Here is a 937,143-nt window from a genome sequence, read left to right as displayed (position 1 = left end):
GACAGTTCAGGGTTCAAAGGGGGAGCCGCTCTAGACAGCTCTCTCTCCCGTCCCTTCATTATCTCCAAATCACCTGTCCATCACTTCAAACAGTTCAGGGTTCAAAGGGGAGCCGATCTTGGCAATACCCAGACTGATGGCTCCTTCATTAGCATCTCCAAATGCTGCTTCATTGTTCCTTTCTCTCCCTCCCCTGAGGACAGGTGGCAGACCAACTGCTGATCCCACAGGACAGCTAACATCTATGTGTATTCTTGTCACAAACCTTTCTGAACTAATCATTCAATTATATTTCCATGACCTTTGTTTATGAAGGAATCTAACCATGTCCATGAATGATGTTGTAATTATGGATATTCACCAGCTTCTCCAGTTGTACTGCAAAGAACCTTCAGAATTGCAGTCTACTCTAATGCTTTGTTACCAAATTTGCTTGTAGTTGCTGCCGATTATAAACAGTAAGGTAAAACCAAAGTCTTACATGGATAGAATGTGAGATTGAATCTGAGTCCTGTCTTCAATTGCTGGTCCAATTACTTCCTGCTTTCTAGCACTCCTCATTTAAAGACTTCACTTGGTTACCCCTGGAGGACTGCTGTAGGAAATTAAAAGTTCATCATAATCAATAGTTCAACAGTTCCCTTTAATATCAGAGAATGTACAGAATATACATATAATGTCCTGGTTACGATTTTTACTGGTAGGCTGCAGGTATTCCATTTTAGTAGTTCTCTAAGAGCAGTCTGTTCTGCTTTCAGCCTGTTTGGGTTTGAGCTGAGATAAGATGCTTTGTTGTTCAACTTTGGTGTTTAGTGTAGATGAATGGCTTCAAGGAGGAAGGACAAACACTCCGGTGGGAGAGCTCGTTTGTTTGAGATGGATTTCGAGCGACATTCAGAAGGTGGTGTGTGCTTTCACGCAGACCAGAAGTCCAGTGCATGAGTTATAGACATCTTTAAGGTGAGCTCCAACTTTGTGCACCTTTAACTGTGTAATTACAATGGGCCCTTGTTTGTTTTCTTTCTTTCTTTTCTTTAATAACTCTTTGGCTAAGTTAACATTCGTAAATATACTTTCTTTATAATTATATGCAGTGTACGATTGGTTATTTCTTGCCAACTGGTGAGCGCAGGGGGACAGTAATTCGCAAAAACCAGGGTTTGGGTGGGCGAGACATCCCACCTCAGGGTTTTTGACAGGACCAAAGTCGTATACACCCTAGCCATACGGAGCCTGAGAAATGTGGGCTCCTCACCGCAGAGTCCAGTGGCTGTTAGCAAGCGGCTAACAAACCGCATTTCCAGAGATGCCCAGTAGAAATCGGTTTCATAAAACCTGAAATTCTTACTCTCGGCAGGCATCCTCGAAACAGAAGAAAAACCCCCAAAGAATGAATGACAGAAAAAAGACATAAGAACCCCAAAGCCCCCGCCCCCTCCATGCACAAACAGCAGCAAACAGCATCAACCTCCAACCCCACCCCATGTTATTCTAGAATAAAGCATTAGCCTTCCCGCCACCTACCATGTAAGCAACAGCGAAGTCTCCAAAGGGAGAACATGGTCTACAGTCCCTCAAAAACTAACTATTCACTCCAACGTTTTGACATCCCACAGGCTCTCCCTCTCTCTCACTGACAGGGAGAGACAGATATCGCTCCTTCCTCAGTGCCAAGGGAGACAACAGTCACTATTTCAACATTACAGTCAGTCTGAAGGGTAAATCAATTACTGAGTGCAGAGCCCTCCAATGGACACTCTCGCTGTCTTCGATGTTTCGGTTCCCGCTACGCTTCAGTATGCGACACCGGTGAGAACTTGTGTCCACAGGGCTCTGCAGGCCCCAAAGTCACCCGAGCTCAGGCCGAAGCTAGACATACCAAAACGTGGCCAATCGGCGAGCTCCAATAGCTACAAAAACAATGAAAACGTTTCATGATGTACTATAGAGCCAGGAATATGCTACTCCATTTATACGTAGAAATCAATCCACCTTAAAAAGCATTTCGAGTCGTTGGAGGAAGAACGGCAAAGGCAATTAGACTGATGCTGGTAGATTTCAAGATGGTACCAAGATGTCACCTCGGTTGAGTCACAGCTCAGATTTAATTGTTTTTTAATTGTTTAAATTATTAAATTGTTCAATGTTTTTTAGGTTTGTAAGGATGGTTTTCGGGACAGACAGAGGAGTTAGGGATCAGGTTAGTGTTTTCAGAAAAAAGGGATGTGGGGGAATTAGAGGTCAGGCTAATTCTCCAGTCCACCTTCAAAGTCCAGCAACGAAGACAAGGGACCAGCAGAGAGTGGATAAAGGAAACCCTAGGTCAGTGAGTTGTCAGTGGGTTCCGGAGTCAGAGCTCGTTTCAGGTAGAAGGAGTACATATCTATAACTCCCCCCCACCCCCCAGGGTTTGCAAATCAGTGAGACCAGAGGTCGAGCCCTAGTGTTTGGATTCCCGCCATTGGAGGTTCTGGATTTCGAGGTCTGGCATTCAGTGATCGCCATGTCTGGGATCAATGCTGAGAATCGAAGCCCAGAGGTTGAATCAGAAGTCCAGAACTCAAGGTCTGTTGGCCAGAGCCAAGTCGATGAATCTCTGTGAGTCCATTAGGGAGGTAGAAGCTTGGTGTCTGCAGGCCTGAGTCCATGTTTGCTAGAGGCTAGAGGCCTGGCCTGTGGTTAGAGGATTGTGTATGTATGTGGGTGGGAGGGAGGAACAGGGCTTGTTTTGCTATTGTTGTTTGATGCTTATTCTGTTTTGCTGTTGTTATTTGATGCTTATTGTGTTTTGCTGTTGTTGTTTGATGCTTATTGTGTTTTGTTGTTGTTTGATGTTTATGGTGTTTTGCTGAGCATTGTGGGAATGCCATGTTGGTGTTAGAATGTGGTCAACACTTGCAGGCTGACCTCAGCACACCCTTGGGTGAGTTGATTGATCAATAGTTCCATTTAATATCAGAGAAATGTATACAATATACATCCTGTAGTTTTTGTCCTTCATAGATATTCATGAAAACAGAAGAATGCCCCAAAGAATGAGTAACAGTAAAATCGTTAGAACCTTGAAACCCCCACTCCCCCCTCCCACACACAAGCAGAAGCAAAGCAATGACCCCCCCCACTCCACAATTACGACTGCAAAAAGCATCAGCACCCTCCACCCACAAAGCAAGCTCCTAAGAAAGACTGTAATCTGCAGTACAACAAAAGCTAATCGTTCACTGGACAACTGTCACCCTTTCACAGCAAAAGAGGTGATATAACAAAACAACTTGCTGATTTGTGAAGATAATGTCTACCGCGTTGCTTTTCTCCCCCGAGTTCTCTGACTCGAGAATCGGCAACAAACGCTCCCCCACCAGCGAGAGAGAGTGCGATTCACCGGGTGTAGAGCCACAACAGCTGATCCGCTGTTCCCAACGTTCCATTTTCTCCCGCGATATTTCAGGCAGCATCACCGACACAGGTTTGGCTCGTCCACAGGGCCACGAGGCCTCGGGACCCTGAAGCCGGACTTATCTTCGAGGCAGTATCCTTAGGATATCGGAAAGCGGCCAGTCGTGAGCCACCGGAAGCAGGTCCCACCACTGCAAAGAACCGAAGTCTGAGCGTAACTCCAGGTCAGTGGTCTCAGATAGAAGCTTATTCACCTTGAAAAGGAAAAAGAGAGACATTAAATGTAGAAATCGAGCTGTTTCCACAAATGTGCTTGAAGAAGCCGCTGTTAAGTGCCATCGTAACTCCACCCCTCACCAGCACAGAAGTACTTTAAGAGAATGTAAGCACAGAGCACTGTTTCCCTGAAAAACACTAATGCAAAGGCAACACACATCAAAGTTTCTGGTGAATGCAGCAGGCCAAGCAGCATCTCTAGGAAGAGATTTACCAGCTCTTCCTTCAGTTAGTCCTGACGAAGGGTCTCGGCCTGAAACGTCAACTGTACCTCTTCAGATGCTGCCTGGCCTGCTGCATTCACCAGCAACTTTGATGTGTGTTGCTTGAATTTCCAGCATCTGCAGAATTCCTCGTGATTGCAAAGGCAATTAGGCTGATTAATGTAATAGATACTTACTGGCAAAGAGGGGCAAATGACACATTTCACTCTATGTTTTGATGTACACCTAACAAATAAACATGAATCTTGAATCTAGAATCTTGTGGTTTTTGTAAAAAATGATTCCTGATTATTAATCTCAGAACCTGTGATTAAGGAAACGACCCATTGTGGGTGACTGAGTGAAATTAGTTCATATTAATTGAAATTGATCAATGCATTCATAATGATTATTACAGTTAAAACAATTAACTTAATTAATCAATTAATTTAAACTTCATGTATGAAAGCTCGGAATTCAGTTAAAAAAGAAATCACTGAAGTACTTCCAGGCAGTGAGAACACAGACACTGTTTCCCAGAAAAACACTGATGCAGAGACGATGAGGGTGCTTAATGTAATAGATACTTAGCAGCAAATTGAGGCTATTAACAGATATGGAGAAAGGCTAGGGAATTAATAATAAAGAGATAGAACTGTCAGAATTAATAAAATGATGGCCAACTTCTGTTGCTATAGGTGCAGTATTAACATGCTTAATGTCCTCAGCATTTCTTAACAGCTTGAACTAGATAGTAGCCAATATCTGCTCTAAACAATACCATTAGGTTGTTGCATGACACATTTTTTCTGGCAATTAAATTTCTAAGTGTACAATGATTCAAATTTACTCAATTAGACATTTTAATTATATCCACAGAGAGATAGAGAGACATTGTGAAGTGATTGTGGAGGCATTGGTAACGATCTTACACTAGATTCTGAGATGGAAAATTGCAAATGTCACCCCACTCTTTAAGAAGGGAGGGAAGCATAAGAAAGGAAATCATAGGCCAGCTAGCCTGACCTCAGTGGTTGGCAAGGTGTAGGAGCCGAGGCACGCGATAAAAGAAGCTGAAGTCAGCATGGTTTCCTCAAAGAAAAACCTTGCCTGACAAATCTGTTGGAAGTTTTTGAGGAAAAAACATGCAAGATAGACAAAGGAGTCAGTGGATATTTTTACTTGGATTTGCAGAAGATTTTTGACAAGGTGCCACACGTGAGGCTGCTAAACAAGTTAAGAGCTGATGGTGTTACAGGAAAGACACAAACATAGATAAAATATTGGCTGACTGGCAGGATGCAATAGCCAGGATTAAAGGGGACATTTTCTGATTGCCTCCTGGTGGCTAGGAGTGTGCTGCAGCTGCTGGTGAGGGGACCACTTCTTTTCACGTCATATGTCAATGATCTGGCTGATGGAATTGCTGGCTTTTTGGCCAGGTTTCTTGATACAAAGATAGGGGGAGGGGCAGGTAGTGCTGAAGAAGCAGGGAGTCTGCAGAAGGACTTGCACTGATTGAGAGAATGGGCAAAGAAGTGTCAGTGTAGAGAAGTGTACAGTCATGCACTTTGGTAGAAGGAATAAAGGTGTAGACTATTTTCTAAACATGTAGAAAATTCAAAAATCAGAGGTGCAAAGGGACTTGGGAGTCCTCATACAGGATTCCATAAAGGTTAAATGGCAGGTTGAGCTGGATAGTAAGGAAGGCAAATGCAATGTTAGCATTCATTTCAACAGGATTAGAATATAAAAACAAGGATGTAATGCTGAGGGTTTATTTGACATTGGTCAGGCTGCACTTGGAGTATTGTGAGAATTTGGGCACCTTACCAAAGAAAAGAAGTGCTGGGATTCAAGAGGGTCCAGAGGAGGTTCACAAGAATGATTCTGCGATTGGAAGGGTTAACGTCCAAGGAGTATTTGATGTCTCTGTACACGTTAGAGTTTAGAAGAATTGGGGGGGTCGGGGTGATCTCATTGAAACTTATCAATATTGAAAGGTGTAGATAGAGTGAACATGGAGAGGATGTTTCCGACATCGGCTTCCAAGACAGGGATCACAACATTACCAGACACTGTGGGGATTCACACAGGTGGATTTTTATTTTCCCTTTCAAACCTTTGAAGATGTCACTACTGCTTCTCAACCAGCCTTGGAGAGTTTGAGTTGGGAAGCATCTGTTTGTGCTGCTTAGAGAATTATCATCGCCCTCCATAGGAGTAAAGTAGTCTATGTGACTATTCAGAAGTTATGCAATAATAACGTGTTTAAAAACACAGGGATACCTTCTGGGTATCAATTTATTCCCTTGTTGTTGTTTTTTTTAAATGACAGCTACTTTTCTGCTGAGACTCTTGAACAAGGATGAGCCCAATGGTAATCCAGAATTTCCTGTACAGTAGTGTCAATTCATGAGTACATATTGTGTACATTTGAATGTTCTCTTTTTGCAATTCTAACTGATCATTCACAGACTGCTCATTTTTATTCCTGATCAAATGATGCAGCTCTGTCTGAGGCTCAACATGTTAAAAACACTTTTAAAATATTCAAATGGATTTAATTTTTATTTTCAATTTTAAATGCCTTTGTCTATTAGGGATATTTGAAAGAGTTGGCAAGCCTTTGATGGTGGTGAGGTGTTCAGGGACAGCACAGTAGTGGAGAGAACCTCAGCAGCAGACCACATGAACCATAGAGCACCTCGACCAGGGATCAGCTTGCCTACTCCTGTTCTTGCTGGGTCTAGAACAATTTGGTCCAATTTTTTTTTTTAAAGACAAGATGTGGATTCACAATCCATTCTAAATCACCTTTGAGAAAATTTCACGCTACCATTGACCTGAAACGGTGACTCTGTTTCTCTTCCTGATCTACTCAGGATTTCCAGCATTATCCACTTTTACTTTACAACTGATATCAACTGCAGGATGTCTGCTGAAGTTAAACTATTGGCTTTATCCTGCTCTGGTTCAGCCATGTTAACACCACAGTTAGTCCTCATTGGGGGATTGGAGGTGGAGAGTATCAGTAGCTCTAAACTCTTTGGCATCAATATATCAGATAAAGAGTTCTGGGACCAACATGTAAGTGCCATCACAAAAAAGACACAATAATGCCTCTACTTTCTTAGAAGTTTGTGTAGTTTCAGCATGTCGACACAAACTTTGACCAATTTCTATTGGAGCATAGTGGAGAGTATCCTAAATGATTGTATCATGGCCTGGTATGGAAAAGCCAATGCCCAAGAACAGAAAAGGCAACAGAAAGTGGTGCATACAGCCCAGTACATTACACAGTACACTGAGTACATTTACAAGGATTGCTGGCACAAGAAAGCAGCACCCATCATCAATGACACCCACTATATAGGGCATGATGTCTTCTCAGTACTCCCATCAGGCACACCACCAGGCTCAGGAACAGCTATGAGCCTACAACCATTGTGCTTCTGAGCTGATGTGGATAACTTCACTTACCACAACTCTGAACTGATTCTACAACCTAAAGACTCACAGTCAAGAACTCTCTACAGCTCATTATGTTCAGTTTTTTTTAATCTACGGTCTCCTTTTGCACATTGGTTGTTTGTCAATTTTTGTTTGTCTATGGTTTTTTGTAGATCCTTCTGGTATTTCTTTTTTTAATACCTGAAAGTAAATGAGCTTCAATGCGGTATATGTTAACATATATGTACTTTGATATTAAATTCACTTTGAATTTTGAACCTCCTTCCCTATATTCCATACCTCTACGTCCTCAGGAGGCTACAGAAATTTGGCACGTCTCCTTTGATACTCACTAATTTTTATCGATGTATCATAGAAAGCATCTTATTCAGGATGCTTCATGGCTTGGTATGACAACTGTCTGCCCATGACTGCAAGAAACTGCAGAGTGTTGTGGATACAACTCAGCTCATCATGGAAACTAGCCTCCCTTCCATGGACCCTGTCTACATTTCTCTCTGCCTCAGTAAAGACCACACCCACCCAAGGCATTCTCTCATCTTCCACCTCCCATCAAGCACAAGATACAAAAGCCTGAAAATGCAAACCAGCAGGCTCAAGGACAGCTTCTATCCCACTGCTATAAGACTATTGAAAGGTTCCTGAGTACAATGAGATGGATTCTTGACCTCAGTTACTACCTTATTATGACCTTATTGTCTACTTGGACTTACCTCCCACTGTAACACTGGTATATTGTTTTAACTTGTACAACTTCAATACACTGTTGTAATGATCTGATCTCTACTGACAGTATGCAAGACAATTTTCACTGTACATGTGAAAATAAAAAACCATTTGTCATGTAAGTACATCGTCTGTGTAAGACCAGCAGCTTACTTTCCTTAAGGGACCATCAATAAATTCGAATTCATTGCCTGCTTCAATCTTACCTTTCAAAAAGTGGTAGTTAGAATCAAAGGGCTCATTACACAGATACACTGGGAGATAGGGAGTATTTTATTCAACGACTTTTAAAGTTATACATTTCTTTTGGCACTGATTACTGAGTTTCCCACCCAACTAGCATCAATTGCTGCACTATTGACACATATGGGGTGATCTCGCAGGAGAGTTTTTATTTGCCTTTTAATAGTTTTAAATGGTTTGTCAATTTCAGTATTCAGAATAGATGCACATATGAATTAGGAGAGCATAAATGATCTGATGATAACTTTAACAGTACAATCCACCCACACACAATATTATATCACATACCTTCTTGACAGGGGTCTACTTATCTCTGCCATCAAAATATAGAAAGAGTCTGCTTCCACTACTCTTTTAAGAAGAGACTTCCAAAGACCGACAACTCTCTGAGAACAAAGATTAACTCATAAAGGAATTCATTTAGAGTGTTGCTTACTTTTAAATATGTCGCAGAAGAGCAGCATCCATCATCAAGGACCCCCACCATCAGGACCCATAGCTCCGGGTTCAGGAACAGTCATTGTCCCTCAACCACCAGGCTATTGAAGCAGAGGGGATAGCTTTACTCACCCCATCACTGAACAGTTCCCACAACCTATGGACTCACTTTCAATGACTCTTCATCTCATCTCATCAATATTTATTGCTTATGTATTTACTATTATTATTTTCCCTTTTTATCCTTTCTTTTTGTATTTGCAGTTTGTTGTCTTGTGCTCACTTGTTGTTTGTCCATCCCGTTGAGTGCGGTCTATGATTGATTCTATTGTGTTTCTTGGATTTACTGTGTATGCCAGCAAGAAAATAATTTTCAGGTTTATATATGGTGACACATATATAACTTGATAATAAAGTTACCTTGAATATTTGAACTTTCGGGCTTTGACACCTAGTTCTAGATCTTCCCACAAAAAGTAACATCCTCTCTACATACATCCTGTCCAATCTCATCAGGATCAAATCCACGAATGTGATTTTGCCATCCATTCAAGGTTTCCATAGGATATTCATGTGTAGGCTTGATCCAGTCCATCCGTGAAACCTAATTACATCAGACAAGGACCATGTCACAAATGATCTCACCCAATGGGCTCAAACATGATCTCAGCCAACAGGGTGGTAAGGAACTGCACAGGTAATTCTTGGCCAATATGGAGTATGAGCACCATGAACTGGCAGTGCAACACACTCAGCAAAATCCAGGTCTTTGAATATTAAACTTAGTCTAGATTTGGAGCTGTTAATTCATGAAATTCATTATCAAAAAACTTCCTACTATATTTCATGCATTCACTTATATAAACACTCAAAACTTATTTAATGCAGATCAACATTGTTGGTGAAAATTACAGGAAATCTAGGGAAGATCTCCTTTTTGTAATTTATTGAACCCAACAATGTCATAAATCACAAATCACAGGAACAAGTATAAGTTTGAAATCTATTTCAAGGTGAATGTTTATAGTCTAATATAAAATATGCTTTGTGACGCACCTGGGCCTCATCGAGGCTAAATGGCAGGTACTGCAAAGAGAGATCTTCCAACAATTATTTGTTTCTCTACAAACCAAAATCTTGAAGGACCAAAGTGAAAATTTCAATGGTGAGGGAGGAATAACAGAATGGGAAATGATAAAGGAATGACCCCAACCCCCCTCCTTCACCATTTCCCATCCTGTTATCCCTCCCCCACCTTATCTCCTTGTCCGCTCATCGCCTCCCTCTGGTGGTCCTTCCCCCTTTTTCTTTCTTCCATGGCCTTCTGTCTCTTTCACCAATCAACTTCCCAGCTCTTTACTTCATCCCCTCTCCCTCCAGGTTTCACCTATCACCTGGTGTTTCTCTCTCCCCTCCCCTTACCTTTTAAATCTACTCCTCAGTTTTTATCTCTAGTCCTGCTGAAGGGTTTCGGCCCAAAACGTCGGCTGTACTTTTTCCCCATAGATGCTGTCCGGCCTGCTGAGTTCCTCCAGCATTTTGTGTGTATTGCTCGGATTTCCAGCATCTGTAGATTTTCTCTTGTTTGTAATCATGAGGTTGATAGGTTAATGAAACTAACAAGTTGTTTTAAAAATTACTTGTTTTATGAATGTGTCCCATGGCCCCATGCATGACAGCAGACAAACTAATGTGACTGACTCCTAACTGCTCCTGAATTACAGTGGAGAATTAAACAATTATAACTGGCAAGGGCGCGCATCTCGTGAATGAGCAAATGTTAGAAATAAGTTGTTGCTGAAGGTTCAAATTAGAACAGTGGGCACAAAATGCTTAGAAATGTTGTGAAAGGCGCAATAAAAAGTGAAGTTATTTCTCCTCACTGAAGAAAATTTGACATGCAAGTTGAAAGTCAAATCAAGCACACCAAGCAGTGAGTGTTCATCCTCGATTGCTCTCTCAAAATAGGCAATAAAGCAGCATCTGCGTGCTACACTCCACTTGCCAAATTATCTCCCACTGAAGTGAATGCAACCAATCAAGGGCACACATCTATCCCCATAATCATAATAAACTTAAAGTGAATTTGACAAATTCATGGTAATAATCAAACACAGCCAGAGTATATTTCTCTACCTCTGTGGTTTATCTGCTGTAACTGTCTTTCAAGGAGGCAAGAATGTTTCATCAAGTCAAAAAATATGACAGCCAATTAAAATCACAATTACCTACTGTGTTGGATTACTGATGGATGATGCAGACTTGCCAAAAATCAAGAAACCCAAATTTTTTATTCACAGATCTTTCACGTTAATCCATGGTGTTTTTACTGGAAGGTTACAATATTTAATTTAATAAATTCTGTAAAAACTCTCATCTTTTAATTGGAAGCTCATCTCCTATTAGGACATACAGATTTTGATTGTAAAAATGCCCTTGAAAACATCAGCCAAAACATCAAGGTTGCCCATTCTCCTGATCTCAGTCCTTCTGCAGCTTTCCTGTTTCCTCATCACTACCTGCCCCTCCACCATAGCATCTGTAAAATTGGCAACAAAGCCATCTATTCCATCATCTAAATCAATGACATAGGGCATAAAAAGAAGCTGTCCCAACACCGGCTCCTGCGGAACACCACAAGTCACTGGCAGCCAACTAGAAAAGTATCCTTTCATTCCCACTCGCTGCCTCCTACCAATCAGCCAATGCTTTAACCATGCTAGTAACTTTCCTGTAATACCATGGGTTCTTAACTTGGTAAGCAGCCTCACGTGTGGCTTGATAGGGAGGAAGGAAGGACTTGGAGTCTAAAGTCCCGGTAAGATGGCACGCTCAGTCACAGCAGCTTCCATGGGGTCAACAGAAGGTGTATTTGTTCTTTTTAAATGTAGGTCTTAGGATCAAGATCCTGCTAGATCTTTGGAACTTAAGGTACCAGGTCTACCCCATCAGCCAGTTGCTTGTTGGCGGAGAAACTGAAGACGCTGGACTTGGTGCAGGTTGTGCTGCTGTCCGCATCAGAGAGGTGTTGGTGTATGAAGAACGTGTGCAGTCCAACAGCAAGTGATCGTCTTAGTTGTTTCTCTTGTGGTCACCAGACCCTGTTGGACACGAATTGCAGCACTATGTATTGGCGGACAGTGGGGGAGCTGCCTGGCCTCAGTCATAGTGAGGACTGGGCCTCAAGCTGCAGTGTCACCTCTTACCAGCTGCCCAGGAGAAAAACGTCAGGGTCGGTGTACTCTGCCAGGGGCAGTGTGGCACAGCGTCCATGCTGGAGTTGGTGCTGCCCCACAGTGTTCACTTGGCAGAAGACAGGTCAGAGTCGGTGTACTCTACCAGGGGCAGTGTGGCACAGCATCCAAGCTGGAGTTGGTGCTGCCCCACAGTGTTCACTTGGCAGAAGACAGGCTGTATTGTGTTCGACTGTAGACTGCTGCAACATTCATGGACTCAGGGTCTTGGACTATATTTTGTTTTGTGTGATTATATTTTATTGCTGTCTTCTATGTGCTATACGTGCCCTGTGCTGTGTATGACTGTTGGTGCTAAGTATTTCACCTTGGCCCCAGAAGAACACGGTTTTGTTTGGCTGTGTTCATGGTATTCATGTATGATAGAATAACAATTGAACTGGAACAATAAGTGCTGTACATTGGCAGAGTGGCTTTCACAATAGCACATACACGAGAGACTATTTGCTGAATCATTTTACTGAATCACGTTTTCAGACAGCAATGATTTAACCCTTTGTGTCGGTGCTATTCCTACTGATATAGTATTCCATTCTTACTTGTGTAACCCCTAAAATCCTTTTCTTCTAAACCTCCCATGATTAATTCAGCTTCAATAACTTCTTATAACATATTTAATATTTCTATATTTGCTTGCACAGAAATTTTATTTCTTCTTTTCTGCTTTCAGAAACTGTTTAATCCTCCTTGTTATTGAGCCTGAATGAAAATTGTGAGAATGGAAATCTATTGCTAGAGGTGCTGTATTGATGATACATTTAAAACATTAATCAAAATCATTATTACTTTAGCTCTCATATGATTAAAATATTAATCATGATTAATATTAAAGTTTAATTTTGATATTAATCAGGCACACGCTGTGGACACATAAGGAATTTTTATCATCATATTCCTTGAAAATGGCACCACGGGCAGATAGGGTCTTAAAGAGAGTTTTTGGCACATTGGTCTTGATAAATGAGTACAGGAATTGGGATGTTATGTTGAAGTTGCGTAAGACACTGAGGTAAAATTTGGAGTATTCATGCAGTTCTGGTCACCTACCCACAGGAAAGATATCAGTAAGATTGAAAGAGCAGAGAGAACGTCGACTGTTTACTTTTTTCCACAGATGCTGCCTGGCCTGCTGAGTTCTTCCAGCACTTTGTGTGTGTGTTGCTTGGATTTCCAGCATCTGCAGATCTTCTCTTGTTTGTGACAGAGAAAATTTACAAGGATTTACCAAGACTTGTGAAACTGAGTTATAAGGAAAGAGTATCCTTATTCCCTGGAGTTAGAAGAATGAGGGGAGATTTGATAGATGTATACAAAATTATGACGTGTATAGACAGGGTAAATGCAAGCAGGCTTTTACCACTGGTTGGGTGAGACTAGAACTAGAGGTGACAGGCTAAGCGTGTAAGGTGAAATATTTAAGGGGAACCTGAGAGGGAACGTCTTCAATCAGAGGGTGGTGCAAGTATGAAATGAAATGCCAGTGGAATTAGTGGATGCTGGTGTCATCTGTGTCGTGACTGTGAATGAGTCATGTGGAAACTGGAGCCATAGATGGAAAACAGTGGTTCCCAAAGTGAGCAACATCGCACCCCCTGGGGGCGGTGGCAGTTTCTAAGGGGGCAATAAAGATAAAGGAAGTGGTGTGGAGTGTGCTCAGTAGTGGGGGGGGGGCAGATGAGGGATTACAGGCTTAATTCAAGAATTGAATTACTTATTATAAGCACTTGATCCTCAATGTCTCATAATTGATTACAATGATCACTTTTTGATCTGCTGCCGGAGTAGCAGCCTGTGGCCTATCGCTGTGCCCCTGGGTAGGCCTCTGTGTCTCGATCTTTTGATGATACCGTATTAACGAGGTCTACATTTATGGATTTGGACTATGGACTATGGAATTCTTCAGTGTTAAGGTTTTTATAGGCGTTTAGATGTTTTTGCCCATTCTTTCTCATTGTTGTTTTGTGTGGAAGGAGGAGGGTTTGGAGCTGATGTTCTTGTACTTTGTGCAGGAGGAGGAGAGTTTGAGGTCAATGTTCTTGTTGCATTTCTGTTAGCTTTTTTGTGTAGGGGAGGAGGTTTGGCGGCTGATGTTCTTGATGACTTTTATGCAAGGGGAGGAGGGTTTGGGGTCGATGTTCGTGTTGCATTTTGTTAGTTTTTTGTGGTGGGAGGAGGGGTGTTTGGGGGCTTGACAATCATCATGCCTTTCTTGTTTTTGTGCTGGAGGGAGTAAGTTACCTGTTTCTCTTCATACTGATTTATGTGGTTTTCCTTGTTTCGTGGCAATCTGGAGAAGACAAATATCAGAGTTGTATATTGCACAAGTACTTTGATAATAAATAAATGGACCTTCGATCTCTTGTTGACCCACCATTCTCTTAGACATTGCTTGAAGCATGTTATAGTTGTTGAAAAGCAATGTGACATGTCTATATTTGGCATATCATGAGAAATTTGGACTGCAGAAATTGTGTTATTTCTGGGCCCGGCCCGCACATTATTGCCATTCTCTACTGTAGTACAGTGTTAGCTAGTACGATTCCCGTACTCTAATCACGCAGTGACACAATTGCTGTGAGTCAGGGAATGGCATTCAATGGGGTAAAGTTCAGAATCTGCCCTTTCAAATGCCCTTGACTACATTTCCCTAGCCCACTACCCAACCAAGATATCGCTGCCCCTCTTATGAAATTTCAGGACGAAAGTCGGGTTTTGCCTGAGCTATGACAATGTCATAGATATTCCCTTTATTGATTCTAGAGCTTGAGGTTGGACTTAAACAATAGGTGGTTGATGGTGGTTGTTAATCTATAATGAAAATGACAGAAGCAGACCAAATGAAAGAGAAGTGTAGACAGTATAGTGTGGAGTATCTGAAACAAGGATTTATACAAGCATCAAGCAACCAATAGCAGTCATTGTGAGTGTTGTGTGAAAAAGCTTTTTTTTCAAATGACCCAATGAAACCATCCAGACTCCTTGAACATTTGAAGAGAATACACTCTGATGGAGCAAACCAGAACATGGCTTATTTTCAGTCACTTCTTGAAAACTTTCAGAAATGGATAACACTTCAAAACACATTTGCCAGCACTTCATCAAGAAGGCCTGAAAGCTCTCCGCTTCCTTCTCAATAAAACAACCAACCAGTTCCCCTCCATCACCATTCTGCTCCATCTGGCAGAACTGGTCCTCATCCTCAAGTTTTTTCATCAGCTCCTCCCACTTTGGACCCTAAGACCATAAGTCATTGGAGCAGAATTAGGCCATCTAGTCCATTGAGTCTGCTGCACCATTCAATCATTGCTGATCCTTTTTCTTCTCCTCTACAACCCCAGTTCCTGACCTTCTCCCTGTAACATATGATGCCATGTCCAATCAAAAACCTGTCAATCTCTGTCTTAAATATACCCAACAACCTGCCCTCTACAGCTGCATGTGGCAACAAATTCCACAAATTCACCAGCCTTTGGCTAAAGAAATTTCTCCGCATCTCAGTTTCAAATGGATGCTCCTCTATCCTGAGGCTGTGCCCTCTTGTCCTAGACTCCCTCACCATGGGAAACATCCTTTCCACATCTAGTCTGTCTAGGCCTTTCAACATTCAAAAGGTTTCAATGAGATCCCCCTCATCCTTCTGAATTCCAGTGAGTACAGACCCAGAGCCATCAAACGTTCCTCGTATGATAACATTTTCATTCCTGGAATCATCTTCTGGACCCTCTCCAAAGCCAGCACATCTTTTCTAAGATGAGGGGCCCAAAATTGTTCACAATACTCAAGGTGAGACCTCAGCAATGACTTATAAAACCTCAGCATCACATCCTTGCTCTTGTATTCCAGACCTCTTGAAATGAACGCTAACATTGCATTTGCCTTCCTCACTATTGACTCGACCTGCAAGTTAACCTTCAGGAAGTTCTGCACAAGGACTCCCAAGTCCCTCTGCATCTCCAATTTTTGGACTTTCTCCCTATTTAGAAAATAGGTCCGCACATTTATTTCTACTACCAAAGTGCATGACTATGCATTTTCCAACTTTGTATTTCATTTTCCACTTTCTAGCCCATTCTCCTAATCTGTCTAAGTCCTTCTGTATCCTACCTGTTTCTTGAATACTACATGCCCCTCCACCAATCTCCTCCAATCAACTTGGCAACAAAGCCATCTATTTCACCACTTAAGTCATTTATATTCAGCATAAAAAGAAGCGATCCCAAAACCGAACCCTGCAGAACACCAGAAGTCACTGGCAGGCAAGCAGACAAGGATCCTTTTATTCCCACACACTGCCTCCTAACAATCAGCCAATGCTCTAACCATGTTAGTAACTTTCCTGTAATACAATAGGCTCTTAACTTGGTAAGCAGCCTCATGTCTGGGCACCTTGTCAGAGGCCTTCTGAAAGTCCAAAGATACAACATCCACTGCATCCCTTTATCTATCCTACTTGTAATCCCCTCAAAGAGTTCCAACAGGTTTGTCAGGCAGGATTTTCCCTGACAAACCATGCTGACTTTGTATTATCTTGTCCTGTGTCACCAAGTACTCCATCGCCTCATCCTTAACAATTGAATCTAACATCTTCCCAACCACTGAGGTCAGGCTAACTGGTGTATAATTGCCTTTCTCCATACTCAGGGGGTAGCCATGGCATCCACATTGGTCCTAGTTATGCCCATCTCTTTGTTAGTGTGACTCTTGGTTCAGCTAGCAGCTTAATATAGGGGATGATAGCCCAGGGGATGATACGCCCCAGGCCCAGCCAAACTTAAGAAATCTCATTTGTGTGGATGCTGCGTGATGTGTCCCCTGTTACAAATCAGTACCATGAAATAACATACAGAACACAATATGTGATTAATGACTGAGCTTTACAATTCTTAATTTGACTATATGGTTAGTAAAGAAAACAAAAAGAAAAAGGGCCCATTCTCATGAAACAGTCTAATGTGTAACGTTGGAGCTCACTGATAAGGCCGTTCGTCCACCATCGACCTCCTCCAATCGTCGCTGACCTTCAGACCCTCGGTCCAAGTCCACTCCGTCCAGAGTTCTACCAACTCTCTCCATTCGTGTCTTCTCTCCTCATCTCTCCCCAGCAAGTGACCCCAGATCCCTGGCTCCCAGACACACAAGAAAGAACAACATCCCACTCATTGGCCAGCATGCCCCGTTATCTCTGGTCATATTTGCAAGGGGTAGAAACAGATATAAGGGGGTGTCAATATTTCTCAAAGGGGACATTCTGCTCACCAACTTTCTTGCTTGTGGAACAGATTGGGCACTATCAATGACAGAACGCTACCATAGGGGTTATTAAATTATTTAAAAAAGCTGTAACTAACATTTTCGTGAGGAAATCTGCAGATGCTGGAATTTCAAGCAACACACATAAGAAATGCTGGTGAACGCAGCAGGCCAGGCAGCATCTCTAGGAAGCGGTACAATCGACGTTTCGGGCCGAGACCCTTCGTCAGGACTAACTGACAGAAGAGACAGTAAGAAATTTGAAAGTGGGAGGAGGGAGAGATCCGAAATGATAGAAGACAGGAGGGGGAGGGATGGAGCCAAGAGCTGGAAAGTTGATTGGCAAAAGGGATATGAGAGGATCATGGGATGGGAGGCCCAGGGAGAAAGAAAGGGGGAGGGGGGAAGCCCAGAGGATGGGCAAGGAGTATAGTGAGAGGGACAGAGGACGCCTCACCTGGAAGGACTGTCTGGGGCCCTGAATGGTGGTGAGGGAGGAAGTGTAAGGGCATGTGTAGCACTTGTTCCGCTTACAAGGATAAGTGCCGGGAGGGAGGTCGGTGGGAAGGGATGGGAGGGACAAATGGACAAGGAAGTCGCGTAGGAAGCGATCCCTGTGGAAAGCAGTGAGAGTGGGGGAGGGAAAGATGTGCTTAGTGGTGGGATCCCGTTGGAGGTATAATTTCTTCGGCCCTTCAACTTTTCGACCACACTTTGACTCAGACTCGCTATTACAGCCATATATCCTCTCTTGGAACGTGTCTCCACCACCAACTTACTCCAGTAGGCTTTAGGATTTGTTTTCGAGCCTCTCAATTTGGACCTTCTGAGGATCCCTGGTACTCACATTTTATTGACTCTGTCTCTCGTCGCTTCTCCCGTCAAGCTCTGAATGTGACCCTCTTCGCCATGAGGAGGTACTTGGTGTCCCTATCCCAGACCCTTCCATGTCTTCGGGACACTTCCTTCACCGTCTGTAATGGACCTGCTCGTTATTTCATCCTCCGTCGGATCCGTGCCTGCAATCGCCATTTTTTGACTTCGTCATGTTAGGCAAGGATCGCAAGATCTTACATCTGCAGACCCCAGAGCCTGCTGGCCCCGATGCGAGCAGGCATGAACTTCAGATTGCGGCCCCTGCCACTGATCTCGCCGGCTCCAGCACCCCAGGGCATATTCAAAACCCGGACTCCAGCAACGACCATGGACACCTTCAAAGCGGTTGCGTGACCGCCAACTGGTACTCCAGCCTTGAACTCCAGGCCGGGTCTTCATGTGCTGCTATTGTGACTCCCGTCTCCCCTTCCCCCACCACCACTCTGCAACCCCGTCTCCCTCATATCCCACCGTCAGTTCCTGGGCCTTCAGGGGCTCCTTCTTCCTCTCACCCCAACCTTCCCCTCTCCACTGACACACCCAGCCTCCCTCCCCTTTCCCCCTCTGATCCCATTTCTCATCCAGGTCTTTACCATCCTTTCCGACCTTCAACTCTCTGAGGCAGAGTACTCTGTCCTCAGTAAGGGCCTCACCTTTGTCCCCCTTCATCCACACCTCAGCGAGTTCCACGTTCGCCATGACGCTGAACTCTTCTTCCTCCAGCTCCATCTTCGAGCCTACTTCTTCGGCAAGGACTCCCCCACCCCCACTGATGACCCCTTCTCCCGTCTTCAACCCTCCTCCTCTTCATGGACACCCCCTTCTGGTCTTCTGCCTGCTCTGGATCTCTTTATTGCTAACTGCTGATGGGATATCAACTGTCTCAACTTTACCACACCTTGTTCCCATTCCAACCTCACTCCTTCCGAACACTCTGCTCTCCACTCCCTCCGCGCTAATCCTAACCTTACTATAAAACCCGCCGATAAGGGGGGTGCTGTTGTAGTCTGGCATACTGACCTCTACCTTGCCGAGGCACAGCGACAACTTGCGGATACCTCCTCTTATTTACCCCTCGATCATGACCCCACTAAGGAGCACCAGGCCTTTGTCTCCCACACCATCACTGACTTTATCCGCTCAGGGGATCTCCCATCCACTGCTACCAACCTTATAGTTCCCACACCTCGCACTTCCCGTTTCTACCTCCTGCCCAAGATCCACAAACCTGCCTGTCCAGGTATACCCATTGTCTCAGCTTGCTCCTGCCCCACCGAACTCATTTTGCATACCTCGACACTGTTTTATCCCCCGTTTGTTCAATCCCTTCCTACCTATGTTCGTGACACTTCTCACGTTCTGAATTTTTTCGATGGTTTTAAATTCCCTGGCCCCCACCGCTTTATTTTCACCATGGATGTCCAGTCCCTATATACTTCCATCCCCCACCAAGAAGGAAGGTCTCAAATCTCTCCGCTTCTTTTTGGATTCCAGACTTGAATAGTTCCCCTTTACCACCACTCTGCTCCGTCTAGCGGAATTAGTCCTTAATAATTTCTCCTTTGGCTCCTCCCACTTCCTCCAAACTAAAGGTGTAGCTATGGGCACCCGTATGGGTCCTAGCTATGCCTGCCTTTTTGTTGGCTTTGTGGAACAATCTATGTTCCGTGCCTATTCTGGTATCTGTCCCCCACTTTTCCTTCGCTACATCGACGACTGCATTGGCGCTGCTTCCTGCACGCATGCAGAACTCGTTGACTTTATTAACTTTGCCTCCAACTTTCACCCTGCCCTCAAGTTTACCTGGTCCATTTCCGACACCTCCCTCCCCTTTCTAGATCTTTCTGTCTCTATCTCTGGAGACAGCTTATCCACTGATGTCTACTATAAGCCTACGGACTCTCACAGCTACCTGGACTATTCCTCTTCTCATCCTGTCTCTTGCAAAAACGCCATCCCCTTCTCGCAATTCCTCCGTCTCTGCCGCATCTGCTCTCAGGATGAGGCTTTTCATTCCAGGACGAAGGAGATGTCCTCCTTTTTTAAAGAAAGGGGCTTCCCTTCTTCCACTGTCAACTCCGCTTTCAAACGCATCTCTCCCATTTCAAGCACATCTGCTCTCACTCCAGCCTCCCGCCACCCCACTAGGAATAGGGTTCCCCTTGTCCTCACCTACCACCCCACCAGCCTCCGGGTCCAACATATTATTCTCAGTAACTTCTGCCACCACCACTAAGCATATCTTTCCCTCCCCCCCCCCCACTGCTTTCCGCAGGGATCGCTCCCATGCGACTCCCTTTCCATTCGTTCCCCCCCATCCCTTCCCACCGATCTCCCTCCCGGCACTTATCCGTGTAAGCTGAACAAGTGCTCTACATGCCCTTACACTTCCTCCCTCACCACCATTCAGGGCCCCAGACAGTCCTTCCAGGTGAGGCGACACTTCACCTGTGAGTCGGCTGGGGTGATATACTGTGTCCGGTGCTCCCGATGTGGCCTTCTATATATTGGCGAGACCCGACGCAGGCTGGCAGACCATTTTGCTGAACACTTATACTCTGTTCACCACAGAAAGCAGGATCTCCTAGTGGCCACGCATTTTAATTCCACGTCCCATTCCCATTCTGATATGTCTATCCACGGCCTCTTCTACTGTCAAGATGAAGCCATACTCAGGTTGGAGGAACAACACCTTATATTCTGTCTGGGTAGCCTCCAACCTGATGGCATGAACATTGACTTCTCAAACTTCCATTAATGCCCCGCCTCCCCTTCGTACCCCATCCATTATTAATTTATTTATTTATCATTATTAATTTTTTTTCCTCCTTTTTCTCCCTCTACCCCTCTCACTATACCCCTTGCCCATCCTCTGGGTTTTCCCCCCCTCCCCCTTTCTTTCTGCCTAGGCCTCCCATCCCATGATCCTCTCGTATCCCCTTTTGCCAATCACCTGTCCAGCTCTTGGCTCCATCCCTCCCCCTCCTGTCTTCTCCTATCATTTTGGATCTCCCCCTCCCCCTCCCACTTTCAAATCTCTTACTATCTCTTCTTTCAGTTCGTCCTGATGAAGGGTCTCGGCCCGAAACATCGACTGTACCACTTCCTATAGATGCTGCCTGGCCTGCTGCGTTCACCAGCATTTTTTATGTGTGCTGGTTGTAAATAACATACTTACTGTTTACTATGCAATTCACAGACATCTTGTCACAGTAAACCTAAATGATCGGTTGCACAAATCATTAAAAACAGTTGTCGCAGTGTTAAATAAAATTAAGACCTATCCTCTCAATTCTCGACTATTTTGAAAGCTTTGTATTGAAAATAATGAGGTTTGAATGCTTGTTGTTGCTCACAGAAATTCAATGGCTATCAAAATGAAACTGCCTAAGATGCTTTTATGCACTTTTTGAAGCTATGAAAAAATTCTTTGAAGAATGCTTCATTCAGCAATCAACCCTAGAATATTAGGCATGATATTGCTCATTTGACAGAATTATTTGCAAAGTTTAATGAAATCAGTCTTCAGCTGCAAGGAAATGATGTGAATCTTATCAAAGTTAAATCAGTCGTCTCCTCATTTCTGTCCAAGTTAACCCTATTTAAGAGCAACATTGGCTATCGCGACCTTTTGCGTTTTTCGAGCCTCTCTCAGTTGGAAGAGAAAGGAAGAATACCAGATGATGATCTTCAAGTATACTGTGCCCATCTGGGCCATCTGCATAAAGACATGTCAGAGGTATTTTAGGATCTTCTCTCAATCCAAATTTCAGACCAGGTAATAATCCATTCCTGAATTCTTGTAATGAGGAATTAACAGGAAGGGTGGAGGAATAACTGATCTCATTACCAAGTGACTTTGAGCTGAATGCGAGGTTCAGAAAATCATATCAGGACTTTTGTTTGCAGAAGGAAATCTCTAAACACTACCATGCACTGTGGAAAAAGGTTAAGGTGTTTTTTATTGACTTTCCACTTAGTGGAGCACAACTTTGGTGCAGTCTCTCAACTTTTTTCAAAACAACAAAGCAGACTGCAAATTACTGAATGTGGGGATCTGATACTCCTTCTGAGGGACATTGAGTCTGATGTTGAGAAGCTGATATCACTGCACCAAGCCCATCCATCTCATTGAACGGTTGAAAAAGCAATGAAGTAGTGAATAGTTGGACTACTAATGCACGCTCCTAAATTGTTGATGAAGTGTTTTTACTGTAATTAAGAAATATTTTTATTTGTAGCTTTAAATAAATTTCAATAATTTTTGCAATTATTTGTCACTGTTTTGAAATTGCTGTTCCTATTTTCTTTCACAGTGCATTGTAAATCAAAATCCTTTATAGTTTTAATGTAATGGCTGGAAAGGGGGAGGGGGCACTGGGGATGTGACCTGGAAGCCAGGAGGGCAGTACCCCAAAAAAGTGTGAAAACCACTGATGTAAAAGGACTTTGTTCAGCAAAACGAGCAGAGATACTTTCTCATAGTGAGAAGCCCAGGAGAATCTTCCTCAACTGACTGTACATTCATTTTTTTATACTCATAGGAACAAAGATAAGCACAGATTCAATAGCTGAAATGGCTTCTCTACTAACACCTGTTCTTTCAAGTCTGCATATAAGAACCAAGCAGTTGCTCAGAGGCTAGGTTTTGTAAAGAGGGACTTCAGGTATTTAGTGGCCCATTCTATACTGGTACATAATCCACATGACAATATTTCTTACCAGCAAAATAAAGAGGCATATTTATCAAAATGGTTGTTGTGATGTGTCTAGTGTGATAGTGCTTGTTGCTCTAACTCACAGCTTCCACAGCTGGCTAGCAGTCTTGCGAAAAGGAGAGCTGAATGCGTAAGTCTCTCCCTGCCAGTACCTAGCCTCTCCAACAAACCTCATGTAGTGCCTCCTCACTGGTGACACATGGAAACTGAACTCCTTTCGGACTCAGGCTGAACTACAGAGGACGGAGAGGAGGTCTGGCCCGTGCACACGTAGCACGCACACCCTCCAGTGTGTGGACACGCTCTGGTGCTCGTGAACCAGATCCCCAGCTATGGGTAATTAGCCCCACTGCCTCGTGGGCAGCCTCAGGAGAGTCGAAGGCTACGGGAGTAAACCCAGGCAGCAAATAAGGAGTGGAGACTCTGCGGTGGCTGGACGTCATTGAACATCCCTCTGGCAGCTCCTGCAGTCAGCTAGTGCCAAAAGTAATGCTTCACAAGCTTTCCTTTGGACTACACTGGTGAGGCTGAGAGGGGGATCTTGACAACTGGGCAACTCAGGATCTCCATACCTTCTGTCCAGGCTTTTGATGATGGATCGTCATCACCCATTGTACTTCGAAACAGACGGATGCCAACCGCCACCATTTATCAGAACATTCAGTTCATAGCTTCATTTAGTTTTCCACCTAATAATTAAAATTCCTTGTTTGTTGCAAATTTTGCTTTGGCTCAGCTTCTCTCCCTGGCTCATTCTAGAGAATGAGTTAGGCAGAGGAGGGCTACTGAAGAGTATTACCTGGTAGATTAATTAAGAAATTGTCATGTTCAGATTAGCCTATTGTCATACACACCAGAGTACAATGGAATTCCTTGCTCCCATGAAACTCGGAGTAAACAATACACACGGTAATAATAAATACAAAAACAAATTCAGTGATCCGCATTAAACAATATTGTAGTGCAATCTGATGCTGTGCAAAATATTGTTGAGGTGACAATGACTAACAGAGGCAGAATCAAGGTTTGAGAATATGGCAGTACCTCGGGTAGAGGGGTGTCAAAGCAGTGATTGGTTCAGAAGTCTCATAACAGCGGGAAGAAACAGCTCGTAAGTCTGTAGTTTGGGCTTTCAAGCTCTGTATCTTCTCTCGAGAGAAAAGGGAATGGCCCGGGTGGCAGGCACCCTTAACAATACTATAAGGCTCCTTGAAGGACGACACCATGACGATGAACTGGATGGAAGTGATGAGCCTGTGATGGAAATAGTGTTTACTATTCTCTGCACCTTTCTTTGGTCCAGAGCAGATCAGTTGTGTCCGAGGCTGAGACTAAGATTGCAGCCCATCAGGAATCGGTGAAGTTTGAGAAAATATCATAGGCAAGCTTAATCTTCTCAGACGCCTAAGAAAATACACGAATGGATGTGCTTTCTTGACGTTGAGGACAGAGACCCTAGACACCAAAAATTATGGTTCTGGGGGTTAGCACTCTAGATACACAAATGACCCGTTTGTAGATAAATGGAACAAATATGCCAATTGCCATATTTCATGAGCTAAATGATAAAATAAATCTGGTTGAAAACTTCCTTAATCACAGTCACAAAGATGAAAAATAACTAAGTTGAAATTGTCGGATTCCTGGTTTGACATAGACAGATTAACAAAACTCCTATGACTTCCATTGGGCTAATGCATATGAGAATGTCAGCATTTCAGCTGGGGAATGTAACAAACAGGTCCTCCCACAGGTTATGTTTTGCAAAGGCAGATCTCACTTACTTAATGGTCTAGTCTATATTGGTATACGATCCACATGATAATTTTACTAACTCATCATAATTATCAAAATAATTTGCATCCAGTTTATAGCTTCGTTATTTTTCCATCAAAAATCCCTGGCTGGGGCAATTTTTCATTGGTCTCAACTGCTCAAGAGTATTACCTGGTAGATTAATTACAAAATTGTCAGATTTAGATTTAGATTAATTTATTATCATATACACCAGGGCACAAAGAAATTCCTTGCTCACGTGAAGCTGACAGAGTAAACAGCATGCGTTTATAATAAATACAATGATGTGCATGAAAGACCAGAATGGTCCAAAGATGGTGCAGCAATCTGAAGTTGTGCAAAAAGAAGTGATGAACTGACGGTAAAAGAATTAACAATGGAGGTTGAATTAAGAGCCTGAGAACATGGTATGACCAGAGAAAATGGGATGTTTAAGAAGAGAAGACTGAAGAGATCACAGATGCTGAAATCTAGAACATAAACAAGACAATGACTGAACTCAATGGTGTCAGGCAGCATATGTGGAGGGAAATGGACAGTCAACATTTTGGGCCAAGACCCTTCATCTGGAATGATAGAGGAGAGATAGAGGGGAGTTAGTGAAAGAGGTGATTTTTCAGAAGTCTGGTAGCAGTGGGAAAGAATTTGTTCTTAAGTCCGGCTGTCCAGGCTTTCAAACCCCTGTTTCTTGTGCTAAAAGATAGAAGAGTGAAAAAGGGAAAAGGAAAAGGCAACATCCTTGTAAATCTTTTCTGCACCCTTTAGCTCTAGCTTAATCAAACCTTTCCTTGAGTGTGACAACAGAATCAGGTTTTGTACAGCTATAACATGACAACCTAAACCTTATATTCAATGCATCAACTGATGAAGGTAGGCATGTCAATGGAATCTCGTTATTCTGTCCACTTGTGTTCCATTTTTCAGGGAACTCTGCACTTGTTTACCTACACCCCCCTTCCCAGGGCTCGAACATTCTCCGTGTTTGTCCTGACCTGCTTTAACCTCGCTTCACACCTTGATCTATATCCTGCTGTAACCATAGACAACCTTCTTACTTTCACTATATCTGAACTTCTATTGTCATTAATTTTGTGACTGTGAATGAGCCACATGGACACTGAAGCTGTAGAAGTAAAAGGTCCTTATTCAGCATCACAAGCAGGTGTTCCCATGGAGACATTCAAGATAGTGCTGGCGATACACAGCGACATTTTGCAGGCAGTTCATAAAACTTCTGAATATACTCTTCCTAAACTACTATCACTACAATCTGTAGTCTGTAATTTCTCTTTAAGTAACGTACTTTTAAATGATCTAAACAAACTTGTGATTTTACGAACTTCTAACGGACTTGATAGACTCAACTAGCAGGAATGCAGATACGGCACCCTTAATCGTTGAAGGGTGTGAGGGAAGAGAAGTAACCAAATGAACTGCACCCTCGGGTTCTGAAAGAGGTAGTGGTAGAGATTGTGGAGGCATTTGTAATGATCTTTCAAAAATCAGTAGACTCTGGCATGGTACCAGAGGGCTGGAAAATTGCAAATGTCACTTCACTCTTTAAGAAAGGAGGAAGGCAGCAGAAGGAAAATTATAGATCAGTTAGCCTGACCTCAGTGGTTGGGAAAATTGTTAAGGATGAGGTTATGGAGTACTTGGTGATACAGGACAAGATAGTACAAAGTCAGCATGGTTTCCTTCAGGGAAAATCTTGTCTGACAAACCTGTTGGAATTCTTTGAGGAGATTACACATAGGATAGATAAATGATGTAGTGGATGTTGTATATTTGGACTTTCAGAAGGCCTTTGACAAGGTGCCACATGTGAGGCTGCTTACCAAGTTAAGAGTCCATGGTATTACAGCAAAGGTACTGTCATAGGTAGAGCATTGGCTGATTGACAGGAGGCAATGAGTGGGAATAAAAGGATTCTTTTCTGGTTGGCTGTCAGTGACTAGTGTTGTTCCACAGGGTTCAGTGTTGGGACCGCTTCTTTTTATGCTGTATATCAATGATTTAGATGATGGAATAGATGGCTTTGTTGCCAAGTTTGCAGATGATACAAAGATTGGTGGAGGAGCGGGAAGTATTGAGGAAACAGGTAGGCAGATTAAGAGAGTGGGTAAGGGAGTGGCAAATGGAATACAATGTTGGAAAATGCAGAGTTGCAGAAAATATTACATATGGGAATGTCCAATGATCATATCAGCTTAAGAATCACAGCTTGATCAGCTTTCAGCTGTGGGCCAGTAAATAGCCTTGGCTCTGTAAATAATTGTTTACAAACTGTTCTTTTAATTTCAAAATTGACAACTATCTCTCCCAGTCTGTGACGTACTGTCCTTGTGTCTTGAATACTTTCACCTGTTCTTTCAAAGACACATCCAGGAATCAATCAATATCCCAACTGGGGAATATTAGAACTAAGTTATTCCCAGATATTATCCTTTCAAAGACAGATCATAGTTATTTAGTTGCCCATTCTATATTGGCCCATGATTCACATGACGATATTTCTAACTAACAAAATATGTAGTCGTAACGATGAGAATAAGTTTCATCCAATTTATAGCTTCAGTTAGTTTTCCATCTCATGATTAAAACTCCCTGAGTGGGGCAAATTTTCATTGGTCTCAGCTGCATTTTCTGTGGTACAAAGAGAAAGGGAGAATGAGCCAGGGAGCAAAGGACTGCTCAGGAGTATTACCTTGCAGATTAATTAAAAAATTGTCAGATTTAGATTCAAATTAGTGTCTTGTCATATACACCAGGGCACAATGAAATTCTTGGCTTGCGTGAGGCTCACAAAGTAAACAGCATACATGATAATAATAAGTACAACAGTAAATGCAGAGAAGAGCACAAAACAACAGATTAGGGACTTGTGTGGGGCAGGTCATGTCTTGCAACTTGATGGTGTTTTTTGAGCAGGTGACCAATGTGATTGATGAGCGTAGAGCAGATATTGTCCATGCAGACTTTAGTAAGGTGATCGACAAGGTCCCCTACGGTAGCTTAATCAGGAAGATTAAGGTGATGAATTGTAGATTTGGTGCAGAATTGCTTTGCACACAGAAAACAGAGGGTAGTGATGGAAGGGTGTTATTATTTCTCAAGATCTGTTATCGGGGTGTTCCACAGGGATCAGTGCCAGGACCTCAGCAGTTTGAAACACTTGGAGGTAAATATAGATAGGTGGGTTAGCAAGTTTGAAGTGACACAGAAATTGGTGGATTTGAGAACAGAGAAGGTGGACATCAAAGGATGCAGCAGGTTGTAGATCAGTTACAGTTCTGGACAAATAGAGGCAGATGGTGTTTAACCCAGGCAAGTGTGAGGTGCTGCACTTTGGGAGGTCAAATATAAGGGAAATTATCCAGTTAACCACAGGAGTCTTAACTGCATTCATGTACGGCGAACTCTTGGGCTCCATATTTGTAACTCCCTGTAAGTATGTGTGCAAGTAGATAGAGCAGTAAAGAAGGTACATGGCATGCTTGCCTTCATCGCTAGGGGTATTGAGTATAAGAGTCAGGAAGCTATGCTGCAGGTGCATACATCTTTGGATAGGCTGCATTTGAGGTATTGTCTGCAGCTCTGGTCACCTTGTTACAGGAAAGATGTGGAGTCTTTGGAAAGGGATCGGAAGAGGATTACACAGAACGAAAGACCGGACAAACTTGGATTGATTTCTGCGGAGCACTGGAAAATGAAGGAAGACCTGACAGAAGTTGATAAAATTCTGAGAGACACAGATAGGGTAGGCAATCAGAATATTTTCCCCAGGGGGTAGAAATACCAGAAGACGTGTAACAGAGAGCACTCGGTAAATGAACTCTTTACACACGCACAAACACTGCCTTGTTATTCTGCTGTCATTGCACTGGGTGTGTGTACTTCATTGTCTTTCCTGGTATATTCTCATATTTGGTCCTAAACCGAGCTGGTGCCCTCACATTGGCTTTCTGGTGTCCTCCCCCCCTCCCCCACACACAGCAGAATATTCCATTTCTTTAGTAATGGGGGTATGTAAATGTGTCCATGTGTATGTAAATGAGTTTGTATACTGTATTTTAATGTAGATACATCCATTTATTTTGTAAAGTGATTTATGATCAAGCTTAAGTTAACTTTGTTGGTAATTAAAGATGGTGTGCCCCAGCGTAAGAAAGTAGGAGCTGATCATGCTCATTAAGAGAGATTGGGGCTGCCAGAAATTCACACTGGACAAGGACAGTATGGAGCTATTAACGTGTTTCCTGGTAGATATCTTTTTGTAAATATCAGCAGTTTTCTTTTCACTAAATTCACTAATTTTTGTAAGTTTGATTTTTGATGCATCTAATAAACACCTTTGCACTAAAGTGTAAGCGACTCCAGCCATTTATCTTTTGCTCATGTATTTAAACCCATGTATTTAACAGACATAGCCTTAAAGGTGAGAGGGGGAAATTTAAAGGGGATGTCTGTGCAAATATTTTTTCAGAGAGATTAGTGAGTACCTGGAAAGCACTGTCAAGGTTGCTGGTGGACAGAGACATGATAGTGGCATTCAGAAGGCTTTTAGATGGGCACACGAATATGCAGAGATTGGGGAGATTGATTTAATTCGGCATCATGCTTAGCACAGACATTATGAACCAAAGCACCTGCTCCTGTGTTGCATTGCCCTATGGTCCAAAAGGGCAAGGATTCTAGCAGAGATGCTGGATGAATCCAGTGGGTTATGAAGCATCCGTAGATGGAAATAGACATTCAATGTTTTGGGTTGAGACCTTTCATCCAGATGAAGACTGATAGTGAAAGAGCTGTTTGGTTCAGCCGTTTGGCATGGACAGAGTGGATGTGGCAAAGTTGTTTCCCATGATGGGGGAGTCTAGTACGAGAGGGCATGACTTAAGGATAGAAGGGCGCCCATTCAGAACAGAGATGCGAAGAAATTTTTTTAGCCAGAGGGTGGTGAATCTATGGAATTTGTTGCTACAGGCAGCAGTGGAGGCCAAGTCATTGGGTGTATTTAAGGCAGAGATTGATAGGTATCTGAATAGCCAGGGCATCAAAGGTTATGGTAAGAAGGCGGGGGAGTGGGACTAAATGGGAGAATGGATCAGCTCATGATAAAATAGGGAAGCAGAATCGATGGCTGACTTCTGCTCCTTTGTCTCATGGTCTTATGGTCTTAGAAGTCTGATAGCAGTGGGGAAGAATTTGTTTTTAAGAATGGTGGGCTAGGCTTTCAAACTCCTGTATCTTCTCCCAGCAGCTCGAAGAAAGGCGAATAACCAGAGTGGCACCACCTTCGATGATACTAATAGCCTTCCTGAAGCAACACCCCAGGATGATAGACAGGATGGAAGGATGTGATGGACTGGGTTGTGTTTACCATTTTCTGCAGGTTCTGTCAGCCTAGAGCAGAAGAGTTGCCACTGCAGCATGAGATACAACGCATCAGGATATTTTCTGTGCTGCACGTGTCGACGTTTGAGAGGATCCTTGCGGCAAGCCACACTTTTTCAGGAGCCCAAGAACATAACCTGATGAACTTTGGTGATCACTGCATCACCGTGGAGAGATACGTGAGGTTGCTGGTGATATGGGTGCCAATGAACTTGAAGCTGCCAATCATCCCTACCACAACTGCCCTAGTCTTTTCTGCACCCTATCTTTCTGTTCTCTTCTAACAGAATGAAATTGGAATCTCACCACCCATTCTGCCAGTCTCCAAGGTTCCTGAAACCACAGTCACTACTGCAGATGTAAGATCATTCTTCTGGAGAAAGAACCCATGGAAATGAATTGGCCCGGACAATATTCCTGGCTGTCTTTTTCGATCCTATGTGGATAAGCAGGCAAGGGGAATTGCAGACATTTTTAACCTCCCTCTACTTCAATCTGTTTTAAAAAGACCAATATCATTTAGGTGCCGAAGAAAAAGAAAGGTATCGTGCCTTAGAGACTACAACCTGGAGATTCTGACATCTACCATCATTAACTGCTATGAGAAGCTGGTCATAGCACGCATTAATTCCAGTCTCTCGGACAACCTCAACCCACCGCAATTCACCAGCCACTGAAACAAATCCACAGCAAACACAAACACCCGGACAGATGTTAGGCTATTGCTTATTGATTACAGCTCCACCTTCAGTGGTACACTTCCAAGCAAACTCATCTCCAAACTCCTAAACTTGGAACTCAACACCTCCCTTTGCAACTGGACTCTTGACTTCCTGACTAACAGACTCCAATCAGTAAGGGCTTGCAGCAAAACCTCTGCCACGACAATTCTCAACACTGGTGCCCCACAAAGCTGCATCATCAGTCCCCTACTCTCATGCTGCATAGACAGATTCAGCTCCACAGGTTTTGTAGCTGCTGGAAATCCAGAGGAGCACACACAAGATGCTGGGGGAACTCAACAGGTTAGGCAGCATCTATAAAGAGGAATAAAGAATCAAAACCTTCATCAAGACACTGTAGTGGTCTGTATCTCAAATAATGAGTTGGAGTATAGGAAGGAGGTAGAGAGCCTAGTGACACGCTGTCATGATGATAACTTTGCCCTCCATGTCAGCAAAACAAATGGGTTGGTTTTGACTTCAGGAAATGGGCATTCTCCTGCTTTATCAATGGTGCTGAGGTCAAGAGGATTGAGAGCTTCAAGTTCCCGGATCCAGCCATGCTGATGTCGCAGCAAAGAAAGGGCACCAACACCCGTGCTTGCTCAGGGGGCTGAAGAAATTTTGCATGTCCTCTTTGACTCTCACTAATTTTATCATCGAAACCATCCAATCCAGATGCATCATTGCTTGTATGGCATCAGCTCTGCCCGTCACTGCAAGAAACTGCAGAGAGTTATGTACTCAGTTCAGCACATCATGGAAACCACTCTCCCCTCATAGACTCTGTCTGCACTTCTCGCTGCCTCAGTAAAACAACCAACAGAAACAAAGACCCTAACCATTCCAGACATTCCCTCTTCTCCCTTCTCCTATTCGGCAGAAGGTACAAAAGCCTAAAAGCACATACCACCAGGCTCACTAGTTCACAAGGCTATTGAAATGTTCCCTTGTATGATTAATTGGACTCTGGGCCTCAAGATCTACCTCGTTGTGACCTTTTCTCCTTGGTTACCTGCACTGCACTTTCTCTGTAACTGTAACACTTCATTCTGCATCCCGTTATTGTTTTACCATGCACTGTTGTAACGAATTAATCTGTTTGCAAGACAAGTTTTTCACTGTACCTCAGTGTGTGTAACAATAATAAATCAACCTAATTCAAATTCCTATAGTGTGAAGACAGAACTGCACCCATCACTCCAACATTTGTACAGCTGGAACACAGAGTCCAATTCATATGTTTAGTGCCTAAGGCGATGAAGGGAAGCATGTTGTAATCCAAGAAATTAACAATGCTGACGCTGAACACAGTATCTTTCCTCTTCCCTCTTTAACTCTGACCAGATTTCACTGGAAGGATATGAACACAATCCTTGCTGAGCTCTGACAAGTCAGTGACTGTGATTGTAATGAATCTGAATACCTGCACAGATGCTCAGGCATGATAGGTATGAATCCTAAATTAATTTGCACGGGCTTTGCTGCCCAGTGAATACAATCACTTCTCAGCTCTGCTAAATTCAACAGTTGCTCTCCTGAACAAATCCCAAGGACTGACCAGATGGAATAGCTGGAACTGAGGAGTTTAAAATGGTTGGTGAGCAGAAGTTTCAAGTGATGCTCATTGACTGAGGAGGTGTTCTGCAAAGTCATTACTCAGTCAGTATGTGATGGGAGCACCAAACACAGTACACCGAAGAATGAGAGAAATGCAAGCAAATCACTAAGAAAGGTGTTACCCATGAAGGATGTGATTGAATGAAGAGGTGCCACGGTGATGATTGGGAGTGAACCTGGGTGTAGAAGATGGAGTTCTGCGATTGGAAAGGAGGGGAAGATTAATGACTAAGGTTGATGTAAATGCTAGAATATCATCTACAATGGGAAGCTGAAGTGGAAGACAGAGATCCCTTCTAGATGAAGAGGTTGGCAGCTGGACGAACGTTAAAGGATGGAAGTTCTTTGAAACATTAACAAATCCTTTCCCTTGCAAAGCTACTGCTCAAGCTGAGTTCCTCCTGCACATCAACTGTGGCATCAGATTCCAGAACCTGCAGTCTTTTGTATCTTCTTTGTAAATATTAATTGTTAGTTTAAATGTTTTAATTGCCTTTAACTTTGTGTGTGAGTGTGTGTGTGTGTGTGTGTGTGTGTGAGAGTGAGAGAGAGTGTGTGAGTGTGTGTGTGAGTGAGTGAGTGAGTGAGTGAATGAATGTGTGTGAATGTGTGTGTGTGTGTGAGAGTGAGAGAGAGAGTGTGTGTGTGTGTGAGAGTGAGAGAGAGTGTGTGAGTGTGTGTGTGTGTGTGAGTGAGTGAGTGAATGAGTGTGTGTGTGTGTGTGTGTGTGTGTGTGTGTGTGCGCGCGCGCCAAGAGCAACATCGGGACCTGTTTATGGCCTTTGTCGACCTCTCCAAAGCATTCGACACTGTGCAAAGAGAGCTCTTATGGGATGTCCTCCTCAGGTTTGGCTGTCCCAATACATTTGTTAACATCCTCCGCCAGTTCCACGATGGGATGACTGCTCGGGTGACCATAGGAGGACAAGAGTCCGAGCCCTTCCTTGTACACACAGGGGTGAGGCAGGGGTGTGTGCCAGCATCAGTGCTCTTTAACATCTTCCTCGTGTGTTACCAAGCTTCTCCACAAAGAGATTGAAGACAGCAGCAGTGTGGCAGTGGATGTCAGATTAGATGGCAACCTCTTTGACATCAGGAGGCTCCACACAACCAGCAAACTCCATAGAGAGCGGGTCCTGGAGCTGCAGTAAAACAGAGAATAGTAGAAACAAATACGTCTAAGTGAATGCCGACAAAAGATTTTCTCACACTAAAGGAAATCATTGAAATTGATTCACTTTTACATTCTTTTATCCATTTCATGTCCTTCTGTATCAGCTATAACTCAAATGAGAGCAAGCCTGTTTGGGAGTCAGATGGTTGAGAATTCAGGGACTTAAACACAGAAGTCTTACCTGATTCTCCTGTGTAATACTGAGAAAGTATGGCACTGCAGAGACTCTGTCTTGTGGCTCAGACCAGTCTAAAGCGCCAGCATCTTTTTTTAGTGGAAGAAAATATTCCTTGTGTAACTACTTTGAAATCAGGAGAATGAACCTCTGTGTCCTGGTTAATATTATCTAGTTTTCAACACCACTAAAGTAAATGTAAAAGGCAGTACGGAAACATAGTGGTTAGCATAAAGGTTTACTGCAGCTGCAATCAGTGATCAGGATTCAATTCCCACCACTGTTTGTACGTTCTCCTCAAGACTGTGTGGGCTTCCTCTGAGTGCTCTAGATTTATCCCACGTTCCAAAGACATAGAGTATGGGTTGGGGCTAGCAAGCTTGGGCAAACTCTGCTGATGCCAGAAGCACCGCAACACTTGTGGGCTGCCCCCAGCGCACCCTCAGTCTGTGTTAGTCATTGACACAAATGATACATTTCACTGTACGTTTCGATGTACATACGACAAATAAAGCAAATCTTTAAATCTGTTTTAAAAATGATCTTGTTATCGTTGTACTACCATTAGCAAAAGCAAGCTGTGTCTAAATTATTTCCATGTTTCACACAATAATTTCACATCTCACAGTAATACCACTGAAGACTTTGAATATTGATTGGGCTATAATGTGATCGGAACATTGAAAAAAGGTTATAAATGAAGTTACTATATGAACATAAGGGTTTCATTTTGTTTTCATTCAAATGCAGATCATTTATTGGCTGTTCTAAAGTTTGGCAGTGTCAAATGGCTCAAAGGATGCACAGTTTCTGTGTTAAAAGAAATAGTTGCTTGTTGCAGTAATTAATATCAGTTCCTTCCAAATAGAAAAAATAAATGTTTATTAAATTTCCAATACTGGTGTTGACTTCTGTTTATATTTAAATTTCTTACAACCCCCTCTTACCCAAATGCAAGTAACTCCAAAAACAGTGTCAAACCATTCTCTCAGTGTACAGAATGAGCTTTAATCCACATGCTGCCACACAGTAAACCTGCCACATTGGAAATCAAAAACATGTTATTCACCAACAGCTTGACTAACTTAATGAAATCTGAACTAGTGCAGTCTAAAAAATAACATGGTGGAACATATCTGTAAAAGCTGTCAATCATCCCCACTAGGATCATAGTAATAAGAAAGAATACTGTATGTGACGGCTATATAATTTAAAAGATGGATGCTTGCTGTGAACCCGTGATGCATAGGGAAAGAATATTCTGATTGTCAGTTGAAGCAGGATAATTAAAGGGAACTCCATTTACTTTGCAGAACTATGGAATGTTCCCATGTAATGAATGTAAATGGAAATGAAAAACTTCCACTCATCATTTCATTCATTAGTTAGGCCAGTTATAAGAACACATTCATTAACAGCAGATATTTCTATTCTTCTCCCAAGTACATTTCTTACCAATTCCTCTTCTGGGCTCTTAAATAAAACTCATGACTTGCATTTCCAAGATTCACTTTCAGGCATACATTAAATAAACATTAATTTTATACTTTTTATAGTTCTGAAATTATGTGGAGTATGTAAATTAATGTATTTTTTCTGTGGTAGAAGGTTATGGAGTAATTTCTCCCTGTGATATGATTTCATTGGGATGGTCCACATAAAAAACTACTTTGACTTTAAATACTGATGTTTTTCAGCATTTGCTGCATGTGGAAGGTTACAAGTAGAACTAATGGCTTTGATCTGGGCTTATCACCTATAGTCAGAAAGTCCTCTTTGTGTATGTAGTTCCATGACATAAGATCATAACACGATGGAGTATCTGACTGATTAATTATTTGTTGTGCTATTTGACTCATTCCATCTTTGCTGGGTCTTACATAGAAACATAGATATCTACAGCACATTACAGGCTCTTCGGCCCACAATGTTGTGCTGACCACGTAACCTACTCTAAAAGCTGCCTAGAATTTCCCTACCGCATAGCCCTCTATTTTTATAAGCTCCATGCACTTATCTAAGAATCTCTTAAAAGACCTTATTGTATCTGCCTCTACCACCTTTGCTGGCAGTGCATTCCACGCACCCACCACTCTCTGTGTGAAAAACTTGCCTCTGACATTCTCCATCTTCCAAGCACCACAAAACTATGCCCCTTGTGTTAGTCATTTCAGCCCTGGGAAAAAGGCTCTGACTATCCAAATGATCAATGTCTCTCATCATCTTATACACCTCTATCAGATCACCTCTCATCCTCTTTCACTCCATGGAGAAAAGACCAATTTCACTCAACCTATTCTCAAAAGGCATGCTCTCCAATCCAGGCAACATCTTTTTAAATCTCCTCTGCACTCACTCTATAGTATCCACATCCTTCCTGTAACGAAGTGACCAGAACTGAGCACAGTTCTCCAAGTGAGGTATAACTAAGGTCTTATATAGCTGTAACATTACTTCACGGCTCTTGAACTCAATCCCACGGTTGACGAAGGCCAACACCCCATATGCCTTTTTAACAACACTGTCAACCTGTGCAGCAGCTTTGAGTGTCCTATGGACACGGACCCCAAGTTCTCGATGATCCTCCACACTGCCAAGTCTTACCATTAATATTATATCTGTCAATGTGATATATTTTATAATATATTACATTAATATTAATATTATAATGAAGTTATTCAATTAATCCCACTTAACTGATTATTGGGAAAGAAATCAAGAAGTCTTATATCATGGAAACAGGGTGCACAGTCTGATTATCACACATGTATTTCTACTAATCCTCCAGTAACTCTCATTTCTACCAACTAGAGGCAATTCAGTGGCCAATTACCTTACCAACCCACATTCTTAGAGAAACCCACATAGTCATAAGGAGGATGTATGAAGTCCACATAGACAGCACCCAATGTTAGGATCAAATCCAGGTTGCTTGACCTGTTAGCTGGCTCAACTATTTGTGTAACTTTCATTGATGTAAGATAAAATGTAGCTTAAATGCTCACAAGAAAAAAAATAAAATTGTTTAGAAACAAAAACAGCTACATTTGAGTGGCACAGCCTCAGAGCTCCAGTGACTGGAGCTCAACCCTGACTTATGGTCCGTGCCGTCTATGTAGAGTTGCCCCGGTGGCAGAATCTGGAGTGAGTTGTTGGAAAGGTGGGAAGAATAAAATGGAATCTGTGTAGGATTGGTGTGGATGGATGCTTGGTGGTGTGACTTCATAACACATCTCTTTAATTTATACTCACTGAAAACACAAAGATGTGATGCCGAGGTGGGTAGATAGGGGACTGTGGCATTAATATTAAATAATCACTTCAGCACACATTTGCACATCCTAGACTTGCACTGAGTTATGTGAAGACTGGCCGTGGGCACCTTCAACCAACCTTGAGAGTTTTACTGTCCTCAGATTCCTGTGGAGGTGCAGCAGCCGAGTGAACAGGCACGTCCATCTTGAGGGAAGTTGGTGAAACATGTAATATCCCTTATGTTCCTTAATCATGATGTAGGAATTCAGAACAAATTAGGGACATGAGATACACTTGCTAGATAAGGTAAAGTACTGGAGAACTGAAGAAGCAAGTATCAAGCAGAAGTACAGAAGATTGTAGACTTTAGTGTTACCTCTGAGGGTGTGATATCATGAATAATCAAATATCAGCTTTTGGAATTGGAGATCACATTAGAATTGGTTTATTATTGTCACACGCACTGAAGTACAAAGCTGAAAAGCTTATCTTGCATATGGTATCATCCGTAAACTTGTAGGTGGAGTGACAGCAGACCCTGGCCAGTCAGAAGTGTATAGTGAATAGGAGGCTGAGGACATGGCCTTGTGGAGGACCAGTGTTGAGAATGGTTATGGGGCAGGTGTTGCTACCTATCTTTACTGACTGCGGTCTGTTGGTCAGGACATCAAACATTCGGTTGGAGAGGGGCCTTGGAGTCTGGTGATGTGTTTGCTTGGAAGTACAGAACAGAAGTTCTTCACTATAATCAAAAATGATAAACAATAGTCTAAAGTAAGTGTCTTTACTATTCAGACACTCCATAGATGAGTGTGTGGCTAAGGAGATGGTCTTCAGCACATGTGATGGAGTACATTATTTTTCAGGTCAGCATAGATCATATAGGCTGTCATTCTCCATCAAAAGTTCCTGGTTTCCCTGGTAGGAAGCAGCTCTACAAATGGGCCTGACTGAGAAGTTAATGTTTCCTATCAACGTAATGTTAAAAATAACGAGGAAGAATTTGCTGGGCAACACAATCTTGTGTTTAGAATTTGCTGGGAACTGGAAGGTGCACCAGATCAGCACACTGACCTTTTGCTTCATGGATCAGATTTCAGTTCCACCTGGGAGTGATGGGCTGAAAAAGATGCGAGAATGGATATCTTAATCCAGTTTTAGTGGAAGAGATAAAGATGTTGGGGAGGGGGAGGGTGGCTATGACTCAAGATCTTAATTAGCCAATCGTTAACACTGACCAGATGCTTTTAGGAATTATGCAATGAGAATTCCTAAATCTTTTCCTTTTCAACCTGTCGCAACATATACCGCATATTTACTACCAACAGTTCACGTTTTTGCACTAGCTTATATTAATCCACATTAAAATCCATCATCTGATACTTGGTCTGTCTCTCTAAAGATAATTAATATTTTCTGCTCATTATCTGACTACATAATTATGGCTTATCAGCAAACTTTATGCTATTTCCGAAAGCTTTACTTGAATCAAGAATTCAGCTGAATGGATATCAGGCAGTGAATTGTTGCCATTACCCGTCACTGAAAAATTCCACATCCCCAAGACATGCTGTAAATTAATTGACTGCTGCAGATTACCTGTTAGCATAGATTACAGTCAAAAGAATCAAGGGAAGTTGATGGATGTAAGTGGATGAGAGTGAATTGCAGGGGTACAGGGAAATTAGATACAATGGGACTTATGAGATGGTTCTTTAATGGAACTGACGGACCGAATAACTTTCCTCTGTGTGCTATAGGTGTAAGGAATAGGGTACATCAAATTTCCTTTTCCTGAAGAAGTAGGTAAGTAGATTTGAAAAGTTCAAGGACTGACAGAGAAATCTGATGGCAATTTGGGCTTCCTATGTGAAGCCAAACCTCTACATGAAAAACAAAGGGCTATCAGTCCTTAAATACCCAGTATTTGGGCAAAAATTAGAACAATTTTCTCATGGTCAATTTGATATTTCTGGTGAACTTGCATGATTTCTCAGCTCTGTAATGGCTGCCATATTTTACCTATCACATCATATGAAGGGCTAGTTTTTGTTGGAAAGATAGGAAAATCAACCATATCTGCTTCTTCCTTGGCTCCTCAACCCTCTTCATATAGTGATGGGCCTTCTGCCGAAAACATCTATCTCAACCATTCTTGGCCAATTCTAGTTAAACAAATATACAGCTGTTAAAAAGATCGCAAATTAATGGATTTCCTCAGAAACTAGTACGGTTGCTTTTCTTTTAAAGCATATATGAATGGCCTGCCTCTAAATGACATACAAAAGCTTATGAAACTCAGTAAAGGACCATTGTCATTCGAACTCATGACAATTCAAATATGGAATGCACACTTGATGAAGGGAAATAAGACTTATGTCAGACCACTGCTTAAAATGCTGTCTCCAACTAGTTAAGTCAGACTGCCAAAAGTGTCGTCTGTTTCAATGTAGGCTCTACTATTCAACTTGCAATTTAAACAATTAGCCCAGTTTACCATGTAACCACCAAACTTCACTTTAATTGGGTGGGAGGAGAAGATGGCGATGCGACGCAGCTCGCAGTGGCCACTCCGGTGGTGATGTCTGTTTTCTGTCAAGTAGGGTGCCGTGCACAATCCTGATTTGATGGAGACAGACGTGAGAGCATGGAGGAACATCTGGTGAAAAATCTGAAATGCCTGCTTCGTTGCCGCTGCTACTGTGTGATCCAGAATCTCCGGAGGGGAAGGCCCCAAGTCCTCGGCTTTGCTTGTTGCTCGGCAGCTGGGGTGGGTTCGAAGCGCTCGGCAGAAAATGGCGCTCGGTGCTTGATGTCGGAGGCTTGAAGTTTTCGGACGGACTCAGAGTCTGCTGCGGTTGGGTGCTTCCAATGTTGTGGCATTGGCAAGTTTGCAGCGCTTGGAGGTTCATGGTAGGGAGAGTTTCTCCCTTCTACTATCTGCGTGAGATGATGAGGCTATCAGAATTTTGAGACTTTTCTTTACCGTGACCATGGTCTGCTCTTTATCAAATTACAGTATTGCTTTGCACTGTTGTAACTATATGTTATAATGATGCGGTTTGTCAGTTTTAGTCTTGGTTTGTCTTGTGTTTCTGTGATATCGCTCTGGAGGAACATTGTACCATTTTTTTGTCATTTCTAAATGACAATAAATGAGGACTGAGTGTCCTCATAATCTAATCTAATCTAATTTTCATCATGAAAAAACTGATTTAACCATTAAAACAAACACAAGCTACCTGAAATATACACAGTTTCACTTGGGAAGCGAAAGCCTCTATCCTACATTTACCCGTTCTTGAGCTGTGCTATTCAGTTACAGAATGCTGAAATCCCTGATTGGACCTGTTCTTGGCACAGCCAACCAGTGGACACTAAAGGTCTGCATACTATGTCTTGTGTTAGAGATTCTACACATTACTTCCTTCCTGTGGGTGTTGGCCCTCAGTAGCGTTTTCCCCCTTGACCTGTGCTGCGCAAATGTGGATGTAACAATAATCTACAAAAAGTCCTCACTAGTAAAGAAGCACATTCCATCCACCAACATCTTGGCTTTCAAGATGTACAATCTTCCATTATTCACCCCTTTGAAATAACATCCATGCTTCATTGTGCACAGACTACAGCTTCACCTTAGCTACTATAATTTCAAGCAAATTCATCTTCAGACTCCTAGCATGAACCAGTATTTGGATGATTTAAGCACAGGGCCAGGTTGAAAAGATCAGGCTGGTTGGACCTGAGGTGAGGCTTGGGCCAGTTCAGCTCGCAGCTCAGCGTGGTTTACTCAGTTCTGTGCTGAACTAAGGGTCCACGGACAAACTCTCCTTGTGGACTTCAGTTCAGAATGTTATTTGCTTGTGTCTATTGTTTAAATGATTTGTTGATTTTTTCCTCTGAACTTTGGGTGTTTGATGTTGTTTAATTTTTGGGGTTTCTTCATTTTATGGCTGTCTGTTAGGAGACTAATCTAAAGGTTGCATAAAATATACATACTTTGATAATAAATGTACTTTGAACTTTGGACCTGGGACTTAATCCTTCCCTTTGTACTGGATCCTTGACTTTCTGACCAACAGACAGCAATCAGTAAGGATAGGTAGGAACACCTCTGCCACAATTATTCTCAATATTCATGCCCCACAAGGCTGTGTCATCAGCTCTCTATCCTACTTCCTATTCCATTGTGATGGCATGACTAGATGCTGGTCTAATTCCATCGGCAAGTTTACGGATGATATCACAGTAATATGCTCTATCTTAAATAACGGTGAAGTACAGGAAGGAGATTGAGAGCCAAGTGATGTCGTGTCATGACTACAACCTTTCATTCAATGTCAGCAAAAGAGCAGGTCATTGACTTCAGAAAGGGGTGCAGTGCACATGGTCCTCTTTAAGTCAATGTTGCTGAAGTTGAGAAGCTTTAGAGTTTCAAGTTCTGAGCAGCTGGCCAAAATTGATTGCAAAAGAACTCTGGTAGGGATGACAGCAGAGGAGCAATGGCTGGGATTTCAGGAAGCAACTCAGAAGCGCAGGATATATACATCCCAAAGAGTAAGAAGTATTCTAAAGGCAAGATGACACAACCTTGGCTAACAAGAGAAGTCAATTCTAACACAAAAACCAAAGAGAAAGCATACAATAGAGCAAATATTAGCGGAAAGCTTTGAAAAACCAACAGAAGGCATTTAAAAAAGTCATTAAGGAAAAGACGGAATACAAAGGTAAGCTAGCCAATAATATTAAAAAGGATACCAAAAGTTTCTTCAATTACATAAGTGTAAAAGAGAGGCAACAGTGGATATTGGGCCACTGGAAAATGATGCTGGAGAGGTAGTAATGGAGGACAAGGAAATGGCGGACAAACTGGATAAGTAGAGAGGCTACAAAAGGATAGCCAGATTAGGAGAATGGGCAAAGAAGTGGCAGATGAAATACAGTGTTGGGAAGAGTATGGTCATGCACTTTGGTAGAAGATATGAAAAGGTAGATTATTTTCTAAATGGAGAGAAAGTTCAAAAATCTGAGGTATAAGGGGACTTGGATCCTTGTGCAGGATTCCCTAAAGGTTGATTTGCAGGTTCAGGTGGCGGTGAGGAAGGCAAATGCAAAGTTAACATTCATTTCAAGAAAACTAGAATAGAATAGTGAGGCTTCATAAAGCACTTGCAAGGCTTAAATTCAAGTATTGTGAGCAGTTTTGGTCTCTTTATCTAAGAAAGGATGTGCTGACATTGGAGATGGCTCAAAGGAGGTTCATGAAAATGATTGCAACACACACAAAATGCAGGAGGAACTCAGCAGGCCAGGCTGCATCTATGGAAAAGAGTACAGTCGATGTTTCAAGCCAAGAGGAGGACTAGAATTAAAAGGTGGGGGGAGGGCAGGGAGAAACACAAGGTGACAGGTGAAACCAGTAAGGGGAGAGTGAGGTAAAGAGCTGTGAGTCTGTTGGGGTCATATACTGTGTCTGGTGCTCCCAGTGTGGCCTCCTGTATATTGATGAGACCCAACGTAGATTGGGAGACCAGTTTGCCAAGCACCTACGCTCTATCCGTCAGAAATAGCGGGATCTCCAAGTGGCCACCCATTTTAATTCCACTTCCCATTCCCATATGTCTATCCATGGCCTTCTCTACTGTTGTGATGAGGCTATTCTCAGGTTGGAGGAACAACACCTTATATTCTGTCTGGCTAGGCTCCAACCTGATGGCATGAACATCGATTTAGAAACACAGAAAACCTACAGCACAATACAAGCCCTTCGGCCCACAATGTTGTGCCAAACATGTACTTACTTTAGAAATTACTTAGGGTTACCTATAGCCCTCTATTTTTCTAAACTCCATGTACCTATCCAGGAGTCTCTTAAAAGACCCTATTGTATCCACCTCCACCACAGTCGCTGGCAGCCCATTCTCTTTCACCAATCAACTACCCAGCTCTTTACTTCACCCCTCTTCTCCCAGTTTCACCTATCACCTTGTATTTCTCCCTACCCTACCCTCATCTTTTAACTCTATTCCTCATCTTTTTTTCTCCAGTTCTGTGCCTTGCTGAAATCCATATACACTACATCTACTGCTCTACCTTCATCAATGTATTTAGTCACATCCTCAAAAAATTCAATCAGGCTCATAAGGCATGACCCGCCTTTCAAAAGCCATGGTGACTATTCTTAATCATATTATACCTCTCCAAATGTTCATAAATCCTGCCTCTCAGGATCTTCACTATCAACTTACCAACCACTGAAGTAAGACTCACTGGTCTATAATTTCCTCAGCTATCTCTAACTCCCTTTCTTGAATAAGGGAACAATAACCCTCCAATCCTTCTTAACCTCTCCTGTCCCCATTGAACTTCTGGTAATGGTTCGCTCCCTCTCCTTCACCATTCTCCATCCCCTTTTCCCTCACTCACCTTATCTCCTTGCCTGCCCACCTCTGGTGTTTCTGCCCCTTTTTCTTTCTTCCAGGGCCTTCTGTCCTCTATTAGATCCCCTCTTCTCCATCCCCGTATCTCTTCACCAATCAACTACCCAGCTCTTTACTTCACCCATCTTCTCCCAGTTTCACCTATCACCTTGTATTTCTCCCTACCCTACCCCATCTTTTAACTCTATTCCTCATCTTTTTTTCTCCAGTTCTGCTGGAGGGTCTCGGCCCAAAACATCAACTGCACTCTTTTCCAGATTTTCTCTTCTTTGTCACGAAAGTGATTCCAGGATTGAAGGGCTGGTCATATTAAAAATATTTGACAGCTCTGGGGCTGTACTCACTGGAATTCAGAAGAATGAGGGGTGACCTAATTGAAACTTATTGAATGTTGAAAGGTCTCAATAGAGTGGATGTGGAGAGGATGTTTCCTATGGTGGGGGAAACCTAAGACCAGAGGACACAGCATCAGAATAGAGGGGCATCCTTTTAGAACAGAGATGAGGAGGAATTTCTTTAGCCAGAGAGAGATGAATCTGTTGAATTTGTTGCCACAGGTAGCTATGGAGGCCAAATCTTCAGGTATATTTAAGGTAGAGATTGATTGATTCTTGATTAGTCAGGGCATGAAGAGATAAGGGGAGAAGGCAGGAGATTGGGGCTGAGAGGAAAAATGGATCAGCCATGATGAATTGGTGGAGTAGACTCAATGGCCCAATGGCCTAATTCTGCTCCTATATCTTATGGTCTTATGGACTGAACATCACAAATAGATGGTCCTAATCAACCATATTGACACTGCAGCCAAAGGAATCACCAGCGTCTCTACTTCCACAGGAAGCTAAAGAAATTTGCCATGACCTCTTTGACCCTCACCAATCTATTGATTAACCATAGAAAGTATCCTATCTAGATGTATCATGGCTTGGTATGGTAACTACTCTGCCCATGATCACAAGAAACTGAGAGATGTGGACACAGCTCAGCAACTACAGAAACCAGCCTCCCTTGCATAGATGCTCTCTACACTTCTTGCTTTCTCAGTAGAGAAACCAGCATAATCAAAAATCCCACCCATCCTGGACATTTTCTCTTCATCCCCCTCCCACTGGGGAGAAGATACATAAGACTGAACGTATGTACCACCTGGCTCAAGGACAGCTCAATTCCACTGTTGTAAGGCTATTAGATGGTATGATAAGGTGGATGCTTGACCTCACAATCTACCTTGTTATGACCTTGCACCTTATTGTCTATCTGCATTGCACTCTCCCTATACCTGTAATACTTGATCGTCACTGTTATTGTTTTACCTCGCACTACCTGAATGGACTGATGCAATGAATTGATCTGTATGAACAGTATACAAAGTAAGTTTTTTGCTGTTCCCCAGTACATGTGACAAAAACAATAATAATATGGTGATGACAAAAGAGACAAGTTTGCATTTTTAATTTCAAGCCCCCACATTCTGAGATAAAGGCAAGGTTCCCCCAGTCCCAACTCCACCAGCCTCCACATTCATCTTCCATAATTTCTGTCAAACTCAACAGGATTTCATTACCAGACACATCTTCCCCCTCCATACTGTGCTTTACACTCTGGCTTGGACAAATGTCTTGTTTCTATATACTTTATATGGTTATATGCATTATATACATGTATATAGTTAAATGACAATAAACTTGATCTGACTTCCAGCATTCAAAAGAAACCACTCTTGCCACAATTCCTTGGTCTGCTCTTTCATTTCTTTTGCTCTGACCAACTAGTGGCTCAAACTGTCCTTACAGGTAAAGCACTAATTCACTAGCTTTTGTTCCAATTTATAGTGTTGCTTTTGGTGCCCTCAATGTGAAATCCTCATATGAAAATCCTAAACGCAGACTGGGAACTGCTTTGCAGAACACTTGCTTTTAGTCTTCAAGTTTCCAGTTGCTTTTCTCTTTAATTCTCCATCCCACTGCCACTCTGGCCTCTCCGCTTTTGATCTCCTATCCTGAGGAACAGCATCCTATGATGTAGGATGTAGGATTATTATAAATCCTATTATTAATCCAGAGTACAATGTAGGATTCAATAATGAAGTCAACGATTTCAGCTGACCATCTGTAGTTGTATCTTAGTGTTTCGATGTTTCTTTCCTTCCCATCTGTCTTCAATTGCCACTCCCTATTTTCTGAACCATCATGTAGGAGGTACAGAAGCCTGAAAGTACACACTCAGCTATTCAGGAACAGCTTCTTCCCCGTCATCCGATTTTATAAACACTACCTCACTTCCTAAAAAATATTATTTCTGTTTTGTACTACACACACACACTCACTCTCTTATGGTAATTAATAATTTATTTTTCTTTCTATATTATCATGTATAGCATTGAACTGCTGCTGCTAAGTCAACAAATTTCATGACACATGCTGGTGATAATAAACCTGATTCTGATTCAGAATTGCCTGTTTACAATGTGAGGTAACCTGACAACCTTGGCCAACAAGTGATCATACATATTCCCATTGTTCTTTCTGCTCTGTCCTCTCTGGAACTTAAAACATATGTATTTTTTTATTCTTCTTCAGCCTGGTCTTTTCTCCCTATAGATCCTGCCTAACCCAATGAGTGCTTCTAGCATTCTCTGTAACCATTTTGATTTTCAAGCATCCACAGTATTTTGCTCCAACAGACTTCATGGTTACTTCTGTATTGAGCCACTCTGATATCCTATGCATTGGTTTTAATTTCAAATTCAGTTACTTCTGATATTTGAAAGGAACAAAATCGCAGCAAATCACAAAAGACACTTACCTGGTTAATTGACGCTGGTCTTTTGTTGTGCGGAGCAATGGAGCATACACCAAGATCTTGCTTCTTTATCAAAATGTTAACATAAAATAGCTTCTTTTTAAGTAATTACTTTGAAGTTCTGTCCTCATTAATAGCTACTCTAGCTTTATTGTTCCAGCACTATTCCCTTTCATTTTTTATATAGTTATATTACCCAGGAAGTAGTGGCATATGGCAGAGATGATTTTTAAGCTCTATAGTGCCCATAATCACCTGGGAGTGGGCAAAGCAAGGATAGCAGCTCACCACAGTAACAAGTCACCACATCACCATTGGTCTACCTATTTCGATCTCTGGATATGTTAGCTATTTTCTGGAAACCGTGTGGCAAATTCCTAGATTCTTTCAGGGAACCTTCAGCTCTAGGTGGATGGCAGTAACTTGATTTGAAAGTTGAAGACTTTTGGTAAAACATCATCCAGTATCCAAGGTAGTCTTTCCTTTTGCAAGTTATATTGCTGGCCATTTCTGAACTAACCACTTTGATCTAGTGCAATCTTTTCATTACTTCACATCCACCACAACCCCAAATGACGTAAAACAAATCCACTGTTCTCAGCTCATACAACAGCCTTGAAATACGGTGCTGAGATGGGCTATTCCCTTAATTTCTACATCAATTAATTTACTCCATAAATGTTAGGCCTAAGCTATACATGATAATCTAGGTTTTTACATTTTAAATACTTCGTGTTTTTCAGAACTGGGGAGAAGCATTGCTAAATGCTCAAGCTATAGATTCTGATTACAAAGTTTTGATACTTTGTCACATGAGGTAGACACAACTTCTTTGGTGCATTAAATAAGAACTCATTTATCTTGCTTCAAAAGTTACTTCTTGTGTGGAGATATTTTCACCTTTCTCTCCCAATAATCATGAACTTTTATGCATGAAGTCAAACAGCAGCATAAGAATTTCACGCTGGACAAAAATATTGAAGGGTCTAATAGCAGCAAATTTCAAATTTAATTAATTCGTGTAGTCAAAGCTCCGCAAAAAGACAAGTATTTGCTAAACAAAGACTTTATTGTTTCACTATTAATCTTTCTTAAAGGATTTTATAATTAGCCTGAAAACTGAATGATAATGAATGTTCAAGTTCCATGTTGCTCACTAACAAAAGACCTGCAGGACACTGTGGATTTGAACCATGTACATGGAAGCAAGTGAACATTATACTTAAAGGGAATAATTGGGTTCTCAAAGGACCAAATCATGATTTTAAACTAACTTAAAAAATGAAAATGCTTGAAAACAGTTTCTGCAGTTGAGTTATGGGTGATAAAATACAGTAAGGCATTATATCAATTTATTCACCTAGCTAGGCAGAAATTAATCTAGTTGATTCTACAATATGAATGTGTGGATTAAATACAGATTGTTTCCAAATTGTAACACGTTTAGCTGTGAAACTGGTGAACATAATTTATGAAATCAACCTATTTTGCAGCTGTAACTAACATACTGAAGCAGCAAAAATATTTTCTCACCAAATGTTCAATTTTTACTCAGTTATTACATACTAGCTATCATGTCAACTGCTTCTGAAAGTCATACTCTGTAATTTTTCAAATCATACAAAATGAAAAAAGCTACTTTCTCTGGTCTTCAAATATAACGAGCAACACTGAAGCTATGAAGAGCTCTTTACCTCAGGCACAGTTGCCCTAATTTTCACTGTTTCTTTTTAAACACAGTTCAAAATAATGTTTTGCTTGATTTTTCCATCAGGATATTAATTCAGATTATGCATGATGGGTGTTCACACAATATAATGATGGAAGCTTTGGTGATGGTTGCTGTAAGAATATATTTTTGCATGTTTTCCATTTCTTCTTTGATAAGAGGCAACAGTTTTCACAACTTTTGTAAAAATCCTTGCAACTGTCTGATAATGTCAGTGTCCACAGATTCCATCAGACTCTGGAAGCCTTGTTCTCCAAGTAATTCTTGCTGTGCCTTCAGCTTCTCGTAGACAAACTGCTGTAGTGACACGCTGTGCACCGGGTCTTTCAATGCAAGCTGTAGGAGTTGGATAAAAACAATTAATGAATAGCAACACATTTTCCTTTGTAGCACATTACATAGTTTGTTGGTCTATCTGGCCCTTGTCAAATTCCTTAATAATGATGTTTTCTGGCTTCCTCCAACATACAAACTAACTTTTACTGGATTGTTATCTCCCCTTGCTGAATAAGTCACAAGATTTAAACTCTGATAATATGGTACTATTGCCATAAGTAATATTAAAAACTCTTACTTTTTAAATAAGTAATATCTGCACATTATTGAAAGGTCAAAAGATTGTTAGGTTTGCTTGTGCCCCTAACCTTAAAAGATGTAATCAGAGATCTTTAATTTAGAGTTATAGTCGTAGAAAAATACAGCATATAATCAGACCCTTTGGCCCATCTAGTCTGTGCCGAAACCATTTAAACTGCCGACTCCCATCAACTTGCACCTGGACCACAACCCTCCACAATCCTTCCATCTACTTATCAATCCAACTTCTCTTAAAGTTTAACTCGAGCTTGCTGGCACCACTTGCACTGGCAGTTTATTCCACACTCACCTGTTTCTCTTCATGATCTCCATAAACTTTTCACCTTTCATCCATAACCCATGACCTTCAGTTGTAACCCCACCCAAACTGAGTGGAAAAGGCCAGAAGGCAATTACCCTAACTATACACCTTATAATTTTGTATACCTCTATGCAATCTCCCCTCAGTCTTCTATATTCCAAGGAACAAAGTCCTAGTCTATTCAATCTTTCCTTATAACTCAGGTCCTCCAGTCCCAGCACATCCTTGTAAATTTTCTCTGTACTTTTTCAACCTTGTTTATATCTTTCCTGTAGGTAGTGACCAAAACTGCACATAATACTCCAAATTAGGCCTCAATAAATGACATACAGTATAGAACTTCAACAAAACATCCCATCTCTTGCACACAACACTTTGATTTATGAAGGCCAATGTGTGAAAAGCTTTCTTTACGATCTTATCCATCAGTGTCACCACTTTCAATGAATTATAGACCTGTATTCCTATATCCCTTTGTTCTACCACACTGCTCAGTGCCCTACCATTTACTGTGTAAGACCTAACCTGGTTGGCGCTACCAAAGTGCAACACCTCTCACATGTCTGCATTTTTCCAGCTGATACAGATCCAACTGCAAGCTGATAGCCTTCCTCGCTATTCATTATACCTGCAATCTTGGTGTTATCTGCATATTAGCTGATCCAGTTAACCGCATTATCATCCAGATCATGGACATAGACAAGCCACAAAAGAGCCAGCACTGATCCCTGTGCGCTCCACTAGTCATAGGCTTCCACTCAGAGAGGCAACCATCTACTACCACTCTCTGGCTTCTCCCACAAAGCCAATGTCTAATCCAATTTACTACCTCATTTAAAATGTCAAGCAATTGAATCTTCTTGATCAAGCTTCCAGGCGGGACCTTGTCAAATTCCTTGCTCAAGTCCATGTAGACAACATCCACTGCCTGTCTTCACCAGCTTACCTAGTAACTGCCTCAAAAATATCTGTAAGACTGGTTGGACATGACTTACCATGCACAAATCCATGCTGACTATCCTTAATCAGTGTCTGCCTATCCAAATACTCATATATCTGGTCCCTTAGAATACTTTCCAATAACTTTCCCACTACTGATGTCAAGCTCACTGGCCTATAATTTCTTTTGGTTTATTTTTACGGACTTTCTTAAACAGCAGAACAACATCAACTATTCTCCAATCTTCCGGCACTTCACCCGTCACTAAGGGTGATTTAAATATCTCTGCTAGGAACCCTGCAATTTCTGCACCTGCCTCCCAGGGTCCGAGGGAAGACACTGTCAAGCCCTGGGAATTTATCCACTCTAATTTGCCTCAAGGCAGCAAACACCTCCGCCTCTATAATCTGTATTGGGTCAATGACCTAGCAGCTGCTTTGTCTCACCTCTGTAGAATCTGTGTCTGTCTCCCAAGTAAATACCAATGCAAACAGTCCACTTAAGATCTCCCCCTTATTGGTTCCTTGCATAGAATACCATTCTATCTTCCCGAAGACCAATTTTGTCCCTTGCAATCCTTTTGTTCCTTAACATATCTGTAGAATCTCCTATGGTTCTCTTTCACCTTGTCTGCTAGGGCAACCTCATGCCTTCTTTTAGCCCTCCTGATTTCTTTCTTAAGTGTTCTCTTGCATTTCTTGTACTCCATAAATACTTAATTTGTTCCTACCTGCTATGCACCTCCTTTTTTTAAAATCTTAACCAGGGCCTTGATATCCCTTGAAAATTAAAGTTCCTTAAACCTGTTTTCTTTACCATTTATAGTGCTAGGCACATATAATTTGTATTCTCAAAATTTCACTTTTGAAGGCCTCCCACTTACCAAGAACACTTCTGCCAGAAAACAGGCTGTCCTGATCCACATTTGCCAGATCTTTTCTGATACCATCAAAACTGGCCTCTCTCCAATTAAGAATCTCAACCTGCAGTCCAGACCCATCTTTTTTGTATATTTACTTTGAAACTAATGGCATTGTGATCACTTGATGCAAAGTGTTCCCCTACACAAACTTCTGTCACATGAAAGATAACTACCCAAATTTGGAAATCTTTTTGAAACACATACAGAACAGCAACTACAACTGAAACATCTATGATGATCTCAAAGTTGTAGCACAGCTGCTAGGAATGCATCTCGGATACATCACATACTGTTGTTTCATTTGCGAATGGGACAGCCGTGCTAAAGAATGTCATTACATTGAAAAGGATTGGCCACTCTGTAAGTGGCTTGTTCCAGGGCAGGAAAGTGTGGCACATTAGCCACTTGTAGACCCAGCAAAGATATTTTTGCATCCTCTTCATATAAAACAGGGGCTAATGAAAAATTTTGTGAAAGCAACAAACAAAGAAGGTGAATGATTTCAATATTTGAGACAGGTGTTTGCCAGAATAACTGATGCCAAGATTAAAGAAGGCATTTTCGTTGGTCCACAAATCAAACAGGTAATCAACAATAGGCAATTCAAGGAACTTCTAGTGAGACCAGAGAAAATTGCATTGAAGGCATTCAAAAATGTTGTTGAAAAGTTTCTTGGCAACCACAGAGTACCAAACTATCTGCAGCTGGTTGACAACATGTTTCAAGCATACAAAACCAGCAAGCGCAACATGTCACTAAAGCTAAATTTTCTACATTCCCATTTAGACTTCCTCCCAGCAAATCTTGGTGCTGTCAATGACCAGCATTGTGAAAGATTTCACCAGGACACTGTAGTCATGGAGAAACAGTATCAGGACAACTGGAATCCATCAATGCTGGCTGATTATTGTTGGGACACTTAAGCGAGAATCCTCAGACACTGAGTACAAATGAAAATCATCAACATTCTTAGCTTAGTTGAACTATTGAAAAGAGTCAGCACCATTGTGCAATTAAATGCATTATATTCAATAAAAATTGAATATAATTCTCCAAATTCCTACATGATACAAGTAGTCTGAAATTATATTTGTGCGCAGCTTCAAGCAGTCTATTACAACCACAAAAAAATTCTGAGGAAGCAACACATTTGAAACACTGTCCAGTATTATCAGTACTTTTCGAACTGACTTTTCTATTATCTGCAAGTAAATGTTTGACATATTAATTATAAAAATTGTAAGGACTTGTTGAGTCTGAACAATCACTATTTATGACACATAACCAAGCAGCTTTGCTAAACACACAGAAATTTAAAGACAATACATTCTTAAAAATGGCAAAAGGTATTCTACTTACTATTAACTCTGAATGACCTTTAGTTCCAATTAGAAAGTAGAATTAAGATTAAGGAAAGGAAACAAAATAGTATAATTGGCAGTCACTATCTTTAATTATAATACAATGTTGCTTATGCAGTGTGAAATTAAGGTTCTAGTCAATCTTCTGCTACAAGTAACCTTGAAGCTTATAGTGGTAGCAAAGAGGAACTCTAGGACAATGACACTAATAGGAACTTGGCAAAGAAACTCTTTTCCTATGACTCAGGGTGCCTCAACTTAGAGCCTAATGCACCTAGCTATAAACAACTACACTTATTTGAAACTATAAGTATTAAGAAGAAATAATGTAAAGAAAACTACACAAAAATTTGGAGGTACAGCAGGCGGTGAAAAAGGCGAATGGTATGCTGGCATTTATAGCGAGAGGATTCGAGTACAGGAGCAGGGAGGTACTACTGCAGTTGTACAAGGCCTTGGTGAGACCACACCTGGAGTATTGTGTGCAGTTTTGGTCCCCTAATCTGAGGAAAGACATCCTTGCCATAGAGGGAGTACAAAGAAGGTTCACCAGATTGATTCCTGGGATGGCAGGACTTTCATATGAAGAAAGACTGGATGAACTGGGCTTGTACTCGTTGGAATTTAGAAGATTGAGGGGGGGATCTGATTGAAACGTATAAGATCCTAAAGGGATTGGACAGGCTAGATGCAGGAAGATTGTTCCCGATGTTGGGGAAGTCCAGAACGAGGGGCCACAGTTTGAGGATAGAGGGGAAGCCTTTTAGGACCGAGATTAGGAAAGACTTCTTCACACAGAGAGTGGTGAATCTGTGGAATTCTCTGCCACAGGAAACAGTTGAGGCCAGTTCATTGGCTATATTTAAGAGGGAGTTACATATGGCCCTTGTGGCTACGGGGGTCAGGGGGTATGGAGGGAAGGCTGGGGCGGGGTTCTGAGTTGGATGATCAGCCATGATCATAATAAATGGTGGTGCAGGCTCGAAGGGCCGAATGGCCTACTCCTGCACCTATTTTCTATGTTTCTATGAAATGATTCCTTCCAGGACAAGATCTCGTCCACAATCAGTGCAAGTGCACCAAAAGGCTGTGTGCTTAGTTCCCTGCTCTACTCACTTTATACTTATGACTGTGAGGCTAGGCACAGCTCCAATGGCAAATTTAAGTTTGCTAATGACACCACTGTGCGGTCACGAATCAGAATAAAGGAGGGAGCTTGAAGGTCTGGCTGAGTGGTGCCACAACAACTACCTTTCACTTGAAGTCAGCATGAACAAGGAGCTGATTATTGACTTTAGGAGGAGGACATCGGAGGTCCATGATTCAGTCCTCATTGGGAGATCAAAGGTGGGGAGGGTTAGCGATTTTCATTTCTTCAGTATTATAACTTCAGAGGATCTGTCATGGGTCCAGCATGTTTAAATGCCACTATGAAGAAAGCATGGCAGCATCTCTACTTTCTTCGAAGTTTGCCAAGATTCAGCATGTCATCTAAAACTCTGACAAACTTCTATAGATGTGCAGTGGAGAGTATATTGACTGGTTGCATCATGGCTTGGTATGAAAACACCAATGCCCTTGAACAGAAAAGCCTACAAAAGGTTGTGGTTATAGCCCAGTACATCACAGGTAAAGCCCTCCTTACCTTTGAGTACATCTACGTGGAGTGCTATCGCAAGAAGGCAACATACACCATCATGGACCCCCACCATCCAGGTCAGGCTCTCTTTCCATGCTGCCATCAGGAACCACAGGAGACTCAGGACCAAACCACCAGGTTCAGGACCAGTTATTACTCACAACCATCAGGCTCTTGAACCAGTGGGGATAACTTCACTTGCCCCATCACTGAACTGTTCCCACATTCAAAGAGTCTTCATCTCATGTTCTCAATATTTATTGCTTATTTATGTATCATTATTTTCCTTTCTTTTTTGTTTGCATAGTTTTTTGACTTTTGGACACTGGTTGTTGTCCATTCTATTGGAGTGTTCTTTCATTGATTCTATTGTGTTTCTGTTATTTAATGTGAATGCCAGCAAAAAAAGGTGAATCTCAGATTTGTATATGGTGATGTATATGTACCTTGCTAATAACTTTACTCTGAACTTTGAACCTTTCTTAGCATTCAAACTTCAATGTGTCCCAGTAATACGGACTGATTAGCCCTTATCCAAAATACATGGGCTGGAAGTGTTTTGGATTTCAGAATATATAATGAGATAGCTCGAGATCATCAACATTTCCGATTCTGAATTTATGTGCTACCTGGTAAGCAGTCTTTGTCTTACACTTGTTCACCACACATATATACCTAACAGTAAGGAATTATTACATACCGCTAATAAAATGACAATATAATGTGTGTTGGGTAACAAAAGCAGCTCAGCAGCATAGTGAAAATATCTGAATCAGCTGTGAACAGCAACAGCAGGCTTTCAGTCTTCACCTACAATACTGTATTTTGATTAAAAGGTGACAGTACACAGCATTTGTATTTTATGTAAGGTATAAAAATAATCAGAATTGTAGACTTATTCTGGTGTTAGATTTTCATCAGCAATGATCTTGGCAAACTCATCAATCAATTTCTCTGCTGCTTTGTGATCAGCAGTTGCTTTATCTTTAAAATCTTTTAAAAAAATTAATGTTGTGCCTTTTCTTAAATTTCTGCAACCAGCCTGCTGAATATTATCTTCAATTTTCAGTTTGTCCTGATAGAACTTTACTTGTTTCACTATCAGCATACCATTAAGCAGCATATATTCACTCTGATGTAGACAAATCCACTCTTTCAATACACAATTGAGATTTTCATTTATCGCTTTATGCAGTTTTTCTATTTTTCATTAACTTCTGTTCATTACTTATGTGAGGTCATATGTCAGAACTGTCTGTGGTCTGGGAACCTCCCCAGTGCCTTGGGGAATTTTCCCATTTATGACATCATATTAGGGCTCCAAAAAAAAGTTGGATTTTGAAGGTTTTAAGATTTTGTATTTTTCGATAAGGAATACTCAACCTGCACTTCATCTGGAAAATACTAAGCAAGGTGATGCAGCTGACATCCTGGCTATCTCACGACAGGAATGATACATAAAATGAGTAGTCCCGAATGTGCCTTCTTGGCCCATAGAACATAGATACTTGTTTGACCCTTGGGCTGAACTGAAGTAACTGACCTATGGAAGACACCAAATATGTTAATGTTGATGGAGGATGGGGGGGGTTAAAATTCTAAGAGTTAAAGTTATCTGAACTCCCTTTATTGTATGAGAGTATAAATAAGGGGGTAATATAAACTACTGTTCAGTTCTAAAAATGGCACAGGAACAGAGAGAACTGGGGTCACATTTGCATAAATCATTGAACAGGGCAGGTTGAAAAGGTGGCTGAAAATGCACAGAGGCAGATAATGTAACAGTAAAGAAACTATGACAGACATTGATAATTATTGTTTTGGTCACAAATAATGGAGCATGGAGATTTAGTTGAATGATTTCATGAATGGGGGAAAACCGTCAGTTAAATAAATATACAGAGTGGGGTTGTACATTATGGAACAAAGGAGGCTAGCAGGAGATCAGAAGGTACTTCAGATCATAAAAATGCTAGAGGAACTCAGCAGGTTGGGCAGCAAAAATCGAAGAAAGTAAACAGTCAACTTTTGGCGTGAAGCACTGACAAAATGTTTTGTGTCTTTATTTTAAATCATAAAGAATGTAGAGAGTAGATAGAAAAAAACACCTCCATTCAGAAGGGTCAAAAGAGAAGAAAAAAGAACCAAAACAGACACAAGGAAAATTGTTTTACACACGAATCATCATGGTTTAGAATCAGCTGTCAGGATGTTGGAAGAAAGTCAACAAGTTTAATTGTAAAGTGCTCCACTGACAAAGAGAGGTGGGTCTTGCAATGAATGATAAGCTGTCTGTCTATTATTAGGCTGCTAGAAGTTTTATGCTGTTGGAAGTGTACAGCGTTCCCCAGGATTCTCTGGTGAACGATTTGACAGGTAGGGTTTTCCAATCAAATAGTTCATCTGGGCCTGAAGTGCACTGTAACTTAATTGTTGTTGTTCCTTAATTTGCCATTTCTTTAGCATTTTTACGATGCTGAGTTGCTCACTTGATGCTCAATCCAGTACAGAAGCAGTGTAACTTATTGAAACATGTGAAATTGAGCCTTGCTTGGTGTCACACAGTTTTTAAAATTAATCAAAATGTTATCAAAAATTCAATGCAAGTTCAATGGGGAAAGAGGTTGGACTTGATTCTGAATGAGGATGGGCATACGGTGGAAATATTGGTGGAGGGAAATCCCTTAGAAACAATGGCCTTAATTTGCTAAGGTTTAATATAGTCATGAAAAGAATGCAGATTTACAGATAGAATTCCAGTCTTAAACTGGAACAGGGTTGATTTCAATAGTATAAAACAGAACCAGGTGAAAGTAGGATTGATGTGATGTTTTCAGGCTAAATCTTGATGAAGGGTCTCGGCCTGAATCACGATGAAGGGTCTCGGCCTGAATCACGATGAAGGGTCTCGGCCTGAATCACGATGAAGGGTCTCGGCCTGAATCACGATGAAGGGTCTCGGCCTGAATCACGACTGTTTATTTCCCTCAATATATGCTATCTGACTTGCTGAGTTCCTCCAGCATTTTTATGAGTGTTAAAGATTGCTGCCACATATTAAAGTGGATTATCTCTAGGGCTCAATGGGATCTTTCCCAAGATGCAATACAAAGCAAGGGAGGAGATTACCTCTGATGGAAATTTTTCCATTTTATAGGTTTGGGTGATGTATCAGAAGACTGAAGAAAAGCAAAAGTTGTTCTGCTATTCAAAAAAGACAGCAGGGATAATGTAGGAAACTGCACGCTGACGAGCCTTACATTTATAGATGGGGAAATGTGAAAATTATTGTAAGGGTTAAGATTTGCGTTCTCTTGGAAAGGTAGGGACTGCTTAGGAAGAAGCTTTGATATGCTTAGGAAGAATATCAAAAAGGATACTAAAAGCTTTTTCAAGTATATAAAGAGTAAAAGACAGGTGAGAGTAGATATAGGACTGATAGAAAATGATACTGGAGAAATTGTAATGGGAGATAAGGAGATGGCAGAGGAACTGAACAAGTATTTTGCATCAGTCTTCACTGAGGAAGGCAGCAGGATACCGGACACTCAAGGGTGGCAGGGAAGAGAAGTGTGCACGGTCACAATTACGACAGATAAAATACTCAGGAAGCTGAATAGGCTAAAGGTCGATAAATCTCCTGGACCAGATGGAATGCACCCTCGTGTTCTGAAGGAAGTAGCTGTGGAGATTGCGGAGGCATTAGCGATGATCTTTCAAAAGTCGATAGATTCTGGCATGGTTCCGGAAGACTGGAAGATTGCAAATGTCACTCCGCTATTTAAGAAGGGGGTAAGGATGCAAAAAGGAAATTATAGACCTGTTAGCTTGACGTCGGTGGTTGGGAAGTTGTTGGAGTCGATTGTCAAGGATGAGGTTACAGAGTACCTGGAGGCATATGACAAGATAGGCAGAACTCAGCATGGATTCCTTAAAGGAAAATCCTGCCTGACAAACCTATTACAATTTTTTGAGGAAATTACCAGTAGGCTAGACAAGGGAGATGCAGTGGATATTGTATATTTGGATTTTCAGAAGGCCTTTGACAAGGTGCCACACATGAGGCTACTTAACAAGATTAAGAGCCCATGGAATTACAGGAAAGTTACATACGTGGATAGAGCGTTGGCTGATTGGCAGGAAACAGAGAGTGGGAATAAAGGGATCCTATTCTGGTTCGCTGCCGGTTACCAGTGGTGTTCCACAGGGATCAATGTTGGGGCCGCTTCTTTTTACATTGTACATCAACGATTTGGATTATGGAATAGATGGCTTTGTGGCTAAGTTTGCTAACGATACGAAGATAGGTGGAGGGGCCGGTAGTGCTGAGGAAACGGAGAGTCTGCAGAGAGACTTGGATAGATTGGAAGAATGGGCAGAGAAGTGGCAAATGAAGTACAATGTTGGAAAGTGTATGGTTATGCACTTTGGCAGAAAAAATAAACGGGCAGACTATTATTTAAATGAGGAAAGAATTCAAAGTTCTGAGATGCAACTGGACTTGGAAGTCCTCGTACAGGATTCCCTTAAAGTTAACCTCCAGGTTGAGTCAGTAGTGAAGAAGGCGAATGCAATGTTGGCATTCATTTCTAGAGGGATAGAGTATAGGAGCAGGGATGTGATGTTGAGGCTCTATAAGGCGCTGGTGAGACCTCACTTGGAGTACTGTGGGCAGTTTTGGTCTCCTTATTTAAGAAAGGATGTGCTGATGTTGGAGAGGGTACAGAGAAGATTCACTAGAATGATTCCGGGAATGAGAGGGTTAACATATGAGGAACGTTTGTCCGCTCTTGGACTGTATTCCTTGGAGTTTAGAAGAATGAGGGGAGACCTCATAGAAACATTTCGAATGTTAAAAGGCATGGACAGAGTGGATGTGGCAAAGTTGTTTCCCATGATGGGGGAGTCTAGTACGAGAGGGCATGACTTCAGGATTGAAGGGCGCCCTTTCAGAACAGAAATGCAAAGAAATTTTTTTGGTCAAAGGGTGGTGAATCTATGGAATTTGTTGCCACAGGCAGCAGTGGAGGCCAAGTCATTGGGTGTATTTAAGGCAGAGATTGATAGGTATCTGAGTAGCCAGGGCATCAAAGGTTATGGTGAGAAGGCAGGGCAGTGGGACTAAATAGGATAAAATGGATCAGCTCATGATAAAATGGCGGAGCAGACTCGATGGGCCGAATAGCCTACTTCTGCTCCTTTGTCTTATGGTCTTAAGTCACCATGGTTTCATGCAAGGGCAATACTGTCTCACAAATCTAATTTAACATTTTGAGGAGATAACTAAGAAAAATGATGAAAGCTGAGTGGTATTTGTGGAACATATGGGCTTTAGAGAGGCCTTTGATGAGGTCCTGCACAGCAAGCTGGTCCATAAGATTAAAACACAGCGAGATCTGAGATGTACTGGAAATCTGGATATGAATTATCTTGGTGAAAGTATCACTGTATGGTGAGGTGGTGTGGGGGGTGGAGGGTGATTCTTTTCTGACAGGAAGCCTGTGAACAGTGGTGTGCTGTGGGGATCATTGCTAAGATCGCTATTATTTGTTATACATATTTATGATGGATAAGAATGTAGAAGGTTTGATATTAGTATGCTGACAAAATGAAAAATGGTGGAGCTATAGTTAGCAAAGAATCTTGTTTAAGGACATAGCAGGACATAGGTCAGCTGGAAATTTGGGCAGAGTGATGGCAGATAGAATTTAACTGAGACAAGTCTATGATACTGCATTTTGGGATGTCAAATGTTGGGATGTCAAATGTTGGCAGGTCATGTACAACAAATACAGGGTCCTTAGCCATGTAGATATACATAGGCATCTTGGGGTGCAGGTTCTGAAATTGACAACAATGGTAGATGAGACAGTGAAGAAGGTTTTTGGCATGCTGAGACATTGAGTATAAAAGAGACATCATGTTGCAGCTGTACAATACGTTGATAAAGCTGCACTAAAGAGTACTGTGGATGGTTCAGGTTGCCATACTACAGGAAGAATATGATCGCATTACGAAGAGTGCAGAACAGATTCACCAGGTTAGTGCCTGGAATGAAAGACTTTAGTTACAAGGAGAGACTAGATAGGCTGAGTTTGTCCTCTCTGGAACATAGGTGAGCTAATAGGTTAAAATGGAATTTCATCATAGTCATTTTTCCAAGGATAGGTAAGTCTAAAACCAGAGGGTACAGACTCAATCTATGGGGAGCAATTTAAAGGAGATCTAAAAGGTAAAATTCCCTACATACAGAGAGGATGGTAGTTATATGGACTAAGGTGCTAAAGAAAGTGGTAGAGGCAGAAACAATTAAAGGCATTCGGACACTTGGAAAGGAGAGGGGAGCAGACCTAATGCAAGTAGATGGGATTAGCCTGGACAGACACTATGGCCATCTCACAGATGAGAAGGCTGAGAGTCCTGTTTCAATGCTGTGCAGTTCTATGACTCTACCATCCTAATATAAACTAAAAATCTGTGAATCAGAAACAACACCCAATCTCCATGAGCAAATAGCTATTAATCACTTTTCCGACATGTGCATTTGTGACATAACTAACCAAGCTGTTGGAGGTTTGATGGTGTGATGGCTAAGCAATGCTTGGGAATTCAGAGGGTTGGGGAGGCTGGAATAGTCCTTTACACAAGAGCCTGCATAAAGTAACTAGTGAAACTTAAGCCCAGTTTGTAACAGTGAAGTTTGTATCATCTGTTCAACTGGCTGGTGTTCTGTATTGGAGCTGTAACCACGGACACAGAAATCAGACACATACTTAAGAGAGTGATGGAGAACTCAGGTGATATTTGCTGGAAAACATTACACGAAGAGCAGACACAAGAACAAACACATCCAAGAGTAAAGATGAAGTGAGTATTTATATTAAATTGAAGCAAATAATTACAAATAAAAAGTAAACAAAAGATATAATTGATAATATTAAAACAAAATAATTAAGTAACCTGCCTTCCCTTTGAATCCTAAATGTTTGCCCCTAAACCTCTGCTGAAATCAGTGAGGGCCCTGGTCCTGCACCAGCTCAGTTCTAGCACAGTATCCAGGTCTAAACTGCTGTGCAATTTGAAAAGCAATCTCCAAGTATAACCCCAAGAACCTCTGAGAGATCAGGTTCCGCCACTGGACTTTATGGGGTGTTCAATAGTGGAACCAATGTGTGACATTTGGCTGTCGCAATCCATTAGTAGGTCTGCTTGTTCCATATTTCAAAGATGGAATGAAGTCTTGAACTAATTTCACTTTGAATGACTGAACCCTGGCCGTTCCAACCAGAACAATGAAAAAGGGTTAAGAATATTAAAGCCTAACGGTTTGAGGAGAAATTATGGGTAAGGACCCATTTATAACAACCATTTTGATGTATTATGTTGGAACTACTGAGTCTTAATACATTTTTAGTACCCTATTCCACATAATAACATTTTTGGTTTGGCTTCACAGTTATTCAAAGGTAAAATCAACTGCCACACTGATTTCTTTACACTCACATGACAAGAGAAATAGAAAATGCATAGTGTGTTTCAGACCAATCTAAACTTCAGTAATTCATTATTAATTCATTTCATGTCTTATATAAGTTTATGAACACTGTCAAGTCCAAAATTACTTCACAAATTAGTGGATCATCAAAACAATCATTTGCCACATCTGTTGATCAACATCAATTAAAGATCAAATGAGAACATACTCATAAAAATTACAAAGACACAATCTACCTTACAAATTATTTGTAAATGACATTAATAAATACATTCCAAATAACTGTAATAAATTACTCTAACCTATCAACATGCAAAGAAGTGGATATAAAGAATTTAAATTTAGATGTGGCTTTCGCAGCCTTGGATCATTTCGAACAGCATGGCATGCTGGTCGGAAAGGTTAGGTCCCATGGAATCTAGTTAAATAATAATACAAAATTGGCTCGGACATAGGAAGCAGAGAGCTGGAGGTTGTTTATTCAAATACAATTCAATGACTAGATGTCTGGCATCCCAGCCATCTTCAGTGAGGGGTCTGAGTATAGGAGTACTGGGACATTATGCTGCAGTTGTATAGGTCATTGGTGAGATGGCATTTGGAGAACTGCATAGTTTTAGTCACCCTGTTATTGAAAAGATGTGGTTAAACTGGAAAGAGGGTAGAATAAATTTATGAGCATGCTCCATAGACAAGAGGCCCCAAACCTGATTCCAACTTCTGCTTTGAGAGACTGTTCAAGGACTACATCTGCAGCATGCTACTACCCACACGAGACTCCTATAACTCGCCTACCGATACAACCGATCGACAGATGACACAATAGCCACAGCTCTACACGCCGTCCTTACACATCTGGAGAAGAAGGACGCTTATGTGAGAATGTTGTTCTTGGACTACAGTTCAGCATTCAACACCATAATTTCCTCCAGGCTTGACAAGAAGCTCAGAGACTTCAGCCTTCACCCTGCCTTGTGCTGGACTTCCTGTCAGATTGCTGGCAAGTGATAAGAGTGGGCTCCCTCACTTCTGCCCCACTGAGCCTCAAAACAGGTGCCCCTCAGGGCTATGTCCTAAGCCCCCTCTTTTACTCTCTATATACCTATGACTGTGTCGCCACCCAAGGCAAGGAAGATTAATCAGTAAATAAAAAGTCTTATATAAGAATAAGTACTTAGTAGGTACCTTTAAGATGAACACAGAGTGACTCCTGTTTCTGTTAAAATTATGATTCTAATAGCACTCACTAATATTTATGGAAAGATGAGGGCAGATAAATACAGAAATTGGAAAGTTGTTACTGGCAGAGAAAAGGCAATCAGCAGTCAGCTCTGCTAAATACAACATCTTGCGGCTGGTACTTAAATGATATGGAGTTATTGTAAAATATATGTCACAGAAAACTGCTAATTTATTTCAAGACTACATATCTTTGAAGGTAGCTATATCAAATGCAGATAGTGAATTTCTCCAGCATCTGAAAAGTAATATTTAAGGTTTGTGTTTAACTAACACTGAATTTTTTTTTGAAAAAAACAAGTAAAATTATTTTTTAAAAAGTAACATAGCACCAGTGTCCTCTGCATTTAACAAATACAGTATAAACCAAGCCCCACGGAGGCACTATTTGCACATCACAGTCAAAAAAAAGAAATTCTTGTATTCATTTGGAATTAGTATGGAGCTGCAGAAATCAAACACACAATTCAAACCTTCTCAGTTATCAGAACAGACATGGGAACTCAGCAATGCTGCTTCCAGGACTGAAATCCTTTGTCTGCAAGAACAAGATACAACATTTCAAACTATCCTCATATCCACTTCCAACAATGTCAAAATAATTATAAGTACTAATATTTATCTGTTTTTTTTCTCTTAACCCATTATCTTTCTATATCTGTATTCTCTAAACTCTGTCCTCTCTTGGATCTGAAGAAGAGTCTTAGTTTTGAAATGTTAACCCGATTTCTTTTTCCACTAATGGTGCCCAACCCACTGACTGTTTCCAACAGTTTCTGCTTTTATTTCTTTTCTAAAGTTCTCTTCAGTCTCCTTTATTGAGATGTTAATTTCAAAATCCTTCAAATTGACTGGCCAAGTGGACATGCAGATGTTTGCCCTGTTTCACAGATCACAGGTCCTGACAAAGGGTCTTGGCCTGAAACGTTGACTGCACCTCTTCCTAGAGATGCTGCCTGGCCTGCTGCGTTCACCAGCAACTTTTATGTGCGTGGCTTGAATTTCCAGCATCTGCAGAATTCCTGTTGTTCACAGATCCCAGATGTTCTGAGTAGTTAAGTACACTATTTCTGCCTCAATTCTCTTATTGATTTGGAAGATATGAACTCAACCATTTGTGAAGTACACTGCATGTTCTGGTAAACATTTAGTTTCAGTTGGTACTGGACTAGCCCGGCTCAGTGATTAGAAGACTATTGCCATGTTGTGAATAGCATGTTTGATACTGTTATTTTTACAATCTCTGGACCTGTACTTGCTAGAGTTTAGAAAAATTAGGTAAGATCTCATTGAAACCAATCGAATTTTGAAAGGACTAGATAGAGTGGATGTGGAGAGGGTGTTTCCTCTGGTGGCTGTGTAGGACCAGAGGGCACTGCCTCAATAGAGGGATGCTTACTTTAGAACAGAGGTGAGGAGTTATTTCTTTAGCCAAAGAGTGGTGAATTTGTGGAATTCACTGTCTCTGTCTGTGGAGACCAAGTCATTGGGTATATTTAAAACAGAGGTTAATAGGCTTTTGATTAGGAAGGTTACGGGGAAAAGGCTGGAAAATGGGGTTGAGAGGGATAATAAATCAACCATGATAGAATAGTGGAGCAAGCTTAAGTGGCTGAATGGCCTAATTCTGCTCCTATGTCTTATGGTCTTAATACCATGGTCAGGAAAGATCAAGCCAGGTCTGGAAAAAAGTGTTTGAGATAGGATGTAAAATTAAAACCTAACAGAATACTAAACAGAAACAAAACTTATAATCCAATTAGTTGCCATTGCAATATTTTTAGAGATACGCCACAGTAACAAGCCCTTCCGGTCCAACAGACCCACACTGCCCTGTTCTTGATTGTCGAAACCAATTAATTTTAATACTTTAACTTAAGTACAAAACAGATAGGTTTTAATAATTAGAGATATAATTTAAGTAGAAAATTACACATCCCATTTGCAACATCCAAGTGAAGCAAGTTGAATGAGTCGCAGAAGACAAAAGAAATTGCTCAGCAGCTCAGGCTGGTGAACATCAACAAAGTGTAAAGCTCAAATGTGGAATTAACATTCTGAATGGGAGAATACTTAATTAGTATAAGAACTTAATTTGGGGAATAATTGAGTGTAAGCAGTAGGAGAAAATAAAACATAGAAACATAGAAAATAGGTGCAGGAGTAGACCATTCGGCCCTTCGAGCCTGCACCGCCATTTATTATGATCATGGCTGATCATCCAACTCAGAACCCTGCCCCAGCCTTCCCTCCATACCCCCTGATCCCCGTAGCCACAAGGGCCATATCTAACTCCCTCTTAAATATAGCCAATGAACTGGCCTCAACTGTTTCCTGTGGCAGAGAATTCCACAGATTCACCACTGTCTGTGTGAAGAAGTTTTTCCTAATCTCGGTCCTAAAAGGCTTCCCCTTTATCCTCAGACTGTGACCCCTCGTTCTGAACTTCCCCAACATCGGGAACAATCTTCCTGCATCTAGCCTGTCCAATCCCTTTAGGATTTTATATGTTTCAATCAGATCCCCTCTCAATCTTCTAAATTCCAAAGAGTACAAGCCCAGTTCATCCAGCCTTTCTTCATATGAAAGTCCTGCCATCCCAGGAATCAATCTGGTGAACCTTCTTTGTACTCCCTCTATGGCAAGGATGTCTTTCCTCAGATTAGGGGACCAAAACTGCACACAATACTCCAGGTGTGGTCTCACCACGGCCTTGTACAACTGCAGTAGTATCTCCCTGCTCCTGTACTCGAATCCTCTCGCTATAAATGCCAGCATACCATTCGTCTTTTTCACCGCCTGCTGTACCTGCATGCCCACTTTCAATGACTGGTGTATAATGACACCCAGGTCTCATTGCACCTCCCCTTTTCCTAATCAGCCACCATTCAGATAATCTGTTTTCCTATTTTTGCCACCAAAGTGGATAACTTCACATTTATCCACATGAAATTGCATCTGCCATGAATTTGCCCACTCACCCAACCTATCCAAGTCACTCTGCATCCCCTTGGCATCCTCCTCACAGCTAACAATACCACCCAGCTTCGTGTCATCCGCAAACTTGGAGCTGCTGCATTTAATTCCCTCATCCAAGTCATTAATATATATTGTAAACAACTGGGGTCCCAGCACTGAGACTTGCGGTACCCCACTAGTCACTGCCTGCCATTCTGAAAAGGTCCCGTTTATTCCCACTCTTTGCTTCCTGTCTGCTAACCAATTCTCCATCCACATCAATACTTTACCCCCAATACCGTGTGCTTTAAGTTTGCACACTAATCTCCTGTGTGGGACCTTGTCAAAAGCCTTTTGAAAATCCAAATATACCACATCCACTGGTTCTCCCCTATCCACTCTACTAGTTACATCCTCAAAAAATTCTATGAGATTCGTCAGACATGATTTTCCTTTCACAAATCCATGCTGACTTTGTCCGATGATTTCACCGCTTTCCAAATGTGCTGTTATCACATCTTTGATAACTGACTCCAGCAGTTTCCCCACCACTGACGTTAGGCTAACCGGTCTATAATTCCCCGGTTTCTGTCTCCCTCCTTTTTTAAAAAGTGGGGTTACATTAGCTACCCTCCAATCCTCAGGAACTAGTCCAGAATCTAACGAGTTTTGAAAAATTATCACTAATGCATCCACTATTTCTTGGGCTACTTCCTTAAGCACTCTGGGAGGCAGACCATCTGGCCCTGGGGATTTATCTGCCTTTAATCCCTTCAATTTACCTAACACCACTTCTCTACTAACATGTATTTCGCTCAGTTCCTCCATCTCACTGGACCTTCTGTCCCCTACTATTCTGGAAGATTATTTATGTCCTCCTTAGTGAAGACAGAACCAAAGTAATTATTCAATTGGTCTGCCATGTCCTTGCTCCCCATAATCAATTCACCTGTTTCTGTCTGTAGGGGACCTACATTTGTCTTTATCAGTCTTTTCCTTTTTACATACCTATAAAAGCTTTTACAGTCAGTTTTTATGTTCCCTGCCAGTTTTCTCTCATAATCTTTTTTCCCCTTCCTAATTAAGCCCTTTGTCCTCCTCTGCTGAACTCTGAATTTCTCCCAGTCCTCAAGTGAGCCACTTTTTCTGGCTAATCTGTATGCTTCTTCTTTGGAATTGATATTATCCCTAATTTCTCTTGTCAGCCACGGGTGCACTACCTTCCTTGATTTATTCTTTTGCCAAACTGGGATGAACAATTGTTGTAGCTCATCCATGCAACCTTTAAATGCTTGCCATTGCATATCCACCGTCAATCCTTTAAGTGTCATTTGCCAGTCTATCTTAGCTAATTCACGTCTCATACCTTCAAAGTTACCCCTCTTTAAGGTCAGAACCTTTATTTCTGAAATAACTATGTCACTCTCCATCTTAATGAAGAATTCCACCATATTATGGTCACTCTTATGCCAAGGGGCCTCTCACAACAAGATTGCTAATTAACCCTTCCTCATTGCTCAAAACCCAGTCCAGAATAGCCTGCTCTCTAGTTGGTTCCTCCACATGTTGGTTCAAAAAACCATCCCGCATACATTCCAAGAAATCCTCTTCCTCAGCACCTTTACCAATTTGGTTCACCCAATCTACATGTAGATTGAAGTCACCCATTATAACTGCTGTTCCTTTATTGCACACATTTCTAATTTCCTGTTTAATACCATCTCCAACCTCACTACTACTGTTAGGTGGCCTGTACACAAATCCCACCAGCGTCTTCTGCCCCTTAGTGTTACGCAGCTCTACCCATATCGATTCCACATCTTCCCGGCTTATGTCCTTCCTTTCTATTGCATTAATCTCCTCTTTAACCAGCAACGCCACCCCACCTCCTTTCCTTTCATGTCTATCCCTCCTGAATATTGAATATCCCTGAACGTTGAGCTCCCATCCTTGGTCACCCTGGAGCCATGTCTCTGTGATCCCAACTATATCATATTCATTAATAACAATCTGCACTTTTAATTCATCCACCTTGTTACGAATGCTCCTTGCATTGACACACAAAGCCTTCAGGCGCTCTTTTACAACTCTCTTAGTCCTTATACAATTATGTTGAAAAGTGGCCCTTTTTAATGCTTGCCCTGGATTTGTCGGCCTGCCACTTTTACTTTTCTCCTTACCACTTTTTGCTTCTACCCTCACTTTACACCCCTCTGTCTCTCTGCACTCGTTCCCATCCCCCTGTTGTGAACTAACCTCCTCTCGCCTAGCCTCTTTAATTTGATTCCCACCCCCCAACCATTCTAGTTTAAAGTCACCTCAGTAGCCCTCGCTAATCTCCCTGCCAGGATATTGGTCCCCCTAGGATTCAAGTGTAACCCGTCCTTTTTGTACAGGTCACGCCTGCGCCAAAAGAGGTCCCACTGATCCAAAAGCTTGAATCCCTGCCCCCTGCTCCAATCCCTCAGCCACGCATTTATCCTCCACCTCATCGCATTCCTACTCTCACTATCGCGTGGCACAGGCAGTAATCCCGAGATTACTACCTTTGCGGTCCTTTTTCTCAACTCCCTTCCTAGCTCCCTATATTCTCTTTTCAGGACCTCATCCCTTTTCCTACCTATGTCATTGGTACCTATATGTACCACGACCTCTGGCTCCTCACCCTCCCACTTCAGGATATCTTTAACCTGATCAGAAATATCCCGGACCCTGGCACCAGGAAGGCAAACTACCATCCGGGTCTCTGGACTGCGTCCACAGAATCGCCTATCTGACCCCCTTACTATCGAGTCCCCTATCACAACTGCCCTCCTCTTCCTTGCCCTACCCTTCTGAGCTACAGGGCCAGACTCTGTGCCGAAGGCACGGCCACTGTCGCTTCCCCCCGGGTAAGCTGTCCCCCCCAACAGTACTCAAACAGGAGTACCTATTGTTAAGGGGCACAGCCACCGGGGTACTTTCTATTACCTAACATGATATGATGAATCTTTTATTCAAGAGGAATGTGGAGCAAATTACATGGCTTGTTACTAGATTCTATCTTGACACACAGCTCTTATTTTACCACTCTGAAGTGCAGACTGACTTTGGGAAAACATCTCTTCTACAGCCACGGCCACACAAATATGTTCAGCAGGTGCAAATGCTACATCTGAGAATGTAATGTAGGAGCAATCTAGAACAATCAATGGAATAGCTAACCTATATGAATTTTTTTGACTAGAACAAACATGCAAATATGAAGTTAATACCCAATATCATTTTTTAGAAAGATGCATAACTTTACAGAAACTTTAGAACTGGAGTTGTGGAGTTCCGGTCTGCTTGTTTAAGGACGGCTATAATTGTACTGATGACAACTCAAAGACGACTTACTAGGTCAATTCCCAGAATGGAAGTGTTACCTTGGGGGAAAAAGATTAAGGAGGCTGAATCTTGATACATCAGAGAATTGAAAAATGTAAGATTATCTCATTGAAACATAAAAGATTCAGGTGAGTGTGGGCATGGAGCTTGACTACTTAAATGCTGAAAGGATAGTTCCTCTTGTAATGAATCGAGATCTAGGAGGCCTGATTTCAAAGTAAGGAATCATTCATTTTAAGATAAGGATGAGCAGGAATTCCTTATTTCAGAGTTCCAGAGTCTTTGGAGATCTTTATCCAGAGAGACGTAGAGGCTAAGTCATTGAAATTAGTCAAGGGTGAAGTGGACAGAATTTTGAACTACAGTGGAGTCAAGCCAGGCAAGAAGGGTTGAGGCCAAGATTGGATCAGTAATGACTTCATATTTTGCATAGCCACATTTTAATGGGCAGAGGAAGGGGCATTTCTAAGTAGCATTGCCAATGCTCTATTTATCTAAAGGTACACCAAGTTGACATCTGCTGGTTGTGGCTGGTATTCCTGAAGGAAACTTTAGCGCTCAACTTTCCTCATAGAAGTTAGCCCTGTATTGACACTGACCACTGTTCATCATGATAAGCTTTGAGTGAAGGCATGACTGGGTGAAGCTTTGATTTCTGTGGAAGTTGTAAAGCAGTGTTAATTATATTTAAATATTTCTGGCACTCAAAGATATTAAATTTATATTCACATTAACTGAAAAGACAAAAAATTAAATGAAATATAGAAATAAAATAGTTTAAGGTGAATATGTATTTCCCCATTTTGCAAGATGACATTCGCATTGAAATGAATACAGTATTCACTCCTATTCCAGGGTATTTCATTTCTATTTGTTGGGTATCCCAGCAAGACAGCACTCTGTTGCTGGACTATGTGGTAGCATTTGTCTCTCCATTAGTTTTGGACATATAGGCTTACATTGTTCCCCACTGCCATCAGGTTCTTAAGCTGAAAAACCCCAATTCTACCTCAGACTACATTTCCCTCAACTTACACTAATGTTATATTTAGTTGTGTTTATTTAGTCGCATGTATTTTAAAAATACATGATTATGTAATTTATGATTGTCATTCGGTACTGATGCTACAAAAAGCTAATTTTCATGGCATTTATATCCATGGTATGCTTATGTATGACAATAAACTTGAACGACATTATTCCAAGACTTAATTCAGTCGAATGGCTGAACATCGGCTGTTCCCTTATCAAATCTGCTTTGATATTAAAAATGCTAAATTCAGACCGTAAGACATAGGAGGAGAATTAGGCCATTTGGCCCATCAAGTCTGCTCTGCCATTCAATCATGGGTGATTTATTATCCCCCTCAAACTTTTCTCCCGTTTTCTTCCTGTAATTGTTAATACCCTTACTAATCAAAAACCTATCAATATCCGCTCTACATATGAAATTAACCAACTCATTTCTTTTTGGTGCAACTGCCCAATATGAAAAAGCATTAATCACAATCCAAGTGGGAAGCTGTTTTCTTAATGAATAACTCAAGTAAATAATAACATCAATTGTAGTAGTATGAAATGATTAAAAAACTACCAACAATGAACAAATTACACACTTAAGTGCCAAACTGAAGTCCAACAGGAACTCCATTATAATGCAAAATGAATGGCACAAGCAAAAACATGCTAAAAGGTACATGACTAATGGCAACTGTTCCCTAATAGTGACAGTGAAAAAAGCCAATGAGAAATCTGTAGATTTATAATTGTAATTACAATTCATGTACATAATAACTCAATTTAAAATATGATTTTATATCTTGCTTGTATATGTTGTGTAAGGAAATATTACAGATTTAAATTATTTCACTTTAATCAACATGCTCCTTAGCAATGCACTTTTGAGTAGCAATTACTGTCTAGAAAACACAATATTAAAATGAAATAGGTAAGATCATTAAAGGGAGTCACAATGGAATTTCACAAAAGACGCTGCACAGTATCTTCAAGTATTTACAGAAAACATTTATGGAATCTCATGAAATAAAATAGCACAGTAATGTGTACTGAATAAATTTTATTTTAAGTGATCTATCAATGATGTTTATCTCTTGGTTCTATCTTTCTACCAACACTTATTATGTGTACAGCAATCATATAAAACCAGCCAGCCAGCACTTTTATTATTGTTTTATAAAGATAGCCTATTTCAATAAGAATTCAAGGATTTCATTATTTAAATCAAGATGATAATACAAAAAAGTGTAGTGAGAAGTGCCACACTGCCACATATTGCATCCTTCAAAACACATGTGGAATAGTGTTCTCACACCTCACACACCAGTTCAATGAACCAGGTATTTAAAAAGGAACCCACAACAAATATAAATATAAACAACAGGAATTCAGCAGATGCTGGAAATTCAAGCAACACACATCAAAGTTGCTGGTGAATGCAGCAGGCCAAGCAGCATCTCTAGGAAGAGGTGTAGTCGACGTTTCAGGTCGAGACAGGGCAAGACAATCTTTTATATTGCCACATATTGCATCCTTCAAAACAGATGTGAAATAGTGGTCTCACACACCAATTCAATGAACCAGGTATTTTGAAAAGAACTCACGATGAATATATTCTTCAGAGGACAGGACAACCTTCTTCCAGTAAGTGATTTCACCCAAATCAGAATGGCATGTCATACTACTTTTTGCACAAAGGTTGCAACCAGATCTACTTAGATAAGTCATTGCACTTTGAACTAATCAAGTGCAACTTTAGTACTAAATGACCTTTTCCTTATTTTCTCCAAGCATTAAGCCATGCATTTCACTTTTCCATTGTGCTCATACATAATTGCTCCTGATGTTGCAGATCTCACAAAAAAACACTTGGAAAGATTTTCCAATAGACCCAGAAGGAAAGGACATGGAAATAAAGGCAGTGATTCCTATCGGATTGCAGTAGTAAAGAACTAGCAAATCACAAACAAGAGAAAACCTGAGGATGCTGGAAATCCAAGCAACACACACAAAATGCTAGAGGAACTCAGCAGGTCAGGCAGCATCTATGGAAAAAAGTCCTGCCCAAGGGTTTCGGCCCAAAACGTCGACTGTACTTTTCTCCATAGATACTGCCTGGCCTGCTGACTTCCTCCAGCATTTTGTGTGAAGAACTAACAAATACAAAGTTTGCAAAATTACTTATATATTGAAACCATTTATGTTTCTGTTACAGAATCAATTGTAAAAGGAAAATGAAGTTTTTTCATTTCATCATTAATTTTGATTTTCTTGCTCATATAAGTTAGGATTGGTATGATTGACTTTTTAAAGACTTTTAATTTTGGAAGATATTTCTTACATTTTAATCTATTAAATAATACAGGTTTAAAAATATCTTTTGTTACTCATTTCAAAATAAAGCCCTGATTCCTGACTGTAAGATTAACGAGGAATCTTTTAGCTAAATATCATAAATGTAGTTACTTCAATAAAGTCATTTGTAACTTTATACTTGCTCATGCATGGCAATAGGTTACAAATGTGAATCTCTGTACCTAATTGAAACAGCAAAAGCCGACATTTCTCATGAGTTTCCAATTGCTAACTGTAACATTGCAATATCAATTTTATATTTTTGTATGTAATTGAAAAGCATCCATGTTTTGTATTTTAAATTAAATTTGTAACAATAATTTCGCAAGGCAAAAACAAAAGTATTTTCCCAGGATTACTGCAGATATTAGATATCTATTAATGTCTCAGTTTAAATTGTATTACACCAATTTAGCTGCAATCTCAGAAGTATCACAACTGCAGTACTACAGATTGAATCACAAAAATTTTCTCCCAATATAATATATACATCAAGAAGTGCTCAACATTTATAGTTAACTGTTTAACTATTCCTGTAGCATCAAGGGTGGGTGGATAAAAAGAGGTATTGATATGTAGTCAGAGAGCGAGGGTGAGAAAGCGCAAGAAAGAGTGGTAAATATGTACTGTATGCATGAATGCTGTTCATTCTCATATTTAATTCTGTTAGTTGGTTCCACCTTGTTTGACATTTGAAAGAAATATGCTATATCACTAATAAATGCACTTCAAGCCTGCATTAACATATCTACTGGAGGTACTTAATAAAGTGGCTACTGAGAGTGTTTATCTGTATGTTTGTGTTTTTCTGCTGCTGTAGCCCGTCCACTTCAAGGTTCTGTGTGTGTGTGTGTTCAGAAATTCTCTTCTGCACAGTACTGTTGTATCTCATGGTTACTTGAGTTTATCTTGCTCCCTGTCAGCTTGAACTAGTCTGGCCAGTCTCCTCTGACCTCTCATTAACAAGCCTTCGCACACAGAACTATTGCTCACTGGATGTTTTTTTTTTGGTTTTCCCCCACCATTCTTTGTAAACTCCAGAGATTGTTGTGTGTGAAAATCCCAGGAGGTCAGCAGTTTCTGAGATATTTAAACTGCCCTTTCTGGCATCAAAAAGTCCTTGGATCACATTTATTCCCTGTTCTGATGTTTGGTTTGAAGAACAACTGAACTTTTTGACCATGTTTGCATGCTTTTATGCGTTGAGTTGCTACCACATGATTGGGTGATTAGATATTTGCATTAATGAACTGGTGTATCTAATAAAGTGGCTACTGGGTATATAAACAGGCTAGCAGTCAAGATATAAGATTGTTTAATATCATTTCCAGTATTTTCTGAAATACTTCCAGAATACAATAGCTTTGAAGTTGTAACGCAGAAATCACATGCTTGCGAACAATGAATGTGGTATCCCATACTCAGACCTATGCAATCACACACCGAACAGATCAATGCTCTGTAGTCCTGCTATATTCAGTAATGAATGGGGGGAGAGAGAGGGCAAATAAATAACATGCAGAACTGTTGAGTGGCTCACCCATATTTGCTACTTCTTGAATAAGACCCCCACCATCATCACCCCAAATGAAAGCTGTCAGGTACAGTAAGTCCTACAGTACGTGTTAATCTCCAGCCAAGTGTTCCAACACAAAAGAAACACACACCTGACGAATGTGGAAAATTACTCTGGCCTGTCCTATCTTCAAAAAACAGAACAAATCCAAGTCGTTAATTAACTGTGCAGACTAATCTCAAATATTAGCAGTGACTGTGGTGCTATTGGCATTGGCATCAACCAGTACTCACTAGTAACATGGTCTATGGCGCACAGTTTTGTGTTCCACTGGAGCCATTCGCTCTAGACTTAATCACAGTTTTGAAGAAATGAAACATGAGTAAAGAACTGAATTCCAAATGTGAGGTGGTGCAGGCAACAATGGGCTTAATGTGACACAAAGTAAAGCTAAAGTCAATACAAATTAGAACTAAACTTCTCTACTGTCTAGAATTATACCCAGCACAAACTAAAATGACTACTATTGCTAGAAGTCTATCATCTCAGGCTGAAGACATTGCAGCTGAAATTCCTCAGGACAGGAACAATGGCTGAAGTTCAATTCATAATGTTCAATTCTATCTGCACAGTTTAATTCAAGAAACAATTCAAACCTATATCCAGTAAGGCTTGAGTAATATCCAAACAGAGATGAACAAACGGCAAGTAGTCTTTGAAGCACACAAAGCCAGGTAAGGACCCTTAACCACTGTCTCTTGATTTTCAAAGGTACTTTCATTGCAATTGCTATCATCTTTAACCTGAAACTTATCTAGATCAGCCAAAATAAAGCCCAGAGCTGTGGTGAGCAGCTCAACTCTTGATATATCAGCGCCTTATCATCACATAGAAGGTATAACTCCGCAAATAATTTCCTTGTACTTGCCTGGAGGAATGCAACTCAACCAAGCAGTATCTAGGTCTCTGGTTCTGAGTAGACGATTTCGTCTCCCTTCAGGGGCGGTGGAAGCATCTAAGTTAAAGATAAAGAGGGCAATGGGGAGGGCTGCTCACCAGCAAGAGGGGTAGTAGAGGGTTTACAGGCTTAATTTAACAAATAAATTAATTATTATAAGTATTTTGATCCTCGATGCCTCATAATTGTTTACAATGATCACGTAATCAACCCACCTCTTGCTCACCACTGCTCTCTGAGACTTTGCTCAAAGTGCATTATAGTTGTTGAAAAGTAATGTGACACTTCTGCATTTGACATATCATGAGAAATTTGGACTGAAGAAATATATTTTTCCAGATCCGGCCTGCACATTATTGCCATCACTACTGCAGTACAGTGTCAGCTAGTAATGATTCCCATACTTGAATCATGCAGTGATACAGTTCCTGTGAATCAGGGTATGGTGTTCAATAGTGTAAAGTTCACAATCTGCCCTTTCGAATAGTCTTGACTGCACTTCCCTAGCATACAACCCAACTGAGATATCACTGCCTCACTTTATGTACCTTCAGGCAGAGTCAAGTTTTGGCTATGCTAGAATGACATCATAGCTTTCGCCTTTATTGATCGCAGTGCTTGAAATTAGACTGAAACAATAAGCGACTGATTGTCGTCGTTAGTCCATAACGGACATGGCAGAAGCAGACCAAGCAAAGAAGTGTAGACGGCATAGTGTGGAATATCTGAAATACGGATTTATACCAACACCAAGCAACAATAACAGCCAATGTGCTTGTTGTGTGGATTTTTTTTCCCCCAAATGAGGCAATGAACCCATTTTCAGGCTCCTTGAACATTTGAAGAGAATATATTCTGATAAAGCAAACAAGAACTTGGCTTATTTTCAGTCACTTCATGAGAACTTTCAAAAATGGAAAACACTTCAAAACATGCTTGCCAGCTCTTCACAACAAAACAGTAATGGTTGCGTACTTTAGACAACATTTCATTGCTCATTGATAAATCTGGAAAGTCCAATACGATTAGAGAAGATCTAATTCTGTCAGCAATAAGGGAGGTTTTACATGTCAACAGACCAAATAATTAAAGCGAGTCCATTCAGCGACAACTCTGTTCAAAGATGAATAGATGAAATGTTCAAGAATGTGGAAGACACATTGTGCAACATACCCAGGACAACAGAAGTTGCTCTGCATTTAGATGAGTCAACTTTTCCAGGCAGCAAATCTTTGCTTCATAGATATGTTGGTTACATGAAAGATGAAAGCATGGTTCAAGAGTTGTTATTTGCAAGGGGTCTAGAAACAGATGAAGGGGTAGTCAATATTTCAAGTTGTTGAGAGCAATTTTTCTTTAAAGAGAAGGACATTCGGCTCATCAACATTCTTGCTTGTGCAACAGAAGGGGCAGATCAATGACAAAATGCCAAAATGGGGTTATTACTTTCTTGAAAAAGCTGTACCTAACACATTTACCATTCACTGTGCAATTCATAGACAACATTTTATCATAAAAAAACTTAAGTGATTGGCTGCACAAACCATTAAATGCTGTTATCATAGCTTCTTTCAAAACAACAATAGACTGAAAATTACTGAAAGTGGGTTTCTGAGACCACTGTACCAAGCCCATCATCTGATTAAAAGGTGAAAAAGCAACAAAGCAGTGAATAGTTGGAATACTAACGTACACTCTAAAATTATGGATAAAAATTGTTTTTACTATAATTAAATGATTTTATTTCTAGCTTTAAATAAATTTGAATAAGTTTTGCAATTATTTGTCATGATTTTGAATTTGCAGCTTATTTTCTGTCACCAGGTGCTGTTTCCTGCTTCCTTTAAACTTACTGGGTTCACTGGAAAAGATTATGCTAATTTGTAACTTGTTTAAAAATAAAGTGAAATAAAAGCTTAAGACCATAAGATATAGGAGCAGATTTAGGCCATCTGTTCATCAAGTCTGCCTTGCTATTCAATCATAGCTCTTTTTTTCTCTCAACCACATTCTCATTCCTTCTTTCCATAACCCTTAACCCCTTTACCAATCAAGAACATATTACTCTCTCCCTTAAATACACTAAATGACTTGGCCTCCACAGCCCTCTGTGGTGACAAATTCCTCTTCATCTCACCTCTAAAAGACTGTCCTTTTATTCTGAGGCTGTGCCTTCAGATGCTAGATTTTCCTAATGAAGGAAAACCCTCTCCATGTCCAATCCATCTATGTATTTTTTTAATTTGTATTTTCAATGAAATCCCACCCTCTCATCCTTCTAAACACCATTGAGTATGGGTCCAGGGCTATCAAATGCATTTCATTCCTGGGATCATTATTGTGAATGTCCCGTGGATCTTCTCCAGGGCCAACATATTGTGGTAACAGAAGTAATGTCCAATTGTCCAAGATCCGAATTGCATTGGATGGAGTTTTGCTGTACTCTGCACTACAGGGCTTTGCAATCAGTCACCACTTAGGTAATATGTTTCTGAAATTTACCTGCCCAAATGAACAATTTCATATATTATACAACCATGTCCTAGATCCCTAGTCATATAACCCTGGTATATTGCTTTGTAACTTATATTCTTATCACAAATTACATTACATACGTTCCTAGCTATGTTTATGTGATCAGAATATTTTGCAACCAAGACTTTGGTCCCTTCATCCACTTATAGAAATTGCACTAAGTTGAAGCTACAGTACTGTTCTCTATGCACACAACTTGCTACATTTTTCCAACCAAAAAAAGACCTGATCTATGTCAACTTTCTATTTCCTGTCAGTCAGCCTATATTCTATCCACCTAAATATGTTACTTCCTACATGATGAGCTTTTACTTTCTGCAATAACATTTGGTGTGGAACCTGTTGAAAAGGCTTCGGGAAAATGATATCTACTGTTTTCTCCAAAGCACAACACGTTACATTAATAAACTGTTCAAACATAATTTCCCCCTCACAAAACTCTGCTGACTTTACCAGATAACCTTGTTTTTTTTTAAATTACCCTGCCATAGCTTTTCTATTGCAACTCTTTCTCTCTCTCCCGCCACTTCTCTTCCTCACTCCTTTCGCTTTCTCTCTTTTACAACAAAAGGAGTCACATTTGAGATTTTCCAACTCATAAGCCTCTGAGTGGGAAAATACATCAAATAAATCTACATCTATGTTTAAAACCTTTGCAGAGAGAACATAGTGATTAGATATGTTATAGTGAATCATAGATAATCACCAATTATTCCTTGCAGAAATGTATGATGATTCATCTTTTAATAATACGAACAGATCGGATGACATTGATTCCTTCATGAATTTCAGTTGTATATTTAATAAATATTCTTATTTCTAACATAAAGCCACTAGCCACCTGTTTTAATGTGAGATTATTCAAAACATTACTCTGCCTTAATGCTTATGCCTGGAATGAATGTCGCTTCGAAGTTATTAGTTTATTTCTTTTGAATTTAACTCTAATTAGGCGTTCAAGCTGGTCAATCTTTTAATCACAAGTAATAACTTTCGATGACTTTGAAAGTTCACTCAGTGAATAGTTAAACTACACAGACTACAAAAGGCCTAAATTCAACTCCTGCTTTGAGCTGGATAGTGATTTTCAGAAACAACAGTGGCATATTAAAATTACAGTGCACCTGGAAAAATCACAGGGCTTAATTAGGACCATCAATTAATTGCGATTAAGATTCACATAGTTCCTGCAGGTAACTTGTCTTCAGGCTACAAAAACCATTCTTCAATGAACCTGCTATCAGGTATTAACATCTCCCCACAGGAAATCCATGGGGCAAATTTTTGTGAATAATGAAGAATTTATATAATGTCCCTACAGTCAAATACTTAATGTTGGGGCTCAAAGCATTACAAACTATTGGCCGCAATTAACAGAGGAACAACAAAACAATCAAATCCAAAGCTCTATTTGAAATTGCAAACAGTATTTTTCAGTAGTTCTGAGAAATTGTGAATTTTGCTTTGGAATTATTGACTGAAAGATATCATCTCGACAGCTTGCTGTCTGGTTCTGTCGCGGGCATTTCACTAATAGTCTCACAGTTAGCTTGCAGCTTTGTATAACAATGCCTCAAATAATTAAGCATGGCTACAATTGGCAATTATCAACATGGGGACATTTACAACTTACCCCTCAACTATTTTCTGTTCTGCAGAATGCTCCTGCTCCAAACTCACTTTATCCAATTGAGAGCTGAGCTTCATTTATCTGCATCCAAAAACTCTGCCAAATTGCCAGATCCAGCTGCTTTGTAGTTTAGCTGCTCACTAACATTCCAATAGAGCTTTAGTTTCTAGTGCAAATATTCTTTCTGGACAGTTTGTACACCCACAACGAAGTTTCATCTTTATTTTGGACACAGCTCCTCGGGGAGAAGAAGCCAAGATATTCTGACACATTAATTTCTTAAAGAGGGAGAAGAAACTGAAGGAAGCAGCAACAGTTGGAGTGAAATATATAGAGTCCCATAAAGAATACTATAAAACTACAGGGTTAAGAACAGTTATTTTGATATGTCTATTAAACAATTAAGAAAGTACAATATCCAGGACTCCCATACATCAAGAGTTAATTCTTGCTTCTTTCTTTGATTACCCTTTTTTTGTTTCCTTGCTCATTGCCCTCCTTAAACCTCCCAATTTCAAATCTAACTTCCTTTTCCTTACAACACACATAAAAGTTGCTGGCACCAGCATCAGCAGCATCTGCAGATTTCCTCGTGTTTCCTTTTCCTTAACCAAAATAGTACCATTTCAAACAGGACCAGGAAGAGTAGGTCCCTCAAGCTTGTTCCATCATTCAAAATGATCTTCATATTCCTCAAAAGAATCTAATTGAGCCTGGAGTATGATTTACACTGTCAATCTCCTTTAGATCCTAAAGTGTACAATAAGATCACCTCACCTATCAGAGCGCACACAGGCGGCACCAACTCCTCACAAAACATTTCCCCATTAAACCCATTCCAGAAATCCATTTTGTGAATCTTTTCTGACAGGCCTCTAAGACAAGCAGAGCATTCCTTAAATAAGGACAGCAAAAATGTTAGCACCTTCTGCCTGTGTTTAATAGCTCAACAAGTTGCTTTGTTTCCTGGTCCTGTCTATATTTCTATTGTTATCTAACCAGCACATTAATGCTCTGGTTCCCCTTGGAACACAGAGGCTTCTTTTGTCAATTGTATCCTGAAAAAAAATTTAAAATGAAGCATTTTATTATAGAGCTGTACCAAATGAAAAATGGACCGAACAGAGTTTGAAGTGGCATTGGTTGACAATAATTTATCTCGGGACAGAAAAAAAAGAATTGGATATTCTCAGTAACTGAATTAAAATCAGAATTTACCAGTAAAAGCATAAATGAATGTAACACACTGAGAAGCAAAACAGTTGAAGATTCAGGTATGATGGTGATTTGTAAAGATGATTTATAGATTTGGATTTAATAAAATTTAGCTTCATGTTGAATCACAGAACATTAGTACTTAATTCATGTATTGTTGAGTTAAACGGATAGAGGAATATTGATTTTTCGTATTTTGTAAATTAAAATGTAAGTCATAGATCTTCAACAAAGGAGAATAAATCCAAGCCAGAAATTGCAGGTTGGAAGATTAGTATTTCCGAAAAACTAAAATGATAACCTGTATTGCAATATATTTGTAAAGTTGATTATTTTAATTTTCTGGCAGCATTACAATTCTGCCTGAGATTACTTGTAGATCACCAAATTCCATTTTCAAAAGCTCAAATATTTCACAACGGAAGAATGAATATTTATGCCTCATTGGTAATGAAAGTGCAAAATTATTATCCTTGACTATTGAATAAAATATAGATAAACTAGAAAATGACTGTAACGCAAACAACAGGAATTCTGCAGATGCTGGAAATTCAAGCAACACACATCAAAGTTGCTGGTGAACGCAGCAGGCCAGGCAGCATCTCTAGGAAGAGGTGCAGTCGACGTTTCAGGCCGAGACCCTTCGTCAGGACAAACTGAAGGAAGAGTGAGTAAGGGATTTGAAAGTTGGAGGGGAAGGGGGAGATCCAAAATGATAGGAGAAGACAGGAGGGGGAGGGATAGAGCCAAGAGCTGGACAGGTGATTGGCAAAAGGGATACGAGAGGATCATGGGACAGGAGGTCCGGGAAGAAAGACGGGGGGGGGGGGGGACCCAGAGGTTGGGCAAGAGGTATATTCAGAGGGACAGAGGGAGAAAAAGGAGAGTGAGAGAAAGAATGTGTGCATAAAAATAAGTAACAGATGGGATACGAGGGGGAGGTGGGGCATCAGCGGAAGTTAGAGAAGTGTTATTCCTCTAACCTGAGTGTGGCTTCATCTTTACAGTAGAGGAGGCCGTGGATAGACATGTCAGAATGGGAATGGGATGTAGAATTAAAATGTGTGGCCACTGGGAGATCCTGCTTTCTCTGGCGGACAGAGCGTAGATGTTCAGCAAAGTGGTCTCCCAGTCTGCGTCGGGTCCCATCAATATATAAAAGGCCCCATCGGGAGCACCGGACGCAGTATATCACCCCAGTCGACTCACAGGTGAAGTGTTGCCTCACCTGGAAGGACCGTTTGGGGCCCTGAATGGTGGTAAGGGAGGAGGTGTAAGGGCATGTGTAGCACTTGTTCCGCTTACACGGAGAAGTGCCAGGAGGGAGATCAGTGGGGAGGAATGGGGGGGACGAATGGACAAGGGAGTTGTGTAGGGAGCGATCCCTGCGGAATGCAGGGGGGGGGGAGGGAAAGATGTGCTTAGTGGTGGGATCCTGTTGGAGGTGGCGGAAGTTACGGAGGCTGGTGGGGTGGTAGGTGAGGACCAGGGGAACCCTATTCCTGGTGGGGTGGCGGGAGGATGGAGTGAGAGCAGATGTACGTGAAATGGGGGAGATGCGTATAAGAGCAGAGTTGATAGTGGAGGAAGGGAAGCCCCTTTCTTTAAAAAAGGAAGACATCTCCCTCGTCCTAAAATGAAAAGCCTCATCCTGAGAGCAGATGCGGCGGAGACGGAGGAATTGCGAGAAGGGGATGGCGTTTTTGCAAGAGACAGGGTGAGAAGAGGAATAGTCCAGATAGCTGTGAGAGTCAGTAGGCTTATAGAAACATAGAAAATAGGTGCAGGAGTAGACCATTCGGCCCTTCGAGCCTGCACCGCCATTTATTATGATCATGGCTGATCATCCAACTCAGAACCCCGCCCCAGCCTTCCCTCCATACCCCCTGATCCCCGTAGCCACAAGGGCCATATCTAACTCCCTCTTCAATATAGCCAATGTACTGGCCTCAACTGCTTCCTGTGGCAGAGAATTCCACAGATTCACCACTCTCTGAGTGAAGAAGTTTTTCCTAATCTCGGTCCTAAAAGGCTTCCCCTTTATCCTCAAACTGTGACCCCTTGTTCTGGACTTCCCCAACATTGGGATCAATCTTCCTGCATCTAGCCTGTCCAATTCCTTTAGGATTTTATACGTTTCAATCAGATCCCCCCTCAATCTTCTAAATTCCAACGAGTACAAGCCCAGTTCATCCAGTCTTTCTTCATATGAAAGTCCTGCCATCCCAGGAATCAATCTGGTGAACCTTCTTTGTACTCCCTCTATGGCAAGGATGTCTTTCCTCAGATTAGGGGACCAAAACTGCACACACAACTCCAGGTGTGGTCTCACCAAGGCCTTGTACAACTGCAGTAGTACCTCCCTGCTCCTGTACTCAAATCCTCTCGCTATAAATTCCAGCATACCATTCGCCTTTTTCACCGCCTGCTGTACCTGCATGCCCACTTTCAATGACTGGTGTATAATGACACCCAGGTCTTGTTGCACTTCCCCTTTTCCTAATCGGCCACCATTCAGATAATAATCTGTTTTCTTATTTTTGCTACTAAAGTGGATAACTTCACATTTATCCACATTAAATTGCATCTGCCATGAATTTGCCCACTCACCCAACCTATCCAAGTCACTCTGCATCCTCTTAGCATCCTCCTCACAACTAACACTGCCACCCAGCTTCGTGTCATCCGCAAACTTGGAGATGCTGCATTTAATTCCCTCATCCAAGTCATTAATATATATTGTAAACAACTGGGGTCCCAGCACTGAGACTTGCGATACCCCACTAGTCACCGCCTGCCATTCTGAAAAGGTCCCGTTTATTCCCACTCTTTGCTTCCTGTCTGCTAACCAATTCTCCATCCACATCAATACTTTACCCCCAATACCGTGTGCTTTAAGTTTGCACACTAATCTCCTGTGTGGGACCTTGTCAAAAGCCTTTTGAAAATCCAAATATACCACATCCACTGGTTCCCCCCTATCCACTCTACTAGTTACATCCTCAAAAAATTCTATGAGATTCGTCAGACATGATTTTCCTTTCACAAATCCATGTTGACTTTGTCCGATGATTTCACCGCTTTCCAAATGTGCTGTTATCATATCTTTGATAACTGACTCCAGCAGTTTCCCCACCACCGACGTTAGGCTAACCGGTCTATAATTCCCCGGTTTCTCTCTCCCTCCTTTTTTAAAAAGTGGGGTTACATTAGCCACCCTCCAATCCTCAGGAACTAGTCCAGAATCTAACGAGTTTTGAAAAATTATCACTAATGCATCCACTATTTCTTGGGCTACTTCCTTAAGCACTTTGGGATGCAGACCATCTGGCCCTGGGGATTTATCTGCCTTTAATCCCTTCAATTTACCTAACACCACTTCCCTACTAACATGTATTTCGCTCAGTTCCTCCATCTCACTGGACCCTCTGTCCCCTACTATTTCTGGAAGATTATTTATGTCCTCCTTAGTGAAGACAGAACCAAAGTAATTATTCAATTGGTCTGCCATGTCCTTGCTCCCCATAATCAATTCACCTGTTTCTGTCTGTAGGGGACCTACATTTGCCTTTACCAGTCTTTTCCTTTTTACATACCTATAAAAGCTTTTACAGTCAGTTTTTATGTTCCCTGCCAGTTTTCTCTCATAATCTTTTTTCCCCTTCCTAATTAAGCCCTTTGTCCTCCTCTGCTGAACTCTGAATTTCTCCCAGTCCTCAGGTGAGCCACTTTCTCTGGCTAATTTGTATGCTGCTTCTTTGGAATTGATACTATCCCTAATTTCTCTTGTCAGCCACGGGTGCACTACCTTCCTTGATTTATTCTTTTGCCAAACTGGGATGAACAATTGTTGTAGTTCATCCATGCAACCTTTAAATGCTTGCCATTGCATATCCACCGTCAATCCTTTAAGTGTCATTTGCCAGTCTGTCTTAGCTAATTCACGTCTCATACCTTCAAAGTTACTCCTCTTTAAGTTCAGAACCTTTGTTTCTGAATTAACTATGTCACTCTCCATCTTAATGAAGAATTCCACCATATTATGGTCACTCTTACCCAAAGGGCCTCTCACGACAAGATTGCTAATTAACCCTTCCTCATTGCTCAAAACCCAGTCCAGAATAGCCTGCTCTCTAGTTGGTTCCTCGACATGTTGGTTCAAAAAAACCATCCCGCATACATTCCAAGAAATCCTCTTCCTCAGCACCTCTACCAATTTGGTTCACCCAATCTACATGTAGATTGAAGTCACCCATTATAACTGCCGTTCCTTTATTGCACACATTTCTAATTTCCTGTTTAATACCATCTCCGACCTCACTACTACTGTTAGGTGGCTTGTACACAACTTCCACCAGCGTCTTCTGCCACTTAGTGTTACGCAGCTCTACCCATATCGATTCCACATCTTCCCGGCTTATGTCCTTCCTTTCTATTGCGTTAGTCTCTTCTTTAACCAGCAACGCCACCCCACCTCCCCTCCCTTCATGTCTATCCCTCCTGAATATTGAATATCCCTGAACGTTGAGCTCCCATCCTTGGTCACCCTGGAGCCATGTCTCTGTGATCCCAACTATATCATAATCATTAATAACAATCTGCACCTTCAATTCATCCACCTTATTACGAATGCTCCTTGCATTGATACACAAAGCCTTCAGGCGCTCTTTTACAACTCTCTTAGCCCTTATACAATTATGTTGAAAAGTGGCCCTTTTTAATGCTTGCTCTGGATTTGTCGGCCTGCCACTTTTACTCTTCTCTTTAGTACTTTTTGCTTCTACCCTCACTTTACACCCCGCTGTCTCTCTGCATTGGTTCCCATCCCCCTGTTGTGAACTAACCTCACCTAGTAGACATCAGTGGATAAGCTGTCTCCAGAGGCAGAGACAGAAAGATCTCGAAAGGGGAGGGAGGTGTCGGAAATGGACCAGGTAAACTTGAGGGCAGGGTGAAAGTTGGAGGCAAAGTTAATAAAGTCAACGAGTTCTGCATGCGTGCAGGAAGCAGCGCCAATGCAGTCGTCCATGTAGCGAAGGAAAATTGGGGGACAGATACCAGAATAGGCACGGAACATAGATTGTTCCACAAACCTAACAAAAAGGCAGGCATAGCTAGGACCCATATGGGTGCCCATAGCTACACCTTTAGTTTGGAGGAAGTGGGAGGAGCCAAAGGAGAAATTATTAAGAGTAAGGACTAATTCCGCTAGACGGAGCAGAGTGGTGGTAGAGGGGAACTGATTAGGTCTGGAATCCAAAAAGAAGCGTAGAGCTTTGAGACCTTCCTGATGGGGGATGGAAGTATATAAGGACTGGACATCCATGGTGAAAATAAAGCAGTGGGGGCCAGGGAACTTAAAATCATCCAAAAGTTTAAGAGCGTGAGAAGTGTCACGAACATAGGTCGGAAGGGATTGAACAAGGGGTGATAAAACAGTGTCGAGGTATGCAGAAATGAGTTCGGTGGGGCAGGAGCAAGCTGAGACAATAGGTCGGCCAGGACAGGCAGCAGTAGGAGCACCAGAGACAATTTAGCAGTAAACAATACTTTAGTAATAAACTGCAATAAAACATGCCATTAGGAGCCACAAATCAAGAGAGCACAGATACTTAACACAACAGGCAACAAGGTAACTGAAAGCTAGAAGCAACTGGTTAAAGCTGGCTGGTTTGATGGGTGAACAAGGACTGTGGATGAGAGCTGTGGTGATAGGCTGCTGGTGATAAGTTGGAGACTGGGAGGTGCCTGCACAGGACCCCGTACCACCACCACTCCTATGATCAGTACCTGATGGTCCACAAAATCCTCGATGAGTAATGGATCCAAGAATTGAATTGAATTGACTTTATTACCTACATCCTTCATATACATGAGGAGTAAAAATCTTTACATTATGTCTCTGTCTAAATGTGCAATGTGCAATTTATAATAAATAGTATGTACAACAATATAACATAGAAATACAGTTGTGGCAGCATGAGTTAATCAGTCTGATGGCCTGGTGGAAGAAGTTGTCCCGGAGCCTGTTGGTCCTGGTTTTTATGCTGCGGTACTGTTTCCTGGATTGCAGCAGCTAGAACAGTTTGCAGTTGGGGTGACTCAGGTCTCCAATGATCCTTCGGGTCCTTTTTACACATCTGTCTTTGTAAATGTCCTGAAAAGTGGAAGTTCACATCTACAGATGTGTTGGGCTGTCCGCACCACTCTCTGCAGAGTCCTGCAATTGAAAAAAGTACAGTTCCCATACCAGGCAGTGATGCAGCCAGTCAGGATGCTCTCAATTGTGCCCTTGTAGGAAGTCCTTAGGATCTGGGGACCTATACCAAACTCCCTCAACCGTCTGAGGTGAAAGAGGCGCTGTTGTGCCAAGGAACATAAAGCTGTTCACCCTCTCAATCCCAGATCCATTGATGTCAATAGGGGTTAGCCTGTCTCCATTCCTCCTGTAGTCCACAACCAGCTCTTTTTTTTTTTTTTTTTAACAACATTGAGGGAGAGGTTGTTTTCTTGACACCACAATGTCAGGGTGATGACTTCTCTGTAGGCTGCCTTATTATTATTTGAGATTAGGCCAACCAGTGTAGCATCATCAGGAAATTTAATTAGCAGATTGGAGCTGTGGATGGTGACACAGTGATGGGTATACAGAGAGTAAAGGAGGGGGCTTAGGACACAGCCCTGAGGGGCTCCTGTGTTGAAGGGCAGAGGTGAGAGAGCCTTCTCTTACTACCTGTCGGCGATGTGACAGGAAGTCCAGGATCCAGCTACACAAGGCAGGGTGAAGGCTGAGGTCTCTGAGCTTCTTGTTGAGCCTGAAGGGAATTATGGTGTTGAATGCTGAACTGTAGTCCAAGAACAGCATTCTCACATAAGCATCCTTCTTCTCCAGATCTGTAAGGATGGTACATAGAGCTGTGGCTATTGCGTCATCTGTCGATCAGATGTTTCAGTAGGTGAATTGTAGGGGGTCCAGTTTGGGTGGCAACAAGCTGCAGATGTAGACCTTGACCAGCCTCTCAAAGGATTTGCTTATTATTGAAGTGAGTGCGACGGGACACCAGTCATTCTAACATGTTACCTTGGTCTTTTTAGGTACAGGAACAATGGTGGATGTTTTGAAGCAGGAGGGCACTCTACACTTGGAGAGGGAGAGGTTAAAAATGCACACACACTCTGAGTACCCGCCCTGGGATGCCGTCCTGTCCTGCAGCCTTGTGACTGTCCACTCGTTGGAAACAACTGCATACTTCAGCCTCAGAGATGACCAAGCTGCACAGCACCTAAGCCCTCTCCTCCAGGCTGTACACTTACCAGTCAAACCAGGCACTGCACACACCACCCACGACGATGCGAATTATCAGCCGCATACTGTGTATGCTGGTTGAGTGGTCCATCAACAACAAGTTTGAGGCAGGACACGTGGAAGGTAGGTGGCAGCTGGGAATGTTATGTGACTGGATTGATGCGATGGGTATTTGAAAGGGCCAGTGAACTGGGGTGAGAGAATGAATGGGAGGATTTGTGATAGGCTGGAAGACAGCTGTTAACTCATTGTACAGACAAACTGCACTGTTGAAGGTGAGAGACATGCCTATCAATGAAAAGATTTGTTGTTCATATTTCCAACTTTACCCAAGTTTTGCCAGAAATACCAAGGGAGAAAGGTAAATCTAGCTTTGTCTCGATCTTAAACTATTCAATGTAGTTTGACTTACTCCTTCCTAAGCAATGTGAGAAAACTAGAGAATCCTGCTTTCACCTCACTTGCTGTTGATATAATATCGCCATCTACAGTTTTATGCTTATCTGGTTATATGAAGCAATTTATCATCCAGAAAGCATTTTGAGTTCACCAGAATTTGAGGAGATGCTTGTTAATTTTTTTTCCAGATTGAACCCACAGAGCTAAAGGCAGCAATAGCAGAGAAGCAATAGGATCTTTTGATGGAGAATCACAAGTTAGATTAATGTCCTAACATGGTTTAAAACCAATTATGATTTCTATCTTTGTGGTGTACCGACATCAGGTCTCTAGATATGAAAATTTAAACTCATTACAAAGTAAACCAGTGGACTGAACTTAGGACTGCCAGTGTCAGGCACTTGAATGTAAGTACTTTCCAAGTCTCACAATCCCACCATTAACCAGTGACAGATATCCAATCATACAGAGATAGAATCAAAATCCCTATGATTTTGATTTGATTAGTTTAGTTTATTGTATATACACCAGGGTACAATGAAATTCCTCGTGCACATGAAGTCAGCAGAGTAAACAGTATATGTGGTACTGGTAAATACAATTATGAATACAAAGCAGCAGATTGGTGCAAAGAGCCGGTTAAGTGGTACTGTAACAACAACATCTTACTTAACATCTGTAAAACGGATCACTGATTTCAGAAATGGGAATGTAGATAAACACATGACAGTCTACATTCATGGTTTGGCAATAGAGAAGACGAGCAGCTTTACATTTCTGGGTGTTAACCTATGGAATAATTTGTCCAGGGCTCAGCACATAGATTCAGTCACAAAAAAAGGCATATCAACCTCTTTCCTGTCGTAGATGATTAGGAGGTTTGGCATGTCACCAAACACACTAACAAATTTCTGCAGTTGTACAGTTGAAAGTATCCTAGCTGTATGTTACAGTAATTCAAATGCACAGGGACTGCTGTGAGAAGTGGACCCAGCCCAATACGTCATAAGTGGACCCACTATCAAAAGTACCTATACGAAACACTGCCACTAGAAGATAACGTCTGTCTTCATCCCCACTGTCTGCGCTAAACCACGATAGGGAAGGAGGTACAGAGTCTGAATCCCATGCCAGAAGAACCAACCTGCACAATGCTATTCAAAGACCTCAGTATAGCAACACAATGACCACTTTACACTATAATGGACTTGCTTTTTTGTTCTATTTGTATTCTTTCATGTAAAAAATGTATAATTTAGGTCTAATTTATGGTTTTCTTGTGAATATTGTGTCTTTAAAGCAATGTATCAGTGATGCTGTTGTAAGTAGGTTTTTCATTGCGCTTGTGCAGATGACAATAAACTCAACTTTGACTTCTGAAGTTTTGCTGAGAAAATACTAAACTACAATAGCAGAATAACTGAGAAAGGTAGAGTTCAGAGTGTGAAAATGTGACAGCACTATAAGGAAGCGGGTGCGAAAGAATTGATTATTTCAGGAGTCTGTGAACAGTGGATTAGGATTTCCAACCTGGTGCCAGGCCTACACAGGCAGCCACCTCCGAGTCTCTACCCAGCTAAGAGGAGTCACATGCCATTTGTTTCCAATTTATCACCTGCAGCCTATTAAAACCCAGCTTGCATCCCCGAGCCTTGTTCACCCATCGAACCAGCCAGCCTCAAGCAGTTACCTAGCCTTCAGTTACCTTATTGTATTTAGTATCAGTTCTCTTTTGTTTTGTAGCCCCTTGTGGCATGTTATATTACAGTTTATTAGTAAAGTATTGTTTACTGCTAAATCGTCTCTGCTGCTCTGTTTTTCTGTCAAGCCTCCTCTACAATTCCTGACAGGATGAGTGAACCAGCAATTGATCCAAAAGAGTTTGCTTGCCTAAAGGAAGTCATCTTTTGACATGAGCACACAATCCAGAAGGAGCAGAAAACTATTCACCATCTGCCATTCTCCATCTCGATACAGCAACCCAACATCAATCAACCTTCCTCAGAGCCCTAGATTCTGGTGCCCAGTCGCTTCGTCAGATCCCCAACCCAATGTTGCAAGATTCTGTCCCAGTGCATCTTGCACCTCGAGCTCCAGCCACCTCTGTATCTTGTGGAATGAGGCGCTATTGCTTTCATCATCTCTTTCTTGATTGGGCGAGCTCTGACCTGGGCCACTGCTAAATGGGACACTAAAACACCCTATCTGCAACAAATAGGAGCATTTCACCGCTGAGATGCACCAGGCTTTTGATCATCTTGGAAGTGGAAGGGAAACAGCAGATCAGATACTTCACCTATGTCAAGGCTCACATTTGATGCTGGACAGCATCATGGAACTTGGGACCCTTGTGGCAGTGGTGGCTAGAATGCAAAGCGCTGCTGGCCTATTACCATCATGGCCTCTCGGAGCTCTTGAAAGACAAGCTGTCTACCTGTAGATACCCACTGGCCCTCTGTATTGACATGCATCTCGTGGAATGACCCTCTAGATCATCAACCATCAGCCTGAACCCCAGTTCTGTTCTCTGAACCTTTTCAGGCTGCAGGACTCTCATCACCAATGCCTCTAGAACCCATGCAATTAAGGAGAACTCCTTTTAAACAATTGCCTCCCCCTAAAGAGCATGAGTGTTGGTGGAAGAACAACTTGTGCACATACTGCAGAGCAGCCAATCACTCACACATCAAATGCCCACTGCATGTGGGAAACAGCACCGCCAGGTGGAGGCAAGGGGCCTCCGATTTGGTGAGCTCCCCCGGCCCCTTGTTCCAGCGCCATTCCCAGCTCACCCTCTCCATCCACTTCCACACTCCAGCAGCTCTATGCGCACAGGAAGCTCTGGTGGTTTCTGGCGCTGCAAGCATCTTTTTTAGACTGAACCCTGTGTGTGCACCTTGGACTCCGTACCAAATGTATCTCTTACCCCTTCTGCATCACAGCCATTGACAGACGTCCCTTGGGGTCTGGGATAGTTAGACTGTACACATGGCTTATGCACATGAGCATCAGAGAGTATCGTAAGTCCATCTAATTCCTCTTGATTGACTCACCCGATACTCCTCTTGTTATGCCAGGGTCACCACTCACGACCCTCACTTTATCTGGTCAACTGGATCACTGCTGAGTTCGCGACCCAAATGCTGGACCACATACCTGCATCCCCGGTTGACCTCACCCCATAAATCCATGGAGAAAACCCTTAGCTTCACTAAACAACTGCGCAATTGACCTCCTGCCGGACACCACTACCACCCAAGGCTGTCTGTTCTCCCTTTCCCCTCCTGAGACCCAAGATATGAATAACTACATCGCCAAAGCGCTGCAGTGTGGCTTGATTCGACCATCCCAAACCCTATCCAGTGCAGGATTCTTCTTTGTCAAGAAGAAAGATTGGGGAGGGGGGGTCTTCATCCCTGCAGTAACTATAATAGACTCAACAAAATCCCAATTAAGAATCGCTACCTTCCCCCCCTCCCCCGATGGATAGCGCATTTGAAACACTCCGTGTGGCCCAGATCTTTAAACTAGATCTGCAGAAATGTGTACAATGTGATCTGCATCCACTAAGGGGAGTGAGCGGAAGATGCCATTCATAGCGCCCACTGGTCACTGCGACTACTTGGTAGTGCCTTTTGGATTTCCAATAGTCCAGTTATTTTCCAAGCCTTCATCAATGAGATCCTCCGAGACACGCTACACAGGTACATGTTCGTCTGCCTTAGTTGACAGGCTCATCCCCAATAAGGGAGGGTGTGGTGGAGGAGCACCAGAGGGAGGCAATGGGTAGGCAAGGAGATAACAAGAGAGGGAAAAGGGGGATGGGAAATGGTGAAGGGAAGTGGGGAAGCATTACTGGAAGTTTGAGAAATTGATGTTTATGCCAGCAGGTTGGAGGCTCCCCAAATGGAATATAAGGTGTGGTTCCTCCAGCCTAAGTGTGGCCTCATCACGACAGCGGAGGAGGCCATGGATAGACATATCGGAATGGGAATGGGAAGTGGAATTAAAATGGGTGGCCACTGGGAGATCCCCCTTGTTCTGGCAGTCTCCCAATCTACACCGGGTCTCACCGATATACAAGTGGCCATACCAGCAGCACCGATCACAGTATGTGACCCCAACAGACTCACAGGTGAAGTGCTGCCTCACCTGGAAGGACTGTTTGGGGCCCTGAATGGTAGTGAGCAAGGAGATGTAGGGGAAAGTGTAGTACTTGTTCCACTTGCAAGGATAAGTGCCAGGAGGGAGATCAGTGGGAAGGGACGAATGGAAAATTCCCGGACCGATCCTTGCGGAAAGCAGAAAATGGGGGGGGCGGGGGGGGGGGGAGGTGTGTTTGGCGGTGGGATCCAGTTGGAGGTGGCGGAAGTTTTGGAGAATTATGTGTTGGACGCGGAAGCTAGTGGGTGGTATGTGAGGACAAGAGGAGCCCTATCCCTGGTAGGGTGGTGGGAGGATGGGGTAAGAGCAGGCATGCGTGAAATGGAAGAGATGCAGTTGAGGGCAGCGTTGATTGAGGAAGGGAAGCCCTTTTCTTTGAAAGAGGACATCTCCTTTGTTCTAGAATGAAAAGCCTCATCCTGAGAGCAGATGCAGTGGAGACAGAGGAATTGAGAGAAGGGGATGGCATTTTAAGAAGTAGCAGGGTGGGACGAGGTATAGTCCAGGTAGCTGTGAGAGTCCTTTGGTTTATATTTGACATCGGTGGATAAGCTGTGTCTGGAGATAGCATCTACGCTCTATCTGACAGAACAAGAGGGATCTCCCAGTGGCCACCCACATTAATTCCACTTCCCATTCCCATTCCCATTCCAATATGTCCATCCATGGCCTCCTCCACTGTCATGATAAGGCCACAATTAGGTCGGAGGAACAACACCTTATATTCCATTTGGGTGACCTCCAACCTGATGGCATGAACATCGATTTCTCAAGTTTCCAGTAATGCCTCCACTCCAACCCCTTCTCCATTTCCCATCCCCTTTTCCCTCTCATGTTATCCCCTTGCCCGCCCATTGCCTCCGTCTCCTACCCCCGCCCACTCCTTTTAACTTACTTCCATGGGCTTCTATCTCTTTCACCAATCAACTTCCTAGCTCTTTGCTTCATCCTCTCTCCAAGTTCCAACTATCACCTGGTGTTTCTCTTTCCCATTCCCCAACTTCAAATCTACTCAACGTTTATTCTCCAGTCCTGCCAAAGGGTTTCGGCCCAATACGTCAACTGTGCTTTTTTCCATATTTGCTACTTCGCCTGCTGAGTTCCTCCAGCATTTTGTGTGGATTTCCAGCATCTGCAGATTTTCACTTGTTTGTTAAACATTAACTCTGTGGCTTCTCTCCATTGAGCTGCTGTCTTACTTAGTGAGTATTTCTAGTATATTCTACTTTTCTTTCAGATTACCGGAGTCCATAATTTGTTGTTTTTGTTAATGTCTACAATGCTTTGATGGCATTTATGGAATAAATCCAGGTTACTTTGATTATGCATGGAAGACCGTGTAAGGAATCTGGAGCAGCAGCTAGATGACCTTCGACTCATAAGGGAGAATGAGGCAGTCATAGCTGAGAGCTACAGGGCTGTCAAAAGCAGGTCATTGGGTGACAGTCAGAGGGGGGAAAGCGAAGGTGAGCAGACAGGTAGTTTACCGTCCTGGATACTGTTGGCGGGGACAACCGACCAGGTGTGAGCCACGGTGGCAGGGCCTCCGGCACTGGGTCTGACCTTGTGGTGCAGAAGGGTGGGACGGAGAAGAGGAGAGCTGTCGTCATTGGAGACTCTATAGTCAGGGGAGCAGACAGGAGATTTTGTGGACGTGAGAAGGACACCCGCATGGTTTGTTGCCTCCTGGGTGCCAGGGTCCCGGATGTCTCTGACTGGGTGCACGACATCCTGATACGAGAGGGAAAGCAACCAGAAGTCGTGATACATGTTGGGACCAACGACATAGGCAGGAAGAGGGATGAGGTCCTGAAGTCTGAGTTTCGGGAACTAGGCAGAAGGCTGAAGAACAGGACCTCAAAGGTGGCGTTCTCAGGATTGCTGCCAGTGCTACCTGACAGTGATGGTAAGAATTGGAGGAGATGGCAATTGAATGCGTGGCTGAGGAGTGGGTGCAGGGAGCAGGGTTTTAGATTTTTAGATCATTGGGATCTCTTCTGGGGAAGGTGGGACCTGTACAGATTGGATGGGTTGCACCTGAACTCGAGGGGGAGCAATATCCTTGCAGGTAGGTTTGCTAGCATGGTTCGGGAGGGTATAAACTAATTTCCGAGGGGGATGGGACCCAGAGCGATAGAGCAGTGAAAGAAGTGCATGGAGTAAAGCCAGATCTAACATACAGAGAGGCTTTGAGGAAACAGAAGCAGAATGAACAGAGTAAAGACAGTAAGGTAGAAGAGCTGAAATGTGCGTACCTCAATGCAAGAAGCATCAGGAACAAAGGTGATGAACTGAGAGCTTGGATACATACATGGAATTATGCTGTAGTGGCCATTACAGAGACTTGGCTGGCACCAGGGCAGGAATGGATTCTCAATATTCCTGGATTTCAGTGCTTTAAGAGGGATAGGGAGGGCGGAAAAAGGGGAGGAGGGGTGGCATACTGGTCAGGGATACTATTACAGATACAGAAAGGGTGGGTAATGCAGCAGGATCCTCTTTTGAGTCAATATGGGTGGAAGTTAGGAACAGGAAGGGAGCTATCGGGGGTATTCTATAGGCCCCCTGGTAGCAGCAGAGATACAGAGGAGCAGATTGAGAGGCAGATTTTGGAAAGGTGCAAAAATAACAGGGTTGTTATCATGGGTGACTTTAACTTCCCTAATATTGATTGGCACCTGATTAGTTCCAAGGGTTTAGATGGGGCAGAGTTTGTTAAGTGTGTCCAGGACTGATTCCTGTCACAGTATGTGGACAGGCCGACCAGGGGGAATGCCATACTAGATCTAGTACTAGGTAATGAACCAGGTCAGGTCACAGATCTCTCAGTGGGTGAGCATCTGGGGGATGTGACCACTGCTCCCTGGCCTTTAGCATTATCATGGAAAAGGATAGAATCAGAGAGGACAGGAAAATTTTTAATTGGGGGAAGGCAAATTATGAGGCTATAAGGCTAGAACTTGCGGGTGTGAATTGGGATGATGTTTTTGCAGGGAAATTTACTATGGACATGTGGTCGATGTTTAGAGATCTCTTGCGGGATGTTAGGGCTAAATTTGTCCCGGTGAGGAAGATAAAGAATGGTAGGGTGAAGGAACCATGGGTGACAAGTGAGGTGGAAAATCTAGTCAGGTGGAAAAAGGCAGCATACATGAGGTTTAGGAAGCAAGGACCAGATGGGTCTATTGAGGAATATAGGGAAGCAAGAGAGGAACTTAAGAAGGGGCTGAGAAGAGCAAGAAGGGGGCATGAGAAGGCCTTGGCGAGTAGGGTAAAGGAAAACCCCAAGGCATTCTTCAATTATGTGAAGAAAAAAAGGATGACAGGAGTGAAGGTAGGACCGATTAGAGATAAAGGTGGGAAGATGTGCCTGGAGGCTGTGGAAGTGAGCGAGGTCCTCAGTGAATACTCCTCTTCGGTATTCACCAATGAGAGGGAACTTGATGATGGTGAGGACAATATGAGTGAGGTTGATGCTCTGGAGCATGTTGATATTAAGGGAGAGGAGGTGTTGGAGTTGTTAAAATTCATTAGGACAGGTAAGTCCCCGGAGCCTGATGGAATATTCCCCAGGCTGCTCCACGAGGCGAGAGAAGAGATTGCTGAGCCTCTGGCTAGGATCTTTATGTCCTCGTTGTCCACAGGAATAGTACCGGAGGATTGGAGGGAGGCGAATGTTGTCCCCCTGTTAGAAAAAGGTAGTAGGGATAGTCTGGGTAATTATAGACCAGTGAGCCTTACGTCTGCGGTGGGAAAGCTGTTGGAAAAGATTCTTAGAGATAGGATCTATAGGCATTTAGAGAATCATGGTCTGATCAGGGACAGTCAGCATGGCTTTGTGAAGGGCAGATCGTGTCTAACAAGCCTGATAGAGTTCTTTGAGGAGGTGACCAGACATATAGATGAGGGTAGTGCAGTGGATGTGATCTATATGGATTTTAGTAAGGCATTTGACAAGGTTCTACACGGTAGGCTTATTCAGAAAGTTAGAAGGCATGGGATCCAGGGAAGTTTGGCCAGGTGGATTCAGAATTGGCTTGCCTGCAGAAGGCAGAGGGTGGTGGTGGAAGGAGTACATTCAGATTGGAGGATTGTGACTAGTGGTGTCCCACAAGGATCTGTTCTGGGACCTCTACTTTACCTGATTTTTATTAACGACATGGATGTGGGGGTAGAAGGGTGGGTTGACAAGTTTGCAGATGACACAAAGGTTGGTGATGTTGCAAATAGTGTAGAGGATTGTCAAGGATTGCAGAGAGACATTGATAGGATGCAGAAGTGGGCTGAGAAGTGGCAGATGGAGTTCAACCCGGAGAAGTGTGAGATGGTACACTTTGGAAGGACAAACTCCAAGGCAGAGTACAAAGTAAATGGCAGGATACTTGGTAGTGTGGAGGAGCAGAGGGATCTCGGGGTACATGTCCACAGATCCCTGAAAGTTGCCTCACAGGTGGATAGGGTAGTTAAGAAAGCTTATGGGGTGTTAGCTTTCATAAGTCAAGGGATAGAGTTTAAGAGTCGTGATGTAATGGCGCAGCTCTATAAAACTCTGATTAGGCCACACTTGGAGTACTCTGTCCAGTTCTGGTCACCTCACTATAGGAAGGATGTGGAAGCACTGGAAAGGGTACAGAGGAGACTTACCAGGATGCTGCCTGGTTTAGGAAGTATGCATTATGATCAGAGATTAAGGGAGCTAGGGCTTTACTCTTTGGAGAGAAGGAGGATGAGAAGAGACATGATAGAGGTGTACAAGATAATAAAAGGAATAGATAGAGTGGATAGCCAGCGCCTCTTCCCCAGGGCACCACTGCTCAATACAAGAGGACATGGCTTTAAGGTAAGGGGTGGGAAGTTCAAGGGGGATATTAGAGGAAGGTTTTTTTTACTCAGAGAGTGGTTGGTGCGTGGAATGCACTGCCTGAGTCAGTGGTGGAGGCAGATACACTAGTGAAGTTTAAGAGACTACTAGACAGGTATATGGAGGAACTTAAGGTGGGGGCTTATATGGGAGGCAGGGTTCGAGGGTCGGCACAACATTGTGAGCTGAAGGGCCTGTACTGTGCTGTACTATTCTATGTTCTATGTAAAATAACATCATTAGGCATAAAGAGCACGACAATTAAGTTATAACTTATTAGAGCAAAGATTTGCAATAACTTGCAATATTATTTTAAATTCAGTAAATGGTTGTTATATATGGATTTAATTAGATATAGTTACAATGAGATTATAGGATAACTTGATAATCAGAAGTTTTGTAGTGCTCAGGATTTTTTGTATAAAGTTACTCTTGTAAGTTGTATCTGGATGGACATAAAAGAACCTGCGGAAAACGAGGGTAATGGGAACCAAGTAAGAAAATGCAGCTGAGGAAGATGATCAAACATCATCTTGCCAAGTGGTGGATAAGGACCTAATCCTTGTTTTCTTATGTTTCTGGAATAAATTAATTCTGTTCAGAATCAATTACCACATCATAGCATATCAGTGGTTTAAATAATCAGTTAAACATGTCACAGATTTAAAATTAAGTCATGATTCTTTCAACTAATTTTGCCAGGGTCAGTGAACACAACCCGTCAGATATTTCACTTCAAAATCAAAGAGAAAGAATTACCCACATTCAATCTAACGAATAATCTGTTGTAAAAACACTTCACCGTCAAAATGACAGATATGTGCTGAACAAAAATTACCCTCCCCCCTTGAGATGCATTTATTCCTGGTATTCTCAATTCTCATCCTGCTTTTTATATTGCTGCCATGTGACCTGTCTTCACCCATCTTTCCTCTGCTGTGTTATGCACTTGTGGGTTCAGCTGGCGCCTATTGTGTGAGTCTTGAGTATTCCTTTCATTGCTATAATTATTCTTTAGATGAATTTGTTCTGTACCTCATCACACAGCTATTTGTTCAAATATACAGATGCCAGTTCTTGAAAGACTTGTCCAGTTATTCTCCCTCTCACTCTTTATTCCAGTCCTACAATATTTCCCTTTCAACTACGTGGCTAATTCTATTCTGTTCTTTCACCACTTCAAACAGTGGATTTCAGATAACAATTTTCTGCATAGAAAGAATTCCCCTTTATCTCCCTTCTGATTTTTCTCTCAGTTATCTTAATATTTGTCCCTGGGTTACTAATCATTTTGCCCATGGAAATAATTCCTCAGTAATTATTCAATTGAAGCCTTATATAATTTTGAACATTTCTGATAAACTGGCCTTCATTTTCTTTGTCTGAGTAGTTAACTATCTGCAGTTGTATAGGCCACCATGGACTCTGATCAGCTTATGATAGTTCTTAATTCATTCTGTTTCTCCTCTACTCTTTTTTGCACTGGACAAATCTGATGCACAATATGTCCATTGATACTCTGTCCCTCAAAAACTCTGTGTTTACTCTCTCCATTACAGTTTCCAAACATGAAACTGCTTCGTTGATGCAATAAGTTAGTAGTGGCCTACAAGTCTGCTACATCCCATGGACTAACTTTGTCACGTCGACTGTACTCTTTTCCTGGATACTACCTGGCCTGCTGAGTTCCTATAGCATTTTGTGTGTGTGCTCAGATTTCCAGCATCTGCATTCCCTTGTTTGGCATCTCTCTTTTGGTCTTCTGCCTATGCTTTGTTTAGATTTAGGACCACACATTTTCAAATACTGTTCTGCCTACGTGTATTAATTTCACTGTTGACTACATTAAAAACTGTGGGTGCTACCGCGTTCTTTTCATTTTTCTTGGGCTTTCTTTTCCTATTTACTCTCGCTCCTACCACTCAGTCATGTTAGCTTTTATTTCTCCCATATTAGACACCACTTCACCAATCCATCTCTTCTCTTTACTCTAACTTATCAACCATCAATCAAAACTCTCAGAAATAAACAAACTTAAAGTCTAATTGCCAATCCATTCCCTCAAACTTCAAAGCTTTTTTTTTCAAACTGCCTTATCATTTTCTCACACTGACCCTTTGCAATAATTAGACAAGCAATAATTATCCTTCTTCTCCTACTCACCCCATCTACTGTAGTTCCATCTGCTATGTTGGACTATGAAGCAGAAGACACCATAGACTCTGTCAGTTTCCCAATATGGACCTATATCAGCAGTCTTTCTGTCACTATTCAATACAGGGTCTCCCTGCCTTACAGATAACCTGACATCAAAAAATTCAACTTTACTCAAACTCTCCCGTACACTTTAAAAGCACTTTTCTAGAATGTAACACTGATAATGATGTGTTTCATGGTGTTCATCAATAACTGGATACCAATTAACTTCCTCTCAGAGGACCATAACCTTCTTGTGGTTTGGAGGCTTGCATGCCTCAATGACCCAGAGATATATGTTGGCCAGAGTCAGGGCTTTATGCTTTGGCTCGTGGTAGGGTCACCCATGCCAAACAGGTGAAAGGGTAGAGGCCAGCTAAGACTTGTCCAATGGTCTTCCAGGTTTGGGAGTTCACTTCAGGACTAACAAACCTGACTGTTAAAACAAAATTGTTACGGAAACAGCAAAGAAGGATCCTTCTACATCTGAGTGTGATGGTGTTTCTGAGTCTCCACCCAGGACTTGCATAACTGACAGTAGTGAAAACCAAGACGAAGCTACTGACAGGCTGAAAGAAGCCCAAAGATGGAGGACCGACATTGTTGCCCTAAACACCAGCAGTGTAATGGGCAGTAAGAAAGTAAGTACCAAATAACTTAATTACAGGCAGTGTTAGGGTAAATATTTGACGAGACTATTACAGTAAATGCAGTACAATATTGGTAGCTATAGAAAATGTATATTTCTGACCCAAGCAGAAATTGGCTTGTGAACAGTTCCCAGGAATGGAACCCTCAAATAACCTAGGGATTGCCTGTATTCTGGAATAGTCAACTTGCCAACATAGTGGGAGTGGATGAGTGTACAGCAGTGGTATACAAAAAAGACTCACTATTGCCTCCTCAAAGATGGGGAGTAAATGCCCACCAAGGCTACTGATGCTCCCACCTTGTAAGTGAATTGAAGATAAACACAGTAGTGAATCATTTTCAGATTTTTTAGAATTGCAGTATGTATCTGGACTGACCTAATTAATACCTTTATAGAATGCACTTTGAAGTAGAACACACATTATTTGTGCAGTAGCTTTTCTAAAGGTGGCAATTAATTCAGTCAATTAAACAGAGAATACAAAGCAAGCATTGATTTATTCCAGCCAGTTATTACATATAGTTATTGAAAGAGCATAATGTAATCACTGGAGAATCCTGTACATCACTCAAAATCACATTTTGGTTCAAGGTCCTTCTTTAACCAGCTGTTAGCCTTAGTTTTGAAATATTCAACTGACTTAACATGAACAGATTTTTAAGAATAACGAAAATTGCTGGAGGAACTCAGCAGGTTAGGCAGCATCTATGGAGGAGAATAAACAGTTGATGTTTTGGTCTAAGACCTTTCATTAAGACAGGAAAGTTAGGGGGAGAAGCCAGAATAAGGTGGTGGGGTGAAGGGAAGAGGCACAAGTTGGCAGCTGATGGCTGAAACCAGGTGAGGGGGAAGGTGGGCGGGGGATGAAGTGAGAAGCTGGGAGGTTATAGGTGGAAGAGGTAAAGGGCTGAAGAAGACTCCAGAAAGACGGCAGCACGTTCATCGCAGCAGCCTTTATGGAGTCAACAAAAGGTGCAATTGTCCTTTTGAAATGTATTTTTTATGATCACAAGATCCTGCTAGACATTAAGAACTTCAAATACGGGTTTTATTAAAGGTTGTTACTCTTTTATAATATTCGCACACTGTTAAATATTGTTTATACTCCCTCACAAAATGTTCCTGAGTGTGTTATCTCTTTAGATGCTGAGAAAACTTTTGATAGAGTAGAATGGTCTTATTTATTTAAGGTGCTTGAAATGTTTAATTTCAGCTCGAAATTTATATCCTGGATTAAACTGTTATATCATTCTCCTGTGGCTTCGGTTCGTACTAACTCTTTAAGCTCACCTTTTTCCCCTCTTTTTCGAGGTACTCGACAAGGTTGTCCTCTTAGTCCTTTATTATTTGATATTGCATTAGAACCTCTTGCAATTGCCATTCGAGAATCTCCAAATATTACTGGGATAACTCAGGGCTTAAAGTCCCATAAAATATCACTCTATGCTGATGACTTACTTTTATATATTTCTAATCCCCAAAAATCCATCCCTGCTGCTTTAGAGCTATTAGCACAATTTGGTCTTTTTTCAGGTTATAAATTAAATCTTAGTAAGAGTGAACTTTTCCCGATTAATAAACAACTTCCCTTGTATTATAACTTTCCATTTAAATTGATTAATAATTATTTTTCATATCTTGGGATTAAAATTACTTGTAAATACAAAGATTTATTTAAGATTAACTTTTTACCATCAATTGACCATATTATTCAACTTTCATCTAAATGGTTTCCTTTATATTTAACTTTGATTGGTCGTATTAATGCAGTTAAGATGTTTTTTCTGCCAAAATTTTTATATATATTTCAGGCATTACCAATCTTTGTTCCAAAATCTTTTTTTGATAAAGTTGACTCCAAAATTTCTTCATTTATTTGGCAAAATAAAAACCCGAGACTGGGTAAAATACATTTACAGAAAGCTAAGAGAGATGGAGGCTTAGCATTACCTAACTTTAGATTTTATTATTGGGCAATTAATATTCGACATATGAAATTTTGGTTACTTGACCAGGATATACTATCCATTCCTAAATGGGTAGCATTGGAATTACAATCTGTTCAGGGGTATACACTTGGCTCTATTTTAGGTTCCTCTCTTCCTTTTGATTTGAAACGCCTTAAACAGGTGTCTAACCCGATAGTTAAATATACCTCACGTATTTGGTTTCAATTTAGAAAATTTTTTGATCTTAATCAATTTGGGCTAGCGATTCCTATTTTAGGTAACATATTTTTTCCTCCCTCTTTCACAGATCGTGCTTTTCAAATTTGGAAGACTAAAGGTATTTCACAGTTTTTGGATTTACTTTTAGATGGTTCCCTTATGTCTTTTGAACAATTATCTAATAAATATAATTTATCAAGAATACATTTTTTTAGATATCTACAAGTTACAGATTTCCTAAGTACTATACTTTCTTCCTTTCCAATGCTTCCTCCGACATACATTTTAGATACTATAACTAACTTTAATCCATGTCAGAAAGGTGCATCGGCTATGATTTATAATATTATTATGAAACTTAGGAAAGCTCCATTTGATAAGATTAGGGTAGATTGGGAACAGGAATTGGGGTTTATCATTCCCGTGGATGACTGGGGGCAGATTTTACAATTAGTCAATACTTCCTCTATCTGTGCTAAACATTCCCTAATTCAATTTAAAGTTGTTCATAGAGCACATATGTCCAAAGATAAATTAGCTCGCTTTTATTCTCATATTAATCCTTTTTGTGATAGATGTCCGGGGCAGATAGCCTCTTTAACTGATATGTTTTGGTCTTGCCCTACTCTGGAAACTTTTTGGAGAGACATTTTTAATATTATCTCAAAGGTATTGAATATAGATATCTCTCCTCACCCTATTACTGCTATCTTTGGATTACCTAAAATTTCCAGTAATCTTTCTCCTTCAGCCCGTAGAATGATTGCATTTCTTACTTTAATGGCAAAAAGATGTATCTTACAACATTGGAAAGAGCTTAATGCTCCAACTACCTTTTTTTGGTTTTCTCAGACGATATTATGCTTGAATTTGGAGAAAATTAGAAGCAATCTTTATGACTCCTCATTTAAATTTGAACAGACCTGGAGATCTTTTATTCAATATTTTCATTTAATATAATATATACCCTTCTTGTTTTTTTTTTACTGTTTTTAATGGAGGTCGAGATTGAGGACGTGATTTTAAGTTTTTTAACTCTGTTTGGTTTCAAGTTAGCCCATTGCTTTGCTTTGCTTTTAGTTAGTTGCATGGTGGTTTTTTTCGGTTTTTTTTTTCCTTTTCTCTATTGAGATATATATAAAAATTAGTATACTATTATGTTACCTTGGTACGTTATGTTTAAATTACATTGTTTGTATCTTTTTTTTGTATTAATATCTCCTGTAATTTTATTATATTCTAACAGTGTATTAGTGCCTATATGACTTACCTTTTTGTATACTTATTCAATAAAAAGATTTAAAAAGAAAGAAAGAAAGAACTTCAAATACTGCAGGTCTACCCCTTCAGTGAGTTGTTCGTTGGTGGAAAAAATGAAGGTGCTGTGCATTGTGCTGCTGCCTGTGTCGAAGGAGGTGTACAGTCTAGTAGTGGGTGACCATCCTGGTTGCTTTCCTTGTGATTCCAAGACCCTTCTGGACTTTGCTAATGTGGAACGCCACAAGCTCGATTCACTGATTTATTGGTGGACAGCAGTGGTGGATGGCAGGGGAGCTGTATAGCTTCATTTGTAGCAAGGACCAAGCCTCAAGCCGCAGTGTCGTCTGTTTACAGCTCCCAGGAGAGAGGGATTGGAATCAGTGCACTCCATCGGGGTAGTGTGGTGTGGCGTCCAGGCTGGAGTCGGTGCTGGCCCGTCCCCGTGTTCGGTTGGCAGCAGACAAGCTATATTGTGGTTGACTACAGACTTTTGTGGCATTCACAGCTTGGGTCTGGATTATTTTGTTGCATTGATGCTTCTTACTGATATCTTTATGTACTTGCTACCTGATTGTGCTGTGTGGTGTTGGTACTGTGTTTTGCACCTTGGCCCTGGACTGCCTCGTTTGGCTGAATTCATGGTTGAATGACAATTAAACTTGAACTGAATTGAGTCTGATAGGAGGGGAGGGTGGAAGAAAGGCAGCAGATGCAGGTGATAGACAGATGAGGAGAAGGAGTAAGAGAGGAGTCAGAATGGGGAATGGAAAAAGAGAGAAGGGTGAAGAGAGAGAATTTACTGTAAGTTAATTTCTCCCCCTTTCTCCTTTTCTTTTGTTCCTTTATCATTCAAAAAAGCCAGACACAAAGGACCTTATTGAAAGCTTACTGAAGTCCATGATACAATATCAATTGCCCTGCTTTCTTCAATCTCTGTCACCTCCTCAAAAAAATCCTTAAGACATGTAAGTTTTAAGACATGACCTCCCTGCACAAAGCCATGCTGACTACCCCTAATAAGTTAACAACAGGAATTCTGCAGATGCTGGAAATTCAAGCAACACACATCAAAGTTGCTGGTGAACGCAGCAGGCCAGGCAGCATCTGTAGGAAGAGGTGCAGTCGACGTTTCAGGCCGAGACCCTTTGGAAGGGTCTCGGCCTGAAACGTCGACTGCACCTCTTCCTACAGATGCTGCCTGGCCTGCTGTGTTCACCAGCAACTTTGATGTGTGTTGCCCCTAATAAGTTTATGCTTTTCCAATCTCAGTAGATCTTATCTCTATGAAAATTGTCCAATTATTTCCTTACCACTTTAATTTACTTGTTTGTTCCTAATGCCCTTCTTAAAATAGAGAAAAAATATTGCTGTTCCCCTGTCCTCTAGGACATCACTTGTGAATAAAGAGGATACACAGATCTCTATCAAGGCCCCAGAACCCATTATTCTCCTCTCTTACCTCTCTTAATAGCCTGAGATCCTATCAGAACCTGGGGACCTATCACCTCAGTGCTCTTCAAGAGCTTCATCACCTCCTCCTTCTTGATATCAAAATGCCCTAGAATATAGGCATACACCACCCCCCCACCACCACACTTGCCCTTACTAATCTCACTTTCCCTCCTGTACTTCTCCTTAGTGAATACCAACTTAAGTACTTCAACCATTTTCTCTGCTCCAAGCATATGTTCCTACAGTAGTCCTACCCTCTCGTTATAACTTAATGAACTGTTAAAAAATTTCCTTTACACATTTAATGCTAACATCTTGCACCAAGTATTTCAAAACCAAGTATGATTGCAAGCAACTGAAATCATTGTGAAATCTTTATACTGAACTATAACGGTGTTAGAAAATAAGTACAAGAATTTTAAATACTTCCAAAAAGGCATGTAATTTATGTGTTCCTATTTATAAAATGATTGCAGTATTTGTCCAGCTACATTTAACAAAATTATTGCTAGTAACAGTAGTTTAGATCCAGCATCACACTCCAGAGAAACTGAGTGTTCCACTACTCTGTATTAATTTCTAGTTTACCATATCCATGGTGATTTGTAAAGAAGGTCTTGCTTTGGTGCTTAAGAATGTTAAGTTACAAAATTGTAGTTAAGTAACAACATATTGAAATAGATTGATTAGAAATTAGCCATGGTTTAATTCTATTATTCTGTAAGATATGAGCAAAGCAAAACCAATTTCATGAAGCAATTCAGTGTATTCTCAAGGACAATAAATGGCCTGGTGTAACTATCTGTTCATTTTATCTGGCTATATTTAATTGCTGGCAGATTATTTAAGAGAAATAAAGAAAAGAAAGCATGCTAGGGGATATAATTCTTTCTGATTTATTCTTTTATCATCTTCTTTTGAATTGAACTATCGTTTCTCTTGTCATTTAATCATAGAAACAACATAGACCTCATTCTTTCCTCCTATCCTCCATATCCTGGCAGGGAGATTAGCGAGGGCTACTGAGGTAACTTTAAACTAGAATGGTTGGGGGGTGGGAATCAAATTAAAGAGTCTAGGCGAGAGGAGGTTAGTTCACAACAGGGGGATGGGAACGAGTGCAGAGAGACAGAGGGGTGTAAAGTGAGGGTAGAAGCAAAAAGTAGTAAGGAGAAAAGTAAAAGTGGCAGGCCGACAAATCCAGAGCAAGCATCAAAAAGGGCCACTTTCAACATAATTGTATAAGGGCTAAGAGAGTTGTAAAAGAGCGCCTGAAGGCTTTGTGTGTCAATGCAAGGAGCATTCGTAACAAGGTGGATGAATTGAAAGTGCAGATTGTTATTAATGATTATGATGGAGTTAGGATCACAGAGACATGGCTCCAGGGTGACCAAGGATGGGAGCTCAACATTCAGGGATGTTCAATATTCAGGAGGGATAGACATGAAAGAAAAGGAGGTGGGGTGGCGTTGTGGTTAAAGAGGAGATTAACACAATAGAAAGGAAGGACATAAGCCAGGAAGATGTGGAATCGATATGGGTAGAGCTGCATAACACTAAGGGGCAGAAGACGCTGGTGGGAGTTGTGTACAGGCCACCTAACAGTAGTAGTGAGGTCGGAGATGGTATTAAACAGGAAATTAGAAATGTGTGCAATAAAGGAACAGCAGTTATAATGGGTGACTTCAATCTACATGTAGATTGGGTGAACCAAATTGGTAAAGGTGCTGAGGAAGAGGATTTCTTGGAATGTACGTGGGATGGTTTTTTGAACCAACATGTCGAGGAACCAACTAGAGAGCAGGCTATTCTGGACTGGGTTTTGAGCAATGAGGAAGGGTTAATTAGCAATCTTGTCGTGAGAGGCCCCTTGGGTAAGAGTGACCATAATATGGTGGAATTCTTCACTAAAATGGAGAGTGACATAGTTAATTCAGAAACAAAGGTTCTGAACTTAAAGAGGGGTAACTTTGAAGGTATGAGACGTGAATTAGCTAAGATAGACTGGCAAATCACACTTAAAGGATTGATGGTGGATATGCAATGGCAAGCATTTAAAGATTGCATGGATGAACTACAACAATTGTTCATCCCAGTTTGGCAAAAGAATAAATCAAGGAAGGTAGTGCACCCGTGGCTGACAAGAGAAATTAGGGATAATATCAATTCCAAAGAAGAAGCATACAAATTAGCCAGAAAAAATGGCTCACCTGAGGACTGGGAGAAATTCAGAGTTCAGCAGAGGAGGACAAAGGGCTTAATTAGGAAGGGGAAAAAAGATTATGAGAGAAAACTGGCAGGGAACATAAAAACTGACTGTAAAAGCTTTTATAGATATGTAAAAAGGAAAAGACTGGTAAAGACAAATATAGGTCCCCTACAGACAGAAACAGGTGAATTGATTATGGGGAGCAAGGACATGGCAGACCAATTGAATAATTACTTTGGTTCTGTCTTCACTAAGGAGGACATAAATAATCTTCCAGAAATAGTAGGGGACAGAGGGTCCAGTGAGATGGAGGAACTGAGCGAAATACATGTTAGTAGGGAAGTGGTGTTAGGTAAATTGAAGGGATTAAAGGCAGATAAATCCCCAGGGCCAGATGGTCTGCATCCCAAAGTGCTTAAGGAAGTAGCCCAAGAAATAGTGGATGCATTAGTGATAATTTTTCAAAACTCGTTAGATTCTGGACTAGTTCCTGAGGATTGGAGGGTGGCTAATGTAACCCCACTTTTTAAAAAAGGAGGGAGAGAGAAACCGGGGAATTATAGACTGGTTAGCCTAACGTCGGTGGTGGGGAAACTGCTGGAGTCAGTTATCAAAGATGTGATAACAGCACATTTGGAAAGCGGTGAAATCATCGGACAAAGTCAGCATGGATTTGTGAAAGGAAAATCATGTCTGACGAATCTCATAGAATTTTTTGAGGATGTAACTAGTAGAGTGGATAGGGGAGAACCAGTGGATGTGGTATATTTGGATTTTCAAAAGGCTTTTGACAAGGTCCCACACAGGAGATTAGTGTGCAAACTTAAAGCACACGGTATTGGGGGTAAGGTATTGATGTGGATAGAGAATTGGTTAGCAGACAGGAAGCAAAGAGTGGGAATAAATGGGACCTTTTCAGAATGGCAGGCAGTGACTAGTGGGGTACCGCAAGTCTCAGTGCTGGGACCCCAGTTGTTTACAATATATATTAATGACTTGGATGAGGGAATTAAATGCAGCAGCTCCAAGTTTGCGGATGACACGAAGCTGGGTGGCAGTGTTAGCTGTGAGGAGGATGCTAAGAGGATGCAGAGTGACTTGGATAGGTTGGGTGAGTGGGCAAATTCATGGCAGATGCAATTTCATGTGGATAAATGTGAAGTTATCCACTTTGGTGGCAAAAACAGGAAAACAGATTATTATCTGAATGGTGGCCGATTAGGAAAAGGGGAGGTGCAACGAGACCTGGGTGTCATTATACACCAGTCATTGAAAGTAGGCATGCAGGTACAGCAGGCGGTGAAAAAGGCGAATGGTATGCTGGCATTTATAGCGAGAGGATTCGAGTACAGGAGCAGGGAGGTACTACTGCAGTTGTACAAGGCCTTGGTGAGACCACACCTGGAGTATTGCGTGCAGTTTTGGTCCCCTAATCTGAGGAAAGACATCCTTGCCATAGAGGGAATACAAAGAAGGTTCACCAGATTGATTCCTGGGATGGCAGGACTTTCATATGAAGAAAGACTGGATGAACTGGGCTTGTACTCGTTGGAATTTAGAAGATTGAGGGGGGATCTGATTGAAACGTATAAAATCCTAAAGGGATTGGACAGGCTAGATGCAGGAAGATTGTTTCCGATGTTGGGGAAGTCCAGAATGAGGTGTCACAGTTTGAGGATAAAGGGGAAGCCTTTTAGGACCGAGATTAGGAAAAACTTCTTCACACAGAGAGTGGTGAATCTGTGGAATTCTCTGCAACAGGAAACAGTTGAGGCCAGTTCATTGGCTATATTTAAGAGGGAGTTAGATATGGCCCTTGTGGCTACGGGGATCAGGGGGTATGGAGGGAAGGCTGGTGCGGGGTTCTGAGTTGGATGATCAGCCATGATCATAATAAATGGCAGTGCAGGCTCGAAGGGCCGAATGGCCTACTCCTGCACCTATTTTCTATGTTTCTATAATACTGAGATTGATGGATCAGACATCTGATGGAAGACTATCGATCTGAAAAATAACCAATTTTCCTTGTCCATATATGATAACTGGCTTTAAAAACACAAACACGAGGAATTCTGTAGATGCTGGAAATTCAAGCAATACACATCAAAGTTGCTGGTGAACGCAGCAGGCCAGGCAGTATCTCTAGGAAGAGGTACAGTCGACGTTTCAGGCCGAGACCCTTCGTCAGGACTAACTGAAGGAAGAGCTGGTAAGAGATCCTTCAGTTAGTCCTGACGAAGGGTCTCAGCCTGAAACGTCGACTGTACCTCTTCTTAGAGATGCTGCCTGGCCTGCTGCGTTCACCAGCAACTTTGATGTGTGTTGATAACTGGCTTGTTTAGTATGTCCAACACTTTCTATTTTTATCCATGTTGTACTGATGTAGTTTTGGTTTACATGGGATATAAATTTCCCCCATAGAATTAGGCATATGAATGAAATCCATTAATAAACACCAGAAATTCTGCAGTTGTTGGAAATCCAAAGCAACATACATAAAATGCTCAGGTCCTCCAACATTTTGTATATGTTCCTTTAAAGAAAATAACCAGATTTTTTCATGTTTTTCTTCCAATGTATTTCAATATACCCGTTACATCTGCATATTCATTGTAGTGTTAAGATATTGGCAACAATTTTTCCCCATCTGTTGGTTTATATTAAGGTAACATTCACAACACAGCCCAGGTATCCACATCCACAACTTGTATCCACAAGACCTGTGCAATGTTACGAGAGCAAAGGATAAATATCACTCCATAATAAGAGGAAGAATGAGAGAAAGGCAGCCAAGTTAGTGATGCTATGCCAGTAACATCACACAATGTGTAAAGGACTCTTAGAATCAGGAGATTTATAGCTTTGATGGAATTATGCCTTGTTATTTGACAAGGATAAAATGGATAAAAGACCACCAGCACCAGAATTAGAAAAATCTTCCAGACCAGATGAGATGCAGACGATGTTGCTGAGAGAGGCAAGGGTGGAATTCTACGTGGTTCTGATCAAAATCTTTCAATTCCTCCTTAGAAAGGCTGGCTGTGTTATAGAAGTCAAACTGGACACACTGGAGGCTGTGGTAGAACAAAGGACCCTACGGAAAATACTGGCGATTCTGGACAATGTTTTTTGCCCTCTGCCTGCCACCTTAGCTGAACAGAGGAGCACTTTTAGTAAAAGATTAAGACAACTGTGCTGCTCCAAAGAGTGCTATATGAGGCCACTCTTACCCTCGGCCATTAGGCTCTATAATGAGACAACCGATAGGCGGGAAAGTGAAGACCTCCTCCTGTTAGACTGCTTGAGGTAACTTTTTATTCTTTCTTACTTCTTTTCTAATATTTGTATTTTGTACACTGTAATTTCCCTTGGAATCAATAAAGAATCGATCTCTATCTTAATAAAGTGAGGAGTGGCAGAGGGTAGGAAAATAGAAAAAAAATCATGAAAAATTTATCACAACACTGTTGCAGATGGAGAAAGTCTAGAGATAAAACGGCACCAACACTTGAATAAATAAATGAAAGCAAAAGCCAGCAAAGATATTTGAAGGTAATTTTCATTACAATATTAAGTTAACTCATCGAGTGACACAGAAATTGTTGAATGAAGCACAGTAGCTATTATTAAATGGTGTGTAATAAATACCACATGAAAAAATGAACTTGAGTAAACTTGAAGACAATGAGATTAAAATGTAGTTGGCTGTTGGCATACAAAATGAACTGAATTTAAAAAACAGCAGTGTTAGAGACTAGGAAACTGCACCCCCCCGCCCCCCCAAATTCTGGTTGATAGGACAACTGCTCTTTTTGATTTGCTGCATTTCATTTAAAAACCTGTAAACAAAGAAGAGGTGCAACATATTTCAGAACCAGAAAGACCAATGAAGTAAGAAGACATGGCAAATAAAATTTAAAGCAAAGAAGTACAATAAGATCCTACTTAATGTTAAGTACATGGGCAATTAATTCAAAAATCAAAAAATGAAGGAATAGGAATTCCTGGAGTTGTGTAGTCAAATTTTTTGAAGGCTGCTTTGTGGAAACCTTGCTTCATGAATAGTCCAATAAGTATGGCCCATGGTTTCCAGAGCAAACTGGTATTTGAGGAAATGAAGGGCCTTGGTGTAGATGTCCAAAAATCCCAAAAGGCAGCAGACATACCTGCTTTGATTAGCCAGGGCATAGGATATAAGATTATAGTGCAGAGTAATGTAATGGGTGACAGACGACACATGTTGCTTTTCATAGAAATTGTTCTACATAATTCACAAATACAATCATTGAGTTTTTGGTGTCTGACATAATGTCGTCAGCGTGAAGCGACTGCTTTTGGGTTATTTGTAATGGAAGTGAAGGGCTGCAGATTTTGTTAAGCACATTAAATGACTCTCGCATGTTTCATTCATGAAATCCTACACTCTTGGATGACTCCAGTTACTTAATGACAAGTCGACCAAAGCAGTCACTTTGAAGCTGATGGGAGTTTCAACAGCAGCATGCTACCACGTGGTTTACACAAACAGAAGCCCAGTTCGCCCAGCAAGAAATCAGCGCAGACAATACCAAATTTTACTACGTTGTAGCATCGCTAAGTAGTTGTACTACAGCCAGAGTGGTGAGTTTACCAGAAGACTTGCCTACAAGTGATAAATATATTACTCTGAAAATTCACTTTTGGACTGTCGGAGTCTGAGTCTGAGCGTGCCAAACCGTTGCTCTCCTTGCCCAGCCTGGGTGATGCTAGGCCTTCAGAACTAATGGACCACGTGCTGTCTCTCCTGGGCAATCACCATCCTAACTGTTTAGCAACAAATGGATGATCAAGTTCACACAGACCCCACTAATACACCTGTGAAGTACTATAGGGAGCTTACAAAAATGGCCAATAGTCTACACTTAGAGATGCATCATTCCTCCTCCTTTCCCTGTCTCAATAAGCCCTGTCAGCAAAGCCTCCAGCAGACTCACACCCACAGCTCTAAATCAGACAACCCCAGTTCTATGTTTTTACCATGCATGCTTCAACACCAACACCAAGAAGCGCTGATCATGCAACTTCAATAGTGCCAGTGCATTGGCACATCGAGCTGCCAGAATAGTCTTTTGTTCGTTACAGAAACCCTTTTAGGGCCATGCTTCCTGTGTAACAAGGGCACTCCAGTGAGTGTACTGCCAGCAATGCTCATTGATTATAAGGCAGAGAATAATGGAACCTCACTGAAGATGGCTGATATCAGCAGGATGCAGACTGACAGAACACGATGTATGACACTCTGTTTCAGTGGACAATGCTATACATGGGACTTTGTCTTGGCTAAAGTTGCAAATTTCCTCTGCGCTAAAATACTGTTGGTAAATCTTAAGTATTGCCAGCTTGTAGATGCAAAGGACTTTGGGTCATTACCCTGCACACCCGGTAAGTTCCCCATGACAACTCTGTCTAGCGCATGCACCACATGCGAATTTGCTCACCTGTTGGGTGAATTCCCAAACCTCACCAAGCTCACATTTACCACTACAGTCACAAAGCACCATATTTTCACGTCTGGCTCATCAGTCCATGCCTGTGCGCGTAGACTGGGAGTCAGAAAAGCTGATTAGCATGAAGATTGAGCTTGCTAACATGAAAATGCTTAGCATTGTATGCAGGTCAAATATTCCTTGGGCTTCACCCCTCCCACATGGTGCCTAAGATCGATGGTGGTTGCCATCCATGTGGCAATTACGGCCGCCTTATCAAGGCCACCATCCCCCTAATTGTTACCCAGTCCCACATTTTCAAGATTTTTCAGCTCGCTTAGCCGGAAAGATTATTTTTTCTAAAGTGGACTTAATCAGGACATGAGCAGAGCATTTGATGACACCAAATGAGCTCTTTCAAACGCGACCCTATTGGAGCAGCTTCTCCCCAACGCACTGATAGCCATCACTACTGATGCCTCAGACTATGCTGTGGGAGCTGTCCCGAACAGTTGGTTGGGGCATGTGGCAGCCGCTCACCTTCTTCAGTCGGCAGCCCACCACCGAGAAGAAGTACTGTACATTTGACCGCGAGCTTCTCGGTCTCTATCTGAGGAACGATATTTTCATTTTCTACTGCAGGGTCAGCATGTCACAGCGTTAGTTGACTGCAAACCCCTCATGCCATGATGGCCAAAGCATCAGACCCTTGGTCTGCATGACAGCAACACCACCTGGCCTACATTTTGGAATTCACGACTGACATACAGGGAAAAATAATTCTGGGGTTGATTGCTCCTCATGGCCCACTGTTGATGCCATACACATCGTGGCTGACTATGTTGGTATGACAGCCACCCAAGCTGCCAACCCAGAGGTTCAGGCTTACAGGACAACAGTCATGAGCCTGTGGCTAGCTGATGTCAAGCTTGGGGACACAAGAGTTTCTCTCCTGTGCGACGTCTCAACCAGTAGCCCTTGCACCATAGCGCCTGCAAACTGGAGGCATACTGTTTTTAACTCCATTCATGGCCTCTTGCATCTGGGTGGGAAGAACTCAAAGAAACTGGTTGCTTTAAAGTTTGTGTAGCATGGCCTCAGGAAGGACGTGTGAGAATGGAGTGCAGCCTGTGTTGTGTATCCACAGGCGAAATTTAACTGTCACGTTCAGTCACCATTGGCACCCATCACATTGGCAAGGTCCCAGAGCAACGGTATGATTACATCAATGAGGACCTGGTTAGTCCTGTGCCCCCCAGCCCCACCTAATACAGTTTCATGCATCTCATTACTATGATGGACCATACCACCAGGTGGCCAGAGTTTGTCCCTCTAGTGTTGATGACAGCTGTGGATGTGGCTTGGGTCAGCACCCATTCTGATATTTCTTCCTTCCATGGTCCCCAAATCACGTCGAACCTCAGTGCCACAATGGCCTAGAACCTTGGGGTTAAATTGCATCACACCACGGCACATCACCCGTAGTCCAAAGGCCTGTGTGAAAAGTTTCACTGTTCCTTAAAAAGCTGTTCTGAGGACCTCCCTGACGGATGAGAGTTGGCACAATCATCTCTCATGAGTCCTGCAGTGTTCCCACCCTCCTACGTAAAGTCAATTCTTTTACACCTATTCCTACATGGTGTACAGCACTCTTGGGTTCCAGTTGACCTACGTTCTACCATGTTTGCTTTTCTCCACCATGATACACATCAACACCCCTTAAGCCCCATCACAATAGCCTGTTTCACATTTTGAAACAGGGCGAAAAGACTCATGGGAGTAGTTCTGGGCACCATAATTTAGGAAGAATTTCAAGGACAAGAGAGGTGCATCAGGTTTAGATTACTCGGTTAAACATAAAAGAAACCCGAATTTATTTTTATTTCATTTAGAGATTACAGCAAGTAACAGGCCCTTCCAGCCCAACAGACTCATGCCGCCTAATTGTGACAATGTGACCAATTAACTGACCAACTCAGAAGTCCTTGGCATATAGGAGGAAACCAGATCACCTGACATATATCTGAAGTGGTCACAGGGAGAATGTACAAATTCCTGAGAAAGGAGCAGATTGGAACACGGATTGCTGGTGCTACAATAGTGTTATGCTACTCAGTACACTACCGTGCTATCTCTTTAAAGCAGAGCAGGCTCTGAGGAAACCTGATAATCATTGTAGAGTTGTAACAAACGTTTGCTGAGATAAATGAGAAGGGTATTAGAATTAAGGCAACTGACCAGAGAGCAAGAAGCTCTGTGACTGAACAAAATATAATGCACCAAGTTGCTGTGATAAGCAATGCACTGCCTAAGATGGCTGATGTAATGTTGGAGGAGGAACACCTTAAGGGAAAAAGGATGGTGCAAGGAATAGAGCAGGTTGAACAGTTCTTTCAAAGAGCCAGCAGGGCAATGATCCAAATGGTTGAATCTGTGGCTCAGATTTGGGTACTTGTATTGGACTTCACTCAGCAATTGCTCATGTTAACATATATAAAATTTAATGTCTACCATGAAGAGAATTACAGGTTTAGAGTCAAATTCTATCATAATATTTGATGAGACTCTGCGACATCTGAAAACATGTTTAAGAATTTTAATGAGATTTTACTGAAATTAAGAGATTTAAAGCACCATAGACCAGCTCTATGTGTCATTCAAAAAATAATGACAGCTGGAATGCAATAGATAGGTTATGTTATCTGACTGTTGAAATTGATGTGCACTGCCTCGGCTTTTGCAGTTTAAAGCCACTAATGTTGCAAAAGCAGCAGCAAGTTTGCAGGCAATATGACTTTTCATTAAGTTTGTGATGATCTGAGCAACAGAATGAAAAAAGATTAATTGTTGGCACACTATTTTCCTATCTAGGATTCAGTACTATATGTAGCTGTAAGCATTGGATATCTATTCCAAAAATAGTATAAACACAATTGTGAAAAAAATACTGGAATTGATGGCAACCATGATAAGAATATGTTGGCATTAATAAGACTGTTCTTCAAATTTATTTACCTGAATAACCTATTGATTTACTGGACCTTTTTATTGGTCTTAATGGTTTCTGATTCAAATGTTAAAATACTTCAATATGCCTTCATTTAGCAGCATCACTTGGAGCTTTACAACTTGAGAACTTAGCTCATTGAGAAAATAAGCAGTATTGTTATGATCTTTTTAAATCCATTTGCATATGTGATCGTGCTATAACAAATAGATAAGTGGCATTCAGCACAGGCAGGAGAGAGTTAATGAATTTATTATTACAAAAATGCTGGAAACATGCATTAAAAAGTGGTAATAGGACACTTAGAAAATCCTAATCTTAGTAGACAAGGTCAACATTGCTTAATGAAATGGAAATATTATTTAATATAGCTTACAGCTGTATTAAATAATATCTAACGGGGAAACCAATCTATGTAGTACATCTGGATTTGCAAGAAAGTTTGTTGCCTAAAGACTTACAGGCTTGGAATTTAATAGATTAATTAGTAATGGTGATAAGAGCTATGTAGCACAGAAACAGGCCCCTCGGTGCACTAAGTTTATGCTGATCATCCATACTAATCCAATTTACCAGCACTTGGCCAGTACCCTTCCGAGACTTGGCAATTCAAATGCGTGACCAGATGATTTTAAATGTTATGACAGTACTGCCTCCACTGTTTCTTCAGGCAGTGCATCCCAGATTACAGTAATTTCTTTTTCCTCAGATTTCCTCCTACCACTTGAAACCTATGCCTTCGAGATATAGACATTTCTATTATGGGCAGTAGTTTCTTTCTATCTGCTCTATCTATACCCTTCAAAAATTGTGCATACCTCAATCTGGTCCCCATACCCCACCCTCCCACCAGCCTCCTCCACACCAAGGAAAGCAAATCCATCCAATCCAGTCTCTCCTCTTACCTCAAATGTTCCATCCCAGACAACACCTTGGTTAATCTTCTCAGTACAATCACACCCTTCCTGTTGTGTGGCAATCAGAAATGCATACAATATCCTAGATGTGGCCTGATCCATGGTTCTTGAACCTGTGTCATAACCTTCCTGTGCATGTATTTTATGCTCTTGCTAATAAAGATGAGAATCCTATATGCCTTCTTTACCATCTCATCTACTTATGCTGCCACCTTTAGGAATATTAAAACTGCTTAAAATGATAGATATGTTACTTCTCTTGAGATTGGAACTGCAAGGCAAATTAATTCCTTGGCTACTAAGAACTGACACGAAAGAGAAAGCTGATTTAATGTTGAAATTCAGTCATAAGCATGACTTAGATTATATTGGATTAGATTCAACTTTATTGTCATTGTGCCGAGTACAGGTACAAAGCCAATGAAACGCAGTTAGCATCTAACCAGAAATGCAAAGAATAGTGTTATTTACAAAATAACTGTGAATAAAAAGTAAGTGCTACAGCACACAAATATAAAAGTACTGAGACAGTACAATATGGGTGCAATACTGCTTAGTGCTGTGATGTGAGATTCAGCAGGGTCACAGCCTCAGGGAAGCAGCTCTTCCTGTGCCTGCTGGTGTGGGTGTGGAGGCTCCTACCGGCTGGGCGGAGAATAAAAAGTCCATGGTTAGGATGAAATGCATCCTTGATAATGCTTTTCGCCCTGCCCAGGCAGCATTTATGTTAGGTGTTCTCAATGGTGGGCAACTGGGTGCCGATAATCTGCTGGGCAGTTTTCACCACATGCTGGAATGTTTTGCAGTCTGATATGGGACAATTGCCATACCACACCGAGATGCAGTTGATGAGCATGCTCTCAATGGTACAGCGGTAAAAGTCTGTCAGTATCCTGGGACAGAGGTGAGCTTCCTTGATGCTCCGCAGGAAATAAAGGCACCGTTGCGCCTTTTTGACCAGGATGGAGGAGTTCAGGGACCAGCTGAGATCCTCGGAAATGTGGACACCAAAAAATTTGAAGCTTGGTACATGCTCCACTACAGCTCCGTTGATGTAAATGGTGGCGCCCAGCATACTTGATGGACAAATGGACAACGACTGCTTTTATTTAGAAGTATTTACAAGTACTTATTTTTAATGTAAAAAAAGTGTGTGCCATTAACAGGTACTAATAACTTCAGATTTTGTAGAACAGGGTTTTACAAAATATTGATAATCCTACTATATTTCCTTTATCACCACCATTAATTCTAGTAATCCTTTTTTTCTTGACCCTTTGCATCTTCAGAGTTTAATTAAACCTGATAAAGGGCCATTCCTCTGAGACATTAAATCTACTGCTCTTTCAACAGACATTGCCTGGGCTGCTGAGTATTTGCATCTATTCTTGGTTAAATCATTGGTTTAATCTCCTACAGCTTTCATTGTAATCCATGACAATTCCTGGAAACAGTGCCTGAAAACTTAAATGTGAAAGAGACAAAAGGGTAATAGCACAGCCAGCACATCGATTTGTGCTCGGCAACGGAATTGCATTTTTTTCTCTCCCAAGACCCAGTTTCATTATCTAGCTTTATCATCCCGTTTAGTGTATATTACACAGATTGGAAGTCCCACTAAACTTGGTAATTCCTCAAATATAAAGACACATACTTTATTTCAGAATGGTTAATAATATCCAAGCCAGCCAAAGTGGGCAGAGGAAACAACTGGGTTGGGCTCCAAGCAAACAAAATAAAGTAATATTCATGCCTTTATCCATAAATACTGAATTTTAAGTTAGAAGAATTTATTAATTAGGTCCAAACTCTGGCCCCTGAATCATTACTTCATTATTCTAAATTTAACAATCTGCAAGTAAAACAGCAATGATTAAAAATGACTACTGCAACAAATAGATTACAGATGTATAAATGCATTCTTAAGTTTTGTTAAAATGGTCATGTACAAAATTTCCTCAACTTTAGTAAGTTGCAAAATGTGGGAAGCATTTTGATTTTGATTTGATTTTTAGAATCTAACAACTGTTTAAGCAATGGAGGGATATGTATTCAAACATCATGCCAACTTATGACAATGAATTTTATACAGTAAGTCTGATAAATTGTTAGCTAGTGTCAAAAATGGATGTCAGATGTAAATAAAATATGTCTGATTCACTAATAACATTTGTTTCCCATGCACGCCTCAAATTTCCAAGAATTTAGCATGAACTGGTGATTTACTAACACCTTAGCAGTCAAATTTACTAAGTATTAATGGGTAATGATTCTATTGCTTTCTTCCTTTTTAAAAAAAATGGTGAGAGTTCCAAATGTGTTGGTTCCCGTGTGACCTGTGTGTTCTAATAAATGAATTACAGAGGTTCACATACAAATAGAGTGGATATCAAACCGCTGGAAAATGTAGTTGGAGAGCTCGTAATGGTAGAAATAGCGGACGAACTGAATAAGTATTTTGCATCATGCTGGAAGTTCGAGAGTGTCAGGGATCAGAAGTGAGTGAAGTTGCCATTACTAGGGAGAAGGGTCTTGGGAAACAGAGAGGTCTAAAAGTAAATAAATCACCTGGACCAGATTGGTGTACACCTCAGGGTTCTGAAGATGGCTGAAGAGATTTTGGAACCATTAGTAATGATCTTTCAAGAATCACTAAATTCTGGAATGCTTCCAAAAGGCTGGAAAATTGCAAATGTCACTCCACTCTTAAAGAAGGAAGAGAGGCAGAAGAAAGGAAATTACAGGCAAGTTTTACTGACCACAGTGGTTGGGAAGATGTTGACGTTGATTGTTAAGGAGGTGGTTTCAGGGTACTTGGAGGAACATGATAAAATAGGACATAGTCAGCATTGTTTCCTCATAGGACAATCTTGCCTGACAAATCTGTTGGAATTCTTTGAAGAGATAACAATCAGGACAGACAAAGGAGAATCAGTGGATGTTACGTACTTGGATTTTCAGAAGGCCGCACATGAAGCCTCTAAAGAAGTTAAGAGCCCATGGTATTACAGGAAAGATACTAGCACGGATAAAGCAGTGGTTGACTGGCAGAGGCGAGGAGTGGGAATCAAAGGATCTTTTTCTGGTTGGCTGCTGGTGACTACTGGTGTTTCACAGGGGTCTGTGTTGGGACAACATATTTTTATATTATATGCCAATGACCTGGACAATGCAATTGATGGCTTTGTTGTAAAGGTCGTGGATGATACGATTCCGGAGGAATGGAAAATTGTAAATGTCACTCCACTCTTCAAGAGGGGAAATAAGCAGAAGAAAGAAAATATTAGGCCAGTTAGTCTGACCACAGTTTTTGGGTAGAGTTGATTGTTCAGGATGAAGTTTCAGGGTACTTGAAGGCATATGATAGAATCGGCCGAGCTCAGCATCGCTTCCCTAAGGGAAAATATTGTCTGACAAATCTGTTGGAATTCTTTGAGGAGCTAACAAGCAGGATCGACAAAGGAGAGTCGTTGGATGCTGTGTACTTGTATTTGCAGAAGGCTCTTCACAAGTTAAGAGCCCATAGTATTATAGGAAAGATACTAGCATGGATAAGGCAGTGGCTGATTGGCAAGAAACAAAGAGTGAGAATAAAGTAAGCCTTTTCTGCTTAGCTGCCAGTGACTAGTTGCATTCCATAAGGGTCTGTGTTGGGGCTGCTTATTTTTATGTTATAGGGCAATGACTGGGATGACGAAATTGATGGCTTTGTAGCAAAGTTTGCAGATGATACGAAGATAGGTAGAGAGGCAGGTAGTTTTAAGGAAGTAGAGAGACTACAGAAGGACTTAGACAGATTAGGAGAATGGGCAAAGAAGTGGCAGTTGGAATACTGTGTCAGGAAGTGTATGGTCATGAACCTTGGTAGAAGAAATAAAAGTGTTGACCATTTTTCAAATGGAGAGAAAATTCAAAAATTTGAGGCGCAAAGAGACTTGGGAGTCCTCGTGCAGGATCCCTAAAGGTTAATTTGCAGGCTGAGTTGATGGTGAGGAAGGCAAATGCAATGCTAGCATTCATTTCAAGAGGACTAGAATATAAAAGCAAGGATATAATACTGAGGCTTTGTAAAGCATTGGTAAGTATTTTGAGCAATTTTGGACCACTTACCTTAGAAAGGATGTGCTGATACTCAAGAGGGTAAAAAGGAGGTTCACAAAAATGATTCCAGGACTGAACGGTTTGGCAAATGAAGAGCATTGATGGCTCTGGGCCTGTATCCACTGGAACTCATAAGACTGAGGGATGACCTAATTGAAAACTATCGAATGTTGAAAGGCCTTGATAGAGTGGATGTGGACAGGATGTTTCCTATGGTAGGAGAGTCTAGGACCAGTGAACAATGCCTCAGAATAGAAGAATATCCTTCAAGAACAGAGATGAGGAGGAACTTCTTTAGCCAGAGAATGGTGAACCTGTGGAATTCGTTGCCACAGGCAGCTGAGGAGGCCAAGTCTTTACGTATATTTAAGGCAGAGTTTGATTGATTCTTGATTGGTTAGGGCATGAAGGGAAATGGAGAGAAGGCAGGAAATTGCGACTGAGAGAGAAAACGGATCAGCCATAATGAAATCATAGAGCAAACTTGATGGACCAAATGCTCTTATTCTGCTCCTATATCTTATTGGTCTTGTGGTCTAAGTAGGAAGGCAAAAAGCCTTTGTAGGCAGAACACTGAGGACAAGACTCAAGTCGTCCTGTTCAAATTGCACCAGGCTGGTGAGACCATAACTGAAATATTATGCAAGGGTTTTACATCCCAACCTAAAGAAGGTTAGATTCATGATTGAGGAAGTGCAGATTGACTGATGGAATGGCAATTTTGTCTTATGAGAATAGACAAGGCAAAGAGACCTATAGTCTTTAGCAGTTAGAAACTCTCCTGAGGTTAGAGCATAGGAGATTGAGGGGTGTGGTAAGGTAAAAGTAAGCAGGCTTTTTCCACTGAGATTGGGTGTGACCTGAACCAGAGGATATGCTTAAGATGAAACGCTTAAGGGGAACATGAGAGGGAATCCTTCACTCAGAAGGTGGTGAGAGTGTGGAATGAGCTACCAGTGGAAGTGGTGGATGTGGGTTTGATTTCAACATTTAATAGAAATTTGGATAGGTACATGGATGTGAGGGTTTTGGAGGGTTATAGTCCAAGTGCAAATCGATGGGACTAGGCAGATTAATAGTTTAGCACCTACTGGATGGGCCAAAGGGATGGATTCTGTGCTGTAGTGCTCTATGACTGTGACTAAATGAAATCAACACCTCTTAAATGAAGTTATGGCCTTTTTAATGACAATAGAAAACATCAAAACCAATGAGGGCAGACTGCTTCAATATAAATATTAGCAGAATAAAAAACATTTAAACCAAACAAAAACATTTTGTTAATGTTGGCACAAAAAAAAAGAAAATACTAGAAGTTCTCAATAGATCATTCTGCCACTGTGGAAAAGGAAACATGTTTTAATGTTTTAAGCAGCAGACCCTTTATTGAACTGAAAAGGAGACAAAAGAAACTTGTAAGGCTTGTAAGGATAGAGCGGTGGGGGAATGGGAAGTCTCTGATGGTAAGAAGGTAAGAGGTGAAAAAAACAAGTGTTGCCTTGCTTGTAATTGCCTGTGTTGAAAAAAGAGGGGTGGTTAATCTAAATAGAAGTGTGGAACAGGGATTCATGAAGGGAATGTTTTTTGTGAAATGCTGAATGGGGCGGGGGGGGGGGGGAGGTGTGTCTCGTTGTCTCGTAGTGGAACCTCTGAACATTTCCAGTATGTTTTTTTGGTTGATTTTCACTTAATCAAAGCTCACTAATTTTGAAAAATGGAAATTACTTATCATCTTAGAACCTAGAACAGCATAGTGCAGGAATGGGCCCATCAAACTACGATGCTTTATGATGCTGTAGGAGGAAGGAGGTAATTAAAATTGTTCTGGCCTGTCTGCATATTGGTGGTAAATTATACCCAATGTTGATTGTTAGAATGTTATTTAGAATTATTACAATCTAGAATTATGAGAATGCCGATTATTAGAACAGTTATTCGAATGGAAGCCTTGGAAATTTAGGGCACTAACCTTTGACGTTTACACACTAAAACTGACAGTGTGAAGCAGTAATCAATTTCAATGTTATCTGGATCAAGAGTACTGAGGCAATAGTGCCTAAATGAAATAAATCAGATTTTTCACCCACTCACCTTCTTAAGCTTGTTTCTATACATGGGAAGAATTAATTAATGAATATTGGATTTTTAAATATGGATTTCTCATTTTAGTCATTCCTTATTTGTAATAGCGCTTTACAATGCAGAAACCATTATCAAACTGTCTAGTAGTCTTTCGCAAGTCCCAAAGTAAGCTTTAGAACATAGCACTATATTCAGATAATGGACAAAATAAATGCACAATGACGCATTCTTTTAACCTTTCCACTTTAAACAGTCCATAGTCTTATCACAAATGAACAGACCAGTAATTCATGACTAGGATTGTGCCTTCCAAAAATTCAAGGTTAATTAAAACAACTGATAATCTAGCATGTTGTCCAAAGTTTCTTTAAAGCTTATTTTTCATTAACTATTTTAATTGATTTTCTGGTTCTAAAAATAAGTCGTTTCTGACAAATACAAATTCATTCATCTAAATCCTAAGATGAGTTTTGTATTCTGAAATGCTTCTGAAGCACCAGCATTGACTAGCAAGGTGTGCAGTCAACGCATTCCAGTGGTCTCTTCACACATCTGTATCACTGGAACTTCAGAGGTGGCACCTCTGCAGATGAATATGCCTCATTTTCCCTTGAGGGAAGCTCTGAAGTATGATCAGAACAAATCCCTAGACAACTTGGCTGAAATACCGCATTAAAATTGCGTACATTGTTTTAAAAAAACAAGAAAAATAATGTCAATATAAATTCACACAAAATGTTGGAGAAACTCTGCAAGGCAGGCAGCATCTATGGAGAGAAATAAATGATTGATGTTTCAGACATAGATCCTTCAGCAGAACTGTAAGGAAGAGGGCAGAAGCCAGAATAAAAGAGAAGGGAGAGTGGGAGGAGCATAAGCTGACAAGTGATAGATAAATGCGTAGGTCAAGGGGAAAGGCAGGAGAGTTGGGGAGGGGGATAAAAGGGAATGATGTGAGAAGGTGGGAGGTGATAAACAGAAGCAAAATGGCTGAAGGAGAATAAATCTGATAGGAAAGGTCAGAAGACTATAGATGCTGCCTGACCTGCTGAGTTCCTCCAGAATCTTGTGTGTTGCTCCATGTAATTTCACTTCACTTTTCAAGTGACAAAACATAATGGCATCTTTACATTTATCTCCTATTAAAAGCTTTCCAGATGAGAGGAAATGAATTAATGATTAGTGGCTTTTGTTAAAATAGTAAGAAAGCTATTGAAACACAAGAACTACAACAAAAAACAAAGTCTGGATAAAATTTTTGCCTTCTGGTGAATTGTACTTATTTCAGTTCCATTATAAGTACGTCAGACAAGGTCAATTCAATTCCTGACAAAAATATCCACCAGACACATAGGTATGCAGTACTTTCTCTGATTATTGTATCCCTCTGAAGTGTGTACCTTTCTCTGATGTAGCTTTCAGCACATCTTCTTTGACCCTTTGATGTAGCTTTCAGTTGAGAACTGATTTCTTTTCTACGTGACATTGCATTTAACTAATCCTTCTGCCCTTTTATTTGGCTTCTATTTCTGTCAGTCAGGAGGTTGCTGTTTTACTTTCTTATCTGCATTATCTAGATAACCTGACCATGCTATATACGCTCTTTATTTCTACCTTCCTGTTACCTTACTGCTCTCTTCCACTGATCTCTTTCGAATTCTTCTCTTCCTGTTTAGGTGGTGAATGAAGTGGTATCATAAAGGAAGAACCTGACAAATGCTACAAAAGGACATAGAACATAGGAATATAGAGCATGTTACAGGCCCTTTGGCCACAATGTTGTGCCGACCATGTAACCTACACTAGAAACAGCCTACAATTTCCCTAGCACATAGCCCTCTATGTCAATATACTCTCCACTGCACATCAACAGAAATTAGTCAAGGTTTTAGATGACATGCCGAATCTACGCAAGAAAGTAGAGGCACTGCTGTGCTTTCTTTGTAATGGCACTTACATGCTAGACCCAGGATAGATACTCTGATTTGATAAGACCAAGGAATTTAAAGTTGCTGACCATCTCCACCTCTCCCTTTCTTTTCACCATTTACACCTCGGACTTCAACTACTGCACAGAGTCTTGCCATCTTCAGAAGTTTTCTGATGACTCTGCCATAGTTGGATGCATCAGCAGGGGAAATGAGGTTGAGTACAGGGCTACGGTAGGAAACTTTGTCACATGGTGTGAGCAGAATTATCTGCAGCTTAATGTGAAAAAGACTAAGGAGCTGGTGGTAGACCTGAGGAGAGCTAAGGTACCGGTGACCCCTGTTTCCATCCAGGGGGTCAGTGTGGACATGGTGGAGGATTACAAATACCTGGGGATACGAATTGACAATAAACTGGACTGGTCAAAGAACACTGAGGCTGTCTACAAGAAGGGTCAGAGCCGTCTCTATTTCCTGAGGAGATTGAGGTCTTTTAACATCTGCCAGACGATGCTGAGGATGTTCTACGAGTCTGTGGTGACCAGCGCGATCATGTTTGCTGTTGTGTGCTGGGGCAGCAGGCTGAGGGTAGCAGACACCAACTGAACCAACACACTCATTCGTAAGGCCAGTGATGTTGAGGGGATGGAACTGGACTCTCTGACAGTGGTGTCTGAAAAGAGGATGCTGTCCAAGTTGCCTGCCATCTTGGACAATGTCTCCCATCCACTACATAATGTACTGGGTGGGCACAGGAGTACATTCAGCCAGAGACTCATTCCACCGAGATGCAACACAGAGTGTCATAGGAAATCATTCCTGCGTGTGGCCATCAAACTTTACAACTCCTCCCTTGGAGGGTCAGACACCCTGTGCCAATAGGCTGGTCCTGGACTTGTTTCCTGGCATAATTTACATATTACTATTTAATTATTTGTGGGTTTTATTACTATTTAATTATTTATGGTGCAACTGTAACGAAAACCAATTTCCCCCAGGATCAATAAAGTATGAGTATGACTATGAGGACTGGCTCATGGACCTACGGTTTTCTCTTCCTGTAGTCAATAATCTGCTCCTTGGTGTGCTGACATTGAGGGAAAGGTTGTTGTTATGGCACCACTCAGCCAGATTTTCAGTCTCCCTCCTATAAGCTGATTTGTCACCACCTTTGATTTGGCCAATGACAGTGCTGTCATCACCAAACCTAAATAAGGCATTGGGGCTGTATTTAGCCTCACAGTCATAAGTATAAAGCAAGTAGAGCAGGGAGCTAAGCACACAACCTTGTGGTGCATGTGTACTGATGGTGATTGTGGAGGAGGTGTTGTTGCCAGTCTGAAATGATTGAGGTCTGCATGTAAGGAAATTGAGGATCCAGTTGCATCTGGATGCCAAGACTTATTGATTAGATTTGAGCGGGTGTTAGTATTGGGTAACGAGTTGTAGTCAATGAGAGCCTCGTGATGTATACATCAGAATCAGAATCAGGATCAGGTTTATTATCACTGGCATGTGACCTGAAATTTGTTAACTTAGCAGCAGCCATTCAATGCAATACATAATCTAGCAGAGAGAGAAAAAAAACATAATAATAAACAAGTAAATCAATTATGTATATTGAATAGATTTTTTAAAAATGTGCGAAAACAGAAATACTGTATATTTAAAAAAGTGAGATAGAGTCCGATGGTTCAATGTCCATTTAGGAATCGGACGGCAGAGGGGAAGAAACTGTTCCTGAATCGCTGAGTGTGTGCCTTCAGGCTTCTGCATCTCCTACCTGATGGTAACAGTGAGAAAAGGGCACGCCCTGGGTGCTGGGGGTCCCTAATAATGGACGTTGCCTTTCTGAGACACTGCTCCCTAAAGATGTCCTGGGGACTTTGTAGGCTAGTGCCCAAGATGGAACTGACAGATTTATAACTTTCTGCAGCTTCTTTCAGTCCTGTGCAGCAGCCCCTCCATACCAGATAGTGATGCAGCCTGTCAGAATGCTCTCCACGATACAACCATAGAAGTTTTTGAGTATATTTGTTGACATGCCAAATGGCTTCAAACTCCTAATAACGTATAGCCGCTGCCTTGCCTTCTTTATAACTGCATTGATGTGTTGGGACCAGGTTAGATCCTCAGAGATCTTGACACCCAGGAACCTGAAGCTGCTCACTCTCTCCACTTCTGATCCCTCTATGAGGATTGGTATGTGTTCCTTCGTCTTACCCTCCCTGAAGTCCACAATCAGCTCTTTAGTCTTAGTGACATTGAGTGTCAGGGATGCTGCTGCAGCTCCACTCCACTAGTTGGCATATCTCACTCCTGTACACCTTCTCATCACCACCTGAGATTCTACCAACAATGGCTGTATCGTCAGCAAATTTGTAGATGGTATTTGAGCTATGCCTAGCCACACAATCATGAGGTGTGCCAGTGCTGATTGTCAGCAAAGAGGATATGTTATCACCAACCCACGTAGACTGTGGTCTTCCGGTTAGGAAGTCGAGGATCCAATTACAGAGGGATGTACAGAGGCTCAGGTTCTGCAACTTCTCAGTCAGGATTGTGGGAATGATGGTATTAAATGCTAAACTATAGTTGTTGAACAGCATCCTGATGTAGGTGTTTGTGTTGTCCAGGTGGTCTAAAGCCACATGAAGAGCCATGGAGATTGCACTGCTGTTAACCTATTGTGGCGTTAGGGAAATTGCAATGGGTCTAAGTTCTTGCTGAAGCAGGAGTTCAGTCTAGTCATAATCAACCTCTCAAAGCATTTCAGCACAGTCGATATGAGTGCCACCAGATGATAGTCGTTAAGGCAGCCCACACTATTCTTCTTTGGCACTGGTATAATTGTTGCACCTTAATTGTCCAGATGATAAAGGGCTGAGTGAAGAGCCAATGAAGTGGCACCTGCTATGACGGTAGGCAAATTGGAGCAGACCCAAATCGCATTTTAGGCAGGAGTTAGTATGGCTCATCACCAACCTCTCAAAGCACTTCTTTATAGTGGATGCAAGTAAGACTGGATAATAGTCATTGAGACCATGTTCTTCTGAGGCACTGGTATAACCGAAATGTGCTTGAAGCAGGTGGGTACCTCAGACTGCCAAAGGGAGAAGTCTGTCACTGCCATCTTCAGCCCAATACCACTTTGGAACCTGTAAGCTAAATTTAGCCAACAGTAATATTGTAATACTGCAGTTTCAAAGAAGTATCTTTTGTGTTTTATAATTTCCGAACCCTTGGAATGGACATTTACATTCCAATATCTCCTAAGCTACATCCTAAAGCTGAGATAATACATTTCACCTAACAACCTAATTCAGGAGTTCCTGCTGTGATATCTTGCAACTGCACTGATTGATCTACAAGAACCATAATCGCTTCAGATTGTGACTGAAGTGTGACTTAGCTTTTAGGTATTTTTCCTTTGATATCTGTTGTCCACATCACCAAGGCTCCTTGATGCCACGCTTGGTCAAATGCTGTCTTGATGTCAAGGGCTGTCACTATAACTTTTCCTCTGAAATTTACATCTTTAATCTATGCATGGACGATGGAAGTGATGAGGTCTGAAGCTGAGAAGTTCCAAAAGAAAACTGAAGTGGATAATTGTAAGCAGCTTATTTGTGGGTGAGTACTGCACTATCAATGACACTTTCCATTACTTTGCTGATGATTGAGATTGGACTGACTGGATGATAATTACCTATATTAGATTGTTCAGAGTTGCAATAGCACCAGAACAGCTTCATAAGAAACATACAACAGGAATTCTGCAGATGCTGGAAATTCAAGCAACACACATAAAAGTTGCTGGTGAACGCAGCAGGCCAGGCAGCATCTCTAGGAAGAGGTGCAGTCGACGTTTCAGTCCTCCCCACTGATCTCCCTCCTGGCACTTATCCGTGTAAGCAGAACAAGTGCTACACATGCCCTTACACTTCCTCCCTTACCACCGTTCAGGGCCCCAAACAGTCCTTCCAGGTGAGGCAACACTTCACCTGTGAGGCGACTGGGGTGATATACTGCGTCCGGTGCTCCCGATGTGGCCTTTTATATATTGGCGAGACCCGACGCAGACTGGGAGACCGCTTTGCTGAACATCTACGCTCTGTCCGCCAGAGAAAGCAGGATCTCCCAGTGGCCACACATTTTAATTCCATATCCCATTCCCATTCTGACATGTCTATCCACGGCCTCCTCTACTGTAAAGATGAAGCCACACTCAGGTTGGAGGAACAACACCTTATATTCCGTCTGGGTAGCCTCCAACCTGATGGCATGAACATCGACTTCTCTAACTTCCGCTGATGCCCCACCTCCCCCTCGTACCCCATCTGTTACTTACTTTTATACACACATTCTTTCTCTCACTCTCCTTTTTCTCCCTCTGTCCCTCTGAATATACCCCTTGCCCATTCTCTGGGTGCCCCCCCCCCACCGCCCCGTCCTTGTCTTTCTTCCCGGACCTCCTGTCCCATGATCCTCTCGTATCCCTTTTGCCTATCACCTGTCCAGCTCTTGGCTCCATCCCTCCCCCTCCTGTCTTCTCCTATCATTTTGGATCTCCCCCTCCCCCTCCAACTTTCAAATCCCTTACTCACTCTTCCTTCAGTTAGTCTTGAAACGTCGACTGCACCTCTTCCTAGAGATGCTGCCTGGCCTGCTGCATTCACCAGCAACTTTTATGTGTGTTTCATAAGAAGCATGGCTATTTCTGGAGTGCTGATCTTCACTACTACCTACACAAGAGATCCTGCAGATGTGGAAATCCAAAGTAACTCACAAAATGCTGGAGGAACAGCCGGTCAGACAACATCTATGGAGAAGAATAAACAGTCAATGTTTCGGGCTGAGACACTTTATGCTGATTTAAGGATGAGGCTTGAAACGTTGACTGTTTATTCCTCTCCACAGATACTGCCTGGATGCTGGTTGGGCCCACAGCCTTTGCTGTATCCAATGCTTTCAATGCTATTCAAAGGTGGTGTTAAATCAGCATATAGGAGGGAAACTGAAAATCTGGCTGAGTGGTGCCACAATAGCAAAACCAAGGAGCTGATTATTGACTTCAGCAGGAGGAAACTAGATATCCATGAACAAATCCTCAGCAGAGAGGGAGAGGTGGAGAGTGCCAGCAACTTTAAATATCTTGGTGTTATCATTTCAGAGGACCTGTCCTGGACCCAGAATGTAAATGTAATTACGAAGAAAGCATGGCAGCATCTCTACTTCCTTAGGAGTATGCAAATATTTGGCATGACATCTAAAACTTTGACAAACTTCTATAGATGTATGGTGGAGAGAATACTGAGTGGCTGCTTCACAGTCTGGTATGGAAACACCAATGCCCCTGAATGGAAAATCCTACAAAAGGTAGTGGATCCGCCCCAGTCCATCATGGGTAAAGCCCTCTCCACATTTCAGCACATCTACACGGAGTGTTGTCAGAGGAAGCAGCATCCATCATGAAGGACCCCAATCACCCAGGTCATGCTTTTTCCTCGTTGCTGCCATCAGGAAGGTGGTACAGGAGCCTCAGGACGGACACCACCAGGTTCAGGAACAGTTATTACCCCTCAACCATCAGGCTCTTGAATCAAAGGGGATAACTTCATTCAAATTTCACTTGTCCCATTACTGAGATGTTACTACAACCACTTTTTCATGTTCTCAATACTTATTGCTTATATATTTATTTGTTTGTTTGTTTATTGTTTCTTTCTTTTTGTATTTGCAGTCTTTTGCACGCTGGTTGAACACCCAAGTTGTTGCAGTCTTCCACTGATTATATTATAGTCATTTTTCTATTATGGATTTATTGAGCATGCTGCAAGAAAATGAATCTCAGTGTTGTAGCTGATGACATATATGTACTTTGATGATAAATTTACTTTGAACTTTTCAGCCATTACATACTATCAAATGACTGCATCAAATTGCTGAAGGCTGGGTCTGTGAGGATCTCAAAAGGAAGACCCATGCAGCATTTCCAGCTGAACATAGTGGTGAGTCTTCTAGCCTTATCTTTAGTACTTACATGCTGTGGCTTGCAAACACTGAGAATGGGGATGTTGCTGAGGCTTCCCTCTCCTACTAGCTATGTATTTGCTCTCTGCCAATACTAACTAGGATGCAGACCTATTATCTAACCCATTGGTTGTGACATTGCTTTGCTCTGTCTATTGCATACTACGCTTGAGTTATATCAGCTAAAATTATTTTTTATTTATTGTTCCATAAAAAAGCTATTTCTCAATAATTTTAATAAATTAGGTTGATGTATATAAAACTGAATACAGGATGTCACCATTGCTGCTCATCAACTTTGTAGATCAGCAATCTGATTCAAGTGAGTGGGATAACTGGAATGTGAGAAGGAAACAGAATGTTGGCATCACGGAAAGTATTAGAAGCAGGAATGGAGTGAGAATAGCTGGGCAAGCTTTGTTTTACGTAGAGAGTGCTGGGAGCCTAGGTTATGGTGCCAGGGATGATGGTGGAGGCAGATGACACTTAGCTCATATGGGAGAATGAGGAGGTGGTCACCCTTAAGTTGCAGGAGGCAGGTAGCTGGGTGAGTGGCAGGATAGGGAAAGTAAACAGACAGCCACTTCAGAGTAACCCAATGATTGTTCCCCTCACTGGAGTTTAAAAGTATGAGGGCTTATCTCATTAAAACTGATTAAATATTGAAAGGTCTGGATAGAGTGGATGTAGGGAAGATGTTTCCTATAGTGGGTGAGTCTAGGACCAGAGGGCACAGACTAGAGGGACATCCATTCAAAAAAGATACAAGGAGGAATTTCTTTAGCTAGAGGGTGGCGAATCTGTGGAATTCATTTGCCTTGTGCAGCTGTGGAGGCCAAACCATTGAATATATTTAAAGCAGAGGATGATGGGCTCTTAAGTAGTCAGGGTGTCGAACGTTATAGGGAGAAGGCAGGAGAATGGGGTTGAGAAGGATAATAACTCAGCCATGATGGAATGGTGGAGCAGACTCAAAAGACCGAATGGCCTAACTATGCTCCTCTGTCTTATGGTATAATAATAAATATACCACTTTAGATACTGTTGGTGGAGTGGGCTGAGGGAAGCCACAGCTACTATGTTTCTGACACTAAATAAATACATATTGTATTGAAAGGACAGGCAGGAAGGCAGAGCGGATGGGGTGGCTTGGTTGGTAAAAGAACAAAACCAAATCCTGATAAAGCGGTGACATAGAGTTAGAAGATGTAGAATCATTGTGGGTAGAGTTAAGAAGCAATGCTATAAGGACCCCGATGAGAGAAATATATAGGCCTCCAAACAGTGGCCAGGACGTGGGGTACAAATTACAATGGAGATAGAAAAGGCATGTAGAAAGGGCAAAGTTAGCCTGACTTCAGGTTAGGAAGATATTCTAATCTATTTTTAAGGATGAGATTTCAGGATACTTGGAGGCACATGATAAATAGGGCAAAGTCAGCATGTTTTCCTTAAGGAGAAATCTTGCCTGACAAATCCTTTGAGAAAATAATAGGCAGGATAGGCAAAGGACAAGTCAGTGGATGTTGTTGACTTGGATATTTAGAAGGTTTTTGACAAGTTGCCACATGTGAGTCTGCTTAACAAGATAAAAGGTCATGGTATTTCAGTACTACTAGCATGGAAAGAAGATTAGCTGACTGGCATGAGGTAAAGAGTAGGAATAAAGGGGTCCTTTTCAGGTAGGCTGCCAGTAATTAGTAGTGTCCCACAGGGGTGGGTATTACATTATATGTCAATGATTTGTGTTACATACCTTGTGGGTATCTTGTGACTGTCTTATGACCATGATGTAATTGAGTAACTTGTGAGCATGACGTAATGGTCTTGTGATGGTGGGGTGATGTAATTTTCCTGCCAGTGTGAGGTCACGTGATGACATGTTCCCTACAGGTATATAAAAGGGAAACCTCTGTTGTTACGCAGTTGATTCATTGTTTAATTCGTCAGTTACTCTGTTATGTGACACAGTTTCGTTTTAAAGTGGAGTTTTACTTTCTATCATAAAGTAAAATCGTTGTGCCAGCAGTTTCTCTAATCGCTGCAAGTTTTTGTGTGTTGCACCTTTGATTTACCTTTACAGTCTAGTATTGGGGAGTGAAGACCTTACTAAAGTACAGGAACCCGAAGAATTGAGTAAAGTTGGTGTCATTCGGCAGTTTTATAAAGGATCGACATTATTGAATTTTCATTCAGGAATAGTGGCCTGCATCTGAGATAACTCCTGCAAGATCAGGAAGGTTTGTGCAGTGTTCACCAGCCAGGAAAAAGGTCAGTTCCTTTAAGCCGTTTTTTCCTTTGTCGTGAATCCTTTGGACAGGATCAGCAGTAACGTCACATCTTCGAAACAAATCCATTTCCAGTAAAGTCTCTCCTTACTGACTGTATAAATCATTTGGACTTTTGAATTTACCACTTTAAGAACTGTTCCAGAGTTGCCGTATAGCAGTTAACTTCCGGTTAAGTTAGTCGTTTGAATACTTTTCGCTATTGTTGAGCAGAGTTTAATAAATGCTTATGTTTGTTTATAAAACCTGACTCAATTCTATATTCATTGTTGCTGGACACTTGACATTTGGATGACAGAATGGAGGGGTCTGTGGCCAGGTTTATGCATGAAACCAAGATTGGTGGAAGCACAGGTGGAGATGAGGAAGCAGGGAGTCTGCAGAAGCACTTAGACAGATTAGGAGAATGGACAAAGAAGTGGCAGATGGAATACAGAATAGGGAAATATATGGGCATGCACTTGGATAGAAGGAATAAAGGCATATACTATTTTCTAAACTGAGAAAATTTTTAAAAACCAAAGGTGCAAAGGGACTTGCCAGTGCTGACATTGGAAAGTGTCCAAAGGAGGTTTCGAAAATGATTCTGGGAATGAAAGGGTTAATGTATGAGGAACATTTGATGGCTCTGGACCTGTACTCACTGGAATTTAGAACAATGGCCTAGAGGGAATGGGCGTGGAGAGGATGTTTCCTAGAGTGGGGGGAGCCGAGGACTGGAGGTCACAGCCTCAGAATGGAAAGATGTCTATTTAGTACACAGATGAGGAGGTATTTCCTTATTCAGAGAGTGGTGCATCTGTGAAATTCATTTTCACAGGTAGCTGCGGAGGTCAAGTAATTGGTATACTTAAAGCCGAAATTGATTATTAAGATAATGGGGAGAAGGCAGGGAAAAGGAGTTGAGAGGGATAATAAATCAACCATGAGGGAATGGCGGACAAGACTCAATGGAGTGAATTGCCCCATCCTGGCCCTATGTCTTATGGTCTTATATGATAGACAGATGTAAGAGTTTCTTATATAAACACGTGAATATGCAGAGAATGGAGGGATATGAAGCATCTGCAAGCAGAAGGGATTAGTTTATTAGAAGTTATTAGTTTAATTAGATCAGTGCAACATTATGGGGCAAAGGGCTGTTTCCATGTGGCACAGTTCTATATTCTATCTTTTCTGATAAATGTAGGATAGAGTGTTTAGACACAGGAGACTGCAAATGCTAGAATCTGGAGAAACAAACAAACCACTGGAGGAACTCAGAAGATCAGGCAGCATCAGTGAATGCAAAGGTTTAACTGACATCTTGGATCAAGACCCTTCATCTGGATAGATTACCTGACTGAGTTGCATAGAAAGTGCTTCAGATAGCTTCTCTGATTTTAACACCGAATGATCTAAATATCTGAACTGGATGAGCAGAGATGTCAAACAGAGTCAACAATAGCATTTTAATCATAAAACCCCAAATATGACTTCATAAAAAATCCTTCAAAACTCAGTCTCCACCACAGGAAAATTTGTAACCTATCCTGATTTTTATTAAATTAAGCTATGGGGTACTTTGTGAAGTAAAGTTAGATATGTTACTACAATAAGAATCCAACCTGCTTTTGATCAACAATACACAGTTTGGCTGTTGTGTTCAAATGATATTTTTAAGAAGGGAATGTGTTTTCTCTGAGTTCTGGCATTGATTTGATGGGCCAAATGGCCTCCTTCTATATCTGAACAGTATAGTGAATATTCTAAATGCAGCTTTTATTCAATATTCATTTAGAATCTTTTGAAATATTAAAATTATCAATTCTTTTTAACAAAACTTCATGGATTTTGCTGAGTTCAGACTACTAATTTCCCAGTTACTCAGGAAGCTAATATTTCAAACTTATGCTAAATTCATAAGAGAAATTAGCTGCACGGCAGATTTCCAGTCCTGATTAGTGAGGCCGACCTGCTGGCAGGAAATTACACAATGTAATTGGGTCATGTGGGCAGAACAGAACAAACCAGATGAAACTGCTGAGTATACCACTGAGAGGCAGCAAAGACACTCACTCAATGACCCTAGTGTTTGGAATCAATCAAAATCTATTAATGTGTAAAGCTAACAAATGAAGGTTAAAATAAAGCTACCTATTAATACCAATACTTATCAAAAAGTAATAGGAATTGGTTTATTACGATCACATGTCCTGAGGTACAGTAAAAAGTCTGTCTTGCATAATATTTATACAGATCAATTCATGACACAATGCACTGAGGTAGTACAAAGTAAAATAACAGACTGCAGAATAAAATGTTACAGTTTAGAGAAAGTGCAGTGCAGGTAAACAATAAGGTGCAAGGTCATAATGAGTGTGTGAAGTCAAGAGTCCACCTCATCGTACTGCAGAACCATTTAATAGTCTTATAACAGCTGTGTAGAAGATATCCATGAGTCTGGTGGTAGGCTTTCAGGCTTTTGTATTATTTGCTGATGGGAGAGAGGAGAAGAAAGCATGCCCAGGGTGAGTGGGGTCTTTCGTTATGCTAGCTGCTCTACTGAGATAGTGAAAGTCCACGGAAAGGAGGCTGGTTTAGGTGATGTGCTGAGCTGTGTTCACAACTCTGCAGTGCTTGTGGTCATGGGCAGATTAATTGCCATATCAAGTAGTAATGCAGCTAGATAAGATGCTTTCTATGCTGCATCAAAGGGGACGTATCAATTTAAAAAATTCTCCTGAGGAAGTAGAGGTATTGGTGAAATTACCCAGCCGTGGTATCTATATTGCTCGATCAAGACAGACATTTGGTGAAGTTCATCCCCAGGACCTTGAAGCTCAACCTTAGAATTATTGATGTAGATAGGAGCACATGCACCATCCTTCATAAAGTCAATAACTGACTCTTTTGTTTTGCTGACATTGAGGGAATGGTTAAAAAGTATCAAATGAATTTACAACTGGTTCTTGACCAGGCTTGCCGACCACTGTTTCCTCTCCCTATACTTCCTGAGCTGGATATGGAGGGTCCACAAGCTGCTTTCTGCACCCTGGAGTCAAATGACATAGGATAATGAAGTCTCATTGTTAACAATAAAAAATCAAAACACCATAGTGAACAAAATGCTTAAAATACTAGAACAGCAGGCTTCTAACCTCCTAATCACAAAGTCAGGAATTAGGATTCCAATGAATGGAGATTTGCATCTGGTCTGGATACAAAGAATCACTAAAGGATTATACAACATGATGAACAATGACATGACCAGGTTCCACTGTACCAGTCAGCAACAAATAGTGAAGGAACAGACCAACAGATCTTGTTCTGCTTGCCCTGTTAGATCCTCATATACAGCTCATGCATCCTTTGGAGCTGCTGAAACGCCAGTATTTCCAAAGCCACATAGCATGATTCAGCCCAATGTAACTGATCTTACTGTTAACTTTCTTCCTTGCAACAGTGAAATCACAGCTGGGCTCACAGTTTCTACACAAGTTCTAATCTGTACAGATTTGTAAATAGATTCTCAATTTCAATACTAGGGAATTTCAACAACCCTGTGCTGTGCCCTGGACTCTCACTGGCAAGAATCTGTTAATAATTTTGGAACATACACATTTACAACATTTCCGGACAAAGTTCTGGGACAAGCTAGTATTTCTCTATGAGAATTTCCAGCTATCTGCTTGTAATGCTCAAACATATAAAATCTAAGCATACGCACACATTTACTGAAATAATAAAATTTGTCAACCAACCACTTAGATTGTTAAAGACGTCAGATCACATAACCATCTTGAAAAGACAGACTGCTCAGTTGATGTGCAATTTTATAGCATAACTTGACATGAAAAACAGTGATGTGAAGGGAATTGACAGGTCACACAAAGTGCATTCAACTTGCAAAGAAGTGCAATGAAAAACAGAAAATATAGACCAATAAAATATTATTGTTTATAATACCAAGTATCAGGCATTCTACTTTCTTCACAGTTAATTGTACTTTTCTTTTCTCACCCTATAATTTCATAACACATTTTGAAAACAATACTCATGACAAACTCATGTAAAGTGGTGAAATTAACTGTGATATTCCCCGTAAAATGCTTATCTCAAGACAACTGCAGAAGTCTAAATTTTTAAGTGTTTGCAGTGCTGGAACTTCATTAGAATCTCAACTCTTTTCTTTCCAAAAGATATTACTGTCACCAGCTGTCTTTTACTACCTTGCTTAAGTGCTAATGTACAAGTGTAAACAGTTAACATAATATGCACCCTTGAGAAGCAATAAATATGAATATTGTGTTTGTTCCCATTTGTGGTTGTCCATTTACCTGGTGACTTGATTATGTCACAGTCAATCGCTTGATTAGATGACAGTGATCCCCTCGTTGCCCCTTTTGTTAAATATCCTTTCCTACTGAGGATATAGTCAGCAAGAGTTATGCCCTCAGAAGTTGAAATGTGAGTACTGGGCATTGGTGATAATATCATTTAATGTACTGGCTTACTTTGAATATTTATAAACTTTATAATACTGTGCATTAATTTCCATGTTCTTCTTTATAAGCCAGGAAATACATTTCCCTTCACTTGTTTGGATTCATCTGGGAACAGGAATAGTAATACCATGCAGAATCTTACATGTCCACACTGTTGAGTATTAAATTGGTATTTCATGATTGCAATTGGGAGTTGGTTGTAAAATATACCACTGCGGCTCAAAGGTTTGGGAACCTGGAACTTAAAGGGAGTGGAAGCTGTTAGTTCCACAAGGTTGCAGTTTGTTTTTCAACTTTTGCGACTGAAATTTGCAAGAGTACATAGCCCAATGTAAAACAAGGTAGAAAATCTTTTCTTTACACCTTTTTTATTGTCTAACATTAAACACATAAAAAAATCTTAATCCTTCTCTATTTCTTAACTATGCCTCAAATACAGTGAGCTCTCTTTCTTCTCCAACGCTCTTCTGTTATATTTATCAAGTTCTTCATTCAGATTCAGATAACCAACCTTTGTTCCCCTTTTGTCTGATGTTAAATTTGACAAGACCTCAAAGTCCTTGGCCTTTTCATGTTCATTCATTCACAGTCTCCTCTGCATCATCTCCAGTTCCTTGTGAAAATTTGACTGCTTAAAGATAACTTGGAAAAATGTTCACCGGTGAGCAATGGCTGAACTTCTGAAGTGGGTTAATTCTGTTTACTGGGTGATAAGCATAAAACTGCACTTATCAAGTGTAATGTCTGCTTGCTGATATCAAGCCCTACAGCAAAAATGTGTTCAGCCATTTATTGCTAATAAAAGCTGTAATCTGCATTATGAAGACCAGAATGGGACAGCTGACAGGGAAGCTTGGAAATAAAGAAAAATAATGCACTTGGGGTGCAACTTCATAATTAATAAATTTTGCAGTGTTACATGGTTGCGCCAAATGAACTTGACAATCTTCTGCATACTGAATCCAAAAATGATTGATGTTGAAGTCACAGTCCAAGATTAATAAGAGTTCCATAAGGTGGAATATCATGTTTTTATATGTTTAATCTTAAACAGTAAAAAATGTAGAGAAGATTTTCTATCTTGTTTTACATTGGGCAAGATATATCCTAATACTTTGTTTTCTATAATTAAGGCTTTTCATTTAGATTTTTCCATTTTATAACATTCACTGCTGATGATGACATTTAGTTATGGTCCTGCTGGAATTAAGTAAAAATGACAGCTAAAGTTCTGGCTATGGAAAGTTGGTGCACAATTGTTTTGGAAAATAAAGCGGTGTGTAAATATCACCATAATCTTGATGCTTAAGCAAGTATTTTAATGTCAACAGGCTTCAATATAATGAAACTTCATGGGCAACATTGACCCAAAGATTTAAAATACATAAGCTAAATGATTTTCACATAATAAATGAAATATAAAACAGAAATTAAAGAGCAGCCAGCAATATTATCCTCATCAACCAGACATTTGTGGCTCAAGCGATGAAAGAAATTTAGGAATGATTATAAAGGATTCCATGGGCACAGGGAACATACAGTGGCACGCAAAAGTTTGGGCACCCCGATCAAAATTTCTGTCAACTGTGAATAGCTAAGCGAGTAAAAGATGATCTGATTTCCAAAACATATTAAGTTAAAGATGATACATTTCTTTAATATTTTTAGCAAAATTACTTTTTTATTTCCATCTTTTACAGTTTTGAAATAACAAAAAAGGAAATGGGCCTGAAGCAAAAGTTTGGGCACCCTGCACGGTCAGTACTTAGTAACACCCCCGTTTGGTAAGTATCACAGCTTGTAAACGCTTTCTGTAGCCAGCTAAGAGTCTTTCAATTCTTGTTTGGGGATTTTTGCCCATTCTTCCTTGCAAAAGGCTTCTAGTTCTGTGAGATTCTTGGGCCGTCTTGCATGCACTGCTCTTTTGAGGTCTATCCACAGATTTTCGATGATGTTTAGGTCGGGGGACTGTGAGGGCCATGGCAAAACCTTCAGCTTGCGCCTCTTGAGGTAGTCCATTGTGTATTTTGAGGCGCGTTTAGGATCAATATCCTGTTGTAGAAGCCATCCTCTTTTCACCTTTAGCGTTTTTATAGATGGTGTGATGTTTGCTTCCAGAATTTGCTGGTATTTAATTGAATTCATTCTTCCCTCTACCAGTGAAATGTTCCCCATGCCACCGGCTGCAATACAAGCCCAAATCATGATCGATCCACCCCCATGCTTAACAGTTCAAGAGGTGTTCTTTTCATGAAATTCTGCACCCTTTTTTCTCCAAGCATACCTTTGCTCATTGTGGCCAAAAAGTTCTATTTTAACTTCATCAGTCCACAATACTTGCTTCCAAAATGCATCAGGCTTGTTTAGATGTTCCTTTGCAAATTTCTGGCGCTGAATTTTGTGGTGAGGATGCAGGAAAGGTTTTCTTCTGATAACTCTTCCATGAAGGTCATATTTGTGCAGGTGTCGCTGCACTGTAGAACAGTGCACCACCACTCCAGAGTCTGCTAAATCTTCCTGAGGTCTTTTGCAGTCAAACGGGGGTTTTGATTTGCCTTTCTTGCAATCCTATGAGCAGTTCTCTGGGAAAGTTTACTTGTTCTTCCAGACCTCAACTTGACCTCCACTGTTCCTGTTAACTGCCATTTCTTAATTACATTACGAACTGAGGAAACGGCTAGCTGAAAACGCTTTGCTATCTTCTTATAGCCTTCTCCTGCTTTGTGGGCATCATTTAATTTAATTTTCAGAGTGCTAGGCAGCTGCTTGGAGGAGCCCATGCCTGCTAATTGTTAGGACAAGGTTTGAGGAGTCAGGGTATTTATAAAGCTTTGAAATTTGCATCACCTGGCCTTTCGTAATGATGACTGTGAACAAGCCATAGCCCTAACAAGCTAATTAAGGTCTGAGACCTTGGTAAAAGTTAACTGAGGGCTCAAATTTCTTGAGGTGCCCAAACTTTTGCATGGTGCTCTTTTCTTTTTTTACACTCTAAAATTGTACAAAACAAAAATAATACACTAATCTTGATTAAGATGTTGAAAAGAATGTTTCATCTTTAACTTTATGACTTTTGGAGATCAGTTCATCTTCTACTCACTTAACTATTCACAGTAACAGAAATTTTGACCGGAGGCCCAAACTTTTGCATGCCACTTTACCAGTAGATTGGAAATCATCTAGAGTAGTGATGGTATTAAAAAAGATGCCAGAAAGTACTTTTAAAAATTGTTATGTTTAATAACCTCATTGATTATCAAGAATTGTCATGACACTCAAACATCACAACAATCAATCTATAGAATTCCTAATCTCCTGTACTCTGCCCTCTGGCCTCCTAATCTCTAAAAATGTTGCAAGGCATTGCCATGATATTTTTCCACACTCAGTCCCACTGACATCTTTTGAACTTGCAGGGCTCCTCTCACCGAGATCCAATCTTCAACGTCAAATCCAATGGTAAGAATTATTGTGGATTGGCAAACTGACCTCTTTCTGAGGCAGGAACGTCAGCTTTCAGACACTGAGCCAAAAATCCCTCCAGATCAGTATCTGCCATCAAACAACAGGCCAATGTCTCACTCAGTCACAGACTTCATTTCCTTCAGCATCTAACTTTACAGTGCCCTGGCCCCACACAGTGCACTTCTACCTTCTCCCTCAGGCTACATCCACACTAGACCGGATAACTTTGAGAACGCTGGTTTCGAGTAAAAACGACAGGCGAACACACTACGCGTTTTTCAAAATATCTCTGTCCACACCAAAACGGATATTTGGGCAAATCTACTCCTACGGGGCATGCACAGACACATGTACAGAAAACGAGTGAAGAGGAAACGGTGTAATATTTACTTTTCTGCGGCGACGTTGTGCTACTTCCATTGGTCAAAAACGAGAGTACCAACAACAGCGAAAGAAAGTTTTCAACAATGTCTTCGAGGAATACAAAGAAAACCTCCGTTGGAAAAATCACTCAGACCGGACTTCTTCGCTTAAGACAGACAATGAAGTTGAGCTGCTTCTGCAAGTTACAAACGACTACAAAGTCAGCAAAGCAGTAGAGATGTTTAATTCCAAACAAACTATAAATGTAGACAATAAAGTAAATAACACACTCATGAAGCCGTCCTCCACCCAAGATCAACAAGAGATTGGAACTTCTGCCGCCAGACCTGCGCAGTATTTCTGACATTAATATTTTTAAAGATAGACTCAATCAAATCAACTTAGGGGATCTAGTCAAAAAAGCTCACTTTAAAATTTAACTCTCACGCCATTCACACCGACTGGGCGTTATAACAGCCCGTCCGGCAGTGTTTGCGCAGTACCAAGCAGAAGCAGAAAAAGCATTGTTGTTGCGGTATTGTCATGACAATGTTTTTAAATCTCTCCGTTTACCCCGCCCACACTGCAACGAGAAACAATCGTTTTCAAATTTACACACTCTGGAGGGTGTTTTCAAAAATCTCCGTTTTCTGGGGATGAAAATACAGTTTCAGTATGGACAGGAATCTACATAGCTGAACAAAATATATTACCATTGTGGCAGGGGCTCACACCACCAGATCAATGCAGGTTTAGGGTGAAACCTGCAGAAAATGCCACAAAGTAGGACACACACAAAGAGCATGCTGGGCAGACAAAAATAAATGGACCACACGGGAAAGAGAAAAAGATAAAAAGTCAAGTTAGTTTCAAAAAAATCTGATAATGATGAGAGTGACACAGGACTTAGTAACCTTGAGGTTTACAATGTGAAAATTAGCAAGAGAGAAGCAATATGGCTTACACCAAAAGTGAACGGCAAATTAATTAAAATGGAGCTCAAGACTGGTTCGACTGTTTCAGTAATTCCACAAAATGAGTTTGAATGCCATTTCAAAGATATGGAACTGAAGTCTACAGACACCCAACTAAGAACTTATACTAGAGAAAAGATAAGTCCTCTGGGAAAGATGCTCATAACAGTGAAATACACAACGAACAAGCCACATTGGACTTGTATGTGGTAAAAAAAACCAGAGGGCCAGCATTGTGCGGCTGTGATTAGCTGAGACCATTACAACCCGATTGGAGATCCGTCCATATAGGAACAGAACAGACTGTTTGGCCCAATTCATCCATGCTGACCAAGATGCCGATACGTACATGCTAAGGTGTCTATCTTTCCTGAGAAATCAATCGCTCCAATTCAAACAACTTCCTTGCAAATACTTTCTGCATCCTGTCAAGCTCATCACAACTTTCCTTAGTGTGGTGACTCAGTATTCCAAGTGTGGCTTAACTAACCATTTGCACAACCGTAACATGATGATCCAATCCTATTCTCAGAGCCTTGGCTGATAAAGGCAAGCATCCCATATGCTTTATTTATCTCACTGTCAGGAAACTATACATTTGTATTCCAAGGACTCACTATTCAACAGGACTCCCAAGCTCCCCGCTATTCACCGTGCATGTCCTATCCAGGTTCAGCTTCCCAAAATCTATCGCTAAGCACATATGCCAGTTAAATTCCATCTGCTATCCTGTTGCCCATTTCCCAGTTGATCAACATCATTTTGTAACCCTAGACAACCTTCTTCACTGTCCATTATATCACTATTTTTTTAATGTTGTCTGCAAACTAAACATTCCACTTACATTCTTTTCCAAATCACTGACATGATAATGAAGAACCCAGCATGAATCCTTGTGACACACCACTGGTTACAGGTCTCCAATCTGAAAAGCAACCTTCCATTACAACCCTTCAACTACCAATCCAATTTTGCATCCAATTTGCAACATATTCCGCCTGGGTAGCCTCCAACCTGATGGCATGAACATTAGATTTTTCTAACTTCCGGGAATTTTTCCCCTTCCCCTTGCTCTCTTGTTCCATTCCCCACTCTGGCACCACTCTCACTGCTTCCTTTCTCCTCAACTGCCCACTACCTCTGTCTGCTCCTCCTCCTTCTATTTTTCCCCATTGTCCTCTCCTATCAGATTCCTTTTTCTTCACCTCTTTATGTTCTTCACCTATCGCCTCCCAGCTTCTCACTTCATCTCACTTCCCCCACCCTGCCTTTCTAATACAAACTTGTGTATTTAGGACCTGCTGCAAGTCAGAGTAGACCCCAAGGCCAGGTGAGCTGTCAACCCATCTAGGCAAAAGCACTGCTACATTTAAAGAAAAACAAACTCCAACAATTATCAATAACAATACCAGATGAACACCTTCAGATTCAATCAAAATTCAAAATAGATTGCAGAGCACTCAGCCTTTAAGAATGTAATTAACAAGAGTAGCACATATAGGTTATCCCCAAGTTACAGATAAGTTTCATCCATGAGATGTTTTTGTCTTTATGTTTGAAAATACAGTGCATCTCACCAGTAATGTACTGACAGGCATTAAAAATCACGTAAGATGGTTATTTACTAAAACTGGAGAAAGAGCAGAAGCTAGTTCTGTCGTTCATAGGAATGAATGCATGTACATATTGGTCTTTTTAATTTACCAATATTATGAGAACTCATTTATATAAAGTGGTGTCCATATATTGGGTATTCAGAATCAGAATCAGGTTTATTATCACCAGCATGTGACGTGATATTTGTTAAGTTAGCAGCAGCAGTTCAATGCAATACATAACATAGAAGAAAAAAACAAAATAATAATTATCAATAAATAACTCAATTACAGTATACTGAATAATTAAAAATTGTGCAAAAAACATAAACACTATATATTAAAAAAGTGGGTTGTGTCCAAGGGTTCAACGTCCATTTAGGAATCGGATGGCAGAAGGGAAGAAACTGTTCCTGAATCACTGAGTGTGTGCCTTCAGGCTTCTGTTCTTCTACCCGATGGCAACAGTGAGAAAAGGGCATGCACTGGGTACTGGAGGTCCTTAATAATGGACGCTTCCTTTCTGAGACACCACTCCCTAAAGATGTCCTGGGGACTTTGTAGGCTAGTATCCAAGATGGAGCCAACTAAGTTTACAATCCTCTGCAGCTTCATTCGGTCCTGTGCTGTAGCCCACCCCCATACCAGACAGTGATGCAGCTTGTCAGAATGCTCTCCACGGTACATCTATAGAAGTTTTTTGAGTGTATTTGCTGACATACCAAATCTCTTCAAACTCCTAATATAGTCGCTGTCTTGCCTTCTTTATAACTGCATTGATGTGTTGGGACCAGGTTAGATCCTCAGAGATCTTGACACCCAGGAACTTGAAACTATCACTCTCTCCACTTCTGATCCCTCTGAGGATTGGTATGTGTTCCTTCGCCTTACCCTTCCTGAAGTCCACAATCAGCTCTTTTGTCTTACTGATGTTGAGTGACAGGTTGTTGCTGCAACACCACTCCACTAGTTGGCATATCTCACATAAGCCCTCTCGTCATCACCTGAGATTCTACCAACAATGGTTGTATCATCAGCAAATTTATAGATGGTATTTGAGCTATGGCTAGCCACACAGTCATGGGTATATAGAGACTAGAGCAGCGGGCTAAGCACACACCCCTGAGGATCACCAGTGTTGATCGTCAGCGAGATGTTATCATCAATCCACAGAGATTGTGGTCTTCCAGTTAGGAAGTCGAGGATCCAATTGCAGAGGGATGTACGAAGGCCCAGGTTCTACAACTTCTCAATCGGGATTGTAAGAATGATGCTATTAAATGTTGAGCTACAGTCAATGAACAGCATCCTAACATAGGTGTTTGTGTTGTCCAGGTGATCTTAAGCCATGGGAAGAGCCGTTGAAATTGCATCTGCTGTTGACCTATTGTGGAGATGGGCAAATTTGGCCCAGGTCCTTGCTGAGGCAGGAGTTCAGTCTAGTCATGACCAACCTCTCAAAGCATTTCATCACTGTAGATGTGAGTGCTACCGGGTGATATTCATTAAGGCTGCTCACATTATTCTTCTTAAGCACTGGTGTAATTGCTGGCTCTTTGTGCAAGTGGTAACTTTTGCTAATAGCAGTGAGAGGTTGAAAAGTCCTTGAATACTCCCACCAATTGGTTGGCACAGGTTTTCAGAGCCTTACCAGGTACTCCATCAGGACCTTCCACCTTGTGAGGGTTCACTCTCTTTAAAGACAGCCTCACATCCGCCTCTGAGGCAGAGACACAGGATGCAGCAGGAATCTTCACAGCTGTAGTTGCATTCTCCCTTTCAAAGGGGGCATAGAAGGCATTGAGTTCATCTGGTAGTGAAGCATTGCTATCATTCATGCTATTGTGTTTTGCTTTGTAGGAAATAATGTATTGCAAGCCCTGCCAGAGTTGTTGTGCATATGATGTCGCCTCCAACCTCATTCAAAATTGTCTCTTTGCCCTTGAAATAGCCTCTGCAAATCATACTTGGTTTTCTTGAACAGGTCTGGGTTGCCAGACTTGAATACCACAGATCTAGCCTTCAACAGACAACATCCCTCCTGGTTCATCCACGGCTTTTGGTTTGGGAATGTGTAGTAAGTCTTTGTAGGCATGCACTCATCCACACAGGTTTTAATGGTCAGTAACAACTGCAGCATTCTCATCCAGATTCAAAGATGAATCCCTGAATCCAGTCCAGTCCACCGATTCAAAGCAGTCCTGTAGGTGCTCCTGTGCTTCTCTTGTCCATCCCTTCTTGGTCCTCACTACTGGTGCTGCAGCCTTCAGTCTCTGCCTATACTCGGGGAGTAGAAGTACAGCCAGATGATCAGACTTCCCGAAGTGAGGGGGTGGAATAGCATGGTAGGCATTCTTGATAACCAGGGATTGCCTGTAACTGTAACTGGACTGCTATCTACTGCTACTGTGCATCTAAACATACTACATTTGCTGAGCCACTGCACAACAAGTAACTGATTAACACAGTTTTAATGTATTAGAATAAATAGTATGTCAGAGGCTACCACCTAGTTACATATGCCAGATGTATGGGCAACCAAGCATACAAAAAAGCATTTGAAAGACTGATGTAGCGGATTTTTTAGCTACTGCTGGACTGCAGATAATTCTTCTGCTGGGTGGGAATGGGACAATTCCACATGCCTTCTCTCCCCACCCTACCCCAACAATCAGGGGTAGGGTCAAACCTGAAAAAAGATGGGAGCACTGAGCGCCAGTGGTCAGTCACTCGTGGTCAGTCACTCAAAGTCAGTGACACCAACTAGCAGCTCCCTCTAGTCACAGTTGTTACTGTGATCCTCTCCCACACTATTTTTGTTCAGTTCTGATGTGAGAAAAATTGGGCTATAAAAACTTTTCAAGATCAGAACCCAGGGTTTACTTGTATCTATAAGTAATTCTAAGCTTGCTGTAAATTATTAAATCTATTGCCCTGTTCACCTTACGTCCTTTCTCTGTGATTAGCCAAACTCCATCTCCATCTTATCTGCATTTACAGTTGTACTGAACTTCTTTCCCTGAATCCATCTCCCCGGTTCAGCCCTTCAGGATTAGTATTTCATTCTACTGCAACACTTCAGGCATCCTGAAGTTATAACTGTGATACAGTACTTCACCAAAAAATGTCAATCCACTCTTTCTTTTCAGTGAACCTAAAGCCAGTCAGCAGTCAGAATTCTTTCCATAGTGCCACTTCTGAATGCTTCAAAAGCAAATTCATTCCATCAAGAATTAAATCCTGTCAACTGCAAAAATAAACAAAAATTCCTCACTGAAGAAATCACGTACCCAAGAAAAACTCAAAATATATATTTTTTAATTTTAATAAATTATTACCAAAGTCTCAGTGTTTCCCCATGGATAAGAAATCAAACTTTATGTGCAGTGCACAGCAAAACAGGAAGTGATATAGATGAAAGTTAATCTCCCTTGACAAGTGAACAGCATGACTTACGGCCAGGAAATATATTATACAACCATACAGCAGTTAGAATAAGGATAAACTGGTTAAAATCATAGAGCTGGCAATCATTGTTGAAGGTACTGCACAGAACAACACTTTTCGATTCAATAAAACAAAATTGGCACACAATTTATTTCAGCTGAATCAATTATAAATGTAGTCTGAAAAGCAGGAAAGTATCATATATCAAGCCATTATCTTAAAAGATTATAATTTCTGAAAGAGAAAGGTGCAGTTAAATATTCTTTGAATAGTGTCTGAAGAAAGAAACTACGTAAAGGATTACTTTTCTACATTTAATGTATAACTTGCATTATGAGATTTTGGAGTCTGCAAAGATATAGTGTGTGGAGAACAGAACAGGAGGGTGGTGTAGTGTTGGAGTGATGATTGCAAAGCCACTTGAAGAACACCACTTTCTACTGTGTGCATTCTGTACTCACAAATGCATCCAACAGGTAGAAAAAGTGAAACTCCTTCACCCAAAGACTTGTACGATGTGGATGCACAAACCGGGCAAATGCCGCATCTGTATTTGAGGAGAATTTAGATAAATTCAGAAGACAGAAGGGAATAAAGGGATGGGTCAAATAGGACACAGAGATTTTGTATGCTCTGGTGCAGCCCAAGTCTGGGGTTGCTGAGTGGAATGCTAAGCATTTCTGAAAATTCAAAATAAGTGTACTTTCCAATGGCATTGCACTATGAATGATAAAAAGATTCTTTTAATATCAATTCAAATGAAAATTTACAGACCCTAATTTATAGAAGACTATAAAGGATATGAGATGAAAATTTGTCTATGCATCATTACTTCTGCTGACTGTCTTAAATGTCATGTTTGGTGAATCTGAGTATGTGCAGCACATGTTGATTTTCATAACACTGTTAGTGAATGTGAACAGCTAGAATAAAGGAGAACAGACACATCCTGACATTGACGTGCACTAGACAGCAAACTTATTAAAAGGGAGCTCAACAACAAAACTATTGCATGTATTCAACGTGACTGTAGGGTCAAAGTCTCCTATGTTTATGTTGGCATAAACTTTGTGCATAACCATTCTAACCTGAAGCTTTTTAGCACAACTGAGGAATTATATATAGAATTTAAAGGGCTAAAACCTGGCTGACATGTTTCGACTGACTTGTGAGAATAACACTGCATGATAACTAAGGAGCAAAGTAGTGCTTGTTGCATGATAAAGCTGCTTTGTGTAAACACTAATCAACGATGTCTGGCAACATCAGAGTACTATGTGATAACACATGTTTAACAAGCAGCCCCAGATAGTGCTCGGGGCTCACTTGGTTACAGATTTCCAGGCTATATGAGCAGGGCTCTGTAATATCAACTGAGACGCAAACTTGATAATAAACAGTATGTAATTTTAAGTAACTGTGATTAACAATTATTCCCTGGGTCTGAACCTAAAGTCCTCTAGTAGAGAGGCAGGTCGACACAACTGAGAACAAATTTCCATCCCTTCACTTTTACTGGATTTCCATCAGAAGCACATTTGGTTGTAAGCACAAGTATGCCAATTAGGTTGGTGTGCTCAACCACTATTCTTACTAGGTAGTGGATGATGGGCAAGCTCAGGGTCCAACTACATGGTGGTGCAGCTCAACCCCTATCAAATTCTAAATTCTAAATTCGTGTATGTTTACAAAATACAATTAAGTTGGTTGGTAAAACTATTGAAAATCTTTTCTTTGTACTTTTGTCAGTTAAATAAAGGTTCACGTGAATTAACATATCACAGATTTTTGTTTTTATTGAATTTTGGAAAATATCCCAACTTTTCTGGAAATGGGGTTTATACAAAGATTTTCCTTCTTTAAGGTTAGAAGGCAGAATACATGTTACTGATTGCACAATGAAGTTCCATTTGTAATCTTTCAGCAAATACAATTGTCTATGCCTGTGTACACCAGGCAACATTCATCAGCCAAGCTAGATCTATGAGTTAAGAAAACCTTTGCTATTCATATTTTGTGGGCATCACTGGCATGCTCAGTGTTTGCTGCCCATGTCAAACTCTGCATAAGAAGGTTGTGTGAACAGCTTTCTTAAACCAATTCAGTTATTCAGGTGAAGGTATTCTTCCAGTGTTATACAGCTGGGAGTTTCAGGATTTAGAGGTGAACCTGCAGATGGTGGTGTTTCCATGTGTTTCAACCCTTTGTTTTCCTCAGATCACTGTAGGATGGTGCCAGTGAACAATGCGACCAACAGAAACATCCTACAGACAGTTTGCGAAACTACTTCTTCATTAAATATGATTCTACTACTAAATCATGTGCGATTGGAACCTAGGATTTAAATTTTGATGGTGTATTTTTGGGCTGTTTGACTAATTTCACTTTGCTGTCTCCAAAGCAGTTCAGTGAGGTTTAGAGCAAAGTGTCCAGCCTAGAGGCCTGGAAACGGGGCACAAGCCCATGATCTATTCCATTGAGGCAGGGAGCAAAGTTAAATCAACAAGGATAAGAGCAGAAGATGGGCAGGTGTTTGCCTGTGGCTGGCTGGTCTTCCTCTCCCTTTTGCTAGCTGCTGTCACAGCAAAGTATAGGAGTCTTGGAATCTATGTTGCAAGGATTGATCAACGAGGTTGTGTACTCATTTTGGGGAACTTTGAGGTACATGTTGCATGTGTTCCTGGATTCTGGCTTGTCTTTTGTTTAGTATTTTTGAGCGGCTTGATTGGGGTGATTGATGTGGACTACAGTGTCTTGGGAAAGAATGGCCCTACAGCCTGCACTGGGCCAGTGAGGCAGCGCTGCACTCAACTGAATACTACTGGACTCCTGGTTTGATGTCTGATATTCTGTACTGTTCGTTCGCTTTTTACCGCTTGCGCAATTTGTTCTTTTCTTGCACGTTGGGTGATTGATGTTTTCTTGAATAGATCCATGGTGTTTCTTTTGTTTTGTAGCTACCTGCGGCAGGACAAATCCCAGACTTGTATTCTGTATACATACTTTGATAATAAATCTTTAATGGCAAGTGACAAATAGAAATCATGCCATGAATGTTCCTTGATTGTTTCCAATAAGGAAGAGCATAACTGTCACCCTTTCAAACGATTATCAATGAAACACTCTCACTCCTGGCCCTGAACCCTTGTCCACTATCAACTATCAACACCCTGTGAGTCAACTTCAACTGGAAAACCAAACATATAAAAACTGGACCTATAAGAAAATGTCAGAGGATTGGAATCCTGAGGCAAGTGACCAACTATGAACACCCCAAAACTCTAATCAGGTGGATGATTAAAATAATTCTAACAACTCTCAATAAGCTCAATATGTTGGTTGACTAACTGGTCACAATAAATTGCCCCTAGTGTGATGGTGAGCAGTAGAATTGGAGAGAGCTGAGGGAAATATGAGGATAATAAAAGAGAATTAGTGTAGGATTAGGGTTTCAGATGCTTAATGGTCAACATGGACTTCGTGGACTGAATATCTGTTTCTATACTGTATGACTGGAAGATTATCTGACCATTTACAACAAAGCAGCCTGCTTTACTGGCACTCCATCCAAGAGGCTATATTGTATGTTCATTCCCCCCATTACTACTACACAAAGTTTACAATATTCAATGCACTGTCTTGCTTAGGTTACTTCAACAATTCCCAAGCCTTTGAGCCCTACAAGCAAGAAGGATAAGTATTTAAAACTCATGAGTACACCATCATAAACACAAGAGGTTCTGTGGATGCTGGACAGCCCTGTTCCGCATTGTATCTCTAAAATAAAATAAAATTTAAAAATTGTGAGCAGCACCTACAAAAAGCTGGAGAAACTTAGCAAGTCAGGCAGCATCAATGAAGTTGATGTTTTGGGCCAAGAACCCTCATCACTGTCCTACTTACTGTGTTTTCATATATCCTACTGCTATCTAGAAGAGTTCATGTTGCCAAGTGTCACTTTGTCACTAACATTTTCTATCATTCACTTTATGTACCTGTACATACACAGTTGATGTATATAAGCTAATCTTATGTATATACAGTCACACTCAAACAGTTACTTGCACATCGTGTTTTCTAGCATTGCTTTTATATTTATATTTATTGTGTTTTATGTTTATTGGGTTAATTTATGCTACATTGGATCCGGATTAACAATCATTTCATTCTCCTTTACATTTGTGTACTGAAGAATAACAATAAAACATCTGGAATCTTGAATTAAGACTGGAAAAGAAGGGGACCGAAGCCAGAACTGTTTATTTACCTCCATAGATGCTGCCTGACTTGCTGAGTGTTTCTATATTTTGTGCATGTTCCCTGAGTACACAACCAACTGCGTGTACCTTTCCAAAGCTACATACTGACTTAGAAATATAATTCTGATCCTTCACTGCCAGTGTGTCAGAATCCTGGAACTCCCAGCTGTACAACATCATGGATTATCCTCATCTGAAGGACTGCATCAGTTTAAGAAGATGGCTCAGACCATCTTCTCATGAGCAATAAATTATGACCATGTCAGCAAGCCCCACATCCAAAGAAACGAATGAAATCTTTTTTTTTAGCTCATAGCTCAACTTGCCTGAAGAATACCTTTAAAATATTTTCTGCATGAGTAAGAAAAAATGTCAAGCAGCACAATTTAATTGGTTTTTGACAGGTTACCATGTATGATGCTGCCATTAATTGGAGCTTGAATTTGAAAGTGCAGAAAAAATACTGGAAAGCCGTTTAGAAATGCAATCAGTACTGTGTCAATTCATCACCATTTGAAACTGGGCTATTTGTGATAAAATGTTGTGGCTGGTGTATTCAAATGCAAATGTGATCTTTGAACTTATACACACATAACCAACGTCCTGGTATAAATCAAAGATGAAATAATACATTTTAGAAATGACTTATGATATTTGCACCTTAAGATACTTTTGTCAATTTTTTTCTGTAATAACAGCTTTCTAGTGAAAAGTACAATTTAGTGCAAACAGTGAATGCAAAGTTGTGAATACTTGTTTTTTTCCTATTCTGTATTTTCCAGGATCAGAGTCTCTGGTCACTTAGTTAAATAGCTCACGTTACAAACGCAGCATTAAAGATGCATGCTTACTCCTGATCTTGGATGCTAATCAGTGCAAAATTTACACTTTCTTCCTGTGATTGCTTGAGTTTCCTCCTGGTGGTATTCCTGTATTCTCCCATATCAAAAACACAGATTGGTTGTTAAATTAACTAGCTATTGCAAATTGCTCCTAGTATACAAGTGAGTGACAGAATCTGGAGAGAGGTGATGTGAATGTGGGGAGAATTTTTCAAAAAGTGTAAATGGGTTGTTAACAGCTCGTTAGACTTGGTGGGCTGGAAGGGATGTTTCTGTACGATACAAAATAATCTGCAGATGCTGGGGTCAAAGCAACACTCACAACACGCTGGAGGAACTCAGCAGATCAGGCAGCATCCGTGGAAACGATGAGTCGACGTTTCGGTCCTGACGAAGGGTTCCCGCCCGAAACGTCGACTCGTTTCCACGGATGCTGCCCGACCTGCTGAGTTCCTCCAGTGTGTTGTCTCTGTACTACATCTTTTTATGACTCCATTGCAATATTTGTTTTCAGCCCAATACGTAGCTAAACAGTAGCAGCACACTAGATCTGTCAAGAATTTTCCACACTATCTAAAATATAATAGATGCTGTTTCTTTTTGGCAAGCGGAAGGAACAGATAAGGAACCAACAAGCTTTTTACCTGTTGTAAAATATTGATCATTGTTAATGGTGTCACTGTTTACTTCTACACTTTCCTTGACAATAAAATAATAATAGACACCCTTCACTTGCTTTTTAAATGCCACCTAATAAAGCCAAATAAAAACACTCAGCAGGTTAGCAACATCAGTGGAAAGATAAACATAGTTAACTTTCCAGGCGGAAGACCAATCTTAGCAACACCTGGTCTGTGGTTTTCAGCACTTTCTGTGTTTATTTCAGATTTGCAGTTTTTCCTATTTTTATTTACAATTTACAAACTTACTTGCACTTCCTGGAACAAGTTTCCTTTACATATTATTTTACTTGTTCTGCCGGTTGGCCCTGAAGTTTAAAACACAGGAAAGCTGGACACACTCAAGCTTTTCACTTCTTCACAAGATTGAAGGAGGCCATTAGGCCCATTAAGTCTATGTTAGCACTCAGAGAAATTCAATCAATCCTACTCATTTCCCTGCATCTCACAGTTCTACATATGCACACTAACTCCCACCTCCAACTGATTCTTTTGCTACGCATCTCCATTAGGGGTAACTTTACAATTAAACTAATCGCTAACATGTGCTAGGATCTGGGAGGAAACTGGAACCACTGGATGAAACCCACAGTTACAAGAAGAATGTGCAAACTCCACAATGACACCAGCAAAGGTCAAAAACAAAGCCAGGTGACAGAAGCTGTGAGACATCTGCACTATCTGCAACATGACTATTCCAGTAAAAAATTCTGAGGCTATTTGCATTACTTATGTAGGATAGGAGCTTGTTTAAAAAAAAAACCTTCAACTACTGATCTCTGTCCCTATCCAACGCCATAATCTTAACCACTGTCAAACCAAAATCCATGGAGTTGATGAAAAAACAATTTTTGTAGTATTTGTGCTGTCATAAGTGAATCAGCATTGAGTAAAATACATCTAATAGATTGTTTTAAAGAATTTCAAATGATGATAAAAATAGATATTTTTATGCATTACTCAAGCGTCTTATTCCTGTATAATCAAACTGGAAGTCCAGTTAATGATATTATTGGGAATTGCTAGCTGGTCAAAAAACAACAGTAATGTATCATTACTAAAGTAGTATTTTTCTCATGAGTACGAATGAGATATCATTCCCTTACTGAGATCTTAAGATTTTATGCTGACTTTGCATGAATATTCTTAAAAATTTCTGTGACAGAAGCTAGGATTCCATGAGTTTTTGTTATAGCTTTATTAACATGAAATGGTGTCCTTAATATGCTGTTGACATGCAATTTAAAATCCCTTCCTCAACACTATTCTATTTCCATATGAATAAAAGTATTTTCTATTAAAAAACTAAATAGAAAACTTCTCATATTTAATTCCGAATCTCACATCCAATCAAAATCCTTTTACAACTCGTACATAAGACATAGGAGCAGAACTACAGATAGAAACAGGTGAATTGATTATGGGGAGCAAGGACATGGCAGACCAATTGAGTAATTACTTTGGTTCTGTCTTCACTAAGGAGGACATAAATAATCTTCCAGAAATAGTAGGGGACAGAGGGTCCAGTGAGATGGAGGAACTGAGCGAAATACATGTTAGTAGGGAAGTGGTGTTAGGTAAATTGAAGGGATTGAAGGCAGATAAATCCCCAGGGCCAGATGGTCTGCATCCTAGAGTGCTTAAGGAAGTAGCCCAAGAAATAGTGGATGCATTAGTGATAATTTTTCAAAACTCGTTAGATTCTGGACTAGTTCCTGAGGATTGGAGGGTGGCTAATGTAACCCCACTTTTTAAAAAAGGAGGGAGAGAGAAACCGGGGAATTATAGACCGGTTAGCCTAACGTCGGTGGTGGGGAAACTGCTGGAGTCAGTTATCAAAGACGTGATAACAGCACATTTGGAAAGTGGTGAAATCATCGGACAAAGTCAGCATGGATTTGTGAAAGGAAAATCATGTCTGACGAATCTCATAGAACTTTTTGAGGATGTAACTAGTAGAGTGGATAGGGGAGAACCAGTGGATGTGGTATATTTGGATTTTCAAAAGGGTTTTGACAAGGTCCCACACAGGAGATTAGTGTGCAAACTTAAAGCACACGGTATTGGGGGTAAGGTATTGATGTGGATGGAGAATTGGTTAGCAGACAGGAAGCAAAGAGTGGGAATAAACGGGACCTTTTCAGAATGGCAGGCGGTGACCAGTGGGGTACTGCAAGGCTCAGTGCTGGGACCCCAGTTGTTTACAATATATATTAATGACTTGGATGAGGGAATTAAATGCAGCATCTCCAAGTCTGCGGATGACATGAAGCTGGGTGGCAGTGTTAGCTGTGAGGAGGATGCTAAGAGGATGCAGAGTGACTTGGATAGGTTGGATGAGTGGGCAAATTCATGGCAGATGCAATTTCATGTGGATAAATGTGAAGTTATCCACTTTGGTGGCAAAAATAGGAAAACAGATTATTACCTGAATGGTGGCCGATTAGGAAAAGGGGAGGTGCAACGAGACCTGGGTGTCATTATACACCAGTCATTGAAAGTGGGCATGCAGGTACAGCAGGCGGTGAAAAAGGCAAATGGTATGCTGGCGCTTATAGCCAGAGGATTCGAGTACAGGAGCAGGGAGGTACTACTGCAGTTGTACAAGGCCTTGGTGAGACCACACCTGGAGTATTGTGTGCAGTTTTGGTCCCCTAATCTGAGGAAAGACATCCTTGCCATAGAGGGAGTACAAAGAAGGTTCACCAGATTGACTCCTGGGATGGCAGGACTTTCATATGAAGAAAGACTGGATGAACTGGGCTTGTACTCGTTGGGATTTAGAAGATTGAGGGGGGATCTGATTGAAACGTATAAAATCCTAAAGGGATTGGACAGGCTAGATGCAGGAAGATTGTTCCCGATGTTGGGGAAGTCCAGAACGAGGGGTCACAGTTTGAGGATAAAGGGGAAGCCTTTTAGGACAGAGATTAGGAAAAACTTCTTCACACAGAGAGTGGTGAATCTGTGGAATTCTCTGCCACAGGAAACAGTTGAGGCCAGTTCACTGGCTATATTTAAGAGGGAGTTAGATATGGCCCTTGTGGCTACGGGAATCAGGGGTATGGAGGGAAGGCTGGGGCGGGGTTCTGAGTTGGATGATCAGCCATGATCATAATAAATGGCGGTGCAGGCTCGAAGGGCCTACTCCTGCACCTATTTTCTATGTTCCTATGTCTATGTTTCTATGTAATAAGGCCATTTAGCCCATTCGGATTATCGCTGATCTATTTTCCCTCTCAACCCCAATCTCTTGCTTTCTCCCCATAACCTTTGACAGCCTATCAACCTCCATTTTAAATATACTTAAAGACTTAGCCTTCACAGCTGTCTGTGGCAATGAATTCCAAAGATTCATCACTGTCAAAAGAAATTCCCCCTCATCTCTGTTCTAAAGGGACTTCCTCCTATCCTGAGGCTGTGCCCCCTGGTCCGAGACACTCGCACACTTGGAAACATCCTCTACACATACTAAGTTAAAAAATTCAACGTTCAAAATTAATTTATTATCAAAGTACATATTTGTCACCATATACAAACCTGAGATTCATTTTCTTGTAGATATACTCAGTAAATCCATAATAGAATAATAACCATAATAGAATCAACGAAAGACTACACCAACTAGGTCTTCAACAAGTGTGCAAATACAAAAAGAAAGATATAATAATAATAATAATAACCATCAAGAATATGGGATGAAGAGTCCTCTACTTTTTGTAGGTTTTTCTATTCAAGAACATTGGTGTTTCTATTTCACTCCATCAGGGGTCTAGGCATTTCAATATTCAATAGATTACAATGAAATTTCTCCCCTCATTCTTCTGAACCCTATTTGGCACCCAAATATGCACACATGCAGATATTGCCTTCATGTCATAGATTAACTGGTGAGCATAGGATGACAGGTTAGTTTAGTCAAGTTCAAGTTTAATTGTCATTTGGCCATTCACGTGTATTTAACTAAATGAAGCAGCTTTCTTCCAGGTCTAGGTGCAAATCACAGTCACACGCAGCACACATAACTACAATCACAAAATAATATTAGCAAAAATCCTGAGTGACATGGCCTGAAGATCAATGGTGCACAAGGTGTTGTCCTAGAGCTATGCTTCTGCAAAAACAAACGTGCAGCAGTTCATCTCACACCAAGTCAGCTCCAGTTGAAGGCAATCCAGTTTGTCTTCCATGGAGCGAACACTGGAGAACAGCACCAATGGGACAACCAGCCTGCAGGGGCCAGTCCCCAGCCCAGAAGACTCTGGCATGCCCGCCGCACTTCTGTTCTCTCCCACACTGCCTTATGCACATCCTCCCCTGGGTGGTTGTAATAAGTGACTCCATGCATGAGGGCTTGATCCGTGCAACAGTGAAGGCCATGCAGCTCCCATGCCATCGCTCTTGCCAATTAACCAACCTTGCAGTATTATGTACTACCAATGTCCAACAGGGGTCTTCCAATCAAAAGAAAAATGTGTAAGACAGTCCTTGCACCATCTGTTGAACCTGGAGAGGCCGCTATGACCAAGAGGGTCACCATCTTACTGAAAGTCATCCCAGGGATGATCAATTACCCCTAACTTCTGAACACTTCTCTATGACATAAAACGAGGCAGTATAACGTATCAAGTCAATGCTAGTTTTTAGAGCATGCCCATCAAATCCTTCTTCCACTTATTTCCCTATAATTTATTCTCCCACATATGCCCATAATCAATGTCTGATCCTCCTTCCAACCACCTTTACTGAGAGCAAGTAACAATGTAAAGTCAATCTGACAACTAGCATATCTTCAGAACATGGAAGAAATCAGGAGATCCCACAGGAAATCCATACTCAACATGTCATGACTGTCAGTGAGTTACTGGGGCTCCTGCCTGTTCACCAATTGTCTTCACAGATCTTCTGCTGCACCTTGCCAGCAGATATCTTCAGAGCTCCCAAAGTATTTTTTTAACATTTGCACAGGCAACTTCTATTTTGGATAGGATTGGATACATTTTAAAATCATTGGCAAGTGAATATAATACTACTTGGGCATTCATTATCTCATTTCAGAAAGTCGGACTGGCTACGAGCCAAGTCACAAATAAATAGTATTTTCATTAGCCACTGGCCATTTAACTTTGTTAATGAAAGTAAAGTCAACACAAAAGTGAAACATTGTTCAATAATTCAACTGCTGAAATCGATCCATAAATCTAGCCTATTATTAGAAACATGATTTCTCTAATTAGTTGTATTATTTGAAATAGACAACCAAACAAGTTTGCTGTCATGCTTCTACCTTTGGCTTGCCTTAATCTGAGCAGCAAAAAGTACAAAAGTATGATCAAGCATAAATAAATCACTTGAGTAAAATCACACTGATGCTGTGAAAAGGCTTAATTACAAAAAAAAACGTTGATGGATTAAAATGTTATCCTGCAAATGGTTGAATGACAGAATCCAGAAATGCCTCACCTGCAATCTGTGGAGAGTTAAGTGTGTTAGGCCTTTTAGCATAACAGAGATTTAAGTTACATGCAAGTCTTCATTTTCTTCAAGGCATTTATTGTGATAACTAAAACCCAAAAGGACAAGGTGGTTCCGTAATGACAGGCCCACGGAGCACAACGGTCACAAATTCATATCAGACATCGGATTGGGGTGGGGAAAATTAGAAAGAAAACAGTATAAAGAAATAGAGCATCTTGTTGGCTTGATGGTGTATGTTACCCTTTGCATCCCTCAGTCACTACTGCTGCAAACAACGCAAATTCCATGACAGAGTGTATGGTATCTTACCAGCTTTTTCCTCTTGTCTTGTTCAGTTGGGGGTTCTTCATCTTCGCTTACTTTTTGCTCCTCAAAATGTGAGATCACCATACAGCTATTTGAAGGAATTAACATAAGTCTTTAACAATGCTGTTGAAGTTCCAGTGCTCAGAAAAATAATTATATTTAATAACAGGTATATAATAACACAAGTAAAATCCAACAAACCAGGTATGAATAAATGATACATATCTTAATGCATCTGAGTACAATTCTGAGTACTTTCTCAGAACAGCTTAATTAAAATGGGCACCTCATGACAAAATAAAACAGCAATGTTTTTGAACAGTTTCATAGTTTATAGCCGTGATGTATAAATGAAAGTGATTTTTGAGTGTACTTTGCAACATTCTGGGCCACTGTAGCCTTGTTTATCCCGAACTTGTCCAATTTATATCAATGGAAGACAGGACTGGGCAAAATATGGAGAAACCAGATTAAATTGGATTCCTGCTCACAATTATGTATGCTGAGGTGTTCAATACAGTGATGATGCTACAATGGTCTAACGAACACTGACCATTGGTAGACAAGCAGCATTACAAGGATATGCACAATCACACAAGGAAATATTGTCATTATTTTGCTCTATATTATAAAGCATTACAACACACATTCAGAAATTTGGGGACTGGATTAAATATATTGCTGATTATGTAAAAGAATTTGTAAAATTGGAAAAAAAATTGAATTGAATAACTAAACACAGCTTAGTTCTAGTAGTTGTGCTGTCAGAATGAATCTAGAGAGAAAAAATAACAATGAATCAATGGGAAGCTTTGTAGGAGATTAAATAATTACTTTTTTGAGTGGATAAACATTAATTACCTACATCTCTTAACACTACCATAAAGGAGGCAGTACAGGAGCCTGAAGGAGCAGATTTAATAATTCATTAGTAGCTTTTTCCCTTCTGCCATCAGATGTGTGTATGGTCCATGAAAACTACCTTGTTTTTCCTTCTTTTTGCAGTGTTTTATTCTGTAAATTATAGTAATTTTATGTCTTTGCACTGCACTGCTGCTGCAAAATAACATATTTCATGTCATATGAGACAGTTATAATAAACGTGATTTTGATTCAAGTGCACAAGGCATTATCAATTATTTTCTTCAGCTGCAAAGTGAGATCCAAACACAAGCAAATAATGAATTTTTCACTGGCAATCTATTATTCACCAACTTCATTTAAACATTGCGGTAACCTGTAGACTCATAAAAATGTCATTTCATGAACAAAGATAAATGAAGGATACATAGTACTGGGAAGAAAGAGGTGTTTAACAGCTGTAAAGGGAATTCATCACAACTAACTGTTTTGGTTTATTTCTCTGTGGCCGAAAGAACCTGAGACAACTTGCAACAACAAAATGTAGCACAGAGTTACAGACTAGAATGCACAATAACCTTTGTAGATTGAAAGAAAGATTAAAAAAAATAGAAAAACAGAAAACATAGAAAACCTATGGCACAATACAGGCCCTTCAGCCCACAAAGTTGTGCTGAACATGTCCCTACCTTAGAAATTACAAGGCTTACACATAGCCCTCTATTTTTCTAAGCTCCATGTACCCATCCAAAAGTCTCTTGAAAGACCCTATCATATCCCCCTCCAGCATCATTGCCAGCAGCCCATTCCATGCATTCACCACTCTCTGTGTAAAAAACCTACCCCTGACATCTCCTCAGTACCTACTCCCCAGCACCTTAAATCTGTGTCCTCATGTGGCAACCATTTCAGCCCTGGGAAAAATCCTCTGACTATCCACACGATCAATGCCTTTCATCATCTTATACACCTCTATCAGGTCACCTCTCATCCTCTGTCGCTCCAAGGAGAACAGCCCGAGTTCACTCAACCTGTTTTCATAAGGCATGCTCCCCCAATCCAGGCAACATCCTTGTAAATCTCCTCTGCACCCTTTCTATAGTTTCCACATACTTCCTGTAGTGAGGCAACCAGAACTGAGCACAGTACTCTAAGTGGGGTCTGACCAGGGTCCTATATATCTGCAGCATTACCTCTCGGCTCCTAAATTCAATACCACGTCTAATGAAGGCCAATACACCATATGCTTTCTTAACCAGAGTCAACCTGTGCAGCTGCTTTGAGCGTCCTATGGACTCGGACCCTAAGATCCCTCTGATCCTCCACACTGCCAAGAGTCTTACCATTAATACTATATTCTGCCATCATATTTGACCTACCAAAATGAACCATTTCACACTTATCTGGGTTGAACTCCATCTGCCACTGCTCAGCCTAGTTTTGCATCCTATCAATGTCCCGCTCTAACCTCTGACAGCCCTCCACACTATCGACAACACCTCCAAACTTTGTGTCATCAGCAAACTTACTAACCCATCCCTCCACTTCCTCATCCAGGTCATTTATAAAAATCATGAAGAGAAAGGGTCCCAGAACAGGTCCCTGAAGCACACCACTGGTCACCGACCTCCATGCAGAATATAACCCATCTACAACCTTTCTTTGCCTTCTGTGGGCAAGCCAGTTCTGGATCTACAAAGCAATGTCCCCTTGGATCCCATGCCTCCTTACTTTCTCAATAAGCCTTGCATGGGGTACCTTATCAAATGCCTTGCTGAAATCCATATACACTACATCTACTGTTCTTCCTTCATCAATGTGTTTAGTCACATTCTCAAAAAATTCAGTTTGGCTCGTAAGGCATGACCTGCCTTTGACAAAACCATACTAACTATTCCTAATCATACTACACCTCTCCAAATGTTCATAAATCCTGCCTCTCAAGATCTTCTCCATCAACTTACCAACCACTGAAGTAAGACTCACTGGTCTATATTTCCTGGGCTATCTCTACTCCCTTTCTTAAATAAAGGAACAACATCCGCAACCCTCCAATCCTCCGGAAACTCTCCTGTCCCCATTGATAATTCACAAATCGCCAGAGGCTCAGCAATCTCCTCTCTCGCCTCCCACAGTAGCCTGGGGTACATCTCATCCGGTCCCGGCGACTTATCCAACTTGATGCTTTCCAAAAGCTCCAGCATATCCTCTTTCTTAATATCTATATGCTCAAGCTTTTCAGTCCGCTGCAAGTCATCACTACAATCACCAAGATCCTTTTCCATAGTGAATACTGAAGTACTCATTAAGTATCTCTGCTGTTTCCTCTGGTTCCATACACACTTTCCTACTGAAACACTTGATAGATTATATCCTTTCAAGTCTTATCCTCTTGTTCTTCACATACTTGTAGAATGCCTTGGAGTTTTCCTTAATCCTGCCCGCCAAGGCCTTCTCATGACCCCTTCTGGCTCTCCTAATTTCCTTCTTAAACTCCTTCCTGTTAAGCCTTATAATCTTCATGATCTCTAACATTACCTAGCTCTTTGAACCTTTTGTAAGCTTTTCTTTTCTTCTTGACTAGATTTATTACAGCCTTTGTACACCACAGTTCCTGTACCCTACCATAACTTCCCTGTCTCATTGGAACGTACCTATGCAGAACTCCGCACAAATATCCCCTGAACATTTGCCACATTTATTCTGTACTTTTCCCTGAGAACATTTGTTCCCATTTTAAGCTTCCAATTTCCTGCCTGATAGCCTCATAATTCCCCTTATTCCAATTAAACACTTTTCTAACTTATCTGTTCCTATCTCTCTCCAATACTATTGTAAAGGAAATAGAATTATGATCACTATCTCCAAAATGCTCTCCCACTGACACATGCCCAGGTTCATTTCCCAATACCAAATCAAGTACAGTCTCTCCTCTTGTAGGCTTATCTACATATTGTGTCAAGGAACCTTCCTGAACACACCTAAATAAATAACGGATGGGGTAGGAGGGGGAGGTGGGGCATTAGCGGAAGTTTGAGAAGTCAATATTCATGCCATCAGGTTGGAGGCTACCCAGACGGAACATAAGGTGTTGTTCCTCCAACCTGAGTGTGGCTTCATCTTTACAGTAGAGGAGGCCGTGGATAGACATGTCAGAATGGGAATGGGACGTGGAATTAAAATGTGTGGCCACTTTCTCTGGCGGACAGAGCATAGGTGTTCAGCGAATCTTTACAGTAGAGGAATCCGTGGCCTCCAACCCGATGGCATGAACATTGAAGCCACTCTCAGGTTGGAGGAACAACACCTTATATTCCATCTGGGTAGCCTCCAACCTGACGGCATGAACATTGACTTCTCAAACTTCCGTTAATGCCCCACCTCCCCCTCGTACCCTATCCGTTACTTATTTATATACACACATTCTTTTTCTCTCTCTGCTTTTTCTCCCTCTGTCACCCTCACTATACCCCTTGCCCATCCTCTGGGCTTTCTCCCCCTCCCCCTTTTCTTTCTCCCTAGGCCTCCTGTCCCATGATCCTCTCATATCCCTTTTGCCAATCAACTGTCCAGGTCTTGGCTCCATCTTTCCCTCTCCTGTCTTCTACCATTTTGCATCTCCCCCTCCCACTTTCAAATCTCTTACTAGCTCTTCTTTCAGTTAGTCCTGACGAAGGGTCTCGGCCTGAAACGTCGAATGTACCTCTTCCTAAAGATGCTGCCTGGCCTGCTGCGTTCACCAGCAACTTTTATGTGTGTTGCTTGAAATTCCAGCATCTGCAGGTTTCCTCGTGTTTGAGATATAGGTAGGTTAAGTGAGTGGGCAAGGGTCTGGCAGATGGAATACAATGTTGATAAATACAAGGTCATTCACTTGGGAAGGAAAAATGGAAGAGCAGATTATTATTTAAGTGGTAAAAAAATTGCAGCATGCTGCTGGGCAGAGCGGCTTGGGAGTGCTTGGGCATGAACCACAAAAGGTTGGTTTGCAGCTACAGCAGGCTATCAAGAAGGCAAATGGGACGTTGGTCTTCATTGCTAGAGGCACTGAACTTAAGAGCAAGGAGGTTATGCTGCAACTGTACAGTGTATTGGTGAGGCACCTGGAGTACTGTGAGCAGTTCTGGTCTCTCTACTTGAGGAAGGATATACTGGCTTTGGAGGCAGTGCAGAGGAGGTTCACCAAGTTGATTCCAGAGATGAGGCTTTTAGACAATGAGGAGAGATTGAGTTGTCTGGGACTGTACTCACTGGAGTTCAGAAGAATGAGAGGAGATCTTATAAAAACATATAAAATTATGAAAGGGATAGATAAGATAGGGGCAGGAAAGTTGGTTCCACAGGTTGGTGAGACAAACTAGGGGACATAGTCTCAAGGGTAGGTTTAGGACAGAAATGAGGAGCAACTACTTTTCCCAGAGGTTGATGAATCTATGGAATTCTCTGCCCAATGAAGCAGTGGAGGCTACCTCAGTAAATATGGTTAAGACAAGGTTGGATAGGTAGGGGAATTAAGGGTTAAGGGGAAAAGACAGGTAGGTGGTGATGAGTCCATGGCCAGATCAGCCATGATCGTATTGAATGGCGGAGCAGGCTGCATGGGCCAGATGGCCTACTCCTGCTCTTACTCCTTATGTTCTTATGTTATGTTCAAAAATGAATCTAGTGCCCTTCTCTGCAGAAAGGAGTATGTGGAGCAGCAATCTGATTCAAGTCATTTAGAAGAGAGTTCAATGGGAGCAGAAATAAAGAAATTATTCCAATGTGTTAGGTAGTGACAAAGAAAAAGAATGACATTAAAAATCTAATGTCATAATAATTAATAATGATAATCATCAATTAATAATCATTAATAATCTAGTAAGGAACATTCAAGCAAGGAGTAGGAATAAGTAAACTGCTCATCACTTTGAACAAGGCAAACTGATATTCTGCATTACTCTCAATAATCTTTCAGTTTTTCCTTAACAAGAAGCCACCCAACGTTTCAAAAGATGTCTTAAGACTATTTCTACTACTCTTTTAGGAAGTGTTCTAAAGGCTCACAACCCCTATATGTAAAACCTCATTTTGCCTCATTTCTATTTTAAATTTCTGAACAGTGACCCACAAAGGTAAGCATTTGCCTTCCATCCACCTGGTAAAGACCCTACAGGACTTTATATATTATACCTCTTCTCACTCTTGTAAACACCAATGGATACAAATCTAGCTTATCCAACTGATCGTCATAAAACCCACTTATTCCTGGCATTAGCTTAGTAACTGTCTCTCAATTATTCCCATCCTTAAATTAGGAAACCAGCGCTGTTTTCACTGCCCTATGCAAAAACAAGTATAGTCTTCCTATTTCTAGATTCAATTCCACTTGCAATAAAATGTATTATGTTACTTTTCCTTATTTACTAGATTTTGAAAAGAATGAACCAGATTACCCAGATACCTCTTTATCTGAGCTTAAGAATCTCTCACCATTTAGCTAATATGCTTCTATTTTAATTTTCTTGCAATACAAACAAGTTCACATTTTCTAAACATTATGCACATCAAACCCTTACTTAATTGCATTATAAGTATTTAATCAAGTTGGTGAATTTCCATCATTATAAATTCCTCATTTAAAGTGTGGTAAGTGGAAAATAGTAGCACAAGTAGCTGAAAGAGATAACATGGATGCAGTTAAAAAGAACATAGGTAAAAATAAATAGGAATAAAGATTATTAGGGTAACTTTACAGGGTTAGGTGAAAAAGTATGCATGGAAACTTGTGTGGAAACGAAACCATTAAAACCATTTGTTAATGAATGGCAAGCTTCAAACAACATAAATAAAAGTATCTAGCCTACTTCATCAATCAAAAACCCCTTGACAATTCCCAAACACAATTTACTTTTATCTAATTTGTCCCTTGAAGCATAATCTTCATCAACTATATACAGGATCCTACACATTCTTAATCCCTTGAATGGAATTTCCCTTTGCTTGATTCCTAATTGGCCAACCCCTAGTTCCAGAACTATAAATAATTAACAAATGCTCCTTTAAATCACATTTTAATCTCTGTACCCTAAGGTGAATGCCACCAGTTCTCTGCATAGTACTTCAACCATGAGAGCTGGCTGGTAAATTACTTCTAGACCAGCGGTCCCCAACCACCGGGCCGCAAAGCATGTGCTACTGGGCCGCGAAGAAACAATATGATTTGGCGATAGGAGTCAGCTGCACCTTTCCTCATTCCTTGTCATGCCCACTGTTGAGCCATTACGCACGCGAAGTCATTACCCGTGCGTCATCCACGTCAGCACGGGAAGAAGATCAACTCCTCAATCTTGCAAATGACAGCGGGCTGAAAAGTATGTTTGACATAACTTCTCTGCCGGTATTCTGGATCAAAGTCAAGGCTAAATATCCTGAGATAGCCAGGAAAGCAATGAAAACGTTGCTTCCATTTCCAACATATCTCTGCAACAAATGCAACAAAAATCAAATTGTGGAACAGACCAGACATAAGGAACCCCCTTCGAGTATCGCTGTCTCCCGTCACCCTTCGATGGCACCGTCTTGTTGCAGGGAAACAAGCCCAGGGCTCCCACTGATTCAGCAATATTGGTGTATTGCAATGATTTTATATGTTCATATGGGGAAAATATGTGCCGTGTATTTAATATCCAAACATTACTTAAAATGCTATGATGCTATTGACTTACTTATATAACCATATAACAATTACAGCACGGAAACAGGCCATCTCTGCCCTTCGAGTCCGTGCCAAACGCTACTCTCACCTAGTCCCACCGACCTGCACTCAGCCCATAACCCTCCATTCCTTTCCTGTCCATATACCTATCCGATTTTTCTTTAAATGATAATATCGAACCTGCCTCTACTTCTTCTACTGGAAGTTCGTTCAACACTTACTTCAAGCTCTCCTGTCCTGCCCTGATAATCGACTTATCGCTATATTCATGTGAGGAAAATATGCGCTGTGTGTTTAATATTAAATTCGTTAGATCAACCCTTTTAGAAACGAAATTGAGTGTATTAGTCACATATCACTTATATCCCGGTTGTGATTAACAATCCCCCCCCCCCACAGAATCGCCAAAAACGATTTGTAGAAAAAAATCGGCATGTTCACGCATGCGCACTGGTGCTCACGCAAGGCTTCATGGTCATTGTAGTCTTGGGGTAAACAATGTATTTGACTGCTACTCTTGCCTGTTGGCAACCCTACCCACCCCCCCCCCACCCCACCCCCACCCTGGGTCGGCCGGTCCGCAAGAATATTGTCAATATGAAACCGGTCCGCAGTGCAAAAGGTTGGGGACCCCTGTTCTAGACCTTCTTCAAGACTTTGACATTTTTTCTGAAAATGCAAGGAAGTAATCTAAATAGAATATTCCAATAAAGCACAAAAGACCTTTGAAAAGATTCAGTATAATTTCTTTGTTCTTGCATTAATGTTCTCTATCAATAAACCTAAGAAATACACTTGCCATTTTAACTATTTCCAAGGTGCTCACCAACCTTTAATAATTTTTGAATACACACACGCTATGCTTCTTTTCCTACTAATCCATTAAAATATTAACTTTTATTTTACATAGTCTCTTCTTATTTTATCAAAATGCACACCTTCAAATTACAAGCATTAAATTTCACCAATCCCTCAAAATTGTTCCTATCCTCATAGTTTAGCATACAGTACCTTGAAAATATATTCAGCCCCCAACCCTTTGTTCACATACAGAAGTATTATAACCAGAGATTTTGATCAATTTAACTGGGAATTTTTAATTGTGAGTTGCATGTTCCTTTTCCTCCCTGCAGTAGATTCCGCAAAACAAGGTAAACTGTAAAACATGAAAAAATAAAAATTCAAAAAAAAACATGAATCTTTGCTCAGTACTTCGTTGAACCAACTCTCATGGTTATTAAAGCCAGTGGACCTTTTCGATAAGCCTCCATTAGTTTTGCACAATGTGATGGAGCAAGATTTGCCCATTCTCCCTGCAAAATTGCTTCCGGGGTGCGAAGGGGCAACTCGAGTAGCAGCAGTCTGCTCTCAATGGATATGACTAAATATTCTCATTTCAGCCTGCTACAGCTAAAAGGTGCAACTGCTTCCAAGGTCAGTACAGTCAACAAAGATGTCTTAATGCGTTTAAATGAACTATCGCTGCTTAAAACTGATGGAAACATAGAAACATAGAAAATAGGTGCAGGAGTAGGCCATTCGGCCCTTCAAGCCTGCACCGCCATTTATTATGATCATGGCTGATCATCCAACTCAGAACCCCGCCCCAGCCTTCCCTCCATACCCCCTGACCCCCGTAGCCACAAGGGCCATATCTAACTCTAAACAACTCTAAACACAAAATATCTGCAGATGCTGTTGTCAAAGGAACACTCACAATGCGCTGGAGGAACTCAGCAGGTCAGTCAGCATCAGTTGAAAAGGTTAGTTGACGTTTCGGGCTGAAACCCTTCGTCAGGACTGAAGGAAGAACTTTGGGGAGGGTTTGAAGAATGCTGGTAGTTGAAAAAACAGTAATTTGGAAGACAAAGGGGTGGGGGAGGGGAAGCAGGGAGGTGACTGGCAGGAGAACAATGCGCAGTAGTAGAAGGAGGCGGAACTATGAGGCAGGTGATGTGAAATAGGGATAAAGGGAGGGAGGGGGAGGGAATTACCAGAAGTTCGAGAATTCTATGCTCATACCAAGGGGCTGGAGACTACCTAGACGATATATGAGGTGTTGCTCCTCCAACCTGAGTTTAGTCTCATCATGGCAGTAGAGGAGGCCATGTATGGACATATCTGAATGGGAATGGGAAGCAGAGTTGAAGTGGGTGGCTACCGGGAGATCCACCTCCCTCATAGTTCCGCCTCCTTCTACTACTGTGCATTGTTCTCCTGCCAATCATCTCCCTGCTTCCCCTCCCCCACCCCTTTGTCTTTCAAATTACTGTTTTTTTCAACTACCAGCATTCTTCAAACCCTCCCCAAAGTTCTTTCTTCAGTCCTGACGAAGGGTTTCGGCCCGAAATGTCGACTAATCTTTTCAACTGATGCTGACTGACCTGCTGAGTTCCTCCAGTGCATTGTGAGTGTTCCTCTGGAAACAACTCTAATTGTGGATGGAAGCGCCCACAGAGGACGAGTGGCTGAAGATCAGGCTAACAAGTGCGTTTAAGAAAATGGGGTTTTAAATGCCTAATACCGACTATTTTGCTGGCAAACGCGCAGTCTCTGATGAATAAAATCAGTGATCTCAGAGCTAGGGTGCTGAATCAGAGGGACATTAGGACCGCATGTGCCCTTTGTTTCACAAAATCCTGGTTAATCCCTCCCGTACCGGTTGCAGCGATTCAGATCGATGAGTTTACTATATACCGTCACGATAGAGCTATAGCGTCTCTCAAAAGCAGAGGTGGAGGAGTATGCCTCATGATCAACTCTTCTTGGTGCACAAATATATCAGTGCTGTCCCAATTCTGCTCACCAGACTTGGAATATCTAGCAGTTAAGTGCCGTCCTTTTTACCTACCATGGGAGATCTCCGGGGTCATTTTGGTAGCACTATAAGGCCAATGTCAATCAACCTTTAGATGATCTGAGCAATGGGCTCAACATGCACGAAACCACGCATCCTAACGTCTTCACCAGTGTTTTGGGAGACATTAACTAGGCCAATCTGAAAAAATCACTAAGCAATTACCACCAACAGATCACTTGTAGTACTAGAGGAAACAACACACTGGACCATTGCTACACCACCATCAAGAATACCTACCATTCTATTTCACGCCCTCACTTCCGGAAGTCTGATCACCTGGCTGTACTTCTACTCCCTGAGTATAGACAGAGACTGAAGACTGCAGCACCAGTAGTGAGGACCAAGAAGGTATGGATAAGGAAAGTACAAGAGTGCCTACAAGACTGCTTTGAATCAATGGACTGCACTGTATTCAGGGATTCAGCCTCGAAATATGCTGCAGTTGTTACTGACCATTAAAACCTGTGTGGATGAGTGTGTGCCTACAAAGACTTACTGTACATTCCCAAACCAAAAGCCATGGGTGAACCAGGAGGGATGTTGTCTGCTGAAGGCTAGATCTGTGGTATTCAAGTCTGGCGACCCAGGCCTGTACAAGAAAACCAGGTATGATTTGCAGAGGGCTATTTCAAGGGCGAAGAGACAATTTCAAATGAGGTTGGAGGCGACATCGTATGCACGATAACTCTGGCAGGGCTTGCAAGAAATTATTTCCTACAAAGCAAAACCCAATAGCATGAATGGTAGCAATGCTTCACTACCAGATGAACTCAATGCCTTCTATGCCCACTTTGAAAGGGAGAATACAATTACAGCTGTGAAGATCCCTGCTGCACCTAATGACCCTTTGATCTCTGTCTCAGAGGCCAATTTTAGGTTGTCTTTAAATAGAGTGAACCCTCGCAAGACAGAAGGTCCCAATGGAGTATCTGGTAAGGCTCTGAAAACCTGTGCCAACCAACTGGCGGAAGTATTCAAGGACAATTTCAACCTCTCACTGCTATGGGCGGAAGTTCCCACTTGCTTCAAAAAGGCAACAATCATACCAGAGCCTAAGAATAATAATGTGAGCTGCCTTAATGACCTGGTAGCACTCATATCTACAGTGATGAAATGCTTTGAGAGGTTGGTCATGACTAGACTGAACTCCTGCCTCAGCAAGGACCTAGATCTGTTGCAGTTTGCCTATCACCACAATAGGTCAATGACAGATGTAATCTCAATGGTTCTCCACACGGCTTTAGAGACCTGGGCAACACAAACACCTATGTCAGGATGCTGTTCGTCAACTATAGCTCAGCATTTCACACCATTGTTCCCACAATCCTGATTAAGAAGTTGTAGAAACTGGGCCTGAAGACCACAATCTGTGCGGATTGGTGATAAAATCTCTTCCTCACTGATGATCAACACTGGTGTACCTCAGGGGTGTGTGCTTGGCCCATTGCTCTACTCTCTATATACCCATTACTGTGAGGCTAGGCATAGCTCAAATATTATCTATAAATTTGCTGATGATACAACCATTGTTGGTAGAATCTCAGGTGGTGACAAGAGGGCGTATAGGAGTGAGATATGCCAACTAGTGGAGTGGTGCCACAGCAACAACCTGGCACTCAATGTCAGTAAGACGAAAGAGCTGATTATGGCCTTCAGGAAGGGTAACACAAAGGAACACATGCCAATCCTCATAGAGGGATCAGAAGTGAAGAGAGTGAGCAGTTTCAAGTTCCTGAGTGTCAAGATCATGTGTCCCAAAATATCAATGCAGTTATAAAGAAGGCAAGACAGTTACTATACTTCATTAGGAGTTTGAAGAGATTTGGGGTATGTCAACAAATACACTCAAAAACTTCTATAGATGTACCATGGAGGGTATTCTGACAGGCTGCATCACTGTCTGGTATGGGGGTGGGCTACTGCACAGGACCGAAAGAAGCTGCAGAGGGTTGTAAGTATAGTCAGCTCTAACTTGGGTACTAGCCTACAAAATAGCCAGGACATCTTCAAGAACCGGTGCCTCAGAAAGGCAACATCCATTATTAAGGACTTCCAGCACCCAGGGCATGCCCCTTTCTCACTGTTACCATCAGGTAGGAGGTACTGGAGCCTGAAGGCACACACTCAGCGATTCAGGAACAGCTTCTTCCCCTCTGCCATCCGATTCCTAAATGGACATTGAACCATTGGACACTACCTCACTTTTTTGTAATATATAGCATTTCTGTTTTTTTGCATGTTTTTTTAATTTATTCAATATACGTATACTATATGAGATTTACTTATTTATTTATTATTCTTTTCCCTCTTCTATATTATGAATTGCATTGAACTGCTGCTGTTAAGTTAACAAATTTCACGTCACATGCTGGTGATAATAAACCTGATTCTGATTCTGAGGTTATTTGGAGTTGTGGAGAGGGGACAGCTTCTTCCCCTCTGCTATCTGATTCTTAAATGGACATTGAATCTTTGGACACTACCTCACTCTTTTTTTATTATGCAGTATTTTGCACATTTTTAAAAATCTATTCAATATACATAATTGATTTGCTTGTTTATTTATTATTATTATTATTATTTTTATTTTATTTTTTTTCTCTCTGCTACATTATGTATTGCATTGAAGTGCTGCTGCTAAGTTAACAAATTTCACGTCACATGCCGGTGATAATAAACCTGATTCTGATGCTGATCTGAGGTCTTGCCAGAGATGTCCGAATGGGAAGGTCAGGACTCTGACTGGACCACTCAAGGACACAAGACTATAAGATATAAGAGCAGAATTAAGCTATTTGGCCCATCAAGTCTGCTCCGCCATTTCATCATGGCTGATCCAATCTATTTTCTTCATTTGAAGCCACTCCATGGTTGCTCTGGCACTGTGCTTTAGGTCATTGTCCTGCTGAAAGGTAAACTTTCTTCCCAATTTAAGCTTTCTGGAAGAGGCTGGAATGTTTTTATCCATGATCTCTCTGTATTTAGTATCATTTATCCCCCCCACCCCACCCCGCCATCAATCCTAACCAGATTTCCAGTCTCTGCTGCTGAAAAGCATCCTCTTAGCATGATGCTTCACCATACTTTACAGTCCGGATGTTGTTACCTGGGTGATGCGCAATATTAGATTGACGCCACTCATTTCACTCAAAAAAAAAGTATATGCTTGCCTGCAGAGACATTACAAAGCATCACTTAGAAGATTCTATAAAGATGTGGAAGAAGGTGTGATCAGATGAGACTAAAGTGGAACATTCTGGCCTCAACACTAAGCAGTTAATGTATGTTACCTAATCGAACATCTCTGACAAGACCTCATGATTGCTGTCCACTGCCGCGCCCCAACTAACCTGGCAGAGCTTGAGTAATTTTGCAATGAGGAATGGGAAAACCTTACTCCATTGTGCGAAGCTAATACAGACTCATTCAAAAAGGTGACTGACAGTAGTAGCTATGAGAGATGGTTAAAACTAAGTATTGAACAAAGGGGGGGGGGTATAAAATGTGCTGACATTACAGTTTTCAAATTTTTATTTTTTCATATTTTATAATTTTCCCTATTTTTGGGCTCTACTGTGAAAAAACTGAGAATGAGATTCACAAATAAAAATTCTCAGATTGTAACGTTCATTTATGTGAACAAAGGGTTGGGGCTGAATACTTTCTCACCTTTCTGACTTAATTTCAGTACAATAAGGGCAGGATTAAGTATGAAATTAGGAGAGGACACTACCGCTGCTGTCTCACAATTCCTGAGACCTAGACATGATCTTGCATGCAGTCTCTGTGTGGAGTCTCAACATTCTCTGTATGGCTTTTCTAAACTCCAGTTTCCTCCCACGTCCCAAAGTCATGCTGGTAGATAATGGCAACTGCAGTTTACCCTTCAGCATTGGTTAATAGCAAAAGGAGTCAGGAAAAAAAGTGATGAGTATGGGGGAATGACAGAATAAGTTGCTGTGTTCAAGGAAATAAGAAATAAGAAGAGGAGTAATGAGACTAATGGAATTACTCCCATGTGACCATAACACCATAAGATATAGAAGCAGAATTAAGCCTGCTCAACCATTTCATCATGGTTGATCCATTTCCCCATTAGCCTCAATCTCTTGCCCTCTAGCCCTGTAACCCTTCATGCTCTGACTAATCAGAACCTATCAACCTCTGCCTTAAATATACCCAGTGACTTGGCCTGCACAGCCACCTGTGGCAATAACTTTCACAGATTCACCACCGCCCAACTAAAAAAATTCCTCCTCATCTCCGTTCTAAATGGCTGGCTCTCTATTCTGAGGCGGTACCCTCACTCCATCACTATTCTCCCCACTTGTACTCTATCAAGGTCTTTCGACATTCAATAGGTTTCAATGAGAACCCTTATCATTGTTCTGAATTCTACTGAGTACAGGTCCAGAGCCAATCTTCATATAACCCTTTTATTCCTTAAATCATTCTCATGAACCTCCTCTGAACTTCCTCCAATGTCAGCACATCCTTTCTTAGATAAGTGGCTCAAAACCACACACAATACTCTAGGCGCCTTATGAAGCCTCAATATTACATTCTTACTTTTACATTCTAGCCCTCTCGAAATGAATGTTAACAATGCATTTGTCTTCCTCACTACCGACTCAACCTATAAATTAACCTTTAGGTTAGGAAATCCTGCAGGAGGACACACAAATCTAGTCTGTTAGCTCCTCAGATTTTTGAATTTTCTCTCCATTTAGAAAATAGTTTACCTTTTTACTTCTTCTATCAAAGTTCAGGACCATACACTTCCCAACACTATACTCCATCTGCCACTTCTTAGCCCATTCTTCTAATCTGTCCAAGTCTTTCTGCACCCTCAATACTACCTTCCCCTCCACCTATCTTCATATCATCTGCAAACATGGCTATTTCGTCACCCAAGTCATTGACATACAATGTAAAATAAAAAGTGGTTCCAATCAGAAAAGACTCCCTTTATTCCCACTCTACCTCCTGCCAATCAGCCAATGCGCTATCCATGCTAGTATCTTTCCTATAATACTATGGGCTCTTATCTTGTTTAGTAGCCTCAGGTGCGGCACCTTGTCAAACGCATTCTGAAAATCCAAGTGCACAATATCTACCAATTCTTCTTTGTCTATCCTGCTTGGTATTTCAGAATCAGAAATAAGTTTGATATCACCACCAATATACGTTGTGAAATGTGTTAACTTTGCGGCAGCAGTACAATGCAATACGTAATAATAGCAAAAACAATGGCTGTAAGCTACAAATAGTTAAATTAAATAAGTAGTGTGCAAAAAAAAATAGAAATAATAAAGTAGTGAGGTAGTGTTCATGGGTTCAATGTCCATTCAGAAATCGGATGATAATGGGAAGAAGCTGTTGGTGAATCACTAAGTGTGAGTTGTGTGCCCTCAGGTTTCTGTACTTCCTTCTTGATGGTAGCAATCAGAACAGGGTATGTCCTGAATGATGGAGACCGCCCATGATGGAGCTGACTAATTTTCAACTCTCTGCAGCTTACTTCAATCCTGTGCGGTAGCCTCCCCTCACCCCTCCATATCAGACAGTGATGCAGCCAGATAGAATGCTGTCCACAGTACAACAGTAGAAATTACTGAGTGTTTTTAGAGACATACCAAAACTCCTCAAACTCCTAATGAAATATAGCCACGGTTGAGTCTTCTTTATAGCTGCATCAATATGTTATGTCCAGGTACTGAAACCAGGAACTTGAAATTGCTTATTCTTTCCACTTCTGGTCCCTCTGAGGACTGACGTGTGTTTCTCTAACTTAACCTTTCTGAAGTCCACAATCAGTTCTTTGCTCTTACTGATGTCAAGTGCAAGGTTGTTGAAGTGAACACCACTTGACTATCAAGCTCCTGCACACCCTCTCATCTGCCAACAATGGTTGCATTGCCAGCAATCTTATAGATAGAATTTGAGCTGTACCTAGCCACACAGTCATGGGTGTGGAGAGAGTACTGAAGTGGGCGAAGCACACATCCCTGAGGTGTGTTGTCAGCAAGGTGGAGACGTTATTTCCAATCCGTACAGATTGTGGTCTTCTGAGGATCCAGTTGCAGAAGGAGGAACACAGGCCTAAGTTCTGGAGTTTTTCTATCAAAACTGTAGGGATGATCATGTTAAATGTTGAGCTGCAGTCAATAAAAGGCATCTTGACGTTGGTATTTGTACTCTCCGGATGATTCAAGGCTGCATAGAGAGCCAATGAGATCGCATTGACCTTAGACCTATTGTGGTGATAGGCAAATTGCAGAGAGTCCATGTCTGTGCTGAGGAAGGAATTGATTCTAACCATAACCAGCTTCATCACCGCAGATGTGAGTGCTACTGGATGACAGTCGTTACGGCAGCTCACCCTGCTCTTCTTGGGCATTGGTATAATTGTTGCCCTTTTGAAGCAAGTGAAAACATCTGACTGTAGCAATGAGAGATCGAAAATGGCTTTGAACACCCCCACTAGTTGGCTGACACAGCCTTTCATAGCCTTACCAGGTACACCATTGGGGCTGGCTTCGGACTATTTTATTACGTGCCTTCAAGTACCCTAAAACCACATCCTTAACAATCAACTCCAACATCTTCCCAAGCACTGAGGTCAGACTAAATGGCCTATAATTTCCTTTCTTCTGCCTCTCTTCTTTCTTGAACAGTGGAGTGAGATTTGCATTTCCCTGTCCTCCGGAACCATGCCAGAAATAGATAAGTGGGTGATTGTCAGAGAAGAGATGGGAAGAGCTCAGAGAGTAGAAAGCACCCCCATGGCCATCCCCCTCAGTAATCACTATCTCGTTTGGATGCTGTTGAGGGGAGTGACCTGAAAGAGGACGACCACGGTGATCAGGTCTCTGGCACTGAGCCTGGTTGGTTCCGTGATGTGGATGGGAAAGAGGAAGATGAGAAATGCAGTAGTCACAGGGGATTTCACAGAGAGGGGTACAGACAGGAGGTGCTGTCAGCCTGATAGAGATACTCGCATGGTGTGTTGCCTCCCAGGTGCCAGGGTGTGAGATGTCTCGGATCAGGTGCAGAGTATTCTGAAGAGACAAGGTGAAAAGCCAGAAGTCTTGGTACATGTTGGTACTGTTACCTGTCCCGTGAGTATCTCGTGAATATGATATAATTGTCTTATGCTATTGGAATGATGTAATGGTCTCGTGCCATTGGAATGACGTAATTGTCTTGTGATAGTGGGGTGATGTGATGTCACATGATGGCATGTTCCAACTGGTATATAAGGGGAAACTGCAGTAGTTGCGTAGTTCGTTTTATTGGGAGTCCACCGTTGGTAGTTACGCCATCAGAGAAGAAGAAAGAGTGAGAGTGAAGAATCCCCAGCTCCGAATGAACCCCAAAAGGATTGGGGTTAACCAGCGGCATTGGGCGCATTACGGGTGTGACTGACATTTGGAACCATCTGTACATGGCACGCACGTTTTGTTAACCCTGACACGGTTTGGGTATTGTGTGATGATCACTTTGATGAAAGGTCAGTTACTTTGAGAAGTCGTATTCTGCGTCATAACTTTGGACAAGGCATTTCCGCTGGGAGCTGCGTCAGCAGAGATGTCTTTACTTCGGGGATTGTTCCAAAGCTGGTTTGGGAAGTCTCTCCTCTCGAATAATTCAGGAATCATTTGGACTTATTAAATTACCACCTTAAGACTTTGCCTAAATAAGATCTGTTAAGAATTGTCTTTAAGTTCGACAGTTTGATAACTATAGACGCATAACACTGTTAACATCCGTTTAATTTAATCGTTTGTTTACTGTTCCATTTTTTTTGAGTAGAGGTTAATAAAAGTCGTTGTTTATTTTATAAAAACCCAACTCAAATTCAGCTCTATTGCTGCTGGTTCATAACAGTACCAATGACATAGGTTGAAAGAGGGAGGAGGTCCTGAAGAGAGAATTCAATTCAGGGAATTGGGTAGGAGGCTGAAAAGTAGGACCTCCAGGGTAGTAATCTCAGAATTGATGCTGGTGTCATGTGCTAACGAGCGCAAGAATAGCATGATCAGGCATATTAATGTGTGGCTGAGAGACAGGTGTAGGGGGCTGGGCTTCGGGTTCCTGGATCATTAGGGCCTCTTCTGGGGGAGGTACGACCTGCAGAAAAAGGACGGATTACACCTGAACCCAAAGGGGTAAAGTATCCTAGAAGGCAGGTTTAATAGAGCTGTTCAGGAGGGTTTAAGCTAATTTGGCAGGGGGCTGGGAAGCAGAGTGATAGGGCTGAGGAAGGGGAAAACAGAAATAAATCAAAGATAGTGCGCTACAGAGATGACAGAAAGGACAGGCAGGAGATGAGGTAAAATCACAGCCAGTGGGATGAGTTACAGGGCAATAGAGGCGTGGTGTAGTTAAAACAGAAAGTAATAAATACTGGACTGAAAATGTTATATTTGAATGCACGCACGATAAGAAATAAAATGGACGATCTTGAAATTCAGCTACAGATAGGCAAGTATGACTTTGTGGCCAACTCTGAAACTTGGCTAAAGGATGGCTGCCATTGGGAGCTGAATGTCCAAGAATACACAGTGTATCAGAAAGATTGATTAGTAGGCAGAAAGGATCGGAAGGTGTAGAGTAGTGGTCGCCAACCTTTTTAAGTTCAAGATCGCCTAACTTGGCCTTAGTGAAAGGCAAGATCTACACACTAAATCGTTTGGAGATAAATCAACTCAGATTGTACTTCCAACTTGAGGCCTTTTATTTGGGGTAATTGTATTTGAATTACATAAAATGCTTTTGTCAAACTTTCAGATTAATTCAACCAAGAAAACACTGTAACTAGCATATCAAACAGGCCATAGCTGTCCTTCTTTAAGAATATTACAATACTTCATACCTTTTGTAGTAACTTCTACTTTGAAAAAGGACCACTCGACAACTTCATGTCCAAAGGAACAATTTTATCTGGGACGGCAAAACCAATACAGTGGAGGGGGCTTATACACACATGCAGAGAAAAGACCGGAAGTAAAATCCCGCAACCCTGGAAGCAACCTCTGTTTACAAACAGCTTTCCATAGCGGGAGTATTGCTATATTACCATTATCCTAATTGGTATTAACCTATCTTTATAATGCTCACATTACAACACTTCTCCCCCTTTAAATTCCAACATTCCCCAAATGTAAAAGAACTGGGAAACAAAAAACAGTGGTGTCATTATCTTGCGTACCTCTGAAATTTATACTCGTGTCTCAGTAACAGTTTACCAATACAAAACACCTAAAAAACGTGGCAGATTCAACATTCAGTCTAACAAAGGAAACTGTCCATTCAAATATTCAGTCTGTCAGGAGGTTTGCGAGGGCGCTGTGCTGCAACAGATGAAAATTATGAAATCTAAGTACAGGAGCTGTCTTACTGATAGGGTTGCCAACTTTCTCACACCCAAATAAGGGACAAAGGTAGCAGTCAAATACAGGACACTTGTGTTTACTCCGAGAAAGACTACCGTGACCATGAAGCCTTGCGCGGGCACCTGTGTGCGCATGCATGTACGTGCCGATTTTTTTCTACAGATCAGTTTTGGCTTAATCTTCCCGATTCTGTTAAGTGAAACTACACTGTACATACATTATTTCTACTTTATATAGGCTGTGTATTTATCATATCATTCCTGGTTTTACTATACGTTAGTGTTATTTTAGGTTTTATGTGTTATTTGATATGATTTGGTAGGTTATTTTTTGGGTCTGGGAATGCTAAAAAATTTTTCCCATATAAATTAATAGCAGTTGCTTCTTTGCTTTACGCCATTTCAGCTTATGAACGGTTTCATCGGAACGCTCTACCTTAGTGGAGGAAATACAGGACAAGGGCGATCCCGTATGGGACAAACCAATTTAGCCCAATATACGGGATGTCCCAGCTAATACAGGGCAGTTGGCAACCCTACTTACTGACAGACACCTCACAGACCGTCTCAAACTGGCTGTCTGTAGTTATGAGCCAAATTTCAGGGAACTAGCAGAAAGTATTCAGCCCCAATAATCACACTGAGTGCAACAGTCAATTTTTATTCATTTATTTTTCGTGTTGAGATAAAATTAAATAATGAAACACAGAATTAAAGGTGTTGTAATGTGAGCATTATAAAAATAAGTAATACTAATTATGATAGTATTTCTGGGTTGCGGTGTTTTACTTCTGGTCTTTTCTACCACGGTTCATGGTGGGGGAGCTATTCAAAAGGTTCAAAGGAACATCTAAACAAGCCTAATGCATTTTGGAAACACGTCCTGTGGACTGATGAAATTAAAACAGAACTTTTTGGCAGCAATGAGCAAAGGTACGTTTGGAGAAAAAAGGGTACAGAATTTCATGAAAAGAACACCTCTCCAACTGTTAAGCATGGGGTGGATTGATCATGCTTTGGGCTTGTGTTGCAGCCAGTGGCACGGGGAACATTTACTGGTAGAGGGAAGAATGAATTCAATTAAATACCAGCAAATTCTGGAAGCAAACATCACACTGTCTGTAAAAAATCCGAAGATGAAAAGAGGATGGCTTCTACAACAGGATAATGAACCTAAACACACATCAAAATCCACAATCGACTACCTCAAGAGGCGCAAGCTGAAGGTTTTGCCATGGGCCTGACAGTCGCCTGACTTAAACATCATCTAGAATCTGTGGATAGACTTCAAAAGAGCAATACATGCAAGACGGCCCAAGAATCTCACAGAACTAGAAGCCTTTTGCAAGGAAGAATGGGCAAAAATCCCCCAAACAAGAATTGAAAGACTCTTAGCTGGCTAGAAAAAGTGTTCACAAGCTGTGATACTTGCCAAAGGGTGAGATGCAGGGTGCCCAAACTTTTGCTTCGGGCCCTTTTCCTTTTTTGTTATTCTGAAACTGTAAAAGATGTAAATAAAGAAGTTTTCTTGCTTAAAATATTAAAGAAACGTGTCATCTTTAGCTTCATGCCTTTTGAAAATCAGTTCATCGTTTACTCGCTTAGCTATTCACAGTAACAGAAATTTTGACCAGGGGTGCCCAAACTTTTGCATACCACTGTATGTCGTTGGTACCAATACGTACCATGACCTCTGGCTGTTCACCTTCCCATTTCAGGATATCGTGGACGTGATCAGAAACATCCTGGACCCTGGCACCTGGGAGGCAAACTACCATCCACATTTCTTTCCTGCATCCACAGAATTGCCTGTCTGACCCCCTAACTATAGAGTCCCCTATTACTGCTGCTTTCTTCCTTTCCCTACCCTTCTGAGCCACAGGGCCAGACTCTATGCCAGAGGTGCAGCCACTGTTGCTTCCCCCAGGTAGGCCGTCCTCCCCAACAGTACTCAAACAGGAGTACTTATTGTTAAGGGGTACAGCCACAGGGGTACTCTCTCGTATCTGACTCTTGCCCTTCCCTCTCCTGACTGTTACCCACTTATCTGTCTCCCAAGGCCCCGGTGTGACTACTTGCCTATAGCTCCTTTCTATCACCTCCTCACTTTCCCTGACCACACAAAGGTCATCGAGCTGCATCTCAGTTCCCTAACCCAGTCGCTAAGGAGTGGCAGTTCGGTGTACCTGGCCCAGATGTGGCCATCCGGGAGTCTGGGAATCTCCCAGACATCCCACATATGACACCCAGTACAGAAAACCAGCCTCACGGACATACTTCCCATTTCTATTCCTCACAGGTAACTTACCTCGCCTCGACCTGTTATTGCCGAAGCCCGAATGAGCCAAAGTCCTACCACTCTGCCTCAGATCACTCCGTCAATGACCACACCAGTAGGTAGTGTCTCCCTTTTATGCCTGAACCTTCCCTGCTAACTCACGATTGGTGCTCCAGTTATAGCCACTGATAGGCCACGTACAAAGGACAAGCGCTCTTGAAACTCCCTTTTTAAATAACCACCACCGACCTGCGAGAAATCCCTCTTGGTAAAGCTCTGTTGACGCCGCTGATAGGCCACGTACAGACAGCAGAGCTCACCCATTAAGGTTGGAATCTTCGCAAAAATCCTATGAATAACTGTCAGCAAAATATTGGAAAATCCTGGCCAAGAATTGAATGAAAGATAAGCTATTGGGTTTATATGCAAAGACTTACTACACCAACAACAGCAGTAATCAAAATGTTGCAAATGATGACAATTTGCAAGAACTGAAAACAGTGGGAATACTCAGGAGGTCAGGAAGCATCTGTAGAAAAAGATACCTAATTAATGTTTCAGATCCAAACTCTATAACTAGGAGAGAAAACCATTTAGTTTTGAATTGTGGAGAAGGTGAGAAATAGTTACATAAAAAAAAGGGAGTATCTCTGATAGGATGAGGTGAAATACCCTGGGGACAAGCTATAGAGTCACAGAGGACCACAGCATAGGAACAAGCCCTTCGGCCCATTTAGTCCACACCAACTTGCTTTTCTGCTAAGTCACATCTACTTGCACTAGTATAGCCCTCTATAACTCCCTCATCCATGTACTGTACCTATCTAAACTTCACTTCAATGTTACAATCGAACCTGCATCTACCCTTCCACTGGTCGCTCATTCAACACTCACACCACTCTTAGAGCAAAATAGTTCCCGCTCAGATTCCCTTAAATATTTCACTTTTCACCCTAACCTGGCACCTCTGGTCCTAGACTCATGTAACATGAGGGGAAAAAGCCTGCATACATTCACCCTATTTATAGCTCTCAAACTTGATATACCCCTTCTTTCATTCTCCTGTGCTGTAGTGAATAAAGTCCAAAACTCTAACTTATTCTTGTAACTCAGGTCCACAAGTCCCAGCAACATATGTGTAAAATTTCTCTACACGCTTTCAAACCTACGAATATCTTCACTGTAGGTAGGTGACCAAATTATATACAATAATCTAAGTTTGAGTTCATCATTATCTTATAGAACTTTATTGTAACATCACAGCTCCTTTACTCAATGTCCGCATTATGAAGACCAATGTACCAAATGTGCCACTTTCATGGAATTACAGATCTGTATTCTCAGATTCCTTTGTTCTATCACACATCTCAGTGGCTTACCATTTACTGTGCAACTCTTAGACTGGTAAGTCCATAAGACATGGGGGCAGAATTAGACCATTCAGCCTATCAAGTTCAGCACAGCTTTGTGGGCCAAAGGGCCTGTATTGTGCTGTAGGTTTTCTATGTTTCTATTGAGTCTACTCCGCCATTCCATCATGACTGATCTTGGATGCCACTCAACCCCATACACCTGCCTTCTTGCCCTGACCGATCAGAAAACCATCAACTTCCGCCTTAAATATACCCATGGACTCGGCCTCCACCGCAGTCAGTGGCAGAGCATTCCACAGATTCACTGATCTCTGGCTAAAAAAATTCTTCCTTACCACTTTTCTAAAAGGTCGCTCCTCAATTTTGAGACTGTGCCCTCTAGTTCGGGATACCTCCACCAGGGGAAGCACCCTCTCCACATCCACCCTATCGATTCCTTTCAACATTCAGTAGGTTTCAATGAAATCCCCACACATTCGGGGGGAGGAAAAGATGGCGGTGTGACGCAGCTTGCAGCGGCCACTCTGGTGGCAATGTCTGTTATTTGTCAAGTAGGGTGCTGTGCACAATCCTGATTTGATGGAGACAGACGTGAGACCATGGAGGAACATCTGGTGAAACTTCTGAAATGCCTGCTTCGCTGCTGTTGCTACTGTATGATCCAGAATCTCCGGAGGGGAAGGCCCCGAGTCCTCAGCTTTGCTTGTTGCTCGGCGGCCAGGGTGGGGTCGAAGTGCTTGGCAGAGGATGGTGCTCAGTGCACGGTTTTGGAGGGCTGGTCGGAGGCTCGAAGTTTTTGGACGGACTCAGAGTCCGCTGCAGTCAGGTGCTTCCAATGGTGCTGCATGGGCAAGTTTGCGGCACTTGGAGGTTCATGGCAGGGAGAGTTTCTCCCTTCTACCATCTGCGTGAGATGATAAGGCTATTGGAATTTTGAGACTTTTTTTTTACCGTGACCATGGTCTGCTCTTTATCAAATTACGGTATTGCTTTGCACAATTGTAACTAAATGTTATAATTATGTGGTTTTGTTAGTTTTAGTCTTGGTTTGTCTTGTGTTTCTTGTAATATCATTCTGGAGGAATATTGTATCATTTTTTAATGCATTCATTTCTAAATGACAGTAAACGAGGACTGAGTGTCCTCATAATCTAAAATAATCTAATTCTTCTAAATTCCAGTGAGTACAGGCCCAAACCTGACAAATGCTCCTCATATGTTAATCCTTCAATCCCCGAATCATCCTCATGAACCTCCTCTGGATTCTCTCCAATGACAACACATCCTTTCTGAGATATGGGGCCCAAAACTGTTGACAACACTCCAAGTGCAGCCTGACTAGTAACTTATAAAGGCTCAACATTATCTCCTTACTTTTATATTCTATTCCCTTTGAAATAAATGCAAACATTGCTGTTGCCTTCTTTACCACACACTTAACCTGTAAGTTAACCTTCTGCCCATTTAGATAATAGTCACACTATTGTTCCTTTTACCAAAACGCATTACAGGTTTCCCCCGCTGTCCAAAAGTAGAGCATTCTTATGAAACCTTTTGGTACGCTGAAATGGTGTAAAGCGAAGAAGCAATTACCATTAATTTATATGGGAAAAATTTTTGAGCGTTCCCAGACCCAAAAAATAACCTACCAAATCATACCAAATAACACATAAAACCTAAAATAACACTAACATATAGTAAAAGCAGGAATGATATGATAAATACACAGCCTATAATAATACATATACAATGTAGCTTCACTTACCAGAATCGGGAAGACAGTGAGCACACTGGAAGGTTCATGCATTTTTCTATCATACAGTTCTTTGTAAGCACTCAAAACATCCTGCAAACCTGCCCTAAACCTACGAGCCCTTTCAAAATTAAATTCATACTTTTCTGCAATCATTGCAGCACTGTCAATTGTAGCGAAAATCTCACGCAGTTCAAGGCTATGGCGGCTTGCTGCAAAACAAACGCTGAACGCTATTTTTGCTTTTCACTACTCCCACTGCTCGGGGTGTGAGCGCTGCCTCTATAACGGCTCACTGCAAAACAAGCGCTGAAAGCTATTTTTGCTTTTCGCCACTCTCGCTGCTCGGAGTGCGCACTGCCTCTATAACGGCTCACTGCAAAACAAACGCTGAACGCTATTTTTGCTTTTCGCCTTTTTTGTAAAAGCGAGAATCCTCTTCGGATTTTTTTCGGTTAGCGAAAACAGGTACTAATGTAGGTCTTTCGTAAAAGCGAAGTGGCGTAAAGCAAACTTTCGAAAAGCGGGGGATACCTGTATCATGTATTTCCCAGCAGTGTATTCCCTCTGCCACTTGTTTTGCCCACTGTTCAAACTTGTCTAAGTCATGCTGCGATTGCATTGCCTCCTCAGCACTACCTACCCCTCCACCTATCTTTGTATCATCCGCAAACTTTGCCACAAAGCCATCACCCCCATTATCTATATCAATCCTTCATTATTCTGGGGCCATGCCAGACTCAAGTGATTCTTGAAAGATTATGACCGATGCATCTGTTATCTCTTCAGCAATCTCTCTCAGGACCCTGGGATGTATCCACCTGGTTCAGGTGACTTATCCTCCTTAAGATCTTTGAGTTTGCGTCACACATTTTCTTTGTAATAGCAATGGCACATACTCCTGCTCGCTGGCACTCACGGACCTCTGGCACACTTCTAGTGTCTTTCACAGTGAAGACAGATGCAAAGTACCCATTAAGTTCATCTGTTACTTCTTTGCCCCCCATTACTACCTCACCAGCATCTTTTTCCAGTGGTCCAATATCAACTCTCACATCCCTTTTACTCCTTATGTAACTGAAAAAACTTTTAGTATCCTGCTTTATATTATTGACTAGTTTGCCCTCATATTTCATCGTTTCCCTTCTTTTGGCATTTTTTGTTGCCTTTTGTTAAGATTTTAAAAGCTTCCCAATCATCCAACTTCCCACTCACTTTTGCTACCTTATATGCCCTTTCCTTGGCTTTTATGAAGTCCTTAACTTCCCATGTTTGCCACGGTGCCCTATCTCTGCCATTTGAGAATTACTTCTTCTGTGGGACATATCTATCCTGCGCTATGTGAACCATTCCCAGAAAGTTCAGCCATCTTTGCTCTGCTGCCATCCTTACCAGTACCCACCTCCGATCCACCTGGGTAAGTTCCTCTCTCATGCCTCTGTAATTCCCTTTATTCCACATATACAGTATGTGAAGATACTCATCACACTTGAGTTCAGGTGTAGCCTATCACTTTTATACAAGTCATACCTTCCCCAGAAGGCGTCGACTGGAATGTCTTTCATGATAAGGATGTCTCCAAGTTCACTGGTGGAGTCACTTGCTTCATCCAGAAGTGCATCCTTATGTTGTCCCCCAGAAGTCGGTCAGGGTTTTCCCGAATCAGAAACCCTGGATCAATAGTTCCGCGCAAGCAGCACTTACAGCGCAACATCAAGCTTACATCGCTGGCCATCAACTAGAGCTCAAGAAAAGCAGCTACGATCTGCGCAAAGCTATCAAGGCTGTGAAACAACAACATAGGGAGAAGATTGAGTCAAGATTCACAACGCGTAGCACACGTGACTTGTGGCGAGGGCTGCATACCATCACAGACTTCAAAGCCAAATGTACTGGTGCCGCCAACACTGTGGCCTCTCTCCCAGATGATCTCAATCACTTTTACACTCGGTTCGATGTCACTAGCTCTGAGCCTCCAAGGAAAGCCACCGCTACAACCTGCAATCTGGTCATCTCTGAGGCTCAGGTATGAAAAGGTTTCCAACGAGTGGACCGTTGCAAGGCTGCGGGACCAGACGGCATCCCAGGGTGAGTACTCAGGATGTGCGCAGCACAACTGGCAGGTATGTTTACAGACATTTTTAATCTCTGCCTCTCCTAGTGTAGAGTGCCCTCCTGCTTCAAATTACCCACCATTATCCCTGTACCAAAAAAAACCAAGGTAACATGCCTGAACGACCGGGGTCCTGTTGCACTCACCTCAATATTAAGCAAATGCTTTGAGAGGCTGGTCGAGGATTATATCTGCAGTTTGCTACCACCCAAACTGGACCCCCTATAATTCACCTACCGTCACAACTGATTGACAGATGATGCAATAGCCACTGCTCAACATGACATCCTTACATATCTGGAGAAGAAGGATGTTTATGTAAGAATGTTGTTCTTGGACTACAGTTCAGCTTTCAACGCTATAGTTCCATCCAGGCTCCACAAGAAGCTCAGAGATCTCGGCCTTGACCCTGCCTTGTGCAGCTGGATCCCGGACTTACTGTCAGATCACCAGCAGGTTGCAAGAGTGGGCTCCCTCACCTCCAACCCTCTGACTCTCAATACAGGAGCTCCTCCTTTGCTCCCTGTATACCCATGACTGTATCGCCATCCACAGCTACAATCTGCTAATTAAATTTGCTGATGACACTACATTGATTGGCCGTATCTCAAACAATAACGAGGTGGCCTACAGGGAAGAAGTCATCTCTCTGACACAGTGATGTCAAGAAAACAACCTCTCCCTCAATGTCGCAAAAACAAAGGAGCTGGTTGTGGACTACAGGAGGAATGGAGATGGGCTAACCCTTATTGACATCAATGGATCTGGGGTTGAGAGGGTAAACAGCTTTAAGTTCCTTGGCATCCACATCACTGAGGACCTCACGTGGTCTGTACACACCAGCTATGTGGTAAAAAAGGCACAACAGCGCCTCTTTCACCTCAGGTGGTTGAAGAAGTATGGTATGGGCCGCCAAATCCTAAGAACTTTCTACAGGGGCACAACTGAGAGCATCCTTACTGGCTGCATCACTGTCTGGTATGGGAGCTGTACCTCCCTCAATCATAGGACTCTGCAGAGAGTGGTGCGGACAGCCCAGCGTATCTGTAGATATGAACTTCCCATTATCCAGGACATTAACAAAGACAGGTGTGTAAAAAGGGCCTGAAGGATTGCTGGGGACCCGAGTCACTCCAACTACAAACTGTTGCAGCTGCTACCATCCAGGAAGCAGTACTGCAGCATGAAACCCAGGACCAACAGGCTCCAGGACAGCTATTTCCACCAGGCCATCAGACTGATGAACTCACGCTGATTTGAATGTACTCTATATTACACTGGCTGTCCTATTTATTATAAGTCACTATGATTGCACATGGCACATTTAGATGGAGACGTAACATAAAGATTTTTACTCCTCATGTATGTGAAGGATGTAAGAAATAAAGTCAATTCAATTCACAATGACCAATGAATCTGAAATCCTAGCCCCTGCCGCAATTCTGCAGCCACACATTGATCTGCCATACCAACTTATTCTTCACCCCACTGGTGTGTGACACAGGCAGCAGTCTAGAGATTACCACCTTTGTGGGCTTGCTTTTTAACTTCTTGCCTAGCTCCCTATATTTGCTCTTCAGGACCTCATTCGTTTTCCTACCTATCTCATTGGTACCAATATGTATCATGACCACTGGCTGCTGACCTTCCTGTTCAAGAACATTTTAGACTCAATCCAAGACATGCTGGCACCTAGGAGGCAAAATACTATTCTGGTCTCCTTCATGTCCACAGAATCTCCTGTCTGCTCACCTAACTACTGAATCTCCTATCACCACCATTCTCTTTCCTTTCCTTCTGAGACACAGCGTCAGACTCCGTGCCAAAGATCCAGCTGTCATGCATTCCACTGGTAGGTCATCTCCCTTGTCTATATTATCTAAGATAATATACCTGTTATTGAGGGGAAAGGCCACAAGGGTACCCTGCACGGTCTGCCTGTTCCCTTTTCCTTTCCTGACAGCCACTCAACTACTTGCTCATTGCAACTTAGGTGTCACTACCTCCCTGTATCTTTTATCTATCACCTCCTCATTCTCCCGAATGATCCGAAAGTTAGCCTACTCCAAATCCTAGTCTGTAAAGAGCTGCAGCCAAATGCTCTTCTCACAGCTGTAGCCATCAAGGGCACAGGACATGCCCCCGATCTCCCACATCAGTGGAGAACACCATTGCCCTGGGATCCATCCTAGCTGGTCTTCACAGTTATGCTGATGTGAGAATTTGAATATTTTTTCCAAATCTAAAAGATGACATCAGTGAAAGCCACAAGAAAATTGCCAGACTGCCAAAAAAAAAAACAAAATAGTTTACTAACATCCTTTAGTAAAGGAAAGCAACACACATCAAAGTTGCTGGTGAACGCAGCAGGCCAGGCAGCATCTGTAGGAAGAGGTGCAGTCGACGTTTCAGGCCGAGACCCGGCCTGAAACGTCGACTGCACCTCTTCCTACAGATGCTGCCTGGCCTGCTGCGTTCACCAGCAACTTTGATGTGTGTTGCTTGAATTTCCAGCATCTGCAGAATTCCTGTTGTTTTAAGTAAAGGAAAACTGTTTTCTCCACCCAGTCCAACCCAGTAAACCAGCTCTGATACAGACTGGCCTGCCAACCTACTTCGTTGTATAACACCATTGGAAATCATTTCCTAACAGAACAATGGAAGTACTTTTAGAGCATAGATTGTAACGATTAAGGAAGGCAACTCACGTATACATTTTCACAACAAAGAATGAACAATAAATACCAGCCTGGCCAGGAAAGGCCAGATCCTGAATCAGATTTATAAAAAACAAAATTTTTATAAATGAAAGTTAGTGATAGAAATACTTCACACACAGTTCATATTTCCAATCAGGGATTATTTTCGTGCTGTCAGATAACATCTCAGTGTTTTCAGCAACCAAGGATTTGTATGCTAGCTCTTGCCAAATACCGTCTGCTTTTGTCAAGTGAGCCATTCACCATGGATGTATTTATGGCTTCCTTGATACAGGACATTTCAACCATTAAATCATGATTTGGAGGTCAACTTCAGAATATTATTTGAGTTTGAACTATTTCTGTTTCTGAAGGTCAAATGCAACCCTATATTCAGGAGAATTCTGCTATCCGGTAAACACATCCAGAGCTAGGAATAAGATGTGGACAAAAATATTCATGAAATCATGCTTCTGATAATGTCACCAAATAAATTGTTTTCTTGGTGCTTAGTGACAGAGAGTAATTATTGATGCAATTACTGGAGGGTTGGTGAAAGCAAAAATATGTGACTACCAAGCAAAGCCAAAGGTTAAGCAAGTGTAATTATAGAGAACTTTTGCCAGAATTCAAACAATTTTCCACAATATGCCTTGTTAAGCAGGTCTTTAAATGATTTATCTAGATGTTTGAAAAATATTTTGTGGTCAAGAATGTGATTTAAAATTCAAATTTATCAAACAAGAGGTGGTATTACATTTAATGAGGCCAGCCAAAAAGAAGTTGATGGGCCATTAGATTGGCCAATTAGCTCTTCCAGGTTTATTAATTAATGATCCCACAAGGTGTTATTCTTCTATTATAAATTGTACACTGCGAAATGAAAACTTCTAACATATATTCTTCAGTGTTGGTTATAGCAGTAACAGTTACTAAACCATGTACTGCTGATTCAAACCTCATTTTCTTTTACATGTACATGTTCATTAGAAACAATAGAACTGAAGAAAACAGATTACACAGATAGTGTTTTAAAGGGAATAATGTTTCTTGGTATATTCAATAGAAGTATTATCAAAATTAACCCACTTATATCTCCAAATATGTTCCCTAAAATATAGTTAGAGTTAATTTTCTTTTGCTCTACTTCAATGTAGAATGTTAGGTGCTTAGTCGATGCAAGAATCATACAATTGACTTGTAGTTAGGTAGGATTAGTTGCAATTGAGCTATAGTTATTTAGAGATGTGCTGTTTCAACTGATATTAAATAAAACTTGATGTGCAATGGTTCTATTGGACAAATGGGATCAAAATGAATTGACAGACGAATTTGTTCCGGAGTACCTGCCTTTTATAGAACACAGACTTACTCAGTTCTGAGCCTATCAATTAATGTTCAATGCTAATAAGACAGTGACAAATTGTTCGATGTACAGAAACTTATGCAACACTACTGATAACATGTTGCTTGGATATTTTGTTGCCTGATATTTTAGATCAACTGCCTGCTATAAAAATCTGCCTTGTTTTGTTCAAATACTATTGCCAACTTTTCCAATAGTATAAGTAATTTAACATGTTACAAGTTCATTTATGGTGATAGACAGAACTGCTTACTTACTCTTTATAAGTTCCCGTGTCTGGATCCTCTGACAAGACATCATGCAATGCTTCCACACAAATGTTTATAATGCCGCAAAATTTATCCTGAATGACACTGTAAAACAGCAAGGAAGCAAACTAAATTGAGCAATCTTGCAAAATTTGCAATAGTAAGTCCATTATGGAAGCAGTCTTAGAATAATTTAAAATACTTCAATGTAAAACAATGAACATGCTTTAAATTTATTTCCAATTTCCAACAAAAATAAGCGAGTCACAGCAAAACTCAAGTCAATTTCAAGTGCATTATGTGTTAATTAATAAACTGCTTGACAAAACCTAGCAGTGTACTTGCCATATATTCATTGGAGGGACCCTCTTTTCTGAAACTCTTGTACACAAACAGTAACAACATAGTTTGCGATGATTTTCTCTACTAAATTTCATATTGATGTATATAATCAAATTTGATGAGTATTTTTTCAGCCTTTAACAAAAATATGCTTATGCTTAGCAATAGCTGATTACATAATTACATCATTTGCACTTTCAGTGATGGTAAAAACATTGGATAACATTCCTATCTTTTTAATTTCTGTCCAATGTGGAAATCTATGGCATGAAGATACCAGCATAATGATGGTTATTAAATTGATTTGAATTATGTTGTAATCAGAGATCAATAGTTATATCGAAATGTACATTTTTAAAATTCTTTTTCAGGATCTGAACACTGCAGACGAAGCCGCATTTATTACTCATTCATAAGATGTCCTGATGAAAAAAGGCAATGAGCCACGTTCTTATATCTCTGCTGCCTTCTGGTGAGGAGTTCCCAATAGTGCTGCTGGGCAGGCGATTAGAGCTCAATCTGATGAAGGGGAAACATCAGTATACTTCCAAGTCAGATGTTGGGTGACTTGGTGGTGGTGTTTCCATACACCTGAGTGCTCTTCCTTCTTGGTGGAGAGATCATGGGTCTGGGATGTTGTCACTGGGTAATAACTGCAGTCAGTGCATTTTGTGCATGTGATGGTAGTGGAGATTACAAATGTGCAGAGTCATATATGGGGCAGTAATCAAACAGAGTGCTTCGAAATGGATGATGTCAAACCTTTTGGGTGTTAAGACTTTTTGTGAATCAAACAAAAAGACATGAAGTAAATTTAATAGGAATATCATGTCATTTAGCAAACACAAAATAATCTGCAGATGCTAGGGTCAAAGCAACACTCACAACACGCTGGAGGAACTCAGCAGGTCGGGCAGCATCCGTGGAAAAGATCGGTTGACGTTTCGGATCGGAACCCTGACGAAGGGTTCCGGCCCGAAACGTCGACCGATCTTTTCCACGGATGCTGCCCGACCTGCTGAGTTCCTCCAGCGTGTTGTGAGTGTTGCTCATGTCATTTAGCCCCTTGAGCTTGCATCCTCATACTAATATATGACCCAACTTTACATAACTGTCTTTCTTCCTTATCAGTTAAAGTTTTGGTTCACAAAGAGCTATCAGACTAACGATTGACACAGCATCAGTTACTGTTTTTTTTAAGTTCTATAATTCAATTAACCTGAACAGGTATAAGTGTTTCTGAACACCAATCATAAAATCAACTGAAATCATTCCAGGCTTTAAACTTAGGACAAAAGCTCCAAAAGCTGGGCTCCACAATCAGTAGTAATATTTAACAGTTTGAAAACTGTAATTTTCTTATACCTTGGAAATCCAACACTAAATTCTGTAATCTATTCTTTCTACTTATACCTTTTTACATTGGGAATTACTCTTGTAAAACTATGTACATTCTCTCAGAGGATTTTGTGGTCAAAGACAAAAACGCACTGCTTAATGTTAATCTCGTTGAAGGCTACCCACAAAAGTGTAGTGTCCTGGGGGCAGTGCACTATATTCACAGTTTAAAACTACAATTACTCATGGAGATTCCTTGCTTGGCTGAGCATCAACAAAAGTGAACAACTTTCACTACAATCAAAATTAGGAAGTAAAAATGCAATACAGGTGTCCCCCGCTTTTCAAACGTTCGCTTTACGAAACCTCACTGTTACGAAAGATCTACATTAGTACCGTTTTCGCTTTCAGAAGGTGCTTTCACTGTTACGAAGAAAGGCAGCGCGCGATAAAAAATCAGCGCACACCCCGAGCAGCCGCTCTCCCCAAGATTCGGAACGGCATTGCTTAAACACGAGCCTGTGAGCAGCTGTTTGCAAGATAAGTTCTAAGGTGTCGGGAGAGCCTGAAAGAGCTCGTAAGGGTGTTTTACTTAGCGTAAAACTAGACGTAATTAAGCGTTTCGATCGTGGTGAACGAAGCAAGGACAAAGTGAGTTGGGCTTGTGGAAGCTGACGAAAACGATGTTGAAGAGGTTTTGGCATCCCATGACCAAGAACTGATAGATGAACAGCTGATGCAATTAGAAGAGGAAAGGATAACAATCGAAACCGAATTCAACCGAATGCAGAAAGTGAAGCAACTGCGTGAGATTTTCGCTGCAATGATAAAGTACGACTTTAATTTTGAAAGGGTACGTAGGTTTAGGGGATATTTGCAGGATGTTTTGAGTCCTTACAAAGAACTGTGTGATATAAAAATGCGCGAGGCTCAGCAGTCAAGCAAGCCTTCCACATCAGCCACAGCAGATGATGAACCTTGACCTTCGACATCGAAGCAGGCAGTCATAGGAGAAGATGAGCTGCCTGCCCTGAACGACGATGAGATGACACCTCCGTGTCCCACCACCCCAACCTCCGGGCCCCGGACAGATACTGTACCGATTCGCGGAGAATGCAGGGGTAGCCGGGAGACACGCAGCACATCTTTAAGAAAAAAGCCGAAATAAACAGGCTAATTAATTAGGTGCCGCCTAGCATATAATTGTTGGTCCAGATCAGTGCCGATGCAATCGGCAATCGCCTCTGATCTGTGCTGACATTTACGTGCCGGGCAGCACCTAATTAATTAGCATGTTTATTTCAGCTTTTTTCTTAAAGATGTGCTGGGTGCCTCCCGGCTACCGCTGCGTGCTTCGCGGCAATGTATCAGTCGGCGGCCTGGAGGGTGGGGGCCACTGCACCACCCCAACCTGCGACGACTCAGTCTAACACACCATCATCAGTGTGCTCAATGTCTTCCCAATTCCCGTGATACTACACTGTACATTCATTATTTCTACTTTATATAGGCTGTGTATTTTTACGTGTTATTTGGTAGATTTGGCATCTTCATAGTTTAAAGGTTACTGGAGAGCGCGTTTATGCCAAGAGCGCTTGCGTGAGATTTTCGCTACGGAGATCTGTGCAGGCAATCGTTGTAGAGAAGTATTTCTACTTTATATAGGCTGTGTATTTATCATATCATTCCTGCTTTTACTATATATTACTGTTATTTTAGGTTTTATGTGTTATTTGGCATGATTTGGTAGGTTATTTTTGGGTCTGTGAACGCTCAGAAAATTTTCCCATATAAATAAATGGTAATTGCTTCTTCGCTTTACGACATTTCAGCTTACGAACCATTTCATAGGAATGCTCTACCTTCGGATGGCGGGGGAAACCTGTATATAACTTACATTAAAAAGGTTTAAGGAACAAAATAATGTAATAAGTGATCAAAACTGTAAAATACTTTTCCCAGAAAATTCACTATATTTTTAAATATCCGACGTAATTAGTCCGTTATGTTTAAATAGCTAATATGACATGAAAAATCATTAATAATTCACACAATATAAAATAAAATTTGCAGAACTGACCTTGAAAATAGTTAATAAATACTTAAAATTTTCATCAATCTGCAGAGAAAATGGTGTGGGTGAGCTGGTTATCACCAATAGTAACTTTGGGATGCTGGTACTAATTTCCACATCTACTAACTCCAGAAGTTGTTGTCAGTTTTACGGTGTCATGAACTGAATGCTGCAATTTTACCAACAGCAAAATCAATACCAATATATCCTTCCTATGATTTGGGTTTCATAACTATTCACAATGCTCCTACACTGATAAAGTCAGAACTGTGTATGACTCTTGGATAACTTCAAATGCACTTATAATCCAGGCTTCAAAGGACAGAATTCAATTAGTATGCTTGATTATCTGCTGCTTCATGACATCCAAGTGACCCGAGTACAGAGACCTATATTGTCTGACTCAGGTTCTAACATTTCATCTTAAAGTACTCTCTTCTAGCTCTAAATTTCATGATCTCTTTTGCTTGCATTCAAATTCATTGCCAGCTCTGGTTGGTCACATAATCTATGAATATTTATTCATAATCTAATGTGCACATTTTACAACAATGTTGCTTGCCCTGATTCTCAGTGACCTTGGATTTGTCAAACACATTCAAAGTTCAAGGTATATTTATTATCAAAGTATGTACGTATACATTAGAAAACCTTGAGATCTGTCTCCTTACAGGCAGCCACAATACAAAGAAACCCTGAAGAACCTATTTAAAAAGTCCATCAAATACCCAACGCACACAGAAGAAAAATACAAATTGTGCAAACAACACCCACAATGAAAGTGAGTGTACAGACTAGAAGCTGAAGCAGGCCAGAGCCTCAGTTCAGTGCAGAGCTGAGTAGAACCAGCCCGACCCTCGGCCCTGGTCCCAACACCCTGCTGTTTCAACCTGCATTGGCTTTTAAACTGTCCGAACATCGGGTCGTTCCTCACCCTGGGCCCTGTTGATTTGATATGCTCTAGGCCTGGACTTCGCAGCCACATTTCCCCCCATACCTGACTTTTCCAGATTGGCCTGGCATTTAGATTGATCTTTCTTTGTTCTCAGTTTTGGTGGATGGGTCTCGATTCTTCCTCGCACTCTGACTCCATTATTTGCAGTGATTGTTTACCAGAAATTTTACCCAAAAAACTCCTATTAAGTATTTATTTGTATTCTTTATTTTGTTTGCCACCAATAAGTAGTCTCTGAGCTTCACCAGCGCCATCTTAAACCAGAAGCAGTTCACTCAGTTAAGTTGCTTTTCCACATGGCTAATAGCTGGGATGCCAACTAACATCTTTGTGGAACACCACTTGCCCTGCCAATTTGACTAAATGCGCATTCTCCAGGTTCTCAGTCTTCCATCAATCAACCAATTTTCCAATCAAGTTAACAATTGGCCTTCAATCTGCTGAGCTCAATTTTAGCCAGTGGTCTATATGTAAGACTCCATTCAATGCTTTCTTTAAAAACACATACAAATAATGTTGTTAGATATTCCCCTACTCATTACTCTATTCCATGCCTCTTCTAGGGCATGGAGTAGGGTAGTGGTTAGCATACCGCATTACAGCGCCAGCTGTGAGATCAAGGTTCAATACTTGCCACTACCTGTAGGGAGGTTGTATGTTTTCCTTGTGATCGCATAGGTGCTTTGGTGCCTCCCACATTCTACATACGAACTAGGATTAGTAAATTAGAGGCTCGTTTAGTTGGTGCAGGAATCACTGCGTGCTGTGCTGGCCCCAGCACATACCGGACTGTGCCGATTGTTGACACAAAGAATGCATTTCACTGTATATTTCAAGGTTTCAAATAAAGCTGATCTTACATCTTTAGTTAAGAAATTCAACCAAGTTTGTCAGACATGATTCTGTTTTTCCAGCCTTGCGGCATTGCCCAAGGAGAAGGATCTTTTGCACGTCCTTTAATAGGCTGAGAACGTAAAAGATGGTCTCTATGATTAAATGCAGACAGTTTCATGTTTCTCCCCTCTTGCCCTATGTAGTAAGTTTGCCAGTCAGAACACAGAATGGTACTGGAATCGGTCCACCAAGCCCACACTGTCTGTACCAACCAAAATTCCAAATGAAACTAACCCATGTGCCCGTAAAATCCATATCCCTCACGTTAATGTGTCAGTCTAATAGCCTCTTAAAAGCCACTATTTTGTCTGATTCAAACACCACCCCTTGCAGCACATTCCAGGCACATAACACCCTCTGAGTAAAATAAACTTGCCCTGCATATCTCCCTTGAACTCAGCAGCCCCCTACTCCCACCTTCACCTTGTAGCCATGCTCTCTAGTATTTGACACTCCTACTCAGAGAAAGATTCTGACCATCAACACGATCCATGCTTCTGATAATTATATCAACTTCGACCAAATCTCCCCTCAGCCCTGACACTCCAGAAAAAAAAAATCCAATTCTGTCCAATCTCTTCTTGTAGCTAACATTCCTGAATCCAGACGGCACTCAGGGGAACCTCTTTCCGCCCTCTTCAAATCCTTCATACCCCTCGAGTAATGGGATGATCAGAAGTACACACAGTACCCCAAATGCAGCCTAACCAAAGTTTTATACAGTTGCAACATAATTTCCTGACCGGTGAAGGCAAGCATACTTCGCCATCGATGTTCGCCTCTCTTCTTCATGAATAGTTTATGTATGATTTGCAATTCTTATACTTGAGAATTTATATTAATAAATGTTATTTTTTTTTAACTTAACTACTTCGCAAAAATAACTTATAACATCACTGAAAGTTGGTTTTAAAATGAACCCACAATGCTCCTGACTACCTATTTTTTCCTAAGTTGCAGAAAAGGAGCTGGGGAGAACAAAGGGAATGCCTATGATGTGGTGGAAACGAGAAGAGAGCAAGTACCACATGGTGCTGGTACTGAGAGAAGATGAAGGCTTGTTAACTGCAGGCAATGACTGGAGCTAAAGGTAAGAACGTAATAGAAACAGAATAACAGACATCCCACCTCTCCCGGAAGTTCCGGGAGTCTCCCGCAAATTAATAGTGGTTCCCTGATGCCCGCAAATTATATACAGTGTCCCGGAAATTGATTTTTTTGAGAGCGAGCATGAGAGAATGCGCGACAGTGAGAGAGCGAGAGTAAGAAAGCAAGTGCGAGAGAGCAAGCACAAAAGACAGAGCGCGAGAGTGAGAAAGCAAGCAGGAGAGAGGGAGTAAGAGCAAGAAAGCAAGTGCGAGAGAGCGCGACAGAGAGCAACAGCAAAAGCGAGAGTGAGCGCGAGTGAGGCTGATCATGAGAGCGTGAGAGCGAGCGTGAGAGAAAGAGAGCGAGAAAGCAAGCGCGAGAGAGAGAGAGCGAGAAAGCAAACGCGAGTGAGAGTGACCACGAGTGAGAGAGTTCCAAAAAAAGTCAGAGTGGCAGAGTGTTCCAAAAGAAAATATAAAACGTACGTCACCCCAGACTACACTAAAGTGTACCCCTGCTTAATAGGGGTCAAAAATAATGACAGTGTTGCTCGCTGCACTGTTTGCAACAGTGACTTTTCTATTGCCCATGGTGGGTTAAGACTGTACAAGACATGTTGAGGTGAGTTTAACAGGTGTCATTTGTTCATTAGCATAGCTAACATTATTTAAACGAGCTGGCCAGCTGCTAAGGAGCTACTCTATTGCAGACATCCCACCTCTCCCGGAAGTCTCCGCAAATTGATGGTGCTACCTCCCTGAAATGAATTTTTGCAGGGTGGGATGTCTGGAATAAGGGGCAGTGGTGGGGGGCGGGGGGGGGGGGGGTTGGTGGAGAGATGCTGCACAGATGTAAAAAAAATTGACAGAAGAATGAAAAATGATAAAAATACACAATATCACCTACAATTAATAAGGATTCACTTGGTGAGGCCCTGTTCTCATGCGAGTTACAATGCGCTGTTTGGACAATCTAAATGCCGGCCCAAATAGACTGGAAAAGCAGAGTGTCGAGAGTCGGGTGCTAAACGCCAGGCCGATTTGGAGAGGTTGAGAATGGCTTCTCCAGCAGCAAAATGTAGGCCCGGAGCGATTCGTCACTGTGGGGCCCGGTTCCTGGTGCAAGGTTTGGACAATTTAAACATCCCTTCGCAATCCCAAGGCTGTAAGACTGCCTCTTGGCTGCTGTTCTTTGTGAGTGTGAACTATGTAACAACTTGCCCTGCTAATATGATGAACTGAATGCTGAGGCTTCGGGCCTACTCCAAACTGCTTTGGGGATTTGCATCTAAGGACTCAAGTTGCTTCGGAATGCTGCTGTTGTTGTTGCTGGTTTCTACTGTTTGCATGATTTGTTTTGTTTAATTTCCCTCTGACTCTGTGGGCACTGGAGGTTGGTTTTATTTTTTTTAATTGGGTTCTTTTCTTTGTAACTGCCTGTTAAGCAAACAAATCTCAAGGTTGTATGATTTATACAGTCATTGATAATAAATGCACTTTGAATCTCTCTCTCACCCATTGCATCTTTCCAAGTCTTGACACTATCACAGATATTCTCTTCGGCTTCCTTAAAACCTCCCTAATGTCTGCTATTCTGGAGATTATTGACAATGGTGAAAGATTTTTCCCCTGAAAAACAGACAAAAAAAATGCTGGAGGAACTCAGGAAGAATGCTGTTCCTCCAGCATTTTGTATGTGTGTTGCTCTGGATTTCTAGTACCAACAGACTCTTTATATTTTTCTGAAAAGTTGTTTCTGAACTCTATCCACAAAAGATGCTCGTTCTGATGACTTCCAATATTCTCCATGTTTAATTATCATTTAATTACTATTTTAATTGTATCTATAAAGTCTCCATTGCCTGCTGTTCACATGTTATATACTCCCTTTTCTATGAAGTGATTTTATGTTTGAACTCTAGAATTCTTCTTCTTTTCCTGTTTTCCTACAGACTTTAGGAAATAGGAAAATAGTAGAGGCCAGAAATGTTCACCATATTTATTCTTCGAGGTGAATTTACTCCTGTAATTCATATCAATTGTTTCTTTGTACTCAGGGTGATCATGCAAGCAATTTGGGCTGTGTATCCAAATCTGCGTTTCTACTTGAATGTTACCTTCACCATCTCTTATCTTTAACTAGTAGTTTAAAACTATCTTTTTATTTTTTCCTAACTGTTGTACTTTAAGCACAATTTTAAATAATTATTCTCTTCCCATTCGATTCGTTTACAATAAATATCAATAAATATGCTCATTAAATCCTTTCCTATACATAGACTCCCAAAGCCCCAGAGTGAATATAACAAAAAGATGAAGATTTGATAAGCTCAGTCTGATAAGATCAAATCCCTCTTGCAACACAAATTCACAGAAAAAACGAAGCCCTTGCACCTTTTTGCCCCCTCAGGCTGTTGACATCAGCAGCTTTGACACATTTTCCAAAAAGTCATGCTGATTGTGTGATAAGTGAAATGCTGGTATTTTGGAATGCAAATCAGATTTTAAAAATGGCAATATTTCCAATTCAAACAATTCTGATATAAATATATCACCGATCAATTTAAAATTTATTGAAGGCTACTACCTATTCATTTTGGAATAATATTCCCATCACATAAAAAATTATATCAGGTGGTTTCTGCAGTAGATGAGTACATATAAAACACATTACCTAAAATAAGATTGCAACTGAATTCAATAATAAAAAACAAGTAAAAATTAAACAGTAAAATGTTACATGCTACATAAAATGCACACATTGAAATTGTAATTTTAAAAGCGAAGAATACTTTTTAATGAGACCTGTTAATGTAAAAACTGCATCCTTGCAAAGATAAAGGCAACCAGTAGATGTGATTTGGATTTTTGAAGGCTTTCAAGATATAACACAGCAAGAAAATCAACGAGATTGGAACACATGGAATTGCAGATAACATACTAGCATTTTCTGTCTGCTTACCAACCAAGAGTAGAAATAAACAGATTCCTCTAAGGCTATCATAGTAGGATATCATAGGGTTTGGTACTTGGGCACCAACTATTCACAATTTATATTAACAATTTGGCCATGGGGTTGAAATATAATATACCCCATATTCATGATATAAAACCAGGTGAAAATATGTGGATGCAGGACACGTCAAAGGAATATAGATAAGCTAAATAAGTGGGCTAAAACATGACATACGAAAACCTTGAATGCAAATCCAAAACATTTTTTTTTAAATTGTGAGAGGTTAGGAAATGTTGATGAGGCCAAGTAACCTGGGTGACCTAGTATACAAGTTACTGAAAGCCTATATGTTACAGACAATTCAGCAGGCAAATTATATCTAGTGATCACACTTAGCATATGTAAATTTTGCTCTTCTTATCACAAAAATGCATAGACTTGCATATTGAAGGTTTGAAGCTAAGATTCACCAGTCTGATTTCTGGAATGGTGGGTCTGTCACACAAGAAGCAATTGGGTAGGTAAGGCCTTAGGGTTGACATTTTTTAAATGTATAAGATTCAGAGAGTGCTCAATAAAGTAGACGCTGAGAGATAATTCCCTAAGCCAAGGAGTCAAGAATTAGAGGTCGTAGTCACAAAATAATGAGACCACCATTTCAAACTGAAATGGAATAATATTTCTTTTACTCTAAGGTTGGTGAATCTTTTAATTTTCTACCATAAAAGGCTGTGGAAATTTTGTCATTTAATGCATTCAACACAGAAATTGATAGATTACTAGATGCTAAGGGAATCAAAGGAGCAACCAGGAAAATTGTACCAAAGTCAGTAGATCGGCCATGATCGGTGGAACCTACTGGGAAAAGGAAAGAGGTGCTAGTGGCCAATCCTTGTTCTTTTTTCCTTATGTGTCCCAGTTTGGAACACTGAATCTGTTTATCTTTGCTGCACATGGTGTCTAGTAGGGAAGCTCCATCTTACTTAGATTTCTTAGTATGAGGAAATGCTAAATGGTATCCTGTGTCAAAGTACATCTTCCACAAATTCAGAGATCCCAGTAATTTCACTTGGGATTGTACAGCTGTTGTATTTAGCTGTTTTTATTTCCTCTTTGTGAAACATCACTTTTATTGAATTGAATTGACTTTACATCCTTCACATACATGAGTAAAAATCTTTATGTTATGTCTCCATCTAAATGTGCAATGTGCAATCATAGTAATTTATAATAAATCCAACGGTCAATGTAACATAGAAATACACTCAGATCAGCGTGAGTTAATCAGTCTGATGTCCCAGTGGAAGAAGCTGTTCCAGAGTCTGTTGGTCCTGGCATTTATGCTGTGGTACCATTTCCCAGATGGTAGCAGCTAGAATAGATTGTGGTTGGAGTGACTCGGGTCCCCGGTGATCCTTCGGGCCCTTGTTTTACACCTGTCTTTGTAAATATCCTGAATCATAGGAAGTTCACAACCACAGATGCGCTGGGCTGCCTGCACCACTCTCTGCAGAGTCCTCGATTAAGGGAGGTACAGTTCCCATAACAGGCAGTGATGCAGCCAGTCAGGATGCTCTCAATTGTGCCCCTGTAGAAAGTTCTTAGGATTTGGCAGCCCATACCAAACTTCCTCAACCATCTGAGGTGAAAGAGGCGCTGTTGTGCCTTTTTCACCTCACAGCTGGTGTGTACAGATCACGTGAGGCCCTCGGTGATGTGGATGCCGAGGAACTTAAAGCAGTTGACTCTCTCAACCCCAGATCCATTGATATCAATAGGGGTTAGCCTGTCTCCATTCCCCCTGTAGTCCACAAACAGCTCCATTGTTTTTGCATCATTGAGGTTTTCTTGACATCACTGTCTCAGAGAGATGACTTCTTCCCTGCAGGCCACCTCGTTATTGTCTGAGATTAGGCCACTCAATGTAGTACCGTCTGCAAATTTAATTAGCAGGTTAGAGTTGTGGGTGGCGACACAGTCATGGATATACGAGGAGTAAAGGAGGGGACTTAGTACACAGCCCTGAAGGGCTCCTGTGTTGAGAAGTGAGGGAGCCTACTCTTACCACCTGCCGGCAATCTCACAGGAAATCCAGGATCCAGCAGCACAAGGCTGCACTCTCTGAACTTCTTGTCGAGCCTGGATGGAATTATGGTGTTGAATGTTGAACTGCAGTCCAAAAACAGCATTCTCATATAAGCATTCTTCCTCTCCAGATGTGTAAGGACGGTATGTAGAGCAGTGCAGCAGTGTTGATTGGTTGTGTCATTAGGCGAATTGTAGGGGGTCCAGTTTGGGTGGTAACAAGCTGCAGATGTAATCCTCGAACAGCCTCTCAGAGCATTTGCTTATTATTGAGGTGAGTGCAACAGGACACCAGTCGTTCAGGCATGTTACCTTTGTCTTTTTGGTACAGGGACAATGGTGGATAATTTGAAACAGGAGGGCACTCTACACTGGGAGAGGGAGAGATTAAAAATGTCTGTAAACACACCTGCCAGTTGTGCTGCGCACATCCTGAGTACTCACCCTGGGATGTCGTCTGTGCACACGTTGGAAGCACCTGCGTACTTCAGCCTCAGAGATGACCAGGTTGCAGGTTGTAGCAGTGCTTTCCTTGGAGGCTCAGAGTTAGTGACATCGAACCGAGCATAAAAGCAATTGAGCTCATCTGGGAGAGAGGCCACAGTGTTGGCGGCCAATACGTTTGGCTTTGAAGTCTGCGATAGTATGCAGCCTTCACCACAAGTCACGTGTGCTATTCGTTGTGAACCTTGACTCAGTCTTGTCCCTGTATTGTTGCTTCTCAGCCTTGATAGCTTTTCGCAGATTGTAGCTGCTTTTCTTGAGCTCCAGCTGGTTGCTGGCAACGTAAGCTCTATGCCGCGCGCTAAGTGCTGCTCGCACAAAAGACCTGGGGGATGAAGCACACGAAGCACTTCCAGATGAAGCACGTGACTCAGAGATATCCTCATCATGTCAAAGTCATCAAAGCAGTCCTGCAGCATGGAGGCCATTTGGTCGGACCAACAGTGGACGGTTTTAACTATAGCTGCTTCTTGTTTCAGCTGCCGCCTGTACATCGGGAGAAGCAGGATCAAGGAGTGGTCTGATTTTAAGCATTATGAAAGGGAGTGTAACAGTGATTGAGTGTGTTATCTCCACGAGTGCTCACCTGGATGTGCTGACAAAACTTCAGAGAGACTTTCGTCAGCGACGCTCGATTAAAGTCACCGGTGACGATAAAGGGAGCCTCTGGGTGTGCAGTCTCCAGCGTGTTGATGGTCTCGTACAGATCCTTGAGAGCCAGGTCAGTATCAGCCTGTGGTGAAATGTACACCGCTGTGATAGTAACAGCAGTGAACTCCCTAGGCAGCCAGTAGGCTCTGCACAGCAGCACCAGGTATTCTAGGTCTGGGGAACAAAAGGATTTCAATGAATGCACATTCTGGGGGTTGCACCAAGCATTGTTGACAATGAAGCATACCTCTCCTCCTTTACTCTTCCCAGAGAGGTTTTTTGACAGGAAGATGAAGAGCACCCAGAGGGCTCCATAGTGTGGTCCGGTATCTCCTCCATCAGCCAGGTCTCCACAAAACACAAAACGTTACATTCCTCTGTTTCTTGCTGGTAGGAGATTCAGCTCTCAGTTTGCACAGCTTGTTGTCCAGGGACTGAATGTTAGTCAGGAGTATGCTGGGGAGCGGTGGCTGATTAGCACGCTGGCTCAGCCTCACCAGGACGCTGGCCCTTCTCCCTTGTTTCCGGCGATTCTTCCCAGGTAGTGGCGGTGTAAGAGATGAGTCTCCCATGGATCGCACAAGCAGGAGATCCCAGTGTAGGAAAGGCGGCACACAGTGGGTAAATGCCGTCTTTCTGATGTTCAGAAGGGTCAGTCTATCATATCTGATGTGACTATCAGCTATTGAACAGAACATGCTAAGAAAATTGGAGAAATTAGTAATATACTGTAGATTTGGAATGGAGCTTGCAACACGGCCACCGTATGCAGCGCCATCTTTATATGATTTTTTAGAAATAGAAAGCTTTGGATATTTTCAAATTTTATCAAAAAAGTAAAATTTCTTTTAATTATTTACTGCATTTGAGCATATAATTTTTAAATGTCTTTCAATGCCCCATTGCTAATTTAGCAGCTCACAAAGCTGAAAGTTTTGGGAGGCTGTCAAAGTTTTAGGGTGGAGCTTCCTCAGTGGACTATTGAAGAACCATCAATGCTCAGGCTTGTCACAGAAGACTTAGATTCTTTTGGGCTAGCGAGTTATGCTCCCTGCATTTGGAATAGGTAGGTGTTGCCATGAGGAGAATATAAGTAGAAAGATTTGGTGCTATTTTTCTCCACTTAATTCAGATTTTTATTAAAAATTCCTGGCATCAGGTGGCCAGAAAGTAAAATCAGAACACAGCACAGACTAGAAGAGCACCTACTTGCTTGCAACATAAAAGTGATCATCACTGTGAGCTCAGTGATGCACTTCAATTGAATACTGCTTTCTTTATGTTTTTTTTACTTTGATGTATTTGTTAAGCACTGACGGAGGACCTATCAGGGCATGCTCACTTTAACACACTTTATACTGCAGTATTATAAATAAAATATAATCAGTGCATCATTGGATGTACAGCTCAGCTGCAGTAGGTTGCATCACTATATAGTAGAGAGAACAGCAGCACAGGATTGAAAAAAGTTGCACAGAGGGTTGTAAACTCACCCAGCTACTTCATGGGCACTAGCTTTCCTACCATTGAGACAAGTTCAAAATGCAATGCCACAAGAAAGGCAGCATTCACCATTAAGGTCCCTCACCACCCAGGACATACACGCCCTCTTCTCATTACTACCAGAGAGGAGATACAGCAGCCTGAAGACACACACTCAACATTTTAGGAAGAGCTTCATTCCTCCTGTGATCAGATTTCTTAATGGGCAATTAAACTCATGAACACTACCTCACTATTTTTGCTCTTGTTTTACACTAATTTCATGGCACATGTCACTGATAATAAACTCAATTCTGATAGGTTGCAGGACTCAGCTGGTGAATTAACAGTTTTAAACATTTGCTTAAATTAAATGTTAAATCTGGGTGCATGAAACCTTATTAGCATATACTTACAGCAAAACTTAAAATATATGGTATTAATAAGGTACAAATCTCTCTAGCATCTTAATTTTTGAACTTTAAACACAGTTGTACGTTTGTAATATAGGTGCTTAACTGCAGTCTCATCTTGAACAGAAACAAGGACAATATGAATACCGAGTTGATTTTCAATATGTATTTATTATTGAGCATGAGAACAGGCATTACATGACATTATAGGGGCCTACTTTACTAAATCAATCGCAGGCCACTATTTCCACTCATTAATCTATATACATAATATCATTTGAATTATCATTGCTCAAAGTTAAGCATATGTCTGGAATTCGTTTTTCTTAAATTGTTGGCACTGTCAAGGCTACGAATAAAGAAGTTTCCATGCTCTGAAACAACTGATGACAAACTTCAGTAAAATTTTGCTATATGCAGGGATTTTTAGCAACCTGAAAGGAAAATTGATGATGTATTCACAACATAAAATGTAGATGTTATTCAAAATCAGCTGCTGCCTTTATAAGTGTTAAACTTCAGTTCATTGTACATGACTGAAAAGGCCACAATCATAAGACAGAATGCTCAAATAAAATAACCTGTGCTTGGTTAACAGGACATGCTATCTTCATTGTAGGTGCCTGACCCACTTCTGGGCTTGTCATGGGTTCTGGACGTATTGTTTGCACCGGATTTGTCACATGATATCGTGCAAATGGATATACACTGTAGTACTCTACAACATTGTTCCCTTCAGCCTCCAAATCCTTAACCTTCTGCCGTAAAAGAAGAACTTTAAACATCAGAAGTAAAACTGCTGTACATGCCAAGATGAAAAAGACCAACAGTATATCAAAGGTTTGGTTCAAATTTGATAAACTTTGTTTGCAGATTGATAAAGGTTTGATTGAAATAGTCGGCATATCTGAACCTGTTAACGTGGTGAAATTTACAGGTGTGTATTCAACTGGCAACTGCACTGGAAGCATGCTTATAAACTGTTCATTGTGCTTTGCTGCAAGTGCCAACCCTCTTAAGCTTTTCTTAGTTACAGAACTGTGCTCCAGCTTGAAATAAAGATTGGGGCTCTCTGTTTTTACTGAAGTCAAGACTGCACGAGTGGCTGCAGATCTCATTGCAGTATTTAACCCCAAAGGATACAAGGTGATATTACATTCACTAATCTCATTAATTCTAGCAGCATACAAGGATTTACCACGTAATTGGGATGGACTCTGACAGCGAATATTTAACCGAAGTGAAGATGACAATAGCCAATTCCGCAAATTGAGAATGTTGCAGGTGCACTCCCAAGGATTACCATTTACCATTAAATGAACTAGAGAAACCAGTGGCATCAAGACCTCAGGAAATAAATTTTTAAGATGGTTGTTCGCCAAGTGTAGGACCTTTAATGTTTTGGCCATTCCTTCAAAAGCATCTGACTCAATAAAAGAAATTTTGTTATTATCTAGCTGCAAATACCCTAAATGCAGTATTTTAAATGCATTGGAATTGACATGAGTTATACAATTGTTATTTAGAGCTAAATGCCTTAAATTGCTCAGTGAAACAAAGCCATCTTTTGGAATAGCCTTTATTTTGGCATTATTGAGATAAAGATATTTGAGATTTTCTAATCCACTGAATGATAGAGGATGAATCAGCTCAATTGGGTTATTGGATAAAATTAGCCTCTTAAGGACCTTAAGCTGAACAAATGCATTTGATGGGATCCATGCCAAGCAGTTATTCTGTAGATTGAGAAACTCCAGTCTTGTAAGTTGTCTGAATGAAGAATTAGATATCCATAAAATTCTGTTGTTAGCAAGATCAAGAGCACGAAGATTCATCAAACCTGTGAACATTCCACTACTGAGCAAGCTAAGAAAATTTCCTTCGAGTTGCAAATATTGAAGGGCAGTCAAATCAGAAAGCAATCCTCCTGGAATAGAAATAATCTGATTGTGCTGCAGGTGCAAATATCGAAGTTTTGAAAGGCCTTCAAAGATTCCCAGACTAAATGTTTTTATCTGATTATTATTCAATCGCAGGTAATACAGGTTGATGAGGCTTGCAAAAGCTTGAGGATGTAATGAAATCAGACTATTATTGTCGAGAAAAAGTACTGACAATCTATTAAATCCTTCTAAATCCTTAGAAACTATACTGGAAATATTATTTCTGCTAAGATAAACTGAAGAAGTAGTTTTTGCAAGATTCTGAGGAATGGAAGTTAAAGCTACATTGCAGCACTCCACCAGAGTCTTTGTACAATGCTGGCAAACAGAAGGGCAAATCAGTGAAATGCCTTGGGGCATCAGAAGAAGAAGGCCAACAATTAGTTTTATAACTGTTAAGCAGCACTCCTTGGTAATGTAAAGTCCATCCATTTTCTTGTATTCTTGATTCCTTTATAGATTATTGTTTCATCAATCTAAAAAGACAGGATACATTAATAGAAGACCTGATTCTACTTTACTTTTTCTACAATACAAAGCAGTATTATTTATTTGTAATTTTTAAAAGTGTTTCTCCTTAAATGTCCTACTTTACCTTCTTACCTTTCCTTAGACACATCAAATTACATGAAACAATTTACAGCTAAAAAGGAGTTTGTTGGAACAAACAGAAATGAAGATTTTTTTTTAAATGGCAAGAGATGGAAAGTTTTTGCTCAGAGACCTTGCTGTCTTTGCATCCAAAACTTAACATACATATAGAGCAAGGAATATTGAAGGCAAATGATATTTCAGATTTCATTATAAGAGCACTTGAGTACATGATAGAGGTGTCTTGTTCCAACTATATATGATTCCAGAAGATTAAGTAGTGATTTTGAATATCAACCCAAGGAAGATTCACTAGATTGATTCTTGGAATGCTCTTTTTTTGTCCAATAAGCCAATATTAAGTAGACAGGCCTTATACTATATTAAGCTGAGAAAAACAACAGGAAATATTATTGAACAAAATTCTTTTGAGGCTTGATAGGCAGTTAGGAAGGGCAGGGGTGAATGGGAGCAAAATGATCTTTCCTATGCCTTGTTTATCTAGAACCAGGGTGACAGCAAGCATCTTGCATACAAGAGAGAGATGAGAATAATGCAGAAAATCTTTTGAAGATTCATTGAATGTAGAGCAAATAAAATAAGCCAAAATGTCTGCCCCTCCTATTTATTACATTCAAATCACTTTTCTTCCAGCCACAGAAACACGATGAAGCGATTCTCATTTGGCTTTTGACCAGGGCAACGCAGTGGCATAGTTGGCAGAGCTACCGCCCGACAAATTCAGCAGCCTAGGTTCAATCCTTCCTGTCAGTGCGGTCTGTGCAACTCCCTATGATCTCATGGGTTTCCTCAGTTACTCCAGTGTCCACCCACAGGAAGTACAGCTTTTATATTGCTACTTGGCGTAAAAATTCTAAAAATATGAAAATTAACCTAACTGTAGATAACATAAGAAATTAAAGGTATTATTAGATCCAAAGATGAGTCATACAAAATTAGAGAGTAACAAATGTGAAGACTGAGAGTTTAAATAATGGGAGAGGATAACAAGGAAATAAAGAGAGCAAAAATAAATTTGCACTGATACAAGTGTACGGTAAAACCCCTACAAATGTATTAGAAGAAAAATAAATGAAGCCTACTTCAGGTCCCTTACAGTTAGAAACAGAAAAATCTATATTAGAGAACAGGGAAATGCCAGAGAAATAAAACAAATACTTTGGCTCTGACTTCAAAGGAAAGGATACAAGTAACTTCCCAGAAATTTCAGGGATTATAGAATCTAATAAAAGTGAGGATCCTACTTAAAGTAATGAATGCACTTCAAAAATTTTTCTGTGGTGTAATATTTCTTAGCAATATTTCTTAGTTGCAAGATATCGAGTTTAGGTAAGATACAATATAAATAAGCTTTACTTTCAAATTCACCATACTGTCACATAATATGCTTTACTCCTCTACTGTGCAATTTTTCCTTTACTGATCCACATCCTTTCTGAAATTTACAATCATTCTTTCAAACAGCATGTTCCAAATTATAACAATTCAATCACAGAAACATTTTCCATCTTCTCTTGACTTTTTTAATCCAATTGTCTTAAAACTGTTTCCTTTCACTATTGGCTTTCCTGCTACTGAAAAGTGTTTCTGCTTCATGGTTAGTCTGATAACCTCAAATGCAAAACTCTAGCAGTACTTGGGGAATATAGGGGAATGATCATGGTCAATTTTTCTTCACCTTAATTTGATATAGAGGCCAGTTATCCTACATCGAATAAGCAAGGAACAGACAGAGCACAGAATCAAACTTCAAGCTCCTCTCAGTTTATGTGCCTCAGCTACTAATGATGAATTATGGAGGAGCTTTAATTGTTTTCTATAGTTTGAGGCACTTTTACTGCTGGGCAAAACTATGCAGTGAAGCATATTAACAAATAGACTATTAATCTAAACCATTTCTAATTTTCAATATAAAGAGTTAGAAAATCTCACAAATATCTTCAATTTTATGACTGTGCAAATGGCAGCCAGCAGATACTCAGAAACAAAATTTCCATGTGGAATGATCCATTTTCTAGCACTTATAAGCTTCAGTGAAAATATAGTCAAATTTTAAATAGTGTTTGCTTTTTATGCTAAAGTCTTCTTTCTAAAGATGATCTCTTATTTTCTTTTGCAGATAATGTTTTCTTATTATTTTCTTTTTCTCAACCCTGAACATATTACTTCATTGCAGGTTAATTGTTTCACAGACACTCCTCGTATCAGTGTCAATAACTATCATAACATGGGTAAGCACTGGCAGTGACTATTGACAATGCATTCTAAAACAAGAAAATGGAGGATAGATGTAGAGTTCCTACTGTTGCTATGGCTATTGCAGTCCTTAAAGTTGTGCATCTGGCTTGCACTATTAATGCCAAAACTGCTACTGGTATGATTGCTCAGAGGAACCTTTTCTTAGAATTTAAATCATGGAACAGTCATTTGCCACGACATGTTGATGTGAACTCCTCCTTGAAACAAAACACAGTCCTGTGTTACCCTTTCTTGAAAACTCTGGACTACCTTAGCTTCCAATACAACCCTATTTTCCCTCAATTCTCAATCAACTGAATTCAAAGATCTTTTCATTTTCCCATGGTCACATGTAATGATATCCAATCTATATTTATCTGGCAACTTAACAAACTGAATAAAAATTTGATAGCTAACAACAGATAATATGGAAAATGAACAAGAGCTCAGTTGAAAAGATAGATTCTATGGAGCATCTTCAAGAAAGAAAGAAAGGCAGAGAGGCAGAGAGATTTAGGGAGAGAACTGCAAAGCTTATTATCATTGTACTACCAAACAGTCACTTTGCACACAGAATGCTTCATTGCTAAACCAAACTGCACATCATCCTAATTCAGCTAACACTGTGAAATTACATACTTTAACTAAGAAAGAGCAAAACTAGAAACTTTAAACATATTACCTCACCTGAACGAATCAATTAATGTTGCTTTAGGATAAAGCTGTTTGTCTATCAAAAGACGTAAAATAAAAACCAAAGCACAAATTAAAACAAATATACAAATTAAACAAAAGATTTAACTTGCTGTAGGGTAGTGGAAAATTCAATTTCAGGAACTGTTCACATCCCTTGGTGTGTTTCCGGAAACAGACAGGAATTGACTATGCCCTGATTCCTTAGCTGTGATTGGACAATACATATTTCCATGGAAAAAGGAAACTGCAACAGGACAATATTCAATTGTTAGTCATGAACTACTTCTGTCAAGGCTATTTCAGCAATATCTGGTCTTCTGAAAGTTTAAGCTGTTAAAGACCTGGTTTTACTTAATTGCCTAAATACAGTCTGAAAATTAGCAACAGCGCAAAAAAATTAAGAAATTATAAAAAAGGAAGCATTTTCTGGCTATTCACTTGTTGATTTTATCTCCCCCCCCCCACTACATTGTCTAAGTCAAAATAAGCTTCAAAAGATATTGAGACAAACACTATTTCAATCCAAAAGATTTTCAGTACTAGTGACATGAAAGTTTGAGGATGTAATAAAGCTGTAATTTTCAGTAAATTTATTTGAAAGTAATAGATAACTTGCTTAAAATAGTATTGTATAATTAATACACAGAAAGTTATATTAATTAAAAAATAATCTACTTCATGGATATACCTATTTAAAAAAAACTACGAAAATGCATCCTTGCACATGTAAAATTTGCCACCAAATAAAAAAAATCTTTAGCTGTAATATATCTAGTTTCATAAATATAGTTCAGAAGTCTATCAGCCTTTCAAATACTTCTTAAGAATTCCTTTACTTACCTAAGCTTATTTTAAAATATCCCATAGGTGAAGACAAAAGAGACTGCAGATACTAGAATGTGGAGCAATGAACAATTTGCTGAAGCAGCTCAGCGGGTCGAGCAGCAGCTGAAGAAGGAAGAGAACTGTCGAAACCCTGCACGAGGACAAGATTCCCAGGATCCAGTGTATAGCATTTACCTGAGTAGCATTTTTTCAAGGTGGCTTTGTGAACTTCTCCAAATGTTTTTCTCTATTCAACTGTCAATCTCTTCCTTTGATAGAACTTGGAACAAAGTCTCCATTTCAAAAGTCAATTTCAAGCATTTCAATGACGTGTCTCACCCAACATTGTTGATTGGGTACAAGAGCCTTAGGATTGGGGGAAAAGGCTGAAGTTGGTTCACTTATCCTTCCAGTCAATTTGGAGGTTTTTACAGAGACAATGCTGGTGAGATTTTCCCAGCACCTTAAGATATATGCCTGGTATTTCAGATGCTATAAATATTTAAAAGGGGTGGATCACTGCTGTCGAGAAAAAGTAGGCATTATGCTGGGTCTGAAGTCCTCAACTTCCAACAAATTTTTTCCTCAGGCACCTTCAGCCCGTGGCTAGGGTCAAGAGGGTGTGACTACGAGTAGGGCAAGTAAGGGGATCCAAGAGTTTGTGCTGGAGGAGCCTCAGCCTTTGAGTTTGCCAACAAGTCTGAGATAGTTGCATTCTGTGAGGCTAAGAGTGGAGGCTGTAAGAAGGGTGAGCAACCAACTCATGGCATTGTGGTTCAGGGAGCCATTCACTAGGGGAGAGAGAACTTCGGGATATTAAAGACAGGGGAATGTGATAAATGTGAGGACAGCATAGTTTTACATGTGTAGAAGAGCCCAAGGCCTGGGGTTATGTTACATTTCTTTTGCTGTACTGCCTATGAAATTGTACATTCAGTACACTTGCCAGATAAAAAATATATATAGTTCTACCTTCAAGCAACATCATAAATGTGAAAACTGCTAGAGTACTGTACTCTTCTTTAAGCTGTGCATCTTCAGCATTATAGTTCAAAGCAAACTTATCACCAAACTCACCAGGAACTCAACAGCTCCCTTTGCAGCTGGATTATTGACATCCTAACCAAAAGACCGCAGTCAATACGGATAGGCAGGAACACTTCAGCCATGATTACATTGAACACTGGTGTTCCACAAGGCTGTGCCCTCAGCCCCCTACTTTAATCCCTATAAAAAACTCATGACTGCATGGCCAGATACTGCTCTAACTCCATTTACAAGATGGCAGATGATAACACTATAATGGGCTATACTTCAAATAACAGTGATTCAGGGTAGAAGGAGGAGATAGAGAGGCTAGCGGCACACTGCTGTGACAATCTTTCACTCAATGGCAACAAAACAAAAAGAGTTGGTGATGGACTTCAGGAAGGGAGGTGGTCAATAGGTTCCTGGTTTTTCACTTCAGCAGTGTTGAGGTCAAGAAGGTCGAGAACTTCTCATTCCTAGGAGCAAACATCACCAATAACTTGTCCTTGTCAAACTACATATATGCCACAGCCAAGAACGCTCACCTGTGCCTCTACTTCCTCTGGTTAAAGAAATTTGATATGCCCCTTTGACCCTCACTATCCTGATGCAACATGACTTGATATGGCAACTGCTCTGCCCATGACTGCAAGAAATTGGAGAGTGTTGTGAACATTATTGAAACCAGCCATGGACGCAGGTCAACACTTCTTTACTTCTATCTTGGTAAAGCAGCAATCATAATAAAAGACCCCACACACCTCAGACATTTGATCTTCTTCTGTTTCCCCATAGGTAAGCAGACACAAAAGTCTGAAAGCATGTACCACTGAGCTCTATCATGGTGTTATCATAGTATTGAACAGTCAAGATGGACTCTTGACCTCACAATCTTCCTTAATATGACTTCACTCCTTATTGTTTATCTGCATTTACCCCATAAGTATAAAAGATTATTCTGCACTCTGTTACTGTTTTACCTTCTACTTCCTCAATGCACTGTTGTAACGAATTGATCTGTAGAAACAGTACGCAAGACAAGCTTTCACAAGCTCAGTACAAGCGACAATAATAAACCAACTTGCCAATTTACCCTGCTGACCTTTAGGTGTCTGCAGGAATTGTGTATTTCATCTTAATTTATGCTGTTCAAGGTTTTTCTTTAGTGATTATTATAAATAACTTCAGTTATTAAAAACAACAGTGAAAAAATGGGTCTACTTTTCCTCGTGTTCAGATTCATTGAATATGCTGTGAACTTTACCAAGTAATGGTACAAAAGAGAAGAAATGCACCTGTGCACAATTTCCATGGTGTCCAGTGTTCCTCTCAATACCATTCTTGTCATAATCACATGAAAATAGTTGCATCACAATATATTTCAGGACTTTTTTCATAGAAAATTACTATTTTCTATTGCTTATTATCGTGCTTGTAATGAGTCACAAACCACTTTCAAAACTGTATTTCTAATATTCTTCTGTAAAATTGTTGTTGTTCCTGAAGGATGAACAGCTCCCCAAAAACTGCACTCGCATGATAAAACATTGTCTTTAACTGCACCACTAAGTTGAATAAATTCATGACCTGCATTATTTTGTTCCTCATGCTTGCAATTTATTTCGATATTATTCTGCAAACTAAAAACACATCTGTCAATTTTATACATGATGCATTCCTTAGATGCCCTAAAACATGACTGGCAGTTTCAAAATGAAAGTTAAGTTTAATGTCGTATGTACAAATAATTGTATGAAATGGAAGAAAGTGCTGCAGTATCACAGGTACAAAACTTGATATAATCAGCATTCACATGAAAGAAAACATAAAAGTACATAATTTACAAGAAGGAACACAATTAGAATTTTAAAAATTAGGTTGTGCAGCCAGTTCAAGAGAAGTAGCAGTTCTTGAACCTAGTGGTATATGACTTCAGGCTTCTGTACTTCCTGCCTGATGGCAGCTGTGAGGCTATTTGACCCATTGAGTTTCCTCCACCATTTGATCATGGCCGATTCATTTTTGCTCACAGCCCCAATCTCCTGCCTCTCCCCATATCCCTTTATGCCATGACCAATCAAGAATCTATCAAACTCTGCCTTAAATATACATAAAGACTTGGCCTCCAAAGCCACCTTTGGCAACGAATTCCAGAGAGTCACCAGTTTCTGCCTAAAGAAATTCCTCCTCATCTCCCTTCTAAAAAGACATCCCTGGATTCTGAGGCTGTGTCCTCCGGTGTTAGACTCCTCCACCACAGGAAACATCCTCTCAAAATGTCTCTGACCGGGTGCATGACATCCTGGTACGAGAGGGAAAGCAACCAGAAGTCGTGATACATGTAGACTCCAACGACATAGGCAGGAAGAGGGATGAGGTCCTGAAGTGTGAGTTTCGGGAACTAGGCAGAAGGCTGAAGAACAGGACCTCAAGGGTGGCATTCTCAGGATTGCTGCCAGTGCTACGTGACAGTGATAGTAAGAATTGGAGAAGATGGCAGTTGAATGCGTGGCTGAGGAGCTGGTGCAGGGAGCAGGGTTTTAGATCTTTGGATCATTGGGATCTCTTCTGGGGAAGGTGGGACCTGTACAGATTGGATGGGTTGCACCTGAACTCGAGGGGAAGCAATATCCTTGCAGGTAGGTTTGCTAGCATGGTTCGGGAGGGTTTAAACTAATTTGCAAGGGGGATGGGACCCAGAGCGATAGAGCAGTGGAAGAAGTGCATGGAGTAAAGCCAGATCTAACATATAGAGAGGCTTTGAGGAAACAGAAGCAGAATAAATGGTGTAAAGACAGTAAGGTAGAAGGGCTGAAGTGTGTGTAACTCAATGCAAGAACCATCGGGAATAAAGGTGAACTGAGAGCTTGGATACATACATGGAATTATGATGTAGTGGCCATTACAGACTTGGCTGGCACCAGGGCAGGAATGGAGTCTCAATATTCCTGGATTTCAGCGCTTTAAAAGGGATAGAGAGGCTGGAAAAAGGGGAGGAAGGGTGGCATTACTGATCAAGGATACTATTACAGCTACAGAAAGGGTGGGTAATGTAGCAGGATCCTCTTTTGAGTTAGTATGGGTGGAAGTCAGGAACAGGAAGGAAGCAGTCACTCTGTTGGGGGTATTCTATAGGCCCCCTGGTAGCAGCAGAGATACAGAGGAGCAGATTGGGAGGCAAATTTTGGAAAGGTGCAAAAATAACAGGGTTGTTATCATGGTTGACTTTAACTTCCCTAATATTGATTGGCACCTGATTAGTTCCAAGGGTTTACATGGGGCAGAGTTTTTTGTTAAGTGTGTCCAGGATGGAATCCTGTCACAGTATGTGGACAGGCCGACTAGGGGGAATGCCATACTAGATCTAGTACTAGGTAATTAACCGGGTCAGGTCACAGATCTCTCAGTGGCTGAGCATCTGGGGGGACAGTGACCACTGTTCCCTGGCCTTTAGCATTATCATGGAAAAGGGTAGAATCAGAGAGGACAGGAAAATTTTTAATTGGGGAAGGGCAAATTATGAGGCTATAAGGCCTGAACTTGTGGGTGTGAATTGGGATGATGTTTTTGCAGGGAAATGCACTATGGACATGTGGTCGATGTTTAGAGATCTCTTACAGGATGTTAGGGATAAATTTGTCTGGGGAGGAAGATAAAGAATGGTAGGGTGAAGGAACCATGGGTGACAAGTGAGGTGGAGAATCTAGTCAGGTGGAAGAAGGCATCATACATGAGGTTTAGGAAGCAAGGATCAGATAGGTCTATTGAGGAATCTAGGGTAGCAAGAAAGAAGCTTATGAAGGGGCTGAGGAGAGCAAGAAGAGGGCATGAGAAGGCCTTGGCGACTAGGGTAAAGGAAAATCCCAAGGCATTCTTCAGTTATGTGAAGAACAAAAGGATGACAGGAGTGAAGATAGAACCGATTAGAGATAAAGATGGGAATATGTGCCTGAAGCTGTGGAAGTGAGCGAGGTCCTCAATGAATACTTCTCTTCAGTATTCACTAATGAGAGGGAACTTGATGATGGTGAGGACAATAAGAGTGAGGTTGATGTTCTGGAGCATGTTGATATTAAGGGAGACGAGGCGTTGGGAGTTGTTAAAATACATTAGGACGGATAAGTCCCCGGGGCCTGACGGAATATTCCCCAAGCTGCTCCACGAGGCGAGGGAAGAGATTGCTGAGCCTCTGGCTAGGATCCTTATGTCCTTGTTGTCCACGGGAATGGTACCGGAGAATTGGAGGGAGGCGAACGTCGTCCCCTTGTTCAAAAAAGGTAATAGGGATAGTCTGTGTAATTATAGACCAGTAAGCCTTACGTCTGTGGTGGGAAAGCTGTTGGAAAAGATTCTTAGCGATAGGATCTCTGGGCATTTAAAGAATCATGGTCTGATCAAGGACAGTCAGCATGGCTTTGTGAAGGGCAGATCATGTCTAACAAGCCTGATAGAGTTCTTTGAGGGGTGACCAGGCATATAGATGAGGGTAGTGCAATGGATGTGATCTATATGGATTTTAGTAAGGCATTTGACAAGGTTCCACACGGTAGACTTATTCAGAAAGTCAGAAGGCATGGGATCCAGGGAAGTTTGGCCAGGTGGATTCAGAATTGGTTTGCCTGCAGAAGGCAGAGGGTCGTGGTGGAGGGAGTATATTCAGATTGGAGGATTGTGACTAGTGGTGTCCCACAAGGACCTGTTCTGGGACCTCTACTTTTCATGATTTTTATTAACGAACTGGATGTAGGGGTAGAAGTGTGGGTTGGCAAGTATGCAGATGACACAAAGATTGGAGGTGTTGTAGGTAGTGTACAGGATTGTCAAAGATTGCAGAGAGACACTGATAGGATGCAGAAGTGGGCTGAGAAGTGGCAGATGGAGTTCAAGCCGGAGAAGTGTGAGGTGGTACACTTTGGAAGGACAAACTCCAAGGCAGAGTATAAAGTAAATGGCAGGATACTTGGTAGTGTGGAGGAGCAGAGGGATCTCGGGGTACATGTCTACAGATCCGTGAAGGTTGCCTCACAGGTGGATAGGGTAGTTAAGGAAGCTTATGAGGTGTCAGCTTTCATAAGTCGAGGGATAGAGTTTAAGAGTTGCGATGTAATGATGCAGCTCTATAAAACTCTGGTTAGGCCACACTTGGAGTACTGTGTCCAGTTCTGGTCGCCTCACTATAGGAATGATGTGGAAGCTTTACTCTTTGGAGAGAAGGAGGATGAGAGGAGACATGATAGAGGTGTACAAGATAATAAGAGGAATAGATAAGAGTGGATAGCCAGCACCTCTTCCCCAGGGCACCACTGCTCAATACAAGAGGACATGGCTTTAAGGTAAGGGGTGGGAAGTTCAAGGGGGATAACAGAGGAAGGTTTTTTACTCAGAGAGTGGTCGGTGCGTGGAATGCACTGCCTGAGTCAGTGGTGGAGGCAGATACACTAGTGAAGTTTAAGAGACTACTAGACAGGTATATGGAGGAATTTAAGGTGGGGGCTTATATGGGAGGCAGGGTTTGAGGGTCGGCACAACGTTGTGGGCCGAAGGGCCTGTACTGTGCTGTACTATTCTATGTTCTATGTAAAATCCACTCTATCAAGGCTTTTCAAAATTCAATAAGTTTCAATTAGGTTACTCCACATTATTCTGAATTCTAGTGAATACAGGCTCAGAGCCGTCAAACGCTCTTCATGTGATAAGCCATTCAATCCTGCCGAAGGGTTTCAGTCCAAAACAGCGACTGTACTTTTTTTCCATAGACGTTGCCAAGCCTGCTGAGTTCCTCCAGCATTTTGTGTGGGTTGCCCTTTCAATCCTCGAATAATTTTCGTGAATCTTCTTTCAACCCTCTTCAGTGTTAGTACACCAGTGCTTTATAAAGTTTCAGCATTACATCCTTGCTTTTATATTCTAGTTCTCTTGAAATGAATGCTAACATCGTATTTGCTTTCCTCACCACACTCAACCTGCAAGTTAACCTTTAGAGAATCCTGCATTAGCACTCCCAAGTTCCTTTGCACCTGAGATTTTTAAAATTTTCTCTCCATTTAGAAAGGTGTCTAGCCTTTTATTTCTTCTATCAAACTGCATGACAATACACTTCCCAGCACTGTACTCCATCTGCTATTTCTTTGCCAATTCTCCTAATCTGTCCAAGTTCTTCAGTAGCCTCTACTTCCTCAAAACTATCTGCCCCTCCATCTATCCTTGTATCATCTGCAAACTTTGCAACAGAGCCATCAAATCCACCATCCAAATCATTGACATATAAAAAGCAGTCCCAAAACAGATCCCTGTGGCACACTAGTCACCAGAAACCAGCCAGAAAAGTCTCCCTTTATTCCAACTGTTTGCTTCCTGCCAATCAGCTACTGCTTTATCCATGATAGTATCTTTCCTGTAAACCCACAGGCTGTCAACTTGTTGAGCAGCCTCATGTGTGGCACCTTGTCAAAGGCCTTCTGAAAATCCAAGCACAGTTTACTTCATCATGTGCCTCCAAGTACCCAGAAACCACATTCTTAACAAATGACTCCAACACCTTCCCAACCACTGAGGTCAGGCAATCTGGCCTAAAATTTCCTTTCTTCTGCCTCCCTTGTTGAAGTGGGGAGAGACTTTTGCAATTTTCTGGTCTCCAGAACCATTCCAGAATCTAGTGATTGTTAAAATATCATTAATAATGCCTCCACAACCTCTTCAGCCACTTTTTCAGAACCATGGGGTGTGCACTAACTGGTCCAGGTGACTTATCTACCTTGACCTTTCCATTTCCCAAGAACCTTCTCTCTAGCAATGACCACTTTACACACTTCTGACCCCTGACACTCTGGAACTTCCACCATACTGCTAGTGTCTTCCACAGTGAAGACTGATGCAAAATATATATTCAGTTCATCTGCAATTTCCTTGTCTCCCATTACTACCTCTCCAGCAGTCTGATATTCACTCTCGCCTCTTTTATGTATCACATTATGTATCTGCATCTGCAGAGTTTCTCTTGTTTATGTATCTGAAGAAACTTTTGGTATCCTCTTTAATATTATAGGCTAGCTTACTTTCACATCCTTACAACTGTTAGGGGGTTTGCCTTGCAGTTCCTTAGCTCTATCCGCAATAATTCAATACCTTCCGACCCTATGTCACTTCTTTCTAATGATTTAATTTTGTTTTAAACCAACAGAGCCAAGCTACCCATTCTGCCCATCTGCCTGTCCTTTCAATACAATATGTATCGTTCAATGTTAAGCTCCCAAGTATAATTCTTTCAGCCGTGATGCAGTGATGCCTACCACAACACACATGCCAATTTCCATCTGTGCTACAAGTTCATCTACCTTGTTCCGTATACTGCATGCAATGAAATGTAACACCTTCAATCCTGTATTCATCCTTTCCAATTATGCCTGCCTTTTACATTGCAACTTAGCTTGTTGACTTCAATTTCGACTTCATCAGCCTTTCCTTGCCTGGAATCTCACTACACCTTGCCTTCATTTGTAAACCAACTAACTTATCCTCAACACTGTCCCTCCAGTTCCCATTACCCTGGCAAATTAGTTTAAATCCTCCCAAACAAGTCTAGCAAACATGCCCCCAAGAATATTGGAACCCCTGTGCTATAGGGGTAACCTATCCCTTTTGTACAGGTCATACTTTCTCCAGAAGAAATCCCAATGAGACATAATTCTGAACTCCTGCCCTCTGCACCAGTTCCTCAGCCACACATACACCTGCCAAATCAGTTTATTCTTATCCTCACTGGCATGTAGTGCAGGCAGCAATCCAGATTACTACCCAGGAGGTCCTGTTTTTCAGTTTTCTACCTACCTCCCTAAAATTTCTCTTCAGGACCTTCTCACCTTGACTACTTATGTCATTGGTGCTAGTTTGCACAAAGACTTCTGGCTGCTCACCCTTAGTTACGCTTGAGAATGCTACAAAAGGCAATTCCAAGAAACATGCAATGTTTTCACCTCAGTAAGAAGCTTCTTTCAACACCTTTTATTTTTGTTGTTATTTACTTAAACTCAATTCCTTCCACATAAAAGGTTGTCTTTATTAGCATTTAATAGGATGCTATTTATTATTTCCCAACCACAAAAGAATTCAGCTTCCCTCAGTATATCATTGTTCCTTACAAAAAAAAAGTAATGGTCTGCTTCACATAGAGACTGGTCACTGCAAACAAAGAATGATCAATTATCATGAATTTTCATTCTACAAAGCCACCTGTGGCTTTCTCATATCCTCCAGGTTACAATGAACAATCCATTATGAATATTCACTAGAACCCAGTTAGGAGCTCATGCAATTCATACGCTGACAGAAACATGCCTGACAAGAAGGTAGCAGGGAAACTTAATTGTACCTACTTCCATATGACATCAACTATGAAAAATTATTTAAAAAAGCCTCCACAGCATCAAAGTGTTCAGCAAAGCTTGCAATTGGTAACAAAAACACAGCAATTATGGCAAATTAGAATTTAAAAAATACAAACGCATCCTGTTGTGAACAGCAGCAATTATCTGCTCTTTTGAACTTCTAATTAGCATTTAGAGCTTGGAAAGATGTAGTGCATCCTAGCATTTTCAAGTTTCAGTTTAATGGGTATGTTGATCCCATTCAAAGTATTATATTTTAAAGTATAAAGAATGTTTAAAACAGGTTGGCAAAATTTGCAAAATCCCTCAAAATGAGATATCCGAACAATACGTAGAAACCAATTAATAAATTAGTCAGGTGAAATAGAGTGTTCATGTCCTACCTCAATTAACACACGATTGTGCTATCAGAGACTCAAAAGTGCAGTAGTGGATGACAGTTTCTTGATAAGATTTTAAAAAATAATCAAAACCGCATTCATGATCAATGTCAGACAGGCTCATCATTTGCTGCAGTAATGTATCAACACATCATGCCATCATCATAATCAGAAAACCCAGGTGGTGTTGTGTTAATGATTAGAAGTGGTAATGATTAAAAGCAAAAAGAGCTGAACACAGGTATTTGAAGCTGATTTTTTAATCAAACTATGCTCCATACTCAGAATAAAATCAACTAATCATAATACTTACGCTTAGATGATAAAATAGTCCATTTGATTTGATACAATCAACGCATTACCACAATGTGAAAAGCAATTTTATAAACATAATTTTAAAATTAGAGGCCGTAAAAACTGAATAAACTGACCACATCTAAAAACAAACTCTATGGACACAGGAGTTACCTTTCCTCCAACTGGAACACAAGACACACTTCTCCAGAAATGTTCGTAACAGAAGAGCTGACGAAATCAGAGCAGGAGAACAGATCCAAGCCTACCTTGCTAACAAATTAAATCATGGCTGATCTTCTACTAAATGTCCATATCCCGGATTCCTTTAATATCCTAAAGTCTATCAACCTCTGCTTGAACACAATCAATGAGTGAACCTCACATGCTTTGATATAGTGAATTTTGAAGATTCCTCGCTTTTTGAATGAGTAAATTTCACCCATTTCGACTTTGAGTGGTCTACTCTCATTCTGAGGCTGTAGCTTCTGCTCCAGGCTCCTAGGAAGAGGTACATCCTCCCCATACCTACCCCCATCAACACCCAAGAAATAAATGTTTCAGTGAGGACACCTCTTATTTTCCTAAACTCTGGAGAATCGAGGCCAATCTTCCTTGATCTTTTCTTGTATGAATGACCCATCACCCTACAAATCACTGGCGAATTTCTGCTGCACACTCTGTAGTAAGTATTTGTTTTTTAAATACAAGGAGGCCATAATCATACACCATACACCAGGTATTCAGTAATGTTAATACCAAAAACTCACATGGAAATGCGCATTTCTCACACAACTGGCTAAGCTTATTACTTATTCCTATTAAATGGATTATGACATTTTCTTGAAAGTACTGTCCCTCATTTAACCCATTGAAATAAAAATTGATTTGAGGGGTACGTGTGATTAAATTACTTAGTCAGACTGAATATAGAGCGACAATTATAAAAGACTTTGGGGTTTAAGAGGGTGGAAAGCAGTAATTTGCAATGGTTATTCTGCTAGAACAGGGGTTTCCAACCTGGGATCTATGGATCCCTTGATTAACGGTATTTGTCTCTGGCATTAAAAAGGTTGGGAACCCCTGGTGTAGAACATGGACATTTGAACATCTGTATTTTATATTTCTAATTTGTAAAAGTAAAAGGAAACCATAGAATAAATAAAACAACTCCATTGCCAGCCTGAAGGAATGTCATGATAAATTTATAATTGAGCAGACATACATGGCTCACAAGAAAAATTGGAAAAGCAAATATAATCACAAAAGACCCAACGCTGGAATTCTGACATAAATTAAGCTGAGAGGTAGAGCAATAGAAGCTTGCCATTATCTCTGGGGGGAAAAGACATATTTAGATTTCAAGAAGCAAACAGCCTAACTTAAAATTTTCTCTGTCAAATTGAGAATCAGGATAACGTAACAATCACTCAGCTCCATTTGCCTGCTCTTCCATTCCCTCTGTTGGACGTCCTTAGGAAGGGAAACAAGACTGTACACTAGTACTATAAACACAAGAGATTATTCAGATGCTTGGGAATCCTGGACCCACCATAAGACCATACGACATCGGAGCACAAAAAGGCCATTCAGCCCATCGAGTCTGCTTTGCCATTCCATCATGGCTGAAACCAGATCCCACTCAACCTCATACACTTGCCTTCTCGCCATACCTTTTGATGGCCTGACCAATCAGGAAACAATCAACTTCCGTCTGAAATATACCCACAGACTTGGCCTCCACTGCAGTTTGTGGCAGAGCATTCCACAGATTCACTACTCTCTGGCTTAAAAAAAAATTCTTCTTACCTCTGTTCTAAAAGGTCGCCCCTCAATTTGATGCTGTGCCCTCTAGTTCTGGATATAGGAAACATTCTCTCCACATCCGCCTTATCTAGTCCTTTCAACATTCGGTGGGTTTCAATGGGATATTCCCGCATTCGTCTAACTTCCTGTGAGTACAAGCCCAAAGCTGCTAAACGCTCCTCATATGTTAACCGTTCAATCTCGGAATCATCCTCGTGTACCTCCGCTGGATTCTCTCCAATAACAACACATCCCTTCTGAGATATGGGGCTCAAAACTGTTGACAATACTCCAAGTGCAGCCTGACGAGTGTTCTATAAAGCCTCAGCATTATCTCCTTGTTTTTATATTCTATTCTCCTTGAAATAAATGCCAACATTGCACTTGCCTTCTTTACCACAGACTCAACCTGTAAATTAACTTTCTGGAAGTTTTACACGAGGACTCCTAAGCCCCTCTGCACCTCTGATGTTTGAATTTTCTCCCCATTCAGACAATAGTTTGTACTATTGTTCCTTTTACCAAAATGCATTATCATACGTTTCCCAACATGGTATTCCATCTGCCACTTTTTTGCCCATTCTTCCAATCTAAGTCCTGCTGCAATCACATGGCTTTCTCAGCACTACCTATCCACCCCCCCCACCTATCTTTGTATCATCTGCAAACTTTGCAAAAAAGCCATCAATTCCATTATCTAAATCACTGACAAACAATGTGAAAAGCAGCACTCCCAATACTGACCACTGAGGAACACCACTAGTCACTGGCAGCCAACCAGAAAAGGCCCCTTTTATTCCCAGTCGCTGTCTCCTGCTTGTCAGCCACTGCTCTGTCCATGCCAGGATCTATCCTGAAACACCATAGGATTTTATCTTGTTAAGCAGCCTCATGTGTGACACCTTATCAAATGCCTTTTGAAAACCCAAGTAAATGACATCCAAGGAACAGCTTATCCACTGATGTTTATCATAAACCCATGGACTCTCACAGCTACCTGGACTATACCACTTCCCACCGTGTTACTTGTAAAACCGGCATCCCCTTCTCTCAATTCCTCTGCCTCTGCTGCATCTGCTCTCAGGATGAGGCTTTTCACTCTAGAACGAAAGAGATATCCTTTTTCAAAGAAAGGGTCTTCCCTTCCTCCACCATCAACGCTACTCTCAATCACATCTCTTCCATTTCACGCACATCTGCTCTTACCCCATCCTCCCTCCACTCTACCACAGATAAGGCTCCTCTTGTCCTCACCTACCACCTGAGTAGCCACTGCATCCAGCACATAATTCTCTGAAACTTCCGTCATCTCCAACAGGATCCCACACTAAGCACATCTTTCCCACCCCAACTCTCTGATTTCCACAGGGATCACTCCCTACGCGATTCCCTTGTCCATTCATCCCTCCCCACTGATCTCCCTCCTGACACTTTCCCTTGCAAGCGGAACAAGTGCTACACCTGCCCCTACATCTCCTCCCTCACTACAATTCAGGGCCCTAAACAGTCCTTCCAGGTGAGGAAACACTTCACCTGTGAATCTGTTGGGGTCATATATGGTGTTCGGTGCTCCCGGTGTGGCCTCCTGTATATCGGCGAGACCCGACATAGATTGGGAGACCACTTCGCCAAGCACCCATGCTCCGTCCACGTGCAAAAGTGGAATCTCAAATTGGCCATCCATTTTAATTCCACTCCCCATTCCCATTTCGATCAAACAGCATCCTCTTTTCAGACACCACCGGCAGAGAGTCCAGTTCCATCCCCTCAACATCACTGGCCTTACGAATGAGTTTGTTGATTCTGTTGGTGTCTGCTACCCTCAGCCTGCTGCCCCAGCACACAACAGCAAACATGATAGCACTGGCCACCACAGACTCGTAGAACATCCTCAGCATCGTCCGGCAGATGTTAAAGGACCTCAGTCTCCTCAGGAAATAGAGACGGCTCTGACCCTTGTAGACAGCCTCAGTGTTCTTTGACTAGTCCAGTTTATTGTCAATTCGTATTCCCACGTATTTGTAATCCTCCACCATGTCCACACTGACCCCCTGGATGGAAACAGGGGTCACCGGTACCTTAGCTCTCCTCAGGTCTACCACCAGCTCCTTAGTCTTTTTCACACTAAGCTGCAGATAATTCTGCTCACACCATGTGACAAAGTTTCCTACCGTAGCCCTGTACTCAGCCTCATCTCCATTGCTGATGCATCCAACTATGGCAGAGTCATCAGAAAACTTCCGGCATGAGAAAGGAAATTATAGACCAGTTAGCCTGACCTCAGTGGTTGGGAAGATGTTGGAGCCAATTGTTAAGGATGAGGACAGCATGGTTTCCTTCAGGGAAAATTCTGCTTGGCGAACCTGAAGAGATTGCAAGTAGGATAGTGGATGTTGTATATTTGGACTTTCAGAAGGCCTTTGACAAGATGCCACAGATGAGGCTGCTTACCAAGTTAAGACCCCATGACAGGGAAGTTACTAACATGGTTACAGCATTGGTAAGAGGCAGCGAATGAGAATAGAAGGATCCTTTTCTGGTTGGCTGCCAGTGACTAGTAGTGTTCCACAGGGATCTGTGTTAGGACTACTTTTTTTTATGCTGTACGTAAATGATTTAGATGGAGTAGATGGGCTTTGTTGCCAAGTTTGCAGATACTATGAAGATTGGTGGAGGGGCGGGTAGTGTTGAGGAAATAGGTAGGATGCAGAAGGACTTAGACAGATTAAGAGAATAGGCAAGAAACCGGCAAATGAAATACAGTGTTAGAAAATGCAGGGTCATGCATTTTGGTAGTAGAAATAAATATGCAGACTATTTTCTAAATGGGAAGAAAATCCGAAAACCTGAGATGCAGAGGGGCTTGAGAGTCCTCGTGCAGAATACCCTAAAGGTAAACGTGCAGGTTGAGTCGATGGTGAGGAAGGCAAATGCCATGTTAGCATTCATTTCAAGAGGTCTAGAATACAAGAGCAAGGATGTGATGCTGAGGTTTTATAAGGCAATGTGAGGCCTCATCTTGAGTATTGTGAACAATTTTGGGCTCCTCATCTTAGAAAAGATGTACTGGCATTGGAGAGGGTCCAGAGGAGATTCACTAGGATAGTTCCAGGAATATGAGGAACATTTGATGGCTCTGGGTCTGTACTTTCTGGAATTCAGAAGGATGGGGGGGGATCTCATTGAAACCTTTTGACTGTTGAAAGGCCTAGACAGAGTAGATGTGGAAAGGATGTTTCCCATGGTGGGAAAGTCTAGGACAAGAGGGCACAGCCTCAGGATATAAGGCTGAGGATATAACAGCCTCAGGATATAACGCATCTTTCAAAACAGAGATGCGGAGAAATTTCTTTAGCCAAAGGGTGGTGAATTTGTTGCCACGTGCAGCTGTGGAGGCCAGGTTGTTGGGTGTATTTAAGGCAGAGATTGATAGGTTCTTGATTGGACATGGCATCAAAGGTTATGGGGAGAAGGCCGGAACTGGGGTTGAGGAAGAAAAAAGGATCAGCCATGACTGAATGGCAGAGCAGACTCGACGTGCCAGATGGCCTGATTCTGCTCCTATGTCTTATAGTCTCCCCTTCCCCCACCTTTTAAATCTACTCATCAACTTATTTTCTCCAGTCCTGCCGAAGAGTTTTGGCCCGAAACGTCGACTGTACTTGTTTCCTAGATGCTGCCTGGCCTACTGAATTCCTCCAGCATTTTGTGTGTGTTTCTCGGATTTCCAGCATCTACAGATTTTCTCTTGTTTGCGACATCAACTGCCTCTGCTTTGTCCACCCTGCTGGTTACTTCCTTGAAGAACTCTTAACAGATTTGTCAGGCAGGATTTCCCTTTATAGGGACCATGCTAATTTTGACTTAGACTTACTTTATCATTATTCTCCAAGTACCCCGAAACCTCATCCTTACTAATTTTCTCCAATACTTTCCTAATCATTGAGGTTAGGCTAACTGGCCTATAATTTCCTTTCTCTTGCCTTCCTCCCTTCTTAAAGAGTGGAATGACATTTACAAATTTCCAGTCCTCCACAACTCTGCCTTAATTAAGTGATTCTTGAAAGATCATGACCAATGCATCTGTTATCTCTTCACCAACCTCGCTCAGAACTGTGGAATGTGGTCCAGGTGACTTATCCGCCTTCAGACCTTTGAGTTGGTCAAGCACTTTTTCCTTTGCAATAGCAGAGACAGTCCTTCTGCTCCCTGAAACTCACGGACCTCTGACAGACTGCTAGTATCTTCCACAGTGAAGACTGATGCAAAGTACTCATTACTACTTCACCAGCATCATTTTCCAGTGGTCCAATATCAACTCTTACCTCCCTTTTACTCTTTATGTAACTGAAAAAAACTTTTAGTATCCTGCTTTCTATTATTGGCTAGTTTGCCCTCATATATCATCTTCACCCTTCTTACAGTTTTTATAGTTGCCTTTTGTTGGAGTTAAAAAGCTTTCCAATCATCCAACTTCTCACTTGCTTTTGCTACCTTGTATGCCCTTTCCTTGGCTTTTATTCAGCCCCACTTCCCTTGTCAACCACAGTTGCCTGCCCCTGCCATTTGGGAACAACTTCTTCTGTGAGATATATCTATCCTGCCTCTTGTGAACTGTCCCCAGAAACTTCAGCCACCTCTGCTCTGCCGTTCATCCCCGCCAGTAGCCTTCTCCAATCCACCTGGGCAAGCTCCTCTCTCATGCCTCTGTAATTCCCTTTATTCCTTTGCGATACTAATACATGTAACTTATGCTTCTCCCTCTCAAACTGCAGTATGAATTCAATCATATTATGATCACTGCCTCCTAAAGGCTCCTTTCCATTAAGCTCCCCAGTAAGATCTGGGTTATTATACAACACCCAGTCAAAGATAGCCTTTCCCCTAGTAGGCTCAAGCATAAGCTGCTCTAAAAAGCCATCTTGTAGGCATTCTACAAATTCCCTCTTGCAATCCCAAACCAACCTGATTTTCCCAATCTCCTTGTATATTGAAGTCCCTCATTACAACTGTAGGTTAGTTGCTGAAGTTTCCAACATTTTGACTTTTTATTTCGGATTTCCATCATCTACTGTTTTTTTTTAAATTTTCAATTGATGAAGGGAGATCCTTTATCGATAAGTTGTCAAGGCACACTTTCACTTCTGTAGTTCAGTTCAGTGTACAACTTACCTAATTTGGAGTTCACAAAAAGAAGCAATCTGTTCCCAAATATATCATGGTGTACTACCACATGTACTTGAAATGTTAAGTTTTAAATAATTATCATGCTTTTCCAGCATGAGTGCAGTGCATGCTCTCTAATGCAGAAATCGCATTACTTATCCTCCACGGTCATTAATTCCCACCAACAACATTCCTGTTATATGCAGTGACCAGAAAATGACCTTGACAAGCGACAATTACAGTGGATGCAATTTCGATGTTGTCTATTTTCCAATGCCATTCCATCTTATAGCAGTACAGAGCAGGTTTGTTACACAAGTCTCTATATATCAGGACTCTGAACGCTTGCCTCAATCATTGCAACCAGAAAGACAATACAGAAGTTGCACTCGCCTAGTAAATTTACTTCTAAAGATAATGCAGTATCTTTGCCCAAATCAAGTAACCATCTGCACTTCAATCATTTTAACCTCTCTAATTGCTCTTCAGTCTATGGCTACTGTCTGCACCAGGTATTAATACATAGTGGCAAACCATCAGTTTTCTTCTGTGTTCATTTGCTCACTACAATGGAGTTACCCTTAACAGAGTCATTAAAATAGAGCAGTAAGGTGGTCTTCATTAACTTTAATCACAATAAGAGATAACCAATAAAAATTGCCCTTCTGTGGATACTGGTCACCAAAGAATGATAATAAATAAAAGATCTATAATCTATTAACAGGTTCCAAGTTATCATTCCTCTCAAATGACAGCTAGAGTAAAGAAAATCAATAAGCTGATTTTAATATATAGTATTAGACAACAAAACCATGAGACCAATGACAAATTATTTTCATGCAATCTCCCAGTACCAACTTCCACATGATTTACTAGCCTTTCTCATCCTATACAGCTCGTTCCTAATGAATCCAGTTAAGCTAGTAGTTGCTCCAATAGAGTGGAAAATGGATTTATCGAAGAAAAGATGTTAATGCATTAGAAGCAGTTCAGAAGGGTTTGTACATAAGAGGCAGGTTGTCTTGTGAAGAAAGATTGGATAAGTGGGTTTGTTTCCACTGGAGTTTAGAAGAGAGAAATGATTGAAACATGAAAGATCCTGAGAAGTCTTGACAGGGTGAATGTGAATTGCTCCCTCTTGTGAAAAATCTAAAACTACAGAGCACATTTTGAAAATAAGGGGTTGTCTAATCAGTCAGAGAAAAGACAATAGGTTTTGAGGATCTTTGGAACTCTTCCTCTAAGAGTAGTTGTACCAGATTCTTAGAATATTTTTGTGCCAGAATTAGATAGATGCTTGATAAGTAAGAAGAGTCCAAAAAAAAGTCAAAAGCCACAATTATTTTACAAGAAAACACAATTAGAACAAAACACAAACAAAGTACATTTTAGTGTTGCCAAACTGGCATGATTAGAGTTTTGCTGGTTGTTTCAGGAACTAAATGGCTGAAAGGAAGCAGCTTTTACTGATGTGGGGACTTCAGGCTTTTGTTCATCCTACCCAATGGTAGCTGCATAAGGATGCAATGGTCCTGGATAGTAGGGATCTTTGATGCTAGATGTTGCATCCTGAGGCAGTGTCTACTATATATACCACCGAGGATGGGGAGAGATGTGCCTTTGATGTAATGGACAGAGTATACTAAGCAGCTTATGTTCCTGTGTACTCAAATTGCAACTATCCAGGATAACAGTACACTTGTAGAAGTTTGTTAGTGTTCGGTGACAAACTGAACTCCTCATCCTCCTAAGAAAGTACAAGATACTGGTGCACTTTCCTTATGATTGCTGGGCCAAGAACAGGTCATCTGACATATTAACACCCAGGAATTTAAAGCTCTTGACTCATGCTACAGCCAATTACCTCATGTAGACTGCCACATGTTCGTCATTTTTTTTCCTGCCTGAAGTCAACAATAGCTCCTTAGTCTTGCTGACATTGAGCAAGTGTTTGTTTTTGCAGTACCACAGGTGAACTATCTGGCACTAGCATGTTGTTTTATCACCACCTATGATTTGTCCAACAACAGCAGTATTGTCAGCAAACTGGAAGATGGCACTGGAGCTATGCTTAACCAGTGGTCATGTGGGTATACAGTAGAGCAGGGGGCTAAGTAAATGTGAAACTGAGGCTACGACCAAATCAAACATGATCTTATTAGATAGTTGAGTAAGTTTGAAAGACCTTCTAGTGACCTACTCCTAATTTGTATGTTCCTATTGCAACTGGCATGAGGATGATTGCAAGAAGCAGTAGGTAGAAAGTTGATTGTGTTGAATTTGTTGGCTAAGGGAAACTTTGAGGGAAGTATTAATGCTTTCAGTTGGAAATTAATAAAGCCATAAAGTCAAAAGGCAAAGAAATAGCCTCTTCATATGGAAAAGAGTAGATAGTCAACAGTTCAGTGCAAGGCCTTTCATCAGGACAGGATGAAGCCAGTAGTCTGGATGAAGCAAGCCGGGAAGTCCTGATAAAGGGTTCCAGCACAAAACATTGACTGACTACTCTTTTCCAAAGATCCTGCCAGGTCTGCTGAGTTCTTCCAGCATTTTGTGTGTGTTGCTTGTATTTCCAGCATCTGCAGAGTTTCACATCTATGGGCCATGGTAGCCTAGCAGTTAGCGAGACGCTGTAACAGCTTAGGGCATTCTGGAGTTTGGAGTTCAATTCTGGTGCTCTTCTGTATGTTCTCTGCATGTCCTCCCTGTGGAATGCATGGGTTTTCTACATGTGCTCCGGTTTCCTTCCGCAATCCAAAGATGTAACAGGTAGGTTTATTGGTCTCTTGATTAGGTTAGGGTCAATTGAGGTTGTGTGGTTACTGAGGCAGTGTGGTTCCAAGGGCCTACTCTGCATGGCACCAGTAAATTATAAATAACCCCCCCACCAAGAAACCTCTTGCTCTTTTTTCCTCAGTGCACATCCTTTAGTGTTAGATCTCATTGACCCCCCTATCTGAGAGAAGGACAGATTGCTGTAATGCCAAGATAGCTCATAGCTCCAAATGATGGGAGAATTGCTCCCTGATCTTTCACTATCGGAATTACATCTTGGATATTTTCTATTTGTGCTGCATAGGGGCCAATTCTGACACTACAACATGGTTTGGTCTACAAGTTCTGTCTATCAGTTCAGTAACATTTCCTTGAATCACTATGCAAAACTGTATCTGAATTAGGTGCAGGAATCTCCCAAGTTCCTAAATAGCAGGCTTTTAGAAAGAACAGACAATGCCATAGTCATCATTATTTCATGTAAATAAGATTCTGCCAGGAGGCCATCCAGCATAGTCTTCTTCCACACATCTCCAGAGTGGAACTGCTACATGAACTTCACGTCCAGTGAAAGAATGCATGAACTACCCTTTCTCCTTTAATGACTATACTTGCACAATCATACTCATCGTATGCAGAAGCTCACTAATACCTCACTGGGTGCAAAGGCTTTCTTTTAAACTCCTTTCAGATATCTCTCAGAGACATTTAATTACTGTTGAAAATAATTTCAAATGATTAAAATAAAATTATTGAAACATTTAAGGTAATAATTAAAACATAATATTTGAAGTGCATACCCTACACATAACAATTTTCATGGAGAAACAGTTTCTCCATCTGTACCCTATGGTATACAGATTGAAGACCCAGACCCTTTCATTATTCAGCACTGGTCCGCTGCTGAAATCAATGAAGAATCGAATGACAGAACAGAGTAACATGCACAAGCATCTGACCTCCATCTTGGTCTTAAGTTTTTCATGCACCACAAACATCAACTATCAGTCTGCATTATTCTGCTTCCTGAGATTTGATATGAAGATCAGACTCATGAAATGAACAGGGTATGTACAGAAAGATGCATACTGATGGGGGTTCAGGTGCCTTTTGGCAAGGGAATAGGATTTCAAGTTCGGGATTATTTTTAATCTGTTATGAGTTTGTGCATGTTAATAGTTGGTGCTATTAACAAAACTTTAACTTTACTTTGAAATTTTGAAACTGTTAAATTCAATTAGCTTACTTTGCTCATAACAGATGCCCAAGGAATGTACAAAGTTTGTTGATGCCTTATGGACATTTAATGCCCATTTTTCCCTCTCTGGCTGCTTCTGAGCTACTTATTCAGTACTATTGAAAACAAATTTCTTTGTACTACCTCTTTGTTAAAGTTGCAAAACAAAAAATATGCAGCTGTTTGCTTCACTGAATCTTAAACAAGATACCACTTGACATTTGCATTGTTTATTTAATTACACCTCATATTCAATGACCTGCAACATTAACCTTTTTTGATGACATGAGCTGCACAGAATACTAAATACCACTAAATTTGGCTCTTCATGCTACCATACTAAGAAGTACTTGTGCAATCATCATTGTGTCAACCTAGCAAATCCCACTTCATTATAAGCTTTTCCATGGCACAAAATTGTGTAGCGCTGTAATTTCACGCCTTTATTAAGATGCTGCATCTGAATGGTTTGAGGATTTTGGTCCATTTTGACAAGGAACTGCAGAACTCTTAAGCAGGTTAATCACATGCATCTCTTTTTTCCCTCTGTTCATCAGGATCAGAACATCACTGGCATGGCAAGTATTCATTGCCCATCTCAAACATTTAAGAAGCTGGCAGTGAAATACTGCAGTCTTTCTAAAAACATGTACTACATTAGTGCTTTTATTATAAGAGTTAAACCCAGTAATAAAGTAATAATGATACACTTCCAAATCATGATGATAGGCTACTCGGAGGGATACTTGCAGATGGTGCCCCATGTGTCTTATATGTTTGTTGACTCAAGAGTCTACAGATGCTGAAATCTGAAGCAATACACGAGATGCTGGAAAAATTCAGTGGGTGGACAAGCACCTGTGGAGGAAAATGGACAGTGGACATTCTGAACGAAGAACTTTCATCTGGAATCCATTTCCATCTCAACCATATTGAATTCCTTGTAGCAAAGTCATAGAGAAATATAGCATGAAAACTGAGACTGCAGTGACCATCAACCATTATTTATATTAATGCTACATTAATCCCTTTTATTTTCCCTGCAATCTCATCAACTGCTACCCCCTGCATAGATTCTACCACTTAACTACACATAAGGGGTCATTTACAGAGAACAATTAGCTTACCAACCTATAAGACTTTGGGATGTGGGAGGAAACCAAAACTGTTATGGGGAGATCAAGTAAACTCCACATAGGCAGCAGAGGAAGTTAGGATTGAACCCAGGTCTCTGGTGCAGTGATGTAGCAGCTGTACTACCTGCACCACCCTAAGCAAGCTTTTCACCCTTACCACTGAAATGCAGAGTGTCCTTCATAAGCCATGGTTAAGCGGTGGGATGTCATCCAATATCTTTGCAACAAGCAGAGAAAGGCAAGAAAAACATCAAGAATATGCCTTAAAAATTTTGGCAGATAATAAGTAATAATGTCTCATCTTCCCAACTTAGCTGTTTATAAACTAAAAGTAATCAGGTAATCAACATAATTTTGTTATTATTTTGGTTGTTTTTTTTTTGTATTTTGCACATATTGGTTGGTTGCCCATCTTGTTGTGTGTGGGTTTTCCATCGGTTATATTGTGTTCCTTTGTATTTACTGTGAGAAAATGAATCTCAGGGCAGTATATGATTACATACATGTACTTTGATAATAAATTTAATTTGAACCTTCAACATGATTGGCTGATTAGATATTTGTATTAATGGTCAAGTGTACAGGTATACCTAATAAAGAGGTCACTGAGTGTGTATGTATGGGTTGGGAAAGCTTAATTGTTAGAATAAGGAGTGTAAGAACTCCTTGGAAAATGTCTAATTCTATTGAGGTGCAAAGCTACTTCATAGTGCAAACAGAAGAATCTAATATTGGACACGAGATTCGCTGGAAATCCAGAGTAACACACACAATATGCTGAAGGAACTAAAGAGGTAATGCAGCATCCATGGAGGAGAATAAGCAGTCAACGTTTTGGGCTGAGACCAAGTGTTAATCTAATACTGAAACAGATTATTACAAATAAAAAAAATCACTGATTATTCTCTTTGATGAAGACAAAAATTAAAAAAAAACTACAATAATATTGTACAAAATGTCTTACAGTCAAACATGGAATATTTTGAACAATTTCTTATCTTTTAAAACATGGAAAAAATGTATTGCTTAGCTGCAGCTTTTCTGCGACTCTTTCAATTCTCCTGTTCTATTCTTGATTTTGATCCTCAGTTTTGGGTGATAGATTGGTGCTGCGAAGTCATGGATTAGGTACTGGAGGATTGGAGGAGAGAGAATGTTATTCCACTGTTTAAGAAAGCCTCTAAAAATAAACCAGGAAATTATAGGCCAGTGAGCCTGACATCAGTAATGGAAAAATTATTGGAAGGTATGGTAAGGGACTGGATATGTGAGCATTTGGATAGGCATGGACTGGTTAAGAATAGGCAAGAGTGGTTTCATACATGGCAGATCATGTCTAACCAATCTTAGAGAGTTTTTCGAGGAAGTTACCAGGAAATGGATAAAGGCAAGACAGTGGATGCTGTCTATGTGGACTTTATTTGACAGGTTCTGAATGGGAGGTTGGTCAAGAAGGTTCAGTCGCTCGACATTCAAGATGAGGTTGAAAATTGGATTATACATTGGCCTCGAAGGAGAAACCAGAGATGGGTGGCTCTCTGACTGGAGGTCTGTGACCAGTTGAGAGCTGCAGGGAATGGTGCTGGGGCCGTTGTTGTTCGTTATTTATAGCAACGTTCTTGATGATAATGTGGTCAACTGGATCAGCAAATTTGTGGATGACACCAGCAAATTTGCGGATGACACCAAATTTGGGGGTGTAGTGGACAGTGAGGGAGGCTATCATGGCTTGCTGCGGGATCTGGACCAGCTGGGCAAAATAGGCTGAAAAATGATAGATGGAATTTAATGTAGACAAGTGTGAGGTGCTGCACTTCGGTAGGACCAACCAGGGAAGGTCCTACACAACCAACAGTAGGGCACCAAGGAATGCAGTAGAACAAAGGGATCTGGAAATACAAATCCATAATTCTTTGCAAGTGATGTTACAGGTAGATAGGGTCAAAATGAAAGCTTTTGGCACATTGGCCTTCATAAGTCAAAGCATTGAATACAGGAGATGGGACGTTACGTTGAAGTTGAGTAAGACATTGATGAGACCTAATTTGGAGTATGGTGTGCAGCTTTGGTCACCTACCTACAGGAAAGATGTAAATAGGTTGAAATAGTACAGGAAAAATTTACAAGAATGTTGCCGGGTCTGGAGGACCTGAGTTATAAGGAAGGACTGAATAGGTTGAGACTTTATTCCTTTGAACATAGACAATTGAGAGATTTGATAGAGGTATACAAAATTATGATAGTTATAGATAGGGTAAATGCAAACAGGCTTTTTCCACTGAGTTTGGGTGGGACTACATCTAGAGGTCATGGGTGAAGGGTGAAAGGTGAGAAGTTTAAGGGGGACTTGAATGGAAACTTCTTTAGACAGGTGGTCATGAGAGTACGAAATGAGCTGCCTGCACAGGTGGTGCATGCAAGCTCGATTTTAACACCCCAGGATTTTCGATAGGTACATGGATGGTAGTGGTATGGGGATCTATAGTCCTGGGAGTAGGCAGTTTAAGTGACTTGACATGGACTAGATGGGCCAAAGGGCCTGTTTCTTTGCTGTATTTTTCTATGACTCTATGATGTCAGATCTTGGCTGATTTTGTTGATATGTCCAAAAATGCAGATGTGTAAATTCTGTTGTCAATTCTTTTGAGAATTGGAAGGAGTGGGTCATGACAAGTTGTAATATTTCAGATTACGTCTATACCCAAAGATGAGAAAATCTGCGGATGCTAGAAATCCAAGCAACACACACACAAAATGCTGGAGGAACTCAGTAGGGCAGGTAGCATCTACGGAAAACAGTAAAGTTGACGTTTCAGGCCGAGACCCTTCAGCAGACATTATACCAAATGTCTGATTTTTGAGCCAGGCACATCATTCTTTCTTGCTGGAAAAATAAAGTTATAAAAACCTTGCCAGCACGAGGGGCCAAACATAGCGGCCAACAGAACCATGTATACTGTGTGAAGTCTTAGATGAGGACCAAAGATACCATACAAGATCATAACAGAACTAGGCTTATTATCACTGACATATAACATGAAATTGATTGTTTTGCAGAAGCAGTACAGTGCAAAATATAAAAACAGCTACAAGTTACAAAACCAAATGTTGGAATCAAATAAATACATAAAAAGTAAACCCCCAATAATAACAAAACTGTCCCTCCTTCTCCTCCTCCCCCTCTGTCCCCAACTTAAAAAAAATTCTGTGCTCCTTGGTTCAATCCTAAAGACTTCTTTGTTACTAATACTAAAGTGACTGACTTGTAACTTCATAAGAAATACTTAAAGATCACAACCAGCACCCTCGCAGTATTAAATTGTCTAATCAATTTAGGACACATCACATTCAGATTCTGGGACTTGAAGTGGATAGTGCATTCAAAACCTGAGAACCACCACCTTAGTTATGCAGCCTTGACAAGATGCCCTTGCAAACCCAGATAGAATGCAATCATAGAGTACCCCAACCAAGTGTTCTGTCTGCACCAATAAATCTCCCCCCAATCAGCTAGACTTGACTACTTATGCTTGTTGCCAATTTATTCACAATGTCTCTGTTCTCTATTTTTTTCTTTCTCTTCTCCTCTGATCATTTCCACTTTTAATGCCAGAAAGTTTAAAAAAAAACTTGACTCCATCGATGCAACCTTGCATCCCCTGGACAATGCAAATACCTACTCAGGATGCTGTTTATTGACTAGAGCTCAGCATTTAACACCAACGTTCCTACAGTTCTGATTGAAAAACTACAGAACCTGGGCCTCTGTGCCTCCCTCTGCAACTGGATCCTCGACTTCCTGTCCAGAAGACGACAATATGTGTTGATTGGAAATATCATCTGCACCTTGTTGACAATCCACACTGGTGCACCACAGGGATGTGTGCTTAGCCCATTGCTCTACTCTCTCTACACCCATAACTATGTCTAGGCATAGCTCAAAGGCGATCTGTAAGTTTGCTGATGATACAACCATTGCTGGCAGAATTTCATATGGTGATGAAAGGTTGTACAGGACCAAGATATGCCAGTTAGTTGGGTGGTGTCACAGCAACAACCTTGTACTCAACGTCAGCAAGATCAAAGAGCTGATTGTGGACTTCAGGAAGGGTAAGATGAGAGAACACAAATCAATCCTCACGGAGGGATCAGAAATGGAGAGAGTGAGCAATTTCAAGTTCCTGGGTGTCAACATCTCTGAGGACCCAATCTGGACACAACATATTGACGCAGCTATGAAGACAGCAAAACAGCAACTATATTTCATTAGAAGCTTGAGGAGATTTGGTTTGTCAACTAAAACACTCAAAAACTTCTACAAATTTACCATGGAGAGAATTCTGACTGGCTGCATCACACTCCGGTGTGGGTGGGTGGGGGGGGGGGGGGGAGAGCTACTGCGCAAGATCAAAAGAAGTTGCAGAAACGTGTACAACAGGAATTCTGCAGATGCTGGAAATTCAAGCAACACAAATCAAAGTTGCTGGCGAACGCAGCAGGCCAGGCAGCATCTGTAGGAAGAGGTGCAGTCGACGTTTCAGGCCGAGACCCTTCGTCAGGACTAACTGAAGGAAGAGTGAGTAAGAGATTTGAAAGTTGGAGGGGGAGGGGAGATCCAAAATGATAGGAGAAGACAGGAGGGGGAGGGATAGAGCCAAGAGCTGGACAGGTGATAGGCAAAAGGGGATACGAGAGGATCATGGGACAGGAGGTTCGGGAAGAAAGACAAGGGGGGGGGGGGGGACCCAGAGGATGGGCAAGAGGTATATTCAGAGGGACAGAGGGAGAAAAAGGAGAGTGAGAGAAAGAATGTGTGCATAATGTGTGCTAAGGCCCCACCTCCCCCTTGTACCCCATCTGTTACTCATTTTTATGCACACATTCTTTCTCTCACTCTCCTTTTTCTCCCTCTGTCCCTCTGAATATACCCCTTGCCCATCCTGTGTGTCCCCCCCCCCCTTGTCTTTCTTCCCGGACCTCCTGTCCCATGATCCTCTCGTATCCCCTTTTGCCTATCACCTGTCCAGCTCTTGGCTCCATTCCTCCCCCTCCTGTCTTCTCCTATCATTTTGGATCTCCCCCTCCCCCTCCAACTTTCAAATCCCTTACTCACTCTTCCTTCAGTTAGTCCTGACGAAGGGTCTCGGCCTGAAACATCGACTGCACCTCTTCCTACAGATGCTGCCTGGCCTGCTGCGTTCACCAGCAACTTTGATGTGTGTTTCTTCTTTTTAAATTAGGTTATATGGTAGTTATTGAGTTAACTGGCATCAATTTATTTTTAATTTTGACCCGCATTAATTTGGTGCTTCTTTTAGAGGAGCAGTACAATTATGCAGCATTTTCACTGAATGAATAAATGTCTACTCATTCTGTCTTTTTACAAAAATGACATTTGACAATCAGATTCTATCTATGATGAACACTTATTCAATCACAGGTTCATCACAGATTGCTCAATTAGCTAGAATCAAAAGTACCACTTGATTTAATATAGAAGATAATAGGGATAAGAAAATTATAGGACAGAGTTAGGTTGATTATACAAGTAGATTTGTTAGTTATTCTCTACAAAACTCAACATTTATCAATTACCGCATCCCGCCCTTAAATTGTAAACATCGATTCTTCTGATTACAAGTCTTGCTTCAGTATTAGCTGATTTTTTATATATATATGAAATATATTCATGACTATTGCTTCACTGATTAAAATTTACTGCAATAGAATGATCATGATAGTTCCTGTAGTGGGGAAAATTTCAATTAACCCTTTTAAGATTTAACAACAGTAAGATATTTTATAATAATTGTATCAGGGTAAATAATAGATGGCATATCCTATCAAATGTTAATATTTCAAATCATTGAGTTTAAAAAAAAGTTACATGTCAATCAGTGTTGAGTAGTTGTAATTTGAATTTGAAGAACCTGTTCAATGGATGGCTACAGTTATACAACTGCATTCCAAAATTAACTTAAGACTTATCTCAAATACTGAATACTTGACAATTAACTGCAAATTTGATACATTTTCATGTTAATATATGCTTATCACAATAGTAATCATAATTCCAGTTAACTGCAGATGTGCCCTACAGTTGTAAAACTAAGCACATTTCAGAAATTTTGCTCTCAGATCTTAAGTGGTTGAGCTGTAGCTACAACTGTCAGTTCCAAATTTGGCCTCAATCTTCAAGTCAGTAGGGAAGTATAGCATGTTGAGTCATAAAGTGCATAGCCTCAGTACAACAGTATAAGGTATATATACGTACCAAATGAGAAAGTTAATTAAACCAAAGTTTAAGTTAGCCAAAAAAGCATAATGGAATTTAATCGGAAATAGATATTTTATGCAGCAATCAGTTTAAATAAATGAAAATGTAAAATATCCTCAGTGACCACTTTATCAGGTACCTCCTGTACCTGCTGAAGTGGACAATAAATATACACTCATGGCTTTCTGCTATTTTAGGCCACCCACTTCAGGGTTCAATATGTTATGCATTCAAAGTTGCTCTTCTGTGTACCACTGTTACTGAGTTGTCGGTACCACTTATCAGCTTGAACTAGTCTGGCTATTCTCCTCTGACCTCTCTCATTAGCAGGGTGTTTTTACCAATAGAACTCCCACTCACCAGATGATTTTTGTTTCTCGCACCATTCTCTGTAAACTCTAGAGACTGTTGCATGTGAAAATTTCTGAAACATGCTTAGTATAACTTTGTTGTTGTTCAGTTGTTAAGTCAAGTCCAACACTTTGTGACCTCGTGGACCCCTGCACACCAAGCCTCCTTGTTGGAAATTACATCTCTAAGATCCCCCAAGGTCATACGCATTGTCTGAATAATGTTATCTATCTATCGTAGCCTCTGTCATCCTCTTCTTTTACCTTCTGTTTTACCTAACATGAGAGTTTTCCCCAAGGAATCCTGTTTTCTCATGATGTGGCCAAAATAAATGAGCTTTTGTCTCATAATCAAGCCTCCTAGTGAGCAGTCTGACGGTTTTTTTTTCCAAGTATTGACTTGTTGGATCTTCTTGCTGTCTAACGAACTGTAGTATAACTACAAGTAGAGTATATCTGCAGTTGATACCACTAGAATTATGATTACTATTAGCTGATAAGCATGTATTAACATGAAAATGTATCAAATTTACAATTAATTATTAAGTATTCAGTATTTGAGGTAACAAGTAGTCTTGGAGATGCACAAACCACCCCATCTGCCACCAACAATCATTCCACAGTCAAAGATCACATTTCTTATCCATTCTGATGTTTGGTGTGAACAACAAATGACTTTCTAGACCTGTCTATATGTACTTATGCATTGAGTTGCTGCCACATGATTGACTGATTATATATTTGCATTAACGAGCAGGTGTACAGGTGTACCTAATAAAGTGGCCACTGAGTGAATAAATGTGCTTTCTGAGTCTACAAATCATTATAGATTGAAATATAGACTAGAAAAGCACATTTATATCTGCATCACAGTCAAAGAAGGGGACTGTGGCACTACTTAATAGAAGTTTCAACCACACACATTCTAGTTATATAAAATGCAAAGCAGTTTAAGTTAATTTAACACAGACTGACGTTATCTGCTGCTAACTTTATTGTTTGACACTGAAAATTCTTACCAACTGATTCGCTACCCGGTATATATCACAGAAAAGCAAACAATAGATGATGAAACATATGAATATCAATACAATCAAGAGGTTCCAGCTTTATATTGGTTTATGCTTAATTCTGGAATTGAGCTTTCAAAAAAAATGAATGAACTCATCTTCAAAACGTCCTAAAATGCTTCAAAGGCAATGAGCTTATATTGTTTGAAATAAAAATCATTACGTTTCTAAACATGTTAGCTAAACTACATAGGGCAGGAGCCCACAATAACTAAAATGATGATATGCTGATAAATCTATTGTGGTATTATGGATTCAGGTATAAGGATTTGCCCAGGCACTGAAAAGTACTCCAATATTGAACACTGCACTAAATTTATAGAGTTTAAATTCTTACCCTTCTAAATAATTTGAGAGAGATGCAAATAAGAGAAATCCATACACCCATCCTTCTGGGTTTCATTAAGACCTCCAGTATCCCTGGGCTAACAAGGAGTAAGATTGTCCAAAAAATACATCAGCCAGTTACTCAACAACTAGCTGAGGCACAGTGTACTTGGTGATGATAAATGAGTTTGCCATCTTCCAAGGAAGTTCAAGAGACTGAGCCCACTGGAAACAATGTCACTTACTGGACTTTTGTGCATGGCACTGCCTGAATAGCCCTCAGAGGCTACATCTCAAAAGCCCGTTTTTCACCTTCATAGGCTTGACCCGACACTCAAATTTACTTTATAAAAATGTGAAAATTAAGTTTTGTTAGGGTTAATCAAGACAAAAGTTAATTTCAAGAATTGATTAGAGCCTTAAATTAACCAAAATAGGAAATAATATGAGCCTTCTAGGAAGTCATTGCAGATTATATCTTTCAGTAGACAAACCTTTAATCCTTATTTTGCCCATTGTTTACGTTCTTCAGATGCACTTAATTATTGTGAAATGTTCTCATGGATTTTGGCATAAATAGGAGCTGCTACAGAATGAAATGAAAATATGGAGAAATAAGACTAAACTTAAAATTTCATGCTATTTCATGCTTTTGAACCAGTGACAGAAAATCACTTCACTGATTTTCAATGTTAAACTCCTGTGATTCATAGCAAGACTGATGTGAATGCTGAAGGAAGATGGGTTCATTTCTCTGAACCTACGGGAGAAAAAAATCAAATTAAATAATTATTTGATACCTTTACACGAGGAATTCTGCAGATGCTGGAAATTCAAGCAACACACATCAAAGTTGCTGGTGAACACAGCAGGCCAGGCAGCATCTCTAGGAGGAGGTACAGTCGACGTTTCAGGCCGAGACCCTAGAGATGCTGCCTGGCCTGCCGTGTTCACCAGCAACTTTGATTTGATACCTTTTCTGATATTGTTAACGTTGATTTCATATAATTTATAATCAAAGATAATGGGACATCCATAAAATGGGGAATACTGCAAATCATAAAGTATCGGACAAGATGTAATTTTGTTGAAATAATCTGTACAAAAGTTTCCCCCGTGACATTAAGAAGAGATTACAAGGTGTAGAACACAAAATATTACCTCAGCTAATGACATTGTGGTTTAAATGTGCCATTCTAGTAATCAATGAATACCTGTCAACTTATGAATATTTAGCCTTTTACAATTCTTCATAAGCTAACAGGCCTAAGATGCAAGCTTTCCTGACAAAGAGGTTGAAGTAAAAATAAAATGCTACTGCTGTGCTCTTTCACTACAATTTTACTTAGTTTGACTTCATTTTAGTAATTATCAACCCATGATGTCCGGAGAAATTTAACCTTATTGTGCTCAGTGGTTAGCACAATCACTTTACAGCATTAGGGAGGGATCACCGATCAGGGTTCAATTCCTGCCATTGCCTTTAAGGAAGATGAATTATCTCCCCATATTTGCTCTGGGTATACTGGTTTCCTTCCACATTTCCAAAACGATGATAAAGGTTGGTGAATCGTAGGCATGCTCTATTAGCTCTGGAAGCATGGCAGAGCTAATCCTCGAACTATGTTGGTGGTTGATGCAAAACGATGTTTCAATGTTTTGATATACATGTGACAAATGAAGCTATTCTTCTCTTACAAGTCTATGTTAATAAACAATGGGTCGGCATTACAGTTACGCATTATAGCTCCTCTATCCCACCACTCTCAACACTCAGCAACCCAGGCATGGTGAAAATTCTTTGCCAAGACGAGAAGGTTGCCTGACAATGGAAGGATCTAGCATGAGACTAATTCACCAATAGGTGGGCAATCAAAGTGTCAATGGTCCAATGATCAGAAAGGAACTCCACCCACCTAATAACCAGAAATAAGGATGTCCACAAGAGGCAATGGCAGGAACAGGTCATACACTTAAGGGACCATCCAACCTTGGTGACTAAGGATTCATCAAATTCAAGTTTACTGCCATTCAACCGTATACATGCATACTAAAAAAAGGAAACAACATTCCTCCATGTGAAAATTATATACAATATCCTGGAAATCGACTTATTCGAGAGGGACAGGGAGAGTGAGAGCAAACGTCCTGATTGGTCTCTCTTCGGGCTAAGTAGACCTATCAGTTTTCTCTGTGGGCGGGCTTTACAGTCAACCTCAAAAATAATGACAGTGTTGCTCGCTGCACAGTTTGCAACAATGACTTTTCTATTACCCATAGTGACTTAAAACATAAAAGACATGGTGAGGTGAGTTTAACAGGTGTCATTTGTTCATTAGCATAGCTAACATTATTTAAACTAGCTGGCTGGCTGCTAAGGAGCTACTATACTGATGTCCTACGTGATGAGGCCAAAATTCCTGTAGACTTGCTTAAAGTTGTAAGAACAAACATGATAATATAAGTACATACTTTAATGTCACATTTTCTGCATATAACCAACTTAGTTTACAGATTAGACAAAATCATTAAACAAAGTATTACATACACCCTTGGAGGTCGACCCGGGGGGGAGGAGATATGGGGTTGCGGGAGCGGGGATGCTACCTCCCTGAAATGAGTTTTTGCAGGGTGGGATGCCTGAAACACAGAATCATCAATTCAAAAACAATGATAAAGTTTTATACAGGACTTTAAAAATAATTTGACACACCAAAATGTCACCAACCTTGGCACAGAATTACCAACAGAGATAATGAACTTTTGGTCTAATATCTGGTCAAACAGGGTGATGCATAATCAAGAAGCAAGCTAGATTAGGGAAGAACACCTGAAGTTACAATAGATATGCTAAAAACTTTTCAAAAATGCCAACACTGGGAAAAATACCGGCAGTGATAATGTTCATAATTATTGGTATTAAAAAATTTACTAGCCTTCATCTGTACCTATTAATACATACCAGCAATTTTCTTTAAAATTCTGAAAAGTACCTGAATTTTTGACAAGGTAAAACATGTCTCTTACCAAAAGAATAAATCACAAATGACCCATCAAAATATTGTCCTAAAATTGTCATATAATACATCTCGCAACTAATCATCACTCACTTAGATAACTGCAATATGCTTACAAAAGGAAGGGCAGAGAGTATGCCGTTAAGGGTATGAAAGGATGTAAAAAACAACTGATAATAGATTCTACAATTCTAAATCAAGCCTGGCAGAGAAACAGAAATCTTTCATGTTGCTCTACTGACTTCCAAGAAGCATCTGATTCTGTTCCACACACATAGTTAGTAGAAATTCTTAATAGATATAAATTACACCCAATACTTCTGAGATCCTTATAACATCTGATGAAACACTGGTGTACTATATTCACCCTATTAACAACCAAAAACTAACAACCACCATTATCAAAATAAACAGAGGCATATTCCAGGGCGATCCCTTAAGCCCACTATGGTTTTGTCCAGCTTTAAACATGCTCTCTAATGTACTGAATCGGATGAAAATAGGGTATAAAATCAGAAACAAACAAATGAATTAGACCTTGACATACCTTCTATACATGGACAATCTGAAATTATATGCTCCTTCATCAGTGAAGCTAAAACAATTAATTCAAATGTCAGAATTATTTTTGGAAGATACACATGAGCCTTGGACAAGATATGTGCAGAATATTAAACATAAAGAAAGGTGCAATAGAACTAGAAGAATATAAAACAGAACCAGTATACAATAGGTGAATATGAAACATATCAGTATCTGGGATATCAACAAGCAAAGATCATAGTGCGATAAAGGGAAAACTTTCGACAGAATTTACTTCAAAGCTTAAGGAAATCTGCCAGAGTTCAACAGAAAAAATATAATGAAGGAAAAAACACCTGCATTATATACTCATATTAACACATTCATTTGGCATAATATCTTCATCCGAAACCAATCAAGAAAATTTACAAAAACAAAAAAGGGACTGAAATGACAAATTTTAGAAAACACTATGTACACTCAAACACACTTCGATTAACACTACACAGGACAGGAGGACGAAGATGAATAAACAACAGAATTTACACAACGGTCAGATAAAGCCTTCAAGAATATACTTTCATCAATTAAAACGAGATTCTGCAATCTGCTGAGCATATGGAATTCTGATAAGAAATGCATACCACAAAATTTAAATGAAAGCCCAACCTAGAAAAATGAAGTTATCACTATAGAAGAAAAAGTTAACCAACGGAAGAACATGACTCTTCGTGGAAGACATGCCTAGATGTCAACAAGTTCGAAGTAAAATTTATTATCAGAGTACATTCATGTCGCCATGTACAACCCTGAGATTCTTCTTCTGCGGGCATACTTAGCAAATCTATAGAACAGCAACATCAGGAACTGTTAACTGTAAACAAGCTGTGCAATGTAGATTTAAATAAATAGCAATAAATAATGAGGATGAAATAACAATATAACAGAGTCTTTAAATGAGTGTAGTTATCCCCCTTTGTTCAAGAGCTTGATGGTTGAGGGGCAGTAACTGGTCTTGAAGCTAGCGGTGCGGGTCCTAAGGCACTTGTACCTTTAAGCTGATGGCAGCAGCAAGAAAAGAGCATGGCCTGGGTGGTGAGGTTCCTTGAAGGATGATGTTTTTCTATGATAACGTTTCATATAGATGTGCTCAATGGCTGGGAGGGTTTTTACTCGTGACATACTAGGCCAAATCCACTACATTTTGTAGGATTTTCTGCTTCAAGACATTGGTGTTGCCATACCTGGCTGTAATACAGCCAGTCAGCACACTTTCCATCACACAAACAAGACAAAATCTGCAGATGCTGTAAAGCCAAGCGACACACACAAACTGCTGGAGGAACTCAGCAGGCCAGACAGCATCTATGGCAAAAAAAAATACTGTCGACGTTTCGGGCTGAAACCCTTTGGCAGGACCACCACACATCAACAGAAGTTTACCAAGGTTTTCGATGACATACCATGCTGAACCTTTGCAGACTCCTTTGGAAGTCGAGGCGTTGTCGTATTTTCTTTGCAATAATATTTCTATGATGGGTCCAGGACAGGTCGTCTGAGATAGTGACACCCAGGAATTTAAAGTTACTGACCCTCTCCACCTCTGATCCTCCGATGATTACTGGCTTTGGACCTTTGGTTTCCTTCTCCTTGAGTCCACAATTAATTCCTTGATATTATTGGCACTGAGTAAGAGGTTGTTGTTATTACACTACTCAGCCAAGATTTCAATCTTTATCCTGTATGCTGATCCATTCTGCCCTTGATACAGCCCATAACAGTGGTGTCATCAGCAAGCTGTAATGTGCCACATAGTCATAGGTGTAAAGCGAGGAGACCAGGGAGCGAAGTACACATCCTTGCACTGCTCCTGTGCTGATGGAGATGTTTTTGCCATCTAAACTGACTCCTGTCTACAAGTAAGGAAATCCAGAATCGAATTGCACAAGATAGGTATTGAGAGCCAGGTCTTGGAGTTTACCAATTAGTTCTGAGGGGATGATGGTGTTAAATGCCAAGCTGTAATCAATAAAGAGCAACCTGGAGTATGCATCTTTGTCATCCAGATGTTCCAGAGTTGTGTGAAGAGCCAAGGAGATAGCATCTGCTATAGACCTGTTGCACTGGTAGGCGAATTGAAGCAGATCTAATCCACTATTCAGACAGGAGTTGATATACTTCAACATCAGCCCTTCAAAACACTTCATCACTGTGGATGTAAGTGCCACTGGGTGATAGTCATTTAGACGGGTTACCACGCTCTTCTTGGGCACTGGTACAACTGAAATCTGCTTGAAGCAGGTGGGTACTACACACTGCTGGAGTGAGAGGTTGAAGATATCCATGATTACACCAGCCAGTTGGTTGGCACCGGTCTTCAGTACTCGCCAGGTACTCCGCCCGAACCAGATACTTTCCTTGGATTCACTCTCTTGAAGGCAACCCACATGTCATCTTCAGGTATTGAGATCAAACGATCCTTGGGAGACATGGGGGTGAGTTCATCTAGTAGCAAAGCTTTGCTGTCCCCTACGTTGCAAGATTTAGCTTTATAGGAGGTTATGGTATTCAAACCCTGCCTTAGCTGTCGAACATCTCTCATTGATTCCAGTCTAGTCCGGAATCCACTTCACCTGTGAGATGGCTTTCTGGAGATCATACCTGAACCTCTTGTAGCGTTCTTGATCGCCAGGCTTGAATGCCTCGGATCTGGCTCTCAGCATGGTTCTGGATTTCATTGATCATCCAGGGTTTCTATTAGTGAAAACTCTGAACGATTTCATGGGGGCACACTCATCAATGGCTGTTTCAATAAAGTCTGTAACGACTCTGCTGTAGCCATTCAGGTCCTCAGATGAGTTCTTGAACACGGCCCAGTCCACTGACTCAAGGTAATCCTGTAACTGTTTCTTGACCTCCCGTGACCACTTCTTGATTGTCTTGATCTTTGGAGTCTTGCTGTTTATGATCTGTCTGAATGCAGGTAGTAGGAGTACAGGCAAATAATCTGACTTGCCAAGATACAGTCTCGGAAACAAACAACAGGTGTTCCTTACTGTAGTGAAGCATTGAACGCCTGGCTCAGAGTTGGAGAGCTCTTCCCAGAAACAGAGGGGTTCCTTGTGGCAATAAAGGACCAGGTGATTAACACACAAAAAAAATACAATAATAATGAAATGCCAACAAATTCAAAATGATAAATGCAGAAAATGCCAAGAGAAAACAGAAACAGGATCCTGCAGCAGTTTAACCCAATCTGATAACTTACACAGGCACAATCAAGAGGCAAACATCATCCATCAAAATCCTGCTTTAAAATACAAACTCATAAAAGACACCATATCACTATAAATACAAGCCTGATCCAGTTTTAGAGTCAGAATCCTACAAATTACATTACAACCATTATTACAGATAGGACAATCCATAATAACCATCTAGATATAACAAGAACAACTTAATTATTCCAAACACTCACAACATACAGAAATCAGCACACGAAAAACACAAGAAATATGCTGAATTAAAAGAGGAAATTTTAAGACTATGGAACATGAACAGGGTATACATTATCCCAATAGTAATATCCACAACTGGTATCATCCCAAAGTCACTACACATTAGCATGAAACAATTAGGCCTACATAGCAACATTTATGTAACTCTTCAGAAAGCCACAATACTATACACTAGAATAGTCCAAAAGTTCCAAGCAATTCAGAAATGTGTGTGCTTAACTATGCCTGTACCTCAGGTTTTCCCAGCTTATGCTGAGAAAAAAATAGATATAATAATAGTAAATAAATAAACAATAAATATCAAGAACATGAGACGGAGAGTCCTTGAAAGTGAGTCGATAGGTTGTGGGATCATTTCAGTGATGGGGCAAGTGAAGTTGAGTAAAATTATCCCCACTGGATCAGCAGCCTGATGGCTGAGGGGTAATAACTGTTCCTTTGGTTGTGTAAGAGTCCTGAAGCTCCTGTACCTTCTTCTTAGAGGCAGCAGTGAGAAGTGAGCATCACCTGGGTGGTTGCGGGCCCCTAAGGTTGCTACTTTTCTGTGACAATGCTCCATGTAGATGTGCTCGATAGTGCAGAAGGCTTGACCTGTGATTGACTAGGCCGTATCCACTATTTTGTGCAGGATTTTTTGTTCAAAGGCATTGGTGTATCCTTATCAGGCTACGATGCAACTAGCTGGGATACTCTCCACTGTATATCTGTATAAGTTTGTCAGGTTTTTGGTGATATCCCAAACCGACTAAAATTACTAAGAAAATTGAGGGACTGTCATGCTTCTTTGTGAAGACACTTGTGTGCTGGTTCTGGGATACTCCTTTAATATTTTGATGCCAAAGGTACTGACCCTCTCCAGCTCTGTTCCCCTAATCAAGACTGGCTCATGGAACTCTGGCAGAATTCCTTGCCCTCACAGAAAATGCTTGACTCACTGAGTGCCTCCAGCAATTTGTTTCTTTCACTAAAAGAATCCTTTTTATTGACTGACTAATTTTCCAGGAAACAATCAAAGACTGGAGTCACAGATTTACTGCGCATGGTAGCGTAACAGATAGTGCAATGCTTTACAGCACCAACCCTAACAACGGGATTCAATTTCTGTCACTGTTTGCATGTTCTCTTCATGACCATGCAGGTTTCATCTGAGTGCTCCAGTTTTCTCCCACATTCCTGAAGACATGTAGGTTAGGGGTGGTAAGTCATGGGCGTGCTACTTTGGCGCCAGAAGCCAACAACATGTGGGCTGTCCCCAGCACGTATTCAGACAATGTTGGTTGTTGACTAAGAATAACAGACTTCACTGTATGTTCAATGTTTCAACGTACATGTGACAAATCAAGCTAATCTTTTCTTTAACTCTTTAAATCAAGGTCATATTTGGTAAACACGTGTTGACTTATACAAAGTATATTGCTATACAGGCTAATCCTGCTTCCTAGCAGTTATCCAGTGGGTCGAAGTGCCTCATTTGTTTTGTTCATTTTTTTTGTGTGGGACAAGGGATTTGGGGGTTAATATGCCTGTTCCGTTATTTTGTTCTTTTTTGCGGGGAGGTGGGATGGGGGGTGGAGGTTGATGATTGTGCTGCCTTTTTTTTCTTTCTTGGTTTCATGGCTACCTGAGAATTGAAGAATTTCAGAGTTATATACTTCAATAAATGAAGCTTTGAACAATGTCAATTTCCACAATCAGTTGTCATCCGTATACTTTCCTAATGGGATGAAATTTTCTCTCTCCATCACCCTGAGAGCAGAACTCTGGATCCCTTCTCATACTCTAAAAGAATTCTTCCCAACTTCTCCTGATAGATTTAACAAATCACATACCTTAAGTCTACACACTGTTGTCTTCCACATCTTTTATTTAAAATAGAGAGACACACAAGGACATTTCATTCTTTAAGCCTGCTTTATCATCATCAATTTCCTTAGCTAATGAAAATATCAATTTCAGTTTTGAAATTTTCAAATTGTTAAGCTTCTTAGCTTTTTTAAGGAAAAAAAAGTGATCTAGGTTCAACTGCTTATGAACAGGTAGGTGAAGAATCATCTGAACAAGAGTTCAAGGAAATATATTGCAATATAATTTGAATTTGGTAAATTGAAATGAGTGTTAAAAGTAACATATTATTATCCAAATTAAGGCTCTTAATGGAATTTAATAGGAATACTTGGCTAAACTTTGTTAAACAGCTTCATAATCATCACTCCAGCTCTGAAATTCAAAGAATTTAGCCTGTTGCTTTAATCTGATTATGTCTGGTCTCTCTTCAGTCTAAAATCAATACCCTAAATCAAGTCTAAAATGAATTGCCAAAATTAATTGCTCTTCAGCTATACTTTTCTTGGAGGGAACGTTGGGGAAAAGTCACACTTCAATGCTCTGCATACAAGAAACGAAAATCAAAAAAATGCTAATAACCTAAAATAAGTGAAAATGCTGGGAAAGCTCATTACCTTATAATCACCACATACGCAATGGATATGTATTTATTTGTGTAAGTGTATCATTTAATTACCTCAGTCAAGTACCAGGAAGAGTTTTCGGTGTCAGATTTTTTACATCTTAGTATAAAGAAATGTTTTTTTGACAACACCCCTGTATGCTGCAACTCTTTTCTTGAGGTTACTGTTGGATTCTGGTGTTTAAATCCAAGGTTCTTTTAGAAGTCACGAACAAGGCATAAAACTTGTTGCTTCTTGATTGTTTTATTAAGAGCTGATAGAACAAAGAGAACAGTGACAGAACAGAATAAAGGGTCTTACTACTTGAAGAGAGGGGATCTAAATTAGAGATGATAGATTGCACCTAGTGCAAAACAGCTACTTTTATACCATAAGCATAAGAAAAAAATCATAAATAAGAGAAACAATTATAAAATACTTATTCAAAACTGCAGTAAAAAGGTAACCAATTAAGAAAATAGTAGCCACTTAATGCAGTTCAAGCTTCCAGAATTACACTTCATATAGCCATTAGAAACATATTAATCTGTGTGTATATAAAGGCTATTTAAAATACAGATAATAAATTGTTAAACTGTGAAGAAAATGACAATTAAGCAGTCGGATCCAACAGTTAGGTCATTTTGTTTTGAACTCAGTCTCCAGAAAAAGTAATTCTGCATCTGATCCAAGAACACCTTTATTATTGTCAGATGCAAAATCCTATTTATCTTCTATATTCCCCAAAATATCAAAAAAAACATATGAAAGATATCCTAATTACTGTACACATTATACTGCCAATATTCAAGGGAAACTACAGTGCAAAAGTAATGACCCATAAATTCAACTATGTGACTCTCTTTCTTTGGAAGTTAAACAAATTATTAAGTTTTAGTTGTGTTGTCACTTTTGGCTGGAAATGCACCTTCACCATTTTGGTAAAGACATCACATAGGGCAAAGTACATTTATAATTCTAGATTTTGAATGCCTTGATTTCATCTCAAATTTGCGACTGGTTGATGGATGAAGTTTGAATTCTGGTTAAGAAGGTGATGTGCTGGAAAAGTTTGCGGTCAGATTAGGATTTAGGGACGAGTTGGGAAGTTAAACATCAGGAAGTGTTGGCCAGAAAGAAATACAGTCTACAAATCAGTGAATTCAAATGAACCAAGGACAGTGGAAGCAGGCAGGCCAATTGTCTTCGTTCTTGCAATGTGCTTGGGAATGGAGGCTGCCAATTTCTGGAAGTTTTATGTCCTCCATTTTGTGAATTAAAGTCGCTTGGTTTGATCAGTGTTTTAAAGTAGACACAATGATGTTCCATGTAATCTGCTGGATTAGAGATCATTTCCAAATAAGTTATAAGACCATAAGATATAGGAGCAAAATTAGGCCATTTGGCCTATTGCATCTACTCCATCATTTCATTATTGCTGATTCAATTTTCCTCTCGGCCCCAATCTCCTGCCTTCTCCCCACATCCCATCATGCCCTGACCAATCAAGAAACTATCAACCTCTGCCTTATACATAAAGACATGGCAAAGAATTCCATGGATTCACCACTCTCTGGCTAAGGAAATTCCTCATCTCTGTTCTAAAAGGACGCCCTCTATTCTGAGGCTCCGTCCTCTGGTCTTAGACTCTCCCACCATAGGAAATATCCTCTCCACATCCACTCTATGAAAGCCTTTCAGCATTCAATCAGTTTCAATTAGGTCACTCCTCATTCTTCTGAATTCCAGTGTATATAGGACCAGAGCCACCAGACACTCTTCGTATGACAAGCCATTCAATACAGAAATAGTTTTCTTGAAACTCTTCTGAACCCTCTCTAGTTTCAGCACATCCTTTCTAAGATAAGGGGCACAAACCTGCTTACAATACTCCAAGTGAGTTCTCACCAGTACTTTATAAAGTTTCAACATTACATCCTTACTTTTATATTAGAGTCCTCTTGAAATGAATGCTAACATTGCACTTGTCTTCCTCATCACTGACTCAACCTTGAAATTAACCTTTAGAGAATCCTGCACAAGGACGTTCAAGTCCCACTTGCACTTCAGTTTTTTTGTATTTTCTCTCCATTTAGAAAATAGTCAACACTTTCATTTCTTCTATCAAAGTTCATGACCATACACTTCCAGATATTATGTTTGATCTGCCACTTCTTCGCCCATTCTCCCAATCTAAGTCCTTCTATAGCCTCTTTACTTCCTCAAAGCTATCTGCCTCTCTACCTATCTTCATATCGTCTGCAAACTTTCCAATAAGGGCATCAATTCCATCATCCAAATCATTGTCATATAAACTAAAAAGAATCAGTCCCAACATAGACCCCTGTAACATTGCTAGTCACCACCAGCCAGTCAGTAAAGGCTCCCTTTATTCCCATTCTTTGTCTCCTTTCAATCAGCCACTGCTTTATCCATGCTAGTATCTTTCCTGTAATACCATGGACTTGTAGCATGTGAAGCAGCCTCTTGTGCAGCACCTTGTGAAAAGTCTTCTGAAAATTCAAGTACACAACATTAACTGATTCTCATTTGTCTATCCTGCTCATTATTCCTTCAAAGAATTCTAACAGATTTGTCAGGCAAGATTTTCCCTTGAGGAAACCATGCTGACTACGGCCTATTTTATCATGTGTCTCCAGGAGACCCATCCTTAATAATCAACTCCAACATCTTCGTAACCACTGAGGTCAGACTAACTGACCTATAGATTCCTTTATTCTTCTTCTCTCCCTTCTTGAAGAGTGGAGTGATATTTGCAATTTTCCAGTCTTCTGGAACCATTGTGAAATCCAGTGATTCTTGAAAGATTATTACTAATGCCTCCACGATCTCTTAAGCCACCTCATTCAAAATTCTGGCGTGTACAGGATCTGGTTCAGGTGACTGATCTATCTTCAGACCTCACAGTTTTCCAAGAACTTTTTATCTAGTTATGGTAACTTCACACACTTCATGACCCCTGACACTCTGGAACATCCACCATACTGCTAGTGTTTTCCACAGTGAAAACAGATGCAAAATATTTATTCAGTTTGTCTGCTATTTAGTTGTCCCCCATTACTATCTTTCCAGCATAATTTTCCAGTGGTCCAATATACACTCTCACGTCACTTTTACACTTTATGTATTTGAAGAATCTTTTAGTATCCTCTTTAATATTTTAGCTAGGTTATTTTCATATTCCATCTTTACCTTCTTCAGTACCTTTTTTAGTCATCTATTGTTGGTTTTTAAAAGCTTCCCAATCCTCTAACTAATATCTGCTTTACTCTTTGGCTTTGATTTCTCTTGTTAGTCATGGTTGTATCATATTTCCTTTAGAATACTTTGTCCCCTTTGAGATATATCCTATGCCTTCTGAATTGCTTCCAGAAATTCCAGCCATTGCTGCTTTGCCATCATCCCTGCCAGTGTTATTTTCAAATCATATTTGTGAGATGTTCTTTGATTGTATATGACATGTAGGTTTGTGAATATCGAGGTCTGTGTCTGCCCCAAGAGATTTGAGCAGGTTGCTGACTGAAATAAAGAGCCATAAATTACCAGTTGTCACTTGCTGGAAATCAGGCAATAAGTGGATGCTGGCTTGAAGCAGAGCCAATAAAAAGGTGTTAAAGGTCAGTCATACGACCTGTAGCCAATGACACTGAAAAGTAACATTTGAACTGGTAAAGAATGAGTATAAAAGCAGAGGTTTTCAGATACAAGACAGTGATAACTAGGAGATTCACTTTGTGGATGTGAGGTGCCTCACGGACATCGAGGTTCAAAACAGACTATGAACAACATATGGTCAGCAGAGACTTCTTTTTAATTGGTATTATCTTTTCTATTCTCTGACTGTTTGCGGAAGGTCAGGAAAACTTAGTAGGTGTAGACATAGGTATTCGGGTTGGGCAAGTTAATATGTTCTTCTGTTGAGACAATAAAGTACTTGTTGGTAATTACAATTTCCTTTCCTCTCCTTCCTGTGCCTCTCTGATTGTTATTACAAGGGCTGAATAGTCTAGGTCTCCATTCCACATTCAAAGGTCAGCTATATGGACATGTGATAAAGGACTTCCATGGACAAATATTGAGCCATTAATCACTGTGGACGAAAACCTGTGAGGACAAAGAAACCGCGGTTGCCAGCTCTGGAATCTCAGAGGCTGTGTGGGTGTGGAAGTTGTGGTCAGGCAAGGGTTAAAAAGACAATGCTCAAGCAAGCACGCAAACACGAAGAATTTTGCAGATGCTGGAAATTCAAGCAACACACATCAAAGTTGCTGGTGAACACAGCAGGCCACGCAGCATCTCTAGGAAGAGGTACAGTCGATGTTTCGGGCCGAGACCCTTCGTCAGGACTAACTGAAAGAAGAGCTAGTAAGAGATTTGAAAGTGGGAGGGGGAGGGGAAGATCCAAAATGATAGGAGAAGACAGGAGGGGGAAGGATGAAGCCAAGAGCTGGACAGGTGATTGGCAAAAGGGATATGAGAGGATCATGGGACAGGAGGCCCAGGGAGAAAGAAAAGGGGGAGGGGGACCCCCCCCCTCAAGTAAGCAAGGCTAGAGTAACTGTGACTCTCTTAAGGGGGCGGGCCCTCTGTCCAGCGGGCCAACAAGGACTCTGTGATAAATACTGGCTGGGACATTTTGACAGTGGGGCATGAACCAATTGTTATTGGGGGTAAAGGAAGCGTGGGTGATTGTTATCGGGGGTAAAGGAAGTGCGGCTGATTGTTATCGGGGGTAAAGGAAGCGGGGGTGATTGTTATCGGGGTAAAGGAAGCGGGGGTGATTGTTATCGGGGGTAAAGGAAGCGGGGGTGATTGTTATCGGGGTAAAGGAAGCGGGGGTGATTGTTATCGGGGGTAAAGGAAGCGGGTGATTGTTATCGGGGTAAAGGAAGCGGGTGATTGTTATCAGGGGTAAAGGAAGTGGGGGTAATTGTTATCGGGGTAAAGGAAGCGGGTAATTGTTATCGGGGGTAAAGGAAGCGCGGGTAATTGTTATCGGGGGTAAAGGAAGCGCGGGTAATTGTTATCGGGGTAAAGGAAGCGCGGGTAATTGTTATCGGGGGTAAAGGAAGCGGGTAATTGTTATCGGGGTAAAGGAAGCGCGGGTAATTGTTATCGGGGTAAAGGAAGCGGGTAATTGTTATCGGGGGTAAAGGAAGCACGGGTAATTGTTATCGGGGGTAAAGGAAGCGGGTAATTGTTATCGGGGGTAAAGGAAGCGGGTAATTGTTATTGGGGGGTAAAGGAAGCGGGTAATTGTTATCGGGGGTAAAGGAAGCGGGTAATTGTTATTGGGGGTAAAGGAAGCGGGGGTAATTGTTATTGGAGGTAAAGGAAGCGGGGGTAATTGTTATTGGGGGTAAAGGAATGCTCAAGCAAGGATAGCTTGAGGCAGTTGTAGTCAAGTGAGACCTTTGAAGTGACACTACCAGATTTCTACAGATAGGTGAGAATGACTGTGGTAGTGTGTAATCAACCGGGAACAAAACAGCAGGTGCCAGTGTTATACAACATAGGAATAATGAACAGATGTAAAATACAGCTAACAACTAAGGGACAATTGCTTTATTAACTTCAAAATGTCATTGGTTGTTAGTTTGTAGCTTCTATTGATTTTCAGCATCTCTATTGTGAATGGCAATTGATCTTGCAAGTAAGGAATTCAAACATATACAATTGGTCAATACTGATATGCCAATTCTGTATACAAACAGCAGTTTTCTGTCCTGGCTTCATAACAATGTAGTGACATGGCCATGCTGTTCTCGTTGTGCATAAGTAAAATAAAATATATTTGAGTCATAAGAGTGCGTGTGTTCTAGAAACATAGAAAACCTACAGCACAATACAGGCCCTTCGGCCCAAAAAGTTGTGCAGAACATGTCCCTACATTAGAAATTACTAGGCTTACCCATAGCCCTCTATTTTTTCTAAGCTCCGTGTACCTATCCAAAAGTCTCTTAGAAGACCCTATCGTATCCGCCTTCACCACTGTTGTCGGCAGCCCATTCCATGCACTCACCGCTCTCTGAGTAAAAAACATACCCCTGACATCTCCTCTGTATCTACTCCCAAGCACCTTAAACCTGTGTCCTCTTGTGGCAACCATTTCAGCCCTGGGAAAAAGCCTCCGACCATCCACATGATCAATGCCTCTCATCATCTTATACACCTCTATGAGGTCACCTCTCATCCTCCGTCACTCCAAGAAGAAAAGGCCGAGTTCACTCAACCTATTCACAGAAGTCATGCTCCCCGATCCAGGCAACATCCTTGTAAATCTGCTCTGCACCCTTTCTATAGCTTCCACCTGCTTCCTGTAGTGAGGTGACCAGAACTGAGCACAGTACTCCAAATGGGGTCTGATCAGGGTCCTATATAGCTGCAACATTACCTCTCAGCTCCTAAATTCAATTCCATGATTGATGAAGGCCAATACACCGTACACCTTCTTAACCACAGAGTCAACCTGCGCAGCTGCTTTGAGCGTCCTATGGACTCGGACCCCAAGATCCCTCTGATCCTCCACACTGCCAAGTCTTACCATTAATACTATATTCTGCCATCATTTTTGACCTACCAAAATGAACCACTTCACACTTATCTGGGTTGAACTCCATCTGTCACTTCTCAGCCCAGTTTTGCATCCTATCGATGTCCCACTGTAACCTCTGGCAGCCCTCCACACTATCCACAACACCTCCAACCTTTGTGTCATCAGCAAACTTACTAACCCATCCCTCCACTTCCTCATCCAGGTCATTTATAAAAATCACAAAGAGTAAGGATCCCAGAACAGATCCCTGAGGTTTTCCTCTAGGTTTAGATTTTTTTTGTCTCCAGCAATACCTCAACATCAGATGTGCAATTTGAGAACACGAATGTGAATGATAGTGACACTGGAAATAAAGTTGTATTTCAACAACAAATTGAAGTTGCCTGTACCCCCAAAGTTAATGTCACAGACCTGAAGGTTATGAGTAAGTGCGCATCCCCTATTTTACCTTTCAAAAATTGAAAACAAATTCTGGATTGAAGAAGAAATGAGAACCAAAAGTTAACATTAGAAATTTACACAGGTGACTTTCCCCTAGATGGTGAGCTAATCAATTTCTTTGAAAGATAGGATCTTGGACCACATTACATCAGTAAAGATACAAATTAATCGGATAGTAAAAGCACAAGATGTTATTTGTCTCTGAACCAATCTGGCTCTGCAAATGGAATGTAGCCAGGCACGTTCCTTTTCTTTCTCTGCAGAGTCAACTACCTATTTCAGCTGATTTGAGTAAATATTACATTGTCATTTTGCAATTAGCACATTGTAACTGCTGATAACTAACTAGAGCATTATTGATAACAACCTCACAAAATGGGTTATGGAATACTACAAAGTCCAATTAAAACTGGATAATTTCTCTATGTTCCTGTTCAGTAGCATTGTAGAAATACCTTGAGCAGGACCGTGGTAGTTTAAGAAAGTAGCTCACTGTCACCATCTTGAGGGCTATTTGAGACCGTAAACAGATGCAAGCTTTGTCAACAAGGCACTGAATATATAAATGAATTTTTAAAAGAAATATTATTCTTCTCAAGCTCATCACACATGTAATGAAATATGAAGTCAGCTATAGTGACAAGACAATAAAATCAGACTATTTACAGTATGTTTTCAAAAAATTTCTTACAGGAAAAATAAACATCAATTTTCAATCAGGAACATTTAAGTCTATAATTTGACATCAATTACATTATTTGGTATTAACTGTGTTCTGCAAAACAGCTGGAAGAAATAGCTCAGGTGATTTTAATGATAGCATAATGCAAAGACAAAGAATGTTCTTTCAAGTCCCACTCTCTGATTAAGTAGAATATGATGACTCCAAAGGACAAGCTGCTTGGATGAACTCATGTTATAAGTAGTTTGCTTTGAATTAGCCAGAAATTATGTGACCAACGATATCGATTGCTCTGTACATACTCCCTTTGAAAAACTAGCATTATTATTTACAGCCACTTAAATTGCAACAGCAGCAAAATTTACAGTTTTTAATGTCATTGCTATATTACTGAGTTCAACTTCTGGTGCAAAATTGCATGCAGATATTCATATACTGCTGTCAGTAATACCCTGCTCCTTGCAATGCTCAAAGTTCAAAGTATTTTTATTATCAAACTGCCTACTATGTCACTATATACTACCCTGAGATTCAATTTCTTGTGGGCATTCATAGTAAATACAAAGAAACACAATAGAATCAATGAAAAACTGCACACAACAAAGACAAACAACAAATTGTGCAAGTATTCAAAGGATGGTTGGATGGGATGGATGGCAAGCATTGAGAACCTAAGCTGTAGAGTCCTTGAAAGTGAGTCTAATTGGTTGTGGAATCAGTTCAGGGATGGGGTGAATGAAGTTATTCCTTCTGGTACAAGAGCCTGATGGGGTTAAGGGGTGATAATTGTTCTAGAACCTGTTGCTGTGCAACCAGAGGCTCCTGTACCTCCTTCCTGATGGCAGCAGCAAGAAGTGGGCGTGGTGGAAGACCTTGATAATGGATGCTGCTTTTCTACGACAGTGCTCCTTGCACATGCTCAATGGTGAGGACAGCTTTTCCGTTGATGCACTGGGCTGTATCCACTATTTTTTTTAGGCGTTTCTGTTGAAAGGCTTTGGTGTTTCCATACCAGGCCACGATGCAACCAGTCAATATACTCTCCACTGCGCATCCACAGAAGTTTGACAAAGTTTTAGACGACATGCCGAACTTTCACTAACCTCAAGTAAAGTAGAGGTAATAATTTTAAGTTGCTGACCCTCTCCAACTACGATCATATGAGGAGGATTTGGTAATGGAGCTCTGGTTTCCTCCTCCTGTAGTCAGTAGTCATTCATTTGTTTTGCTGATACTGAATGAGAGGTGGTTGTTGTGGCACATTAGCCAGATTTTCAATCTTCCTCCTATATGCTGATTCATTACCACATTCGATTCGGCCAACAAATGCAATGCTACAATTAACTCCAAAATTACAATCTGACGACATCAAAATTTACTGAATGAGGTAAATTTGATGTACACAGGACTAAATATGTATAACAATGTTCATTAGCTTAGTAGAGGTTATATCCTTGAATCAATTTGCTGAGTGTTTAGATGAAATTTATTTTCAAAAAAAGAAATTTTTTTGTCAAGAATACCACATGAGTTTGTAGACTGATGTTAGCTTTTTTAAAAACAGAACAATTTTTTTTAAAAACTCATTAATTTCAGGACATTTGAAGCAACTGCAAAGTTCATCAAGTACACAGACAGTATAACATTAGACAAACTGGATTTGGAAATGTTGCAGTGGATTGATCTAGATAATTTTGAAATGCAATTGATTGATTTACAAAGCAACTCAATTTGGAGGCAAAATTTGTTGACTTAAGAGCTGAACTAGAAAATATCAAAAGATATTGGTTTGGTACTGGACTTAACTGAAAAATTTTACAATGGAAATATTAACAGTATGCGCGAGTAATTATTTTCAGTGATGAACCTGGTCAATTCTAATTATTTAAGTAGACGTACTAATGCTCTCAAAACCAACGAAATACAAACTAGATGCAAAATATTTGTTATTGTTAGTGCAGCAACAAAAGTCTCACTGAGTATAGAGTGTGATTATTATCCTTTCCTTGATCTTTTATGAGTGTCACACCTTGCTATCAGGTGTGGGTGAGCATGCTCGATGAGGGTCACCAGTTGAGAAAACAGATGGTAAGCCGCAACAGCACATTAGTACAGAGGATTTTATTTAGAGCCAGGTGGGGGGGAAAGAAAAAGAGCAAAAGCTCTCCAAAGGCTGTGGAAAAGGAAGTATTTACAAGTAGACCAGTGTAAACAATCATGTACAAAAACTTATAAATATACAGAGGCTTTCTCCATGACACACTTTGTCATTAACTGTCCAATATAACTGTTCACCAACTGTCAAATCCAACCCTCGCACCTTTCAGCAAAGCCAAACTGAGGGTTTAAATCCGCCTGCATAGGGTATAGTGCGTCTACTCCAACCAACCCAGGCATTATTTTAGGACATCCCAAACTGACCCTTGCGTCTTTTGGGGCCATTCTGCTGTCTACAAACCCATGTAACAGTGTTGGTGAAAATAAATGAAACTGTTTGGAATGCCTGTGTCTTGAATCCTAATTTTTGAGTTATAAACCAGTACAGCACATTAACTGAAGGGATTGTTTTGACCAGCAGAGATAGTGATTGCTTTACTGTAAATGGTGAACTGCCAAGAAGTGCAGAATGGGAGGGCAAAGTGTGTGAACTACTGAGGAAACTAGACCAGGGACAGAACGAAGAGGTGTGACTAACCAGGCAAAGGGGCAAGGTTAGCGGGAGAATTAGCATTGTCAATCTGTTATTTCACAATGAATGTGCACCACAGTTTATAATCTCATGTTCACATTTCTTGTGTTACATATGAGGTACAACACAATAACTATACCACTTAGAAAGAATGTTATTTTTCCATCATCTTTTTAAAAGGTTTTCAAAAATGATTTATTTCAATCTGTCTGCTATACTTTTATTAATAGTAAAACAATGAATACACATAAATAAGCAACAGGATTCATCCTTTTTCCTTTAAAAATGTATATAATGATAGCTACTAATCAATGATAATCTCGCTCAAGATTACTATGGCACCCCAGAGGATGTCTTCTTTAGAAGACTATCACCAATTTGGACACAGTTTCAAAGAGGTTCACCACTCCTACATCACATCAATCCTGGTCAAGAGCTCTGCAAGAAAATCTTAAAAAGTTTGCCATACGCAATTTCCCCAGCACAGAGCTGTGCTGCACTGCTTAATTAGATTATGAATTTCTAAAAGTACTGTTGTAACTTCCTTAATTGACAGTTTTTTCCAGTAAGAAATAACAGGCCCATAGCTGCCCACCTTTTGCCTTCCTCCTTATTTGAATATTGGCAGCTTTCCAATTACATTTCCTTAGCCTCATATTCTCGGGGTCAACATGCACTTCACCATCTCTCGTCCATACAGAAACTCTTCATGAACAACCCATTTACCTTCAAATGACTAAACATGTAATTCCATTTTATCATTAGAGGATTACAAATTGAACTAAAGCCATTCATGCACCTCATCTAAAATGTGAGCCGTTCTCACCTTTTCTATAAATTGTGGTTAAGTACCCTCAAAAGTCAAGATACACAATTTGAAGCCAGTAGTATTATTTTCTGCATATTTTCCAAAAGTAGAGCATGCAAATTGAAAACAATCACAGAGGCACAAAAACAGTACAATAACATTAACAACACACTTAAAATCACTAACAGAGCCTAAACTAACGTCCAGTGTGAAAGTCAGTAATCATCATATCAGGCACCTTCAATGGATATCTCAAATAAAAACCAACATTAATCAGATCACTGAAGAATATATACAGACAGCTTTGTGCTGTATCAAAAGTAGAACTGACTTGCCTGTTTTCTGACGGCAATAGTGAAAGTAATGCCAAAGCAGAAAGTTTGCGCCTCTCTGGTTGTGTGATGTTATCCATTCGCTCAACCCACATCTCAATTAAACTGCCAAGAAGCTGATCCATCTATATAGAAGGTAAATTCAATGGATTAAAAGTTCAAATTAAGTTAAATAGTTTGACAATGGAGAGATTCATTTTAAAATTTAGATCTTAATAGTGCAGTCACATTAATAAACATATTAAGATGTGATGTTCAATCATAATTATAATCTGAATAAACATTGAAATGAAAATGAGACTAAAAAGCTAAAAAGTTGTGTTTATGACAAACCAATTGCAAAAAATGCAGATAACTAATCTTAAACTGACAAAAAGTTACCAGAATTGACCCAAAAATTCAATTAGGACAGTACAATGTTCCTGTGAAAATCATTATTCAAATTTTCCAAAGTCTAATGTTTGTAAACAAATGAAATTACAGTGAAATGTGCTCATTAAAGAAAATAACAGATTAATTTTAATACATTTGAAATTCCAGTTCCTTGACAAATCTCTCCCACAATGCACCAGTTCTGCTGTACTTTACATGATTACCTAACTGAATGCAGTATTTACTTACTTTTGGAATGCATTGTTTAATTACATAAATTCTTTTTAAATAAGAAATCGTTTCCAAACAATTTCTTGGATTTTATTTCTGACGGTCCTACATTTCACCATTCCCAATACCTTGCAGTTTCAAGAATACCTCCGTGCTTCAAGAATAAATTGGTATCCCCTAATTTAAACATCATTTCAACAGCATTTGATTTTATATCATTTTTGGTCCAATTTTCCCACATGCTTTTGTACAAAATATACTGGATTGTGGGAATGATTGTTACATGGCAAACTTGCCAGCACACTTTTCAGAAAAGCTACATGAGTACCTTAAACTGTTTATTCAGTAGTTAAGAACATACATAATCAGGGATAATGATGGTGTTTAAAGAAACACAGAATTGTAGCCACCCAATTGAAATTCCAAAGACAAGATATAAAATCTGTAATTTAATAGTGACAATGGAAAATTAAACTACTTCAACATAAAATGAGAAACAATAGCTTGAAATTCTATTCTGTTCAAATGTGAACAGTGAAGTATGCCAGAATTTTTACTGTCAAATAAAGTATATCGTATTGCTTCAAATATCAAAGTCAAATAATAGAGTATTTCTGAAACTTTTTATATACAAAGCTTCAGCGAAAAATTCACAGAAGACAAAAAATGCATAAAAAGATTAAACCTATAAAAATAGATTTATAAAGTACATCAATATATTCAGTAAAACAATATCTTCTTTAATCTATCTGAGATTGTATTACCTATTATAGCTAAAATAGGTAGAGTTACATTGCTTATCTTTGCTATACTACTTTGCAACTATCAATTTCTAAACCTGTGGTTGTGACTTCCATCATACAGTTGTGTCAGAAATGGACTTGTCAGCACTTACCTCACGATTAAGCTCTAATGCAATCTGGTTGAGGAGGGAAGAGAAGAAGACGGTATTTTGCAATAGCACTCGTCCTGTGATGCCCAGGTATGTAGACATTATCACTGGATATCTCTGAAGTACATGAAAATACAAATTCTGTTCAATGTGGTTCGTTTATGTGCCTATTTATTCCAACAAAAATAAATGTTCTGAAGGTTTCCTTTGTTAATCCTTTAGTTCTCCTTTCTTATGTTGAAGAAATTTTAAAAAATAGTAACCATCCATCTGAATAGACAAGGGAAATAATTTTATTTTTAGCATCATAACCTGTTCAATTACAAGACAGCCCAAATGCCTTCATACAAAATGCTAGTTTACTTGCTCAAATACGATGCAACCACTTTATAAATAATTTAATGATCTGAAATATCAGGATTGGTCATTTAGTTTCTGAATGATGTCAATAGCTAGGCTAATTAAGGGCAATAAATACCCTATTAGGCAAGCTCACTCAAAAATTTGATATTGGAAACTCAAAATAGAAAACGCTGGAAATCCTTAGCATCACTGGAGAAAGAAAAAGAGTTAGTGTTAGCTTAGAGAATGACAGAAACCTTGCTTCTTTTCCCTCTCTTCATTATTTTCATTCATCTTTTTCTATTTCTCTTCCAGACAGATCTGAAAAAATAGCAGATAGAATTTAATGAAGACAGGTGCAAGGTGTTGAACTTTGGGAGGACGAACCAGGTAGAACTTACACAGTGAACGGTAGGGTAATAAGCAGTGAGGTAGAACGAAGGAACCCGAAAACACAGAGCCATAATTCCTTGAAAGTCACAGGTAGATAGGGTGATAGAGAACTTCTGGCACACTGACCTTCATAAATAAACGTATTAACTACAGGAGTTGGCATGCTATGCTCAAGTTGTACAAGACATTGGTGGGACCTAATTTAGAGTATCGGGTTCAGTTCTGGTCATCCACCTACAGGAAGTATATCTGCAAGATAGAATTGGTGCAGAGGAAATTTACAAGAGTGTTGCCAAGACTGGAGGACCTAAGTTACAGGGAAAGATTGAATAGGTTAGGACCTCATTCCCTAGAGTGTAGGAGAGTGAGTGATTTGATAGTATACAAAATTATGAAGGGTATAAATAGGGTAAATGTAAACAGACTTTTTCCCACTGAGGTTGGGTGAAACTAATACTAGAGGTCATAGGTTAAGGGTGAAAGGTGAAATATTTATGGGGAACTTGAGGATGAACTTATTCACTCAGAGGGTGGTAAGAGTGTGGCATGAGCTGCCAGCAGAAGTGGTGGATATGGGATTGATTACAACATTTGGATAGGTACATGGTTGGGAGGTGTATCGAGGGCTATGGTCTGGGTGTAGGGCAAGCGAACTGGGAAGATTAATGGACTTCATGGGCCAAAGGGTCTGGTTTTTGTGTTACACTGTTCTATGACTTTTAGACTGCTCTCTCTCAGTTGGTACGACTTGTGTCAACCAGCCTTATTACCCTTCAACCAGCAGACTTCTGAAACAGTGTGGGTGATTTCACTCATCTCAACACTGAACTCAACCTATGAACTCACTTTCAAGGACACAATCATGTTCATAGTATTTTTATTTACTTATTGATTATCTGTTTTCTTTGGTATTTGCGGTCTGTCTTCTTTTCCACTAGTTGCTTGTTAGTTTGTGTTTGCATGCAGTTTTTTATAGGTTCAATTATACTTCTTTGTTCTATTGTGAATTCCTGCAAGAAAATGAACCCTGGGTAGTACAATATATGGTGGCATTTCATTATTTCTCTTCACCTCTCTCCCTTTCCTGGAACTCAAAAATTCCATCTTTCCCTTGTATTGATTGAAGTAATTGGCCTGAAACAATACCTCTGCCTCCCTCCCCAGAAATGCCAGCCACTTGATCAATTTAACATTTTCAATATTTTCTATGGTAGTTTAAGAACCTCAATGTAGCTTGCTGTGCAGCAGAATAAGATAAATATGAAAACTTTACTGAAATCAATAGTGAACCCATTAAGAGAAAATCTTAGTTGTAGAGAATAAATTAATGTTGCCAGTATATCCAATTGGCAGTTCGAGATGTATTTGAAGAGGTAGTTAAACTGCCCACTTGTGTTAAACACCAAAACCCCAGAGAAACCTCCTAACAGTATATCCTCCCAGGTCTTGAATATTAATGCCAATTTTTAATTGGGAGTTAAACACATTCATGGCTATATATTTTACAAAATTCATATACAAATGCTCTAAAATTGAGACTAGTTAGAACAAGGAAATATTGCTTGTTCCTAGAGCTTTTGTTGTTGTTGTTTAGATGTTTAAGTCAGCTACCACAAAAATAATCTTGAAGTATTGTGAAGTGCCAGACAGGAAGGATAGGTGGGTGAATTTCATTATCAATGGCTGCCTTCACTAAGTGATGGCTGAGATTTTTCCAGCTGTGCACTGTGAACCTTTATCATCAGAGAACAGTTGGAAAATGGGGAATGAGGAATGGGCTAATAGAAGACTTGAGTCTTGCAAACGTTGAACCTAAGATCCACTCACTTGCATGCTTCAGTGTACGAATTAATGTTAACTTGGACAGTAACCTCAAGACATGTCTGCATACACAGACATTATCAGTGTACTGCAACTAGATGACTACGGTCAAGGTGACCTTGGTTCTTGAAAATGCTTGACAAATGTCAAGTCATCACTGTCCACAAGGTCAGACATTTTGTATGGTGAGATTTAATAAATACAGTGCATTCCTCCAAAGCCATCAGCTATGGTATGTGGTGAACCACATCACCCACAGGATTAATTCCATTTGATTTCTTGTGTTGGCAGGCAGTGAAATATCAGCAATTAATCTGAGGCTGGAACTGGGTTTGGAAACATTAGAAGTAAAAGAACGTGGGTAATTGTAGATACAGCTGGGGTTTGGAACACTGGGGATGGAAGGGGTTGTCAGGGAAGGACTGACCGACTGAAACATACAAGTGTACAAGCTAAAGGTTAAAAAGAGATTGACATATCCATGAAGGGATTACCACAGGATGCCATTGCTGCTTAAGACTATAACACCACAAGACCTAGAACCAGAATGAGGTCATCTGGCCCATCAAGTCTGCTCTGCCATTCAATCATGGCTGATACTTTTTACTCCTCCTCAGCCCCACTCCATAACCTTCAACTCCAAGTCCATTCAAGAACCTATCAAGCTCAGCCTTAAATACACCCAACAGCTACCTGTGGTAGCAAAACAAGCAAATTCAACATCCTCTGGCTGAAGAAATTTCTCCACATTTCTGTTTTAAATGGATGCCCCTCTACCCTCAGGCCCAGCCCTCTTGTCATAGACTTTACCCCACCATGGGAAGCATCCTTTCCACATCTACTCTGTCTACACCTATCAACATTTGAAAGGTTTCAATGAAATTCCACCTCATCCTTCTAAATTCCAGCAACTACAGACGCAGAGCCATCAAATATTCCTTACATGATAACCCTTTCTTTCCCAGAATCATCCTTGTAAACCTCCTCTGAACCCTCTCCAATGCCAGCACATCCTTTCTTAGAAAAGGAGCCCAAAACTGTTCACAATACTCAAGGTGAGGCTTTACCAGTGCCTTATAAAGCCTCAGCATCTCAGCCCTGCTCTTGCATTCTAGATCTCTTGAAATGAATGTTAACATTGCGTTTGCCTTCCTTACCACCGACTTTACCTACAAGTTTACCTTTAAAGTGTTCTGTACAAGAACTCCCCAGACCTTCTGCATCTCAGAATTTTGGATTTTCTCCCCATTTAGAAAATAGTCTGCACATTTACTTCTACCAAAGTGCATGACCATGCATTTTGCAATACTGTATTTCATCTGTCACTCTTACTCATTCTCCCGATCTGTCTGAATCCTTCCACAGCCTACCCAATTCCTCAACACTACCTGTCCCTTCACCAACCTTCGTATCATCTGCAAACTTGGCACCAAAGCCGTCTATTCCATCATCTAAATCATTGATGTACAGCATAAAAAGAAGCGGTCCCAACACAGACCCCTGCAGAACACCACTAGTCACTGGGAGCCAACCAGAAAAAGATCTTTATTCCCTCTCACTGCCTCCTACCAATCAGCCAGTGCTCTAATCATGCCAGTAACTTTCATGTAATACCATGGGCTCTTAACTTGGTAAGCAGCCTCGTGTGGCACCTTGTCAAAGGCCTTCTGAAAATCCAAATACACAACATCCACTGAATCCCCTTTATCTATCCTACTTGTACTCTCCTCAGAAAATTCCAACAGATAAGATTTTCCCTTGAGGAAACCATACTGACTTTGTCCTATCTTGTCCTGTGTTACTAAGTACTCCATAACCCCATCCTTGACAAATGACTCCAACATCTTCCCAACCACTGAGGTCAGACTAACTGGTCTATAATTCCCTTTCTGCTGCCTTCCTCCTTTCCTAAAGAGTGAAGTGACATTACCAGTTTTCTAGTCCTCTGTCACCATGCAAGAGTCCAATGATCTTGAAAGATCATTACTAATGCCTCTATCTTCCCACTAATTTTAATTTGTTTTATGCCCTCTCTTTTGCTTTTACATTAGCTTTGACTCCCTTGTCAGCCACAGTTGCACTATTTTGCCATTTGTGTATTTGTTTTTGGAATACATCTATCCTGCACCTTCCTCATTGTTCCCAGAAACTCTCACCATTGCTTCTCTGCTGTCATCCTTACCAGCACCTCCTTCCAATTTAATTTGGCCAACTCCTCTCTCATAACACTTTAATTTCCCTTACTCCACTGAAATACTGTTATGTCAGACTTTACTTTCTCCCAGTCAAATTTTAATTTGAACTCAGTCATATCGTGATCACTGCCTCCTAAGGGTTCTTCTACCTTAAGCTCCCTAATCACTTCTGGTTCATTACATAACACCTAATCCAGACTAGCTGATCCTCTAGTAGGCTCAACAACAAACTGCTCTAAAAAGCCATCTTGTAGGCATTCAACAAACTCACTCTGTTGAGTTCCATTACCAAAATGATTTTCCCAATCAACATGCATGTTGAATTCTCCAATGACTATCGTAACACAGCTTTTTTGACACGCCTTTTCTATTTCCCATTGTAATCTGTGGTCCACATCCCAGATACTGTTGGGAGGCCTGAATATAAGTGCCTTCAGGGACCTTTGACCCTTGCAGTTTTTTAACTCAACCTACAAAGATTTAACACCTTCCAATCTTAAGTCACATCTTGCTATAGATTTGATACCACCCTTTACCAGCAGAGCCATGCCACCCCCTCTGTCTATCTTCCTGTCCCTCAAATACAACGAGTAACCTTGGATATTCAGCTCCCAACTACAATCATCCTTCAGCCATAGTTCAGTGATTGCCACAACATCATACCTGGCAATCTGTAATAGTGCAACAAGATCATTCACCTTATTTCTTCTACTCCATGTATTGAGATAAAAATGTTGAGTGCATCCCTAATGCACAGATATTCACCTGGCTGGCTGCATTTTTTTCCTATCATCTGCCTATCATCCCTGACAGTCTGACTGAGTCATTGTCTTAATGGTATCCGCTTTTTTGTTCATTCTGAATCATTAAACCTTAATTGGTTCCAACAATTTGTTTTAATGGCTCACTCCACTTCCACAGGAAGTTAGTTGGAAGTGAGATGAGCAGTATGGTGAAAATGCTCTTTGACTGATGTAATCCATAATGTTGGTTGGGAAACAGCATTTTAGCCACTTGGAATGATGCCTCTTGACTGATGTAATCCATAATGTTGGTTGGGAAACAGCATTTTAGCCACTTGGAATGGATTGGGGAGGACAGAAGCAATGTCCCTCACTGAGAGAGACAGTGGCGGGGGTGGGGGGAGACTCATCTGTAGTTATAACGGTTAGTTTTACCTGATTTATTGGAGAGGGTTACAATTACAGCATCTTTCAGTTCCCCCAGTACATTCCCCATTTCCCAGAATGAACAATGATATTGCAGACTTGTGGCTAATGCTCGAAGTCACTGAGTTTTAGAACTACAGCAGGCTAACACCTGTTCCCAATGTTGTCTTTTATTTAACTAGGATATGATCTTACAGTTTATTTGTTATTCTGTAGTGGCAGAAAGGCTGTTGCAAATAGGCTACTATGTTAACATGTTAAAATTCAAGACGGTTTAATGCCATTTCTTGTATACAAGTGTAAAGGAGAACGAAATAATTGCTATTTCAGATCTGACACAGCACAAAAAAACACACAGCACAATAATAATAATAACTATCATTATTATTATAAAAACACAACAAATATAAATACTTAAGATAGCTTATATACATTGATTGTATGTCCATAAAGTGACACTAGGCAGAGGAGTGTCTACAGAAAATAGTAAAGAACCGATGGTTGGAGGTGTGAAGGTGTTGATCAGCCTTACTGCTTGGGGAAAGTAACTGTTTTTGATTCTGGTGGTCCTGACATCCTACGTAGCCTCCTCCTGATGGGAGTGGGAAAAACAGTCTGGGAGCAGGATGTCCATGTCAAGGTCAGAGTTGTGAGTGAGGTCTTTGAAGTGTTCCTTTCAGCAGTTGTTGAATAGCAGCTGCCTCTCTGTGCTTCATAAGTTCACAACTATTCTTGGCTCACAGTATGGTTGGACCTTGAATGTCTGGGCCTAACCAGTCTTGAATGTGTACATTTATGGCTATCAGTAAGTTGTTGGGCCTCCAATGTTGCTTCCACCCAACATATGTTCTTAAGTTAGGTCAAGGGTTTTCTGCTGGACATCTACTTACAGAATCTACTGCAATTATTTCTTTACCCATGGAAAACTGTAGAGATTCAATCCGGCTAAACCTTGTTTTTCTGATTAATTAGCTCATGGACATTCTCATTAAAACTACCCTGGTTCTTCTTGGTGCAAAAGCCAAGAGTCTATTCACCAGTGCCAATTACGGTGGAGTCCACAGAAGACAGCATACTGTGAAAATCCTGTGGTTCATGTGGCTAGGGAGTCTACAGGCTGCCTGACAAGAGCTCCCTATGGGGGATCCTGGGGAGATTGAACACTTATCTTCCTTGCCAGAATGTTTCTGGTGATTCTGTTTTGGGGTCAGTTTATTTTATTTGGATATATAGGATAGTAACAGGCCCTTCTAGGTCAACAAGCCCACACTGCTGATCACATGCATGAGACCAATTAATTTACTATCCCATATGTCTTTGAGATGAAACCAGAGCACCAAGAAACTCACACAATCATGGGGACTATGTGCAAACTCTTTACAGATAGTGGCGGAATTGAACCCAGGTCACTGGTGCTGAAATGGCATTACACTAACTACTATTCTATTGTGTTGTTTGATGGAGATAACAGAACAGATTAGACAGTGATCACTCCAGCAGCTTATGGTACATATTACAGCACCAGGTAGCACAAAAATTAGTACTGCTGTTTCACAGCTCCGGTGACATAGATTTAATCCTGACATTAGGTGCAGTTCAGATTGTACATATGATTGCTTTCCTCCCGGGTGATCTTATTTCCTCCCACTTCACGAAGATGTGCATGCAGCTTCAGTGGCTACTACAAGTTACCGCAGACGGTGAAATGAAAATTGCCTGTGTATGCTCTCACTCGGAAAGAACTGCCAGCTGATTCTGTTCATTGCTATAATCTCCTTCTTGGGTGTCACTTTTAAACTTGAGATATACGTGCTAGTCTTACAAATGGTTTGCTTAACACTATGTTAATATGAAACTGCACAGCACCTAATGCACATGTCATCCACGCATTAGATTTCTAAATTCCTACCTCTCCATCCAAGATTCCTTTAACCACCGTTGGAAGAAGTGGCTGAAACATCTGAGGCCCTAGTATAGGGTTCACTTTTAGAACATTTTCTACAACCTGTAAAATAATAATATTAACTGCATTAGAGGTCATGAAGAATTCTGAAACAGCTATAAAATTCTAGAAAATTGGTACAATTTTCAAAATACTTCAACAATGGAGAACCAAGGAAGATGTGATTTTCCATAATCTTGAACATAACTACAATGAATTAAGATGGCATGCAACACGTATGGAAAACAAATATTATAATTATTGGAGTTCCTAAATGATCATCTGATAAATTTCCGTCTTATAGTAAATTGTCCAATACATGAAAGACAACTGAAAATAGGTTAGGTAAATTACTTACATCTTAATTACATTTATGTAGTAGCATATATGTAATATAAACTAAACAAAAGAAAACTGATTTTGAGTTACTTTGTAACTGCTTGGAATGAATTTAAAATCCATTTGTTCCAGTTTCTTAGAACTCAGAGCAAGGGCTCACTTCTTCTACCTGAAATTTACAGTTTCAATTAAGAGCTTAATGCTCAAATCCAGCACACCAAACCCACAATGAAGACTATTAAGATCCGGCTGGAGGGTGCTGACTCTGTTCTTCAGCACCAATTCCAGCATGCAGACTGGAGTGCGTTTGCTGCCCATGCCACCAGACTCTCAGGTTAACATTGATTTATATACCAACTCTGTCCTTGAGCACATCAACAAGTGTGTAGATAGAGTGACATCACAAAGACAAATAAAAGTGTTCCTCAATCAGAAACCATGGATGAACAGAGAAGTTCGCCTCCTGATCAAAGCCAGAGATTCAGCCTTCAGGTCTGGAGACTGGGAGGCTTACAGCTCAGCCAGGGCCAACCTGAGGAGGGGAATCTCTCAGGCTAAATGCATATACAAACAGAGAATCGAGGAGCATTTCAACTCCTGGGACCCCCAGCGCATGTGGCATGGCATACAGGTCATTACAGACTTCAAACCACCTAGTACTGTGCCCACTTCCAGCTCTGCTTCCCTCCCTGATGAGCTCAATTACTTCTACACTCGCTTTGACCAAGAACAAGGAGGTCATCCTCAAAGCGGATCTCCCACCTGGTGAACTGCCTCTCTCACTTTCCACCTCCGATGTTTGTGCCACCCTGAGCAGGGTGAATGTATGGAAGGCAGCTGGTCCGGATGGAATACCTGGCCGTGTGCTCAGAGTCTCTGCAGGGCAGTTGGCCGGGGTCTTCACGGACATTTTTAATCTGTCTCTGGCCCAGGCAGTTGTCCCCACAAGCTTCAAGATCGCCACCATCGTGCCAGTGCCGAAGCATTCCACTGCCACGGGCCTGAATGACTTCCATCCAGTTGCACTCATCCCCATCATTGCAAAGTGCTTTGAGAGACTGGTTCTATCACATCTGAAATCCTGTCTGCCCTTTACCCTGGACCCCCATCAATTTGCCTATCGCACCAACAGGTCAACAGAGGATACCATCTCCACGGCACTTCACTCTGCCCTGACCCACCTGGACAGCCCCAACTCTTACATCAGAATGCTGTTCATTGACTTTAGTTCGGCATTCAATACTGTGATCCCCTCCAAGCTGATCGCCAAACTTCGCCAGCCTGGTATCAGCATATCCCTCTGCAATTGGACCTTGGACTTTCTGACTAACAGACCCCAATCAGTTAAGTCAGACAACCTCCCCACTCTCATCCTGAACACCGGCGTGCCTCAAGGCTGTGTGCTGAGCCCTCTTCTGTACTCCCTTTTCACCTACGACTGCGTTCCTGTACATGGTTCTAACTCCATAATCAAATTCGCAGATGACACCACAGTGGTTGGTCTGCTCAGAGGGGATGACGAGACGGCCTACAGGGACGAGCACCAGCACCTGGACGCGTGGTATGCCAACAACAATCTGGCCCTTAACACCCAGAAGACCAAGGAGATCATTGTGGACTTCAGGCATGCCAGGAGTCACACTCACGTCCCCATCTACATCAACGGAACTGTTGTGGAGCATGTATCAAGCTTCAAATTCCTTGGTGTCCACATTTCCAAGGATCTCACCTGGTCCCTGAACTCCTCCATCCTGATCAGAAAGGCACAAAAGTGCCTTTATTTCCTGCGAAGCATCAAGAAAGCTCACCTCTGTCCCAGGATACTGACGGACTTTTACCACTGTACCATTGAGAGCATACTCACCAACTGCATCTCAGTGTGGTATGGCAATTGTCCCGAATCAGACCGCAAAGCACTCCAGCGTGTGGTGCAAACTGCCCAGCAGATTATCGGCACCCAATTGCCCACCATTGAGAACATCTACCATAAATGCTACCTGGGCAGGGCGAAAAGTATTATCAGGGATGCATCTCACCCTAACCATGGACATTTTACTCTCCTCCCATCCCGTAGGTGCTACAGGAGCCTCCGCTCCCGCACCAGCAGGCACAGGAAGAGCTCCTTCCTTGAGGCTGTGACACTGCTGAACTTCTCATCACAGCACTAATCAGTATTGCATCCATATTTAACTGTCTCAGTACTTTTATATTTGTGGGCTGTAGCACTTTTTTTATTCGCAGTTATTTTGTAAATAACACTATTCTTTGCCTTTCTGATCAAATGCTAAATGCATTTCATTGGCTTTGTATGTGTACTCGGCACAATGACAATAAAGTTGAATGTAATCTAATCTAATTATAGTCACTTTTTAAAAATAAATCTTGATGATTATATTTGCACAAGGAAATTTCAAATTAGATTCGTCCTCCAAATCTAATTTGTTTTTCAAAATTACAAATGCACCTGACAATATGTTGTTCATCAGTCCTAGATTGCTGCTTCTCCATGTCTTAATACCATGGGATACCAAACAAACCACTATTTACCAGGGTAACACTAAATTCAAATGTTTACATTTTATTTACTCTGAGAAACAATGACTTGCCACAGCAAACACAAGCAGTTTTTCCTAAGTTGGTATTCTTTGCACTCGATTATTTCACAGGGTGTGCTGCAACAATCTGAGTTCAGGCAATTGAGTTATTGAATCAAGATCAATAACTCAATCATTGGCTTTAAGTTCAACTCATCATACTGAAAAGCACAGTCAACATGAATTATGCCATTTTGAGCAGAGTTAGAAAGAGAGAATTCTTCCATCAGGAATTTAGAGTAACACACAAAATGCTGGAAGAATTCAGCAAGTCAGGCAGTATCTATGGAAAGGAATAAAGAGGCAACGTTTCAGGCCGAGATCCTTCATCAGGACTGGAAAGAAAGGGGGAAGAAGCCCAAATACAGTGGTCAGGGAAAGGGAGGGAGAACAAGCTAGGTGATAGGTGAAGCTAGGTATGAGGGAAGGTAAGTGGGTGCTGGTGAAGTGAGCAGCTTGAAGGTGACAGGTGGAAAAGGTAAAGGGCTAAAGAAGGAATCTGATTAAATAGAAGAGTGGGCCATGAGAGAAAGTATTTAGAAATCCTTTGTCAGAATTCATGAAGTACGGAAAGATGGCATTCCTGAATTGTCCACTTGAATTTCTTATGAGAAGGAACTGTATCTGGGCTATACAGAATGCAAAGTTGACTACCTTGCTCAAAAACACTCTTTTGAGATCTTGATCTTGAAACAACTTTTGCTCCAACTTACCAAAGGCTGTGTCAGCATACTGAACACAAGAGTAAATTTCATCCTGAATGCCTGCCTTCACTGATGGTGTTGAGCTTCTTGACAGTTGTTGAAGTTGCATTCCTTCCATCAAGTGAAGTGCATTCGTTCATGTTTCTGATTTGTGCATAAGAGATGGGGAAAAGGCATGGGGCAGTAGGAACCAAGACACCTGCCTTGACCTGATCTTGTAGTCACAGTATTCGTGGCAGGAAAATTGGCAATGGTAACATCATTGTATGTCAAGGGTAACTGCTCATATTTTCTTTTATTGAAAATAGTTACACAAAGATATTTTTGTAATGTGAGGTTACTTCCCCATACCATTTGTTGATAAGCAAACATAGGTAAATTTTAGTATATCCTTGGATTTTTTTTTTCCTCTGACTACTTAGTAATCTTTTCACATAACATAGCTCAATGTTGTTTCTGTTCAGGAGTCTAATGCTGGGCATGCAACCAATGTGGCCTACCCAACAAAACTGAATGAGTATAACTAGGCCTTCAGTACCAGAGATGTTGGCATGCTAGTGGACACACTTCAAGAACTTTGCTTGTTTGTCCTTCCAGGGAACCTGAAGAGGAACTATCTTTCCAGTGTCTTGAGATGCCTGCTCTGAGTACTGAACATTTGTAAGTGACGAAGTATGACTGTGCTAATTATTGAGTGTCAGAGTGTCTCTTAAATTGTCCTGTACAGTGAAAGTAATCATCAGGGTCCTCCCTCAACTCTCATCCCAAAGGACAAAGAGAGAATTTGATGTGCAAATTCTCTCCACTCAGATACACATTGTACATAATCTTCACCATGCAAACCTCCAGAAATATTGCAGGGAAAAGCACCAGCTCCTATACAAATTTCTTCTTAAACTAACCAAACCCTTTGATTCTATTAATCAACAGGTTTATGAAATATTCTCCTCAAGTTAAGCCACACAAAGAAACTTGTCTACATTATACAATTACTTCATGAAAGCATGCAAGATGTGATATTAGCCTGTGTCTTCTACATTACTAACCTCAATGAGACGAGTGTTAAACATGGCTATCTCATTGCTCCAACACTGCACCCCCTACCACTTGACACTACTTCCAACAATAAAGCTTCACGGTGAGATACTAGAAGATTTGGATGAGAATCTACATCTGAACATCCACCCCTGGGTGAAGGCAGACAATAATGAGGAAATTCATCTCTGCCTTCAATGAACCACTACAGCCATTAGTTAACTGAGGAAAAGGGTGCTTGAAGATTTGAAGATTGAGACCGGAGACCTAGCATGAAACTCTTGATCGTCAAGGCGGTAATGATCCCTGTCCTCCCATTTACCTCTGATTCCTGGACTATCTATGACAAGTTAAATAAAACAATGCATAATCATAAAATTGTAACTATAAGGTAGCTTCCTTTTCCACCATCTCATGATTTTTACTAATGCTACAAATTAAACTGTAACATTACTGGTACAACCTAATCAAAAAGGCCAGGATGGATTAACTGGTTAAAAAAAACATGAGAGCATTAGTTAAAATTCAATTTAGAACACATACCATTACAGCACCATACAGTCCACGATGTTTTGCCAATCTTTTAACCTATTTCGGGATCAATCCCTCCTTCTCACATAGCCCACCATTTTTCTACTATCCGATGTGTCTCTTAAATGCCCCCAATGTATCTGCCTCGAACACCACCTCTAGCAGTGAGTTCCACACACAAACAAAATATTTTTAAAAACTGACATCTCCCCATACCTTCCTCTAATCACCTTAAAATTACACCCCCTCATATTAGCATCTCTCATCAATTCCAAAATCTGTCATGAACAGCCAAGAAACTGTGGGAACCAAAGCTACAGCTTTGATTCTCCATTATTCAAGAAAGCTATATAAGAGCTGCTATTTTCCATATTTTGTTGCTAAGATATAAAAGCTTTGCAGTGAATTACATAGAATGTCCATTTCAAATTTCAGGCAATGAATGTCATCATATACAACAGTAATGAAAATTTATTGTAGTAAAGAAACCATGGGAAAAACCTTTGCTTCTTAAAGTCAATTTGTTTCTAAAAGCAAAGTCACTTAGCTATCTGGAATAACTACAGTGACGAAGCATATTTTTAAAAACAATTTTTCAGAAGTACACACGAGGAAATCTGCAGATCCTAGAATTTCAAGCAACACACGTTAAGGGAGAGGAGGTGTTGGTGTTGTTAAAATACATTAGGATGGATAAATCCCCGGGGCCTGACAGAATATTCCCCAGGCTGCTCCACGAGGCAAGGGAAGAGATTGCTGAGCCTCTGGCTAGGATCTTTATGTCCTCGTTGTCCACGGGAATGGTACCGGAGGATTGGAGGGAGGCGAATGTTGTCCCCTTGTTAGAAAAAGGTAGTAGGGATAGTCCGGGTAATTATAGACCAGTGAGCCTTACATCTGTGGTGGGAAAGCTGTTGGAAAAGATTCTTAGAGATAGGATCTATAGGCATTTAGAGAATCATGGTCTGATCAGGGACAGTCAGCATGGCTTTGTGAAGGGCAGATTGTGTCTAACAAGCCTGATAGAGTTCTTTGAGGAGGTGACCAGGCATATAGATGAGGGTAGTGCAGTGGTTGTGATCTATATGGATTTTAGTAAGGCATTTGACAAGGTTCCACACGGTAGACTTATTCAGAAAGTCAGAAGGCATGGGATCCAGGGAAGTTTGGCCAGGTGGATTCAGAATTGGCTTACCTGCAGAAGGCAGAGGGTTGTGGTGGAAGGAGTACATTCAGATTGGAGGGTTGTGGCTGGTGTTGTCCCACAAGGATCTGTTCTGGGACCTCTAATTTTCGTGATTTTTATTAATGACCTGGATGTGGGGGTAGAAGGGTGGGTTGGCAAGTTTGCCGACGACACAAAGGTTGGTGGTGTTGTAGATAGTGTAGAGGATTGTCAAAGATTGCAGATAGACATTGATAGGATGCAGAAGTGGGCTGAGAAGTGGCAGATGGAGTTCAACCCAGAGAAGTGTGAGGTGGTACACTTTGGAAGGACAAACTCCGAGGCAGAGTACAAAGTAAATGGCAGGATACTTGGTAGTGTGGAGGAGCAGAGGGATTTGGGGGTACATGTCCACAGATACCTGAAAGTTGGCTCACAGGTGGATAGGGTAGTTAAGAAAGCTTATGGGGTGTTAGCCTTCATAAGTCGAGGGATAGAGTTTAAGAGTCACAATGTAATAATGCAGCTCTATTGAACTCTGGTTAGGCCACACTTGGAGTATTGTGTCCAGTTCTGGTCACCTCACTATAGGAAGGATGTAGGAGCATTGGAAAGGGTACAGAGGAGATTTACCAGGATGCTGCCTGGTTTAGAGAGTATGCATTATGATCAGCAATTAAGGGAGCTAGGGCTTTACTCTTCGGAGAGGAGGAGGATGAGAGGAAACATGACAGAGGTATACAAGATAATAAGAGGAATAGATAGATTGGATAGCCAGCACCTCTTCCCCAAGGCTCAATACAAGAGGACATGGCTTTAAGGTAAGGGGTGGGAAGTTCAAGGGGGATATTAGAGGAAGGTTTTTTACTCAGAGAGTGGTTGGTGCGTGGAATGCACTGCCTGAGTCAGTGGTGGAGGCAGATACACTAGTGAAGTTTAAGAGACTACTAGACAGGTATATGGAGGAATTTAAGGTGGGGGCTTATATGGGAGGCAGGGTTTGAGGGTCGGCACAACATTGTGGGCCAAAGGGCCTGTACTATGCTGTACTATTCTATGTTCTATGTTTTTAAAATAGAAGTTGTGTGTGTTTGTGTTCAAAAAGCAGTGATGTTTGTTGTAAATAGTTGATGAGAAATAAGCACCGAGAAAATTTGGAACCGTTTTGCTCACCATGGTTTCAAGCATTCAGGTTTGAAGATGCAAGAAGTGGCTGGGAGTGAAAATAATTTCACTTCTTCAACAAGTTAGGAATTACAAAGAATTTGAAGGTATTGATAATCATATTGAATGTTACAATGAAAATTTAGAAGATACAATTGTATTCTATGAAGCCAGTCCATTATCCAGGTATGTGCGCTGATTTTGTTTATTTGGTCAATCAAAAGAACACAGCAGATGAATTCCTCCATCAATAAGTATGAACCCAATAGTATGAATAGCAGCGATGCTTCACTACTAGATGAATTCAACGCCTTCTATATTTGCTTTGAAAGGTAGAACACAACTACAGCTGTGAAGGTCCCTGTTACACCTAATGACCCTGTGATCTCTGTCTCAGAGGCCAATGTTAAGACTGTCTTTAAAGAGAGTGAACCCTCGCAAGGCAGAAGGTCCCAATGGAGTACCTGATAAGGGTCTGAAAACCTGTGCCAACCAACCAGTGGGAGTATTCAAGGACATTTTCAACCTCTCACTGCTATGGGCAGAAGTTCCTACTTGTTTCAAAAAGGCAACAATTATACCAGTGCCAAAGAATAATGAGGGCTGCCTTAATGACTATCACCCTGTAGCACTCACATTGTCAGGATGTTGTTCATCGACTATCGCTCAGCATTTAACACCATCATTCCCGCAATCTTGATTGAGAAGTAGCAGAACCTAGGCTTCTGTACCTCCCTCTGCAGTTGGATCCTCGACTTCCTAACCGGAAGACCACAGTCTGTGCAGATTGGTGATAACATATCCTCCTCGCTGATGATCAACACTGGCGCACCTCAGGGGTGTGTGCTTAGCCCACTACTCTACTCTCTGTATACACGTGACCGTGTGGCTCAAATACTATCAACAGATTTGCTGACAATACAACCATTGTTGGTAGAATCTCAGGTGGTGATGAGAGGGCGTACAGGAGTGAGATATGTTAACTAGTGGAATGGTGCCGCAGCAACAACCTGGCACTCAACGTCAGTAAGATGAAAGAGCTGAATGTGGACCTCAGGAAGGGTAAGATGAAGGAACAAATACCAACCCTCACAGAGGGATCAGAAGTGGAGAGAGTGAGCAGCTTCAAGTTCCTCGGTGTCAAGATCTCTGAGGATCTAACCTGGTCCCAACTCATCGATGTAGTCATAAAGAAGGCAAGACAGAGGCCATACTTTAATTAGGAGTTTGAAGAGATTTGTCATGTCAACAAACACACTCGAAAACTTCTATAGTTGTGCCCTGGAGAGCATTCTGACAGGCTGCATCACTGTCTGGTATGGAGGGGCTACTCCACAGGACTGAAAGAAGCTGCAGAAGGTTGTAAATCTAGTCAGCTCCATCTTGGGCACCAGCCAACAAAGTACCCAAGATATCTTTAGGGAGTGGTGTCTCAGAAAGGCAGCGTCCATTATTAAGGACCTCCAGCACCCAGGGCATGCCCTTTTCTCACTGTTACCATCAGGTAGGAGATACAGAAGCCCGAAGGCACACACTCAGAAATGTAGCAACAGCTTCTTCCCCTCTGCCCTCCAATTCCTATATGGACGTTGAAGCTTTGGACACTACCTCACTTTTTTAATATACAGTATTTCTATTTTTGCACATTTTTAAAAATCTATTCAATATACATAATTGATGCACTTGTTTTTTTCTCTCTCTCTGCTAGAATATGTATTGCATTGAACAGCTGCTGCTAAGTTAACAAATTTCACATCACGTGCTGGTGATAATAAACCTGATTCTGATAATTTGGACTTCAGTTAAATGATAATTTGTCTTTTTTTTAAAAAAAAAACCTTTTATGTATTTCCATGAAAATTCAGCTAACTGGGGTAGCCGTTTAATTAAGCCAAAGTGTCCCAATTAACCAGAATCCACTGCATTAATGTTTTTATATACAAAGCCTTCCCAGTTTACAAACACCTTACAGGAATAAAAACCTGTTGTTACCTTGGAAGCAACCACATTTTAAATTTTAGATTTAATTTTGAACTCAGTTCAGCAGTATTAGAATAATGTGTTTTAATCAGCAATTTTTAAATGAAAACCACATGTTTAAATTCACCCACGTGCAACTTAAAATTGTAGACCTCCTAGAAGTGCTAATGGTTATATATTGCAAATATAGCACAGACCTGCCTAGAAAATCAGTTACAAAACTTCTTTTTTAGCATTGTGCAATTAAAAATCCTTTTCTTGCTATAGAATACTATTATGACCAATTCCATTCCTGAAAATTCAAATATGAACTTGGTGACACAATTTCCTCTTTTGAGGTCCATGCACTGATATAATTTCCAATTCAATGGAATGACTGGAGCATTTCAAAGGTATATTGATTATATTGTCCTGAGGAACCTGTGAAGAAGATTAATTGCTAATCTTCATCTCTGGCTACATCGTAATTCCTAAACATTACTCAGTAATAACCCCACCGTGCCCCCCACCCCATTTTAACCTCATGATGCTCTCTTTAACCTCACTTGACTTCCACCTCCAATCCCAACCCCATACAAATGACCACATTCCAGTACCAACAGCCAATAAAACTATGTCAGTCCTGAATTTCTATTCCTTTTCCACAGGATTATCTGGTCCCCACTCTCAAGCAAAGATAAATCAGACACTGATGTCCAACTCATCAATACCTGTCTGATATCTTCCTCCCCTACAACCTCTTCCTTCCTATAACACCGACCAAATTCCACAACCCCAATACTGCCCGTCCAATTTTCCTCACAACACAAATCCCAGCTTTGAAGATAATGTATTTAAGGTTCTTGGTCCTTCCAGCAAGCTAGGTTATAGCAGATGGCCAATGATTTAATAGTTGTGAATGTCCTTCTTCTACATAATAGCACTGAATAAGATCAGTTTGATTAGTTCCAACCACATTGTGTGGAATATGCCAAAATACTGCACCGGTCAGTCACTAGTCTTGGTCAAAAATGTAATCATAAGAGCTGGTATGCAAAACGTACAACTATATCAGGGTAACCTGCTTGCCGGGGGAAGGGCTCAGAGAACTTCATTCTTCTTCACCAACGTATGAAAATGCTAACAAGGTAGAAGACTGTGACCCCAAAATGGAAGGCAGCTGAAAGGACAGATGGGAGCATTGTCTAAGACTGAAAACTCTAAGATATTTCAATTAAGGACTACAAGAATGAAAGTGCTTTTATCTACCAATAAATTATTGCTTCAACAAAAATGCAAAACCAAACAACGCACTTCGATTGAGAAAATGATTAGCTATATAACATGAAGACACTGTCAGTTTTATTAGGGCAATCCATAGTAGAAAATAGGTTTTCTAATCAAGAACTAAGTAAACCAAGCTCCTTGGAAGGATACCATACAAGCTGGAAACTTAGCTGACAGGAAAAAAGTGAGTGCTGGCTATGGTTGGTTGGAATAGCTTTGCATGTTTTGATGACAACCATCTGCTCATGTTTGACACAGATAAAATCTGCTTTGGCATTGTAAGCTAATGATTTCAGATCCAATACTTTCAGATTAGAATACTACAAAAGAGATACAGGCCCTTCAGCCTTACCAAGTCCATCCCAACCTGATCTTCTCCCTATGCCCATTTACCTGCACTCAGACCAATTCCCTGTAAACCTATCCTATCCAAACTTCTCTTAAATATCACAACTGAACCCTCATCCACTAGTTCCACTGTCAGCTCATTCCACACTCTCATCACCCTCTAGATCACCTCTCAGGGATTCCCCTTAATTATTTCACTCTTCTCCCTTAATCTAAAACTTCTAGTTCTCACCCCACCCAATGAGGGGAAAAGGCCTGAATGCATTCACCCTATTTATATAGCTCATAATTTTATATGCCTCTGCAAGATCTCCCCTCATTCTTCTGCACTCTCCTGGGAATAAAATCCTAACACATTCAACCTTTCCCTAACTCAGGTCAAGTTCCGACAGCATCCTTATAAATATTCTCTGCACTCTTTCAAGCTTATTGATAACTTTCCTGTAGGTAAGTGACCAGAATAATACACTAAACTCAGCCTAAGCAATGCCTTATACAAATTCAACAATAACACCCGAACTCCTAAGTTCAATGTCAATGTGCTAAAAGCTCTCTTTACAATGCAATCCACCTGTAATGCCACTTTTAATGAATTATCGATTTGTATTCCCAGATCCTTTGTTCAGTGACATGTGTCAGAGCCCTACCATTCACTTATCCTGATTTGTCCTCCCAAAGTGCAACATATCACACTAATCGGTACTGAAGTCCATCTACCATTATTCAGTCCATTTTCCCAGCTGGTCAAGATCACGCTGCAAGCTGTGATAGCCTTTCTTGCTGCCCACTATGCCCCCAATCTTGGTGTCATCCACAAATTTGCTGATCTAATTTACCACATTATCACCTAATTATTAATATAGATGATAAACAGCAAGCCTAGCACTGAACCCAGCAACACAACACTAGTCACAGACCTCCAATCAGAGACAAGCATCTACTACCAACAATCTTGGCTTCTCCCACTTAATCTTGAATATGAAGCGTCTGAACCTTCTGGACCAGCCCGCCAAGCAGGACTTTGACTATCCTTCTGTCTGCAGACCTTCTCTATCCAAATACTTATATAACCTGTCCCTTAAAATACCTTCCAATAATTTACCCATGACTGAAGTCGGGCCTGTAATTTGTTATTTTATTCTGTCTTTCTTAAACAATGGAATACCATTAACTATCCTCCCGTCCTCCAAGGCCCCTGTAATTTTTGCACTAGCCTCCCACTACATCCAAGGTGACAATGTCAGGTCCTAGGGTTATCCACCCTAGTTTGCATCAAGACAGCAAGCACCTCCTCTTCTGCAATCCTGATAGATTCCATGACCTCTCTATTCTTTTGCCTCAGTTTTATAGTCTCTGTGTCCATCTCGCAAGTAAATACAGAATCAAAACATTCATTTGTATGCATCACTGAACCATGACTGAAAGAAGATAATAGCTGGGCGCTCAATGTCAAAAGATACACATTGTATTGAAGGGACAGGCAGGAAGGCAGAGGGAGTGGCATTGCTCGGTTGGTAAAAAAAATATAATTAAAACCGTAGAAAGAGGTCACATAGGGTCCGAAGATATTGAATGATTATGGATAGAGCTAAGGAACTGCAAGAGTAAAAAGACCCTGATGGGAGTTGTTTACAGACCCCCCAAAAAGTAGTAAGGATGCAGCCTACAAATTACAACAGGTGATAGAAAATGCATGCCAGAAGGGCAATATTACCGTAGTTACAGGGGACAGCTATATGCAGGTACTGTAGATAGGAAAAATCAGGCTAGTGCTGGATTCCAAGAGGGGGCAAGATCTGGTGTGCCTACAAGACGGCTTTTTAAAGCAACTCGTGGTTCAGCCCACTATGGGATTAGCTGTTCTGGATTGAGTGCTGTGTAATGAACAGAATTGATTAGAAACCTTAAGGTAAAAGAACCCTTAGGGGCAAGTGATCATAATATGATCAAATTAACCCTGAAACTTGAGAAGAAGCTAAAGTCAGATGTATCAGAATTACAGTGCAGTAAAGGGAATTACAGGGACACGAGAGGAGATTTGGCCAGAACTGATTGGACAAGAACACTGGCAGGGATGACAGTAGAGCAGCAATGGCTGGAATTTCTGGAAGCAATTTGGAAAGCACAGGATATATACATCCCAAAGAGGAAGAAGTATTCTGAAGGAAAGATGACACAACCACGGCTAACAAGAGAAGTCAAAGCCAACATAAAAGCCAAAGAGAGGGCATATACTAGCGCAAAAATTAGTAGGACGTTAGAAGATTGGGAAGAGTTTAAAAACCAACAGAAGGCAACTAAAAAATAATTAAGGTAAAGATATGAAAGTAAGATACATAAAGTGTAAAAGAGAGGCGAGAGGGGATATTAGACTGCTGGAAAATGATGGTGGAGAGGTAGTAATGAAGCACAACAAAATGGTGAACGGACTGAATAAGTATTTTGCATAAGTCTTCACTGTTGAAGACACTGGCAGCATGGTGGAAGTTCCAGGTGTCAGGAGTCATGAAATGTGTGAAGTTACCATAATTAGAGAGAAAATTCTTGGGAAACTGAAAGGTCTGAAGGTTGATTGGTCACCTGGACCAGATGGTGTACACCCCATGGTTCTGAATGAGGTGGCTGAAGAGATTGTGGGGGAATTAGTAATGATCTTCCAAGAATGACTAGATTCTGCAATGTTTCTGGAAATGTCACTCCACTCTACAAGAATGGAGAGAGGCAGAAGAAAGGAACTATAGGCCAGTCAGTGGTTGGGAAGATGTTGGGGTCGAATATTAAGGTTAGGTCTCAGGGTACTTGGAGGCGCATGATAAAATAGGCCGTAGTCAACACGGTTCTCTCAAGGGAAAATCTTGCCTGTTGGAATTCTTTAAAGTAACAACCAGAATAGACAAAGGAGAATCAGAAGATGTTGTGTACTTGGATTTTCAGAAGGCCTTTGACAAGATGCCACACATGAGGCTGCTTAGCAAGCTAAGACACCATGGTATTATAGGATAGATACTAGCATGGATAAAGCTATGGCTGAATGGCAGGAGGCGAAGAGTGGGAATATAGGGAGCCTTTTCTGGTTGGCTGCCAGTGACTAGTGGTGATCCACAGGGGTCTGTGTTGGGACTAATTCTTTTTACGTTATATGTCAATGATTTGGATGATGGAATTGATTACTTCGTTGCAAGGTTTGCAGATGATTATGAAGATAGGTGGAGAGGCAGATAGTTTTGAGGAAGGACTTAGGTTGGGAGAATGGGCAAAGAAGTGGCAGATGGATCAGTGTTGACTATTCTCTAAATGGAGAGAAAATACAAAAAACTCAGGTGCAAAGGGACTTGTGCAGTATTTGCTAGACGTTATTTGCAGGTCAAGTCTGGTGAGGAAGACAAATGCTATGTCAGCATTCATTTTCAGAGGGCTAGACTATAAAAGCAAGGATGTAATGTTGAAACTTTATAAACTACTGATGAGCCATACTGAGAGCAGTTTTGGGCCCCTTATCTTAAAAAGGATGTGCTGAAATGGGAGAGGGTTCGCAAAAGTGAATCTAGGATTGAATGGCTTGTCATATGATGGCTCTGGACCTATATTCACTAGAATTCAAGAGTGAGAGGTAACCTCATTGAAACCTATCAAATGTTGAAAAGCCTTGATAAAGTGGACGTGAAGAGTATGTTTCCTATGGTGGGAAAGTTTAAGACCAGAGGGGCTTTTTTTTTTTAAAGAACAGAGATGAGGTGGAATTTCTTTAGCCAGAGTGGTGTGGTACATCTGTGGAATTCTTTGCCACAGGCAGCTGTAGAGGCCAAGTCTTTATGTATATTTAAGGCAGAGGTATGGACAGAGCATGAAAGGAAATGGGGAGAAAGCAGGAGAATAAGGCCGAGTGAAAATTTGATCAGCCATGATGGAATGGTGGAGCAGACTAAATGGGCCAAAATGGCCTAAATCTACTCCTATATCATATGATCCTACTTAAGATCTCGCACATCTCTTTCAGCTCCATGCATAAATGGCCACGCTGATTTCCAAAGGACCAATTTCGTTCCTTATTATCCTTTTACTCTTAATATAGCTAAAGAAGCCCTTAGGATTCACTTTCACCTTGTTTGCCAGAGCAACCTCATATCCTCTTTTCGCCCTCTTCATTACTCTCTTGCATTTTAGTCTCTAGTATCTCTTACATTTCTTGCACTTCAAGCACCTCACATGAGCCTAACTGGCTATACCTGATATGCACCTCCTTTCTTATCTTTACCAAGGCCTGTACATCTCTCGATAACCAAGGTTTCTTAAACCTGTTAGCCTTGTCTTTTGGTCAACAGAAACATACAGATTCTGTATTCTCAGTATTTCACTTTGGAAAGCCTCCCTGTACCAAGCATCTCTTTGCTAAAAAAAATAGCCTATCCCAATCCACATCTGCTGATGCCATCAAATTGGCCTTACTTCAATTTAGAATCACAACCTGAGAACCAATTCCATTCTTGCCATTATTCTCTCAAAACTACTGGAATAATGATCAGATTGCCGCAGTAGATCATCATGTCCTCTCTAAGCATCGCCGGAATAACTTCCCTGACAAGTGATATCATTACTCCTCTTCTAATACCTCCCTCTCTATCATGTCTAAAACATCACAACCTTGGTACAATGAGCCTGCCCCTCTTGCAACCAATATATACAGAGGAACACCTGGAGAAACTTCTGAAATGCCTGCTTCGTTGCCACTGCTACTGTGCGATCGAGAATCTCCGGAGGGGAAGGCCCCAAATCCTTGGCTTTGCCTATTGCTTGTTGCCGGGGCCGTGGTCAAAGCGCTCGGCAGAGATAGTGCTCAGTGCTCGGTGTCAGAGGGCTGGTCGGAGGCTCAAAGTTTTCGGACAGACTAAAGAGTTGGCTGTGGTTGGGTGCTTCCAGGATGCTGCATCGGCAAGTTTGCGGCACTGGAAGCTCATGGCAGGAGGAGTTATTTTTTCTTCCTTCTACTGTCTGTGTGAGATGATGGGACTTTCGAGAGACTTTGAGACTTTTTTTTTTACCATGCCCATGGTCTGTTCTTCATCAAATTACGATATTGCTTTGCACTGTTGTAACTATATGTTATAATTATGTCGTTTTTGTCAGTTTTTTAGTCGGTTTGTCTTGTGTTTCTGTGATATCATTCTGGAGGAACATTGCATCATTTCTTAATGCATGCATTACTAAATGACAATAAAAGAGGACTGCGTGTCCTCATAATATAACCACATAACAATTACAACATGAGTTTGGCTTGTGGAAGTTGACGAAGATGATGTTGAAGAGGTTTTGGCATCCCATGCCCAAGAACTGATAGATGAAGAGCTGATGCAATTGGAAGAGGAAAGGATAACAATCGAAACCGAATGCAGTAGCGAACGGATCAAAAGTGAAGTCGTCCAGGAACTGAACATGAAGCAACTGCATGAGATTTTCGCTGCAATGATAAAGTACAACTTTAATTTTGAAAGGATACATCAGTTTAGGGCATATGTGCAAGATGGTTTGAGTGCTTACAAAGAACTGTATGATAGAAAAATGTGCGAGGCTAAGCAGTCAAGCAAGCCTTCCACATCAGCCACAGCAGACGACGAACCTCGACCTTCGACATCGAGGCAGGCAGACATGGAAGATGACCTGCTTCCCCTAATGGAAAGAGACGACGATGAGATGACACTCAGTGACCCACCACCCCAACCCCCAGGCTGCGGACTGATACATTGCAGCGGTAGCCGGGACACACCCAGCACATCTTTAAGAAAAAAACCGAAATAAACAAGCTAATTAATTAGGTGCTGCCCAGCACGTAAATGTCAGCCCAGATCAGAAGCGATTGCCGATTGTGTCACCTCTGATCCGGGCCGATATTTACATGCTGGGCAGCACCCAATTAATTAGCTTGCTTATTTTGTCTTTTTTCTTAAAGATATGCTGGGTGCGTCCCGGCCACCGCTGCTCGCTTTGCGGATCTGTATCGGTCGGCAGCCTTGGAGGGTGGGGGCCACTGCACCACCCCAACCTCCGACAACTCAGTCTAACACACCATCATCAGTATGCTCGGCGCTGTCTTCCAGATTCCCATAAGTGATCTGACACTGTACATACATTATTTCTACTTTATATAGGCTGTGTACTTCTATGCGTTATTTGGTATGATTTGGCAGCTTCATAGCTTAAAAGTTACTGGAGAGAATGTTTCTGCTGAGAGTGCTTGTGAGAGATTTTCACTACCGAGAACAGTGCGGCAATGATTGTAGAGAAGTATTTCTACTTTATATAGGCTATGTATTTATCATATCATTCCTGTTTTTACTATACGTTACTGTTATTTTAGGTTTTATGTGTTATTTGGCATGATTTGGTAGGTTATTTTTGGGTCTGCGAATGCGCACAAATTTTTCCCATATAAATAAATGGTAATTGCTTCTTCGCTTTATGACATTCCGGCTTATGAACCGTTTCATAGGAACGCTCTACCTTCGGATGGCGGGGGAAACCTGTACCAGAAAGCATTCAGTAGGGTGCCATATTAAGAAGTCAATACAGAAGATAAGAGCAGAGGGCAGGGGTAATATATTGGCATAGAGAGGGAAACAGCAAACTATCATAAAACAAAACAGCAATAATTGACCATTTCCAGACTGGCAATCAGTAACTAAAGGGGTGGCACAAGCAGGGGTCTGAAGTATTTACAATCTGTTTCAACAATTTAGATGAAGAGACCAGGTGGACCGCTGCCAAATTTGATGATGACAGAAAGAAGACCAGGATCCAACTGCACAAGGCAGGGTCAAGGCTGAGGTCTCTGAGCTTCCTGTCAAGCCAGGGTGGAATTATGGTGTTGAATGCTGAACTGTAGTCCAAGAACAGCATTCTCACATAAGCATCCTTCTTCTCCAGATGTGTAAGGGCTGTTAGTAGAACAGTGGCTATTGTGTCATCTGTCCATCAGTTGCGTCAGTAGGCAAATTGTAGGGGGTCCCGTCTGGGTGATATCATGCTGCAGATGTAGTCCTTGACCAGCCTCTCAAACCATTTGCTTGTGATATTAATCATAAGACAACAAATAAAGCTTCTTCAACATTACCAATTTATAAATTAAAGTCACTACCTTAAGTACTTGAACTTGTCCTTCAGTGGTGATATCCTGCATCAGTTCACAGAAGGATTGGCACAGAGCAGCTGCAAAATTCTGCAAGAAATAATTTTCACATTTGTATCAAGTAATTTCATATAAACCTACATAAATATTAATATTCAATTGAAAATACTGTAGCTAATAGCAACGGTGGCTTATCATACTGAAATAGTACAAAACTTATATTTCATAAGGCACATTTTCAGAAACAAATTCCAAATGAACACAAAATTCATTTTCTTCATAAAATTACCAACCAAACATTTTTATTTCTGAGTTGTTAATAAGAAAAAAAGACTACTGTGAAAACAGCTCATGAGTTTTAACTCTGCATTAACTGCTGAAACAATTGAACCCTTCCTTTTTAACAGATTCAGCTTTTTGAATCAGCTTTTTGTTTTGATGCTTGGAATGAGAAGTCAAAAGATAACACATTTCATTCAAGTTACACACATAAAAGTTGCTGGTGAACGCAGCAGGTCAGGCAGCATCTCTAGGAAGAGGTGCAGTTGACGTTTCAGGCTGAGACCCTTTGTCAGGACTAACTGAAGGAAGAGTGAGTAAGGGATTTAAGGGAGCCAAGAGCTGGCCTTTTATATACTGGCGAGACCCGACGCAGACTGGGAGACCGCTTTGCTGAACCCTACGCTCTGTCCGCCAGAGAAAGCAGGATCTCCCAGTGGCCACACATTTTTATTCCATATCCCATTCCCATTCTGACATGTCTATCCACGGCCTCCTCTACTGTAAAGATGAAGCCACACTCAGGTTGGAGGAACAACACCTTATATTCCGTCTGGGTAGCCTCCAACCTGATGGCATGAACATCGCCTTCTCTAACTTCTGCTAATGCCCCACCTCCCCCTCGTACCCCATCTGTTACTTATGTTTATACACACATTCTTTCTCTCACTCTCCTTTTTCTTCCTCTGTCCCTCTGAATATACCCCTTGCCCATCCTCTGGGTTCCCCCCAGCCCCCTTGTCTTTCTTCGTGGACCTCCTGTCCCATGATTCTCTCGTATCCCTTTTGCCTATCACCTGTCCAGCTCTTGGCTCCATCCCTCCCCCTCCTGTCTTCTCCTATCATTTTGGATCTCCCCCTCCCTCTCCAACTTTCAAATCCCTTACTCACTCTTCCTTCAGTTAGTCCTGACGAAGGGTCTCGGCCTGAAATGTCGACTGCACCTCTTCCTAGAGATGCTGCCTGGCCTGCTGCATTCACCAGCAACTTTTATGTGTGTTGCTTGAATTTCCAGCATCTGCAGAATTTCTGTTGTTTGCGTCATTCAAGTTATTGTTATGCTTTGAAATAAGTGAATTAACAAAAATTAACACTATTTCTATTACAGTAGTAAATCCTCATCACTATTAAATGTCAAAACCAACTGGGATAGCTCAACATAAAAGGCTAGACAGAGAAAAACAACCATCAAAATCAGATTAAGAGCCTCAAAGCCAGTGCAACAATGTTAGTCTGAGTTTGTAGATTAAAAATAATGAGTGTGACAGTGTGATGTAGAGTCATTACATGGGCTCTATGTCTCCTGACAAAATAAAACTGGCTCCGCTGCAAAAACAGGTGCAGGTGTTTTATATACAGTGTCAATAAAAAGTATTCACCCCCCCCCCCAAGAAGTTTTCATGTTTTATTGTATTACAACAATGAATCACAATGGATTTGATTTGGCTTTTTTGACACTGATCAAAAGACTCTTTTGTGTCAAAGTGAAGACAAATTTCTACAAATTGGTCTAAATTTAGTCCAATTATTAAACACAAAATAATTGATTGCATAAATATTCACCCCCTTCAAGTCAGTATTTAGTAGATGCACCTTTGACAGCAATTACAGCCTTGAGCTGTGTGGATAGGTCTCTATCAGTTTTGCAAATCTGGACTCAGCAATTTTTCCCCACTCTTCTTTACAAAACCGCTCAAGCTCTGTCAGATTGCACAGAGATCATGAGTGAACAGCCCTTTTCAAGTAAGTCACAAATTCTCAATTGGATTGAGGCCTGGCCTCTGACTTGGCCACTCCAGGACATAAACTTGGTTGTTTTTAAGCCATTCCTGTGTAGCTTTGGCTTTATGCTTGGGGTCATTGTCTTGCTAGAAAACAAGTTTTCTTTCAAGTTGCAGTTCTCTTGCAGACTGTATCAGGATTTCCCTGTATTTTGCTGCATTCCATTTACCCTCTTCCAGGGCCTGCTGCCATGATGCATCCCCACAGCATGATGCAGCTACCACCATGCTTCGTGGTAGGGATGGTGTGTTTTTGATGATGTGCAGTGTTTGGGTTACACCAAACATAGCGTTTAGTCTGATGGCCAAAAGCTCAATTTTGGTTTCAACAGACCACAGAATCTCCTTCCAACTGACTTCAGAGTCTCCCACATGCCCTCTGGCAAACTCTATCCGAGATTTCATAAACAAGAGAAAATCTGCAGATGCTGGGAATCCGAGCAACACACATAAAGGGTTGGAGGAAACTTAGCAGGCCCGACATCTATTTCCATAGATGCTGCCTGGGCTGCTGAGTTCCTCCAGCATTTTGTGTGCGTTGTCTGAGATTTCAAGCGTGTTTTTTTCAACAGTGGCTTTTTCTTTACTGCTTTCCAATGAAGATGAGACTGGTAAAGCAACCAGGCAACAGTTGTTGTATGCACAGTGTCTCGCATCTCAGCAACTGAAGCTTGTAACTCCTCCTTAGTTGACAGGGGTCTCTTGGAGGCCTCCCTCACTACTTCCCTTCTTGCACAGTCACTCAGATTTTGACGACAGCCTGTTCTAGGCCGTTTTACAGCTGTGCCATATTCTTTCTATTTCTTGATGAATATCCAAGGGATATTCAGTGACTTGGGAGTTTTCTTACATCCACTTTTCAATAACCTTTCTGTGGAGATGCATGGAGTGTTCTTTTGTCTTCATGGTGTAGTTTTTGCTAGGACACTTGTTCAGCAGCAGTTGGACCTTCCAGATACAGGTGTGTTCTTACCACAATCAATTGAAACACTTTGACTACAACACAGGTTATGTGACTTCTAAAACCAATTGGCTGCACTCGTGATGATTTGGTGTCATATTAAAGTGGGGGGGGGTGAATGCTTATACAATCAATTGTTTTGTGTTTTATATTGGTAATTCATTTAGACCACTTTGTATAAATTTGTTTTCACTTTGACATGAAAGACTTTTTCCTGTTGGTATATAAAAACAACAAATTAAATCCACTGTAATTCAATGTTGTAAAATAATAAAACATGAAAACTTCCATGGAGGGGGTGCAGAGAATACTTTTTATAGGCATGTATATTTATATAGACACACACACACACACACAGTGCAAAAGTCTAAAGCACCCTAGATTTTTAATAAAGATTTTGATTTAGCTGTTTATTTTTTGTCTTCTGCATTAGTGTCAATAGAAAAGAGCAAATTTTAGATTTCCAAACATTCATTTTCCAAATAGTTAAATACTGCAGATAATTTTTTGACTTCATTAAAGAAAGTAACATACTAGGTAATAAACTACTTTTCAAATAAAAACTTGATTACTTTGTATATACATGCCCAGTGATTAATTAAGTACTGACAACAAACAGGATTCTAATGATCAATGACATAATGAGTTGACTGAACTAAACCAATTAACTGAAACAGGAATGGTTATAGAAGGAATCAAACCAGGTGAAGAACAACCAAACTAAAAAGTGAATATGTGGCAAATTTAACAGTTTAACCTTAAAAAAAATCAATTCTTACACCATGGCAATAGTGAGCATAGCACCAACACACAAGGTGGCCATAGTGCATCAGCAAGATCTCTCCCAAGCAGAAATTTCATGGCAGATAGGAGTTTCAAGATGTGCTGTCCAAGTTCTTCTGAAGAAGCACAGAGAAACAAGCAAGATTGAGGACCAGAAATGGAAACTGAATTCAGCAGATGAAGCAATATATCAAACTTATGCCTCTTATAAATTGGAAGAAGTTGAGCACTGATATCTTCTCTGAACTCACAGAAACCACTGGAACTCAAGTTCACATCTCCATAGTCCAGAGAAGTCTTGTCAGAAGTAGTATTCTTGGAAGAGTTGCTGCCAAAAAGCCATTCTTCCAAAGTGGAAACAGCATCAAGAGACTCACCTACACACAAAACACAAGGACTGGGATGCTGAACAACAGCAGCAATTACTCTGGGCTGACAAGTCAAAGCAGTTTATCTGCAGAAAAGCTGGAGAACGCTACATGGATGAGTGCCTGCAACCAAGAGTGAAGCATAGTGGAGGTTCCCTGCAGGTTTGGGCTGCATTTCTACAAATAGTTTTGGTGATCTGGTCAGAATTAATGGAATCGTCAATGCTGAGAAGTAAATGCAGAATTCATCCATCAAGCAATACCATCAGGGAGGCATCCGATCGGTCCCAAATTCATTCTGCAGCAGGATAATGACCCCAACATGGCCGAGGTCATGATGAACTATCTTCAGCAAAAAGGAGCTCTACAACAGATGGTATAGCCTTCACAGCGCCCTAATCTCCTGCTCATTATCGAGGCTGCTGGGGGAGACAGAAGTAAACAAGACAGCCAAAGTCTACAGAAGAACTGTGGCAAGTTCTCCAAGATGCTTGGAATAACCTACCAGCCAATTTTCTTATAAAACTGCACAATAGTGTACTTAAGAGAAATGATGCAGGTTTAAAGGCAAAGGGTGGTTACACCAAACTTGATTTGATTTACTGCTCTTTATATTCATTTTTTTGATGGTTAGAAATGTTTCACTTCATATTTTTGAAAGCATCTTCACTTTACAGTTTTATTTTAATATGTGCCTCAGAGGTTTGCATAGTACTGTGTATATATTTGCACAGATCAACCGATACTCAACTCTCTCCTCAGCTTATATCATAAGCACCTACAATTAGGGTTTATTTCCAATCACCCCTGGGGGATACTTTTGAGGCCCATTTTTTGTTTCTTTAGCCCCATTCACTTGCATATATCACAATAGCAAAAAATCAATTAATTAATACACGAGAATTATCCAGTACAAAATATATCTATAAATCGTAATTTCTAAACATGTTCTAAATCATTGCAGTGTCCTTTGTATTTATCATCTTACATACATGTTAACCATTTTTCCATACCATCCCCCAATTGTCCATGTATGTCCCTCCTGCACATTGTTACTGTGCATGTGCTGTTTCTTTCTCACACGAATAATACCGGCCCAGAAGCAGCACCTCGGTTTTTACAAGACGTACCCAGAACCACCAAACAAGTCAACAGACAAACAGGCCAATTGGAGTGCTTGACAAACAACAAATGTAAAACAAATAAACATTTGTGTATTAAATTTAATAAACTTAACTGTTGCTCACTGTATGCGAGTGTATTGGTTATGGCAAATATGACTTGAATGTGTGTGTTTATGTGCATACGATGTCTGGAAACTGTTTGCTGTACCAAGGGTGTGCTTCAGATGAATTCCAACTCAAAATGAGAAAAATCCCAGATTCATGTACCAAGTTTACAAAGATAGTATCAAGAAAATTGTTGTCACTGGCTGCTATCATCCCTCCCAAAATCTACATCAATGAGGTTCTAAATTATGCAATTGACTTTGCATAAACTCAGCTAACTCGAAATGAAATGAGAGATAGGCCCCCAGCACTTTATCAGCTATAAGCAAAACTAGTTTATTTTTCTTTTAACTCAGCATGTTGTCGTGTGTAAACGCATATCAATTGCTACCCTTAATATCCAAATCCTATCAATCTCTATTTCAAATATACTCAGTTAACTACACTTCCACATCACTCAAATGCATAATTCTAAAGATCTCCTACTTCTTCTAGTGACAATTTTTCTTTTCATTCCTCTATGGCCAAACCCTCAGTTTATTTCAAGTATAACAAGGGTAGAAAGACAGAACATGCATACAATATTTCAGCTGTGTTGTCACCATGGTATAATTTCGTAAGATAACTTTACTCTTGCATTCAAATTCATTTGTCCAGCCAATTACTTCATGTATGTGCACGTGAGCCTTCAGTAACCTGCATACAAGGAAACCCAGGTGCCTCTGAAATGAACTATTTTCAATATTCTACCAATCAAAAAACAAAATACTTTTCTTCCACCAATGATTTAGTAGTTTTTCAGATTATGTTCCACCTCCACATTCTTGTCCATTCAATTAATACAACCATGTCAGCAAAATCCTATGCATAATTTTCACAAGTCAAACTACTAGCCATCTTCGTATTATTAACAAATTAACACACATTATACTCGGTCTCTTCAACCAAATCAGTAAACATAAAACTACAGCGAACCTTGCAGCAAATTATATTCACTTCCTCAGCAACTCATAAAACCTGCACAGACAGTCTGTGCTAAAAATCAAGAAAAGCCAATTTATCACCTTCAGTAAAAAAAAATTTGCACTGTTGGTAAAAACAAGCTGCCGTCCCAAAAACTAAACTAAATTGCTGCATCAGTAAAAGCTGGTTGGATACATCAAGTAAAAGTGGGAATAGTTTCCTCAGAAAAATCTTCTCAGGATCATGGGAGCACAACCAAAAAGGAATAGGCCTGAAGTTACTGCAGACCAATGGATCCTTGCAGACTTTGTTGACTAGAAGACAGAGCTCAAGGTCATCTGTTGAATGTTATGCTCTGTGGTTCAAAAGGCAGAGGAAAGTCAGACAAGGTCTCACTGACAGTTGGGTGAATAATGCTTACAAACCCTCAAACAAATGAAGAAAAAGCTGTTGCATTCATTGCTTCTTGAAAGCTCAGGATGAAGCCTCCAGGCAAATCATGAAGTGGTTGTGCTTCCATTTTCATCTCACAATGAATCTAAGTTCTCCTCCCACACTTCCACCAGACATCAATGGCCAACTGATCTTCAGGGTGAAACACAAAATGGCAGAAATTCTCTGCAAGTCAGACACTTTATACTTTATACCATCAGCAATCAGGGATTCTGCCTACCTCATGACTATTTGCAGCATTTCTTGCTTTAAGCTTAGATTTCCAGAACCTATAATATTTTGCTTAAGTACATCTGCAAGCTATTCTGGTTTAAAAACTCTACATGTTGTTGGTCCAAATACTTGGTCTATCAAGAACACACATCAATATTCATAAAAAATAAGGTTAGTTTAATAAAGTTTAAAAGCTTGCTTATTAATAGGATATTTGAAATAATAATAAATTAGGAAATCTAAACCATGCTGACCCATTACATATTGCATTAAGGATTAGAAGTAGTCAGGACATTTTCCAGGAAATAATTGCCGCCTTTACTGTGGAAGGCAGATCAGGCAAGATCACTGAAAACTGAGCACAATCATGCTGGACTGACTGCAGAATCATTCAAGTTTACTGCATTATCCAGTCATGCAGGGCTACTTCTATAGGTACAAGTCTGCAGAAGCAGCTGCAAACCTGCATCATTTCCCCAGTTATTCACACTAACATATTCCTCACAGCTTCTATGATTACATGTTTCTATCCTGGCAATATGTCTATCCAAGTGAAAAGAAAACATCCTCACAGTAAACTTAAATGTGATTACTTTATCATTAAAGAATCCAATTCGCAATGTAACAACACACAGCAGCACCATCTTACCAGGTATATGCTTACTTTCCCATATTATAGAAAAATGCAGATGGGATGAACTCAGCCTGTATTATCCTAGTCCTGATATGTAGCCTAAAGATGCTTCCCAAACCTTTGATGATATGGGACAGATGCAGAGGATTTATCTTGCAGACCCTCTGCACAAGAATTCCAAGGAAAGATCCAAATAACAGATAGACTGATGGTGAATAATATAAAGGTCCTAGATCTTTAAAAAAAATTCATGACAGACTTAAGCCAATGTAGAGATCTGTCTTGTCAAAGCTATTACTGAATTTAAAAGTTTTTAAAATGTATGACACGGATAGATTCAAAATCAATTAAAACTGAAATATAAAAAAACTAAATATTTTAAAAAATGTAAAAAAAACAAATAGATTAAACTAAAGCAGATTATTTGTTTCAAGTAAAATATATTTTTTCAAGGCTACAATAACCACCAAAATTAATAGGATTTGGACTTCTTGCAGAATCAACATGATGTGCCATTCAAGTGGCAATTTCTCAGTGAATCATAGGAGAATCCCAGCAAAACACAGTGGTGAACACTGGCAGCTCAGTACTGCTACCACAGAAAGCCAAAGTTAACTATATTTAGACCAAGCATGTATGCGTTCCAAGGATTTTCCTTTAATCGCAGCCCAATGGTGAGGGAAAGTTCCAATTTCAGTCATTATTTAAAACAGTTTCACTTTGCTAATATTTGAGTTTCATTTGCTCCTTAGTTATTTATTTACTGAGATGCAGTGCAGAATAAGCCCTTCTGGCTCTTCAAGACATGCTGTCCAGCAACCTGATTTAACCCTAGCCTAATCGTAGTACAATTTACAGTAACCAATCAACCTACCAACTGTGAGAAGAAACTGGAGCACCTGGAGGAAACCCACGTGGTCACGGGGAAAATGTACAAACTTCTGACAGGCAGGGCCGGGGACTGAACAGAGGTCGTTGGTAATGTAAAGCATTATACAAACTACTTCGCTGTCGTGTAGGCAAAGAGTTGCTTGCTCAATTTGTAAAAGTCTGTAAGTACTTAAGATATTAGTAATGCTTTAATCTCATAAAATCTAGTAAGCAAACACAGTAACGATCTACTAAAATACAAAATATTTGATTAAGCTATACAGCACCTTTCGACTCTCAGGTGGGACATAGGATATGATAAAATGGGTCGCTATTTCCAGTCCTTTAATGCTGTTCAACAGCCCAAGAACTTAACAATAAGCTGTACCTGTAAACTATTTGGTTAAAGTAAGTCAAATGAAACAAAACAGGACCAGGGGACTATCCAAAATCTGCAGACAAATGTTTAAAACTAGCAAAGAAGCTTTAGTAAAAGAGAAAGAATGGTGCAATGTGATATACACTGGAACATCTTAAATTCCAAGAACAGAAAATTGGACCTGAAACTATACATTGGCAACAGGATGACAAAATTTGAGTGTTAACTCAGTACAGAGCTTATTCACTACACATCAACCCAAACAATGTTCAGATTTTCGACATAGATAAAAGTAAAATCTTTTACTTTAAAATCAATTACAAATAAGCATCTATTTAATATTTATTTGGAATGCAAAATTAGTTTTTGTCTTCCTGGTATTAGGAAACCATGAAAGAAACAAATATGCTTGACAATATGAAGGAACAGTAACACCAGTAAATTAGTAAAAGAAAACTTAAAAATTATATGACACTACGCAACTCTGGTTATCAAAACAGTATTGATAGTGGTGAAAATAAGATTTTTATAGTTACCTGTAAAAATTCTGAAGATGTCAAGAAAATGTAAGCATTTATTATCTGGAAACAAGTCCTTACATTTTCAGAACTAAGCTCTGCAATTAAATAAAACACAAAATACAAATTAGAGGCAAAGGGGAATTAAATTGATTACTTTATTTCTCTCAAATGACACTATTAAATGGGTATCCAATAATCCAGCTGCAGAGAACGGATAATTCAAACTTCTGACATTGCCTCAACCATATGGGAGCTACTGTATTTACAGAAAATTGTATCTAGTCCACTTTGGGAAGAAAATGAATGAACCCAAATATATAAAATTTACACAATTTTAAACTCCTTTAACTCTTCTGATTACACTTACAAATGTCCTCATTATATGATTATAATACAACGGGGTTCCTAAATTTATCACAATAAAATCCAGTGAAGCATGCAGAAGAGCTCTAACACAAGAATAAAAATTGGAGCAAACTACACTCCAAAACATCATCCTTTGTTTAGTGAAAAAATGATATTTAGCAGCTTAATTGCTGATAGTTCTCCACATAACAATGATGACTGCATAAGATTTTTACACTAAGCTGAAGAGGGTGGTATGCTGCTGTTATTTTACCACTGTTCTCTTATTGCCTCCTTGAGTCTAATAAAGAAGCACAAATTGAAGCAATGCCTACACCAATGCAATGATTAGGCTTGCTTTAATTTAATTACAACAGGTATATTTTCTTAAGATGGGTATTTTATTTTAATTCATGTGATTTTTTTCCATATAATTATAGATTTCATGTTTTTGAATGTTTCTAAAGCAGGAGTGAGATTTGTATCTGCTAAGTTTTTTTCTTTCCTTTGAGATCATAACTCTTCTAATCCCTTCCTTAGATGATGGCACTATGTTCTGAAACACACTCAATTGGATTTTTTCTACAGATTGAATCAACAACCTCCTTGAGACTACATCACACAGCAATAAATTGACTTCTTAGATCAGTTATGAGCATAACTATTAACCACTAAAATTATGCTTCATGAACATTCTAAATGCAAGTTCTTCTCAAGCAGTAAACTCATACCGATAAACCAATTCATTAGTCTATACATTGCTTCCAACAGTAAGCACAATTTTCCCCTATTATAGTTATTCTAGCTCAATGACTTTCTATGGGCTTCAGCACTGGAGTTAAGAATCCACTTCAGCAAAGCACTTGCCAAAAAGGATTCACATTCTGCAGAAGCAGGTCATTCAGTAGGGTACCTCCTTAAAAAAAACAAGAAAACTGAATATTTAAAGACGACGAGAAAGTAAAAGAACAAGTTAAGATGTATTTTGAACCTTTAACAATAATTAAAGCCTTAAGTATAGTATAGTATATCTTATACTGTTTTATAAGATGATTAGTAGTGCCAGAGAATGTAAGACACTAATTAAAACTATTTGTACATTAAAAAGTTATGCATACCAGAAGAATCAAGCTTCCTAATGTTCCAGTCTGTTTTGTAGGTATATGCCATGAAGTTGCCAAAGCTCAACTTTTCATTCACTTAAATGTCATGTATCATTACAATAAAACTTCCAGGACAACAGACAAGTGAGACAGTAACAACCTGAATTCTATTCCTTGAACTTGCGGAAACCAATGCTTGGCGAATAATAATAATCGACAATGAAACCTCATTGGTACAAGGAAGCATTTCATGGACGTAAAAGTGAATACAGGATTTTTGGTGCATTGGGATGCAAATCTATGAGCTAGTAATGTATAGTTCTCTTGATCAATACAACTTGGAACAGTATCTATCAAGACATTAAAAAGTCTGGAAAATAAACCAAAATAAAATGCCCCATTAGACTCAAGAACCAAAGGAGATATACAAGCACAGATCTAAACAATTGCTTTAAAACACATGAAAATATGGCACCATCTAAAATCAGTGTCAACAATAATTTATTGCACATGGTTAGGTTACTGTACAGGACTTTGCTCTCATAGAAAAGATTAATGAACCACACAATATTTTCAAAGCATTATGAATCAAACTGGAAATGTTAATACACTGTACTAATTAATCCTCATGTCATTTTGAATGAGTATGTAAAAAGACGAAAAAAATGTTCTAGTCAGTCATACCGAAGAATTGGACAAATATTTTGTGAATTCCCTGCCCCTCCCAAAAGCACAAAAAATAAGGCCAGAAAGTGTGGAAAACAAAGGTCCCGGAGTGAATGAGGTAATGAAATAATTTAGCATCTTTAAAACAAAATTTATCGGTGCAAGTTAGTGGATCTGGAATTTATTACAAAAGGCATGTCACCACACATTTAGAAAATAAAAATGATTGGCCAGAGTCAACATGAAATTTTAACACCTTTAGGTGTTGTAAATAGAACAGAAAGGAGGAAACAGTTCACGTACTACATCTAGAATTTCAGATGGTGGCCCCCAAAATAAAGCTAATAAGGGCAAAAGGATTTAGAAGTAACATACCAAGATAAATCTCGGATTGATCAACAGTTGACTTATAATTATTATATTCAGAGAGATTGGAATGTCCTTGACATGCAGCTTTTGCAAGCAATTAGAAAGGCAAACAAGAGATTTACCTCAGGAGTATTTCAGTGCACAAGGAAAGACACTACGCTGTATGATACCAGTGAGTCTGCACCTGGAATACTTAAGGAAAGAAGTACATGCACTAGAGTACAGTGAATCTTAATTAGGAAATGACCAGTGAAAACATTTCAAACAGACTCTGAATACTGTATCCAGAACCAAGAGTTAGAGAAGCAAATAAGGGGTTTATTATTTAGCACAGGGATAAGAGAAATCTCTTCATGCTGTTGGATCCGATTGTTTATCATTTTTCTAGCAGTTCAACAATTAACTATCTGCTTGTATTTTATATAATTACTTATATACAAATATCTACGTACTATGATTCTTTAGTAGCTATAGCATACATAACAGTTTAACATATGGTGGCTATACAAAGTATAATTTTGGAAGCTTCTGGCTGCATTAAGTGAATAAGTGTCTTCTTATTGGTTAGTTTTTAATTGCCGTATTGACAAAGTGCTTTCTAACTGGTTAATTTTTATCTATAGATTAGAATGGAATTTTTCTTATCTCCTTAAGTATAAAACAGTTAAACACTAAGCAGCACCATCTTAATCTCCTTTGTCTCTTGTCTGTAAGCCTTCTGCTACCAGCTTCTGCTGCTGTTTCCACTGTTCTATCAACTCTTAATAAAATGATCATGAAGCAACAAGTTTTATGCTTCATTCGTGACTTCTAAAAGAACCGTAGATTTAAAGACCTGAATTGCAAGTGGCGCAGTCAGCAGTAAGATACTCTGATATTTAGCATTTGTTACACTTGAAGAAAGGGGAACTTTTATATGCTTAAAAAACGGGGTAAGAACTTCCCTCTGATGTCTGAGAGAGAAGGAAACAGGATGGAAATCAGGATTTTGGACCACAATGTTGCTATTTAAAAAAAGTAAATGGCTGTGAAAATATTGGTTGCAATCTATTTGGTTCTAAACTAACAATTTTTGGGTTTAGTGCATTTAGCAGATATCTTCAGCCACCAGTCTTTACAGCTGAATATAGATTGTGAATTTAACTTTAATGCAGCTCAGAACAATAGGTTCACAGACCAGGAAGCAGGCACTTAGTCCAATCAACATTCCATTGCCTGGATGAGACAGTGACAAAACACTTGTTTTGGATGTGACGGTGGGAAGACTGTAAATATGGATTTGTTTGAATTGTGTTGAATTTTCTTTGATCTTTAGCACATAAAATATGTGTAGTGCTGCACATTGGCAAGACTTTCAACCGAAAGCATCTCCATATAATTTGTATTTGTATTTATTTTATTTTATTTCTTACGTCCAAGGGAGTAAAAATCTTTATGTTGCATCTCTGTTACAATGTCCAAGCAATTAAGGGAGGAAATGTGGGAAAATATTGCCCAAACACTAAAATTGTATACATAATTGTTTTGTATACATGCATGTACAATCATACCCAATCAGATCAATGTACAGTCAGATATACAATCAGATCAATATGTACTGATAACTCTGATGGCCCAGTGAAATAAGCTGTCCCGGCGGTGCCTGTTCGTCCTGGCCTTAATGCGGTGGTGCCATTTGCCAGACAAAAGCAGCTGAAATAGTTTGTTGTTGGGGTGGCTGGAGTACCCGATGAATCTCTGGGACCTTTTTACGCACCTGCTGCTGTAAACATCCTGAAAAGAGGAAAGTTCACTTCCACAAGTGCGAAGGGCTGTCTGCACCACTCTCCCGGTGCCTTGATGGTCGTACAGTTCCCGTACCAGGCGATGACACAGCCAGTCAGGATGCTTTTGATGGTGCCCCTGAGGATTTGAGAACTCAGTCTGAACTTCTTCAGCCCTCTGAGGTGAAACAGGCACAATTATGATGCCTGCTTAGATTGTTTTGTCAAATAAAGAAGCTGCTTCTTATCTACCAATACTTTTCTCCAGTGACTTAATTCAAGCAACAACATGAGCTATTTTGGTTGCAAAGTGATCTATTCTGGTACCTCGTGGAAAATAGTGGTTGCAAAATCTATTTGATTGTAATATGTTTGGTTGCTGAATTAGTCTATGGTTGTTGGATCAACCTATATGCTTGCAATCTATTTGGTCGCTGCAACAACCTATTTGCTATTTGGTTACAAACTATTAATATTTCGGGATCACTGTCAAAGTGATAAAACTAAAATTAAGACTGAATTGAAACAATGACCAAAGTTGTGAAATATACTAAGAACTCTTACCCGAATAAAACATCTCAGTTTGATAAAAATGGAAAGGTCAGGACGAAATATACCAACAATGTTAAATTTATTAAAAATAAGGTGGCATGTGTTAAGATCCAGGGAACAGCCACCACTTATTTAGAGCTAAGACCACATTTTGGCTTGATCGAATATGCCAGCGAGTGAAAGTTAAAAAAACAAGTAAGGTCTTTGACTAATCGAAAGAAACATGAAATTTGTGATAATCTACAAAAGCAGCATGACAGAGACGACAAACAGTCTAAGGAGCAAATGTTTGCATTGAGCAAAAAAAATGGTAAAATCAATGTACAATGTACAGAGTTTCAAAGTGAACTGACACAAAATAGAAAAGTGCAGCCACGACTTCAAGTGGGCGGTTCTGCTAGTGACGCTAATAGTGATGCTACAGCTCATGCTCTGCCTCGGGAAACACCTACGCCAAGCAATTACAGCTCACATCAAACAGTCTCTCTGCACACCACCATCATGCTAACTTCGGAGAATTACAGCCTATATCGGGCAGTCTCCTGATACAGCGACACCATCCAAAGAATTACAGGATGGACATGACACGTCCTTTAAAGTGACTCGTGACAATGACAGATATGAAATAACAAGATTGACAGCTATATCACAGCTCACTCAAATAAAACCAGGAAGTGAAGACACACAGGATTGAAGATGAAACTATTGCTAATCAATGTATTAACAAGCTACAGGCAGATTCATCAACTATTGCTCATCCATTCATCAATCTGCTGAGGTGCTCAGATGACCCTGTGACTCTCAGTGAAAAAAAACTGAAAGTTTTTCAAACTTTAAAGGTGACATAGTATACTACACCTGCATTAAGAATCCCTGATACAGGAAAATGATTTACATGGGAGCAGACTTAAATTAAGAACATGGAGACCAATGGTGTCCTATTATTACTCTGACAAAGGTCTGTACACTGACGATTTCAACGACTGAGTGAGGAATTAGAATGGACGCGTAGTTGTTTCTGAAACTGAAATGCTGGCATAAGGAAGCACGGCTCCTGGTACCTAGCACAACAAGATTTAATTGAAGCCAGTAAGTTGGCAGAAGGAAGATCAGCTAATACCTGCACTGATTCTCGATACAATCTTGGAAACTTATGGAGACAAAGAGGATTTCTTACGGCTGTAGGAACATCAATCAAAAATGACCAACTAGTACAAGAACTATTGGATGTTATATACAACTGCCACTAGAAGTTGCTGTATTAAAATGTTTAATTTCCCAAATACCGATTGGCATCTCTCTAGCGCAAGGGGTTTAGATGGGGTGGAGTTTGTTAGGTGTGTTCAGGAAGGTTTCTTGACACAATATGTAGATAAGCCTACAAGAGGAGAGGCTGTACTTGATTTGGTATTGGGAAATGAACTAGTCAGGTGTCAGATCTCTCAGTGGAAGAGCATTTTGGAGATAGTCTTCATAATTCTATCTCCTTTACAATAGCATTGGAGAGAGATAGGAACAGACAAGTTAAGAAAGCGTTGAATTGGAGTAAGGGGAATTATGAGGTTATCAGGCAGGAAATTGGAAGCTTAAATTGGAAATAGATGTTCTCAGGGAAAAGAACGGAAGAAATGTGGCAAACACTCAGGGGATATTTGTGTGGAGTTCTGCATAGGTACATTCCAATGAGACAGGGAAGTTATGGTAGGGTACAGGAACTGTGCTGAACAAAGGCTGTAATAAATCTAGTGAAGAAGAAAAGCTTACAAAAGGTTCAGAGAGCTAGGTAATGTTAGAGATCTAGAAGATTATAAGGCTAATAGGAAGGAACAAGAAGGAAATTAGGAGAGCCAGAGGGGCCATGAGAAGGCCTTGGTAGGCAGGATTAAGATAAACCCCAAGGCATTCTACAAGTATGTGAAGAGCAAGAGGATAAGACATGAAAGAAAAGCATCTATCAAGTGTGACAGTGGAAAAGTATGTATGGAACCAGAGGAAATAGCAGAGGCACTTAATGAATACTTTACTTCAGTATTCACTATGGAAAAGGATCTTGGAGATTGTACTGATGACTTGCAGCAGACTGAAAAGCTTGAGCATGTAGATATTCAGAAAGAGGATGTGCTGGAGCTTTTGTAAAGCATCAAGTTGGTTAAGTCATCGGGACCGAATGATATGTACCCCAGGCTACTGTGGGAGGTGAGGGAGGAGATTGCTGAGCTACTGGTGATGATCTTTGCATCATCAATGGGAACAGGAGAGGTTCCGGAGGATTGGAGCGTTGCGGATGTTGTTCCATTATTCAAGAAAGGGATTAGAAATAGCCCAGGAAATTACAGACCAGTGAGTCTTACCTCAGTGGTTGGTAAGTTGTTGGAGGAGATCCTGAGAGGCAGGAATTATGAACATTTGCAGAGGTATAATATGATTAGGGGTAGTCAGCATGTCTTTGTCAAGGGCAGGTCATGCCTTATGAGCCTGACTGAATTTTTTGAGGATGTGACTAAACACATTGATGACAGAAGAGTAGTAGATGTAGTGTAAATGGATTTCAGCAAGGCATTTGATAAGGTACCCCATGCAAAGCTTATTGAGAAAGTAAGGAGGCATGGGATCTAAGGGAACATTGCTTTGTGGATCCAGAACTGGCTTGCCCACAGAAGGCAAACAGTGGTTGTAGATGGGTCATATTCTGCGTGGAGGTTGATCACCAGTGGAGTGCCTCAGGGATCTGTTCTGGGACCCTTTCTCTTTATGATTTTTATAAATGACCTGGATGAGGAAGTGGAGGGATGGGTTAGTAAGTTTGCTGATGACACAAAGGTTGGAGGTGTTGTGGATAGTGTGGAGGGTTGTCAGAGGTTACAGCGGGACACTGATAGGATGCAAAACTGGGCTGAGAAGAGGCAGATGGAGTTCAACCCAGATAAGTGTGAAGTGTTTCATTTTGGTAGGTCAAATATGATGGCAGAATATAGTATTAATGGTAAGACTCTTGGCAGTGTGGAGGATCAGAGGGATCTTGGGGTCTGTGTCCATAGGACGCTCAAAGCAGCTGTGCAAGTTGACTCTGTGGTTAAGGCGGCGTACGGTGTATTGGCCTCCATCAATCGTGGAATTGAATTTAGGAGCCAAGAGGTAATGTTGCAGCTATATAGGACCCTGGTCAAACAACACTTGGGAGTACTGTGCTCAGTTCTGGTCGCCTCACTACAGGAAGGATGTGGAAGCCATAGAAAGGGTGCAGAGGAGATTTACAAGGATGTTGCCTGGATTGGGGAGCATGCCTTATGAGAATAAGTTGAGTGAACTCAGCCTTTCTCCTTGGAGCGACAGAGGATGAGAGGTGACCTGATAGAGGTGTATAAGATGATGAGAGGCATTGATCATATGGATAGTCAGAGGCTTTTTCGCAGGGCTGAAATGATTGCCACAAGAGGACACAGATTTAAGGTACTGGGGAGTAGGTACAGGGGAGATGTCGGGGTAAGTTTTTTACTCAGAGAAAGGTGAGTGCGTGGAATGGGCTGCCGGCAACTCTGGTGGAGGCAGATATGATAGGGTCTTTTAAGAGACTTTTAGATAGGTACATGGAGCTTAACAAAATAGAGGGCTATAGGTAAGCCTAGTAATTTCTAAGGTAGGGACATGTTCGGCACAACTCTGTGGGCCGAAGGGCCTGTATGACTACAATGGAAAGCCATGGAAAAGCACTCGCACATGCAATTTCAAAAAAAAAAGGCAGCATGGGGAAAAAATAAAAGAAATAAATGTAGGACATACACGGTGAACCTAACAACTGGAATTATGGAAATAAAGTTGAACTCTGTCACATACGAACATACAGGATATTGAAGAGATTCAACTTCGATGCTCTCCACAGAAAAAGTGGATGGAGAATGATGGGAAGTTAAACAATGATGGAGTTATGTCAAGTCACGTCACTTTTTATTGTCATTTCGACCATAACTGCTGGTACAGTACACAGTAAAAACGAGACAACATTTTTCAAGACCACGGTGCCACATGAACAATACAAAAATTAAACTGAACTACGTAGAACAACACAAAACTACACTGGAATACAGACCTACCCAGGACTGCATGAAGTGCACAAAACAGTGCAGGCATTACAATAAATAATAAACAAGACAATAGGCACAGTAGATGGCAGTAGGATGCTGTCAGTCCAGGCTCCGGGTATTGAGGAGTCTCATGACTTGGTGAAACTGTTCCATAGTCTGGTCGTGAGAGCCCGAATACTTCGGTGCCTTTTGCCAGGTGGCAGGAGGGAGAAGAGTTTGTATGAGGGGTGCGTGGGGTCCTTCATAATGCTGTTTGCTTTACGGATGCAGCGTGTGGTGTAAATGTCTGTAACTGCAGGAGCAGAGACCCCGATGATCTTCTCAGCTGATCTCACTATCCACTGCAATAGTCATAAATGTAAGCTCCAACCACATTGCTTCTTTATCTAGCACAACAAATACACTCTCGAGGAAGCACTGGGAGTGCAAAAGATGATTGACAGATTCACCTGACTTGTACACAGAATACAAATTCAGGGCACAAACTTGAGAAATGTTTGAAAAATGCAGAAAAGCTACCACAAACAATTGCTCCTGTCCCACTTTTACACTTACAAGTGGAATACATTTCTTTGCCAAAGTGTCAAGGATACTCAGGCATAATGGTAATAATGGACATATTTTCAAATGGATAGAAGCTCCTCCAGCAAAGAAAGTTACTTACTACAGATATAGCAAAAACTCTGATCAGGACTATGTTCCTAGATGGGGATTGCCATGTTCCATTGACTCTGACCAAGGAACACATTTCATTGAGAGTGTTTGCCAAGAATTATGTTGACTGATGAACATTAAGTATCATGAGGAAGGCTTACCATGCCCTATGGTTCTTCCAGCAGCAGAGCAATCCCAAACAGGACTACAAAAGTAAGTCCATTCAGGATAGTAACAGGGCACTATGTCACTGCCAGGAGATATCATTCTCAAAGAGGCTGATATCCATATTATAGTAGACAGTCTAGTTAGCTGTTGTGTGAAATTAACCCAAGCTGTCTAATCTGCTCTGAACAGGTTTCTGCTGCTTGGGAAGATCCAACGGCAGAAGGATACACACCCTGATTTTTGGTGAGTGGGCCCTGATTAAGAAACCGCACAAGGATCCACTAGGACATTGAGGGAAAGGTCCTTAACAAGAACTGTTATTTACCAACTCAGTGGTGAAAGTAGAAGATAAAAGTAAGTGGATATTCACCAGCGACTGTATACAAGCTGAAGTGTTATCCAACAACGACAAGAAACATTGTGGTCAATGTGCTAGTAACCTGTTGCCCATAGTGCCTATGCTGTTGAGTTACAGTGAGCAAATCACTCACCAGCCAGAAGACTTCAAGCAAGTTGAAACTACTGGACATTATTAAGTTTATTCTATTATTATTTATTCCTATGCCACATAACAGTGAGGATAGGAATAGAATGAGGTGGCAGATACAAGTGTGGCTGAAGAATTGGAGCAGGGGCAGGGATTCAGATTTCTAGATAATTTGGACCTTTTTCTGGGGCAGTTGGGACCTGTACCAAAGGGATGGATTGCACTTGACTCCAAGGGGGACCAATATTCTTGCAGGCAGATTTAGTAGAGCTGTTGGGAGTGACTTAAACTAATATGGCAGGGGTATGGGATTCAGGATGATAGAACTGAGGATGAGCCAGCAGATTTACAAGTAGATGATGGACGTAACATGAATGTAAGGAAGGATAAGCCAATGATTCGATACAAATGCAGATAGAGCAAAGAGTTAAATTGTACTGCAGAGGCAAAATTCAGAAGGACAAAGAATGCAGCATTGAAGGTGCTGTATTTAAATCGCGGATCATTCGGAATAAGCTAGATGAACTCGTGGCGCAGCTAGAGATTGGTCAGTATGCCATTATGGACATCACTGAGTCCTGGCTGAAAGAAGGCCATAGTTGGGAGCTTAACATTAAAGGATATACTTTGCATTGAAAGGACAAGAAGGAAGGCATAGACAGTGGTGTGACCCTGTTGGAAAGAGATGGAATTACATCTTTAGAAAGAGGTGACATAGGGCCAGAGAATGTTGAATCTTTGTGGATGGAGTTAAAAAATTGCAAGGGTAAAAAAAAACCATTATGGGGAATATATCTAGGCCTCCAATTAGTAGCCAACATGTGGAGTTGAGATTGCAAAGGGAGCTGGAAAAAGCATGTAATAAGGGTAATGACACAATTGCAATGGGGGACTTCAATATGCAAGGGGATTGGGAAAATCAGGTTGCTGTCAGATCGCAAACAAGAGAATTTGTTGAATGCTTGTGCCTACTCAAGGAAAGGCCAGCTTAGATTGGGTGTTGTGTAATAATCCGGATCTTATTAGGGAGCTTAACGTAAAGGAACCCTAAAGGAAGTTAAGGACTACATAAAAGCCAACAAAAGGGCATATAAGGTAGCAAAAGTTATATGGAAGTTGGATGATTGGGAAGCTTTTAAAATCCAACAAAAGACAACTAAAAAAGCTATAAGAAGGGAAAAGATGAAATATAAGGGCAAACTAGCCAATAATATAAAGAATACAAAAAGTTTTTTTTAGTTATATGAAGAGTAAAAGGTAGGTGAGAGTTGACGTTGGACCAGTGGAAAATAATGCTGGTGAGATAATAAAGGGGGACAAAGTAAGAGCAGATGAATTTAATGGGTACTTTGCATCTGTCTTCACCGTGGAAGACAGTAGAAGTGTGCCAGAGGTCTGTGAGTGTCAAGGAGCAGGGGGTGAGTACCATTGCTGTTACAAAGGAAAAAGTGCTAGTCAAATTGAAAGGTCTTAAGGTGGACAAGTCACCTGGGCCAGATGGATTACCTCCCAGAGTCCTGAGAGAGGTTGCTGAAGAGATAATGGATGTATTTGTCATGATCTTTCAAGAATCACTTCATTCTGGCATGGTCCCGGAGGACTGGAACATTGCAATTGTTACTCCAGTCTTTATAAAGGGAGGAAGGCAAAAGAAAAGAAATCATAGGCCAGTTAGCCTAATATCAATGGTTGGCAAAGTGTTAAAGCCTATTATTAAGGATGAGGTTTTGAGGCTCTTGGCGATACTCGTGGCAATAATATGCATAACAACATAATCTGCCTCCAGTGGCTATACAAAGTATAATTCTGGATGCTTCTTTTTGCATTAAGTGAATAAGCGTTTTCTCAATGGTTAATATTTACTTCAGTATTTGATTTACTCCTTTCTAACTGGTTAACTTCTAGCTACAAATTACAATGAAAATTTTCTTATATTTCTGGGTATAAAGTAGCTAACCACTAAGTAGTGCCATCTTAATCATCTTCATCTCTTGGCTGTAAGCCTTCTGCTCCTGTTCCCTCTGTTCTAACAACTCTTAATAAAAAGATCAGAAACCAACAAATTTTATGCCCACCCCTGGCTTTTAAAATAACCTTAAACACCAGAATCCATCTACATAAAGGATGGTGAATCTTTGGAATTGTCCACAGAAGATGGCTATGGAGGACCAGACATTCAGTCAATTCAAGGCAGAGATCAATAGGTCATTGGATATTAACAGAGTCAAGGGATAAAGTACAGGAAAACTGTGCTAAGATAAAAGATCACCTATTTTTTTTAAAAATACAAAGCAAAGAAGTTGTCTGCACTGAATCCAATTAAGAAATTTTGACATGCTCAAGAGATATAGAACTTTTGACTGTGGGATAAAATCAAAAATCTGGCAAGCATATCTAAAATGTCAATCAAAATTGGATTTATGACCACTGATATACACTCAATGGCCACTTGATTAGGTACATCTGCTTGTTAGTGCAAATATCTAATCAATCAGCCAGTCATGTGGCAGCAACTCAATATATAAAAACATGCAGATGTGGTCAAGAGGTTATCTTGTTGACATCAGAAAAGAGAAGAAATGTCATCTATTTAACTTTGACCGTGGAATAATTGATAGTGCCAGACAGGGTAGTTTGAGCATCTCAGATAATGCTTATATCCTGGGATTTTCACCCACAAGCCTCTTGAATTTACAAAGAATGGTGAGGAAAAACAAAAAAGAACATCTTCTGAGCAGCAGCTCTTTGGTGGAAACAGCTTGTTAATGAGAGAGGTCAGAGGAAGATGGGCAGACTGGTTCAAGTTGACAGGAAAGCAAGAGTTACATAAATAACCACATGTTGCAACAGTGATGTGCAGAAGAGCATCTTTGAATGCACAACACATGGAACCTTGAAGTAGATGGGCTACAGAACCAAAGATCACAAACACACACGCAGTAATCACTTAACTACCACAGGCACCTAATAAATTGGCCACTGAGTATATGTCATGAAATTTGTTATTTTGTGGCAGCAAAACTATAAGAAATAGTATAAATCACAATACTACATATCTTAAGGTAAGAAAAATTGCAGAAAGAGCATAATAATTAATTTCTATCTCAATGTCAAAGTAAGAATTTGTAATGCTTTAGCTGTACAGAGGCTTCATCACACACTATCTGGTAGACAACTATACACAAAACTTAAAAATGAATATAGAAGAGTGAGGGCTGATATAATTGAAGTAAGAATAATTACAGCAAAGTTAACAGAATCCAGGTGTCAAAATGCTTGTTGTGATGTGTAGTGGATAGTGCTTGTCGCTCTTCCACTGCTGGCTAGCAGTCTTGCTAAAAGGAGAGCTGAATATGTAAGTTCTCCCTGCCAGTACGTAGCCTCTTCAACAGCAAGCCTCATATACTGCCTCCTTGCTGGCGACACACAGAAACTAAACTCCTTTCAGACTCAGGCTGAACTCTAGAGGACGGATAGGAGGTCTGGCCCCTGCACACGTAACATGCCGGCCCACCAATGTGTGGATGTGCCCTGGTGCTCGTGAACCAGATCCCCAGCTATGGGTAAATAGCCCCACTGTCTTGTGAGCAGCTTCGGGAGAGACGAAGGCTGCAGGAGTAAACCCAGATAGCAAATCCGGAGGGGAGCCTCTAAGGCGGCTGGACACCCAGTAGCTCCTGTGGCCGGGGGGTGGGGCGTCTTGATGACTGGGCACCTCAGGATCTCCATACCTTTCACCTAGGCTTGTGATGAGGATCATCATCACTCATTGTTCTTCAAGACAGATGGACGCCACCCAAGCAACAGAATCAGAATATGATAGATAACAGTACAATCAAGAAAGCGTATTTTCCAAAAAGGAAAATTGAAAACTTGTGTTTCTTAAAGGAAGAATTTAAATGCATTATTTCTTTCTATTCATTTAATATTAATTACAGGAGGAAAAGGACCACTTGCATTTCAGTGATATGGAACAACATGTTTCAAAAGTTTATACAGTCATATCTAATTAAATCAAGAATGTTGGGGAACATTGTCTCAGCCCCTTCTGTTAGTATATTTGGCTAGTTCTTCAACAAAAGTCAGATCCTGAAAGTTAAGCTATCTCGGACAAAGTGCTGAAAGCTACATAAATTCTAAATGGATTCAAAGCAATTCAATGATACAACTATATGTCGTACTTCATAATTTTAGAAATATACCCTGTCCTCATCATATGCATCTTCAGACTATGCGGATTCAGCTATGCCAGGAACCTATTTCTACCAACGTCTCATTATATGCGTCCAAAATTCACAGTTATGCGAGGAGTACTGCCTTCCCGCCAATACAAGTCACGTGCGCACACCTCACAGTCTCACTGTTGGGACAAAGAGCACCGCTTTCCCGCCAATACAAGTCAGGTGCACGCGCCTCACAATCTCTCTCCCGCCACTCTCGCATTGGTTTTGGCAAGGTGTGGATGTGCGATCTTAAACTTCTGCTGGTTTTACCTATGGTGCAGTGATTTTGTGCTTGAAATATTTAATTATGCCTCCTAAGTGTCCGATGTCATGTCTTGGGCCATCAGCCGAGCAGCAGAGAACTGCTTTAACACTTGAAAAAAAGTTGGAAATTATAAACAGGGCGGCATCAGCTGAAGGTAACACAGCTCTGGGATGCTACTGTCGGGAACAGAATCTTGCCTTTAAAGTTCTTTTGTTGCTTGACAATGCGCCAGCCCATCCTAAACATTTGGACAGCATTCATCCTAACATAACAGTGCGTTTTCTGCTGCTTAACACAACATCACTGATTCAACCACTCGTTCAAAGTGTAGTCCACATTCAAGGCTAAGTATTTTTATTTTACGGCGAACTATCCCTCAGATGCTGCAAGCAACAGACGATTTTGAAAATCCCGGGAGTTTACCAACGGTGAGGGAATGGTGGAAGTCGGAACACTTGGTACAAATGGCGATGGACATGGACCCACGTTTAGAACAGAGTCAGCATTTCAGTCGTTCCCTGCCGTCAACCCTTCTTCCCTACAAGCAAATTTATGCTGAGAAGCAAAATGCTGCCAAGCAAACAACCCTCACCACTTCATGCAAATCGCTGTAATCTTTCTGCTGCCGGCAGTTCTAAGGGTTCTGTGAGTCTTCCTTCACCCCTTGCTGTGCTTGATATTATCCTGACGACCACAACCATCCACCTTATCCGTGTAAAGCTGTCCGACACCACAACCACCACTCATCTCCCGGAGTGAACACACCTGCTACTGTTGGTGAGTACTGTACACCAGAGGATGTTAACTTTCTATGATTTATTACATTGAATATTACCTTAAATTGATTAAATATAATACAAATGTTGTCTTGTAGTACTGCTTTTGTGTCATATTGGTATAAAAATGTGAATAAGTTACAGATGAAACATATTTAGGAAGCCCTCTGGAACCCATCCCTATTTTCTCCATTTAATTAATTGTTCACATTATGCGATTTCACATTATGCATCAACTTCGAGGAACGTATCCCTCGCATATAACGAGGATAGGGTGTAGTTAATTTGTACGATGAATGGAAACTCAAATCAGAAATCTAATCTTATTTTCAAATAAAGGAAGGAAACAGTGAAATTCCACTCTGCCCTAGCTTTGTACACAATAGCTAATATGTTTGCATCTATTCTTCAACTGTTTATTTCCTCCACTACTCCCCAAAAGCCAAGAACTCTACATGAAATGTGCAAGTGTTGAGAGCATTCTCAGAATGATACAAATTCTACAGTGAATAAGCCAATTAAAACCAAAAAAGCAAGCACATACTTCCTTAAAATGAGTCAAACTTCAATAAACCAAATGGGAGATCAATATTAAATTGCTTTTCCATAAACATGACATGCTACTAATGCCCATGATAGCTGCAAATGTTGTTCAAAGCAGATTTCATGAATGAAGCTTTCATACAGAATAGAATCAAAGAATCATTATTGCTGAGACAAAGTCATACTTTTTACAATGCTAAGCTATAAGTTTCAAAAGGAATGTCCTTGTTACTTCATATTAAGATGGCTCTTGGAATAACAGTAAAAAGAAACAGAAAAATATCTTTTTGGTTATATTGGCCCGTTATAAGATACACCATTTCAAATTCCCTTTTATCAAGCATGATGTTTAAAGGAAAAACTCTAACTGTTGGATAAAGAAAGCATTTCATAAAAATGGAAAATGAAATATCTAAGATATCCATAAGTAAAACATTAAAAATCTTTGCCTTCTCTTAGGTTTACACAAGTTTTCTTAAGAAAATTGCCAGGCTGGAAATTGCTTTCAAAAATAAAAACATTTTCCAGTTATGCATACTGGAAATACTGCTACAGGTGAGGTCGATGAAGTCATTGTATAATAGTATATTTCTTCAGTAATTCATTAACAGATTAGCTCATTGCTCAAGTCCCTAGTGTGGAACTTGAAATCATAACCATTTTATTCAAGAACTAGAAACCTGTTACTGAGCTGGATTAATAACCAACAGCATCCCAGTCAGCCTTTTAACAACACTGTTTTTCTACTCTTCATGCAGCAAACTTCTGTTGAACAATCAAGATTGACACCCAGTAGAAACATTGATTCCTATTCCATCACACCAAACAGCAGTTAAGGTAGGTTCAAAATTCAAAGTAAATAGAATCCAAGAAAAACTGTACACAATGATGGACAATCAACCACTTTGTCTTAGGACCAAACCATATTAGAGAAAAAGACACATTTTCACTGAAAATTCTTTTTTTTCTTTCTGTTTTACTTAAACCAACTACGAATGAGTAAACAATGAGACAATCTGGTAGTATTGTACTACCCCTTTCCCCTTACTGGTTTTTCACCTGGAACCTACCAGCCTTCTCCTTCCCAACCTCCCCCCACCTTCTTTATAGGGCCTCTGCCGCTTCCCTCTTCAGTCCTGACCAAGGGTTCCGGCCCGAAACATTGATTGATCGTTTCCACGGATGCTGCCCGACCTGCCGAGTTCCTCCAGCGTGTTGTGAGTATTATACCTATGATTTGCCTAAGTACAGCTCCAATGCCATATTTGCTGATGACAGTGCTGTTGCTTTCATGCTAAATTAAGCGTGGTGACAAATCAGCAAATGGGGGGGGGGGGGGGGGGTGAAAATTTGGTTGAGTGGTGCCACAACATCTACCTCTCACTCAACATCAGCAAAACCAGAGCTCATTATTGACTACGGAAAGAGGTCCATGCAGTCTATGAGCCAGCCTTCATCAGCAATTAAAACAAAACTAATCCCCATTCACCAATACTTTGCAATGCTATTGTCTGTTCTATCAAATGCATCATAGGAACTATTCATGACCGCATTTTCCTTCAGTCAGTAATTGTGTGCCTTTGCTTTTCCAAGCTACCCTAAGCAGTGCAACTCCAGCACTGTAACATCACTGGTGGAAAGCAAGTTAATCTGAATAGCAGATTTCTCAGATGGCCATCCAAGCATCCGAAGCATTGTAAGCAGGCCGGGCTCAAGATCATCTGGACTTTGGACATCTTCATAGCATGAGTAGTAACAGATAGGGCTGCTGTTCAATTCAGTGGCTGTAACAAGCTAGCCAGTACTATCATCCTTAAAGAAATTAACTCATTTGAGTTCCATGGTAATATTATCATTGGCCTTGGGCAGTGGCTCAGCAATCCCAGCAATATGTTGGACAATAGATTGTCGGATTGTTTTAAAACCCTGCAAGACCTTTTGAAGGTATGATTATAGCAGTCAGATTACATTACAGCATGAAGGATTTGCATTTCAGACTGAGTTACCACTGCAACACTGAGACATTGGCTTTTACTTGATATAAAATCTAAGGCATCTGCCAACACACTACGAACATTGTGGGTTGCTGGAAGGTGCAGGTGCAAACAATTACCATTATAACGGACCCAGATGGGGATCATGAGACTAACTGTACTACTGAATGTGACCACAATGTCTGTGATGAAATGGATGATCTCCAAGCTTTCAGGCTGATGTTCAAGTCAGTTTTCCTCTATATTTCAAGGACTGACCCCCTCTCACTTTCAAATGTCTTACTAGCTCTTCTTTCAGTTAGTCCTGACGAAGGATCTTGGCCCGAAACGTCGACTGTACCTCTTCCTGGAGATGCTGCCTGGCCTGCTGCGTTCACCAGCAACTTTTATGTGTGCTGCTTGAAATTCCAACATCTGCAGATTTCCTCATTTTTACGTTAATTAACTTGCCATTCATTTCTACTGTATGCCATGTTGTTTATTGTTCACTTTCACATGTAAATCTCAAGGTTACCCAGTCCTACGTCAATCATTACTATCAGTATTGTCATCAACAATTTGCAGATTAGTGATCTTTTTGAAACTGCAACCTGTTTAATTTTAAATCTTTTTCTCTTCCCTGTGCAGTCTGGTTATATTTGTCTGCCTGACATGCTTTCTGTATGCATCTTACTTAGTTGCATTTTCATCAAGTTTCACCTTTAAATCTGCATTGGTCTGGTGCATGTAAGCCCCTGCCACAATGGTAACACAATTTGTTCAGCCAAGCAGGTCTTTGTTTAGATGTTGCAATTTTATTCACGCTCACTTTCATTCCTGACCGCAACTCAATTGCATCTCTGTATGCTAATTCTATTGACTCAGAGATTTCAACTGCTCTTTTAAATATGAACTGTGTTTCAGGTGGGACCTTTTTATGAATGCTTTCTTTTGAGATACCACAAGCTAAATGATCTCTCGGTGCATCATTAAGCCATCACTGAACTGACAACGCTGAGACAATTTCTGCAATTCAGCCAGGTATGCTGAAATGGACTCCCCTTCCTTTTGATTCAGCTTATAAAACCTAAGTGTTCTGCAATTCCACCAAGATGCAACACAGAGCGTCATAGGAAGTCATTCCTGCCTGTGGCCATCAAACTTTACAACTCCTCCCTTAGAGGGTCAGACACCCTGCGCCAATAGGCTGTTCCTGGACTTATTTCCTGGCATAATTTACATATTACTATTTAACTATTTATGGTTTTATTACTATTTAATTATTTATGGTGCAACTGTAACGAAAACCAATTTCCCCCAGGATTAGTAAAGTATGACTATGACTATCAACAATGGTTTCAGTTCTAAATGCTCCTGTGTTATTTTTACAATAGTTGCAAAGCTCATTTCAGCTGGTTTGGTTAGAACAGTTAAACGTCTAACCAAACTCTATGCCTTTAAGCCCAATGCACTCAGCACTCAATTCTCATTGGCTATTTCATTTGCTTCCAAATACTGCTCAATTCTCTCTGTATACTATATCCAGTTATCTTTTGTGCAATTGAACACATCTAACTTTCCAATGTGGCCAAGTATTTCTGCTTTATTTTAAAAAAAAATTATGATCACCCAATAATCACTACTGATGAACCCACAAATTTGTCCTTTTGTGATTTTTTTAAAACTCCAACGTCTCTGTTCCTTCCTCAAGAAGCACATACTGCACTTTTTTTTATAAACTCTGTCGTCTCGCTGCGCTTCAAAAGGTACATAGTCGTCTGGGGTTTGTTTAAAACTTCCCCATCATCTTTGTTATGTTTTGTAACTCCAAAACATAAAACTAACTTAATGGAAATCTGGAGCCAGAAATGTATGTCTTAGTTATCGTTTTTACTTTAAGTGAAGCGCACATGTATGATGTGGTGGCGTAACGATGTATGCCATTCAGGTGCTTTTATATATAACCCGTAATTATTTAAACAAAGAGTGTTTAATCAAACAATATATTTTAAATAGTACTGAAATATTAAATATACAACACATGGAAATCCTGTCTCTCAAAATTCTTTGCAATAACTTACTCACTTTTGACATTATACTCGCTGATTTATAGTTCCCATGCTATTTCCTTTAGTGTTTCTTAAGGGCAAAACATTAGTCATCCTCCAGTCTTCTGGTACCACATCTATGGCTGCTGATTATATAAATATATCTGCTAGGGCCCTGCAATTTTTCACCCTAGTTCCCACAATGTCCTCGAATACACTTGATCAGGTCCCAGGGATTAATCTACCTTCATGCATAAGATCTTCTGTACCTCCCTCTTATGTAATGTGGAATCGCTTAAAGATATCACTGAGCTTTCCTAAGTTTCCTGGTTTTCAAGTATTTCTACACAGTAAATAAAGGAAGATGTCTTTGTTGGCCCATCCATCTCCTACAGTTCCACACAAAGATGACCTTGTTGACTTTTAAGCAGCTTTATGCTCTCTCCAGTTATTCGTTTGCTCTTAATATAATTTAGAGTTTATTTGGATTCTCCTTTAACCAACTAGATAGAGATCTTCTGTCCTCGTTATTCCCTTAAGTGTACTCCAGCACCTTCTATGTTCTTCAAGAAATACACTTAACTCCAGTTGCCTATACTAATCAATGTGCCTCCTCCTTTTTTCTTGTATCTCTCGTCATCCAGGTTCACTCCTCCTAACAGCCTTGCCCTTCACTCTAACACGAACATGCTGGCCCTGAACTCGTGCCATCACACTTGTAAAAGCCTCCAACTTGACAGGCTTCACTGTACTTGAAAATGACTTTTCCCTAGTCAAGTTGTGAAAGATCCTGCCTAAAACTATCAAAATTTAGGAATTTTATCTTGCAACACACAGTCTGAACTAAACTTTAAATATAACCAGCTTAAAATTTTCCTGTAAACTTATTAAGCAAATCAACTGTGACTTATGATAGCAACTGATTTATTATCAACCAAAAAGGGCACTTATACTATATTCTTCAGATTCAAGAGGTCTCAAAACTTTTACCAGCTAAGATTTACGAAATGTAATCATCAAAACACAAATTGTGCACAGCAATATCACTAAGAGAAAAGCCAATATGAATCAGTCATCCAATTTCAGGATTAGTTTAGTGATAAGAATTGGATCAAAATGAGGACGAGAGAGATTCATCTCCAATTACTTGCAGAGGCTGATTTGTGAGGTTCACAAGGACGATTCAGGGAATGAAAGAGTTATCAAATGAGGAACATTTAATAGCTCTGGGTCTGTGCTCACTGGAATTTAGAAGGATGAGGGGGGATCTCATTGAAACCTTTTGAACGTTGAAGGGCCTAGACAGTGTAAACATGGAGAGGATGTTTCCCATGGTGGGGGAATCGAGGACAAGAGGGCACAGCCTCAGGATAGAGGGGTGTCCATTTAAAGTAGAAATGAGGAGAAATTACTTTCGGCAGAGGGTGATGAATTTGTGGAATTTGTTACCACAGACAGCTGTGGAGGCCAGGTCATTGGGTGTATTTAAGGCAGAGCTTGACAGGTTCTTGATTGGACACGGGATGAAAGGTTACTGTGAGAAGGCTGGGAAGTGGGGCTGAGGAGGGAGAAAGAAAGGATCAGCCATGATTGAATGATAGAACAAACTCAATGGGCCAAACAGCCTAATTCTACTCCTATGTCATGGTCTAATATAAGAGAACATAAACGGTAAAACATATTAAGCACACAAAAATACCATTTGTCAAAGAACAGCGAACTTTGAATATGAAGGATGGCACAGATAACTTGAAACTATTAGATTTGCCATCAGCTCATTCCATTAACGTCATTAAAAATATTGCATATTAATGATTTAGATGATGGAATAGGTGGCTTTGTTGCTAAGTTTGCAGATGATATGACGATTGGTGGAGGGGCAGGTAGTGTTGAGGAAACAAGTCGGATGCAGGACTTAGACAGATTAGGAGAATAGACAAGAAATTAGCAAATTAAATACAATGTTGGAAATTACATGGGCATCCACTTTGGTAGAAGAAATAAATGTGGAGACTATTTTCTAAATGGGGTGAGAATCCAAAAATCTGAGATTCAAAGGGACTTGGGAGACCTTGTGCAGAACACCCTAAAGGTAAACTTGCATGTAGAGTCAGTGGTGAGGATAGCAAATGCAATGTTAACATTCATTTCAAGAGGTCTAGAATACAAAAGCAAGGATGTGATGCTGAAGCTTTATAAGACAGTGGTGAGGCCTCACCTTGAGTATTGTGAACAGTTTTGAGCTCCTCATCTAAGAAAAGATGCGCTGGCATTGGAGAGAGTTCAGAGGAACAACCAATGCTTATTTTTAATGGCTTAATTTCATTAATTCGATGGTTACTTTTAGTGTGGGCATTCAGTACAAAAATTTCATACAGTCACTTAAGGGTTGCTTTCATCATGTATACCAAGTATATTCCCAGAACTGAACAACACAAGAAAGTATTTAGACATAGGCCAGATTGTGTTCAAAGGCCGCAATTAGAAAATGTCAGAAAATATTTACTTAAAAATACGTCATGTCATTAGAAATGAATAATAAAATGAAGATAACGTGAAATATTCAGATTTGTGTGGTTAAGTTACTTACACCAGCCACGGCTGATGTAAAGTTGAGGGGCTGAATCAGGAAAACCTAATGACAAACCCAGAGGCAGATTTGTCTCCAGTTCAATGGCAAAATGAGGTGATCTGAGGGGAGGATGCTGTCAGCAGTGCCGCATGAAACTGCCAGCCAAAATTATGTTCCACCCCAATAAGGCAAGCTGTTTTAACAATTTTATTTTTATTATCTTCCTGCCAGCTGCATTGGATACAAAGAAAAGCTGCACAATATATTAAATTTTCATCTCAAATGACATTTTCAATCTTATCAAAATTACACATTATTAAGTTACCAGGTTGTGGTATGGAGTATCATTCATGCCATAAATTCCTCAATAAAAAACTTCAAAGCTTGCCGACATGAAAAATGAAGATTACGATAAAAAAGTTGTCCTCACTATCATTTTGCATGATGTTTTTGGGCATTACCAGCAGTACATGCTCATTCATTTAAGATTTTTAAAGTAAAGGCCATACATGTTCAATAGTTCAGGTTACTACATAAGATTGAGACCCACAGACACATCAAAGCTGGAAAGAAATTAAACACCTGAGTTCTATATTACAGCTTTTTTAAAACAATGCTCCATTTATTATTCATTATTAAGTTCCTTTTCCTTTCAAATCTTGCTGTGCATAAGAAAACAGCAGTGATAGACACATATCTCAGTAGGTGACGAGTGATGCACTACTATTACTCAGAGATAGCTTGAATAAAGTTTTTGTTGAATGGTATTTGCAAATATAGAAGAACACATGAAACAGCCATTGAAAACAACTTTGAGTAAATTTATAACTTAAAATATAAACCTATTAATAAACAATTTATACTTACCAAGTAGAGCAGACATATTCTGAAAAACTCCAAGGAGCTCAGGAGTGATTGATGGGCTATTTTCCAGTGTCACTAACCTATAAAGGTGGTAATAAAAAATGCAACTGTAAAGATTTCAGTGAGTTTTCATAGCCTCAAAATAAAGTGAACAGTGTAAACTGATAATGGGTGAAAATACTGGAGCATCTCAACATCACACCTGAGCAAAAGCGCTGATTAAGATACTCAAGGCTGTAATTAGCAATTCAGAACAACGGTGTAATTAGACAGCTCACTTGCAAAGGGAATTAAAATCTAAAGATATAATCCAGAGAAAATCAAAATTACAGGCTAATGCCACAAATAAAATTAGTTATTAGTTCATTTTAACTTCATTAAGCAACAAAGAACTCTCTTTCCCAACTTAAAATTTCTTAAGTTGCTCATGCACTCTCTAAAGAATGAATTATTTTGCTGCTATAATGCACATCAGGGATATTTTTCTTGTACAATGCAGGAACTTCCCTCTTGCAATTTCAAAAAAAATACAAAAACCTAACAAGATGAACAAAAATATCTAAAGGCACATAACAAGAATCAACATTTGAGAAAACTGTTGCACTTGATTGCTATTTTTTGCAAAAGGTGCAAGGAAGTTAATGGTGAAAAGTAATTTGTGTACATATTGAAGATTATATAGTTGAAAACTATACTCCAAATTAGAAATTCCAACTTGGTTCATTGTCTCCTACAGATTTAGTCAAATGATATGTGGTCCTATGACCATTTTCAAGACCAAGCAGTTCCACGTAAAATACATATTCACAAAAACATCCCTTAATCATAATCCTTCACTTCATGCTACTTAGGCAAATCTTAGGATTTAGGTTCCTGGTGCCATGTAACTTTATATTTTTGACTAGCCTACTATGCACATCCTTTTCAGAAACCTCAAAGTCCAATTTTGTCAATATCTTTTCTCCATCATCCCCTAAAATTGCATATCAATCACAATTCCATGAACATACGATCAACTAGTTATGCACTTCCAGTGGCCTGATGCTTTTCAATATAAATTCCTGCTCTGAAAACCAGCAAACTGACTTTTCCTTACTGGTAGAGGTCCCAAGATAGAATACAAATTCACTACATAGAAACATGGAAAACCTACAGCACAATACAGGCCCTTCGGCCCACAAAGTTGTGCCGAACATGTCCTTACCCTAGAAATTACCGAGGGTTACCTATAGCCCTCAGTTTTTCTGAGTTCCATATCCCTGTCCAGGAGTCTATTAAAAGATCCTATCATATCCACCTCCACCACTGTCACCGGGAGCCCATTTCATGCACCCACCACTCTCTGCATAAAAACTTACCCCTGATATCTCCTCTGTACCTACTTCCAAGCACCTTAAAACTGTGCCCTCTCGTGCTAGCCATTTCAGCCCTGGGAAAAAGCCTCTGACTATCCACACGATCAATGCCTCTCATCATCTTATACACCTCCATCAGGTCACCTCTCATCCTCCGTTGCTCCAAGGAGAAAAGGCCAAGTTCACTCAACCTATTCTCATAAGGTATGCTCCCCAATCCAGGCAACATCCTTATAAATCTCCTCTGCACCACCCTTTCTATGGTTTCCATGTCCTTCCTATAGTGAGGCGACTTGAACTGAGCACAGTACTCCAAGTGGAGTCTGACCAGGGTCCTATATAGCTGCAACATTACCCCTTGGCTCCTAAGCTCAATCCCACGATTGATGAAGGCCAATGCACCGTATGCCTTCTTAACCACAGAGTCAACCTGCACAGTAGTCTTAAGTGTCCTTTGGACTCAGACCCCAAGATCCCTCTGATCCTCCACAATGCCAAGAGTCTTACCATTAATACGATATTCTGTTATCATATTTGATCTACCAAAATGAACCACCTCACACATATCTGGGCTGAACTGCATCTGCCACTTCTCAGCCCATTTTTGCATCCCCCAAGTTACTGATTGCATTGTAATCAATAAGCACACCTTTTTCTTGGTAACAACATACATTAAGTTGGTTGGCTCCTAACAATGAATGCATTATTTACCATCTTATCCATTATGGACCAACAGAAGAAACAGTGAAACCTGACTGAGAATAAATCAGAGTAGACCACAAAAAACAGTACAATATTTCTCACTGTCCACTGTAAAGGTAAAATTTCTCTCTCTTTTCTGTAAGTAAAGCATCTTGTTCATCAAAGCAACGAACACAAAATGCTGGAGGAACTCAGCAAGCCAGGCAGAACCTATGGGAAAAAAGTCGACGTTTCCGGTCGAGATCCTTCGGCAGGACTGGCGAAAAAAGGCTGAGGAGTAGATTTAAAAGGTGGGATAAGGGGGAGGAGAGAGAGAGAGAAAAACACAAGATGATAGGTGAAACTGGGAGGGGATGGATGAAATAAAGAGCTGGGAAGTTGATTGGGAAAAAAGATACAGGGCTGGAGAAAGGAGAGTCTGATAGGAGAGGAGAGAAGGTCATGGAAGAAAGAAATGAGGAGGGGAGCACCATAGGGAGGTGATGTTCAGGCAAGGAGATATGGTGAGAGAGAGGAAAGGGGATGGGGAATGGTGAAGCAGAGGAGCTGGGAGGCATTACCAGAAGTTTGAGAAATTGATGATCCTGCCATCAGGTTGGAGGCCACCCAGATGGAATACAAGGTGTTGTTCCATCAATCTGAGTGGGGCCTCATCTCGACAGTTGAGGAGACCATGGATTGACATATTGGAATGGGAGTGGGAAGTGCAATTGAAATGGGTAGCCACAGCTTCTTTTGGTGGACGGAGTGTAGGTGCTTGGCGAAGTGGTCACCCAACCTATGCAGAGTCTCACCGATATACAGGTAAACAGGTGGCCACACCGGGAGCACCAGACACAGTAAATGATCCCAATAGACTCACAGGTGAAGTGTCTTCTCACCTGGAAGGACTGTTTGGGGGCCCTGAATGGTAGTGAGGGAGGTGGTGTAGGGGCAGGTGTAGCATTTGTTCTGCATGCAGGGAAGGAGATCAGTGGTGAGGGGTGAATGGACAATGGAGTCGTGCAAGGAGCAATCCCTTTGGGGGGTGGAGTGGAGAGGTGTGCTTGATGGTGGGATCCCGTTGGAGATGACAGAAGTTCCAGAAAATTATGTGCTGGGCGCGGAGGCTGGTAGAGAGGTAGGCGAGGACAAGAGGAAACCTATCCATGGTAGGGTGGTAGGAGTAAGAGCAGACGTACGTGAAATGGAAGGGATGCAGTTGAGGGCGGCAACCACCTAACTCAGATAGGAAGTCAGTCTGATTAAGAGGAATGCCTAAAGTTTAACTGAAGAGAGAAAACATTTCTTGATATTAACAACCAACTAACTCATAAAATGTTCTCTTCAAAAAGTTTATCTCATTAGACGTGCTGTTTAACTATTACAACAGGTGATCACAGAAAATGGAATAAATCATTCATAAGCGACATCATGACAGGACACCAGCATCCTTACGTCACTCAGTCAGAATAATAATTCAGACGTTGTGAAACAAAGTTTCTATGAAACGTAAAAGTTTTTAAAAATAATTAAAAATTGCATACCAAGAAGTTTTTCATTGACATGACTTTGGTTATATACTTGCCTGTAAGTTACTGTGCCAATATATGACTTATTTGCCAACTTAAATTTAAGGAAAAAGTGTAATTATTCTTACTGAGTCAGATAGGTGATACAGCTTCAGAAGTAAAGAATCTGAGCCAATACATTAATACAATGTTTTGGCCCAATAAGTTATCCTTATATTTGGTCACGCGCATGCTTCAAACTTGCATGGGGCTAAGCGTAGTGGTACAAATGCACTGCACGTACACTGCGACTAGCCAATGCTCCCACTGGCTAGCCATGAGTACAATCCAGCTAATGAGGTACAGTAATATTTAGACAAAAAACTGCTACAGGTACCCACTGGAATATTTATAGTTTAAAGCATTTATTTTCCAAATATACAGGGACATGCATATTGTTACCTATGATTTCAAGGTCAAGGTCAGTAGTAAATATATATAAAAAAATTTTAAAATCTAATTCATGCCCCACCCTTTGAAAAAAGCTTTTCAAAGAAATTGTTATTCCTTATTTCTCATGGCCATAAGAAGCAAGCTGTTCAATAATAAAAGAATATTGCATTAACAAATCAATATCATAGTTCACCACTGAACAAGTTTCATTGGCATTGTGAAATTAAACTGTTAAAAGAGCAAATACAAACTTGCTTACTCCTCTAAAAATACAGCTTTGTCTCTGACACCCAAACATGCATCTAATGTCCTTAATATACTGTCTCACCTGTCCTGCAAGGCACTGCTACTAATGAAAAATTATTTCACAACATGTTTTCAAACACAAAATTAAATTGTAAAAGGCACTCAACTATAGGAGAGCTAAAGGCCAAAATATGTAAATCTGATGTCTTCAACTTGATATCTTTTCTAGCAACAATACCGAATAGGGCCATCAGAGGATTAGGCTTAAAATTGACTTTGAAAAGTAAGGAAAAAGTTTGAAAAGCTTCTTTCCAATATTTTTCAAGACATGGACAAGTCCAAAACATATGAATTAATGAAGCTTCTCCATTATTGCATCTGTCACAGTAGGGAGATGTATCCAAATAAAAACGAGATAGCTTATCTTTAGTCATATGGACCCTATGTACCACCTTAAATTGTATGAGGGTGCTTTTGTTTAAATGGAAAGATGTTTCTCCTCTTACTCATGCTCAATGGTTATGCGATGTTAAGTCATGCTTAGATTTAAAGAAGATTCGTTGTTCAATTTCTGAATCTCATCAAGACTTTCAAACATTGTGGGGACCCTTTCTGAATTATTTTCAAAACCCTCAATTCGTTGTTTAAATTTAGATGTTGATTTAGGGGTTAGAATTTTTTTGTAATAAATTAGTATATTTCAATATAACTTTGACTAACTTACATGAATACAGGGTAATGAGATTGGTATTATGAATAGATATAATGTAATTGGTAGTTGGTTTTTTCAACCCTTATATATACTTTCTTGTGCTCTGTATTCTTTTATGTAGAAACTAATAAAAATATTGAAAGAGAAAAAAGCACTTAAACTAAAATACTTGCAAATTAATTTTCCAGTTTCATCTTTCACCCACTTTTATTTTGCTGCATACTTTATTTGTTGCTTAATGATGTCCCTTTTCATCAAATCCTGTCAAAATTACTTCCATTGCAAAAGAACTACTGTTTAATACAAATATGTTATAATTATAAATGCAATTTTGATTCATTTCTCCCAAGCATTTTATTCTGAAAAAGCCTGCATTTCTTCAGTTTAATTATGGACAATAAACTTTTACTGAGGCAATATGGAGTTTTGCAGGGCTCTAAACTCTCCTCTGGCTCATCTATATATCGTACCAAGCTGGTATTGAATCTAACAAGAAGAATCTGGGGACAAGAGAAGTGACCTCACTCTGCAAAGGCATTCAGTTCTAAGCTCCATGTTCGTGGATAACAAGATCTGCTCAGCTCCACCATCATTCTGCAAATTGGTCACCACCAGGAAGGTGGTACAGAAGCCTCAGGACCCACATCACCAGATTCAGGGAAAGTTATTACCCTTCAACCAGTAGGCTCTTGAAACAGAGTGGATAACTTAACTAACCTCATCACTGTACTATTCCACAACCTATGGATTCACTTTCATCTTGTTCTCAATATTTATTGCTTATTTATTATTATTATACTTGCGCAGCTTATCATCTTTGCATATTGGTTGGGGTGGTCTTTCATTGATTCTGTTGTGTTTCTTGTAGTTACTGCAAATTCTCTCAAGAAAATGAATCTCATGGTTGTACATGGGATGTACACATACTTTGATGATAAATTTACTTTGAACTTTCAACTTTGATTGGCAACCATTCAATTCAAATTGGTTTCAGGTGTAAGAGTGAGTTGCAGCACAAGCAAAGTTGCAATCTTTGATTATCAGTCTTACCAATTCAGAATCAAGTTTATTATCAATGACATATGTCGTGAAGTTTGTTGTTTTACAGCAACAGTATTGTGCAATACAGAAAATAAAGTACAAGTTACAATAAATCAATCAATAAATAGATCGATAGATTATACGAAGAGAGCAAAAATAAAAGTGTTCATGGCTCAGAAACCTGGTGACAGAGAAGAAGTTATTTCTAAAATATTGAGTGTGTGTCTTCAGGCTTCTGTACCTCCTCCCTGATAGTAGCAATGAAAAGGATGCATATGTCCTGGGTGGTGGGTCCTTACTGATGGATGCCATCTTTTTGAGGTATTGCCTATTGAAGATATCTTTGATACAGGAAGGCTAGAGCCCATGATGAGTTGGCTGAGTTTACAACGCTTCACAGCTTTTAGCCATTCTGTCCATTGGTCCCACCATACCAGACAATGAATTAATGAGTTAGAATGCGCTGCCCAGTACCTGCTGAATATTTGCTAGACTCTTTGACGACATTCTAAATCTCCTCAAACACCTAATGAAACAGAGACACTGGTGTACATTCGTCAATATGTTGGGGTCAGGACAGATTTTGAAACTGTTCATTCTTTCACTTGCTGACCATTCAGTGAGGATTGGTGAGTGTCTCCTTCCTGAAGTTCATATATTTTTTGAATTCCTTGTTCAGTGCAAGGTTGTTGTTGCAACACCACTCAACTAGCCAATATATCACTCTTGTACACCTCCTCGTCACCATCTGAGATTCTACCGACAACAGCTAAGTCATCAACGAATTTGTAGCTGCCACTTGCAATGTGCCTAACCACTCAGTCATGGGTGTAGAGAAGCAAGCGAAGCCCACATCCTTGAGATGCGCCTGTGTTAATTGTCAGTGAGGTCTAGGTGTCATTTCTGATCTGCAATAACTGTGGTCTCCCTATGAGTGAGTCAAAAATCCAGCTGAGAGGGAGGTACAGAAGCCCAAGTTTTGAAACTTATTGATTGGTATCGAGGGGACGACGGCATTGAATGCTGAGCTGTAATCACTGATGTACACATTGCTGTTGCTCAAGTGGTCCAATGCTAAGTGCAAAGCCAATGAGATCACATCCGCTATAGTCCAATTGTGGCCATAGTGTATCGGCCATACTGGATATTGAACTTTTTACTGTTGGACTTCGGCCACATTCCACCATGATACAACACCTGGCGGCACAGGAGGTCGTTCCTGCCTGTGGCCATCGAATGTGTAGCTCCTCCCATGGAGGGTCAGACACCCTGAACCAATAGACTGGTCCTGGACTTATTTTCCATCTGGCATAGTTTGCATTTTGGTGTTTGATTATTGTTTTTTTTTTGTATTGCTATATTTACGCTCTATTCTTGGTTGGTGCGGCTGTAACGAAACCAAATTTCCCCCGGGATTAATAAAGTATATCTATCTATCTATAGGCAAACTGCAGCAAGTCCAAGTCCCATTTGGGCAGGAGTTCATTCTAGCCATGAGCAACCTCTCAAAATGTTTCATCACAGTCAATGTGAATGCTACTGGGCGATCCGAAACACCCTGTTCTTCTTGGGCAGGTGGGAACCTCCAAATGCAGCAGTGAGATTGAATATGTCTTTGAACACTCTTGCCAGCTGGTTGGCACAGGTTTTCAGTGCCCTACCAAGTACATGATCATGGCCTGACAAGTGTTCACCCTCTAGAAAGATATTCTGGTGTCAGCCTCTGAAACAGATATCACAGGGTTACCATATTCTGCAAGATTTGCACAGGTGTAGTCATACTTTCCCTTTCAAAGCTTACATAAATAGTGTTTAGCTCATCTGCCAGAGAAGCATCACAGCTCTTTATGATGTTTGGCTTGCCTTGTAGAAAGTAATTTGTTTCTTTATTTCCATCATTCGGTATGATTACCAAAGATACTGGAAATACAGTTCTGAGAAGTAGACTCAGTTACTAGTAAGTGCACCTTAGGGTGAAGCAAAATCTGGATTGCAAGCCTGGCACCCTCTCTCAGTAAAAGGAATGAACCTGGTTATCAGATGTAAATGTTGAGCATGGTGCACATGTGAGATATTCCCGACAATCTGGGATTGGATAACAGATTGCATCTGGTGAGAAAATGTAACCTCATCCTTTTAGCTATCAAAATACGTGGCTCCATCAAATTGCTGGCAAACAAAAATTTCCACTCTGCGGTCTGGTCATGCTGCCCCATTATGGCAGGCATCTATTGATCTCACATACAGGATTCATTCATACAATGCCTTTTACGGCCACAGGACATTCCAAAGCACTCCATAGCCAATGCAGAATCCATTGAAATAGAATGACAGAAAATTGGTTTCCATGTAACAGAATTATTTAATTGTTTGCTGAGATAATTACTGCAATTTTTATACAGTTCTGTCCATGATTAAACACGTCAGGTTTTTTATTACATGACTGACAGTTCAATCAATGTCTAAAAGCAAAATTATTAAACTTAAGTATAAAATTTACACTTGCAGCCAGACATAGAATAATGCTTAAAAGATCACAGATAGATTTTAGTTCAGTGAATATTAACAGATTTTGGCAAATAAATGAGATATTCCCCACCATTCACTTTTCTGCACATTATATACAAATTTGAGATGTGGCAGGATTATTCAAATCAGCCATTCAATTTTGTTGGCACTGAGTGGATGGGCCTGGTGAAGAGCACTGGAGTCGCAGTAATGTTTTGTCAAGTTCCACTCACATTATTTTGAAAATTCACTTCTCACTATAAAATGCTTAAAATGCTTTAAAATGTTTTGACTTCTTGATTTTTCATGGAAGTCCTTTAATGTATTTGATCATTCAATCATCTTAAGGAAAATACAAATGTCAAATTCCAGGAATCCATCTAAACCGCTATCTGATGGGAAATAGTGGTATCATAAATAGGAAAGTACATGTGCAACAGAAGATAAGAATCATTCACCAGTTAAGATGAATTCTGGCTTTTTTTTCATGCAAAGCTCTAAGTATGGTATACATTGCCAAGTCCTGAGGTTACAGAATTAAAATTTCATATATCCATTATAACATAAAAGGCCATTTAGTTCAGAGCAATCTCATTCCCCGACTCACTTCTTATAACATACTCTCTCTCTCACACTTGCCCATCAGCTCTTTCTTGATTCCTCCACCAGTCATCTACCTTAGGGCTAATTTAGTGGCCAGTTATTCAACCAGCCAGTAATTTGTCAGAATGTGAATGAAACCAAAACATCTGGAGGTAACCCACGTGGTCACAGAAAAAAAATGCAAACTCCATATACAGTAGATAGTATCCAAGATCAGAATCAAACCCAGAATAATGGAACTGAGAGACAATTGCACTCCTGCTGCCCGAATTAACTGCAAGGTTTGTGCTTCAGTTGCATAAGTTAATCAAATTTGAAACAACAAAAATATAAACAAAGCACATTAAAGGTGAAAATAAATGCCTAGTAGAATAGCAAAGACGCAATTGGAAAAATATCTACCAGCAAGAGCAAAACTAGATTATGTAGTAGACTGAGCAGCATACAAGGAGAGGGAAGAAATTATAAACATTTCAAATTGAAGCCCTACATCAGGATGAAGGGAAGATAGTTAGTGTAAAGAGAAAGGAAGTGGGTGGATCCAATTGTTTAATTTTAATTGACATTTTTCTTTGTCGTTTAATTATCTGCTTGTATTTTAAGTAGCCTTCATAAACATAACAGTTTAATATGCGTCTAGTGCAAGGATTCCCAACCTCTTTTATGCCACAGACCCCTACCATTAGCCGAGGGTTCCATGAACCCCAGGTTGGGAACATCTGCAGTGGCTGTCCAAAGTATAACTCTGGAAGCTCCTTAGCTTCTTTGTTCTGAAGGAGTATTTTCCCATTGGTCAGTTTTATACAGTATTTTCCAATTGGATTATCCTTATCTATGCTATTTTCTCATTTTGGCATATAAAAGTAGCTGTTTTATGTTAGCACCATCCTTCTCTTTAGCTTTTCTTTTAAATTGTAAGACTCCTATCACTGTCCTGTTTCTGTTTTCTTTGTTCCATTAATCTTAATAAACTACTGTTAAGCAATAAATTTTATGCCTTGTCCCTGACTGCTAAAAGATCCTGGGATTTGAAATCTTGCTATTTACACCAGAATCTTGCAATTTCATATAACAGGCAGAATATTTGCAGAATGCAGTTACACAGAATGCTTCAAGACAAAGAGAGAATTTTGGGCGCCTAAACAAAAGTGGTAAGAACTTCCTCTTTATGTTACTCTCTATTGTCTGAAAGAAAAACAGGTTCGGACTATTGAGAATAAGAAGAAATGTGTTAAAGTACAGAAAATGATTGCTACCGATTTAGAAATAATACCGCATGGTCGGTTTGATCAAATGTGAGCGATTGAAAAAGTTAACGAAGCAAACTCTTTTAGTAATAGAAATAAGTGCGAAGCTTGTGACAAACTACAAATACAGCTCGATAGAGACAATGAAAGTCTAGAGCGAATCTTTGCATTAACCAAACGAGCAAAAGAGCATGGTAATTGAATCAATGTGGATTGTCTGAAGTTTCAAACTGACGTAAAACAAAACCAAAAAGCACACCTACAACTTCAAGGCAGTGGTCCTGCTAGTGGCCAACTGCTGGTGCTCTGCCTGGGGAATTACAGCTCACATCGAAGAGCCTCCCCGTACAGAGCCTCCATCTGAACTCCAGGTAATTACAGGATGAATGTGGCATGGACTCTAGCAACTTGAGGGAGGATAAGACCATATGACCATAAGATATAGGAGCAGAATTAGGCCATTTGGCCCTTTGAGCCTGCGCTGCCATTTTATTATGACTGCTCCATTTCCCCTTCAACCCCAAACTCCTGTCCAAGCTCTTGTAACCCTTCATGCCCTAACCAAGAACCTATCAAGCTCTGTTTGAAATAAACTCAATGACTTAACCCCACAGCCAACCACAACAATGAATTCCATAGATTCACCACGCTCTGGCTACAGAAATTCCTTCTCACCTCTCTTCTAAAAGGATGTCCCTCCAACCTAAGGCTGTGCCCTCCGGCCCTAGACTTACACATTATAGAAACATCCTTTCCACATTCACTGACTAGGTCTTTCAATATTTCATCTGTTTCAATGAGATCACCCCTTCTAAACTCCAGCAAGTATAGGCTCAGAGTATTCAAATGCTCCTCATATATTAAATCTTTCATTCCCCTAATCACTCTCATGAAACTCCTCTGGAACCTCTCCAATGCCAGCATGTCTTTCTAAGTTAAGAGGCCAAAAACTGGCTCACAATACATCAAGTGTGGTCTGACTATTGCCTTATAAAGCCTCAGCATCACAACTTTACTCTTATATTCTAGTCCTCTCGAAATGAGAACAGTGCATTTGCCTTCCTTACCACAAACTCAACTTGCAAGTAACTTTCAGGGAATTCTACACAAGGACTCTCAATTCCCTTTGCATCTCTTGACTTTTTAAAATTTTCTCCCAGTTTAGAAAATAGTCGATGGCTTTATTCCTTTTACTAAAGTGCATGACCATACACTTACCTGCACTATATTCCATCTACCACTTCTTTTCCCATTCTTCCAATCTGTCCAAGTCCTTCCCTTTTGCTCATCACTACTTACCCCTCCACCTACCTTCATATCGTCTGCCAATCTGGCCACAAAACCATTAATTCCATCATACAAATCATTGGCATATGACATGAAAAGAAGCGGTCCCAATACTGATTCCTGCGGAACACCACTTGTCACTGGTAGCCAACCTTAGTAGGCCTCTTTATTCCATTCTTTGCCTCCTGCTAGTCAGCCAATATCCTATCCATGCCAGTATCTTTCATGTACTACCATGGGCTCTTATCTTGTTAAACTGCCTCACATGTGGCACCTTTTCAAAGCTTTCTAAAAATCCAAGTAAACAACATCCACAGAACTCACTGTCTATACAGCCTGTTATTTCCTCAAAGCATTCCGGCACATTTCCCCTTAAGGAAACCATGCTGACTTTGCCCTACGTCATCATGTATGTCAAAGTACCCTAAAATGATAATGGACTCCAAGATCTTCCCAACCACTGAAATCAGGCTAATTGGCCTATAACTGCCTTTCTTCTGCCTCCCTAGAGTGGAATGACATTTACAACTTTTCAGTCCTCCAGATCCATTCCAGAATCTAGTGATTCTTTATACTTTATTGTCGCCAAACAATAGATACTAGAACGTACAATCATCACAGCGATATTTGATTCTGCGCTTCCCGCTCCCTGGATTACAAATCGATAGTAAATATTAAAAAGTTAAATTATAAGTCATAAATAGAAAATAGAAAAATGGAAAGTAAGGTAGTGCAAAAAAACCGAGAGGTAGGTCCAGATATTTGGAGTGTACAGCCCAGATCCGGTTCTTGAAAGATCATTACTAATGCCTCCACAATCTCTTCAGCTATCTCTTCAGAACTCTGGGGTGCCGTCTATCAGTTCCAAGTGATTTATCTACCGTGAGACCTTTCAAGTTTCCCAAGCACCTTCTCCTTATTAACAGCAACTACACTTACTTCTACCCCGACACTCTTGAATTTCTGGCATCCTGCTGGTGTGTTCTACAGGGAAGACTGAAACGAAATAGTTATTAAGTTCGCTTGTCATTTCTTTGTCCCCAATTACATCTCCAGCATCACACACAAAACGCTGGAGGAACTCAGCCGGTCAGGCAGCATCTATAGAAAGGAGTAAACAGTCAATGTTTCAGGCCAAGACCCTTCGATGGGTCCAAGCCTCCAACAACAATTTTCATTACACTCCAGCAAAGCCAACCTAAATTGCTGAACTGATAACCTTTGAACTTATGGAATTTTGACAACCTGCCAACAGGTTCAAGGCATTTGCATACTTAGGCATAAAATCTTGAATGTTCAAAAACTGAAACAGAACAAATATTCCTATTTGCCACAGAACATTGAATGTTTTCCAACAAGATCCTGTCCAATGAGTGAATGCTGCTGCCACAATATAACAATTATTAGCATATACATCAGTGCTTTGTTTATTGTTTTGTTCACAAGAAGGTTTACTCACCATAATTCTAAACCATCTTCCAAGAGATAAACATGGGGAGGCTGCGCAACGTCTGTACTCAACTGAATGACTGGCAACAAGAATGGATAGAGATTTTTGCTGTCTGCTCCCAACCCCTAGAGATAAACAGTAGGAAAAGTGAGCAAATAATTCCACTACATATGAAGTAAAATAGTAATATACGTAACAACAGTATACATAATCAGAATGGCTTCAAATGCATATTACATCCAAATGTATCTGAGGAAAATAACTTACATGCAGATAAAGAAAAATTATAAAAAAGAATGGATTTGACAAAGTCAAGAAGAACAACAAAGGAAGGAGAAAAGGTCCAGGAACTATGGCAACTAAGCAGAAGCATGAAAGATTGTTGATATGAAGGAAGAATTATCAAGAGAACTGGGCAGTCTCCCCGCTCCACGCCACCGACGTTGTCCAAGGCAAGGGCACTTGGGCCGATACAGCTTGGCACCAGTGTCGTCGCAGAGCAATGTGCGGTGAAGTGTCTTGCTCAAGGACACAACACGCTGCCTCAGCTGAGGCTCGAACTAGCAACCTTCAGATCACTAGACTGACGCCATAACCACTTGGCCACGCACCACCACTGATCTAAATTTATTACAATAATAAACACAAAATAACTAACTGCATAATTAATCACCCTCTTCAAATCTGGAATTAGTAGATGCACCTTTGGCAGCAATTATAGCCTTGAATCTATGTGGATATGTCTCTATCAACTTTGCACATCTGGACACTGCAATTTTTCCCCTTTCTTCTTTACAAAACTGCTCAAGTTCTGTCAGATTGCATGGGGATCATAAGTGAACAGCCCTTTTCAAGTCCAGCCACAAGTTCTCAATTGGATTGAGGTCTGGACTCTGACTTGCCCACTCCAGGACATTAACTTTCCTGTTGTTTTTAAGCCATTCCTGTGTAGGCTTAATGCTTGGGGTCTTGCTAGAAAAGAGGAATCTGCTATAATTGTGCCGAGATAACTTGGCACAGGTGTCGAGGAGAGGCAGGTTTCCTGGCCACAAAATGTCAAACAGCATAGAACTCCAACATCCGCTGACACTTAGCTCAGTTGTTGAGCATTTTTATTGAGGATCCATTTGGATCTTAGTAGAAAACTGACACTCCGGGCACAGAGCTTGAGGTCAGCCTGAAGTGGCCAGTACTCATGGCAAAAGCTAAGCCATGGTAAAAGTTCATCAATACCTTATCCAGATCTCTGATCATCAAGCTTGTCCTTCCATGTCACTCAGTTAATGGTGAAACCTACACAAAAACCTTGTGCACATTTTTATGATTATACAAGATGGGTAGGGTCTGGTGGCAGAAGTGAACAACAAGCCCTTCTCAGAAATCTGAAAGCTGGCTAACCTAAACATGACTTAGATTGTCAAATGTTTCAAAGTCATTAAAATCTTTCACTGCTTGTAAAATGTTGATATTCAGAAATATTCAAATTAAGTTCAAAACTAAACATGGAAATTCAAATCATAAAATTAAAATACTTTTAAACATAATGCAACTCAAACTATAATGATTAATGAGGAACCTATTTGGAAAACAGCAATACAAGTCCAAATAACTGAAGTAGCAGTTGGGAAGCACTTTGGGTCCAGTGATCACAATGGAAAAACTACAGAACAATTCCACAGGTTAAAGTCTTGAACTCAAGCAGGGCCACATTTGAGGGCATTAGATAGGATCTGTCTGGGATTGACACTAGCAAACATAGTCCAATGAACTTGGCTTCAGTTGTAGGAAGTCATAAGAGAGAAATCTGAAACACAAGATCTACCATCATTTGGATAGTCATGTCTGATGACTGTTTTGGAGTTTTTCCAAAGAGGAGACTAAGGGACTGATAAAGGTAGCCAGTGGATGATGTCCAAATGGTGTTTAGTAAAGCCTTTGACATGGTCTTGCATGGCAGGTTCACCTGGAAAGTTAGGTTTCATCAAATTCAGGGGCAGCTCACCAGGTGGATCACCAGTTAGATCAATGATAGGAGGCAGAAGGTGGTGACTGCAGGTCAATTCTCTGACTAGAGCCCTAATCAAGGACACGACCCACCCAGCCAACACACTTTTCATCCCTCTTCCCCCCGGGAGAAGGCTCAGGAGCTTGAAGACTCATACGGCCAGATTTGGGAACACTGCTGAACGGATCCTGACCCGGATCTGGGCCGTACCCTCCAAATATCTGGACCTGCCTCTCAGTTTTTTTGCACTACCTTACTTTCCATTTTTCTATTTTCTATTTATGATTTATAATTTAAATTTAAAAATTTTTTAATATTTACTATCGATTTGTAATCCAGGGAGTGGGAAGTGCAGAATTAAGTATCGCTGTGATGATTGTATGTAAAAGTAGCAATTGTTTGGTGACAATAAAGTATAAATTAAAGTATTGACAAGTGGGGTGCCCCAAAGTCAGTGTTGGGATCTCTGTTATCATTAATTATGTAAATGACTTGGACATAAATGTCTATGGCATGATTAGACAGATGCTAATGTTACCAAATTCGAGAGTCTTGTTGATAGTGAAGAAGGATGCTGTGTATCAAAGAGATTTTGTTCAGTTAAGGAGATGGGTTGAAGAATGGTAAATGGATTTCAAGTTTGGTAAGTATGACATAATGCATTTTGGACATTCAAACCAGGATAAGACTTATACAGTTAACGGCAGAGCAATGATGAATGTTGTGGACAAAGGAAATTGGAAGTGCAAATGCATAGTTCGCTGAAAGCAGCTACGCAAGGAGGGTGTGGTGACGTAGTTGTTTATCATGATAGCCTTTATCAGTCAGGGCATAAGGTTTTGGAAAGGGGACATTATGCTGCAATTATATTAAATCACTAGTGAGGCCACACTTGTATTGTGCATGGTTTTTAATAACCCTTTACAACAATGACATTGTCAAGCTAGAGAGGGTGCAAAAGAGATTTACAAGGATACTGTCTTGACTAGAAGGCCTAAGTATATAGGGAGAGGTTGGCCATACTGGATCTTTATTCCCTAGAGTGCAACAGAATTAGGGGAGATTTTAAAAAGAGCTTATCCGTCTCACTTAAAAATACTATCTCAGATGAATCTATGAAAGATATGTTAATTGGAGATCCAATACATTTTCCTTTAGGCAGGTTCTCTCATCACCTATCTGGTCAAGTTTAATACAGGTGTCCCCCGCTTTTCGAACATTCGCTTTACGAAACCTCATTGTTACGAAAGACCTACATAGTTACCTGTTTTCGCTAACAGAAGATGTTTTCACTGTTACAAAGAAAGGCAGCGCGCGATAAAAAGCAGTGTGTGAAAAAAAAGTGTGCGATAAAAAAGCAGCGCCCGATAAAAGGCAGTGCGCGCCCTGAGCAGCCGCTCTTCCCTGGATTCGGAACTGCATTCTAGCCGGCATTCCTTAAACACGTGCCTGTGAGCATCTGTTAGCAAGATGAGTTCTAAGGTATCGGAAAAGCCTAAAAGAGCTCATAAAGGTGTTACACTTAGCATAAAACTAGACATAATTAAGCGTTTCGATCGTGGTGAACGAAGTAAGGACAAAGTGAGTTTGGGTTGTGGAAGCTGACGAAGATGATGTTGAAGAGGTTTTGGCATCCCATGACCAAGAACTGATAGATGAAGAGCTGATGCAATTGGAAGAGGGAAGGATAACAATCGAAACCGAATTCAGCAGCGAAAGTGAAGTCGTCCAGGAACTGAACGATTAGCAACTGCGTGAGATTTTCGCTGCAATGATAAAGTTTGACTTTAATTTTGAAAGGGTATGTTGGCTAAGGGCATATTTGCAAGTGGCTTGAGTGCTTACAAGATGATCTAAAAATGCGCAAGGCTCAGCAGTCAAGCAAGCCTTCCACATCAGCCACGGCAGATGACGAACCTCGACCTTCGACATTGAGGCAGGCAGTCATAGGAGAAGATGAGCTGCCTCCCCTAATGGAAACAGATGACAATGAGATGACACCTCAGTGTCCCACCACCCCAACCCGCGGACAGATACCGATTTGCTGAGAATGCAGCGGTAGCCGGGAGGCACACAGGACACCTTTAAGAAAAAAGCCGAAATAAACATGCTAATTAATTAGGTGCTGCCCGGCACTTAATTGTCGGCCCAGATCAGAGGCGATTGCCATTGCGTCGCCTCTGATCCGGGCCGACATTTACATGCTGGGCGGCACCTAATTAATTAGCTTGTTTATTTCGGCTTTTTTCTTAAAGATGTGCTGGGTTCCTCCCGGCTACCACTGTACCCGTGCATGCTTCGCGAATCGGTATCGGTCGGCGGCCCGGAAGGTGGGGGCTACTGCACCACCCACACTCCAACGACTCAGTCTAACACACCATCATCAGTGTGCTCGGCAAGCTGTCTTCCCGATTCCCATAAGTGATACTACACTGTACATACATTATTTCCACTTTATATAGGCTGTGTATTTTTACGTGTTATTTGGTATGATTTGGCAGCTTCATAGCTTAAAGATTACTGGAGAGAGTGTTTTTGCCGAGAGCGCTTGCGTGAGATCTTCGCTACGGAGAACAGTGCCGGCAATGATTGTGGAAAAGTATTTCTACTTTATATAGGCTGTGTATTTATCATATCATTCCTGCTCTTACTATATGTTACTGTTATTTTAGGTCCTGTTGTGTTATTTGGCATGATTTGGTAGGTTATTTTTGGGTCTGCGAACGCTCACAAAATTTCCCCATATAAATAAAAGGTAATTGCTTCTTCGCTTTACGACATTCCGGCTTACGAACCGTTTCCTAGGAACGCTCTACGTTTGGATGGTGGGGGAAACCTGTACTACTAAATCATGAAGTTGAACATTGAGGTCCCACAATCAGTGATTCCCTTCTGTTCTTACCATCCTCTTCCAAGTTGTGTTCTACTAATTCATTAGCTGAAGGCAATTAGATGGTCATCAGCAAATTTCCTTGTCAGTTTTAGGCCTTAAGCCATTTCCTCCCAATTATGTGCCATTATGCGGTCATCCCTCATTCTCCAAAATCTGGGATGTTGACGATGAGTATGACGCCATGAAAGTGACCACAACAGATACTTGGTTACTCTGTGAGACAGCTCTCCTATTAAAGGTACATTCACAACATTAACAAGTTCAGATGAATTTATGTCTGAATTTGATGCCACTTAAATCTAAGCAAACCACACAAAATTCTGGAGGAACTCAGCAGGCCAGGCAGCATCTATGGAAAAGAGTACAGTTGATGTTTCCGGCTGAGACCTTTCAAGCAGGACTAAATCTTCCCAAAAATCTGCAGATTTTCTCTTGCCACTTAAATCCAGTCCAAGGAAAAAAATCAAACCACTGCAAAATTGGGACAAAATTGTTTCATTTCTCCAAAATTAACGATTTGTTCACATAAAACATTGAGCAACAGAAGCCCATCATCGTTTCAATCACAAGCCAGTCTTGGCGATAAGAACCCTTGCAAAAGGAATACAAACAAACCTCATGCCATAGAATTGGACTCTCGGAAAAGAACAATTTCAGTACAAGTTCACACTCAATGACAAGGTAATATATTCATTCAAACTGTACCTGAACTAGGTGAATCAGCGTGGTGAGAATTGCACACCGCAACATATTGTGATCTTCAGACTGCTTCCAAAGCAATGGTAAATACTGTACCAAACATCCAACATAAGGCCGAATCTATAATTTTTTATAAATATCTTGAATCAAAATTTGAAGCAGCAAACAAAGTCAACTATACCAAGTTACAATAATTGTTCGAAACACACATAAAACAATAAGTACAAAACTAGTCATTGAACAAGGGTGCAATCAAATGTAATTTTCCCAATTATCTACCATTTGCTTTCTACATTCAAATATGAATAAATCTCACCAAATGGCAGTCCTATCATTGTTAGAATGAAAATCAAATTTGTACATGATCAAGTTTTCAGTTTGAATAATTAGAACATTTCTGCAAAAAGTGTTATAAGACATGCATATTTCTAAAACATTACCTGCATTCCAACTCGTTCAATGACACAAGAAATGACATGCAAAACATGCATCTTTGTATCACATTCTGTGACTTGCTGCAGCAATTGGAAGAGTAGACTGAAAACGGTTTCCAAGTACTACAAAAGAAGAAAATAAATTTACAATGACTGCAATTTTCAAAGTTACTTTAAGCAATAAAAGAAAGTTATTTCAGAATCAGATATATTATCACCAGCATGTGTCGTGAAATTTGTTAACTTAGCAGCAGCAGTTCTATGCAATACATAATATAGAAGAAGAAAGCCTTTAACTCCGAGTGGAGTCATCAGGACGCCGTCATGACGGCGCTTTTTTTTAGCAGGCTTTCTTATTTTTACACGGACGAGTTGCTAGCTCAACGCTCAACCCAGCACGGATGGAAAGTGTGCAAGGGAGCCGGATGGATTCGAACTCGGGAGCCTTTGCTCCGAAGTCCGGTGCCGACGCCACTATGCCACCAGCCGGCTACGTAATATAGAAGAAAGGAAAAAAAAGATAAAATAATAATAATAAATAAGTAAATCAATTACAGTATACATATATTGAACAGATTAAAAATCGTACAAAACCGAAATAAGGACAAAATCCACTGACAAGACAATACATATGTGCTAGGAAGAAATTGTTATCTGAATTGTTCGAAATCTTTTCTTTTATTTCTATATCATATCAAATTGCCAACTAGAAGGTAAATAGCTGCCTCTACTTCCCCCACAATCCCATCCCACTCTTTTTCCCTGAACTAGTTGTTGGAAAATATAATTTTTTTTGGGCTGAATTACTCCTTCCATGCATAACGATGCTAAAACCACAAATACCAACATTCCAGCTTCATGCTTGCTATATTTTTACCACTTAGATCCACAACTGTCAAATCTTCAAAATTATGACAGATTATCATATTAGAAGTTATCAGAAAGCCAAAAGAGAATAACTGCAGAGGAAACTTCAGTTCAGTTCAGTTACACTTGTTCTGACAATAAAATCTCCATCTTGAAACTCCTTTATTATTAAAACTGGGGAAGAAGCAACTCTTTTGAATCAAAAACTCAAAAGAACTACAGATGCTGGAAAGCTGAAATAAAATCAGAGAACACTGGAAAAACTCAGCAGGTCACGCAACCTCTTTTGGGAAGAGAAACAGAGTTAATGTTTCAGGTCCAGAATTCTTCATTGGAACTGAAAAAGAAATAATTTATTTTTGATAGTAAGGAAAGTAGATGGGTGGATCAAAGGGAATATTTTTGATAAGGTGTAATAACAAGGTAGTTAAGATGAAACATTTCTGTCTATTTAATGTATTGCCAACATTGCACAATCTGATTATATAAAAAGACAAAAGGAAAAAGAAAGGCAAGCAAACATGGCCAGTTCTAATTCAAAAAGAAAAATCCATATTAAGTCCTACAGGTGCTCAGATGGAATGTGATGTGTTTGTGTTGAGCTTTATTATAAAAGTGCCAGAAGCCACAGATAGATCAGTGAGAGTGGAATGGTGAATTAAAATGGCAGGAAACTAGGACTTAAGGGTCACTCCCATGAACTCTGCAAAATGATTACCTAATTTGTCCTTGGTTTTGCCAATGAAAAAGACCACACTGAAATACATTATATCGCAAGAACAACAAGTGCATGACAGCTTCACCTGGAAAGACAATTTGGGTCCCTGGATGATGGTATGTAAATAGGAAAAAGGACAAGGGAAAGAACAGGTTGCACGAGGAAGTGTGGTATGGCAGGGAACAAAAGACCAGACAAAAGTGAAGAGCAAACAATGGCCCTGTGTTAATGGTGGGCTCATGGTCCAGAAGGCATCATGAGGATGTCCATTAGGTGATATTTGATCTCTACAAGACAAGGTTTGCTCATCATACTTGAACAACGGTAGCATTGTCAGCAGGTTTGATGATGATTCCGGGGTTGGCTCTGAGTGAGGGAAGTGCTAGAAATTTAGACAGTGGTAGGTTGGTGCAAGTCAGGGGAGTGGAAAAACCAAGGTAGTCAATGTCCCATCAGAAGTCTTTTGTATGAAACACCATACCTTCATTTGAGTGTTCTCCCCCAACATGAGATTCAAAGCTGCAAATCCTAAAGGACAAAAGTGGATTATTTATTTCCAAAAAAATTGGACTGCAAACAAGTAGTCTACATGATCACTCCATGACATGTGATAATTAGGAAAAGCTAACAAACAGAATGTTCAGAGAAAGCATTGCACACAATTCCACAAAGAGGAAAGGAAAGGATCTTTAGCTCAGCCATTGCACAAACTTATGTTTTTGCCTGACAAAATGAAATAACATGTAGCCAGGCTTCAACTTTTCAATAAATGCAACACAATCAGAACAGTCTTTTAAATGGGAGGAATTATTGCCTGTGTCAGTTGTATTCTAAGTATATGGCAGCGCACATAGAACTGTCACTTCATTTCTTCCATTTTGTACACAGCATGAAGTAACAATCAGCAATATGTTCAAACAAGCAAACAAATACAAGATGATTTTCTAGGATCTGAATTCAAAACGCCAACATCTGACTGGCTGTGTCACTGTGATATGAGGTGATATGAAGTGAAGTGATGTTTTGATAGTTATTGGTTTCTGGGCTGACCGTCACTTAAGTGGTAATGCAATCCATACCAAAGCTGAGCATCCAAGGCTACGCTGCCTGCCAAAATGGCTTAACAAGGCTCAACAAGTGCTACAAGTTTGACTCATTCAAGTTTTCCACAAAAACCAAGAGCAAACCTCAAATGAAATTGAAGAATTGATTTGTTAGTGGAATCTTACATATCAATGTGAAGCTGATTCCCATGCAAACTGCAGTTTAAAGTCCAGAGACTGACTTGACAGGCAATTTACTGCCAGCCAAAACATTCTAGATCAAATGCATGCAACTTTATCAATCCCATAATAGCATAGTAATTAGTGTAACACTTTACAAAGCCAGGATTCAGATGATTAGGGTTCAATTTCCGCAAGTTTGTATGTTCCATACATGACCACAGGGACTTCCTCTGGATGCTCTGGTTGCCTCCCACATTCCAAAAGATGTATACGTTAGGGTTAGTAAGTTGTGGGCATGCTACGTTGGTGCCAGAAGTGTGGGTATAACTTGCGATCTGGCTCCAGCACATCCTCGAACTGTGTTGTCCACTGACACAGAAACGAAGCATTTCATTGTTTGTTTCAATAAAGCTAACCTTCAAAAATAATTTTAAGATTAACAGCAGGTTCAAACAAACCTCCAGAAGCTTCCCATAAAAAGCAACAACAAATGGCTGGCAAATAAAGAACCTAAGCTACAAGAGTTATAGGTAGTAATGAAAGCCAGTTATCACTTCTCGTTGCCTAGATGATAGAAGTTGGATTCTAAAATTAGCCTGGAAAGGTGGGCTGTCCATTTTATATTAGTGCTCATTCAAGTCATTTCCGATGCCTGCCTTACTGAGATATGGAATTAGGACACAGCAGTACATCTTGCTTATCCAACTCTGGATGACCGGTTATATGCAATCAAGCAGATATTCTTGGACTCAGCATTGCAAAGTTTTATTTATTTTCATTTTTTGGAATGCAAGTTTGTGGTGCCATCACAGGACTTCAAGATACACTCAAGACTGTTCGTCCCCAGAAGCAAAAAAGCTTACAGTCAAAGGGAATACCTTTGCTCTCAACCTTCAGAAAGTTCAAAACATTCACTCTTCGGCAGATAATGGCTACATTTTTAAAAATATACCATTCTGGTCAATCAATGCAGGTTTCAAGGACAACAGATCAGAATTCCACAGCTCAAAAGAATCAGGAGGAGCATGATGATCTTTACGTTATTTGTGTACGCTTCACAAAAGTATACCCTCTTGCCAAGTGGAAGAGTTTGTGAAGGGCATTCAAGATAAACTATCAAGATAACTTGTATGCATCTTGTGCTCAAATTACGTGAACATCAAATATCATGGATGTTGTAAAAAAACACTTGGCTTAAGTAATGGAATCAAATAAGGACAGCAGAATTATCAATGCTGTTAGTCATCTTCCAAAATTGTAGCCTTCCAAAAATTTGCACAAATGGCAGTGCTTGATTTTCTATGTTTCAATGCCAAAATTAAGATGCTGACTAGAACTTTCTAAGACATCTTCATTGACAACTGTGACTGGACAACACAGATGAGCAATCCTTGGATCTTCTTGCTGAAGCAGAATGGTGGTTTAGATGGATCAACAGCTTGTAAGCCAAAATGCTCCACTTGATATTTACAAATTACTTAAAACCAGATCTTTGCAAACAGTTAACATACTTAGTAATGTGTGAAGAATTCTGCATCACGCTGATGGCACTTAGTCTTTACAAAGTCAATGCTTTTTGGATACACCAGCAAACATCCATGTTTTAAGTACAGTATACTTCTGAAGTCAAAGATGGATGTAAATCAGGAAATCATTGTCACTGTTGTGTGGCTGAAAGACTTAAAACAATTATTTCTACTTTTCAAAACTATATTTTCCATTGGTACTGCCTTCAAAAAAAATCTACTTATACAAAATCTGCATCCAAAATGCAGCACATATTGAGGCAAGTTAATTTAGCCTGCTCACAATGGGCAGGCAACTACAAATATAAAATGTTCCTATTTCAAAGATTGTAACAGGCAATAAATCAAAGCTTTCTAGAAGTGGTCTCAAAGCTTGCCATTAATGGTGGAAAGTGAGAAAGAACCACACAGGACATATCTATGGCACAGAAATGCAAAATTACAAAGTCAAAGCAGTAAGTGAAAAGCAACCAGCCATTCTTGCTGATCATGACTAACCCTTGCCTCAGACAAAGAAACTTACAGAAGAATGACTAAGGCAATGGCTGAATCCATGTAGATGATGCACACACCAACACATCGATTATCATGAAAAACAGCCAAAGGTCTACACTGGATGTGTGGGAGGGAAGGAGGATTTTGGACTAATGAAGGCAACAATTGGAAAATATTTTTTAAATGGTAAAATTAGAAATCAGTCATTTAAACAGACTGACTGTTAACAAAAAATGCAGTTGACCAACAATCGGAGATACTGACATATGGCATGAATATGGTACAAGAGCATCCTAATGAGAAATCAAAGTGTGGGTTATGTGAATACATAGTAAGTTGAGAGGAAACATGAGCATATATTTTAAATTATATAAAGGAGGATAAAAATAAGCATAAAATATATTAAAAAGGCTAAAGGGAATATAAAAAGTGTAGTTTCACACAAAAAAGCTATCTAAAACTATGATCAACACATGAAAACTAAAACAAGAAAGATCACTAAAGACACCGTTCACAAGTGGGTAAATGTATTTAAATTCTAATTAGGGAACTTCAGTCTGAAACATTAATTTGTTTCCCTTTTTGTTGATGTGCCTGACTTGATGAACATTTCCAACATTCCCTGTTTTTATTTCAGATACTCACAGTCTTAAATTTATAAGGACTATTTAAAACCAAATGCTCAATTTGTTTGCAAATATGGACATGATAAAGAGATTAGTTCTGCCGGTATCAGTAAATTTAGTGAGTAAAGAGTATGATTAAAAGTACATAAAATGAAATAAAGCAAGATGGAACGATGTGCACTGAAAGGATGAACAAAGTTAGGAAAGAGATTACAATAACTTTAAGCACATTTTTCAAAGATGTTTTATTATTTATGCAAAACGAAGTGGCAAATATCAGGGCATTTATTTATAAGTATAGAATAGGGATCTATGGAAAATGACTTCTAATCAACCACAGCAATTTGAGAACATTGAGATCCATTTCTTAAATTAGTTTCAGAAAAAATGCCGGAAGCAATTGGATTGTTGTAAAACATAACTGGTTTGCATTTTATTGAAGGAAATCATCTACTTCTGGCCAATGTGTGACTCCAGGCATAGAAGTGGCAAAGGTAAAAACGCTCATTTGCATCACACCACTCCAAACAAGACAACACAAACTGCACAAACTCAGGAAAATTGCACATTGACAAATCCGGACAACGGATGAACAGTCAACATCATACTTAATAATTTATATTAAAATAAAATCAGAAGAATTTTTATCAAAGCTCAAGTGTGGACAAACTTTTCAAACCTATATTAGAACATGAAATTCAAGAGCACATCGTAAGGTACCACACAATTTAGGAGAATGTTCAGATTCATAAATATGTCATGCCAGATTAAACTGATACTTTCAGAAAACATAAAAGCAAATGGAATGAATATATTTAACATTGAATATATAAATTTTCCAGTGTGTCAAAAGATGCAGAGGGAAACTAATTTGAACATTCATGTATCTTTACCAGCACATTTTTATTAAATCTTGGCTACAGTTATTTTAATTTCCTTTTTCAGAGTTTTGAATTTCCTTGCTCATTTGTGAAATTTCCTGTTCATTCAGGGTTATTAAAGCTTGAAGATAAAAAATAAAATCTGAACTAAGAGTTGTGAGCATTTTTTTATTAGTTTATATTTGACAAAATATTTAAGAAATCACTAACTGTTAGTTTAAATCCCACAGCTGGATCATTGAATAATACAAAAATTATGCCTCTTAAATCTAAGCTGTAAAACCTGCTTTCAGATTATAGCAAATATCAGAGAATGGATTAAGTGCATTGGGAGCAAAGTCAATCAAAAGGATGAAAACTTGAAAAGATTTTTTTTTACATTGCAGATAATACAACCAACAGTTACACAGCTAGTCACAGCATAAGCAACTACTGTACATAAGACATTAAGTAAACAGTAGTAGTCTTAAATAGTAAAAACAATTCCTTTCATATTAGATCATGGAGAACAAAATCAATTAAATATAATATTTGTAATGACACAAAATTGATTGTTTGTAACTCATTAAAAACAAAGAAACTCTTATTAGAGTTCTCAATACTTAAATCTCGAGTTGCATATTATTGTGATTAAATCAATTATTTTCAGAAATCAGACAACTGGCAACTATGGAAACTCAAAAACACTAAATACAAACAAAAAATGTATTGACAGTTAACAAAAATACAATTGAAAATAATGCATTCAGTTCAGAGATAAATATCTATCATAATTCATGTTCTTATTTATAATAATGGTCAAATGAGTCATTTAATTTTTTGAAGTTTGCTAATCTCCAATCAAAAATAAACTGTTTTGGATTTTTTTTTAATCTGCGAAGCTAATAATATAAAATGCAAAGAATACTTACTGGTAAAAACTGCTCTGTTCTAAATTCGAAATCATCCACAGGTAATAATCAAGTTAAAGATTAACACATTTGTAAAACTGATATCAAGCAAATCCATCAATATACTCCAAGGATAGAGAGCCTACATATACAAAATTGAAAACGTGAACATTAAAAAAACTCTGCATCATAAACCTGCAAAGTCAAGGAATGAATCTATGCAAGAAAAATCATGTTTGAATTAGAGTTAATTTCTACCAGTCCATCTCTCTTCAGTTATTTAAAAATGCACAGGGATATACTAATGGCTTTATTAGACCTACAGTACTATATTTAAAACCACTTTATTAACTCATTAGAGCAAGTAAGGCTGTATGATAAAATGAAAACATTTACCAAGAAACAGCAAATGAATATAAAGGTAGAAAAATGGAACAACTGGCCAAAATTTTGAGACAAGATAAACCTATCTGGTAAATCCCCATTTTTAACCTCCATTTACTATTGGTTCAAAATCTTCAAACTACTTATTCTTTTCCATCAGTGCGCATTACTCAAATTCCTCTACTTCCTCACTTATTATAACATTTCACTGTATTCTAACAGCCAGTTCAAAGTTACAAATTACATTCCTTTGGCAGTAAGATAACCTGATGAAGTTTCTGAATTAGTCTACCTTAACCACTGATCACCACATTCTTCACATACACAGTTTACAGTTTATAAATAATATCAGAATTTCTGTGGTCATCCTACCAGTCACTTATACAACAGGGTCTTAAATACTACAATAAAGATAAAATTAGCATAAAATCTCCAAGAGGAAAAAAAGGAACTATGAAGTCAGAATAGTACATCTATAAATACACTGAAAAGGATATCAAGTTTTAGGGTTGTAGCTGTCTCAATACGCACCTGAGGAAATAAATGAATTAAAATTACATGTGTTTATGCTCCAAATTGCCAACAGCTAAATTAAAATACAACATTTACTTAAATCGTATTTCAATTCAAGCTTAACATATTTAGATATTGTGCAACCTTGATATAATGTGCCATGTTATAGCAAGGATGTGGATACACTGCAGGCATTATCATGTCCCCAGGTCAAGATTTTTAAAAATGTTAGTTTCATATACAACCTGAATATTCAGAAGGATGAGGGGAGATCTCACTGAAGCCTTTTGAATGTTGAAAGGCCTAGACAGAGTAGATGTGGAAAGGATGTTTCACATGGTGGGAGAGTCTAGGACAAGATGGCACAGCCTCAGGATGGAGGGGCCCTCTTTCAAAACAGAGATGCGTAGAAATTTCCTTAGCCAAAGGAGTGGTGAATTTGTGGAATTTGTTGCCACATGCAGCTGTGGAGGCCAGGTTGTTGGGGGTATTTAAGGCAGAGATTGATAGGTTCTTGATTGGACATGGCATCAAAGGTTATGGGGAGAAGGCTGGGAACTGGGGTTGAGGAGGAGGAAAAAAAAGGATCAGCCATGATTGAATGGCAGAGCAGACTCGATGGGCCAGATGATCTAATTATGCTCCTATGTCTTTTATGGTTTTATGGAGTATCTCCCAACATCCATGTTTTACTGAGGTTGCAAAATTTATTAAAAACATAAAATGCCTAATATCTGCATAATGTGTTGGTACAATGTTCATTATGTCCAAACATAATGCAATATTCATTAGAACATTAAGGTCTTCTCAAGTTAAAAACGCTTTAAAACAAGCTTCCTCTTAAAATAACACACACAGAATACATAATCTTATATTAAAATAGTCCCTTATTTAGCTCAAAGCAAATAATTAGTTTTAAAATTCATTTTTATTTGTTGAATGACAATTTACACTCTAAAAAGCTTCACATCACATCAAAGAAATATTTTCAATATCAAGCTACATATGCTGTCGCTCAAATTAAACTTGAAAATATGCAATTTAATAATAGCAGTATTCCTGTCACAGAGTAAGACTTGGTAAAATACACAAGAACATAGCAATAACTTTAAGACATGACTTATATCCTGGACAACCATTGATTAACACAGTTGGAAACAGGACTGCAGAAGAATATCTGCTCTCCCAAGGACTAGCATGAATACTGGCACAGTGATGATTCTCCTACAAGTGTACTCAGCGTCAAGCCCTTGATATTACACTCACAGAAGCTGTAAGAAAGCTTATCATCACAGTCATACAACATAGAAACATATCATTCATCTGTCTGTGCCAACCATAAAGCATGAAGTTACACTAATTCTGCTCTACCTTTACTTTTGAATATATTTTTAATTTAGTTCTCCCGATATTCTACCAGTATCTACATACCATCTCCTAACACATGGGTGACTAGAACAATTGACTGTTGCTTGTAACCTTCCAAATAACACATATTTTCGATGTGGAAGACCAGGGCACGCAGATGAAATCCATATGGGTTTAGAGAGAGTATAACTACTGTTGTTTTCTTTTGCACTCAGGAACTGAACACTGGCCACAAACTGAGAGGAAACAGCGCTACCAATGGCACCACTATGCAATAGCTATGAGAGGAAGCTCAAGAAGTAAAAATAATGCAGAATTCAAAGGGATAGACAGTGCTCCTATGGCTACAAATATGATTCAGCATGGTATGCTGCACTTATTGAGTTAGAGGAAAGACTGCAGATCATTTTGTGAGATGGCAGTTGTGTAACATTGAATCTGACATGTAAGAACCATCTACACTGTGTTGTACTAACCATCAACACACCCAATACTCAAAAGCTCCATGTCAGTGATCGCCTTAACTTGATGTTTGATATGAGCAGCCTTGAATCCAACCCATACCATCCTACCATGGCTAGAATGAACTCTTGCCTAAGCTAGGACTTGAAACCACTGCAAGTTGGCACACAAGGTCTCCTCAAACTCCGAATGAAATATAGATGCTGTTGTACCATCTTTGTAATTGCATCAATATGTGGGACCCAGGTTAGGCCTTTAGAGCTGATGACACCCAGGAACTTAAACCTGCTCAGCCCTTCCACTGATGACAAAGCAAGGATGTAACGTTTTATCTTTAGAAAGCACTAGTGAGTCCTCACTTGGAGTATTGTGAATGGTTCTGGGCCCTTTATCTTAGAAAGGATGTGCTGAAACTGGAGAGGGTTCTAAGGAGGTTTACAAATATTATTCCAGGATTGAATAGCTTTTCAAATGCAGAGTTTGATGGCTCTGGGCCTGATTTTATCAGAATTCAGAAGAATGAGAAGTGACCTCATTGAAACATATTGAATGGTTAAAGACCTTGATAGAGCGGATGTGGAGAGGATGTTTTCTATGGTGGGAGAGTCTAAGACTAGAGGACACAGCCTCAGAACAGAGGGACATCCTTTTGGAACAGAGATGAGGAGGAATTTCTTTAGCCAGAGAGTGGTGAATCTCTGAAATTCTTTGCCACAGGCAGCTGTGGATGCCAAGTCTTTATGTGTATTTAAGAGAGAGGTTGACAGATTCTTGATTGGTCAGAGCATAAAGGGATACAGGGAGATGGCAGTAGATTGGGGCTGAGAGGAAAATTGCATCACCCATGATAAACTGTCGAAGCAGACTCAATGGTCCAAATGACCTAATTCTACTCCTATGTCTTATGATCCCTTGATGAGGATTGGTGCATGTTCCTTGTCTTCCCCTTCCTGAAGTCCACAGGTCTTAGTGTCTTTGTTGCAACACCACTCAACCAGCTAATCTATCTCACTCCTATATGCATCCTCATCACCACCTGAAAGCCAGCCAATAATAGTTATGTTGTCAGCAAATTTATAGATAAAATTTGAGCTGTGCTTAGCCACACAGTCGTAGGTGTAGAGCAGAGGACCAAGCATGCATCTTTGAGGTGCACTAGTGTTAATTGGCAACATGAAACATAACATAAAAACATAAGAAATAGGAGCAGGAGTAGGTATATAGCCCATTGAGCCTGCTCCAGCATTTAATATAGATCATGGCTGACCTGGCCATGGACTCATCGCAGCCTACTTACCTTTTCCCCATAACCCTTAATTCCCCTACTATGCCAAAATTTATTCAACGGTGTCTTAAATATATTTACTGAAGTAGCCTCCACTGCTTCATTGGACAGAGAATTCCATAGATTCACCACCCTCTAGGAAAAGCAGTTCCTCATTTCCATCCTAAATCTACCCTTCCGAACCTTGAGGCTATGTCCCCTAGTTCTAGTCTCACCTATCAGTGGAAATAACTTTACCACCTCTATCTTATTTATCCCTTTCATAATTTTATATGTTTCTATAGGATCTCCCTCATACTTTTGTATCCCAGCCAGTACAGTCCCAGGCAACTCAATCTCTCCTCATAGCCTAACCCCCTCATCTCTGGAATCAACCTGGTGAGCCTCCTCTGCACTGTCTCCAAAGCCAGTATATCCTTCCACACGTAAGGAGAACAGAACTGCACAGAATACTCCAGGTGCGGCCTTACCAGTACAGTTGCAGCATAAACTCACTGCTCTTAAATTCAATCCCTCTAGCAATGAAAACCAACATCCCATTTGCCTTCTTGATAGCTTGTTGTACCTGCAAACCAACCCTTTGTGATTCATGCACAAGCACTCCCAAGTCCCTCTGCACAGCAGCATGCTGCAAGTTTATAGCACTTAAATAAAAATCAGCTCTTCCATTTTTCCTTCCAAAGTGGATAATCTCACATTTACCAACATTGTACGTCATTTGCCAGACCCTTGCGTACTCACTTAACCTATCTATATCTCTCTGTAGACTCTCTGTATCTTCTGCAATTTGCTTTTCCACTCAATTTAGTATAATCAGCAAACTTACACCTCAGCAATCACCAAGATACATTACATTTGGTCCCCTCTTCCAGATCATTAATGTACATCATGAAAAGTTGCGGGTTCAGCACCACCCCCTGCGGCACACCACTCACCATGATTGCCAACCAGTGTAACACCCATGCATCCCAACTCTCTGCTTTCTATCAGTTAACCAAGCCTCTATTCATGCTAATACATCACCTCCAACTCTATGCATCCTTATCTTATGGATAAGTTTTTTTATGCGGCACCTTACCGAACTCCTTCTGGAAATCCAAGTAAATAATGACCATCTGTTACCCTCTATCCACTGTGCTCGTTATATCCTCAAAGAACTCCAGTAAGTTTGTCAAGCAGGACCTGCCTTTGCTGAATCCATGCTGCATCTGCTTTTACAGATGCCTCAATAGTTCTTCTTTAATGATAGCTTCAAGTTACCATCCTTTTGGATGTAAGAGATATTATTTCCAATCCACACAGACTGTGGTCTCCCGGTGAGGAATTCATGGCTGCAATTGCAGAGCGGGGTACAGAGGTCCAGAATTTGGAACTTGTTGATTTGAATTGAGGATATGATTGTAATCAATAAACAGCAGCCTGACAAAGGTAGTGCTTTTGTCCATGTGATCCAATGCCAGATGGATAGCCGGTGAGATTGCATCTGCTGTGCACCTATTGTGGTAGTAGACAAACTGCAGTATGTCCAGGTCCAGGTCCAGGTCCTTGCCTAGGCAGGAGTTGATTCTAGCCATGACCAACCTCAAAATATTTCATCACAGTAGATGTGAGTGCCACTAGGTGACAGACATTGAGGTAGCTCGCCCTGCTCTTCTTGGGCAATGGTATGATTGTCATCCTTTTAAAGCAGGACGGACCCTCAAACTATAGCAAGAAATTGTAGATGTCCCTGAATACTCCTGCTAGCTGTTCAGCACAGGTTTTCAAAGTCCTACCAAGCACACCATCAGGATTTACCCTTTTTAAAGATACTTTGCTGTCAGCATCCAAGACAGATCACAAGGCCACTAGATGCTGCAGGGATTCACACAAGTGTAGTTTAATAAGGTTATTGATTTAGTCTCCTGGCAAGTACAGAAGCAAACTAATTTTTTAAAGCCTGTCAATTTGCCATCATATTCAGCATCATTATGTGTGTGCCTTTAACCACATGTAGATTTCTTTTTTATGATTTGTGTGCCTTCAGGAAGCTTTCATTGTACTTTTTGATTTCATTGTTATCTTCTCCATTTTTCCCCGCTCTTCCTATTTAATGTTATCTTTTGTCATTCTGCATTATGAATATACTTAGTTCATGTCTCTTTTTTTCAGTTCTGCCCTCATCTCTTTATTCGTTCATGATGCAACATTTGTGACTCATAATGCTATTTTGTTTTTTTTTTTATCAATTTGTTCATATCTCCTGGATTCTCTTCATCACTTCACTGGTTTTTTGTAGCTACTGAATTGTTTTGCTTGCCAATCTTATTAGAATCAAGTCTAATATCACTGGCACATGTCGTGAAATTTGCTGTCTTTGCAGCAGCAGTACAATACAATACATAACAGAGGAAAAGAAATGTGAATTAATATAATGAGGTAGTGTTCATGGGTTCAATAGTCATTCAGAAACCTGATGGAAGAGGGGAAGAAGCTGTTCCTGAATTGTTTAGTGTGTGCCTTCAGGCTCCTGTACCTCCTTCCTGATGGTAGCAATGAGAACAAGTCTGGTTGATTGAGGTCCTCATTGACAGATGCCACCTTTTTGAAGATGTCCTGGATACCGTGGAGGCTGGTGCCCATCATGGAGCTGACTGAGTTTACAACTTTCTGCAGCTTATTTCAATATCGTGCTCCCCTATACCAAGTGGTGATGCAGCCAGTTAGAATGCTCTCCATGGTACTTTTATAGATATTTGAGAGTATTTTTGGTGACATTGCCGAATCTCCTTAAACTCCTACTGAGATATAGCCAATGTTGTGCCTTCTTTGTAGCTGCATCGATATGCTGGGCCCAGGATAGTCTCCCCACCTCTGATCTCCTGATGAGGACTGGCTCATGAACCTCCAGTTTCTCCTCCATAGTCGAGAATCAGCTCCTAGGTTTTATTGACATTGAGTGAGAGGTTGTTGTTATGGCATCACTGAGCCAGATTTTCCAACTTCCCTCTTATGTGCTGATTCGTCACCACCTTCGTTTTAGCCAACAACAGTGGTGTTGTCAGCCAACTAAAATATGGCATTACAGCTGTATTTAGCCACACAGTGTAAAGAGAGTAGAGCTGGGGGCTAAGCACACAGCCAGCCTTGTGGAGCACTTGTGCTGATGATGATTGTGGAGAAGATATTGTTGCCAATCTGAACTGAATGGGGTTTGCAAGTGAGGAAATTGAGAATCCAGTTGCACAAGGAGGTACTGAGGCCCAGGTCATGGAGCTTGTTGATTAATTCTGTGTGGATGAAGTGTTGAATGCAGAGCTGTAGTCAGTAAAGAGCACCCTGATGAAGACCACTGACTGTTCAGATATTCCAGAGTAGAGCGAAGAGCCAATAAAATAGTATCTGCTGTTGATCTCTTATGAGGGTAAGCAAATGGGTACAAGTGCAAGTTGCTTCTCAGGCAGGAATTGATATGCTTCATCACAAACCTATCAAAGCACTTCACCATAGTGAATGAAAGTGCAACTGAATGACAGTCATTGAGGCAGGTTAACTCGTTCTTCCTGGGCAACAGGAAAACTGAAGAATGCTTGAAGCAAGTGGGTATGTCAGACTGCAAAGTGAGAGGTTAAAGATATCAGTGAACACTCCAGCCAGTTTTCAAATTAAATCAAATTTAATTATCATTCCAGCCATACATAGATACAGCTGAAAGAGACAGTGTTCCTCTGGGATCAAGGTACAAAACATTCAAAGTAACAACAAATATTCAAAAATAGCAAGTAACAAAATTCAAGACATTGAGCAAAGCAGATTCACTCAAAAAAAAAGCATGTACAGTCCAAGACCCTGAACAACAATGTTCAGCAATCTATGGTACAGTCTCCCGGCAGCGTATAGGAACATGCAATCCAGCCTGTCATTCCACTGCTCAAAAATGGGAGGGCAGCACGAACAGGTATGGCCAGGTCCCAGCCAAGCTCAACCACACTGCAGAGCTTCAGCATCTCCCACCTGGTCTGCAACAGCAGGTAGTCCCAAGGCGTGAGCCCAGTTCTTGCTACAACTGAGGCTCCTATGTTGACTGTCCCTACACCAGACAAGGGTAACAGGCCTGTGGTAGCTTACATTATCACTGTCCAACGAAGTCTCACAATCACAGGTGACTAAGACAATCTCCCATGGTTATCCTGTACCAACTTCGACGTTTCTGAGTAGCGGGCAGCAACACAATCTGCAGCCAAGTCAGCTCCTTCAAACTCAAACCAGCACCTCCGACACCCCAGCCGGCCCCTCAAACACCCCGGCTGGTACCTCCGATGCATCAGCTGGCTCCCAAGCCAACACTAATCCAGCTTCTCCGATCAACGAGCAGCTCACCGATCTTACAAAGAATAAAGCACCTTTGGTTGACCCCAAGAGGCCATTACATTCGCACACATCAGTTTACTAGAAGATTAGCACAGGTCTGCAGTACTCAGCCAGGTACGCTATCTGGGCCACATGCTTTCTGTCAGTTCAGCCCCCTGAAAGATTCTCTCACGTCAGCCTAAGAGGTTGAAATCCCAGGGTCGACGGGGACTGTGGGAGTTTGTGAAGGTGCCCACACACTTTGTTGGTCAAAGTTCATCTGGGAGCGAAACCTTGTTGCCATATATATCATTTGGTTTTACTTTGTAAGATTTGACAGCATTCATGCCCTGCCACAGTTGTCACGCATCCTTCTGTAATGCAAGTTTGGTCCAGAATTGCCACTTCATATGCGAGATGGTTTTCCAAAGGTCGTACCTGGACCTCTTGTATTTTACTTGATTGCCAGGCCTGAACACGACTGCTCTAGCCCTAAGCAGATTGCAGATGTCTTGGTTCATCCAGAGTTTCTGACTGGGGAGGACTCTGAATGAGTTTGTGAGGACACACTTGTCCATGACTGACTTGCTACGATCTGTGACAACAGTAGCATATTCATTCAGATCTTCTGATGAGTCCTTGAACAGGACCCAGTCCAATGGCTAGAAGCAATTCCTTAGCCTCTCTTCTGTCTCCCTGATTACCTCTTTGTTGTCCTTCTCTGGAGCTCTGCTTTTTAGCCTTTACCTGTGTGCAGGTAGGAGGACTGTCAGATGATCTGATTTCCTGTTCAATCTAGGGATGGAACACTAGGTATTCCTAATCCTAGTGTAACACTGGTTGAGTGTGTTGGGACCCATGGTGCTACAGGTAATAAGTTGACGATAACTGAGCAGATATTTCTCCAAGCAAAACTGATTGAGGTCCCCAACAATGATATGAAAGGCGTCAGGATAGGCTGTTTCTTGTTTGTTAATATGGCACTCAATACATTGGGTGTTTGCTTAACATCAGCCTTTGGCAGTATGTAAACCAGTCAGGATCATGGAGGATAACTCCCTCCAAAAGTAGAATGGACAGCACTCAATTATTAGATGTTCCAGGTTATTAGGACAAGAGTTCTGTGGATGAAAACACCTTGTTAATGAGAGAGATCAGAGGAGAATGGCCAGGTGATTCAAGCTGACAGGAAGGTAACAGTAACTCAAATAAATACACATTCTAACAGAGGTGCGCAAAACAGCATCTCTGTACAGAACACATCGAACCTTAAAGTGGGTGATCTCCAGCAGCAGAAGAGCCCAAGGACACACCCAGTGGCCACTTTATTAGGTACAGGAGGTTTGATTAATGTATGATTACTGTTGTCCAATGTTCCACTCTGGCAACTTCTGTCATCTTTTCTGGCTCGGTTCTGTCTCTTGTGGGGCAAGATATACCAAGTGAGAAAGGAGTTCAACACACATTGCTTAAAAAACGAGATTAATTGATTATTTTGTTATCTTTATATGATTAAAAGTACTGGTGTATTACATACTCAAATGTAAATATATTAGGTAGAAATCAGAGAGTAGTGATGCAGCATACATATTCTATTAAACAGAATGCAGCCTGTGATAGTTTTCCAGGGATTCACAGTGTTTACTTTTTAATTATTTTTTATCAATGACTTTGAACAAAAGGAATCATCTGATATCTAGGTTTCCCAACAATGCAAACTTAGAACTTGAAAACCTTGGTGTTGTGCTATTGATACACATACACATTGATCCAAATGCTTTATTTCCAATTCTAGCAGGTATTTTTTCACCACCAAACTAAGACTGTACTTGATGGGCTTATCTTGACATCTTTTTCAAATTGGTATGATATTTTCAATACTCGGGGGTTCTGACACCAATTAGTAAGCAAAGATGATAATATAGGCAAGTCTCTACACAATTCTGAACCTCGCTTCTCACAATGGCCTTCAAAGCATCCCAACACAGTCTGAAAATTACTGATTTACATATAGTAAGCTTTTCTAATATCTCAGAGGCACAAGAGACTGCAGATTCATCATGTAGGGCTTCGACCTGAAAAATCAACAGTTCCTTCCCTTCATTGGATGCTGCTTGATCTGCTGAGTTCTTCCAGCAGGCTGTTTCTCTAGTACTTTCTCTAGCAGTTTTAAGCATATCTAATATCTCATAACTAATTAAAAATTATGCCATGCTCTCAATTTGGACAAATCTCCTTTATAATCCCAAATTATGTATGTTCATCTACTTACCTGAAATTTATATTGCCATAGAGAAAATATTTTTGATTGCATTAATGTTAACTCTCAATCTAGCTTCATAGGCCTAATTTAGTTTCCACATCTTTATCATCTTGTACTTGATCTGATTCTTACTCACATAATAAATACACACACACACATATATATAAAATCTCAACTGCCCCCATTAAGACTACATCCTTTTATGCCTTCCATTTAAATGTCTGGCTGGTGTTAGACTGTCTTTAAAGAGAGTGAGCCCTCGCAAGGCAGAAGGTCCTGATGAAGTACCTGGTAAGGCTCTGAAAACCTGTACCAACCAACTCACGGGAGTATTCAAGGACATTTTCAACCTCTCACTGCTACGGGCAGAAGTTCTCACTTGCTTCAAAAAGGCAACAATTGTGCCAGTGGCTAAGAAGAATAATGTGAGCTGCCTTAATGACTATCACCCAGTAGTACTCACATCGACAGTGATAAAATGCTTTGAGGGGTTGGTTATGACTAGACTGAACTCCTGTATTAGCAAGGACCTGGACACACTGCAATTTGTCTATCGCAAATTGCCTAACCTTTGCCTATCGCAAGGTTGTAAATCTAGTCAGCTCCATCTTGGGCACTAGCCTACAAAGTACCCAGGACATCTTTAGAGAGCAGTGTCTCAGAAAGGCAGTGTCCATTATTAAGGACCCCCAGCATCCAGGGCATGCCCTTTTCTCACTGTTACCATCAGGTAGGAGGCACAGAATCCTGAAGGCACACACTCAGTGATTCAGGAACAGCTCCTTCCCCTCTGCCATCCGATTCCTAAATGGACATTGAAGCTTTGGACACTACCTCACTTTTTTTTAAAATACAGTATTTCTGTTTTTGCACATTTTTAAAAATCTATTCAATATACATAATTGATTTACTTGTTTATTTATTATTTTGTTTTATTTATTATTTTTTTCTCTCTCTGCTAGATTATGTATTGCATTGAACTGCTGCTGCTAAGTTAACAAATTTCACATCACATGCCGGTGATAATAAACCTGATTCTGATTCTCAGTGGTAGTCATTGTATTTGATGCCACCATCCTCTCTGACAGTATGTCCCAGGTAAGTTTAAGTATACGTTTGATCATCATTTAACCATACATGAATATAGCCAAACAAAACAGCATTCCCCTGGGGCCAAGGTGCAAAACATAACCAACAGCACATCGCACATAGCACAAATAGCTCACATGGTTATCATTTCAGAAAAACATACAGTCACAAAGAAAAACTTGTACAGCACAAGTCCCTGAGTGGCATAACCATAGATTGTCCTGGTCCAGCTTGCTCTTTTATTGTGCCAACACTGGAGGGCAGCACTGATGAGAGGGCCAGCCCCCAACCCAAGTATGGATTCCAGCATGCCAACTAGAGGTCTCTACTCTCTCCTCCCCGAGCGACTGTGACAAGCCGCTACGTCCGAAGCGACCCACAGCCTAGGCCCAGGCCTTGCCACAACCAGGGCAGTTACAACTCCCCTGTCTTCTGTCTCACCAATGAACTAGTGTATTGGACTTGCAGTATATTACATTATCAATGTCCAATAGGGTCCTGCTATCACAATAAAAACTTCCAAGACATTCATTTGTTCCATTTGTTGGATCACACAGTGTGTCAGCACAACAACGGTATACAACAGGTCCAGGCGACAACACAACAGTATGCAGTAAGTCCAGCTTTATCACTATTGAGCAACTCGCCGATGGGATAGTCCTGCAGTACTTGATGTTAGCATCCAGCATCATAAAAGAGATGAATAAAGATGAATCATGAGGACAGCAAGTGCGAGGTATTCAGGGTGTAGCATTCATTGAAAGCTGAACAAAGGAAAAATTGCACTTCAGAATCAAGAGGAAGATAGCTGCGGTATCAGGGGTCGATCACCACAGCCTCAGAATGTCAACTTGTGGAATTCTATGAGCCAGTGCCCTAGACCCAAGCATCTTCAGCTGCTTCATCATTATTTCTGTTCCATAAGGACAGAAGTGGAGATGTCTACTGATGATTGCACGATGCTCAATTCCACTCAACAGCATCTCAGACCATGAAGTAATCCATGCTCGTATGCAGTAAGACCTTCAGGCATAGGCTGACTAGTACAGGGTAACATTTGCACCAGCGATCAAGGACAACTCAAACAAGAGTCTCCTTCTCTTGCCATTAATTTGTATTAACATAACCGAAACCCCCACTATCAATATCCTAAGGGTCACTACTGACCAGAAATTCAACTGGACAAAAATAGATCAGAGGCAGAGTATCCTCCAATGAATGACTCACCTCCTGATATCACAACTACAAGCCAAGCATATAGAGGTACTGTTAACTCACCTAGATGACATCAATAAATCTGAATCTACCTCCTAGTTAAACTAAGTGATAAAAAGAATCAAAGGGGAATTGATGACCATGTAAAAGAAAATTGAAAGGCAGTGGAGAAATAAGGAGAGGAAAATGGCAGCTTAGCAGTGAGCATAATGCTTTATAGCACCAGCAATCAGGGTTCAATTCCCACTGCTGTATATAAGGAACTTGTTGGTTCTCCCTGTGACCACATGGGTTTCCTCCAAGAGCTCTGGTTACCTCCCACATTCCAAAAACATACAAGTTAGTAAGTTGGTGCTGGAACCAGGGCAACAGATGCGGGCTGCCCTCAGCACATCCTTGTGCTTTGTTGGTGGCTGACACAAACTATGGATCTCGCAGTACATTTCAATGCTTCAATGTACATGTGATAAGTAAAGCAATTCTAAAAAAACACTGATGAGGTTGCCTTGCAGAGTGAGATTGTTCAAATAGACTCATTCCGTATCATAAGTAAAACAGGCTCAGTAAGGAGTGTAGAAGAGCTTGCCAGCAGCAACATCAGGCTTGCCTAGAAGTGAGTTGCCAACCTGGTGAAATTCAGCAGAAGAGTAAACACATGACAAGCTGTGGAATCATCACACATGATTCAGTGACTCCACAATCAACACTGCAGACCTATCACATCCAATCATGAATTCTCAGAAGTCTCTCTAAAAGGGCTTTGCAAGCTCAGTTACTGGGTATGTTGAAGAAACAGACTAACAGCTTTTTTAGATGTTATCAGAATCAAGGCATAAGGGGTTATAGTGGAAAATAGCACTTTGATGAGAGTGCTCTATTCTTGCTTTTATTTCTTATGTTATGTTCCCCTCTTCAACAAATGCCACTACAGTACAGCTAAAGCAAACTGTACTTAACAGCAAAAAAATCATAATTCATTAAAATATAAAATACATTTTAAAACTTACCACACGATCTTGGTCCTGCATGAGATTAAGGATGGCCTCATACAACAATGGCCTTAATTCTGATTTAAATTTTACAGAAATCCATTGACCAATCAACCAAATGACTCTACGCCGAATAAGTTTGTATCTATACATCAAAAACAAACAAGATGATTATACACAAGCAACCATTTTACAGGGAGTATTGTAACAAAGCAAAATTTAAAATATTAGCTCAATCAACAATAACTAACAAAACCTGTAACATTCAAAGGCTGTTATAGAGGCATCACAGTTCCCAAAACAACAAAATTAATTCCTGTTCAATTTATTAATATCATCAATGCGATTTTGCTTACTGTAGAACAAAAAAAGATATTTTTCATTGCAATGTAAGCTTATAATCAATAAGTCCTTGAAATCACTGGAAAGGTGGCGCCTACCAATATAAGTTACTAATGTACATATTATCAAGGAGAGTATTTGCGAGATTGTCAAATACACTGCTGGATAAATAGTTCGAATTAATGTTTCCAAAATTCCAAAGTTCAAGAGTACATTTGATCTTTTGTTAAGAACCCAGCAAAGTCAAATGATCTTGTAGCAATAAAAAAACTAACAAAATTAGCAATATAACAGAATAAGCAGTCTAATAATGATATAATATGATATATCAAGCTCTTCCTACCGTAGCCCTGTACAAGGGAGATGAGGCTGAGTACAGGGCTACGGTAGGAAACTTTGTCACATGGTGTGAGCAGAATTATCTGCAGCTTAATGTGAAAAAGACTAAGGAGCTGGTGGTAGACCTGAGGAGAGCTAAGGTACCGGTGACCCCTGTTTCCATCCAGGGGGTCAGTGTGGACATGGTGGAGGATTACAAATACCTGGGGATACGAATTGACAATAAACTGGACTGGTCAAAGAACACTGAGGCTGTCTACAAGAAGGGTCAGAGCTGTCTCTATTTCCTGAGGAGACTGAAGTCCTTTAACATCTGCCAGACGATGCTGAGGATGTTCTACGAGTCTGTGGCGGCCAGTGCTATCATGTTTGCTGTTGTGTGCTGGGGCAGCAGGCTGAGGGTAGCAGACACCAACAGAATCCACAAACTCATTCGTAAGGCCAATGATGTTGTGGGGATGGAACTGGACTCTCTCACGGTGGTGTCTGAAAAGAGGATGCTGTCCAAGTTGCATGCCATCTTGGACAATGTCTCCCATCCACTACATAATGTACTGGTTGGGCACAGGAGTACAGTCAGCCAGAGACTCATTCCACCGAGATGCAGCACTGAGCATCATAGGAAGTCATTCCTGTGGCCATCAAACTTTACAACTCCTCCCTTGGAGGGTCAGACACCCTGAGCCAAGAGGCTGGTCCCAGACTTATTTCATAATTTACATATTACTATTTATGGTTCTATTACTATTTATTATTTATGGTGCAACTGTAATGAAAACCAGTTTCCCCCGGGATCAATAAAGTATGACTATGACTATAATAGCAATCTGGCGAGAAATTAACAATCTTAGCAGTCCACAAAAAAAAAATCACCCTGTGGCTCAACTCCAGCTCTAACTCTCAACAAGCCCAAACTGACCTGAAGACAAAGCGTGAATAGGTAACTAAACATTCGCTTCTACCGTGCCCCAATCTACCCTGTAATAATGGTGCAACACACAATGAAATACAGACAGACAGAAAATAGATACATGGGTCCGACAATCTCAATGTAAGCAACCTTGCAGAATACACATTACATTAATCAAAAGACAATTAAGTTGATTTTCTCAATATAATGTAAAAGTAACTTGAAGTTTATGCGAGCGCAATAGAATTACTATATTATGCATCACTTTCATTCTAGGACAGAATAATTGGCTAATTCTTACGTTAATAAGGAATTTGATTGCAGCACCTTCCCAATGGTGTTAAAATGATTCCACAACACAAAAAAATTATTTTACCGGAATCAGAAATGTACACTGATTTTAAGTGCAACACAACATACTGTTGAAGAAATAAAGGAAATCTGATGATAGTCATATAACCTAACATCCTAAACCATATAGATACCAATGATGTCAGCGGTAGTTCATAGGCTAGATCACTATCTTTATCAATGTGGACACAGAATGTTTACATGGATAGCAATCAAAATATTCATCAGCTGAATGCAAAGGAAGAAAGTAAAACGAAAGACAATTTAATATACTTCTAAAAAATTGATAATTAAATACTCAAATAGCACAGTTTTTAGATTACTTAAATATTTGGGGCTTACCTTATGTGAGTAACTTGCAATTCAGCCAGAAGCTGGTTTTTAAACCACTGGTCAAAATCCACATTATCAAAAAGTTCATAAGCTGCCAATCCAATGGCATTGTACACTACCAAGAACCAAAATAAAACAGGTCAACAATCCAACCCATTTTTATAATTGACAGAAATTTATACTGTAAAATAACAAAGGCATCGAAGATATATCCCAGGTCACTAAGGTGTATTCAAAGCCTGGCTGTAAGTAGTAAGATGGTACTCTTTTGACACTTAATAACAATGCTGTTCCACCACTAAAAATAATTACAGGTATTGGTTGAATGTCAGAATCAGTAACAATGGTATCAATCAGTAACAATATTGCTTTATTGAACCAAATAGCATTGTAAAGATAACATACCGGCATCTTTGATAACTAGTCCAACAGTATCCTCCACATTAGTTGGCCCTAATAAAGCCAAAAGTTATGTTAAAGAGCAAATGAAAACATAGAAGAAAAATAAGCCAAGTTGCAAAATCATTCAAACTATTCGATATTAACTATAAATAATTTGTGCAATAAAACCTGGCACAGATTTCCTGCATACAAGAATCAACAACAAAAACATTTGATAATTGCTACATTTGTAGAGCTTCAAAGAGTATTAAGACAAATGGAAAGAACATCTGTAATGTGTGGAGAACTTTTTCTTTCCAAACAACATCCTGACTACGTGTAGAGGATAAAAAGAACAAAGGTGACAAGGTAATAACAGCCACAATAATAAAAAGAACCTGAGAGGAACATTACAACCAATGCACAAAGTTGCGCACAATTAGTACTGGAGGTTATAATGATGACTATACTTGAAAATCAATCACTGGTTCTAATGTACTTTTAGAATTCCCACGTCAATGAAGATTATAGATGGACACAATCATTTTCAGAATCAGAATTAGAATCAGATTTATTATTACCGGCATGTGAAGTGAAATTTGTTAACTTAGCAGCAGCAGCTCAATGTAATACAGAATCTAGCAGAGAAAAAAATAATAAAAATAAAAATAATAATAAATAAACAAGTAAATCAATTACGCATCTTGAATAGATTTTAAAAAGTGCAAAAACAGAAATACTGTATATTAAAAAAAAGTGAGGTAGTGTCCAAAGATTCAATGTCCATTTAGGAATCGGATGACAGAAGGGAAGAAGCTGTTCCCGAACTGCTAAGTGTGTGCCTTCAGGCTTCCGTACCTCCTACCTGATGGTAACAGTGAGAAAAGGGCATGGTTTGGGTGCTGGAGGTCCTTAATGATGGACGCTGCCTTTCTGAGACACCACTCCCTAAAGATGCACTGGGTACTTTGTAAGCTAGTACCCAAGATGGAGTTGACTAGATTTACAACTTTCTGCAGTTTCTTTCGGTCCTGTGCAGTAGCCCCTCCATACCAGACAGTGACGCAGCCTGTCAGAATGCTCTCCACGGTACAACTATAAAAGTTTTTGAGTGTATTTCTTGACATGCCAAATCTTTTCAAACTCCTAATGAAGTCTAGTTGCTGTCTTGCCTTCTTTTATAACTACATCGATATGTTGGGACCAGGTTAGATCCTCAGAGATCTTGACACCCAGGAACTTGAAGCTGCTCACTCTCTCCACTTCTGATCCCTCTATAAGGATTGGTATGTGTTCCTTCGTCTTACCCTTGCTGAAGTCCACAATCAGTTCTTTCATCATACTGCCATTAAGTGCCAGGTTGTTGCTGCGGCACCATTCCACTAGTTGGCATATCTCACTCCTGTACGCCCTCTCGTCACCATCTGAGATTCTACCAACCACGGCTGTATCGTCAGCCAAATTTATAGATAGTATTTGAGTTATGCCTAGCCACACAGTTATGTGTACACAAGGAGTAGAGCAGTAGGCTCAGCACACACCCCTGAGGTGCGCCAGCACTGATTGCCAGCAAGGAGGATATGGCATCACCAATCTGCACAGATTGTGATCTTCTGGTTAGGAAGACAAGGATCCAATTTCAGAGGGAGGTACAGAGGCCCAGGTTCTGCAGCTTCTTAATCAGCATTGTGAGAATGATGGTATTAAATGCTGAACTATAGTCGATGAACAGCATCCTGACACAAGTGTTTACTGAACCCACTGCAAAAACAGATAACATATTGTGTTCCGTTTATCAGGCAAAATTTTTTAAAAATCCAAAGCATCTTCATCTAATGCTAGTTAAATTTCCATTTTACTTATTTACTTATTGAGATACAGAGTGGAATAGGCCCTTCAAGCCACACCACCCAGCAATTCCATGATTTAATCCAAGTCTCATCATGGAACAATTTTACAATGACCAATTAACCTACCAACCAGTAGGTCTTTGCAGTGTGAGGGGAATCTCACACGGTCACAGGGAGAACATACAAACTCCTCATAGGAGGCGGCAGGAAATGAACCCTGCTTAACTATACTGTAAGATGTCGTGCTACCACGATGCTACTGTGTCGCCCAGGGTTTCAGAGCTTCAAAAATATTTCAGAATTAATCTATTCAGAAATAAATCAGAATTTAAACAGTTAAATAGTAAAAAAAACACATTACAGCTTTTTTGTCATTATTTAAAGAATTTTTGTCAAAATCTAGGTGAAAATGTGTAGAATTAAACATTTTTTCGCAATTTCATCCCCAAAGTAAACAGCTTACTTAAATGTTAGATACATTCAGTGATCTCAGTGCCTTAGTCTGAGAAACTGATGGCTTACTACTCACTCCAGGATTTAGATATGTAAATATATAATCCAGAGAGAAACTTCAATCAGTACATAAAGATTACTGATGACTCAAACTTTCAAAACAGATGGGCAAAAACATGCCAAAATAAGACTGATTTAAATTGATACCACGGAACAACCATTATGATTCTCTGATAACACAATTTCCTTCTTTCAAATCTCAAGGACTATTCCTCAAAACGGGTACACTTTTTTCCACATATTATTTGTTATGAATCTGCTGTGTTCACATTGATTTTAATTTCAGACAGAGCAAATGACATAGTAAATATTCAATATTATTCATTGGAGTGACTTTCCATTCTATTGCATCCGTATGATCTGCCTAAGGATAAATAAAAGTTTAATCAAACCAATCTAAATACCAGACTATATGTGGTCAAGAACGTAGGGCTTAAATACTTATCCATCTAATCAGAAGAGAGGATGGTACTGCTAAGACAAAGCCTGATATCTTGAGTTTCTTAATTATTAACTCTAGATAACTACTTCTGCATTGCTCTCGTCATCAAAATCAGCAGCACTATATTAACTACTAGCTCATAAAAACTTTCCTCATTTATGATGCCTCTCCAAAAAGAAATCTTTCTTACGTTATCTCGATCCATAAGTGACTTATCCCTTGATAAAAATGATTTAATTCCTAATACCCTCTGAAATAGTACAGCTGGCCATTTAAACTGTTCTTATCCTCTACAAAAGAAACAGAAATACTTGGCACAGAAGTAATAATCTAATCTTGCTCATACCATCCAAAGGTGGAATTTACTCGCATTTCATTGCTCTTGATCAGTTGCATTGTAGATAAGTGCTCCTCTAAATAAGCTGAGAATTTTTGCCTGCACTACTCTTTAAGATACTGAGTTTCAACGCTACATTACTTTTCAGGCAAACTATTTTGTCTTTAAGTACCCTCTAATCTCTGTACTAAGGTTTACCACATCTTTCAGCAATACAAAACACTTTTAGACTACACCAAACTTTGGAGTAAGCTCACCATAAAGAGTTAATGGGTTAAATTACAATTAATGATTGCACAAAAGAGAAGAAGTCGCTGAAATTCACTCATTTATGGGACTATTTGAGTGAAATTTCGAACGAGGTTGGAGGCAGCATCAGACGTACGACAACTCTGGCAGGGTTTGCAAGACATTACTTCCTACAAAGCGAAACCCAGTAGCATGAATGACAGCAATGCTTCACCATCAGATGAACTTAACACCTTCTATGCCAGCTTTGAAAGGGAGAATATAACTACAGCTGTGAAGATCCCGGTTGCACCTGATGACACTGTGATCTGTCTCAGAGGCCGATGTTAGGCTGTCTTTAAAGAGAATGAACCCTCGAAAGTCCAGAGCTCCCTATGGAGTACCTGGTAAGGTTCTGAAAACTGGCAGGAGTATTCAAGGACAGTTACAACCTCTCACTGCTATGCGCAGAAGTTCCCATTTGCTTCAAAAAGGCAATAATTATACTATTGCCTAACAAATGACTATCGCCCGGTAGCACTCACATCTATAGTGATGAAATGCTTTTGAGAGGCTACTCATGACTAGACTGAACTCCTGCCTCAGCAAGGTCCTGGACCCATTGCAATTTGCCTATCACCATAATAGGTCAACAGCAGATGCAATCTTAATGGCTCTTCACACTGCTTTAGACCGCCTGGACAACACAAACACCAATGTCAGGATGCTGTTCATCAACTATAGCTCAGGATTTAATACCATCATTCCTGCAATCCTGATTGAGACGTTGAAGAACCCGGGCCTCTGTAACTCCTTCTGCAATTGGATCATCGACTTCCTAACTGAATGACAACAATCTGTACGGACTGGTGATAACATCTCCTCGCTGACAATGCTCTACTCTCTCTATACCCATGACTGCGTGGCTAGGCATAGCTCAAATACCACCTATAAATTTGCTGACGATACAGCCATTGCTGGTAGAATCACAAATGGTGATGAGTGGGCGTACAGGAGTGAGATATGCCAACTAGTGGAGTGGTGTCGCAGCAACAACCTGGCACTCAGCGTCAGTAAGACAAAAGAGCTGATTGTGGACCTCAGGAAAGGTAAGATGAAGTAACACATACTAATCCTCATACAGGGATCAGAAGTGGAGAGCGTGAGCAGTTTCAAGTTCCTGGGTGCCAAGATCACTGAGAACCTAACCTGGTCCCAACACATCAATGCAGTTATAAAGAAGGCAAGACAGCGACTAGACTTCATTAGGAGTTTGAAGAGATTTGGTATGTCAACAAATACACTCAAGAACCTCTATAGATGTACTATGGACAGCATTCTGACAGGCTGCATCACTGCCTGGTATGGGAAGGCTACTGCATAGGGCTGAAAAAAGCTACAGTGGGTAGTAAATTTAGTCGGCTCCATCTTGGGTACTAGCCTACAAAGTATCCAGGACATATTCAAGGCAGCAGTGTCTCAGAAAGGCAGCGGCCATTACTAAGGACCTCCAGCTGCATTTTTGACTGGCATGCCCTTTTCTCACTGTTACCATCAGGTAGGAGGTACAGAAGCCTGAAGGCACACACTCAGCAATTCTAGAACAGCTTCTTCCCCTCTGCCATCCAATTCCTAAATGGACATTGAACCAATGAATGCTACCTCACATTTTTAATATATATTATTTCTGTTTTTGCACGATTTTTAAGCTTTTCAATATATGTATACTGTAATTGAATTATTTATTTATTTATTTTCTTCTTCTTCTATATTATGTGTAACACACTGTAAGGTTTCACTGCTAAGGTAATGGTTTCTGTGTAGCAGCAATGTTTGGGTTATGACACTATAATGGGACATGTTAGCCAATGAGGTGATGTTGTTCTTTCTTGTGTGTCTGGGAGCTGGGATTTCACAGTCTTTCATCGGGGAGTAATAGACAGAGAGGACGCGAATGGAGAGAATTGGAAGACCACCGACGGAGTCAACTGAGGAGCGAGGGTACAAGGGCTGGCTACACTCGGAGGTTGATGGGGAACAAATGAATGAACAGTGAGCTCCAACGTTGCGCGATAGACATTTTCATGAGAATGGGCCTTTTTTTTTTGTTTCTTTACTAACCATATAGTCAAATTAAGAATCATATAGCTCAAATGTTTAATCGCATATTGGGTTACTGTCTGATATTTTGCAGTACGGATTTGTAACTGGGAAAGACATCACACAGCATCCACTCAAACGTGATTTCTCAGCTTGGTGGGGCCAGAGGCTGTTTTCCCGAGGCGACCATGGGCTGGCCGGACCTGAGGGTTACAACTGTGGGGGCTACTTTCGGGATTGATTCCGTTGGATGTTGTGTGATTGCCCTGAGCATTGAACCAGTGGGCTGTGTGTTTAAGTTTGTGCTGGTGTAGATGCTGGCAGGGTAGAGTGGTGGAGCGCTGGTGTGCCTCCATGGAGTTACCGGTAACTAATGCATGCGTGTTGAGTGGGGTGGATAGTCATACCCCGGATGAATTGTTAATTCACTTTCTGAGTATGGTTAAAGCTGTTGGCAAAGTTGAAGTTGTAGCATAGAGTTACGATAAAATAGCGGGCTCAGGCCTTGTTTTAGTTCAGGCTAGCGCTGACGTAATGGCTGTGGGACTGCCGGCGTCTATCGGTGCCCCAGGTGAGGCAGGGCCTTGGCCTGTCCATACTGTCAGGGAGGAGGAGGAGGTAGCAGTTGAGTCGCCCATAGTTGGGTCAGAGGTTTCAGAGACAGGGTTCTGTCGTTTCTGAGGAGTGAGGGGAAGGAGTGGTTGGATTTGGAATGGCTAATTAGTCCATGTCCCCCAGCGAAGAATGAGAATTCTGAGTTAGTATCCCTCCTTTCCTCTCTGGCGAATAAATGGAAAAATACCCAGGTTCAAAGTCCGCCTATTCTCTGGAATAATGCCCACCCCTAAAGGGGAAGAGGAGTATAAGACTTGGACGGAGCAGACCTCTCAGTTGTTAGATGAGAGATGAGTGGCAGTGCTCCGAAGACGTAAAGCGACAGATTGGTTGAAAGTTTGAATGGGCAGGCCACTGATGTTGTGAGAGCTGTCAGGTTGCGGTCTCCTGTAGCAACAGCTGTCAATTATCTGCAAGCACTGAACAATGCTTTTAGCCCAACAGGAAGCCTCATGGAGCTTATGGTGGGGTTTCAGAATATGCATCGGGAGAAGGGGGAGGCCTCACCAGGTAGACCAGAAGTGTCCCCAGTAGTGTCTGAACCTGAAGAGCGAGGTGAGGGGGTGCGGAGGTCTCAGATAATTAGGCTAGCCTACGTAGCTCCAGGGGAACAGAGTGTGACCCCTACCATTTTGAGGGAGCTATGTCACTGCTTTGTACACCTGGATTGGACTTTGTGTTTTGCAGGAAGGGTTGGTGAATTATCTCAACGTCATGAGGACATGACTAAATTCGGTGAGGGGAGAGTGTAACACACTGTAAGGTTTCACTGCTAAGGTAATAGTTTCTCTGCAGCAGCAATGTTTGGGTTATGACTAGAGATAATGGGGCATGTTAGCCAAAGAGAGGATGTTGTTCTTTCTTGTGTGTCTGGGAGCCAGGATTTTGTGGTCTTTTGCCGGGGAGCGATGGAGAGAGAGGACGCGAATGGAGAGAGTTGGAAGACCAGCGGACAGAGTGGACTGAGGAACCAGGCTTCGAGGGCCGGCTACACTCGGAGGTCAATGGGAACAAATGAATGACCAGTGAGCTTTAACATTGCACGATAGACTGTTTCATGAGAATGGGCCCTTTTCTTTTTTTTTTGTTTCTTTACTAACCACATAGTCAAATTAAGAATTATAAAGCTCAATCGTTTAATTGCGTTTTGTGTACTGCTTGATATTTTGCGGTGTGGGTTTGTAACTGGGCAACACATCACACAGCATCCACAAAGTGATTTCTCAGTTTGGCAGTGCCAGAGTTGCTTTCCCCCAGACGACCACGGGATGACCGAACCTGAGGACCCGGGGTTTACAATGTGTTGCATTGAACTGCTGCTGCTAAGTTAACAAATTTCACAACACACGCCGGTGATAATAAACCTGATTCTGATTCTGAAGTTTCCAAGATAAGGAAACTAGTTCTACCTATATGGTGTCTAAGACTACCAGAGATTTTAAAGTTAGATCTTTAGCAAATTAAGTTAGGAAATACTTTCAGACGCAATTCAATTATGATGATTGGAATTTGCTTCCACAAAATGCAGCTGAGTCAAAAATTAATTTTAATTCAAAACCTAGATCAATAGAAAGCATCACAGTATTGTGGAATGAGCAAAAACCTTCTGATATGGTGTCAAGTTACATATCATATATTATCTCAGAAGCAAACCTGACTGACTGAAAGATCAATTCTCGATACCAGAATTAGGTGTATTTCATTCATGATAACAGATCTCAATATATAGGACACACAGTAAGCATTAAATAAAGAAACTACTGGAAATACTCAGGAGATCAGGCAGCATCTGTAGCGAGAGAAGCAGAGGTAACATTTCAGGTTGATAACCTAACAACAGCTTCTGATTTTGTTTCTATTTTCCAACATACTGTTTGCAATTTTTTTGCTTTTACATAATGGAAATAAATGGTGAATTGGTACAACTATTTGAAAAGTTAATTATTTAATAATCCTGCCAATGAATAAAGGAATTTTGACTCCTTTAAATACTGCTATAAAGTACATCTGGAGTCACTCAAGTACATGTGAAAATATTTAAAAACAAAAGCGTCTTGTTTCTATATTTCTGCAAATACACTTTTTTTTATATTATGTACTGATGTTGATAAAAACATAATTTACATTAGTCCTTTATAGGATAGAGTCAAGCTTCCAACAGCAATAGCATTTTGTTATTTTACAAACAGTACCAAAAGATCCGCAAATATTGCACCTATGCCAAAATAAATCAATCTTATGTAATGAATAATAGGTTGAACTTAAAAATCAAGTAAAAGAATTAAACATACCATGTAGATTTTGAACCATTTCTAATAAAACAGGTGTAAGTGTTTGGCTGTACTCATGAAAAATATCCAAAAACAGCACTTCTGTGCATGGCTGCAAAAAAAAAAGACAAAATAAATTCTATCAATGCACTCATGCAACTTTATACAAGACAATATAGCATTTAGGATATGTTTCAATTCAAAAGCATTGATAACAACTTCAGCAATGCAGGACACAAACCCATAACTTGTTTTCACCAATTTGCAGCTTCCAGGTTATTAAATCATGAGGCAGAAAAGGCACAGTCACTGAGTCTTCAATATTTCTTTCAATTTGTTCCATTCCCACAATTTCTCCCCTTTCTAACAAACTCTTCACCTTCAGATACTGATTTCATAAAATTTCAAAAGCTAATGCTGAAAAAATTCCATCAATATAACAGTCAGTAAATTCAAATTCCTAACTACCTGTTTTCCTTGCATTTTTCTGATAATCATCCAAAATTATTCTGTCCACACAACTTATCATGATCTTAAGCATCTCAGTCACACTAATTCTGACCACTTTTGTCCCTAGGGGAACATCCCTATCTTGTAATCCCATACACATAAAACATGTATGTAAATTAGGTCTGTACCCTCTCTACAAAGTCTTCATTTCATTTCAAAAATGAAGCATCTGTAAATGGATACAATTTTAACATGATCTATAGCGAGATCATCTACTTCAGACTTAAAAGAGTTAGGACAGAGTACTTCTAAAACAGTAATACACTGGAAGCAACAGAGGTCCAAAGAGTCTTTGGACCCATGTAATATATCACTAAAATGTCATGAAACCAGAGCAGATTAAAATGTAGATAGCTGTAAATGCAGAATATATAACAATGTAGAGCTGCTGTCATCTCAGGAACAGGTTCAAGGTATTGAAAGGCCAAGTAAAGATAATGCAATTTCTTCCAGAGAAGCTTTGTTGAAACAGATGGGAATTCATAGTTATAAAACATCATGATCACCATTGTCAATGCATATTTATTATCCAGATTATTTAATTACCTAAATTAAAATTTCTCAGCTGCTGTATAAGCATCTGTTAGTCTCGTGAGACCATGGATTTGCGCCTTGGAAGACTTTCAGGGCACAGGCCTGGGCAAGGTTGTATGGAAGACCGGCAGTTGCCCATGCTGCAAGTCTCCCCTCTCCATGCCACCGATGTTGTCCAAGGGAAGGGCACTAGGGCCGATACAGCTTGGCACCAGTGTCGTCGCAGAGCAATGTGTGGTTAAGTATCTTGCTCAAGGACACAACACGCTGCCTCAGCTAAGGCTTGAACTAGCGACCTTCAGTTCACTAGACCAACGCCTTAACCACTTGACCACGCGCCAACACGCCAACAGTACAGCTGATGTACTGGCATTCAAAACTTAGGACAAATAATAAATCTTTGAATCCTAACCCAATAACTTGTCCTCAAACGTTCCTTTGTCCTAAGAATGATGCATTTGACCTGAAATGTTCACTGTTTCTTACCCCACAGATGCTGCCTGATCCTCTTAACTGCTTCTAGCATTTTCAGTTTTTATTTCAGACCCACCAATAATGGAATAATCAAGAACACAATGTATATAACAAGTTCAGTATTTCATTCCGCTCCTTCAAGTAAAATTAATCATTTTGATTGCATGAGATTTTTTCTGATATTGGCATCTTTGTTACCCTCTTGTAGGCTTTCTTTCAACCTTACTCCCTTGTGTTATTTTTCCCCACCTCCCTCCTACATACCACAATCTGCCCCCACTAGGACAATTATCATTTATTTCTAGATGAATGATTTACAATAGGAATTTCACAGTCTGAAGCAGAGCTTCCTTTGAAATAAAACCATCATATTCCATAGAAACATAGAAAATAGGTGCAGGGGTAGGCCATTCGACCCTTTGAGCCTGCACCGCCATTCAGTATGATCATGGCTGATCATCCAACTCAGAATCCTGTACCAGCCTTCCCCCCATACCCCCGATCCCTTTAGCCACAAGGGCCATATCTAACTCCCTCTTAAATATTTGCCAATGAACTGGCCTCAACTGTTTCCTGTGGCAGAGAATTCCACAGATTCACCACTCTCTGTGTGAAGTAGTTTTTCCTAATCTCCGTCCTAAAAGACTTCCCCTTTATCCTCAAACTGTGACCCCTCATTCTGGACTTCCCCAACATCGGGAACAATCTTCCTGCATCTAGCCTGTCCAATCCCTTTAGGATTTTATATGTTTCAATAAGATCCCCCCTCAATCTTCTAAATTCCAACGAGTATAAGCCTAGTCGATCCAGTCTTTCATCATATGAAAGTCTTGCCATCCCAGGAATCAATCTGGTGAACCTTCTTTGTACTCCCTCTATGGCAAGGATGTATTTCCTCAGATTAGGGGACCAAAACTGCACACAATACTCCAGATGTGGTCTCACCAAGGCCTTGTACAACTGCAGTAGTACCTCCCTACTCCTGTACTCGAATCCTCTTGTTATGAACGCCAGCATACCATTCGCCTTTTTCACCGCCTGCTATACCTGCATGCCCACGTTCAATGACTGGTGTATAATGACACCCAGGTCTCGTTGCACCTCCCCTTTTCCTAATCGGCCACCATTCAGATAATAATCTGTTTTCCTGTTTTTGCCACCAAAGTGGATAACTTCACATTTATCCACATTAAATTGCATCTGCCATGAATTTTCCCACTCACCTAACCTATCCAAGTCACCCTGTATCCTCTTAGCATCCTCCTCACAGCTAACACTGCCACCCAGCTTCGTGTCATTCGCAAACTTGGAGATGCTGCATTTAATTCCCTCATCTAAGTCATTAATATATATTGTAAACAAATGGGGTCCCAGCACTGAACCTTGCGGTACCCCACTAGTCACTGCCTGCCATTCTGAAAAGGTCCCGTTTATTCCTACTCTTTGCTTCCTGTCTGCCAACCAATTCTCTATCCACATCAATGCCTTACCCCCAATACTGTGTGCTTTAAGTTTGCACACTAATCTCCTGTGTGGGACCTTGTCAAAAGCCTTTTGAAAATCCAAATATACCACATCCACTGGTTCTCCCCTATCTATTCTACTAGTTACATCCTCAAAAAATTCTATGAGTTTCGTCAGACATGTTTTTCCTTTCACAAATCCATGCTGACTTTGTCCGATGATTTCACCGCTTTCCAAATGTGCTGTTATCACATCTTTGATAACTGACTCTAGCATTTTCCCCACCACCGATGTCAGGCTAACCGGTCTATCATTCCCCGGTTTCTGTCTCCCTCCTTTTTTAATCAGTGGGGTTACATTAGTCCAGAATCTAAAGAGTTTTGAAAAATTATCACTAATGCACCCACTATTTCTTGGGCTACTTCCTTAAGCACTCTGGGATGCAGACCATCTGGCCCTGGGGATTTATCTGCCTTTCATCCCTTCAATTTACCTAACACCACTTCCCTACTAACATGTATCTCCCTCAGTTCCTCCATCTCACTGGACCCTCTGTCCCCTACTATTTCCGGAAAATTATTTATGTCCTCCTTAGTGAAGACAGAACCAAAGCAGTTATTCAACTGGTCTGCCATGTCCTTGCTCCCCATAATCAATTCACCTGTTTCTGTCTGTACGGGACCTACATTTGTCTTAACCAATCTTTTTCTTTTCACATATCAATAAAAGCTTTTACGGTCAGTTTTTATGTTCCCTGCCAGCTTTCTCTCATTATCTTTTTTCCCCTTCCTAATTAAGCCCTTTGTCCTCCTCTGCTGGACTCTGAATTTCTCCCAGTCCTCAAGTGAGCCACTTTTTCTGGCTAATTTGTATGCTTCTTCTTTGGAATTGATACTATCCCTAATTTCCCTTGTCAGCCATGAGTGCACTACCTTCCTTGATTTATTCTTTTGCCAAACTGGGCTGAACAATTGTTGTAGTTCATCCATGCCATTTTTAAATGCTTGCCATTGCATATCCACCATCAACCCTTTAAGTGTCATTTGCCAGTCTATCTTAGCTAATTCGCGCCTCATACCTTCAAAGTTACCCTTCTTTAAATTCAGAACCTTTGTTTCTGAATTAACTATGTCACTCTCCATCTTAATAAAGAACTCCACCATATTATGGTCACTCTGACCCAAGGGGGCCCTCACGACAAGATTGCTAACTAACCCTTCCTCATTGCTCAATACCCAGTCTAGAATAGCCTGGTAAGTTGACTGCAGTTCCTTGTATTACACATTGGTAATTTCTACACTAGTCTGTCAGTACTTGGCTTTTCAAGGTGGTGTATCTGCTTAAGTACCGTAAATTCCGGTGTATAAGCCGAGAATTTGGCCCTATATTTTGGTCCTAAAGTTAGGAGGTTGGCTTATACAAGGGTGCCAACTTTGGGAAAACGAATACACGGAAGACAGGTCGTATTTATTGGCTGTTTTTGAGTCAAATACAAAAGAAAATACAAACACTTACACAAAAGTAAAGATCTACCGAACACATTCTGTTTCTCAATTTACTTGTACACACTGTTGTCATCAAACGTTCGTTCCACTGTCAATGCATGAATTCTTTGAATGCTTTATTTAAACTCACATCTAGCGGCTGGAGCACAGACGTCAAACCACCGGGGATGACTACAATGTCTGTATCTTTCGATGCTGCTTTTGTCTCACCTGACAAGTGTGCTTTGAACATGTCCCAGACAAGTAGCGACTTTTCCTTCCTGAAACCTTCGGGACGTCGACACCACACCTCTTTAACCCACTTCAAGCAACCCGCTTTGTCCATCCAGCCGCGTTCTTGAACGTAAACAACAACACCCTGTGGCAATTTTTCTTTCTTTGGGAATGTTTTCCTCTTAAAAATTACCATCGGTGGTAGTTTGGTCCCATCAGCCAAACACGTTAACACAACAGTAAGATGATGCTTCTCGTGTCCAGTTGTTTTGACAAGGACTGTCTTCTCTTCCTTCTGATTGACAATGCTGCTGCCAGCAAAATCAAAGAACATTGGTGTCTCGTCTATGTTACCAATCAGTGAGAGCGGGTAAGAATGTGCCTTTCGATGCTTGATTACGAATGATTGGAAGGCCATAATCTTATTCTCAAGGTTGCTCGGTAACTTCTGAGCAATCTTTGTTTTTAGTCTCAACGCAAGATCACGTCTATTCATAAATCGGATGCACCAACTTCACGTAGCTTTGAAATTTTCGCTGACCTCACGGTGTTTTTCAGCCCATTTCAACGCTTAAACTTGAGTCATTTCTCTGGTAACAACGTATCCAGACGATCACTGGTGATTCACCCACTCTAAACCTTTTTCTTCCAGTTCTGGCCACTGGCATATTTTCCCGCGGTTTGCACATTTCATCTTTGGCATTTCCCTCAGCGTGTCCTCTGCCTTTCTCCACTCTCTCACTTGTTTCTCGTTTACACTAAACTTCTTAGCAGCTACAGAATCATTCGTTCCTTTAGCAAAATCAACAATCTTCAGCTTGAAGCCAGCATCATATCGCATTCATTTTAATCTTTTGTACATGGTGGTCGCAAACTCAATACTGAGTACACGTACTGATCCTGCCACCCCGTGTTATATTTTAATGAGATTACAATGGGCGCTAAATGGTTTCACAGGGGTTACATTTCAGAGGATTCTTTACCATTGAGAACCTAATCCAAAACTTCCCTCCCTGATTTATTTATTAAGAATTCGCTTATAACGCTCTACAATGTATAGGCCTGTTTTCTTAGCAGGTAGTGGTTCACAAAATTTCCAGGTTCCGGATCTGGCAAAGCTGAGTACCAGCATGTGAAATCTTGTGATCTTTTCCGTTAAATCAAAAACCTCTACAAAAAGGGTCGGCTTATACAAAGGTAACATGAAAAAGTCACTTTTTTAACCTTGAAAATGGGGGGGGGAGTCAGCTTATACACCGGAATTTACAGTATGTCTCTTCCTACCCTCCAAAGCCTGTTTATCTTTATTCAGGATAGCTGGGCAAGACATGAAAATGAAACTTTGGGGATATGGGTTGATCAATAGGAAGTCAAATTAATTTAGAATGATTGCTTTCGGTGTAACAATGCAACATTTTAGTTACAATTACTAATAATTATCTATCAAAAACACAACTAGATGTATTCTTGAAATCACATTTTTCCAACAGCAGTCTGCAAATCAAACAATAAATTAACTTTAGAAAAATCATCCTTTAACAATACAACTACATCAATAGGAATAAATTTGATATAAGCTCAACTTACCCTTAAACTGTATTTGTAAGAATCCCCTCCAGCCTCTTCCACTGCTGTTGAAATACAGAATTTAAAAATAATTTTCAGCATGAATGTCACGAAAGTCATTCGTTTCCAAATGAGTTAATGATAAAAGAATAAGCAACACATTACTCCAAAGCCACTTAGAACAAAACACTTATTACATTCCTAGCATCTTTAAGGAATAAAAGGAGCAGACAGCACCATAATAGGAAAAAAGGGAAGAAGGAAAATCAAAGAGACAATGAAAAGGCACTGGACTACCCCAAGAGAGAGGCAAGACTGAAGGTCAAAGAGGTAATGTAGCACTGTGGTTAAGTTGCTGGACAGCCATTCAAGTTCTGATCTAGGGCAAGAGTGTCAATCCAGCTGTGAAAGTAAAGCAATATTATGTAAATACAAAATTAAAATATTCCTTCCATGAAACCACTAGGATGGTTCACTGATGGAACTGATAGATTCTTAACTACTTCCACAGTCGGAAGTCAATTAGAGACAGGCAATATATGCTGGTATTGCCATAAACATAGGCAAGCAAGGGAACAAAATGGGAGAAATGGAGATGGATCGTAAAGAAGAGGGGAGTCTCTGGCACCCCACTCACCCTGCAGTTTAACATGTTTCTATTGCTTCTTTCTTTGTTCTCATGAAGGTCTCTGACCCAAATGATTACACGAGGAATTCTGCAGATGCTGGGAATTCGAGCAACACACATCAAAGTTGCTGGTGCGTTCACCAGCAACTTTGATGTGTGACCCAAATGATTACTTCTGTTTCTCTTCCCACAGATGTGGCCTGATTTCCTCAAGCACAGCCAACTGCTTTTCCCATTTCCCCACCGCCCCCAACAGATGCTGCTTACGCTATTGATAGTCTAGGAGTTTGTTTTGCCTCCAGTCTCTTTTGACTTCATTCCACTAATTTTTAATGTTACTTTCTTATCTTTCCTTTTTTTTTTTTTTACAAGAGATGGTGGAAATCCAAAGCAACACATACAAAATTCTAAAGGACCTCTGCAGGTCAGGTAGCATCAATGGAAACGAATAAAGAGTCAACTTTTCGGGCTAAGCCCCTAATGAAATAAAACAATCACAGCCATCAAAGAATAATTCATTTATGAGTTTTTACAATGCATGTATATTTTCATTACAAAACTATATAACGTGTTAAAAGTATGACGTCAGGTTTTCTGCATGCCAACTCATTTATGGCCTTCTTTATGCAAATACAGAAGACCACTTCTCAGAACAGAATGGGGATTAGAATTTAGCATGTGCTGAAATATTGTTGCTCAATTTGAGATTGTAATGGAATATAATCTGCAATTCACTATAATTAGATTTCCTACATTTATTTTAAGTTTGTAAAAGCAACATACTATTATACAAAATGGGAATGAAAGCATCCCACAATCAAAGATCATCTACGGCTTGATTCAAAATATAATATTATTCAAAATATAATGCAAGACGTAGAGACAAAACATGATTCCATTCTTAAGCAGTTCCTTCTCCTATATCAGCAAGCTCCTTACATCTCTCCACTTTAAACAGCTATAATACTGACAATTATTCCTTACATACAAATAACATACACGTTAACATAAAAGTACCCAGCAGCTAAAGAGGAAGAAGAGTGGGGAAGACAGAAGGCTTTATCTCCGTGAGGAAAGGACTCCTTACCAAAGACATAAGCAATAGAGGTGGAGGGGACAGGAAAAGATATTATGGTAGGCCTGGAACTCATTAAGGTACAGCAGCAGGAATAGAAAGGCGGGGCCTCTGCTGAAGTACACCACTCAGGAGGAAGTCAAAGGGGATGATAACGGCATGGTAAGGGTAAAAGGTGGGCAGGAGCTGGGGAGAAGTGATGAGGGAGAAATGAACATCAGAGTTCCCATCCCCTAGATCAGGAGAACAGGGTCTGGATTAGTTGAACCAGAGAGGGGAATATGGGTAAAAAACCAAATGATAAGATGGGGAGATAGGAAGAGATAGATATCATGTCGGTATTTGATCTTAATGCTAAACACAATAATCAATGACACAGGTAATTAAAATTAGGGGATTAAACTTTCTATTCCACAATATTGAGGGGTAGTGTCACAATGCTCATCTAAATCACATCTACATTTTTAGTTCATCTTTGGACATGAGAAAAGAAACAGGTGTTTCAAATGTGTCTTCTTTGCCATTCATCAAATCATGACTTATGTTCTACAGAGTTTCCCTATCCATCCAACTAACTGTTGATTCCACCAGAATCCAAAAAATCTATCCGTCTGTTTTGAAGAGAATTATTAAGCTGTCAAAGCCCTCCAAGTGAAGAAGTTCCTCATTTCAGTTCTAAATTTCTTATCCTTTGTCTTGAGACATCCTCTCTTCATTAAGCCAATCAAGCAAGGAATTCTGAATGTTTCAATGAGGTCGCCACTTTTCTAAACTCTAAAAACAGAGTCCAACCTAAGTGAGATCTTTTAACAGAAAAAAATACAACCAGGCACCAACATGGTGCATTGTCACTCCAATCCCTCCAGGACAAGAAATTTCTTTATTTAAAAGCAAGAATAAAACTACACATTACAATCCCTGAGTGGTCATGTCAAAGCTGCATAATAATCATGAAATATCTATATTCCACCCCCCGCAAGCAACAAAGAGCAAAGTAGCTATTTTTTCCCTAATAGTTTGATGAACATTCACATTAGCTTTGATGTCAAACACAGGAAACCAAATTCCCTCTGAATATCAACAGCTTCAATCTCACCAGTTTAAAACTCAGTACTGCTATTGCAGTAGATAACCTCAGGTTATTTTTACACTGTACTCTATCTGCCATATAGTTAGTCGCTCTTAGTTTTTCTAAACCTACTCAAAGCCTCCTTACAACCTAATCACTGTTCTCGCTTCCACATAGGTATGTTGTCAGCTATTTCCCAGCAATACCATAAAAGATATGAAGTTGAAATCTAAGACCAAGACATGTTTCACTTGTATACTACCCACAGAAAGTAAAGCAAATATTATTGTCATATTGGTATAAAAATATGCTCAGCTCAATTTGCAAAAATTCCAGCTCCTTTCTCTGAATGCCAATAACTTGTTGTACTGAAAAAAAAGTGACATTAACAATAAGAAAAAGTAGCAAACTGTAATTTATACTGAGATTATACATACAAACCTTTATTATTTAGAGAATTTACTAATCAACAAACCTGTCTTCTAGTCACATCACTGTGTAAGGCAACTGATTGTTTGATAAAAGCGTTGCTTTAAATTAGCACGTGGCATCTTGCCTAGTTACTGACTCAATAGAAAATGTCTCAGTGTAAACATACAGGCAACCATAATTTATATTTAGTGTTAGCATCTTTAAAACTTAAATCTTGCCATGTAGGTTTTCTACTCTTAAAATCTGGTTGCATGTTATATTTCAGTTGTTGCATTGTATGTGTTCACTAACATATTTAAGAAATGAACATTTCACAGTAAGTGCATGTAACCCATGGTAAATTTAATGCTTCAAGGTTTATTAGCAGTGAATATCTTAGGCATGACAAAACCTGTGACTTGAAAACAAATAGCTTTATCATCCAGTATTTATATAATACAAAAACTTCCTACGTCTTAACCAGGTTATAGATAACTGAAACACCTATCTTGAAGTAATTTTCTATGCAATTAGAAACTCACCAAACCCCTCAGGGTCTTCCTCCCACATGGATAGCTCCTCAGGTGTCAGAAGAAAATAATGAGATACTAATCTTCTACAGATTTCAGTTAAAGTTGAATAGTTGAAGAAATATATTTTTATCTTATGTGCTTCCAAGGTTTCAGGCTTGCTTTCTAAAATGAAAAAAAATATATTTCAGCTGCACTATCTTGTAACCACTGCTTTTCTATCTGATTTGCACTCATGTCAACAATGTGCTTTGCACACATTTATTCACAATTTTTTATTTACCGATCTCAGAGAAACAAACCTAGGCATCTATGGGTTTAATGGAAGAAAGTCTCAAGGGACTGATTCTGCAACATTTTCATACATATTATAAAACATCTAAAAGGATTCAAGCAAATTGTCTGAGCAGTTGGTTACAGAATGCTGCTCAAAGAATGATGAAGGTAGAGCAGTGGATGTAGTGTATATAGATTTCAGAAAGGCATTTGATACAGTTCCCCATTCAAGACTCCTTCAGAAAGTAAGGCATGAGATCCAAGGAAACCTTGCTTTGTGGATCCAGAATTGGCTTGCCCACAGAAGGCAAAGGGTGGTTGTAGATGGTTTTATTCTGCATGGAGGTCAGTGACCAATGGTGTCCCACAGGGATCTGTTCTGGGACCCCTCCTCTTTGTGATTTTTATAAAAGACCTGGATGATGAAGTAGAAGGGTGAGTTAGTAAGTTTGCTCGTGACACAAAGGCTGGGGGAGTTGTGGACAGTCTGAAGGGTTGTCAGAGGTTCAGCAGGACATCGACAGGATGCAGAACTGGACTGAGAAGTGGCAGATGGACTTCAACCCAGATAAGTGTGAAGTGGTTCATTTTGGTAGGTCATAGTGCCAAGAGTCTTATAAATAGTAAGACCCTTGGCACTATGGAGGATCTGAGAGATCTCGGGCTCTGTGTCCATAGGACACTCAAAGCTGCTGCACAGGTTGACAGTGTTGATAAGAAGGCATATAGTGTGTTAGCATTCATCAACCAAGAGATTGAGTTCAAGAGCCATGAGGTAATGTTACAGCTATATATGACCTTGATCGGATCCCAGTTGGAGTACTGTGTCCAGTTCTGCTCACCTCACTACAGGAAGGATGTGGATACTATAGAGAGTGCAGAGGAGATTTACAAGGATGCTGCTTGGATTGGAGTGAGTACCTTATGAGAATAGGTACTCCTTGGAGCAACGGAGGATGAGAGATGACCTGATAGAGGTGTATAAGATGATGAGGGGCAGTGATCATGTGGATAGCCAGAGGTTTTTCCCCAGGGCTGAAATGGCTAACACAAGGGGGCACAGTTGGAAATGGGTACCAAAGGGATGTCAGGGGTAAGTTTTTCAGAGAGTGGTGGGTGGGTGGAATGCACTGCCAGTGGCGATGGTGGAAGCGGATACAATAATGTCTTTTAAGAGCCTCTTAAATAGGTACGTGGAGCTTAGAAATTGTAGGCAGTTTCTAAAGTAGGTTACATGGTCGGCATAACATTGTGGGCTGAAGGGCCTGTAATGTGTTGTAAATTTCTATGTTCTAAAGTAAAGATTAAAACCTGGGGGCTTCAAGAAACAAGACAATTAGACATGGAAGTCTAACTAGAATTTGTATGCTGAAGTTTCAATTGTTAAACCCATTTTCAATTTTAGATTAGATAATACTATTTGTTTTAATAATTCTCAAACATGTTCAGTTACTGGTGGCAAGGCAAGTATGCAATGAACATTTGTAGTTGCTCCAAAAATAGTGGTGCATCTTGTTTTCAATTTGTCAACTTACTGTCTAATCACTATATTATTGAACACATCAAAATAAACATTTAACATATTCATATAGTGGAGATTATACCCTCATGGCTCAAATTCTCATTAAGCTAATATTTGGTTACCCGGTAGAGATGAGCCTTGTGACCAAATATCTGGCCCATAGATGCAGATGACTCTGCCAAGGACCATGTATTACAAGTTTTGAGAAAGGTGTCACAAATAGAATTCTAGAGGGTCCAGAGAACAGGTTGAAGACCAAGGCACTAATGTAAACATACAGAATGAAATCTGACAGTTACCAGTGCAGCTAAGAAAGGTTAATTCCGCTGGAAGCACCCTGAGATTGTCAGATTTGTATTGGAATTGGTTTATTATTGTTACAAGTACTAAGGTATAGTGAAAAGCTTATTGGCATAATGCTGACACAGATCAATTAATTCATTACAATGCATTGAAGTAGTACAAGGTACAGCATGTAGACAATAAGATACAAGATCATAAAGACAGACAATGAGGTGAAGAGTCCATCTTATCGTACTTCAAAACCATTCAATAGTTTAATAACAGTGGGATAGAAGCTCTACTGGTCCCTGGTAATAAGTTTACAGGCTCAAACAAGAGAAAATCTGCAGCTATCAGAAATCCAAGCAACACACACACAAGGAGGGAGGAGAGGGAGGAGCTCACAGCGGCCACTCTGGTGGTGATGTCTGTTATTTGTCAAGTAGGGTGCCATACACAATCCTGATTTGATGGAGACGGATGTGAGAACACAGAGGAACATCTGGTGAAACTTCTGAAATGCCTGCTTCGCTGCTGCTGCTACTGTGTGGTCCAGAATCTCTGGAGGAGAAGGCCCCAAGTCCTCGGCATTGCTTGTTGCTCGGCAGCCGGGGCAGGGTCGAAGCACTCGGCAGAGGATGGTGCTCGGAGATGCTGTATCGGAGGGGCTGGTTGGAGGCTCAAAGTTTTCGGACAGGCTCAGAGTCCGCTGCGATCGGGTGCTTCCAATGGTGCTGCATCGGCAAGTTGGCGGCTCTTGGAGGTTCATGGCAGGGAGAGTTTCTCCCTTCTGCCACCTGCGTGAAATGATGAGGCTATCGAGACTTTGAGACTTTTTTTTACCGTGCCCATGGTCTGCTCTTTATCAAATTATGGTATTGCTTTGCACTGTTGTAACTGTATGTTATAATCGTGGTTTTATAAGTTTCAGTCTTGGTTTTTCCTGTGTTTTTCTTGTGATATCATTCTGGAGGTACGTTGTATCATTTTTTAATGCATGCATTTCTATAAACGAGGACTAAGTGTCCTCATAATCTAAAAAAAATGCCACAGGAACTCAGCAGGCCAGGCAACACCTAGGAAAAGAAGTACAGTCGATGTTTCAGGCTGAAACCCTTTGGCAGGACTGAAGAAAAAAGGCTGAGGAGTGGATCCACCTTTTAAATCTACTCCTCGGTTTTTTTTCTTCAATTCTGCGGAAGGGTTTTGGCCAGAAACAGAGTGAGTGAGTGTGTGAGAGTGAGAGTGTGAGTGTGAGTGCGCGCGTATGCGCGCGCAAGTGAGCGAGCGACTGAGCAAGAGACTGAGCGAGAGTGTGAGAATGTGAGAGCGTGAGTGTCATGCTTACAGGCTTCTGATTCTTTAGCCCAATGGAGGGGGAAGAAGAGAGAATATCCTGGGTGAGTGGAGTCTTTGTTTATGCTGGCTGCTTTACTGAGGCACCAGGAAGTACAGACCAAGAATCCATAGAGGGAAGGCTGGTTTCTGCAACGTGCTCAGCTGTATCCACACCACTCTGCTGCTCTTTGCTGCCACAGGCAAGGAAGTTGCCATACAAAGCCATGACACATTTGGATAGGATGCTTTTTATGATGCATCAATAATAGTTGGAAAGAGTTGATGGGGTCATGCCAAATCTCTTCAGGCTTCTGAAGAATTAGATAGGACACGAAGTAAAATGGAAATCAAAACATTAGAATAAGAGAAGTGACAGTATGCCAACAAGTGACATGTGACTGAAAGGAGACTGAAGGCCCATCCTAGAGTTGGGCAGGTGGGTGGTTGAAAGAAAGAGTACAAGAGAGGAAGGGGGCTTGCTTTGCTATTATTATTTTGTTGCTTGTTGTGTTCTGTTCTGCCAAGCACTGTGGGCATGCTACGTTGGTGCCAGAATGAGTGGCGACATATGCGGTGCTTCCCCCTACCCCCTCCACCGCATGAATGCCCTTAAGTGTGTTGCTTGTGAACCCAACCAACACACTTCACTGTACATTTTCATGTACATGTGGTAAATAAATCTGAATCTGATGTTCTTGGAACCGGTTGGAACCACAACTCATGTAAATAATTTGGGTTTGGAAATGCAACCTTCAAGTTTTTAATAATGGCATCAAATTGGAAGTCAACATGAAGTAAGAATGCAATTAAGTATTTAAAAATGCATTAATGAATGCAGGTCAAACCTTTAGTAAATACATTTTCACACAGTTGCAAAGTGGTGCATTTTAAAAAATAATGAGCTCACAAGCTACCTTGATAATAAGGCGTGAATGGGAAAAGGCAGCCGCAGGATCAGAGGACAGAGATACACAAATCATGAAAACTACTGGTGCAGTATGATGCCATAAAAAGTATGCTAGGCATGGGGGTTCACTTCTGAAAGGATAGAACTAAAGAGCAGCAGTCATATAAAAACGTACCTCATCATGGTAAGGTTACACAACCACTGAAAAAGATTTACATGATTCAGAGATCAGAGAAGACTGCGCAGACTAGCTCTTTTCCCCTAAGAGTTAACTTAATGCAGCTAAGATAATCATAGAATTTAATGTAGAATACTGTATTAAGAATTATACAGTATAATTTAATAAAATAAATAAATTTGTTAACATTACACTTAATTAATTTATGCAGCAGGGTAAATTCACGAAATACTAATACAATAACCCTAATACCTACAATATGTTTGATTCCTAATAAAACTCAATCACTATTTTAAAAATCATCCTGCAAATCTTTCAAAGCAAAACTTCAGGAATAGAATGAGTTCCCCTTCACTATGCTTCTACTTTCCTAACAGCAACAGAAGGCACTGATTAAATTCTAGAATGCATAATGGAATATATATATATATATATATATATAAATGTGCATTCAATTGCAACTTATTTAACTATAACTCACACAACACCATTAACCAGTGATGGAATCTGATGCAATCACATTGAGAAGAAAGTTAAAAATGTTTTTTTATAGAGTAGAAATAGGAGAATACGCAGGGAAATAAATGTACCTTCAATGTTCTTTGATGGTTTGTAAGCATCATTTTTGACAATCATTTTAATGAGGTTCATACACTGAACAATGAACCGCTCAAACACTACACCTTCACCAGCGCTTGTAAACGTGTAACTAACAGCAAATTCCAATGACCTCCGAATCAACGAGATGAAAGAAAATGGATGATAGTCCAAAAAGTCCAAAAGCTGCAATCAGTAAAGACGGACAAGTTATATATTTGTTAGCATATAAAGCAGAAAGCAAAATTATGGACCAGCAATGAAATCAAATTGGTAATTATATATATTTCAAGGAAAAAAAAGTCAGCCTCATAAATGTTTCCAATCCGAAGGACTTATATTTTGTCATTTAATAACTGCAATTAAAAATACTGCTTGCTCTAAACTGTCCTAGCTGTTTGCACTGTTACATAATTCAAAAAATATTTCATACATAATCTTGGGGGGAGAAACCATGGAACGTGGAAAGTTCATTCAGCTTATTTTGTATGGTTCATTTTTATATCCTGTTTACAGTACCTCCCATCAGGTAGTTGGCAGCAATAGAATGGAACATTATCCCTGATTCCAGTGCCTCAAGGACTGGTAAGACAGCTTTAGGCTCTTGAATCATCATACGCCCTCTACTTTGGGCAGTAGATGGAATAAGTCACTTTAGGATTTAAATGATTAAATAAAATAATGCAGTAAAGAACTTAAGGCCACCTCAAACATTCCACTGCAGATATCTGTGTATGTTTCAAGATTAGGCGTTTAAGTGAAGGATGAAGTTGGGTTTAGCTAGCTTCAAACACAGTAAAAGGAAAATGATAATTAAGATAATACAATTCGGTGTCAAAACATTATTCTTTAACACTGACACTCAGATTTTCTTTAATTTAACTCGTATTGTATTTGCTTAAAATAAGAATGTGGCCATTTTACACAACAAGTCCACGCCCACTCTCAGAATTCCTTGTAACTTATTTTCTTTTGCGTGCCAATCAACTCCCTCATGATTTATCTGTCAAGTGTCTACTGTAATTTACAAAGGGTGGTGAACCTGCTAGAATGCCTTTGGGATGAGAAGAAATCTAAGCAGCCAGGGGAAACACACACAGCCACAGGGAGAATGTACAAGCTACAGACAGATGGCATGTGTGCTTGTTTACATGGGGAAATGCTAACAGTTTTGATCAGAAGTCTTGCAGATTCAGGCCAATATGTTTACAACCTGTGATTCAATATAGCCATGTGGCTTACTAGATCACTTCACAAGGTTATTAATTAACAATCATGATTCCATGTACAGTATCTGAAATTGTATAGATAACTACAACATATCTTCTTCCCTAACGGGTATTTATTCATAATCTCAGACTCATGATGATATACTCATATTGAGGCAATCTGTATTTCTTGAACTTCATGGATTTGGACTACCAAAATAAAATCCACAATGGAATTTGCACAAATTTCCAGATATTAGTTCAGGTTATTGCATTAAAAACCTAAAACTGATGGGCAATTGCCTCACTGAAATTCATATTTCAATATATGTCAGTTAATAGAGCAAACCAAAAATGTGATAACATCTTTTTTATGTAACAGATTCATCTAATATGCCATTTTTTCAATATACCACATTCACTATATTTAAGTCTTTAACTCAGTGCAGAACTACTTCTCCCTGGGGTTTGTAACAATGTTGCACAAATGAATATTTAATTATATTTGTGTACAAATAACACTTACGCTGTAGAAGTTGCATTTCCAGAAAAAAAATCATCTCACAATTTTCAGTAACACAAAGCTGCAACACTTTTGCATATATACATCAAGAAACATGAGTTGAAACTTTTTTATGTTGATTTATTTTTTCACATAAATTTCATGTGAGAATATTTTATTCCATATCTTAAATTTTCAAATAGTGATTTGCGAATTTTGTAAGGTCAAATTTTTGTTAAGGCTACTTGGGTTACAAGGTGGTTGCCTATATGGGATCAAATATGAGATTACTGTAATAATCGACCATCATGTTTATAATCTTATATCCAATCAAAATATTCCACTTTTAGAGTTTGATTTTGTACAGTTGCTGTAGATAATCCATTTATAATATTGATTTCATATTTTTCTTTCTCCACTCAAATTATCTGACTTGCTGAGCATATCCTGCAAATCTGCATTTGACAGCTTTTACATGTTCCTTAAAACTAACCTGGTTTCTCTTTTCGAGTTCTATTAATAGGTCTTCAATTGAAAATGTTAACTGTTTCTCCTTCCACAGATTCTGCCTGGTCTGCTAAATGTTTCTAGCATTTCGTTATTTTATTTACAATTAGCCGTGCCCATTAATCAATTACCTGCTTTTCCAATTACACTAGCAGAAACATCTGATTAATTTACTTTACAGAACAAAATTAAGTCCTCACCACTTTAGTGAATAGGATAATAGTCTTCTCCAGTTTTTCACCACAAGTACTCTCTGCATTGATTTGTCGACCTATGGAAAAAAAGTAAAATAATATGGGGTAACTCAAAATTCACCAAGGCAGAATTAGCACAATTACAGGAAATCCACACAATAGACCTGGCATAAGATGACATCAATCTTTTTCAAAGAGACTAAGATTCACGAGGGGCTTGAAGACTTCTTCACTGTACCACTAAGACTCAAGGCAAACTAATAAGCCCTATATGTCATTTCCCTCCTTTCCCCTAATCTATCAGGACAAACCTATGTAAGCTTTTCACTTCTCATAAGGTAATGAGCTAAAATTCCCTCTGAAACCGAGTACTTTAATTCCTCTCCTTCAGCTTCTTATACCTTCTCTTCCATTTTGAAAACATGAATACCCTCTTCTTACTCCCATTAACCAGCTGTCTTGTTATAGCATCCACTCCTTGGTCCCACGTCACCTGATATTGTTAACTGCTCATGCATCTCAAACATTAATTACTCCCTTTCAAATTCGCTGTCAACATTGGAAAAAAATTAAATTGTGAGCCCTCTGCCCTTACAGATGCCAATCCTTTTTAACATTTATTTCCTTTTCAAAACTTGGCATCAATTTTCCGTCGTTTCCATCTCCACAACACCATAATCTTTCCACATCTCCTGATTTCTAAAATATCTTGCCCAGCATACAGTATTAGATGAATGAAAATGGCCTCCAATTGTACATCAGTAAATTCAGATAATGTTATTGATTTCCAGTGAGCTAATGCCAGGTAACAAGTTGCAACTCATCAGCAGTAATTTTGTGAGTGAGCAGTACTTCAAACACAATAGCAAACCAGAGGGTTTGTTGCATTATGAGACTTGTTTCAAGATCATAGGGTTTACAAACCAATTGACACCCCACAGGCGAGTAGCAGGAATATAGAAGTTCAAGTTCAATTCATTGTCATTCAACCATACACAAGTACACCACCATACGAAACAATGTTCCTCCTGATTAAGGTGCACAACACAGTACATATACCGCACACCACATATAATTAGCAAATAATAAGGTGCATTTATTACACAAGTTTAAAAAAAAAGTATAATGCTCCTGACACTTCATACGTGATGAGACCTGGGTGATGGCAGGGAGTTCAGTAGTCTTATGACTTGGGGGAAGAAGCTGTACCCCATCCTAACAGTTCTTTTCTCAATGCAGTGGTACCCCCTGCCAGATAGTAGGGGGTCAAAGAGATAGTTAAACAGATGAGAGGAAGCATTTACAATGCTAAGAGCCCTGTGTACACAGAACTCCCAATAAACATCTCTGATTGGTGGAAGAGAGACGCTGATGATCCTCAGCAGTTCTCACCAGCCTTTGTAGTGACTTGTCACCAGATACCTTGCAATTCCCTTACCAGATGATGCAGCTATTCAGGACAGTCATGATGATGCTCCTGTAAAAGTTGGTTAGAATGGAGGTGGGGGGGGGGGGCCTGGTAGGAGCCTCACTTACTTCAATCTCCTCTGGAATTGCTGTTGTGCTTTCTCGACCAAAGAGGTAGTATTGAAGAAGCAGGTGAGATCAGCCTTAAATGCACTCCCAGAAGCTTGGTGCTCCTAGCTCTCTCATGGAGAAACCACTTATGTGCAGTGAGTAGTAGTCGGCCTGCACCTTCCTAAACTCCACAACCATCTCGGTGGTCTTTTCCACATTGACACTCAATTTGCTGTGCTTGCACCATTCTACCAGCCACCCTATCTTCTTTCTGTATACCGTCTCATCGCCGTTGAAGAAGCCAACCATAGTTGCGTCATCAGCAAACGTGATGATTTGGTTTGAACTGGATCTAGCAATACAGTCATGTGTCAACAGTGTGCACAGCAGCAGGTTGAGCACGCAGCCCTGGGGAACACCAATGCTCAGCATGATGGAGCTAACACAGATTGACTGTGGCCTTTCTGCCAACACGGATTGATTGTAGCCTTTGTCAAGAAATCCAGGATCCAGTAACAGAGGTAAGTATTGAGACCCAACGAGGACAGTTCACCAACCAGCTTCTGACAGATGACTATATTAAGCACTGAACTGAAGTTGATAAACAGTATCCTGGCATATGAGGCACCATTGTCCAAGTGGGATAGAGCAGAGTCCAGAGGCTATTGTATCATCAGTGGACCAAGTTGAACAATAAGCAAACTGGAAAAGGTCCAGAAGGTAGGTTGTCATGAGGAACCCAATGCCAATCTGAAAGCATGGTCTGTAATTTCCTGTGTATTCTCTCCCTCCTTTTATAAGTAGTGGGGTTACACTTACTGCAGTTCAACTGATAGGAACTACTGCAGGTTCTGAAGAAATATGTGAAACATGATCAGCAATGCAACTACTATTTCCAGGGCCACTTCCTTTAGCGCTCTGGAGGATATACTTTATCTTTTTTTAGATTGAAGGAATCTTTATCACTGTCCTTTAAACTCTCAGTTCCCTACCATCTCCAAAAGGTTATTTGTGTCCTCCTTTGTGAATACTGATCACAACTTTGCATTTAATTGCCAACTAGAGATTTGGGTGATCATGGTTCTATAGATCCTGTGGACTGTTATTTTCTGACTGGTTCTGTGAAAGGCAGGCTAAACCATGCACTAACAAACACTGAGAAAAATGGTGTAGCAATGACGCAGCCTTGTTAAGACACTGGACCGCTGCAGATGGGCTCTGCTGTTTAGAATCACACCTTGCACGGTGTATGAGGAAAATATAAAATAGAGACATAGTTCACTAGACAATCAATTTTGAGGGGAGTGGTCCATTGTTTCTCCCAACAGAATTTAAGCAAGGTCAAAAAAGTGTTTGAATAGTGGCTGATGCAGCACTTTTCTTCAAGTTTCCATATAGTAAACATCATGTCCACGAATGCTCCGGATGGCTCGATCTGAGTTGGCAACAGCACATGACGAACGTCGAGCTCTTTAATGACTTACCGATGCTCACCACTAAAATCAAGGCGAGAAGACTGCAACTAGCGGGGCACTGCCTACGCCACCCCAAGCTACCTGCCAGCCTTGACATCATATGGGAGCCCAAGCACAGGAGGATGAACCCTGGGCGCCCTCCCAAGACTATGGTCAACAGCTCCTAGAAGACAGCGGTGCTGCTAATGTAGATGAACTGAACACACTGATGAGAGAGAGGGAGAAGTGGAGAGTCCGTCATCGTGCCCAACGCCGGCCCCCAGGCCTGAGTCGACATAGTAGTAGTAGTAGAAAAGATCATGTTCAACATGTATCTAAATGTATAAAATCTACACTAATTCAGAAAGCAGCTTATTTTCAGCTACTGGGAGGAATGGTGAAGCTTTCAAACTAGCAAACCTCTCATATTTGCGGATAATTAGCTCTTCCATTCTAAGCAAACCAGTCCCATATCTTTGTGGTGTTCTTTTTTTTGCCAATTTCGGTCAACTTTGAGCAGCCCACAGTTGATGGTCTCTGTAATTCCTGCAGGCTAGGAATCAAATGGTTGTCTGTGATGTGCTTTATGGCAAGAGCTTCCTTTGCATGAATCCTGGGAAATTCAGCACTTATCTTTTTGCAACGCGTTGCTGATTTTTTTTTTGGATGATAGTGAAGGTCACTTTGTGAAGATTCATTCCTTTTCTGGACTACCCCTCCAGAAAAAGTACTCACCACTTAGTGATAAGTAAATTTTTTACTTTGAATACATATATACATGTTACCTTGAGATTCATTTGCATGCAGGCATTTATAGGAAAATAAAGGAATACAACAGAATTTATGAAAAACTATACATAAACGGACAAAGACTGGCAAACAATGTGCACAAGACGACAAACCATGCAAATCAAAAGTAATACTGAGATCATGAGTTATAAAGATTTGTTCAAACTCAGTCTGTAGGTCATAGAATAAATTCACAGAAGTGGTGATTGAAATTATTCATGCTGGGGGCCTGGATCTGGTGGCGTGGGACCTAAACCTCCTGTACCTCCTGCCAGATGGCAGTAGTAAGAAGAGAGCAAGGTCTGAATGGTGGGATGTTGTTTTCTTGTGGCAGTGCTCCAGTTAAATGTATTCCGTGCTGGGGTAGGGTTTACCTGTGATGGACTGGGCTGAGTCCATCACTTTTTGAAGGCTTTGTCATTCCTGGACATTGGTGTTTCCATACCAGACCATGGTGTAACCAGTTAGGGTACTATTCACTGTGCAGCTATATAAATGTGTCAAAGTTTTAGGTAACATGCCAAATCTATGCACACTTCTAAGAAAGTACAAGCACTGCCATGCTGCCATTGAGAGGACATTTTCATGCTGGTTCCAGGACTGAAACGATAATGCAAAGGAACTTAAAGAAAGGAACTCTCCATCTCTGACCCTCCCCACTGAAGACTATAATCATGTCCAAATTGACAAGAACATACACAAAGGGAAATAGCCGATTTTTCTTCCCTCACTATATGACAATAAGAACATAAATTGAAATTATGGTTAAATTAAAAAGATGCAATCAGCCATGTAGCTTATGTGCTGTTAAGAGCGTGAATTAAATGTTCACAAATTATGATTAAATCCATTTGTCCCTTTCCTCCTTACACATTTGATGCTTCTAGCATATACAGTAAAATTCTGAGTCGTACAGCACAGCAAGTCCCTTTGGCCCAACTCATCCATACTGCCCAAGGTGCCTTCTTGAGCTAGCCCCATTTGTTTCCATGTGGCCCACATTACTCTAACCATTTCTGATTCAGGTACGTATGCAAATGGATTTTAAATGTTGTAATTGTACCCTCTACCACTTCCTCTGGCAGCTCCATATACCCACCATCCTGTGCAGAAAACTTGCCTCTCAGATATTTTTCTTTCTCCTCCCACCTTAATCCTATGTCCAATTCTTCATAATATATCTCAAGTTCACTATTGTTTATCATAACTATACTTACGACATTCCAGGAACTGTTTTAACCTCTCAAAAACTGTATTCAGGAATTCCTATAAATATTGAAAGGGGCAGAGAAAACAGAAGTTAATATTGTCAAGTAATGAGTCTAATATACCTGTGATAGGAAAACATTCAATTCATATTTGTGAAATTTTAAAATTACAGGTTGACCTTCACTAATGCTGTAATCCAGTTCCTTCGATAATCCGGCACTGATTATGCTTAATGTGATCCTTCTGTAATTCGGCATTTTCACTAATCCAGCACTCCTCAGGTCCCAGTGGTGCCGGATTAGTGAAGGTTAGCTATTGCTTAATGTGATCCTTCTGTAATTCTGCATTTTCACTAATCCGGCATGCCTCAGGTCCCAATGGTGCCGGATTAGTGAAGGTTGCCCTGTAACATTGGAATACGTCACAGGTTATTTTTAAAAACTGCTCTCCCACAACAAAATACAGGAAAACAAAACCAGTGGTATGTTTTTAATTCATAGAATTTAATACAAGAAAAACCTTCTTCCTTTGAAAAATAACCATTAAAGTCATGGATTACCATTGCTGAATATCACTGATAGACTTTGAAATAAATTAACAAGGTATTTTAAGGTAAGGGAAAACAATAGTGCTTTTATCTGGGATCTTATGCTTCTCAGATTTAGCCACATTTCTTTCATGACCGACATCTCCAAAGCTGTCACTGAGTGAAATGAGCTGTGGCATCCCTGCTTTGTCACTTATCTTGCTAGATACTCTATGCTACATCAGTCAACTCCCCACAAGGATAAAAACAACACAAGATTCCACAGGCTCCCCAGTGCCTGCCCAAATTTACCCAAGTTAAACACAAAATAAGCAAATAAGCTCCATTGAAATAAATGGTGAGAACTGGGTATCAGAAGAAATGTGAATAAATTTTTAAGTTTGATGTAATAAATAAAAATCTTCTACAGCTAGCTTCCCAGATCATTATACCCAACACCTTATTTGGAAGGACAGCATAGTCCAGGGCACTAGACAGCGTCATCTCAGGATCAGCAGAACATCTGCCCGACTCATCTCAGTTTAATTGTGGATGTATTCATTTTGCTAATAAGCCCTTTTGCTATTCTTAGTAAGAAACACTAATTAATGTAGTTTGACTTAATTAATCTTATAAATCAATCAATTTGGTTGATTCTTTTCCAATGTGCTTACAGATATTCCATGGATAAAAGGTATAAATTCAGGGAAGTAAAGTCACGTTACATACCATTACTTCTAAGTTTTTATGGGGTTCCGTAAACCCATGCACTGTGAGCTTGCGAAGAACTATCAGCAAAAACAAAACACATAATGAGACACTGTCAGGTTTCCAGCTTATTATACTAGAGCACAAGAAAATACAAGCACAGCTAGGTCACTTGATCCCTCAAGCCTGCCTTGTTGTTCAATCTGATCATCACCGATCTGCCTGAGCCACCTGTTTCTGCATCAGTTCCACATCATCTTCAATTCCCCATTCTTTCAAAAATGTATGCATCTCTTCTTTGAAGTGATCTAGTTTCTATAATCCTCTGGGGTAGGAGTTCCAATGATCAACCACCCTTCATATGAAGAAATCTCGACACCTCAGTTTTAAGTAACTGCCCCCTCACCTCGTTACCACAACCCCTACTTTTTCTCCAATTGTTGTCACTAAATTTTATTCAGGCTTACAGTTGTTCTGACCATGAAACAACTGATTACTTACAAGCAGATGAAAACCTCGGGAGGTGAAACTCCCATTCAAGAAAATGTAGATAATTCAACTCAGGTTCTTCAGCCATAAAACATAGGAGCGGGATTAGGCCATTTGGCCTATCAAGTCTGCTCCGCCATTCAGCCATGGCTGATCCTTCTTTCCCCTCCTCAGCCCCACTCCCTAGCCTTCTCCCTGTACTTTGATGCTGTGTCCAATCAAGAACCTATCAAGCTCTGCCTTAATTAAATATACTCAACAACCTGGCCTCCACAGCTGCTTGTGGTAATAAATTCCACAAATTCACCACCATCCAGTTCAATTCAAATCACTTCACATATCAATAAACAACTAACAACACTGAACATAGCAAAGTTTACACAAAGTAAAAATTTCTATCTTGTGATAGCATCTCTACTGTTACAGAAATTAAAGTTCATATAATCTATCAATAGTTCTCTGGTTCATCACAATATAGATAGTTCAAAGAAAGTCACTAAATAATATGAGAATAAAAAATATTGTTATCATTAAAACAAGTCTTACATTTACATATGTAAAAGTTTCCTTCAAACTTATAAATATCAAATACCTTTCAATGAAAGCAAAGTTCTTTCTAAGGAATTGATGGCAGCTGTTTCTCCAATGCAGATCTGCTGCAAAAAGCTGTCAGTATGATGGTTCCATAGGGAACAAACAAAGCTGTAGATTCCAGATGCCAACTGCAATAATGATAATAAATCTGTTTAGTTTATGATTTCTTACCATATAAATGGAGGGAAGAAAAAATATTACTTTTTAAAAATTACGAAGATTTACATGTCAAAAGTTAATTGCTGGAGTTCATATCACATTTGCATTTAGCACATCAAGTCCTACTTCATGAATCAGCAGTTGTTTTCAAATTCATCTTTCTTTTCTCACTAGCAATTTTTATGGACTGTCATTATACAAGATTACCAGCTTGAACTAATGTGTATAATCAGAAATTACAGTAGACAACTGAAGAAAACCAGCAAAATCAAAAACAAATGATTAAAACTGTATAGTTAACAAATCATCATCATCAGGTGCCATGCCCAGTTTGAGCTCTGACTGCCATAGCCCACACACTCCTGTTTCCGGTCAAGTGGATCAATTCATTGGTATTCACTTCCAGTTCTCTGGCTGCTGTCTCCATTATCATTTATCTTTGTCTTCCTCTTGCTTTCTTCCCTTCAATCTTTCCCATAATTACCCTGCATTCTAACTCCTCTTTCCTAATCACATGTCCAATGAAGTTACGTTGCCTTTTCATGATCTCATACATTATTTCTCTTTTTGTGTTTGCTCTGTTCATGATATACTCGATAAATATTCGTTTCGTCCATGATACTCTTTGCATCCTCCTCAAAAACCACATCTCTGCTGCTTCAATTCGTTTCCTCATGTTACTAGATATTGTCCAACATTGAGCCATATAACATAACTGGATAAATGTAACATTTCAGTACTCTGAGGCGGGTTGTCATGCCTAGTTTAGTATTGGTCAGTATACAGCTGACAAATAACAAAAATTAAACAAACTCCAACATGCCTTATATTACTGTCTCACATTTGATTTTTTGTGCCTCTCCCCACAAAGCCATGCTGACTTTCCATAGTAAGATCACGATCTTCCAAAATCAAGTAAATCTTCTTCTTCAACATGAGGAATTCTGCAGATGCTGGAAATTCAAGCAACACCCATCAAAGTTGCTGGTGAACGCAGCAGGCCAGGCAGCATCTCCAGGAAGAGGTACAGTCAACGTTTCGGGCCGAGATCCTTCTTCTTCTTCTCTTCTTCTTCAATAATTTCCCTTTCTCAATGCAAAGATCACCAGCCTAAAATTTCCTGGAGTCTCTGATGTCCTTCCTGAACAAAAGGCCAATACTGACTATTGTCCTATCTTCTGGGAACTCACCTGTGGCAAAAAAAAATCTCAAAAGATTTCCAAGCAACACTCACAAAATGCTGGTGAACGCAGGCCAGGCAGCATCTATAGGAAGAAGTACAGTCAACATTTCGGATCAAGACCCTTCATCAGGACTAACTTAAAGAAGAGATAGTAAGAGATTTGAAAGTGGGAGGGGGAGGGGAGATCTGAAATGATAGGAGAAGACAGGAGGAGGAGAGATGAAGCTAACAGCTGGAAAGTTGATTGGCAAAAGGGATACAGAACTGGAGATAGGGGAGGATCATGGGACAGGAGGCCTAGGGAGAAAGAAAGGGGGAGGGGAGCCCAGAGGAAGATTGACAGCAGGCAAGAAATGATTGTGAGAGGGACAGAGAGAGAAAAAAAAGAGGGGAAATAAAACAAACAAAAAGGGGGGGGGACAATAAATAAAGGGATGGGGTAAGAAGGAGAGGAGGGGCATTAACAGAAGTTAGAGAAATCAATGTTCATGCCATCAGGTTGGAGGCTACCCAGACAGAATATAAGGTGTTGTTCCTCCAACCTGAGTGTGGCTTCATCTTGACAGTAGAGGAGGCCATGGAGGAACAACACCTTGTATTCCTTCTGGGTAGCCTCCAACCTGATGGCATGAACATTGATTTCTCTGACTTCCGTTAATGCCCCTCTTCCCCCATCCCTTATTTATTATTCACCCCCACCTTTTTGTTTGTTTTTTTTTCTCTCTCTGTCCCTCTCACAATCACTCCTTACCTGCTCTCAATCTTCCTCTGGGCTCCCCTCCCCCTTTCTTTCTCCCTAGGCCTCCCATCCCATGATCCTGCCCCTTCCCCAGCTCTGTATCCCTTTTGCCAATTGACTTTCCAGCTCTTAGCTTCATCCCTCCCCCTCCTGTCTTCTCCTATCATTTCGGATCTCCCCCTCCCCCTCCCACTTTCAAATCTCTTTTACTACCTCTTCTTTCAGTTAGTCCTGATGAAGGGTCTCGGCCCGAAATGTCAACTGTACTTCTTCCTATAGATGCTGCCTGGCCCACTGCGTTCCACCAGCATTTTATGTGTGTTGCTTGAATTTCCAGCAACTGCAGATTTTCTCGTGTTTGCGTTTTCAAAGATTTCCACTTGGGTCTCAGTAATCTCCTCCCTAGCTTTCCTCCACAACTTGGGATGGATCCCCTCACGCCCTGGGGCCCTAGCGACATTAGTGTTTCTCGGTACAAGCATAACCTCCTCCTTATTATCAACAAGCCATAGAATTTGAACACACAACTCCCTGATATCATTATCCACATCCTTTTCCTTGGTGAATACTGATGTGGAGTACTCAAACAACCTCAGCCCCTTCCCCTACTTTCACACACTGCACTTGGATGAACCTACTTTTTGTCTATCCTTATCAAAAACCACAAAGGATTCTGCAGATGCTGGAAATCCAGACTAACTTGCGCAAAATGCTTGAGGACCTCAGCAGATCATAAAGCATCTATGAAGAGGAATAGAGTTGACAATTCAGGCTAAGACCCGATGAAACATCTCAGCACAAAACATCAACTCTTTATATTTTTATTCTTGTCCTGTTTCTTCTTATTCCTAATATACATCAAAAAATTTCTTGGCATTCCCATTAATCCTCGGAAAAATAAAACTTATCCTTCCATTTCTGCTTACCCTTGATAACCAAGTCAATGTTTTCTACGGCATGCACAGAAGTTAATCCTAGCATGGAAATTTTGTGACCCATTTCAGTCCTCCTAATTCCTCAAGCTCTTGCCTGCTTCCTTTTTAATTCCAGGAGGGCTGTGTCTAATTTCAGCTTCCTAAACCTTAAATATGCCTCCTTTCGCTCTTTGACAACATGTACAACATCGCTTGTCATCCAAGGATCTTTGTTATCCTTACGTTTCACCCTCGCAGCAACATGCTAGTCCTGAACTCTAAGCAGCTAGCCTTTAAAAGACTCCCACATGGATTTACCCAGAAAGAGCAGTCTTCAGTTCTTTTCTAAAATTGTTGTAATTAATCTTCCCTCACGGTTAAAGCTCCTCCTTATCCACAACTATCTTAAGACTTGCAGTACTATTCCCAAAATGCTCCACTACTGAAAGTTCTGTCACCTGGCTCAGCTCATTCCCCAATACAAGGTATTGTACAGCTCCATCCTTATTGGGACCATTTATACGTAGTTTCAAAAACTCTCCTGGAGGCACCAAACAAATTTAGTCCACTCTAAGCCCATAGCACTAAGGGAGTCCCAGTCAATATTGGGCAAGTTAAAATTGCCCACTACAGCAAACCTGTTTTTAGATCTTTCCATGATCTGCCTGATATGTCTTCTCGAAATACATCTGCAACATACTCCCTAATCAGCAAAGCAACTGGTATATGGTGGTTTCAACTGGAAATATCAGCACTTGTTTGCTTTATTTACTCTATAAATTCATCCAATTACTAGACTGTAAGAGTCGATGTGCAGTGTAAACAGGTCCTTTGGCCAAACTCACCCATGCTAACCACTATGTAAATTAGCCCCATATTCCAACAGCATATATGGTCCAGAACCTTCTAAACCAAGGTTTCTCAACTGGAGTTCCACGAGAGATCGTGATTAAAAGAAAATAAACATTGTTTATTGAACTCCACACAACATCTGATGCTACTGCCTGCAATGGTGGGCAGTGACCGAGCAGACCCGTTAACAATCTCTCAGCCCAGTATGGCAGTGTGCGTAGGAGTGCTCTATTGCACGGTGGGGAGGACTGTAAGCTGATGGTCAGTGCTCTACTGCATGGAGGGGAGGGCAGTAGGCTGATCACTGGTGAGCACATTATTGCTTAGAGTGGAGAATAGCAGGCTGCTAATTGGCAAGTGCTGTATTGCATGTAGGGGAGGTCAGCAGACTGATAATTGGTGAGCACTGAATTGCAAGGAGGGGAAGATGGTAGGCTGATGATAAGCACTATATTGCATGGAGGGAAATCAGTTGGCTGATAATTGGTGAGTGCTGTATTGCATGGAGGGGAGGATAATAGACTGGTAATTGGTGAGCGCTTTATCGCACTGAGAGGAGGACAGCAGGTTTATATTTGGTGTGCGCTGTATTGCATGAAGAGGAGGATGGCAGGCTGATGAGGAGCATGAAGTGCATTTTCCCAGCATTGAGTGGGCTTGTCCAACTTGGGCTGTGACATCAACCTCTCCCTCCCAAAATACCTCCAACTTCCCATAACACACCACCGACTAACTTATGGGAGTGAACAAACTCTACAAGTGTACTAGAAAATTAGCGGGAAATTTTCATTCTAAAGACGTTCCAGTGTGGTGATTTTTGATGAGAAGGTGTGAGATAGAAGAGGAGGATTCTAGGCCTAGGCCTACAGACAATTCTGGTAAGGTTAATGTTGAAGAATTACAATCTTCTGAGTCATTTCACTGCACTAGTGCAACAAAGGATACAAAAAAGTCCTTTTTTTTTTAACAAAACTATAAAAGTTTACTTACACAATAAATACACAAAGTACAAACATTAAGTATTTACAAGACAGTGAATAAATTCAAATTAAAATATGATTATTACTATCTATAAGACAGTTTCCTGGGGGCCTCACCGTTCCCGGAAATCCCTTATTGTACCTATTGTGATGACATGCATCCTCTCCAAAGACAGCCGCGCACAAACATATCCTCGGAAGAAGGGCAAGCAGTCAGCTGTGGCAGAGACTTTGACTTTCCGCCGCTTGGACCCGTGAATGGCCATCTTGGCCAGACCCAGAAGAAAGCCCACCAGTAGATCCTCCTCACTACCTACCCACTTCTGTACTGGGTGCCAGTATATAAGGAGCGCGGTACTGAAGTGCAACCAGAACCTGAGCAGTAGCCCCTTCAGATACTCAAACAGGGGCTGCAACCTCTGTAAGCGTGGTACACTGACTCTTTCTGGCCAGAGAATGGACAGGTGGACAGAGTATCAGTGAACCTGCTGCATGGTACTGCTCTGTGCAACGTCTTCCACCCCAGGTCCCCAATGTACAGGGCAAGAATCCCTGCATAATGAGATTTCCACTGGGGACATCCTCCATTGCCAGATGGTAAAACTGACCACTACAGCAAGTCTGGGTGGCAGATGAAGGCGAGGATGTGAAAGGTGTGCAAGAGCAACCTGTACAAGAAAAGCTTTGGAGCATCACTGAAGGGCACAGTGGGCATCCCCGTGAGATGGCTCACGTTATACAGGACCCTCTCCCACATGGTATCCCAAGACCTGGGTCCGACAAGCACTTCCAGTCCATCAGGTGGTGGTGCAGCTGGAATCCTTCCACTATGCCGAATCCCCAAAATACCCACTGTTACGTACCCTGTAACTGGGTTGCCAAACCAGCAGAAATGGACCACTTAGTTGGAGTCTGGATTACTGGAACTAAGAAAGTTTTATTAAAGAAATAAGCAACACAGTACTCTAATCAAAAGGATATAAATGCAACAATTTAGCAATGATAAAACACACATGTACACAGAACTAGGGTAATAGGATCAATCAAGCTCTATCGCAGTCTAGAGGTAAATGATCAGTTTCAAGTGACGCAAAGTTCAGTTCAATTGAGTTCAGTTCAGTTCACAGTAATCGCCGTTGTGCCGTTGGGGCAGGGAGAAGAGAGAGAGCGAAAGTGAATGAATATTCAAAACGGGTTCCACACAGACCTCCGATATTCCTCGCAGTTAGCTTTCGGGCGAGCCCTTTGTAATGTCTTCTGAGGTCACCGACTGTGACCCCTCCGTTCCAGATACGATCGTTCTTCTGCGGTGAACCCGGCACCGAGGCAAGGGCGGACACACACACCAGGTTCCCGCCGACCTGTACCTTTCTACCCTGTGCGTCTGTGGCTGATCCCGCAACCAGACCTCAAAAACCCACCAACTTGTGGGGGGGCACACCGCTTTCAGGGTCTCGTTACCTCATGGAGTCGTGTGGCTGTTGCCTTAGCGAACCTATCCCTTTTTATCCCCCTGCTGGGGTATCGCCTGTCCATCAAACTTCAAACAGTTCAGGGTTCAAAGCCACCGGTCTCTGACAATACTCGGAACCGTGCTCCTTTCGGTAATCTCTCTCGTCTCTCTTATTAGCACCTTGCATGTTCCCCCATTGTCCTCTTATCGGCATCAATCTTCTGATAACTGGTTCTTTTGTCACACCACCATGACAGGATGGGGACCAGTCCCCCTTGCAGCTAGAGCACCGCGTCCCCACTGGCACAGGAGCACCATGTATGGATGAGACTGGACCCCATACTTTCTAAAGCTCTCAGTAAAAGTGACATAGTTCCCTCAAAGCAGCTCAGCTGGTATGTCCGCTGGAAGCTGTATGCCCTCCTGCAGACAGTGTCCCTGGAAGAGAAAGTATGATGCCAATGTATGCCATCTTGGAGCTTGTCGCTATACAGGTATCTCTGCAGGGTCCTAAGGCGGAGAGCCACCAGCTGGGTCCGCACACACACCAATGACTGAACGTCCTCCACAATCGAAAGACTCTGGATCGCAGCAGAGACCCAATGCCTCCTGTTGTCCCACAATAAGTCCACCAGTCTCTTCAGGGTCCTGGAGACAAAAGCAGTGGGCAGAACTAAAGTCATCAGCTGGTACCATACGTCTACAATGGCAGCTACTTATCAGCAGGTTTTACATGGACTGGTGATCCAAGTTGTCCTATTCCATCGCACCTAGTGGCAAACAACTTACAAATGTAGCAATGGCTCCAACAAAATTGAAAAGACACTTAACTACAAACCCAGCACGGATGACAGCTGGGATCAGAAGGGGGAAGGGGGTTGGTATTGTCTGAGGGGAGGGAGGTTTGAGATGTTCAGGGATGGTGGAATGAGAGGAAAGTGGAGTCTCTGAGGGCCCAAGAGCTGGCAGTGGGACCTGAAAGAGAGGGGACTGTTGGGGTGATGGTGGGCGAAGGGGAGACGGGGATTCCAGCGGCAGCGCATGAAGACCCAGCCTGGAGGTCAAGGCCGGAGTTGGAGGTTGCACAGTCGGCACTTTGGAGGTGTCTGAGGTGATTGGAACCTGCATTGGTAGCGGTGGAGTCCAGGTTTGGAGTCTACTCTGGAGTGTTACAGCCATCGAGGTCAGCAACAGGAATCACAATCTGGAGACATCCAGACCTGTCGGCGTTGGAGTCGGCAGGTTCTGTGGTCTGTAGATGGGCGATCTGGGGATCCTTGTAGGACATGAGAAAGTCAAAGAACCGGCAATTGAAAGCATAGAGGTGCAGCATAGAGGGTCCATTACAGGCGGCGGAGAGAAAATCCCAGAGTTGTGGTAGTGACTGGGATAGGGACACCAGGTATCTCCTTCATGGTGGAAAATGTGGTGGGAGAAGCAGTCAACTGAATGTGAGTACCTGGGGTCCTCGGAGGGTCCAAATCAAGAAGCTTGAAAGCAAGTCTGGAAACCGCGTGATTCAAGCTGGCGACAAAGACATGTTCCCAGAAAGCTGCAGTAGCGGGTCTGGGTCATTACATAGTCAAAGAGTTAAGGCTGATTTATACTTGTGCAGTCGAGCTTGCACCGTAGCCTTCTCAAGTGGCTAATGCCATTGTGAGCATTTATACTTCTGTGTTGGTGTGTCTGCGTCGCTGTGCAATTCACTCATGTCACGCATGCGCACACACCTGCCCATGCGAGGCTTCATGGTCATGGTAGTCTTTCTTGGGGTAAACAAGTTTAAAGCGAGCATCTTTTTTTGTAAAAGTGAAATGTGTCCTCCATAATTTCGGAGGTCTGTAAAGCTTTATGGAAAGCATTGCAGCCAGAGTTCCTTCCCTGCCCTTCAGTTGCCCGATGGGAAGCTATTGCAGCGAAGGAGGAAGTGCGATGCTACCAAGCGGAGCAATCACAGATGTTGCAGTCTGCATTGCCACGACACGTAGTTACATTTTGGGAGAGGTGCGCATCAGGCTACGGCGTAGGGATCCGCGTAGACACAGTGTAGCGTTCACGGCTACGCCGTACCTATGGCGTCTATTTGACACAGAAGTATAAATCAGCCTTTAGAGAGCAGCAGGGATCACAGCGGGGGAGCAGTAAGAGAGAGTTTCACTGAACTCCCGAAGGGTAGATTTAAACTTCTTCAGGGGAGGCATCCCTGGAAGAGACTTTGTAGAGTAGTAGTCAAATCACAAACAAGAGAAAATTTGCAAATGCTGGAAATCTGAGCAACACATTGCAAGATCATCCACTTTATTCCATACAAGCTTCACCTCAGTTGTTAACCTAATTTGAAGACAGAGAATAAACCAATTATATAAATATGAAAGTATTTATTGTGAGATGTTTACAGATTCAGTGATGGTAAAATTCTCTGCTCAGATTGTGACATTGTCAAGTGCTTAATGACAGCATTGCTGATAACATGATAGCTTGGCAAATGACGACTGAATTCATCCTATTTGCTATAGATAGGTCACATCTCAAAATAACACCTTTTTTCTCAAGATATAATTGGGAAAACTTTTTTGCATTGCTTCTACAATATTATGACATAAAAGTGGCAGGCAACAGTTAAATAGAATGTACTGCATTTTGCACTGATGCATTTTGATGGACCATTCACAGTTACACTTAAATTTGATGTGAACTATCATGTATCATTTATATTCATTATTTGAATCTGGTTCCTTTTCAAAGGGAAACTGCTACTTGAGAGTCCTTGTACTGCAGAAACAGCTCAAGAAATTATTGCTGTCTCAGGCATTATATTCAATGAGTGAACGAACACAGACATAATTACCACAAAAGGAGAGTGATAAGGAGATTTGATTTAAAAAACCACACTGAAAATACTGCACTTGTAATTCCTCCTGATGTTTACCAAGTAGGTGCAAAACGATGATTAGAAACTGGGTAGAAAAAAAACAGTACAATTATTCATGAACATGAACTAGTAATACAGAAGTCAGAATAAAAAGAATCACTCTTAAAACTCAAGGTAAACAAATGAACTCCAACAACCAATGTGGTAGAAAATTACATTCTTTCAAGCATAAATCTTTCTATGCCATTATATTCAACAAAATTCAGGAGGGTACTATGGTATACTTTGAAGCACAATCTGATTTTACCAGAACAGATGTTAAAACTTAGCAGTTACTTTCCACATTATAATGCAAATAGGAGCATTGTTACTGGCAGTATTTCATTTCACAGATCTCAAGAACGCATTGAACCATGTCACAAAATTTTCACCAAAGATTTTTTAAGGAAGTCATTAGCAATATCATGGATCTGTGCTTAAAAGCACAAAACTATGATCTCCTGTCACAACCACAACCAGACCAAAATGTTTAGTGTCCACTACCCTTCTATGCATCATTAGCCAGAGGAGGTAGACAAGACAGGTACAATTGTAACATACATAGATACATACATAGAGGGAAGGGACTTGGAGGGTTATACACAGAATAGGGACAACTGGAACTAATAGGGAATATGCTGCTGTCAGCATGGACATATTTATTTTTTTCTATTTATTGAGATACAGTGCAAGGCAGGCCTTTCCAGCCCTTCTAGCCACACTGTCCAGCAATCCCCAACTTAACCCTGTCCTAATCTCTGGACAATTTACAGGGACTTATTAACCAACCAGTCTCTGTGCCTTTGGACTGCAGGAGGAAACTAAAGCACTCAGACATAACACATGTGGTCATGGGAAGAAAATACAAACTTGTTACAAACAGCAGCGGGAATTGAACTCGTGTCCTAGTAATGTAAAGCATTGTGCTAACTATTAAGCTAAAGGGTCTGATAACGTAGTGTATCCATTTAACATCAAATGAGGTATTTTGTGGATCCATAAATAAAATAGAGACACAGGTGCAGAAATATGTCAGTTACTTCCACTGAATGTGCATACGTAACATTCTGCACTGCCAATTTATTTCCACTGACTTCAACAGATGCATTTTTTTTTCTGAACTGGAGCACAACACAGTCATCATTGCATACACATATTTAATGCCAGCAAGTGAAGATAAATTCCAAAAGTAAAATCAGAAAATACTAGGAACACTCAATAAGGCAGCAGTATCTATGGGAAAAGAAACATTTAACTTCCAAGTTCTGAAATCCCTCATCAGACCTGGGAAAAAGGAATTTTATCCTCAGTACTTTCCAGAAAACATCCGCTAATTGATAACAAGATAATATGCAAATAGTTAACATGGATGAGTAAAAGAAGTATTTTGCATGATTCAATTGGAGTTGTGGGTGAGTGCACAAATTTACAAAAGGGTATCGATAGATTGTGAAAAAGCAAAACAGTAAGAGTGAAGTTACTTACTGTGGATCAAGAAGAAATAAGAGTACTGTTTACATGGCGATAGGCCACCAAAAGATAGAGGGAAAAATTAGCTGTAGGGTAGGTCATGCAGTCCCTTGAGCTTGATCTGCAAGATCAAAGATATAAAACATCTCCCCAACCCCTTCTGTGATGCATCTAATCAACTGTTCTTTGTACTTGATCTAGTTAGAGATGCTCTTTACCAGGAGAGAATATCAACACAGCTTTTACTAACGATAGATGAAGAATACTTACTTCTTGAAAAAGCTTCTTATCAGCTACCAGTTTTTTGGATGCCAATGTCTTGGTGACATGATAAAAAGCAAGTAATGCTCTATGCTGACGGAGATCATCATGTACTCTAACAGACTCCAGCAGTGTGGGAATCAGCTCTGGCCAGTTCCGGGGACAATCTAATCTGGCAACTTTAGCAATTAGTACTCCAATCTGGGTTGCAATCTGTAAAGAGACAAAATAAACAGGTTAAATAATTATTAAAGGGGAAGGACATTTAAATATTGAGGCAAAATAGGTCAGCTAACATTGGGATAGAGTCACCAAATCTCAGGGTTTCAGCAGCAGATGAGCTGAAGCTGATGGAGTCCTGATCATGTGATGGTGGTGGAAATAAGTAATTTTACATTTTACTGAAAATATTTTGCACTACAATGTGAATCAAATTACTAAGTTACAGGTATGTATGCATTCTCACAAATCTGAACTTGTATAAACTAAAGCATGTACCTGTGTCACTACGGCTAAAGAATCTCATAATTTACATTTTTTCTCTTCCCCTGCTCCCCACGTATCCTAATATACTCATCTACAAGATATTAAGATTGAACCACTTCTATGAACACATATTTCATAAATTAATCCACATTTTTTAAAAGTTCACTATACATTAATTTTTCTTGGAAATTATTACTGATAAATTAGTATTAGTAAACTAAATTATTTATCTAATTTTACTTCTTTTGCAAAACTAAATCTTTCATGGAAGAGTAAAAAAAAGTCTTATTTTTCAAACAAAAATCCATGAGAATTTATTTCACTACCAACCTGATTCACTGGTTCATTAAAATTTGCAATGAGCCCTGCTCGCAAGGAGGATTTTTCTTCTTCTGACAAAGCACTACAAAGTATAAGAGAAAATATATTCCCAATGTAATAAAGAATTATCCACATAAAAATTCATATAAGATTTAAGAGGAGAGATAAGATTGATGGTATTTACAAACAACATACGCTTGCACAAAATGTAATTGCGGAGACATTTGACAGGACGGTTAGGAAACTAATCAAACGCAGTAAAATACCGATGATCTGGTGCCGTCTGAATGGCAGACTTTCCAGACTAGTATGAGTACACAAATTCACTTTTAATCTTTATGTTACAGAATTATGTAATAAACTTTTCATTGAACTAGGTGAGTTCAGCATAAAATGAGGCCCTAGTGAATTTAGAAGTCCAGGAAAAAGGGCCTGAGGATACTTAAAAGTGCAGAAAACAGTGTTCAAGTCAGTCTAAAAGGAGTGTGGGAACCAGGACCACAGTCATTTTAAATGGAACATGGGAAACAAGAACCCAGGGTCTAAAAAGAGTGCAGGAAATTAAAACAAGTAAGCCAGGTGCTGAAACAGCCAGACTTAAAAATTGGATATCAATTTTCATGTTTTTACTGCATTGACAAGGCAATGCAATCTGACAGAAATAACTAAGAATCACTTCATCCTTCTGTTTTCTGACAATGTGATTTTGAAACAACTTCTGATAACTTAAAACATTTCATGCCACACCATTCTCTTTATTTTCAAGTGAAACGACCACAAAATATGAGTGCAATTTTTTAAAAATCAACACATGTAATAAGCGAATACAGTAAAACTCCAAAACAAACAAGAAAAAAATCTGCAGATGCTGGAAATCCTAGCAACACACACAAAATGCTGGAGGAACTTAGCAGGCCAGGCAGTATCTATGAAAAAAGAGTAGACAGTTGACATTTTGGGCCAACCCCTTTTATCAATCCAGACTTCAGGTGCTGCCAGTGATCATATGAGCTTTCTAAGGGTGCTTAAGTGTTGGTATACATCACAAAAATGTGCCAGTAAGTTACTGTAAATTACCATTTTGCATAGATTAATGGCAAAAAGAACAGGATTAATGGGCATGTGACAGTCAGAAGTTGTTGCAGGAGTACAGAGAAATGAGAAAAAGAATGGGACTGAAGGATTTGCTCCCCTGGAAGTCGGCATGAATCAAGATGGCCAAAACAGGCTCCTTTTACGTCATTATTTAGTACAAAAACCCACAAAAAACTCAGATGACCTTCTTTTGATTATAATAATAAGTCAGAGCTTAGAAACGGGGATATACTATTACAATTGCACAGGGTACTGGTGACCCGCATCTGGGGAACCATGTAGAGTTTTAGTCCCTTATTTCAGAAAGAAAATATTAGCATTGGAGGCAGTCCAGAAGAAACTCACTGGCTCATTCCTGTGATAAGGACTGTCCTATAATAAGTAGGTACAGAAATTAGATCTATACTTTTCACAGCCTGGAAGGAATGATCGTAATGAAACGCAAGATCCTAAAGGGGCACAACAGAGTACACGTCGAGATGTTTGCCATTATTGGGAGAAACACAATGAGGGTAATGTAGTTACATATTGGGGACACTCATTTAAAGCTAAGATGCCTAGGAATTTCCATCCCAGGAGGTTGGTGGTACTTTGCAATGTTCTGCCGCAAAAAAATGTGGGGGCTAAATCAGTACAGGTACTTGAAGAGGAATTTGATAAATTTTTGAAAGATCTGGAAATTGTTGGCTATGGGGAAATGACACAGAGGATATGAGACCTACAACATATTAGCTGTACACATATTGAATGGCAGGGCAGGCCAGAGCAGTGAAAATGACATGACAGGCTTATCTGATCAAGCTGCATTTGAGGTTTGTGAAAAAGATCAATGTTGGCCTAGACAATCTGTTGCGACACACATAAAAGTTGCTGGTGAACGCAGCAGGCCAGGCAGCATCTCTAGGAAGAGGTACAGTCGACATTTTGGGACGAACCCTTCGTCAGGACTAACTGAAGGAAAAGCTAGTAAGAGATTTGAAAGTGGGAGGGGGAGATCCGAAATGATAGGAGAAGACAGGAGGGGGAGGGATGGAACCAAGAGCTGGACAGTTGATTGGCAAAAGAGATATGAGAGGATCATGGACAGGAGGCCCAGGGAGAAGGAAAAAGGGGAGGGGGGGGGGAAACCCAGAGGATGGGCAAGGGGTATAGTGAGAGGGACAGAGGGAGAAAAAGGAGAGAGAGAAAAAGAATGTGTGTATATAAATAACGGATGGAGTATGAGGGGGAGGTGGGGCCTTAGCGGAAGTTTGAGAAGTCAATGTTCATGCCATCAAGTTGGAGGCTACCCAGACGGAACATAAGGTGTTGTTCCTCCAACGTGAGTGTGGCTTCATCTTTACAGTAGAGGAGGCCGTGGATAGACATATCAGAATGGGAATGGGATGTGGAATTAAAATGTGTGGCCACTGGGAGATCCTGCTTTCTCTGGCGGACAGAGCGTCGGTGTTCAGCGAAACGATTTCCCAGTCTGCGTCGGGTCTTGCACTACAGGAACTGCAATTGCTTTTTGCTCTCTTAACAAAAGGTTTGCCATGTTATTTATCTCAAAATGTAATTATTCTACTGTTGGCAGCCATGTCTTCAGATGATTAGGCTGATGAACTTGCAGATAAAACAAACTTAACAAGATACATACAACTCAAACTACTTACTGTGGAGCAATGCGCCGCCAATAACGATCAATTCCATTTTTGAAGTACAGCACCGCAAGCCACCGTACATTTACGTCTAGAGTATGATTAGTAAAGATATTCTGTAAAAGCAAATATATTAACTTAGCTGAATACTTGTGAGTAGACTTTTTGGAATTATGTAAATTAGCCTGGCTAGATAATGCATATAACATCAGAAATGCATTCTTCCTCAAGTCTAACTACTTACACAGTTTTTAAATTTTCCATTTATTCAGTGGCCATCGAATTGGATTCAGAAACCAAACCATAATGCTTGCTGATTGTTTCAATGGTTTGTGAATCTGATGAATTAATTCCAAAAGTGAAATTGAGCCTTCCTGGAACTGACAATCAACATCCAATTTTACAAATGTTACACTGAAAAACTAAGCAAACCCTGCAGATACAAAACAAATAAAAACAGAAAATAATGGTAAAGCAAATCAGACATCTTTTGCAGTAAAAGTTACCATACTTAAACAGAAGTAAAAGATATTAGAGCATTTTTCCCAACCTGGGGTCCTACGACCCCTCGGTTAATGTGGAGGTCCATAGCAAAAAAAAAAGGTTTGGAACCCCTTCATTAGAGATTAATAGCTTTTCAGAACAGAATGCTGCTCTTCCAATTCAAGTGTTCATGGGTCAGATATTCCCAGAAGTGAGGATGCTACATTTTCATAAAGACATTTCAAGAACATCCTTCAAACATTATCCTAGCAACATCATGCCACAGTAGTCCAACAAGAATCCATACTTCCTGAGTGTGGGGTTGCATACAAATAATGTGGTCAGGCCACAGAAATGGACAAGGGTAATTAGAACACCATTACTAGTGAAATTGGCATGCAAGAGGATTTGTCTCTCCTTCGAGAAGAATTGAATAATTTAGCAAAGGGAGAGCAGATAGCATCTCCTCTGTGCTTTGAGGTGCCTCCTGCCGATAGTTCTCATCTTCAAGACATAGGAAAGCAAGTATTTACTTTCCAGGAGACCATGAGTTTACAGTTTCAAACTACAATTTACCCATTGGTAAATTGGGAGATGGAAGTTCGTGGTTAATACCATCAGTGATTATCTGCCTGAAGTGACAGGTGACATGTAAAACATGGAACATGATCCACATTTCTGAGAATCTCATTGTTCAGCTTTATCATCAGGGTGTGGTCTTGTATCAACAAGCAGCAATAAATTAGGATTTGACTCCAACTCCTAATTTATCCTCATCCATTGCCTCAATATAAAGCATTTTTCAATCCCATTCACTAGTTATGAAGTGGGAATCCTGCCTGACTTCTCCCCTTCTTAACCAAAACCATATTTGGATTGACTCACTCAGCTCAAAAAATTATTGGTAGGTGTCTTAAGGCCAATTTATACTTCTGCATCAAATCTACGGGTAGGTACGGCGTAGCCATGTACCCTACGCCGTAGCCTGACGCGCATCTCCCCAAAAATGTAACTATGCATCACGGTGACACAGACCGCAACAACTGTGATTGGTCCACGTGGGGCATCGCATTTCCTCCTACACTGCAATAGCTTCCCATTGGGCGACTGAAGGGCAGGGAAGGAAGTCTGGTTGCAATGCTTTCCATAAAGCTTTACAGACCTCTGAAATTATGGAGGACCCTGTGCTTGACGCCAGTTTGTAGCTAGCTGCTACAGCCCGTTGACTTCCACCTGAAGCTAAAACTCGAATGGTGATTGCCAATCTCTGTGATGATTGCCAAAGTATACTGTGCATACACTGATGCGAAATAAATGGTTGGAGACAGTGAACCAAATCGTCAAACCTACCTGCCGACATCCGAAAATATTTGTAATGCATTTCCTTGTCCATGTTTCTCAGTGACCGGACAAGCACAGAAAATTCACCCTCCTTCAGTTTCAGTCGCCATTGTTTGAAGTTTGAGTTTCTTCGTGTTGAGTTTCAACACGAAGAAACTCAACACAGTGGCATAGAAACCCCACCGCCAACTAGCGTTTTGGCGGTGAATTACAGAGCGACGCAGACACACCAACGCACAAGTATAAATGCTAATGACGGCATAGGCCACTTGCGTAGGCTACGGTGTAGGCTACTACACAGAAGTATAAATTAGCCTCTAGGGTGGCTCTATTTCACTGAAGGCACACAGTTAGCACTTTTTAAAGAAAACTAGAACAAACATCTGATGCGTTACACTAATCACAGAATGAATGAATCTGCCATGGTTTCCAAAGCTTGTGGGGGGGGGGGGGGGTCAGGTGGGTGAGAATCAAATTACTAATATATCCATTTCTTATTCCAAAACCTCAAATATTCAAAAGGATAGTATTAGCAAATTGTAAACCAATGGCAGATTTGGTGAGCTGGATTTCATTGGAATAGAAAAAAACTATGAACGGAGATCTTCAAGAGTATGTCAATTAAAACAATATTAAAATATTTTAAAAACGCAAACAACAGGAATTCTGCAGATGCTGGAAATTCAAGCAACATACACCAAAGTTACTGGTGAACGCAGCAGGCCAGGCAGCATCTGTAGGAAGAGGTACAGTCGACGTTTCAGGCCGAGACCCTTCGTCAGGACTAACTGAAGGAAGAGTTAGTAAGAGATTTGAAAGTGGGAGGGGGAGGGGGAGATCCAAAATGATAGAAGAAGACATTTTGGATCTCCCCCCTCCCCTTCCCACTTTCAAATCTCTTACTAACTCTTCCTTCAGTTAGTCCTGACGAAGGGTCTCGGCCTGAAACGTCGACTGTACCTCTTCCTAGAGATGCTGCCTGGCCTGCTGCGTGCACCAGCAACTTTAATTTAAAATATTTTCATTGGTCAGCAAAACTGTAATGGAAACACAGCTTTAGGACAATGAATCAGAAGATTATTAGTCTGAAAGCTTGAGTTGCAAACTAGCTCCAGTCTACATTTCAAAAGAAAATTTTTTATAAACTTTATAAAATGAAAAGAGCTGAAAAACAGAACAGACCAGGGTTTTGCGGAACCCTAGGGTTCTGCAAGAGGTCGCTAGGGGTTCCATGAGAGATCGTGATTTAAAAAAAACATCATTTTTGAGCTTCACGCAACATATGATGCTAGCATTCGTGCCGGTGGGCAGTGACCGAGCAACCCCCATGAGCAATCTTGTTAGAGGTCTTTCACCCCACTATGGCAGTGCACAGTAGGACTGTGCTTATTTGGCTGAGTCCATTCTCAGTTCTTGACTCGAGATAGTGGAGGCCGTTGATAAATGATGGGCGCTGTATTGCACAGAGGGGAGGACGGTAAGCTGATGAGGAGCTTGAAGAGCATTTTCTGAGTATTGAATGGACTCACCCAACTTGGGCTGTAATGTTAGCCTCTTCCTCCTGAATTACCTCCCTCCAACTTCCCCTTATGCGCTGCTGACTGACGCATGGGAGCAAACAAACTCTACCCCTGTAGTAGAAAATTGGAGGAATTTTTATGTGCTGCAACTCAGCTGTTAGCCTGCCGCTTTGCCTTTCTTGTAAACATTGCAAAACTTGGATTGTGTAGGTTAGAAGTGAATTGTATTGTGAAGTTATCGTATTTTTGGCGTTCTTTTTTATATTTTATTAACTTGTGTGCTTTACTGACATTTCTGACAGTCCTATGTGGCAATTTTTGAAGAGGAGGTGTGAGATGGAAGAGGAGGATTCTAGGCCTAGGCCTACGGACAATGATGAAGAATTACAATCTTCTGAGTCATTGCACTGCACTAGTCCATCTTTACAATGAAAGCTACTTATCAAAGAGTTTTACATGGACTGGTGATCCAAGGTGTCTTACTCCATTGTGCGTAGTCTGTGGCAAACAACTTACAAATGCAGCAATGGCTCCAAATCACAGCCATATGACACATACAGTGCTGATTATTTTAAACAGCTATTGGAATCTCAAATCAAACAAACTTTTGTTAATAAAATCACTGTCAGTAAAAAGCTTCAGGAAGCAAGTTATTTAGTAGAAGAACTTATTACCCAGAAAAGGAAAAGTTATAGTCGGTGAGAACCTATTAATGCCAGGATGTAAAATTATAGTGGGCAAAATGCTAGGACAAAATGCCGTATGGGAAACTTAAAAGGTTTCATTCTCAAACAGTATGATAGGGCCATAAGACATAGCAGCAGAATCAGGCCATTTGGCCCATTGAGTCTGCTCCACCATTTAGTCATGGCTGATCCTTTACTCCCCTCCTCAGCCGCACTCCCCGGCATTCTCCCCATAACCTTTGATGCCACATCCAACTGAAAACCGATAAAGCTCTACCTTAAATACACTCAACGACCTGGCCTCCACAGCTGCCTGTGGTAATGAATTCCACAAATTCATCACCCTCTGGCTAAAGAAATTTCTCTGCATCTCTATTTTAAATGGATGCCACTCTAAGCTGAGGCTGTCATCTTATCTTAGACCCCCCCCCCCCCACCATGGGAAACATCCTTTCCACATCTACTCTGTCTAGGCCTTTCAAAATTCGAAAGGTTTCAATGAGATAACCCCCCCCCCCCCCGATCCTTCTAAAATCCAGCGAGTACAGAGCCAGGGGTATCAAACATTCCTCGTATGATAATCGAAATCATCCTTGTGAACCTCCTCTGAACCTTCTCCAATGCCAGCACATCTCTTCTTAGACGATGAGCCCAAAACGGTGCACAATACTCAAGGTGGGGCCTCACCAGTGCCTTATAAAGCATCAGCATCACATCCTTGCTCTTGTATTCTAGACCTCCTGAAATGAATGCTAACACTGCATTTGCCTTCCTCACCACTGACTCACGCTGCAAGTTATCCTTTAGGGTATTCTACACAAGGACTCCCAAGCCCCTTTGCATCTCAGATTTTTGAATTTTCTCCGTTTAGAATATAGTCTGCATGTTTATCTCTTCTACCAAAGTGCATGACATTGCATTTTCCAACATTGTATTTCATCTGCCACTCTCTTGCCCATTCTCCTAACCTGTCTAAATCCTTCTGCAGCCTACCTGTTTCCTCAACATTGCCTACCCCTCCACCAATCTTTGTATCACTGCAAAACTGGCAATAAAGCCATCTATCTCATCTTAAATCACTGATATACAGCATAAAAAGAAGCAGCCCAAACTCTGACACCTGCAGAACACCATTAATCACTGGCAGCCAGTTTAGAAAAGGATCCTTTTATTCCCACTCTTTGTCTCCTACCAATCAAGCAATGCTCTAACCACATCAGTAACATTCCTGTAATAGCATGGGCTCTTAATTGGAAAACAGCCTCACGTGTGGCACCTTGTCAAAGGCCTTCTGCAAGTCCAAATATACGACATCCACTGCATCCCTTTTGTCTATCCTAATTGCAATCTCCTCAAAGAATTCCAGTATGTTCGTCAGACAACATCTTCACTGTAGGAAACAATACTGATTTTGTCCTATCTTGTCCTGTGTCACCAAGTCCTCCATAATCTCATCCTTAACAACTGACTCCAACATCTTCCCAACCACCAAGGTCAGGCTAACTGGTCTATAAAGAGTGGACTGACATTTGCAATTTTCCAGTCCTGTGGCATCATGCCAAACTCCAATGATTTTTGAAAGATCATTACTAATGCCTCAAAATCTCTATCACTACCTCTTTCAGATCCCAAGGGTGCAGTTCATCTGGCCTGGGTGACCTTTAGGCCTTTCAGCTTTTTGGGCACCCTCTCCTTTGTAATACTAATTGCAGCTATTGGGCTCCCTCTCCAAAATGTGGATGTAATCGAGACATCCCTGACCCTAGCACCTAGGAGGCAACATACCATTCCTGAGTCCCAATCACGTCACAGATTTCCTGTCTGTTCTCCCGACTATTGACTCCCTTATGAGTACCACTCCCCTCTTTCCCTTTTGCACCACAGAACTATGCCTGGTCTCTGTGGCATTCCCCCATAACAGTATCCAAAACAGTATACTTATTATTGAGGGGAATGGCCACAGGGGTGCTCTGCGCTAACTGCCTATTTACATTTACATTTCTTCCGACAGTCACCCAGCTACTCGCCTCCCGCAACTTCGGAGTGACTACTTCCCTGTAACTCTGATCGATTACCTCCTCATTCTCTCGTACAAGCCAAAAGTCATCCAGCTGCTGCTCCAGATCCCTAACACAGTCTTCAAGGAGCTGCTGCCGGATGCACTTCATGCAGATATGTTCACATATTGATAACATATCACATGATGTTGAAGAAGTTTTGTGTGAAAAACTGAAAAACAACTCCTCTATCCAAGCTGATGAGTCAACAGAATTCACCAATAAATGTCATGTTGTAGCATTTGTTAGATTTGTAAATGATGGTGGAATTCAAGAAAACTTATTTCCGTTGCAAAGAGCTGCCCAAAACAAGTAAAGGCCAAGATATATTTAATGTTTTGCCTTCATATCTGGAAACAAAAAATCTTTCTTGGAGGACCAGTGTTGGCATCGGTACTGAAGATGGCCCATCAATGGTTGGCTCCTTGAGAGGTTTCGTTTCTCTTGCTCTCTTGCTGACTGCTTTGAAGATGAAGAAAGGTTACAGAAACTAGCCTACTTAGCAGACATTTTTCATCCTACGAATCAGTTGAACAAGTCTTTGCAAGGCCCTGGAGAAAATGTTTTGATTTAAAGTGACAAGATTCTTGAATTTAAAAGGAAACTGGATCTTTGGAAAAATCACATTACAAAAGGAAATCTTGAAATAGTTTCATTGCTGCTTGGGCTTGAGAGTGAGGAAGGATATCAGAAAGTCTCAAGTCTTATTGAAAACTACCTGGAGGAACTGCAGAACAAAACTGAACAGTAGTTTTCCTCCCATTCAACACAAGTGCATGACTGGATGAGGGACCTTTTCTCTAAATCTTCTGCTCAGCCTGAGAACTTGACTTTGAGAGAAGAGGAAGAACTTTGTACGCTGCAGTTTGATCGCGCACTCAAGATGAGATTTACTGACCTGCCCCTGGACAAGTTCTGGATCTCTGTGAAAGAAGAGTATCCTGTCATTCATGGGAAAACAACAAACATTTTGCTGAAGTTTTCAACATCTTACGTGTGTGAGCAAGCTTTTTCTTGTTTAACAAGCATCAAGGGTAAGGACAGAAATCGTCTCATTTTAGCTGAAGGTAGAATCTGTGTGTGCTTATCTCAAGTTTGACCCAGAATTGAGTATTTTTGCAGCAAAAAAACAAGCACAGATTTCATATGCAAGGCCTATATTTGAACTTGATCATGTCACAATAAGAAAATGCTTTTTCAAAATGTTGTATAAAATTGTACCTTAGGCTATATTCTTATTAATATTGCTTTGGCTTATGGTTTTTAATAACTTTACTATTCAACATTGCCAATACATTTTCATGTTGTAAAGTGTTAAAATCAAATCACAACCATTATTTAAATTAAATCTACCAAGCCCCACCTTTAGAAAAATTAAATCCCAATCTGTCTTAAGCCAGTATTTAATGGAAATTTATATTTACTTTGAGTTTTTAGAATTTATGAAAGAAAAAGAAAGAGATAATTGCAAGAAAGGCAAGCTAACTTTAACTACCCGTGTTTTCAAGAAAGGTTGCCTAAAAATTCATTTTCTACTCAAAAGAGCATTGACAATTATTTTTGATTATATCTACAACTTACTGATCACACTAACGTACTATGAGCTGCAGATATAATAAATTTTATGCAGGGTTCTCTGAGACCTGAAAATTACTTCAAGAGCAAAAAGTTTGAGAAAGGCTGGATTAGACTATGTGACCAAGGGAAAAAAAGGCCCTGCAATTTAACAGCAAGATGGTGCTAGTGAGACCCAACGACATTTTACAGAACATAGAATAGTACAGCACATTCCAGGCCCTTGGGCCCACAATGTTGTGCCAACCCTCAAACCCTGCCTCCCATATAACACCCCCTCCCACCTTAAATTCCTCCATATAGCTGTCTAGTAGTCTCTTAAACTTCACTCGTGTATCTGCCTCCACCACTGACTCAGGCAGTGCATTCCACACACCAACCACTCTGAGTAAAAAACCTTCCTCTAATATCCCCCTTGAACTTCCCACCCCTTACCTTAAAGCCATGTCCTCTTGTATTGAGCAATGGTGCCCTGGGGAAGAGGCGCTGGCTATCCACTCTATCTATTCCTATTATCTTGTACACCTCTATCATGTCTCCTCTCATCCTCCTTCTCTCCAAAGAGTAAAGCCCTAGCTCCCTTAATCTTTGATCATAGTGCATACTCTCTAAACCAGGCAGCATCCTGGTAAATCTCCTCTGTACCCTTTCCAATGCTTCCACATCCTTCCTATAGTGAGGCGACCAGAACTGGACACAGTACTTCCAAGTGTGGCCTAACCAGAGTTTTATAGAGCTGCATCATTACACTGCGACTCTTAAACTCTATCCCTCGACTTATGAAAGCTAACACCCCATAAGCTTTCTTAACTACCCTATCCACCTGTGAGGCAACTTTCAGGAATCTGTGGACATGTACCCTGAGATCCCTCTGCTCCTCCACACTACCAAGTATCCTGCCATTTACTTTGTATTCTGCCTTGGAGTTTGTCCTTCCAAAGTATACCACCTCACACTTCTCCAGGCTGAACTCCATCTGCCACTTCTCAGCCCACTTCTGCATCCTTTCAATGTCTCTCTGCAATCTTTGACAATCCTCTACACTATCTACAACACCACCAACCTTTGTGTCGTCTGCAAACTTGCCAACCCACCCCTCTACCCCCACATCCAGGTCGTTAATAAAAATCACGAAAAGTAGAGGTCCCAGAACCAAACCTTGTGGGACACCACTAGTCACAACTCTCCAATCTGAATGTATTCCCTCCACCACAACCCTCTACCCTCTGCAAGCAAGCCAATTCTGAATCCACCTGGCCAATCTTCCATGGATCCCATGCCTTCTGACTTTCTGAATAAGCCTACCGTGTGGAACTATTCTATTAACTATACTTTCTCTGAACTATGATCACTGCAATATGCAGCCTGTAATTTCTCTTTTGGAGTTGAGGTTTTGAACTCTGTACAGCTGGACATATTTGCAAGTATCCTGATAAATTCAGCGAAGTAGAATCTCAAGCATGCAGTTACAACCACAGCTGCATTGTTGGAGTGGACCTGGGGCTGGACTGAAACTCTGGGCTGCATTGAAGCAGCAGTGCCTGAGCCAGAGAGTGGAAACTGAACTGTTGTAAGGCCAATTTAAGCGCTGAGCCAGATTAAAAGATCAAGATGTCGAGGCCAAATGCGAAAGATGAATCAGTTCACTACTCCAAGAGGCTTTGCTTGTCTCAGTGTTGAACTGGCTCCGTGGCTGTGGCCTGTAGCTATTGGGCTCCTGGATTGGCTGCAGCACTGAACTAACTCCAAGGCTGTGGACTCACTTTCAGGTACTCTACAGTCTTTGTTGTGGGTTTTTTTAAAAGTGGGTTCGATGGTCTTTCTTGGTTTTGTGGCTGCCTACAAGAAGCCAAATCTCAAGGTAGACCTACTTGATAATAAATGTACTTTGAACTTAGTAGGAACAATAACCTATTTAGCCCACAAAGATTCATTATACGTCTGAAAGATTCATTTTTAGCTTTTCCTCCCGGGTCTACAGCATGAGATCTCTCTCATTATTTAAAGCTACCTTGTCTGAAAACAAGCAACACTAATTCAAAATTTTAAATTATTCAAAACTATCTTGTCATTTTTTATAACATCCCAAGTCACACTTGCACAACACATTAGTCCCCAGTGAATACTGTAGCTTCAAATCCTAAAATGACAACAATTTTAAATTCATAGTTTTGTTTTTGAATGGTTTTACCCCTCAAGCCAGTTTGGATCCTCCAAAATGGGAACCATTATGCCTCTCATCAGCATAACTTACATCCCCCAAACCTTTGGTTCCTCGGATCTTTAACTCTTTTGTATACAATTAGTTACACACCTATAACAGAAACCATGCCCACAGTCTCTTAATAACCATACTTCGGAATTTCCCCTAATTCCACTTCAGAATTCTGCCTTATAACCATTTCTACAGTCAAACTCTTGTTGTTCTTCCTAATATACCATCCATCAGCTCTGAATCCCTCCACTTAAACTTTTAATTGTGTTTCTACTTTCAAAACACTGCTTAAATTCTGGTTATCAGAACTCGTCTATAAATCCCTTCATAATTCCTGTAAGCAAATAATTATACATTGCAGTTAAAATTATACATTTTTTTTGTAGGAGTTCATAAAAGTGATATGTTTCATTACCACAATTAAACTGAATTGAAATGACAACTTTATTTCTTACACCCTTCACAAACATGACAAGTAAAAATCTTTACGTTACATAGAACATAGAAATTTACAGCACATTACTGGCCCTTCAGCCCACAATGTTGCGTTGACCATGTAACCTACCCTAGAGACTGCCTATAATTTCCCTAGCGCTTAGCCCTCTATTTTTCTAAGCTCCATGTACCTATTTAAGAGGCTCATAAATTCCAGGAATGAGAGGGTTAACATATGAGGAACGTTTGTCTGTTCTTGGACTGTATTCCTTGGAGTTTAGAAGAATGAGGGGAGATCTCATAGAAACATTTCGAATGTTAAAAGGCATGGACAGAGTGGATGTGGCAAAGTTGTTTCCCATGATGGAGGAGTCTAGTACGAGAGGGCATGACTTAAGGATTGAAGGGCGCCCACTCAGAACAGAAATGCGAAGAAATTTTTTTAGTCAGAGGGTGGTGAATCTATGGAATTTGTTGCCACGGGCAGCAGTGGAGGCCAAGTCATTGGGTGTACTTAAGGCAGAGATTGATAGGTATCTGAGTAGCCAGGGCATCAAAGGTTATGGTGAGAAGGTGGGGGAGTGGGACTAAATAGGAGAAAATGGATCAGCTCATGATAAAATGGCGGAGCAGACTCGATGGGCCGAATGGCCTACTTCTGCTCCTTTGTCTTATGGTCTTAAATGACCCTATTGTATCCGCTTCCACCACCACTGCTGGCAGTGCATTCCACGCACCCACCACTCTGTGTCTGAAAAACTTACCCCGACATCCCCTTGGTACCCTTTTCCAACTATGCCCCCTCATGTTAGCCATTTCAACCCTGGGAAAAAGCCTCTGGCTAGCCACACGATCTTATACACCTCTATTAGGTCACCTCTCATCCTTCGTTGCTCCAAGGAGAAAACGCCAAGTACACTCAACTTAATCTCATAAGGTACTCCCTCCAATCCAGGCAACATCCTCGTAAATCTCCTCTGCACTCTCTCTATAGTATCCACATCCTTCCTGCAGTGAGTGACCAGAACTGAACACAGTGCTCCAAATGGGATCTTATATATCTTATATAGCTGTAACATTACCTCACGGCTCGTGAACTCAATCCCACGGTTGATGAACGCCAACATACCATAAGCCTTCTTAACCACATAATCAACCTGCGCAGCAGCTTTGAGTGTCCTATCAACATGGACCGCCCAAGAGCTCTCAGATCCTCCACACTGCCAAGGGTCTTACCATTAATATTATATTCTGTCTTCAAATTGAACCTACCAAAATAAACCACTTCACACTTATCTGGGTTGAAGTCCATCTGCCACTTCTCAGTCCAGTTCTGCATCCTGTCGATGTCCCGCTGAACCTCTGACAACCCTCTAGTCTAGCCACAACTCCCCCAACCTTTGTGTCATCAGCAAACTTACTAATCCGTCTCTCCACTTCCTCATCCAGGTCATTTATTAAAATCACAAAGAGGAAGGGTTCCAGAACAGATCCTTGAGGCACACCACTGGTCACTGAACTCCATTCAGAATATGATCCATCTACAACCACCCTTTGCCTTCTGTGGGCAAGCCAATTCTGGATCCACAAAGCAAGGTCTCCTTGGATCCCACGCCTCCATACTTTCTGAAGGAGCCTTGCATGGGGAACCTTATCAAATGCCTTACTGAAATCCATATACACTGCATCCACTGCTTACCTTCATCAATGTGTTTTGTTACATCCTCGAAGAATTCAATCAGGCTCATAAGGCACGACCTGCTCTTGATAAAGCTGTACTGACTATCCCTAAACAGATTATGTCGCTCCAAATGGTCATAAATCCTGCTTCTCAGGATCTTCTTCAACAACTTGCCCACCACTGAAGTCAGACTCACTGGTCTATAATTTCCTGGGTTACACCTGATTGGTCCTATTCTCTCACGGCTCATCCTCTTGCTCTTCATATACTTGTAGAATGCTTTGGGGTTTTCTTTAATTCTGCTCGCCAAGGCCTTCTCATGGCCCCTTCTGGCTCTCCTAATTCCATTCTTAAGCTTCTTCCAAGCAACCTTGTAATTTTCTAGAGCTCTAAGAGTACATAGTTTCTTGAACCTTCATAAGCTTTTCTTTTCTTCTTAACTAGATTTTCTACATACTTTGTACTCTGTGGTCATTTAACTCTACCATTCTTTCCCTGCTTCACTAGAACATGCCTATACAGAACTCCATCCAAATGTTCCCTGAACATTTGCCATATTTCTGCTGCGCATTTCCTGAGAACATTTGCTCCCAAGATCCTGCCTGATAACATTTCCCCCTACCCCAATTAAATGTTTTCCCAAATTGTCTACTCCTATCCTTCTCCAGCACTATGGTGAGGAGATAGAGTTGTGGTCACTACCTCCAAAATGCTCTCCCACCAAGAGATCCAACACCCGACCATGTTCATTTCCCAATACCAGATCAAGTACAGCCTCTCCTCTAGTTAGCTTGTCCACACATTGCATCAGGAAACCTTCGTGATGACACCTAACAAACTCCACTCCATCTGAACCCTTTCCGCTAAGGAGATGCCAATCAATATTAGGAAAGTTAAAATTTCCCATCACAACAACCCTATTATTATTGCACTGTTCCAGAATCTGCCTCCCTACCTGATCCTAGATATCCCTGCTACTATTGGGGGGGGGGGGGGGGGGGGCCTACAAAAAACACTCAGTATTTGGCCCATTCCTGTTTCTGACTTCCACCCACACTGACTCAGTAGACCATTCCTCCACAACTTCTTCCTTTTTTGCAGCCATGACTCTATCCCTAATTAGCAATGCCACGCCCCCACCTCTTTTTCCACCCTCTCTGTTCTTTTTGAAACATATAAGGCCTGGCACCCCCAGCAGCCATTCCTGTGCATGAGACATCCAAGTCTCTGTAATGGCCACAAATTCACAGCTCCAAGTTTTGGTCCACAATGTAAGTTCATCTGCCTTGATTATGATACTCCTTGCATTAAAATAGACACATTTCAAACCATCAGGCTGAATGCATCTTTGCTCTAACATTTGCTGATCCTTCCTCACAAACTCCCTACAAGCTGTCTCTACATGTGCTCCAACTTCCCCAATCCTCTGCTTCTTCACTTTGGTTCCCACCACCCGCCCCCCATAAATTTAGTTTAAACCCTCCCCAACAGAATTAGCAAACCTCCCCGCCAGGATATTGGTCCCTCATATTCAAGTGCAAACCATCCATTTTGTACAGGTCACACCTGCCCCAGAAGAGGTCCCAATGATAAAAAAATCTGAATCCCTTCCCCTTGCTCCAATCCTTCAGCCACGTATTTATCCTGCACTTCATTCTATTCCTATATTCACTAGTGTGTGGCACAGGCAGCAATCCCGAGATTACTACCTTTGAGGTCCTGCTTCTCAGTTTCCTTCCTAACTCCCTGTATTCTGCTTTCAAGACCTCCACCCTTTTTCTACCAATGTCATTGGTACCAATACGTACCATGACCTCTGGCTGCGCACCCTCCCATTTCAGGATATTGTGGGCAGCTCAGAAACTTCACAAACCCTGGCACCTGGGAGGAAAACTATCATTCTTGTTTCCTTTTTTGTCCACAGAATTGCCAGAGTCACGACCACTGTTGCTTCCCCAGGCAGGTCGTCCCCACAACAGCACTCAAAATGGAGTACTTGTTGTTAAGGGGGCCAGCCACAGGGGTGCTCTCCACTATCTGGCACCCTCCTGACGGTCACCCACTTATCTGTCTCCTGCGACCCCAGGTTGACTAACTTGGTCTCTAAGGAGCTGCAGCTCAATGCACCAGGCGCAGATGTGGTCATCAGGGAGGCTGGAAGTCTCCTGTACATCCCACATCTGACACAGAACAGAAAACTGGTCTTGCAGTTGTATCCACTATTCTAATGCACCGAGCCCTGCAAAATGCTCCTTTTTTAAACTTTTCTCCCCAACCTGTGCAAAGCTCCCTCTCTCTTTGAATTGATTCATTAAGTCTCCGTCTGAATATGCAATGTGCAAATTATAGTAATTTTAATAAATAGTATGTACAGTAAGATATACATCAGAACAGTAAATATAGCTTAGAAACACTATTGCGTCAGTATGATTTAATCAGTCTGATGGCCTGGTGGAAGATGACGTCCGGAAGCTTGTTGGTCCTGGCTTTATTGCTGCAGTACTGTTTCCTGGATGGTAGCAGCCGGAACAGTTTGTGGTTGGGGTGACTCGGGTCCTCAACAATCCTTCTGCCTCTTTTTATGCAACTGTCACTGCAAATGTCCTGAATACTGGGAAGTTCACATGCATAGATGCACTGGACTGTCCACACCACTCTCTGGAGGGCCCTATGATTGAGGGAGGTACAGTTCCCATACCAGGCAGTGATACTCTCAATTGTGCCCCGTCGAAAGTTCTTGGGAGCTGGGGACCCATGCCGAACTTCTTCAACCGTCTGAAGTGAAAGAGGCGCTGTTGTGCTTTTCCACCACAGCCAGTATCTATAGACTAAGTGAAATCCTTGGTGATGTGTATACCGAGGAACTTGAACTTGTCAATAGGGGCGAGCCTATCTCCATTCTTTCTGTAGTCCACAACCAGCTCCTTTGTTTTTTGTGACATTGGGGAGAGATTGGTTTCTTGGCACCACTGTGTCAGGGTGATGACTTCTTCTCTGTAGGTTGCCTCATTATTATTTGAGACAAGGCCAATCAAGGTAGTATCGTCTGCAAATTTAATTAGCAGATCGGAGCTGCGGGTGGCAACACAATCATGGGTATACAGAGAGTTAAGGAGGCGGCTTAGGATACAGCCCTTGGGGGGCCTCCTGTGATGAGTGTCAGAGCGACAGAGATGCGGGAGCCCACTGTTACCACCTGCCAAAGATCTGACAGGAAATCCAGGATCCAGCTGCACATGCTGTACCCTGAGGTCTCTGAGCTTCCTGTCAAGCCTGGATAGAATTATGGTGTTGAATGCTGAACTCTAGTCCAAGAACAACATTCTCACATAAGCATTCCTCCTCTCCAGGTGTCGATCAGTTGTGTTGGTAGGCGAATTGTAGGGGGTCTAGTATGGGTGGTAGCATGCTGCAGACATAATCCTTGACCAGCATCCCAAAGTATTTGCTTATTATTGAGGTGAATGCGACAGGACGCCATTCGTTCAGTCATGTTATCTTGGTCTTTTTAGGTATAGGGTGATGGTGGATGTTTTGAAGCAGGAGGGCACTCTGCACTGGGACAGTGAGAGATTAAAAATGACTGAAAACACACCAGCCAGTTGTGCTGTGCACTACCAACATCAAACAATGTATAATGTTTTTGTTCAACTAGTTGAGGAATGAATATTTGTTGAGACACCAGAAGCTTCCTCCTGATAACTTTTATTACAAGTGTTTCTGTAATATTTAAATAACATTGTAAATATGTTTGATTAAGCATTTTTTGTTTAAATGATGGATTATATGTAAAAATGTGTGAATTGCAAATATGTTGCTACCACATCATATTCGTGTGCCTCACTTAAAGTAGAAACAAAGTTAGACTCGCATTCCTGGCTCCCTCCTTTTCCTTTCAAATGTAATATTTTGGAGTTACAAATGATAAGTTTGAAACTCACTGTTATATTATTCTATTTAAAACAATTCAGTTGTCTATAAAACACATTATTCACTTAACCAAATTTGTGTAAGAAGCAACTGCTGTCAAACCATATTTCTGTCCACAAACCTGTTCCTAGTTATTTAATTGTTAGGAATCAAATACAGTTTATACAGATTCCTGTGCCATTGTAAACACTAACTTAAAGAAGTGCTTAAAATAATTCTGGACAAAATTTTTTTTCCTTTTTTGATCACAGAGCATACTTTTCTGTGCATTCTCAAAAACTAGAAAGCACTGACAAGAAACACTTTCTTTCAAACAAATGGCAGTAACACTCATGAAATGCAATCCAATTCAAAATTTCACAGTTGCATTCAAATTTTGTTAGTAAGGAATATAAAAAATTACAGAACCAAGTGACTGGGATTAAAATAAGGGTGGACCAAGGTCTCACTGAGTGGTAAAGCATACTTAAGGGATAAAGAGTCTAACTTTTATCCTTAACTGCTGCACGCCAAAATAAATGAATTTCTGCACTACTGTTGAGAATAACTGTAATGGCAATGCCCATCAAGAAAGAAGTATCACATTACAAGTCAATCAAATCAATCATCAACTTCTGAAAAATAGAATAAAGCTGGCAATCACACGGCCAATGAAGAGATAAACATAGGTCTAATAAGTACCCTTCAAAAATAAAATATAGATGCCTTTGGCATACAGAACTGTTTCAATTGATTTTGCTAACATTTCTAAATCACAGTACACAAAGCATATTTTAAAATAAAAATTAGAAAGCAACATATAACACCAATAATGACCCACAAAAAGGGCAAAAATAAATGAAAATTAAAAGATAATAAACATTTGTCATGACAAACTATTTTCTTTCAGATATCTAGCGAATAGGATATAGTAGTCAGCGACGTGAATTACACATAACATTATAATCATTTGTTTTTCCACTTCAGCGCCTTTTCTGATTACAAGAAATGTCATTGAGTAATATCCGCTTGTACAGAAAAGATATATTTTCAAAGTACTGTATTTCAATATTCAGGCAAAATCACCTAATACAAAACAAGAGCAACTAATATGTCAATAAAGTCAATAATTGTTACTAATAGAATGTACCTTTTTATATATTATACACATAATGACAGTAATCTTCATTTTACAATTGTAGAAACTTATTCAAAATAGTGATTGCCATTCAGCTTTGGATGACATATTTGAGTAATTACCATGAACTCTGATTTCCAGCTTTGCAACATTAACAGATACTGCCATCCCTGAATTTAACTGAGATTCAAATAAAATTTTTGTTACCGCTGAACATTCTTGTTACCATTACCTTCATGGACAACCTTCCTTACTCTATTGTGCAATGCTTAAAACACATGCAGTGCAATTCACATGTACATCACTGTATTTGCTGAAATACATTAGCTCTAGTTGAGGAATACCATTGACTTTCTAGTTCTGAATCTTGTTTTCACATTCGTCCATGATCTTGACATCCTCTCACAATTTCCTCTCACCCAATAATCATCCTTGATTCCAGTATTCTTCCTATTACAACACCCAGCTCATCTCCAAAATTAAATTATTACACCACTAACAGCTCTGGTGCCATGTAGCTCTTGCTTTTCTTTTTTTGGTATAGGCATCCTTCTGTCTCAAAAGAGGGTGAGTAGCACATGGGAAAAGTCAGCTCATGGTGGTGCACTTCCTCGAGTGGCTGAAGAGTCCCACTCTGGAGTGACGGTCTCTTCCACACTGACTGCAGGAGAAGGAAGATACAGGCATCTGATTGTAGCAGCCCTCTCCTTTCGTTGAGCTCCATTGGCAGCCAGCTCGTTGATGCGGATATTTACTGCTCTTTGCACACCTTTTTGAACTGCCAGACAGGCAGCCCGGCTGTCTGCTTTGTCTTCCCAAATTGTTCACATTGATGTTGGCAAGCTTCAGATGCCTTTTGCAGACATCCTCTTTTCTAAAAGCCTTTGCAAGTCTGTAATTTTTTTCCTCCGAAGACTCACCCTAGGCTTTGGTCAATTAACTGACCATCTCAACGTCAATTTTCATTTAATAAGGCTTCTGTGATGTACCTTAAGATGCTTTACACAATATTATTTGCAGTATATAAATGGAAGTTGATATCCTGTTGAAAAGACATTGATTGGATATGTTCACCTGTTTTCTTACAGAGATCACACAGATTTGACATCTTCACACAATAACCTTACAATACCTTTAAAAGAGTAAAATTGCCAAATACATTGTTCTTTCAATGTTATTAACTGCAAACATTTACGTATCAAGTATGTTTCAATAATATTTTATACATGAACTTAAGAAATATATCTGCCAGACATGGATAATAAGAATTACGGAGCTACTTGCAGGTGGGGAAAGGAGGAAGGAGGAAGACCTGCTCTGTCAAAATGTCATTATCTCTTCAGACACTATTATAATTACTTAAGGGAAGATGAAGATGGCGATGCGACGCAGCTCGCAGAGGCCACTCCGGTGGTGATGTCTGTTATTCTGTTATTTGTCAAGTAGGGTGCTGTGCACAATCCTGATTTGATGGAGACGGACGTGAGAGCACAGAGGAACATCTGGTGAAACTTCTGAAATGCCTGCTTCGCTTCTGCTGCTACTGTGTGGTCCAGAATCTCTGGAGGGGAAGGCCCCGAGTCCTCGTTTTTGCTTGTTGCTCGGCGGCTGGGGTGGGGTCAAAGCGCTTGGCAGGGGATGGAGCGCAGAGAGGCTGGTCGGAGGCTCGAAGTTTTCGGACGTACTCAGAGTCTGGTGCGGTCGGGTGTTTCCAATGGTGCTGCATCGGCAAGTTGGCGGCGACTTGGAGGTTCATGGCGGGGAGAGTTCCTCCTTTCTGCTGCCTGCGTGAGATATGAGTCTATCGGGACTCTGAGACTTTATTTTACCATGCACATGGTCTGTTCTTTATCAAATTATGGTATTGCTTTCCACTGTTGTAACTATATGTTATAATTATGTGGTTTTCTCAGTTTTAGTCTTGGTTTGTCCTGTGTTTTCCTGTGATATCATTCTGGAGGAACGTTGTATCATTTTTTAATGCATGCATTTCTAAATGACAATAAATGAGGATTGAATGTCTCATAATCTAATCTAATCTAATGTATTGCATGTCATTGGACCTTATAATTCTGTGTGATGTCCCAGACCAGGGAAAAGGTGATGGGGGGAGTATGATAAGAATGAAGTAGTGGTTAGCTTCAGCTATTTTTAAATTAACAGATTAGAACCCACCAGCAATGCTGAATAGAAACCAGGCTGGGTCTCCCACTGTTTTAACCGCTCCTCGGCTGGCTTCAAAATAGCTGTGTCTTGGCTGGTAGCCTGGGTCAAAGCCTGCAGGACAACTGTGCTAGCACAATTGATATCCATAGAGAACCTGGCAAAAAAAATGAACACTTTCAAAATATGCAGATTTGGGTTAACCACTAGTTTATGAAAATAAACAAGACCCTGTTCTATTTGAATTTTACAGTTAAAAGTAATTTAATAAAGTCATCTAACCATTTATCCAGATCTTCCTTTTAATGTCATAAGTTCAAAATATTCTCATGCCTGACACTACTACTACTTCCAATATGCCAAAAATTAGACTCTGTCACCCTTGTGAGCCAAAGTGCCAATCTGCTCCACATTAGTATTTTGATCCACAGCAGTTCCATCCATCATACCAGAAGGACAAGTAAAATCATCTCAACTTCAGGGCAAACAGCCCTTTTAAAACAATGGGCAACTATGGGCCACTAAGATGAAAAGCAATCAAGCATCAGTACCAAGTCCAGTGTCAGCAAAGTTCAGTTCTATACATATGTATCTCCACTACTATTTCACAGTTAGAAGGTTGATTCTCAAACTGCATAGCTACTAGCCCACATAGCTTCAAATTCAACATTATTGGATGACATGGTAGTGTAGTGGTTTTTGTAATACTAGCTATTACAGTGCCAGTGACCCAGGTTCAATTCCACCACTGTAATAAGTTTGTACATTTTCCCCATCACAGTGTAGGTTTCCTCCCAAATTCCAAGGACATGAGAGTTGGTAGGTAAATTAGTCACATAGGCTCACTGGGCCTGTTACCATGCTCTCTCTCCAAATAAAAATAAACAAACTAAATTATTGAACAGCAGCTTAAATGAACTCACTCCTCAATTAACTTACCTCACTCAAAGCCTGTTTCACAATTATTCACAAATACCTAGATGAAGCAATTTTCTCTAATTGATCGAGCAGACCTGCATGAGAAAGCATAAGGAAATAAAACAAAACTTACAGACCATATTGGCAAAATAAACAGTAAGTAATCATCTCAAGAATACTTTATTAAGCAGATGCAAATATCCGTGACAAAAGGGAGTGTGAATTATTTGCTCATTATTTGCTTGGACTGTCTGCATATTAACACTTGAACGCACAGCCTTTGAAGAAGTCAACATTGCTGCATTGTAATTAATTTAATTTTTCCACATAGATACTCTTGCTTATAAAGTGCACAGGAACCACTATTTGATAGCTTGCATTTTTCTATTACTGACAAAGCACTGGCATCTATCCCAAAGAAATTTGTGCACAATTTCTAGTGTGGACTTTACCTCTCCCAATGTAGGTTACTGTTATCCGCCAGGCCCTGGAACCGCAGTATTATCAAATAGAACAGAACAGAAACAGGCCTTTCAGCCCACAATGTTGTGCCTAACCAAACACCCACCTGAACTTATCCCTTCTACTTACACATGGTCCATACCCACCATTCTCTGCATATTCATGTGCCTATCTGAGGGCCTCTTAACTATCTTGCTCCTCTTTATCTCCACTACCACACTTGGAATTGCCTTTGACATCAACCAGTCTCTGTGCCAGGTAAAAGACACCAGATGTCTACTCTATGTCTCTCATAAACTTAGGAATTTCTATCAGGTTTTGCCTCAGCATCCACTGCCCCAAAGAAATCCTAATTTTGCATAGCACATGCCATTTAATCCAGACAGCATCCTGGTAAGCTCTTCTGCGCCCTCTCCAAAGCCTCCACATCCTTCGTATAAAGGAGCAACCAGAAATGAATGCAACACTGATTTTTCTAAACCATACTTTTAAATATTTCAACATAACTTCCTGCCTCTTGAACTCTGTCTTAGCTAATAAAAGCAAAAAGTGCCATATGCCTTAACTACCCTATCAGTCTGCACACACACTCTCTCGGACTACTATGGATTTAAATCTATAAATCTTTCATTCAAGCAACCAATCAGATTGAGGACTGTTTACAGACAGCAAGCCAAGAACTAAATTCGTAATATATTTTGTACAGAAAAAATAAAAATTGGAACACATTAAATTAAAAATTCAATTAATTAACTTTAAGAATAAAAGTTACTTTTTATTTTTAAATTGGTATGGATATTGATTGACTATTGCAAGTCAGATATAGTCATCAGATTTTAAGAACCAGAGAAATTGTAGGCAATAAATACAGCACAACTTAATAGTTCTATGAAATCGCCAGAAAGACAACATGGTCACTTGGACCAAAGCAAGGGAAGCTGGGTTTGATAAAACAGACCGGAATTATATGGAAGCCCATGGCAAAATGCTCATAAATGACAATCTGATGGATTTTTAACCAGAGGCTCAAAAGTCAATGACACCTCACCACCACAAAAACAGCCTAACAAACACAGTGAGATTTTCCAAGTCATTCTGCCATATTGTAGATGTTACTTTCTCAAAAGCAGCAATCCCAAAATGGAGTGCAGCATTAGATGAAGTTGTATTAAAGTCACATTACAGCATTTGCCCTTAAAGCACTGATATAGAATGCAGTCCTCATAAAGCAAATATTGCTCCCTAATAACACCATATTACAAACAATTCAAATTATAAAAAATGCATGCTATAGCTGAACTACTGCATTTTGTTCTGAGCAGCTGTCTTAAAATGGATAATTAGCTAGCTATTCAAATATCCATCAACCTTTTTAAGCCTTGTTCTAACACCCAGAAATTCAAAGGAAGAATCATCACATTCAACATCTCAGACTTCACTTCCCTCAGATTCACTTGCACCATCAACCAAAACGGCAGTGATAACCCTACCTCCCAGCCCCCCTGCCACTGGTTTCACATACAAAGTGAAGACCACTCTGCTCCAGGCCCTTCTACCATTCAATAACATTATGACTGACATGGTTGCAAACTCAAGCTCTGCATTCCCACAAACCCACCCCCCCCCAAATACAGACACCTCCTCCACCCAACCTCTCACCACCTCGCTTCTTAAGAACCCGCCACAAAGGTTCAGCTTCAAGGTGCCTTTTGAGTATGAGAACGTCAAAACTACACAGATATAAATGGAAATTTTCATCTCAGAATCATGTTTATTATTACTGATATACATTGCAAAATCTGTTATTTTGTAGCAACAGTACAGTGCAATGCAAGATATAAAGATTACTTTAAGTTACAAATAAATGAATCTATGAATAATGCAAAAGAGGAATAGTGTTTTAGTGTCAAGGACCATTCAGAAACCTACAAAATCCAGCATGGACCTGGGGTGGGGGGAAGGAGGGGGAACCGCCACATGGTCCACATTGAGAACCACCAGCTTAGACTACTATCATCAGGAGCCCAAAAACCCACAAGCAATGTCTTAGTTACAGCTTCACCACCTCTTATCAGATTTCTGAATTGTCCATGAACACCACCTCATATTCCTCCTCTGCACGATTTATTTTTTGTTGTAACTTACAGTAATTTGTTAAGCATGCACTGAACTGCTGCCACAAAACAACAAATTTCATGACAAACGTCAGTGATAATAAACGCGTTTCTGATTATTTTTTAAACACCAGGACTCTCCTATATTACTAATCTCAACTCAGAAGGGTTTTCTAATGAACACACAAAAGAAATATCTAGGTTAGTTCGTAATTGGTTTACTATCACATGTATGTGGATAGAGTGGAAAACTTTGTTTTGCACATCATTCATACCAATCATTTCAAAATACAAGTACATTGAGACAGTACAAAGCGAAGAACAGTAACAGAATTGAGAACATGTTACAATTACAGAGAAAATGCAGTGCCAATAGAAAATAAAGGTGAAAGGGCCAGGATAAGGTAAATGAGAAAACAAAGGTTCATGTTTATCATAGCCAGCAGACTGAGTCTCCAAACACTTAGGGAAGCCTGCTCTTTTAAACTAGTGCAGGAAAAATGAACCCATTCATTTAAATGAAGAGCATTTGTGAAGAGAAGTACATCTACAAGACAATTACAGTACATTCTTGGAATTAAATGTGCTTTTCTATTTTTGATTGAAAGATGAAATATAAAAAAAGTTCTAAAATTGTAATTTTTAAGTGCACCTGAATGCTCCTATATATAAAGGGCATTCAAAAACATACATAGAACCCAGCAGTTCTTAATCAAAAAATCTGGAATATAGTGTCGCGAACTAACAGTTTTTAGCTACTTCTGAGGTGGGGCTTTTTTCTAGACCACATAAGTGACAAGGCTTTCACAACTTGCATTGAAACAGCAAAATGTTTCATATGAAATATCTATTAGTGGCAATTGTGAACTTGGCTCTGACAGCAAATCTGGCCTGATGACTTTTAATTCAGTAGAATACAAACATTTTGTTATAACACAGTGGCTGTTTAGTCTCTGCTGCCCCCTGCTGAAAAGCAGCAGAGTAACCATAACAGTGGCAAAACTACAAAATAACACTTGTAATTAACAAAGTGATTACTTACTGACAAACAAATTGAATTACATTATTACTGAATCTTCAAGGAAGTTAGTTGCAAATTAAGATTTCACAACTGAGCAAATGTACACAAAAGTAGTTTTATTAAACTCCTAATATACAAAATGGCAATGATAAGAAATTATCAATTCATGGAGTCAGGAAACTTACACAAAGATGGATTTGATCTGAAGAAATTTTATTCCTGATTCATATATCCCATCTGAGGCTATAAATGACAGTTGTGACATTGGAGATAACATGCAATCTAGAACTCAGATTCTAATTGCAGAATGGGCAATCAATTCATCGGAGGGATTCTGAGTGCTTCCAATCCATGGATGTGGGGATTTCAAAAGCATTCCCAAATGCACCCTAACCTTCTCCACTTCAACAGCCATGGACCAGAGGATCCCAGGCATCAAGCGGATGTTGCAATTCTTCAGTTCAAAAACAAAATCACATCCTTGCATTGTTTCTATGATCACCAGGTAATTACTTCCATTGATAGAGCTTTGAACAGAATTATATCTGTTTTGAGAATCTATTGCTGGTGATTCAATGTGACCTGCAAAAAATAGGTCACCAGCTGTAACAAGGGTTTCAATGGTGGAGATATTCACTGGTGAGACAGCCCTGGTTTTGACTCATTTATATTTCCAGTGAATTTGCAGACACACCATAAGCAGCATTTTTCCAATGTGTCAAGATGCCGGAGTCCAGGTCTCATCGGCATATAGAAGGGCAGGGATAACCGGAGTCTGGGAGTTTTGTATCAGACCTTGATTTTCAAATAACCTTTTCCTGAATTCAACCAAAGGACATACTGACACATTGAAGGGACTGGGAAATATCATCACTGCCTTCACAAGGTGGCTCCCAATACGGATACTTTCAAGGTCTCGCCAGGAACCTTAATTTTCAAAGGGCAATGTGGTGTAAAAAGGAGACTTTGCTAAAGGGCTTATGAACTGCAGATTTTGAGTACAAGGCCCATTCTCTTGTATGCTTCAGAGAACTAGATGATCACATTTTGGAGTTCAGCTTCTAAAGCATGCACACAATGCAGCTCAACTAATGAAGATTCGGTGATTTTGGCACTGGTGCATAGCCCCTGTGGGTAGATCAGTTTTTCATTTCATTTTTAAGGTTCATCATTCCCCTCGTGTAGAGTTCATTGGAGACAAGGTTTAACATTGAAGGAAGTGTTGGGTAACAAGAGTCTTCACTGAGATTGCTTCCGCTGTAGGCTACTTCGCATGGTTGTATGGTCTTATGGAACAACAAAGATGGGAACTAGAATAGAATAGAAAGCCCTTAACTCCGAGTGGAGTCATCGGGACGCCGTCGTGACAGCATTTTTTTTTAAAGCAGGCTTTCTTATTTTAACTTTGCTAGCTCGACGCTCAACCCAGCACGGATGGAAAGCGTGCAAGGGAGCCAGCTGGATTCGAACTCGGGAGCCTTCGCTCCAAAGTCCGGCACTGATGCCACTATACCACCAGCCAGCTAAAGATGGGAACTATTTTCTGAAAATAGCCAAATTTAAGAAAGGTATCCCACAGTCCCAGTCCCAACCCCCTCCCCAATTGATAAAGAGAAAGTTTTCTCACGGCTTGTGATGTTCCCTACAGTTTCACATAGTAAACACCATATCCACTGTAGCTCTAGATGAATGGAATCCAAACTGAAGAATCCACCCATCCCTCTTCCTCCACAGGACTGTTACCCTGCAACCCTAGGAGGAGTAGGGATGCAATTCCCAGAATAAATGATAAGAATGGTGCATTAGGCATCAAAATGGCAATGTGTGTGTGGAGCCAGAGAACACAGATGAGGTCATGTTTACCTAGTCCCACATCTCCCCTCTCAACACTATCCAAGGCCCCAAACAGGCAAACATTGACATCCATCTCCTGATCTTGTTAATTGCATCCAGTGCACTCAATATGGACTCTGTCACAGTGATGAGACTAAACATGGATTTGGTAATGAGCACCTGCATGCACTCACCCTGACTGCTGGCTAGTACCCTCCCTATTCCCACATTGTCATATATGTTCCCAGGTTCCCAGGGTGAGGCTAAATACAAACTAGAAAAGCAGCACCTCATATTCCACATGAGTAGTCCACAACAAATGAATAAACATTAAATTCTTCAATTTCATGTAAACTGTTCTCCCTCTGCCTTTCTTATCCAGTTCCTCCCACAAGCAAAAGAAAGAGCATAAACAAAGCAAAACTTAGTGGGAAGACAGAAGATTGGGAAGTTTTTAAAACCCTGCAGACAGCAACTAAAAGAATCATTGCGGAGAAAAGATGAAATATGAAGGCAAACTAGCAAACAATATCAAAGTGGATAGTAAAAGTTTTTTCCAAGTATGTAAAAAAATAAAAGAGACGAGAGTGGTTATAGCACAGCTAGAAAATGAAGCTGGAGAAATAATAATGGGGGCCAAGGAGATGCCAGATGAACAAAATGAGTATTTTGCATCAGTTTTCACTGTGAAAGACACTAACAGTGTGCCAGATGTTGAAGGGTACGAGGGAAGAGAAGTGAGTGCAGTTACTGTTACAAGGGAGAAGGTGCTCAAAAAGCCGAAAGACCTACACTACACTACACTACACCTACACTAGATGAACTGCACCCTAGAGTTCTGATAGAGGTAGTGGTAGAGTTTGTGGAAGCATTAGTAATGATCTTTCAAAAATCATTGGACTCTGGCATGGTGCCAGAAGACTGGAAAATTGCAAATGTCACTCCACTCTTTAAGAAAGGAGGGAGACAGCAAAAATTATAGACCAGGTAGCCTGACCTCATTGGTTGAGATGATGTTGGAGTCAATTGATACACAGGACAAGATAGGACAAAGTCAGTATGGTATCCTTAGGGAAAATCTTGCTTGACGATCCTGTTGGAATTCTTTGAGATTACAAGTAGAATAGATAAAGGGGACGCAGATGGATATCGTATATTCGGATTTTCAGAAGGCCCATTTGACAAGGTGCCACCCATGAAGCTGCTTACCACCCAGATATTATAGGAAAGTTACTGGCATGGTTAGAACATTGGCTTACTGGTAGGAGGCAGCGAGTGGAAATAAAAGGATTCTTTTCTGGTTGGCTGCCAGTGATTAGTGGTGTTCCCCAGGGGTCAGTGTTGGAACCACTTCTTTTTATACTTCATATAAATCATTTAGATGTTGGAATAGATGAGTTTTTTGCAAAGTTTGCAGATGATACCAAGATTGGTGGAGTGGCAGGTAGTGTTGAGGAAACAGGAAGGCTGCAGAAGGACAGACAGATTAGGAGAATAGGCAAGAAAGAGGCAAATGAAATACAAACACGAGGAAATCTGCAGATGCTGGAATTTCAAGCAACACACATAAAAATTGCTGATGAACGCAGCAGGCCAGGCAGCATCTATAGGAAGAGGTACAGTCGACGTTTCAGGCCAAGACCCTTCGTCAGGACTAACTGACAGAAGAGATAGTAAGAGATTTGAAAGTGGGAGGGGGAGGGGAACAGCCGAAATGATAGGAGAAGACAGAAGGGGGAAGGGATGGAGCTAAGAGCTGGAAAGTTGATCGGCAAAAGGGATATGAGAGGATCATGGGACGGACAGGAGGCCAAGGGAGAAAGAAGGGGGGGGGAGCTCAGAGGATAGGCAAGGAGTATAGTGAGAGGAAAAGAGGAAGAAAAAGGAGAGAGAAAAAATATAATAAATAAATAAATGGATGGGGTACGAAGGGGTGGTGGGGCATTAACGGAAGTTAGAGAAGTCAATGTTCATGCCATCAGGTTGGAGGCTACCCAGACAGAATATAAGGTGTTGTTCCTGTAACTTCCCACTAGCAGGTGTATCATTGGCCAGTTGTCCATTCTTCTCATATAACCCAAAATAAACATAAGAATGTTAGGGGCTAGCACAACACCTTTCAGCACCATCTGCAAGATCAGGGTTTAATTTCCATCGCTGTCTATAAGGAGTTTGTATGTTCTCCCCGTCACTGTGTGGGTTTCCTCCCACATTCTAAAAATGTATGTAATGCCTTAGTAAAGGTTTTACTGCTAATGTCACAGGATATTTCATGTAATGGTCTTTCTGAAGAAGCAATATTTGGGTTACTGTCGGAGATAAGGGATGCTTAGGAATGTGGGTCCTTCAATCAAGATAGTGGAACGGGAGAAGGTTCCAGAGAAGGCTGGGGGAACAGTTTTGTGACTGACACCAGTGGTGGATCTTTGTTTGACAGAGATGAAGAGAGAAGACGCTGAAGAGAAATGGTCATAGGATTCCATCCGGTGGGGAAGTGCGATTCAATGGAACCCAGGCGGGATCAGTGAATATGGCTTTTGGAAGATTTAAGCTCTAACCTGGGCAAATTTGACTCTTTAATAAAACTGGGCCCTTGTGTTTTTTTCCTTTTCTTTCCAAACTCCTTGGTTAATTTAGCATTCACAAATATACTTCTTTATAATCATATGCAGTGTGCAATCTGTTATTTCATATTGATTGGCTATTGCAGGGCATTGCATTGCACAGCATTCACACAAACCAGGTTCTGGGTGGGTGAGACATCCCAACCCCATGGATTTAGCAAGATCAAAGTCATATATTCTCTAGATGTACAAAGCCAGAGAAAGGTGGGTTCTTACTGCAGAATCCAGTGGCTGTCAGCGAGGGGCGAACAAGTCACATTTCCAGAGACACCCAGTAACAGGGGGTTTCATCGTGAGGATATTGTCTGGGATTGAATTCGTTGAACGCTGTGTGATTTCCCATATTTTCAGAGAAGTGTGGAGTGTAGGCAAGTGTGCCAAATTGGAACCCGAGTTTCCCGTACCTGACGGTGGAGACTTTAAAGTCAAGTTGTTCTCGATTCTGCAGAGCGAGTGAAAGGAGTAGTCTGATGTGGAAAGGCTTATTGAGTTCTCCAGAGAAGGGCGAAGATTCTGAGTTGGTATCAGCCCTTACATCCCTGGCGGATAAATAGCAAAGTGCACCAGCAGAGAGTCAATGTTATCGTAGGCTGAAGATGTTCTCAGCAGTGAAGCCCACTCCAGAGGAGGAGGAGGAGGAATATGAGACTAGGGTGGAGCAGACCTTTCAGATACTGGATGAGTGACAATGCTCTGGTAATGTGAAAAGGCAGCAACTGGTACAGTCTAAAAGGTCCAGCTGCAGAAGTTGTGAGGTCCTTAAAGGTAGGGAACACCTTAGCTACTTCTGCGGACTACATGCAAGCGCCAGAAAATGTTTTTGGCACGACAGGAAGCCCAATGGAGCTCATGACGGGGTTTAAGAACATGCTTCAAAAGAAGGGTGAGAAACTTTCTGCCTACATTTTTCAGTGAGAGGGACAGCTGCATTGCTTGCGGCATAGAGGGGCCATCCAGATGGCTGAGGTGAATCAGTTAAGGATGGGCCAGGTGGCGAAGGGCTCACAGTCACAGGACATGATCACTTTCAGCATCCAAATGTCTCGTAAGATACGAACCCCTCCCTCATATGTTGAGCTGATCAGAGAAGTAAGAGAGGAGGAAATGCAATGGAAGAGCAGGAAGTCTCCATCAGCAGGGTACAGTCCTCGGTAGCAGCTAAAGTGACTCCTGATGTCCCACAAACAGGTGTGTTACAGGAGTTTGTGGCAGATTTTAGAGCGGTGGTATCTCGTATGTTATCAGCGGGTGCTCCCACCAAGCATGACAAAGCCAATAGGGAGCCGGACCCACTAAGCAGAGGGCTGCTATTGAATGGGGTCCCTTGAAAAAGGGAGCAGCTGGTATCGTCTGTTACAACTGTGGGGAGGATGGGCTCTTCAGGTGGGATTGTGAAGGATGGGAAAACCTTTGGAAAGTGAGCCCACAGTCAGTGAAACAGAAGGGGAAGTTGGGAAACTTCAGAGAGACCCAGTGAGGAAAAGGCCTGTTGGTTCAGGGTAACATGTTCCAATCAATCTATCAAGGAAAACACTGAAGTGAAAACTCCTATTCCTGAAGGCTTAGTGGGGTCAAGCTCCAGTGTGTCCCTCCAGATTGAGGGTATTTATGCTAGAGCCATGCTTGACACAGATTCTCAGGTTACTCTGCCGTACAAATCTTTCTTCAACTGGTATTTGATGCATTTACCATTGACACCACTCAGAGCCCTAGAAGTCTGGGGCCTTAGTACTGATGACAACCCGCATGATGATTACTTGTCATTGAAGCTAGAGTTTTCGGAGGCAGATATGGGAGTAGCTGAGGTCCTTGATACGTTAGTGTTGTTTGTCCAGACCCAGTCGATAAGGGTGAAGCTTCTAGTGTTTCGATGAGACAAGCAGGAGAGAAACCATCACCTGGAAAGGGAAAGTTGACAGCCAAGTCATTCAACTTTGGTGACTCCCCGGTACCTGGAGGGTGGAAGAGGAAATAGACAGAGAAGATGTTGAAGTTCAAAGGTGTCTTTTCCGCTGACGAGTTTGATGTGGGTTGTTCCAAGAGTACTTGCCACACCATCCAAGTAACAAAGGACACCCCTTTCAGAGAAAAACCTCAGCAACTGGTACCCACTGAGGTAGAAAATGTTCAACAGCGTCTGCAGAAGCTGAAGGAAGATGGGACTATCACTGCCCAGAGTCCCTATGGATCCCCCATAGTGGTGGTGAGGAAGAAGAATGGGAAGGTACGAATGTGTGTTGACTATCGGACTCTGAACTGATGCACAGTTCCCGACCAGTACACTCTTCTGAGGATCGAGAACACTCTGGCCTGCCTGACTGGACCTAAGCGGTTCAGTTTACTGGCCCTAAGGAGTGGGTATTATCAGATACCCATGAGTGAGGCTGACAAAGTGAAGACAGCATTCATACTTCCACTTGGATTGTTTCAGTTTGAAATGTTGCCCCAGGGCACATCAGGAGTTCCGGCTACTTTCCAGTGTGGCATGAAGAAAACTGTTGGGGATATGAGCTTGCTTGAGGTGTACATGAACCTGGATGATTTCATAGTGGAAGAGCACAAGGCAAGGCTACTGAAGGTGTTAGGCCGCCTGAAAGCTGAAGGGTTAAAACTGTTGCTGGTTAAGTGCAAGTTCTGCAAGATGTCTGTCAACTACGTTGGGCACATTGTCACAGAGGATGGAATAGCTATGGATACATCAAAGATAGAGGTAGTGACCACATGGCCAAGAGTCAAGAATGTGAGCACTGTATCCTCATTCCTTGGGTTCCGTGGGTACTATCGGAGGTTCGTGAAGGACTACTCTAAAGCAAGTCACCCTTTGAATCAGCTTCTGTGCAGTTCCCTCCTTGGGGAAGCACGGGAGAAGGACAAAAGGAGAGATGGTAAAGATTATCTTAGTCCTTTGGAGCAAGATGAGATGCAAAATGTGAACAGGCCTTTCAGTTGCTGAAGGAGCTGCTGACGAAAGCGCCTGTGTTGGCTTCTGCAAATCCCCAACTGCATACATACGCCAGCCGAGAGGGCTTAGGGGGCGTTGTATATCAGGTTCAGGGCACAGGGTTGAAACCTGTCGCCTTCGGCAGCCGGAGTCTGTCACCTTCCAAGCGGAACTACCCCACGCACAAATTAAGAGTTTCTGCCATTGAAATGAGCTGTGGTAGATAAGTAAATATCCATATGGTGCCACGTTCAAGGTGAGGACGGACAACAATCCATTAACTTATATCTTGACTTCGGCAATATTGGATCCCACAGACCATCGTTGGTTGGTGGTGTTTTCTGCCTATGATTTCAGCCTGAAGTACTGGCTGGGGAGCCAGAACATTGATGCCGATACTTTGTCCAGGCGGGCACATGAAGGGCTGGTAATGGAGTAGGAAAGCGTTCTTGCCCCTGGAGTTAAAGCAATGTGATAGTTTTCCCTCACGGGGAAGTCAGAGGCAAGGAAAAGGCAGGATCGGGCAGTGGATCATTTGGGAACTTCTGGTTGTGCCATTCCACAAGCCTACAGCAACCTGACTGCTCGGAATACAAAGCAGTTGCCTGAGTTGTGTCCAGGGGAAGTAGTCACTGCTCAGTGAGATGACACTTGCATAGGTACCATTTGGTCAGCTGTTGTGGAGGGGTATATGGCCCAAGCTGAAAAAATGAAACACCCTGCTGTATCTCTACTGCTGAGAGAATGGAACAAACTGCAGTTGAGGAACCAGGTTCTATACCAGGTCACATCTCCTCCAGACAGGCCTGGGCACTCCCAATTGGTTCTGCCTGAGAAGGTATCTGAGGATTGTGTTGAAATCACTTCATGATGATTGAGGCCCTTTGGGGGTTACTGATCATTACACCAAATATGCCTTCCCTACAATGGATCAGAGGACGGCCACCATCGCCAAAGGGATATGGGAGAAGTATTTCTTTCATTAAGGCCTTCCCAGATAGATACATAACAATCAGGGAAGGGATTTTTGACAGTAGGCTCATACACGAGTTAGTGAGCATGCTTGGAGTCAAGAAGTCGAGGACTACGTCTTATCACCCTCAGGGTGATCTCAAGCCCGCGAGGTTCAATCAGACATTACTAGTGTAAGGGGTTTCTTTTTTTTTTAATGTCACTGCGTAGTCTAATTAAAATGGCTTCTTTATGTTATAATTGAAAGGGCTTCTTTGTTATGTTAACTGCTGAGAAAGTCCTCCTGCTAGCAGTTTGTTTGGATCATGTTACTGATAAGGTGTTACAAACCGATTGGGATAGTTGTTATGCTTTTGGTGTCTGTAAGATATTGTATGCGCGGGGTTTTGAGGCAGAAGGCGGGACAGAGAGAAACGGAGGATGGACCAGGTGCTGTGAGTCCGCTAATGGAGTCAGACCCCGAGCAGGAGTCCGAGGTCAAGGGTCAGAGAAGGAGATGGAGACGGACTCGTGTGCAGCGTCTGGTCGACCACCGTTGTTGGTCCCAGGCGGCCGGTCGAGGTGGTCCGAGGGGTCGCAGGGTGAAGAAGAAGGGTCCTGAGCTCCAACTGTTTGTGCACAAAGAGACTGAACTTTGATAAGTGCGGCGCCTTTTATTTTCCTTTTATATTTTATTCTCTATTAATTATATAGTTCCAGCAATATCTATAAACTGTAAATCATTTAATCATATCGTGTGTATTGTCTGTTAATTGGGCAGGGTGAGGTACATCACACAGCATCCACACAAACTAATTACCCAGTATGGCGGGGCCGAGGGCTGCTCCCTAGACGACAGCGAGCCGTGCAACCCTGAGGTTGGCCAGGGGGGCTACATTGTGTGGGCTTTTGTCCGGGATTGGATCTACTGGTATGCTGTGTGGGTGCCCGGTTTAAATCAGTAATGTGTGCCTCTGTAGGTTATTTGCTGGTTATTGCTGCATGCGTGTTGAGTGAGGTCTTTGTTCGAGTTCCGACTAGCGTTGATGAGTTGGGGGTGGAACTCGGGCTGTTCATGCTGTTGGGAGAGAGAGGAAAGAGTGGTCTGATTTGGAGGTAGTGTCTGCGAATAAATGTTCTAGCTCTGGCAGGCTCCGCCTGGCATTTGGGATAGTGTCCACCCCAAGAGGGGTGGAGGCGTGCGTGACGTGGGCGAAGCGGATCTCTCAGTTGTTAGATGAGTGGCAGTGCTCGGTTGAGGGAGAGCGACAGGATTTGGTTGAAAGTTTAAGTAGGCGGGCTGGAGACAGTGTTAGAGCTGTCAGATAACTGTAGTGACAGCTGTCAGTTATCTGAAAGAGGGGGGAAAGTTTTCAGTGTGTCTTCTCTGGCTAGCAGGGCAGCTAAATTGCTTGCAGTGCCAGAGGGATCATTTCAGGGGATCAGCCCCTGCCCCAGTTGTTCAGCTGATCAGAGAGGTGTCGGGAAACTTAGTGGAGGCCCAGTGGGGGAACGGCTCGGGGTCTCTGGGGAAGCACGTTCCCAGCAATGTACCAATGAACTTCCGAAAGGAAAAGGCCCTATTCCTGAAGCTTAGAGGGACCACACCCCAGGGTGTCGTTACAGATAGAGGTGAGCGATGCTAAAGCTATCCTCGACCCCGGGGCGCAGGTCAAGTTGTTGTACAGTTCATTTCACAACCGGTGTCTGAAGCATTTACCCTTGACAACCGCAAGGGCACCAGAGGTTTTGGGTACCAGTGCCAGTAATTATCCAGAAGACGATGATTGGTTAATGACCCTGGAGTTCATGGGGCATTGTCTGGGCACCCAGCGTGTCGAGTTGCTTCTGAGGACGTGTGTAGCAGCCTTGAGCTGGTACCGAATTTAAACGAGACCCAGCTGTGGTACGGCCTGGGGGAAGTAGCTGAGGGTGAGACTCTCCTAGTAGGCACTCTGAACTACCACGAGGGAGGGGAGTTGACCGCTGAAGACACCTCAGTGAGAGAGAGGTCGCGGCAACTTGACCCTGGCGCCATGGAAGATGAAGGCAGCCTGTGTGTGGATTATGCGACGTGGTTTAATGTGCTGGATCTGAGGAGTGGATGTTGCCAGATCCCAAGGAGTGTGGCTGTTGAGCCGAAGACAGCTGTTATTAGTTCCCTAGGATTCTTCCAATCCGTAAAGATGCCCAAGGGCATATCCGGAGCTCCTGCATCTTTCCTGCGGGACGTGAGGAAGACCATGGGGGAAGTGAAGGTGTATGGAGTTTTGGCGTATGTGGATGACCGCCTAGAGCTTGGATTCGCCTGGGGGGGCTATGAGGCGAGGTGAGTGGCTGAGCCCAGGCGACAGAAGCGAAGTATCAAATGTGGAGGAGTTTTTGGCCGGAGGAGTTTGGTGCAATGTGAGAAAAATGACCCGACATACCAGTTGAACTTCCTGGTATTGGAACAGACGGTGGTGGACCTGGGGATGGAAACCCAGGTTGTCAATCTGAATGAGACACAGGGGAGAGAAGGGATTTGCACCGCTGAACTGAGTGCTCAGAAATGCCGGCTGGAGACCGAGTGCCGCGCTTGTGGGACGACCATTGCAGACTTGGAATTCACGCTCGTCAACATGGAGAAGGAGCAACAGAATTCCGAGCCGACACTGCGGTCATGTACTGATGAATTAATCCAGCGAGAAGAAACAATGACCCACCTTCGAAGGGATCAGCAGAAACTCAAGACGTCGATCCAGAAAAGATTGGAAGACTTACAAGTTGGGGAAGGTCAAGGAAGTGTTCTGACTAAGGCCAACAGAAAACCGAAAGCCCAGGGAGGGGACTTTGACTACACTCCCGAGGAGGTGAAGAACTGGAGGACAGATCTCGGAAAAGGGAGGCGGACGCTTGAAAGGAACCTGAAGATGACTATCGACAGTTTAAATGAAGTGGAAAAACTGAAAGCTAACCTGGAAGACGTCATCAAGAAGAAAAAACTGGAGGCTGAACATCCTTTAACTGCTGCTTTTCAGGTCAGGGTGGAAGAAGCTGGTGGGGTAACTGCGTCCCAGATTGAGATGGCCAAGAACCGTGAGTCAGAACTGCGGAGGCTGTGGCGAGAGTTGAAGGAGTCCCCAAAGCTGGCGTCTCGACTGCAGGAGGCTGAAGGGGTAGCCCCGGCTAAATGTTTCAGTTTGGAGAAACTCAAACAGCAGCTACCGATCGAGAATACGGATTTGAAGGATGATGTGCTGGACATGTGGTACATGCTGCCTTTCACTAACTACCCCGTGATTGAGGAAGAGACCTTTGGCCCTTCTCCCACTGAGTCAGGTGTAGTGGGGAGGGCTAGCTGTGGGCAGTCTGAGTTGCGGCAGGACCAGGAAGGAAAAGAAGCGGGGCCCCAGACACGGGACAAGGGGCTCCGAGTTGTAATGGTGGCCTGAGTGAGAGAGGAGTTGGCAAGCAGGCCGAGGTGTCCCTAGTAGTGTCTGAGCCTTTAGGGTTTAGGTGAGGGGGTACGGAGGTCTCAGAGGATTAGGAAGCTCTCAGATAGGTTGGCCTATGTAGCGCCCGTGGACGAGCAGAAGGTCCAATGTTTGGGGAGCAATGTCACTGTGTGTATCTGGATGGGTTTCTGTGTCTTTAGGACGGGTCGGCGAGTTATTTAGAAGTCATGAGGACATGACTTTATTTGGTGGGGGGAAAGTGTAAGGGGTTTCTTTTTTTTAATGTCACTGCGTAGTCTAATTAAAATGGCTTCTTTGTTACGTTATAATTGAAAGGGCTTCTTTGTTATGTTAACTGCTGAGAAAGTCCTCCTGCTAGCAGTTTGTTTGGATCATGTTACTGATAAGAAGGTGTTACGAACCAATTGGGATAGTCGTTATGCTTTTGGTATGTCTGTAAGATATTGTATGCACGGGGTTTTGGGGTAGAAGGCGGGAGAGAGAGACAGAGGATGGACCAGGTGCTGTGAGTCCGCAACGGGGTCAGACCTCGAGCAGGAGTCCGAGGTCCAGGGTGAGGAGAGGAGACGGAAACAGACTCGTGTGGAGCGTCTGGTCGACCACCGTTGTTGGTCCCAGGCGGCCGGTCGAGGTGGTCCAAGGGGTCGCAGGGTGAAGAAGAAGGGTTCTGAGCTCCAACTGTTTGTGCACGAAGAGATTGAACTTTGATAAGTGCGGCACCTTTTATTTTCCTTTTATATTTTATTCTCTATTAATTATATAGTTCCAGCAATATCTATAAACTGTAAACCATTTAATCGTATCGGGTGTATTGTCTGTTATTTGGGCAGGGTGGGGTACATCACACAGCATCCACACAAACTAATTACCCAGTTTGGCGGGGCCAGGGGCTGTTTCCCTGGACAACAGCGAGCCGAGCGACCGAGGTTGGCCGGGGGGGGGGGCTACACTAGACATGCTTGGAACCCTGGAGATCAGCAAGAACAAATGGAGTCAGCATATTGGGCATCTGGTCCACTGCTACAACTGTACACAGAATGAAGCTACAGGACACTTGCCATATTATTTGATATTTGGGCGTGAAGGAAGATTGCCTGTTGACCTTTGTTTTGGGACTGGTGGGGAAGATTTGCCACAGAAGAGCTATCTGAAGTATGTGCCTGACATGAGAAGGGAAGTGCAAAAGCCTAATGAAGCAGCAGAGGTCTCTGCTACCAAGCAGAATCAAGGAAATAAAAGGAGATATGATAAAAAGATTAGGTCCTCCCAACTGATGACTGGAGCCAGAGTTCTCTTAAAGAATTTGGGGCTACAATGGAAGCATAAATTGGCTGACCACTGGATGGTTATGCCTTACATAGTGGAGAGTCAGATGCCAAACCTACCAGTTTTCCAGGAGAAACCAGAGGATGGGAATGGACCTTCCAAGATTCTCCATCACCACCAACTTCTACCTCCAGGATGAGAGGCGCATGTTGACCCAGAGCGTCACGTGGACCCTACACCTAGTAAGAGGACTCTGCGGCGACACAGGAGAACAGAAGGACAAGCAGTGGAAAGGAATGGAAGGGACTTAACACTGAATATAGTACGGAGTCAGAGGATGAAGAAATGGAGGTATGGTATAAGCTACCCTATGCAAACTCCCCAATAATTGATGGAGATTCCCAAACCTTCTCACCCTGATGCGGATGAAACAGGAGGGACTAGCAGTGGACAAACAGGCTTGCGGCTGGACAATGAAGGGAGACTAGGCTCTAGGGTAACTGGGAGTGAAGCTGAGCTCAGCCAAGTGACAGGAGGACCCAAGTTGCCAGAAGGCACGAGTAATAGGCAGGGAGAGGCCTCTCCATGCAGAAAGGAACGATCCCAGAGAATGTTCAAAACCGAAGTAGTAAATGATGGGATAAGGAGGCTTCAAAGAGTCAGAAAACCCCTAGATAGGCTGGCCTATGTCGCACAGGGAGTAGAGAGTGTTGCACCTATTCCACTAGTGAGATATGTCACTACCATCTACAAATGGATTGGAGGTTCTTATGTCACGAAGTTCCTTTGAAAACTTAGTAATGAGGGGATGATGAATTATTTCAAGTCATGAGGACAAGATTATTTTGGTCGGTGGGGGGGAGGGGGAGGGGAGAGGGGAAAGAGTGTTTCGTCCTGGTAGAGGTTTTACTGCTTTTGAAGCTTAGAAAAATAGATGGCTATGCAGTAGGGAAATTCTAGGCAGTTTCTAAAGTAGGTTATATGGCCAGCACAACATTGTGGGCTGAAGGGCTGTAATGTGCTGTAGATACCTAGGCTTTATGATAATGTTGCAGGGTATTTCATGTAATGGTCTTTCTGTAGCAGTGTTTGGGTTACTGTTGGAGGTAAGGGATGCTAAGGAATATGAGCCCTCTAGTCAGGAGAGTGAAACAGGGAAAAGGTTCTAGGAAAGGCTGGGGGAGCAGTTTTGTGACTGACAATGGTGGTGGGTCTTTTCGGTGGCAGATGAAGAGGGATGAAGAAGCTGGAGAGAACCAGCCGTAGGATTCAATCCGGTGGGGAAACATGATTCAATGGAACCCAGGCACAGAGGTCTGCCGACGATCAGTGAATATGGCTTTTGGAAGATTTGAGCTCCAAACTGTGCACATCTGACTGTTCAATTAAAATAGACCCTGGTGTTTTTTCTCTCTTTTGTTTCCAAATTCTTTGGTTATGCTAACGCTCACAAATATAACTGCATGCAGTGTGCAATCTGTTACCTCATGCTGACTGGCTATTGCAGGGCAGTCAATCACACAGCATTCACACAAACTGGGGTCTGGCTGGGCGAGACACCCCAACCCCACGGATATAGTGGGACCAAAGTCATTTACTCCCTAGACGTACAAAGCCAAAGAAAGGAGTGTTCTCACCGTGGAATCCAATGGCTGTTAGCAAAGGGCTAACGAGCTGCATTTCCAGAGACACCCAGTAAAAGGCGGTTTCATGTACAGTTAGGGTTAGTGAGCTGTGAGCATGCTATGTTGGCACCTAAAGCATGGTGATACTTGTGGGATGCCCTGCACAAACTCTGCCGATTTGATTTGTCACATGTATGTTTCAATGTGACTAATAAAGCTAATCTTCATAATCTGTTAATCGAATATTTACTCATCTCCATAGCTCTGACCATATTCAGTAGGTTTCACTCAGCAAAATAATTTTAAATATTAGCATAAACATCAGCTCAGGTAGCAACAGAGCAGATTTCTGGCAACATCTCCATTTTTACCAATACTCATTCAATGACATCTTTCCAAAATAAATCACTTGCCATAAATATGAAAGATCAATCAATTCCTATTTTTTAATGGGTAATCTTAGTTGCAATGCATTCTTGTCCTGCAAATGTTTAAATTGATTAGATTAAACAGTGTGCCTGGATGAACTGAAAAGCTACCAAACATTTGAGATTGGATCCTATTACATGTACGTTAACTGTCACACAACAGGGCTGAAAAAGGATACTGTTCATTCAACAGTTCATTGTGCCATGAAAACCCATTACCACAAATTCCTGTAGCCATTTGTACAAGCACCTTAATTTGCCACGAGATTATTCAACAGTTTCAACCCGGTATTTTTACATGTACTTGAGTCAATTACAGGATGCAGGGATTATATGTCCTTAAAGTCATGATTCAGCATCTTAAAACACAAAAAACAGCAAGGGAAACACATGCCTAATATATACAAATAAGCATTTATTTCAAACAGAGAAACTACAAGATCAGTAGAATATACTGTATGTGCTTTGTCAAATGATAATCACCTATCACCTTTTCCAATCCTGTCCTTACTTTCTCCACGGCATTCAGCTTCTTGTTTTGTATATTTCCAGAATCCAAAATACTTTCTTTTATGTTCATGCAATTCTAGACTATTATATATTTATTTACTTAGCAACACAGCAGAGTAGGCCCTTCTGACCCTTTGAATCACACTGCCCCAGCAACCCCTGATAAACTCAATTTAACTCTAACCTAATCAAGGGACAACTTTCAAAGACCAATTAACCTACTTGGTATGTCTTTGGACTGTGGGAGGAAACTGGAGCATCCGGGAAAAACCCAAGCATTCCACGGGAGGACGTATGGAGACTCCCTACATAGGACGGCAGAATTAAACTCTGAAGTCCTGAGCTGTAATAGCTTCATGCTAACAACTATGCTACTGTGGCACCCTTAAAGGCATCCGTTAGTCTTGTGAGACCATGGATCTGCGCCTGGAAAGTCTTCACTCTCCAGGGTGCAGGCCTGGGCAAGGTTGTATGGAAAACCGGCAATTGCCCATGCTGCAAGTCTCCCCCCTCCACGACACCGATGTTGTCCAAGGGAACAGCAAGGGCCGATCCAGCTAGGGTCACCAGTGCCGTTGCAGAGCACTGTGTGGTTAAGTGCCTTGCTCAAGGACACAATATGCTGCCTCGGCTGGGGCTCGAACTCACAACCTTCAGGTCGCTAGTCGAATGCCTTAACCACTTGGCCACACGCCCTCACATCTCTGATTTTAACTGATCCAGCAAAAACAGTGCTTTTAACTGTCCAGGCTATTTCTTCAGAATTTCTTCCAGACGACCTGATCTGTTACAAACTACAAGGTATGGAATTAGAGCTAAAGCACAAGACTGGATGATTCTTTTAGTTAACATCAACACAAGTCAGGTGAACTGTCTCATAGAACATATAATAGTACAGCACAGTACAGGTCCTTCAGCCCACATTGTTGTGCCGGTCCTCAAACCCTGCCTCCCATATAACCCCCCATCTTAAATTCCTCCATATACCTGTCTAGTAGTCTCTTAAACTTCACTAGTGTATCTGCCTCCATCATTGACTCAGGCAGTGCATTCCACGCACCAACCACTCTCTGAGTAAAAAACCTTCCTCTAATATCCCCCTTGAACTTCCCACCCCTTACCTTAAAGCCATGTCTTCTTGTATTGAGCAGTGGTGCCCTGGGGAAGAGGTGCTGGCTATCCACTCTATCTATTCCTCTTAATATCTTGTATACCTCTATCATGTCTCCTCTCATCTTCCTTCTCTCCAAAGAGTAAAGCCCTAGCTCCTTTAATCTCTGATCATAATGCATAGTCTCTAAACCAGGCAGCATCCTGGTAAATCTCCTCTGTCCCTTTTCCAATGTTTCCACATCCTTCCTATAGTGAGGCAACCAGAACTGGACACAGTACTCCAAGTGCGGCCTAACCAGAGTTCAATAGAACTGCATTATTACCCCGCGACTCTATCCCTCAACTTATGAAAGCTAACACCCCATAAGCTTTCTTAACTACCCTATCCACTTGTGAGGCAACTTTCAGGAATCTGTGAACATGTACCCCAGATCCCTCTGCTCCTCCACACTACCAAGTATCCTGCCATTTACTTTGTACTCTGCCTTGGAGTTTGTCCTTCCAAAATGTGCCACCTCACACTTCTCTGGGTTGAACTCCATCTGCCACTTCTCAGCCCACTTCTGCATCCTATCAAGGTCTCTCTGCAATCTTTGACAATCCTCTACACTATCTAAAACATCACCAAGCTTTGTGTCATCTGCAAACTTGCCAACCCACCCTTCTACCCCCACATCCAGGTCGTTAATAAAAATCACAAAAAGTAGAGGTCCCAGAACCAATCCTTGTGGGACACCACTAGTCACAACCCTCCAATCCGAATGTACTCCCTCCACCACGACCCTCTGCCTTCTGCAGGCAAGCCAATTCTGAATCCACCTGGCCAAACTTTCCTGGATCCCATGCCTTCTGATTTTTTGAATAAGCCTACCATGTGGAACCTTATCAAATGCCTTACTAAAATCCATATAGATCACATCCACGGTACTACCCTCATCTATATGCCTGGTCACCTCCTCAAAGAACTCTATCAGGCTTGTTAGACACGATCTGCCCTTCACAAAGCCATGCTGACTGTCCCTGATCAGACCATGATTTTCTAAATGCCCACAGATCCTATCTCGAGGAATCTTTTCCAACACCTTTCCCACCACAGACGTAAGGCTCACTGGTCTGTAATTACCCAGACTATCCCTACTACCTTTCTTGAACAAGGGGACAACATTCGCCTCCCTCCAATCCTCCGGTACCATTCCCGTGGACAACGAGGACATAAAGATCCTAGCCAGAGGATCAGCAATCTCTTCCCTCACCTCGTGGAGCAGCCTGGGGAATATTCCGTCAGGCCCCGGGGACTTATCCGTCCTAATGTATTTTAATAACTCCAACATCTCCTCTCCCTTAATATCAACATGCTCCAGAACATCAACCTCACTCATATTGTCCTCACCGTCATCAAGTTCCCTCTCATTGGTGAACACCAAAGAAAAGTATTCATTGATGACCTCAATCACTTCCACAGCCTCCAGGCACATCTTCCCACCTTTATCTCTAATCGGTCCTACCTTCATCCCATTCAGATATGTCCATACATGGCCTCCTCTACTGCCATGATGAGGCCAAACTCAGGTTGGAGAAGCAACACCTCATATACCATCTAGGTAGTCTCCAGCTCCTTGGTATGAACATAGAATTCTCCAACTTCCAGTAATCTCCCCCTCCCTTCCCCTATCTCTATTTCACACTGCCCCTCCCCCAGCTGCCTATCACCTTCCTCATGGTTCCGCCTCCTTCTACTACCCATTGTGTTTTCCCCATTCGTTCTTCACCTTTCCTGCTTATCACCTCCCTGCTTCCCCTCCCCCACCCTTTTATCTTTCCCTTACTCGTTTTTCACCTCGAACCTTCCAGCCTTCTCCTTCCCACCCTCCCCCCACCTTCTTTATAGGGCCTCTGCCCCTTCCCTCTACAGTCCTGACGAAGGGTTCCGGCCCGAAACGTTGACTCATCGTTTCCACGGATGCTGCCCGATCTGCTGAGTTCCTCCAGCGTGTTGTGAGTGTTGCTTTGACCCCAGCATCTGCAAGGTATTTTGTGTTCACTCCTGTCATCCTTTTGTTCTTCACATAATTGAAGAATGCCTTGGGGTTTTCCTTTACCCTACTTGCCAAGGCCTTCTCATGCTCCCTTCTTGCTCTTCTCAGCCCCTTCTTAAGCTTTCTTGCTACCCTATATCCCTCAATAGACCTATCTGATCCTTGCTTCGTAAACCTCATGTATGCTGCCTTCTTCCACCTGACTAGATTTTCCACCTCACTTGTCACCCATGGTTCCTTCACCCTACCATTCTTTATCTTCCTCACCGGGACAAATTTATCCCTAACATCCTGCAAGAGATCCCTAAACATCGACCACATGTCCATAGTACATTTCCCTGCAAAAACATCATCCCAATTCACATCCGCAAGTTCTAGCCTTATAGCCTCATAATTTGCCCTTCCCCAATTAAAAATGTTCCTGTCCTGTCTGATTCTATCCTTTTCCATGATAATGCTAAAGGCCAGGGAGCGGTGGTCACTGTCCCCCAGATGCTCACCCACTGAGAGATCTGTGACCTGACCTGGTTCGTTACCAAAAGACCAAAATTGGGCCCTTGAAGACAGAAGCGGGTGAATTTATTATGGGGAACAAGGAAATGGCAGACGAGTTGAACAGGTACTTTGGATCTGTCTTCACTAGGGAAGACACAAACAATCTCCCAGATGTAATAGTGGCCAAAAGACCTAGGGTAATGGATGAATTAAAGGGAATTTATATTAGGCAGGAATTGGTGTTGGCTAGGCTGTTGGGTCTGAGGCTGATAAGTCCCCAGGACCTGATGGTCTGCATCCCAAGGTACTTAAGGAGGTGGCTTTAGAAATCGTGGACACATTGGTAGTCATTTTTCAATGTTCTATAGATTCAGGATCAGTTCCTGTGGATTGGAGGGTGGCTAATGTTGTCCCTTTCTTCACGAAGGGAGGAAGAGAGAAAATAGGGAATTATAGACCAGTTAGCCTGATGTCAGTGGTGGGAAAGACGCTGGAGTCAATTATAAAAGATGAAATTACGACACTTCTGGATAGTAGTAACAGGATTGGTCTGAGTCAGCATGGATTTACGAAGGGGAAATCGTGCTTGACTAATCTTCTGGAATTTCTTGAGGATGTAACTATGAAAATGGACAAGGGAGAGCCAGTGTACCTGGACTTTCAGAAAGCCTTTGATAAAGTCCCACATAGGAGATTAGTGGGCAAAATTAGGGCACATGGTATTGGGGGCAGAGTACTGACATGGATTGAAAATTGGCTGGCTGACAGAAAACAAAGAGTAGCGATTAACGGGTCCCTTTCGGAATGGCAGGCGGTGACCAGTGGGGTACCGCAGGGATCAGTGCTGGGACCACAGCTGCTTACAATATATATTAATGATTTAGATGAGGGAATTAAAAGTAACATTAGCAAATTTGCTGATGACACAAAGCTGGGAGGCAGTGTGAAATGTGAGGAGGATGTTATGAGAACGCAGGGTGACATGGACAGGTTGGGTGAGTGGGCAGATGCAGTTTAATGTGGATAAATGTGATGTTATCCACTTTGGTGGTAAGAACGGAAGTTAGAGAAGTCGATGTTCACGCCATCAGGTTGGAGGCTACCCAGATGGAATATAAGGTGTTGTTCCTCCAACCTGAGTGTGGCTTCATCTTTACAGTAGAGGAGGCCGTGGAGAGACATAACTTCTGCTAATGCTCCACCTCCCCCTCATACCCCATCTGTTACTTATTTTTATACACACATTCTTTCTCTCACTCTCCTTTTTCTCCCTCTGTCCCTCTGAATTTACCCCTTGCCCATCCTCTGGGTCCCCCCCCCTTGTCTTTCTTCCCGGACCTCCTGTCCCATGATCCTCTCGTATCCCTTTTGCCTATCACCTGTCCAGCTCTTGGCTCCCTCCCTCCCCTTCCTGTCTTCTCCTATCATTTTGGATCTCCCCCTCCCCCTCTCAAATCCCTTACTCACTCTTCCTTCAGTTAGTCCTGACGAAGGGTCTCAGCCTGAAACGTCGACTGCGCCTCTTCCTAGAGATGCCGCCTGGCCTGCTGCGTTCACCAGCAACTTTGATGTGTGTTGCTTGAATTTCCAGCATCTGCAGAATTCCTGTTGTTTGCATTATCTAAATGGAGTCAAGTTAGGAAAACGGGAAGCACAACCAGATCTAGGTGTTCTTGTACATCAGTCACTGAAAGCAAGCATGCAAGTACTGCAGGCAGTGAAGAAAGCTAATGGCATGTTGGCCTTCATAACAAGGGGAATTGAGTATAAGAGCAAAGAGGTCCTTCTGCAGCTGTACAGGGCCCTGGTGAGACCACACCTGGAGTACTGTGTGCAGTTTTGGTCTCCAAATTTGAGGAAGGACATTCTTGCTATTGAGGGAGTGCAGCGTAGGTTCACAAGGTTAATTCCCGGGATGGCGGGACTGTCATACGTCGAAAGATTGGAGCGACTGGGCTTGTATACTCTGGAACTTAGAAGGCTGAGAGGGGATCTTATTGAAACATATAAGATTATTAAGGGATTGGACACGCTGCAGGCAAGAAGCATGTTCCCGCTGATGGGTGAGTCCAGAACCAGAGGCCACAGTTTAAGAATTAGGGGTAGGCCATTTAGAACCGAGTTGAGGAAAAACTTTTTCACCCAGAGAGTAGTGGATATATGGAATGCTCTGCCCCAGAAGGCTGTGGAGGCCAAGTCTCTGGATGCTTTCAAGAAAGAGATGGATAGAGCTCTTAAAGATAATGGAATCGAAGGTTATGGGGATAAGGCAGGAACTGGATACTGATAGTGGATGATCAGCCATGATCACAGTGAATGGCGGTGCTGGCTTGAAGGGCCGAATGGCCTACTCCTGCACCTATTGTCTGTTGTTACCTAATACTAGATCTAGTATGGCATTCCCCCTAGTCGGCCTGTCAACATACTGTGACAGGAATCCGTCCTGGATACACTTAAACTCTGCTCCATCTAAACCATTGGAACTAATCAGGTGCCAATCAATATTAGGGAAGTTAAAGTCAACCATGATAACAACCCTGTTATTTTTGCACCTTTCCAAAATCTGCCTCCCAATCTGCTCCTCGGTATCTCTGCTGCTACCAGGGGGCCTATAGAATACTCCCAATAGAGTAACTGCTCCCTTCCTGTTCCTGACTTCCACCCATACTGACTCAAAAGAGGATCCTGCTACATTATCCACCCTTTCTGTAGCTGTAATAGTATCCCTGACCAGTAATGCCACCCCTCCTCCCCTCCCCCCCTTTATCCTTTTAAAGTCTTCCATAAATATAAATGCTAAAAATGTTTATAATTCCTTATTTTAAAGAAATAAGGTGCTTTATGGGAATAGAAATGGGTTAACAAATTGAAAAAGTAAGTCTACTCAGACTATTGTAAATTTATATAGCTCAATTCTCAGTTTCAAATGGAAACATGAAATATTAAATATTGTACATAAATTTTACTAGATTTGTACTCTTAAGGTATGGTGTATTTGTGTATTTCCAATCATTCACACTCAAAAATTAACAACTGAAATTGATTAAGTAAAGAATGATTGATGGCATTGACACATTAATGCGCTGTAGGAAAATCTCCCAATGCGTCAAAAAAAGCAATGAATTAGCTGAACTTATGAACTATTGGATGCATAAAACCCTCTTATCTCCTCTCCACAGAATTCTGCAGTCTGCAGACTTCAGTCAAGTGTCAGTCATCCATGAATATTCAGATATATTTTATATTCACTATTATTTAAATATTATTTCTGGTTATGACAGTCCCAAAAATGTCAAATTCTTAAACTGTCCGCCATACAAGTACCATGAGAGGAGGCAGACTATATTGACAATATTTCAAATAAAATTTAATTTTATGTTAAGTACAAACCTAAGAGCCGATCACATTGATATAACACTGTCACGTACCTAACAATGTGGAATATTGCCCAGTTACATCCTGTTCATAAAATCCAATTATAACCCAGTCTACTTTTAATCACCAGGAAAATTACTAAAGCTGTTGCAGACATTGCAAGTGTTCACCAATCATGTTCTTTTCCAACACCCAAGTGCCAGACTTCTTCACCATATCCAGCAAACTTTTTGGTCTATTCTTTATGCCAACCCTGACTGACAAGTCGACAAAAGAGCCCGATGACAAACGAGAAACAAGGTTATCTTGGAAGCAACCTGGATCCCTGAAGTCACTTACATAAATTTATAAAGTATAGGAACAAGTCCTTCAGCTCAAATCATCCATGCCAACCAAGTTATCTACCTGAACTTATCCCATTTGCCTGTATTTGGCCCATATCTAGCTAAACCTTTCCGATCCACATAACTGTCCAAAATGAAACCATCTCTACTGCTTCCTCTGACAGCTCATTCCACAAAGAAACAATCCAAACCAGTGACCTCTAGAACCAAGGACCAGCAATATCACCACTACAGAATCTCCAAATAACACACCATCCTAATTTGGAAATGTATCATTTGTCACTGGGTCAAAATCCTGGAACTTCCTAACCAACAGCCTTGCGAAGTACTTTTACAGAAGAAATGTAGCAGTTCAAGATGGTGGCTCATCAAGACCTTCTCAAGGGCAATTAAGCACAAGCAATAAATGCTCACTTTTGCCAGTGACACCTAGATCCCAAAAACATAAAAATTACAGTCTGCTATCACTTATCAATTTAACTTTTTATAGGCAGCACCAGAAAATTTTGAATGATTCAACAATTTACATTTAGAATTTTGCATTTCCAATAAAGTATGCTTTTCCTATTTCTTAAATTTTTTTGAGAACTTTTCTAAGGATCAGTATAATAGAGAAGACATCTCATAGTTCATAGAGCCATGTTTTAATATTGTGCTAATCGTTTAGAGAGTCTACCCATCTCTACCACCTGAAGTATTTCACACATATTCCTTCCAAGTTTACTCACAAGTATATACTTTGCAAGGAGCTCTTAAATGATGTTCAGAATAGCACTTTTGTATACACGGTAAGTTACATTTGAAAGGCATTTGAAGTGCAAAGGTTGCTTTAAAAATTTGGAGATCATAAATTTTATACATTGAAATGCACTACAGCATGCAGACTTCCATAAATTCATCATGAAGATTAAGAACATGCATTTATCTACCTTTTAAGTACATGAAATGATAGATAAGTTGTGCAAAGGGAGACCAAAACAGTGACATAGTGCTCACGGGCTCATGAACCATTCAGAAATCTGATGGCAGAGGACAAGAGGTTGCACCTAAAACATTCCTAGCTGTTCTGACAGATGCCGTAAATATAAAATAAAGAAGATGCTGGAAACACTCGGTGGGATAGGCAGCTTCTGTGGAAAGACAAAAATTGTCAAAGGGCCTTCAGGAAACTGGGAAAGAGTGAAAACATGCTTGCCTTAAGTTGCAGAGTGAGGAGGAGAGGAATGGATAGGGGAAGATAAATATCCCTAAGACCAGCACTCCTATAAGGATAGGATATATACAAGATAATCTGATCAGTAACATTTTAGAGAGGAAAAGAAAGTGCATTGAACAAAAGAAACATTAAAGCCATGAAGTAACAGCAACTTAAAAGTCAGAAAAAAATAAAACAATGTAAAAGCTTCAAATTACAGGATTGTGGGATATGCCCAGCATTACAGGCTGTGCTAATGGAGAGAGAAAAACTCTGCCAATATTGAAAATGGTTAGTCCAGTTAATAGATAAATAAAGCAAGTTACCTAAAGCAGAAGAATTCTATATCCAGCCTGGAAGACTGTAATATGTTCAAAGTACAAAGTACGTTTATTATCCAATAATGCTTATGTTGCCATATACAACCTTGAGGTTCATTTCTTGCAGACCTTTACAGGTAAAATAAAGAAATACTATAGAATTTATGAAAAACTATACATAAACAAAGACTGATAAACAAGCAAAGTGCAAAAAAGACGAATGATGCAAATAAAAAATATTAAGAACATGAATTTTAAAGATCATTGGAAGTGAGTTTGTCGGTTACAGAATCAGTTCAGAGCTGTCGGCAGTGAAGTTATCCACAGAGGTTCAGGAGCCTAATGGATGTAGGGTAATAACTGGTCCTGAATCAGTTGGTGTGTGACCCAAGGCTTCTGTACTTTCTGCATAATAGTAGTAGTGAGACAAGAGCATGGCCTAGATGGTGGTGGTCTTCGATAATGGATACTGCTTTCTTGTGGCAGCAGTCCATGTAAATGTGCTTGATAGTGGAGAGGACTTTTCTTATGATGGACTGTGCTATATACATCTCTTTCTGTAGTCTTTTCCATTCCTGGGCATTGATGCTTCCATACCAAGCCATTATGCAACAATGCAACTAATACCGTGCATCTCTAGAAGTTCATTAACGTATTTAGTGACATGCTGAACCCATGCAGACTTCAACAAAATTAGAGGTGTCTTTGTGCCTTTTTGTAATGCCACTTACATGCTGATCCCAAGACAGGTCCTCTAATATGATAAAGCCAAGGAATTTAAAGCTCAAACAAGAGAAAATCTGCAGATTCTGGAAATCCGAGCAACAGACACAAAATGCTGGAGGAACTCAGCAAGCCAGGCAGCATCAATGGAAAAGAGTACAGTCAAGGTTTTGGGCCGAGACCCTTCACCCTCGCTACCTCCAATCTAATATGGACCGGCTCATGGACCTCTGGCTTCTTCCTCCTGTAATTGATAATCAGCTCTTTGTTTTACCAGGTGGAAGATAGATATTATTGCTCAAGCTTACATAATGCCTTGTTATTCTCCATCATACTCCCATTGAATGACTATACCATGGTTGTCACGGACTTTATCAAACAGTTGTAGACAAGTGTGTCCTCACTAGATCATTCAGTCTTCCCTAACCAGAAGCCCTGGATGAACAATGAGATCCGCAATCTGCTGAGGGCCAGGTTACAGGTATTCAAGTCTAGTGACCAAGGAAGTTACTAGAAGTCCAGGTACAATTTCTAGAAAGCCACCTCACAGGCAAAAGTGGCAATTCCGGACTAAACGTGAATCAACAAAGGACGATTGACGGTTGTTGGTGGGGCTTGAATACAATCTTAGAAAGTAAAATCAAACAAAATAGGTGACAACATGGCTTTGCTTCCAGATAAGTTCAATGCCTTCTGTGCTCGCTTCGACAGTCCCAAAGTCCCAAACATGGACTCCCAAAGCTCCCGATAATCCAGTGATTACAGTCTCTGAGGCCAATGTGTGAGTAGCCTTTAGGAGGGCAAACCCACCAAATGAATCTGGCCCAGAATGGGTACCTGGCCGAGTATTAAAGACCTGTGTTTTGAGAGTTTGGTGATTAAGCGTATTAACTCCTGCCTGAGATATGGATCTGCTCCAATCTGCCTAGCAGAGCAACAGGTCTATAGCAGATGCCATCTCATTAGCTCTTCATTCAACCTATAAACATCTGAACAGCAAAAATGCATACATCAGGATGCTCTTTATGTGCTACAGCTCAGCATTCAATAACATCATCCCCTCAAAACTAATCAATAAGCTTCAAGACCTTGGCCTCATTACCTCCTTGTGCAATTGGATCCTCAATTTCTTCTCGTGGTCCCCAGTCAGCTTGGATTTGCAACACCATCTCTTCCACAATCTCCATCAACACAGGTGTTCCAAAAGGCTATGGGCTCAGCTGCCTGCTCGGCTGGCTTTACATTTATGACTGTGTGGCTAAACACAGCTCCAATGCCATATTCAAGTTTGCTGACACCACCACTTCTGTAGGCCGAATCAAAGGTGGTGGCGAATCAGCACATAGGAGGAAGGTTGAAAGTCTGGCTGAGTGGTGCCACAACAACCTTTCGCTCGATGTCAGCAAGACCAAGGAGCTGATTACTGAATTCAGGAGGAGGAAACCACAGGTTCATGAGCCAGTCCTCATCGGAGGACTAGAAGTGGAGAATGTAAGTAACTTTAAATTCCTCTGTGTTATCATTTCAGAGAACCTGTCCTGTGCCCAACACGCGTGCAATTACAAAGAGAGCATGGCTCTACTTCTTCAGAAGTTTGTGAAGATTCAGCATGACATCTAAATCTTGGACAAACTTCTGCAGATATGTGGTGGAGAGTATACTTACTGGCTGTATCACAGCCTGATAGGGAAACATCAGTGCCATTGAACAGAAAATCCTACAAAAAGTAGTAGATACCATCCAGTCCATCATGGGTAAAGCCCTCCCCACCATTGAGCACATCTACATAAAGCACTGTCACAGGAAAGCAGCATCCATCAAGGACCCCACCACCCTAGTCATGCTCTCTTCTCACTGCTGTCATCTAGAAAGTGATTCAAGAGCCTCAGAACTCAATACCACCAGGTTAAGGAACAGCTATTAGCTTCTCAGAGACCATGTTAGGGATCTGGAGCTGCAGCTTGATGACCTACTGCTTATTAGGGAGAGTGAAGAGGTGATAGACAGGAGCTACAGGGAGGTAGTCATCCCTAGGCTACAGGGGTTAGAAAATTGGGTGACTGTCAGGAGAGGGAAGGAAAATGCCTGGATAGTGGAGAGAACCCCTGTGGCTGCCCCCCTCAGCAACAAGCATCTCATTTTGGATGCTGTTGAGGGGGACGACCTGACAGGGACGACCACGGTGACTGGGTCTCTGGCACTGAGTCTGGCGCTGTTGTGCAGGAGGGAAGGAGGGAGAAGAGGAATGCAGTAGTCATAAGGGATTCAATAGTCAGGGGAACAGACAGGAGATTCTGTGAGCCTGATAGAGATACCCGCATGGTGTGTTGCCTCCCAGGTGCCAGGGTATGGGATGTCTCGGATTGGGTCCAGATATTCTGAAGGGGGAGGGCGAGAAGCCAGTTGTCTTGGTACATGTTGGTACCAATGACATAGATAGGAAAAGGGAGGAGGTCCTGAAGGGAGATTTCCGGGAGTTAGGAAGGAAGCTGAGAAGCAGGACCTCCAGGGTAGTAATCTCAGGATTGCTACCTGTGCCACGTGCTAGCGAAGGCAAGAATAGTAGGATCAGGCAGATGAATGTGTGGCTGAGAACTGGTGCAGAGGGCAGGGCTTCAGATTCTTGGATCACTGGGATCTCTTTTGGGGAAAGTATGACCTGTTCAAAAAGGTCCATAGATGGAATACACCTGAACCCGAAGGGGACCAATATCCTGGCAGGAAGGTTTAATAGAGCTGTTAGGGAGGGTTTAAACTAATTTGGCAGGGGGATGGGAACCGGAATGACAGAGCGGAGGAGGGGGAAAACAAAAATAAATCTAAGATAGTGAGCAGTAAAGATGTCAGGAAGGACAGGCAGGGGATGAGGCAAATTTGCAGCCATTGGGATGAGTTGCATGCAATAAAGTTGCAGTGCAATCAAAGCAAAAGTTACCAAATACTGGTCTTAAGGTGTTATACTTAAATGCACGCAGTGTAAGGAATAAGATGGATGATCTTGTCGTACAGCTACAGATTGGCAGATATGATATTGTGGCCATCACTGAGACGTGGCTAAAGGATGCATGTCTCTGGGAGCTGAACGTCCAAGGATACAAGGTGTATCGGAAGGATAGGCAGGTAGGCAGAGGGGGTGGTGTGGCTTTATTGGTAAGAAATGATATTAAATTATCAGAAAGAGGTGACATAGGATCGGAAAGTGCACAATATTTAAGGGTTGAGCTAAGAAATCGCAGGGGTAAAAGGATCCTGATGGCAGTTATATACAGGCCTCCAAACAGCTGCAGGGATGTGGACTACAAATTACAACAGGAAATAGAAAAGGCTTGTCAGAGGGGCAGTGTTATGATAATTGTGGGGGATTTTAACATGTGAGTGGATTGGGAAAATCAGGTCGGCACTGGATCTCAAGAGAGAAAATTTGTAGAATGTCTACGAGATGACTTTTTAGAATAGCTTGTTGTTGAGCCCACTAGGGGATCGGCTGTACTGGATTGGGTATTGTGTAATGAACCGGAGATTAGAGAGATTGAGGTGAAGGAACCTTTAGAAGGAAGTGATCATAACATGATCGAGTTCACTGTAAAATTTGAGAATGAGAAGCTGAAATCCAATGTGTCGGTATTTCAGTGGAGTAAAGGAAATTACAGTGGCATGAGAGAGGAACTGGCCAAAGTCGACTGGAAAGGGACACTAGCGGGAAGGACGGCAGAGCAGCAGTGGCTGGAGTTTATAAGAAAAGTGAGGAAGGTGCAAGACAGATATATCCCAAAAAAGAAGAAATTTTTGAATGGAAAAAGGATGCAACCGTGGCTGACAAGAGAAGTCAAAGCCAAAGTTAAAGCAAAGGAGAGGATATACAAGGAATCAAAAATTAGTGCGAAGACAGAGGATTGGGAAGTTTTTAAAAGCTTGCAAAAGGAAACTAAGAAGGTCATTAAGAGGGAAAAGATGAACTATGAAAAGAAGCTAGCAAATAATATCAAAGAGGATACTAAAAGCTTTTTCAAGTATATAAAGAGTAAAAGACAGGTGAGAGTAGATATAGGACCAATAGAAAATGATGCTGGAGAAATCGTAATGGGAGATAAGGAGATGGCGGAGGAACTGAACGAGTATTTTACGTCAGTCTTCACTGAGGAAGACATCAGCAGTATACCGGACACTCAAGGGTGTCAGGGAAGAGAAGTGTACGCAGTCACAATTACAACAGAGAAAGTACTCAGGAAGCTGAATAGTCTAAGGGTAGATAAATCTCCCGGATCAGATGGAATGCACCCTTGTGTTCTGAAGGAAGTAGCTGTGGAGATTGCAGAGGCATTAGCAATGGTTTTTCAAAAGTCATAGATTCTGGCATGGTTCTGGAGGACTGGAAGATTGCAAATGTCACTCCACTATTTAAAAAGGGGGCAAGGAGGCAAGAAGGGGGACCTCATAGAAACATTTCGAATGTTGAAAGGCATGGACAGAGTGGATGTGGCGAAGTTGTTTCCCATGGTGGGGGAGTCTAGTACGAGAAGGCATGACTTAAGGATTGAAGGGCGCCCATTCAGGACAGAGATGCGAAGAAATTTTCTCAGCCAGAGGGTGGCGAATCCATGGAATTTGTTGCCACAGGCGGCAGTGGAGGTCAAGTCATTGGGTGTATTTAAGGCAGAGATTGATAGGTATCTGAGTAGCCAGGGCATCAAAGGTTATGGTGAGAAGTCGGTGCAGTGGGACTAAATGGGAGATTGGATGAGCTCATGATAGAATGGTGGAGCAGAATCGATGGGCCGAATGGCCGGCTTCTGCTCCTTTGTCTTATGGTAATCTCGGGATTGCTGCCTGTGCCACGCAACAGTGAGGAAAGGAATAGAATGAAGTGATAGATAAATACATGGTTGAAGAATTAGAGCGGGGGGTAGGAATTCAGATTTCTGGATAATTGGAATCTCTTCTGGGGCAGGTGGGGCCTGTATAAAAGGGACTGGTTGCACTTGAATCCAAGGGAGACCAATATTCTTGCAGGGATATTTACTAGAGCTGTTGGGAGTGTTTTAAGCTAATAAGGCAAGGCAATGGGAACCAGGATGATAGAGCTGAGGATAAGCCAAGAGGTTTATAAGTAGATGATGGGTGTAACATGAACATAAGGAAGAACAAGCCAATGAATGGGTATACATGCAGACAGAGCAAAGAATTAAATCATACTACAGGGACAAAATTCAAAGGGGAGAGGAATGCAAGACTAACGGCGCTGTGTTTTAATGCATGCAGTATTCAGAACAAGGTGGACGAACTCATGGCGCAATGTCGGTATGACATTGTGGGCATCACTGAGTTGTGACTGAAAGGAGGCCATAGTTGGGAGCCTAACATCAAAAGATATATCTTGTATTGAAGGGTTCAGCCTGAGAGTCCGTCTCGAATTCGGAAGTCCAAGATCTCGGGGCTCTGGAGATGGGCGGATCGAGGATCGGTGTCACAGCAGGAGACCCATGTGTCGTCGGGGGAGTCGGGATATCTGCTGTGGGCCCAAAGACCCGGGATCTTTGCAAACTTCGGGCACAGCGCTCAAAAAAAAAGGCGACAAAACAGACTTCTAATATCGTAAGCCAGCGAGTTGTTAGTTATGTCTCCCCGCTCGCTGCGGGAGAAAACGGAGAACACCTCCTTCTCCCTTATTAGGGAGAGAGAATCTGTGGTACTTCGAATGCCGGATGAAACACAAAGTCTTTGGGGTAACTGCAAGTCTGTGTCTTTGTTATCGCTTTACTCACGCTCAGTGCTCAGTGGTGGTACCAGTGTTTGCTTTTTTTTGCTGGTGGTGAGGGGGGGGATTGTTGCTCGCTGCCGCTTACGCACAGGAGGGAGGGGAACTGGGGGGGACTTTGGGGTTCTTATATTTATCTGTCATTCATTCTTTAGGGCACTTGTTTGTTTTTGTGGATGTTTGCGAAGAAAGCGCGTTTCAGGATGTATATTGTATACATTTCTCTGACATTAAATTGGACCTTCGGGACCTTCGAAGCAGGAAAGCATTGGTGGTGGTGTGGCTCTGTTGGTAAGAGATGAAACTACATCTTTAGAAAGAGGTGACATAGAGTAAGAGAACATTGAATCTTTGTGAGTGGAGTTAAGAAATTGCAAGGATAAAAAAAAACATTATGGGAATCATATCTAGGCCTCCAAGTAGTAGCCAAGATGTGGGGGTTAAGATTGCAAAGGGAACTGGAAAGGACATGCAATAAGAGTAATGTCACAATTGTAATGGGTGACCTCAATATGCAAGGGGATTGGCAAGATCAGATCGGTGTCGGATCACAAGAGAGGGAATTTGTAGAATGCCTACAAGATGGTTTTTCAGAGCAGCTTGTGCTTGAGCCTACTCAGGGAAAGGCTATCCTAGATTGGGTGTTATGTAATAACCCAGATCTTATCAGGGAGCTTAACGTAAAGGAACCCTTAGGAGACAGTGATCATAATATGATTGAATTCATACAGCAATTTGAGAGGGAGAAGCGCAACTCACATGTATCAGTATCACAAAGGAATAAAGAGAATTGCAGAGGCATGAGAGAGGAGCTTGCCCAGGTGGATTAAAGGAGTATACTGGCCGGACTGACAGCAGAACAGAGATGGCTGACGTTTCTGGAAATAACTCACAAGGCGCAGGATAAATATGTCCCATGGTGTCCTAACCCTAACCCCAATGGCAAGAATGGGCAACCATGACTGACAAAGTTAAAGACTGCATAAAAGCCAAGGAAAGGCCATATAAGGCAGCAAAAATAAATGGGAAGTTGAATGATTGGAAAGCTTTTAAAATCCAATAAAAGGCATCTAAAAAAAAGACAGAAGGGAAAAGATGAAAAGGGAGGGCAGACTAGACAATAATATAAAGCAAGATAACAAAAGGATTTCAGTTATCTAAAGAGTAAAGGGGAGGCCATATCGGACCACTGGAAAATGGAACTGGTGAGATCGTAATGGGGGACAAAGAAATGGCAGATGAACTTAATGGGTACTTTGCATCTGTCTTCACTATGGAAGACACTAGAAGTGTGCCAGAGGTCCATGAGTGTCAGGGAAGAGGAGTGAGTGCCATTGTTATTAAAATGGAAAAAGTGCAAGGCATACTCAAAGGACTTAAGGTAGATAAGTCACCTGGACCAGATGGACTACATCCAGAGTCCTGAGAGAGGTTGCTGAAGAGATAACAGATGCATTGGTCATGATCTTTCAACAATCACTTCATTCTGGCATGGTCCCGGAGGACTGGAAAATTGCAAATGTAATTCCACTCTTCAAGAAGGGAGGAAGGCAAAAGAGAGGAAATTATAGGCCAGTTAGCCTAACCTCAGTGGTTGGGAAAGTGTTGGAATCTGCTATTAAGGATGAGGTTTCGAGGTACTTGGAGACTAATGATAAAATAAGTCAAAGTCAGCATGGTGTCTGTATAGGGAAATCTCGCCTGATAATTCTGTTAAGAGTTCTTCCAGGAAGTAACAAGCAGGGTGGGCAAAGGAGAGACAGTGGATGTCATTTACTTGGGTTTTCAGAAGGCATTTGATAAGGTGCCACTCATGAGGCTGCTTAACAAGATAAAATCCTATGGCGTTACAGGAAAGATACTAGCATGGATAGAGGAATGGCTGACAGGCAGGAGGCAGCAAGTGTGAATAAAAGGTGCCTTTTCTGGTTGGCTGCCAGTGACTAGTGGTGTTCCTCAGGGACCACTGCTTTTCAAATTGTATGTCAATGATTAAGATAATGGAATCGATGGTTTTGTGGCAACATTTGCGGATAATACAAAGATAGGTGGAGGGGTAGGTAGTGCTGAGGAAGCAATGCAATTGCGGAGGACTCAGACAAATTGAAAGAATGGGCAGATGGAATACAGTGTTGGGAAATGTATGATAACGCATTTTGGTAAAAGGAACAATAGTGTGAACTATTACCTAAATGGAGAGAAGGTTCAAACATCACAGGCGCAGAGGGACTTATGAGTCTTCATGCAAGACTCCCAGAAGGTTAATTTACAAGTTGAGTCTATGGTAAGGAAGGCAAATGCAATGTTGGCATTTATTTCAAGGGGAATAGAATATAACAGCAAGGAGATAATGCTGAGCCTTTTTAAGACACTAGTCAGGCCATACTTGGAATACTGTCAACAGTTTTGGACCCCATTATGTCAGAAAGGATGTGTTGTCAGTGGAGAGAGTCCAGAGGTGGTTCACGAGGATGATTCCAGGAATGAAGAGGTTAACATATGAGGAGAGTTTGGCAGCTTTGGTCCCGTACTCACCGGAATTTAGATGAATGCAGGGGAATCTCATTGAAACCTACTGAACGTTAAAAGGACTAGATAGGGTGGATGTAGAGAGGATGGTTCTTATGGTGAGGCTATCCAGAACTAGAAGGCACAGCCTCAAAATCGAGGGGCAACCCTTTAGAACAGAGGTAAGGAGGAGTTTTTATTTTAGCCAGAGTGTAGTAAATCTGTGGAATGCTGCACCACAGACTACGGTGGGAGAGCGAAGTCCGTGCATATATTTAAGATGGAAGTAGATCATTTCCTGACCGGTCAGGGCATCGAAGGATATGGCAGGAAGGCAGGTGTCTGGGTTTGAGCGAGATCTGGGATCAGCCATGATGGAATGACCCAATTCTGCTCCTCTGTCTTATGGTCTTATTCACTAAGGAAAATGACATGCAGGATTAGTGAGATCGGTGTCAGATATTCCAATATGCCAGGCATTTTGAGATCAGGGAGGAAAAAGGGTTGGGTCTCTTGAAGAGCATTAAGGTGCATAAATCCCTAGAGCCTGATAGGATCTATCTCAGTAACTGAGAGGCAAAACAAAAGATTGCAGAGGCTTTGAAAATCATTATGTTCTTTCTAGCCACAGGTGAGGATCTGGAAAAATGGGGAGTAACCAATGTTGTTCCTTTACTTAAGAGTATTCACTGGTACGGAAACCATTGCAAAGAATTCTTAGGGATAGGATTTACCCACTAATCAGCATGGTTTTGTGCAGGGCAAGTTGTATCTTCCAAACATGAGTCTTTTTAAGGTGTCCAAAGTGACTGATGAGGGTAGGGTAGACTTCAATGTAACTAGAGCCCAAAAAGCAACTCTGGGCTGCAATTTGTTATTTAAAAAGGATTAAGATCTTATTAAAGATTAGCTTTATTTGTCAGATGAATATCAAAACATACAGTGAAATGTGTCATTTGCATCAATCAGCGAGTCCTGTTTTGCGATATTTCCCTCATGATCAGATTGGGATGGTCGGGGGTGAGTTATCATGGTCACTGTGAAAGATTAAAGATTAGCTTCATCACATGTACATCAAAAGATACAATGAAATGTTGTTTGCGTCAATGACCAACACAGTCCGCATCTGTCACAAGGCTTCTGGCGCCAACGTAGCTTGCCCGCAACTTACTAACCCTAACCCGTACGCCTTTGGAACGTGGGAGGAAACCAGAGCACCCAGAGAACGTACAAACACCCTACCAACAAGTAATATTTGGGTCTGCAGTTAGGACTCTGATGAAACACTGAGAGTGCTACTGATCAGACGTTAAACAAAAGTATTTCAACTTTCTCATATGTTCAAAATGATTCGGTGGTATTATGTTCTGACCAAATGTATCTTATGTCAGCAACATTAAAACAACTTATTAAGTTAGTCTGTAAATTTGTACGTCCTTACCGTGAGCACATGGATTTCCTCCAGGTGCTCTAGTTTCCCCCCACAGTCCAAAGACATACCAGCTAGTAGGTTAATTGGTCATTGTAAATTGTCCCCTGATTAGGCTAGGGTTAAATAAGTGGGTTGTTGGGCAGCACAGCTGGTTGGAACAGAAGGATGGTACGCATTGCATCTCCAAATAAACAAATAAATTAATAATCAGACTTCTACTTGCGGATGTCTGCTATTTCTAGGTAGACACTACACATTACCAAACCACCACTGCAGGAAAGAACCTTAATGGTTGCACAGGTCCTGAAAAGTATTATATAAAATGTAGATGTTGTCACAAGAAGGATTGATTTATGTAGAGTCCAAATATTTGGTAAGTAGAATCTAAGCCACAGGGAGTACTTCGGGTGGGAAGTACTGCAACTTCAGCAGACAAGCAATGTGAAAAGACATTTTGAATTGGTTTTATAAACAGTCACTTGGACAAAAAGGGTTCCTATGCTCCCATCAGTCCAGAGCTCATAAATCTACAACTAAAAACAATCACATCAAATGTTATATCAAACTTTAAAATTTGGATGTGGTAAGTGGAATATCTCGTACAGAAATTACATGCAAACTGCAACTATTTATCAAGACCTATTTTGATGAATTTCACTAGCATTTCCAGAACATAACACTACAAGTCTGCAAATAAAAATCAGTAAACATCAAAAGGCCGGGGGAAATATATTACTCTCCTGTACTAAAACTAAAAGTTTCCAAGATGTCTACTACTTATGGACATTAGGCACAATATGTTTACAAGCATACACCTAAAGTAGTTGTAAAGTTGTGATTTATGCAATGATACAAGAATGTGGAAATGAAACACATTCGATTCAAGGCGTGATCAAATACAGGACCTGACAAATAGGCATAAACAAAAAGACAACACTACTTTAGTATACGAGGTACTTAAATTTCCCTTTCATGTAGGAGTATAATCTAATTTGGCATCCCACTACAGAATTGGCTGTGCTTATCAGCTGGGTTTACAATGAGACTCACCTTCTTTTATTTGCACAGAAAGGTTATCATTACATTATTTTGCACAAGAGTAGGAGAGTTATTCTGGTATTCTGGTCTAATATTTATCCTTTTTGCAAATTGCTGCAAGATTATCTGGCATTGCCATATGGGGGAAGCAGACTGACTGCCACATTTTCTCCAATCATTAACAGCGACAGCACGTACAAAATGCTGGAGGAACTCAGTAGGCCAGGCTACATCAATAGAAAAAAAGCATAGTGGACATTTTGAGCCAAAACCCATCGGCAGGACACCTGAAACGTTGGCTGTGCTCATTTCCATAGATGCTGCCTGAACTGCTGAGTTCCTCCAACATTTTGTGTGTTGCTCGGATTTTCTCTTGTTTGTGATTAACAATGACTACCTTTCTAATATATTCCAGTCAGTGGAGTAAAGTACTCTGGGAACTCTCCTCAACCAGTAGGCTCTTGAACCAAAGTGGATAACTTCACTCACCCTTTACTGAAACGTTCCCACATCTTATGGACTTACTGTCAAGGACTCTTCATCTTATGATCTTGATATTCATTATTATTTCTTTCTTTTTGTATTTGCAGTTTGTAGTCTTCTGCACAATGTTTGAACACCCAAATTGGTGTGGTCTTTCATTGATTCTATTATGGTTATTACTATATTATGAACTTACTGGGCATGCTCACAAGAAAATGAATCTCAGGATTTTATAAGCTGACATACATGTACTTCGATAATAAATTTGACGAAAAAGGCACTACCATAAGTATCTGTCCTTCCAATTGTTTTACACACTAATTAGACAACTCTGGAAACAGATATAGAGGAAGCTGTTGCCGACCATTACTACTAGTTCTAAAATGAATTAAACTATTGCTAAAATGAGTCAGACCACACAAATTAGGATAGAACATGGACGTTCTCCTAGGGGGGATGGAGGTAAACGGCTGACGTGGTTATGAATAGGGTTAGAAAGGATGATGAGACCATCAAGTATTTGGGATCTCTTGGCTAATTGGAGCAGGACGGTCAATGGCCGGAGACCGTGGGCCCATCGCCCAGCACCGCCGCAGATTCACCGCCCCACTCCTGCTCTCATCTTCAGGATTAAACCCTGCCGCGCAAGTCGCCGGCAGCCGAACAGGGCTCTAAAACAGCCACACCTGCATTTCCGAACGAAGGGCAACCGGACCCGGGCTGTGCTGGCGTCACCGTACCTGCTCTCCCGCTGCCCCCTCACACGAACTCAGACCCAGTGAGTGCACGCTGCAGGCAGGACCGCGCCATCAACCAGCGGCGCGCACCGATGTCTGGCGCGTGCAAACACGTCACGGCAAAGAGCGGCTGAAGCGAGAGCGGCACCACAGAGAACAGCGCTCACGTCCGCGACAGCGCCGCCACCCGCAGCACAGAGAACAGCGCCATCCAGTCACAGGGGCTCAGAAGGGAAACGCTGGGAGCCCTGGGCGAGTTGGCGGCGGGGGAGAGACCGAGTGAATGTTTCAGGTCGAACAGCCTCAGCCCGAACCTGAAAAGTGAGAAAACAAGTATGCTCAGTTACAAAGAGACATTATCTGCTAGATAACTTTGTTAAGGTAACGATGACTCTAACATCTGACCGTTGGAGTTCCAAAGAAGGAACAATAAATGAAGAATAATGTCACGAAGACAACAAATTTCACGATCTATGCCGGTGATATATTATACTTGATTGTGATTCACATTCTGGTGGAGGGTTGCTGCTCTGGTTGGAAGATGGGTCAATGTGCTATCACAGCAATTGGTATAGAGTATGTTATGTGTGGTAACAATTTGGGTATCAATATTGCAGCTATACTTTGTAAATTTGGAGTGTCGTGAAAATTGGTGCATTTAATTGAATAATGGTATTAGACTACAGGATAATATTGATCAGGGAGTAAAATGGACAGAAGCAATGGGAAATGGAATTTAATTTTGGAGTATGTGGTGATACACTTTAGGAAGACTAATAAAGATAGGATATGCGCAAGGGAGAACTGAGGAACAGAGGAACCAAAGATCTCCGAAGGTGGCAGCACTGCTAGATAAAGTTGTGCAGAGGTAGTACCAATTATTATCTGGGGTAATAATGTTATGGTGCAAATTTATAAAACTTTAACGAGCATTAAGGATGCGTTAGGTCTAAAGACGGAGCAGAGGAAAGACTGTTTAGGCTAGATTTGCTTGGAGCAGAGTGGGGCGTGGCATTGATAGAAATGCAGGAAATAATGAAGTTCATAGACAATAGGAACATTTTCCCTGCTGCTCTGAGGTATCGAAAGCAAGAGAGCATAAGTTTATGGTAAGGAGGTAGGGGAGAATCTGAATAATGTTTTCACCCAGAAGCTTAATGGAATCTGAAATGTGCTGCCTTAGTGGGTGGTGGAGACACACGCAAATTAATGCAGATGGGTGCTTGATAGTCATTGAGGGCTGAAGGGGCCTGTTTCTGAGCTGTATGATACTGAGATTTGATATATTTGAAAGCATTTTTATGAATCCAAAAGTGTAGATATTTGCATTGGGATAATTATTGGCTTCTAATGAGTGATCGCAATTAAAAAATTGTTTCAGGAATAGTATCTGTAGAAGCTATTGAAACCCATAACAATCAAAGCTGATGCTACAGAATAGCACAATGAAATCATTTGATATACAGATCAGACTTAAGTGCATTTATGGCTTTTATACCAAGAATTCTAACTAAGCCAGAGAGTAGTGAATCTGTGAATTTTATCTATCCACAAGGATTGCGGTAGAGACTCAAATTGTGTCTAGTGAAGTAGAGTATCAATTGATATTGGGATATTAAGGGAGTCAAGGAATTTGGAATTAATGGAAGATGGTGATACCGAAGATGAAATTTTGTGATCTTATTGGATGAATGCGCACTTCCTCCTATTCCTTCTGTTCTCAGGTAAGCAAACAAAATAACTAACCAGACCCGCTTAAATATCCACACGAGTTCAAAATGGGTTTGAAAGTTTTGTTAATCTGTAACAAAAAAAAAGTACCACCTCAAGTGAAATGGAAGGAACCTCAATTTTGATGAAAAATATAGAGACTGTGAGCAAATGACACAATAAGTAAGCTTAATGTGATGGGTGACAGGGGGCTGGTGCCGTATGGAAGATGTTATCCTTTGTCTTGAGAAGGGCAGGGCACATTATGTGGCAGAAAATAGCAAGCAGGCTAAACATTACTGTGGCATCATCAATGCAGTTCCTCTGCATTGAGACCTAGATTTCATTCCATAACCTATTGAACCGTTTCTCTTTGGTGGAAAGGTACATCCTCCCTAAAATCAGATGTCTTTGTTGTTCCCTCGGTTCTTTTTAATAAGAAAATTGGTTTCCCACTTAGAGTCTAAATCATTAACAAGTACCCAGGTCTGTCACTTTTGTAGTTTCCAGCATGAGAACTCCTATGGAGAAACCTCTGAAAGCAATTATGTGATAGAGTTACCGATGTTGGTTCTAAACTACTTATATTTGGTCCAGTTTAGTTAACTAGTTTCAAACATGTAAAAAATGCAGAGAGAGAAATGTACTGGTCTTCATGAGCGAGAGAGAGAGGAATGATGTGTGTGTTGACATTAAAGAAAAAGAATATGAATTATTAGGAATAATAGACATAAACTAGGGGATACACAAGCAAGGGATTGGTAGAAGATGGGCAGATTAAATGGTTAAATTGTTGTAAAGTTGGATTAGGTTGGCTAGTTCTTTTTCAGCAGGACTGACAACAATGTGGTCACTGGTCCTCCTTCTGCAAAGTAAATTTCTTCAGAATCAGCATGCATGTGAGTTCTGTCTGTCTTTTCCCAATTTAATAATGTGTGTAATTTGTATTTTACTTATGTTTTTCTTGTGACTGCTCCTTAGATGATGCTATGTGTCTGTGATGCTACCACAAGTAAATTTTTCATTGCACCAATGCAGACATGTACTTGTATACACACAATAAACTCAACTATTTGGTTTAAGTGTTTTATAATTGCCAACTCAGTGTCTGCATCATTTTCACCAAACTCCATTCCCTTATAGCCCAGTTTCTCAGATCTGCTTGTATAACTGCAACATATCCATAAACATAACCGATCTCAGCAGAACTCAGCGGCTCAGGTAGCACTCTACGGAGATACATAAACAGTCAACATTTCAGGCCAAGACCCTTCTTCATCAGGACTGGAAAGGAAGGTGGAAGAAGTCAGAATAAATGGAGGGGGGGAGGGAGAGGACAAGCTGGAAGGTGATAGGTGAAGCTGGGTGGGTGGGGCAGGGGGACGAAGTAGGAAGCTGAGATGTGATCAGTGGAAAAAGCAAAGGGCTGGAGAAGGAAGAATCTGATAGGAGAGTGGAGTGGATCATGTGAGAAAGGGAAGGAGGAGGGGTACTGAGAGGGAGGTGGTAGGCAGGTGAGAGGAAGAACTAAAAGGACAGAGTGGGGAAATGAAGAAATGGAAGGGAGAGGGAAAACATTAATAGGGAGGACAGCATCAATGGTGGAGGAAGGGAAACCCTTTCTTTGAAAGGGAGAATCCCTTTCCCTTGTCCTGGAAGGGAAAGCCTCATTCTGGGAATTGATATAGTGGACGTAAAAGAACTGAGAAAAGACAGTGGCATTTTTACTTCAGCAAAGTGGACCTACACAAGGCATATCTACAGATGGAGATGGAAGAAGAGTCCGGTGTTTCTCATTATAAACGCTCATAAAGGGTTTCATCACTATAACAGAATTATTTTTGCAGTTGCATCTACACCTGCACTCTAGCAGAAAGCTAGGGACCAGGTGCTGCAAGGCTGCCCAGGCACTCAGGGTCACCTGATGACATCACTGTTACAGGCAAGAAACACCCAAAATCTCAAGACTGTGTTCAAAAGATTAGAGGTTATGGGCTCAGAGTACAATGCCACAAATGTGAATTCTTTAAAACAGGTATCACTTGCTGTGGTCACACCACTGATGCACAAAAATTACACAAAAGTGCCAAGAAAATTCAAGTAATGGTGAATGCCCCAAGGCCAAAGGATGTGTTACATATGCAGGCCTTTTCAGGATATTACTATAACAGTGGCCAGGTTTGGCAGGAGACTGTGTGTCACTCCTTGAACTTATTATGACAAATCAGGAAGAAATGGCAATGGACAATACAGTGTGAGGTGTGTGATGGGGTCCTATGAACTGTGCTTTTGAAAGGAGAGAGAGAGGTATTTAAAACCGACATCTTGTTTTTAAGAGAGAGAGAGAGATGCTTTGAGATGGTGTTATGAAACCCTAAGGTTCATATTTCCTGTGGACTGTCACTTTAAGGCATGAGGAACTTCTGGATTTCTGCTGAGTTGGAGAGAGAGCAGCTCGTAAGTCGCTATGGTGACCAAGGGCAGCATTATTTGATGAACTGTCGATGTTATAGTTTCTGTGGAGTGTGCCTATACTTCCCAAGGACATTGCCTGATAGTGCTTACACAGACAAAGATGGGAGGAGTTATTTGAATGACAGTTGGTACTCAGTACGGTGAGATAAATAGGAGGTCAGATGATAGACCTGCAGCACATGGTTTTGGACACTGAATGAGCTTTGTTGTGCCCACAGAAAAAGTGGGATTTTGGAGGAGCAATCAGGCAGATCGATCAGTGGCTCTTGCAGTGAGAAAAGGGAGTGACCGGAGGGGAGTTGTTCATGTGTCCAACCTTTGCCTGGGTTGATGATTCCACCACAGAAGAACAATCCCCTTTGTTGAAGTCACAGTCGGTGACTTTTAAAGGGTTTTGGAGGACAACGGGAAGATCGACGGCGTCAGCTCACCTGAAGACTCAAATCTCAATCTCTCTCTCTCTCTCTCCCCCCCCCCTCTCTCTCTCCCTCCCCCCCCCCCATCACTACTCAACTCAATACCACAAACTGAACTGGACTTTACTCATTATCGTAAGACTGTATCTATTTACCCCTGGACTTGAAGAAGCTTGGTTTTCTTAAATATTCCACACTTACTTATGTATAATCATTGCTAACCTGTTTTATATATCTGATTTTATATTACTGTATTGCGTAGTTACTAAGAAATATTATTAGTTAATAGCAATACCAGACTCCAAAGTGTTTTCCATTTCTGCTGGTTCTTTAACCCGTCACGGGGTACGTGACAGGTGGTTTTCAAAAAGGCAGGGAAAATGGTGACGTGGGACACTGTACTGACACACTATGCTCCCCATCGTCCAGTGAAGCTTACCTGTGACAATCCAGCTTCTGGTACAGGTGCAGTCATGTCACATGTTATGAGAGATGGAAATGAATGCCACATAGCCTTCGCAGCTCGTTTCCTTAATGCTGCAGAGAAAAAATTGTGCACTGGTTGACTGAGAGGCCTTGAATTGGATTGGGGGTGTAAAACATTTCAACCAGTACCTGTATGGGAGAGAGTTTACCCTTATACTGATCATCAACCACTACTGTCCATTTTCAATCCACAGAGAGGTGTTTCACTAACAACAGCAGCAGGAATGTAGAGGTGGGCTCTGTTTCTTAGAGGACACAGTTACAAAATCAAATTCAAGAGGACAACTAATCATGAAAATGCTGATAGAAAAGGAGAAGGAGAATACCCAAAAAATTTAGAAAAGAGGACACCATTCTTGATGTATTCTGCCTAACGCAAATCAGAAGTGTCTCTAGTTCAGCAGAGATTATCTAAAGGGAAACCAGAAATGACCCCACACTGTCTCAGGTCTACATGGCCACCCAATTGGCTGGAATGTGCAGCAGAAATTTCAGTTCCCCCATTTTTACCAGCACAGGGATGGACTTGCATTTGATTCGAGTTGCCTTATGTGGGAGTTGAGAGTTGTTGAACCATCCAAGCTTTGAGCTAAAATTGGATGAGCTACATACGGTCATCTAGGCATGGTCAAAACGAATGCATTGGCTCGAAGCTTTGCCTGGTGACCCGGGACAAATCATCAAATCGAGCAGCTTTCCATGCACTGTTCGGGACGCAACACGTCCAAAAGAAAGGTGTTCAGAGATGTCAGAACCACTTTCTTCAGTCCCAGAGTCAACTCCTACAACCATCATGGAGGAGGCCCCATAACATGAGATTGTTTCACAGCCACAAGTTTCACCTGCCAAGCAAGGTGACACCCTCCCCCTTGTCAGGAAAAACATTATCCCACAGGAGTAAGAAATCCGACACAGCGATGAAATCTTCAGGCCTGAATGAGACAATTTAAAATTCACTATGCTCTGGATGTCCATATAAGTGGAGTTGGAGTTTATAGCTAAGCAGAGAGGAATGTTGTGCATTTAACATTTCAGTAATATTGTAAATATATTGTTTGATTAAGCATTCTTTGCTGAAATCATTCATTTTGGGTTACATATGTCATTATACCACCACGGCATATGTGCACATTTCACCAAAGTAAAACTAAGCGTGCACATGTTATCCCCTGTACCCATGTTTTTCTTTTGATCAGTTTCTGGAATTACAAAACATACAGACAAGACTGCAGAAATATAATGGGGATGGGAAATATAATAATATACAGACACGATAATGCATTTTCCTTCCATTACTGGTCAGAGATGAAGTTAGTCAGGTCAGAACAGGATCAAGTAGCTCAATGGCTCAGTTCAGGTTCGCAATGTATAGTTTTGATTGTCCAAGCTGTTGGGAATTTCCCCCTCTATGATAATTTTACCACACTAGGAATCTCTTGAATCTTTGTTGCACTCCCTCTGGTAAATATATCCTTTTTTAAGGGAATGAGAACTGCATACGATGGTGCAGGTTTGGTTTTAACAAGGCTCTGCATAAGCCTAGAGACATTGTTCATTCAGTATTCATAGCAGGAGTATTCAAGGACATTTTCAACCTCTCACTGTTATGGGCGGAAGTTCCCACTTGCTTCAAAAAGGCAACAATTATACCAGTGGCTAAGAAGAATAATGTGAGCTGCCTTAATGACTATCACCCAGTAGCACTCACGTCGACAGTGATGAAATGCTTTGAGGGGTTGGTCATGACTAGACTGAACTCCGGCCTCAGCAAGGTCATGGACCCATTGCAATTCGCCTATCGCCACAATAGGTCAATGGCAGATGCAATCTCAATGGCTCTTTGCACGGCTTTAGACCACCTGGACAACACAAACACCTATGTCAGGATGCTGTTCATCGACTATAGTTCAGTATTTAATACCATCATTCCCACAATCCTGACTGAGAAGTTGCAGAACCTGGGCCCCTGTCCCTCCCTCTGCAATTGGATCCTTGACTTCCAAACTGGAAGATCAGTCTGTGTGGATTGGTGATAACATCCCCTCCTTGCTGACGATCAACACTGGGGCATCTCAGGGGTGTGTGCTTAGCCCACTGCTCTACTCTATCTATACCCATGACTGTGTGACTTCGCATAGCTCAAATACCAATAATAAATTTGCTGATGATACGACCATTGTTGGTAGAATCTCAGATGGAGACGAGGGCGTACAGGAGCGTGATATGATAACTAGTGGAGTGGTGTCGTAGCAACAACCTGGCACTCAACGTCAGTAACACGAAAGAGCTGATTGTTGACTTCAGGAAGGGTAAGATGAAGGAACACATACCAATCCTCATAGAGAGATCAGAAGTTGAGAGAGTGAGCAGCTTCAAGTTCCTGGGTGTCAAGATCTCTGAGGGCTTAACCTGGTCCCAACATATCGATGCAGTTATAAAGAAGGTAAGGCAGCGACTATACTTCATTAGTTTGAAGAGATTTGGTATGTCAACAAATACACTCAAAAACTTCTATAGGCATACAGTGGAGGGCATTCTGACAGACTGCATCACTGTCTAGAATGGGGGGAGGTGGGGTGGGGGCTACTGCACAGGACTGTAAGAAGCTGCAGAGGGTTGTAAATCTAGTCAGCTCCATCTTGGGTACTAGCCTACAAAGTACTCAGGAAATCTTCAAGGAGTGGTGTCTCAGAAAGGCAGCATCCATTATTAAGGACCTCCAGCACCCAGGGCATGCCCTTTTCTCACTGTTACCATCAAGTACGAGGTACAGAAACCTGAAGGCACACACTCAGCGATTCAGGAACAGCTTTTTGCCCTCTGCCATCTGATTCCTAAATGGACATTGAATCTTTGGACACTACCCACCTCACTTTTTTTAATCGCGCAAACACGAGGAATTCTGCAGATGCTGGAAATTCAAGCAACACACGTCAAAGTTGCTGGTGGACACAGCAGGCCAGGCAGCATCTATAGGAAGAGGTACAGTCGACGTTTCAGGCCGAGACCCTCCGTCAGGACTAACTGAAAGAAGAGCTAGTAAGAGATTTGAAAGTGGGAGGGGGAGGGGGAGATCTAAAATGATAGGAGAAGACAGGAGGGGGAGAGATGGAGCCAGGAGCTGGACAGTTGATTGGCAAAAGGGATATGAGAGGATCATGGGACAGCAGGCCCAGTGGGAAAGAAAAGGGGGGGGGAACCCAGAGGATGGGCAAGAGGTATAGTGAGAGGGGGAGAGAGAGACAAAGAATGTGAATATATGAATAAATATGAATAAATAATGGATGGGGTACGAGGGGGAGGTGAGGCATTAGCGGAAGCTTGAGAAGTCAATGTTCATGCCATCAGGCTGGAGGCTACCCAGACGGAATATAAGATGTTGTTCCTCCAACCTGAGTGTGGCTTCATCTTTACAGTAGAGGAGGCCGTGGATAGACATATCAGAATGGGAATGGGACGTGGAATTAAAATGTGTGGCCACTGGGGGATCCTGCTTCCTCTGGCAGACAGAGCGTAGGTGTTCGGCGAAACAGTCTCCCAGCCTGCGTCGGGTCTTGCCAATATATAGAAGGCCATATCGGGAGCACCGGACGCAGTATATCACCCCAGCCGACTCACAGGTGAAGTGTCGCCTCACCTGGAAGGACTGTCTGGAGCCCTGAATGGTGGTGAGGGAGGAAGTGTAAGGGCATGTGTAGCACTTGTTCTGCTTACAAGGATATGTGCCAGGAGGGAGATCAGTGGGGAGGGATGGGGGGGGGAACGAATGGACAGGGAAGTCGCGTGTGGAGCGATTCCTGCGGAAAGCGGAGGGGGGGGAGGAAAAGGTGTGCTTAGTGGTGGGATACTTTTTTAAATATATTATTTACTATTTCTGATTTTTGGATGATTTTTAATCTATTCAATATATGTATACTGTAATTAATTTATTATTATTTTATTTTGTTTTTTTCTTCTATATTATGTATTGCATTGAACTGCTGCTGCTAGGTTAACCAATTTCAAGACACATGCCGGTGATAATAAACCTGATTCTGATTTAAACTTTATTAGCATCTTTCTCACAATTCCACCCATCAAACTATTTCTCTTCTCTAAAGTCTAAATCAGGATGAAATTCCAAAAAGCTTTCTGGAGCTATATTCAGAGAGCTGAGCTGAGCTGTAGTAGAGAATTTCCCCAGGAACATAAAAATAGTAAGAAGTTGGCAGACTTTGGGGGTAATATTGCAGGCTGCAGTGTGCTCAGGAAAAGATTAGACAAGATGCTGGAGGAACCCGGGGGGGGGGGGGGGGGTGTCAGGTAGCATAGATAGAGGGAAATATTCAGTCGAGATGAATGGGCCCACTATCCCTCCGTAGATGTTTCCTGAGACATTTGAGTTCCTCCGGCATTTTGTGTGTTACCCCAGACGTGCAGCATCTGGACTCTCCTGTGTCTCAAACATCCACCCCGGTCGCTGCAGCGCGCCTGCTTTACCTGCGAGCGGCGCCCGAGAGCGCGGCATCCGGGGGGAGGGGGGGACTTCTCTTGATTTTGCTCCTTTTTGTCGTGACGTCATCCGGAGCGACGGCGTGCTGCGAGGGGCCGGCGTTAGTTGATGGTTTACCGGGGTCCCGTCGTAACGTCGGAGGTCAGGGCTCTTTCGCGGAGGGGCTGCCGGCTCGGCTGGTGAAGGAGGAGACGCGCGGGTTGTGATCGGTGCTGGAGCGGTGCTTGGCGAGATGCCCAAAGTCAAGAGGGAGAAGCGATCGCGTGGCCACCAGGAGACCGCGGCTCCAGGTGAAATAGGGGTTGTCCCGGGGAGAGTGGGATGGCCTGGGGCCTGTGGCTGACTCCGCGGGGAGGTTGGATCGTGTGGTGCTTGAATACGGGGCTGTTACAGAAGAAGCAAGCGTAAAACTTATGCCCCTCTCCAGCCAGCGTGTCGGGAGCAACAGACTCTTTGCCGCCTCTGTCAATCCAGCGGACATCGTTTCCTAGCCCCGGAATATCTCTGCCTGTGTCAAACTGGTTTCGTAAATGTGTATTTGGGGACAACTTATGTCTGGGTCTGTTATGCACAGATTAATTATTGATGGTTAGGACCTACAAGTACTTGGGGGTGCACCTGGATGACAAACTTGAGTGGAGCACCAACGCAGGGGCTGTGTACAACAAGGGCAGAGTCGCCTCTACTTTCCGAGGAGACTGAGGTCCTTTGGAGTATGCAGGCCTCTTCTTCACATGTTCTACCAATCTCCTGTCGGCAGTACCATCTTTTATGCGGTGTAGTGCTGGGGGAATGACATCAACGCGGGTGATGTTAGCTGGCTCAATAAAATGATTCTGCTCTGCTCACTTAATTTTATTCTTCCTACTTCTCTTCTAATATTTATATATGTGTACGTAATGCTTCCTGTGGGATCCATAAATTATCTATCTATCGCTTACTCATTTCCATCCAACATTTATAATGGATTGTTCCTGTAAACACTTTAATTGTACTGGTAGTTTTACTAATGCAGCAAGTTTATGTAGAATATTTGCATGCCAAATGTAGCAATAGAAAGTTAACAGTAACAGGGAAAGGTGTTTATGTTAAATATACTTGTTTGAGTCCAAGATATTTGTTGAGTGAGTACTTTTCCTTTTTCCAAATCTAAAAGCCAAGACTTAAGATCTTAATTGGTTCTGCAAGAAACCATAGAAACTACAGCACAGAAACAGGCCCTTTGGCCCTTCTTGGCTGTGCCGATCCATTTTCTGCCTAGTCCCACTGACCTGCACACGGACCATATCCTTCCATACACCTCCCATCCATGTATCTGTCCAATTTATTCTTAAATGTTAAAAAAGAACCTGCATTTACCACCTCGTCTGGCAGCTCATTCCATACTCCCACCACTCTCTGTGTGAAGAAGCCCCCCCAATGTTCCCTTTAAACTTTTCCCCCCTCACCCTTAACCCATGTCCTCTGGTTTTTTTCCCCCCTTTCCTCAGTGGAAAAAGCCTGCTTGCATTCACTCTATCTATATCCATCATAATTTTATATACCTCTATCAAATCTCTCCTCATTCTTCTACGCTGCAGGGAATAAAGTCCTAACCTATTCAACCTTTCTCTGTAACTGAGTTTCTCAAGTCCCGGCAACATCCTTGTAAACCTTCTCTGCACTCTTTCAACCTTATTTATATCCTTCCTGTAATTTGGTGACCAAAACTGAACACAGTGCTCCAGATTCAGCCTCACCAATGCCTTATACAACCTCATCATAACATTCCAGCTCTTATACTCAATACTTCGATTAATAAAGGCCAATGTACCAAAAGCTCTCTTTACGACCCTATCTACCTGTGACGACACTTTTAGGGAATTTTGTATCTGTATTCCCAGATCCCTCAGTTCCACTGCACTCCTCAGTGCCTTACCATTAACCCTGTATGTTCTACGTTGGTTTGTCCTTCCAACGTGCAATACCTCATACTTGTCAGTATTAAACTCCATCTGCCATTTTACAGCCCATTTTTCCAGCTGGTCGAAGTCCCTCTGCAGGCTCTGAAAACCTTCCTCACTGTCTACTACACCTCCAATCTTTGTATCATCAGCAAACTTGCTGATCCAATTTACCACGTTATCATCCAGATCATTGATATAGATGACAAATAACAATGGACCCAGCACTGATCCCTATGGCACACCACTAGTCACAGGCCTCCACTCAGAGAAGCAATTCTCTACCACCCCTCTCTGGCTTCTTCCATCGAGCCAATGTCTAATCCAATTTACCACTTCTCCATGTATACCTAGCGACTGAATTTTCCTAACTAACCTCCCATGCGGGACCTTGTCAAAGGCCTTACTGAAGTCCATGTAGACAATATCCACTGCCTTCCCTTCATCCACTTTCCTGGTAACCTCCTCAAAAAACTCCCAACAGATTGGTAAAACATGACCTACCACGCACAAAGCCATGTTGACTCTCCCTAATAAGTCCCTGTCTATCCAAATGCTTGTAGATTCTGTCTCTTAGTACTCCCTCCAATAACTTACCTACTACTGACATTAAACTCACCGGCCTATAATTTCCCGGATTACTTTCCGATCCTTTTTTAAACAACGGAACAACATGAGCCACTCTCCAATCCTCCGGCACTTCACCCGTAGACAGCGACATTTTAAATATTTCTGCCAGGGCCCCCGCAATTTCAACACTAGTCTCCTTCAAGGTCCGAGGGAACACTCTGTCAGGTCCCGGGGATTTATCCACTTTAATTTTCCTCAAGACAGCAAGCACCTCCTCCTTTTCAAGCTTTAGGTAATGTAATTTTAAAAAAACCACACATCCCTTTCAAGCTTTCTTTATCTCTCCCATGAGTGCATTTCCTCTAATATTTGATGTTACTATTTGAGGAAAAAGATTCAATCTATGCTTTTCATAAATTCAGAAGCTTCTATTAAGTTCCCCACAGCATGAACTGCTGAGTAAATAGCCCAGTTTTGTCTAACCAGTCTTTTTTTCCGCTCATCCCCTCTAATCCAGGCAGTACACTGAATATATGAGCCAATGAAGAAAAATATACAATATGCTTTCTCTGCTGTCCTATCTACTTTTGTGGCCTCCTTCAGAGTGCAACGGACCACAAGGTCCCTCTGTACGTGGTGTTAAAGGACTGCCATTACCTGTATATTTTCTCTGTGCATTTGACCTCCCAAGGCTCACCAGCCTATAATTTCTTGTATTATCCCTATTTCCCTTCTTGAGTAAACACACAATATGGCTTCTTCTCAGTCTTGGTGGTGCTAGTAATGATTGTCAAGGCCCCATCAATCTCCCCTCTGAATGTGCTGCCAAAATGACTTTCCAAATTGCATTATCTCACACGTCTGAAGTAATTTTTATCTGCCACTTCCCTGCCCAACTGTCTAATGTATCCTTAGGCAGTCATCTTTGCTATTTGTGTCAATGTTCATGTTTTCTGCGGGTTTATTAATCAGTCCATCTACTTTCTCATCCATGGCAATTTATACATTACAGTCTGCTTCCGGTCTACTGAAATTCATTTTTTTATTACCTTCACTCCATTGTTACATTCTTATGCCGATTCCACTACTTCCGTGATAGTTTCCCAGTTCTCTAGTCCTAACCAGTTCACCTTCAACCCAAATGTACATTCCCTCCACACTTATGTTCCTTCCTTAAATTAAGACCTTATCAGTTCACTTTTGCCTACACATCATTCACTTGGCTGAATTTATTCTCACATTAAAACTTAATCAACACACACAAAATGTTGGAGGAACTCAGTGGGTGAGGCAGTATCCATGGAGGATCTCGGTTTAAAATATTGACTGTTCATTTTGCTCCATCGACGCTGCCTGACTCTCTCCAGCATTTATTATGTGTTGATCCAGAGAATGAAACAGTCTTTCCATGTGAGGCAGCCGCGGTTCATTTTCACTTCGTCCAATCTAGTGCACTGCCTGTGGTGCTCAGGGTGGCCCATCCACACTGACAAACAAAAATACAGCTTTGGTGATCATCTTGCACAACACCTGTACCTGCGGTCTGCAGGAGTAGCCCTGATTTTCTAATCACCTGACGCTTCAACTTATGATACTACTCCCATTCTGAACTTTGTCTGTGGCCTCCTGCAATGTTAGAACAAGGAAAACCAGCACACCTTTTGGCTGGACATAGTGGATTCTGCAACTTTAGAAAACTTACTCTGTCTGTTTCCGTCAGGACTAGCTATTTTTGCCTGCCAGTTCTCTTCCTTTTTCTATCATGTGTCAGGTTAATTTGTCTGTAGTTTCGGCTTTCTAAATGTTTGTTGTACTGCAAGCTCTACATGCGTGCTAGCTTTGGCAAAATTGGGATTTTTGAAAACTTTTTTGTGTTTATAACTTCAGTTTGGTAATGCTTTCCTTAGGTATTGTGTTCAACACTGGAATTGGACAGCATATTCTGAAGAATCCTTTAATTGTGAATAGCATCATTGACAAGGTACAGTAGTAGGCAATATGCCATATTGTTTAGTCCAATCCATATATAATTTAACATTTCCATTTCTAGGTTTTTGAATGTCTTTACATGCATTAAATGATTATTGATACACAGAACAGTAGAGCACAGGAACAGGCTTTTTGCTTCACAATGTTGTGCCAAACTAATCAAGCTAATAATGCCTAATTAGATAAATCCCTTTTCCCTGCACATCTTCCATTTCCTTCCATTCTCTGCATAATTATGTCCTATCTGGTAGACTTCTACACACCTCTTTTCTATTTGTCTTTACCGCCAACCCTGGCAGCGCATTCTAGGCATTCACCATTTCTGTGTGTATAAACAAACATTGCCCTACATATCTTCTTAAAATTTTGCCCTTTACCTCAACACAGGAAGAAAATAAACAGCTGCCTATGGTTTTTATAACTTAATAAACCTCTGTCCATTCTCTGCTCTTATCTCATACTTTCTACTCAGAAAAACATCCTGGTAAACTTCTTCGGCACCCTTCCCTAAAATACTTTACAATGATGAATGCAACACTCCAAGCACAGCTTAACCGTGGTTTATAAGCTTCAAACATAAGAAAATCCACAGATGCTAGAAATCCAAAGCAACACACACAAATTGCTGGAGGAATTCAGCAGGCCGTGCAGCATCTATTGAAAAGAATAAACAGTCAACGCTTTGGGCTGAGACCCTTCATCAGGACTGGAACGTGACTTCCTGACTCTTGAACTTAATGCTTCAATTAATAGAGACAAGCATGCCATACGCTTTCTTTACCACTCTGTCAACTTGTTTAACCACTTTCAGGGAGCTGGGCCATGGGCCCTAAGATTCCTGTGTACATAATATTGTTGAGGGTCATAGCATTTGTGTACCAAATTATACATTTCCCTTAACACTTGATCCCCAAAGTGCAATACTTTTTATTAAAATCCTTCGAATCCTCAAGAAACTCACTTGTTAGTAAGACCTGATCCACCCTGCACAGGGCCATGCTGACTCTTCCTAATTTGGTCATGCTTTTACCAATGCTCAGAATCCTCTCCAATAGCTTTCCTACCACTACCTAACTCATCAATGTTAATTTCCAGGATTATCCATATTTCCCTTCTTGAACTAAGAAACAGTATTAGCTATTCCCAATCCTCCAGGAGTTCAGTTATGGCTGGAGAGGCCACAAACATTTTGATCAAGGCAATCTCGTCTCTTGCTTCTCTCAATAACCTGTGGTATATGCCATTAGACCCTCAGGACTTATCCACCTTAACATTATTCAAGAGACCCGACACTGCCTCTTATCTCAAAATATCCTAGCTTATGAATATGCATAACACTATTTTCACTATCGTCTATGCATTCTCCATGGTGAATATCAACACAAAGTACCCATCTAGGATTTTGCCCAAATCCTTGGCCTCCAAACACGTGTTCTTTGTCCTTGAGAGGTCCTACTCTAGTTATCCTCTTGCTCTTCATTTATGTATAGACTATCTTGGGAGTTAATGTCTTAGCTGCAATGGGAAATAAAAAAAGAGAGGAAATAGAATTTATTTAAATTTTTAAAATGAATTTATTTGTCATTTGGTGCTCTGCAGATCCATATTTTTCTGTACTCTTGGTTGAATAACACATTTATTATAGATCACTGCCATGAAGCTAACAATCCAGTTTGTGGTTTACATGACTAGTTGTCCCTCAAGGGATTTGGCAGGGCACACCTTTGAGACAGCAACCCTGCCTCTTGTCGAAGCTATGGAGTCTTCTACGAGTATTTTTATGTACACAATTTTTTTTAAAGAAAACTAATTAAAGGAAGCAGAACTTATCTTTGTCTCATGATCCTTCCCTGCTTCACACTTCAGGTAGAATTCAAGAGGTCCTTTCTTTTTTATTTCACTCATACTGGGGAGTTCCGGTAAGGTAAATCTCTGTACTAAATTGCAGTGACACAGAATTGTGGCAGATGCCCAGCCGGCTGTCACTGATGCCTTGGGTTTTCTGTTTCAACACGTACACGTGCATATCTCTGAATTTAATTTTAATGGGTGATTGGAATTTCCAACACCAACCTAGGCTTTGAACCTGCTGTCAAATTTGGAAAAATTAGAACAGACCTTCATTATCTATTCACAGATCTGGGGATTTAGGGATCATTTATTCCATTTGATATGATATAGCAAATAATTGCCAAACCTCTTGAGGTGTACCTTTTAATGTTATGGTATGAATGATTTCACTTCTGAAATAAACATATGAAAAAATTGTGACCTAAAGACTTGGAAGCCGTTTCTCATTTGAACTGAGAAACTGTGTATTTTGCTCATGTCCAGAAGAAGAACTTAGCAATCTTTATTTGTTTCCACGAAATTTTAACTCTGTGTGTCAAGGTGATTTTGTCATCCTGCTGTTTTGTCCATAAAAGAAAATTGAAATTATAATGTACGTGCTTCCTGTGCCCATTTCTTTCTTCAGTCACCAACATGTTAGCAAGTCAAGCTAAGTAATTAAAGGACCAGCAAAACTGTAAGCAACTATAACACTTGGCTTATAACAAAACATTGGATTCTCTTAGAAATCATTTCCTTAAAGAGGGAGTACTTGAAGATATATCTAAAGAAAATAGATTTGGTTAGTATCTGAGCACTGCTGGTCTGGTCCATAAAATAATTATCTAGGATGAAAAGAAGAAATTGATCAGATTGCATTTAATAATATGTAGTTGGTTATTTGTAACATTTGAGTAGCTTTGTATTTGCAAGCGCTTGTACTTCATCTTCGAACAAATTAGTTCGGCAATCCGGAATATTTCAACAATATATTTAATGTTATGTAAAATAATAGCATGGTTTCAACAGTTTATAGAGTACATGATATTATGGAATAACTTCTTTAATTTTCATTTTTGTTTCATTAAGACTGCTATTAGACCCACAGATGTCATACTGGAAGTTGGCCCTGGTACAGGTAACATGACTGTGAAAATTCTGGAAAAGGCTAAGAAGGTATGGCGAGGCAAAGCAAAACAATATGCAAGCAAGCACTCTTTATATGGAGATCAACATTTAATCACTATAGTAGATTACTGCTTTTTTATTGCACAATATTTATTCTAGGACATTTTACTGCAGCCTTCTATATCTCTATTTTGGTTTCAAACATAGGATTTGTTTGTGATTGATTACGCTCACTTAAATCACTTTATTTCATTGCTCTGTTGCATTCCATTGCTTGCAGATTTAAGGTTTTATGAATTACTTATAGTTTTTCTTCCTTACCTATTTTAAGTTTTGCCCTTTGGCTATTTTTTGATTAGACTCCAATATTATTACTTTTTCTGTTTATTTTTGTGTGTGTTAGTTTATGATTAAGTGTGCTTCAATGTCCTGATCCTTTTTAAGCTTTTAAAGTTCTTGGTATCTGACCATCAAGGACATATTCTTGTTTGTTTTTCACAAATTAAACTAATTTCATATTTCTAGGCCAGCCTGATCTCTAATAAACATGTTCAGATTTGTTGATGTTCAATGGATTTTAGCATATTACGACAGTAATCATGGTTTTGATTTTTTTGTTCACTATAGGTAATTGCTTGTGAACTTGATAGCAGACTTGTTGCTGAGCTACAGAAAAGAGTTCAAGGAACGTAAGTTATAGAAGTATTTTATATTACTAAGTGCCATCATGAATCATGTGGGAGACAATCATACTGAAGAATTTAGATTGCAACTAATGTCAAGTTTTGTCTGCTTTTATAGTTCAAATAATATTTTTATTTCTTGTGTAAATTTGTTTCAGACCTGTTGCAAATAAACTTCAAATAATGGTTGGAGATGTGCTGAAGACAGACTTGCCATTCTTTGATGCATGTGTAGCAAATTTACCATATCAGGTAGTTTATTACCTTTTTATCAGAAGAGCTCTGTTCCATTACTGTTGAGGATGTACTATGGTTAAGTACTAGTTTTGAACCCTACCTTACCACTATGATCAAAAGCTGTAGTGCCAACTTAGATTAGTGAAGATCAGACATGGTGTAGGCAGTAAGTTTCACTTATAAATTAAGTTTATTGGCAGGGAAGAAATATTTTGGTAAGGGAAGTGGGGGGGGGGGAGTTTTCTTTGCATCTGATGGGTGACTGTAATCCATGAGGTTGTATTCTGGAACCGCTTCTGTTTGCTTTATATCAATGATGCATACATTTCTGGTTGCACCATTATAAAAAGGATGTCAAGGCTTTGGAGAATGTGCAAAAGAGGCTGTCTGGATGCTGCTTGGATTAGACTGCATGTGCTATAGTGAAAGGTTATACAAATGTGGGTTGTTCTCTCTGGAGCAGTGTAAGCTGATGGGAAGTGGGACAGAGGTTTTCAAGATTATGAGAGGCATAGACAGAGTAACAGAAAATATCTCTTTACCAGGGCTGAAATTTCTAATATCCAAGGGCATGCATTTAAGGACAATTTTAAAGGAAGTGTTAGGGTAAGTGTTTTTTTTTTACAGAGAAAGTGGTGGGTACCTGGAATATCCAGTTTACGGTGGTGGTAGAGACAGAATATATGAGGAATTTTTAAGAGACGTTTAGATAGGCACATGAATGTGAGGAAAATGAAGGGATATGGACATGTTGCAGGTAGAAGGGATTAGTTTAGCTGGCTATCTGACAATTAGTTTGACACAACATTGTGGGTTGAAAGGTGCTATACGCTGTTTTACATAGGACTGAATGAGACAAAGTCCAGATTTGTAGATCATCTCAAGATAGGTCATAGAGCAGTAGAGAATGGACACAGGCCCTTCAGGCCAACCAGTCTATGCTGACTTTGGTGCCAACCCAGCTAGACCCAATTTCTTGTTCAGCTCTTATATCTCTATACACCACTCCTCCAAGCCCCTTTCCAAGTTCTACTTAAATGATACTATTGTATCTGCCTTAACCATTTCCTCTGTCTGCTCCTCAGATCCATTTTAAATCTCTGCCATCTGTCCTTGAATCTATGCCCCCTGGTTTTAGACTCCCCAACTCTGGGGAAAAGACTTAAAATTCACCTTGGCTATGCCTCCCACAACTTTAAGCATTTTTATCAGGTCTTCCCTAATTCTCCTACATATCTCAGTGATAATAAACCTGAATCTATGCACATGCACTCTCAGGTCCCTCAGTTCCATTACCTTGCCATTCATAGTACATCCTACTCTGTAAAATTTACTGTTTTTCCAAAGTTATCTTTCCAAAATGCATCACCTATATAGTTACCTACATTGAAATCCATTTCTCACCCTTCGGTCCATTTCCCAACTGATCAAGCTCCCCTATCATCTGTGATGACCACCTTCACTACCAACAATGTCTCATAATTTTGTGTCATCTTCAAACTTACTGATCAAGCCAGATGCATTCACATCCAATAACAAGAGTCCTAACACTAATCCTTGTGGCATAACACTAATCACCAGCTTCCATTCCAAAAAAACAACCTTCAACTACCACTCAAGCCAATTTTGAATACACCTAACTAGATCCCCATGGATTCCATTGGACCTAACCTTCCATTCCAGCCTATATGCAAGACTTTGTCAAAGGCATTGCTAAAGTCTAAGTATACAACATCCACTGCCTTATCCTCATCTACCTTTTGATTACCTCTTTGGGAAATAAAAACAAAAATGGTCACCAGGCATGGCTTTCCATGCACAAAGCCATTCTGACTCCAAATGAAACTCTTATCTCTCCAAATGCTGGTGGATCCTGTCCCTCAGAATTTCTTCCAGTAACTTCCCCACTTCTGCAGTCAGGTTGACTGGTCTTAGTTCCCTGGTTTGTTTTTGCTACCCTTAAACAATGGAACACCTTCCAGTTTTTGGGAACATTGCCAGTGACTTATGAGCAACTATCTTAGGTGCGTGGCCAAGTGGTTAAGGCGTCGGTCTAGTGATCTGAAGGTTACTAGTTCGAGCCTGTGCTGAGGCAGCGTGTTGTGTCCTTGAGCAAGGCACTTAACCACGCATTGCTCTGTGACGACACCGGTGCCAAGCTGTATCGGCCCTAGTGCCCTTCTCTTGGACAACTTCAGTGGTTTGGAGAGGGGAGACTTGCAGCATGGGCAACTGCGGGTCTTCCATACAACCTTGCCAGGCCTGCGCCCTGGAAACCTCCCAAGGTGCAAATCCATGGTCTCACGAGACTAACGGATGCCTATATAGAATTATAGTCACTAGAGCCAAAGGCTCCCTAACTACTCCACCTCAATTACCTGCTCTGCCTCGTTTCCTGAGTAGGTAATGCCAAGTACAGCCCTCTGTATATTGACTTGGGAAACCTTCCTAGCCACATTTCACAAATTCCACCCCTTCTTGTCTTGTATCTAGGTTGCACCCTTCTTGTCTTGTATCTATAGTTTCCCTGAGTGATCTCCCAAGAATGTCATCTGTAAGCACTACTCTTACATCCGCTTTATCAAAAGGGCATCATCCCCGATCATATATCCGTACCTCTGTCTCACCTTTCAACTGTAGTATCTGTATCCTGCCCATTTCTTGAGCACATTTCTGTCATGGCTATAACATCTCAGTTCTCAGAGCCAATCCATGCTCTGAGGTTTTAAGCCTTGTGCATTGAGATAAATGTAGTTTAACTGGGTATTGCTTTCCTTAACGGTAACAGGATTGGTACTGAATTGGAAGGTTGAGCTTATTTTTAGCTCACCAGGGAATATTGTGACATGATTTGACAGAGATGTTTAAAAGTATCAAGTCACAGAGATGTTTCAGACCATTCCTGTGTTTTGAGGGGATTGGGAATACAAGCACAAATATTATAATTGATAGAAGAGTTTTAAAACAAAGAATCAGAGATTGTTGCTTAAAATGAATCATTTTTTTAATTGTGATTATAGGACAAAATGTTTTCAGCATTTTTATTGGTGTAGTTAAGTTGCTTTGAGCAAGGTAATCTTACTTGGCTTAAGTAACATCCTCATTAGGAAAACATACAGCAGAAGCTGCTTTGCAAGTGTTCCTAATGAAGTAGATGCATTGACTTGATGCTATGCTATGAAAAGTTAATCAGAGTAATGTTTTCATTGGACTAGTTTGTATATTTTTGAAAGGAAATAATGCATTTAGTTTTTGCAAAAAATGAGTTGTAACTTGATTTATTATGACGTTTACAGATCTCCTCACCATTTGTTTTTAAACTACTGCTGCACAGACCATTCTTCAGGTGTGCCCTTTTCAGCATTATTTTATAAAATGAAAATACTGGATTATTAAGATACTTGAGGTGTGAAGGAAAATAGTACAAACTGCAAAGTGAAAATGGGGGGTGTGGGGGGAATACTGGTATTGCTGGAAATCTAATATGACTGATGCAGACACGATGACTGATACAGATAGAGAAATCAAGTTACCCAAAGTTGTAGAATTCAATATTGACTCTAGAAGGCTGCAACATGCCCAGATGGATAACAAGATAGCATTCCTCAAGCTTGCATTGGGCTTGATTGTAGCGTTGAGGAGACCACAGGCTAATCTATCAGAATGGGATGCTGAGGTAAAGTGGCAGACAGGCAAAAGAAAAATCTGGGTTTCTCTTGTGGTCTGAACAAAGATACAGAGATTGTCCACAAAGCAGTCATCAATCTGCATTTGGTTTCTTTAATGCTGACCCCAACTTCCACAAGCAGTTTCTTTCTATCTATCTATCTATCTATCTATCTGGTACCTAAAATGCACAAGCAGGACTACCTTGGCAGACCTATTGTCTCAATCTGTTCTTGTTACTCCATTCAATAGATGTTCTGCAGTTTCCACCACCTGCAAAGAGATTCCGCCACCAGTTACCTCTTCCCGTATTTCAGCATTTTGCTGTTCCATTGGGCATTCCCCAGTCCATTATTCCATTTCCACCAACCACTCCTGTTACGGCATTTTTCTTGCAACTGCAGGTGATGCCTACACATCCCTTCACCTCATCCCCTCCCACCAAGTATGACCAGGTAGTCTTCCAAATGAAGTTAGTTACTGCCTGTTAAGTTGCTGGCGTCTCTGTCTTTGGCTATCTTCTCTATTATACCCCAGGTGTGATTCAAGGTCCCCATTTCTGCCTCCGGTACAACTCCCAAGTTGTTTTTGGTCTCCCACGTTTCCTCCACCCTTCAGAAGTCCAGTGAAGTGCTGTCTTGACGATGGAGTTGGCCTCTCTTCTCATCACATGCCCAATCCACCTTCAGTATTTCCTCATGATGATTGTAGCCATGTCCTCTCGATGACACTGAAGGTGTAAGGAATGGTTGGAGATCTTTCTTGGCCAGAAAATACGGAGAACCTTCCAGAGGCTTGGCAAGGTTGCTCTCTGTCACTTGTGCGCCAGCATTCTGACCTGTACAAGAGTGTGGACAGAACACAGCTATGGATGCTGTATCTGGTTGATCCCCATATGCTGTTCATTGATCTGAAGACGCTTCCAGCTTTGCTGAGTCTGTACTGCATGTCATCATTGGTCCCACCATCTTGCCGAATGATGCTGCCCAGATAGGTGAATCTGCCAGAGCTGGGTAAGTCGATGTCATCTGCCTTGCCAGGAGGAGGAGACTCTACATTGAGGGTCATGGTCTCAGTCTCTCTCTGGCTGACCCTTGAGTCCACCCTGTCCACCAAAGGTACACAGGTGCTGATTTTTCTCTTGCATGTGCTGGTGTGTTTGTGATAGTAATGCGAGGTCCTTTGCAAAGTCACTGTCTTCTAAAGTAGGACAGAGTCTACCTAGTGCCTCTCTGTTTATCTTTTGTTGTTTGCCTCGTAACCCTATCACCAGGTTAAATAATAGTGTCCACATCACACAGCCTTGCCTGAATCCTGTCTTGACTTCAAAGCTCAAATTGCATCCCCCAATTGTGCAGGTAAAATTAGCATAGAAACTCTGAATAAGATGGACAGTTTCGTAAGGGATCCCGTATGATCTGAGAATTCCCCGGAGGCCCTCCCTGTGGATGCTAACAAAGGCCTTTTCAAGGTCTACGAAACTCAGATACAGTTGTCTCTGCCACCCTGTGCACTGTTCTATGATGTTATGTAGCATGCAGATCTGGTCGACACAGCCTCTGTTTCTCCTGAAACCAGCTTGCTCAAGCCACAATGATAGCATCTGTAATCCATTGGACAATGACTTTGGTGATAATCTTCCTGGGCACTGACAGAAGTGTGATGCCACACTAGTTGTTGCAATCACTTGGCACTCCTTTGGGGATCCTAACAATAACTCCCTCTGTCCAGTCCGAGGGTACTGTCCCCATCCCCAGTGGTGCAGGATGGCTGCTGCAACTTTCGGTTCAGTTTGAACAGTTCGGTGTTTATATTGCCATGTTCTAGAGCTTTATGATTTAATCACAGCAACAGTCTCTTGGGTGGATGTGATGATGATGTCAAGGTTCTCTGCTGCCTCTTGTATGTCAGGTCTTCCTCTGATATTGGTCCACTCAGTAATTCTCCGAAATACTCTGTTCATCAGGTTCTTGCTCTTTCTCACTTGTCAAAAACAGGCCATTCTTATCTCTCACATGACTGCTGAAACTGGCCTGGAACCTTCTGCATACCATTTGTGAACTCTGTATATATTTCTGTGATCACCTTGATCGGCTGCTGCTTTGGCCTCCTCTGGAAGGTCTTCCATGTAGACTCTCTTATCCTTTCTTACAAGTCTCTTCTCTTTCTTGTTAGCTTCAGTGTATGCTATTTTAAGTTTCATCTTAATTTGTGTTGACTTTGCATCTAACACTTTCTTTTTAATTTTCCGTCCTTCTAGGGCTGTCCATGTTTCCTGCTGTATCCATTCTTTGTTCTTTCCAGCTCTGTATCCTAGACAAGCCTCACTGCTCTCCTTGAAGACTGAGGCACTCCATTTCCACGTTGTGTCGATCCTGTCTTTGACACATCCTCATCAAGGTCTTGCAAGGCCTAGATTTTTTTCTTGTACTTGAGTCTCTCAGCTTGAGTTTCATCACTGTTTCAACAGGGTGATGATCACTTCCTGTATCTGTTCCTCTCTTCACCTTTACATCCTTCAAGAATCACCTCCACATACCATTGGTCATTAAATGGTCAATCTGGTTCTTGCCGTGTCCATTGGGTGAGCACCATGTCGGTTTTTGGATTTCACAGGGTGGAAAGAGGGTCCCTCCTATGACCAGATTGTTCATGACACAGAATTCCACCAGCCTTTCACCATTGTTATTCATCGCTTCACATCAATGCATGCCCGTGACAATGATTGTGTCATAGTGTGGTGTTAACTCTACCTCCGATTGCAGTTCTTTGTAGAAGATGTCCTTTTCTTCAATGTCACTATCATTAATTGAAGCATAGCACTGAATCACAGTCATGTTCACCTGCTTCCCTTTCAGGCTGTCCCTCATCAGCTTACTGTTGATTGGTTTCCACTCCAAGCACCTCTCAATGCCTTTCTTCAAAATGACAGCTATGCCATTATGATGCTGACCATCTTCCCTTCCTGAGTGTAAAACTGTTCACCAGTTGCTGCCTTTAGTCTGCCAGACCCTGTCCATCTGCTTTCACTGATGTCCAGTATATGTGAGTTGTAACAACACATTTCTGCAGTTATTTGTGCTAGCTTGCCTGTGTTGTACCTGGTTCATACATTCCAAAAAACAATTTTGGTATTGGTCTTTGCAGTGTTCAGGCCTTCCTTCACCATGCCAATAGCTTCCTCTTGATTTTCACTACTGTCAATCATGCAAATCCCAAGTGGAGACTCAGGAATACCATCGCACACAGATATAGAAGGATTTTTCATTGCTGTTTCTGTAACAATTATTTTTTGACCAGGCACTTCCAAATGAAGTAGAGATTCTATTGCACTTCCAATCGAGTATATTTGGTGTTCACAATGTAGCCTCCTATATTGGGGAAAACTAAATGCAACTTAGTCGATTGCTTTTTGGAACTCCTGTATTTAGTCTGTAGGTTTGACCCTGAATTTACCATTGCCTGCCACTTTAACTTCTCATCCTACTCCCACTCATGCCTATCAGTCTGATCTCCTATACTGTTAAAGAGGCTCAATGCAATTTTAAGAAAGATACTATATTTTCTGTTTGAACATGTTGTAGCCTTCTGGATTTGATACTGATTTCTACAATTTCGGTAATTATATTTCCTTATCTATATCGGTCACCTATAAATGATAATTGCCTCGGCCTGTATGTCCTTTCTCACCCTTTCTATTTTGTATTCCTTCTGGGAGTGGAGGGCATACATGTCAGTCTAACCTGTGAAGTATGTCTTCCCGCTCTGCTTTTTATCACTCCTTCGTTTTTTTCTCCATTCTTTTGTTTCTGTTCATTTGCCTATGTCTCAGTTTCTGTTACCATTCACTCATTGACAAGATCAACATCAGAGACACCCCCCACCCTGCAGTTTAACAAACTTCTTTCGTTTCCCTCCCAGTTCTGATGAAGGGTCTTCAACCTGAAACATTAGCTCTCCCTTCCCATGCTTGTAGTCCGATCTGCTTAAAATTTACAGCATTTTGTTTCTATTTTGGGCAAAAATTATCTGCCCTAAAGCAGTTAGCATAAAGATACAAATAGATTTTTGAAGCTGTGTTGAAGGTTTTAGGGTGAGCTTGATAAAGGGAGGAGGGGCGGGGGGGTAATGCCAGTGCTCTGTACTACATTGCTTCTGTGCATGACTTCTGTACAATTAGCAACTGCTGAAAAACGACAAGTTTGATATGTCCTCTTTCAGTAAAACTGAGCAGAGGGAGGTGTTGCAGTAATTGAAGTGGTAACTAGGTCTTGTTTTTATTTATATAAGTGTGTGAATTGATGCATTTCTATTTACAGGTGTGCAGTATTAATGTTCCAACGTGAATTTGCTCTTCGACTTGTTGCAAAGCCAGGAGATAAGCTATACTGCAGGCTCTCAATCAACACACAACTACTTGCACGTGTTGATCATCTGATGAAGGTTACGATCAGAATTATTGTACTCAGGTGTTTTAGTTACTTGATATATGGATACATCTAATATGCCAAATCAGGACAATATTTTATATTTGCACTGTGCTTCCCTTCCATCACCTATCTATTACTGTTACCATATTTTCTTGTAAACTGTGCGGTTAGTTTTTAATCCAGCTTCTTGTCAGACATCTGATTGGATGTTTTCAGTGGAGATGTACAGTATCCTGGTATTGTCAGTAAATTGCATTCTCTTTATGCTTGTGTTCTTTTTATACTGTACATCACGTTTTACTTGGGTATTTGCACCAGCTGACAGCTCTGTGAATTTCCAACTGGAGCCAGATGAGGTCCCCTAATTAACATCCCTTCCAAAAGTAGCGCATAAGTGCAGCATTTCTACCATTCCTCGGTAATGTGCTGCAGTTTCGAAATTAAGTGTTTACGTATTTGAAGCAGCAGTAAACTTTGAGACTAGTTCAGAAGAACAGTGCTACCAAGTGAATCCTAGGGAGTTATAAACGCAAACACGAGGAATTCTGCAGATGCTGGAAATTCAAGCAACACACATCAAAGTTGCTGGTGAATGCAGCAGGCCAGGCAGCTAGTCCTGACGAAGGGTCTCGGCCCGAAACGTCGACTGTACCTCTTCCTAGAGATGCTGCCTGGCCTGCTGCATTCACCAGCAACTTTGATGTGTGTTCCTAGGGAGTTATACTTCAGTTGTACAAAGCTACAAAATTGCTTGCAAGTTAATATACTTTTTCTTTGTCTAGGTTGGAAAAAACAACTTCAAGCCTCCACCTAAAGTAGAATCAAGTGTGGTTAGGATAGAACCAAAGAATCCACCGCCACCAGTTAACTTCCAGGTGAAATTTGATTCATATATTTTACATGTTGGATTTCAATGATCTACTAATACAGTACCTTGAAAAAGTATTTTTCCCCCACAACTGTTTTCAGATTTTAATGTATCGTTTTCTAAATTTAAAATACATTGAAGCAGTATTTTTTGAACTAATCTATAAAACATTGTGCATCATGTTGAGTCAAAAGAAACATTCTAAAACCTGTCAACAATTTACTAAAAATTAAAAACCAAAATAGGGGCTGAAAAGGTATTGATCCCCTTTGTTAATTACTACACTAACTTTCCTCAGGTGCAATACTATATATTACCTTACCAACTCACCTAATTTGTTGATGTAGGAAATTGGAAGATCACCTGAATAAATACCCCTCTCTGTAAGGTCCAACAACATGGTAGATTTTCAATAGACAAAACCCAAAATGAAGACAAAAAGACATGGAGTTCAATGCAGTCCATCATAAAAAAGTGTTAAAATTAGAAACCACAGCCACACTGTCTAGGCCACCCTTCTAAACTTAGTCGCTGGAGAAAAATGGCATTTGTAAGAGCGACTGCAGTGATGCCGACAGTCACTTTGAGTGAGCTGCAGAAGTCAGTGGCTGCAGCTAGAGATGAAGTTCATGGCTCCACAATCTGTAAGCCCTTGCACAGAAAGTGTATTTACAGAAGAATGCCAAGGAAGAAGCCTTGGCTAAAAGAAGCGTATCCTTCTCTGTAAAGACTGTGCAACATATCACTTAGAAGATAGTGTAAAGATGCAGAAGGTCTTGTGGTCAGACGAGACTAAATGGAAATTTATGGCCTTAACGCTAAATGGTATGTGTGGATCAGCTATTTAACACCATCCCTACTGTAAAGTATGGTGGAGGTAGCATCATGTTATGGGGATGCTTTTTGGCAAGAGGGATTGGAAATCTGGTCAGGATTGATGGAAGATAGAGAAGTACCACACAGAAAGAAGCCCCTTTGGCCCATCTAGTCCATGCCAAAACCAATTAGATTATGAGGACACGCAGTCCTCTTTTTATTGTCATTTAGTAATGCATGCATTAAGAAATGATACAATATTTCCTCCAGTGTGATATCACAAAACATAGGACAGACCAAGACTGAAAAAAAACTAACAAAACCACATAATTATAACATATAGTTACAACAGTGCAACAATACCATAACTTGATGAAGAAGTCCATGAGCACATTAAAAGTTCAAAGTCTCTCAAATGTCCCACATCTCACGCAGACGGAGAGAAGGAAGAAAAACTCTCCCTGCCGTACCCGACCACGGTCCGACTTTGAGTCATCCGAAAACTTCGAGCTCTGATCAGCTCTCTGATACCAAGTACTGAGCGCCATCTCTATCCGAACGATTCAACCTCCTTCTCGTTCGCCAACAGCAGGCAAAGCCGGGGATTTTGAGGCCTTTCCTCCGAAAGATTCCTGACCGCGCAGTAACAACAGCAGCGAACGAGCGTTTCAGAAATTTTTCCAGATGTTCCTCTGTGCTTTCATGTCCATCTCCATCAAATCAGAATTGTTCACAAATTTAACAAATACGTTATCATTTTCATCGAAGGGCTGCGTACGCAAGGCACACTGCTTCTCTCTCCTCCTGCCTCAAACTGCCTACTGACCCTCTGAGTTGACTGAAGAAGTTTTCCCTCATGTTCCCCTTAAACTTAAATCTTTCCTTATAACTCAAGTCCTCCAGACCTGGCAACATCCTTGTAAATTTTCTCTGCACGCTTTCAACCTTGCTTACATCTTTCTTATAGGTAGGTGACCAAAATTGCAGACAATACTCCAAATTAGGCCTCGCCAACGTCTGATACAACTCCAACATACCATCCCATCTTCTGTACTTAATACATTGAATTATGAAGGCCAATGTGTCAAAAGCTTCCTTTAGGACCCTATCTACCTGTGACACCGCTTTCAACTGATTGTGTATCTGTATTCCCAGATCCCTTTTGCTCTACCACACTCCTCAGTGCCTTACCGTTTGCTGTGTAAGACCTACCCTGGTTTGTCCTACTGAAGTGCAAAATTTCCCAGTTGTCTGCATTAAATTCCATCTGTGATTTCTCAGCTGATGCAGATCTCTCTGCAAGCCATGATAGCCTTCCTCACTGTCCACTACACCCCCAATCTTGGTGTCATCTGAAAATTTGCTGATCCAATTAACCACATTATCATCCAGATCATTGATATAGATGACAAACGACAAAGAACCTAGCACCAATCCCTAGAGCACACCTCGTCACAGGCCTCCAGTCAGATAGGCAACCATCTACTACCACTCTGGCTTCTCCCACAAAGCCAATGTGTAATCAGTTTACTACCTCGTCATGAGTGCTGAGCGACTGAACCTTCTTACCGGCCTCCCATGTGGGATCTTGTTAAATGTCTCACTGTAGTCCATGTAGACAACATCCACTGCCTTGCCTTCATCCACTTAACTGGTAACTTCCTCAAAAATCTCTTAAGATTGATTAGACATGACCTACCATGCATGATGAATATCCTTAATCAGTCCATGCCTATCCAAATACTTACATATTCTGTCCCTTCCGATAAATTTCCCACAACTGCTGTCAGACTCACTGGCCTTGTTTCTGTTTGGAGCCTTTTTTAAACTGTGGAACATTGGTTATCCTCCAATCCTTTGGTACCTCTCCTGATGCTAAGAATGTTTTAAGTATCTCTCCTAGGGTCCTGGCAGTTTCTGCACTTGCCTCCCAGAGTCCGAGGGAACACCTCATCAGGCCCTGGGGATTTATCCACCCTGATTTGCCTCAGGGTAGCAAACACCTCCTCTGTAATCTGTACAGAATCCATGAAGTTGATTCTGCTTTGCCTCTCTTCTATGCACTCAGCATCCATCTCCCAAATACAGATGCAAAGAATTAATTTAAGATCTCCCCCATCTGTTTTGGCTGCACACATGGATTACCATTCTAGTCTTCCAGAGGATCTATGTCACTAGCAATCCTTTTGCTCTTAACATACCCATAGGATATCTTGGGATTCTCCTTCATCTTGTCTGCTGGAGCAACTTCATGCCTTCTTTTAGCCTTCCTGATTTCTTTCTTAAGTATTCTCTTGAGAGATCCTGGATAAAAAACCTGCTAGTTTAAACTGTCGAGGAAGTTTATCTTTTAGCAAGACAATGACCCAAAGCACACTGCCAGAGCAACCATGGGGTGGCTTCAGATGAAGAAAATTGCTGTCCACAAGTGCTCCCCAACTAACCTGGCACAGCTTGAGCAATTTAGCAGAGGATTGGGCAAATCTTGCTCCCTCATGTTGTGCAAAGCTAATAGAGACATATCCAAAAAGACTACTGGCTGAATAGTTACAAGAGGTGGAAGTACTAAAGGGGATGAATAGGTGAAACTGGGGGGGGAACGTGAAGTAAAGACCTGGGAATTTGATAGGTGCAAGAGATACAGGGCTGGAAGAGGGAGAATAGGAGAGGACAGAAGGGCATGGAAGAAACAAAAGGGAGGAGGAACACCAGATGGGCAGGCAAAGAGATAGGGTGAGAGAGGGAAAGGGGGATAGGGAATGGTGGGGGAGCATTACCAGAAGTTCAAGAAATCGATATCCATGCCATCAGGTTGGAGGCTACCTAGACAGAATACAAGGTGTTTTTCCTCCAACCTGAGTGTGGCTTCATCATGACAGTAGAGGAGGCCATGTGTTTCACCTATCACCTTGTGTTTCTCCCTTCCCTCCCCCCACCTTTTAAGTCTACTCCTCATCTTTTTTTCTGCAGTCCTGCTGAAGGGTTTCGGCCCAAAACATCAACTATCCTCTTTTCTATAGATGCTATCTAGCCTGCTGAGTTCCTCCAGCATTTCAGAATTAGAATCAGGTTTATTATCATCGGCATGTGACGTGAAGTTTGTTAACTTAGCAACAACAGTTCAGTGCATAACATAATCTAGCAGAGAAAAAAAATACAAGTAAATCAATTATGTATATTGAATAGATTTTTTAAAAAGTGCAAAAACAGAAATACTGTATTTTTTTTAAAGTGAGGTAGTGTCCAAAGATTCAATGTCCATTTAGGAATCAGATGGCAGAGGGGAAGAAGCTGTTCCTGAATCGCTGAGTGTGAGCCTTCAGTGTGTCGACAGCTAAAAAAGTTCTGGTTCAGGTTTTGTCAGTTGTCAAGTTCTTTGTTGTTTCTGATTGCAATCAGAAATGCAATTATCAAAAATGAAATGACTATTAAACGTCTAAATATTAAATCAACTAAAACACTTGAAAATGTAATTAAAACAGTATTTTAAAAAATGGACCTAATTTTCCTATTCAAATGAATAGGATCATGAATCCTGTACACAGAACTCTCTGGATGATACTGCAGTGGAGCATGGGCTTTCACTGTCAGAGATTGGCTTTAGAGATCAGAACTTGCATGTTCACAGAGGAATCCTGAATCTTGCAGAGTAGTGAAGAACGTGCGGGATTGTCATGTATTTCCCAGCAAAATCTGGGCCATTATTTAATCCTCGTGTTTGCATTATTTAATCCTGTTTTTTTTAAGTTATTTTGAGCGATTGGGCTATTTAATCAAATTGTTGATGGGACAACACAAATTGCTGTTCGCCCTCCTGTTGGGGAAATTCAGCAAAAGATTTATTGCCAAAAATAACCCAGTATTGGAACTACACATCCGAGGGAAGCAGTTCCATACCACTATTACAAAGCATACCAATATTCACTGTCAATGTTACATGTAGGAAAAATGGCAGACTAAATAAATTTTTAAATTTGTGTGAATTTTTTTCAAGACTGATTTAAGTAATTTGCTTTTTAGCTCATTAGCTCTGGATCAGTTTCTTGCCACAATGTAAGTAGTGCAACAGAAACTGTAATGATGGATTTGTAATAGGTTATTGTAAAAATTTAGCTCAAGTTTTGACTGCTTCCTGGTTTTGCTAGCCCTTTGCTCAGTTACTATGATATGACTCTGGTTTTCTTCATAATTGGTGGGACCTTTCCACGCAGATTGGTTATCATCGGGAATTCAATTGGTGGGAAAAGTGTTCTTAAACATAGCCCTACTATCTCGTGAATTGCAGCATTTATCATTTGGAGCTTATTTATCTTGTGTTTATTAATGCAAAACCTCAATATTTTCTATGGCTTCCATCATATGAAATTGTATTGTCATTTAGATGAGTGATGTATGGTTCATCTGAGCCAGTAAGTTTGATAATTCTAAGATTACTTGTGAAAAAGTTATTATCTTTTATTCAATAATAGGAATGGGATGGTCTGGTCAGGATAGCATTTGTGAGAAAAAACAAGACTCTAGCTGCAGCTTTTAAGTAAGTATTTTGATATTTGTATTTCTTTTGAAGGGAAAAATAACTGCTTATATGTTGTAATAAAAGTAATGTACAAGTAGATTTCATAAAAATGCTGTTTTGTTCAAAATCTGTGTTTTTAGTTTTAGTTAATGTACTTGATTGCTTGTTCATTTGAAGCGTTGATCTACATTCAATGTGATGCTTCAAAGAAACTTGGTCTGTTAAAATTCATCTGTGTTTACTCATAGATCCAGTGCAGTTGAACAGTTGCTGGAAAAAAATTACAGAATACACTGTTCTTTGCATAATATTGTAAGTATAAAAGTTGTATTTTGGTTTTGGTATACAATTGCCATAATATAGTTAATTAATGTTATAAAATAATTTTAAGACTTTTTAACTAATGTGACCAGTTACAAAATCTCTATTCATATAATAGTTAATTCTATAGGCTATTATTTGTCCAATTCTGTTCTACAAGTTTTAGTATGGACAAAACCAACCCAATTATTGTGTGTGCATGTCAAGAATCACTATTAACAAAAATAAAAATTCATCTTGAAAATGAACATTATTTTGAAGGTTTTTATGTACAAATTAATCCCAACATTTAAAGCTTTAAATATTGAATACACTCATTGTTCAGATTACTGTTTGCTGTAGGAAATTCCAGAAAACTTTAATATTGCTGAAAAAATCCAGAAAATCCTAGAAGAAACTGAATGCAGTGAAAAACGTGCTCGAACAATGGACATAGATGACTTCATGAGGTAACGAGAAATCACTAAATTTGGCATGTTTATAAATGTGCATGGGCTTTGTCCTCTTAATTCATAGCAATTTTGCCTTCTTTCTCAGCCCAAATAATGTACAATTATTTGAGGTATCTGAGTAACAGCTGCCCATTGGTATGGAATACAGTGGATTCTGGTTAATTGGGGGTTAGTTAATTGGGGGAGCTGCTTATTTGGGGCAACTCTTAAAGAACAAAAACTGATGGAGAAAATTGCCAGGATTCGCTTTGTTTATTTGGAACATTATGCTGCTTAATTGGGGCAGACTTGCCAAACAGGTCTAAGTAACATCACTCACGTGCACTTGTGTGGTTGTTAAGACACACCACCATGCGTATAGCAAAGTTTTTAAGTGTCATTTGTGTGTGTTTGTGTTCAAAAAGCAGATAGTTGGTGAGAAATAAGCAGTAAGCCATTCCGAGCTGTTTTGCTCACTGCGATTTCAGGCATTCAGGCTTGGAGATGCCAGAAATGGCTGGGAGCGAAAATGAAATAATGTCACTACTTCAAGTTAGCATCTAAGAATATTTTGAAGGTACTATATCAACAATCTTCTAGAATGTTACAATGAAAATGAAGATTTGGAGAATGCAACCTTCAATAGCATTGTATGAAGGCAGTCCATTTTCTGCACTAACTATCGCAGAGTCATGTTTATTATCACTGGCATGTGACATAAAATTTGTTAACTTAGCAGCAGCAGTTCAATGCAATACTTAATTTTTTGTTCATTGCATAGACTGGATGAATTCCTCTGTTGATGACTACAAGGAACTAATAGTTTTATAGTATTGTAGTATTATAGTGTTCTAATTTGTTCTGTATTTAAATACATAATTTGTTACTCAGTTTGTCTTTTTTTTAATACTTTTTTTAAAAACTATTTCCATGAAACTGTGGCTTATTGCAGTAGCTGCTTGGGCCAAAAATGCACTGGTCCTAATGAGTCCCAGTTAACTGCAATCCACTGTATTTGGAAGAATTTTTTAATTGTGTTGCAGAATTTTGGAAGATGACAGCATGGGAACCAAACCCATGTTTTGTATTTTCTTCTGTCGGTTTGGAGGTTCTGTTAACTTTTGTGGTTATGCTTTAATAGAATATTATCCAACTGCATTTTGTACATTCTTATAGTTTTAATGTGTAAATTCAGTTCTGAATTTGTAATTCTTCAGTTTTAATATTTCAAAAATCTGTGTTTTCTATTTACCACTATTGATAGCAGTAAATTTGTTTTCTAAAAATTCCCATTTCTTGTACAGTACTTAAAATTTACATAAAATACTCTCCAAGAGAGAGAAATGTAGAGAAACAATTTCATTCCACTCAGGTAATGTTTCTGTTTGCTTCTGCAGTTTGCTCCATGGTTTCAATTCGCATGGAATCCACTTCTCATGACAGCATTTTCTGCAACTTGACTGTAGATTTTAAGTTTGCTAGATAGTTTCTATTTTTGTTACAGTATTGAGATTTACAATCATTTGGGAGTTTTAGATTAAATTAAACCTGAAACTTCCTTTGTACATTACTGCAACTTAATGCAAGTTTGCATAGGTATGCTCAGTTGTGAAAATAAAGATAGAATATCTGAATAATATTAACATGGAACATATGCTAATTTTAAATTTGTATATTTGTATGTACTTTATAGTAGCTTGTCATATTGTGTATTCAAAACTTAAGTAAAACAAACTCATTTCTTGTGGCTTTCTTCCCTAACTAGCTGAAGCAGTCCCTATTTCTTTCAGCAGTCGTATTTCTTTCAAATCCAAGAATGCAGTTCTAGAGTTGGGTTAAGGAATAAAGCTGGGCAACTTGGTATAGCAGACAAGTTAATGATCAATGGACTTAATGTAGTTATGGAAGAGTAACTAAGTAATTGGCCCTTAACCTGCAGGGATATAATTTGACCAATGAAAGCAATAAGAAACCACAGAATATTGGAAATCCCAAACAAATAAATGCAGTAACGATAAAAATTAATGCAAGAATCACCCATTTGAGAAGCTATAGCTTTGTAGGAATATATTACTAGATTGGCCAGGGCAACAAACGTTCTGAGCTTTGAACTCCATTCGCAAACGTTTAATACTTAGTATGGTCTAAAAAGGAATTCTGAGAAATGGAAAACCAAGAAACAGGCCTGACATCTTATACACAGATGTTAAGACTGCGCAACAAGATGATTTAATTAAGGCACCAGGTACTTTGTAACACAAAAAGTTTTGCTGAACCTGCTTGGGGCATTAGTTTGGCTACAGCTAAAATCGTATTACACCATGATAGGGACAAGGGCATAATAGAAAAGATTGAGAGCCAGATTTGCAGTACATCTCAAGTGGATTTGTGGACTTCCAAGGATGTGCCAAAACTAGAGAATTTTAGAAAACTTAAAATTTAGTTGAAAATAAAATTAAAGCCTTGAACAACTTTTATTTCCTTTCAAAGTTAATTAATCTATGAATAATTATGGTGTTGTTGTGAAATTAGATACCTGTAAATAGTAAAGATAGGAACATCCATTTGTGGTTAAAAAGTACAGGCCATTCCTAGGTTAAGAGTGGCTGACTTGTGGACAGACCCTACATAAAGAGCTTTTATAATAAATTCAAATATATACATTCATTCCTATCAAATGGCAGAACTAGTTTTCTTTCTTATCCTCCCTTTCCCCTCTTACATGGTTTTGATGCCATTTTTACACTTCTGTGGAGGTTTAGTCTGTATAGAGTGATTTGATGGTGTATTTTCCAACTTGGGTTCAAAATTATCTTGTGGGCATCTGTAAAAACATGATTGTTACATAGAGATGGCTTGTTTGCTGGCATGTTCACTGCCCAATGACATCTTTGAAAATTACTTTTGATTCTACCATATTCAATTATTGAAGCACTAATGTATACAACATGGTGGTGGTAAGCACAAAAGATAGGTTCAACTGAGCCAGTTCATTGTAACTCACACACAAAAGTAGTATTCTCCCATCCTCAAATTATTTTCCTCCTACACGACAATTGTTATTGTGTGTGAAAAGCCAACTGGTGAGTCCTAAATTTCAACAAGTTTTTAAACTGAAGATCTGCTGCTTAAACTGTCAATGTGTACTTGTGTAATTGATGAAATTTGATAGAATTGGGAGATATGAAATAAAAAAAATTTAAACCTGCTTTCTCTGTATCTTAACTGACCATTCCAATTACAAATCAAACATCTGCACTATTAACTACAATTATTTTCTCTATCATCATAGTCCAACCTGAGCATTTCTAGTTTGTTTAATTGCACATAGGTTATCAGTCAGTTGATTTCATCAACAGTTGTTGCCTTATCCAGCTCTCTGCCAACCCCTCTGTAGCTTAATGCTGACTTTTTTTTTTGCTCTTCCCCAATTCTGATGAATTGCCTTTAATTTAAAATGTTAACTATTTCTCTTTCCTGCTCTCAGACTATTTTGTATTTTTTTCTCTATAGTGTTCTTAAAATTGTCTACTGCAATATTTAACAGGCAATTGTTTGTTTTTGATCTGCTGGATATCTTTCTGATTAAAATTTAGGTATCTATGGCAATTTTCATTTGATGCCACGAAATAGACAGTTTGTCTCCAGCAGGAATAATGGCAGCTCAGGAATACAATGTGACAAGCGACATGAATGTACAAGAAAGAAAATACATTTGTTTGCCCAATCCAGTCTACATCAGCAATATTGATGACCAATTGCATATAAAAGTTACACAATGAAAAATAAGGAAAATTCATTGTACTATTGCTACAACAGTTAAAGGCACAAAATGTACAATCTAAAACACCAAACACTATTATGAAACCCATGCATCCATTTTTAGCTTCCTTTAATTTTGTTTGGCATTTTACAAAAAAGGCTATTTAGAAACTTATCAAGAGCAAAACATCACAAAATGTACTTAAATGTAAATCTGATGCACAAGCCCTCACTATTCCAAGATTCTCTAACAATTTTTTGAAATAAAAATCATGATGATATCACATTGGGATGAAGTGAAATGCCAAGAACAGGGTTTTCAATTGATGTTGATTAATTGGGTGATTACTCAAGGGAAGATTAAAAACTAATGTTAATGTACTTCTTTGAATGTTCACAAGTTCCAGTTAGTTTATAATTACAACAATATTCTATCAAAACCCTCCAAATGTTATAGTCATTCTATTTCTAAATCAAACCACAATGTGGTATGAATTAGGTGGAGTTCCAGACAAGACATTAAATAACACATTTTACATTAAGTGGAAGAATGCTGCATTAAAATTTTTCACATTCAGCAACATTTTTTGATATTTGCAGGAAGTAAACTCAAAAATGATCAGACTTAAATGTCTATCTTTAGTGGATATGAACTTGATCTTCAATTGACATCACTGTAGTAATGGCTATAACTGTTTAAAATGAAACCTTGAAAAAGTTGGTACTTAACTGATTTCATATAAACTTAAATGAACGTCAGCATAACTAAGTTTTCCTTAAACCATCTCGAGTCTTCTGTACTCATCTGAACAGTGAGACATCACAGTATACGGTTCCATTCTGTAATTCACAAGCTCTGCCTTTTCATCACTGCTCCAAACCAAATTTTTTTTAATACAATAATCACTACCATTTAAATATGTACTTTCCCTTTACATAGGAAAAATAGTAAAAGCTCACATTGAAATCTTGAAAATTATACTGAAACTTTTTAATTGAATCCTATTTACTTTAGATACAACCATCTGGTGCATGTACTGATGTTTCAAGTGCAATTGCTCCCAAAAGTTCATTTTACTTTATTTTTAACATTCTTACTTGTTAAATCAAGATGTTGTGAAACACATCACAGCAATTTTTTTAAAAAGTGAGCACTTTTTCAAAAAAAAAAGCTACTTAAAGACTTCATTGATAAATATGTGGAATGTCAATCTATACTTCTATACCATTATACATTTTGGAACCAAATGTCATTTTAAATCAGTTGATGATATGGCACATATCTTGTGAAATAATAGAAACGTATGTGACAAAAGATGGCTCAAAAACAATAAAAAAGACGAGTACAATAAATTAATTTACACAAAACAAAAAAGTTTTATTGAGTAAGAGGTGTGTATCGTTAGATCATCTGCTGATTTTGGGGACTTAAGCCTCTAAGAAGGCACAAAAAAAAAAACAGGGCAAGCTCAGTCTGCTCTAATGGAAATTACTTCACATCACAAATTGTTTGTGCGTACATGCAAACACACAAACAGCACAGCCAGCTATGGTAACAAAATGTAGCCACGTCAATTTAAAAAATAAAATAAAAAATACTGAGTATCTAAATGTAGACTTTCCACAGTTGTTTTGACACATTTTAAAAAAAAGTTGGCAAAGATTTTCTGACCAAAGCTTCTTGCTAAAGCCAAAAAGTTTTTTCAAAGTACTTCAGAAATGTCCTAATCCTGTGAACTTGTGCTGTTGGATTAGAAGCATTTGTTTAGTAGTAATACCATGGGAGTGTGTTCAGAAAACAAAAATTCAAGTAAAATGATAGAAAGTTTCAATTGATGTAGTTCCAAAAGTTCTTAGCATTCCAGTGATTGGCTTTTGGTGACCACAGCTCAAAATTAGTAGGGAAGTTTATGCGATAAAGATTTTGAGAATCAGTTAATCCTCTGAATCTGTCTGAAACTTAAATAGCTCTTGGCCGCTTAGGATTGATCTGCTTACTAGCTTGTTCTTCCTCCTGAAGAGTGGTACGGAAGACTTTTACTTTATCTGAAAGACAGAAGATACAAGTCAACCATATGCCAATAAAATAAATTGCATTATTGGTCATGGTGGATATCAGTGGAAAATTAGTTCAGTTTATTACTAATTAAATTTAATTTAATTAAAATTAAATGTTTCCTCCAGTTTATTGGATAAAGTATACAAAATCTACATTCATAAAACAATAAATTAACTAATGTGTTGCATGTTATACAATGTATAACAGACATAACTCTTTATAATTTATAATTCTGAACAGCAATAATATAAACTTCAGGATTAAAGAGTAATCCCATTAACGAAATGTGGTAGAAATTCTCCATCACACTGTACTTACATTAAGCAAAGACTTACAAAATTGCAACAAGCATCCCGATGGAGTACCTGGTAAGGATCTGAAAACTTGTGCCAACCAACTAGCAGGATTTCTCAAAGACATTTTCAACCTCTTACTACTATGGGCAGAAGTTCCCATTTGCTTCAAAAAGGCAACAATTATACCAGTGCCCAAGAATAATAATGTGGGCTGCCTTAATGACCATCACCCTGTAGCATTCACATCAACACTGATGAAATACTTTGAGAGGCTGGTTATGACTAGACTGAACTCCTGCCTCAGCAAGTACCTGGACCCACTGCAATTCTCCTATCGCCACAATAGCTCAATGGCAGACGCAATCTCAATGGCTCTCCAAATGGCTTTAGACCACCTGGACAACACAAACATTTATGTCAGGATGCTGTTCATCGACTATAGCTCAGCATTTTAATACCATCATTCCCACAACCCTGATTGAGGAGTTGCAGAACCTGGGCCTAAATGCTGAGCTGTAGTCAATGAAGAGCATCCTCATATATATATATCTTCCAGATGTTCCAGAGCTGAGTAGACAGCCAATGAAATGGCATCTGCTATCGACGTGTTGTGATGGTAGGCAAATTGGAGCAGATCCAAGTCACCCAGGCAAGAATTCATATGCTTCACGACCAAACCCTCAAAGCATTCCTTGCTGAGAAGCTCCTAACTCCAGCTGGAGAGTGGGGATGAATTGTTCAGAGTTTGGGGCTGGTCATTTAAGGCAGATTTTTTATAAAACATTTTCTTCATGCAAAGTGTTGAAAACCTCCTCAATTCTCCATTTTAGCAGTGCACATTAATGAATTTGCCTAAAAGCCTGCCTTTGAGTTAAGTGGAGAAGCTACATGCACAGTCAGGAAAATGAATTTGAGGCATGGGATCAGTCAGGATTTATCTTAATGGCAAAATTAATATAACAGACAATTCTTACTCTGTAGATTTCTTAAACCTGCCCTTTATGGTTCCCATTAGATTGGCATTTGCAGTTAGTGATTAATAATGGCAATTACACCCAATTCTGATGTGATGTACCTGCCTTTTAAATATTCAAGAAATTCAGTCTCTCACTGACATGAGTTAGCCTTCTTATCCTAATTTAAGTGAAAGCTAAAATTATCAATACAACTACCTTTCTTACTCTAATATTTGTATTTATTGATCCTCCCTACAGTTACTAGCAGCAGACTATGCTCCTCAACCACAGGGATAAATAATTTTCTGTTACATAACTACTCATAAGATTTCCAATGCTTGCTCACATCCCATACCACTCTCATTAATGAAATGATATTACTCAATCATTAAGTCCTTTCCTTCCCCTCTTAATATTTTACTAGTTTTCCTGTAAATACAACCTAGAATGCTGAGATCTTATCTCTGTAATCATACAGTTATATAGTAAATAGGCCCAACCACCCACATCTGTGCTGACCATCATCCTTAAACGTACTAATCCCACAATCCTACATTAGTTCTGTATCCCCTTACGCCTTACTGTACCTGTCAAAATCCTTCTTAAATGTTACTTTTCCTGCCTCCTCCAACACATCTGGCTGATCATTGCAGGTACCAACTACTATCTGTGCAAAAAAAAATTACCCTTCTGTTCCCTTTTAAATCTTCTTCTCAGCTTAAACTTAATGCCCTCTAGTGTTAGTACCGCTAACATGGGAACCAGACAATGGCCATCTACCCAAACTATTCCTCTCATAATTATATATCCTGTAATCATGTCACCTCTTATCATCCTTTGCTTCAAGGAATAGATATAGCCTACAAGAGGAGAGGCTGTAATTGATCTGGTATTGGGAAATGAACCCGGTCAGATGTCCAGTCTCTCAGTGGGAGAGCATTTTGGATATAATGATCACAACTCTATCTCCTTTACCATAGCATTGGAGAGGGATAGGAACAGACAAGTTAGGGAAGTGTTTAATTGGAGTAAGGGGAAATATGAAGCTATCAGGCAGGAACTTGGAAGCATAAATTGTGAAATATATGGCAGATATGTGGCAAATATTCAGGGGATATTTGTGTGGTGTTCCGCATGCGTATGTTCCAGTGAGACGGAAAGGATAGGAGGGTACAGGAACCGTGGTGTACAAAGGCCGTTGTAAATCTAGTCAAGAAGAAAAGCTTCCGAAAGTTTCAAAAAACTATGTAATGATAGAGATGTAGAAAGCTATAAGGCTAGCAGGAAGGAGCTTAAGAATGAAATTAGGAGAGCCAGAACGGGCCATGAGAAGGCCTTGGTGAGCAGGATTAAGGAAAACCCCCAAGGCATTCTACAAGTATGTGAAGAGCAAGAGGATAAGACGCAAGAGAATAGGATCAATCAAGTGTGACGGTGGAAAAGTGTGTACGGAACTGAGGAGATAGCGGAGGTACCTAAATGAATACTTTGCTTCAGTATTTACTACGGAAAAGGATCTTGGCAACTGTAGGGATGACTTACAGCAGCCTGAAAAGCTTGAACATATAGACATTAAATCAAGTTGGATAAGTCACCAGGACTGGACAAGATATACCCCAGGCTACTGTGGGAGGCAAGGGAGGAGATTGCTGAGCCTATGACAATGCTCTTTGCATCATCAATGGGGACGGGAGAGGCTCCAGAGGATTGGAGGGTTGCAGATGTTGTTCCCTTATTCAAGAAAGGGAATAGAGATAGCCCAGGAAATAGCCCAAAGGCAGGAAGAGAAGATGGCAGCGAGACACAGCGCACGCAGCTCTCCGGTGAAAATGATATCATATTTGTAAGTAGGATGCCATGCACAATTTTGATTTGATGGAGACAGACGTGAGAAGCAGAGGAACATCTGGAGAAATTTCTGAAATGCCCGGTTCGCTGCCGCTGCTACTGTGCGATTGAGAATCTCCGGAAGGAAGGCTCCAAAATCCCAGGCTTTGCCTACTGCTGGCGACCGAGGCTGAGGTCGAAGCGTTCGCCAGAGATAGTGCTCGGTACTCGGTGTCAGGGGGCTGATCAGAGCTCGAAGTTTTCGGACGAATCAGAGTCGGACTGTGGTCAGGCATGGCAGGGAGAGTTTTCTTCCTTCTCCTGTCTGCGTGAGATGTGGGACTTTCGAGAGACTTTGAACTTTTTTACTGTGCAATGGCCTGTTCTTCATGAAGTTATGGTATTGTTGCACTGTTGTAACTATATGTTTTAATATGTTGTTTTTGTTAGTTTTTCAGTCTTGGTCTGTCCTGTGTTTTCTGTGATAACACACTGGAGGAATATTGTATCATTTCTTAATGCATGCATTACTAAACGACAATAAAAGAGGACTGTGTGTCCTCATAATCTAATCTAAATTATAGACCACTGAGTCTTACTTCAGTGGTTGGTAAGTTTTTGGAGAAGATCCCGAGAGGCAGGATTTATGAACATTTGGAATTAGGAATAGTCAGCATGGCTTGTCAAAGGCAGGTTGTGCATTCCGAGCCTAAATGAATTTTTTGAGAATGTGACTAAACACACTGATGGAAGTAGAGCAGTAGATGTAGTGTATATGGATTTCAGCAAGGCATTTGAGAAGGTACCCCCCCCCCCCCCATGCAAGGCTTATTGAGAAAATAAGGAGGCATGGGATTCAAGGGGACCTTGCTTTGTGGATCTAGAATTGGCTTGCTCACAGAAGGCAAAGAGTGGTTGTAGACGGGTCATATTCTGCATGGAGGTTGGTGAACAATGGTGTGCCTCAGGGATCTGTTCTGGGACTCTTTTCGTGATTTTTATAAATGATCTGGATGAGGAAGTGGAGGGATGGGTTAGTAAGTTTGCTGATGGCAAAGGTTGGGAGTGTTGTGGATAGTCTGGAGGGCTGTCAGAGGTTACAGCCGGACATCGATAGGGTGCAAAACTGGGCTGAGAAGTGGCAGATGGAATTCAACCCAGATAAGTGTGAGGTGGTTCATTTTGGTAGGTCAAATATGATGGCAGAATATAGTATTAATGGTAAGACTCTTGGCAGTGTGGAGGATCAGAGGGATCTTGGGATCTGAGTCCATAGGACACTCAAAGCTGCTGTGCAGGTTGACTCTGTGGTTAAGAAGGCATACAGTGTATTGGCCTTCATCAACCATGGGACTGAATTCAAGAGCAGAGAGGTAATGTTACGGCTATACAGCTCCCTGGTCAGACTCCACTTGGAGTACTGTGCTCAGTTCTGGTCACCTCAATACAGGAAGTATGTGGAAACTATAGAAAGCGTGCAGAGGAGATTTACAAGAATGCTGCCTGGATTGGGAGCATGCCTTATGAAGTTAAGTGAACTTGGCCTTTTCTCCTTGGAGCGACGGAGGATGAGAGGTGAACTGATAGAGTTGTATAAGATGATGAGAGGCATTGATCGTGTGGATAGTCAGAGGCTTTTTCCCAGGCCTGAAATGGCTATCACGAGAGGGCACAGTTTTATGGTCTTTGGGAGTAGCGGGGTAAGCTTTTTTAAAATGTAGAGAGTGGTGAGTGTGTGAAATGGGCTGCCGGCAACGGTGGTGGAGACAGGTACACTAGGGTTTTTTAAGAGACCCCTGGATAGGTACATGGAGCTTAGGAGAATAGAGGGCTATGGGTAACCCTAGGTTATTTCTAAAGTACATGTTCAGCACAGCATTTTGGGCCGAAGGGCCTGTAGGTTTTCTATGTTTCTAATCCAGACAAAAATATAAAGCAACAGCAGCTTAACCTTCTGTTGGAAATTGTCCTGACGAAGGGTCTCGGCCTGAAACGTCGAATGTACCTCTTCCTAGAGATGCTGCCTGGCCTGCTGCGTTCACCAGCAACTTTGATGTGTGTTGCTTTTGTCATTAATATTCATTTTAATAGCTTTAGACTTTTAACATAAAAACAATTTTCTCTTTGATGGAAGATATGATCAATGTGATGTTACTTTAGGATATGGAAAAAGGGAGAGTAGTTTGATACTTGGAAAGGAGCCCAATCCTTCTGTTCACACCAGATGAGAGGTCAGAATTTGTTTGTCCTGCTTTATAGTAATGCCAAAATTTTATACTTCTCATCATTCCTTTTAAGCGGTTATTTCTTTAAACTGTCATTATTCTTTTGATGTACTTCCTTATATTTTACTAGAAGGTATTCCCTATCATGCAGTCAGTGAGATCATGTTTTCCAGAACATCAACCCCCATCTTCTACTTGTTCCAAGCAGAATGCTACAATCATATTGAATTTATTTTCTTTTTAACTTCAGGTTATAGTTCTTAAGAAAGCTGCCACTTCATGTGACCTATTTGTGTATGCTGATTGAATGTGGTGTAAACTTGGTGTAAACCTACCCCTCAGTTCAGTAAGAATTTCAATCTTCTGATCTAAAATTGACTCTAACTGTGTGGAGTATGCATCCACATCATAATCCACCTCTTCAGTCATCTCCAAAAGTGCTTTTTCATCCTCCAGCCATCGAATTGACTCCTGTGGATAAACAAAATCCCATGTTTAAAGCACCAATGTGAAATAGAACATAGGTCAGTATAGTATGGGCCTTTTGACCCTCACTGTCGTGCCAACAAAATATAAATGTACTCCATGACTCTCATGCACAGCATATAAGCCTCCACTTTTCTTACATTCACATGCCTAACTAAGAGTTCCTTAAATATACCTATTTTATCAGCCTCCAACATCTCTGGTCATGCATTCCAGGCACCTCCAGTCTCTTGTTAAAAAAAACCTTTGTCTGATATCTCCCCTAAACTTTCCTCCACTCACCTTAAACACACCTTAACAGCTTCTGGTACTGGTTGTTGAGAGCCTGGGGGAAAAAAGTCCTGACTGTCTACTCTGTCTCTGCTTCTCATAATCTTATACACCTCTATCAAGTTGCCTTTCATCCTCCATCACTCCAAAGGGAAAAGCCCTAGCTCACTCAACATGTCCTCAGAAGACTTGCTCTCTAATCCAGGCAGCATCCTGGTAAATCTCCTCTGCACGCTATCTAAAGCTTCCACATCCTTTCTATAATGGAGTAATCAAAACTGAACAAAATATTCTTTGTGGTATAGTTTCACAGAGCTGCGACATTACCTCGTGGTTCTTGAACTCAATCCCTGACTAATGAAGGCCAACTCATCTTGACTTATTAACCACCCTATCAACTTTTGCAGCAATTTTGAGCTATCTGTGGACTTGGACCCCAAAATCCTTATGTTCCTCCACAGTGTTAAGAATCCCACCTCTGACCTTGTTCTCCACCTTCAAGTTCAATCTTCCAAATTGTATCACTTCACATTTTTCCAGATTGAACCCCATCTGCCATTTCTCCACTCAACTCTCAACCTAACAACCTATCTCGAAATCCTGTTGTAACATCTAACTACACTATCCACAACATCCATGTCATCTGCAAACATACTAACCCAACCCCTCCACTTCCCCATCCAAGTCATTTATAAAAATCACAAAGAGCAAGGGTCCCAGAACAGATTCCTGTAGAACATGAACATCAAAGCAGAATACTCGCCATCTACTCCCACCCTCTCTGCCTTCTGTGGGCAAGCCAATTCCAAATCCATGCAACCAAGTCCCCATGGATTCCATGCATGACTTTCTGGATGAACCTACCATGGGGAGCCTTGTCAAATACCTTATTAAAATCCATATACACAACACTTACTGGTCTACCTTCATCCATTTATTTTGTCATCTCCTCAAAAAACTCAATTAGGCTCCTGAGGCATGGTCTATCCTTCAAAATAAAAACCATGTTGATGATCCCTAAAAAGACTACGCTTCCCCAAATGTTTATAAATTCTGTACCCAAGAATCCTCTCCAATAGTTTGTCCATGACTAATTTAAGACTCACTGGTTTCAACTGCCAAGATTATCCATCATCTTTCTTAAACATAAAATAAATCTGAGTTGGTGGCCCATACGGTACACAAAGTTTCAGGCAGGCCTTATATAAAAAAAAAGCCTCTGCAATGATTCATTTTATAAATATTTAAATAAAATTTAAATCATAAATTAATTGAACTAATCCAGCGACTCCATCTTTAGTTAAGGTTTTTGGAAGCTAAAGTAGCCTTTGAAGCTCAATACTAGGAATACTGCAAACTGAAATAAAAACAGAATATTTTGAATTGAAGCTAGCAGTGGTGTGAAAATTTTGGAACAAAGATAATTATCCTCCAATGTTAAAGTCATGAAGTAAAACACAAGCTACACTTGTACCCAACAGGAATAAAAATAGAAAATTCCTCTGTAGACTCAATATTATAAAATTAATTGTGATTAATCAAAAATAATTGGTATTTGTACCTGAAATATTGCCCTGTGCTCTTCCACAACCTGTTCCTCCATTTCCACCATCTGAGACACTGCCTCATGGAAAGTAAACAGCTGAGGTGAAACTTCCTCCTCCTAGAAACAAGCAAATACCTGAATCAGCTATTAAAGTTGGTAAATCCACACAGGTGTGTCTTATCACTGATGACAATATGCCATAGAGAAATTAAACCAGCTGGTGGGGGTAGGGGTTGAGAAAGAAGAGGCAGCTAGCTGCAATAGTATACTTAACTGGAGTCAGGCCAGGACAGACCTGAGGATACTAGGGATGGATGGAGAAATTAAATAAAGAGGTCCAATGGATTAAAGTGTAGGATTTACCTTGGTGGGATCAGATTGAGAGAAGATATTCCTATCCAGCAAAGCCCCAGACTTAGTTATTACAACCATATAACAATTACAGCACGGAAACAGGCCATCGGCCCTTCTAGTCCGTGCCGAACTCTTATTCTCACCTGGTCCCACCGACCTGCACTCAGCCCATAATCCTCCATTCCTTTCCTGTCCATATATCTATACAATTTAACTTTAAACGACAACATCAAACCTGCCTCAACCACTTCTGCTGGAAGCTCGTTCCACACAGCTACCAATCTCTGAGCAAAGAAGTTCCCCCTCATGTTACCCCCTAAACTTTTGCCCTTTAACTCTCAATTCATGTCCTCTTGTTTGAATCTCCCTCATTCTCAATGGAAAAGCCTATCCACGTCAACTCTATCAATCCCCTCATAATTTTAAACACCTCTATCAGGTCCCCCCTCAACCTTCTACGCTCCAAAGAATAAAGACCTAATTTGTTCAACTTTTCTCGGTAACTTAGGAGATGAAACCCAGGCAACATTTTAGTAAACCTCCTCTGTACTTTCTCAATTTTATTGACATCTTTCCTATAATTCGCTGACCAGAACTGTACACAATACTCCAAAGTTGGCCTCACCAATGCCTTATACAATTTCAACATTACATCCCAACTCCTATACTCAATGTTCTGATTAATAAAGGCCAGCATACCAAAAGCTTTCTTTACCACCCTATCCACATGAGATTCCACCTACAGGGAACTATGCACCATTATTCCTAGATCCCTCTGTTCCACAGCATTGTTCAATGCCTTACCATTTACCATGTATGTCCTATTTTGATTAGTCCTACCAAAATGTAGCACCTCATATTTTTCAGCATTAAACTCCATCTGCCATCTTTCAGCCCACTCTTCTAACGGTCCTAAATCTCTCTGCAAGCTTTGAAACCCTACTTGATTATCCACAACGCCACCTACCCTAATATCATCTGCATACTCACTAATCCAATTTACCACTCCATCATCAATATATATGACAAACAACACTGGACCCAGTACAGATCCCTGAGGCACACCGCTACACACTGTCTTCCAATCTAACACACAGTTATCCACCACCACTCTCTGGCGTCTCCCATCTAGCCACTGCTGAATCCATTTTACTACTTCGATATTAATGCCCAACGATTGAACCTTCCTAACTAACGTTCCGTGTGGAACCTTGTCAAAGGCCTTACTGAAGTCCATATAGACAACATCCACCACTTTACCCTCGTCAACTTTCTTAGTAACATCAAAAAATTCAATTAAGATTTGTCAAACTTGACCTTCCACAAACAAATCCATGTTGACTGTTCCTAATCAGACCCTGTCTATCCAGATAACTATATATACCATCTCTAAGAATACTTTCCATCAATTTACCCACCACTGACGTCAAACTCACAGGCCGATAATTGCGAGGTTTACTCTTAGAACCCTTTTTAAACAATGGAACCACATGAGCAATACGCCAATCCTCCAGCACCATCCCCGTTTCTAATGACATTTGAAATATTTCTGTCAGAGCAGCTGCTATTTCCACACTAACTTCCCTCAAGGTCCTAGGGAATATCTTGTCCAGACCCGGAGACTTATCCACTTTTATATTCCTTAAAAGCACCAGTACTTCCTCTTCTTTAATCGTCATACTTTCCATAACCACCCTCCTTGTTTCCTTTACCTTACACAATTCAATATCCTTCTCCTTAGTGAATACCGAAGAAAAGAAATTGTTCAAAATCTTCCCCATCTCTTTTGGCTCCGCACATGGCCGTCCACTCTGATTCTCTAAGGGACCAATTTTATCCCTCACTATCCTTTTGCTATTAACATAACTGTTGAAGCCCTTCGGATTTATTTTCACCTTACTTGCCAAAGCAGCCTCGTATCTTCTTTTGGCTTTTCTAATTTCTTTCTTAAGGTTCTTTTTACATTCTTTATATTCCTTGAGCACCTCATTAACTCCAAGCTGCCTATATTTATTGAAGATCCCTCTCTTTTTCCGAACCAAGTTTCCAATATCCCTTGAAAACTATGACTCTCTCAAACTTTTAACCTTTCCTTTCAACCTAACAGGAACATAAAGATCCTGCACCCTCAAAATTTCACCTTTAAATGACCTCCATTTTTCTATTACATCCTTCCCATAAAACAAAATGTCCCAATCCACTCCTTCTAAATCTTTTCGCATCTCCTCAAAGTTAGCCTTTCTCCAATCAAAAATCTCAATCCTAGGTCCAGTCCTATCCTTCTCCATAACTATATTGAAACTAATGGTATTGTGATCACTGGACCCAAAGTGCTCCCCAACACATACCTCTGACACCTGCCCTATCTCATTCCCTAACAGGAGATCCAACACTGCCCCTTCTCTAGTTGATGCCTCTATATATTGCTCCAAAAAACTACCTTGCACACATTTGACAAACTCCAAACCATCCAGTCCTTTTACAGAATGGGCTTCCCAGTCTATGTGTGGAAAATTAAAATCTCCCACAATCACAACCTTGTGCTTACTACAAATATCTGCTATCTCCTTACAAATTTGCTCCTCCAGTTCTCGGTCCCCATTAGGTGGTCTATAATACACCCCTATAAGCGTCACAACACCTTTCCTATTCCTCAATTCCACCCAAATAGCCTCCGTAGACGAGTCCACTCATCTATCCCGCCAGAGCACTGCTGTTATATTTTCTCTGACAAGCAATGCTACACCTCCCCCTCTTGCCCCTCCTATTCTATCACACCTGAAGCAACGAAATCCTGGAATATTTAGTTGCCAATCACACTCCTCCTGCAACCACGTTTCACTAATAGCTACAACATCATATTTCCAAGTATCAATCCATGCTCTAAGCTCATCCACCTTTCTTACAATGCTCCTAGCATTAAAGTAGATGCATTTAAGAAACTCTCCACCTCCTACTCTCTGTTCATCCTTAATGGAGCAAACAACTTTGTTATCTTTTTCTTCCTTGTCCTCTACATCTTTGGTCTGAGTGCTTCTGATCTCTGTCCCCTGCTTATCCTCCCTCACACACAGTCTACCTGCTTTCTCTATTTGTGAACTAACCTCCTCTCTCCTAGTCTCTTTAATTTGATTCCCTCCCCCCAACCATTCTAGTTTAAAGCCACCTCAGTAGCCCTCGTAAATCTCCCCGCCAGGATATTGGTCCCCCTAGGATTCAGGTGTAACCCGTCCTTTTTGTACAGGTCACGCCCGCGCCAAAAGAGGTCCCAATGATCCAAAAACTTGAATCCCTGCCCCCTGCTCCAATCCCTCAGCCACGCATTTATTCTCCACCTCATTGCATTCCTACTCTCACTGTTGCGTCGCACAGGCAGTAATCCCGAAATTACTACCTTTGCGGTCCTTTTTCTCGACTCCCTTCCTAACTCCCTAGTTCTTTCAGGACCTCTCCCCTTTTCCTACCTATGTCATTGGTACCTATATGTACCACGACCTCTGGCTCCTCTCCCTCCCACTTCAGGATCTCTTGGACACAATCAGAAACATCCCGGACCCTGGCACCAGAGAGGCAAACTACCATCCGGGTCTCCGGACTGTGTCCACAGAATCATCTATCTGACCCCCTAACTATCGAGTCCCCTATTACTACTGCCCTCCTCTTCCTTTCCCTACCCTTCTTCTCGGTTATTCTCGGGGATGACCAATGACAGCCAATATTACCCAGATATAATTTCCCCAAAATGGTCCAAAAAAAAAAAAAAGAAAAAAAAAAAAAGTATATTTAAGTCAACAAGCATGAAACAGTACACCCTGATGCCTTTCCCCTTCATTTTGAGGAATTTTAACCAGGCCAGCTTGATAAAGTTCCTAAATAATTATCACCAGCATATCACTCGTAGAACCAGAGGAGCAAACATACTGAACCACTGTTATATCACAAGCCCACACACACACTTCAGAAAGTCTGATCACCCGGCTGTACTTCTACTCCCCGAGTACAGGCAGAGGCTGAAGACCACACCACCAGTAATGGACCAAGAAGGTACGGACAAGGGATGTGGAGGAGCACTCAAAGGACCACTTTGAGTCAGTGGACTGGACAGTATTCAGGGATTCATCTTGGAGTCCTTAGTTTTCACTGATTTCACTAAAACCTGTGGGTATGAATATGTGCCTTGGATTGAGGTTGGAGACAGAATCGGATGCACAATAACTGGTAGAGTTGGCAGGCTATTACTTCCTACAAAATGAAACTTAACATCGTATACACAGATGACGCTTCACTCCCAGATGAGCTCAACACCTTTATGCACAAGTTGGAAGGAAAAATAATACCACAGCTGAGGACCACTGCAGCATCTGGTAACCCTGTGATCACTGTCTCGGAGGCCCATGCCAGAACGTCTTTCAAGAGGGTGAACTCTCACAAGTCGACAGACCCTGATGGTGTACCTAGTAAGGTTCTGAAAACCCATGCCAACCAACTGGTGGGAGTGTTCAAAGACATTTCCAATCTCTCATTGCTACAGTTGGAGGTTCCAACCTGCTTAAGGGCAACAATCACACCAGTTCCAAGAAAAGCAGGGCAAGCTGCTTGAACAACTATCGTTCAGTAGCACTCACATCTATGGTGATGAAGTGCTTTGACGGGGTGGTTATGGCAAGAATCAACTTCTGCCTAAGCAAAGACCTGGATCCACTGCAATTTGCCTGTCGCCACAATAGGTCTATAGCAAATACAATCTCACTGCTTCTTCACATAGCCTAGGATCACCTGCACAATAATAATACTTACTTCGGGCTGCTGTTCTTGAATTAACTCAACATTTAACACAATCATTCCTACAGTTCTGTTCAAAGAGTACCAAAACTTGGGCCTCGACCTCCTCACCGGAAATCCAGTCTGTACAGACAGGAAATAACATCTCCACCTTGCTGACAATTACCACTGGCGTACCTCAAGGATGTGTGCTTAGCCCACTGCTCTATTCTCTCTACACCAATGACTGTGTGGCTAGTTACAGCTGAAATGCCGTTTATAAATTTGCTGATGATGCAACTAATTGTTGGCAGAATTTCAAATGGTGACGAGAAGGCATATGGGAGTGAGAAAGATCAGCTGGTTGAGGGGCGTTGCTGCAAGCAACTGCCTTCCATTCAACATCAGGAAGACCAAAGGACTGATTGTGGACTTCAGAAAGGCCAAGACGAGGGGACACACCAGTCCTTATCAAGGGATCAGTAGTGGAAAGGGTGAGCAATTTTAAGTTCCTAGGTGTCAACATCTACGAGGATCTATTCTCAGCCCAGCATATCGACATACTTACAAAGAGGGCACAGCAGTAGCTCTATTCCATTAGCATTTTGAGGAGATTTGGTACGTCACCAAAGACACTCGCAAATTTTAAAAAATGTACCATGGAGAACATTCTAACTGGCTGCATCACCATCTGGTATGGGTGGGGACACTCCACATGATCAAAGTAAGTTGTGAACTCATTCATCTCCATCATGGGCACTAGTTTCCCCAGCATCCAGGACATCTTCAGGGAGCGATGCCTCAAAAAGGCAGCACCCATCATTAAGGACCCCCATCACCCAGGACATGCCCTCTTCTCATTGCTACCATCAGGCAGAAAGTACAGGAGCCTGAAAGCAGAAATTGCTTCTTTGCATCTGCCATCAGATTTCTCAATGGACACTGAACCCATGATTACCACCCCTCTACTTTTATTTCTTTCTTTTTGCATTTTATACAGTTGCAAGAAAATTTTTGTGAGCCCTTTGCAATTACCTGGTTTTCTGCATTACTCATAAAATGTAGCCTGATCTTCCTCAAGTCACAATAATAGACAAATACACTCTGCCTAAACTAACACAAACAATTGTACTTTTCGTGCCTTTATTGAACACATTGTTTAATCCATCGCAGTCCAGTCTGGAAAAAGAATGTGAACCCTTGTTTTTAATAACCGGTAGAACCTCCTTTAGCAACATTTCAGTTTCATTAATACTTCTGGGATACCTTGCATGAACAGCCCTCTTCAGGTCATACCAAAGCATCTCAATTGGGTTAAAGGCTGGACTCTGACTTGGTCATTCCAAAATGCAAATTTTCTTCTTTTTAAACCATTCTGTTGTTAATTTATTATTCTATTTCAGATCATTGTCTTGTTACATCATCCAACATCTATTAAGCTTCAGGTGATGGACCACTACCCTAACATTCTCCAACAAAATGTCTTGATACTACTTTGAATTCATCGTTTCCTCAACGATTGCAAGCTGTTCAGGTCCTGAGGCAGCAAAGCAGCCCCAAGCCATGATGCTCCTTCACAGTTGGGATGAGGTTTTGGTGTTGGTGTGAGTCCGCTGCCAAGAAGGCCCACCAGTGCCTTTACTTCCTGAGAAAACTAAAGAAATTTGGCCTGTCCCCTAAAACCCTCACTAATTTTTATTGATGCACTGTAGAAAGCATTCTTCCAGGGTGCATCACAACCTGGTATGGAAATTGTCCTGTCCAAGACCAGAAGAAGCTGCAGAAGATCGTGAACACGGCACAGCACATCACACAAACCAATCTTCCGTCCTTGGACTCACTTTACACCGCACGCTGTCGGAGCAGTGCTGCCAGGATAATCAAGGACACGACCCACCCAGCCAACACACTTTTTGTCTCTCTTCCATCTGGGAGAAGGCTCAGAAGCTTGAAGACTCGTACGGTCAGATTTGGGAACAGCTTCTTTCCAACTGTGATAAGACTGCTGAATGGATCCTGACCCGGATCTGGGCCGTACCCTCCAAATATCCAGACCTGCCTCTCGTTTTTTTTGCACTACCTTACTTTCCATTTTTCTATTTTCTATTTATGATTTATAATTTAAATTTTTAATATTTACTATCGATTTGTAATCCAGGAAGTGGGAAGCGCAGAATCAAATATCGCTGTGATGATTGTACATTCTAGTATCAATTGTTTGGCGACAATAAAGTATAAAGTAGTGCCCTTTTTCCTCCAAACATAACGGTGTGCACTTCCACCAAAAAATTTAACTTTTGTTTCATCTTCCCACAGAACACTGTCCAACATATGCTGCGGAACATCCAGGTGGTCTTTTGCAAATTGAGATGTACAGCAATTTTTTTTTTTGGAGAACAGTGGTTTCCTCCATAGTGTCCTTCCATGAACACCATTTTTGCTCAGTGGTTTTCTTATAGTGGACACATGAGCAGAGACTTTAGCAACTTTTAGAGATTTCTGCAGGTCCTCTGCTGTAACCCTTGGGTTCTTTTTCACCTGCTTCAGCATCGCATGTTGTGCTCTTGGTGTGATCTTTGCAGGATGCCCTCTTCCTAGAGAGAGTAGCAACAGTACAGAATTTCCTCCATTTGTAGACAATTTCTCTTACTGATGATCATTCAGGTCTTTAGAAATGCTTTTGGAGCCTTTTCCAGCTTGATGCATCTCTACAATTCTCCTTCTAAGGTAGTGGTCACCAACCTTTTTAAGCCCAAGATCCCCTACCTCGACTTCTGTGAAGGCAAGATCTACCTACTAAATCTTTTAGAGAAAAAACAGCTCAGATTGTACTTCCAATTTGAGGCCTTTTATTTGGGCGAATTGTATTTGAATTACACAAAATACTTTTGTCAAATTTTCAAATTAATTTAAACAACACTGTAACTAGCATATCAAACAGGCCATAGCTGTCTTTCTTTAAGAATATTACAATACTTCACACCTTTAATTTTCAACACAAAAAATAAATGAATAAAAATTGACTGTTGCATTCAGTGTGATGATTGGGGCTGAATACTTTCTGCTAGTTCCCTGAAATTTGGCTCATAACTACAGACAGCCAGTCTGAGACAGTCTGGGAGGTGTAGGGTTGTCAATTGTCCTGTATTTCCCCCGCTAAGGTAGAGCATTCCTATGAAACCTTTTGTGCCAAAATGCTTTACGCCGAAGCAGTTACCACTAATTTATATGGAAAAAAATTTTGAGCGTTCCCAGACCCAAAAAAACAACCCACCAAATCATACCAAATAATACATAAAACCTAAAATAACACTAATATATATTAAAAGCAGGAACGATATGATAAATACACAGCCTATATAAAGTAGAAATAATGAAAATTAAGCCAAAACCGACTGGTGGGGTAAAGAAAAGAAATCGGCCCGTACGCACGTGCGCGCACAGGTGCCCGCGCAAGGCTTCATGGTCATGGTAGTCTTTCTCGGGGTAAACACAAATGTCCCTGGATTTGAATGCTACTTTTGTCCGTTATTTGGGAGTGAGAAAGTTAGCAACCATAGTGAGGTGTCTGTCAGTAAGTCAGCTCCTGTACTTAGATTTAATAATTTTCATCTGTGAAAATGCTCAGACCCATCAGTAGTAATTGCCACCAGTTTATGAATGGGGATGTCACTTTCACGGACGTATTTTTTAAAACTCATTGTAAATATCTTCACCTCTCGTTCTTTCCTTTAATTGCAAAAGTGTGAGGAAGTCCTCCTTTGTTGTAAAATCCTGGAAAGCCATTCTGACAAATACAACAAGCTGAGCTGTTTGCATTACATCCAGGGATTCATCGAACTATAGTGAAAAATATTCACGTCCTCTGATGGTGACTCTACCCTCCTTGTCACTGTTGCAGGGCCAAGTGGTATATTACGTATTGCGGTTGTGATGCCATTTTTGTTTTTAAAGTCATTAAAAACAGTTTCTACTGTAATGACCATTGCTTCCTTGAATAAATCGGCATATGTAAAAGGCTTCTTGGGTTCAGCCAAAAGGTGACTTACACAAAATGATGCTTCAATAGCAACCTTATTTTGAGCAGCATGTTTTGTGAAAAACGATTGCTGGGCCTTCAACCCCGATTTCAGCTCAACTTTCCAGGCACGAATTGCGTTCTTTGGGGGGTAGGTGTCTTTAAATTCCTGGTGGTTGGTGTTGTGGTGCCGCTCCAGATTCCCTCTTTTAGTCAGTGCTTGTGTTTGGTGGCACAACATACATACACACTTGTCTTTCACCAAGGTAAACAGAAATTCCTCTTCCCATTTTGGATGGAATTTGTATGTTTTCGCCTTCTTTCGTGGAGCCTCCGCTATGCTATCAGGATATCACGAGCGATTGCCGATTGCGTCGCCTCTGATCTGAGCCAACGTTTAGGTACTGGGCAGCACCTAATTAATTAGCTTGTTTATTTCAGCTTTTTTTCTTAAAAATGTGCTGTGTGCATCCCGACTACTGCTGCACCACTGCCTGCTTCGCGGTCCGGAGGTTGGGGACCACTGCCGTATATTGATGTTTGCGATAGTCAGTACTCTTATCCCTAATCTGATTGATCACTTCGATGCAGCACAGGCTACGCTGAAAATGCAGTGCATGGCGGGGGAGCTACATACATGCGCACTGGGCAGATAGAACGGAACTAAACCCCCGCAACCCGGAAACACTCTCTTTACAAACAGCTTTTTAGCGAAAATATTGCTATATTACCATTATCCTAATTAGTATTACTTACTTTTATAATGCTCACATTACAACAGTATTTGTGTATTTATTTTTGATTCTTCTTCGGGACCTACTGGGAAAGTCTGAAAGATCGACTGGTCGATCACGATCGACGGGTTGGCGACCCCTATTCTAAGGGCTTCTGAAAGTTGTTTTGATCGAGGCATAGTGCATATAAACAGATATTTCTTGAGAAGAGCAGCCTCTATCAGTAACCAGACATTGGGCGTCTTTTTCATATATAAAAAAATAGGACAGGGCACCGCTACAACCCACACTTCCAAGCTATCTCATTGATTGGAACACCTGGCTCCAAATACCTTCTGTAGAAGGCAGCATCCCAGCGGTTCAAGCTGCACACATAAAAGTTGCTGGTAAACGCAGCAGGCCAGGCAGCCAGCGGTTCACCTACTTTTTTGAACCTTTACTATGATTGTTTAAACACTGTACTCAGTATTGACGAGATGTAGTACAATTATCTGTGTGTTATTAATTTAGGTAGATTGCGTTTGTCTACTATTGTGACTTGGATGAAGACGAGACCACATTTTATGAGTAATTAATGCAGAAAACTAGGTAATGCAAAGGGTTCACAAACTTTTTCTTGCAACTGCACATAATTTAAAAATAAATTACAGAAAGTATGTATTGTAATGTACTGATGCCGATTAACAAATTTCACACCAGTGATATTAAACCTGATTATGATTCTGATTGTCATATGTATGTGTGCAACTCGTAGACTTACAGAACTAATTTGGTAACTACTGCGGAGCTAGAATAATCTCAGTGGGTGAATGATACAGGCAAGGTCATACAAAATCAAATTAATTAGGTAGTGCCACATTATGAAGGTGAAACTATATTTAAGTGCTAACCAATTACTTTCAGGGCATTTAACATGTTAAAAATTAGACTTGGTGAAAAGCTGAAGTACAAAAGTTCTCATTTCTATAGTCAAATGGGTTCTCGTCATTCAATAAATTATATATTAACATGATGAAGATTTTATTTGTAAATCAAATGAGTAAAATATTGAATTTATTTGAATTTTAACTCTTTTTGTTTAACTTTTTTGGGTGTGGAGAGATACTATTTTAATATTTCATTGCTCCTGCCATATTTAATATCATTCAAAATGTACACTTAATTATATTCTGAATTTCAGCTCCCCTTGCAGACTGTCAAACTGCACAATATTGAACTATGGCTGAATTGATTCGCATTTTCTCACAGTAGTCCTGGAGGAAAATAATTCTGACTGGCTGTAATAAACCTTGCCACAGAGCTACTCTTGCACAACCATGTTTTTAAAACTCAAGATGAATCCTAAAATTGTGCAAACACCAAGATGCGCTTTTGTGTTAGATGAAAATGAAGAAGCTAATATCACTGCACAGAAAAGATGGTCATGCCTTTGGTTAAGGCAGCTCATGTCATAAAAGATGCCTAGAACTCCTTTTGATCACATTCCTGGAATAATGTTTTCATTCTAATTATATTACTTATGCTTCCTATCCTCAGGTGTCATTTCCTCACTTTTCAGCATAAATTATTTGAAATGAATAAGTAATCATCTGATCAAAGATAAACCAGCATCAAATTAATCTTAGGAGACATTAAACTGAATGACCAAAGTCTGTGTCCATCTGTGCGTGTGTATGAATAGGGAGGAGATTCCAGAGCTTTAGGCAAAATCATCTTGGGGTTCAGCAAAGCATCTACCTGGGTATATTACTGCTTGGCATGCCAAATACTCGGCACATGACCACAATAAACAGCAGAATTGTGGATACAGCTCAGCGCATCATGTAAACCAACCTCCTCTCAACAGACTCTATCTATACTTCTCACAGCCACAGTAAAGCAGCTAGCATAATGAAATACACCGCTGAATATCTCTCTTCCCTCCTCTTCCATCGAGCAGAAGATACAAAAGCCTGAAAGCACATACCACCAGGCTTAAAGACAGCTTCTACCCACTGTTATCATTTTCTCCAACGGGCCTCTAGTAAACGATGAACTCTTGAATCTCACGATCGATCACATTATGATCTTGCACTTTATTACAGCACTACACTTCCCCTAGCTTTTACACTTTATTCTGCATTATTATTTTACTTTGTTCTAGGTCACTGCAGTGTGTAATAACTTGATTTGTATGGACATTATCCTGGGGCATCTGACAATAATAAACCAATACCAGTATCAAGGTAAAAATCAGATACACAAAACATCAACATTTCTCGGAAAGGGTGGAATGAAGTAAAGGAAGAACTTGAAAAGGGATGACAATTTTACAGTCAATGTAACAGGTACTGCAGATCAAAACTCCAACTGCTGGAGGAACTCAGCAGGTTGAGCAGCATCAGTGCAGGAATATTAACAGTCAACGTTTGCAGTTGTGATACTTCTGTCGCCACTGTTGGTCAATATATGCACAGGATGACATGTAAACAATTGGGAAGGAAGTGCTAGTAGTTCACTAGAATATCACTTGGATTAGAGGGTATTTAACTATAAGGAGATACTGGACAAACAGATATTTTCATTGGGGCAACAGAGGCGGAGGGCAAAAAGATACCACTTTATACCACGGTACACATTGAACAAATAAAATTAATAATAATTTTCTATAACTTCAATGTTTTAAAAAAAACTCACGTTTTGTTCACATAGCAATTTCAGATCATCTCGTTGAGGAGAGCTTCCAAGTCCCCACTGTGCTTCTAGTGCATCAAGCTGACTTGGTACAAGGATATTGACCCGCCCTTCTCCTGGACCATTTTGATCCACAACTAATTCTTTCACTCTAGATCAAAAGCAGGTTTGAGGCAAGGGGAATAAAAATAAAATAACTATTTATTTTTTAGGTTAATTTCTTCATTAAACAGATTTCAAATTTATAGCCTTTGTAGCCTGTACTAAAAGGACTGGTAACTTTCTAATAATGTCCTGATAAAATTACAAGATTTAGATTAGAAGGTGTGCTATAACTTGTGATTTAACAAACAGTAAAAATCCAGTTTTTAAATTTGTTTTGGATGAAAGTTAAGCTCCAAAAGCAAAGGTGAGCTTTCGTATTCCAAAAGACCAGAGAAAAACAATTAGAGTATTATTTACATAATATTCTTCAAGTGATTTTCTAATATTATAACACCAATTAATGAGCTGTATCCTCCCTACTGTAGGCCAGGTTAATCCATGGTTAAAATCTACCAGTACACACCCTTTTGACAGGACATAAAGTCTTATGCCTTATTCCCAATTTAAACCTACATAATTTCAGCCCTGTATTTTATCATAACAGAAGTAAATCAACAACGTCCTCCTGATTGTAGAGGTTTGTGTCAAGCTGTCAAGTTAAGGTGGAGGCAGCAAGTCAGATTTCTTCTCACTTGTGGAAGTTTTATGTTAATTATATTCCTTCTTTAAATAGTCATCTACCTGCACTTGATGATTTATGTTAATATGTATCAATGACTGTCCCCACCTTGCCTCAGTCATCAAAATATATTATACTTCTAATGCAACTGAAACAAAAATAAACCCAGCATTTTAAGATATAGGAGCAGAATTAGGCCATTTGGCCCATCGAGTGTGCCATTCAATCATGGCTGATCCTTTTTTCCTCTCCTCAGCCCCATTCCCCAGCCTTCTCCCTGTAACCTTTGATGCCATGTCCGATCAAGATCCTATCAAGCTTTGCCTTAAATACACACAATGACCAGGCCTCCACAGCTTCCTGTGGTAATAAATTCCACAAATTCACCACCCTTTGGCTAAAGAAATTTCTCTGCATCTCTGTTCTAAATGGATGCCCCTCTATCCTGAGTCTGTGCCCTCTTGTCCTAGACTCCCCCACCATAGGAAACATTCTCTCCACATCTATTCTGTCTATGCCTTTCAACAGTTGAAAGATTCCAATGAGATTGCCCCTCATCCTTCTAAATTCCAGCGAGTACAGACCCAGAGTTATCAAACGTTTCTCGCATGATAACACTTTCATTCCCGGAATCATCCTTGTGAACCTCCTCTGAATCCTCTCCAATGCCAACATATCTTTTCTTAGATGAGGAGCCCAAAACTGTTCACAATAGTCAAGGAGAGACCTCACCAGTGCTTTATAAAGCCTCAGCATCACATCCCTGCTCCTGTATTCTAGGCCTCTTGAAATGAATGCCAACATTGCATTTGCCCTCCTTACCACCAACTCAACCTGCAAGTGAACCTTCAGGGTGTTCTGCACAAGGACTCCCAAGTCTCTTTGCATCTCAGATTTTTGGATTTTTTCCCCATTTAGAAATAGTCTGCACATTTCTTTCTACTACCAAAGTGCATGACCATGCATTTTTCAACATTGTATTTCATTTGCCACTCTCATGCCCGTTTTGACCTATGATTTGACTAAATTTATAAAGAGGTAAATGAAAATGTATGTACTCTACAACAGGAATAAGAGGAAGCAATCTACATTTGAGGATATATTTTGCATTCTTGCCAATGTTGCCTTCCATGATGACTCAACAACATAATTCAACCAAGTCAACTATGACATGTTATTTTCAAGAACTGGAGAATAAGAAACAACATTAAAAAAATAATCAACATATTCTAGTTTGTTGATGCTATGTAGCTGGCTTGTATTGTAAAAATTGTCAGGAGAATGCTGGGAGACTGAAAGGTTTCCCAGTTCAGAAGGATCCAAGCTGTACATGAATTCCTCAGAGCTAACATACAGATACAGCAAGCTACCAGGAGAGCAAATTGTATGTTGGATCTCACTGGAATAGAATTTAAGTTCAAGAATGTAACAGAGCTCTGGTGAGACAACCCCGGAATATTTAGTTCTGATTAACCTACTTAAGGAACCTGTACTTTATGCTTGTGTTCAGAACATTGTTGCAATAGAAATACTGCCCCAAATGTTCAACAGAGTGATTCGTGGGATGGATTGGGGGTGGGGGGTGTGGACTGGACATCAACCTCGATTTTAAAAGAATGAGAAGTGATTTCATTGAAACATTAAATTGTTACAGAGCTCAATAAATGAACTAGCAATGTTTCCTCTGGTTCTGATGTCTTAAGCCAACTGCCCATCTCAGGATAAGGAGAAAGATGTTCAAAACTGAAATGAAAAGAAACGTCTTCACTGAAGACTATGATTCTTTGGAACTATTTGTCCAAGATTATCATGGAGGCTTAGTTTCTGAATATTCAAGGCAGACATTACTAGAAATTTTGGATTTTAATGTTATCAAGGGAAGGAAATTAATTAATGCAGGAAAATGGTACAGGTCATTATATTAGTAAACAGAGGATGTATAAAGCACCAAAGCTCTGCTTATGTTCCTTATATTCTTATATAAATGAATAATTTGTAAGTAAAATTAATTTGCCATTTTAATCTACCACAGTTAATATTGAAAATAAATATAAACAGTAATTAAAATGGCATGTATCTCAACTGATTTCAAAATTAGCACTTTATAAGAAAAATAGTAAATTTAGCAAGGGACCAGTGGGACTAAGACTGCCACTGGTTTGATTAAATAGTGAATACAAATGCAATTTGTGCAGGGTTCTATCCAACGAACACTATAAGCATTGTCCTTAACACAAAGCAGAAGATGCATTCTCATACATTTTAATAATATTGCAAAGTACAAGTTTCTGGTCTTGATTTGTATTTACATAGCCTTTAGGTCAGCAAACAAATCATTTTGAAAAAAAAAGTTGTGAAAATTACACTGAAACAATGCAAAAAACTGTTTATTCTACCTTCCAACAAAAATGGGAAAAATGAAGAAAATACATTTTATAAAAAAAATGTTAGTTAATAAAATTACACGCAATTTGGAATAACTGAAGACTTAAGTGTTTCAGTACAAAATGGGAAGATTATATGGGGATGGGGAAAATGGGGGGGGGGGGGAAATTGGAAGGTCAGAGGAGAAAGAAATAGAATTGACAGAAAGATATAGACCTGGTAGGTGAAGGAGGGAAGTCATCATAGTCGAGGTAGGTAGGAGAGAGGTCAGATCGGCTCCCACCACCTTGCTGAAAGGGAATATCCGAGGGACTTATTCCAAATTCCTTTACTCTGCAGTAGTAAGCAAATGTGTGAACAAAGAGGAAGGAGGAAATTTCAGTCAGGAAAGAACAATATAATTAAAACTTGAATGAAAGATCACCTGTCGAAAAATACTCCCATTTCAATTCAAGAAATTTTTGGATTTCTCTTTTCAATTTAAACAAAAGTCTGAAAGAAACAGTTGAGCCAGTTATGAAGATGAAACTAGAAAAAATTGTACCAAACATTCTAAATAGCCACAACAGCAATATCTGGATGTTAATGACACACTGCCTAACATATGACACTTATTACACACAAACAGAAACTAAATATTTATACAAGAATTCAGTGGGGACCTGACAATGTGAGGAAACAGATGACTAAAAGCAGCATATAGAGTACTTTTATTCAAGATGTGCCACAGGGATAAGCCGTATAATTATAGGTCAATGGAGATGCAAGGGACTACAAGTGCTGGAATTCAGAGAAGAAAACAAAGTACTCAGCATGTCAGGCAGCATCTGTAGAGAGGAATGAACAGTCGCCGTTTCAGGTCAAGATGCTCCATCTGGACTGTATAAGAGGAGAGTGGAAAAGATGGAATACAATCTGACAGGTGATAAGTGGATCCAGGTGAAGAAAGGTAAGTAACAGATGGAAAAGGAAGGGTGGAAATAGCAAAGAGGCTAGGACATCAGAAAGTGCTGCAGTCGATGGAATCTGATAGGAAAGGGTATGTGACGGAGGAACTGGGTAGACTAGGAGAGAAAAAAGGACAGAATGGGAGCAAGTGTTCTGAAATTGAAGAATTTAGCATCCCTATTGTCAGGTTGTAGATGACGCAGGTAGAATATGAAATGCTGTCCCACTCTTCCTCTAGTTTAGATTACAGGTCTACGAGTCTACGATAAATGGTAAGGAAGTTATGGGGGGGGGGGGGGAGGGTCAAGGTTAATCGATATTTGGAAAGGCAAAAATTCCAAGGCAGGAAAATAGTCATCATACTTTTGCAAAGGAGAAGTCCTATCTGATCAATTTGATTAAATTTCTCAGACAGAACATGATGGCTGAAAGGTGTTTTTATGACCAGTAGTGTTCCACAGGGTTGACTGTTGGGACCCTTACTACTTGCTACATATATTAATGATTTGGAATTGCTTATAAAAGGTACGAATAATAAGTTTCTGGATGACACAAGAAGTAGTGGTGTTATTGATAGTGAGGAGAATATTCTTAGGCTTACTGGTGATATTGTTCAGTTGGTAAAATAAGCAGAGCAATGACAGATGGAAGTTAATTCTGATAAGTGTGTGGTGATGTAATTCAGAAGGTGTAACAAGGATAGGTCATCTACCAATGAAAGGCAGGGTCATGGAGACTATTGACAATGAGGATAGACAAGTCCAAGAATTCCTGAAGGTGGCAGCACAGTTAGATAAAGTGGTGAAGGCAACTTATTGGATATTTGGCTTCATTAGCTAGGGAAGAGAATATCAGAGTAAGGAGATTATTTGACAACACGGTTAAGGCTGATTTATACTTCTGCATCAAATTGATGCGGTAGGTATGGCATAGCTGCGAACCCTACGCAGTGCTTACGCGGATCCCTACGCTGTAGCCTGACGCGCACCTCTCCCAAAATGTAACTACGCGTCACGGCAACGCAGACCGCAACAACTGTGATTGTTCTGCTTGGTAGCATCACATTTCCTCCTACGCTGCAATAGCTTCCTATTGGATGACTGAAGGGCAGGGAAGGAACTCTGGCTGCAATGCTTTCCATAAAGCTTTACAGACCTCCAAAATTATGGAGGACACATTTCACTTTTATGAAAAAAGACGTTCGCTTTAAACTTATATACCCCAAGAAAGATTACCATGACCATGAAGCCTTGCACGGGCAGGTGTGTGCGCATGTATGACATGCACGAATTGCAGAGCAATGCAGACACACCAACGCACAAGAATAAATGCTCACAACGGTGTTGCACACTTGCGTAGGCTACGGCACAAGCTTGACGCACAAGTATAAATCAGCCTTTAGGCCAGAGCTGGCTAGATTACGGGAAAGACATGATTGTACTGGAGAGGATGCAGTGGAGAATCACCAGGAAATTGCATGGAATGGAGCATTTTAGTTATGAGGACACACTGGATCTGCTATTTTTTCCTTCAAGCAGAGGATTTGGGGGGGGGGGGGGTGAAAACTGAGAGGACATAAAACATTTTTCCACAAAGTAGAATTATCTAAAACTAGAGGACACGGATTTAGGACAAGGATGGGGGGGGGGGGGGGGGGGTTCAGGGGAAATCCTAAGAAAAAAGATGGTCACCTAAAGGGTAGCTGGAATCTGAATTACACTGCCTAAGGGGTAGATGGAAACAGATGCTCACAACATTTAAGCAGAAAGACACTTAAGTTACCAAGGCATAGAATACAATGGACTGGTGTTGACCTGGTATAGCTGAAAACTCAGCAATATCTTAAATGGTAGTGGTATTTTTGATCATTAAAATTAAATACAGACATTGATTATGTCTACTTTGCTTGAAGATTAAAGGATAAAGCTAAAGATATGAAGGAACTCTTCAAACAGACTTATAAGATTTATGGGAAAGCAGGAAAGAGACCAGGCTTAAGGTGATGTCACTTGTGTCCAAGAGTTTCCAGGAACCAAGATCTGTGAGTTATTCATCAACTTTCACCAAGAAGCCAGTTATAGGATTTTGTACTTAATAAACTTTCACTCTTTTATATAAACTACTAGTTATAGGTTATTTTGTTATGTTCAAGAGTCACTCTATTCTTCAACACTGAACATGGGAACCGCAAAATGATTTCTCACAATACCAGTAATTTATTGAATATACTATTCAAGACCTTGTTCTGATACCAATTATTGATCCAATATTCAAACACAACATGGACCAAGTGAAAAACAAATTAGCAATCATCACACTACAAAAACAGCACAAGATCAATATTTACAACTTTTACTTAAGGTTGGTAACCAATTCCAAGAAATCTAAACAATAATTTTGCTGTTATTGAAATACTGAAATGGAGATGGCATTTTGCTTCATATAGATTGCATTTTTAGAGGAAATAACATACCTGTTTGCATATCTAAGTGTATTTAGTGTATTCTCACAAGAACCCATCCCTGGAGAGATAGTAGCAATCTATGAATAAATGCAAAGATTAAGGAAGGCATAAAACATGCCTGCACCAAGCAAAAATACTGCATACGTATGAAGATTCACTAGTGGATAGTTCATGATTTACTTTAGAGTTAAAAGCAATAGCAAACTGCTACAAAATACTGTTATTTCAGATAGAAATTCAGCATCATTCTGGTTCAAAATAGATCAGTTAACATCTATAATTAAGAACTGATAAATGTTGTTTAAAAACTGAGACAACAGATGTTGGTGGTTAAACATATTTTCAATTAAATAAATAAAAACATCTATAATTGCAAGTTTAAAAGTATTAACAAAACATAAACAATCAAGTATTATTGTTGTACAGGACCCTGATATATGCCACACATTTCTTGCTTTATAATCATTTCTGTTATTCAAAATACTGGACTGGTGGTAAAGCTCTTGGGTCAACCTCAGAATGTGAATGAATGATGTCTTTAAATATATTATTTCTTTACATTCTATAGAACAAGTTAATAACAGCAAAATAACTCTTAACAATGCTGGAGGAACTCAACAGGTCAGGCAGCATTTATGGAGGAAAACAATGTTTCAATCTTAAGACTTTTCTTCAGGACTAGAAATAAAGAGGGCATAGACCAAAATAAAATGGCACGGGGGAAGGAGAGAAGCATGGACTGGGCAAGTGATAGGTAAAACCAGGTGGGGCGGAGGGGGAAATGGATAGGTGAGGGATTGGGGAGGGTGCTGTGGGAATGCTGTGAAAAGCTGGGAGGTAATAGGTGGAAGAGGCAAAGAGCTGTTAAAAGATGGAATCTGATGAGATGACAGTGAACCATGGAATTATGGGAAGGAGGTGTGGGTGATATGCAGATCATGAGGGCAGGAAAGAGGAAAGAGGAAGGGTAAGTGGGCCAGAGGAATACGAGAAGACAAAGTGTGGGGGGGGGGGGGGTGGAGGAACAGTTCAAGCACTCTTACTCTGAACACACAAGTTGAGGATAGATACAGATTAGAGGAATAGTACCTCATAATACCTCTTGGTAGTCTTCAAACTGATGGCATCAATATTGATTTCTAGAAACTACTCCCCTCTGTTCCTCCTCATTTTCCCTAATCCCTCTGGATTACACCTTCTCTTTCCCCTCTTCCTGCCCTCACGACCTGCCTATCATCCACCTCTTCCTTCCTCTGATTGACCACCTCCTTTCCTTTATTCCATGGTCCACTGTTCTCTCCCATCCGATTCCATCTTTTCAGCACTTTGCTTCTTAATCTCCCAACTTCTCACACCATTCCCACTTCTTCCTCTTCCCCCATCTACCCACCTTCCCCTTCATCTGAATTCACCCATCACTCACCCCATTTGTGCTCTTCCCCTTAACCTTTTTGTTCTGGATTCTGTCTTTTTTCTTTCCAGACCTGATGAAGGGTGCCAGTTTAAAACACTGACTGTTCATTTCCCTCCTTAAATGTTGCCTGACCCTCTAAGTTCATCCAGCATTTGGCTTCATTCCAGCATCTGCAGTCTTTCTTGTGTCTCAACAATAACTCTCAAAGATGAGTTATTGCTGATGCAAAGGATGTTGTCCAGTAAAGATTTTATGGTGCAGTAAATATGCCAGTGATTATGACCAAGTTAACCGTAATAGCGTAGAGAAGGCCAAATTTTAAAAAAGGTTCTATCAGAGTATCTTTCCTGAATTAATACTCCTAGTTTTAAAAAGGATCTAGTGCTTAAAAAAGATCTAGTTCTACTTTTATCTATTAAATTTTAATAATAATTTATCTAATACTCCTACTTCTATCTAATAACCTGTCAAAAAATTGTGGCATCAAGTAGAATTGTTTTGTTTCTGCTGTGAGCTCTGTCCTTTAATCCATTCTTCCATGTGCATGACCATTTACATATAATAATGAAGAGCTAACAGCTCACTTCAATCATATCTCAAGATATCCCTAAAAAACAAGTTAAACTTCAGATTTTGGAATCTGAAACAAACGTACAATGAACTCAGCCAGTTAAGCAGCACTATAAAAAAGAAACCAGTTAAAAATTCAGGGCAAAGACCCTTCATCTTTAACTGCCCAAGATATCATTATTTTCAGGAAAATACCGGGTGAATAGAAAGAAAAATGATTTACGCTAACTCCAACAATTTACTGGAGTATACCTATTTGCTTTGAACAGATATAGTTTTTAAAAAATGTGACTTACCATGCAAGTTCTGGAGTTCTCTCCTATAAAAGAATCTCTAAGCACTTGAGTAAGTTTACTAGCTCTGAATGGGGTGTGAGGTTTGTTTCGACCCAAGGCTCGGATACATTCCTATAATTACACAAAATAGATTATTAACGAGAGATGCAAACACGAGGAATTCTGCAGATGCTGGAAATTCAAGCAACACACACAAAAAATGCTGGTGAAAGCAGCAGGCCAGGCAGCATCTATAGGAAGAAGTACAGTCGACGTTTTGGGCCAAGACCCTTCGTCAGGACTGTTAACAGGCAGTTAAGGTGAAGGGTCCTGACGAAGGGTGTGTGTTGCTATTAATGAGAGATGCACAGACAACACTAAATTTCTAGATAGAAATACTTCTTGATGGAAATTCTAGAGCAAAATACAGGTACCTTATAGCAAAGGGATAAATAGCATTGTTGCTTGCTCTTCTCACCTCACAAATCTAACTTTAATTAAACTATAAATAACAAGTTGGAAACAGTAATGCAAATTACAACGATCATGTCTATAATTACACTTCTGAGGATTCCAAATCTCAAACTTGTGAAACACAAGGCAGCTGTAATTAAAATTTTCCTTTTATGGAATAAGTGCATAGGAACAGGAAAATAGACTAGAAGAAAAGTTATTGCAGAGTTCAAAACAAGTTAAATGGCCATTGATCATGTTAGGAAAATGCTAAGTCTGATTGTGGCAACTTTTTATGTCGCAAAGGAATGATTTGCAATTCTTAAAAGGTTGCCACAATTGCACTTAGCATTCCCCTAAATTCCCACTTAGCATTAATTTTGATCATTTAAGTTTATTTTCTGTGTACATGAACAACATAAAGTGGCTACCCATACAGGAAATGCAGGCTTCACAATACACATGTACACTACAAGACTTGGTAACAAGATTTGCATCCAACTTATTTTGATATGAAGATGGGATGGAAATTTCACCGCAAGATTTGCAGTTATTATCAGTGCAAGAACCATCTAACACACCCAACAATGTTCATATTATATTAAATCATACCTGAAGAGAAACGCAGATGGTCAGGGGTGAAATAAAGAGCACAAAACTAGCAAATATAAAATTTTGGTGGTTAAAATTAAGGAATGAACTCAGATGTTTTATAAATATGTAAAGGAAAAGTGGATAATTGAGGCCATATCAGAGAGTAAAGCAAAGGGAAGAAACAGAAAAAAGTGTATAATTTTAATAAACACTATCATCATCAGGTGATGTGCCCAGTTTGAGCTTTGACTGCCATGGCCCACACACTCCTGTTTCAGGTCAAGTGGATCAATTCATTAGTATTCATTTCCAGTTCTCTGGCTGCTGTCTCCAAATAAACACTATAAATCTCTTAACATAAAAGGTAAAATGATATAGATCTTGATGTTCAGGTGGAAGAATGTGAAGTATTAGAAATAGGATACAGAACCGCAAAGGAATAGGCCCTTACACCTACAATGTCCTTGCCAATTTAGACTATTCCCATCTTCCTCTACATGGTCTACGGCACTTCATTCCTTGAATGTTCATATGCCTATCTAAATGCCTTTTAAGTTTAAACTCAGAATGAAGGTAAACACAAGAGATTCTGCAAATGCTGGAAATCTAGAACAACACACACAAAATGCTGGAGGAACTCAGCAGGTCAGGCCATTTATGGAAATGAATAAACAGTCAACGTTTCGGGTCAAGACCTTTCTTCATGACTGGAAAGGAAGGGGAAAGATGCCAGAATGAAAAGGTCGAGGGGGGAGAGGGAAAGGAGGGCTAGCTAGGAGGTGGTAAGTGAAACCAGGTAGGTGGGACAGGTGAAGGGGCTGGAGAAAAAGGAATCTGATTGGAGAGGAGGGTGGACCATGGGAGAAAGGAAAGGAGACGGGCACCATGGCGCCAAGAGGAGGTGACAGGCAGGTAAGGAGAAGAGGTTAGAGGCCAGAGTGGGGAATAGAAGAGGTGCAAAAATCTCAGGAGCTGAAATTTGTGTTAATAGGATAATTAGAGGGGATTTCAGGGTTTTTTTTTACCCAAATAACAAAGAAATCCTGGCTTTAAGTAAACATCTAGAGAAGCATTTGAAAATCTATAACCTACAAAGTTTTAGATCAAGAACTGTTAAGTGAGGTTAGCCGAAAATTTGGTACCCTGTGCTGGTAATTTTCACCATCCAAAAAGTTCAAATAAAAGCTTACAATCACTACAGCTGGCTTACAAAATATCTGATAGGTAGCTATGATTTATATGGACCTATAATAAAGATAAAAGTTGTTTCTTTGCATTACCTTGAGTGCTAAAAGACTCTTGTTAATTTCAGCCCCTTCAAGTCGCGTCTGTCGATCTGCACTGGAGGTGTCTGCACCCCTTTCATTTCCAGCCAGGTCTATTAAAGAAAATTTTCCATGCATTTTCCCTTTTCTGCGAAGAATTATCTGGAAAACTGCATGGCTTCTTGAAGAGTGAGCATTTGCAGAAGTCTGACCAGATGTTCTAAAAGGATATTGAAACAAATACTAAATTAAAGAATATTTGCAAAACTTATTGCATTATGACAAATAGCATCATTTAAAAGTTCAAGGTAAATTTATCAAAGTACTTGTAGGTCATCATATAATACCCTGAGATTCACTTTCTTGTGGGCATGCACCGTAAATACAAAAAAAAACAGAATCAATGAATACCTGCACGAGACAACCAATGTGCAAAAGACAACAAACTGCAAAAACAAAGATTAATAATAATAAAAAATAAGCAATAAATATTAAGAACACATTGAAAGCTCCATAAAAGTGAGTGCATAGGTTGTAGAATCAGTTCAGTGTTGGGGTGAGTGAAGGTAACCCCTCTGGTTCAAGAGCCTGATGGTTGAGGAGTAATAACTGTTACTGAATTATATTCTTTTTTTTAAAAAAAGCTACAATACAAATGAATGGGAACAAAATATTTATAAAATTCAAAAAGGAGTATTGTTTGCAATGACTGGTTGAGGAAGGCCTATAAATCTACAACTGCTGGACAAACTTTGGCAAGACAAGATTTCGCATCAAATTAGCTCAACTGCAGTAAAGAGCTAAAACCCATAGACTTTCATTTCACTATACATGTAAAGTCTTTACAATAAATAATCTAGCTCTTTCTACTAGTCAATAAATTGATCATCAAAATTTTCATGTGTCTGGAAGTCCTTTGCTTGAGTAAATAAACTTGTTGGTAACACCCAGGATCAATATTACACTTTCAGGTACAAGCTTACATCAAAACATTTTATTTTGAGCATTTATTTTATCTTCTTCTCAAGGTCATACAGATACACATTAAAAACCTAGTAAGCCCAGTGATCAAACTTCCATACAGGCACCCTTTCAAAAGCATCCCAATATGTAGACTGCCAAGAAAAAGCTGGACACAAATTTTATTTTGCCTGTTTCTAAATTTGATAATAAGCAGCTTTATGTACAAAAATGATTTTCATGTTTTGAAATATTTTACTTCCATGAAGAAGTTCAACATGTATAAAATACAAAAATAATGCATGCAAGGCTCACCTGCAGCTATTACCAGCTTCAATTAGTTTCAATACATCTTCTGTACATTTAACATCTCGCTCTGAAAGTCCCACTACCTGAACCTGTTGCTTACCATCTTCCAGCACTCTTAGCTTAGCTTTTCTATTAAGTAAGTCGAATACCTGGATAATACAATGCACCAGATAAATTATTAACTGTAGAGACGGTTAACTGAAATTGATCAATTCTGCTGAAATTATTCAAATTAAAACAGCACTGTAGATGAAAAAAATCTGATGAATAGCCATTATTTTTTTGGCAAAAAAGACAATGGATGCTGAATCATTAAGAGTATTCAAAAGGTGGAACAAGCAGGATTTAGCTAAAATAAATAGATCAACAGTGGAATAAGGGGTCAAACAAGAAAATACAACTGAAGTCAAAGCACTAATGAAGTCATGAGTTTATGGAAATGTGAAACAGTCTCAGGAGCTGTTTGGTCTACATTTTTCAATATAATTAATATTCCTGTTAAAGTGGAAGTTCAAAATATATATAGATAAGAATAGTCATGTTCTGAAACAAAAAGTCTTTCAGTTGGGAATTATCAAATGTGTCAAGAACTTACTGAAATTTGAAAAAGCTCATTTACCTTGCCACTGTAAATTTCAAAAAATGTTGCAAACACCTGGAGTTCTATTTTTCTGTAATTTGGTTTCTTTAACATTAGAAAAACATCCCGGGCTGTAAAGATGAAAATAAATAGTAAAATTCAAATGAAGAAGGAACATTAAATCAATAACATTTAAAACAATATTGCTTTGACATTAAAGTATATGACTTATGTAAAATTACATTAAAATATTTACCTGCTAATGCATAAATTCCCTTAGAACAATCCTGATTTTTTCCAGTGAAGTCACCACCCATAGTCTAAAAACCAAATCAGAAAAAAAATAATTGGGTAGAGGAATTTAAACATCAAAGGTACATTTGTGAAATGAAATCTATGCTAAATTGCAGCATTTTTCTTTGGGAGAAGTTACTACAAATGCATGTGGAAGTGACTGACAACAATTTTATTACAGTTTACATTATTTAAATTCAAGATTCTCTTACCGCATTGCTGTTTAATTTGATGCAATGTTTCAGATTTTGCATCCCCATACCGATATGCTCCTCAGTCATTAATGTCCTTTTTAAAAATAATGTTCTTATATAAAATAAATCTTCTGTAATGACAGTACAATCTTTCTCCCCTTATAATGTTTTTAAAATATATTCTATTCAATTGGCTATCTTTTCGATTCTACTGGAAGTTGTCACTTTATTACCAGCTTGTTCAAAATTGTTATTTTTCCACACCTAATATAATCCACATAAATGTACATGGTTTATGACTTTCACAACTTCTAAGCATCAAACTGCTGTCTGAGTGTGTTTTAGCATCAAGTTTTATAATTACTCCACTCAAACCCCAAGCCCCATTATTTACGATCCAAAAAGGCATGTGGCTTATTTAATGACTTTATCTTGTTATATTACCTAGTTGCTCCATAATATGCATAACCTGTCACATACGAGGGGTGATTGATAAGTTCATGGCCTAAGGTAGAAGGAGACAATTTTAGAAAACCTAGCACATTTATTTTTCAACATACTCCCCTCCTACATTTACACACGTAGTCCAGCGGTCGTGGAGCATACGGATCCCTTCTTTGTAGAAGTCGGCGTCTTGGGCCTCCAGAAAGTGGTCTACAGCAGGGGTGATTGATGTTTGTGGCCTAACGTAGAAGGAGATGAGTTATACAGCTCTCATTATGCAGAAAGTTTGAAGTTAATGACTCATCTCCTTCTACCTTAGGCCACGAACTCTGCTGTAGACCACTTTCTGGAGGTCCAAGACGCCGACTTCTGCAAAGAAAGGATCCGTATGCTCCATGACCACTGGACTAAGTGTGTAAATGTAGGAGGAGGCCATGTTGAAAAATAAATGTGCTAGATTTCTAAAATTGACTCCTCCTACCTTAGGCCATGAACTTATCAATCACCCCACGTAATTAATTGAGCATACAGTTTAGATTTTCTTCCCATGTGTGACATTCTACAATCATGCTAAATTGCAATGTCTTTATAATTTGATTTCATCAGCATGTGGATGAGGTTCAAATTGTTGCTCAATGGGCTTCAGATTCATGTGTTCTCCCTGCCTCTCCCAACCCCTGTGGCAACTACAAAACTATTAAGGCAGTGTAAAGAAAAAAGCATTAAAGTGAGAATTTGAGAAATATTATGCCTCTGAAGAAAATTGAGGAAATATTTATGGACAGCTGGTCTGCAACTTATTTGATTATCAGTGGTTAAGGAAATATTTTTTATTAAAAAAAAAGTTTCCTTCAAGGAAACTAAACAGGCAATGAACAATAGTACAAGCCATACACGAACACAAGAGATTCTGCAGATGCTGCAAATCCAGACTAACATATATAAAATGCTGGAGGGACTCAGCCTGCCAGGCAGCATCTATGGCAACCTTTCCTTATTTGTCTCCAGTACCACCTCTGGCAGCACAGTCTAGGCACCCCCACTCTCTGTGTAAAAAACTCGCCCCACACAGCATCTTTGAACTTACCTCCTCTCACTTAAACGCATGCCCTCTGGAATTAGACATTTTGACCTGGAGAAAAAAAATATGCCAACCATCTACTCTTAACCATGCCTCCCATAATTTTATAAACTTCTATCAGGTCTTCCCTCAGCCTCCACAGGAAACAATCCAAGTTCGTACAATCTCTCCTCATAGGATATGCTTTCTAACCGAGGCAGATACATTTATTCTGCACCCTCTCCAAACCATTCACATCCTTCCCAGAAGGATGCATGCATACTTTCAAGAACAAGTTGAAATGAAGTGTTTATTTACTTTTAACACCACAAAGTTATGCAAGAGGCAACTTTATTCTGTATCTCAAATTTCTGATAGTGATTTCTGAATTCTGCAAGGATGATTTTCCAATACATGATTGGCCATAACACAGAGATGCACCATATGCGACTTGAAAATTTCCAACAGTATAAGCATCTTCAATGAGACAGAGACTAAGCACCATTCAATGGTACTACTAACACTAAGCTCCATCATCAATATCCTGAAGGGATCACCAATGACCAGAAACTCAACTGAACTGTCACACAAACACCATGGCTAGAAGAGAAGGTCTAAAACCGGATAACCTGAGTTGATTCAGACTCATTTATTTATCACATATACATCCAAAAATGCAGTGAAATGCTTATTTTGCATTAACAACCAATACAACCTAGGGATGTTCTTCTTGGGCAGCCTGCAAGTATTGCTACACATTCCATCGCTAACACAGCAAGCCCACAACGTTCAGCAAAGCAACACAAGCAACCACAGCAACAGTAACAAAACAAAATGAAACAGCAAAACAAGCCCCTTTCCCACCTTCCATCCACTCGCACACAGACAGGCCTCCAACTCCAGCACAGGCCACCTCCAGATTCCTTGGCCCTGGATTCTCCCACCCTTCGCCTGGACTCTCAGTCGTCGGGCAGCTGACTTCCAGACATGTCAACCCAGGGTCTTCGACCTCCAAACTCAGCAACCTTTCTAGCATCTACAAGTGGGTTGGATCACTGTATACCTGCTTATACGAGTGTGGTTCCAAACGCTCTTAAGAATCTTGGCACCATCCAGAGCAAAAGGGCCTGTTTGGCTGAAAGTATAACTTTCACTAGCTGTACAACACTTACAAAATGCACTGCAATTACTCACCTTGACTACTCCACGCGACCACTCAAACCTGTGATCTCTACCACTGAGAAAGATGAGAGTAGTAGACACATGGGGGGAGTACCAACACCTAGGAGGTTCCCTTTCAAGTCCTCCCTTCCCAACCAAGAAATACATTGCTTATCCAAAACAGGCAACTCACTATTAATTAGCTCTTTGAAAACACTTTCACATGAAGGACTGCAGTGGTTTAGGACAATGCTCACCAATACCCAAGGGTAATTAGGAAGGGAAATAAATAACTGGATCTTTACAAATGAAGATGAAGAAACAGAAGAGAAACACTAACAGATAATGAAAGGTAACATCACTCATAAGATGTGCAACGTTGCTGAATCCAGTACTGCAGAATAGCCAAGTAAAATAAATTCACATTGAATACGAAGATAAAAGATAAGCACATTCCTCCAGGATCTAATTAGATTTTTATTTCTCCTATGCAACTGAACCATGCAATTATTTTAAAACTGTAGGGGAAAAAATGGATTACTTACATGGGTCTTTCCACTTCCAGTCTGACCATAAGCAAAGCAAGTTGCCATTCCTCTATCAAATATTGTTTCTACCAGAGGTCTAGCTGTAAACCTAAAGACCAAAAATAAAATTACAAGTGTGCAGTCAAAAATTCTTCAGTTTATCAACAACAGTGTCTCAATCTTCATTGTAGAAACTTTTTCATACAATGGTTGATAATGATCTACCTAGGGCGACGGTCAAAGAAATTAGTTGCTTATTTTTAAAAACGTGCCTTGAAAAAAAGAGGGACAGATGAAGGAGGGAATTCCAGTGGTTATAGTCATGGACAGCTGCTGGAACAAGATACCACAGCTGGAAGGATTCTAGGGATATCACTTTAATTCTAAGAGATATTACATAAGCAGTTTTATAAAATAATCTTGTAATGTAGAAGTAATATATTTTGTTTTGTAATAGTTTTATAAATGGTGAGGATTGAATACAGAACTGACAACAAGCATCAGCACTTTAAAACAGGGTGATGGATGAAAAGTTGAATATGGCCAATACACTATGTAGAATGGAAGAGGCAATTCTCCATAAAACCAAATTTAAGTACATTGGAGAAGTTAAGGCCACAAGTAACAGGAGCATAAATACGCATACATTAGTCAGTTCCACACACAAACTTTACATGACAATAACATAACATGTGAACAATAAATTATCCTATACTGATGGTTACAAGCCATTTTAGAACATTTTCTAATTTTTGTTGCAATCCAATGACAGTACAATTGATGTACTTTACAAAAAAAATGAAAACACTGAATAAAACTTAAAATACAAGTCCAATTATAGTCTGGCACACCCAAGATCTCCTCTAGCTTTTTCAAAACTGAAACAAAATACATTACCTGCTGGGATCAATTTACTCTGCACCTTCAATTTGCAAATTTTTCAGACTTTTTTTTTGCCTCTGTCATTACCGAAAACATTTCTCACTTTTCCTTCAGGAACACGACTGCCCCACTCAGTCATTAGTGCTGGTCCTCTTACTAAACTAAATGACGGTTCATTTATGCCTTAATTCCATTTATCTGCAGTACCCAATATTGTTTAATAACATTACCTAATGAAGACCCAAGATCCTTAGATATGGAATTTTCAAATTAATGGGTTTCAACAATTGTCTGAATTATGCACTCCAGATTTCCACTGCTTGCAGTGCTTCATTTTAGAATAGACTTGTTCTAACTTCAAGGTTATCTCTCCTGCTTTTAACTACCATAGCAAATAATTTCTTTCTATTTTCTCTGATAGTTTATGATTCATTTTTCTACCTCACAAATGCAGAATTCAAGTATGTTACAAACATTCTTTAGTTTTAGATAATTCTTTACAATTCATTATTGAATACTAATTCCTATACATGTTTCTAATGGCTTAAAAATACATTGTTTCAGAAATCTTTCCCGAATAGTCTAAAATACCTTCAAGAAATTTATTGCCTTTAGAATTTGAGATGTTTGTTTCCATAGTCAAAACAAGTTTCCTATTGTAATATTTTTGCCCAAGACTCTACCGACACTCAAATCAAAGAAAAAGGCACATGTTTGAAATCTAAAATAAAAATAATAAAGGCTGGAAATATTCAAAAGCCTAGGCTTTGTTGGAAGAGAAAGAGTCCTATCTTAAGTTATCTGAATCTGTATTAAAGCAATCCCCAGCTTTCCCTGCAAATAGGTTAGATATTTTCTGTGGAGAGGATCACAGAAGTAACCTCAATGATTTTTTCAAATTCTACCAGAATGGTACTGTTCACTGAAAACTGAAATACTGTAAAATGAGATGGTAAATAACCTTAGAGAAAGGGGAAAAGAGTATGTAAGTTTGGTAACACAAAGAAATAGTGAAAAACAAAAACAAAAAATGCTTGGGACAAGAAATGAACAAGTTACATGAAAATTTGTGAGAGGAGCAAAAGATAGTGCCAGAGGGTTTTGCAGACCTGGGTGACTTCTTCTGGTTCTCTGCGAAACAGTTTAAATTTATTCTCATGTCTCTCCTTTTCAAGACAACCGAGGTCCTGTCGGAGTCCAGGATTTACAGCTGCACCCAAAGTATGTTCTTCACAAGTGGTGGGATCTCGCTCTTCAGAACTCGCCAAGCAACCTGGCATTTTGGGATCTCCAGAAGCAGAGTGGAAGACATGGACCTTTGAGGTGTGGCGCTGAGGATGACTGGTTCTTCGTTGATGTTGCCTACTGATGCATCACCGGAGATCGAAACATCGAGACAGTGGGAGCTGCTGTCAAAGGCCTCTGCACCGAGCAGTCTCTATCAATGGTGAGAGACGATTCTCAAGCCAGGGGACCTCCAATAAGTGACGCTGCAGACTGTAACGTCAAAACAGCAAGCTGTTGGCCTCCTGTCTCGCTGTGGGAAGAGCAATATCTCTCTCTCCTCTTCAGTGCAAGAGAGGGCCTGTTGAGATGTTGAAGTGTTGGGATGAACAGTAGTTTTTGTTGGACTCCAGATCTTGGTCTCTGGGGGCTTTCTTTTGCATGGTGGGGAGTAGGGGGGAGAGTGATGCTTTTGTTGGAGTAAGTGGGGAGAGGGGGAGGGGACAGGATGCTTTTGCTGTCGCATGGAAGGGGAAGGAAGCTTTGGGGTTCTAACGTTTCTCTGTCATTTATTCTTTAAGGTTTTTTCACTCTGTTTCATGGATGTCTGTGAAGAGGAAGGGTGCTATATATATTCTCTGACATTAAATTGAACCAATAAAAGATGGTGTAGGAGCCATGTACCTGTACTTTATCTGCTTTATCAAATAAAAAATCATAGTACTTTTCCTATGACCCAGTTCTTGCTGGCTTTAAGCCTCCCCTTCTGACATTGACCCAAACATCAGCTGTTCCTGTACCTAACTGATGCACCTGAGCTACTAAGCACTTCCAACATTCTTTTTGCCTCTCTTTTTGAGTGCTTTTCTTCTGCTCCCTTGCAAATGAGGTTAGTCAACATATCCTCTTCCCTATAATCTTAACCACATAAAAACACAATATAACAATGTAGGAACATGATAATCTAGTAATTATCCTCCATCACATGAGAATGGAGTAAAGAGAATGGAGTATAAATTGCTTATAAAGAATAGTGCATCACCACTACATAGCAGTTCAGGAAGAGCTGTGCATTCTAATCTTAATGATTAGAAATGGGCATCAACTGCAGCCTTGATGATATAATTATATGATTTTGGAACATTAAGTAAAATAGCACCAAAATGGTCATGAGTCCTAAAGAAAATACGTATGTTGATGCATTCTGAGAGCTGTGGAGCAACACAAAAGCATAAATAAAATTGCACTATGGTTTAAAAATGTTGAAGTTAAAAATGTTTCTGAACTGTTAAGCGATTTAAGACCAGAAAAGAAAAATTGTAACTTAAGGGAGAGATGAGGTTCTGGAATGGATCTCATGTGATTCTAAAATTGTTCAAATTTCTTCTAATACTGTACATCTTAGGAATGCAGAGGAAGCCATTAATACACAGAAAAATCCTACCTGATGACAAAGGGAACATGATAAATCCACACGCAAACCTGAATATCAGGAATAAATCCAGTTTACTGTCACTGTGAAGTATTGCTTGCTGTGCTATGGTCTGGCCCTCAGTGTTACAAGAGGGTATATGGGAATGTTAGAGTAATAGCATCAAAGAAAAGTACAGCACAGAAACAGGCCTTTCTGTCCATCTAGTCCATGACAAACTATTTAAACTGCCCAGTCCCATCAACCTGCACAACCACAACCACCCATACCCCTCCCATCAATGTACCTATCCAAACTTTTTTAAAATGTTGAAATCAAGCTTTCATGCACCACTTGCACTGGCAGCCCGTTCCACACATTCTTGACTCTGAGTGAAGGCATTTTCCCTCACATTCCCCTTAAACTATTCACCTTTCACCCTTAATCCATTACCTCTAGATGTAGTCCCACCCAATTTCAGCGATCGAAAGCCTATCTATACCCCTCTTAATTTTATATACAGTTGCAAGTAAAAGTATGTGAACCTTTTGAAATTACCCAGTTTTCTGCCTTAATTACTTATAAAATGTGCTCTAGTCTTAATCGAAGTCACAACAATAGACAAACACATTCTGCTAAAACTAATAACACACAAGCAAATTGTAATTTTCACATCTTTATTGAACACATTGTTTAAATCATTCACAGTCCAGGCTGGAAAATGTACATGAACACTGTATTTAGAAACTGGTACAACGTCCTTTAGCAGCAATAACCTCCACCAAATGTTTCCTGTAGATACTGATCAGACTTGCACAACAACGAGGAGGAATCTTAGACCATTCCTCCACAGAAAACTGTTTGTTTATTAATATTTCTGGAATACCTTGCATGAACAGCCCTCTTCAGGACATGCCATAGCATCTCAATTGGTTTAAGGTCTGGACTCTGACTTGGCCATTCCAAAACACAAACTTCCTTCTTTTTAAACCATTCTATTGTTGATCTTGTGTTTCGGATCATTGTCTTGTTGCATCATCTGATTCCTATTAAGTTTCAGGTGACGGACCGCTACCCTGGCATTCTATGAAATGTCTAGAGACAATTTTGAATTCATTCTTCCCTCAACGATTAAAAGCTGTCCAGGACCTGAGGGAGCAGAGCAGCCCCAAGCCATGATGCTTGTTCCACCATGCTTCACAGCTGCGACGAGGTTTTGGTGTTTGTGTGCAGTGCCCTTTTCCCTCCAAACATAGTGGTGTGTATTTCTGCCAGAAATTCAACTTTTGTCTCAAAACAAAAGAAAATCTGCAAATGCTGGAAATCCGAGGAACACACACAAAATGCTGGAGGAACTCAGCAGGCCAGGCAGCATCAATGGCAGAGAGTACAGTCGAAGTTTCAGGCTGAAACCCTTCGGCAGGACTGTCATGATGAGGTGACACTTAGGCTGGAGGAACACCACCTTATATTCTGTTTGGGTAGTCGCCAATCTGATGGCATGATTTCTCGAACTTGAGTAATGGCCCCCCACCCTCCCTTCACCATTTCCCACCCATTTCCCCTCTCTCACCTTATCTCCATGCCCATCCACCGCATCCCTCTGGTGCTCCTCCCCCTTCTTTCTTCCATGGCCTTCTGTCTCTTTCACTGATCAACTTCCCAACTGTTTACTTCATCTTAACCCCCCCCCACCTCCAGGTTTCACTTTATCACCTTGTGTTTCTCTCTCCTCCCCCCACCTTTTAAATCAACTCCTCAGCTTTTTTTCTCCAGTCTTGCCAAAGGGTTTCAGCCTGAAGCATCAACTGTACTCTTTTCCATAGATGCTGCCTGGCCTGCCAAGTTCCTCCAGCATTTGGTTGCTGTTGCTCAACTTCTGTCTCATCTGTCCACAGAACAGTGCCCCAGAAACGTTGTGGAACATCCAGGTGGTCTTTTGCAAACTTGAGCCTTACAGCAATTTTTTTTTTTTGGAGAGCAGTGGTTTCCCTCCATGCTGTCCTTCATGAACACTATTCTTGTTCAGTGTTTTCTCATAGTGAATATGTGAACAGAGACGTTAGCATGGCCTAGAGATTTCTGCAGGTCTTTTGCTGATACCCTTGGGTTCTTTTTCACCACCTTCAGCATTGCACGTTCTGCCACTTGTTCTGATCTTTGCAGGATGCCAATTCCTAGGGTGAGTTCCAACAGTACCGGATTTCCTCCATTTGCAGACAACTTCTCTTACCCTGAACTGACGAACACTAAGGTCTTTAGAAATGCTTTTGTAGCCTTTCCCAGCTTCATGCATCTCTAAAATTCTTCTTCTAAGCTCCTCTGAAAGTAGTTTTGATCAAGGCGTGGTGTACATATACAGGTATTTCTTGAGAAGAGCAGGCTCTGTCAGTAAACTGTGCCCTTCTTTAAAAAAAAATATGGCCGGGCACCTCTACAACCCACACCTCCAATCTTATCTTATTGACTGAAGCACCTGACCCCAAATAACTTTTGTTGAAGGCATTACCCCAGAGGTTCTCATACTTTTCTGAAACTAGACTGTGATTGTTTAAATGGTGTAGTCAGTATTGACAAGAAGTACAATTGTTTGTGTGTTATTAATTTAGGCAGATTTTGTCTATTATCATGTCTTAGATGAAGCTCAAACCACACTTTATGAGCAATTAATGCAGAAAACCAGGTAATTGCTAAAGATTCATAAACATTTTCTTGCATCTGTACCTTGATCAAATCTCCCCTTAAATCTTCTATGTTCAAGGAATAAAGTCCTAACTCTTCAGTCTTTCCTTACAACTAAGGTCCTCCAGCCCCAGCAACATCCTTGTAAATTTCCTCTGTACTCTTTCAACCTTATTTACATCTTTACTGCAGGTAGATGACCAAAACTGCACACTACTCCAAATTACCCCTCATCAATGTCTTACATAACTTCAACATAACATCCCATCTCCTACACTCAATACTTTAACTTACGAAGGCCAATAGCCCAGAAGCTTTCTTTACAACCATATCTACCTGTGCCTCCATTTTCAATGAATTATGGACCTGTATTCCCAGATCCATTTCTTCTATCACACTCCTTAGTGCCCTTTGAGTCACTGTGTAAAATCTGCTGTGGTTGGTCCTCCCTAAGGGCGACACCACACACTTGTTTGTATTAAATTCCATCTACTATTTTTCCAGCTGGTCCAGATCCTACTGCAAGCCACAATCTTGGTGTCATCCACAAATATGCTGATTCAGTTAATTACATTATCATTGTTGATATAGATGACAAACACTATCGGACCCAGCACTGATCCCTGCGGCACACCACCAGACACAGGTCTCCAGTCAGAGAGGCAACTGTCTATTACCACTCTCGGGCTTCTCCCACAAAGCCAATGTCTAATCCAATTTACTACCTCATCTTGAATGCCAAGTGACTGAACCTTCTTGACCAACCTATGTGGGACCTTGTCAAACTCCTTGCTAAAGTCCATGTAGACAACATCCATTGCCTTGCTTTCATTAACTTTCCTGGTAACATTCTTGAAAAACTCTGGATTGGTTAGACATGACCTACCACACACAAAGCCATACTGACTATCCAGAATCAGTCCGTCTATCCACGTACTCAGATATCCGGTCCCTTAGAATACCTTCCAATAAGTTTCCCACTATTAATGTCAGGCTCACTGGCCTGTAATTTCCTGGTTTATTTTTAAAGTCTTTCTTAAACAATGGAAAAACATTAGCTATCCTCCAATCCCCCCACACCTCAACTGTCATTAAGGATGATTTAAATATTTCTGCTGGGGCCCCAGCAATTTCTGTATTTGCATCCCACATGGGTCTGAGGGAACACCTCAGGCCATGGTGATTTTTCCACCTTAACTTGCCTCAAGACAAACACCCCCTCCTCTATAATCCGTATAAAGTTCATGACCTCACTGCTGCACTTCCTAACTTCTATAGATTCTGCGTCCATCTCCCAAGTAAATACAGATACAAAAAATCTATTTAAGATATCCCCATCTTTCTTGGCTCCACGTATAGATTACTATTCTGATCTTCCAGATGACAAATTTTGTCCCTTGCAATCCTTTAGCACTTACCATGCCTGTAGAATCCCTTAGGATTCTCCTTCACCTTGTCTGCTGGGCAACCTCATGCCTTCTTTTAGCCCTCCTGATTTCTTTCTTGAGTGTTCTTTTACATTTATTAAATTCCACAAGCACCTCATTTGATCCTACCTGCCTATACCATCTTTTTTTTCTTAACCAGGGCCTCAATATCTCTTGAAAACCAAGGTTCCCTACAACTGTTATATTTACCTTTTATTCTGACAGGCACATACAAGCTTTGTAATCTCAAAATTTCACTTTTGAAGGCCACCCACTTACCAAGTCCATCTTTGCCATAAAACAACCTGTCCCATTCCACATTTGTCAGATCCTTTCTGATACCATCAGAATTGGCCATTCTCCAATTCAGAATCTCAACCTGCAGACCAGAAACAAGACAGAATCTGCAGATGCTGGAAGCATGTCGTGATGAGGCCACACTTAGGTTGGAGGAACAACACCTTATATTCCATTTGGGTACACTCCAACCTGATAGTATGAACATTGATTTGTCAAACTTCTGGTAATGCCCCCCACCCCACCCCCATTTCTCCTTCACCATTTATGTTGCTGCAGACCAGACCTATCATTTTTCTATATTTACTTTGAAACAAATGGCATTATGATCATTAGATGCAAAGTGTTTCCCTACGCAAACTTTTGTGAACTGCTGTGCCTCAATCCCTAATAGGAGACCAAGTATCGCAGTTTCTTGTTGGGATTTCTATGTACTAATTAAGGAAACGTTCCTAAGAACATTTGACAAACTCTATCCCATCTAGTCCTTTTACAAATTGACTTATGGGAGTCCCAGTCAATATGTGAAAAGTTAAAAATCATCTTATGTTTCTGCAACAGTCTGCGATTTATCTGCAAATTTGTTCCTCTAAATCCCGCAGACTGTTATGTGGTCCATAATATAGCCCTATTACTGTGATCATACCTTTATTTCTCATTTCCACCCACAAAGCCTCACTAGACATGTTCTCCAGTCTTTACTGACTGAGTACTGCCATGATATTTTCCCTGTCTAGTAACACCTCACCTCCTCTTTAATCCCTCCAGTTGTGTCACGGAACCTTGGAATATTGAGCTGCTAGTCCTGCCCCTCCTGCAACTAAGTCTCCCTAATAGCTACAATATAATTCCACGTGTTGATCTATGTCCTGAGCTCATCTGCCTTTCCTACAATACTTCTTGCATTGAAATATACGCAGCTGAGAACATTAGTCACACCATGCTCAACCTTTTGATTCTTGACTTTGTCTGATGTCTTAACAACATGTCTCTACTATCTGTTCTGGTACTCTAGTTCCCATCCTCCTGCAACTCTAATTTAAACCCCTCTCTGTGCAGCACTAGCAAACCTTCCCATTAGATATTAGTCCCCCTCCAGTTCAGCTGCTGTCTCTACTGTGCAGGTCCCCACCTCCTCTAGAAGGGAGCCCAATGATCCAAAAATCTGACCCCTTCCCTTCTACATCAACTCTTTAGCAACATGTTAAACTGCACGATCTTCCTATTTCTGGTCTCATTAGCACGTGGCATGGGTAGCAATCTTGCATACCTTTAACTTGGTACCAAACTTCAAACTCACTTTGCAGAACCTTGTCACTCTTCCTACCCATGTCGTTGGTACCTACATGAGCCTCTTACGAATGCTGAGGAATGTTAGTGCTTCAAGAGGGCTTAAATGTACTTTTTATAGTGTAATGTCATGGTATCAACACAACAACTTGTCCCTTCAATATCAACAAAATAAAAGATCTGATCATTAACCAGGTTGTGGGACAGAGCATTCACCCTTATTTGTATCAACGGAATAGATACAGTAGAAATGGCACAGACCATCAAGTGCCTATGTGTAAACATCACCAATAATTTCTCCTCATCTAGTCACAGTGATGCCTTGGCCAAGAAACCATATCAGCACCCTATTATTTCCTTAAAAGACTAAAGAATCCTCCAATGACCCTCAACAATTTTTTCCCTTACAAATGCACCACAGAAAGCAACCCATTAGGATGCATCACAGCTAGGTGCAGCAATTGTTCTATCCAAGACTGCAAGAAATTACAATAAATTGTGAGAAAACAGACCTCCCTCCATTGAACCTGTCTCCACTTCCAACTGTATAACCATGTAACAATTACAGCACGGAAACAGGCCATCTCGGCCCTTCTAGTCCGTGCCGAACTCTTACTCTCACCTAGTCCCACCGACCTGCACTCAGCCCATAACCCTCCATTCCTTTCCTGTCCATATAGCTATCCAATTTAACTTTAAATGACAACATCGAACCTGCCTCAACCACTTCTACTGGAAGCTCATTCCACACAGCTACCACTCTGAGCAAAGTAGTTCCCCCTCATGTTACCCCTAAACTTTTGCCCTTTAACTCTCAATTCATGTCCTCTTGTTTGAATCTCCCCTACTCTCAATGGAAAAAGCCTATCCATGTCAACTCTATCTATCCCCCTCATAATTTTAAATACCTCTATCAAGTCCCCCCTCAACCTTCTACGCTCCAAAGAATAAAGACCCAACTTGTTCAATCTTTCTCTGTAACTTAGGTGATGAAACCCAGGTAACATTCTAGTAAATCTTCTCTGTACTCTATTTTGTTGACACAATACTCCAAATTTCACCTCACCAATACCTAGTACAATTTCAGCATTACATCCCAACTCCTATACTCAATGCTCTGATTTATAAAGGCCAGCATACCAAAAGCTTTCTTCACTACCCTATCCGCATGAGATTCCACCTGCAGGAAACTGTGCACCATTATTCCTAGATCCCTCTGTTCTACTGCATTCTTCAATGCCCTACCATTTACCATGTATGTCCCATTTTGATTAGTCCTACCAAAATGTAGCACCTCACATTTTTCAGCATTAAACTCCATCTGCCATCTTTCAGCCCACTCTGGCCTAAATCTCTCTGCAAGCTTTGAAAACCTACTTCATTACCCACAACGCCACCTATCTTATTATCATCTGCATACTTACTCATCCAATTTACCACCCCATCATCCAGATCATTAATGTATATGACAAACAACATTGGACCCAGTACAGATCCCTGAGGCAAACCACTAGTCACCAGCCTCCAATCTGACAGTTATCCACCACTATTCTCTGGCGTCTCCCATCCAGCCACTGCTGAATCCATTTTACTACTTCAATATTAATACCTAATGATTGAACCTTCCTAACTAACCTTCCATGTGGAACCTCGTCAAAGGCCTTACTGAAGTCCATATAGACAACATCCACCGCTTCACCCTCGTCAACTTTCCTAGTAACCTCAAATTCAAAAAGATTTGTCAAACATGACCTTCCACGCACAAATCCATGTTGACTGTTCCTAATCAGACCCTGTCTATCCAGATAATTATATATACCATCTCTAAGAATACTTTCCATCACCCACCACTGACGTCAAACTCACAAGCCGATAATTGCTAGGTTTACTCTTGGGGCCCTTTTTAAACAATGGAACAACATGAGCAATACGCCAATCCTCTGGCACCATCCCCGTTTCTAATGACATTTGAAATACTTGTCAGAGCCCCTGTTATTTCTACACTAACTTCCCTCAAGGTCCTAGGAAATATCCTGACAGGACCCGGAGACTTATTAGTTAGCCTTTCTCCAATCAAAAATCTCAACCCTGGGTCCAGACCTATCCTTCACCATAGTTATATAGAAACTAATGGCATTGTGATCACTGGACCCGAAGTGCTCCCCAACACAAACCTCCGTCACCTGACCTATCTCATTCTCTAACAGGAGATCCAACACTGCCCCTTCTCTAGTTGGTACCTCTATGTATGGCTGCAAAAAACTATCCTGCACACGTTTTACAAACTCCAAACCATCCAGCCCTTTTACAATATGGGCTTCCCAGCCCATGTCTGGAAAATTAAAATCTCCCACAATCACAACCTTGTGCTTACTACAAATATCTGCTATCTCCTCTGGATAGATAACTGCCTCTGGAAAGCAGCTAAGATGATCAAGAACCATCCCCCACACTCTTGAGGTCCCTTCCATCAGGCAGAAAATGCAAATGCTTGAGAATATGTGCCATCAGGCTCAAGGACTAACTCTATCCTGTTATTAAGGTTCCTTATACAATATAGATCAGAATCAGGTTTATTATCAAAATGGCATGAAATATGCTGTTTTGCAGCAACTGTACAATGCAATACAAAATAAACTATGTTACAGTAAATATTAAAAATTAGTGCAAGTGAGCAAAATGTGTGGTGGTATTCATGGGATCATGGTCCATTCAGAACTCTGATGGCAAAAAGAAAAATCTGTTCCTTAAATAGTATGCTCCTGTATCGCCTCTCTGATGGTAGCAATGAGATGAGCACTTGATCTCTCAGTCTAGCTCGTCATGGCCCTTGCACTTTGTAACCTACATTGTGCCTTCTCTATGTTGCATTGTTTAGCTTTCTCTTTGTACTACCTTGAAGTACTTATCTATGTTTTGATCTTACCTTTGATGGCATGCAAAAAAGTTTTTCCACTGAATCTCAGTACGTGACAATAATGAACCAATCAATTGAAGGGATGAAGCAATGGGCATGGATGGGAGATTTGCAAAGATTATGTCACAATAGTCTAAAGAATGATCCCAGTAATAAATCCTAATGTTAGCAAGTTATTTCAGCTTCGAGGAAAATACAGAAAAATAATAGCAAGGTAGCAGTCAAGAAGATAAGCAAACATCTCAAAGGTTTGTAAGAATGCAAAAAAGGTTCAGAATAAGATAATTTGCCAACGTAGAGATTCTGTACAGAAATGCACTTACCATAACGAGTAAAAGCATCATATTCACCTTAAATGATATGAGAGCTGGGTATGAGAAGATGCATGTGAATGAAAAGGTATGATATTAACAAGGGTGAAAAAGCAGAAATCTGGGTAGATTCAAGGGAAAAAATTGCAAGATATTGGTAACAATTCACATCACTACACACCTAAGAACCAAATTTTTTGATTTTTGTGTCATTTCAATTCATTCATTTCACTCAACCTAGCCACTGCCCATCCTAATTGACTTCAAAAGGTGACAGAGAGCTGCATTCTTGAATAATATGTACTATCAATGAAAGTAATTCCACATGGCTGTTGAAGCTAGGAGTTAGATTTAGCAACAGCAAAGCACAGGCAATATGCATTCAGAAGATACCTAATAAAGTGGCCACTGTGGTCTTCTGATGCTGTAGTCCAGGGGTCCCTAACCTTTTTTGCACTGCGGACCGGTTTCATGTTGACAATATTCTTGCTGGGGCGGGGGAGGGGAGATGGATGGTTGCCAACGGACAAGAGTAGCAGTCAAATACATTGTGTTTACCCAGAGAAAGACTACAATGACCATGAAACCTTGCGCGGGCACCAGTGTGCATGTGTGACTTGCGCATGCGTGCACGTGCTGATTATTTTTCTACAAATCATTTTTGGCAATTCTGTTGGGGGGGGGGGAGGGGGGTGTTAATCCAGACCGGAACATCGGTGATGGGTGGCCAATACACTCAATTTCGTTTCTAAAAGGGTTTAGCTAACGAATTTAATATTAAACACACAGCGCATATTTTCCTTGCATGAATATAGCGATGTCAATTATCGGGGAGGATAGAGGAGCTTGAAGTAAGTGTTGAACGCACTTCCAGTAGAAGTGACAGAAGCAGGTTCGATATTACCATTTAAAGTTAAATTGGATAGGTATATGGACAGGAAAGTAATGGAGGGTTATGGGCTGAGTGCAGGTCGGTGGGACGAGGTGAGAGTAGCGTTCGGCACGGACTAGAAGGGCAGAGATGGCCTGTTTCCGTGCTGTAATTTTTATATGGTTATATAAGTAAATAGTATAACATTTTAAGTAACGTTTGGATATTAAACACAGTGCATATTTTCCCCGTATGAACATATAAAATCATTGCAACACACCAATATCGCTGAATCAGCGGGAGCCCTGGGCTTGTTTTCCTGCAACAAGACGGTCCTATCAAGGGGTGATGGGAGACAGCAATACTCGAATGGGGTTCCTTAAGTCCAGTCTAATCCGCAATTTAGTTTTTGTTACATTCATTGCAGAGATATGTTGGAAATGGAAGCAACGTTTTCGGTGCTTCCGTGGCTACCTCAGGATATTGAGCCTTGACTTTGATCCAGAATGCCGGCAGAGATGTTGTGTCAAACATACTTTTCAGCCCGTCGTCATTTGCAAGCTCGAGGAGCTGATCTTCTTCCCGCGCTGACATGGATGACGCGAGGGTAACGACCTCGCGTGTGTTCAAGCTCAACAGTGGGCATGACAGGGAATGAGGAAAGGTGCAGCTGACTCACATCGCCAAATCATATCGTTTCCTCGTGGCCCGGTAGCACATACTTTGCGGCCTGGTACTGGTCCGCGGCCCGGTGGTTTGGGGCCGCTGCTGTAGTCCATCCACTTCAAAGTTTGAAGTATTGTGAGTTCAGAGATGCTCTTCTGCACACCACTGTTGTAACACTTGGTTATTTCAGTTACTGCCTCCTTCCCTTTAGCTTGAACCAGTCTAGCCATTCTCCTCTGACCTCTCATTAACAAGGCATTTGTTAACAAGGCCACAGAACTTATACTCACAGGATGTTTGTTTTTTGCACCATTCTCTGTAAACTCTAGACTGTTATGAGTGAAAATCCCAAAAGATCAGCAATTTAAAAAAAAAATACTCAATCTAGCCTGCCTGGCACCAACAGTCATTCCATAGTCAAAGCCACTTAGATCACATTTCTTCACCATTCTGATGTTTGGTCCTGAACAAGAACTAAACCCCTTGATCATGTCTGCATGCTTTTATACAATGAGTTAGTACCACGATTGGCTGATTAGATATTTATATTAATGAGGTGTACCTAATAAAGTATATTTTAATCATCAGTTCAAAGGCAATTACTTCTGAAATAAACAGTTGTTCATACCTGTAAACCATTTCATTAGTAGCAGTCTCATCAAAGGCATAATCAAAACGGAAAGTTTGATTTTCTAAGTACTTTGTTAAATCCACCTTTTGTTTTGGTTCATGAACCATTACGACATCCTTACTGGGAATTGTAATTACATCCAGATCTCTTATTGCATTTTCTGAAAGAGATTAAGGCAAGAAGTTATATTTCACTTGGCATCACTGTTTTGAACAAACTTTTCAAAACCACATGCCTATTACATTTTCAGAACAGTTCTATAAAAGGAGTATGTTTGATTACATTTCAAGCTTCCCAACAGGTGATGATATTTTGGTTAGTACAATGAAAGTTAACAGGTGACTCCAAGGCATCATGTCCCATTTAAACCCTAAAGTTGAATCCAACCAAATACTTATCATTAACAGCGTAAAACGGAGGTAAACTTGTGATGAAGATATGGCTTCCCCAGGCCAATATAGTACATCAAATTGAGAAGAACCAATTGCCCTTTACTAAACAGAAGGTTGGTCTCTTTATGGGAACCTAGCAATAAATTGCATTCAGACATGTTGAACCAAATTGGAGCACCGTGTAGACACAACAGGAGCATTCCTGCGCAGGTCCGACAAAGATTTTCAATGGGAAACCCAATCTCTACAAAAGAGAGGTACTGCCTAGCGGAGCAGTCATTGTCAGAGTAGCAAGGTTTGGCTCAAACAGGGCTTCAGCGAGGACAGGCGAAAGTCCAGTTAAGTTCTTTCCTTATTTCTTATAAGAGAGAATAGCAGGCATATCTATAGACCCAGTGTTCTGTTCTGGGTGTCAGATGTGGGATTTCCAAGAGACTCCCAGCCTCCCTGATGGCCACATCTGCACCAGGTGCATTGAGATGCATCTCCTTAGTGACCGTGTTAGGGAACTGGAGCTGCAGCCCAATGACCTTCGGCTTGTTAGGGAAAGTGAGAGTGACAGACAGGAGCTACAGGACAGTAGTCACCCCAAAGCTACAGGAGACAGATAAATGAGTGACTGTCAGAAAGGGAAGGGGGAACATCTGTGGCCGTCCCCCTCAACAATAAGTGCTCCATTTTCAGTACTGTTTTGGGGGATGATGCACCTGGGAGAAGCATCAGCGGCCATGCCTCTGGCACTGAGTGTGGTCCTATGGCTTAGAAGGGTATGGAACTGAAGAGGGTGGAGATATATGGGACTCTACAGTCGGGGGATAGGCAATTCTGCAGACGCAAAAAGGAAACACGGATGGTAGTGTGCCTTCCAGGCACCAGGGTCCAAAATGTTTCCAGATACATCCACAATACCCTGAAAAGGGAGGGTGAACAGCCAGAAGTCGTGACACATATTGGTACCAATGATATAGGAAGAAAAAGGGAGGAGGTCCTGAAAAAAAATATAGGGAGTCAGGAAGGAAGCTGGGAAGCAGGACCTCAGGGGTAGTAACCTTGGGATTACTGCCTGTGCCACACGACAGTGAGGATAGGATATAATGAGGTAACATATAAATGCATGACTGAAGAATTATAGCAGGGGGCAGGGATTCAGATTTCTGGATAATTGGGACCTTTCTGGGGCAGGTGGGACCTGCACAAAAGGGAGGGGTTGCACTTGAATCTGTAGGGGACCAATATTTTAGCAGGAAGATTTACTAGTGCCATTGGGAGTGCTTTAAACTAATATGGCAGGGGACTGGGAACCAGGATGATACAGCTGAGGATGAGCCAGCAGGTTTATAAGAAGATGATGGGTATAACATGAACGCAAGGAAGGCCAAGCCAATGACTGGGTACAAATGCAGACACAGCAAAGAGTTAAATTGTACCACAGAAGCAAAAGGACGAAGAATGCAGGACTGAAGGTGCTGTATTCAAATGCGTGTAGCTTTTGGAATAAGCCAAACAAACACATACCGCAATTAGAGATTGGTCAGTATGACACTGTGGGCACCACTGAGTCATGGCTGAAAGAAGGCCATAGTTGGGAGCTTAACATCAAAGGATATACTTTGTATCGAAAGGACAAGCAGGAAGGCATAGACAGTGGTGTGGCTCTGTTGGCAAGAGATGGAATTACATCTTTAGAAAGAGGTGACATAGAGTCAGAGAATGGTGAATCTTTGTGGGTGGAGTTAAGAAATTGAAAAGGTTAAAAAAAACAACACATTATGGGAATCATACCCAAGCCTCCAAATAGTAGCCAAGATGTGGAGTTGAGATTACAAAGAGCACTGGAAAAGTCAAGTAATGGGGGTAATGACACAATTGCAATGGAGGGCTTCAATATGCAAGAGGATTTGTAAAGTCAGGTTGCTGCTGGATTGCAAGAGGGGGAATTTGTTGAATGCCTATGAGATGGCTTTTTAGAGCAGCTTGTGCTTGAGCCTACTCAGGGAAAGTTTATCTTAGATTGGGTGTTGTGAAATAACCCAGATCTTATTATGCAGCTTAATGTACAGGAACCCTTAGGAGGCAGTGATCACAATATGATTGAAGTCAAACTTGAGAAAGAGAAGCAAAACTCACGTGGCAGAGCATAGATGGCTGAAGTTTCTGGGGATAGTTCACAAGGCACAGGATAGAGATATCCCAGAGGCTCAAATGGTAGGGGTAGGCAACCGTGGCTGATAAATGGCTGCATAAACGCTAAGGGAAGGGTATACAAGGTAGCAAAACTGAGTGGGAAGTTGGATGATTATGAAGCTTTTAAAATCCAACAAAAGGCAACTACAAAAGCTATAATAAGGAAATATGAGGGCAGACTAGCCAGTAATATAAAGCAGGATACCAAATTTTTTTTCAGTTATTTAAAGAGTAAAAGAGAGATGAGAGTTGATATTAAACCACTGGAAAATGATATGGTGAGGTAGTAATGGGGGACAAAGAAATGGCAGGTAAACTTGATGGGTACTTTGCAGCCCTCAAGTATACCCATGACTGTGTGGCCACCCACAGCTCCAATCTGCTAATTAAATTTGCTGACGACACTACACTGATCGGCCTTATCTCAAATAATAATAATGCAGCCTTCACAGACGAAGTCATCACCTTGACACAGTAGTGTCAAGAAAACAACTCTCCCTCAATGTCGCAAAAAAAAGAGCTGGTTGTGGACTACAGGAGGAAGGATGAATGGAGACAGGCTAACCCTTATAGACATCAATGGATCTGGGGTTGAGAGGGTCAACAGCTTTAAGTTCCTCAGCATAAGCACCACCGAGGATCTCACGTGGTCTGTACATATCGGCGATGTGGTGAAAAAGGTACAACAGTACCACTTTCACCTCAGACGGCTGAAGAAGTTTGGTATGGTCCCCCCAAATTCTAAGAACTTTCTATATGGGTACGATTGAGAGCATCCTGACTGGCTGCGTCACTGGCTGGTATGAGAACTGTACTTCCCTTAATCACAGGACTCTGCAGAGAATGGTGCGGATAGCCCAGTGCAACACTCACAACACGCTGGAGTGCTGCTTTGTGAGTGTTGTGAGTATTGCTTTGACCCCAGCATCTGCAGATTATTTTGTGTTTAGGATAGCCCAGCGCATCTGTAGATGTGAACTTCTGCTGCCTTCCTCCTTTCTTAAAGAGTGAAGCAACATTTGCAGTTTTCCAGTCCTCTGGCACCATGCCAGAGTCCAACAATTTTGGAAAGATCATTACTAATGCCTCCATAATCTCTACTGCTACCTCTTTTAGAACACTAGGGTGCAGTTCATCTGGCCTAGGTAACTTAGGTATCCTTAGGTCTTTCAACTTTCTGAGCACCTTCTCCCTTGTAATAGTAACTACACTGACTTCTCTTCCCTCACACCCTTCAACACCTGACACACTGCTCCTGTCTTCCACAGTGAAGACTGATGCAAAATACTTTCAGTTCTTCTGCCATCTCCTTGACCCCCATTAGTATTTCTCCAGCCTCATTTTTTTAGCAGTCCTATATCCATTTTCATCTCTTATTTATTTTACACACTTGAAAAAGCAAGTATGAAAAATAAATAGGAGTGAGCAGGAAAATGTGCTAGGCAAACTCAATGATCTTAAGATGGATAAGTCACCTGGCCCAGATGACTACATCAAAGGGTGCTGAGAGAGGTTGCTGAAGAGGTAATGGATGCATTGGTCATGATCTTTCGAGCATCCCTTGATTCTGGCATGGTCCTAGAGGACTGGAAGATTGCAAATGTCACTCCACTTTTTAAGAAGGGAGGAAGACAAAAGAAAGGAAATTATAGGGCAGTTAGCATAACCTCAGTTGTTGGGAAAGTGTTGGAGTCTATTATTAAGGATGAGATTTCAAGGTACTTGGAAACTAATGATAGAATAAGTCAAAGTCAACATTGTTTCCGTAAAGGGAAATGTTGCCTTACAAATCTGTTAGAGTTCTTCAAGGAAGTAACAAGCAGGGTGGACAAAAGAGAGGCAGTGGATGTCATTTACTTGGATTTTCAGAAAGCATTTGATAAGGTGCCACACATGAAGCTGCTTAACAAGAAAAAATCCTTTGGCGTTACCAGAAAGACACTGGCATGAATAGAGGAATGGCTGACAGGCATGAGGCAGCAACTGGGAATAAAAGGGGCCTTTTCTGGTTGGCTGCTGGCAACTAGTGGTGCTCCTCAGGAGTCAGTATTAGGACTGCTACTTTTCACATTGTTTAAAAGGTGGAATTGATGGTGTTGTGGCAAAGCTTGCAGATAATACAAAAATAAGTGGAGGGGTAGGTAGAGTTGAGGAAACAATGTGACTGTAGCCGGACTTGCATAAATTGGAAGAATGGGCAAAAAAGTGGCAGATGGAATACAGGGTTGGGAAATGTATGATAATGCACTGTGGTAAAAGGAACAATAGTGCGGTCTATGATCTAGATGGGGAGGAGGCTTACACATCAGAGGTGCAGAGGGACTTAAGAGTCCTCGTGCCAGACTCCCAGAAGGTTAATTTACAGGTTGAACCTGTGGTAAAGGAAGACAAATGCAATGTTGGCATTTGCTTAAGGGGTATAGAATATAAAAGCAAGGAGATAATGCTGAGCCTTTATAAGATACTAGTCAGGCCACATTTAAGAGTATTGTCAACAGTTTTGGGCATCATATTTCAGAACGGATTTGTTGTCATTAGAGGGAGCCCAGGAGGTTCACCCAGAATTATTCCAGGAATGAAAGGGTTAACATATGAGGAGTGCTTGGCAGCTTTGGGCCTGTACTCACTGGAATTTACATGAATGTGGGGGGGGGGCATGCGGGGAATCTCATTGAAACCTCCTGAATGTTGAAAGGATTAGGTAGGGTGAATGTGCAGAGGATGTTTGCTATTGTGGGGGTATCCGGAACTGGAGCGCACAGCCTCAAAATTAAGGGGCCAACCTTTCAGAACAGAAATAAGGAGGAACTTTTTTAGCAAGAGATCTGTGGAATGCTCTGCGGTGAAGACCAAGTCCATGCGTATATTTAAGGTGGAAGTTGATCATTTCCTGATCGACCAGGGCACCAAAGAATATGGCGAGAAGGCAAGTACTGTATAGGGTTGAGTGAGATCCGGGATCAGCTATTATGGAATGGCATAGCAGAGTCAATAGGCTGAATGGCCTAATTCTGCTCCTATGTTCTGTGGTCTTATGTTCTAAATATTAACTTGTACTACTGAGAACCTGGTCACTCTCTTGTAACAGCAAGATTCATCACATACAAATACTTCTTCCTACTCTTCTTCACTTCCTATATCTCTTTGCATTCTGAACTTCTCTTTCATGGTAGATGTGTGTTTGACTGTTTCTGGGGACTAATCCTGAAATATATTTTAAGGAACAATAATCTAAGCTTGAATAGAGAAACAACTACCTCAGCTTGGTTGTAAATGACCAGTGTTTTGTAAACAATATTACCAATTACAGTGGTATAAATGAATCTGGAATTAAAGACCTAAAATTTTCGATAACATTCGTAGATGAATATATGAAAGTCACGACATCAGGAGCATACTGTGCTCAACATCATTTGTTTTCTATGGTCAACTGCCCAAGTAATGATGAAACTACCTGAGGTACTGTTGTTACATAATACAGAACTTCTCATTTTGGAAATACTTAAGTGACATCAAAAATCAACAGAAATTCTACTTTTTCCTGAATCAACTGTTTAATCCAAGTTCAATACCACAACTAATTCCTAAAATCAGGCAGCAATCAATCTCATCTGCCAATAGAGTGGCTGACTATCAGATTAAAATACATGCTTATCCTGAAGTAGGATTATTTTAGCACCGAGCTTTATTGCTCCCTACAAACAATGAAAATTCATCCTACTTCATGTGGAAGCCAATCTGGTCTCTGAAGAGGAGATGGAATGGGCACAAACACAAACAAGAGAAAGAAAGCTCCAGAGAGAGCAGGGGAAAAAAAGACAAAAGTAAAATAAAGAAAATATAGAAGACAGACAAAAAAAAAAGTTGAACAGTAAAATATATAATAATACAAGGAGGCAAGAGAAGTCACAAGAGCACTGAATGGAGAGTCTAGAATTCTGTTAAAAGGAAATTCAAAGTGCTACTGAACCGAAATATTTCTGATTCTCTTTCCAGATATTTCCCGCCCCCTCCTTTGTTTCTCTAATATTACCTGCTTTAAACTCCAAATTAAAGCATCACTACTATTTTGCTTAAGGATGAGCATAGTTGAGTGTAAGATTAAAAAACAAAGTAGTATTAAGAATCTTCTTAGATTTAAAAGTAAATTCCCCAAGATAGTACCAAGGTCAGGGGCTTTCAGAGTTTGGAACAATCTTCCACCAGAGCTAAAAATCACTCAAGCATGCTAACTTGCCTGAAAGAGCATCATATAAACATTGTTTCAAATGAATTGAAAATACTACCAGATTTAGTTCCATCAATTAATTTGAATTTAAAAAGAACAGAGTTTTAGTAAAGCGATCTGGTGTGACACAAGGAAGGTTTCCTGGGCTAGTAGCTCCCAAATCTGCAATTCAACTCTATAGGTCCTACTAAGACTACACTTCTCTGGACTAAAGTACTTTTCTCTGTGGGGACCTCCAACTTCTCAATCTTCCTGTAGACACCATTTTCCTGACTGATTCGTCTCAATTACTGTGTGGTCGCTGCTGCAAATTTATTTCTCTACTCCCCTACTCAGATGTATTTGAACGATGCTGAATTAGTTTTGAACTATTTCTACTGGGTGTTATCCTCCTTTGGATCCTGTTCTACTTCTGCTGCTTTTTGCCTCCTTCCTATTTTCATTTTATGCATTCACCTCTTTACTGGTCGACTTGATCTGATGGTGTGCAAATGCACAAATGTGTTTGGTGGACGTAGAAGGAAGAACAGAAATAATGTCAGCAGTTCAACCTGGCACTAATATAGGTGGTTTAACTGCTTGCACACATATTGGATTTTTAGTTATTAGATCAATAACTATCTATGGTAAAGCAGATTTTTGGCGGAAAGTACGCACACCAAAGATGAACCTTTTATGATTATAGCAACTGTCAGACAATATGTTGAAATGATAAATGACTAAGTTACAGCATTTCTTTGTCTAAAGGTCTGTCCTGGAGAAGTGCCTGCTTTTTTCCCCCCAATATGAACATGGCTCATTGCTTTCTGTTACAAGCTGTTTAAATTTTGCTGGTCTGGTTTGGATGCTGGACACTTTAGACCATGTGTACACATGTTACTGTTCAGATAGTTTTTTTAAAATTAATGTACAATATACAAGTGTATTATGGGTTTGTGATCCTGGAACATCACCTGAAAGTTAACAAATGTTTGAGTTCCCAACCACTTACAGCAATCAATATTTCTAAATTGCATTGTATGGGAGCACCACTTCCGCTTATCAGAGCAAATAAGGATTCCACCTCCCCCAACAGATAACTGGCTACATGCAAGGAAGAAAATGACTTAATAAAATAAGCAAAAGTAAGATTATTGGCAAAAAAAATGTAGTCAGTTCAAAATGATTAGTCGTATTGATCACGCAAGTGTCAAGACTCATTTCGAGAATGGAATAAGTGCTGGAAAATTAAGTTTCTGATAATGGCATTAATGCAATGAAATTGGTAAACTAAATATTCTAAAACTATGTTCCTTTCAGTACACCTATGGATAAAATTAACTATTGCATGTGCAACAGTTATCAAACAAATGTATCGGGAAGTATTGCACTAATATAATGTTTCATGGCAAATAGATTTCCAAAATTACAATAAATTAGATACCAGTATGAAAACCTGATTCTTCTCAATTATTGACTAAGTATTCTATCTACTACTCTCACTATTCTGCTACCTGGTTAGCTCCTGCCTGCTACCTGATAGAGTTCTGCCTGCCTCCTGGTTCCTTAATGCCTGCTGTCGCCAATTGCGTTTTAATTTTCTGAGGGGCACAATATCTGGAAGAAGGAAGATGAGCAAATCACTTTCATTAACATTTTTTTAAACCAGCAACTACATTATGTTAATAACTATTTGTTAAGTTTCCAAAGCAACCATCTTCATCTTGTAATGACAACTGGGAGTATTTAGAACATGAATCATCTTAGAATTGTTTATAACAATCTTAGGAATAACACTCTTGTTAAATTGACTAGTACTAGAAGGTTTTTTTAAAAAACAGTACGATTTGGGATGATGAATCTATGTGAAGTATGCAAATGATAATAAATCATATAGAAAAAGGAATACAGAAAGAGCGAATATGCAAAACAGTGGCATTTTTTAAATTTTTCATTCGAAGGACATGGGCTTTGCATGCTGAACTTGCATTCAATTGCCCAGCCCTAATCGTCCTCAAGAAGGTGGTGGTCTGCTACCTTCCAAAACTGCTGCAGTTGTTCACGTGTGGGTAGAGCCTCAATACTAATACAAACTGACTTCCAGGACAAGGAACATAGAACAGCACAGGCCCTTCAGTCCATGATGTTGTGCTAAAATTTTAGACCATTAGGCCACAAGACATAGGAAAGAATTAGGCCATTTGGCCCATCGAGTCTGTTCTGCCATTCAAACATGCCTGATCCTTTATTCCTTTCCTCAGACCCACATTGCAGCCTTCGCCCCATAACCTTTGATGCTGTGTCCAATCAAGAACCTATCAAGCTCTGCCTTAGATACACAACCAGGCCTCCACAGTCGCCTGTAGTAACAAATTCCAAAATTTACTACCCTCTGGCTAAAGACGTTTCTCCACATCTGTTTTAAATGGATGTTCCTCTGTCCTGAGGCTGTACCCTTCTGTCCTAGACTCCCCCACCATGGGAAACATCCTTTCCACATCTACCCTGTCTAGCCTTTCAACTGTACATACACATCTGGAGAAGAGGGATGCTTATGTGAGAATGCTGTTCTTGGACTACAGTTCAGCATTCAATACCATATTTCCCTCCAGGCTCGACAAGAAACTCGGCGACCCTCGGCCTTCACCCTGCCTTGTTTAGATGGATCTTAGACGTCCTGTCAGAATGCTGGCAGGTGGTAAGAGTGGGCTCCCTCACTTCTGTCCCTCTGATCCTCAACACAGGTGCCCCTCAGGCCTGTGTACTAAGCCACCTCCTTTGCTCCCCGTATACTCAAGACTGTCGCCACCCACAACTCCAACCTGCTAATTAAATTTGCTGATACTATACTGATTGACCTAATCTCAAATAATAATAAAGCAGCCTACAGAGAGGAAGTCATCACCCTGATACAGTGGTGTCAAGAAAACAATATCTCCCTCAATGTCGTAAAAAAAAAGAGCTGGTTGTGGACTACAAGAGGAAGGAGGCTAACCCCAATAGACCTCAATGGATTTGGGGTTGAGTGGGTCAACAGCTTTAAGTTCCTCGGCATAAACATCACCGAGGATCTCACTTGGTCTGTACATATCGGCTATGTCGTGAAAACAACACAACAGCACCTCTTTCACCTCAGACAGTTGAAGTTTGGTATGGGCCCCCAAATTCTAAGTATTTTCTATATGGGTACGATTGAGATCATCCAGACATTTGCAGTTTTCCAGTCCTCTGGCACCATGCCAGAGTCCAGTGATTTTTGAAAGATCATTACTAATGCCACCAGAACCTCTACTGCTACCTCTTTTAGAACACTCGAGTGCGGTTCATCTGGCCTGGGTAACTTAGGTACCCTTAGGTCTTTCAACTTTTTGAGCACCTTCTCCCTTGTAATAGTAACTACACTCACTGCTAATGTCTTCCACAGTAAAGACTGATGCAAAATATTCTTTTAGTTTCTCTTTGGCCCCCATTAGTATTTCTCTGGCCTCATTTTCTAGCAGTCCTATATCCACTCCCATCTCTCTTATTTATTTTCCACATTTGAAAAAGCTTTTTCTATCCACTTTGATGTTGTTTTCTAGCTTTCAGATTTCATTTTTCTCTTCTGATGATTATTTTAGTTGCTCTCTGTGGGTTTTTAAAAGTTTCCCAATCCTTTATCTTTCCACTAATTTTTGCTTTATTGTATGCCCTCTCTTTTGCTTTTATATTAGTTTTGACTTCCTTTGTCAGCCACGGTTCTACTAATTTGACATTTGAGCACTTCTTCATTTTTGGAATACATCTATACTGCACCTTCCTAATTTTTCCCAAAAACCCAAACCAGTTGCTGCTCTGCTGTCATCCCTACACGCATCTCCTTACAATTTACTTTGGCTAACTTCTCTCTCATACCACTGTAGTTTCCTTTACTCCACTGAAATATCGCTATGTTAGACTTTACTTTCTCCTTATCAAATTTCAAGTTGAACTCAATCATATTGTGATCATTGTCTTCTAAGGGTTCTTTTACCTTAAGCTCCCTAATCACCTCCAGTTCACTGCATAACACCCAATCCAGTACAGCTGATCCCCTGGCAGGCTCAACAACAAACTGCTCATAAGCCATCTCGTACACATTCAACAAACTTACTCTTGAGATCCATTTCCAACCTGATTTTCCCCAATCGACCTGCATGTTGAAATTTCCTATGACTATCATAACATTGTCCTTTTGACACTCCTTTTCAATTTCCTGTTGTAATCTGTGATCCACATCCCAGCTGCTGTTGGGAGGTCTGTATGTAACTGCCATCAGGGTACTCTTACCCTTGCAGTTTCTTAACTCAACCCACAAGGATTCACCATCTTCCAATCTTATGTTACATCTTTCTACTGATTTGATGCCATCCTTTACCAGCAGAACCACACCACCCCCTTTGCCTATCTTCCCATCTCTCCGATACATGTAACCTTTGACATTTAGCTCCCAACTACAACCATCCTTCAGCCACGATTCAGTGATAGCCACAACATCAAACCTGGCAGTCTGTAATAATGCAACAAGATCATCCACTTTATTTCTTATACTCCATGCATTGAGCTATAACTATATTTACTACCCTTTTTGATTCTGCATCCCTAATATGGAGGAGGAGGAGAGAGAGCAGCGCACCGCGCGTGCGCAGCCCTCCGATGAAAAATTATATTGTATCTGTTAAACAGGGACCGTGGACAATTCTGATTTGATGGAGACAGACATGAAAGCACAGAGGAACATCTGGAAAAATTTCTGAAACGCTCATTCACTACTGTCATTACTGCACGGTCGGGAATCTTTCGGAGGGAAGGCCTCAAAATCCCCGGCCTTGCCTGCTTTTGGCGACCGAGGAGGTGGTCAAATCATTTGGATAGCGATGGCGCTCAGTACTCGGTGTCGGAGAGCTGATCAGAGCTCGAAGTTTTCGGATGATTCAGAGTCGGACCGTGGTCGGGTATGGCAAGGAGAGTTTTTCTTCCTTCTCTCCAACTGCGTGAGATGTGGGATATTTGAGAGACTTCAAACTTTTACTGTGCTCATGGACTTCTTCAGCAAGTTATGGTATTGTTGCACTGTTGTAACTATATGTTATAATTATGTGGTTTTGTTAAGTTTTTTTCAGTCTTGGTCTGTCCTGTGTTTTGTGGTATCACACCGGAGGAAATAGTGTATCATTTCTTAATGCATGCATTACTAATGACAATAAAAGAGGACTGTGTGTCTTCATAATCTAATACCCTGATACTCACCCTTCTGGCTGCAATTATGTCTTATCATCTGCCTGCCCTTCCTGATAGTCTGATTGCCTGTTATCTTTGCTTTTTTACCATCCATTGAGAAACTTCACTCTGCTTCCCACCCCCCTGCCAACTTAATTTAAATCCTCCCCAACAGATCTACCAAACCTGCCCAAGAGAATATTGGTTCCTCTCGGGTTCAGGTGCAACCCGTCGCTTTTGAACAGGTCATACCTCTGCCAGAAGAGATTCCAATGATCCAAGAACCTGAAGCCTTGCCCACTGTACCAGCTTCTCAACAATGCATTAATCTGCCAAATATTCCTGTTTCTACCCTCACTGGTGCGTGGCATAGACAGCAATCCGGAAATTACTACCCGGGAAGTCCTACTTCTCAACTTTCTACGTAGCTCTCTAAGTTCTCTGTTCTAAGATCGATCTAACCCTTCCTTCCCCTACAGCCCTCTATAATGAAGTAATGGTAATACACTTCCGTGTCAAGATGATATGCAACTTAAAGGGCAACCTGTAGTTGGTACTGTTCTCATACTTTTCCTGCCATTGTCTATAGAGTTCAATGTTGAAAAGTGAGGAAGCATTTTCAGAATTATTTCCAATGTAAAATGATAATCAGGTTAGTGAATTGTACAGAGAATTTAGGAACAGTACAATCCATTTTCATTCATTTTTAAATCTTTTTATTGAAATATAATCTTCTACAGCTATAAAATACAGAAATTCAACAAATTAGTATATAATTAAGCTAAAGAAAAATAAACATATATGCTAATGAAAGTAAGTTTTTTTTATAAAAGAAAAGGAAAAAAGAGAACCCCAACTAACTAAAAAAAAAACCACCACTAACTATAAAACAAAAAAAAGAGAAAAGAAAAAACCATTAGGAACCAAGTCCCGGAGCAATATGCTTTACAATTCTACACTAATATATATATATATAAAAAAGAAGAAAAAGAAAACAACAACCACCAAATCACATTTATATAACATAAAATTGGAAGGAAACAATGTAAATTAATTCAAATTAAATGAAAATATTTAGCAGAAGAACCCCACCTTCTCTGAAAATCAAATCGGGGATCAAAAGTTCAACTTCTAATTTTTTCCAAACTATGACATAACATTACTTGGGAAAACCATTGAATTAGTGTAGGAGCAGAGGTATCTTTCCACTTCAATAAAATAGCTCTTCTTGCCAACAATGTAACAAGTGCAATTACATATTGGTTTGAAAATGAAATACCCTGAATATGATGCGGAACTATTCCAAACAGAACAGTTAATGTATTAGGTTGTAAATTAATTTTCAAAGCTTTAGAAATTGTAGAAAATAAAGATTTCCAAAACGATTTCAATAAGGGACATGACCAGAACATATGTGACAAAGTAGCTACTTCATTTTTGCACCTATCACAATAATTATCTATATTAGGAAATATTTTGGATAGCCTCTCCTTTGTTAAATAATAACGGTGAACAATTTTAAACTGAATTAAACAATGATTGGCATATATCGAAGAAGAATTAACCATTTTCAGAACTCGCAACCAATCTTCATTAACAAAAGTCATATCAAGTTCTCTCTCCCAATCTTGTTTAATCTTTAGTGAGAGGTTATCTTTTTGTAGTAAAATTATAAATTATAAATAAATCAAATCAAATGTGGAGAAACAATTTTCCAAGTGCAATGTATAAATAGTATGACTGTTGTAAAATAAAATGCAAGTATATCAGTTTGGAAAATAAACTCTGCATGAATAAAATTTGCACAAAGGGGATGAATTTATGAGAAAACACAAGTACATCTCTCTGATCAGAAACATCTACAATGGACTCTGTGGACAAAGTAACATAAGGCAGAGAAAAGTAAGTGCACACTCAGAGGAACTGCTAATCAGAAAGATCTCACCACAAGGATTCTTTGGGGTGATGAGTGAGTGGAACATTTTTTTTTCCTAAATTAAGACCAAATTCCACATTTCGCCTTCTAAAGGTGCAGATTATATCAATATCAACTTAACTTACAGTTTGGTAAGACAAAGACTTGAGCTCTCCATTTGTTGTTCCTTTTAATGCTTTATGGCCCATCATGTGGCAATTTTTTTTTGCCATTTCCTTAGCATGTTTTTTTTTTAAAAAATGAGGTCAAGTTGCTAGTTCAACTCTCAACACAGCACGGATGGAAAGTGAACAATAAGCCAGCCAGATTCAAAACCTGGAACCATTGGCCTCAAACTCCGGTGCTGATGATACTACACACTGCCGGGTAAGCTCCCTGTTTATACTGCATTAACCATTAGCTTTTCATTCATGGTTAGAAATGAAGCAACACAGCAGTAGATTGACAAAATAATATCACTCAGCAATTTAGTCATGCAACATATGAAATTGTGTTTGCCAAAATTAAATGTTATAAGAAACACAAATACAGTAGAGATGTAAACATAGGTAAAAATTGCTTAGTAATCGGAAAGCTTAAACAATGAGGGTTCTGATCTTAGGAACGTATATGTAACAAATTACAAGGCCAATAAATTGAGAGGAATTTAAGGTTGGTGAATGGTATTACATTTACTAAATCAGTTTAGACAAATGCTTTGGGTAGGGTTTTCAAAATCTCATGAACAAAGGCAAAGGAAGCAAAACTGCCTGAATGCAAGGCATGAGCACCAGAAGACACTGATTCTGCTCTGCAATTCAGTAAGATCATGGCTTATCTGAATTTGATCTCCATTTCACCTTACTCCATGCTCTCTGTTAACTTCTGTAAATCTATCCATGCCAGCTTGAATATCTTTTTAAATGACTAAGCCTCCACAGTTCTTTGAAGTAAGAAATTCCAAAGATTAATGACTGGAAAAAAAAATCCTCATCTCTATCCCCTTATTCTGAATCAATGTCTTTGGTTTCTGCAAAGGAAGGAAAACATTCTCTTAGCATCTAGCTAGTGAGATTTTCAGAATCTTCCACTTCATATGAAAACTACCTCTATTTACCTAACTTCTAATACACAAGCTCAACCTGTTCAATCATTCCTTACAAGACACCCCTTCTTCCAGGAGTCAATGTAATGAACCACCTCTGTACAGGAGACCAGAGCTGTACCCCAGCTGTGGCCTCACCAACATTATCTCTCCACTACTGTACTTTATTGCCCTTGCAATAAAGGCTAATGAAACCTGGGTTAAGATTTTGTAAAACAAAATGAGAAAAGTACATTAAAAAAGATAATTTTAACAAAACAAGTATAGCAAGTAACCCAGATAAAAGTAGCTAGAAGTTAGAGAATAGCCAAGATAAAGACAAAAATTTGAGGCTTGCACTGCTCTCTAGAGTGGCAAACCCGAGTTTTAGGAAGCAGAAGTTGAAAGGTGATATTAGCTGCCAGAGAATGCTAAAACCTATTAAGAAAGGCATGGTGACATCTTGAGAACAACACAGGAAGATGATTCACTTTAGATTGCTTTCATAAAGGACTGGCTCAAGTTGATTGGGCAGACTGCTTTTTTCCCCTCCTTTACTATAAACTTTTCCAAGCTTGGTCACAAGAAGATATTACCAAGAGGACGAAGAAAGAGATGCAAGGATGTGTCCACACATAATTATAACATCCCCACTGATTCCTGGGAATTGTTAGCTTACAACAGCTCAAAGTGGAGGAGGAACATGCATGATGACATTGAGAATTGAGATGACATTCACAAGTACAGAGGCCCTACATGAGCAGCAAAGGAGCAGACCACCTCACTAATTGCCTATCTAATCTGTCAGCCACCACCAGATCCATCAGTGAAAGAGTAGCCAGTTCCCTCAAAACTAGGATGAGGGAAAGTCATCCTCAAAACTGAGGAACAAACTGAAAAGAAGAAACTTTCATTGTTCCACAGAGGTATAACCCAAACTAGAGTAAAAGAAACAACAAAAGCCAAGGAAAAGAGACAGTTTTTTGGTATATCCAACAAAAAGACTATAGTTTTTTTTGTATTTCACTGTTTAGTCTTAAATCTTGCTAGACAGGCATCAGAATACAGCACATTCTGGTCTGTAGCAGTTGGAAGCCTGCAATAAAGAATGATCAGTGACAACAAACACAAGGTACAAACTTGCATAAAAATCATAAAAGGTACAGAGTTTAGTTTACAGTGCTGACAGTATGTAATACACTCATTTTCCAAGTACCTTATTTTCCTATGTTCTTGAGCTACAAGAAATGTTGATCAGAAACCACTTAGTTTGAAAAGGTCACCAAATTATAACTGAACAGAAAATAAATTAAAATTGATTTTACCTTTCTTGTTTAGTGGTCGTTTCCTTACGCATACACATATCCTTTGTTCATCAATCTAAAAGAACAATAAAATTTTAGCTACACACATGTTCCAATAATGCATACTTCTAGGTCATCAAATATGTGGACTTAACCAATGCAGTTAATTAAAATTACTTCAATATAAAGATTATACTGCCATGTGAAATATAACCTTAGTCATGTTCTCTAACAATGGGCCTGACCTTGGGGGCTATTGTTAGTGATACTGACTGGAACTCACTTACATTTGATCACAAACTGAGATCCCAGACTTCAATGAACATGCAATTATCCACAGGTGTTTAGGACTTCTGGAAGGATTTGGAAGGCCTGATCTATAAATATGCTACACCACTGGTTTGCTATGATTCCACAGTATTATGCTGTAAACAACCTTGCAGGTCTTGCTGCACAACCCAATACTCTACTGATTTCAAAAAAGTTCGCAAAATCTCCAAGATCTCCAACACCTGGGTCTCCATCCTTCCCTTTGCAATTGGATCCTTCACTTCCTCATCACCAAACTTTAAAGAGTAGGGATGAGTAAAAACAGCTCCTTCTCACTGACTATCAATATAGGTGCATCACAAGACTCTGTGTGTACTTAGCCATCCTGTTCTACTCTTTTTACACCCATGAGTGTACATGTATCTAATCAAGTGACTTAACATATCTTAAACAACACCTACAAATTTGCCAATACCATCATTGTTGACTGTATCACAAGTGATTTTGAGTCAGTGTACAGGAGTGAGATAGAACACTTGGTTGATTGGTGGCACAATAACAACCTTGTGCTGAACATCTACAAAACCAAAGAGCTAATCACTGATTTAAGAGGAAGTTGGGAGACTAGTTGGGAGTACTCATATTGAGTCAGAGATGGAGAAAGTGAGCAGTTGCAAACTCAAGGCATTAAAATCTTATACGACATATTCTGCACCCAACACATACAATATTACATGTACTTGCTGGAAAAAGTATGTGAACCTTTGGTTGAGGTTATTGCTGTACAAGGAGGTCACTCCAGTTACTGAAAGCAAACATCTCCGGTAACTGTTGATCAGTCCTGCACATCAATTTGGAGGAATTTTAGGCCATTCCTCTGAACAAAACTGCTTCAACTATGGGAGGTTGGTGAGCTTTCATACATGAACTGCTTGCTTCAGGTTCCTCCACAACATTTCTATAGGATTAAGGTCAGGACTGTGACTCTGCCTTTCCAAAATGTGAAATTCCTTCTGCTTTAACCATTCTTTGGTTGACTGACTTGGGTGTTTAGGGTTATCTTGTTGCATGACCCACTTTCTCTTGAGCTTCAGTTCACAGACAAGATACCCTGACATTTTCCTGTAGAATTTGCTGTTACAATTCACAGTTCTGTCAATGATGGCAAGCCATCCATTTTCTCAATAAATAAATGAGTAAGTATATTTGCTCATTTTGTGTTGTTATTTATTTAATTGGGTTCTCTTTATCTAGTTTTAGAATTTTCATGAAGATCTGATCACATCTTAGGTCATATTTAGATTATGAAGACACGCAGTCCTCTTTTATTGTCATTTAGTAATGCATGCATTAAGAAATGATACAATATTTCCTCCAGTGTGATATCACAAAACACAGGACAGACCAAGACGGAAAAGAACTAACAAAACCACATAATTATAACATATAGTTACAACAGTGCAACAATACCATAACTTGATGAAGAAGTCCATGAGCACAGTAAAAGTTCAAAGTCTCCCAAATGTCCCACATCTCACGCAGACAGAGAGAAGGAAGAAAAACTCTCCCTGCCATACCCGACCACAGTCCGACTCTGAGTCATCCGAAAACTTCAAGCTCTGATCAGCTCTCCGACACAGAGTACTGAGCGCCATCTCTATCCGAACGATCTGACGTCCTTCTCGGTCGCCAATAGCAGGCAAAGCCAGGGATTTTGAGGCCTTCCGTTCAAAAGATTCCCGCCCGCGCAGTAACAACAGCAGCAAACGAGCATTTCAGAAATTTTTCCAGATGTTCCTCTGCGCTTTCACATCCATCTCCATCAAATCAGAATTGTCCACGGCCCCTATTTAACAGATACGATATCATTTTTCATTGGAGGGCTGCGCACGTGCAGCGCGTTGCTTCTCTCTCCTCCCGCCAATGCAGAAATAGAGAAAATTCGAAAGGGTTCACAAACTTTCTAGTACCACTGTAGATACAATCATGAAGAAGACATGCCAGTACCTCTACTTCTGAAGAAGCTTAAGGAGATTCAGTATATCACCGAATACTCTGACTTCTATAGATGCACTGTCCAAGGTATTATGACTGGCTGCATCATGGCTTAGCCCATTTCCAACACACAGCAATATAAGAGGATGCAGAGAATAACTGCCACAGCCCAGACCATCACAGGCACAACCCTCCCTACCCGTGGCAGAATCTACAGGAGGCAATGCCTCAAGAAGGTGGCATCTATCATCAAGCACCCTGATCATCCAGGTTACGTCCCCTTCTCGCTGCTACAATCAGGCAGGAGATAGAGAAGCCCGAAGAGCAGCATCATCAGGTTCAAAAACAGCTGTTTTCCTACTGCCATGAGATTCTTGAAACAACCTGCACAACAGATCACCTCTTGCATCTGGCTCTAGTTATGGGAAGTTTCTGCATTAAATCTTGCTTTGCAATATTCCCTCCCTTGACTCTAAAAGTTTAAAGTTCAAAGTAAATTTATTATCACAGTACATACATGTCACCATATACACCTGAGATTCCTTTTCTTGTGGGCATACTCCACAAATCCATTAATAGAATAATAACTATAATAGAATCAATGAAAGGCCACACCAAATTGGATGTTCAACCAGTGTGCAGGAGACGACAAACTGCAAATACAAGAAAGAAATAATAACAATAAATAAATAAATAAATAAAGCAGCAATAAATATCACAAACATGACATGAAGAGTCCTTGAAAGTGAGTCCGTAGGTTGTGGGAACATTTCAATGATGGAGCTAGTGAAGTTGAGTTCAGGAGCCTGACAGCTGAGGGGTGATAACTACTCCTGAACCTGGTGGTGTGAATCCTGATCCTGAGCCGCCTCCTTCCTGATGGCAGCAGTGAGAAGGGAACATGACCTACCTGGGTGGTGGGGGTCCATGATGATGGATGCTGGTTTCCTGCAACAACGTTTCATGTTGATATGCTTAATGGTGGGGAGGGCGTTACCTGTGATGAACTGAGCTGTATCCACTACTTTTTTTTGTAGTATATTCCTTTCAAAGGCATTGGTGTTTTCATACCAGGCTGTGATGTAGCTAGTCAATACATTTTCCACTACACATCTATAGAAGTTTGTCAATGTTTTGGATGTCATACTCTGAAGGGTGTAGAGCTGTGGCTGTGCTTTCTTTGTAATTGCAATTACATGCTGGGCCAAGGACAAGTCCTCCAAAATGTTAACACTGACAAATTTGAAGTTGACCCTCTTCACCTCTTATCCTCCAATGAGGACTGGCTCATGGATCTCTGGTTTCCTCCTCCTGAAGTCAATAATCAGCTCCTTGGTCCTGTTGACATTGAGTAAGAGGTTGTTGTATGCTGATTCGTCACTACCTTTGATTTGGCCAATGACAGTGACATTGTCAACAAATTTGAATTATGGCATTAGAGCTGTGATTAGCCATGTGGTCATAAGTGTAAAGCGAGTAGAGCAAAGGGCTAAGCACACAGCCTTGTGGAGCACCTATGCTGACGGAAACTGTGGAGGAAGTGCTGTTGGCAGTCTGAACTGACAGGGGTCTGCAAGATAAGAGATTGAGGATCCCTTGCACAAGCGGGTATTGAGGCCAAGGTCTAGAAGCTTATTGATTATTGGTGGTATTTAATGCCAAGCTGTAATCAATAAAGAACATCCTGATGTGCATCTTTGCTGTCCAGATGTTCCAGGTTTGAGTGTAGAGCCAATGAGATGGTATTTGCTATGGACCTCTTGCTCCAGTAGGCAAATTGGAGCAGATCCAAGTTGCTTCTCAGGCAGGAGTTGATACGTTTCATCACCAACCTTACAAAACATTTCATCACTGTGGATGTGTTACTGGACAATAGTCATTGAGGCAGGTTACCACGTTCTTCTTAGGCACCGGAATAAATGAAGTTTGCACAAAGCAGGTGGGTACCTCAGACTACCAAAGCGAGAGGTTAAAGATCTCAGTGGACACTCCAGCCAACTGATCAGCACAAGTCTTTAGTACTTGGCCAGGTACCCTATCTGGGCTGGATGATTTTCATGTGTTCACCCTCCAGAAAGCTGCTCACTTGTAGTCCTCAGAGACTGAACTCACAGGATCATCCTGTTCATCATGTTCCTCCATGCTTTGACAATCAAAGTGAGCACAGAAGGCATGGAGCTCATCTGGAAGTGAAGCCCTGTTGTCGCTTACATCACTTGATTTACTTGATTTAAGAGGTGATAGTATTCAAGCCCAGCCACAACTGTTGAGCATCCTTTGTTGATTCAAGTTTCATCCTTTGTCACTTCACCTGTGAGATGGTTTTCTGGTGATTGTACCATGCCCTCTTGTACCTCAGCAGATTACGGGTCTTATGATTCACCCAAGGCTTCTGGATGGGATGACTCTGAATGATATTGTGGGGGTCACTTGTCTACAACTGTTTTAATAAAGTCCATGACAACCATGGCGTATTCATTGATACCCACAGATTAGTCCCTGAACAGTAGTCCAGTTCACCAACTCAAAGCAATCTCCTAGTCACTCCTCCGTCTCCCACACCACCTCTTTGCTGTCCTAATCTCTGCAGCTTTGCTGTTTAGCCTCTGCTTGTATGCAGGTAAGAGGACAGTCAAGTGATCAAATTTACCAAAATACGGTCTGGCATTCCATATCTTAGTATAACAGTAGTCAAGTGTGTTGGGACCTCTGGTGCTACAGGATATACACTGATGTTATTAGGCAGTGTTTTCTTCAAACAAGCCTGATTGTCATCTCCAACTATGATTTGAAATGCGTCAGGATGAACTGTTCCTAGTTTGGAGATAACATCATGCAGCATTTCAAACGCTTGATTATCGTCATCCACTGGCGATACGTAAATTGCAAATAGGATTACAGTGAAGAACTCCCTAGGTAAATAAAACAAACAGCATTTGACCGTAAGGTATTCAAATGTCGGGGGAACACAAGTTAAACAAAATCGCCACACCGAACACCACGAGTTTTATCATGAAACACACAACCGCACCTTTTGCCTTTTCCAAATCAGCAGTTCAGTCCATCCTGTGAATTGAGAAGCCTTCAGGTCTGATCACCGTATCTGGCATGCTGTGAGTAGGCCATGTCTCGATCACACATAGAACACAACAATCTCTCGTATTCCGATTTTATTCTCCAGAGATTGCACTTTTGCTATCAAGATGGTGGACTGAGGGGATCTCACACCTCTGTGTTTCAACCTGGCTTGGAGTCCCCCACCCACAGCCTTGCTTCCGGCCATGGTGATGGAACATTTATCTGTTGAAAGGTGTCATACCTCCTAGGTCTGCTGAGTCCTTCAGAAGATAGTGAAATCTGTAGTTTATTAATTTGATTTAAAATACATTTCTTAAATGGAAGTTACATGCTGCAGATGGCAGTGGAAGTAATTCAAAAGATGGTATATTTGGAAGTATTGTATGTAGCCTACCAAGCGACAAATTTAAAACTACTCAAAATCAACTGTACCTTTGACAGCCAACAATACTCCTATGACAAAGAACAAGCAAGATGGTCTGTGCCTGGACAAGGTAAGTGCAATGAAGAGAAGACTTGTTGTTCCAGGCTTTGGACCTATGCTTGCATTATCTGGAAATTACTGTTAAAAAAAAAGCATGCAGCATTCTAAAAAAGTATAAATGCAATGTCGATGTATAAATAAATGTTGATAGAGATACTTCAGATATAACATTGCCTTTTCAATTATTCAAAGTATAATAGGATTACACTAACCACTATGCTACCATTTTCCTTGTGGGGAAGCTAGGTGGTGGAGTCTCTGAATAAAAGGTAATCACTTAAGCTTGAGAAGAGGAATTCTACTCTAGCTCCAGCCCACGCACTTGGAATCTTAGACATTCTCAAACCAGTCACTGTAGGTGCTGACTTAGAGGGAATCAAGGGTCATGAGGGTCAACCAGAAACCCTTATTTAAGTCAAAATTCAGACAAGTCATGATATAACTGAATGTTATAAATTGGCATGGCTTCTTTTTCTCAATTTTCTATTCTGTTACATTTGAAGCTTCAATTAGATAAATTTAACTAATTTTTACTTGCTTTTAAATAGTACTTTGACAACAAAGACAAATTGCATCGAGATTACTCAGATTTCAAATATACAATTTAAAATGGCGGGAGGAGAGAGAGCAGCACACCGTGCGTGCACAGCCCTCCGGTGAAAATGATACTGCATCCATTAAATAGGGGCCGTGGACAATTCTGATTTGATGGAGGCAGACGTGAAAGCACAGAGGAACATCTAGAGAAATTTCTGAAATACTCGTTCGCTGCTGTCGTTACTGCGTGGTTGGGAATCTTTCGGAGGGTAGGCCTCAAAATCCCCGGCCTTTCCTGCTGTTGGCGACCGAGATTGAGGTCCAATCGTTCGCACAGAGATGGCGCTCAGTACTCGGTGTCGGACAGCCAATCAGAGCTCGAAGTTTTCGGATGACTCAGAGTCGGACTGTGGTCGGCATGGCAGGGAGAGTTCTTTCTTCTCCCATCTGCGTGAGATGTGGGACATTTGAGAGACTTTGAACTTTTACTGTGCTCATGGACTTCTTCATCAAGTCATGGTATTGTTGCACTGTTGTAACTATATGTTATAATTATGTGGTTTTGTCAGTTTTTCCAGTCTTGGTCTGTCCTGTGTTTTATGATATCACACTGGAGGAAATATTGTATCATTTCTTAATGCATACATTACTAAATGACAATAAAAGAGGACTGCGTGTCTTCATAATCTAATCTAATCTAAAATCATTTCTGAGTAATTTTAAACATGAAATCCAAAACAATGTTCTCAAATCAATTTGACTTGCTTAAACTTGTAACTTACCGGATCAGCAGCCGTAAGTGGTCGGTAGTCAAGACTTGATCTAAATTCTCTTATCATGCACATAATTTCCCAGTTTGGATTTGTAGAATCAACATCCTGTTAAGTACACAATTTATCAAAGTAAATACACAATACCAAATTGTGGTTGTTGAATGCAGCATCTGGCTTTAATCATATCTAACTTTGTAAGTGTTCTGCAATACAAAAAACTCACTTGCTAAATTTAAGAAAGAAACCATTTAAGATGAAAGGATATAAACCTTAGGCATAATATTTGAAGGAAAAAGCTTCAACCAGAACTACAGTTCTATTCTTTTAGAACACAAACAGATACAAAGACCACAAGGCTGTGCTGGGCCGGCCAGGTTGGCCGACAAATAAATCTCTGCACTAGGATAAATGAGGTGATGAACTTAACAAGAGGATGCAGAGGAGATTTAAGTATGGACAAAGATTCAGAATTACAGTTAAGAAAAGAAAATATCTGCAGTGAGTTTGATCCCTTTTAAACAAAGGCAGAATTACATAAGATGTACAGAATTGAGAGAGCCCCGGACAGGGTGAACAGGAAGAACCACTTGTCTTGGCAAGGAGATAGACAGCAAGGGACAATGGTTAATCAAAGGGTTAGAGGAAATTCAAGGAACAAAAATGTTTTTACTCAGACAGAGTTGGTAGTCTGCATCCAACTTACAAGGGTATTTGATGCAGAAAACTCCATGACACTTGAAAGTAAATGAGCACTTAACAAAGCTGTAACCAACAAGGCTATGAACCAAAATTAGAGTCAGAATAACTTAAGTAGCTCCTCTTTTGGCTGACAAGAACAAATGAACCAAATGAACCAAACGTCTCCTTCTGTCCCAGTAGTTCAATATTTCTAAGAATTCAATGACTGAAGTGTACGCTCACCAGAACACACTAAGGTTTATAAACAGAGATGAGACCTAGCAAAGAAACAGGATAACACATTAAGCTTCAAATATTAACCACTGCATGGATCCGAATACTCAAACCAATGCCGAGCCAAGTAAGTTTCATAATAGTAATATTTCTAGTCATAGTCATACTTTATTGATCCTGGGGGAAATTGGGGAAATTGGTATAACAATTTTCTATAAATTGTTAGAACTCATACTCTATAAACCTACTAGTCTGATGATTTTGTTATAACACTATTTTGCCTTTTATTCAGTAACACCTACTGTGAGTCAAACATGAATACTGATTAAGGAAGAAATCACAAAATATTAAATTATAATCAGAAGGTAATTTTTCTTCTTTTCTTTCAAGAACAAATAGGCATTCTACTTCTACCAAGACAAGATCAGCCAAGTCAGGAATTCAGTATTAATTTTTCAACATTTATCATACATGATCACTTATGTTAAGATATCATATAAAAAGGTTTGAATGAAACAATTTCTGGATAGAGCAATAACACAAACCTTGCCACTTCCTCATAATTTCCCCTTCCTTTTTTTTTATAATGGTAAAACACAAATTTTCTACTTTCAACTAAAGGAAATAACAGCACAAGGATGTAAACAAATTCCTTGGTCACAGTGAGAGAAAACATATTTTACCATGCAGGTTATGCAAGTAGTACATAGGAAAATTTGTTAATCATTTGGTGATCAAGTTATCTGCTCCGGATAAAAAACAAAACAAGAAAGTGGAATTTTAGAAATATACATGTTTAAATTTTTCCCAGGGCAAAATCTGAATTAAATTAAGAAAATAATAATTGGTTGTAATAAAAGAAACAAGGTGGTTGGTCATTGCAAATATCTACAATATTTTTCTTTCATAAAATATTGTAGATAAATCGGTCTTTGAAAGCTTGAAAGTAAATTTGTTGACCCTTCATTATTTTCAGATATAGCAAATTAAGCTGAAAGTGACTTGAAAAGCAATCAATACCAAATCTGACAACCCTTCTTAGCATCAATGGGGCATTGAAATGCATGCACAACATAGATGATGCTTCAAAATCTCCTCCAAGCACTGCAAAAGTATTCCAAATTTAGAAGAAACAACAAAGCCCAAAATAATCATACTAAGAATCTTAGCAGTTCCAGAATCCCCTCTCATATCTTGTTTCATCCCTTTCACCAGCAAGAAGCCATTTGGTTCATTGCGCAAATACCAAATCACATAAATCTCCAGTTAAGTTTACAGAAAAGGAATCCAGGTGCCCAATACATACTGGGTGGAGCTTTCTCAGCTCTAATTCACTACCAATTATATTAAAGTTACCCCAGCCACCTTCCACATACTGACCATTCTATTAAAGCATAAACAAGTCTTTCCTTTACCAATTAACTGAGATCTCTCAACTCTATTCACCTGTACCAAAAAACAGCAGCCAATGCATTCTTTGATTCTGGTAACATCCTTCTAGATCTCCACCATAACGTCTCCAGTGCAATTACATCCTACCTGTTATACAGACCAGAATATGTTGAAAATACTGTTTTCTATAAATCTAACACACTCCTGCAAGCAATTCTATACACTGTTAATAAAAAAGTGTTCATCTTAACCACCTTCTCTGCAAGCTTCAGTGAATTGTGAACAAATATTTCAAATTTTATGTGTTCCATTTTTTTTTTGCATCTTTCTTTTAAAATGCTTCCACTTCCCAAATGCATTCCTTCTCATGTCTTTAGTGAACTATGGCCCCTAAATTTAAAAGCAAGAGACATGGCACTGAGCTCTGCAGAATCCAACTGGAAACAACTTTCAATCACAAAACACCGTTGTCCTTTGTTTACTCCTGCTGGGCTAATTAATTTTGATATCAGCTTACCAGTTCCACTTGCTTCCCATGGGCTTTAACTTTATTAACTAACCTGTTATGTTGAACTTTTCTAAAGCTGGTTAGGTAAAGGATAAGCACTTTGTCCAATAAATAAATGCAAACCTGAGCTCTTTTCTCTCTCATCTCTTGCTGCTGTATTCGCCGCTTTTCACGTTTTTCCTGAAGTTTTTCAACTTCTTTAACACAATTTGATTTTCTGCGGGCTGAAAGATAAAATTGACCAAAAGTTTGAGGATGCAAACTAAATTTTGTTGGCTCTAAACTTCTGTAGAATTAAAGAAACATTTCCTCTATGAATGATGAAATAGATGCCTAACATTTCACATATTCATGCTGTAGAAAATATTCATGTTTCACTCAAGTCAATTTAAGTGCATTTTTGAGATCACATCACTTACATGATCATTTCAAACCCTACAATATTCACAGCCTTCAAGATAAATTTTAAGGCAGACTTATTTCGTGTTCTCCACAGATAAATATTATACCAAGAATTGAAGCAAGGAAAATAGCGCAAAACAGAAATTCATTCTACTACATGATTTCCTCTATATGACTCGGAAGCCCTTTTCTACCTTCTTCCATAAAAACAGGCAAAATATTTTCTTACTTCCAACATAATTTCTCCTGCCACATTCTGCAAGGAGAGCATAATAACTTTTGTTATTTGTTCCTATGGAAATTTCAATTGTTTGTCTTTAAGTCTATTTACCTGACTGTACTTCTACACCCAGCAATATAGGCAGAGACTGAACACTGCAGCACCAGTGGTGAGGGCCACAAAGGTAGAATCAAGGGAGGTGGAGGAGGGCTTACAGGACTGCTTTGAATTGTTGGACTGGACTGTATTCAGGGATACATCTTCATATCTAAATGAATATGCCAGTTATCACCGACTTCAAGACCTATCAGGATGAGAGCGTGCCTTCACGTACATACAGGTCATACCCAAACCCGAAGCCATGGATGAACCTTGGGATTCGCAGTCTGCTTAGGGCTAGATCTGTGCCATTCAAGATCGGTTATCCAGGACTTTACAAGTCAAAGACCAACCTACAGAAGTCTATCTTAAGAGCCAAAAAGCAATTCCAAGTGAAGTTAGAGACTGGTTCCTTGACTTCCTCATCGGGAGACCACAGGTCAGTGAGGATCAGAAATAACATTTCCTCCTTGCTGACAATCAATACAGGTGCTCAAAGGATGTGTCCATAGCCCACTGCTCTACTGTCTCCTCAGAGGATTGTCACCTTTTTTGTGGTAGGAAGGATTGTGACTTCCTGAGATCCTGAATGCAATGCCACCTGCGGCCTAGCTCCTGCCAAGGTAAACTATGGCCACAAGATCAAGGGAGAGTCCCAGATAAAGAGCAATCCACCTAAACCTCGACGGAAGATGATGACACATCACAATGACAGTGAAGGTGGAGGAAAACTGCAGCAGTGAAGGGTCCCCAGTCATCTTGCAAGCCCCGTCACTGGGCCCTGACCTCGAACTGTCAAGGACCGCATGGTGGCTGCCCATGTATCAGCCTCCCACATTAAACAAGGTCACACACCGGCATTCCCCAGTAAGGGAATAATCCCTTGGGAGAACATCATACTTGATTCGAGTGATCACACTACTACTCTACACCCGTAACTGTGTGGCTAGGCTCAGCTCAAACTCTCTCTATTGTTGTTAGAACCTCATGATGATGAGGAGGCACACAAGAGTGAGATAGATTGGCTATGTGAATGGTGTCACTAAACATCATTGCACTCAATGGCAGTAAGACCAAGGAAGGAATTAATTGTGGAGAAACAGCGGGGTCAGCAGTGGAAAGGGTGAGCAGTTTCAAGTTCCTGGGTATCACTATCTCAGAAAATCAAGTATATACTCAACATATTGATGCAATTACAAAGAAGGCATGCCAGTGGTTACACTTCATTGGGAGTTTGAGATTTGGTATGTTTGCAAAGATTCTAGCAAATATTTACAGATGTACCATGGAGAGCATTCTAATTGGCTATATCACCATCTGGTATGAAGGCGCTAATGCAGAGGACTGGGGAAAAAAAAGCAGTAAAGGATTGTGGACCCAACTATTTCCATCATTGGCCTTCCCATCACTAAAGACTTTTTCAAAAGGCATCCCCTCAAAAAGGCATGATACATTATCACCACATAGGACATGCCCACTTCTCATTACTACCATCAGGGAAGAGGTACAAGAGCCTGAAGATGCACAGTCAACATTTAGGAACAACTTTTTCCCTTCTTAGATTTCTGAACGGTCCATGAACACTACTTACTTTGCTCCTTTTTCTATTACCTAATTTTTAAAATATTTCTTATTTGTAACTTAATAGTATTTTTTTCAGTTATGTATTACACTGTATTGCTGCTGCAAAACATATTTCACAACTTTATTGAACCCAAGCCAACTTACTTGGCTCAGGTAGCAATCCAGATATCACTGTCATTTAGCTCTACTTATATACTTTGACCCTAACTCTTCATGTTCCTTCCTAAGTTGTTGTTTGTCCCTCCACTTTCAAGCTCTTCTCGAAACAACATACCCATTACATATTCTTAAACTCAGCACCTGAGAGGCAACACAGCCTTTGGTACTCATACTTGCAGCTGTGGAACTGTGCCTGTTCCCCTAAATATACCACCTCCTATAGCAGCTTCACTCCTCCAACCTGAATTACCCCATCCACCACTGTACAATGGTCAGTCTGCCCACTGTCCCCACAGTTCGTGCTCTTATCTGCACAAACTGCAAAAATGAGCAAATCCAAGGCTTGGGGATTCTCCAAAGCAACCTTCTGAATCCCCATACATTCCTCACTCAGTCACACACCCTCATCCTTTAGACTGACAAGTTCCCCAGCACTTATTCACATACACACACAAGATCATATTACACTTACAAGGTGGTGCAAAATCTTTTTTTCCCGACTGGGCTGGAGAGATATCTGTAACACTTCCATTCTGATGAGTAGCTGATGAATGTTCTGGAAGCTGGCTGGGTCTTGATCTTGTTGATGCCACTGGGAGAATGAAAAAAAAAGAATCTTTCAATCTAATTAATCTGTCACTTGCTTAATATAACATAATCCTAAAGCTTCCCAAGATCAAATTCATGAGCTCATAACTGGACTGAATTACTTTGAACAAGATTTCTTCTCCAGTAAACTGTTCATACATGAAATTATGCAGTCATGGAGTTGTACAGTACAGAAGTGGGCCCTTTAGACTGCATTCAAGCCAACCTTGTGCTCAACTATACTGATCCCATTTGCCACTACTAAGACCACAGCCTTCTATGCCTTGCCTATTTGTAGCTGTTTAAATACCTCTCAAATGTACTGATCACTTCATCCAAATTATTAATACACACTATAAATAGTCAAAACCACAGCATTGATCCCTTTATGTACTGATGGACAATCTGAAAATGAACTGTTTATCCCAGCTCACTGTTTTTCATTATACAACCGCTTCCCTAATCAGGCCATTACCCCAAATCCCTTTTATTGGCAACAAATCGAATATCTTCTGGAAATCCAATTACCTACTGGGTATCCTTTATCTATTCTGTTTGTTCTATCTTCAAAGAACACCAAGCAAATCCATCAAACACAAATTCCCTTTTATAAAAACCTCGTTGATTCTGCTTGATTATGTTATTTTCTAATTGTTCTACTACTACCTCCTTGATAATGGATTCTCAATATTTCTCCAAGGATTGATAAAAAGCTCAGGCCAACAGTAAACATGATAAAGTCTGCAGATGCTGGAAATCCAAAGCAACACACAAAATGCTGGAGGAACTCAGGAGGTCAGGCAGCATCTGTGGAAATGAATAAACAGTTGACGCTTCAGGCTGAGACCTTTCTTCAGGACTGAGAAGGAAGGGGAAAGACACCAGAATAAACGCCTATAGTATCCTGTTCCTTGGCTCCTTTCTTGAATGCTGATCTTACACTTTCAGTTTGCTAATGCTCCAGGACTTCTCCAGATTCCAGGGAATTTTGGTAGATTACAAGGTTACCACAGGCTGTGTTGGAATACAATTGTTACAATTAATGACCTGCAGCAACTGTTGGATGCATAATTGTAAACTGCACAATTCTAAATCTATTCTACTTGGCACATTGGTTTCATCACAAAACACATTAGAGATGCCCTCAATCATAAGTAAAGTCTAGCCTCCCAAGTTAAGCACAAAAGGATTTAACAAAATGTATCAAGTTCAGGTCAGGTCAGATCTTCATTCTGCTAAAACATTTAGGTGTAGGTTGGATCAAGCCACTCAATTCCAGTCAGTCTAAACTAGTTTACCCAAGCTAGCTGAACTCAGTACCTGCAGGAGATAGCAGTGTTAGCTAGACACTCAGCCTGGGATAAAGGAAATGACCAAGGAAGAGCTGATTTCAAGTTTAACTCAGTGTCAGTGGCAAGGGAGTAGACAGAGATGGTTGCTGACATTTTTCTCAGATATTGTTTTGCCTCAATATAATGGATTGACAATGACATTGACACTGGCCTAAGTACTCAAAGCTTAGGTGAGGCATAAATTACACTTTAATTTTATACCTGAAGAGACCACTAATGAAGACAGAACCTTACTTCCACGATGACTACTCTACAAGTATACACTTACAATGGTGTTGCTCACATATTCAGCTACAACAGATACACTGACAAAAAATAAGATCAAGTAGGTTTTGCCCCCATGACTGTTCTAACACAATCCATTGCAGATCCGCTCAGGAAAGCACATCTTCATGACTTTGAAAAGTTAGTCAACAAAATCACTAGCACTCATTACTCAAAGCTCCATGCACTCAGAATTCCTCCAGAAGCAATTGAACATAATGGAGTAGGTAACAACTTGTAAAAAGGCATAGTTTTCAGTTCTTGACTTATAATTATATGAGTCATATAATTATAGCAGCATAGGCAACAGCTATTCAACTCTAGGAATGCAAATCAGCTTCTAGTGAAACAAATCTCTTCACCTTCATTCCTCTGCCCTTTTCCTGGGGTCTCCAAATATACTTTCTTGTTTATCCAATTCTACCTTGAAGGCACTGATTTTGGTTTACACCAGCCAAATAGGCAGAGAATTCCAGATTCTAACTACAAGTTCAAATACTCATCCTCATAACCCTTTTTACCTTCTGTTCATAATTTTAAATCCTGATCCTTGAACTATTTGCTGATTTAAAAAAAACCTCCTTCTATTTACCTTCTCAATATTAGTCATGATCTTGTACACCTCTAGCTTCTTTATTCTAATACAAAATCACTCAATCCTGGAACCATTCTAGTCAGTATCAGTATTTTTGCACCATTACTGTATTTCCTAATGGATTTGGACCTAACACCTTAACTCTAAATAAGCAATTGTTTGTGCAAGTTCAACATCATTTCCCTGCAATTATTTATTGTATTACGTTTATGGATTATTTTAGTGTCCCTATATCTCAGATGCTCTACTCTCACTGTCCTCTCCTACTTTTAAAGAATTTTGCAAATGAATAGCCAGATCACCCTGCTCCTTCAGATTCTCTAAAACTGAACCGTTTAGTCTCTAGTTGCCTTGAGTTTATTTTCTACCAAAGAACACAATTTCATACTTCTCTGTATTAAATTTTATATGCCAGCTATCTGCAATCCTACCTTACTAAAAGGGTAACCTTAAACAAAACAAGCCAAAAAAATGTTAATTCACCACTTTTTTTTTTTTGACTTATATTCTCTTTGAACTAAATTGTTAAATTGCCAAAAATATACGTTAATCTTGGAAGTACAAAAAATGCCTCAAAATTGCTTAAATGGCTCTGAATTGCAATCAATTCAGTGATCAGCTATTTTCACAATTACTGATTATCAACATAATGATCCAATTCATTAGTTATTCAAACAATAAAAACAGTACCTCTACTAAATTTTAAAATTACCTCTGTTATCCTTGGCAGGAGTTTCATTCTTAGCAGCTACAGTCCGGCGATTCTTCAAAATAATGCAAAAGCAATATTATCATTTTAAAGGTCAAAGTTAAGAGATGTAAAAAAACAGCCATATACAACTTCCAAGCAGACTCTTTCTAAGCGGTCATATTAATAACAGTTTGTTTCGCAGATTTAAGTGGGAATAATAGAAGACTGAACAAGGAATACGAATGGTAAAGGAGGAGAAAAGACAGTTAAGGACACAAGGCTTGAAACCTCAAGCAAATGTTGAAGTGCCAAGGATTAGAGAATTGTCTGTAGTAATTTCTGTTATAGTAAACAACACCACAGAGATTGGAAGAAACTACAGGACTTTTATCAACCTCTTTCTTGAATTCACTTAGGAAATGAACATTCGCATTCCTTTTGGTTAGATAATTGCAAATATTTACTACACTATGAAGAGGTTTTGATATCAGAATCAGCCAGCCAGGTGAAACATCAATCTCTCAAGTTCTCTGAAAACCCTGTAAAAGCAACTTAAATGGCTCATTCAAAAAGTACATAAAAGAATTTTGAGTGTGCCATACATAAATTGCAATATTATAGAAATTGTGTTTATACAATGTTGACTTTCTGCACAAAAAAAAACAATCTTGATTACCCAAGGCACCAACAAAGCATTTTGAAAGTTCACCAGCTAGACCATTTACAGAAGTCTTTGCCCACCCTTTTCAACTTCCACCAACACTGTTCCTGTAGCAGACATTTGCAAATTACTGCAATGGAAAGTAAACATCACAATTTGTTCTTCCTGTCAGTTATTCAATCAGAATATTCAGAAGTACTTCCTATAATTTAGACAGGGCAGTACTGATGAACTGAATGGCTGTACAATCCTGTGCTTGTATTCAGGGAATACACTTATTATGTAGATAACAATAAAGAGGTAGACAAAAGTCTCTGATCACTGGATAAACTCCGTTAGGGTGCTAATGGGAACCTAGCACCAGTGAAATTTATGTTTATCAAAAAATTACCAGGGTTTAAAGAACACTGAAAAATTAATACGGCAATTTGATCTGAAACACAGTGGTTATCACTATGAATTGGGAATAATAGATCTACAAGATTTGTTGGAACACAATGTTCTTATTTCGAGACAGTTGAGTATATACATACCAAACTGAAATTAAAAACTATTCAACTGCTATTCCCTCGCCTACAACAAAAAAATAAGTAAGAAGAAGTCGTCAAAAAACCTTTGAGCATCAAAACAGATTTCACAATTCCCCCTACCTATAATCTAGGTTTACTTCTGAGGAACATCAGAGAAAATTATCAATAAATAAATTACCAATATATAAATACTGTTATGAAATTAACAGACCTTCACTATCTTATTAGTTTTGATGGTAGGTGTTGGAGGTGGTGGTGTTTCAGGGCTTGGCTCAATTTCTTCATCCGGTGCAAGGTCTGGGTTAAGTGCAAAAACACTTTCAAGATCAATCTGTTAATTGAAAGATTGTACACATTATACACAAAAACAAATCTTTTAGAAATCATGATTCACAAAAGCATTCTTTTAAAAAAAATTAAAAACTAATGCTCATATAATGCTCTCCAAATAGTTCCTACAATTCAAGATATAGTAGGATGGCTCCAAGTTCACTAGATTCTGGAATGGTTCTGGAGAACTGGAAAACTGCAAAACGTCACTCCGCTCTTAAAGAAGGAAAGGGGGGGGGGGTAGAAGATAGGAAATGATAGACCAGTTCAGTGGTTGGGAAGATGTTGGTGTCCATTATTAAGAATGAGGTTTCGGGGTACTTGGAGGCACATGATTAAGTAGGCCGAAGTCCACATGGTTTCCTCATGGGGAAATCTTACCTGATGTTTCTATTGGAAGTCTTTGAGGAAGTAACAGGCAGCATAGACAAAGGAGAGTCAGTGGATGTTGTGTACTTGTATTCTCAGAAAGCCTTCGACAAGGTGCCGCACATAAGGCTACTTAACAAGAGCCTATGGCACTTAAGAAAAGTTACTAGCATGGATTTCTAAATGGACAATCGAACCCATGAACACTACCACACATTTTAAAATTTATTTTTAATATACATACTGTAATCCTTTTTTTTCTATTATTCATCACATATTGCATTGTACTGCTGCTGCTAAGTTAACAAATTTCACAACATATGCCAGTGCTATTAAACCTGATTCTACATAGAAGATTGGCTAACTGGCAGGAGACAAAGTGTGGGAATAAAAGGGGCCTATTCTGGTTGGCGGTCACTGACTAGTGGTGTCCTGCAGAGATCTTTTCACAACTTCTTTTCACAATGACAACAATTTGGATGACAGAACTGATGGCTTTGTGGCCACGTTTATACTTGCTGGTAATTAGAACGATGAAATCGATTGAACACTGAAAAGCCTAGATAAGAGTGGATGTGATGAGGATGTTTCCTATAGCAGGTAACTCTAAGACCAGAGGTACAGCCTCAGTATAGGGGTACGTCCATTTAGAACAGAGATGAGGAGGAATTTCTTTAGCCAGATGGTGGTGAATCTGTGGAATTCAATGCCACAGACAACTAGGGAGTGCAAAAGGAGCACAGGCAACATAGACCAAGTCAGTACTAAAGGAATGTAGCAAAAAGCCTGATGAGTTTCAAAGGACTACAGGAAACAAAATCCCTGTGAATTCAAAAGCAGCAGTGGAAGTATTTGCATCTGGAATCCAGGAAATTTAAGATGTTCTTTACGGTAAGTAAAGTCTGCTAATTGAGTAAACTGAGCAGGGCTATTTAGACATGTATCAAGCACATCCTGCGGTATATTAAAACACCAGGACACTAATACAAGAGTGTCGTCAGCCGAAGTAACTTGAGTAACAGGTGGTTCTGGAGACCTCCAAGGCACCTTCTGAGTATTAATGGGTTAAGAGATTTTTTTCCTCAGGTGTATTGCAACGAGACTGCAAAAGATACAGGAAAGTTGAGTGAATAGGTGAAAATTTGGCAAATGGAGTTTAATATGTATCACTGTGGGATCATGCACTTTTGCAAACTGATTGCAAATGAGTGAAGTACAGTACAAGAGATTTAGGCATTTTTGTGCATGAATCTCAAAAAGGTTTACAGGCAAATGACATATTGGCCTTTAATGCAAGTGTTTGGATTTTAGAAATAGGAAAGTATGGGGGTGGGGATGTCAGATAGCTTCTTTTTAAAGCGGAATTGTGGGTGTGTGGAATGCACTATCAGGGGTGGCAGTACAGGCAGATACATTAGGGACATTTAGAAGACTCCTACATAAGTACATGGATGAAAGAAAAATTGGAGTGCTATGCAGGAGGGAAGTGTTAAATGATCTTAAAAGGTTAGTTCAAAGGTTGGCAAAACATCATGCGCCAAAGGGCCTGTACTATGCTATACTATTCTATGTTCTATGAATGCACTAGTACAATTGTACACTATGCTGATGGGGCAGTACTTGAGTATTAAGCAGTTTTCTGCCCCCCTATTTAATAAAGGTAATACTAACATTGGAAGTGGCCCAAATCAGATACACTGGGCTAATTCTTGGGATGAGAGGGTTATCCTGTCAAGAGTAGATAAAGAAGCTGGATTTGTATTGATGGGGTGACCTAATGAAAACACAAGAAAGCACAAAAGGACAGATTCTGATATTTTCCACTAAAGCAAGCATTTTCATGAAGGAGTAAAGTTACAAGAAATTTCTTCTTGGAGAGAAGCTGAATCTCGAAAATTCTGCGGAGACTTTCAGAGGTTTGATCATGGAAGTTTAGATCACAGAGGAAGTAGATAAATTTTTGAAAGATCAAGGAATTGAGATCTAACACAAGAGGAGGTACAGCCTAGAGCAGACCAGCAATAGTCAAACTGAATGGTAGTCAGGCAGGAGGGAACAGATGTTCTTGTGTGTTAAGCTGAAGCAAAAGTCATAGCACCATGGGTGGTTTAACTCTACAAATGAAGAGAAAAATCACTGCTACAAGTAATTTGGTAGCCAGAGCAGATGGCGGTTTCTACAGCTGCAGATGTAACTCCAGCATGGTATCACAACTGCACCAGGGAATAGGTGGTGCCAGGATTAAGGGAATCCCTAAATAAATGTAGAAAATCTGGAAGGACAGTAAATATAAATAGCCATATGTCATAGTGTATATCAGTACAAAAGACATGTAGTGAAAGGGATGTGATACAAGCAGATTTTAAAAAGCCATCAACAATATTGAGATAGTAAAAGGTCTGGTATGGTACGGAGGGGCCTTCTGCAGAAAGTAACAAACTTAGCCGGCTCCATCATGGGCACTAGCCTCCCCAGCATCTTCAAAAGGCAATGCCTCGAAAAGGCGGCGTCCATCATTATGAACCCCCATCACCCAGGGAATGCCCTCTTCTCATTGCTACTATCAAGGTGGTGGTATAGGAGCCTGAAAACAGACAGTCAGGGCTGCGGACTGAGTCCCCTCCTTTATTCCCAGTATACCCATGACGGTATCGCCACCCACAGCTCCAATCCGCTCATTAAATTTGCCAACACTACATTGATTGGTCTTATCTCAAACAATAACAAAGTGGCCTACGGGGAAAAAGTCATCTCTCTGACACAGTGGTGTCAAGAAAACAACCTCTCCCTCAATGTCGCAAAAAAAAAAAAAGGAGCTGGTTGTGGATTACAGGAGGAATGGAGATGGGCTAACCCCTATTGACATCAATGAATCTGGGGTTGAGAGGGTAAACAGCTTCAGGTTCCTCGGCACCCACGTCACCGAGGATCTCACATGGTCTGTACACACCTGCTGTGTGGTGAGAAAGGCACAACAGTGCCTCTTTCACCTCAGACGGTTGAAGAAATTTGGTATGGGCCCCCAAATTCTAAGAACTTTCTACAGGGGCACAATTGAGAGCATCCTGACTGGCTGCATCACTGCCTGGTATGAGAACTGTACTCCCCTCAATCGCAGGACTCTGCAGAGAGTGGTGCGGACAGCCCAGCGCATCTGTAGCTGCGACTTCCCATAATTCAGGACATTTACAAGAACGTAAAAACGGCCCCTAGGGTCATTGGGGACCCAGATCATCCCAACCACAATCTATTCCAGCTGCTACCATCTAGGAAGCTGTACCACAATATAAAAGCCAGGACCAACAGGCTCTAGGGTAGCTTCTTCTACCAGGCCATCAGACTGATGAACTCACACTGATTTGAGTGTATTCTATATTACATTGACTGCTCTATCTATTATAAATTATTATAAATTACTAAGATCGCACATGGCACATTTATCTGGACACGTAACATAAAGATTTTTTCTCCTCTTATATGTGAAGGATGTAAGAAATACAATCAATTCAATTTCCTTACAAAGGAGTCTAGATTTAGGGACCATTGTCTCAAAATAAGGGAAAGACCATTTAAAATTGAAATGAGAAGAAATATCTTCACTCAAAAAGTGATTTCTTTGGAATTCTCTACTTCGAGAATTGGTAAAGAGATCTTTGAATATTAGACTAATTAAGATACATAGGGATAGGATTCAAAACTGCTAAGGTCAATGAGTCATGAGAGACTGCAGATGCTGGCATCTGCAGCAAAAAACAAATTGCTGCAGGAACTCATCAGGTTGAGCAGCATCGTCTTAAGGGAGGGGGAACAGAAATAGCAATATTTTAGGGTCAGACCCTGATTGGGACTGATCAATCACAATTTTGTTCTATAGCTAATGGCTGAGTAGGTTCAAGGGCCATGTTTGTATGTTCTTTCAGCCACCTGAACTAATTTGAGCCCTTCCCTCTCTTCTGGTCTCTCATCACAAATATAACCACATTTTTCCCCTCCAACACTCCTATTTCTTTCCAAATTGATTTATGTCTAAAATTTCCCAGATCTAACGCAAGGCCATCAACTTGAAAGGTTAACTAATTTTTATTAAAGTTTATTAATTCTTTTCCCTCTCCACTGATGCTGTCTGACCTGAGTATTTTAAAGGTTTTGTACCTTATTTTAAATGTTGGTAGCCATTTTGTTACACAAGACCTACACATTACAGGTAAGATTGTATTCCTAGAAAACAATCCATATCGTAATCATCCATGAATGCATCTAGAAATGACAGTTGGCAAAATTGCATTTCTTTACTTACTTTTCTTGAACACAGCAAATTGGTTCTGAATTTCAAATTTTTAAGTCATAGTCAGCAAGGACACATTTCTGTAACGCAATGAGAGTTGCCTGCAATTTTGGATTTCCAGGTTCTGCAACTTTTTTTATTTAAAAATGACTAATTTCTGAATGTTTCTATTTTTAATAAAATATTATAAATCACTTCATTGTTTTTGAAAAAGCAGTTTTTCATTATTTAAAAGACAGATAAAATGTTTAATATACAGTAATTAGCCAAAAACACTATATTCAAGTTTTGCTATTATAACTTTACTCAAAATCGACTATCATTTTTTAAAATTAATGAATTTGCAGATGACTGTATAATATAAATAAGCTCAACTGTAGTATACAATTTTGAACCTATACAATTCTGAACATTTAAATTTTGGAAAACTATGAAAGACAAACCAAAAATAATTCCAATGAATGCCCAGCAGCCAAGCATGAAGCTCCAAGCAGATAAAATCCCATAAGCATTATTTTGACAAAACCTTAGTAGACATAATGGAAAATTCTAATAAAAATAAACATGTATTTCGGAAGTACTATTTCAGCAAATATAGTTTACCACAGTATAGCGAACACACTGATTCATGGATATGCAAGTGTACCTCCTTTCCTTTTGTATCCCCATTTTCAATCCACTCCACAGTAGCACTTTCATTATCATCATTTAACGATGTCACCATTGCCTCGTGTATCCGTCCTGGAAGATTACAAGAAAAATTATTTAATGCAAAATTTTCTGAGATCGCAATCCACCAGTTAATCAATAATTTGTTCAATCACACTGAGAAAGAATGTCTCAAATTCAAAACCAAACAGTGTAATCTACATTTTTATGCAACTGAATTTCCATTAGTGTGATGGAGAGAAAAATGATTGAACAGAACTGTTCAACTGGAATGCCAGATTTCAATCAAGCAATCAATTATAACCTATTGTCAAAGTAATATATACAGATCACTTCAATAAAAGGGATCAATATAGGGATTGGGTAAAAAGATGGTCAGTGTGGATTTCATGGACAAAAAGGGTCCATTTCCATTTTCTATTCCTCTACAATTCTGTTACTGCATTAGAAATTAATTTCCAAGAGATTGGTGAGAATTAGTACAGTTGAATTTTAAAATGTGCATATTAACTATACAATGCTCAGACAAATAACTATTTTCATTTTTGGTGCACCGCTGGTGGAGCACACAAGAGAAGTTTTTGATCAGAATCTTACACAGTATTAGTCTTCACTCTAATGGGGCATGAAGTAAAAGCAGGAAATAACTCAAGTCACTCAAACTACAACCATAAGGAAAGAAGCATCAAGTACAGCAAGTCTATCCCAGTAGTGAGTTAATCAATAGTGGTGGAGCTGAACTTGTTACACGCCAGTTTGCAACCTGCTTCAGCCATCCAGGGTGAAGACGTCAAGAAGCTGTACACAGAGCCGGAGCGCAATCCAACAAACAGTGAAGACAATTCGCTTGGATGGTTTTAATTGTGATTGCAAGACCCTGTTGGACATTTACTTGTCCAATTTACTGGTTCCTGGGCAAGACCAATGGCAGGGGAATTGTGTGACCTCAGTTGTGACAGACCAGGTCCTCATGCTTTGCGGCTACTTGTTGCAGCCACCCGGAAAGGAGAGGATGGAGCTGGCTGTGTGCTGCTGGATTCTGTGCAGGGGCAAGGGCTGGCCCCTCCCATCAGTGCTGCCCTCCAGTATTTGCTTGGTGAAAAACAAACTGGATTGCATTCATCTGAGGTTACACTTGTACAAGATGAGAAATGCTTGCAGTAATGTGGTTCCAGGACAATATTCATGCACCATCAATCTGTAGGTCATAACACTCAAGGTCTTCAGCTATATTATTGTTATATTTTAACTTTTTTTGTAATTGTATGTTTTTCTGCTATAATTATATGCCCTATATGTGCTCTGCATGCCTGTTGATACATCTTGGCCCTAGAGGAATGCTGTTTCATTTGGCTGTATTCAGGTGTATGATTCAACTTGAACTTAAAAGAGTTAATGCTTTCAAGCTTTCAACAGAACTGGGAAAAATGGAATTTAAATCATATATATGTTGCAGAGAAGAGACAGAGAACAGAAGGAAATTTTGCATTAATGAGGCAGGAGATACTGAATGATGTATTGTGATGGTGGTGCTGGCTGAATGAAGGTAATTTAAAGAGATACATGAACAAGCCTCCCCTCTATAGGCAGATGAGACTAACTTGGTCTCAAAATCTACCTTGTTATGATCTTGCACTTTATCATTAACCTGAACTGTACTTTTTCAGTAGCTTTTACACTGTATTCTGCATTATTGTTTTTTGCCTTTTTCTAGCTCAATGCCCTGTGCAATGATTTGATCTGTACACAACAGTATGCAAGACATGCTTTTTACTACATCTTGATACATGTGACAATAATAAACCAATACATGCTATCATGAAGTCAGTGGATCAATGGATTGGGGCAGAAAATTATCCAGATAGTGTTTTCAAGATTCAAGATTAATTTATTATCAAAGAATGTATAAATTATACAACCTTGAGATGTGCTTGCTCACAGGTTGACACCAAGCAAGATGAGGAAGAACCCATTTAAAGGGAAAAAAGACCAACACTCGATGCGCAAGAGAAAAAAAAAGTCATGCAGACAATTGATGCGAACAACAGTACCCTGAACCAAAATTGAGTCCTCAGATCTGAACCCCAGAGCAGCCTAGAGTACACCCAAAGCCTTGCTCATCAGTTCATCATATTTGCAGGCAGAGCACAGCAGCCAGGGATAGCCTCAGCACCACAGAGATGACCACTGCAGTGAACGAGTCAATGCCATCTTTTCATTCTATCTGGGCTGCTGTTTAAATTAAGCCAAAAATAGAACAGCAAAAGGCTCCGTGCCCTGGACAGAGGAATGACCATCAACAGTAGGTAATTATCTCACCCTAAAAATATCAACTCAAGAATTTCTCAGGTTGGCACAATAGGACCAGCTATCTACCTAAAGCTGTTTCATCAAGTAACTTCTCTCCGAAGTGACAAAGGTGGGTATATTTCCTGTGCCTAAGGATAATGAAGCAGTCCATGCCATGGACAACATTCATGCATTAAGTAAAATGCCACACAAAGACTATGTAATGGCTACCTAGGTCCTGCAAGAGAAAATCTACCATTGTTACTGTTGGATCTTACACTTCACCACTAACCTAACTTGACTCCTAAATGGGGCTAAAAGGTCAGGTTAAAAGAAGATACACGTCATAGAAGGTTAAACCTCCAGCAGCTAATAGACATCTAACCTTTTGACTTCACAGGGCCTTCTGAGCATCTACAAGACACAAACCAAGATTACGATGGAATGCCCACCACACTCCTATACAAGTGCAATTCCAAAAATACCAAAGTAGATTGCCATCACACCAGCTCAAAGCAACCTTTTTGATTAACATTGCATACACCACCTTCAAGTTCAGCACAGGAACATAGTAACTGCAGTACATGTCATTAACAAAATGCACTGGACTAATTTATTCAGGGATCTTTGCCAATACATTAGCAATCCAAAATCTTCAAGAAGCAGGCTAAAAGCAGCAGCTTAGGAACATCATCACCTGGGGATTTCTTCAACATATTATTATTACTAAGAAATAAATTATCATTTTTTCATCATTGCTTGAAATCCAGAAACATCCTGATGAATGTCACCATTTAAGTACTTTCACCTCAAGGGCGGCAGCAGTTGAAAAGGTAGCTCACTACCATTGTCATAGAATAAATGAAAGATGAGCAATAATTCTGGTCCTCCCAGGAATGCTCACAGCCCGTGAATAAAAAAAAATACAAGGGACTACAGAAAAATAAATACAATGCCAAATAGAAAAAAAATGTAGAATAACCCATTAGATACAAACTGATGATTATTATTCACAAGGTACACAACAATACAGCACAATGAAAAATGCACAGCTGGGAGGTCTACAGCAAAAACCCCAAAATAAACTAGCTTGTGCTCAACTATGGAACTAATTACAGTGTATTCTGCAATGCTTATTGTGTACTGCATACCATGCAGTGCACAAGACTGATAACTGAATTGCCTACTCAAAAGGAAAGACTACAAGATATGAGGACTGCTCACATGGGAATGACCAAAAAAAAAAGACAAATTTAGTTCATTGTTTACTAGTAGTACCACATGATTAATCAACAAATTTAATTTGTTTTAATATGGGAATCAACATTAGTCCATTTACATTTATCTTTTCCAATTGATGCCATGTGCTCGTGAACTCTAGCTTCAGATTATACAAGAATATTTTAATAAAGGTTGATCTCATTGATGAATGAGGTGAGCTAACCTGGATTAATCTCAGATAATCACCATTTTCTTATTTACTTACTAATTGTGACTAGAGGCTATTTGACCTATCAGGTCCATGCCAGCTCCCAGAAAAGAAACTCTATCAATTCCTGATCCTCTCCTTTTATTTCTCTGTAGGCAATTACCTCATTCTCCCTTATATTCCTATTAATTCTTTGATTCTCATCACTTACTAAAAGAAATGGATAAATTCTATAATGGCCATTTAACCTACCAACACATCTTTGGGTTGAAGGGAACCTTGGGGCACAGAGGGAGAACATGAAGAGTCTACACAGACAGCCAGAGGTCAGTATCAGACTTGGAACTGAGGTCAGTATCAGACCTGGAATTGAGAAGCAACTGCACTAACTGCCATCCTAGAGCACAAGAGATGGCCTCTGGTTACAAATAGCTCTCTATCACTGCAATCATGTTCAAAGAATTTTGAAACACACTGGTAAGGTTTATTAAATATACTCCATGATGTTTTATGTAATCAAAGCTTTTTGCAGCTTGTTTCTCTAAAAGTAAATTGAAAAGAAAATCAATTTATTCTAAAATTGACCAAAAGTTCACTACATTCCAGTAATCAGATTTAAAAAATGTTAGACACAAAGGGATACAGCAGAGGTAAAGGTCCCTTCAATTCACCGAGTCAATGCCAACCATCAAGCACTCATATTTATATTACCCAGACTCATTTTAGGGTAAGAAAATTAATCTCAAGGTAGCATATGGTAATATCAAAGGTTCAAAGGTCAAGTTTAATGTCAGCGAAATGTATACAATATAGATCCTGAAATATATGTACTTCAATAATAAATTTACATTGAACTTTGAACTATTCTCTCTGCAATTCCATCAATTCCTGCCTAGATTACAGCACTTACCTACACACTAGGGCAATTTAAAGTAGTGAATTAACTCACCAGCCGATACTTTCTTAGAACAGAGAACCAGTGCACACAGAGCAAACAGATGCAGACTTAACCAAAGGTCAGGAGTGAACCAATGCCACTGAAGCTGTGAAGCAGCAACTCAAAAGATGGCAGGCCACTGATTATCATAGTTTGGTGGTTATCTTGGAGAGTCCATTATTGTAAGAAATAAATAGTGTCATTCATTAACTGACATAAGTGAACTTAATACAGAAGATTCATCTTCAATAAAACACTACATGCTGTTATTCCACGTTGGTTAGTTTTATGTTGTAGGAAGGGGGCACCTTTAATGCTTAAATTACTTAATTGTCACTTAAGTTTTAGATCTGTAATAAAAGCCAAGTTGTGCCTATATTCAAGAAGAATTTCAAATTACAGCAGACAGTAGACCATTTAGCCCCTTGTGCCACCATAATCATTCCATAGGAGCCGATCTGCTTTTTTAAAATCTCAATGCCAGTTTATTCCAGTAATTTCATTTTCCTTATTATTATAAATTCTTGAGTATCAGTATCGGATACATTCAGTGACTGAGTCTTCAATGCCCTCTTGGGAAGAAAATCCTAAATATTCACCCCCTTTTGGTTAAGAGATTTTTTTCCATCTCTGTCCTGAATGAACAACCCTTTATTGAGACAGACTACTCTTGTGCGCAAATCTTACAAGGCCAACATACCATTTGCCTTTCTCTTAACTTGCTGAACCTGCATGTTAACTTTAATAGAAGGATAAGTAGAATCATAAACACTGGAAAATCTAGATGCTGGAAATCCAAGCAACACAAACAAAATGCTGGAGGAACTCAGCAAGCCAACAGCAGCTATGGAAAAGAGTGAACGATTGACATTTCCGCCGAGTCCCTTCATCAGGATTCGGTCTGAAACGTTGACAGTTTACTCTTTTCCACAGATGCCACCTGACCTGCTTTCTTCCAGCATTTTGTGTTTGCTATAAGGACAGGCAGATCCTTTCGAAGATCAACTTACGAACATTAACCATTTAAGATGGGAAGGTAGTACTTTAGTGTGCAATTTCTAATTGCCATAATGCAGGGAATATTGAATTAAATTTTAATCAACTGATTTGAGAATTTCCCATGAAGCAAATAAAATGAGAAAGCTCCAATGCAGTGATGTGGCCAAGTTCTTATGCAACAGCATCACTGACAATTCGGAGAACTCGATGTGCAAAAGCTTAATCTAGGAGGAGCCAAAGAGATCACTGGCTGTGCCTCCTTCCAACAGATAATGGATTAATAGCTCAATCTGACAAAAAAAAACCTGAAGGAAGCAAGCAGGCTGGGCTGCCTTTGTGGAGAGGAAGAAAGTGTTGATATTTTTGGTTGACTGCACATCATGACTGCATGCAAAACATCAATTATTTCAAAGATACATCATTGTAACAGGCTCGTGGCCCAACAAACCCCCACTGCCCAACTAAACCCCTGTGACCGATCAACCTACTAACCCGTACGTCTATAGAATGTGAGAGAAACCAGAGCACCTGCAGGAAATCAACGCAGTCACAGGGAGAACCTAGAGACTCCTTAAAGACTGCAGCAGAATTGAACTCAAGTTGCTGGCCCTGTAATAGCGTTGGGTTAACTGTTATGCTACCGTGCCATCCCACTCCTTATGGCTACAGTACACATAAATGTTTCCATATTACAAGTGCCCTTGCAAAAGTCAACTAAATTAAATTTCCACACAGGCACAAGAGACTAGAGACGCTGGAGGAATTCAGGTTAGGTAGCATCTATGGTGGAAATTTAGTAGTCAACATTTCAGGCCCAAAACACTGACTGTTCATTTTTCTCCCTAAATGCTACCTGGCCTGCACACCTCTTCTGCAACCAAAGTGTTCTTGTGGTCAAGGAGTACAATGTTTGGAAGTGTGGATGGGGAATATCAAGTACACTGCCTCATTCTGATTAGTGCCTATCAGTTTTGTTGGAACTATGCTCATCCAGGCAAGCACAGAATAATCCATTTGACTACATAATGTAAATGTCTCATATAGAAATGGAAAGGCTGGAGTCAAGGGACAAGTTCATGAAGTCTCTGTATAATTATGAGCTCAAGGAAACTGACGATGGGGGAATTCAGTGATGGCGTTGCTGTTGAATCTCAAAAAGGTGCTTAGATTCTCTCTTGCGTTAGAAAAGACTTATACTCAAATATCAATGGTTGTTTGAGGACTTGTGAATAGAAATTAATTTTATGCAATTAGCAAGCACCCATTTCTGATCTTAAATAGAAAAACTGATGAAGATCAAGATATTTGGGTGAATGCATCAAAAGACTCTTACGGACATCGTGGACATCCTATATTTGGCATCCAACAACCGCAATTATCTAATTATGTTTAAAGCAGACTTTTGTATGAAGCAGACAATGCATTTTTTAAATGGCCAATGATTTCAAGTTTACTCGAACTTCACAATGCCACTTTCAAATAAAATCAAAAGTTTCATTGGAATCCAACACTTTGGTCCACTTTGAGATCTTAAGTCATGCAAGACCATGGGCTAAGATTGATAAATGCTGCTTTAGAGTACTATCAATGGCACTTTGGATCACTTTTCTAATAACTTACAGTGAGCTGATTTTCCTGCTTTACATGAACAGCATATGACATGAGCAATTTTCCACACTTTTCTGTTGAAACCAAAGCACTAGTTGGATTGTAATAGTGTCACTGGAACTGCATCTATTCTAGAATACAATTCATCAATGCTACTGTACATAGATGTAATGTTCCCACAAGGCTTCCGTTGTATCTGGCTTCTGTTACGGCAGAGACTAAGAAAGACTCTGCACCTACTCACTCAAATCACCTATTCAATGGAGCTTCCTTCCTTCTTACTTCAACATTGGATATGGGACTAAAAACACTTCCACTACCTCTCAGATTAGGCCAACGAGATGTCTTTGATATTTTAAGTTGAGATAAAGATACAACAAATTTTGCAGTTATGTTGGGTTGCAACTTAAGTGATAAAATATGTTGAGATGTTCGTCTTGATTAGAACAGAATGCAAATGTTAATTTTAACTAATTGAAACTTCAGAATGGTGTAAAGTGGGAAAAGATATGCAATATTTATAGGTTGTAGAAACAGAAAAATCTGTTTGAATTTCAGAATTTTTATTTGTTACAAAAAAATGGGAATCAAAAAATACATTTTTAATATTAACATTGAAAACAGGATAGTCTATCACCACCCCCTGGTTCCCCTCCTTCTTCCCTTTCTCCCATGGTCCACTCCCCTCTCCTATCAGATTCCTCCTTGTCAAGCCCTTTATCTTCCCCACCAACTTGGGTTCACCCATCAGCTTCTAGCTTGTCCTCCTTCCCCTCTTCCTTTCTAGTCCTGATTAAGGATCTTGGCCTGAAATTTCAACTGTTTAATCATTTTCATAGATTCTGTCTAATCTGCTAAATTCCTCCAGCATCATGTGTGTTACTCTGGTTTTCCAGCATCTGCAGAATCTCACATGTTTATTGTTACCATCCTAACCCTAAAATCTATGTAATGGAACCAGGTGGCAAGGCCATACATAGGGAAGCCAAAAGCATTTTACAAATTGAATTCACTAAGTGTCACTGAAATTTAAGTTATAACTTGGATTGATAGCTATGTATTTCCTCTGCCCACTCAAGAGTTGGCACGTTGAAATTTACTAATGAATACAATAGAGCATTTTATCTTATTCAAGTGTGCAGTATGCTTATTAGGAAGCTCTTGGGTCCAAAGATGTCCACTTTGCTAATGTATACTGGAAGAGAAAATGAAGCCAATTAGCAATCCATACTCTCTTCCATAGGTAGCAAAGCAAATGCTTGATGTGTAGGCAGGTAGGGAGGTTGCGAGAGGAAGCATGCTTCTTCCACCACTTGTGATGTGCTTCCATACATTCCTGGAAAGATTCAAGATTTTCAGTACCAATCTGGACACTTCCTTTCCATTTTCAGTGGTCGTCGTCCAGAGATTCCCACAAGTCAGTGAAGACATTGCCCTTTTTTTTAAAAAAAAGACATTGCCCTTTTTTTAAAAAAAAAAGGAAGCTTTAACAGTTATCATTAAAATGTTTTCTCTGGAATGTAAGATCATCTTTTACTAGAATGGACTCTTTCCAGGAACATGATATTAGACATATGAGCTGTGTGGCTTGCCCATCAGAGCCAACCAAACATAATTAGAATCGGGATACTAGGATATTGCCCTGAAAGAGCAGGTTAACAGTGATTCATTTATCCTGCCAATGGAACTGGAAGACTTGGGGTACCTTCGTAAGTGCTTCTCAAGGTGCCTCTAGATCAGGGGCCGCCAACCTGGGGTCCACGGACTTCTTGCTTAATGGTACTGGTCCACAGCATTAAAAAAGAAAAGGTGGAAACCCCTGCTCTAGATTATTGTGTTGCTTAAGCATACAAGGGTCGATGAGCATTGCTGCTCACAGTAACACACATACACACACACACACACACACACAAAGTGTGGAGGAGCTCAGCAGGCTGAGGCAGCATCTATGGAAGATTTCAGGCTGCAAGTCTGGATAAGTACATGGATGGGAGGGGTATGAAGGGCAAATGTCCAGCTGTGGGTCAATGGGATTAGACAGAACTCAGCACAGACTAGATGGGCTGAAGGGTCTGTTTCTATGCTGCAGGGTTCTAACTCCACATTTGAATTATAGGAACAGATTGGGCATCAAGCACTCTCTCGAGTGGACATCACAGGTTTTAGCAAGATTAAAAAGGTTAATGTATAGTAATTGGTACTGATATTGGTGTCAGCTTATTGTTACAAGTACCCAGTTACAGGGAAAAATTTGCTTCGCACCACCAAGACCACAAGACATAAGACATAGAAGCAGAATTAGGCCATCTGGCCCATGGAGTCTGCTCCGCCATTCAATCATGGCTGATCCTTCCCCCCGCCCCCCAACCCCAGTTCCCAGCCTTCTCTCCATAACCTTTGATGCAATGTCCAATCAAGAACCTAACAATCTCTGCCTTAAATACACCCAAAGACTTGGCCCCCACAGCTGCATGTGGCAACAAATTCCACAAATTCACCACCCTTTTGCTAAAGAAATTTCTCCATATCTCTGTTTTGAAAGGGCACCCCCCTATCCTGAGGCTGTGCCCTCTTGTCCTAGACTCTCCCACCATGGGAAACATCCTTTCCACATCTACTCTGTCTAGGCCTTTCAACATTCGAAAGGTTTCAATGAGATCCCCCCCTCATCCTTCTGAATTCTAGTGAGTACAGACCCAGAGCCATCAAAAGTTCCTCATATGATAACCCTTTCATTCCCACATTGATTCTCGTGAACCTCTTCTGGACCCACTCCAATGCCAGCACATCTTTTCTAAGATGAGGGGCCCAAAACTGTTCACAATACTCAAGTGAGGCCTCACCAGTACCTTATAAAGCCTGAGCATCTAGACTTCTTGAAATGAATGCTAACATGGTATTTGTCTTCCTCATCACCAACTCAGCCTGCAAATTAACCCTTATGGTGTTCTGCACAAGGACTCCCAAGTCCCTTTGCATCTCAGATTTATGGATTTTCTCCCCGTTTAGAAAATAGTCTGCACATTTATTTCTACTACCAAAGTGCATGACCATGCATTTTCCAACATCATATTTCATTTGCCACTTTCTTGCCCATTCTCCAAGTCTGTCTAAGTCCTTCTGCATCCCACCTGTTTCCTCAACACTACCTGCCCCTCCACCAATCTTTGTATCATCTGCGAACATGGCAACAAAACCATCTATTCCATCATCTAAATCTATTATACAGAATAAAAAGTAGTAGTTCCAACACCGACTCCTGTGGAACACCACTAGTCACTGGTAGTCAACCAGAAAAGGATCCTTTTCTTCCTACTCGCTGCCTCCTACCAATCAGCCAATGCTTCAACCATGTTAGTAACTTTCCTGTAATACCATGGGCTCTTAACTTGGTAAGCAGCCTCATGTGTGGCACCTTGTCAAAGGCCTTATGAAAGTCCAAATATACAACATCCACTGCATCCCCTTTATCTATCATACTTGTAATCTCCTCAAATAATTCCCACAGGTTCGTCAGGCAGGATTTTCACTTTAAGGAAACCAGGCTGACTTTGTACTATCTTGTCCTGTGTCAGCAAGTACTCCATCACCTCATCCCTAACCATTTGACTCTAACACCCGAGTCAAAGTTAGCCTAATCACTGAGGTCAGGCTAACTAGTCTACAATTTCCTTTCTGCTGCCTTCTTCCTTTCTTAAAGAGTGAAGTGACATTTGCAATTTTCCAGTCCTCTGGCACCATGCCGGAGTCCAGTGATTTTTGAAAGATCATTTCTAACGCCACCACAATCTCTAACGTTACCTCTTTCAGAACCCTAGGGTGCAATTCATCTGGTCTGGATGGCTTATGTGCCTTTCGGTCTTTCAGCTTTTTGACCACTTTCTTTCTTGTAATAGTAACTGCACGCACTTTTCTTCCTTTACACTCTACATCAGGCATACTGGTACTTCCACAGTGAAGACTGACGCAAAATACTCATTCCGTTCATCAATCACCTCCTTGTTCCCATCATTTTTCCTGCCTCATTTTCTAAGCGGTCAACTCTCATTTCTCCTATTTTTAATATACTTGAAAAAAACTTTAACTATCCACTTGGCTGCCCGTACTCCACTGAAATATTGCTACATCACACTTCACTTTCTCCTTGTCAAATTTCAAGTTGAATTCTTCATATTGTGATCACTGGTTCCCAAGGATTCTTTTACCTTAAGCTCCCTAATCGCCTCCAGCTCATTACATAACACCCAATCCAATATGGCCGATCCCCTAGCAGGCGCAATGACAAACTGCTCTAAAAAGTTATCTCTTAGGCATTCAACAAACTCACTCTCGAGATCCATTATGAACCTGATTTTCCCCAAATCGACCTGCATGTTAAAATCTCCCATGACTACCATAACACTGCCCTTTTGACTTGCCTTTTCTATTTTCTGTGGTCCACCTCCCAGCCACTGTTGGAAGGCCTGTATATAACTGCCATCAACGTCCTTTTACCCTTGCAGTTTCTTAACTCAACCCACAAAGATTCAACATCTTCTGATCCTATGTCACATCTTTCTATTGATTTGATGTCATTCTTTACCAGCAGAGCCACACCACTCCCTCTGCCTACCTTCCTATCCCTCCAATATAACGTGTAACCTTGGACATTCAGCTCCCAACTACAACCATCCTTCAGCCACGAGTCAGTGATGGCCATAACATCATACCTGGCAATCTGTAATAGTACAAGATTATCCACCTTAATTCTTATACTACGCGCATTTAGATACAACACCTCGAGTACCATATTTGCTATCCTTTCTGATTCTGCATCCCTAATGTTTTGATATTCAGCCTGTTGGCTGCAACTACGTCCCATCATTTGGCTGCCCTTCCTGACAGTCTGACTGCACGCTATCTTTACTTTTTTAGCCATCTATCCTGAGCCCCTTCACTCCAGTTCCCACCCCCAAATCAAATTAGTTTAAACCCTCCCCAACAGCTCTAACAAATCTGTCCACGAGAATATTGATTCCCCTCAGGTTCAGGTGCAACCCGTCACTTTTGAACAGGTCATACTTTTGAAGAGATTCCAATTATCCAAGAACCTGAAGCCCTGCCTTCTGCACCAGCTTCTCAGCCATGCATTTATCTGCCAAATCATCCTGTTTCTATCCCCACTGGCGCCTGGCACAGGAAGCCATCCAGAAATTACACCCGAGAGGTGCTGCTTCTTAGCTTTCTATCTAGCTCTCTAAATTCTCTTTCCACGACTTCTTTGCTTTTCCTTCCCATGTCTCTGGTACCAATATGTACCAAGACATCTGGCAGTTCCCCCTCCCTCTCCACAATGTTGGGGGCGCGATCTGAGACACACCTGACCCTGGCACCTGAGATGCAACATACCATCTGGGTGTCCCATTCATGTCCACAGAATCTCCTGTCTGTTCCCCTCACTATTGAGACGCCTGTCACTACCGCTCCCTCCTTCTCTCTCTTTCCCTTTTGAATGACGGAACCCACGCTTAGTGCCTGTAACCTGGTCACATGCCATTCTCCTGGGAGGTCATTCCCCACATATATCCAAAGCGGTATACTTGTTTCTGAGGAGAATGGCCATGGGGAGTGCTCTGCTCTAACTGCCTATTTCCATTTCTCCTGACAGTCACCCAGCTACTCGCCTCCTGCAACTTCAAGGTGACTACTTCCCTGTAACTTTGATCAGTTATCTCTTCACTCTCCCATACAATCAGAAGACCCTAGGTCTCCCAGTTCTCCTACATCCAGCACGAAAAACACACCACAGCAAATTAAATGTTACAGTAAGATATGGAAAAAAAAAGAAAACCTTAACAGACGCTTTACACAGAGCCAACACAGAGACAAAGCCTATCGCTTCTACTCTCGCCACTGGCCTACTTCCGACAGTGGCCACTCCACTTATCCCTTCTGTACTTTTACTTAGTTCGTAGAGATCTTTGACACTGCTGATAGGCCTCGCAGAATGGACAAACGCCCATGAAGCTCTTTTTAAATAATCACCTCCGATCTGCAAGAAACACCTGTTCATAGAGCTCTGTTGACGCCACTGATATGCCCCATACAAGACAGGTCATGTTACATGTATAAACTTCAAAAGGCAGTAAAAATTAAAACTAAATGAAGAAGATGGTACAGAATATAGAGAAATCATATTGCTGGTAGCCCAATAAAATACAAGTGCCACAAGAATTAACCTTTCAGCATTCAAGAGTCTTATAACAATTGGATAATGGTCCTTCACTATGGTGGTACATGCTTTCAAGCTTTTTTATCTTCTGCCCAATAAAACTCCCTGCATTTTTCTTGAGATCATATCCATTGTGTATTTTGATGGATGCAATCTGTTCTTTGATTCAGGGAGGTGGCAGTTGGTATGATCCTATTGCAAACTCCTGTTAACTCTACAACAAGAAATTGTCTCATTTCTTGGTTAGTAAGATTATGACTTTTTGGAAGATTCTTGCACATTCCCAGTTGTGGAAGAAGAGTTGAGAATTTGTACACAAGGTTCCTCTTTGCTTTCTCAACTAGCTTGGGGTTGGTGACAAAGCATGATCAGATTGTCAGTGTGTGATACTTGCTTTAAGTTAAGGGCAGTCTCACTCGATTAATTCATCAGTGCTCCTTCCAAGGGCACCAGACGGTTTTGTTTTTATTTTTGATGAGCTTGCCTACATTTGCTCTCAGCAGGTTGGGCCCTCAAATGTTTGGAGTCAAAGATGATCTTGACAGTACAGAAGGATGAACACATGTTGTACTACCAGTTAATTACTGGTTCTCCTGTGCTCTTTCCAGCCACCAAATATTCATTTTCTACTTTGAATTTCAAGTACAAGTTCAGATATTTTTTTCCTTAAGTATAATAGGCCTTACAATCCAAGAACGGCACAGCATTTGTAGTTCATTACCTGGATGCTCTCCATCTGAGTTTCTAACAACAATGGTTGTATCATCAGCAAACTTGTAGATGGAATTTGACTATACCTAGCCACACAGTCAGGGATATAGAGAGAGAGTAGAACAATGGCTAAGCACACACTCCTGAGGTGCACCACTGTTCATTGTCGGTGAGGAGAGATATTATCATAAATCCACAGATTGTGGTCTCCCAGTTAGGAAGTCAAGGATCCAATTGCCAAGGGAGGTACAGAGACCCAGGTTCTGTAACTTTATCAATCAGGATTGTGGAATGACAGTGTTGAATGTTGAGCTATAGTCAACAAACAGCATCCTGATATAGGTGATTATATCGTCCAGGTAATCTATGGCCATATGAAGAGCCATTGAGATTGTGTCTGCCATAAACCTATTGTGGCGACAGGCACATTGCAGTGGGCCCATGTCCTTGCTGAGGCAGGAGTTCATCTAGTCACTCAAAGCATTTCTATAAATGTGCTGATGATACAACCATTGTTGGTGGAATCTCAGATGGAGATGAGAAGGCGTACATGAGCAAGGTAGTTGAGTGGTGCCGCAGCAACAACCTTGCATTCGATGTCAGTAAGACAAAAGGGCTGACAGAGGACCTTAAGAAGGGTAAGACGAGGGAACACGAACCAATCCTCAAAGAGGGATCAGAAGTGACGAGAGTGAGCAATTTCAAGTTCCTGGATATCAAGATCTCTGAGGACCTAACCTGCTCCCAACATATCATTGCAGCTATAAAGGCAAGACAGCAGCTATATTTCATTCGGAGCTTGAAGAGATTTGGTTTGTCAATTAAAACACTGGAAAACTTCTATAGATGTACTGTGGAGAGCATTCTGACAGGCTGTATCACTGTCTGGTATGGGGGGGCAGTGGGGGGCTACTGTACAGGACCAAGAGAAGGTCATAAAATTAGTCAGCACCATCTTGGGTACTAGCCTCTTCAAGGAGCAGTGCCTCAGGAAGGCAACATCCATTATTAACGACCCCCATCACCCAGGGCATGCCCTCTTCTCATTGTTACCATCAGGAAGGAGGTACAGAAGCCTGAAGGCACACACTCAGTGATTCAGGAATAACTTCCTCCCCTCTGCAATCTGATTCCCAAATGGACGTTGAACCCATGAACACCTACATCACTTTTTAAAATATATGCATTATTTCTGTTTCTGCACTATTTTTAATCTACTCAATATATGTATATAGTACAGTGTACACTCAGACCCCACACAATGCCTCCCCACATAGTGCTGAATCATTACAACAGTTATTCGATTCTTTATTGAAATCTTTTTAAATGACGAAATTTCATTCTGAACAACACTCAAAACTTCAAGAGCGGCCACCATTACACTAAACATTCAATCAACTGAAGAGAGCACTTTACGTACGCTCTGAGCCACTTACATCCAATCACGTATTGGTTCGCGCTCTGCCTTCCCTATATGTGTAAACATACTTGCTCCCTCACCAATTTATTCCATTTTTTTCACCCATGATGGCTGGAAAATAGCCTGCAACTTCCAATGAAGGTAGTACATACAAGTTGTCTAGGAAAAACATTAGCATGGATGTAAACTGCAAGTGATATGGCATTTGGAAGCTAGTGACTGTCAGGTTGACGTTGGTGCCTCTGAAATTTGCAATGTTCATCTATAATGACCCTGACGGAGAGCGAAGCAATCAGGCAAAGAGAGGTGCTCTTGACGTGATTTCCTGCAACCGAGAATGGCTTCATGAGAAGTAACTTAAGAAAAGGCAGTCAAATCTCAACAACTACTTGAAGAAAAAGCCAAAGTTAGAGAAGGACCCACAGCCTGGTCCCTCCTTTAAGATGTAACCAACACCTGCTTCCCTCCGCTGCTGCTGCGATGTGTTGTTGCTCCACTGATGTACAGGTTAGGCCTGTTTGTGTGATTATTACTCCACGAATTACTATGCAAGCATAAAATATCATATATATCAGGTTTGATTTTTTTTAAAAATAGGCACACATTTCCATTTACATAATGTTGTAATGGCACAGCATAGAGCTCCACCTCTGAGGAACACATCCTCAGTGTTAAGCAGAGTCTGAGTGTAATTGATTACATTTTTTCCTTTCTGCATTATCATTTCCTTTCTGTACTTTGGCATTGAAATGCTACGAAGTTAAATTTCACAACACATGTCAGTGATAAAAACCTTATTCTGATTCTCATCAAAACAAAAATGGTTATATATATATATATATATTACACACACACACACACATATATACATATACACACACACAGGAGACAAAAGTCTCTTCACAGATGGTACTTAATGTGGATTTCATGACACACTGCACTTTGCAGTTCCTATTGGTGGACTGTCATCAAGTTATCTTTGAATTGAACTGACTTTATTACTTACATCCCTCATATGCATAAGGAGTAAAAATCTCTACATCTCTATCTAAATATGCAATTTATAGTAATTTATAATAAATAGTAGGTACAACAGGACAATATAACAAGAAGTACAGTTGTGTCAGCATGAATTAATCAGTCTGATGTCCTGGTGGAAGAAGCTGTCCCGGAGCCTGTTGGTCCTGGCTTTTATACTGTGATAACGTTTCCCAGATGGTAGCAGCTAGAACAGTTTGTGGCTGGGGTGACTCAGGTCCCCAATGATCCTTCCGGCCTTTATAAGACTAGACCATGAGACATAGGTGCAGAATTAGGCCATTCAGCCCATCGAGTCTGCTCTGCCATTCCATCATGGCTGATCCTGGATCCCACTCAACCCCATACACCTGCCTTCTTGCCATATCCTTGATGACCTGACCAACTTCTGCCTTAAGTAGTAGCCTTCACCGCAGTCTATGACAGAGCATTCCACAGATTCACTACTCTCTGGCTAAAACAAAATTCCTCCTTACCTCTGTCCTAAAAGGTCGCCCGTCAATTTTGAGGCTGTGCCCTCTCGTTCTGGATACATCCACCATAGGAAACGTCCTCTCCACATCCACTCTATCCCAGTCCTACCTAGTCCTAAATGTCAGGGATAATTTTCTTTTCACAGAGAGAGGTGGGTGCATGGAACACTCTGTAGGTGGTAGAGGCCGATCACTACGGACATTAAGAAAACTCTGAGAAAGGCACATAGATGAAAGGAAAATGGAGGATGATGTGGGATGGAAAGTTTAGATTGATCTTAAAGTTAAAAGGTCAGCAAAACATTGCGGGCCCAAGGGCCTGTACTGTGCTGTAGTGTTCTATGCATCTATAAATTCTACAGATAGCCCTGTTTTTCTTATTTTAAATGAAGCACCACAAAAGCCTCATCTTGTAGACAATCTGGCACCATTTCAAAGGTGCCTGTGAGATGTAGAGTCATAGATTCAGAGTCACAGAGCACTACAGCACAGAAGTAGGCCTTTTGGCCCATCTAGTCCATGCTGCACCATTATTCTGCCTAGTCCCATCAACTAACCTGTTAAGCATGTACCACCAGGTTCAAGGCCAGTTTCAACCGCATTGCTATAGGACTATTAAGTTCCCTAGCATTATAGACTCAGTGGCCCTTTTACTAGGTATCTCCTTTACCTAATAAACTAACTACGGAGTGGATGTTTGTGGCCTTCACTGCTGTACCCATCCACTTCAAGGTTCGATGTGCTGTGCATTCAGAGATGCTCTTCTGCACACCACTGTTGTAACACGTGATCCTGTCTCATTCCTGTCAGCTTGAACCAGTCTGGCCATTCTCCTCTGACCTCTCTCATTTATAAGCCATTTTTTGCTCGCAGAAGGATTTTTTTTGTCACACCACTCTCTGTAAACTCTAGACTGTTGTGCATGAAAATCCCAAAAGAGATCAATGGTTTCTGAGATACTCAAACCACCTCATCTGGCACCAACACCGGTCAAAGCTACTTAGATCAAATTTCTTCCCCATTCTGAACAACAAATGGACCTCTTGACCATATCTGCATGCTTTTTGCATTGAGTTGCAGCCACACGATTGGCTGATTAGATATTTGTATTATTAAGGCATCCGTTAGCCTTGCGAGACCATGGATCTGCGCCTGGAAAGTCATCACTCTCCAGGGCGCAGGCCTGGGCAAGGTTGTATGGAAGACCAGCAGTTGCCCATGCTGCAAGTCTCCCTTCTCCACGACACCAATGTTGTCCAAGGGAAGGGCATTAGGACCCATACAGCTTAGCACCAGTGTCGTCGCAGAGCAATGTGTGATTAAGTGCCTCGCTCGGCTGGGGCGTGAACTCACGACCTTCAAGTCGCTAGTCCAATGCCTTAACCACTTGGCCATGTGTCCATATAGATTCGCATTAACGAGCAGTTATTTTACTTTGTTCTATCTCAATGCACTGTGTAATGATTTGAACTGAATCAGCAGCATACAAGACAAGCTTTCGCACGTGACAATAATAATCTAATTGCAAACCTATTTCCTCTCTCTCCTCTCGGAAGCTGATGTCTCTTTGGGCTTCTCCATCCTGGGCAGAGTCAATGAAAGAATCCAGAGCTGGGACATTCCAGTTCAGGACTAAAGGGGAACTGAGAGATGTGAGAACAGGGCAGAAGGGCTGAGCTGAGGTCCAGGTCTGATTAGCATGGTTGAGAAATCCCCCACTGCCCAAGCCCTGCACCTGGTTTGCTATGCTCACGTTCAGTCCCACATCTCAAGTTCATTGTCATTCAACGGTATACATGTATACTGCCAAATGGACAACGTTCCTCCAGACCAAGATGTACAATACAGTACATATAACTCACAAACAACACATTCAGTGATATTACCACAAATAACTTAGCAAATAATAAAATATATTCCAAGAGGTTGACTTTTAGCATTAAGTCCATCTATGACACAAGTGAAAAAGTAAACAGTATACTGCTAACCAAGAGAAAATATGCAGATGCTGGAAATCCAAGGCAACCCGCACAAAATACTGGAAGAACTCAGCAGGTCACACTCTACGGAAAGGAGTAAACAGTCAACGTTTCGGGCCGAGACCTGTTATCAGGACTGGGAAGGGAGAGGAGAGGTCAGAGTAAGAAGGTGGGGGGAGGGGGGGAGGGGAGGAAGAAGTACAAGGTGATAAGTGACAGGTGAAACCAGGAGAGGGAGAGGGGGTAAAGAGTGGGAAGGTGCTTGGTGAAAGAGATAAGGGCTAGAGAAGGGGGGATCTGACAGTAGTATAACGCTATTGGCATTTCATAAGTGATAATCTAATCTAATGAGACCTAGAGGTGGCAGGGAGTTGGTAGTCTCATGGCCTGAGGGGAAGAAACTATTTCCCATACTAACAGTCCTTGCACCAATTCTCCTGCCTAAAGGAGATTGTGGGATGGATGGAAGGGATCCATAACAATACCAAGGGCCTTGCATATGCAGCACTCCTGATAAGTATCTCAGGCTACATCCACACTACGCCAGAAAATTTTGAAAACGAAGCCTTTTCTCTTCGTTTTGACCCTCCATCCGCATTTTTTAAAAAACACACTTGTCTTTGTAAATGTCCTGAATAGTGGAAAATTTACATCTACAGATGCGCTGGGCTGTCCGCACCACTCTCTGCAGGGTCCTGCGATTGAGGGAAGTACTGTTCCCATAGCAGGCAGTGATGCAGCCAGTCAGGATGCTCTCAATTGTGCCCCTGTAGAAAGCTCTTAGAATTTGGGGACCATACCAAACTTCTTCAACCATCTGAGGTGAAAGAGGCACTGTTGTGCCTTTCTCACCACACAGTCGGTATGAACAGACCACATGAGATCCTCGGTGATGTGTATGCCGAGGAACTTAAAGCTGTTCACCCTCTCAACCCCAGATCCATTGATGTCTATAGGGGCTAGCCTGTCTCCATTCCTCCTTCCTCCTGTAGTCCACAACCAGCTCCCTTTTTTTTTTGCCACATTGAGGGACAGGTTGTTTTCTTGACACCACTGTGTCAGGGTGATGACTTCTTTTCTGTAGGCTGCCTCATTATTATTTGAGATTAGGCCAATCAGTGTAGTCTCATCAGCAAATTTAATTAGCAGTGTGGAGCTGTGGGTGGTGACACAGTCATGGGTATAAAGAGAGTAAAGGAGGGTGCTTGGTACACAGCCCTGAGGGGCGCCTGTATTGAGGGTCAGAGGGGCAGCGGTGGGGAGCCCACTCTTACTACCTGTCAGCAATCTGACAGGAAGTCCAGGATCCAGCTACACAACGCAGGGCAAAGGTTGAGCCTGGACGGAATTATGGTGTTGAGTGCTGAACGGTAGTCCAAGAACAGCATTCTCACATAAGCATCCTCCTTCGCCAGCTGTGTAAGGATGGTGTGTAGAGCTGTGGCTACTGCGTCATTTATCGCTTGGTTGTGTTGGGGGCTCAGTGTGGGTGGCAGCAAGCTGCAGATGTAGTCCTTGGCCAGCCTCTCAAAGCATTTGCTTATTATTGAGGTGAGTGCGACAGGACACCAGTCATTCAGACATGTTACCTTGGTCTTTCTAGGTACCAGAACAATGGTGGACGTTTTGAAGCGGGGGGGGGGGCACTCCACACTGGGAGAGGCAGAGAGATTAAAAATATCTGTAAACACATCTGTCATTTGTGCCACACACACTCTTGAGTACCCACTCTGGGATGCCGTCCGATCCCACAGCCTTGCGACTGACTTCGGCCTCAGAGATGACCAAGCTACTGGTCGCATCAGCAGCTCTCTTCAGGGGCTCAGTATTGGCAACATCGAATCGAGCATAAAAAAGATTTAGCTCATCTGGGAGAGAGGCTACTTACAAAGCATTTTCTTTGTAACGTCTTTCAAATCTTCATCACTGATGTTCTTCCCATGCTAATACTTATTTTGGAACCACACTGATGGTGATAAGCTGCCCATGAGTGTTCTGTCCTGCCACACCGAGCAATGAAAGTTGACTATACATGATTTCTTTTAATAAGAGACAGGTCATAGAATAACAGCTACAATGTGGCGTGACAGAGCAAGATCTTGGTCTATTGGCAAGGTGGTAATGAAAACCAGGTTCACTGGCATAGACATGTGTGTCTGTACAAACTTACATCAGTGCATACATACACAAGTGGATTCAAGCACATGCCTTTGCTTACTATTCTCTTTGTTACTATTCTCTTTGTCCCACTCTATACCTCCTAGACACCTCTCATTCTCAATTCCACCCCAAACTCTTAACTTCTATGGAGTAAGGAACACTACTAATAGTACTATAGTACAATAAAACTATATTTTACAGTTGCAAGAATAAGTTGGTGAACCCTTTGCAATTACCTGGTTTTCTGCATTAATTACTCATAAAATATGGTCTGACTTTCAACTATATCACAATAATAGACAAACACTATTTGCCTAAATTAATAATACACAAACAATTGTACTTTTCACATCTTTATTGAACACAGTTTAATTATTCAGTCTAGGCTGGAAAAAGTATGCGAACCCTTATATTTAATAATTGGTAGAACCTCCTTTAGCAGAAATAACCTCCACCAAGTGTTTCGTGTAGCTGCTGATCAGACTTGCACAATGGCAAAGAGGAATTATAGGTCATTCCTCTATACAAACTGTTTCAGTTTATCAATATTTCTGGGATATCTTGCATGAACAGCCCTCCAGGAAATGCCACAGCATCTCAATTGAGATAAGGTCTGGACTCTGACTTGGCCATTCTAAAACACAAATCATCTTCTTTTTAAACCATTCTGTTGTTGATTTACGCTTGTGTTTCAGATCAATGTCTTGTTGCATTATCCAATTTCTATTAAGCTTCAGGTAATGGACCACTACCCTGACAATCTTCTGCAAAAAGCCTTGATACAATTTTGAATTCATTGTTCCCTCAACAATTGCAAACTGTCCAGGTCCTGAGGCAGCAAAGCAGCCCCAAACCATGATGCTCCTTGCACAATGCTTCACAGTCGGGATGAGGTTTTCATGTTGGTGTGCATTGCCCTTTTTCTTCCAAACATAGTGGTGTGCACTTCTGCCAAAAGGTTCAACTTTTGTCTCATCTGTCCACAGAACATTGCCCCAGAAAGACTGTGGATCACCCATGCGGTCTTTTACAAACCTGAGACTTGCAGCAATGTTTTTTTTGGAGAATAGTGGTTACCTCCATAATGTCCCATGAACACCATTCTTGTACAGTCTTTTTCTTATAGTAGGCACATGAACAGAGACTTTAACAAGTTCTAGACATTTCTGCAGGTCTTTTGCTGATACCCTTGGATTCTTTTTCACCTCCTTGAGCACTGAAATTTGTACTCTTGGTATGATCTTTGCAGGATGCCCACTTTCTAGGGAGAGTAGCAACAGTCCCGAATTTCCTCCATTTGTAGACAATTTCTCTTACTGTGGACTGATGAACACTCAGGTGTTTAGAAATGCTTTTGTAGCCTTTTCCAGCTTCATGCATCTCTACAATTCTTCTTCAAAGGTCCTCTGAAAGTTGTTTTGATAAAGACATGGTGCACATAAACAGATCTTTCTTCAGGAGAGTAGGCTCTATCAGTACCTGACTTTGTGTGGCCTTTTTAAAGAAGAAATATAGGGCAGAGCACCTCTACAATCCACACCTTCAATCTCATATCATTGATTGGAACACCTGACTCCAAATAACTTTTGTAGAAAGCATTACCCCAGAGGCTTGCATACTTTTTTGAACCTTGACTATGGTTGTTTAAATGGTGTCCTCAGTATTGTCTACAAGTAGTACAATTGTTTGTGTTATTCATTTAGGCAGATTATGTTTGTCTATTATTATGACTTAGATGAAGATCAGACCACATTTTAAGGGTAATTAATGTAGAAAATGAGGTAATTGCAAAGGGTTCACAAACTTTTTCTTGCAACTGCAGTTCCTAATATTTATCAACGGAGGAATTCATCCAGTGTACGCAATGAACAAAACCTAGTGCAGATAATGGATTGCATTCATACAATGTGATCATGGATGGCATTCTCCAAATCATTTTCATTATTACATTCAAAATGATTGTCAATGCAATGAAACTCTTCATATTTCCTAACTTAATGAAGTAGTGAAATTGTTTCATTTTCACTCCCGGCCGTTTCTGCCATCCTCAAGTTGTAAATGCTTGAACCCGCAATAAGCAAGACAGTTTGAATTTGTTTTAGTATTTATTTCTCACCATCAATGACAAAATCACTGCCTTTTGAATACAACACATGCAACTGATGCTATTTAAAAACTGTTCACTCTAAATACGGTGTAGCATCAAGTGCGTATGACTGCGCTAGCTAGAATCTGTTTTGCAATAGTCTCCTGCCCCAATTAAGTGGCATAGTGTTCCAAACAAATGAAGGGAATCCCAACAATTTGTTAGATTAGTTTTTGTTCTGCAAGAGTTGTCCCAAATAAGTGGCTGCCCCAATTAACTGATAGCCCAATTAACCAAAATCCACTATAATTATACTATAAATATCAAACAGTATATGATTTTAATATAAAAATGTAGATTTGACAATAGATTGCTCTGCTCAAGGGTAGCATACAGTGGTTTTGAGACAAGTGAAAAATATTTTGAGTTGTATTCTAGTTGATTAATATAATATTACAATTTTTTAAAAAATTAGGTGCTAAGCTTCTTGCTGTAGTACCATTCTCATGATCAGATCCAAGGTTAAGGGTTGTAGAATGGCACAGCATTTAGTGCTGACATTCGAGACCCTAGATTTGATCTGAACCTCAGGTGTACTCCATGAGGAGTTTTCACACTCCTTCTCTGACCACGCGTGTTTTTCTGATAGTCTATTTTCCTCCATCTTCCCATCCTAAAAGACACCTTGGTATGAGAACTGGTTCTTAGAAATTTGTATTGAGGTATAATTTACAACAGAAAGAGTCAAAGGGGAATTGGTGGGAAAGAATACAAATTCAGGGTTACCAAAGAATATGGAGGGGCAAAATGGATCTGATGGAATTGTTTCACTGGGAGCCAGCAAAACGGCCTGAAGCCCCAGTGGTCTCCTTTTGGGTTGTAGTAGTACAAGGTCTGTGGGTTTGTATTTCTAAACAAGAACTCAATGCATATAGGCAATGTTATCATGATGAACAGTACTGAAAAATTACTACACCGTCAGAGGTCCCATCATTTACATGAATTACCAAAGATCCAACAGTTCTGAGTGCAAGAGATCCCACTGTACTATTCTGAAAATGTTGGCTTCTCACTATCCTTACAGATACTTACTCTTTACCTAACACTGATTGCAAATACCCTGTCACATCTCCAATATCAGGTAGGAACAACTGAAGACACACACCATTATCTACAGAGTTTGGGATGTTTCAAGGTGGTACTATACAAAGTTTTCTCCCCAGAATTAAGCATTTTTATTAAAAAATGTTCTTCCCTCTAGACTGGAATTCAGTTATTTTAAAAGCAAGGTTCTGTTGCACAAGCTGATCAATGTATCACATACTCATAGTTACTAGAGCTTTATCTGATTTCCATTGTTTTTATCCTGCAGTAAAACAGTTTAATCATTTCCAGAAAACAATTTTTTTGTGTAGTATAGCATCCTTAAGAATCCATATTAGTAATTTCAGAAGTGAGGCGAGTGATGGCCCTTGGCATCAAGGTAGGACTTGACCAAGTATAGCAACAAGGAGCCTTAATAAAATATAACTCAATGGGAATCAAGGTGAAAGCATTCCAAGGTTGCAGTCAGGACTCATAGAAAGGAAGATGACCGTGGCTGTTGGAGGTAATCCTCCCAAACTCATGACATAAGACCAAGAATTCCTTGGAGTAGCACCCTGGCCAAATCCAAAATCAGCTGTTTCAATGACTTCCCTTTAATCATCAAGACAATATGGGGATGTTCTCTGATGACTAAACAATGCTCAATTCCATTTACAATTCCTCAAATAACAAAGTAGTCCAATTCGAATGCAGCAAGACTTAGACAGTATTAGGCAGATGTTAACATGTGGCAAGTAAAACATTTGTGTCACAATGACCAACCCTAACAAGAAAAGGTTTGATAACCAATCCTTGAAATTTTTTGGCATGTTCATGTACCCTGGAATCTTGTTCAGCTGAGTCACATGAAACACAAAGTAAATATAACAGTGCATCAAGCAATCAAAAAGGTAAATACACAGTAGGGTCGCTTAGAAGGCGATCTGGAAGAAAAGAATGAGGAAGCCATTGCAATGGCAATATCTCACCTGAAGGAGGGTAAACAAGTAGTCTCCATTTAATGATACAAATAATTTGGAATGGTGCATAGTGCATTGGCCATTTGTAGGACAAAGAGAAGGACAGTAAAATAAGGGTAGGTCATTGAATAGCCAATGTCTTATACTGAGACCAGATGCAAATGTTCCAGACTGAAGAAATATCATTCCTCCTTCATCCTGTCAGTCTGGGCTTTTCTTTTTAAAATTCATCAAAATAAGTTCTTTCTTCTGAATTCAAGACTGTAGAGACTCAGTCTATTTTCTCTCTCATTACATTATATTTTTTCCATCCTAGAAGTCAATCTGATAAACTTCTGCTGCATTCCTCCCTTAAGAGAAATTAGAACTATCCACAACATTTCAAATACATTCTCATTAAGGCTCAATATAACTAAACAAGACATCTCTACTCATGTACTCTGATCTTCTTCTAATACCATTTGCCTTCCAAATTGCTCACCGTACATGCACATTAACTTACATATACAAGACAAATCACTCAATTTGAAACAGGTTTCTATTTTTTCTCAGAGCAGATGACCTAAATTTTCCACACTATTCTAACTCATTCATTTAACCTATTTATACCTGTTGAAAGCATGCTACATTCTCACACAAAGCTCCATACAATCAGTAAACCTATATACCTGACACTTGATTCTGTTATCCAAATCATTTGTATAGGTGTTCCTGCATCAATCCCACGGCATCCATCTCAGTACAGCCTCCAATTTATGAAATTGATCCATTATTGCTACCAATTTTCTGACAATTAACCAATTCTCAATCCACACCAGTATGTCTACATATTGTGCATTCTGTAATGACTTTAATGACTTTCCACACAACACCTTACTGAAGGCCTTCTAAAGGTTCAAATACATCATGGCATCTGGCGTACCTTTGATTACAGATGGGCATGTGATCACTAGAGTTCTAAATGGAAAGGAATCACAAAGAAATATGGAAAATTCTCAGATGACCAGGTTGGGAAAGATCCTAACAGCTGTTTTCTTTGACTGCACTGCCTCAAACTAGGATCAAGATCCAAGTCTGAGCAAATGAGGACTTTTTTTGTTGAGGCTTACAAATCTTCATAAACCTCAACTGCATAAAGCTATGGTCCCTTTCATCTAATCCCCTTGTATCTAAAATTATTAAATGGTATAAGGATCACGTAGGAACTTTATCAGAGAAAGAAGAAATAACATGTCTTTGCTGACTGGGAGTAAGCACCTGCTTTTGTGTTTTTTTTTTAAATCTTTTTATGTTAAACAAGCTTCCATATGAGTAGCACAGTGGTACAGCTGGTAGAGCCTCACAGTGCCAGAAATCCAAGTTCAATCTTGACCTGGGATGATGTCTATATGTTTGCATGCATGGGTACCCTTCCACATTCCAAAGACATGTGGGTTTGAACGTTAATATATCCTTTTGAGAATGTGGAAGATTATACAAAAGAGGATTAACACTGCATTAGTGTAAATATGTGGTTGATGATGGGCATGGGCTCAGTGGGCTGAACAGCCCGTTTCTCAGCCATATGTCTTATGCCTGTCTGTCTATTGAGCCAAAGACCTTTAATGCCAAAATAAAATGTGCCATGGTTTATTTACCATCAAAGTTACCAAATAAATTAATTCATTATCTAGATACATCGAAGTTAACAATTAAAACTAAGAATCGCCTTAGACTACCGTTATACTCTCGGGCTAAATGGGAAAGAGATTAAAAAAGACTAATTCCATCTGTTTTCTCAGATTGGGTCGTCTTGAGATCATGCACAAAATAGTATAAATGCAGTCCTTTCTTCTAAATACAATAGATTTACTGCATTACGAAAATACACGGTTGTAAATTCTACGAACAAAATAGTGAATAAGGCTAGGTAAATAAAATCAAGATTCCAACAAAAACTTGACGTGCGGCGAAAATATTAACAAAAACGCTACATTTCGTTCTCCGGCAGCCTCACACCCATCGGGAATTGGTACCAGGCGCCCATCCTGCCAAATAATGGTACAAGAGCCTCACAGCGCATGTGCAGTCTGCACCAAGCTAGGTACACGCATTGTGGGGAGGGGCTGTCGAAGCAGTCAGAGCACCCCACCCCCCAACAACCGTGGCAAATTAGTAATCTCTTTTTTTGAGGCCGATATCAATCACCACGTTAAACAAAAGAAAGATTTTACAAGTCCTCGCTCTCCCCCCCCCACTTATTTTTCCCTCTCATAAGTATACTGGACACTGGCAAGCGAGCTTTCCCGCGTCCGCTTCTGCCTGCGCTTCTCACTTCCCCTCGCATGCCCCTTCCCGTTCCCTCCCACTTCCGCACTCGCGCCGTGCCTCCCGCCGGCGCGCGCGCCCCCCGCCAGCGGCGCCCAGTCGCCCCCCGAGGAGCGGAGGGCGCCGCGATCGGCCAAGGCGTTGTTGTGACACGAAGAACACCGGCCTTGGCACCCCGCACCCGTGAGAACGCCCGGCGCCGTTTCCGAGACAACCAAACAACCGCACGTTTCCTTTCGGAAAACACTCGCCAATCAAACCTCCTCCTCCCCCATCCCATTCTGCAAGAATATTCTAGACACGTCCCCCCTCACTCCAATGTTGAGTCGGCAGTTACTGATGCTTGTTGAAGCGTTTACCAAACAATGATCCCGAAAATCGGCGGTCAGGGAGAAAAAAGCCTACTCCTTACCATCACTCCGTTTGATTTCGACGTAAATCCCGATCTGGACTTTCCCAAAATTGACTGCCATACTTTATAGACTACCATTCATCGCACGATATCACCGCCGATAAAACGTTTAATCGTTAAATTGCCTTCAAGTTTCCAGACACTTCCCCCGTATTCGCTCTGTCCTGTTGCCGGGTGGCGACCGCCAAAGAGACAGAGCAACGCCAACGGTACTGCGCATGCTCAGTAACCTCGCCTCATTCAGCTCATAAATATAAAGGCAAAGTGGTTTCTTCCAAAATCTATTGATTTAAGGCTACGCCGACAAATAACCCCTCTATTATCTAATGTTAATGTGGTACCTTCAAGGATGACAAGGAAGTGCTATTAAACAAAATGTTTGTTGATCTTTAGGAAAGAAAAGAGAGGTAAATGGTAAAATGAGAATTAACAGCAAGGTTAGGCCATCTGGCACTTCCAGCCTCTTCACTATTCATTAAGATCATGGCTGATTTTCATTGCCATTGCCATTTCCTCCCCCGCCCCCGCATTATCCCCATATCCTTTAATATCCACAAATCTATCAATATCTGTTTTGAATAAACATGGACTGAGCTTCCAAGGCCCTCTGAGGTAGAGAATTTCTCTGTCTTTTGAGAGAAAAAAAAATCCTTCTCTCAGTCCTAAATAGCCAATGCTTGTTCTGGGACTTACCCATGGTTCAAGACTCCTTGTCCAAGGGAAATAACTTTGTATCCACTCTGTCCAGACAACTGAACACTATTTATTCCCAAACATGAGGAAATCTGCAGATGCTGGAAATTCAAGCAACACACACAAAATGCTGGTGGAACACAGCAGGCCAGACAGCATCCATAGGAAGAAGCACAGTTGACATTTCGGGCCGAGACCCTTTGTCAGGACATCTTTAATGTAAATTTAGAAATGAGTAATAGAATAAGTTAAACTTTATGGAAAGTTGAATGAGGGACACCATCCAGAAGTACTTTGGAATCATCAAGACCAGAGGTAGCAAAGACATAGATGATGATTTCAGCAACAGACGAGGTGAAACTTATCTTGGAAGCAAATATGACATGAAATTTGCAAATAAACTGAATCAGTACTAATCAATTACCAAGTATTGGGATTGGTGACTGAAAAACATGGTTTCTGGCAAGGACAATGGTTTCAGTTTCCCATTATTTATTTGGAAGAAATAACTGCTTACCTAGTAGGAAGGCAGACAAATGTCTGATAATTCCAGGACAGCAAAAGAGCAGTGGTGTTAAGGGTAGCTGGGCATAAATATAGAAACTAACATTCTTTTACATAATTTCAGCATTTAGGACAAACATAGGGATTAGGAGCAGGGGTAGGCTTCTCAATGTCATAGAACATAGAATAGCACAGCACAGTACAGGCCCTTCGGCCCACAGTGTTGTGCCAACCCTCAAACCCTGCCTCCCATAAAAGCCCACACCTTAAATTCCTCCATATACCTGTCTAGTAGTCTCTTAAACTTCACTAGTGTATCTGCCTCCACCACTGACTCAGGCAGTACATTCCATGCACCAACCACTCTCTGAGTAAAAAACCTTCCTCTAATATCCCCCTTGAACTTCCCACCCCTTACCTTAAAGCCATGTCCAATGTATTGAGCAGTGGTGCCCTGGGGAAGAGGCACTGGCTATCCACTCTATCTATTCCTCTTATTATCTTGTACACCTCTATCATGTCTCCTCTCATCCTCCTTCTCTCCAAAGAGTAAAGCCCTAGCTCCCTTAATCGCTCATCATAATGCATACTTTCTAAACCAGGCAGCATCCTGGTAAATCTCCTCTGTACCCTTTCCAATGCTTCCACATCCTTCCTATAGTGAGGTGACCAGAACTGGACACTGTACTCCAAGTGTGGCCTAACCAGAGTTTTATAGAGCTGCATCATTACATCGCGACTCTTAAACTCTATCCCTCGACTTACGAAAGCTAACACCCCATAAGCTTTCTTAACTACCCTATCCACCTGTGAGACAATTTTCAGGAATCTGTGGACATGTACCCCGAGATCCCTCTGCTCCTCCACACTACCAAGTATCCTGCCATTTACTTTGTACTCTGCTTTGGAGTTTGTCCTTCTAAAGTGTACCACTTCACACTTCTCTGGGTTGAACTCCATCTGCCACTTCTCAGCCCACTCCTGCAGACTATCAATGTCTCTCTGCAATCTTTGACAATCCTCTACACTATCTACAACACCACCAACCTTTGTGTCATCTGCAAACTTGCCAACCCACCCTTCTACCCCAACATCCAGGTCGTTAATAAAAATCACGAAAATTAGAGGTCCCAGAACAGATCCTTGTGGGACACCACTAGTCACAATCCTCCAATCTGAATGTACTCCCTCCACCACCACCCTCTGCCTTCTGCAGGCAAGCCAATTCTGAATCCACCTGGCCAAACTTCCCTGGATCCCATGCCTTCTAACTTTCTGAATAAGCCTACTGTGTGGAACCTTGTCAAATGCCTTACTAAAATCCATATAGATCACATCACTGCACTACCCTCATCTATATGCCTGGTCACCTCCTCAAAGAACTCTACCAGGCTTGTTAGACACGATCTGCCCTTCACAAAGCCATGCTGACTGTCCCTGATCAGACCATGATTCTCTAAATGCCTGTAGGTCCTATCTCTAAGAATCTTTTCCAACAGCTTTCCCACCACAGATGTAAGGCTCACTGGTCTATAATTACCCGGACTATCCCTACTACCTTTTTTGAACAAGGGGACAATATTCGCCTCCCTCCAATCCTCCGGTACCATTCCTGTGGACAACGAGGACATAAAGATCCTAGCCAGAGGCTCAGCAATCTCTTCCCTTGCCTCGTGGAGCAGCCTGGGGAATATTCCGTCAGGCCCCTGGGACTTATCTGTCCTAATGTATTTTAACAACTCCAACACCTCCTCTCCCTTAATATCAACATGCTCCAGAACATCAACCTCACTTATATTGTCCTCACCATCATCAAGTTCCCTCTCATTGGTGAATACCAAAGAGAAGTATTCATTGAGGACCTCGCTCACTTCCACAGCCTGCAGGCACATCTTCCCACCTTTATCTCTAATCGGTCCTACCTTCACTCCTGTCATCCTTTTTTTCTTCACATAATTGAAGAATGCCTTGGGGTTTTCCTTTACCCTACTCGCCAAGGCCTTCTCATGCCCCCTTCTTACTCTTCTCAGCCCCTTCTTAAGCTCCTTTCTTGCTTCCCTATATTCCTCAATAGACCCATCTGATCCTTGCTTCCTAAACCTCATGTATGCTGCCTTCTTCCACCTGACTAGATTTTCCACCTCACTTGTCACCCATGGTTCCTTCACCCTACCATTCTTTATCTTCCTCACCGGGACAAATTTATCCCTAACATCCCGCAAGAGATCTCTAAACATCGACCACATGTCCATAGTATATTTCTCTGCAAAAAGATCATCCCAATTCACACCCGCAAGTTCTAGCCTTATAGCCTCATAATTTACCTTTCCCCAATTAAAAATTTTCCTGTCCTCTCTGATTCTATCCTTTTCCATGATAATGCTGAAGGCTAGGGAGCAGTGGTCACTGTCCCCCAGATGCTCACCCACTGAGACATCTGTGACCTGACCTAGTTCATTACCTAGTACTAGATCTAGTACGGCATTCCCCTGGTCGGCCTGTCCACACACTGTGACAGGAATCCGTCCTGGACACACTTAACAAACTCTGCCCCATCTAAACCCTTGGAACTAATCAGGTGCCAATCAATATTAGGGAAGTTAAAGTCACCCATGATTAAAAACCCTATTATTTTTGCACCTTTCCAAAATCTGCCTCCCAATCTGCTCCTCAGTATCTCTGCTGCTACCAGGGGGCCTATAGAATACCCCCAATAGAGTAACTGCTCCCTTCCTGTTCCTGCCGTCCACCCATATTGACTCAAAAGAGGATCCTGCTACATTACCCACCCTTTCTGTAGCTGTAATAGTATCCCTGACCAGTAATGCCACCCCTCCTCCCCTTTTTCCAACCTCTCTATCCCTTTTAAAGCACTGAAATCCAGGAATATTGAGAATCCATTCCTGCCCTGGTGCCAGCCAAGTCTCTGTAATGGCCACTACATCATAATTCCATGTATGTATCCAAGCTCTCAGTTCATCACCTTTGTTCCTGATGCTTCTTGCATTGAGGTACACACATTTCAGCCCTTCTACCTTACTGTCTTTACACCATTTATTCTGCTTCTCTTTCCTCAAAGCCTCTCTGTATGTTAGATCTGGCTTTTCTCCATGCACTTCTTTCACTGCTCTATCGCTCTGGGTCCCATCCCCCTCGCAAATTAGTTTCAACGCTCCCGAACCATGCTAGCAGACCTACCTGCAAGGATATTGCTCCCCCTCGAGTTCAGGTGCAACCCATCCAATCTGTACAGGTCCCACCTTCCCCAGAAGAGATCCCAATGATCTAAAAATCTAAAACCCTGCTCCCTGCACCAGCTCCTCAGCCACGCATTCAACTGCCATCTCCTCCAATTCTTACCAGCACTGTCACGTAGCACTGGCAGCAATCCTGAGAACGCCATCCTTGAGGTCCTGTTCTTCAGCCTTCTGCCTAGTTCCCGAAACTCACACTTCAGGACCTCATCCCTCTTCCTGCCTATGTCGTTGGTCCCAACATGTATCACGACTTCTGGTTGCTTTCCCTCTCGTACCAGGATGTCTTGCAGCCGGTCAGAGACATCTCGGACCCTGGCACCCAGGAGGCAACAAACCATGTGGGTGTCCTTCTCACGTCCACAAAATCTCCTGTCTGCTCCCCTGACTATAGAGTCTCCAATGACGACAGCTCTCCTCTTCTCCGTCCCACCCTTCTGCACCACAGAATCAGACTCAGTGCCGGAGGCCTTGCCACCGTGGCTCACACCTGGTCGGTCATCCCCCGCCAACAGTATCCAGGACGGTAAACTTATTATTCAGGGGAATGGCTACAGGGGTGCTCTGCACTACCTGTCTGCTCACCTTCGCTTTCCCCCTTCTGACTGTTACCCAACGACCTGCTTCCGACAGCCTAGGTGTGACTACCTCCCCGTAGCTCTCATCTATGACTGCCTCATTCTCCCTTATGAGTCGAAGGTCATCCAGCTGCTGCTCCAGATTCCTTACACGGTCTTCCAGATCACCCAGCCGTATGCACTTCTGGCAGATGTGACTCTGTGGGAGAGGGGAGTTCCCCCAAGACTGCCACATCTCACATGAGAGGCACATCACCGTCTCAGGAGACATTGTAAAAACTAACTGCGAGCTAGCTTGTCCTCCGTCTCTTCTCGTCGAAGCCTCTTGAGTCAAAGCCTTAAAGCTCCACTCCTTCACTGGCCCACTCATTCATGTCTTGAACATGATTTGTCTTTCAATAAGTCTGTAGTTGATCTGATTGTAACTCTAACTCTGCATTCCTGTTTGTCCACTATAATCTTTCACTTTGATCTCACCAAGAATTTATCCACCTCTACCCTAAAACTATTCAAAGTCTCTGCCTCCATCAGTCTTTAAGGAAAGGAGGTCCAGTGAGTAACACATTAATGGTTTGTGAATGGATTCCGCCTTACTTTTAATGACTTCCAACTATAAATTCCCACAAGAGGTAACAGGACCTTTATGTTTAATTCAAGTCACTTCTCTTTGAACTCTCGAAGAATCAAACTTGTCTAGTTTTTTCTCTGGTAAGAATCTAGTAAACTTTGCACTATTTCCAAAACATTTACACCACCTTTTAAATAAGACTTTACACATATTTCTGGCTGTGGTCTCATCAATACCCTGAAGCATAACCTCCCTAGTGTTGTATCCAGTTGCCAGTCATAATGATAACATCCATTTGGCTTTCCCAATTATGTGCTAAATTTAAAGTTTTGATTTATTTTTCCTGGAAAATTTGATAATTTCATATTTTCCCACATTATACACACTCACTTAACTTATCTATATTCCATAAGTCCTTCGTAAGTCCTCGCCACAACTTACCTTTGCACTTATCTTTGTGTTGCCATGTATTAGATGGGAACCAAGTATCGATACTTAGAGTCACAGGGTAACTATATTGGTGCCAAACAAAATTTTAATGTGAATAATCATAGGAGAAAACCCAGCAGCTATAGAGAGGTGCAGAAGAAATTAGGTAATTGAGATTGTTGGAGGACATTTAACATAGGGCATCATTTCAGTAGTTTCTCAAAACAGCATACTAACACCAACTAATGGAGTTGGATTTAAAGAGAAAGTGCTTTGTGAGAGTCAGATGCTGCTATAGTCTAATGAAGCAGAGTAAGGGGATTTTGGATGGCATCTAGTAACTAGCAAATGTCATTAACTCTTTTTATCCATTTTTGATTGTTTCATCAATGTGCTTAGGTTTAGAAAGAGGGCCGTTCATTGGTTTTCAAAAGTTTCAATAAGGCAGACTCACGAATATGCAGATTTGTAATTAAGGTTAAACACATGAAGTGCAGGAACAAATAGAAAAAGTGGATAGCAGTAATAAAACAAAAAAAATTGGTAAGCCACTCTTCATAAAAAGCATAGGAAATATGTTCCACAGAAATTTGTGCTGTGACTACTGTTCACAATTTACATTAATAATTGAAAATTGGCGGTACAATTATGAAACTTGCAGATGACAGCATATAGGGAGGTTTAATTAATAGAAAGGAAGAATGTGGCAAGGTACAGGAGAACTGCAAAACATAATTGAAAAACTAATTCTAACATTGTAAACTGATGTGCATTTGCATTTTCTTTTGAAAATATCAGGTTATAATTATTAGTTCATAGTTTGAGAAGGTTATATCTTGTGCAAGTTGCCATTCTGTATGGTCAGGAAAAAAGAGGAATACATAGTGTTTAAGTTATTGAGAACAAGTGAACCGCTTTGTGACTATAAGAGAGAAATCAGGAAAGTAAAATGAGTGTATGAAATGGACCTGGAAAGCAGGGTTAAGGAAAATTCCAAGATATTCCAAGCTATATTAAGAGTAAAAGAGTAGCTAGGATTACGTTCCCCTAAAGATTAACATGGCTGGGTCTATACCTTGCCTGGTCATGTGCCTGATTAACTCCCTCCATATCCTATCCGCTTCCACCATTTCTTCTAATAGCGTGTTCCAGTTACCTACCATTCTCTGTGTAAAAAAAAATCTTCCCTCGTAAATCTGCTTTAAACTTTCCCTCTCTCACCTAAAACTATGCCCTCTAGTATTTCACATTTCCACCCAGGATAATTAAGTTATCTACCCTATCAATGCCTCTCATAATTTGATACGCTTTTATGAGGTCACTCTCAACCTTTGATGCTCAAGAGAAAACAATTGAAGTTTACCCAACCTCCACTTTTAGCTAATGCTCTCAAATCCAAGCAGCATCCCAGTAAATTACTTTCTTCATCAGAAAAGCACCCTCTCCAGAGCTTCCATGTCCTTGTGACAACCAGAACTATACCCAACACTCCAAATGTAGAAGAATCAAATTTTTATACAACAACAACATGCCTTGCCAATTTTTATGCTCAATGCTTCAACTGATGAAGACAGGTATGCAATATGCCTTCTTTGCTGCCTTATCGTTTGTGCGACTACTTTCAGTGAGCTGTACACTTGCACTCCAACATCCCTCTGTAGGTCAACGCTCATAAGGGTTCTGTCTTTTACTGTATACTTTCCTCTTAAATTTGACCTCCCAATATGCAACACCACACACTTATCGGAATTAAACTCTATATACCATTTCTCTGCCCATTTCCAACTGGTCTACAGTGCCTCTAAACAATATTTAACTGTCTTGGAAATTTTCATGTTTTATTGTGTTGCACCATTGAATCACAGTGGGTTTAATTTGGCTTTTTTTGACAGTGATCACAGAAAATAGACGCTTGTGAAAATAGATCTCTACAAAGTGATCTAAATTAATTACAAATATAAAATACAAGATAAATGATTGCCTAAGTGTTCACCCCCTTCAAGTCAGTATTTAGTAGATGCATCCTTGGCAGCAATTACAGCCTTGAGTCTGTGTGGATAGGTCTCTGTCAGCTTTGCACATCTGGACACGCAATTCTCCCCATTCTTCTTTACAAAACTCCACACGCTCTGTCACATTGCATGGAAATCATGAGTGAACAGCCCTTTTCAAGTCCAGCCACAAATTCTCAATTGGATTGAGGTCTGGACTCTGACTTGGCCACTCCAGGACATTAACTTGATTGTTTTTAAGTCATTCCTGCATAGTTTTGGCTTTATGCGTGCGATCATTGTCTTACTGGAAAACAAATCTTCTCCCAAGTCGCAGATATCTTGGAGACTGCATCAGGTTTTCCTCCTGTATTTCTCTGTATGTTGCTGCGTTCATTCCACCTCAACCTTCACAAGCCTTCCAGGACCTGCTACAGGGAAGCATCCCCACAGCATGATGCAGCCACCATCATGCTTCACAGAAGGGCTGGTATGTTTTTGATGATATGCGGCGTTTGGCTCAATTTTGGTTTCATCAGACCATAGAACCTTTTTCCAGCTGACTTCAGAGTCTCCTAAATGCCTTCAGGCTTACTCCAGCCGAGATTTCATGCGAGTTTTTTCCAACAGTGGTTTTCTCTTTGCCACTCTCCCATAAAGTTGCGAGTGGTGAAGCACCCGGGCAACAGTTGTTGTAAGTGAATGGTCTTCCATCTCAGCCCCTGAAACATGTAATTCCTTCAGAGTTGTCACAGGTCTCCTGGTGACCTCCCTCACTAGTCCCCTTCTTGCACGGTCACTCAGTTTTTGAGAATGGCCTGCTCTAGGTAGATTTACAGCTGTGCCATGTTCTTTCCATTTCTTGTGATTGACTTAACTGTCCTCCAAGGGATATTCCGTGACGTGGAAATTTTCTTGTATCCATCTTCTGACTTGTGCTTTTCAATAACCTTTTCGTGGGGTTGTTTGGAGTACACTTTTATCTTCAAGGTGTAGCTTTTGCCAGGATACTGACTCACCAGCATTTGGACCGAAAGATACAGGAGAATTTTTACTACAATCAATTGAAACACCTTAACTGCACACAAGTCTCCAAAAAAAGATCTCCATTTAACTACTTATGTGACTTCTAAAACAAATTGGCTGCACCAGTGATGAATTGGTGTGTCATATCAAAGGGGAGGGGTGAATACTTATGCAACCAATTATTGCGTAAGTATAATCAGTGATGAAATGCTTTGAGAGGTTGGTGATGACTAGACTGAACTCCTGCCTCAACAAGGACCTGGACCCATTGCAACTTGCCTATCACCACAATAGGTCAATGGCAGATTCAATCTCACGGCTTTAGATCACCTGGACAATACAAACACCTATGTCAGGATGCTGTTCATTGACTATAGCTCAGCATTTAATAACATCATTACCACAATCCTGATTGAGAAGTTGAAGAACCTGGACCTCTGTACCTCCCTCTGCAATTAGATCGTCAACTTCCTAACTGGAAGACCACAATCTGTGTGGATTGTTTATAACGTATCCTCCTCGCAGACCATCAACACTGGTGCATCTCGGGTGCGTGTTTAGCTCACACCTCTACCCTCTATATGCACATGACTGTGTGGATAGGCATAGCTCAAATGCCATCTATGAATTTGACGATGATACGACCATTGTTGGTAGAATCTCAGGTGGTGATGAGGGGGCGTACAGGAGTGAGATATGACAACCAGTGGAATGGTACCGCAGCAACAACCTGGCACTCAATGTCAGTAAGACGAAAGAGCTAATTGTGAGCTTCAGGAAGGTAAGATGAAGGAACACATACCAATCCTCATGGAGGGATCAGAAGTGGAAAGAGTTAGCAGCTTCAAGTTCTTGGGTGTCAAGATCTCTGAGGATCTAACCTGGTCCCAACATATCAATGCAGTTATGAAGAAGGTAAGACAGCCACTATACCTCATTAGGAGTTTGAAGAAACTTGGTGTGTCAACAAATACACTCAAAAACTTCTATAGTTGTACCATGGAGAGCATTCTGACAGGCTGCATCACTGTCTGGTATTGGGGGGTAGGGGGGGGGGTACTGCACAGGACTGGAAGAAACTGCAGACGATTGTAAATTTAGTCAGCTTCATCTTGGGTACTTGCCTACAAAGTACCCAGGACATCTTCAAGGAGTGGTGTTTCAGAAAGACAGCGTTCATTGTTAAGAACGTTCAGCACCCAGGGCATGCCCTTTTCTCACTGTCACCATCAGGCAGGAGGTACAGAAGCCTGAAGGCAGACACTCAGTGATTCAGGAACAGCTTCTTCCCCTCTGCCATCCGATTCCTAAATGGACATTGAACCCTTGGACACGACCTCACTTTTTTAATATACAGTATTTCTGTTTTTGCATGATTTTTAATCTATTCAATATATGTATACCCTAATTTATTTATTATTATTTTATTTTGGTTTTTTTCTTCTATATTATGTATTGCATTAAACTGCTGCTGCTAAGTTGACAAATTTCACGTCAGATGTCGGTGTTAATAAACCTGATTCTGATAAATCTGATAATTTTGTGTTTTATATTTGTAATTAATTTAGATTACTTTGTAGAGATCTGTTTTCACTTTAACATGGAAGAGTCTTTTTCTGTTGATCGGTGTCACAAAAAGCCAAATTAAATCCACTGTGAATCAATGTTGTAAAATAATAAAACGTAAGAACTTCCGGGGGGGGGAGTGAATACTTTTTATAGCCACTGTAATTTCCTATTTTGTCCCTATTGGCCTTCTTAAGAAGAGAATAAACACTAACTATTCTCCAGCCAAGTTGGACCCCACCTGTAGCTAAAATGGATACAAAGACTCCTGAAAAGGCCCCCAACAATCTCCTCTCTTGCTTAGGATAAATCTAATCAGAGCCTGAAGACTGATCCAAGTTAATTTTTTTCAAGAGTTCCAACACTTCCTCCTTCTTCGTATCAACCTGTCCTTGAATAATTAGAATAACCCTGTTAAAAGAGAAGAAGTATAACATAGCAAAGATGAGTGGGAAGCCGGAGGATTGGGAAACTTTTAAAGACCAAAATTAGGCCCTTGAAGACAGAAATGGGTGAATTTATTATGGGGAACAAGGAAATGGCAGACGAGTTAAACAGGTACTTTGGATCTGTCTTCACTAGAGAAGACACAAACAATCTCCCAAATATAATAGTGGCCAAAACACCTGGGGTAATGGATGAACTGAAGGAAATTTATATTAGGTAGGAAATGGTGTTCGATAGACTGTTGGGCCTGAAGGCTGATAAGTCCCTGGGACCTGATGGTCTGCATCCCAGGGTACTTAAGGAGGTGGCTTTAGAAATCGAGGATGCATTGGTAATCATTTTCCAATGTTCTATAGATTCAGGATCAGTTCCTGTGGATTGGAGGGTGGCTAATGTTACCCCACTTTTTAAGAAAGGAGGGAGAGAGAAAACAGGGAATTATAGACCAGTTAGCCTGACGTCCGTGGTGGGAAAGATGCTGGAGTCAATTATGAAAGATGAAATTACGACACATCTGGATAGTAGTAACAGGATTGGTCCGAGTCAGCATGGATTTATGAAGGGGAAATCGCGCTTGACTAATCTTCTGGAATTTATTGAGGATGTAACTATGAAAATGGACAAGGGAGAGCCAGTGGATGTAGTGTACTTGGACTTTCAGAAAGCCTTTGATAAAGCCCCACATAGGAGATTAGTGAGCAAAATTAGGGGACATGGTATTGGGGGCAGAGTACTGACATGGATTGAAAATTGGCTGGCTGACAGGAAACAAAAAGTTGCAATTAACGAATCCCTTTCGGAATGGCAGGCGGTGACCAGTGGGGTACCACAGGGTTCAGTGCTGGGACTGCAGCTGTTTACAATATACATTAATGATTTAGGTGAAGGGATTAAAAGTAACATTAGCAGTTTTGCAGATGACACAAAGCTGGGTGGCAGTGTGAAATGTGAGGAGGATATTATGAGAATGCAGGGTGACTTGCACACGCTGGGTGAATGGGCGGATGCATGGCAGATGCAGTTTAATGTGGATAAATGTGAGGTTATCCACTTTGGTGGTAAGAATGGGAAGGCAGATTATCTAAATGGAGTCAAGTTAGGAAAAGGGGAAGTACAACGAGATCTAGGTGTTCTTGTACATCAATCACTGAAAGTAAGCATGCAGGTACAGCAGGCAGTGAAGAAAGCTAATGGCATGCTGGCCTTCATAACAAGGGGAATTGAGTATAGGAGCAAAGAGGTCCTTCTGCAGCTGTGCAGGGCCCTGGTGAGACCACACCTGGAGTATTGTGTGCAGTTTTGGTCTCCAAATTTGAGGAAGGACATTCTTGCTATTGAGGGAGTGCAGCATAGGTTCACAAGGTTAATTCCTGGGATGGTGGGACTGTCATATGTTGAAAGGTTGGAGCAACTGGGCTTGTATACACTTAGAAGGATGAGGGGGTATCTGATTGAAATGTATAAGATTATTAAGGGATTGGACACACTGGAGGCAGGAAGCATGTTCCCGCTGATGGGTGAGTCCAGAACCAGAGCCCACAGTTTAAGAATAAGGGTAGGCCATTTAGAATGGAGTTGAGGAAAAACTTTTTCACCCATAGAGTGGTGGATATGTGGAATGCTCTGCCCCAGAAGGCAGTGGAAGCCAAGTCTCTGGATGCTTTCAAGAAAGAGATGGATAGAGCTCTTAAAGATAGTGGAATCAACGGTTATGGGGATAAGGCATGAACTGGATACTGATTGTGGATGATCAGCCATGATCACAGGGAATGGCGATGCTGGCTCAAAGGGCCGAATGGCCTACTCCTGCACCTATTGTCTATTGTCTAATGTCTATTGTTATCAAAATCCTTCATGGCCTTCTCTTGGTGTAAACTTATAAAGTACTTATTTAGCACTTTGCCCATCTCCACTGGCTCCTGGTATAAATTCCAACCTTTATCCTTGAGTGGTCCTATCCTCTCTCTAGTTACCCTCTTGTTTTTAATGTATGTATAAAATGCCTTGGGTTCTCTGCAATTCTACATGCCAAGGACATTTAATAACAGATATACAGATATTAGTGAAGATGATAAAGCTAATGAAAAGTTATTGACCTGACATGTTAAGTCACTTTTCTTCTCTATTGATGCTGTCTAATCATACTAATGATGTTCCCATTTTATGCCTTCGTGTTCTTAAATTTATATCTTCTATTATACCATGGGTGTAAAAATATAAAATGCTTTAAAGTGCTAACTGCTCGACTCACATCGAGCAGCATCTGTGTGTACTGTCTATGTAAGAATAGCACGTTAATTACCTGTGGAATAAATCGACTAAATGAAATTGGAAGAGCTCTACTGAGGTAAGAGTGTGGATTTTTTTTCTTTTTACTCAATTTCTGTTGTTTATGGATGTTAAGGGCAGGGAAACAATTCCTGAGCCTTAAAATTGATAAATATTTGGCAGCATTTTTAAAGATGATCATAAAGACACAGTGACAACATATGTTAAGTTTTCCAGTTTGTAGCCTAAGTAATACTGGGCTGTGGAAACACCAGTATATTTCTATCATTTAGTGACTTCAACCTGTTAAAAAGACATTAAATTTAAAGATCTTAATGGAAGAAGTGCAATTGATCGTTTCTATGACTGTAAACACAAATAGCATGGATTTTATGATATATTCATTTGATCAGTCATTTGCTTAGTCATTTGGTCACCATTTTTGTCACAACTTCAAAACAGGTTTCAGTCCTGGTCTATTGCTACACCTTACCTCTGACTTTTGAGATTGTGGGTTTAAGTTTCAATATCAATGACTTGAGCACATTCTAGTATGTAAATTCAAATAGCTATGCTATTTGAGGTAATGGATTTTGAATCTGAGGCTAAACAGTGGCTGAGCATCACTCATTGATATAAAAATGGATTAACAGTTTCATCACCTTCTATTAGCTGATGCTCATTTAAACAAAGCAACTATTTCTCAGATCAATCTAAGTTTGATGCTGTTATTTAATGCCAAACAATATTTTGAGTGGAATTGAGTGGAAAAGCAAATTGTACAGAAGATACAGAGAGTCTGCAGTGAGATATAGATAGGTTAAGTGAGTGGGCAAGGGTGTGGCAGATAGAATACAATTTTGGCAAATGCAAGGTCATCCATTTTGGAAGGAAAAATGGAAGAGCAGATTATTATTTAAATGGTAAAAAACCTACAGCAAACTGCTGTGCAGAGGGACTTGGGAGTGCTTATGCATGAATCAATAACATTTAATAGAGCTGTTAGGGAGGGTTGAAACTAATTTGGCAGGGGATGGGAACTGGAGTGATAGGGCAGAGGAAGAGGAAAACAGAAATAAATCAAAGATAGCCTGCAGCAGAGATGATAGAAAGGACAGGCAGGAGATGAGGCATAATCACAGCCAGTGGGATAATTTACAGGGCAATAGAGGCGTGGTGCAGTTAAAACAGAAAGCAACGAGTACTGGACTGAAAATGTTGTATTTGAATGTACGCAGCATAAGAAATAAAACGGATGATCTTGAAATTCATCTACAGATTGGCAGGAATGATGTTGTGGCCATTTCTGAAACTTGGCTAAAGGATGGCTGCCATTGGGAGCTGAATGTCTGGAAAGATAGGTTAGTAGGCAGAGGGGTGGTGTGGCTCTGTGTATAAGAAATAATATTAAGTTATTAGAAAGGGATGACATAGGATCAGAAGGTGTAGAGTCTCTATGGGTTGAGTTAAGAAATGGCAAAGGTAAAAGGACCCTAATGGCAGTTGTATACAGGCCTTCAAACAGCAGCCGGGACATGGATTACAAATTACAACAGGAGATAGAAAAGGCATGTCAGAAGGACAATGTCATGATGATCGTTGGAGATTCTAACATGAAAGTGGATTGGGAAAACCAGGCCAGTACTGGACCTCAAGAAAGAGAATTTGTAGAATGTCTAAGGGATGGCTTTTCAGAACAGCTTGTTGTTGAGTCCACCAGGGGATCAGCTGTGCTGGATTGGGTGTTGTGCAATGATCCAGAGGTGATAAGAGAGCCTTAGGGAATAGTGATCACAATATGATTTGGTTCACTTTGAAATTTGAGAAGGAGAAACTAAATTCCAATGCATCGGTATTTCATAGAAACATAGAAAACCTACAGCACAATACAGGCCCTTCGATCCACAAAGTTCTGCCGAGCATGTCCTTACCTTAGAAATTACTAGGGTTACCTATAGCCCTCTATTTTTCTAAGCTCCATGTACCTATCCAAAAGTCTCTTAAAAGACCTTATCGTATCTGACTCCACCACTGTTGCCAGCAGCCCATTCCACGCACTCACTACCCTCTGCGTAAAAAACCTACCCCGGCATCTCCTCTGTACCTACTCCCCAGCACCTTAAACCTGTGTCCTCTTGTAGCAACCATTTCAGCCCTGGGAAAAAGCCTCTGACTATCCACATGATCAATGTCTCTCATCAGGTCATCTCTCATCTTCCATTGCTCTAAGGAGAAAAAGCCGAGTTCACTCAACCTATTCTCATAAGGCATGCTCTCCAATCCAGGCAACATCCTTGTAAATCTCCTCTGCACCCTTTCTATGGTTTCCACATCCTTCTTGTAGTGAGGTGACCAGAACTGAGCACAGTACTCCAAGTGGGGTGTGACCAGGGTCCTATATAGCTGCAACATTACCTCTCGGCTCCTAAATTCAATTCCACAATTGATGAAGGCCAATACACCATATGCCTTATTAACCTCAGAGTCAACCTGTGCAGCTGCTTTGAGCATCCTATGGACTCAGACCCCATTTTCCCTCTGATCCTCCACACTGCCAAGAGTCTTACCATTAATACTATATTCTGCCATCATATTTGACCTACCAAAATGAACCACTTCACACTTATCTGGGTTGAACTCCATCTGCCACTTCTCAGCCCAGTTTTGCATCTTATCAATGTCCCGCTGTAACCTCTGACAGCCCTCCACACTATCCACAACACCCCCAACCTTTGTGTCATCAGCAAACTTACTAATCCATCCCTCCACTTCCTCATCCAAGTCATTTATAAAAATCACGAAGAGTAAGGATCCCAATACAGATCCCTGAGGCACACCACTGGTGACCGACCTCCATGCAGAAAATGGCCCATCTATAACCACTCTTTGCCTTCGGTGGGCAAGCCAGTTCTGTATCCACAAAGCAATGTCTCCTCGGATCCCATGCCTTCTCACTTTCGCAATAAGCCTTGCATAGGTACTTTGTCAAACGCCTTGCTAAAATCCATATACACTACATCTACTGCTCTTCTGTCATCAATGTGTTTAGTCACATCTTCAAAAAACTCAATCAGGCTCGTAAGGCACAACCTGTCCCTGGCAAAGCCATGCTGACTATTCCTAATCATATTATACCTCTTCAAATGTTCATAAATCCTGCCTCTCAGGATCTTCTCCATCAACTTACCAACCACTGAAGTAAGACTCACTGGTCTATAATTTCCTGGGCTATCTCTACTCCCTTTCTTGAATAAGGGAACAACATTCACAACCCTCCAAGACTCCAGAACCTCTCCCATCCCCACTGATGATGCAAAGACCATCGCCAGAGGCTCAGCAATCTCCTCCCTCACCTCCCATAGTAGCCTGGGGTACATCTCATCTGGTCCCAGTGACTTATCCAACTTGATGCTTTCCAAAAGCTTCAGCACATCCTCTTTCTTAACATCTACATGCTCAAGCTTTTCAGTCCACTGAAAGTCATCACTACAATCACCAAGATCCTTTTCCATAGTGAATTCTGAAGTAAAGTATTCATTACCTCTGCTATTTCCTCCAGTTCCATACACATATTCCCACTGTCACACTTGATAGCTCCTGTTCTTTCACGTTTTATCCTCCTGCTCCTCATGTACTTGTAGAATGCCTTGGGGTTTTCCTTAATCCTGCCCACCAAGGCCTTCTCATGGCCCCTTTTGGCTCTCCTAATTTCCTTCTTAAGCTCCTTCCTGTTAGCCTTATAATCTTCTGGATCTCTAACATTACCTAGCTCTCGGAACCTTTTCTCTCCTTCTTGACTAGATTTACCTCAGCCTTTGTACACCATGGTTCCTGTACCCTACCATAATTTCCCTGTCTCATTGGAACGTACCAATGCAGAACTCCACACAAATATCCCCTGAACATTTGCCACATTTCTTCCCTGAGAACATCTGTTCCCAATTTAAGCTTCCAGTGGCATTTCAGTGGAATAAAGGAAATTACAACGACATGAGAGGGGACCTGGCCAAGGTTGACTGGAAAGGGACATTAGCAGGAAGGACAGTAGAGCAGCAATGGTTGGAGTTTCTGTGAAAAATAAGGCAAGACAGATATATTCCAAATAAAAATAAATTTTTGAATGGAAGAAGGACACTACTGTGGCTGACAAGTGAAGTCAGAGCCAAAGTAAAAGCAAAACAGAGGGCATACAAAGAAGCCAAAACTAGTGGGAAGATAGAAGATTGGGAAGCTTTTGAAAACTTACAGAAGGCAACTAAGAGGTCATCAGGAAGGAAAAGATGAATTATGAAAGGAAGCTGGCAACTAATATCAAAGAAGATACTAAAAGCTTTTCAAGTATATAAAGGGTAAAAGAGAGTTGAGGGTAGATATAGGACCAATAAAATATGACGCTGGAGATATTGTAATAGGAAACACAGAGATGGCAGAGGAAGTGAATGTGAATTTTGCATCAGTCTTCACAGTGGAAGACAACTGCAGAATACCAGACATTCAAGAGCGTCAGGGAAGTGAAGTATGTGCAGTGAAAATTATGACTGAGAAGGTGCTCAGGAAGCTTAATGGTCTGAGGGTGGATAAATCTTCTGGACCTGATGGAATGCACCCTTAGGTTCTGAAGGAAGTAGCTGGAGAGATTGCAGAGGTATTAACAATGGTCTTTCAAAAATCGATAGATTCTGGCATCGTACCGGATGACTGGAAAATTGCAAATGTTACTCTACTATTTAAGAAGGGTGGGAGGCAGCAGAAAGGAAACTATAGACCTGTTAGCCTAACATCAGTGGTTGGGAAGTTGTTGGAATCGATTGTTAGGGATGAGATTACAGAATACCTGGAGGTATATGACAAGATCGGCTGAAGCCAGCATGGTTTCCTGAAAGGAAAATCCTGCCTGACTAACCTACTGCAATTTTTTGAGGAAATTACAAGCGTGGTAGACAAAGGAGATGCAGTAGATGCGGTGTACTTGGATTTTCAGAAGGCCTTTAACAAAGTGCCGCAGATGAGGTTGCTTAGCAAGATAAGACCCCATGGGATTACAGGGAAGTTACTAGCATGGGTGGAGCATTGGCTGATCGGCAGAAAACAGAGAGTGAGAAGAAAGGGATCCTATTCTGGCTGGCTGCCGAATACCTGTGGAGTTCCACAGGGGTCGGTGTTGGGACCACAACTTTTTACAATGAATGTCAATGATTTGGACTATGGGATTAATGGATTTGTGGCTAAATTTACCAATGGTACAAAGATAGGTGGAGGAGCGGGTAGTGATGAGGAAACAGAGAGCCTGCAGAGAGACTTAGATGGTTTAGAGGAACGGCTAGAGAAGTAGCAAATGAAATACAATGTTGGAAAGTGTATGGTCATGCGTTTTGGTGGAAGAAATAAACCGGCAGACTATTACTTAGATGGGGAGAGAATTCAAAATGCAGAGATGCAAATGGACTTGGGAGTCCTTGTGCAGGATACCCTCAAGGTTAACCTCCAGGTTGAGTCAGTGCAGGGATGTGATGTTGAGGCTCTATAAGGCACTCGTGAGACCACACGGAGTATTGTGTGCAGTTTTGGGCTCCTTATCTTAGAAAGGATATACTGACATTGGAGAGGGTTCAGAGAAGATTCATGAGAATGATTCTTGGAATGAAAGGGTTACCGTATGAGGAATGACTGGCAGCTCTTGGGCTGTATTCCTTGGAGTTCAGGAGAATGAGGGGGAATCTCATAGAAACATTCCGAATGTTAAAAGGCCTGAACAGATTAGATATGGCAAAGTTATTTCCTATGGAAGGGGAGTCTAGAACAAGAGGGCATGATTTCAGGATTGAAGGACGTCCATTTAGAACAGAGATGTGGAGAAATTACTTTCGTTAGAGGGTGGTAAATCTGTGGAATTTGTTGCCATGAGCAGCTGTGGAGGCCAAGTCATTGGGTGCATTTAAGGCAGAGATAGGTAGATTCTTGATTAGCCAGGGCATCAAAGGATATGGGGAGAAGGCAGGGAAGTAGGGATGACTGGAAGAATTGGATCAGCCCATGATTGAATGGTGGAGCAGACAATGGGCTGAATGGCCTACTTCTGCTCCTATATCTTATGGTCTTATGGTCTAATCACAAAAGGTTGCTTTGCAGGTGCGGCAGGCTTTCAAGGAGGCAAATGGGATATTGGCCTTCATTGCTAGATAGATTGAATTTAAGAGCAGGGAAGTTATGCTGCAAATGTACAGGGCACTGGTGAGGCCACACCTGGAGTACTGTGTGCAGTTCTCTTCTCCTTACTTGAGAAAGGATATACTGGCTTTGGAGGCAGTGGTTCACCAAGTTGATTCCAGAGATGAGAGGGTTAGACTATAAGGAATAATTCAGTTGCCTGGGACTGTACTCACTGGAATTCAGAGGATTGAGAGGAGATCTTATAGACAGATATAAAATTGTGAAAGGGATAGATAAGATAGAGGCAGGAAAGTTGTTTCCACTGTTAGGTGAGCCTAGAACTAGGGGACAGAGCCTCAAGATTTGGGGGAGTAGATTTAGGATGGAGATGAGGAGGAACTGTTTTTCCCAGAGAGTGGTGAATCTGTGGAATTCTCTGCCCAATGAAGCTGTGGAGGCTACCTCAGTAAATATATTTAAGACAAGGTTGGATAGATTTTTGCATAGTAGAGGAATTAAGGGTTATGGGGAAAAGGCAGGTAGGTGGAGATGAGTCCATGGCCAGATCAGCCATGATCTTATTGAATGGCGGAGCAGGCTTGAAGGGCCTGATGGTCTACTCCTGCTCCTATTTCTTATGTTAATATCTTCTTATTTGTTCTTAAAATTTGACAAACTGAATGGCAAATACAATTGGTTTTCTTGAAGCAAAAATCATCAAGTTTTAGCTATGAATTTTTACCATCAAATTCTTAGTTTGGTTATCAGTATCAAAATTATATCAGAGATTATATTTAATTTTGCAAACAGTGTGAAATATACTTTGTCTTGATTATGTAACATTATTAGTGAAGAACTGAGCACACCTCAGAAGTTCCAGTGTAGCTCTACTGTTTATTTGAAGGACCTTCCCAAACTGGTTCAGCAAGGATCTAAGTATAATTGGTTCAACCTAGAGGGAAATCAACTGACTGTAGGCAGTCTCCTTCTTAGGTAGTCTCTTGTGACTAAAGGTGGCATGCTTATACTGTGTTTTTGTGGGTTCTGAAATAGTTAATGAGGCTTTATTAGAGACTCTTCCACAGATGGCTCAGCAGATGACCAACAGCATAAGTGGATCGTTACTTTGTACTGTATGCACTGATCTCATAGAATATTGAAAATGGGTTCATTCTCAATACCATCTGAAATGCTCCTTTTCCATTTTGAAATGTTAAAGTCTGGATATTTTTAGAAGTCAGTGGTGATATTGCATATTTCTCGTGGAGGCTTTGAACACATCCTTGAATCTCTTCCTCTGTCTACTAGAACATCTTTTCCCAATACATAGCTCAGATTAATGTGCTTGTTTCCGCAGTCTGTGCAAATAGGATGGTCTGCTCATCGTAGCCCCCTGGGTATAAATGGGGTCTTGAAGTTGGAATTATTGGCCTTGGAGAGGACAACAAAAACTGATACCTTATCTTTCCAGGGAATTTGGAGAACATCACTGGTACTGCTTTAGTAGTATTTTCTCTTGTGTTTATGACTTCCACTGGAGGCTTGTTGGATGTGAAGTGCAAATTTGCTGTGGAAAATTTAGGAAATATATTGGATAATGATGGAACTTTGATTGATGTTAGTCTACACTGAGATTGATTGTTATTTGTTCATTGGTAAGTATTGTTGCTTAAATGCTTTGCCCAAATGCAAAGGATGGTGCTTGAGCATCTTCAACTTTTTTAGGAAGTTAATGAGGTCCAGCTTCTACAGATGTAACTTTTGAATGTATCCTCTTCAGTTGCATCATGATCTGTATGGCAATTCAAAAGTGCAGAATAGTAAGAAAATAGTGGACTTAGTGCAATAGGTCATGGGCACATCCTCCTCCACCGTCAGTAGTAGTACAGGATGCGCTGCACCACGAAGGCAACATCCATCATCAAAGATCTCCACCATCCAGGCTACCTTCTCACAGTTACCATTGGACAGGAGGTGCGGAAACCTGAAGTCCCATGCCTCCAGGTTCAATAATAACTACTACCATTTGGTTCTTGAACCAACTGGCATAACCCTAATCACTGAATCTTACAACATTAGGAGCACTTTGATTATTTAGCACTAAAATTGACTGATTTTTTTTGCTCTAATTCTGTTCTTTCTTGTAAAAATTGTGTGATATTTAAGTTTATGTTTTCCTTGTGAATGCTGCTTATATGACGCTATGTGTCTGTAATGCTGCTGCAAGAAGGATTTCCCATTGCACCTGTGCATACATATACTTATGCATATGGCAATAAACTTGACATTGACTTTAACAAATGTAAGGTGGAGGCAAATTTCTTTCAGCATCCCTATTTGAGGAGGGGGGTTTCAAACTCTTTTTAAAATCATCATCCTTTTAAAAAGAAAAACTCTGAAGATTATTTACATATAATATACAATTTCTATTTAACCATATTGCAGGTCTTCTCAATTACTCAGATCATGGCAATGTGACGAAAATTTCACTTATATTTCCCTAGGATATCACTCATTTATACCCTTCAGGATTCAACAAAATTTCTTTTGGAATCCTTATTCCATTTTCAGGAAATAAAGCAAGTCCAATTGTGGTAACTACAGAGCAGTAAACCTGCCATTTTCTCTCCGATATTGTGATAAAGCACTTGAAACATTAACTCCATTTCTCTGTTCAGAGATGCTGCCTGCCCAATGATCCAGCATTTTTTATTTTTATTTCAAATTTCCAGCTTCTGCATTTGTCACAGCCACTCTTTTGCTTTCTTTCCAGCTTTCATTGACTGAGCTTCATCTCATTCTTTTGTCATGCTGGGCTTTGTTTTTTCAGGTGCTGGTACAATATTGATTGCCTCTTGCTGTCCACATTGCTGGAGGTAAAATCACAGTCTGCAATACATTAAATTATACTTAGTGGGAATAATGCTTCTATACCTTTAAAAGCAAATATAGGAGGGATTGTGCTTGTTCTGATTTGGGTGCTCTGCATGAAGACTGAATATCTAATTCCTTCCAATTTCTTGAAAACTGAAAAAAAAATCAGGCCCAGAAAAAATAATTTGGTCCAGTGTTTTAGTATTTTACCTCAATAGCGTAAATTGTCATCAGTTAGTGGAATGCTGCCGAACCTTTTACCATATGTGTCTCTTATGACTGACTCCACAGCAATGTCTAATTTGACTATTCAACTTCAAAATAGTCTTAAAATCATTGTTGTTTGTCTTCAGCCACTACTCATTGCACAAACCCTCGCTTAAAGTGTAATCCTCATCTTATTCATGCTGTCTTTGTTTGCTTTATAAACAGGATTTATTCTTGTGGACTACCATTGTTTGTATTCGCTATGCTTTTGTTTGCCATTGTAGGCTGATTGTTTTGCAACCTTCATTGTTACAGTGCAAACATCAGTTCTGCTCTGAATTGACACAGTTAAACTGAATGGCTGCCCTGATTACAATAACAGATTTTCCAAGTTTGAATTGTGCATGACTGAGCTGAGTGATTGCCCTGACAATGATTACAAGTTTTCCCACCCTGTACATTGAGGTGTAACTGCTTGTCACGTGACCTTGTCCCAGTGAAGAAGGTACTGTCAATGCTGCACTCATTGTTTTACTCATAGCATTGATATGGATATCTGTCGAATGCGTAGAGCAAAATTTCCCAGCTCTTTAGAAACATAGAAAACCTACAGCACAATACAGGCCCTTCGGCCCACAAAGCTGTGCCAAACATGTCCTTACCTGAGAAATTACCTAGGGTTACCATGGCCCTCTATTTTTCTGAGCTCCATATACCTGTCCAGGAGTCTCTTAAAAGACCCTATCGTATCCCCTCCAGCACTGTCGCCGGCAGCCCATTCCACGCACTCACCATTCTCCGCGTAAATGACTTACCCCTGACATCTCCTCTGTACCTTAAAACTGTGCCCTCTTGTGCTAGCCATTTCAGCCCTGGGAAAATGCCTCTGACTATCCACACAATCAATGCCACTCATCGTTTACTTAGCTGGAGCAAACTTTCACACCCTTTCAAATGTGCACTCCAGAAGAATTTTGCCTGAATATGCTCATAAGCAAATTCATAGATAATTATGGCAAGTGGAGTTCCATAGTTCGAGTAGCCATTGTTGGAGTGGACAGAGCTAGAGTGGAGGTTTTGAGGGTTTAACTCCTCGAGGCTTCAGCAAGGAGAGCCTTTAGTGAGAAAAAGAAAAATCTGTAGGTAGATTTTCTTTTCCCCATAGTTTATTTGTTCTTCATACTGTATTTGCTCAGTTAGAACAGTAGGGATGCCAGCCAGGATAGTTGAATGCTCTTCTTGCGGGATGTGGGAAGGCTGACAACTACACCTGCAAGAAGTGCATCCAGCTGCAGCTTCTAACACTCTGTGTTAAGGAGTTGGAACTAGACCTAGATGAAATCCGGACCATTCAAGAGGCTGAGGGGGTGATAGATAGAACAGACAGTGAAGTTGTTACACCCAAGATACAGAACACAGGAGACTTGGCGAAAGTCAGGTAGGGGAAAGGGGTTAAGGAGCCAGTGCAGAGTACCTCTGTGGCCACCCCCTCGACAAGAGGTAAAACATTTTGGATACTGTCAGGGGCAATGACCTAACAGAGGAAAGTCACAGAAGTGTGTCTTTGGCACTGGGTCTAGCTTTGTGATTCAGAAGAGGGGGGAGGTGGAGAAGAGGCGAGTTGTGGTGATAGGGGATTTATTAGTCAGGGAAACAGAAGGGAGCTTCTGTAGACAAGAATGAGATTCCTGGATGGTATGTTGCCTCCCAGGTGCCAGGGTTGGGCCATCTCAGACTGAGTCTTTAGCATTCTTAAGAGGGAGGGTGAGCAGCCAGACATTATGGTCCATGTAGGTAGCAATGACATGGATAGGAAGAGTGACAAAGTTCTGCAAAGTCAGTTCAGGAAGTTAGGTGCTAAGTTAAAGGGTGGGAACTCCAGGGTTGCAATTTCAGGACTGCTACCCATGCCACGTGCTAGTGAGGCCAAAAATAGGTGGATTACACAGTTTAACACATGGCTAAGGAGTTGACATAAGAGGGAGCGTGTCAGATTTTTGGATCTTTGGGCTCTCTTCCAGGGAAGGTGGAACATGTACAGAAGCGATGGTTTGCAGCTAAACTGGAAGGGGACTAATATCCTAGCAGGAAAGTTTGCTAATGCTGCACAGGCATGTGGTTGGCAGTGAGGGGGGGGGGGGCGGGGTGGAGGGGGGAGCTTAAACTAGAGTTGCAGGGGGATCGGAACCAGAGTGCCAGGACAGTTAGTGGAGAGGTTGTGGGGATAGCTGTTGTTAATATCTCGAAGAAAGTCAGGAATTAAAAGGTTGAGCATGGTGCAACCAGTGTCGTAAGCTATGTATATTTCAATGCAAGAAATATCGTAGGAAGGCAGACGAGCTCAGGGCATGGAGCAACACATAGAATATATTATTGTAGCCATTAGTGAGATTTGGTTGCAGGAGGGGCAGGACTGGCGGCTCAATATTCCGGGGTTCCATTGTTTTATTGCAACAGAGCGAGAGGGATTAAAGGAGGAAGGGTGGCATTATTAGTCAGGGAAATGTCGCAGCAGTGCTCAGTCAAGACAGACTGAAGAACTTATCAGTGAGGTGTTATGGGTGGAACTGAGGAATAAGAAAGCTATGACCATGTTAATGGGGCTATATTACAGACCACTCAATAGTCTGAGGAATTTAGAGGAACACTTTTGCAGAGAGATCGCAGACTTTTGCAAGAAACATAAGTTTGTTACACAAGGTGATTTTTAACTTTCCACATATAATAAGAACATAAGAAATAAGAGCAGGAGTTTTCCACCTGGCCTGTCAAGCCTACTCCGCCATTCAATAAGATCATGGCTGATCTGGCCATGGACTCATCTCCACCTACCTGCCTTTTCCCCATCACCCTTAATTCCCCTACTATACAAAAATCTATCCAGCTTGTCTTATATATATTTACTGAGGTAGCCTCCACAGCTTCATTGGGCAGAGTCAATATCGACTGGGACTTCCATACTGTAAAAGGACTAGATGGGATAGAGTCTGTCAACTGTGTTCAGGAAGTTTCCTTAAACAGTACATAGAAGTCCCAATGAGAGTGTGTGATATAGTTTATCTGCTATTTAGGAATGAAGCAGGGCAGGTGTCAGAAGATAGTGTAGGGGAACACTTTGCATCTGGTGATCGTAATGGCATTAGTTTCAAAGTAAATATGCAAAAAGATAGGTCTGGTCTGTGGGTTAAGATTCTAAATTGGTGAAAGGCCAATTATAATGGTATCAGTAAGGATCTGGCAAGTGTTGATTGGGACCGGCTATTTTAGACAAAGAAGTACTCAGTAAGTGGGAGGCCTTCAAAAGTGAAATTTTGGGTGTACAAAGCTAATATGTGCCTCTCAGAATAAAAGGTAAAGATAAATTAAAGGAACCTTAGTTTTCAAGTCTATAGAAGTGAGGCAAAGCGGCATCAACTTCATGGACCCTGTACAGATCACAGAGGAGGAGGATTTTGCTGTCTTGAGGCAAATTAGTGTGGATAAATCCCCAGGGCCTGATGAGGCGTTACCTCAGACCCTACAGGAGGCAAATGCAGAAATTTCAAGGGACTTAACAGAGCCTTTAAATCATCCTTAGCAACAGATGAGGTACCGGAGGATTGGAGTATTTCCAATGTTGTTCCATTGTTTAGAAAAGGTTCTAACTAAAAGTAAACCAGGAAATGATAGACCAGTGAGCCTGACATCAGAAGTGGGATAGTTACTGGAAGGTATTCTAAGGACCGTAATGATAAGTATTTGGATAGATGTGGACTGATTGTCAGCATGGCCTCGTGAATGGTAGGTCATGTCTCATCATCATCATCATCAGGTGCCATGCCCAGTTTGAGCTTTGACTGTCATGGCCCACACGCTATTGTTTCGGGTCAAGTGGATCAATTCATTGGTATTCATTTCCAATTCTCTGGCTGCTGTCTCCATCATCATTTGTCTTTGTCTTCCTCTTGCTTTCTTCCCTTCAATCTTTACCATAATTACCGTGCATTCTAACTCCTCTTTCCTAATCACATGTCCAATGAAGTTACGTTACCTTTTCATGATCTCATACATTATTTCTCCTTTTGTGTTTGCTCTGTTCATGACATCCTCGTTAGATATTCGTTTCATCCATGATATTCTTTGCATTCTCCTCAAAAACCACATTTCTGCTGCTACAATTTATTTCCTCATGTTACTAGATATTGTCCAACATTCTGAGCCATATAACATAACTGGATAAACGTAACATTTCAGCACTCTGAGGCGGGTTGTCGTGCCTAGTTTAGTACTGGTCAGTATACTCTTCATTCTCGTAAAGGTGCCTTTTGCCATCCCTATTCTTCTTTTGATGTCCAAGTCGCACCTGCCATCTGATGTTACCCAGCTTCCTAAGCAGCAAAAGTTCTTTACTTGTTTTATGTCTTCCCCATTTATTCTCAGCCCGTAGATAGGATTCTCCTTCCTTTTGGAATCACCATACATTCTGTCTTTTTGCAATTGATAGATAGACCCATTTTTGCACTTTTTTCAACAATTAAATCAATTAAGTTTTGTAGTTGTTCCTCCGTACTTGTAATTAACGCAGTGTCATCTGCATATGTGAAATTATTGTTGTTTTCACCATCAACTTTGATTCCCAAGATGTCTCTTATTTTTTGTAATATTGTTTCACTGTACACATTAAATAAATCAGGGGAGAAAACACACCCTTGTCTAATGCCTCTCTTGATTTTCATAAACTGACTCACTTCTCCATCTATTCTTACAGTGGCAGTTTCTTCCCAGTACAGATTTCTGATTAGGCGGAGGTCTTTAAAATCTAGATCTAGAGTTTTCTGTAATATTTCAAATAACTTATCGTGCTTCACTTTATCAAATGCTTTTGTGTAGTCGATAAAACAAACAAACAAATCTTTTTGCACTTGACTAGCTCGTTCTGATAGTATCCTTCATGTCAATATTGTGTTTCTTGTACCTTTGTCTTTCACAAAACCACATTGTTCTCTGCCTATTTCAGCTTGTATCTTACTTTTAGCTCTTGTCATCAAAATTCTTAGAAGTATCTTGGTGATATGACTCATTAAACTTATAGTCCTGTGAAATTCACATTCTGTTGCTCCAGCTTTCTTAGGAAGAGTGATAAATACTGATTTTTTCATCTCTTCTGGTATTATTCTAGTCTCATAAATGTCATTGATTAAATCAGTAAGTTTTTCAATTCCATAATCTTCAAGGGCAATAATTTGTTCTATTACTAATTCATCAGGACCTGCTGCCTTTCCTTTCTTCATCTTATTTATTGCATTACGAACTTCAGATTTTAAAATACTTGGACCTTCAGTGTTTTTCTTAATTTCTGGTTTTTCGCCTCGATCGTCTTCAAACAACTCCTGAATATACTCAGTCCATCTGTTCATAATCTCATCTTTTTTCATGATGAAAAGTGTTTTAGGACATTGGGCAATATCAGAAAGAATGCTCCTTGTTAGATTCAGAGGACAGCCATCTGATTTAGCAATTATACAGGTATATGCACCAACAATAGATGGAACAAATGAAGATATAGATAAATTCTATGAAGAGCTTGAACAAGCAAAGAATGGATGCAAATCTCAAGATATTGTTATTGTCATGGGAGATCTAAATGCTAAAGTAGGACAAGGTGCTGATGGAAATACCATAGGAAAATTTGGACTAGGGGAAAGAAATAAAAGAGGTGAGAAATGGGTAGAATGGTGCAAAATGGATAATCAGGTCATTATGAATACCTACTTTAAAAACCATCCAAGACTCTTGTGGACCTGGAAAGGTCCAGGTGATAACACTAGAAATCAAATTGATTTTATTACTATAAACCAAAGATTTAGAAACTCAGCGACTCAATGCAAAACATATCCAGGTGCAGACTGTAATAGTGACCATAACCCAATAGTATGTCATATAAAAGTAAAACTTAAAAAACTAAAGAAGCAAAAACCTGAACAATCCCTTGACTGCTTGCAATTAATTAAAGAAGAAAACTTAAGACAAAAATTTACATTTGAAATAAGGGATAGATTTCAAAGTCTAGAAATAGAATCTGTTGAAGATGATAGCAATCATGTAGAAATGAAATTTAACTCTCTAAAGGATCCCTTGGTCGAATCAGCAAAGTCAGTGATGCCTAAAAAAGAAAAAATCACTAAGAATAAATGGATGACAGATGAAATAAAAAATCTAATGGAAGAAAGGAGACATAAGAAAGCAAATGCAATAGAATATAAGTCCTTAGATAAAAAAGTTAAAAGCTTATGTCAAAAAGCCAAAGAAGAATGGTTAAACCAGGAATGTGAGCAAATAGAAAGAATCCCTATTACTGATCCAAAAAGGTTACATCAACAAATCAAGAACATCACTGGTAAAAAGCTCCTCTGTTCTTCAGGTGGATGTTTGAAAGCAAAGGTCATGTCTAATCAATCTTATATATTTTTCAAGCAAGTTATCAGGAAAGTTGATTAAGGAAAGGCAGAGGATATTGCCTACATGGTTTTTAGCAAGACATTTGACAAGGTCCTGTATGGGAGATTGGTCGAGAAGGTTCAGTTGCTTGGCATTCAAGATGAGGTAGTATATTAGATTAAACATTGTCTTTGTGGGAGAAGCCAGAGAGTGGTAGTAGATGGTTGCCTCTCTGATTGGGCTAGTGGAGTGCCACAGGGATCAGTGCTGGGTCCGTTGTTGTTTGTCATCTATTTCAATGACCTGGACGATAATGTGGTTAACTGGCTCAGCAAATTTGTAGATAACACCAAGATTAGGGATATAGTGAACTGTGAATAAGACTATCAGAGCTTACAGTGAGATCTGGACCAACTGAAAAAATGGGTAGAAAAATGGCAGATGGAATTGAATGCAGACAGGTGTGAGATGTTGCCAATCAGGGTAGGTCTTACACAGTGAATAGTAGGGCACTGAGGTGTGAGGTAGAACAAAGGAATACAGATCCATAATTCCTTGAAAGTGGTGTCACAGGTAGAAAGGGTCATGAAGAATGCCTTAGGCCATTGGCCTTCATAAAATCCAGGTACTGAGTACAGGAGCTGGGATGTTATGTTGAAGTTATATAAGACATTGGTGAGGCCTAATTTTGCATATTGTGTGTAGTTTTGGTCACCTGCCTACAGGAAAGATGTAAACAAGGTTGAAAGAGTGCAGAGAAAATTTACAAGGATGTTGCCAGGTCTGGAATACCTGAGTTATAAGGAAAGATTGAATAGGTTAGGACTTTATTTCTTGAAACTTAAATGATTGAGGGGAGATTTGAAAGAGGTTTGCAAAATAATGAGAGAGATGCAAGAAGGGTTTCCCGACTGAGATTGTGTGGGAATACAATTAGAGGTCATGGGTTAAAGGTGAAGGCTGAAAAGTTTAAGGGGAACATGAGGGGAAACTTCTTCACTCGGAGGGTCCTGAGAGTGGGGAACGAACTGCCAGCACATGAGGTGCATGTGAGCTCGATTTCAACATTTAAGAGAAGTTTAGATAGGTACGTACATGGATGGGAGGAGTATGGAGGGCTATGGTCCCAGTGCAGGCTGATGGGAATAGGCAGTTTAAATTGTTTGGCATAGCCTAGAGATGCCAAAGGACCTGTTTCTGTGCTGTACTTTTCTCCGACTCTATAACTCTAATAAATGTTTTGTTTTGTGATTTAGAAACATGTTGCACCTACACATCAGTGACACCTTCTTCAATTCAGCAGTGATTGCTTTCCACTCTGGTGGTTGCACATTTCAGATGTGTAATTTTCAATGATTTCTGATGGCACTATGTAAAAATGGTGTTGTATATTACAACTTCATTCAAGTGATCAGATTTGGTAACATCAAAGAAGTGTTCACAGGAGGCAGAGGAGCAGGTACAAGATTACTTTGAGTTAGATGGACTGGACCATGTTCAAGGACTCATCTGTGGATCTGAATGAATACAACATGGTTGTCACCAGTTTTATTAAACCAGCAGTAGACGAGGGTGTCCCAACAAAATCATTCAGATTCTTTCCCAACCGGAAGCCCTGGATGAACCATGAGTTCAGCAATCTGCTGAGGGCCAGATCAGAGGCATTCAAGTTCAGTGATAAAGGAAGTTACAAGAGGTTTAGGTATGATCTCCAGAAAGCCATCTCACAGGTGAAGTGGCAATTTCAGACCAAACTTGAATCAATGAAGGATATCAACAATTGTGGCAGGGCCTGAATACAATCTTAGAAAGTAAATAGGTGACAACAGGGCTTTGCTTCCAGGTAAGCTCAGTGCCTTATGTGCTCGCTTTGACAGTCAAAGCATGGACTCCCACAGCTCTCGATAATCCAGTGATTACAGTCTCTGAGGCCAAAATGTCAGCAGGCTTTAGGAGGGTGAACCCACCAAAAGTATCTGGCCCAGACTGGGTACCTGGCCAGGTATTAAAGACCTGTGTTGATCAACTAATTGAATTGTTCTCTGAGATGCTTAACTTCTCATTTCAGCAAACAGAGGTACCCACCTGCTTCAAGTAGACTTCACTTAAACCAGTGCCTAAGAAGAACATGGTAACCTGCCTCAATGACTATCATCCAGTAGCACTTACATCCACAGTGATGAAGTGTTTTGAGAGTTTGGTGATTGCCTGAGAAGCAATATGGATCTGCTCCATTTTGTGTACCAGAGCAAATGGTCCACAGCAGATGCCATCTCATTGACTCCTCACACAATCCTGAAACATCTGTACAGCAAATATGCATACATCAGGATGCTCCTTATTGACTACAGCTTGGCATCCGATACCATCATCTTCTCAACACTAATCAATAATCTTCAACAGCTTGGCCTCAATACCTCCTTGTGCAATTAGATCTCCAATTTTCTCACTTGCAGACCCCAGTCAGTTTGGATTGGTAATAACATCTCCACAATCTCCACCAGCACAGGTGTACCACAAGACCGTGTGCTTAGCCCCCTGCTCTACTCACTTTACGCTGATGACTGTGTGGTTATGCACAGCTCCAATGCCATATTCAAGTTTGTTGACAACATCACTATCACAGGCTGAATCAAAGATGGTGACGAATCAGCATATAGGAGGGAGATTTAAAATCTGGCTGAGTGGTGCTAATGTCAGCAAGACCAAGAGCTAGTTATTGACTTCAGGAGGAGGAAACCAGAGGACCATGAACCAGTCCTCATTGGAGGATCAGAGGTGGGGAGGTTCAACAATTTTAATTGAATTGAATTGACTTTATTACTTGCATCTTTCATATAAATGAGGAGTAAAAATATTTACATTACGTCTTCATCTAAATGTGCAATGCGCAATTTATAATCACTTTTAATAAATAGTATGTACAACAGGACAGTCAATAGAACATAGAAATACAATTGTATCAGCGTGAGTTAATCAGTCTGATGGCCTGGTGGAAGAAGTTGTCCCGGAGCCTGTTGATCCTGGCTTTATGCTGCGGTACCGTTTCCCAGATGGTAGCAGCTGGAACAGTTTGTGGTTAGGATGACTCAGGTCCTCAATGATCCTTCAGGCCCTTTTTACACATCTGTCTCTGTAAATGTCCTGAATTGCGAGAAGTTCACATCTACAGATGCGCTGGGCTGTCCACACCACTATCTGCAGAGTCCTGCGATTGAGGGAAGTACAGTTTCCATACCAGGCAGTGATGCAGCCAGTCAGGATGCTCTCAATTGTGTCCATGTAGAAAGTTCTTAAGATGTGGGGGCCCATACCAAACTTCTTCAACTGTCTGAGGAGAAAGAGGTGCTGTTGTTCTTTTTTCACCAGACCACATGAGATCCCCGGTGATGTGTATGTTGAGGAACTTAAAGCTGTTCACCCTCTCAACCCCAGATCCGTTGAAGTCTACAGGGGTTAGCTTGTCTCCATTCCTCCTGTAATCCACAACCAGCTCCTTTGTTCTTGCAACATTGAGGGAGAGATTGTTTTCTTGACACCACTGTCAGGGTGATGACTTCTCTATAGGCTGCCTCATTAGTATTTGAAATTAGGCCAATCAATGTAGTATTGTCAGCAAATTTAATTAGCAGGTTGACGCTGTGGGTGGTGACACAATCATAGGTATACAGGGAGTAAAGGAAGGTGCTTAGTACACAGCCCTGAGGCCACCTGTGTTGAGGGTCAGGGGGGCTGAGGTGAGGGAGCTCACTCTTACCACCTGCCAGTAATACCTCAGTGCCTAAGAAGAAGGTAGTAATCAGTCTCAATGACTATCATCCAGTAGCAAATATATCCACAGTGATGAAGTGTTTTGAGAGGTTCATGATGAAACATATCAACTCCTGCCTGAGAAATGACTTGAATCTGCTCAGATTTGCCTACCGGAACAACAGGTCCACAGCTAACGCCATCTTATTGGCTCTTCACTCAACCCTGGAATATTTGGACAGCAAAGGTGCATACATCAGGATGTTCTTTATTGACTACAGCTCCATATTCAATACAATCGTCCCCTCAAAACTAATCAATAAGCTTCAAGACCTTGGCCTCAATACCTCCTTGTGCAATTGGATTCTTGATTACCTCTCATGGACCCCAGCCAATTTGAATTGTCAACAACATCTCATCTGCAACCTTCATCAGCACAGGTGCACCACAAGGCTGTGTGTATAGCCCCCTGCTCTACTTGCTTTACAATTATGACTGTGTGACTAAGCACAGATCCAATGGCACATTCCAGTTTGCTGATGACACCACTGTTGTAGGCTGAATCAAAGGTGGTGACAAATCAGAATATTGGAGAGAGACAGAAAATCTGGCTGAGTGGTGCCATAACATCAAACTCTTACTCAATGTCAGCAAGACCAAGGAGCCGATTGATTTCAGGAGGAGGAAGCCAGAGGGCCTTGACCCAATTCTCATCATGGATCAGAGATGGAGAGGGTCATCAACTTTAAGTTCCTCGGTGTTATCATTTCAGAGGACCTGTCCTGGGCCCCGCACATAGGGACATTTATGAAGAAAGCATAGCAACACCTCTACTTCCTTAGGAGTTTGCAAAGATTCAGCATGACTTCTAAACCTTTGACAAACTTTATGGATGTGCAGTGGAGAGTATATTGATTGGTTGCATTACAGCCTGGTATGGAAACACCAACACCTTTGAATGGAAAAGCCCACAAAAAGTAGTGGATGCAGCCCAGTCCATCACGGGCGAAGCCCTCCCCACCACTGAGCACATCTACACAAAGCATTATCACAGGATAGCAGCGTCCGTCATCAGGGACCCCCACCACCCAAGTCATGCTGTCTTCTCACTGCTGTCATTGGGAAGTAGTTACAAGAACCTTAAGACTTACACCAGGCTCAGGAGCAGTTATCAAATCTCCCCTCATTCTTCTACGCTCCAGGGAATAAAGTCCTAACCTATTCAACCTTTCTCTGTAACTGAGTTTCTCAAGTCCCAGCAACATCCTTGTAAACCTTCTCTGCACTCTTTCAAACTTATGTATATCCCTCCTGTAATTTGGTGACCAAAACTGAACACAATACTCCAGATTCGGCCTCACCAATGCCTTATACAACCTCATCATAACATTCCAGCTCTTATACTCAATACTTTGATTAATAAAGGCCAATGTACCAAAAGCTCTCCTTATGACCCTATCTACCTGTGACGCCACTTTTAGGGAATTTTGTATCTGTATTCCCAGATCCCTCTGTTCCACTGCACTCCTCAGTGCCTTACCATTAACCCTGTATGTTCTACCTTGGTTTGTCCTTCCAACGTGCAATACCTCACACTTGTCTGTATTAAACTCCATCTGCCATTTTTCAGCCCATTTTTCCAGCTGGTCCAAGTCCCTCTGCAGGCTCTGAAAACCTTCCTCACTGTCTACTACACCTCCAATCTTTGTATCATCAGCAAATTTGCTGATCCAATTTACCACATTATCATCCAGATCATTGATATAGATGACGAGTAACAATGGACCCAGCACTGATCCCTGTGGCACACCACTGGTCACAGGCCTCCACTTGGAGAAGCAATTCTCCACTGCCACTCTTTGGCTTCTTCCACTGAGCCAATGTCTAATCCAATTTACCACCTCTCCATGTATACCTAGCGACTGAATTTTCCTAACTAACCTCCCATGCAGGACCTTGCCAAAGGCCTTACTGAAGTCCATGTAGACAATATCCACTGCCTTCCCTTCATCCACTTTCCTGGTAACCTCCTTGAAAAACTCCAATAGATTGGTCAAACATGACCTACCACGCACAAAGCCATGTTGACTCTCCCTAATAAGTCCCTGTCTATCCAAATGCTTGTAGATTCTGTCTCTTAGTACTCCCTCCAATAACTTACCTACTACCGACATTAAACTTAACTGGCCTATAATTTCCCAGATTACTTTTTGATCCTTTTTCAAACAACGGAACAACATGAGCCACTCTCCAATCCTCCAGCACCTCACCTGTAGACAGCGACATTTTAGATATTTCTGCCAGGGCCCCTGCAATTTCAACACTAGTCTCCTTCAAGGTCCGAGGGAACACCCTGTCAGGTCTCGGGGATTTATCCACTTTAATTTTCCTCAAGACAGCAAGGACCTCCTCCTTTTCGATCTGTACAGTTTCCATGATCTCACTACTTGTTTCCCTTAATTCCATAGACTTCATGCCAGTTTCCTTAGTAAATACAGACGCAAAAAACCTATTTAAGATCTCCCCCATTTCCTTTGGTTCCGCACATGGCTGAACACTCTGATCTTCAAGAGGACCAATTTTATCCCTTACAATCCTTTTGCTCTTAATATACCTGTAAAAGCTCTTTGGATTATCCTTCGCTTTGACTGCCAAGGCAACCTCATGTCTTCTTTTAGCCCTCCTGATTTCTTTCTTAAGTATTTTCTTGCACCTCTTATACTCCTCAAGCACCTTATTTACTCCCTGCTTCCTATACATGTCATACAACTCCCTCTTCTTCTTTATCAGAGTTGCAATATCCCTTGAGAACCAAGGTTCCTTATTCTTATTCACTTTGCCTTTAATCCTGACAGGAACATACAAATTCTGCACTCTCAAAATTTCTCCTTTGAAGGCTTCCCACCTACCGATCACATCCTTGCCAGAGAACAACCTGTCCCAATCCATGCTTTTTAGATCCTTTCTCATTTCTTCAAATTTGGCCTTCTTCCAGTTAAGAACCTCAACCCTAGGACCAGATCTATCCTTGTCCATGATCAAGTTGAAACTAATGGTGTTATGATCACTGGAACCAAAGTGCTCCCCAACACAGACTTCTGTTACTTGTCCTAACTCGTTTCCTAACAGGAGATCCAATATTGCATCCCCTCTAGTTGGTCCCTCTATATATTGTTTTAGAAAACCTTCCTGAACACATTTTACAAACTCTTGATTTAGAAATTATTTATTATTATTATTATTTCTTTCTTTTTGTATTTGCACAGTTGTCTTTTGCAGACTGGTTGAATGCCCAAGTGGTTGCAGTATTTCATTGATTCTATTATAATTATTATTCTATTATGGATTTATTGAGTATGCCTGCAAGAAAATGAATCTCATGGTTGAATCTGGTGACAAGTAGGTACTTTGATGATAAATTTACTTTGAACTTTGAAATTTGACTGGGTATTAGCAGGATGAGATGTACTAGTAGATTAATTAAAATCAGGTTAGTGTACAATCCCATTTTCATTGGAAGAATGATCTCATCTGCTTCCATAAGACTTCATTATTGCCATTACTATCCTCTGTTACTTACGTAATATTGTTGACAAAAAAGAATGGTTCTATGCATTCCAAGTAGTTATCAAGCACATCCACTGTCTTCACTGAGACACTAGCCCGAGTTTGGTGGCGCTTTTTACTGGAGTTCTCTTTTTCAGTTATAATCCTCACTTGTTTTGAATCAAATTCCACTCCCTGGACATGGCATCCTGCCTTATGTTTCCATGGGATTCCTATCTAATAGAGGCATATATTGAATGGACAGCCAGAGACTTTATCCCAGGGCAGAAGTAACGTAATTTTAAGGTAATTGCAGGAAAGTATAAAGGGGTTGTCAGAGACAGGTAGAGTGGTAGGACAGCAGAGCACACTGCCAGGGGTGGTGGTAGGGATAGGTAGTTCGGGGATATTCAGAAAACTCTTAGATAGGCACTTGGATAATATAAAAATGGAGGGCTATGTTGGAGGGAAGAGCTAGATTGATCTTAAAGTAGGTTGAAAGTTCACTACAACATAAGACCATTAAGACTTAGGAGCAGGATTAGGCCATTTGGCTCATTGAGTCTGCTCCACCATTTCACCATGGCTGGTTGATTATCCTTCTCAACCCCATTCTCCTGCCTTCTCCTCATAACCTTTGATCGCCTGACTAATCAAGAATCTATCAATCATGCCATCTCAGCCATCAAACACTCCTAATATGTTAACTCTTTCATTCCTGGGATCATTCTCATGAACCTCCTCCAGAGCTTCTCCTACACCAGCACAAGACTACTCACAATACTCCAAGTGCTGTCTGAGCAATGGCTTACAAAGTCTAAGCATTATATTCATGTCTTTTGTATTCTAGTCCTTTGTCTATTCTGCCTATTTTAGGGCTATTTTATCATGTGCCTCCAAGTATTCCAAAACCTCGTCCTTAGTAATAGACAACAACATCTTTTCAACCATTGAAGTCAGACTAACAGGCCTATAATTTCATCTTTAATTTGATCTGCCAAGTCATCCTAATCTTACCTTCATTGACATGCAGCATAGGCAGCAATCCAGAACTGGAGGTCCTGCTTTTCAGTTTTCTGCCTAATTCTCTATATTCTCTCTGAAGTACTTCCTTTCTTTTCCTACTTATGTCATTGGTACCAATATGTACCATTACTTCTGGCTGTTTTCCTTCCTGCTTTAGAATGCTGTGGACCTGCTCAGAGGCATCCCTGACCCAGGCATCTTGGAGGAAACATACCATCCGGTTGTTGCTTTCACATCCACGGAATCTGCTTTCTGCTCCCTAATTATGGAAACCCCTCTCACTACTTAACTCCTCTTCTCCCCCTTCCTTTCCCTTTCAATGTTTCTATTAATATTATATAAATTGCATGAATACAAATACAAAATTCATAAGGATACAAGTAAGTAATATGAATTACATTACATTTAAATCACAATAATCTGATCACAGTATCCCATATTCCAAATCAATCATGTAGAAAAAGAGATTGAATTATGAAATGAAATAAAATAAAATAATTATGTTTTATTTAAAAAAAATCTAACCCCACTACTAAACTGAGCTATAAAGTATAAAAAAAATACCTTACTCTATAATATTATAATAATAATGGCTCAGATCCATACTTTAATAACAGTTCAAAGATTATGAAAATAACTCAAAGGGTCCCCATAACATTAGAAAATCATGTTTAGAATCAGAAAACAAACAACGAATTTTTTCTAGATCAAGGCATAACATAACGTCAGATAGCCCTTGAACATGTGTGGGCGGGGCGTCCTCCTTCCACTTGAACAAGATCGCCCTCCTGGGCATAAGAGACATAAAGGCCAATACCTGCAAATTAGATGGCTTCAGTTTTGTAGCACTATCCTCAACAATACCAAACATGGCAGTCAAGGGATTAGGCTTAAAACTAACATTGAAAAGTACAGAAAAAGTTTGAAATAGATCTTTCCAAAATTTTTCAAAGCTCAGACATGTCCAAAACATATGAATTAGTGTGGCCACTCCATTAGTACATCTATCACAGTAAGGGGAAATATCTGCGTAGAAATGAGAGAACTTGTTTTTAGACATGAACTCTACGTACCACTTTGAATTGTAGTAAAGAATGACAAGCACATAATGATGAAGAATTAATCAATTTTAAAATAATCTTCCAGCTCTCTTCAGATATGAAAATCTGTAAATCCTTTTTCCCAGTCTCCTTTAATTTTATCTAAAGAGGCCTTTTTTAGTCCCAACAGCAGACCATAAATGTAAGATATTGAACCATTGTCAAAGGGTTTCAAATTAAAAATTGTATCTATTATATTCTTATCTGGACTTGTAAGAAATGTATGTAATTGAGATCTTAAAAAATCTCTATTCTGTAAGTATCAAAAAAAGTGGGTATTGGAAAGGTTAAATTTCATTGGAAGTTGACAAAAGAAGAGAGATTCCTTCCATCAAACAAATCCTAAAATCATTTAATACCTAATCTATCCCATTCTTTAAAAGATAAGTCAATTAAAGATGGTTTAAAAAAACAATTAGAAAAGATTGGACTCAAGAGGAAGAATCTCAATAAACCAAAATGTTTTCTAACCTGTAACCAAATCGTCAAAGTATGTTTGACCACCACATTGTCAGTTAGTTTATTTAAAGATAAAAGAAGCGAGGATTCAAGTAAAGAAATAGTGGAAAATTTCATAACAGAATTGACTTCCAAAGAAATCCATATAGGGCAATTCTCATGATTAATGTAATATATCCAGAATGTGATATTTCACATATTAACTGCCCAATAATATAACCTAAAACTGGGTAACGCAAAACCTCCATTCTGTTTGATTTTTTGAAGGTGAGCTTTATTTATTCGAGGTTTTTTATTCTTCCATATATAGGAAGAAAGAATTGAATCCAAAGAGTCAAGAAAAGATTTAGGAATAAAAACAGGCACAGCTTGAAAAAGGTATATAAACTTAGGTAAGATATTAATTTTAATAGAATTAATTCAGCCAATCAGTGATAAAGAGAGAGGCGACCAATTAGAAAGTGGTTTTTAACGTAATTCAATAAAGTTAAAAAATTTTCCTTAAATAAATCTTTATAATTCTTAGTAATTGTTACTCCTAAATACGTAAGTTGTTTTCTTAAAATTTTAAAAGGAAGGTTAATATCAGTTGGTATTAAATTGTTTAAAGGAAACAGTTCACTCTAATGTAAATTTAGTTTATATCCTGAGAACTGACTAAAATTAGTCAGTAACCGGAACGCAAATGGTAAAGAGGTTGTAACATTAGATATAAAAAGCAATAAGTTATCAGCATAGAGCGACACTTTATGAATAGTACCTCTCCTTAAAATGCCGGTACTGTATTCTCATTGCTAAGGGTTCTAATACCAAATCAAAAAGCAGAGGGCTCAAAGGACAACCTTGGCTAGTCCCATGTTGGAATTTAAAGGGTTTAGAATTCTGAAAATTAGTAAGAACCCAAGCGGAGGGAAATAAATAATTTAATCCAATGAATAAAATTAGGTCCAAAATTAAATTTTCTAAGGATGTAAAAAGATAATTCCATTCAGCTCTGTCAAAGGCCTTCTCCACATCCAAAGATATCACACATTCCGATATTTCCTTAGATGGAGAATGCATAATATTTAACAAATGCCGTATATTAAAATGGGAATATCGATTTTTAATAAATCCTGTTTGATCATCCAAAACTATAGAAGATATAATATTTTCAAGTCTGCTAGCCAACACTTTAGATAAAATTTTAGTATCAAAATTGAGTAAAGAGATAGGTCTATACAAAGAACACTCAGCAGGATTCTTATTCTTTTTGAGAATGAGCGAAATGGAAGCTTTGTAAAAAGACTGCGGTAATCTTCCTACCTTGAAGGAATCTGTAAGGGTAGAACATAAGTGTGGTATAAGCAAGGAGGAAAATGCCTTATAAAACTCTCCAGAGAATCCATTGGGTGTTGGGGATTTCCCAGAATGCAATTCTCGTATAGCCTGAGCAATTTCCTCCAGGGAAATAAGTTGATTCAATTGCCTACGATCATCTATCGAAAGATTAGGAATATTTAATTGATCTAAAAATTATTCATTGCAATATTACCATTAACAGAGTCAGAACTATACAATTTGGAATAAAATTCCCTAAAAGTGTCATTAATTTCAAAGTGGTCAGTTGTCATGTCCCCATTAATTTTATGTATTTCTTTAATTTGCCGCTTGGCTATAAATGGCTTCAATTGATTAGCCAGTAGCTTACAGTTTTATCTCCATGAATATAAAATTGACTTCTATCTTTTAAAAGCTGGCTTTCAATTGGTTAAAAGAAGATCATATTTACTCTTGGTTTCAATACATCTCTTACATGTTTCAGGATTGGGTACCAAAGCATATTTATGGTCCAGTTGTTTTAACTGATTAGCTAGTTTGTTTCTCTCTTTGTTAACTTTTTTAATGATGTTTTCAGTATAAGAAATAATTTGACCCCGGATATATGCTTTAAAAGTATCCCATATAGTAAGACTAGACGTCTCTTCCAACTTATTTTCTTCAAAAAAAAAAGAGTAATTTGATTCTCCATAAATTTTAAAAAGTCCTCATTCGATAACAGAATTAAATTAAATCACCAAAATTCACTCATAGGGATAGGACCAGGAAGATTTAAAGATAGAAGTACAGGAGAGTGGTCTGAAATAGCAATCTCTTTATATTCGATCGATTGAACCAATGGAATGATTTGTCTGTCAATAAAAAAAATCAATCCTGGCTTAAGAATGATGGACATGAGAAAAAAAAGAATACTCTCTGTCCCTGTCAGATGAAGAAAACGCCAAGCATCAACTATACCACATTTAGTTAAAAAGGATTGGATAACAAAGCTGATTTATTAAGTGTGGCTGGTTTGACAGATGAGCGATCTAATACTGGATCTAACCAGCAGTTAAAAGCTCCTCGCATCACAAGAGAGTAAGTACACAAATCTGGCAAAAACGAAAATAGACGTTCAAAAAATACTGGATCGTCTATGTTGGGGGGCATATACACTAGCAAAAACAATCAATTTACTGTCTAAACTCCCTGATACAATAACAAATTGACCATTAGGATCCAAAACAACTTTATGTTGAACAAGGGAAACTGTATAATCTACAAAAATCGAAACTCCACGTGATTTTGCATTAAACAAAGAATGGAATTGTATACTCTTCCACCGAGTAAAAAAACGTAAGCTATCACAGCTACATATGTGCATTTCTTGTAAGAAAATAATGGGTGCTTATAATTTTTTAATATAAGCAAACACTTTGTTCCATTTAATGGGGTGATTCAGCCTTTTCACATTCAAACTAAATAAGTTAATATTTCGAACCATTTTAAATACAAATCATCATGTAATTAAAAGATCTGGCCATAAGTTATTAAAACTAGAAAGCAAACCGTAAGGTAAGGTAATCAAACAGGCAATCATATAATCAGCCCAACACAGCCCCCAGAGAAAAATAGGCCCTAGTCTCTCCCCCACCCAAAGCCAGAAGGCTGACCAATAGACAGTCGGTGAGCTAACAACTAAAAAGTTCCCTCCCCAGAAAATCCTGTTGACAGAAAACTCCAGTCCTTCAAGGTCACTTATGTCCCTACCAAGACACAATGTGAGAAGAAAAATAACTCAGTATTTGAAAATATAAAAGGATCAATTTAAACAAATTCAAAGAAAGCTATATTAAAATAAAGCCTCAAAACGGCATATAATAAAAAAGTATCAAAAAAAAGCGAAAAACAATATATGAACAGCCAAAACGTAAGCTTATTGAAACCTTAATTCAAATTCATATTAACAGAAGAAAAATTTGATCAAATAAGAAATGTAACGTTTTAGACTTCAGCCTTCAGAAACTCTTTTACGTCTTCAATCGACTTTATTCTTTTTTGCAATCCGTTCTTCAAAACAATACTCAGATGGGTGGGAAACTGAAGGGATGGTTTAAATCCTTTATTGTAAAGTTCTGACATAACTTCTTTATATTTTATACGCTCAGCCATAACTTCAGGTGAATAGTCTTCCACAAATCTGACCCTGTAACCATGGAAATCGATCATTCCTTGTTGCCGGGTATAGCGAATTAGAAGGTCCTTAACACGAAATTCATGAAAACTTAGAATGACAGACCTGGGTCTCGCTGCCAATGACAATAGCTTCAAAGTCGGCGAGCAATGTGCTCGATCGAGCTTTGGCTCAGAAGTGAATAAAACAGGAAATAGCTGTTTCAGAAAGTTTGCAAAGAATTTTGTAGGATCAGCACCTTCAATTGATTCTTCAAGACCCAGAATTTGCAAATTATTTCTCCTGTTTCTATTTTCTAGATTGATAATCCTTTTCATCATTTTTTCATTGGAAAAGGATAACACTTTGCAGAGTTTAATTGTATCTTCAACATCTTCTTCAAGTGTCACCAGCTTTGCAGTATTTTCCTGAATTCAGTTCTCATGCTCAGTTAAAGTTTATTGGATTGTATCCAATTTGCCATTAAGTCGTTGAAACTCCTCAGAAAATTCTGATTTTTGCCGTCTAAGGAAATCACTGATTGAATCCAAAGTGACTGGGATTCATCTTCTGTTTCCCTTTCTTTTGCAGAAGCTTTTGTTCTTTTCCCAGCCATAGTAGAACAATATTAAAGTATTATAATAAGGTTTCAAAAAAGACAATAAAGTAAATAGGTTAGGAGCAATCTAAAATGATGTTACTCCATCAGCTGCCAACAGGGCTCCCACCTTCCCTTCTGAGCCATAGAGCTAGACTGAGCGATAGAGACACTGTTCCCCCCCCCACCCACCCCACCGCCCCCAAGGTATCCAAAACGGGATACTTATTTTATAACGGAATGACCATAGGAGTACTCTGTACTGGCTGCCTATTCATTTACCCTTTCCTGACAATCACCCAGGTACCTATTTCCTACAACTTAGGGGTGACTACCTCCATGAAGTTCCTATCATCTCCACATTTTCTGTCAAAACAAAACATTGTGAGTCAAAGGGCCTATACAATGTTGTGATGTTCTAGGTTCTAAAACCTGTGAGATTGGATTGCGCCTGTAGGAATGAACATTTTATCATATCAGATGTGTAATGTAGCAATGGATTTTCTTCCAACAGCAAATTAGTGGATGTTGCTCCAGTTTAATATGTTAGTGGTTTTCTTTTTCAGCTGGTTAAAGGTTTAGTGGAAATGGAACACCTGGAGGCAGAGGGAATTTGATTCAATTGCACAAGGTTTGAGGGGGGTGTATGGTGTACCCCTGTCCTCTATTCTTTCTGCTGGGGACAACTGTGGAGGCCAAGTCATGGGATATATTTAAAGCAAAGGTTTACAGGTTTTTGATTAGTAAGGGCGTCAAAGGTTACAGGTATAAGGGAGGAGAATGGGGTAAAGAGGGATAAGAAATCAGCTATGATCAATTGGCCAAATGGCCTAACTCTGCTCCTATGTCTTATTTTGTTTCATTCTCCATTGGTAATCCTTTAGCACAGAATTATAATTTATTCCAGGGACTGGTTGAATAAACCTCTATAGACAATTGCTTCAATACAGAGGGCAGTCAATCATCTCGCACGCATGTAATAAAGTAGCAGCTTTAAAGCAGTCATTTTTTCATTACTGATAATCTGTAATAAAGGCATCAGATTAGTCACTGTAAAAATCATTAAAGTGTGCATAAAAATTAAGGGCTTATTATTGAGTACATCTCATTCTTGTGTCTTCCTAGCTATATGAAGTAATCTGAATGGAAGTTAAACAGTATTCTGCCTTACACACTGTTACAATTAAAAGATTGCACAAGTGCATGTCTTATCTATTCCAGTTAAATGTTATATACAAATGCAATTGTGTATTTTTAATTGTTTTCTTTCTCTAGCTTTGGTGTTGATGCAGTGACCTGAAGACAAGTATGAAAAGGCAGAACTGAAAAAATGCCTCCAACCTGATGGCATGAACATTGATTTCTCAAACTTCCGGTAATGCCCCCCCCCCCCCCCGCCTTCACCATTTCCCATCCTCTTTTCCCTCTCTCACCTTATTTCCTTGCCCACGCATCACCTCCCTCTGGTGCTCCTTCCCCCTTTTCTTTCTTCCATGGCCTTCTGTATCGTTCACCAATCAACTTCCCAGCTCTTTACTTCATCCCCTCTCCCTCCAGGTTTCACCTATCACCTGGTGTTTCTTTCTCCCCTCCCCCCACCTTTTAAATCTACTCCTCAGCTTTCTTCTCCAGTCCTGCCAAACGGTTTCAGCCTAAAACGTCGACTGACCTCTTTTCCTAGATGCTGCCTGGCCTGCTGAGTTCCTCCAGCATTTTGTGTGCGTTGCTCAAATGCAATTAGGTAATGCCACTAAGATTAATGGTATTAAGGGATATGGGACTGATAGTTTTGATTATAAAAATGGGCCCTGTGCCAATAAATTTCTAAGTCATTCACTTATTTAAATTCACAACAAATAAACATGTATTCCAGAAACTTTGGCCCTGGTTTAACCACAGCTGTATTTGTTCAGCTGTTTACATTTATTCCTACAAAGTCACCAGGTCAGACTTGTGAAAAAAAAAATTTGGCAATAGTCAGGGCTGAGCTGGCAAACCCAACCTAAGCTGATGGAACAGATAGCCTCAGTGTCACCTGCCTTTTAGCCAAAGTCCTTGCCCTGGGTAACAATCCTGAACTACCTACCAGAGATGAATTTGTTGAATTTGGATGAGTATATGAAAAGTCAGATATCCTACCAGATGATATTGCCCAAATTCATGGAAGAATAACTTGATTTATGATAAGGTTGTCTTCTTTCCTGGCCGCTTATCCTGGGTGAATTTGAACTTATCATCTTTAGTTGTTAGACTCTTACCTTAATCGTCAAATTAATTTTTAAAAATAAGTCACTGCTTTTAGAAGGGAAAAGATAATTAGAGGAAAAACCCTGCTTGCAGATATTTTTGTTCATAATGGCCAGGAAGCTGAGAACTTAGGTGCAAGTACACAAGATCACACAAGTCTTGAGCTTCCTGAGAGGTGACTGCAGAGATTTCCTGACTGTGCTTTAGCTTTGAACTCCTCACAGATTACTAACTGGCTGAGATGGGAAATCTGTCCACTGAAACTATGGCAAATTAAAGCTAATGCAGCTTCAGTGTCTAATTTTTCAAAGGAAGTAAATGCTTAAGAGGGATGGAGGCAAGTTTCAAGTATTTTACTCTTTTTTTATACAATTGAGTTAATTTGCATTTTAGTATTTTTGAAAATATTTATTTTAAATTTAATAACTATTTATTTATCATCATTTTGCATGCTTTTTAACACTGAGGAAAAACAAAGGCAGTCACAAACATTTAAGTTGTTTAACAGTTTTTTAGCCAATCATACAGGCTATGTGGTTTTATCCAGTTAACAAAATATTTCAGAAGATGGGACTTGAAAGAAAATAAGTATTTTCAAAAATACTAAAATGTAGAAGTTTTGAAGGATTGTAAGACTGAAAGGAGTTACACAGGCGTGGAAAAATAAAGTCATAAAGGGCTTCAAGATGTTGTAAATACAGATTGATCACATAAATAAAAATGATTTCAGTCTTGAAAAATACACTAATCTGAGGCGTAAAACCAAACTTGGAAATCCCATTGCATGCAAACTCCTTTTATATAGGAGTCCTCTTAAGCAAAGATATTAAGTAGAGGTCCCCAGTGGTCGGAGCTGAGGATTATCAATAGCCTTGGTTTGTATCATCCAGCAGGGGTTACCAACCTTGGGTCCATGGACCATTTGCTTAATAGCATTGGTCCATGACATGATGAAGGTTGGGAACCCCTGATGTCAGGATGCACTACAGCAACTCACTAATACTCCTTAGACCACGCGGTGTTGAAGTGCTTTGAGAGGTTGGTTAAGGCTATAATTAACTGCTGCTTGAGTAAGGACTTAGACCCTCTGCAATTTGCCTACTGCCACAGTCTGCTGTAGGTCTGCAGCAGTCTACAATAAATGCAATCTCACTGAATCACTGATTCTTTTGAGCACCTAGGCAACAGAGAACATACTTTAGCGTTCAATACCATCACCCCTTCAGTACAAATCAACAAGCCTCAAAACCTGGGCCTCAGTACCTCCCTCTGCAATTTGACTTCTTTATCAGGAGACTAGAGTTCAAACAGTATATACAGATTTGCAGCTGACACTACTATTGTTGGTAGAATCTGAAACACCATGTAGGACTGAGATAGATCAGCTGGTTGCGTGGTGTCATAGCGACAATCTTGCACTCAATGTCAGGAAGACCAAGAAATTGTTGGTGAAAATCAGGAAGGGAAAGTTGGGAGAACACACACCAGTCCTCAATGAGGAGTCAGCAGTGAATTTAACCTGGCTTTAAATTGTCAATGGCTTTAACTTCCTGGGTATCAACATCTCAGAGGATCTAGCACGGGCCTAACACATTGATCTAATCATGACGAAGGCACGCCAGTAGCTCTACTTTATTAGAAATTTGAGGATATTTAGTATGTCACCAAAAACTCTTGCAAGTTTCTATAGGAGCATGGTGGCGAGCATTCTGACTAGTTACCACCTGGTTTGGAGCTTCCAATGCACAGGGTATGTAGAGGCTGGCGAAGAGTGTAGTCTCAACAGGATCCAATCAGGCACAATCCTCCCTGCCTTTAAGGACATCTTCAAGAGGTGGTGTCTCAAGAAGGTGGCATCAATCATTAAAGACTCTCACCATCCAGGCATGCCCTCTTCACATTCCTATTGAGACACAGGAAAAGGAACCTGAAGACCAACATTCAATGTTTTATTTAAATTTGTAACTTATAGTAATTTTTATGTTAGTTTTAAAAATTAGTTTTTGTCCCAGCCAAGGTACTTGAACATTCAGAGGTTTTGCCCACTGTAGGTATACAGTGCAAAGGAAGCATTGTCAACCCGTGGGCTCATTTATGAAGAGAGGACAACTCACAGAGTATATACTCCATAAACTTGAGAAGATTGAACAAGGAATGGACAAAGCTAGGTGGGTTAAGACTTGGAGCCCGGAGGAACATTAGCAGTGGCAGAAAATCCTATCAAAGAGGAAGGGAGATAAAGCAGCAGTCATTTCATGTCATGTATTTTTGCAAGAGAGAGCAAAGTGTCAGGAATCACATAATGTGCAAACAGTAGAGCTACAGAAGGAAAGGGATGAATACCGGGAACAGCGAGACAGGGTACTGCACAAGTAGAGCTGGACAAATTGAAGGAGCATTTACAACGCTTACAGAGAGAGAGAAACGTGGGTGAAAAACAGATGGAACAATTAGAACAGTACAAGAATGAATTAATCAGAGATATGGGCAGATGGAGAGGTAAATGGGATAAGGCCGAGCAGATGGGCACTTGCTGGGCAGCAGCCATGGGAATGACTGCTGAGGAAGGTGATGAGGTAAGTTGGGAAGCGCTGGACCAGGAAGATGACAAGTGGGAAAGTACCCACAAAACAGAAACTGCCTGTTGGAATGGTACCTATAGAGACCAGGCAATGGCAGGCCCTGAATCCTGATGATTTCAGTCACCAAGACAGGCAGAAACCACAGAACTTTCTGTACCCAAATTGACTACTGTCTCGATTATAGAACTACTAAAGATAGCATCCAAGTCAGACAAACCGCTATTGGCAGCCCCCATTGCTAGTACTGGTCATCCACAAATGGACATAAGAGCTTTAACAGAAGACCAGCAATGTGATATGTTAGTGGACACACGAGCTTCAGTATCTATAACTGACCTACCTTCACTCACGACTGGAGACTGGAGAGGCTATTTATCTTACAGGTGTAGGGGGAAAACAATGAGGGCAGAAAAAAGTGAGCCTCAGGTGCTTGAGATAGAGAGTTCTCTGGCGGTGCCCTAACAATGAGGGTACTGTTCTGGGGATAGGTGCACTTAGTAAGGTTGGTGCTACGATATACAGTATTCAAGTACGGGACCGATTACACAGACAAGTCAGGGTCATCAAATACATAAGATTCACAGAGCAGTCAACATGATCTGTAGGGAATGGAGCCAGGATAGTGTATCTGGATTATATAAAGCAATCCAACGAGCACCGGCTGAACACAAGCAAGACAGTGAACCAGTCAGAATAGACCTAATTAGAATAGAAGAAGCATGTAAACCCGCACACACATATCCCGGACATAAGTGGAAGTAAGGGTCTGGACTAAAGGATGGTCCTAGAAGGATGAATTGCTTTAAAGAAGGACAGATTGCCCTAGATTGTAAGATAAACAGGTCATATAATCAGAATTCAATAGATCCGAGAGTTGAATTTGAGAAAGCTCAGAAGTTGTTAGAGCTTTTTGTTGATGTGAGGATGATTGAATGTTTGCTTGTCCATGATCAACAAATTCCAGCATACTTTTTTTCAAAGTTTTAAGGTCTAAGATTCGGGAAGCTGGTTGTGAATTTGTGTTTTAAGATGTTTGGCTGAATGTTTAACCTTTGAGAGAAAGTAACTGAAATATGAATGGGTTGAGTTTGAAAAATGTTGCGTGAGGTGTGGCCACATGGGAGTTCACTTGAGAGAGAGGGAGAATGCATGAGTGAGTGAAAAGCCTATCAATGTCCTTGTTAAATCTGTATTGGAAGGGTGTACCATAGTGGCCATGGAATCCAGATTAAGTGACGGAAATATGAGGGTCTCTATTCTGGATATGAGATTCCCACATTCTAGAAAGAAATTGGATTTTGGGAAATTGGTAATTTGTGTATACACAAATTGAGAATATGAAATTTATGTTTTTGGAGGGAAATTGGAACGTGGGGAGTGAACTGAAACATTGCTCTTCTTAACAAGAGTGTTCCATAAGGTTAAAATATATTTTGGGTATTATAGTCATAGTCATAGTCATACTTTATTGATCCCGAGGGAAACTGATTTTCGTTACAGTTGCCCCAACCAAGAATAGAGTATAGAGTACAAACTAACAACAAACTAATCAACAAACTAATTACGTTTTAGTTCTTTTGGAAAGACCTTTGCAAAGCTGAGACATAGTCAAAGTGTGTGTCATAAAATGCACAAGAGTAGGCAGGACTCAGGTCATTCCTGGCCCCTAGAATGCAAATATAGAATGTGCTTGAAGTCCAGCATGTGTCTGCTAAAATGTAAAGGAGGGTTCATCCTTGCTGACCATAGAGAACCAAAGAGAGAAGGCAGACTAAGTGAGTCAGCCCACTAACAATCTCATTACCGGAAGCTTAAACAATGACATCAACCTTCTGATTGAAGTAGACCTGTGAATGAAGAGGAACAGGGATGCATATTTAGAAGACAGAGAGAGCATGGCAGCAAGCTGTGAATAATGTGTTAAAATATAATGGTAATGGTACTTTGTAATGAAGATTGGTTCTGGAACGTAGATGATAAGTACATATGTAGGTCATAATAGAAAGCTATCAGGGAAGTAGATGGAAAAGGATCCAAGTCATTGCAGAGACATCAAGTTTTCAACCTCCACAACCTTGTCATAGTTTGGAGGCTTGTGTGCCTCAGTGACTGGGAGAGCTATGCTGGCTGGAGTCAGGGCTTTATGCTTCTGTTCTTAATAAGATCAATGGTGCCAAACAGGTCAAAGGGTAGAGGAAAGACGAAGAGTGGTCACCAGTCCTCCAGGTTCTGGACTTTAGCTCAGGGCTAACACCCCGACTGGTGAAACAGAATTGTTACAGAAACAACAATGAAGAATCCTTCTACATTTGAGTGTGACGGTATTCCTGAGTCTCCACCCAGAACTTTCATGACTGACGGTAGTGAAAACCGAGAGGAAACTACTGGTATGATGAAGGAAGCCCTGAAAACCATCAGAGATGGAGGTGCTTCATTACTGCCCTAAATGCCAGTGATGCAATGGGCAATATGTTTTTAAAAATCCAATTTTCAAACCTTGATGGAAAGGCAGATTGAGAAAGAGAAGAAATTGCACACAGCTGTAATCCCAAACTGAATGGGAGTGAACACAAATGAACTGGGCCCTTTCAATGGTTGGGCTAGTGATCAAAAGGACAGTGCAGATGGAGGTGCCACAGGCAGGTCTTTGCAGCTATTTGAATAGAGATCACCCCAACCCTCCTGTAGATTGGTCAAAGGGACTGAGAGACTGGTTGTCAGATTATTCAGATAATCAGAATGAATGGAATGGAAAGCAACTTGCTGCCCCCCCCCCCACCTATGAAATAACTACTACAGCTATTTCTAACAGTTTCAGTTATCAATGATTGAAGGGGCAAAGATAAGGATGTGAGTAAAGTGCAATGGGGCAGCAAGGAAAAGGCAACAAGCACATGAATGAAAAAGCTGCAATTTAAAGATAGGTTGAATTCATTGAGATGATAAATATCTCCAAGAAGAGGAAATAGCTTTTTTATACTTTATACTTTATACTTTACACTTTATTGTCGCCAAACAATTGATACTAGAACGTACAATCATCACAGCGATATTTGATTCTGCACCTCCCGCTCCCTGGATTACAATTGCCATCTCTGCTTAGATTCTTGTAGACAGCTAGTTAAGGATAATAGTGTAGATGTATAGTAGGTCCAGGAGAGACATGATTGGTTAGTAATTGGGGAGGAGATTCAAAGTGAGGGGCATTTTCTCTGTCCTACTAAATTAGTTCCTCTTTAAAGTTTGGCCTTCAGGGACAGATTTTTGTCTAGAGGCCAAGAGGAGGGTATGTTAGAGAGTATTCTGGAATGACTTTATGTGAATATAGCAGATATTAATTCAAACAAGAACCAGTCTTCAGTTCTTAATGTAAATTGTACGTTGCAAACAGTAAATTGAAGATAAAAGCACAGGTTGGTCCACAAACGAAGAGATAGGGTTTGCAAAATGGTGACCGTGAATCACATTACCATATGCATCAGCCAAACATTAAGACAACGGGGTTGTTTTAATTTCCCTGTATCAACTAAGGGTTTCAGCAATTAGCACCATTGTAACATTGTGAACATTGTGCAAATTCAGGGAAGTTTGTAATTAATTTTTGTCCCAGCCAAGATATTCAGAGGTGTCGCCCACTATAGATATGCAATTCAAAGGAAACACTGTCACCCAAATTATTGAAGTAAACAAGGTCATTGTAAATATTGAAACTTGATTGAATCTCCTATTGATATTAAGGGTATAAGAATGTGATGTATTTGAGTTTGTGGGACTCTACCATGAGGATCTCCGGAAGAATATCTGTTTATCTTGATGAATGAAGACTTTCATATCCCCAACTTCAGTGTCTCTCCACTGAGACTGAGATTTTGATGTCAGTCACAACAACTTCACCATTGCTGGGTCACAACCTGGAACTTCTCTAACAACATGATGGATATACCTACACCTCAAAGATTGTAGTTCACAAGTAGGCAGCTCACAACCACCTTCAAATGGACAATGATAGATGAGAAGTAAAATGCTGGCTCAGACTGCAAAGACCCATATCCCTTTAATCAATTTATTTATTTATATATATATATATATATATATATATATATATACACACACACATTAATTTATTGAAGGGATAGGTTTCTAAAGACCTTGTATGATGATCTTGTATGATGATGCAGATAATGGAGCAAACTGACAAAATTAGTTTAACTTCACACAATGAAATATAAAAACAAATAGTAAAATTATATTTGGCTATAACATTTTTGTTGTAAACATTATCAGAATGAGCAAGACAATGGCAATCCGGGGGAAAAGAAGCCGCAACGATGCAATGAAAATTAAGTTATAAGATAAGTGGTATTGTCTTCCCAATGTTCAAATATTTGTGAAATATTTGCTTTTACTATGTAAATTTTACTAAGTAGATTTGCTAAGCAAAATAAATTTGTTTAGATCTTCTTAGTTATATAGTACAGATAGAGTACATAGGTTTTAAAATCAATATTTTAGAACTTATAGTACATAAGTCTTAAAATCAATATTTTATTCTGCAACTGAATAAATTGAATTTGGCTGTTATTTGTGTCTGTACAATTGTTAAAACTGAATTTAGCCATAGGTACTACAGTAAAGCAGAACAGTTGCCTGTTTCTGAACAGTACCCAGTGATCTTGTTGGTGTGTATCAGATGAATATTTGGGCCTCGAGTCTCTCTACTGATTATACTTCGTCCTGCCCTCCTTATGTAAGTGTGGGGTCCCTGGAGGATGAAAGCTGGGCGCTTCGATGAGAAACAAGAAAATGGCATTTAATTTGAACTTTATAACATAGGGGAGGGCTCTATGAATATCCAAAGATAATGGAAGGGTTAGCTTCAGATAGTATGGGAAGAACTCATCTGTCTCATTGGAGATAAGGTGATGGAAAAACTAATGAGCCTAAAGGTAGACAAATCACCAGGACCTAATGACCTGCATTTAAGGGTTCTAAATGAAATTGCTACTGAGACAGTACAGCCACTGGCTGAAGTTTTTCAAAACTCACCAAGTTCCAGAAAGTTGCCACAAAAACCACAAATGTATCTCTCTTATTCAAGAACGGTGGAGACAAAAAAATGGGAAACCCTTGTCCCCAGATGGAAAAAATGGGATCACCTGATGACCCAGAGATCTCTGTTTCAGAGGCCGATGTTAGGCTGTCTTTAAAGAGAGTGAACCCCTGCAAGGCGGAAGGTCCCGATGGAGTACCTGGTAAGGCTCAGAAAACCTGTGCCAACCAACTAGTGGGAGTACTCAAGGACATTTTCAACCTCTCACTGCTACAGGAGGAAGTTCCCACTTGTTTCAAAAAGGCAACAATTATACCCGTGCCAAAGAAGAATAATGTGGGCTGTCTTAACGACTCTCACCGGTAGCACTCACATCAACAGTGATGAAATGCTTTGTGAGGTTGGTCATGACTAGACTGAATTCCTGCCTCAGCAAGGACCTAGACCCATTGCAATTTGCCTATCACCAACGGTAGACACAAACTCAATGGCTCTCCACACGTCTGTAGACCACCTGGACAACACAAACACCTATGTCAGGATGCTGTTCATTGACTATAGCTCAGTATTTAATACCATCATTCCCACAATCCTGATTGAGAAGTTACAGAACCTGGGCCTATGTACCTCCCTCTGCAACTGGATCCTCGACTTCCTAACCGGAAGACCACAATCTGTGCAGATTGGTGATAACATATCCTCCTCGCTGACGATCCACACTGGGGCACCTCAGGGGTGTGTGCTTAGCCCATTGCTCTACTCATGACTGTGTGGATAGGCATAGCTCAAATACTACCTATAAATTTGCTGACAATACAACTATTGTTGGTAGAATCTCAGGTGGTGACGAGAGGGCGTACAGGAGTGAGATATGCAAACTAGTGGAGTGGTGCTGCAGCAACAATCTGGCACTCAATGTCAGTAAGATGAAAGAGCTGATTGTGAGCTTCAGGAAGGTAAGATGAAGGAACACATACCAATCCTCATAGAGGGATCAGAAGTGGAGAGAGTGAGAAGTTTCAAGTTCCTGGGTGTCAAGATCTCTGAGGATCTAACTTGGTCCCAGCGTATCGATGTAGTTATAAAGAAGGCAAGACAGCAGCTATACTTCATTAGGAGTTTGAAGAGTATTGGCATGTCAACAAGTACACTCAAAAACTTCTATAGATGTACTGTGGAGAGCATTCTGACAGGCTGCAGCACTGTCTGGTATGGGGGGGAGGGGGGGCTACTGCACAGGACCAAAAGAAACTGCAGAGGGTTGAAATTTAGTTGGCTCCATCTTGGCTACTAGCCTACAAAGTACCCAGGACACCTTCAGGGGGTGGTGTCTCAGAAAAACGTCCATTATTAAGGACCTCCAGCACCCAGGGCATGGCCTTTTCTCACCGTTACCATCAGGTAGGAGGTACACACTCAGTGATTCAGGAACAGCTTCTTCCCCTCTGCCATCCGATTCCTAAATGGACATTGAACCTTTGGACACGACCTCACTTTTTTAATATACAGTATTTCTGTTTTTTGCACATTGTTAAAAAACCTATTCAATATACGTGTACTGTAACTGATTTACTTATTTAATTTATTTTTTTCCTGTTCTATATGATGTATTGCATTGGACTGCTGCTGCTAAGTTAACAAATTTCACATCAGATGCCGGTTATAATAAACCTGATTCTGATTCAGATTTCCTAACATCTGTTGTTAGCACAGTTCTGGATTCTCTAATTAAGAAAGAAATAACTAGCCATTTAGAGAAACCTAGTGCAATCAAACCAAGTCAACATGACTTAATGAAGGGGAAGTCATGTTTGACAATTTTGATAGAACTCTTTGAGGATTTGAGAAACAGAATCAATGAAGAGGAATCTTTAGATATTATGTATTTGAATCTCCAGAAATCATTTTTGACATGCTACATGAAAGGCTGGTGGTGCACAAGATAAGAGCTCATATTATTGGTAGAAGTGTGTTAGCATGCGTTGAAGACTTGCTATCACACAGAAGAGACCAAGAGTCTTGATAAATGTTTTTTTTCCCCCAATCTGCTAGGAAGTAATTAGTTGAGTGTCATATGGGTCAGTTCTTGTCACTCAACTATTTACTATCTATGCCAATAATCTGGAGGAGGGTTCAGAGGGTAAGGAAAGCAAGCTTCCCGTTGACACAAAAATTAATGGCAGGAAAGCTTCAGTGAAGATATTTGGATTGCTATAGGAATCCAAGTCAAAATCTTGACAAATGGAATTTCACAAAGTGAAGTGTGAAGTTATGCGCTTCAGTGGGAGAAATAAAAATAACTTGGATAAATGGAAAGGAATTCCTAATGAATGGAGTAAAGAGAACTCTAGATATTCTTGTGCATGAAACACAAAAGTGACAGTATCTGTGCCTGCAGATTTCAGCTGCAGTAGTTGTAAACCCTTCAGAGCTGCTCACAAAATGCCACAATGCTCCAGTGCCATGTTTGTTTTGATTCTGGATTTGAATCTCAGAAGTTAGCAAACAGTTGGGAAAGAGATATTTACCTTTATTGCAAGGGGGGTTAGAGTTTCGAACTAGAAATTGTACATGATGTTGGTGGGACTTCCCATGGAATACTGTACACAGTGTTTGTTCCCTTATGTAAGGAAGGATATACTAAAATAGAAAGAAATCCAGAAGAGATTCATTAGGCTTAATTCCTAGGATGAGGGTTGTCCAATCACAAATGCTAAATATGTTGTATTCCTTGTGCTTTAGTAGGTGAGATAAACTAATTGGAACATATAAAATCTTATGCGACATGATAGGTAGACCACAAAGCAACACACACAAAATGGTGGAGGAACTCAGCAGGCTAGGCAGCATATATGGAGAAAAGTACAATCGACATTTTGGGTCAAGACGTCAAAAGTAATTTTTTCCATCGATGCCACCAGGTCTGCTGAGTTCCTCCAGCATCTTGTGTGTGATGATAGGTCGTTGTTGAGATGTTTCAACTTTTGGAAGAGTCTTGAACAAGAGGACATAATCACAAAATAGGAGAGAGAAAATTTTAAATTGAGATGATTTAATTCAGAAGATGATCAGTCTCTGGAATTCTCTATCTTGAACAGCTGAGAAAAGTAGATATTTGTTTGAAAGTCCAGAGAATTCAGGAGTATAGAGAACAAAATTGAGGATCCATGTGTTTTGTAGGGGAAAGAATAGCAATAAGTCGGGTTGTGGATTGTGCTAATCTGGCAACAGTCACAATCATGTTATTAAAATGTAGTTTTACTGGTAATTTCATCAGCTGGGCTGCACGGTAGTGTAATGGTTAACACAACGCTTTACTAGCAACTGTGGTTCACTTCCCGCTCCAGTCTGCAAGAAGTACGTACTCCCCACGATCAAGTGGGTTTCCTACACATGCCCTGGTTTCCTCCCACAGTCCAAAGATGTACTGGTTGGTAGGTTAATTGGCCATTGTAATTTGTCTGTGATTAGACTAGGTTTAAAACAGGAGATTGCAGGGCAGTATGGCTCAAAGGGCCGGAAGGGTCCATTCCATGCTGTATCTCAATAATTAAATAAATGAATAGAATGCTCAGGTAGTTCAGTTTTAACTGGTCTCTTGGTGCACACTAGTTAAAAAAAAATCACTCACGGCCAACTCCGTGTGGCCTTTCAGTTTGCTTCTACAAGATGGCTCCTTCCTTCTATTTACTTGTGCTCTGTTTTCTCTTCAGATTCCATTTTATTCTTCCAGGTTATCCATTTCTATTCTGTCTGCCCTGACAACACCTTATTCCATGCCAGTAGTTCTCCCTCCCCCATAGAATTTTCTACTGCGTTGGTTCCATACTTCTGTTCTTACCTGGAACAGGACGAGGGCTTTCCTTTGTCCATGTCCCCACCCTTTATTCACCATTCTCCACATTCCATGGCCAACCTCAACAATGACTGTCTCCTCCAAGGAAATGCCATTACTAAACAGTTCTTCATTTCCCTCTCCTTTCAGCACCCACAATTATCATCATGGCATTTTGTCAAGTAGCCACTGAAGTACATATTGCCTATTTTTTACCTCATCCTTTTCTGTTGCCCTGGAATTTCAACCCTTTTTCCAAACAAAACAGTGAATTATTTCTACTCTTTTGGATTTGTTGTATTACATGTAATAATGTTCATGTTTTTGCAAAGCAGCTCCATTCACTCCACAAGAGTGACCCTAAGCTTCCAGTTTCCCCTCATTTTAATTCTCAATCCAACTACCCAACTATGGCTCAAACCAAAGCTCAAGATAAGCTTGAGGAACAACAGCTCATTGAACAAGCTGGTACATAACAGCCATCAATCAGGTCTTTGGTCTCAACAATTTAAAAATTTCTTTTAATGAACCCTCCCAGTGCTCTTTGCCACATTTCTAGGGTTCAAACTTTTCTCTTTATTCAGGAATTTAAGATGTCTTTCTTTTCCTCCTATTCACATGTCTAGAAGTAAATCTTGTTATTAAATTACATTTACCATTCACTTTCAGCCAATGCCACCAATAATTTTATCTCTCAGTCTCTCTTGGTCTCTGCTCTCTCTCCTCTCCTTCAAAGTAACAAATTATCTTTTCACTGAAACTTCTCAGTTTTAATAAAAGGATATTGACCTTAAATATACATTCTGTTCCTCTCCGCACAGATATTGCCTGACTTGCTGACCAGTTTTTTCTCTTTTTATTTCTGATTACCTTGGTTCATACATGAAACATTAACTGGGGATGTTCCTAATAGGTTCTGAATTATATTCTAATATGACTAACTGTCTTCAGTAGAAAATGACAGGATATTGAAAAAAGGATGAAGTACTCCAAGACACACAAAATGCTGGAGGAACTCAGCAGGTCAGGCAGCGTCTATGGAGAAAGAAAAAGTCAATGTTTCGAGGGTGAGACCCTTCATCAAGACTCAACTCTTGTAGCTCTGGAGTGATCCAAGGTAAGTCACATTTTACTTTTAAAAATAAAAGAGCATTGTCACTGAAACAAGATATATTTTGTTGCTCTAATAAGGTGACTGATACACCATTAGCAAAAGCTGTGAAGATTGCAAAAGAATGCAGCTGCTAATGTTTTTCATTGCAGTTACTTTCAAGTCAATGACTTGCTTTACAATTATAACTCCATTACCTGGAATGCTGAATATTTGGCCTTTGTTGTTGTCAATTCATACATCTTCACTGTGGAAGAATATCATCAGAATGGTCTAATTAATTCGAAAAACTATTAACCAAGGTTATTAAAGTCATTACATCTTGTAAATAAAAACATCACAAATAAAATTGACAATTATGAAAATATAGTGGTATGCTACAGAAAACTGTAAGTACATGCCGAAGCCACAAATTATGTCAAAATGTAGGTCTAAGTTCTGAAAAACAGGCTGTCAACTTGTGAGTACATACACATACCTCTCAGACCCAAAAATTAACACTCAAAGATAATAGCAACAAAGAATCAATGGGACAAATGCATTAATTCTGCTCCTATGCCTTATGTTCTTATGGATATGGCCATGGAGTAATAATTTGAGGAGAAAGTCAGCTCTTTTGTTTTAAAAGCAGGTTGCAAAAATCTGTAAATTAAAGTGCAATGCTCATTAGAATGTGTTTGAAGACAACTTGCCAGATTACATTTTCTTTTTAGCTCATTGGTTTGGAGCCTTGTGTTTTCATTGACACTTGTTAATTGTCTTTTACTAATATGCTGTCACCACTGCCAACAACAGTGGGACTGAAGTAAACCAGTACAACAAAATTAAAAAGACGTGTTGTGAGCCATGTCTTACTTCAGCTATGTTGAAGAGAGCCCAAACAGAAAGAATAGCTGCATGTTTGGTCATGTTCTATTTTAGACTTCCAGAAAAAAAAGTGAAGAAGAGGAGACATTTTCCCAGAATACTAGATCCTGAAAAACACTGTAGCTTGCAATTAAAAAACATCCTGTTATCATGTTGTTACATTAGACAGTTTAATTGCTAATTTCAGATTAGAAGGTGGTACTATTCAGCAAAAGCATCTTATATATTCTTATGAACCACGAACTATCAATTAAAAAGAACATAACAAACAAGAACACTATTACTTATTTGTTTCAACTTATTGACCTACTTTTTATTCTTGATGAAGACTGAATCTGAACAAAATGCCTTCTTTTTATCTATTAAACAGAAGCCCTTGGATTGACCAAGATAAAGCTGCAGTTCACTGCAGACAAAATGTGTCACTGCAAATCAGCTAGTCAAGCTACAATGAGCTTCAGCTTTCTAGTGTAATCTGTGACAATAAATAGGAGACATAAAATGATTTTTTTTTACAGTTAAGCAATAGTTTTGCTAAATTTTGCCAAAATAAATTAGGAGACAATTTTTATCAGTTTCTGCCTGCAGCAATCACAAGAGTTTAGTTGGAGAACAATAAGGTATGAACTGATGTGCTTTCCACACTGGCTTTTCACAACTGCAATTTTAAATGGTTCTGCAGTTGGTTGTCTAAATGTTATCCATGAGAAGTAGGACAATTTTAATTTAGAAATTGTGAAGTGTATTGTTTCCTGCAAGGCCAACAAATTATGGTTAAAGATCTTTTAAATCCCTCTTGTAAGCTGAGAAGTCCCTCTCCCTCCACTATCCACCATTGACTGACTACACACATGATTTCCTTTGCCATTCATTTATTGTACTGAGACTGATACCACGGATCGCTGTCAGTCATTCATGACTGAAAGCCAGCACTATTTTAGAGTGCTAGCTATCAGCAGGAATAATTACTGGGTAAGACAAACAGGAGGGAGACAAACACAAGACAGGCTGTGACCCAAAACTTTAAAGTGGAACCAGCAAACATACACTTTATTTACAAAAATGATTGCTGTTTAATGGGGAGAATCCCAAATCAGAAATATGCATCAGAATTAAGTTGTAACAGCTTTTGGAAAGGGTATTAACATTCTATAATTAATGGAGTGTTATTGATGCTGAATGAGATGAACTTTAGCCTGTGCTCACCTGCACCAAATAAATTATTGCCATCTTCATTATCAAAGCCACTTGCCTCAGCCTCTCCAGTCTCTCCTCCTAACCAGAGCCATTCACATCTTTCATCATCACATAATCTTCACATGCTTCTCCCTTCGTACCAATGATGCAACACGTAAGTACACGTTTGTAGATATTGTGACATCCAAATATCAAGAACACGCATCTTTGGTACCATTTGCTCCTCCACAGAGGAAATATTTCAGTAAAAATTTGCTATTTCCAATCTTCCAAAGCAAAACTTTATGGAAAATAGTTACCACCTACTTTTATAACTTTTGTCATTTTTGAATGTCACAGCTCCATCAATTTTAAATATTATTATTTGTTTTTGTTGCTCTAGTCTGATTGAAAATTGGCATAGGAACAAGTATTAAGAGAAAAAAAACAATGTCATTTCTCCTTTAATATCCAATATCCTGCAATAACAATTATTTCATTTTTCTTGACACGTGTGCTGGAGATGACATAAAACATTTTTGATTTAATCAAAATCCACATGAAAATATTATGCTTAAGATATCAAATAGTCAACTTGCATTTTATAGGGACCCCTTTGCTGACACAGAATCAAGATATCCAATTTTATTTCAATTACAATGGATCGGAATTCACAGCTTATAATAAAAATGGAGTGTTGCTGAATAAAAGTCAATGTTAAGAAGAGCAATTTGGAACATTGCCATAAATACTACGAATGTGATGACAGCAACGTTTACTTCCCAACCTTCTGCTGAAGCTATTATCTGCCAAATATTTTAATTAAAAGCAGCACAAAACTACAAGGGCCTCTTAAATCACTAAATTCTATTTGAAGGACTTGACTGGAAGTGATAGAACTTTTACTAATGTATACCAACCAGGAGTGATTTTATTTCTGTTTGAAAAGATTGAGGAAAGTAAAAAATATTTTCTTTAGGATAGAGAACATTGAGGGTGATTTGAGGAAGATCATTAGATTTATGGAAAGCTAAGGAAAGGGTAGACAAAAGTTTAAAGATAAAGATTAGCTTTATTTGTCATATACAGTATTCATTGAAACATACAGTGTGAGGATGTTCTGAGGCAACCCCGCAAGACTGCATGCCCACAGTTTATTAATCCTAACCCATACAACTTTGGAATGTGAGAGGAATTCGGAGGACCTGAAGGAAGCGCATGGGCAGAAAGTTCAAATTCCTTACAGAGACTGGCAGGAATTTAACTCGGGTTGCTGGCACTGTAATTGTTACACTAATCACTACACTACTGTATTGCAAATGTTTTTGAATCCAACAGGGAATTTAAGAGAAAGCTTTGTGTTGAAGAGCAGAATTCAGAAGTTGATGCCACAGTCACAGAGAAGTACAGCACAGAAACAGGCCCTTTGGCTCAACTAGTCCATGCTCTAATCATTTAAACTGTCTACTCCCATTGACCTGTACTGGGACCATAGCCCTCCATATCCTACTATCAATATACCCATCCAGACTTCTCATGAACATTGAAATCGAGCTCACATGCACCACTTGAACTGGCAGCTCATTCCACACTCTCACAGCCTTCTGTATGAAGACATTTCCTCTCACGTTCCTCTTAAATTTCTCACCTTTCACCCTGAACCATGACCTCTGGTTGTAGTCCCACACAACTTCAGTGGAAAAAGCCTGCAAGAATTTACCCTATCTATACCTATCAAAATTTTGTATACCTCTTTATATATGCTCTCAGCCTTCTATGTTCCAAAAAATATGGTCCTAACCTATTCACTCTTTCCTTATTACTCAGGTCCTCCAGACCTATTGAGGTCTGCACTCTTTCAACCTTGTTTACATTGTTCCTATAGGTAGGTGACTAAAACTGCACACAATACTCCAAATTAGGCCTCACCAATGTCTTATACAGCATCAGCTATCTCCTGTACTCAATACATTGGTTTATGAAGGTCAATGTACGAAAAGCTTTCTTTACCATCACATCTACCTGTGATACCTCTTTCAATGAATTATGGACCTGTATTCCCAGATCCCTTTGTTCTGCTACATTCCTCAGTGCCCTTCTGTTCACTGTGTAAGACATATCCTGATTGGTCCTACCAAAATGTAAAAATTCGCACTTGTCTGCTTTAAATTCCACCTACCATTTTTCAGCCCATTTTTCCAGCTGAAGCAGATCCCTCTGCAAGCCACAATAGCCATCCTCACTGTCCATTACACCCACAATCTTGATGTCATTTGCAAATTTGTTGATCCAGTTAACCATATTATCAGCCAGAACATTGATATAGAGGTCAAACAACAACAGATCCAGCACCGATCCCTGCGGCACTCTACTAGTCCAGTCAGAGAGGCAACCATCTACTACCACAAAGCCAATGTTTAATCCAATTTACTACCTCATCTTGAATGCTGAGCAACTGAACCTTCTTGATCAACCTCCCAAGCAGGACCTTGTCAAATGCCTTACTAAAGTCCATGTAGACAACATCCACAGCCTTGCCTTCATCCACTTTCCAGATAGTTTCCTTGAAAAATTCACTAAGATTGGTTAGACATGACCTATCATGCACGAAGCCATGCTGACTATTCTTAATCAGTCCATGTCTGTCCAAAAAGTTATCAATACGTTCTCTTAGAATCCCTTAGAATAAATTTCCCATAACTGATGTCAGCCTCACTGGCCTATAATTTTCAGGTTTCTGTTTAGAGCCTTTTTTAACAACAGAACACCGTTGGCTATCCTGTAATCCTCTGGTACCTCACCTGTTGCTAAGGATGTTTTAAATATCTCTGCTAGGACCCCAGAAATTTCTGCACTTGCTTCCTGTAGGATCTGAGGGTGCACCTTGTCAGGCCCTGGGGATTTATCCACCCTGATTTGCCTCAGGGTGGACAATACCTCCTTTTCTGTAATCTGCACTGGGTCCATGAAGTTGATGCTGCTTTGCCTAACTTCTGTAGACTCTGTATCCATCTCCTGAGAAAATACAGAATAAATTTAAGACCTCCCACATCTGTTTTGGCTCCACAAATAGATTACCATTCCGGTCTTCCAGAGGACCAATTTTGTTTCTTGCAATCCCTCTGCTCTTAGGATGCTCCTTCATCTTGTCTGCTAGAGCAACTTCATGCCTTCTTTTAGCCTTCCTGACTTGTGCCCTAACAGATGAGGAATGAAGAATAAAGAAGAAAAAACAAAACTTACCAAATACTTACCTTGCCCAAGTCTGATGAGCCAGGCCACTCCAACACTGGACCACTCCAACAATGGCCACTCCACTTGCATCTGGTTTATTTTTATTTGCCAAATCCTGCTCAGTGATTTGTCACAGACCAACTCCAAGAAACTACTGCGAAGCGCTTCCTTTTTAATCTTGAGTGCGAAACCCAAGTGAAAAGATTGCTCTCTTCTCATGCTTCCATTCAGTGACTGGTCACGTTCCAACTCTCGATCTCTTTGTCTTTAGCCTCCACATTATTTCACCATAGCTCAGGAATGCACCACAAGGGATATTACAAACTTACAGGCTCACCAATTTCAGATAGTAAACATCACAGCATTTCCTTCCAGACTTCCAGTAGTCTTTCCACATTCCTTGTATAATTTCAGGGAATAACATTGTATTTACACTTCCTTAAGGATTTTGTAAATTAAACAATATTCTCTTATTTAATTTCTCCCTGCCTTTTACCTTTCTGTTTTACCCTCCTTCCATCTTACTCAGCATCTTAAAAAAAAGAAAATGATGGAAACATTAGACAGGTTAAGCAGCATCTGGAAAGAAAAAAAGAGTGAACATTTCAGGTTCTCTGGGCCTCTGTACCTCCCTCTGCAATTGGATCCTCGACTTCCTAACCGGAAGACCACAGTCTGTGTGGATTGGTGATAACATAACCTCCTCGCTGACGATCAACACTGGCGCACCTCAGGGGTGTGTGCTTAGCCCACTGCTCTACTCTATATATACACATGACTGTGTGGCTAGACATAATTCAAATACCATCTACAAATTTGCTGACGATACAACCATTGCTGGTAGAATCACAGGTGGTGACGAGAGAGTGTACAGGAGTGAGATATGCCAACTAGTGGAATGGTGCCACAGCAACAACCTGGCACTCAACGTCAGTAAGACAAAAGAGCTGATTGTGAACTTCAGGAAGGGTAAGACGAAGAAACACATACCAATCCTCATAGAGGGATCAGAAGTGGAGAGAGTGAGCAGCTTCAAGTTCTGGGTGTCAAGATCTCTGAGGATCTAACCTGGTTCCGACATATCGATGTAGTCATAAAGAAGGCAAGACAGCGGCTATACTTTATTAGGAGTTTGAAGAGATTTGGCATGTCAACAAATACACTCAAAAACTTCTATAGTTGTACTGTGGAGAGCATTCTGTCAGGCTGCATCACTGTCTGGTATGGAGGGGCTACTGCACAGGACCGAAAGAAGCTGCAGAAGGTTGTAAATCTGGTTAGCTCAAACTTGGGCACTAGCCTACAAAGTACCCAAGACATCTTTAGAGAGTGTTGTCTCAGAAAGGCAGCGTCCATTATTAAGGACCTCCAGCACCCAGGGCATGCCCTTTTCTCACTGTTACCATCAGGTAGGAGATACAGAAGCCTGAAGGCACACACTCAGCGATTCAGGAACAGCTTCTTCCCCTCTGCGATCCGATTCCTAAGTGGACATTGAAGCTTTGGACACTACCTCACTTTTTTTAATATACAGTATTTCTATTGTTTGCACGTTATTTTAAATCTATTCAATATGCATAATTTATTTATTTATTAAATTTCATTTTATTTTTTATTTTTTCTCTCTCTCTCTGCGAGGTTATGCATTGCACTGAACTGCTGCTGCTAAGTTAACAAATTTCATGTCACATGCCGGTGATACTAAACCTGATTCTGATTCTGAAAGGCCTTTCATCAGAACTGGACAAGTGAGGAAACAAATTAGTTCTAACTTGCAGTGAGGTGGTGGGGGCAGGTGAATGGATAGAACAAAGGTCTCTGATAGAGGGAGACCAGAGTTTCCCAGGTAACTTCAGTGATTACAAAGGTGTCTGGTTAATATATTAATGAGGACAGATAAAAAGGGAAGAAACAAACAATCAGAATCAGGTTTAATATCACTGGCATATGTCGTGAAATTTGTTAACTTTGTGGTATCAATACAATGCAATGCATGATAATATAGAAAAAAAAAGAAAAAGAATGAATAAATACTCTTCATGCAATAAACACCTGATCCAGTTTGCATAGCCCTGACTAATGCTCCCATGATGGACTACAGGGAGCTCACGAAAGTAGTTGATAGTCTACACTCTGCCAGACAGAGATGCATCATTCCTCCTCCTTTCCATGCCTCAATACGCCCGGTTACATAGAATAGTACAGCACACTACAGGCCCTTCGGCCCACAATGTTGTGCCGACCCTCAAACCCTACCTCCCATATAAGCCCCCACCTTAAATTCCTCCATATACCTGTCTAGTAGTCTCTTAAGCTTCACGAATGTATCTGCCTCCACCACTGACTCAGGCAGTGCATTCCACACACCAGCCACTCTCTGAGTAAAGAACCTTCCTCTAATATCCCCCTTGAACTTCCCACCCCTTACTTTAAAGCCATGTCCTCTTGTATTGAGCAGTGGTGCCCTGGGGAAGAGGCGCTGGCTATCCACTCTATCTATTCCTCTTATTACCTTGTACACCTCTATCATGTCTCCTCCCATCCTCCTTCTCTCCAAAGAGTAAAGCCCTAGCTCCCTTAATCTCTGATCATAATGCATACTCTCTAAACCAGGCAGCATCCTGGTAAATCTCCTCTGTACCCTTTCCAATGCTTCCACATCCTTCCTATAGTGAGGTGACCAGAACTGGACACAGTACTCCAAGTGTGGCCTAACCAGAGTTTTATAGAATTGACCCTCAAAATAAAGATGCTCAAGGCTGCAAAACAGACAACACTTGGCCTGTGTTTTTATCACACTTGCTTTGGTATAAAAGCCTGGAAGTGCCGACCACCTTGCAGCTTCGACTGTGCCAGCATGTCGGGACATCAGAGGTCTATGAACACCGTGTGTTCCAGCTACCAGGGTCGTCTAATGTTTATTCCGGGCACCCTTTCAGGGTGAGGCTTCCCGTGTAACACAGGTGCTCGAGAGTGTGCTGCCAGCATTGCCAATTGATGAGAAGGCAAAGAGCAATGAAACCTCATTGGAAACCACCAATAGCAGCAAGATTTGGACTTACAGGACACAATGGGTGATGCTGTGCTTCAGAGGGCGACGTTACACATGGGAATTCATCCTGGCTAAAGTGCTCAGTGCGGATTTCCTGTGTGACCAAGGACTGGTGGTCAGTCTCAGGAACTGCCAACTCGTGAATGTCAAGGACTTTGGGTTGTTACACTGCTCCCCCAGGAAGCTCCCCACAATGACTCTGTCAAATGTATGTGCCACTGCATGTGAGTTTACTCAACAGCTGGGCAAAGTCCTAAACCTCACCAAGCCCACATTCTTCACTACAGTCACAAGACATAGGGTCGAGCGCCACATTCCCACCACTGGCCCCCTAGTCCATGCCCATACGCGGAGACTGGACCCAGGAAAGCTGGCAACTGCAAAGGCCGAGTTCGCCAACATGGAAAGACTTGGCATTGTAGAATAGTCCCTGGGTTTCACCCTTCCACATAGTCCCTAAGTCGGATGGCAGTTACCACACGTGTGGTGATTACCAATGCCTTAATGAGGCCAACATCCCCCATCATTACCTGGTCCCACACACCCAAGACTTTTTGGCACATTTAGCCAGAAAGTTAATTTTTTCCAAAATCAGTCTTGGGGTATCATCAGGTGTCTGTGTGCTCAGAGGACGTTTCCAAAACAGCTGTGGTAACCCCAGTTGGCCTTTTTGAGTTTCTGCGCATGCCACTTGGACTGAAAAATACAGCACAGACTTTCCAACGGCTGATGGACTCTGTATTAAAAGATATACGGTAGATTTTCTTTTTGCTTACCTGGATGACAAACTTGTCACCAGGGCGTCCACAACCGAACATGTATCTCATCTCCGCATATTTTCGAGCACTAAAGCCGACACAGGTTGATCATTAACCCTGCTAACTGCCAGCTTGGGTTGTCAACCATTGACTTTCCCAGCCATCACATCTCTGCAGAAGGTGCAAAATCCCTCCCCTCAAAGATAGGCGCTATTATGGATTTCCCATCACCCACACTGCAAAAAAACCTACAGGAGTTTTTAGGTATGGTAAATTTCCATCACCACTTCATTCCCTGAGCTGCTGAACTTATGCTCCCCCTGTATAGTGTGCTTAAAGACAATACCCCTAGTCAAGTGCTTGACCAGGGCATTTGAGGAATCCTAATGAGTTCTTTCTTAACAACCCTACTGGCACGCCCACTTCCCAAAGCACCCGTAGCCATTACTACTGACACCTCTGACCATACTGTGGGCGCTGTGTAAGAACAGCTGTTCGGAGGCGTGTGGCAGCCCCTTGCCTTCTTCAGCCAGCAGCTCCGTCCCTCCAATAGGAAGTACAGAATGGTTGACCATGAGCTTCTCCATCTCTATCTGGCTGTTCACCATTTTTGTTTTCTTCTAGAGGGTCACCATTTTCACAGCGTTTGTTGACCACAAACGCCTTGTGCATGCGATGGCTAAAATATCAGACACTTGGTCTGCACGCCAGCAATGCCACCTGGGCTACATTATCCGAGTTCACAATGGATATACAACATATCAAAGGAAAAATAATACCGTGGCCGATGGCCTCTCACAGCCAGCCGTCGAGGCTGTACAAATGAGGTTTGGCTCTGCTGGCATGGTAGCCAACCAAATGACTGACCCAAAGGTCCAGGCATACCAAACAGCAGTCACTGGGCTGCGGCTGGCTGACATTAAGTTCAGGGAAGCTGGGGTTTCTCCCCTGTGAAATGTCTCAACCGATCACCCTCACTCCATCGTGCCTGCAAAATGGAGACGGACTGTTTTCAACTCCACACATGGCCTCTTGCAACCAGTCTGGAAAGCCTCATGGAAACTGATTGCACTAAAGTTCGTTTGGCACTGCCTCAGAAGGAACATGAGTGATTGGACTGCGGCTTGCGTGGAGTGTCAGCAGGCAAAAATTAACCATCACGTTCAGGTGCCATTGGCAACTTTTGAGGTCTCTGAGCGCCGGTTTGACCATGTCAATGTGGAACTTAGTGGTCCTCTTCCCACCCCCACCCCCCTGCAGTTTCACACACCTCCTTACCATGGTGGACCAAGCTACCAGGTAGCAGAGGTCATCCTTCTAGCATCAACGACAGCCACGAATGTGACTCAGTCGTTCATCAGCACCTGGGTTGTTTGGTTTGGCACCCCATCTGATACGTCCTCTGACCGTGGTCCCCAATTCATTTCAGACTTCTGGGCTGCTATGGTCCAGAACCTCAGCATTAGGCTACATCACACCATGGAGTATCATCCTCAGTCCAATGGCCAATGTTAGCGGTTTCACCACTCCTTAAAGGCTGCTCTGAGGGCTTCCCTGACCTATGAGTGTTGGCATAGTCATTTCCCATGGATCCTGCTGGGGCTCAGAACAGCTCCAAAAGAGGATCATCCGTGGCTGAGTTGGCATATGGGCAGCTGTTGCAAATGCCAGGTGATTTCATTCCTGATGCCACAACTGCCTAGACAGTGTTCCATCCTCCTCAGTAAATTCAATTCCTTTTCACCTAATCCTACTTCCCATCATGGCATGCAACACTCTTGGGTTCCTGTTGACCTACATGACACCTCATTTGTTTTCATCCACCATGCCGCACACCAACATCCCCTTTGGCCCCTTTACAATGGCCTGTTCTGCATTTTTGGAATGGGGAGAAAAGACCTTTATCATAGATAAGAGGGGTTAACCATGAAGTATTTTGGTAGATCACCTTAAACCAGCCCACCAAAATTTGGACTATTCCACTGCCTTGCCCTTGGCACGACAACATGACCATGAGCGTGGTAATGCATCTCTGGGCGAGCCAGAGGCACCTGTGGTTCCTCCACCCATGGAACTCAGGACCCGAGCCCCAGAGAGGTTCACAGTGCAGGTTTTAGTGTGTTCTGTGAGGGCCTATGTTGGGTAACGTTGTTGGGAGAAATATACATAATTCACAACCACTGACATTGAGTTGGTTTCACTTTAAGAGGGTGGTCTGACGTGATGACATTGTTTCATAAAGATCTTTAGCGCACTTTTGTGTTTAGGGTTTAGAGTTCAATAAAATGTGTTACGGGTTTCATTAAACATAAAACACCTCACTTCATTTTATTTGAGAAAACTTACACACTAGCCATAGTCGACATTATCAACGAGAGAAAATCTACAGCTGCTCGAAATCCAGGCAACACACACAAAATACTGAAGGAACTCAGTAGGCCAGGTAGCATCTATGGAAAAGAGTAAACAGTTGATATTTCTAGCTGAGACCCTTCGCCAGGACTGGAGAAAAAAACTGAGAAGTCAGAGTAAGAAGGTGGGAGGAGGAGAGGAGGAAATACAAGGTAGTAGGTGATAGGTGAAACCGGGAAAGCAGGAGGGGTGAAAGAGCTGAGAAGTCAATTGGTGAAGCACTTGTTCTACTTGCAAGGGTAAGTGCCAGGAGGGAGCTCAATAGGAGGGGACGAATTGACACGGGAGTTGCGTAGGGAGCGATCCCAGCAGAAAGCAGAAAGTGGGGGGGGGGAGGGAAAGATGTTTTTGGTGGTGGGATCCTGCTGGAGATGGCGAAGGTTATGGAGTATTATCTGCTGGACATGAAGGCTGGTGGGACGGCAGGTGAGGACAAGAGGAACTCTATCTCTCGTAGGGTAGTAGGAGGATGGGATGAGGGCATACGTTTGTGAAATGGAAAAGGGATGGGTGAGGGCAATGTTGATAGTAGAGGAAGGGAAGCCTCTTTCTTTGAAGAAGGAGGACATTTCCTTGGCTCTGAAAAGCCTTATCCTGAGTGCAGATGAGTCAGAGGTGGAGGAATTGAGAGAAGCGGATGGCAGTTGACATAATTTAGTAACTCTACAGACCTTTGATGCAGTTGTGATTCTCAGCTGTAACAGGCTGAAACAGGAATTTTTTATTGTATCCATCAAGCTGCACCACTTCAAGTTTGCCCTTGAAGGCGCTTCGGAAGCAAAGAAGCATGCTTAAGTAGTGAAATGTAATTAAGAGCTTTTGCTAAAACATGAAACCAAAGATGAATGCTGTGGAAAGCAAAAAATCTAAGTTAATATAACAAATGGATAACCTACAGCAGAACAAACTAGTTCCGATACAAGCAAGACGAGCAAGTTACTGAAATGTTGAATTAGATGCCAGACTCACAAAATACCGAAGGAACTCAGCAGGCTTGGCAGCATCTATGGAAAAGGGTAAACAGTTGACATTTTGGGCTGAGACCCTTCACCAGTACTGGAAAGAAAGATGAGAAGTCAGTGTAAGAAGGTGGGGGGAGGGGAAGAGGAAGTACAAGGTGGAAGGTGATAGGTGAAACCCGATTAGGGGGAGGAGTGAAGTAAAGGGGCGGGAAGCTGATAGATGGAAAGGAGGTGATGGGCAGGAAAGGAAATAATGTGAGAGAAGGAAACAGGAATTGGGAATGGTGAGGGGGGTGCAATTACCAAAAGTTCGAGAAGTCGACATTCATCAGGTTGGAGGCTACCCAGACAGAATATAAGCTGTTGCTCCTCCAACCCAAGTGCTGCCTCATGGCAGCAGTAGAGGAGCCCATGGACTGACATGTAGGAATGTGAATGGGAAGTAGAATGGAAATGGGTGGTCACTGGAGATCCTGCTTTTTCTAGCAGATGGTGCATAGGTGCTCGGCAAAGTGGTCTCCCAATCTACATTGGGTCTCACTGATATACAGGAGGCCACACCAGGAGCACCGGATACAGTAGACGGCCACAACAGACTCATAAGTGAAGTGTCGTCTCACCTGGAAAGACTCTTTTGGGGCCCTGAATGGTAGTGAGGGAGGGCAGAAAGCGAAAAGTGGTGGGAAGGGTAAGATGTGCTTGGTGGTAGGATTCCGTTGGAGATGGCATTCACAGTAGAACAAAGAAATACAATAGAGTTAATGAAAAACTACACACGGAGACTGACAAACAACCAATATGCAAAAGAAGGCAAGCTGTGCAAATTCTAAAATATATACTGTAAAATAAGTCTCTTCTGCATACTCTTCAAAGCCTCCACATCCTTCCTGTAATGAGGCAAACAGAACTGAATGCAATACTATAGATGCAGCCTAACTAGAGTTTTATATATCTGCAGTATAATTCTGAACACCTGAACTCAATGCCTCGAACGATAAAGACAAAAATGTCTTCTTTAAAACCTATCAACCTGTGCAGCTTTTTTCTTGCAGGTAATGTGACTAAGGCTCATTCTCTTACGTGCTTCAGTAAACAATTTCCCAGTGGCTTGGACTTTAATCTTGAAGTATGAATAACTGTGTGCATTCTCTGTCTGTTTCAGCTGAGGTTTGGATCACGTTGCTTCTGGGAGGTAGTTGCTGTAAGTTAAATAGTTTTCCATTAGTTCTGAAAATTAGCTCCATTCCCAGAGAAATGCAACATGGAGATAAGACAGCTTAAAAAATTGTTTCGGCATTGATGAAGGTCTTCACTAAGATTGTCAATGTTGTCAACTCATTGGTTAGTGTCATACCTTGCATGCCATGATGTAGCAAATATATAAAAAGGGCACATTTCTGTGGGCTGCCAAATTTGCAGAGTGTTTCACAATGTGATGTACCAATTCTTGAATTCAATGAATAAAATAATGCTATGATTACTATATCCAAGTATGTTAATTCTTTTAAATTACTATATAGTGCATCTACTCAGACCACAGAAACTGTCCATTTGACTCAAAAAACAAGTTCAACTGAGGCATTTCCTATCGTTCTTCTAACCCTCTTCTTCATACTTTTGCACTGTGTTTATCTTCAAAAACCTATGCTATTTATCTCTATACACTGCTAAAAGGTCCACATGTTGAAATTCTAAATTAGAGAAAGGCCAATTTTTATGGTATCAGAAATGATCTGGTAAGTGTAGATTGGCCTGGGTGTTTCTGGCAAAAGGTGTACTTGGTAAGTGGGAGGCCATCGAAAACGAAATTTTGAGAGTACAAGCTTGTATATGCCTGTCAGAATAAAAGGTAAAGATAACAAGACTAGGGAACTTTGGTTTTCAAGAGAAAAGTTGCCTCACAGGTAGATAGGATAGTTAAGAAAGCTTATGGGGTGTTAGCTTTCATAAGTCGAGGGATAGAGTTTAAGAGTCGCGATGTAATGATGCAGCCCTATAAAACTCTGGTTAGGCTGCACTTGGAGGACCGTGTCCACTTCTGGTCGCCTCACTATAGGAAGGATGTGGAAGCATTGGAAAGGGTACAGAGGAGATTTATCAGGATGCTGCCTGGTTTAGAGAGCACGGATTATGATCAGAGATTAAGGGAGCTAGGGCTTTACTCTTTGGAGAGAAGGAGGATGAGAGGAGACATGATAGAGGGATACAAGATATTAAGAGGAATAGATAGAGTGGATAGCCAACGCCTCTTCCCAAGGGCACCACTGCTCAATATAAGGGGACATGGCTTTCAGGTAAGGGGTGGGAAGTTCAAGGGGGATATTAGAGGAAGGTTTTTTACTCAGAGAGTGGTTGGTGCGTGGAATGCACTGCCTGAGTCAGTGGTGGAGGCAGATACACTAGTGAAATTTAAGAGATTACTAGACAGATATATGGAGGAATTTAAGGTGGGGGGTTGTATGGGCGGCAGTGTTTGAGGGTTGGCACAACAATGTGGGCCAAAGGGCCTGTACTGTGCTGTGCTATTCTATATTCTATGTTCTATTGAGGCCCTGGTTCAGAGAACAAAGGAAGTGCAAGTAAGCACAGATGAGGTTCTTATGGTGTACAAGAAATGAAAGAGAACACTTTCATGCAAGGTATGACACTAACCAATGAGTTGACAACATTGCCAATCTTAGTGAAGACCTTCATCAATGCTGAAATGTGTGGCAGTCCTTCTAGGTGAGGCGACACTCCACCTGTGAGTTGACTGGGGTGATATACTGCGTCCAGTGCTCCCGATGTGGCCTTCTATATATTGGCAAGACCCGACGCAGACTGGGAGATTGTTTTGCTGAACACGTACGCTCTGTCCATCAGAGAAAGCAGGATCTCCCAGTGGCCACACATTTTAATTCCACATCTCATTCCCATTCTGATATGCCTATCCACGGCCTCCTCTACTGTAAAGATGAAGCCACACTCAGGTTGGAGGAACAACACGTTATATTCCGTCTGGGTAGCCTCCAACCTGATGGCATGAACATTGACTTCTCAAACTTCTGCTAATGCCCCACCTCCCCCTTGTACCCCATCCATTATTTATTTATATACACACATTCTTTCTCTCTTTCTCCTTTTTCTCCCTCTGTCCCTCTGACTATACCCCTTGCCCATCCTCTGGGTACCCCCCCCCTTCTTTCTCCCTGGATCTCCTGTCCCATGATCCTCTCATATCCCTTTTGCCAATCAACTGTCCAGCTCTTGGCTCCATCCCTCCCCCTCCTGTCTTCTCCTATCATTTTGGATCTCCCCCTCCCCCTCCCACTTTCAAATCTCTTACTAGCTCTTCCTTCAGTTAGTCCTGACGAAGAGTCTTGGCCTGAAACGTCGACTGTACCTCTTCCTAGAGATGCTGCCTGGCCTGCTGCGTTCACCAGCAACTTTGATGTGTGTTGCTTGAATTTCCAGCGTCTGCAGAATTCCTCATGTTACTGTTCTGAATTTACTGACTTGGTACTACTTTTTACATTCAGTGTTATTATTAGGGACAGATAAATTGCCACTAAACTTGACATCTTCAGAATCCTTATGCTGAAAGTGGAAATCCATAGCTTGATACTAGTGATCTGTATTCTAAGAGCAAAAAAGGATGTAAAGATATTAGCATCTGCACAATAGAGGGCGCAATAAACAAGGCTTTCTCTCTGGAAGATTTCTTTCATAACTACTTAAAGTGAAGAAAGTGCAATACTACAACTTACAAGTGATCTGTATATTGAAAGGAGTTTATGTGCTGACGTTTTAGTTAACATTTTGATTTTTTTCGATTTTTCTAAATTCGGTGCTTTTTGATTACCCCATATGGGTTATATAAATATGAAAATATTTTTATGAAATTAAAGTACTATACTAAGACCTATAACAACATAACTATAGTTAACAAGTTTATGCTAAGGTTGTTGGGACAAGATATACGTTATTTTATATTAAGATTAATAGAAAGCTGTAGTATGTAATATTATATAACTTATAAAAGCGGTAATATGTAATAACTTGGTTTTACATATAACATTGGCTAAGCACTAGAGGAGTCTGCAAATGTAAGATGCTAAGAGAGAGTTAGAGTGATTTATCCATCTATCTTAAGTGACAAATTGTACACAACCATTATGTTTTATCAATGTAGTGCTTGTCTGTTGTGAGAGATTGCGGGAAGTAATTTTTCCAGAGTAACCATCGGCAACAGACTTGCCTCAGAGCAATTTCTCTTTTACTAAAATCCAGCAGCTTTTCTGTGAATAGCCCACAAAATGTCGCTGTCTACTGCTAGTGCCATTGGGGAAGCCTACAGACTCTCTGTCACTGACTCTTCACAGCTGATGATTTCTGTATTGCTTTTATTAGCATCGTTTGTTTTTTGCACACTGGTTGTTTGTCAGTCTTTGTTTATGTGAAGATTTTTGTAAATGCCTACAAGAAAATGAATCTCAAGGTGGTACGGTAACATATGGTACTTTGACAATGCCCAATCGTACCCATGTGAGCAACTAACCCACTAAACCACACATCTCTGGAATGTGGGAGGAAACCCACGTGGTCTCTGGCAGAATGTAAAAGTTCCTTACAGGTATAGTAATCCAATGGTATGTTCCTACAATGGAAACCTAAGTTACGCTAAATTGAAGAGCATGGCCTCAAGGCATAATGTTTTGATTACTCCCATTGGCATGGACCAGGTCAGATACTGAGAGTTTGAAACCAGTTGAAGGTTTGAAAGCTTATGTAGATTCAAAACATTTTGAACAATTCTGGAGTTAGTGATGGTGGAACTTAACAGTTGCTCATTGGATCATTTCTTTAAACTTTCAACAGATTTGCGAAGACAGGGACAACGTTATTAACAAACTATTATTCTTAAACACCCATTATAGCAGAACTCTTTTCCCTTTTTATATACAGAATTCCATGAACCATAAAGATGGCTTCTGCAGATCTATTCAAGTCACCGCTCCAAGCAGGTAGCAAAAAACAAATCCAAAGTAAAAACATTTCCTCGAATGCTATCTCCTTTATCATCTGATTTCTCTTGGAAGTAGCACTAGAATTTTGATTTTGGTGGTAAATGCTGATGGCTTTCAGTGGAAACAAATTATATGGAATGTAACAAGGGAGCTCAGTCTTGATGAAATCTCCCAGTATTGATGCTGTTGGATCCTATGACAGGTAAGAACCTATTGAGTTAGATTGGGCATACAGGGCTACCAACATGGAACAAAGGGGAAGGTAACTTTTTAAAAATGTACTTCAGTTTAATCCGTTAAAATACTTATGTACTTTAAGTAACTTAATTATTTTACAAATGTAATTACTTAAGATTTACTTCAATTTTAATATATTTTAAATATTTCTGTGTTTCAGATATTTTGAAGAATATTAAATGGCCCAGAACATTTCCAGTTGTGGAAACTGGGAAAGGACTCTCCTAGCTGATCAAAAGGTTTCGATTTGTAGAGATTTATAATTACAAGCTATTCAAAAAAATTACAAACAGAGATGAAACCACTATGTTTCTTTCCACTATTGCTGTTAGTTCCTGTCATTGCTTTCCTTGGGCAATAGATTTTCTGCAAGTGATTTTTTTCTGTATATTCCAAATTTTTCTTTGTATTCTACTTCTGCTATGATGGAGAACCTAGCATCAAAATTCACCCATAATTGGTTGGATGTAATGCATAAAGCAGTACCTGTTGATTAACTTCTGAAATGTTGTACTATTGATTTTAGGGTGGCACAGTTGTGTAGTGATTAGTGCAACAGCTGTAAGAACGGGGTTTGATTCCTGCTACTATTTGTAGGGAGTTTGTGCATTCTTCCCATGACCCCATGGGTTCCCCCAGGTGCTCCGGTTTCTTCCCACATTCCAAAGATGTACAGAATAGGATTAGTGAGTTGTGGGCATGCTATGTCGCCGCTGGAAAAGTGGAAACACTTGTAGTCTGCCCAATATCACCTCGCTGATTTGATTTGACAGGAATAACGCACTTTGCTGTATGCTTCAATGTACATGTGACAAATAAAGCTCACTTTTAATCTTCTTGTTGACAGAAATTGGGTTACAGAGGGTGCACTTAATTTCTCCAGTTTATTGGCCTGTGTGAGCTATGCCACACATTGTGAGAGAATGCAATAATTTTTACATTTTTGGCATTCTGTGATGGTTATCATCATCTTTATGGATTATGCCAAGTTAAATCAAATACATAGCTCTCATCTAAATAAGATGGAACTCCTAGACCATCTACAATGGATCAGACCACTCTGATACAAAAAACTTAAAATTAGTAAAAGATTGGCCATCATTACGGATGATTTTTTAAAAAAATATTGTCAATGAGCAAACTGGAAGCAAATTAGCAAAGTGCCCATTTTGGGGAAATAGTAATCATTAAGTATAGGAAGCCAATAATCCATTAGATTTACTTCAATAGCAAGTTGATGAAACGGTTAGGTTACTGGATTAATCACTAAAATTATGGATCTCTGATCCAGGGCCATTATTTTGAGTCTAACCATGGCAGCTGCGGTATTGAAGTTCAAGAAAATCATAAATTCAGGAATAAAAAAAACAGCCTTGGTAACCATAACCATAAAACTGTGAATTTAAAAAAAATCTTAAAGTCAAAGTAAACTTATTATCAAAGTGCAAATATGTCATCATATACAACCTTGAGTTTCATATTCTTGTGGGCATTTACTAGAAAATAAAATTAAAAATACAACAAAATTTATGAAAAACTATGCATACATAGAACATTATAGTACAGCCCAGGCCCTTTGGATCATAATGTTGTGCGTGCCGACCTTTTAACCTACTCTAAGATCAATCAAATCTTCCCTCCTACATAACCCTCCATATTTCTATCATCCAGGTGCCTATCCAAGAGTTTCTTAAATATCCCTCATGTATCTGCCTCTACCACCATCCCTGGCAGTAGAGTCCTTGAATGTGAGTCTGTAGGTTATGGAATCAATTGGGATTGAGGTGAGTGAAGTTAACAACATCAGTTCAGGAGCCTGATGGTTGAAGGGTAGTAACTGTTTCTGATCCCAGTGGTGGGGGACCTGAAACTCCTGTACCTACTACCCATTGGCAGTAGCAAGATGAGAACATGGCCTGGATAGTGGGGCTCATTAATGATGGATGCTACTTTATTGTGGCAGGTCTCCTTGTAAGTATGCTTATTGGTGGGAGGCTTCTGCCCGTGATGTTCTGGGCTGTATCCACCACTTTCTGTAGACTTTTCCACTCTTGGGTATTGGTGTTTCTATACCACTCTGTGTTGCAACCAGTTGGAATACTCTCCATTGTGCACCTATAGAGTTTGTCAAAGTTTTAGGTGACATGCCAAATCTACACTAACTTCTAAGAAAGTTAAGGTGCTGCTGTACCTTCTTTTTGATATGCATTTATGTGCTGGCCCCTGGACAGATGCGTTGATATAATAATGCCACGAAATTTAAAGTTGCTGGCCCTCTCCACCTCCTGTCGCCTAACGAGGAGTGGCTCATGGACCTTCGTCTTCTTCCACCTGTAGTTGATAATCAGCTCTTTGGTTATTGCTGCTGTTGAGGGAGAGATTGTTGTTGTTGTGGCTCCATTCAGCCAGGTTTTCAATCTCCCTTCTGTATGCCAATCCTTTACCGTCTTTGACCTGACCAACAATAGTGGCGGTGTCAGCAAACTTACTTGTGACATTGGAGCTGTACTTAGTGTGGTAACTTCTACTTTGAAAAAGGCACACTCAACAACTTCATGCCCAAAGAAACAACTTTATCTCGAACGTCAAAACTGTGATGTATATACAGAGGATTTCACAACCCGTACGGCATGGCAGGAACACGATATACAGAGCCCACCGGAAGTAAAAAGATGGAAGTAAACCCCGCCCCCCCATTATCCTAATTAGTATTAACTTACTTTTAATAATGCTCACATTACAACACTTCTCCACCTTTAAAATCCAACATCCCCAAATGTAAAAAACTAGGAAATAAAAGCAGTGGTGTTATTAACTTGTGTACCCCTGAAAACTTATACTAGTATCTCAGCAACAGTTTACCAATACAAAACATCTGGAAAACATGACAGATTCAATGTTCAATCTAACAACGGCAAAAAAAAACTGTCCCATCAAAGATTCAGTCTGTCAGGAGGTTTACGAGTGCGCTGTGATCCGTGCACTATCCCCGGTGACCCAGCAGGCACCGCTGGTGATGGTGTTTTGGGTGGGTCTGGTTTTGGGGGCATGAGAGGGGTCTATGTGTCTGTGTGAGAATGTCCATCCTCTTCAGGGGACCCCGACCCCTCTGCTAGTGTCTTGACCTCTGGCAAAGTCACTGGTACACATGCTTCCACCGTGGTCTGTCTCACAAATGGAAATTCTATGGAACTGTCTGCCTCTGAGCCGGTATCATGATGCAGGCGCACATGGTCCTGATGTCTGCGGAAAACACGCCCATCAGTCAATTTAACAACATAGGAGACTGTACCACTCTGCTTAAGAATAACCACAGGCAGCCATTGTTGATTTTTTTCACATAGACATTGTCATCGGGTTTTAACTGTCTCTCTCGTGCATGTTGATCATGTCCCTCCTTCTGCTTTTCCTGCTTTCCCTGCTTTCTCTTCACTTTTGCTTTCATGTCCGGGTGCAGCAGGTCCAATCTTGACTTGGGCCTACGCCCCATCAGCATCTCTGCTGGAGTGTGGGCAGTCGTAGTCTGTGGCGTGAGGCTGTATTTAAACAGGAAACATAAAAGCTGAATGCTAAGAGAGTCCCCTGTCATCCACTTTAGGCCTTCCTTCACTGTCTGAACAACCCGCTCAGCCAAACTATTTGAGGCTGGGTGGAAAGGGGCCGTCCGAATGTGATGAATGTCATTCTGCTGCATGAACTCACTGAACAGTTCACTGGTGAACGTCGGGCCATTATCAGTGACCAGAGTGTCAGGCAACCCGTGGACTGCAAACACTTGCCTGAGCTTGTCTATGGTTGAGGGGGCTGTGACGTTGCTCATGATGTGAGCTTCAATCCATTCAGAATGCGCATCTACCATTACAAGAAACATCTGCCCCATAAAAGGGTCAGTAAAGTCCAAATGTAGCCTAGACCAGGAAGAGTCTGGCCACTCCCATGGGTGCAAAGGAGCTGGTGGTGGCATATTCTGATTAGTCTGACATTGCGTGCATGATTTTACCTTGTTCTCTAGATCCTGATCCATTCTTGGCCACCAGATGTAGGATCTTGCAAGGCTTTTCATCTGAGACACCCCTGGATGAGTCTCATGAAATTCCTCCACAATCTGTGAATGGCCAGGGGGAGGCACAATGACCCTCGCCCCCCAGAAAATGCAGCCATCCTGCAGACTCAGTTCTGTCTTGCTTTTGGCATAAGGTCTCAGTTCCTCTCCTTCTATGACTCTGGACCAACCTTGTAAAAGGAAAGTCTTGAATTGGGACAGCACTAGGTCCCTCTCTGTCCACTGCTTGATCTGGGTCGCCTTTATAGGTGTCTCTGACAGCCTCTCCTGTGAAAACACAGTCTCTGGAGACACACATGTAGTAACAGGTGTCTCAGGTAAAGGTAGCCGACTCAGTGCATCGGTGTTTGCATTATCCCCACCCATCCTGTACACTATAGTGTACTGGTAGGCTGACAATGTGAGAGCCCAACGCTGTATCCTGGCTGAGGCTAGCGGTGGGATGCATCTACTCTCACTGAACAGGCTCATCAGTGGTTTATGGTCCATATAAATTGTAAATACGCATCCATAAAGGTACTGATGAAAGCGTTTGACCGCAAAAACAATAGCCAGGCCTTCTTTATCTAGCTGTGAATATCCCTTCTCAGCAGCTGTCAGGGTACGTGAAGCAAAACCAATAGGCTTCGCTGATCGGTCCTCCATTACATGTGAGAGAACTGCCCTGACTCCATAGGGCGAGGCATCACATGCAAGGATGATCTCCTTGTCTGGGTCATAGTGAACAAGCAGCTTCGCTGAGTGGAGGAGTTCTTTCACTTCCTTGAAAACTTTCTTCTGCTCTTCACCCCACTGCCACTTAGTGTCATTGTGAAGCAGCTTATACAGTGGGGTCAAAACCCTTGAGTGATCAGGAAGAAACTTGCCCTAATTCACCATGCCCAAAAATGATCTGAGTTCTGTGACGGTCTTAGGGCTTGGGGCCTCCTTAATATCTCTCACTTTGTCCTCCACAGGGCAAAGCCCCTCAGCTGTGATCTTGTGTCCCAGGTAAGTCACACTTGATGCCAGGAACACACATTTTCTGCATTTCAACCGCAGCCCTGCGTCTGAGAGCCTCTTCAGCACCTGTTCTAAATTAGCCGGATGCTCCACCTCTGTAGCCCCCATGACCAAAATATCATCAAGGTACACTGCTACGTGTGGAATCCCCTGCAGCAAAGAGTCCATTGTCCTTTGGAGAATGGCAGGGCTGGACGCCACTCCAAATACCAGGCGATTGTACTTGAATAAACCCTTGTGCGTATTAATTGTGACGTACTCCTTTGAATCCTCATCGAGCAGCAGCCGTTGGTAGACGTGGCTCATGTCCAGCTTTGTGAACAGCTTACCGTCTGACAGGGTCGCAAACAGGTCATCCACCCATGGCAATGGGTACCCCTCCGGCCTAGAGACCTGATTCACCGTAAGTTTATAATCCCCACGTATCCTCACCGTTTTGTCTGCCTTCAAAACTGGAACAATGGGAACCGCCCACCTTGAAAACTGGACGGGCTCAATAATGCCCAGCCTCTGTAAACGTCCCAGCTCCTCCTCGACTTTGCCTTTCATGGCATAGGGCACCGACCTGGGCTTTAAAAAACGTGGTGTGGTCTCAGGGTCGACATGGAGTTTCACTGTCACACCCTTCAGTGTTCCTAGCTCGTCCCTGAAAATGTCACTGTACCGCTGCAGAATGTCCTCCGTCGTGTGTGCATACTTAATTTCATGCGAGTTTAGCCGGATTTTGCAAAGCCAATCGCGACCCAAAAGACTGGGTCCCCTGCCTTTAGCTATCACTAGCCTGGCTTCAGCCTTCTGACCCCCAGCTGAAATGTCCACATATAATACCCCTAAATGAGGTATGGGCTGCCCCGTATAGGTCCTAAGTTTGAGCTTTGACGGTCTAATGGGAGGCAAGTTGGACCCCCATGTCCTCCTGTAGGTCTCCTCACTAATGACCGATACAGTAGCCCCTGAATCAATCTCAAACTTAATGTCCTTTCCCCTGATAGTGACTGTGGCATAATATGGTTCAGGTGGTTCCTCATCCATTTCCACTCTGAACATGTCGTAGGCACATGCTGCCTCTTCATTTGCTTCTTCTAGATGGTGTGTGGCTGCCTGAGCCTGTTGAGCTTTCCCCTGCCCTTTGAACTTCTGCACTTTTTAGCTAAATGTCCCTTTTTGCTACAATCATGGCAGACAGTGTCTTTGAATTTGCAATCATTTGCATAGTATGTCCCTCCACACCGGAAACATTCCACCCGCTTTGCCTGTTTACCAGTCTCCCTCCTGACTTGATGCACTGCCGCTGACTGTGACCCCCCATGTCCTTTCTGAATATCCTTGACATTATTAGCAGCCATCTCCATGCCTTGGGCAATCTCTAAGACTTTCTTGAAAGTCAACTGTGGAGTTTCCCCTAACAGGCAGCATTGTATGCCGTCATTATTAATGCCGCATACCAATCGATCACGGAGCATGTCTTCCAACACCGCTCCGAAATCACAATGCTCTGACAGCTGCCGAAGCTCGGCCACAGACTGACCTGGCTTCCTGAAACGGCTGTGAAACTTCCACCGTTGGACTATCACCGAAGGATTCAGATTGTAGTGGTTTTCCACGAACTTGACCAGTTCGTCATATGGAATGTCCCCCCCCGGTTTTTGTGGTATGGCTAAATTCCTTATTAGCTTGTAGGTCTTTGCCCCACATACATTCAGGAGAATAGAGCGCTTCTTAGCCTCCTCAGTAATTCCATTAGCACAGAAAAAGTGTCCCAACCTTTCCTCATACTCCAGCCAGTCCTCCGTAACCTCCACAAAATCACTGATAGTCCCAAACTTAGCCATCTGAATGTACGGCTCCTTATTGGCGCTGCTGCTCTCATTCGAAATGTGCAGACACGTCCACAAAACCAGTTCACCTCATTGCCAAAAATATGTGGTAACTTCTACTTTGAAAAAGGCACACTCGACAACTTCATGCCCAAAGAAACAACTCTAACTCGAAAGTCAAAACCGTTATGTGTATACAGAGGCTTTTACAACCCGTACGGCATGGCAGGAACACTATGTACAAAAGCACACTAGAAGTAAAAAGAACAGAAATAATGCCCCCCCCCCCATTATCCTAATTAGTATTAACTTACTTTTAATAATGCTCACATTACAACAGGACTGACATAGATCAGCTGGTTGCGTGGTGTCATAGCGACAATCTTGCACTCAATGTCAGGAAGACCAAGAAATTGTCGGTGAAAATCAGGAAGGGAAAGTTGGAAGAACACACACCAGTCCTCAATGAGGAGTCAGCAGTGACCTTAACCTGACTTTAAATTGCCAATGTCTTTAACTTCCTGGGTATCAACATCTCAGAAGTGACATGCCAAATCTACACTAACTTCTAAGAAAGTTAAGGTGCTGCTGTACCTTCTTTTTGATGGCACTTATGTGCTGGCCCCTGGACAGATGCGTTGATATAATAACGCCACGGAATTTAAAGTTGCTGGCCCTCTCCACCTCCTGTCGCCTAACAAGGAGTGGCTCATGGACCTTCGTCTTCTTCCACCTGTAGTTGATAATCAGCTCTTTGGTTATTGCTGCTGTTGAGGGTGAGATTGTTGTTGTTGTGGCTCCATTCAGCCAGGTTTTCAATCTCCCTTCTGTATGCCAATTCTTTACCACCTTTGACTTGACCAACAATAGTGGTGTTGTCAGCAAACTTACATGTGACATTGGAGCTGTACTTAACCTCACAGTCATAAGTGTAAAGCGAGTAGAGCAGGGGACTACGTACACAGCCTTGCGGTGCACCTGTGCTGATGGTGATCGTGGAGGAGATGCTTTTGCCAGTCTGTACTGACTGAGGTTCTGCAAGTGCAGAAATCGAGGGTCCAGTTGCATAGGGATGTAACAAGGCCCTGGTTTTGGAGGTTAGTGATTAGTTTTGAGGGGATGATAGTGGTCATTAATGTCCTTCACGGGATGAAATCTACCATTCTTACCCTGCAGGCCACTGTTAGACATTCAGGAGTTATGGAATTATGTGAGTAGAGCAGGCATGAATTCAAACAAGAACCAGTCTTCAGGAAACTGGTTTTAATGTCAGCTTTAAGCATTAATCATTTTGAAATTAAAAGGACAACCTTGTAAACAAACAGTACAGTTTACAGAGCAGTGGCCCACAGCAGGAGGCTCGTCTTTCAAGAGATTTGGTTTGTAAACAAACAAGACCACAATATGTTCTTATAGACATCAGCCAAACATAAAACGATGGGATATGTTAATTGCCTTATAACAAACCAGGGATCAGACATGCTTAGCAAAGTTATTTTGCATCATTGCGATAGAGATCAAAGAAGCTTCCAAGCTAGCACATCAAACAGGGTCATAGGCATATTTACTCGATCAATAGTTGATATATTTGTGTATCCAGAGTGTTAGCCTTCACAACACTAATCTTGGCTGTCGGGAAGCTTTAAGACCATCCATGTGAACTACTTTGACCCAGTAAAGATGCTTGAACATTCAGAGATGTCTTACCAGTTACAGTATGCTCACATTGTAAAAATGTAATTGAGAGGAACCATTTAATAGACACAAAACATTGAGGTGAATAGTCATTGTAGATATTAAACTCGTATTGAACCACCTGCTCTTTTCTTTGTTCTGAAGTGTATAGCAACTGGATGTAGTTTGCATTCAGGAAGAATCTTCTGAGGTTGTTTCCAAGAGAATGCCTGCTTGTTGAGGTAAATAAAGACCTTAAATATCAACCACCTTCAGTCTTTGGGTGACTCAGTTCAGCAGTGACAACTGCCTTCATGGGACTCCTGATCCTTCCCCAACTCGTGCACAGTTAGGGATGGACAATAAATGAAGATAGAACCAGTGACGTCTGGCTGCAAAGAAAATAAATGAAGAAATATCGTAATGGGCTTTTTGAAGCTTGCAATGCTGTATATCTAAATTCAAAATAGAGCTATATGAAATGTTGAAAATCACTCAATTCTATGGGAGAACAGTTGTGATGCCACAGAAGGGAGTGAGCAGGTGTCACATATGATTAATATCAGATTGCCATAATTTATAATTTTACATAAACAACTTAGTTCTGAAACTCAGTGCAAATTTGTTAAACTTGCAGGTGATAGCAGATCAGGAGGGGTAAGTGAGTATTCAGTACAGGAAATATGCCAAACAATTATACTTTTTCAGGCATCATGAGATAAATTCTCAAATAATATGTCAATACTTCAGGTAAAAATCCCCAAAGGCAAGAATGCATTTTTAGCCTTCTATATATGTACATGAAATACTCTCAGAATAGCTATTCTGTGACATTAGTGACAAAGTCATTTAATTGCATCAAAAGCCCTTCTAACGGCTACATTTATTAGCTTAAAATCACAATTTGCAAAGTGTATTAAGTAGAAAAAAAGAGCCACTTTTAACATCGGTTATTGTGGAGATTATTATGCTGTTCGCCTGCGGGTGCTTTTAAGCTAAGTTCTCTGTTCCTCTAAGATTATGAATAAACAAAAGGCGGTAGCAAACAGGGTCAACTTTGGACTCTATATAAACCCACGCAACCTTGCTCTGTTAACTGTAGAGAAAAGCAGCCAGAGTGAACACTAATCTCATCGTTTGCTGTGGCAGCATTTTCCAGACAGTGATCCCATGGAACTGCACAGATATTATTCCATATATCTTTATATTTATTTGGCATTGATGTGCAACACGAGTGGTGAGCTGAAGCCTCAATCCAGTCTCCGGCAGAAACGTGAGACACAAATTCAGATTGAAGCGATTAAGAAAGCAGTCATGGAACAACTAGGATTGGAAAAACCTCTTAAGCCCAGAATTAATATTTCTAGAACAGAGGAGGAGAAAATGTATAAACTTTATCTGCAGCGTGTGCAGAAATCCAACCAATATATTAGTTTGTTGAACAAGAAGTCCACCAGAATGGATTCTGTCAGCTCAGTTATTGTAAAGGGTAAGTGTCTGGTCACTCATGTACGTTTATATAATTAATGTGTAGTTGGACTGCTGTGTACTGTAATCAGAAGGCTTCTAAAAGTGAGGTGCAGCAGGGCTCAGCGTGGCTTTCCGTCAGTGGCCACATTTAAATTTCTGCACAAGCGCTAACATAATAGTATGTGTGGAGCAATATCAATATAGTTACAAATTAAAAATAGTGACGGTGTTGCCTCGTACATTGAAAAATAAACAGGGCAAACCTCTGTTTCCTGTTCAGTGTGATAATTTTGGGTACATGCTCGGGCACACTTCTTTTTAATACAACCCATTTTTAGAGAATGAAAATTGAGAAAATTAATATTAAATTCGAAAACTAAAATGAATGAACAGCCTTCCAGCACCCTGTTGCTGATGATCAATACTGATAGAGTGGATTGTATAAAAATGTAGGCACGGTTTTGTTGTTTGGTAAATAGGTATTAATTTGCATAATCACTTTTGCAATTGATATCACTCTTTTGGTGGATATCTGCAACTTCAGGATTTTCAGAATGATTAGGTCATTTAAGGGTTGGCAGACCACTACCTGGAGTGGCTTACTATAAGGATAAGTACCGGACCCTCAGATATCTTTCAGCTTCTCTAAGTGTCTAAGACGGGGTGAAACATATCCAAGTGTAGTATTGATACAAACCTAGATTGAGAAAGTTCACTGTGAGCATGGCATAGAATGATCTACACCAGTTAAGCCAGCAGGTAGCAGGGAGGCAAATGGTATATACTGTGGGGAAAATAACAGGCACTTGGTTAGAAAAAGAAAAAAAAAATGTTTTAAATGGTGAAACACTATTATTGGTGTACAGAAACATTTGTACACACTGATTCATAGGAAGAAACAATAAACATGCAAATACACCTAACAATTAGGAAGACAAATAATATGTAGACTTTTACTGCAAAGAGATTAGAGTATAAATCTACAAAGTCTTCTAGAGATTACATCAGGGTTTGGTGAGTTCTCAATTGGAGGGTTGTTTCCATTTTTGGTCTTTGTACCTAAAAGAAGAGATGTTTACCTTAGAGATAGTGATCACAGACTTACTAGATTTATTCTGGAGAAGAATGAGTTATCCTTAAAAAGAGTGAATTATTTTAGCTTTTACTAACTGGAATTTAGAAGAATGAGAAGTGATTTCATTAAGATGTACAATATTCCAAAAGGGACTGATAAGGTAGATCATGTGAGGTTGTTTCCTCTGTCTGGAGTCTAGAGCTATTGATGCTGTCTCAAAATGTGGAGCTGATCATTTAGGAATAGGGAGAAATGTCTTTAAGCAGAGGGTTGTAAATCTGTGCAGTTGTCAGGCAAGCAGGTCTGAATATTCAGACATCAGGATCTAACATTGATCTTGGACGTTAGGGATAATAGGGAGATTGGATTGGATAACTGAGATAGCATTTTGTCAGCAGTAGTGTGGCACATAATGTTGCAAGTTCCAGTAACTCAGGTTCAATCCTGATTTTGAGTCCTGTCTGTGTGGAGTTTGGATGTTTTCCTTATGAGCAGAAGACTTACTCTTAGAGCACAAGTTTCCCTCAAAGGAATACTTACAGGTTTATTTGGCCACTGTACTGTTTTTAACCTTCCAATTCTATTGTAGAAGTCACTAATTTATGTATTTTTGAAAGAAATTTATTGAGATGCAGTACAGAATAGGCCCTCGGACCCTTGGAGCTGTGCTGCCCAGATTTGACTCTAGCCTAACCACGAGACAAGTTACAAGGACCAATTAACCTACAAACTGGTGTGTCTTTGGACTGTGGGAGGAAACCGGAACACCTGAAGAAAACCCACACAGTCAGGGGGAGAATGTACAAGAAACATACAAAATTTATATGGCAGGCGAATCAAGTTGTACCATAAAACAAAAACGGAAGGGAACAATCTAGCATTAATCCAAGTGTCCGATTTTCAAACCACCATCTGTAAGTCAAACACTATCATGACTTAGAAATGTTTTCCCACCCCTTATTGGTACTAAATCCTGGAACCTCCCTACCCAAAGGATAGGGAGTGTTAAGCAGTTCTGGTCATGGCCAATGCAGAGAAAAATGCTGAGCCACTGTTCACTTCTGATATAGAGAGAGCCGGTTATCCGAAGCTATTGAACTTAAACTTGATTCTGGTAAACTGCAAAGTGGTAAGCAACAGTAACAATGAATGCAGTTGCTTTTGTTTTTATAATCTTCATAAAATCAAGTGAATGAGTGTAATAGTACCACATCCAGTCTCAGTCTTGGACTATTTGCCATGAATCATCTATTTTACTCTCTCAGCATATAACCATCTAATGTGTGGGCAGATACAAATCAGTGCATATCCACTCCATAACAAATTGGAAAGAAACAGTATATATTGCCACTTTGCAGCAAAATTTGTGACCAATATTTTCAGAAGAGAACCGTAGAGGGAGAAAAGTAACAGAAAACTAAATGTGATTACAATAATTGTTGAAATCTTGATGGTACCAAATTATGTGATATTTCCCAACTTCAGAAGCTGAATGTCATAAAAATCTTTGTTTTTTTTTAATATGGTGCAAATTACTTTCATATGGCCTTCTGACTCATTACCAAGCTAACACTATAATTTGAGTGATTTCAGCAATTAAATCTGGCGTGTGACTTCAGTCCAACTATTTGAGTCAGAGATGAGTGAGACCAATGCCTAAAATATTGAGTACAATTACACCATCTAAAGCCACAAGAGAAAAATATAAATAGCAAATATATTAGTGACTTCTACAACAGAATTGGACAGTTAAAAGCAGATGCCCAATTAATTCTCTCTCAAAAAAGGGTGAATAGAATTGAGACAATAGGATTGAAACTGAAGAATACAAGCACACACATAAATGACTGATTAATGCATATTCCTCTTGTTTTTGTAATAGGAACAACAAGTGATATGAGCAACAACAAACAACAACTGTACTTTAATGTTTCCAATGTCAAGAGCATACTTGTCTTTCCTAAAGTAAAGGTCTTGAGAAGTGAACTTAGATTCTACAAGCGCAAATGTCAGAATGCAAATTTACATCAGAAAATGACGGATGAAAACCCACAGCTTGTAAAAGTCTACAACTTATTCAAGCCAGCAACTAATAGGGCAGAGATACAGCCTCATTTTCTTGGTTCTAAAGTCCTTACATCCAATTTTGAAAAAGTTGAAACATTTGACATTCAAAAAACTGTTGAACATTGGATAAATTATCCGCAGGAAAATTATGGTATTGAATTAGAGCTGCTTCCGTGGTTGTCCAGTCAAAAGCATGATTCTGAAGACAAAGTGTCTCTTGAAGTAGAACTGAAAATAGAAGTGCAAAAAAATGTTAAAGAAATCCGGACACGTCGTGAAAGCTACACTGAGGACTGCCAGAGAAGCCAGATACGTTGTTGTAGGCGATCGCTACATGTGTCTTTTGAGGAGATTGGATGGTCAGACTGGATCAGAGCCCCACTAAGTTACAATGCCTTTTATTGTGATGGGACATGTCCAGTAAAGTACAAACTGGCCACAATGCATACACTTATCAAATCAAAGATGCATCAACTTTCTAATGGAGCTATTCCAGCCCCCTGCTGTGTTCCTGCATCCTATGAGCCACTAACTTTGCTCCATTTTAACAGTAATGACAAATTAGTACTGACAGCATTTGATAACATGATTGTCTCCAAATGCCACTGTTCTTAATTTTATGAAATTTCAAATTTAGGTATTTATTGGAAGAATATTTATTGATATTTATGTGTTATACCTACTTAGGTTAAATATTATTATCCTGGTAATTATTATATTAATCCCTTCTAATAACAGCTCATTTTAATCAACATCAGATTAAAATAAGTATTACATAGATATGTCTTTCTGTATTTTTTTGTTCTCTATTAAAAATGTAATGTCTGAAGATCCACATTCACATTGCTGGTTGATAGTGAATTGAAGCTTACACAAATTTCAATGAAAACCTTAGAGTCATGGAAAAGTACGGCACATATAGTCTATGTCAAGCTATTTAAACTGCCTACCCTTGTCGACCTGCACCAGGACCATAGACCTCCATACGCCTACCATCCATGTACCTATCCAAACTTCTCTTAAATGGTGAAATCGAGCTTGCATGCATCACTTGCGCTGGCAGTTCATTTCACACTCTTATGACTCTCTGGATGAAGCAGATTTCCCTCATGTTCCCCCTAAACTTTTCACCTTTCACCCTTAACCCACAACCTCTAGTTGTAGTCCCAGCTAACCCCAGTGGAAAAAGCCGTCTTGCATTTACCCTATTTTATACCCCTCATAATTTTATATACTTCCATCAAATCTCCTCTCAATTTTCTACATTCCAAGGAATAAAATTTATTCAATCTTTCTATATACCCCAAGTTCTCTGGACTGGGCAACATCCTAGTAAATTTTCTCTGTACTCCTTCAACCTTATTTACATCTTTTCTGTAGGTAGGTGATGAAAAACTGCAGAAAATACTCAAAATTAGGCATCACCAATGTCCTATACAGCTTCAACATAACATCCCATCTTCTGTAATCAATACTTGTGTACAAAAGATATCTTTACGACCATATCTACCTGTGACACGACTTTCAATAAATTATGGACCTGTATTCCCAGATCCCTTTGTTCTACTGCACTCCTCAGTGCCCTACCGTTCACTGTGTAAGACCTACCCTGGTTGGTCCTACCAAAGTGCAACATCTTGTACTTGTCTACATTAAATAACATCTGCCATTTTTTCAGCCCATTGTTCCAGCTGGTACAGGTTCTGAAGTGGATAGTCTTCATCACTGACCATAATCTTGGTGTCATCCACAAATTTTGCTGATCCATTTAACCACTTTATCATCCAGACTGTTGATATGGATGACAAACAACAATGGACCCAGCACCGATCCCTGTGGCACTCCACAAGTCACAGGCCTCCAGTCAGAGAGGCAACCATCTACTACCACTCTCTGGCTTCTCCCACAAAACTAATGTCTAAACCAATTTACTACCTCATTTCAATGCTGAGCAACTGAACCTTTTTGACCAAATTGGCGGGAGGAGAGAGAGCAGCGTGCTGCGCATGCGCAGTCCTCCGGTGAAAAATGATATTGTATCCATTAAGTAGGGGCTGTGGACAATTCTGATTTGATGGAGACAGATGTGAAAGCACAGAGGAACATCTGGAAAAATTTTTGAAACGCCGGTTCGCTGCTGTTGTTACTGCGTGATCTGGAATCTTTTGGAGGGAAGGACTCAGAATCCCCGGCTTTGCCTGCTGTTTGCGATCGAGATGGAGGTCGAATCGTTCAGATAGAGATGGCGCTCAGTACTCGGTGTCGGAGAGCTGATCACAGCTCGAAATTTTCGGATGACTCAGAGTCGGACCGTGGTCGGGTATGGCAGGCAGAGTTTTTCTTCCTTCTCCCGTCTGCGTGAGATTTGGGACATTTGAGAGACTTTGAACTTTTACTGTGCTCGTGGACTTCTTCATCAAGTTATGGTATTGTTACACTGTTGTAACTACATGTTATAATTATGTGGTTTTGTTAGTTTTTTTCAGTCTTGGTCTGTCCTGTGTTTTGTGATATCACACCAGAGGAAATAGTGTATCATTTCTTAATGCATGCATTACTAAATGACAATAAAAAGGGACCGCGTGTCTTCATAATCTAAATTCCCATGCGGGACCTTGTCAGATGCCATACAATAGTCCATGCAGACAACATCCACTGCCTTGTCTTCATCATCTTTCCTGGTATATTCTTCGAAGAACTCTATAAGATTGGTTAGACATGACCTACCATGCAGAAAGCCATGCTGACTATCCCTAATCCATTCATGTTTATCCAAATACTCATATATTCGGTTCCTTAGGATACCTTCCAATATCTTTCCCACTGCTGATGTCAGGCTCACTGGCCTATAATTTCCTTGATTATTTTTAGAGCCTTTCTTAAGCGACGGAATAACATTGGCTAACCTCCAATCCTCCAATGCCACCTGTCACTAAGGATGATTTAAATACCTCTGCTAGAACTCCAGCAATTTCTGAACTTGCCTTCTTTAGGGTCTGAGGGAACACTTTGACAAGCCCTGGTAATTTTTCCACCCTAATTTGCCTCAAGACAGCAAACACCTCCTCCTCTGTATTCTGTATAGGGTCCATGACTTTGCTGCTGTTTTGCCTCACTTCTATAGACTCTGTTCATTTCGTGAGTAAATGTAGATGGAAAAATGCATTTAAGATTTCCCCTATCTCTTTTGGCTACACACATGGATTATCATTCTGTTCTTCCAGAGGACCAGTTTTGTCCCTTGCAGTCCTTTTGCTCTTAGCATTTCTGTAGAATCCATTAGGCAACCTCATGCTTTCTTTTAGCCCTCCTGATTTCTTTCGTTAGTGTCCTCTTGTATTTTCATGTGCACTTCATTTATTCCTGCCTACTTATAACTGCAATGCACCTCCTTCTTTTTCTAAACCAGGGCCACAATATCTCTGGAAAACCAAGGCTTCCCACACCTGTAATCTTTACCTTTTACTCTGACAGCACATACCATCTTCTGCTCCCTCTCAAAATCTCACTTTTGAAGGCCTTCCACTTACCAAGTACACCATTGCCAGAAAACAGCCTGTCCCAATCCACACTTGCCAGATCCTTTCTCATTCCATCAAAATTGGCCTTTCTCCAATTTACAATCGCAACCCATTGACCAGACCTATTTTTTCCCGTAATAACTTTGAAACTAATGGGATTATTACTACTAGATGTAAAGTGTTCACCTACACAAACTCTGGTCACTTGCCCTGTCTCATTCCCTAGCAGCAGTTTAGAATGAAGACTAATTGAATAAAACCATAGCATCAATGTATTTGGAACTTGCTACCTTGGCAGAACCCTAATTCTGTGGATAAATCAAGGTTCTGCTGAAGTTATGATAGTGGAATGAGAGGAGATGTGAGGAAAATAACCAATTAACTCCTCAGATTTCTGACTTTTCATTACCTGAATGATGCCTGACACTTTCCACAACTTCTTGTGCTCTAACAGAAAGATATTCTGAAAAAGAGATAGGGACAGAATCATTATATGAGACATTAAAGCTAAATTTTGAGTCAGTAGTAAATCAGTGATATCTCCTGCTAACCCTCGAGAAAGCTCCTAACAATGATTTGGTGATCTCTCTGGTTTCAGCATCTGCCTGAAGAGCGAATCCTATCTACAAATTCTCACAGGGAACAGTCCAAGAATCAATCTTTGATTATGCCTTTCAACATTGCATAGTATATTAAATAAATGCATTTGTAATTCAGATAGTGGTTAAGATTTCATAATGAAATCCTTTAATAAATATTTTGACTTAGAATCTTATATGTTGAAATATACATGACAGAAAGTTACAATCTGTGTGCTTAAAATTATCTTTTGAGGTCATATCGTTTACTTGAGTAATTATGACAAAAGCATTACTTTGGCCTCAGGTAAGAAAATGATTATATTTTCAGAGGATTTTATGGTGTTACTGCCTTATAAGTAGCTTAAATGTGGAGAAAAAATACAAATATTCTTTAGAGATATTAGTGAATCATAAAATCCTAAATCAAACAGCAACAGAGACAGGCCATTCTACCCATAGTCTGCAGCAACCACCAAACATCAATTAACACTAATCCTGTTCTATTTTATTCTCCCCTCTACCACCAGATTCCATCACTCACCCACACAACCTGGAACGATTTACAGTGGCTAGTTAACCTGTTGAATGTGGAATGTGGGACCAAACCAGAGCACCTAGAGGAAACTCGTATGTTCATATGGAGTAGGTACGAACTCCACCCAGATAACACTGCTGGTCAGGATTGCACCCAGGCTGTTGGACCTGTGAGGCAGTTGTTCTATTGAAGGTATTATTGTGCTGCCCCATCATGTGTCGAAAATTTAACAACAACCTTGTTAAAATACCTAAATGAAAGTCCTTACGTTACTTTCTGTGTGCACTTTATCTGTATCTGGATGTTTCTTGGATTTGATTCTAATCTGGATGATGCAGTTTAGAATCAGAATCAGAATCAGGTTTATTATCAACGGCATGTGGCATGAAATTTGTTAACTTAGCAGCAGCAGTGCAATGAAATACATAATCTAGCAGAGAGAGAAAAAAAAACTTCGTAAATAAATAAGTAAATCAATTACATATATTGAATAGATTTAAAATAGCGTGCAAACAATAGAAATACTGTATATTAAAAAAAGTGAGGTAGTGTCCAAAGCTTTAAAATCCATTTAGGAATCGAATGGCAGAGGGGAAGAATCTGTTCCTGAATCTGTGTGCCTTTTGGCTTCTGTACCTCCTACCTGATGGTAAAAGTGAGAAAAGGGCATGCCCTGGGTGCTGGAGGTACTTAATAATGGACACTGCCTTTCTGAGACACCGCTCCCTAAAGATGTCCTGGGTACTTTTTAGGCTAGTGCCCAAGATGGAGCTGACTAGATTTACAACCCTCTGCAGCTTCTTTAGGTCCTGTGCAGTAGCCCCTCCATACCAGACAGTGATGCAGCCTGTCAGACTGCTCTCCATGGTACAACTTTTGACTGTATTTGTTGACATGCCAAATCTCTTCAAACTCCTAATAAAGTATAGCCGCTGTCTTGCCTTCTTTATGACTACATCAATATGTTGGGACCAGGTTAGATGCTCAGAGATCTTGACACTGAGGAACTTGAAACTGCTCACTCTCTCCACTTCTGATCCCTATGAGGATTGGTATGTGTTCCTTCCTTACTCTTCCTGAAGTCCACAATCAGCTCTTTCATCTTACCGACGTTGATTGCCAGGTTGTTGCTGTGGCACCATTCCACTAATTGGCATATCTCACTCCTGTACGTCCAAACACCACCTGATTAAATCCAAGAACACCACTTGATTAAACCTAGAAGGGCGAACAAACAGATGAGCCTAGGAATAATTAATTTGTCTTTCGCAGTTTAAAGGTTGTCACATGCACATTGAAACATGGAACCATACCGAGAAATGCATCATTTGCGTCAATGGTGTGCTGGGAGCAGCCCACAAAGTGGCACGGTAGTTCAAACATTATACAGTGCCAGTGATCACTGATCAGGGTAATTCCTGCCGCTGTCTGTAAGGAGTTTGTATGTCCTCCTCATGACAACATAGGTTTCCTCCGGGTGCTCCAGTTTCTTCCCACATTCCAAAGACATACCGATTCAGGTTAGTAGGTTGTAGGCTTGCTATGTTGGCGCCAGAATCATGGCAACACTTGCGGGCTGCCCCCAGCACAATCTTCGTTGATGAGATTGGCACAAATGAGGCACTTCACTGTGTGTTTTGACTGCTTGATGTACACGTAACAAATAATGCTTATTTTTAATCTTTCAAGTGTTGCCATGCTTCTGGCGCCAACATAGAGTGTTCACAGCTTACTAACCTTTACTAACATACTTTTTTAGAATGTAAGAGGAAACAGGAGCATCTGGAGGAAACCCACACAGTCGCGGGGAAAATGTACGGACATCAGTGAAAACTGAACATCGAACCTGATGACTGGCATTGGAAAGGATGACACTAACTGCTTGGCTACAGTGCCTCCCACAGTTTATAGATCCATAGGCCACTTGAAGTTGCAATTTAATTTATTTTGCAGGAAGATTAACAATGGAATCTTTCTGCAGCTGAACAGAAAGAGTATTTCTCTTCAGCCAATTTTCAGGATAGTTGAAACATTTAACCTGTTAAATTACACATCCTCATAATATGGAACATGTATAAATCATTTTATTCTTGCACTTTACATAGCATGTGTTTTGTACTGATTTTCAAATGGATGAATTGACAGCTGATGTCACATCTCTGATGCCTAAATTATGTAAGTACACATAAGAGCAACAAACAAATTTTATTTGCACAAATTATAAACAAATATCACCATTGTGAATTTGACCCACTTTTTAAAATAAGTTTATTGATACTTTGTAAGGTTGCATTCCATCCTTCCAAAACAAAAAAAAACAGAGAATAAAGAGGGATTTCGAGTTATCATTTTGGAGAAAAGACTGATAAGAAGTGCTTAAAATGAAAAGGATTGATTTGCGCGAGCAGCAATTTAGGTGCTCTGTAGTTTTACAGTTTCATGTGTTTGATGTGTTGCCCCATGTGCAAGGACATATCCTGACTCACTGTCATTAATCATATAGATAGGTTAACTGAATGGGCCAAGGTCTGGCAGATGGAACACAACGTTGGTAAATGCGAGGTCATCCACTTTGGAAGGAAAAATAGAAGAGCTGATTATTAGTTAAATGGTGAAAGATTGCAGCATGCTGTTGTGAAGAGGGACTTGGAAGTGCTTGTTCATGAGTCGCAAAAAGTTGACTTGCAGATACAACAGGTTATTAAGAAGGCAAACGGAATGTTGGCCTTCATTGCTAGAGGGATCGAATTCAAAAGCAGGGAAGTTATGCTGCAACTATACAGGGTACTGGTGAGGCCACACCTGGAGTACTGTGTGTAGTTCTGGTCTCCATACTTGAGGAAGGGTATACTGGCTTTGGAGGCAGTGCAGAGGAGGTTCACCGGGTTGATTCCAGGGATGAAGGGGTTAACCTATGAGGAGAGATTGAGTCGCCTGGGACTATACTCTCTGGAGTTCAGAAGAATGAGAGGGGATCTTATAGAAATACACAAAATTTCAAAAGGGGTAGATAAGATAGAAGTAGGAAAGTTGTTTCCATTGGTAGGTGAGACTAGAACTAGGGGACATTGCCTCAAGATTCAGGGGAGAAGATTTAGGATGGAGATGAGGAGAAACTGTTTTTCCCAGAGAGTGGTGAATCTGTCGAATTCTCTGCCCAGGGAAGCAGTTGAGGCTTCCTCACTAAATATATTTAAGAAACAGTTAGGTAGGTTTTTACATAGTAGGGGAATTAAGGGTTATGGGGAAAAGGCAGGTAGATGGAGCTGAGTTTACAGACAGATCAGCCATGATCTTATTGAACGGCGGGGCAGGCTCAATGGGCCGGATGGCCTATTCCTGCTCCTATTTCTTATGTTCTTATGTTCAATAACCCAATTAGCCATCTTTTAAATGGGATGCATGAGCATTTAAAATGTAGGGTTTATAGACGTAAGTATTTTAAGGTAGCAGCATTGAGGATCTTAAGTTGAATGGAAGTAATAGCATTATTCATCTCATAATGTAGAGAGCCAGATGAATTTGATGGGAGTTCAGCACAGTAAAGCTTTCAAAACCGAACACTCTCAGGACCTTGGTGGTGTTGGATTGGCAGGTTTTACAGACAATTGCGTATTACTCCTATTAACACCTCCACACGCTTTTAAATCGCTTTTTTAAAGTTGTTACAATGTAGTGTAATAGACTTTCCAGAGAATCCAGTGAATTTCAAGTCAATGCCTGAAGTGGGGCCCAGTCGGTTTAAAGCATGAATGGGAAACAGGACCTTGTTGTTTGAAGGAAAGTGTGTGTTTCGATTGTGCTAAACAGAGCCCTGGTGTGTTTACAGGGAGTGTGTGGAACAGCGCACTGGTGTGTTTAGATGGAAAGTGTGAAACGGGGCTTGAATGAGCTCAAAGGGAATGAGGCCTGGGTGAGTATAAAGGGAGAGGTGGAAGGAGTGTGCAAGATGTCGAACAGACACTTAGTGCGTCAAGACAATTTTACTATTTTGCAAAGGTTTTTGATTTAGATAGCGAGTAGTACAACAAGATTGCTAACCTGAGAAAACAGATCTGAAATTATTAGCGAGTAGCCAATTTGCTTTTCTCTGCCAGTGGAATACATTATCTAAATGGGGGAACAGAAGCAAACTCAACAGTACTTTCAGAAACAAAATTGCTTAAAAAGGAAAGAAAATGCAGTTATGTGGAAAGGACAGTGTGAACTTGATAATTAGTAGCTGTAGAGATCTTGTATAGGCACAATAGTATGAATAGCCTCCTTCTGTGCCATATCGTCTCATGGAACATTCTGAATTCCTAGCTATATCGAATGATTGATTATCTAACCCTACATCACACATTATACATCCTAGGCAAATGTCATTCACAATCAATACTTCTGCTTCTATCTATAATGGAGATCTGCTTCTATCTATTTTCAATAAGGCATTTATTAATTCTTTTATCCAACCTTCAAACCATTTGAACAGGGTCATATTAACTTCAACTCCAACAAAATAGAAAAGCTGCCAGTCACTAAACAGGAGAATGTGACCTCTCTTTAGCTCTTTGCTTTCACTCTGCAGGACTCCTTTGAAGTTCATCCCTGGGATTCATATCTGCATTAAAGGCAGTGAACAAATCGTTCTGAAGGTAATACGCAGAGGCCCTAAAAATGTGCCAATTAAATAAAGCACAGAGAGATATTGAGACACAAACAAGTAAAGTAACCTGGATTGCAGAGTGGGTGGGTTCATGCCACACATCCTATTTAAATCTCAGTTTTTTTTTTGACTTTGAACATAAACGTTAATTGGGTGCCTGACTCAAACCGCCCTGCAATTACAGCTCTAAATGGAATCTCCAATATCTTCTCATAATATTCCAGTAAAATACCTACGAATTCTTGTATATTTCCAAGAGGACCACAACCTTGTTGTAGGGTTTGGAGTGCCTCAATGATACAGAGGGCCATTTTGTTTGGAATCAGGGCTTTGTGCTTTGGCTCTTGGTGGGGTCACACATGTCAAACAGGTCAAAGTGTAGAGGCCAGACTAAGAGTAGTTCACTGGTCCTCCAGGTTCAGGGATTCAGCTCAAGGCTAACAACTCTGACTGGTAAAACAACAATGTTACAGAAACAGAATGAAGAATCCTTCTACATCTGAGGTTGACTGTATTCCTGAGTCTCCAGCTGGAGCTTGCATGACTGACAGCATTGAAAACCGAGCTACTGACAAAATGAAGGAAGCCCTGAACACCACAATAGATGGAGGAACTTCATTACTGCCCTAAATGTCAGCAGCATAACAGGCAGTAGAGATTCTCATAAAATTTTGTTTTGTTTTTACAGTCAATGTCCTTATACAATCAAGAAAGCCTATAACGTAGATTCTCAGCGACTCAGAATCAGAATCAGGTTTATTATCACCATTATAACTTAGCAACGTCAGTACAATGCAATACATGATAATATAGAAAGAAAAAATAAGTATATTAATTGCAGTAAGTAGATATATTTGTATATTGAATAGATCAAATCTAGTGCAAAAACAGAAAAAATATATATTAAAAAAGTGAGGAAGCATTCATGGGTTCAACATCCATTTAGGAATTGTATGGCAAAGGGAAAGAAGATGTTCCTGAATCACTGAGTGTGTGCCTTCAGGATTCTGTACCTCATTCCTGACAGTAACAATGAGAAGAGGGCATGTCCTGGGTGATGAGAGTCCTTAATAATGGATGTCGCCTTTCAGAAGCACCACTCCTTGAAGATGTCTTGGACACTACGGAGGCCAGTACCCAAGATGGAGCTGCCTAATTTTATAACTTTCTGCAGCTTCTTTCAGTCCTGTGCAGTAGCGCCGCGCGCCCCCCCCCCCCCCACGTACCAGACAGTGATGCAGCCTGTCAGAATGCTTTCCACGGAACATTTATAGAAATTTTCAAGTGTCTTAGTTGACCAATCAAATCTCTTCAAGCTACTAATGATATATGGCGCCGTCTTGCCTTCTTTATACCTGTAGTGATATGTTGGGAGCAGGTTAGATCCTCAGAGATCTTGACACCCAGGAACTTGAAATTGCTCGCTCTCTCCACTTCTGATCCCTATGAAGATCGGTTCTTGTTCCCTCGTCTTACCCTTCCTGGTCCACAATCTGTTCTTTCATCTTACTGACATTGAGTGCAAGCTTGTTGATACAACACCACTCAACTAGCTGATATATTTTGCTCCTGTATGCCTTCTCATCTCCAGCAGATTCTACCAAAAATAGTTGCATTATCAGCAAACTGATAGATGGTATTTGATACCTAGCCACACAGTCATGGGTATAGAGGGAGTAGAGCAGAAGGCTTGAGGTGTGCCAGTGCTCACTGTCAGCGAGGAGGAGTTATTATCACCAATCCGCACAGATTGTGGTCTTCCAGTTACGAAGTCGAGGACCCAATTGCAGAGGCCCAGGTTCTGTAGCTTATCGATCAGGACTGTGGGAATGATGTTGTTAAACACTGAGCTATTTTAAATGAACAGCATCCTGACATACGTTTTTGTATTGTCCAGGTGCTCTAAAGCCGCGTAAAAGCCATTGAGATTGTGTCTGCCGTAAACCTATTGTAAGGATAGGCAAATTGCAATGGGTCCAGGTCCTTACAGAAAGGGAGTTGATTCTAGCCATGACCAACCTCCCAAAGCATTTCATCACTGTAAATGTGAGTGCTGCTGACTCATACGGCAAAGAAGGAAATCATTTAGATCTTGTTTTATAAAGGCATTCGACAGACCTAGTTCTAGATCATGAAAATCTGCAATAAAAACTGAAAATCTGCAGGTCCGGCAGCATCTGTGAAAATGGACCAGAGTAGTGATTCAGAATAAAGGCACACTTTTGGACTTGGGTCCTGTTGGGAATTGAAGCCATATACTGGGGAGGCAGATTAGAACATAAGACCATAAGGCCATGAGAAAAAACCTCACTTATAGACATTGGAGAAAAAAGTGATGGTGGAAGTAGGGAGCACTTTGCGTCAGAAGAGGTGTCAAGGCTCATGTATTTGAGGAGACAGATGATTACAACAGATTTGAAGAGGAAACATGCGGTGAGAACACATGTGGAAGCTGTTAACAATATTAGCAATTGTGCACACTAAATGGCACATGACAGATTCAGCCAAGTGTTATGCACAGTTCTCCAGTCACGTTCCACCTCTGTGGAGAAGGGGAAACATGCTTCCAGGTGAAAATTGTCTTCCATGCTGACAGGAGCAATAATGGTAAAATGCATCTGGAAATCCCAGATTCTTCACGGAGTCCATCGAGCAGTGAGTTCTTCTACAGACCTCTCAGCTCTCAGGCTGGGGAACTTACCTGGTGAGCCTACACAGGGTTGAACCTCAGTAGCATAAAGCAGACCCTATTCAAATGATTGGAAGGAGGTGGCTGCTGGATGAAAGGTTTATTTATTTAAATTATTTTAATTGTTTTTCATTGATTTTATTGCCTAAATGTGTGTATTGGCGTTTTAAGTGTGAAACATTAATTTATCAAACAAATTTCAGATTTTTAACAAACTTTCGATGTCAAGGATATTCACGAGTAAGACCAACAGCTGTAACACAGGATCGGCCTAGAGACAGGACCTTGAGGCTGTCAGATAGTTTGTGTGAGAACAGCCATTATCTGTGCTGAGGCTGTCCCTATGCTGCACGCTCCCATGTAGGCTGCCAGTGTAGACGGCCAGTGTAAGGCTGCCAGTGTAGGCTGCCAGTGTAGACGGTCAGTGTAAGGCTGCCAGTGTAGGCTGCCAGTGTAGATGGCCAGTGTAAGGCTGCCAGTGTAGACGGCCAGTGTAAGGCTGCTCTGGCTGCCACACTGAAACAACAGCAAATCTCATGGGCAGGCAACCTTCAATTTGGACACAATAGAATGTTTGGCCCAATATCTCATTTAGCAATATGCTGAACTGAGTCCTAATTATTATTATACTTGATAGTTATTTGCTTTCAAAAGCAAAAGATGGAGCTGTGGTTAGACCATAATACAAAAAGTTACAGTTTATACTGGAAGTTAACAAGCAGACTTGGTTTTAGGTCATTAATCAAATTTTGGAATGTAGGAGGTTTCTGTTTTATTTTGTTTGGGTATTTTGTTTTGACCTATGACTTAACAGGCATTTGGAGTAACTTGGTATAATGTAATAATGAACTCCCTTTAGCTCTGTGGTAATCCTACTGTTTTGAGGCTCTTGTTTGCCTCATTTCTTGTGCTTACATCCATGATTTACGGGAACAAAAACCATTTATTATAAATGGTTGAAGGATAATTGATTTGTTTTTGGCAGAAATTAAATTCAAACATTGCTTAGATATTAGGTTTCATAAACAGAATGAAAAGGAAGGGGAGTTCATTTCAGCATATGTAGCTGATTTGAAGAAACTGTCTGAGAAATTCTGCAAGTTTACTAAGCTCCCCATCTACATTTTCATCAGTTCAGAATTCAAACAGCTAATTTGCCATGGATCCCATATCTAAATCTTTCGGATTATCCTCCCATGAGGGACTTTGACAAACACCTTCCTAAAATCCATGTAGACATCATCCACTGCCCTACCCCTCACCAATCTCTCTCATCACCTTGTCTAAGACTCAATCAACACGACCTGCCACGCACAAAGCCATGCCAGCTCTCCCTGATTACACCATGAGCTTCCAAATACTCACGTAAGGTGTTTCTTCTTTGTTATGTGAAAATTAAAATGGCTTCTTTGTTACATTACTCTTTTATGTTACTGCGCATGTGAATTAAAATGGCTTCTTTGTTAAATGCTGAGAAAGTCTCCAGCTAGCACTTTGCTTGGGTTACAACAGATAGCAGAGTACTGTGAACCAATGGGTGTCCATGTTATTCTTTCTTGGGATGATATGCTGTCTCATATGGCTGGGAACCAGGGGCTTTTGGCGGGGAGTCGGAGGAGAGACCGTGAGGACAACGGATGTGCGGGGAAAGCTCCGGTTGATCACTCTGGGTGGTCTGAGCTGCTAGTTGACGGGGTCAGGGTGGTCCCGAAGAGGTCCCCGAGTTCCAACGTGTGCATGAAGAAACTGAACTTTGATAAGTCTGGTGCCTTTTCCATTCCTATAAAGTGTAATTGGTAAAACGTACAGTGTGTGCTGGCTGATGATTGATGTTTGAAGCTGAATCAGGTGGCACTTGTACAGCAACCGACATAACTGGTAGACAAGGTGGGCAGCGGACGGGGTTTTCCCTAGATAATATAGCTGAGCGTTACACTCATATATACTATTCCTAAGAATTTTCTCCATCAACTTCCCTACATCTGACACGAAACTCACCGCTCTATAGTTTCCAGGATTTCCCCTTCTTAAATAGAGGGACAACATTAGCCACTCGCCAGTCCTCTGGGACTTTGCCTGTGCCTAGAGAGGACACAAAGATACTGGTCAAGGCCCCAGCAATCTTATCTCTTACCTCCTTCATTGGTGTGGAAGACTGGCAAAGAATACCATGTGCAGTTGTGGACAGAGAAATGGCAGATGGAGTTTAACCCAGATAAGTAAGAGCTGTTGCACCTTGGTAGGGCAAATGCAAGGAGACAGTACATTGTAAAGGGAAAGATTCTTAACAGTGTTGCTGAGCAGAGAGATCTTGGGATCCAAGTTCATTGCTCCTTGAAGGTGGCTACATAGGTCGATAGGGTGGTTAAGAAGGCTATGCAATGTTTGCTTTTACAAGTTAAGGCATTGTGTTCAAAAGCCAAGTGGTTTTGTTGCAACTTTATAAAACTCTGGTTAGATCATATCTGGAGTATTGTGTACAGTTCTGGCTGCCCCACTGTAGGAAGGATGTTGAGGCTTTGGAGAGGGTGCAGAAGGGGTTTACCACAACGTTGCCTGGTTTAGAGGTATGTGCTGTCATGCGAGGCTGGATAAACTTGGGTTATTTTCTATGGAGCGGCAGAGACTGAGGTGAGATCTGATAGATGTTTATACGATTATGAGAGGTGTAGATAAATAGATAGAGAGTATTTGTTTCTTAGCGTAGAAATGTCTAATACCAGAGGGCATGTATTGAAGGTGAGAGGGGGTAGGTTCAAGGGGGATGTGAGGAATAAGTTTTCTACTTAGAGTGTTGAGGATGCTTGGAATGTGCTGCCTGGTATGATGGTAGAGACAAATACATTAAAGGCTTTTAAGAGACATTTAGATAGGCACATGGATGTAAGGAAAATAGTGGATATGGACATTGTGTAGCTAGGAGGGATCAGTGTTTGTAATAAGAGTGACATAGGACTGTGTAGCCTTGAGATTTATAATGTGAAAACTAACAATAGACAAGCAATATGACTTATGCCAGAAGTGAAAGGTAAATTCATTAGAATGGAATTGGACACTGGCTTGACTGTTTCAATCATTCTACAAATAAGTTTGAATGGCATTTCAAGATACTGAACTGAAGCCTGCAGATAACCAAATAAGAACTTCTACTGGAGAAAAGATAATTCCTGTGGGAATGAAATTCGTAACAGTAAGATACAACCACCAACAAGCCACATTGGGCTTCTAAGTGGTAAAAACCGGAGGACCAGCATTGTGAGGTTGTGTTTGGCTGAGACAACTACAAACTGATCAGAGATCCATCTGTCACCTGCATCCCACACCCCCTGCAATGAAGTCAACCAAAAACGAATTAAGAAAGGTACTGGATGATGCCACAGTGGTGTTTAAGGAGGACATTGGAAAACTCAAACATATCAAACTCAAACATTTAACTCTAAAATAGTGACAAATGAAAATGCCACACCCAAGTTTTACAAAGTCTGTCCAGTTACTTATACCACCTATAATAAAGCAACAGTGAGCTAGATCACTTGGACGCTGAAAGAATTCTTTCCAAGGTTGAGTGGAGCCCATGGGTAATGCCAGTGGTCTCAGTAGCCGAGAAGGATGAGTCTGTCAGGATCAGGGGTGATTTTAAGGTTACCTTCAACCCTGTACTGGAAGTAGATCAATACCTTTTGCCTAGGATAGAGGATATCTTTGCAAACCTTTCTGGAAGAAAACACTAGAGATGCTGCCTGGCCTGCTGCATTCACCAGCAACTTTGATGTGTGTTGTCTGTATGTATATGAATTGAGTTGCATTCTATATTGAGTTGGAGTTTATAGCTAAGCAGGAAGCAGTGTTTTGTATTTAATATTTCAGTAATATTTGAGTAATATTGTAAATACATTGTTTGTTTAAATAGTTCATTATGGGTTATATATAAAAGTATGGGAATGGCATACATCATCATGCCACCATATCATACACGTTTGTCTTGCTAAAGTAAAAACGAAATTAAGATGTTCATTCCCAATTCTGTGCTTTTGCTTTCAATTAGTTTTATGTTTCAGAGTTACAAAACATAACAGCACAAATAGAGAAAAAATAGTAAACAAAGGATATGGAACTTGAACTTCAGAGTCCCTGAAAGTGAGTCATAGCCATGCAGCTGGTCCATTGAGGCAAGCGAAGCCTGCCTAGGAGTCTGATGGCTGCAGAGCAGCAACTGCTCCCGAACCTGGCAGCACGGGACCCAAGGCTCCTGCACCTTCCGCCCGACAGTAGTAGTGAGAAGAAAGGGAGACTGGTCAAAGGCAGGCAGACGGGGTCGAACACCTGTTCATTTTCCATCCTTGTCTTTGATGATTTTAATCTTACTGGACTCTTCCATCAGTGCAGATTAATGGAGCTGACCATCGGTTCATCTTGTGCCTTCAGGGCTCGATGCAGTGTTCACCCCCCAGCGATGACCACTCCAGCTATACCTGCACTTTCAAGAATGTAGTACACTGAATCCCCCAGGAAATCTCAAAAGTGCCAGATCATTTACTCAGTTCAAAAGTACATCGTTAAAAGGGAAATTATAGGCTGCAGACTGCCGCTTGCAGCTATTGCAGTTCAGAAAAAAAATGTATATCTACTAGATTATCAAGCAGTTTTGTAAGCTGTCTGAAAAACGTCGTTGTTAGTCACTGGCGCCATATTGATTATGTTGTATATCTTGCATATGGTGACATATACGTATTTTGATAATAAGTTTACTTTGAACTTTGAACTTTTGTTACAAATTCCTGACAATTTTGTACATTATATCACAGATAAACTTAAACACGTGAATGTAAAAGTTAAAGAGGTGTTGTACTATTGCATATTTTGACCACAATATATTGGTAAGGTAATAAGGTACTGACAATAATTTTCAATATACCAACAAAAGGTCTTAATTTATGATAAATATTTTGCTTTATTTACTTTAAATTTTGTACTGCTTCACTTAACAAGTATTGATTCATTCAGATAAGAAGGTACCATTAGCCTTGTTTAAAGTTGAGTATTTTAAAGCTAAGTACTTATAAAGTTACAAGGCCTTTTATTTTTCTGTGAGATATAGGCATCATTGATGACCCATTCTATATAACACATTTAGATTTAGATTATGAAGACACGCAGTCCTCTTTTATTGTCATTTAGTAATGCATGTGTTAAGAAATGATACAATATTTCCTCCGGTGTGATATCACAAAACACAGGACAGACCAAGACTGAAAAAAACTAACAAAACCACGTAATTATAACATATAGTTACAACAGTGCAACAATACCATAACTTGGTGAAGAAGTCCGTGAGCACAGTAAAAAGTTCAAAGTCTCTCAAATGTCCCACATCTCATGCAGATGGGAAAAGGAAGAAAATCTCTCCCTGCCATACCCGACCACAGTCTGACTCTGAGTCATCTGAAAACTTCGAGCCTCCGATCAGCTCTCTGACACCGAGTACTGAGTGCCATCTCTGTCCAAACGATTCAACCTCAATCTCGGTCGCCAACAGCAGGCAAAGCCGGGGATTTTGAGGCCTTCCCTAACCCTAACCCTAACCCTAACCCTAACCCTCTGGAAGATTCCCAAATGCACAGCAACAACAGCAGCGAACTGGCGTTTCAGAAATTTCTCCAGATGTTCCTCTGTGCTTTCACGTCTGTCTCCATCAAATCAGAATTGTCTACGGCCCCTATTTAACAGATACGGTATCATTTTTCACCAGAGGGCTGCGCACGCGCAGCGCACTGCTCTCTCTCCTCCCGCATGAAAAAGTTATGGTGAACTAGTTTCATGCACTGCTCAAGTCTGTGTGCTGATGGTGCTCCTATAGTGCTTAGGGACTTCCATGACTTTGACTCAGAGCCAATGACGGATTGATGACATAGTTCCCAATCAAAGTGTCGAAGACTTAGAGGTGAATACATACGTGAGAGCTTTCCATGCACCTGGCACCATTGTTAGAGATGCTGTGAAAGAAGCCTTGATGTTATGTACAACAATCACATTATTTATAGAGAAGAACGAATATTTAAGGTGATACATGGGGTGCCAATGCAATGGATGTGTTTTTCTGAATAGCTTTGAACAAGTATTGTTGATGCTGCACTCCTACAGACAGTTGGAAAGCATTCAGTCACAATTGATGAGTTGTACCAGCAGATGGGGAGAGGGCTTTGACAGGTAGGACCTGGCCACTCTTAGAGATCCTTACCTGCATTTTATAACCACAGTCTGGTCTAGTTAAGTTCTGGATTAGTGGTTAACCACAGCACATTTGATGGACATCTATGGATGTGTGGATGAGAACCAGCAAGGATGAGGGTAGGTGGCCCTCTACCCCCCCCCCAACTACCCTCCCCAGGTCAGTGAGTCCCCCAACATTGGCAAACACCCAGGATTGGTTGTCCATGCAAGCAGGAGACACAAGGGCCGCCGACCCCCAAGGGTACATGAGTTGGGGAGTCCAGCTGTCGAAGCCTAGAGTTCAGCATCCTTTCCTCAGCGAGTCTGGGAGTCGATACTGAAGATGAAAGACTGAAGGTTGATTGGTCATCGAAGCCTGATGGGAAAATCCCTAGGTCTATGAGTTTGAGAGTCCACTGGGGAAGATGGAGGTGCATTGTCTGCAAGCCAATGGATGCTGGAGTCCCGCAGGGCTGTCCTCGGTTTGGAGGACTTTCTGTGTGTGTGAGTGGGTGGGAGGGAAGGTGGTGTGTTTTGCTATTGTTGCTTGTGTTCTGTAATGTTCTGCTGAACCTTGCGTGCATACTATGTTAGCACTAGAATGTGTGTCAACGCTTACAGGCTGTCCTCAGCACATCCCCAGGTTGTGTCGGTTCGAAATGCTTCGATATGCTTTGATATACTTGTGATAAACAAATGAATCTGAGCCTGATGGACTTGATGAAACTACTGTGATTTAAAGAGGTAGTCTATTCGATGTATTTTTGCCCACCATCACGCAACAAATATGATTTGACAAATCTATGTGGAATTACTTAGCTTTAACTCCTGTGTTTCTGGTGTTTAATTTTCACTTAGTTCAGTATTCTGTCTTCAGCAATCTGGGCCTCCATTTTATGGTTCTGCACCTGCCAAGCCAAACTCGGAATCAGAATCAGGTTCATTAGCATTGACATATGGTGTGAAATTTATTGTTTCGTGGCAGCGGTACAGTGCAAAATATTTTTTTAAAATTTACTGCAAACTCCAATATTAAAAAAAAAGTTCAAAGTACATTTATTATCAAAGTATGTATCTGTATACAACCTAGAGATTCATTTTCTGGCAGGCAGCCATAAAATAAAGAAACACAATAGAACCCATAAAAAACCCTGCACAACAAAGTCCGTCGAGCACTCAATGTATGAAAAAAAGGAACAAATCATGCAAACAATAAAAGAGTGAATAAGTAACACAGAACATTAACTGCAGAGTTCTTAAAAGTGAGTCCACAGTCATGGAGCCAGTTCAGTGCTGAGGCAAGTGAAGCCAGTCCAGAAGCCCGATGGCTACAGCTCGCAGCATCGGAGCCAGTTCTATGCTGCGGAGGCTGCTGATGGCTGCAGACCATAGCTGCAGAGGCAGTTCAGTGCAGTGAGCTGAACACTGAACGGTTCGTCCTTTGCCCTTGGCCTTGGTGTCATGATCAAATCGCGCAAGTAGTTAAAAGAAAGGAAACAAAAGCACCTGGAACATGAACTGCAGAGTCCATGAAATTGAGCCCACAGTTGCAGAGATGGTTCAGTGCAGAAGTGAACAATAAGTACAAAAGAGAAATAGTGAGGTAGTGTTCATGGTTTCATGGATTGTTCAGAAATCTGATGGCAGAGGGAAGAAACTATTCATAAAACATTATGGATCTTCAGGCTCCTGCACCTCCTCCATGATGAGAAGAGGATGTGTCCCAGGTGGTGAGGGGCCTTACTGATGGAGGCATTATCTTTTGAAAATGTCTGCAATGGCTTTACATTCAATGGATTTGGCATGTTATCTAAACCTTTGACAATAGATACTGCATACAGTGGAGTGTGTCCTGACTGCTGTGGAAACATCAACACCCAGAAATGAGAAAGCCTACAAAAAGGGGATACAGTCCAGTCCATCACAGGCAAAGCCCTCCGGACCATTAAGCACACCTACAAGGAGTACTGCCACAAGAATTCAGCATCCATCACCAAGAACCCCCACCATGCAGGTCATGCTCTCTTCATGCTGCTGCCATTGGGAAAGAGGTACAGGAGCCTTAGGTCCCACACTACCAGGTTGAGGAACAGTTATTATTCTTCAACCATCCTGAATCAACGTGGATAACTTCACTCACTTCAACCCAGAATCTATGGACTCACTTTCATCGATGTTACAACTCTTGTTCTCAGTATCGTTTATTTATTTACTTATTAATTGTTTATTGCACAGTTTGTTTTCTTTTGTACATTGTCAGTCTTTGCTTGTGAGTAGTTTTTAGTTTTCTATTGTATTTGTTTGTTCTTCCATGAATGCCTGCAAGAAAATAAATCTCAGCGTTGTATATGGTGACATATACGTACTTTGATAATAAATTTACATTGAACTTTGAACTAGAGATGATAGAGTGAGGGAAATGATGTTCCTAATGTTGCTTATAAATTGTTGTGGCTCAGTTTTGGATTGCTGGACCTGATTTGAATCTATCTCACTTAACATGCATTAGTGCTGAACAATACTCTGGAGGGTGTCCTCATGTGAAGGTAGGCTTTGGTTCTGAAGTAATTGTATAGCGATGTCTCCAACCTTTACTGGAATGCACAGATACTTGTATAATAACTAGCCTGATGAGAATGAGGTCATGCGGTTTATCCTTAAATGGTTTCTCTCCAGTCTGCGGCAGATTCAGCTTTGCAGCTGTGCCCAGTCTGGTCAGCAGCAGTGTCACTGAGCCACACTTGTGATGGACATTGAAGTTGTCTACTGCAGTACATTCAGTATCTTATGGCCCTCAGTGCTTCTTCCAATAAGAGTACAACATGAGGAGTATGCTAAGTCTTCATCTTTCACAGAGGGACTTTCCATAGATACAAAACAGGAACTGCTCTGGCTGTGGGCAATGACCCTCTATAGAAATAACAGCCTCTATATTAAGTTAGTTTCAGCTTGTCAAAACAATGCATCTGAGACCCAGACTAACTACTTCAAGTATCTGAAAGTATTGGAGAGATATCAAAAACCTGTCTTTGTAAAACCCACTGGCAGGATAAACAAACCAACGTCAGCCTCATCTTCCTGACCAACTTTCCCAGGACTTGGCCTCTAATGGCACTCACTTGGCTTCAATAGACAGGCCAGGTCATTCACATAGCCCAAACCAAATCCTGCAGCAGTCTCTCTATTCTCAACTCTGTCAGGGAAAGTGAACAGTGGAAAAGATTAATGGATGTACTCAAAAACTCTTTTAAAAAATTCAATAATCCCATTGGCTTCCTCAAATCCCTTGACCATACCTTGGATTACAGAAGGAGCACACCACTTAACAAACCATTCACCTGGTCGCTCCAACAGATACCTTCTTACTCCATCTTTGGGAAAGTTTACCACTCCTACATTGGCCTCCTTAGTTATCTCAAAACCCAAAGAACCAGCCAGGAAGCAAATTCTAATAAAAATATTTATTTTTATAGATAATTTTTTATTAATAATGAACTATTTTTAAAAGAAGCAAAAAAATCATCTTTGATCTTAAGGGAATGCCTAAGAAGTAGAAGATCAATGATCATCCTTATCTGATACGAATTGTACTTAGAAAAGCAAATCTTAATGAGAAACTTTGCTTTGTTACAAGTGACAGTGATTTACAGGTACTGAATAATATTACATATTATACACGCTTGTATCTTATCCTAATGTTTTAGAACTCTTTAGTATTATAATATTATAGCTGACAATTACAATTTTTATGTATAGAAAAATAGGAAGGCTTACATATTGATATATGTAAAACTCAATTTTTCATTAAACAACACAAAAGATCGCAGCCTATCAACATGTTTCTAGTGCTTCATGCTAGACATTTATTTATAGACTAAACAGTGGTTTGCCAGTTTCATTTTATCAGGTAATATGTTGTATGCTAATTCAATGTTTGGTTGTGGAAGACAAAACCAACTTATGCTGTTTTTTAACCTCCAGAATTCTCTGTAAAAAGATTTCTTTTCATGATTTGACAGTTTGATGGTTATAGCCTCAATTCCTGTACAACTTTCATTTTACCATTTTAACTGATTTTTTTGGTGATGTTGTATTTTATTTGGATGCAGAACATTTTACCCTTTAAAGGGAAATTCTCAAGGTATTTTCCTAGGTTCAATACCAGAATGCTGAATGTCAGAATGAGTTGTCCAAATTTGACTTCCCTTTACTACGAAGAAATTCTTCACAGTGATACAGCTGAAATCAGGACAACAGCATCAGTAGAAGCATGGCCAGGAAGTATATGGCACCTCGGTGCAGCACAAAGCACCATTGCTCTAACATTCTTGGTAATGACAAACGTATGGCCACACGAACTAAGGCCAGGAGTAAGTCACTCAAACTCTTGAACGTGCTCTGCCATTCAGTTTATGGCTGATCTGATTCCAACTTGAACTTCACATTCCCACTGACCGCTGGTAACTTTTAACCCACTTGCTTATCAATCCCGTTTTTAAAAATATTCATAGACTTTGCTTTCACTAAACTTCCAAAAAACACACAAGCTTCAGCAAGGAAAAGCTCACTTTTACCTTAAATGGGGTGTCCCTTTTTTTTAAATAGTGACCTCAAGTTCCAGATTGGTTGAACTGAGGAAACATTCCCCCAACATCAATGTTATCAGGACTCCATTGCATCTTTTCTTTCATTCATGATCATTCACATTCTTAAATTTCAGAGGATACACATCTTGCCTTTCTATCCTTTTTTTCCAAAGAAAACCTGCTCATTCCAGATTTCAGTCCAGGAAACCTCGGAATTGCTTCCAAAGCACTTCCATCTCTTCTTAAAGAATGAACTACTTATTACACATTGCACTCCAGATTTAGTGTCATCATTGCCTGAGGTGGACCATGAGGTCATAAGACATACGAGTGCAATTAGGCTATTCAGCCCATCGAGTCTGCTCTGCCATTCCATCATGTCTGATCCTGGATCCCACTCAACCCCATACACCTGCCTTCTCACCATATCCTTTGATGTCCTGACCAGTCAGGAAACTGTCAACTTCTGCTTTAAATATACCCATTGGACTTGGCCTCCACTGCAGTCTGTGGCAGAGAATTCCACAGATTTGCCACCATCTGGCTAAATAAAATCCTCCTTACCTCTGTTCTAAAGGGTCTCCACTCAATTTTGATGCTGTGCCCTCTAGTTCTGGATACCCCCACCATAGGAAACATCCTCTCCACATCCACCCTATCTAGTCCTTTCAATATTCGGTAGGTTTCAATGAGATTCCACCGCATTCAAGATTCAAAGATTCAAAGATTCAAAAAACTTTATTGTCATTCTAACTGTACATCAGCTCTGCAGGGCAGAATGAGACAGCATTTCCCAGGAGCAGTGCAGTCATAACATAACAAACGCAACACTAAATAATAAACATAACAATAAATAGTAAAACACAACAGCCACATGTCAGTTAAAATCAAGTTATAAGTGTCCAGTGCAAGTTAGAAGTGTCCAAAGCAGAGTCAGGTGGAGCAGCTATTTAGCAGTCTGACTGCCTGTGGGAGGAAACTGTTTAGTAGCCTTGTGGTTTTAGTTTTGATGCTCCTGTAACGTTTGCCTGATGACAGAAGAACAAACAGTTTATGGAGAGGGTGTGAGGGGTGCTTAATGATGTACTGTGTCTTCTGGAGGCATCGACTCTGAAAGAGGTCTTGGACAGAAGGTAGGGAGACCCCAATAACCTTCTCTGCTCCCCTAACCACCCTCTGCAAGGCTTTTTGGTTGACAGCACTGCAGCTGGAGTACCAGGTTGTGATGCAAAAGGTCAACACACTCTCAACCACGCCTCTGTAGAATGTAGTTAAGATGTTAGTGGGGAGTGATGCTTGTTTAAGCTTCCTCAGAAAGTGCAATCTCTGCTGGGCTTGTTTCACAATCCCAGTGGTGTTCCTGGACCAGGTGAGATCATCCGAGATCTGCACCCCAAGGAACTTGATGTTTTCCACTCTCTCCACTGTGGAGCCGCTGATGCTGAGGGGCGTGTGCTCAGGGTGAGACCGTCTGAAATTGACGATCATCTCCTTGGTTTTGGTGACATTAAGCATCAAGTTATCACTGCACCAGCTCTCTAGGTGTTTGACCTCCTCCCTGTACATTGTTTCATCATTTTTGCTGATGAGCCCCACCACTGTGGTATCATCAGCAAATTTGATGATCAGGTTCTCCTTGAATCTGGCTGCAGTCATGTGTTAGCAGTGTAAACAGCAATGGGCTAAGCACACAGCCTTGTGGGGATCCAGTGCTCAGCATTCTTCTAAATTCCAGTAGTACAGGTCCAAGCGCTCCTCATATGTTAACCCCTTCATTCCTGGAATCATCCTTGTGAACCTCCTCTTGAATCTCTCCAATGACAACACAGCCTTTCTGAGATATGGGGCCCAAAACTCTTTGCAATACTCGAAGTGCAGCCTGACTAGTGTCTTACAAAGCCTCGGCATTATCTCCTTGCTTTTATATTCTATTCCCCTTGAAATAAATGCCAACATTGTATTTTCCTTCTTTGCCACAGACTCAACCTGTGAATTAACCTTTTGGGAGTTTTGCATGAGGACTCCGAGGACCCTTTGCACCTCTGATGTTTCAATTTTCTCCCCATTTAGATTATAATCTGCACCATAGTTCCTTTTACCAAAATGCATTATCATACATTTCCCAACACTGTTTCCGTCTGCCATTATTTTGCCCATTTTTCCAATTTGTCAAGGTCCTGCTGCAATCGCATTGCTTCCTCAGCACTACCTACCCCTCCACCTATCTTCATATTACCCACAAACATTGCCACAAAGCCATCAATTCCATTACCCAAATCACTGCCTGACAATATGAAAAGTAGCAGTCCCAATACTGACCCCTGAGGAGCACCACCTGTCACTGGCAGCCAACCAGAAAAGGCCTTCTTTATTCCCACTCACTGCCGCTTGCCTATCAGCCATTCTGCTGTCCACGCCAGTATATTTCCTGTTATGCCACAGGATTTTATCTTGTTAAGCAGCCTCATGTGTGGCATCTTATAAAATGCCCTCTGAAAATCCAAGTAAATGACATCTACTGCCTCTCCTTTGTCCACCCTGCTTGTTACTTCCTTGAAGAACTCTAACAGATTTGTCAGGCAAGATTTCCCTTTACTGGTAGCATGCTGACTTTGACTTGTTTTATCATTTGACTCCAAGTACCCTGAAACCTCATCCTTAGTAATAGATTCCAACAATTTTCCAACCACTGAGGAACCACGGATAAATGAAACATATACTTCCTACCTTTACATTTAATTCCCTTGGCAACAATCAGCATTCTGTTAGTTTCCGAATTACCTGGATTTCCTGCGCACTAGCCTTTGAGAACCATGCAACATGATCTGCCTCTTATTTACTTGATTGATTCTTGATGTCCTCAGGGCAAATTAATCTGGGTAAACAAGGCAGCCTTGCCTTCAGTGCTGCAATGTCAAGATCACTTTAAGTGGAAAATTAAAAATGGTTCCTTTGTACATGGAACACACATCAAAGTTGCTGGTGAACGCAGCAGGCCAGGCAGCATCCCTAGGAAGAGGTACAGTCGACGTTTCAGGCCGAGACCCTTCGTCAGGACTAACTGAAGGAAGAGTTAATAAGAGATTTGAAAGTGGGAGGGGGAAGGGGAGATCCAAAATGATAGGAGAAGACAGGAGGGGGAGGAATGGAGCCAAGAGCTGGACAGGTGATTGGCAAAGGGGATATGAGAGGATCATGGGACAGGAGGCCCAGGGAGAAGGAAAAGGGGGAGGGAGGGGAAAACCCAGAGGATGGGCAAGGGGTATAGTCAGAGGGACAGAGGGAGAAAAAGGAGAGTGAGAGAAAGAATGTGTGTATATAAATAACGGATGGGGTACGAGGGGTAGGTGGGGCATTAGCGGAAGTTAGAGAAGTCAATGTTCATGCCATCAGGTTGGAGGCTACCCAGACGGAATATAAGGTGTTGTTCCTCCAACCTGAGTGTGGCTTCATCTTTACAGTAGAGGACGCCGTGGATAGACATGTCAGAATGGGAATGGGATGTGGAATTAAAATGTGTGGCCACTGGGAGATCCTGATTTCTCTGGCAGACAGAGCGTAGGTGTTCAGCAAAACGATCTCCCAGTCTGCGTCGGGTCTCGCCAATATATAGAAGGCTACATCGGGAGCACCGGACGCAGTATATCATCCCAGCCGACTCACAGGTGAAGTGTCGCCTCTCCTGGAAGGACAGTCTGGGGCCCTGAATGGTGGTAAAAGAGGAAGTGTAAGGGCATGAGTAGCACTTGTTCCGCTTACAAGGATAAACTTCTGTCACCTCCAATGGGATCCCACCACTAAGCACATCTTTCCCTCCCCCGCCTCTGCTTTCCACAAGGATCGCTCCCTAAGCAACTCCCTTGCCCATTCGTCCCCCCCATCCCTCCCCACTGATCTCCCTCCTGGCACTTATCCTTGTAAGTGGAACAAGTGCTACACATGCCCTTACACTTCCTCCCTTACCACCATTCAGGGCCCCAAACAGTCCTTCCAGGTGAGGCAACACTTCACCTGTGAGTCGGCTGGGGTGATGTACTGTGTCCGGTGCTCCCGATGTGGCCTTCTATATATTGGCGAGACCCGACGCAGACTGGGAGATCGTTTCGCTGAACACCTACGCTCTGTCCGCTAGAGAAAACAGGATCTCCCAGTGGCCACACATTTTAATTCCACATCCCATTCCCATTCTGACATGTCTATCCATGGCCTCCTCTACTGTAAAGATGAAGCCACACTCAGGTTAGAGGAACAACACCTTATATTCCGTCTGGGTAGCCTCCAACTTGATGGCATGAACATTGACTTCTCTAACTTCCGCTAATGCCCCACCTCCCCCTTGTACCCCATCAGTTATTTATATACACACATTCCTTCTCTCTCTCTCATTTTTCTCCCTCTGTCCCTCTGACTATACCCGTTGCCCATCCTCTGGGTTTTACCCCCCCTCGCCCTTTTCCTTCTCCCTGGGCCTCCTGTCCCATGATCCTCTCATACCCCTTTCGCCAATCACCTGTCCAGCTCTTGGCTCCATCCCTCCCCCTCCTGTCTTCTCCTATCATTTTGGATCTCCCCCTCCCCCTCCCACTTTTAAATCTCTTACTAGCTCTTCCTTCAGTTAGTCCTGACGAAGGGTCTCGGCCTGAAACGTCGACTGTACCTCTTACTAGAGATGCTGCCTGGCCTGCTGCGTTCACCAGCAACTTTGATGTGTGTTGCTTGAATTTCCAGCATCTGCAGTGTTCCTCATGTTTTCCTTTGTGCATGGGATGAACATGCTATTTGGCTTGCAGGGAAACAGTATAGTTTATAGTTAACCACCTGGAAATATATTTTATAGATGGATTCAACAGAATCTCAGACCTCCAGGAAAAGTATGACTAGTTGCAGAATGAAGACTCAAAGGTTAATACAAAAACAAACGTTCAGGCACATATTAACTTCATAATAGTTCTCTGTCAGTGTGTTATCAGTTACCATGACCAAACTTTGATGGTTGAACTGAGCTGTTCTTGTTTGAGAGCTGAGACAGTACACATTGAAAGGCAAGATATATACTGCACCATATGTGTAAAAGAAAAGTGAAAGAGGATATCGGACTGCTAGGAAATGATGCTGGAGCGGTAGTAATGGGGGCCAAAGAAATGGCGGATGAATTTAATAAGTATCTTACATAAACCTTCGCTGTGGATGACACTAGCAGTATGCCAGAAATTCGAGCGTGTCGGGGGGCAGAAGTGAGTGTAGTTGTTATTACTAAGGAAAAGGTCAGAATCACGTTTATTATCACCAGCATATGTTGTGAAATTTGTTAACTTAGCAGCAGCAGTACAATGCAGTGCATGATACTATAGAAAGAAAAATAAATAAATAAATAAATAAATTACTGTAAAAAAATAGAAAATATATTAAAATAGTGCAAAAACAGAAGTAATATATATTTTTTTTAAAAAGTGAGGTAGTGTTCATGGGTTCAATCTCCATTTAGGAATCGGAAGACAGAGGGGAAGAGGCTGTTCCTGAATCACTGAGTGTGTGCCTTCAGGCTTCTGTAACTCCAACCTGATGGTACCAGTGAGAAAAGGGCATGCCCTGGGTGCCCTTTCTGAGACACCCACCTTGAAGATGTCCTGGGTTCTTTGTAGGCTAGTGCCCAAGATGGAGCTGTCTAGATTTACAACCTTCCGCAACTTCTTTCAGTCCTGCGCAGTAGCCCCTCCATACCAGACAGTGACGCAGCCTGTCAGAATGCTCTCCACGGTACATCTTTAGAAGTTTCTGAGTGTATTTGTTGACATGCCAAATCTCTTCAAACTCCTAATGAAGCATAGTTAACTCAATGCAATACATAATATAGAAGATAAAAGAAAAAAATAAGTAAATCAATTACAGTATATGTATATTAAATTGATTAAAAAATGTGCAAAAATCAGAAATACTATATATTAAAAAAAAGTGAGGTAGTGTCCAAGGGTTCAAAGCCTATTTAGGAATCGGATGGCAGAGAGGAAGAAGCTGTTCCTGAATCGCTGAGTGTGTGCCTTCAGGCTTCTGCACCTCCTACCTGATGGTAACAGTGAGAAAAGGGCATGCCCTGGGTGATGGGGGTCCTTAATAATGGATGCTGCCTTTCTGAGGTATCAGTCCTTGAAGATGTCTTGGATTCTACAAGGGCTAGTACCTAAGATGGAGCTGCTTAGTTTTACAACTTTCTGAAGCTTCTTTTGGTCCTGTGCAGTGGTGCCCCCTCCCCTACCCCCAATACCAGACAGTTAGAATGCTTTCCATGCCACATCTATAGAAGTTTTCGAGTGCTTTCGGTGACAAACCACATCTTTTCAAACTCTTAATGAAATTTAGCTGCTGCCTTGCCTTCTTTATAGCCTACATCAATATGTGGGACCAGGTTAGGTCCTCTGAGATCTCAACACCCAGGAACTTGAAACTGTCAGTTTATTACTAAGGAGAAGGTACTTGGGAAGCTGAAAGGTCTGAGGCTGATAAGTCACCTGGACCAAATGGACTACATCGCAGGGTTCAAAGAAAGGTAGCTGAAGAGACTCTGGAAGTGATAGTAATAATCTTTCAAGAATCAACAGATTCTGGTATGGTTCCAGAAAACTGTAAAATTACATTCTTACTCCACTGTTCAAGAAGGGAGGGAGAAAGAAGAAAGGAAGTTATAGGCTAGTTAGCCTGACCTCAGTGGTTGGGTAGATGTTGGAGTCCATAACAAGGAAATAACAAGCAGGATAGACAAAGGAGAATTGGTAAATGTTGTGCACTTGGGTTTTCAAAAGGCCTTTGACAAGGTGCTCTACATGAGGCAGCTTAGCAGGATAACAACCCATGGTATTACAGGAAAGATACTAGCATGAATAGAGCATTGGCTGATTGGTAGGAGGCAAAGAGTAGGAATGAAGGGGGCCTTTTCTGTTTGGCTGCCTGTGACTAGTGGTTTCCGCAGGTGTCAGAGGTGCGACCACTTCTTTTTATGTTGTATGATAATGATTTGGATGATAGAATTGATGTTTTGCGGCCAAGCTGAGGGCTTGCTTATGGGGAGAATGCAGGTGAGTGGGAAATGGATCAGCCATGATGAAATGGCGGAGCTGACTCAGTGGAGTGAATGGCCTAATTCTGCTCCATTGTCTCATGGTCGTATCATCATACCAGGCATGATAGAAAGAGTTCACAGTCCAAGCAGGACGTTGGCAATGGGGCTACTGTGCTGTTATTCCTCCACCATTAAGAAAGCAAGTGCTTGATGAGCTACATGTAGGACCTTGTGGTGTAGTGTGAACGAAAGAAATCACACATAGCTCCTTCTGGTGACCAGGTCTGGATGAGAAGGCCAAAGGATTCTCACATTACCAGCGAGTGAGAAATGTTCCTCAGCTTGCTCGTTTGCATCCAGGAGGATGGCCCAAAGAGGATTCAGGAAGATTTTGCAGGACCTATAGAAGGACGCATCTTCTTGGTTATAGTGGATGCCCAAAGCAAATGGCCCGAGGTTGCCATCATGAAGAGCACTAAACCTGAAAATGCATTGAGGAGCTTCATTCCAGCTTTCATAAAAAGATAGGTGGAGGGACAGGTAGTGTTGAGGAAGCAGGGAGTCTGCAGAAGGACTTAGACAGACTAGGAGAATGGGCGAAGAGTGACTGATGGAATACAGTGTTGGGAATTGTATTGGTAGAAGAAATAAAAGTGAAGACTATTTTCTAAATGGGGAGAAAATTTGAAAATGAGAGGTAAAAAGGGGCTTGGGAGTTCTCATGCAGGAATCACTAAAGGTTAAATTGCAGGTTGAGTCGATGGTAAGGAAGGCAAATGCAATGTTAGCATTCATTTCAAGAGGACTAGAATATAAAAACAAGGACATAATTCTGAGGCTTTATTAAACACTGGTCAGACTGCACTTGGAATATTGTGGGCAGTTTTGGGCTCTTTATCTGAAAAAAACGATGTACTGACATTGGAAAAGGTGCAGAGGAGGTTCACAAGAATGATTCCAGGAATGAAAGAGTTAACATATGAGGAGCATTTGATAACTTTGGGCCAGTACTCACTGGAGTTTAGAAGAATGGTGAGATCTCATTGAAACCAGTTGAATATTGAATGGCCTAGACAGATTGGATGTGGGGAGGATGTTTTCTATGGTGGGAGAGTCGAGGACCAGGGAGCACACACACTCAGAATAGATGGATGTCCATTTAGAAATGAGATGAGGAGGAATCTCTTTAGACAGAGAGTAGTGAATCTGTGGAATTCATTGCACAGATAGCTGTGGAGGGCAAGTCATTGAGTATATTTAAAGTGGAGGTTGATAGTTTCTTGATTAGTCAGGGCATCAAAGATCACTGGGAGGTGGCAGGAGAATGGGACTGAGAGGGATAATAAATCAGACAAGCATCGCACACAAAATGCTGGTGAACGCAGCAGGCCAGGCAGCATCTATAGGAAGAGGTACAGTCGACGTTTTGGGCCGAGACCCTTCGTCAGGACTAACTGAAAGAAGAGATAGTAAGAGATTTGACAGTGGGAGGGGAAGGGGGAGATCCAAAATGATAGGAGAAGACAGGAGGGGGAGGGATGAAGCTAAGAGCTGGAAAGTCAATTGGCAAAAGGGATACAGAGCTGGGGAAGGGGCAGGATCATGGGATGGGAGGCCTAGGGAGAAAGAAAGGGGGAGGGGAGCCCAGAGGAAGATGGACAGCAGGCAAGGAGTGATTGTGAGAGGGACAGAGAGAGAAAAAAAGGGGGAAATAAAAATAAATAATAAGGGCTGGGTTAAGAAGGGGAGGAGGGGCATTAACGGAAGTCAGAGAAATCAGTGTTCATGCTATCAAGTTGGAGGCTACCCAGATGGAATATAAGGTATTGTTCCCCCAACCTGAGTGTGGCTTCATCTTGACAGTAGAGGAGGCCGTGGATAGACATATCAGAATGGGAATGGGATGTGGAATTAAAACGTGTGGCCTCTGGGAGATCCTGCTTTCCCTGGCAGACAGAGTGTAGGTGTTCAGCAAAATGGTCTCCCAGTCTGCGTCGGGTCTCATCAATATATAGAAGGCCGCACCGGGAGCACCGGACGCAGTATATCACCCCAGCCGACTCACAGGTGAAGTGTCGCCTCACCTGGAAGGACTGTCTGGGGCCCTGAATGGTGGTGAGGGAGGAAGTGTAAGGGCATGTGTAGCACTTGTTCCGCTTACAAGGATAAGTGCCAGGAGGGAGATCAGTGGGAAGGGATGGGGGGGACGAACGGACAAGGGAGTCGCGTAGGGAGCAGTCGCTGCAGAAAGCAGAAAGGTGGGGGGAGGGAAAGATGTGCTTGGTGGTGGGATCCTGTTGGAGGTGGCGGAAGTTACGGAGAGTTATATGTTGGACCCGGAGGCTGGTGGGGTGGTAGGTGAGGACAAGGGGAACCCTATTCCTAGCGGGGTGGCGGGAGGATGGGGTGAGAGCAGATGTGCGTGAAATAGGAGAGATGCGTTTGAGATGCCCATCCCCTACATGAGCCATCTGTTGTCTGCCCCCCAACCAACACATATTCCACTCTCCCCTCCTACCCCTCTTCACAGTCCCCCACCCTGCTCTCATGACTATACCCCTTCCCCACACGAAACCACCACGGTGGACTTCACAGCTGAACAGGTGAGAAGACAGCTGAAACGTCTCAACCCAAGCAGGGCTGCAGGACCGGATGGTGTCAGTACCAGGGTGCTCAAAGCCTGTGCCCCTCAGTTATGGGGAGTACTTCGCCATGTATTCAACCTGAGCCTGAGGCTCTGGAGGGTTCCTGTATAGTGGAAGACGTCTGCCTCATCCCCGTGCTGAAGACGCCACGCCCCAGCAGCCTCAATGACTGCAGACCAGTGGCATTGACCTCCCACATTATAAAGACCCTGGAGAGACTTGTTCTGCAGCTGCTCCGGCCTATGTTCAGGCCACGCTTAGATCCCCTCCAGTTCGCCTACCAGCCCTGACTAGGAGTTGAGGATGCCACTGTCTACCTGCTAAACCGCGTCTACGCCCACCTGGACAAGCCAGCAAGCACTGCGAGGGTCATGTTTTTTGACTTCTCCAGTGCATTCAACACCATCCGCCCTGCTCTGCTGGGGGGGAAGCTGACAGCGATGCAGGTGGATGCTTCCCTGGTATCATGGATTCTTGATTACCTGACTGGCAGACTCACAGTATGTGTGCTTGCAATGCTGTGTGTCCGACAGAGTGATCAGCAGCACTGGGGCTCCACAGGGGACTGTGTGGTCTCCCTTTCTCTTCACCATTTACACCTTGGACTTCAACTACTGCACAGAGTCTTGTCATCTTCAGAAGTTTTCAGATGACTCTGCCATAGTTGGATGCATCAGCAAGGGAGATAAGGCTGAGTACAGGGCTACGGTAGGAAACTTTGTCACATGGTGTGAGCAGAATTATCTGCAGCTTAATGTGAAAAAGACTAAGGAGCTGGTGGTAGACCTGAGGAGAGCTAAGGTACCGGTGACCCCTGTTTCCATCCAGGGGGGTCAGTGTGGTCATGGTGGAGGATTACAAATACCTGGGGATATGAATTGACAATAAACTGGACTGGTCAAAGAACACTGAGGCTGTCTACAAGAAGGGTCAGAGCCGTCTCTATTTCCTGAGGAGACTGAGGTCCTTTAACATCTGCCAGATGATGCTGAGGATGTTCTACGAGTCTGTGGTGACCAGTGCTATCATGTTTGCTGTCGTGTGCTGGGGCAGCAGGCTGAGGGTAGCAGACACCAACAATATCAACAAACTCATTCGTAAGACCAGTGATGTTGTGGCGATGGAACTGGACTCTCTCACGGTGGTGTCTGAAAAGAGGATGCTGTCTAAGTTGCATGCCATCTTGGTCAATGTCTCCCATCCACTACATAATGTACTGGGTGGGCACAGGAGTACATTCAGCCAGAGACTCATTCCTCCGAGATGCAGCACAGAGTGTCATAGGAAGTCATTCCTGCCCATGGCCATCAAACTATACAACTGCTCCCTTGGAGGGTCAGACACCCTGAGCCAATAGGCTGGTCCTGGACTTATTTCATAATTTACATACTACTATTTAACTATTTATGGTTCTATTACTATTTATTATTTATGGTGCAACTGTAACGAAAACCAATTTCCTCCAGGATCAATAAAGTATGACTATGACTATGACTATGACTATGACTATGACTATGAGTAGGAGAGCAGAGTTGATGGTGGAGGAAGGGAAGCCCCTTTCTTTAAAAAGGGAAGACATCTCCTTTGTCCTGGAATGAAAAGCCTCATCCTGAGAGCAGATGCGGCGGAGACGGAGGAATTGCGAGAAGGGGATTGCATTTTTGCAAGAGACAGGGTGGGAAGAGGATTAGTCCAGGTAGTGTGAGAGTCAGTAGGCTTATAGTAGACATCAGTGGATAAGTTGTCTCCAGAGATAGAGATAGAAAGATCAAGAAAGGGAAAGGAGGAGTCGGAAATGGACCAGGTAAACTTGAGGGCAGGGTGAAAGTTGGAGGCAAAGTTAATAAAGTCAACGAGCTCAGCATGCGTGCAGAAAGCAGCGCCAATGCAGTCGATGTAGCGAAGGAAAAGTGGGGGACAGATACCAGAATAGGCTTGGAACATGGATTGTTCCACAAAGCCAACAAAAAAGCAGGCATAGCTGGGCCGATACGGATGCCCGTGGCTACACCTTTAGTTTGGAGGAAGTGGGAGGAGCCAAAGGAGAAATTATTAAGAGTAAGGACTAATTCTGCTAGACAGAGGAGAGTGGTGGTAGAGGGGAACTGGTTAGGTCTGGAATCCAAAAAGAAGCGGAGAGCTTTGAGACCTTTCTGGTGGGGGATGGAGGTATATAGGGACTGGATATCCATGGTGAAAATAATGTGGTGGAGGCCAGGGAACTTGATATCATTGAAAAGTTTCAGAGTGTGAGAAGTGTCACGAACATAGGTGGGAAGGGATTGAACAAGGGGGGATAAAACAGTGTCGAGGTATGCAGAAATGAGTTCAGTGGGACAGGAGCCAGCTGAGATAATGGGTCTACCTGGACAGGCAGGTTTGTGGATCTTGGGTAGGAGGTAGAAACGGGAAGTGCGGGTTGTGGGAACTATGAGGTTGGTGCCAGTGGCTGGGACATCCCCAGAGCTGATAACGTTGGTGATGGTGTGGGAGACAATGGCCTGGTGCTCCTTAGTAGGGTCATGATCGAGGGGTAAATAAGAGGAGGTATCAGCGAGCTGTCGCTGTGCCTTGGCAAGGTAGAGGTTAGTACGCCAGACTACAACAGCAGCCCCCTTATCAGCCGGTTTTATAGTAAGATTAGGATTAGTGCAGAGGGAGTGGAGAGCAGAGCATTCGGAAGGAGTAAGGTTGGAATGGGAACAAGGTGCGGTGAAGTCGAGACAGTTGATATCCCATCAGCAGTTAGCAATAAAAAGATCCAGAGCAGGCAGAAGACCAGAGCGGGGTGTCCATGAAGAAGAGGAGGGTTGAAGACGGGAGAAGGGGTCATTGGTGAGGGTGGGAGAGTCCTTGCCGAAGAAGTGGGCTGGAAGACGGAGCCGGCGGAAGAAGAATTCAGCGTCATGGCGAACGCAGAACCCACTGAGGTGTGGGCGAAGGGGGACAAAGATGAGGCCCTTTCTGAGGAGAGAATGCTCTGCCTCAGAGAGTGGAAGGTCGGAGGGGACGGTGAAGACCCGGCATGGATGAGGGCTAGGATCAGAGGGGGGATGGGGGAGGCTGGTAGTGTCAGTGGAGAGGGGAGGGTTGGGTTGAGAGGAAGATGGAGCCTCTGAGGGTCCAGGAGCTGACGGTGGGATATGAAGGAGACGGGGTTGCAGAGTGGTGGTGGAGGAAGGGGAGACGGGAGTCACAATAGCAGCACGTGAAGACCCGGCCTGGAGTTCAAGGCTGGAGTCACAGTTGGAGGTTGCGCAATCACTTTGAAGGTGTCCATGGTCATTGGAACCCACATTGATGGTGCTGAAGTCCGGGTTTCGAATATACCCTGGGTTGCTGGAGCCGCCGAGATCAATGGCGGGATCCGTGATCCAAAGTTCATGCCTGCTAGCGTTGGGGCCAGCAGGCTCTGGGGTCTGCAGATGTAAGATCTTGCGATCCTTGCCTAACATGACAAAGTCAAAGAAACGGCAATTGCACGCATGGATCCGACTGAGGATGAAATAATGGGCAGGTCCATTACAAGAGGTGAAGAAAGTGTCCCGGAGGTGTGGGAGGGACTGTGATAGGGACGCCAGGTACCTCCTCATGGCGGAGAGTGTTGCCTTCAGAGCTCGATGGGAGAAACAACGGGAGGCAGAGTCAATTAAATGTGAGTACCTGGGATCCTCAGAAGGTCCAAATTGAGAGGCTCAAAAACGGATCCTGAAGCTAACTGGAGTGAGTTGGCGGCAGGGACACGTTCCAAGGAAGGATATACGGCTGTAGTAACAGGTCAGGGTCAGAGCGTGGTCGAAAAGTTGAAGGGCCAAAGAAATTGCAGATGGGGAGCAGTGAGAGAGGGTTTCACTAAACTCCCATCAAAGAGAAGATTTAAACTTCTTCAGTGTAGGCAGCACTGGAAGAGGCTTTGCAGTAGTGAATTTAAAAACGCAAAGGCAAGGAAATCTGCAGATGCTGGAAATGGCAGCATGGCAGGTGTAATGGGCCGAATGGCCTAATTCTGCTATGTCATAGAGTCATAGAGAAGTACAGCATAGAAGGAGGCCCTTTAGCCCATCTAGTCCATGCCAAACCCATTTAAACTGCCTTTTCCTATTGACCTGTACCAGAACCATAGCCCTCCATATCCCTACTATCCATGTACCTATCCAAACTTCTCTTAAACCTTGAAATCGAGCTCACATGCACCACTTGTGCTGACAGCTCATTACACACTCTCATGACCCTCTAAGTGAAGTTGCGTCCCCTCATGTTCCCCTTAAACTTCTCACCTTTCGCCCTTAGCCCATAACATCTGGTTGTAGTCCCACCCAAACTCAGTGGAAAAAGCCTGCTTGCAGTTACCCTGTCTATACTGCTCCCAATTTTGCATACCTATGCCTTATGGCCATTTGACTGAAGGGTAAATCCAGTCATCCAGCATTCCCAACAAGCCCAGGTTCTTTGTAGGAAGTGCAACTTGCTGTCAGCTAGCACTGCAACATTGAAAAGACGCTTCTCTTTGGGTGAACTAGACCTGCAAATTTACTCCCAACTTTATTTGCATTTTGTTTGTTCATGAGATGTGGATACCTCTAACCATACCAGCAATTTCTGTCCATCCTTAACTACCCATGAACTTGAAGAGGTAGTTTAGAGTCAACCATAACAGTGGGTGTGGAGTCATTTATAGGTCAGATAGGTAAAGATGTCAGACTTCCTTTCTTAAAGAACATTATTTAACCAGATAGATTCTTACAACAATCTGGTAGATTCAAGGATACTGTCACCAAGATAGCCTTTTCTTTTATTCAACTATCTATTGAAATAACTGAATCTCCCTTCAGTTGCCTGAAGATAGACATTAACATTTTAGGAACAGACTCTTCCTCTCCGTCATCAGACAACGAACCAACCCATGAACACTACCTCACTATATTTGCTCTTTATGCACTGCTCAGTCAGGCTGAAGATATTGCCATTTCCAAACATTTCAGATTGGACTCTATATGTTTTTTTAATGTGAAAATGTGAGAATGCAGGATAAACTATTTGAAAGACTTGACTTAATGCTTGAGAGAGTAGGCGGGATAGTCACCAATATAGTAGTGTTTGTCCATCGTCGACGTCGATGAGGACTACACCCCTAATAAAACCAATATAGTAAAGGCACTAAAAACATGATGCAGTTCCTTTCAGAGTACAAATACAAGTTGCAAAGACAGAACAGACCATAGCATCTGAAATGGCAGCATCGGCTTTTTCTTTTGGGCCATATTATCTAAATTGTACATCGATTTGGTGGAAACCAGGAGGTCATATGAGTGCAGAAGGCAAGAATGCTTCAGGTTATATTGCTGGAAGGATGGAGAGCTTTTCCTTGGAATTCATGGGAGCCATCTGACCTCAGGTTTCCAGTTCAAGATAGCCCAGTTCTTCATTTGTCAATTGCTCAGTGATGTTAATTTCCAAAGAAGATAGCTCACTGTAAAAATGATAGACCCTACTTTAACTTTGATTAGTTCACTTAAACATCATTAGTTTAATTTGTTTGGCACAACATCGTGAAATGTATTCTCCTAATCCTCATCTATTTAAATTTCTGTCTTAATGACTCTTAAGCATAACATTTGTGTCTGATTTCACCATCTTCTTTGGCAGTGAGCTCCAAGTATAAGCCACTTTCTGTGTCAGAACTTATCCCTTTGATCCCCTTTAAAACTCCATCTCACCTTAATCACATGATCTTTTGGATATCCTTACTATGGAAAAAAAGTTTTGACTATGCCTCCGATAAACTTATATGCCACTGTTTAGTCATGCCTCAACCATCTTTCTTCCATGGAAAACAAGCCCAGTCCATCCAATCTCTCCCCACAACTAAATTCCTCCAACCTTCCATCCTCTGGTTAGACTGCACCTGGAGTATTACACTCAATTCTGGCTTCCCCATTACACGAAGGGTGAGGAGTGCGGAAAGGGTTCACCAGGATGCTCACAGGATTAGAGGGCATGTTCTACAAGGACAGGGTGGACAGACTAGGTCTGGTCCCTCTGGAGCAGTAGATGCCGAGGGAAAACCTGATAGAAGTTAATAAAGTATGGAGAAGCATTGATAGAGTAGACAGCTGTTTTTTCCATGGTTAAAATGCTGAATACTAGAGGAAATTGAAGCTGAGAGGGGGAAAGTTTAAATGAGATGTGTGGAGCAGATTTTTTACACAGAAAGTAGTGGGTGCCTGGAGTGCCCTGCCAAAGTTGGTAGTGGAGGCATAAACAGCGGAGACACTTGGCACAGAATGGGGGGGATATTGACCATGTTCAGGCAGAAACGATTGGCGTACTTAGACATCAATAGTTTAATTAGTTCAGCACAGCACTATGGGCAGAAGGGCCTGTTCCTGTGCTGTACTACGTTTTATCAAATTCTGCTGGTTGAATGAGAGACACTGGGGAGGGAGGGCAGGCAATTATAGGGGGGGTGTTGGGCATGGAATGGGTGGGGGGGAACAGGGTTACAGGGCTAGAGGTGAGGCAGTTTTCCAAACCGGTGATGTGGGTTGGGACTGGGCCATTAGGTCACTGATCATTGTTTGGGCTAGGGATTGTGTCAGGGGCCAGGACTGGCTCCTAGCAATGGGCCAGGATTGGCTACTAGCAATAGGCCAGTAATCAGGATTGGAGCCTGACTTAATTGCAGTGACGAGGATAGGAATCTGAGTCAAACCAGTCATTTGAGCTCAAGGTGCTGAGCAGGACTGGGAACTGGTGTCAGGCTAGTGATTATTACATGACTGAATCTACAGAAAGGGAAGAAGGAATTCCAAGCTTAGAATAGATCTGACCCTAACAGAGTAAAATTAAAGATAACATTTAGAAACAAGGAGTCAGCCTTTTTAAAAATTGCAATACCTTCATTATAAATCCCACCAAAATAGTTAACACAAGAAGCAAAGGATATTCTTCCATCCTATTTCACAATTTACAACGTTCACTGTCAAAGAATTGAGAAATCTGATGTGATCTACTTCCAAGGGTAAATTCAGCCCAACCTTGTTAAATGTTCTATGTTTTAGTGCCCATTGCATTATAAAATTAGAAAACTATCCTTGATACCTGGTAGTGACCTTATCTTCAAAATACATATTGTGTAATGATGCAGGAACTTTCAAAGTATACAACTTTTATCGGCCAAGGAAAACATTGTTGCTAGGTGCAAGTGCTGTGCAGCCAAGTTTTCAATTTAGTGTCACTTGTTCATGCAAATGTTCACTCAGAAATAAAGAAGCAGCTAAACTATTGACCTGATTATTGCCACGTACACTTCACGAACATACTGATGATTAACATAAGGAAATACATTTTAAAGTATGTGAGATTGAAATTCTATTGTATTCTGCCACTATTTTATGCATCACATTCTGATTCCACGTATGGAACTCATTCCCTAAAATTGATTGATATCTCAGAGAATGGTATACTCAGCAGAGTTTCATCATAGCCCCTTTATACAGTTAAGTGGGGAGGACTGGGCACTTTATAATAATGTTAATGGACAGGTCACACATGTTTGATGTCACTATTGTGATACTGGCATGTGCCTAGTGATTCAAGAAACAATGGGCATTGGATGCAGCGACAGAGTTTCACTTGGAAGGTGAGGCCCTGCTCCTGTGAGGGCTACAGGACATTTTTGTACATGGGCCTCTGTTGGGACCCTGATTAATGTAATGCTTTTTAGTCATCCTAGATTATCGCAATATCTTATATCTGATCATTAAGACCTCCTTCCTTCTTTATTGAGGGTGAGCACTGCAACCCTTTCTCTCACAGCACCATGGATCATTGACCAAGGGAAATTTTTCAGATACATAAATTTTAATCCTAAAGCAAGGTGAAGGAGAATCTAATTAACAGATTAATTGGGAGCAGAAGGACAGCAAGGGAGAAAATTGGTCCACTTGCATTGTCAGCGTGGTCATTCATGCAAGAGGCTAGAAAAGATGAGGGAGATCTTAAATGGGCACAGAGTCTGTAGAACTGGGCCAAAACAGTAGTGAGGTCATGGACCATATATGGATTACAAAGAGGGGTTGTTTGCTGTCTTTATGCAATTTAGAGTGGATAGATATCCAGGGCCTGACAAGGTGTCCCCTCAGATCTCATGGGAGGCGAGTGCAGGAACTACAGGAGCCCTGTCAGAGGCATTTAAATCGTCTGAGCTAAGGTGCCAAAGGACTGGACAATAGCTAATGTTACTCTATTGCTCAAGAAAGGTTCTAAGTATAAGATGGGAAATTATAGGCTGGTGACGTCAGTAGTGGGTAAGTTATTGGAAGGTGCCTTAAGTGACAGGATATCAAACTATCTGGATTGACAGAGCATGATCAGGGATAGTCAACATGGCTCTGTGCATGATAAGTAATGTCTAACCAATCTTATAGAGTTTTTCGAGAAGGTTACCAGGAAAGTTGATGAAGAAAAGGCAGTGGATGTTGTCCACATGAACTTTATTAAGGTCTTTGACAAATAGTGGGCACATGGCCAAGTGGTTAAGGCATTGGACTAGTGACCTGAAGGTCGTGAGTTCGAGCCCCAGCCGAGGGAACGTGTTGTGTCCTTGAGCAAGGCACTTAATAACACATTGCTCTGCGAAGACACTGGTGCCAGGCTGTATTGGTCCTAATGCTCTTCCCTTGGACAACATTGGCCTCGTGGAGAGGGGGGACTTGCATCATCGGCAACCGCTGGTCTTCCACACAACCTTGCCCAGGCCTGCACTGTGGAGAGTGAAGACTTTCCAGGTGCAGATCCATGGTCTCGAAAGACTAACGGATGCCTTAAGATGACAAATAACCTCATGGGAGGCTGGTCGAGAAGGTTCAGTCAGAATCAGTGAGCAATCAGAATGAAATAGTAGATTGGATTTGACACTGGTTTCGTGGGAGAAGCCAGAGAGTGGCTTTGGGTGATTACCTCACTGACTGTGACTAATAATGTGTCACAGGGATCAGTAGCCAGTTCATTATTCTTTGTCATCTATATCCCCGGTCTGGATGATAATGCGGTGAACTAGATCAGAAAATTTGTGGATGACACCAAGATTAGGGGCATAGTGGACTGCGAGGAAGGCTTGCAGAGAGACGTGGACTAGCTGAAAAATGGCAGGTGAAATTTAATGCAAACACGTATGAGCTGTTGCACTTGGGGAAGACAGACTAGGTTATGACATACACATAGAGCATTGAAGTTTGTAGAAGAACAAAGGGATATAGGAAAGCAGATCCATAATTTCATGAAAGTGATGTCACAGTTAAACAGGGTCCCAAAGTGAGCTTTTGTCACAGTGGTCTTTGTAAATCAAAGATTGAGTACAGGAGTTGAGATGCCCTGTTGAAGTTGTTGAAGAAGTTAGCGAGGAGTTTGGAGTTTGGTGTGCAGTTCTAGTAATCTGCCTACAGGAAAGGTGTCAGTAAGCTTGAACGAGAACAAACAAGGATGTTGCCGGGACCTGAGGACCTGAGATATAAGAAAAGATTGAATAGGTGAGGACTTTGTTCCCTGGAGTGTAGGAAAGTGAAAGGAGTCCTTATAGAGGTATACAAAATTATGAAGATATAGATAGGTTACTACGCCACAGATCTGTTCTAGCAAGATTTTCCTACTTTTGTGTTCTTTCCTCCTTACCATAAAGGACAAAGTTCATTTGCTTTACTTACTACTTGCTCTGCACACATAAATACTTACATCTTTCATCTTCAAATCCTTCAAATATTCACAAAACTCACATCATTTACATAACTCTCTGTTTTCCTAACCTTCCTATCAACGTGTTGCACAGTATGGGCAGCTCAGAGATAGCTTATCACCGCATTATCAAATTTAAAGAGTTGTTTAAACTTCTCTGTAATAAGATTCTAACTTAATGTTCAGGACAAAGGTACTCATTTCTGTTTTGATAACAGTAGGTTTAAGGCAAGTCTGATCTGTAGATAGAGTTTCACTTAAATGCCACATTGTATGTAGGATCTGTTTAGATTAAATCTAACAGAGGCGTGCTCTGGTGTATTACAATCTCATACTCAGATTATACCTCACAGCTTCACTTCCCAGATTTCAGCTGCTGATGATGAGACTGCAAAATAAAATCAGTAATCAAAAATAAAATTCCAGACTTTATTTCATTACTGCCATTATTATGCAAGGGTCATTACCCCACCATAAAATAAGAAATGATGCTGCTGACTTTATCTATGTTGCATTAAAATTGACTCAAATATTCGTAAGCAAACATCAAATACTGGGATCACAATACCCCAGAATGCCAAGTGTTTTACTGCTGGAATTATGGTGACAATACAATTTAGTTGTTGCACACTGCTAAAATATGGCCTTGAACTTATAAACTTTGAACAGGTCTGACGCCATCTGTAATTTCATAGAAAGCACCACTAACATATTTTATTAGTTAACTACAAAACATTGTAAATTACCTCATAGGTGTAGAAAATGTAAAATTAAATAATTATGATTCCATTGTTTAAGTTTTACTTTATTTTATGCTTCCAGATGCCTTTGGGATGTCACAAATACTGGTTAATTTGAAGTGTTTTATATATACAACTGGATAATGGAGTGCTGGTAGCTTAGAAGGAAAGACCACATCAGCAGGTTCTCATTTCACTTCATTGGAAGGGAGAGCTTCACAGTCCACCAATGTCAGTGAAACCTTGTTTCTAAAGAAAATTGACGAGAAAATCTGGGCAACACAAACAAAATACTGGAGGAACTCAGCAGGCCAGCAGCATCTATGGAAAAGAGAACAGTTGACATCCTCTTTTCCATCGATGCTCCTGTGAAGCTCTCCCTTCCAATGAAGTGAAATGAGAAATGGCTGATGTGGTCTTTCCTTCTAAACTACCTGTGACATTCTGATGAAGTTTTCAGATTTTTGCAGCTTGAAGCTTCTTTTTTCATTGTCTTTTATTTCTGTATAAATTCAGGTCAAAAGCTCAACAGAATCAGAATCAGGATCAAGTTAATTATCACTGATGTATGACATGAAATTTGTTGTTTCGCAACTGCAGTTCAGTACAATATATAAAAAACTATAAAATTCAATAAGATCTGTACCTTATTGTAATTTATAATATTATAAATACTAATATTTTAAATATCATTAAATTCAATAAGTAGTGCAAAAAGAGAGCAAAAATAGTGAGATAATGTTCATGGGTTGGTTCATTGTTCATACAGAAATCTTATGGTGGAGGGGAAGAGTCTGTTCCGAAAAGGATGATGAAGATGATGATCATAAGAATAATAATAACAATTCAAATACAAGTTCTTAAAAATCATGGGAATGCTATGGGAGGGAAGGTGTTAATGCATAAAATATTATACAGTAATTCAGTTACTATGTTTTGAGGAAAAATAAAAATCACAATTAATTTGGCATCTAACATTCAATATCCATATTTTAAGCAAATTCAGGTCCTATATAATAAATTTTTGTTACTGAAAAATACACTGGATTATGCAGGCAAATATCATATAATGAGGAAGTGTCTCTCTCAGTGGACTGAGTAGAACCAAATGCCTCAAAATTGTTAAGTCACAAACCCCACTGTGTTGGAAATAGAAAACAGATCAGACTAGAGATACGAAAAATTTAATTTTTTTCCAGATGATCTTTAAATCTTAATTTGTCATGGAAATGGCATATAGCTTCAGATGTACCAATAGTAATGAGTTGGTAAGGGAAATCATAGATAGAATTTAATCACGAAAAGTGTGAGATACTACGTTTTGGGAGGATTAATAAAGCTAGGATATATGATGAATGGCAGGGCCCGAGGAAGCGTTGAAATACAAAGGGATCTTGGTGTACAAGTCCAGGGCTCTCTGAAGGTGTCAGCGTTGTGGAAGGAAGGTTGCCTTCATTAGCTGAGGCGTAGGATATAAGAATAGGGAGATGATGACACAAAGTTATAAATGATTAATTGGGCAATTGGAGTGCAGTCTACGGTTTTGGTCTCAACAGTATAGAAAAGTTGTCAGTGCATTGTAGAGAGTGCACAGGACATTCATTAGGATGTTACCTGGCACGGAGTGGGTCACTTACAAGGAGGAACAGATTGGCTGGCTTTATTTTCCTTATTATGGCAGAGGCTGATGCTGGGGATCTGATAAAAGCTCTATATAATCATGAGGGGATTAAACAGTGTAGGTAGTTAGGAAGCTTTTCCCCATGGCAGTGGTATCTAAAACTAGAGACCATAGGTAAGGAGTGGAGGTTTAGAGGGATATTTCCAGAGGTGTTGGAATATGGAATGCTGTGCTGGAACAGGAGGTAGGGCAAGTATTCTTACAACAACTAAGAAGGTTCTATATGAGCACTTGAATTACCGAAGTGTCAACAGCTGGCCAATGGGAATCATATAGATAGGTAGCAGACGGTTGCTGTGGAGATGGCAGGCCAAAGATTATGTTCCTGTGCCTTTAAATTTTCCAATGCAATATCCAATATTTTGTTGTGAAAGTAAAAATGAGACCAACGACCTCACTGCTTCCCACTCAAAAGTGGTGCCACTTTGTCCTTAACTTCATGAAATTGGTATCTCACTGCATATCTAACTTTCAGGTACAGTATATAGAATTGTGTAAAGTTGCCCAAATGTAACACAAACTTACTACAAAACATTATGTCAATTCAATTCTATGTAAGTATTTTAACAATACGATTGGTGCTAAATACTTCAGTTGATCTTATAGAATCAAAATTATTTCAGTTACAGAGTTATGATCCTTCAGTTTTGAAAAAATATATATTTTATATTTTTCTTCCTGTCCCAACATTAAATCAATTCTCTAAGGCTTCTTTGAAAGCATTCTTAGTTTATTCCCAGAGCACCTTTTAAGTGTATGGTTTTTTCTAACTAAGACAGGATCAGAAGATATATTAGATGATAATCACTTCCAAGATCCCTTCCAAGACACACTCATCTCAGAACATATATTGCCAATTCTTCATTAACAATGGGTCAAAATACTTCCTGACGTTGCACTGAAGGCCACAGTTCAAGGTCAAGGCCTAAAAGGCAAAAGAACTAAAGTAGATGAATGGAATGAGTGGAAATAGGTATAACAGGCTACATAGACATACTGGGCCAAGGGGCCCAATTCTGTGATTCAACCTCAGACGGTTGAAGAAGTTTGGTATGGGCCCCCAAATCCTAAGGACTTTCTGCAGGGGCACAATTGAGAACATCCTGACTGGCTGCATCACTGCCTGCTATGGGAACTGTAGATGCAAACTTCCCACTATTCAGGACATTGACAAAGTCAGGTGTGTAAAAAGGGAACGAAGGATCATTGGGGACCTGAGTCATCCTAACCACAAACTGTTCCAGCTGCTACCATCTGGGAAATGGTATCTCAGCATAAAAGTCCGGGACAGCTTCTTCCACCAGGCCATCAGACTGATTCACTCACACAGATACAACTGTATTTCTATGTTATATTGACTATCCTGTTGAACATACTGTTTATTACAAATTACTATAAATTGCACATTCAGACAGAGACGTAACGTAAAGATTTTTACTCCTCATGTATGTGAAGGATGTAAGTAATAAAGTCAATTCAACTCAATGACTACAACCAATTGTCAAGGGCAATTAGGAATGAATAATATATATTAAGCTTGCCACTGTTGCTCACAATCTAAAAATGAATTAGAAGTAAGAAAGTAAATAAATGATACTGATTAGAAATTGAGTCTCAAGTCTGGAGCTCCCTTAAATCATTGGGATCTTAATCTTAACCTCAAATAAGACATTTCTATTTATTCTTATGAGTCACCATTGTGGCCCATTTTAGGAAGACTGCTTCTTAAGATACCGTAAGAGCAGCTTAATATGGAATAACTGTTTTTTCTCCAGTCTTGGTCCGAAACATTGACTATACTCTTTTCCGTAGATGCTCACTGGCCTGCTGAGTTCCTCCAGCATTTTGTGCATTATATGTTTTATTTCACCATCCTGCTTATTCAACTCATTTTAATTTTTAAATAGTCATCAATTACTATGTCTTGCACTTGTTTAGAGATAGATGCAACACAGAACGGGCCCCTCCATCTCATCGAGCTGCATTGCCCAGCAACCCACCTATTCTAACACTAGCTTCATCACAGAACCATAAGTCATAGGAGCAGAATTAGGCCATTCTGCCCGTCGAATCTGTTCTGCCATTCCATCATGGCTGATCCCGAATCCCACTCAACCCCATTCACCTGCCTTACACCAACCCCATACAATGACCAATTAACCTACTAACCGGTACGTCTTTGGACTGTGGGAGGAAGCCCGTGCGGTCACGGGTAGAACGTAGAAACTCCTAAACTGAACTCTGAGCTGTAAGGCTCCAAGCTGTTAAAGCGTCTCACTAACCACTCTGCAATTCTGCTTTCAACTGTCTGATGATATTGATTACAATTATACATTCTATCCCCATCCACCTGACCCCAGAGCCTAGTCCAGAATCAAGTGGATGGGGATGAAAATATAGAAGGATTGGTGAATACATTGTGAGAATAGTCAAATGATTTGTATGCTGCTTTCTCTACAAATTAGGGTTAATAACAAATACCTGAAATAGAAACTAAATTTCTCGATCAATCTGATTTTCAATTGTTTGCACCTGGGTGACCTCACAATTCTCACAACATATCACATCAGAAATTACAGCACAAAAACAGTAAGCATAAAATAGAATTAGAAAATCGCAGTGAACCCTACCATTAGAACTTTCATACAATTGCAATCTGTAAGAAATTTGTCAGGTGTCAAATTATATGTGAATACGGCCACTTCTGATGTCCTTACGCACAGAAAAATAACTTAGAATTAAGTCAGTTCATGCACAAATTGTATATTGACATAATTTCAACAAGGCTAAATCATGCTGTCAATCATTTCTAGATGAAATTGCCCAGTACACTTCCAAACGTTATTCGCCGAAGCATGGGTGATACTTTCCCTGCGTCAGTTGCGGACGTGATGATGTTACAAGTGGCATGTCCTTCTGTATTGGCTAGATCTACAACCTTCACTGAACAGTCAAGAAAATATAGTTGGGATTGGCAATGCAACATCAGTTAAAGTTGTGATATCAATATTTTGCATGCAGTATGTGATCAGTCTCATTTTCCATTGTATAAAACACATCAGTGTGTTCTCCTTGCTGCTCGCAGCCTTCTTGAACAAATTGTATCAACGTTGCCTATCACCACCTGATTGATTAGCCTTGTGCACAGGACACCATAGGGGAAAACCAGCATCTCCTCCCCTTCCCTTGTGTTTTCCCTCACTTCCATGACAGCCTTTAATGTAGTTATTATCTGACCAGCATGGGGAAAATAGTTCTGAAGCTCTTCTCAGTGACGAGCTTTTCAAACAGCTCATGACAGCAAGTTCCTGTCCAAAGGCGCAATTTCATGTCTTAGTACTCTTCTAAAGGCACTCCTATTCTGTCCCCTGAAGTTTTGTGAGAAGTGTTAGCATTAAGAGTACTATGTGCTTCATCAACTAAAGTGGGTGAAATTCAGTTTCTGAACAGATCTAGAGTAAATTCAATGACTTGACTGATTACTGTGATGGAGATTGCCCTTTATGATAGACTGGGGTAATATGAATGAGCAGTGATCTCACTTAAACATAAACAAGTCTTAAGGAGACTAACAGATTAGATAATGGAATGGCTTTTTCCCTGGCTAGAGGTCTGAGGGACTGGAAATTCATCTCCGCACCAAAACTAATTGTTGCAAATTGGATTAACTTGGAGTAATTTTGCATGCATTTCTGAGTGCTTTTGCACTTGTAGGAAAATACATTCTCATTTCTTTTAACATTTTTTCTCCAGGGTAAACATTTTCCAAGTGATTGCAATGAAAAAAATTCCTCTGCAATGTGATCTCCAACTTGGTGATCTGAGAAAGGATTGTTCTTTGTCACAGAAAATCAGCTTCAAAACCTGTTTCCCTCAAAACCACATTATGTATTTAAATTGGATTTTGTGTGCTCACTGAGACTGGCAATCTCCTACAGCCTCAACTATAATTTCAAAACATACCTTGACTTCTTTGTCCATGTAGGTCAGGGTCAGGCATACTTCTTAGCACCAGGATTCATGACACCATTGCTATTCGCTGCCTCATCTGTTCATTGCTGCATCAGGGAGGGCAGTTAGACTCCTTCCTAGGGAAAGGAGACTTGATTCAGCATTTCTACATTCACAAGTGCAGATGGAGCATCAAGCACATATTCAGAGATGACACTCTTGTCCTTGTAGAAACAGATTGCTTGTTTCTAGTTGTGAAAAGCATCTGTGTGCCACATTCACAAAAAAGGAGCTGCCTCCTGCAGATGTTGTACCTCAAGAGCTGGTCCAAGTGCTCCTGAGAGCTCAGAATCCCCAACTGAAGTTCTGCCTTGTGTGATTTTCACAAGCAGTGTTCAGGTGATCAATAATTTTGTTTTAATATTAAATGAAAAATGGCTTGGAGGAAAGCCTGGGCCTTCAGAATGAGCAGTGCCTTTTCTCTGATTTTGAATTGTTGAAGGTCTCTGTCTTAAAAGGCTATCGCTGCTGTTTAAAATATTCAATACTGAGATTGATAATGTTTAGATACTGAGGAGATCAAGAGTATGTGAGGCATTGTGGGTTCCGGTTAATTGGGGCACATTGGGACCAACGTATTTTGGCCCAATTAAGTGCTGCCCCAATTAGCCAAAGTTTCACGGAAATAGTTTAATGACAAACAACCGTTTAACTGAGTAACAAATTATGTACAGCATTTAAAGCAACATGCACAAAATGCTGGAGGAATTCAGCAGGTCAGCCAGCATCTATGGAAACTAGTAGATAGTCGACATTTCAGGCCAGACCTCTCTTCAGGTCTCATGTATTTAAATTAAATACAGAACAAAATGGAGCACTGCCAATATTACTACAGAAATATAAAACTGCGTATTAGTTCATAATTGTTATCAACTGAGGAATTCCTACAGTGCACACTGTTGTGTTCTTTTGATTGACTGTAAATGAACAAAATCAGCGCAGACACCGAATCCAGATAATAGACTGCCTCCTGCACAAGGTAGTCAAAAATCACTGCTTTTTAAATTGACATCAGTCAGCCCAAATGAATAACATAAACACAAGCATAAGCAACTAACAGTATTTAAAAACTGTTTGCTCCAAGCAGTATGGTGTCTAACGATCACACAGGTGTAAGTGACTGATGCAAGTTAAGTACCATTTGATCCTCCAAATCTTCACTTTCATTGTAATATTCAACACAATTGTTGATACCTTCAAATTCTTCATAGTTGCTAACTTGATGAAGTAGTGAAATTGTTTCATTTTCATTCCTGGCCATTTCTCACATCTCCAAACCTGAATGCTTGAAACCACAGTGAGAAAAACAGCTTATTTCTCACCAACTATCAGTAACAGAAATCCCCCGATTAACCGATGGCCAATTAACTGGATTCCACTGTATCATGCAGGAAAGTAAAATTCAGCAACCACCATCTTCTTTGAATGGTGCATTAAGGACCTGGAAGATAATCTCTTACTCATTTCTAACGGTGGCTGCCTTAGGACAAGATGACACCAGATCATTTCCACATAATTCAATCTTTACAAAAATGTATTTCAAATCTCTTACTGTAATTTTGGTTGGAGATGTGCCAATCCCCAGAGTACTGTTAAGAGCAGCAGGAAACATTTTTTTATGAACTTCCATAAGGTCTTTGATCATAAGAAATTCTTCAGAAAATTATTGTACTGATAGACATAAGACCATAAGATATAGGAGCAGAAGTAGGCCATTCAACCCATCAAGTCTGCTCTGCCATTCAATCATGGACTGATCCAATTTTCCCAGTCATCCCCACTCCTCTGCCTTCTCCCATACCCTTTGATGCCTTGGCTAAACTATCACTGCCTTAAATGCACCCAGTGACTTGGCCTACACAGCCGCTTGTGGCAACAAATTCCACATATTTATCACCCTCTGATTAGAGGAATTTCTCCGCATCTCTGTTCTAAATGGACGTCCTTCAATCCTGAAGTCTACCTTCTATCTATCAAGTATCTGCTTAAATTTTATTTCTTGTCTCCAACCATATATATATATAGCATCACTCATAACTGCAGTCATTCACATAAATTTATCATGCAGCCATAAATAAACTGCACGGCTGTCTCAAAAATGAATTTACAATGTAGTTAAAATTGGAAATAATGGGAAATCTGCGCTAGGCATAGTAAACTAGTTTGATCAGCTCTCAACCAGGATCACTGTTTTACTTGTAATCTTAGATCATCAAAATCCAACAATGTTAAATTGAGGAAGCTCTGTCACAGAAGTGAGATCCATTTGCTTAGTGTCATTTAGAGGTATTTGTTTATGGATGTACGCAATCATTAATGCTGCATCACTTTTCCCTGAGCAAGAAAAGCAACTACAGAACACTGAGAAATTTGAAGAGGAAGTTTTCTTTACACAAGATACAGGCATAAGCAAGCACTAATAGGGAATTAGTAAAATTACAGAAAAGAGAGGAATAATTTTTTATCTGGCAAAAGATGTAAATACATTAAAAATTCCCAGGAATAGCTTTAGGAATTTTATTTTTCTTGATTTGGGGATACAGGGCACAATATTTGTAAAGAGGCTGAGAATGTAGAACTAGAGTTCTTTACATAGATATAAGATTAGAAGATTTTCCTGCAACATATTGAAGGTTTTTACATGGTAAGATGGGAAAGCTATCTTGCCTAACTGGAAATCGTAACTATAAAGTTAGAATATTTAATTCAAATGATTACTAATGTGTGGAATGCTTCACCAGAAACAAAGGTGAAAGAATATCCATTGTTATTTTTATAAGAGCAGAAGTAACATTTTTCATGTTCTCTCAAACAATCTAACTTTATATCAAGCAGTATGAATATAGAACATAGAAAACCTACAGCACAATACAGACCCTTCAGCCCACAATGCTGTGCTGAAAATGTCCTTACCTTAGAACTATCATAGCCTCTATTTTTTTAAGCTCCATATACCTATCCAGGAGTCTCTTAAAAGACCCTATCGCTTCCGCCTCCACCACCACCACTGGCAGCCCATTCCATGCGCTCACTGCTCTCTTCATAAAAAACTTACCCCTGACATCTCCTCTGTACCTACTTCCAAGCACCTTAAAACTATGCCTTCTCGTGCTAGCCATTCCAGCCCTGGGAAAAAGCCTCTGACTATCCACTTGATCAATGCCTCTCATTATCTTGTACACCTCTGTCAGGTCACCTCTCATCCTACGTCACTCCATGGAGAAAAGGCCTGAGTTCACTCAACCTATTCTCATAAGGCATGCTCCCCAATCCAGGCAACATCCTTGTAAATCTCCTCTGCACCCTTTCTATGGTTTCCACATCTTTCCTGTAGTGAGGCAACCAGAATTGAGCACAGGGTCCTATATAGCTGCAACATTACCTCTCGGCTCTTAAACTCAATCCCGCTGTTGGTGAAGGCCAATGCATCGTATGCCTTCTTAACCACAGTCAACCTGTGCAGCAGCTTTGAGTGTCCTATGGACTCAGATTCCAAGATCCCTCTGATCCTCCACACTTCCAAGAGTTTTGCCATTAATACTATATTCTACCATCATATCTGACCTACCAAAATGAACCACCTCACACTTATCTGGCAGTGGAGGCCAATTCTCTGGATGCTTTCAAAAAAGGGTTAGATAAAGCTCTTAATGATAGCGGAGTCAAGGGATATGGGGAGAAGGCAGGAACAGGGTACTGATTGAGGATGATCAGCCATGATCACAGTGAATGGTGGTGCTGGCCTGAAAGGCTGAATGGCCTACTCCTGCACCTATTGTCTATTGTCTATTATCTGGGTTGAACTCCATCTGCCACTTCTCAGCCTAGTTTTGCATCCTACTGCATGTCCCACTGCATGTCCCTATGAATGTCCCACTGCAACCTTTGACAGCCCTCCACACTATCCACAACACCTCCAACCTTTGTGTCATCAGTAAATTTACTAACCCATCCCTCCACTTTTCATCCAGGTCATTTATAAAAATCACGAAGGTAAGGGGTCGTAGAACCGCTGGCCACTGACCTCCATGCAGAATATGACCCATCTACAACCACCCTTTGCCTTCGATGGGCAAGCCAATTCTGGATCCACAAAGCAACGTCCCCTTGAATGCCATGCCTCCTTACTTTTTCAATAAGCCTTGCATAGGGTACCTTATCAAATACTTTGCTGAAATCCATATACGCTACATCTATGGCTCCACCTTCATCAATGTGTTTAGTCACATCCTCAAAAAATTCAATCAGGCTTGTAAGGCACAACCTGATTTGACAAAGCCATGCTGAATATTTCTAATCATATTATGCCTCTCCAAATATTCCAAAATCCAGCCTCTCAGGATCTCCTCCATCAACTTACCAACCACTCACTGGGCTATAATTTCCTGGGCTATCCCTACTCCCTTTCTTGAATAAGGGAAAACATCTGCAACCCTCCAATCCTCCAGAACTTCTCCTGTCCTCATTGATGATGCAAAGATCATCGCCAGAGGCTCAGCAATCTCCTCCCTCACTTCCCACAGTAACCCAGGGTACATCCTATCTAGTCCCGGTGACTTATCCAACTTGATGCTTTCCAAAACCTCCAGCACATCCTCTTCCTTAATATCTATATGCTCAAGCTTTTCAGTCCGCTGCAAGTCATCCCTACAATCGCCAAGATCCTTTTCCATAGTGAATACTGAATCAATGTATTCATTAAGTACCTCTGCTATCTCCTCTGGTTCCATAACACTTTTCCACTGTCACACTTGATAGATCCTATTCTCTCACATTTTATCCTCTTGCTCTTCACATACTTGTAGAATGCCTTGGGGTTTTCCTTGATCCTGTTCACCAAGGCCTTCTCATGGCCCCTTCTGGCTCTCCTAATTTCATTCTTAAACTTCTTCCTGCCAGCCTTATAATCTTCTAGATTATAGTATGTGCACTTGAAATCAAAGTAAATTATTTATTTTACATTACAGCTCATAATTATCTCTTGTGTACTTTGACTAAATGAGATCAGTGACCTGTGTGACTACAATGTACTCTAATTTCCTGTAAGTTGTAATTTTGACGACTTTGTTTAAATTGCAGATCAATTTCCTTTAACATTTCTCAGATCTTCTATTAACTCTCCACTGCCCTTCTGAAGCTTGCTTTCATTTATTTTTTATTTAAATTCTAATTGCTAATTGCTTATTTTAACTTTAAACTAAATCAGGTCATGGCTGAAATTTTATCCCCACCAACACCATGGCAGACAGAAGCCCTTTACTGGGATGTGAATGGTGAACTATATGAGGGAGCAGGAGCAGGTCATCCAGCTCTTCAAGCCTATACTGCCATACCAAGATTATCTTCTACAGCACCATTTTGTGCACCGTCCCCATATCCCTTGATTCCTTTAATGTCCTGAGATCTATTCATCTCTAGTTTGAATAAAGCTAATTATTGAGTCCACTGGCCTCTAGCTAGAGAACCTCCAGGTACAAAACTCCAAATTTTCACTGACATCTGAATGAAGGAGTTTCTGCTCATCTCAGTCCTAAATGGCCTACCTTTTAATCTGAGATTGTGACACCTCATTCTAGATTCCACTGTCAGGGAAGCATCCTTCTTGCAGCCAGCCTGTCAAGCCCTATAAGATCTTTCTAAGATTACCTCTCATTCTTTCAAATTCTGGAGAACGCATGATGTCATCTTAATTTCTTCTCTGATGGCAAACATTCCACCCCAGAAACTAGCCCTGAAAATTTGACAGTAGCCTAGAGGATTGGTAGGTTACTTGGCCCTTTGTGCGTAATGAGTAGTGGGGACATTTGTAATGAGAATAAAGTATGATTAATATATAATTAATATATGATGAATATATAATTAGGGCAAATGAGTGCGTGAGGGTGGAGCAGACTGGGTGGATAGATGGCTGAATATTCATGCAGTCTGACTTTTGATTTGATGACTAAATGAAATGAAGATGTTATCAGAAATTATATCACACCGGTAGAACAACGGATACTGATACTTAAATTTATTTGATATTAGGTAGGTTAGAAATGGGAACTTAGCTAGGCATTTTGATAGAGAAGTTTTAATTATAAAGTAAAGAATGACAAAAATTGGTATTTATGGAGTAGGCTGCCACCTAGTGCAATGCACACTGACTGATCTGTGAGATACACACTGTGAAAATAAACAGATCCAAACAGGGGATTTGGATCTGAAGATAATAGCTAAATATTGACAAAATAATCATGCCACAAGTGAAGCAGTTCTGTTTAAAAATCTTAGGCACATATATTTAGCTAGGGCGCTTAAGAGTTTTGCACAGTACTGTAGTAATTTATGTATTGCACTGTACTACTGCCACAAAAAAACAAATTACATGACATACGTGAGTGATGATAAGCCTGATTCAGATATGGGCCCTATTGTGGACTGAGTGTAGGAAGGGGGAAGGGAGGGGGGAAATCACGGGTTAGGAAAAGGGGAAGGGAGAGGGGAGGGAGCAGGAAGCACCAGAGAGACATTTTGCAATGATCAGTAAATCAATTGTTTGGAATCAAATGACCTAGCCTGGTGTCTCAGGGCTGGGTATGTCTACACCCGCACAACTCCTGCCCCGGCACTCCTCTGCCACCTGTCCCACACTCCTTCCGCGGCAGTCCACACTTGTCATTCTCAACATCCTTTGCTCCTGCCAGACTTACAAACTTGACCGCTGCTCCACATTGACGAATACACTAACTGTATAAAAGTCTTAGCCACCCTACTTTATATATTTGCCTAAGACCTTTGCACAATACTGTGTGTTCTTTTCACATGAGATGTTACTTCCTAATTCTAACAGTTTGGTGCAAAGAAGATCTTCAGACAAGTACTTAAATTTTGAAAGATGTTGAATAGTTTATAGAAACAAAGGAGCATAGAAAATAGGAGCAGGAATAGGCCACTCAGATTCTTGGGGTTGCTCCATATACTTACGTAATTGCAGCGGATCATCCACTTCAATACCTTGTTCTCGTTTCCCTAGAGAACTTCTATCATTAAGATTTTTTTTGTTCCCTCCTCCTTATATTTAATGACTTGGCCACCACTGCCTCTGTGGTAGAGAATTCCACAGTTTCATTTCCCTATGAGTGAAGAAATATCTCCTGATCTCACCTCCCAGGCCTGAAGTTGTGCTGATATTATTGTGACATACAGTGGCATGCAAAAGTTTGGGCACCCCTGGTCAAAAATGCTGTTACTGTGAATAGTTAAGCGAGTAAAAGATGTCCTGATTTCCAAAAGGCAAAAAGTTAAATCTGACACATTTCTTTAATATTTTAAGGAAGATTACTTTTTTATTTCCATCTTTTACAGTTTCAAAATAGCAAAAAAGGAAAAGGGCCCGAAACAAAAGTTTGGGCACCCTGTATGATCAGTACTTAGTAACACCCCCTTTGGCAAGTATCACAGTTTGTAAACGCTTTCTGTAGCCAGCTGAGAGTCTTCCAATTCTTGTTTGGGGGATTTTCGTCCATTCTTCCTTGCAAAAGTCTTTTAGATCTGTGAGATTCTTGGGCCGTCTTGCATGCACTTCTCTTTTGAGGTCTATCCACAGATTCTCGATGATATTTAGGTCGGGGGACTGTAAGGGCCATGGCAAAACCTTCAGCTTGCACCACTTGAGGTAGTCCATTGTGGATTTTGAGATGTTTAGGATCATTATCCTGTTGTAGAAGCCATCCTTTTTTCATATTCAGTCTTTTTACAGACGGTGTGATGTTTGCTTCCAGAATTTGCTGCTATTCAATTGATTTCATTCTTCCCTCTACCAGTGAAATGCTCCCAGTTCCACTGGCAACAACAAAAGCCCAAAGCATGATCGATCTACTCCCGTGTTTAACAGTTGGAGAGGTGTTCTTTTCATGAAATTCTGCAGCCTTTTTTCTCCAAACATACCTTTGCTCATTGCAGCCAAAAAGTTCCATTTTAACTTCATCAGTCCGCAGGACTTGTTTCCAAAATGCATCAGGCTTGTTTAGATGTTCCTTTGCAAGCTTCTGACGCTGAATTTTGTGGTGAGGATGCAGGAAAGGTTTTCTTCTGATGACTCTTCCATGAAGATCATATTTGTGCAGATGTTGCTGCACAGTAGAACAGTGCACCACAACTCCAGAGTCTGCTAAACCTTCCTGAAGGTCTTTTGCAGTCAAGCGGGGGTTTTTGATTTGCCTTTTTAGCAATCCTATGAGCAGTTCTCTCGGAAGATTTTCTTGGTCTTCTAGACCTCAACTTGACCTCCACCGTCCCTGTTAACTGCCATTTCTTAATTACATTACGAACTGAGGAAACGGCTACCTGAAAACGCTTTGCTATCTTCTTATAGCCTTCTCCTGCTTTGTGGGCATCAGTTATTTTAATTTACAGAGCACTAGGCAGGTGCTTAGAGGAGCCCATGGCTGCTGATTGTTGGGACAATGTTTGAGGAGTCAGGGTATTTATAAAGCTTTGAAATTTGCATCACCTGGCCTTTCCTAACGATGACTGTGAACAAGCCATAGCCCTAACAAGCTACTTAAGGTCTGAGACCTTGGCAAAAGTTATCTGAGAGCTCAAATCTCTTGGGGTACCCAAACTTTTGCATAGTGCTTCTTTCCTTTTATTCCACTCTAAAATTGTGAAAAGCAAAAACTATACACTAATCTTGCTTAAACAGTTGAAAAGAATGTCTCATCTTTTTCTTATGACTTTGGAGATCAGTTTCTTCTTCTACTCACTTAGCTATTCACAGTTGCAGAAATTTTGATCGGGGTGCCCAAACTTTTGCATCCCACTGTATATCTTCCTGCAATTAATTCAACAGGAAAAGAAGTGGAGAGCATGTTGCAATCAAGGATTCTGGACTCCGCATCCTGATACGGCTTGGTTGAATAGGTAGGCAAAAACTTAGCAATTGAAGTTCAAATACTCAAAGATTCAAAGTACATTTATTATCAAAGTATGTGTGCAGTGTAAAACCCTGAGATCCATCTTCCCACAGACATGTCGCGAAACAAAGAAACACCATAGAACTGGTTCAAAGAAAACATCAAACGTAAAAAAAAGAACAAATTGCACAAGTGGCAAGAAATGAGGAACAACAGACAGAATATTAAACTTCAAAGTGCAGAGTCCTTGAAACAGTCTAGGAATGCTCGGTTTAGTTCAACACACACACAAAACACTGGAGGAACTCGGCAGGCCAGGCAGCATCTATGGGAAAAAGTACAGTCAATGTCTTGGGCCAAAACTCTTTGGCAGGACTGGAGAAAAAAAGCTAAGGAGCAGATTTAAAAGGTGGAGGGGAGGGGAGTGAGAAACACCAGGCGATAGGTGAAACTTGGAGGGGGAGGGATGAAATAAAGAGCTGGGAAGTTGATTGGCGAAAGAGACAAAAGAGCATGGAAGGCAGACAAGCGGGGGGCGGAGAGCACCAGAGGGAGGTGATGGGCAGACAAGGAGGTAAGGTGAGAGAGGGAAAAGGGGATGGGAAATGGAGAAGGTTGGGGGGGCTGGGGGGAATTACCAGAAGTTTGAGAGATTGATTTTCATGCTATCATGTTGGAGGCTACCCAAACGGAATATAAGGTATTGTTCCTCCATCCTAAGTGTAGCCTAATCACAACAGCAGAGGAGACCGTGGATGGACATATCTGAATGGAAATAGGAACTGGAATTAAAATGGGTGGCCACTGGGAGATCCTGGTTGTTCTGACAGATGCTCGGTGAAGCAGTCTCCCAATCTATGTCAGGTCTCACCAATGTACAGGAGGCCACACTGGGAGCACCAAGCACAGTAAATGACCCCGACAGGCTCACAGGTGAAGTGTCACCTCAGCTGGAAGGACTGTTTAGGCCCTTGAATGGTAGTGAGGGAGGAGGTGTAGGGGCAGGAGTAGCCCTTGTTCCTGGTTGTCTTGTTTGTTCAGTTTAGTTCAGTTCAGTTCAATTTAATGCTGTGTTGTCCGTTGACTACTGGTCGCAGAGCCAGCCCACCCCAATCAAAATCATGCAAAATAGCAATTAGAAAAAGGAGTAACCAGAAACCAGAAACACATATAACATGAACTGCCAAGTCCTCTAAAAATGAGTCAATCCACAAACTTTGCTGATCAGACCTCGCCAAGACCCATGACGTCTGCACCTTCCTCTGGCAGCAGTGAACGAGAAGGACAGGGAAACCAGTCAAATGCAGGCAGATGGCTCTGAATACCCGGTCACACTCCACTCTCATCTTCACTGATTTCATTGTTGCTCGATGCTTTAGTCAGCCAGCTAGTCGAGAATTAGAGCTGATCATGGGTTTGCTCTCCGTCGTTAGGCTGTATACCCCCATTTTCAACCACGCTGAATTCTCTCGGAGACAACAAAAGCGCCAGGTTGTTCAGTCTTAATGTGGAAGCCGGTGAGGTCATACATGATGAACCTGATTATTACCCGAATGGAGAAAAATTGAAGGTAAGCACAGAGGGATTTATATTTTCTTGTGCATGATGCATGAAAGGTGCAGTGGAGACACAAGATCTGGAGCAAGATGCAATCTGCTAGAGGAACTCAGAGGATGAGAGTATCTGTGAGAGGAAAGGAACAGCCAAGGCTTCAGATTGAAACCCTGCACCAACACTGTGAGTGGAAAGGTATGAAGGTCAACACAAAGGGAAGAGGGAGATTGGAGGCAATAGTCTGAGGTGACTAGTGGACAGAAGAGATGACAGGCAGGTTGTGCCAGGTAGGGAAGCGAAGCAAGGCTGGAGATGGTTGACAGTGGCAGGTAAACGATTGGTGGACACAGTCAAAGAGAGAGGAGAAAATATTGGGAGGTAGATGGAGCGGGCAGAGCGGAATATGAAGATTGGAGACAGCTGCTGGAGGGCGATAAGAAGGAGCACAGAGATACCAGTGCAAGAATCTAAGATGTACGGCAGGTGAGAATGGGAGCCATTAGGGGAGAGGTGAATGGCAGTTGAAAGCAGAACCAAGTTGGGGGGGGGTGTGAAGAGGGATTGTGGGAGGAAGCTGTGTGTGAGTTTTGTGCATAGTGGGTGGGTAGAACCAGGCGAGAGATAGGAAATAAAGATGTGTGATAGTGGGCTGGGGGGGGGGGTGGTAGTTGTGGAATAAAGGGGGACTAAAATGGGAGGACATGGGGAGAATCAGAAGGAGAGGGAGAGGAGCTCTTGGGATAATACTATTTACTAAGTTTCTGTAATGGAGACTGAAATTTTGAATTTGTTAGGGTTGAGGATAACGTGGCAAAGTTGTCTAAGGCTCAGCGGAATATAGATCAGATGGAAAGTTGGCCAGAGCATTGGCAGGTAGAATTTAATCTGGACAATTGTGAAGTGATGCACTTAGGGAAGTCACATAGGAGTAGGACATATACACTCAAGATAGGGCACTAAGGAATGCCGACAAACAGAACAGAGAGATCTTGGGGTTCACGTCTGTAGCTCCCTCAAAGTGTTAACACAGATAGATAGGGTGGAAAAGAATGCTTGCTTTTAAAGATCAGAGCATAGAATATCAGAGTTGGAGCATGATGTCACAACAGGTCAGCTCTGCAGTGTTCACTCCCTGGGAGACCAGCTGGATTGATTTTGTCTGCCGTTGACCCAGCACAAGATAAGGAACTGCTGCGTGCTTGTTTTTGCAGAAACGCGGCTCCTGGACAACATCCCACGCACAATCAATCTTCAGGCCATGGAATTGGTTTTCGTTACAGTTGCACCATAAATAATTAAATAGTAATAAAACCATAAATAGTTAAATAGTAATATGTAAATTATGCCAGGAAGTAAGTCCAGGACCAGCCTATTGGCTCAGGGTGTCTGACCCTCCAAGGGAGGAGTTGTAAAGTTTGATGGTCACAGGCAGGAATGACTTCCTATGACGCTCTGTGTTGCACCTCGGTGGAATGAGTCTCTGGCTGAATGTACTCCTGTGCCCACCCAGTACATTAGGTAGTGGATGGGAGACATTGTCCAAGATAGCATGCAACTTGGACAGCATCCTCTTTTCAGACACCACCGTCAGAGAGTCCAGTTCCATCCCCACAACATCACTGGCCTTATGAATGAGCTTGTTGATACTGTTGGTGTCTGCTACCCTCAGCCTGCTGCCCCAGCACACAACAGCAAACATGATTGCACTGGCCACCACAGACTCGTAGAACATCCTCAGCATCGTCCGGCAGATGTTAAAGGACCTCAGTCTCCTCAGGAAATAGAGACGGCTCTGACCCTTCTTGTAGACAGCCTCAGTGTTCTTTGATCAGTCCCGTTTATTGTCAATTCATATCCCCAGGTATTTGTAATCCTCCACCATGTCCGCACTGACCCCCTGGATGGAAACAGGCGTCACCGGTACCTTAGCTCTCCTCAGGTCTACCACCAGCTCCTTAGTCTTTTTCACATTAAGCTGCAGATAATTCTGCTCACACCATGTGACAAAGTTTCCTACCGTAGCCCTGTACTCAGCCTCATCTCCCTTGCTGATGCATCCAACTATGACAGAGTCATCCGAAAACTTCTGAAGATGACAAGACTCTGTGCAGTAGTTGAAGTCCGAGGTGTAAATGGTGAAGAGAAAGGGAGACAAGACAGTCCCTTGTGGAGCCCCAGTGCTGCTGATCACTCTGTGGGACACACAGTGTTACAAGCACACGTACTGTGGTCTGCCAGTCAGGTAATCAAGAATCCATGACACCAGGGAAGCATCCACCTGCATCGCTGTCAGCTTCTCCCCAAGCAGAGCAGGGCGGATGGTGTTGAATGCACTGGAGAAGTCAAAAAACATGACCCTCACAGTGCTCGCTGGCTTGTCCAGGTGGGCGTAGACACGGTTCAGCAGGTAGACAGTGGCATCCTCAACTCCTAGTCAGGGCTGGTAGGCGAACTGGAGGGGATCTAAGCGTGGCCTGACCATAGGCCGGAGCAGCTCCAGTACAAGTCTCTCCAGGGTCTTCATGATGTGGGAGGTCAATGCCACTGGTCTGTAGTCATTGAGGCCGCTGGGGCGCAGTGTCTTCGGCACAGGGACGAGGCAGGACGTCTTCCACAGGGCAGGAACCCTCCGGAGCCTCACGCTCAGGTTGAAGACACGGCGAAGTACTCCACATAGCTGAGGGGCTCAGGCTTTGAGAACTCTGGTACTGACACCATTCTGTCCTGCAGCCTTGCTTGGGTTGAGACGTTTCAGCTGTCTTCTCACCTGTTCAGCTGTGAAGCCCACCGTAGTGTTATCGTGTGGGAGGGGTATAGTCATCAGAGCAGGGTGGGGGACTGTGAGGAGGAGCAGGAGGGGAGAGTGGAATATGTGTTGGTTGGGGGCCAACAACAGATGACTGATGTGGGGGATGGCCAGGGGCCACAATGTCAAATCTTTTAAAGAACAGGTTAAGTTCATTGGCCCTGTCCACACTGCCTTCAGCTCCTCTGTTGCTAGTTTGCCAGAACCCAGTGATGGTCCTCATCCCACTCCAGACCTCTCTCATGTTTTTCTGCTGGAGTTTCCACTCAAGCTTCCTCCTGTACCTGTCTTTAGCCTCCCTGATCCTGGCTTTCAGGTTCCTCTGTATTGCCCTCAGCTCCTCCCTATTTCCATCTCTAAACGCCCTCTTTTTAGCAATCAGGATGTCTTTAATGTCCTTTGTTACCCATGGCTTGTTATTTGAATAACGAAGGACAGTTCTTGTCGGAACATTGCAGTCCACACAGAAGTTGATGTAATCAGTGATGCACTCTGTGAGCCCATCGATATCCTCTCCATGTGGCTCACAGAGTGCCTGCCAGTCTGTCACCTCAAAACAACCCTGGAGCACCTCATAAGCCTCCTCTGACCATTTCCTCACTGCCCTTGAGGTTGCAGGTCTACTCTTCACCAGAGGCACGTAGCAGGGTTTTAGATGCACCAGGTTGTGATCTAACCTTCCCAGTGGGGGAAGTGTGTGCAGTGTGTGAGTGTATGCACTGTGTTTTGTACCCTGGCCCTGGAGGAACAGTGTTTCATTTAGCTATATACATGTATATGGTTGAATGATAATAAACTTTAACTTGAACATAACACTGGTTATACCTCACGGAGGTCACACAATAGGAAGGATGTAGCTATGATGTAAAGGTGTAGAAGAGGACATTGCTTGGACTGGAGGATTTTAATGAGATTGGCATGACTATAAAGGGCCAAAGGGCCTGTTTTTGTGCTGTGGAACTCTATCACTCAATGACTCTATAGCACATTCCAAGTATTCATATTCTGAGAAGGCTAGAAGACTATATTTCATGTTGGACATCATCAAAGAACATTTTTACGTGTTGCCGAGATGGAATTGCAGTCAGTTGTAAATTAATACCAGAATGATATGTGCTGAGCATTCTGAAACCTAAGCAATCATTTAGGCTTTATTAAAAGGTAAAAATTTCATCCATCTTATATCATATACATTTTAAATATGTACCTAAATATCAAAATAAACAATGAAAACCTAAGGGGTATAATAAGTACCCTGCTCTGACACTAGGTTTGAAGCAGCTTACTTATGGGGACTGATTCATCTCTTCATCCTATATCCTCTATGTGTACAGTATGCAACACCTACCTGTGTAATATTTATGTCAAGTCGTGTCAGCAAGTCATTAAGATGTGGTAATAACTTCTTCAAAATACACCTTTTGGTATTCATTTACAATAGAACTAAGCAGACTTGGTCTTTTCTTACCTATTCTTTACCCACTGTATTTGTAAAGCTTTGATGTACTGATATTGCCATGCTCTGGTATTAGTAAAGTTGATCATATCTTGACACGTTGAAGTCTGCATAGATATTGTCAATGATGACAGCATTTATTTGGAATATTTAATGTAAGTAAGTAACAAAAAATACTCTGCGAAGTATTAAAAGAAGTGGGCAATATGCCGGGAAAGAAGGCATCAGAGAAATAATTGTGGGCTTGATCAGATGGAGGTGATTTATGGAGATATGGAAGAAGGGAGGTTTCAGGAGAGAATTGTAAAATGTGGGATTAGGATTGTGAAGGCTCCGTCATCACACTGTATTGTTAGAGAAAGGGCTGTACAAAAGACAGGAACTAAATAAGTAGATGGGTACATTGGATGACAAAGGTAACTGGGAACAGTGAACTTCCAAGAGATTTATAAATGAGGACAAAGATTCCCAAAAGAATATTGCAAACAGGGAGTCAGTATTGGTAGTAATGACTGCAGGGGACTTTGGACAAATTGCTATTTATGGAGGGAGGAGAATGGGAGGTCAGCAACGAGACCACCACAGTAGTCGAAGAAATAAAGGTTTTCAATGCTGTACTGATTGGAGAGAGGTTAAATAGGGTGGAAACAAAAGACATTGCAATATGGAATATGTATGTAATGGCTTCTTTGTAATGTTTCACTGCTAAGGCTAATGTAATGGTTTCTCTGTAATGTTCATTGCTGAGGTAATGGTTTCTCTGTAGCAGCAATGTTTGGGTTATGGCTGGAGATAACAGGACTGTAGTACGCATGTTAGCCAATCGGAGACTACTGTTTTGTCTTGTGTATCTGGAAGGATGTTGTTTTCGCGGTCTTTCGTCGAGGAGAGATGAAGAGGGAAGATGCGTGTGGAGAGAGCTGGTAGACCACCAGATGGAGTGGACTGGGATCTGAGGGTCTGAAGGTCAGCGACACTCAGAGTAGACTGATGGTGGAAGAATGACTACTGAGTGAGCTTCAATGTGACTTTGACTTGTATTGGGCCCTTTTTTAATTTTCATTACTAACCCCATATACAGATTAAGATTCATAAAGTTCAATCATTTAATTGCATATGGCGTACTGTCTGATATTTTGCGTTGTGGGTTTGTAACTGGGGGTACATGACACAGCATCCACACAAACATGATTACCCAGTTTGGCGGGGTAGGAGGCTGTTTCCCTCGATGAACGCGAACTGGGCGAGCCTGGGGGTTAATGGAGAGTTCTGAAGCCCATTGCTCAGCTTAAGTTTGCGAGACATCAAGGTTTAAAGTAATATCATTAATCTGTGGAAGGAAGTGGATGGGAAAGATTTGACGTTGATGACAAGGCTGTAGAAATTATAATTGAGGCACCTAGGCTGCCTTCAGTCTTCCTGAGGCTGGCTGAGAGAAGACACCATTTAACTAAGAGGGTTATGGACAAATAACCTGTCAACACAGAGTGGTGGCGAGAAACAGTTTATCATCAGGCTACGAATGAACTTTGACCTGTAATTTCTGGATGCTATTTTTCAGACGCAGTCTTTGCTGTATGAATTATCTTGAAGTATTATAACATTCTTCAAAGATTCATAGAGTCATAGGGCACTACATCACAGAAACAGATCCTTCAGCCCATCTAGTCTGTGCCAGCATGGTCTTCTGCCTACTCTCATCTACCCATACCCTCCATACCTTGCTTATCTATGTACCTATACAAACTTTGCTTAAATATTATAATTGATCTCACACCTACCACTTCCACAGGCACTTCAATCCACACTTGCACCACCTTCTGAGTGAAGAAGCTCCCTCACATGTTCCCCTTAATTATTGCACCTTTCACCCTACACCCATGACCTTTAGTTCTAGTCTCACCCAATCTGAGGGAAAAAGCTTGCAAGCATTCATCCTATTTATACCCCTCATAATTTTCTGTGCATTATATCCTAACCTATTCAGCCTTTCTTTATAACTCAGGTCCTCAAACCCTGGCATCATCCTTGTAAATTTCCCTGCTCTCTTTCAAGTTTTTTGATACTTTTCCTGTAGTAAGTTAACCCCAACCCAGAGCCCTGATTTATGAAGGTCAATGTGCCAAAAGCTCTCTTTACAACCCTATCTAGTTGTAATACCATTTTCAAGGAATTATGGGTTTGTTATCCCAGATCCCTCTGTTCCACCACACACCTCAGTGCCCTATTGCTCACCGCTTACTCTGTAAGTCCTACCCTGGTTTGTCCTCGCAAAGTGCAACATCTGGTAATTGTCTGCTTTAGATTGTATCTGCCATTTTTCAGCTCATTTTCCCTACCTTGCACGCTTTGATAGCCTTCCTTGCTGGCACTGTGCCCCCAGTCTTGATGTCATCTGAAAACTTGCTGATCCAGTTCACCAGATTATTATCTAAATCATTAATACAGATGACAAACAACAATTGACCTATCACCAATCCTCATGACACACCACTAGTCAAAGACTTCCAATCAGAGTCAACCATCTACTGCCACTCTCTATCTTATCCCACTAAGACAATATTAAATCCAATTGACTACTTCATTCTGAATATCAAGCAACTTAACCTTCTGGTCCACAAAATATCTAAAAAAAATTCAAAATTGCTGAGTTAAATATATGTGTTAATTGTTGATGCACAGGTAACCTCAGCAACCAAATTACATTTCGACAATGAGTAATGGGATGAAGATGTATTATGTTCTTTCAGTGTATAATAAATGATTTATATGACACCAGCAATATTTCATTTATTTAATTGTGCAATGAAATTGTTTACACTCAACTTTAATTAAACTTTACATGCCTAGAAGTTAACCCCTGAGCTATTGACTCATTTGTGGCACTGTTCAAGGCCAAATATTAGATAAGATAGGATGAGCAAGACCAAATCCATGTAGGGCAGGGTTCCAAGGATGATGATAAAAGGTTGGAAGGGATTCTATTACTGTCGATGATTAATGTTTGGACAGGTGGGAATGAACTAAACCTTGGGTGGTAAAATGGAGTTGGAAGTTGGAAGAAAGATACTGCAGGTGATCAGGTTCTGTTATTGAAACTTCCATTATTTTGGTAGGGTCTTATATGGTTCACCATCATACACTTCCAATGTCTCATTATACATCTCTTTAAATTCTATTGTACCCTGCCTATCACTTACTCTTGCTCCCCTTATTGGTCTGGTATTTACTATAATTTCCTAGTTCTTTTTTCATGGTCACATCATTTTCATAACCCTTTCTAAAATAGCATCCTATCTATTGTATGTACAACAGGGTGAAATAAATATAATTTCTTACTGGTACTCTTTTTCAGTGCACCATACCTGTGAGGCCTGGCCTGTCTTCCCTAGGATTTATAGGAACAAGAAGAGATTTCATTAACATGGTAGGTTCTGGGAGATGTTTTCCCTGAGTGTACCACTAGACATCACAGAATAGGTGGTTGGATATTTAGGATTGAGATAGGTGGTTGGATATTTAGGATTGAGAGGAAGATAAATCTAAAAAGTTGAAATTCCATACCTCAGAAAATGCTGGTTGTGCATTGTCTGGGTCTATATTTAAGATAGAGATGGGTTTTTGAAGGGACATGGAGAAGGTGGAACTGAAGCAGGAGAATAATCTTGAATGGAAGAGCAGGAAAAAATGTACATTTCATGCTTTTATTGCAGCTGTTTTTATCCATACTGGCCCTATTCTACAGCCCATTTTAACAATGTAGCTCTTTAAGTTCAAGTTTATTGTCATCTGATTGTACATGCATACAACTAAATGAAACAATGTTCCTCCAGACCACAGTGCACCCACACAACATACATCAAACACAGCATATAATCCAAAATATTACACTATAATTAAGTTCATTCAAAATGCATGCAGAAAACACAGCACAATCCTAGGTCTACTGTCTCAGGAATTGGAGGCCACTGAACTGCTTTTCCCTCTGCTAATTAACACACAGCTTGGAAAGCCTTCTTGAATTATTGCTTGATATTCTGTTTCAAAATTTTCTTCCAAACTGATATTATTTCCTAAGCAAGATGTTTGTTGTTAATTCCTTTTTCTAAGAGTAAAGATGTGCGTGGTTTTGAACAAAGTCTCAATTATACATAAAACATATTTATTTTATCTTATTTTTGATTTTTGCCAAACATCATCAAGTGTTCAGAGTTTGTAATGTCAACATTTGTTTCTATAAACAAAAATATAAATCAACCTCTTGCCTCTTTCTGATTCCAAAGGTTCCAACAAGATCAAATATTTCAGAAATGCTATTTATGTAGATGTTAAAAAGGAGTTTTAAATAAATGGATTCTTATTTATCTTCCCATTGCTTGTTCTGTCTATATCTCAAATGTATTCTGAACAGATATTTTTGTATTTTGTTCTCTAACAAAAGTAAACTTCCAGGCTTCATTACATTTGAAAAATTCTGCTTGTTTAATTGCCTTTTTGTTTAAAATTCTCAATAAAATCTTATTCTCCCAAATTGATTGATTTATTCATTACTGGTCAATTGTGAAAAATAACCTTTTACGCTCCTTTAATTAAACTATGTGATAAGACATTTTTTAGCAAAATGATGTGCATAAATAAAAAGATTTTGCAATAGATTTAAATAGAAATAAAAATATATAAAGAGAGATGTCAAAGAGCTATGCTGAAGCAATGTAACTTATTTTGAAGTTTCTAGAGTCAAGTTAAGGTTCCGGTTGAAGGTGATATCCTGGGGATCTTGGTGATGATTTAGAATGACACAGGTAGGAAATTTGTTGCACACTGTTGCTGGAGATGGTCATTGGATAGCAATTATGTGTTAGAAGTTTTATGTTTTATTATCGGCCTAATTCTGAATTTTTATAAGTTGTTTTCTTGTAAATGGGCATGAGCTGCTATATTATCTGAGGTTTTGTGCATGGAACTGAACGTGATATAAGTGAGCTTTCCTACTTCTGCTTCTGCACTTGGGTTGAGGAGAAAATCATTGGTGATGAACTCAAACTTTTTGAATCAAGACCCTTATATTGAGATTCTGTAGTGACATCTGCACCTGAGATGATTTAGCTATCAGTCATTGTATGTGAGAATACTTTATTCCCCTTTTGAGTTCCCTGAACATAATGGGTAATATAATTTGAAACTGCTGAGGCTTTTTAGTTGAAGTTTAACACCTTTCCCAGAATCAAGTAGTGAAGAACTCTATACCAGCTAGTGCACTTTGCAGCATAGTGTTCCGCTTCTGAAAGCCTATATTTATTTATTTCTTGCCACTTCCCATTGTCTGGATGGAAACTCCATCTATCCAAGAAACGACAGAGAGTTGTGGACACAGCTCAGCACATCACAGGAAGCAGCCTCCCCTCTGCAGACGTTCTCACTGCCTCAGTAAAGCAGCCAGCATAATCCAGGAGCACACCCAGTCCAGTCATTCTCTCTTTCCCTCTTCCCCACTGGACTGAAGATACAAAGCCTGAAAGCATGTACCACCAGGCCCAAGGACGGCTTCTATTCCACTATTATCAGACTCTTCAACAAACTGCTTGGACAGTAAGGTGGACTCTTGGTCTCACAGTTTTCATTGTTGTGATCTTGCACTTTATCATTGACCCGCACTGCACCCTTTTGGCAGCTTTACACTTTATGCTGCATTGTTAGTGTTTTACATAGCACTGATCCGTATGAACAGCATGCCGGACAAGCCTTTCACTATCTCTTTGTACATAAACCAACACATAACCAATACCAAGAAGGCTGAGGGTACTTAGCTATAGTGTATAATCAGATTGAGAGTGATACATATTTTTCATTCCCAAGTAAGTCAGCAATCATTTTGAGTAGGAAACTGTAAGTTGGTGGGGGTGTGGTTCCCTTTCAGACTGAAGCAAAACCTATTTAATATTTTCAGATAAGGATTGCAATGTAGGAAACACTATAAGTAATTTGTTCAAAGGCTGTTAGGATAATGCATCTTTCTTTCTCTGTACTGGCTTGCTGGAGTTCAAATATAATGAAGCCCAACATGTGACAAGGATGGATGATAATGTTTGCAGTCTCTAACAATGTGTCAGATGCCTGGGAATGATTATTGAACACCACATTGTGGGTCTTTAAAATAACTGGCTTACTATGTGCTGGATAATTTTGCTCTAAAAGGGAATAGCCTTAAAGGGAGGTCACACAATTAGATGAGGCACTGCACAGCAGGAGCAAAACTATAATGATAATGAGGAGGCTGTGGATTCCCTGAAATCAACCACATAACACCGGGCTATGCTGCTGAACTGTAGTAACTCTGGGACCTTTGCAACTGAGAGGCATGCACACAAGTGCTGGATGTGCTGTTCTTTAAATGGTAAAACACCAATGGTTCTTTCGAGAACTGTTAGCATTAGTAATCAAAATCCAGCCCATTATTTTCAACAAAAAAGGATTTCATTGAGATCTACACAAATCTGAAATGGTATGATTTCAGTATAATTTTTAAAAATATTGTAAATGAGTTCAAAAGAAAAATATTGAACCATTAATTGCCCATTATAGATGTAACAAGTGAGACATTTGCATTCTCCAACATCGATTTGATATTATACTTTTAACTGCACCAAAAGTGAGAAAAAACACTGGATATCATATGGTTTTGCAAGCGTTGCTTCCTCGGAATTTTTTTGTGGTTATGAGAGACTGCTTGAAGCTGAACACAAATATAATTCCAGGCTACTTGTATCATGTAGGAATTTGGAGAGGCAAGAAATTGGCTTTTATTGAAAGTAATGCGGTTAATTGCATAACAGTGCTGATGCTTTGCTATTGTTCAACTAAATAAGCTAAAATTGTTTTGTTGATGATTTTCGTTTGTACTCAGTGCCTGAGATTTCTCACTTAAATGCCTAACAATAATCAGCTAGCATTGATGGATTCCAATTGCCCTAATACTGTTTATGTCTTAGTGAAATCTTACATAATGTTCGTCACTGACAGGGCCAGGATTTGCAGGAAATAAGTCTAAATGGGAAAGCACAGAAAATGAATCTTTAGTGACATGTTGCACTTCATGGTTCTGTGTGCTCAAGGTATGTTTGTCAGCCAGTTGCATGTAGATTTGTGCATGTAGTTGCAAAGAAAATTTTCAATAACAGCCTTGAGTGCCTTTGATGCGATTTTCTTCAGACCAACTAGAAGTTCTTTGAATTGCCCGTCATTGTTGATGTGTTTGATTTGTGGACCAACAAAAATGCCTCCTTTATTCTTGGCATCAATTATTCTGAGAAACATCTGTCTCAAATATAAAAATCCTTCACTTTCCTTGTTCATTGCTTTCACCAAAATTTTCATAAGCCCCAGTTTTATATGAAGAGGAGGCAAAAATATCTGTAGTGTTCTTGTGCAGTGTGTTGAAACTCTGACTAAACACCAAGTTAAACCGGAGCCAATGAAGACAGAGTTGTAGTAAGGTTAACCATTTACTGTTCACTCTCCCACATTAACATCGTATGGTGAAAACTGTTGATAAAAAACATACAAACATATACAGTGTCTGTTTCATTCTGGAGACCACGCGCTCTCTCTTCTTTTAGCGAGTGTCTCCAGCCGCCCCAAGTAGCGGGCAAGGGGGTGGCGTCAAACCACCGCCGGGCTGGAGCCCACCCCGCATTTGAAATCGAAAAGCTGGCACGTGCGCCGCCCCAACCACCGCTTCCTTAACAAAAACCGCGTTAATATTTTTACTTCAAATACATTCTGATGAACTTACAGCGTTGCTTCTGTAATGTTTCTTTGTGGGTAGACATGGAGCTCTTCACGATCATGCTGCACGCATGGCACCCACCCTCACACCTTCTCCGGACCGGAGGTTACACCTAAGACGTGGCGAAACTGGAGGTGATGTCATCGCATGCCGCGATATACCATAGACAATGAATATACCTTTGTTATACTGTAACTTACTTATCAACCTTTAACTTTAACTAGAAAATAGTTACAAACCAATCATTTAAAGCGTAGACCCAACAACGTCGAATAAATGCCTTAAGGGCAACACACTCCCTGCCTGACCTTTGTAAGGTCACTTTAAACATGGTATAGAACTTTAGTCTCTAGATCAGTCTTTAGGTAGAAGTAGAACAACCTCTGTAACTGGTCTCAGGTTTCCTTTTCAGGGTTCGTTGTAAAAATGTGAACTGGTTGACTGCCTGCTCTTTGTTGTTTGGCAAGTGCTGGTATGGTTCTCTGAATGGTAGTGGGGCAACCCAGTTGTTTGCTTCGTCTCTAAAGACCTTTGTGTCCATTATTTTTAAGAGGATGGCGTCTTCCACCGACGGAACAAGTTTGTTATCGTGCTTAGTTTGAGTGAAGACTGACTGTCCCAGTGTCTTCTCAGTTACTTTACTATGCTCATGCCTTTGTTGTGCTTCCTTGATACACATAACACTTGTGGAGGGCTGAGAAGTTGAATGGCGGCCACTCTCTAGCACGTTAGTCTTGAGCGTGTTAACTGTCGGTTTGTGTACGTTGCCAGGGCACACCTCTCCCAACACCACCCAGCCCAGATCCAGACGTTGGGCGAAGGGGACGATGTGTGGTCCATTGACCTGCTGCCTGACGTTGTGCACCCTAAGAATGTCTCTTCCGAGTAGCAGGAGTATTTCTGCTTCCGGATCCAGTTTCAGGATGTGCTTGGCAATGTGGTGGAGATGGGGCTGGTGTAGCACTGCGCTTGGCGTCGGAATCTCGGATCGGTTACTTAAGATCTCATTGCACTCCAAGAGTGGAGGGAGACTGATGACGACTTTGCCATTCATCGACTCGAGCTGGAAGCCTTCTGCCTTCCTGCCATTTGCTTCTGCAATGCCAGAGCAAGTTCTGAGGTAGTATGGGAATGGATTACCCTTTACACTGAACAACTCGAAGAACTCTGGTCTCACTAGTGAGCGATTGCTCTGGTCGTCCAGAATTACATAGGCCTTGATGGCTTTGTCTTTGGCTCCCTTAGGGTATACCTTAGTGAGGCAGATCTTTGAGCACGAACGGCTCAACTGACCTGGACTGCAAACTTCTGTGTAGCTCGAGCTGACAATAGTTGTATCAGAGTGATGCTCTTCCTCCCCGCCATCCTCTTGTGGGAGTGGAGGAGCCTTGGCGGTTTGCGGTGATGGTCCGGGATGCATGGCCCCATCGTGATTAGTGCTGTTACATTCCGAGCACTTTACGGGGAACGTACACTCTTTAGCAAGGTGGGAGGTAGAGGACAGCACTTAGAACATATTCTTTTTTCCTTGAGAAGGGCCTTTCTTTCATCAAAGGGTTTGTTTCGAAACATTCTGCATTTTTTTAGGGGGTGGGGTTTGTTGTGCAATGGACAATTCTTGCTAGGGTCATCGCTGATTGCGGAGACTTTGGTTTTATGCACTGAGACGGGTTTATTGACGACAAAATTGTTCGAAATGGGTTTGACTGGGTTGGTGTGAGTTGTGGTGCTGCCTTGATTCATGAAACTAGGGTCATTTTGCCTCTTCACTTCCTTGCACACAAACCTACTAAAATACTCAAAGAGAGGGAATCGACCACCATTCTCCTCCTTGTACTCTGAGACAATAGACACCCATCTTTCCTGCAGCCCAAATGGAAGCTTGTCCACAATTGGTCCAACTCTGTGTGAGGTATCCAGATACAATAGGCCAATTAAATAGCTGTCTTCTTTAGCACCTTATATCTCCATGAGTAAATCTCCGAGTTCTCGTAATTTAGTGTGGTCCTTGGCTGACACCCTAGGAATATTGTCCAGCTGTTGAAATAGCGCCCTCTCAATAATTTAAGGGGTCGCATAGCAGTCCTGAAGTCTCTCCCAGGCCTTGTGTAAGGCTAGCTTGGGGTTGTTGACGTACACTGAGCGTATGCATTTCACCTGTTCACTTGATTCCTTTCCCAGCCATTTAGTCATAAGGTCCAGCTCTTGGATTGCTGTGAGCTGGACTCCGCCGGTGGCACTGGTGAATGAGGAGTAGCATGCACAGTCATTTTCAGGCTTATTGTCAAACTGGTACAGTTCTGAATTGACGAGGTCTCGTCACGCTAAATACTGTGCCAAGGGTTCTGCTGCAGGTGGCGTGCTAGCTGGGGCAATATGTTGGGAGACATATGACTGAGCGTGTACGTTCATGATGGTTTGATGTCGGGAAGAATTCGTAGTCAGCCCTTTCATACTGAGTTTGTGGCAAGGGTGCAATTGTGAGTTGTCTTCCCCAGGTGGACGCGATGCAACGAAGCTTCCCTGTGATTTCACATGAGATGGGACGCCAACAGGCAAGTAGAGGGAGAATGAATCTGCAGGTCAATTTGAGGTTGGACATATTCACTGGAGCGTTCCAGTTTGGCCCTTTCTGATATAGATTTTCCTGCTTCGTCTAGAACGTGCATTCCTTCAGCGTTTTCCAACCCTTGTGCTTCCACCACGGCCGTGACAGCTTCTGGTTGTAGCATCAACACTTCTAACTCTGAATCTATCCTTGCCTTTTCCAACTTGTTTTCCGCTTCTCTGGCAGCCTTTTCCTTCTGGTCTTCCACTTCTCTGGCAGCTTTTTCCATTTTCAGTTTTGCTTCTTGGTTAGCGTACGACGCTCGCACCTTGGCGGCTTCTGCTTTAGCTCTTGCGAGGGCAGCCACACTTGTCGAAGTCCTACTGCTGTTGGCGCTGAGTGCAAGCGACTTGATGCTTGATCGTGAAGCCATCATACCACTTGTCGAAACATCTAATGATTCTGCCTTTTCACTGTAGTGTTTCTCGTGCAGTGTGTTGAAACTCTGACTAAACACCAAGTTAAACCGGAGCCAATGAAGACAGAGTCATAGTAAGGTTTACCATTTACTGTGCATTCTTCCACATTAACATTGTACGGTGAAAAGGCGTTGTTTCTATAACGTTTCTTTGTGGGTAGAAACAGAGCTCTTCACGATCATGCTGCACGCATGACACCCACCTTCTCCGAACCGGAGGTTACACGTAAGACGCGGTGAAACCGGAGTTGACATCATCGCATGCCGCGATATACCATAGACAATGAATTTACCTTTGTTATACTGTAACTTAATTATCAACCTTTAACTTTAACTAGAAAATAGTTACAAACAAATCATTTAAAGTGTAGACCCAACAAAGTCAAATAAATGCCTTAAGGGCAACACAATATCTTTGATGGGTCTACAAGTGCCTCATTTTCCCTGGAACCAACTGCTTATGGAGTGGCCATTCCTTTTTAATGTAATGAGATTCTTTAGCACAGCTACCGCATTCACAAATGAAACAACAGTATGTGATGTATCCGAGACGCATTCCTAGTAGCTGTGCTACTACTTTAAGATCATTATAGATGTTGCAGTTGTAGTTGCTGTGCTGCATGTGTTTCAATGACTTCCAAATTTCGGTAGTTTTCTTTCATGTGTACTGTATAGCTAATTGGTTCTGAAGGGTGGACATTGACGTTGTGTAGCAGCAGAGCTTTCAGGCTTAACACCGAAGAATCAATAAAAAGATGCCCCTGTTGTGGGTTAGGCTGGCAACCCAAAGCATGCCCAGATGGACAAGACAGAAAACTTCTCAGTTTGCATTGTGGGCAACAGTTGTATTCACTTGAATTATGAATTGAAATAACAACTACAGGAAATTCCTCCCCCCCCCCCACCGCAAAAAAAGGTGTGTGATGGGGAACTTTCATGCTGATTTTCATGATCAGCAGTCCAAAATTCAAAAAATACCACTCAAAATTATTCAGGAAGCAAAATCTTGGTTCTCAGTTTCAAATCAATATTTTCTATTTAGAATATGAATGGGTAAGTTCAGTCATCTAATTCATAGACATATCAATATTCGGAAGTTGGCAGTACATTGCAATGTATTGTCAAAATGTCAAAAAACATGTGCAGTGAATTTTATTCAGGGCCAGAGTAGTGTGAAGAAATTCTCCATTTTGCTTCCTCCAGTTAAATAGGCCCCAGTGATGCCATCAAACATCAATCTTGATGTTTCTGAGGTAACACACAAAATGCTGGAAGCATCTATGAAGAGGAATGAACAGTTGACGTTTCGAGCCGAAAGCCTTCTTCAGGAATGGAAAGGAAGGGAGAAGACACCAGAATAAAAAGATGGGGGGGTGAGGGGAAGAATGATAGCTAGAAGGTGAGAAGTGAAACAGGTGGGTAGGGAAGGTAAAGGGTTGGAGAGGAAAGAATCTAATAAGACTGGAGAGTGGACCACAGGAGAACGAGAAGGAGGAGAGGATCCAGGAGGAGGTGATAGGCAGGTGAGAAGAAGTAAGGGGCCAGTGGGAAATAGACATGGAGGGAAAAAACTATTGGAAGGAGAAATCGATATTCATACCATAATGAGCTCTTCGGGCTTGTACAGGGAGCTGGAGAGCATTGGTGTCCAATGTTTTTAGAGCACCTGAAATGGTTAATTGTTATATAATGAGAGTCATTAATCTTTTAGAGTCCTTTGTGTTTTATCGTAACAACTTGCTCTTTGTAATGCAGTCTACTGATGCTTTCTGTTTAAAGTTGTTAAGTTTATTTTGATAGGCTTGGGGATTCTCTGCTACTTGTATTATTTAAGTGAACATCCAGTTAGCATTTATTGCGGGGTCCTAGTTTTGAGAATGTTACATCTCACAGTGTAACTCGGCTAAGCCGCCGATGTTCTGTTGGAATTCTTATGAATAAATTCTGGTTGCCATCTCTACATCACAGTCTGTCTTTCCTCCACACTTGGGATCTGACATCACCAGTGCACACCACGAGAGAAGAACCTCACCAAATAATAAACCCATTGAAGGTTGAACAGTGGCATTTTGACATCAGCTTTAGGTGAGAATATCATCTATTCTCAAGTCCACTTTCCAAGGCTACTTTTCAAGTGTCTCTAGTCTACATTCCGACTGTTTCCAGTCTATATTCCGAGTGCCTCTAGTCTACATTCTAAGTGTCTCCAGTCTGCACTCCGAGTGTCCCCAGTCTATATTCCGAGTGTCTCCAGTCTACTTTCCGAGTGTCTCCAGTCTACATTCCGAGTGACTCCAGTCTACATTCCGAGTGTCTCCAGTCTACATTCCGAGTGTCTCCAGTCTACATTCTGAATGTCTCTAGTCTACATTCCGAGTGTCTCCAGTCTACATTCCGAGTGTCTCCAGTCTACGTTCTGAGTGTCTCTAGTCTACATTCCGAGTGTCCCCTGTCCACATTCCAAGTGTTTCCAGTCTACATTCCGAGTGCCTTCAGTCGACATTCCGAGTGTCTCTAGTCTACATTCCGAGTGTCCCTTGTCCACATTCCAAGTGCCTCCAGTCTACATTCCGAGTGTCTCCAGTCGACATTCCGAGTGTCTCTAGTCTACATTCCGAGTGTCCCCTGTCCACATTCCAAGTGTCTCCAGTCTACATTCCAAGTGTCTCCAGTCTACATTCCGAGTGTCTCTAATCTACATTCTGAGTTCTCAAGCCCATGTTCTGAACTTTTCTTGTCACCATTCCAAGTTTCTCAAGTCCACGTTTCAATTCCATGTTCTGAGCTTCTCTAGTCTATGTTCAATGTTTTTTTTTTCTGTGTCTGAGCATCTCATTTCTAAGTGTCCTTGGTCCAAGCATCCCTAGTGTTCAAGGATCTCAAGGTTTTCAATATTCTTCAGGTCATCAAGGTCATCGAGTTCATCAAGGTTCTCGAGGTACTTACGGTGTCCAGGTTTCCAATGGTCCTCCTGGTTTCTGAGGACTTCAAGTTTTCAGACCTTTATTCACGGTCTCTGAGGATTTTTCAATGTTTCCAAGGTTTATTTCAATGTTCCCCGTATCTCAAGGTTCCCAAGTCTCTCTTGAGGTTTTCCAAGTCCCTCTCAAGGTTTTATTATTGTCACATGTACTGAGATAATGTGAAAATATATATCGCATGCTGTTCATACAGATTAATTCATCACAACAATGCACTGAATTTGTACAAGGTAAAATGACAACAGAGTGCAGAATAAAGTGTAACAGGTACAGAGAAAGTGCACGCAGGTAGACAATATGGTGAAAAGTCATAACCAGATAGATTGTGAGATCAAGAGCCCATCTTATTGTACTAATGAACCATTCAATAGCCTAATAACAGGGGTGTTGGGGGTGGTGGTGTTGGGAGCTGTGAGAGTGCTTTGAGGATTTAATATCTTCTGCCTGGGGGTGGGGGAGTGAGAATGTAGACAGTGTCTATGGAGCTTCTGTGATATGCTGAGCTGCGTCTACAATTCTTTGCAGTTTATTGTGGTTACGGGCAGACCAGTTGCCACACCAAGATGTTACGTATTTGGATAAGATATCTTCTGTGGTACATCAATAAAAATCGGTGGTCAAAGAGAATTTCTTTAGCCACCTGGGGAAATAGAAGTTCTGGTGTGCTTTCTTGGCCCTGGTGTTCATGTGATTGGACCAGGACACTCTAAAGGTAATGTTCACTCCTAGGAGCGGTTGCAAGTGAGTGCATGGGCAGAGTGTCAGTGGAGAATGAAGATTTTAGATTCCTGAGGCATTGCCATTGTTCTGAAGTGGATGGCCCTTGTAAAGCTTATGGAGGATGAAGTTTAGTTGGGCTAGACCAACAGCCCTGCAGGTAGGATTCAGAATGGGGAAAAGTAGAGCTGGATGTGAAAGGTGAAAGCTGTTGAAAGTTTGGAAAACAGACAGAAACCTGGCTGAGCTGAATAACATTGCTAAATATAAACAGTATAAGATATAGAGCAAATGGAATGTATTCTATGGAGGGGCCACTACACAGGATCAGAAAAAGCTGCTGAAAATTGCCAGGTCTGCCAGCTCCATCATGGGAACTCGCCTCCCCAGCATCCAGGACACCTTCAAAAGGTGATGCCTCAGAAAACTGATACATCATTATAGGCTTCCATCACCTAGGAGATGCCTCCTTCTCATTGCTACCATCAAGGAGGAGGTACACGAGCCTGAAGACACACACTCAAGGACAGTTTCTTGCCTCTCCGCCATCAGATTTTTGAATGGACAATGAACCCATGAACGCTGCCTCAGTATTTTCTCTCCTCTCTTTTTGCATTACTTATTTAATTTAATTTAAAAAATATATTTCTTATTGAAAACTATAGTTATTATTATTAATTATTGCAACATACTGCTGCTGCAAATCAACAAGTTTCACGATATAGGGAGATGGAGTTGGAGATGGAGTTCAACCCAGATAAGTGTCAGGTGGTTCATTTCGGTAGGTCAAATATGATGGCAGAATATAGTATTAATGGTAAGAGTCTTGGCAGTGTGGAGGATCGGAGGGAGCTTGGGGTCCGAGTCCATAGGATGCTCAAAGCAGCTGCGCAGGTTGACTCTGTGGTTAAGAAGGCATACGGTCTATTGGCCTTCATCAACCATGAGATTGAGTTTAGGAGCCGAGAAGTAATGTTGCAGCTATATAGGACCTTGGTCAGACCTCACTTGGAGTACAGTGCTCAGTACTGGTCCCCTCACTACAGGAAGGATGTGGAAACTATAGAAAGGGTGCAGAGGAGATTTACAAGGATGTTGCTTGGGTTGGAGAGCATGCCTTATGAGAATAGGTTGAGTGAACTTGGCTTTTTCTCCTTGGAGTGATGGAATATGAGAGGTGACCTGATAGAGGTGTATAAGATGATGAGAGGCATTGATCGTGTGGGTAGTCGGAGGCTTTTTCTCAGGGCTGAAATGGCTGCCACAAGAGGGCACAGTTTTAAGGTGCTTGGAAGTAGGTACAGAGGAGATGTCAGGGGTAAGTTTTTATGCAGAGAGTGGTGAGTGCGTGGAATGGGCTGCCAGTAACGGTGGTGGAGGTGGATGCAATAGGATCTTTTAAGAGACTCCTGGACAGGTACATTGGAAAGATAGACACATCTTATTGCACAAGAGATAACTGGATAAATGAAATAGCCATTGAGGAGTGTGTGCCAGTTTTTTTCTGGGTGCATTGGGTTTACGGCATAGAGTTTGCTCAGAAGTTGAACTGCTCCAACCAAACCAGCCGAAATGAGCTTGGATGAACAGAAACCATTGTGGTAGGGGATCACATACACCAGATCAATGTAGGTTTAAAGGAAAAAACTTGCAGAAAATGCAACAAAGTAGGACACATACAAAGAGCAGGTTGGGCAGAAAAAAATCAATGGACTGCACAGGGAAGAGAAAAAAGATTTTAAAAAGTCAAGTTTCAGCTTCAAAAAGAGCACATATCTGCATGCTGTTGATAAAAAATCTAATAATGGTGAGAGTGACATAGGACTGAGAAATTTATGGTGTGAAAATTAACAATAGGTAAGCAATATGGTTTACACCAGAAGTGAACAACAAATTATTTAAAATGGAAGTAGACACTGGCATGGCTGTTTCAGTCACTCCACAAAACAAGTTTGAGTGGAGTTTCAAAGATACTGAACTGCAGCCGGCAGATATCCAACTGGTGAAAAGATAACACCTGTGGGAATGACATTGGTAACAGTGAAATACAACAAATAACAAGACTCATTGAGCTAGTATGTGGCAAAAACAGGAGGGCCAGCATTATGTGGTCAAGAGTGGCTGAGACAACTACAACTTCACTGGAGCTCCATCAACAATTTACATGCCACATTCTTTTCAATAGAGTCAATTGAAAGTGAATTACGAAAGGTACTGGATGAGGCCACAGCAGTGTTCAAGGATGGCTTTGGAAAGCTCAAACATCCACGGGTAAAATATTGTTAAATGAAAATATCACACACGTGTTTTACAAAACCCATCTGATTCTTTATACCATCTGTGATAAAGTAGTTGGTGAATTAGTTTGCAAGGAGGCTGAAGGAATTCTTTCCAAGGTTCAGTGGAGCCCATGGACAACACCAGTGGTTCCAGTAGCCAAGAGGAATGAGTCTTTCAGGGTCTGTGGTGATTTTGAGGTCACTATCTACCCAGTACTGAAAGTAGATCAATAACCTCTGCCCAGGATAGAAGTTATCTTTGCAAACCATTCTGGAGGAAAACACTTCAGCAGTGGACTTAGCTGAGGACTACCTACAGATGGAGATGGAAGAAGAGTCCAAAGTGTTTCTCACCACAAACACTCACAAAGGACTTTATCGCTATAATTGGCTTATTTTTGGAGTAGCATCTGCACCTGCACTCTGGCAGAAAGCCATGGACCAGGTGTTACAAGGCTGCACAGGCACTCAGTATTACCTGGATGACAAAGAACACTGCCAAAATCTCAAGACCGAGTTAAAATATTAGAAGATTATGGGCTCAGAGCATGATGCAACAAGTGTGACTTCTTTAAACCAAGCATCACTTACTGCGGTCACACCATTGACGCACAGGATTACACAAGTGTGCTGAGAAAGTTAAAGCAATGGTGGATGCCCCAAGGCCAAAGAACATGTCTCAGCTGCTGTCCATTATAGGATTTGTCAATGACCATAATAGGTTCCGGCCAGACCTGGCTACAGTGCTCCACCCCTTGAGCTCATTACTCCAGTTCAGGAAGAGATGACAACAGACAAAGCAGAGTGAGATGGCTTTCAAAAATGGTGACATCAGACATTGTACTCACATATTATGATCCACATCGTCCAGTGAATCCTGCTTGAGACTCCTTGCCTTATGGTATAGGTGCAGTCATGTCACAGATTGACGGAGAGGCCTTGAGTCTGGTTGGTTTGGGGCATAAAACGTTTCAACCAGTACTTCCATGGGAGAGAGATTACCCTTACTGCTGAGCATCAGCCATGAGTATATGTCATCCACAGAGGGTGTTCCACAACAGCAGCAGCACGAGTGCAGAGATGGGCTCTGTCTCTCCAACGATACAATTACAAATCAAATTCAAGAGGATAAATAATCATGGAAATGCCAATGGATTGTCCCATTTATCATTGGAAAAGGAAATACCTGAAAAATTTACAAAAGAGGACACTCCTCATGCTGAATTCTCCCTAATGCAAATCTAAGGTTTCCCGATTTTGGAAGAGATGATCCCAAAGGAAGCCAGAGAAGACCGCACACTGTCTCAGGTCTGCATGGCCATCCAAAATTCCACCCAGTTCCCCCATTTTGCCCTTAACAGAGGTTGCCTCATGTGGGGATTGAGTGCTGAAGCGTTGGAGGAGCTACATGCTGGTCATCTAGGCATGGTCCAAATGAAAGTGTTGGCTCAAAGCTTTGTCTGGTGGCCTGGGAAAGATCAGCAGATTGAGTAGTTTGCCATGCACTCCTCAGGATGCCAGCAGAGCTGGAAGAAAGCCGTCCAGAGGTGCACCTCCTGCAGAGCCAACGTCAACTCCTACAACCACCATGGAGGTGGCCCCAGAACCTGAGCTTGTTTCACAGCCACAAGGCTGACCTGCCTTGTCAGGAAAGGATTAGATTATGAGGACACTCAGTTCTCGTTTATTGTCATTTGGAAATGCATGCATTAAAAAATGATACAATGTTCCTCCAGAAAGATATCACAGAAACACAGGACAAACCAAGACTAAAACTGACAAAACCACATAATTATAAAATATAGTTACAACAGTGCAAAGCGATACCGTAATTTGATAAAGAGCAGACCATGGGCACGGTAAAAAAAAGTCTCAAGTCCCGATAGTGCCATTATCTCACGCAGATGGTAGAAGGGAGAAACTCTCCCTGCTTTGAACCTCCAAGTGCCGCAAACTTGCCGATGCATTGGAAGCACCTGACTGCAGCCGACTCTGAGTCCGTCTGAAAACTTCGAGCCTCCGACCAGCCCTCCAACACCGAGCACCAAGCACCATCCTCTGCCGTGCGCTTCAACCCTGCCCCGGCCGCGGAGCAATAAGCAAAGTCGAGGACTCGGGGCCTTCCCCCCCGGAGATTCTGGATCACACAGTAGCAGCAGTAGTGAAGCAGGCATTTCAGAAGTTTCACCAGATGTTCCTCCATGGTCTCACGTCTGTCTCCATCAAATCAGGATTGTGCACAGCCTCTACTTGACAAATAACAGACATCGCCACCGGAGTGGCTGCTGCGAGCTGCGTCACACCGCCATCTTCTCCTCCCTCCTAGATTATCCTGCAAAAGTAAGAAATCCTCCACAATATAGTTATATACGTATATATATAAATTGAGATGTATTCTATATTGAGTTAGAGTTTATAGAGAACAGGAAGGAATGTTGTGTATTTAGTGGTTCAGTTATATTTACTGTAAGTAATAATGTAAAGGTATTGTTTGTTAAGTATTTTTTGTTGTTTATGTAATTCATTACAGCTTATATGTAAAAGTACGTGAATGATATATGTCATTACGCCACTTCGTCATATGTATACATCTCGCTAAAGTATAAACAAAACTAACACATGTACATTCTGGACTCCCTCGTTTCTCTTTCAATTAGTTTTATGTTTTGGAGTTACAAAACAAGAGTCATAATGCTGATGCTGTGTGACATGCAAAGAATACAAAATATTAGATGGGATAACATAGTAGGAGAGGAAGTATGAAAGTCAAGTTGATAAGTTTCCAGGACTGGATGAAATATATCCAAGCCTGTCAAAGGCAGCATGCTGAAGCTCCGATCATCATTTTAAAATCCTGTCTGCTACAGAGGCAGTGGCAGAAGATGCAAGGTCGGTGACAAATGTAACATGGATTAAAGAGGAACGAAAAGGCAACGTGAGTAGTTCCAGTGTCAGGTACATGACTGAAAAAGTAATACAAACTTTAATTTAGAAAATTATGGAATAATAAATCAGTATGAGCTTGTTAAATTCAGTATGGATGAACATGATTGCAGTTTTTAAGGAGATAACAAGAAGACCTAAAGAGAACAATGTGTTTGGTTTTGTCTGCATGAACTTTTAGCAAGGGTTTTGATAGGATCCCATAAGAGACTTGCCAAAAATGTTAAAGCCCATGAGATTCAAGTGAGAGTGGAAAATTGGCCCACTGGGTCCAAAAGTTTGCTCAGTAGAAGGAAGTAAATGTTAAAGGATGATGGGTATTTTTGCATCTAGAAGGTTGTAAACAATGGTGTCCCAAAGGGATTTGGAAATCAGTCCCCTGGTATTAGTAATATATTATCAACACATTGGAAATCGGCTATGATCACAGTGAATGGCAGTGCTGGCTCAAAGGGCCAAATGGCCTACTCCTGCACCTATTGTCTATTGAAATCAGTCCCCTGGTACAGTATTAAGTAATATATTATCAACATGTGGGGTTTGATGAGGCAATAAAGTTGACCGTGCGATTGAGGAGGAAGACATTTTAATGCAAGAAGATTTTGGCAATCTCATCAGTTGCATATAACATGTGGCAAATTGAAGGAAACACAAAGAAGTTGGTGAGGGGGCTACAGGAAACAGCAGGATATTGAGTTGTGGAGAACAGGAGTTTGGTGTGCACAGACACAGATCCTTAAACCTATCAGAAGGCAGTTAAAAAAATAATAGGACACTTTCCTTCGTTAGATAAGACATCACATTTAAGAGCAGAATGGTATATAATGGTAATTAGAGCATAACTTGTGTACTATGTACACTCTGGCCAATTCATCAGATACTCCCTGTACATAATAAAGTGGTCTCTGAGTGTACGATCATGGTCTTTGGCTGCTGCCACTTCAAGGTTTAATCTGTTGTGTATTCGGAGGTGCTCGGCTGCATACCACTATTGTAACAGATAGTTATTTGAGTTTGTCTGCTTTCTGTCAGCTTGAACCAATCTGTCATTCTCCACTGATGTCTCTCTTTCACTAACAAGGCATTTTCCCCTACAGAACTGGATTTTTTTTTGCTTTTCACAACATTGTCTGTAAACTCTAGATTCTGTTGTGTATAAAAATCCCAGGAGAGTAGCAGTTTCTGATGTACTCAAACCACCCCATCTGGCACCAACAATCATTCCATGGTCAAAGTCACTTAGATCTCGATTTCTTCCACATCCTGATGTTTGGTCTGAACAACAACTGAACCTCCTGATCATCTCTACATGTTTTTATGCATTGAGTTGCTGCCACATGATTAGCTAATTAGATATTTGTATTAATGAGTGGGTGTACAGGTGAACCTAATAAAGTCACTGAGTATATAGCTCAGGGTTATTAGATAGATATAATTGTACTTGAGAAGGTGCTGGGAAGATTTCTGAGAATATTGCCATTGGTGGAAAATTTTAGCTATGCAGGAAGTTTTACGGCCTGTTTTTTTTTCCTTTGGGACAGAGGAAACTGAAGAACGGACAGAAACTTAACTGAGGTGTTTAAAATTATGAAGGGTAAAAGAAAAGCAATCATGAGTTCTAAAGCCAGTGATTGGTAGAAGGATGAGAAGGGTGATACGGAAAAGGTTTTTATCCAAATTAATAGTTACCTGGAATTCAGTTCCAGAAAGGCCCGGAGAGGTATAAATCTAGGTCACATTTAAAAGGTACTTGGACACTCGGGACTTGCAGAGCTACATACATAATGCTGAAAGGTGGGATGTGGCTGGGTAGGATATGATAGGCTGAATGTGTAGTATTACACCACTGCATTATTACTTTCTTGCATCGCACACACACACACCAACCATGAGCATTGTGTTAGTGGACCTCATGTGGGGGTAGGATGGTGTATCATGTGTTACTCATCTGCTCACATATAGCTGTGTATTATTTAATACAGCTCTTAAGTTCACTCAGCACAGTCGTTGTCCCTCCTCAGTTACAGACACATTATTATCAGGAATATCATCAGATCAGTTAGATATCAGATAGTCACAGTCCTCTTTTGACTTACCCTAGAAAATGATTTCTACCTGCTACCCAAACTATTTTCCACTGATTGTAGGGCTAAGGCTGCAAACTCCATATGTCTGATGTCTTCTTGAAAGCTTCTTGCTCCTGCTATCATCTTCCCTTTCTTTCCTAACACTAGGAACAACTTGCCAGCTGGCTCAGTAAGGGAGCCATACAGTTTCATATCTTACTAGCACTGCAGCACGGTTGTGACTTTTCCTGCAGCTTTGGCATATAACTAACTCCTGAATTTGTGACCGGTTTAGGCCTTTGGCCACAGGCGTGAGCTTTGCAATAACTAACAGAAAGGAGAAACACTTCACCCAAATTGTTGTTCCTTTAGGCACTTTAGGATGATTACCACTTTCCTGTTGGGGTGGCGGTTTCTCCTTTATTTACGTTTTTAAATTAATTTCAATACATAAATTTGCATCTAAAAATAAATAGCTTGGGAAAAGCAGTTATTTGCAGAAGGATGCTGAGGAGTTAATTTTGATCCCCCATATTAAGTTGTATGCAACAAATTAAAGACAGTGTTTCAATCCTGAAGACAATGAATTTAGTTACCAAGTCTGATGATTAGACCTCAGGCAATGAGTCACAAAGAACAGTTGTTGCTGATCATTCATATTAATCTGTGACCGTGGTTGACCAATAATATATGTTAATGAAGAAGACAGTGTCTCTGATGTAAATGCCTTGGGGTGAGCAGAATGAATGTGAACTTCATTCATGTCAACATCATACTGAAACATAAAAATGTCAGTTTATGGTCACCAATGTCAAAGGGTGCCAAGAGAAACATTAAAGGTAGCTAAGAGAAGTAGAAAAATGGATGTGAAATCTTGGAGAGCTGGTAAGAATGCAGGGTGAGAGAAGTTTGAGATGTACAAAAGAGAAACAAAATCTAACAGGGAACAAGAGGTACAAAAGAGAACTTGGAAGAAGAATAATTAATGACAAAATCATAGGAATATACACCGAGGTACCTAATAAAGTGGCCATTGATTGTCTGTTTGTGGTCTTCTGCTGCTGTAGCTCATCCAGTTCAAGGTCCGATGTGTTGTTCGTTCAGAGATGCCCTTCAGCACACCACTGTTGCAACACATGGTTATTTGAGTTATTGTTTCCTTCCTCCAGCCTGATCATTCTCATCTGACTTCTCTCATTAACAAGGTGTTTTCACCTACAGAATTGCCACTCACTGGATGTGTTTTTTTGTTTTTTCTGCAAATTCTAGAGACTGTTGTGCATGAGAGCGGCAGATTCTGAGATACTTAAACCACCCCATTTGGCACCAACACTTATTCCATGGTCAATGTCAGTTAGATCACATTTCTTCTCCATTCTGATGTTTGGTCTGAACAATTGAACCTCTTCATCATGTCTGCACGTTTTTATGCATTGAGTTACTGGCACATGATTGGCTGATTAGATATTTGCATTAACTAGCAGGTGTATGATAGTGAAATAATTCTCAGAGAAATAGAAGACCTAGATGGGATAAAAATTGGAGGTGTTAACATCAACAATATAAGATATGCAGACAATACCACCCTAATAGCAAGTGCTGCAGAAGACCTACAAATCCTCCTAGACAAAGTAGTACAAACAAGTGCAGATTTTGGTCTAACCGTCAACTGTAAAAAAAACAAATGTATGGTAATATCAAAACAGCAGGATACTCCCAACTGCCAATTGTACATCGGTAACCAAGAGATTAAACAAAAGACCAGCTTTAATTACCTTGGTACCTTTATATCACAAGATGCTAGAAGTAAAGTAGAAATAAAAAGAAGAATTGCCATTGCCAAAACCAGCTTCCAAAAAATGAAACCCATTTTTACCAACGGACACATTTCTATGACAACAAGGCTTAGGCTACTAAAATGTTATATCTGGTCAATCTTGCTGTATGCTTCCAAAACATGGACTATAACACCAGAATTCCAAAGAAACTTAGAAGCAACAGAAATGTGGTTTCTTAGAAGAATGCTGAAAATATCATATAGAGATAGGGTAACTAATGAGACAGTACTCCAACGTGCCCATATAAAAAGGTCTTAAATGAGACCATCAAATGAGAGGAAACTTAAATTCCTGGGCCATGTCATCAGAAAGGGAGAAATAGAATGCCTTACATTACAAGGCCGTATGCCTGGGAAATGCGGAAGAGGAAGGCAAAGAAGAAAATATGTGGACATTGTGAAAGAACTAACAGATCTAAGTGTGCGAGATATCATTGACGCTGCGTGGGATCGTTCGATGTGGACAGCCATGATTGCCCAAGCATGTAATGCGCAAGGCATATGAAGAAGAAGAAGCAGGTGTATATTTGTACCCAATAAAGTAGTCATGGAATGTAAATATAGAATATAAATAGAAAAAAATAGCACAAAGAGAAAACAAAGACATGAATTTGTGGGATCCCTTTAACTTCACATGAATTGTAAGGGATTGAATATCAGGCTCATCCATCTCCTTTCATTTAAAATCATAGATCAGGTGTCAAGCTGAACATGTGGTCAAAACAGGAGCGTCATGTGCACTGCAAGAGATACCTGGGATGTCAGAACGGATATACAAACGCTGTATGATGGGAGATTGGGAAGATTGTTCTTATATTCTCTAGAGTTTAGGAAGGTGAACATCATTGTAACTAATAAAACCCTGACCAGACTGAGAACAGGAAGGATGTTCTAATGGTGGGAAGGTCAGAGCAGGGATCACAGTCTAGGGACGTTGTGTATAACATGGATGAATGAGATAATGAACCTGTGAAATTCTCTACCACAGAAGGCACCTGAGGCCAAATCGTTAAATATATTCAAGAAGGCATTAGATATAGTCCTACTGGCTAATGGGATCAAGGAACTGGAAGCAATTTACTGAATTTTGACTTACAGTGATGATCAAACTGAAGAGAAGTCACATGAAGGGACAAATGCCCTACCCCTAGTCCTATTGTCTATGTATCTGTGAACACCGACTTAGTTTAGATCCACAAATGGAAATTCCTCACTGGAGGAATTTGATGTCCTGTCCTATTGGCTCACTTGGAAATTTGGCTCAGAGATTCTGGCTCAATTTTACATGCCTTCCAGTCAGATGACTGACACACTTCCAATTCCAGGCATTTACAGGTCATGTGGCTTACCTTTTATTAGTATAATTTTGATATTGGTGGAAATATCTCAAGAGGTGTTTTCTACAAGCTTGAAGTTAATCAACCTTATAGCATAGACAATTATACCGTAATCTAAATCACAACATCATCTCAACTCAAGCTGTTAGTAGACATCACGTCTGAATTCATTAGCTTTTATTTATGTTTCAACATTTAGCAGTTTAAAATAAAAAGGATTCATATCTAAAAGCAGAAGAGAATACAGGACAGGGACAAGATTTCAGAAATAAAAATACAAAATTATAAATTGGAGTAAGAACCACTAGGGGGCCTCAAATCTTTTCAGGTAGGTATTTGTATTTAAAATATCGAAGATAGCTACTTCTAGATATTTCTGCTAAATTTTGAACTTAACTGTTTGCTTTCTATATAAACACAAACTTTCTAAATGACGAAGTCATGATTCTAAAATTGTATGTCTGTATTTCTATCTTTGCCTTTAATACGAGTGTATGTGTTTCCATAGTACAGATTCACGGTTTTCAACAACAAAACACAATTACATTCAAACACAATTCAGACAATGTAACCCACACAAAAAAACAGCTCTTCTTATTTAAGTTATTTGTTGGTGAACATTTACAAACGTCCAATTCTAAGATTCAGAGATTGATCTTACTTTCGAGATTAATCTTCATATCTTAAACCATTCCCTCAGGTTGCTTCCACATTTTTCATTCAGCAGCTGTCAGGAATCTCTATGATCAAGATATAATCCAACTGTATTCAAGTGTTAGAATTAACCAGCTTGATCTTTTTGCTGACATTAGGGTAGTTTTTCTGCAATGAACTTGAATGATAAATCAAGTACTATGAAGTAAATCAGCAAACTTAAATGATATGTATTTTATTGCTTGTTGTGTCGAAATCTATCCTTGAAATAGCACTATTCATAAACAGTGCATGAACAGACTTTAGTTTTAAACTGTAACAAAATAGAATCTATTCACTATATAAAATTCCTTTCAAATGAGAACTATTTTTCACATGGAATATTAGACCTATTAAATTGAACTACAATATAAATATCTTGAAGTGACTAGGAAGAAAATAATGGATTTTATTTTCATTTTTACAATGCCTTCTTCTAACTCAGATGAGCAATGAGAGGGATGATTACTTCATTACTCTGAATTCACTGACCTAGATGACGGATTTGTTGACATGTTCGAAAACTTAGTGTCAGGCTCAGCTGTAGCATGTCTGACTGAAGTGTTCTGCCTGTTGCCTAGTTACTGCAGCATGGCTTGTCGGAAAAGATTATTAACTGATCTACAAGTAAAATATGTTACTGACAAAGGAAATTTGCATTATCTCAAGTACCCATTGAAAATCTCTTTTTTTGTTCTTTGGAAAATGAATAGAATAGAAAAACTTGAAACATATCTCGAAACATTTCAGTCAGCTGGATTGCTCTTTTTGATCAGGCTTATTGTTAACAATCAAAATCTGAAGCCACTTGCGTCACAACTGTTTTCTGTTGTATATTAAGAGCTCAATTGTGAGATCAGCTTCCACCGTGAGACTACTTGCAGCTACACTTAGTCTAGTGTCTTAATACACAATAGAAAAGACAGAAGGGCAGCAATTTTGCATAATACTTTATTTCCTCTTTCACCTTCAATACAATACAAAACACTTTGCATCCATTCAAAATGAAGTAAAAATTATGTGTTGGATAGCTTGTAATAAAAGGACAATTTCCTGAACAATTTTTGTCTTGTTGCATGGAAAATGATTGAGGTTACCACAATATTAGCACTCTCATTATATCATTATTTAGTAATGCTATCAATTTTGGCAGAATATATCTTACCAGATTGGTTCCTGACTAGAATTCACTGCAGGTATCAGGTGACTCACACTACTAAAGCAAGCCCAGTTTTATGCAAGTTTCCCAGTTTAAGAACAATTCCTGATGCGTCATATTCTGGGTCTTTTCTGAACTACAAGAAAACAATTCATTCACATACTTGAAAAAATTAAACACATTAATTAAAGACAATTAAAAACATTAATAATCAATTAAAATGAAGTTGAAAAGCATTTAGTAGAATCAGAAAAAATGACAAAGGTAAGAGGAAAATTATGCGCTAATGTTGCACCACTATTCAAGAAAGGAGTAAGGAATAAAATAGGAAATTGCTGACCTGTAAGTCCTGGAGAAATTATTCAAATTCATTATCAGGGACCTGGGAACAAAGGAACAGCAGTAAGCTATTTGACTCCTGGAGCGTTTTCTGCTATGACATAAATAAGGTCAGGGCAAATCTAATTCCAAAAGCCACCTTTACCTTATATCCTGTAACTATTTTAGAAGTCATTGCTATTTCCACATTCCCCAGTATTCATTTCTCTCAGATTTTGAAGAACCAGTGCTTACTCCATTTTAACATGATTGTAGATAACCTCAAAATCTGTTTTCATATTTCTTGCTAGTTTACTTTCATATTATTTCTCCTTATTAATTTTTAGACATTTTGCTGTTTTCTAATATGTTTCCAATCCCTGAACCTGTTACTATTTTCTGCAATTTTGGAAGTGTTTTATTTCAATCTAATATCAGCTTTGTTAGCTTAAGTTGGATCATATTTCTTATTGGAATGTACATTCAGCTATATTTATCCACTGCTGAGCTATTATCATAGTTTTAAATCTAATTTCCCAATCTATATTAACCAACTTTCTCTCTCTGATATCTATCATTTAGGACTTTAGTTTTGAATTTGCATTTTTCACTTTCAAACTGAGGATGAAGTGCTACCCAGATTGTGAACTTTCCTTTGCACACCTTTTCTTTGTTGTCTATCTTTAATTTCTTGATTATGCAATATTGTTATACATAAGGTGGTGTGGAATTCTTGCTTTATGTAGATCAGGGGCAGATAACTCCTATTAAGTGCTTCCCAGAGCAAAAATAAAATCTAATATGTCAACAGTGATAATAAAAGTAAAAACAACAGTATTTGTCATTTTGCTTCCATTCCAGTGAAGGATGCATTCAGGACAAAGGCTGAAGGGAGAAAATCTGGTGCCAGGTCAGGAAAATTGTTAATGTAGCACATCTGAAATTAACTTGATCCAAATTTAGAAACTAATGAACAAACCACTTATGACAAAACATTAGTTTTTCATTTTGATTTGAGGTATATTACCAGATTTCTGTGAGTAAGGTAAGACAAAATGCCCAGATATGATGAGATGAGTGCAAGTGAGAGATAAATAGACTGTGGGAATTTCCTCCCAGAGTACAAATGATACCCACTCTCTTCAAATGGGCATTAGAGTAACTGGTGGATGGTTTTAAGGTTACTGAGAAGACTATCTGCTAACTAGGTGAGCAGAAAATCAAGGAAAAGGGGTAATATATCTTCCTAAAGGAAAGGAGCAGAAGGTGCAGGAAGCAGTGTGTGGAGCTCACCAAGAACAATCATTGTTCTGACATACACCCTCTGACTTTGACTGTCTATATGGTCATATGTGGGCCTTTTAATTTTGTCATGAACTGGACAGGAATTTAGCACATCCTGAACGTCATTGAGTGAATGTGAGAGAGTGATCCCATAATCCCACGGGATGACTGAGGGGGTCCTGTGCTGCTGCTCACATCCCCCACTCTACTCTCCTGACAGCTGCATCAACATCCCGTTTCCTGTGTGGCTGGTGATTGCAATCATTGAACTCTTTATTTTTAGCTAGTTCAGCATCATTCATGAAATGCACATATAGGTTTTACTTCCTAAGCACAGCCCTCTGTGATTGTTTGTGTTTACTACTCTGATCAAATGCATGCCTTAGTCAACTCATTCTGTAGCTTCAGAGCTGCATCTTCTAATTCCTGTTACCTTTTGCAAATTCAATTACATTATATTCCATTTCTAAATCCAGATAATTTACTGTTAACTAGAATTGATAGCAAATTCCAGCACTGGGCCTAAAGGAGACCATTTAGTAGTCTCTTGACTCAAAATAATTCTTTTAATAACCAGCTTTTTTAAATCTACCTTTCTGCATTTTTATTATTCAATATCTCTTTTTACAAAGGCTACCACTGGGAGTTTCCTGAATTGCCAATGCTTTGAGTTTGCTTGTCAAGTTAAATGTATTTAGGTATTTATATTTAACTGATTGGTTTACTGGATCCTGCAGTCTGCTTTAGTCATCACTTCCCCAAAGCCGTTGAGGGGTTTGGGCATCTAGATCTTTATCTTCTGGATTCATTTCAGTGACTGACAGGAGAAGATCAACCGGTCCACAGAGCCTGCCTGAGCGGTTACAATGTGCCACTAGGCAACGCAATTCTCTCCATACAATTTCCTGTGGGAGGGGGAAAAAACAGACAAAAAAATTCGAGGCTGAATCAAGATTAAAAAAAGGCAAATTCTTTTCTTAACTTCAGGGCTGACTGATTTGTCTTCAAGGAGATCACAGTGAATTTTACATCAGCCAGTATCCCACTTGTGCTTATCAAATGTTGTGATATTAAATACTTTATGGCCAAGATATAATGCAGCATATGAGGAGTTATTGTTCTATATTAACAACTCTTTTTTTTCATTTCTGAAAGAAGGTTTAGGTACCTAATATATACCTATTCTCCCAATGATGCTTAATTATTAATAACAAGCCCATAAGACCATAAGATATAGAAGCAGAATTAGGCCATTTGGCCCATTGAGTCTGCTCCGCCATTTCATCATGATTGATTCATTTCCCTCTCAGCCCCAATCTCCTGTCTTCTCCCGATAACCTTTCACACCTGGGGGTTTTGGCCTGAAACATTTACTGTACTCTTTTCCATAGATGCTACCTGGCCTGCTGAGTTCCTCCAGCATTTTGTGTGTGCTGCTTTCACACCTGGACTAATCAAGAACCTACTCACCTCAGCCTTAGATATCTCTACTCAATGGATGTCCCCTATTCTGAGTATTTGTCCTCTGGAACTAGACTTCCCCACCATAGGAAGTATCCTCTCCACATCCATTGTATCTAGGCCTTTCAGTATTCAATAGATTTCAAGGAGATTCCTCCCTCATTCTTCTAAATTCCAGCAAGTAAAAACCATTAATCGCTTCTCATATGATAACCCTTTCATTCCCTGAAATTCTTGTGAACGTCCTCTGACATCTCTCGAATTCAGCAGATCCTTTCTTAAATAAGAGGCCCAAAACTGCTCACAATACCCCAAGCAGGACCTCTCCAGTGCCTTATAAAACCTCAGCATTACTTCTTTGTTTTTCTAGTCCTCTTGAAATGAATGCTAACATTGCGTTCGCCTTCCTTACCACCGACCCAACCTGCAAATTAACCTTTAGGGAATAATGCACAAGGACTCCCAAGTCCCTTTGCACCTCGGATTTTTGAATTTTCTCCCCATTTATGCTTTTATTCCTTCTGTCACAGTGTATGACCGTACACTTCCCGGCACTGTATTCCATCTGCCATGCCTTTGTCGATTCTCCGAATTAATGAGTGGGGTCTCATTGAATCTTGAAAGGCTGAGCTTAAGTGGATATGATGAATGAGAGAGGGGCATTACTGAAAGTTTGAGAATTTCTGATATGAACATCGATTTCTCAAACTTCCGGTAATGCCTCCCCACTACATCTTTCACCATTCCTCATCCCCTTTTCCGTCTCTCACCTTATATCCTTTCCCACTCTTCATCTCCCTCTGGTGCTCCTCCCCCCCTTTTCTTTCTTCCATGGCCTTCTGCCCTCTTCTATCAAGCTCTGCCTTCTCCAGACCAGTATCTCCTTCACCAATCAACTTCCCGGCTCTTTGCCTCATCCCTCCCCCTTCAAGTTTCACCTATCGCCTTATGTTTCTGTCTCTTCTCCCTCCACCTTTTAAATCTACTCCTCAGCTTTTTCTTCCCTGTCCTGCTGAATGGTCTTGCCCTGAAACATCGACTGTACTCTATTCCATTGATATCCTGCCTGGCCTGCTGAGCTCCTCCAGCATTTTGTGTGTGTTGCTCGGATTTCCAGCATCTGCAGATTTACTCTTGCTCATAAAGATATTGTAGACTTTCCAGTGATACTTCATTTGTTTTCCCAATTTCAAGGTGCAACAGCATGTTGTTTTATTTTAATGTTGGGCTATGTGATTATCTTACCATATTATTGCATTTATGGTTTATCAACTCCTTGTTGCTAGTGTAAACCCTAACTGGTTTAGCTCTTCCATTTGTGAATCTACAGTATAATCCACATCCACGGTTGGCCATGATGTAAGGATAGTTACCTTGCTTTATTGTCACATCCAAGATTTTGGTCACACTAAGAACTAGACATAGTGTTCTTAAAGAGGATATGCATAGAAATAAAAATACATTATGGGTTAATGCAACAGTTTATCCAATGAGAAAGATCTAACCCCGATAAAGTAATGGTTTGCATTTACATCCCAATATCTTTTATAGATAATTAAGTATACTTGAAATATATTGGCTCTTAAATTGTAGTACAGAGAGAGTGCAACACTAATGGAGTTTCTGCCTTGTTGTCCAAATGTTAAAACTTGTCTATTCTCCAATGGAACCATATTAGAGAAGATTTAAGTTATCCTTGCTGTTCTGGCCAATAATTATTCCACAGTCAAGATTGCCACACGGTCTTATTTAGAGTTTTGCATGGAGCTGTATCACAGAATTAAGTGGGCTACAGTTTACAACATTAGACAAAAGGAACAATTTAGACTAATCCCAGTTCCCAGCTCTTGATCTATAGCCTTTCAGATATGTTTGTATAGTTGTAAAGATTTATCCACCATCATAATTTCAGACAGTAAGTTTTAGAATCTCGCTGCATATTTTTAAAACCTCATTTTGTCCTTAATTTCACTCTGATCCCTCTGTTTCACATCTGTGCCTCCAGCATTGACTTTTTCCCAATGGAAATAAATTATTCCTATCTCACAATTTTATAAATTAAGCCTCTGTGGTCCAGGCAGTTCTTGTTTTGCTAAGTGGTAAGTCTTTAGTAAACCTACACGCTAGAGGAGGGGTTCCCAGACCCCTCAGTTAATAGTCGGGGTCCATGGCATGAGAAAAGTTGGGAACAATCATTCCTTCCCATTCTATGGGCATGAAAACACTGCACAGCAGATGAAGCGTAAATTTTGCTTTATAATGGTTCTGGTAGGACCTCTCGACTCTTTCATTCTATATGTCAACCACTAAATCCAAGTATTCCTTTTACCTTCTTAAACACTGTATCTATTTGGCTTGTGAAACATTCAAGGAACTCTGGACTTCAAGATCCCCTTGAGCTTCTCAGTATCACAACATTTATCGTGTCCTTACCTTATTTTCCAAATCCATTATCTCTAAAGGATTCCTGGATTTAATCTCTTATACCAGTTTCTGCCCAACGAAGCCATTCATATTTTCCAACATCCTACAGTATTTTTTCCACATTGTCTGATGCGTGGCTGAGAGACTGGTGCAGGGGGCAGGGCTTCAGATTCTTGGATCATTGGGATCTCTCCTGGGGGAAGTATGACCTGTTCAAAATGGGCAGGTTACACCTGAACCCGAAGGGGACCAGTATCCTGGCGGGAAGGTTTAACAGAGCTGTTAGGGAGGGTTTAAACTAATTTGGCAGGGGGATGGGAACCGGAATGATAGAGTGGAGAAAGGGGAAAACAGAAATAAATCTAAGATAGTGATCAGTAAAGATGTCAGGAAAGACAGGCAGGTGATGGGGCAAATTTTCAGCCACTGGGATGAGTTGCAGTGCAATCAAAGAAAAAAGTACCAAATATTGGTCTTAAGGTGTTATACTTAAATGCACGCAGCTTAAGGAGTAAGGTGAATGATCTTGTTGTACAGCTACAGATTGGCAGGTATGATATTGTGGCCATCACTGAGACGTGGCTGAAGGATGCATGTCTCTGGGAGTTGAACATCCGAGGATACATGGTGTATCAGAAGGATAGGAAGGTAGGCAGAGGGGGTGGTGTGGCTTTATTGGTAAGAAATGATATTAAATAATTAAAAAGAGGTGATATAGGATCGGAAGGTGCAGAATCTTTATGGGTTGAGCTGAGAAATCGCAGGGCTAAAAGGATCCTGATGGCAGTTATATACAGGCCTCCAAACAGCTGCAGGGATGTGGACTACAAATTACAACAAGAAATAGAAAAGGCTTGTCAGAAGGGCAGTGTTATGATAATTGTGGGGGATTTTAACATGCGAGTGGATTAGGAAAATCAGGTCGGCACTGGATCTCAAGAGAGAGAATTCGTAGAATGTCTGCGAGATGGCTTTTTAGAACAGCTTGTTGTTGAGCCCACGAGGGGATCGGCTGTACTGGATTGGGTATTGTGTAATGAACCGGAGGTGATTACAGAGATTGAGGTGAAGGAACCCTTAGGAGGCAGTGATCATAACATGATTGAGTTCACTGTGAGATTTGAAAAAGAGAAGCTGAAATCTGATGTGTTGGTATTTCAGTGGAGTAAAGGAAATTACAGTGGCATGAGAGAGGAACTGGCCAAAGTCGACTGGAAAGGGACACTAGCAGGAAGGACGGCAGAGCAGCAGTGGCTTGAGTTTATGCAAGAAGTGAGGAAGGTGCAAGACCGGTATATTCCAAAAAAGAAGAAATTTTTGAATGGAAAAAGGATGCAACCATGGCTGACAAGAAAAGTCAAAGCCAAAGTTAAAGCAAAGGAGAGGGCATACAAGGAAGCAAAAATTAGTGGGAAGACAGAGGATTGGGAAGTTTTTAAAAGTTTACAAGAGGAAACTAAGAAGGTCATTAAGAGGGAAAAGATGAACTATGAAAGGAAGTTAGCAAATAATATCAAAGAGGATACTAAAAGTTTTTTCAAGTATATAAAGAGTAAAAGACAGGTGAGAGTAGATATAGGGCCGATAGAAAATGATGCTGGAGAAATTGTAATGGGAGATAAAGAGATGGTGGAAGAACTGAATGAGTATTTTGTATCAGTCTTCACTGAGGAAGACATCAGCAGTATACCGGATACTCAAGGGTGTCAGGGAAGAGAAGTGTGCGCAGTCACAATTACGACAGAGAAAGTACTCAGGAAGCTGAATAGTCTAAGGGTAGATAAATCTCCCGGGCCAGATGGAATGCACCCTCGTGTTCTGAAGGAAGTAGTTGTGGAGATTGCAGAGGCATTAGCAATGATCTTTCAAAAGTCGATAGATTCTGGTACAGTTCTGGAGGACTGGAAGATTGCAAATGTTACTCCGCTATTTAAGAAGGGGGCAAGGAAGCAAAAAGGAAATTATAGCTCTGTTAGCTTGACATTGGTGGTTGGGAAGTTGTTGGAGTCGATTGTCAAGGATGAGGTTACGGAGTACCTGGAGGCATATGACAAGATAGGCAGAACTCAGCATGGTTTCCTTAAGGGAAAATCCTGCCTGACAAACCTATTACAATTTTTTGAGGAAATTACAAGTAGGCTAGACGAGGGAGATGCTGTGGATGTTGTATATTTGGATTTTCAGAAGGCCTTTTGACAAGGTGCCACACATGAGGCTGCTTAACAAGGTAAGAGCCCATGGAATTACGGGAAAGTTACATACGTGGATAGAGCGTTGGCTGATTGGCAGGAAACAGAGTGGGAATAAAGGGATCCTATTCTGGTTGGCTGCCGGTTACCAATGGTGTTCCACAGGGGTCCGTGTTGGGGCCGCTTCTTTTTACATTGTACATCAACGATTTGGATGATGGAATAGATGGCTTTGTGGCTAAGTTTGCTGACGATACAAAGGTATGTGGAGGGGCCAGTAGTGCTGAGGAAACAGAGGGTCTGCAGAGAGACTTGGATAGATTGGAAGAATGGGCAAAGAAGTGGCAAATGAAATACAATGTTGGAAAGTGTATGGTTATGCACTTTGGCAGAAGAAATAAACGGGCAGACTATTATTTAAATGGGGAGAGAATTCAAAATTCTGAGATGCAACGGGACTTGGGAGTCCTCGTGCAGGATACGCTTAAGGTTAACTTCCAGGTTGAGTTGGTGGTGAAGACGGCGAATGCAATGTTGACATTCATTTCTAGAGGAATAGAGTATAGGAGCAGGAATGTGACGTTGAGGCTCTATAAGGCGCTGGTAAGACCTCACTTGGAGTACTGTGGGCAGTTTTGGGCTCCTTATTTAAGAAAGGATGTGCTGACGTTGGAGAGGGTACAGAGAAGATTCACTAGAATGATTCCAGGAATGAGAGGGTTAACATATGAGGACGTTTGTCCGCTCTTGGACTGTATTCCTTGGAGTTTAGAAGAATGAGGGGAGACCTCATAGAAACATTTCGAATGTTGAAAGGCATGGACAGAGTGGATGTGGCAAAGTTGTTTCCCATGATGGGGGAGTCTAGTACGAGAGGGCATGACTTAAGGATTGAAGGGCGTCCATTCAGAACAGAGATGTGAAGGAATTTTTTTAGTCAGAGGGTGGTGAATCTATGGAATTTGTTTCCACAGGTGGCAGTGGAGGCCAAGGCATTAGGTGTATTTAAGGCAGAGATTGATAGGTATCTGAGTAGCCAAGGCATCGAAGGTTATGGTGAGAAGGCGGGGGAGTGGGACTAAATGGGAGAATGGATCAGCTCATGATAAAATGGTGGAGCAGACTCGATGGGCCAAATGGCTGACTTCTGCTCCTTTGTCTTATGGTCTTATGGTCTTATGTGTTGGAAGCCTCTATCACTATCTGCCTTTGTCTTAGTTATATCAGAGAAACCTAGTTACATTTGTAAGGTACACAATAATTGCGAAGGCACAGGGATTAATCCTGACCCATGGTTAATTCTGTTAAATAGCTGGAACAAGTGAGAACATCAAACCTCATCAGATGAATTTGTTCCAATAGCTAGAAGGGAAAAGATTCTTTAAGAAGCATTTGGCATTTGAGCTGTCCTATTTGAACACCTTGCATTCTCAATCTTAAACTGCAAAATTTATCATCTCATGCAGATAAAAGAATGCCAATAAATAAAGACATATGCACAGCTGAAATTAACTAAAATTCACAATATTGTATTCAATCATTAGCAGAGAAAAGGAAGTTCTAAATGTCCTGGTGGTCTTAATGTGTGAAATTATTTCACACAAATACTGAGGTACTTTGGGGTTGCCGATCCCAATTTTTTAATCCCTTAATGCAAAGTAAAGGTGAGTCTCGCCCACCAGCGTACTAACTAACATTCCGCCTTCAAACTCAGAATCAGGTTAATTATCCCAGACAAGTCATGAAATTATTGTTTTGTGGCAGCACAACATTGCAAGACAGAAAAATAGCCACACGTTACAAATAAACAGTGTAAATGTGAATAGTGAGGTAATGTGCATGGACCACGTTTGAATCCGTTCACTGCTGAAAGTCTGAGGACGAGACTGCGGGTGAAGTATTACTGAAGTGCAGCCTTGTTGCTGATTTAACCTACATAAAGGTCCAGTGGTGCTAATATAAACTGGTTTAAATGAGCTTCCATTTTTACTGCTGCAAAGGGAACCTGAATTAATTTGTAGAGTGGTCCCACACATAGTAAAATCTTCTCAACTGTGGTAACCTGCCTGAATTATTGTTGATAAGAAACTTGCAGTAGATACCCTGAGATGTTCATCATCACTGATGTAGATTAAACATTGACAAATGGGTCCATCATTATAGAGAATTTTATATATATATAAGATTACCAACCAAGTTCAGGCATCTAGAGCAAATAGTTTCTTAAATTCCCCTCATTCTTTATTATTCTGGCATAATTTTAGGGTAGGAATATTATCCTTCAAGCATTTATTTCAAATGTGCAAGTTCGCAAAACATCCCTCTACATTGTTGTTTGATAGGACTTATTCAATTCAAATATTTTTTGAATTTTGAAGCTTTTTTGACTCCTTATTTAAGCACCAAATTATTTTTAGCAATGAGGAGAGAATCCATGAGGGAATCTATAGACATCTTATTTGTCAGTTTAATTTTAAGAATCTCATTAAAATGTTAGAAGTTAGAATAAACGAGAAGAATTTAAAAGATTAAAACACAAGTGAAGAAAGTGTAAGTTGCATAAACATAATTTATACTACTTTCATCGGAAATGTAGAAAAACTTATATATCATAGATATAGTTATAGTCATATATGATAATTTTGCATGCTATTAAATTGGTCCTAAGTTCATAAATCCCAGAAATTCACAGCTCAGAAATCTCCAAAGTAGCCCCTGAGTACCGATAACAATCCACCTGCAGCTACAGAAACAGTTGCAAGGACAAACTATTTACTGGCTTTTTCCTTCAGATGATTTAATTCCCTCAAGAGCCACTGTGTACTTGTTTTCTTTTAACTGATTAGTTCCATGGAACCGCAGGAAATCAGGGGAGAACGTGAGGCACAAAAATATTGATCAATATCCCTCAAATATTTTCCTAATTCTTTTCTCATGATTTAGCATCGACTCAGGACCAGCATTTCTTATCCATCTCAAATAATCTTTATAAAGATGCTGGTAAGCATCTTCCTTGAACAATTGCAGACTTTCTGCTGAAGGTACTTTCATAGTGTTGCTTTGTAGGGGTTCCAGCATTTGGAGCCAGCAATAATGAAGGAGCAGTGATATGTTTCTAAAGCAGGAAGGTGTGTGATTTGAGATGAAGTACTCGGTTCTCCCATGCTCTTGTAGACCCTGTTTTTCTTGAGGTGCTGTCATAGTAGCCTGATGTGTAACTGAAATTAATTTTGTAAACATGACGCACTACAACCATGGTGAGACAGTGATGGGAGGAACAAATATTTAGGGTTGTAGATAGAGTGCCAACCAAGTTATTTGCTTTGTCTTGAATTGGATTCAGCTTCTTGATTGTTGTTGAAGCTTCTGCCATCTAGGCAAGTGAAGAGTATTCCATAACATTCCAGACTTGTGCCCTATACATAGTTAAAGTGCTTTGAAGTGTCAGGAGGTGAGTCACTTAGTGCAAGACAACAAGCCTTATACAAACTCTTAAATCAGAGTATTCTACAGTGCAAAAATAGGCCCTTTAGCCCACAACATGCACACCATCTCTTTTGTCCATTTACATTAATCTCATTTGGCTTTATTAGTTCCATATCCTCAAATGCCTTGCCTATTCAGATATCTGTCAATCTGTCACTGGTCACAGATATTGGAAAATCAGTCTTTCTTTATCACCCTCTGCCTCCAATCACCGAAGCAAGTATGGATGCACATGTCTTTAATCCCATGTACCTTAAGCTTCTAGAGCAACTACTATGCAGAACCTTGTTAGATGTCTAATTAAAGTCCATATGGAGAATGTCTGTCACTCTGTTACCTCTTTAAAACACTCAGTCAAATTATTCATGCATTAAGCATGACTTCCTTCACACAAAGCTTTTTGTCCATGCTTGATCAACCCCTGCCTTTCCAAATAGACATTAACCTTAGCCCTCAGAATTTTCCCCATAATTTCCCAATCACTTACGTAAGGCTCACTGGCCTCTAGTTACCTAGCATATCCCTGCTGCCCCTTTTAGACATAGAACAATATTAACTATCCTATAATATTGTTCTATATTTAAAAGGGGCAGCAGGGATATGCTAGGTAACTATATATGTGGTTGAAACCACTGAGATTTCTATTCAATGGTGACAGTGACGGTAAAATCATTGAGTAACAAGGGTAGGTGGTCAGACTCTCTCTTGTTTGTGATGATGATTACCTGGCACTCTAGTGTTGTGAACGTTAGGGAACAGATAATGATTTTGACGTGAAATTATCTGAAGACTGGTGTCTGCGATGGTATGCATCTGAGAAGAAAGCCGAGGTGGATCGTTCTTTCCATACTTCTGGCTGAACACAGTTGTGAATACCTCAGACTCTCCTTTCTCTGTACACTGTTACTCTTGATGATGAGGACGCTGTTGAAATCTCCTCTTCCTAATAGTTGTTAAATTGTCCACCACTAGGATGTGATAGGACTTCTGATTTTCACTCTGATCTGTCGGCTGTGAAATTGCTTAGCTCTGCCTATTGCTTGCTACTTTTGCAGTTTAGCACACATGTAGGCCTTTATTGCAAATTCACTCAGCATGCCTGGGTTAATCCCAGAATGCCCTTCTGCACTCCTTATTGATCTTCAGGCGGCCTGAGAGAGGGATAGGCTGGACATGATTATGGGGCTGTGTAATAACTGTTAGTGGTTCACAGTGCCTCACAGGTGCCCAGTGTTGAATGTCAGATGTATTCTGCGGCATAGTTGTAGTGCCACACTGTGTAACAGAGGCCATCCTTGATATGAAGGCAAAGACTATGTGCTGATCATCTGCCTCAGTCAGTTTGACAGTAAGTCCCCATTTAAAAAGATAACAGCTCTTTATCTCGTTCAAGGCACACACACACACAAAATGCTGGAGGAACTCAGCAGGTCAGGCAGCATCTGTGGAAATGAATAAACCATTGATATTTTGTGCCGGGACCCTGCTTCAGGACTAGAAAAGAAGGGGAGGATGTCAGAATAAAAAGCTGGGGGGAGGGAAAGAAAGATAGCTAGAAGGTGATAGGTGAAACGAGGTGGGGTAGGAAAGCTAAAGAGCTGGAGAGGAGAGCAGACCATAGGAGAAAAGGAAGGAGGAGGGGACTGGGGGGAGGTGATAGGCAGGGAAGAAGGGATAAGTGGACAGAGTGGGAAATAGAAGAACAGGGGAGGGGAAGGGAAGGAGAAATCGATGTTCATGCCTGCAGGTTGGAGGCTATCCAGACAGAATATAAGGCGTTTCTCTTCCACTCTGTGGTGGCCTCATCATGGCACAAGAGGAGGCCGTGGACCGACATGTCAGCATGGGGATGGGAAGCATGTAAGTTGGGGGACCACTTTGTCAATCACCTCCATTCCATCCACCAAAAGCGGAACTGCCCAGTGGCCAAACATTTTAATTCCGATTCCCATTCCTATTCCTATCACCTTCTAGTCATCCTCCTTTCCCTCCCCACACCTTTTTTATTCTGGCATCTTCCCCCTTCCTTTCCAGTCCTGAGGAAGGGTCTCAGCCCAAAATGTAGACTGTTTATTCATTTCCATAGATGCTACCTGACCTACTGAGTTCCTTCAGCATTTCACGTGTGTTCCTTTGGATTTCCAGCACAGTTTCTTGTGGTTATCTTTATCTCATTACTGTTTATTGGACCTAGCACTTGGAGCCACAGAAACTCACTATTGTATTTGCAATTTCCAAGAGTGATCACAGCTCAAAAATTAGTTCAGTGCTCCTGGGTCATCTTGATGATCTGAAACTTATCCTGGTGTGTTTGTTGAGACTTGTAGTTTTCTTCCATGCTTTCTTTTTTTGATGGATGCTGGAAAAGGCAAATAAAATGGAAAAAGTATTTGAAAGTCAGGTAGCAACTTTGGAGGGGTAAACAGAGTTAATATTTCAGGTCAATGAACTTGCATCAGAAAAGGGCAAGGTTAAAGATAAACATTTATTATTGAAATTTTCAAAAGTTTTCTGGTATGTCTCCACATCACTAATTCCTGCATAAAATTCCACCCAATCAGTAAAACACTTAAAATTGCTCAGCCACTGTGGCTAGCTCTCTCCATATGTCCAACAACATCTGACAGAACCACTAGCTTTGCCAGCACTTCACCAAATAAAGCTATGCTTTAAATTGCTGTATTCAGCACATTGCTTTTCCTTTTAATTTGATTTAATATGTTATAGCGTTTGTGTAAATACTTTCTGTGCAGGTGTTCTGAATTTTCTAATGGGAACAACTTTCAAATTTAGAACACAGAACAGTACAGCACAGGAACAGCCCTTCTGTAGCTGTACGTTCTATTTAATTTTTGCCTTCAGCAATCAATGTATACTTCTTGAAACCATTTCCACCTACTGCTTGAAGAATCAAAATTGTTGATGCTGATAATGATTTGAGACAGTAAGTGAAACATGCTGAAGTATTAATGATTATCAAACGCATGGGAATAATTGAAATTACAGCAAGTAAGCGTACATCTTACTAAGGAGCTCCATTTAAATACGGGTTACGTCTTCTGTTGCTATAAATATATACTTTTATATATGTACGTATATAAGAGTATGTATGGATAGAAACAGATACCTGGGTAGGAAGGTTTACATACAGATGCAGTAAAGAAGGGACATTTTTAAAACTACTAATGGGTGCACAGTGGCATTGCTTGTTCAGTATTGCACGATACAGTGTTTCAACTATGTAATACAGAATGTTATTTGGTAATATAGCTGACTTTCTTTGCCTTTTATTTAGGAGAGGTGTTTTATTGTATATGTAGCACAAAAATATAACACACAGGTTACATTTGATTGCTATATTTACCTAGTTACAATAGTGACTGCACTTCAGAAATAATTAATTGGCAGGGAAATACATTGGGACATTTTGAAAAATGAAAGGCTCTACAGAAATGCTTGTTCTTTCTTCTTTTCTGCAAGGTCTGCAGAAGGCTGTAGTTTGATGCTCCAAATGCTTTATAATCATTCAAAGTTTTTTTAACTACATTTTTTATTCTTTGATTTGAAGGTTAGGGGTTCACTGCAGCTCGGAAGTAGTTTGTTGTGTATTTTTTGACATGGAAACCTCAGTAAGGAATTTCATAAATGAAATATCATTAATAAATAAATATCATTTATACCAAAAGTTGCTGAGTTGGTTTCAGGTTTTTCAGCCAGAATTTCCACCAAAAATAAAGCATCCCTTGGATATATTTAACAATTAGGGGTTAAGGTTCTAGAGAAAGAAGCATGCAGAGCAACTACAAAAAGATGTATTTACTGTGGAAGGAGTGCATGAAAGGTTCCCTAGGGATGTTCCTGAGATGTATGAGGTGGGGGAAGGCACCATGTGAAGAGAGTGAGTAGACTCGGACAGAATTCTTTATAGTTTAGAAGAATGATAGGACATCAGGTCCAAGCTTACAAACTTTAAAAGTGTGTCATACGTTGGTTGCAGGGGTTATGTTTCTGACTGAAAAATCTATAATCAACTGTTCCAGTCTTAGAATAAGATGTATACCATCTAGGACTGAGAGGTAATACAATGGATTCCAGTTAATTGGGTCATCAGTTAATCGAGCAGCTGCTTATTGGGGACAACTCTTAAAGAACAAAAACTAATCGAGAAAATAGCCAGGATTTCCTTCATTTATTTGGGACACTATGCTGCTTAATGGGGACAGGAGAGTGTTGCCAAACTGTTTCTAACTAGTGTCAGTCATGTGCAACTTGTATGACTGTTAAAAACTATGCCGTGTTCAGAGCAAACAGTTTTGAAATAGCACCTATTGTGTGTGCTTGTGTTCAAAAAGCAATGATTTTTGTCACTGATAGTTGGCTAGAAATAAGCAGTAAGGCAATTCAGAACTGTTTTGCTCACTGTGGTTTCAAGCATTCAGGCTTGGAGATGCCAGAAATGATGCTACACATTATGGAATGAACAATCTTTCAAAAGCGTCACTTGAATGTGCTTGTGTTATGTTAGCCATTTGGGCCATAAGATATAGAAGCAGAATTAGGCCATTTGGCCCATTGAGTATGCTCCGCCATTTCATCAAGGCTGATCCATTTTTTTGAATCGACCAATGGATGCTGATTCAGAAAGCAGTGATTTTTAATAATTTTGGTTTTTATTTTGACATATGCAGGAATGCAATGAAGGCATCCATTATCTTCACTAAGTGCCTGCACTGATTTTCTGCATTTTGACTCAATCAAAAGAACATGGCAGCAGACACTGGATTAACACAGTTTTATAGTATTGTAGTAGTTTTAGTAGTGTTCTGATTTGTTCTGCATTGAATTGAAATGCATAATTTGATACTCAGTTAAATGCTATTTTGTCTTTGTTATGGCTTTTAACTATTTCCATAAAGCTGGCTAATTGGGACTGTCGCTTAATTGTGCCAAAATGTATTGATCCCGTTGTGTCCCAATTAACTGGAAACCATTGTATTTCTTCACTTAGACAATGATAAACCTTCAGAACTAGTTACCCGGTATGCCCGTGAAACTGAGTCAACTGATTCAAAACAGAGGTCAAAAGATTGCTGTGCATTAAAGGAATCCAGGGATATGGGGATAGTGTGGGAAAATGGCGCTGAAGTTGAAGGCCAGCCATGGTATTAATGAATGGTTGAGCATGTGAAAGGCCATTTAGCTTATTCCTGCTCCTAGTTCTTATGTTGTTATATTAGGAGAAGGAAAAAGTCCCAGTGTTTTGTTCCTTGCCTTATTTAATCAGAGATAGATTGCATCTTCTTTCAATTTTATTCTACCTATTTAAATAGTTCCACTTAATATCAGACAGTACATAGTATACAACCTGAAATGTTCATCTTAGCAGACTTTGATAAAAAACAGAACTTCAAAAGGCTGAAAGACAGAAATGTGTTAGAACCCCGAAGCCCCTCCCTCTCCTCCGCACAAGCAGCAGCAAAGCATCGACTCATCAACCTTCCACACCCCCCACCCGTTCCAGCAGAAACCGTCGATGCACTCTGCCCAACAAGCAACAGCAAAGCACCCAAAGAGAGACCATGACCTGCAGTCAACAAAACTATTGTTTACCCCACAGTTCACCATGCCACAAGCTCTCCCTCCCTCACTAACAAGGGACAGAGAGATGACACCCATTTCACACGAAAGGGGAGACCAACAAACAGTCGCTGTTACGGTGTTACAGTCTGCCAGGTTGCATTTTATTCTGAGATTCTCCGACTTGGGAATCAGATGCAAACTCTCCTCACCATTGAGAGAAAGAGAGAGAGAGAGAGAGAGAGAGAGAGAGAGAGAGAGACCATGCGATTGCTTGACTACAGAGACCTCTGTCCACACATCTGCTGCAACGAAATGGTGAAGTTCTTTCTCCTGCGATATCTCAGTTGGTAACACAGGTTTGGAGTCGGTCGGCATCAGGGCCACACCCTGGCTGTGCCTGGAAAATGGTGGGAAATGGTTGGCTGGCAAGCTTCAAGAATGGGAACTCATCTGCCATTAAAAAAAATGCAGTTTTCAGTGCCACTGCAGATCGGGGACCTCGATAGAACCCCAGCCACCTTGAAAAGACAAAAAAGAGACATTGAAGAGAGGAATTTAAGCTGTTTCTGCAGATGAGCTCAAAGAGGCAGCCACTTGGCGCCATCTTAACCTCGCCCACTATTTATGTCCAATAAGTCATATAGGAACACGAGAAAGTCTGCAGATGCTGGAAATCCAAAGTAACACACAAAAAAAGCTGAAGGAACTCAGAGAGTCAGGTGGGTCTATGGAAATGATAGCAAACTTAATGTGGAATTCATTGTCCCAACGCAATTGCCCTGCCCTGTTGCTGGTAATCCAACCTGACTGCAGGAGGGATGAAAAATGGCAGATGGAATTTAATTCAGGCACGTGCGAGGCTTTGCACTTCAGGAGGACCAACTATGTAGTCGGGCATTGGGGAGTGTGGTGGGTCAAAGGGATCTGGGAATACAAGTCCATAATTCATTGAAATTGGCAGCACAGGTAGGTAGTGTCCTGAAGAAAGGTGTTGGGTACATTGGCCTTTATGAATCGAGTATTAAGTACATGAGTCAAGATGTTATGTTGAAGTTGTGTAAGACATTGGCGAGGCCTAATTTGGAGTACTGTGTGCAGTTTTGGTCACCTACCTACCTACCTACCTACCTCTCGATCCCCTCTGGGGGCAGCAGAGTACCAGGTCATTGGATTGAATTCCAAACCGCATGTCACAGGCTGCAAGTCTCGAAAGATGTAAGTAATGTTGAAGGTGAACAGAGAAGACTTACAAAGATGTTATCATGATTGGAGGACCTGGGTTATAAGGAAAGATTGAATAGGTTAGGTCTTTATTCCTTGGTACATAGAAGATCGAGGGGAGATTTGATAGAGTTATACAAAATTATGAGGGATATAGATGGGGTAAATGCAAATAGGCTTTTTCCTCTGAGGTTGGGTAGGGCTATTTCTAGAGGTCATGGGTTAAGAGTGAAAGGTGAAAAGTTTAAGGGGAAGATGAAGGGAAACTTCTTCACTGGGAGGGTCATAAGAGTGTGGAATAAGCAAGTGGTGCATGAGAGCTCGATTTAAATGTTTAAGAGGAGTTTGGATAGGTACATGGATGGTATGGGTTTTCAGGGCTATGATCCTGGGCAGCTCGGTGGGACTAGGCAGGTTAAGTGACTAGATGGGCTGAAAGACCTGCTTCTCTATGACTCTAAATCAGGAGCCAGAATAAAGAACTCAGTCCTGGATAGGACAGCTTTCCCTCAGGATCGTTCCTTTTCCCTGCTGTTAATTTATGCAAGGATCCTTACTATGTTTAACTATTCTATAGAACATGAAACGTTGGAAACACTCAGCAGATCAGGCAACATCTGCAGAAACAGAAAATGTTTCAGGTTGAAGACCTTTCATTATAATTTAGAAAGAGTGAACGTTTTTGTTATAAACTATAGAAAGGATGGGGAGATGCAAAGTATAAAAGGAATATCTCTGACAAGGTGAGATAGTTGATCGAATATTGAGGGGAATGAACAAGGTTCAAAGGCTCAAAGGTTCGTTGCATTGTCAAAATATGCATGTACAATACAACTCTGATATTCATTTCATCCAGATAGCCACAAGATGCAGAAAGACCATGGGAATTGTTGAAAAAAAGACATCAACCTCCTGCATGAAAAAGAAAAAAAAGAAAAAGAAACAAAACTAGCAAACCCCAAACTTCCATCCCCCCCCACAGCCCCCACCCCTCTCTCACATAAACAACTAACAGATCACCCACATGAAAAATGGCAGCTGGAACATTAAACCCTAGCGCCTCCCAACCAGTCCCTTGCACAAAAACAGCAGATCGCAACTAGGCAGCTGGAACATTAAAAACCCTAACCCCCAACCCCCTCCCTCACAAAAAAAACATTGGCAATAGCATCAACCCCCAACTCCTCACTCACACACAAGAACTAACAGATCACCACACAGTAAAAAATCACCCACAAGAACACCAGACCCTAAATCCCCAACCCCTTCCTCACACAAAACTTAACATATCGCCCACCTGCCATTCAGCAACAAGGATAACACAGAAAACTGAAGGAAACCAAAATAAACTACAGTCCAGTAATCACATAAATCTCAGAATTTCAGAGACATCCTCTCGTCAGTATTGAGGAGAGAGGACACATGACCCCAGTCCTTCCATGAACAGCGACCACCATGCCAGGTTCGAACGCTGCTGACCCAGCTACCGAGCACCGTCAACCCCATGGTCTTCATGGGGAGTGACCGCTGACCTGGATGCTTCAATCTTCCTTGATGATTTGAAATGGAGTTGATCATGGCCCCGGGCCACGTCTCTGACCTTCTCCACAAGGCAGCAAGTTCTCTCGAACCTGTCCGGGGACAGCAGAGTACTAGGTCGTTCAACTGAATTCCAAACTGCACGTCATAGGCTGCAAGTCTCGAAAACACAATCAAGGCAAAAGGAACAAGCAGGAGACGTAGAGAAAGTGAAATAATTGAAGAGATTGGCTATCCGGAAGATGCTGCCCAAGGAATTGCTGTTTGCTGCACCATTGGAGAGAGGGTAAACAAACGAGGGCTTGTAAAAGCCATGAAGTGCTGGTCAGGGCTGCAGGAACTGGTCAGCAGATCAGGTAGTGTCAACAGGGAGAAAAATTAGCTCATATTACAGATGGGTAACCAAAAGAAACAGACAAAGCACGTAAACTGATTTTTTTTTAAAATTTGATTTCAAGTCCAGAAGGCTGCAAAATTCCAACCTAGAAGATAAGGTTCTGTCCTTTAAGGTTACGCTGCAGGAGGTCTCACAATGATGGGCCAGAGTGGGTGTGTAATTGAGAAATAAAGTGACAGGTGAATGGAAGCTCAGGGTTGCTCCATGGACTGAAGGCTGTGTTCCATGAGGTTATCATGCTATCTTTATTTGATTTCATCAGTCCTGTTTGGGATCACTGATTGCAGTAGACTGGATTGCAAAAGGTACCTGCAAACTGTCGCCTGATCTGGGATGACTGGGGAGGACTGCTCGGATCGCTGGACGGTGGGAAGGGAAGAAATGAAAGTAACCTGCACTGTCAGCTGTTCACCTGAGAGGATTCTACCTCCGCTTTCTCTTTTCTAACAAAATTTAATCCAAATTTACTCCCTCTCCCACTTTTTCAATCTGCTTAACCTCTCTGGTGGTTAAGCATATGGTATGAGCTGTTACATTTTCTGATAGTCTCCTTCACTTCCAAGAGCTCATTCAAGTTTTGTCAAGCAATCACCTTGCTTACTACATGGCTGCTTCACTCATTTTGCTTCCTCTAGACATTTGGTAATTCTGATTTTTAATTAAATCTTTCTAAATGATCTCTCTCATAGATGTTAACTATCCTGTAATTACCATGTTGGCTCTGTCTTACTTTCTGAGTGTGGGCAACTTTCTGGGTTCCAACACACATCCAATTGGATGATAATATACAATTGTATTCACAATCTCGGCTATGGTTGTTGGATGTATCCTGTACATTTGGCATATTTTTTCTTCTGCTTTTCTAATCCCCTTTGTTGTCGTCATTAGGTCGCACCTGGAATTTCCAGTTGGCGGACGATTTCCCTCCACACCGCTCTGACATATTGGGAAATCATGTCCGTGCAGGTGACAGCAGTGGTTTGCCTTTGCCTTCTGCTGGGTGAGTTTAAAGAGATCACCACCTCTTGCAGCGGATGACCAGGACGTCTAAGTGCCTTGTCGTGCTCTTAGCCCTCCACCATGCCTGCTGGCCTGCCTTCTTGACTGTTGGACCATTATTTGGTCTCTTCTGCTCAATCTGCCAGGTCCAGACTTCACACCCTGGGACAGGCAGATCCCTTACCTCACCGAGGGTTGAAGACCCATTGGCTACCCTCACCTGGTTTGGCTCGTCTGCCGAGGCGGTTTACCCGGGGTGTGGCTGCTGCGCGTGTTACAGCTACTTGGAGCCACAGGTGAGAGCTGAGCACCAGATAGGGACCAAAAGTGGGCGAGCTGCCCTGAAAAAGGTACAGCAGGCCCCCCCACCAGAGGTGCTACCCCTCCCTGGTCACCCCATACACAAATGAGCCCTCAAAAGTTATTCACTTTACCATGGCAATGAATGTAGAAACAATCTCATTTAGACGTCTAACATACCTATCTTTGTATATTAATAGCATTGGAAATTAATAAAATCACATATGCAATTCCCAATTCTGCTAAATTTGACAATAGTATGTCTTGCATTCGATTATACTTTCATTTTATTGCAAAAGAATGAGGTTGAACACATTGTGCTTATATATTGTCAATTACAATTTCTAGATAATCATTGGCTGAACAACCATTTTGACATGTAAAACATTTTAATCTTTATCGTAAGCATCTGCAAAAAATATCATGAGCTGATACTGAAAGGGTTACCTGGAATTGGAGTTCATTGGAATCACTTAATTTGTTCTAATTTCTATGGCTAGTGCAGAGGGTTATCAGTAAAACTGATTATAATACATGAGGGTATCCTCCAGGGTCCCTCTGATATTCATTCCTATTCCACACTTCACAGCACCCATTCATCAATTACTGGTCAGTGGCACTGAAGCTCAGCACACTCACATTATCTTCTCAGTACAGCAAAAAGAATGGAATACTCTTTTCCGAATATTCAACATAAGGCAACAAGAGGTGACAGAATTACACAGAATAAAGATTTCTATGTGTTTATATCCACATGTTTAACAAACGTCTGCAGAATTGGGGGGAGGCTGCCAGTTTGACGGACTGCACCATAAGACTCAGTCAGAATCACCTCTCAATATGTGGCATAAGTGAAATGCTGCATAATGTAAAATGATGGCACTATTAATCCAATAGCAATGGTGCTATCCAACCCCCTCCACTAAAGCCATGTCTCCGGCTTTAAACTTCATCAATATGCAGAGTGAGTGTCAGTATGATAGGTGGTGGCTTGGTTGGGTGCACTTTCTACATTTCTAGCAAATGAGTATAATTATTTTCAGAGCTGCAGGGCAACTCATGCATGTTTTATCTTCCATCTGGACCTGCATCATATACAACAGTGATAAAAAGTAAATTCCCCAACCCCCATCAGATGCTTTCACAGACCCTAAAAGGATACTGGTAATGTTTACTCATTCTATACATTCCAGCACTAGGAAATACAAAATTAAAGCCACTAATGATACCACAAAGAGAATGTAGTTATTATTTTATTTATCTATGTGGCCTTGTTGCAATACTCATTCTATCTATGATTTGATAAATTGTCTCAAAGGAACCCTAAAGCTTTATTGTAAGCTTACGTAGCCGCACCTGATTTCCTGCTCCTGTTTCCCTAAAGATCTTATCAGAGTTAGAATGCTTCTCCATTGAAACCCACGTTGGCACACAATATGACAAACAAGCCCTTGTGTTTTATAACTCACTCTGTGCTTTGGATCCCTCAGCATTATCTTCACAAAAGGTATCAGTTTCTGAAGAATTTTTCCCCAATACTTCATTGTGTACAATGTTTCGTTAGGGCGGACTGCAGAACTGTCAATGTAGAAAGTTGACAGATAGAGGGGAAGAGAGAGGGACTGAGAGAGAGAGGGAGAGAGAGTGACAAAAAGAAAGAGAGTCAGGCAGTGGCTCAGAAGAAGAAAAACAGAGTTAGGTCGCTTGGATAAATAGATTGCTAGAGATTAAGAGAGAGAGAGAGAGAGAGAGAAGAGGAGAGGCAGAAATGGAGACAGAGTGAGACAAAGAAAAAGAAGTAGCATATAAAACCAAGATAGAAGTGCATTGAGAGAGAGGGGGAGAGAGATGTGGCGAGGGGGAGGAGAGAGAGAGGGGGAGAGAGAGGAAGGGAGAGAAAGAGAGGGAGAGAAGGAGAGAGAAGAAGAGAGAGGGGAGGGGGGAGAGAGGGAGGGAGAGGAATGGAAAGGGAGGGAGAGGGGAGAGGGAGAGAGGGAGAAAGGGAGAGAGAGGGAGAGAGCAATAAGGGAGGTTTGGTGGACTGTGATTTAGGTGGGAGGGAAGGGTGGGATATACAGAGAGAGAGAAAGAAAGAAGGAAAGACAGACAGAAGGGAAAATGTTTGCAAATTCACAGAGCCTGTGACATTCCATCACAACATTCCAGGCTGCTGACCCACACATGCTCACAAGCACTGTGTGCTATTGCTGCAGTGTGTGGGGGCAGGGGCTACTCTTGCAGACATCGCACATCTTATCAGTAGTTGTGCTAAGGTGTCCATGGAAACTGTATAATAGATTTGCCCTAATTCAGTCCCAGAGGCTGCAATGATGCACAGTGCAAAATTTGTTGGAGCTTGGGTTCTTTTTCAGTCATTGCTCACATGTCAATGTGCAGACAGCAGTAAACATGCATATGGATGGAACGTGTATTCAGTCACCTTTCTTTATAGCTCTGCATTAAAAGTGATGTATCTTAGCTCAATGCCTCTGAATCTGGTATCAGCTTATATTTTTTCTGGAATTAATAAGGCACTCTTCTTCATGGTGACAGCAAGCAATATAGGAAGAAGGTGCAGGGGGGAGGTGGTGTTGGAGAGATGAGTGTGAAAGGTTTGGATGTGACTGATTTTCCATCAAAATTGAATATCAGCACATTCAAAGCCACGAGTTACATTTGGTTTTTCAATTCTACAAATATGTGAGTTATGATATTCATTAAAGATACGATAGATGGAATTCAGAATATCCTGCATTCAGTTGCTTTGAAATAATAAGACTTGCTTTGTGGAGTAATCAGTGGGCCATCATTCATTTGTAACCGATGCATTGTTTTGGAATCCTAAAAGTAGAAGAGCATCAATTTCCCTTTTATTTTAGCATCTTTGCCTGGATAATGCAATCTCTAGCATTGAATCCTGCCCCTTCATTTCTGGTGCAATTTGGAAACATTTATTTAGCATACATGATGTCAAATATATATTTTAAAAAACTACGAGACAAGAGCTGACACCAAGAAATTTATCAGTAATAGCAGACCAACTAAACTGTACACTTATTAGTGTTCAGCTCCTTGTATTTCAATTTAATTTGGGTGAGGAATATCTTTGGTGTTTACTTATTTTAGCATTCTTGTCAAATCAAACCCAATTTTTATGCTGAGCCTGATTTAACTGTGCATTGAATTCAAATTCCTGGCAGCCAGGATGAATTAAATATACCGTCTTTACTTCTGATTATGTGTAAAGAAGATGGCTGTTAATTGTGCATTCGATTTTTGACATAATCAAAGACAATTATTCGGAATTTTTAAAAAATTCTTAATATTTTATTAATACATATTACTAGCAAGAGTAGCTTGGTTTTTGAAATAAGTTAATAAGTAGGTGAATAATTTAGATTCTTCCTCTTGCTCCCTGTGGCTTTAGACAAAGGTAGAAGATATTCAACAGTCTAATCAACCTCCTTGCTCCTTGTCTCAGAGAGATGGGTGATTTTTGTACAAATTGCTAATTATATGAATAATGATAATTGTTCCTTAGATCTACTGAGAAATGCTTATTGCAAAATAAGTTAATATCAGATGGAATATATTTACATCATGTAGACTCCTTAAGCTTATGGTAGGATTTTGCACCTAAATCAGACATTTATGACAATAATTTTGTACTAACCAGAAATGTCAATTATGTTAGTCACTAGCCACATGGGGCTAATTGAGAATCCAGTTGTGGCTGGTTCTATTCTGGTTGGTAAATATAACATGAGTAATAGACATTATCAATGCACTTTGATTTAAATCCTCTTGTTTATACTAGGTAGGGAAACACAAACGTGCAAAAATAGGAGCAGTAGTCGGCCATTTGGGCCTTCAAGCCTGCTTTACAATTCAATGAGGGCACAACAGAGTACCTCAATGTAATATGTCTACTCTCCCCAAATCCTTTGATGCCTTTTGTGTCTAGAAATTTATCTAACTTCTTTTAAAATATATTGGCCTCTACAGTCTTCTACAGTAGAGTACATCGCAGGTTCACCACTCTCCTAGTGAAGAAGTTTTTCCTACCTGTCTTAAACATCATTCTATAACCAACCCCCCCCCCCCAACACACATCTAGCAATCTAGTATCTGCTAAATACACTCAGTGGCAACTTTATTAGGTACACCTGCACACCTGCCGTTAATGCTAATATTTAATTGCCCAAACATGTGACAGCAACTCAGAGCATAAAACCATGCAGACATGGTCAAGGGGTTCTGTTGTTGCTCAGACCAAACTTCAGAATGGAGAAGAAATGTGACTTACGTGGATTTGACCATGGAATGATTGTTGGTGCCAGACAGGGTGGTTTGAATACTTCAGAAACTGCTGAGGATGTTCTACGAGTCTGTGGTGGCCAGTGCTGTCATGTTTGCTGTTGTGTGCTGGGGCAGCAGGCCGAGGGTGGCAGACATCAACAAACTCATTCGTAAGGCCAGTGATGTTATGGGGATGGAACTGGACTCTCTCACAGTGGTGTCTGAAAAGAGGATACTGTCCAAGTTGCATGCCATCTTGGTCAATGTCTCCCATCCACTACATAATGCACTGGGTGGGCACAGGAGTACATTCAGCCAGAGACTCATTCCTCCGAGATGCAGCACTGAGCGTCATAGGAAGTCATTCCTGTCTGTGGCCATCAAACTTTACAACTCCTCCCTTGGAGGGTCAGACACCCTGATCCAATAGGCTGGTCCTGGACTTACTTCATAATTTACTGGCATAATTTACATATTGCTATTTAACTATTAATGGTTCTATTACTATTTATTATTTATGGTGCAACTGTAACGAAAACCAGTTTCCCCCAGGATCAATAAAGTATGACTATGACTATGACTATGACTATCTCCTGGGATTTTCATGCACAACTGTCTCTAGAGTTTACGGAGAATGATCGGGGAAACAAAAACATCGGCAACAATGAGTGGCAGTTCTGTGGGTGAAAATACTTCGTTAATGAGAGAGGTCAGAGGAGAATGGCCAGACTGGTTCAAGCTTACAGGAAGGTGACATTAACTTAAATAACTACACATTACAGCAGAAGAGCAGAAGAGCACAATTAAATCTCTGAATGAAATGGATGGGTTGCAGCAGCAGAAGACCACAGACATACACTCAGTGGCCACTTTATTTGGTATAGGAGGTACTTAGAAGGAGATTTCATAGGAACCCCTGGGAAACCTTCTTCACCCAATGGGTGGTTCATATGGAAATGGTTAAGGCAGGTACATCAACAACATTTAAAGGACTGTTAGACAGATACATGGATAGGAAAGGTTCAGAGGGTTATTGGCCAAAATGGAATCTTGGTTTGTTCAGACCATTTAGACCAATGAGCCTACTTTCATGCTGTATGACCATGTGAATCTATGACTCTCGGACCCTCCAAACCTGATGTCTCAGGAAGTGTGCTGCAGAGATCCTGCCTTAGGCTTTGAACAGGGTAATGCTGGGGATCGAATGTGGTCTGTCAATGCCTCTGACATTAAGAGCCATTAATAACTACTAAAATTGATCTGAGTAATAAAACAATTGCAAAAAAAAAATAATTAAAAACTTAAAACTAATAAAATAATATTTCCTAATTCCCTTAATTTTCTAATTAAGTCAAGAATCACCATTAAAGAATGGACTTTTCAGTTTTCAGAAAGTTCTAACCTAGCCCAGGATCAGAGATACCTTTCTGGTGGTAGACTCCATCTGGAATTCAGGGATTCTGCACTGCCTGCCACTCTGCAAGTCCTGAATACCGTTACTCTGAGGTCAGGATGATTTGCCCCACAGAAATTTACATCAGCGAAGGAAATCATTCTTGGTCCATAACTTAGTAGGTTATGACCCATTATGTATTAATCCAAATACTGATTGCATATCGTCTTTCTTCAGGCAAGGCGTTCTTGATCTCCGCTACACCAAATTTAGAAGATTTTTGTGCAGATTGCAAATTGCACATTGTGATCCCCTTTAATTAATTTTACCAGTCATTTTAAAATTATGTTTCTAAGATATTGACTTCTTTGTGGCGGGTAATAGACTCCTTTTGTCCAATGTACACCGCAATTGAATATCTCTTCAGTATCCTTTGGTCTGAAGGAAACAATTTATCTTAATCTCTCTCTTCATAACCATAACTCTCTAGACCGCACAACATCCTCAGGTGGTCTCTGTAACACCTCTGATCACTCAAATACTCTGTAATGTAGGGATGGAAATGACCACAGCACTAGCAAAACGTCTACTTTGTCTCTGTGTCTCTTCTGTTACAGGCAAGTATCCTGTCTGCCTTCTTAACCTGTCTTTCAGGGATCCATTGATACTCCTTGGTTCTTTGCTGGGATTTAGCACTTAGTTTTGCATAAAATATCACCATTGGAGGATTAATATGAAAGAAATGGAATTCCAAAAGCTGAAATAAAATTAATTAAAACTCAAATGTAATTGAACACCTGGCTAAGCATTGTTTCTGAATACAAGCTTAATCTCTTAAAGGTTTATTAGGTTAAGTGTGGAGGAAGATGGGGACATTGAATTGTACATCTTCTGTGCCAGATTCGCTCCAGATGAAGGGTCCAGACCAGGAATGTCAACTGTCCATTTCCCTCTACAGCGCTGCCTGACCCATTGAGGTCCTCCAGCATCTCGTGTGTTGCTGCATCTTCTGGTGCACAGTTGCCTGCTGCACAAAGTCAAATGATCCCTGCTTTTCAGTGAAGTGATGGTTTCTAGAAATGAATTACATCAATCTGAAATGTTAGCTGTTTCTTTGCAAAAAAAGAGCCATCAGCATCAATATTCCTCTGCCGTCTGCCTTTCTCATTATCAACTGTCACAAGAACAGATTAATTGAATAAATCTGATTATCACAACAGCTCAATGTGAGCAATCCAAAAGGTTCTGTTGAAATTAATTAAATACATTGTATATTGTTTTTATTGGACGACCTTCCTAAGATATATAATGCTAGAATACTCGATCTCAGAATACCTGCAGTGTTCATCATAAATATGGAATCAATTTGTAAATTACTCTTCACCCCTGGCCCCCAAACCGATATCTTTCTGAAACAAAAGGTTGCTTCTGCAACTCCTCTCAATATTCTTGAATGAAAAATGGAGCTTATCAGTTTGACAGTGTCAGCAGCATCTCAGCCTTGCATCTTCTAAAACTAGAATAACAACCTTGCAGATTTACTTCCTATTGCCCAGTCTCACTTGAAGCTTTGTTTTAGGTCATTACCTAAATTAATGGTTGGGAATGGAGAAGATAAGCTGTTGAAAAGGAGTGGGTTAATTTCTGGCCAAACCTCACCGTTCCTTGACTCTATCTGCAGACTTTGGCTTAGGCATAAGCACTTTAGAGGGTTTATGTCATTGAACTATAGAGTCTTACAGCATCTTAAGTAACATCGTTTTAGATGATTAAATAATCTATTGCTACTCAAAGTCAATGAATCTCAAAAAGACTATGGTTCCCCTTTAAGACAGCGAAAGAGAGGACGTTGTGCTGGTTTAAAAGTTTGTTCAAGGAGTTGAGACTTTTGACTTCTACTACTGGCTGTTCTGCTGGCAAATGTACAGTCTCTGGTGAATAAAATCAAAGATCTCAGAGCCAGGTTGCTGTACTAGAAGACGTTAGGTCCTGTTGTGTCTTGCTGAGATTTGGATGTCCCCTGCCATTCTGGATGCTGCGATACAACTTGATGGCTTCACAATTCACTGCCATGATGGGACTGCCAAGTACTTCAAAGGTAAAGGTGGAGTATGCTTTATGGTCAACTCCTTGTGGTGTACAAACATTGTGGTGCTATATCGTTCTGCTCACCCGACCTGGAACATCTCAGGATGAAATGTCGCCCATTTTATCTGCCACGGGAGTTTTAACGATCATCTTGGTAGTGGTGTCCATCCCAACTCAAGCCAGTGTCAAAATGGCTTGAGATGAACTGAAGGATGTAATCCACAGGTATGAAACAGTGCACCCTGATGCCCTTCCCATCATTTTGGGGGATTTTAACCAAGCCAGCTTCAAAAAGACTCCAAATAATTATTACAACATATTACTTGTGGAACCAGAGGAGCAAGCACACTGGTTATACTACCATCGAGAGTGCTTACCGTCCCACATATCCCCCCACTTTGGAAAGTCTGAACACCTGGCTGTATTTCTACTCCCTGAGTATAGGCAGGGAGTGAAGACTGAAGTTCCAGTGGTGAGGACCAAGAAGGTATGGACAAGGGAGGTGCAGGAGTGATGAGTGGTGTTATAGCAACAACATTGCACTCAACACCAGTAGGACCAAAAAACTGATTGTGGACTTCAGAAAGGGTAAGACAAAGGAACACACACCAGCGCTCATAGAGGGATTAGAAATAGAAAGTGTGAGCAATTTCAATCTCTTGGGTGTCAAAATCTCTGAGGATCTATCCTGGGTCCAACATATCAAAGCAGTTCCAAAGAAGGATCAACAGTGGCTATCTCTCATTAGGAGTTTAACAGATTTGATATGTCACCAAGAACACTCACAAAATTCTACAGACATACCATGGAGAGCATTCTAGCTGGCTGCATCATGGTCTGTTAAGGGCGGGGCAGGTGAGGGGACAATGCACAGGATAAAAATAAGTTGCAGAACATAGTGGACTCAGCCATTGCCATCATGGGCTCTAGCCTCCATAGTATCCAGGACATCTTCAAGGAACAATGCCTCAAAAATGAGGTATCTATAATCAAGGATCCCCCAACACCCAGGACATGCCCTCTTTTCATTGCTACCAACAGGGAGGGGGTACAGAAGCCTGATGGCACACACTTAATGATTCAAGAAGAACTTCTTCCCCTCTGCCATTAGATTCATGAATGGACATTCAACTCATGAACTCTACCTCACTACTTTTTTTGTGCTACATATTTAACTTAACAATGATATATATATGTATACTTACAGTTTCCATTATTATGTACCACATAATAACACATTTCATGACTTAAGCCAGTGATTTTAAACCTGTCTCTGATTCTGATTCCATGACAACTGTGCTGCCCAGTGAGCTAGTCCCATCTGCCACTATTGACCCATGGTGCTCCAAACCTCTCCTATCTATGCACTTAACCAGACAGCTCTTAAATGCTGTTAATGTGCCTGCCTCGACCACTGATTCTGGCAACTCATTCTGAATGTGCACAACCTTTACGTAAAGAAGCTCTCCCGATGGACCTATTAAATCCCTCACTTCTAATCTTAAACCATTGCTTTGGAGGGTGAACCCACGAAAAGCTTCGAGCCCAGATGGGGTATCTAGCCAAGTGCTGAAGTTCTGTACTGATCAACTTGCTGGTTTGTTCATTGGAATCTTTAACTTCTCACTTCTACAGTCTGAGGTATTCATCTGTTTCAAGCAGACTTCAATTATACTTGTGCCTAAGAAGAATGTGTTAACCTGCCTCAATGACTATCATACAATAGCACTTGCATCCAGTGATGAAGTGTTTTGGGAGTTTGGTGATGAAACATATCAACTCCTGCCAGAGAAGTAATTTGGATCTGCTCCATTTTGCATACCAGAGCGATAGTCCACAGCAGTTGCCATCTCATTGATTCTTCATTCAACTGTGAAATATCTGGACAGCAAAGATGCATATATTAGGATGCTCCTTATTGACCACAACTCAGCACTCAATACCATCATCACCTCAAAGCTAATCAATAAGTTTCAAGATCCTTGTGCTTTTGGATCCTCAATTTCCTCACTTGCAGACCCCAGTCAGTTTGGATTAGCAATAACTTCTTCTCCACAATCTCCATCAGCACAGGTGTCCCACAGGCTGTGTGCTTGGCCCCCTGCTCTACTCACTTTACACTTATGACTGTGTGGCTATGCACAGTTCCAATGCCACATTTAAGTTTGCTGACAAAACCACTATCAGAGGTTGAATTAAAGATGGTGACGAATCAGCATATAGGAGGGAGATTTAAAATCTGGCTGGGTAGTGCCACACCAATAACAATATCTACTCAATGTCAGCAAGACGAAGGAGCTAATTATCGACTTCAGACAGAGGAAACTGGAGGTCCATGAGTCAGTCCTCATTAGAGAATCAGAGGTGGAGAGGTTCAGCAACTTTAAATACCTCAGTGCTATCTCATTCATGATGTTAGGTTTTTGCTTTGTACGGAGTAATGGCCTGCAAATTCTACCAGAGCTGATGTGCGTGCATCTGTTTCCATATCTAACTTCAATCAAAATTGTTTTCCTGCACTTAAAATAGCCTTCTTGAGGTTGTACCTGGACTTCTTGTACAGCTCTGGATCACCAGTCTTGAATGCCACAGATCTAGCCCTCAGCAAACAATGAATCTCCTGGTTCACCCACAGCTCTTGGTTTATGTATGTCCAGTATGTTCTCGAAGGCACACACTCATCCACACTTGGTGAAGTTGGTGACAATTGTGACATATTCATTCAGACTCGAAGGTGAATTCCTGAATATTGTACTGTCAAAGCGGTTGAGGAGTTTGCTTTGATCTGCTCAAAACTGTAAGGAGTCTGTATGTGCTCCCTGTAGAATGTGTGGGTTTTCTCTTGGTGCTCCAGTTTCCTCCCACAGTACTGGTTAGTAGGTTAATTGTTCGTTGCAAATAGGTTAGGGTTAATCAGGGCTTCTTGGGGGTTGATGGACAGCACGGCCAGAAAGGCCTATTCCGCACTGTATCTCTAAATAAAAATAAAAAAAAAATAAAATTTATTTTGGAGGACCTACCCTGTGTCCAGCATGTAAGTTAAATTATGAAGAAAGCACGGCAGCCCCTCTACTTCCTTTGGAGTTTGCGAAGATTCTGCATATCGTTTAGAACTTTGACAAACTTCTATAAGTGTGTGGGGGAGAGTATTTTGACTTGCTACATCATGGCCTGGTATGAAAACACCTATGCCCTTGAACAGAAAATCGTACAAAAAGTGATGGATAAGGCCATGGGTAAAGCCCTTTCCACCCTTGAGCACATCTACACAAAGCATTGTTGCAGGAAAGCAGCATCCATCATCAGGGACCCCCACCACCCAGGTCATGCTCTCTTCTCACTGCTGCCATCAGGAAGAAGGAGGCTCAGGACTCACACCACCAGGTTCAGGGGTAGTTATTACCCCTCAACCATCAGGCTCCTGAAGCAAAGGGGATAACTTCACTCAAATTCACTTGCTCCATCATTGAAATGTTCCCACAACCCATGGGCTCACTTTCAAGGACTCTTCATCTCATGTTCTTAATACTTCTTATTTATTTATTATTATTATTTCTTTCCTTTTGTATTTGCACAATTTGTTGTCTTCTGCACACTGGTCGAACTCCCTGGTTGGTGCAGTATTCATTGATTCTATTATGGTGATTGCTCTATTATGGATTTATTGATTATGTCCACAAGAAAACACGTCAAGGTTGTATATAGTGACATATATAAGACCATAAGACCATAAGAAATAGGAGCAAAAGTAGGCCATTTGGCCCATTGAGTCTGCTCCACTATTCAACCATGGCTGATCCAATTCCTCTAGTCATCCCCACTCCCCTGCCTTCTCCCCATACCCTTTGATGCCCTGGCTAATCAAGAATCTATCTATCTCGGCCTTAAATGCACCCAATGACTTGGCCTTTACGGCCACTCGTGGCAACAAATTCCACAGATTTACCACCTTCTGACTAAAGTAATTTCTCCGCATCGCTATTCTAAATGGACATCCTTCAATCCTGAAGTTGTGCCTTCTTGTCCTAGACTCCCCTACCATGGGAAATAACTTTGCCATATCTAATCTGCTCAGGCCTTTTAACATCCAGAATGTTTCTATGAGATCCCCCCTCATTCTCCTGAACTCCAGGGAATACAGCCCAAGAGCTGCCAGACATTCCTCATACAATAACCCTTTAATTCCTGGAATCATTCTTGTGAATCTTCTCTGAACCCTCTCCAATGTCAGTATATCTTTCCTAAAATAAGGAGCCCAAAACTGCACACAATACTCCAAGTGTGGTCTCACGAGTGCCTTATAGTGCCTCAACATCACATCCCTGCTTGTATATTCTATACCTCTAGAAATGAACATTGCATTTGCCTTCTTCACCACAGACTCAATCTGGAGGTTAACATTTAGGCTATCCTGCACAAGGACTCCCAAGTCCCTTTGCATCTCTGCATTTTGCATTCTCTCTCTATCTAAATAATAGTCTGCCTGTTTACTTCTTCCACCAAAGTGCATGACCATACACTTTCCAAAATTGTATTTCATTTGGCACTTCTTTGCCCATTCCGCTAAACTATCAAAGTCTCTCTGCAGGCTCTCTGTTACCTCAACACTACCCGCTCCTCCACCTATCTTTGTATTATCGGCAAATATAGTCACAAATCCCTTAATACCGCAGTCCAAATCATTAACTTACATCATAAAAAGCAGCAGTCCCAACACCGACCCCTGTGGAACTCCACTGGTAACTGGCAGCCAGCCAGAATAGGATCCCTTTATTCCCACTCTCGGCTTTCTGCCGAAAAATGTACTTTGATAATAAATGTACTTTGAACTTTCACTCTGTCTATGTGTCTTATGATCTTATACGCCTGTCAGCCCACCCCTAAAACACCTGTGTGATATTTCAAATGAGACAGGGATGAGGAAGGTTGCTTTCCCACCAGGTTAAATGCTCTGCCAGCTGGTGAGATGGAGAGAGATTCCTCTACACGTATGTGACCTCTTCCTTTGTGCCACACATGGGAAAGTCACAACCTTCTCTGCTTTGGGGCCTCTCTTTCTCTTGAGATCTCTGTGTAAGCTGCCACTCTGAAGAAAACTCACAGATGGCCTGAAGCTGCTATTTTGTAGACACAAGAGATTCTACAGATGCTGGAAACCCAGAGGAATGCACATAAAATTCTGGAAGAAGTCAGCAGGTCAGGCAGCATCAGTGGAGAGGAATTAACAGTTGATGTTTCAGTCCGAGACCCTTCATCGGCTGCTATTTTGGTCTGTGATACCTGCCCTGTGATCTTTTCCTACCCAAGCTGGACTCCTAACATTGAAAGTCAGGGTGAGCTTCATAACTGCCATTTCTCAAAACTCACTCGGTTAAAATCATACCCTCCTTCGCCTGACACTGCCTTCAAAGCTTATTGTGTCCCTTTTGATCAGGATAGATTGTGGCTTATCATCACTTGAATGTGAAGAATAGCCAGAAGTGAGAAAGGAAGTTTTGGTATTATTCCTTGCTTGGAATGGGAGTTTTAAAGGGAGGCAGTGTTCCCAAACGAGTTCTGTAGTCGTACTGTACATTCCACTGCCAGATCCGGTCTGACATTTAAACAGACATTTTGAGGAGCATCCACAAAACATTGTGCAAACACCACAATGCTATTGAAATTAATACAGTTAAATGCTATGAGAGCTAGCTGTGATGTAAGCAAATAAACTCCACTGTTCTGGTCTAAATAAAAAAATCATGTAAAGCCTTGTTTGAATCTTGTGTGAATAAGGTTATCAAGAAATGATTACATTCAAGAGTGGAATACATTATGCAGAACACATGCACACCTGTGGTAATTTGTTGATTCAGAGGCAATTAAACCAGACTAAGCTAGTCAGGGGACACAGGGTGAGGAATGGTGTTCCACAACAGGATTTCTCTGAATTCGCAGAGTTCCATTGTTTCAAGTAAGACTCATGTACAATTTCATCTATTTCTTTAAATCATTCTTTAAATTGAAATAGTTTCAACGTAAACGTATTTTATGTGAAATTTAATGTACTTCACATCTTTAAAAATTCCAATTTCCCTTCTTTCCTGACAACACCAGGTGGTTATTACGTGACTGTGCTTTAGGCACTGTGCTCACCTATGCTACGCCCACGTCAGCCCATGTAATAATGCAAGCTCAGCCTCATTAGAATAAACATTTGCCGCACATTGCTTGATGGGTTTGTAACACCACTGAAGCTGGAGGGAGGATTAGCTAGCACTAGCAACTTTTAATGGGCTGATGATTTGCCATCAAGCTGAGTGACATCTGTGGGAGTGGAGGGAAGATTGAGAGGGGAGGGCGAGCTGCTCAGAGATTTCAAGATTCAGGATTTTATTGTCATTCTTCAGTACGAGTATATAGGGGAATTAAATGATTGTTCCTCTGGATCTAATACAGCATACAAAACATTATAAATACAAATATGAAAGCAATCCTATGAAACACAATGCACAAAAAAGTGTAGGGTGTCATGGTATACACATAAGATTAGCTTACATTCATAGAAAGATTGCACGTACATTAAGTGACGCAAGGTGCAGGCATATATGAACATAGGGAGACTGACTGGAAATTATGAAGTTACAAAGTAAGTCTTGGCAACAAGAGGAACTCTTCTAGGTAGCAGCAGGGCATATCAAACACAGTCGGACAGTGGCTGTCTGTGGAGGTATGAGGTGTGGAGGGTAGGTCTAAAGTGATAGTGAATGGGGGGATGAAAGGTGCTGAGTGGCTGGGTAGTGGTGGGGTGCAGTGTGGGTTAATGGGAGGAAGAGATCCACACTGCCATGCAGTACCTTTTCTGAAGTTGAGAGTCTCTATCCAGTGAAGATGAAGATTGGAATTGATGGACTCAATGAATGCTTCCTGTTGCGTGACACTGAGCTGATTTGCTCGGCGACACAAGAATGGGGCAGCATGATAGCATAGTGGTTAGAAATAAGCTTTACAGTACCAGAGACCTGGATTCAATTCCTGTCACTGTCTATAAGGAGATCGTACGTTCTTCCCGTGACCGTATGGATTTCCTCTGGGTGCTCCAGTTTCCTCCCTCAGTCCAAAGATGTACGGGTTGGTAGGTGAATTGCTCATTGCAAATTGTCCCGTGGTTTGGCGAGGGTTAAATTGGGAGATTACTGGGTGGTTCAGCTTGAAAGGCCAGAAGGGCCTATTCCGTGCTGTACAGTATCTCAATAAGTAAACAAATAAAAATAAGTATATCAGGAGTAAGTGGTACTCTTATGGACCACAAGGGATAATTTATGTGTAGACCCTGAGGGATGAGGGTGAGGTCCTAAATTAATACTTATTATCTGGTTTCGCCAAAGAGATGGACATGGAAGATGCCAAATTCAGAAAGTATATATATGTTCAAAATTAAGGAGGAGGCGTTCGATGTGATGGGATGCATGACGGTTGATAAATCTTCAAGCCCCTGATGAGATCTGTTCCAGGATGCAATGGGAAGCAAGAGAGGAGACAGCTGGGTCCCTGATGGAGATTTTCTACACTTTAGTCAGAGGTGAAGTACCAGAAGACTAGAGGATAGCTGATGTGTTTGCATTATTTAAGAATGACAGCAGGGGTAACCAGGTACCTATGAGCCAGTGAACCTTACATCAATGGTAGGGTAATTATTGGAGAATATCCTAATTACGTATATTTCAAAAGTCAGGTTGATCAGGATTGTCACTGTGTCTTTGTACAATGGAAATTCTGCCTCACTAGTTGAATTTTTTGAGGACGTCACTGAGAAAATTGATGAAGGCAGGACTAGCAAGTAGATTGACCAGGATCTTTCCTGGATTGGAGGGTCTTTGATATGGGGAGAAGTTGAATAGGCTGAGTTTGTTTTTCCTGACCCACAGGGGCAGAGGGGTGACCTGATAGCAGTATATAGTCATATAGAGGCATAGTTAGTCAGAATACTTACCACATGGTACAGGTATCAAAACCTAGTGTCACAGTGGGGCGCGGGGAACAGACCCAAATGCAAGACAATAGACACTGAAGTACAAGGAACAGGACTTGACTAGAGTAGGAACGTGACAGGATTCAGATCAGGAGCAGGGACAAGAACGCAGTCTTGGGCTAGGGAAAGCGGGACTAGGGCTAGAAACCATGGACTAGGGCTAGAAACCATGGACTAGGAGACAAGGTTCCGACTCCGAGCCGGAGACTGGACAAGGACCCAGAACCTGGTTCTTGCCTCGGGCTCGGACCCCAGAACCAGGCAAGGACAAGACATGGCTTCAAGACAGGACGTGGCTGGGGTCTAGAGGCCTGAGCTTGGAGACAGGATGGGGTCTTTGCTCTTGAGGCTTGAGGCTGGGGCCTTGGGTCGTGAGCTTGGCTGCGGGATCCTCGAGGCTTGGGTTCTTGGAGCTTGGCTGCGGGATCTTCGTCTTGAAATGCGGAGGCTGATAACTCGGAGGCTGGAGCTGAGAGACCGACTGGGAACTGAACATCAACATAGGACCGGAATGCGGATTTCACAGACCGGACCATGACACGGAGAAGAATTAGCAAGAGTTGAAGGGACAGCTTTAAGATGAACAGAGGGGAATCCTTTTTATACAGAGTACAGTTGATATCTGGAACTCACTGCTGATGAGAGTAGTGAGTTCATGATGTTTGAGAGATATTTAGACTGGCACTTAAATAGACAAGGCACAGAAAGAAATGGTCCTACTGTGGGCAAATGGGATTTATATAGTTGGGTAAAGAGGACAACTTGGAAACGATAGCCTGAAGGACTCGTTTCTCTGCTGTCCAACTCTGCGACTCAATGACAACTTCACATCTCCGGATTAGCAGCAACACAACTATTATCTGCCAATTCTCGAAAAGATTCCTTTGGTTTCAAGCTGTTAAAACCCGTGACATTCTGAAAGAGATTAACTGCACCTATTGTAATAACAGAGAAATTGTCCGTTGAACAGTTGTTGCAGGTGTATCATTTTTGTTTGAGTGACAAATAACCACAATGCTGCCAAGGGGAACAAAAGACAAATTCAGGAAACGTCAGCATTTATAACTGACAAACCCAAGACTATTTTTTATCTGCAGATTGATAAAAATGACAGTCCTTACTATTGACATATTAAATTCTTGAAACTTTTAACAGGTCTGTAGTCATCTGTATGGAGAAAAAGTTAACACTTTATTTCCTGTCTTGCTGAAGGGTCTTTACTAATAATATTAAACTATGTTTTCCAAGGTGATGGATCATATCTATGTAACTATAGCTGCTTTTTAAAAAATGCTAATATGACCCATGTGCAAAAAAAAGTTGCAAATCTAGCCCATGTCTAGTTTGAAGTGTTTATTAGAGTTTCTATTCCCAGAAATAAGCAATAAAATAGTACCAGCACAATTACTAATTTTATGCATCTTCCAACTTGTTTGTGAGATATATAACAGTCTATATAATATAGACTCAGTGGTCCCTTTATTGGTTACCCCTGTAGACCTGCTTATTAATGGAAATATCTAATCAGCCAATTGTGGCAGGAACCCAATGCATAAAAGCATGCAGACATGGTCAAGAGTTGTTATTCAGACTAAGCCTCATAATGGGAAAGAAATGTGATCTAAATGACTTTGACCATAGAATGATCGCTGGCATCCCCCCTATACTTGTTTCCAAGCACTTTAAAAATATGCCCCCTCATGTTAGCCATTTCAGCCATGGGATAAAGTCTCTGGCTATCCACACGCTCAATGCCTCTCATCATCTTATACACCTCTGTCAGATCACCTCATATCCTTCGTCACTCCAAGGAGAAAAGGCCAAGTTCACTTAACTTATTCTCATAAGGCATGCTCTCCAATCCAGGCAACATCCTTGTAAATCTCCTCTGCACTCTCTCTATAGTATCCACATCTTTCCTGTAGTGAGGTGACCAGAACTGAACACAGTACTCCAAGTGGGGTCTGACCAATGTCTTGTATAGCTGTAACATTACCTCATGGCTCTTAAACTCAATTCCACGGTTGATGAAGGCCATCACACCATGTGCTTTCTTAACAGCACTGTCAACCTGCGCAGTAGCTTTGAATGTCCTACGGACACGGACTCCAAGATCTCACTGAACCTCCACACTGCCAAGAGTCTTACCGTTAATATTATATTCTGTCTTCAAATTTGACCTACCGAAATGAACCACTTCATACTTACCTGGGTTGAACTTCATCTGCCACTTCTCAGCCCAGTTCTGCATCCTATCGATGTCCCGCTGTAGTTTCTGATAACCTTCCAGACTATCCACAACACCCCCAACTTTTGTGTCATCAGCAAACTTACTAACCCACCCTTTTACTTTCTCATACAGGTCATTTATAAAATCACAAAGAGAAGGGGTCCCAGAACAGCTCCCTGCAGAATACCACTGGTAACCACCCTCCATGCAAAATATGAACCATTTATGACCACCCTGTACCTTCTGTGGGCAAGCCAACTCTGGATCCACAAAGTAAGATCTCCTTGGATCACATACTTCATTACTTTCTGAATGAGTCTTGCATGGGTTCTATGGGTTTCTTTATTTTGTAGCTGCCTGTAAGAAGAGGAATCTTAAAAGTTGTATACATACTTTGATAATAAATGTACTTTGACTTTGACATACCTGTGTTGAGGACTATGGGATAGAAGGTGTGGTTGTGCATCCTGATTGTCTGAGGTCTGTTGGTTTGGATTTGCACAGTGATATATTCAGACCAAGGATTAGGAGTTTGTTAACCATGGTCTGTGGAATGCCCAACTGAAGTCCAGAAACACCATTCTGACAAAAAGCTCCCCACTCTGGTCTCTCAGCTCTTCTCCACAGCTGCCTATCACCTCCCAGTGGTGCCCCTCTCTTTCTCTTTTTCCCATGGTCCACTCTCCTCTCCTATCAGATCCCATCTTCTCTAAACCTCTACCTTTTCTACTTCTACTTAGCAACTTCCAGCTTCTTACTTCACACCCCCCTCCCTCACCCACTTGGTTTCATCTATAACCCTCTAGTTTGTCCTCCTTCTACTCCCCCATCTTATTCTGGCATCTTCCCCTTTCTTTTCCTGTCCTGATAAAAGGCCTTGGCCCAAAACATTGACTGCTTATTCATTTCCATAGATGCTGCCTGACCTGCTGAGTTCCTCCAGCATTTTGTGTGTGTGTCTCTGAGTTCCCAGCCTCATGAAAAGTTCAAAATTTAAAGTAAACTTATTGCAAAGTACAATGCTGTGCAAAAGTCTTAGGCACATATATGTAACTAGCGTGCCCAATACTTTTGCACAGAACTGTATATTATGTCTTTCCAATTACTAAATAACACAACACTACTGAACTGATACAAAGCTAAGTACTCTTATTTCTGTTTCCCATCCTTCTTCCATCCATCCACTTGTACATCCAATGTACAGTACTGTGTACGTCAACATGAGGTTTGTTTTCTTCTGGCCACACTCAGTAAGTTCAGGAAATATAATAGAATCAATCTATTATGACCAAATATCATAATTTCATCTGCAGAATCTCTTGTGTTTCTGACATAAGTGTCCTTGTTTTCTAGGTGTATCAGGGCATGATGGATGCTATGGTATCTGTCATAGAGCAGTTCTAATGATAAGCGTATAGGTGAGTGTCAATGCAGGAATGGGGTTTTTGAAGTGTGCCATTACCAGCTGTTCAAAGCACTTCATGATGATTGGAGTCAATGTCGCTGGGTGGTGGTCATTCCGTTCTGAAGCTGTGGGTATAATGATGGCTGATTTGAAGCAGGCGAGGACAGCAGCCTGAAAGTGTTGAAGACATCTGAGGAGATGCCAGTGAATTGATGTGTTAGTAATTTCACATTATTCCTCAAATGAGGGAAGGTACTTGCTTAGCCACTCAGCTTGTCCAGATCCTCTTGATACCTGTACCTCCTCCTCAGAACTCACAATCCCATCTGGTATAATACCAGTAACAAACGTGGAATTATGATATTTGGTTATCCTATTGATATAATTTTGCCGTGACTCAGATATTGATCCCTCCAGTACTTCCAATAGAAAGTTACAGCTTTCTACTTTAAAATGATCATTTATTTCTACTCTGCTTTTTCTCTGATAACCACTTCTCAATTATAATGATTTTTTACCCTTAATTCTCTAATCAAGTTAACAATATCCAATGCCTTCTGAAAATCCAAATTCAATGCTCCCCCTTTTCTATTCTATTATTCACAACTTCAGAGAACTTCAGCAGATTAATCAAACATGAGTCTACTTTCATAAATCCATATTGGCTCAGCTTGATACTTTCCAAGATTTTTTGTTATTACATCCTTCAGTATACATTCCAGCATTTTGCCTACCATTGACATATTGAATGATGGGTCAGTAGATCCCTATCTTCTCTCCCTTACCATTCTTTGATTGTGGGGTCACTTTTGTTAAACTCTTAATTCATATGACTAATACCAGAGTCGTTAGAGCTCTTGAAATGAATAACCAGAGCATCCACTATTTCTAATACTAAAGCTCCTTCAGGGATAAAAAATCATTGGGTCCCTCTGATTTATAAATGTCCAGGCTTGCCGACTTCTCTCATACTATGTTTTGGCCAATACCTATTTCCTTCAGATGGCACTGGCAATCATTGGCGACTTTCTGTGAAATTTGCTCTCACCGGGACCTGTAGAAACTTTATTTTCTAATATATCCAGCAGGTTTTGTGTGCTTTTAGGTTATAAAGTTAAACAGCACAGAAATAGGCCTTTCCACTCATCACATCCACGCTGACTTTTTTTCCAACCAATCCTACCTGCATATGAAAGAGAGAATGTCTGAGGTGGGATGGGTCTTTGAATATACTGGCTGCTATCTCAAGGCAACAGGAAGTGCAGTCAGAGACCACGGAGTGAAGGTTAGGTCCCGTTATATGCTGAGTGTGTTTACAACCTCCTGCAGTTTCTTTCAGGCTTGGGCAGAGCAGTAACCATACCATGATGCTCCTGCAGAGGATGCTTTACATGGTGCATCAACTTAAATTGGTGAGGGTCAACGGAGACATGCCAAATTTCCTTAGCTCTTGAAGAAGTCGAGGCATTGGTGTGCTTTCTTGTCCAGAGCATCTGTGTAGCTGTACTAAGCCAAACTATTGGTGATGATTGCACCTAGGAATCTGAATCTCTCGATCATCTTCAGCGGCATTGTTACATACAGGAGCGTGTGTTCCACCCTGTTTCCTGAAGTGATTGACCAGTCTTGTTGTTTTGCTGAGAGAGAAGTTGTTTTGACACATAACCTCTAGGCTCCTCATCACTTTACTGTACTCTGTCTCACCACAGTGGTGTCATCAGCAAACTTGTAGATCAAGTCAAATCAAGTGAAGTTTATTGTCATTTCACTACATACACGTATATAATATATACAACTACGTGACAACATTTCACATAACATATGATAACTTATAAGTCCATAAGACCATAAGATATAGGAGCAGAATTAGGCCATTTGGCCCACGTTATCTTTGCTTTTTTTACCCTCTGCCCTATCCTGAGTCCCTTCACTCCGATTCCCAGCCAAATTAGTTTAAATCCTCCTCCACAGCTCTAACAAACCCGCCCACAAGAATATTGCGGGTTCAAGTGCAACCCATCACTTTTGAAAAGGTCATACCTCCCCCAGAAGAGATCCCATGATCCAAGAACCTGAACCCTTTGCCCCTGCACCAACTTCTCCGCCATACATTAATCTGCCAAATCATCTTCTTTCTACCTTGGCTGGCACGTGGCACAGGCAGCAATCCAGAAATTATTACCTGGAGGTCCTGCTTCTTAGCTTTCTGCCTTTCTGCCTTATGAAGGTAAGGATAAAAGCTACAGATGAATTACACATAAGTAACCAGCTAAAGTGCATTAATATTAAATACATATTGTAAGGTACAGAGCAGACTAACCTGGGACACTTTGAATACAGCGCAGCCGAGAGCTCAGAAGCCTAATGGCCTGGGGAATAAAACTATTTCTCAACCTGACTGTTGTTTTTATGCATCGTAACCTCCTGCCTGATGGCAGAAGGTCAAAGAGGATGTTGGATGGATGGGTGAGATCCTTAATATTACTGTGTATGCAGTGCTCCTGATAAATGTCCCCAGTGGATGGTGGGGAGACCCCAATGATCCTCTCAGCTGTCCTCACTGTTCTTTGTAGGGACTTCAGGTTCGATGCTCGACTGCTCCCATACCATATGGAGATGCAACTAGTCAGGATGCTCTCAATGGTGCTCCTGTAAAATGCAGTTAAGATGTGGGGTGGAAGCCTTGTTTGCCTCAATCTTCTTAGGAAGTGGAGGTGCTGCTGTGCCTTCTTGTTCAGAGAGGTGATATTGAGAGATCAGGGGAGGTTATCTGTGATGTGAACTCCCACGAACTTGGTGCACTTAACTCTCTCTATGGAGGAGCCATGTATTCACGGAGGGAGATGGCTTGTCTGCACCTTCCTGGTCCATAATGATCTCCTTTGTCTTCTCCGCATTCAAGCTGAGATTGTTGTTCTTGCACCAATCCACCAGCCACCCCACTTCCTCTCTATACTCCATCTCGTGATCGTTCTTGATGGAGTTAGGCAGGATGCGGCCACATAGTCATGAATGTATGTGGAGTAAATTAAGGGGTTGAGGACGCAGCCATGAGTCCAGTGTTAAGAATAATAATAGTGGAGGTGTTGCTGCCTATCCTTAGAGATTGCAGTCTATTTGGGAAGTCTTTCTTTCTTTTTCAATATTTTTATTAATTTCTTACATAAAAGAGTACAGAGTACAGTAGGATATGTAATATATATCGATTACAATATATTGAAATCACAGATAAAGTGTATAAAACCCCATATCCATATAAAATTAAATTTAAACATAATATTGAAAAGAGATAATTTTATTATACAAAAAATCTAAACCCACTACCAGAAAAAAAACAGCTGTTAGGTTAAAAAAAAAAGAAAAGGAAGAAATCCTTAACATATAGTAAAACGTATTGTTAGCCAACATCTGTGCTTAATAGCAAATCAAAGATTTTGAAAATAATTCAAAAAAGATCCCCACAATGTTAAAAAATCTTGTCTAGGTTCAGAAATTGAACAGCGAATCTTCTCTAAGTTTAAGCAAGACATAACATCACGTAACCAATGAGTATGAGTAGGCAGAGTGGCATCTTCCACTTAAGCAACAATGTCCTCCTGGCTGTAAGAGAAATAAAGGCCAAACTATGCAAATCATGTGTCTCCAAAATAATATCATTTCCTCTAACAATACCAAATAAGGCAGTCAAAGGATTAGGTTTAAAATTTACTTTAAAAAGCACTGAAAATGTTTGAAGTATTTCCTGCCAATATTTTTCAAGACTCGGAGAAGTCCAAAACATATGGATTAGTGAAGCTTCTCCATTATTACATCTATCACAAAAGAGAGATATATCTGAATAAAAACGAGACATATGGACTCTATAAACCACTTTAAATTGTAGAAGGGAATGATGGGCACATAATGATGAGTTATTAACCAATTTAAACATTTCTTTCCAAGTGTCCTCAGAAATTGAAATCTGTAAATCTTGTTCCCAAAGATTTTTATTTTTATCTAAAGGAATATTTCTTATTCCCAACAATATACCATAAATATTAGACATAGATGCATTATGGAAGGGTTTCAAATTAAAAATTATATCAAGTATATTTTTATCTGGACTCTTAGGAAATGTATGTACTTGAGAATGCAAAAAGTCTCTAATTTGTAAATATCGAAAAAAGTGAGTTCTCGGTAGTCTATACTCAACTGACAGTTGTTCAAATGGAGAGAGACGATCTCCAAAAAACATATCATGAAAACATTTAATACCCAATCTATTCCACTCCTTAAAAACTACATCAGCCATAGAAGGTTTAAAAAATAGTTAGAAAAAATGGGACTGGAAAGTGAAAAACTCAATAAACCAAAATATTTTCTAAATTGTACCCAAATCCTCAAATTGTGTTTAACTACAAAATTATCAGTTAAATTACTTAAAGATAAAGGAATTGAGGATCCGTGAAGAGAAATGATAGAAAATTTATTAACAGAGTTAGCTTCTAAAGAAACCCAGACTGGACAGTCCTCTCGATTAATATAATATAACCGAAATATAAGATTCTGTATATAGACTGCCCAGTAATAAAATCTAAAATTGGGCAAGGCTAAACTTCCATTCTTTTTAGCTTTTTGAAGATGGACTTTATTTAATAGAGAAATTTATTTTTCCATATATAAGAAGATATAATAGAACCTAAAGAATCAAATAAAGATTTAGGAATAAAAACAGGAATGGCCTGAAATAAATATAAAAAATTAGGCAAAATATTCATTTTAATGGAATTGATTTGGCCAATCAACGATAAAGAGAGGGGTAACCAATTTGAAAGTGCCTTCTTAACATAATTCAGAAGTGTAAAACAGTTTTCTTTAAAAGGGAATTTATAATTCCTGGTAATTGTTACACCCAAATAAGTAAATTGATTTCTTACAATTTTAAAAGGAAGGTTAGTATTAACTAATACCAAATTATTCAGAGGAAAAAGTTCACTCTTATGAAAGTTAAGTTTATATCCTGAAACTGACTAAAGCAGGAGAGTAAAGAAAGTAGAGAAGATAAAGAAGACTCCACATTAGAAATGTAGAGCAAAAGGTCATCAGCATAAAGTGAAACTTTGTGGGTAACACCCCTCCTTAATATGCCAGTGATATCAGTAGATTTCTGGAAAGCAATAGCTAAAGGTTCTAAGACCAAATCAAAAAGCAAAGGACTCAAAGGACAACCTTGCCTGGTTCCACGTTGAAGTTTAAATGGCTTAGAGTACTGAGAATTAGTAAGAACCTGAGCAGAGGGAGATAAGTAATTTAATCCACTGAATAAAATTGGACCCAAAGTTAAATTTTTCTAAAGTTTTAAATAAATAATTCCATTCAACCTGATCAAAGGCTTTCTCAGCATCTAAAGATACCACACATTCTGAAATCTCATTAGAAGGAGGATAAATAACATTCAATATATGACAAATATTAAAGTGGGGGTATCCATTTTGATAAATCCAGTCTGATCATCAGAGATAATAGATGGTAAAATATTTTCAATCCTACGGGCCAAAAGTTTAGATAAAATTTTAGTATCAACATTAAATAAGGAAATAGGTCTATAAGAAGAGCATTCAATTGGTTCCTTATTCTTTTTAAGAATAAGTGAAATAGAGGCTTCATAAAAAGATTGTGGCAACTTACCTAATTTAAAAGAGTCGGAAAGGACTGAATATAAACGAGGTATGGAAGTCAAGGATCAATTCGCAGAGAAGGTTGTTGAGTGTTATGTCTAGAAATTCAGAGATGAGTTTAATTGGAGCTATGGCACTGAAGGTGGAACTGTAGCCAATAAATAGGAGTCCATTGTAGATGTTTTTGTTTTCCAGATGTTCCTGAGATGAGTTTATGACCTGGGAGACGTCATCTGCCAAAGAGATGATTTGCAGTGGGTTGAGGTTGTCTGGGAGGCTGCAGTTGATGTGTACCATGACCAGCCTCTCAAAGCACTTCATGAAGGTGGATCTCTGAGCCAATAAGCAGTAACCACTCAGGCACTTTAACTTTATTTGATATTAGAATGATATTGCTCTTCTTAAAGCAGGATGAATCCTCAGACTGGAAGTTAAAAATGTCTAAAAATACTTCCAGTAGCTAATGCACACATGAACTAAAGACACAGCTGGGAACTCCTTCTGGGCCAGAAGCTTTCTGCAACTTCACTGTCTGGATGACTGTGACGGGGACTAAAGGTTCAAATGCATTGGAAGCTGTCAGCGCAGGAGGTGTAATTTCCATAAGTTCAAAAGAGCATAAGACATAGGAGCAGAATTAGGCCATTTGACTCATCAAGTGTGCCCCACCATTCAACCATAGCTGATCCTTTTCTCCCCCTCCTCAGCCCCAGTTCCCGGCCTTCTCCCCATAACCTTTGATGCCATATCCAATCAACAACCTATCAATCTCTGCCTTAAACACACCCAATGACCTGACCTCCACAGATGCCTGTGGTAATAATTTCCACAAAATCACCACCCTCTGCCAAAAGAAATTTCTCCACATCTCTGTTTTAAATAGATGCCCCTCTATCCTGAGGCTGTGCCCTCTTGTTCTAGACTCCCCAACGATGGGAAACATCCTTTCCACATCTACTTTGTCTAGGCCTTTCAACATTCAAAAGTTTTCAATGAGATCCCCCCTCAACCTTCTAAATTCCAACCCTTCCATTCCCACAATCATCCTTGTGAACCGCCTCAGAAACCCCTCCAACGTCAGCACATCTTTTCTAAGGCGAGGGACCCAAAATTGTTGCCAATACTCAAGGTGAGGCCTCACTCGTGCCTTATAAAACCTCAGCAATACATCCTTGCTCTTGCATTCTAGACCTCTTAAAATGAATGCTAACGTGGCATTTGCCTTCCTCACCACTGACTCTAACTGTAAGTTAACCTTTAGGGTGTTCTGCACAAGGACACCTAAGTCCTTTTGTATCTCAGATTCTTGGATTTTCTTCCTGTTTAGAAATGAGACTGCACATTTATTTCTACTACCAAAGTGGATGCCCACACATTTTCCAATATTGTATTTCATTTGCCACTTTCTTGCCCCTTCTCCTAATGCTGACTTTATCCTATCTTGTCCTGTGTTACCAAATATTCCATAACCTCATCCTTAACAATTGACTTCAACATCTTCCCAGCCACTGAGATCAGGCTAACTGGTCTATAATTTCCTCTCTGCTGCCTTTCTCCTATCTTAAAGAGTGGAGTGATATTCGCAATTTTCCAGTCCTCTGGCACCATGCTAAGAGTCCAATGATTTTTGAAAGATCATTACTAATGCCTCCACAATCTCTTCCGCTACCACTTTTAGAACTCTAGGGCGAAGTTCATCTGGCCCGAGTGACTTATGTGCCCTTAGGTCTTTCAGTTTTTTCAGCACCTTCTCCAGTGTAATAATAACTGCACTCACTTCTCTTCCTTCACATACTACAACATCTGACACACTGCTAGTGTCTTCCACAGTGAAGGCTGATGCAAAGTACTCATTTAGTTCATCAGCCATCTCCCTGTCCCCCATTATTATTTCCACAGCCTCATTTTCTGGCGGTCCTATATCCACTCTCATCTCTCTTTTATTTTTTACATATTTGGAAAAGCTTTTACTATCCACTTTAATATTGTTTTCTAGCTTGCTTTCATATTTTATCTTTTCCCTCCTAATGATTCTTTTAGTTGCTCTCTGTAGGTTTTTAAAAGCTTCCCAATCCTTTATCTCTCTGCTAATTTTTGCTTTGTTGTATGCCCTCTCTTTTGCTTTTACATTAGTTTTGATGTCCCTTGTTAGCCACGGTTGTACTATTTTGACATTTGAGTATTTCTTTATTTTTGTAAAACATCCATCTTGCATCATCCTCATTTTCGCAGGGACACACACCATTGCTGCTCTGCTGACATCCCTGCTAGCATCTGCTTCCAATTTACTTTGGCTATCTCCTCTCTCATACCACTGTAATTTACTTTACTCTACTGAAATACTGCTACATCAGACTTTACTTTCTCCCTATCAAATTTCAAGCAGAACTCAATCATATCATGATCACTGCCTCCTAAGGGTTCTTTTACCTTAAGCTCCCTAATCACCTCTGGTTCATTGCATAATACCCAATCCAGTATAGCTGATCCCCTAGAAGGCTCAACAGCATCTTGTAGATATTCAACAAACTCACTCTCTTGAGATCCATTACCAACCTGATTTTCCAGATCAATCTGCATGTTGAAATTTCCCGTGACTGTCATAACATTGTCCTTTTCTATTTCCTGTTGTAATCTGTGGTCTACATCCTTTCACCCTTGCAGTTTCTCAAGTCAACCCACAAGGATTCAACATCTCCTGATCCTATGTTACATCTTCCTATTGACTTGATGCCATCCTTTACCAGTAGAGCCACACCATCCCCTCTGCCTACCTTCCTATCCCTCCAATATAACGTGTAACCTTGGACATTCAGCTCCCAACTACAACCATCCTTCAGCCACGAGTCAGTGATGGCCACCACATCATACCCGACAATCTGTAATAGTGCAACAAGATCATCCACCTTACTTCTTATACTCCATGTATGGAGATGTAACACTTTGAGTGCTGTATTTGCTACCCTTTTTGATTCTGCATCCCTAATGCACTGATACTCATCCTGCTGGCTGCAATTATGTCCTATCATCTGCCTGCCCTTCCTGATAGTCTGTGCGCTATCTTTGCTTTTTTTAACCATCCATCCTATCCCAAGTCCCTTCACTCCAGTTCCCACCTCCCTGCCAAATTAGTTTAAACCCCCCCAACAGCTCTAACAAACCTGCCTGTGAGAATGTTGGTCCCCCTCAGGTTCAGGAGCGACTTTTGAGCAGGTCATACCTCCCCCAGAGGAGATCCCAATGAGCCAAGATCCTGAAGCCCTGCCCCCTGCACCAGCTTCTCAGCCATGCTTTAATCTGCCAATTCATCCTGCTTCTATCCCCACTGGTGCGTGGCACAGGCAGCAATCCAGAAATTACTACCTTAGAGGTCCTGCTTCTCAGCTTTCTGTCTAGCTCTTTAAATTCTCTTTTCAGAACCTCTTTGCTTTTCCTTCCTATGTCATTGGTCTCAATATGTACCAGGACATCTGGCTGCTCTCCATCCCTCTCCAAAACGCTGTGGATGTGATCCGAGATGTCCCTGACCCTGGCACCTAGGATGTAACATACCTTTTTCTGTGTCCCGTTCACACCCGCACAACCTCCAGTCTGTTCCCCTGACTAGTGAGTCCCCTATCTCTACTGCTCCTCTCCTGTCCCTCTCTCCCTCCTGCATCACAGACCCGTGCTCAGTTTGTTTTGGTGCCTTTCTTTTCAGAATGCATTGAGCTTATTGAGGAGGGACGGTTGGACTAGATATGGTTTTGTCTCATGGCATCCTCAATGGTTTTACAAGGTTGTATCATGAATTTCCTGTACAGGTCAAGGTCTCCTAATCTGAACTCTGTAGACCTGGACTTCAGTAAAGAATGGATCTCCGGCTTCATCTGTGGTTCCCAGTTGGTGAAGACCTGGATTGACCTCTTTGTTCTACTGTCCTCCACACTCTTGCTGATGAAATTTGTGATGGTAGTGACATATTCATTGAGATTGGCCACCAAGTCCTTGAAAATGGACCAGTTCACCAACCTGAAGCAGTTATGTAGAAATTCAACTATTTCCTCAGAGCACCAGACCAGCACCGTACAGCTTTCCGTACTGTTTCTGTTTGTAAGCAGGGAGAAGCAGCACAGCTCGGGAGTGTGATTTTCCAAAGTGCTGCTGGGCGATGAATCAGTAGGCACCTTGAAAGGTTGTGTGATATAATGAGAGCTGCACACGGCGATGGCACGGTGACTGAATTTGATCCCAGCCTTTGATTTGCAGGGTTTATTCCATTCCTCTCTCCATAGATGTTGTGTGACTTACTCAGCATGTTCTCAACAAGTTTATTGTGTTCCAAATGGGGAGGAGGGTGTGAATCAGTGCAGAGCTATTACTGCATGGTTGGAGATCCCTTCTTTCAAATAGGGCACTGAACTCAAAGTTCCAGCTGTGTCATTTCAAAAAGATTAGAGGAGTTTACTTACACTTTAAACAGTAACATTTAATTTATTTCATTGCAGTTTGAGCAACTTGTGCAAATAAGCTACCTTTGAAATTATTTTAATGTCTGATAATGTGAAAATCGCTACTCAGATGCCAGTTCTTGCTCTCTCCTTTATCCAAGAAGGAAAGGGGAAAAAAATGACTGCCAGAAATGCATCTATTATCTCAGGATGACATGTAGAATTGCACTTTGAAAAACTGGCATGTAGGAACAATAAGCAATTTATTATCAGAAAAACTGGTCTTGTGTGTTTCCCTGTTACCAGATGTAACTAGCCATGCAGTCATCCACATGTTGGAATGTTTCACCCAGGTCACCACTGCTTATTGCACATGGTCAGATGTGCCACATGGGCAAAATTGTCACTTAGAGGATGTTTGACCTCTGCACCTTTACACAGCATACTTTGTTATGTGGCAGAGAGCAGAGCTGCATTATGGGAAAATATGGGCATACTCTCCCCCACCCCCACCACTCTTCCCCTAAAATTCCCAGTGGTTCATCATCCCTTAATTTTAATTGCTGGGTAATTGTAGAGTGAGCACCCTTTCTCACAAAGCCTCCCTATGAATGACTTGTTATTGTGAACAAAGAATTAGCCCTAATATCTTCCTTCAGTTTTTATAACTTCCATATTATTGGTGTTTGTAAGCTGAAGTTCCACTCATTTCAAACAGTTTTAATTCCATGTACTGCACTAATGTCAACCTTTAAAAGATCATCACCACATTCTCATGATGTTTCTTCCCATTCCTTCTGTATCCTTCATAAGCAAAACTATGGATAAGCTATTACCAAAAACTTACAATATTAACATATTGTAGCAGCTGTGCCACTGTCAGGGAGAATTCCAAGCTTTATTTGCGTTATCCTTCTCACTTTGTGCCACAAAACATTATCCATTATCATAATACCTCAAAGAAACAATAGTGAAGAGTATTATTCACTCTTTAATAATGCTTGAGCAGCTTCCATTCTCCATGCAAATCGATACACTTAACCATTTGGATGCTTTCTACATTTTATGACAATGTAATTATAGGCAGCAACACTCAAAATGTGAGGGCTAAGAACTACTTATCTATAATCATGGTAGAATTTTCTTGCAGGGAGTCTTGATGAAGTGGTTTGTCCCGAAATGTCATCTGTTCTTCTCTTGTCCATCTCCTGTCCATAGATGCTGCCTAGCCTGCTGAGTTCCTCCAGTAATTCAAAGGTTCAAAGGTTCATTGATTATCAAAGTATACGACTCTGAAATTCTTCTTCTCCAGATAGCCACAAAACTAAGAAAAAAAATGACAGCATGATCATCAACCCCCGAAACCCCCCACTCCGCACAAAAAAAACTAACAAAAATGGAACAGGTATGTCGACTCCTAAATCATGCTCTCCCACACACAGAAAAATGAGAAAGATCAGGCGTAAAGCACAGAATGTAAAAAACTGTGTACTGGTGACAATGAATGCATTTAGAATCACTCTAGAAGTCACCATTTTAAATAATATGCCCCAGAGAAAGATCCATGGCCACAGATTAACTGTTGTGACATAAAAGCATATACTATACAAACGTAAACCGTTTCTGGATTAGTGTATCTCATCTCCTACAGGAAAATATAATTACAAGAGTCAAATTGTAACAGTTTGTCTGTCTAATGATGTCATTTGGAACTGCTTTTGTATTAGAAACCAGGGGATAATATAGTAGCATTTGTCACTGCAAGTTGACAGTCTTTCCCATTGTTAATTTCTTCCCTATCCCCATCTATAAGCATATATTCCCTGAGGCTAACAAATCACTGGCTATTTGCAAAAAATTGACTGGTGGATATTAGTAGGTAAAGGCAGACTCCTGGACTGGTCCTTGTGTCAGGTTCTGATAAAGATACTCAATGGTGCCAAATCATTTGCTCTTTTGCAACTGGAAGCACCAGAAGCAATGTGATAAATATCTACTCTACAAAGACAACATCTGGACCACTCCAGTTCTTTCTTTCCAGTGAAGGATGTAAGACAATTATTGACACAACACTCTGTAGGCCTGCTGGCCTCTGCACCCAGATTCCTTACCAGCAATGCATATTGTTAAACTTCATTACTTTTCCAGTGTGAATTCATAACATTTGCCAATTTTTTTCAGTAATTCCAACAGGCAAATCCATGAAATTGCACAGAGATCAGCAGCAGCACAGGTGATCCATCCTGTCCTGATCCTAAGCAAAAATCTACCAAACTCAGACACAAATTAGGCTTTAATGTTACCTTAATGATTGGGCCTGACGGTTAATTGTGGAAGGAGGTTTTGTTGTGGAACTGGGAAATGGTGCTGGAGTGCTTGCTGGTAGGCTGGTTGTGACTGAGATAAAATGGAGTTGTAAGGCCTTTTCTCCCTTTGCCCTAAACAGTGATGGAACTTAATCTTTAGAGATGTTCTACTCCAAGGCAAAACAATACATTTCTCTCAGAAACATCTTAATGCAAAACCTTCACTTTCATCTTCGACAAACATCTTATATGGCTATCAAACAGGATGGTTTGGCTTGAAGCAAGTTGGATTTCTTTCAGGAAGAATAGGATCTGGAATTGATCCTTGTGCATATTCATGAGTGTAATCAACATGCCGTATGTACACATGATTCCACCAAGGGTTCATCCATTGGCAATGAGTGCAATTGTTTTTCAATAACAGAGTCACACCGACTTAGCATAGCATAGTCAAGCATTTGATTAACTAACTGAATCATTAATAAGAGTGAGGTTGTGGAGTATTTTTTTTTGGAGGTGTGGAGTCTGACAAGGCAGGTTACTGCTTCCTTACAGCTCCAAGTTCAATTCTGAACTCCGGTGATCTGTGGGTGGGGAATGCATGATCCCTGTTTGACTGGATCCGTTTCTCCAAGTGCTCTGCTTTCCTCCCACACCCAAGGGTTTGCTAGCTGGTTGACTGGCTGCTGAGAACGACCCCTAATAAAAAAAAGCAAGCTGCTGGAGGAACTCAGCTGGTCTGTGTAGGCAACGGGGCAGTTTACATTTTGTGTCAAGACACTGCGTTAGGAACTGAGGGGATAAAGAGGGAAGAGTCAGGATAAAGAGGAGAGGGAAGAGTGAGGCAGTAGTTGATCTTTCTCCTTCCCACTCCCTCTGAAACCTCTGATGTGCTGCATAATTGGAGGTCTTACAAAATGCCTGATATTGGAGTTCGCACTGAACTTACAGTTTGAGCATTGCATTCCCTGAACCTCACTACGGAAGAGAAGTTCAGTTTTGTCCTGCTGTGTCAATGCCAGTGTTCTTGGTGAGCGGCATAGTGAGGAGGTGGTGGCATAGGGTGAGGTGGGTAGTGAGTTGCCAGAGAGCTGATTGGACACTGGAAAGACCTTTCAACACTCTCAACTCAACATTAATTATTATTTTGTCATTCAGTTTTAAGTGTAACTGATTTGGAGATCTGTTTTTGCCACTGGGATTTCTTGTTGGTACAATCAAGCATCGGTCTCTCACTGTTCTTGTACACACCAGGACAGAGAGCCGAAATTGATATTAGTGAAAGAAATGTTTCTTAAGGACACTCTGGGTGGAAAGAGGGGTTGAATAGCAAAGAATTGCTTGACTTATCTTGCACTGGAAAACATTCAACAACTGCTGATTGCTCTCCTCTTCACAAACCAACCTTGGCAAATTCAGCATGGGGAGTGCTTGTCCACTTTATACGCAAAGTTTCTGTCTGTTTTTCAGACATCAGCCAACAGCTGTGAGGCTTAGTGTGTGGATCTCTTGTGCTGGTGGCACTAGCTGCAATTGTTTACCAGCTTCACTGGCTGCTGGATTACATTTTATCTGCTCTCCTCTAGCCTCAAGTTATTGTGATAGTCTGTTCTAAGTCTAGCAGGGTGAGTGATAATATCCAACATGCCTGCATTTGGTCCTTGGATCACAATAACTAGCCTCAAGTCAGCTGCACCCTCATGGGAAAAGGTCAAAACCAAGACAAAACTCTGTTTTTCACCATTTTCCAGACAACTGCCAACAGCTAACAGCTGTGAGACGCAGTGTGTGGATCTCTTGTGTTACTGCTCCTAAGGACATTGCCCCTAAAACAGTAGTTTGACTGGTTTTTTGACCCTTCTATTTCTTCCATGCGCAAAAGCCTAATTCACACTGCGGAGCCCTGCTGAAACTCACTATTGATAGGTGTTTATTCAGTATAACACAGGGAGCCCTATTCAGTGTTCTTCATGCCTAGTATTGGTAAACTGAACTGTACGCCAGTAACTGCAAAAAAAACTCCTTTAGCATTGGTAAAATATTTATAAAGCTAAACTGTATTTTTTGTCTATGCCGATGTCTTGTGTAATTTTGCATAGTTATTGTATATTTCAAAACAACAAAAGAAAAAGTCAAAACTTCAAGTTGCCATGGAACAGTGCAAGTGGAAATGAAAAGAAAACTTTTGTACTCAGGAATGTGCAAAATCAAAAAAAGACCATTGTGAACTATTTGCACTGATTCATAAATATGTTGTCCTCAATATTTGTCATATTCTGCACTGACAAATTTTTCCATGACTTATTCAATCTGCTCCTGTACTTTCTGATCTGTGCATCTCTTATTGTCTCTATTGCAGTCTCGTCCATTCATTCATCAAAAGTTATTCATTTTAAATTATATTCCACCTCTCTTTCTTCTGAAATTTTTAGTTATGTTAACTATACACTCAGTAGCCATTTTGCATTATCGAAATATGGCCACCATGATAGTGTAGCGGTTAGCATGACACTATTAGTGTTCAGTGCGTTCCGATGTTTGGAGTTCAATCCCAGCATCCTCTGTAAGGAGCCTCTGTACGTCCTCCCTGTGGAATGCGTGGGTTTTCTCTGGGTTCTCCGCGTTCCTCCCTGAAGCACCTTCAATTACTCCAAAAGACTGAGGTTTGGTAAAATACTGAAAGGCTTTTATTCGCTGTACAATACGACCTCCACAGTGAGTGTCTGCCCCCGGACTGAGGGGGAGGGGCAAGGCAAACACCTTTATACAGGATTCTGTGGGAGGAGCCACAGGGGCAGTCAGCAGAGGGGTGAGTCCAGACAGGTAACCCAGTTACAACATATATACATGGTTTACCACACTCCCGCAGTCCCAAGACGTACCAAGTAGCTTGATTGGTGACTGTAAATTGTCCCATGACTAGGTCAGGGATAATCGGGTTTGTCGGGGGTTGCTTGGGTGGTATGGCTTGAAGGACCGGAGGGGCCTACTTCACGCTGTATCGCTAAATAAAAATTAAAATTAATAAATAAGTTTTTAATCCGCCAATCACGTGGCAGAAACTACATCCATAAATGCATGTAGACACAGCCAAGAGACCTGGTTGTTGAGACCAAACCTCAGAATGTGAAGAAATGTGATCTAAGCGACTTTGACCGTGGAATAATTGTCGGCCTCGGATGGGGCGGTTTGTGTATCTCAGAAACTGCTGATATCCTGGAATTTTCACACACAACAGTCTCTAGAGTTTACAGAGAATGTGTAAAAAAGCAAAACCATCCAGTGAGCAACAGTGCTGAGAGGGGTCAGATTGGTTCAAGCTGACAGGAAGGCAACAGTAACTCAGCTAACCACGACGCGTTACAACAGCGGTGTGCAGAGGAGCATTTCTGAATGCTTGAAGTGGATGAATTACAGCAAAAGCCGACCACAAACATTTACTTAGTAGCCACTTTATTAGGTACATAAGGTACCTAATAAAGTGGCTACTGAGTGTATATCTTGGCAACTTCTTCTGGAATCCCAAACATTTTTTTGTGATCATCTTCACTGTAAATATTCCCAGTTTCTGCAGCCCTTCCTCCACTCAGCTGACTAATGCCACCTGTCAGATTAGCTGATTTGAAGGTTATTCATGACCAGAGCCATATACGGTATAATGCTCTGGTTCTCTTTTAGATTTAGGTTTAGATTAAGGTTTTTTAAGGTTACAAAGCATAGAATTATAATTAATCCCTTTACTACATTTAAGCATACACTGATACCTGGCAATACTCTCAGACTTCTATCCCGTGTGGCATATTATTGTGGCGAGCATTTGGTCCATGACAACAGACAAGAAGAGGTTATTTCTCTGAACAGCCAGTTTTATTGAGAAAAGCACAATAACAGACAGAGCGCCATCGCTTGGTGAGAGCCCAGTCAGTCACGTACAGGCAGGGGAGGTGATTACCACGCACCCGGTTACAGTCAGAGTGACCCACAAACACACAAGCACAGGACTGTATGACCCAAACTAAAATGTGACAACAAATGAACTTGAACATCTTACCATAATCCCACAAACGCATTTTAAAACAAGAACAATAAGTAGCTCTGGCCACTAGGAATGCCACACACAAGCCCACCCCCAGAGTGCCACACTGCCCCCACCTGGGGGTTGGCTGTCCCTGGTAACCGCAGAGTCCACAACAAAGTCCAGGAGTCCCGGTGATGGTCGACGCTGCCGCCTGGGGTGCTGTGGGTTGTCTGGAGTCCCCTCAGGGGAGGTACTATTTGGTGAGGCAGGAGGTAGGGCACCTGGAGCATCACTTCCTTCCTTCAGCCTCGCTCTGCTGGTGCTGGCCTGGGGCTGATATGGCACCAGCCGATCCCAGTGCAGCACAGCCCAGGGAACCGCGCCTGAGATACCACATTGGGGATGCCATCGAGCACATCTCCCGGCCCCTTCCAGTGGTTTCCCTGCTTGGGGGATAATCCCTTCTTCCGGGAGGTGCAGTTGATGCATACTTGTCCACAACACCCCACCCCACTAAATTCCTGTCCCCGGAGGCGGGCATCATAAGGTGTGTTTGGCGGCCGCTGGCTGTACTTTGGTACTGCCGAGCTGTATCATGAACAGCCCACACTCGACCCCAGAGCTGCTGCTGCAGGTACTTACTCCAACCTGGCCTCCCAAGGGGCCTTTGGCTCGGGAGGAGAGCCACATTCCAGATCCACTGGTGCGTGCAGCTCCCACCTGGTGCCCTCCGGAACCGCTGTCCAGTATGCTGGCAGTACTCGGCATAAGTGACGCTCCCAATCGTACTGGTGCCAGCTGACGAGGATGGCAAACTGCGTAGCCAGGACGCGGATGAAGCGCTCCACCGGGTGAAGGGGAGTGGTCTGCATTTTGGTGACCACCTGCAGACCTCACCAAACACCAGCGCCTCAAAGTTGCGCCCCTAGTCACTGAGAAATTCCTCAGGAGTACTGAAGTGGCAGAAGATCTCTGGTCTGGGACCCATGTAGCCTCTGCCCACCATGAGATAATCCATGACCGTGAGAATGTAGTGGTTGATGGCGTCACTGCAGGGGGAAGGGGCCCAGGATGTCCACCCCACCACGTCCTGCTGTATTGGCACCCTAGACCGGCGGCCCGGTCCCTACTGGGAGGCGCAAGTCTTGCAGCAGTGCACAAACAGCTCTAAGTCCTACCTGCACCCAACCCAAAGGAAGCATTTGCACAGCTTGTCCAACTTCTTTGCAGCCCCACCAGCTCGTGCGCCGACCACAGTTCTATGGTACGGAGCCCCCGGGAGGCGGAGGTGGACCCCCAGCTGCAGGAGATGTCTGTCGTTGTCAGAAAATGGCCACCACAGCAGCCCGTCCCGTACCTCCAGCATGCCTCAGTGGGAGTATAGGGCTCTGGTTTCTGGATCCAAGACGGAGACCTCTGCCCACCCCAGCTGCCGTCTCACACTCAGCTATCCCCTCACCCGGGCCAGCACGGGATCACTCACCAGCCCGCTGCACAGCTCCTGGTCAATGGTGGGGAGGTCTACCTCACCGCCGGCTCTCACCTGAAGTGACGCCACCGCTGTTTGTCCCTGTGTTGTGCTGGGCCACTACGGGGTGAGCTGCACCGTGGCGGGCCGCTGGGAGAGAGACCGGAGGAGGTCGCTGCTGCGCCTGCCCACTCCACTTCCTGGAGCTGCCCTGCCGGAGAGTCACGGCTTCAGTGCCGGGGAGAGCGTTGCCCCCGCCACATCCACACAGGCCCCCCCAGTGGGGTAGCTGGTCCAAGACTCCCAGACGTCAGAGAGCCAGACCTCGTGCTCCACTGTGACGCAGAGCCTTCTCTCCCCCCTCAGTCGCCGGTGACCGTAGCCAGCTGGACTGCCATCGGGGATGGCTGGTCCGTGTTGGGGAGGACACCCAGACAGATGATGGTGATTGTTGTCCACCAACGCAGGGCAGCTGATGCCGTCCACCACGCAGTCCATGTATAAACCTTGCTCTGTCCCCAGCCGGTGAGGCATCATCAGAGGGATTCCGTGGGAGGTCGCGGGCAGTGTTGTCCGATGGCTACACTGGGCTGTGTTGGCACTGGTGCAGGCAGCCCTGGGCCATACGTCCTATCTTGCCGCACTGGTAGCAGAGATCGCTCCGTGGCATGAGGTGGGGCTGGTATGGCGTTGGTCGCACCTGTCTCATGGGCTCCCCTGCGTCAGTTTCCTCCACCACCTCGGTGACACAAGCCTGGGCTCGCGGCGCGCGGGGCGCTAGAACGCTTGGGGGGGGGGGGTTAAAATTGCTTCTGCCCTGTCCACACCTGCCAGCCACGTTGGTGGTGTCAGGTGAACACGCTGCCGAAGGTGCTCTGACGTCAGCGCCTTTCAAAGGCATGGAGGGCAAGCTTTTCCTGGGTCGCGGGAGGGAACTGGGGGTAGCCATGCCGATCACAGTGGCAGAGATCTCCCACACGGAGCCACCTGCTTCCCACTTCTTCCCTCAATGGCCTCTGCGTGAAACGCTACTACGAGGGCCCTGTAGTCACACTGCTGGGACCCGCAGGGCATCCCCCTCGTGCACCAGAGCAAGGTGCACCAATGTGCTGGTGGGGCTCCGCCCACTGTGCCACACGGCAAGTCTGACTTGCACCAGGTAAGGCTCCAGGCGGTCGTACCATTGTATCCGGGAAGCTTCGGGATGGACCTTGTCGTGTTATTTGCTGGTCTTCCTCTTTCTCTGGTGGGGTTGCCACGTTGCCCATCCTCCCACGGCTGCAGTGTCTTGGGTTCCCTGCGCAGGCCATGGGGGGGGGGGGTGATGCGCTCCGCCATATCCCAGGTTGGCGAACTTGGGTGTGCTCGCCCCATCGGGGTTCCCTGGGAAGGCACGGTGCCCAGATCCCAGGTTCTCCTGTCGGGTGGCGTCCTGTCTTCAGGTGCCCGGCCTGGGGATGCAGGGCAGGCATAAGACTCGGTCCCTCCACTTATTCCCTGGATCTTAAGGCACTCCATCCGGCATCGCAGCTCTTCAATCTCGTCGTCAATTCCTAGTCCCACTCCTGACACCATTGTGGTGAGCACTCAGTCCCTGATGACAGAGGAGAAAAGCTCGTTTAGCTCAACTGCTGGTTTTACTGCAACAAGCACAATAACAGGCAGAGCACCATCGCTCGGTGAGAATTATTCAGTCTCACACAGACGGGGGAGGTGATGATCACACACCACGGTTACAGTCAGAGTGACCCACAAACACATAAGGTGAACAACTGCATAACCCGAGCTAATATGTAACAATAAATGAACACCGGCTGCTAGGAATGCTGGGGCGAGCTGTCGACCTCCAACCCCACCCCCATGGCACCACAATATTTTAAAATAATATCCAACCTGTATTCCATCCTACTGCCCCCTTTCCTACTATTGTGACCTTTTACTTGTTTACATGAAGGGTTAGCTGCCATTTGATACCCTGCTTCCTTGATCTAAATAGTTGCTTCATCTATAAACTCCAGAACAATGCTGTCTTCAAAGCATTTGCATTCACATACAATCTTTTATACTGAATAGGGTTCCAAGGTACTTTTCAAAACTGTTGGACTAGACAGCAACATACGAGCAGTGGTCAAGATCTTGGTCAAATTAGTGATTTTAGTCTCAGAAGAGAAAGAGTAAGCTTGGGGTAGGGTTAGAAAGGGAACTGAAAATCACAGTGCTTAGGTAACTGAGGCAAGTTACAATCGTGCAGCAGATAGAGAGATATGCACCACTGACTCACATTTATTTGAGATTGAATCGGAATACTTCTTGCCTTCAAATGTTTTAGAATGTTGCTCTATATAAATGCTCCCTACAAGCTCCTAAGAATTTTGTTTGTTTTCTTATTTGCTGGTCCCAGATTTCAGACCAACATGGAGGAAGCCCTGACAATGTGGGTTTGCTTTTCTGAAGGACGAGGAAGCCTGTTATTTTCACGGCTGCTGACTTGAAAGCATTAAGCTGGAGCGCTGTGCCTGGCCATAAAAAAAAATCACAAGCTCTACGATTTAAAGGGTGAGTCAATTTCCAGCCGAAGAAGTAATCTACAATCATTTCTAATAGTGATAGGGGATTGCTAGGTCCCAAGAATGTATCAGTTATGACAATCCAGACCCAATCATTGCCACTGAAATCCAAAGACCTTTATTTATTGCATAAAATCATTATTCAGGCGACTATGTCAGTTATCAAAATCATCATAGAATGCTGACACCTTAACAAAATCAGTAGGGTATCACTATTCTTCACTCACAGCCTCTGTTAGTTTGCTGCTGAAAGTTATGTTTAGGTGGAATTAGAATCAGAATAGTTTTATTATCACTGGCACATGTCGTGAAATTTGTTAACTTACCCAGCAGCAATCAATGCAATACATGATAATATAGAAAGGAAAATAAATCAATTGCAGTAAGTATATATATGTACTTTATACTTTATACTTTATACTTTATTGTCACCAAACAATTGATACTAGAACGTACAATCATCACAGCGATATTTGATTCTGCACTTCCCGCTCCCTGGATTACAAATTGATAGTAAATATTAAAAATTGAATTATAAATCATAAAAAGAAAATAGAAAAATGGAAAGTAAGGTAGCGCAAAAAAAACGAGAGGCAGGTCCGGATGTTTGGAGGGTACGGCCCAGATCCAGGTCAGGATCCATTCAGCAGTCTTATCACAATTGAAAAGAAGCTGTTCCTAAATCTGGCTATATTGAATAGATTAAAAATAACGCAAAAACAGATGTAATACATTTTTTTTAAAAAGTGAGGTAGCGTTCATGGGTTCAATATCCATTTGGGAATTGGGTGGCAGAGGGGAAGAAGCTGTTCCTGAATCGCTGAGTGTGTGCCTTCTCTACTTCCTTCCTGATGGTAATAATGAGAAGAGGGCATCTCCGGGTGTTGGGGGTCCTTAATAAAAATGTTGCCGCCCTTTAACTGTCTTTAACGTACAATATGTAAGGACTCAGCTTCTAGAACTTTAACTTGAACTACTGACTAGTGGGAATGATCGCAATGGATTTTCTCTTTTACTCTACACAAGCTGTCTTTTCTCAAGAACTGTTGTAATTTATAAATATCAGTTAGGCTAACATCCTGCAGCCAATCCTCGCAAATGTTGAGGTGTTCACTCCCTTAGAATCAGAATTTCAGGTCATCAGAAAAGGCAAAACAAAAAGTGGAGTTTATTGTCTTATGCACAAGTACATGTATACACAGGTGAAATAAAAAACTTACCTGCAGCAGCATCACAGGCACATCGCATCAAATGAACTACATTCACAAGGAAAACAAAATAAACATAAATTGTACACAATTAGAAAATATATTTTTTTTGAAAGGCACAAAGTCCATTTTAATGCAAAGTCATCAAAGTATGCCTGATATTGCAGGAACTGGCAGAAGCGATCCCCTCAGTGCATCAGTACAGATTTCCTTCAGAAGCCCATATAACCCAGACTGAGAGAACTGTGCTGCTCCAAAGAGTGCTATATGAGGTCATTCTTACCCTTGGCCATTAAGCTCTATAATGAGGCAACCTATAGCTAGGGAAGTGATGACCCCCTCCTGTTAGACTGTTAGTAACCTCTTTTTAAACTCTGTTTAGCTCTGTTTACCACACCCTGCTATCGCAGATACCCTGTGCAATGCTATACAATACTACCCTTACTTCTTATCTGGATGGTGCGAATATGTACCCATTATAGTAATTCTTGCACTACCATTTTATCAGTGTGAACTTGTACACCTTGTAAATCATGTGATCTTTGACATGTAAATCTTGTACATCTTACTTTTAAGGTAACAAATTTATTCTTTCTTGCTTCTCTTCTAATATTTGTATATCTGTGCACTTGTAATGCTACCATGACACAGTAATTTCCTTTGGGATCAATAAAGTATCTATCTATCTATCGATATGGATTGTGATCAAAAGAAAATTCAGACAGAAGAAAAGGAAACCAAGTGGAGGATTAACTCACACAGAAACAGCAAACATTCCTTTTCAAATTGCGTCCATGCATTTAGCAATCAAGCAATGCAAATATTAATTCTGTATATTTGTAGTTACCACGTTTCTTCCCATAATATCCCTTAGCTTTAAACTTTATCTTCTAGTATCTCCTGACTTTTATCTTTAACTTTATTCCTTAGAAATCTTTGTGGTCCCTGTCAGTGTTATTTCACATCTTGAGTATGTACATTGGAATAATCAGTTTTGGGATGAGGTTTTTAGCAGATACATGCTGTTCACAACCCGACACAGTACATTAACTGTGAAATATGCCAGCTGGATGCCTGACTGATAAATAGGAACTTATAGACTGGCGTTAGACAGGTTAAGACAGTGCAGAAATGTGACCTGTTAACCCTATACACTCAAATGCCTGAGGTAAAATTCATTCATCCTAACCAACTTCCCTCCCTGCTCTCCAACCCCTGCACTCATTGCCCTCAGGCCAGCAACTCCAAGTACAGCATGTGTAAGTGCTGAACTAAATGCTATAAAGCAAAAAGAAGCTGAAAGGGCTGGAAGCACTGAACAACTCAACCAAAATATTTTTGGAAGCTAGTACCATATCGAAGCAGGTTGATTACATCTTGTGGTACAAAATTAAGTAAAACAACAGAATTATTCAAACGCCTATTCTTTGATAGGTTTGTAAGTTCTGGTTCCATCATGCATGAGATACAATGTCAAAGGTAAGGCCAGCGATTATTGCCCGTTCCTAAACATCTTTGTGCCACCTGGTGGCACAGTGACATCAGCGCCGTACTCTGCAGTGAAGGTTCCCGAGTTCGCTTTCCACCCGTGCCAACTTGAGTGTCAAGCTCGCAACTCGGCCACGTAAAAAAAAAGACTGCGCTGTGAGAAGGACGTGGGGGACCACTCACAGAATCTTTCCTCCAGGCAACATCTTGAAAAAAAAAGTGGTCGCCGAGGCTCTGGCAGAGCATGGCACACACAAGAGAAAACATCTTTGAGAAGGTAACAGTGAGTCATAATAGTCTTCGTAGTGAAGATAACACCACAGTACTGATAAGAAAGCATATGAAGGTAATGCATTGCTGACTCAAGATATCCTGTGATTTGACAGGAATTTACAGCTTGTAGCATATCAATACATCTCCTCACTTGCTGTGCTAGTTGGCAGAGATTGTGAGTTTTGGAGGGACCTTTTTGTGTACAAGTCCAAGAATTCCCAAAGCACCGATGGATACTTACTTACAGCCCACTGGTTTAGGGCAGCAACGAAGGTCCTCCATCTCTGTTGGTGTTCAGGGCTTCCTTCATCGTGTCAGTAGTTTCCTCGCAGTTTTCACCAGCGTCAAACATGCAAACCCCAGGTGAAGACTCAGAAGTCTGGTCGCACTCAGATGTAGAAGGACTCTTCGTTGCTGTCTCCGAAACAATTTTGTTTTACCCGTCAGAGTTGTTAGCCCTGATCTGAATCCCTGAACCTGGAGCACTGGTGGACCTCTACTCTTTCACCTGTTTGGCATGGGTGGCCCTACCAACAGCCAAAACATAAAACCCTGACTCCAGCCAACATAGCTCTCCAGGACATTGAGGCATGCAAGCCTCCAAACCCAATGACAAAGTTGTGGTCCTCTTGGAGGACAGGGGGGTAAGGTAATGAAAAAGGCACAGGGATGCTTGTCTTCATTAACCAGACATAGAATCTTAAAGCAGTAGGCAACATGACCCTCGAACTGTCCAAGCATTCAATATTATCATAACTGATCTGTCCCAAGCCCCATCTCCTCTTCCGTGTTAGGTCTCAAAAACCCTCAATTACCTACCAGCAGTAATCCAACCTCCGCAGTCTTACAGAGATACGCTGGAGAGACACAGTAGAGCAGCCATTAGTGCAAAAGCTTTGGAGTGTTAGGTCAGTGTTTGATACTAAACTGCAGTCTGTAAGGAGTTTTTATATGTCCTCCCCATCACCATGTGTGTTTCCTCCAGTTGCTCTGGTTTCCTCCCACATTCCGAAGACACACAGTTAGGGTGAGTGAGTTGTGTGTAGACTATATTGGTACTGGAAGCCTGGTGACATCTGTGGGCAGCCCAGCACAATTCACATTGATTCGATTTGACGCAAGCAATGCACCTCCCTTTATATTTCCACGTACATGTGACAAATCAATCTATCCTCGTTACACTCTTTAATTTCTACTTTGAGAAGAAGTCCCTATAAAACTCAGTTTTAAATAACCATAATATTAACTAAACCCCTTGTTTCCTATTTCCCCATCAGTGGAAACACCTCTCCCCTGCTGTGGCACCTCTCCCTTAGGAAAACCCGATTTATCCATGGATACAGATGCGCCTTTGGTGGTCAATGCTGAAGAGCCCATTTCTGTGCTTTACAACTCTATCATGATTCTAACATTCAGGAAACTCAGAATCATCCTAGACAAAGCAGCCCACTTGTTGGACACCCCAACCTACCAGTGGGAACATTCATTACCCCACCCCCGGGGGTAACTGCAAGGTGACTTCAGTGTATACCATGTACAGCAAATGCACATTTGCTTCTTGGCCTATCCTGATGGCACCGGCGCTCCCCCACACCCCCCCCCACGTCACATGACTTCTCCCACCAAGCAGTGCAAAAGTGTAAGAAGCCTGGAAACAGCACCTCTGCATGAAAGCAGCTTAAAGACAATAAGGGATTTGACCAATCAACAGTAGTAAATTAAAACATGGAAGAGACAGAATCAGCCGAGTGAGATCAGCTCCATGGTGGTGGATCATTAAATTTTAACATAACAGAGCTCTTTTTTCACGACTCCTATTGCTACAGATTTGCATTTTAATCAACCTTTCTTAAAATAGTAATAAAGCAAGCTCTGAAACCATTAATAAAAGCATTTGTTTAGTGCTTTTGTGGATTTTTAAAAGAAAGCCTTCCATTTATATAGTGACAGCCTCAGGGTTGTTCAGAATATTTTACATCCTATATATCACATTAGGAAATTGATTTGTTATTGTCACATGTACTGAGCAATGGTGAAAAACTTTGTATTGTTTACTGTCCATATAGACCACTTCATCACATGGGTATATTGAGGTGATACAATAGAAGTGCATTAACAGAATGCAGTATAAAGTGCTACAGTTGCAGAGAAAGTGCTGTGCAGACAGTAAGGTACAAAGCCACACAAGGTAGATTGTGAGGTGATGAGTCCACTTTAGGGGATTGTTCAATAGTCACAACGGGGAAGAGAAGCTTCAGGCTGCTGAGGCGTACTTTCTGGATTTTGTATCTTCTGCTCGGGGGTGGGAGGGGGAGAAAGAAGAAAGAATGTCTGGTGAAGATGGGATCTTTGATTATATTGGCTGCTTTCCAGAGGCAGAGAGAAGTGTAGAGAGGGTCCATGGAGGGGATGTCAGCTTCCATGATATTGTGAACTGAGTTCACAACCGTTTGCCGTTTCTTGCAGGGCAGTTGCCATATCAAGCCATGATACATCCAGATAGGATGCTTTCTGTGGTGCATCTATAAAAGCTGGCGAGGGTCAAAGGGAGCATGCCAAACTTCTTTACTAACCTGAAGAAGAAGAGGCACAGCTGAGTTTTCTTGCCCACGGCAACTAGGACAGGCTTTATTGATGTTCACTCCTATGAACTTGAAACTCTGAACCCACTCAACCTCAGTACCATTGCTGTACTGAGTTCCACGCCCACTTTCTGAAGTCAATTACCAGCTCTTCTGTTTTACACATGGACAGAAAGTTTGCTTAAAAAAAAACACAAGTTACTAGGCTCTCTATCTCCTTCCTGTACTCCGATTCATCGTACTCGAGTTATGATCCGTTACGATGGTGTCACCCGCAAATCTGTAGATAATAGACAATAGACAATAGACAATAGGTGCAGGAGTAGGCCATTCAGCCCTTTGAGCCAGCACTGCCATTCACTGTGATCATGGCTGATCATCCACAATCAGTATCCAGTTCCTGCCTTATCCCTATAACCTTTGATTCCACTATCTTTAAGAGCTCTATCCACCTCTTTCTTGAAAGCATCCAGAGACTTGGCCTCCACAGCCTTCTGGGGCAGAGCATTCCATATATCCACCACTCTCTGGGTGAAAAAGTTTTTCCTCAACTCCGTTCCAAATGGCCTACCCCTAATTCTTAAACTGTGGCCTCTGGTTCTGGACTCACCTATCAGCAGGAACATGCTTCCTGCCTGCAGCATGACCAATCCCTTAATAATCTTATATGTTTCAATAAGATCCCCTCTCAGCCTTCTAAATTCCAGTGTATACAAGCCCAGTGGCTCCAATCTTTCGACATATGACAGTCCCACCATCTCAGGAATTAACCTTGTGAACCAACGCTGCACTCCCTCAATAGCAAGAATGTCCTTCCTCAAATTTGGAGACCAAAACTGCACACAGTACTCCAGGTGTGGTCTCACCAGGGCCCTGTACAGCTGCAGAAGGACCTGTTTGCTCTTATACTCAATTCCCCGTGTTAATTCCCCATGCCATTAGCTTTTTTCACTGCCTGCTGTACTTGCATACTCGCTTTCAGTGACTGATGTACAAGAACACCTAGATCTCGTTGTGCTTCCCCTTTTCCTAACTTGGATCCTTCCCGTTCTTACCACCAAAGTGGATAACCTCACATTTATCCACATTAAACTGCATCTGCCACGCATCTGCCCACTCACCCAGCCTGTCCAAGTCACCCTGCATTCTCGTGTCCTCCTCACATTTCACACTGCCTCCCAGCTTTGTGTCAGCAGCAAATTTGCTAATGTTACTTTCAATTCCCTCATCTAAATCATTAATATATATTGTAAACAGCTGCAGTCCCAGCACTGAACCCTGCGGTACCACACTGGTCACCACCTGCCATTCCGAAAGGGACCAGTTAATCGCTACTCTTTGTTTTCTGTCAGCCAGCCAATTTTCAATCCATGTCACTACTCTGCCCCCAATACCATGTGCCCTAATTTTGCCCACTAATCTCCTACGTGGGACTTTATCAAAGGCTTTCTGAAAGTCCAGGTACACTACATCCACTGGCTCTCCCTTGTCCATTTTCATAGTTACATCCTCAAAAAATTCCAGAAGATTAGTCAAGCACGATTTCCCCTTTGTAAATCCATGCTGACTCGGACCAATCCTGTTACTGCTATTCAGATGTAATTTCATCTTTTATAATTGACTCCAGCATCTTTCCCACCACCGACGTCAGGCTAACTGGTCTATAATTCCCTGTTTTCTCTCTTCCTCCCTTCTTAAAGAGAGGGACAACATTAGCCACCCTCCAATCCACAGGAACTGATCCTGAATCTATAGAACATTGGAAAATGTTTACCAATGCATCCACGATTTCTAAAGCCACCTCCTTAAGTACCCTGGGATGCAGACCATCAGGTCCCGGGGACTTATCAGCCTTCAGACCCAACAGCCTATCCAACACCATTTCCTGCCTAATATAAATTTCCTTCAATTCATCCATTACCCTAGGTCTTTTGGCCACTATTACATCTGGGAGATTGTTTGTGACTTCCCTAGTGAAGACAGATCCAAAGTACCTGTTCAACTCATCTGCCATTTCCTTGTTCCCCATAATAAATTCACCCGCTTCTGTCTTCAAGGGCCCAATTTTGATCTTAACTATTTTTTTCCTTTTCACATACCTAAAGAAGCTTTTACTATCCTCCTTTATATTCTTGGCTAGTTTACCTTCGTTCCTCATTTTTTCTCCGTGTATTGCCTTTTTAGTTACCTTCTGTTGCTCTTTAAACGTTTCCCAATCCTCCGGCTTCCCACTCGTCTTTGCTATGTTATATTTCTTCTCTTTTATTTTTATGCTGTCCATTACTTCCCTTGTCAGCCTCGGCCTCCCCTTACTCCCCTTAGGATCTTTCTTCCTCTTTGGAATGAACTGATCCTGCACCTTCCGCATTATTCCCAGAAACACTTGCCATTGCTGTTCCACTGTCATCCCTGCTAGGGTATTGCTCCATTGAACTTTGGCCAGCTCCTCCCTCATAGCACCATAGTTCCCTTCGTTCAACTCTAATACTGACACTTCCGAGTTTCCCTTCTCCCTCTCAAATTGTAGATTAAAACTTAGCATATTATGGTCACTACCTCCTAATGGCTCCTTTACCTCGAGGTCCCTGATCAAATCTGGTTCATTGCACAACACTAAATCTAGAATTGCGTTCTCTCTGGTAGGCTCCAATACAAGCTGTTCTAAGAATCCATCTCAGAGGGACTCCACAAACTCCCTTTCTTGGGGTCCAGTACAACCTGATTCCTCCAGTCTACCTGCATGTTGAAATCCCCCCATAACAACTGTAGCATTACCTTTGCGACATGCCAATTTTAACTCTTGATTCAACTTACACCCTACATCCAGACTACTGTTTGGGGGCCTGTAGATAACTCCCATTAGGGTCTTTCTACCCTTAGAATTTCTCAGTTCTATCCATACTGACTCTACGTCTCCTGATCCTGTCCCCCCCCCCACAAGGGACTGAATATCATTCCTCACCAACAAAGCCACCCCACCCCCTCTGCCCAACAGTCTGTCCCTTCGATAGGACGTATATACTTGAATATTCATTTCCCAGGCCCTGTCCACTTGAAGCCATGTCTCTGTTATTCCCACAACATCACACTTACCAATTTCCAACTGTGCCTCAAGCTCATCCACTTTATTTCTTATACTCCGTGCATCCATATACAATACTTTTAATTCATTACTCCCCTCACCTTTCATATCAATTCCTATTTCACTTGGCCATACTGTACGATCCCTTCTTGAGCTTCCTGCTCTGTTGATTTTGCTGTCATTCTTAACTTTTCTTATTCTCACTTTCCCTTAATCTCCATCCTTATGTTTCCAGTTCGTCCCCTCCCCCCCACAACTTAGTTTAAACACACCCGTGTTGCAGAGGCAAACCTGCCTGCCAGAATGCTGGTGCCCAGCTCATTAAGGTGCAACCCGTCCCTTTTGTACAATGCATCCTTACCCCAAAACATACCCCAGTGGTCCAAGAATGTAAATCCTTGATTCCTGCGCCAGATCCTCAGCCACACATTCAGATCCATTATCTCCCTGTTCTTGAACACTCAGTTGAACAGAGTCATGAGCCAGCAAAGGATTAAAGTAGGGACTGAGAACGAAGTCTCAAACAAATAATTAGAGGGGTAGCTCAAGCAGAGCGGCCAGTGAATGAGTGGGCCAGTGAAGGAGTGGAGCTTTGAGGCTTTGACTCGAGAGATTCTGGCAGTTTTGGCAGTTGGACTGTGCAATCAAGTCAATCAAGATTTGAATAGATCAGCAGATAGCCGTTGATTAGACAAACAAGATTTGAATAGCTCAGACTCAGCAGAAAGCAGCTGATTGGGCAATCGAGGTCAGGTGACCATGCAGTTTGAAAAGCTCAAACAGATAAATAGAGGGATAGCTCAAGCGGAGCAGCCTGTGAAGGAGTGGGCCAGTGAAGGAGTGGAGCTTTGAGGATTTGACTCGAGAGGCTTCGATGAGAAGAGGCAAAGGACGAGCTTGCCTTTGGAGGAACTCCCCTCTCCCGCAGAGTCACATCTGCCAGAACTGCATGCGGCTGGGCGATCTGGAAGATCATGTAAGGAAGCTGGAGCAGCAGCTGGATGACCTTCGACTCATAAGGGAGAATGAGGCAGTCATAGATGAGAGCTACAGGGAGGTAGTCACACCTAGGCTGTCAGAAGCAGGTTGTTGGGTGACAGTCAGAGGGGGGAAAGTGAAGATGAGTAGACAAGTAGTGCAGAGCACCCCTGTAGCCATTCCTCTGAATAATAAGTTTACCGTCCTGGATACTGTTGTCGGGAACAACCGACCAGGTGTGAGCCACGGTGGCAGGGCCTCCGGCACTGACTCTGACCCGGTGGTGCAGAAGGGTGGGACGGAGAAGAGGAGAGCTGTCGTCATTGGAGACTCTATAGTCAGGGGAGCAGACAGGAGATTTTGTGGACGTGAGAAGGACACCCACATGGTTTGTTGCCTCCTGGGTGCCAGGGTCCGGGATGTCTCTGACCGGGTGCACGACGTCCCGGTACAAGAGGGAAAGCAACCAGAAGTCATGACACATGTTGGTACCAACGACATAGGCAGGAAGAGGGATGAGGTCCTGAAGTGTGAGTTTCGGGAACTAGACAGAAGGCTGAAGAACAGGACCTCAAGTGTGACGTTCTCAGGATTGCTGCCTGTGCTTCGTGACAGGAATGGTAAGAATTGGAGGAGATGGCAGTTGAATGCGTGGCTGAGGAGTTGGTGCAGGGGGCAGGGTTTTAGATTTTTGGATCATTGGGATCTCTTCTGGGGAAGGTGGGACCTGTACAGATTGGATGGGTAGTACCTGAACTCGAGGGGCAGCAATATCCTTGCAGGTAGGTTTGTTAGCATGGTTCGGGAGGGTTTAAACTAATTTTAAAAGGGGATGGGACCTGGAGCGATAGAGCAGTGGAAGAAGTGCATGGAGTAAAACCAGATCTGACGTATAAAGAGGCTCTGAGGAAAGAGAAGCAGAATAAACGGTGTATAGGTAGTAAGGTGGAAGGACTTAAGTGCATGTACTTCAATGCAAGAAGCATCAGGAACAAAGGTGATGAACTGAGAGCTTGGATACATACATGGAATTATGATGTAGTGGCCATTACAGAGACTTGGCTGGCACCAGGGCAGGAATGGATTCTCAATATTTCTGGATTTCAGTGCTTTAAAAGGGATGGGGTAGGGGGAGAAAGGGGAGGAGGGTTGGCATTACTAGTCAGGGATACTATTACAGCTCCAGAAAGGGTGGGTTATGTAGCAGGATCCTCTTTTGAGTCAGTATGGATGGAAGTCAGGAACAGAAAGGGAGCAGTTATTCTATTGGAAGTATTCTATAGGCCCCCTGGTAGCAGCAGAGATACTGAGGAGCAGACTGGGAGGCAGATTTTGGAAAGATGCAAAAATCACAGGGTTATTATCATGGGTGACTTTAACTTCTCTAATATTGATTGGCACCTGATTAGTTCCAATGGTTTAGACTGGGCAGAGTTTGTTAAGTGTGTCCAAGATGGATTCCTGTCACAGTATGTGGACAGGCCGACTAGGGGGAATGCCATACTAGATCTAGTACTAGGTAATGAACCGGGTCAGGTCACAGATCTCTCAGTGGGTGAGCATCTGGGGGACAGTGACCACTGTTCCCTGGCCTTTAGCATTATCATGGAAAAGGATAGAATCAGAGAGGACAGGAAAATTATTAATTGGGGAAGGGCAAATTATGAGGCTATAAGGCTAGAACTTGCAGGTGTGAATTGGGATGATGTTTTTGCAGGGAAATATACTATGGACATGTGGTTAATGTTTAGAGATCTCTTGCAGGACGTTAGGGATAAATTTGTCCCGGTGAGTGTGGTAAACCGTATATATATGTTGTAACTGGGTTAACTGTCTGGACACGCCCCTTTGCTGACTGCCCCTGTGGCTCCTCCCACAGAATCCGGTATAAAGGTGTTTCGCCTTGCCCCTCTCCCTCAGTCCGGGGGCAGACACTCACCGTGGAGGTTGTATTGTACAGCGAATAAAAGCCTTTCAGTATTTTACCAAACCTCAGTCTTTTGGAGTTATTGAAGGTGCTTCAGTGAGGAAGATAAAGAATGGTAGGGTGAAGGAACCATGGGTGACAAGTGAGGTGGAAAATCTAGTCAGGTGGAGGAAGGCAGCATACATGAGGTTTAGGAAGCAAGGATCAGATGGGTCTATTGAGGAATATAGGGAAGCAAGAAAGGAGCTTAAGAAGGGGCTGAGGAGAGCATGAAGGGGGCATGAGAAGGCCTTGGTGAGTAGGGTAAAGGAAAACCCCAACGCATTCTTCAATTATGTGAAGAACAAAAGGATGACAGGAGTGAAGGTAGGTCTGATTAGAGATAAAGGTGGGAAGATGTGCCTGGAGGCTGTGGAAGTGAGCGAGGTCCTCAATGAATACTTCTCTTCGGTATTCACCAATGAGAGGGAACTTGAGGACAATATGAGTGAGGTTGATGTTCTGGAGCATGTTGATATTAAGGGAGAGGAGGTGTTGGAGTCGTTAAAATTCATTAGGACAGATAAGTCCCCGGGGCCTGACGGAATATTCCCCAGGCTGCTCCACGAGGCAAGGGAAGAGATTGCTGAGCCTCTGGCTAGGATCTTTATGTCCTCGTTGTTCATGGGAATGGTACCGGAGGATTGGAGGGAGGTGAATGTTGTCCCATTGTTCAAAAAAGTTAGTATGTATAGTCCGGGTAATTATAGACCAGTGAGCCTTGCGTCTGTGGTGGGAAATCTGTTGGAAAAGATTCCTAGAAATAGGATCTATGGGCATTTAGAGAATCATGGTCAGATCAGGGACAGTCAGCATGGCTTTGTGAAGGGCAGATCGCGTCGAACAAGCCCGATAGAGTTCTTTGTGGAGGTGACCAGGCATATAGATGAGGGTAGTGCAGTGGATGTGATCTATATGGAGTTTAGTAAGGCATTTGACAAGGTTCCACACGGTAGGCTTATTCAGAAAGTCAGAAAGCATGGGATCCCGGGAAGTTTGGCCAGGTGGATTCAGAATTGGCTTACTTGCAGAAAGCAGAGGTTCATGGTGGAGGGAGTACATTCAGATTGGAGGGTTGTGGGCACTGGTGTCCCAGAAGGATCATTTCTGCAACCTCTACTTTTCGTGATTTTTATTAACGACCTGGATGTGGGGGTAGAAGGGTGGATTGGCAAGTTTGCAGATGACACAAAGGTTGGTGATGTTGCAAATAGTGTAGAGGATTGTCAAGGATTGCAGAGAGACATTGATAGGATGCAGAAGTGGGCTGAGAATTTACAGATGGAGTTCAACCTGGAGAAGTGTGAGGTGGTACACCTTGGAAGGACACCAACTCCAAGGCGGAGTACAAAGTAAATGGCAGGATACTTGGTAGTGTGGAGGAGCAGAGGGATCTGGGTACATGTCCACAGATCCCTGAAAGTTGCCTCACAGGTAGATAGGGTAGTTAAGAAAGGTTATGGGGTGTTAGCTTTCATAAGTCATGGGATGGAGTAATGATGCAACTCTATAAAACTCTGGTTAGGCCACACTGGGAGTACTGTGTCCAGTTCTGGTCGCCTCACTATAGGAAGGATGTGGAAGCATTGCAAAGGATATAGAGGAGATTTACCTGGATGCTGCCTGGTTTAGAGAGTATGCATTATGATCAGAGATTAAGGGAGCTAGGGCTTTACTCTTTGGGGAGAAGGATGATAAGAGGAGACATGATAGAGGTGTACAAGATATTAAGAGGAATAGACAGAGTGGACAGCCAGCACCTCTTCCCCAGGGCACCACTACTCAATACAAGAGGACATGGCTTTAAGGTAAGGGGTGGGAAATTCAAGGGGGATATTAGAGGAAGGTTTTTTACTCAGAGAGTGGTTGATGCATGGAATGCACTACCTGAGTTAGTGGTGGAGGCAGATACACTCGTGAAGTTTAAGAGACTACTAGACAGGTATATGGAGGGATTTAAGGTGGGGGTTACATGGGAGGCAGGGTTTGAGGGTCAGCACAAAATTGTTGACTGAAGGGCCTGAACTGTGCTGTACTGTTCTATGTTCTATGTCTTGTGAGGCACCAGTGTTGAGGATGATCTGGCGGAGGTCTTGCCGGCTATCCTTACTAATATTGGTCTGCTGATCAGCAAGTCAAGGATCCATTTGCAAAGGAAGGTGTTGAGTCCCAAGTCTAAGAGCTTGAAGATGAGCTTGCTCAGAATTTTGGTACTGAAGGTGGAACTGGAAGCAAAAGATAATAGTCTAACAAAGGTGTCTTTAATAATGAGTATTTTTTCATTTTCGCTATACTCATATCAATGTATTCAGTTGGCATAATATCTTGCTCCGAAACTGATCTAGAAAGTTTACAAAGAAAAGTAAGAACTGAAATGACAAATTTTAGAAAACGCTACGTACACTCAAACACACTTAGATTAACACTACCTAAGACAGGAGGAAGAAGAGGAATGACATAAAAAATTTACACAACAGACAGATAAAACTTCAAAACATTTTCATCAACGAAAGTAGGATGCAGCACTCTAAGCAAACGTAAGTAATTCTGGTAAGAAGTACATGCCACGAAACTTAAGTTAAAGCACAACCCAGAAAAATGAAGAAATTGTCACTACAGGAGAAAAAGTTAACCAATGGAAGAGCATGACCCTCCAAAGAAGACATCCCCATGGTCTGAGTACAGTGGATGTCAACAAGGAAGTGTCAAATGCCTGGCTCAGAGTTGGAGACCTCTTCCCAGAAACAGAGGTTTCTTATGGGATTACAGGACCATGTGGTTAAAAAAAATATCAAAAATATATAACAAAAGACCAACAAATTCAAGATAATAAATGCAGAAAATGCTAAGAGAAACCAGGGACAATCCAACATATCACAGGATCCTGCAGCAGTTTAACTTAATCTGATTACTTACAATATTGGCAAACAATATTGAACAAAATCTTGTTTTAAATACAAACTCATAAAAGACACCACACCTTACTATAAATATAAGACTGATCCAGTTTTAGAGTCAGAGACCCACAAATTATATTACAACCGATCCGTTATTACAGATAGGACAATCCATAATAACCGTCTGGGTATAATAATACGGGATAAACAAACAAGAACAACTTACTGATTAGATGTAGCCATTACAAACACACATAACACATAAGTAAAAAACACCAGATATATGCTGAATTAAAAGAGGAAATTGAAAGACTATCAAATATGAACATGCTAACGTCAATCTTACAGGGTAACATTGTCCCAACAGTAATAGTGTGGAAGTGTCTAGAAACATCTCGGACCCTGGTACCTGGGAGGCAAATTACCATTAGCGTTTACTTTTCACTTCCACAGATTCGCCTATCTGTCACCCTTTTATATTTGCCAACGCTCCCCCCCCAAAGCACCTTCATACTTGCCAATGCCCTCTTAGGCACAATATATTTTCCGGCACACCCATAGTGTAAAAGCATCTCTACCATATGGTAACATGAAGAAAGATAATTCTGCTTTAAATTGTTATTTGTCTTTCAACCTAGCTTACACAGTACCTGTGCAGAGTGCAGCAGCTTCGATACCAATGTGTTCCTTGAGCTTGATGGTTTTTAGCAAGAGTTGAAAAATCTGGTTGAAGCTGAGACAACAAAAGCCTGAAGTCCCTATGTGTAATAATATCCAAGCGGCTATTTTTTTGTGATTATGTGGTTCATTGCACTGAAGCCTCTTTCAACAAGGCCTCCTCTACTGTCACGTTGAGGCCACACTCAGGTTAGAGGAAGAACAGCTTATATTCCACCTAGGTAGCCTCCAATCTGATGACATGAACATCGACTTCTCAAACTTCCAGTAATGCTCCTCCCCACCTCCTTCACCATTCCCCATCCCCTTTTCCCTGTCTCATCTTATCTCTTTGCCTGCCCATCGCCTCCCTCAGGTGCTCCTTCACCCTTTCCTTTCTTCCATGGCCTTCTGTACTCTCCTATTAGATTTTCCCTTCTCCGGTCCTGTATCTCTTTCACCAATCAACTTCCCAGCTCGTTACTTCACCCTTCCCCCTCCCGCCTTCACCTATCAGCTTGTGTTTCTCCCTCCCCTCCCCCCATCTTTTAAATCTACTCCTCATTTTTTTTTCCTACGGTCCTGCAGAAGGGTCTCGGTCCAAAATGTCAGCTGTACTCTTCCATAGATGCTGCCTGGCTTGCTGAGTTCCTCCAGAATTTTGAGTGTGTTGCCTGAAAGTCCTTCTTCAGTGACTGCAGGTATAAGCAGTACTCTTGCAAATCGCCATCTGTGTAAGATGGTGCTATACTTTTCATGCCGAACAACTGTGAGAACATTCTTCTCCCAATGTTTGGCTTATATATTTCCAATCTTCTCCCAATGTTTAGCTTATATATTTCCAATCTTCCAATAACAGTAGACAGTACACTTTTTGCGTGCATTAAATTGAAATTCTCACCCTGCATTTTCATGTGTAGAATGTTCATTTTCTCATACTGATGGCTAGGCAAGCCACATCTCCACGTAAAAGTTCAATCTTATTTCCCAAACTTTTGTTGCCTTTGAGCAAAAATTCAACTAGTGTCACAAAGATCAAAGAAACATTATAAGCAGCAGTGTCTAAACAGCCAATGCACTTCAGTGAAGAAGCAAGCATTCAAACTCTTCATCATTAGCTTGGCATAACTGGCTAAATATTCTGCTATTTCATGGATTAACTTTAATTTTGTTGATAGCAGATATTACAAGAGTCGAGCTTGAAAAAATTCGCTGGTTGAGGTTTTTGGCTGCGAGATGTTGACAATGAATTACACAATGGATTGCAAACAGACTTGGAATTTTTTTTCATAAATGCCACTAAACCAGCGTGGTGGCCTGTCATATTTGGTGCTCCCTCTGTTGCACAAGAAATCAGGTTCCTAATCAGAAACTTTTATCCTCAATATACATCGTAGATTGATTCTCCGTTGATATTTGTGTTTAATTTTTTACAAAAAAGAATCTCTTCATAAATGTTTCCATTTTTGAAAAACCATACATATGCCATTAGCTAGTTGACTCATCCAGTTATATCACAAATTCTGTTTTTTGTAGCTCTGTGCATAGTTGATACTCAATGTCTTCATTCATTTCATGACGAGCTACAGAAATATTACTCAGAGGAATTGATTTTAAAACACTGGTATCCATTTTGAGAGCAGTGGTGACCACTTCTGATACAGCACGCATTATTAATCTTTCACCAATTGTATAAGATTTTCCACACTATGCTATAGTTTTGGAAATGTTACAAGAAGCAATGAGACCACTATCAAGGTCGTTTTAAGCACTCTTGGCAAATGACTCAAATATGCAATGTTTTTCAAATGCTTCTTCTTCTGGAACTGAGTGATACCATAAATATCCTTCTAGGGGTGTCTTTTCACTAGTGTTCCTGCAACCTTGATGGTTTCATGGCTTCATTAGACAGTACGCCACAGTGTTACAAGTGAGACACATGGAGTGTTGCTGATCTGATGGGAACAGAATAAACACCAAACTCCAGGTGTGTAACATTGTATTGACGCACTTTCTGTAGTTTCTGTTTCTTAGCAGGATTAGAATTCAAGGTCCACCACCTTAAGATTCATAGGGATTGTGCCACACGGATTTATCCATCATTAATGGGGCTAAATTGAAACAAAAAATTAACACAAACTGGGCATGCCTATCAGATGTTGACAGTGGCTGCGAGTTGACATGGATGGAACAATGGTAGCGGCACAGAAATGAACGGTGAGATGAAGATGAAGATGATCACAACAGCAAAAACTATGTTGACAAGTATTCAGGTTGGAATCTGAATGTTAGTCAGGATAGAGCTGGTGTTTGGCAAGCTAATTTTATACTATTCTAGTTAGCACAATTGACCAATCACGTGAGGTTTCATAATCCCCAAAGATGGTTCTTGACCACACATATGAAGCCAAGGTTGCTTTGAACACCTCAAGAGGAATCCTCAGGTTTGGCAGGTTCACTGATTGACTCTATTTTACCGTTTGGTTCCAACCAGCGCCATATCATTGTGCAACCTGTTTTCTGTAGACCTGTAGAGAAAAGTGAGAGAGTATACTTGACTTACCAAATGTTAAGTTGCCTGAACCCGTTCTGTGCTGCAAGTCAAGGGAACTGTTGGGCACCCTGGTTGCTAATTTATGTATCCCCAATAAGGTCTGTTTGGTTAGTAAGTTTGGCTGAGATTGCTGAGTTTCAGATGCGTTGTGACAACGAGTGCTCACTGCCCACAGAGCCTGTGTTCCAGTGCCTCATCCTTTGTTTTTTAGAAGTGCCTGCTGTTCCAACGGTTGGTCAGGTCTCGTGCCTCAAGTTAGGGTGCCACTTACCCACCCCACCAAGAATCTTGAACACCCCGCACGACGTCTTCTATTTCCCCCTAGTGCTCCCTTAGGACATCTAACCCCCTGCGTTGGGAATCACTGTAGTACGCCAATGCTTCATCAGATGTTGTAGGGATTTCACAAGTATTGGGTGTAGTTTATATATATAGTGAGAAAGTCAATGAACCATATGTGTGGGACAGAATCAACTGCTTTTTGGTAGTCAATATAACAACAAGAAAGATTTCTGCTTTCTCTCCTAGCTTGATTTAGAATTTCAGAATCTATTATCAGTTGTTCTTCACATCCTTTCATATCCTTACAGCATCCTTTCTGTTCTTCTGTAAGTATATCGTGGTTATCTAAGTGAGTGGTGATTAGTTGTGAGATACATTTTATATATAGTTTGTCAACAAGTAATAGGGCGATATTTTGATGAGTCATTTGTGATTTCTCCTTTACGTATGTTTTACCTTCTGTCAAAATTTCGGGCACTTTTTCAGGATTTCTAAGAAAATTGTTGATATGTATGAATAGGTACAGATGAAGACAAGTAATTTTTAATGCCAATAATTATGAATATTATCACTATCAGCACTATTCCATTTGTGTGTATTTTTTATAACCATTTTTAGCATATCCATTGTAACTTCAGGTGTTTGCATTTCTTCAATGTGTGTGTGCATTCTTTCTCCTTCCTAATCCAGCTTGCTTCCTGATTGTGCACCTCTCTGCTTGACCAGATATTAGACCAGAAATTCATTATCTCTGTGCTTGCTGGGGTTGGTGACATTTTGGTGCATCGAATTTAGTTTCAATGTCCTGTACACAGCACTGTCATTGTTCCTGATGTTCTGTTTTCTTCATCTGGCACAATTCATGTATCTACTTAGTCTGCCTTTGAATGCACCAAGCTTTTGTTTTAGTGTATCTATAAATTCTACAGTGCTTTTATATGGATCTTATATTTTCTTCATTTTTTTTTGGTTTTCTTTTAACTTTCTTGTTTGGGTTATCCATTTTATACTCCATTAAGTTTTGTTCTTAATGTTTCAGATTCGTTCCTTAATGTTTTCAGCCATGTCAGTGCAAAGGTAAACACCTCCAACAGAGCAGCGGTCTCTCAGTACAGCATGAGTAGAGTATCCAAACTTCCCTGCTTGATTTTTGGAGTGGAATCCAGAACTTTCTGACCCCCAAAATCCACAGAACCATGGGTGACATTGATTGATAAAATGAAGAGTAAATGTCACTAGTTGAGTTCAGATGATCTCATCTACCTGTACCCTTGTGTGCATTCCCCAACACACCTTCCAATGTTCATCGCCAAAAATGAGCTGCTATCACCAACAAAAGGCAAATAGTTCTTAGGGCTTTTATTTTGTCTCCCACTTTGCTGTGTTTGATTTTGACAGCAGTAATTTAGAAGTTTCCTTACATCTTGCTGCTGAAGAAAATAAAACCATTTTGAGCAGATGTTTGACAGGTGAGGAGCTGAAACAGTTTACTCCAACAGTAAATTAAAATTTTAAGTCTTATATTAATGTAGTTTAATTAATCACAACTATTTTGAAAATTTAACTTTTTCTTTAATCTAATAAACTAAAAATAAGCATCATTTAATTAAGAAAAAAAGTACACCATTAAAATAGCAATGAGATAAATAGAAATGGAACATAGAATACTTTGCTAAACAGCACAAATTTTAAAATGTAGCATAACAAACAGAGAAGTTGAAAGTCTAATTAGGATCCCCTGATGAACTGATGGTTAGAAAGAGCAGCTGAGCCCAGAGAAGATATCAGGACTTCCATCTGTTCTTTGCTGAGTTGCTGTTCTCATCCTAAATGACTGTGAAGATAGGATAAATTATGCTAATTATGGGGAATGGCAGTTAGTTTAAAATGTAAATATATCGTTGAGATGAAGTGGGAGTCCAGGAGTAATATCTGTCCACGGAGCACACCCTTGGAACTACAACAAAGTAAACAGAAAATGAAGAAAATACTCAGCTCGTCAGACAGCATCAATGAAAAGAGAAACAGTGTAAACATTTTAGTCAATATCCTTTCACCAGAGCAATTTTATGAAATTGTCACTCTGCTCCTCTCTCCACAGATGCTGCTTAACCTCTTTAATGGTGGCAGATACTTCTTCTAGTGTGCAGAACATAACCGATTATGTCCATTCTGCTAGCATCTTGGTAAACTTTTTCTGTACCTTTTCCAAAGCCCCCACTTCTTTTCCGTAGTGAGGTGACCAAAACTGCACACAATACTCCACTTGTAACCAAACCGAAGTTTTACACAGCTGCAACATGGCCTGTGAACTTTTAGACTCAGTGCACTGACCAATGAAGGCAAGTGTGCTGGCCTTACCACCCTATCCATTTGTAGCAGTACAGGGAGTTGTGGACGTGCCCTCTTTTGGGCAGGGGAACAGGGAGTCCCCTCCAGAGGCAAAACAGGAAATAGTTGCATTTGTTAGCTGCAGTCAACATCTTTAGGTGATGCGGCTGCGCAGCGGTGATGAGCGTGTGGTGAGACCTCAGCGGATTTAATTATAGTGAAAGCCTGTTAGTGAGTTTGCCTGACAGATTGCTGTGGACGTTCTTTGGGTCTTGGTGGCCTTGCTGGCATGATGTGCAGGATGATTTGGTCACTGTAGTTCAGTGGTACTCCTCATCTGCAGAGGGTACCCCTCCTATTCTGCAGTTCTGGCCAAAGTTGGGGAGATGAAGGACATTGAATAATCTCTTCATTATCATTTATTATTATTACTATCATTTTATTTTTTTCTTCTATATTATGTATTGCATTGAACTGCTGCTGCTAAGTTAAAAAATTTCACGTCACATGAAGGTGATAATAAACCTGTTGTTTGCGTTTCTGATTCTGATTCTGATCATTCTTTTGGGGGCAAAATCTCATTCTGGGTGCAACCCACTTTTACAATGTTTCTAATATATTCTTAGTTATTTTCAGTTTTTTTTTCAGGCTTCTGATTGGGTATTCAACAACCTATTCCCACATCCTGTGGACTCACTTTTAACAACCTTTCCTCTCATGTTCTAGATATTTTTTTGCTTATTTATTTGTGATTATTATTTCCTTTGTATTTACACACTTTGTTGTCTTTATCACGTTGGCTGTTCGTCCTCTCCGTTGGGTGAGGGTGCGGTCTTTCATTAATTCTATTGTCTTCCTTGGATTTACTGAGTATGCCTGAAAGAAAACAAATCTCAAGGTTGTATATAGCGACATATATGTACTTTGATAGTAAATTTACTTTGAACTTTGAGCTCTAAATGCTGCAGCTGTTTAGTGCATCATCAATTTCTCAGTGTAACCTCCTCACATTCCATGAAATGGCGTTTCTTAGCGCACCATTGATTCATGTAAAGCAGTCAGTTGATAAAAAATAATGCAGAGGAAGCTTTTAAATGCTATTATAGGCTCTCAGCAACTTTTTTTCTTTGCACAAGTCCAGTAATGAACATCCCAGCAAGGTTATGCTCCCTAAGGTAAGCTTCAGCTATTTAAACTATTCACTTACATTGCATCAGTCCTGTAACCGGTATAGTACCAACTGAAGTATTTATTACTGTTAGTCACTTGGTAGATACGTTAGATATACTGTACATCAAAAGCTCCATCTCAGCACTATCGTCTGTACTCTTCAAATCTAATGCCTCAGTAAGCTGGATTTTTCATACATATATATTTCCAGCAATAATACTGATCCATCAGATCAAGTGTTAGATCTGACTTCAAAGACATTCCATAAGACCATGAGACCATAAGACATAGAAGCAGAATTAGGCCATCTGGCCCATTGAGTCTGCTCCGCCATTCAATCATGGTTGATTCCTTTTTTCTATCTCCTCCTCAACCCCAGTTCCTGGTCTTCTCCCCATAACTTTTGATGCCGTGTCCAATCAAGAACAAATCAATCTCAGCCTTAAATACACCCAACAACCCGGCCTCCACAGTTCCCTGTGGCAACAAATTCCACAAATTCACCACCCTCTGGCTGAAGAAATTTCTCCACATCTCTGTTTTGAAAGGGCACCCCTCCATCCTGAGGGTGTGCCCTCTTGTCCTAGACTCTCCCACCATAGGAAACACCTTTTCCACATCTACTCTGTCTAGGCCTTTCAACATTAAAAAGGTTTCAATGAGATCCCCCCCGCCCATCTTTCTGAATTCCAGTGAATACAGGCCCAGAGCCACCAAAAGTTCCTCATATGATAACCCTTTCATTCCTAGAACCATCCTTGTGAACCTCCTATGGACCCTCTCTAATGCAGCACATCTTTTCTAAGATGAGAGGCCAAAAACTATTCACAATGCTCAAGGCAAGGCTTCACCAGTACCTTATAATGCCTCAGAATCTAGACTTCTTGAAATGACATGGCATTTGCCTTCCTCACCATCAACTCAGCCTGCAAGTTAGCCTTTAGGATGTTCTGCACAAGGACTCCCTAGTCCCTTTGCATCTCAGATTTTTGGATATTCTCCCCATTTAGAAAATAGTCCACACATTTATTTCTACTACCAAAGTGCATGAAGCATGGATTTTCGAACATTGTATTTCATTTGCCACTTTCTTGCCCATTCTCCTAATCTGTCTAAGTCCTTCTGCATCCTACCTGTTTCCTCAACACTACTTGCCCCTCCACCAATCTTCATATCATCTGAAAACTTGGCAACAAAGCCATCTATTCCATCATCTAATCATTTATATACAGCATAAAAAGAAGTGGTCCCAACACTGACCCCTGCGGAACACCACTAGTCACTGGCAGCCAACCAGAAAATGATCCGTTTATTCTCACTTGCTACCTCCTACCGATCAGCCAATGCTCCAACCATGTTAGTAACTTTCCTGTAACACCATGTGCTCTTAACTTGGTAAGCAGCCTCATGTGTGACACCTTGTTAAAGGCCTTCTGAAAGTCCAAATATACAACATCCACTACATTCCCTTTATGGATCCTCCTTGTAATCTCTATGAAGTATTCCAACAGGTTCGTCCGGCAGGATTTTCCCCGAAGGAAACCATGCTGACTTTGTACTATCTTGTCCTATGTCACTAAGTACTCCATCAACTCATCCTTAACAATTGACTCCAACATCTTCCCAACCACTTCCCATTCACGTAACATTAGAATATAGGACATAGAACATCACAGCACTGTACCGTCCCTTCGATTCCAGATGTTGTCCTGACCTTTTTACCTACTCTAAGATCAATCTAACCCTTCCCTCCTATGTCATCTCCCATTTTTATTTCATCCATGTACCTATCTAATAATCTCTTAAATGTCCCTACTGTGTCTGCCTCTACCACCAGCACTGGCAGCATGTTCCACACCCATCACACTCTGTGTAAAATAATTTACCTCCGATATCACTCCTGTATTTCCCTCCAATCACTTTAAAATTATGCCCCCTTTTATTAGCCAATTCTGTGCTGCGAAAAACATCTCTGGCTGTCCACTTGATTTATGCCTTTTATTATCTTGTACACCCAAGATCCCTCTCCTTCTCCACACTGCTAAGAATCCTGGCAATGACCCCTATAATCAGCCTTCAGATTCAACTTTCCAAAGTGAATCATTTCACACTTTTCTGGGATGAACTCCATCTACCATTTCTCAGCCCAGCTCTGCATTCCTATCAAGATCCTAGCAATATTGTCCAATAAAGCTGTAGAAATTGCAGTGCATTTAAACATATAAGCACAAGAAATTCTGCAAATGCTAGAAATCCAGAGTAACACACACAAAATTCTGGAGGAACTCAAAAGTTCAGGCATATATGTATATATAAAATTTACCCTAGTAATGAACATGTACTGCGAAGCAAACTTGCGTTCAAGAATATTTTGCTGGTCAAAAAGAGAGTTGCAGAATGTAGTAAATACTCTGATTGATTTATTCAAGATTGTGTTTCGTTTTCCTGGTGAAATATATTTAGTTTGCAGTCACTAAAGTTGGGGTGATAGTAATATAAACCATCTTTTACCTTAAGCGGAACTCTCACCATTCTTACTTTTTGCTATGATTTGAACTAAATATAAAATGTGAGATTTTCTATTTTGGTGGCAGAAACAGGAAGACAGATATTCATCTAAATGGTGACAGATTAGGAAAGGAAGAGGGGGCATGAGACTGGGCGTCAATGAAAGGAAACACAAAGTGCAGCGAAGGTTAAGAAAGCAAATGGTAAATTGGCCTTTACAGAGTCATAGAGTCATAGGAAATTACAGCACAGAAAAAGGCCCTTCATCACATCTAGTCCATGCCGAACCATTTAAACTGCTTACTCCAATCGACCTGCGGTCGGACCATAGCCCTCCATAGCCCTTCCATCCAGGTACCTATCCAAACTTCTATTAAATGCTGAAATTGAGCTTACACGCATCACTTGTGCTGGCAGCTCATTTCATACTTTCAATATCCTCTGTGTGAAGAAGTTTCCCCTCAATTCCTCTTAAACATTTTACCTTTCACCCATAACACATGAGCTCCAGTTGTAATATTACCCAACCTCAAGGAAAAAGCCTGCTTGAACTTAGCCTATCTATACACCTCATAATTTTGTATACCTCCATAAAATCTCCACTCAGTCTTCTACATTTCAAGGAATAAAGTCCTAACCTATTCAATCTTTCCTTATAACTCAGATCTTCCAGTCCCAGCAACATCCTTGTTATTTTTCTCTCTATTCTTTCAATCTTATTTACATATTTCTTGTAGGTAGGTGACAAAAGCAGCACACAATACTACAAATTAGGCCTCACTAATGTCTCATCCAACTTCAGCATATCATTCAATCTCCTGTACTTAACCAACACACAAAATACTGGAGAAATTCAACAGGCCAAGCAGCATCAATGGAAAAGAGCACAGTCTACATTTTGGGCCAAGAACCTTCATCAGGGCTGGAAAAACCAATGAGAAGTCAGAGCAGGAAGGTGGGGGGAGGGGAGGGGTGGTTCATCCATCGTCATCGACGAAAACCTCGACATCATTCGTACTTTTTACAAGGATGAGTTGCTAGCTCTACACTCAACCCAGCATGAATGGAAAATGTGCCCAGGAGCGGCCCAACTGGATTCGAACTTGGGAACCTTCGCTCCGGAGTCCGGCGCTGATGTCACTGCGCCACCAACTGGACCTTGGTGTCGCGACTTATGCTTGACTTGGATTGAAGTGAGGGAGAGTTGCGCAGCGTCAGCCTCGCTCTCTCTTCCCAATTCCCATCTGGATCCAGCGGCAAGACAAGAGTCGAGACAGCTGGAGATGGGACTAAGCGCAGTGGATGACCAGGACATCTCCATGTGTCTTGTTGTGCTCTACACATTCCATGACGCTTGCAGAGACCGCCTTCTTGACCGTTGGACCTTCAGTTGGTCTTGTCCACTCAATCCGCCGGAGTCTGTCTTCACATGCAGGGATAGACATCTCCCTATCTCACCGAGGGTTTGAGACCTGTCGGCTACCCTCACCTGGTTTAGACGGCTTGTTGAAGCCGTTGCCCGGGGTGTGGCTGCTGTCGCATGCAAACAGCTACGAGGAGCCACAGGTGAGAGCTGAGTGCCAGGTGGGGACCAAAGGTGGGCTAACCGCCCTGAAAAGGACGCGACATGTTCCCCCACCAGAGGAGCTACCCTTCCCTGACACCCCATATACCCCAAGGTGGTAGGTGATAGGTGAAACCGGGAAAGAGGGAGCAGTGAAGTAAAGAGCTGGGATGTCGACTGGTGAAAGAGATAAAGGGCCGGAGAAGGGGGAATCCAATAAGAGAGGACAGAAGACCATGGAAGAAAAGGGAAGAAGAGGAGCACCAGAGAGAAGTGAGGAGCAGATAAGGAGAAAAGGTGAGAGAAGGAAACAGGAATGGAGAATGGTGAAGGGGGGTTGGGGCCATTGCTGGAAGTTTGAGAAATTGATGCTCATACCATCATGATGGAAGCTACCCAGACGGAATATAAAATATTGCTCCCTGGGTGTGGCCTCATCACAGCAGTAGAGGAGGCCATAGACTGACATGTTAGAATGGGAATGGGAAGTGGAATTAAAATGGGTGGTCACCGGGAGATCCGGCTTTTTTCTGGTGGACGGAGTGCAGGTGCTCAGCGAAGCAATCTCCTAATCTATGTTAGATCTCACTGATATACAGGAGACTACACTGGGAGTATTGAATTCAATAGGTGACCCCAACAGACTCTCAAGTGAAGTGTCATCCAACTTGGAAGGATGGTTTGGGACCCTGAATGGTAGTGTGGGAGGAGGTGAAGGGGCAAGTGTGGCACTTGTTCCACTTGCAAGGATGTAGATTAATGGGGAGGGATGAATGGGCAAGGGAGTCACGTAGGGAGCGATCCCTGCGGAAAGTTGGGGCGAGGGAAAGGTGTGCTTGGTGGTGGGATTCCACTGGGGCTAGCAGAAGTTACAGAGAATTATGTGCTGGATGTGGGGCTAGTGGAGTGCTGAGTGAGGACAAGAAGTATCCTATCCCTGATGGGGTGGCGAGAGGTTGGGGTGAGGGCAGACATGCGCAAAATGGACGAGATATGCGTGAGAGCAGTGTTGATGGTGGAGGAGGAAAAGCCCCTTTCTTTGAAGAAGGGGGATGTCTCATAAGTTCTGGAAAGAACTAATGAGATGTCCTCCTTAATGGTTAGATTTAAGAAAGCAAGAGTACCAAAAGCTTTCTTTACAACTCTATCTACCTGTGCCGTCACTTTCAATTCCACCTGTATTCCCAGATCCCTTTGTTCCACCACACTCCTCAGTACCCTACTATTCACTGTGTTCTACCCTGGTCGGTCCTACTGAAGTGCAACACCTTGCACTTGTCTGCATTAAATTCCATCTGTCATTTTTCAGCCCATTTTCCTAGATGGTCCAGATCCTGCTGCAAGTTCTGATAGTCTTCCTCGTTGTCCACTATGCCCCCAATATTGGTATCTTCTGTAAATTTGCTGATCCAGTTAACCAAATTATCATCCAGATCATAGATGTAGATGGCAAACAACAACAGTCCCAGCACTGATCCCTGCGGCACTCCACTAGTCATGAGCTTCCAGTCAGAGAAGCAATCATCTGCTACCACTCCCTGGCTTCTCCCACAAAGCCAATGTCTAATCCAATTTTCTACCTCTTCCTGAATGCTGAGCAACTGAACCTTCCTGACCAACATCCCATGCAGGACCTTGTCAAATGCCTTGCTATAGTCTATGTAGACAACATCCACTGCCTTGGCTTCATCAACTTTCTTGGTAACTCCCTTGAAAAACTTTGTAAAATTGGTTAAATATTCACAAAGTCATGCTGACTATCCATAATCAGTCCATATCCATCCAAATATGAATTACCCGGTCCCTTTGAATACCTTCCAATAACTTTCCCACTACTGATGTCAGGTTCACGGGTCTATAATTTCCTGGTTTGTTTTTAGAACCTTTCTTAAACAGCAGAACAACATAGACTATCCTCCAGTCCTCCAGTACCTCACCTGTTGCTAAGGATGATTTAAATATCCCTGCAATTTCTACATTTGCCTCCCTCAGGGTCTGAGGGAGCACCTTGTCAGACCCTGGGGATTTATCTGCCCCAACTTGCCTCAAGACAGCAAACACCTCCTTCTCTGTAACCTGTATAGGGTTCATGACCTGATGCCACTTTGCCTCACTTCTATAGACTCTGCATCCGTCTCCTGAGTAAATACAGCTGCAAAACATTTATTTAAGATCTTCCCCATCTCTTTTGACTCCACACATAGATTACCATTTTTATCTTCCGGAGGACCAATTTTGTCCCTTGGAATCTTCTTCCTCTTAACATATCTGCAGAATCCCGTAGTATTCTCCTTCACCTCATCTGCTAGAAAAACTTCATGCCTTCTTTTAGCCCTCCTGTTTTCCTTCTTAAATGTTTTCTTGCATTTCTTATACTCTTCAAGTACCTCATTTGTTCCTACACATCTATACCTGCTCTGCACCTCCTTTTTCTTAATCAGGATCTCAATATCTCTCAAAAAAACCAACATTCCCTAAAGCTGTTATCCTTGCCTTTTATTCTGACAGAAAGGTACAAACTGTACTCCCAAAGTTTCACTATTGAAGGCCTTCCACTTACCAAGCACACCTTTGCCAGAAAACAGCCTGTCCCAATCCACACTTGCCAGATCTTTCTGAGATCATCAAAATTGGCCTTTCTCCAACTTAGAGTCTCAACCCAAGGACCAGACCTATCCTTTTCCAGAATTACCTTGAAACTAATGGCATTATGATCACTAATTACAAAGTGTTCTCCTACTCAAACTTCTGTCACTTGCTCTATCTCATTCCTTAATAGGAGATCATTGCACACTCTCTCGTTGGGACTTCTATGTACTGAAAAGGAAACTTCCCTGAACACATTTCACAAACTCTATCCCATCTAGTCCTTTTGCAGAACGGGAGTCCAAATCAATATGTAGAAAATTAAAATCGCCTGCTATTACAACCTTAGATTTCTTGCAACAATCAGAGATCTCGCTACAAGTTTGTTCCTCTAAATCCTGCAGACTATTGGGTGATTTGTAAATTAGCCCTATTAATATGGTCATACTTTATTTATATTTAGCAATACAACGTGGAATAAACCCACCAGCCCTTTGAACTGCACTGCCCCAACAACCCTGATATAATCCTAACCTAATTATGGGACAATTTATAATGACCAATTAACCTACCTGGTAAATCTTTGGACTGTGGGAGGAAACTGAAGCACCCAGGGAAAACCCACGCATTCCATGGGAAGAAAGTATAGAGACTCCAGAGAGGATGCCAGAATTAGATCCTCCCTCCCCCCCTGCAAACTGTGCAGCACTAGCAAACCTTCTTGCTAGGATATTAGACCTCCTCCAGTTCAGGAGCAAACTGTCTCCTCAGTACAGGTCCCATCTTCCTTGGAAGAGAGCTCAATGATCCAGAAATCTGATGCCCTCCCACCTACATCAACTCCTTAGTCATGTGTTCAACTGTGTGATTTTCCTACTTCAAGCCTCACTAGCACATGGTATGGGTAGCAAACCTGAGGTCACAACCCTAGAGATCCTGTCCTTTAACTTAGCACCCAACTCCCTGAACTTACCTTCACTTACAGTGAAGAACCTTCTTTGTGCAAGATAATTAGATTTATTGTATTCATGTTTATTGTGTAAACTGATTATATTTGCACAATTAATATATTAATGTCTGATTTTGACTGGTATTTTATGAAGCTAATGAGTTCTGTATTCATTTGTGATTTCTAATATTGACAACATTTCCTTACAAAATTTTAAAGCTTCTGCATTAAATTGTTGAAATAAAATTTTAATTATATTTGGCATAATTTCCTAGATATGGTTGGATAGGTTACTATGTATGGTATATATATCAGCACATAGTATATATATCAGAGTAGAAAAGTTACAGAAATCCCTTATGGGCATAATTCAAGTTTGCATTTAGGCAAAATATTTTTAGGTTCTAGTAGGGTTAAATAAAAAACCTCAAGAGACATTATGCTGCAAATCAAATCATAATCAGATAGCCTTGATTTTTTTTTACCAGAGACTTTCTAATTTTATTTTCCTGGAGAAATGTTTTACATGGAAACAGAAACATAGAAAACAGGAGCAGGAGTAGAGGATTTGGCCCATTTTCACCATTTAATACTATCTGCTGATTGTCTATATTCAGTATCCTGTTCTTGTTTTCTCCCCATAGTCTTGATCTTATTATCCACATGACTTACAGCTAACTCATTCGAATTTATATTTAAGGACTTGGCCACAACTGTTGTAGAGAATTCCATAGGTTCACCACTCACTTGGTGAAGAAATTTCTCCTCACTCTGAACGATAGCGTAGGAAAGCATTGAGAAAGTGAGCCGAAAGAGCCTATTTCTGTAATCAACTATTGTATGATTCTTTGCCTCCTTATAGTTCCAAGGACCTAGGTTCAATTCTTGCCTGAAGTGCTTTCTGTGTGGGGTTTCCATATTCTCCCTGTGACCACATCTTTGTAGGTTAGTAGCAAAACCGCAGTCAAAAAGTGGAGTTCGTGGACACGTGAGTGAGAACAAGGATAGGCACACGGATGAGAGAGTACAGAAGGCTATGGTTCAGATGCAGGTAGCTGGGAACAGGCAAAATACCAGGCTGGCATTGTCCAGGTGGGTCAAAGAAACTGTTTCTGAGCTATAGTGCTCCATGACTTTATATGTTATAGAGTACCTGGAAATGAGAAGAAAGGGAATGAGGCAAATGGATTGATCCTCTGGAATGGGCAGAAGAAAAGAAAGCTTCTCATATATATCAGAATGCCCTGTTGTCCTGCTTATCCGCTTGCGATGCAATCCAGCTCATATGCATATCAGCTCCCTTACTGTGTTCACCCATATACACCAGGGACAATTTATGACAGCCAGTTAACCTACCACAGAACATGTTTGGAACTTGAGAGTGAAATGGAGTACCGAGAGAGAGACCCACCCCATCAAAGGCAGATTGTCCACCCAAGGCTAGAATCGAACCTGGGTCATTGGAGTGGCTTGGCAGCAGTGCCATCTGGGCACCATTTTGCTATTCAGGCTTTGCTGAGGTTCAATAAAGAGAGGGGTAGAAGTCATGCGGAAAAAAATGTAGGATCTGCGAGAGCGACATAGTTAAAGAAGATTACAGTGGATGAAGGGATTTAAAACCATGAAGGTAATTTAGCCATATCTATTGCACACTGCAGTTAGTATGCATGTGGCCCTATATGGCAGCTTCATTCATCTAGCACCCTTTTGTATTTAGGTCCAGCTCCTGGCATGCCAGTCTGCGCTCCTCATTGAACCAGAGTTAACTCCCTTCCTGATAGCAATGGAGAGTGAGATTTACATTGAGCAATGTGTTGTGCTAAAGTTGCACAGTATCTCGTGGAGCTCTCAGTTTCATTGACATGGCTGTAGTGTCATGCAACAAGATGTTCTTCATGGTTCTTCACTGGTGAATGGTTGCAAGCTCAGTGAGCAGCACCCCCGGCCACCCCCACCCCCACCCCAACCACTCTACTGCCTGTACATTCATGGCTGCATGGCCAGGTTCTGCTCTACTAGTTTGCAGATGATATCTCTGTAGTGAGCTGCATCTTAATTAATGATGAGTCAAAGTACAGGAAGGAGATAGTGAGTTAGACGCATGGTGTCATAACAGAACCTTTCCTTCAATGTCAATAGAACAAAAGAGCCGGTCAATGACTTTAGGAAAGGGGACAGTACATATACTCAGGGGTGCAGTGCTAGCTGGAGAGCACCGGAGCGCGTCCGGCACATCTTTAAGAAAAAAGCCAAAACAAACAAGCTAATGAATTAGGTGCCCCCCAGGGTGATTTGAGTATCTCAGAAACTGCTGATCTCCTGGGATTTTTATGCACAACAGACTCTAGAATTTACAGAGAATGGTGCCAAAACCAAAAAAAAATCCAGTGTGTGGCTGTTCTGTGAGCGAAAACATCTTGTTAAATCCACTTGCTGGTTTTTTTTTTTTGTTTTTGGTACCATTCTTTGTAAACTCCAGAGTCTGTTGAGCATAAAATTCCCAGGAGATCAGCAGTTTCTGAGATACTCAAATCACCCTGGGCGGCACCAAATTAAAGATGTGCCAGACGTGCTCCGGCTAGCACTGCACCCCTGCATATACTCCTGTCTGCATCAATGGTGTTGAGGTTGAGAGATTCAAGTTCCTAGGTGTGTATATAACAATAGCCTATCCTCATCCAGCCACGTTGATGTCATGGCCAAGGAAACTCACCAATGCTTCTACTTCCTTAGGAGACTAAAGACATTTCGCATGACTCTTATCAATTTTTATTGATGCACTACAGAAAACATTGTCTGGATGATTAACAGATTGGTACGGCAACTGCTCTGCCTGTGACTGCAAGAAACTGCAGAGAGCAGTGTAGACAGCTCAGCAATCACAGGAACCAGCCTCCCCTCCATGGATTCTATCTAAACTTCTCGCTGTCTCAGTAAAGCAGCCAGCATAATCAAGGACAGCATCCACCCCAGACATTCCCTCACCTCCCCTCTCCCATTAGGCAGATACGAAAGCCTGAAAGCATGTACCACCAGGCTTAAGGACAGCTTTTATCTCACTATTACTAGACTCTTGAATGGATCTCTTGAATGATAACATGGGCTTTTGGCTCACAGTCTACCTTGTTATGATCTTGCACTAAATTGTTTACTTGCATCACACTTTATCAATAGTTTTTACACTTTATTGTTTTACCTTATTCTCTGTACTGTGTAATGATTTGATCTGTATAAACATTATGAAAAAAAGGAGTTTTTGACCGTATCTTGGTACATATGGCAATAATAAACCCATACCAATACCTTGATGAGAAGATGGAACCAAGTCCAGAAGGACAGTGCAGTAGTCACTTCTTCTGTGCTTTTACGGTAGAGATACCTGACAGGAATTTTAATGAGGATGGGGGTCTTTCTCTAGGTTTCATTCCCTGCCTGCCGCAGACCACCGCTGGTAGCTACATCTCTTGAGACTCACCTACTTCTTCCAGCTATTACTCAGCATGGAAGAGTCCTGATTTATCAGCTGCACAGGGATGTTGAGAGATGATAAGGACATTTCCTTTTTCATGTTTGACTGAAACTGCGAGACTTCATGGGGCCTGGAGTGAGCATTTGGTCTCCCAGACTTGCTCATTCCTCCGGTGGACCTTTGGGCGTTAGGGTGAACCTTATTCTGAGACCGTGATGGAGGAGTCAAGCAAGGTATAAACCTGGGAGGATGACTGCTGCACAGCTAACCTATGGAACAATTCTCCCAAGTTAGACACCAGTCCACAGATATTTGTCTACACTGAAATCCACTTGATTAATCTGTCAATATCAATTTGTATTTTAAATCTTGCTTCCATATTGGTTTCTATGACAACTAACCCTCTATCATGGGAAATCTTCCACAGATAGTTTATCATTCCATCATCCTATTTGCTTATAAATGCAGTGGATATTTGATGACCCTTGCAGGGCCCCACTGATCACATTCTGCCAATCTGACACCTGCCCATTTTCCCTTTCTCCCACCACTCAGACAGTATCCTGATCCTATCAATAATTCTGCTTTCAAATATATGAGTTTTCTACTTTAACTGTTAATTTTTAATATCAGACTCTATCACGACTTGTGGAAGTAACATCAAAGCATTTTTCCATGCTCACTGGTATTCTTACCTGTTTCAGTCAGTTTTGTTAGGCATGACCTCTACATACAGCTTCTCTGGTTAGTTAGCTGGTCATTAGGGTCGTTCTCATAATGTTCACTAAATCTTTGTTGAAAGTAAGTTCCCCAAAATAAATGATTATTTCTTGATTATCCTCTCTTACTTTTGTTAAATAAGGAGCCCTATGCAATTATCGGATGCTAAAAAAGCACCCCCCCCCCCCCATATCAGGAGTATCTTGAAATTTGCACATCCACAATGATCTCACTTTCTTTTTATAAAGACTTGGGAATTAGTTACTTATAGGACTCGAAGAAATAGGAGCAATGCTAGAAAATAAGACCGTAAGTCACAGGAGCAGAATTAGGCCATTTGGCCCATCGAGTCTGCTCCACCAATCAACCATGGCTGATTCTTTTTCCCCTCCTTAGTCCGACTCCCTGGCCTTCTCCCCATAGACTTTAATGCTGTGTCCAATCAAGAACCTATCAAGCTCTGCCTTAAATACACCCAATGACTTGACCTCCGCAGCCACCTATGGCAAAGAATTCCACAGATTCAACACCCACTGGCTAAGAAAATTCCTCCATTCGAAAAGGATGCCCCTCTATTCTGAGGCTGCGTCCTCTGGTCTTAGGCTCCTCCACCACACTCTCTCCACCATCCACTCTATTGACATTCGATAGGTTTCAATGAGGTCACTCCTTATTCTTAATGAACATCATTATTTTCTTCATCAGTGATGGATAAATCAAGCTCTTTGCACCTGTTGATTTTGAGTAGTCACTATCTGAGTTGCAATATTAGTTTCCTTGGTTCATCCAATATGGTCTCCACTCCTCGACTTACAACTACTGCAAAAAATGCCTGCTTCTAGCTTAACTTTATTACATACACCAGTTAACAGTTTTCAAAGTAATATTCAATCATTTTAATATTTTTACTGTAAACAAAGTTTGTTTTGATTTTGATATTCCTTATTAGTTTCATTTTATACTTTTTCCAGCCCTACAAACTGCTTTATCATCTTAATTTGTATAAAGTGATCAACCAATTAGACTGACAGCTCAAAAACCTGGACTAATGACTAAATCATTAAATTTTAACAAAATAAATTTATAAAAAGCTTCTAGCAGAAACACTTTTGATTTGCTTGTGCTTCATATTGGACCAAAAACTACCACTTTTTAACACAATGAAAATGAAACCAAATAGACAAGATAGCACATGATTTCAACAGGAGTGTAACTTTCCAAAGAAAAATAAGAAGACCTAGGTTTTGTTTGGGAGAACTACCCTACAAATTTGTAAAGCAACAGCCTGAGGAAATCATACTAACTTTCATCCAAAGTATTTGTCCCCTCTATTTCCACAGTACGGCAGCATCCTTAAAATTGTTTTGGCAATTTACTGAGCTTCCTTTAAAAACTGTCCCCACTTAAAGAGCAAGGACCAGAAGTGAACAGGAATGTAACCATCTCCTGTTCTCTTCCAATTTGCACAGCATCCTGATTTGGAATTGTATTGCTGTATTTCCATTATGGTTATATCTAAATCTGGAAATACTAAACCCAATAGTGTGCTTCCTACATTAGGCAGAAGAGAAAAGTTCATAGCAGATCACCATCACTTTCTTAAAGACAACCATGGATAGGAAGTAACAGATATTTTATAAGCAAATAATAAAACTCTACACTCTTTCAATCTTTTTCAAATTATTTTTATTCTACTATTCACAATTGAGTCATCACCACCATTTATTGGTGTAACGTCCTTTAAACCAGCATCCAAGTAGTATCTTAAAATGTAGTCAAAAGAGTGTAAGTTTCCATAGTAAGTAGGAAAATGGAATAGCACTGCACTTAAGGAATGAATGTGGGCAAATGAAAATATTGTCAGTGAGAGAGCAACCAAAAGGGAGAGGATATTTCCCCATGGTTAAGGAACTAAGAAACTGGGATCACATTTAAAATGTATCTGAACAACCATTTGAAGAATTACTATGGACTGACAGATGGGAAATGGGATATAAACATTCAGTGATTTGCGTACATCACATAGATTTGTCTTAACACCAAAAGCTTTTAATCTCTCCCCAATTTAAAAAACACTCCTTTCTGAATTCTCTTTCCAAGTGAATGACCTCATAATATTTTCAAAACTACATTTCATCTCTCAGGTTTTTACACATTCATTTAACATTCCTGAATCTTCTCTGTGTAATCCTCATAGCCTGAACTTCAGCAACCTTGGCTACATTAAATAAATAACAAGGGGTTGAGGGCATGAATAGTCTCCTCCTGTACTGTGAGATTCCACTTGATTGGTCACAAGTTTAACAGGAAACGAATTGAAAAAAGTAAGTTCCAAACAAAGGCAAGACTTGAAGGATTTGCATTGATGCATTGCATTCAGGCATCAATAATACTGTCACAATCGCAAACGTAAGAGCTAATATGCTCACGACAAGCTCCTAAAAAGAACAACATGACACTGATCAGGAAATCAGTTTTACTAGCAATTTGATAAAGTGAGGGATAGGTCCCAGGGCCATTTCAAAAGACAACCATGGAGGATTTCACATTTGACTGAGCAATCGTGGATAGGACCTTGCTGGATACCTCATACCTCAAAAAGACTAAGGAGCTGTTGGTAGACCTGAGGAGAGCTAAGGTACCGGTGACCCCTGTTTCCATCCGGGGGTCAGTGTGGACATGGTGGAGGATCACAAATACCTGGGGATACAAATTGACAATAAACTGGACTGGTCAAAGAACACTGAGGCTGTTTACAAGAAGGGTCAGAGCTGTCTCTATTTCCTGAGGAGACTGAGGTCCTTTAACATCTGCCGGACGATGCTGAGGATGTTCTACAAGTCTGTGGTGGCCAGTGCTATCATGTTTGCTGTTGTGTGCTGGGGCAGCAGGCTGAGGGTAGCAGACACCAACAGAATCAACAAACTCATTCGTAAGGCCAGTGATGTTGTGGACTGGACTCTCTCACGGTGGTGTCTGGAAAGAGGATGCTGTCTAAGTTGCATGCCATCTTGGTCAATGTCTCCCATCCACTACATAATGTACTGGTTGGGCACAGGAGTACATTCAGCCAGAGACTCATTCCACCGAGATGCAACACAGAGCGTCATAGGAAGTCATTCCTGCCTGTGGCCATCAAACTTTACAACTCCTCCCTTGGAGGGTCAGACACCCTGAGCCAATAGGCCTGTCCTGGATTTATTTCATAATTTACTGGCATCATTTACATATTTCTATTTAAATATTTATGGTTTTATTACTATTTATTATTTATGGTGCGACTGTAACAAAAACCAATTTCCCCCAGGATCAATAAAGTATGACTATGAACTATGAACTAAATGATGGTGACTCCTTCAGAATAGAACTTTGCCAGCATTGCATGGGATGTAGGCTGAGATTTTTTGTGTCCAAGTCCTTTAAGACTCAAATGTGACCAAATGTAAACAGTTATGGAAGTCCAACCCAAGTAAAGCTTCTATCCCAGAGCATCTTTCTAGGTCACAGTAGCAGACATGAGTTTAGTAAGTCTTCGGTTCATTCCTGTATAAAACAAAGAAGAGCTGACTGATCTAACGACTTCTTCTCTTCTAGAAGAAAGGAGATACAAGACGGGAGAACATTTAACACCTGCTGCCTTTCTAAAAGGCCGATAGTACTGCTTGTATCAATTTCAGTATATACAAGTACAGGAAGTGATAACATGGCATAGATTTGTAGGCCTTTTCATTCCACGTTAATATGATTCTGTGTATAAATCCCTGTTGTCAGAGGCCAGTCCAGAATTCATTTGTCATGCTGCAGTTCAATATTTGAAAAATCCCAAGAGAAAAAACAGATGGTTTGGTTGGAGGTGAGGCCTATCTTTTTCTGCCAAAGCAGACAACCTTAATTAAACTTCCTACAGGTGCACTCACCACAGAAACAACAGCACCTATCCACCACCAAGTTGCTAGAGAGGTACTGCAGGAATCTGTCTGTTGCTTAGGCTGCTCAACTGGAGCAAACTGATGACCTCTCCAGCCAATTTCCAAAGTCATTGCTAGCTGCGGAATTATTTTGACATTTAAAGCAGAGTACACATGGTGTGTTCTGAGGACGAGGATCATTTGTTTCAGCCTAGTTAACTGTGGTGATATCGGACTTGCACCGAGCCAGCTGCTATAAATTATGGTGATTATCTTGTAATAATCTTTTTTATCAGCTGCCATCCTAACATTATAGTTTCACCCACTGAAGATTACCTTTACTTGTCACATGTACGTGGAAGCATCTAAATGAACCAATGTCCAACACTGTCCGAGGATAAGCTGGGGAGCAGCCTGCAGCACCTCTCTGCTTCCAGTACCAACATAGTATGCTCACAACTTAGTATCCCACGTGTTTTTTGGAACATGGGAGCAAAACCAGAGAACCCAAAGGAAACTTATGCAGACACAGGGAGGGCCTACAAATCCTTACAGACAGCAATGGGAATTGAATCCTGATCTTCCGATTGGCATTGCTGTAAAACGTTACATCAGCTGCTAATTACCTCCATTGTCTGTGCAGGCTCTCATGCCACTTTACACATGCCTTTATTCCAGAGATTTGTTTACAGACATAGACGTAGAATAGTACAGCACAGTACAGGCCCTTCGGCCCACAATGTTGTGCCGACCCTCAAACCCTGCCTCCCATATAACCCCCCACCTTAAATTCCTCCATATACCTGTCTAGTAATCTCTTAAACTTCACTAGTGTATCTGCCTCCACCACTGACTCAGGCAGTGCATTCCACGCACCAACCACTCTCTGAGTAAAAAACCTTCCTCTAATATCCCCCTTGAACTTCCCACCCATTACCTTAAAGCCATGTCCTCTTGTACTGAGCAGTGGTGCCCTGGGGAAGAGGCACTGGCTATCCACTCTATCTATTCCTCTTATTATCTTGTACACCTCTATCATGTCTCCTCTCATCCTCCTTCTCTCCAAAGAGTAAAGCCCTAGCTCCCTTAATCTCTGATCATAATTCATACTCTCTAAACCAGGCAGCATCCTGGTAAATCTCCTCTGTACCCTTTCCAATGCTTCCACACCCTTCCTATAGTGAGGTGACCAGAACTGGACACAGTACTCCAAGTGTGGCCTAACCAGAGTTTTATAGAGCTGCATCATTACATCACGACTCTTAAACTCTATCCCTCGACTTATGAGAGCTAACACCCCATAAGCTTTCTTAACACCCTATCCACCTGTGAGGCAACTTTCAGGGATCTGTGGACATGTATCCCCAGATCCTTCTGCTCCTCCACACTACCAAGTATCCTGCCATTTACTTTGTACTCTGCCTTGGAGTTTGTCCTTCCAAAGTGTACGACCTCACACTTCTCCAGGTTGAACTCCATCTGCCACTTCTCAGCCCACTCTGCATCCTATCAATGTCTCTCTGCAATCTTCGACAATTCTCTACACTGTCTGCAACACTACCTACCTTTGTGTCATCTGCAAACTTGCCAACCCACCCTTCTACCCCAACATCCAGGTCGTTAATAAAGATCACGAAAAGTAGAGGTCCCAGAACAGATCCTTGTGGGACATCACTAGTCACAATCCTCCAATATGAATGTACTCCCTCCACCACGACCCTCTGCCTTCTGCAGGCAAGCCAATTCTGAATCCACCAAGCCAAACTTCCCTGGATCCCATACCTTCTGACTTTCTGAATAAGCCTACCATGTGGAACTGTGTCATATGCCTTACTAAAATCCATATAGATCACATCCACCGCACTACCCTCATCTATGTGCCTGGTCATCTCCTCAAAGAACTCTATCAGGCTTGTTAGACACGATCTGCCCTTCGTAAAGCCATGCTGACTGTCCCTGATCAGACCATGATTCTCTTAATGCCCAGAGATCCTATCTCTAAGAATCTTTTCCAAAGCTTTCCCACCACAGACGTAAGGCTCACTGGTCTATAATTACCCGGACTATCCCTACTACCTTTTTTGAACAAGAGGACAACATTCGCCTCCCTCCAATCCTCCGGTACCATTCCCATGGACAACAAGATCCTAGCCAGAGGCTCAGCAATCCCTTCCCTCGCCTCATGGAGCAGCCTGGGGAATATTCTGTCAGGGGACTTAACTATCCTAATGTATTTTAACAACTCCAACACCTCCTCTCCCTTAATATCAACATGCTCCAGAACATCTACCTCACTCATATTGTCTTCACCATCATCAAGTTCCCTCTCATTGGTGAATACCGAAGAGAAGTATTCAGTGAGGACGTTGCTCACTTCCACAGCCTCCAGGCACATCTTCCCACCTTTATCTCTAATCGGTCCTACCTTCACTCCTGTCATCCTTTTTTTCTTCACATAATTGAAGAATGCCTTGGGGTTTTCCTTTACCCTACTCACCAAAGCCTTCTCATGCCCCCTTCTTGCTCTTCTCAGCCCCTTCTTGCTTCCCTATATTCCCCAATAGACCCATCTGATCCTCGCTTCGTAAACCTCATGTATACTGCCTTCTTCCTTATTTTAATGTTCTCCTTGCCATTTTCCCATGCACCATCATCCATTAGTACCAAACAGGCTACCGCTTTGTTGCACACATCCCTATCTAAAATGTCCAATTTTCTACATAGCTGCTTTCTGATTTACAATAATCCCTGCTCCCTGTGCAGAGAAGAATAACTTCCTGTCTTTACTTTTAAATCCCTTTGTGGTTCTGTCCATTCTAATTACGGTTACCTCCAAGAATTACATTGAGGTTACAAGATGGAAACAGACAGTTTGGCCCAATAGTCTGCCTTGGCAATTATCCATACAAACAGCAATTCTAATCTCAAGTGACCTACTCTCAAACCATCTGCTGACTAAGCCTAAAGTTATTCTCTTAAAATCCTCCTTTCTTTGACCTCCTTTGGGACATTTTTATGTTACATATAAGACCATAAGACATAGGAACAGGATTAGGCTGTTTGGCCCATCACATCAGCTCCGTCATTCAGTCGTGGTTAATTTATTATCCCTTTCAGCCCCATTCTCCTGAATTCTCCCTGTAACCTTTCACACCCTTACTAATCAAGGACCTATCAACCTCCGCTTTAAATATACCAAATGACGGCCTCCACAGCCATCTGCGGCAAGGAATTCCCTTTAGCTAAAGAAATTTCTCCATATCTCTGTTTCAAAGGACATGCTTCCATTCTGAGGCTGTACTCTCTGGCCCTTGACTCCCCCACTATTAAAAACATTGTCTCCATGTCCATTCTATCTAGGCTTTTCAATATGCAATATGCTTCATTGAGATCCTCCCTTCATTCTTCTAAACTCCCCAGCGAGTACAGACCCACAGCAAGCAAACACTCCAAGATTGCAGACTGTTATTGTTGCTTCTTTGGCAATTTGACAGATACAGGAAATTATGGAGGACCTGGGAGAATTTAGTTATCAAAATTTTTTATGGCTCTTTCAACCTATTAGAATACTTAAAAATCTATTCTACTTTCTTGATCCAGACAGCTCCCAGTAGTGATCCAGATTAACACTGAACCAGTGGTGGTGTCACACATGAATTGACATCTACCTTGCAGAGTCTGAAAGTTAGCTCTCTGATTCTTCCTCTTGCCTCAAAGATTTCCTATTCTGACATAATATTGACCTCTTCTTTTGATGATTTCAAATCTGTGCCCTTTCCTTTATCCATAAATTGTCAGGTAAACTGCAAATCTTTTTCCCCATCTTCCACATTCCCCATACACCTTGATTCCTCCTTTTGGCTTAATACCCTGTATCTAATACTCTTCGGCTTCATACCCTGTGTTCAATACTAGCTGTCAATGTGGCCCCTCTTTGTTTACTGTAACCTATTCCTCTCTGGGCTTACACACTGGTCACAAAGGGCTATGGGTGAAGAGGACCATTATACGTATTATTTCCAGAAGGCATTTGATAAGATGCCATATGAATGAAAATTTTGGAATGAAAATCTCATTATGTTAGAGTTAACATATTGTATGGTTAAAAGATTGGGTTGCTGACAGGAAACAAAGTAGGTATACAGGATCTGTTTCTAGTTGACAATGTGTTAACAATTCTTGACCCTCAACTGTTTAAAACATTTATAAATGAACATAGATGTACTTTGTTAGATCTGATAACACAAAGTAGGAAAACAAATGCTGCAGGCCAAAGAAGGTGACAAAGAGATACTCACTACAGGAAGTATGTGGAAACCATAGAAAGGGTGCAGAGGAGATTTACAAGGATGTAAACATTACCCAATGCCAATTCCCCAAGAATCAATGGAGAGATTCCTGAGTCTCTCTACCCTGACTCAGATGTAACGGGGGGACTACCAGTGGACAAGAATTGATGAAGAGATTCCTAAGTCTCTCTACCCTGACTCAGATGTAACAGAGGGGACTACCAGTGGACAGGCAAACACAATGCTGGACAGTGAAGGGAAGCTGGGCTGCAGTGTAACTGGGGATGAATCTGAGCTCAGTCAGGTGACAGGGAGACCTGAGCTGCCAGACGACATGAGTAATGGACAGGGGGTGGCATCCCCAAATAGACAGGAAAGGTCTCAAGAAGTGCCTGAGGCTGAAGATGAGACAAGAAGGTCTGAGAGAGTCAGGCAACCCCCAGATATGCTAGCACATGACACATCGGGGAAACAGAGTGGTGCACCTATCCATACAGTGAGATATGTTACTGCTATTTACAAATGGGTTGGGGTCCAGAAATCACAAATTTCATTTGAATTCCATGTTATTAATAATGTTTGATAAATTTCAAAGTCATGAAGACAGGACTATCTTTAGTGGGGGAGAATGTAATACTCTGGTTGAGATTTTTACTGCTAAATACTCTGGTTAAGAATTTTACTGCTAATGCTGTAGAGTATTTCATTTAGAAGCTTTCTATAAAAGCAGAGTGTCCTGCTAGTGGAATGTTTTAGTTTCAGCTAAAGATAAGGGGCAATGATGTTCAACTTAGGAATGTTATGTCAACCAATCAGAATGGTGGAATTGGGAGAAGATTCTAGAGCGAGCTAGGTGGAGAGAGATTTGTGACAAACACTGGTTCATGGTCTTTTGGCAGGAGAAGCAGAGAAGAGAAGACCAGAAGGGACAGCCATAGGATTCGATCTGACAGGAAGAAGTGATTACAAGGAGTACTTCACGAGACGAAGGAGTCCAGGATGGGTAGTTCTTCCAGTAACTGGTGAGTAATGGTCATACCTAGCTTTTGGATGATGCAAGCTCCAATGCATATGGGGTTTAGACTGGCTTAATTGTAATGGGCCCTTTTCTGTTTTTCTTTTTTTCTCTTACCTGTTTGATAAAGCTGAAATTAGCAAATACATTTTCTTCATAATTATTTGCGGTGTACAATTGTTGCTGACTGATAATTGTGTATGGGCAGTACAGTATATGCACAACATTTGCTCAAGTCAGTGTCCCGTTAATTGAAACATCCCAACTTTCCTGTTTGGTTGAACCTAAATTATACCAAAGATGGCCTTCTCACTGCTGAGTTATGCTTCAAGCTCGGTGAGAGCATTACAGATATAAACAGGGTGGATGAGTAGGCAAACATCTGACAAATGGAGTATTGATTAAGATGGTGAACACAGTGAAAAGAATAAGAAAGCATATATTCTGCATGCTGAGAGATTTCAGGTCTCTGAGATGCAGAAGGATCTGAGATTCCCAGTGCATGATTCAGAAAGAGATTAGGAGAGCTAACAGAATGGTAATATCTATTGAAAGGGCAACCGAGGGGAAAAAGTAGTGAGATTATGCTTCCCTCATATAGGCATAGGTAAGACCACAGCTGTAGTATTCTGCATTGAGTATTGATCTTCCTATTTAAGGAAGGATATCTATGTGTTGGGAGCAGGAATGGGTTGGCTGTCATGTGATGGAAGGTTGGACAAACTAGACTTGTATCCATGGAAATTTAGAAGAGTGAGACATGACTTAAATGAAGCACAAAATCCTGAGGAGTCTTTACAGGATGGCTGTTAAATATGTTTTCTTGAGGCAGAATCTAGAACTAGTGGTCCCTTTTAAAAAAGACAGATCACCCATTTAACATAGAGGTATTTTGTTTCTTTGTGATGGCTGTGAGCCTATTCCCCAAGCAGAACCCTTGAATTTTTTTTTTAAGGCAGAGGTGGATAAATTGTTGATAAGCAAAGAAATGAAAGACTACTATGAGTAGATAGGACTATTGATGTCCATATCAGATCAAAACCTTATTAAATAGGGGCTGAGTCATCAAACCTATCAGTTTCTGTTTGGCTTAATTCACAGGAGCTGGATACCAGTTCTCTTAATATCTCCTACCGTCCTCTGAAACAACTGCACGAATAAACATCATTCTATTGTGACTCACTCACTGACCAATTCCACAGATGTCGTGCCTTCCACAACCTCACAGCTCATAGTTCTCCATCCATGAACAGGTGTTTCCTGTGGACTCATCAACTCACTCGCTTTTGCTCCTGTAGAGCTCAATTCTTCCTATTTTGATTCTACTCTTTCTGCTCTCATCCATTTTGTTTCTACTTTTATGGAGACCCCTGACGCTGTCCAACACTTTTAGAGATACATCAACAGAGATTGAGGCCCTGATTAGGAAAAAGGAGGTGCATAGCAGGTATAGGCAGGAAGGCACAAATGAGGTGCTTGGGTCTAAGAAATGCAAGAAAACACTTAAGAAAGAAACCAGAAGGGTTAAAAGAAAGCACGAGGTTGCTCCGGCAGACAAGGTGAAGGAGAATCCTAATGGCCTCTACGGATATGTTAAGAGCAAGAGGAGAGCAAGTATGTGAAGAGCAAGAGGATGAACCATGTGAGAATAGGACCAATCAGGTGTGGTAGTGGAAATGTGTGCATGTGAGGAGGCAGCGGAGGTACTTAATGAACACTTTGCTTCAGTGTTCACCAGGGGAAAAGAACTTGGTAAATGTGGGGATGACTTACAGTGGACAGATATGCTTGAGCATATAGACAGTAAGAGAAAGAATGTGCTGGAGCTTTTGGAAAGTATCAAGTTGGAGAAGTCACTGGGACCAGATGAGATATATCCCAGGCTACTGTGGGAAGAAGGGAGGAGATTGCTGGGCCTCTTGCGATGATCTTTGCGTCATCAATAGGGACAGGAGAATTACTGGAGGATTGGAGAGTTGCAAATGTTATTCCCTTGTTCAAGAAAGGGAGTAGAGATAATGCATGAAATTATAGACCAGTGAGTCTGACTTCAGTGGTGGGCAAGTTGTTGGAGGAGATCCTGAGAGGCAGGATTTATAAGCATTTGGAGAGATATAATCTGATTAGAAATAGTCAGCATGGCTTTGTCAAGGGCAGGTTGTGCCTTACAAGCCTGATTGAATTATTTGAGGCTGTAACAAAATACATTTATGAAGATAGAGCAGTGGATGTAGTGTATGTGGATTTCAGTAAGACATTTGATAAGGTTCTCCATGCAAGACTTCGTCAGAAAGTAAGGAGGCGTGGGATCCAAGGAGACCCTGCTTTGTGGATTCAGAACTGGCTTGCCCACAGAAGGCAAAGGATGGATGTAAATGGTTCATATTCTGCATGGAAATTGGTGACCAGCGGTGTTCTGCAGGGATCTATTCTTGGACCTCTCCTCTTTGTGATTTTTATAAATGACCTGGATGAGGAAGCAGAAGGGTGGGTTAGTAAGTTTGCTGATGACACAAAGGTTGGGGGTGTTGTGGATAGTCTAGAGGGTTGTCAAAGGTTCAGCGGGACATTGACAGGATGCAGAACTGGGCTGAGAAGTGCCAGATGGAGCTCAACCCAGATAAGTGTGAAGTGGTTCATTTTGGTAGGTTCAATTTGAAGACAGAATATAATATAAATGGTAAGACTCTTGGCAGTGTGGAAGATCTGAGAGTTCTTGGGGTCCGTATTGATAGGACACTCAAAGCTGCTGTACAGGTTGACAGTGTTGTTAAGGTGTATGGTATGTTGGCATTTATCAACTGTGGGACTGAGTTCAAGAGCCGTGAGGTATTGTTACAGCTATATAAGACCTTGGTCAGACCCCACTTGGAGTACTATGTTCATTTCTGGTCACCTCACTACAAGAAGAATGTGTATACTATAGGGAGAGTGCAGAGGAGATTTACAAGGATGTTGCCTCGATCGGAGGGCGTACCTTATGAGAACAAGTTGAGTGTACTTGGCCTATTCTCCTTGGAGCGACGGAGGATGAGAGGTGACCTGATAGAGGTGTACAAGATGATGAGAGGCATTGATCGTGTGGCTAGTCAGAGGCTTTTCCCCAGGGCTGAAATAGCTAACACGAGGGGGCATAGTTTTAAGGTGCTTGGAAATAGGTATTGAGGGGATGTCAGGGGTAGGTATTTCACAGAGTGGAGGGTGCCTGGAATGCACTGCCGGCAGCGGTGGTGGAAGCGGATACAATAGGGTTTTTTTAAGAGCCTCTTAGATAGGTACATGGAGCTTAGAAAAATAGAGGGTTATGCGCTAGGGAAATTCTAGACAGTCTCTAGAGTAGGTTACATGGTCAGCACAACATTGTGGGCTGAAGAGCCTGTAATATGCTGTAAGTTTCTATGTTCTATGTTCTAAAATTGGTCCTCTGAAATATCAGAGTGGTCATCTATGCATGGAGCCAAAAAAGATATGGCAGACCGCAAATGGACTTTTGCGTCTGTATTTACTCAGGAGACAGACGCAGAGACTACAGGAGTGGGGTAAAGCAGCAGTGAAATCATCGACAGTATACAGATTACAGCAGAGGAAGTGTTTGCTCTCTGAAGGCATTTTATGGTGGAAAAATATCCAGGGCCTGACAAGATGTTCCCTCGGACCCTGTGGGAGGCTAGTGCAGAAATTGCAGAGGCCCTCGCAGAAATATTTAAAATGTCCTTAGCTACGAGTGAGGTGCTGGAAGAATGGAGGAGAGCTAATGTTGTTCCATTGTTTAAGAAAGGCTCATGCAAAGCCAGGAAATTATAACCTAGTAAATCTGACATCAGTATTGGATGAAAGATTGGATGTAATCTAAGGGACTGAATATAAAAGTATTGGCTAGACAGGGACAGATTAGGGATTGTCAACATGGATTTCTGCGTGCTGGTCTAACTAATCTTACAGAGTTTCTGTGGAAGTTGTAAGGAAAGCTGATGAAGACAAGCGAAGGGAAGTTGTCTGCATGGACTTTAACAAGGCCTTTGAAAAGGTCCCGCAGGGGATGTTGGTCAAGAAGGTTTAGTTATTTTGTATTCAAGATCAGTTAGTAAATTGGATTAGACATTGGCTTCACAGGAGAAGCCAGAGAGTGTAGTAGATGGATGCTTCTCTGAATGAAGTCCTGTGATTAGTGGTGTGCAGGGTCTTTTGTTGTTTGTCATCTATATCAATGACCCGGATAATAATGTGGTAAAGCAATGGATCAGCAAATTTGCAGATGACACCAAGATTGGGGGGGGGGGGTAGTGGACAACGAGGAAGACTATCAGAGCTTGCAGCTAGATGTGTACCAGCTGGAAAAATGGGCTGAAAAATGATAGGTGGAATTTAATGCAGACAAGTGTGAGGAGTTGCACTTTGGGAGGACAAGCCAGGTTAGGACATACACATTGTGGCACTGAGGAGTGCAGCAGAACAAAGATTTCCGGGTATGCAGGTCCATATCTCCTTCAAAGTTGTATCACAGGTAGGTAGGGTTGTAAAGAAAGATTTTAGCACATTGGCCTTCATAAATCAAAGTATTAAGTACAGGACTTGGGGTGTTATTTTGAAGTTTTACAAGACATTGCTCAAGCCTAATTTGGAATATTGTGTGCAGTTTTGGTCACTACCTACAGGAAAGATGTCAATGGGATTGAAAGAGTGCAGATAAAATTTACAAGCATGTTGCCAGGACTTGAGGACCTGAGGTTTAGGGAAAGGTTGAATAGGTTACGACTTTTTCCCTAGAGTATAGAAGAATAAAGGAATATTTGATAGAGGTGTACAAAATTATAAGGTATATAGATAGTGTAAATGCAAGTAGGGTTTTTCCAACAGATGTTGGGTGAGACTAGAACTAAAAGTCGTGGGTTAAGGGTAAAACGTTTAAAGGAGACACGAAGGGAAATTTATCCACTCAGGTGGTGAGTGTGTGGAACGAGCTGCCAGTGGAAGTGGAGGATGTGGGTTCGATTTTAACATTGAAGAAAAATTTGCACAGATACATGGATGAGAGGGGTATGGAGGGCTGTGGTTTAGATGCAGGTAGATAGAACTAAACAGATTAATGGTTTGTCATGGACTAGATGGGCCATAAAGCCTGTTTCTGTGCTGTAGTGGTTGACGATTTTGACAATTTCCAGTTTCTTATCTTCACGAAGGGTGTTCAAGCCCTGTACACCACAATTCCACACCCAGACAAGCTAAGGCTAGAGCTGGACTATTGTGTGTAGTTCTGGTTGCCACAATATAGGAAGAGCATGACTGTAGGGCGAGGGAGCACAGGAAATTCATTAAAATGCTGTTTGGGGTGAAGCTTTTCAGTTATTAGGAGAGAATGATTCCCTTCAAGGGAAGGAGGAAGGCCAATGTGGGACCTGATTAAGTAGTATAGATAATAAAAACCTATCCACACAGATCTTAGCAAAGGTGCCGAAAACCAGAGTGTAACAGTTTAAGATAAGAGATAGGAAACTTCAAAGGATGTAAGGAAAATGATCTTTTCTTCCTTATCAACACACACAGGATGCAAGAGGAACTCAATAGGTAAGACAGCATCTAGGGAAATGAATAAACAGTTGACGTTTTGAGTCCAGACCCTTCATCAGGACAGGAAAGGAAGGGGGAAGACTTCAGAATAAGAAGGTGGAATAGAGGGGAAGGGGGACAATCTAGAAGGGAATAGATGAAGCCAGGTGAATGGGGTTGGGGTGGTGGATGGAGTAAGAAGCTGGAAAATGATTGGCAGAAAAGGTAAAGGGCCAGAGAAGAAGGAATCTGATAAGAGGGGAGAGTGGACCGTGGAAGAAAGGGAAGGTAGATGAGGGGTAGAGAAGGTAGAGCAGGTGAGAAGGGGTTAACGAAGGCAGGGTGAGGAAATGAAGAGGGAAGGGGAGGGGGAAAATGATTAGAAGTTGAAGATACCGATGTTGCTTCTTCCACCTGAGAGTGGTTTCATTGTGGCAGAAGAGAACTGCCACGTTAGAATGGGAATGGGGATTGGAATTGAAATGTTTGGCCATCAGGAAATCTTGTCTTTTGCAGATGGAGCAAAGGCGCTTGACAAAGCAGTCCCCCAGTTTATGTCAGGTCTCACTAATATAGAGGAGGTCGCGTCAGGAGCACTGGATGCAGTCGACGGCCCCAACAGATTCACAGGTGAAGTATTGCCTCACTTGGAGCCCAGGATGAAGGTGAGGGAGGAGGTAAATGGGCAGGTGTAGTACTTCTGCCACTTGCAGGAATAAATGCCAGGAGGATGATTAGTTGGGAGGGACGATCCCTGCAGAAAGCAAAGGGTTGGGTGGGGTTAAATGTGTTTGGTGGTAAAGTCTTGTCAAAGATGGCAGAAGTTGCAGAAAACGGTGTGATGGATGCAGACACTCATGGTGTGGAATGTGAGGACAAGAGGAACTCTAACCCTGGTAAGGTGGTGGGAAGATGAGGTGAGCGCAGATGTCTGGGGAATGGAGGAAGTGCTAATGAGGGCAGCATCAATAGTGGAGGAAGGGAAAACCTATTCACCTCTGATGTTCTGGAATGGAAAGCCTCATCCTGGGAACAGATACAGCAGAGACAAAGGATCTGAAGAAAAGGAGTGGCATTTTTTTTTTTTTTTTTACAGAAGACAAGTTAGGAAGAGGTATAGTCAAGATGACCATGGGAATCTATAGGTTTATGAAAGACTTTGGTAGATAGTTTGTCCCCAAAGATGGCTACAGAGATATGAAGAAGAGAGCAGTGTCAGAAATGTATCAAATGCCTTTAAGGGCAGGGTGGAAGCTGGAGGCAAAGCTGCTGAAATTGCCAAGTTCAGCAGGGGCGCATGAAGCAGCACCATTGACGTCATTAATATGGCGCAGAAAGAGTTGAAGAACACTACCAGGGAAGGCTTTGAAAATGGGCTGTTCCATGTAGCCAACAAAAAGGCAGACGTAGCTGGAGCCCATGCAGGGTCCAATGGCTAAACATTGAGTTTGGAGAAAGTGGAAGGAACTGAAAGAAATAGTCGAGGGTGAGGACCAGTTCCACCAGATGGAGGAGGGTGGTGGTGGAGGGAAATTGGTTGGATCTATTGTTGAGAAAGAAGTGAGAGCTTTAAGGCCTTCTTGATGGGGTATAAAAGTGCATAGGAACTGGACATCCATGGTGAAAATAAGGCAGTCGGGGCCACGGAACTGAAAATTGTTGAGGAGATTTAAAGCATGTGAAGTGTCATGGATGTAGGTGGGAAGGGGCTGAACCAAGGGGGGTAAAATGGAGTTGAGGGATACGGCCATGAGTTCAGTGGGGCAGGAGCAGGCAGAAGAAATGGGCCTATTTGGACAGTCAGGTTTGTGGATCCTCATTAGGAGGTTGAAATGAGCAGCGCTGGGTAAGGGAGCTATGAGGTTGGTGTCAGTGGATGGCAGTTGATGAGGTTAGTGATGGTGTCAGAGATACTCAGACGGTCCGGAGAGGGTCCTTCTCAAGGGGTAAGTAAGAGAAACTGTCTAAGAGTTGCCATCTGGCCTCAGCAGGACAGAGATCAGTCTGCTGGGCTACAACAGCACCCCTTTTGTCTGTGAGTTTGATGGTGAGGTAGGGATTGGTGCAAAGAGGGTGAAGGGCATTGCATTCAGAAGGCTCAAAGAGGAGAGAGGAGTGTTGAAGTTAAGATGATTGATGTCTCATTGGCAATTAGAAGTGAAAAGATCCAGAGCAGGCAGAAAACCAGAGCGTGCTGTCCAAGAAGAGGCGGAGATTGTAGACAGGAGAAGGGGTCATCGCAGCAGGGTGGAGAATCCTTGCCAAAGAAGTGGGCTCAGAGACAAAGTCAACTGAAGAAGCACTCAGCATATGGTTGGGATGGAATTCACTGAAGTACAGGAGAAGTAGATTAAAGCAACATACACAAAATATTGGAGGAACTCAGCAGGTCAGGCAGTATCTATGAAATGAACAGACATTCGACATTACGGGCCAAGATGTTTCTTTGGGACTGAAAAGGAAAGGGAAAGAGGCCAGAATATAAAGGTAAAAGAAGGGCAAGGTGGATAGCTAGTAGGTGTTAGGTGAAGCCAGGTGGCTGGGAAAGGTGAAGGGATCTGATCGGAGAGGAGAGTGGACCATAGGAGAAAGGGAAGGAGGGGAATCACTGGATGGTGATGGGCAGGTAAGGAGAAGAGGCAAAAGGCCAGAGTGGGGTGGGAGGAGACAAAGGTAGGGCCCTTGCTGAGGATAAAAGCTACTGCCTGAGATTCCTTCTTCTCTAGCCCTCTTCTCCACTTACCTGGCTTCTAGTTTGTCCTCCTTCCCCTCCATGCACCTTTTTATTCTAGCACCTTCCTCCTTTCCTTCCAGTCCTGATGAAGAGTCTCGCCCTGAAATGTCGACTGCATTTCCATAGATGCTGCCCGACTCGCTGATTTCCTCCAGCATTTTGTGTGTGTTGCTCTAGATTTCCAGCACTGCATATTCTCTCGTGTTCTCTCATATTGTGGCTTACACAAGCATACCGCGGGTAAGATGATAACTAGGGTGTGGATTAGAGCTCATTGAGAATCAAAGGGCCAGTCTGTGAGTAGAGTAGTGACACGGAGGTACTGTATGTCCTCCTGCTTTGTTTTTCAGAACTCAGATTTTCTCACTCCAATCACTCCTATTCACTCAGACAGCCTTGTTTATAATTTTTCCTCATAGTCACCCTATCAGAGACTTCACCTGTTTTTGTCTCCTTCCCCGCTCAGATGACATCTTTGACCTACACCATTAACTCGTTCTCTTCTTACAGAGGCACCATCACCTGTTGAGCATTTCCAGCATTTTCTCTGTATAAAAGGCTTAGGTTTAAGGTAAAGCATTGGAGGTTCATAGAGGTGGGTGGAACCTTGATAAACTGCTGAGAGGCGAGTGAAGGCAGAATCTTTCACAACATCCCACTCCTATTTTGACCTCTATTTTCAGATCTTGCACTTTTTTGACAAAGCAGAATATCAAAAAGAATGAGATTGACAAAGCAGAATCTCATCCTTCATCTTGGTACAGTACACTCTCAGGAATCAATATTGATTTTAACAATTCCAGATAAGCAATCTTTCTGGCTTTTATTGGAACTGATCAGTTTTAACGTTGGGTCAGTAACTCAGATTTTCCTCTCCGCACAGATGCTGCCCCCCCACATTCTTATCTATTTCAGATTTCCGGCATCTGCGATGGTCTCCCCCCCATTCTCATTATCTATTACATCAGGTGGATTAGCTGCCCTCTCAGCCAGAACCAACACCATCTCCTTCATTCAGTCTCCACACACAGGCATTCTCCTCGTCCTCCCCTCCTCTGCAACTTTAAACCATCTTCGATTTCCACTTTCTCTTGCTGCAATGATACATCAACCACTGCAAATGTCAATTGTCTCTCTGTGCCTGACCCATTCAGTATTTTCAGCAGTTTCTGCTTTTCATTTTTCACCGGGTCTGGAGGCCTACAGTTTTTCAAATATCTAGTCCAATTTTGTTTTCCTGTAAATGGCTGCAAAACATTAATCTCAAGGTAGTGTATGGTAACAAACTATATAATTTGATAATAAATAAATTACTTTACAATTTAGAGTATTAAAACAGGGACATTAAAAAATACAAATGAATGATCCTGATTCACCAATTTGTTTGGAGAAAAAAAATCAAACTGTGGTTTTGAATATACAAAAGCAACACAGAGACTATAAAATATATATGTAATGCCCAGGTTAAGATTTTTACTGCTAATGTTATGGGGTATTTCATTTAGTAGCTTTCTGTAAAAACAGTGTCTCCTCCTTGTGGACTGTTTTGGTTTTGGCTGAAGATAAGGGGCTATGAGGTTCAACTTGGCAATGTTGTGTCAGCCATTCAGGATGGTGGAATTAAGAGAAGGCCCTAGAGAGCTGGGCAAAGAGATTTGTGACAGATAGGCGGGGTTCATGGTCTTTTTGGTGGGAGCTGCAGAGAGGACAGGAGAGAAGATGGCCAACAAAGTGCTTTATGCAGATGAATGGCTCAGGAGGAAGGGCCAACACTCCTTTGGGAGAGCCAGTTTATTCAAAATCGATTTTGAGAGAAGTTCAGAATGTGGTATATGCTTTCACATAGACCGTGGGTCCAGCGCATGAGTAAAAAGGACAACTTCAAAATGAGCTCCAACTTTATGTGCACATTTTGATTGGGTTAACTGAAATAGGCCATTTTCTTTTTTTCCCCTTTTTTTTCTACTAACTGTTCCATAAAGCTGGAATTTGTAAATATACTTTCTTTATAATTTTATGCTATGTATGATCTGTTATTTCTTGCCAACTGACAATTGGGCAGTATTTACACAATATTAGCTCAGATTGGGTTTTTTTTTGATCGGAACATTACAACGTTCCTGTTTGGCTGAACCCAAATCATATTGACCCTAGACATATGTTGTTTATGGAAGGTGGCCTCCTCATTGGAGTCCCGTGCCTGTTAGCAGAGTTAGTGAATGACCCAAGTTTGCATACGAGCCCAGTTGAGGGGGTTACATACAGGTGGTGCTTTTGAATGGATTTTCTATTCTCCTTTCCTTGCCCCTCTTTCTTGTTTGAATCATTGCACCTGCCTTCCTCCTCATCACAGAACAACATAGAACAGCACGCCAGCAGCTCAACATATTATTGTAATAAGGCAGTAATTCCTCCAGTGTTTTGTGTGTTACTCTATATTCCTATTCATACCTTCCTCCAGTACTCCAATGTGCAACACTTGCATGAGTCCATTTGCATTTTTCTGAATGAACTCTGCTCACTTACAGCAATATTTTCTGCTCCCACTCTGTATGGTCACCTCAGGAATTATTCAAATGTTCATCTCTTGGCCGTCACTTTTTCTTCTTTTGTCTGCCTCCATCATCGACGACTCGATGGTGACTGAAGCACAGCCAAACATCCAAACTGAAAAAAATTGTAGAGAGTAAAAATGCTGCCCAGCATGTTCAGAGCCTGTCGAGTCTTTTTTTTAAAAAAGTAGCGCAGTACATGTTCTTCAGAAGGGAAGACACAATCGAGATTTTAAAAAGAGGCAGCAAATGGAGGAATTCATGGGTTCCAGCCGGGTGATAATTATCATTAAAAAAAAACTAAAATGGTTGGCTGTGTCAAAAAATTTGAGACATTTGATTATACAAAACAATTGTAAGAAAAACAATGATGAGAAGCAACATACACAAAATGCTGGAGGAACTCAGCAGGCCAGGCAGCATCTATGGGAAAAAGTACAGTTGACATGAAGCAACTTAGATCTGCTGAGAAGGGACTTAGATCCACTCCAATTTGCCTCCCAGAGCAACAGGTCCACAGCAGCTGCCATCTCATTGGCTTTTCATTCAACCCTGAAGCAACTGGACAGTAAAGATGCATACATCAGGATGCACGTTATCGACCTCAGCTCAGCATTCAATACCATCATCCCCTCAGAACTGATCAATAAGCTCCAAGACCTGCGCTTCAATAGCTCCTTGTGCAATTGGATCCTAGATTTCCTCATTTGCAGATCCCATTCGGTTCTGATTGGCAACATCTCCTCCACAATCTCCATCAGCACAGGTGCACTACAAGCTGCATGCTTAGTCTCCTGCTCTACTCACTTTACACCTGTGACTATGTGGCTAAGCATAGATCCAATGCCACATTCAAGATTGCTGATGACACCATTGTCATTGGCTGAATCAAAGTTGGTGATGAATCAGCATATAGGAGGAAGAATGAAAATCTGGCTAAATGGTGCCACAACATCAACCTCTCTCTCAATGTCAACAAGACCAAGGAACTGATTATAGACTAAGAGAAGGAAACTAGAGGTCCATGAACCAGTCCTCATTGGAGGTTCAGAGGCAGAGAGGGTCAGCAACTTTAAATTCTTGGGTGTTATTATTTCAGAGGACCTGTCCTGGGACCAGCACTTAAGTGCCATTGCGAAGAAAGCACGGCAGTGCTTCTACTTCCAGAAAAGTTTAGGGAGATTTGATATGACATCTGAAACTTTGACAAACTTCTATAGATGTGTAGTGGAGAGTATATTAACTGGCTACATCACAGCCAGTGACTTCCAATCACTGAATATCCCTTGGAGTACAGGTAAGTCGATCATCAAGAAATGGAAAAAATATGGCAGAGCTATAAATCTGCCTAGAGCAGACTGTCCTCAAAAACTGAGTAACTGGGTAAGAAGGGGTCTAGTGAGGAAGGCCACCAAGAGATCTAGGACAACTCTGCAGTTACAAGCTTCAGTGGCTGAGACAGGAGAGACTGTACATACAACTGTTGCCCAGGTGCTTCACCAGTCTCAGCTTTATGGGAAAGTGGCAAAGAGAAAGCCACTGCTGAAAAAGGTTCACATAAAGTATCAGCTGGAGTAAACCAGAAGGCATAGGGGAGACTCTGAAGTCAGCTGGAAGAAAGTTTGATGGCCTGATGAAACCAAAATTGAGCTTTTTGGCCATCAGATTAAACGCTATGTTTGGCATAAACAAAACTCCACACTTCATGAAAAACACACCATCCCTACCATTAAGCATGGTGGTGACTGCATCATACTGTGGGAAATCCTGGAGGAAAACTTGATGCAGTCTGCAAGAGAACTGCATCTTGGGAGAAGATTTGTTTTCTAGCAAGACAATGACCCCAAGCATAAAGCCAAAGCTTCACAGATATGGCTTAAAAACAACAAAGTTAACATCCTGGAGAGGACATCAGAGTCCAGACCTCAATCCAACTGAGGATTTGTGACTGGACTTGAAAAGTACTGTTCCCTCATGATTCCCATACAATCTGACAGAGCTTGAGCAGTTTTGTAAAGAAGAATAAGAAAAAAAACTGCAGTGTCCAGATGTGCAAAGCTGATACAGACCTATCCACATACTCAAGGTTGTAATTGCTGTCAAAGGTGCATCTACTAAATACTGACTTGAAGGGGGTGAATACTTGTGCAATCAATTGTTTCGTGTCTTATATTTGTAATTAATTTAGATCACTTTGTAGAGATCTGTTTTCACTTTGACACAAAGGAATCTTTTTCTGTTGGATCAGTGTCAAAAACAAAAGCCAAATTAAGTCCACTGTGATTCTTTGTTGTAATACAATAAAACACGAATACTTCGGGGGGGGGGTGGAAAAGAGGTGAATACTTTTAATAGGCACTGTTCATGACTGAATGGTTTCCACCAGAATAGTCATCACATGGGCTGCAGTATTAAGTCTACAATCACCTCCACAGAGGAAATTCAGAACAAGAAAAAGTTCTGGTTTTGTCAGAGTGAAGATTGGAGTAAATAATCTGCTTTGATAACAATATTTGAATATGTAATAGCTATTTTAATCAATGGCAGAATCAGAGGAAGGGAAAGCCAGTCGAGCTCTCAAGTATATATTAGATAACAGATTTATAGGGGCACTTGTCATTCTCAGTTGCACAGCTTTTCGATATACAGGGATCAAAGCTGCTGTAATATGACACTGATGTTTATTTCTGAAATAAGATCTGAGATGAAATTTTTAAAAAATTATTTTTTAACCTCATGTAAGTTTACTGCAAGCAATTTTTTAAATATATAAAAGATCCATTGTTTGTCTGATTACCCCTGCTGAATAAATCAGTTGGGAAAAAAGAGATATTACACCGCATCTGCTTTATATAGCACTGTTTCGAAATCAGTCAGTATACAAAGAGGCCATTGCTTGGCTGGTTTAGAAGCTGCCCTAAAGCTGATAAGTAGATTGCTGGCAATAAGATACAACATTCTTAACAACCTAAGCGATAATAGCTGGCAGTAATAGAAGAAAATGGTGTTGATTTTGTATTTTAGACAGCAATTAAAAAGGTTTCCAAATATTCAAAATTTTGTTTGCACTCTTTTATCTCATTTACAGCAAACTCAGTATTTTTTTTCCCCTTGTATGCTGCAATGATTGTGCAGAGTCACTTAACTAGAATGGAATCTTAATTTATAAATCAGCTTTCAGGCCATTGGCTTCAAACTGGTTTCAAATCTGTTACTGAAGTCACTGCTATTTAGGGGATGCTTTCACCTTTAACTAATTTCTACAGCACAACAATCCCACCAATGTAACATCAATTACATGATGACATCTGTTGTATTTGTCTGAACATTAAACAGAAATCCATATTTAGTGCATTTCCCAACTTTTGTTTCTGCGGTTGTAAACTGGCAATTAGGTTTACCTACAAATCTTAAGCCTTTTACAAATTTTGTGGTCATCTTAATTAATATTCTTTTTTCAATTTAGTCATCACTTTTCCTTTTCAACCCTGAAGGTATCCTGCTCCACAGCTGGACACTCTCACCTGCTTCTAAATTATAACACAACACACACGGTGCACGTGAACCTGCTGTGAGATCAATGCATGTGGAAATAAATATTTGGAACAGAATCAAGACGCAGCAAAAGCTACTCACAAAATTACAACAAAGGCAATTTTTTACCCCACAAATTCTGTACATTCTTCTATGAAAGATTTGAGCTTCGCATCACCAAGGAGCTTTTTATTAAATAATGAAATATGAAACAATATATAATTGGTTGTCAGACATCACAGCCGTATCAGGCAATGGCTGATTCAGCAATACAGAGTTACAAGCTGAGCGTCACCAAACAATTTTTGCATCATTGTTAAATGAAAGACATGACAGGTATTAGAATACTCCAAGTCAAAAGTGAAATCGGTAACTGCATGTTCATCCAGAAACAGTTTGGATCATAGTTTGACTATAATTTAGTTTGATAATCTAGGATAGCACAAAATTAGAAAATACTGAATACACTCAGCAGGATCAGACAGTATCAACGGAGGGAAAAACAGAGTTCATGTTTTGGAACAAAATAAGATTAAGTTAAAAATGGGCATATCTTAAGCTTGAGCACTGGGGAGGTGTGGAGAGAAAAATAGAAGTACTGATAGTATTGATTAAAAGAGTTGGACAGGTATAGGAATAAGAAAGGTTTAGAAAGATATGGGCTTTGGCACTATCAATGGGACTAGCTTGGATGGGCATCTATGTTAGTGTCAATCAGTTAGGCCAAAAGGCTATGACAACAATGGCAGAACACCAAATTTATATCATTGGCTGTTAGGTGCTCAGGATGTCGCAAGGCTATGAAAAGGACTGTATCAATGCAGATTTTCTGCTCTTGTAATCAGGTTCTATGAATGGTGACCAATTTTTTTTAAAATTATGTGTAATTTAGTGCTTCCTTGGATTGTGAAAGGTGCTATGGAAATCTAAATGAAAATATATCAGCCCAGCTCAGACCTCAAGCATAAAGCCAATTACTAACTACTAACTGAGCAGCAGATTACTAATTGAGTAATTTGATGTGGAAAGTCGAGCTGACCGAAGCAACACTGGCACCTACCTATTCACAAATGCATGTGGCCAATTTACAGTGAAAGCTTAACTTCAAACACTGACACCTTTTCATCAAAAATATTCTGTTTCCTTATCCATGGTTGGACCATGTTTTCTACATCCCTAATTTTCACTCCATCCCATTCATGTGTGAGCCAATAATAGCAGACTGTTTGACTGCACAAGGCAGCAGAACTGTGCCTGAATTGGTTTTCATAATTCAATCGGCATCTGGTGCAGTTTCCGCTTATTCTCCGTCTTCACCAGATCCACAGTTCTCAGCACTGGGGAGAAAGCTTCCTCTTCTCACCCCTGTAAAGGCTGTTAGAAGATGTAAAAATAAGAGGATCACTAATTTCCCAGAGCAGGCGCTCATACATCTTGCTTGGCAGTCTGAGTACCACGCGGCAAGTGCGAAAGAACAGATACTCTGAGATCCAGGCTGGGATCAGTGCCTGGAGTTTCCATGGAGCAAAGGGATGAAAGAAAAGTCCCCACCAGCATTTCCTTGCGACACCAGGCTGTTGGGTCCCTTCTCCTTCTCCTTCTCCTCATTCCTTTTCAGTCTCAAAGGCTCGAGTAAGTTTTAGTCTCTAGAAGGTAAAGTCACACTCCTGCCCACTGACCAGCCAAATATGCAGAAGTTTGCTGGGTTACTACTGGAAACTAAACAAAGGTCAGAGTACTGACTCATCCATCCAGGAATGCTCAACTAAAAAAATCCAGCAGCAGCTATGGGTAAAAAAAATAAATCAGCTTCAGGATGCCCAGCTGGAATTTCTCTGGCTCATTACAGGTTCCCCTGCTGCCTTACCCAAACTCAGAAAGAGAAAATAATGGAAATACTCAACATGTCAGGTGCATTTGTGGGAAGAGAAACAGAGCGAACCTTTCAGGTTGGAAAAAAAAAGCTGAACATTGAGGTCAACCCGAAACGTTCTCTGTTTCTCCTCCCGAGGATACAGTCAGGTTCAAAGTACATGTATGTCACCACATACAACCCTGAGATTCATTGTCTTACAGGCATACTTAATAAATCCACAGAATAAAAACCAGAAAAGAATGGATGAAAGACTGTACCAACTAGAGCATTCAACCAGTGTGCAATAAACAAACTGCAAATACAAAAACAAATACATGAATAATAAATCAACGGACAATAAATATTGAAACACGAGATCAATATTCCTTGAAATTGAGTCCATATGTTGAGGGAACCTTTCAATGATGGGGCAAGTGAAGTTGAGTGAAGTTATCCCATTTGGTCAAGAGTCTGATGGTTGTAGGGTCATAACTGTTCTTGAACCAGGTGGCGAGTTCTGAGATCCTGTACCTCCTTCCTGATGGCAGCAGTGAGAAGAGAGCATGTTCTCAATGGTAGGGGTCCCTGAGGCTAGATACAGTTTTACTACTCCATGAACAAAAAAGGTAACATCTCATTTCACCAAGTTCACTGGGTCTAATTTCAAATTTTATCTTTTTGGTCTATGTTTCCCCAAATGAAATGGCTTTCCCCATATAGTTTGTTTTTATCAAATACTTAATTACTTTAAATACCTGGATTACCTTACTTAAAGCTTTAAAATCTAGGGGAATGCTAATTCATGCTTATGCAAACCTGTTCTCATAACTTTGTTTCAGCCCAAGAACCATTGTAGTGAATACTTGCTGTTTTCAGCTCAAAAAGGTAAGGAAACTAATTGTTGAAAATTCGCCAGTATTTCTTTCCTACGATTCAATATCCAGAAAGAATGTAGCAATATAGAGGGTTCCCACCAAGACAATCTTTTCCTACCCTTTGTATTCCAGCTTCCTTGTGACAAAGGACCAAGACATTTGTCCATTTAACTTCTAATGATTAATACATGTGAAACACAAAATCTCTTGGCTTCTGTTTATTGGCACCTAGTAACAGAATAAACCATTTTTCTTCACATCTTATTTTGACTAATTTTTTTATATCAAAACATGACACCTGTTGAGCAGTATCAAAAATGTATTATGCTGTTGCTGCAGACAAAGAAAATAGTTAACAGCCTTTGCTGTCACTGAAAAGATAATAATTTTGTAGCCCCATATTACCTGGAACAACTACAATACATCAGCTTTGTCTGCCGGACTATTATATGAATTATCACAACCCCTTAAATGTTGCTACTTGTAATAACTTGCCAGCATAATCTTCAAATTAATTTACTTAATTGCAGCATTTCCCAAATTATAATGGTGTGTAGAAATGCTTGCAATATAGAAGTTTCATTAAAAGGTTTCGGTAATATTTTAAGCAAATCAAAAGCTATCTGATCCAAATTGTATTACCAAATATAGATAATGTTTTATGACACCTTGATGGATTGACTAGTTTTAACAGATATATTGTAGAACTAATTGTTTTGTGGAAAGCAAATAGTAAATATTCCAGTTGAGCACAATTCAGTCAAGAAACTTCTGCTATTCCAGAATAAACAGCACATCAGAAATAGGTAACCAGTACGATAGTGTACAAAAACTTCAAACATAACTTGATTGCATGTATTCACAAGAGACAAAGTGACAGTGGCTTATTTTGCAACCAAAGCCCTCCATTCGCAATGCCAGATTCCACACGAGCAATCTTTTGATAGCATTCTGAAGAATTTGAGCAGCCAGACCCTTTATCTACCTCTGACAACCAAACTTACCATGATATTTGAAATGTGGCTGAGAGCAGCAATTTTTCTTGTTGTAATTTTGTTTGCTACATAAAATTTCAGATTCAACAGAGACAGGGTTTCAGCTTCCTGGTTAGACTCTCAGCTCTGCTAAAGGTCAGTCAGAATATTGTATATATTTCTAAAGGGCAAAAGTAATGCTGTGCTCATTTCAGGGTTCTTTATTTCTGAGAACATTATTTTCAATTCATTCACTGCCAAGGTGAAGTTACACATTTTGTAAAATGCTTTTAAAAAAAAAACAATTAATTCAAGATATCACTCTAAAAATAAATCAGGCTTGTTCAAGTAATTTTCACCAAGCTTTTCTTCATTTTGGCCCACTCATTTGTCCCATGGCTATTTCCCATGATCATTCTTGTTTATAACATCCTACAGCTGTGTTATTGGAGTGCTGTAAATATACATATTAATCTTAAATCAAAAACATCAGACAGCCAGGCTTTCAAAGGACCAACTGAAATAACACACACAAAACACTGGAGGAACTCAGCAGGTCAGGCAACATCTATGGAAAAGAATAAACAGTCAACATTTTGGGCCGAGACCCTTCTTCAGGAGTCCTGAAAAAGTTTTTCTGCCCAAAACGTCAGCTGTTTATATAGATGCTGCCTGATCCTCCAAGTTCTGCCAGCATTTGAGGGTGTTGCTTTGGATTTCCAACATCTATAGACTTCGTCGTTTGCGACCAACAAATAATTCAGCAAATGTTTAAGCCACAAAAAAAGTACAAACGCGAGATACTGTAAGTACTTAGCAAACAGGAACATGGAATAAGCAGAGGAAATAAAACATCTTTATGGGAAAAGACTTGAAGCAAAAAAAAAGTCAATGCAGGAAAAAACAGGAAACAAAATATGCCTTGATATTCTCAAATGAAGTTAACAGAAATCAGCATCACAGAGCAATTTTCTGCAACAATATATATGGTTTTGTATAGTACCAATAATTTCAAGGACTAAAGGTTTCAATATTTTAATATTTAAATTTTAAAAATCTAAGTTCGGATCACTGGCTTAGGAGTGGCTTCATTTCAGTTTCAAAATATTTGATATTTCATGTTAGAGAAATTCTCTCATTAACATTTTGATTTTGAAGACTTCACTATTAGATTGTGGAAAAGTAATGCAAGTAGCCATCACTCAACTCATGACTTTTCCAAGGCTGAGGCAAAATATATTAATTTTTCATGAACCGGCAACATGGTTAAACAATATCTTTAATAAGAAAAAAAAGCTCAGTCTTGACAGGATTGATATCAAACAAAAATTTGACATCGAGCAGTGAAAGAAATCATTCAAATAATTGACTTGAATCATTAAAGGTCACTTAAAAATACAAGATGTGGGAACAGAGTAATTTGGGAAGGAAATTCCAAACATGTGAGCCAGTGAAAAAACAAAAGTTAGCATATGCAAGAGGGCAGAATTGGAGGAGGGCAAAGATGTCAGAGGGCTGTTGGAAATGGAGTGACAGTGAGATAGAGAAATCTGGAGGGGCATATGGAAAAGAATATTTAAAATCATGGTGCTGCCAGATGTTTGCCAGGAACTATTGGGAGGATAGGGGAAAATGGAGTAATGTCTTTAAATTGGTGATAGAATTCTGAAGTACTTGAGTTTATAAAGTAAGAATCTCACACTTTTAATGCATGTCATGAATCAAAAATGTACCATAAATAGGCCCCTTCAGCTATCTTATCCATGCTGACTGTAATGCCCATCTAATGCTAGCCCCATTTTTCTGCATCAGGCTGTCTTCCTTAACCAAGTACCTGCTCAAATGCCTTTTGAACATTATTGTAACTGCCTCTATACCTCCTCCATTTCAGATAACCTCCACCCTGTCTCAAAAGATTGCCTTGGGATTTCCCCCTTTTCACCTTAAACCTATGTTCTCTGGGTCTAGGATGCTGCTCTGGGTAAAAGATCACCTGTGCATAAATAAATTTCCTTAGGTCACCCCTCAGCCTACTATATTCCAGTGAGAATAAATTCAGCCTCTCTTTATGACAAAACCCTCATTCCAGGCCACATCCTGGCAAATCTCTTTTGGTATGACCAAGTGTAGATCCAAGTGATATTTATTGGTAACACATCCTTCTTGTAGTGAAGTAATCAGAACTGAATACAGGTACTCCAGATTCTGTAGAACTAATGTTTTGCATAGCTGAAACATGGTGTCATAACTCTTACACTCCTTGCCCCAGCCTATGAAGGCAAGCCTACCAACTGCCTTCTTCACTCCCCTAACCCATTTGTGTCACTATTTTCAGCAAGTGAAGAGTTTGTACTCAAGCTGCCTCTTCATCAACTTGCTCCTACAGTGCCAGCTGTTTACTCTTCATGTACTACCAAAATTCGACTTCCTAAAGTGCATTACCTTCCACTTTTGAGTTAAGTTGTGTCAACTCACTGCTCTGCTCAACTTTACAGCTGATCCTCATCCAACTTTCTTGGCTGTGACTCCAGATTTCTTATCATTGCAAACTTAGTCAGGTCGCTTACATTCACATCCCAGTCAGATGTCATATAGGATATTACAAACAACCATGTCCCAACACTGATCCCTACAGTACACCACTTATTAGTGACTTCCAGAATAATGAGGAATTAGCTGATGAAAAAATCTTTCTGGGGATAAGATAGGGTCAACAGTTGAAGCATCACTGTCTGGAAATTGTAGCACAACTAAATGTGTGTTCAATTGTGGCTGTAGTAGGGCATTAATGACTATCTCATTGATGTCTGCTACAAATTCCATTTGTGCCCGAGGCCCAAGGCCACTGCATATCTTCAGCGCTGAAACTAAAGAGGCCGGGTGTTGGGTGAAAGGGCGGCAGTTCCATGCCTGTTGACAGCAAGGAGTAAGGGCTTGTGGGAGGACCTGTGCACAAAGGATTAAGGCCTGCAGTTGTAGACTGTGATGAAGTGATCAAGGATCACAGGTGACATTCATGGGGCTTAGAGGAATAACAAGCCAGGATGCAGACAGACTAGTGGGGATAGTGGTGTGGGGGGGGGAATGGTTTGTGGAGAAAAGTCATGGCTTTGGGGAATTGGAGTATTGAGTTGGATGACCAGGACTCGGGGGGCGGGGGGGGGGGGGGAAGAGGAACAGTACTCCAGAAGAACAAAGACCAGAATTCAGAACCCAGCACTTATTTTACAAGCCAATTGTCAGAAAAGTGACCAATAAATTTTGCTCCTGGGACAACCAAATCTAATTTCGTTTGCATTGCTCCATAGTGATGTGATAACATGCCATGCGCCTTTGATGCTAAAAATCACGAGGCAGACAAAAGCAGAAGTCACAACAGGAAATGCCTGGTGGAAATTCCGGAATGGCGGGAAACAAAAGCTGTAAGAGGTCACTGTATTTCACTCCAAGTAAGGTCAAAGGTTTGTGGTAAAAACTGATTTTCTATGCCTACTCTTGACACAGAAGCCAAGGTTTTAAATTTATCAAACAAGAAACAGTGAATTAACGTATGAAAGGTTTGTTTCAGATTAAATTGCCTGGTGACATAATTTAGGTCAAACATTGATTGTTTGGGAGATTGAACAGAATAGGAGCCTTTGCCTTGTTTTTTTTCCCACGGATAGATCAAAGCTGGCATCTTTTTTGACGTGCTCAGGGAGCTGCTGTCAGCAGAGGTCTTTTACTGCCTTATTTCCCGGGTATGAGGAAACAGGTATACTCCTGAAGTGAATGGCCAGTGATTTAAAATAGCTCCATCTCTCTTCCTTTACTCTGTCCGGTTTCATAACACTGCACCCCCACAATGGGGGCCTTTTACCAAACATGCACAAGAAAATACTAGCTAGAGCACCAAAATCACTTAGATCTACACTTAATCGTACAAATATTTACAATAAATCAGAAACATCAGATGAAAAAAATTCTTGCTTTAAACACAAATTTATTTCCTGCAGGACCCCAGAAGACTTAAAATTGCAGTCTTTTTAACTGGTTTTGAAAATTGAGGCAAATTTTAGGAATTGTAATTGAAAGATAGGCATTGCCTATTGGGAGTACAACTACAAGGAGTGGTTAATCACTTTATACAACATAGCAAATGTTAATTACATTGAAAGATAGGTTTAGGGTTCTCAGAAGGCAGTGGCCCAGTTTGAGACCACGAGAAGGCAGGGCAGATGATACTTCCATTATGCTAACGTTCTGCAGTGAGTGACGCAGCACCCAATATCCCAAAGCATTTCCACTAAAACTCAGTTATTAAGTTAGGAATGTGATGGAACAGCCTGCACTCACCCACAAGAGGAAGAAAGCTCAGTGCCACTCAGGACAAAGCAACCAATTAATCAGCCTAAACCCTTGCTCCATCCTCCACAGGCTGTAGAAATACATAGTTACATGCTGGGGCAATTTCACTGGCAAATCTAAAACCAGAAATTTCCAACACCAAGGCCCTAGCACGTGGCAACTCCACTATCAGCAAGATCACCTCTACGCAGTACACCATCCTGACCAGATCATTGTTCAATATGGCTAGTAATAAATCCTAGAATCCTCTCAAAAAGAGTGAGAGTATATTCACAAAAAATAATGCATGAATCAAGCTCATCACCTCCTTCTCAGGGTAATTATTGATCAGTAATAGCACTGACCTTGACAACAGTGCCCATGTCTCTCAAACAAATTCCTCCTATGATGCAGACCGGGATGGTAGTTTTTAAAATTATTTATTTAGAGAACAGGCCATTCTGGCCCAACGAGCCATACTGCCCAGCAACCCACCCATTTAACACTAGACTAATCACAGGACAATTTACAATGACCAATTAACCTAGCAATCGGCACGACTTTGGACTGAGGGAAGAAACCGGAGCACCCGGAGGAAACCCACACTGTCGCAGAACATACAACCTCCTTACAGAAAACGAACTCCCACGCCCTAGCCGCCATAGCATTACACTACACTACTGTGGCATACTTGAATGCCAAGAAGGT

The 937,143-nt window shown here is 41.0% G+C and overlaps 4 protein-coding genes and 1 long non-coding RNA gene across 14 annotated transcripts; 2 read left to right on the top strand and 3 right to left on the bottom strand.

Moving 5' to 3' along the window:
• Nucleotides 1-47,223: 47,223 nt before the first annotated feature.
• On the bottom strand, nt 47,224-474,410 carry ipo11 (importin 11). 6 transcript variants are annotated; one of them, XM_072252589.1, is made up of 32 exons: nt 474,306-474,410; nt 433,537-433,610; nt 432,610-432,754; nt 413,410-413,510; nt 410,669-410,741; nt 409,862-410,065; nt 398,929-399,058; nt 397,869-397,927; nt 396,622-396,670; nt 391,650-391,720; nt 389,226-389,418; nt 384,145-384,297; nt 380,441-380,484; nt 374,175-374,265; nt 365,823-365,870; nt 365,427-365,532; nt 363,161-363,287; nt 350,127-350,160; nt 349,267-349,307; nt 342,023-342,139; nt 341,589-341,702; nt 335,995-336,110; nt 322,895-322,971; nt 299,454-299,533; nt 290,014-290,094; nt 271,726-271,821; nt 263,900-264,013; nt 262,405-262,526; nt 190,051-190,146; nt 158,400-158,484; nt 131,969-132,099; nt 48,216-48,301 (listed from the first exon to the last, which is right to left on the bottom strand). In XM_072252589.1, the coding sequence occupies exons 3-31, from the start codon at nt 432,745-432,747 to the stop codon at nt 131,992-131,994; spliced, it is 2,868 nt and encodes a 955-aa protein (XP_072108690.1). In that variant the 5' UTR covers nt 432,748-432,754; nt 433,537-433,610; nt 474,306-474,410; the 3' UTR covers nt 48,216-48,301; nt 131,969-131,991. The 6 variants fall into 6 exon arrangements, with proteins under 6 accessions (XP_072108688.1, XP_072108689.1, XP_072108692.1 ...); XM_072252587.1 differs by lacking the exon at nt 131,969-132,099 and having other exon boundaries at nt 47,224-48,301; XM_072252588.1 differs by lacking the exons at nt 131,969-132,099; nt 474,306-474,410 and adding an exon at nt 457,860-457,978 and having other exon boundaries at nt 47,224-48,301.
• On the bottom strand, nt 205,007-207,198 carry LOC140195022 (uncharacterized). The gene has a single exon (XM_072252594.1). The coding sequence runs from the start codon at nt 207,196-207,198 to the stop codon at nt 205,375-205,377; it is 1,824 nt and encodes a 607-aa protein (XP_072108695.1). The 3' UTR covers nt 205,007-205,374.
• Nucleotides 474,411-483,949: 9,539 nt separating the features above from the next.
• On the top strand, nt 483,950-552,372 carry dimt1l (DIM1 dimethyladenosine transferase 1-like (S. cerevisiae)). 4 transcript variants are annotated; one of them, XR_011885344.1, is made up of 12 exons: nt 483,950-484,171; nt 488,302-488,375; nt 491,303-491,389; nt 491,969-492,030; nt 492,183-492,276; nt 495,558-495,607; nt 500,247-500,370; nt 501,140-501,232; nt 506,511-506,575; nt 506,806-506,869; nt 507,204-507,327; nt 551,955-551,973. XR_011885344.1 is itself a non-coding variant. In XM_072252585.1 (12 exons), exons 1-12 carry the CDS (start codon nt 484,114-484,116, stop codon nt 552,112-552,114), a joined length of 1,038 nt encoding a protein of 345 aa, XP_072108686.1. In that variant the 5' UTR covers nt 483,950-484,113; the 3' UTR covers nt 552,115-552,372. The 4 variants fall into 4 exon arrangements, 2 of the variants coding, with proteins under 2 accessions (XP_072108686.1, XP_072108687.1); XR_011885343.1 differs by lacking the exon at nt 551,955-551,973 and adding an exon at nt 508,707-510,534; XM_072252585.1 differs by having other exon boundaries at nt 507,221-507,327; nt 551,955-552,372.
• kif2a (kinesin family member 2a) lies at nt 512,425-631,899 on the bottom strand. Of its 2 annotated transcripts, XM_072252583.1 has the most exons (21): nt 631,703-631,899; nt 603,555-603,649; nt 598,136-598,255; nt 596,755-596,806; nt 593,716-593,835; nt 590,903-591,003; nt 587,977-588,072; nt 580,852-580,906; nt 564,504-564,666; nt 549,916-550,006; nt 546,474-546,537; nt 546,257-546,348; nt 545,644-545,786; nt 544,384-544,588; nt 542,078-542,188; nt 539,807-539,874; nt 536,602-536,718; nt 533,280-533,427; nt 520,752-520,853; nt 518,770-518,905; nt 512,425-513,117 (listed from the first exon to the last, which is right to left on the bottom strand). In XM_072252583.1, exons 1-21 carry the CDS (start codon nt 631,761-631,763, stop codon nt 513,032-513,034), a joined length of 2,226 nt encoding a protein of 741 aa, XP_072108684.1. In that variant the 5' UTR covers nt 631,764-631,899; the 3' UTR covers nt 512,425-513,031. The 2 variants fall into 2 exon arrangements, with proteins under 2 accessions (XP_072108684.1, XP_072108685.1); XM_072252584.1 differs by lacking the exon at nt 536,602-536,718.
• Nucleotides 631,900-703,062: 71,163 nt separating this feature from the next.
• On the top strand, nt 703,063-707,382 carry LOC140194585 (uncharacterized). Its single transcript, XR_011885248.1, has 3 exons — nt 703,063-703,112; nt 706,856-706,914; nt 707,315-707,382. It is a non-coding gene; the product is annotated as an uncharacterized lncRNA (long non-coding RNA).
• The last annotated feature ends 229,761 nt before the right edge of the window (nt 707,383-937,143 follow it).

Source organism: Mobula birostris, chromosome 3 (genome assembly GCF_030028105.1).
Source record: "Mobula birostris isolate sMobBir1 chromosome 3, sMobBir1.hap1, whole genome shotgun sequence".
Lineage (NCBI taxonomy): Eukaryota > Metazoa > Chordata > Chondrichthyes > Myliobatiformes > Myliobatidae > Mobula > Mobula birostris.
The sequence above is the reverse complement of the archived record's forward strand: the minus strand, read 5'-3'. Positions and strand labels throughout refer to the sequence as shown.

Bases quoted from the DNA above. Each gene is read 5' to 3' on its own strand.
- ipo11 (XM_072252587.1), bottom strand. From the start codon at position 432,747: ATGGATATCAATTGTGCTAGCACAGTTGTCCTGCAGGCTTTGACCCAG. The intron at 384,298-389,225 runs GTACATTTATTT...TTTTCATTTTAG, and splicing joins ACCATCAAAGAACATTGAAG to AAAGCAAGCCTGAAACCTTG. The intron at 342,140-349,266 runs GTAAGTATTCTT...CTTCTTTTGTAG, and splicing joins GAACAGAGCAGTTTTTACCA to TACTTGGAAACCGTTTTCAG.
- LOC140195022 (XM_072252594.1), bottom strand. From the start codon at position 207,198: ATGGATGGACTTTACATTACCAAGGAGTGCTGCTTAACAGTTATAAAA.
- kif2a (XM_072252583.1), bottom strand. From the start codon at position 631,763: ATGGCAGTCAATTTTGGGAAAGTCCAGATCGGGATTTACGTCGAAATC. The intron at 550,007-564,503 runs GTATGAACAACT...TTTGGTCTTTAG, and splicing joins ACTAATGAAATGGTTTACAG to GTTTACAGCTAGACCTCTGG. The intron at 544,589-545,643 runs GTGAGCCTTGCA...ATATCCTTTTAG, and splicing joins GAAGCTGGTAATAGCTGCAG to AACATCTGGTCAGACTTCTG.
- dimt1l (XM_072252585.1), top strand. From the start codon at position 484,114: ATGCCCAAAGTCAAGAGGGAGAAGCGATCGCGTGGCCACCAGGAGACC. The intron at 492,031-492,182 runs GTAAGTTATAGA...AATTTGTTTCAG, and splicing joins CAGAAAAGAGTTCAAGGAAC to ACCTGTTGCAAATAAACTTC. The intron at 495,608-500,246 runs GTGTGCCCTTTT...TTCTATTTACAG, and splicing joins CTGCACAGACCATTCTTCAG to GTGTGCAGTATTAATGTTCC.